Source organism: Oryctolagus cuniculus, chromosome 7 (assembly GCF_051225735.1).
Source record: "Oryctolagus cuniculus isolate XC-2025 breed Fujian yellow rabbit chromosome 7, ASM5122573v1, whole genome shotgun sequence".
NCBI lineage: Eukaryota > Metazoa > Chordata > Mammalia > Lagomorpha > Leporidae > Oryctolagus > Oryctolagus cuniculus.
In genome coordinates, this window is record NC_142873.1 from 95,791,775 (window position 1) to 96,913,202 (window position 1,121,428).

Genomic DNA, 1,121,428 nt, shown 5'->3' on the forward strand with positions numbered 1-1,121,428 from the left:
CATGTCTTGAGATGCACACACACACAGAAGTTTCCCTGGGTTACATTCTGGAGGTATACCAGATGTACACTTTAGCTGAGTTTTAAAATCAATTTTCAACTAAAGTTGAGAATAAACATAAATGTCATCATAATAGAATAAATTCTGCCATATAAGAGTATTCTGAAATTTTATATAAAGTTTCATACCATAATTTTACTGTTAAAATGTTTAGTCTTATACATTTGAAAATGTAAATATTTGAAATGAAACACTAATTTCTCAGTGTTGTTGACTACTCTCAGTTTTGTTGAGACACTGTGTTCACATATGGCCTTTTTGCAATAGACATGTTGAATTAGAGTATACTGAGAAACACGATACCATTTTAACCCCTGTGTCAGTAAAGCATTCTGTTATGGGAATTTTGGCACCAATTGTTATTACATTTTTCTTTCTTTCTCTCTTGTTTTTAAAATTAATTAATTTTGGAAACAGAGACAGAGCCTTCATCTGCTGGTTTACTCCAAAATGCCTGTAACAGAAGGGGCTATGCCAGGCCAAAGGTGGGAGACTGAAGCAAGGAACTGAATCCAGGTCTCCCACATGAGTTGCACAGACCCAACTATTTGAGCTCTCATCTGTTTCCTCCAAGTGTCTGCATTAACAGAAGCTAGAATTGGAAGCAGAGCCAGGAATCAAACCCAGATATTCAGTACAGGATGTGGGCATTCAACCAGAGGCTTAACTGCTAGATCAAATGCCCACCCCCTAATTTTCTTTCTAATGGTAAAGGACTATTATAAAGACATAGCCCACTCTCCATTTATGGACTTGCAAACTTGATCTATAGTGATAACACAAGTTCACTGAAACAAAGTGGAGTTTTGGATACTCGTTGAATAAGACTATGTCTGTCTATTTTCAAAGTAATATTTAAGGGGCTGGTGGTGTAGCATGGCAGGTTAAATTGCCACCTGCAATGCCAGCAGCACATAAGGGCAGCAGTTTGTGCCCCAGCCGCTCCACTTCCAATCCAGTTCCATGCTGATGACCTGAGAGAAGAGGCAGAGGACGGTCCAACTGTTTAATCCCCTGTCACCCATGTGACAGGGCATTTCGGCTGGCTCAGCCTTGGCCATTGTGGCCAACTTGGAACTAAGCCAGTGGATGGATGATCCTTCTCCTTCTGACTCTCTCTCTCTTTCTGTAATTCTTTCAGGTAAATAAGTCTTTTCAAAAAATAGACTTAAGACTAATATTCTTAGTTATTTTTAACATTTCTAGTATTTCTGGTTTTAATTTTTCATACATGCATAAAATGAGAATGAACTTGTCTTTAAATCTTGGATTTAGAAATAAAGCAATGTAACAATGTGATTTGCTTTCAAGATAAAAACTAAAGTCATACAGAAATTTCCATCTGTAACTCAGCTTTCACTGCATGCACAATAATTTTATTCGTCCCGAGAGAATTAACAATTTTTCTTATTTTTTCACCACGTGTCAGGTAAGTAATACTAGCATTCTAAAGGTACATGAGTTTGTTGCTTCTGCAGTGGCTTCCATGGAATAAATTATTTCATTGCATACTAGCCCATCTTGCTTTATTGATATTGTTCACTGCATTGAACATTAAAGTATTGAAGTTATTTTGTTATTCCTTTTATTAACATAGAATAGCCACTTTTCTGATATTAAAAAAAAATCTTACATCCATACAATACCAGACTGCTCCCAAATCCCTCATGTGTCATGGAGATTGACTTTGGCGGGAGAGAAATAAAAGAAGAGATTCAACATCATTCTATTTATGACCAGCAATTTTTCAGTTTTACTATTGAAGACTGAACACACAACTGAAGGAGGTGAATGCAGTGTCAGATGCATGTAATTTTTAAATCTCTTGTAATCCTTGCCATATAATTTTGTCACTAATGAGAGTTGCATCTCATTTAGGTTTGCTGATTTTTAACGGAGTTAAGTAATATGATTGGTAAATTTTATCCAATGGATATATATAAGGGTACTTCAAAACAGTCATAGAAAAATGGAATTGAAATATAAGTTTACTTTGGTACAAACATTTTGAAATCCAGCTATCATCTTTTCATAATATGTTATGAAACATTTTATTATTTTATGAACTTTTTGAAAACCCCTCATATTACAAGAGAAACTTTGTTTTAAATAAACAAAATTTGAACATTTTCTGATTCAAAAAACAAATATCAAAAGATATTTAAGAACCAAAATCAAACAGATACATATTCTGACCACAATAAAAATTAACCTAGAAATCAAAATTTTTAAATTGTGTATTCATAAATTTAAAAACATACATTTCTGTAGACAACTTATGGATAAATATATAAATCACACTGGAAGTCAGAAAATATTTTGACCTGATAATTATTAACATGCTACATAGCAAATATTATAATATTTCACAAAACTTTTTGAGTGAAATTTTAACACTGAACTTAAAAATGCTGACATTTGGAAAATAGGAAAACTAGAAAAAAATCAATAAGCTAACCATCCAAATAAGAATCAGAACAACATATATATATATATATCCAAACATATATATCCAAAGACTTAATATATATATAATCTCCAAACATATATATCCAAAGAATTAAAAAATGAAATAAAAATATAGAAGCAGAAATAAATGTATACAATTAAAATGTAAATAGAGGGCTAAAAAGACAAAAGTTATTTGAAAAGACATATAATTGCCAAACTTATGAGTGAGACAGAAGGAGCAAAAAAGAAATTACCAAACTATAGTAAAAATGTGAAAGAGGACATAAATGTAGAAGCTGCGGACATGAAAAAGGTAAAAATGATTATTCTTTTTTTATTTTCTCTGTGTTAATACTATACATTTTTTTATTTTTTTTTAACTTTTATTTAATGAATATAAATTTCCAAAGTACAGCTTATGGATTACAATGACTTCCCCCCAAGTAACATCCCTCCCACCCGCAACCCTCCCCTTTCCCACTCCCTCTCCCCTTCCATTCACATCAAGATTCATTTTCAATTATTATTAATTTATAGGCAATTTCTATATAGGCAATTTCTTGGAAGTAAATTTTTAAAAATTTTTAATCATATAAGTTATGTCCTATTAGTAATATAAGGTACAATGTTATGCAGTGTAAAATATAAATATAATAGAAAACACTCTAGCAAAGTATAACTCAAAAAATCTGATGCAGAAGAAATGGGCCACCTGAATTATAAACATCAAAGGGGTTTACAGTATGAATTACAAGCACTGAAAGAGCTGTACACGTAGTTGGAATTATTCCCACAACGCACATTCAAGTGCCACATGACTCCACTGACAAGTTTCACCAAGCATTTAAGGAAAAGGCTCTTTTAATCAGAAACTATTCAAGAGATATGAAGAAAAATGAATGCTCTCAAACTCACTTTATTGCCGAGCTTAATCTTGATACTGAGAACTGAATAGAAATCACCAAGAAAGGAAGACAAGACATTTGTAAATGTAAATGCAAAAAATCTAAACAAAATATTAATGAATTGAATCCAGCAATATGTAAAGGTAATATATCACAGCCACTTTGGATTTAATTCAAGAATTTATAATTGATTTAATGCTATAAAATTAATTGATGTAACTGCATCAGCAGATGAAAGGAAAAAATTCACTTGATTATATTCATAGAAGCACAAAAACTGTTAGAAGAAACCTAACATCTTTTTAGAATTTATACGCTGAGCAAACTAGAAAGGTTGTTTTAATCCATAAAAATATTTACAATAATTTTTTACCAAACCTCATATTTACAGTAGTGTTGAAAATTTGCCTTTTACAGTGGAGGATAGCCCAAGTGCTTGGGCCCTGCACCCGCATGGTAGACCGGGAGGGAATACCGGGCTCTTGGCTTCAGATTTGGGGGGTGAACCAACAGAAAAATGAAGACCTTTCACTCTGTCTCTCTCTTTCACTAACTCTGCCTGTCAAAAAAAAAGAAAGAAAGAAAATTTGCCAATTAAATCAACAGAACAGGTTTCAATTTAAACGTCTTATAGTGCATGTTAGAGATCCCAGCCAGCAGAGTAAAGCAGGAAAATGAAACAAAAACATTGTTAAGAAACACAGTTGTGATTTTTCAACCATAGTAATGAGATTATTAGAATTAATAATTTTTCATTGAATCTATAACTTTATCTGTTCTTAAAGCATCATTGTTTTCTACTACTGAGAACAAAAATGATCACCCTTACATTCTGAAACTGCCTTGACAATAGTCCGGCATACTGTGCGAATTCGTCTTTTCTCAGTGCAGAGGGACTTAATTTCTCCAGCTTTGCCAAATTCAGGCAAGTTCTTCTGGCCTCAGTGTTGTCACCTGATATATGGTAGGCAGTTCTTTTGCCCTCAGTAGCAACTTGTCACACAACTTTCCCACTTGTGAAGATTTCCCTTTCTTTCCTTCCAGCCTGTTATTATTTTGCAAGTATATTTATTTTCATTTTTCCTCCCATAATGAATATTAGTACCTAGCTTCTGCTCTGTGGCTTTGTTTCTGTGCCTTTTTTGTATACTCAATAACTTTTCAAAACTCAGTGTTTGTTTTAAAAACATCTTAATCGACTATTACACTTAGCACATGTAGCTATGATCAACTTAATTCATTCATAGGCAATGATGATTGCTACTTAGAAAGTAATGATTGTAAGTTAGATTATAAGATTCATTTAAATTTCAGAGATCAGGGCTGACATTGTGGTGCAGAGGGTTAAGCCGACTCTTGTGGTGCTGACATCCTATATCAGAGAGCCGGTTCAAGTCCCAGCTGCTCTACTTCTGATCAAGAATCCTGCTAATGTGCCAGTGGAGGATGGCCCAAGTGCTAGGGCCCCTGCTGCTCCTGCCTGAGACCAGGATTCAGTTTCTGGCTCTTGGCTTCAGCTGGCCCAGTCCTGGTTGCTGTAGTTGTTTGTAAAGTGAACCAGTGGATAGAAGATTCTCTCTCTCTCTCTCTGTCTCTTTTTCCCACTCTCTCCCTCTCTCCCCCTCTCTCCCCTCTTCTCTCTCTGATGTTTTGCCTTTCAAATAAATAAATCTTAAGTTTCAAAGATGTTGAAATTGTAAATTTGTTTATATATAATACATTTTAACAAGTTTGGAGACTTCAAGATCAATACAAGAAAAAAGATTGCATTTTTTTAAAAAGACTATTTATTTTAAAGGCAGAGCTACAGAGAGGCAGAGGCAGAGGCAGAGAGGGAGAGAGAGAGAGAGAGAGAGAGAATCTTCCATCCACTGGTTCACTTTACAAACAACTACAGCAACCTGGACTGGGCCAGCTGAAGCCAAGAGTCAGAAACTGAATCCTGGTCTCTAGGAGCAGGAGCAGGAGCCTCTTCCCAGTCTCCCACGTGGGTGAAAGGGTCCAAGGACTCAGGCCATCTTCTATTGCTTTCCCAGATCATAACAGAGAGCTGGATTGGAAGTGCTGCTACCAGGATTCCAACCAGTGCCCATATGGGATGCTGGCACTGCAGGTGGAGGCTGCTTTACTGGCTATTCCTATGCCACAGCGCTGACCCTAAAAGATTGCATTTCTTGGCCAGTAACAGGACATCCAGTGAGTTGGGCTGAAGTCACAGATTTTCTGCTCTACGTATGGCAATCTTACATGTGGCAAAGCCAAGTACAAGAAAACTTTCTCCTGCCTCTTGGTCTCCCATTTCAGGTGCTCTCCCAGCCCTTTGCACCCCAGCACGCACACTGTGAGCCAGCTGCCTTCCTTATCTCCAGAGGCTTCTCTATTGCTCTTATAACATCTGAAAATCATGAACCTTCCTGTGACTTTGAGCCTTTCCAGGAATAGGTTTGGAGAATGGAATGAAACCTAAGTGAATTTTTTAATCTAATAGAAATATTAAATAGAAAGGTTCAGTTTAGTCTTTTCTAAATCTTTTTGAACCTCTCATATGTGATGTGTATATTTAGATTTTCTTTTAACAAACAAGGATGTGAGGGATATTTAAGTTATTTATTGTTTCTGTAGAATAGGAGGAAAATCCCCTTGTGATCCTTTTCTTTGTTCCAACATTTGTAGTGTTCATAGGTATGTATGTGAAACAAGTACTTTTACCAAGTCCTGCCATTCAGAACAGTTATTTTAAATAAATCATCACAATGTTTGCTATTTGGTGCTAACTCTCAAAACTCTAGCAAGAGCTTGTAATATACGAGGTACATTAGAATTATGGCTGTTGTATATATTTTCTTCAGTCGTGTCAATTTCTCTACATCTGAAATCTAAAGAGAATCAGAGCAGTGAAGACAACCTTTTCTCTAACTACTTTACAATCGATACTTTCAAGAAACTTCCAAGCCTTGATTATCTAATTTCATGTTGCACTAAATAAGCTCTAATGATAGTCACCTTATGATTGACAAACCTGTTAAACTTCTCTTTTTGGTAGCTGGCCATTTTCTAAAACATATAACCACCAAAGATCACCTGTTTGATGAGACAGGTAGGAAATCTGTTTGTAGACTGTGGTACTTGCCTTTTCTCTCTTTCTCCAGTCATCCCTGCAGCCATGGTAGCCACAATCTTCCTGGGGTGAGTCCTTTGACTTCATCAGCTAATGTGCCTCTTTCTGTTAATCACACAACATGGATTTTAGCGGCCCCTCATTTTCTGTGCTCTTTCTTTTTCTGTCTTGGTCATTGTGTTGTGAGCAAAGGAGCAAAAATAAGATACATTTACCGTATTTCTTTGGAAGAAAGTGACTGACAAAATAACACTATCCTACTCTATCTAACTCTTCCCCAAGTGACACAGCTGACTGCTTTATCGACAACAGCAAATGTTCACTTTTGGTAATGTCACAAAAATGAAATAGCCAAGGAAGAAAAAAAGAAACATCATTCGGTTTTTACTATTAGCAATCAAATCAAATCTAAAGTCTCAGCGCAAAATTTATGGGACTGGAATGTAAAACACAGGAATACTGACACTTTGATCAAGTTTATGTGATAAAAGAATTTTGGGATTGGGACACATTGAAAAAGTTTGAAGATGACATATATATGTGATAAGTATGTTGTCAATTCTTCCTTGTAAGAAAGTTATTGGGCTAAGAAACTATAAACACTCTACATTCTACAGTTATTTCCTTTGGTCTGTTTTGTGAATAAGCTTATTGTATAGGAGAATTGGCAGGGAAAGCTTGTTCCTGGTTATCAGTTTTGCTCTGTTACCTCTGATGTCTGGGCACACTGATAGGAGAATCCATTTATCAGAGGTAACATCAGTGTGCCCAGGCAAGTGACAGAGTTCTCCAGGGCTATTTAACTTTTGCTGCCATATAAATATATGTAAACTCCTTTCATGATTTATAGGAAAACACTCTTTGTAACAGTGTCAAAAATGTTTAACAATGTGGACTCTAGACTCAAGAATTATTAGCTATGACTTTGTGCAAGTTACACAGCCTCTCTGAGTCTCAGCTTCCTTATCTACAAAGTGGGGATAACAAATGTACCTATCGCACAGGGATTAAGTGATAGTAGTGCATAGTCATGTAGTGCAGAGCCAAAAAGAGAAAATGCTTGACAATTGTTAGCTATTATTGTTTTAACAGCAGGACAAATGAGCATGGGAATGCTTGTGTGTATAAGGAAGGTGAGGATGTAAGGGGAACAACTTCACTTGTGCCCCATCTGACACCGTAAGTCATGTTACTAAAAAGGTTTCTGTTATGCTTAACCAAAAACAAAATCTGAAGGGTAGAAGATTCCCAAAAACTCAGAGAGTTCAAGTGACCTGGATAGAATTACAGAGCTAATCCCTTGACTATCAAAATAACCTTTCATCTTCAGAAGGAAATAAAAGCTAATGCAAGGAATGGAGGTCAAGTGGCAATCTTGGAAGTGATGATCAGCTAATGAATAGGTGATTAGAAAACTCTTTTAAAATGAAATCATACCTGGGGCGGCGCCATGGCTCAGGCTAATCCTCCGCCTTGCGGCGCCGGCACAACAGGTTCTAGTCCCGGTCGGGGCACCGGATTCTGTCCCGGTTGCCCCTCTTCCAGGCCAGCTCTCTGCTATGGCCTGGGAGAGCAGTGGAGGATGGCCCAGGTCCTTGGGCCCTGCACCTGCATGGGAGACCAGGAGAAGCACCTGGCTCCTGGCTTCAGATCAGTGCGATGCGCCAGCCACAGTGCGCCAGCCGTGGCGGCCATTGGAGGGTGAACCAACGGCAAAGGAAGACCTTTCTGTCTGTCTCTCTCTCTCTCACTGTCCATTCTGCCTGTCAAAAAATTTTTAAAAATGAAATCATACCTAGATCAAAGCTTTTGGCTTATGTTTGAGTAATTGCAGCCATTTGAGGAGTGAACCAGTTAATCTGCCTTTCAAATAAATAAATATTTTTAAAAAGCAATATTAGATGTTTTAGAAAAAATTTTTCAGCATCATACATAGACTCCAAAGCGAGCAAACAAGCAAGAAAAACCAAGCATATTGTGATTCTCAAATATATACCATCAGTAAGTTAAAATTTCTTGTCATTTCCCTATCTATTACCATCAATATAATCTCACATAGTAACAGAATCTGCTGCATCAAACAGAGTAGGCAAGTGCAGACAGAAGTGAGATATCCAGAAATGTCAAGCAGTAAAGGCAAAGCATTCACTTTATTATCATGAGCATTGCAGACTGTGGGTTAACAATTCCATAACCCCTGACCCATGTGGCTTCCATTTGATGAAAAAGCCCCACAAATTTACCATGAGAAAAGATAAATCAGAACTCTTGAAAAATCCATTAAGTCTTAAGTGTTAATTTCCTTAGTGAAATCATCTCTCTATCACCTTGCTATATATGAATCACGGCCTTGAGTGAGGAAGCAGTGATCAGAGACATTGAAGGCTGAACATTTTGGCTCCCATTTTAGGTCAGGTTCTCAAACTCTAGTAAAAGCTACCAATTTCTCAGTGTCTATTTTCCAGAATATCTCAAATTGGAAGGGCAGGTTGGGGGGACATTTGGATCTGAACAAATAACAAATGAAGACAAATTTCACAGGGATCTCATTGACTTTTAGAAATACTTTGAACAACAGCCATGGGCACTGGGTGCTGTAATGACATGCCCCATTATAAAATGTAACACTAAGTAAATGTAGGAGTGGAAATTTAACAATTGAACATTTAATGGCTGCAATTATGGCAAAAGAATAATGAACCTATTAGACAGGAGAACTGGCAATTACTCTACAGCTTATTGGAATACAGCTGTGAAAAAGTAATACAGTAGCATCCTTAAGAATGGTTATTAAAAGGGGATAATGCATTCTGTTTACACTGACAGAAGCAATTTTTCTTCTGAAATGAAATGGTGCTTTTTGGCTATCAGACATATGAACTCAGATATGATGAATCCTACTATTTAAAGGTAATGCATTTTCAGTTATGCTTCTGTAGCTGTAAATGATGCCTCCACTAAGACTATAAGGGTGAGCTTTTTTGGTGGAAGAAATGGAAGAAGATGTCAAAATGGACTCATAAACACTAAATAAATCACCTGGAGAAAAATGGGCTAAATTTTAAATGATCCAAATAGCGGCAATAAATGAAACAGCTACAAGTTCAAAGACGAGGATTGTCAAGAGAAGGTGTTCAGAACAATTACGTGATCTACGAAATCATCATTTTGGTGTCTTGGAGTGATGGATGTGTCCCATTAAACTTTCAAATGTATACACTTCTAAGTACAATTTATAAGACCCTCTCCATTTTCAGATATATTCTTCCAAATGTAGTTATCAGAACCCAGGCTAGCTGAAAACAATAATCTGGATAAAGGGTTGGGCACTGAAGTGCAGTTGAGGTGTAAGAAACGTGTCCCACCTAAGTGCATTTGACAAGATGGAGAGAAGGCTTAGCCCCTGAAGACCTTGACACTGGCTCAGAGATTGGTTTTAGAGGGGAAGATACATTCTTGTAAAAAGGTGTCATTTCAGCAATTTTCAGGGCAGAATGGAGGAATAGAAAATAGAAATTTAAAATACACAGAATGTTGGAAATTCAGAGATCCTTGGGGGGAGTCCTCTGGTCCATCCACACACCACCTAGCAGAACCACACCCAAACCATCCAAAATGGATGAAAAGATTCCCTTAGCTTGAGTCTTTTACCAAGGAAGACTATATGTTTAGGATAATGAGAATAAGTATGTCTCTCCTTTGCTGTATAAATCTATCTGAAACTTTTTTTATTATTTTCATATAAATATTATAGGGCATGATTTGAACTTCAACATGCCAGGAAAACCATGCTATTCAGATGCCACACCTGGGTCTACTTTGCTTTATGCAATAATCAAGTCACCTGCCTGGAGCTCTAAGCCAGCTGTTCTCAGTATGCCCTAGATAATAAGCTTCTGTGGAAAGGGATTCTTTTAAATGGTCTGTTCTGTCTGGTCTAGGACCATTTTGATGTCTCACACATGATAAAAGAGCAAAGAAAATTATCTGTTGACCTGGAAGGAAGTTGCTTAGGGCAGGGAATGAATATGAGGCCACAAAACAAGTATTTTTTAGTTTTAAGGTTGCAAACCTGTTTTGAGGATCTAATGGAATCTATAGACACAATTACCCCAGAAAAACATTACAGATGAAAAGGTCTTCAAAAAGTTCATTGGAAACATGTATTATGAAAAAATGTATGGATTTAAAAATTTGGGCACCAAATGAACTTATCTTTTAATTCCATTTTCATGAATTTTTTAAACTACCTTCATATATCCTAGTTTTGCATCAAATTTCAGAACTGTAAACCCTGTAAGTCTGCTATCCTAGTTTTAAACTTGCTTAAGATGTGATCAATATTAATTTTGCTAGCCCTTTTTCCTGATATTTCTCAAACATTTGATTTAATAAGACCAATGAAAGTGGTAACAATAAATCTATGTAATTAGAAAAGAAGTATAGTTAATAGTTTTCCTAGCTTTCCTATCTAGTCAAATTCTGATGTGTTTGGATATTACCTGTTCTTCTTCCATGTTTACTTTGATAGATGGTGAAATAAAGAACAAAATGTCCAGTAAGTGGGAAAAGGGAGAAATTTTAAATAACCAGATTTGGATGAAAGTTGACTTGTGAGAGAGAAGAAATGAAAGATTAGATAATGGCTTTGTCCATTTTTTTGCTACCAACTCTGACCTCCCCTCTGAACTATCTTCTCTCCATCTAAGTATTGGAGGTAATGAGAATTACCTTCTTCAGGACATCAGATACAAGTTTCCGTAGTGTACCCCAGGCCCTGCTCTATTCTATAGCTGCCCTCTTACTATCCAGACTCCTTGGCCCCTCATCTAGGCTTCCCCTTTGTCTTTGGATTTGGTCTTGAAATTAAAACACTGCTTAGGAGGATGGCCCAAGTGCTTGGGCCCTGCACCTGCATGGGAGACCAGGATAAGTACCTGGCTCCTGCCATCGGATCAGCGCGGTGCTCCGGCCGCAGGGCACTGGCCGTGGTGGCCATTGGAGGGTGAACCAACGGCAAAAAAGGAAGACCTTTCTCTCTCTCTCTCTCTCTCACTGTCCACTCTGCCTGTAAAAAAAAAAAAAAAAAAAAAAAAAAAAAAAAAAAAAAACAAAAAACACTGCTTACTCCTTCTATCTTATGATCTGGTTTGTTCTTATGAGTTTTTCTTTTGTCTTAAAACAGCTGTTTGTGTTTCCTTCAATGAACTCCCACTTCTGGTTTATAGCTGCTCAACCAATTTCTACCTCTCAGTCTTTGAAACCTGGAGAGGGGGCCAGAGATTGGTTATGAGTTTGTGCTTCCTGCAGCTACCACATTCTGCCATCCCTGGGTACTGGTAGTAGAAGAAAGGGAAAGATGATGACTTTTAAAAAGTATTTGTGTATGTATTTATTTGTAAGATGGAATGATGGGGAGGGGGGAGAGGAGAGAGAGAGAGAGAATCTTCCATTTACTGGTTTGTGGGGAGCAACTGGGAGCAACTCGGACTAGACTAAGTTACTGGAATTAAGACTTATTCTATGCATCTGCTCTCCCACAATATGGCGCTGGGAGAGGAGGAAACAGCTTCTACACAGCTGCCTCCAGTTCAACCAATAAACAGCAGGACCTGCTCCTGATTGGAGGAGAGCAGCGTACTTGGCGTGTGGGTAGCAGAGTTGGGATTGGTGGAAGAGGACTATAAAGGAGGAGAGAGACAACATGCACGAGGAACATCTGAGGGAACACCTGTGCAGCCCCCGAGAGAGCCGGCCGGCGGTGTGCCGCTCCCCCGCGGAAGTGGGGAAAGTGGCAGGGGGAACCGCCCTTCCACGGAGGTGGAAGGGACGGTAGCCAACCCAGGAAGAACCAGCAGCAAACCCGGGGAGGGCCGAGCAGACAAAAGAACAGCGCAGGGTCCTGTGTCGTTCCTCCACGAAGAGGGGGAGCGACACTGGTTCACTCCTCAAATGCCTGAAATAGCTAGAGCTGAGCCAGGCCAAAACCGGAAACCAGGAACTCTATCTGGGTCTCCCATGTAGGTGTCCCACATAGCTGGCCAAGTACTAGGGTCCCTTATCTGCAGCCTCCAGGTGTATTAATAGGAAGCTGTTTCAGAGGCAGAGGCAGGACTTGATCCTAGGCATATGGGATGCAGACATCCTGAGCAGCAACTTAAGCTACTGTACCACAATGCCCATCCCACTGATTATTTAGAGTTGGTGGTGGTGGGAAGGGAAGGTTCTTGGTTCTTCCGTGCACAAAAGTACTCCAGTTTCAGCTTCTGGCTTCTTGAATTTGATCACACAGTTTAGAAAGAGGTTAGAGACACAGGTGAAAAAGAGGGCATCCATCCTACAGTTTAGACTTGTGCAGAGCACGAGTTTCAGATCACAATGCTAATACGCAGTGAAATACAGCAATTCTTTTAAATGTCATAATTATCTTATGAATAGTGTAATTATATTGCTTTGTGTGTGTACTAAGATTGTCAGTTTGTTAAATGAAAACATTTGGTATATGAATTCCAGTTCGTCATTTATTTTCATATACCCGAAGCTTCAAAAAAAAAAAAAAAAGGAAATATTCCAAACTTCTATGTATTTTTGAAATCCCCCAGACCTCTATCTATTTCTGAGAAGCCCTAGGGAAAGAAAGGAGAAAAGAAGGGTGGGGAAGAAGGAAAAATAATAAAAGGACAGGCTTTCTAGTTTAGGTGCCCTTGAAGAGATCTGTCTGCCTTTCCTCAAAATCCCTGGGAGGTCACCTTCGTTTCTCTCCTCGAACATTGAGATGCTTCTCCCCACTTTAGTTTTCTGTCACCTGATTGTGTCCTGGTGAATATATGCGGATTAAAATATGTGGAGGACATGACTTGGCTGCCATGAGAAGTTTTGTTCCATGGGGTTTTGTTAAATATGGAAATGCAAAGCAGTAAAATTTTCTGATTCTGTGACTTCATATTGTAGAGTCTTGGTAAACATTCGTTACTTTGAATCCATGTAAGTGAATTTTGAGAGAGTAGTTTAGCTTTGAATTCTTCTCCAAATACCCCTGGCAAATCCACAGGTAGCTCTGCCTGCGGATAACCCCGGGGGTCACTTGACCAGTGCATCAGCTCCTGTTCTCTCCTGCCTCCGCCGGTCAGCGGTGTGCACTCTGTGTACCACAGACATGTCTGGTCAACTGAGAACTGGAGTTTCTAGTTCCAGCTCTGTCTTCAACTATCCATGTGATCTTGAGTAAGTCCCCGAACCTTCCTGGGTTGTTTCTTTCTCTGAAAATAAAGGCATCGAGTTATGACGGCATGAAAAACATTATGTAGATTTCAATGTCTGTGATTTTGTGCTGTTAATTATTACTCAACATGGTACAGTTTGTGCCATGTGATGCAATCTGCCTTATTTTTTTTCCCAGAAACCTTTTATTTAAGGTATTCAAACTTCATTCATTTTATAAATTCAACTTTAGGAACATAGTGATTCACAGTTGAAATACCCTGTGTCAACATTCCTAAGGCAATTATTTCAGCATATAACTGCTGTGTCCTTGCTTTTCTGGGAACATCTACAAATAGTTCTCACTTGGCATGCCAGTACAGAGTAATGGGAATTGGGCTGAGGGACAATTGGAGAAGTAAGGCTTAGGATTACTAAGAAACTTATGCAGATTTTGCGACAGAATCCAGATCCTTCCTGGGTTGCCACGATGAAGTTTTAAGTCTGAAGCCATTCTTAGTCTACTTTTGGAGAATATAGGTACATGTTTAGATTTTTATTTTTTTTATTTGAAAGGCAGAGAGACAGACATACAGATTTTCCACCAGCTGGCTCATTCCTTCCAAAGCTGGCCACAGCTTTGGCTGTGCCAGGCTCTGGAGAGCTCCCAACTCAATCCAGGTCTCTCATGTGGGTGGCGGTGACCTGCGTACTTGAGCCATCACTTTCTGGCTCCCAGGGTACATTTTAGCAGCCAGGTGGAATCAGAAGTGGAGCTGAAACTCAAACCCAGGCACTCGATATGGGATACAGGCCTCCCAAGTGGTACCTCAGCCACTGTACCAAACAGCTGCCCCTGAGTCCGTGGTTAGACACATTTTATTGTGCCCCAATGGGAGGTGGGTGAAAGTATCAGCAAAACCGCTTTCTTGTGCTGGAACTTTCAGTCATGCCGTCAAAGGCACAGCTGTTTTCTTTAGAAAGTATTTTTGTCGATTACAAAATATAAAAATGAAGCTTAAGTCTGGTAAACAAGGCACTCCGAAAGGTGGTTAATAAGAAAGGAAATTATATTGCAACAACACATCTTCATGAATGTATACTCCCCGCAGCTAACATCTGAGACCAATATTTTGGATGTTGAATGAGCTCATAAATGCCGTTATCAATAGAATGATATCAGCATAATTCCTTGTGAATACACGTATTTTTTGAAAGAATAAAAATAACTCTTTATGAATAAGTTGTGAAGCTTTATCGATTATTGACAGAAAAATTAAATTACAAAAACAGTATGAGAGAACTCTTCAGAAGAAACTGTTCAAGCTCATACTCCTCTAAGTAAACCATTTTATAGGAAAAGGAAGCAGAGAATCTTATTTTACTTACATGCAGCATCATCTTTTCAATATTTGCTTTACTGGCTTTCAATGTTCATGGGGAAGAAAGTAGCTATTTGCAGCCAGTGTACCCTTTCCTTGGCTTCCTTCAGCTCTACCAGACTTGGAAAAAAGAGCATATTTCTTTCACAAATACAATGCAAAAATTTCCTGCACTAGGGAATAGCTCTACCCTTTTGAATCTAACAAAGTGAGCAAGGCTTTTATTTCTTTTTCTCATTTACTCTCCCTATGGCATATCACCGCACACATCATTACTGGTGTATTAATAATATTTTTGTGATAAGTATATTAGCGACATTAATAAAGTATTTTAATTCTCTTTTGCAGTTAAATCTATTCTCTTGTGCTAAAAAGAAATCATTAGTAATTCCACACTGACTCACAAAACTTTCCAATTATTCCAATGCTGAATTTTCAGACTTTCACTGAGATGTGGTAAACAAACACAGACTTTGCATGTGACAATTCAAACCCTTCCAGTGCAGCTTCTAAGTGTGGCATTTTGGGGAGCAGTTGTAGGAAAGGAAAGGCAGGCTGCTTGAAGTGTGACAAGAGCCTGGGAGTCTGCACCTTCATGTGCCATTTCAATCAAAGGTTTCTTCCATAATACAGAAGTCAGACTGAGGTTGTACTTTCTCCTTTATTTCTTTTCAGGAACGTTAATAAATCTTGCTTATTTGTTTAATTTTTTGACCACTTTCCTTTGTCTTCCTATATAGCACAGTCTTTTATATTTATCAGAGTGCTAAGTTAAACAAAGCCCCAATCTCCTTGAATTAACCCAATTGACATTTTTGCTTACTCATGGCACAGCCCACTGTGTGTCAGTCCTGTAAGGCTCTCATCTAGGCTGTGACTCAGATTATTTCCATCATGCAGAGAAGAATCTCAGAATCCTTTGCCTTCGGCCTCTGAGCAAGAAGAAAGAGTGTGTGTGCATGTGTGGAGAAGGCACACACACACTCTTATTTGTCTCACAATAGAGGGGACACAGCCTTCCTTGTTTTAATCACCCACTAGCAAGTATTAGTCCCATGTCTCCATGGACATGCATGAGGGCAGAGAAATACTGTGGTGCTCACAGATATTTTGAGCAGCAACACTCCCAGCCACATCTTATTAAAAATTTAACTTGTATGTTTCTAAAAGGAGGAAAGAGAAGCAAAATTCAAAGTGTAGCTAAACCACCCAGAGAAACCATCTTGTCTCCCAAGAACGTTCAGAGTTTTGGGGATCTGTGAAGTACACATTCAATCATATCAGTAACTCTGATATCAAAATGCTGATGCCACATGTATATGTGGGAATTTCTACTTTGGAGAGCACTTCTAGAATAGTGTGCCTGCAGTATCTTTTGCAGTTTCTGATAGATAAGTTGATCCTCAATAAATGTTTGTTGAATTAACAAATGGATATTAGTTCAATTCAGGCCTTTAAAAGCCTTGAATCCCATCACTGGTCGGCTGATGGGGCCTCCGGTGACAATATAACTTTGTCACAGATGACTTTGCCACAGCTCATAAAGATCATTGGGCAGCAAATGAACGGAATTGCTCTCCTTCTTTGGTTCTGCCCAGCCAGCTGGTGTATTCAGAACTTCCCTGGATCTGTTCTCTACAGAAAAGGAAGACATGCAATTGTGGCTTTGTTTTCCCCTCTTTTTAAAAAAATATCTTTCCTGTTTGAGGTTAGGATGAGTTGTAATGCTATTACAGGGAAAGCCCAAGAGCTCTGAAGTTATCTTACCACTGCCTTACCCATGCCAGCATCCAAAGCAAGTAATTCTGGTCAGGCCGACTGTTTAACAAATTGTTATAATGGCTAAGTGTACTTCCATCTCAACCCTGCACTGCCCTCAACTTTTACCCCCAGGTCATCTGGAGGGAGAGTGTATCAAAAGAGATCTTACCTAGGAGTTCTCAGTATAAGCTTTTTTTTTTTTTTAACAGACCTGGAAGTTATGTGCATCATTTCTACTTATTTTTTCTACTGACCAAATTTTAGTCATATGGCCATTTTCAGTTGTGAGAATGTTAGGAAGTATTTTCTAGCTATTGTTCTAGAAGGGAAAAAGCCGACTATTACAATTGTGGACACGTATTAAATAGAGGTGGTATTCGAAAGTTATATATCACTTACAGAAAACATAAGATACCTATGTTAATAGGACTTAAACTTTTATTGCACTATGCACAGATACATATTTTACATTTCGGTTGTTCATGCTTTCTCATAGCTCCCATCCACTGAGTAATAAAAAAGAAAAGAACTAAAATTTTCATTCAATTGAGTGAAGCAATACCATAGAAGTCTTCTTGCCTGAAGTGCTCAGTATCAATATGTTGTGGTTACTTGAAGAAGTTTGGTAAGACAGAAATCATAAAAACAGAGAAAGTCATGAAGGATTTTAACTTAAAACATGAATGCAGAGTATTTTACATAGTTTTATACAAACTCAGACCCTGATTTGTGATGGATTATTGACTAAAGTACCCTTTAGCTTTCTTGCATAAACTACATCCACCATTTGCTTTCTGCAATTTTTAGTTTCACTTTTCTTAGAATGAAGTAAGAAATTTCCAACTCTGTATTTTAAAGTTGTCTTTCTAACACCTAATTTGATAATCACTTTTTAAAGTACGCAGTTCAGTGGTTTTAACATATTCATACAATTGCTCAACTATCACAACTGTCTAATTTTATAAAGTTTCCATCACTCCCCGAAGAAAACCCACATCCATTCGCAGCGGCTCTCATTTCTCCCTTCCCCCAGTTCCTGACAACAGCTAGTTTATTCTGTTTCTATGGATTTGATTATTCTGTAATTATTTAAACCAAATCCCTGATGTTAAATATTTAATGTTGCTTCTACATCTTTGCTGTTATCAACAAGGCTCTGATAAGCATCTATTACATACATTTTCTCTTACTATGTACTTTTTTAGTTGCTTTCTTTATCTTCTTCCAAATTTAGTTATTTTAAATTGAAAGATAAATGGATTCATGTTAACAATATACACCATATTTCAAAGCATGTATACAATGTGGGATGTCTAAAATGAACTAATTAACATAAGCATTACCTCACAGACTTATTATTTGTTGTGGTAACAACACTTAAAATCTATCCTGTTAGTAGTTTTCAAGAAAATAAGACATTGTTATTAACATTGTTATTGTCATCATATGGTACAGTAGAACTTAATCTTCTAACCAGAATTTTGTGTTTTTTATAATTATCTCCCCAAACTCCTCTGTTTCCTAGTCCTCCTATTTTTTTTAAATAAGATTTATTTATTTATTTATTTATTTCAAAGGGCAAATGGCAGGGAGAGAGAGAGAGAGAGAGATCTTCCCTCCACTGGTTTACTCACCAAATGGCTGCAATAGGCAGGCTGAAGCCAGGTGACTGGAACTCCATCCAGTTCCTCTGTATGAGTGTCAGGGGCCTAAGCATTTGGACTATCTTCTGTTCTTTTACCAGAAGCATTAAAAAGAGCTGGACTGGAAGTGGAAATGAGGAGACTTGAACTGGAGCTTCAATAGGGATGCCAGTGTCACAGAACACCAACAGTGCCACAATGTTGACCCCGTAACTAACCAGTTTTTCTTATTTATTTATAAGCCAATTTTTTTTATTTATTTGACAGATAGAGTTAGACAGTGTGAGAGAGATACAGAGAGAAAGATCATCCTTCCTTTGGTTCACCCCCTAAATGGCCACTATGGCCGGAACTATGCCGATCTGCAGCCAGGGGCCAGGTGCTTCCTTCTGGTCTCCCATGCAGATGCAGGGGCCCAAGCACTTGGGCCATCCTCCACTGCCTTCCTGGGACACAGCAGAGAGCTGGACTGGAAGAGGAGCAACCGGGACTAGAACCCAGTGCCCATATGTGATGCTGGCACCACAGATGGAGGATTAACCAAGTGAGCCACGGCGTTGGCCCCCCATAAGCCAATTTGGTAAGTTAGAGTTGTCTAGGAATTTGCCCATCTTATCCCAGTTTTCAAGTTTCTTTTCTTTTTTTTTTAAACTTTTATTTGATGAATATAAATTTCCAAAGTACAGCTTATGGATTACAATGGCTTCCCCCCCATACGCAACCCTCCCCTTTCCCACTCCTTCTCCCCTTCCATTCACATCAAGATTCATTTTCGTTTCTCTTAATATACAGAAGATCAGTTCAGCATACATTAAGTAAAGGTTTCAACAGTTTGCTCCCACACAGAAACATAAAGTGAAAAATACTGTTTGAGTACTAGTTATAGCCTTAAATCTCAATGTACAGCACACTAAGGCCAAAGATCCTACATGAGGAGTAAGTGCACAGTGACTCCTGTTGTTGACTTAACAAATTGACACTCTGGTTTATGGCATCAGTAATCACCCTAGGCTCTTGTCATGAGCTGCCAAGGCTATGGAAGCCCCCTGAGTTCACTGACTCTGATAATTTTTAGACAAGGCCATGGTCAAAGTGGAAGTTTTTTCCTCCCTTCAGAGAAAGGTACCCTCTTCTTTGATGACCCGTTCTTTCCACTGGGATCTCACTCGCAGAGATCTTTCATTTAGGTTTTTTTATTTTTTTTCCCCAGAGTGTCTTGGCTTTCCATGCCTGAAATACTCTCAGGGGCTTTTCAGCCGGATCCGCATGCCTTAAGGGCTGATTCTGAGGCCAGAGTGCTGTTTAGGACATCTGCCATTCTATGGTCTGCTGTGTATCTCACTTCCCATGTTGGATCATTCTCTCCCTTTTTGATTCTATCAGCTAGTATTTGCAGACACTATTCTTGTTTATGTGATCCTTTGATTCTCAAGTTTCTTTTCTAGCATGATGCTGATCACGATTTTTAAAGGAAATAAACCAGATTTATTTGAAAAGCAGAGTCTCTCTCTCTTTCTCTCTCTCTCTCTCTCACACACACACTCACACACAAACACACACATACACAGAGGCAGAAAGAGAAAGAGAGCACTTCCACCTGCTGGTTCACTCTCCAAATGCCTGTAACAGCCAGGGCTGGTCCAGGTTGAAACCAAGGGATTGAAACTCAATGTATGTCTTCCAGGAGATGTCATGGGTCAACTACTATAGCGATGACCTACTAATATCCAGGTGCACAGTAACAGGAAGCTGGATCAGAAGCAGAGTACCAAGTACTCTGATATAGAATGTGGGCATTCCAAGCAGTGACTCAACTGCTGTACCACACACTCACCACAGGTTACAATATTCTTGTTATTTTAAGTGCTCATCATGCTGTCTCATCTATCCTCACTGAATTTGGATGACTTATACTATCAATTATCGAGAACATTATATTTTAAATACTCTGTTATGGTAGTGAGTTACTAACATCCAATTTTAGTTTATTAACAGACTTTCAAATAAAATGTTAAGAAAGCAGATGAATGTAAGAGTCTTGAGCCTAGGGAATTGGTCCATTGTGGAAAGAGAATCTAGGAATCACTCCTACACTTAGATGATGCTTCAGGTCTGAAGAGTGGCCAGAAAAACACAGAGTGACAAAAGCGAGCAAGCCTGAGGATTGAGCAATGGAGCACTCCAGCAATAAAGGTCTGGGAATAGGGAGGATTTTTTAAAAGAAGCCAAAAAAGTAGGGAATAAGCCCAAAGACAATGATACCCTTAAAGTCAGGTGAAGAAAGGAACAGGAAATGATTTTTTCTGTCAAATGTTGCTGAATAGCCAAGTTAGATGAAGAACAATAAATCCAAAATCTCTCATTGCCTGATGTTTCAATTGATGGGAGCAGAAGTCTATGTACCAGTGATGCCAGAGAGCTCCTATTGCTGGCTACTAAAATCTAGAATGGTGGCCCTGTCTTTGCCATCAAAGAGCTAAAGGGGAGAAGAAGTCTAATAAATGTTCTCAGGTTCTTCCTTCTCTGTCAACCTTGTTACATATTCACTTTTACTCCAGTGCAGGTATCCCCACTCTGGTTTGCAAAACCCAGTGGCCTCCTCCACAGGCCTGCATAGAGTGGGGCAAGAGTTCTTGTGCCCTCAGAGCTCAGGTCCATAATCCAAAGCCCCACTCCCTTACAGCCTGTAATGCACAAAACGATGTTCTCAGTTGGTACCCTTTCCTTACTCTGTAGACTCCTGCCCACATGTCCTTGCAACCAGAAAGTCAGTTTTTCTTCACCAACACTGTATTACTTTATTCCCTTTCTAGCCTCAGTGGCAAAGAATATTCTTCTCTACATTGGTGAGAAAGCAGGTGGTGAAATATAAGCTAAAAATTTGAAAAGTTAAATGCTTGATAATTGAAAATTCATAATGTTAACCTGTAAGAAAAATGAGTTCTCCATCTTACTCTTCCTTCCCAAATGTGCATAAGCCAGTTCCTGTAGGAAATGATCTACTATTTATAGCCTTTGTGTATATGCTTGAGAAACAGTGGTTTTACTACTTATTACTTGTTGAATTCTTTATTTAGTGGAGGGTTAAGCTTGTGAATATAAAGAAAATTGAAAGTATGTCATTGTAAAAATTAAAAGAAAAATAAGAAAAAAAGAAGGGAGGGTGGGAGTAAAGGAGGTAGGGTGGAAAGTATCATCATGCTCTTATAACTGTATATATGAAATTTGTTCCCTATATAAATAAACACAGTAAAAACAGAGATTGGTCTTTAGGGGGAGATTAATATGTAATAGTCGGATAAAGCAATCATCTAATTGGAAGGCTAGGGAACATACAATATGAAGAGCCCTTAATTATAACCCTCAGGACTATCTTTGGAAGGGTAAAAGTTTCAAGGTAACTCAAACAGTACAAAGTGGATGGTAGAAGTAATGACTGCATCCCTGGATAAGAGATGTCTCTGCCCCACATCCTGCACCTTGGGGAACTAACTTTGGCCCTTCTCTATCTACAGCCATCCTATTGGGATAAGGGTGCCATAGGCAAAGGGACAGGCCTTCCAAGAAACTGCATCCACCATCACCACATTAAACTTCTTGATCATACTCTGGGTACCTATGACCCATTACTCAATGTTGCTTAGAAGGGCATATGCCTAATTGTTTCCTGAATCTATGATCCCAGATGTGAACTATAGCTCAAATGCACATCCCTCTAGCTTCTAGATGTGGCCAATGGCTGGATATTTGTGTCCATACAGGTGTGATGAAACTTGGCAAGTAGACAGGAATATTAGATTTCTAAGTATCCCATGATGTGGGATAAAAGCAAGGATAAAAAGGAGGAGTAGGCAGTGGGCCATCATGAGATTTTCCTAAATTTACTCGAGCATGGAATTTGGAGGATTTTAAGAACTCCTAAATTCCAAACTGGTCTTTCAGGTAGTTCTGAAATTGTTCTTATCAAAATAAGACCATGGAAGAATTTTCATTTAACATTTTTTAGTTGTATTCATAAATCAGAAATATTTAAACACATCATATGTCATGCCCTGGGTTCTACAGATGTTATGGCTGATATGTGTATAAAATAATGTCATTAAATCATGTATATTAATATAAAATACAAGTCATTAAAATGAACTTGTCTCTTAGGAAGGTACAACATTTTGCATCATCTTTTCCCAAGGACCTTTGCAGCTACCTTAACTGCCTTACTCATGGGGTGGTCTTGCTAACCAGACTGACTGTCACACTTGTCTGAAATCTCCCTGTAAATAAGAGCTACTCCCTTATCCAGATTGTATGTTTTCCTTCCTCTAGTATTTCTCTTGTCTACCTGCTCAACTCTAACGGGCCACTTTACCAGCTCCTTCTGGTCTACAGATAGGAGAATCCTACCTGTCACCCCAGTCTGACAAAGCCAACATCATGGTGATTTCTGGCCATCTGTCTCTGTTCCGTCTCTCATAGTATCATAGAAGCCCCCGAGGTCAGTGACTGTCTCTGATTCATTTGATTTCTCCAGGCCTTCCCAGAATCCTACACATGCAGGCATTCACTGACGTTGGGAAAAGCAAATAGATTTCCTGCTTCTTACATCATATGTGTCTGGCATGGTAGGGTTAGCCCTGGATGACACACTGAATGGAAAGAAGCAGGAGAGCTTTTCTCATCTGCATACCCTGTCTTACCAACTGATTTAAAATTCTCCAAAGGGCATTGTAATTTCCTTTCCACGAATCTTTCAGAATAACTAGCATACTTGTAAGATTATACAGTTGGTTCTTGGTCAGACCCTGTTAAGTTGATTAGAGAGTAAAGGAAGTAAAGAAAAGAATTCAACATAAAAATAGAAAGCAGCATTGCTAGAACAATGGGAAAGAATGTCCCATGTCCACAGCTGTATTTTAGTGAAGGAGAAGGAGAGAAGATTGGAAGCTGGGAAGTTATTTCAAGACACTGCAATGAGAATTCTATTTTTTTCCCTCCTCATCACTGTCCTTATTTTTAGGACTCAAAGTAATCTTTGAGGTGATCTCCTCTGTCACTACACTCTTCCCTCTTACTGCAGGCTGTCACACTGCTCGACAGTTGCATATTTCTATCAAGTTTATACAACTTGCAAATATCTTCCTAACACAGTACTGCCTTAAAAAATAATATTGACTATTCAACTCTCTTATTCCTAGCCCAATAATAAAGCTTTAAAAATCCTCCAACTAATTCATATTGGTCTTTCAAATTTTTTTTTTCCAAAAATCAGCATGGAACTAATTATGATTTTAATTAAGTTTTTTTTTAAAAAAAAAAAAAAAGCTATACAGTTGGGCCAGCGCCATGGCTCACTTGGCTAATCCTCCACCTGCGTTGCCAGCACCCCAGGTTCTAGTCTCAGTTGTGGCACCAGGGACTAGTCCCGGCTGCTCCTCTTCCAGTCCAGCTCTCTGCTGTGGCCTGGGAGGGCAGCGGAGGATGGCCTAAGTGCTTGAGTCCCTGCACCCGCATAGACGACCAGCAGAGAAAGCACCCGGCTCCTGACTTTGGATCAGCACAGCACCGGCCGTAGCAACCATTAGGGGAGTGAACCAACAGAAGGAAGACCCTTCTCTCTCTCTCACTGTCCATAACTCTCTCTCTGTCTCTCTCTCACACTAACTCTGCCTGGCAGAAAAAAAAAAAAAAAAACATTATACAGTTGAGATGGTTAAAATGAATCAGGATCAAGCCAAAAACTACATTATGATTATCCAATATATCAGGAAAGCACCATTCCTCACAATTCAGATCAAGTAGAAATGAGGAATAGAGAAGGTGATGGTTGAAAAGATGAGGAAATACACCATAGGCAAGTTCCTTCCATGCTTGTGAGCAGCGCCAAGGCTGAGGACAATGCAGGTGGACAAAGACGGCGGGAAAAGCAGATCAGGGAAAGACGGCAATGAAGGGGACTGCACATATTCTATTTACTTACTTATTTATTTTAATGTTTATTTATTTATCTTATTTGTTTGAAAGGCAGAGAAACAGACAAGATGTGCCACGTTCTATCTCACTCCCCAAATGCCCCCAACAGGCAAAGGTAGGTCAGATCAAAGCAAGAAACCTGGAACTCGATGTGGTTCTACCAAGTAGACAGCAGGGACCCAAGTACTTCAGCCACCATCTACTGCTTCACATAGTACACATTAGCAGGAAACTGGAATCAGGAACAAAGCTGAACCCTGAACCCAAGCACTCTGATGTTGGATATGGGCATTCCAAGCAGTGCCTTACCCCTTATGCCAAACACCCACCTTGGGTAACTTCGCCTCTGTGGGTCTTGATTTCTTCATGCTTCAATAAAGTTTTGAATAACATGAAACCAGAATTAAAGGGCAGTATTTGAGATAGTAGTACGTGTAGCTGGTTGTAGCAAATGGCTCTCTCTTGAAAGAAATTTAATAAGACAATAAATAAAATTCTTCTCTCATAAAAATCACATCAGCTGCACAAATGCAATAGTAATTACATGCACATCCAGAGTGGGATTCACAGAACTTCTTATAAAATAAAAAATACAACAGTTTTAAGTGTTGTACACAGAAACTCTATAGAGGAAATGATATGTGAATTAGGTCTTGGAGGACAAATTTGAGTTCCCTGTGAAAATATTTTTGGCAACCAACAGATTAAATGTATTCTTGTTACTCTACAGGACTCATTGTTTGGATTATTAGAGAGGACTTCAGGTCACTGGGGAACACGTCTACCCACCGGAACTAACAAGAGAGAAGTGGGCCTTTTCTAGAGCAATTAACACTACAAGCCTGCAAATATTCCAGTGAAACCTGCACCAAAGGCAGAGTAGCATAATCATTAAGAGCTCACATTCTGGAGATAGGCCGACTGCTTTGAAAGAGATCAGTGCACTAAGTGTCTTCACAGCATGTTGTATAAAAAATAAAGGATGCTTGCTTTGACCATGGTGACCATGTCCCCTTGCTATGAATATGAAGCGTCCTCAGGGTTCAGGGAAGCCACTCTCATGGGGGTCTCCACTATGGGGTAATGCAACAATTCATAGTAAACAGCTTATTCATGGTTCTCAATGCCTTAGTCTCCTTGCTCTCCAATCTATCCACATACCACTGCCTGAACTTTCTTTCTAATTTACTTTTGCCAAACACCCTTTAAGAACTCCCCATTAGTCTCCAGCATTACCTGTGAAACCTTTCTGTAATAACCCACAGCTTTTACCTGTGGTACAATCCCAACATCTAACACTTGTCTCAATTGAAACTGCTGACCACCTGTGATGTTTGTTAAGCTACAGCTCTCGGGGCTCCACTCAGATGTTTTAAATGGGTCTCTGAAGCTGAGACTCAGAAGTGAAGAAACTCAGCCAAACTACTCCATCCACATTTGCTCTGGCTGTCACTACAGAGGTGGCAGTGGTCTTTGCTAAATTGCAATTTGAATAGAATGATGTTTAGCCCCAGCCTCCGCACTCCTTCCCTTTTAACAGCAGAAGAAGCACTTAACAAAGCAAAAGATGGCTTAGCCCTTTTCTCAGGCACTGTGTCTTGTAGCTGAACTGGAGATATAATTCATGGCAGCAGACCTGAAGCTGCAACTCTTGACAGATTAATTCCATAACAAAAATCAATCATGGCACTTGTTGCCAGCATGCATAATATCGTGAGTTTCCTGTCTTGCACCACCAAGACAAAAACCTCCTTGACCTTCACTACATTAAAGGAATGTGCCCGCCCATTAATGTAATCAGCCAATCAGTACATGCCCCATCATCCTAGCTCTGCTTACCAGTGATCAGTGTTGAGCTCCTGTCGAGCAAACTAACCCAACCAAATTACCTTATTTGCTAGCAGAAACAATGTCTCCTTTATCCCAAAATAGTAATTACAATCATATCCTTAGAAGGTCTTATTTTTTGACTGGTATACTTCTGACAACAAACATGTCAGCTGATATTCTTGCTAGTTTTTCTCTGAGCAAATATCTGCCAGTAAGGAGAATGAAAAAAAAAAAAAAAACGGAAATCTCAGTTTCAGTGTGGGGAAAATAATCTCCTGTTCAGAAAACACCCTTGTTCACTCCAAGGGCCAAAGAGACTGAACAGGAAAGAAAATGTGGATAGGCAGTCAGCTGAGCACATCATTTGTATAACAAACAAACTGTAAAAGTTGGTGCCATGGAATGAAAGGTACAAGGAGGCCGGTGCCGCGGCTCACTAGGCTAATCCTCCGCCTAGCGGCGCCGGCACACCAGGTTCTAGTCCCGATTGGGGCGCCGGATTCTGTCCCGGTTGCCCCTCTTCCAGGCCAGCTCTCTGCTGTGGCCAGGGAGTGCAGTGGAGGATGGCCCAAGTGCTTGGGCCCTGCACCCCATGGGAGACCAGGAAAAGCACCTGGCTCCTGGCTCCTGCCATCGGATCAGCGCGGTGCAACGGCCGCAGTGCGCTGGCCGCGGCGGCCATTGGAGGGTGAACCAATGGCAAAGGAAGACCTTTCTCTCTGTCTCTCTCTCTCACTGTCCACTCTGCCTGTTAAAAAATAAATAAATAAATAAATAAATAAAAAGGTACAAGGAGTGAAGAGAACACAGACTCTCTTTTCTATGATCAGAGAATCTGAGGGACTACAGTGCTCCTGATAATATGGTTTGCAGTTGGGGTAGAAAAATACTCAGGAAAAGGGCTATTGACTCTTCCTTTAAATTGCTCAACTCAGCATTCAAATACCAGAAGAGCTAAAACTCTCATGGTCAATGTCATCTGAACGACAAAGCTTCTAAGTAGTCTAGAGTGAACCTCATTGGAAGCATTTTTTCATGTACCGGGACCATGCTTGTTGACTACTCTCCCATTTGGTTATTTACAGACAAAGCAAGAGATGTTTGTGCTACTCAGGAGAGAAAGCTGGTGTGGCCACCATCCCCAGCAACTGATGTGTGTCTGGTCTCTAACCAAAAGTCACCCTGCATGAGTATTTCAATAAGACCAAGATAGCTTACCGACACACCTGGATATGGATACCTCAGTGCCAAATAGAGATGTAGCATTTTCAAAGTTCTTAATTTAACATTTTATAGAACAATCATGTGGCAAAAGAAAAGAGCTAATTAAGCATTTCATTATCTGAATGATACAACAAAGCACATAGTGACAATGGGAAAAAAATCAGCATGAAGAAGCATCTGTCTCACTCTGATGTTGAGAATTTCACAGCCCAAGACAGCATCTGCAGATGGAGGCTTTAAAAAATTGAAATAGAGGAATCTTCAAGTAGACTGTTACGGAAATACCACCAGGGACTACACTGCGGGTGACATTTGCTCTTCAAACCTGTACATAGAATTTATTGCTCTTAGAAATGATAGTGCACCCTCGTTCAGAGGAACTCATGTCAAGTCAGCAATGATTTAATGAATACAAGGAAACTATACTGAGATTTACTAGGTATTGTCTGTCTTATGCTCCAGGCTTTCCCAAGTGACTTTCTAACAAATAATTAAAGTATAAGAGCTCAAGGACAGTGGGCAATGGTAAAATATCACCTTTTATACTAGTAGTTTATAAATTCCTTTGACAATCTCCTTAGTTGCTAGAGGAGTATTGATTGTTGACATCATAGCTATCTTACATTTACTTACTTGAATGTGTAATGAGATTGGGGGTTCTCATTAATTACTGAAATGTAATAGTGAATTCCTCTTTTAGCCTTTTCCAATAATATTATGGTAAATCAGTATGCAGGTACTGCTATTCATATATCCTGAGTAGGACATATGTTCTGTGTGAAGACAGATCTTTAATATGACCATAAGCAAATAAAAGTTCTCAATTTACTTATTTATATCATAGAATTAATAGATGATTAGTACAGAATGCAGAAAGCACAAATAAAAGAAGTAAAAATGATTTCTAATCTCAAGCTAGGGAGAGATAACTGGCACATTTCTTGGTACACAGTAGGTGCTTAAAAATGTTAACTGAAAATTTCTTGTCATTCTTTTTATTGTAAATACATACATTGTTTATAAAAATTGGATCATTTTATACCTACTTTTCTGAAACCTGATTGAAAAACCTTTTACACCGGGTTATAAGTGGTTTCCCAAGACAATCAATATTCTTATTCTTTCAATTAACTGTGTGGCATTACATGTTTGGACATATTTGAAACAAAAATTTTATAACCTTTAATAACATAGTCATTCTTTCATCTAGTCAATAAATATTTATTAAAAAATTACTATGTGTCAGCCAGCGCCATGGCTCAATAGGCTAAACCTCCACCTGCGGCGCCGGCACACCAGGTTCTAGTCCTGGTCCGGGCGCCGGATTCTGTCCCGGTTGCCCCTCTTCCAGGCCAGCTCTCTGCTGTGGTCCGGGAGTGCAGTGGAGGATGGCCCAGGTCATTGGGCCCTGCACCCACATGGGAGACCAGGAGAAGCACCTGGCTCCTGCTTTCGGATCAGCGCGCTGCCCAGCTGCTGCCTGCTGGCCGCAGCGGCCATTAGAGGGTGAACCAACAGTAAAAGGAAGACCTTTCTCTCTGTCTCTCTCTCTCACTGTCCACTCTGCCTGTCAAAAAAAATTACTATGTGTCATACTTTACTTACATACTTCCACACCACCAAAGAACAGACACAATTTTTGTTTTTGCCTTCAAGGAATTTTAATTGTAGTGGAAGAAAAAGGATCATCACAAAATTAAGCATAATAAATAAATGTTTGAATAATACAAACATCATGGAAAAGAGTAAATTTGGATTAAGGAGATAGTGAATAATAGTAAGTAGGGAGCAGAGTAATAATTATAAAAAATGATACAGGAATAAATTCTTGCAGAATGAGAGGGGTTAGAAACATAGATATTTTCAGGAGAGTGTTTTTCGCAGAGGAAACACCCAGAGCAAAAGCACAAAGTTAAAACTTGGCTTTTCTAAGGATCAGTAAGGTGGTGAGATCCTCCATAGGAAAATGAGAGAAGTAGGACAAGGTTGAGAAGCAAAGAGAAAATCAAGTAGAGACTCAGAAGTCACCTGTTGAAGAATTTTGGCTTTTCCTCAGAGGGAAACTGGGAGCCCCTGTTGTGTTATAAATGGAGGAGTGCAATGATCTGATTTCCATAGGCTCTGCCTGAGTGCTATGGTAATAATAGAATGTGAGCAGGGAAGGAGAGAGCAGAGAGAGAGCAGTTAGGGGATTACTGCAATAAAGCAAACAATACTGATGATGGCTCAGACCAAGGTAGGATAAAGTAGTAGGTGGAAAGTTCAATTCTAGGTAAATTTTGAGAAGAGTACCCTTGGCATGTCCTATTGCAGAGGATATATGTGCAAGAAAGAATAGAATGAAAGAAACTGTAGGTATTTGTTGTCTTATAGTAGAAGGGGGAGGGTGTAGGTGGAGCCAATTTCAGGAGACAGAGATCAAGGGTAAGTTTGGGTCCGGTTAACTTTGAAATGCCTCCTGTGCATGCAAATGGAGATGTGGAGGAAAAAGTGGAATTTTTAAAAGATTTATTTATTTATTTGAAAGGCAGAGTTACAGAGAGGCAGAGGAAGAGAGAGATCGTCTATCCACTGGGTCTCTCCCCAAATGGCCACGAGCTGCGCTGATCCAAAGCCAAGAGCCAGGAGCTTCTTCTGGGTCTCCCATGTGGGTGCAGGGGCCTAAGCACTTGTGTCATCTTCCACTGCTTTCCCAGGCCATAGCAGAGACCTGGATCAGAAGTGGAGCTGCTGTGACTCAAACCAACACCCATATGGGATGTCTGCTCTGCAGGTGGTGGCTTTACTCACTATACCACAGCACAAGCCCCAAGTAGGATTTGAGAGCTTGGAGTTCAGAAAGGGCTCTAGAAATATGAATCTTGGCTGGACATATAATTTGGAAAACCATAAACATAAAGATAGCATTAAAACCAGGGGAGCAATTATATCACCTAAGCGTTTAAGTGTGCACTTATGAGAACTAAATATGCTAAAGCATTCCTACCTTAGAGTGTCCATGAGAGAAGACAAAAAGCCAGGAAAAAATACCAAGAATAGCAATTAATGAGTTGGGGAAAAAACCAAGAGCAGGCTAGGACAATGTAATAAGGAGGAAAGAGCGGTTAACTATACCTACCACTGTTAATAGAATCCCTAGTTCTAATCAATGTAGTACCTTGTGTTAAATAGAAAAAAGAGCTATGCTCCTTCAAATATGCCACTCACCAATCAAGCAATATGGAGTAAATTTCTCTGGCCCACCCAATTGATCTCTTTTCTACTTTGTGCAGAAAAATTTGTACAGTTGTGCGTGGTAATCCTTGCTGTTGGTGAGTAAAGCAAGGACTAAGAATCGGCCATTGAATTTGGCAACATGAGTGTCACTAATAACATTGACACAAGCAGTTTGGGAAGAGTGACAGTTAGAAATAAATCAATATTAAAGGTTTAAGAAGGAATTAGAACAGAGGAATTGGATACAGCGAATACATAGCTGTTTGGATGAGATTTGCTGTAAAAAGGAATAGAGAAATAGAATACAGCTGTTGGAAGAAAAAGGGTCAAGAGAAATGGAAAAATAACCCATATTTGGGAGCCAATGGGAGGGACACATGGCATCGCCTTTTGCTTGGACCACCGCAGTGTCTTTCTCACTTGTTTCCTTCTACGCCTACAGTCTTTTCTCCAATTAGCCCCTGTGTATGAACCTCTTAAACCATACATTGGTAATGAACTCTTTCTATCACACTCAAAGTAAATTCATTTCCTGATAAATTTGGGAGATTGGCTCCAGAATTTGTCAGAGATACCAAACTCTGTGGATGTTCAATTTCCTTATTTAAAATAGTGTGGAATTTGTATAACACACACACACATCTTCCTGAATCCTTTAAATCACCTCATTACTTGCAATGCCCAACACAATATAAACTTTTATCATTTAGGAACTAATGATGAGAACAAAAGTACACATCCAGTGCAGATGCAATTCTTTTTCTCAAATATGTTCAATCTGCAGATGATGGAAGTCACGTCAATCATGAAGCACAAGGCCCTCTGGGCCAGCTCTTGTTTCCACTTCTGCCACTTATCCCCTCAAGCATGCAGCTGCAGCCTTACTGGATGCTGCTGTTCCTCCCATGTAGCTAGTATTCTGTCACCTTGGGGCTCCTGTACTTGCTGTACTTCCCTCAGTAACTCTTCTCCATATTTGTGCATGGCTTACTACTTCATTTCATTCAAGTTTTTGCATAACCATCACTTCCTCAGTCCTGGTCTGACACCTGCCAATCTCTATTTATTTGCCATATTTTTTCTTTTTTTACATTGTACTAATTGCTACCCGATTTTATGATTTTCCTTTTAACTGTGTCCAAAAATGTAATTCCATTTTCTTGTTTCATTTGATTATGTATTTACCCCTAGCTCATTGCACCATTATGCCTGCCTTATAGAAGGCATTGGTAAGAATATTTTACATAAATGAATAAATTATTGAAGAATAAACACAACAAACACTATGACAATTTAACACCTTATAAGATTTTGGCAGTTAGGGTGTGAATTTGAGTTCTGTTTGGCCTCTAAGTTGAATAGAGAGAACTCTGATATGCACCCTTCTTTTTAACACACAAGAGTGCTCTAAAGATATCTATTGGCAAAACACATTTGGTTCAAGCTGATCACATTGTTTGGGATTTTTAAATTAAAAAAAAAAAACTTGGTAGAAAATAGAATCAGAGCTGTGCTGGTCTCTAATGGAAAACAGACTGGATTTGCATCAGAGGGCTGGGATTCAGGTCTCCACTTGACCACTTGTCAGTGCTGTGTGACTTTCTATGTCACCATATCTCTCTTTGCCTTAAGTCCCCAGTTTTAAATTCGTGACAAATAATACCTCATCTATTTCTATCACCTCATTGCTTGTGAGCTCAGTGAGATATTTGGGATAGTGCTAAACAAATGCACATAAGTATTTTCTCTGGATGAAAAGGAAGGGAGGCTAGTCCATGGGGACGCAAACAGTTTTGCAGCATCGTGTGCACCATCTGGCTCTTTGCAATGTGTCCCTCGGGAAGAAAAATGTGACTGTCGCCGAGATTGCAGTAAAGAAGCATTTCAAAAGTGATATTTTTCCAACTCTAATAAGTCTGTGATCAAACAATCAGTTTCTGGGGTAAAGGCCACCACTTCCCACCAGCTGACCTGGAAGCATGTACCATATATTTAATGTCAAGAGTGTGCACGCATAAGCAGTTGCTGCCTGTGAAGAGCAGAAAACGACAGGCTGTAGGGTAAGAGTTCCCATCCTCATCCGGCTGGGAACTGAGAGATGTGCCTCCGAAGGCTCTGCCTGACACAATGCCTGGCAAATGCCAGCCTGTCCCTGGCGGGACCAGGGGTGGCACTTTAAATGCAGCATTGTGTGTGTTATATGTAAGAAGAGAGGAGTTGCCTGGAAGGATGTGAATGCTAGAAACAACAGAAGTGTAGAGGTAGCTCAGAGCTCGCTCTCTCCTGGCAGCATTTTCTTTTTGCCTTCACCTACTCCATTGCCCTCTTTCATTCCTTTCCTCTGTTTGCTAAATTTGCCCCATTACTTCAGTCTACACACAACCCTCTCAGACCACCCTGAGCTTGTGTCCTTCTATCTGTAGAATGGCCCCATTCTGTCAGTAGCTCCTCAGTCTCTGAGTTCCAATGGCCACAGAGGAACCTTCAGCCTGGCCACAGAAGTCCTGGATCATTGGTGACTTTGGTTTGGGCTTACTCTGAGAGAGATGCCCATCTCTGGACAATCAGCTGTGCCAGGTGAGTGGATGGTGCAGAGCAAGACTTGCCTTGTTGAAAGAGACTGTGAACCTGGGCAGAACCCCGAGAAAGGATTCAGTTGGCATCGGCATTCTAAATGGTGAAGTCATCTCATGTGTGTGGGTTGCCCCACAGTTTCTTCCAGGATCATTGTTGACTCAGAAAGTGGAGGTAATTACTCAGAGACAGGTTCAATAGGTTACTGAGTCTCCCACTTGAACATTTATTTTCTTTTCATCCTGATTGTCAGTCTAACATACATTATGCCAGCCTTAATAATTTTTGAACTTAACAAACTAGGTTCTAACACGTCAAAAGGGGGCTTATGGGGCTGGTGCCATGACACAGTAGGTTAATCCTCCGCCTGTGGTGCTGGCATCCCTCGTGGGCGCTGGTTGGAGATACTGCTGCTCCTCTTCCAATCCAGCTCTCTGCTGTGGCCTGGGAAAGCAGTGGAAGATGGCCCAAGTCCTTGGGCCCCTGAACCAGCATAGAAAACCAGGAAGAGGTACCTGACTCCTGGCTTCAGATCAGTGCAGCTCCAGCTGTTGTGGCCCTTTGGGGAGTGAACGAAGGGACAGAAGACCTTTCTCTCTGTCTCTCCCTGCCACTGTCTGTAACTCTACCTCTCAAATAAATAAGTAAAAATCTTTTAAAACAGGGGGCATACAGTAAGTCCCATTAAGTTGGAAGAGTTATTTCACAATACACTAATACTGAGGCTGTCCAATATGTCAGCCCTCAAAGTGCAGTATATAGGATTAGACTACAGTACAGCTTTCCTTTGTTGCTCACCTCCCCTCACCAACCCTGACTCCATTCTCCTGGAAATACTTCATGATTCCTAGCAGTGAGAATTGGACATCAAGCCATAACCTCAGTTCCCAGTAACACCCTTTTGGTTAAACAAATCCAAGAGAACATTCAATGAAACAGAAGCTACTATACCACTGTCACCTGTCACATTGAAAATGGAGGCTTCATTGACTAGGAAGATCAGGTAACTTTGCTTCTAACACGAATTTTTAAAATATTATATTTTTAGGAAATATATTTTTGCAATTATTAGTGTAGTGGCAGGAACTTAACCACCAGCACTGCCTGTTATCATACTTGGTCCAGGGGTTGGACAATGCAGTGTGACTGGGAACTCTCTAACCAACTCCATCCCAGCAGGTACAGCACAGGGAAGCCCTCATGCTACCCACACCATCAGAGCCAGAGAACTGAGTCCTTCAGGACTCTCTGGAAGTGGAGGCTCCTGTGGCATTATTTGTCATGCCCACTGACTAGCAAGTTGCAGTTTGTTAAAAAGAAGAATTAGAGCTCTGGCTTTGCTTGATTAATGAGCTTATTATGTAAGGTTGCTATGACACCCATTTATTTCTAAATTTCTGAACTGGTCCATGGAGGTATTCTCACAGACAGATTTCTGGCAGACAAATAGCCTTTCTATGGTTGAGAGGGAAGACTGCATTTCATGTGTTATCCAGGTAGTCTGATTACCTAGAGATTGGATCTTAGAGAGCCCAAAGGTAGGGTCTCCAAATTATGTCCTTGATGAACAGAAAGTCTCATGAGGGTGAAGATGATGGTGATGATGATGATGATGATGATGCTATTAAGCACAGGATATCTGCTGAGATTAAGTGCGTTAGGTAGGATCACATATGTAGAAGGTAGCCCCAGGACTGGAGAAACAGGTTTCAGTGACCATTAAGGCTAAACATGCAGATGTTTGTTTTATACTCCCATTCTCCAGCTCAGTCTGATTACTTTTAAAAGTAGAACTATTGACTTAGACTCAAGAGATTTCAGGACTCCACCCGTTTTTCCATCTTGGAGCACCCTCTACCTGACTAAAGTGTGCAGGGGAGCTGTGAGGGAGATTCAACAGCAAAAATTGCCCTAGAAGGCTGGCCTGTGCTTGTATCTACTTTTCAGACAAGGGGAAATAACAAAAGAACACACAATACACATCTTGGTAAGAAGGATAGCATTGGGGTTCTGAAACTGGACTGTGAGGTAGAGTTGTGTAGATTGGCACTCCCAAAAGGGTGTGACCTAAGTGAAGTGGGGAAGTGTTAGATAGCATGGCCTGTTCATGGGGCTGGTAAATCACAGAACTCCTGCCATGGTGCCTGAAGGGCAGCAAGTCCTTGGGAATTATTGAATGAGAGACAGCTAGAATCCAAACCCAACTTTGTATTCTAAAGGCTATGTAGTCTCCATTCACAGTCTGCATCCATCTTTAATATCTTTCATTCATTAGCACTGAGAGAAAAAGCTTTCTTAATTTTACATTTTATCACAGATGCAGAAATACCACATTTTGATATGGAATAATCACCTCGGAGCAATGTATGAAGATAGTAGGAGCTTAGTATTCTGGCTATCCTTGTCACTGAGTCCGAGGTGAGAGGGGCAGCATGATGGTACATGGATACACAACTGCTCAGACCTGGGAGGGACCATTCCTGACATCCTTCAGGTATGGTAATTCAGCACAGCTTCATGATGTAAAGGCCAGTTGAAAATGATTGCTGTGGACTATCTATGTAATGCATCCTGCCACCGCTTGGAATTCAGTGTAAACTTAAATAACTTATCCAAGGGAGTTATCTTAATCAAGTAGCAGAAAAGAATTTGTACCAAGACATTTCTCTAACAAGGCAGGGCCATAACATGAGCAGGGACCTTGCTGGTTAAGAACTCCCTTTGATTTTTTTTAAAAAAGATTTATGTATATATTTTAAAGGCAGAGTTTCAAAGAGGCAGAGGCAGAGAGAGAGAGAGGGAGATCTTGCACCCGCTGGTTCACTCCATAAATGGCTCCAAGGGCCAGAGCTACGCCAACCTGAAGCCAGGAGCTGGGAACTTCTTCCAGGTCTCCCATGCGAATTCAGAGGCCCAAGGACTTGGGCCATCATCTTCCACTGCTTTCCCAGGCCATAGCAGAGAGTTGGATCAGAAGTGGAGCAGTTGGGACTCAGACTGGCACCCATATGGGATGCCAGCACTGCAGGCAGTGGCATTACCTGTTAAACCACAGCACCGGCCCCCCTTAGATATTTTTAACAGGGGGGAAATTACTTAATAAGAAATTTCTTTGATTTAGAGCATCTCATAACTTTTCACTCCCTTCCCCACCCTCTTTCCCTACAACACACAATGTCTCTCACCCCACCCCTCTTGCTCTTTTCTTTCTTGAGTTCAGTGATCAAGGAGATGTGTAAAGTCCAGAAAATTTTATATCTACTATAACTAAATTAGTGAAGCTCTGTCTTATGCGATGCTTGATTCATGAAGCAGAGACACTGTGCCCAGTATAAAATACATTCCCTTCTTTGTATTGCTTCAACAGAAATTTTTCTTCTCATCATCCTACCAAATAACATGTTAAATTTTAATTTTATTTCTCATGAATGTAAGCAAATACTTCACCTGCCTGGTAAGGATTAGTTGGGTATCTGCTTCCTGCCTGCCTGCCATGGATGCTGGGAACCAAGACTGGAAAAACTGGCAGAGGAAACATGGAAGGACAGGGAAAAATATGCCAGAGTCAAGAACGGGATCTACATCTCCCACCTTCTGGGCCAGGATTAATTTACTAAACTGTATCGGTGTGCAAGAGGCTACCGTAAGGTGACCTGTTTATCCCTGAATGTGAGAGATGGGTTCCATGCTGTTCCATGTCTGTCTTTCGTTTCCTTGTGGTATGGGGTAACATAACCACCATTAGGCAGCACAGGGCTGGGGACCAGGAACAAGTGGGGCAGCATCCACAGCTGGCAAAATCTATATGGGTGCATCGCTGGCAGTCAGCTGTCTGGTCTGGACTAGAATTAGGATATTTTCAACTTCTCAGGCCCCAGCATCCCTGCTTTCCCAAATTGTAGAGTTTAGTTCAAAAGGCAACATGATCTTCAGTGCTTTTCTAGCTCTGCAATGACTTATTGAGTCTGAAGTAGAATAGTAATTACTCTGTTCACCTAGTGCCCAGCACCTGAACCAGCATGTCACCTGTTATTTTTCCCTTAAAATATATTTGTCATCTCAAAACTCACTTTCCCCTCCTTCAAGTTTTAGCAACTTAAACATGGATCAAGGGTTATCACATAGCATATTTAAATGGTGTCTCTTTCATACAAGAGCATTCATTTCCCTCAACGGAGTTGGTGGTGAAATAATTCCTTAATTAGCTTAGATCATGGTTGTATTGTGCAGGGTATGTGTGAAAAGGGCGAAAGGTGAAAGAGGAAAAAGAGGATCATAAAAAATTCTAAATTAGGGAGAAAAATGCTTCTGGGAAGGATTTTATTTTCATAAGAGCATCCTCTCTTTAGAGGTCCAGTAATTTTATAAAATGTAGACTTCAAAATGATGATTCAATAGCCATGCTCAGGTGGTCTTTCATCAGTGAACTTAAGGCTTGGGTGAAAACTAGAATCCCCTTGGCATCACGTGGAACTATCCCCCTTACCCCCACAACTGGCGGATTATGTATTTTCAGCCACGTCTCACTTCAATAGGCTGTGTGTGGAAAAAATACCGTGGCAAGAGGCTGTTGCCTAGTTTAAACAACAAATTCTGCAGCAGGGAGATCACCCCTGGGGCCTAGGGGTCAGTGGATAGAATACCAATCTAGAGAACCTTACAAATCTGGAGAAAATTACCTTCAGCTGCATGAAAAGCATGATAAATTTCAAGAAATATCATTTTTATTTTTAGAATGTGAAGACTAACACTATCCTTAACCTTGAGATTCTAATATTACAGGAGCCGTGGTGTGGTCCAGCATTGCATAATGATAAATCCATAGTGTCAGAGATGGATTTATCTGAGGGATTTTATGCCATCCTGATATTAAGACTGCAAGAGGAAAATATGTAGGTGGGTAAGCAAATCAAGCTTTGCATTTTGTCTTGAGAAAGATTGAAAATGATGTTTTTCAAGGCAAAGAATCTTCCTGTTACTTTTGTTTAAGTGAATTGTATTCCTCCCACATGGCTGAAGGCTATTTTGGGTGTAGATTATAAGCTGAGAAAAATTTTTTGGTGGTATGGTTTTTACTTGATAAGAATGACTTCTACAGACATCATTTATAGAGATATCTCCAATGTATAGCCCATGTGTCTGGTGAAAAGTGCATTATATCATCATTACTCCTCAGAACTATTAGCAGAAGCCTTTAGGGAATCTCATATTTCTTTTTTATATATAATTGCCATATATTTAATCTTTTGTTGTGGTGGTGATGATAAAATAACATATATAATACATTTGTCCTTTTAATCATTTAAGCATACAGGTAAACTGAGTTGCATTATATTCATTTATTATATATATAGTCAAACTCAGTTTGATTATATTCATGGCACTGTGCAACCATCACTGCTATTTATTTCCAAATTTTCTTTTCACTTCAAACATAACTTTTACCATCCTGCCATGTATTCAAAGAATTCTGAATACTGGCTCAAATGGACCAGACAGCATGTTAATTTGTAAGCTTTTTATTCAGTGAGAAATGTGCAGGAGAGTGAGGGCTTTATTTAGGGAGAAAGAGAAGTCTAGAAACTAAGTTGGGTCCATACCAAGCAGAGAGCAGGCCAGGAGAAAGCTACGTGCAGCAAGCATGCAGGCCAGAAAGCAGGGAGTGGGCACCCGAGGCCTCACTCCCCAAAGGCATGGGGCAACAAGGGAAACAAAAGGTGGGGCCCACCATGTTCCAGGCCTTTAGTCCACTTCCAAAGGGGAGTGGTTATGTAGCCTGATTGGCAGACGGGTGTACAGGAGGGATCAGGTAGGGATGTGAGATCACACAGGGGTGTGGTCTTCCAGTTCACAAACCTAATAAACTTTATGCTATCTGCCTGCCTACGTCAGAACCATTGTAACTTTCAAGTAATTACTCACCATCACCCCTTCCCCATTCCCAGATGACCCCTCATCTACCTTCTACCTCTATGAATTTGCCCATCCTATACACTTCACGTGAGTGGAGTAGTGCAGTTCCTTTCCATTGTGTCTGGCTCATTTCACTTGCTGTAATGTTTTTATTTACCATTGATATTGTAGCATGTGTAGGAACTCCATTATTTTGCATGGCTGAATAATATTCCATGGTGCATACAGATTAGATTTTATTTGCTCATTCACCTGTGATGGGCACATGGCTTGTTTTCACCTTTTGGTGCTTGTAACTATGATTCAACTACCTATTTTTTAAAAAATAACTTGTAGTAGACATTTGCTAAACAGTAATTCTTCCCTGGAAGGTTAATATGTTAATATTATTTGCTTAACTGAGAGAAAGAGAAAAAATTCACATCTATTGATTCACTCCACAGACTTGTGAAATACGAGGGATCGGACTAGGGTCAATGTTGTGAACCAGGAACTCAATTCACTTCTTCCATCTGAGTGGCAGGGATCCAACTACTTGAGCCATCATCTTTGCTTCCCACGTTCCTTGTTGGCAGGAAGCTGGAGTCAGGAAGGAGTCTAATACAGCTTCTCCAATATGAGGTGTAGGCATCTTAGAGGAAAAACTAAATCTGTGATCCCAAGTTTCATTCTTCAAGGTCAGTTTTTAAATGTCTTTACTGGGGAAGAGTTCCCAGATCAACACTGGCTGGTTAATAAGGTGGGAATGTCTCTTGCTCTGAATATTAAGTGAACAAAATCGCTTCATAATTTACTTTAGCTCTACCAGTATAAACTAAGGAATATCATCATACTACTACTGTCCTATAGCCCCAAATGAATTTGGATGATAAACAATGTTCAGCCACAATTCCAACAGTAGAAGAGAAGTTAGATTCTAGGAGAAGAACGAGAGGCTGAATTATCACCAAGAGAGTTAGCAGCTGGATGAGCAGTGTGGTTTCAGAGCTGAGGATAATGAGTCAGGCAGATTCATTCATGAAATGGAACCACTTAGAATACTTAAGGTAAGAAGAGATTTAAGATGGGGGACTTGATTGCTTTCAAAATTGCCAGAAGGATCACTGAGGTGGGGACTAGGAGGGCACTAGGAAGATTCTGAACCACTCTTTATTGACCCTGCAGGAACTATACATATGAAGCCATCATTGGAGATGAGGATTCAAGAACGTGTTCATGCCTCTGTGATCCAGGGTGTGGGAACCAGGGATCATCGCAACAGGTTGACCAACCTCCCCCTCTTCTTCTCCCTCTCTCTCCCCCTCCTCCCCCTTCCCCCTCCTCTTCCTCCTCCTCCTCTTCTTCTTCTTCTTTTTTTTTTTTTTTTTTTTGACAGGCAGGGTGGACAGTGAGAGAGACAGAGAGAAAGGTCTTCCTTTGCAATTGGTTCACCCTCCAATGGCCGCCACGGCCGGCACGCTGCGGCCCACGAACTGCGCTGATCCGATGGCAGGAGCCAGGTGCTTCTCCTGGTCTCCCATGGGGTGCAGGGCCCAAGCACCTGGGCCATCCTCCACTGCACTCCCTGGCCACAGCAGAGAGCTGTCCTGGAAGAGGGGCAACCGGGACAGAATCCGGTGCCCCGACCGGGACTAGAACCTGGTGTGCCCCGGCGCCGCAAGGCGGAGGATTAGCCTAGTGAGCCGCAGCGCCGGCCCCTCCTCTTCTTCTACTTCTTCTTTGCTTTTGAAACAGAAGTCTATTAGTGCCAGTGTCGAGGCTCAATAGACTAATCCATCGTCTGCAGCGCCAACACTCCGGGTTCTAGTCCTGGTTGGGGCGCCGGATTCTGTCCTGGTTGCCCCTCTTCCAGTCCATCTCTCTGTTATGGCCAGGGAGTGCAGTGGAGGATGGCCCAAGTGCTTGGGCCCTGCACCCGCATGGGAGACCAGGAGAAAGCATCTGGCTCCTGGCTTCGGATCAGCGTGGTGGGCAGGCCGTAGCGCCATTGGGGGGTGAATCAACAGAAAAGGAAGACCTTTCTCTATGTCTCTGTCTCTCTCACACGGTCCACTCTGCCTGTCAAAAAAAAGAAAGAAAGAAAGAAAGAAAGAAAGAAAGAAAAAAAGAAAGAAAGAAAGAAAGAAAGAAAGAAAGAAAGAAAGAAAGAAAGAAAGAAAGAAAGAAAGAAAGAAAGAAGTCTATTAGTAGAGAACAAGATGTTTATAGGTCACTTTGAAAAATGGTTTAAAATAAAATTTCTGCAGTTTGTGTCAAAGTAAGTTTTGGTATTTCCCTTTATTACCGATAGATTTTTGGTTTTGGTTAAAACTTTAGAAACTATATATTTGGCATCATTTAAAGCATCTAGTCATGACTAGCACCTTTACACAATTTTTTTTAAAGTTAAGATCTTTTATTGGGGTGATGAGGCTGAGAATTTAGGGGAGAGTGATGAATTAGCATGCAAATTCAGCCACAAAAACTGTGGATTCCTGGGTAAAGCAAAGAAGAAAGAGGGGAGAGCTCATTGGTAGGGGATGGATCTATGGGTCTGCGTGGGCTGTGAATTTTGGGTTTCAGAAGAAGGATGGATGCTGAATTCCAGTGAATTATTGACTTTTCTTCTCAATTGCCTATTTATAAAATGATAGCCCTCTAGTATCATTTGTTGAACTCTGTAATTAACACACAATTATTCTTAGGTGTTTAAATTTTCACTGAAAAGTGATCCCTGTTAGAAATTTGGAAAACATTATGCTGAGTGAAATAAGCCAATCCCAAAGGGACAAATACCACATGTTCTCCCTGATAGGTGACAACTAACTGAGCACCAAAAAGGAAACCTGTTAAAGTGAAATGAACACTATGAGAAACGGTGACTTGATCAGCCCTCACCCTGACAGTTGATGAGCAACGTAATATGTTATCCCGCTTAGTATTTTTTTTGTTTGTTCTACTTAATACTTTTGGTTGAATACTGTAATCAATATACAATTATTCTTAAGTGCTGAAACTTAACTGAAAAGTGATAGCTGTTAAATATAAGAGTGGGAATAAGAGAGGGAAGAGATGTGCAATTCGGGACATGCTCAAGCTGACTTACCTCAAATGGTGGAGTTAGAAACATACTAGGGGATTCCAATTCAATCCCATCAAGGTGGCATGTACCAATGCCATCTCACTAGTCCCAGTGATCAATTTCTGTTCACAATTGACATAAACAAGACTAGTGTCTGCAAATACTAGCTGATAGAATCAAAAAGGGAGAGAACGATCCAACATGGGAAGCGAGATACACAGCAGACCCATAGAATGGCAGATGTCCTAAACAGCACTCTGGCCTCAGAATCAGCCCTTAAGGCATGCGGATCCGGCTGAAAAGCCCGTGAGAGTACTTCAGGCATGGAAAGCCAAGACACTCTGGCAAAAAAAAAAAAAAAAAAAACTAAATGAAAGATATCTGTGAGTGAGATCCCAGTGGAAAGAACGGGTCATCAAAGAAGGAGGTACCTTTCTCTGAAGGGAGGAGAGAACTTCCACTTTGACCATGGCCTTGTCTAAATATGATCAGAGTCAGTGAACTCAGGGGGCTTCCATAGCCTTGGCAGCTCATGACAAGAGCCTAGGGTGATTACTGATGCCATAAACCAGAGTGTCAATTTGTTAATTCAACAACAGGAGTCACTGTGCACTTACTCCTCATGTAGGATCTTTGGCCTTAGTGTGCTGTACATTGAGATTTAATGCTATAGCTAGTACTCAAACAGTATTTTTCACTTTATGTTTCTGTGTGGGAGCAAACTGTTGAAATCTTTACTTAATGTGTGCTAAACTGATCTTCTGTATATAAAGAGAATTGAAAATGAATCTTGATGTGAATGGAAGGGGAGAGGGAATGGGAAAGGGGAGGGTTGTGGGTGGGAGGGACGTGATGGGGGGGAAGCCATTGTAATCCATAAGCTGTACTTTGGAAATTTATATTCATTAAATAAAAGTTAAAAAAATGAAAGCCCTGCCATGATGATTCTGGGAAGGGGAGTTGGGCTCCAATGTGTGTGTGAGTGTGTGTGTGTGTGTGTGGTGGAACGAATACTTCCATGGGACCCTCCACTAGAGTTCTCTGGTTGGTGAGCTTGGGAACAAGAATGGGGCAAGTATAACTTAGTGCTCCCCCCCTTAAGGAGTTGAGTGCTCTCAGGATGTACAGAGGCTGCCCTGCTCTTCTGTGTTGGTTTTGCAGATGCCCAGTGGAAGTGTAGGAGCACTAATTGTCGAGCACAGTCCATGATTTTTTGTTATTTTAGTCTTTGAACTTCAATTTCTGCTAATTTAAATAGAATAGGTTACAGTATTGTTATCAGAGCACTGATGTGCTATGTCAGACATTGTAACTTGTCGCTCCCCCTCTTCATGGGGGAACGACACTAAGCCCTGCCTAGGCTTCATATCCGAGTTACGGCACCATTATGTCGCTCCCCCTCTTCGTGGAGGAACGACACAGGACCTTGCGCTGTTCTTTCGTCTGCTCGGCCCTCCCCGGGTTTGCTGCTGGTTCTTCCCGGGTTGGCTACTATCCCTTCCACCTCCGTGGAAGGGCGGTTCCCCCTGGCCGCTTTCCCCACTTCCGCAGGGGAGCGGCACACCGCCGGCCGGCTCTTCTCGGGGGCTGCACAGGTGTTCCTTCAGCTAGATGTTCCCCTTAGATGTTCCTGGTGCATGCCGTCTCTCTCCTCCTTTATAGTCCTCCTCCGCCAATCCTAACTCGGCTGCCCACACGCCGAGTACGCTGCTCTCCAATCAGGAGCAAGTCCTACAGTTTATTGGTTGAACTGGAGGCAGCTGGGTAGAAGCTGTTTTCTCCTCTCCCAGCGCCATATTGTAGGAGAGCAGATGCATAGAATAAGTCTTAATTCCAGTAACTTAGTCTAGTCCGAGCTGCTCCCCACAGAGGAGAGCAGATGCATAGAATAAGTCCTAATTCGAGTAACTTAGTCTAGTCCGGATTGCTCCCCACAGATCCCCCTTTCTTTTTATTTTTTAGCGTTGATACGCGCCTGTCTTCAGTGTCCCGCGGCACACACTCTGCTCTACTTGCTAGAGTTGCCACAGGCTCTTACAAGTCCTATCAAACCGAATCCGGGTCCTCTCTTCGCCATGTTGTGAGGAGGTTTTTAGGCGCTGATGCGTGCCTGTGTTCGGTGCCCTGCAGCGCATGCTCTGCTCTGCTAGAACTGCCTGCAGGTGCTTACAAAACCTATCAGGCAAACCGAATCCAAGCCTTCTCATTGCCGTATTGTGGGGGAGACTTATTAGTGTTGGTTTGTGCCTATCTTCGGTGACCTGCAGCTCATGCTTTGGTCGAGCTGCTTGCTGGCGCTTACCGCCTTAAATCAGGCAGACCGAATCCAAGCCTTCTAATTGTTGCATTGTGGGGAAGCCTTACTGATGTTAATTCGTGCCTGTCTTCGGTGACCTGCGGCGCATAAGCTGCTAGCCGCCCAGGTGCTCATCGTGCTCATCGCCTCACTTAATCAGGCAGACCGAATCCAAGCTCTCACATTGCAGTGCTGTAGGGAGGCCTTTCTATTTCTCTATTTCTCTATCTCCGGGCATTCCTATTTCTCCCATTTTACTTCTATCTTCCAGCATTCCTATTTTTCTCACTTTACTTCTAAACTTCTGTTTCTCTTATCCCCGCAGCTTCCCGGCGCCTCGCCCCGCCGGCGGGTTCCCGGCTCTGCACCGCTTCAGCCCGCGCCTCATCTGCGCGGCTCGGCTTTGTGCGGCTTGGCTTCGCGCGCTCCGCGGTCTCGCACTTAACCCTTTCGCGTCTGAACCACGGCCTCGCGCCAACGCCCCGTGCTCTCTCTGCACGCGGCGGCTTCCGCGAATGTTTCCGCCACCACCGGCATTCAGTCCAAGTTCCCCGGACTAACCTGGCGAATTCTGGCGGCCCACGTCTCTGCCTCTGGTTCCAGATCTTCGCCTCTTGCTCCCCGGGGTGACTTGAAGAATTCCAAGATGGCTTGGCCTGCACTCGCGGCTTCATCCTCCCTAACATTTTTCTCTACCCGGTATGTTTCCTTAAGTTTTCTTCCAACAATATTCCTCTCATTTCTCCTGGCTACTCCCCACAGTCCGTATCCGAGTCCAAGCCTCCTCCAGGTTTCACTTTCGCTTTCAATCTCCTAGCTTCCCCGCCATAGTCCGCATCCGAGTCTATGAAAGCTTTCACTTTCGCTTTCAATCCTAACTTTTTTCCCACAGTCCATATCCGAGTTTATGCCTAGGCTTTCAATAGCTTCTTCCGGCACCTAGGCTCTTTGCTAGTCTCTCTCTCCGGTATTTTCCTACTTCTTCCCGTTTCTTCCCTCCTAAGTTTGCTATCCGTCCTAGGTTTCCTATCCGAGTCACGGCACCATTATGTCGCTCCCCCTCTTCATGGGGGAACGACACTAAGCCCTGCCTAGGCTTCATATCCGAGTCACGGCACCATTATGTCGCTCCCCCTCTTCGTGGAGGAACGACACAGGACCTTGCGCTGTTCTTTCGTCTGCTCGGCCCTCCCCGGGTTTGCTGCTGGTTCTTCCCGGGTTGGCTACTATCCCTTCCACCTCCGTGGAAGGGCGGTTCCCCCTGGCCGCTTTCCCCACTTCCGCAGGGGAGCGGCACACCACCGGCCGGCTCTTCTCGGGGGCTACACAGGTGTTCCTTCAGCTAGATGTTCCCCTTAGATGTTCCTGGTGCATGCCGTCTCTCTCCTCCTTTATAGTCCTCCTCCGCCAATCCTAACTCGGCTGCCCACACGCCGAGTACGCTGCTCTCCAATCAGGAGCAAGTCCTACAGTTTATTGGTTGAACTGGAGGCAGCTGGGTAGAAGCTGTTTTCTCCTCTCCCAGCGCCATATTGTAGGAGAGCAGATGCATAAAATAAGTCTTAATTCCAGTAACTTAGTCTAGTCCGGATTGCTCCCCACAGAGGAGAGCAGATGCATAGAATAAGTCCTAATTCGAGTAACTTAGTCTAGTCCGGATTGCTCCCCACAGTAACTGGATAGGATTTATGGTGCAGAGTGAAACAGGGGAGTGGGTTTTCAGCACTGAGCACAGAATTACTCTGTACTGCCATATCCTCTACCCTTTTGATGCACTTTCAGGTGTTTGGGGGAAAATTCTAAACTTACCACTATGATTCATAAAAGACAATTTTTTTTCTTCAGGGAATAGCCATATCCCAGATTGGTACTTATGTTAGGGAATATCTAGAAAGAACATCATACTCCTTTATGAAAGGACCTCAAATAATTAAATGCATTTGGTGGTACTGAAGACACATGATTTAGCCCCTTCCTCTTCTAGGGGTCTTTGGAGACAGGTGTTGACAGAGTATAAAGTTTGCTTTGCTTTGCTCCTTCCTTCCAGGGGAAGCCCATGATTGTTCAGTACTTCCAATGACTGTGGATGGCTGTGTCTATTTTAAAACAGAGCAAAGTATCATCAGATACAGTTGGCCAATAGACCTAAATCATCTCCATTGTTATCTCATAAATAATCTCTTTGAATGCATTGATTCTGAACTTGAGTAGGGAAGGATGAGGGGTGTTAAGGATGAGGCTTCTCAAACTCTTAGAGGTGAGAGTGGAGAGGCTTTTTCTCATTCATTTAGTTTATGCTGTGTCACATGGTGCACAAATAAGAATCCAAATGCTATGTCTTGGACACAGATTCTGATTGTAATGCCACCCTCTCACTGTAGCCATTCTTCCAACCTGGGTTACTGGTATTCTCATTTGGGGAAGAGCTTTGACAGTGTATTTACTTTCCAAATGAATTATCAGCCAGATACATTTTAAAGTAATATCCAAATAAATCCCAAGATTTGACGTGATTCAGTTTCATGATAGCATCTTTCACAAAGAAAAACAGTCCAGAAGCCATAACCACAAAATTACTAAAACATGCTGCAATTAAAATTTTTACTTGCCTTTGCTAAAGGACAGTAAAAGGTATCCAATTAAAATCACAGAAACACTTATTAAAAAATTCTCCCATTTCTTCTCCAGCAAACCATTGTTTGCTTCCTGAGCCTTCTGCTCAGGACTTTACCAGGATCTCTTTACAGCTATTGCAGTTGTTTTCTGGTTCTCCCTTCTCTGCTGTGTTCTTAGTTCTTTATGTGTTTACTTCATATTTCCCCAACTCTACTTGCTTATATGGAAAACTTCAGAATAATGGAGACTGCAGTGTTGATAAGAACTTTGTAATATGCGAGGGCAGTTTTGAGTATAAAAAGAATTTGGTTTTTATTTATAGTTAGAGTTTGAGTGTCTTATTCAAAATTCTTAGGATCAGAATGCTTTCTATCTTGGGTTGATTCAGATTTTGGAATATTTTCATATAGCTAATGAGAAATTTTAGGGATGAGACCCAAGTCTAAACATGAAACTTACTTATGTTTCCTATACACCTTATACATAGCCTGAAGTCAATTTTATATAATACTTTAAATAATTTTGTACATGAAAACCAAATTTTATGGTATAGAGTTTTCCATTTGTGACCATGTTGGCACTCAAGTAGTTTTATATTTTGAATCATTTCAGATTTTGAATTTCCATAGGAGGGATGCTTAACCCATATCTGAGATTTAAATTTATATCAATTTATTTTAATATTAAAACTCAGTTTTCTTTAAGTTTAAATGTTGAACTTCAAGTCTTTTTATACTATTTATAAATTTTGAAAATTTAGAGTCAAGTTAGAACAATTTATTAATGTGTATTAACTCAAGTTAAAAAACTAAATTCCCTGTAGCATCTATCAATTGGGCTACCTCATGCACCACTCTTCATTACTGTATAAAAATCCATGCAGCACTTTGATGCAGTGTGTTACACCACCTGTGTTGATGGCATCACATATGGGTGCCGGTTAGAGACCCAGCTCCCTGACAGTGGCCTGGGAAAGCAGCAGAGAATGGCCCAAGTCTTTGGGCCCTTCCCACTCACATGGGAGATCCAGGAGAAGCTCCTGGTTCCTGATTTGGGATTGGGCCAGCTCCACTGCAGCCATCTGGAAAGTGAACCAGCAGATGGAAGACCTCTCCCTCTCCCTCTGTAATCGTTCTTTCTTTCTTCCTGTCTTCCTGACTTTCTTTCTTTTTCTTTCCTTGTTCCCTCCCTCCCTCCCTTCCACCCTCCCTCCTTCCCTCCTTCCCTCCTTCCCTCCTTTCTTCTTTCTTTCTTTTTTTTTTGATTTTTTTTATTTGAAAGGCAGACTTACAGAGAGGCAGAGAGAGAAAGAGAGAGAGAGATCAAGCTTCCATCTGCTGGTTCACTCCCCACATGGCCTCAACGGCCAGGGCTGAGCTAGGCTGAAGCCAGGAGCCAGGAGCTTGTTCCAGGTCTCCCATGAAGGTGCAGGGGCCCAAGTACGTGAACCATCTTCTGCTGCTTTCCAGGGTGCATTAGCAGGGAGCTGGATCAAAAGAAGAGCAGCTGGATCTTGAACCAGTGCCCATATGGGATTCCAGTGCTTCAGACAACGGCTTAACCCACTACATCACAATACCTAAACTCTGCCTTTCAAATGAAGAAATAAATCTTTTACAAAACCCATCTTCAGTGAACTCCTTAAATATTCCACAATCCTCTAGCCATCTTGCATGATATCAAACTTTGTCAATGGTGGGCAACAGAGATTGTGGCAGGAAAGGGCTTTCTTCTTGATTCCAGGGTGCTCCTCTTGGAAGTCTTGTGGGTTGCTTCTGCAAGTGACCTACTGCAGGATGAGTGGCTTCTCTAAAGTCTAGATCTTTCTGTACAGATGGCTTTTTCACTGCCACACTCCTGCAGTGTGCAACAGCTAGCAGCAGCATCTGAGGGTCAGTGGCATTCCCAGCTCTGTCTCTGAAGGTCTTGTAGCAACATGCTTCTGGTAACATGCTCCCATAAACAGATGGCATCTTACAGTGTAGATTTCTAAAAATGTTTCAGATAGTAGGTTTCCCGATGGTTCCACTGATGGAGCACAGTGACTTCCCTGGCACCCCATGTACTGTGATATTGCCCTCTGCATTAAGGTATGTACCTCAGTTCTGGATAGGCCTCATCCAGTGTATTGTGTCTCTCTTCAGGAGCAGGTTGCTTCTTGCATCTGCTGTTTCTGTAGTCCTGACAGTTCTCTTAACTTCTTACTAAACAATCTCTTGCTACTGCAATCCTCTATTATAAGCAATAACTTTTTATTCAGCGTGTCCTGTTAAATTACTGTGCAGCTCCTATCTCTTGATTATGCCCTGGCTGCCATCTAGGACATCATATTTGGACCATCAATTGTACATTGTAAGATATTATATGGGTTAAACAAGCAAGCAGTCCCATGTCCAACCTAATTCATTAAATAGGCTTAGACACTTAAATTTCATCTAAAATACCCAAAAGAGTGAACTTAAAGTCCCCAATAAGAAAACTCTTCCCAGATTCCTAAGATATCCTTGTAAATCTAACAAGTTAAATTTATAAATATAAGTAATTTAAAGTTCACGAGTGTTGCAACTTGCTTATAAGCAGTCCAATTTTTGTAGAACTTTGTACTTAAATCTTCAGTCATCAGAAGATTGATCTCTCATTATGTCAAAGTTATCTTTAGCATTTTAAATAAAGATGGGGTAGATATTTGGCCTCATGGCTAAGATACTTCTTTGCCCAGTGGTTAAGATATTGTAGCCCATGTTGGATGTTGAGTCTCTTCTCTGCTCCCAATTCCAGATTCTTGCTAATTTTCATTCTTGGAGACAATGAACATGGTTCTTGCAACCCACATAGGAGACCTGGGTTGAGTCCCTGGCTCCTGGCTCCAACCCAGCTATAGTGAGCATTTGGGGAGCAAAATAGTGCATGAGCGATCTTTCTGTCCATTTGTCTCCCTCTGCCTTTCAAATAAAAGGATAAATTAAAACAATTTAAATAAATTTAGGTTAGCTTGAACTTAATACACTAGTATCCACACTACAGTTTTGAGTTGCTTATTCATTTCTTTCTTGCCAAACATTTCAGGGATAGAGGAGATACTGACCTAGCTAAGCTTATTAAATCAACAATTCATAATGCACCATCTTGGACAAGCTAAGGTAACATCGATACTTACTGAGCAGGAGTTTGAGACCAAAGGGGAAACAGAATTTCTGCACTAATCCAAGTCATTATTTCTGAAGTATAGGCAGATATGTTTAGTCCTTTTTAAAAAATAGCCTGATATTAAAAGGAGACTGAATGGTCATATCCTTCCTAATTTTCTCATGCGATGTGAGAAATAGGAATCTTATATTTTCATTTGTACTTCTGTTGGGAAAAGCAGTTTCATGCATGCAGTTTTTTGACCCTGAGTAGGCTGCATAACAATGGAACTTGGGCCTGGAAAACTTCCTTGCCCATAAAGTGCTCACATCCTGTGCTAAATGTGTCACCTGTATGGGAATCTTTCTCTCTCTCACTTCAGATTCAATGTGCCCCTCCTTTGTCTCTCTTAAGCATGAGGGTCAGATGACACTTGCCCAACCCTACCATTACATCTGACTATTATTTCAGTCCCCTGCAGGGAGGGGATTGGTCCTTCTGCTGCAGCCCAGAAAGGGTATGTGCAGGCCAACTGCCCTGCCACTGACTTGCCAATCCACTGGCCAGAGGGGAACAATGCCCATGACTGAGGCTGATCTTGCTCTGTCCCTTGTCTGTATAAATAAAGCCTCCATCCACCCAGTGCTTGACTGTGTTGTCTGTTATTTGGCAATTCCAATACCAGAATACAGTGAACGGAAGTGTCTACTCTTCTACTTCTGACACATAAACAGCAGACAACAGATGTCATTTGCTTGATAATGTCTGTCAGTACTTGAATGAATTCTTTTTTATTTTGTTTATTTGGCAGACCTTTCATTAATTTATTCAGAAAAAAATAGATACAAGTTATCCTAGTCTTATCTAGAGCATGATTTTGTGAACTTCAGAATTTATACACAGAAGCACATGCATGTATGTACTCATATATGCTATGAAATCCTTTATGACAGGCACTGAATTAAGTAACTGCTTCTGAAAATGTTGTCATTGATTTCCTATGATAAAAAAACCTATAGGACATGTTTTCATACACAGTTCAAATTAATATGTCTAAATACCATGACTCACAAGGAAAAAATTTATATTTATATGATTTAGTGTCATATATACTTTAATGGCCTCCTAATAATTTTGTCATAAACTTTGGAACAACTATGCAAAGAATCTAGAAAAGCAAATCTGTTGTTATACACTACTCTCTTATTCTATGTTCTTAATATTAACATTTGAGACTTTAATTAAAAATACAATTGAAGAAATTACTTTTTCAGTACTGAAAAGCAATATTGGCCATATTGGCACTATGGTACTAACACATTTTCAAAATTCCATTTAATTAAGACCTCATAATAGTGTGCTGCCAATAGAACAATGTATTTTTTTCTTTCAGATCATTTCAGCATTTCCATCAGCAAAGATTGTAAGCTACTGTGACAATTCTAAAATCTGAAGGAGAAATCTAAATGAGAATACAGAGGAGAGACATTAGCTGTTAATATAATGTTATCAAAATGAAGAGCTTTTGTAAATTAGAAAACCAAATTTCCCTTGGCGACAGGTATTGTGGCCCAGTGGATTAAGCCTTGTGAACTTTCTTTGGAAAATAGACGTCAAATAAGTGGGGAGAACCAAGTTACCACTGTGGTTGAAGTATGCCTGGCAGAGACACAGTGGTTGTGTTTCAGTAGAAGGGCAGGAGCCAGGGCTAGCATCACGTTGCAGGAGGTTAAGCCTTCACCCACGATGCTGGCATCCCATACGAGCTCTATTTCAAGTCCCAGCTGATTCACTTCCAATCTAGCAACCTGCTAAGTGCTCATGCAAGCAGCAGAAGGTGGCCCAGGTGCTTGGGCAACTGTCATCCATGTGGGAGACCTGTGTGGAGCAGCAGGCTCCTGGATTCAGCCTAGCACAGCGCAGGCCATTATAGCCACTTGAGTAAACCAGCAGATGCAAGATCTGTCTGTGTGTGTGTGTGTGTGTGTGTGTGTGATCTGCTTTTGTCTTAGTAACTTTGCATTTCAAATAAATAAATAAATACCTTCACCAAGATTTCCTGACCCACATACACTAACTTAACTCTGTTGCCAGAGTAAACCTTGAAGTTTCCTTGCACCAAACAGTATCTATTTGGTACCAAAATCTAAGACTTCTTCAACTGATGTAGTCCATGGATCATTGATACCAAATTTGCTGGAAAACCTCAGAGAGCTGGATGGTTCATGTAGCACTGTGTAGAACTGCATGATGTCACTCTCAACCATCCTCATTTTGTGGCAACACTCTACAGAAATCATACTTTTCCAACATATAAAACATGTCATCAGACCTTATTTGGATCTTCCTATTTTCATGGTTCCAGGTGTCAAGTAAGCATTCTTCTACCTAGTTGGAGAGTTATCACTTCTTGAAGGCCACTGGAGCAGGCCACATGCAAAGTGGTCCACTGTAATTGGCAGCGTTTTCAAAATTCCTTCATCAATATATTAAATATTAAGGTATCACAGAATTTTGGTGACTTGCATTAAATGCAGTATGGCATATGCAGCAGGTCTCTGAGCACTTCAAGTCAGATGGTTGGCATTTAAAGAAATTTTAGTGGGTTCGGTGCTGTTGTACAACAGGTAAAGCCTCCTCCTGCAGTGCCGGCATCCCAAACGGATGCCGGTTCGAGTCCTGGCTGCTCCACTTCTGATCAAGCTCTCTGCTATGGCCTGGGGAAGCAGTGGAAGACCAAGTCCTTGGGCCCTGCACCCATGTGGAGACCTGGAAGAAGCTTCTGGCTCCTGGCTTCAGACCAGCCCAGCTCTGTCGGTTGGGACCATCTGGGGAGTGAACCAGGCTATGGAGGACCTCTCTCTCTGCTTCTGCTTCTACCTCTCTGTAACTCTGCCTTTCAAATAAATAAATAAATCTTTAAAAAAAAAAAGAAAGAAATTTTAGTTCCTGAAAGTCCTGTCCATCTTGTCTTGGTAGTTTGCACCACTTCCCGTGCAATGGGAGCTACTCAGTTGGGCTCGTTCGCCTATGCAAGCTGCTCTGTGAATCTTCCCCAGATTCTGGTCTCACACCTGGTGCCTAGACTATAACTTTACCCCATTACGCTTGAGTGAATTCTTAATTTCTTCAACAATCAATTACAATCATAACATAATTTAATCACCATGTATCAGGCGTGCATTTCTACTCATATTTTTTCCTGGTACTTGGGGTCTCAACTCTCAGGTAGTACTATTGACACCTCGAAGCTGGCTCCAAAAGCTGTAATCTTTCCATCTGTGAGCTAGGTTAAAGTTTGTGAAAATGTTTTCTTCCATTTCCATTACACTTGTGTTTCTGAGACCATGGTATGTGGCACTAGATAGGCTGCTTGGAGACAAAACATTCAAATTTGGTCATTTTTGGCTTTTATGCTATCTCAATGTTCACATCTTTTGCAAAGGGTAAGCCTGGATCCTACGTCTCCTACTCCTTTATTCTTTGTGATATAGGCAGACAGACAGGATTAAATCAATTAGTTTTTTGAACTGGAGACCCCGCCCTCTGTGGGATCTCAGGCCCCTACCTGACTTCACTTGGATGCCCAACTACCGAAGCACTCACCCTTTGGGAGTAAATAAAAGGCCTGGAGCACGGTGCCCCCCTCCCCACCTTGTTGTCCTGTGCCTTCAGCTACGTGGCCTGTTGGCGGCTGCTCTGCCTCTGCTTTCCTGCTCACTCCTTTGCCCCACATGTCTCCCAGCTTGCTCTCTGCCTGGTATGGACCCAACTTGTGTTTCCAGACTTCTTTCTCTCCTAAATAAAGCCCTCATTCTCCTGTGCATTTCTTTCACTGAATAAAGGTTTTACTATGTCGCCTGGTTTATTTTGAGCTGATATTCAGAACTCTACCTGAATAGATGGAAAGAACCCACAGAATTATTAATATTCAAAATTCTTACTAAGGCTCGCCAATGTCATTTGTAGTTCTCTTTACGTGGTTTCCTCAGCCACCCCAGTCTTGGGAATAACTGAGTGCTCCTGTGTTTGGAACAGAGCTGCTCAAGTACGATGCCCAGACTCAAAACTTGCCTACCCCCTTCCTCTGAGGCCCAGAGTGGCTTCACACTTTTACTATTTTTAAACTGCTCTTTACGGAGAACTCTATCCTATATTTACCTTTGTTGGCCAGTCCTCATTCCCAAGAGCCTAGCCTTTGCTTTCAGAGTTCCCTTCTTCTTGGGAAAAGCATGGAGCCTTCAGGCAAACAGGATTCCTGGAGGCCTGTTGTCATGCCCAAAATCTCTAAGGTGGATAGGCAGCATTAATAACCACCTCACAAGCAAGAGACCCATTGCCTTCAGGCAGAAAAACCTTCACAATGAGCCAAAGGTGGAAAAATAAAAAACCCAAACAATCAAATATCCTTGCCAGTTTGCTGCAGTCCTGATTTCTCGGAATTCCATTGTTCATCGGCAATTCAGGGACTTTTGCTCATTGCCATTGATTACCCAGCTCCCCGTTTGCTGTGCAGGTCATGGCAGGCTTGCTGAAATTGCCTGCCCGGGACTCAATTACCGCGATTGCATTGAGATATTTTGTGTGAGGGAATGGCCTGTTACAGAACACACAGAGGGAAGCAAAACACTGATTATTTAATTTGCATTGTTTTTCCATGAATCTAAAGAAACTCCCATCTGCAAGGAGCGTGGAGGCAAAATGATTAAGACAGAACAGCTAGAATAGAATGAAATAAACCTAGTAGCTTAAAAGAATAAGGGAGAAAAAACTCAGGGAAGCAGAAGCAGTCATTAAAAACCATGTTATTTAAATAATACTATATCTCTCCTGCCTGATCATTCTGATTACACTGGACTAATCTACAAAAATTGAAAGGTAATGAGCAGTATTTCCTTAAAGCACATTAAATAATAGTGTCAAAATGCAAATTTATTCATTAAGTATAGATGAGTATGTTAAATATTCATGAATTGTTGCTCACAGTATATAATTAATCCCATGATCTTTGTGTCCAGAGCATCGAGATGATAAAGGGTTGTGCCATCATTGCTGTAAACTGATACCAGTCTTCAAAATGCCCCTCAGGGCAATGGTCAGGCACCTACCTGGCAGACTCCAAACCAGAACTTCATTTTATCAATACAGTAGGTTGCATTTCAATAGGGACATGGCTCTGTGATGACAAAAGATTCATACTTCCAACTCATGCTGTCTGATAATCTACATGGGAAATAAATATTTCAGGCTTGAAGAAGCCCCTACCTGGCCTGGATATACTAGATCAGAAATTCATTTTTGTTTTGTTTTTGACCTTGGGCAAATGGAAGCATTTTCTAGAAGTCTCCCTCTTTAGCAGAAAATGTCATGTTTGTATCTCCTTCTCTACTCTCTTTTCTTGTTATTATTATCAAATTGAGCCTTTCTTTGGGGTGTAGCTCCCTGGTTTTAGAATTTCTTGGAAATGCAACTCATTTTCTCTTCATTGTCCATCTTCTCAATGGCCATAGGGAGCTTGAAAAGTAAGCTTTCTGTTTAAATGGCTTGGATGACTTTGTAGATTCTGGAAAGTAAAGCCACTCACTTTTAGTGCTCCTTATTCACTTCCTAGGTTACTTGGATCACTGTTTATTTTGATTCACAGTTATTATTATTGATTCCCTGGGAAACTCAAAAATGCAAATTAGCAACAAAAATCCAGATATTTTACCAAAAGCCCAAGAATCTATAATATTTGTTCCTTCTCTTATATCTGTCTAAGTCCATTGATAACTTTTGTAGAGTTTGGAAGTTTTAAAGCCTGGAACCAGGATCTTCTAATTCTGTAGCTATTATCAAGAATGAGCTACACACTCATGATGGCTTTTAGGTAAAACTATATAAATATTTACATACATTTACCATGAGAAGAGCATGCTCTGAGGAGCTGTTAATCCAGGGAATATGCAAGAAATGTGGAGCTGACCTGATTCCAGTGCTGAAGTTGGAGGCAAGCCCAGAGCTGATCATCTGAACTCCAGACAAACCGTAGCCTCCCTGCAGACTCAGGAGGGGGAAAATGAATGTCACTGGGTTTTTGGAGTGTGCATGCACACACACGTTATGTCTCTGTCTTCATTACAGTGAATATACACAACATAAAATTTATCAGTTATGTCACTTTTAAGTATATAATACTGTGGCATTGAGGACATTCACATTGTTGTGTAACTATCACTGTCATTCATTTCCAGAACTTTCCCTTCTTCTGAAAGTCTGTACGTGTTGAACACTAACCACCCACCACCACCTATTTCCCCCTCCTGCCAGTCCCTGCCAACCACCATTCTACTTTCTCTCTTTTTATGAGTCTGATTACTCTAGAAATCTCCTATGAGAGGAATCATACAATGTTTCTTCTTTTGTGGTGGACCTATTTCCCTTAAGGCCATATATTCCATGTTCATCTATGTTGTATGTGTTCATATTTTCTTCCATATTAAGGCAGAAGAATACTCTATTACACATATACACTACATTGGATGTGTTCATGCTTCTGTCAATAGACAGTTGAACTGTTGCTTTCCCTTTTGGCTATTTCAAATAATTCTGCCATGAACACGGATTTAAAAATCTCTATTCCAGTTCCTGCTTTCGACACTCTTGAGTATACAACCAGAGGTGGAGTTCCTGGATCATATGTAATTCTGTGTTTAATTTTTTGAGGAACTGTCACACTGTTTTCCACAATGCCTGGACCATTTTATCTTCCCTCCAACAATGCACAAGGATCCAATTTCTCCATGTCCTTCCTAACCCTGGATATATTCTAATTATTGTAATAGTCATCTTACCAGGTGTGAAGTGACATCTCACTGTGTTTAGTATTTAATTTAAATTCAGATAATATTTGTATGTATCTATGGGGTTACACCATTGTAATTTAATATATGTATATAAATGTGTAATGATCAAATCAGGATAAGTAGCACTTTCATCTCCTCAAAAGTAATCATTCTTTGTATTAGAAACCTTAAAATCCCTTATTCTAGTTATTTGAAAATAAATAATTAATTATTAGAGACTGTGGGCACCCCAGTATGCATATTATCATTAGAACTACTTCCTCCAAAATGTGTTTTGGTGCCCAATTTCCACCTTCTTACTCTTCCATTGCCCCTTCCCTCGCCAGGCTCTGGTGATTTCTATTTTATTCCTACAGCTGTGTCATCAACTTACTCAGCTTCCACAAATGAGGAATTCACTACAGTTTTCATTTGCATTTCCTTAATATAGTGATGCAGTGATGTTATAGATCTTTTCATGTACTTATTGGCCATTTGTATGCTTTCTCCTAAGAAATTTTTATTTAAGTACATTTTTAAAAACATCAAGGGCCAGCGCCGTGGCTTACTTGGCTAATCCTCCGCCTGCGGCGCCGGCGCCCTGGGTTCTAGTCCCAGTTGGGGCACCGGATTCTGTCCTGGTTGCTCCTCTTCCAGTCCAGCTCTCTGCTGTGGCCCAGGAGTGCAGTCGAGGATGGCCCAAGTCCTTGGGCCCTGCACCCACATGGGAGACCAGGAGAAGCACCTGGTTCCTGGCTTCAGATCAGCGTACCGTGCCTGCCGGAACCGCCACTTGGAGGGGGTGAACCAGCGGAAGGAAGACCTTTCTCTCTGTCTCTCTCTCTCACTGTCTAACTCTGTCTGTCAAAAACAAACAAACAAAATAAATAAAAATAAAAATAAATTAAAAAAAATCAAGGGCAGGTTTTGGCACAGTGCTTAAGATGCTGCTTAGAGGGGCCAGCGCCGTGGCATAGGAAGTTAATCCTCTGCCTGCGGTGCCTGGATCCCATATGGGCTCCTGTTCTAGTCCCAGCTGCTCCTCTTCCAGTACAGCTCTCTGCTGTGGCCTGGGAAAGCAGTAGAAGATGGCCCAAGTGCTGGGACCCCTGCACCCGCATGGGAGACCAAGAAGAAGCACCTGGCTCTTGGCTTCAGATCGGCATAGCTCCAGCCATCGAAACCATTAGGGGAGTGAACCAATGGAAAGAAGACTTTTCTCTGTCTCTCTCTCTCTCTCTCTCTCTCTCTCTCACTGTCTGTAACTCTACCTGTCAAATAAATAAATAAAATATTTTTTTAAAAAGATGCTGCTTAGAGATGGAGGAGGAAGCTTGTAACTGTAAACCTGTGCAGTTCTTCATACAGTCCTACGTACTTACTTCTAGGCAAAGTTTAAAAACTTGTCATGAGACTCCAAATTGATGGTAAAAATGCCATCTTAATTGTTAAAGTGATCATATTAAGTGTTAAAGTAAACATATATATATAGGATTGTTAAAGCATTCATATAAATAGCAACAAGTGCCTGGCAATAATAATAGACAGAATTAAAAAGGAGTGAATGTCTAGCATGGGAAGAAGACCACACAGCAGACTTACAGAATGACAATTGCTTTAAGTAACACTCTGACCTCAGAGTCAGCCTAAGAGTCATTATTATGTGGCTAAAAAGCCTAGAAGACCATTTCAGGCATGGGAAACCAATACACTGTGGCAAAAAAAATATCATACATGAAAGATCTCTGTGAGTGAGACCCCAGTGGAGACAAGAGGCCATCAAAGAAGGATGCACTCTCTGAAGGGAGGAGAGAACTTCCACTTTGCTTATGGACTTGTCTAAATACTGACAGAGTTTTTGGTCACAAAAGGCTTCCATAACCTTGGCAGCTCATGGCAAGAGCCTCGGGTAATCACTGACATCATAAATAAGAGTTTTAATTGTTAAATTAACAACAGAAGTCACTGAGCATTTGCTCCCCATGTAAGACCTCTGTCCTTAGTGAGTTGTAATACGAGAATTAACTGCAAAACTTGTCCTCAAACAGTACTTTTTACATTGTGTGTGTGTGTGTGTGTGAGTGCAAACTGTTGAAATCTTTACTTAATATAGAGTAAGACTTCTGTATATAAGGTTAATTAAAAGTAAATCTTAATGAAGAATGGGATGGGAAAGGAAGTAGGAGATGGGATGGGAGTGGAAATGGGAGGGTGGGTATGGGAGGAAGAACTACTATATTCCTAAAGTTGTACCTATGAAACTGGCGTTCATTAAATAAAAGCTTGAAAGAAAAAGATGCTGCTTAGGACATATGCATTACCTATGAAAGGAGTGCCCGGGTTTCTTGTTTTGCTTTTGCTTCTGATTCCAGCTTCCTGCTAATGTGCAACTTGGGAAGTGGCAGGTGATGGTTCCAATGGTTGGTTCACCACCTCTCATATGGGAAACTCAGATTGATTTCTGAGCTCCTAGTTTTGGCCCTGCCCAGACCTGGGCTGTTACAGGCATTTGGGGAGTGAATGAGCAGATGGAAGATTTCTCTCAGACTGTCTATCTTTCCGTCTCTGTATCTCCGATGTTCAAATAAAACTAAAGTTTAAAAAATCAGCAGTATAAAATTATCATAATATATACTAGCACAGGAAAAATGTACATAAAAACTGCATAGTAGTAATCACTTATAGAAATTTCAATGTTTTATTATTCCATTTATAGATTTTATGTCATTTGAATATTATTAAGTATTATTTTTGTAATTAGAGAAAACAATAAAATTAAATTCATGCAAATTAATTACCTAAACCTTGTGTGGTAAACATGTGTTCCAAGTCCTTATGTAAGCTCATGGCTGTTTTTTTAATACCTCACACACAATATTTAAGTGAAGAATTTTCATAAATTTCTGACTTCTTTTGGGAAAAATTACAAGGAGAATCCTGCCTTCCATCCTGCCAGGGTTGAACTGTGGCTGCTGACCCGTCTTCCCTCACTCCTTGCCCATGGTACTTACTGTGGCAGCGCTATCTGAATCTGTGACTGCTGATCAAAACACAGCTGTGCTGGAGCTTGGAACACTTAACTTCTTGAAGGCCTCCAATTCTCTGTTTGTTAATATGAAATAATGAAAATTGTCCAAGATTTGACCTTAATGAAGCCTGAAGTCACATCCTATCTCTGTATTGTTCTCTGGTTGACCCTGCATGAATATCTCCATTTCTCAAAATCTCTGCTCTTTTAATTATGAAATGGCAATACGAATTTTTCAGGGTTCTTGTGAAGATTTCAAGAGACAATACTTCAAAAAAATCTTCTATCAATTGAATCACTCCCCAGTTGCCTGCAACAATTGGGACTGGGTCAGGTCAAAGCCAGGAACCAAAAACTCCACTGGGTCTCCCACATGGATGACATGGATCCAAATACTTAACTATTACCCACTGCCTCCCAGGGTGCACATTTGTAGTGGTGTCAACTGCTACATCAATTGCCAAACCCCTATCTACAAATTTGTTTGAGGTATTTTTAAATATATCATATATTTACCTAGTTTTTTTGACGTATATAAAATACTTTTAACAATTGTTTTTATATCCTTGTCTTCTAATACTAACATCTGTATCAATTCTGGGTAAGTTTTAATTGATTCTTCTTCATATATTCTTGCTGCTTTAAATTCCTAGTAATTTTTTATTGAATGCCAGACATTGTGAACTTTAATTTTGGGTGTACTGGACATCTTTACAGTTCTATAAATGTTCTTGGGCTTTATGTGAGGATGCAGTTAAATTACTTGGAGGCAATTTAATCCTTTTGGGTTTTGCTCTTCAAGATTGTTAAATGGAATCAGGGCACTATTAAGCTTAGGGCTAATTATTCCCTGTTATTCAGTCAAGAACTTTCTGAATAATGTACTCGATGCCTTATAAATTATGAGGCTTTCCAGTTTTGCTAGTGAAAATTGGCACTATTCCCAGTCTTGTGTGAACTTTGGCAATTGTTCCCTCTAATACTTTCGGATGATTAATTTCCTGGTCTCAAATGTATGTGCTGATGGGTATACAGCTGAAGATTCTAGGGGACCCTGTGCAAGTCACTGAAGTTCTCCATGCATCTTTCTCCTGTCTGGCACTCTTTCTGTCCTAGTCTCTCTGGAATCCTGGCTTTCTCCTTGTCCTCAGTATATCCACTGGACTCTGGGTTCTTTTTGAGACAATCACAAGGTTCACCTTGTTTGCTTCCCATTTCTGAAAGATTATTGTTCTTTGTTACTCGACATCCAGCAACTTGAAAAGTTAAGTTTTTTTAAAAGGTTTATTTTATTTATTTGAAAGGCCAAATTACAGAGAAAGAAGGAAAGATGGAGAGAGCTAGGTCTTCCATCTGCTGGTTCATTCCACAAATGGCCACTACAGCTGGGAGAGGGCCAAGCTGAAACCAGGAACCAGGAGCTTCTTCTGGGGCTCCCACATACATGTAGGATCCCAAGGATTTGGACCCTCTTCTGTTGTTTTCCCAGTAGCATTGGGAGCTGGATCAGCAGTAGAACAGCTGGGACACTAACTGGTTGCCCATATGGGATGCCAGTGCCACAGGCAGTGGCTTAACTCACTAAGTCACAATGCTGGCTCCAAAAAGTGAAGTTTTATATTGTTGTTCTTTTATTTTTTGCTTGTTTCAGGCATAAATATAAATCCAGCTTCTCCTTATCTTGGCCAGGAGAAGAAACCTTTGATTATTCTTATTATTTAATTACATATATATATAATACACAAATAATTACATATATCCTTATATATGTAACATAATAAAGGTCAGTGGATGAATTTATTTCTTCACTTATTGTTTAGAGAATGCTACCATTGGAGTGTGGCTAGTACTATTTGATTTTTAATGCTAAGTTTAAAAGAGCGATACCAGAAACTGTATAAGAAAATGGAAAGAATGATCGTTTATGTAAAAAGCACTCCATGCACAACAAACAGTAAAGAGAGAATGATTCCATCTTCCTTTGTGAGTGACTAGAGTTGGAGAGTGCAAGGAGACATCTGCACATAATTGAAATCACCACAGAGTAGGGCCACAGGCAGGCAAGTTGGGTTTCGGGGCACACTTATCATCGTTAGTGAAATTATGCAAGAGCCGAGAGAATACATTGTGTAAAGCATTAGAATAAGAAGGTCCTTGTGAAAGATCTGTCTCTGAGATGTAATAAAGGATGGGAAATGAAGTGACTACATTGATTCTTCCCTCTAGAGTTGTGAGACTATAGGTACCCTAAGTGATAACCAAAATGCTTGACTAAGCACAGACAATGGGGAAGCTGAACTTCGGTTACTTGTACATAGTACAGTACAGGATATGAAGTGGGCTAATGACAGTGGCCCTTGGACTTCCTCAGAGAGTTTGCTGTGGAAGGAAGAGTGAGGAACAAGTGAGAAGGGACATCTGTCTGACTATCGCCAGGTGACCCAGGAACATTTCTAATATTTTAAAAGGGATCCTAGATTGTTTCCTTATATTCAACCTGGCATTTGTGTTTCCATATTGTACCTGCTTTCATATTACAAATTAAAATAAATATTTTAAAGCACCACAAAAACTATTACTTTAGTCTTGAGTAGTTTAAATCTAATTGACCAGGCATTTTTGTTGTTGTTTCTGAATCTCATATACAAATACTTCATATATAGGAATGTAGAGGGTAATAATAATAATACTATTACCAGAGATAACTTACTGAGTTCAGTATGAGTGAACATGCATCAAGCTGTTGATGTCAATATCTATAGAAATGAAATACTTTAGCACTTGTAGATGAGACTTAGAAAGATTAAGTGATTTATTCAAAGTCATCCATTCTATGGGTAATGAATCTGAAAAACCCTGGATTCCTCATGTGAAAATGTAGGTAGTTATTGGATTTCCTTTGATTGTTCATCCTAACCTATATGTGTGAAAGACTTTTAGTTACACGCCTAGCACAGAGAGGTACTCAACACATGCAGGCAAGCATCACCTTCATTTTCATCAGTATTTTCTCAAGGTTATGCAGTAAATTGAAGCTGGGATAGAAAACCAAAACTTCTGATTTCAGAGTCTCAGTGTTGAACCACTGCTGTCCTGTCTATAATTTTAAAACTCTTATAATCTATTTCATAAAGCTTTGATGTGATTGAAGAGAGGATCCATGGTTTCCACTGGAGCAGGTTTCTTCATACAAGGCACACTAGAAGCTTCCCCTGCCTACTCCAAACCTGAGGCATGATAGCATACTAAGAGTTGACCAGCTGAAAGATGACTTACTTGCCAACTACAGAGGAATGCAGGGGATGTCATCAGAAATTCTTGTGGATATCAGTCAAACTGGAAATGTGATCAACAGAATGTAGCAAGTAGTCCTCCATGACTACCAACAGATCCGTGCAGTGAATAGCTGACATGGCTGGCAAGACCAAGGACAGAGAGGCAACTGGAAAGTCTTAGACCTTTCTACATAGTGGTAGAGTTTCTTAAAGCTTCTTGGTGGATTCAAGGATCACAGGACAAAAATAAAAATCTTGAAAAAATAAAATTTCAAGATAAGAGCTCAGTGAGAAAATAACAACCAGAGAGAGGAAATGCGATTGTGTGATAAGAGCAGTCATGGATGCAGCTGTTATGCTCTAACCCTGGTCCTGGCCCCTCCATCAGAAGCAGCTCATGGGCAGTGCACAGGAAAGCTAATAATGGGTCATGGCTGCTGCCTGAGGAATTATCTGCGCTTTCCCACCCACTTAGCTGATCCATTTGCTGCGTCTTTTTTTAAATAGACTTTATGTTGCAGAGCAGTTTTAGGTTCACAGCAAAACTGAGCTGGAGGAAGGGAGATTCCCCATGTACCTCCTACCCCACACATGAATAAGTTCCCCTAGAATCAACATCCCCCACCAGAATGGTGGAGTTGTTACATAGTCATTGTCACCCAGGTTCAGGGTTCACATTAGAATTCACTGCTGGTGTTGTTATCTCCTATGGATTTTAACAAAGTTATAATGACATGTGTCCACCAGTATACTACCCTACAGGGCAATTTCACTGCCCTAAAAAATCCTCTGTACCATCCCTCCTTCTTCTTTGATCCCCGGTGTTTTCCAGAATGGTGTATAGTTGGAAGGATACAATACGTCCTGTTTCCAGACTGGCTTCTTTCACTTGGTGATATACCTCTAACTTCTCCCCACATCTATGCATGGCTTGGTACTTCATTTCCTCTTAATACCAGCAACATTTCATCATGTGGCTTCACCAACAGTTTATTTATCTGCTCACCTATTAATGGACTTCTTGGTTTTTCTACATTTTGCAATTATGAATGATGCTTCTAGAAATATCTGTATGCAGATTCCTACGTGGACATAGTTCTCAACTGTTTTGGGCAAATATCAAAAAATGTGGCTCTTAGATTACATAACAGTGTCTGGTTTTGTAAGAAACCAACAAACTGTCTTCCAAAGTGCTGGTACTATTTTGCATTCCAGTTTGCAATAGGAGTAAGATCTCCTATTGCTCCACATTCTTGCCAGCATTTGGTGTCAGTGTGCTGGATTTTGGCTATTTTAACAGATATATCATAGTTTTCATTGTTGTTATAAATTAGCATGTCCCTAATTACACAAGCTGTGAAACATTTTTCACTTGCTTATTTACCATCTTTATCTTACTCAATTAGGAGTCTTTTAGTCTTTGGCCCATTTTAAAATCTTGTTTTGTTTTCTTATTCATTTCTGAGAACTCTTTGTATATTTTGAAAAGCAGTTCTTTATCCTATATATTTTTTGGAAATTTTTTCTCTCAGTCTATGTATTTAGTAAAACATAAAAAATTAATTTTAATGAAATCTAGCTTCTCAATTCTTCATTCTATAGGCTGTGTTCTTTGGTGTTGTATCTAAATTCACTGCAAAACTCTAAGTCATTCAGATTTTTTTCCTATATTATGTTCTAAGAGTTTTAAAGTTTTGCATTTTATGATTATGTCTATGATCCTTGTTGATTGAAATTTGGTAAAGTGTATAAGGTTTGTATTTAACTTTAGTATTTTGATGTAGATGTCCAATTGTTCCAGCACCATTTGTTGAGAAGATTGTTTCTATTATACTACTCATCCTCCTTTGTCAAAGATAATTTGACTATGTTTGTGTGGGTCTGTCATGGGCTCTCTATTTTGTTCCATTGATCTATCTTTCTATTCTTTCAACTATACTGTATTATATCATTTACCATATCTGTATAGTGAGCTTTAAAGTCAGGTAGTGTCAGAGATATACATTCAGTTGCCCAGAGAATTAACACTCAACAAATAAGCAAAGCAAAATGTAACCAAGGAAGATCTCTGACTTTGTCCTTTTCCTCCAATGTTGTGTTGGCTATTCTGAGTCTTTTGCTCTGTACATAAACTTTAGAATTAGTTTTGTTTATACTCATAAAATAACTATTCTGATTGGGATAGCATTGAATATATTGATTAAAGTGTCGAGAAGAACTGACATTTTAACAATATTTTGAGTCTTCTTATCTGTGAATATGGAACAACTCTCCATTTATTTAAATCATTTTGGTTTCTTTCACCAAAGTTGTATAGTTTTCATCACATAGATTTTCTACATTTTTGTTAGATTTACACTCATATATTATTTCCCACTTCTTGACCCTATATTCTATAATTTTTTTGACTTCCAAGGTCTCTTTTGCTGCTACACTTATTTCTTAACTATTACAACTGTTCATACAATAATACAGTGGTAAGAGATCTCAGATTATGGAAAGAATGAGCTTTTGGAGCAAGACCATAAGCACCTGAGACTATCAGAAGCCTTAGAGAGGCTCTGCAGATCAGGCTACTGTAGCCAGGGTGTTGCGGCAATTTTGCTCCAAAGTTGTAGCTGTATTTTTTCTTAAACCCCTCCAGATACTTCTCACCCCTCTCCATAGATCTCTGATCCCTAAAATAGGGACTTACAGACCTGAGGTATGATTTTTCTTAATTTCTTATTGGCATTGTGACTTTGAGTAACAAATTTATACTCCTTCAACTTCATTTTCTTCATCTGTAGAGGGGGAATATTATAGCACTTACCTAAGTTGAGTTGATGTAAGGAATAAAAGAGAAACCCCCGTAGTCTTTATATCAAAATAGTAAGTTCAAATTCTTGATCCCTTTTTCTTTAGCCTGTTAATACTACCTTCTCATCCTCCAAACTCATCACTTTTCTTTCCCTTTGGCTACTTTCTTCAACCACCCTCATCTTCCTGATCTTTCTGATCTTTCTAAATGTCCAGGTTATTATCAAGAAATTGATCGACATTCTTTAAAAGGTGTGTTTCGCTGTTAAATTCAGTATGCATACAAAATGTAAGGGAACACAAATGTAGAGCTAAACAAATTACCCCTGTGTGACCCTGTCTAGGACTCTGCTACAAAATTAACTATCTACACTCTCAACCTTTTTCTTAAAGAGTTTCCATCTCTTCTTCACATTAGTGGAAGACTCATTTCTTCCTGTCCACACAGAGTTCCTCATGGTTTTGTGAAAGGAAGTGATGACATTAGTTTGTGTGCCAGGAACTCCCCTGAGGACAGAATGGAGAGTAAGGATAAGGGAAACATGGGAGACAATGAGGAAATGAGCAGCATTTGACCAACTAGCCTTCTCGAGGGAAGACCAGCCAACCAAACCACCTGTGCTCAAGTGAACTCCACTCTATGGCAAATACTAAAGAGTTTCATCTGTAAACTGAGGGCCTGGTATTGGAGCTTTCTGCCTGAACCTGCTCTGATACTGATGTCCAGTGGATATCTAAGTTTTACCTAGCAGAATCTTTCTAAAGAACGTGGGAGTTCCTGAGAGCTGATCCAGGGTAAAGCCTTGAGAGGAATTTGTGATTGGGCTGCATTCCAGAACAGGGCTCTAACAGGGTGAGTGACTGTGATTCAGAAGCCTGAGCAAAGAATATGGCCAACAGATTGGCCACAGGAATTGGGGCTTAAATGGAGACCCTCGGACCTAGAGCTTCTGTGGATTCTCAACTTGCCAATTAATCCTCGGTATGAGTTCAACCTAATGTTAGTTTTAAACCAAGTGATGAAGTCTTTAGAAACTCACAGTAGCAGGGAGGAGTTGGGGAAAAAGTGTAGCCATGGGCTGTCAGATACTGCTCCTTGCTCTTCTTCTTTATACATTCCTCTGCCACTTTTCTGCACTTTGCTGCACTTTGTTGTTTTGTTTTGTTTTGTTTTGTTTTTTGGACAGGCAGAGTGGACAGTGAGAGAGAGAGAGACAGAGAGAAAGGTCTTCCTTTACCATTGGTTCACCACCCAGTGGCCACTGCGGCCGGCACACCACGCTGATCCGAAGCCAGGAGCCAGGTGCTTCTCCTGGTCTCCCATGTGGGTGCAGGGCCAAAGCACTTGGGCCACCCTCCACTGCACTCCTGGGCCACAGCAGAGAGCTGGACAGGAATAAGAGCAACCAGGACAGAATCCAGCGCCCCGACTGGGACTAGAACCCCGTGTGCCGGTGCCGCAGGCGGAGGATTAGCCTATTGAGCCACGGCACCAGCCTGCACTTCAGTTTTGACTTGGAGAGAGAACTGGCCTTTTGGGGGAGCTGGGGGATAACCCTACCATTGTTCCACAAAATTCTTTCTTCCTATGCGTTTAATGTCATCTCACTCTGTACCTATTTTTCCTAGTTTTTGTTGCATTTTGATTTTAGGAAATTCCTCAGCATTCACAGAGTATTGAGACGCCCATGTTTTCTTCCCTTTTATCTGTTATCATACTTGGTGACTGAGAAGTAACCAGTATGTTCAATAAGCAATTTAAGATTATGGCCAACATACACTTTGTGTCATCTACGGTCCCTCTGAACTTTATGGGATGGATATGATTTTTCATTTGCAGCAGAATAAAGACTTAGATAGGCATTGGCTTTTCCGATCACTTTCAGTTTATAACCTGTCCCTTAAGTTATGAGAAACAAGGCTTAATTCAGAAACTAAAATATTTTTTCTAAGTAACAGTCAATATTCTGAATATAATTTAATAATCAAGTCACCTCCCCTCCCCCAGCTTTTTTTGGCTTTGGGCAAGATCCTTCTACTTTCATTTCTTAAAATAATTTTTTTAAAAATCTAACAAACACATAAAAATTGTACGTATTTATGGTGTATCATATGATAAACAAGTCATGTACACATTGATGTAACATTCAATCAGAATACACATGTCTCCTCAAACATTTAACATTTCTTTGTGATGAAAACATTCAAAAGCCTATCTTACCGTTTTTGCTTTTAGAGAAATACACAGCACATTATCATGATCTAAAGACACCTCACTGTCTCCTATTTAGCTATAACTCAGTACTCATTAATCACTCTTTCCCTCAACTCTCCCTCCTCTTTACTCTTTCCAGCCCCTGGTAACCACCATTATTATACTATTAACCTCCAGGAAGGCAATTTTCCAGGATTACATATATATGTGAAATCATGTGGTATTCTTCCTTCTGTGCTTGGGTTATTTCACTTAATATAACGATGCCTTATTCCACCCATATTGTTGATGACAAGATAATGGCTGAGTAGTATTCAATAGTGTATACGAACTACATTTTAAATGGACACTGAGGTTGTGTCCATTTCTTGGCTATTGTGACTAGGGCTGCAATAAACATGGGAGTGCAGATGTCTCCTACAGAGTGAGTTCATTTTCTTTGGATATATACCCAGTAGTGGAATTGCTGGACCATATGAAAGTTCTATTTTCACTTTTTTGAAGAACCTCAGTATTTTTTCACAATGGCTGTATTTACATTCTCACCATCAGTGTACATGTCTTCCCTTTTCTCCACAATTTCACCAACACTTGCTATCTTTCATGTTTTTATAATAACCAATCTAACTGGAAAGAGGTGATACCTCCTTGTGGTTTTGATTTTCATTCCCTTGTTTAGAGTGATGTTAAGTATTTTTCATGTACCTGTTGATCATTTTTATCCCTTCCTTCAGAAATGTTTTTAGAATTATGCCCTTTTTAAAAATTGGATTGTTTAGTGGTTTTGTATTTGTTTGCTTGTTTTTTCTTTTGAACTATTTCAGTTCCTTATATATTCTGGTCATTAACCCCCTGTCAGGTATATAACTTGCAAGTGTTTTCTCCCATTCTCTAGGTTGTCTCTTCACTCTTTTCTGTTTCTGTTGCTCTCAAGAGGCTCATTTGTTTGATAAAATTCCATTTGTCTATTTTTGGTTTTTTGGGGTGTGAACTGAAAAAAAAATCTATTTGCATCAAAATGTCCCGAAGCATTTATCCTATGTCTTCAAATAGTTTTAGAGTTTCAAGTCTTACAGTTAGGTCTTTAATCCATTCTAAGTTTCTGTGTACATGAGGAAACATATGCATGACTTAGTTTCATATTTCTGTGTGCAGATATCCAATTTTCCCAGCACCATTTATTGAAAAGACTGTTCTTTTTCCAATGTATTCTTAGCACCTTTGCCAAAATCAGTTAGTTGTACATGCAGGAGTTTACTTCCAGAGTCTTTATACTGCTGCATTGATTTGTATCTCTGTTTTTATGCCAATAGTATGGTGTTTTAATTATTGTAGCTTTGTAATGTACTTTAAAGTCAGGTAGTATAATGCCTCCTTCTTTGTTCCTTTTGTTCAAGATTACTTTGGCTATTCAGGGTTTTTGTGATTCAGTACAATTTTAATTTCTAAACAAATTTTAAAATTTTATTTGAAAGGGAGAGAGAGAGCACTCCCCAAATGCCTGAAATAGGGAAGGCTGAACCAGACTGAAGCTAGGAGACTGGATCTCAACCCAGGTCTCTCCCATATGGGAGACAAAAAAACAATCATAAATGCAAACATCTGCAGCCACTTTGGGTACACATTAGAAGGAAGTTGGAATTGACAGTGGAGCCAGGACTTGAATCAAGGCACTCTGATGTGGGGAGAGATGTCTTTTAATTAGTTAACTAATTAATTATATTTTAAAGGCAGAGAGAGAGATTGATCTTCCATTTCGTAGATCATTCTCCAAATGTTTGGAACAGCCAGGGCTTGGTCAGGCCCAAAGCCAGAAACTCAGTTGAAGTCTCAAACATGGGTAGCAAGGAATCCAAATATCTGAGCCATCACCTGCACCTCCCAGGGTGCACATTATTAGGAATCTGAATTGGAAGCAGACCTGGAACTCCAACCCAGCCACTCTCATATGGCATGGGGTTGTCCCAAGTAGTGTCTCAACTTCTGCAGCAAATATCTGCCCCCTCAAGTGGCATCTTAACTGCTAGATCTACTTCTATACAAATTTGCAGGGTGTTTTCTTAGTTCTTTAAAAAATGTCATGGGTGTTTTGATAGAGACTGTATTGAACCTATAAATCAATGTGAGTAGCATGGACATTTTAATGATATTTATTCTTCTGATTCATGAACACGGGATTTTTTTTTCCATTTCTTTTTGCCCTCTTTAATTCCTTTTGTCAATGTTTTATAGCCTCTTTGTACTTTCTGTTATTCTGCTAACCTCCTCTCACATTTCCTATGCCTTTTGGATCCCCTGTGTGTTCTTGGTGTTGGTTGTATGAAGTGAGGACAAGGGAATAAATCTGTTTTTAATTGATGGGGTAGCTTCTAGAGCTATGAGCCTGGAAGACATTATCGGCTAGGCATTTATGGGGATCCTCAAATGTTTCCCACAGGATCCTTCTCTTCTGCAGTTCTCTAGAGCTGACTGATAGATCTGTATTTTGTGCAACCCCTTTGTTCTGAATAGCTGTGCCAGTAGACCATATCATCATACAAATTTGTTCTCATGGCTGTGCCACTAAAGCCCACAGCTTTTCATCATCTAGATTTTTCCACTAGGGATTGGACTTCAGTCCACACTTTATTTTACCTGTCTTTGGTGGGTCATTCAACCAATTCTGTATTTTCCTCAATTTGAAAGCTCTCCTAACATCTTTCTTTTTTAAAAAAGATTTATTTATTTGAAAGTAAGAGAGAGAGAGAGAGAGAGAGAGAGAGAGAGAGATCTCCCACCCACTGGATCATTTCCTAGATGGCTGCAATGACTAAGCCTGGGCCAATTTGAAGCTGGGTTCCAGGAGCTTCTTCCAGGTCTCTTTCTCAGATGGCAGGGGCACTTGGGCCATCTTCCATTGCTTTTTCCATGCCATTAGAAGGAGCTGGATCAGAAGTGGAGCAGATAGAACCTGAACTGGCACCCAGTTCTTAATTCATGAGTACAAATTTGAAGCTGTTATATATGCTTGGTGAACTTACTTATTATTAAATGTCTGTTTATCTCTCAATACTTTTTTGGCTTTCAAGTCTGCATTTATGTTGATCTAGACACATCAGACTTCTCTGGACCAATGTTTGCTCAGTATATTTGCTTTTATCTTTGTATATCATACTATTCCATATACTGATATTAAGATGTATTTTATAAAAGACATATTTTCCTGTGTCATTCTTTGTCATTTAAACTTTAATTTTTTATTAATATCTTGGAGTTGGAACCAGGTACCATACTTCTATTTGGATTATATCTGTCCCACTGGTGTATGTTCCTCCATCTCTACTTTATGGCCTTAATGTGGATTAAATATTCTTCTTATTGTGTTTTTCCATTACTGTTAGCTTGTTAGTTGTATAGTTAATTGTTAGTATTATTTCCAGTGGTTAACTCGAGCTTACAACTTATCCTTGATTTGTTAAAATATGATTTAAATTCATACTTTTACCATTTCTTGGTTGATAGATGGAATTTAGAAAATTAACTTTTATTTATGCTGGTCTTATCTACACGTTATATTATATTATATTATATGTTTCTGTTAAATGTGTTTTAAATTTAACAAATTTCTCATTACTAGAGATTTATGCCATCAATATTCACTTATTTATATATTTATAAATTGTTTGGCTCTTTACTGCCTTCTACATTTCTGTGTTTCCATTGGGATATTTTATTTTCTGTCTTAAGAAACACTTTGCTTCATTTCAGGGCAAGTTTACAAGTTAAAAAAATACTTTGTGTGCAAATGTTATTGTTTCGACTCCATTTTGATATTTTCACTGGTTATAAAACTCAGAGTTGGCAACTCTGGAGGCAGTATTAAATTCTGTCCTGATTCCATCATTTCTATTAGGAGTCAGCTGTTAGTGTAACTGTTGCTCCTTTAAAAACAATGCATCTTCTTTTCTTAGGTGTAGTATAGTTACCTAAATATTATTTTATTGTAGGATTACTTATCCTTCTTGGACTTTAAAGCACTTCTTAAGTGTGTAGCTTGGTGTTTTATTTGTTTTAAAAAATCTCTTGCTCATGCATCTTCAAGTGTTCTCAGTCTCTCCTCCCTTTAAGATTTCAGTTACATGACTATTAATCGTTTCCCTGTACCTCTGCCTGGATATTTATGACTGACATACATTTTAGCTCACCAGTCTCCTCTTCAGCCATATCTGATCTGCTACAGAACCAGTAATTGAGTCTTTACTTTCCACTTTCCATTGTGAAAACTCCATTTGATTTTTTGGTTATCTGATGAATTGTTCCTCTTGTATTTTTCCTTGAATATGTTAGATCCAGTTGTCTTTGTGTTGTATGTGAAAACACCAGTATTTGTATTTTCTGTAGGTTTATTACCATTGTCTACTCTTTCCCTTTTATCATTTGCCTACTAACCTTTTTACTTAATTTTTTTAGTTTGCATATGAAAAATATAGAAACAATTTGACTCCCAGACATATAATTTTCCTTCAGAGAAGGCCTATTTTTTTTCTGGGAGATAGTTTGGGGGACAGATCACTTTCTTACCATTTAGAATTGAGATACTTGCAATTTTGTTTCATGTGGACTTGTCTATTTCTTCTGAGCCTTTCTTTTAGTGAATAGCCCTTCAAGGGTCCCAACTAACATCCTAGGTCTTTTCCAGAGCCCCTTGTCTTTGTTGGAACCTGAGCTTGAATTTCTTATTGCCATGCCTCATGAGAGCGCTGAATATTTTGCTTAGCTTCCCATCCTCTCAGAGGCTGCCTACAAATCAGCAAATGCTTTCAAGGGAAAAGTAGAGCTAAATGTCAGACCTGCCTCTGTACTTCCCTTCTCTGAGAATGTTGGCTCCTAATATCCTCGTGCCTTGATAGCTCCCTAGTGTTTTTTAACAGACTTTTTGTTCATATTTCATCCAACCTTCCCAGTTGTTCTTGGCAGTAAAGGTTAGTCTTGTATAGGTTAATGTGCCATCTCAAGAATCAGAAACTCTAATCATGCTTTTCAAATTATATTTTTTGATGCACACATTTTATCTTTACTATTAGGTGGTAAATTCCTAAAAGGCAGGCATACCTTTTCCTTGTAACTCCTTGCCCTGCTACAAATATAATCATATTTATTGATTGCCTGAATTAATGAATTTTTATTGAGAGTCTCACAATAAAAACATAACGCTAAGTTCATTTTCTTTAGGAGTTAATGCTTCACATAAAAATGCTATTGAAAAGTCATTGTGATAAATGAATATAGACTCAGAAAAATGAACCAGCTAAAGTACATCAAAGTTTGAAAATAATGTCAGAAGAGTCAGACACAGAAATTCTGAAAACCTTTAACTCTCCAGGATTTATTCATTCTACATGAAATAGGTGTTCTCCCAGTGACACTTTCATCCAACACCCTCATGTTGTCAGAGTTCAGAAGCCTTAAGGCCTCAAAGTGCTCCTCTCATTTTGATCCAAAACCATAGTCAGGTTTTGATCCATTTCAGAAAAGAGGCCTAATCTCTTGAGTTCAGCAGCAGCTATGGCACCATTATCATTATGTGCAGACCAAAGGCACAGTCAGGGGCAAACAACTGGCAAATGTGTTATTGCAAATGTTTGTCCCCTTCCTTCTGCTTCATGATTATATTTATTTTGTCTTTCCTAGTTTTTAATAATGGTTTTTATTATTACTGTTCATTTAGAAATGGTTTCAGTATTTTCCATGACTATTTGCATAGCTATCATGGAAATACTAGGGCTTGGTGGATGCAGAGGGAGATGTGAAAAGTATTAAATAGAACCCCTGTTTTATATAATTGCATGCACTTCTTGTTCTTAAAGTGTGTGTGTGTGTGTTGTGTGTGAGTCTGTAGGTATGAATTAATGATTATATTTATAATGAAGAGAGTAGATAGGTCAGGCAGAATAAAGCAGGAGCCAGCTTCCAAATGCTAGACCGAAGTCTTGCTGTGGAATGTGTATTTATTGGATAAACAAATGGGTTTCCAGAGATTGTTGGAGTGTAGATTTTAATTGCTACTGAAAGTGCTTCAGTCTGAATTGCTTTGAACTAAAGTCACATGAAGGTAGTATATTAGGTTAACAGAATATGGCAAAGATGTTGTATCTCTGAAATTTGAAGTTTTGCCATAGAAAAAAAAAAAAAAACCCTACCAGGGGATTCCAATTCAATCCCATCAAGGTGGCATGTACCAGTGGCATCTCACTAGTCCAAGTGATCAATTTCTGTTCACAATTGATCATAATGATAGGACTAAGAGCCAAAGGGATCACATAAACAAGACTAGTGTCTGCAAATATTAACTGACAGAATAAAAAAGGGAGAGAACGATCCAACATGGGAAGCAAGATACACAGCAGACTCATAGAATGGCAGATATCCTAAACAGCACTCTGGCCTCAGAATCAGCCCTTAAGACATGTGGATCTGGCTGAAAAGCCCATGAGAATATTGCAGGCATGGAAAGCCAAGACACTCTGGCAAAAAAAAAAAAAAAAAGATCTAAATGAAAGATCTCTGCGAGTGAGATCCTGGTGGAAAGAACAGGTCATCAAAGAAGGAGGTACCTTTCTCTGAAGGGAGGAGAGAACTTCCATTCTGTCTACAACCTTGCCTAAATATGATCAGAGTCGGTGAACTCAAAAGGCTTCCATAGCCTTGGCAGCTCATGACAAGAGCCTAGGGTGATTACTGACACCATAAACAAGAATGTCAATTTGTTAATTCAACAACAGGAGTCACTGCACTTACTCCTCATGTAGGATCTCTGTCCTTAATGTGCTGTACATTGTGATTTAATGCTATAACTAGTACTCAAACAGTATTTTTCACTTTGTGTTTCTATGTGGGTGCAAACTGTTGAAATCTTTACTTAATATATGCTAAACTGATCTTCTGTATATAAAGAGAATTGAAAATGAATCTTGATGTGAATGGAAGGGGAGAGGGAGCGGGAAAGGGGAGGGTTGCAGGTGGGAGGGAAGGTATGGGGGGGAAGCCATTGTACTCCATAAGCTGTACTTTGGAAATTTATATTCATTAAATAAAAGTTAAAAAAAAAATCTGACCTTCCAACAGACAGGGAAATTGCGGGAACTCACCATCCCTAAAAGAGGGATTTTATTCTTAGTTGGACAGTTCAGAAAAACACAGGCAAGGGAATTATGCCTGAGGCATGTGAAACTGTTATCATTATTAGATGAGAGCTCCATAATGCAGCCCACACTGAGAAATCAGTTCTGGAAACTCAAACCAAGAGGATCCATATGCCTTAGACTGAATGGTTTTAAACCTGGTGAGTGGATTAATTGGTGTGGTGGACTCACAGATACCTGACTTACTCAAGACAGGCTCAATCAAATTTTTCATTTTACCAGAGAGAATCATGGTGGTAAGCACTTCCCTTTCAACTCATTAGTGAAAGCTTCAAACCAAACTAGGAATATGATGTTTTAAAGATTATGAGATAGCACTTCATTAATCTTTTTTCCATAATTATTTACTGAGAATTCAAGGTGTCTGTAACTATCACAAGATTCTTAGGAAATTGTCAGTGAAAGATATTGAATATTACTTAGAATAGATTTGACTCCCCAATTCACTCCCCAATTGGCTGCAATGCCAGAGCTGCACTGATCCGAAGCCAGGGGTCAGGAGCTTCTTCCAGGTCTCCCACGTGGGTGCACAGGCCCAAGGACTTGGGCCATCTTCTACTGCTTTCCCAGGCCATAGCAGAGAGCTGGATCAGAAATGGAGCAGCTGGGACTCAAACTGGCGCCCATAAGGGACCATAGGTGGTGGCTTTACCCACTATGCCACAGCACCAGCCCCTAGGAGTTGTTTTAATATATAGATTTGTGTAACCATAGTCATAAGTAGGATGGAGAACATTTCCATAATCCACCCAAGTTCCTTCACCCTGCTTCTTTGAAGTGACCATTCATTTGACCCAACCCAATCAATCACCAATCTGTTCATGCTTATGATTTTTGTCTTTTAAGAATGTTGTATATGTGGAATCATATAGTATGTAACTTTAGCACTGCTTCTTTCACAGCACATTTGAGATTTACCCACGTTGTTGTGTGAATGATAGTTTATCTCACTTTATTGAGGAGTAATATTTCTTTGAATAAATGTACTACAATTAATCTATTTACCTGTTGAAGGAGATTTTGGTTGTTTTCTATCAGGACTGATTACAGATATGTTCTTTAAAATTTTATGTATGTATGTATTTAAATCAAAAGACAGAGAGTGAGAGGGAGAATGAGAGATAGAGAGAAATCTTCTGTCTTCTGGTTCACTTCCAAATGTCTGCAACAACCTGGGCTAGACCATGCCAAAGTTCGGAAACAGGAATATAATCCCAAACTCCCATGTGGTTGACAGGGACTCAGATACTTGAGCCATCACCTGCCTTCTCTCAGGGTATGTATTAGCAGAGAAATGGCCTTGGATGCAGAGCCCGTTCTCAAACCCAGGAACTCACATAGGGGACATGGGTTTCCTAGGCAACCTCTTAACTCCTGTGCCAAATGCCCATTACAAATAATGTTACAAATATTTGTGTGCTAATTTTTGTTTTGGACATAAGTTAGTTCCTTTAATGTGTAGCAAGAGAATTTCTGGTTCACAGGGTAAGTTTTTTTTTATTTTTTTAAATTTTTATTGTTATTTTTTTAACTTCTATATAATAAATACAAATTTCCAAAGTGCAGCTTATGGATTACAATGGCTTTTCCGCCCTATAACTTCCCTCCCACCCACAACCCTCCCATCTCCCACTCCCTCTCCCATTCCATTCACATCAAGATTCATTTTCAATTATTTTTATATACAGAAGATCAATTTAACATATATTAAGTAAAGATTTCAACAGTTTGCACCCACACAGAAACACAAAGTGAAAAATACTGTTTGAGTACTAGTTATAGCATTAATTCACATTGAACAACGCATTAAGGACAGAGATCCTACATGAGGAGTCAGTGCACAGTGACTCCTGTTGTTGACTTAACAAATTGACGCTCTTGTTTATGGTGTCAGTAATCTCTCTAAGCTCTTGTCATGAGCCTTGTCATGAGTATAAGTTTATACTTAATATTATAAGTTTCCAGTGTGGGTGTACAATTTTATACTCTCTTTTTTTTTAAAAAAAAAGGATTTATTTATTTATTTGAAAGTCATAGTTACACAGAGAGAGAAGGAGAGACAGAGAGAGAGAGAGGTCTTCCACGCACTGGGTCATTCCGCAATTGGCTGCAATGCCAGAGCTGGGCCAATCTGAAGCCAGAAGCCAGAAGCTTCTTCTCCCACATGGATGCAGAGGCCCAAGGACTTGGGTCATCTTCTACTCCTTTCCCAGACCATAACATAGAGCTGCATCAGAAGTGGAGCAGCTGGGACTTGAACCAGCACCCATATGGGGTGCCGTCACTGCAGGCGGTGGCTTTATCTGCTATGTCACAGCACCAGCCCAAGTTGGCTTTATTTTTTTTAAGGTAACCTGATAATTGGTCAAACACATCTGAGTGTTATTGTGAATACTTTTTAGAGCAGATTAGCATTTATATCAGCATAATATATAATTTATATATTATAAATTTATATATATTTATACTTATATAATAAAACAGATCACGCTTCATAACCTAGATGTGTCACATCCAATCACTTGAATGACTTGAGAGAAAACTTGAAGAAGAGGGTATTATTCCTGCCAACTGCCTCTGGACTTGAGCTACAGCATGAACTCCTCCCTGGATCCCTGGCCTGCAAACTTACACCGTAGATTTTGGATTTTCCAATTTCCATAATCACATGAAATTTCTTAAAATAAGTTCTAACTCTCTCTAGAGAGAGATTTCATTGGTTTTGTTTCTTTCAAAAACCCTAATACATCATCCAACTCTTTCTTCCATTATTACTTTGAATATGTTAATTTTCCACTGTTGACCTTTAGGAAATCTTTGTGTTTTCCGGATAAAAGTTCTAAGTTGGATATGTGATATATATACAAGTAGTTTTCCTGAGCTGTGAATCATTTTTACAAATACTCTCTTTAAGATTTCTTTGTCATTGTAGAAGTTTTCAAGTTTTATGAAGTTCAAGTTTTCAATTTTGTAATGGATTATGGTTTTGGTATCTCCAAGGTCATGAAGATTTTCTCCTAAAAGTTGTGTAGATTTAAGTCTCTGATCCATTTTGAATTATCTTTTGTATATCGTAAGAGGAATAGATTAAGTTTATTTTGTTTCGTAAAGTGCTATAAAATTGTTCCTGCACCATTTGTTCAAAAGGTTATCTTTTCCTTATTAAAATGCCTCTGCATCTTTGAAAAAACTCAGTTCAACATATTTATATAACCTTATTTCTAGACTCTCAATTCTGTGGCATTGATGTACATGTCTATACTTTCACAACACTATACTGTTTGGATTACTGTGGTAAGTTTTTAAATTGAATGGTGTGAGTACTCCAAATTTATTCTTGTGAAACTGATTTTGTGTGTTACGTTTCCTTAGTTTCTTCATAAAATTTTAGGATCAGCTTGTCCGTATGAAAAAATATAATCCTGCAGGAATTTTTGCTTTCATTTTCTTTAAATATATAAATGCCCTTAAAAGGACAGTTTAAAACAATGGATAGCAGGGCTTTGCTTGCAAGATGTATAAGAATGTTAGACACCTATGAAAAATTGTGTCCCAAAAATTCAGCCTTAATTATTTCTCTTCTTTTAGTGTTATAAATGGTCTCTTTATTTTTTTTTATTGTTTTTTACAAAATTAAATATAGGATTGATTCTTGCCCATATATCTTTCCTAAAACATTACTAAAATCCCTAATTAGTTCTAGAATTTTTTATAGATCTGGTTTGGATTTCCTATATTAGTACTCATGTTATTTAAGAATAAAGAATTTTATTCTTCCATTCCTATCCTATCATCTATCATATTCCTTTTATTTATTTATTTATTTTGTTAGCTTATCACACTGGTTTCAGCCTCTAGAACAATACTTACAGGAATGATGAAAGCAGATGTCTTCGTTACCAAATACAGAAGAAGAGCGCTGCTTTTCAGCAGTCAGAATATTAGTGGGATTTTGTAGAGGCCCTGTAGTCACATTTAATGTATCTCCTTCTCTGTCTCCTTTCTCTCTGACTTCTCCCACATACTCTGGCTCTCAATGCCTGGATTTCTGGAGCCTTTTGGCTGCTTGGGTTGCTCTGCCCTTCCTCTCAATTCAGTTTACCTTGAAGTCAAAAATTTAGAAGAAAGACCCTCCAGTGTCACTTTTGCTACTGCCACCATTACTTTAGTATACAACTTCCTTACTGTATCTCCATCCTATAGGAACTTCCTTTCTGGTTCTCAGATTGTAGAGAGAAAGAGAAAATGTTTTCTGCAGATTTTTATGAATATGCATGAGGCATATACAATTCTGGAATTTTGGCTACCCTAAAGTGAGGTCTAGGAGATACAAGGAGAAAAAAATAATCACAAAAAGCCCAGAAGCCAAAATTCACTGCTCTATGTCATGTTGTCCAATTTTTTTTCTATCCCCATTCTGAATGATTATTTATTTTTCAAAATTTTCAGATAGTTGGGCTGGTGCTATGGTGCAGCGGGTTAAAGCCCTGGCCTGAAGCGCTGGCATCCCATATGGGCACCGATTCTAGTCCCAGCTGCTCATCTTCCGAAGACGGCCCAAGTCTTTGGGCCCCTGCACCCATGTGGGAGAACCAGAAGAAGCTCCTGGCTCCTGGCTCCTGGTTTTGGATCGACACAGCTCTGGCCATTGCGGCCATCTGGGGAGTGAAACAATGGATGGAAGACCTCTCTCTTTGTCTCTACCTTTGTAACTCTGTCTTTCAAATAAAAAAAAATTCTCAAATAGTGCCTTCATATTTTTTTTAATCTGGAGATTTTAGCTGTACTCAACAGGAGACAGGGTGGATTTTGCCAATACCTTCTCAACTGGGACAAGAAAATTGTCAACTATCCTTATGGGGCTCTCAACGTCATGCTCATGCTACAGTCACATTTACATCTTATTGTCCGAAATTTAACCATATGACTTAGACCCATCAAAAGGCACATGACTATGCACCCAGTCCAACAGTAGAGATTCTGTTACCACAGAAGAATGGCAATCAGATTTAGAGAATAGCAAGTGCCACTACCCTTGCCTTCAAAAATCTCAAAATTTAGTAGAAGATACAGACACATGGTCCATCCTTATATTGTAAATGCTATATAAGAGATTTGTGTGAATGTAGTTTCCACACTAGGATTTCTGGAAATGTGGGTACTTTAAGAAAAATGATGCACTCCTCAAACAACTGTACTGTTTTGGGAAAACTCACAGAAGCCATATGCTTTCCAGAGAAGTAAATAAAGCATTATACTTATTTTCTTTTGGCTGGAATTCTATCAATTCAATTAATAAACCTAGTTTTCCCATCCTGATTTGAAGTTTAGAATAGATGTAAAACTTCTCATTTATTAAAAAACAAATTTATTTTAACTTAATAAATATAATATATTTATTTTAAAGATAATATCTTTAAAACATGGAGTCTTCACATTGTTGGCATATTTTCTTAATCTAGGTTCTTTGACAGCAAATAGCAAAATAATAAAAAGTCCAATTCAATTTTTAGGCACTCTGAAACAAAAAAGAAAAGAGGCTTTTAATGTATCATTCCACTGGTGAAAAATATTAAAATAAATGTCAGTCACAATTTGGGGAATGGGCTTGAAAATATCACCAGTTTCCTTGCAGCATTCCCATTAGTGGGAAAATAGCTACTAGCCAGATATGTTGATAACATACTTATAACAACAAAAGTGGAAAGAGATCATTTCATTCTCACAGAATCTATACATCTATCATACAAAAGGGATCTAATTGTTCACGCTTGAGATAAATGCCTATTCCAAATTAAACACCACAGACAATAAGATATGGTACAAATTTTGGCCCGTCCTGGATTATAGCTCCACCCTTATGACCATGCTTTGTTAGTAAATGAAGAGAGAAAGATAAAACAATTAATGCTGGGAGAAGAAAAAAACAATAGCTACCCAACATGAATATGAAGTGCAGTAAGAAATGTTACATCTGAGGTTATTTTCCTGTATTTTCTTTTTGTTGAATATCTTTTTCGTTTAATTCAGTTCCATCTCTTTGTCATCCGCCAAATTTTTCCTTTGAGAGAGATCATGAACACAGAAGTTCCCTAAATTATTACTTGCTGTAGATTCCAAACTTAACTTTGTTCTCTCTGCCAAGAGTTCTGAATTGTCACTTTATGTCCTCAAATCAGGAATATTTTCTATCATTAGAGCCAGAAAAGATATCTCAACTTCATTTTGGCCGTAGGTGGTATAGATCTGAAAACTCTATTTTACTTTTCTCTATCCCTTTGCCACATTCCAGCTGTGATATAGATAACCTTGCACCAGGCTAGAGTGTTAATTTGAAATATTGTATGTTCCTAGTTAGAAAAAAAGTCCTGGATGTTTTTCTTAAACTTTGAACTGCCACTTAGTAAATACTTGTTAGGTGAATAAATTAATAATTGTTTATTAATAGATATTATTTATTCAAAATATCAAATGTCAAAGCTATTTTTGTCATTTTTTGAGATCTTATAATTTCCTTTGTATATACACCACTTATATGCATATTTTACTCTGATGTTAAAACATCATTTTACCTTTTCATTTTTTGTCTAGACTGGGTTTTGCATTTCAGGAAAAAGTATTCTTGACATCACAAAGATTTTATTTTATTTTAAAAATATTTATAGATTTGAAAGGCAGAGAGAGAGAGAGAGAGAGATTGAGAGAGAGAGAGATAGAGACCTTCCATCTGTTGATTCATTCTTGAATTGACTGCAACAGCCTGGCGTGAGCCAAGCTAAAACCAGGAGCTAGGAACTTCATCCTAGTCTTCCACATGACTGTCAGGGGCCTAAGTACTTGATCTACCTGCTGTTGCCTTCCAAAGGTATACATTAGCTGGAAGCTGGATCAGAAGTGAAGTAGCTAGTGCTCAAACAAGTACTACCATGTGGGATCCCAACATTACAAGTGGCCACTTAACCAACTGTGCCACAGTGCCATCCACTCACATAAATTTTAAATTTATGTGAATGCAGTTCTCATTATTTCTATTTCTCTGTCAACCCAGAACCTACCCAGTGACAATGTGTTTAAGATCTCAATTCATAGTATGTATCTAAGATCTCGATTCCACTTGGCAAGCAAAGTCACAAACCATCCATGCTTAGCAACAAATTCTACTCCCTTAAATCATAATGAAGACTGAGTTAATACTCTTTCCTTCTTTTTTTATTTATTTATTTGACAGATAGAGTTAAACAGTAAGAGAGACAGAGAGAAAGGTCTTCCTTCTGTTGGTTCACTCCCCAAATGGCTAGAGCTATGCCGATCCAAAGCCAGGAGCCAGGTGCTTCCTCCTGGTCTCCCATGCGAGTGCAGGGGCCCAAGCACTTGGGCCATTCTCCACTGCCTTCCCAGGCCAAGCAGAGAGCTGGACTGGAAGAGGAGCAACCAGGACTAGAACTGGCACCCTACTCTTTCATTCATATCTGATTCTGTTATGCTTCCTTTCACCACCGCCTCCATTCTATATATGTGATATTCTTTTCATCAATCATTTGTACATTTGTAAACATTTGATTTTGATTTTCTTTACAAAACCAATTCCATGGGATTATTTTTAATTTTGATTCATTTTCTCTAGCTATACCAGATTTTTACAACTTTATAAATTTTGGTCAGATTGGTCTATGATCAATCTTGACTTAGGAAACTATGGAAATTTTTCCAAAAAGTACATCAAGATGGAAAACAAAACTGTTATTCTTTCACCTTGTTTCAACTGATTCTTTAGAGTTCACATATCTTCCTTCAGATTCAAATATCGCTTTTATTGTGGAGATCATTTTATCTATTCCAGCTACAGATGGGGTGTACCTGGACACTCCAGGTACACACTCAGTGGACTTTCAAGGTGGCGCTCAGTTGTTCTGCTCTCTGGCCTTCTGTGATCCCCTCCTTTGGAGGACTTGTTTCAATAGAATTGTTAAAATAGAATTCTCAAATTGAAGGGGTGGTGTACCCATGATTAGATTTTAAGAGATTCTAACTTTTTTCTTGCTAGCTGACTTTCTTCTTTGATGTCTCTCAGGAAGCAAACTGCCACTTGGTGAGCTGTCCATGGAGAGACAAATGTGGCAAGGAACTAAGAGCAGCCTCCAGGGGGCAGACATCAAGGAATGGATACGGCCAACAATCACATATGCTTGGAAGAGGGTCCTTCCACAACAGAGCCTTCCGAGGAAATGTTAGTCCTGCTTGCTGCCTCCACTGCAGTTTTGTGACAGATCCTAAAGAAGTGGACTCATGTAAGTCATGCCTGTATTCCTGGTCCACAGAAACCAACACAGCTCTATGCTAAGCAACTAAATTTGTAGCAATATGTTCCACAGAAATACCTAACCAATAGAGATGATTTCTCATCCCTTTGCACTTTTATGGCATTTCTGTGTGTGTGTTTGTATCACTTGTGAATTATTCATGATTTCTCCCCACCCAAAGTCTTTTTAGACTGTTATATATAATACTCCTTTATCTAAAGCTTTTCCATGCTTTTCATGCATTTCCCTTATAATTAAGTTAAAACTCCCCATTAGTGCCTGTAAGAATTGTGTGATCTGATCTCTGATTGAATTGTTCATTCTTCTCTAACCATCACTTCCTACCACTCACCCTTGTGCTTTTCCTCCAAACTGCCGCATTAAACTTCTTTCAGATGCTGCAACTTGTCATGCTTTCTCTCTTCAACTTGAACTCCTGCATTATATTATTCATTGTTCACCCTTGCCTTTTCCATCTCCCCATTGCTTTATTCACTTCCACTCATCATTCTGGATTTTTCTAAGAAAGCATTCCTGATCCCATCATCTTGGGATGTCTGCCTACCCAACCTCTTGTCTGTGTTAGTATGTCCTCTATAATTACCGAAGTACAGAGATAGAGTAAGTGACAGATCTTCCACTGCTGGTTCACTCCCCAAATGTCTGCAAAGGCTGAAACTGAGCCAGGCTGAAGCCGCAAGCCTGGATTTCCATCTGGGTTTCCTATGTTGGTGGCAAGTGCCCAGGTCCTGGGCCCATTCGTCCCCTGCTTTCCCAGGCATATCAGCAGAGAGCTGAATTGGAAGTGAGCAGCTAGGACTCATATAGGCGATGCTGGTGCTACAGGCAGTGGTTTAACCCACTGCACCATAATGCTGCTCCCTGTTTTGTCATTTTCTTAATAGAATCAAAAACAAGTTTTGAAATTTGACAAAGTCTCATTTATCAATGTTTTTCTTTTATGATATTGCTTTTTGTGTCCTAGAAAATCTTGGACTAACTCCAAATCACAAAGATTTTATTCTTTGTTTTCTTCCAGAAATTTTACAGTTTTACTTTTTATGTTTAGGTCAGTCATCTATTTTAAGTTAATGTTTCCATAAGGTTTGGGATCCTTTCTTTTTTCAATAGAGGTATCCAGTTGTTCCAGCATTATATGTTGAAGAGACTATTTTCTCACACTGAATTACATTGGCATCACTATAGAAAATCAGTTGACCAAATATTTATGTATCTATTTCTGAACTTCAGGCTGTTGACAATGGCTGGAGCTCATATGATCACCTTGGTGGCCCTTTCAGCTGATATGTAATAGAGAAGGAGAACGTTTGGAAAGAACATAAGATTTCAGGATTTCAGCAGAAATTGAAAAGAGACATAGGAGTGTATTAATTTATGATCTGGCAACAAGCTATCTCCTTCCCATTTACCCTTTTCCCCACCCAGAACAAAGCACCTATCATATAGGACAGTAATTGTTCCTGGGAACCTTGAATCACCTTCAGGAAGACATTACTAGGTTGTTAGGAGCTTGCAAGCCACTTAATCAAATAAAATAATGTGATTCCCACTCCCTCCCCTTAGGTTTTCTTTGGACAACAGGTAAAAGTTGGGATAGGTGTATATTATGATTTCTGCATTCCCAGCCTGTTTCTTCACCTTGCTAGTATCTCCAATTAGGTGTATACAGGTGTCATGGCATTCAAGCTCTGTATATAAGTATAGATAAAGCTGTCATAAGAAAAAACATAATCAGGGTAATTCACATTCATGGTAACTCCCAAAGCTGAGAGCAAGTGCATATGAGGAATAAAAACACAAGACTAATTGGTCTACATTGATAAAAGGGATAAAATGGGTCCATACTTACACCTACATTTGTTCCACATACTATGCTATTTGAATTCACAGCTTACTCTGAAATGTCTTTGAGAGGTGCTGTTTGTTCAATGAATACATTTAAAAATAGTACCAGAGCCTTGACTGAACCCTGGGCCTCCCTAGCAGATTCCAGAGAAGATAGGAGCAGAATTCTTAGCATTTTACTCTCCTATGGTTGTTTTTATTTCATTTTTCAAAAGCAACCTCTCCATTTTCAGATAAACATTGCTCTTCTACAGGACACTGCTGTCAGGAAGCCTCATCTTGTGTTAGGTGAAAGCATCGTCTGTCTTGGCGGCTGTCTCCTCTATTAACCATTTCTGTAAAGCATTGCTAATAGAAGTTCAAGATGAACTTCCTGCAATCCACCATGCTCTGTGTCACCCCGAGAGTCTGACTCACCCTACAGGTATATTGGAACACTACTTGCACATACAACTCAATGACAACTTTCAAATCTGAATCATCATTTCACTATACTTTTCTTCTGTATCACATATAATAAATTTTGTTTGCATCAGTCTTGTGGCTATTATTTTGTTCTGAGTCATCTTGTGGTTATTCAGAATTTTTATTTTTTTCCCTAAGACTCTTTTATTAAACCTCATAAAGATAAATATTACAGTCTGCATATCTCTTTATTCTGCAAAGCCCTAATGCAGTATCATAGATTTGATTATATTCAATGTATATTTATTGAGGTGATATTTTTGTGTAGACATTAGGACTAATTCTCTATATACCAGTCATATTATCAAGCTTTCACTTTAGTTATATTGCCAGGGACACAATTATGCTCATAACCTATCCAGCTCTCAGAACTGAGGAGACAGATTTGACAGTGTGGGATGATTAAAATGCTTAATGTTCAATTAGCCTTCTTGGATTAAGTCTAGTAAAGGAAAAGGCAGGTAATTTAAAGTTGTATTATAGAGAATATTATTTTATAAAAACCTTAAGAGGGCAATTTGAAAAGGGCATTGATTGCTCAAAACTTAAAATATCCAAGACATCATTTTGAAACTACAAAGAACAGATAAAAGGATTATAAATATACTGGATGTAAGTGGTACAGACCAGAAAACTGAAAAATGCAGCAAAACTCAATATGAAGAATTTATTTAATCTCACAGAAGTAGAGAAAGGTGGACAATATAAATGGCTCCTAAATCTACAGTGACATCCATTATCATAAATTATCAACATGAGGAATGCTATGATACTAAATGTAATTTTCTTGAGTCATTACATTTCAAAGACATATCACAATACCAAGTATATAAAAATATAAATGTGTGAAATGAGAATGAATTTCCCCCACTGGGAAGCTGAGGAATTTGTACCTTTTGTGAAGCAGTTTGTGAATAAAATCGGTGACAGGAAAGAGTAGATCTATGGGTGCTGGTATGCTGTGTATTGTGTATGTCTCTTTGTGTACCCACCACTGTGGATCAAATGCTGGACCTTAGCTGAGTGAAATTAGCCATCAAGAGAAATAATCTGTTTTAAAAGATAGCTTCTGACAGTGCTACTGCTAATACAAAAATTTTCCAGCACTTAATCATTTTAGACTATTTTTTTTTTTTTTTAGATTTTCTGGGTCAAATCTTGGCTTTTATACATTGTAGATGCAGTCTATGTCATAGAATGTGTGCTTTGGAGGGGATCTTACTGGCTATTGTATCCCACTCTATCTGATCTCATGAATCACTGCAAAATGAAGTGGCTGGTTCATCTGCAAATACTTCATTTGATTCCAGCCATTCTAAAAATTCATACTCTCAATTTGTACTCCAAATATCTTCCTGAAAGAAAATCTGAAATTTCGAGTGCTGGGAGGGAGGGGCTGCGTGCGCCCGGCTCCGTGTACGCGCGCGCTGCTTCGTGCGCGCGCGCGCTGCTCCGTGCGTGCGTGCGTGCGTGCGTGCGCGGGGGGGGAGTGCCCAAGGCTGGGGGGGGCAGCAGCGCCCCCGCCCCCGCCCCACCAGCCTCCCTTTTTTTTTTTTTTTTTTTGCTCCGCGTGGGGGTGGCGCCCGGGTCTCCCCCTCCCCCACCCCCTCTCTCTCTGTGCGCGCGCGCGGGGGTTTCCCTGGGGCGCGCGCGCGCGCGGGCGCCGGCGCAGAGCAGGTGCAGCCGCTGCCGGGCTTCGCCGAGGACCAGGCCATGACGCGGGCGTGAGCGGGGGTAACCCGGCGGGGGAGGGGGAGCCCGGCCGCCCGCATGGACGTCTTCAGTTTCGTGAGGATCGCCAGGAGCCACAGGACGAAGGCTTCGGGCTGGCCGCCGCCCTCGGGAACCTGGGGCTTGGACCCGGTGACGCCCTGTGGCTGGGAGACGATGACCAACCGCGATGGGCGCGACGGCTTCCTCAGTCACATGACCCAGGCCATTCCGTGTGACGACCCGCGGTTGGAGAGCTGCCAGATCCTCCCTCCAGCTCCTCGCACGGTGGAGATGCGGAGGGACCCCGTCCTGGGATTCGGCTTCGTGGCTGGAAGCGAGAAGCCTGTGGTCGTGCGGTCGGTCACACCGGGTGGCCCCTCGGAAGGCAAGCTGATCCCCGGGGACCAAATCATCATGATCAACGACGAACCCGTCAGCGCCGCCCCGCGGGAGCGGGTCATCGACCTGGTCCGAAGCTGCAAAGAGTCGATACTGCTCACCATCATTCAGCCTTACCCTTCTCCCAAATCGGCATTTATCAGTGCTGCCAAAAAAGCCAGATTAAAATCCAACCCGGTCAAAGTGCGCTTCTCCGAGGAGGTCATCGTCAACGGCCAAGTGTCGGAGTCTGTGAAGGATAATTCACTTCTTTTTATGCCGAATGTGTTGAAAGTCTACCTGGAAAATGGGCAGACCAAATCATTTCGCTTTGACTGCAGCACCTCCATCAAGGACGTCATCCTGACGCTGCAGGAAAAGCTGTCCATCAAAGGCATCGAACACTTTTCCCTGACGCTGGAGCAGAGGACGGAAGGCGTCGGCACCAGGCTGCTGTTGCTTCATGAGCAGGAAACGCTCGCTCAGGTGACGCAGAGGCCCAGCGCCCACAAGATGAGGTGTCTTTTCCGAATTTGCTTTGTCCCCAAGGACCCAATTGACCTTTTGAGGAGAGATCCGGTTGCGTTTGAGTATCTCTACGTTCAGAGTTGTAACGATGTTGTCCAGGAGCGCTTCGGGCCCGAGCTGAAATTCGACATCGCCCTGCGGCTGGCCGCTTTACAGATGTACATCGCCATGGTCACCACGAAGCAGACGCAGAAAATCTCCCTCAAATACATCGAAAAAGAATGGGGCTTAGAGACGTTCCTGCCCTCTGCTGTGCTGCAAAGCATGAAAGAGAAGAACATCAAGAAAGCCCTTTCACACCTCATCAAAGCAAATCAAAACTTGGTACCACCGGGGAAAAAGCTGTCCGCACTGCAAGCCAAGGTCCACTATCTCAAGTTCCTCAGTGACCTCAGACTGTACGGGGGCCATGTGTTCAAGGCAACCTTAGTGCAGGCAGACAAGCACTCCGAAGTGACTCTCCTGGTTGGGCCTCACTACGGCATCAGCCATGTCATCAACACCAAGACCAATCTGGTGGCTCTGTTAGCCGACTTCAGCCACGTGAACAGGATCGAGTTGTTTCCGGAAGAGGAGACTCTGGTGAGGGTGGAGCTCCACGTGCTGGATGTCAAGCCCATCACACTCCTGATGGAATCATCCGATGCCATGAACCTGGCCTGCCTGACCGCTGGATATTACCGGCTGCTTGTGGATTCCAGGAGGTCGATATTTAACATGGCCAATAAGAAAAATACAGGGACCCAGGAAACAGGCACTGAACATAAAGGAAAACACAACCTCCTCGGCTCCGATTGGAACTGTGGACCCCAAATGACCACCTTTATCGGCGAAGGAGACCAAGAAGGCCTGATCACGCATGCAGATGCCAAACGGAAGGCAGTGGACAGCACAGAGAGCCCCGCGTGTCCAAAAGACCACCGGCACTTGTATATTGGTGACGCCTACGAGGTAGAAGAACTTAGCCAGCGGCTGCCCCACCAGCCCGGTGATGCCGCCTGTGAGGCAGACGACTACCTCCAACGAGCCCAGAGATCCCGGCTGACCCTCTCGGGACCAGAGACCCTGAAGGACACACAGGACTCTCCGAGAGGAGCCCACGTGTCCTTTATTTTTGGAGATCTTGCCTTGGATGACAGCACAAGTTCCCCCACGCTCGGCTATGACGGACTATTGGAGGAGGGTCCCGACGTGCTGCTGGGGAAGCAGAGGAACGTCTACATGGGCAGTGCCCATGACGTGAAGAGCCTGGATCTCATTCCAGACGCAGAGAGGATCCGTTACGTGGCCGATTCTGTTTATGCCAATATAGGAGATGTGAACCACTTTGAGGCCCCCGAGGGGATGGAGGAGCCCCTTTTGCATGACCTCTGTTATGCAGAAAACACAGATGACGCAGAGGATGAAGACGAGGTCAGCTGCGAGGAGGACGTCGTGGTCGGAGAAGTGAATCAGCCGGCCATCCTCAGCCTGGCTGGGTCAAGCGATGACATCATCGACCTCACATCCCTCCCTCCTCCGGAAGGCGATGACCACGAGGAGGAATTCCTGTTGCGCTCCTTGAACATGGCCATCGCCGCACCCCCACCTGGCTTTCGAGACAGCTCCGACGAGGAAGACTCTCAGGGCCAGGCCGCGTCCTTCCGCAAGGACAAGGACCAAGGCGGCGGCTCGCACAATGATGAGATCCCCGTATCCCTCATTGACGCGGTGCCCACCGGTGCCGAGGGGAAGTGCGAGAAGGTACTGGATAATGCCGTCATGTCCACACTGGAGGCTCTGGACGCTCTGTCTGTAGCAGAAGAACAGCAGACCGGGGACGATTCAGGTGTAGCCATCCTGCGGGCTTACAGTCCCGAGTCCTTGTCAGACTCGGGCAATGAAACAAACTCTTCTGAAATGACCGAGAGTTCTGAACTGGCTGCGGCGCACAAGCAGTCAGAGAGCCTCTCCCGCATGTTCTTGGCCACTCCTGAAGGCTACCAGCCCCTGGCCGAAGAACAGACAGAGTTTCCCACCTCCAAAAGTGCGCGGGCTGCCGGTCCAGCAACCGATCTCCCCACCAATGTTGTGCCTGCCAAGCCGATGCTTCATTCAGACCCCATGGAGATGGAGCCTGAAACCATGGAGACCAAGTCTGTCACAGATTATTTGAGTCCATTGCACATGGGGTCAGTGACATATTCTTGCAAAAGCAAGAGGAAAGGCCAGCCGGCCGAGGTGGACGGGAAAGACCTACCAGGAAAGAGACAGCAGGGGACCAAAGGAACTGGCACAGAGGCAGATGCCAACGGTCACTTTGGGACTGTGTCTTCGAGAGACAGTCAGCACCTCAGCACTTTTAACCTAGAGAGAACTGCCTTTCGCAAGGACAGCCAGAGATGGTATGCGGCCACTGAAAGTGGGGTGGCAGATAAGAATGGATTGGAAGCAGCCACAGGGAACACCTTTTCGACAGCTTCTGCTCTTGGGCCAATGGAGCCCAAAGGGATGGAGGAAGGAGCTCCTGATGCAGGAGCCGGCGACGATGTTGCAGAGCTTGGCCAAGGGGAATGCTTGTTGAGCGACTCCACCAAAGACTTCACGAACCCAGAGGATGCGGACTCGTCCACCACCTGTGAGCAGCCTGCTGAGCTCGCCGAGGCTGAAGACGGCGTGGCCCACCTCTGCGGCTACCACTTGGCTGAACGGATGTCATCCCTGCAGAGTGAGGGCCATTTTTCAGAGGAGAGAGCCACAGGGCTTCCCAGCCATGGAGGAGCCACCTTTAAGGAGCTGCCCCCGCAGACAGAAGGGATGTGTCCGCCGCAGTTGACAGCGACGCCTCCTCTCCACCCAGCCATACACACTGACCCCCTGTTTGGCACGTTGAGAGACAGATGCCACCAGCTCCCCAAGATGAAGGAAACCACAGTGTAGCTTTGACAGAGCCTGGGAAGGAGAGACAAGGAGGCATGCCTTCGGCTCGGTCTCAACATCCTGAAGTGGATCCCATCCTGCTACCATCAAACATTCACTCGGAATCAAAGGTGCCAATTCCAAATCAAGACCCTCATGATGTGTCCCAAGAAAACCAGGAATATGGAGAGGTTGTGAGTAGGCAGTCACCAGATCTGAGAGGGGGGATCCTCAGGACACCCTCCAGCCAGAGGGCTATGAGGCATAGCAACACTATACTGTCAAGATCTGTAGGTTTGGAGGCCTTTCGAGCGAGAACCAAGGGTGCGGTCAGCTTTAAGTGTCCAGGTATCACAGAAGCACAGGAGACCAGTACAGAAAGGGGAGCAGAACTGCCCCTGGGGAAGAAGCTCACCAAAAGTTTTTCCCAAAGCTCAATGCACTTTAGCTCCGAGGGGAAGTGTCACAAAAGGTCCCCAGTGGCTCACAAAGACTCAAAGCTATATCCCACCTTATCCTTGTGGAAACCAGAGGGCAGCTATTGGAGGTGCAGGGGACCTTTCAGCTATTGTTTCCTGAACAGAGGGCAGGATGAAGATGGCGATGAGGATGAAGAGGGGGGAGAGGCCACCCACCAGGTCTCTTTCCTCTACCGACCACAGATGACTCAAGTCATGCCAGAACCACCCAGCCCGTCCCTGGCTATTGAGATTCAAAAGCAAGGAGAGGAGCTTTCCCAAGGTTCAGTGCTGAAGGTCTGGACAGAAGAACTGAGTGGCCCAGATGACTTCAGCCACCTGGCTTTGGATGCCCGGATTGCAAGAATCAATGCCCTAAAGGAGAGCACATATGCAATGCCTGATGGGTTCCTTGCAGCCCAAAATGATGCCAATGAGCTGCTCTGCCTCGTCAGGGCAACCAAGGGGAAGAGGGAAGAGTCACGCCTTGAAGCATATGACCTTACGCTTTCTCAGTACAAGCAACTGTTATCCATCGAGTCCAGACAGTTGGGAAGTGCCTGTAGGAAGATGGCAATGGCCAAGAAAAGCCCAGAGGAGATGCTCCTAGCTATGACTTCCAGCTTTCAAGTGCTCTGTTGCCTAACAAAAGCTTGCATGCGATTGGTTAAAGTCGTGAACTCAGAAACACAGCGGCAGGAAATTGTAGCAAAGATTGATGAAGTGGTCATAAACTACATCTGTCTCCTGAAAGCTGCCGAGGCAGCCACTGGAAAGACCAGTGGGGATCCTAACGTTGGACTCTCAATACGACATTCAACCACCCTGGCCGCTCTTGTAAGCACACTAACACTTTCTCTCAAGATGCTTTTAAATAAGTAAATATGAAAGTCACATCATAATCTACCTTTGCAAAGCCATACACGAACTTTTATTTACTTTGTGTGTACGATGAACAGATGTCTCCTTTCTTCTCTCTGTATATTTTGTTATTTTATATAATAGGAGATAAAAGTCACACTGATGAAATGTTGATGTACTAATCAGATGTATTGTTGATATTCTACATATATATACATGTAAAAGAAATAAACAAGAAAGTGGTGACATTGGCTATTTTTCATATAGTCAGAACTCCAGGTGCATGATGTGAAATTTTAAATTCTACTATGTTAGAGCAAAAAAAAGAGTCCTATCCCCTTTCCTTCCAAGTGGATACTTGGAGACCATTGTGTTCATATTTAGGAATAAGAAACAAAACAAAAAAAAACACAATGTATATAAAACAGTACTTATGTTTTAAAATTATTATGATTTTTAAGTATTGGAAATAGCAAAAAGACATTTAAAATTCAAGAAACTATTAATTACTAGAAATATATGTAATAAATTAATTTTTGCTCATAAAAAAAAGAAACTCTGAAATTTCATTCACTGGCTCCAATTCTGTCCAATTGAGCCACAGAGTTTAAAACCAATTTCACATCTGCATCAATGCCTTCTAAATATTTGAATTTAGTTCTCCATCAAACAATCTATTAAACTAGTTAAGTATTTCCAACTCCTACTAAGATATATAATTTTTAGTTCCCTCATGACCTTGGTCAATCTCAAACTGTTTCCTCTCTTTTGAATGAATTCTCATTTGTCTGTATTTTTAAAGCATGGTGACTCCCACTGCAATAGAAAAATGAACAAAATGTAGGAAGAGCCAATTCATGAAAGAGGAAATATAAGTTTCTAATAAATACACAAAAAAGCTAATTTTCATAGCGATCAATTAAATGCTAATTAAAAGAAGCTAATGTTTTACATATATAGAGTCGGCAGGGATAAAAAAAAAAAAACCACCACATTTGGCAAATGTTCAGGGAAGCAGGTACTGTTGTATATGAATAAGAAAAATGCATGAACTAAACTATTCATCATATAACAAAAAGTGACAAAGGGAGAAAGATTACATAGATTTTGTTAAATGTAGCTACTGAAAATCTTTTAGGATATTTTAATGACATCAGAGAAAATGTGATTTCTTACTAAGAAGTCAAAGCAGACTATCAAACATTATACACATTTATATAATTTTATTAATAATATCTACAGAAAAATGATTAATATTGGGTAGTGTGATAATGAGCATCATATCTGTCTATTCAATATTTTTGCCAAGGAAAATACATTACTTGTCCAATCATAAAGTGAATTTTAAAAAGCTTTAAAAATACTTTTAGCAATGGTATGATCTTGCTATTCATTCCTAGACTCCTTTTCTATCTGTCTAAAGGTCAGTAGTGACCTTTTAAGTTGCCCTATGTCCTATTAAAATGCCCTACAACTTCCAAATATACTCATGACTATTGCTATTAGATCAGATTCATGACTTTTTGCTGAATGTGGTTTTTCAGTTGTTTCTATCAAATTCTGTTTGATTTCATTGGACTCAAATGTGGTGGTATTTTTCTACTGTTCTGTATTTAACAGCTATTTGCATGACATTAATGTTCTCATCCAACATTAATGTCCTGTGCCCATCAAAGATGTGGAGTATATTGTTCTTAAAAAGCTAGAGATAAAACCCATCATAATTAGCATTATTCAAAGATGTGTTGGCCAAACAGTTTTAGTCTGAAGTAAAACTGGCACTGAATATGAAAGACTGTTCTAGCTAAATTTAATTATAAGTGGTATACTTCTGGAGAAATATAGGCATTTGAAGGAGAATTATTGTGGAAGATTATATAGATTTTAAGTGGTTTCATAAGCATGGAAAGTGGGATATTTGAAAAAGTTTATCAATTATAGATGCAAGAGCTCTCAACATGTATAGTATGGGGTGAACACTATGACACAGTGGTTAAGTTGCCATTTGGGACACTTGCATCCCGTATCAGAATGGTGGGGTTCAGGTCTCAGCTCTGCTTTGCTTTCCAGCTTCTTTCCACACCCTAGAAAGCAACAGGTGATGACCCGTTTGGAGTTTCAGGCTCCTAGTTTCAGCCTGGCCCAGCCTTGGGTGTTCTTGGCATCAGGACATTGGGGAGAGAATTAGCAGATGGAAGATCTCTCTCTCACTCTCCTCTCCCTCCTGCCTTTTATTCAAAAACAAAAGAACAAAAAAAAATGTATAATATGAAAAGCTGCTGGGAGACACTGTTTACTCAGATTATTCAAGATATTTAGTCATGTATTTAGGGATAGTGAAAACTATCACTCAGATTAGACTAAACAACAGCCTTGTAAAGCAGCTTAAGACAGATTCTTAACAGTAGTTACAAATACTTAGAAAGTTTCAAATCTGTGTCATTTACCAACCAGACACCATAGTTTCTTGTCCTTTAAAGGAATTTCACATTGGATTGAAATAAGGTAAATATTAGCATATTCTCTTTAATTATTTTGTTTTTACAGTCTCAGATAATCTATCTCAATGGGTTTAGAAAATATATATATTACTATGTAAAGTACTTTTTTCATGATAATGAATAATTCCTTATTAGTTGAGAAGGAAATTTGGGATACAAAATTCTATTTGATTTTATGGACTCTGACTTCTACATATCTTTTAAAGAAAATACTATCAAACATTAGAAGTCACGGGAAATGTTAGAAAAGTGTCAGGAGAGAAGGAAAGAAGCATTAAGTCCTCTCTTCTTGGGAATATAGGCTGGAATGTTTTGGTGAGAGCCATTCTGGCTACGGCATATTAGTAAATTTTAAAAAAATATGTTCCTATGCCAATGAGAATAAAACATAAAGAGGAGTGAGAGAGAGTTGCAATTTTAAGATTTCCAAACCAGCAATTTCATATTTTACTTGAAAAAAAAAAAAAAAAACTCATCATGGCTCTGCAATAGACTTGAAAACCAAAGGAGAGTGGAAAAGAAATGAGTTAATCAGGAGTAAAGATGGATCTATTTTACGTTAGCCATAGATCGTAAAGACATTAAAAGTAATGTTACGTACATTGTTGGTAGAGTTGATTCGCTTAAAAGTGTATCTAGCATATCAGCTTTTCTCTTTGCTTCCTTGGGCAAAAGAAATCATTTCCATTTTTTTCAGCAGAAAAGAACTTAGGTCAGCTTTTGTTCTGCAGTTTATTCTGTTTCATGTGTGGTTACTGACATGTGTGTAGAAAAAATTTTTTTTTCTCAAGTGCTCCTATATTTGAGCAAAGATAATCAACACAAATAAATTGTTGCAGAAACTGAGAAATTTTTTGACCCTATAACCTCATGTTTCAGAATACTGTGGTGGAAATTGCTACATGTTCATCAAACCCAGTTCTTTTTCCTACTGAGCCCACAATTTGAAAACTGCCCATCTCACTACCAGGCCGTGAGACTGAATCTGGCCGATGGAATGTGATGGAGTGATGTACACCACTTTCAGACTTGCCCAAAACCTCTCCAACACAAAGTCCCTCTTAGTCTTTCCACATGAGCAGGCCAGATGGTGGAGGGTGAAGGGACTAGGAGAGCACAGCTACCTGACAGAAGATGCCCCGGTCTCTGAGTTGCCCTTGGAGGTTGGCTGGTTGGAGAGGAGAGTCTATGTGGTGCTCATCTTTTGGGAGGAAGCAAACCTATTCTGTTAGGCCACTGAAATTGTGGGTTCCTTGGTTACATCTGTTAGCCTTCTTCAATCAAGTATAGACTTCGGGCTACACCGCCTTGGTTCAAACCTCATTCTATCACTAGCTGCATGAACTTGGGCAAGCTATTTCACCTCTCTGTGCTTCAGTGTCCATAGAGGTGGAAGGGCAGTAATAATGCAGTGTTGGGGATTCAACATAGAATAAAGCCCTTTAATAACCTGGCTTATAAATTATTGTTATTTCTGAAGAAGACTCTCATTCTGAGGTCACATCCAAGTATGGGAATCTTATAGAGTTGGATAGAGCACTATATTTTTAAAATGCAAAATTATTCAGTTTTAACACTCAACTGCAAAAGTGTTGTGTTTTATGGAAAGAAAATAAGGGAGGAAAGGTGATACTAAAGGAGGGAGGGGGAAAAAAGGAGAAAAGGAAGGAGGAAAGAGGGGAGTCTTACCTATTTTAAGCAGCTGGAGGGCTAATATGACTTTGTAAGTAGGTCTGACACAGCAAGGAAGAAATCCCACCTCAGCATCAGAGAGTTAATGTGGACCTAAACAATGCTGGGGGCTGACCAACACTTTCTCTAATTATTATCTGTGGCAATTTTTTATATCTTTCTCCCTTGAATATTTAATATCCCCTACCACTTTCCCCTTTAGTGACAATTACTCTTTATGCTTTGTTAACATATGCTGTTGTAAAAATAAAACAACTTAAAATACACTAACAGACCTTTGCTGCATCAAAAGCTTTATCCTAAGACATGGTGCCTATAAATAAAGCAATGTGATACCAGAAAAAAATCCCTCACCAGATGCACAAAAGGGCATTTACTGTCTCTTCTATAAATAGGAAAAGATTACAGGTTTCTCAAGTGAATGAGAGACTACAGCAAAAATGTCTGAATTCAGAAAAAAGATTATAAAATATACTGTATGTAATAGAAATGGGTATTTACTCAGTAGCAGTGACAACAAAGTTAAACACAAGGAAACTAGTGCTTTGGAAGCTGGATAGCAAGAAACAGTGAAATGCCCTGGTTTTCATCCCTCTGGGGTGAAACTGCTCATTTGTAGGCAAATCTATGAATTTGGCAGTGACTGTTTATCACCAAGGTGTTCTTCACCTCTATAAAGTGAGCTTCTGTCTTCCTGGAGTCTCCAAGGCATGAACAAAAGAAGAAGTGTCCATGGAGAAAGAACTTTTCTATCTCAAAAATGAATTGTGCCTATTCTGAAGACGAAGAGAAAAACCAGTAGAGGACCTGGAAAAAGCTAAATGACTTTTCTGCACTGTTACAGTGCCCAAGGACAGTTCCGACCCGATGCCTTAGCAATTTACATGGAATTTTACTCTGGTGAGTTTTCCACGTTTCAGCTAAATAAGCAACAGGACAATAGACCATTTCTGAGCCACAGGAAACCATCTTCAGAGTTTCAAAATTCTCCACTTCTAATAGTATCAGATAAGTGAACTGTAAAGAAAAAAAGGCCTCTCAACTTGTATGCTGATTGAATCTTGTGAGGCATCTGGAGCTTGCATTTATCTTCCCCACGGATATGTGGGGTCAAAGGTCATGTGCAGTGCAGAGATAAGCGAGAATCAGAAGGGCAGGACTTCACTAGCTAGAGGTAGTGGATTATTTCTTTTTTTGTTTGTTTGTTTATTTTAAATATTTATTTATTTACTTGAAAATCAGAGTTATACAGAGAAAGGAGAGGCAGACAGAAGAGGTCTTCCATCCGCTGGTTCACTCCCCAGATGGCCCCAACGGCCGGAGCTGCGCCGATCCAAAGCCAGGAGCCTGGAGCTGCTTCCGGGTCTCCCACGCAAGTGCAGGGGCCCAAGGACTTGGGCCATCTTCCTCTGCTTTCCCAGGCCATAGCAGAGAGCCGGATTAGAAGAGGAGCAACCGAGACTAGAACTGGTGCCCATGTGGGATGCTGGCGCCTCATGCCAGGGCACTAATATGCTGTGCCACAGCAATGGCCCCAGTGGATTATTTCTCTAAACAAGGTAGCTCAATTGGTTTGAAGATGAGGACACTTCTGCTCTGGGCCAAAGCTGAAAACAGAGTGTGCCAGCTTCACCAGAAAACGTCCATCACTCAACAGCCGGCTCCTAGTTATCAATGACTTGATCATCCTTGATAAGAAAAAGGAAGTAAGAAACTCACCTTTATGTTCTTTAAACTAGTCCTAGAATTTCATAGTAATAGAACATGGCCCAGTCTTTGCAGCAAACATAGAGAATATAGATAACTACTGGGATATCTTCCTTTGTTTGTGGGAATATTTCTATACTCCAGAGTGGGGTTCTCTGAATTGGAGTAGAATCAATGCTGATTGGAGACTGTGGTTTCTATGAATAGACTGGGATTCAATTCTATTTTTCCAGCGGTGATTCTGTACTTAAAAAAAAAAGGGGGTGGGGGGCCGGCGCCGTGGCTCAGTAGGCCAATCCTCCACCTTGCGGCGCCGGCACACCAGGTTCTAGTCCCAGTCAGGGCGCTGGATTCTGTCCCGGTTGCCTCTCTTCCAGGCCAGCTCTCTGCGGTGGCCAGGGAGTGTAGTGGAGGATGGCCCAAGTCCTTGGGCCCTGCACCCGCATGGGAGACCAAGAGAAGCACCTGGCTCCTGCCTTCGGATCAGCGCGGTGCGCTGGCTGTATCAGCCATTGGGGGGGTGAACCAACCGCAAAAAGGAAGACCTTTCTCTCTGTTTCTCTCTGTCTCTCACTCTCTCACTGTCCACTCTGCCTGTCAAAAAAAAAAAGGTAGTTGTAAAAGTATTACAAAAGGAGACATGATATGAGAATGTGAGTCTCAGTACTGTCATAAGGCTGTTTCATAGGCATAGGCATAGGCAAATCATTTCACCTCTGTAGGTGTCATTCTTCAACTCCAAGGTGGAGGAGCTAGATTGCTTGGTTTTTAAGGCCTCTTTCAGCTCTAAAAGTCTAGACAATGGCTGCCACTTACTCCTTCACTCACTGGATCTATGTACACTATTAAAATGATGAGGTCTTGCCTTTAAAAATTGCAATTAAGGACAAAGCATTTTTACCCTCCATGCTCTGGGAATGTAATTAATTGTGGTGTTAAGACTTGCAAACAACTGACACTGGACAGCATAGTTGATTCTTTGCATTAGACATGTCATATTAAATGCTAGATGTGTATGTTTAAAAAAAGAGCAAGCTGTCTGATTATGTTTTCCTGCTTATCAAAATTAAACTGATCTTATAATTAACATCCAATTTACATCACCAGATGAAGTACTTGAGTGTGTTTTTTTCTGAGAAGTAATGAGTGAGTCTGTTCTGATGGCTTTATACTTCTTGGAAGGTCAGCAGATCTCCAATTCAAACTCTAGCTCCCACATCAGCTGATTCATGCCAAATTCTCAAACAGTAATCTCCTTATATAATTTTCTTTTTTCACAATGGTCACAGTTCTCTAGCTATGTAATAAAAATCATGCAAATCCCAGTTTTGCTTATGCTAAAGAGTGGCTTATTTGAATAGGAGGACCAGTGTTCATTTACTTCAGTGTGAATGAAGCTTGATGCAATGTTTTTCAATGTGACTTTACTAAGCTGCAATCGGCAGAGCCTTACGATACAGATTGCTATACTTGCGAGTCTGATTTGTGACAACTGTGGCATCTAATTGTGTCCTTAGTTCTAGATTTAGCAGTTTCTTTAGCTTTATTCTTTTGGCCAGTTTTGAATATGATTTTATGTACTCTTAGCAATCAGTACATTTAATTTGGAATTTTGCTTTTTTCATCAGAATTCAAAATGTAACGCAACAGATTTTAGATGCAGTCAAAAATAGAGACTTTTGTGATTCACGCATATCAATGGGAATATTGGATTTCATGTATGTCTTTATATATAGTTATGAGTATATATGTGGATATACTTTCACACATACACTTAAATGAATTCTGTGTGTATTTGTGTGTATTAAATATAATATGTATTATATGTAATATATGATACTATATATATATACAAATATCCTCCCAAATCATTCCAAATTCTTTAAAAGTACTGATAGCAATAAAATATTGCTTATTCACATTATCAATGTGACAATGTGAATTATTACTACTTGTAACCAGGTTAACTTTGAAAGGATTCAAACATTCATCACAAAAATTCTTTATAATTTCCTTGCTTTTTCTAGGATTCTGAAGAATTAGAAATAATATTTACCCTAATTTTTTTAGCTTGTGTAATTCAATGCCTAATACAAAAAAACATGGCCATTTTTCATAGTCCATTTGCCTTGGATAGTATTAAAATATTTTCTTTTCTACAGATTTTAATGAACTTCTGGTCTACATATGCATCAGCTATAAGTTCAATCACATTTCCCAATGTTTAGATGCTGGAGGAAATCTCTTTCAGTTGATTAGAACCTGTAGAATTGACTAGAAATTTGCAAGACAAAACACTGTCCTGGAATTGCTCCTTTGTAAGTTCTCTGTCAGTAAATTTGAGCGGAAAAAAGTCTTCTCAACATGAGAGAAACTAGACTTTGTATTGCCCTTAGAAGTAGAAAGCTGGAATAATGGAGAACATGAACAGGAAGTAGAGATTAATTAAATTATTTACTAAAAAAAAGTCATGAAATTCTATCAATGTTCTGATCATACTGGAAATCATTCTTTTGGGTATCCAAATTGAGAATAATGTGTTTTTTTGTTTCCTGCTTTCAGGAAAGAGAGAGAGAGAGAGAGAGAGCGAGAGCAAAAGAAAAAAAAAAAGAGGAGAGGGGAAGTGAGAGAGAAAAAAGCCCACCCTAGTCCTGCAAAAAAACACTGTTGATGAAGTATGGTGCCTGCTATTCCATGCACACCCACTGCCCACAGTGAGTAGGGCAGAGTACTGCAAAGGCCCCCTTTGTCTGGAAAAGCTGTGATAAGGCAGCAGGGTAAGGAAGTTTTCTCTTTTTTTTGAAAGCTTTTCATCAGTAAGGGCTAAAACAGAGTTGACTCTCCAGTCACTAGAAAACCAAATAAATTACATTATGTCATTTCCCGAAGCATTCTGATTAATTAAGGATTCCTTTTTATTTTAAAAGTAGAACTTCAGTTTCACAACAGGGGGAAAAAACAGCCTGTATTACAGTTTTAACCTTTGTATCTATTTTTCCTTTAGTTGGCATTTCTATCCATCATTAACTAAAGAAAAAAGAAAAACAACTAACATTCACAAAACTGAAAATCACATAAGGAAACAATAAAATAATAACTTGCTCCAACAATGGAACTGGAGCTTGGTAATTTTATGGATGAGTACTGGGGTATCATAATAGCAAACAGAGCAGAAGAGAGGGTTTTACCTAGGATGGCACATTCTAATGATAGCTCATGATATTTAGCACTGATACAGACCTGCTCAATGCACCTGTGGTGAAATGCATCATTGCTTCCAGCCTCCAAAATAGTCTTTAAGTTGAGCCTGGCTTCTGTCTGTTGAATCATTGTGTGTGGATGTCTTTGGATTCTTAGCTATTCTTTTAGCCAGGCAACACTCCAACATTCAATTAGCAATTAGTATACAGTGAAGAGAGTTGTCTCAAGACTGGGACAGGAAACTATATTTCTCTGCTCTCAGTATTTCCTGCTGTCCCTGCTTCCTCAGCTTTTCCACATTTGAACAGATCCATTAAAAAGAAAAATCAAAAGTACCTAAGCTCATAATCTTAGTCAATGGCCAAGAACATATTTTTGTGTGTGCAATCCTGATATAATATATTGCATTTGGCACTGAAATCGATTGCTTACTAGTCTACATAAATGTTATCCTATACACATATTAGCAAGAAAAGCAATCTGGAATAAGTCAGAACAATTAACAAATTATAGATCATGTACTTAACAGATGGCACAGTGGGTGGGCAATAATCCCAAAAAATGGGCATGGCCATCACATGGTACAGCATATGTAAAAGGATTCTAAATGACAAAGCACTTTGGATAGTAAGGTCATTATTTTTGTTGTTATTATGGTATAACAACTCATACACAATGGGGAGAATAAGCCCCAAGAAGGCAAAAGCTCTGGTCAGATTTAATACAAAGACTCATTTTCTCTCCATGTCTAAGAGTTGGCACTTGGCAATACTAATACAATGTATGGAGTGAGACATCTTGGGCCTATAAAATAGAAATTTGATTATACAAATATATATTATGAAGTATGATAGGATATAAATTGATGTAAAAATATGCTTTGCTTTCCCTGTTTCATGATTTTAAAAAGCATATACACTTGTGTTGTTGGATGTTGAAGTAGAGTTGGGAGACCCTTTGGTTATATTTTAGGAATGTTTTCACAGTATGTGTTACTACAGTGTTGAAGTTGGTATCTTACATGTTAAATAGCCTTTGGACATCATTAGGATTCAACAAAAATAACTAAACATTAACATAGAGCATTCTAATAAATGTTTAGTTATATTGTTTTGGGCAGTAAGAATGGAGTGGTGAGAGTGGAAATTCATCAAACTTACTACTTGGCTAATTGTGAATTTAGTATTTGAGATATTCAAGTGACTCCAATGTGTAGGAAGTCCATGATATCTTCATTGTTAATTGGGTAATGGCCTGAGGCTTTAGCTATAGGAAGTACTACAGAAAGATGGTGTATAAGGAAGAGATATTTTCCCTTCCCCAGATTAACTAGTAGCTGTGGTAAGATACTTGTACCCTGATAGCATTTCCTTGGGTCAGTGTTTGTGACAACCATTCTTCAAGACAGGGGAGCTTCTCAAGTTCAAGAAGCCATGGAGTCAATAACCTTGCCTCGTGAGGCCACATTCCATGACTTTTGGAAGTTACTGCTTAAGAATTTTGAGCAGCTACCCTGAAGGGTAATCCCATTTCTCTCGTCACAGTTGTCATGTCACTGGCCTTCATTTCAATTCCAGTTAAAATATAAAGTGCAGTGTGTAGAGCTGAACCTTCAGAAAGAACACAATGAACACAATCACCCTCCACCGCATCCCAGTTGACATTACTAGCAGATTCACCATCCACATCTGAGAATGTACAGGAACTTGATCATCATTGTTGTCTTTATCATCACCACCATCATACCAGCATCACAGTTGCAGTATCATGACCATGTCAAGTATAATGGCAAGATCAGAGAAACCAACATCAGGACACTGTCCAGTTTGGATGTGTAAATATTATCCTGTGTTTCTTGGCCCATTTTGCAAACACTTTCTTTTCAGTGATAAACCTATGCCCCCCATATGGTGCATGTTCATGAAGAAAATATTCATCACATTCGTCTCGTCCTTGTTCATAGTAGTGGTAGGGGACTTTTCTATACCCTTCGGTCCTAGAAAAGAAAATAAAACAGAAAAAGAGAGAAAGAATGAGATGAGGAATAAAGCATTCATTTACAAGAATCCATTATGCACCCAATAAATGCATTTCCTTGCAATCCCAGACATGATTCTTGTCCATGAACACAGTTAAAAGCTATTATGTATGAAAGCTTTTAGGAAGATGAACTAGGTTCTTAGTGCTTTAAAAGATCAAATAAAATTTATACATCACACCAATTACATTTAGACATATGGCCATCCTTTGAAAGAGGAAATGGTATATAATGGAAGCAAACTCTGGAGAGAGGCAAATATTCTTACATAAACTCTGTGATTTTTCACAGCAATGTTCTGGGTTCTTCTGTGCTCCATTATGCCCTTAGACAAGGTTGATGTGTTTGTTCATAAAGATTGTGACTAAGAGCTACATTTTGACAAAATGATTAAAATTGTTTCTGAATTACATTGTCAATTGTTGAAAGAGAAATACAATTTATCACCTTGATGAAACATGGGATTTTTTTTTTTTTATCTAGTTAGAAAATATCTGAGGTCAGCATTGTGGTACAGTGGGTTAAGCCAGCACCTGCATTGCAGCCATCTCAAATGAGCACCGTACAAGTCCTGGCTGTTCCACTCCTGATCCAGCTCCCTGCTAACAACCTGGGAAGATAGCAGAAGAAGGCCCAAGTTCTTGGGCCTCTGCCACCCATGTAGAAGGCCTGAATGAAGTTCCAGGGTCCTGACTTTGGCCTGAAACCCTAGCTGTTTGGGGAGTGAACCAGCAGATGGAGCATTTCTCCACCACCCCCCCCCCCCGCCCCATCTCACTTTCTGTCTGTAACTCTGCCTATCAAATAAATGAATAAACCTTATTTTTCTGAAAAAAATCTCTCTGCACAGGATATACTATGAGTAAACAGTCATTTTAAATAAGATCTGGCCGATTATTCACTTAGTGAAATATAATTTCCAAGAATTCGTGTTAAACTGTCAGTTTGTCTCAGGCTGCAGGACATTTTGTCCTTCATGATCAAATATAACCCTTGAGTCGATGGCCATCCATCAAGCCATTAGGCCAGCAGAAATGACACACTTGCTTTTGCAAATTAAATAACTACTAAACTTTGTTCTGCATTTCCTAGCTGAAAGTCCCTGATATGCCAAGGATGAAGGGAAAAGTGTTCTTTCTGACATATGGCATTTGATTGTGGTAAATATTTTTCTTTTTATCACTCCTAAAAGTCATAATTTGATGCACTGACAATAAAATGTCATGTCAGCAAAGAACACCAGGAAATAATTGTTGCTTTGTCTGTTTCTCAGATTTATGGTATTAAAATGAATTGTGATATTTTGACAAGATATCAGAATTGGAGCTGCATAAAAATAATTTCCTGTGATCTTACTTGCAGTAGGTGTCATTTATCATCCCGTAGACGTGAATGCCGTAACAGGCATCCATGGCCAGAATGAAGGTAAACCACCCCGTGCTGAGATAAGAGCCAGACTGGACTCTGTAGGGGAAACAGAAACAAACAACAGACAAAACACAGAGAACACATACAGAAAAAATAAAGTGTGATGAGAAACGAGCAACATTTTATCAAAAACATAGTACTTGTTATCAGGAAAAAGCATTAAGAAACTTGACAATCTGTCAAGGATACACACTTATTTTGAATTATCTCTGAATAATTTATAGGCATGCTCTTGCTCTTACTAGCTTAAGCCTCAAAGCGATGTTGTGTGGAAGAGAAGCCATATGGCAAATATCTGAAGTCAAATAATCCTGCTCCCTTCAGGTGAAAAATAGTTTATTTGATTTTTCCGTAAGACACAAATTAGTGTTGTGTATCAGAGGACAGGTTTTCTAAAAGAGTTTGGAGCCCTGATGGGAACTAAATGATAATGGTGTTATCTTGCTTACCTGGACGTATTACTTTCTTGAAGGCTCCTTGGGTTTCTAAGTGTAAATTGGAAGCAGTGAGGGTGAATGACTTGGTCTATAAATGTATCTGGAAAGTTCTCCTAAAGTGCCTTCCTGGTATCATGAGATAACACTTTGCTTTTGCAAGACCCATGTTACCAGCTTGTTCAATACATTTTTACTGAGCCCCTACTATGTGTCAATCACTCTTTTAGATAATGGAAATACACAAATTATTGAAAAGATCAAAACTTCTGTCTTCATGGAGGCCAGAGGACTCGATTTTAGTGTAGCTATGTGATAATGGTTGGTCAAGAAAGACTTCTTTGATGGGAGCAGAGATCTGAACAGAAAGTGTGGGTGGGGAATGGTGGGGCATTGGAAAGAAGCCACGTGGACCACTTGAGAGCCAAGTATTTCAGGAACAGAACACATCAGAGACAAAATCACAGACGTGGAAATGTGTCTGGTATGTTCAAGGACGAGCTGGGAAGGATGGTACCTGAGGGGGAATGCTCGATGTAGTGCAGACTGGAGGAGTCTGCCGAGTTCCAAAGGGTTCAAGGGAATATTCCTTGAAAACTTGGATCTCCACATTTGTCTTTACCAAGGTGACCTCGACCATCCAAAACAGTTGACTGCCTATCTCTGTAAAATTCTCCCCACAGACCAATTCGGGTCAAGTGTGCTGGGTCAAGTTTGCTGGTGGAGCAAACACCTCTAGAAAAGACTAAATACCTCCCGTCTTTCATCCGGATTTGCTGGCATAGTGGTGCACAGCCAGTTCTAGGAACTGACACTCAGACATTGATGGCCACTTCCTGGGTGCAGCCCTCCAGCCGCCAAGTTGCTCCCTACTGATGCCCAATATTGTCGATGCACTTCCTCATACCCAAGCCCTCTGTGTGCTACAATTAGGACTCCTGAATTTTTTGGTGCTGCTGCTGCTTTTTTTTTGCAAGCATTATTGAGTATCAAGTTACAGCATGCCAAAATTTTACTAGCTACACTAGTTACAGGGGGCTGAAGGCTGGATATCTTATCCTTTATGTTTGTTGTCTTTAGGTGATTGGTAAGGAGAGACAGACTTAGCTCAGGTATAATCCCTCTGCCTGCTTGTCACTGAGCTTTAAATGCTAATACAGAAGTAGCCATTCCTTCGCATCTCCTGCTTTTTGTCTCCTGAATATAAAGCATTACAGAAGGTGGACACCACGGGTCACTCACACATTTCTCTGTGATAGGAATAGTAGTAGCAACCTAGTTCAGGAGTAGGTGCTGCAAGGGTGGGAAGACAGGACTGTGAGGTGAGCTACACTAAAGAGCAACCGTGCTGATTAAAGGACTTAACCTGCATTGAATTCTGCAACCTGGGACCCGACGAGGGGCAGCAATGATGGGAACTGCCTGAAACGCCATCTGCTTCAGAAGTCCTTATTGGAAAGCAGGGAGAGATCAGAAGAGAGAAATGCCTTGACAACAAGCTCCCAAATTGAATCTAGGGATTTGCCTAGGTACTGAATTGGTGTGGTTATTCTTCCTACTGAACTGTGTGCTCCTTTCCCTTCTCTGTGCTTTCTTGTGTGACTTTGTCTTCCTTCCCCTCCCTTTCTATCCTCTCTGTCATTTATCATTACTAGGCTTACCCAGCACTCACAGAGGTCAGAATTACAGCATTTATCTGTTTGTACATGATGAGAAAAAAGTCTCACTTATTCACCCACTTGTTCATGTTTTCCCAACAAAGGTTTTAAGGGGTCTTATGAGCCACAGACTGTGCTAGAAGCTGGTGGTGAATGTTTTCTTAAAGAGAAAATGATCTACTGGAGGAGGTCCATATATTACAACAATTTATCACCATATAAGGTAATAAAACCCAAGTCCATGTGAGTCAAGGTCAATGCAGAGTGCAGAACAGAGCTGAAGTGAGGACACCTGGTTTCACCTTGCAGCTTTACCAGGACTGAAACATGAAGCTTTGGCCAACAATAGCCTCTTTGATTCTAAGTCAGATAATAGAACGTGGTCCTATCTGAGGATTTCTCCTATTTTAAAAATTAAATCATTCTTAATAATCTATGACCAAGTGTTAATCAAGTTAGGCAGTACCATGTTCTGTGCACACTGGACGTTACAATTAATGAACACATTATTCTGTTGATCCCAGTTAGTGCTCACTTGCATGAGGGGCATGACTGTACATGTGTGGTGTTTGTATAAAAAGATAACATCTTCACATGGAAACTCTCATGGAAAGAAGCTCCATGTTTCCCTCACAGATTCATTTATAGAAGGGGTTGGAATGGCTGTCCAAGCACACAACTGAACCATAGGACTGAGGATAAAGTTTAGTATGAGTAAGAAAACAATAAATCTAATTTGGGGAAAATTGCTTTCCTTTAATGTGGTCCTTTGATGGAAAAATCAACATGACATGTGGGGACTTTCAAAAGCTTGGGGGAAATGCATATCAGAAAAATATGCAACACTTAAAAAAATTTTACATACCAAAATTAGTCGATCTTTTAATTGCATGTTTTCTACAAAATTTCCGAAGTTCCCTTGTATCACAGCTCAGGACATGGGGCAAAGGATGGCAGTGGGAAGAATACTTTGTGCGACACATGGACTAATACTCTGCAAAACAAGCCTTCCTGCCTTCCACCCCGGAGAGTCATTCTTAAGAGCTCAACAGTAAGCTTTGCAATGAAGCCCTCAAAAGATAAATAGGATGTGCCTGTTGTAGGGGCTCTGCTGTTTATATATCATCTCTCCCACAGAATAGAGGGTCCAGAAGTTCCGGGTTTGGTATATGGTCAAGACCTTTCCATCATACTACTCACCAAGAAAATTTTGTTACACTTCTGATACTTGATTCCTTTTAGGTCTAACCTGATTTATTTTGTTTCTGGGTAGACAGACCATGCTAATTAGCCAGAAAGCTCTTCAAACAGTGTGTTGCAAGTGATCAGACTGGGGAGGCTATCCTGCCCAAGTGCCCTGACCTACAAACAGCACTTAATTAGACAGTTGCATTTGTTCTCCCTGATGTCTCTAACAAATTTGGGATGTGGTATCCCATGAGGTTTGCTATCCACTCTACATGCTGGAGTTAGCACAGTGGTTTCTTTTCAAAATACTCAGAGCTAATGTCCATATAATGATGCTTGCAGGGGAATAATGACAATTGCTGGATGAATCCAGGGATTCTAGTGATCTGCATCCCTAAAGGAACTCACTGGTTTCGATGGATCCAGCCTTGGGAATTCTTGAAGCTGCACCACTTCCAAGCTTCCCTATTCTGCTGTGTGGCCAAAGTACAAATAAGGAAGTATAAAATATACCAAAGCAGACCCTTTAAAGTTCAATGAAAACAAAAACAAAAAGACTTGGAAGGATGTATGTGAAACTGGTTATGCTTTTCAGCTTGGAGACACCTTGTGATAATTAAGAAATTACTTAAATATTTCTTAAAGGTCTTCTCTTGGGCCAAATGTTGTACATTGTCACTCATGCATGCTGTACTATGTACCAGCTGGCCATCAGCCACGGCACTTTTTCATACCTTCTGCATTTAAGGATTGATGAAAGCCATAATTGTCATCCACAAATAAGCAATCAAGATTCCCATAGGGATGGTAAGAGAATTTAGCCCTTAATTCAGTACAATAAGAAAGCTTAAATTAATGCAGCAGAATAATGAGCCGTGCCATGGAAAATAAAGGCAGGAGTGTTAACAGGAAGCTTTCAATCATTTTTTTTCTGCTGGCCAGGCTCTGCATCCCACTGCTCCTTGGTAATCAAGATACTTACAACTTGGAAACTACTTAAATTTACTTGCTCATCTCCTGGAAAAATGATGCTGTCAACACCTTGATGTAGCACATGCTTGAAGGCAAATCATTTAAAATATGATCTTTCATCTCATTTATTACCAATAAAATACAAGCTACCTTGCTCCTTTATGTCTACCCCTACCCCCTGGATGTCTAAAGGCCATCACTTGGGCACAGGAATTCGTTGTCTGTCAAGGTATCCTTATTTTTAGCAATCTCAATATTTTTGACCATCAGCATCCTTTATTTGCTGGCACTCCTGCTTCACTGCACATTATTTCTTCTTCTTTCTGAAAACATATTGTGAAGCACTTTTCTCCCTTTACCTGGCAAGGTGGAACCTTCTACTCAGTGACATTTTTCTTTCAGATAATTTTGGGGAAGGAACTGAGAAAACGGAAATAGTTACTCTCCAAAATGAAAAGTGGATAATGTTGAATGTGCGATCTATTCACAGGATGCTCTGCTAATTATTCAACACCATTAGCTCCCTGACTTAGAATCAGGAAGATTATGTTTTGATGGACGCAATAGCACTTGCAGTCAGTCAGATCTTCTCAGTCTCAACACTATTGATATTTTGGATGATTTGGAGGATGAGACCGCTCTTTGTCCTGGGGGGCTGCTCTGTGCAATTTCCTTTCACATTTACCTAACACCCTTCTGCTCTAAGCTTACCTGGGCCTGGAAGGCAGACCTGAATCCCCAGTGCTGACTCCTGGCTAAGGGTGATCTGCTTTGACAGTGTCCCTGGCCCTAAAATGACAGATGTGCTTTATCTACGGTTGCTACTCTGACCACTCACTGCCCCTCGGGTTTTCCTCATTCAGCAAGCATCTTCTCACTTTCTCTTTTCTTTACAAGACTATCTGATGCCATTCAGGTTTAACCAATACTGCACCATGACCTTACCTTTTAATACAACCCTAGGCATCATCAAATTCACTTGGCCTGGACCCAAAGGACAGGTTCTGGCCTGCCATAGGGGACTGTACAATGATGTATGGGGAAACGAGTCAGGGAGGGACAAAGACAAGTTGTTCAGGAGCCTCAGTTTCTGTGGCTGCCTCCCTTCATGAAGTGATTCCTTCATGGGCCTTTGGCTCAAACTTTATAGCCTCAGTTCTACTACTTCTTAGTTGTTTCTTCCGTGAACCAATGAACGCTAACCCTGGGCCACTCAGAGCTAACGTTTGAAAAGCATAATAATCATTTGTCAAATCCCAAAGGGGGACCAAGGCCCTCCCAATATTGGAGGTTTATTGGAGAACACAATATTAGCTCAGGAGTAAAAAGGGAATTTAAAAAAAAAAGAATTAATTAATTTTTCACGGCTTGTTTTAACACTATTGGACCTCCGCTCTCTCATCAGCATACTACACTGGCAGGATAAATAAAAATAGCAAAGTAAGTTTCCAGATACCTTCCTAGGGCAAGGAATAGCTGACAGAATACAGATCATCCAATTAAAAGTATTGTTTTCCCCAATTTTTTCTAAAAGCTCATGGATAAAGAAAGAATACATTTGAACAAAGAGACTTGGAGAGAAAAACAGCTGATGTTTATCAGTAATACCTTGGGATTCAATCTAAAATTGTGAACCAGTCTAGCAGAAGCAGAGCTCCAAGCGTGGAAACAGTGTTAGCTGTTTCCAAGTCATATATTTTTGTATATTCTTCAACAGGCAGGAGCTATGGAAACGTTCTGAAAGTTTGTCCAATGCAGAGCATTGTATATCTGTACCATCCATCAGTGGGCACGCTCAGCTCATTTTTAGCTAGCAACAAGTTTTTGTAAATCAAGTGGTAGAATTCTCAATTTTGGCTTGAATCATTTACAAATGAACATAAACTTCTTATATGGATAAAAGCATCATCCTATGGAAGGTATACTTAACAGAATGCACCATATGAAATGAATTCAGGCCTGGAAAACAATGAAAAATAGACCAGGGTAAATGGAGAAAGCAGTAAATCTTAGAGGAAGACTGCACTGCTATTCTGATCAGCCTATAAGAAAAATCTGTGCTAATCAGTAGGCACTTGGACTGTGCAAACTACAACAAATACTTTGGCTGCAATAAAATCAACAGGACTCACTGCCTAGTGATGAATGCAATGAAATTGTACAAAAGGAGCAAAATAAGAAATGACTGTGTTCTTTTCAAAATGTACATTTAAAAGTAAAATGGTACAGCTCCCAAAGATATGATTTATGGCTGCTGTAGAAATAGAATATTCTACTCAGAAAAATAACTTTATTCATTCATCTCAGAAATTAAAAGCTTATTTTTTTCCCTTTGGGCTTTAGTGACCCTTCAATTGGAAATGTTGATTTCTGGGGTTTCATTTGCTTTCTGAAAAGAATCACAGAATCCCAGGAATAGCAAGGGTGGATGATGGAGATCTTTTTGGTCCACTTCATTTAACAATGATCAGTTCCTTAGCCACTCAGTGAACATGAATGCTATCAGTTTTACTGTATTCTTCCAAAATGTGTATATTGAAGCCCTATCCCAAATTGTGATGACATTTGGGGATGAGGGCTTCTGGAGATAATTGGTTTTAGATGAGGTTAGAGGGATGGGTCTCCCTGTGATGAAGTTAGAAGACTGTGTCCTTCATGATGAGATTATCTTCCTTATAAAAACAGTAAGACAGCAGAGATCCGTCTTCCCACCATGTGAGGGCATGGAAAGAAAACAGCCATCTATACGTTAGGAAGACAGATTTCACCAGAAATTAATCATGCTGGCATTTTGATCTTGGACTTCCAGGATACAGAACTGTGATTAAATGTATTTCTGTTGTTAAGCCATGAGGTCTATGAAATTTTGTGATATGACAGTCAGAGCAAATTAAGATGATAGATGTTCCTCAAGACCTGCCTCCAACAAACCTAAAAAAGCTCCCACTGTTCTGTCCAAGTCTTCCTTTCATGAACTCTCTAGTCTTGTCACAAGGGCCCATTTACTGCTCCATAAACACACATCATGTATGTCAAAGTCTGGTTTTATGCTCTTGTTTACACTTTTGTTCTTCCTGAAATCCCCTCTGTAGTTTCTAATTTTAGCTTCAATTCTGCCGACTGTGATCCAGTCAAGGGATATATATTGAGGACATGGTAGGTGTGAAGCACCGTGCTCAGCCCTGGGATTACCAAGTTGCCCCTGATTTCAACCCACAATCAACTGAGGGAGACAGACTCAAGACGATTTTCAAAACAAGGGCGAAGTGCTGGCTTTGTGGTGCAGAGGGTTAAGTCACTGCCTGTGAGTCTGTTCAAGTCCCAGCTGCCCCACTTCTGATCTGGCTCTGCTCATGTGCCAGGGAAAGAAGTGGAAGATGGTCCAAATAGTTGGGCTTCTGCAACCCACTTGGAAGACCTGAAAGAGTTACAGGTGCCTGACTTCAGTCCTTTTGGACCACTTGGGAAGTGAACCAAAAGAATGAAGAATTCTCTTTCTCTGTCACTCTCTCTGTCTCTCTCTGCCTCCGCCTTTCAAATAAATAAATAAATCTTAAAAAAACAAAAACAAAACCAAGCCATATGCTCTGGGAATACCAAGAAAAGAGTATCAAAGACAAAGACAACTATGGGAATTAGGGAAGATAATTCCTTCCCCAATAAGAGGTCAGAACTGAGCTACAGATTAAGCTACGTAGAAACACTAGGCAGAAAACTGGGACTGCTTCAGGCCAAGGGAAGGACATACATAGTTGTACTGAGGTGTGAGGATAATGGGAAGAGAGGAGAGTCTTGATGACTTCAAAGTATCATCAGTGCTTATTTCCATAATAGATTGTTTTGGGGAGACAGAATGCATAGATAGCATTGATTTATTATTATTGTTCTTTCTTACATTATGTTTTGATATATTAAAGATAACTTGACTTTCTGTATAGCTTTTTTTTTTCAGATGAAGACAATTTATGGATCTGGAGAAAAGAATCCAGAACAAACTGGCAGAATTATGTTTTCTCTTCCTCATTAAATTCCTCATTAATTCAGAATTGAGAATGAATGTAAACAGCATATGACTAAAGAAAAAAAAACAATTAAAAATGTAAGAAGATAAAGGATGTACCTAGTGGTGCTCATCTGTGTCATAAACTAAGTTACAAATGGTGAACAAACTCATCTAACCCTCACTTCCAACCAACAGGCTTCCTCAGTACACACCTGGAGGCTCTCAACCTGTTCCATTTATAAGGGAAACAGTTTTTACACAAACATTTAATTTAATGATTTTTTGATTAATGGAAATGAAAACAGATACTGCTGATGTTCATAAGTTCAACTTTGTTTGTGGCTTCCCAGTGTTGCCCATGACATCACATGTCTGATGGGTACCCATCAAAAGATCTCTTTTCTCTTCTGACTCTACTATTAATCCTCTGGGAAATCTTGGACATGTCACTTCTTCCTGGGCTACAGTTCTCTTAAGAGGATTGGCCTGGGTGTGCTTAGGATTTTTTTTTATCATTAACCGTAACTCTGTAATTACAGTTTCAGTGAAACAGTCATGTTAGAAAAAGTATAAATCTATGACTATATTTTTATTTGTTTATTTATTTGGGAGGTGAAGAGATAGAGAGAGAGAGAGCACACTCCCATTTGTTGGTTCACCCCTAAAGTGCCAGCTCCAGCCAGGGTTGGGACAAGCTGAAGCCAGGAGCCCAGAACTCAATCTGAGTCTCCCACATGGGTAGCAAGGACCCAACTACTTGAGCTTTCCTTGCTATCTCCCGGGGTGTGCATTAGAAGGAAGCTGGAATCAAATTCTGGAAGTGGACATTGAACCCAGGCACTCCAGTATGGGATGGGGGCATCTTAACCACTAGCCCAAATGCCCAACCCAAATGTATTTTTAGTACATAGACACCACATTATTTATTTGTGCTTGTAACTTTAACGCAAAACACTGTCTTGAATTTTAGCTGTGCTCATATTCACACAATAGTTTTATGCCGCTGATGTAGATAGATGTGTCAACTTTAAAAGAAATCAAGGGATAACACCTGAAATAAAGACAAAGCTCCTGGATCCACTTCATTCCCCACGCCTAGCTTCCTTCTAGTTCTTGGTTTCTATCATATTTAAATAAATTCCCCTCTTCGGTTTTTGTCAGCTGGAGGATATGGCTGTTCCTTGTAATCAAAGACAGGTTCAATTGCTTGACCTCCAAGATCTTCTCCAATACAATTGAACTAATTATTAAATATTCTATGTATGATTAGGAAGTTTACTTCCAATTAATCCTTAACTCTTACTAACAATTCCTATTTTATCCAATTCTAGTTTAATGCTTAAGTTTGAAAAGTTCCATCTTACCAACTTATCCTTCAACTCACCTTGAAATCACGCCCTTGCCCGATTGATGTGGGTGTATTTGAATACTAATCACCTTTCTCTATATAACACATAGGTGCCTGTTTCCCCACTAGCCTGATAAAGCTAATTAAAGGAAGCTGTTAGCTTTGTCATCTATTTCTATCAGCCATTCCTTCTGCACATCCTTTCCCTATGACTTAAAAAAAAAAAAAAAGATTGAAATCAGGTTTGAATATGTTCGAGCAAAATAACTTTTCCTGCCAGCTTAATTTTTTAAAGAGAAATTAAATGACTCACTTTTCTTTAGCCTTTAAAAAAATGTTTTTTTATTTTGTTTTGTTTTTGGAAAAGCAGAAAGGTGGGGGGGAGGGGGATCTTTCTTCCATTGTTTCACTCCCTAAATGCCTGCAATGGCAATGGTTGGGCTAGGCCTAAACTAGGAGCCTGGAACTCAGTCTGGGTCTTCTAGGTGGGTGGCACGAACCACCACTTGAGACATCTCCTGCCTCCCGGGATTGTGCATTAGCAGAATGGTGGAACAGGAGGCTGAGTGGGAACGGAAAATGGTCACTTGGACATGGCATGCAGGTGTCCAAAGCAGGGTCTTAACTACTTTGCCAACCACCTGCCCTCCCTTAGTTTTTTATTTAACTGAAGCTTGAGTTAAACCAAGCTTTTTCTTTAGAAATAATTGTCGTGCAGGATCAGACTCAAGCTTGTGTCTGACAAAAATACTTTCTGAGTTCCTGTTCTCTTTCACAAGGAAAATTTACATATAAAACTAAGTTCGAAACGACTAAAAATTTTAACAAGAACTTGAGACCATGATTTGAAAATGGTTACACCTCAGAGAGGGGATCAGGGGCTCAAAGCTCACTGCTAAGGTCTTCAGGACCTCTTGGATTATCACTAAACCACCTTCAGATAGAGCCCAAGCCATCAGCTCCCCATGGAAATGCAATGCAGCAAAAACAACTCAGTTCTGCCCCTCTACTGATTATAAGAAAAAAAAAAAAAAACAGGTTTTTCAGCCACTCCCTGATTATCTGAAGCTATAGTCAGTCACCTTTGTGACTGACTTACATGGCTTAATAGGTCCCAAAATAACTTAGATGTAAGGGAATATTTATTTTCAATGAGAAAAGCTAAAGTACACCACCACTTCCTCCCAGCTATTAAAATTGCTTTTATGTGGCTCACTAAAAGGAACAAATTCAATTAGAAAAGGTCAGAAGCAACAACTGACACACAGGTCTTCAGGCATTTGGAATTTTAGTTTCTAATCTAAAGAAGAAACGTTAAAACCTGTTGTTCCCCTACTATTAGCTGACCTTGATTGACTATCTCATTCCTAGTATCTTTGCCAAATAATAGCCTATCACCAGTGTAGCAAAGTAGGTGCTGGTCTAGTTCTTGGCTCCAGCAAACTCCTATGGGGGAATCTATCTACTTCATCAGAACATGACAGGTGGTTATCAAATGACTTGGTCAGGGAATCTTCCTTGAAACAGTCAAAGGTAAGAGGTCCTCATGTATTAAATAAGCTGTTTGCCTGCTACGGTAGAATGCAATTTCAAGTAAATTTTGCCTAAGAATTTCAGTCCTAAATATACATTTTTCTCTCTATTCTTAAGATCAGATGGGATATAAAGGGAGAGAATTCTTCCTTTGAGGTTCATCTGGGTGTTCCATTAGAACTAGACTTCATGTTCAATGAAGGGAAGAATTTTTTTGTGGGGGTGGTATCTTTGCCCCGGTCTTGCCCTACAGCTCAGCCCACAGTCCAGGGGCAAAAGGCCTGTGTGTGTATGGTGCCTGCAGTAAACCTGTAGTTGGGAAGAAGTCCTTTGCACATCCTCCTTGTAGCAGAATTTCCAGAAACCAGGATAATCCTGTCCTCTTTTCACAAAATTTTATTCCATCTACATTAGGGAAAAAAACCTGAAATATCCAAAAATGTCAGAAGAGAGCATTTTAAGGACCTTCTCTGAACACAGAGAAAAGTAGTAATTCCCTGTATCCTCGAAATTCAGCAAGGGCAGCATTTTTTTTTTTTTCATCAAGAGTGGTCAAAACATCAAAAAGAAGGAACTAGAACACACAGCTGAAACTATCTGTTCTAGGAGACATCAGGAAAAAATACAGGGTGGAAAGTGTGCCTTATTTGAAAGCAGCTGATGGAAATATGAGAGTGTTGTATCTCCTCTGATTTTGCCACATTGCACCAATCACAGAGTGTCTGAAAAAGAAGTCTCCATGCCTGGCTATGAAAATGAGAGGGGCTCAGCAAAACAGTCAAGGAGATCCTCCACCTGGCGAATTTGCTTTCTGCAGTTGCTGATAATACTTGATGCCCACGTTTCTGAATTCTGGAGTTCTGACTAAAGCAGTTGCAAGAAGTTTTTACTTCTGGTCAGTTCCTTGCAACCGCTTTAGCTGAACTCTGCAAGTCTTTGGATAGCAGCAGAAGATGCATAGGATTATCCGGCTACCCCTATTTTTTGGAACTCTTTTATTGGATTCCTTCTTTCCTTCCCCCTTATCTCAGCTGAATATTAAGGATGCATAATCCCCACAGTCAGGGGAAGAGGATTAAAAGGACTACTTACTGGAGGACATACATGAGGCAATACATCGTACAAAGACCTTACCCCCAAACAAGACAATGGATTGAAGGTAGCTCTTTTATTCCTCATTAACCATGCAAAGGTTGCTGGGGAGTGACCATGACCAAAGAGATCCTTACTAGCTCACTGCTCATCCCTGCAGCTTCAACTCTAGTGCTCCTGGAATATTCTAGTTCTCACCATCATTTCCTTACTCCTCAAAAACCCTTCATTGTCAAGAGTCGAAAATCTTTTACGGATTGCAAGCTCAGAGACCTATTCCTTCACTGAGGGGCATGTTGTCTTCCTCTTCTAAACTTAAGTGCCACAATGTCCCAGATCCCACCCCCTGAAGTCCTGCTCTCTACATCCAGTCACAGTCTTGTCCCTCAGGGTACTGCTTCCAAGTCCTCACTTCCATTTTCCAAGCATCATTTCCCACACACTGCTACTGATAATGGATTCTGATTTTATTTTCCTGGGGGTATAGTATAGTTATTGGTACTTTTTAACTTTTTCAAAGAATTCCTGGGTGAGTATGTGCAGTGTGTAGCAGCTGGGTTTGAAAATCACTGCTGTAAATGATGGTTAGGCTTGAAGATTCTATTAGAAGTTGAGTTCCACTTTATTATGTATTAAATTAGCTTCTGGGGATTGGCTTGAGAATCTAACCACTATTTTAAAATTTGTTTCTTTAGGAAAATGTGTGGTAGTTTATAAATAGGCATCTTGCAAACTGGCTGGACATCTGCCAAAGAAGGGATACTGGTGGGCAAAGGTAACTCACCTAAGTCAACCATGCCTGGCACACAGTAGGTGCTTAATTCGTTCAACTTCATTGAATACTTTTTGGCATACAGCCTGCTCATAAGTAGGAAATTGTGAACATATTGTCCACAAGGAATTTTAAACATTTTGCTGGTATTTTCTCATTGATCACTTAACAGAGACTTACTGGTGTGTATACACGTATAACAGGGATATGTCAGGGATACTGCCTATATTTCCACTCTGTTTCAGTAAATCTCAATGTTGCCATTTATGTCCAGAATCAAGTTTTAAACTCTTTTTTTTTTTTTGTTCCACTCAGGTGACCCATAGCTCAGCCAGTTCAGAAATTGAAATGTGCTCTTTACTTTTTACAAATAATAAATGGTAGCAAAAGGCTGGTCACAGAAAAGGAATAAACAAAGATAAGACTCCAAGGACTAGGAAGATGTGTCTCCCTACTTTATGGGATCCACAGAATATATATCAACATCAAGAGGCCTAGGAACTGTTAAATTCCCGAAATCATGAGGTAAGATATCAACTTAACCAAATTAATTTCAGTGTCTGAAATCTTCATTGGAGAGCAAACTCTCTGAAAATTTAAAGTGTCATTTGTATCACCCCAAAGTTGTAAAGTACACACCTACTGGAATCTTATGGCAACTGATGTCTCGGGTCATTCTACAGACACAGGCCTTGTCTCTGGCTGCAATCATACACTCCTCTTAGAGCTGTGGCCTCCCTTTCTACAATTGACAAAGTCCAGAAAATGTCATGTGCATGCAAGCCTTCCCATAGAAAAGTCTGCTTAGTTCTGTCAGCACAAACTCTTTAAATTCTGTTCAGTTTCACAAGTGTAATTTTATTCATCAGAAGGCCACTTTGCAGTTTTTAAATGGCTTTGCATCTGCCACTTCTTTGAGTAACCCTAACCATAAGTGCAGTGGCCATTCCCCTTGGCAAGGGTTTGGAGCAACACTCCATGACCAGCAGGCTGCTAATGCTGTAAATAGAACCGATACATTTAGGATCGTGCCCAGACTTATTAAGGAGGCTTTTAAAAAGTGCAACTGCTGACTTGCATCTTGTGAGAGAAGGAAATCTAACAGCTCACAATTGTGCCGTAGGTACTATTTTCTCCCATTCACAGTTCAGGAATTGAGGTGATATTGACATCCAAGTAACATGCAGGTTTGTATCTTGCTGGATCCAGCCCTTGAATTAATGAATTAATTAATTAATGTCTTTGATGGTAGCATCATCATTCTCAAGGACAAGGATCCCACTCTTCACTTTGTCCTCTTCCTAATCCTCGATGTCCCATCAGTTGCTGAGTCGTATCAATTCTTTTTCATGTTGTCTTTCTTATCTGTTTCTTCCTTTGGTTCTCACTACTACTTTAAGACTCTGGTGACAAGGCTCAGGTCTAGTTTTCCAATTTGTATGTCCATTCACTGCAGAGCCCCTGAGATCTGTGATCACCTTTACTAGAACCGGTTGGGCTGGTGACATGAGTGAATCCAGTCCTAGGATTGCATCACCATCTCACAAGATGACCCGTGCAGTGCAGTCACATTCTTTAAAACCACACAAATGGGAGGCAGAGAAGGGGGTGAAATTAAAAAATAAATAAATAAAACACTAAATCATTGCTACTGAAAGAAAAAGATATGTTTTCACATCTCCCTACCCAGTAATTTTCTCAAGTCATAGGTGACTTTCTTGTGGAAACAGCCTCTATGAATTTCCCAGTCAGGTGTTGGAGAAAGTACAAGCTGGGTTAGACACAAAATCAATATTGTTTGATTCAACCTCAGTGATTCATCGTGGCACTTTCCCACATCATCTCTTTCAAGAAGGCAGTGCAACAGGAAAATCAGATTTTTCTCTAATCAAAGGTAAAGAGTGATTTTTAGCTTTGTGATAATCAAGGAACTTCAAAGAAGTGAGTGTCAGTTAAAATACTATGGCCAGTCCAATCCATATTGCAATATGCTACCAAAATATTCCTTTGATTTTTTTTAACTTTGTCCGACACTAGAGAAGTGGTATTTAACAATCATGTAGAAGTAGACCTGGAGCTACTAGGGGGCAGAATCTGTGGATGAAAGAATGGGCTCTGACCTTCTCCCAGCAGTTCATAGAAGCATGGGCCCCTTTGAAAACAGGGAGGCGATGTAGAGGGAAAAACCACTTTCCTATGGATTATCATTGTTTTCCTCTGACATACATATTTCTTACCTAGGCATTCGCCATAATACAAGGAATATTTCGCACATCTTTCATCTTACCAATTTCCTCTTTTTTTCTAACAAAAAATTCCAGGATTTGGTTAAGGAATTATATCCTGTGAAACTCATGTTTTAGACAGAGTCACGGTCTTTCTATTTTTTAGGCTATCCAGCATATGAAGAAACAAAGAAACCTGGTAATTTATCAGCCTATTTGGAAAAAAATCAGTTTGAATATTGACATGACAATATTTAGGATAATTTGAAAACATTGTTAAATGTTGAAAGTAGCAGGACAAGGAGAATTGAAAGGTAAAATTTCAGTGCTAAGAAATATACCAACTAAAGAGGATTAAAAAATCACATACTGAGTAATTATGGAACTATATTTTATATATAGGATGCTTCTAAAAGTTTGTGGACAATGGATTTAAAAGATAATTTTTATTTGGTCCACAAACATTTTGGAATTCATAGTTTTTCATAACATGCATTTCCCATGAATGTTATGAAGACCCCTGAGTATGTGTGCATGTGCTGCACTTGTGTTTGTGTGTGTATCATATAGAAAAATGATTAATTTCTCCTGATTTAATTATGCCCCATGTTTTAGGTATGCATCTTGCATAATATAACACCTACGCATTTATTTCACAAACACTATGCACTTAAATCAACCAACACCAAGCACATAGTTAAGTGCCTACTATGAGTCTGGCCCAACACAGCTAAGGTATTTTGCTTTTTAATGATGCATAATTCCTGTATCAGGAAAGAAATCACATGAAATCTCGGTGTGATTTTATGCCTAGGGCCTTAGACGATTTGTGAAGTATTTTCTTCATAATGACATGGCATTTCTCTGAATAAAAGGTGATATGATTTGGGAGGACTTGGTCTCAAAACTTGCCCAGCCCCTCCTCCCCCTTACATATCATAAATGCCCAGGATCCTCTGTAGGCTGCTTCAAAGGAAGTGTTTTCAACACAGAATCAATAGTCTTCGACCCTCTTGCTGGGATTCCAGACCCCACAATTCACAGGGCTCTGTGGCCTTCCTCCCTCCAGCCTTCACGCTTGTCACTTGTCATTGTTCCTGGGGTCAAGGACAATGTGACCGCGGAGGAGTTTGATTCTCCTGCCTGGAATTCTGTCCCACTTCCCTGACTTGGCTCTCATGATTCTCTGTTCTGTGGGGATACCGGAGACACAAAAGCAAGGAGGTAGCTGCTTCAAAGCAGAGGGGATCCTCTGCACTGTGCCCTGTGAGCAGACAGCGTCTGTGTTTACCCACAGGAAGGAAAAAGAAAGGCACTTGAAGCCACAGTCAGCGGAGAAAACAGAGCCAACAAGGGGCTCTAATTACAAGCTCACCCACAACTGACCAGTTCTGTGTGTGAGTTCATTTCTCATTTGCCTATTTCATGAAAAAAATTTCAAATTAAGAAAATAAAATCCCACAGTAATTTCTGTGCTGCATAAGTTGTTTCAGAGCCCAGAAAATATGGAGCATATCCCAATTCGTACAACTGATCCAGCATCACACTGATATCCAAATCTCAGAGCCAAAAAGGGATAAAGATTAAAAAAAATGACAGCACAATACCATTTATAATTACCGACTCAAAAAATACTCAATTAAAACCTAACCAGCTGATCTTCACACCAAATTAAAAAGCCATAATCTATGGCCAAGCAGTTCCTATTTCAGGATTGCAAGGATGATTTAATATGAGGGAAGTTGATAATATCATACTTCTCATGTGTGTTAGATTGAACCCTAAGTCAATAGGATGCTTACAGCTGTTATGAAGGCAAGGGGGCAGGTAATGTTGGAAATGATGGGTTTAACAAAGTTAACTGCATTTCCAGACTGCTGGATTTCTCATGTCTTTTCTGTGCTAATGAGCTAATGAATCTTGAGCAAGAAAATATCCTATGTATCATTTCCCCAATAATCTCCCTTGGCCCCCCAGTGATTAATAGACTTGCTTGCCTATGAAAGTTTTTCTCTGGGAAACATTTCTTATAGACTGCACATTAATTTAAATCATTGAATCAATCATTTAAAGAAGAAACACCATATCATTTCTTCAATGATGCTAAAATGAATTTGATAAAATTCAGCATTCTAGCCAAATCAAAATGTTTTAATCTGTGACTAGAAGCATATATTATTTTTTTAACTTTTATTTAATGAATATAAATTTCCAAAGTACAACTTATGGATTACAATGGCTTCCCCCCCCATACTGTCCCTCCCACCCGCAACCCTCCCCTTTCCCACTCCCTCTCCCCTTCCATTCACATCAAGATTCATTTTCGATTATCTTAATATACAGAAGATCAGCTTAGTACACATTAAGTAAGGGTTTCAACAGTTTGCTCCCACACAGAAACATAAAGTGAAAAATAATAGATGATTTTTTTTAAATGATGATGAAATCAGATCAGACCTATTGTCATGTTTAATCCCAGTGAGAGTCAAGTTGGGAATTGATAATTTCTTTTTTCTTTTTTTTTTTTTTTTACAGATCAGTTTAATATGCATTAAGTAAAGATTTCAACAGTTTGCACCCCCATAGAAACACAAAGTGAAATATATTGTTTGAGTACTCGTTATAGCATTAAATCTCAATGTACAGCACATTAAGGATAGAGATCCTACATGAGGAGTAAGTGCACAGTGACTCCTGTTGTTGACTTTACCAATTGACACTCCTGTCTATGGCATCAGTAATCTCCCTATGCTCCAGTCATGAGTTTCCAAGGCTATGGAAGCCCTCTGAGTTCTCCGACTCTTATCTTGTTTAGACAAGGTCATAGTCAAAGTGGAGGTTCTCTCCTCCCTTCAGAGAAAGGTACCTCCTTCTTTGATGACCTGTTCTTTCCACTGGGATCTCACTCACAGAGATCTTTTTTAGAAGCATATATTATTGACACCTAAAAAAAACACCTCTGTTAAAGAACAGCATCACGTGTAACGATAAAATGTTGGAGGTATATGTCACTAAAATCAAGAACAAGGAAAATGTGTATGCCATTATCTTTTTTTCTTTAACAGTGGAAATTGTATTGAATGGAATTAAGATATAAATTGTTAATGAGAATAGAATTTTTAAAAGAAGAATATTTGTGGCAATATTCTTTTTAAGAGAATTTTATATGCTTATTTTCACTTTACTTGAAAAGCAGAGAGAGAGAGAGAGAGAGAGAGAGAGAGAAAGAATCTTTCATTTGCTGGTTCATTCCCCAAATACCCACAACAAACAGTCACCAGGCCAAAGCCAGAGCCAGAAAATTAACCCAGGTCTCAACCTGGGTGGCAGGGACCCAAGTACTTGAGCCATCCAGAGTACACATTAGCAGGCAACTGGATCAGAAGCAAACAAAGACTTTAACCAGGTGCTCTGACATGAGATGTGAGTGTTCCCAGCAGACTCTCAACCACTGAGGCAAACACTCATCCCCAGAAATCTTATATTTTGAAGAAAACCTGTTTAGAAATAGTATATGGAAACTCCAAACCATCAGAATGAGAGGATTTGCTACAATGATTGAATACAAATACACACACACACACATAAGTATACATAGTTTTCTCTTATAACCAAAATCAATAGTTAGATAATGCAATGTTTCAAAATAACCTAAATTCATCATCACAGCAGAAATATATTTTTATTATTTTTTAATTTTTTTAAAGATTTAGTTATTTATTTGAAAGTCAGAGTTATACAGAAAGAGGAAAGGCAGAGAAAGAGAGAGGTCTTTCATCCTCTTGTTCACTCCCCAGTTCGCTGCAACAGCCAGAGCTGTGCCGATCTGAAGCCAGGAGCCAGGAGCTTCCTCCAGGTCTCCCAGGTGGGTGCAGGGGCTCAAGGACTTGGGCCATCTTCTACTGCTATCCCAGGCCATAGCAGAGAGCTGGATCAGAAGAGGAGCAGCTGGGACTAGAACTGGGGCCCATATAGGATGCCGACGCTTCAGGCCAGGGCATTAACCCGCTGTGCCACAGCGCCAGCCCCAGAAATATATTTTTAAAAAACTGAGAGAATCTTAATAAAAATATGGTGCATAGGGAGATTACTGATGCCATAAACAGGAGTGTCAATTTGTAAAGTCAACAACAGGAGTCACTGTGCACTTACTCCTCATGTAGGATCTCTGTCCTTAATGTGCTGTACATTGAGATTTAATGCTATAACTAGTACTCAAACAATATATTTCACTTTGTGTTTCTATGGGGGTGCAAACTGTTGAAATCTTTACTTAATGTATACTAAACTGATCTTCTGTTAAAAAAAAAAAAGAAGAAATTAGCAATTCCCAACTTGACTTTCACTGGGATTAAACATGACAATAGGTCTGATGTGATTTCATCATCATTTAAAAAATCATCCATTATTTTTCACTTTATGTTTCTGTGTGGGAGCAAACTGTTGAAATCTTTACTTAATGTATGCTAAACTGATCTTCTGTATATAAAGAGAATTGAAAATGAATCCTGATGTGAATGGAAGGGGAGAGGGAGTGGGAAAGGGGAGGGTTGTGGGTGGGAGGGACGTTATGGGGGGGAAGCCATTGTAATCCATAAGCCGTACTTTGGAAATTTATATTCATTAAATAAAAGTTAAAAAAAATATGTGAGACTTTGAAGACTAGACTACCAATTTCACTGAAAGAGGAGACTGTAGATATGTCTATTCTCCCCAAATTAATTAATATGTTTGGATACAATTCTGATGAAAATTCTACTTGTGCAAAAATAAGGAAAAATACATGGACAGTATAGGGGAAACACTGGTAACGCATATGGAAAAACAATATCCTTTTAAAATGATTGAAAAGGGCACACACTTAACAGAGTGGGTGCACATCCACATTCACACTCACTTCTACCTCAGGGCCTTTGGTCTCACTCTGATGAATGCTCATTCTTAGTGAGTTAGTTTGTGACCTTCCTGCATCAAATATCAAATGCCCCACCATTAGGCACTCCCAGGTCTTCTAATCTGATTTCATTTTTCTACACAGCATTTCTTATCACCTGACATGGTAGGGATTTTAAATTTCATTGTCTTTCTATTCCTTTTAGACTGCAAATTACATGAGTGCCATTTATTTGGTTAATCTCTATTTTTCCAGGATCTAAAGTAATAATCATTATAACGGAAATTCAATAAATATTTGTTGATTTAATGAATACCACTTAGTCTCCTTTAATTATTCTAAGTATTTCCTAAATTCATTGGAGACTGATTTATTTATTCTATTTGTGATTTTCATTTCCATTCATATTAGACTGTGCCTCAAGTCCATATATTTCAGATTACCTCATTTGACTTAACATGGACTTGCTATTTTGTGATGAAATTATACATTCTATGAAACAGGACATTAGAGTTTTGAGTAAAAAGCACATTTCAGTTGGAGTCTGTCACAAGTGTATGAAAATCCCCATTTGTTCTGACTACTGGTTTCACCTCAATAGTTCAAGAGAATTTTCAAGGGTAATTAGGCAAATGCTAGGTTTGGTTGAGGCAACCACAGGGCCACATAACATGCAAGACTTCTGAGTCAGAATCAGAGCCACCATCATGGCTGGACAGCTTGTCTCCTGTACAAGGCACTGGAGGGAGCCTGGGAGCATGTGGGGCCTGAAATCCTGACTGTACTTGGAAAGACTTTCACCTTCACGTTGGTTTCATCAGTTCAGAGGAAGGAAGGGAGGCTATGACACTATGATGTTATAAGAAAGAAGGATTTGGTCTTTGACCCCAATCCCTGGCACAGAGTTTCCAAAACACCTGCAGTATCCTGAGTGATAGAATAAAGGAGCATTTCTTGTTTTCATGTTTGGTCTTAGCCCTGGTTTCTGACAGCAGAGCTTCAAGGACCCGTGGACTCCCCCAGAATGATAGAAGTGCCTTCTTGCATGTTAATGAGATGACTGGTGGCTGGAGTTCCCATTCAGCTTCAGGACAGGGACTCGTTGCCAGATCCCAGGACAGGAAAGAAGAGTTCAAGGTTGAGTTCAACCACCAATAGCTACTGTTTCAGCAGCCATGCTTACATAATGGAACTGCCATAAAATCCCTAAAGAATCAGATTAAGAGAGTTTTTGGACTAATGGATACATAGAGGTTCAGGGAAGATGGCAGTACTAGAAAGACTTTAAGGTTCCATGTCTCTTGTCCTACCTGTGTGTCTCTTCCATATGGCTATTCTTGAGTTGTAGCCTCTGTAATAAACTGGTAGTAGTAAATTGTATTCCTAAATCCTCTGAGCTTGTCTAGAAAATTACTGAGCACAATGAAGGAGTTGAAGAAGCCTCCAGTTTGTAGCCAGTTGGTCAGATGTGCAGGAGGCCCAGACTTGCAATTGTTTTCTATCTTGTAGGACTGCACCATTCACCTGTAGGGTCTATGCTAACTCTATGTGGGTAGGGAATTGCTGAGTGGGAAAGGAATCCCGCACATTTGGCACTAGAAGTGATGTCAGTGAAGACAAATGAGTTTTTCCTTTAGATTCCTTTCATTAATCCCTCACCTGGAAGGGGCACCTTTATCTTTGTATCCATAGGTTAGAGAAATGACAATATTGGGCCTGATCAAAATTTAGACTTTAAAAAATAAATTATTAGAGATTTCACAGCAAGAATGTTTTTGTCAGGAAAGGTCCTGGGAAGAGCCACCGCTAATTAACAGCTAGGAAAGCAAAAATATCTCACTGTAATAAATCTCAGTGAGCTTACTAAAGAATACTATTTTTCTGTAGGGTGGGTGTTTAGCCTAGCGATTAAGTGCCTGTTAGGATGCCCGAGTGTCTGGGTTCCATCCCTTGCTGTGGCTGCTGATGCTAGCCTTCTACTAATGCAGACTTTGGGAGGCAGCCGTGATTACTCAAGTAGTTGCGACCATGGCACAGACAGAGAAGTTAAACTGTGACACATTCAAGGGACAATGAAGAGTTTATTATAGTCACACCATAGAGTATATATGATATAGTAACAAGAAATGAGGCTTATGGATTTTGCAATGTTGGACTATCTGAGTCTTTATGCTAAGTTTGTGTATATCCTTTGTTATCTACTAACTAATGGAAAGGCAGATCTGAATTGAGTTCCCAGCTCCTGGCTTTGGTATGGCCCAGCCCAGGAGGTAGTGGGCATTTGAGTTGTCACTAGTGAATGGGAATTCTTTGTCTTGCTCTTTCTGTCTCTCTCAAACATAGATATTTATCTAATATATAGATATTTATCTGAACAAGAGATCAAATTGAGAACAATCATGGAAACCTGACTTTATGAAAGACTGTGAATCAATTTAAACCAAAAATTAAGTTCGCTAAAATTGATGATAAGATATGCTACAGAACGGGACAGGTGTTTGCCCCAGTGGTAAAGACCCTAGGTAGCTATGATTTTCATATCCCATGTTAGACTGCCTGAGTTTGAGTCCCAGCTTTGCTCCTGATTTAAGCTTCCTAGTAACGTGCACGCTGGAAGGTAGCAGGTGATGGCCCAAGTATTTGAGTCCTTGCCAACCAAGTGGGAGACCCAGATTGAGTCCCAGCCTTCTAGTCTGGCTCAGCCCCAGCTGTTGGGGGCATTTAGGGAGTGAACCAGTAGATTGGAGCTTGCTTTCTCTCTCTCTTTCTCTCTCCTACCCCCAAATAAAGAAAAAATTTAACATTCAAAAAATAAAAAAAGTAAAGTTACAGAAGTAATATTGGTTCTTCTAAGTGCCAGTAAGTTATGGGAAAATACAAGGGATCTGGGTTAGATGAGGAGACTGTACATCATGTTAGGTGATACATGGTAGCTTAGTAGGACAAGTATCCATCTATCTTTTACTGGGCATGTTAGAGAAGGTGTTCAGTAGATAATGATATTTAAATATGAGCAAAAGTTTGCCTGTGGGATGAAGAGATGGACCATTTTCACAAGAGAATTTTAGCTGTGGCATATTCAAAGGACAATGAAGAGTTTAATATAATCACCCACAAAGTATATATGATACAGTAGTAAGAAATCAGGCTTATTATTTATATGGATTTTGAAATGTTGGACTATGTAAGGTAAGTCTTTTTTGCTAAGTTTGTATGTATACATTGTTATCTATTAAACTACAAAGTCAACAGATTCTCCATAATGTATTAATAGAAAATAATATGATTAGAGATTTATAATAATAATCTAAGTGGATTATGATCTACATTAGGGACAAAAATGACAAGTTAGAAGGCCAAATGAAGACAAAGATGGAGAGCAAGGTGTGACAAGTGACTAAAGAGAAGAGAGACCAGAACTAAGGAATATTCCTGAAAAATAGCAAAATGGATGCAAAAAGGTGCAGCAAATAGCCAAATCAAAATGATTTATAATTTGAAAGCTGGATGGGATAAAACCTCATAATTGAAATGAAAAATTTAGAGGCCAAGATATTTTAGGATATGAGACAACCGAGTTTGACTTGTATATGTTAAATTTGAGATGCTTCTGGGATCAGAGCTTGGGAAACTCTGGTCTGAATTTAGAATGTGAGTCTGGACAAGTCAGGTCTGGATTCAGAGATCCTCAAATGATTAGATTATATATCGTGGAGGGAAGACTAGAAACCAAGAAGAAGGCAAGAATGGATCTTTCCAGAACACCAACATCTGACTCATGAACAGAAAGCAAGGGGCCAAGGAAACATGGAGGTAAGCGCTACAAAGGTTTCACTGGTGCATGATTCGCTTAGAGCTTGCTAGGTATTGCATTCAGTTTCTCAATTTTTCATGAGATTTTCATTAATTTTTTAAAATAGAAAAAACACCTCACCTAGGCAGCCAAAATTTATAATATAAAATTTAGTATTCTTTAGTATTCTAAAAGAGGTGTCCAGCATTTCCTGAACCTCTTGGAATACAGAACCTTTAACACCCAATATTTCACTGAATATATTCCGGAAAATACTATACTACATATCGTTAGTATTATATCTTCTTCATAAAATTAAATTAGAATATTTATTATAATAGTTTTTTCTTATTTATTTACCTATTATAAATGAAATACTGAATTGATTTTTCCTATTATTCATGTATTCAACCATTCTTTGAAAGAACTATGACACTGCGAAGTTCAGACAATTCTTTATGTAATTCATAGCGAAAATCACAGATTTATGTACCTAACCCATATGTATATTTATATAGACCAACACCAGTTTCTTTCTCTGCACTTATCTTTTTCATTTTCATTTTTGCTCATTTTTACATTTTTTGTTATCATGAAATATTTCATTCATATGAGGGACTATGGGTAAAGTGATCATAGATCCATACAACAATAAACCACTACATTGAAAAAAGAAAGCATTGTCCATTCAGGCACTTGTGTTTCAATCCTGTTTTCCAGCAGCAGTAATTGCCATTTTAGTTTGGGGATTTATTACTTAATTTTTTTTCAGCACAGTTTCAATATACATTTATATGTCCATAAACAAAATATTCTTTCATTTTCTGAGTTTTTCACCTTTACAAAACAGCATCATTTTGTATGCACTCCTGTTTGTGAGCTTCATCTCTGTTAATGCTTGTGCCTCTAGTTCATTCATATTTTTAGCAACATAATAAAATCTATTCATGAATATATAACAATTTATTTACTCATTTTTCTGTCAGTGGATAATCAAGATGTTTCTAATTTTCTTTTTTCGCTTGGAAACATTACCACTATAAACATTCATACACCTGTAGCAGTGTTTCTTTAGGGAAATATCTAGGAGTAGACCTGCTAGGCAGGAAGGTAAGCCCATGTTCAATGACAAGAGAACTCCAAATTGTTTTCCATGATATCGGGACAAATTCATACTCCCCTCAGCAGTCTACACCAGCTCCTGCTGCTCTTCATCTTCAGTAATACTTGTATTTTCAGACTTCAAACTTTTTGCCAATCTAGTGGGTGTAAAATGCAATTTAATTTTGGCTTGAATTTGCATTGCCCTGATTACTAATGAGGTTGAAAATCTTCTCACATGTTTATTAGCTATTCATGTTTCTTCTGTGACATGCCTGTTCGGGTTATTGCTGATTTTTTCCAGTGGATTGCCTTTTCCTTAATGGTTTTTCAGGAGTGCTTTATGCTATTCCCATGTGTATGTGTTGTAAATATTCTATCCCACTGTGGGTTGTCTTCTACTTTTTTTCTTTGCAACTTCACATTTGAAGTTCAAATTAACCAATTAAATTGTTTAAAGTTAAAAATAAAAATCACTCCTTTTATATAAAATTAACACAAATAAATTAATAAAAGTAACAGTTTGTGTTTTGGAGTTTCTTGGGGCTGGCATTGTGGTGCAACAGGTGAAGATACTGCCTTCAATGTTGCAATTCCATACCACAGTGCCAGTTTGAGTTCTGGCTGCTCTGCTTCTGATCCAGCTCTGTTCATGCATCTGGGAAAGCAGCAGAAGATGACCCATGTGCTTGCGCTCCTGCCACACATGTGGGCGACCAGGACAGAGTTTCTGGCTCCTGACTTCAGCTTGGTCCAGACCTTTCTGCAGCGGCCATTTGGAAAGTGAATCAGCCAGATGGAAGATTCTCTCTCTCTCTCTCTCCCTTACTCCCTCTCTCTCTCTCTCTCCCTTTCTCCCCCCCCCTACACACACATTATTGTTCTGCTTTTCAAATCAATAAATCAAAAGAAGATAAATTCACCCTTAATCTGATGTGAAATTTAAGATTTATTTAAGAATTCACATTTTCTTTGCTCATCTTTCAACCTAAAATCACACATTTATTATTCTATGAATGTAGTATTATTTTACCAACAACTGAAACAATAGTTGGAGAGGTCTCCAGTTTCCTTTTATGCTTTTCCTTCTCCTATTCCTCTTCCTGGTCCCGCCTTATATTCATTAACTTAAACTTTTTCTCATCCACCCACACTCACTGTCTCCTGTTTTGCACCTGAAAGTGCGCACACACAGACACACCAAGAGATTTGTGTACATGCAGGTCCTTTTTCTTCTCTCCCCACACTCACCTCCAGTCTGTCCCCCTCTAATGTATGTGTTCCTGCTTGTAACATGGGTGAACTGGCACCATGAGATTTTCATACTTCAATTATGTGTTGCATGCAATCTTGAACAAAACTGTCTGTAGTTAAATCCCTTTTCATTTTTCTCAAATTCTTTCTTCTCTTTCCTGAAATTTCTTAACATCCTCACTCTCTCACATGATGACTTCATCTCTTCCTTGTAAAGCAATGAGAGACTAATAAAAAGTCCTTAAATTGTGTCTTCTTACCTGTTTTCCCCACGCTCCCTGAACTTATCTGCATCTATTATCTGTTCTCATTCCTTAAGATAGAAGAAGGAAATCTGCCTCTTCACAGACTCAACATTGGATCTTGCTCCATCTGCATCTAGCTAGATTTTCTCTTGTTTCTCTGAAATTTCTCCACCACTCTCTCTTTCCCTGTAGTGCGTGATGGTGCTCTCCTTTCTTATCAAGAGCTCACTCTCAGCACTGCCTGTGCCAATCCTTCATTTCTTTTCCCACCGCTTCCTCCCTCTGCTGCAAACTGGCTGCTTCCCTCTTCCAGTCTATAGGTCATGAACTCCTCATGGTTCTCCTTAGGAGATCTGGTTTTGAATCCTGTGTTGTCCAGGATGGTTGTTATGATCTTGGGAAGACCGACAGGGAATCTCTCTCATCCACAGCGTCTTTGTAAATAAAACAGTTACCTCTACCTCATTAGCTTGTTGTGAGCATTCAACCTGTGGAGGCCTAGAAAATTATAACCCAAAGGATGGTACTTTGATGTGCTGAGCTGAAAACCAGTCTCGGAATCAAGGTCTCTCTAACCATCTCTTGTTTTTCCTCCAAAAGCAAGGAGAGTTCTCTCAGTTCCTTATATGACTGAGAAAAGCAAAACACATGCAGTTGTCTCAAACTTCTTCCCTTAAAAATATCATCAAATAACCAGGAAGGATGAATCTCCAGTGAGGGAGGACTGAAAATTCTCATCACGTGCAGACTGGTCATCTAAACTTCTGAGAGCAGCTTCTGGAGATTACCTGGAGACCTTATCTGCAAAACAAGATGCCCCGGTCTACAGTGAAGCTCCACTTCTGACCCTCCAGTGACTTGTTATCCCCCTCACTTCCCTCTGCCTTGGGAACCAGAATTTCCAAGCATCTGCAGCTCACTGGGTCGGCAGGTGACCACAGCCTTGTGATTTCCCTGTCTCACACTAGTCTGCATGCCGCCTTCTGTTAACGTCTGTTCTCAGTGCACTCTGGTGATCCTGATGGTGAAACGGAAGGGTTTTCTGCTTCACTTTTAAATTCCATGTGAGATTGAAACTGAGCTTCCTGCCAGTATGTGGTAGGAACTGTATGTGTGTAAATTCTTCCTTTATCCTTTAATTTAGTTTCCTCTTCTTTAGTTCAGTTTCAATTTTGAAAAATGGGTTTCTTTTACTTCCTAAACTAACGAGTTAAATTCTTTTACCCTAGGATTATCTCTTTTCTTTAACTGAAACCCATTGTCCCGATTTCTTTATTCATTTGAAAATAACTTACACTTTCCTCAAAAGATCTGACTCATTTCCTTTGAGTCTTACTGTTTATCTAGTTAGATTTCAATGAATATTGGACAATAAAGAGAAAAAAATTGAAATTAGTGAACTTTAAAATGCTGTTTCCTTGAAAGAGAAGCCTTTCTTGAGGTGGCTCCTTGGCCTCAGCACATTTTATCCATTTTGTTGATGACAACTTCCAGGAAATTTTTCAGTGAAATGACATTTCAAAAAATACATTAGACAAATGGCTTTTGAAGTAGTGTTCTAATCTAATTATTAAAGCCAATCTGTATTCATAAGTTGAAAGTTGGCAAAAATATTGCTTTGATGCATTTATTTCTTATTATCTTTGACCCGCTTTAAAATGTTCCAAACATCTTCAAGTTGCAGCACAATGCACGTGCAGCACAGTGGAACAGCCACAAAGGCAGAGGATTTTCTTTTTTTTTTTTTTTAGAGGGAAAAGGGCAGAGGAAAATGAGCAGGGACCCTATCTTATCAGTTGTTGTGTGCCTAAATTCTAGCAGAATGTATGTACTCAGAAAAGAACAGACTGAATAATGGACATGGGGTTGAGTTATGACTCCTCATGCAGAGAGGTAAAGGTGATACCATTCCCAGACCAGTCTCCTGCTACCAGGCTGCTGTCACAGTGCTGTTAACTGAGTGGCTTATAAAGAATGGAAATTTAGTTGTCACAGTTCTGGAAGCTGGGAGTCTGAGATCAGGATGCTAGCAGATTGAGTTCTGGTGAGGACCCTCTTTTGTGCAGACTTTCAACTTCTCATATCCACACACAGCAAAAAGCACAAAGAAGAAACAAACTCTCTCACAGCTCTGACGTCCCCATCTCAATCATGAGGGCTTCCCTATTTGATCTCATCTAATGCTAAGTACCTCCCAAAGAACTCACCTCCCAGTACTACCACATTAAGGGTGTAGGGTTCCATTTGGGGGTGGAATTTGGGGGAAACATAAACACTCAGTCCATAACATCTGTCTTAAAAATGATCTTTGTTCTGGGGTGGGCATTTGGTGCAGTGGATAATAGTCTGCTTGGAATGACCAAATCTTATATTGGAATATCTGAGTTCCTGTTTTGGCTCAGCTTTCTGCTAATGCACACTGTGGGAAGCAGCAGGTGATGCCTCAGGGACTTGGGTCCCTACCACCTAAGTGGGAGCCTTGAATTGGGTTTGTGGTTTCTGGCTTCAGCCTGACCCATCTCCTGTCATTAGGGGCATTATGGTTAACTCCATAAATGTTTGCAATGACCTGGGCTGAGTCAGGCTGAAGCCAGGAGTAAAGAATTCAGTCTGGGTCTCCCACATGAGTGGCAGGGCCCAGTTACATGGATCATCATTTGCTGCCTCTCAGAGTTCACTTAGATTTTAATGACAATTTATTTGTCTCTTTCCATTAGATCAGTTTTCTAACTGAAAAAGAATAATCAGAACATATAGAATACTATAGAATGATATGCTCTGCAAATTGTGTTATTGATCATAATCTTGTTAATGGCCATGATGCAAAATAATAAACATGATGCTGAATGGAATTATTTATTCATATTTCCTAAGAAATAATCCTCTTACCACACCCCCTCTAAAGTGGGCTTAAAAATGATTGAGTGACAAAATAATCAAACAACCTATTTTATTGTAATTCTTTGTACATTTCAGGTAATTTTTCTAGATTGAAGTATAGTTGATTTCTCACATGTAGACACACACACTTAGGCTCCCTTTCACTATGAAATGTTTACTTGACAATGCTTTGTTTACAATAGGCTCCTTTTCTAAAATTGGAAAAAATATCAGGAAATCTTAAATGAACATTTCAATTATTTGTATGCATAAGAGAACTATAAAATAATTTATTTTAATGTGAAAAGCTAATGAAAAATAAATGAGAAATATTACTGTTACTTCTTTCAAATTTATGGAAATCAACAATCATAAAAATGTCTGTAAGGAAAAAAAGCAATGCAATGAAATTACAATCATGGGAAAAACAGAAACGAACAATACTAAAAAAGGTAGATTACTTTTGAAAATACACACTTCAATATTTATAAGATTTTTACTTATTTTCCCTTTCCATGAAAAACATAGACAGCAATGAGAATTAACTAAATGTACTTAGATTTCCCAAATTTTTGTCAGAAATGAATTTTTTCTGTAGGTGTAAGCAAAGGTACATGGTAGACATTGGTATTATCAGAGAAATGTTCTAATGAGTCCTCACTTGAATTCTTAGTGAAAACAATCCTTCATTTTCAGTCTAAGAGGGGCTTACCATTTGGTTTTTAATTAATGAGGCATTTATGGCTAGAATGAGCAGTGAAAATCTGTGCTGTCTATAAAGAACACTGAATCATGATTGCAGAAGAGATTAACAGAAGGATCAGCGGAGGTGTGAGAAGGCATTTTACTCTTTCCCATCATTGAATACAGTGAAATGGATAAAACAATGTTTTTTTTTTATCCAGAAAGACTGAAATAGAATTAAAATCCACATTTCCTTACCAAGTGCTCAGCATCAGTTTAAATTTCTACTCATCAGCTGGTGTTGGTCTTTCCTTTGGTACTTGGGCTGGCTCAACCTTCTGGAAGTCACACATGGTGTGGAGTGGACTAACAAGTATGAATGCATGGGAGCCTGGCTCTCCTGGCAGCTGACTGGCATCTGCTCATGAAACATCCTTCTCTTGGTCGAGAAAGCATTGGTTATGACTTACAACCTCAATGTTTACATGGTCCCCAAATGAACATGTCATAACTCAATCTCTAACATGATGGCATTTGGTGGGGGGGCCTTTGGAAGGTGATTATGTCATGAGAATGGAGCCCTTATGAGTGGGATTAATGTCACTGCAGAGGAGACTCCAGAAAGCAATCTCACAGGTTTTGTCATTTGAAGATACCACAAGAAGGCACCATCTATGAAATAAATCAGAGCCCAACAGAGTCTGTAGTTAACTGGATTTTGAACTTCCTGGCTTCTAGAACTGTGAGAAATAAATTTTTGTTGTTTAGCCTTCTATAGAATTTTTACTTTAGACCCTAGAATGGACTAATACAGTTAATTTGCACTAAAATTGAACCTCAGTGACTACAATCAGGGCCTAAGGGGAGACATAGCAGACATAGCAGAGAGCAAGAGCAAAGGCACAACATTGGGAGTAACTCAGTGGAAACGGCAGACCCCAGAGCTCTGTTAATTATCAGCAATTTGAATTTGAGCCAATCACTTTCTTCCTTAGTAAAATAGCGATACAATATGCTAACTAACAGTTTAGAATTTCCAAATCCATTCAGAGGTCCATTTGCTTAGTAAGTCTGAATTAACTGATTTTTGAATTTCTATCAAAATGGCAGTCTAAACTGCTCCTTCAGAGTTAAAAACCAGGAATACTCTCTCTTTCATACAGGTATATATTATTTAGTGGTCACTTTTTCTTGAAACAGAATTCTTCTGCTCATTGAAACCCTGGGAAAGGTAAGCAATCTCTGAGGCCTTCCCACCAGATGATGTCCATAGTGCTCCCAAGGAGTACTCCCAGCTCCAGTATCTGCACGCGGTGCCTGTCCCACTGCTTCACATGGTGTAGAATTGAACAGTGCATGAACCTATGGAACCATCCTCAACATAGGAGGACAGTTTGATCAGAAGCTATTTCCCATGGCTTGCAAATCATTCTTGAACAATCCTGAGTTAATTTATGGTGGGTCTCAATCAGATATTTAAGGCATAAATTTCTTTTTATTTTTATTTTGAGCTTGCATTCATTCAGGTCGCACGAATAGAATCACAATTGTCTCTTTTGGGAAGTGCAAGGCCTCTCCTTTCCTGGGGCTGTATATTTTTGCTTCAGGGCCTATGCAGTAATATCTGGTCCTTAGTCACCCTCATGTGTCACGCTGGATCCACCCAAATATTCCTGTGTCCATCGGCTCTTTGGTCTTTGATCCATTGCAATTCACAGCATGAAAACTCTGCATCCTGTCCTTTCTCAGCTACTTTTGAGGCTCTCCTAGGTTCAAGGGAAATAACTGCATGGTTATTTCTTATTCCACATGAGGTGGTGGGGAGTCTGCAAGGTGGTTTTAGATGCCTCTACCCATTTACTCCCTTCAACTACCACTATCCAAGTTGCTCTGAGCATTTTTTCTGTCAAATGGCTGAAACTTTCCTTTTCAAAAGTTCTATTGTCAATTTGCTTAGGTGGGCACAGTATATGTGATGTTCCTCCCTAGGGCCCTGCAGGACTGCCACCGCTTCCATACAGTAGGAGTGAGTTGTTCATTGGGAGATGTGATGTCCTGAGGGCTGCCTGCCCAGATCTCTCACTCACTGGTTGATGCCAATCTCTTTTCAATTCAATAGGATTAAATATTACATTCCAAAAATCACCTGTGAATATTTCTTCTAGGAGAGTTAGCTTATTTGGCAAAGACTGGATCAGACTGTGTGGGCTCCAATCTCAGCTCCATCCCTTACTAAATGTGTGCCTCAGTCTCCTCATCATTAAATACAGACAATAATAAAAGCAGTGTGGAGGCACGAGGCTATTGTGAAGATAAATCAAATTAATTTATCTGTAACACTCAGAATAGCACCTAGAACACAGCATAAGCTGTTTTCAATTATTTTAACTCGGACAGTCATTAGATGAATCAGACTCAGGAAATCATTGAGAGAACAACTTGGCCTGCCTGGGAGGCGTGATGGACAATGACTGGCACAGTGATCTCTGCCTATAGTATTATTTACAGTAAACAAAAGAACATGTGTCGGGGTAAAGGACTGAAGACATTCTCGTCATGGCAGGAATCCTGGTGTCCTTTGCAAAGAGGGAAATACAGAGAGAGGCAAGGGTTAGGGACAAAACTCATGTTTGGAGGAAGTGCCATGAAAAGACCAGGGTTCTGGTCTATGTGCCTTTCTCCTCTGAGACAAAGCAGCTGGTTCAGACCAGTTGACCATCCATAGCCTTTATGTGGCAGAAGTGAAGTAAAGCGGGGTGTATGTGTGTGTAAGTGTGTGTGGTTTTGTGTGTGACAAACTATATGGAGACTACTATAACTAAATACCATAAACTTGGTGGCTTATAAGCAACAGAAATTTATTTGTCAGTTCTGGAGGCTAGGAAGTCCAAGATCAGGGTACTTGGTAGATTCAGCCTCATTCTCATCTAGATGGCTGAACATGTGAGGGGTCTCTCTTGTGTCTTTTTTACAATGGTACAAGTCTAATTCCTGAAGGGGCTGCACTCCTGACCCAATCACTTTTTCAGCACGTTGGAAGTTAGGATTTCAACTCAGGAATTTTGGAGGACCGTAAACATTCAGAACACAGCATTGTGTAGATGTCTGGAATGTGTGCAGAACTCTCTGTTAGGAGTTGGCCATGGATCCCCACTAGAAAGGTCAGGAAGCTCGGCATTGTCAACACTGGGACCCAGCATATGGTAAGCAAGCAATACATATTCTTTGAGTAAACACATGACTCAAAATGGATGATTAGACCAACTGGAACATGGGGGCTCTCTGTGACCCTGTCAGAGCCACTCCCTACTCAGCAGCTGTTCTGGCTAGCAGTACTCAGCACAGGACTCCTCCACAAATCACACATGCAAATTGATCACTAGAAAACTGTGTGGCATGCCCTTTAGGCTTTTAGACTCAGACTAAACTATGGATTTTCCCACCTCTCATTAATGTCCTCAGAAATCTATGAGGCTAGTAACTCTCATGGGAGGCACAGCAGAAGTTAGTGAGAAGGTACAAAAAGAACCTTTAAAGTCAACTCTTAAAATAAACTCAAGGATAATTAGAAACTCACACACATAAACATGTTCACTTAAAACTGAATTCAGACCTGAAGAGACTGAGTCACAGCATCTCCTTCATCTATTTGTCTGTGGAACCCCAGACAACCCCAAGTGCTTGATCCATTGGTAGCAACAGTCACAACAAATTTCCAAACATGCCAACTATGGGGAAAAGTCCTGGATGGACATTATTTCAGCTTTATTAGGGCTCGATGGAATTAGTCATTTACCTGTTAACAACCCCTGTTCTCAATATATGTTGCTATGATGTCGGAAATGAGCTGTCAGGGATGTCAAGATGTGTTCTTTAAATAAAAAGTTGGATAGTTGTCATCTTTCCAATAAATACCAGTAGCCACAAGAGAATATACAAATTTGTCTACATTGAATTTCTAGAACTTAGGAATCAGTGTTTGTTTGGGAAGATTTTTTTCAAGGTAATACTAAACTATATCTTTTCTTAAGCTCATGCTCACCGTCCCCACCCCCGTCTTTCTAGGATACTTACTGAGCTACTACTGTATGCCAGCTGTGTTAAAGGCTGCGGTTATCTTACATGAACAGTCATAGCCTGTACCTCAGAAACTGACTGTCTAACTGGGGAGGCTGGCACTGAAAAAATAATTATAATTCCGCATGATAAGCAAAATAAAGAGGCATGAATAAGTTATTAAGGAGGAAGTAATTAATTCTGCTTGAGTGGCAAAGGGAAACAAAGTGAATGCAGAGGTCCTTGTAGAGTATTCCAGGAGTCTTCTAGGCTTTGTGTTAATAAACAAGGCCCTCACTTCATGTGTTTAGCTGAATTAAGAAGATAAACTCTGCATTTTCAGATGCTGTGGTTCTTGGGCTTGGTTGTGTATTACAGTCACCTGGGAGCTCTTAAAATTGGGGACCAGGAGACTACACAGATCAATTCAGACAGATTCCCTGGAGTGAGTCTCAGAGACTTTTAAAAAAGAGTTCCCAGGTGATTTTGAAACCAGGACTGAGAACAGCTATCTCATAGTAATCAACCACAGGATGTCCTCTTTTCCCTAAGTCAAGGGAACCCTTATTTTGAGGGAAGGGTAAGAGATGCAGCAGAACTATATTCATCTATAATCTCGAAGAAAAGTATAAGAAAATCACAGCTTTAAATCCATGACTTCCCTTTTATACACCTAACTACAGTCAATATTTACACTAACCAGATTGCATTTGATTACTGATAGTCATAAATGATATTTATTGATAGTTACTGACTGTGCATTGAAAATTACACATGAGTACATAGACTCGAAGACTCTTATATTTTAAAGATTTTGGGGTTCTATATACTTGAGAGGATTCCTGCTTCCCATTAAACTATAATGAGTGATTTCTAAACATGTAAAGTGTGCAATGGATTAATCATAAGATATATCACCAATTAAAGTTTTCTCTTTTTGAAAAAACTGAGGTAATCTGAATAAACCATGGGCTGTAGTTAATAACAATGAAGCATGTAAATATGGATTTACTAATTATGACAAATGGGAAATGTTAATGAAAGTTGTTAATAATAGGTGAAGCTGAGAGAGAGATATAGGGAAACACTCTGTCTATAATATTTATGATATATTGTATATAGAATACTGTTGAACATCTTAAAACTTTCTTTTTTAAAAAATATCTCTTTTTATTTTGAAAACTGATATACAGATTTCAGTGCCCCTTTTCCCGTTTTGCATGAGAATTTGACTTTCAGTTAACTTTCTAGCTCTTTTCCCCTATAACCTAATAATATATCAACTGTTTTTTACTAGACCAACATTGCTTGTGATAAAATTGACATCTGGTTGATAAATTGCATTTGAGCTGGGAGAACTATAAACATCTGGAAGAAAGCCATAGCTTTGGAATTCCTCTATTGTGGGAACTCCTTTTGACTGGCCTGGTCCTTGAAGGGGACTTGAGCTTTCCCTATGGAACTGTTGTAGGAGATTGGCTTTTAGGAGGCTTGAAGGTTTTAGTCCATGGCAGCTCACACACTTTCCGAGAAGAGGCTCATTTTCTTAGACTTAAACAGTGATCTACATGCAAAGAGAATATCTCTTGCTGAGCTGCATTCATTCTTCAAGTTGTTCCCCAAGGAGGAGAGTTTGATACTGCCCTGCTGTTCTAGAGTTTTCTAAGTAACCAAATTGCTTAACATGACCTGGGAGAGATGTGAGTCTTCTAGGGGAATATCACCTGACAGAAACTGAGTACTCATATTATGACCTCCTTGGGGAGGCTGTAGACAGATGAGAAGTGCTCTATTATTTTCTCGCATATATCCAGACATATCTGTTGAGTGGTCACATAGATCAAGTCAAAGATCAGTAGTGACTTAGGGACTTGTTTGGGCTAATTCAGTTGCACTGTAGTGTACTCAATGATGATCAAAGAAAAGAGGTAAAGGGCCTAAAGAAGCATATCTAAATCTATCCATCCATCCATCCATCCATTAACCCATCCATCCACCCACCTACTTATTTATTTATTGTTATTGAGATTGTTCCTCATTAAGGAGAAATATCAGAATGCAGTTAAGAATAATTTGCTGAAGAATTTATCTTGGCAACACACGTATTTCAAAAAACCAGAAGGAACACAAGGTACAGGAGATCTTTGGTACTTCTGAAGGTCTTAAAATTCAAGACTGGTATTCTTGGAGGAAGGTATCATCCTTAAAGAATTGGGCAGGGGCCAGTGCTGTGGCACAGCAGGTAAATCCACTGCCTGTAGTGCCAGCATCCCATATGGGCACCGGTTCGTGTCCCAGCTGTTCCACTTCCGATAGAGCTCTCTGCTATGGCCTGGGATAGTAGTAGCAGATGGCCCAAGTCTTTGGGCCTGTGCACCACGTGGAAGACCTAGAAGAAGCTCCCGACACCTGGCTTAGGATCAGCGGATCAGTGCAGCTTCAGCCATTGTGGCCAATTGGGGAGTGAACCAGCAGGTGGAAGATCTCTCTCTCTCTCTTTCTCTCTCTCTGTCTCTCCTCCTCTCTCTGTGTAACTCTGACTTTCAAATAAATACAGAAATCTTTAAAAAAATAACTGGGCAGATGAAGCATCTTTTTCTTCTGTCCTATTTATCCACGAATAATATTACAGATGGGAATCATGGAATATCATATTTGTAATACTGACTGATGGGATTGTTAGGCTTTTAGTTAAAAAAAAATTCTAAACTGTAGAAATAGCTTCATTTTTATGTAAGTATTTCTGCATTCATTACTCCTCTGAGGAAAATATATTTTCAAGAGTCACAATTGAAGACACATATTAATATGTCTGAATTTCAATAGCCATGGAACAATTTGTCCCAACACACATTTAGAGCCATGTTCAAGCCAATCCAGAAGGTCCTATGGGTGAAACAGGGGTATAAAGGGCAGCATGAGGATCCCCTTCTACCTTGGGTTCTTTCTTACACTATTTGTGCTGGGCTCTGTGTGAGTCTAGATAATTCTAAGATATGTTCATAGGTGATTAGTTGGCTTATTCCAAATGAGTGAGCCATTTGCCATCCCTGTTCTTATGACCTCACATAAGCATACCTATAAAATCACACTGAAACCATTTGTTTACAAGCCTCTTCTTACTAGACTCCTCTGTGAGTGGTTTGAAAGCAGAGACTGAGTCTCATTTATCTTTGATTTCCCAACAATTGTCACAACTAGCAAGCATTCAATGATGAATTATTAGAATGAAAATTATCTTGGAGAAGTAGAGTGAACAGGTTCAAATAGAGTATCTGGCAGATGATTCTAAAACTCTGGACTGGGTTTTACCAGAGGTGCATTTCTTACTAAAGAAAGGAAGAGTGAAGCTTTTAGAAAGAGTCTTGTTGAAACCTCTTTTTCTTCTACCAAGTTCAGCTTCTCAAAATTGCGTCCTATTTAAGGCTATCAGAGGGGTCTGGGTCCATTTTCTATCTTTGACAAATGCCTACTTCCAAATGTTCACCATGCCAATATTTTGTTATCAAATGTTGGCACCCAGTACTCTAGGTAGGCACTAATAACCTTGCTGTTATTAGGGCTACCAAATTAAAAATTAATGATGCAGCCACACAAAATTCTAGTGATAACATCACAATTAGGTCTGCATAACAGTGCAGTGCTTTACAGAATCTTCCTTTGTTTCTATACTGCATTTTGTCTGATAAACAGTTGCCAACAAAGACATCATACTAATTACAATTTGTTATACAAAGCGCAGGAAAACTGATAAATGATTCATTGATCATTTTCTTTCCAAAATAATTCGTCTGTTCTTGTCCTCGAGTTCCATTTGGATAATAAATGGAAGCCTTAAGTGCTTTCCCAAGGAGTTAGACAGAAGAAACCATGTTGAGAGTTTTAATTCTTAGTAACTGCAAGTGAATACCCATTTTATAAAAAGGAAGAGAACACAAGAAATAGCTAGTGTTTTTTGTATGGAAAATAATTGCACTTTGAAAAGTTGGTCTGTGTTATAAAATGCTCTTTGGTTTCTCTGAAGAGTCTTCAAACCCCACCATTCCAAGTTCAGTAAATGCAGCTTCCTCTCCTCCTGTGTTCCCAAGGGACTGTGTCAGCTGGACAAGACGCCTCTCAGCACTTCTGGTTCTCTTGCCTTGGAAATGTCAACACCTGATGGCCAATTTGTTCATGGAGAATGACTGGGCAAGAGCAGGAATTTGGGGAGATGAAGATGTGAGCCAGGCCACAGGGTCTTCAGTGAAGGAATGACATGGAGGCCCAAGATGAAGAAGAATGGACAGAGAAAGGGCTGGGGCTCCAAACAGTCTCTTGTTGCCTTATTTTCTCTAACTATCCTCTCCTGGTAAGCAATGTTATGATACACAATTTTAAAAAGAGGCCCAGATCTCCCTCCATCTGGATAGTTCGTTCATGTGTGCCCAATGCACCTCACCTATAACATGCCCCACACTGTAGCCTCTACAAACTCTTTGCCCATTTCTGAATCCCCTTACCGATTATCGGTATCTTTAGTCTGTGGAGTAGAAACATTGCTTCATCATCTCTGTCTCATTGTTCTCACTTTGCCTCATATTTAATTGCTGGATTTTGCTATAAAATATTCCTCAGATTTATTCCCTGAAAATTCCTTCATGGAGAACCTCATAATAGTCTCTGTGTGGACAACTGCAATCATTTGCTATTGAATCCCTCTGCCTTAATTCACATCTTTCCTTTGTGCCTTAAATGCCTGCTTTTGTAGGTTTTCTGTGTGCAAAGCTGATTCTGTCATTCCCCTTGCTAATATGACTCCAGTTGATTCTCACCACACACATTAGAGAATATCAGTCTAGTATGCTTCACTTCTCATAAAAAAATCTGACCAATTTTACATTTCTGGCTTCCTATCTACAGGTTGAACTTCTATTTGCATGGTGTATCTGATTCATACAGAATACCATGTAGAACTCCTTACTGTGCCAGTTATAATTTAAATATATATTTATTGTTTAGACACCAGGTACCAAGTACTCTTCTAGGTTCAGGTGCTAATCCAGTTCTATCCAAATATAATGCCCTTGCACATGCTGTTTGGAATGCCTTTCAACAGCTTCCTTTAAAATTCTCTCACATTGGGGTGGGCATTATGTCAACTGGTTAAGATGTCTACATTCCAAATTGGAGTGCCTGAGTTTGATACCTGCCTCTGGCTCTTTTATTTATTTATTTATTTGACAGGTAGAGTTATAGACAGAGAGAGAGACAGAGAGAAAGGTATTCCTTCCTTTGGCTCACTCCCCAAATGGCCGCTAAGGCTGGTGCTGTGCCAATCCGAAGCCAGGAGACAGGTGCTTCCTCCTGATCTCCCATGCAGGTGCAGGTCCCAAGCACTTGGACCATCCTCCACTGCCCTCCCAAGCCACAGCAGAGAGCTGGCCTGGAAGAGGAGCAACCGGGACTAGAACCCGGCACCCATATGAGATGCTGGCACCGCAGGTGGAGGATTAACCAAATGAACCACGGTGCCGGCCAATCTGCCTCTGGCTCTTGACTGCAGCTTCTTGATAATGCAGACCCAGGGAGGCAGCAGTAATGGCTCAAGTACTTGGGTCCCTGATACCCAGTCCAAGAAGACCTGGACTGAGTTTATGGTTCCCGGTTTCAGCCTGACCTACCTCCAGCAGTTGAGGGCATTTGCGGACTGAATTAGTACATATAAACTCTCTATCTCTCAAAGAAATAAGTAACAATAAAAAAAAAACACAATTATTCTCACATTTCATCTCCTCTGCAGGGGAAGCCTGGCCATTTTCCATGCTGTTAAAATCCACTGACCTCATACATACAGTGTGATATGACATATTATAACATCTATGTTAGCATATCTTTCCCTCACTAAAACTGTAGATTGATGTCTTTAAAGACAGAGGCTATGTCTCATTACCTCTGTGTCTTTAGTGTTGAGGGCAACGCTTGGCATAGGGTGGTGTGATAAACAGTTTCTGAATGATGATCATGCAGATCCATGGATGAATCTGCTTCATGCACACTTGCCTTGTCCTCTCATCACTAGAGGACCCTCTCCCTGCCCTCACACCCCTAATGTCAAATCAATTCCTCTAATTGCAGAATCAAAATAAGATTCATTGCCCTGAAAAAAAGAAACATAACTAGAAGGGAATTTAACAATGGTTGCTTCAGGCTGGTAACTTCCAAAGGGAACCTGGGCAAATACATGTACGTGAACACACACACACACACACACACACACATGCATTTGCACATACTCCCTGTCTAGTTTACTCTCACTAATCCTTCATATCTCATTTGCATTTCTCTGGAACCTTCCCTCATTCCAAACCCCAGACTAAGTGAAGTCACCTTATCATATATTCTGTTTAATGTTTATTTGTATCTATTTTTATCTATTGGAATGGCAGAACAAGACAGAGAAGAGAGTAAAGGAGAAAGGAGAGGAGAGGAGAAGGGAAGAGAGAATAACATTCCATCTGCTGGTTCACTTCTGAATGCTTGCAATACCCAGGACTGGGTAAGGATGAAGCCAGGAGCCTGGAACTCTATCTGGGCTCCTCACATGGATGGCAGGGACCCAAGCACCTCTCAAGGTGCATCAGCAGAAGCAGGATCAGAAGTGGAGGAGCTGGGACCTGAAACAGCACTCACATATAGGTTGCAGTTGTCCCAAGCAGTGGCTTAATCCACTGTTCCACACCATTTTCCCTTGCCATGTACTCTTAAAACAGTAAACATCTTCCTTTAGTAGTTTTTATAATCTATAATTATGTTTACTTATGTAATTATTTCATTAATTTATTTCCTTTTCCAAACCATAGGTTCAACAGGGCAGGATTAATGTCCATTACATATGAACAATACATAGTTGTTGAATAATAAACAAATGAAGGATCTATTTTAATCTTCATAATAATGAGCCATGGCGAAGTATTTTCCAGAGAAAATGGACTTTGAGTATGCTGAAGTAACCTGCACACTGTTATACAGTCAGAGATGAAACCTTGGGACTATTACTGGATTTCTGCATCTTGGCTTCCTGCATCAAAAAGAACTAATTTAGAGCTATTTAAAAAACTTTAAATAAATGAGCTCAGCCTTATTATTCATTGTTGAATGGCTAAGAAAATTATTAATTTTAAATGTAAGTTTAAAATATGAGTGGATCCACAGAGAATTTGTCTTTTTTGATCTCAGCTCTGGTTGGAAATAAGTTCAGTATTAGTAGTGAAATCCCCACTACGAGGATCTGTGTGGGGAGCCCTGTAATCTAACAACAGAAAACATGAGGCTAGTTCTTTCTCACATATTTAATTCTTGCATAACTCCCAGTGTGAATTTGAAATAATTAAAAGTAATCTGATATTTGCAATTGAGGGAAACATAGCTGACAACTAGGCACTGAAGACTATGCTCTTTTCTAACCTGCCTAAAATCCTTATCTTATCGCTCTTACAGAATGGATGTATTCTTTCCTATTGAAAGATATGGAAAAATATTTTCAGGTGAGATGTGGTCCCGTGACACAGCTGCTCAGAACCTGAGTAAGGGTCCATCTCGATTACACAGAGAGCTCTACGGACCCCAGTTAATGACAAGCAGAAGCACAGCTACACCCGGAATACTGAGGAACCATATGGATAGAACTGGACAGCACTGAGAGGTTTCCAAGACACTTGCTGATGGTGCTCTTAGCTGCCACTGGGCTCAGACTTCAATAAAATACATTCCTGGGACAGGGAAATTTGCCCAGTACTACTACAAAGTGGTTTATAAGAATAAAACTGAACCCCAGCTACTACACGTAAGGTGGCGAGTCAGGATATTGTTGATCCCTACTTCCCAAGTTTGCTCTGGACAAAATGCTATGTGCACGAACGGGTGCTGATTAGTAAGGAAGAAATGATTTCTAACTCATTAGGTATCTGAATATCCAGTTCATTGGCCTCTTGTGGGATCTTGCTATTTCCAAAACTAACTTAAGCTACCTTTAAAGACAATGAAAAATTTCTATTGCCTTTCTTTTAGATGTAGTCTCTTAAAATAACACAAGAAGCCAAGTACTTAGGCAGAGAGCTTTCAGGAGTCAGCTCCCCTACCTGACATGTTGCATCACATTAATGCTGAATTTCAGACATGAATTATTTTAATGGACCATTTTATAAGCCGTTCATCGTCTGGATTCTTACAAGAATTAGCAAGTTTGATACCTTAACCACTTAATAAGACTCTCCAGGTTTTCTCTTTCAGAAGAGATAGATCAAGACACATTTGTCCCAGGGGCCATGCCAATTCCTGTAGACTAGAGCAATGGGCAGGCTTTCTGGTGGTTAGAAATGCTCACAGGCTGTATGGCAGGAAGCTCAGGGCTAAGGGAAAATTCAGAAATGTTCTCACTTGGGAATTTGCAGAATTCTTTTAAATCTCTGTAAAAGTACTTGAGTGTCATATGAAATTAGTTTACCCCTAATGAAAAATCCCCAGAATAACAAACAGGGAGCTATTTGCCAGTAGCATGAAATATTAGTGACTAAAGGACTGCTTTGTTGTGATGAAATATCTGGGAACATTATTCATGCATTTTTGCTTTTATTCAGACCTATGCAGACACATTTCTGCTTAAATACATTACATTAACTTTCCCAATTCCATGAAATCATTGGGCAGAAATAGATTCAAATCACCATGTGGAGTGAGTGTATCAGTCAAGGTCTAGAAAGGAGAATAAGCACTTCAAGTAGGGAAATTTTAACATCTGGAAATGGTTACACAAACACTAGAAGACTTGAAGCCCATCAGGGAGAGGTGAAGCTACCCAAATATATGCAACAGCAGGAAACCCACTCCCAGGGAGTGGTATTTCCAGAAACCAGTACACTCAGGAGGAAGCAAGTGTCACAGTACAGACTAGAGACTGCCCAGTAGAAGTTGGAGCCATGGAGGGAAGGTCTGTCCAGTGGGAACACAGCATCTGCTGCAGGTGCTTGCTGGAGGCAAAGGGAGAAATAACTAGACTTCTCTCCTCCTTTCACTTTCCAGTTCTCTATTGTACTCCAGGATGGGCAAAAACACCCAAAATCTAGTTGTCAAGAGAGCTCCAGGATGGTGTTTCCTGTGAGTGACAGCAGAGTGGAGGAAGGGAGGCAAGTGACTGTTAGGACAAGCAGGCAAATGGCCAACCAGCACACCTGGCTGACCCCAAACATCCTCTGTGGCAAATATCAAGTACATTACTTTTGTGCTACAATCTTTGAAATTCCATTCAGCTTTTTCTTTTCTTTTGGTTATAATTCTTATTGACATTTACTGACCCACCCCTTGCGACCTGTGTGGCACACTGATGCTGGAGTTTGCTGCCATATAAAAGCAGAGCATGTGGAAAGGGAGGGGACAGATGGAGAAAGTAATGTACAGCCTGTATTTGAATCAGGCTTCCTTAAAAAAGACCTTGGTAGACTGCCTTATTCTTTTCGAAGTTATATTGATTTGACAGCAATAATTCATGATTATGAATATTGTGCATTCACTGGGTCCATTATTTATTTTTACATGTCTTGAGGGGCAGATGCAGTACAAAGAGAAACAAGCTCTAAAATGAGGTCTGGTCTGCAAGGCGTAGATTAGCTGTGTGAAAAAAGAAGCAAGGGGCTCATTGTGCCCTGTGTCTATCATTCTTGCTTCCCACCTCCATTTCCTTTGGTTTCTATCAGGTTTTCCAGGGGACAGCTCCTCTGACACTCTCCTCATGTCCTTTGGTCCTGGGTACACCCTTTCTAAGAGAAGGCTTACGGTGAGCTGGTGCTATCATAACCAGTAGCAGAATTTGTCTCTACCTGTAGGTGTTATAAGCCTGACTCTCACCAACCTGCACCTGCACGCTTTGCCACCCACATGCCATTTCTCTTGTCCCATTGGAACTCATGAGATTGAATCAAAGTGCCTGAAGGCCAGGACCTCCTATGAACTTCCATTTGCTCATTGTGTGCCTAGAATTGGACTGGACACTATGCCTGGATGATTTTATATAATCCCCACATGAATACTCAGTTATAGATGAAGAGACAGGCATAGAATGAAAGAATATGCCCAGGTCATTCAACTAGTTAGTTAGCCATAGAAATGGTATCTAAATCCGATTCTTTGTGGACAAGCATATACTACATTATACTGCCTCAAACAGACTGGGGTCAGGAAAGAACTGAAGACCCACAGGCTCCTTATCATTTAAATGAGGCTTCCTGCATCTAGAAAGTTTTCTGTTTAACCAGGCTCCTCAAAGCCACAGTCAGAGCTCTGGACACTCAGGAGCTGAGGAGACCTGGATGCGCAGTAACATCTTTACAGGGACCAAACAGCCAACAATGGTGTACACACTCATTGTGTACTGACCAGGACTCACACAATACACCTGTTCAGTTCCTGGACTCCCAATTAGCCTTGTATCTCGCAGAGTGAATCCGTGTCAGGTAATCAAACACATTTCTTTCCTGTCTCTTCTCATTTAGAGGGCTGTATCTACTTCCTACAGCTTATTTTGTTTCACTTATCAGAACTAATATAAAATCATTCCAATAATAATCCACCCATCTCATCTTCATATGTGGTATCTGGAATACAACACAAATCTTTTCATTTCAGTTTAAAAGCATTGCTTTATCCCTTTAATTTCTTTTTCTTCAACTGCAAACTGACACATAATCTAATAGAAAGGTTATGGATCAGTAAGTAAATGCAGAAATTCTATTAGTTTTCAGGCCTGGGATTTATGCCATTCATTTTAAATGAAATCAAAATCCTATATGGAATAGGAAAAGCACCATGGATAGATTCATTTTTAACAGCATCCACTTAACTATTACACATAGGCCAGGAAGGCAGTGGTCTCTACAGTATGTAGATACTTTGACTCATGTTCATTGATTTTGACAAAGACAATAAGTAGCATACAAAAAAAAGATGCATTTTGAAGAAATATTAAAATACTGACTAATGCAACATTAAGAGGCATATATTCACTTGCATAAAGAAAAAGAAAAATTAAAATGTCTTTGGTTCTTAATGAAACCACATCAGGGTTACATAAATCTAAATTCCTTACCTTGAGTTTAAAATAATAGGCTAACTTGACAGTACTTTACAAATCCTCACAACCAACATTATCATTTATAACCAGAATGAGTGATCATAGGAGTAGAAGAGAGCTAGCACATGCCGGGAAGTGTCCAAAGAGTTTAGCAAGACAATATTTCTTTTTCACCATACAAAGATAAAACAGTCGTAAAACTCAGAGTTCATTTCATTCATTTGGAGGAGAAGGGCAGGTGGGTGTTCTGGTTAAACAGATTGCAACCCTCTCCTATAGAAGCATAAAGGAGAATGAACAAACACACAAGGTAATATTCACTCCACACTGCAAGAAGGTACATGGATTTAAAGTCCATCACAGTAATTAAATTTCAATGTTGACACAGTACATCTCAACATTCAGAGTTCTAAATATATTTTATACAGTGCCTGCGAGCAAAATGCAATGCACATGAATATTTATCTCTGTAGCAAGCTTCTTCTTCCACGTGCTCAGAAAGGAAGGGTGGGGATTAGGGAACACCAAAACAGAACACACAGAATGTGAAGATAATCATTTCAAAATAACTGAAATAATAACATGGTCTTATCAGAAGCAATGATTTCTAAGTACTTTTGGTTGCTGAACCCTCTGTACAAATGAAATCTAATTAGAAACCAAACATTTGAAATACCTTGAAGCAGAATAGCTCAGTTGATTTTTGAAGGGTGTCCCAGGCCCCTTACTCCTCTATGGCACACTAGATGCTGAGAAGCACAACCTAAAACTACTCTCTTAATCATTAAACAAGTAAAATGAAAACCCATTTGGCATTTAATTGATTTGAAGTACTGTAGTGATTTTAAGGTACTGATAGGTGGAAAAGAGCTATATATTACGAGGGAAGAGCTTATGGACTTGGTAGATTATGATATGAAAGAAGCAATAGGATCAGAATAAGTAAATGTTACTTCCTTTCTGCCCCATGAAGGAAGATGCTTTCTTTTTTCACATAATTCCCAGGCCCTCCATTGTGGGCCCATGTCCCTGATTCATGTCTGCTTCTAGCTCTAGATGTCTGGCTATACCCTGAGAGTTGGTGTCTGCGTTCAGGTACTTCCTCGGCCGAAAGTGCCAGAGACTGCAAGCTGCTCTTCTCCCTTTTATGCCTAGCATGTTTCACCAGCAACAACCCAGATTTACTCAAGCATATACATAGTTTATTAGTCAGCTGAGGTTGTTAGCATGCTGTGGGAGCAAATAGCTTCAAAATCTCATTGATTTATAATAACTTACAAAGGGTCTTCAAAAAATGCATGAAAACTATAATGAAAAATTTCTGCATGGATTTTTGAAGTTTTTGCACCAAAATGAATTCACTTTTTTTAAAGTATTTTTTTAACTTTTATTTAATAAATATAAATTTCCAAAGTACAACTTTTGGATTATAGCAGCTTTTTCCCCCAGAACCTCTCTCCCACCTGCAACCATCCCATCTCCCACTCCCTCTCCCATCCCATTCACATCAAGATTCATTTTCAATTAATTATCTTTATATACAGAAGATCAAGTTAGCATATACTAAGTAAAGATTTCAACAGTTTGCACCCACACAGAAACACAACGTAAGTGCCAGGGGATTCCAATGCAAACCCATCAAGGTAGCATGTACCAATGCCATCTCACTAGTCCCAGTGATCAGTTTCAGTTCATAATTGATCATAATGATAGGATTAAGTCAAAGGGATCACATAAACAAGACTAGTGTCTGCTAATACTAACTGATAGAATTAAAAAGGAGAGAACAATCCAACATAGGAAGTGGGACACACAGCAGATTCTCAGAATGGCAGATGTCCTAAAGAGCACTCTGACCTCAGAATCAGCCCTTAAGGCATTCAGATCTGGCTAAAAAGTCCATGAGAGCATTTCAGGCATGAAAAGTCAAGACTCTCTGGCAAAAAAAAAAAAAAAAATGACCTAAATGAAAGATCTCTGTGAGTGAGATCCCAGTGGAAAGAACGGGCCATCAAAGAAGGAGGTAGCTTTCTCTGAAGGGAGGAGAGAACTTCCACTTTGACTATGGCCTTGTCTAAATAAGATCAGAGTTGGTGAACTCAAGAGGCTTCTAGAGCCTTGGTAGCTCATGACAAGAGCCTCAGGTGATTACTGATGTCATAAATGAGAATTCACCTTTTAATTTCGTTTTTTCCACTAATGTCTTAAAGTACCCCTGTATTTATTATTAGTACTGCCTAACCATATATGTTGGCTACATAGCTCCTTCACTCTGGGACCCAGGCTAACAGAACACTCACCTTTGAAACATTACTGGCCTTGTGATAGAGAAAAAGCCATGTGGCAGTATACTACATAAGTCTTCTGGAAGCTTCTATTTCCACAGTCTTAGTTTAGTTTATTTGGTTACATGATGCCAATGGTAGATATGATGCTTCTCTAGAGTTGGCATGACTCATGCCAATTTCCACTGAGAGCCAGTTCAGTTCCTTCAATATTTTTCTTTTAAAAACTGGTTTCTCATTTAAGTTATGTCCACTAAGTAATTCCATGTCTAAGGCTGCTGCTAGCATTTAAGCTATTTGGAAAGCAGATGACACCTAACATATCCTGAACAAAAGGATTATATATCTAAGTGTTGCTTACTCTCCCAGAAATATTATTTTATGGAATCCCATAAATACAAAATCACAGTTCAAAACTATTTTCAACTCATACTGAGAGTGAAAGATAAGATAAACATCAAGAGAAATTGGGCTTTGCATCATAGATGCTTATTAATGGATTCGTGGATCCCATAGCATATTCATTCATTCATCCATCCATTCATTCACCATCTACTGTGAACCAAGCAATCACTGTGCCAGATCAATTCCTGATGTCATTGATTTTACAAACACAACCCAGTTTGAATCATGACATCATCAATGGCATATCCAACACTGGACGTCATCCCAAATGCTATACTGCTTCTCACTCACTGTTTACTGACTATATGATTTAGGACAAGTTACTTCACTTCTATAAGCCTCTCCAGACATACTTCCTCATACATTTGTTGTGAATATTTCCTGAGATGAGAGGCACATAATCATGCCAGGAGCCTCGAAAATATTATGAAAAATAATCACAGACCTCATCATCACTGTGACCATATTCTATGTAAGACTGATGAGGAAGAGAAGCTGTAGAATTTTATCTGAAAATGTTCAGGAAGTCTTCATTGAAGAAATTTGAGCTGGGCCAAGGGTATAATGTAGCTGTTTGAAAAGCTGAAGCCAATTTCATCAATAGATGAAAATGTCACATCATAGAAAAATTATTTATAATTCAGTCTTTCCTAAGTGAAACTCACCTAGAATACAGAAATGTGCTTTTTTATGTGGGACTTTTGTTTCTGGAAAAGAGTAGCTACTGGATCTGCCTCATGTAGAGTCCAAAGCACATCATCTAGAGAGATGAATTCCTGGCATTATACAGCGCCAGGCAAGCTTTCATTTTTGTTAAATCACTAGATATCATGATATGTACTAGCCTTAGTTTCTTCTAGGAATTTTTCAGGCAATTGTGGGTCAATCCCACAGGGATGCTTTACAATGCCCTTCAGAATGTCAAAAGGACTTATACCAATCCCTAATTTCCTGCTGATCTTTACCATCTGTTACCTTGACCTTTTCATCAAAGGCTCCTCAAGCTGCAGAAAGCCCTGTGTGTTAACACCCAGTATGATATTCTTCCTCTGTTTCTTTGCCTCAGTCTCAGCACTATCACTTGCATACATTTTGCCTACCATTACGGTTTCAAATAGTTCACCTGAACACAAAAATATATGGCAGGAAGAGAGGCTCCTGAGGGGTATAGAACACACATTGCTGAACACTTTCAACTCAGCGTGGTGCACTAGAGTGTTCACTGACTAAAAACATTTGCCATATGGGGCACAGTGTTTGCTGCTTGGAAGCATCTAGTGCAGCCTACCTTATCAGCTCTCATGGGCTCAAAGCATGCTGGCACTCTGAGGATCTGAAAATCATACATTAATAGTAGATGCTAATGAACTGTTCTATAGATACACAGATACTTCTTTTGGGAAACTAGTTCATATACAAATAGTATTGCAACAATCCAACCAGCAAAAATCAGTATTAAATGGAATACTGTGGTTTGAAGAGAATATGGTTTCCAAACTCATGCAGAAATTGAAACTCCAAATTCACAAGTAAATCCAACAATGGTGTTTGGGACATGTTATGGGGGCATGCCCTCAGAATGTGGTTCTCTCAAGACATTTCATTATAAATGTTGAATTGGGCCCAGTCACTCACTCTACCCTACAGCTTGCGGTGCGATCCTTCCTCTGTCCGTATTCCACACTCTACCATTGCCACCCCTCATCAGGGACCAAACCAATGGGACTTTCTGAACTCAGACCTGAACTTCCAAAACTGTGAGCAAAATAAACCTTTTCCTTTTTATAAAGTTAGCTTTCTGAAGACTTTCACTGTGACAACAAAAAGCTGACTAACACAATGGAAAGTGTGTTCAAACTTAATAGCACTTTAACAGGGATAAGGATAAGCTATTGTTGCTTATAAGATGACCATATGATTGGTGCATAGGAAACTTTGTAAGAGCAACAAGCAATGGGTGCATTTGAAAGACAACACAGTTCAACTGTATGCTACTTTTAAGCAAAGAGAAGCTTACTTGTTCTGTCTTCTTCCAGAGGGCAAAGGAGGAACAAAAGCTGGAAGAGAAAAGAAAGCCTATTTCTGACCAGCTTAAGAAAATACTTTGCCGGTGCCGCAGCTCAATAGGCTAATCCTCCACCCGCGGCGCCAGCACTCCAGGTTCTAGTCCCAGTCGGGGCGCCGGATTCTGTCCTGGTTGCTCCTCTTCCAGTCCAGCTCTCTGCTGTGGCCTGGGGGTGCAGTGGAGGATGGCCCGGGTCTTTGGGCCCTGCACCCGCATGGGAGACCAGGAGGAAGCACCTTGCTCCTGGCTTCGGATCAGCGCAGCGCACCAGCCGCAACACACCAGCCATAGCGGCCACTTGGGGGTGAACCAACGGAAAAAGGAAGACCTTTCCCTCTGTTTCTCTCCCTCTCACTATCTAACTCTGCCTGTCAAAAAAATAAAGAAAAATATTTTTAATATTTAATACTGTCCTAAACGGAGACAGTTTGCATTCTGTGATAAATAGCTTTGTCACTAGAGGTAGTAGATTTGATGGCTTTTAAGTGTGCTATGGGATTCATGCATGGGGTAGAATGGTGGATTATAAACAAAGGCCAAAGATGCTTCAATATTCTTTCCACAGAAAGGACCATGTCCTGTCCTCTTGAATCTGACTTGGCTTGTAACTGGTTTAACTAAGGAAAAGACATTGTGTGACTTCCAAGATTAGGTCATAGAAGCCTAGACAATGTGCTGGTTTTCTTGTAATGTTTGCATTTGAGATGCTTTATCTCAGAACCCAGCCACCAGGCTGAGAGAAATCTGAGCCATGTGGAAAGGCACACATGGGAAGCGCAGCTCAAGTTAGATTTAAACTTTCATTTACATTTGAAAAATTATAAATATATTCTACAAAAAATTAATGTCCTACTTGACAATGGTACCATCACTCATCCACATGTCACAGGGTCAACAAAAATCTCCTTGAGGATATAATGACATATTTTGATTTAAGTTGTCTAGTAAAACTGGCTTATATATTTATTATATCATTTAGTTTTGAATTTTAATTAGCCCTCAAACTAGAAAAATATATTTCTTCAAAAAAATTGGTTGACAAAAAATAGTAACTGTGCAAGCACATGGACACGAGAAACTGGCAGTCAATTCATCTAGTTTGGGCTTCAGGTTAAAAATATGCTAGGGTAGAAACTGGCTATCTGATTTGATCAGAACTCTCTAAACAACTGAAAATTAATCAGGAGACTATCTAAAATACAGATTATATCCACTATGTGAGTGATCCTCACCTGAAGAGTTATTGTGTGTTAGTATTCTAAATTGTGATAGTAGTACTTATGTATGTGTGAATATTTGTAATTAACAAGTAAAAATGAAAATTGAGAAAACATGAAATTGCCAATGCTCAACTATTTTAAATCCATTAAATATTAATTTCATGTGGTCCAACCTAATTTTTAGAGGTTAAATGCTCAAAAATTATTTGTCATTGGTGGAAATGCAGTAAAAATTGTGTGTAGACTATTGATTTAAGGAATAAGATACTTGACAACTATGGATTTAGTAAGTGCACAGGGAACAGTGTATATGTGAACACAGATACATGGCATACTACCAAAGAATTGCTTCATCTGTTTAGGGGACAAATAATTTTGTTGTAACACATAGACCTTTTCCAATTAGGATGGCTATTCGTGCCTGGATATATTATGAAACACTGACTTGAATGACAACGATCATTTCTTTCCTAACTCCACTCTGCAGTGATCTATCTAAAAAACCAACATTCTTTAGGAAGAAAACAAGGCTTTAAAAAGAATGATCTTTATGGGAGCTGGTGGTTATAGAGAATTTTAGTGCCAATAAAAAGAAGATGAGGATTACTTGTTCCTTTGAGGCCGTGAGGTAATTAAAAAACAATATTTAGTGGCTTTTAGAACACCTATTTCCATGAAATCTCGGCACTAAACAATTCAGGGAAATCAGAATACATAAATCACCTAAACAGATCAGAAAAAAATGGATTAAACAGCCATAATTCTATGCTACCTCTACCCATCCAGATTCATTAAATTATTTCAACCTCTTGGCACAAAATCCCATAACCCTCCAAAGCATGTGTCTTGTTTTGGTGCTTATCAAAATTAGTGTCTGCAAAAACCACACAGGGAATACTTCTCCTTAAAAGGGGCAGTTTCCTGTTGAAGCCCTCTTTGCAGAAGGTTCAAGAAATGCACTTTCATTGTGCTCATACTTTACCAAGTCTCTCTTATCCACTGAGTTGGTTGTCAGTTTCACAGCAAAATATCTAAAATGATATTTATACCTCAAAATTAAAGTAGATCAATGGTTTATTTGTTTAATCATTTTTTATTGATTCATTTAATAAGTAGTTAAGTGACTACCATGTGCCAAGCAGAGATGAAGACACAAAAGATCATAGCAATTTGCAACCTGTGGTTAAGAGACCACCACAAATTTAGAATTCAAAACACCAAGTGAATGTGGATCCCTAAGAAACATGAAAATGTGAGTACTTAAGATAGCATGAACATGTGAAGAATTTTAAAAATCTGTTGAAACTAATGTGTGCTGGCATATATGTGTTGCACCATAATTTATATTTGAAAACTAGGTCCTTGAGGAGCCAATGTAAAATTAAAACCATGTTATAGAACCCTGGAAAGAGCAAGAGAGGGGTAGGCTGAGTAAAAGGAGAAGTATAGCAGCCATTTCCAGACACGCTGGGATGCAACAACCTGGAGTAAAGAGTTAAAAAGAATATGTGAAAAAAATCTTAGAAGCCAACATTAACAGTGAAAGATGGCACAATTTGAGCCTTAATAAGAATGAAAAACCACAATGGATAAAAATACTTCAATAAATTTTAAATCCATGAAAATTGAACACTGACGGAATCTGCCAGGGAACTAACTCACTATTTTGAAAACTTAAAGGAATGAAGAATTTAGCCTCCTTTTTTTTTTTTTTTAATTTTTGACAGGCAGAGTGGACAGTGAGAGAGAGAGAGACAGAGACAGAGACAGAGAGAAAGGTCTTCCTTTTGCCATTGGTTCACCCTCCAATGGCCGGTGTGGCTGGCGCGCTGCGACTGGCACATCGCGCTGATCCGAAGCCAGGAGCCAGGTGCTTTTCCTGGTCTCCCATGTGGGTGCAGGGCCCAAGGACTTGGGCCATCCTCCACTGCACTCCCGGGCCACAGCAGAGAGCTGGCCTGGAAGAGGGGCAACCGGGACAGAATCTGGCACCCCGACTGGGACTAGAACCCGGTGTGCCAGCGCCGCAAGGCAGAGGATTAGCCTATTGAGCCACGGCGCCGGCTTAGCCTCCTTTTTTACATTAACTGGTAACCAATGAGCAGATATGAGGAATATCTTTTATTCTAGAAATACCATCAGAAAATAAGACGATCACCATGGTTAATTTCTTTTTTTTTAAATTTTGTTTTTATTTGACAGGTAGAGTTAGACAGTGAGAGACGAGACAGAGAGAAAGGTCTTCCTTCTGCTGGTTCACTCCCCAAATGGCCGCCACAGCCAGCGCTGCACAGATCCAGAGCCAGGAGCCAGGTGCCTCTTCCTGGTCTCCCACGTGGATGCAGGGGCCCAAGGACTTGGGCCATCCTCCACTGCCCTCCTAGGCAACAGCAGAGAGCTGGACTGGAAGAGGAGCAACTGGGACTAGAACTGGTGCCCATATGGGATGCTGGTGCCGCAGGTGAAGGATTAACCTGGTGTGCCACAGCGCCGGCCCCAACCATGGTCTAATTTCTAATGAACAAAAGACCTAGGCATCTCCAAAAGACACAATAATACTGTGCACTTTCCATTAAATAGATAGCACCAGTTATGTAGGTGTCTTGTCAAAAAAAAAAAAAAATCAGATCTTTTATTATCAATCTCTAGATCCAAGTGTTAATTATGGTAAATAGGAAACCTAAGAACATATAAAACTATACCATTGGGATTGCTACCAGTAAAAGATAGACTGCATGAAGCTACAGATCAAATAGCCATGAGTCTTCAACAAAGGCAATAGAAAGTAGATACCCTTATATTTTAAAAAGTCTTAAAGACATATCAATCAGCCTCAATGTGTGGGCTTAATTTGAATCTTAATTTTTTTAGAAAAAGTATGACACATGAGATAATTTCATTTACAGGATACTTATTGATAGTAAGAATTATGGTTAACCTTTGAATATGATATTGGTATTTTGGTTATACATTAAAAACCGGAATTTCTGGGGCCAATAATTTGAAGTAGTGGGTAAAGCTGCTCCCTGCAAATCAGTATTCCATATGGGCACTGATTCATGTCCTGGATGTTTCACTTCTGATCCAGCTCCTGCTAATGGCCTGCGAAATGGAGCAGAAGATGGCCCAAGTGTTTGGGCCCCTGCCACCAATGTGGGAGACCTGGATGAAGCTCCTGGCTCTTGGCTTTGGCCTGGCCCAGCCCTGGCTATTGCAGCCATCTGGGGAATGAAACAGCAAACTTGAGGGATTTCTCTCTCTTTCTCTGTGTCTCTCCCTCTCTCTGTAACTCTGCCTTTCAAATAAATAAGTACATTTAAAAAAAAACCTGAGTTTTTAGCTTTTGAAAGTACATTATGACATATTTATAATTGGAATCAAGTTATGCTCTCCATAATGATATTTTGGTCTATGATGGACCACATACAAGTATAAGATGGTGGGCCCATATTTCTTAGTGATTTCTGCTTTAGTCTTTGTATGTACACACTATGATGTTCCCACAATGACAAAAAAAAAAAAAAACTATTGATGCACCTCTCAGAACATATCCCCATTGTTAATTGATGCATGACTGTAATATGATCTTGGATTTGCCTCAAAATCATAGGGGGGACGGGTTGGAAGGATGGGATTGATGATGGAGATGGGAGAAGACTGACCAATGAGTTGATGTTTGCTGGAGATGGTGTTGAATATGTAGAGGCTCATTATAAATTTGTGTGTTTTTGCAATTCTCCACAAAGCAAAAAGACATATGAACTCATGTATCTAAATATAAGAAGGATTTGGCTAATTCATGCTCTTACAGAGTTTCCAGTCAAGTTTCACATCTAATGGTCAGGAACATTCAAAGATATACTCAGTGTGGAAACATATGCATATATGTAAACATCATAGAAAGAAAACAGGAACTTCCTGTGTCAGTACATTTTTATAGAACATATAAGTATGTACAACCATGTACACACAAATCTGTATATGCACAGATATACTCCCCAGACGCATCTCACTGACATTCTTCATAAATTTTTTAACCTTGTCAGAGAAGGCATCTCGGGATAACAAGTAAACATATATTTCAATTAGCAGAAAACCGTATTTCCAGGGGATTGGAGTAAGATGGTGGAGTAGTGAGGGAGCTTGCTGCTCAAGTCTAGGAGAAAATAGTTTTAAAAAAACGTGCAAAGAGTACATTCTCTGGGAAGAGTTAGGGAGAAAACAGCAGATGAAACTCTGCGTAAATTGGAGGAACACAGTATACCTACATGGAGGGCGCAGAGGCATACAACTAGGACCCCAGCAGCTGAGAGCCTCTGCACCAGTGTTGGAGAGTGAGGTGAGACTGCAACAGCCCAAGCCACTGGCAAAAAAGCTGAAGGAAGAGCCTAGAGAGAAGCTGGCTTGAAGCCCTGTAGGGTATAGTGTACTCCCCAAACTAGAGGAGAAAAAAAGTAGGGGGCACATTTTCTCTCTCCCTGATCATCCTGCAAAGGCATCCTATAACAAGCTGACAGAGAGCAGGCGCCATTTTGCACATAAATAACAGCTGCACCAACTCCTGTCTGCACCCAGCAATGAGCCAAGCAGAGACTCCTGAGTCTGGTGGGGAGAATAGGCAGGGGGCTGAGTCTCTCCTGACTGTGGGAGGCTTATGTGCAGGAACTATGAAAATCACTGAGGCTGCATGGGAGGAGTCAGGGTGTGGCTGGGACATTGGGCAGTCACTGTGGGAGGCTCTATGCAATCAGGGCTTCCTAGTTACCTGGTGAGGGACATTGCTGGGAAATCTGAGCTTACAGATCCTTTGTGTGATCCTGTGGCAGAGCAGATGAATAATATACTTACCGGGTTGGTGCCCAGGCATGGGTATCCTTGGTGGAGAGGAGCTCAGCTGAGTCTAAGCCAACACACAAGAAGAAATCAGCCCTCGGATTTAAAAAAAAAGGAGATAGACCACACCAAACCTAGGTGTTTCACCTATCACCTCAAACACACCCTTCATCCTGGAACACTGAACAGGGCTCCCTGGCCTCTCCCATGACAAGATTATAGGTATTCACTGAAAGCAGATACTTCAGCAATCCAATCAGACATAGTGCAAAGAAAAAGCTGCCACAGCGAAAAACCAAAAAAACCAAGGAGTATCCCTACAAATGCTGAATAACAAACACATGAACCCAAGAAACAAGAATAAGAAAGACAACTTGACACCCCAAAAGAACACAACACTACAATACTAGATTGTAAGATGATGAGATTAAAGAAATGCCAGAAATGGAATTTAAAAATTTGATCATAAGATTACTTAGAAATAATCAGAAGCAAATGCATGTACTAATGAAATCCATACATGACATAAAAGAAAATTTCCCCCTTGAAATTGAGATCCTAAAGAGAAATCAAAATGAAATCTTGGAAATGAAAAATTCAGTACAACAAATAAAAATATTGTAGAAAGTCTTAAAAACAGAATCTGTGAAGCAGAAGAAAGAATATCGGACTTAGAAGACAAAGCACAGGAAATTAAACAGTCAGACCAAACACAAGGAGAAGAAATTAGAAAACTAAAAAACACTGTTGGGAATCTACATGATACTGTTGAATGAACCAACATATGAGTTCTAGGAGTTCCTGAAGGTGTGGAAAGAGAGAAAGAATTAGTAGGCCGTTTTAGTGAAATAATGAGAGAAAATATGCCCAATTTGGAGAAAGAAAGGGGCATCCAAGTACAGGAAGCACATAGAACTTCTAATACACATGACCAGAAAAGATCTTCATGATGATACATTGTAATCAAACTCTCCCAGTAAAACATAGAAAAGATTCTAAAATGTGCATGAGAGAAATGCCAGACTACTTTCAGATGATCTCCAATTAGACTCACAGCAAACTTCTTGTCAGAAACACTACAGGCCAGGAGAGAATGGCAAGATATAGTCCAAGTCATAAGACAAAAAATTGTCAAACCAAAATAGTATACCCTGCAAAGCTCTCATTTACCAACAAAGGTGAAAAAAGACCTTCCACTGCAGGATTTTGTCACCACCAATCCAGTCCTGCAGAAGATATTTAACGACGTTCTGCACACAGAAACACAGAAACATGGTCATCACTATGGAAGAAGGTAAAAGAAGGAAATCTTGCAGTAAAAGCACAAAGGAAATCTAAAATTAAAAATAGGAATATTTATGGAAAAATGGCAGGGGAAATTTGTTACTTATCAATAATCACCTTGAATGTAAATGGCCTCAAGTCTCCATTTAAAAGACACAGACTGGCTGAATGGATTAAAAAACAAAATCTATCTATTTTTGCTGCCTACAAGAAACACATCTCACCAACAAAGATGCATGCAGACTGAAAGTGAAAGGATGGAAAAAGATATTCCATGCTAACAGAAACAAATAAAGAGTTGGTGTAGCTATCCTAATATGAGACAAAATAGATTTTAAACAAAAACTGTTAAAAGAGACAAAGAAGGGTACTACATAATGATTAAGAAACCAATTCAACAGTAAGATGTGACTATTATAAATTTATATGCACCTTAGTTAAGGGCACCTGGCTATTTAAAAGATATGTTAATGGATTTAAAGAGAGACTTAGACTCCAATACAATAGTATTGGGGGACTTCAATACTCCACTTTCAGCAGTGGACAGATCAACCAGACAGAAAATCAACAAGGAAACAGCAGATTTAATCAACACTATACACCAAATGGACCTAACTGATATCTATAGAGCTTTTCATCCTAGAGTTGCAGAATACACATTCTTCTCACCTGTGTATGGAACCTTCTCTAGGATTGACCACATGCTAGGCCATAAAACAAGTCTCAGTGAATTCAAAAAAATCAAAATCAAAATCATACCACGCATCTCCTTGGACCACAATACAATGAAGCTGTAATTTAGCAACTCAGGAATCTCTAGAACATATGCAAACACATGGAGACTGAACAGCATGCTCCTGAATGAACAGTGGGTCACAGCAGAAATCAAAAGAGAAATAAAAAAATTTCTGGAAACAAATGAAGACCACAATACAACATATCAAAACTTATGGGATACAGCAAAATCAATGTGAAGAGTAAAGTTTACAGCAATTGGTGCCTACATCAAGAAATTGGAAAGGCACCAAATAAATGAGCTATCAATGCAACTCAAGGATCTAGAAAACAACAGCAAACCAAACCCAAAACTAGTAGGAGAAAAGAAATAATTCAAATTGGAGAAGAAATCAACGAAATTGAAACCAAAAAAAAAAAAAAAACAATATAAAAGATCAGCAAAACGAAGAGCTGGTTTTTTTGAAAAAAAAAAAAAATTGACATACCATTTGCCCAGTTAACCAAAAAAAAAAAAAAGGAGAAAGAAGACCCAAATCAAAATTAGAGATAAAAAAGGAAATGTAACAACAGACACCACAAAAATAAAAGGAATCATCAGAAATTACTATGAAGAGTTGTATATCAACAAACTGGGAAACCTGGAAAAAATATGTCGATTCCTGGACACATACAACCTACCTAAATTGAGCCATACAGACATATAAAACCTAAACAGATCCATAACCAAGATGGAAACTGAATCAATAATAAAGAACCTCCCAATAAAGAAAAGTGCAGAACCAAATGGCTTCACTGCTGAATTCTACCAAACACTTAAAGAAGAACTAACTCCTCTTCTTCTCAAGTTATTCAAAACAATTGAAAGGGAGGGAATCCTCCCAAATTCTTCTATCAAGCCAGCATCACCTTAATTCCTAAATCTGCAGAAGACACAAGAGAGAAAAGAACTATGACCAATTTCCCTGATAAACACAGGCACAAAAATCCTCAACAAAATTCTGGGCAATCAAGTCCAACAACACATCAGAAAGATCATCCACCCAGGCCAAGTGGGATTTATCCCTGGTATGCAAGGATGGTTCAACATTTGCAAATTAATCAATGTGATACATCACATTAACAAATTGAAGAACAAAATCCATATGATTACCTCAACAGATTTAGAGACAGCATTTGCTAAAATACAATACTCTTTTTTTTTTTTGACAGGCAGAGTGGATAGTGAAAGAGAGAGACAGAGAGAAAGGTCTTCCTTTGCCGTTGGTTCACCCTCCAATGGCCGCCGCGGCCGGCGCGCTGCAACCGGCACACTGCACTAATCCAAAGGCAGGAGCCAGGTGCTCCTCCTGGTCTCTCATGGGGTGCAGGGCCCAAGCACTTGGGCCATCCTCCACTGCACTCCTGGGCCACAGCAGAGAGCTGGCCTGGAAGAGGGGCAACCGGACAGAATCTGGTGCCCCGCCCAGGACTAGAACCTGGTGTGCTGGCGCTGCTAGGTGGAGGATTAGCCTGTTGAACCGCGGTGCCAGCCTTAAAATACAATACTCTTTCATGATGAAAATTTCAAGCAAATTGGATATAGAACGAATATTCTTCAACATAATCAATTGAATTTATGACAAACCCACACCCAGCATCCTATTGAATGGGAAAAAATTGGAAGCATTCCCACTGAGATCCAGAACCTGACAAGGATGCCTGCTCTTGCCATGGCTATTCAATATAGTCCTGTAAGATTTAGCCAGAGCCATCACACAAGAAAATAAAATCAAAGGGATTCAAATTGGGAAAGAGGAAGTCAAACTATCCTATTTGCAGATGACATGATTCCATATATACGGTATCCATAAGACTCTACCAAGAGATTATTGGAACTCATAGAAAAGTTTGATAAAGTAGCAGGATATAAAATCAATACACAAAAATCAACAGCCTTTGTATACACAGACAATGCTGCAGCTGAAAAAGAATTTTTAAGATCGATCCCATTCACAATAGCTACAAAAAATCAAAAAACTTGGAATAGATTTAACCAATTATATCAAAGATCTCTACAATGAGAATTACAAAACATTGAAGAAATAGAATAATTACAAAAAAATGGAAAAATCTTCCATATTCATGGATTTGAAGAACCAATATCATCAAATGTCCACTCTTCTGAAAGCAATTTACAGATTCAGTGCATTTCACTCCTGGGAATGTAACCAAGGAAATGAAATCAACAAATAAAAGAGTTATCGGCACCCCCATGTTTATTGTAGCTCAATTCACAATAGCAAAGACATGGAATCAACCTAAATGCCTATCAATGGAAGACTGGATAAAAAAATTATGGGATATGTACTCTATGGAATACTATGCAGTAGTAAAAAATGAAATCCAGGTTTTTTTTGCAACAAAATAGATGAATCTGTAAAACATCATACTTAGTGAAATAATTCAGTCCCAAAGGCACAAATACCATATGTTCTTCCTGATCTGTGATATCTAATAGAGCCTGTGAAAGGAAATCTGTAGAAGTGAAAATGACACTTTGAGAAGCAATGACTTGAACAGCCCTTATCTTGACTGTTGAGGAATAGTTTATTATTATTATTTTTTTCTTAATGGAGAATGAGACTGGGAATGAGAGAGGGAGGAGGATGTGGGGTGGGAGTTGGAGAAGGAGAGTGGGTATGAGGAGAAGAATAACTATATTCCTAAAGTTGTACTTATAAAATTTGTACTCATTAAATAAAATGTTTCTTTGGAAAAAAAACATATTTCCGGTTATGTACCAGAGATATAATCTTGGTGGCATGGGTAGCATATTTGTCAGCTTTTCATCACTATAATGAAATACTTGTGACAAACTACTTATGAAGAAAGGAAGTTTACTTCAGCTCACAGATTTGGAGGTTCATAGTTCAAGACTGGTGGTCCCTATTGGCTCGGCCATTTGTGAGGAAAGGCCACATGGCAAGACAGGGAGCACAGAGAGCAGCTAGGCCAAACTTCCTGGCTTTTATAACTAACTCATATTAACTACATTCCAATTGGGTATGTACCCAATTACCTATAGAGCCTACCCGGCCCACCTTCTTAACATCATAATTTAATCAAGTTTCCATCCTTTCAATAATATTAATTAATTTATGATTTTGGAGGTTAAAGGTCTGCATGAGTCTGGAAACTGTATTATTTTTAAATCAGAGCAGGCATGTGACATATATGAAATGTGCCCATGTGGATGTGCATACAGATGCTGTGCCTTGAAGGCTAAGGGAATTCTACACTATCAGGTATCTGTCCCCCTGTCAATTTCAGCCTGCAAAAAATGTACTAGATTTAAGAATTTCACAGTAGCTGAAAATTCCCTGGTGGCTAATCTTTAATGCTAAATATAGAGAATCTTCTCCAGTCTCAAAAATTAAGCCAAAAAAAGAGGTGTTATCTATTTCCGTATCAAAGGTCAAAGTGCCCATCCTACCACTACAGTATGAAATTGCTAGCACAATGAAATTACTACAGAGCAATACAAAAAATCAACCCAAAAATCCAAACTCCTAAAAAAGTAACAAAGTCCACATTATGGTATGAAAATGGTTTCTTACATCTGTTTGCTTACTACATCTAGCTGTTTACACAATATAGAAATCCTTACTTGCAAGCTGCTACATTATTTTTTTTTTGACAGGCAGAGTAGATAGTGAGAGAGAGAGAGACAGAGAAAGGTCTTCTTTTTGCGGTTGGTTCACTCCCCGCAATGGCTGATGCGGCCAGCGCACCGCGCTAATCCAAAGGCAAGAGCCAGGTGCTTCTCCTGGTCTCTCATGGGGTGCAGGGCCCAAGCACTTGGGCCATTCTCCACTGCACTCCCGGGCCATAGCAGAGGGCTGGCCTGGAAGAGGGGCAACCGGGACAGAATCTGGCGCCCCGCCCGGGACTAGAACCCGGTGTGCCGGCGCCGCTAGGTGGAGGATTAGCCTATTGAGCCGCGGCGCCGGCCATTGCTACATTATTTTCAAAAGTCAGTACGTTTCAAGAAAGTAGTGGATCATTTTAGGTGAAAGTGTTTTATCAATAGGGATTTTATAGTTAGCCAATGTGATTATATATCCATTAGTATTCACAAGCCAAACAACCATGTTTCATTTACATCCCAGAAACACCTCAACATGGATATTCTAATTTCCTCTATTTCAAATGAACAAAAGAATTTTTTATACAGGCATAGCCAAAGACAGTTTTCTAAAATCTGCACAGAAAACTATGACAAGTTATTTCTGCCACTGAAACAGTTACCAAGTCCCCATCTGCAACCTAAGGATAAATGGCCAAAAGAGTTGTCTGACATTGTCATTTTTGAAATGTGGTAAATATTGACCATCTACTTAATTAGTTTGCTGTCCTCATCCACTTAACATATGGAAATTTTAGAGGAGAGAAACTTGGAGGAAGTGGTAGATGCTCTCTTTCTCCAGGTGAAACTAACAAAGGCATGAAGGATAAGGAAACTGCTCTCCCAGACTCACATGATCTGTTACTCTAGGTCTGCCAAGGTCTCTCACTGCACTGAGCTTGCAGGCTGCATTACCATTACCTACAGCAATGTGCGTGTCAGGGATGAGCATAGCGTCATGGTGCTTTGAAAGTGCCCATGCTGAATATTTTCGCACTGTGCCACAGCTTTGGTTTTGACAGGTACTGGTATGCTGTAATGAACTTTCAGCAACAGCTGGAGGAAGAAGACATGCCAGTTTTCAAGGTCTATGGGAAAATGAGTGTTTTTATGACATGATTTATAAATGATATTACATCTATGAAATTTTAATGCTTTAATTTTGGCCCACATGGCATGAATTAGTGAGCCAAGATACTATCAGGCCTCATTTTCACAAGACCAATTTCCACTAAAAGATGAAGAGGCCATAGCTCTTGCTAAAGGTTATCTTCCTAGCAGAAGGAGGCGGAGGCAACAGAAACCTAGCATTGAGTTTTTTTTTTTTTTTTCCAACAAAACAATTCCCTTGGAGGGTTCAAAAAGCTCTTCATTCTATTTTCTTCTAATCAAAATTAGAGTAATGTGAAGATGAAGATGTACTTGGATAAGATTTAATGAGGACAAATTAGATAAAGCAAAACAGATCAAAAAAGAGTGAAAACATTTAAAAATTTCTCCTCCTTTTTCGTTGCCATTATATCTGAGTAATTATGCAGCAAGTCTACAAAGAACTTGCATAAAGTCACAATCTTCATTTTGAACAACAGGAATAGACATTTGTTTTGTCTTAGTTCTATTTTGTTTCTTTTTTCCTTCTTCTCTTTCTGTTGGGGGTAGAGCAGCAGTGTGGCTGCTGTCCAATGAATCCACGACACCTGATGTTCTAGATACCTCAGGGTAGTGGAGAAGCAACATCGGAGCTGGTTTTGGGCTCAATATCTGGTGGGAGGGGAAGTCGCCATTACAGAACAATCCCTCAAAGTGGATGGTCACACCATTTTAGGCACAGACTGTACATATTTCAGGGAAAAGGGAAATCAAGGATGTCAATAGCCATTAGGAAAGGGCTTTATGAAGAGATGAAGACAGGGCTTGAACAAGACGGTGAAGGCAACAGAATTTTTAGAGCTTCAGGAGGAGGGGGCACACTAGGCATGAGATTCCACTAGATCAATAATGGACTTTCTAGTCTTTGGAGTATTAGTGTGGTTGGCAGTTTCAGAAGAGCATACAATACACATGTATATACATGTAATGACACTGAAGGGAATTAGTTATTTATGCAAACTGACTTCTCTAGCTATGAGAATTCTCTTGTCCTTTGCAACTACAGTGGAAATGGCTGCTTGGGCTCTCCCTCCAGCATCTCTTCTGACACATCATCTGTTCATTCCAAAGTTATTATACAACTTTTATGAAACTAAGTCTACAAGACAGGTTCTAAGGTGTAACTGATGTCTCTTTTGTAAGCCAGAGAAATTTGCACAGTCTGTGTCTCAGAAGACAAATGCTTCAGCTCCTTTTGGGGTGTTAACTACCTGTTTGTGTCTAGCTTCTGCAGCACTAGCCTGCCAAGATTCCTTGGTTTAACTGCAGCGAGGGAAAAGCTATCATCAATTACAGATTGAGAGCAAACAATTAACTTTGCAGGAAGCAATTCAAATGAAAGCCAAATTTCTTCTTGGTCATTTTGTGATATCAAAACTTTGGTTTAACAGGTAATGCAAAACATTTCATTTTCCATAGTGTCTATGGGTGCTGTTGAGTTCTATTTCTTGGTATCTCTTTGTGCCTTTGTTAAAAAAAAAAGCACCATCACAGAGAGAAGCACCACTGCCAAATAACTAATAATCCTGTTCTCCGGCTGCCTCTGACAGTCTCTAGGGGAGAAGCAGGGAAATTCTTTGTGCAGAGTTGCCTAAGGTTTCCCTAGATGGCCTTGACTACACTGGCCACCTGTTCCCTGTTTAGAGAAACCATCCTCCTCCCTCCACCTTCTGTTCCTTGTCTCAGACTAACGATGATATATGGGGTGCTGTGTTCCTCCTAATTATGAAAATTGCTTTCCATTGGTTCCAAGATTTTTATTTGATATCTTCTCAGAATCTTGGCTAGCCTTGGAGCTATGGGGCCCTTAAGTAAAATTAGATCTTAGAGCCCCCATATGGGATCTGACATGCAGCTTTCAACCAGGAGCTCTTATTTAAAAAAGGAAAGCTAATGCTTCAAAGAAAAGGTGCCAGTTCTCCACCATGCAGTCCATTATTCCACCAAGCTGAGCTTCCGTATCTAAAAAGAAATTCCCGGGCCCTATTGCACAAAGACCATCACTGGTGAACACAACACTACCTATCATAGTTGTACCTGCACTATCTGACCGCTTCCCTACACCAGTAGGGGCACCGGCATCCCTTTCAACTCCCCACATCAGAAATTTGTGGGTTTTTCTTGGTTCCCCCACCATTCTCACACTTGCTACCATCAAATCTGCCCCCTCTTCTCACCTAACCCTGCCCACTCTGATCCATTCATATACTACTAGTTTGTTTTCTTTAACCTTTCATTATTTCCCACTGACATTCTAGAAAGCAAGTAGTATCCACTCTTAGTTGTACCTACCCTCCTTACTCTCTTTTAATTGTTTCTGCACACTCTAGTCAGAATGAGTGCTCTGAAGTGCAATTCTGCTATTATTATTCTTTTCTTCCAAACGAGTCAGTAGCTCTCCACTGCCTTCAGATGATTTACAAGCCTTTTGCCTACACTGTACAGAATGCCCTTCTCCTTTGGTCTCTGTACTTATGATAGTGCCTGACACAGCCTTGGTTCTTAATATTTGGTGAATACACTATGATGAAATTAATGAATAATCTTTCTGCTGATTGACCATTAAAGGCATAAGAAGATATGACACCGTTTTTCTGGTGTTACTGGAGATCACAAGATGGAGAGAAGACTCAATTGTTTCTTTTTTACAATGAACCTGGTAATGTGTTAATGATGATGTTGGAAAGGAAACAATTATTATCTTTCCATTGGTAATTAAATTAGATTTTCATTTCCTTTGCACATAATGATAAACTTTTCAACGTCTCATACCAAGACACTTCAACACTGACAGCATCAGCATGTTGTGTATGTTAGAGTCTCTTTCCTGCTTTCAAAAAGTAGGTATTTTGTCTGTCTCCACCTGCAATTAGATATTCAGGGTCTCTACAGAAATGGCTCAGCTGTTGCGATATATTCCACCCAATGGAAGGGTCAGAGTTTAAAAGGCCAACTTCTTTGTCTTAACATATGGCTCAAGAAAGGATGCACACAGATCAGTGAGGGAGGAAGGTGCCACCTCCTCAACTTGCCAAATGAGTTAATCAACCTCGTCAAAAAGGAATGACAGATGTCAAAGCCAAATCACTTCATTACCAGTTTTTCCATGTGCCCCTGGTGTTCTTGATAAGCTGTCATTTTCTTCATCAGTTTTATGGAAGAATCTCACACCTTGGAGACTTAAATGATGTTTAATGTTGAAGCTTGGGAAAGAAAGAAGTTCGTGCTTCTACCTTGCTGCCTGAGACAGTTCCGAGAGACTTGCACATAACCTTGAGCAGAAGAAATGATGGGTCCATTGATTTCAGATTAATATATGGAAGATTATTTTTAAAACTGGAGCTACTGGCTGGTGGAACATGCTGCTTCAGAAAGTAGAGAGCTTTCTCTATAAAGAGCTTTCTATGCCTGGAGATTGTTACTGTTTAAAATGTCAAAGACAGAATTCAGCCATGGGGAGAAGGAGGATCGAGTAGGTTGGAACAGAGAGAACAGACCATATAAGTTCATCTCTGAGAGTCTATGATCCTAATATATCCTATTCAAATGGTGATAAATTCTGTGTGCAACTTAAATAATTGTCAAAAGACTGTAAAATATCATCTAGAAATAAGACTGATATGATGTCTCATTTTTGTGTAATCCACTGTTTTAGACTCACAGTTAGATAAAAATTCCTAATTTTGAATTTAACACATCATCACTCAAAACCATGCCAGATACCAGGTCTTATCAGTATTTATTTAAATCAGTTTGGTTATAATTTTTTTATTAGATTGTCAAGGTTTTTTTTCTGAGTATTTCTACCCTCTGCCTTCTACTTTCCATAGATTATAACCTCAACTAAGGCAGTTCTGCATTATTCATTACAGTATTTCCAGTATCTAAACAGTACTTGGCATATAGTAGGTGTTCAATGAATATTTATTGAATTATGAGCATTTTATTACCCACAAGATTAGAAGGGAAAGATAAAGGTATCTCTTCAGAATGAATATTGTTCTTAGAGCCTTTTCTGCTGCTCCTGCCACCCACCATTCCCACCATTCTTGGGAGTCCAAGAACATGACCAGACTACTCATTACCTCCCAGAAGCACAAGTCCAGAGGAAAAATACAATTATGTTAATAGTATTTCTATTGGAGAGGAAATTAATGAATTGGCTTTTTTTTTCATTATGCTATTCAACTAGTGATGACTTTTCCTAAAATGAAATTTGATGCCCTGTATCACAAGGAAATTTGCCACCTTGGCCATATCTTCTTCCAAATTGGAATTAAATGTGGAAAGAACAGGGAGGTAACAGTGACCCACTGGTGGGTTCATGTTGGCTCTGATATTTCAGTGCATGACCGGATGCTTGGGAGAGGGCCTGCAAGGTAGTACCTCTCCCCAGGACTGGTCATTACTTTAGCAGTCTGTAAGCATCAACAGATGCCTTGCACCTCTCAGATTAAACATGGCCAAGTGACCTCTGAGACTGTCCAGCATTGCCTTCAGCCAGAAGTACATCTGAAAAGATGAAGCCTGTTCCCTACAACTGCCCTGGAAACTCACTTCTAATCTAGCCACATCGATCACTGGGAAAAGATTATCATTCCTACAAAACTTCGTTAACTTTCTGGACTGGTCTGAGATCAACAAGCCTTCTCTTTAACTGATAAGACAAGCAATTTCATTTTCTTCTCGACTGAGTTTAAGGTACTAAGTCACTACCTAGAATTGTTCAAAATGGTATCTTCTTGTCTTCCTGCCAAGCTGTGAGACTAACAATACTTTTGACAAGCTGAAAAATTCCTTAGCTGCCTGCTGTCTCTGCAGCAAATTTTCTTCATCAACTAATTCACTAATTTGGGCCTTCTTGAGAACTCAGCTAATTTGTAAGAACAGGTGGCTCATTCCATAAGTGTTCAATAAAGATTCACACATGATTACACATACAGCATTGCCTTAAAAACAAATGAAGAAATGTGTGCAGTATTTTTGGAGAAGCTAAAGAGACAGGCAAAAGATTCTTTAGTAACTAACAGTGTGCATCTGGTGATCTGGCAAAAATTCTCCCAAAAATTGATGGAGGAAGGGAGTGGAAGCAGGTGACATAAGGATATAAAGTGCTTGTCACATGCACAATAAATTATTTCGGGGAAACTACCATGAGGTGATTGGTATAAAACAAACAAAAAAATTACTAATCATAGCTTCACTCCTATTATTTTTTCATTCCATCTGGCCTTGAGTTCATTCATTCACGTAATATTTATTGATCACTTAACAACACTTCATATGTGCCAGGTACTATTTCAATGATCTAAGTCCACCATCTTCTTTCATTACAAAAAAAAAAAGAAATTGTATGCTACATGGTTAAGAAACTACCATTACCTATTTACACATTAAATTAGACACTGAGATATTATTGGGATAGGTAAGAAAAAAGATGATTCAAGTGAAAAATTATAAGCCAATCAATCCACCAGTTGCTTGGACATTAAGGAAAAAAATATGCAGCAGTGATTCTGGCTGACATTTTGTTGATTTTAAGAAACTGGTTAATTATTTTATTACAAGGAAGATAAAATTTGCCTAAGAGAAAATGCTTACATGCAATAAAAACAATAGATACAAAGTGATGTAGTCATTGTACCTTTTGCTTAAATGGGAGACAATTTTTATTAAGAGAGTTGCAACAAAAGGCAGGAGCATTCCTCCCTTTGTTCTCCCTTTGATTTTGCATAAATCATTACTCTACAGATCATCGGGGCCAAATAGTACAAAGTACAGTGAGTGCCACAATGGTTTTGAATTAACACATATGTAACAGGGTGATAATGAATTCTGCCCCTCATTAAATATGTGAAACAAAGAGCACACACTGACTCAGGCACAGAGAAATTTTATTTCCTATTTATAAATCCTAGTTATCATTCCATTCTTTTTGCCAGGAAAAAATAATGTTTGCATTTATAAGATAGCAAATACATCTAGAGCTCTGAAGGTTTAAAATGGAGGTTAATGGGGACGAGGGTTTTAACACCGTTCCCTAACAAAACAGTTTCTGAAAGAGGATCTACAACCTATGATAACATCATGGCCGAGAAAATCCTTTAACTGATACACAAATGACTGACCTTTATCAATGTTGAAACTACCTCTGTTAAAATAGATGGATATATACAAGTAACCGGTATTTTTTGATCCAAGTGCTCTAGAGTGGCTCAGTCACTTCCTCATTCTTTCATGAATTTGTTCATTTCTTCTATAAATATTTACTGAACATCTAATAAGAGGTAGGCATCATGATAAACTCAAGGTCCACGAATGCACATTGAATGTTACCATTCTTGACTAGAATAAAGTTAAGCAAGGTTAAGAGAGGTTGGTGAACTACAGTGGGGGCTTTAAACCAGACTTCACAGTAGAAGTCATTATAAATGTTGAAAAATAAGTTGGAAGTTGAAGAGGAAGAGGGTCGAAATATTATCCTAGGGCAAAGGGAAGACTTGGAGTGATTAGAGGAAAGATACAACGTACTTGTAAAAATCAAAGTAGTGTATATAGCCGTAGACTTGGGAGGGAGCCATGGAGGCAGGAGAGACATTTTGGGTGAGTTAAGAAAAAGTCTCATATTCTAAACCCAGGGCTAGGAACAGTGGGAATCCACAGAGAAATTTTAACTGGGATCTGTCATGATTGTATTTGCATTTTGGAGAAGGTCATACCAGAAGCAGGGAGATTTGAGAATATTTTGCATAATTCAGTGGATAAATGACCATGTAAAGGCAGTGAGAATGAGAAGTGTGCTGATATGTGGTAGACTGGATAAGATTTGGTGTAAAAATGAATGTAGAAAATACGTTAGAAAAACATGAATGGCTGAGTTTCTGACTTTAGGCCTGGATAGAATCTTTGATCATCACCAAGAATATGCCAAAGAGAGGCTTTGGGAAAGGAGAGGATGCTTTAAGTTTGGGGAAATTTCAGTTTTATTTGTATACAAGGATCATGAAATAGAGACATATGGCAGACCTTTGGGTCAGGATTTCAGCAGGCATTGGCTGAGAACAGGGTCAAATAAGAGATACCTTAGCCATAGACATGAATGGTGCCACCCTGGGATGAGGTGTACAATGGAAAAAGAGAGAACCAAGAAAAAAGTCCTGGAGAAGACGGTATTTCTGTATCATGAAGAAGCAATGAATTCAAAGAAGGAATTGAAGAAAAAAAAAAAAACAGAGTTCTGTCCCTGAGTGCAAGAAACGAGGGCATTTTGATAAAAGAAGATGCATCAAATGCTCCAGAAAGACAAAAACAAAAACATGTTCCTGTAGTTCGGCAACATTGGATGTCATTGGTAACCGTTCTGGTGTGAAAGTGTCAGAAAACAGATGTGTGAGGGAAAAATCTGAATGTTTGGAATAAAGACATTGAAGCTATGCACCTTCCTTATAGTTAGCCATGAAATATGGAAGACTTATCACAGGAAACTGAGGAGAATATAGGATTCGGGGAATAAAAAATGAAAAAATGGATGGAATTAAGCAACTATGTATTCAATGCAAAGAAAAATGAACAATAAAGAGAAATAACTGAAGATAAAATAGAAAGAAAGGAAAAAAAGAGGGAGGGAAAGGGAAAACAGGGAAGGAGAAAGGGAAAGATAAAGAAAAACCCTTGGCCTGAGGACAGATGATCCAAAGCACAGGTGAAGGAGTGCTCAATACTCTACATACATTTTTATTAATAGCCCATAAAGGTGTATAGTTTGTAAAGATATTTTTATATAGGTTTACATTTGTTATTGATTTATTGTGGACATTATTAGCTCAACCAACATGAGTGCACACTACTCAAACAGCTGGATTAATTATCTACATTAGATCCATTGCTTCCAAAGTTCAGATCATGGCCCAGGCCCCCTCTAATTTTGCTGCTTGATTACAGAAAGTGGATGAGGTTCTCACCTCGCCTCAGAGAGAAAATGATCATTGATTTGGACTCTTTGACAGAGAGAAGATGCTGTCATTTGATTCTTGAAGAGAAAAGTAGATGTTAGAAATTGATTTTCTTAATTTTATGAACATCAAGTCTAAGAACATAGGAGTTTCGTAGCTGAAAAAAAATTACTGATGCTAATAGCACAAGTGATAAAATATGGGTCTAATCAAAATGACTCAGTATTGAACAGCAAGCCCTGCGGCACTCAATTACTCAGTGCTGTTTCTGGTGAGAAATAGGGTATTCGGGAGTATAACCTAACTCACAGCCATAAATAATAGATTGGGTGAGAAGAAGTAGGGAGAAGCTCCCAAATGATGTGATCCTAATTGTATACCTATAAAAAGAATTAATTATTTGGGATTTATTTTTTAGGCAATCAAATTTTCTCATCCAAGCAGCACTTTTCCCAAAGTTGACTTGCTAATAAAGTTACATTTGCAACTGACATTAACATGATTTTATTTTGAACATGTCATTTTAGTTTGCCTAGGAGTCTTGTTTTGATTTGCCTGGGCTAATTTTGCACCAGGACAAACACAGAAATTTCTTTAGTTGTCTTAGCCCACACAAGGTTAACCTGACAGCCCCTGTGTTTGGGTAAATGAGCGACCTGCCATGTTTCCATTAATTCATTTTTGGCAAGCCAGAATCCATTTTCTGGCTGGAATATTTCCTTTTCCTTGCATTTACTGATCTTGTTTTGTACCACCACAACAAAATATGTCTTGGAAGGAAAATGTAACTTGAAAATAGAGAAGCCAGTGGGGTTTTTTTGTTTTGTTTTGTTTTTGTTCCCTTCACTTCAAACAAGTGTATGTTTGGGCAGCAGAGACAGCAGTATATGGCCCTTCATTCATTTCCCTAGAGGATGGTTTATCAACTGCTAAAAAAAGGAGTTATTTTATTCTGTAAAATGCGACTCAGATCCTTTGACAAGCAGCACTCATTACAGTCTGCTCTGTGCACCTGGGATGCATCCACAGACAAACCATCCCCAGGGGCAGTTTAACCCCATTTATTCTTCTCAATTTTTCTCTAGGTTTGTAGTTACAAAAATAACAAAATAAATTAAATTAACAAAATCCATTTGGAAAATGAATCTTGTGCGACGGGTTCCAGGAAATGTTTAGCACAGGCATGAATATGCCTAGCATTTCCATCACACATGAGAGAGATGACTTCGCTTTGATAGATGAGCAGACAGATTCTTGGCAAACCTGGGATTTGAAGCAAAGGCTCATTAATGCACCTGCACGCTAAGTAATGTACTGTGTGTCAGTATTGCCACGATGCCTTTGTATCGTCTCAGCTCCATAATGCAGAACCTTAGTCTGCTGCAGTTTGGTTGGGTAAAAATTGTCAGCGTACATGGGAAATGGTTGTGTGTGTGTTGAAGGAGATGTTAACTCATGCATTGGTTCGATGCAGTTGGGCTCCTGTAGAGATTCCAAATTACAATGTGACTGCACAGGGTTTATAGACAGCCCACACGCTGAGACAGAGATGGCCTGCAAAGAGAGTGCCATGCAGAAAGTACACACACTACATAGAAGCAGGCTTGGGCACACAGCTTCCAGAACACTTCTGTAGATAGGCTTTGGTGTGTTAAAACAATGTGAAATACTTAACACCCAAATCAGTTCAAAGGCTGAAGCAATGTGCAGGTATCCTGCAAAGAGGAGCAGACAGCACTTATAAGGGAAAGGTTTGGCTCAGGTCTCTACTCTGTCCTTGTTGTCTGATTTTGGGCAAGGCACTAGGCCTCTCTGAGCTTTACAAATAGGGGATATTAATAGCTGCTTCACAAGGTGGCTTACCAAATGGAACGACACATAGATAAGGAACTTCCAAATGCTCACAGTGAGTTAACTGGGCATTTTGCCAGGCACAGGGATACAAAAGAATAAAATATGATTCCTGTCTTGACTTTAAAGTGTTTTCTTCCTTTCTTTAATTTCTTAAGCCTTTTGTCCCATTGTCATAAGAACTCAAGGTAGCAATAATCTTATTTTTACCAAACAGACATGACTGCTGAGGCACTGAGATATATAATTATTTGCTTAGTGAAATTATAACATCTACTTGTCAGAACGCCTGTGGTCCTGACACCAAATTGAGAGTTCCAGGATTAGGAATTTAGAAAAAGCAGCTCCCCCTCTTCTCATCATCCGTAAACTGATCACGGAGTTCCATACCCACTTTGGACAAGCTGAAGCACTGTCAAGAAAAATAACAGAAATGTACAATAGTTATTTGGAACCACAATATAAGGATCCACAAGAGAGATCTATTTTCTGTAAGTATCAGTCTGATTTGATTTGGGCTGTTCAAAGGATATCTCTGAAATATCAAAGGAATTAAAACCGCAATATGATTAAGTACCTTCACATTTGGATATTATTGCCTCTGGTGGAGTGGCTCACAAGTGCCTGAAGGTGCAGCTTTAAAATGTTTTATTGTGCAAAAGAAAGCAAAATATGACATTTTAGAACACCACATTGTTAGTTTTAGTGCATTCTTAGAAGCAGTCTTTCTTTTTTGAGTTTTTCTAGTAAAATGTCATGCATAAAAAACAATTGGCCCTCCCCTTTGTTTCTTTGATGACTGCTCTCCTGTTGGTATCTTACTTGGCCAGTCATATCAAAGTAAGGCAATAGTGGATTCCGTGGATGTGCATACTGTTAAGAGTCTATGCCAGCTTGCATAGTACATTAAACCTAGAATTGAAACTCTAATCAGATGTGTTACGGTGCTGTGAAGCATTAAAACCTAGAAAAAGAAGGCCTTAAACAACATATTTAATTGATCCAGGCATCTCCTGAAAACAGAGTACAAAAATCTCTCTTTTGTTTTCTACACATACAGCAGGGAAATATAAATATCCTTTCTCTATTTCCTTCCTTTCCATTCTACTGTCCTCTTCTCATCCCTTCTCTCTTTCTGATTTTTCATCCTATTTATTGAGGATTGGGTTGCCAACTGTCTGGGACTGCCTGAAACAAATGAGTAGGGATGTGGACATTCCAAGTAGTGGCTTGAACCACTGAGACACAACACCCCATCCTCTTCTTGTGTTATGATTTGATGTCTCCAGGTCAGTGTGGACAGTGGATCCATTCCTAGTTTGGCACTGAATTCTGAATCTGGCCTTGCATTGCAGGTTGGCATCATCTGCTGAATTAAGTACACTGGTAGGGTGGATCCACATTGCATAGGCCCTGAGGCCCATACAAATGGGAGTGGATTAAGGGTCTTTAATAAAAAATAACGTTACAAATTCAAATTAGGTACAAAAAGAAGTATTTAGAATGAAAAAATAAATCACAATAAATTATTGGAGGCTTGGAGATTGTTTCCATTCTTCAGTGATTACTTCGCCTCCTGCAGGGGTCTATGCATCCAAAAGGCACTGGCATGATCAACAGCTTCCCATTATTTTATTTGCATCAAGAACCCATACTTCAAGATCAAGTTTATGGTCTAATTAGGGGCAAACTAACAAGCCAGAGGAACATACTCCTTTGCATAACAGTCCTAGGTGGAGAAGGAATGTGCTCAAGCCTCAGCTGCTTGCTCCCATACCTGTTGCTTATGTCTTTAAAAAAAAAAAAAAAAAGATGTATTCACTCATTTGTTTATTTAAAAGCAGAGTTTGAGAGAGAGAGAGAGAGAGAGAGAGAGAGAGATCTTCCATCGACTGGTTTCCTCTCCAAATGGCCTCAACAGCCAGGAATGGGCCAGGTTGAAGCTAGAAACCTGGAACACCATCCAGGTCCCTCTACATGGGTGACGGGTGGCAGAGGCCTAAGCACTTGAGCTACCTTCGGCTGCTTCTGAGGCACATTAGCAGGGAGCCAGATGACAGAGCAGCTAGGATTTGAACTGGTTCTCCAGTATAGGATGCCAGCATTTCAACTGGTGGCTTAACCAGCTGTGCCACAACACTGACCTCTGCTGTCTCTATCTTGGCACCCTCTCTCCTCAGCACACTCGGGTGCTCTTGTCCACAATGAGAAAAATAAGAATCATTCTCAACTGCTGAACGTATTAGGGACATTCACTGTGTGTTAGTCAAGGAATCTTTAGTGGTACAAGAGGGAGAAAGAGCTTCTGCTGAGCACTCTCTGGAGCTGTGCTAACAGCCATTCTATGGGCTTTACTTCATTTTTCTATGGAGAGAAACTTCTGGGTCACATTTTCTCATAACAAAATCAAACAAAGCATGTATTGAACAGCTAAACAGCATAGCTTTCTCAACCGAATAAATTACATAAGACAAAATGTGAAGTATTCTGTAAGTGTACAGTGCTAAATAAATCTAAGATATTCTTATAATTGTTGTTATTATTTCTACTACTTTGTGGCATGAAAATTAAATTGGTTTCTAAAGAAGCCTGACTTTGCCATCAGGGTGTTGCTGAGACTTGATATTCAAATATTATCTTTCTTCAGGGAATACTGAAGAACACTATACAGGTGAAAAGAGCACCATTTCAAGGGAAGTTGCCAGGAACAATCAGCTTGAGTTGTTGAGATACCGCTAGATAAAAGAGACATCAGGATCTGCCTCTGCAAATTCGTCCTTTTGTCAGCACATGGAAAGTGATGCAGATTTCAAAATAGATGCACCAACAAGGTTTAATTTCATCTCTGGCTCAAGGCCTAACATTCTTTCCTCTTTTCCTCCAGGTTTCTGCCTGCCTCGTTTAGGGAAAGAGTTGCCAAACAAAATTGAAAACTGATTGATTTCCCATTTTGACAGAGCTACGATGCTGGCTGCATTATTCCTTAGTGGTGTTGGTTAAATATTTAATGGAATATTAAGAGAAAAATTCTGTCTGTGCAATGTAAACATATTGTTGGGTTGTCTGAAAGGGTCACATCTTGATTAAGTGGAATGTCAAAAGTATCGATGGTACCTTCTCAGTATTCCAGGAGATGCTGTCCGTAAATGCCCTACGTTGCATCAGGGCTGCTATGCTTTCTATGCACAACTCAAACATATTCATGAGAGCTGGTCCAACACCACATGTGAGCTTGATCGTTTCATCTGTACATCGGATTAACGGTTTAAGATGTTCAAAATGGAATTCTAATTTGAGAATTTGTGTCTCTGGCCTTTATTGTACAAACATTTATATATTCTATCATCTACAAAAGATCTTAATCATTTATTGAACAAACACAAGTTTTCATATTATCATATCTATTTTTACAAAGCAGATTTAAAAACAATGGGTAGATGGCTGTAGAAACAAATTTTGCCTCAAACAGTAAAATCAATTAAAATGATGATTCAGGTAAGCAGGATAACTCAGGGGGTGGTGACAGATAGTTTATATCTGTTTATATATACATATATTTCTATTTATTTACTTGAAAGCCACAGACAGAGAGACAGAGATCTTCCATCTACTGGTTTATTACCAAAATACCCACAACAGTTGGGGCTGTGCCAGGCTGAAGCCAGGAGCAAGGAACTCAATCTAGTTCTCCCATGTGGATGACAGAGACCCAAGTAAACCTTCTTTTTTTTTTAAAAAAATTTTTGCCAGGCAGAGTTAGACAGTGAGAGAGAGACAGAGAGAGAGTTATAGACAATGAGAAAGAGAGATAGAGAGGAAGGTCTTCCTTCCATTGGTTCACTCCCCTAATGGCCGCCACGGCTGGCGCTGTGCCGATCCGAAGCCAGGAGCCGGGTACTTCCTCCCGGTCTCCCATGTGGGTGTAGGGACCCAAGCACTTGCGCCATCCTCTGCTGCCCTCCTGGGCCACAGCATAGAGCTGGACTGGAAGAGGAGCAACCGGGACTAGTACCCGGCACCCCAACCGGGACTAGAACCCAGGGTGCCGGAGCCGCAGGCGGAGGATTATCCTAGTGAGCCGCAGTGCCGGACGACTATATCTTCTTATACCCTGTCTTCTACTATAATACTTAGTGATCTTTGTTCCCCACCCCCAACAGCTTTATTGTGATTTAACTCACATGCCATGTAATTCACCCCCTTAAAATGGGTTCAGTGGGTTTTAGTATACTCACTGCAATGTGCATCCATCTCCACAACCTAGTTTTATAATATTTTCATCAGCTCAAAGAGAAACCCTATACCCACTGGTGGTCACTTCTCATTCCTGGTCCTGCCCCCTCACTCCAGCCCCAGAAAATACTAATCTACTGCCTTGGTGTATTTGCTTATCCTGCACATTTCATATAAATGGATTCACATGATATGAAGCCTTTTGTGAGTGGCTTGCTTCACTCAGCATAGCGTTTTCAAGATTAATCTATGTTATAACAGGCATTGGTACTTTTATTGCTGAATAGTATTGTACTTTTAGATATGCTATTTTTAAAAAAAAAAATGATGGACGTGTAGGATTTTCCCACTCTGGTTACATAGAATGGCACTGCTATGAACATGCACATACAAGGTTTTGCATGGATATATATCTTCACTTTTCTTGGAGTGAAATCACTGGATTATATACCAAGTTTATGTTGAATGTTTTGAGGAATTCCCGTACAGTGTTTCAAAGCAAGTGTAGCATTTTGCCAACAAAACAGTGTATGAGAGCTCCCATCTCTCCCTCTGTAAGATCATGCTACTAGCTCTTGCTTTGATAGTAGCCATTCTAATGGATGTGAAACCCTATCTCGTTGTGGTTTGATTTAGTTTCTGATGCCTAATGATGTTGAGCATATTTTCATGTGTGTACTGGCCACTTGTACTATTTTATTTGGAGAGATGCTTATTCAAATTCTTGGACAATTTTTATTATCGTGTTGCAATCATTCTTTATACATTCTAGATATAAGTCCCTTATTTGATACATAATTTGAAAATTTTTTCTCCCATTTTCTCATTTTTTAACTTCCTTGATGGTGTCTTTAGAAGCACACTTTTATTTTTAAAAAGTCTAATTTTTCTATTTATTGCTGCTTTTGCTTCTGATGTCAAGGGTAAGAAGCCACTGCCTAACCTCAAGTCATGAAAATTTACTTTTGTTTTATTCTAAGAGTTTTATAAGTTTTGTTCCTACATTACATCTGAGATTTACTTTGCCAGTTATTATAGATTGTGAGGGTGGGTTCAAGTTTCACTCTTTTATATGTGTGTATGCAGTTGTCCAATCACTATGTGGGCTTCATTGCACTTCACAAACAAAATTTTTCAGTAGTTCACTATTGTATGTGGCAGTGAATTGGATTTCATGAACCAGCAGGATAAAATAAACAGTTTTAGAAGATTTATGAAAACCTTTTATTAATCCAAGTTAGGAGAGCAGAAGGAAAAACAAATATCATCTTTACATTTTCTCCACAATTTAGCAGGATATTTTGCGTGTATGAACATCTGGTAAGAAAACAATCTCAGAAGCCAAGTATTTAAGCAATCTTAGTTTTATTGAAAACTCAGGCACATTCCTTCTTTTTCCTCCCATGTTTGTGTGTACTTGGAGAAACAGCACTCACAGTTTATCATCCGGGAACCACCATGGCCCCTCTTACCTAAGAGGCTGTGTCTTTTTTCAGGTTCTTCCAAAACAACTTTATGATTCAGTCATACTGAAAAAGGATGACTAATTTTCTTGTCTTACCTACTTTTAGCTGGAAGGCTGCCCTTACCTACTCCCATTATCTAAATGAGAGAAATATGTATGTAAACTCTAATGCAATATGAATGTTACATTAGTTATACAAAGACCTTTCACAGGAATGTAAGAGTTTCCAATCTATCTAAACTACTTGTCTCTTGGGGAGGCAGTTATAATAATTAATGCAAAAACCCAAGATAAATTTTGACATCACTATTTATATAACTATGGATAAGACTTAATCTTTCTTAGACTCCGATTTATTAGCTTCAGACTGCAGTATCTATCCCATAGGGTTACTATGGGGATTAAACAACAAAAGAAATGTAAATCACCCAGTCCAGAAGCTAGATGAACAGTAGGTGATCCAGAAATGTTCCTCACCTCTCTCTCAACCCAGTATCTGTGGTTTGCAGCCCTGATAACACATCAGAATTGCCTTGGGAGTTTGAAAAAGTCCATGTACCATTGACAAGCTAATCCTAAAACTCATGGAAAATTAGCAGACCAAGAAAAGTCACAAACAATCCTAAAAATGAAGACAAGTTGGAAAGCTCATGTTTCCTATTTCAAAATTTACTATAAATCAGTAATCAAGGCTGCACATACTGTCATCTGAATAGTCATGACAATGAACGGAATAGAAGTAAGAGTCAAAAGTAAGCTCATATATCTGTGATCAACTAATTTTTGACAAGAATGCCAAGACAATTTATTTAATCATTTGCCTTTTCAGCACATAGTGCTAAAATAACTACATATTTATATGCAAAGGAATGAACTTGAACCCTCTATCACACAATTTCCAGAATTTGACTCAAAATAAATCAGAAAGCTAAGTGTAAGATTAAAACTAAGAGTTAATATGCATGTTGGGGTAGGCAAAGTCTTCATCAAAATTAAAAACTTTTGTGCTTCAAAGGACACTGTTAAGAAAGTGCAAAGGCAATTTGCAGAATGGGAGAAAATATATGTAAATTATATTATAATTAAGAATGTGTGCTTAGAATAATAAAAAATTATTATAACTCCATAACAGAGATTAATAAACCAATTAGAAATTGTAAAGAAAATGAAAATGAATATTTTTTCAAAGAAGACATACAAATAGACAATAAACATGTAACAGATATTCAATATCTTTAGCCATCAGGGAGATACAAATAAAGTCATAGTGTGGTACCACCTCATACCCACCAGCAGGCTACTATCAAAATGACACCTAATGACAAGTGTTGACAAGGATATGGATAAATCAGAAATTCCATAAACTGTTGGTAGGAATGTAAAATGGTGTAACTATTCAGAAAAATAATCTGGTAGCTCTTCAGAATTTTGAACAGGGAATTATCATATGGCTTTGCATTTCTACTCCTAGGTACATATCCAAGAGAAATGCAAACCATGTCCACCCAAAAACTTGTACATTACTGCTGATAGTAACATTATTCATAATAGAAAAGAAGTGGAAGAAATTCAAAGATCCATTCACTGACAGTGAACAAATAAAATATGTATGTATATATCCATATAAAGGAATATTATTCAGCCAAAAACCAATAAATAAGCACAGATACATCTTACAGCATAGATGAATCCTGAAAGCATTATGTCAAAAAAGGCCACATAATGTATGATTGATTCCATTTACATGAAATATCTAGAATAGGCAAATCTATAGAGACACAAAGCAGATTAGTAGTTGTCTAGATTTGTGGAATAAGGAGAATTGGGAAATGACTGCTAATGGGTACATTTCCTGGGATAATAAAAACATTTCAAAACTTTGGTCGTGGTTGCCAAATTCTCAATACACTAAAACCACATAGTCACACACTTTAAATAGGTGAATTATATGGTAAGTGAATTATCTGTCTCAATAAATCTGCTTATAAAATATGATGTCCGGCCTCTAAAGTTTCTGATTGAACTTGTTGACATCCAGTCTCCTCCAAAAACAACAGATTCTTGGTAATTTAAGCTTGTTTCCTCAATTTTCCTGACCCAGTTACTGTAGGAAAATTATGCAATCTGTCACTCCAACCTCCCTTCTTTATACTTCTTTTTTCTCACTCTATCAACCTCCACCTTACCTTATCCCCTAGCCCCTCTGAACCAATCAATGTGTTTCACCTTCTTCAGATCTCAAGCCTCATCTCCAGGGCACTTTTAATGGCCAGCTTCACTTTGAATCAGTCAACCCTTGCTGTGTCTTTTACTTTGATTTGGTCCTATAAACTTGATAGAAGCACTGACTTACATTTGTGAATGGGAAGGATACTTTAAAGGAAGTAGTTATCTATTTCAATTCCATCATTTAGCTGATATTAATGAAGTCCAGAGAAACTAGAATCTATTTAAAGTATTTCCAGTTGCAAATGTGTCAACATTTTGTTTTTTAATTATTTCAATTATTCCTCATGCATTTATTTCTCTGATTTGTTTAGGGTCTTTTTCAAGATCTACAGTAATTTTATTCTACCTAAAGTTTTTATGCTTGCTAAAAATAAAATACATGCTTAGTGTAATAAGCTGACACTTCTAGTGTCTTACTGACTTGTCTCCTTATATTATCAGAGACTTCTACTTTGAAGGGCACTAAGGCTGTTTTGTAAGTGACAATAATCAACTTGTCTGTTCCCATTTTATAGACGACAAAGGATTTAACCTAACAAGGAGAGAGACTGGTCATCTTGGGAAAATTATTTGAGTTTTTAAACCTCAGTTTCAACTGATGAAATGACCCAATATCTATCACTTATATTTTTTCATGAGCACTAAATAAGTTAATACTTATTTAGTGTTCAATGAGTGTCAGCATGTGATATCTGCTCAGGAAATATTAATTACTGTTATCATCATAGTCATTATGATTATTGTAAGTATTTCTATCACAGAATTAGTTCTTAGCAGCCCACAGATTGAAAGTATTTTTGCTTTGGGTTATTCAAGCGGTTCTTCATTAGCCTATTTGACTTAATAGAGTCTCTCACATAGCTAACTTTCTTGCCAATAAGTATAAAAGCTTAGAATACTGTATGCAATAAATGTTAAAAATTATTAGTTTCCACTTGCAACCAGATCAATCCTCATGGCTAAAGGTGCTGGTTTCACTAAACATGTAATTTCCTGGCCATGTCCTTCAGAGAAAGAAGAGCCTGGGTCCCAGAACACACTGCCTCTAACAAGAAATCACACGCCCCACATGAAGCATCCTCATTAGTTAAGTTCTGCCATCAATTTTTAGGTAGAAGGGTTTTTTTTTTTTTATCTTTTTTAACTGAGTAAAGCTGGCTTAATTGGCTTTTCCCCCCTGTAGCAGAAGTTTTGGGAAAAGATGTATATCTGGAGATCTAATTACATATCTTAACTGTAACCTGAGAAGCTTAAAATTCACAGATGCACTTTATCTGTCAAATATAGAGACAGTTGGCAAATGCAGGCCATAAAGGTGGAGATTTAATACCCAACTGCAAGAATTGTTGCTGCTTTCCTATGTTTATTACTTCACAGTTAATCAAGGAGATAACTCCCAGGAGCTTGGTATTTTTTCTCCCTATGTTCTACATGATGAGGAAGGAAGGAGAAAAAGATTATTCTCTTTGTAATACATTTCCAATTGGAGTAAAGTATTTGGTTCACAAACCCATGAACAAAGGACTAGCACTAAATGTTTTAATCAATTCCTGAAATCTTTTTTAAAGCCAACAGACCACAGCACCACATTATTATTACTATATGTATACAGTAATTTTTTAGCAATTGTATGAATATGTGTATGTTATTAGGACAGATATGCAGAAAAGAAGGACTCAGCAACCATTAAGAATGTATTTCGTGGAGCGGCAAGATGGCGGAATAGGAAGGGAGCACACTCATAGTCCAGGTAGAGACAGTTTAATAAAAGTGGAGATACTGCAGGCTCAAGGAAGAGTAGGGGAAGAAACAGCAGAGAAACTCTTCCGGAACTAGTGATTCACAGTAGACCTGTGTGGAGAGTGTGGGAGCCCACAGTTCGGGACACCAGCGGCAGACTCAACACACCAGCACTGGAATGCGAGGTGAGCCGAACCTCAATAGCCCGAGACACCAGCAGGCAAGCAGAAAGAGGAGACTAGAGGGAACAAGGCCTGAAACCCTGTGGGGAAAAGTTCACCAGGCTAACTAGAAGAGAGAGAGAGGGAAAAAAAAGTGACCAATACGCACACGAGTTTCTCTCTCTCCGCTCACCTCTCAAAGGTGAGCAAGACAAAGAGCAGGCACCATGTTGGACATATGTCATAAGCAGGGCGACCTCAGGTCTGCACCCACCCTGAGCCTAGCAGAAAAACCTGACTCTGGGGGGGGGGGTGAAATGACAGGAGATTAGGACCTAGTGAATTTGTGGTGCTACTGAACTGAGACTGTGAAAAAAGAGACAGTGGGGGAGAGAACTCACAGAATTCACGTGAGTACTCTCCAGAGACGCTACAATTTGGTAACCTTGGCAACCCAGTGGGAGACTGCAGGAGAATTTGAGCCCACACTGAGGGCAGAACAGATTCCCTGTGTGGTCCTTGGGAAAGAGCTTCCGATCTCTGGCTCCTGTGGGTATATCATTCGCATGCTAACTACCTCCAATTCCGTTCAGCTGTGCAGAATTACTTCCTTTTTGAATCAAAAACAGAAAGAAAGAGAGAGAGATTTACCACGCCTAACCTGGGAGTGTCACCTTTGGCACACCCTTAACCCTGAGGAACCAAACAGAGCTCTCAGGCCACACCCATCTCAAGCCTCTAAGGCTCCATCAAAAGCAGACAGTCCACTTAATCTAGAGTCATAGTATAACAAAAAACACCACAGTAAAGAAACCAAAGAATATATCCAATATGCTAAACAACAAATGCAAAAACCGAGGTAACAAGAACAAGGAAGACACGATGATGCCCCCAAATGAAAGACACCCCAATTCAAGCTTATGAAGATGATGAGATAGAAGAAATGCAAGAAGCAGATGTCAAAAAATTGATAAGAACATTAAGAAGTTCTCAAAAACAAATTCTTGAACTACAGAAATCCTTAATGGACAAGATAGAAAATCTCTCTTGCAAAAATGAAATATTAAGGAGGAATTAAAATGAAATGAAACAACTAGTAGAACATGAAACTGTGACAGTGACGAGAAATCATAATGAAATGAAGAATTCAACAAATCAAATGACAAACACATTAGAGAGCCTTAAAAACAGAATGGGTGAAGCAGAAGTGAGAATATCGGACTCAGAAGACAGGGAACAGGAAAGGATACAGTCAGACCAAAGAAAAGAAGAGGAAATTAGAAATCTAAAAAATATTGTCGGGAATCTACAGGATATATTAAAAAAACCAACATTCGGGTTCTAGGAGGTCCTGAAGGCATGGAGAGGGAGAAAGGATTAGAAAGCCTTTTTAGTGAGATACTAGCAGAAAATTTCCCAGGTTTGGAGAAGAACAGAGACATCCTAGTACAGGAAGCTCATAGAACCCCTAGTAAACATGAACAAAAGTGATCCTCATCACAACACGTTGTAATTAAACTCACCACAGTGAAACAGAAAGAAAAGATCCTAAAATGTGCAAGAGAGAAACGTCAGATTACTCTCAGAGGATCTCCAATTAGACTCACAGCTGACTTCTCATCAGAAACCCTACAAGCAAGGAGGGAATGGGGAGACATAGCCCAGGTACTAACAGAGAAAAACTGCCAGCCCAGAATATTATATCGTGCAAAGCTCTCATTTGTGAGTGAAGGTGAAATAAAGACCTTTCACAGCAAACAGAAATTGAAAGAATTTGTGGCCACTCGTCCAGCCCTGCAAAAGATGCTTAAAGATGTGTTGCACACAGAAACACAGAAACACGGCCATCAATATGAAAGAAGGTAAAGGAAGGAAACCTCACAGCAAAAGATCACAGGGAATTCAAAGCATATATTAGAAAATATCTTTGGCAAATGGCAGGGCAAAGTTACCACTTATCACTAGTCACATTGAACGTTAATGGCCTGAACTGTCCAGTTAAAAGACACCAATTGGTTGATTGGGTTAAGGAGCAAAACCCATCTATTTGCTGCTTACAAGAAACACATCTTTCCAACAAAGATGCATACAGACTGAAAGTGAAAGGCTGGAAAAAGATATACCATGCCAACAGAAATGAAAAAAAGAGCGGGCGTAGCCATCTTAATATCAGACAACATAAACTTTACCACAAAAACTGTTAAGAGAGACAAAGAGCGGCACTATATAATGATTAAGGGATCAACTCAACAGGAAGATATAACGATTATCAATGTATATGTACCTAATTACAGGGCACTGGTTTATTTAAAAGATTTGTTCAGGGACTTAAAGGGAGACTTAGACCCCAATACAATAGTACTGGGGGACTTCAATACTCCACTCTCAGAAATAGACAGATCAATAGGACAGAAGATCAACAAGGATACAGTAGATTTAAACGACACTATAGCCCAAATGGATCTAACAGATATCTACAGAACTTTTCATCCTACACATAAAGATTTTACATTCTTCTCAGCAGTACATGGAGCCTTCTCTAGGGTTGACCACATACTAGGCCATAAAGCAAGTCTCAGCAAAATCGAAAGAATTAGAATCATACCATGCAGCTTCTCAGACCATAAAGGAATGAAGTTGGAAATTAGCAACTCAGGAATCCCTAGAGCATACGCAAACACATGGAGATTGAACAACATGCTCCTGAATGAACAATGGGTCATAGAAGAAATCAAAAGAGAAATCAAAAACTTTCTGGAAGTAAATGAGGATAACAGCACAACATACCAAAACTTATGGGATGCAGCAAAAGCAGTGTTAAGAGGAAAGTTTATATCAACAGGTGCCTACATCAAGAAATTGGAAAGGCACCAAATAGATGAGCTTTCAATTCACCTCAAGGATCTAGAAAATCTGCAGCAAACCAGACCCAAATCTAGTAGGAGAAGAGAAATAATTAAAATCAGAGAAGAAATCAACAGGATTGAATCAAAAAAAAAACATTACAAAAAATCAGCCAAACGAGGAGCTGGTTTTTTGAAAAAATAAACAAAATTGACACCCCAATGGCCCAACTAACTAAAAAAAAGAAGAGAAAAGACCCAAATCAATAAAATCAGAGATGAAAAAGGAAACGTAACAACAGACACCACAGAAATAAAAAGAATCATCAGAAATTACTACAAGGACTTGTATGCTGGCAAACAGGGAAACCTGTCAGAAATGGATAGATTCCTGGACACATGCAACCTACCTAAATTGAACCATGAAGACATAGAAAACCTAAACAGACCCATAACTGAGACAGAAACTGTAAGAGTAATAAAGGTCCTCCCAACAAAGAAAAGCCCAGGACCAGATGGATTCACTGCTGAATTCTACCAGACATTTAAAGAAGAACTAACTCCAATTCTTCTCAAACTATTCAGAACAATTGAAAACGAGGGAATCCTCCCAAATTCTTTTATGAAGCCAGCATCACCTTAATTCCTAAGCCAGAAAAAGATGCAGCATTGAAAGAGAATTACAGACCAATATCCCTGATGAACATAGATGCAAAAATCCTCAATAAAATTCTGGCCAATAGAATGCAACAACACATCAGAAAGATCATCCACCCAGACCAAGTGGGATTTATCCCTGGCATGCAGGGAAGTTTCAGTGTGTGCAAAATAATCCACGTGATACACCACATTAAGAGACTGCAGAAGAAAAACCATATGATTATCTCAATAGATGCTGAGAAAGCATTTGATAAAATACAACACCCTTTCATGATGAAAACTCTAAGCAAACTGGGTTTGGAAGGAACATTCCTCAATATAATCAAAGCAATTTATAAAAAACCCACGGCCAACATCCTATTGAATGGGGAAAAGTTGGAAGCATTTCCACTGAGATCTGGTACCAGACAGGGATGCCCACTCTCACCACTGCTATTCAATATAGTTCTGGAAGTTTTAGCCAGAGCCATTAGGCAAGAAAAAGAAATTAAAGGGATACAAATTGGGAAGGAAGAACTCAAACTATCCCTCTTTGCAGATGATATGATTCTTTACTTAGGGGACCCAAATAACTCTACTAAGAGACTATTGGAACTCATAGAAGAGTTTGGCAAAGTAGCAGGATATAAAATCAATGCACAAAAATCAACAGCCTTTGTATACACAGGCAATACCACGGCTGAGGAAGAACTTATAAGATCAATCCCATTCACAATAGCTACAAAAACAATCAAATACCTTGGAATAAACTTAACCAAGGACGTTAAGGATCTCTATGATGAAAATTACAAAATCTTAAAGAAAGAAATAAAGAGGATACCAAAAAATGGAAAAATCTTCCATGCTCATGGATTGGAAGAATCAATATCATCAAAATGTCCATTCTCCCAAAAGCAATTTATACATTCAGTGCAATACCAATCAAGATACTGAAGACCTTCTTCTCAGATCTGGAAAAAATGATGCTGAAATTCATATGGAGACACAGGAGACCTTGAATAGCTAAAGCAATCTTGTACAACAAAAACAAAACCGGAGGCATCACAATACCAGATTTCAGGACATACTACAGGGCAGTTGTTATCAAAACAGCAATGGTACTGGTACAGAAACAGATGGATAGACCAATGGAACAGAATAGAACCACCAGAAATCAATCCAAACATCTACAGCCAACTTATATTTGATCAAGGATCTAAAACTAATTCCTTGAGCAAGGACAGTCTATTCAATAAATGGTGCTGGGAAAATTGGATTTCCACATGCAGAATCATGAAGCAAGACCCGTACCTTTCACCTTACACAAAAATCCACTCAACATGGATTAAAGACTTAAATCTATGACCTGACACCATCAAATTATTAGAGAGCATTGGAGAAACCCTGCAAGATATAGGTACCGGCAAAGACTTCCTAGAAAAGACCCTGGAGGTGCAGGCAGTCAAAGCCAAAATTAACTGTTGGGATTGCATCAAATTGAGAAGTTTCTGTACTGCAAAAGAAACAGTCAGGAGAGTGAAGAGACAACCGACAGAATGGGAAAAAATATTTGCAAACTATGCAACAGATAAAGGGTTGATAACCAGAATCTACAAAGAAATCAAGAAACTCCGCAACATCAAAACAAACAACCCACTTAAGAGATGGGCCAAGGACCTCAATAGACATTTTTCAAAAGAGGAAATCCAAATGGCCAACAGACACATGAAAAAATGTTCAAGATCACTAGCAATCAGGGAAATGCAAATCAAAACCACAATGACGTTTCACCTTACCCCGGTTGGAATGGCTCACATTCAGAAATATACCAACAATAGATGCTGGAGAGTATGTGGGGAAAAAGGGACACTAACCCACTGTTGGTGGGAATGCAAACTGGTCAAGCCACTATGGAAGTCAGTCTGGAGATTCCTCAGAAACCTGATAAAACCCTACCATACAAACCAGCCATCCCACTCCTTGGAATTTACCCAAAGGAAATTAAATTGGCAAGGAAAATAGCTGTCTGCACTTTAATGTTTATTGCAGCTCAATTCATAATAGCTAAGACCTGGAACCAACCCAAATGCCCATCAATAGTAGACTGGATAAAGAAATTATAGGACATGTACTCTATAGAATACTATAAGCAGTCAAAAACAATGAAACCCGGTCATTTGCAATAAGGTGGAGGAATCTGGAAAACATCATGCTGAGTGAATTAAGCCAGTCCCAAAGGGACAAATATCATATGTTCTCCCTGATCGGCGACAACTAACTGAGCACCAAAGGGGAAACCTGTTGAAGGGAAATGGACACTATGAGAAACAGTGACTTGATCAGCTCTTCTCCTGACTGTTGATGTACAATGTAATACTTTATCCATTTTAGTATTTTGTTTTGTTTTGTTCTAGAACTATTGGTTGAACTCTGTGATTAACACACAATTATTCTTAGGTGTTGAAATTTAACTAAAAAGTGATCCCTGTTAAATATAAGAGTGGGAATAAGAGAGGGAGGAGATGTACAATTTGGGACCTGCTCAATTGGACTTTCCCCAAATGGTAGAGTTAGAAATGTGCCAGGGGATCCCAATACAATCCCATCAAGGTGGCATGTACCAATGCCATCTCACTAGTCCAAGTGATCAATTTCACTTCACAATTGATCACACTGATATCTCTAAGAATCAAAGGGATCACACAAAGAAGACTAGTGTCTGCTAATACTAACTGATAGAATCAAAAAGGGAGAGAACGATCCGTCATGGGAAGTGGGATACACAGCAGACTCATAGAATGGCAGATATCCTAAATATCACTCTGGCCTCAGAATCAGCCCTAAGGCATTTGGATTCAGCTGAAAAGCCCATGAGAGTATTTTAGGCATGGAAAGCCAAGACACTCTGGAAAAAAAAAAAGAAGACCTAAATGAAAGATCTCTGTGAGTGAGATCCCAATGGAAAGATGGGGCCATCAAAAAGGAGGTACCTTTCTCTGAAGGGAGGAGAGAACTTCCACTTTGACTATGACCCTGTCAGAATAAGATTGAAGTCAGCGAACTCAAAAGGCTTCCATAGCCTTGGCAACTCATGACAAGATCCTAGGGAGATTACTGACGCTATAAACAAGAGTGTCAAATTGTTAAGTCAACAACAGGAGTCACTGTGTACTTACTTCTTATGTGGGATCTGTCCTTAGTATGTTGTCCAATGTGAAGTAATGCTGTAACTAGTACTGAAACAGTATTTTACACTTTGTGATTCTGTGTGGGTGCAAACTGATGAAATCTTTACTTAATATATACTAAATCGATCTTTTGTATATAAAGATAATTGAAAATGAAACTTGATGTGAATGGAATGGGAGAGGGAGCGGGAGATGGGAGGGGTGCGAGTGGGAGGGAAATTATGGGGGGGAAGCCATTGTAATCCATTAACTGTACTTTGGAAATTTATATTTACTAAATAAAAAATAAATTTAAAAAATAATAAATAAAAAAATCTCAAAAGAAAAAAGAATGTATTTCCACACTGGCTTGGCATTTTACCACAAAGAGGAATTACACTGAAATAGTTTTGTAATATGGAAGCTCTAATTATTGAGCAGAACATGGTTCCTTTGCTGAGCATCAGAACGACAATACATCTTACAAGTATATGAGTCCCAGAAATGATTCAATGCCCAAAGCAGAATCAAAAGAGCAGACAACAAAAGTGGCTCTAGGAGAAGCAAAGCAGACCCGTTCCCTATGAGCTTTCATCACGGGTGCTACTCAGGCTGACTTCTAAGAAGGCAAATCCTCCCAGTTCACAAGCAGAACTCAGTTACAAGGAGCAGCCAAGGCTGGATTTCTAAATGCTTCAGCATACAGAGTCACCAGCCTTTAGACAAATGGTCAGCATGATTCACCTTTCCAGCAAGGGAAACAATACTGGAACTGAGCAAAGGTCCCCCAGAAAAACCTGGATGTGAGATTTTCAAATCCCAGAAGTACTTCTGAGGAGGTTCTACCAACCCTTCAGTTCAAGATCCAAAACAAGCCGAGCTAATGCTTCCATCTTCCTAATCTGCCTCCAAACAAACTAATGAAATCCATACATGACATGAAAGAAAATTTTTCCCACGAAATTGAGATCCTGAAGAGAAATCAAACTGAAATATTGGAATGAAAAATTCAATACAACAAATAAAAAATACAATGGAGAGCCTTAACAACAGAATTGGTGAAGCAGAAGAAAGATATCCAACTTAGAAACAAAGCACAGGAAGTTATGCAGTCACATGAAACATAAGAAGAAGAAATTAGAAAACTATAAAACACTGTTGGAAATCTATAGGATACTATCAAAGACACAACATACAGGTTCTAGAATTTCCTGAAGGCGTGGAAAGAGAGAAAGGATCAGAAAGCCTTTTTAGTGAAATAATAACAGAAAATCTCGCCACTTTGGAGAGACATCCAAGTACAGCAAGCACATAGAATTCCTAATAGACATGACCAGAAAAAATCTTCACCATGACACATTATAGTCAAACTCTCCACAGTAAAACATAAAGAAAAGATTCTAAAATGTGCAGGAGAGAAATGCCAGATTATTTTCAGATGATCTCCAATTAGACTCACAGCAGGCTTCTCATCAGAAACTCTACAGGCTAGGAGAGAATTGCGAGATATAGTCCAAGTCTTAAGAGAAAAAAAAAAAAAAAGTCAACCCAGAATATTATAGCATGCAAAGCTCTCATTCATCAATGGAGGTAAAATAAAGACCTTCCATGACAAACACAAACTAAAGGATCTTGTCAACACCCGTCCAGCTCTGAAGAAGATGCTTAAGGATGTGCTTCTGCACACAGAAACACAGAAACGCGGTCATCACTATGGAAGAAGAAAAAGGAAAGAAATCTCAAAGTAAAAGCACAAATAAATCTAAAGCAAAAAATAGGAATATTTATAGAAAAATGGCAGAGCAAAGTTGTTACTTATCAATAACCTCCTTGAATGTAAATGGCCTTAACTTTCCATTTAAAAGACATAGACTGGTTGAATGGATTAAAAAAAAAAAATCCATCTATTTGCTGCCTACAAGAAAACACATCTCACCATCTCCACTCCTACCCCCTCTTCCTCCCTCTCCCTCTGTCAGTCCCATTTTCCATTAAGATTCATTTTCAATTAACTTTGTACACAGAAGACCAATGCTATACTAAATAAAGATTTCAACAATTTGCAAACACACAAAAACTGTTTGAAAACTGGTTTTACTGTTAACTCTCAATACAACTCATTAAGGACAGAGGTCCTGCATGGGGAGTTAGTGCACAGTGACTCCTGTTGTTAATTTAAAACTAACACTCTTATGTATAATGTCAGTGAACACCAGAGGTTCTTAAATGAGCTGCCTAGGCCATGGGAGCCTTTTGAGTCCACAAACTCAAGGCCATAAGCAAAGTGGAAGTTCTCTCCTCCCTTTAGAGAAAAGTACATTCTTCTCTGAAGGCCACTTCTTTCCACTGGGGTCTCCACTCACATAGAACATTTTTTTGCCACAGTATCTTGGCTTTCCATGCCTGAAATGCTCTCATGGTGTTATCAGCCAGACCAGGAAGCCTTAAGGGCTGATTCTGAGGTCAAAAAATTACCTAAAGCAATTGTCATTCTATGAATCTTCTGTATGAACTGCTTCCCATGTTGCACATTCTCTCATTTTTAACTCTATTATTATTACCAGGCACTTGATCCTATTTATATGATTGCTCTTTCTTTCTCTTTCTTTCTTTCTTTCTTTCTTTCTTTCTTTCTTTCTTTCTTTCTTTCTTTCTTTCTTTCTTTCTTTCTTTCTTTCTTTCTTTCTTTCTTTCTTTTTGACAAAGTTAGACAGTGAGAGAGAGAGAGAGAGAAAGAGAAAAGTTTTACTTTCCTTTGGTTCACCCCCAAAATGGTTGCTACAGCCAGCGTGCTGTGCTGATCCAAAGCCAGGAGCCAGGTACTTCTGGTCTCCCATGCAGGTGCAGGGCCCAAGCACTTGGGCCATCCTCCACTGCCCTCCTGGGCCACAGCAGAGAGCTGGCCTGGAAAAGGAGCAACCAGAACAGAATCCGGTACCCCAACCGGGACTAGAACAACTGGGTGCTGGCGCTGTATATGATTGCTTTAACACTTAATACTATCTATATGTTCACTTTAACACTTAATATGAACACTTTAACAATTAAGATGGCATTGTTTTTACTGTTTTATTTTTTCATTTTTTAAACTTTTATTTAATAAATATAAATTTCCAAAGTACAGCTATTGGATTACAGTGGTTTTCCCCCCCCATAACCTCCCACCCATCCGCAACAATCCCATCTCCCACTCCCTCTCCCATCCCATTCACATCAAGATTCATTTTCAATTATCTTTATATATAGAAGATCAATTTAGTATATACTAAGTAAAGATTTCTACAGTTTGCACCAATACAGAAACACAAAGTGTAAAGTACTGTTTGAGTACTAGTTATACCATTAATTCACATAGTACAACACATTAAGGACAGAGATCCTACATGGGGAGTAAGTGCACAGTGACTCCTGTTGTTGATTTAACAGTTGACACTCTTGTTTATGGAGTCAGTAATCACCCAAGTCTCTTGTCATGAGCTGCCAAGGCTATGGAAGCCTTTTGAGTTTGCTGACTCCAATCTTATTTAGACAAGGTCATAGTCAAAGTGGAAGTTCTCTCCTCCCTTCAGAGAAAGGTACCTCCTTTTTGATGGCCCCGTTCTTTCCACTGAGATCTCACTCACAGAGATCTTTGATTTAGGTTTTTGTTTTTTGTTTTTGTTTTTTTTTTTTTCCCCAGAGTGCCTTGGTTTTCCATGCCTGAAATACTCTCATGGGCTTTTTAGCTGAATCCAAATGCCTTAAGGGCTGATTCTGAGGCCAGTTTGCTCTTTAGGACAACTGCCATTCTTTTTTTTTTTTTCTCTTTGATTTTTTTCTTTTTTTAAACTTTTATTTAATGAATATAAATTTCCAAAGTACAGCTTATGGATTACAATGGCTTCCCCCCCATAACGTCCCTCCAACCTGCAACCCTCCCCTTATCCACTCCCTCTCCCCTTCCATTCACATCAAGATTCATTTTCAATTCTCTTTATATACAGAAGATCAGTTTAGCATACATTAAGTAAAGATTTCAACAGTTTGCTCCCACACAGAAACATAAAGTGAAAAATACTGTTTGAGTACTAGTTATAGCATTAAATCTCAATGTACAGCACACTAAGGACAAAGATCCTACATGAAGAGTAAGTGCACAGTGACTCCCGTTGTTGACCTAACAAATTGACACTCTTGTTTATGGCATCAGTAATCACCCTAGGCTCTTGTCATGAGCTGCCAAGGCTATGGAAGCCCCCTGAGTTCACTGACTCTGATCATATTTAGACAAGGCCATGGTCAAAGTGGAAGTTCTGTCCTCCCTTCAGAGGGAGGTACCTCCTTCTTTGATGACCCATACTTTCCACTGGGATCTCACTCGTGGAGATCTTTCATTTAGGTTTATGAGACTGCTGTGTATCCCACTTCCCATGTTGGATTGTTCTCTCCTTTTTAATTCTATCAGTTAGTATTAGCAGACACTAGTCTTGTTTATGTGATCCCTTTGACTCTTAGACCTATCATTATGATCAATTATGAACTGAAACTGATCACTTTGACTAGTGAGGGGGCATTAGTACATTTTTCCCACCAATTCTAATGAGATTTGGAGTCCCATGACAAGTTTTTAAACTATACCCTTAGAAGTAAGTCCATAGGAATATATGTAGAACTATATAGCTTTACTGTTACAAACTTCCTCCTCCCTCTTTTATTTTTTACTGAGATCTATTTTTAGTTGACTTTATACACATATGATTAACTCAATGTTAAGTAAACAGTTCAACATATAGTATGAAGAAAAAAATCAATGAAAAAAAAAGAAAATGAAACTATTCTTCAACAGTCAAGACAGGGCAGCTCAAGTCATCCCTTCTCAAAATGTCAATTTCACTTCTACAAATTTTGTTTTAGGTGCTCTCTTAGTTCTCACAGGTCAGGGAGAACATATGGTATTTTTCTTTTTGAGACTGGCTTATTTCCAGATTCATCCATTTTATTGCAAATGACTGGATTTCATTTTTTACCTCTGTATAGTATTCCATAGTGCAGATATCCCACAATTTCTTTATCCAGTCTTAAATTGACAGGCATTTAGTTTGATTCCATATCTTAGCTATTGTGAACTGAATGGCAATAAAAATGGGGGTACAGATAGCTCTTTTGTTTACTGACTTCATTTCCCTTTGGTAAATTCCCAGGAGTGGGATGGCAGGGTCATATGGTAGGACTACATTCAGATTTCTGACGTATCTCCATACTGTCTTCCACAGCAGCTATACCAGTTTACCTTCCCACCAACAGTGGATTAGGGTACCCTTTCCCCCACATCCTTGCCAACATTTGTTATTTGTTGATTTCTGTATGAAAGCCATTCTAACTGGGGTGAGGTGAAACCACATTGTAGTTTTGATTTGCATTTTCCTGACAGCTAGTGATCCTGAACATTTTTTCATGTGTCTGTTGGATTTCCTCTTTTGAAAGATGTCTGTTTAAATCCTTGGCCCATTTCTTCACTGGGTTGTTTGTTTTGTTGTTGTGGAGTTTCTTGATCTCACTGTAGATTCTGGTTATTAATCCTTTATCAGTTGCATTGTTTGTATATAATTTCTCCCATGCTGTCAGTTGTCTCTTCACTTTCCTCTTTTTTGCCATACAGAAACTACTCATTTTGAAATAATTCCATTTGTTAATTTTGGCTTTGACGGCCTGTGCTTCTGGGGTCTTTTCCAAGTTGCTTTGCCTATGCCAATGTCTTGCAGGGTTTCCCCCATGTTCTCTAGTAATTTGATGGTAACAGTTCGTAGATTTAGGTCTTTAATCCATTTTGAATGGGTTTTCAGGTAAGGTGAAGGTAGGGGTCCTGCTTCATACTTCTGCATATGGAAATCCAGTTTTCCCGGCACCATTTGTTGAAGAGACTGTTCTGGCTCCATGGATTCGTTTTAGATCCTTGGTCAAATATAAGTTGGTTGTAGTTGTTTGGATTGATTTCTGGAGTTTCTATTGGTCTACACATCAGTTTTGTACCAGTACCAGGCTGTTTTGATTATAACTGCCTTGTAGTATGTCTTGAAACCTGGTACTGTGATGCCTCTGGCTTTGTTTTTGTTGTATAAGATTGCTTTAGCTATTGGAGGTATCCTGTGTTTCCATATTAATTTCAGCATCATTTTTCTAAATCTGGAAGAATATTTTTGGTATTTTGATCGGTATTTCATTGACTTTATCTCATAGCTACAAAACAAATCAAATACCTTGGAATAAATTTAACCAAGGATGTCAAAGATCTCTATGATGAGTATTATAAATTGAAGAACTAGAAGAATATACAAAAAATGGAAAATTCTTCCATGTTCATGGATTGGAAGACACAATATCATCAGAATGTCCATTGTTCGAAAAGCAATTTACAAATTTAATGTGATACCAAACCAATCATTTGTTCTCCCTGATCTGTGATAATGAAAAGAGCATCCAAAAGGAAATCTGTAGAAGTGAAATTGACATTTTGAGAAGCAATGACATGAACAGCCTTTGTCTTAACTTAACAGTGTTTTTTTGTTTGTTTGTTAGTTTTTTTTTTCTTAATGGAGCCTCAGTCTAGGAATGGGAGAGGGAGGAGAATGTGGGTTAGAAATGTGAGTGGGATGGTGGGTATGATGGGGAGAATAATTATGTTTCTAAAGTTGTACTTATGAAATCTATACTCATTAAATAAATGATTTCTTTGGGAAAATATTGTAAGATTATAAAATGTATTCATTGGTATTTTTAACAAAATAAAAATAAATATGATAAACTCAATAGGTGCCAACAAATTTTAATAAACTAGAAAAAAGAAAACTTGCTAAACTTGATTAACACTATCTATCAAAGACGTATAATAAGGATCAAAACTAATAATGAAAATTAAGGAAGAGTTCCTGTTAGAATAAGACAAAGAGGCCTGCTATTGTTATTCCTTCTTAATTCACTTACAAAATCTCAGTCAACCCTTAAGATGATAAAATAAATGATACATACAATAGAAAGATAGAAACCAAACACTATTTGTTAGTTCATATACATGATAATTTATAAGGTTCCCAGATACAGGATCAATATAAAAGTAATAATAGAATTTCTACATAACAGTACTAACTCATCTAAGAATAGAAATGCAAAACACTACCTTATTTACAATAACAACAACAAACTAAAATGTAGCTAAAAATTTAACAAATATGTACTGACTTTTGTGGAATGAATTACAAAATTATTTTCTGATTGGTATAAAGGAATTAAATAAACAAAGAGGTATACCAAATTCATGGATAAGAAGACTCAAATTAATTCATATATCATTACAGTGACATCTGCATTTTCAACACTTGAAATTCTTGTGGAAGAACAAAAAGTTAACTACTGTTTTTGAAGAAGAATAAAAGGGACAGAGGTTTCCTGCACTATCAGATATCACAAATACAATAATAACATACATATTAATATTATCAATATTACCAGCTAATTTTATTGGATATTAAAATTCCAGAAAAAGTTTTTCAAGCATTAAAAGTTTGATATGACTGTTGTCATCATTTTACAAGCAAGAGAAAACTGGGGTACAAAGAAATTAAGGAACTCTTTCAAGGGTAGACAGTGTCAGAGTTAGGATTCAAATATAAACGGCATATGTCCTAAGCTCCTACAACTACTTTGCAGTAACATCTCTAATGCTACAGTAATAAACAAGGTATCATACTGACACATGTATAGAAAAATAAACTAGTAAATCATAATACAGAATCAAAATGAAACCCATGCATAAATGGAATCATTAATCAGTGATCAAAAAACGGACCACTCAATAATGTCACTGTGATTACTACTTATCCATGCTGAGAAAAAATAAAATAAAATCCAATCCCTCTATAATATATAAAAATATAAAAATTTGCCCAACTGGCCTACATGTAGAAAATCAAACCTCAAAGCTTTTACAGGAAAATATGGAGAGTATATTTTTAGGAATTTGAATATCTATATGACATAAAAAGCCCAAAAGAATAGTTGATACATTTTATTATATTAAAATTGAATACTCCTCTTCAAAAAGCAACATCATAAATATAACAAACCTAGCAACATTCTGGGACCAAGGTATTGGCAATGTGTGTTAACAAAGGGTTGCTATCCAGAATATATAAAGAACTTTATAAATCAGTAAGAAAAATAATTCCCTGTTTCCTTGAAGAGAGAAATTAATAAAAGTAGATGATTTTCATTAAGGAAAGGCAATCGGCCAACATGCCATTTGAAAAATCCCAACCTTCCCCATTGTCAGGAAAAGTAAAACAAAGGACCATTTTCTACCAGTAAATTAACAAAAGTCATAGTTCTGAAGATAACAAGTGCTGAAATACAGAAAAAGAGTTTCTCTCATCCATGCCTGTGGGATTATCAATTGGTACAACTATCTTGTAGAACACTTTGATAAAATCAAAGAAAATTGAAAAAGCCTATTTCCTTCACCCTGTAAATTTATTTCTAGGCATAGACCAAGGAATATGTGCAAGGATGATAATCGTATATAACACTAGTGATTTTTGATAGGGAAAGACTATAAACAATCAAAATGTTTATCAATGGAAAAAATAAATTACATTAATTTCATACAATAAAAAACTACACAGCTCCATACAAAAAATGTGGTTAAACATCAATAACAAGACAGACTAAAAAGGTAATAAGATTTTTGGTATTTATATAATCTACATAGTAGTGTTTATACAAAATACTATATTTATATTTAGCTTAAAACATTCAAAAGAATATCTTGTAATTTTATATTGCTTATGGATATGCACATAGATAATTCATAGTATAAAAATACCCACTAGACTAATAAACCCAAGTTCAGGGTGATGGCTACTTCCTGAGAGAAAGGCAGGAGAATGAAACCAGGAAAAGAGGCACACAGCTACTTAAACTGTATTTGAGATAGTTTGTTCCTTAAAATATAACACAAGAGTGAACATTTGACCTAATGGCTAAGATGCTTGCATTCCAGAGTAGAGACAGCTGACAGAACGGGAGAAAATATTGACGAACTACACATTTAATAAAAGATTAATATACACTTAGAGGGAGCTCAAGGAATTCAGCAACAAAAAACAATCCAGCAAAATAATAAGAAAGGAAGGAGAAGGGAAGGTGGGAGCATGGGTGGGAGTGAGGGGGCAGCATTTGTTCACCTTATATAATTAAAAAATTGAAAACAAAAGAAATGGGTATAAGGTATGAATAAACAGTTTTCAAAGCAATTAATAAAAATGATCAAGAAACACATGAAAAATGCTCAGTATCCCTAGCCATCAGGGAAATGTAAATCAAAACCACAATAAAATATCACCTCAGTCCAGATGGAATGGCTGTTTTCCAAAAGATAAAAAATAATATATATGCTGGTGAAGTTGTAGGAAAAAAAGGGAACCCTAATACACAATTGGTATAAATGTAAATTAGTGCAGCTATTATGGGAAACAGTATGGAGACTCTTGAAAAAAATAGGTCTACCATATTATCCAGCTATCCAATTTCTGGGATATGTATGAAATGAACTCAGCATATGAAAGAGATACCTGCACTCCCATTTTTTATCGCAGCCCAATTCATAATAGCCAAGATATGGAAGCAACCTAGAAGTCTATCTATGGACGAATGAAGAAAATGTGGCATCTATACACAGCAAAATATTTCTGAGTAATCAAAAAGAATGAAATCTAGTATTTGCAACAAAATGGATGAAATTGGAGATGATTATGCTAAGTAAAAAAATTAGACACAGAGAGACAAATATCAGATGTATTCTTTCTCCTATGTTGGAAATCTACATATGACATTAACACACACACACACACACATAGAAAAAATGTGTGCAAGGCATATCATTTAGAATATAAATATTTATAAATATTGCCTTTACTGAATTTATACCTGCTATATAATAACATACTCTTCTTCCTTCATTTTTGATTTCTATCATTAATCTTATTTTATATTAATATATCTAGACCAGCTTTAAAAATTGAGTGTGTGTTAATGTACATAAATATATAACATGTTTACATATAAAGCAAATATATAGCCAAATGTTAAAAATTATGTGTCTGTGCTTTTTTCATTAAACTCTGCGTTATACTTTTCTATGTTATTTGAAATACTTTAAAATAAAAAATAAAATAACTTTTTAAAAGATATCTACATCCTATATCAGAGTACTTTGTTTCAAGTTCTAGCTCCAGCTTTTCATCCCAGCTTCCCACTAACGTGGATCCTGTGAGCAGCATGTGGTAGCTCAAGTAGTTGGGACCATACTGCCCACATGGGACATCTGTATTTAGTTTTCAGATCCTGGCTTTGACACAGGCCCCTGGCTCCCAGCCATTACAGGCTTTTCGGAGTGACCAAGAGGTATGAACCCTCTCTCCCTGTCTCTCTCTGTCTCTCCGTCTCTGAAACAAACACATCCACAGATCTCAGGGGTCTATGGCAAGATCTGTGAATCCGAGAGAGCCAAGTGGCAGGTTTTTAAACGTTCCTGACTTTATTTCAAACATCCTTCTTTATACTTGAAATGTTTTATAATAAATACAAGGAGATATGTGTAAATTTTGATAACCAGAATCGTATTTTCCCGGGAAGTTGTGATTGCGTGATCATTTCATCTCTCTTTTCATCTTGCAGCCAACCAGCCCCCAAATTGAACATTCCAGTGCCTGTCATCCATCAGACACAAAGCTAGGTTCTGGGAGTTCAGTGGTGAGGTAACAACCATGGAATATGTACGTCCCAGTGGGATTATAAAGGTACAACTACAAGTCATGATAAATGCCATGAAGGGAAGGAAGGAACCATAACAGAGTAAGCAGGGCTCGGAGTGGGAGGTGGGAGAGGCAAATATCATGGCAGACGCTGAGGTCAGCCTGCTTTAATATGACTCTCATCCCCTGCTCCCTTGCTTTGCTGTACTTTAGAGGTTGAGAAGTCAGTCGTGACTTCCCCAACTCCCTGGCACGTGTCACAGCTCTATCCAATTAGATATAGTTAGCAGTCTCCAGAGATGGTGCCCCCTCTTGAACAAAAAAATGAAGCCTCAGTGGAAGAAAAGTCTTTGAGCCCCCTTAACTCCAGTCATGTCACCCTGCCTGGGGCATGGATGGGACACTGGGCTGAAGGAGACATCTTGAAATAGAGAAGATGGACGCCAGTGGTGGGGGTGGAGCTAGGTGGCTGCTGGGTCCTTCACAACATCCTGGAGCCGTGGTACCAGCACTACATTCCTTGCTTCTGGATTTTGTTTCAAGCATATGATTATATTGATTGGCTTGAGCCATTATCAGTATTGTTTCCTTTTATTTGCATCCCAGATCATCACAGACACTCCATAGGATGGTCCTTCAGAAGAGGTGACATTTAAGGGGAGAGGAAAGGAATGAGAGGAACCCAGCCATGCAGAAAGCAGAGAGAAGGGAAATGGAATGGAAAACAAGACTAGGAGAGTGAGAAACAGGATGTTTCCGAAGTCTGGCAGGTTTGAGAAACTGAAGGAAGCCTGCAGCTTCATAATGGCACAGTGAGTGCTTTGCAACTGGCTGGAAAGTGGAGACTTGACTCTCTTACTTAAGTGCTAGGTTAAGAACAGTGTGGTTAATGATCTGTAAACAAACATCCATTCAATAGCACCAAGGGGGGTTGCTGTTTTTAGAGATTACTTTCTATAAAACAAAGAATTACCCTGAAGCCATCTACTTGGATGGGTGCCACAAATCTTTTAAAAGTGAAGTCCCCACCCTTGCAAGCCCACAAGTACAACCTTCTCTACTCCCTACTGCTGCTTGCCTGGAGTGGGAGCGGGGGTGGGGTGCGGGGGGGGGGGCTTGTCAGGGGAGGGGACAGTTATGGGCACAGGACTAGTATCTTGTTCTCTTCCACATAAAGCAAATTGCAATGATAGATTTTAACCAGAGCTTAGCCAACCGTGTCTTAGGCGCTGTCTGTGCTACAAAGTTCCTATTTTCTTCATTTGTCTAAATGGGAAGAGGTAACTTCACTGGTGAAAAGACTCAGAGGCGAGCCACAAAACAACAATTGAGTTCCTTTAATCTGGTCCTCACTGAGGAAAGGGTTGGCTGATTTTTAATGCGCTTCCTATTGGTCTTGTTCCCAGGTCTTATACTCCTTTGGCAAACAAAGGTTATTTTATAAGATAGTGTGTTTTGAGTGCCTGAACAGGTACAGTGGCAGATCAGGCATGAAGCCCATGGCTTGGAAGAAAATGTCTATTTTCATCTGAAACATCTGGGTATTTTGCAAGTTTTCACTTGGCTATTAAAAAAGAGCTTTGGATATTTATTACTAGTTTTCAGGCATCTCCTTCCTCTACTTTCCCCTTGGCTTTCTGCAACTAAACTGTAGCTATCTAGTCCTTTTAGTCTTTCATTGGCATCCTTCCCTTGGCTCCAGAATTCATTGACTCTTGTTGCTATCCTCTGCACTTCTTCCGAATGGCCTGGGCCTCCCTAGGAACAAAGTGGTGGGAACACGACATGTGGTGCCAGGTGCTGCACAGCTAGAACTGTCCACAAAGGAACTGTTATTCTGTGTCTTTCTGCACAGTCAGCCTCAACCTGGACTTTCCTTTCATCCTGCCAGACTGCATGGCTGGCCTGAATTGAATATGCAGACCACTGTACCTCCTGGGCCTATTTTGGCATCCCTGAGATCTGGCGTCTGCCTCCCAGAGAACAGCTCTGGGTTTGGATTCTCTTTCCCGAGGTATATTCATTCACTCACTGCCTTGCTTTTTTCAAATGCTCACAAAGTTATTGGTCCCATCCTACACCTCAAATCTCAAAGGTTGTTTGCATTTTATTTCTGTTGCCTGAGCTGCTCAAGATATTTTCCAAATTGAAATCATTAGTGAATTGCAAAAACTAGCAGTTTCTTCCTTTTCTCATCCAGGTCATGAATAAGAATGCTTAAATCAGAGGCAGACCCACAGCATCAGCAACAGAATAGTGGACGGCGCATCTTCTTAATCCTCTTTCGGTAGTAATCCCTCCACCAGCATCATCACTCCAAAACTTCCTAGGTTATTGGAGTTTCTCAGCCAATTTTAAACCCACAAACTCCAACTTCCAAATATTTATTATTACATAATTGCTATAAGGTGGTCTAAATCATGTCAGACACCATCTTTGCCCCTCAAAAGGCTACTATCACTACAGAATATCAAAGATTTTCCATAATTCACTTATAAATAAGCACCTTAAATATGCCATGCACCAATAGATGTTGAAAGTCCAAACAGGAAAATTATAAAGTCCCAATGAGTTTCTATTGCAGCAGATGATGACATGTAAATGCAATACACTGTAAAAACAGCAATGCAATACATATCTCAGATACCAATATTGTGGCCTCAGTTTCTTCATATGTAAAATGGCACCAATATTTTAAGTTGTAGTTAAGGCTTATCTGATATGAAGTGTGGCCAATACTTAGTGCTGTGGATTACACCAAGTACTAAGAACACAGTTATGAACAACAGTAGCTGTAAAAAATAATGGCTGTACATATAATTATAAAATTATGTATTATTATTATCTCCTACAATCAATCAGTTTGATCAGGGCTGTCTTGGACACTGTAATAGGAGAATTCAGAATATAATACCAGGTTCCAAAATAATGAATATAGTGATAGATGCCATTAGGTGAGGGGTAAGAAGAGGAAATATTTATGTAAATGGTATTAACCCTGTTAGAAGCAAACAGACTATAATGTGCAGTGTAGTCCTCTCACATAGGAATGTCACCAAATGCCTAGGAGTTACTGGCTTTGGACTGTAGAACAGAGGGGCCTGATGCCATCTTGTGGGACTCGTGCCACTCTTTCTCATGTTAAATCGATTCAAACTCCAAATGAATTTCAGGCTTGGAGCATCTCAGAGGTCAGGTGAACCTGGGTGTAGATAAGACTTTCTGTACCAAAAATGAAGTCATTTCTGCTTAAGGCAACTACAGAAACTCCAGGTCAGTGGTTTGCAAACTTCTGTTCCACAACAGTTCTCATTGATTTGCAGCAAAATGAGGATGAGAAGGACATTGGAGAGAAATTCCTTGCAACTAAATGTCCTTAATTTAAAGGGCTGATCATGCATTCTTTCTATTTTGTGGATGTTGAAATGTCATCCCTTCAACAGAAAGATGCTCTGAAGATTACCCCTCCTGTATCAGGCCTCAAAATGTTCTGAGTTCCATGATGCTTATTCCTGTGAAACCTTATCTACTCCTATGGCTTTAAATACCATTGATATGCCGATAAGTCCTAAATGTGTATCTAGTGGCAAAACATTCCTCTAAGTTTCTGACACGCACAACTATATCCTCCTGCCTTGGATATCTCACAGGCAACTTAAATTTAATACACTCAAAAAGGGTCCCTTGACTCTCCCTTCTGGCCTCAACCTGTTCCTCTCTTGGTCTTTCTGGCACAGTAAATGTTGTACATTAAAGGGCAACTTGCTCTGCCCAGAGGAATCATCCTTGACACCTCTTTCTTTCTCCTCCTCCCACCCCCGCTCCCTCACTGCAACCTATCAATGACTTTCAGCAATTCTAGTTCCAAAATGCATATCATATCCAGTTTGTCACCAGTGTCATGGCTGCCAAATTAGGCACGTCTAGGCCACTGAAATACCACACAAACTGAAGTCATTCCTTCCACTCCTGCTTCTCTCCCATTCATTCCCTAGCAGCATTCAGGGGAATCTTTGAAAACATTAATCCTGCTTCATATTTGTTAATGGCTATCCATTACTCTTATAAAGTTTAAAATCCTTACCATGGCCTACTGTATATTTGTATCACGTTATTTATTTATTTATGTTAAAATTCTTAGAAAGAAGGACACACACACAGAGAGAGAGAGAGAGAGAGAGAGAGAAGAGAGAGAAATTTACTTACTGGCTCATTACTTCCCAAATTACATTACTTCCCAAATGTCTGTAATGGCCACATTTGGGGCCAAATCCAGGGGCATGGAACTTAATCTAGGCTTCCCACATTGATGGCAGGAACTCAGCTCCTTCACCCATCCCTGCTGCCTTCCAGAGTCTGCATTAGCAAGAAGCTGGAATCTGAAATCCCAGTCAAACCCAGACCTCCAATGTGGGATGCAGGTTTCCTAAATGGTGTTTTTACTGCCAGATCAAATACCTTCCCATATCAATTTTAAAAGGGAAAATTTCTTTTACACATTCTGCCCACAAAAAATTATTGTTACATGTTCACAGAGAATGACACATATATTAGTGTAATTAATTGACTAATAGCATCTCCTCCATCAGACTGATACTTTAGGGCATGGGTTTTATCTAGTTTTGTTTTTTATTACCTTCCCAGGTCACATTTTAGTAGCACAGATATTAAATGCTCAATATACATAGAACTTACAAATGTGTAAAAAAGAAGAAAATTAACATCTTTACCTAGTAAAGCTGAAGGATGACCATCTTTGGTAGGATTCCTATTAAGAAAAATTCTTGTTTTCCTGGTCTCTGAAACTCATAGTTCTGAGAATTGCTGCTTAGTGGCTGAAAACACACATCAGCTTGTGGTTCTGGATGCCATTAGGAGGCGCAGTGGCTATGCAATGGCTTTTGAGACAGTCTTGGAGATGCTAGAGGACCTTGTTCTTTCTCTAGGATGGCATAGTTGCTTTGGTCCAATTCTAGTTCCAGAGTTCTGGAACTCTTGAACATGGCTCTAGAACTCTTTAGTAAATGCCTTAAAAGAAAAGGAATAAAGGAACATGGTACCCACCCCAGTAAACTCTTCTATAAAGCTCTGTATTATAGAATAATTTATTGATGGAGTGGGCATTTGGCCTCGCAGTTAAGATGCTAGTTAGGATGCCCATATCCCATACTGAAGTGCTTACATTGACACCTGGCTCCACTCCTGACTATAGCTTCCTGCTAATGCAGATCTTGGGAGGCAATGGTGATGGCTCAAGTAGTTGGATTTATGCCACCCAAGTGAGAGACCTAGATTGAGTTCCTGGCTCCTGGTTCCAGGACACTGGCCTGTGGCCACTGTGGACATTTGGGGAGTGAATCAGTAGATGAGTCTCTCTTTCTCTTCCTTTGTCTCACTCCCTCTCCATCTGTTTCTCTCTCCCTCCCCTTCCTGAAATAACTTTAATAATTTTAAGTTTTATCTTCATACATTCTTTTATGTTTTTATAAGAACTAAAGACAGAAATATTTATTTAATGTGAAATCATGTCCATTCACCAACTGGCTCTATAGTATTTCAATTCATGACATGTGCAATATTGACTATAAAGGCAAGATCCTAAGCCAGCCAATCAGATTTACATTCCCCAAAGAAGCTTTTGTTAAATATAGCACTTGGATTGTCACATCAAACAATTTAAGATCCAGATGTTCCAGTTCCTGACCTTCCCGAGTGAGTAGCAGTCAGGTACTCCTGCCCAAAACAAGGCAGTTGGTACTTAACTGTCACTCCCACACTTGTCAAATGTTCTCCAAAGAATATGAAAGTGCTTGTCATCGTGTCAAAATTACATATGAATGGGATATTTGCTATCTGGGTTGTAATTAAAAACTCAATTAAAAGAAATTTTGAAATCATTATCAACTTTTTCAGGCATGAGTTGTTCTGCAGCAAAGCAAGCTGTTCAGGGCTCAGGCATTTTACCAGCATTCAGGAGATGGCTGAATTCCAACACAGGCCCAAAGAAAGGGTGATATCTAGACAACAGGGGAGGCAACAAAAGGCAGGGCAAAAGCAAGGTGCAGACAGTGTCATTAGCACTTAGGCAACACTTCCACTCATGACAGTCCTGGTCTGGGTTACTGCAGTCCTCTAATTGGATTGTGTCATTTCATTAACATTGAGGACCATGGTCCCTAATGAATCACTTCAAAATGAGCAAACAGGAGGTAGCTTATCATCATGGCCCTCATTTATAATGTGCCTATCTATTAGATGGATATTATTGGGAAAAAAAATAATTGTGTTACAGTAGGTGCTATTGAATGTAAGCTCATTGGGTTCTTAGGGAAACAATTACCCTAAGTGGCTGATCATACTAATTGACTACTGAGAGCAGGAATCAGTGATGGAGATATGTGTGCAATGGTAGTGCTCCATTTTATAACCACGTGGTTGAGGCTGGATGAGAAAGAAGTCCCAGGCTCTGCCTGGAGCTATTTAAACCAGACATTTTCTTATATTAAAACATGAATTATTAATAGTAATACTTCAATAGCAGGTGTCATTTATTGAGCACTTATTATGTACTAGCAAGAGGCTAAGCACTTTAAATTTATGATCATATTTAATCTTCACAAAACTCTGTGAACTATGTCTCACAGCTTATAAGTGGTTATCTGGAAGCAAATCAGTTTGACTCCAAATCGAGTACTTCTGATTGCCAAGTTGTGCATTCTAGATCCAGACCCAACAAATAACAGAGCCTTTGGAGTATTTTGCTTATTAGCCCAGTATTTCTTTTCTTTTCTTTTTCTTTTTTCTTTTTTTTTTTTTTTCAGCACGCTGATCTGAGGCCAGGAGCCAGGTGCTTCTCCTGGTCTCCCATGCGGGTTCAGGGCCCAAGGACTTGGGCCATCCTCCACTGCACTCCTGGGCCATAGCAGAGAGCTGGACTAGAAGAGGGGCAACCGGGACAGAATCCAGTGCCCCAACCGGGACTAGAACCCGGTGTGCTGGTGCCGCAGGTGGAGGATTAGCCTATTGAGCCGCAGCACCGGCCAATTAGCCCAGTCTTTCTATCAGCCTAGGTATAGCCTATACTCCTGGGCCTAAGAAAGTGTTCAGGTTAGAACAGTAACTGTTCCCAAAGGAAAAAGTGTTAAAAGTAGGAGATCCCCCATCTTACTATTAGAGGTGGTGAGAACTTTAGGAGGTGGGACCCAGGGGAAGAGCCTTAGGTCCGTAGGTGTGTGCCCTTGGGAGTTCTCACAAGAAGACTGTTATAAAATCCTGATTTTGGCCTCACCCCATCTCTGCTTCCTCCACATTTGCTCTGCCATCTACCATGAGGCGTTTGCCAAAGTCTACAGTAATGCTACTTGGACTTTCAGCACCCAAAACTGTAAGCCAAAGAAACATCTTTTCTTCACAAGTAGTTTGTCTCAGGTATTTCATTGTAGTAACAGTAACAAAAAAAGCTGACCAATAGAGGCAATCAAGTAAGATGGTGAGTCCAAGGACCTTCTGCAGGTACTTTTTTCCTCTATCATTTGGAGATTATTTGGACATTTACAAACACTATATTAGAACAGAATGACTTAGCCTTTGCTTCTGTGATTGTAACAGTAAATAGCAATCAGCAGTTAAGCCTGATAAAAGAAAAGTGGAATTGACTCTAATCTTTCTATCTCTTAAGACAGAGACGTGAGCAATATTCTAACCTGTAACTGAAAACGTGTGCCACGTGGTGGTAATGTGTGCCAACCCACACACAGCAGCACCCTTCTTCACAGAGTGCTCTGTGGCATTGCCGGTTAAGGACGGTGACAGCAGGGATACCTCATGAATGCTCTGCTGCCCTAATTATTAGTTCAGCTTTATGATTGTCAAACCATTTCCTTCACTTTCTGTAACAGTGAAGACTTATGAATGACTAGAGTAAAGAGTGCACACGAGTGGAATGGTGAGAAGACAGTCTGTATAGAGAGGTGGAGTGTAACAACACATAAGGCTTCTGAAAGTCAGTGTACATCAAAAAGGTAGATGTTCCCTGGTATGTTTCTAACTCTACCATTTGGGGCAAGTCAGCTTAGAAACATACCAGGGGACTCCAATTTAATCCCATCAAGGTGGCATGTACCAATGCCATCTCACCAGTCCAAGTGATCAATTTCAGTTCACAATTGATCATAATGAAAGGACTAAAGTCAAAGGAAGCACATAAACAAGTCTAGTACCTGCTAATACTAACCGATAGAATAAATAAAGGGGAGAGTGATCCAACATGGGAAGCGAGATACTCAGCAGACTCATAGAATGGCGGATGTCCTAAACAGCACTCTGGCCTCAGAATCAGCAGAATCAGCCCTAAAGGCATTCCGATCTGGCTGAAAAGCCCAAGAGAGTATTTCAGGCATGGAAAGCCAAGACACTCTGGCAAAAAAAAAAAAAAAAAAAAAAAAAAAAAAAAAAAAAAAAAAAAAAAAAAAAAAAACAACCCTAAATGAAAGATCTCTGTGAGTGAGATCCCAGTGGAAAGAACAGGTCTTCAAAGAAGGAGGTACCTTTCTCTGAAGGGAGGAGAGAACCTCCACTTTGAATATGACCTTGTCTAAACAAGATAAGAGTCGGTGAACTCAAAAGGCTCCCATAGCCTTGGAAACTCATGACTGGTGCATAGGGAGATTACTGATGCCATAAACAGGAGTGTCAATTTGTAAAGTCAACAACAGGAGTCACTGTGCACTTACTCCTCATGTAGGATCTCTGTCCTTAATGTGCTGTACATTGAGACTTAATGCTATAATGAGTACTCAAACAGTATATTTCACTTTGTGTTTCTATGGGGGTGCAAACTGTTGAAATCTTTACTTAATGCATACTAAACTGATCTTCTGTAAAAAAAAAAAAGAGAAGAAGAAGAAATTATCAATTCCCAACTTGACTCTCACTGGGATTAAACAGGACAATAGGTCTGATCTGATTTCATCATCATTTAAAAAATCATCTATTATTTTTCACTTTATGTTTGTGTGGGAGCAAACTGTTGAAATCTTTAATTAATTTATGCTAAACTGATCTTCTGTATATAAAGAGAATCGAAAATGAATCCTCATGTGAATGGAAGGGGAGAGGGAGTGGGAAAGGGGAGGGATGCGGGTGGGGGAGACGATATGGGGGGAAGCCATTGTAATCCATAAGCCGTACTTTGGAAATTTATATTCATTAAATAAAAGTTAAAAAAAAAAAAGGTAGATGTTCCTAGGAAGGCTGACCCAGTTGGTTGGGTAACAGGTATGGGATAATTTATAACACAAGAATACTTCTAAAGGTTCATGGAAAGCACATTTTTTAAAAAAAACTATGCCTGGATTTAAAGTTTTTGCATCAAAATGAAATTTTATTTCCACTTTTCCATGGACTTAGTGAAGTGCAGACAATCAATGGATATTGACAGTAAACATTGTCAGTGGGAAGACTGTGCATGGTGGGAGACCTCCAGAACTGCTTCAGGAGAGCAGGTGGACAGGGGAGACCCTCTTGTCTGCTGGAGGTGGGAAAGGGCATCAGAAGCTTGGGCTGAGACTCTGAGAAGCAGCAGGGACACATGGGTAGCTGAGGGAGAGAATGCTTGAATGGTTGGTGAGAATGTTCTCTTCTGCACTGGCTGCAATTGGACTTCTCCTGCTACCACACTGACTGTTCTGATAAAATCATCTAACATCATGACTTTTTTTAAATTTAAGGAGCTCTTTCTAAACCTAGATCTTGGATTTCACTGTTTCAGCTTCATTTTGAATGATACCCATTTTGGAACCACTATTCCTCCTACCTCTGTGAGGTAAGATTGTCTTTGGTCTCTTTGTTCAATTTAACAGCTCCCTCTTGGTCTCTTTCTGAGCCTTTTCTTCTTTGGTTCCCCCTCTAAGAGCTGGTATTCCTGGGTTTGTGTCCTTTCCTCTCTTTGTAATATTTCTAATTATGAAGTTCATCTGCTCCCAGGGGTTTAACTTCTTCTGCCTTCTTATAACTTACAAAGTAGAATTTCTTAACAAAATCTGTTCTTTACAGTTAAGGGTCATATATACAATGGCCTCCTGGATGCCTTCCTTCAAATGTCTTGCAGAAACCTTGAAATATATACTACAAGAGATGAACAGATAGCTTATCAATTTTTCCTGATTGCATTTCAGTATTCTGTGGTTAAACTGTACTATAACATGGGAGCTAACTATAAGATTGAGGTTAATCTTCACAAACTCTCATAAAATCAATCAGCACACATAATCTTTCTTAGCTATTTTTTTAAAAATACCCCACTCTGTTTACCTCAACTATCTCCTCCTTACTGTTCTCCAGTAAGTTGAACCCACCTTCCACAGTCTCCAGTATGGACCCCCTTATTCCCTTGTGCCATTGGGTCTTTATAACACACAGGATAAAATATGAACCTTTCTCATCACATTTAGACCTTCTTTGAGCTCTAGAAATTCATTTTCTACTATCCTCTGTTTAACATTTTAAGCTTTGGTAATGTTGATCTCTTCTGAGTTGGAACATGCCATGATATTCTTCACCCCAAGGTGACATTCATGCCACCCCTCCTCTCTTGCTCCCTTCTCCTATTCTCCCCAGCTCCATCTGAACACCCTAACTCCAAAACTTTAGTTAAGGGGTTCCTTTCTATGTTCCTAAGCATATTCACATATCTCTATCATGCCCCTTACCACATTACATTGACAGATGTGTCTGTTTCCCCAACATGACTATGCAGCCTTTAAAGGAAAAGATCAGTATTATTTCTCTGTGAATGGCTAAAGCCTAAAGCAATTCCTGGTACACAGTAGGCACTTTTCTGATTTTTGTTTAATAAAACAGTAACAAACAAATTCATGCAAAGGACCCAAGAATTTTCAAGTTGCCTTTTATACCATATGGAAACCAAGGCAGTGTCAGCTGAAAACCATATAATCATATAGTGTAGAATTACCATTGTTAGAACACAGTCCATCATTATTTTAACAGTAAATATGACATTCTCCAAAATTAAGTTCATGAGTAAAAAAATAAAAATCTCTCATTCACCATGTAAGTCTTTTGTTCAGTATTTTTGAGCTCTATGTAAAATGATTTCTGTTCGTTTTCCTATGTTGTTATTGAAAACTGAGTGTTTTACCTACCTATTTCTCCAACATTTTGAGTCAAAGTTTTAATTCTTCCTTGCTCCCAAAATTTCTAGCTCACATGAAGCTCCCAGTTCTTATTTTTTAATTTTTATCTGGCTTTTTTCAAAAACAAGGTTTATATAGCAGATGAATTCAAAAGATTTTGCATGTAAAAGCATTTAACAGAAATGATGTTTAATTAAGACTTCTTTTGCCCATTAGACTAGTAGAATAAAGTAGTTGTCAAATGCTATTTTTGCTCATGAAACAAATATAGTTATGTGATAAAACATACAGCCTATTACCAGCACCATTTAATGTTTCCTTTAAGGCAAATAGCTTTACCTTTTGACCTGAAGGAAAAAAAATGTTTATAGTAACAAACAAGCTCATGTTTTAAATGCTGTTCAGAATTTTAATAATGGTTTGTCCAATATTTGGATTCACTTCCCTGAGGATAAAAGAAACCAAATTAGATTACTTAGTTACTACTTCATCACTAAAGGAGAACATATCATCTGCATATCATATTAATAGATTCAGTTCTAGGGCCGGTGCTGTGGCATAGTAGGTTAAGCCTCCGCCTGTGGAGTCAAAATCCCATTTGGGCACCAGTTCACGTCCTGGCTGCTCCTCTTCCATTCCAGCTCTCTGCTTATGCCTCAGGAAAGCAGCAGAGGATGTCCTACATGCTTGGGCCCCTGCACCCACACAAGAGACCCAGAAGAAGCTCCTGAATTCTGACTTTGGATCAGCCCAGCACTGGCTGTTGCAGCTACTTGGAGAGTGAACCGGCAGATGGAAGACCTTTATCTTGCCTCTCCCTCTCTTTGTCTGTAACCCTGCCTCTCAAATAAGCAAATAAATAAATCTTAATTTAAAAAAACTGGTATATTGTGCTCTCCATTCAAAATAATGACATCAAAGCAAAACAAATTTCTTAAGTTTATAAAAACACAAGGTTGGGTTCTTGGGATGCCTGGGTTCAAATCCTGGCTCCATTTTGGATGCAGCTTCCTACTAATGTGTACCCTGGGTGACAGTAGCTGATGGCTCAAGTACTTTGGTCCTTATCACCCACATGGGAAGCTCAAATGGAGTTCTAGGTTTCTGGCTTTGACCTGGTCTAGCCCTGGCTGTTGCTGCCACTTGAGGGGTGAATCAGCGGGTGTAAGATCTGTCTCTGTCGCTTTGTGTCTTTCTGCCTTTCAAATAAATTTTTAAAAATAGTAAAATTTTGGCCGGCGCCATGGCTCAATAGGCTAATCCTCTGCCGAGGGCACCAGCACACCAGGTTCTAGTCCCGGTCGGGGCACCAGATTCTATCCCGGTTGCTCCTCTTCCAGTCCATCTCTCTGCTGTGGCCTGGGAGTGCAGTGGAGGATGGCCCAAGTCCTTGGGCCCTGCACCTGTGTGGGAGACCAGGAGAAGCACCTGGCTCCTGGCTTCGGATCAGCGAGGTGTGCCGGCCGCAGCACGCTGGCAGCAGTGGCCATTGGAGGGTGAACCAACGGAAAAGGAAGACCTTTCTCTCTGTCTCTCTCTCTCACTGTCCACTCTGCCTGTCAAAAAAAAATGATAAAAAAAGTAAAATTTTAAAAGTGTAATACACAATATGAAGAAAAACAGGTCAAAAAAATAGTAAAAACTTTTTTTAGGAGAGAGAAAGGTCTTCCTTCCGTTGGTTCACTCCCCCAATGGCCGCATCGGCCGGCAATGCGCCAAAGCCAGGAGCTGGGTGCTTCCTCCTAGTCTCCCGTGTGGGTCAGGGCCCAAGCACTTCGGCCATCCTCCACTGCCTTCCTGGGCCACAGCAGAGAGCTGGACTGGAAGAGGAACAACCGGAACTAGTACCTGGCACCCCAACCGGGACTAGAACCTGGGGTGTCGGTGCCGCAGGCGGAGTATTAACCTAGTAAGCCATGGCGCCAACCAGAATAGTAAAAACTTCAACAAAAAGTTATTATGTGCCAGTTTTCTAAGCACTTTACAGGCAGGAGCTCATTTTGTTCCCCCAATCTTCTACGTAAGATCAGAACCATAGAGTGTTCTCTCCCTAAATCCACTATTTCCTCTTCCATGCCCTATAGCCTTTATTATTCTGTGTATCATAGAATTGATTTCACATTGAAGATTGTCTTACTTGGTTGTGAAATGAACAGGACTAGGCTCCCCAAACACATGTGGACATTTAAACCCAGAAGTCTTATGTTAATGGTTGGTGGAGACTTGATCTAACCATAGCCTCCAGTAGGCGGGACTGGTAGGCAGTGTTTAGGTCACTGAGGGCTTGCCATCAGAAGGGAGTTCTAATGAGAGGGATGGTTATTTACATTGATTTTGGTTTAGCATCTCTCTCTGCTTCCTGGTCCTTACCCTGCACCTGCTCCCCATAGCCTCCACCAGATGACATACTAATGGGGTCCCCCAATCTTGAATCATGACCTCCAAACAGTAAGTCAAAATGAACCCATTGCTTCCTAGGAAGCTCTGTTAAGGTATTTTAGTCAAGGTAATGAGAAGATGACTATAACATACTTGGCTGCAGTGGGTTAGGCAGCTGCCTGTGACATCAGCATCCCATATGAGCAACAGTATGATTCCCAGTTGCTCCACCTGATCCAGCTCCCCGCTAGTGGCCTGGGAAAGAAGCAGCAGATGACCCAAGTACCTGAGTCCCTGCCACTCACATGGGAGACCTGGATGGTGTTAGAAGCTCCTAGCCTTGGCTTGGCCCAGCTGTGGTTGTTGCGGCCATTTGGTGAATGAATCAGCAGATAGAAGATCTCTCTCTCTCTCTCTCTCCCTCTCTCTCTCTCTCTGGTATATGTGTGTGTGTGTGTGTGTGTGTGTGTGTGTGTGTATGTGTGTCCCTCTCTAATTTTGTCTTTCAAATAAATAAATCTTTGAAAATAATACTTGATGCTGAAAAATTGTTAACGAAGACACAGTCTTAGGAAGTTAACATGGACAAAGATCTGAAAAAATTCTTCTTTCTAATACAGATGCAGAGGCTACCTGATGTGCCCAGTATCAGACATACAGTTTTTGGCAAATTAGATATCAGAACATAGGTATCCTAAATCCCATATAACCTACCATTTCATAATTCCTTTCTTACATGAAAGGTGAGATATTTACTTATTTCAAACCTATTTTTATCACCGCAAATATGCCAAGGAGCCATTTAAGACATTGGAGGCAAGGTTGTGAACAGAAAAAATACCTACCATTGTGGAGTCATGCTATTCAATTCACTAAAACAGCTTTATTGAGCACAGTTATAAACTAAAGTCCAAAGAAGGTCTACAGAGATGGTGATAGGTAAAGGGGGAGGGAAATACAAGAGATGATTGCTCTTTTCTATGAGATCTTTGGTCTCAAAGGAGTCCCATAAATCACAGGGGAGAAACAGGGAACTCTCACAAGAAAATACAAAACCATACATAGGGGGCTGGTGCCGTGGAGTAGTGGGTAAAGCCACTGCCTGCGATACTGGTACTGGCTTGAGTCCTGGCTGCTCCACTTCTGATTCAGCTCCCTGCTAATGGCCTGAGAAAAGCAGCAGATGATGGCCCAAGTGCCATGGGAGATCCAGAAGAAGCTCTTGGCTCCTGGCTTCAGATTGGCACAACTCCAGCTGTTCTGGTCATTTGGGGAGTGAACCAGTAGATGGAAGATCTCCCTCTCTCTGTCCCGTAACTCTGCCTTTCAAATAAATAAACACAACTTTAAACACACACACACACACACACACACACATCTTCAGGAGCCTTGCAATATCCTTAGGAAGAAGGATCCTGCTGGTAAAGCATCCAGGAATTTAAGCTGTGATGTTCAAATGTGCATGGATGAGACTTGACTTAGTGGTGCCCAAGGGAATGGGGAGGAAGGAAGATGGGACATTACTATAGTTTGAAATGACCTGTTCCCTCTGAGACTCATGTTGAAATTTGATGGCTGTCCTGGCAGTGTTGGGAGGGGAGCCTTTAAGAGGTGATTAGGTTTTTAAGAGGGATTAATGCCTTTCTTGCAGGATTGAGTTCTTGCTCTCACAGGGCTGGATTAGTTACAGCGAGAGTGGGCTATTATGAAATGAGGCTGCCTCTTGTGTTTTCTCTTTTATCTTTTCACCTGATGCCATGTCATGATGTAATGGGAAAGTCTGCATCAGAAGCTACTGTCATGCCCTTGGACTTCCCAGCCTCGGAAACCACAAGCTAAGTCAACTTCTTTGCTGTATAAATGTCCCTGTCTCAGGTATTCTGTGAGACAGGCAAAGACAGGCACGTTTCCTGGGAAGACAGCAACAATACCACAGGGTATATTAATTGGGTGCTTGTCCAGGACATTTTCAAAAGTTTGCTACAGAGTAGAAGTGGTTCCTGGGAGCAGTTAAATGGGTCACTCACTTAGCTTTCCTTAGTGGTAGATTAATTAGCCAGCTGTAACTCCCGGATCTCTATTTTTAAGTAATGACTTGCATAAATCTCTGAAGACAAGAACTCACCACTGGTACACAGCATATTCCAGCAGCTGCAAGTTATTATGCCCAGTGGAAATTAAATATCTTTTAGGGAAATCATGCAAGATCTCATGATAAATATGAAATTAACCCCTAGCACCTCTATGCCCACCTCATTTTTTCGCTCACCTGCCATCCCTAATAAGCAGAGTCTCTGGGGTCTTGGAATGACAGTAGAATTGACAAAAATTTAAAAAGGCATAATTCATCTATAAGCAACACTGAAACATAGAGCTTTCATCCTTGGGTGGGCTAGAAGCTCTGGAAATCAAACATAGATAAATGCACACAACAGGTTCCTCCTAAAATACTATTAACCCATTGTCAGACAGAGGAACTTATAACAACAGGGATGTAAGCAAGCCAACCAAGTACTTTAATTCTATAGACATTTTGCTTCCTCAGCCTAATACCCTCAAGTTCACACTTCACTTTCTTTTGGAACAAATACATTCTGGTTCTTTATTATTTCTTCCTTCATTCCCAATTTCCAGGTTTCAGAAAATAGGTGAATTTTTAGGTTTCTGTTGCACTCCCCACTTTTATATTGGGTTCTGGCTCTTGTAGTTTGTAGGGGATATGAAACACTGGGTTCTTGGTCAGTGGAAACAGTACAAAGGACAGTACAGTTGGTGATCAGTCACTCCGACAAGCTGCAGTAGGAAGGGTCCAAGGGTCTGGACCAGCATGTGACGTTCAGGGATCATTTGTAAAAGTATGTTTAATAAAATGACATCCAAAGCATTTGTCATGGTTACCAAGGGTAGGCCTTCGGTTGTTTGGCCACTTTGATTAAAGGCAGATGTCAGGATACCCCTATGGTTTTGGCAGGAAGCCCTGCCCTGGATGGGTGAAAATGGCATGCCCAAGTTTCCCAAGTTATTGTCAAGATTTCATAACACATTTCTGATTTCCCACTTGACTACCAACAATCAAGAATCCAGGAGGGGAAAAAGAAGAAATGCCTCATGGTAGGCAGTACAATTTGGGGCTAGATGCAGAGCACAGGCAATCAGTAAGCATCTAAAGAGCATCTCTTCTCAGAAAGCCCCATCCCACATGCCAATCGTCGTGGAGTCAGGCCTGACTGCTTTCTTATCAGATCCACCTTGGCTAACGAGGCCTTCCCTAACTTCCCACACGCTCCGGGATGTCTGACTATCCTAAGGAGGGCTGCAAACTCCAAGACAGCTCAGCAGCACTGCTTTCCTCTTTCTCCCTGGGTTGACACGTGGCTACTGCCTGGGCTTTCACCTTGATCTTTGACTTCTCATAAAAGATGTTAACAAGGTTCCTGCCTCCAGTGAATAGTTTCCAACATTGCAGAATTGAGTCCATCTTATCAATTATGGGAACTTCAGCCTTTGGCATAAAGGTCGTTATTGTGTTTTGCACCTGGAATCATATTGTAATGAGGCAAATCACATTCTCTTACAGTCAATGAGGGAGAAAAAAAGGCGCACAAAATGGAAATTACTCCTAAAATGACCTTGCTAGATTTCCACATCTGGCTAACGAAGCCTGTTTCTATACATCAAGAAACTGACATGGCAGTTTTGTCATAGAACCAGGCAGCCCAATCCCATGCTAGCAAACATGCTATTATAGAACATATGGCATAAGCCCATTAATAGTGTGCACAGTTGATGAATTCCCAGTGTAATACCCACAATGTTTACTGATTCACTGCTACCCTGCCCCAGGCTGCTTCCAAACATGTCAGAAAAATAAAATGTCATCCGTATTTGCATTCAGAAGTTATTCCATATTTACACATGCTAATAAAAACAAAAGCCTGCTTTTTAAGGAAGGGGCAAGGTCCATAATCAATTTTCTGAGAGGTCCAAGTGTTTGTCGTGTTCTGCATACATTGCATTCATCGGAATAACAACTTGAAAGATACGAGTAGGCTGGCTCTGTGGCTTCTCACCCCTTGCTGGTGACAGTTGCTGAGAGCAGACAGCCACCCTTGAGAGCTGGGAATACTTGCGGATCAGTCACATTCCTACCTAAATAACTTGTCTGAGATTTTTTTCTTAGTGCCTGGACAAATATTTGATGGTGCAGTGAATGACTTAGTTGCAAGGACAGCCACGACTTGCTTGCCCTTTAACTCCTTTCATTAAGAAGAAGCTTCCTTTCCCAGCTCCTCAGCCTTGCTCCTCTAACTGGAATACAGTATTGGCAGTCACTACACAGGGCATGAAGTTCTGGCTCTGAAAATCACTGCTCCTGGTATCGTGAGCAAGTCACTTAACCCCTCTGAACCTCAATTTCCCTATCTACAAAATGGGTGAACGATAGCATTTGTCTTGAAGGAATTGTTTTTTACGTTGTAAGAGTTGTAAGACACAGAAACCCAACTAAAACTATTTTAAGAAACATAAAGAATGTGGTTCCTGGTGTAGATGCTTAGGAGATACTGGACTACCTGACCAAATCAAAGATGGGGACCAGGGATCCAAACTCAAAAATCACCAGAATTCTCTTCCTCCCCAACCTTTCATTTCAGCTTAACTCTGCTGGTTTCATTCCTTACTACAATAGCTGTGCTTTCTATATGTGGTAATGGACTTGCTCATTTTAGCCCCAATCTCATTTTTCTAGCATCATGAACCCAGAGGTAAAACGGCTTATTCTTTACTTTCAAATCCAAATCCTTATTTAGTATTCCAGGGAGGCCTCAGATTGGTGCTGCTGGTTCATAGGTGTTCCTGAGGATAAGAAATACCATGATGTCCAGGCAGGGGTGTGTCTACTGCTGTATAGGGGGTGAACTCACAAGAGAAGGGGGGATAAAAACCTTGCTGAGAAAATAAAGTAAAACAAAAGCTCCCACTCTACTAACCTATCTCACCAAGGTGTGAGGTTCCTGGCACACAGCAAGTACTGCATAGGCACAGTTTAGTATTATAAATAAATAGGCTGTTAAACTGCTGAAAGCTCTATTCGAGTCCTAGCAAGAGAACTATCATTCTACTTATTATTTCTCTATCTGCAGATGGGTCTAGCTCACTGTTAATGGCAATTATAAAGGAAACCGATAGCTGCTTTTCTGAGCATCTTACATATGTGAATTATGAGGAAGGTCCTGTCATTTCCCCCAATGTACACATAAAGACACTGATGCAAAAAAGGAGGGAAAACAGCTTGCTCCAAGTTGCCTCACTATGGTAGTGCCTGTGGTGGTCATGCAGCCCAGGGACGAAGTCATTGCTTGAGATGTCCACATTCCATAGCAGAATGCATAGTTTGAGTCCCCGCCAGTCTGCTTCCAATTCAGCCTCCTGCTAATGCTCACCCCGGGAAGTGGTAGATGATGGTTCAAGTCCTGAGTCTCTGCCACCCACCTGGGAGGCCTGCGCTGAGTTCCAGGCTTCTGACTTTGGCCTGGCCCAGCCCTGGCTGTTGTAGGCATTTGGGGAGTGAAGCAGAAAATGGGAGTTCTCTGTTTCTCTGTCTGTCTCTGTCTCTCTGCCTTTCAAATAAAACGAAAATAAATACATAAATATTTAAAGCAGACAAACAAATAAAATTAGTTGTGGAGCCAGGATTCAGAACTGAGGAGTTTAAAACAGAGTTCATATTCTCAACCACCAGGCCTTTCTGCTTCTCAATTCTTCCTGTACTGGAAGTTTTGGGGTGTAAGTCTGAAAGAAACAAATATTTCACATCGTCCTCTTTTCTTGATGTGCTGAAAAACCTAGAATATTGATGACTGTGTCTATCTCACTCGTAGTTGCATATTTAAGGCTTGCATGACTGCTATGAGAAGAGCAGAGATAATTAGGATCAGGCGAGACTTTCAGTTGAGTGTCTGAATATCATTCAAATAACAGTGTGCTGAAAATGAATATGTACATCCATTTTTCTGAAATTCAGAAAAGATGCATAATATTCAGGGTCTAATCACTTGGCTGCTAGTTAATCATGCTTGACACTTATATAGCACTTCACCTTTTAAAATCATTTTAGAATATGTTAGTTCATTAATCTCTACAACATCCATGCGAGACAGGGAAGGTTCCTGAGCATGCCTCTGATCTTCCTAACATCTGATATCTAAATATATGGTGGACCAAAGTAGGATGAAAAGAACTGGATAAAGCAAGCGAAAAACAACACTAGTATTCAAACAGTACTTTATACTTGTGTGTCTGTGTGGGTGCAATCTGTTGAAATCTTTATTCACTACTGAGTTGATCTTCTGAATATAAAGATAATTAAAAATGAATCTTAGCTAGCACCACGGCTCACTTGGCTAATCCTCCGCCCTGCGGCGCTGGCACCCTGGGTTCTAGTCCCCGTTGGGGTGCTGGATTCCGTCCCGATTGCTCCTCTTCCAGTCCAGCTCTCTGCTGTGGCCTGGGAAGGCAGTGGAGGATGGCCCAAGTGCTTGGGCCCTGCACCTGCATGGGAGACCAGAAAGAAGCACCTGGCTCCTGGCTTCCGATTGGCATGGTTCTGGCCGTAGCAGCCATTTGGGTGGTGAACCAACAGAAGGAAGACCTTTCTCTCTGTCTCTCTCTCTCTCTCTCTCTCACTGTCTAACTCTGCCTGTCAAAAAAAAAAAAAAAAAAAAAACAAAAACAATGAATCTTAATGAAGAATGGATGTGAGAGAGTAGGAGATGGGGTGGTTTGTGGGTGGGAGGGAGGTTATGGGGGAAAAATCGCTATGATCCAAAAGTTGTACTTTTAAAATTTCTATTTATTAAATAAAAGTTTTCTAAAAACAACAACAACAACAACAACAACAGCCATCAAACCAATAATGACACAAATCTGTGGGTAGTGAATATGAAAGGAATTTCCAGACTTTAGAGAGAACTGCCCTTCATACACAAACCTTCTACACATAATACCCATATGATAATAATTATTTACTTCTGATTTATTAAAGTGTAAGAAAACAGTTGTGGGGAGCAATCCGGACTAGACTGAGTTACTGGAATTAAGACTTATTCTATGCATCTGCTCTCCCACAATATGGCGCTGGGAGAGAAGTAAACAGCTTCTGCACAGCTGCCTCCAGTTCAACCAATAAACTGTAGGACTTGCTCCTGATTGGAGGAGAGCAGTGTACTCGGCGTGTGGGCAGCCGAGTTGGGATTGGCGGAGGAGGACTATAAAGGAGAAGAGAGACGGCATGCATCAGGAACATCTAAGGGGAACATCTAGCTGAAGGAACACCTGTGCAGCCCCCGAGAAAGCCGGCCGGCGGTGTGCCGCTCCCCTGCGGAAGTGGGGAATGTGGCCAGGGGGAACTGCCCTTCCACGGAGGTGGAAGGGACAGTAGCCAACCCGGGAAGAACCAGCAGCAAACCCGGGAAGGGCCGAGCAGACGAAAGAACAGCGCAGGGTCCTGTGTCGTTCCTCCATGAAGAGGGGGAGCGACATAATGGTGCCGTGACTCGGATATGAAGCCTAGGCAGGGTTTAGTGTCGTTCCTCCACAAAGAGGGGGAGCGACAACAGTGATCAACTTGCATCTTTGCATTCAAATGCTTGTATACCCATCACTTCACCTACCAATGGTCATTGCCATTGATTAAAAAGTGCTTCTCATTTAACATTTTCATATTTGTGCACTTAATAGTATGTATTAGTGAACTTGTGGGTTACTACAACCAAAATAATTTACAGAAGCTACTTAGGAAGGAATACTGCTTATTTTGGTTAAAGTTTTAAAGGCTAACAGTCCAAGATTGGATTATTCCATTGGTTTAGGCATCTGATGAGACTGGGGAATGGCAAAGCTGTAATCACATGGCAAGCCAGAGAGCAGAGAAAACAGCTAACATAAGCAAGTACCATCCCAGAACAAGTCCCCAAAGACCTACAGACATTCCTGTAAAGCCATCCACCTCCCAGACACCATAAAGGCATCAGTTCCCCATGCCTACCCTTAATTCATCAACCATTAACATTAATCCATTATCATTTACATAATACTTTGAGGTTTAAATATCTTCATGAGTTGGGGAGTTCAGTCATGTTCAACTATAGCATATTTTAAGTTCTATTCCCCACCCCAACTTCTACTTTTCTCAAAAAAACTTAATATTCATATTTGATATGGTTTTAGTAATGTTCAGTATAGATTACTTGTGGTACCTTGTTATTAGGCTAACAGTTGCTCTTAGCTGATCCCATGGTCCACTGAACAAAGATGCTTTGCCCATTGTCCTTCGCTCATGCACTGCTCCTACTTCTGTTTCACTTCAGGCATGGATGATGATCACCTCTGACAATCTGACACAGTACATAGAGGAAAGTGTCCCAGACTAGTTAACAGAACTAAGACAAAAATTCTGGGATGCTTTGGAGTCACAAATAACACTTCCAGAATTAGCGAGAAGATACTCTTATTAACAGAATGCCAGATAATTCAGACACAATCCAGGAGAGCTTGCCCTGTATGTGTCTGGTTGGTAAAGAATCATCTTCTTTCTAGCATCAGCTCATTCTGCTTTCTCAGAGCACTGAGGATTAAAGCAAAACCAGTACAGAATAAGTCATGAGCTAAATTCTACTATCAGGAAGGCCTGGGTTCCAATTGACTGACCTAATTACTGTGTGACCCTAGGCAAGCTTCTCTGTCTCTCTGTGTGTATTTTCACTGGATAATCCTAGAAGCTATTCATAGAATTGTTACAAGATTAAATGATGTAATCACTCATAGGCTTCACATAGTGCCAGAGTTATAGTGGATGAATGCTCAGATGTTAATATCATTAACTGTCCCCGGGTTTCTTTGATATTTTTATATTCAATTTTAAGACATAACATTGAAGCTATCTTGAAATTGTAAGCCCAAAGATTGTATATCTACATGATATATATATATACACACACAAAAGGATTATATATAGATATATATAGTCATATATATATGACTAAAAAGATAGTCATATATAAAGATATATATAAAAGGGAATATATCTTGGCCTGTGTTACTACATAACAATCTTCCCAAACCATGCTAGAAACAGAAATGCTCTAGGTCCCTAAAGGTGTCAGATCCTTGTCAGTAGTTAGCAGACTCATATGCAATGTTGGTCCTGAGCAAAGTCAGAGAAAATATATCTATGATGAGCCTGCATTTTCCTGCTTGCACTCTCATCCTCCTTCTTGGGATGTTATCTCTCCTTTATCTTATTTGGACCAACTGAGACCTTTTCAAACATCTTGGAATGATCACGTTACCTGCTCATAAGTGTTAACAGCAGCAGGAGAAGACTCTCAAGGTTACCACTGTTAGCTTTTGTCGATTTCCCATAACCACATGATTTACCTGGAAGAATGACTCTTCAGCTCCTTCCCTTCCCTTCTAACAGCTACATAGACAATTCAGGATAAAAGGACTTGACAATGTATCTGATTACCGATTAACATGAGAAGTGGCAAGTATGGCAGGAGTTGGAGGAAGGTGTTAGCAAGTTCATGGGATAATTTGCAACATCAGAAAAAGTAGATCTTTTTTAAAATCAGTCCACTGGGGGAGACTATAGAAGGAAGCATTCAACCCACAGTTCTCAAGCAGAATGAATACTTATTTCACAGATGCAATTACAACTGCCAGGGGAGAAAATTTTTCCAAAACTATTTAATCTCTGAAATGGGCAATACGCTTGTCAGCCTCTTGGGCACTTCAACCTTGATGCAATGGCTCACAGCAAACCCTTCCATGACCAAAGCCATCAGATTCATCAAGTGTCTCCATTCTCTCTGAGTAAAAGTCTTTTAAGGCTCTGAGGATGCAGTAAGCTTTGTGTGTGCAACATATGCTCCTTTCTGTCACCAGTGCAGAGCCTGGTGAATGTGCAGGAAAAGGGAATCTTGAAAAATCAGCATTTTAATCTTGCAAGGTTTGAGATGCTATTCCAAACCTAATCTCTCCTACAACCAAGGAGTCCGGTTCAGTTCAAGCCCAGTTCAAGGTTCTTTTCCAGAACACCTGGTAAACCCTCAAAAACATGAACTGCATCCTTGCTTTGTGTCTCACTTTCTATCCCCCATCTTATCAGCCCCATGAGCTTCATGGGTATGAAAAGTATTAAAATTAAGACTAGAATCAGCAGGGAAAAAATGACTAGACCTAGCCCCCCTCACCCTTTTTACAATCATGTCTATTAGTGACTGCAACATCATAAACAATAAAGTTTAATTAGGAACTAAAGTGTCTGATGCAATTAAATATGAAGGAAGTATTCAAAAACAGCAGGAAGGATCATATTTTAACACATTTAAATTGCAAATGATGTTGATAGAACTTTTAAAAGAAATTTTGTTTGAGTAAAAAAAAAAAAAGAAAGTGAGAAGTCTAAAGTTAAGAGTTGACGCTATGGTATTTACAGACAAATAAATATTTAGGATGGATCAATTTCAACCATGAGCAGATGCTTCAGGAAACACATAAAAGTAATGGGAGCAGTCTTTAATTTCTACCTCACTGAGTCAAATGAGAAAAAAGAAATCAACTTAAAGGATTCCAGAGTAATGACTTGACTCATTAGTGTTCAGACCACTTCAAATTAAAGGATTTATTTTCAGTTACTGAGAAGAAAATTATTAATGAATTTCATGCATGAATATTTGGAAATGGCTTTGGGCATAAAACCACCTGAAGTTGTAATCACCATAGTGTAATTTTTATATCAAATTCTAAGAAAATTTTTGCCCTACTGATTCTATAGCCCATTGCTTGATGAACAGTGCTAGAAATGAAAGCATTGTACTCACTATCCATTGAGCAGATATGAAAGTGTTATGAACAATATAGACCTAGTATGTACTGGAAAGAAAGAGGGAAAATTATCATCATGGGAAAAATGCAAAGGAAGGAAGAAAAATCAGTCTTCTTTCCTTTACATTTATTTATTTATCTTATAACTAATTTTTTAAAATTTTATTTAAGGTATACAAATTTCATGTATTTCATATATACAGATTCAGGGACATAATGATACTTCCCACCCTACCCTCCCTCCTTGCCCACACTCCCACCCTTCCTCCTCCTTCCTCTCTTATTCCCTCTCTTAATTTTTACAATGATCTACTTTCAGTTTACTTCACTCATAAAATTAACCCTAGACTAATGTCCCCCTTTTTTTTTTTTTTTTGACAGGCAGAGTGGACAGTGAGAGAGAGAGACAGAGAGAAAGGTCTTCCTTTTGCCGTTTGTTCACCCTCCAATGGCCCCGCGGCCGGCGCGCTGTGGCTGGCGCACCGCACTGATCCGATGGCAGGAGCCAGGTACTTATCCTGGTCTCCCATGGGGTGCAGGGCCCAAGCACTTGGGCCTTCCTCCACTGCACTCCCTGGCCACAGCAGAGAGCTGGCCTGGAAGAGGGGCAACCAGGACAGAATCCGGCGCCCTGACCGGGACTAGAACCTGGTGTGTTGGCGCTGCGAGGCGGAGGATTAGCCTAGTGAGCCGCGGCGCCGGCGCTTAATGCCCTTCTAAAACACAGTGGTAGCGATTTGGGAGGACAATTAAGAGAAAAGTCAGTCAACATGTCTCTTTCTGAATGCTCTGAAGGATTGTACAGCTACTGATTATGTCACTGGTTTTGGTATTTACCCAAGGCTTCCATCTACACCATCACATATTAGGACCATTTCAGAGTGGTGTCCATTTGAAGATTTTTGGTATTTGGAGGAACTATGAATTGCTTTGGTTCTCGCAAACAGGTTATATAAATGTCCCATGAAAAATTAAGTATTCCAGTGGGTAAACAGGGGAAAAGTCCAGAATACAGGGACTAAAGGGGGATTGAAGTATTTTTATACAATGGTGGTGATTCTTGTACCTGTTGGTGAGGAAGACGTCAAGATTCTCTCCCCACTGTTAGAATTCTGACAAAACAACTGATCATCTGTTCACTGACTCATGAGGTGACCAATATCAGTAATTCATTCCTAAGTTATGGAAGAAAGGAGCAGAGGTTGACCTTTTTGGAATTCCCTTTTAGTGGCCAGAAAGAATGCTAATTTTATTTTTAGTAGAATTATGTTTCTTTGTACTCTGTGTTTGAATTACAAAGGAACAGAAGCATATCATTCCTCAGTGAAGTTCTTCACTTGACAGCCTGATCTATTTTTATTTATCTTGAAATCTAAATTCAAAGCCAGCATTCATAGGTGCCTTCACAGCAAGCTGCAGTTCTCTGGGAAGTGTTCTTGGCTCCTCTATGTATCTAAAGTTTGGCCTCCTCATTACATTCAATTAATATTTCAGAGAGTTCATTTTTTTCTGAAAATGGAATAAAAGTTACTTTCCACCAAGTCATTTACATGGCTATTCATTTTCTTTTCAGTGCCTTGTTTATGACTAAAAATGCACTGATGATTTCATAATGTGAGCATATTATATAGAAATGGGAATATAATCTTTGAAAAATATGACTTTTTATATGTTAGGTAACAGTTCCCTTCAATTTCTCTTTTCATGTGATTGTTTTTTCTTTTCTAAAGGGAAATATAGTGTTAGAAGAGAACTAAAATATATATCACAAAATCTTTTATATGTATTTCTTCAAGTACTATGAAATCTAGAGGGACTACATGATTAAAGTCCTTCATTTTTAAAGAATTCTCTTTGAGAAATCCCAGAAGCTAAAGATAAATTGTTTTTATTATTGCATAAATTGTGTAGGGACATAGAATGTAACAGTTTCTGTAATAAAACAAAATATTTGTCTTTACTTTTCCAATGTTATATATAATATTTTATATTGTTAAAAGTAATATTACCCATCATTTATATTTAAATCCATTGAATATAAATTTGATGTAGTCATTTATCCATCTATTCCATAATTTATTTTATAATTAAATGACAAGCACCAACTCTATGTAATTATATATTCTAAGCATTACAGTAAGCATGAATTTCAATAACATATAGTCTGTAACATTAAAAATTATAATACAGTAGTAGAGACAGATATCTATACTATAGTACAAAAGGTTCAAATATTATAAGATTTCCAGATCAAGTCAGCCTACTGAATGTACATTTTCCCTTCAAAGATCACACATCTTCCCTCTCAAAGAACTGTGATATGAACTTGTATCAAGACATTAAAAAAAAACCCACAGTGAGACTGCAAAACTGGTCTTCATAACAGCACAGCAGTAAAGTGGCCTGAATTGGGGAAGATATTAAATAAGAACAGATTGACAGACTTTTTCTGTTCCATGAAGATTGAAGTGTTTTTCAGTAGATCGATTTACCTGCTGAGAAGAATTGAAACACCCACATACACACACCCACACCCACACACACACACAGAGCATGTGTTTAGGGTATACAATAGGCAGTTGTAGAAATAATAAAGAGAGAGGCTTAAGTCATTAAAAAGGGAATTCCCTGGAAAGCTGTTATAATGACCCTCAGCTGCACACTCCTGGGAAGCTGTACTGACTCTTGGCACGGGTGGGCTGAGATAGCAGGCTCTCACCAGACAGAGGTATACCACTGAGAACAGATGCACCAGTAGGCATTCTGGCACTTACCTGAGATAGGGTCACAAAACTGGGTACTTGAGGAGCCTGAAAACAAAACTGACGCTCTCTCACAATACTGGAAAATTCTAAAGGTGTTCACAGTAGGGCTAAAAAGTCAAGTTACAAATTCTGAGGAGTGGAAAATTTTGTGTGTGTTGGGACTGAGAAGACAAACCTGTAAGGGAGAATTGACCTAGTAAACAAAGCAGTCTCTTAACTACAATCAATGGAGGTCTCTGGACTACAGAGAAAGACGACTAGTGACAGGTTGAATCCTTTTTTTCTTAAAGATTTTATTTATTTATTTGAGAGGTGGAATTACAGACAAAGAGGGAAAGACAGAGAGAAAGATCTTTCATCTGCTTTTTCTCCCCAAATGGTTGCAAGAGTTGGAGCTGGGCCAATTTGAGCCAGGAGCTTCTTCCAGGTTACCCATGTGGTGCAGCGGCTCAAACACTTGGGCCATCTTCTTCTTTTTTTTTTTTTAATTAAAGATTTATTTATTTATATGAAAGTCAGAGTTACCTAGAGCAACAAGGAGAGAGAGAGAGAGAGAGAGCGCTTTTCCATTCACTGGTTCACTCCCCAAATGGCCGCAAAGGCTAGAGCTGGGCCAATCCAAAGCCAGGAGCCAGGAGCTTCTTCCAGGTCTCCCACATAGGTGCAGGGGTCCAAGGCCTTGGGCCATCTTCTACTGCTTTCCCAGGTCATAGCAGAGAGCTGAATCAGAAGTGGAGCAGCCAGGACTCAAACCGGCACCCATATGGGATGCTGGCACTTCAGGCGGCGGCCTTACCCATTATGCCACAATGCTGGCCGCATTGGGCCATCTTCTATTGCTTTCCTAGGCCATTAGCAGAGAGCTGGATTGGAAGAGGAGCAGCTGTGATAAGAACTGGTACCCTGATGGGATGCTGTTACTGCAGGCAGAAACTTAACTTACTATGCCACAGTGTTGGACCAGGCAGGTTGAATCTTATTCAAAATGTCAACTGTTTAAAATCAGATCATTCTTGAGTGAGTTAAGGTGATAGCCTTTTTCCCTGTCTATCCAGTAAGGGAAAGGATAATCTTCTTCCAATGCATAATCATGATTTCTAGGGCCTTTTCAATATTTACACTCAGTGTTCTGCACTTAATAGAAACATTTTTGGCATGGGAAGAGACAGGGACGTGTATTCCAAAATGAAAACTAAAAAAATGAGCAATAGAAACAGATTCCTAGATGATAAAGATAGTAAGACAAAGATTATAAAATGATTAATACAAACAACAAAAAAGAGTAATTATAAAGGAAAAAAAAAGACAAAATGTTGGAGAATTTTGCCAGGTAATAAAAATCTGAATCAGGCATTATCTATCCATCTATCTAGTTGAAAAACCATCTTAGGGTTGGTACATCTTCATGTTTCAAGGTTAAGCATTTGAGAAAGGAAAATGAATGGATATTTGGGATAATGAAAATAAACTGGAACCCCAAGGAAAGTCGTGGAACATGTGAGGATAGAGTAAAGCCCATTCCAGTTTTTCACTACCTCTCACTTTAAAGGCAGTTGTAACGAGAAGCTTCTACCCTTCATCATCCATTGGCATACATTTTGCTCAGAATTCAGAGAAACTAAAAGCGGAGTAGCTAAAGGTGTGGTTGCCACCCAACAGCAATGAGGTGGATCAAGAGATCATGGCAATGCATGCGGCTGCAACAGCATTAGTTGTTTCTTCAGGACCTTCCAAGTGTAAATCCATGATGTCACTGACTCAATTACACCTTTCAATGTTTTATGTGCTATAACGTCACCCGGGCCCACCGCAACTGGAAACAGGGAAGGAAGAGAATCCCAAGAAACATGCTTCAACCTAACCTGATGGACATAAAACTACCACAGAATCTATAAAAATAATTATATGGGAGTTGCAGGAAAAAAAGTGTAGTGTAACATCATTACATAGGAACTACATTGATGTACATAATACCAAATTGAACACAGTTCAGGACAAAATTAGTGAACATCAGACAGTCAATTAACAGGATTCAAGTGGTAGTACAGTGAGAAAGGAGTGAGAGGAGGTAAGAATAAATCAAAAGATAAAGCACAATATGAATGTAACCAATATGCATGACACAGAGGAGAGAATTTAGCAGAACCACTATTTGAAGATATAATAATAAAAAAATTGCAAATTGGAGTGGACATTTGGCTTAGCAGGTAAGATGCTGAATAAGATATTCATTTTTCCATATCTCAGCACCTGTATTTTTTTTAATAATTTTTTTTGACAGGCAGAGTTAGACAGTGAGAGAGAGAAAAGTCTTCCGTTGGTTCACTCCCCAAATGGCCAGTACGGCCTGCACGCTGCGCTGATCTGAAGCCAGGAGCCAGGTGCTTCCTTCCCCTGGTCTCCCATGCGGATGCAGGGCCCAAGCACCTGGGCCATCCTCCACTGCCTTCCCGGGCCACAGCAGAGAGCTGGACTGGAAGAGGGGCAACCGGGACAGAACCAGTGCCCCAACCGGGACTAGAACCCGGAGTGCCGGTGCCGCAGGCGGAGGATTAGCCTAGTGAGCCACGGCGCTGGCCAGCACCTGCATTTAATACTCAACTCCAGCTCCTGGCTTTCTGCTAATGTGGACTCTGGGAGGCAGGGGTGATGACTCAGGTAACTGGGTTCTGTCACCCATGTGGAAGACCAGGATTGAGCTCCCTGCTCTCAGATTCAGCCATGCCCAACGCCCAGCAGTTGCAGACATTTGGGAGTGAGCTAGTGAATGGGAAATATCTCTGTAAGTTTATGTCTCTCTATGTGTGTATCTCTCTATGTCTCAAAGAAACAAATAAAATTTTCCAAACTGAAGCAAAACATCTATCCATAGGTTAAAAAAAAAACCTCAACAAACTACAAGCTGAATACATATTTTAAAAATCGCTAAGACACAGCCATAGATAAGCTGATTAAAAATATAAATAAATTAAATCTGCCACACACATGGGAGACCTGGATGAAGCTCCTAGCTCCTGGTTTTGTCCTGGCCCAGCCCTGGTTGTTGCAGGTACTTAGAGAATGAGCCAGTGGATGGAAGATTCTCTCTCTCTCTCTCTGTGTCTGTCTCTGTGTCTGTCTCTCCCTGTCTCTGTATAATGTTGCCTTTCAAATAAATAAATCATTTTTTAAAAAATCTTAAAAGGAGAATCAATGCAATCACAGTTGATTTTTCAGTAGAAATGATGTAAGCTGGAAGATATTTTAAAATGCTGAAAATAACTGTCAATCTAGCATTCTGGTCTCAAGAAAATGTACCTCAAACAAAGGGTGAATGTGGCCAGCATTGTGGTGCAGTAGGTTAACAACCACTTGCAACACTGGCATTGCATATGAGAGCACCAATTTGGGTCCTGGCTGTTCCGCTTCAGATCAAGCTCCCTGCTAATGCACCTGGGACATCGGCAGAAGATGGCCCAAGCACTTGGCTCCTGTGACCTATGTGGGAGACCCAGATGGATTTCCAGGCTCCAGGCTTCAGCCTGGACCAGCCCTGGCCATTGTGGCAATTTGTGAAGTAGTAAATAGAATATTCTTTCTGTCTCTCCCTCCCTCTCTCACTTTGTCTTTCAAATAAATAGATATATCTTTTTTAAAAAAGTGAAATAAGAACATTTCCAAAAATTAATCAAATAGGATATTCTACATCAAAACAAATATTAAAGACCATTCTTCAGGCAAAAAAAATATGAATGTAGGGAAAATTTCTAATATGCAAGAGGAAATTAAGACCCAGAATTTAAATATGTGAGTACAGTTAGGTGAATATACACAGCACAAAATAACAGTGGTTATAACTTGGGAGCTTAAAATATTTATAGAATTAAAATGCATGACAATAATGTCAAAGAGATAAAGTGTTTTGAGGTTCTATCATTACTCTAGAAGAAGTGAATATAATCATATTTTAAGCTATAATAAATCATGAATACATATTTTGGTATTTTAATCACCAAGAAGATTGTTTAAAAATGTAAAAGTAATAAGGTGATAGGAGAAATCTGAATGAATAAAATCACTTGATTAACCCAAAAGAAAGCAAGAGAGCAAAAGGAATTTAAAATCCAGATAGGCCAAATAATAAATAAATAATAAGATGGATGTAAACCCAGACATTTCGTAAGTACATTAATAAATAACATTGTCCAATTAAAAGGTTAATATTTTCAGGCTAGATTTTTAAAAATTATATGTGCTTACAACAATAATGAGATAGCATATGCCACATAATTACAAAACAAAGAAAACTGGTATAGCTATAATGATATTAGTCAATTGACTTGAAGACAAAAAGCATTATTAGAAAAGCCAAGGTCATTTCATAATGATAAGGTACCAGTCCCTGAGAAAATATGTCAGTATGCACTTCCCCTGCTCTTTCCCATCCCCCAAATCCCTGAGCACATCTCTGGAATTCTGTTAACCACACAGAAAAAAGTGTCTCCAAAATTAGGTGAATTTTTCCAGAAAAATTGCCACTAACCACCAGATCAAAAATAGTAGTGAAGGATGGAAGTAGTGGAGAATGGGTGGTTGATGAGTAATTTTTATTATTTGTATGTACATGGGGGAGGTGGGACGTGTGCAGGCGTGCTACACCAATTCCCTGCTCTTAGAGGAGTTGATGTCAATGTTTGCTTCTAGGATTATTCTATAAACATAGCTCTGTAAACTGAGAATTTTGAGAAGTACCTCTGATAACTTATGGTGTGCTGTGTCAAGAAAAGAAGGTATAAGCTATCCTTAACAAGCGACTCTTCTACCTAAGTATCTCTCTCCCATTCCAATTCCTAGCACCAAGGTCGCTGATAGTAGGGACTGTATTTGTTAAGGTAAAAGTGGAGTTGAATGATCAATACTTAATTAATTGAAATTTTCTTTTGTTCTACCAACATTAAATATCATTTCAATAAGCAATTTAAGACAACTACCCATACTTACTAGAACCAACCTAAAAATATATTTGGAAGATTAAGAGGAAGCCACATAATAAAACTTTCATTATGTTCATAAACCTGCATATATGAAATACATGGAATTTGTTCCCTTTATATAAATAAGATTAAATAAATGAAAACATTAAAAGGGGGGGTTCTCATTTGTGATGAGTAAAAAAGATGTCACCATCAATACTTTTCAAGCAAGATCCTCACATATAAATATAAGCAAGCATCAATGAATCACTAAACATTTGAGGGAACCACAAAATGAAAAAAGAGTTAGTAACTCAACAAACAGAAGTAAACACAAAGGAAATGGAAGTTAACAGAGGAAACAGGAATGTGTGTGTGTGTGTGTGTGTGTGTGGTAAGATATGTATGTATGCATATATGAATATATACATTTATATAATTCTTTAAAAATTTAATATATATTACAAAAGCTACTGCTGCAACCGCTATAAAAGTAAGTGGACAGAGTCCTTGCATTGAAAATTAAAAGCACCATTATCATAAACTTAATAAATCAGCAGAGTAGTTCAAAATTGAATAATAAAGATCAAAGTGAGAGATGTATAACATATATATATATAACATAATGAAAGAGTATAAATAACAAAAGGCTGAAGAGTATGACATACCTCAGGGAGAATGAGAGTGCATACCAAGTATCAATAAGGATGAATGGGGGCCAGTGTTGTGGCACAGATGGTTAGCCACTGCCTGTAATACCTACATCTCATAGGAGCGCTGATTCAAGTACTGGCTGCTTCACTTTTAATCCAGCTCCCTTCTAAGGCACCTGAGTAAGCTAGAGAATATGGCCCAAGTTCCTGGGTTCCTGCCACCCATGTGGGAGCCCAGGATGGAGTTCCAGGCCTCTGGCTGCCACCTGGCCCAGACCTGGCTCTTGCAGCCATTTGGAGGGGTGAACCAATGGATGAAAGATCTCTCACTCTCTCTCTCTCCCCGTAACTTTGCCTTTCAAATAATAATAAAAATAATGAATGGAACAACTAAGTATGTCTCCGTGAGTGTAGGGCTGCATTAATACAACAGTTACCGGATACATAAAGTTATTTGAACTCAGGTTTAAATAAATTAAAACAATAAAATTAAAATTTAGTTCTCCAATATACTACCAAGATTTTAAATATTCAAGAGTCATCAATTAAGGCCACTGTTGTGGTATAGCAGGTAAAACTGCCACCTGTGGTGCTAGCATACCATATGGATGCCAGTTAAAGTCCCAGCTGATCCACTTTTGATCTAGCAGCCTGCTAATGCACCTGAGAAAGCAGTGGAGGATGGCGTAGGTACCTGTGGCCTTGCACCCATGTAGGAGATCCAGAAGAAGCTCCTGGCTCTGGATTTGGTCCAGCTCTGGCCTTTGTTGCTATTTGGTGAGTGAAACAGTAGACTAAAGATCTCTCTCTCTCTCTCTCTAACTCTGCCTTTCAAATAAATAAACAAATCTTAAAAAGAAGTCATCAGTTATGGTGGGTGCCATTTTGAACAATTCAGTGAATACTGATCAGTTAGAAAGTAAAATCTATAACTGGGTGACATAATTGTTTTTATCAAAAAATTTGGATGATTTATAGAGGTTATAGAACAATGTTACTAAAATTCTAGGAGAAAATGATTTTCAACCTAAAATTTTACAATTACATAATGTTTAATATATGAAGATTGGATTAACATTTTCAGATACAAGGTCTCAGGATTCTTCATTGTACAGGATCTTTTCAAAGGGAATACTTGAGAACATAGTGAAGAAAAACAAAAGCATCTAACAGATGATGAATACTTGAGCAATGAGAAATAATGGTCAGCAACTTAACTAGAATGCATGTCAAAAGATCTAGAAGTAGGTAATAATAAGGCTACAACACTTAATGCAATCTGCTCAAAATAATTTCAAGAAAGTTTTTAAAGAACAAAGTATATAATTGCTGGTCATTTATTTCAACAATACACAGGAAGGGGTAGTATAATAGAAGGAAAGTAAAAGAGTAAAAATATTAAGAATAGTTGTAGAAAATACTTAATGTCAAAAAAGAACTGGAAATCATAAGTTTACATAGTGTATTTAAACAAACATTATGTCAGAAAAGTGGAATGTGTAACTCATTACTAAAGAAGTAATGAAGGAAAAAAAGAAAATCCAGTGAAACCAATATAATACAAAACAAATGAGGAAAGAAACAAGGGAAGATATAAGATGAAATATTCAGTTATTACAATGAATGCAAATTAGCTAAATACCTTATTAAACATAGAAACTATATGGGAAACAAAATTATTTCAATCATGATTTTTCTAGTTATACTTACACTAACATACAGATTGGTTAAATATAATAAATCAAAAATAGCCCTATCAATCATAAATATGTGTGAGTTTAAGATAAAAATAATAATAAAGTTGATATATTACATGTGCAATTGTCCCTTGGTGTCTGCGGGAAACTGGTTCCAAAAACAACCAAGGATACCAACATCTACAGATGCTCGGGTTCCAAAGGCATAGTATTTGTATATAACCTATGCACATTTCCCTTACTCCTTAAGTGATTTCTAGATTTCTTATAATATCTAATACAATGTAAATGCTATGTAAAGAGAGATTACACTTAATTGTTTAGGGAATAATCATAAGTCTGTACTTTCAGGTACTAATGCTTTTTTTCCCCAAAAAAACATGTTTGATCAGCACTTGGTTGAATCTGCAGATGTGGAACCCACAGATGCAGAGATTCAGATGTATTTATCAACATGCATCCAAAATATAAGTTAAATAATAGAATTCTCTAAGGAGAAATAAACAAATTCACAGTCATACTTGGACACTGCAGATCTACCTCTCTCAGATCTCGATTGTCAGAAATAAACAGTACTGGGGTCAGCGCTGTGGCACAGTATGGTAAGCCTCTGCCTATGGCACCAGCATCCCAAAGGGACATCAGTTCATGTCCCTGCTGCTCCTCTCCTGATCCAGCTCTCTACTTATGGCCTGGGAAAGCAATGGAATATGGCCCAAGTGCTTGGGCCCTTGCACTTACGTAGAAGACCGAGAGAAAGTTCCTGGCTCCTGCCTTCAGATCAGCCCAGCTCTGGCCATTGTGGCCATTTGGGGAATGAACCAGCCGATGGAAGACCTCTCTCTGTCTCTCCCTCTCTGTGTCTGTAACTCTGCCTCTCAAATAAATAAATAAAAATCTTAAAATAAAGGGAATAAATAGTACTTCAGTGCTAATTTTTGTTTATTGATTACAATTTTAATATTTTATATAATACTATATTACAATATTATTATTATATAATATTATAATTTTTGTTTATTGATTACAATTTTAATATTATAATATAAAATAATAACATTGTAATATAATATTATAATATTACAATATTAAAAATGTAATCAATAAACAAAAATTACTCATTTCCAATATCCATAAAATACTTGTAAAAACTGATTACAGAGGGCTACAAAGTAATCACACACATCTTAGAAAATAGAAAATTAAGATCTGCAGGTTTCAGCTAAATAAATAGTAAAAATAAACAAGCATTTTCTTCCTAAAAAAAAGGGAAAAAGAAAACTCTCCAATCATAATGTAAAGAAAGCTTTATAAAAATAGATCTTGACTTTAAGAGGAAATGAAAATTAAAATCACAACCTTAGAAACAAGTAGCAGTGAATAGATATCAATGTGTTACATCAAAGAGTAACTCAAAGGACAAAATATGGCCTAAGATGTACCCACTAATGATGGAAAATGTTGAAAATAATCAGTTAACTGAATAATGTACTAAACAAGTTGAGCAAGTCTATGTTAAAAGAAAGAATAAGCGTGGAAAGTAAACACCGGAAGGATAGTTAAACTACAGGAAGGCAAACTTGGTTAACCACAGCAAAAGGAAGCTCTCTCCAGGAATAAATAAAATATACAAAACGTTGGCAATTCTAAATGAGATAAAATGGAAAATAATCAGCTTTTCTATAAGCCAAAAAATTAAGAGCCTACTAAAAAACTACAAAACAAGTAGACATAAAGCTACCAAACATGTGCAAGATTTATATGAAGTAGGTGATGAAATTTTACTGTAAGACTTAAAAGAACAAATGAATAAATGAAGCTAATTATCATGATCTTGGGTGGGAATAGATCATATTTAAAATATGTTGATTTAAAAGTGTTATAATATAGATATAAATCTATAGATTAAATAAAATTTCAAATTTCGTGATTATTAATGTTTGATATAATTTTTAGTTTGTAATAATAAAATGTACAATAATCTCAAAGAAAATTTTGAAATGAAATCACAATGGATTGGAATCTACCTTCCCAAACATCAAAATTTAAAAATAAATGATATGGACAGCTATCTAGTACAGCTCTGCAGACTGCCTGGGATGCCCACACTCCCACATCAGAATATCTGGGCTTATGTCTTAGGTCCATTTCCAATTCCAGTTTCCTGCTAATGTGCATCCTGGGAGGCAGTAGTAACGGCTCATGTAGTTGGGTCTCTGCCACACATTGGGAGACCCAGCATCAGCCTGGTCCAGCCCTGGCTGTGGCGGGCATTTGAGGAGTAAACTGGTGGATGGACGATCTCTGTGTGTCTCTCTTTATATATCTGCCTTTCAGGTACCTTTCTCTGAAGGGAGGAGAGAACTTCCATTCTGACTATGACCTTGCCTAAATATGATCAGAGTCGGTGAACTCAGGGGGCTTCCATAGCCTTGGCAGCTCATGACAAGAGCCTAGGGTGATTACTGATGCCATAAACAAGAGTGTCAATTTGTTAAGTCAACAACAGGAGTCACTGTGCACTTACTCCTCATGTAGGATCTTTGTCCTTAATGTGCTGTACATTGTGATTTAATGCTATAACTAGTACTCAAACAGTATTTTTCACTTTGTGTTTCTATGTGGGTGCAAACTGTTGAAATCTTTACTTAATATATGCTAAACTGATCTTCTGTATATATAGAGAATTGAAAATGAATCTTGAAATGAATGGAAGGGGAGAGGGAGAGGGAAGGGGAGGGTTGCGGGTGGAAGGGAAGTTATGGGGGGGGGGAGCCATTGTAATCCATAAGCTGTACTTTGGAAATTTATATTCATTTAAAAAGTTCAAAAAATTGTATATATGAAATACATGAAATTTGCTATATTTATATAAATAAAAAAGTTAAAAAAAAATTAAAGCAAACAAACACAGAACTCCAGTGGCAGAATCTAAGAAGAGGCAGAAAAAACCAACAACACATGTAAGTGCATGATGCGGGTATGTCTGTGTGTACATGCATAGAGAAAGGGGTGGACTCTAACTGGGGGTTATGTGTGGACAGCAGAGCTAGCTTGCAGGAGAAATCAAAGCAATCTTTCACTGTTTTCAGTCTACTTTCTGAAGTAGTAAACTCCTCCCTCACAGAGATCACGCTATTCAAGTTGGAGATTTTCCATGTGAAAGCAACCATTTAATGAAGAAGAGATTACGTGATGGGTGCACAGAGGAAGAGGAGACCACTGCCAGGAAATAATCCCAAATCTGGAGCCTAGACACAGTCTCTGAACTCAGGAGGTAAGAGGAGATGAGTGCTTATCTGTTCAAACACACAACACAGCACAGAGGTCCACAAGGGAGGTCAACACCAACTGTAAGAGAAGTCAGGAGAGAGCTGTTGCCTCCAGAACGTTATCTAATAATTCATTTTGTTCCAACACTTAATGCCGAGAGGAAAATTCAATTCATTTGAAATCATTTATTCATAGCCCTAAACTGAACAGCATATTGATTTTGATATTCATTTTCACTACCTTCAAGAGGCCTTCCATGTGGAGCCTTTTGCATTTTTAAGTGTCCTCGAGTCACCCACGATTGTACTGTCACTAATCCAAATGTCAAAAAAGGCACAGTTACACAGAGACAGCTCTGTCTCATGTATAAATAAGGGGGGCTGGCGCTGTGGCATAGTGGGTAAAGTCACTGCCTGCAGTGCCGGCATCCCATATGGGTGCCACTTTGCACCCTGGCTGCTCCACTTCCAATCCAGCTCTCTGCTGTGGTCTGGGAAAGCAGGAGAAGATGGCCCAAGTCCTTGGGTCCCTACACCCCCATGGGAGATCTGGAGGAAGTTCCTGGCTTCAGATCCGCACGGCTTGAGCAGTTGCAGCCAACTGAGGAGTGAACCAGTGGATGGAAGACCTCTCTCTCTGCCTTGCCTTCTCCCTCTGTGTAACTCTGACTTTCAAATAAATAAATCTTTTTTTTTTTTTTTTTGACAGGCAGAGTTAGACAGTGAGAGAGAGAGAGACAGAGAGAAAGGTCTTCCTTTTTGTTTGGTGTCCTGGACTACAGTGAAAACTGTACAGGGGGTAGAGTTCGGGACACCATGTCTAGGATGTCTGTTTTCCAGACATGGGTCAGAATTTTTAAATGAGTTGACATGCAGATCTTGGTGTATGGCATATAGGAAGCACCATGGAGCTGTTAGTTACCATTATTTTTGGATCCACGATGCTTTCTCTGTCTCTTGGCCTCTATACTTTCTGCTCTTTCTTCTTGGAACATCCTACCTCTTTCTTTTTTTTTTTAATTTAATAAATATAAATTTACAAAGTACAACTTTTGCATTGTTGTGGCTTTTTCCCCCATAACCTCCCTCCTATCCGCAACCATCTCATCTCCCACTCTCTCTCCCATTCCACTCTTCATCAAGATTCATTTTCAATTATCTTTATATACAGAAGATCAACTTAGTATATACTAAGTAAAGATTTCAACAGACTGCACCCACACAGACACACAAAGTATAGAGTACTGTTCGACTAGTAGTTTTACCGTTAATTCTCACAGTACCACACATTAAGGACAGAGATCCTACAGGGGGAGCAGGTGCACAGTGACTCCCGTTGTTGATTTAACAATTGACACTCTTATTTATGATGTCAGTAATCACCTGAGGCTCTTGCCATGAGCTGTCAAGGTTATGGAAGCCTCCTGAGTTCACCAACTCTGATCTTATTTAGTCAAGGCCATATCACAGTTGAGGTTCCTTCCTCCCTTCAGAGAAAGGTGCCTCCTTCTTGACCATCCTACCTCTTTCTGCTTGCACGGCTTCCTCTATCATTCCCATCACAAGTTCCAACACCACATATGCTAACTCTGGTCTCCAAACTGCAGGGTCCTTACCTCATTTGTATCTTCTTCCTAGCTCCGAGCACATCACCTAGCATGAGGGTTTCAAGATATTTTTGGAGAAGGCCATTCTATTTTACTATTTCTGGCCCACAATCACACCTCAAAACGTTAAGTCGATTCAGTGTGAACATCCATTCTAAACTTCCTGTCTTGAGTTCCTAGTATACTGTGGGATAAATTATGTTGACATCTTTGTTCTGTCATCTCTAACCAGGAAAAATCTCTGTGATCTAAATCTTCCATTCCAGCAGAAGCAGATGACATGTCAGGAGAGCCCAGTGTGTTTTAACTGTTCCCTGCAGAGTGAGCTCAGCCCTCATGGAACAAACACACTCTCTTCTCCTGGCAGGATGATATTCAAATGCTTGAGAAGGCAGAATAACTGCCTCCCTACTTTAATCCTTGACACCTATGGCTTTGTTACATTACCTGGCAAAAAGGACTTTAACAGATGTGATTAAATTAACAATCTGCCATAGGAGAGATTATCCTGGATTATTCAGGCCAGTGCAATCACACAAATGCTTTTTTTTTTTTTTTTAATTTTTGACACGCGGAGTGGACAGTGAGAAAGAGAGAGACAGAGAGAAAGGTCTTCCTTTTTGCCGTTGGTTCACCCTCCAATGGCCGGCGCATCACGCTGATCTGAAGCCATGAGCCAGGTGCTTCTCCTGGTCTCCAAAGCGGGTGCAGGGCCCAAGCACTTGGGCCATCCTCCACTGCACTCCTGGGCCACAGCAGAGAGCTGGCCTGGAAGAGGGGCAACCGGGACAGAATCTGGCGCCCCGACCGGGACTAGAACCCGGTGTGCCGGTGCCGCAAGGCAGAGGATTAGCCTAGTGAGCCGAGGCACCGGCCACAAATGCTTTCAATAGAAGGAGATGGGGGCAGTTCGGAAAAGGAGATGTGAGAATGGATGCAGAGATGTGAGTGAATGGGGCTGTGAGCCAAGGAAGGAGGACAGCCTTGTATTTCTCGCTGGAAAAGGTATGGAAATAGATTTTCCCTTAGATTCCAGAAGGAACACAGACCTCCAGCCAATTTTAGACTTATAACTCCAGAACTGTAAGAAAATAGAGTTTTGTTGCTTCAAGTCACCGAGATTGTGATAATTTGTTACAGCAGCAACAGGAAGCTAACACATTTCCCTAAATCAAGTATCACTGGTACAAGGCATTTCCAGTTTACTTGTTCCCTTTGATGCACCTCTTGTATCCCAAGAATTGCTCTTACATTTAAAAGTGTTAGAATTGCCGTGGCTCACTAGGCTAATCCTCCGCCTTGCGGCGCCAGCACACCGAGTTCTAGTCCCGGGCGGGGCGCCGGATTCTGTCCCGGTTGCCCCTCTTCCAGGCCAGCTCTCGGCTGTGGCCAGGGAGTGCAGTGGAGGATGGCCCAAGTGCTTGGGCCCTGCACCCCATGGGAGACCAGGAAAAGCACCTGGCTCCTGAAGAAAAAAAAAAAAAAAAAAAGAATTGGCATGGCTTTTTCTAGTTTTTTCTTTGATTCTAACCAAAAAAAAAAAAAAAAATCACTGTAGTAGCAGCCAGACAATGTTAATATTACATAGAATTACTTACTCTTAGGATGGCACTCTGTGTGACCCGAGTCAATTCTCTGAATCTTGTCTATATTCTTTGAAACATTCTTTGAATGTAAACTGGATAGCAACTGCATTACTCACCAACCCTTTTCTGTATCTTCCATTTAATATTTCCTTGCTTTTCTGGTTTTTAGTTTTGATCTGCATGAGTGATACAAGATACTTTCTTCGACCATCAACATCTGAATCAATTTATACTGTATCAACAACTGAAGAATGATTCCAGAATAAATAACGCCAGTATCATTTCCTGATGGAACTTAAAAAATGGCAAGCTAGTCAACTCGTGCAGTCTTCTTTTTTTTAATTAGAAGCATCCCAGACCTAGAAAATTCTGTCCCTTTCTGAGGCCCCTTCCCTGGCAACACAGGGGCTGTAGTGGCAGACATCTGAAGGTTATGCCTTGGTGGTTCTGGACCCCAGGTGGCAAGCTTCAAACATGCGCAGCCTGCCTGTGACTCCTGCAGTGACTGCAGAAGCTGTTTTGTCCACAGAGACTAGACTGTTGAGATTTGTCTGCCGTTACATCTCCACCTTGCTGAGCCAAATCTAAGGCAAGTCTACTAATGAAAATAAGCAAACAGAAGGAGTTAATAAGCATGTGTAAAGAGGCTCAATATTATCAGCTATCAGGAAAATCCAAATCAAAACCAGCATGAAATACTACTTCACACTCAGTGCATGGCTGCAATCAAGAAGAGAAACAGCAAATATTGGTGAGGATGTGGAAATGCTAGAACCCTCAGACATTCCTACTGGGAATGGACAAGGGTGCAATTGCTTTGAAAACCAGCCTAGAAACTCCTCAAAAGTCTAGCAATTCCACTCCCAGGAACTTAGCCAAGAGTAGCGAAAACTTGAATCCATATAAAAACTTGTACATGAATGATCATAAGTGTATTATTAATAATAGTCAGAAAAGGGGCCAGTGCTGTGGTGCAGTAGTTGATCCTCCACCTGTGGCACTGGCATCCCATATGGGCACTGGTTCTAGTCCCGGCTGTTCTTCTACCAATTCAGCTCTCTGCTGTGGCCTGGGAAAGCAGTAGAAGATGGCTCGAGCACTTGGGCCCCTGCACCCGTGTGGGAGACCCAGAGGAACATCCTGGCTCCTGGCTTCAGATCGGCTCAGCTCCAGCCATTGTGGCCATTTGGGGAGTGAACCAGCAGATGGAAGAACTTTCTGTCTCTCCTTCTCACTGTCTGTAACTCTCACTCAAATAACTAACTAAAATCTTTAAAAAAAAAAAAAGTCAAAAACTAGAAATCCCCCAAATGTCCACCAGCTGAGGCGTAGATTAGTACAAAGTAATATATCAACATAATGGAATATTATTTAGCCATAAAAAGGAATGAAGCACTGATCCATGTTACCAAACAGATGAAGCTTGAAAGCATCATGCTAAGTGAAAGAAGCCCACTATGAAGGACCACATATTGTATGATCCCATTTACATGGAATATGCAGGATAGGCAATTCTGTAGAGATCGAAAATAGCTTAGTTGTTTAGTGGCTAAAGAGGACCAGAGAGTTCTGTGAGACTGAGGGGTGGTAGTTAAGGGGTGTGGATTCTTTCTAGAGTGGTGTTCTGTTCTGTAATTGATTGTGGTGATAACTGCACAACTCTGAATATATGAGACACTATTGAATTATCTACCTTAGATGGTTGAATTACAGGGTATGTGAATTATATCTTAATAAAAGAAGTGGCAGCAATGAATATCTTCCACTAGCCTCATTTCCGGAACTGTACCACTGATTACCTGCCCACATTACCTCCTCCAACCACCTCTCCCTCCAGCCTAATTACTTTTTACTTAGGACCTACATGATCGAAACCAGCAGCAGCTCCTAAGAGACACAGGCCTGGACTGGCCAGAATTTCACGTTTTGTTTAGTTTGGTGAAATAATGAATAGCAGAGGCATTTGTCTGACCCTGCCTGCTTCTTTCTGAAAATTCCTGGCAGGGCCCAACTGCGTGTCATTTTTCATTATTTCCAGGGAAATGTTCACCTTAAATATTTATTTCTGCCCCTTCCATTCATGCTCCAGGGTTCTAGTCCACTACGTCAACATTCATATGTATTACTTCTACTGACTTCTAGTAATTTCTCCAGGGCTTGCCCTACACAGACAGGTGACACTGATTGCCTTTATGACATGAACTGAGCGTTGTTATTTGATCCAAGCCTCCTTTGACAAATCATCTACATCCTCCTCATCTTAATAGCCAAGCTACCTGCGTGGGGCCCAAAACTCTTATTCAATGGCTTCTCCTTTGGAATAAAACTCTAAAACCTTGAATTACAGATGTGCCTTGGAAGGGACAGCATATTGAGATGTTCCTACATTTAATTCCAAAACACAGTCAACTAAATAATTGCTGAACAACAGTTTTTAAAGAAAGACCTTTCTCTTTGTCTCTCTCTCTCACTGTGCTCTCTGCCTGTAAAAAAAAAAAAAAAAAAAAAAAAAAAAAAAGAAGAAGAAGAAGAAGAATGCTCTGGGAAGGTCAATTGCTATGTTCTGGGAAGGTTTTGCTATGTTGATAAGCTCAGTGAAAGTGACCAGGAAGATTCACAGAGCCAGGGGAAGCCTCTGGCAATGAAAATCTACTTAAGCAGGTCACCAAAAGGAGAAAGGGAACATTAAAGAGATAGGAGGTTTCTTCAGGTAAGGGATGTTTCACTTCATTCATAAGATTTGCTGGGGACAAGCCCAGATGTTTTCCTTTCTGAGACAGTCTTCTCATTCTTTCTTCTGCCTTAATGTGATCGTCACTGCTGTGATATTTCAGTGGTACCAGAAGTGGTTCCCATCCCCCCACCACACACAGGTATACAGCAGCTGATAAATATTTATGAGAGCCCCAAGAGTCGATGAGGTGAAGGGGACTACACATGATGTAAGCAGAAGACCACCCTGAGCTCACAAGGTCCATTGCAAAGAGTCTCAGCAACATTCTGGAGTTTATTAGCAAGTGATATGTCAAATGAAGCTCATGTTTCACATAGAGCACCTTGTTAAATAATGATTATGTCTCAGGGTAGCAGCTGAACATATTTCATTTTTTCCTGTGCTGCCAAACAAGGAGGTTAACCTCAGTGGCTGCTGACATGTACACTCAAATCAACACTGTCTGGCACTGAAATTAAGCAGCACCCCTTTCCCATGCATGTGCTGTTCCACATGTCCATTTAAAAATTATTTCTGACTTTTAAGATTAGCAAAGGTGAAGCATTCATAACACTGCCGCCTAAGGCCTTCCATTCTGAGCTCTATTTTCAGTGCTTTTTAATATACAACCCTGCATTGCAAGCAATGTTTAGCCAGAGGGGCTAGATCTGCTTCTCCAGAGATATAGAGGTGATTCTACTACTAAGCTAACTGAAGTCCCTGCCTCTTGGAAATAAAATTCTCAAATTAGACCGAATGAGTCCTGCCAATCTTGGCTGTGGTCTAGATTTCACTTGGACCTCTTTATAAAAGTGAAAAACAGCCGCTCCCTATGGTATCAATAATTGATGATGCAGTACAAACTCCAGTTTGATTACATGTCTAAGATGTTATGACATATTACCCTGAGTTTTCAATATCAGACTGCTTGTTTCTTGCCAAAAGATTCTAATTAGCATATCTCTACTTAAAATAATAATGCTTTTACTAGGTACTAGAAAACATTTGGTCACATTACCTAACAGAGCATTGTTTTCTGTTTAGGAGGGCTGTGATGTAAATGTATCTGTTTCCTTGATGAGTATGTTGAATTTCATATGCGAAATTACAACATGCAATTGAGACTCAAAACCTCTGCCCTCTCTACCCTTGAACAAGGTCACACCTCAAAAATTCCAGAAAAGTGTGAATGATTTTGTTAAAATGCTTCCATGTATCAAGCATATCTTTCTACAGTCTAAGTCTTTTTAAAATAGCCACATACCTAGTATGATAGAAAATACTACTTAGTTATTTATAAATGCTCAAGAAGCAAATAATATAACAACTCTAACAACAGTAAAACCTTACTGTAACGCGACCTATCATCACTGTGCCTAAGATGCGCCCCCTCCTCCCTACCCTTGGTAGGGTGGGGGAAACATGTTGTTACTCTCTAACAAGTATCTGAATGTTCTTTGAACAACCATTGGGTTTCTTGTGCTATATGTATGTCTGATCTACATTTATCGTTTCATATTTTTTTTTTTGACAGGCAGAGTTAGACAATGAGAGAGAGAGAGAGAAAGGTCTTCCTTCTGTTGGTTCACCTCACAATGGCCGCTGCGGCTGGTGCACCGCATTGATCTGGAGCCAGGTGCTTCTCCTGGTCTCCCATGCAGGTGCAGGGCCCAAGCACTTGGGCCATCCTCCACTGCACTCCCGGGACACAGCAGAGAGCTGGACAGGAAGAGGAGCAACCGGGACAGAATCCGGCGCCCCGACTGGGACTGGAACCCGGTGTGCCAGCGCCACAGGTGGAGGATTAGCCTAGTGAGCCGCAGCGCTGGCCAGTTTCATATATTTTTAAATACAGCTTGCTTTGTAGTATGAATGCAAAATTCTTTACACTAAGTATTGAAGCCATGTTCACAATTCATTCATTCCTTAGATATTTATTCAATATTACCTCAATGCAGTGGGTTGGATTGTGCCCTCTGCCCAAAATACATCTCCCTAGAACTTCAAAATATGACCTTATATAGAAAAAGGTCTTTGAATGTGTGATTAAGGAAAAGATCTTGAGATGATATTTTGGATTAGAGTGGGTCCTAAATTCAATGACGAATTCTTACAGGAGAAGAAGAAACAGACATAGAGACAAGCAGGAAAAATGCTATGTGAACATGGAGGAAGGGACAGAAACCATTCAGCCACAAGGTAAAGAATGCCAAGTTCTATCAGCAGCCACAAGAATTTACTGAAGAGGCAGAGAGCATATTGTCCCTCGGAGCTTCTGGAGGAAGTCAACATTGCTGACATCTTGATTTCAGATTGTTGACACCTTGGTTTTAGATTTCTGGTCTCTAGAACAGGGAGAAAATAATTTTCTATTGTTCTAGCCATCAAGTCTGTGGTATTTTGTTATGGCAGTCTAAGAACCAAAACAAATATCAACAACATGCCAAGTGCTGGGCTAGGTATTTGAAAAATAGAGAAGGAAAATCTCTGGTTCCTTCCTCCAAAGAGTTTGTGGTCATGTGGGAGAAGAGTAAGCAATAAATCACAATGACAAGGCATTCAGATGGAAGAAAACTGTGGGAATGCCAAGGAAGAAAGCAACCTGGAGGATGAATAGATTATCAGGGAAGCCTTCAGGAAGAGGTAACGATTGAGCTGAATGCATAAAGACTTTCCAGATTAATCAGATTTAATGAGCATCAAACACACATTTCAGTCAACTACTAATATTCCTTCTGTAGAGGACGGACCATTAGAGCAAGCAATCACCTACTGTAGACATCTACTGTGTCTACCACATCCTTCCAGATTGGAAGACATCTCTGGCTCTCTCAAAGCCCCTTATCCTGTAGATCTTATTAGACCACTCACCTCATGAAAAACAAAATTAGGATTCAAAGTATAACTGCTTATTTTCCTGTTGGCAGAACCAATCTTCCAACTCCATGGTTAGATATGAAAAATACTGGGAATCCTAATTTCAAAAATTTATCCTTTCCGAGGGTCGGGAATTTCAAAGACTTTTCTTTGGATAGAGAATGTATCCTCTGAAAAAAACAGACATTTGTGTAAAGTAGGAACAGATTTTGTTATTATCATTCAGTAACAACTTAGCAGGAATTAACCCAACAGTTCCTACTGAAGAGTGGGACCCTGGAGGTAGAAAGATGGGCTTCACAAATTTCAGTAGTGTAAAAAAATAAAAAGGCCCATCGTGGGGTGTTCTTGTCTGCTTGGATGGGAGCTAAGCCACTTGGAGAAGAGCTGGGCAGTGACAGTGGGAACCTGTGGGGATAAGAGCATTAGAGGCGCACAGGTTTGGGGTGGGAAAGGACAACAACAACCGAAAAGAAAACCACAGCTGAACAAAATAAGTGAGTTTTAAGAATCTTTGAATAGTTTCATCACTGGCAAATCCTGCTTGCAAATAGTGTTTGGTGGGCCAGTTATTCCCCACCCTATGTATTAGTAAACTTTCAACACAACAACTAACATACCTGAGAAGAACATATTTAGAAGTTTTATTTCAGCTCACAGATTTGGAAGGTCATAGTCCAAGACTGGGAAGTCCCATTTGAGGCCATGGAAGGCAAAACATATGTGAAGGGAAGATCACATGACGAGTCAGGAAGCAGAGAGAGGCAAGCAGTGTGCTTGCCTTATATAACCAACCTTCTCAAAAGAAGACAAGCCCCCAGTGAACTAAAGACCTCCCACTAGGCCCACCTGCCAGAAGCCATTTTAGAACAAGTCTCCACCCTTTATCCAACTACTAAAAGCAATCCATTAACCATTACCACAGGCTTTGAGCTTTAAACATATGCATGAGTATGGAGAGTCAAATCCTGTTCAAACCATAACATTCCATTTCTTTCAGTTTTTCCTATGGCTTTCTTTATTTTAGAGAGTAGAGCTTGAAGCATGTAACTTTTAAATTCTGTTTTTGCTTTATCTGGTTTACAAGTATAAACTACATCTAAACTAAGATACAGATTAAAACATTTTAGTTTAGATAGCCTTATAAATTTCTACACTATGTCATACATACTAGAAATATTGCAATATTGCTAACTCTATTTCTCATGAGTTGATTCCCATTTTCTTGTGTTGTAGTGTAAAGAACGCAAGTTTATGGAAAGGCAGGGCTATGTTACAAGTGATCATGGTCTTGGGCTAGTTATCTAATCCCTGTGAACCGTGGTTTCTTCTATAAAGTAGTGTTATGAGTTAAACTGTGTCCTCTTAAAATGTGTATGTTGAAATCAAAATCCCCAGGATTTCAGAATGTGACCTTATTAAGAGATGGGATCCTCACAGGGGTATTCAAGTTAAAATGAGTTTGTTAAGGGCAGGTGTTGTGGCACAGAGGTTAAGCCACTGGTTGGGACACCTGTATAAACTAACAGAGTACTGAGCTTGAGTCTAGTACTACTTCCACTTCTTATCCAGCTCCCTGCTAATGCAACTGAGAGGCAGCAGATGATGGCTCAAGTACTTGGGTGTCTTCCACTCATACGTGAGACCCAGATGGAGTTTGGCTCCTGGCTTTGACCTGGCTCAGCCCTGGCTATTGCAATCATTTAGGGAGTAAACAGGCAGATGAAATAGCTCTGTCTCTCCATTTCTCTGTGTCATTCTGCTTTCAAACAAATGAATCTTTGAAAAATGAGGTTATTAATATGGGCCTTAATCCCATATGACTGGGATTCTTATAAAAAGGGAAAATTTAGACAAGGCAGAATTTGTGGAAGGAAGGTGATGTAAAGAGACCTGGGGGCCGGCACCGCAGCTCACTAGGCTAATCCTCCGCCTGCGGCACCGGCACACCGGGTTCTAGTCCTGGTTGGGGCGCCGGATTCTATCCCGGTTGCCCCCCTTCCAGGCCAGTTCTCTGCTGTGGCCCGGGAGGGCAGTGGAGGATGGCCCAAGTGCTTGGGTCCTGCACCCCATGGGAGACCAGAATAAGCACCTGGCTCCTGCCATCGGATCAGCGCAGTACGCCGGCTGCAGCCTGCCATTGGCGGGTGAACCAACGGCACAGGAAGACCTTTCTCTCTGTCTCTCTCTCTCTCTCTCACTGTCCACTCTGCCTGTCAAAAAAAAAAAAAAAAAAAAAAAAAAAAAAAAAAAAAAAGAGCGAGCGAGAGAGAGAGAAACCTGGGGAAAAGACTCCAAGTCAAGTAGAAAGGTGGACAACAAATCCTTCCCGCACAGCACTCAGAATGACCAACCTGAAGACACTTGCTTTTTGATTTCTAAGTTCCAAAACTATGAGACCATAAATCCTAATACCAAAGCCACCCAGGTTATGGTATTTTTTTATGGCACCCCTAGCACACAACCCAGATGGTGATGAGAATACTTAGCTCCAAAGGTGTTTTGAGAGGATTAACTCATGGGGGCTTATCTTTCTAGCAGAGATCTAATTTTCCTTAGGTATGAGGAAGAGATCCCTTGATCTCAGAGCAGGGTGAGCTTGTGACACAGCTATGGCCAATGAGATGCACTGGGAAATGGCTGGGGATTCTCAAAGAGATATAACTTCCCTGAGAAGAGAGACACAGGAGGAGAGTGCTGCCCTTTGCCAGCCTTCATCTCGAGGCTTTGGAGTGGAATAAGGGAGGATAGGATGCTGAGCCCTGCTGCCAACACCTGAGACTGTGGGAGCGCTGGGGAAGCCAAGAATCCCAGAAATGCTGAGCTGATCAGGAGCTCAGATTTCACTGATTTGCTGAATTGATTCTAGGGAAGACCTACATCCAGAGAGCCTATTCACGCACTATTGTTCACACACTGACAGCAGACGATCCTGTAGTGAAGAGACCAGGCTTCTGCTTCAAAAAGTACTGTCCCTGCGCACTTGCTCCGTTTGCCCTTGGTCCTCAGGGTAGAGCTCTGCTTTCTTCCTCGATCTTCCTTCTGACGATGCCTGATATCCTGCTTCTCTATCTTCGGTGTCCTTTACTTGGGAAAACTGCAGTCAGCCTCCTCATCAGACATTTATTCCTGTTTTGTTTGACCCATCTCATAAAAAATTTGCTTCCTTCAATCTATTTTCCACAAAATGACCTCCTCTCCTGCTGCTTCCACTCAAGATAATCATTTCTTCTTCACTGGCGTTTGCATGACTTGGAGTAGAAGCCAAGGACCTTGCTTTTTGAATCATCTGCCTCATAAACAATCACGTACATATTTGGAAATGTACAAATTAGAGACAGAGTGTGAGCGATTCTTTGGTGGGTGGCTCCAGTAGAGAATGGATGGGGAAGAGGCTACAGTCATTGAACAGGCTCTGCTCTTTTCCACCAGGAAGTCAGTGGTTTAATTGGCACAAGGTAATAGCAAGCGAAATTCTAAATGAGAAATGGCTTGTAGAAGAAAGGAGATGGGAGAGAGGAAGGGAAAAAGTGCATTCAAATTAATAAAAAAAAAGTGCAGTTCAATTTAATACATCACTGCCAACATTGCAATAAGGGTAAAATGAGAAAACACGTGTGTCTTTCTTCTTCATCCTGGGGTACCCCCCACAGTAATCACAATGTATTATTTCAGAAAAGGTTTATGAATATGTGGCCATGAATTACAGATAATGTTTACTGGGATGGGGTTTTTATTTGTACAAATGGGTTCACTGTACATACTATTTTGTAATCTGTTCTTTTATTTCAGAATATATTAAAATCCTTTTATATAATATGTATATAATATTTTATATAAATAATACTTTTCCCACATCTATATACCTAACAAACGTGCCTGAGTTAAAGGTGAAGTTACTTCCCTAAAGTCATCCTTCTGAAAAGAAAATTGTTCATGTTTGCAACCTTGCAACATCTCTGATTATTACAGGAAGATTTCTTCATTACTGTATTTTGAACAAAAGATTGTTGTTAGGGAAAAATTTGTATGCCTGAAACAACCTCAAGCAACACATGTGGTGGATACTTTTTGGGGTCACCTAATGGAAGGGAAATAAAGGGAGTTAAAAAAAGTTATTAGAGATTAGTCTTTACTCCTGGGAGTAACAAGTCAAAATTTCAAGTTTAAGATTATAAAGAAGCCTTTCAAAATCACTAGTTGTTTTACGAATTCCTACATATTCCTTCTACAGAATGAATGATAATAAAATAATATTCCTGGTGTTACATGAATGAGTTTTGTGGAATGGGACAAAATATTTAGAGAGACCATCTTATGTGGACCAACAAATACTGCATCCCAAGTAACTGATGGGAAAAAGGCAAATGTACTCTAAAAATACATGTTCAATGACTCAGAAAGCAGCTCCTGTTTCTAAGAGTCCAAAGTCAAACATGTATTGAAGTATTTAAATAATGCTGATTAAAGAAATGCAGAACGTAGAGGGTGGGTATTATTGTGCCCTGGGTTTGGGTGCCTGCATCCCATATCGTAGTTCCTGGGTTTCAGTCCCAGCTCTGACCCTGATTCCAGCTTCTTGTTATTGTGCATTTTAAGAGGCATCAGATGCAGGCTCAAGTTCTTGGGTCTCTGCTACCTACAAGGGAGGCCCAGGATGAATTCCAGACTCCTGAGTTTGACCTGGTCCAGCCCTGGCTGTTGTGGGCATTTGGGAAGTTGACTAGCAGGTGGAAAATCTCTCTGGGTCTGCCTCTGTATCTCTGCATTTCAAATAAATCACATAAATAAGTTTATTTTAAAAATGCAAAAGTGGAACTATAACAGTAATGTTATATGATATGTATTCTTAAATGTGAATGTACAATTAGATGAATAAATCAAATATGATACACTGGATAATTTCATGTTTAACTCTAGAAGTATGCATATTTAAGATGGCCAAAGTCCTTTTAAAAATATCCACATCAGGGGCCAGCGCTGTGGCGCAGCGGGTTAATGCCCTGGCCTGAAGCTCTGGCATCCCATATGGGCGCTGGTTCGAGACCCGGTACTCCACTTCCAATCCAGCTATCTGCTATGGCCTGGGAAAGCAGTAGAAGATGGCCCAAGTCCTTGGGTCCCTGCACGGGCATGGGAGACCCGGAAGAAACTCCTGGTTCCCAACTTCAGATCAGCACAGCCCCAGCCATTGCAGCCAAATGGGGAGTGAACCATTGGATGGAATGTTCTCTCTCTCTTTCTACCTCTCCGCTCTCTGTGTAACTCTTTCAAATAAAATAAATAAATCTTTTAAAATCCACATTAGAGAATCAGATTATTTGATAATTCTAACTGACTTCCTTATAGAACAGAACTGAAGACCTATTGTTTTTTTTTTTTCCTTTTGAGGATTTATTTATTTATTTGAAAGGCAGAGTGACAGAGAGAGAGAGAGAGAGAGAATGCCAGAGACCTATCTGCTGGTTTACTCCCCAGATTCTCACAGCAGCCAGGGCTGGGCCAGGATAAAGCCAACAGCCAAGAAGTCCATCCAGGTATTCCACATGGGTGGCAGGAACCAAGTACTTGTGCCATCATTGACTGTCTCTCAGGCACATAAGCATGAAGCTGCATTAAAAGAAGCGTATCCAGAACTCAGACTGGCACTCCGATGTGGGACACGGGAATCTCAAGCAGCAGTTTAATCCTCTATACCACAGTGCCAACATCACCTGCCTCCCCCTTATGGATTGCACAGTATTACATAACTGAGATGTGCCTTGGCTTATTTATTGATTATCTGCTCGTGACATTAAATTTTATGTTCTACAGTTACAAATAAGGTGGTAATTGCTATCCTCAGATGTTATCTTTAGGTACTCTCACAAACATGATCATGGAATAAAGTCCTTTAAGTGTCATTTCTGGGTCAAATTATGGCAGAGCTTGTTACAATTTTCCATTGTGCCTTGATTTTCTCTCTTGCCCACCACAAGGGAAGTTCTATTATTACAGCACACATAAGTAGTGGTGAAAACCAATAAGGGAAGTATTTTCTCTTACATGTTTCCATTCTACAGGGCAAAAGATCCTCCCCCCTTCACAAAAGCCCAGAGCTCAAAGAACACAATAGGATCCCACCAGAGGAGATCCTAATAGAACTGAGAACCTTGTAGCTGCAAACCAGAGGCAAGACTTGAAACATAACACAGCTGTCCCAGGAGGGAGAGAACCACAGAGGGGAGGTGAGAGATGACAACACAGAAGGAAATGAAAGAAGAGGCTCCCTTTCATTTGAGATGGACTCTGCAGTCTGATGGGTGTCCCTGTGGGAAGAGCGACAGCATGCTTTGCTGTAGCTGCAAGCCACATAGATACTTTATTTTTGGTGGTGGACTTGACTTTCACACTCTTAATCTAGGCATTACTAAAAGTTTTTAATAAATACAACCAATTACCTTGTAGAAGAGCTGTCTCAAATTATACTCCAAACAGTTTTCCCCCACATCTTCATCATTGTTTTATAACATTATCTTTAAATTATTGTCAATCAGCAAAAAAAAATGGTATCTCAGTGATATGTCTTTAATTATATAAATGTAAACAACTTTTCATGGTGATTAGGCAACTGTATGAGGGGTCTTCAAAGAATTCATTTGAAGTGTGCATTATCTTTTAAATTCCATTTTTCACAAACTTGTTCCAGTACCCTTGTCTGCTTTCTTGTTTTCCTGTTTTATCTTTGGTTGTTTAAATCTTTCTTATCGACATATAAAGAGTGTATTGTATATTAAGGAAACGAACCATGTGCCAATTGCAGCAAATTACTCCCTTATTTGTTATTTATCTTTCTATATTGTTTAATTAATTAAAATTTACCATAATTCAGCAGGTTTACATGCATAGTTTCATGGAATCAAATTATCAGGCTTTCCTATTCATTCGGGACTTTTATGAAATGTCGCTCTATTTTAAGGACAATTATTTAACATGCCAGAACACGAGAAAGCAGTTAGAATCTCATCCCAGCCACTTGCCAGCCAAGTAACTTTGACAAGTCACTTGAACTTCAGTAAATGTCTTCTTCTACCAAGAAGAAACTTTCTCTTCTGCTTCTCTTTGCTTTTCTCTGCTGTCTTAAGGCTCGAACAGCCAAGTTTAGCAAAGGTTATTGATCCCACACAGTCTATATAAATGATAAAGATAGTTTATATACTTAGAGGGAAAACATGAGGAATTTTTACCTTTTAAAAGTTTTTATTTACATAAAGTGAACAAATTTCATATATGCAGATTTAAGAGCATAATGATACTCCCCACCCTACCCTCCCTCTAGCCCATGCTCCCACACTCCCTGCTTCTTCCTTTCTTATTTTTAAAAATATTTTTATATAGACATACTTTCAGTTGATTTTATAATCAAAAGCTTAATCCTCCACTAAATAAAGAATTCAACAAGTAGTAAGTTGAAAAACCAGAGGCAAGCAAAGTTAAGAGAGATTTTTCCACATGCCTCTTTTCCCTGCTAATCAAAACTCCCCATAAACATAAGCCATCAGATCATTCAATGACCCTCTCATTCAGGAAGTTGTTAGTTCCATGTGTCTCTTCAGTACTGGAGATTGGCAGTTAGGAAAAACAACAACAACAACAAAAACAACAACTAAGCACTCACTCCCCCCCCCCCCCCCGCCCCACCTCAGGTTATAAGCAATTGAGCACAGTGAGGAAGAGCTAATCAATGCTCAAAATAGAGTATCATTTATGTGGGTGATAAAAGGCTTTCAGGAATGTGGAAGGACTTTCTGCCACCTTCTATGGACCTAAATACTGGGAGGGAAGGCCTCTGACTCAGCCACAGGGTGCAAACAGACATACAGACTAGGGCTCTGCTCAGTGTGTTGTCGGGCTCCTGTGTGACCTCTTGCACAGAGGAGCAAAGGCAAGGTCCTTGAAGCAGGACACAGACTGGTGTACAAGGCATGTGGGAGAGCTCAGCCATAGGGAGGCCTGGGTGAGTTTCAGTATTGTGTTCTTGCCCTTGACCAATGTGGTCAAAGAATTTCAGGGTCTCCACGTTCTCCCTTTCACATGAGGTCCTTCCTGAAAGAGGAACAAAATATCATGCCATTCAGTACTCCACCTGGAGGTGTTGAACAGAACTCCCTCGTCTTCTGTTGGAACAATGAGGGAGGGAGCAAGAGATCCTTATTTATCTTCTATGATAAGGGCTATGATACAGTCTTGGCTAGGGTGGTAGCCAGGCTCCTTTGTGTAGTTAAACCATGTGAGCCCAAGCTGCCTCCTCTCCAAAATGGGGTATGAATAAAGAGACAATCCATACGGAGCACTAAGCAAAGTTAACTAGAGCAGAACATGAACTCTATAAAATGTTCGTTTTCTTTCTGTATCTCCCTTAATCTTCCTAAAGACCAGGATTAGTTTTGCTCCTTCACCTCAGTGAAGGTGAATAGCTACAAATCAAGCGTCTATGAGGATTCATTATTTAGCTGTGCACTCTTGAGGCTAAATACAGTATTTCTCCTTTATCCACAGTTCTCCCTTCCATTATTTCAGTTACCTACAGTCAATTGTGCTCCAAAAATTTTAAATGGAAAATTCCAGAAATAAAGAATTCAAAAGTTTTGAAATAACTTTTATACAGTATATTGTCATACTTGTTTGATTTTACTATATTAATGTTGTTAATCTCTTACTGTGCTTACTTTACACATTAAACTTTATCATATGTATGATGTCTAAGTAAAGAACATAGTATACACAATCAGCCCCCCATATCATGGATTCCACTTCCATGGATTCAACCAGGCTTAGATCAAAAGTATTCAAAAACCTGGGGCCAGTGTTGTGGCATAGCGGGGAAGGCTGCTGCCTGCAATGCCAGCATCCCAAATGGGTACCTGTTCATGTCCTCACTGCTCCATTTCTGATTCAGCTCCCTGCTAATGGTCTGGGAAAAGCAGCAGAATAAGGCTCAAGTGTTAGGGCCCCTGCTACCCATGTGGGAGACCCAGATGAAGGTCCTGGCTCCTGGTCTCAGCTTGGCCCAGCCCTGGCTATTGTGGCCATCTAGGGAGTGAAACAGTGGATGAAAGATATCTCTATCTCTTTCTCTCTCTTTGTCTCTCTCTCCTTCTCTGGCTGTAATTCTGACTTCCAAATAAATAAATAAATAATATATATATGTATTTTTGAAAATATATATATATTCAAAAAGGAGTCTCTTCCTGTGGCCTGCGGTCTTCCAAAAGCTGCCTGCCCCCCGTTCTGCCTTACTCTTGACCCAGAATGGAGAATCCCTTTCTCTGAATTCACTTGGTGTCATCAAGTCTTCATTTTTCTCCATTCCAGAGATCGTGGCTCCCTCTTTCTAAGAGAATCTCAAATGAGGGTTATTAATTCTTGTGACCAGGTCTCCTGAAGAAAGCATACCATCTGGCACCTTTGGCAAGGATCCAGATTGAATGCATTAAAAACAAATTCTTCCAAATAAAAGAAAAAGAAAAAGAACTCACACAAAACTGTTTGGTTTCTTCAGTCATCTGAGGAAGCCAGATGGCAGAATGGTCTCAACATTGGAGACAGTTCCTGCCCTCGGCCACAGAGCAGTCAGCCTTAGAGGGCAGCGACTTCTGCATGTGACATATGGAGAGGTCATTTGTTTCTCATTTACCCAACAGATAAGAATATGGAAATAGTCTCGGTCCATTTGTTTGATGGGCCTCCTAAGCCGGTGATAAACAAATCAATACAATTAGTTTGGGCTCATCATCATTAAGAAACCCTCACTACTGGGACAAAATTTAATTATACCTCTTGTTCCACAGGAAAGGAAACCTTTTGAGTTGGGTGGCTTCTCTTGGGATCACAGCAGAGCAGTAAGTAGCAGGTGGGGTGTCTCAGAGGCAGTGTCTGTTCGGCTTCTTGAGAATACTGAGGATGTGTAAGTCACAGCAAGGGTCTGACCAGGCTGATTCTCAGCGTTTCTGCTACAAATTCTTAGGAATTCAGTTAAGCAAATCTGCATTCTGTGTGGTGCTCAGAAATACAACAATGCTAAGATTTGAAATAATAAATAAAGATGAAAACGACATCTAATGCAGCACTAAAGTCTAACTAGAAGCCAGAATTCCTAGTTTGGGTTCAAGGGCTTCACACCCTTCTGTGATGGTGACAGAAGCACAGAATTGCCTCTGCCTCTCTTTCTCAGCTAACTCTCTAGACATTATGATGAACAAGAAGTTAATACTCCATAAACGAAACCCAGAATCTGACCACTACTTGCCAGAGCACTCTTTGGACTACGGCCTGTGCTCAGTGGAATTGTAGTTTTGAACAGCATCTGTCTCAGGTGGATTGTTTCATGTGAATGGAAGAACCATTTCACATCTTTCCACTTGTTCTTTTACCTCCAAATAGATCTCATCTTTAAATCAAATCTAAAGAGATTATCACCCAATTAGAATAATTATAAGTTGCTTTTGGAAGTGACTTTAGAAAACTCAATGTGCCTAACACCCTGAGTTCCAAATGAGGGAACCAGTAGCAACAATGGTTAACTGATTTGACCAGGTTGCCCAGAATGACGGGGAAAATTTGGCACTTGAACCCAAGACGCTATCGGCTGTCCCCCTCTGCTAACAAGTCCAGATTTTCAGACATGTCCATTAAGGAAGATTCCCCAAGTAACAAAACACTTTTGCTAGTTAATTTGCTATTTCAACCTGTTGTCCCTTCCCACTGGGTTCCAAGGAGATCATCAATGACAAAAATTATTTTTTAGTATCAAGTAGATTTTAAATTATAGGTGCTATTAATCAGCTAAATGCAAAATTTTGGAATTGATTTTATATCACCTTTTTTCCTCAAAGTACTATGAGATACTCAGTGTTTTAAATGCTTATATTTAAGCTTGCGTAAGGGATTTGGATTCCATAACTTGAAGGTAAGTTACCTAGAAGAGCTTTCTGGCCTGTACCAGACTGGGAAGAAAATGAGGAATAGCTTTTTAAAAAAACTAAAGTGGCAATATAGTTTTTAGCACTACTTGCCATGACTAATACCTGAGACTTTTCACAATATTGTTTGAGATCACAAAGGCAGTCTTAACATATCTTGCAACCAATACCAAAAATCCTAACTCTTATTTAACATATTATGATGAGCACACTATTATTCTCAGCAATATTTTCTAAGGATAGTAAAATTAATTTGAATAAAGGTGCTGTGGCTCCCTAGGCTTATCCTCTGCCTGCGGCGCCGGCACCCCAGGTTCAAGTCCCGGTCGGAGTGTCAGATTCTGTCCCGGTTGCTCCTCTTCCTGTCCAGCTCTCTGCTGTGGCCAGGGAGTGCAGTGGAGGATGGCCCAGGTCCTTGGGCCCTGCACCCACATGGGAGACCAGGAGAAGAACCTGGCTCCTGGCTTCAGATCAGCACAGTGCGCAGGCCACAGTGCGCCACTGGAGCAGCCACTGGGTGGTGAACCAACGGTAAAGGAAGACCTTTCTCTCTGTCTCTTTCTCTCACTGTCCACTCTGCCTGTCACAAAAAAGAAAGAAAGAAAGAAAGAAAGAAAGAAAGAAAGAAAGAAAGAAAGAAAGAAAGAAAGAAAGAAAGAAAGAAAGAAAGAAAGAAAGAAAGAAAGAAAGAAAAATGTACTGGCACACACACAGTATGCTCTCTGTGCTTATAATCTTGTTGTCAACTTGACGAGGCCATGGGGTACCCATTTAGTCAGACATTATTCTGGGTGCATCTGTGAATATGTTTGTTTCTGGGTAAGATTAACATTTGAATCAGTTGACTAAGTAAAGCAGACCATCCTTCCTAATGTGGGTGGATCTCAATCAGTTTGATGAAGGCCAAGATAGAACAAACGGGCTGACTTCCTTGCAAGTACCATGGAATTTCCTTCTGTCTATCTTGAGCTGGGTTTCCAGCTTGTCACCTGCATATCTTGGAATTCAGCAGCTTCCATGATCACATGGGTCAATTACCTATAATAAACTTTTCATATATATTATAAGTATATAAATATAACATAGAAGCAATATATTTCTTTAATACAAACACTCATCCTATTTGTTCTGTTTCTCTGGTTAACTGGGACTAATACACACTTAGTGTTTGTGAATGAATGAATGAATGAATGGATTAGAACACTGAATTCAAGAAGCTTAAGTGGCTTGATAAAATCAAATTGTCCTGCAAGAAAGAAAAGCCACTTTACATAAAATGTCAGAATGATACTATTAGATATTTTAGGTGGATTCTAGAATGCACAGGATGTGGTCAAGATATCATTTAGCCTTCAAAATGGATAAGAAATGTATTAAGAAAATGGCACTAGGAGTGTGTTCAGAAATCTTGCTGCCAAGATTAAGTCGAGATTTTAGTAACACACGAAGACATTTTGACAAGATATTCTATTTTAAAACTTTACACAGTTTCAGAAACCTACAGCAGAATGTCCTGCTAAGGGCCTGGGCGGAAGTGACAAAGCAGCACTGGTGAGAAAGGGGAACAAACAAAGAGGTGTTGAAAAGCGACATGGGCCTGGTTACATCCCGAGGAAACTGGCCCTTCACATCCGACATTGTCAGATTGTGAGATTCCTGCTAAGTTTGTTGATGTTCCTTTGGAAAAGTTTTGAGTGATTGAGTTCCATGCCTACTCCTCTTTAATACAAATGACAAAGTGGCCAAATAAATTAATGCACTTATGTTGAATATGGATTAAAATCAGAATAAACTGAGCAAGGAGATACATGTCAACCTTAACACTGGTGATTTCATTCTCAAGGTTTGAAGACACATCTTATCTGTTATTCCACTTACAGCAAAGAAACAGGAGTACTCCTTGGACATTCCAAGAAACCTCACATGTTAAAAACAAAACAAAACAAAACAAAACAAAACAAAACAAAAAAACCTCGATTTCAAAATAACAAGGGAACATTTTAGAAATGGTTAACAACCAAAATCAAGAATTTGTACTTTGAGATCATAATGCAAAATCAGGATGTGAGAAGAGACCAGAGAGACAAAGGGATTACAGCTGTAGTTTTTGTGTCATTTGTCCAGACTAGGCTCCCTTTCTACTTCCTGAATCCCCTACCTTACAGGGCTCACACCAAAGGGTGTTTTCCAGCACCTCATCTGCTCAGTTTCTCTGGGCTTAGTGTGTCTGTAGGTCACGTCTTTTGGACTTTGCCAATTCTCTACAGCAGCATCTGCCTCTCAAGCTACTTGAAAAACCTCCAGCATAAGTATTTTCATAACAGATGTTCTTTACTTCCAAAGACAGCATTCAATTTTGAAAGGTTGCTGAATGATCTAAGCAATTGAAAAAGAAAACCTAAAATTGAACTTGATGCAGAGTAAAATTATGTATAAAATAAGTCTAATGGTGCTTTAAAAATAAGTCAACAAAAGTAAAAAATTTAATCGCACTGTTCCCCCCACCCTCATGGCCCAGCTGTTACAGCTGTAACTGTGAAGGTAAAGTAAGGCTGTAGCATTGAAGCAAACTTAGACTGTCCCCATCACAGGGCACCATGAGACAACATATCCAATCTGCTAGTTGGAGGACAAGTGGAGAAACATGGCTCGTGAATATCATTACTGACAATACTCTGCAAAAGATCTGGAGGACCCCAAAACTTCTCAAACATGGGTGCCATCTTACAGATTTATTTAACTCCAAATCCCTCTTTTAACCATTCTCTAATTTTGAGTCCACTCAGATTTTTGCTTGAGTCCACTTAGATTTCCTCATCACACCATGGGTTATTTCCATGTCCAAGTTGGTTTGCATGTTTATCTCCTTGTATTACCACAACGTTGCAACATGGAAATGGTTTTGTGTCCCAAGACACTTTGCACGGTATGGGTGGAGTTCATTATTGTTGATAAGACATGGCTAGTCAACTTTCTTTCAAATGTGGACAAATCACATTAAGTGTTTATTATCAAATAATCAGATGCAGTTTTCTGTGCATTTTAAGTTTTACTTAAAATACTCATATTTTAATACTCATATTTCTAGGTCTGTCTCTTTGTCTTTCTTTGAGGGAAACCAATTTTCCTCACTCAAGCATATTTATTCTTTTTAAATTTTAATTGATACATGGTAATTGCATATAATGCACAATGTGCTATTTTGCTATAGCTATACATTGTATAATTACCACACCAGGGTAATTAATATATCCATTTCCTCAAATATTCATCTTTCTTCATGGTGAGAACCTTCAACATCCTTTATTCTAGTTATTTTGAATATAAACTATATTATAGCTAGCTTTAGTCGGTCACTCTCCTGTATAATGAAACTTCATAACTTATTCCTTCAATCTAAATGTAACTTTGTACTCCTTTATTAATCTTTTCCTATCTACCCCTCTTCCACACCTTCCTCATCTCTGGTAATCATTGTTGCATTTTCAAGAGAGGTGAAAATTTTTTTTAGATTCCACACATGAATGATATCATGCATTGCCTGCCTTTCTGTGCCTGTCTTGTTTCACTTTACATCAAACCCGTCAGTTCCATGCACATTGCTACAAATAAAGGACTTGATCTTTTTTATGGCTGCATAGTATTTCTCTGTGTATGTATGTATTCACTTACATATAACATTTTCGTTATCCATTGTAGATGAACACTTAGGATGATTCCAAATCATCTTAGCTATCATAAATAATGCTGTAATAGGCAGGTATCTCTTTGATAGAATGATTTAATTTCCTTTCAAAATGTCACACTTAGTACTCAAATTCCTGGATCATCATATCATCAATAATATTACTCCTATTCATCAACTCACTGGGACTCCTTTGCATTCTTAGAAGGGCAGAGTACTAACTTGCAGGCAGAGAAAGAGTAAAGTCAGAGACAGAAAATCTAACTAGTCATGGTGCCTGTTACTTGACTTGTCTGAACTCATTACTCATATGCCAAATGGGAATAATAATATTTAGTGCCCACGCCATGTGATTGTTGTGTGCATCTATATGCGTATTATGATATTAAAATGGAAGTTTTGGCCGGAAATTCAGCTTTCACAGATATCAGACACCTAAGTGATTTGTGAGACAGAACAGCCTGTAGGACTTGAAAAGGAAACTAAAATAATTATACGTCTGGTAAGCAAACCAGCCACACTTAGGCTATAAAGGTTTGGGAGAGGAAATAATTGGAAGGGGAATTTCTTTAGCAAGAGCTGTGCTATGAAGTCACCCCTCCAAAGTGTGCTTGCCTCTTTACTTCTAATCTAGTGGAAGAAACTCCAAAGGACCACTTGGAAATTTGGTATCTGTCCCCTACAGCTGAGGAGATACCATGAATGGTCATTTTAACTCCAGTAGCAATAATAGCAGAAATTTTTGCTAGGATTTCTTGGAGCAGAAGCTGTGGGTTTCTCTTAAATTGAACATAGGCTATGTAAACACTGGGACCAGAGTGAGGTTGTATTAACTCCATTCCAGCCAATGGGGCCTTTGGGATAAGAGACTGAAAACTCAGCATCTGGGGGGTGAACATTTCCTTCCTTTTCCCTACAAATTCCTGGTGATTGTGGGAGAAGTAAGGACTGAGTCAGAATAAAATGTATTGTCTCTATCAAGAGATCTGGGGATCTGAGAGATGCCCAGCATTAGAGGTATGGGGGGAGTCCAAAGAACCCATGAAAGTGTTCCATGAGAGAATGAGACAAAATATTGGCCAGGCCTAGAGGACATGAGAATGGCACACAGTGGAACCACTGATGTAAGAGTTTGCCTCTCCATAATTTTTCTCCAACTTCAACTGGTCTACAAGTACCCGCTAGCCGGTAAAGAGAGGAACAAGAAAAGAAACCGAATACATCACATTCCCAGGCTGCAGGCCCACTGGTGAGAGAGAGGGAGAGCAGCCATAATTCTGATGGAAGTTGGGAGATTTGCCCATTCCATAGCATTGGACACTAAAGTATCAAATTGTGACAGCATCTTGTTACTCAGAGGCACCAGAATACCTTTCTTACCTAAAAGGTAGCAGAAAAGTCATGAGAATGCCCAAGTTGAATTTTCATCCAGGAGCAGGAGAACTGAATGTATTTTAAAGGGAAAGGTAACAACAATAGCAAAAACTTTTATCATTGCATTCCACAAGTAGTCTGTGTTTAACCTACTTGATCACACGCACACACACATACACATGCAACATACAGATCTGTCTATCTATTTAGGTCTATATTTTGTAACAGTATACTAAAAAATTGAAGTATCTACAGAAACCACACAACAAAAAGGATGGAAATTGCCAAGCCAACTTACCATATGAAGATTTAAAAAAAATTCCTGGGTCCTAGAATTTTCTTCTCCACTTTCAGAATACAAGAGGATCCAGAGTGCATCCAGAAGGAGTGAGGGTGAAGGAATTTCAGCAGAAGGTTCTCACTTTGCTGACCGTCTCTATCTCTCACCCAGGAAGGGTATCTTCGGGAGAGTCAGGGAGAGACCTGTGGGCTCTGTTTCCCGGTCAGGAGAAAGAGAAAACCAGTGTCTAACTAACTTCTGACTAATGAGCTTCTACTTGCAGAGTCTGTTGTGGGAGTTTTCTTAAGACATGAATAAAAGTGCCTGGAAAGCACATGGCATGGCTGGATGTGTACTCTCCAGCTCCTAGGTGTCAAGGGAATGGCCACCAGAGACCACCCAAATTAGACTAATGCTTAGGATAAGGGTCCTCAGAAGAAGGGGCCCTGGCTCTGCAGAGCCTATGGAACCTTCCTTGAACCACCTGCCAGACTAACATGTAAGACTAAGTTATTATCCCCTTATCTCGCCTCCCACCTCTCGTCCAATCTTGAGATTGTGGGGAGAGGGGGAATGAATCTGAAACAGCAGCTATGATGTAAAATAAAAAGAAAAAAAAAGTGAGCATGTAGAGGGCAAAGAGCCTAAATCCCAGGACAACCTCCCTAGGGCAGGGCCCCACCTTGGTGAGGGAAGAAAACTTAATTTTTCAGAATTTTGGTAATTCCGGGGAACTGGACACCACAATTACTGATATGAGTTTGTGAGTTCAAGGCATTACAGGTTATCTGTTATCCGTGAGCAGGCAGAGCAGTTAAACAGCCTATGAGAATTTTCATCAAGAAGCAGTGAATGAGAACTCCTCCCTCCAAAGTACTTATTTATGTATTTAAATTTATTTTTGTTTCAGAGAGAAATACAGAGAGAGAGAGAAAGAGAGAGAGAGAGAGAAATAGGGAGAGAGAGAGAAAGCTGTTATTCAATGGTTTACTTCACAAATGCATGACCTGTCTGGGGCCAAAGCTAGAAGCTGGGAATGCTGTTCAGTTCTCCATGTCAGTAGCAGGAATCCAACCACTTCAGCCATCTCTGCCACTTACCAGTGAATGCGCATCTATAGAATGCTGGAGGCAGGAGCTGGAGCCAGAAATTGAACCCAGCTACCCCACTATAGGATGTGTCTTAACCATTAGGCTAAATGCCTGCTCCCAAAAAATGTATTTAAAGGGATCATGGAAGACAAATTTGCAAATTGACTAAGTGTCAATAATACACCCCAATTCCTAGAACAGACCTGGCACAGAATGGGTACACAACAAATAATACCGACTAAACAAATGACATACTGGATACACACACACCTGAAACTCAGGAAAATATGAAGCTTCCAATAGTAATGCTTTCAGATAAGTACAATAGAATAATAATTATTAACGGTAATAGAACCCATTCACCTACAATCTTGATAAGCAGGGTTTGCAGTAGAAAACATTTACCCCACCCACACAGTCCTGGATTTAAGTAACAAATGTAGAATAAATAATTACTTTATTTGTAGGACTCATGCTGAGCACTGGTGATATAAATAAGGTGCTGCTCCTGTCTTCACAGATCTTAGCTGTCTAAAGAGCAAGACAAGCAAGCAAGCAAACTGCTTCTAGAAAGGTTAGAATTCTTTACTGGTAGAAATGGAAGTAAAGAAGAAGAAAGGCAATCAAAAGGTTCACAAGGGGAATTTGCCCTGGGTCTGCTAACTTCTGGGCAGCCACCGGCCAGTGTGAAAGACAACATGAGCTTGGAAAATGGCAATTTCAACAAAGGAGAGGGAGAATAGGCAACTGAAGAGGCATTTTGCTTTTTACACATTTGTGCAGAACTGGTCCTGGGAGTGGAAGCCAGAATGCATTACAGAATCACGGACAAGCAACAAATACTACAGTGGACTAGCATAGATGACTAGTGGGTGTTTGAAGGCCACAATGTCAGTTACCTGTCTTACATTGTCTTGCTTTTATCCATGCATTCACTCATTCAATAGTTACTGAGCCAGCCCTTGAAACCAGAGGTTGGATCTAGGCTCTTGGGAACTGTCATTTGGAAGCCCACTCTGTTCTTCATACCGTTTAGTTACCTGTTCCTCCCAGGGCTTCTGGTCCTACTGTTCCCTAGAGAAAGCAGCAGCATAGCTGAACAATTAAGAATATTGGCTTTGAATCAACTCTGTCTGGGTTTGTTCTATGTGACCTCAGTCAAGTTATTAAACTGAATTTCAGTGTCTTCTTGGGTAAAAGTGTACCTAATTGTAGGGCTGCTGAGTGGGTTTAATGAAACAATACATGTGGCGGACTTGGTGCAGTGCCTTGCACACAGGGAGCCCTGAGTAAAGGTTACTTACTGTCACAATTGTTCTCTTTCCTTTCCTGCTCTGCTTCCCTGAAAACTGGGCACTTTGCTTTGCTCACCACAAATATTGTGGTTTGTAATATATTCCTACTGCATGAAGCCACTTAATCTAGGCATGTGGAATATCTCCCCCTTTTCCTCTTCATCAGGGCTATTCTGAACATCTCAGAAGCAACTCAACAATTATGACTCAGGAGGGAAATCTCATGGGCTCATAGCATTTCAGCAAATAAAAGATTTCTTGGGCTGAAATTCCAAATGCTGGTTCTTACTGCCAAGGTGAGGGTTTTGTGTGAGTATGAAGAGAATTTGACAAAATTATCTTTGACAAATTTCTGAGTCATTGGAGCATGAAAAAAGGTGTTCCACAGCCCTTGGAAGAAATTCCAGGTGCCCTTCTCAGTGCATGAATATCTCAATAAGCAGCTTGATTTTCCAAATGTCAGACTTGCCACCGAACTTGTTTCTTAGGGAGGACAAATGCCTTTGATTTGTTTGAAGAAATTTGATTTGGAAATAGCCAAGTGATTAGCTGTTGAGACCAAGGCTTTGAAGTCACAGAGTATGAATTTCTATTAGAGACCCAAATGGAGCCTCAGACATCTGCATGCAAAATATTTCTAAATCTTTTGCATATGCTTAAATATTAAAATAAGTATGCCTAATACATTTCAAAGATCCCATCTGTCATGTACACAATACATTTTAAAATGCTATCCAATGAGAAAATATCATTTTATACTTAACTTTAACGAAATAAGAGAATGAACACATACTGCTGATGAACTACGCTTGGTGAAGTCTTAAATGCAAGTTGTATTTAATTCTATACACTGCACGTTTGGGATACTGTTAAATAATAGCTCTTAGGAGATCTCCATTCAAAAGAAACCCAAGAATGTGAAGCTGAACCAATGAAAGCCAAGAATCATTTAAGCATAAAACTAGAAGTCTAAAAAGGACATCGAAAGGTTACAACATCTAATTCCTACTTCAAGTTACAGACTTTCAGGATGTTAGGATTGGGAGGAGACCCAAGGGAAATCATTCCTTCTAAACCCTTCATTTTATAAATAAAGAAATTGGAGTCCAAGTTAGAGTTCATTGAAACTTTATTTGTGCTTTTCGTTTGGAGTTTTAGAAAAGAAAATTCTACAACTTCCCCCAGCAATATATTCTAGTGTTTAATCATCTGGAAATTGCAACTACCTTAATTTCTACCAGTTATACCTATTTTCTTCATGTGTGTGGCCTTAAAATAACAGTACATCATATGTCTAAGTGACTAATGCTAGGACATGACATTATGACATAATGTTAGGATGGAAAATAAATAATGCGAAAATCAGAAAGCTCTCAGGATACCCTACCGAAGTTCTTCAGTAGATGAAAAGTTATCTTACAATGGTGGAGGGTCAGGGGGACTTGAAGTATGTGCTCTGATTCTGAATTCCATTTCTTTCTTATAACCTGGAACTGGTCAAATTACTTATCTTCTCCACATTCCTGCTTCTTCATGGATAACAGCAACAGATACCAATACAATAACACAAAAACAAAGGACAAGAATTTCTGATCCATTCAAAGACTCAACACATGGCACTTTGCTTTTGGCTTATAATATTATCTACAATATTTGCAGGATAATAAAACAAGGACAGTGACTGCTTATTGTTATCACCTCTATCATCTCTAACAAATATTTTATTTAAGATCTGCAAAAGAAAGTTTGGAAAGACTAGTATTTGGGGTCACAAATGAGGGGAATTCTATAGATGATTCCTGAAGGATTTAAAAAAAATCATTTACAAATGATCATTTAAAAGATCATTAAGTATGACATCAGCAGGAAGTTTAATAAAAATTTCATGGAAAATAGAATTAAAATGTAAGTTAATTTTGCTGGAAAATAATTTTGAAATCCATGCATATGGGAAGTCTTCAAAACACACATGAGCAAATGTCTATTCAAACAAAACTATGTATGGTTTTCAACATTTTTGAACCAAATAAACTTATCTTTTAGTTCCATTTTCCATGAACTTTTGGAAGTCCCCTCATATGTAAGTGACTGGACTAGGTGACATTTCCATATCTTTCAAATCTATGATGTCTTGATCTTTGTTTATCTAATATCATCTTCAGTTCCATCTTATTTTCTTCAACTTCATGTGGCAGTCACTCATATTTACACCTAAAAGAAACTTAAGATCAGATAACAACAGCCACATGCACAATGTTTATGTCCAAGCTCAGGATCCAATTATTTAAAAAATAGCTATTATTTTAATATTTTCTCAGAAAAGCAGAAGATAAGTCTTGCTTGTTGTCACTGGAGAGTCTAATTTATCTAGGTAAAATGAATTCCAAATGATTATTGATAGTAGTATCTCTTATGCAAATCTATTTCAGTTGGCAAGTTGAATGTTAATTTGCACCATAATGAAAAGCAAATCTTCTAAGTTCTTACTCTCATCATTGAATACAAATTGATGTCACAACATGACAGGTAAAGAAAAAATTATCTTTCTCTATTATTTCCATTTGTTAGTTTCACACATTTAATTACAGACCTGGGAGCTGTCAATTCTACTGCCTTTATCAACCAACAGCTACAGACAACTTGACTGCTTTCAGGCCAGTATGTTGTATTTTAAAATGGGATTTTATTTTTACCTGTGAATTGACCTGGAAAAGGATAAATCTGAGTAATAAGAGGTTGACATTCTCATACTCAGTGAAATCCTTATAAGCCAGGAGGTGACCAAGAAATTGTTTGCATGAAGCTATGAGAGGTTTGAGGAAAAGGAAATGATTTTGACTTTATGTTTACATCCCAATGATTTTTTAAAAGCCTGCTTACTGGGGTAACCTCTTCTAGTGATGCGATGATACATGCAGTGCAAAATATCCTTTCCTCCTATGAGTGGACATTATTTCAATCCTGCCATATGTATCCAGAATGTGACTTTAATCATGCTGATCCTGTCTGGGAGGAGGGATTTAGGAATCAGTAAACTAGAGGCAGGGCTACAAACACAAATCTGACCATGGAAAACAAGGTAAATCAAAAAAAAGCAAAAACAAGTAACTATTGACACACAATTGGAAAAAATAATATTGGAAGTATCTTGACTTAAGAACCAGAGTATCAGATTAGTTTCCCTTGTAGGCAATAAAAGCCCATTCTCATCTGAATGGGAGTTAGAGAAACAGCCTGTATGGCAAGGTACCTAACTTCACCGAACTGAGGTCTCCCTAGAAATTAGTGACAGTAAATTAGAACAGAAAAGCCTGGATATGCCAACCATAGGACAAATGTTGGTTCATTCTGGAAGTCAACAGCATTTCACAAGGAAATAAACCAAGAGGACCTCCAAGAAGCAGAAGAAGAAATTTCTATAAAAGGTCAGAACAGGAAATCTACCATCCATCCAGGGAAGGGAATAGTTGAGGAAGGAACACCCCAAATGAAACCTTTGATTGCCATGGCATGATACAGATGTCAACTGCAGAATGAATGAGCCAGGTCGGGGCTGAATGGGCTGAGACTTCATTTAAATATCATAATGTAGGCTGAAAGGATATCGGCCCAAGAGCAAGCAAACAGAAGAGAATCAGATGGGCCCAGTAGATGAAACACACAGGAGGGGGCTGGCGCTGTGGCACAGCAGCTGCTCCTCTTCTGATCCAGCTCTCTACTGTGGCCTGGGATAGCAGTAGAAGATGGCCCTAGTCCTTGGGCCCCTGCACCCACGTGGGAGACCCAGAAGAAGCTCCTGGCTTCAGATCAGAGCAGCTCCAGCTGTTGCGGTCATTTGGGGAGTGAACCAGCATATGGAAGACCTCTCTGTCTCTCTGTCTCTACCTCTCTCTGTAACTCTGTCTCTCAAATAAATAAAATAAATCCTAAAAAAAAAAAAAAAAGAAAAAAGAAACTCACAGGAGGGCACATATTCTCTAGCCTGGAGGAGATCTCTTTACCACGGTAAGAAGCAAGGCCTACATGCAGAGGAAGCTCACATCTCCCTTCTCCCCACTTGCTGCCACCCATCTCTCCACTGAAGAACATGCCATGGATGAGTTCAGTTCAAAGACTTGATCGCAGGCTCATATATTTCACAATGCTCAACAAAGTGATGATCAAGGACAGAGCCCACAGAAGAGTGGGATCTTCAGAGGCATCTCTTCAGAATATGGTATGGAGTGTAATCATCAGAGACCTGATGTCTCAAGTTCACTGTTTTGCCCCAAGTTAATTAGCACAGTGTCCAGACATGCACTAAATCTGTTTGAACGTATGAGCCATTGAGTGGATCAGTAAGAGGAGTCTTGTGGGTGCTTTCTCCCTTGTTGCAACCCTTGCTCTGAGGCTGCCTGAAATGAACAAGCTGGGACACAAATGCGCTCAGTCTCACCTGGACTTGCACTACTTTTCTTTCTTGACCATGGGCTCTCCCAGAGGCAGCTTTCTCTCACTACCAGATCAGTGAGATGCCAAAAGCCAGGCTGCAGCAGCATGGGTGAAAGGGAAAAAGAAAGTGGCACTAATATTTCACTAAAATCAACATAACCAAACCTAGAGAAATTCCCCGGTCCAATCTGGCTTGGAAAAGGACTCCTTCTGGGGATGGGACCATTGCCTGAGCCAAGGTGCCCTGACCTGTTATTCTCACGGCAATAAGGGAATAGTCAAGGGAAGGAACAGAAGATGCAGATGGTGAGTTTCGGTCCCATCTGTCCTTCTAAACACAAAATACAGGATTCACCAAAACATGTCCTGGGATAAGTATTTTGGAGTACTTTGTTTTGAAATTGCTTCATTTTCTCTGTCTTCACAGTCAATGAAAAGCAGAGGGAAATGAAGGACAAGAAAACAGAGAAAAGAGAGGGAAAAGTCATTCTATAGATATCTCTAGGGAAGTATCCTGGGACACAAGGCAGAGAGTAAAGAGATCAAGACAATCCTGGACCATGGCTTCCAGAAGAGCATCTGCTGGGTCCACAGAGAGACACGGGCAGGGGCAGAGGCTGAAAGAGACACCAGTTGCTGGTAAGAAACTCCCTCCCAATGACCGAGAAGAAAATGTTCTAAAATCCTTGCACAGGAAGAGATACTCACGTTATTATTTACAATGCCGGCAGAGGTGAGCGTGAGCGATGGTCTGGCGCTGACCAATGCTCATTCTCTTAAGCGCCAATGCAATATTCAGTGTAGAGCTTTAGTGGCAACCTAATGCCTGATGTCATAAAATCCTGTATCCAAACTGCTCCTCTGAAGAAGAAGAAGAAATGTGTGCAAAGTGCAATGATGATGTTTGGAACAACTATGTTGGATGGTGCCCAGCCCTCAAAATCGTAACTGGACTCACGGTATGTCAGGGAGAATGCTCCTACCCCATTAAGGCGTACACTGGATGGTCTTATTTAAACCCAGCATATGTCTGGATCAGTTAAACAAATGGATATCTTAAATACGTAAGAATCATTTAAACGTTATTTATTTAAAGCATTTTTATTCTGTTTTAAAAAATACTTTGAGGCATATGCCCTTTAAAATAATCAAGATATACAGACACTATGCAAGAGTCTCCAAACACAGATTATGGGTCATTTTCAGCCAATTCACTGTGGTTTTTTTTTTTTTTCTTAAGATTTTATTTATTTATTTGAGAACTAGAGTAGTTACAAAGAGAGGGAAAGACAGAGAAAAAGGTCTTCTATCCTTCGGTTCACTCCCCAGATGGCTGCAACAGCTGGAGCTGGGCTCCAGGAGCCAGGAACAACTTCTGGGTCTCTCATGCAGGTACAGGGGCCCAAGCACTTGGGCCACCTTATACTGCTTTCCCAGTTCATAGTAGAGAGCTAGATCAAAAGAGGAGCAGCTGCGACGTGAACCGGTGCCCATATGGGATGCTGGTGCCACAGGCAGAGGCTTAGCCAACCACCCCACAGGGCCAGCCCCTGCTCTGGTATTTTCAGTGAGTCAAAAATCATGATTATATTTCCAAACAGTTGTAAGAAGTGACAAAAAAAGAATACATGATAGAGAACATATGTGGCTTGCACAGCTAAAGTATTTATTTTCTGGTCCCTCACAGAGAGTTTACTGACACATCAGAATATTATCTATTTTCTTACATCCAAAATTACAAACAAAAAAATAAAGAGCGGCCAGTGTGTTGGTTTGGATTTGCAGGAAAGTTTACAAAATTCTGTGAAACAACATAATTTGTGCTCCAGACTTACTTGCAAATTGTAAATTATAAAATGACCTGTTGTTACAAATGTTTTATTTATAAGACTATTTTAGACATTTGTTACATTTAAATTATGGACAAACATGCATTTGGACCTCATTTTCTTACTTGATAAAAACTCCTAAGAAATAGTTTGTTTTAAGCCAAATATGTGACAGTCCTGGATTATAAGCAATACCAGTGACAATAGTGACCACTGTTTGTCAACTAAATGCTTCTCATACACCATTTCTTCTACTCTTCAAAACAAGCCCACAGAGTGGACAGTAATCTCTCCATTTGGTAGCTGAAATGACTAGAGCCCATAGAGATTAATCTCTTACCCAAGATCTCATAGTTAATGGTAGGACAAGGCTATGAACTCTGTTCTAGTGGACCACAGGCCATGAGCTGCTACACTATACTGCAGTCTTTCCACGATTCTATCTCCCACAGAAGAGAGACCTATGTTTTATTTTTTCATTCTTTTGTGCAAATATCATACACGTTCGTGAGTGAGCCGTTATCACATGGTGGAACCTCACACCTCAGCAGTCTCAGCTTCCTCCCTGGGCCCACAGAGAACAAAAGAATCCTTTGTGAAGGTGTAAGATCCAGACAGGAAAGCATCTTTTATTTTTCACTGTGACTGAAAAAGCTGAGGTCAGCCTTTCCTGTTTTCCTTTGGTGCTGTTTAAAGGGAGAACCCGAGAATGACGACCGTGTTAGTTATGTGTGGGTGTGTGTTGTTCTTATTTTTGCCTAAACAGTGAAGCATTCCAACAGGTGCAACTAACAAAAGGCACAGTCCCACAGGAGGACAGATTGACTTCTTCTCTTCACCAGAATCCCTGTCACCCTCTCTTTTCTTTCTCCCTTCCACCTTCACTTCGGGGCTCCTCCTTTGTTGCTAAGCATAGGAGTTAGGAAATACCCTGTAGCTGGAACAACAGGGAAAGAGAGCTGGCTGCATCTTTTTGTTTGAAAGCTCCAAAAGCTCTGACCCCTACTCTGTCCTCTGTTTCAGGCCTCTATCTCTAGCTGCTACTGGAACTTTTTTACACAGAAATTGGGCTTTTGCATCAGGAAATAACAACTGTCAACTGGACATGCTCAAAAATCAAGGTGGACATAGGCCAGTGTGTGGTCTGCCCATGACATAATTTGTGAGACAGAAAGTTCCCTAGGGATCCTTCTCTCTCTTTCTCCTTTCCTTCCGATTCAGTCCCAGGTCATACGGAACCTTGCCACCGTTTCCTACCATCTTCGTACGTTTTTCTCTACCTCTATGTCCTTTTGTGCACATCACCTGATATCTGGTCTCCCTAAGTTGGGACTCTTCCCCTTCACATTCCATTGCAGCAGAATAAAGCCCTGCAAAGCTGGCTTTAAGCAATGGTCACTGTTGCTTTGCCCATAATTCTGCACTGTGGGTAGGGTTCAGTGTCAATATTTGTCTCTGTACTATGTGGATTTGCTGGGACAACTCAATCTGGCACTGCAGGAATGTCGCTGGCACTACTAATGTGTCTTTCTTCTCTGTTGTGTTGGCTGAGCCCACTGGGGCTGCCTCAACTTTCTATCTCCTCCCACAGTTGCATCCTCCTACGGCTCTGTCTACCTGGCCTTTCCTCCAGTAGATCACAGAAGTCAGACCTTTTTACCTGGTTTCTTAGGGTTCCAGGAGGGTGAAAGTGGAAACCACTGTATCTCTTAAGACCAGGGCACAGAAGTCACTCTGCTTCATTTCTGCCACATCCTGATCCAAGCATTGCTTAATGTCTAGCCCAGAGTCAAGAGGAGGGGATCTACAGCCCTCCCCGACCTTCATGGGAAGACTGATAAAATGACATCTCCAAAGGCCAAGGAGGATAGAAGAGATTTTTATGTGGTCATCACAATAAAGTAAAATTCACATCATAATGCTTATGTTTCTGAATGGCTTCCAGAATGGTCAATCCAAGAAAAGGTGGATTTCTTATCTCTAAGTATTTTCATGGATGGACTGGGTGGCACAGGGATAGGATCTAATTCAACCCTAAAAATCTATCTACATGATCACGTTGCAAATTTCACGGAAAGATAGAAAGAATTCAATAAGTCAACAAAAGTATGGATACATAATGAATCATTTATTCGTGGTAAAGAAAAATCATTTTAAATTCTAACTTCATACTGTGGACCACAAACATTTTCAAATGGTTTTAGACTTGTCATCACCTGGAAATGTTTCACCTATGGAGGCATACACCAATGTCTCACTCTGTGAGCATGATTTCTTATCATGCTGGGGTTCTCACTCCTTCTGTCAGACTATGCATTCTGGCTGCTGTCATCTTGTCTCCAGGAGTTACTGCTTTGTAACTTCTTCATCTATTAGCCCTGCCCTATTCCTCAATGCTGCCACCCCTTTTCTCCTATCAGCCAAGCCTGTTCCTGCTTCACAAAGTCTGAACTATTCATCCTGAGTGCTTTCAACTCTGCTTCCCACCCACCAAGACTGGCATCCTTAGATTTCCCTCTCTTTTTTATTTATGCTTTTATTATGTTTTTATTTATATTTATTTTATTTGAAAGGCAGAGAGAGACAAAGACAGAGATCTTCCACCTGCTGGTTCACTCCTACAAATGCCCAAAACAGCCTGGGCTGGCCAGGCCAAAGCCAGGTGCCTGGACTCATTCCAGGTCTCCTATGTGAGTGACAGGGACCCAAATACTTGAGGCATCCTCTGCTACCTCACACAACACACATTAGCTGGAAGCTAGATGGGACATGGAGTAGCCAGGACTCAAACCAGGTGTCTGACATGGGATGTGGGCATCCCAACCTGTGAAATAATTGTTGCAACACATGCTATCCATGTAGGAGACCCGGAAGAAACTCCTGGCTCCTGGTTTTGCCCTGGTCCAGCCCTGGCAGTTATGGCCATCTGGGGAGTAAACCAGCAGATGGAAGATCTCTCTCTCTCTCTCTCTCTCTCTCTCCCCCACACACACACCTCTGTAACTCTGGCTTCCAAATAAATAGATAAATATTGAAAAAATATGCTTCTGCTTTTATTCCCATTTTACAGAAGCAGAGAGTAAGGCAGAGCTGAGAGAGAGAGAGAGAGAGAGAGCGAGCGCGCTCAAGTGCCCAGGACTCACTTGCATACTATTGATTCAACTGTCCATGATAACCCAATTCTCTGTAACTGCTTCCCCCTTTACTGCTTTCTTGAAACTGCTCTCCTTGTGGGCATTCTGGTCGCCAATGTAAATGGACACTTATTGTCACTCATAAGACTTAGCTAACAATTATTCATGAAGTGGAACAACAGAGGAGGGAAACTGAAAACAAAGAGAGAGGAATGCAGCTGTTGGTCTCACACAAAGCGAGGGAGACAGCTTGGGAAACTCTGCCCTTGTCCCTTATGACTGAGAGCAAGAAAAGAGCAAGAATCTCTTCTCTCTTCCACCCATCCACACATTATGCATTTTAAACCAAATTTCTACATCTGAAATGTCAGTCAATTCAAATTACAAACTCAAACATGAAGGCAATGGAATGCTTACCTCATTAAATGCCAAGTTTGCAATGGCCATTGAATACTTTAACTCACCAACACCTGCAGAGAAAAAGGCCCGCAAAGCCCTTTGGCTGTTACAAGAACTTTATGAAACCCAGTCTTTGAACAAAGGGTCACTGACACTGGCATGTGCAATTATTGGAAAAAATGTCCCATTGTTTAAAAAACTGATCTTAATTCTGCTCAAGTTAAAAGGCAGAACTTAGACATTCTTATAAAAGCTGGTTGAGAAGTACAATGACATGTTTCAAAAATGATGCCAAAAGACTGAAAGGGGAAAAATTTATTCTTAGCTATTTTAATATTTAGTATTTCTAGCTCATTTAGAGAGTCTGCATATGTTTATTGTATGTTGATCACATGTATGTCACCATAGTATGTGGTAGAGAGAGATTTACGAGGAAACAAGATCCTACTCGTAGGTTGTAAATGCAGGTGTTCAGTAAACTCGCAAATTGGAGGGACATATACTCATTCATGAGCTAGGTGCTAATTGCCCAGTACAGATCAGTAAGTCAAGATCCTTAAGAACTCCTCTTTCAAAGAGCTTATAGTTTTTTGGAGGAAAATGCAAGAACACCATGAGCAAAAACACAAAGTAGAAAAAAAAATTTTTTTGAGTGCTTAGAACAGCGATACATACATAGCAAACATCTACCAAATATTTGTTAAACAACAAGTACTGTAAGGTAGATGCATGTTAAGTGTAGCACATGTTAACTGAAGGAAACCAAAGGATTTTTCCTGAAGACAGGATCTGAAATGAACCTTAAAGACATTCAGAGTGTTATAGAGGCAGTCCAGGATAAAGCCAAAATCAAGAAAGCCCAAAAGATATAAAAGCAGGATTAGGAAATAGTCTGGAATTGGAAGGGAGGTTAACCAAAGAGTGAGTGTTTGGACCAATGAGTAACAGAGAACCAGCAGCATTATTGGAGACAGGATCAGAATTTAAGATGAATTGCCAACAGGATATTAATATAGGTAATGTAATCTCTGGACTGAGATTCTGAGAGGGAAAGGGATCAAGTCATGTTTACCTTTCTATCAAAAACATGCTCAGGGTGCGGCTATCAGTAAATACAATGACATCTGTCATTTGCTTATGCACTCCCATTTCTGCCTCAGGTAGAAGCACCTCAGCACAGCTACCCTGCCCCATGCCTAGGCTAGTTTGTGTGGAGCTGACCCCAACTCCAGGAAATGACTGTGAACCAGGGACTCTCTTGGCTTCAGTGTGGGCTCTTGGGAGGGACAATTGACACAGTTTGGACTAATGAGATCAGCCCTTGAGTTTTCATGCAAACTCATGGGAAAAGAACCCTTTGATTTTTTTCCTATTTCTGTTGGATTTGGGGAAAACCTGTTTGAAAATGGAGATAACGGGGCTGGCACCGTGGCATAGCACGTAAAGCCGCTGCCTGCAATGCCGGTATCCCATATGGGTGCGAGTTTGAGTCCCAGCTGCTCTACTTCCCATCCAGCTCTCTGCTATGGTCTGGGAAAGCAGTGGAGGATGGACCAAGTCCTTGGGACCCTGCACGCACATGGGCTACTGAGAAGAAGCTCCTGGCTTCAGATCGGCGCAGCGCTGGCCACTGCTGCTATCTGGGAAGTGAACTAGCGGATGGAAGACCTCTCTACTTCTCTCTCTCTGCCTCTTCCTCTGTAACTCAGCCTTTCAAATAAATAAATCAATCTTTAAAAATAAAGAAAATGGAGATAACACAGGACAAAGCACATTTCATGTTTGTGACATAATAATGTCCTTAGCTCTTCATTGAATCATATGACTGACTTGCTGCACAGCGAGGTTTTAGAGAGAAAGCAACTCACAAAGGATGCTCTTAAAAAAGGAAAAAAAAAAAAGGTAGTAACTGGGGGATCCAGAACATTATTGTTAACAAATCAACAGTTTGAGCCCTGAAACATAAATACGGAATGGGAGGTTAAACTTTCACCTTTTCTTCAAGATGGTGACACCTTGGTCTTACATTATGTCACAATGGTAAAAACTGTTGTCACATTAGTAATTAAAATCTTACTATATTGCAGTTGCCAAATACTAAAGCAAATGAACACACACACACACAAACAAAACAAATCCCATTGTACACTGTAAGGAGAGAGGGACTGATTCTATATTAATCCCACTCAGCTGCCCCCAAATAACCTCCATTGGGCAGAAGTTAGAAGGCATTTGTGCTCACCTGAAGCAATGGACTCATTAATACCAAAAAAATAAAATAATAAACCAAAAAAATTAAAGCTCAAAGGCCAGTCAGAATATTCCAACCTCATTTCATTCTGGCAGCTCACCACAAACTGATCCCAGCCACTCAGTATTCTCAATATGCCCATGGTTGCATTACACTGCCCGGACTGTGGCTGTTCTGAAATAAAGTAACTGCTCATCCCTGCCTCACCTAGCATATTGGCGGGCTTATACATCATTCATAAACCTCCTGCTGTTATTTATTGTGCATCTTTCTGGCTCAAGTCACATTTGATCAACATACTGAAAAACAAGTGTTCCAGCCACTATACAAAATTCTTATAAGAAGGGAAATGATTTGAAACGTGTTCGAGATCCAGCTTACCTTAATACAGTTAACTGGATTACCTGTCAGGGATATGTCCCTTTGTGAATTATTTAATAAATTTGTGACATTTTCCCCCAGAGTTCTAAATTTAATTCACTCCACATTGGCTGATCATCTACACTATGCCAGACATGGTGACAGGTGCTGGGGCAATCCCATGTGCTATATGATTAGATATCATTCCTCAGATCCATAAGAAACAACAATGTGAGAGATGAGAGCCTGAAGGAGAAAACGGAAGATGTGTTGTGTTAGGTTAGCAGTAAATAGGGGAAAGAAGTCTTTTCATCAATAATGTTTTATTAGGGAAAAAGTCATTTTTGGCTACCACGAAGCTAAATAATTGCAACACATAACTCTAAGAAATTAAGCGAAGCAGATATCACAATTGTCTGCTGCATAAATAACACCCTTTTATTATCTAATAATACTGCAATAGTCATCGGTTACTTTGTTGTGAGGGTGAGGTTTTCTCTATTAAGCCAGAGAGACTGAAAAAGCAAATGAGCCTACACCAGCAAATAACAGTAGTCAAGGAAGAACTGGTGTTTTCCTGTGTGTGAGTCCACAGTATTTTCTCCTTTCCTCTGTTCTATAAATATTTGTACAAAAACCAATAAAAAGTTAAGGAGAAATTTCCATAGTAATTGTTATTGTCAAATTGATTAGAAAACTCTTCTAATGATTACTCTCAGCCATTACACTCTGGGTTGGAAATCCCAGTCTCAATTAGTATAATCAGAGTCCATATCCTCAAGTACTATAAGCAGAGACAAAATTTGTTGTTAAAAAAATGCATAAAGAGGGGCCAGCATTGTGTCACTATGGGTTAAGCCACTGCTAGGGATTTCTACATCCCATACAGGAGTGCCAGTTTGAGTTTTGGCTACTCTGCACTTCCAGTCCAGCTTCCTGCTAATGCACCCTGGGAGGCACTTGATGCCTCTAGTACTTGGGTCCTTGCCACCCACTAGGGAGACCTGGATGGAGTTCCTGGCTCCTGGCTTCAGGCTTTTCCCACCGCAGCTGTGCAGACATTTGGGGAGTGAACCAGCAAACGGAACATCTTTCTCTGTTTCTCTGTCTCTCTCGGTCACTCTGCCTTTCAAGTAGATGAAAGTAGATTAAAAAAATATAGAAAATCAATGAGGCATACAATTCAGTTGTTTAAAAAACTATGTAAACAACAGAAAGAGAAACATAAGTGAGTCCCTTGTTTTCCAGCATGCTTCAAGCAGTGGTGAACATAGCCCGGAGAGTTTGCCTCAACTTATTAACTTCAGGGCTGGTAATAGTGATGAGAAGTTCACAAATTTGGGGGCCAGTCTACTTCATATATATTTGAGGATCACAAATAAAAGGTACAGCATTCTCATTTTCAGGGTATTCTGTTTAATAAGGTTCAAGTATAAAGTATTTTTTTCTTATTGTATTAAACCAGAAAGCTAACATCAGAGTGTTCAATGTGAACAAAATAGCTATTTAATTCATAGACACAAAAGTACTTAGGGACACAGTCTGTATTTAGGTGCCACCAATACTTCAGGGAGAATTTTTGTTATCTGCTTTAATTTTTTAAGGAATTTATGAACCCAAGATACTTTATAAATGAGCAAACAGGTCCTGGCTACTATCATAGAACTGAGAGGAAGAAAGGAAGAAGGAGGAAACTAAAGGAGGAAATGAGGGAGGGAAAATTGATTGATTCTAGTGTAAATATGACACTTTAAGTTTAGTGCCCAAAAAATTTAAAAAATGAGAGAGTGTCAGGAAGAACTTGTGTATACATAAATACCAATAGTTAGCAATTTAATGCAAGCTATGCACTGCAAAAAGTTACATGAAAAGAAAATGTCTTTACATAAACACTACTGAAGATGTTTATTCAATTGGCGTAATTAAAACTGTATTTCATTTTATTGTAATTTATATGTTGTCTCTAAAATTATTACAGGCAACAGTTCATTCATTATGGATTTGGAAAACTACATTAAATTCAATTTAAAAAATTATCACAAAGAACCTTCTCTTAATTATGTTAGTAATGTACATTATGGGAGAAAATAATTGGAAAATGTGGCTGTGAAAAGGGAATTGTCTTCTATCCCAGGATCCACATGACTACTATAGATAAGTGCGTGTTTTTATAATTTCTTTTTTCCTATTATGAGGGTGTGAAAATTAGAATTGTGTTCTATACATAATTTTTCCTATAGATTTATTTATCTAATTATTTGAAAAGTAGAGTGACAGAGCTGAGAGAGAGAGAGAGAGATCTTCTATTTGCTGGTTCGTTCATTTTACAAATCACCGCAACAGTCAGGACTGAGCCGGTGACCAGGAACTCCATCCTGCTCTCCCACATGGATGGCGAAGAATCAGGTACTTGGGCCATCATCACCTATGGCCTTCCCCAGTACATTAGCAGGAACCCAGATTGGAAGCAGAGTAGCTGGGACCTGAGCCCACACTCCCATATGAGATGCCAGGAGTCACAAGTGGTGGTTTAACTTGCTGTGCCACAGGGCTGGTCCCTCTATGCATAGTTTCATGCATCCTTTTTTTCTTTCTTTTCTTTACATAACTTTCCTGTAGATATTTTCAGATTAACATATGATTTTCTACTTTACTTTTAATTCCTAGTTAATAGATAACCAAATGATTATAGCATACTTTACTTAACCAGCATGCTATGGTTGGATATTTAAGTACTATCCAAAGGTTTTTTTTTTTTTTTTTTTTTTTTTTTTTTTGTAGATCTGATTCAAGCCTGACAGGGATCACCCACATATTATACAGGTTACCTTTGTGTCCTATAGCTGTTTGGGACAGAGTCCTTCCCAGTCTATTTACCCAGTTCATATCAGGACATTTCATGTCCAGGGCCTCAATCAACACTGTTTCAACATATTAAGGGAAATGATTTTTGCCTAAATTACCTGATGAGAACGTCTTACTCCAAGTGCCAACATAAAAAACTCAAAAAGGAATAAAAATGGGAGGTTTCATTAGGCTAGACTGCAGTGGGGAAACTTCTTTTCTGTCGAGGGCCATTCGGATGTTTATAGCATCACTTGCAAGCCACACAAAATTATCAACTTGAAAAATAACCTGTTATAGATTTATTGAACTTCGAATCCTGCCAGGGATCGCCTTGGCAGGGCCAGACCAAATGATTTCACAGGTCTTACACGGCCTTTGAGCCAGATGTTCCCCAGTCCTGAAAGGAGGTCTTTCTCTTTTGGTATCTATTTGATTTCTCTTTTACCTAACTTTGATTACTTAGATGCCAATTTTTCAAGTTCTCGACATTCTCTCAGGACTCAAAGGTTAATACTTGGACAACACAATATTCTAAGGAAAGTGCCACTATTCTAAAAAATTTTTTTTTTCATTGATACTAATCTTCACAGTCAAGTGGTTTTCAGAATTTGATATTGCTAAATGCAAAATAACTGTCTAAAATATAACCTAAAAGCTATGTCAATACATTTTAGCAAATTTATTCCTCATATGCATACAATAATTTTATGTTTGCAGTCTTTTTTCCATTGAGTCCTATCATAAAATTTTATGTTACCAACTAGCATTCATGTATCTAATCCATAATAGATTTTTTAAAAATCAACTAATGGTGCCTCCATTGTTTAGTACTTAGGCTGTTTCTAACTACTCATTAATCTAAAAAATTCTGCAATGAGTATCTTGTCTTTTTTATTCTTTCCAATGATTTCCTTATGTGCAATTCCCACAAGCATAATTAGAATATCAAAGGAGATGAACTCTTTTCTATATTGCCACAATGCTTTCCACAGCAATCACACTGCTTCCACTAGTATATACATCCAGCAGCTTCACCAATACTATACCAGCAGTAACTATTACACTTGAAAAATGCTTTCTAATTTGACAGGTGTAGAATGGTAAATGCCCATGGTTTTTAATCTATGTATTTCCACGAGCTGCTCTCTCAAGAACCCTGGGGAACTATATGCACGAGTTTCCGTGGCGCAGTCGGTGAACTGGCCGTCATCATAATCAGGTACACAAGTAAAATGGGTCATTTAAAAGCAATTCCATTTCATTGAGACATCTCACCTCTTCTAAACACAAGATGATCTAGGGAGTTGGTACACGTTTGTGTCTCCTTATGTATCTGAGACCATGTCATCATCACAATGATTTAACCCAACTATTTGAAACTGAAGGTCAGTTTTTCTGGAGCCTAACAGTATTCAACCTAGATTTATTTGAGATTAGGGCTATTACAAACCATGACAGGGAGAAACGTTTCTTATGACACAATTTATTTTTATATGAGCATCCTTTATACCTAGAGTCATAAAACATTTTAGAGTGATACATAAGCTAATGGTCCTTGTAGAATGCTGATTTCTCAATGTTTATGTAACGTGGGATGAAAAATTGGTTGTTTTATTTTCTGGCAGGTAACAACCGACTTTCCCATAACTGTTTGGGGAAACAATCCCAGAGATTGAGAAAGATAGGACCTGGAACATCATGATTTACCCTTTCCTGATGCCTCTCACAGAACCATGGGAGTACAACCGTGGCAAAAATAAAGAAGGGAAGGAAAAGAATTAGGAAAAACAAACCCATGCTCACCAACAGGGGAATCCTTCCACCAAGTAAGTTTTTGTTCCCTAAAAGAAGTGAAAATACTCTTCTGTTTTTTTCCAGTAAGATTGCAACCCCTCTGCTATTCTCAGTGTTTGGCTGATGTGACATTTGAAATGTTAAAGTAAGACAATTGAAGTTCACCATATCAAATACAGAAACTGCTCCCCACGGAACCAGGAATAAGAATCAATAGCTCTCCTCTTGGATGCTTTAGCCCTGTGGTGTTATTTAAATAACAATAAATCAATTATACATAAATTGAATTTATAATCAGCTGGATTGTTTTCTCTTGCTTTTTCAGAGAAGTCAAAATATCCTTACTCCCCTCTGAGTATGACACTGACAGTTCTCAGCTGGACATCCTGGCTTTCTCTTTTCTTTAGCTCCAGTCTGCACCCAGTGTGGAAACTCTGAGAACTGCTTGCTTCAGAGAATAAACTACTGGTAGGATTATTCTAAATAGAAGTAAGTCAGCCAGGCAATGGTAAAGCCTTTTATTCTCTAAGGACACAAGTTCAACATCTGCAATCAGGAGAAAGGCTCACTGGGTCACAGGGCAAATGACTCAATATCTAGCATGTAGAAAATTCAATTTCTGATTATTATTCACCTGGGGGTTCCCTGGGCCTTTTGCTAATGGGCAGTTCATTTATTTCTCCTCCTTCTCCCTCAAATTCCATGCCCTCTACTTCTTTTACACTGGAAGGGAATGAGATGAATGTCAATCAGATTTTTAAAAGAATTTATGGAATACTTGATCCTAAAAAATTGTTTGAAACTTTGGTAAGATCAAACATGATGCCAAATGCAATATTTGGCAAAGTTTACAGCAAAAGCAAGGAAGCTTTTGGGAAACAAATCATGGAAGGAACCTTCTAAGTTAGATGGTGCTGGGTTCAAATCTCTGAAAATTAATAGCTGTGCACCCTGGACAAGTTACTTATCTTTACTCCTAGCTACTCCATCTATAAATTGGAATTAAGAGCAATGTTATCCAGTAAACTGTGATTATGAAATAAGACAATAATTTAACAATTTTAATGTGATTACCATCAAATACAGTGCTTGACACACAGCAGACCATGAGTAAATGGTCACAGACTCTGCTATTGCCACTTTCAGGGGTTTAAATGATCTCATCCTTTTGCACATTTCCCCAAAATATATGGCACCCCTTAAAATAGCACTCACAAGGTGAATGCTGTGGTTAAGTTGTCAGCAAGGTAGTGAGTACTGTTGCTCTTTTGCAAGACAGGTCCTCTCAGGTTATTCACCCCCAGCCTGTCCTCAAAGCCCAGTGAACTGGGTAATTAACAGTGAGGGCTCCGCCCTGTTCATGGGTCACTATCAGCACCACCCACAATGATAAATAGTTATCGGGATTTTCAAGTATCAATTACATAGAGATAAAATCTATTGGTAGGAAACAGAGGATGTGGTTTTAAATATGTTCCCACACTGATGAATAATATGGCTTCCTGGAAACATATGCAAAAATAAACAAGTCTTTGAAATCCAACTGTGTGGGGCAGGAAATCAGCTAAAGCTTAAGTCATGAGCCCTGAAAGGTCCTTATGCAAAGAGGTAAGAGGTACAGTGGTGCTTGGTGAGGTACCTGTGAGTGTCAAAGGGATGACTTGGAAAAGTATGGGCAGGATGTAGGAAAAGCCACTACCCCAGGCTTGGGAGTGTGGGAAGGAAGAATGCGAGGAGGAGGGCAGCAGTCACCCCAGATCACGGTAGGGGGGGGGGGGTAGCAGTTGACTTGAGAGAAGCTGGGACTTTTGTGGACTGAGTGAGCCTGCCTGGGTGTCTCTGCAGGGAGGTCACTAGTAGACTACATCTTCCCAACTCACTCTTCTCCTTCCATCTCCTGCTAATGTTCTGCAATGGTTTCTTTTTTTAAGATTTTATTTCTTTATTTGAGAGGTAGAGTTACAGACAGTGAGAGGAAGAGACAGAGAGAAAGGTCTTCCATCCATTGGTTCACTCCCCAATGGTTGCAACGGCCGGAGTTGCACCAATCCGAAGCCAGGACTCAGGAGCTTCTTCCGAGTCTCCCACGTGGGTGCAGGGATCCAAGGACTTGGGCCATCTTCTACTGCTTTCCCAGGCCACACCAGAGAGCTGGATTGGAAGAGGAGCAGCTGGGACTAGAAACGGTGCTCATACGGGATACCAGCGCCACAGGTAGAGTATTAACCTACTGAGCCACGGCACCAGCCCCTCTGCAATGGTTTGAAAAGAAACCACCCAAAACCCACATGGAAACTTATTTCCTCTATGCAGCAGTGGTGGGAGATGGGGCCTAGTGGGACATGTGGGGTCATGGGGGAGGAGGCCTCATGAATAGAGGAGCACTGTCCTATGGATGTATTTCCTCACTCTCATGGCACTGGATCAGTTACCACAAGAGTACAAGAGTAACTTATAAAGCCAGGCTGTCCCTTGTGTTTTCCCTACTCTGCATGTGCCAGTTTACCATTATACTTTCTGCCATGAGTTGAAGCCACACAAGCTCTCACCAGAAGCCAAATATGACAGCATCATCCTCTTGGACTTTCACAACCGTGAGCCCAAATAAACTTCTTAGCTTTATGAATCACCCAGTCTTGCTGTGTTCTGTTATAGCAACATAAAACAGAGTAAGATGTGCTCCCACTGCTGAAACGCATTATAGCCCAGAGAGAAAGAGCACTTGGCTGTGCACATATTAACTAGGCTCACAAGGCAGAGAGCAAGATGGAGAAGGCTCCAGAGTGGGCTGGGAGAGCAAAGGAAAGATTTTCAGTCTACCCATAGATCTGGGGAAGAAGAATCTAAGCTCTACATAGGTCTTAGACCAGAGGATCATTTACAATAAAGGTTGCTTCTTGTCTGTTTTTGTAACCTCAGTGTCTAACAATTACCTACATCAGAGTAAGCACTCAACAAATATTTGGTTTAGGAAAGGCAGCATGGCTTGGTATTCACTTTAGTATTAGATTTTCTTAAGAAGAGCATTTTCAACTTGCTGCTCAACCGATCAAAAGCCTGTCTCTGCAGAATCATAGAGAAATATGAAAATAGACGAAGTGACAAAAGTTTGGCATGTGAAGTCAAAACTGTCTTATCTCCAATGAGCTGTGCAAGGCAGCTCTGCACATGAATGCACTCCCCAAAAGAGTCAGGTTTCTTCAAGCAAGTTAAAGTTTAAATCCTCTATTAATGCTATTGGTTGATATAAATGGGGCCTCCACAATTTACCTAAAGCAGTAAGGTTTTTAGGTTATCATTTGGAGGAGCAAACCTATAGGAGAGGAGAAATAATTCTCCAAATTTCAGAGTTAAGCTATCAATATTAAAATTTTTAAAATGTTCTGTTTTTAATATTAAATTCTCTGCAGTATTTATATTTAACATTATTAAAAAGTTGTACTAGGAATTAAACTTTCTAGACTTTGGTGATAATTTTTACAATAGCTTTGAGTAAATATAAGACTTCACAGACTATCTAAGCCAGGCAGGTGATGGTTGACCACAAGTCATATATTAGGATGTCATTTATATATCTCAAAACAGTAAGCAATGCAGTTGACATAACAATCTAGTACAAACGCGCATATGGACTGGGTCACAATGTTAAATGTTTTCTTAACTACAAGGGTGGTAAAAACACTTGGAAACACACTGCCTTAATTGAACATCTTTTATGGCATTTATCCTGTTGTATCCATGTCTTAATGTATGATTTAAAAGTTAGTGCTATTGATATATGCACCTATCCCGTATTTGTTTACCATCTGAAATAAATTCTTTCTATGTGCTTTCTTATACAGATAAGTTCTGTTCTGTGCTATTCTCTTTTTTTTTTTAATGTGCTGACTGTCAACCAATAAATTAATTTCAAGATTCACTAATGGATAAGATCCTACAGTTTTAAAAGGTTTGATTTGGCTTAGCTCATATATCAGCACCAATTGTAGAAAATAAGAAAGCACCAGTCCATTAAAAAAAGGAAACAATGGTAACTAAACAAACTAAAGGGAAAAACAATGGAGTACTTTATCCAGGGATTATGGAAAGAGTTGAGAGAGAGGGAGCAGGAAACTATTAGCTCACTTACCCACACATTCATTTTCTCCCCCCATTCATTCTTTTTTTTTCTTTTTAAGATTTATTTGCTTATTTGAAAGTCAGAGAAACACAGAAAGAGAGGCAGAGAGAAGGAGAGAGAGGTTGTCCATCTGCTGGTTCACTCTCCAACTGGCCACAATGGACAGAGCTGCGCTGATCCAAAGTCAGGAGCCAGGAACCGCCTGCCGGTCTCCCTCGTGGGTGCAGGGGCCCAAGGACCTGGGCCATCCTCCACTGCACTCCCGGGCCACAGCAGAGAGCTGGACTGGAAGAGGAGCAACTGGGACTTGGACCGGCAATCGCATGGGATGCAGGCACTGCAGGTGGCAGCTTCACCTACTAGGACAGAGCGTTGCTCCCTTCCCCCTACCATATTCATTCTATAAACTTGGAGCTCTAGCCCTGTGAGGTATCTTGAAGACACAGCATCTTTGCTCATAAGATAACATTCTAGAAAGCTGGTGACAAGTACGGAGATTGTTACCATAACGATGATAAGGTCACCACAGAGGGAAGCACAGGGTGTCAAGGAAATTGAAGGTCATGTGGTCAGTGGGACTGAGAAAGTCAGGTGCGCTGTGCAGAGGAGACCAGGCCAAAGGCATGCTAGGTATATTTAAGAACCTGCCCAGCTTGCTTTTTCAGAGGTGCACTCACAAAATCTCTGCTGAAACCTTATTCTGTCTTTTACTACCTGAATAACCTTGAATAACCTCTTGAGCCTCCATCTTTTCATTTGTGAAATAAAAGGTTAAAATCACCGATCCTGAAGGGTTTCAGTTAGGTTCAAGCAGGGCAAGTGACATAAAGAGCCTAGCATAGCACCAAGAGTACAACACATGTTCACTGCAACAAGAGTACTTCAAAAAGTTCATTATGCTCCTAAATCTGTATATATGAAATACAGGCAATTTGTTCACTTCATATAAATTTTAAAAGTTGAAAAAAATTTCATGGAGCAATGGAATTAAAAGGTAACTTTATTTTGGCAAACATTTTTTGAAATCCAGGCATAGCTTCTTCATACTATACATTTTCCATGAACTTTTTGAAGACTTCACATATTATAATGATTGCTGTCAACACCAAGATGCTGGGTCACATTGAGCTTGTAACAAGCATGGCAGATGTCCATGCTGAGCCTGAAGTCATTAAAAGAGAAGGAACTAGAATAAAGGGCACATCCAGCAGGAGGTCCCATGGTTCTGCAGGGCGTGTCTTTTCCTGAAGTTGTAACGTTCTCATCTGAAGTGCTTAATTGTGTGTTTTTAAATATTTTGATGCTTCTGAAGCACAAGGTATAATTACTTAGAGATGAGATATAAAATAAGGTATAAAGAGCTAGCAAATTCTATACTCTGCCACTGGCAACCACTGGGGGAGAAACTATTGAAATATAAAATACAGCTGATAAAAGTTGTACTAAGATTCAAATGACAACTGATCGCCAATCTCTATGTGTTTTGAATGGTTAGAAGATTCCATGCAGGATATGAATCTGTACCAGCAGATACAGAGTATAATAAAGAACAATTTTATACTGAGAAGATGACAGCAGAGTCTGCTTAAATTAGACAATGACCAATTTTGAGGCCCAGGATCCAATTCCGCCTCCAGCTTTCTTAAGTGGGATCTTTCTGTGCTATGAACTTCAATAAATAAGACATCCAAACAAAATGTTCACAAATATTACTCTGACTCACCTCAGCCAAAGCCTACAGCAATTTAACCTAACCATTATAAAACCTGCCACCATTCCTCCTCTTGCACATTTACCCAAAATGCTTAAACAAGATCAGAAACTCTGAGTCTCCCACCTAGTCATGGATATAAAAACGAATTCACACACATTATGAGGCTAAATGTTTCCATTGAGAATGATTTTGGAAGAGAATGTGAAGAGGGAAAGTAAATGCTCTTTAAAAGGCATCCATTTCTATGTATTAAATCAAATAAATGATAGATAACATGCTGCTGGCTTGGGTTATAATCTTGTAACTGCTTAGAGCAATTGTTAATGCAAATGAAGAATAATGAAGTCAAGGCCATTTAGCGATTGTCTTTGATGGCAGTGCTGACTCCTAGAAACCCACAGAGATGAGACTTTTCAGAAGCAATAATGTGACTCCGTTCTGCAGTGTCTCATTTATTTTTTGGAATCAAAGCCTGGCTTGTTTCTTGACAGGTGAAGCCAGAGGACCAGTGATCAAAGGGAATGGAAGGGGAAAAGGACCTCTTAGTGAACAGTGGGCAAAGAACTTAGCAAAATTTACCCTTGAGATTTTTCCAGGTTATAAGATTTGTAATAAAATGGTCCATCAGTAACTTCTACTTTTTCTAATGGTTTAGGGAGGCCAGCACTGTGGTGCAGTAGATTAAGCTGCCACCCACCAGCATCCAATATGGGAGTGTCAGTTTCAGTCCCACTGGCTCTGCTTCCGATTCAGCTTCCTGCTAACACGGGGAAAGCAGCCAAAGATGGCCCAAGTGTTTGGGACCTTGCCAACCATGTGGAAGACCTGGATGGAGTTCCTGGCTCCCAGTTATGGGCTGGCCCACCCTGGGCTATTGCAGTCATTTAGAGAGTGAACCAACAAATGGATGATCTCTTTCTCTGTCTCTCCCTCTTTCTCTATCACTCTGCCTTTCAAATAAATAAAATAAATAATTGGAACATTTATCTACTGCTGGTAGGACTATAAAATGTGAAGGCACTGTAGAAAACAATGTAGCATTGCATCAACGCTATGATGGGGATACAGTTAAGTTGAGTGTCCCCAAAGGTCCATTCCTTAAAGTCTGTTGTTAATGGAAATATGAGGGTAGAACCTTAATCCAATTATGGTGTTTACAGCTGGGGCTCTGGGAGCTGATTGGATTGCACTGGAAAATTAGGGTGGAATTCCCATAACTAAGTGTTGGTAATTTTATAAGAAACTGCATAAACATAGCCATATATATGTGTTCCCTCTTGCCACGGGATGTTTTGCACAACCTCAGGACCCTGCCATCAAGAACACAATCACCAGATACTGAGCCCATGAGACTGACTCAATCTTGGACTGTGAACCTCCAGAATCCTGAGCCGGAATAAACCTCTCCTTATACATTCATAAGTTAAATATGAAATTTCCATATGGTTCAGAACTTCCAGTCTTAGGTATGTTTCCAGAAGAGTTGAGAACAGTATTCAAGCAAAAACTTCTACAAGATTGCTTGTAGCATCACTATTCACAAAAGACAAATAGTAGAAACAGGTCAGATGTCTATTAACTGATACATAATTAAATAAAATGCCAATTTAATATTCCAATGAACAATTTACAATGTGATATTATTTGGACATATACAGGGAGGAAATACTTACATGTGCTAAAACATGAATAAAACTTGAAAGTATCATATGAAGTAAGATTAATCAGACACAAAAGGCCACATATTGTATGATTCTACTTTTTAAAAATTTATTTACTGATTTATTCAAAATTCAGAGTGAGTGACAGAAAGAAAGAAAGAGAGAGAGAGACCTTCTATCCTTTGGTTCATTCCATAAATGGCCACAACAGCTAGGTCTGGGCCAGGCAGAAGCCAGGATCTCCAACTGCGTCTCCCATGTGGGTGGCAGGGGCACAAGTACTCAGATACTTTCTGCTGCTTGTCCACATATGTGAACAGAAAGCTGGATCAGATGCAGAGCAGGCAGGACTCAAACCAGTACTCTGATCCAGGATGCTGAAATAACAACCAGCAGCTTAATCTGCTGCACCACAATGCCAGACCCTTATATGATTCTATTGCTGTGAGTGCTCTCCACAACTGGACATACCCATACAACTAGAAAGCAGCTTAGTGAGTGCTTGGCTGTTGGGGGCTGGAGGGATGGGGAACAAGTAATAGCTGCTTGATGAGTATGGCATTTCCTATTTGGGGAAGAAAGGGTTCTGCGTTAATAGTGATAGTTGCAATGCATTGTAAATGTATTAAATGCCACAAGGATACTTTAAAATGTTAAATTCTACGTTGTATCTATTTTTTTTTTATTTGACAGAGTTAGACAGTGAGAGAGAGAGACAGAGAAAAAGGTCTTCCTTCTGTTGGTTCACCCCCCAAATGGCCACTACAGCCGGAGCTACGCTGATCCAAAGCCAGGAGCCAGGAGCCTCCTCCTGGTCTCCCATGCAGGTGCAGGGTTCCAAGCACTTGGGCCATCCTCCACTGCCCTCCTGGGCCACAGCAGAGAGCTGGACTGGAAGAGGAGCAACCAAGATTAGAACCCGGTGCCCATATGGGATGCCGGCGCTGCAGGCAGAGGATTAACCAAGTGAGCCACGGCGCTGGCCCCTATTGTATCTATTTTAATGTGCATACATCATGGCAATTTCAGAACCTTTATACAGAATTAAAGGAAATGCTTACTAGTAGCAACATGTTTGAAAGAGGTTCAGAGGCTTGCTTCAAACTGTGTTTGTTAGGCATGAACATGGTTTACATTTAAATGGAGTATATTGGTGGTATGGTTAAGAATAAGTCACTGATGGAGATTAAAGATAGGGAAAGGGTGGGTACTGTGGCTCAGTGGATTAATCTACTGAGCACTAGTTTGAGTCTGGGCTGGAGTCCTGTCTCCTCTGCTCCTGATCCAGCTTCTGTTTGATGCATCTGGGGAGGCAGTGGATGATAGTTCAAGGGCATGGGCTACTGTCACCCATATGGCAGACCCAATGGAGTTCCTTGCCCCTGGCTTCAGCATGGTCCAGCCTTGATTGTTGTGAGCATTTGGGGAGTGAACAAGCAGATGGAAGATTTCTCTCTCTCTCTCCCTTTCTCTCTCTGGCTTTCAAGTAAACACAAATAAATATTTTAAAAAATAATAAGCCAACTATAAGCCATTTAAACAAAGGTGCAAAATAACAGAATCACCTAATAGTATTGTCAATGTTGAAACACCTTATTGAAGTAGCCAGTTTTTCAAACATCAGATGATTACTATGGAATACTCTTCCTTGTAGTAGATGCACTGAGAATAAAATAGACTTTGTGCATTCAACAGAGTGTGCGTTTCATCAACTCTGGTGAATAAATGAGTGCAGCTGATATTATCTGCTCCTGATGTTCCCACTTTTCTCCCTTGTGCTATGGAGACACAGCTCATTTTCTTCTCCACTCCCCTGGCAATATTTATTGTTCTGTATAACAACAGGAAACAAGCATGTTTACACACTAGCAATAAGCTACTCCCCTCAGCAGCCTATAGTCACTTCCATTCTCCCCATATCTCTCTACCAGGCAGGGATGCCTTATTGTCTAAGGACACTATTAATTTGCCAACCCATCCTGGATCTAAGTTTAAAAACATAAGAAAGGAATAAAATTTCTCAGAACTGATAATTAGAAGTTATTTCTGTACAACCTAAACTGAGGTATATGAACCCATAGGGATATTTACAAACATGCTGGGAGGTATACAAAGCTCAGGAAAAAAATATGGTACATCTTCCTGAATTGTCTGTCTCATTATATGAAAAGGGATAGATAGAAGAACTTTTTTTTTTACATTGAAACAGATAAATGATGAAGCAAGATGCAAGATCCACATGATATTTGCAAAGATACAAGATCAAGTAATGTCTCCCTAGCTTCCAGTTGCTAAAGGGGCAAGTTCTTTCTGCTCTGCCTTTGGGAACTTACAAAAGCACTTGTAAACTGCAACAGATCATATGAATCTACAGTAAGGTAGTACTAGGTATGCTGGTGAGAGAAGTCTCAATCTTTTTGCAGAACTATATTGTGCTTTAGACTTAGTTCACAATAATGTTTTAACATATATAAATCTTTCAGTACTTACAATGATTCCCTGAGGTTGTCACTTTACAGATAAGGATACTCAGAAGATTTAGACCATTTTCATTTCTAAGGATAGTAAAAGCCATACTAACAGCCCAAGTTATTCTAAAAGGCAAAAGGAAATGCCAAAAAGAGGAGTAAGGTGTTGGCTAAGAGTTGGTATTTAGGCAATTGTCATGCAACTGTATTCCTCCCTAGAGAGGAGGCAAATGGTTATTCTCCACAGTAATTAAAATAAGCGGAGAAATAGGCACACTTGAAAATGGAGCAAAACCTTTCACTTGCGGCCCTCAAATCAACACATTGAACAGAGCTATCTATGGCGTTCTAGCAGTGAAGTAGGCAGGCATACAGGTTAAAATTGTTAGATTTGTGAACTGGAAGACCACGCCTTTGCCACGCCCCTGTGTGACCTCATGTCCCTACCAGATGCCTTTGCCACGCCCCTGAGTGGCCTCATTCCCCTTCCTGGCCACACCTGGGTGCCCACCAGCCAATCAGGTTAATTAACCACTCCCTTTTGGAAGTGGGTTAAAAGCTGGACAGGGTGTGGCCCGCAGCTCTTCTTCCCTGGCCTCTTGTCAGGAGGGGGCTTGCTGTAGCCCTGCGCCTCCAGGGTGCATGGCCCTTGGGCCATGTGCTCTAGGCTTCCTGGCCCAGATACAGGCCTAGATGCTCTCCCACTTGGCTGGTTCCTGGTGATTGGTATGAACCCCTATTCACCTCTCTCTCCCTTAAATAAAGCTCTCACTCACCTATGCATCTTTCTCACTAAATAAAAGCTTAAAATGTGCCATGCTGCCTCGTTTATCTGTGCCGGTATTTAGAATTCTTCTCTAAATATTAGGCAAGAACCCTCTTGAGCTTATTAATATCGGGGATTTAGTAATAAGCCCGTGGTGAAATCCTAAGGCACCCCAAATTCTGTAGCACATGTGGCACCCCAAATAACATTTCTAGGGAACTTTAAGGGGCCACATTTCAGTGTGAATTTTAGGGGGTCTTCTCCGATTTCAGCAGCAAAGGTTATGCCTGCAAACAGGAAATTGGTGCATTTTCTGTAGAAATTCAATGTTGCCCTAGAGTAAATCCAAACTAAGCAAACACAAAACCATAGACTCGACATATAATTATTTTTTTTTTCCCAAATGGGAATCATTGTCTAAGACCTAGTGAGTTTTTAAGGTTTCTTTATTTTGTTAATTTTAACTTTACACAGCAAAGATCGTTGGGTAGTAACACAAGGAGTTCCTATATAGTCCTCTTTATTCTTAATTATTAATTATCAGCATAAGATAACCATAAAATGAGAAAAGCTACCAAAACAAAATCTAAAAATCAAAATGAACTGAAAACAAGGAAATGGCAAAAAAATAACATACGTTCATAATATTTGCAGGAAATAAAAGAAAATACTAATATGTAGTAAATAGGAAGGGATACTACATCCATAAAATAAGAACAAATTATTGTAAAACAGAAGCAATTTGATAATACAAAGGAATACTTGAAAAAATATTTAACAAACATTAAAAATCTAATAATTGAAAAATATATTAAAGTAAACCTCCCAGAAAGTAAAACATAAAGACACTGAGGTTGAAGTTGGAAAAAATAAAAATAAATCAATGTTTAATATACAGCAAACAGAAGACTCAGAATGAGATAGAAAAACAAGAGAGGAAATTATAAAAGAAATAATTCAAGAAACTCTCCCTGAATTTAAGGATACAATCAGAGTCCATTCTCAAATGGCTCACTGACACTTAACACAATTCATTTAAAAGGACACTCACATAAGCACATTAAACTGAAATATATCTCCAAGGAATGAAAAAAAAATCTTAAATCTTCCAAAGGAAAAAAAAAAAATCAGGTCACATACAAAGGAACAAAATTCAAAAAAATGATTCCAAAATTCTTATGGAAATGATTTTTCACCTAAATTCTATATTCAACCAATAAGTATTCTGTAAGTGAAAAATAAAAACTCGTCCAGACAAAATCTCAAAGAACTTTGTTTATTTTTTCCTTTCTCAGATGCAGTCTAGTAAAATGAGAGCATTAACCAAGAAAGATAAAGACAAAGATCCAGGATATAGGAGTCCAACAACAAATGTATGATACTGACAACTACACAAGAGGCCTAGAGGGCTGCTAGTCATTTTGTACCCACCATGTTTGGATATTAGACCAAAAATTATTAAAAATCATGGTGTTGATGGACTGTTAGAAAACAATCCCAATAAAAACACATTCTCTGAAAACTAAGAATGGAGAAAAATTTCCTCAGTTATAAAGAACATCTACAAAAAATCTAAGCTAACATCAGATTCAATGGTGAGAAATAAGAAGCTGCCCTGCAAAGGTTAGGAATAAGGCAAGAATATCTTCTCTCTTCAATTATTTCAAGATTGTACTAGAAGTCCTAACTAATACAATAAGACAATAAAATAAAATAAAACAACATAAAATAGATACATATTGGAAAGAAAAAATTTTTCTTTGTTCACATGTAATATGGTTGTCTATTTAGAAAATCTGAAAGAACTGACAAAAATCCTACTGAAACTAATAAGAAACCACAGCAATGTTTTAGGATACAAGGTTGATATACATATGTTCATCATCTTCCTATATGAGCAATGAATAAGTGGAATTTAAATCTAAAAACACAATAATATTTAAACAAAATTAGTATTAGCATTCCCCAAAAATAAATCCTTAGGAATAAATTTAACAAACTATACAAAGTTATATAAGGATAACTATAAAACTCAGATAAAAGAAAAAAAGAACTACATAAATGTAGATAGTCCATATTCATGGATAGAAAGACTGACTATTGTCAAGATGTCAGTTCTTCCCAAATTAACCTATAAATTGAATATGTTCCCAATCAAAATTTCAGGAAATTATTTTGTGCATATTGACAAACTGATTCTAAAGTTTATACAAAGAGGCAAAAGACTCAGAATTTGAAATAAATGAACAATTGAAAAACTCACACTATTTGACTTTGAGAGTCACTGTAAAGTTACAGTGATCAATCAGAACGATATTAATTAATGAACTGCCAGACAAATAGACCAATGGGACAGAATAGGGAGCACAGAAATAGATTCACAATAATCAACTGATTTTTAAAATTATTTATTTATTTATGTGATCGTGTGTGTGTGTCTATGTCTGAGATAGAGACAAAGAGAGAGTGCTCTCATCTGATAGTTCACTCTGTGATGCCCACACTGGCCTCAAGATAAGATCCATGAACCCAACCCAAGTTTCCCATGTGAGTATGTGAGTGATTGGAACGCAATAGCTTTAACACCATTGCTGCCTCCCAGGGTCTGCATTAGCAGGAAGTTGGAGAAAGATATCAAACCCAGGAACTCCATATGGGATGCAACATAACCTCTAAACCAAATTACTGCTCCTTAATCAACTGATACTTGACAAAGAAGCAAAAGCAATATAATGGAACAAAGATAGTTTTTTTCTAACAAATGCTACTGGGATAACTGCACATTTACATTCAAAAATGAATTTAGATATGGGCCTTAAATTCTTCATAAAACTTAATTCGAAACAGATCACAGATTTATATTTATACATTTAAAATGCAAAATTATGAAACTCCTACATGATAACACAGGAGAACATCTAGACGTCTTGAGTGTGGCAATCACCTTTTAGTTACAACACCAGAGTAACAATGCACAAGAGAAATAATTGCTAAGCTAGATTTCATTCAAATTTAATGCTCTGGCTCTACAAAGCTACTATTAAGCAAATATCACAAGCCCAGACTGGAAGAAAATATTTGCACAAGATACATATGTTTATGTCCATTCTACCTCAATAAAGCCATCACAAAAAATACATCTTATAAAAGACTATTATCTAAAATATGCAAAGAAATCTTAAAACTCAACAGTAATAAAACTAACAACCTACCGTTACAATGGTCAAAATACTGAACAGGCCGGCGCCGTGGCTCACTAGGCTAATCCTCCGCCTTGCGGCGCCGGCACACCGGGTTCTAGTCCCAGTTGGGGTGCCGGATTCTGTCCCGGTTGCCCCTCTTCCAGGACAGCTCTCTGCTGTGGCCCGGGAGTGCAGTGGAGGATGGCCCAAGTGCTTGGGCCCTGCACCCGCATGGGAGACCAGGAGAAGCACCTGGCTCCTGCCATCGGATCAGCGCGGTGCGCCGGCCGCAGCACGCTGGCCGCGGCGGCCATTGGAGGGCGAACCAATGGCAAAAAGGAAGACCTTTCTCTCTGTCTCTCTCTCTCACTGTCCACTTTGCCTGTAAAAAAAAAAAAAAAAACAAAAAAAACAAAAAAAAAAAAAAAACGAACAAAGAAGTGCTATAGATGGCAAAGAAGCACATTAATACATTAATAGATGTTCTATAGGCAATGCCATTATGGAATTGCAAGTTAAAGCAATAATTAGCTATCATCACTTTCCTATTGGAATGGCCACAATTCACAGGACTGACAGTATCAAATGCTGATAAAGAGGTGAAAAAGAAACTCACTGCTGGTGGAGAGGCAAATGGTATAGTACCTTTGGAAGACAGTGTGGAGATTTCTTATAAAACTAAATGTATGATAGTAAATACACTCCTTGGTATTTACGCAAGTAAGTTGAAAAGTTATGCCCACATAAAAATTTGCACATGAGTATTACAGAAGCTTTATCCATAATTTCCCAACATGGGAGCAAACAGGATGCCCTTCAGGATGTGAATGTATAAACTGTGGTATATTCAACAGTAGAATATTACTCAGCACTAGTGAGAAATGAGCTGCAAAGCCATAAAAAAATAAAAAAGACATTTAGGAAGCTTAAATGCAGCATTATTAAGTGAAAGATGGCAGTTTGAGAAGGCTGAATTCTGTATGATTTCAGTTACACAACATTCTGGAAAGGAAAAACTAAGGAGCCAATAAGAAGGTCAATGGTTTCCCAGGTCAATCGAGAGGGAGATATGAATGGGAGGAATGCAGAGGATTTTCAGGGTGATGAGACCACTCTATACTGTAATGGTGGATACAATCATCACACAGTTATCTAAACTTATAGCATGTGCAAAACAGGAAGTGAACCCTAAGGTAAATTGTGGACTCTTGATCAAAATGTGTCAGCTAAGGTTCATCCATTGTAACAAATGTACCACTGGCATGGGGGATATTGGTAATGGGGGAGGCTGTGCAGGCACTGGGGCAAGGAGTAGACTGGTGATTTCTACGTGTTCCTGTCAGTTTTTCCCTGAAGCTAAACTGATATAAAAAGTGAAGTCTATTTTGGGGGTTGGTGTTGTGACCTAGCCAGTAAAGCCACTGCCCAGCAATGCTGGCATCGATACAGGCACTAGTTTGAGTCCCGACTGCTCCACTTGGGATTAAGCTTCCTGCTAATGTGCCTGGAAAACCTGTGACAGATGGCCCAAGTGCTTGGGACCCTGCCAGCCATGCGGGAGAACTGGAAGAAGCTTCTGGCTCCTGACTTCAGACTGTCCCAGCTGTGGTCATTTGGGTAGTAGAGCTCTCTCTCTTTCTCTCTCTGTATATCTCTGCCATTCATATAAATAAGAGAGAGATAGAAAGATATTCCATCTGCTGATTCACTCCCCAAAGGCCACAATGGCCAAGGCCACAAAGCTTTTTTTTTTTTTTTTTTTTTTTTTTTTTGGCCAGTGGGTGCAGGGGTCCAAATACTTGGGCCTTCTTCTGCTGTTCTCTCAAGCACATTATTGGGGAGCTGGACTGGAAGGTGAGCAGCTAGTTCTGGATCCATTACCCATATGGGATGCCAGTGTGTGGCAGCTTAACCCATTAAACCATAACATCAGTCCCCTGCCACCCACATGAGAAGCTCCTGACTGCTGGCTTTGGGCCAGCCCAGTTCTTGCACTTGTAGCCATTTGGGGAGTTAACCAATGGATGGATGACTTCTCTCTTGGTCTCTCTCTCTTTCTCTGCAGAACTTTGCCTTTCAAATAAATAAATATATTTTTAAAAAGTGGTCTATTTTTTAAAAATACCTAATATTATCTCAAACATATTTTTAAGAAAAGAAATCTTACCACATTTTATCACTTGGCTTTGCAATGGACAGCATTCCTATAGTTATGAGTGTAGAACATTTTACTTTAACTAAAAATGATGATAAAGCTATATTGGGAAGATGGGAAAATAAGTTATCTAGGATCATGAGAGACATAAATTCTCAAGGCTATCAAAGGAGTTTCATAGATAACATTTAAAATTAATATACAATAGGAGTATATGTATGTAATTTAGAAACAGAAAGATAAATACCATCATCTAAGGGACTGAAAAGTGACTTTCACTAAAGAAAAGAATGAAGAGTGGCAAGGAGGTAGTGGGGAGCGAATATGCTACTAAGTAGATTCTTTAATCTTTGCAAGCATTATTTTCATAAATGTAAAAGTTAATATAAAAAAGAACTGCATGGTGTCTTACAAGACTATAGAAATGGTGACATAACCAATGCAATAAGATAATATGGAAACCAAATACCATATTACAAGGGAAAGAATGTTTGTGATGTGTTGTTGGGGGAAAATTAAACTAGGTGATAAGAGTAGGTCCTGTATGGTCCCATTTTTATAACAAACACACACAGAGTGTATGTACTATGGATACAAAAATAAATGGCTCCTGCCCTCAAACAACTTCCAATCCAATGTGGAGAGAAGCATATAGAAGTTGACAGTTTTAATGTAGTGTGTTTGTTAATAAAACACAAGAGTTCTCAAACTTGAGTGTGCATCAGAATCACTTGGAGGATTTTTTGAGACAAAAATTTAAACAACCATATCCTGGAGTTTCTAATTTAACAGGTGTATAATGTGCTGGAGGATTTCTATTTTTAACATGTTCCCATAGAGTGCTGCTGCTTTGAGACAACACTGAGTTTGTTATATGCAGGGTTCTCAGGTTCAGTGTGGGAAAGCTTCCTGGTGGGGGCATACCTAAGTTGCATATTGAGTAGTTTCCAGTTGTCGGAAGCTCCCACAATGCCAGAAAACCACTGACAACTGTTAATGAAATTCTTGATTTACCAATGATAAGATTGTACACACTAACAGCAAACAATTTGTATCCTTGCTTTGGACTCATTTTCTGATCAATACTAGTATTTGAGAAAAATCAGCAGCTATGCTTGGCAATGTTATATGACACTGATCAACAAAATGGACATAAGAAAAAGTTATTACTTAAGAATTGTAGATTAATGACCAAAACCATTCAAGGTGGGGCTGACTGGGAAGGGTCCTCAGTCTGTGATCCTTGATGATGAGAGGAGGGCAGTCCTGATGTGGCCTAACAAGGGCAGGCATCTATGACCAGCTGGATATAGGACAGCCAGGGTGGCTCTCTGCTGTAACTCTTCTCACTGTAAGAAGCTGCTCATTTTTCTACAGAAGAGGTGATAGTGGAAAGTGGATAAGGACCAACATTAGTGGCCTTGACCAGAATCCAGACTAATCTGTGCAATAGAAAGTGACAGGAGGGGCCTGCACTGTAGCATAGCTGGTAAAGCTGCTGCCTGCAGTGTTGGCATCCCATATGGGCACTGGTTGTAGTCCCGGCTGCTCCACTTCCAAACCAGCTCTCCGCTATGGTCTGGGAAAGCAGTGAAAGATGGCCCAAGTCCTTGGGCCCCTATACCCACGTGGGAGACCCAGAAGAAGCTCCTGGCTCCTGGCTTCAGAATGACACAGCTCCAGCCGTTGCAGCCAACTGGGGAGTGAACCAGTGGATGGAAGACCCCTCTCTCTCTGCCTCTCCTTCTCTCTCTGTGTGTAATTCTGACTTTCAAATAAATAAATAAATCTTTAAAAAAAAAAAAAAAGAAAGTCATTGGAATGGTAAAGTCACCCCTACATGCTTATCATGTTAAGGAAATAACAAAAAGCTCATCTCCACTCATATGATGGCCAGCTACTTTCTCATCCTTTTTCCACCTTTTAATATTTTTTTTACTAAGGACATAAATAAGAGAAGCTGTTCTCCAGGTTCATTACAGTGTTTCATGAACTTGCCAGTCTCTCACTGCATTGTGAGTCTAGCCTAATGCCAGGTCCAGAACTGACATTGAATAAAACTACTATGTAAAAGGATAAGCAAGTATTATAGTAGCTGCCTGCCAGAACTAGGAAAATGGTTAGAGCATACAAGGACTTTTCCTTCTTGCAGCCTCAGAAAACTGAAGAAGATTTTTCTGGTATGCCTTAGTCCAGCTCATGGGTCTGTAATCGGATCCGTTTTTAGAGATGAATGCTAAAGACTGGCTGCTCTGCTGGTAGCTGTCAGTTGACTCCCTGAAAGAACAGAAATCCTCGTGGTAGATATGGTGAAGCCTGGTATTTGGCCAAGTTTATTATTAATTAAAAGCTAACCCTCCTTTTTCACTGCTGGTTACACAGCCTCAACTACTCTAATGAAAATTCATGGAGAGAAATAACTGAAATCAATATTATGAAGATGTCAAATTGTACCCATTCTATGGTCTCCTAGAAAATGAAAGAAAACAGGATTCATTCAAAGTTTAACTTTCTGTCATATTTTCTGGGTAGAATCTAGCCTCTTTCTCACGTGTAAGGCAAGACTCAAAGGCTACTTTCTATTGTAATATCATTATTTTCAAATCAGTTTGTTTCAAAATTCATGAAATAATTTTTCTGGAGCATAATATTGTATCTTTAAAAAGCTTATACATTTTAAGAAAGCTAAATCATAGTCTCCATCATACTTTGGCTGGGGCTATTACTTGAAAATAAACCCTTTTCCTCTAGGGATTCTTGAAGGGGATGGGAGAGGCACAGGGAAAGGACGTCTAGGAATTGCAGGGGCCACAGGCTTCCTGCTCTGGTCAGTATTTCTGGGAGTCCTGCCTTGTACTCTGCAACACAACCCTGCAGATGATAGGCAGGCTCCCCATGCCCCTCCCCTGCCACCTCTGGGGGAATGAAGTGATAGAGTCTTTACCCTTTAAGCCAAATTGGAAGAAACTGCCTGAACCTGCCCCAATAACTGTTTGGATTAACAATGATAGATCTGCCTTTTGGCTTTGGTTTGGTCAGATGCTTGATCATATAATTAAAATGTCTATCAGTAAATGTGTTGGAATAAAACCAACTTTGGTACTCTCAAGACTTCAGAAAGTGAGACTTCAAGGAAGAGAAATTGTGAATATCATAATTGTGATACTACAGATGTCAGAGATCATAGCAGGAAGTTACAGAAAGCCAGTAATTTAAGGAGGAAAAAGCAGAGATCTTAAACACAGCAGGAGACCATTTTAATCTTCCTTATCAGTCTTATGTGGGGAAAAAAAAAATGAAGGCTCAATTCAACGGTAGTCTGATGGAGGAGGAATAGCTGAGTTTTTTTTTTTTATTCTCAAATTTTTGAATCTTAAATTCCATTAAAGGAAATACATATTCTGATTGGCACCATTTTCTATTGATGAAATCCAAAGAGGGGTCCTGAAAAGGACAATGTCAAAGTGTCCACTAAATCAGGCAGCTTGCTCAAGGGTATGAGGCTAAAGCTAGGCTGGGTGCAAACCAACATATTCTCATCACACAACAGAGCTGTTGCTAGGAGCAGACAAAACTAGATGTGTCTTGGTTAGATAGATAAAAAAAGAAGCACTTTAGAAATAGTACTGATTAAGATGGCGGAGTAGGGAGGGAGCTTGCTGCTCTAGTCTAGGAGAAGATAGTTTTTAAAAAGTGGAGAGAGGGCAGTCTCAGGGAAGCGTTAGGGAGAAAACAGCAAATGAAACTCCAGGTAAATTAGAGGGACACAACGGACCTACGTGGAGGGTATGGACACACACAACTCAGGACCCCAGCAGCGGAGAGCCTCTGCACTATCTTTGGAGAGTGAGGTGAGACCAGACTGCAGCAGCCCAAGCCACTGGTGATAAAACTGCAGAAAAAGCCTGGAGGGAATCCAGTTTGGAACCCTGTAGGGGATAGTATACCTGCCAAACCAGAGGAGAAAAAAAAGGGGGGGAGATATTACTCTCTCCCCGATCACCCAGCAACGGTGTTCTGTAACAAGCTAACAGCGAGCTGGTGCCATTTTGGATATACGAAATGGATGTGCCAGCTCATATCCATAACCAGCAACCAGCCAAGCAAAGAACTTGAGTCTGGAGGGGAGCACTGACAGGGAGCTGGGTGCTCATGACTGTGAGAGGCTTGGGTGCCAGGACTGTGCAAACACGGAGGCTGCATGGGAAGGCTCAGGGTGTGGCAGGGACTTTGGGCAGTCACTGTGGGAGACTGCACATGTTCAGGGCTCCCTAGTTCCCTGGTGAGGGACATTGCTGGGGAATCTGCTTATACTGAGGACAACATAGATCCTTTGTGTGGTCCTTGTGGAAGTGCGGATGAATATTATGCCCACTGGGGCTAGCTAGCATCCAGGCAATGGTGTTCTTTGCAGAGAGGAAGTGAGCTGAGTCTATGCCAACATAGAAGAACAAATCTCCCCATGATACATTAAAAAAATAAAAGATTTACATGCGCAACCTGGGTATCACATTAACACTCCCTTCATCCTGGAGTACTGGAGTACTGAACAGAGCTCTCTGGCCACACCTACCACACACCTCTAGGTATTCCCTGAAAGCAGACACTCCACTAATACACAAACATAGTCCAAAGATAAAAGCTTCCACAGCAAGAAAACAAAGAAGAAACCAACGAGTATCTCCACAAATGCCAAATAACAAACACACTAATTCAAGAAACAAGAATAAGGAAGACAAGATGATGCCCCAAAAAGAATACGATACATCAAAACTAGATTGTGAAGAGACTGAAGAAATGCCAGAAGGAATTCAAAAAAATTGATCTTAGAATTACTTAGAAGTAATCAGAAGCAAATGCACGAACTAACGAAATCTGTACATGACATGAAAGAAAATTTCTCCCATAAAATTGAGATCTTACAGAGAAAGCAAAATGAAATCTTGGAAATGAAGGATTCAATAGAACAAATTAAAAATGTGGTAGAAAACCCTAAGAACATAACTGGTGAAGCAGAAGAAAGGATATCGGACTTAGGGGACGACATTGCGGTGTAGTGGGTAAAGACACCACCTGCAGTGCCAGCGTCCCATATGGGTGTCAGTTCAAGTCTTGGCTGCTCCACTTATGGTCCCACTCTCTACTATGGCCTGGGAAAGCAGTAGAAGATGGGCCAAGTCCTTGGGCCCCTGTAGCCATGTGGGAGACCTGGAAGAAGCTCCCAGCTCCTGGCTTCAGATCAGCACAGCTCTGGCCATTGAGGTCAATTGGGGAGTGAACCAGTGGATGGAAAATCTCTCTCTCTCTCTCTCTCTCTCTCTCTCTCTCTCTCTTTCTCTCTCCCTCCCCTCGTAACTCTTTCAAGTAAATAAGTAAATCTTAAAAAAAAAAGAATATCCAAATTAGAATCAAATCACAGGAAATTATACAGTCATACATAAAGAGAAGAAGAAATTAGAAAACTAAATAAAAAACATTGTTGGGAATTTACAGGATACCATATAATGACCCAACATACAGGTTCTAGGAGATACCGAAGGTGTGGAAAAGAGAAAGGATGAGAAGGCCTTTTTAGTGAAATAATAACAGAAAACTTCCCTAATTTGGAGAAAGAAAGGGACATCCAAGTACAGCAGGCACATAGGACTCCTAATAGATATGATCAGAAAAGATCTCCACCATGACACCTTGTAATCAAACGCTCCATGTTAAAACATAAAGAAAATATTATAAAATGTGCATGAGAGAAACACCAGATTAGTTTCAGAGGATCTCCAATTAGAATCCAATTAGTGTTCTTCTCATTGGAAACCGTACAGGCTAGGAGCGAATGTAAGATACAGACCAACTCTTAAGAGAAAAAAACTGTCAACCCAGAATACTGTACCCTGCAAAACTCTCATTTATGAATGAAGGTGAAATAAAGACCTTCCATAACAAACAGAAATTGATAGAATTTGTCATCACCTGTCCAGCCTTACAAAAGATGTTTAAAGATGTGCTGCACACAGAAGCACAGAAACATGGTCATCACTACAAAAGAAGGTAAAGGAAGAAAATCTCCCAGTAAAAGGACAAAGGAAATCCAAAGTAAAAAAAAAAATAGGAATATTTATGGGAAAATAGCAGGGCAAAGTTATTATTTATCAATACTCACCCTGAATGAAAATGGCCTCAAGTCTCCAGTTAAAAGACATAGACTGGCTGAAGAGATTAAAAAACAAAATCCATCTATTTGCTACCTACAAGAAACACATCTCACCAATCAAAGATGCACACAGGCTGAAAATGAAAGGATGGAAAAAGATATTCCATGCTAACAGAAACCAAAAACAGAGCTGGTATAGTCATCTTAATATCAGACAAAATAGATGAGACAAAGGGCACTATGTAATGACTAAGGAACTAATTCAACAGGAAGATGTAACTATTATAAATGTATATGCACAGGGCCGGAGCTGTGGTGCAGTGGGTTAACGCCCTGGCCTGAAGTGCCGGCATCCCATATGGGCACCAGTTCTAGTCCTGCCTGCTCCTCTTCCGATCTAGTTCTTTGCTATGGCCTGAGATAGCAGCAGAAGATGGCCCAAGTCATTGGGCCCCTGCACCCGTAGAAGAAGCTCCTGGCTCCCGGCTTCGGATCAGCGCAGCTCCGGCCATTGCGGCCATCTGGGGAGTAAACCAGCGGATGGAAGACCTATCTCTCTGTCTCTACCTCTCTCTGTAACTCCATCTTTCAAATAAATAAAGTAAATCTTTAAAAAAATGTGTAAGCACCTAATCACAGAATCTAATGGGAAACATAGACTCAAATGAATAGTAATGGGGAACTTCAATATCCCACTTTCAGCAATAGACAGATCAACCAGGTTGAAAATCAGCAAGGAAACAGCAGAATTAATCAACACTATAGACCAAAAGGAATATCTACAGAACTTTTCATCCTACAGTTGAAGAGTACGAATTCTTCTCAAAGTGCATGGAACATTCTCTAGGATTGACCACATGCTAGGTTATAAAGCAAGTCAGCAAATTAAAAAAAAAAAATCAAAACCATACTATGCATTTTCTCAGACCACAATGTAATAAAGCTGGAAATCAGCAACTCAGGAATCTGTAGAACATACGCAAACACATGGAGACTGATCAACATGCTCCTGAATGAACAGTGGATCACTGGAGAAATCAAAAAATTTCTGGAAACAGATGAAGATGACAATACATCATATTAAAACTTATGGGATACACAAAAGCAGTGTTAAGAGTAAAGTTTATAGCAATTGGTGACTACATCAAGAAATTGGAAAGGTACCAAATAAATGAGCTATCAGTATATCTCAAGAATCTAGAAAAACAGCAGCAAACCAAATCCAAAACAGTAGGAGAAAAGAAATAATTAAAATGAGAATTAAAAAACAATTGATACCAAAAAATACAAAAGATTAGTGAAATGAAGAGATTTTTTTTGAAAAAATAAACAAAATTGACACAGTATTGGCCCAATTAACCAAAAAAAGGGAGAAGACCCAAATAAATAAAATTAAACATGAAAAAGGAAATGTAATACAGACATCACCGAAATAAAAATAATCATTAGAAATACTACAAAGAGCTGTATGCCAACAAACCAGAGACCTAGATGAAATGGATAAATTCCTATACATATACAACCTACATAAATTGAGCCATGAATACATAGAAAACCTAAACAGACCCATAATCAAGATGGAAATTGAATCAGTAATAAAGACCCTTCCAAAAAAGAAAAACCCAGGACCAGATGGCTTCATTGATAAATTCTACCAGACACTGAAAACAGAACTAACCCCAATGTTTCTCAAACTATTCAAAACAATTGAAAGGGAGAGAATTCTCCCAAATACTTTTGATGAAGCCAGCATTACCTTAATTCCTAAATGTAAAAAAAAAAAATGCAACAGAGAATGAGAACTACAGACTAATTTCCCTGACAAACAGACACAGAAATCCTCAACAACACTGCAGCCAAGAGAATCTCACAAAACATGAGAAAGGTCATTCACCCAGATCAAATGGGATTTATCCCTGATATGCAGGGATGGCTCAACATTCACAAATCAATGTGATGCATCACATTAATAAACTGAAGAACAAAAACCATATGATTATCTCAGTAGATGCAGAGAAAGCATTTGCTAAAATGCAACACCCTTTCATGATGAACTTTAAGCAAGTTGGGTATAGAAGGAACATTCCTCAACATAATCAAGGTAATCTATGACAAACCCACAGCCAGCATGCTATTGAATATGAAAAAGTTGTAAGCATTCACACTGAGATCTAGAACCAGATAAGGATGACCATTCTCACTATTGCTATCCAATATAATCTTGGAAGTTTTAGCCAAACGATTAGGCAAGAAAAAGAAATCAAAAGGATGTAAATTGGGAATGAGGAAGTCAAACTATCACTACTTGCAGATGACATGATTCTATACATAGGGGATCCAAAAGAGTGTACTTAGAGACTTTTGGAACTCATAGAACAGTTTGGTAAAGTAGCAGGATATGAAATCAATCAACAAAAATCAACATCCTTTGTATACACAGAAAATGCCATGGCTGAGAAAGAGCTTCTAAGATCAACTCCATTCACAACAGCTACCAAAAAAATCAAGTACATTGGAATAAATTTAATCAAGGATGCCAAAGATCTCTATGATGAAAATTACAATATATTATAGAAAGAAATAGAATATACAAAAAAAAAAGAAAAATCTTCCATGCTCATGGATTGGAATAATCAATACCATCAAAATGTTCATACTTCTTTTTTTTTGTTTTAACTAATCATCTTTATTTCTAACAGGATTTTTCCAGAGATACCAGAGATAGAGTTTAGTCTTTTTTTTTTTTTTGGACAGGCAGAGTGGACAGTGAGAGAGACAGAGAGAAAGGTCTTCGTTTGCCGTTGGTTCACCCTCCAATGGCCGCCGCGGCTGGCATGGATGGCAGGAGCCAGGTACCTCTCCTGGTCTCCCATGGGGTGCAGGACCCAAGGACTTGGGACATCCTCCACTGCACTCCCTGGCCATAGCAGAGAGCTGGCCTGGAAGAGGGGCAACCGGGACAGAATCCGGCTCCCCGACCGGGACTAGAACCCGGTGTGCCGGCGCCGCAAGGCAGAGGATTAGCCTAGTGAGCCGCGGCACCGGCCTATAATGTTCATACTTCTGAAAGCAATCTACAGATTCAATGAGATACCAATCAAAATACCAAGGATATTCTTCTCAGATATAGAAAAAATAATGCTGAAATTCATATGGAAACACAGGAGACTATGAACAGCTAAACCAATACTATACAACAAAAACATAGCTGCAGGCATCACAATACCAGATTTCAAGACATACTACAGGGCAGTTATAATCAAAACAGCATGGTACTGCTACAAAAACAGATGGATGGACCAATGGAACAGAATAACAACTCCAGAAATCAATCCAAGTATCTACAACCAACTTACATTTGACAAAGAAGCTAAATCAATCCCTGGAGCAAGGACAGTCTCTTCAACAAACTGTGCCAGCAAAACTATCTTTCCACATGCAAAAGTATGAACAAGACCCCTACCTTACACCTTATACAAAAATCCATTCAAAATGGATTAAAGACATAAATCTTTGACCCGATACTATCAAATTATTAGAGAACATTAAGGAACCTGTGCAAGACATTCACATTGGCAAAGATTTCTTGGAAAAAAGCCCAAAGGCAAAAGCAATTAATGCCAAAAGTAACATATGGGATTACATCAAGTTGAGAAGCTTCTGTACTGCAAAAGAAACACTCAGGAAAGTGAAGAGGCAATCTACAGAATGGGAGAAATTATTTGTAAACTATGCAACTGATAAAGGATTAATAATCAAAATATATATAAAGAGACAAAGAAACTCCACAAGAACAAAATAAACAACCCAGTGAAGAAATGGGCAAAGGAATTAAACAGGTATTTTTCAAAAGAGGAAATCCAAATGGCCAACAGATACATGAAAAAATGCTCAGGATCACTAGCCCTCAGGGAAATGCAAATCAAAACCACAGTGAGGTTTTACCTCATCCCAGTTAGAATGGTTTTCATACAGAAAACAACTGGATGTGGGGAAAAGGGTACCCTAGTGTACTGTTAGTGGGAATGTAAACTGGTAAAGCCACTATGTAAGACAGTATGGAGATACCTCAGAAATCTGAAATATAGACCTACCATTAGTGAAATAAGCCAGTCCTAAAGGGACAAATACTATATGTTCTCCCTGACCTGTGATAACTAACAGACCACCTAAAAGGCAATCTCTAGAAGTGAAAATGACACTTTGAGAAGCAATGGATTGAACAGCCCTTGTCTTGACTGTTGAGGAACAGTTTTTTTTTTTTTAAATAGTATTTGTTGAATTCTTTACTTAACATAGATAGAGTTCAACATATGTGTATAATGTCAATTGAAAATAGATCTCAGTTAAAAATAAAAGTGGGCATAAAAGAAGGAAGGGGTAGAGGGGTTGGATCATAGGTGGGAGGGCAGGCCCAGTGGGAAGAATTACCATGTTCCTAAAGTTGTAATTATGAAGTATATTAAGTTGTAAAGGTGTATAGTTATACATAAAAAATAGTACTTTAAGACAAAAGAAAAGAAGCACTTTAATACATTTTTTTCACTCTTCACACCATGACTTGCTAAAACCTGAAATGATGTATATCATACCCAGGCTGACTGCCAATTGAACAGGTATGTAATTAAAACAATATATGAACTCTGAACTTTTATGATAACGAAAGCCAACTGTGAAACACACATTCCAAAAGAGTGTAAAATTAGAAAGTCATTTATTTTTAGATATAGAATGAATAAATACACACACACATAAAATTCAGGATGTAGCAGGTTTACCTTTTCATTTTGCTGTGGAAATGTGAAAATCAATGTGTAGCCCATATATATTGCTATCTTTTTCGCAGACAAGGACATAGGAGAAATAAATCAATCTGGGACAGAGTATTTCTAGAGAGAAATTCTAGGTGGCAAGTTTAGAGTTAACTAATCATTAAATTACAAGGGGAGAATGGACATGGACTCATTTTTCTGAAAAGCAAACTATAATGAGGCTAATTTATCTAACTCAGGACACCCAGGAGAGTTCCCAGACTCTTTACTTCCAATTCTGTGTTCTTTCCCTGAGTCATACTACTCGTTCCATGCACCTGCACATTAGGACTTAGCACAGTTGACTGGAAGAACAGAAAGAAGCTCACAAAAGGCTCTGAAACATTAATATAAGAGAAGACTTCAAAGAATTGTTTAGAGATATTAAAATACTTTGAGGTTGACATTAAGAGAAGCTGACCCTTCCAGGTGTGTCTTCACAGAAGACGACCAGCGAGAGAACCAGGTCTGATGCTAATATTTATTTGGTGTTCTCACTACAGGACAGGTAAATGTATGAACTCCAGAATTATATCTGGTTGGAATCCTTTTTGACCAAATTTTCCCTTATTATTTTTCCTCTGCTACAGAATCTTTCTAAGGCTTACTTACCTTACTATAAAATGAAAATAATAATTATACCTGCCTCATAGGGTTATTGAGATTAGCAAGTAAGATACTGTATGTAATACACAGCCCAGTGGTTAATATATAATAAGGGTTCAGTAAGTGATACCTCTTATCATTATAACAATAATTATATGAACACAAGCCTTTCAATAGTTGGGCTTCAGAAAATACACATTCTTTGAGATTTCCTTAAGTTTGATGACTATGTTGCTTTCTGTTTCTATTTAACAGATTTTTTGTGGGGGGGGGAGTACTTTTTTTTTTTAATCTTGTTTTCTCTGCCTAGTTACTGCCAGACAGGGACTCTCATGATAAAAACACATTTAAATTTTCCATTGACCTCAACCAGCAAGTCATAAAATTAATCAATTATAGTTTATGAGGCTATAATGTTCCTGGGTGGTTTGAAAGTAAAAGTCTAAATGGATTTTGATTATCAGAATTGGTGAAGAACAGTAGAATTCTACAAACACAAGTCAGTGTCTAGGATTAGGGAAGAAGAAGCTTACAGTGGGTATTTTGCCCTTGGCATAGTCTCTGTTTTCAAATCCTGATTCATGTTGTCACTTCCTTGCGCAGCATGTCTCCATCCTGGCCCTACTGTCTCTAGCCTGGGTAGCTACAATAACCAGTTAGTAACCCTAACTAGGCTCCATGGCTACATACTTTCACAAAACTCCATTTTTGCCACAATGCTCACATTTTCAACATATAAACATCTGGGTCACAAATTTCTGATCTGGCATACAATGCCTTTTATGATGTGGTGCCTAACTCCATTTCCACGCCATCTTCCCAATATTTTCCACTAAAAGAAGCTTCTATCAACACTGAACTTCTCCCGCACAGTTCACTCTTTCATGCTTTTATGATTCCACTCAGGTTGTTAACCTTTGCCCTAGAAGTCCTTTCTCATTTATTTCTTACAAAGTCCATATATCCTTGTGAAACCAAACATGATTATATTCTATTGAGCATACACTAGGTTTCATAGACTGCTCTAAGCACTTATGACTAATAGAATGCTTAGCACTTACAAACTAATTTAATCTTCACTACAAACCTAAGAGGTAGTATTACCAACTCTATTTACAGAAGAGAAAAGTCAGGCACGTAGAGGTTAACAGTAATGTGTCTAAAGTCACACTGAGGGTAAGTGGAAGCTACTTCTGCTCAGTCAGAATTAATTCTGCCCTCTTTTCTAGAGTAGAATCCTGTGCATACTGCCATTTTTACACCTGTTGCAGTCTGAGAAGTCCCAAGTTCCTTGTATCATTGACCTCTGAATCCTCTATGTACAGCCCTGTAGCTCACACTGAGCCAGGGCTTAACTCATGTTTACTAACTGCATGAATCCAAATAAGACAAATCCAGCTGCATTCTCCACAGATTTCCCTAACACCATGTAGGCTATTGTATCTTTAGTTGGTTGTGAAAATGGGTTTAGTGCAAACTCAATATAAATTGAGAGTGGTTAGATGAGAGTACATAAACAGTTTCAGAGATGGTGTACGTTTGTAAAAGTATGTGCTTCAACCTACAGCAATAACCAAGTGCCTTACACACTCCTAAATCCTGAAGAGTTACTGAAGCATATAAGGAGAAATTGAAAACATAAAGCATAGCTTTTCAAAGCCCCAAACCTTTTTAAACAAACTTCCTTTTTTCATTTCTATACATTAGGCTTTAAGTCATAGATATTAGGGAGAGTTAAGAGCCTCTTGAAACAGCTGTTTTGTTTTGACAGTAACTCTTTTACAAAGACTCTTTACTGCACTACTTTTCCAGGACTCTCTTCTCCCCTTGGCTGTCACAAGAAAAACCAATGGTCTATGATATTTCATGCCTTCCCTAGAGATCACTTATCTTGACCAATGGTCTAGGTGAAGAGTTTCCATGTCACTGGAAGATCTCCAGGTATTCCCAAAGACACCATCTTAGTATCCCCTTCAGCCTTTGGGAAATATATGTAGTAATGACAAGTGGGCCTTTATTTCAAAGAAGAAAAAGTGAATGATAGTATGTTTAATTCATCATAACACCACTTTCCTGAGTTTTCAAGTTCATATTCATTTAGCAGAGTGTTGCAGATACAAAACGAACAGAAGTGTCCTTTGGTCTCAAGAAAACATATTTATCTGTTCAGAAGGACATTTACTCAAATAACTATTATGTTCTACAATCCATCCAGTACTCAAGAAATATGACATCTTCAAGGAAAGAAAGAACCATTCTGTCTAGGTGCAGTCATAGCATGGAGGATTGCAGAGCACAATTTCTGAGTATCCAGGAAATGCTGGATTTGGAGACGTATAGAGGAAGAAGGCAGGAACCAGAATGAAAGGCAAAAAAAAAGTATCCTGAAAATAAAGATAGGAAGAGAAGCTTAATATACTGTTAGGGAGGAAAATGCAGAGTTTATAGGAATTGAATGAAATTAAATGCTTTAGAAGTCAGAACATGTTGTCTGGTAGAGTTCCATTTCATGATTTCAGGATTATTTAAGAAAATTTGTAAGGTCTTTCAAATAGATCACAAGTGATATTTATTTGAAAAAATTAATACCAAGATTTCATTAAAAAATTTATAAGATTGACCATCTTAGACTATTTTAGTTTAAGCCTGCATCACAGCTAGAGTATTCATGTCTTTTTATTTTGCCATTAACTTTTTTAAACAAAGCTGTTGTTTACTATGTAAATTATTAGAATTGATTTTAGAAATTGAGAAAATATAAAAATGAAAACTATTGTCCAATGAAAACTCAATAATCAGCATTATTATTAATGTAGATTTATGTATATTTTTCTGCAATAAGTAATTCAGCAGGATAAAAAAAAGACTTCATTGGACACCAGGAGTAGACTAAGGCATGTTAAATTTCAGATGACAAATTCACCTTGGAAATCAGAAAAACACATTTGATTGTGAGAATAATCAGACAGCACACATTTTTATAGAATTGGGTTGCTGAGAGGGAGTGTCATGAAATCTAGCAGATTTGCTCACATTGAGAATCCTGAGTTTCAGAAAAAAAGTTATGAATCAGTATCTTGAGAGAGCCAAGGAAGCTGCCCCAAAGAAATGATTTTGCAGGGACATGGTCCTCTCTTCTGTGAGATGAGACTTCTGCCTTCTCATTCAGACTTGATTTCATAAAACACCTTTCCTCTGAAGATGTGAAGACAGAGGAGAAAAAAATGAAATGAAGCAATCAAGAAGCTTTCGTTCATTTTGTGGCATTGCACACTCGATTGTGGGTGCATGGAGCTCCCAGGATTAAAGGTAAAAAGGAGAACCCTGTGTTGACAATAGTAAGAGTAGTTAGCTGAGGACCCAGCAGGCTCATCTAGGCTGGAAGTCTGATCACAGCCACAGTGAGGGTCCATTTTCCAACATGCCACCTGGGTTGGATTTGGGGATAAAACTCCTAGTATATGCAAAGATTCATTTCCTAAAAATGGTGATGATCTAACTACCATTTCAGTTTTCAAAACGGAGAAAATTTTTAAAATTAACAAAAGAATTACAAATGTTGTGTACCATCCTGAACCATACAAAACATAACTTCAGTTGTTTACACAGCATTCAGCACAAAGTCAGATCTCCATTCCCGCAGCTGCCACAGGTGGGTGGGGGAGGGGATTTTCCCACATGAAGTTATTTGTAAGAAAGAACTGAGATAATGTAAAAAAAAAAATCATTGCCACAGTGTTGGCATTCATTAAGTGCTTTTGAAAGGCCCAAATATGGGGCAGGCATTTGGCTCAGTAGCTAAGTCACCATTCGCAACACATGCCTCCCATATGGGAGTGCCTGGTTGGAGTCCGGATTCCTTTGCTTCCAATTTTCCTTCCTGTTAATGTGACCCTAGGAGGTGGCAGATGAATTGCTCAAAAACCTGGTCCCTGCCATTCCTGTGGGAAACCCAGATGGAATTCCAGGCCTCTAGTTTTGGCCTGACACAGCCTGCCTGTTGTGGGCAGTTGAGGAGTGAACTAGCACATAGAAGACTTCTCTCTGACTCTCTGCCTTTCAAATAAATTAAAAATAAATAAAAACTTAAAATATATACAGTGAGCCAAAAGCCATGTGCCACATAACATTTCATTCAAAGATGGACCAGAATGGGGCTGGCGCTGTGGTGTAGCGGGTAAAGCCGCCGCCTGCAATGCAACATCCCATATAGGTGCTGATTCAAGTCCTGGCTGCTCCACTTCTGATCCAGCTCTCTGCTATGGCCTGAGAAAGCAGTAGAAGATGGCCTAAGTCCTTAGGCCCCTGCACCCACGTGGGAGACCCAGAAGAAGCTCCTGGCTCCTGGCTTCGGATCAGCTCAGCTCTGGCATTGTGGCCAATTGGGGAGTGAACCAGTAGATGGAGGATCTCTCTCTCTCTCTCTCTGCCTCTCCGTCTCTCTCTGTGTAACTCTGACTTTCAAATAAATAAATAAATCTTTAAAAAAATGGACCACATATATAAGATTATAGCAACTGGCTATGTAGCCACCTTGGTTTGTGTAAGTACACTCTGAATATTCACACAATTATGAAATTAACTAATGACTCAGTTCTTGAAAGATATACATAATTCTTAAGCAACACACAGCTGCACTTATGAAACCACTATATATTTTTGGTTGAATCTATTTCCAGTATTTAAAGTGTTAAATAAGGTCTGATGCATCAAAATAGGTAAAACTGTGATTTAAGTTAGATAGTCCTCATTAGGTTAAAATATCATGACTCAGGATACCTCAATAATAGCACTGGTTAATTCATTCCTAAAGAAAGCGATGTCCCTTTAGGCTTAAATATATAACACAACACATTAATGACCAGCCATTTCCTATATGTGAAATCCTGATGGATGTTCAGGTCTTTTCAGAATCACTGCCATCCTCAATCAGCTGTCCTTTAATCTCCTACGACTGGGACTCATTTGATTATTAGCAGTTCAAGCTTAAGTGAGTTTAGAAAATTGCATATTGACACAGAGAAAATTTATGCTTTTTTCATTCAAATGCTATAATGCAAAAGAAATTGGATTACAAATTTCATTGAAAGGAGTTTTTAAAATGAAGAAAGTAATTTTGGTTTTCACTGCATATCCAAGGACTTTTAGAAAAGGGTGAAGCAAAGGGCAATAATAGGTCTGCTTTTGATTGATTTGTTTATGATTCTTAGTTGATACTTAACTATCAACTGAAAATAATTTACCAATACAACCATGAAAACATAAAATCTATTATTTTGAAGTCATACTGAAATATTGACCTGAATTCATTGGAAACTATTTTTTCAGGAAGGAAAAAAACATTAATTTTAAGGGAATTATAGTTAAGTCTTTTTAGGTTTGGCTAACAAAACATTATTCACAAGGAGTATTACCAAAGTCTCAGAATAATACATTTCACATTTTTAGATATATTCAATTATTTACTCAGCATTCAGGAAATCATTATCTGTGATCTATCATTCAACATGAGAATGTCAAGCTCTAACATGCCTTTAACCTTTTCTCTAGTAACTGAATAAGAATGTTCCTTATTTATGAAATACAAGGTATTAGACATTTCTTACCCCTTGCCACATGTTCATATTTACTTTATAAATTCTTCTCCATAATAGATATACATTTATTTAAATACATGTTCTCCCAAATAGTCATTGTAATTCCCTGATTTTTTGTGTATTCTCAAAGTATTTTTATATCCACAGCCTTACTTGAGATTTTCAAGCATTTCTTTATTATACTTTCTAAGAAAATCTCTAGGTTGTGTGCTTGGTGCAGTGGTTATGTTGCCAGAATGACTGGTTCACGTTCTGGTTTGTCTGCTTCCCATCCGGATTCCTGCTGATGCACAGGCTTGGAGGCAACAAGAGATAGCTCAAATTCTCAGATCCCCACCATCCACACGGGAGACCTCAATGGGGTTCTAGGCTCCTATCTTTGACCTGGCCCAGTGCTGGCTATTGCAGGCCTTGGGAGAGTAAACCAGCAGATGGAAGATCTCTCTCTCTCTCTCTCTTTCTCTCTCTCCCTTTCATATAAATTCAGTATTTCTAACCCATATATGTTTGAATACAGGATACATGAATTATTAACCTTGCTATAGATGTGGAAATTGAGATTCTAAAAACCTAAATGAATGAGTATTCAAAATGAATTACAAAAATATAAAATGGCAGTCTATAATCATCTTTTAGTGGCAGCTCATTCTGCAATATACATGTAGCTCTATGTCACATGTCAGCCAGCTGTCATAACTTCAATACAAAGACAGTTTTATTGACATGAGAATTAAAATTGTTTAATATAATATTTTAGTTTAACTTTTCCCTTTAGTTTATCCTGTAAATAACTATGTTTCTAAAGTACTTTTAATAATCCTCCTTTGCATTTAACTGTTAATATGTCTGCTTTCATCCTTGGAAGAAGTTCTTTAAGGAAATAGCATTGCTCATCATTGTAGGGCTCCAGAACATAGCTGATGTACAATAAATGCTTGTTGCACAAATGACACGCTGATTTGTCACACTAAGTGAACTTGATCCCTTAGAAAAGAAGTTTACGTGTTAACACCCTGACAAAATAAAATGCTTAGATCATGACTGCTCATTGTCATGAAATACCACGCTTGCATTCACAAGGGAGACTACAGTGAATGGCAACAACTTCACAGGCATGTCAAAATGGGCCTATTCTCCGGTCAATGTAAATTATCTCTGGGACTGATTCCTAACATCTTCAGAAGGAACTAACCCGTATTAATTAACAGTTCTACTCTTTGGGAAATAAAGCTTAAAATAGACAAATGGAATTGCATCAAACTAAAGAACTTCTGCACAACAAAGGAAGTAATCAACAAAGAGACAATCTACAGTTCAGGAGAAAATATTTGCAATTATATTTCTCACAAGAGGTTAATAACCAGACTATACAAGGAATTCATACAACTCCGTACGAAAAACAAAAATAATCCCGTTAAAATGAGCAGATCTAAATTGACATTTCTCAAAATAAGATATACAGATACATGAAAAAAATGCTCAACATCACTAATCATCAGGGAAATGCAAATCAAAACCACAATGAGATATTACCTCATTCCAGTTAAATGGATGGATTTTTATCAAAAAGAATATAACAAATGATGATGAGGAAACCTTGCACACTACTGGTGGGGTGGAAAGGTAAATTAGAAGAGCCATTTTGGGCTGGTGCCACGGCTCACTTGGCTAATCCTCCACCTGCAGTGCTGGCACCCCGGGTTCTAGTCCCAGTTGGGGCACCGGATTCTGTCCCGGTTGCTCCTCTTCCAGTCCAGCTCTCTGCTGTGGCCCAGGAAGGCAGTGGAGGATGGCCCAAGTGCTTGGGCCCTGCACCCGCATGGGAGACTAGAAGAAACACCTGGCTCCTGGCTTCGGATCGGCACAGCGCACCGGCCGTAGCGGCCATTTTGGGGGTGAACCAACAGAAGGAAGACCTTTCTCTCCATCTCTCTCTCTCTCTCACTAACTCTGCCTGTCAAAAAGAAAAAAAAAAAAAAAGAAGAAGAAGAAGAAGAAGAAGAAGAGGAGCCATTTTGGAAAACAGTATGCAGGTTTCTCAAAAAACTAGGAATAGAACCACCATAGGATCTAGCAATCTGACTCCTGGATAAATATCCAAGGGAAATGAAATTTCTCTGTGCAAGAGACATCTTCATTCCCTTGTTTACTGTAACATTATTCAAAATATCCAAGAATTGAACCTAAACTAAGTGTCTATCAATTTATGAATGGAAAAAGCCACTGTAATCCATAAGCTACACTGTGGAAATTTATATTTGTTAAATAAAAGTTAAAAAAATTTATGAATGGATAAATAAAATGTGGTACATATGCACAATAAAATACTACCCAGAATAAAAATAGATGAAATCCTGTCATTCACAACCTAGATGGAACCGAAGGCCATCATCACGTTGAGAGAAGCCAAGCACAGAAAGATACAAGTATCAAACAGTAGCACATGTTTGTAGAGTCTAAAAAAATTGTAATTTCCTAGAAGTTAAACATACAATGGTTGTTGCCACGTGAAGGACATGGAGGGTACACAGAGAGATGGAAAACGGTTGATTAAAAGGTGCTAATTTATAGTTAGGTTGGAGGGAGAAGTCCCGGTGTTCTACTGCACAATAAGGTGACTTTAGATAATACTAAGCTACTGTATACTGCTGATTTAGAAACAATACAATACTTAATTGTGAACATTTTCACCATGAAGAAATGTTAACTGTTTGAAGAGATAGATGTATTTACCCTGATGAGACAACACGCGATGCATACCATGTATGAGAACATCACTTACATGTTACTTCTCTCTTTCTGCCTCTCAAATAAATAAATAAAAATGAAATGTTTTTTTCTAAAGATTTATTTATTTATTTGAAAGGCAGAGTCACAGAGTGGCAGAGGGAGAGAGAAAGAGAGAGAATCTTCCATTTGATGCTTCACTCCCCAAACAGGTGCAATGGCCAGGGCTGGGCCAGGCTGAAGACAGAAGCCAGGATCCAGGAGCTTCTTACAAGTTTTCCTCATGGGTGGCAGGAGCTCAAGAACTTGGGTCATCCTCCACTGCCATCTGCCATCCAGGCACATTAGCAGGGAGCTGGACTAGAAGTGGAGCAGCTGGGACTTGAACGGTCCCACACGTAGGGTGCCAGCACTGCCTGGAGACTTCCCCTGCTAAGCCACAGCACTGGCCCCAGAGCTTTTAAAATAAAAATTATTTAAGAAAAGAAGGAAATCTGGGAGTTTCTATTTCATTAAGGGTCCTCCCTCTTTAGTTTCTGAGTGACCTTCCATGGTTTGCTGTTTTGAGATTACTGTTAGAAGTGAGCAAATAGCAACACTTGTCACACAACTTAAATAAGCATGCAGTAATCAATAAGAACAATCAATAAGAATGCTAAAATAAATAAATGAGTGAATAAGTAGATAAAATGATAAATATACTCTGCAATCACAGCATGGTGCTATCATAATGAATAAGCATGATAATACTGCACCACAATCTGCTATCATCAGCAGCTCTCAAAAAGAACTGTCATATTGGACTAAGGGTACTGGATTTTGCAAGGCAGTCAGTACTATTTCTCTGTATTTCTTCCATTTAAGAACAACTAGCAGCTAGAATCTAGCCTTGGGGAATCAACAGAAGTGACCCATGACTTGCAGTTTTGTGAGTTCCTACTAACTGGGGATCACTCCACCATCACCATCCCTGTGGACTGCTGTCCATCTCCAGCTCAGCCAGCCATTGTAGCTTACACACAGTGGTGAAGGCAGACAAGCGAAGGGAGGTTTGGTGGAGAGCCAGAAGCAAGACCTAACGCCAGGGACTCCTTAAGATCTTTTTCATCACCAAAATGTAAACCGTTTTATTGCTTGTTCATTCCAACTAAAACTATTTGTGAATGTGCACCATCAAAAATTCTCAGAAAGCATAGAATACTGAAACAAGGAAAGCCGAAATCACACATGACTCTACCATTCATGAGCTAACCATGCTTTTGGATCTAAAATGTATGATCCAAACACAATACAAAACACAGCAGGAAGAAAACCTAGAGTAAGAGTTAGGATAAAAATCTCATTCTCTCACTTATAGTTAAAAAAAAAAAACAACAACCAGACAACCCCCCAAAAATGCTTAAGAAGACATAAATCAAAGCAAAAACAAAATCCAACAAGAATGACAAACATCACCAGAAATCTAGAAGGTGCTGGGGGCAGAAAAAGTATTTATTTTAATAATTACATTTATTATTTATGTGAAAGGCAGAGTTTCACAGACAGACAGAGACACACACAGAGAGAATATGAATCTTCCACCTGCTGGTTCATTCTCCAAATGGCCACAATGGCTGAGGCTGTGCAATGCCAAAGCCATGAGCCTGGAGCTTTTTCTGGGTCTCCCACATTGGTGCAGGGACCCATGCACTTGTGTCATCCTCCACTGCCTTCCCAGACACATTAGCAGGGAGCTGAATCAGAAGTGGAGCAGCCAGGACTCATAGAGTGTTGCAGGTGGCAGCTTTATCTACTATGCCACAAGACCAACCCCAGAGAAAGCTTATAAAGGGTGGAGAAGAGACAATTAAGAATACATAAAAAGTGAAACTGATGGAGGCAGGAGTTCTGAGAATGAGAGACACAGAGAGAACATAGCAGGAATCATAAAGAAAGGAGTGTTAGCAAACAGAGCACAAGAGGCAAAGCAGGAGGGATGGCAAAAAGGTCTCAGTTCACCACAGAAAAAAAAGCAACATAATGAGAATGCAGGTTCTCTCATATTTTACCCTCAAAGTCCAGCTCTAAAAGCTTGGGCATTGCCAGCTTCCTTTATTTTAATTTCCATTGAACAATAAAACTTTTTAATTCTAAATTTATCCTTTATATTTTTATTGGTTCATAATAATTGTAAATACTTGTGAGGTACAATAAATGAAGGAAGACAATTTCCAGTTGCATTCCATATCCATAATGTAAAATAGGTAAATCACCTAGCATCGTAAAAGAAAAAAAAATCAATGAAGGCAACTCAGCTGTATGTATCAGCCAGTGAATAAACTAAGCCAAAACAGTTTTTTGCCCCAGGGAGTTGAAAACTTATGTCCACACAAAGACCTGCACACAGATGTTTATGGAGGCTTTATTCATAATTGCCAAAACTTGGAAGCAACCAATATCCTTCAGTAGGTAAGTAGAAAAATAAACTGTGGAACATTCAGACAATTTACTATTACTCAGTCCTATAAAGAAACAAGCCATCAAGCCATGAAAAATACAGGGAGAAATTTTAAATACTTGTTATTTGTGAAAGATGCCAATCAGAGAAGCCTGAATATTGTAGGATTCCAACTTCATGACGTTCTGGAAAAGGAAAAACTATAGAAACAGTAAAAAGAGCAGGGGTTGCCAAAGGCTGGAGGGAGAGAACATTGAATATGCTTAGCATGGAGGCTTTTTAGTGCAGGGAAAATACTCTGTGTGGTTACTGAATGGTGGGTACATGCCATTACACATCTGTTTAAACCCATAGAATGTATAACACCAAGAGCGAACTCTAATGTGAATTATGAACTTTGGGTGATAACGATCAGTCAATGTAGGTTTATCCATGTAACAAATATGTCACTCTGGGGCGGGGGGGTGATTGTGATGATAGTGGGGGAAGCTATGCATGTGTGGAGGCAGAAGATATACAGAATGTGTGCCTTTCAGTTTTCTGAGAACCTAAAACTGCTTTAAAAATAGTCTTAAAATATGTATATGTCCCTAATAAATTAAATAACAAAGAAATAAATACAATGGTAGTCAGCTTTTTTATCTGGTTCCTATGTCCTATTTCATTTGCAGCACTTTGCACATTGATGAGAATCCAGCATGCAAGAAATTTCTGGGGGCCAATATTGTGGTGTAGCAGGTAAAGCCCCTGAGACACCGGCATCCCCTATGAGTGCTGCTGGTTCAAGTTCTGGCTGCTCCACTTACAATCCAGCTCCCTGCTAATGGCCTGGAAAAAGCAGTGGAAGATGGCCCAAGAGCTTGGGCCCCTGCCACCCATGTGGGAGACCTAAAAAAGCTCCTGGCTTCAGCTTGGACAGGTCCTGGCCATTGTGTCCATTTGGGGAGTGAACAAAAAGATGGAAAATCTCTCTCTCTCTCTAATTCTCTCTCTCTCTGTGTGTGTGTGTGTGATTGTGTGTCTTTCCCTCTGCCTATAACTCTTCCAAAAAATATTTTTATAGAAAAGAAATTTCTGGGAAAAACAGATTTGACAGAGAATTGTGTTATGTTTGATAGAGAGCAGGAGGAAGAGAGAGAGAAAGAATTTGTAATGCATTTATCTCCATGAAATAAATAGCTACAAAAGAAAAATCCGATGTACTTGCCTTGGATTTCACTATTTTTCCTAACTTACAACTTTTATTTTGTTGAAAGCTATCTAGCCTCTAATTTTAAAGAATCTTATCAATCTTTGATTCTAGAACTCCTCATCCATTTTAGAGAAGAAGGAAATGGAACCTGGAGATGGAGAGCAATCTGCCAACTCACCTGGTTTAGTAATTGTCAAATTGGAGGCATGTACAGCTGAGTTCACCTGCTTTTGTTTCTGGAGTTTGCTATGTAGCATCAGCTACAGATGACCCAGCATCTACTCTTAGTGAAGACAAAGCAGGTTAAGAGCCCCTCTAGCATGGGAGATTAAGACAGCTATTCCTTCGGGAGCTGAGATGCTGGGCCCTGCTTGTGTGTCCTGCCCCATAAACTTTCAGCTAAAATGATATTTCCTATGGAGGAAAAGTCTTTGTGTTCAGGGCAGAGGGCATTGTGTTTGATTCTGCCAAGAGGTTTTCTAAGACTTCTATAAGGAGACCCAGAAAGCAAGACTTTCAAGTACGAAATCAGCTCTAGGCACATTCCAGCAGTTGCAAGGAGATTTTTGAGTATTGCCAACATGTACTTACAAAATTGACATTCTTGTCAATAAATATCTGTTGTGGACCTAATATATATATACACTGAGTACTCTGCACAGAGATATGTAAGACAGCCTTGGGGGCTGCCAACCTTGTCAATCTCCTTGGCCAGCCAGAATCATACATAAACAGCCAAACCAGTCTGCACAAGAGAAAAGGAGAGGGCAACAAAAAATAGATGCTTGAGGAATGTATGGGAGGGAGAGATAAATGGAGCTGTTACACAAAGCTACATGAGAGAGTTGATGCCTTAAAAGATTGATATAGCAAGAGTACATACAAAAGAAAGGGCATTTCAACTGGGGAAACAGGGCAAGTAAAGACAGAAATCTCGGAATGTGTACTGTAGGATAATGAACAGACACAACTGGTTAGGCTAGAGAATGTCTATCAGGGGCTACCTGGTGAAAAACTTAAGAGAAATTCATGGGCAAAACTATCAGAAGAACAAGAATGTCAGATGAAAGATACTACTGCAAAGAGGAGCCATGCAAATTTTGTGGGCAGGCAATGAAATGCAAATTGACTTAGGAAGACTGATCTGTTAAATGTACCAAATGAAGACTGAGGGGCAAAAGGTGAGAATAGATGCAGATGACGGGAGCCTTGCAAGAGAAATAAAGCATATATTGAAGGGATATTATGAAGTGAGAGATAGTGGACTTGGTAACACAATCACAATTTGGCTTGGAAAGATGAGCGAAGTTTAGACAGGTTACATTTCACATAGAAAATTCCTAACGGCCAACCTAGCTGAAAAGACTGACATTTAGAAGTGGTATTGGAGAAGCAGGCATCATGTAACTGGATGATTGACACTTTTGAAGTGAATGAGTCTTCCTGGGGAGGACCATTTCATTTGTATTGAACATATTAAGGAATTGAAGAAAAATAACGACTGGTGCCATGAATCCTTTGAAGGACAGTGGTAACTGAGTTTCCCAACCTCTACTTGGATTTTCTTGAACAGTGTGCTTCCTTATACCTTCTGATGACCCAAAACTGTGACGGGGCCAAGACTCATTACACTGAAAGGAGCCTCATAGTCCATGATTCTGAAAGTGAAACCTGACCATTTAGAAGCCATGGTGATTTGATCGATGCCTCCCAGAGCTCAAGAATTTTACTGCTCCACACTGGAACATGCTGATGGCTCACTGAGCACCCTGTGCTGTTTTCAGTATGACGTATGTGATGGTTTCTTTTTAAATGAGGGACAAGAAAAATGGAACAAAAATGATACTAGCTTGGAACTGTCCTCTTGATATCATATTGTGGATGCAATATTACAATATGGATGTGCTAACTAAAACTAATAATGTTTCCCAATGCTTACCATGGGCCAGAACATAGAAATAAAATTTATAAATAATTAGCTTACTTGTAACAAGATTGCAAAAAGGCAGACATTGTTACGTTCATCCCCACTTTACACACTTGAACTAGAATTCATGTACAGGAGGTTCTGGATGGGAGAACTCTAATCTCTGGCAAGGAACAATCAACAATAACCCAAACCTGGGTGAAGCTCCCCTAACAAGTATTTTGTACAACAAGTCTATTGTTAAAAACAGTACACAGGTGACTCAAATATACAACATACACAAACATACATTCACATACACAGATTAATGTGAAAGGAAAGGCAAATGGATGTTTTACCTGTATCTATGACACAATCCAAGGAAGCTTTCCGTAAAGCTACTTCTAGTAAGAACTCACATTTCCAGCTCATTTAGCAAAAAGGCAGTGAGTGAGTCGCAGTTTTTCATATGACTGGTGGTTACATTTCAAAACTCAGAGTTAGACATTGGCTTTATAATGTCTCCACATTAACTATTTCGAGCAAAATATAGCCCATTTATAAGAAGTGCAGAAATGTTGTTAAATTTAATTAGATGTAATTGTCACACTTTCATTAGCTATTAACATTATGTAAAGATAAACTAATGCATAATGAGTTCTTTCATTGTCACATAATTATAATTTTAATGATTACATTATGACCATTATAATACAGTGCACAGTTTCAATTTTCCCATTAGTAGGCAATTATTTATAAGCTTTTCTATTACAATCTGTTCAAGAGACCACATTATTAATGCTCCCATTTTTCTATAATGATGACCACTGCATTGAAATCAATATGATGGCTATGGAGAGAATTGCAAAGTAACATGGCAAGAACAACAAAATTACAACCATAGAGTCAGCTCACTCAGCACATGTCTGAGGAAATTTCAAGATGGAGAAAAAGAGCAATATCTGAATATCCTTCTGAGAAGTTCTAGTTTACAACATTTCCTCAAGTATATTTTGCCTCAGTTTTTTTTTTTTTTTTGCCTTAAATATTCAACTCTTTCCTAAGTCAGTATCCATGGCATAAAATATTTAGTAGCCTAGGCTTTGAAAAATGCCTTAAACAGTTTCACCATACAGATAATTAAATTAAAACCCTAAAAAGCCATTTCCAAGAAATTTTTGAATTGTTCAATTTCAGGGTAGCACATTAAGAAGTAAAATGCTGATGAACTATATGATTCATCATCAAAGATGATGTAGCATGGAAGAAACCCGTAGATCAAAGGCTAAAGGCAGTGTGACTTGATTGTGATTAAGGCAACAAGGGGCTGGCTAGGGCTCTCACAAACTAGTGACAATAAAACATTGTTAACAAAAACATCTAATATAGCTTTTGCTTTTAATTACTATTTCCAAGAACTAACAGATTTATTCACTATTCTTTGAGTGAAGGCCGAGAATATCTAGTGGACTTGAAGAGGAAATGTTCAGGAACGGACAAAGAGACTTAGGATTATAGCCTACTTATTTGAAATACAGAGAGAGGTAGAGCCAGAGAGAGAGAGAAAGAGAGAGGTCTTACATCTGCTGGTTTACTCCCCCAAATAGCTGCAATGGCCAGAGCTGAGTTGATCTGAAGCCAGGAGCCAGGAACTTTTTCCAGGTCTCCCACATGGGTACAGGGGCCCAAACACTTGAGCCATCTTCTACTGCCTTCCCAGGCCATAGCAGAGAGTTGAATCAGAAGCAGAGCAGCCAGGACTCAAACTGGTGCCCTTAAAGGATGCCAGTGCCACAGGCTGGGGCTTTAACTGCGCCGCTGAGCCACAGCATCGGCCATCCTACTTGTCAGATTTAAATTCAAAATTTCAAAGCAGTTCATATTATCTAACTTGATGGTAAAACTAAGCACACCTGATGTGGCTCCATGTCCTTCCATGAGAGAGGTTGTGGGTCAAAGTGCAAAATTGGCCAGCACCGCGGCTCAATAAGCTAATCCTCCGCCTGTGGCGCCGGCACACTATGTTCTAGTCCTGGTCGGAGCGCCACATTCTGTCCCGGTTGCCCCTCCTCTTCCAGTCCAGCTCTCTGCTTTGCCCCGGGAGTGCAGTGGAGGATGGCCCAGGTGCTTGGGCCCTGCACCTGCATGGGAGACCAGGAGAGGCACCTGGCTCCTGGCTTTGGCTCGGCGCAGCACGCCAGCCACAGAGCGCCGGCCGTGGCGGCCATTTTGGGGGTGAACCAACAGAAAAAGGAAGATCTTTCTCTCTGTCTCTCTCTCTCATTGTCTAACTCTGCCTGTCAAAAAAAAAAAAAAAAAAAAAGGTGCAAAATAAATGGATACTGAAATAGTTTTATGGTAATATAGAAATTTGTATTTTCTGCTAAGATGGAGAAGAATCCAAAACCCTTGCACATAAGAAGTCACTGGTTCTTGAACACTGGTAAGTGTAAAACACACCTAGGAAACTGATTAGATGAAGAGCTCCAAATTCCATCCCAGAGATTGTGAGCCCACCAGGCTGTATACCGAATGCAATACCTTCTAGAAGATGATGAAATAGGTGGTCCACAGAGCATATTTGGGAAACACTTTAGCTAGTGCTCAATGAAGGGAAGTCATGTGGACCAATAAACATGGCTCCAGTCTAGGATTTATAATGCCTGGGAACAAGGCATTGTAACAAGAAGTGAGATTTTAAGGAATTCAGTTACTTTTTTTTTTTTTTTTTTTTTTTTTGACAGGCAGAGTGGACAGTGAGAGAGAGAGACAGAGAGAAAGGTCTTCCTTTGCCGTTGGTTCACCCTCCAATGGCTGCCGCGACCGGCACGCTGCAGCCGGCGAACCTCACTGATCTGATGGCAGGAGCCAGGTGCTTATCCTGGTCTCCCGTAGGGTGCAGGGCCCAAGCACCTGGGCCATCCTCCACTGCACTCCCTGGCCACAGCAGAGAGCTGGCCTGGAAGAGGGGCAACCGGACAGAATCTGGCATCCCGACTGGGACTAGAACCCGGTGTGCCGGCTCCGCAAGGCGGAGGATTAGCCTAGTGAGCTGCGACGCCGGCCTATTCAGTTAAAATTGCCTTGGTCTTAGGTTTTCTCATGCATGAGATGAGTGTGTTGGGTTCATTTCTGTTTAGCTTTACTGCTATCTTTTACCTCTAAAAGGACCATGAAATTAGCAGTAGAAGTTCTTGAGCTATGTATGAAATTCCAAAAAGTTAAACAGTAAGAACTTACTTCCCAATCCAAAAATCTTACAGAAACTCTCACTTTGCTAGTTTCTGGCTGGAACCATATCATCTCAAGGTTTCCCTGTTTATCAGAATCTCTGGTGCAGTTATTAGAAGTTACCTCAAAATATTCATGGAAAATGGAATTAAAAGACAAATTTATGTTGATGCCATACAATTTTACAATCTATGCATACGTGGGGTCTTCAAAGTTTCATGAAAAATGTATTTGTATGGACTTCAAATTTTTTGCACCAAATGAGCTTATCTTTAAATTTCATTTTCCCAAAAAAATTTTTTTTGACAGGCAGAGTGGACAGTGAGAGAGAGAGACAGAGAGAAAGGTCTTCCTTTGCTGTTGGTTCACCCTCCAGTGGCTGCCGCGACCAGCGCACCGCGCTGATCCGATGGCAGGAGCCAGGTACTTCTCCTGGTCTCCCATGGGGTGCAGGGCCCAAGGACTTGGGCCATCCTCCACTGCACTCCCTGGCCACAGCAGAGAGCTGGCCTGGAAGAGGGGCAACCGGGACAGAATCTGGCGCCCCGACCGGGACTAGAACCCGGTGTGCTGGTGCCACAAGGCGGAGGATTAGTCTAGTGAGCTGTGGCGCCGGCCGTATTTTCCCAAAAATTTCTTGTGTCTCAGATTTATAGAAATAGATAAGTGAATTAAATAACACTTAGTAAGTATAGCTTTTTTGTAGATAATTTCTTTCAAAGTGTAAAGTTTGCAGGGGTAAAACTACACAGAGGAACACTAGCAGGAAAAATGCTGAGATACAGGAATGAAGACATTTCTAAGAGTTCTTGACCAGTGCTGTTTCTTACATTAGTGACCTAAACAGCCTCATGTCACCTATTCAACAAATGGGTAGTGAGTGTTACCTGTGTCAGGTGGTATTTGAGGAGCAGAGATACAGTGCTAAAGGGAAGACAGAAGAGAGTAAACAAAACATCAGGCCATAATAAGTGATAAGGAAGAAAACAAAATTTGGTAAGCAGGTCTGGGAGCTCATGGGTGGAGGATATTGTCAAGGAAGGAGTCTGTTACAAAGCAACATTTGAATTAAGACCACGAGGAAATGACAGAGAGAGAAAACATCTTGATATCTGGAAGAATTCCAGAAATATTAAGTTATCAAATATATACTTTTCAAAATAGGGAGCTGATTCATCTTCTACATTATCATAAGCTTTACTTAAGCTAACATATTTATGAGCTCATGTTCTGGGCAGAATCTAGGCTTATAGAAAAAGCAGATGATCTACACCGCCTAACAGTTCTATGGGGAACACAGGTGAAATCTCCAGCCCACTGATGGTCTGACAGTGAAGTCAAACTTGCATGTTGACACAGTACTTATTTTTGCTGCCCCAAGAACACATCTTGGATTGTTGCACATCAACATACTTTTATTGTACTCTGGGATTTGTTCTGCCTTGAACCTCTCAACTACTTTCATTTGCTACCTACTGACATCCTGATGAGCATGATTTATAAATATTAAAAATAAGGATATGAGACCAGATGCAAAAAACCTGCCAACACATGTCAGAACCTGTGATGAGATGAGTTCACAGTCAAACTAAAGAATGTGTTTCAAATAGCAGTGGATTCCCACATCTAGGACAATGTCTAACACCTAGTTACCCAGGGAATAAGTGCTCAGAGTGTTTGTGAAAAGCTTGAATAAAGCTACATTTCTGTACTGCCTATCTCAAATGAAGCGGAGCTTGGTGTGAGTGTACATGGGTGAGCATGTATGCGTCTATGTTAGTAAACAGGATGTTTTCTATCTTTTGTGAGAAAGCACGGCAGCTGCTCACTAAGCTCCTAATAGGGGAAGCTGCTAGTTTCCCATCCCTGAAAGCCCCTATTTGCATAGACCCTATTTAGAAGGCAGACGTTAGGAATGGAAACAGTATCTGATCACCAGATCTCACTTGTGCTAGAAAGTTCCGCCTGTGGTTTGTGATTTTTGGAAATATGGATGTGCTGACAACAAAATTAACTTCTCCAAAGAACTGAGAATTGCCTACTCTCATCATCCCTCTCACTATAATTTACATGACTTGACGAAATGAGCCTGTGATTTTCATTGAGGTGATCTGCAAAATCATGAAATGATGTGTATTTTGGGAACGCCTAATTAACTCTTCTTGGTTCCACTGAGGTTTCAGCTAGGAAGATAAGCCCAGCAAGAATCATGGAGGTGTTCACATCTAGCCTTAGCAACCACAGAGACACTCAAAGGACTTGCAAGAAAATTGTCTTTAGAAATCAGGCAATGATGAGAATTCAAATCAAATGGCGAGTCCATGAAGAAAAATCAGTTATACGCAAATGTTCCAAAACTTGCCTTGCATCAAATAGGACGAAATACTTTTATATTTGAAGCCAACATTAATCACCAAAACAGAATTACAGACATATACACACAAAGTCCATCTCTATTCAGTTTTAATCACAAATATTAACTAATATTGATCAAGCTGTTTGCTACAAAAGTTTGCCTTAACACATAATCAGCATCTGAAGTCAGAGCCACATTTCCTAGACAATTGCCAGCACCTTGTGTCACACTTGTAAATAATAGTCTACTCCTATTGAGCACCATCTGCCTAATAGAGAAAAATGTTCAACTTAATTAGGGAATTCTTCTTATTATTTAATATTTATTGAACACCCACAATGTGCTTGGCAGCAAAAATGCCAGACACACACTCTGCCCACCAAGAAGCCACCTGCTAAGGAATTATGATGAATCAGTTATGCAGCTCTTTCTGTTTTTAACATATTTTATGTTATCTCTTTCCAGGTGACAGAGTTGCAAATGGTTCACTTTTGGAAGGGTCTTCTTTCCTAATTAATGATGAGCTATCGGATGATTTATAAGAGAAGATAAAGGGCAAATTAACCACAATTGCCATTGAGCAAAAGCAAAATTTGCTCCATTGATGGAAGAAAATTTAATGTACTTCTAAATAAAACCAATTGTATTTGTCATGGACTGATGGATTTGGACTATAGAACATACCAGAAATATGGAATATGTAGTGGAAAAGTCACCTTGGAATACCAACACTTCTTTATTTGCATTTACCTTCAGAGCTGCTGTGTTTCCACAAGGATACAAATATACTGCAGAACACACATTTTAGTATAACAACATTAAAATCTTGGCTAAAAATATTTTATGACCAAAGATCTATATCAACTAGAAAAATTAAGACAGGGTAAAAACCCTTCCCAGAAGGTTCTACAATCAACAAAAGTTGAAGAAAGCCTAACATGTTCAATATTAAAACTATGTAGGGAAGCATTCTGCAGAAGAATAAATGACCTATTCATATAAGGAGATTAATGATACATACATGCTTGTTATATGTCTTCCAGTGAATTACCCGGTAAGAATTTAATTCTTCTTTCAGTGGAAATTATAAATAAGAAGAAAACAGATTTTTCTGAAATTACTGAATACCTTAGATATGACTTTTTTCCAGGTTCTGAATTCTAATCAGTTCACTTCACAGGGTTTCTTTTTTTTTTTTTTTTCAGTATTTTTTCATTTTATTTTATTTAATGAACATAAATTTCCCACAGGGTTTCTATATTTCTGGAAAAGGCTTCTCATTCACTTTGCCAGGGTCTCACTAAGTATTTCAGTTTCTTATGTTTTTAACACTTTTTAAAAAATTATATGAGGATAGCATACAATAAGCAAAAATATTGGCTTTGGTCTTAATGTTACTTTTATTGTTCTCAGATTTCACAATTTCTCATCTATCAGCAACACTAACCCCACAGCTGGGAGCTCCAAGGAATGGCCCGGTTCTCCAATTATAACAGTTAGTCAGACAATAGGAAATTATTCAGTATCTTAAATTTATGGATAAGCATCCTGGATAATCACCTTACTCAGATATTTCAGGCAAGAGAGATATTAGTGGAAGTAATGCTGGGATGATGGCAGTTGTCAAACAGTGTCAATCAGAACTTACAAGGAATATGATGTGAAATGAATACATGGTGGAGGGAAAATGACTGGCTCATACATTGTCAGGGCAATAAATACCTAATGAACAGACTTGGAACCAAATAGTAGGTTGAACATATACCCAAATGTTGACTTTTGACTCAAAAGTCACAGAAAAGAATGATTTGTCTCTTATCTAGAATGATAAGTATCACTTTCTTATAAGCTAATGAGGAACACCATCTGGCATGATTACAGAGGAGCAAGAGCATAAGAAATTGAAGAATAAAATGACAGAGCTGCAGTAGGATTTCCACAGGAGGTTAAAAAATTCCTCACCATTAAAAATATCACAACAGGAAATATTGTTGAGATTCGAATAACAATACACCAATAGTAGAAAAGTCAGAGGGACAAACATTTTCAAAGTATTTTAAATATGACTCAGGATAATCTTGGGCTATTTTCTACCACAGTGATTCTCAAAGTGTACACCCTGTACCAGTAGCAGCAGTATTGTCTGAATACCTGATAGAAATGCAAACTTGGGCCTCAACCCCCAGAAACACTGACTCAAAAACTCCCGAGCTGAGCCTAGCACTCTGTCCTAACCAGCTCTCCAAGTGATTTGGATACAGGTTCTACTTTGGGAACCACTATTCAACAATCCCAAAAAAAGAGAGAGAGAGGTGTTTGCTATCTCTACTGGATAACAAAGAATTATCTAATTTGGTCCATTTCGTTTAAACAATTTGCCTTATGTGCTGAAGAACAACAAGTCAGACCAGTTCCTGGAGGAAAACAATGATGTCTTTGAATGAGAGCTCCCATCTTAGTACCCTATAGCTTTAAACTCCAACTTGACTACATTGGTCCTGTATTGTATTTCTTAAGCTACTTTGGGAGATCCCTGAAGACAAGTTTTGCAACTTTGCCTGATTCCTTTATTTCTTTGTTTTTCAATCTTTAGGTCATTCGATTAGCAAATATTTAGTATCTAATAAATGTATGCTATGCTCTACTTGTACTCTTAGTGCTAGGTCTACATCAGTGAACAAAACAGACAACCATCCATTAAGATTCTTTAAGAAACCTATATCCTTGTGTAAGAGATAGACAAAAAAGCAATAAACAATCAAATAAATGAGTATATTATACAGAATGTTAGAAGACACACAATGTTATGGGGAGGAGGTAAAGTAGAACAAAGTAAGAGTTTGGATTTAAGCACGTGAGCTGGGAATTTTAATTTTATTTATTTAGTTATTTAGTTATTTGAGAAGCAGAGAGAGACACAGAGAATGACAAAGACAAAGATAGTTTTATCTGCTCTTTCACTCCACAAGTGCCTGAAAACAGCTGGGGCTAGGCTGGGCCAAAACTGGGATCTGGGAACTCAATCAAAGCCCCCACATGGGTGGCAGGAACTTAATCACTAGAGCTATCTCCACTACCTCCCAGCATGCATATTAGCAGGACACCAGAATCAGGAGCCAGAGACAGAAACCAAACCCAGGTACTCTAATTTGGGACATGCACATTTTAACCAGTACATTAACAGCTAGATTAATTGCTCACTCTAGGGGATTTCAGTTTTAAGTAATATCATAGTAGACTCCTTGAGCAGGGACCAAAAGAGGAAAGGCTTGAAGGACATAATAATGGAGTAGGTCCTGCTAAGGCATAAGACGCCGTTGCAGCAGCAAAGTAGAGACAAGACCCAAAGGAGTGAGCACACCCTGTGGCTGTGGTGGGTGGAACACAGTGAGCTCAGGGTAAGTGTAACCAACAAAGGCCAGAGAGGATATAGAGAGCAGATAACTGGCAATCAGTGTAAGTCATTAAACAAACAAACAAACAAAACAATTAAAAAAAAAAAAACAAAAAAACAAAAAACCTTGGGAGTCTCATTCTAAGGGAAACAGGGACTGACTGGATTCTGAGAAGAAAAATGACATGATCCAAATTACCTAAAAAACTACTTTCCTTAATTGTCATTTACATTTCCATACACATACACATCAATCATTCATGCAAGGAACTGGAAGTCAGTGCTGCCATTTTTCTCTTTTCTTTGTCTTCATCATGAAGATAATAAAAAGTATTTTCATTAAAAGGATTCCCTTTGTTATCAAAGAAGAAAACACTTGTTTTCTGGAAGAAAAAGGTACAGCTCAGGGTGTTTCAGTAGTTTTCAGTTTTCCCTTACTTGAGTCTTGTTTTTGCCCTCTGTGGTGGTCGTCATATTGGCCTCCTAAGCCCCACGAGTGCAACTCTGGGTTTGGGTACTAGAATTTGTTTTCTCACCAGGTAGCTGACAGCTAACAGAATTGTGAGTGAAGTCTGGGAACCTGTTTCACAATGAAGTGAAACTAAAATGGAAACCTGTGTTTGAGGAATGGCTCTGTCAGGGACTTATAAAAAACCCAGTGCCCAGTTACAAACACCCTAGAGAAGGTAATAGATTTGCCAACCTTTGGGTAAGATAGAGCAAGGGGTGGTCTCTCGGTATAGCACCGTGGAAACTTTTCTATCACAATTCAGTCCTAAAATTGGCCTCTTTGGCATTGCTGTGACCTTTCTATATTGAAGAAAAGTGTTTTGAAATTCACAAGTGTTTCAGCAGATGGCAAAGGGACTTTTAAACTTAAAAAAAACTAAAACAATTGCAGGTATTATTTGTTTCATGCTCATATTTGCTCATTCATCAAATATTTACCAAATACAGGTTGAGTACACCTTATCTGAAATGATTAGGACCAAACGTCTTTCAGATTGCAGAGTGTTTTTTTTTTTTTTTTTTAACATTTGGAAATATTTCCTTAGATTTTTACCAGTTGAGTAACTCTAATGGAAATGTTCTGAAGTTTTTTTAAAAAAGATTTATTTTATTTGAAAGGCAGGAAGAAAGGGAGGGAGAGACAGAAACAGAAATCTTCCATCCACCGCTTCACTCACCAAATGGCCATGCTGGCCAGGGCTGGGCCAGGCTGAAACCAGGAGCTTAGAACTCCATCCAGGTCTCCCATACAGGTAGTAGAGGTCCAACTACTTGGTCCATCTTCCATTGACCTCTGCAGTGTATCAGCAGGGAGAGGGATCAGAAGCAGAGCCACTGGCACTTGAACCAGCATGCTGATATGGTATGCTGCAATTGCAGGCAACAGTGTAACCTGTTGCCAGCCTAATATGAAACTTTTTGAGCATCAATACAGTGATCAAAATTTTTCATATTTTAGAGCATTTTGGAATTCAGATTAGTGATGCTCAGCTTGTACCTATGAGGGTCAAACATTATATCAAGATATTTGGGGAAAAGAGATATAAGAGTTAGTGTTCCCTCAGAGAGTTTATGGATCCCTTGAAGAGATCAAATAAATGGCAATATGTATGGTAGAAAGTGATGATTATTATTTTAATTTTTGGAAGTTATTTTTAATTTTTAAATTTTTAAACATTTTTAGTTTTTAATAAATTCAATATAGTTCATAGATACAATCTAAGGATATAATGATATATTATTTTAAAAAGCCCATAATACTACGAATTTTCAGAGGAAATATGAGTTCCATTAATTTCTGAAAGATTACATGAAAGATACATTATTTGATTTTGTAATAAAGTATAGGCTGTACTTGGGGACATGGGGAAGGGAGGAAGTACAATTTGGCCAGAGGGAACAGACTCTGCAAGAGCATATGAGAGGACTATCTTGGCAATGATGTGTGTGAGAGGCAAGGGAGTACAGAGGAAGCGTATGGGCAGCGGTCACCAAAGAAGAAAGTCATTGAAGGGTCACTAAGGTCAATTCATTGAAACCCGGAACATCTGTAGGTCATTTTGTTGAAAGAAGAAGAGCGGAAAAGAAATCCTCGCCCCCCCCCCCCCTTTTTGATGGCAACTACCACTATGCTAGGGCTGATGATAAAATGGAGATGGGAACAGGTGTTTGGCATGGTGGTTAAGATGTCACTGAGGATACCCACATTCCATATTGCAGTGCTTGGGTTTACATATCAGCTCTGCGCCCAATTTCAGCATCCTGCCATTGTGCAGCCTGGAAGGTGATGATGATGGCTCAAGTAGTTGGGTCCTTGGCATTCCCGTGGGAGATCTGGATTAAGTTCCTGGCTCCCAGCTTCAATTCAGCCCCGTCCTGGCATTGCAGGCATTTGGAGAGTGAACCAGAGGATGGGAGCTCTTTTTTCATTCTCTCTGTCTCTCAAATAGATATATACATTTTTGAAACATTCAAAAGTAAGACAAACATAGTCACTATCCTTAAAATATGCATTGTCCAATGAGAAAAGTGGAAAAATATACACTAAGTCAAAAAAAAAGTTCCTTGTTAAATTATTAGGGGTTTCTAAGCCCCACCTTAATTGGCTTAGGAATAAGGTAAGAATAAGATCCCATAGTTGGAATGCAACTACATATAGTTTACCAAGGCTATTTGGTAAATATTCTTAGTTCATGTATTTCTGATACAAGAAATAATGAAATCATGTCTTGTCCATTTATTCAAAGCAAAGCGCAGTTCCAAGTTCCATCTGCACATCAGTGGCACTGGCCTAGCCTGGAAACTTGCTAGAAATACAAATTCTCAGGTCCTTCCGCAAATCCCCTGAGTCAGCAGGCAACTTGATGCACATTAGAGTTTGAAAAGTACTGTACTAATATAGGGGACCTACTCGCAATTAAGAAAAAGAGCTTAAGTAGGGAAGTCCATTTAGAAGGTCAGCCATATCACATCTAATAAGAAGTCTCTTTGTTTTCAGAGAAGCAAAAATTCAGTTCAGCAAAGATTTAAATAGCTCCCACAATGTTCTAGATTACCTGTAAAGTATTTTTGCAATGGTTGTCCAAGCAATTACCAATCTAGCTGTACAGATGGGCATGGTCTAGGATGCAAATTCGTAAAACAACAAAGGGTCAGGGCAGGCAAGAAGTGAGGAGAGAGGAAAGAGATTGCTCCTGACTCCTAATTTCAAAGAAAAGTATATTCATATGATTCTTCTTAATTTTAGTAATTTTGACTTAATCTGGAAGAGAAATGACTGGTCTAAGAAATCAAAAAAAAATCAAGAGAAAAAAACAATTCAAATTATAGAAGGAGGGAGCTAAATCAACTGTAGGGATAAATCCCATAGCAAATAAATAAATAACCTCTAAATCCTGTAGAAAATGTGGACACCTCTAGGCTGGCACTATAGCGTAGCAGGTAAAGCTGCATCCCATATGGGTGCTGGTTTGAGTCTTGGCTCTTCTATTTCTGATCCAGCTCCCTGCTAATGGCCTGGCAAAGCAGCCGATGATGGCCCAAATACCTGGGCCCTTACCACCTTTTGCGAGATCCAGAAGAAGCTCCAGACTCCTGGCTTTGGCTTGGCCCAGCCCTGACTGTTGCAGCCACCTGGGGAGTGAACCAGCAGATGGGAGATCTCTCTCTCTCTCTCTGTCTTTCTGTACTCTGACTTTAAAAATAAATAAATAAATCTTTAAAAATAAAATTTAAAAAATGTAAAAGTCTGGACACATTTGAAGGAGCAGTCTACTTTAACTCTTATTTGTCTTTGAGTTTCACATCCTTTGCAGCATTCAAAAGCCCAACGTGGAGGGTGCCGTTCAGCCCAAGTGTCTATTGGGACTTACTTTCTACAGGTGTAGTCTGCCCGTTTATCTGGCTGTTCTGTCATCAGATCTTCTAGCCCAGGAGACTGGCTGCCAAGTCCTGGTTTCTAGAGCCACAACAGGTCTGTCTAGTGTTACTTTTTAAAATATGGTCCTTGAATTTGAGGTGTTGTTCTAGTTTTGATCCTAAATTAAGCTGTCTTGTCAAATATATCCTATTTCCCCAATGTGTGTGTATGTGTGTGTTTGTGGGCACACATAAACACGTGCACATGCCATGGATCTAGTCTGTTCCCTATAGTTCCAAATATTGAAGACTGGGTCCCCAGTGCGTGTTGTTGTTGAGATGCTGGGACCTTTACAAGGCTGGACCTAGTGGGAGATCACCGGGGGCCCTATTCTTGGACGTAATTAAGATGTGATCCCTTGGTAGTCCTCAAGGGAAGGCTGTTCTAAAAGTCTGAGCATGGCTCCACCCAGCTCACTCTGGCTTCCTAAACTGAGAAGTAATCTCTTCCTCCCATCAGGATGTGATGCCATCCACCAATGGACACTCAAAATCAGAGCTCAGTCAAAGTCAGTGCTCTATGTCCTTTAATTTCCAAATCTCTAAGCTAAATGACCTTCTTTTCTTCATAAGTAGCCTGACTCTGATATTGTGTTGCCCTAATACGTAACTGACTGATACAGTGTGTTATGTGCATGCGCACATATGTGTACTTTTAAATACATGAGACGTTGGTACTGATACCCTGATAAACTTCACTCCCATCATCCAATTTCTATTTTTATTGGATGTTTAATTTCCAGTGCAAGTGTATTACAGAAATGCTCTAATTCAGGTCACTGGATAGTGGGAAAAAGAAAGTCCCCTGTTCCCCGGTGCTTGTTAGCATGAAAACACAGTCCTGGATGCCTTGTTATGTTTTCTGACTCAGGAGTCCTAAGGGCCTGCCCATGACTGCTCTGTGCACTTACTGTTCCTGCCAAACACATCCACTGGGTTGGGGACATTAGTTCATTTTAACAGAGCTATGTCAATGTTGCCACTGAAAAGTGCTGAGATGCTGTATTTGCAAACAGTCTTCAAACAGGAAACACAAAGGAAAATACTGGTTTTATTACTGTGTTCTGTCCTTCAAATCCAAGACATTTTCTACTTTGCTATTTTCTCTTGGCCCAGGTTGTCCTTGGGTTAGGAACCATTTGTTCCAAATTATGAATAACTAGATATATTTAAGTTTAGAGTCCAGGTCCACTAATAGTGTATCTTTGCATGAACCAGGTATGGGGCCCTGTCTCATGGCTGGTCCACAGTGCTGGAATAGCTGGCCTGGCTGTTCTGTGGGTTTTGGTTTTGGTTCTTAACCATCTCTCTGGCTGCATTGTGTTTCTTGAAGCATCTTACCTCGTTCACGGACACACAAGATTCACAGGGATCCCCAAATTCTCAGAGAAGATTTGAAACTCTTTCTTGCTCTAGAAACTAACAGTTTGCAAACTAAAGGGACATCAGTCAGTCAATGGCACAAGAAACTTTCAAAATGGTCATGCTGGGGCCGGCACCGTGGCTCACTAGGCTAACCCTCTGCCTTGTGGTGCCGGCACACCAGGTTCTAGTCCCGGTCAGGGCGCCGGATTCTGTTCCGGTTGCCCCTCTTCCAGGCCAGCTCTCTGCTGTGGCCAGGGAATGCAGTGGAGGATGGCCCAGGTGCTTGGGCCCTGCACCCCATGGGAGACCAGGATAAGTACCTGGCTCCTGCCATTGGATCAGCGCGGTGCGCTGGCCGTGGCGGCCATTGGAGGGTGAACCAACAGCAAAAGAAAGACCTTTCTCTCTGTCTCTCTCTCTCTCTCTCACTGTCCACTCTGCCTGTCAAAAAAAAAAAAAAAAAAAAAAAAAAAAAAAAAAAAAAAAAAGGTCATGCTGAACCAGAGAAAACTGGACTGCACTTAAAACCCTGATTTCAAAACTCATACCACAAAAGGCAACGAGGAATAACACGTGGCTGATTTCTTTCTTTCTCCTTCAGAGTGAGTGGGAATGGAAGGAGCACAATGGCAAAGATCAGCCAGGCAGAGACCTGATATTTACAAATCAACGTATGCTCTGGTTTCTCTTTAGATCATAGAAATCTTTTGTCTTTTACAAATCAGTGTCCTGTTTTGTCAGTCACCTGAAAGTGACTTTTGTGCATCCTTTCCCTAAATGATCCTTAAAGGTGACACCCTTTCTTCTCACCCTCTTCACCCAAAGCAGGAATATCTTGAAACATTCATCTCCTTGCTGCCAGCATTCATTAATTTCATTCATCCCTGAAGGCGGAGTCACATTGGTGCCAACTAATTAAGACCTATTTAGGACAGCTCAAAGTCCTTTATCAGCGCAGAATTAACACTGTTCTTTTAATGGGACTACATTTGCCAATGTGTTTATATAGTGGGATGCAAACTGCAATAGCCTGTTGCGGATAGTGAGCAGAATATCTCCTAGTGGCTCTCCATTGCTTCTCCAGAAAAGGTAACATTCCCTTTTCATCTGACCCTGCCAGACACATAATCATGTTCTTCACTGTTGAGTGTAGGGTCAGACACATAATCATGTTCTTCAATGTTGAGTGTAGCTTCACGTGACACTGTCAGTTCTACAGCACCTCTAGGAGGTTGCAGTCTTGCGATGAATTAACGCAAACGTGTATATGTCACCAGTCTAATACTATTTGTTTATACCCATCACTGAAAATGGGAAAAAGAGGATCTAGTTTTTTTCCAGGTTGTTTTGAATATAAACCCTTTCACCCCAAGGGTTTCTAGAAGATGTTTTTCTAGTTTGTTCCTACATTTGGTTAAGTGAAAACATAACGGTGACCACTGCCCAGAGGCCCTACAATCCCACAGAACACTGGGCACCAGAAGGTGAAGAGAAAAGGGACGAGCAGCCCTTTCTTTGCATTATCTCAGTCTTCCCTACAAGGTCAACCTCTCTAACTGACCAATCAAATAAGCTTGGCTATAATTGACAAGAAAGGAGACTAAACTTTATTTGGCTTGAAAAAGCATTCTAATATGCTCAAAAGTAGATTTGGGCACATTCTAGGACAATCACATTTTTTCTAGTATTTTATGTTTCAGCAATTAGAAAGCCTTTAAAACAAAAACTGCTCACTGGGAAAATAAAAATGATGCCTACTTCAAATGGAGAGTGATACTTTTTCTTAAAAAGGACTTTGACAATATAAGGAAGCAAACTGAGAAGGAATCTTTTCTTTGAGGGATTCCAGCTGATCATTTTCCATCATGAATCTCTTAACTACTAGCAACATAATTTTTTTAATCCTATAAATTATACATAATAATGGTGAAATGGTCTTGCCATTAAAAACTTTATGATAAAAATGAGCATTTGTTAAAAACTTCCAGTAAGTGCAGGCAAACCTTCAAAGTAGCTTTACGTAAGTAACATACAAAGATACCCCTTTCCTCCTACTCCCTTATTCCTGTGACACTTAACTCATTCCTATTTACTTAGGAGAAAAATATCAAAAAAATTTTAGAGAGTATAACCACCACACACTTCGTGAGCAGAGACCCACATGAATTCTTGTGGTTAAGATACCTTCCTTGATGAAAAATAATCATAAAATGTTTGCAGTATTCATATTGCTTGTTATGCAGTTATTCTAAGATTGTTGTGTGTGCTGTCAGATAAAGTAGATGAATAATTACATTGCTGTCTATGAGACCTGTGACTGTCAGCACGGTAGAGAGAAGAAACAGATGTAAGATAGATGAGATATAATAAAAACCTGGTCTCCCTGAATCTGAATTGAAAGTTTCAATTTGAATTTGTAATCATTTCATCTTTAAACAACATACATAGCATAGATTTTATTCATTCTAGCTCTGTCCACTGCAATCGTCAGAAACAAAGATTAACTCAGTAGCAATGAGCACCCACAGTAACAAAATGATGTTCTTTGGACTAAGGAACTGAAGCTCTTAGGATAACTGTGTTTCCAGGTCTGGATATGTATAAGAAGAGTCGGAGACATCTTGAAATACCAGGATATGAATAAGCTATTCAAGATATCTAAAGGCATATCAAAAGGACATAATGTCAACTTGATGAGGCTCCCACTGGTAAAAATAGAACAATTTATACATAATGATATACTTTTAATGAGTCGAAATACTTCAGACATGTTAATCAGTAAATATGCAAGCATTATTAATAAATTCACTGGACACTTCTGGAGGATGCTAGAGAACAAATGTATTAAAACTGTTTATCAAAGAGAAGAGACTAGTTCTATCTTCTATCCCATATTAACTAAATGGTTAACAAGGGTAAGTTTTTTTTTTAAAGCTTATCTGTTTGAAAGGCAGAGAAAAAGAAAGAGAGACAGAGAAACACACAGAGAGACAGACAGAGAGATCATCCAGAGAGAGAAAGAGAGGAGAGAGAAAGAGAGAGAGAGAGAGTCCATTGACCGGTTAACTCCTCTAATCCCTCAAACAGTTGGGGCTGGGCAAGGCTGAAACCAAGAGACAGTAACTCTGTCTGGGTCTCTCATTTGGGCAGGCAGGGATTCAGTACATGAGCCATCATCTGCTGCCTTCCCAGGTGCATTAGCAAAATGCTGGATGAGGAGCAGAGGCACAGATGTAGACTTGATCCCAGGGACTCAGATATGTTAAGCAGGAATCCTAAGCTGCAGCTTAACCTGCTGTACAACAATGTCTGCCTCAGTGAGCACATATTTTACTTTATAAAGTGTATCAGTTAACAGGCAAAAAAAAAAAAAAAGGGCAGAATATCTCCATTTTGCAATCCCAACAAATGATTGCATCTAGACAATGATCATTAATGTCTCTTGACATAAAAAGAGAGAAAACTAGACATTATTTCACCCTGATAGAAGCATGACCTAATGGTTTTAGCAAAAAAAAAAGAGGAAAAAAAAAGAAAAGAAGAAATAAAAAAAATGGACCTGAATCCAATTGAGCAACAGGAATATCAACATAGAAAAAATACCAAATACCATGGGGGTGCAATTAGGAAATCTAGATTGGTGGAAAAACTCTATAAGACAAATGCCTAGGTGTCTTCAACAACAGAGAGATGAAGGGAGGGAGCAGGGGAAGGGGAGAAAGAAGGAGGGAAGGAGGGAAAAAGGGATGAGCAGCTATGTAGGTTATCAGAAACAGAAGAAACACATTAATCCCCTTTATGCTAACCCTGTTTCAAACTAACTACTAAAAATATATTACTGTATTTTATATGCAATTACTATATAATATATAATTAATATAAATAAATATAGTATATAAATGGCATATTTATAGATATTAATGAGACAACTGGAGATGTTTGCAAACTGATTAACTATATCATGATATTAAAGTTGTGTTGATTTTATATAGGACAATGGCATGATACTTAAGAATCTATCTTTTAGAGACATACACTGAAATATTTATGAATGAAATTATATGGTGTCTGAGATTTCCTTCAAAATAATTCATGAAGAAGAAGCAAGTACATAGAAATACAGAAGAAATAAGATTGACCATAAGTTAGTAAATAAACAAGCTGAGTGTTGCCTATACAGAGATTCATTACAGAACTACAGTTTCTACTTTATAAGTTCGATATTTTCCTTTATGAAAAGTTTTTTTTAAAAATCTGGTTTGAAATCCAGTATTGTCAAACCACCATGGGGAGGAATCCTTATACAATAAAAGTCTACTTTGATCAGTAAACATTATATGTATGTATTATTGCACAGCCAGTTAAAGTGTCTGCTTGCAAGGCTGGCATCCCATGTCTGAGTGCCAGTTCAAGTCCTGTGTCATTTGCTTCCAACCCAGTCCCAGCTAATGTGACTGAGAAGGCAGCGGAAGGGACCCTGTTACCCACGGGAGAGCCCAGGATGAAGTTCCTGGCTCAAGGCTTCAACTTGGCCCACATACATGGCTGCTGTGGACATCTGAGGAGTAACCCAATGGATGGGAAGAACTCTCTCGCTGTCTCTCCCCATTTCTCTGTTGCTCTGCCTTCTTACTAAATAAATAATCTTTAAAAATGTTCCATTGTACCCCATAAATATGTACCACCACTGTTAATTAAAAAAAAAAAAGAAATCTCAGGGCTGACACAACATTTGGGCCACTGCCTGCAACAACTACATCTCATATGAGTGTAGGTTCGAGTTACTTTCAATCCACCGCCCCACTAATTGGAAAGCAGTAAAAGATGGACCAAATTATTTTCTGATACCTGTAAATGGCTTCAGAGCTTATAGTTGTGACTATGGGATACTATGAGGGCTAAATCAAACTAATACAAAATATATATTGAATGAATTGCATTTCCCTGGGTTAAAAACAAACCAGAAATTTCCAAAGCCTTTTGAGAAAGATCATCTTTAGATAGAATGCATCTACATATGAGTACATTTCTTTGAAATACCATACCTACTCCTTTTTCCACCATTTCTTTTGATTGCTTATGCTACAGTGATTTAAATCTAAACTTTTGGATTCTTCTTGCTAATTCCAGCAGTGAAAAGGAACAGTTTTATGACTATTTCTGTCATGCATTGCATGTGAAGTTGTGCTGTTTTGGTGCTCAGAAATCGATAATGGGAAACTCAAATCAATCTACATACTCAAAAGAAAAGTTGGTCCACCTAATATTTTTAAATAATTATTAGAATTCAAATTACATCCAGTGATAACAGAAACTGCTCCTCCTCATGCACATACCCCAGTATAATTAAAACTTTCGATATGATAATACATGGGGCCTTCAAAAACATTTTTGGAAAAATGTAACAAAAATCTAAGCTTGTTTTGGTACAAAAGAACATAGGTTTTTCATAAAATGCATTTTCGAAGAAGTCTCCCCCTATCCATGTCAAACAGTTAACAATAACCATTTGGAGAAAATCAGAATGTAATATTGGAATTATAGTGGATGTTCAATGTATCCATGCTTTTGTGCAAATAAGCAAAATTCACAGATAATTTAAGCCTTTAGCAACTGGTTGCTATGTCTTCCTTCAGCAATTCTTTAATAAAGTAAAAATATGAACCAAGATCGGCTGATTTATAATTCTGACTTTCTGCCTTATTCTGGCAATCCTTTTAAAGGGGAAATGCAAGTGGCAGGCAATAGTGTTCTGTGGGAGATGAAAGGGCTCTTCTTTCAAGGAGAAAGAAGGTGGAGGGGAAGAATGAAGCTCCCAAGCCTCAAGCAGAGGAAGCGGGAGGAGTGATTACTGAACACTGCAGAAAAAAATGGATGTATTAAAAATGCAAATTGGTTTTTGGATAATTGAGTGGAATGTACATATACATAATTTCTCTTCAAGAATCCAACTGTTAATGATTTGAAGTAATGCATAATTTCAATATGTGATTCTGCTTAACATATTAGATACCAAGTTGTGGTGTTCAGGATCACAGGGTCTATTTACATTCAGAAAGCTGTGCAATCTTATTAGATAATCAATAATCTGTTGTGTTTGTGTTCCCAGGTAAAATTCTGAAACAGCCTCCAATGGAGTTTAGGTCAATACATAATCCTGAAGTTCCTTAACATCTCTATGCTTTGAAACCAAAATGTATAGACTTCTTTCAGTTGAAATTCAACTTAGTCATCAACAAACTGAGCTAAGTAAGAAAAAAATCTAAAGATATCTTGGGGGAAGTATGCAGTGTTTCTTGGAGCCTCGAACCAATCAAAATGGAGAGAACAGAAGGTAGAGTAGGTGGAATAAATGGGATCTAACTGCTGGCTCATTAAGTAATCATAATAGTCAAAAACATAACAATCAATTTAAAAAATAACTCTGTTCATTTGATAGCTGGCAAAAGTACTCCGCAAAGACTTAGCAATTAAAGACCGTGTGACTGCTTCAGCCAGGACTCACCTGTCTCTCCCAGTCTCCTTCTTAAAGACTCCATCACAGTAACTCATGCGTTTCTCTGTGGTCACATAAATTTGGGCATTTGGATAGACATCAACCGTCTTTTTCAACATGTTGTAAACGATGCCATTGCCATCTTTCCTCATATTGCGGAAAGGGCCCCAAATAACATAAATAGTAGTGTTGGCTTCCTTGAAAAAATAGTCAGGGTTTTTTAACAAAAGAGGAACACTGGTGTGGGACACAACTCGAATCATTGTCATGCGGCCAACGTCTTCTTCATAACCCTTGGTGGGGGCATTGTTCATTCTCCAAATGCAGGAAGACTGATCTATCTCATTTCCAACCTTCTGGCCAACCATCTGACCTGAGTTTGACACTATGGCACAAAGGTCACAGTCCAGTTGCAAAGGCTGAAAAACAAAAAGAGAGAGAAGGCAGGTAGTAAATTCCACATAGTCAAGTAAGTTCCTTTGGGAATAGAAATAGTTGAGACATTGCACAATTGCTGAATATGGAAAATGTGACACACATATATATTTTCTCCTACAGTCTCTGCTATAAGCTATGAAGTTAGGAGCATGCTTCCGTTAAAAGAGTAAATACATACTGTTAAAACATAATTTTAATTTCTAAAATCCCCATGTGTTGGTTTAAAAACAAATGGAGAAATAGTCATTTGTTTCCCACTCTAAATGATGAATTACTTTTAATTCAGAACTGTAATTTCAAATGAAATAAGGAAACATGGAAATAGTTGATCTCTATAATAAGGTTGGTGGTTATAAAGGAAATGCCAAAGAAACATATCCAGACATTAATTCCATATTTTACTTATACATACACATGGTTATGTAGCAATTGATAAAAATATGAAAATTTCAGCAAATGATGATGTTCTAAAAAAGATCTTTAGAAACCACAGTGATTTAACACAAGTCCGAGGCTGGCAAAATACTATAGAAACTTAAATTTCTTCAAGTCACTGTGTTAACTGGCTTTTGTGCTAATGTTTATTCTAGATAAATAAGGAAAAGCCTGTTGGAAAAGCTCAGAGAAGGCATGTCTACAGTCTTCAGAGCTAGTCCAACTCCCTCACTTTTCATGTAATCACGGAGGCAACACTAATAGAGGTTAAGCATCAACCTTTAGGATTTGAAGTTGATAGAGCAGTGCTGGGAGATTCAGCTCTAGATCTTCTAACTTACAGTGCACTGCTTTTTTCATTATTTCTTGCTTTACTATATCCTAAAAATAAGCACATAAATTACCTTTGCTACTTCTCTCCCACATGAAGAAGCTATGCTATTTTTTGAAAACAGTGATAAAGAAGCAATATGCTTTGTTGACATGTATCTTTCTCACCTTCTTTCGGTGAGATTTCACATTTTGTACATGACGTTTGCTCCTGAATTTTTATTTTGTTTATTGGTGAGCAGCTCCGCACATGCTGGGTACTGCCCTTATTTTACTCATTGTGTTGCACTTTAATTTATGGTTTAATTATGTCTGTCCTCTAGATAGTAAACTCAGTAAGAACAATGTCTGCTTCATTTCAGTCCCACTCCCTAGAGTCCCTGGAATACACTTGGAGCTCAATTGGTTACTTTAGAAAATGAAAGCAATTGAATTAAAATAACATATTAGAAGTCACAGCACTGAACTTAGTGTTAGGAAAAACATATTTTTCCAGCTTACTTAGAATTGTTGATTTGGATGAAAGAGAAAAGCAGTCCAAAAGAAGACCAGCAATATGGCAATCTCCATAGGTAAGTTGAGATGTGACAGAAAGACAGGAGTCAAGGATAACTTCAGACTTTCAGCCTATGCAAAAGGAAGACTGGAGTTTCCTTTAACTGAGAAGGTGTGAGGAAGTCTTTTCCATTTGAGATGCCTTGAACACAGACACTGCCTCGAATATTACAACAAAATTAATTTTTTTTTAATTTGACAGATAGATAGTAAGAGAGAGAGACAGAGAGAAAGTTCTTCCTTCTGTTGGTTCACCCCCCAAATGGCCGCTACGGCCAGAACCACACTGATGGGAAGCCAGGAGCCAGGTGCTTCCTCCTGGTCTCCCATGGGGTGCAGGGCCCAAGCACTTGGGCCATCCTCCACTGCCTTCCCGGGCCACAGCAGAGAGCTGGACTGAAAGAGGGGCAGCAGGGACTAGAACCCGGCACCCATATGGGATGCCAGTGCCGCAGGCGGAAGATTAACCAAGTGAGCCCAGACACCAGCCCAGAACAAAATTAAACTGCTTAAAAAAAAACTTATTAAAGGAATAAGAGCACATTGTAGTAAAATTGAAAATTAAAAATAGATAAAATAATAAATAGACCCATATTCCTATCAATAATCACTATAAACATTTATAACATATTATTTATCATATCATTTTTCTCTTTTCTGTACATATTATTTTAGACAAGTTGAAAAGTTTCATATATTCAATTTAGCAGCATTGGTTTTTCAATTAATTTCATATCCTTAATCTTTTCCATGTCATGAAATTTCCCTTAGAGATAATCTTAATGCCTGCTCTATATTCCATTATATGGATTTACCATAATGTACCTATTCACCTACTGCTGGGCATTTAGCCATTATATTCTGTGTTTTTTTCTATTCTAAAATAGTTCTCTGATGAACATATTTGTGCATCCAGTTATGTTTGGGATAATAGTTATTACATTAATTTAGATTCCTTTATGTTTAATTATGCTTCTATAAAATATGGTAGACAGATCAAAGTATTTGGCATGTCAAAATTAAGAATTGCATTAATACGTTGACTTGAAGAATCCATAAATGTCTATTTAGGAGGTGCTTTAAACCTCTGCTAGTGAAAGGGCTGTCCAAACCCCATGCCACAGTAAGGATTCTTATCTAAGCAAAGCAGAACAGGTCGTTAGAGTAGGCCCATGCAAGGTATGTGAGTATATTAGGCCACCTGGAAATGTGGTATTTTAGGTTGGGAGCATAGTGAAGGCTTTACCAGGGACCACACTGGAGGCACACGAGGATGCCTGTAGAAGTCAGGCATTGATCTGAGACCCTTCATCATCCATTTAGGGTTCATATATTTTAGGATATAAAGTAAAACACAGTGTTTTCAGTGGGCAATTTTCCTCCACCGTTGCACCTAGTCAAGTCCTGCAAACTCAGAGTCATGCAAACCAGAGCCTGATTAAAACTGTTTGTGATATGGCACACTCCAGTTTACCATCAAAGATGCATATGCTATGGTAGGTTACATTCCATTTACTCTGCCAAGAAACTGTCTCATTGTATAATTCAAGCATTTTGAGAGGATAGCCCTCACAAGTTAAAAAAATCGAAAATAAATAAAGGAAAATATTTGGGGTGTGTTCTAATCTATAAAATGCAGCAATTTGTGTTGGCTTTCCCAGTCATTAGAGTGAATTAGCTGGTTCTGCTGTAACAAGGCTTAATTTAACTAATAAGAATCAGCACATTGGTCTCACTTGACAATTGTAACCTCGGAAAGTGATCAATTAAGACATCACAATCTGTTTCATGACAACATATTGGGATGCCACAGCTGTGCAGATTATGAGGTCAGCAGCTGACTTACAACTTGAGGGCAAACACTGGGAACAACAGCCTCTTATTTATGTGACAAATATGCGATTGGGCAGATGTTATGAATACGATGGCTTTAGGGGTAGACAATCATCCTGAAATTGTCCCCTCCCCCCATTTTTGCCATACTGTCACCATGGTCAGAATCTTAAGAGACTCGATCACATGATCACATGCCTGTACTTCCAGGTCACAGTCCCGCCAGACTGTCTGACTTCCTGAATGTGGTTCCAGGAGCCAGGGCTGAATGGGATGTCTGCTCCATTCACTGCTTAGTCTTAGGTATCATTTCCCAAGAATGACAGCATTGTGTGCCTGGATGCATGAACACTCCTAATCAAAATCAGAAGCTTCATGTAGCACAAAGAGCTGACTAAGCCTGAGGAACTCATTTATGTGTTTGAAGGCACCTTCAAACCACAGTAAGCCATGAGAGATAGCAATGCCTCAGCATGAATGGATGACTGGCCCCAAGAGCTGCTCTTATCTGGTTATCACCACTCTGTATATTAGCTTTATTGATATATGTTTTGATCTCAAGTTTCTTTGTTAAAATGTACGGCTGTCTCTTGAAACTCATTTACATTATTTGATTTGGGGACCTTGCTTAAAAGTTTATTCCATATGTCTCCACTCACTTGGTTCAGCCTCAGTAAGTAGTTACTTTTTTTTTTTTTTTCTAAAATTGAGACCCTGGATGTTCTAAGGTCTTTGTTAAGACTTATCTGGTTCCACTTTATAAAACCCTATCTTAGTTTTGATTTTTTTTAGTTGTTTCTATTTTTGGTTTTGTTTTGTTTTGTTTTCACTAAAAACAAATTGGCCTTCCTCATTTTGTCTGTTGTGCGCTTACAACATCTTGTGCACACAGTACACTTGGGCTGGACTAGGACTGCATTTATCAACTAAGAGCACCACAAATACTCAGGTGACCCTGTCGGAGCAGTTATGTCTCTGTTAAAGAAAGCCCACAAATATCAAGAACTTCCTTTTATTTAGGTCTAAAACATTGATTTTTTTAAAATGCTAACAACACTGTATTTGTTTTGGATATTGTCTTCCTCTGCCAGAGTATACTAAATCTGCACTAGCGTATTTGGTTATGGATACTCAGCTTGGGAAGAGTAAAGAATCTGTTGATCAATCAAGTACTTAGCATTTATTCTGTGCAAGGTCCTATGAAGGGTAAAACAGTTTTACAATTCGAATCAGTGTGGACTTTAACCTCAGTACACAGTTCTAAAGCACGGGTGGGTGGGTGGCAGTTGGAGTAGAATTCCATCATCAACGAGGGTCAATTCTTTCACCATTTTAGAGGCATAAGGGATTGCCTTGAAAAACAAATGATTTCGCTGCTAACATGAATCCTGACATTTTTGCCTCCTTACAAGCAAGATGATTTGCTTATTGGCTAGGACAAAGAGAGAGTGAGGAAGTGAAGAAACTGCATGAAGGAGACACAGAAATACTGCGCCTCATGTGGACTGATGTGTACCTGATTGAATGCTTCTTGAAGGTCAGTCATACCGCTCAGTACTTATTATATGAGCTCACTTCATTTTCATAACATTTTTTTTCATGTGGCTCAATTTATTTGCTCTTTAGGACTACTAATTCTATAGGTGTTAAATGGTACATTCCTCAACTTCTGTACTGTTATATGGAATTGTTAGCTAAAGTGGAGAGACACTCTTTCATCAGGATGCATGCACTGGTGAACTCTTTTTTTTTTTTTTTAACTATTCGTGTTTGAAAGAGTGACACACAGAGGGAGAGGCATAGACAGAGAGAGATCTTCATCCACTGGTTTACTCTCCAGATGATCCCAATGTCCATGACTGAGTGAGGCTGAAGCCAGGAGTCAGGAGCTTCTTCCAGGTCTCCCACATGGGTGCAAGGGCCCAAGTACTTGGGCCATCTTCTGCTGTTTTTCCTAAGCCATTAGCAGGGATCTAGGTCAGAAGTGGAGGAGCTGAGACACAAACTAGCATCCATGTTGAGATGCTGGCATTGTAGGTGGTGGCTTTACTCACTACACCACAACGCTGGCCTGGAACTCAACATTTGAGTGACTGGGGAGAGAGCTTTGGACTGAAATCCCACCTCCATGGCTGTGTGTAAATTTCTTCTGGGCCTGCTAGCAGTAGATTCACAGTCGTCCTTCATAACAGATTTTTAAAGCTAGTTTTTTGTTATTTCCCAGGATAGCATTGAAGAAATTGAGATAAATGTGATAGCCTGTAGAAACTACCTATCTTTCCGGTTAAAAAGAGGAGCAAACGGCACCTTTCATGAAATTCACTCAGCAGAATTTACAAGTGGGAGATATGAAATATATAGTTATGATTTTTTCACTGTTCTTAATATAGGTAAATGCAAACATGTATATTACCCAGTGTTATATTAAAATAATTAATTGAGGCTGGCATTGTGGCACAGCAGGTAAAGCTGCTGCCTGCAATGCTGGCATCCCACATTGAAGTGCTGGTTTGAGTCCTGGCTGCTCGTCTCCCTGTCTAGCTCTGAGAACCTGCCTGGGAAAGCAGCGGAAGATGGTCCAAGTGCTTGGGTCCTTGCCACCCACAGAGACCAAGATGGAGTTCCAGGCTCCTGACTTTGGCCTGGCCCAGCCCAGCGATTGTGGTGTTCGAAGAGTGAACCAGTGGATGATTTTCTCTCCTCCCCCCTCTTGATCTGTGTGTGTGTGTGTGTGTGTATCTGTCTCTCCCTTTCAAATACATAAAATTAATATTTAAAATATAAAATTAGTTATCATACTCTAAAACATGCTGGGAGCCAAGAGTGTCACTAAAAGATGAAGTCCCTCAGTTAATGAACGGCTCCAAGACGTCACAGTGTGCGTATGAGTGGACACAGCCTCTTTCCTGGCATGGCAGAAAGAAGTGCTAATGTGTGAATAGTACTTCTCATAATTTGAGCATGAAATATGGCTAAAATTTCATTTTAAAATAAGCTAATCCTGAACATTTTGTTGCTTTTTAAATGGTCTTTTGCATCTGCTTATTCAATTTGCTTTTCAAATTGTTCCTGTCACCATTAAAAAAATTTAAAAATAGAATAAATGAAAAAGAAGCAAAAACTATGGCCAAGGCCAAGGGTGTTACCGGCTAAAGGGAACACCTCGTCCTGCCCGTGGGTCTCAGTAAGGTACATTCACTCCAGAAACTCACACTGCCTGGTTTCAAGTTACTGGGAATCAAAATCAGCCAGAAACTGGCGAGCCATCCTCTATCTCACGCAGTTATACCCCAGTTCCTACACAAACCCAGAGCACAGGCTGTCTGGAACACTGGCTTACTCTACAGGTCGTTTGACACCATTCCTTGTTTTATTTTTACTTCTGTTATAAACAAGAAGATTTGAACAGCACAAAAATTAAATCTGTTTAAAAACAATGCTGAAGCGGCCTGGTGCTGTGGGTAGCTGCTGCCTGCAGTGCAGGCATCCCATATGGGCACCAGTTCAAGACCCAACTGCTCCACTTCCAATCCAGCTCTCTGCTATGGCCTGGGAAAGCAGTAGAAGATGGCCCAAGTCCTTGGGCCCCTGTACCCACATGGGAGACCAGGAAGAAGCTCCTGGTTCCTGGCTTCGGATCGGCATAGCTCCGGCCATTGCAGACATTTGGGGAGTGAACCAACAGATGGAAGACCAACCTCTTTCTCTCTCTCTCTCTGCATCTCCTTCTCTTTCTGTGTAACTCTTACTTTCAATGAAATAATAAACAAAACAAATTACAACAAAACAAATTACAACAAAACAATGCTGAAGAATGTAAGCAGAAGGGAACTGCCCCCCTGTGATGGGTCCATGTTCTTTGACACCTTGAGATGGGGGAAGGGGCAGATATTCTTACCCTTCATAAGGATCTGTGGCATTTTTATAATCAATTTTATTGCTCTGTGTTTGAACAATATATGTATTATTCATGTGGGCCCCAGAAATCAATTTACCATGATATGCTCAACTGATCTTTGCCTCATTAAAAAAATGTTGAGGGGAGGACTTATATAAACAGGTCATTCACCCTGATTGGTAAATTACCCCTTTTGTGAGTCATTCACTTTTCTTTTTAATTACTTCAACACATACCTGCTTCTCTGTTCTGAATTTACTTGGGCACATGCATGTGCATGAGCGTGCACGCACATACACATACACACCCCCTACTACTTCCACGCAGTGGATGGGAAAGCTTCCTCTGCCAGTCACTGCTCTCATCCTGCTTCCCATCAAGCACTCCGGGATCCCCCTTCTCTTCTTTGAGCCTGACAGACTGCCCTGTCCTTTTTGAGTGATACATTGGAGCAACTGCCAAGCACGTCACATTTTAATTAGCATAAAGAATGCAATATTTAACCTTTACTTTTTTCTCTCTGAATAAGCTTATAGACAATAGAAAAGGTAATTAAAATCTGTGAAATGAAAGTTACAAAACAGTGTGGTTTCCTCAGCAAAAAGGAACAGCCATGTACGAAAGGTCACCTGTCAACTAGTTCTAGTTATTAAATCTCTGTATTTATCACTAAGATGACTCTACAGAAAACGAAGGTCAAGACATTAAATTATGAAACAGTCAGGATTAGAAAAGGTCACCAAAAATCCAAGTAAAATTTAACCAAACCCATTAATTCTATGTTCTGGTAGCAGGCAGAAAAAGCCAGTGATGAAAACACAACACTGAATAACTCTTTCTTTTTAATGGTTATTTTTATTTTTGTCTACGTGAAAGGCAGAGTACCAAAGAGAGAGAGAGAGAGAGAGAATCCTTCCATCTGCTGGATCACTCCCCAAATGCCTGCAACAGCAAGGGCCAGGCCAGGCCTAAGGCAGGAGCACAGACTCCATCCAGGTCTCCCACCTGGGTGGCGGGGCCCAAGCACTTGCGCCATCATCTGCTGCCTCCCAGGATGTATGTTAGCAGGAAACCAGAAGGGAGGCAGAGCAACTGGAACTGGAACAGGCAGTCTGATATGGAACACCGGTATGCAAGCAGCAGTTTAACTTCTTATGCCCCAAAGCCCACCCTAACACTGGGTAGCTTTAATCTTTCTCCCTCCTCTAGCTCCACAGTGAAACTGAACTTCTATTTGATGCCTTGAAGTCTAAAATGAAACTTGCTCATCTCAAATAAAAACAGGAGCTTCAATAAATATTTCAGAACAAAAATCATGTTTGAATCGAACCAGTCTAAATTATTAAAAACATTGTTTTACACTACTCTAATGGTAGCTTTCATTTCAAGCCTAAGAATGTAATTTTAAAAACTGGAGATGGGGCACTCACAGCACCTTAAATGCTTTGCAGGACAATTAGCAACTCACCACTCACTAATTTACTACTTTAACGTCGAAACAAATGCGATCTTTGCTTTTCATCACCCGATTTGAGTGAATGTGAACAAAGCACGTTGAACAAAGCTCCAGAGACACACTCCTCAGTTTGCTGTCATTTATTCTTCCGCTCTTCCTGAATGTCTTTAGAGTTTTACTTTTAGAGCCTTCAACATGTATAATGACGCCATTGGGGAATAGATTTTGCCTTTATTCTCCTTGATGTTCTTTTGAGGTCTTTCAAGTGAAAGGTACAAAAGAGGCATTAACAATCTGGCATTGTTTTTATTGCTTGACAAAGAAAAAAATGTATTTTAATTTTTCCCGTGTTTCAGGAATGATTAAGCAAGCTGTTTTCATCTACCCGGAGTCACTTTCAGCAGACCTCTAACTGTGAGCAAAGAATTGTGAAGGCTGCTACAGAGGGAAGTCAACACAGGTCAGCCGGGCTGGCCTGTACAGGTCCTTATTGCCCCCTCACACACTAGAATCTTCCAAGGCATTCAGCTTTCAAAAGCAGCACATATCAGTCACACACTATGAGCAGCAGCACATGAAGAGAGAGATTTGATAACCCTCTGCTTGGCTCTGATCCTCTGTGGATTTTGGATACAGCATTTACCTTGGTTGCTACCTAGTGGCATTATATCCAAGCATAAAACTTAATATGGGGGTGCATAAAAATGTTAATGTCAAGAAATAATTCTACAACAGGCAACATAAAGCGATGCTTCTCAGTTGCTATAGATGATGTGTTCTCTTTATTTGGAAGTTTCTCGAGGGAATGGATCTGTATAATCATGTAGGTGTGCCAAAGGAAAACAGCTTGCTTTTCCCTAACTGAAAAGCAACAAAAAATAAGGCTTTTTAAAGCAGGAAGGAGTTTCCACCCACACACCCACAAATATACACACACACACATACACACACATACTCACACACACACACACACACACCAAGAACTTGAATAACAGAAATAACTCATGTGTTACTATCACTACCAGAACATAATAAAAGTTGGCTAATTTTATGGCTGATTTACCTGTGGATTATTTTCCTCTCCTTTCAGAATAATCTCAAGACTTACAGCTAACATACCATTCAAACATGTCAAGAAAGGGAGTAAGAAAACTGATTCATGCTGTGGTGATAGTATCATAACATGCCACTTGAAAAGAAACATGGTTCTCAACTGCTGTACATTGCAATGATCAGCAGAGCTCCACAAACGATAATGGCTGCATTCTACCCCTGACCAAATGAACCAGACAGCTCTGGAGGATGGGTTTCCACATTAGTATTTAAAGTTTCACACATACTTCCAATGGGGTTGTAAGTGTGAGGAACCTTGTCCTACAACAATCAGCAATCATAAAAGAGGAGATCATAACAATCAAAGCAGAAAGAAACAAAATGGTAGGGCTGGTGTTTAGGTGCTGCGGGTTCATCTGCCACCTGGAACACCAGCATCCCATATGAGTGCCAGTTTGAGTGCCAGCTGCGCCACCACTTATCCAATTCCATTCTAATGATCCTGGGAAAGCAGCAGAAAATGGTACAAGTGCTTGATACTACTCATATGGGAGAACCAGAAGGAGCTCCAGGCTCCCGGCTTTAGCATGGCCCAACCCCAGCTGTTGTAGCCATTGAGGAGTGAACCGAGGCTGGAAGAGTTCTCTCTTTCTCTCCTTCTCTAACTCTGCTTTTCAAATAAATAAATACATCATTCAAACTGTTGAAATCTTTACTTAATTTATACTAAATTGATCTTCTGTATATAAAGATAATTGAAAATGAATCTTGATGCGAATGGACTGGGAGAGGGAGCATGAGATGGGATGGTTGTGGGTGGGAGGGAAGTTATAGGGGGGAAAAAACCATTGTCATCCATAAACTGTACTTTGGAAATTTATATTTATTAAATAAAAGTTAAAAAAAAAAACAACACAGTACCCTGTGTGTACACATACATTTATATATATGTAAATGTATATATTTGCATATACATTTGTAACGTTCTGATTATTTTGTAATGATAAATTCTTAGAAGTAGAATTTCTACAGACTTTTTTATACTCTAAAACATACTGCCACGTTGCCATTCAGCAATACTTTATCATCATCTATATATGTGTGGGAGTGGCCATTTCTGTGGATCTGTGCCAATGCTGTTTTGCCATAAAAAAATGATGGCTAAAAAAATAAAAATAAATAAATAAAAAAAGACACTGTATCCCTGGTAGGGAGGATGCTTGGGTAGGAAACCCTTCCAGTTATCTTTCAAATAATGCTAGACTGTTGAGAAGCACTTACATGTGGAAACAGCCATAGAAGGCAGACATTTTAAAGAATGATTGGAGAAGATATTGTAAGCTTGCACACAGTACCAGGCAGGAGAACTTTTATTTCCTGCAAAATTATTATTAATTTTATAGCACTAGAGATTTTCTTACTGGCTAGAATTTGCTTTGGAAGCAAGAAAAATCATGGTACCTTATCTATCCTCTTAAATGTCTATGGAATTCCTATGGCTATGCAAGGCTTGTGGTAAACCAAGCATTCACTGATATTCACTCAATATAAAGAATTTTCAAAAAGTTCATGGAAACCTGTATTAAGAGAAAACTATTCATGGCTTTAAAAAAATGGCAACAAAATAGATTAATTTCATTTTTCTATGACCATTTTTACTTATCCTGTACAGGCTTCATTTTTGTTTGTTTTCTAGGCTAGAGGATGATTTAGTTTGAGTGGGAGAGGTTGGTAAACATGGAGTAAATGACCTTATAAGAGGACAGTCCACTGACCTAAGGAGAACACAAGGAAAATAGAATAATCTAAGATGATCTTAGAAGGCAGGACAGCAATTAGAGTTCACTCCAGATTCTCTTCTATTTCTATAAGTCAAGTAAGGTTTAATTATAGCAAGATGGCTACTGGGAGGTAAGGTTAATGGGCTTCAGATGAAGGATGGACTTTTTAGAAAGAATATTTTGAGCAAGAAAGCTAAGAATAAAATGGATTGCCAGTAATGCCTCCACTGATTTTTTTTTTTTGAAGATTTATTTATTTATTTGAAAAGCAGAGGTACAGAGATGCAGAGGCAGAGAGAGAAAGAGAGAGGTTGTCTACCAGCTGGTCATTTTCCAAGTGGCTGCAATGACCAGTGCTGAGCCAATCTGAAGCCAGGAGCCAGGAGCTTCTTCCAGGTCTCCCATGTGGGTGCAGGGGACCAAGCACCTGGGCCATCTTCTACTGCTTTCTCAAGCCATAACAGAGACCTGAATCGGAAGTGGAGCAGCAGGGACTCGAACCGGCACCCATATGGGATGTTGGCTCCAAAGGTAGAGGCTTAGTCAACTGTGCCACAGTGCCAGCCCCTCTACTGAAATTCAATATGTATGATGACGCTAATATAAGGTGATGTATTCTTTCCAATAATGTTCAGAAGCACAGAGCCAGGAATGAAGACAGAAGCTAGAAAGCTTGATCCCAGGCTGGCAATTGTGGCAAGCGGTGACTGAAAGTTCATAGTGGAGGAATAATCTTGCCCCTCGGAAACACGGATTCCATGCCGAAAGCAGAAGGCAATGATGACAAAACAAGTAAATGGGAGAAATAAGGATGTCTGAGAAGGTTATGTACATACTTTGGAAACAAGGAGATTGCATATCCTAAGGTTTGGTTGGTATTAAGAATATGGAGAAAAATGTGGCTTGTATAGATTTTAATTAAAGGTTTACAATTCCAACTGGGGCAGGTTTTAGGGAAAAAGTTGTAGTATAAGTAATTCCTTCTGGTTTCAAAGCAGAGAACCAAAGTATAGAGGATATTCTCTCTTTTTATTCTTAAAAAGTACCACCAAGACAGCTTCTTCAATAATGTTAACTCACAAAATTCAGACCAATCTTCCCATCGAAGATAAGAAGTTATATAGAAATCATGTCTTTAAAAAAGACTTGCCAGCACTGCGGCTCACTAGTGCCTGCGGCGCTGGCATACCGGGTTCTAGTCCTGGTCGGGGCGCTGGATTCTGTCCCAGTTGCTCCTCTTCCAGTCCAGCTCTCAACTGTGGCCCAGGAAGGCAGTGGAGGATGGCCCAAGTGCTTGGGTCCTGCACCCGCACGGGAGACCAGGAGAAGCACCTGGCTCCTGGCTTCGGATTGGTGCAGCACAAGGGCTGCAGCGGCCATTTGGGGGGTGAACCAACGGAAGGAAGACCTTTCTCTCTGTCTCTCTGTCTCTCACTGTCTAACTCTGCCTGTCAAAAAAATAATAATAATAATAATAATTAAAGACCTTATAGGATGGTGAGGAATTACCTGCCTGGAACTCATTAACAGTCTATTATATTTTAACATTTATTTATTTATTTGAAAGGCAGATTTGCAGGGGAAAGGGGGAGAGTGAGCAAGCAGGCTTCCATCTGCTGGTCTATCCTCAAATGGTTACAATGGCCGGGGCTGGGCCAGGCAGAAGCCAGTAGCCAGGAGATTCTTCTGGGCCTCCCACATGGGTGGCAAGGCCATCTGGGCCATCAGCTGCTTTCCCAGGCATACCAGCAGGGAGCTGAATCGGGAGTGGAACAGCTGGGATTCAAACCAGTGCCCATCTCGGATGCCAGTGTTGCAGGAAGTGGCTTAATCCACCAGCCCCAAGAAATACTTTTGCCCCAGGGAATGGTTAGTTCTGGAAGAGGTAGATAAGCTCTGACTATGACAGCCTCTTGGACCCAGGAGGTCAGAAATAGGATACAGAGTCTACCAAGGATAAATGAATAAAAGCATTTAATTATGATTTCTAGCTGAATTCTAAAAGCATCAACTGTTAAACAATCAGTCTTGTAAAATCTCATCCTATTTCATACCAATTGGCTGTCTCAGAAAACTTCAGTTTCAGAAATTATGTTATGTAGTCCTGTACCTCTGATGACTTTGGATATTGGGAATAAACAAACAAAAAAAAAACTTCTCCAGAGGTAGATAATATCATCCCAGGCATCAATTATTTAACAAATAAATTTTCAAATATAATGTCCAACACACAAGCATAAAACCCAGACATATGAAGAAACAAAACATCGTTGGAGAAACACAATGAAACAGTCACATAGGAGTTAGAAATCAGGAATTACAGGACACATACTAAAACAGATGTATTCACTGTGTTGAAATTTAAAGCCAAATGAAAAATTTGACAAGAAAATGAAAACTACGAAAAGTGACAGAGCAGATGTGTAAGAGTCACTTAGAAGTCTAGAACTGATAAATCCATAAAATGAAGAACACCAGGGTTTAAGAAAAATAGATGAAGGGAAAGAAAGAATTTTTGAACTAGCAGACAGATACAGGTGTTTGGAATGACTCACGAGATTTATAAAAAAGAAGAAAAGATTCAGAAACTATTATAAGAAGGTCCACCAAAATTCCTTTGAAATTCTAGAGATAAAAGATAGTTCCATAGATTGAGAACACAGCCAAAATTTTTCAAAACTTTATGAGAATCCACAAATTGAAAAAAACTCAATGATCCCCAGGAACAATAAATAAAAAATAAATCCATATCTAAACATAAAGTAGTGAAGTTTTATTTTTAAAAAGGGGAAAATTTGGAATTAATATTAACACAAAATAGCATGCAGTTTGGAATAAGGTAGTAAAGTTAAAGAATTTTAAGTTTACTACATTGTCATGGATAAGAGGAAAATATATATCAAGTAACATCACACTGCCAAAAGCCTAGAATGCCGAGGCTTTCAGAAGCTCTGGGAGCAGTGCTCATCTTTGGGTCTTAGACCTCCAAAGTTCAAAAGATCGTTGATGTGACTCATGTATATCCACAGTTAACATATTAGATGTTGTAAATAAGAAAAAAATTAAATATCCATTAATCTGTTTTAAAATAACAATATACCCACATATCATAAAAATAACATGCTTACAAAAGAAACTATATTTTCCCAAGTACTAGAAAGAATGGCATTATTTGTAAATGTGTTTGCAAATTTCTTTCATGTCTAGCTTAATTAAAGACATCTGGATTCTCTTTCAGTCTGTTTCTGTTTTCAATCCATTGTGATATATTATTTTAGGTGAAGTAGATGAAGACGGCCGGCGCGGTGGTGTAGCATGTGGGGCCTCTGTCTGCAGTGCCGGCATCCCATATGGGCACCGGTTTGATTCTCGGCTGTTCCACTTCTGATCCAGCTCTCTGCTAAGGCCTGGGAAAGCAGTGGAAGATGGCCCAAGTCCTTGGGCCCCTGCACCCACATGGGAGACTCAAAAGAGGTTCCTGGCTCCTGGCTTCAGATTGGTGCAGCTACGGCCATTGAGGCCAATTGGGGAGTGAACCAGCAGATGGAAGATCTTCCTCTGCCTCTCCTTCTTTCTTTCTTTTTTTTTTTTTTTTTTTGACAGGCATATGGACAGTGAGAGAGAAAGGTCTTCCTTTGCCATTGGTTCACCCTCCAATGGCCGCCGCGGCCGGCGCGCTGCAGTGATCTGATGGCAGAAGCCAGGTGCTTATCCTGGTCTTCCATGGGGTGCAGGGCCCAAGGACTTGGGCCATCCTCCACTATACTCCCTGGCCACAGCAGAGAGCTGGCCTGGAAGAGGGGCAACCGGGACAGAATCCGGTGCCCCGACTGGGACTAGAACCCGGTGTGCCGGTGCCGCAAGGCGGAGGATTAGCCTAGTGAGCTGCGGCGCCGGCCTCTCCTTCTTTCTTACTGTGTAACTCTGACTTTCAAATAAATCTTAAAAAAAAAAAAAAAATGAAGTAGATAAAGAAAACCCAGCTTTATATAGTTATGTAGTGGAAAAACAGAAACAATTATAGGTATTTGTCTTCAAATCTACACCAAAATTTGACATTTTGGACCATTTCTTCTGGTTTATTCACAATGAAAAATGGTTACATTAAAATCCATTGGTCTATCTTTTACTGTCATGAATATTTTACTCATGCAAGATTTTCTAATATCATATATTGGTAATCTGAAAAATATGAATCCAATGAGTCATGCAAATATTCTAAATGTTGGAACTTTCTATTATAGATTTTTGTCTTCATCTGTTTACGCTGCTATAACAAAATACCATAAACTGGGTAACTTAAAAAAAAAACAGTTTTTGAGTATGAAAAGTCCAAAATCAAGGTGCCAGTAGATTGTCCAGTGAGGGCCCTCTCTGTGCTCTCTCATGGTAGAAGGGGCTAGCTGGCTCTCTGTAGCCTCTCTCACATTCATGAGGTTAGAACCCTGATGACTTAATCACCTCCCAAAAGACCCATCTCTCAGTGCTGTCACCTGGGGGATTAGAACTTCCATACATAAATTTTGTGGAAAGATAAACATTCAGATCATAGTAATTTAACATTTTATTTATTTGAGAGGCCTAGAGTCAGAGTTAGAGAGAGAGAGAGGCACACATATGCTCCCATCCACTGGTTCACTTCCCAAATGCCCATAATGAACAAGAGTGGGCCAGGCTGAAGCTGAAAGCTGGGAACCCAATCCAGGCCTCCTACATGGGTGGCTATCACCACTGCCTCTCTGCAGGAGTTAGCGGCAGGCATCAAAGCCAGGCATTCCAATCTGTACACAGACTTCTCACCTGTTACCTTAACTGCTAGGCCAAAGGCCCGCTCCAGAGCATAGTAATTTTAAACACTCTGATATTACCCTCATCTTATAAGTCTTCTAGTTTTGGGAAACTGGCAAGCTGATGGTGACAAATATGTTTTTCCAAAATGCTAATTTTGACTTGAAAGCTCCGTTTTTGTCATTAGTAAAATATGTCGCCTGTTATTTCTTGAAGTGACAGGCTTATTTCATTCATTTGTTAAAAATGTCTGCCAAATGCCTAAATCTGAATATTCATAGTTTGTCTTTTGGCTGTTATTCCAAGGAAAATAGTGTTTGATGAAACTTTCAACTCATCTGAAATTTTGCAAAACCAAAGGTCGGGCAGAAAAGTAAATTAATGTAATCTGCAATATTAATAGTTGAAATCATCTCATCACCTCAAAAGTAAAAATCATATAATCATATCAATAAAAGCAAGAATATAGATATATATAGATATATGGCAATATTTACTAGTGATTAAAAAAAACTTCTTACTTAAGGGAAGGTAACAAGAAACTTCTAAGGATAAAATGTTTCTCTTTCAAAAAGTTCAATAGCAAACATTATAGTTGGTTTTAAAATGTTGAAAGTTGTTCCTTTGCAATTAGGAATAAAACAGTTCTTCCTCAAACAAATAATAGAAACAAGAATTGGAAAAAGAAACAAAAATATAATTTTTCACAGATGTGTTAATGGCATAAAATAATTCATATAGAAATTGTTATAATTTGTATGATAACTAGCAGGACTATCAGACATAAATTAGAATACAAATACATTTCAATACACAGGAAATAATGAACATTTAAGAAAGGTTTTTTTCATAACTTCATCAAAATATCAGAATACAAGGATTCTTCTAGAAGTTCATGGAAAACTGATTTAAAGGATACATTGATTTTGATAAAAAGAAATGTTGAATTCCACTCATAGCTTTTTTACAGTACACATTTTCCATGAACCTGCTGATGATCGCTCCTCAGATGCCCCAGGAATACTATTTCTGCTATATATTCTATAAAAATGTATATCCTTTTAGGTATGTTGATTCATGTACAAGAGTATTTAGAGGAATATCATTGATAATATCCTCACATTGCAAAAAAACAGAAATTTTCATCAACACTTGTGTAAGAGAACACTGCCTGCATTGGAAATAAATGCACAACATCGATGGATATTAAAAACATTATTCTGGGGCCCGGCGCCATGGCTCAATTGGTTAATCCTCTGTCTGTGGCACGGGCATCCCATATGGGTGCCAGGTTCTAGTCCTGGTTGCTCCTCTTCCATTCCAACTCTCTGCTGTGGCCTGGGAAGGCAGTGGAGGATGGCCCAAATGCTTGGGCCCCTGCACCTGCATGGGAGACCAGGAAGAAGCACCTGGCTCCTGGCTTCGGATCGGCATAGCTCCAGCTGTTGCAGCCATTTGGGGAGTGAACCATTGGAAGGAAGACCTTTCTCTCTGTCTCTCTCTCACTGTCTATAACTATACCTGTCAAATAAATAAATAAAAATATTAAAAAAAAACATTATGCTGAATAGAAGCCATGTATCAGGAAGGAATTAAGAGAAGATTCTAATTACATAATACCCTTAGTAACTTAAGAGAAAGACATTCTTTTAGTACGATAGAGAATGTCATTCTGAAACCAAAACCAACATCACAATGAATGGGGCCCTACCAGAGCAGCACAGTCACACTCTAAGATGTTAGAAAAGGGTTTTCCAAAATAGCATTCTCTGGTCAAATGAGTTAGGAATCTTTGTATGCTTTCTCCACATTGAGGAAATTGCCAATACATATTAAATACTAAAGGTTATGGAATTTAGGTACTGAAAAAATTATCTCATTTGGGTTAATGCACTTGGAAACTTTATCCTCATTTTTTGGTAGGAAACAACCATTATCTCATGGGATAATGGTTTGGAACATAATTTGGAAACTTTGAACTAGGTATATTCTGATTAGGAGTGGGAATAAGATATGAATGACCACTGATGCCGTAATAATTTAACAGTGTTCTAGAAATCCTACTCAATATAACAACAGAAGCACAGAGCAGGATAAAGGGAGAGATTAGTACCAGAACACAGGAGAAAAGTCACTGTTGTTTATAGATGCTGTGGTAGTGTTTCTTGCAAATAAGCCAAGGGAAAGTATCAGAACTAATAGATATACACAATCACCAAGAGTTAATTGACAAAACTTAAAACCCCAGAATTACAAAAGAAAGAAACTTAACCTACAATATCAACCAAAATGTAAAGTCCTGGGTGGGGGTGGAGGGAGAACATTTAAAAAATATGCAAGGGAGGGCATTATGGTAAAGCAGTTAAGACGCTGCTCGGGATGCCCTCATTCCATATCAAAGTGCCAAAACTTAAGTCCCAGCTCCATTTCTGATTCTAACTTCCTGCTCCTATGCAACCTGTGAGACAGAATATGATGGCTTTAGTACTTGGATCCTGACCATGCATGTGGGATACCTGGATTGAGTATTGGGCTCTTGGTTTGGGCTTGGCTCAGCCCCGGATGTTGTTGTGGGCGTTTGGGCAGTGAAGCAGCAGATGGGAGATCACTCCCTGTTTATCACTTGTCTGTCCCTCTCTCTCTGCCTTTCAAAAAAATAAAATAGCTCTTAAAATGTGAATGATATAAGACAAATGAACACTTTATAGTAGAATGAGTGCAATAAACTGTCAGTCTGAATATTTAATTTTTTAAGTGATTAAAAACAAACAAACAAATGTCTATATCCAGAGAGGATACATACTAAAGTTCATTTCAGGAATAGGATCTTATGATCTTTACAACTGTAAGAGCTAAAATCTTTGAGTTCTAGGAATCAAATATTATTTAAATGTAATATTTATACTTGCTTTAGAGTCTTCCATTCCTTTACTGCTATGGTAATTATAGTTTGAAATCCCTTTCTTGTTTGAGTAACTATTTTTAAACTACTTTAAATCTTCTTCTAGATATCATGGGTTATTGACCCAGTAAATGAAATTACTGAGCCCACAGTATTTTAATGTTTTAATGAAGTGGCATGCTCAAATGCCCAGTCCCTGTGACCATGTGAGGCATAGCAATTAGCTAAAACTGAAAATTACCACCCTCCCAGCAGCCAAGATTGCAAAAGCCACACAAACTAAAGATCCCATTCAGACTTCAGAAGATCAAAAGACAAACTATAAATCAATGATTATTCACAGGATGATTACACCAAAATGTCAAAATGAATACAATGGCTTTAAAAGCAGATTCTAAACTTAAGGGATGTCTTAGTTCATTTTTTGCTGCTATATAACAGAATACCCGAGACAGGATAATTTATAAAATGCACAGATTTATTTCTTACAGTCCTGGAGGCTAGGAAGTCCAAGGTGGAGGGGCCCACGTCTGGCAAGGGCCTTCTTGCTGCCTCATCCCATCGTTGGAAGGTGGAGGGCAGAAGGTAGAAGGCAGAGAGGTAACAAAATGTTCACAAGCTTTAAAGTGCTTTTGGGACCGGTGCTGTGGCATAGCAGGTAAAGCTACTCCTTGCAGTGCCAGCAAACCGTACAGGCATCAGTTTGAGGCCCAGCTGCTCCACTTCCGATCCAGCTCTCTGCTATGGCCTGAGAAAGCAGTGGAAGATGACCCAAGTCTTTGGGCCCCTGCACCCATGTGGGAGACCCGGAAGAAGCTCCTGGCGCCTGGCTGTAGATCGGCACAGCTCCAGCCATTGCAGCCCCCTGGGGAGTGAACCAGTGGATGGAAGACCTCTCTGTGTGTCTCTCTCTGCCTCTGCCTCTCTGTAACTCTGCCTTTCAAATAAGTAAATACATCTTTATAAAAAGAAAAAAAATAAAGTGCTTTCATGGGCCAGTATTGTGGCATAGTAGGTTTAGCCACTGCCTGTTACATTCTATAGGGGTTCTGGTTTGAGTCTTGATTGCTCCACTTCCAATCCAGCTCCCTCTTAATGCACCTAGGAAATCAGTGGAAGACAATCCAAGTCCTTGGGTCCATACTACGACATGGGTGACCTGTATGGAGTTCCAGCCTCCTGGCTTTGGCCTTGCCTGGCCAAAGCCCTCTCTCTCTCTCTCTCTCTGTAATTCTGCCTTTCAAATAAAAATTTTAAAAAAGCCCTTTCATGCACATGAAGGAGTGAGGAAGAGGGAGGAGGAAGGAAGAAGGGGGCCAAGCCCATCCTTTTATCAGGAGCCAATTTCCATGCATTAATCCACTTTATCATGACTTAAAGGTCCCATGTCTCAAAACTTTCACATTGGGGATTAAATTTCCAACTTGGAGGAGCACATTCTAACTACAGCAGGGGGTTTTTCTTAGTATTGTTTCCAAAACCTACAAAACTCAAATGTTGATAAAGAGTTACATTGGTGTCAAAGAACAAGACTTCAAAAAATAGATTCAAATTTCTGCCTTTTGCTTTTAATTTTTGAATAATTATTTCTTATTTATTTGAAAGGCAGATAGATAAAGACAGAGAGGGATTTTCCATCTGCTGGTTAACTCCCCAAATGCCTGCAACAGCTGAGGATGTGCCAGGAGAAAGCCAAGAGCCAGGAACTCAATCCAAGCCGCCCACATGGATGCAAGGGGCCCAACTACTTGAAGCATCATCTGCTGCCTCCCAGGACGTATATTAGCAGGAAGCTGGGATTGGAAATTCAGCCAGGACTAGAACCAGACACTCTGACATGGGATGTGGGTGTCCCAAGCCACATCTTAATCATTGTGCCAAACATCTGCCCCTTTAATTGGCTTCTATCAAAGATTCATGAATCAAGTAGCATGCCATGTATAAAATAAAAAGACACTCTGATGAGCTGACCAGAGTCTGTGGGCTTCAGTAGCTGAGGAAAGAAGAAATAAGGACCAAGAAGTGGGTTGATCATTTCAAAATTAATTTCCTTACAGAGGGGTGGGCGCTATGGCACAGTGGGTTAAACCTCCATTTGGGATACCTACATGCCTTATCAGAGTGCTGGCTCAGAGACCTTGCTACTCTATTTCTAGTCCAGCTTCTCGCTAATGCACCCTGGAAGGCAGCAGAAGTGCTTGGGTCCCTGCTATCCAATTGAGAGATCCAGATGTTGTTCCTGGCTCCTGGCTTCAGCCTGACCCAGCCTGGTTGTTGTAGACACTCGGCCAGTGATCCAGTGAATCAATCTCTCTCTCTCTCTCTCTCTCTCTCTCAGACTTTTAATTAGATGATAATAACCTTTCCTCTTTTTAAGATTTACTTATTTATTTGAAAGTCAGAATTACCTTAACAGAAGGAGACACACACACACAGGGAGAGGGAGAAAGAGAGCGAGAGGGAGAAGAAGAGGGAGAGGGATGTGAAGTTTATAATGCAGTTTATATATTATATCTTTTTACTGCCAAAAGACCATACTTATCTATAAATAATATTTGCCAGTATAGATTAAATAAGGAAGATATAATTTTAAATAAGTACTATTAGGACTCTGTAAGTTTAATTTAAAAGAAATATATAGCCATTTAGAGTAATTCCAGTACCAAAAAACATCAACATCTCATTATACTCTACTTTCATTTCATCTTACAGAATTTAAGATGTTTTGAGAAAATTATAAGACAATCAGTTTTTGTCAGCAGAGTACAACAAAAGTAAATGTTGGCTCTGTCATCAAACATACACACAAATCCCTCTCTTCCACTTTTTAGCTATATGCTTTCACATCAATTTCTCCAATTCTTGACTCTGTTTCCTGACTTCTGCTATCTATTTATTAGTTACCTACAAGCAGCCTCTCCATTTACCCCATGGCAACTGTGAGTAAGATTCAACACATTACCCATCTCCCATGACAGGAAAATCATCCCACAGGGCATGAGAGGATGGTGTCACCATTGCAGAAGATGATTTGGGGAGATGGAAGAAGAATCTCCCCTCCCTGGTCATTGTTTCTCTGGAGCCACATATCCTAGAGTCTATATCTCTCTATTTCTTTCCAAAGTAGTAGATCTCTCCTGGTTTGTCCAAGCCTGATCTTCACAACTGTCACTCACTCTGTGCATGTTACCAGGTTCCATCCTTAGGAGTTAGCAGAAACTTATCAATAACAGAGCAGGTGATTAGCAAAGAAAAGCACACGTACACACATTTTACAAGGGGAAATATGGCCTTGCCATCTCTAGTACTGTATAATGTCAGAATTCCCTTCAGGACCTGTAAAATCATTGCTTTGGTTCTAGCTGTTTGTATTTTTCTCAGAAATTGCTAGTCATAAAGTAAATGTCTTTCAGAATACATAATATACTTGATACCTTCATTGGATTTGCATACAAGTATGCTTGGTAGAAAAAAAATTCCTAGAAAACATCAGGAGGCAGGAGCTGGCATTGAGGCACAGCAGGTTAAGCTGCCTCCCGTGATGCCAGCATCCTGTAGGAGTGCCAGTTTGAGCCCAGGCTGTTCCACTTCTGATGCAACTCCCTGAAAATCTGCCTGGGAAAGCAGTGGAAGATGGCCCAAGTACTTGGGCTCTTGACACCCATGTGGGAGGCCCAGATGAAATTCCTGGCTTCTGGCTTCATACTGGCCCAGCTCTAACCATTGCAGCCATTTGGAGGAATGAACTAGTGGATGGAAGATTCTCATTCTCTCTCTCTCTCTCTCTCTCTCTCTCTCTCCATTCCCTCTCTCTGTAACTTTGCCTTTCAAATAAATAAGTAATTAAATATTTTGGGAAAAAAAAAGAAAACACCAGGAGGTCAATGCTAGATGTAACTTCAGGATTCACCGAGCTCAGGCTTCTGTGTGAGTAGGTAATTAATGTTGAGGGTAAAGTGTGAATACTTTCAATCCTCCAGCTCATGATGAGAAAGTCGCAGGTTCTCCCACTGCACACAGAGGATATCCTGAGTAAGAATAATGATTCTCTCTTAAGACCACAGTACAGGGGCCAGTACTGTGGCACAGCAGGTAAAGCTGACACCTGCAGTGCTGCCATCCCATATGGGTGCTGGTTCGAGACCTGGCTGCTCCACTTCCAATCCAGCTCTCTGCTGTGGCCTGGGAAAGCAGTAGAAGATGGCTCAATGCTTGGGCCCCTGCACCCATGTGGGAGACCTGGAAGAAGCTCCTGGCTCCTGATTCAGATCAGCTCAGCTCAGGCCATTGCAGCCATTTGGGGAGTGAACCAATGGATGGAAGATCTCTCTATATCTCTCTCTGCCTCTGCCTCTCTGTAAATCTTTGAAATAAATAAATAAATCTTAAAAATAGACCACACAACAAACTTCAAAATACAACATAGACAAGGAAGATTCTGCTAAAGGTTATCTGGCTTCATGGAGTGACACTTGATTCCAAATCACTGCCTAAACACAGCACTGGGTTTTAGTTCTTAGAAACAAATTCCCTCACATTTTTTAAAAGAAAATTAACTTCAAAATAGATTTCCTGGCTGGTTGTTAAGAAGACTGTTCTCAAAATATAAAGTGTTATTTGTAGTGCTTTTTGGAAATCGGATAGGATTTTACAGATATTATGGATAACCACAGATGGCAGAGAATGTATATAATATATGCAATGGGGGGATTGGTTCCAGGCTGGTATTTTGTCTTTGGAAAACTTTCTAATACTTCCACATTAATAATGAGACATTATCCTGACACTGAGACAGTTAAGTCCAAACACCACAGGACTTGCAGCCATGCTATGCAGGTGTTCTTGCTGTTACTGATCTGCACATTAAATGTAGTATAGCCTACAGCTTCCCAAGCTCAGCTGTGACTTATTTTGTCCAATTGACCTGTACTTTGGTTTCTGACTGCAATATTAGGTCAACCAACAAAAATATCCTAGATGAATGGGATGACATTGCCATAAAGCCCTGAGTTCCAATTCTAAGGTTGGAAGTCTAACCTCTAATTTACTTCAGTCCCAGGCTCATTAGACCCATTATTTAATGAAGTCTCTCTTGGTTGTCTATCAAGTTATTTGTATTCATGGAGAGAAAGTGATAAGCCAAAATGCCAATTATTCCTTTTTCTAAAATAAAAAGTCCATGCTAAGAATAATAATGAGTTATTAAAACAGCACTTTTCATCTGACACAATACATCTTAACAGCTCTTTAAATCCAGGGATTTTCATTGCTGGACAACTTGCCTAATAAAAAGGAAAATGTTTACTTTCTATCTACTTAGATTTGGCTAGCACTGGGCATCAAATTTTGAATTTGAATGGTGTTGGGAATCATGAGGTAAGATGAGGAAAATTTAGACTTTAAAAAACTGATTGTAAGGGGCTGGCGCCGTGGCTCAATTGGTTAATCCTCCACCTGCAGCGCCGGCATCCCATATGGGTGCCAGGTTCTAGTCCCAGTTGCTCCTCTTCCAGCCCAGCTCTCTGCTGTGGCCTGGGAGGGCAGTGAAGGATGGCCCAAGTGCTTGGGCCCTGCACCTGCATGAGAGACCAGGAAGAAGCACCTGCCTCCTGGCTTCGGATCAGCGCAGCGCCGGCCATAGTGGCCATTGAGGGGTGAACCAACGGAAGGAAGACCTTTCTCTCTCTCACTGTCTATAACTCTACCTGTCAAATAAAAAAAAAAACTGATTATAAAATAACAAATCACTACACTTAATGTCTGTATCATTACTTGTCCAAATGCCTGGATCTAAAGTAGTAGTTCTCATCTAGGACTAAGTTTCCTCTCTAGGGACATTGGACAAGGTCTGGAGACATTGTAGATTGTTATAGTTTTGGGACAGGACTGGTATCCTGTGAATAGAAGCTAAGGATGGTTCTAAAAAAATCCTACAATTAACAGCACAGACACAAGCTACTAACAGAGAACCACCTGGCCCAAAATGTATCTAGTGCTGAGGGTGAGTAACCTAGGTCTAAAAGAAGTAAAGGAGTTCTGATATATGATTAGCAAATAGGCCTCATGAAATTACACTATATACATGTCATGAAATTAATTTTTCTGTGTTCTGAGTTTTATTGTGTGTGTGTGTGTGTGTGTTTTCTCACAAGAGTCTTCCTTCTGAAAAAAATACTAATTGTATTAATATAGGTCAGGCTGTGATTCACAAGTTCCCACACATTTTGTGTTAAATGGAAAATTTTCCCTCCAATGAAGAAAAATATGTACTGCTAAAGAAAGAATAAAATAGAAAGAGAAATCTAGGACAGGTAAAAAGAACATAGGGATGATTAAATGTAAGTGAAAACATTGTGATATTATGACATGATATTAAGAGTACGGAAGGAAGCAAGGTGGGGGAGGGAGGGAGAGAGGAAAGAAAGAAAGGAAGGAAAGAAGCAAACAAGGGAGGGAGAGAAGACAGAAGCTCCTAGGAGCTTCCTAACTTGTTTCTAAAGAATCTTCAATTATGCAGAAATTTTGCTTGCTGGCTAATTTACCTCCACAGCATCAGCTGCCCATAAAACTCACAATTTGTTCATATACAACCACCCACCTGGGATAATCTCTACCCCAGCACACACAGCGCACACTCCCACTGAAAGCCTTTCACAGGCAGGGAGTGCCTAAGCTCAAGAACTGAAATACCGTCATCACCAGAACTATTACAACGGTCATGATCAACAACGACGACTTTCAAATAATTGGAAGCAAAATGACTTGTCGAGTATAAATAATGTAACATTTTGTTTTATGTATGAAATGGTAACACTGAACTTACAACATAATGATCCAAGTCATGTTCTAACCACATAACAACTACAGGTTCAACGTCTTCCTGTCTTCCTAGAGGACACGTCTAAGAAAAAACCGCTTATTTTCTAGAGAGGCTTCTGTTTCCTTGGCACACAAACTCCTGGCACTAGAGAGCTGTGAGGTACACAATGGTTTGGGGTTGGCAAGCTCTTAGCATTGCTATTCCCAGCAGCCAGCCTCTTCTAAGTTCTGCCAAAGCCACCAAGCAACATTTAGTCTTTGTAGCCAAAAGCCCTTGGGAGAGAAACATCATTTGTGCAAAAACTTAATATCTGCTCCATTAGCTAAAAGGTTGATTACCAGTAGCAGAGATTTTAGTAAGCTGTAGCTATATTTTTCAATTTGAAAGATACTAGTATTACAAGAATTTGGAAAACAGAAACCTATCTATAACATAGATGTTACAGAAGGGCAACACCTCTGCTACTTAACACCGAAGTCCCTCTTGTTGGTTCAGAGTTAATTCAGTAAATCTCTTACAAAAATAAAAAGAACTTGGAGATCAAAGACAATAGTTGTTGTAGTGGTAGAAAGAATAATGAACACTTATTTTTATGTGGAACAACTTACCTAAAATCCATGGATATCTAAAACAGAGATGATTGTTACAATATGAGATGGCTCCCCCCCCAAAACATTACAAAAAAAAACACTTAAACACTATGAAACTAACATAAATAATAAATCATTTCTATAAGTAAATAAGCACAGGGAAATCTATCACAACCTATTAAAATGGGAAAAATACACACGGCAATCTTGTGTAATAGCAAATTAAAGGTCAGTGTATTCAATGGCAGGAAGTGGTAGCAGATCATTTGTAGAGACAGCACATAGACAGCTGCTCCAAATTGTTGGCTATTATGAAAAATTTAAATTACATGCATTCTTAATAAAAGGTTTCAAAAAGTTAAGACTGAAGGTATAAACTCATGGAAGCAAAATACTAGATTATCCAAAAAACAAATACATGGCGATATTTGCACTTGACCTTTTTATGTGTTATTTTCTCAAAGTATGATTTTTTTCACTTTCTCGTTGACAGCTAAATTGTGTCCAACACAAAAATCTTCCAGAAAAAAAAGTGACTAAAATATCACTGATGGGGACCAGCGCTGTGCCATAGCAGGTAAAGCTGCCACCTGCAGTAGTGCCATCTCATATGGGTGCTGGTTCAAGCCCCAGCTGCTCCACTTCCGATTCAGCTCTCTGCTATGGCCTGGGAAAGCAGTGGAAGATGGCCCAAGTCCTTGGGCCCCTGTACCCACATGGAAGTCCTGGAGGAAGCTCCTAGCTCTTGGCTCCTGACTTTGGATTGCTCAGCTCTGGCTACGCCATTTGGGGAGTGAACCAGCAGGTGGAAGACCTCTCTCTAACTCTCTCTCTCTCTCTGTAACTCTTTAAAGTAAATAAATAAAATCTTAAATATATATATATATCTCATTGATTATTCCCATACATTTGCAAAAGAGAATTTTTTGTTAAAGGATGAATTAAATGTGATCTCAAGGTTAAATGTAATGGAGTACATCTAAGATACACAGTTACCAAGTAAAAACATATTTGTGATAATTAGCATTCAAAATAAATGTCGAGATTTTAATCTCTGGAATCCACTTCCCAAACTCTCACAAGGCACATCAATCTATAAAAGTAAATGAATCAAAACATTAACCATACAAAGCAAGCTACTACCCTTTGGCACTCCCGGGTAGAAGGAACCTTAAGGAAACTGCTGTGTAACTTGTGTCCATCCAAAAATCAACAAGCCTTCTATTGCATGTTGAATGAACTCCAAATCCCTTCCTACGGCTTCAGGGCTTCTGGACTCTGGCCCTTCTATTCATGGCCAGCCAGCACATGTAATTTCATTAAGATTTTCACGCATGCCATGTTCTTGCCTCAATCTAAGGACTTAGACCATTTTGTTTATCATTTTCCTGGAATTCTTTGCCCTCTACTCTCTCACATTTTGTAGACATCTCACAATGCAGGACCCAGCTCAGCTGTCCGCTTCTCAAAAAGTTCAGGGTAAATCTCCAACAGGCCCTTTCATGAAATCCATGTTGTATCTTCAGAAACACTTACTGTAATTACAGTTGTGCACCTTATTAACCCACCTACTCACTTTTTTATCAGTCTCTCCTATTAAATTCTAAGTTTCTTGAAGGATGAGAACATTTCATTTGCAACTGTATCAATACTATGTGCCTGGCTCAAGGCAGGTGTTCAATAGTTCTGAATGCATAAAAGTAGATTCAGAAGCACTGAAAACGTCCCACTGGTTAAAAGACTTATGTGTGGGGGCCGGCGCTGTGGCGCAGAGTGTTAATACCCTTGCCTGAAGCGCCGGCATCCCATATGGGTGCCGGTTCTAGTCCCGGCTGCTCCTCTTCCGATCCAGCTCTCTGCTATGGCCTGGGAAAGCAGTGGAAGATGGCCCAAGTCCTTGGGCCTCTGCACCCACGTGGGAGACCTGGTAAAAATTCCTGGCTCCTAGCTTCAGATCGGCGTAGCTCCAGCCGTTGATGCCATTTGGGCAGTGAACCACCGGAAGGAAGACCTTTCTCTCTGCTTTCTCTCTGTCTCTCCCTCTCACTCTCTGTAACTCTACCTATCAAATAAATAAATAAAATCTTAAAAAAAAAAAAAGACTTATGTGTGATGTTTACTGAAAGACTGGTTTTAACACCATTACCTAATACTGGTATTAAATAGGGTCCACTTTATTTGCAGAGCTTATACTTTTTAGAATGTAAGTCTTTTTAAAGTGTTTTAATTTATCATACTTTTTAAATTTTAGAGGCAGAGAGAGATGTGAGGGTGGTAGGAAAAAAAAAAAGAGATAGAGAGTTTCTATTCACTGGTTCACGTCAAAAATGGTTGCAACACTTGGGGCTGGGTCAGGCTGGAGCCTGAGCTGAGAACTCAATCCAGCAGGTGGCAGAGACCCAACACTTGAGTCATCACCTAGCCTCCCAGGGAGCACATTATCAGGGAGCTGGAATCCTGAGTGCACCAGGTCCCAACCCCAGGCACTGGGATATGGCATGTGAGAGGCCCAGGGAGTGGCTTAACCAGTAGACCAAATGCCCACCCTGTGCTTTTTTAAGCACAGGGGATTCTGAGGAATCTCTAAGAATATAGAGACTGACTCGGGTGATTGCTGACATCATAAATAAGAGTGCCAATTGTTAAATCAACAACAGGAGTCACTAGGTTCATGCTCCCCATATAGCATCTCTGTCCTTAATGTGTTTAACTATGAAACTCAAAAACAACACTACTAGTCGAACAATACCCTATACCTGGTTCGGTTGTGTGAGTGCAGCATGTTGAAATCCCTGCTTAGTATATACTAAGTTGATCTTCAGTCTATGAAGGTAATTGAAAATGAAACGTGATGAAGGGCAGGATGGGAGAGGGAGTGGGTGAGGGGAGGGCCAAGGGAGAGAGGGAGGTTGGGGGGAGGGGAGAGCCACAACAATACAAAAGTTGCATTTTATATTCTACTTAAAACTATTGGTTGAACTCTGTACTTAATACACAATTACTCTTAGGTGTTTAATTAATGCAATAACTAGTACTCAAATAGTATTTTACATTTTGTGTTTCTGTGTGGGAGCAAAATGTGGAAATCTTTACTTAATATATGCTAAATTGATCTTCTGTATATAAAGATAATTGAAAATTAATCTTGATGTGAAGGGGAAGGGGAGGGGAAGTGGGAGAGGGGAGTGTTGTGGGTGGGAGGGAAGTTACGGGGGGGGAGGAAGCTATTGTAATCCATAAGCTGTACTTTGGAAATTTATGCTCATTAAATAAAAAAAATTAATTAAAAAAAAGAATATAGAGACTGAGACCACCGGCACCGCTAGGACATACTTTTTATCAACTTCTTATGGAGCACAGAAGCACCATAAAATATATTCAGTGTTCTCAGTGCTTAAATCACACAATTACATGTATGCATGTACATATTTCAAAACACACCTATATGCACATTCCTACTCAGGGACTCCTGTGACAGACTGTCCTGAAATAGATATGTGAGGATTTAACCTCTGGATTTTTGCGTCTCTTGAACTTTTTAAAAACTGCTTTCATAACCATGCATTTTTATTTCAAAATCCAAAAGCTCTAATAGATTTCAGATAAATCATCATATTGAGTTGAAGGGATTGAGGCCAAAACAGACTTGAATTTGTAATAAAAAGGTTATGATGGCTACAGAGACCAGGATTGTGGGATAACTCTCATTTGAGCAGGTTACTCAAACAGGCAATCTGAACATGGAAAATGGGGTTGAAGGCCAGGAAAATAAAGAGTAAAACTACAGTAGAATTATCCACCTACATATAAGATCATAAAATTATTTCTTAGCTCAAGGTTTAATTGAGGAAAGGGAAATTTTAGGAAAGGGTACAAGCTATAACTTTCAATTGTAATTTTAATGATAATATTAATTAGATGGTAAGTTTTATAAATCAAAGAAATTATTTTATTCTCTGTACAACTTCAGCATCTAGAATAGTGTTGGACATCTAATAGGTACTCAATAGATATTTATGGAATGAGAAATAACAATAACACCAACTACTATAGATATTGATACTTTGTCAAATACAGTTCTTAGCAACTCATAGCACATATATCAAAAAAACTTTGAAGAAAGGTTTATCATTATCATCATATAGACAAGCATACAAAACCCAAACAACTTCTCAAAGATCAGAGAGGAAGGCCAGAATTCACATCCAGGACTAATCGACTATAAAGCCTATGTTCTTAACCACTACACTAAACAGGTTCCTTGGACATACAGAATTGCATGAAGGAGAAATGTGACTACATTTAAAAGGATATGTCAGAGGGACCTGTGGCCTAATGGTTAAGCCGTGGGTTTCAATGCTCTGTCTCACATAGGAATATCTGGAGTCAACAGCTGACTCCAGCTCCTGATTCCAGTATCCTGGTAATACAGAACCTGGAAGGAGCAGTGGTGACTCGAGTAGTTGAGTCCCTGCCACTCACATGGGAGAAATGAACTGAGTTCCCAGCTCCTGGCAGCCATTGCAGTCTCTCTCTCTCTCTCTCACTCTCTCATTTATAGTTCTGTCCCTCTGTCTCTCAAAGAAATAAAAACAAATAAATGAAACTATGTACAGAAATAAATTAGAAAGTAAGATGAACCAGAGAGCTGGAGAATGAGACCCATTTCTGTGCAATCAGTTCACTGAAGCTGCAAGCACAATGTCTTAGGATATTGCAGAGGTGGCTAACGGCAGTGCGGGAGTGAGAAAGGGAGGCAGGGGAAACTAGAGAGCAAATAAATAAAGAGCTTATTCCTTTCCATGGTAACAACTATACCTCTAGCCGCAACAGTGCCAGTGCTGTCAGAAGAACCTTAAAGAAATGAGGCAGACCTTGTTTTTCAAAAGAGTAATAATGAAAAAATAAAGTCCTGTGGTGCTTTTCCCCTATCAACTCTGCTTATAAATTCATAGCACAGCATGGAGGTTATTAAAATCCCATATGTGAGAACCACACACAGCACAAAGAGATATGAATTGGTGTTCCATGGAGATAATGCTATCTAATGGGCAAAACAAGTAGTAGGGTTTCATTTTTATTCCAAGAACATTTGAAAAAGGCTCAGCATCCAGCTACAGTGCATGGACAGCTGACTGTCCAGAGCTCGTTTCCTCTCTTCCTTCCTATGGATTAATACGTGGGATATAAAGAGAAGGGCTGTTATCTGCCCAAGTCTGGATAGTCCCATAGCATTTTTTTCTTTACCTGCAACTGTTTGAAATAGAGTGGATTAAAGGCTTCTCAGGCTGCTGTGACACAGAAGGGAAGCAGAGCAAGTCTCCTCCTGCGCCCTTGCAGGGCATCAAGCAGGCCAAGGCCTCAGAAGAAACACGGTTTCTGGACCAGAGTCCAACAGAGCCTGCCAGGGACTTGCCTTCAGGGCAGGGGCAGGTAGCCTGACTACTTTGCTACTGTTGGGTTTATTTATTCATGGATTCATATTTTTTAATTTTTGGTTTTTGACAGAAAAGACTACTCTTGCTGAATGTCCTGTCAAGGAAAATCCCATACAATGAAATTATACAGTAGCAAATGCTACTCTACATGATTTGCAAAGGAAAATATAACGCGCTCCTCAAAAACCAATGATAAAAACACTCCACGATTTTAGTCAACAGAACATCTTGCCTCTGAAATCTCCTAAATAACTTAGTGTTAGAAGTTAAAGCAAAAATAATCAAGATCTTATTAATTTATGCCACATCCAATCTTTAAAAGCAGGTAAATTTGTGGTCATAAGCACTTGGGCCAAGGGGTAGGGAGAGAACTCCACTGAGCTAGAAGGTTTCCAATCCAAGTAAAGCACAAAGAAGTTCTAATGCTTTCCCAAGGACCAAAAGAGAAACCAAAATGCATCGGAACAGAATCTAAATTGAATGTCTGAAATACATAGTAAAAGTGAGAACATGAAATTAACTGACATATGAGGTATTTATGAGTTACAGCATCATTGGTTCAACAAAGGTTTGATGAGTACTTGCTATGAGCCAGACAGCACTGTGTGCCCTGGGGGATTCTGCAGGAAGATGACAGGGTCCTTGTCCTCACAAGCTCCTAGATTGGTGCTGAGATCACAGTAAACACCTCCCACAGTCCTAGATTTACCATTGTGGTGCAAGTAAAGGGCTTGGCTGTTGACATAAAGTTTCCTCAAGGAAATCTTGACTCCCCAGTGTAAAAAACTGTAGCTGAGTCTATGCTGGTGGCTTGAAATGAGGAGCCAGAGGGTTGGTGCTGTGGTGCAGTGGATTAAAGCCCTGGCCTGAAGTGCTGGCATCCCATATGGGCACCAGTTCTAATCCCGGCTGCTCCTCTTCCAACCCAGCTCTCTGCTATGGCCTGTAAAAGCAGTAGAAAATGGCCCAAGTCTTTGGGCCCCTGCACCTGTGTGAGAGAACCAGAGGAAGCTCCCGGCTTTGGATCAGCACAGCTCCGGTCTTTGCGGCCATCTGGGGAATGAACCAGCAGACAGAAGACCTCTCTCTCTGTCTCTACCTCTCTCTGTAACTCCATGTTTCAAATAAATAAAATACATCTTAAAAAAAAAAAAGAAGAAGAAATGAGGAGCCAGGATGCTGAGATCTGTGGGATAATCATATTCAGGCATGTGGGCAGAGACCCCCTAGGAGGGAGAAGGACCAGCAAGATGCAAGGCAATGCTGGGAAGAGATAAAGGTTGAAAGAAACCCCAGCTGGGAGAGTGGAGTGTCAGACCCTTAAAAAGAACTTCGCCATCAAACCTCCTGGACTTCTTTTTTTTTTTAAGATTTATTTTATTTATTTGAAAGACAGAGTTACAGAGACAGGTAGAGACAGAGAGAGAGGTCTTCCATCTGCTGGTTCACTGTCCAGATGGCTGCAATGGCCGAAGCTGTGCTGATCCAAAGCCAGGAGACAAGAGTTTCTTCCAGGTCTCCTACGTGGGTGCAGAGGTCCAAGGACTTGGGCCATCCTCTACTGCTCTCCCAGGCCATAGCGGAGAGCTAGATCAGAAGAGGAGCAACCAGGACTAGAACCGGTGCCTATGTGGGCAGCGCTGCTGGCCAGGGTGTTAACTCGCTGCACCACAGCACCGGCCCCATCCTTCTGGACTTCTTTAAAACTTCTGACCTGTGTCAACCAGCTAACTACCACATCTGAAGAGAGAGCAATTCTTTCACTAGTGATTTAGGGTAACATCCTTGCTTCTGGAATCTCCTACATGGAGATTATATTGGGAGTTAAGAATGTGGACAGAGTAGGAAGGAATTCAAATCTCAAGGCTGGCACTGAGGAACCTGGAGCTCTAGGTTTATCTCTAACACCAATAGTTATAAGATTGTTAAGCCAATCACTTTCTCTATGCTATTATCTCATATGCCAAGCGCAGATAATAGTATTTACCCCATCTAAACTCTCAGGGTTGACAGGAGAAGAGAAACAAATAGACTTTTTAAAATACAGAAGGAACACACTGGAAGAGCTTACAGAGCTAATTTTCACCATTCACTTCAGCCTGGGTTGAGCCTCTTGGCTGAGGGAAATATAAAGGGTAGCATCCACAAGAGTAGTAATTGCTGTGATTTACCGAGTGCTTAATACATATAGCAGGCACATTTCTGAATGAGTCCTTACAACCACCCTGTAGGGTTCCCATGATTATTAGCCACATACAAGAAATGAGAAAGCCGAGGCCCCGAGAAGCTAAGCGTCCTGTGAAAATGCGTACGTCTGGTAAATCACACCCAAATCCATCCGACTCCTACAAGTTAAACCACCGAGCCTTGTTTTGTATCTTACTCGTCTTTCAAGACAAGATCCGTATGTATTCAAGTCAGCACAATTCAGTTCCATCCACAAACTTTTACCACTCACACACACACACACACACAAATACACATGAGCTTCCAGAGTTCATGCAGTTTACACGTTTGTAGAAAATGACACACACTCACCTTTACTAGAGGCTTCCAACTTAGCCAGGAATGAGGAATACCCTGGGAGCAAACTGATTGCGCAGGAATGAGGAATACCCTGGGAGCAAACTGATTGCGCAGAGTGGGGACAGGGAACACAAGACTTGGCACTCGCCGCTGCGTTCCCTAGCAGAGCCGGAAGCTGCTCACAACCCTCTCCAGGGTCATAGGGTCCTGGCAGAGTTGAGAAAACAAATTCTTCTGATCCTATTCCTAACACTTACACTAATTTATGCAGCTCTATTTAAGCTCCCGGTTCATGAGCCAAACTTGTCATCAGTGTAAGCTCATCTTCATCCACAGAGGGAAAACAGAGTCAGTTCCCAAAATATCTTTGCCTCCAGCTTTCCAGAAAGCCCATCTTCCTGGTTCCCAGTGTAGTTCTAGGGATCAGAGGGATTTAAAACAAATACAAGGAATGATCCAATCTTCCAAGGTAATTATAGTAGCAACAACAAACATTTATAGAGTGCTTACTTTTGTGCCAGATACTGTTTTAAGTAATTATTGACTCATTTAATTCTCAAAACAGCAATGTGACATAGGTATTTCTATTACTTGCATTTTACACTGAAGAAACAAACACAGAGTTTAAGTGACTTGTGCAGATGGCACAGCAGGGAGTTACACCAGCTAGTCTGTTTCCAGGGCCTGTCCCTGCATCCTGCTGCCCCAGCAGCAATCTGGATAGGGTAATAAAGATTGGAGACACTTAGGTAGTACTTCTCATTGACAGATTTGTTTCCATAATAAATAATAGATAAGAATGCTAATGTAGTTCAGAAGTAAACATTTACTTCATAGAGGAAGGGACCCAAAGGACATAGAACTTGAACACAAGACAATTCCTGCTTGAAATATTTGTCCACTTTTCTTCACTCAGAAAACACTCCTGCATTTTTCATCTTGAGCTTTTTTTTCTTGTTTTTTTTTTTTAAACCCATTTTTAATGAGGTACAAAACGTATACAGAAAAAACAAAATAGTATTCTGACATGTATCACTATAGTTAAATTTTACCTGCTCTGGAATTTATTGATGGAATGAAGTGGTCAGCATTCTCTGTGCCTGGCTTTGTCATCAGTATAGCCACAAGACTCACCCACGTTGCTGAGTATAGCAGTCATTCATGTATCATTCCACATATGAATACACACTATATAATTTTTCCATTCCACTGAGACTAGGGCTTTTTTCAATTTTCAAGAACATCATTATACATTCTCTCTCATGTCAAATGTACCTATGTGTGTTAGACACCTCGAAATGGAATTCCTGGGTCATAGATATGTAAATGTTCTTGTTATCTTTCTGTTTTTGAGTTTATATTCTACATTCACTATGATCAGAGGAAATACTCTGGGACTTCAATCCATTGAATTTTTTTTAAAAGACTGACTCTATTGACTAGTAATAATCAATTCTATTAAATGTTTTATGTTCACTTGAAAAGAACATGTATTGTGTGGCTTTTGAGTGTAGATTCTATATATACAGCACTTTGTTAACCTGGTGAGGGCAGGCTTTTTGCAGGGCAATTAAGGTGGGTAAAATGCTGCTTGGGGAGCTTGCATCCTATGTTGCAGTGCCTAGGTCTGTGTCCTAGTAATTCCAGCTTCTGCTAATGCACACCCTGGGAGGCAGCAGGTGATGGCTCAAGTGGCTGGGTCCCTGCACCCTCATGGGAGACCTGGATTGAATTCATTGGCTCCCAGCTGTGTTTGTTTTGTGCCTGGCCCCAGCTGTTAAAGACATTTGGGGAGTGAGCTAGCAGACAGGAGATCTCTCCCCACCCCCACCGCCCATCCCCTCCCCCTACCACTGTATATCTCTGCCTTTCAAACACAACAAATGATGTTTTTGTAGTTTGATATCTGCATTGTTTGAATCGACTATATCCTTACTTATGTTTTAGTCAGACAGATTGTTTACACGTCTTCTTAGTTTCTGTCTGCTCTTGCTTTAAATATTTTGTGTTATTAAATGCACACCTTTTCTGATTACTGAATATTATTAGTTTCAGGCATTGTGCAGAGAGTTAAAGGTCCGCTTATGAGGCTCATATCCTATGTCAGAGTGCTTGTTAGAGTCCCGATTCTTCCACTTCCAACTCAGTTTTCTGTTAATGCATCCTGGGAAGCAGCAGATGATGGCCCAAGTTCTTGGGTCCCTGCCACCTTGCAAGAGAGACACCCAGATGGAGTTCCAGGCTCCTGGTGTTCGTCTGACCTAGCCCAGCTGTAGCACCCATGTGGGGAGTGAACCAGTATAGATGGAAATGTTCCCTTTTTTTCTCTCTCTCCCTTGAACTCTCTCTCTCCTCTCCTCTCCCTTGATGTCTGTCACTCTTTCAAATAAATGAGTAAATACTTTTAACATTACCTATTTTCTCACTATGACATGACACCTTTCATTTTTAGGATGATTTCCTAAAATCTACAGTGCCCCATGTCAGTATAACTGTATCAGTTTCTTTTTGATTAGTGTTTACATACTTTTTCAATTCTTTTACTTTCACTCTGTATTCTGTTATTGGAGATTATGTCTCAGTAGGTAACATAAAATTATGTTTAATATATTTGAGAAATACATCTTTTAATTGGAATAGTTAGGGCATTTATATTTAATATGAATATGAATGTATTCAAATTAAATATCTACCATAGTCATATTGCTTTCTATTTCCATTCATCCTTTGCTCCTGTATCTTGTCTTTTTAAAAATTAATCAATGGGGGGCCAGTGCTGTGACTTAGTGGGTAAACCTGTGGCGCTGCCATCCCATATGGGCGCTGGTTCAAGACCCAGATGCTCCACTTCCGATCCAGCTCTCTGCTATGGCCTGGGAAATCAGAAGATGGCCCAAGTTCTTGGGCCCCTGCACCCACGTGGGAGACCCAGAAGAAGCTCCTGGCTCCTGGCTTCAGATCAGCCCAGCTCTGCCCTTGTGGCCATTTAGGGAGTGAACCAGCAGATGAAAGGCCTCTCCCTCTCTCTCTCTCTCTCTCTCTCCCTCTTCCTCTTTTCCTCTGCCTCACTGTAACCCTGCCTTTCAAATAAATAAATAAATCTTTAAAAAAATAATTAAGGGGCCTGGTGCTGTGGCATAGTGGGCAAAGCCACCACATACAGTGCTGGCATCCCATATGGGCATCAGTTTGAGTCCTGGCTGTTCCACTTCCATCCCAGCTCTCTGCTATGGCCTGGGAGAGCCATGGAAGATAGTACGAGTCCTTAGGCCCCTGCCACCCATGTGGGAGACCCAGAAGAAGCTCCTGGTTCCTGGCTTTGGATTGGCCCAGCTCCGGCCATTGCAGCCATTTGGGGAGTGAACCAACAGATGGATGCTCTCTCTCTCTGTCTCTCCCTCTCTCTCTAACTCTGCCTCTCAAATAAATAAATAAATCTTTAAAAATTTAATCAAAATATTTTAAATAAACTTTCTCACTTCTTTTAGATTAGTTCATTATTTCCACAGTATGTTGTGTTCTTTTGTTGATTACCTAAGAAATTTCATTATTCATCCTTGATCATTTGCAGCATGATATAATTTAGTACTTTAACTCCCAAACATTGCAAAGCCCTTACAATATTGACAATTTACCCAGCTCCTGCATTTTTGGCTATTATTGCATTGTATTTTAATTTCTCCAGATACTATGTTTGTTTTGCACAGTGTTTGTTTATATTTTCCTTTTTCCTGATCCATTCTCTTGCTCACCATTCCTTCCATCACTTCCCGACTTCCATCTGGGATCATTTCTTTCGGACTGAATATCTCCTTTTAATATTTCTAGTGTAAGTCTGCAATAAATTCTCTGCTTTTATTTGCCCACAAAAGTCCTTATTTAGCCTTTGCTTTGAAGCATATTTTGAATTTGATAAAGAACTTGGTCTGTAGCTGTATCCGTTCAGCACTCTGAAGATGCCATTCCATAGACCTCTGGACTCTGCCTTGTCTGTAAAACACTAGCTTTGATCTTCCTACTGTTCCTTTGAAGGCATTCTGCTGTTGGAGGTGGTTGGGACTGTTTTTATTTTTACTTTCCTAGCAGTCTTTAAGACTTTTTCTTTATCTTCGTTTTCAACAATTCCATTCTGATGTGCCTCAGTATGTTTTTAGTTGTATTTATGTTGTTTAGTGTTCACGGGGCTTCTTGAAGTTGTTCTTTGAGGTTTTTATCAGTTTTGAGAAATCCTCAGTCAACATAATTTCAAATACTTATTCTTTCCCATTCTTTCTCTGCCTGACTTCTAAAACTCCAAGTATACTTAATTATACTGATATTTCTCAAGCTATGAATAATGAATATTTTTTCCATTCTTTATAAACTTTGTAGACCAATTCTTTTTCGAAATACACAAAATACACAAAGTCAGCTCCTATAAATGTATGTAAACACTTATTTTATTTACTTTCCTTGTCAGGGACCAGTACCAGAGGTGGTCTTGGGATCATATTTTGAGAAGCATCATGTTGGAATTTTCCCTGGATTTCATAGGTCTGTTGTTTACTTTCCTTTATCTTTCACCACTTTAGTCTCAGTGCTTCAACCTATCATTTTTATTAACATATATCATCAGCTTTCTTAGTCATCCATTCTTCTATGTGTAATATGGTATTAAAGACATTCCTACAGACTTAGTTTAAGTTTTTCAATTATAGGATTGCCATTTGAGCCTCACCTATGGATTCTGGTTGTGCAATAATTGAACATTTCATCCATTTTCTTCAATAAATTATTACAGTTGTTATAAAATCTGTTTGATAATCTCAATATATAAATAACCTATAGTTTATTTCTATTTTCTCTTAGAAATTCACTTATTTGGTCCCGATTCCTGACATGCCTAGTAATTTGCTATTGATGATCATACATTGCAAGTAAAATGATCACCTGGGGTCTGGATAATATTATTCTTCTAATGGAAAGGACTCCATTTTCCTCTTGAGGACAATGCATAGACAGATTATCTTGACACAGTAGAGAATAGTCTATTTACAATTTTCCCTTGCTAGGAGAGTTAAACTCTTCGAGGCTTCAGTGGAGAGTCTTCCCTTTCTTTCCCGAGGACTCTGAACTACAGTTTTTTCTCTTCAGTTCTGTAGGATTGCTTAAATCATTGCTTAGACTTTTAGCCTTTTAACTACCATGTTCGTTTTGGCTACTTAGTGGTCTCACTCTGCCCATGCACAATGTGGAAGTCTGCAAATTCCTCAGGGAATTTGAATATACATAGAGAACCCTGGCTCAAATCACTGTAGTTCCCTTTTCTCCAGGATCACTGTCCCTCAAAGTGTGCTTTCGTGTAGTTGACTATGAATTGCAGTCTGCTAATTTCACTGAAATTCCTGTAATATCTAGGTTACTACTTTCTGTTCAAGCTTTTATGTCTCTTCTATGTATTGCAAATGCATCACTGGAAAACTGTCACCGAAGTCCATTTCGCCTCAATGCATTCTCTTCTCTCAGTGGTCTTGATCTCTCAGTTCTAGCCATTTTTGTGCACTCTAATAAATTCAAAAACCAATCTGTCCAGCTCTTCAGTGGGAAATTAGTCTGATAATATTGACTGCAAACACCATGCTCTTATGTCTAAGACTTATCTAACACTACTAAATAATTTAACAAATTATTATTATTATTATTATTTCTACCAAGTAGTTGGTAAAAAGTACATCTTTCAATGTAGTATTTCTTCTTAAAAAAATATTTATTTATTTATTTATTTGAAAGTCAGAATTACACAGAGAGAGAGGTCTTCTTCCATCCAATGGTTCACTCCCCAAATTGGCCGCAACAGCTGGAGCTGCACCGATCCGAAGCCAGGAGCCAAGAGCTTCCCCCGGGTCTCCCATGTGGGTGCAGGGGCCCAAGGACTTGGGCCATCTTCTTCTGCTATTCCAGACCATAGCAGAGAGCTGGATTGGAAGAGGAGCAGCCGGGACTAGAACCGGCACCCATATGGGATGCCGGCACTTTAGGCCAGGGCATTAACCCGCTGTCCACAGTGCTGGCACCTCAATGTAGTATTTCTAAAAGTCTTTACTCCAAGCTCCCAATTCCAAGTGTTGTTTATTCTTACACTTGTCCCTGATACCGCTGTATGCAGATATTGCCTGTCTTTTTTTTTTTTTTTTTTTTAGTACCCAGATCTATTTTCAACCAAAATATTTACATGGATTCCCAATCAATGGATCAAGAACTGCCTGTTCTATTCACTTCTATCTCACCCCTCCTTGCAATCTACTGATAAATAGAAGACTGACAGATACATACATACATACATATATACATAACTACCTGGTACTCCTGAGTTTCACAGTCTTGGATCCCAAGAACTCTGAAGACTCCATTTTAAAAACTACTGCCACAGTGACAATTTCTGGACACTGCATCTCTTAGAACAAAATAATCCTTAAATGTTAATGCCATAATTTGGAAAATATTACCTAGTATCTTATCCCATTTGTATCCCATTATAGAAAGGCCACAATGGTTTGTTCAAAGTTTCTAGTAATTTTCTCACATCACTCCGTATCTTTAGGGCTCATTAGAATTGAAGTAATCATTATATTTCCTCCATAATGTGATAAATACATAAATGCCCCAAGTACTAGCCTGTTTATCATCCAGAATTTACAAGCACCAGATAAAGCAGCAGAGGCACCTCACACAAAAACAACTGTGACTCAGCATGCCCTAATGCCAATCTTGACTCTTCATTGCTGGAAGAGAACTAGTCAGAGAAGCGTGTAGCATGAAAGAATGGAGAAGAAAATAGAAAAGGAAATAATAAGCAATCAAACGTTATATAGAAGGGTAAATCCTGCAGGTCCCATGTAGAATTATTTAGGTGCAGTGTCACACTGAATTCAAATATAATAATCTAAAAACCATCCCATGGGTGAGATTTAGCCTAGCTGTTAAGATGCCAGTTGATGATACCACATCAGGGTGGCTAGCTTGTGATACCTGGCTCTGGCTCCTGACTGCAGCTCCCTGTTAACCCAGACCTAGGAGGCAGCACTGTGGCTCAGGTAATTGGGTTCCTGCCACTTATGTGGGAGACCTGGATGGAGTTTCCAGATCTCAGCTTTTTTGGGGGAGCACAGCTCTACCATTTCAGGGCTTCGAGGAATAAATGAACAGATGGCATCTCTGTCTGTCTCTCTCCATGCCTCTATGTTTTTCCAATCAATATAAATAAAATACTCTATTTTAAAAATATTCCAATCTGACCTTGGTCTATCAAGTTAAATTAACAAATAAAAAACCTAATTTATCATCTTACATTATTTCTCTTTTTTCCTTTAATAAGCTTTTAAAACCAAAACATATAATCCAGAAAAGTCAGAAATCATAAATGTGTAACATAATGGATTATTTCAAATTGGCCATGGATATGTAACTACCACCAAACATCATTAAGTAGAAAACTACAAGGTCCCCAAAAGACTCTCACAATGTGTTCCTAGGCACTACTCTTTCCCTGCTCCCTAAAGGCAGCCTCTATCTCAGTGTAGATTAACTCAGCCCGCTTCTTAATTCTGTATAAATGGGACCATATAGCATCTATTTTTTTCTGTTATTATTTTTGTGAGACTTGTCCACATTTCATTCATCCCATGCTATATAATATTCCATGATATAAATATTCATGATCTTTACCCAGTCCATATCTTTATTATTTCTAAATATCACTATTATGAATAAAGGTCCTATAAATATTTAGGTACATGATACTCCAAGACACTCAGTGTTCAAATTTACTCATCAAGTTTGTGTACACACTCAGAAGGACCACTGGTATGTTATGGAATGTGCATATCTTCATTTTTAATTGACAGCAATTAACAGTTTGCCCCAAGGGTTGGGCTAGCTATACTCACACCACCAGTGTGAAACAGCTCCAATTCCTGCATATCCTTACAAACACATGGTTTTGTCATTTTTGTGTTAGCTATTCTGGCAGTAGTTTTTACATCTTTGAAGTTTTAATTTCTATCCCCTTGATGAGTAATGAGGCTGAGTACCATTTCATTCATTTACTGCCCATTTCACTCTCCTCTCTTGTGAAGTGCTTGTTCATGTTTCTTGTACATTTTAAGAACATTTCTAAAAAGTTCCCTTCTGCCCTTCTCCTGTTCACTTCATGATCCTCTCCATATCTTCCTGTCATTTATTTTTTCTTAACGTAGACTGACATGGTCTAGCTACCTCACATTTCTCTTTTCTTCTTCCAATACTCAGATTCACCCCAACGAAAGAGAGCCAAGGGACAGATGTGGTCAGCAGATATCCTATGGACTCACTCCCTGCTGGTATTTTCCCACTCTTATATCTGCATCACCAAAGGCCTGGGAATCTTCTCTTTGGAAATTTCTTGTGTGTTCCCTGAGGTTTTTGTTATTGCTGTTGTTCCATTTCAAGACTTTAGCACTACCCCTGTGCCATGTTGGGCATCTGGCAGAGACTGAATTCTGCAGATGAGCTAAAGAAAAAGGACACCCACAGGGGTTCCCCCTTAGGACTCATATTCCAAATTTGACCACTTGCCAGCGAAGAACCCTGTTTTTCTGGAAGATGAGCCACACATTGCTTCCCAGCTCTCCTAATCCACCTCCAGGGCAGGCTCATTTCTCAGTGCCCCCACACCAGAACCCATTATCAGATCCTCTGCCTTTCTTCATCATGGAAAACTACTTGGCCACAGTTTGACAGGCACAGATGGCACTACCAGCTGCAAGTTTTTTCAATTCTTGTTGACTCTAAACTGCCCTTAATATTAATCTTGCTGCAGTTTGCTCAATAGAATAGAAGATGGGATCAAACTTTTACCTAGGGAATAAAACTCCTTTTGGGGGATTTAGCGAAGTCTGGTTGATAGTGAGATGACATTATGGATTTTGGCAAGATGCATGGGGGAAAAGCCCTGGAAAGAAAAGATGTAGATAGTTAAAATGAATTAGAAATTGTTTAAACAAATTATCCAGATTTATAAAGGGAAGAGGCACAAGGAGAAAAATATATATTCTTAGTTCTGGTGGTAATCTTAATTTTGGTCCACAAAGTTGCATATCAAGTAAGAAATGAGAGGAAAAGAAGAAAGATCATTCCAAGAAAATTACCTCAGTGTGGTTAGAATATGGTAGGATGACTATTCTGACTATGTGGAGTGGCATCAGATTTGGATGATCATTCATACTACAAAAACACTAGAAAAAGCAACTCTAAGAATCATTTACATATATCATGGGTTTTGTAAAATACAGATAAACATCACACATTCTCTGTAAGACATCTTATCCAAAGATCCGTCAGCAAGACGCCTGGAAGGATGGAAAAGTCTGAACAAATTTCTTAGTGCTTGGGACAAGGTTACCAGTTCTGACAACTTTTTCACATCCTCCCAAAGTAAGAACCTACAAATCCATATTCAGCTTCTTTGTACTTTGTTTTTCATATTCAAGCTAGCATTTTACAAGCCAAATGCTAAAGCCATCAGTTTAAGGCAAGGGAGATGAACTAAGCAGGATGACACAAGCCCCTTTCACCTGCCAAGCATAGTATTATCATAAAATCAGGCCTGGGAGGGAAGAACTGGAAAGAAGATGTCATCTACACACTCAGAAAAGCATTATTTTCACATCCCCAGGAAGGGCTCCCTGTCACAGCACACCTACATCCCCATGACCTTGCTAGACTCTCAAAGGAATGGTCATTTCCATAAGACCAAGTATTCAAGTTTGTTCATGTGCTAGACATGACACTAAGAAATTAATCTTCATTCCATTTTTCTGGGGAATATTCACAATAGCTCTTATTCCTCTTGTGGTTGGGACTTAGTCTGAAGAATGGAATGAGGTCCCCCAGGTGGTGAGTGGCAGGTCATAAAAACCTCAAGGTCTGGATGCTCAACAAGGTGCCTTTCTTTGCTTCATGCTTCAGAGGTCTTGGCCAGCCTCCAACTTTCCATTTCTCAGGCATGCCCTGGAAAAACTTGATTTAATGCTTTTTCTTCTTATTCTAGCCTTTTCAAGCTATTTCTTTTGAAGTGCTTTTTTCTTTGCTTCTCTTCTGTCTATAGTTTGTACTAGGTGAATTTTATCTGTTTGTTTCATTTATTTTCGGTAAATGTGTATGGGGAGGCATTGTGGTTTGCTAGTTTTATTTTTTTTTTAATTTAACTTGTAGATGATAACAAGTAACCCAAAAGGCAAAAAGGGAATATAATACCAGTAGATGCTACTCATTTATATATGTATGTATAATACCTAGAGCAACCAATACGAAAATTATTCAATACTATAGACCCCAAAACACTAAGAAGAAATAAATGTGGAATACTAAAAATGTTCCAGTAACCCTGAAGCAGGTAAGAACAGAAAAACAGAAGCATGAGAAATGCAGGAAACAAGCAGAAATCCAATAATAAAATGGCAGACTGAAGCTGGAACATATCAATAATTTTCTCACATGTAGATGGTCTAACTGCCAGTTAAAAAGTCTGATTTTCATGGTGGATAAAAACAAGAATCCAACAATATGCTGGCTATAAGAACTGGTATACCCAACCACTTGGATGAATCTCAAGAAAATACACTGAATTTTTTTAAAAAGCCAGTTTTATAAGGTGACATACAATATGATGACCTTTATACAACACCCTTGAAATGATGAAAGTGTGACTATGGAGATGAGTGGCAGCCCAAGAGGAGTGAGGTGGGGAAAGAAGGAATGAGGTAGCTACAGCTAACCAGCAGTAGTACATGATATTCTTGGGACATTTACGTTCTGTATCTTGACTGCGGTATTCGTCATGTAACTTTCACAACCGCTAAAATTACACAGCACTGAAACCTTACAAACATAACACAAATGGATGTAACACTGGTGAAATCTGAATAAGGTCAGTGGGTTTTATCAATGTCAATTTTCTGGTTATGATTTTAAACTACATTTATGCAAGATATTACTGTTGCAAGACATAGAATTAAAGATATATAAGAGCTGTATTATTTTCTACATGTGAATGTGAATCTACAATTATCTCAAAATAAAAGTTTAAAAGAAAAAACAAAGAAGAGGAGGAGAATATACACTGTAAGTTCCCTATTTCCCTCTGTCTCCCATCCTGACTCCATTCTCTTCAGTAATCACTGCTGTGGCGATTTCCTTGCCCGGTCTTCCAGAGATAGTCTGCAGTCCCCTTGCCTATAAACATGCATGAATGCACACACACACAGATTTATAGTTTTTACATAAATTTTAACACTATGTACACTTCTCCCAACTTGCTTTATAAATTTACAGTTGCACTTCCAATAGGATGAAACTTACCATTTTGGGAGCAGCATTGTATTCCATTATATGAATAAATTCTGATTTACTTAATCAATCCTTCCCAGAAAAGAATGGTCCAACAAAAATGTAATTTGATTTTTACCACAAATATTTCCTATTATAAATACCCCAGGGAGTGATGATGAAATTGATTTTTTTCTAACCATGGGAGCTGACCTCATCCACATATTTTTTTATTTATTTGACAGGTAGAGTTATAGACAGTGAGAAAGAGAGACAGAAAGAAAGGTCTTCCTTCCGTTGATTCACTCCCCAAATGGCCACTACTCCGAAGCTAGGAGCCAGGTGCCTCCTCCTGGTCTCCCATGCGGGTGCAGGGGCCCAAGCACCTGGGCCATCCTCCACTGCCTTCCCAGGCCACAACAGAGAGCTGGACTGGAAGAGGAGCAACCAGGACTAGAACCCGGCACCCATATGGGATGCCGGCACCGAAGGCGGTGGATTAACCAAGGGAGCCACGGCGCTGGCCCCTCATCTACATATCTTTAAAACACAGTCTTTGGCATGGGGTTTCTGAAAGGAGGCCGACACTTTCTAGTCCATCACTAGTGTGCCATGATGCCCTGAACACAGCAGATACGGAGCAGATGCTGGTTTATCTTTGTGACTGCGGCCTTATGTCCACATTATTTGGCTTCTCATTGCTATTTTACTCTATTTTTAGGCTTGCAACTTTACCTTAGCCAAAGTGAAACTATTTATAATTTCCTTCAGACATTTTTCTCTATCCAGAAAAAATTCCCCCCTCAGTCTTCTCCCAAGACCTCGAACACCTTCTCTGCTTTATCTGCTTCATGGCCATCTCTTTTATGATATGTCCTCCTTGAACAAGGAAACACTGTTTCCTCCAACCCCATTTTGACAAACAGACAAATAATCAGAAGTACAGTTCACTTTTTTCCTGCCTTTCAATGAAAGTAGGGTGTTCTGACACACCTTGCATGTGCACTGACATGTATAAATGGCACGATGTGTGCTCTCTCGGGGTGCCGGCACTTGCGTGTGGACATTGTAGGATCCCCCTCCCTTTTCTCTTCATGCACCATCTCCCTTCATCTCTGTGGAATCTGCAATCTCCATAACAGACACTTTAAAGAGAACAGCAGGTACAGATCGATGAATGTTGCTAAGAAAAACAAGAACAAGAAATAGAAAAGCTGCCCATTTCCCAGTGCGTGTTGCAGAAAACCAGAACATAAGGCATTTTTGGGTGATTTACTATATTTTCATTACCAATGTCAAAGCTCAGTTCTTACAGTTGTATGTGAGTTCATTTTTGCCAATGAGTGAACAAAGAAAAATGCTGACTGAATTGAATGGGTGTGTGTCTATTCGTGCATAGCTATCAACAGTGGTGTAAAATGAAGGTGCATTAGGTGAGTGACAAGCAATGACGACAGATCCACAGTCTCCTAAAACTGGCCCCAAGTAATTTTTAAATGTACATCTCCAGGGTCTGGTAAATGATCAATACATATTTGTTGGATGATTTTGAAAGAATAAATGAGAATGCCCTGCTGCACTTGGGTTTCTCTTAGAACACCTGCATCTAAACGTCACACTTCGGTTTCGTTAGTATTGCATGGGCCTGTGATTATGAATGCTTAATAACAATTAGGTGATGAAGCTTTTCTTTGGCTTTTGCTCCTCGCATAAATATTCTATAGCCTTTGCAATATTCCATTATGTGCAAGCTCTGCCTTATCCCTAACCATTATTACTGTGCGCGGCAGGGCTATTTTAATGTCTGATCTATTCCACCAGGTGAAGCAAACAAATTAGACAGTGCACCTCAGCTGTGTGATATAGGATGTCCTCATGTTTGTGCTCCGTTTTTAATACACCCAAGCATCACATTTGTTTTTTCAACAGCTGCTGCACAATGAGCAGACTTCTTAATTAGCTAATGTTTGGAAAGCCCTTTGAAGATAAAAAGCCCTATATAAGTGCTAAGTGTTATTATTACCTTGACAAAAGAGTTCTCTTTTACCTTGGCTCACTGAAAAATGCGTGAGCTTTCCCTTCTCTCTAACTAGCAGTAGTCAAACTACAGGCTACATAAATCACAGGAGAAGGAACTTAGAAATTCAGCAGTGGCTCCTGCACACAGGCAATTGGGCACCCTGGAATGTTCCCTCCCGTCCTAATGTAATCATCACCAGGCACCAAAAGAAAAGACCTCTAGAGATGGGAGGCAGCAGGAAAACACATTTTTCTCAGCCTCTAGGACACTTTAGAGCTGGGCATAAAAATACTGACAACACCCTTTTTCTTGAAAGGGCTTTCAATATGCCACCGCTTAATTTGTTTCTGTTAGTTTGATTTGGAGAAACAAAGCAAATGTTTAGAGATCACAGACTGTGTCCTTGCCCGTGGTCTGGAGACCAGAAACCAATTTGCTTGAGCCAAATTCTTCGGAGTCGCCTCTCTTCCCTGTGGCCAGAAGGCAAGATAGTAAATACATCTACTCAAAGAGAAGGCAAAACGCCAAGAAAGCTTCCAGGGTTCAGTATTCACCCACCATCCAGCACGCAGCACTGCTTATGAAAAGCACTAGCCTTCAAGCTGTATAAGATGCAGCTTCTGTCCTTGGGAACCTTCATTTTGGTATCAATGAAACAATAGCAATAAGGACGGTAATAATGTCCATGGGCACCGATTCACCGGGCCCCATGCTATGTGCATGTATCCTACAAGTATTATTTATTTCCCACAACAACCCTGAAAATATAGTTACCATTATCTCCACCTTACAGGTCAGAGAACAGGCTCGGCTAGGTCAGGGGACATGCCCCAAGCTCCCCAGAGGTCATAGTTTGAACAAAGTTTGGCCACAAACATGAGCCCTTTCCACTAACAAGGATACATCAAAGCCACAGGGGTTAATGCCTGGATAGTGCTAAAAAGAGGGAGGGTGTCATTTCTGCTGCAATTTGTTTTCTCTTGAGGTAGGAGAGGCAAGGATCCCGGCTGGCTGATCTGACCAGGGAAATCCCTGCAAACGCGACTTTGAGGGCTTTCAGAAAGCATTAGGCTTGCTGTACTCAACACAGTGTGAGTCACAGCATTCTCAGATCACTGTTTGACATTATTTCCAGCCCAGTATTTATTCAAGACTTGGGTGTGAAAAGAACAGAAGATGAATTAGAAATTAGCACTGGCCTTCAGTAAGTTATTTTTATTTCTTTTGTAAGTAAATAAGTGAATGAAATTTATTTAAAATAAATTGCGCTATTGCCAGTTTTTCCTATGGATGCTGAAGTCCCAAATCTTGGTACTCAGAAAGATGGAACAGTGGTGGCATTAACAGAGAGGGAAAGCAGTTAGAGGACGAGGAATTGAAAATGGGGGAAATGATAAATTCTATGAACCTGTACCAAATTGGAAATTTTTCCATGAAAACCCCCAATCTGTCTTGGTTATTTGTGAGTAATATTGCAATACAACTTACACATATATAGCAAAACATTACCTTGGTCCCCATAAACATATCCAATAATTTGTCAATCAAATATAAAAATTTAACTTAAAAACTAAAATTCTATGGGCAAGAATTTTAAAAGCGGTATTAGTATCGGCCTGCACACAATTCATCACCAGCCTGCTTCTCCCATCATTTGAGAGCTGCTGTCTCTGCTTCCTGGTGCCAAGCTACACTTTTGGAACAAGGACACACTTGACAGGCTCACATGCCAAGATCAAAACACTTTTTTTTGGTGTCTTCCCTAAATGAGGCTGAGAGTAGAAAATACTATCTGTTATTCCACAGCTCTAAGCTGTAACTTAAACACTTGTGAAGGTAGAAATCTGCCCTCAAGATCAACTTTAAAGAAACTTTTATGAACTGGGGACAATTCATAGCTCTCCAAGGAAATGCAGAAGCAGGGAAAGTGATTTTCTCAGTAGTGAGAGTTTGTTTGTGGCTAATATAGTAGATAAATTATTCAAGAAAAACCTCCGTGTGAGCCCTGTAATTACTGCCAAGTAACTGAGCTTGTTGACCTACAAAATGGTGATCAAAGATTAAAATCTGCATTTCATGCGAGATTCCTCCCAGGCTCCAGCAAACTGAGCTGGCCAAGTCTACTTTGAAAACAGAAAGCACAAAGTATTGTCACTTAGAAATTATACTGTAGTCACTCTGGCAAGAGAAGATTGGACTTAACACTGCCAACAGGTTACACCAATATCCTCCAAAATCAGACCCAATCATTTGTGTCAAATAGCTCTCCTTTCCTACCTTCCAGGTGGACGAGCTTCCTCTAAACTGAACCAAACACCTTTTAATCTTCTACCTACCCCATATTTCCCACCTCCACTTGTCAATTCCAACTGTCAGAATTTTTTAGAATGACTTTCCACAACACTCCATTTCTAAATCCTTCCTCTTCTTGAGTAGCCATCTCATATGTCACTTCTTCAGGGAAGAGTTTCTCTCAAGTTGAAGAACAAACAGCACTGCTACTTCATTTCTCGTATCATTTGTACAGTGATGCGACTGAAAGCATATATATTGATATATACTGGTGATGGCTTCATTTGCCTAGGATCTCCGTGACACTGAGATCCATGTCTGCTTCACCTTAGATCCTTTGTGGTGCTCACTTCAGTGCTTGAAAAGAGTAGACACTAAATAAATACTAGGTAAAATTTTATATAATAATAAGTACCCTCAATATTCCTCACATTTGCTATCATTTGTGGCCAGGTAATATCCTAGGTGATAGGGATAGGCCATGAACCAAATGCATTGATTTTTCAGAGCTAATGGCATATTTTTCATTGTAAAGCATGAGACACATGATAGGTGAAATCAAAAAGTCACATAAAATAGTAGAAGAGAAGTGCAAAGAGGAAAAATAAAGCAGAGAAATAATATAAAAATATATAAACAGTCAGAATGATGGATGGATGGGTGAGAAAGTGGATTTATTAAAAGTAAAAAACTGACTTTATTAGTTAGTAAATTAGCTAATAAATCTTCCAAAAACATTTTGTTTTCTCACTATACATTATTTCTGGGTTCAAGAAATGACAATTCATCTTATCTACAATTTTAGAAAAATAAAGGACAAAACTTCTGGTTTCTGAATTTGTTGCCATATTGACTTTTGAGTCCCCAAACAAGTCACTTTTGGTGATCTTGCAGGAAAACAGGCTAACTGCCTATGAGCTTGTGAAGAAACCATTTCTTTGGTTCACAAAGATCATGTTTTAGTCTGGGGATATTCCTATAAAGACAATATTTCTTCAAATGAGAATTAACCATTGAAGATGGAAATAGGAGAAGATAAAAGTTTGGGAGGAGAGGAGAAGATTTTTAAATGTAAAGATGGATTAAAGTAAAGGCTGCATATGGTGTGGATTAGAGGGCTTGGGGAGTCAGCAATCGCAGTCCCAGCACAGTGGGTTTAAGGCATCAATTCAGAATCAGACTGTCCAATTCCAATTCATTGCTTCACAGTTACTAGCTGTGTGAGTTGGGGCAATGTAATTAACCTGTCTGTGCCTCAGTTTCTTGTTTGGTAAAATAAAGATAATGCCATGACAGTCGACCTAGTTACTATATGAAAATCCCTTACAGATCTTAGATGCCTGGCACACGGTGAGCTACAGATAAGCATTTGTCAGTAGTTGTTGTTTTCCATGCAAGTGGAAGAGGAATATAAGAGTGGTCAAGGTCCCAGCTTCCTCTGGCCAGGATGCAGAGTGAGGTCTGAAATTGCTGGGCAGGACTCTAGAAGTGTGCATCTGATAGGGACAGAGGAGCTTCTTCAAAAATGCATCTTCCCAAGGACTGAGCCCAACAATTTGGACCTAGTAATGAAACACTGGTCTTTGTGGAGGGAAGGATTATTCTGACTATAGCGAATCCTGATTCCTGTCTAATCTACTACACTTCTGTGAGTTTCAGGGACATAATCAGCTAGCTACATTAACAAGGAAGGAGATACTTCACTAAACACCCTGTAAAACACTGGAGTATAGGGGCTGGCATTTTGATGCAGCAGGCACAGCTGCCACCTGGCATCCTGTATCAGAGTGCCAGTTCAAGGCCCAGCTGCTCCACTTCTGATGCAACTCCCTGCTAATGTACCCAGAAAAGCAGCAGAAGAGGGCCCAAATACTTCAGCCCCTGCAACTCACGTGGGAGACTTGGGTGTCATTCCTCACTCCTGGATTTGCCCTGACCCACTCTGACCACTGCAGCCATTTGGGATGTGAACTTGCAGATGGAAGAATTTTCTATGTGTGTATGTCTCCCTCTCCATCACTCTGCCTTTCAAATAAAATACACCTTAAAAAGCACTAGACTACAGAAGGTACTGTTCTGGGATCCTCTTTTAAAAGGTAGATATTTTTAGGACTAACTAACTAAATAAATAAATAAAAATAAAAATCAAATCAATAGAAGACACTGAGAGGGACAAAGAGGTCCTATCTTCTACCTTGTGATAGCAGAAGAGCCATTGGAGAAAAGGGAGGGGGAAATGAAGCATTCTCCAGGTAGCTAAAGTGGACTCAAATGGTGGAGTTCCACAGCCCTCTGAATGCAACTGGAGCAAAGGCACAGTTAAATCTTTGCTTTGTTACAATATGGGAACAGGGTGACATGGCTCATAAACCACAAAGTCAGAAATAAATTTCACCCGCTAGACTTAACGATCCTTAAGGAACTTATACATAATTTCACCCATTAAATATTAAACAAATATTTATTAATTCCCTTCTATGTCCCAGACACTGTGTGTTAGCTGCTAGGGATATGGAGCCAAGAAGCAAGCAGGCTTGTGCTTCCCAGAACACATACTCTGGAGTGGAGAGAGAGCAGTCCCAGGCAACTAGAATCAGTGGGTGCTTGGGAGGAAGAATTGGGGGCATCAGTGAGGTTCCTTCTTTCAAAAAGTGACCTCCTCCAGGAGCTGAAGAATGACTGCAACCCAGCTGGGCAGAGAGAGGCAGCAGGAGTGTTCCAAGCAAGGGCGATCACGTATGCCAAGGTACAGATTCCCCCTGTTACAGGACTTCGTCAGTGGGGGTCAGCAAGCTGTGGCCTGCAAGACTCTGCCTGCTTTTGCAAATTTAGAATTATTGGAACACAGCCATGTTCATTCATTTGCCAATTGTCTATGTAGCTGGGGACAGAGAAGAAAATATGTGCTAGCTGAGCTTCTATAGGAAAAATTTGCTGACCCTGGGCTAGAGCACAGAGGGCAAGTGAGTGTTGTGGGTGGACCCTTCAGCACCATTCAGGTGCTGGGTTGGACAGCAGCATGAAGCAAAACGGATCGGTCGCCAGGGTCACGTCTCTGTGCTCCTTACAAGCCGGCCACCCTGCGCTTGCCCCACGGCATTAGGAAGGCAGAGGTGCTTTTGTAGCACATGTTTACCTTTATGCTTCACGGAGCCTGTTCACAGGATACATTTTTATCCAGGTTCTGGGAGGCACTAACTCACTGCACACCGCTGAGACTAAGAGCCGTGTTTCTAGTCGGTGGCCTCAAATTTCCAGCATCCTGAAGATTAAATACACTGTCTGACAAGCTGCATCACAGGCCCTCTCCCGGAGAAATGCTGAAGGGCACAGGGCACTCTGACCACACCAGCACCTCCCGCCTGCAATCACAGCTCACGGTCGCCCGGTTCAGGCTATCTATAATACATAAGCAGAGCACTTTTATTTCCTGGGGCTTATAATCACAAGGAAAGCTTCACTGAACTTCTGTCCCATGTGAAATTTACAACACACTTCCGCCTGGAACCCTGCCCCCCACCCCTGCCCCCACTGTAATGCTACCATCCTTCGTTCCTCATTACCTTCATTTCCTAGGTCCACAAGGACTCAGAAAAATATTTCCACTACCTACTTCCACCTGCTTCCCACCACGCTTACCACACAGTAGCATTTCTTCCCTCGCTGTCTGTCCCTTTCCCGTGAGACACCTGACGGCAGAGCTGCCTGGTTTTCACCATTGTAGGTCTGGGCCTTGGATATTTGTGAGTCTGGATGCAGATTTATTTAATACATAACAGCTAATAATGACTGAATTTATACGACAGAAAGAGAACTTTACATATAGTTTACTCTATAGTTAACAAGGATAATTACAAGGATAATGATCCGTATGTTTCTGGCATTAACTCCCATTTCCTTCACACCAAGGAGCTAGCATGGCGTTGCTTAGAGAATGCTCCCTTCTCTGGTGTAGTCTGAATGTTATTCTGTCTTCTCTCTGTCCAGGTTGTGCATCCCTACTGAGTCTCTGCTTTGGAGTCCAACACTCTCGTTTTCTAATACTGACCTGCTAGAATGCTTACTTCCTTGCATCAGAACTTTCAATACTTACCACAAATGCTTCCCAATCTCTTACATAACTTTGGGTTCACAATTCATATTAGAGAAAGCTAATTAACTGTATTCCTATGGAGATTTGTTGTTCATTCTAATTTGTCCTTCAATATGCTGGTTTCCAAATCCTTTGCCTAGCTTTGGCACTAGCTGGCTGATGATATAGTTTTCTGTTTTCAGGACATGTATTTTTTGCCAGACAAGTGAAATGGGAGGCTGTCTTTATTTGGCACAAATAACAACTGATTTCTTGATTGTTTTCAAGTTACGATATCAGGGGCACCTTGATATTTTCCTGGGTGGTAATTTTCTGGGTAAGCATTTTAGATCCAAGATCACCTAGACAATAAACCAAACAGGGAAGGACCTAGAATCTCTCCATGACAAAACATATTCAAAAAGGAAAAAAAGCTGCCTTATATTTATTTTATTCTTATCATTTAATTCTTTTGGTAAGTAGATATTTCACAGGGGAAAAACACCACAAGTGTTTTCTCAATAATTTCAAGAATCAACTAGAATTCATTATGCACGTTTTGGGCACTTAAAAATCTACTTTCAAATTTCTAACAACATAAATGGTACACACTTCATTTTTTTTACAGCTAAATTAAGTCAGGAAATAAAGATAGAATTAGACAATCATATCAGGCTTTTAAAAGAACTTGAATTCACAGAGTTCTTAACTGCCTTGAAAGCAAAAAGGGCACATTAGACAAGATTAAACTGGGTTACAAATGGAATGTTTCATGCATGAATTTATTTGTAATCAAATATGACATAAGTCGAAGGAATTCTGAAATGGATTATGAATCAGCTTAAAAGAAAAACATAAGAAATTAATTTTAATTTTACTTATTTATTTATATTTACTTATTAGCTTTATTTGAAAGGCAGAGAGAGACAGACAGAGATCTTCCCTTTTGTTGGATCACTCCCAGATCACGCAGATGCAGCTAGGTCAGGCAAAGCCAGGAGCCCAGAGCTCAACCCAGGACTCCCTCATGGATGCCAGGGACTCAACTACGTGAGTCATTACCTGCTGCATCACAGGGTACACATTACTGTGAAGCTGGTATCTGGATTGGAGCTAAGACTTGCACCCAGGCACTCTGTTATGGGATGCAGATATCCTAATCAGCATCTTAACAGCTGTACCAAATACTACTCCCTCTCCCAATTTTTAAAATGAAGAAATAATGTAATGCAAACAGAAGAAAAATTGGGATGGATTCATTCTGAAGCAGCAAGGCAATAGCTTTTTCTGATGCTGGTAATCCCATAATTTTCATGCCTAACACATAGGTATTGCCAAGGACTATGGATAATAACGGGGTGGAGAGAGAGTAGAGATAGAAGAGTAAGCATTAGTGGAAGATTATGCTTAGCAATGAATACAAATATTGTTGACAGGAATCACATAAATGAATTGAATCTTCAGAAAATTGGAGACAGGATAAATGGTCTACTAAAATATCAGTTTTAAGAATATGGAAAATTGCTTAAAACTATGTTTGTCACTATAGGATGGGAATACTTGGATCTATTTTTATATACATACTCAAAGCACTCATACATTCTTCTTAGAAAATATATTTATGTGAAAGATACTGATTTTCTTTCTTTCTTTCTTTTTTCCACAGGCAGAGTTAGACAGTGAGAGAGAGAGACAGAGAGAAAGGTCTTCCTTCCGTTGGTTCACCCCCTAAATGGCCGCAACAGCCAGTGCTCTGTGCCAATCCGAAGCCAGGAGCCAGATGCTTCCTCCTGGTCTCCCATGCGGGTGCAGGGCCCAAGTACCTGGGCCATCCTCTACTGCACTCCTGGGCCAGAGAAGAGAGCTGGACTGGAAGAGAAGCAACCGGGACAGAATCCAGCGCCCCAACCGGGACTAGAACCTGGGGTGCCGGTGCCACAGGTGGAGGATTAGCCAAGTGAGCTGTGGTGCCGGCCCAGATACTGATTTTCAATAGATCTCTCAGGCACGATAATTTAATCATGGAATTATTTAAAAAACCACAGAAAACTTTATTCACTACAGCGTTAAAACAAAAATAACTATGGGACCGTGTTATGGCATAGTGGGTTAAGCCACCACCTGCAACACTGGCATCCCATATGGGCACCAGTTCAAGTTCTGGCTGCTCCACTTCCAATCCAGCTCCCTGATAATGCGCCTGGGAAAGCACAGTTCTCCCATACGTGGGAGACGCGGAGGAAGTTCCTGGTTTTGGCTTTGGCTTGGCCCAATCACAGACATTTCAGAATGAACTAGCAGACAGAGAATCTCTTTCTCTCTCTCTCTCTCCCCCTCTCTTCCTCCCTCTCTCCTTCCTTCTCTCATTCTCTGCAATTATCACTTTCACATACATTTTTTAAAAATATTACTTCCAATAAGTGCAGAAAATAATTTAACTTTAAAGATTTTTTTTAATGGAATGGGTATCCCTTAATAATTCTGTCCAAATTCTCTTTGGTCTGATTTGGAAACAATATTTTCAAATACAAATAATACCTAGTTGAATAAATTACCTAGTTGACAAAAGCTATGAGATGGATTCAACACGAATATTTATAAACAGATGAATACAGAAACAAAATGTAGGATATGGATGCAATGAAGATTAGTCAACCTTAAAAAGGAATACAATCTCAAATTGAGAAGTTTCTGTACTGCAAAAGAAACAGTCAGGAGAGTAAAGAGGCAACTGACAGAATGGGAAAAAATATTTGCAAACTATGCAACAGATAAAGGGTTGATAACCAGAATCTACAAAGAAATCAAGAAACTCCACAAAAACAAAACAAACAACCCACTTAAGAGATGGGCCAAGGACCTCAACAGAAATTTTTCAAAAGAAGAAATCCAAATGGCCAACAGACACATGAAAAAATGTTCAGGATCACTAGCAATCAGGGAAATGCAAATCAAAACCACAATGAGGTTTCACCTCACCCTGGTTAGAATGGCTCACATTCAGAAATCCACCAACAATAGATGCTGGAGAGGATGTGGGGAAAAAGGGACACTAACCCACTGTTGGTGGCAATGCAAACTGGTCAAGCCACTAGGGAAGTCAGTCTGGAGATTCCTTAGAAACCTGAATATAACCCTACCATTCAACCCAGCCATCCCACTCCTTGGAATTTACCCAAAGGAAATTAAATTGGCAAACAAACAAGCTGTCTGCACATTAATGTTTATTGCAGCTCAATTCACAATAGCTAAGACCTGGAACCAACCAAAATGCCCATCAACAGTAGACTGGATAAAGAAATTATGGGACATGTACTCTATAAAATACTATACAGCAGTCAAAAACAATGAAATCCGGTCATTTGCAACAGGATGGAGGAATCTGGAAAACATTATGCTGAGTGAATTAAGCCAGTCCCAAAGGGACAAATATCATATGTTCTCCCTGATCGGCGACAACTAACTGAGCACCAAAGGGGAAACCTGTTGAAGTGAAATGGACACTATGAGAAACAGTGACTTGATCAGCTCTTGTTCTGACTGTTGATGTACAATGTAATACTTTATCCATTTTAGTATTTTGTTTTGTTTTGTTCTAGAACTATTGGTTGAACTCTGTAATTAACACACACTTATTCTTAGGTGTTTATATTTTAACTGAAAAGTGATCGCTGTTAAATATAAAAGTGGGAATAAGAGAGGGAGGAGATGTACAATTTGGGACATGCTCAATCGGACTTGCCCCAAATGGTGGAGTTAGAAATGTGCCAGGGGATTTCAATACAATCCCATCAAGGTGTTATGTACCAATGCCATCTCACTAGACCAAGTGATCAACTTCAGTTCACAACTGATCACACTGATAGGTCTAAGAGTCAAAGGGATCACACAAACAAGACTAGTGTCTGCTATTACTAACTGATAGAATCAAAAAGGGAGAGAATGATCCATCATGGGAAGCGGGATAAACAGCAGACTCATAGAATGGCAGATGTCCTAAACAGCACTCTGGCCTCAGAATCAGCCCTTAAGGCATTCGGATATGGCTGAAGAGCCCATGAGAGTATTTTAGGCATGGAAAGCCAAGACACTCTGGCAAAAAAAAAAAAAAAAAAAAAAAAAAAAAAAAAAAAAAAAAAAAAAAAAAACACACCTAAATGAAAGATCTCTGCAAGTGAGATCCCAGTGGAAAGAACGGGGCCATTAAAAAAGGAGGTACCGGCTGGCGCCGCGGCTCACTAGGCTAATCCTCTGCCTGCGGCGCCGGCACACCAGGTTCTAGTCCCGGTCAGGGCACCGGATTCTGTCCCGGTTGCCCCACTTCCAGGCCAGCTCTCTGCTGTGGCCAGGGAGTGCAGTGGAGGATGGCCCAAGTACTTGGGCCCTGAACCCTATGGGAGACCAGGAGAAGCACCTGGCTCCTGCCATCGGATCAGCGTGGTGCGCCATCCACAGCTCACTGGCCACGGTGGCCATTGGAGGGTGAACCAATGGCTAAGGAAGACCTTCCTCTCTCTCTCTCTCTCTCTCCCTCTCTCTCACTGTCCACTCTGCCTGTCAAAAAAAAAAAAAAAAAAAAAAAGAGGTACCTTTCTCTGAAGGGAGGAGAGAACTTCCACTTTGACTATGACCCTGTCGGTATAAGATCGGAGTCGGCGAACTCAAAAGGCTTCCATAGCCTTGGCAGCTCATGACTAGAGCCCAGGGAGATTACTGATGCCATAAACAAGAGTGTCAAATTGTTAAGTCAACAACAGGAGTCACTGTGTACTTACTTCTCATGTGGGATCTGTCCTTAATGTGTTGTGCAATGTGAAGTAATGCTATAACTAGTACTGAAACAGTATTTTACACTTTGTGTTTCTGTGTGGGTGCAAACTGATGAAATCTTTACTTACTATATACTAAATCAATCTTCTGTATATACAGATAATTGAAAATGAATCTTGAAGTGAATGGAATGGGAGAGGGAGCAGGAGATGGGAGGGGTGCGAGTTGGAGGGAAATTATCGGGGGGAAGCCATTGTAATCCATAAACTGTACTTTGGAAATTTATATTTACTAAATTTTAAAAAAAAAGTGAAAAAAAGAAAAAAAAAGGAATGCAATCTTGATATAGGCTACCACATGGAGGAAGTATGGGGACTTGATGTTAAATGAAGTAAGCTAGTCACCACAAAACAAATATCTCATGATTCCACTTACATGAGGCATTTCCTGTAGAGAAATGCATAGTCAAAAAGGGAATGGCACTTCCGGATGGCGGGGGAGGGGGAACAGGGAGTTGCTGTTGAATGGGTAAACACTTTTAGTCTGGAAAAAGTTCTGGAGTTCTGCATCACAACAATGAACATACACTTAAAACTACTGAACTGTACACTTAAAAATGGTTACAATGGTAAATTTTATGTTATGTGTTTTTTTACTATAATTAAAAAAGCCCTAAGGTATGTTTCTGACTCATTTACATTTAATTTATCGCTCGTTTGTGGAGAAATCAGAGGGCCATGAAACCCTTCCCTTTATTTCCTTAATTAGCCTCTAGTTCTTTCTTCTTAAGACACAAAATCTCCTATTTTGACAGGACTAAATGAACAGGCATATATGAAAGGAAAGGTTTAAGTTTTCCTTGAAATTGAGACACTGACTCCCAGCGGGCCAATGAGGTTCTAAATTTGAAATGTACACTTGACAATCACTATTAATAACTAAAATATATCATCAGACAAATTCCCCAGCCTACTTATTATGTATGAACATAAGCAATTATGCCTTTGCACAACACATATACTATATACTGCAGACAGCGTACGGAATCAAATTAATGCATAAAATAATCTAGCATGGATAATTGATAACAGGAATATTGATTAGCTAGAAAAAATATTTTAGCCCAACACCTTGAATTTTCATTATTAAGCAAGGAAATAGGGATATTTATTATTAAACCACAGAATAAAATAAATGGGGTAGAGAATATTTGAAATTGGGGTCCAAACTTGTTCACACTCAATAGAATAGCAGTTATTAAGTGATGTATATGCCTTAGCATTAGATTCAGGCAAATTGACAATGCTTGTTCTTTAGAGATCTTAAAATAAGGAAGTGCTGGGCCTCCATTTTATCAGAGCACATATTGGCCGGCACAGCGGCTCAATAGGCTAATCCTCCGCCTGCGGCACCAGCACCCCAGGTTCTAGTCCCAGTCAGGCGTCGGATTTGTCCCGGTTGCCCCTCTTCTAGTCCAGCTCTGTGCTCTGGCCTGGGAGTGCAGTGGAAGATGGCCCGAGTGCTTGGGCCCTGCACTCCATGGGAGACCAGGAGAAGCACCTGGCTCCTGGCTTCGGATCAGCGTGGTGTGCCGGCCGCAGCACGCTGGCTGCAGCAGCCATTGGAGGGTGAACCAACAGCAAAAGGAAGACCTTTCTCTCTGTCTCTCTCTCTCTCATTGTCCACTCTGCCTGTCAAAAAAAAAAAAAAAAAAAAAAAAAAAAAAAAAAACCACATAGAGTATAATATGAGGACTGCGAACAAAGAGGTGTAAGAAGGCAAAAGAGAAGGATAAACAGATCAAAGACATAGATTTACAGTCATTCAGAAGCATCAAAAATATAATCTACCTTCCAGAAGAATCCATTCCTTTTTGGTAAGAGCTCCCTTTAACATACAATTATCTGGAAGTTACACATTCAGTCTCCTTCTTCATCTACATGCTAATCCTTATTAACCATTAGTCATTAATTAATATCTTGGTTTATTTCAACATTCATGAAAGTGGCTGGGAAATCCAAGTGTAGCTGAATTGGCATTACCATATGAGAATTTAGAAGACAAGAGAGAAATCTTAGGTAAAGATGTCTAATTGGAGTCATCAACCAATACATGGGATTTGAAATTCTCTATGGTTTCCCAAGCCATTCTCCTCTCAATTCTGCAAATTTAATTATTCATCCAACTTAGCTGATTCTACTTTCAAATTAACTCTTTAATCTTTTGTCAATCACTCTCACCTCTCAATGGTGCCACATGCTCTACCCATATGCACACTTCCAAACAGTTCTCCGCACTGTAGCCTGAATTACCTGGCTACACAGGTGTGCCAGGACTGCTATTATAAAGTGCCAGAAACTGAGTGGCTTAAAAAACAGAAATTTAGGGTCTCATGGTTCTGGAATCTAGAGATTTGAGATCAATGTGTCAGCAGAGCCACACCACCCTTGCAGGTGTTAAGGAGAGATGAGTTCCAGGCCTTTCTCCCAGCTTCTGGGTAGTCCTTTGATTTGCAGCAATGTAACTCATCTTCACATGACATTCTCCCTGTGTGCATTTTTAAATCTCCATATTAAAAAAGAAAAGAATGCCAGTCTTCTTGGTTTGGAGGTTTATGCTGTCCAAGTATGCCCTCATCTTACTAATTATATCTGCAATGACCCTATCTGAAGTAAGGTCAGAGTCTGAAGTACTGAGGTCAGGGCTTCACCATACAAATTACAGCAGTGAACAATTCAACTCATAACACCACATGTAAATATAATTCTGTCCTTTCCTCTCATAATGATCTTGTAGTTCCCCAGTGCCTCTAGGATGCAGTCTAAAATGTGTTAACATGGTTTATTAAACTCTTCAAAATCTGGCCCCTGGGTCCTCTTGTTTTGTCTCTTGCAACCCCCCTTCTCTCCCTCCCAGAAACAATCAGCAAGGAATGTAAAATTGCAATAATACTGTATGTTTTCAGTACAGGGTACAATAGGAGAGTCTCAGAGTGGATCTGGTTTAGTCAGGGAGATCCAGGAAGTGATGACTGATCTGAGGGGAGGTAGGTCAAGTGAGCCCTAGCAAGAAGAGCAGCCTCGACAGAGGGACGAGTTTGTCTTCCACACCTAAAGCTTGGACCAAGAAAGGTGAGGGGAGCATGCAAGGGGAAGGTGGAGGGGCAGGCAGGGCCAGATGGAGCAGAGTCCCGGTCATGGACCATATCCAGTCATCTGCTGAAGGCACAGGTAACCACGGGAATCTTACCAGGGAATGAGGCACTAAATCAGCATTTCAGAAAATCATCCTGGTAACTGTGGAGAGCTGTGGAGAACTAAGTGAGCAAGGGAAAGATGGAAATGGGAAGGCAGTTAGAAGCTACTGAAGACATCGAGGCAAAGGTGTCCTGTATGAGGATGGTGGCTTCAAGGTGATCTCTCAGTGGATGTTAGATACACCAGGAGGTAAAGGGGCTGGTGCTGTGGCAATACTGGAATCCCATGGGGGCTCCATTTTGAAAAGAAGGGGTCCAGCTATTTTTTTGACAGGCAGAGTGGACAGTGAGAGAGAGAGAGAGAGAGAGAAAGGTCTTCCTTTTCCTTTGGTTCACCCCCCAATGGCCGCTGCAGCCGGCGTGCTGCAGCTGGTGCACTGTGCTGATCTGAAGCCAGGAGCCAGGTGCTTCCTCCCGGTCTCCCATGCAGGTGCAGGGCCCAAGCACTTGGGCCATCCTCCATTGCACTCCCGGGCCACAGCAGAGAGCTGGCCTGGAAGTGGGGCAACTGGGACAGAATCCAGCATCCCAACAGGGACTAGAACCCGGAGTGCTAGCACCGCAGGTGGAGGATTAGCCTATTGAGCCGCGGCGCTGGCCAGCTGTTCTGCTTATGATCCAGCTTCCTGCTAATGTATCTGGAAGCAGAGGATGGCCCATGTTCTTGGGCCCTGACCTCCCCACCGGGGCCACGAGAGACCCAGATGGCATCCCTAGCTCCCGACTTTGCCTTGACCCAGCCTCAGCCATTGTGACCATTTGGGGGAGTGAATCAGCAGATGAAAGACTTTTCTCATTCTCTCTCTCTCTCTAACTTTCAATAAAGAAATAATTTTTTTTTCAAATTAATAAAATACATCTTGGGAAAAAAAAGGAAGTAAATACTGAGAGGCGAGAAGTGGACTGGATGGGACTAAGGAAGATGATGCCGGGGGTGTCTTCTACAATTTTAGTGTGGGTGCATGGGAGGCTTGCCGTGCCTTTCATTAAACTGCAGCGGCTGGAAAACGTCGTGAGTTCCTTTGACACATGCTGCATCTGTGGAGCCTTTGGGGCACCTTGAGGGAGATGCAGAGCAGGCAGTTAGGGGTCCAAAGACATTCTCTGGACTGCATCATAATTTTTATGACTCCCCAGATAGATTATAGCTGAAGCCACAAGCATCAGTAAGTCAGAACTTAGAAGAAGAGCGTGTCTAGGACTGAGTTTATGTTTCAACATTTAAACACTGATGGAGGAAGAAAAGCTAGCTAAACAGATGAAAAGGATCAGGATAAATGATGGACAATGAAAGGAGAAAACATTTCAAAAAAAGGAGTGCTAAACACTGAAAGTGTTGCAAGAAGGTTAGTTAAGAAAAAGGCTGGGTCTGGGGAGGGGAGAGAAAGAAAATAAAAAAAAAAAAAAAGATGAAGACTTTAAAACTTTGCCTTTCACAACTCTCCTGCTTTCCAAGTTGAGCATGCCATGTATTTTACTGAGAAGGTATTTCAGGACATCTTACCCCTTTTTGGGCCTGTGTCTGGAGGCACACCTCTACAAGGACACTTTTCAATTGCTGCTGAACAAATGTACCTCTTGAGTATGCTACTGAGCGCCTTTGTTAATCATTCCTTTATCCATGCTGGACTTGGAGCCAGGCATGGGGGAGGACAAGAGACCAGTCAGAGCAGAAGCCTACCCTCAAAGAGCTCCTAGTCTACCAGAAATGCTGAGGCACACATTTACAAAGTAAATATAGTACTGAGCGCTAGAAGAGTGGGTCATCAGCGGTCCTAAGTAAGACGTGACTATTTCCACTAAGCTGTCATAGCAGAGAAAACATCTGGTCTAAGTTTAATATGGGATAGGATGTAAACCCTGTAACATGGTACAAAGAGATTTTCTAGCTAGAAAAATAGCAAAAACAGTAATGATGGAAATCAGAAGACATGTTGGGAGGGTGTAGAGCACTAGGAAATTCTATTGGAAAGTAGTGAAGAACCATATATATATTAGACTAAAGACTTTAGGGCTTTTCCTTTTGGCAGTAAGCAGTCACTGAAAGCTACCCATGATCCCCATTTGTGTCTTGCTCTGGCCCCTGGAAGTCCTACATGGTGCATCTTGAGTTAGCTTTTGTGGGAAACTTCTTTGGATCAATCTGAGCAATTTCTCTCAAGCATAATTCCTGTATTTAGGTCTCAACAAGGTTTCCCTGAAATTGCTGACCTAGGAGGAGGATGGCTCAGAGACAGGAGACTAGCTAGGCAGCTATTCTAATGCAGAAGGTCCCCAACTTACAACGGTTCAACTTCTGATTTTTCAACTTTACAATGGTGCATATTCAATAGAAACTATACTTTGCATTTTGGATTTTGATTTTTTTTTCAAGGCAACAAATATGCAGTATGATGCTCTCTCATGAAGCTGGGCAGTGGCAGTAGTCACAGTTCCCAGTAAACCATACAATGAAAAGGATAGTCAAGTGGTACTCTGCAGGGCGCTGTTGCTCAGCTCTGCTATCCAGTAGGATGGCTGTATTCCTGACCAAGGATATCTTCCATTTGTGATGGTGTTTCAGGGGTGTAATCCCACTGCAAATTGAGCATCTGTAGTGCTTGCTGCATTACGCTCAGGCATAGGGGATCACTCACTGTGATGGACATCAAGACTAGGAAACTGGGTGGATAGAATGAGGATCCTTTTGACACATTCCTTTTGCTCATACTACTCCTTTAAGTTATAGTTAACTTTCATTATCAACCTCAACACCTGTGATCTATACCATCCCTGTCCATCCCAGCTCTCCCTCTGACCCATCACTGATTTACTTTTCTTCACAGCACTTATCAACATGCATCTGCATTTTATTTATTCATGTTATTTTTCGTCTCTCTCCCCTGTCTCTCCTCTAGGATGCAAGCTCCATTAGGCACTTCTTATCTCTATTTGTCACTGCCATATCTCCAGAGCCTACATCAGGCAGGGCTTAACATGTAGCAGGCAGCCTCTGTTATTAAATGAATTACTTAATTTATTTTGGCCTCTATATCTGAATCCCAGAAAAACATTCTAAACAGACTGCTTTGCTTCTTTCAAGACAAGAAGGCAATATCGTAAGTCCCAGTAAACAAGCATAATAGAGAATGGTTTCATGAAACATCCAGGAGATAGAATCCAATGGATTTGACAATTGAATAAATGCCTGGAAAAAGGCAGAGAAGGAAATAAATAAATGATTCAGGTTTTCAGAATTAGTGAGTTGGAAAAGAAGGAGCTACTGGCAACAGTAGAACCAGGAATGCCAGAAGGGGTAGATTTAGTGTATTATAGTTAATATAATGTTCTAGAAACTGGTCAACTCCACAATTATAACTCCAATTTTTCTCCATAATAGAGTATTTTGAAAAATCATAGGAAAATTATATAACCTTGCATTCCAAATAATTATTTTTAAGCCAACAGTGTACATATTAGAGAATACCATATGGGAAAGTGAGACAGAGTGATGCAGAACAAAGAAACTCTGACTCTGATAGATTAAATCTTTGACTTGATAAATGGTTCATGCAGATCAGTAATGGGAAAGCCTACATGCCAACAAAAAGAGCCAAAAATAATCTTGTAGTTCAAAAGAGTGAATGAATGATACAGCACTCTGACTTTGGGAAGGCCTCAGCCATGATCGTGAAATCTGTATCAAAAGCACTGGCTCTCTGGCTGATATGTAGTTTCTCCTCCAGCTGTGGTGACAACTATGTTTTTTCTCTGATACAGAGTGGGCCAAATTCAGATTACAGATTCTACATTTTATAATTCTTCCAGCGTAAATTGCTTCAAACCAAGCAAAATCCAGAATACACTTTTTCTTGGTTGGTGGAGAAGGTGGCAGTCTATAAAAGGAAATGAGGCAGCAGATTTATCCTCTTTGTCACACAGGGAGCTCACAATACATAGCTCAGAGAAGAAGAGGAAAGATCATATATCAGAGAAAGAACTGAAAGGAAATACACTGAAGTGGAAATTATCTTTGGGCGGAATATACATAATTTATTTTATTTCTTTGCGATGAATATATATTATTCTCCAATTAGAAGAAATAAAATGAAAGGATTTCTCCCTAAGAATGCTTACTGTTCCAAAGCTGCTTGGTGTTGAGCTTACAGGTTATTTTTAAGAAATGCTGGGATCTCTACTGAGAGAAGATGGGGGTAGGGGATGGCATTTTAAATTTTATTTCATTCCCAAATCACATTGAATTTAAGCAAGAAAGAATCAACATGATTGTTTTGGAAACAGCCAAAGTGCACACAATTCTATTCACTCAGATGAGACAATAGTATATTTAATCATTCATAGAGACTTCTTAAATTCTGTTTCAGTCAATAAAGTCAACCTCTGCACCCAAAAATTATTTCAAGTCATTCAGTATTTTTATCTATTAAATTCTCCCTTTTATCTCAATAAGTGTCTATCAAAATGGATTTTTTTTTGCTTTGCTTTGTTCTAAAAGAACACAATGAAAAAGAAAAATAGCAGAATGGCAAGTGATCAATAACCAACCTGATAGCTGATTGTAGATAAGTGTGGAATTGTCAATACTGGATGCATTCCCCCAGACCAACATTCTTAGACATTCAGACGCAATACTGGCCAACTGTAACTAATCATTCGCAAGGAAATAAAAGAGAAACCACTCCCTTATATACTCATCCACACAGGCACACACCTTACCAAATTCCACAAAATCTCAAATATATGAAACCTTGGCTTGCTTGATTTTAAAACCATGAAATCTAAACCCCTCCAAATGCTCAGCATTTGATGATACCACCCCCATTATTTAATAATATGAGAATTAAGCCAAAAAGTCCATTGCATAAAACATACACACAAATCCCTACTGTGGGACAACTGCTGTCCTAGGTACTGAGAAAAAACATGTTGTAAATGGAGAAACAAGTTTCTTTTCTCAAGGAACAGTGGGAGGCCAGCCAAAAAAGATCAAAATAAAATGAAAAGAGGGAGCCATATGGAAATCTCAAATAACTGTAAGGGGATGGCACAGGAAAAGCAGCACCTGGCTAGGGAGGCAGGAGAGTCACAGGGCCCAGCTAGCTGGCAGGATGGTGTGCCCTGGGATGTGGAGCTCACTCAGTTCCCCGGGGCTGTCGCCATGGAACTAAAGCAGTGGCAGTGATAAGAGCAGGATGGTTTTTAGAAACTATTGGAAGAAGATAGGTGGACACTTGGGGACCTGTAGTTTCAGCCACACTCCCATGGCATGGCTCCTATAATGGTAGGAAATGCTCTCCAGGCCTGGGGATGTACAAGGAAGGAGATCCTGGAGATAAGGTGAACTTGATGGAGCTCTACCAGGCAAGAAAGGTATGCTATTTGTAGTCCTGGGGACCTTCACCCTGGCTGCCCAGGACCCAGTGGGTGGAGTTTGTGGCATAGGCTAGGGATCCAGGTCCATGTCTGCATCAACGTCTTTGTGACTGGGATGTGGCTGGGGCCACCATACAGAAGGTCTGGTATGTGCTGACTTCACTAGGAAGGAGTCTTTGGGCAGAAGTAGATTCATTACTAATTGATCATTGATCTCCTGTTGCTCCTCTTTGGGAATGATAGCCCTTGAGGTTCTCCAAGGGATAGAGGGCAGTGTGATGAAGGCTTTGAACGAGCCTGACCATACAGGCCTCACCTGCAACCACCATTGCAGAGTTCCCCAGAGACGGGGCCATATACCTTCCCACTCCTTCCCACTAAATTTTCTTCACCCACTGCCAGCACCGGGCAGGGGATCCTGGCCTAACCTCTTCTGGGATACCCAACTGGAACCTTAGCCACATTGTTACAATAAACACTTCAGTTCTAAATAAATAAACGAGAAAACAAGCCAGGGTAACTCAGGCATTGGTGAAGAGGAGTTAACATTAGTTATGGTTCTGGGATTAACCCTCTCTGAGGGAAAAAGTGACAAATGAACTGAGAGTCTCAGGCAAGGATGCAGTCATGAGAGGACCAGAGCTGGCAGAGTGCCCAGGAGAGGAAACAGACAGAAGCCCCATGGCAGAAACTGGTGCAGGACACCCTGGAGTTAGAAGGACGCTTATGTGGCTGCAGGGGAGGGTGAGCAGGCTGCTTATTTGCCATAAGAAAGAGCTCAGCATTTATTCTGATTGCAATGAAAGGCCAGTGGGTATTCTAAGGAAGAGAACCAAGTGATTTCTGTCTATAAATAATATCTGGTTACTCTCTGGAGAACAGACAATGGGGCAAGGGCTGGGAGATGAGGAGAGGAAGCAGGAGACCACTCTGGATTACTAGAGAGCTATGATGGTGTCTTGGACCGGAGAGAGAACAGGGAACATCCAGAGATGGGATCAGCCTTGGATGGCACATAAAGGAAGGCAGACAGTGAAACCTCCAGGAGGCACCTTGGGTTTGGCTTGAGAAACTGAGTAGATGGCAGCACTGTTTATCAGATGGGGAGGAGTAGAGGAGCTCAGGTATGAAAAAGAAAACTCCTTTTTCAATACATAACTGATTGAGGTAACTTTTATACATCCACATGAAAATGTCAAGTAGGCAATGGGAATTACAAGTCAGGAGTTCATGTAGAGATGGACATACAAAGATACACAGGGAATGTAAGCAATGGAACTGGATGAGGTGGCCTCGGAGTGAAATATAGTCCGAGAAGAAAAGGAAGGTTGAAGCTCTTAGGTAGTCTAGCAATTAGAGATCAGCCGGAGGCAAGAAAGCAAACAAACAAGTCTGAAAGCAACCAGTGAGGCAGAGGTAAACCCAGGAGAGATGGGCCCAGTTTTGAGTGCAACACTATCTCCACTCAAGTGATCTTACTATATTCAGGCTAGAAAAGAGAGGAAGTAACAGTAGTCAACTTGAGCAGATGATGTTGAAACATGAAGTCAGTCAAAGACATAGAGGGGCAACTGTGTGGACAACTTTATGCTAATAATGATGTCAGTAAGGGTATTTCAGTGTTAAAACAATGGTCTATTATTTAAAGGGAAACCACAATTACTTATAAACCATAAAGCACCTGAATAACAACCAATTCAAACAATGGGCCATGAACATCATTAACCACACTGCATTAGAACAGTGTCTCACAACTTCCTTTCAGGAGCAGGAGTCTGGTTTGACAATGTTTCCTTACTCGCACCACCACCCTCCTGAAATCTTAATACCACAATGTGTACTGTACAGTTGTCCCTCTGTAATTGCAGGAGATTAGTTCTAGCACTCCCATAGATACCAAAATCCAAATCCACAGGTGTTCAAGTTCCTTACATAAAAAGGTGTACTATTTGCATATAACCCAGACACCGGCTCCCATATACCCTAAAACATTTCTAGATTACTTACAATATCAAACATAACATAAATACTATGTTAATAGCTGTTATACCATATGTTTGGGGAATAATAATAAGACAAAATAGTTGCACATGTTCAGTACAGATGTAATTTTTCCAAATAATTTTGATTTATGAATGGTTGAATCATACTATGCATAACCCAAGGATATGGACAGCTGACTGTGTATTTGTTTATATAGTTTAGCCCTTTGAATGACCACAAACCATTACAATATCAAAGACCTATGGCTCTACCCCAACCCCAACCTCTCCAGAATCAAAAAAAAATTTTTTTTTTGACAGACAGAGTGGACAGTGAGAGAGAGACAGAGAGAAAGATCTTCCTTTGCCGTTGGTTCACCCTCCAGTGGCTGCCGCGGCTGGTGTGCTGGGGCTGGCGCACTGCGACTGATCCGATGGCAGGAGCCAGGTACTTCTCCTGGTCTCCCACGCGGGTACAGGGCCCAAGCACCTGGGCCATCCTCCACTGCACTCCCTGGCCACAGCCGAGAGCTGGCCTGGAAGAGGGGCAACCGGGACAGAATCCGGCGCCCCGACCGGGACTAGAACCCAGTGTGCCGGCGCCGCAAGGCGGAGGATTAGTCTAGTGAGCTGCGGCGCCGGCCTCCAGAATCAAATTTTACACCCCCATGAATGTGATATCATCCTGGTTGAGAATGCATGCATCATAATTACAGGCTGCTGTTGAATTTAGGGGAAATTTATTATCCAACTGATATAATTTTGAAAAGAAAGGTGGTGCCACTGGTAACTATGCTGGGCCAGAAAACATATTCCAGAGTGTCCCAGGCAAAGTGGGGTGTCTGATTATCCTTCTAATTATGAAATCTGAAAAAAGAAAAATTTCAAGATAACATCATTAATATATGACTTCTAAACTAGACAAATAAGGGAATCCACAAGCTGATTTGTTAAAAAAAAAAAAAAAAAAAAAAAAAAAGAATAAAATGGTGGTGGGGGGGGGACGGCATTGTGGCACAGTGGGTTAATGCCTTGGCCTGAAGCGCTAGTATCCTATATGGGCACTGGTTCAAGACCCGGCTGCTATACTTCTGATCCAGCTCTCTGCTATGGCCTGGGAAAGCAGTAGAGGATGGCCCAAGTCCTTGGGCCCCTGCACCCTCGTGGGAGACCTGGAAGAAGCTCCTGGCTCCTAGCTTCGAATCGGCGTAGCTCCAGCCATTGAGGAGTGAACCAGCAGATGGAAGACCTCTCTCTCTCTCTCTCTCTTTCTCTCTCTCTGCCTCTCCTCTCTCTGTGTAACTCAGACTTTCAAATAAATAAATATTTTTTTAAACAAACAAGAATATAATGGGAAAACATGGAAGATCTGACAAAGTCAGAAAAAAGAAAACACAAAACAAACGTGGTATATACAAAGAATGGAACTCAGCCATAAAACAGAATGAAACACTGTCTTTCTCAACAAAGTAGATGCAACTGGAAACCATTAGACTTAGTGAAATAAATCAGTCCAAAAAAAATGTTTTCCCTGATCTGTAGTAACTAATGGAATACAAAAAATGTAATATATATGAGCAAAATTGACATTTTGAGAATTGATTATCGTTTATAGCACTTGTCTCTATGGTTGTAGGAAAGTGTTTTCTTTTTTCTTACTTTTCGATGAATTCTTTACCTAGTAGGGTGTTAATCTTATGATTATAAAATAAACTGAAAGTATTTCATTGTAAAAATTAAAAAAAGGGATAAGAAAGGAAGAAGGAAGTAAGGGAGAATAGGGGGTGGGAGGTAGGGTTTGAAGTATCACTATGCTCCTAAATCTGTGTATATTAAATACATAAAATCTGTTCACCTTATATAAATTAAAATATTTTTAAAAAAGGATTATATCTACAAATCACAGTGAATCTGTTAAATATTGATTAAAATTAAAAATGTTAAAAATAAAAGTTATAAAAATAATAAAACAATATGAAAATAGTCGACTTAAAATATATCATATACCATTATACACAAAGAGATTTGATAACCTAGATAAAAAGACAATTTTGGGGAATCGACAGGTTTCAAAAATTTACTTAAGAAGGAGCTAAGAACCGAATATAGATATTCATGCATGAAATTGAAAGTGTTATCAATGACATGGTTCCAAAAAGAAATTTAGGAACATCCATTTCTTTAGTAAGTTTATACTACACGATATGTTCTCAAGCAGAACAAAACAAAAAAACCCGAAGTTATTCAGCTCATTTCATAAAACCAGCATAAGCATAGTGCCAAACTGTACAAAGCTAATACACAATAAGAAAACTAAAACCCCATGTCACATATTAAGATAGACATACACATCCAAAAGAAATTCCAGCAAATTCATCTCTTAGTGTAGCTGATTGGTGTGTAAGCTGTAGGACAAAATCTTCCCTGCTTTTCAACATTAACTTACACTCTGAACTTCTGCACTTAGTTTTAACACATTTCTTACTCACATAGAGAGGAGTTGGAATGTGATGCTACAAATCCTTAGAATTATAAAAGTGGAAATGGGTGTCAGAAATTGAGATGTGGTGTTGAAAACAGCATGATAATATTTCAAAATAATAATACTTAGGAAAGCTCCAATAACTTAGTATTTGCTTCTCAACAGTCAGCCTCCATATGAGCATAAGCACTAAAAGACATTATGACACTAATATTTCATGCCTTAGATGAGAAAATATAATACTTTAAATCCATTATCACAGTTTTAATCCATGTCACAGAGCTTTATAATAGAAAGCTTATCTAAGAAGCTGGAAAATATTTTCAACTGGTCTTCATTTAAAAATCTAAGATATGATTCACACATTTCCCCCTCTTATTGATGATTCTTTTATTAGGTCATTAATTGCAGCTGAGCTGAGGAAAGATAAATCAAACTGATGCTTTTACAATGTGTCATTTAAAAGACACTTTTGCATTCTGTTTCTTAATCTTTTTAACTATCAGTAATTACATCTTAAAAAAATTAAAGCTTAAGCAACCCATTTTGAATCCAGTATTTAGTAAACATTTTGAAAGAGATGTATGATTATATTCATGTACTTTAAATAAATTTTTTTTAAAAATCTAGATTTTAAAAATGGACCAGAGATTTTTTTTCAATTTTTATTTTGAAAAGATTTGAACTAACAGAAAAGTTTCATAAAGAGGAGGACAAACATGTACATAGATCCACCAGATATTAATGTTTTGCCACTGTCCTTCATCATCTTTCTGTACATACATATTTTTGATAAATTATTTGAAAATATATTGTAGACTTCATGACTTTTCAGGATATATTTTATAAATACATTGTTCTCCCTTATATCAGTACAACTATTGAATTCAGGAAGTTTAACAATAAAATATTCTTTCTAATATAAAGTTTACTTAAAAATTTGCCAATCAAAGGTACAAATCTTGTTTATTAGTTTTCAAATATTATAATTAGGCTATGTATAATGATTATAAACTTTAAATTTGGTTAGAGAACCTAACATTAAAAACCTTGGCAATAAAAATCAGAAGAGAAAAGGAGAGGCGCTAATATCCCCATCATAGGGTGTAGAAAAGAGAGGCTATCTAAAGGTGATGGAACAAGAGATAGAGATCTAGTGTATTAATAAAAATTGAAAAGAAAACCAACAGAAGAATGAGGAGAGTTATACTTGTATGATTATCCAATTTTCAGCAGAGGAGAAGAAACGTAGGAATAAAGCTGGCACTAAATCCCCCTTTTGCTAAGAGAGGAGGCAGTAAATGTCCAAAGGTCATTAATGAAAAAACAGGAAAATGAAGAAATATAACAAATGGCTCTTTTACCCCAAGAACAATTTCCCACCATCCATACCTATCCCCAGCCCCTATCAAACCAGAAAAGAAAACTTCAGAGAGTCAGAACAAGAAGTTTTCAGTATTTCTCTTCTTGGTGAGCCCAGAGCTTGGAGAAAGCTGTAAGAGAAGGCACCGGGCAACAAGGTACAGGGGTATAAACGGAATCACTTCCCATACAGGTCTAGAAAGCAGCGTAGAATGGATGTGGAGCAGAGGCTGAGTTTCACTGTGCACTTCCCCCTGCCAATTCATTGCCCTGTGAGCTTGGCATTCAATAGTCATGGACACTTACAAGATCTCTATCATTAAAAAAGCTTAAGAGGAAGACTTCCCCTTCTCCAGGGCACATCTAGACTGAAGGAGGAGAGAACATCCCTGTGAGAGTCCACCAGAAGAATCACCACTGGTACTTGCATTATTTAGTGCTATAGAGGTAACTATTAGAATTGATTTTTTAAAAAATTAAGATTCAAGAATATGTCTAACAATATCACTCCTATTTATTCCAACTCTTCTGTACTAGTAGATTCTTTACTGCAGACATTTACTACTTTTGTAAGATTTTTAAAGAAAAGATTAAAACTAATGGCTTTGATTACTGAATACCTACCACGAGCCAGGTGCTGTGCTAGGTGCATTATATATATTCTCTTACTCTTCGAAAGAGGTACGTATTGTCTATGTAATGGCATAACCAGGGAGGCTGGCTTGTTGCAGAGACTCGACACGGCTTTCCTGAGAGGATTACTACATGAAGGCACTGTGCAGGTCTATAGTATGCACGCATGAATGAACAAATGTTGCATGCAAACCTTCAAGAGATTGAAGCACTGCAATCATCTGCACCAGCCGCTTCCCACAGATCTCATCACTCTGTAGGGATTGCATGCAACTGGCATCAGCAGTTTCAAAGTTCTTCGGTTTTCAAGGAAAAAAAATAGAAAATCTATCATACAATGATAATTTCAATTTCTGTAGCCTCGCTATCTTAGAAGTTCTCAGTCTCCAGCGGTTTGGAAGAGAGGAGGTTCATCCTGGCGCGGAAAACCTTAAATTAGAGTGAATAAATGAAGACTTGGCATAGCTCTTCTGAAAGGTTGCCAACCTCTGCTCAGCTGTCTTTTCCACATCAACTCTCATGTGCAAAAAGGAATCAGAATGTACAAGTTGCTGGAGATACATCCACATTCTGAAATGTACAAAAATCACAGGTGGTCTCTCACACTAAATTAGACTTTCAGTGTAAATCAATAGGGTCAGAAAGTGCACAAGACAATAAAACTACAGACTACACCAGTCACTGCTAAATAATAAGTTCTCTCTGCCTGCAACACAGTGCGGAAAGTTAGAAAAGGAATAATGGAGGCCACTTGCAAATGTATTCTGCATGGGCTATTTTAATTTGTAGGGCTCTCTGGGAATAAACAGCCTTTATGGTAAACACTTAGCTTTCAGAGCTTCTAATTTGTAGGCTTCTAGGAAAAACAGGAAGAAGTTGTCTTATTATACAATTACTGCAGGAAAAAAAAAAAAACAGAGTTTGCAGAGAATATTAGCATTAAACAAAGACAATATATCTGCAGTTTCATCTTCTTTAATTTCCTAAAATGAAAATCATCAATTAGTCATCATAGCCAATATTTATTAATCATGGGTCAGACACCATGCTAAATACTTCATAATGTATTTCTTCATTTACTCCTCAAAATAATCTCAGAAATAAGAGATGCTAATACTGTCATAAGTTGTTGGTATGGTCAAGGAAGTTTTCTAAGCCCACGCAACTGGTAAGTGCCAGCACAAGAATCTGAACCCAGGAACTCTGACTGTAGAGCCATGTCACAACCACTATGATATGCCCTTTTCATGTCTAATAGGCAAATGTACAGTAACCATTATAAGAAGTCAATTTCTTCAGTAATAGCAGCATAAAACCTAGATATCTGGGAGAGCTGGTCAAAATTTAAATAGCTTATATTGTTGAATCCTTTGCTAGAAGACCATACTACATTGTATAACTATTCTGTTTATGAGTATGTATATATATGCTACAAATTCAGTATTCTCATAAAAGTGCATAAGGAGTATGCATCAAAGATACACAAAAGTCATTAATAAAAGAACCAAAAAAATTAAAGTCAATTCAAAGGAGAGTGAGATAGGTAGGTAGGTGGATAGATGCATGCACTAGACAAAGATTGCGGGAATATCATTTTTAAGTTATATATCTAAAGCTACTTAATGGTTTAGAGGGTTTTAAAATTCTAACATCTGGACTTTTATTCTTTGCCTATTAGACAGCAGTGATTTTGTACATCTTAGCATGTACCAAGTTTTGTACATCAACTTCACGGAGTCTGGTCTGTAATCAACAGTAAATATTAAGCCAAACAAAACTGCATTGTCCTTCATAGTCAGATGTCTCTTAGGAAGGCCTATTAGATAATGCTCTGATATGACAGTGAAAGAAGATGCAATCATCTTTTTGCCTTAATTATAAATTGTAGATGCTAATTCTTAAAAGAATAATGATGTGAGAACAGACAAAATTTCAACTTGAACATTAGGAGGAGACTTAAGAAAGTTCACAGAAATATAGAATTAAAGATAAGTTTATTTTGGTTCAAAATGTTTTGAAATGCATGCCTAGTTTTTCATAATAAGCATTTTCCATGGAACTCTGAGGATACCTCACATGCAACTGGTAAATTTCAAAATAATCATAACAGCCATGTCTGACTGCTTATTGACCAATCCATTACTGTCATGTTCTATTCTTACAACAACCCTAAGAGCAAGCATTATTTTCATTTATCTAACCCCATTTCATGGAGGAGGAAATGAATGCTGAAGCATTATGTAACTTGGCTAAGATCTCACAATCACGAAACAGCAAAATTGGACTTTGAACCTACTATCTTTGGCTCCTAAAACTTATGCCATTAATCACCACTGTATCCACAGCTGTTCAGCATAGTTAAAAAAGGGAACAGGTCAAACTTTGAGCAGATGTGCTTCCACCCGTCCTAACTCACAGTCCCTGTTTTGCTGTCTCTTCTTCCTGCCTGGGTTTACACAAACATATTTGCATTGATCTTGACTGTGAATAGAAAGGCATCTCCTGATGTGCCAACCTACCCTTTGGGACAGGTGTCCTAAGAGTCTGGAAAGCCCCCAGGGAGCCACATAACATGGTGGTTAAGAATGTGAGTCCATGGGGCTGGTGCTATGGCATAGTGGGTTAAGCAGTCACCTGCACTGCCAGCATTCCATATGGGCGCTGGCTCAAGTCCCAGCTGCTCCACTTATGATCTAGCTCTCTGCTAATATTCTTGGGAAAGCAGAAAAGATGGTCCAAGTGTTTGGGTCCCTGCACTTATGTGGGAGACCTGAAGAATCTCTGGGCTCCTGGCTTCAGCTTGGCCCAGCACCAGCTAAGTGAACCAGCGAGGGAAGACCTCTCTCTCTGTGTGTCTCCCTCTCTGTCTTTCTGTGACTCTGCCTTTCATGTAAATAAAATAAAATTTAAAAAACAGTGTGAGTCCTGGACACATGAAAATCTCTATTAAAGCCTGGCTTCATCACCTGTTTTACTTCAGAAAACTTTCTTACCTGATGTAAGCTTATTTTTTTTTCTTTTCTGAGCAATGGGGAAAAGCAGTATTCTTCTCTAGGGATATTATGAGGAAACAGAGAGTGACTACTATGAGTCCAGCAAAAAGCTGACATAGCTTTATATTCACATTCTAGAGGCAAAAGACAACTAATCAACATAAAATAACATTATAAGCCAAGGTGTGAGAAGTGAGGGGGATGGGTAGTAGCAGGAAGGGATGGCAGTGGGAGTTGACAGTTTATAGAGGATGACCACAGGGGACTTTCCCAGGGAAAAGGAATGTGAAGTGGGGGAGGGGGTGTGGGTGGGAGTGGGAACCAGGAAAGCTCTCTTCAGAAGCCTAAGGGTGAAAATCTCTGTTTGAGAGCATGTGACTCTGTAAATCAAAACCTGCCCTTGTAAACACAGGCTTTCATGTTTTCCCAGACGGCCAAAGTGAAAATTGCTGCATTCCTGGCCTAGAACAATATACGTGGCTTCATCTCTTCAGGCAGGTCTCAGATAAAATCGCAGGAGGTCAGCCCTGGCAGCCCTATCTAAAGTTGGTTCCCTCCTCCCTTACCTACCAGTCATAACTCTCTAGCATAATATTGTGTCTGTTTGTTTATAACACTTTCAATAGTTTTTACTTTGCATATATCTGTTTTTGCTTATCTATCTTGCCCACCATTTATAATGATTTCTATGAGGTCCAGGATAGTCTTGTCCATCACTTGTCCCCTGTCCAGTGTCTGACATTTAGTGCATGCCCACAGTCTTTGATGAATCAATGAATGGAGGTGCCACTTGAAGCAATTTTCCTAGGTTGCCTTAATTCCTCTGTAAAATCCTATTCTGGAATTACTTTTGACTAGCACATGCATCATATAATGCAAGGGAATCCTACTCTTGGGTGCCACTAACAAGCTATCAAGACTCTAAGAAAATAAAAGGCAAAGAACATCAAAGCTAGAAGGAGTTGTTCGGTTCTCACTTCCCCTTTGTACTCTGTGGGGTTTGGCTTTAGATGTTGAGGAGAAGAAAGGAGGTGTGAGATAGGAATTGTTATGACCTTGAAGAGAGGGGAAGCTGCCTGCACACCAGTATTTGACAAGCCATCATTCCAAAGAGTTTTTCTAGCTGTTCATCCTGGCTGCCGGCCTAGTTTATTTCTGTTCTGGGCTACTTTCCCAAGCTTTCTAGGATACAGATTCAGCCTCCACAGAACTCACAGAACATGCTGATCTGACCCTCTTTTATTTTAATTTCTCCTGATTTGGAGTTGCCCATCTTGCTTAGCCTTCCTTTTGCTTTCTTAGTAGAGCCCCTACTGACAGCGGAGGCTACTGATGTAAGAGGACAGGTTGTACAAAAGAGGATCTTTCACTGCATGACCGGCATGGCTGAAGTTGTTCATTTTACCTTTGCCACTGTGGGATTAAAGAGAGAAGTCCTGCCCACTTAGACCATAAGACATATATACGAATATTTTAGTCCTGAAGGTATTTCATCTATCTTATCAAAAAGTAGGAAAACAAAATCTAACATGATAATAAAATTAATGAGCAAAATGTCTTTCAGCTACAAATGGGTTTTTTGGCATAAAGAAAGATGAAATACACACACATCACCATTGACCTGCCTTGGTCATTGTGAGATTAGATTTAGAACATGCACTGACAAAGCTCCTTAAGCCTAAGGTGTTAATGCATAGGTACATAAGCCAGCCAGTTCTAGGCTATGAGAGTCTTCGGGGTGCCTCACTCTCTGGGCCTCCTGTAACGCTCAGCCTCGCTTTCAAGGAAAGTCTCATTCCCAAACATAAAGCCATGTGCAACATTCAGCATTTTAATTGTCTCAGCTTTTTATAAAAACTAGACCATTTCACCGCCTGCCCTGGAAAAAGAAGCGTGTGGATTATATTTCACATATTTCTGTTTTATCCTTTGGCAGAGCAGAATTCCTCCTGGCCATGAGGTGCTGGAAAGACTGGACCAACGTAGGGTGCCCTAACTGCTCTCTGTGCCCTGGCCCAGCAGGGGCTGGGGTCTTTAATTCTGGATTATTTCTCTCCTAGGATGGTAGGGCACCCCTGCGAGAGACACACTGGCTGCTCTAAGCCCCATCTGGCTTGTAGGGAGCACTCTCAGAAGTATGAGGAGCACAGCTTTTGTCATACCCAACACCACCACGTGAAGGTTTGCCAGTGTGAAGGACTCATGCACATCACCACCAGCTCCAGACTGGGAAAATATTACTATTTTGATACCTCTGGGCACCATGTCCAGGACCTTAGGTCAACAGCTGTTTCCTCCTCAATTGTGTATGGGCAAAATAAAAGTCCCCCTCCACGTCACTGGGCAGCCCCACAAATGCACTCTGAGGCACTGCAGCAATAATAACATGTACAAGGTGCTTCCAAGTTCACCACACGGTTTCATGGGTGTGGCCCAAAGTCTCGGCACAGCCTTGTGAGGCAATTTTCATCATGCTGGTATCTACCTCTCTGCACCGCATTCCTAGCTCAAGGCATGTGTTGTTGCTGTTTCCTCTGCCAAGACTGCGATTTCTTGGAATATCTGCACTGGTTTCTCTCTCACTTCCTTAAGGATTTTGTTGAAGGTCATTTGATCACAAAATCTTTATCTGAATTTCTCCTAAGAAATAACAGTGGACTCTACCTGCTTTATCATATTTTATTTTCCTTTGTAACATGTATCACTTAGATGTCATTTGCATATGCATGGATTTCTTTTGTAGTTCATTTTCAGTCTCCTGTCACTAGTTTTGAAGAGGGCCACGGGAGCCCATGCTGCGGCTTAGTAGGGTAAGCCTTCACTTGCACAGCTGCCTTCCTATACGGGCACCAGTTTGTGTCTCAGATGCTCCTCTTCTGATTCAGCTCCCTGCTGATGGCCTGGGAATGCAGCAGAGAATGGCTGAAGTGCTCAGGCCTGTGTACCCACGTAAGAGACCCAGAAGAAGCACCTGGCTCCTGGATTCAGATTCCCAGCTCTGGCCATGGCAGCCATTTAGGGAGTAATCCAGTGGATGGAAGACCTCTGACTCTCCCTCTGTCTCACCCTGTCTCTGTCTATAACTCTGCCTCTCAAATAAATAAATTAATCTTTAAAAAAAGAGGGCATGGATTATATTGTTCACTCTTCTATCCCAAGTGCCTACACACAGTAGGCACTCAAAAATAACTATTGAATGAATGGACAAAAGAAGGATGAATAGTCAAGGCCTACTTTACAGTGGACCAAGTCTTATTTTACAGTGAGACATTCAAGAGAGAAAATGCCTTTTTCAATGTATTAGTTTCCTACTGTTTATGTAACAAATGACCATAACCATAATGGCTTATGGTCATTATAAGATCTTTTTTCTTAGTTATGGAAGTCAGAAGTATGAAATGAGTGTTACTAGGAATTCATAGAGTTGTGTTCTTCTGGAGGCTTTAGGAGATAATGCATTCTTGTGTTTCCCAGTTTCCAGAGGTTTCCCCATTCCTTGCTTCATGGCTGCTTCCTTCATCATCATTCCATTTTTAAAACCAGAAGCACAGCATCTTATAGTCTCTGACTTGGACCCACCTGTCTGCAGCTGTCTCTTTATGAGAATCCACTTCGATAATCTCCCCTTCTCAAGATCCTTGACTTAATCATAGCTGCAAGTCCTCTTTGCTATATGAACATCTTTGGAGATCATTACTCTCTGCCTACCATTCTCAAGGTCAACTGGTACACCGCAGAACTGCGCCCACAGTGTAAATTTGGCCTTCCAAACAATGGCTGCTTCATCATAATGTAGGGAAAAGAAGGCTGTGGATGACTCTAACAAAAGGGCAGCAGCCAGTATAAGCCCCAGGGCTCTCCAGACTGGTGGCAGTGGCCATGGACCATCCCGGCTTCTCTGGCTGTATGCTCATCTTGATTTCCTCCTGAGTGGATTTCTTAGAAGATAACCCTAGAAAACCAGATCTGATCCCCAACCTTAATTTCTTTATCTGCCAAGAAACAAAATACAAACTTGGCCCCATTTTGAGGGGTCAGGATCATAAATAAGAGTGCTCTGTAATGAGCTTTCCAGCCTCAGCACTGCCAATATTTTAGCATCAGCATCATCCTTGGCCTCTACCCACTATCCCTCCTTCATCCAGTTACAACAACCAAAATGTCCCCAGACATTTAGAAATGGCCTGTTGGGGGAAAATCACCCCAGTTACGAAAAACTGCTGTAGAGGAAGTACACCAACTCTTGTAAATGCCACTGCCCAAGTGCAAGGGGCCAGGGCAGCCAAGCCTCTGGAGTCCAGGAATCTGGAATTAATAGCAGTCTTTGTCTTCACATTTAGGTGCCTGTCATTTACAATACTGGATTCTGGCTGAAATACATTTGGCTGCACCACGCTTAAAGTGCTTCCTCATCCTGCTGGCAAAACATAATTAACCAAATGACAATGGCTTTTACATACACATTGATTCCTGTAATTTCAAGTCTCCATTACTAGATAAATCAACAGCAGAATTATATTTATCAGCAAAAGCCTCCTCTCCTGGCAGACTTTTTGTTAAATATATTAATCCTGGAAGAGTAATACTTTCCTTCAGCTTTGCAAAGCAGTCCACCCATAAAAATGTTAATAGCCACAACATCATTTTCAGTATGCGGCTCCTCCATTAGCTGTGCAATTCCCCCACACAGGGCAGATGTTGCCTTTTTTGACTATAAGGTGCAATATAGGAAGTAGCTGCTCCATGGAGGCCCATGTGGCCCAAGGACTGCCAAGAGAAAGCCTTGGAATGGTGCTTTGTTAATTTCTTGTGTGGATGTGTACTACCTTACAAAGCCCTTTAGAAATGTCAGTCTGGGCGAACAAAGATAGGAGGGTTAATATTCCCCAAACTTCAGTACTGGAGGTAGATCTCTATTAGATATGCCTAACAGGCTACAACAGCAAATACAAAGTGGTACAACTCTCAAGACTTTTGCAAGCATGTGAGATTCTCCCCAGGTTCATTAGTATTATTTAGTATAAGACTTCTCAAACATGCAAACAAATCTTCTAGTGATATTGTTCAAGTGCAGGTTTTGACTCTGTCTGGGCTAAGGTACTGGTATTCAACATTTTTTTTTAAAGATTTGCATATTTATTTGAAAAGAAGAGCTACAGCAAGAAGGAAAAGGAGAGGGGAAGAGAGGGAGAGAGGGGAGAGAGAGGGAGGGAGGGAGAGAGAGTGCTTCCATTTGCTGATTCATTCCCCAAATAGCTGCAAGAGCCAGAGCTAGGCCCCTCTAAAGCCAAGAGCCAGGAGCATCTTCCAGGTCTCCAACATGGGCACAGGGGCTCAGGCACTTAAGCCATCTTCCACTGCTTTCCCAGGTGCATTAGCAAGTAGCTGGATCTGAATTGGAGCAGCTGGGACTTGAACCAGCACCCATAGGGGATTCTGGTGCCACAGGCAGAGGCTTTACCCAATATGACACCACACTAGCCCTTCGACATTTCTAACCAGCAACCCAGGTGACTGTAGGCCATAGGCAACACTCTAGAATCAGGTTCCAGGTAGCCTGCTTTTAAACCCCTAACCATTTAGACAACTCAAAAAGGCATCTTCCAAGAGAGGGACATCCTGAGTGGAAAACACTGGCTCCCTCAACACAAACAGAAGTTGGGTTTGCTGCCTCAGTTACCTTGGGTCCCAAATCCAGCGGAAAGGATAATTTCCTGACTTCTTTCTGCAGCAGTATAATTGCACGGTAGGGCCTGCCATTTGTTAGCACACACATCTGGCAGTCCTCTTGCCTGCAGGCCAGCAGCTCCAGACTCTACAGTCCTGCAGAGCCTGGGCAAGCATCCAGCCGCTGACACAGCAGCGAGACAGTGCTTGGGGAATGCAGAAATGACGTGCTCCCTGTCCAAGGGGTCAGCCCTGCCTCCCATTCATCAATTGTAGGGAATGGATATGGAAGAAAGGAGAAAGCAAAGACTGTCTTCTGTGCACAAGGGCCCATGTCCCTCCAGCCGTGAGCAGCTCTGAGTCATTGGGGTGAGTGGCACATGCAAATGTCTTCTTTGGTCTGTTAACTGGACCCTGCTTGTCTCCACTCTGGCTGCAACATTAGCTCATCTGGAGGAAGCCCCTGCTACTTGGTAATGCAGCTGCTGTTCACAAACCTGCCACAGGCCACAGGAGGAGGGAGACTGAGGGGTTCCTTTGGTATGGTGGAGTTCTGCTTAGACTCTGGGGCTGTGGTTCCCGAAGCAGCACGTTGACTTGTATCATCTCACTGACCTTTCACGTGCCTCATATTTCACCCACCGAATAAGTGGGGATAAAAGGAACTCCTCTGTACCCAGGTGCCACATACTATGGTGTCTGGATCTAGGCTTTGAACCAGGGGAGAACAAACTTGAGATATTGCCACAGCACTCACTACTTACTGGCTGTTTTATTTTGGCCAAATCACTCAAACTTTCAGGGACCAATTTCCTAATCTACACATTGGAGATAATATCTCAATGATTACTTCATGAATTTCTAATGAAGGTCAAATAAGAATGGGACTGAGAGGTAAGCCACCCAATGTGCTGGAAGTCTCTCAATGGTACCACATCAGATGAGATACTAAGAGCCTTGTTTATACCACAAACACACACTACTCTTTGGGATTAGACACCTCTATTATACTGTCTTGGGTTTTACTTATATGTGAGTACTGCAAAAAGTCCATGAAAAATGAAAATTATAAATGAAAAGTGTGCATAGATTTTGATTTTTTTTTTTTGCACCAAAGTAAGCTTACCTTTTAATTTCACTTTTTAACTTTTGGAAGTACCTTGAAAATCTCTGTAAAACTAAGAACGGTTTGGAATCAAAGTTCTATCATTTCAACAGGTAATTGAAATGATGCCAAAATATGCGAGATCACTGAATTCTACCTTGCTCCCTCATGGAAATGCAATCCTGCCTGTGTTCCTCTCGGTAAGCAAATGGCACTCTCAGGAAATCCACAGTGAGAAATTGCAGCTTCCTCCCAGCCTGCTCAGTCTGCCCGCGCATTTTAATCTTTGCCTCCTGTCAGAAAGGCTTTGTGAGTGTGACCCTGCCCTCCAGACTGGCTTATTATCCTTCCCAGAAATAGAAGTCCTTATTAAAACCCATGCAGTTTGCCCCGCTGGGGCACTACAGGCTGAGCCCAAATGGGAGAAATTGAAAACAGCGAGCAAGAAGAGGAAAACAATTTTACATGGCTCCTTCAGATCAATAAAATTAATAATTTTTATCAGAAATAAGACATTCTTATTCCAGCCTGGTTAGAGACATGTGGTCAGTCAACCTAGCCTAGTGAGATATTTTTTATTGTAAGAAATATTCATTCATGTAACAAGCATTACTTGATCATCTACTGTGTCCCAGACAATGTTTGGTAACTAGCAAACACAATTAGGAAGCAGGAACTAACAACCTCAAGTAATTACTTGCTTGGTTTTCAATGAGACAGGTTTTAGGTGCAATTGTATTCCCAAAAGACTTTTTGAAGAAAGTAATGTAGGCATTTTATCAAATAGTGAAAAATATATAGTGTTCTGTACCAAACTGATAAAATCACTATAGGATTGAATGCTTATCAACTTAAGCCCTTTGAAAGAGCTGGAGTAATGCTATGAATATGTGTAACTCGGTGAAGCTTTCTGAAATTACTGATTCCTGTGACCCTGATTAACATCTAAATCTGTAGTTCTCAAATGATGGTCTCAGGTCTAGAAGCATCAACATTACCTGGGAACATGTTACAAATGCCAACTCTTGAAACTGACCTCAGATGAATTTGATGCATGCTGAATTTGAAAATCACTTCTCAACAGTCAGGGCAAGGGCTGATCAAGTCACCGTTTCTCATACTGTTCATTTTACTTTAACAGGTTTTCTTTTTGGTGCTCGGTTAGTTGTCACCGATCAGGGAGAACATATGATATTTGTCCCTTTGGGACTGGCTTATTTCACTCAGCATAATGTTTTCCAAATTCCTAACAGGGATCACTTTTCAGTTAAAATTTAAACACCTAAGAATATTTTCATGACAAGAGCCTAGGGTGATTACTGATGCCATAAACAAGACTGTCAATTTGTTAAGTCAAAAACAGGAGTCACTGTGCACTTATTCCTCATGTAGGATCTTTGTCCTTAGTGTGCTGTACATTGAGATTTAATGCTATCACTAGTACTCAAACAGTATTTTTCACCTTATGTTTCTGTGTGGGAGCAAACTGTTGAAATCTTTACTTAATGTATGCTAAACTGATCTTCTGTATATAAAGAGAATTGAAAATGAATCTTGATGTGAATGGAAGGGGAGAGGGAGTAGATAAGGGGAGAGTTGCGGATGGGAGGGATGTTATGGGGGAAGCCATTGTAATCTATAAGCTGTACTTTGGAAATTTATATTCATTAAATAAAAGTTAAAAAAAAAAGAATATTTGTGTGTTAATTACAGAGTTTAACCAATAGTACTAGAACAAAAAAATACTAAAATGGATAAAGTATGACATTGTACATCAACAGTCAGGACTAGAGCTGATCAAGTCACTGTTCTTGATCAGCCCTTGCCCTGACTGTTGATGAACAACTTAATATGTTATCCCTCCTAGTATTTTTTGTTTGTTTGTTCTACTTAATAGTTTTGGTTGAATACTGTAATCAATACACAGTTATTCTTAAGTGTTGAAACTTAACTGAAAAGTGATCACTGTTAAATATAAGAGTGGGAATAAGAGAGGGAAGAGATGTGCAATTTGGGACATACTCAAGCTGACTTGCCCCAAACAGTAGAGTTAGAAACATACCAGGGGATTCCAATTCAATCCTATCAAGGTGGTTTGTACCAATGCCAACTCACTAGTCCAAGTGATCAATTTCTGTTCACAATTGATCATAATGATAGGACTAAGAGCCAAAGGGATCACATAAACAAGACTAGTGTCTGCAAATACTAACCGAGGAATAAAAAAAGGAGAAAACGATCCAACATGGGAAGCGAGATACACAGCAGACTCATAGAATGGCAGATGTCCTAAACAGCACTCTGGCCTCAGAATCAGCCCTTAAGACATGCGGATCCGGCTGAAAAGCCCATGAGAGTATTTTAGGCATGGAAAGCCAAGACACTCTGGCAAAAAAAAAAAAAAAAAAAAAACCACCTAAATGAAAGATCTCTGTGAGTGAGATCCCAGTGGAAAGAACAGGTCATCAAAGAAGGAGGTACCTTTCTCTGAAGGGAGGAGAGAACTTCCACTCTGACTACGACCTCATCTAAATATGATCAGAGTCAGTGAACTCAAAAGGCTTCCATAGCCTTGGCAACTCATGACAAGAGCCTAGGGTGATTACTGAGCCATAAACAAGAGTGTCAATTTGTTAAGTCAACAACAGGAGTCACTGTGCACTTATTCCTCATGTAGGATCTCTGTCCTTAATGTGCTGTACATTGTGATTTAATGCTATAACTAGTACTCAAACAGTATTGTTCACTTTGTGTTTCTATGTGGGTGCAAACTGTTGAAATCTTTACTTAATATGTGCTAAACTGATCTTCTGTATATAAAGAGAATTGAAAATGAATCTTGATGTGAATGGAAGGGGAGAGGGAGTGGGAAAGGGGAGGGTTGCGGGTGGGAGGGATGTTATGGTGGGGGGGGGGAGCCATTGTAATCCATAAGCTGTACTTTAGACATTTATATTCATTAAATAAAAGTTAAAAAAAAGAAAATAAACACAGAACTATAAAAAAAAAAGAAAATCACTTCTCTTGGAACTCAGGTGTGCTCACTGGTGTCTGATCAGTAATGGCTGGAGAGAATCACTGTTAATTTATTATCTGCCAACGGTAAGACTACTAATATGAGACCTAGTTCTAAAACAAATGCATGATGACCTTAGGAAGGCATATTAGTGAATGTCACTTCTGTGATCAGCCATTTCACTTAATTTACACAATATTACTATATTTGTACTTTTGATGTGGTACTTTCTATTGATTGGATGATATATCTTCTACTTCCTCCTAGACTACATTCTACCTACACTACACATTCAATAATATGGAAAAATGGCTATTTTTTGGTGGCAATTTAGTTGTGCATACTGTTGTGGCTCCTAGATAAGCAAAATGGAAATAGAGAAGTTTCAGGGAGGTGCAATTAACATCATCACGGAAACAGAATCACATCCCTATGAGTTCCAAATAAACGTGAGTAGTTAGAAAGTTTAGAAAATCATCAGCAGTATAGATTAGAAAAACTTGAATTTGGTTAGCGAACGCCAGAATACTATAAAGAGATAAGAACACTTTATTCTATTCTGTTTATTTGGTAAATAAATATTTATTCTCTTTAGCTGGTAGATAAAAAGGAACTTGAAAGAAGAAGTTTTTAGAATAAATATAAAGGACTCTATTCATTGTACAATAAGCGTGTAATTCTACCATGCAGAATCATTTTTGTAGGTGAAAGATAACGTATTAGTCAGATTTTCCTTCCTACAACTATTTATGACAAGGTACTTATGAAGGAAGGAGGTTTATTTTGGCTCTGAGGGATCACAGTACAAGATTAGGTAGGTTCTATTGGGTCAGCTATATGATCAAGCTAGAGGCTGGCAATAGTTTAGCATGGGCAGAGGAATGATGCAAGGTTGGAAGCAGAGAGAGAGAGAGGCTAGGTAGAACTTGGCTTTTATAAACAACCATTTCATGAGAACGACCTTCTGAGGGCATGCCCCCAAAGAACTAAGGACCTACCACTAAGCCCTTAGACACTGCAACTGAATTGAGCCTCCACCCTTAATCCATCAACCATTAACATTAATCCACTAACAAGTAACATAAAACTTTGGGTACTGAGCCTTTTTTTACTCGTGGGCCTTTGGGGGATATTCAAACTAATATCCAAAATATAAAAGATAAACCCTTATTAAATGTATTCATCTAGAGGCAATAATGCTTACTGGTTGTAAGGTCAGATTTAGATCAGATTGTTTGTGGTTCTTCTACCTGGTAGCAATATGATCCTGGAGAAATTAATCTGTGCCAAAGTAGCCTCAACTATGAAATGGAAAAATACTATCTACTACATATAATGACTTCACCTGAGTAAAATGCCAGTAAGAATTTATTAAATGTTAGCTACCATAATCATTACCACACAACCCTTGTATCTCATCTACTGCATCTGACCCATTATTCAAGTATTTGTTGACTTAAATTGAAAGGTAGTTTTTAAAATCTTAGAAATTGTATCCTACACACACAAATAAATATATGCATAGAGAGAAATACATACATATATATATATATATATATATATATAGAGAGAGAGAGAGAGAGAGAGAGAGAGAAATGGAAGATAAACAAGGACAGCCAGATTCAATTTGGAGCAAAACCAAAGATAATGTTTTTTCATAGACCTTGACTAACAAAAAATTTCAAGTGATAGTTGAGATAAATTGAGGGATTTCAAAACAAGAATTAGCAATTATAAGAAGTAGATGATATTTGATCTGAAGTATAGAAGTAAAAACAAAATATTAAGATAAAAAAGGGTCTTTGCAAACACCTATTCCAACCAATATAAAAATATATATGATAGCATCCCTGTGAATCTTGGTGCAAACACCTCCAGTCATAGACAAAACAGTACATTCCAAATTTGAACAGTTTAAATGCCCACAAAGTTACTATTTATATTGAACTCAGATCTGCCTTCATCCCTTCCAATCACTGGTCCTACTTCCTGAAATCTTGATGAAACACAAATCTTGCTCAGGATTCTGATCCATTGAACATACCATAACTGAGCAGAACCACAGGTCTGGACAAAATTCATCTCCGTTTCTCTTAGGGCTGAACGTGCTTCTTCCCAAGTGGAATTGCCACTACTGGCAGGAAGGAAATGGGAAAATGTACTTGAGATGCAAAGAGGGCCCTACCTTTAAGGTACTTAAGGTCAAAGGGAGAGAGCTCTGCACACAAGCGATGACAAAAATTGTTACTGGTGCTTTGCTAGAAACAGGCAGGCTACACTAGGCAAATCAAGAACAAGGAGGCAAGAAGAAAAGGCCTGGAAGGTAAATAACTACACCAGATAAATGAGGACATGAGCAGGCACTGAAAATTCAGAAAAACATAAAGTATATTGTGCAGCTTAGAATTCAAAGTGATTAAGGACTTCCAAAGCACTGAGCTTTGTGGAAAGAGGGTGCAGTAAGACATATGCCTTATAGGTAGAGTCTATAGACTGAATTGGTTTAAGGACTATGCATGGATTGATTCACAACACGAAGTCTAACCCTGTAACCAAGTTATCTGCTGCCTCAAGGAATGCCTTTAGCCCTGACACACTTTGCACAGCCTGTGCTCTGGGAAAACCTGACTCATCTTGGCTTTATTTCTTTTCAAGGAAGTGGTATTGACTTTGTTCTATAGACGGTAACCTAGATCTCAGTGAATTTAAGTACCTTATCTCAATCTCAACAGTAGGAGGATAAACATAGGAAAATCAATGCCACAATTTGCCCAGCTCCAACTTTTCTAAATGTTTCCATGCCGTTTCATGAATCAGAAGGTGAGACAAAGAGAAAGACTGATAAAGAAAGTGCAGCACATCTCAGAGACTCAGGGAAGAGGAATTAATGAGATGCAGACTCCAGTTGTTGACAGGTTAGTGATAAAACCCCCAGAAGAGCAGTCTAGCAGGTTCAGCTCCCACAAGAAGTCAGAACCAAGTATCTCATTTTGCCTTTGGATATCCCCACTGTCGTTATCCTGGGCAAGCTCCAATAAAAACAGTGAACTGGTAGAAGATATCATGATCACACTAATGCATTGCCGCAGAATTAACTCTGTGTAAGGAAAATTGTGAATACAAGGAAATTTAGCACACTAATGAGCTGATTAACAGGACACTAGGAACTGAAATCCTTGTGTTCTAATCAGTCTTCTGGAAAATTTCATGAAAGCACACTTGAGGAAGAATAATTCTAGATTTTCTAGACAGGTCTCCTCATAAAAACAGAGGAACAATTAGAAAAGACCCAATACACTGACAAGTAGGATGATTATTAACTAGTAATTCTTAAGTTACCATTCCTTTTGGTAAATAAATGTCCACATTTACATTTATATTTGTTCTCCTTGATGGAAGTCTCAATATTTTATTTTCAAACAAAGCCCCACCGGGGACAAGCTCATCAGAACCAGCTCTACCCTAATCAGTGGCTGAGAAAATGAAAATATGGAACATTTCCATGTGAAGCCAGTTACTGGAATGGGAACCTGCAAGTCACTCACGAACTGAATGATTGGTCAGATGAGGAAGTGATGACAATCTACCCAGTATTTAAACAGATAAGTTACAAAGCATGTGGGAACCAATGATTATGGGCAGGGCAGAAAGAAATGCTTGCTGGAGAAGTAGCATGTGAGCAGAAAATGGAAGCAAAAGTTCTTTTCAATCATTTCTTAGAAAGTGGAGGGATTAAGTAAGCATTTGGGTAGCTGCACATCTACAGAGTGACTACAAATAGGAATGCATTTGGATGTAGCTCTCTGAGCATTTCTTTGCCTAATTACTTTTCCATTAAAGACAGCAGGGGCCAGCACTGTGGCTCAGCAGGTTAACTTCCCGGCCTGAAGTGCCTGCATCCCATATGGCCGCAGGTTCAAGACCCGGCTGCTCCTCTTCCGATCCAGCTCTCTACTATGGCCCTGGAAAGCAGTAGAAGATGGCCCAAGTAAAAGATGGCCCCTGCACCCACATGGGAGACCCGGAAGGAGATCCTGGCTCCTGGCTTCGGATCGGCGCGGCTCTGGCATTGCGGCCAATTAGGGAGTGAACCATCGGATGGAAGACCTTTCTCTCTCTGTATCTCTATGCCTCTCCTTTCTCTGGGCACTCTTTCTTTCATATAAATAAATAATTTTTTAAAAAAAAGACAGCATAAGTTTCTCCACAGAAACAACAGAAAATATATACTTCTTTCTCAGTCTTTCTTTCTTCCAATGCTCATCAGCAAGTATTCTTCAAAAGCTCAAACTAAGTAGTTGTTCCATCTCCCCGCAGTGGTCAGGGAAAACCACTTCATATCTGAGTAACTAAACATTCAATGGTCATTTTGAAAATTTTTGTATCCATTTTTCAAATTTTGGATTAACATGTAAGACTTGTACATTTTTATAGAAATTTGGAATATTGCAAGAGTGCAATAAACTAGCATAGTGCACAGCACAAACTAAGAAAATCAGATAATTACCAAAGTTATTTATATTTCCTTATCATTTTTCAATGACAGGAGCCAGGAGTATTTCTCTTCCGGTCCTTGATACAGTATACAATACATTATTATGAACTATAGCAGTCTGCTTTGCCTATGAAACACCAGGCCTTATTACTTTTATCTAACTGCTTTGCAGTATCTCATTCAAAAAAATGCCAATGGTCCCATATCATTATAACAACTATGCTAGATATGGTCTACCAGTAGTCAATATCCATTTTTACCTTATTCTGAGTTCTTCCTTCATTCTCCATAGCAGGGGCTAGAAATCTAACTCTACATTCCAGCCTTTTTTTGCTGCTATAGATTTTGATGCCATTTAAATTCTGCCAATGGAATGTACTTCTGTAAAATTTGAAATGCAAGAGAAGATGGGTTCAATCTTCCTGTAGCAGTGATGGTTAAATGATGGCCTCCAGGAACTGTGGGATTTTGCAGAATTTTCACAGACAGATATCAAATTTGTGATATAGAAAGATGCACATTCCCAACAGCCTCCTGTAGTTATCTTACATTAAATAAGTTATTTAACTTCTGTATTCTTTGAATTGTTCATTTGTAAAAAGAGAGAATAATAATATATATTACATAAGGTTGCTTTGAAGACTAAGAGAATGGTAAGAAGACAGTAGTTATTACTATTGCTGCAGATAAACCACTTGGGGCAGGCACTGTGGTGCAGCAGGTTAAGTCACTGCTTGAGATGCCTGTGTCCCATGTTGGGGTATCTTGAGATTTAGTCCAATCTCTGATTCTGTTCAAGCTTCCTGCTAATGTGCCCAGGAGGCAGCAGATGATAGATCAATAACCTGGGTTCCTGCTCTCTACATAGGAGATGTAAATGGAGTCCCCAGCTCCTGGCTTCAGACCAACATAGCCCCAGCTGTTGCAAGCATTTGGGAAGAGAAAGTGGAGGAAAGATCTCTTCTTTTCTCTCTCTCACTTTTTTTCAAAGAAATAAAACTTTATTTTAAAAGACCACTTAGAGGCCGGCGCCGCGGCTCACTAGGCTAATCCTCCGCTTTGCGGCGCTGGCACACCGAGTTCTAGTCCCGGTCGGGGCACCGGATTCTGTCCCGGTTGCCCCTCTTCCAGGCCAGCTCTCTGCTGTGGCCAGGGAGTGCAGTGGAGGATGGCCCAAGTCCTTGGGCCCTGCACCCCATGGGAGACCAGGATAAGTACCTGGCTCCTGCCATCGGATCAGCGTGGTGCACCGGTCGCAGCGGCCATTGGAGGGTGAACCAATGGCAAAAGGAAGACCTTTCTCTCTGTCTCTCTCTCTCTCACTGTCCATTCTGCCTGTCAAAAAAAAAAAAAAAAAAAAAAAAAAAAAAAAAAAAAAACTTAGAAAAATGCCTGACACAGAAGAATGTTCAAAAAGTATTAGCTAAGATGTTGATGATGAAAATTTGAGGGGCCGGCATTCTGGCACAGCAAATAAAGCCGCCACCTGCAACACCAACATCTCATACAGAAGCCAGTTCAATTACTGGCTTCTCCATTTCCAACCCAGCTCCTTGATAATGCACCTAAGAAAACAGTGAAGCATGCCACAAATATTTGGGCCCCTGCACCCACATGGGAATCTCCTGGCTCCTTGCTTTGGCATGGCCCAGCACAGTCTGTTGCAGCCATCTGGGGAGTGAACCCATGGATAGAAGATCTCTCTCTCTCCTTCCAAATAAATAAATCTTAAAAAAAAAAAAAAAAAAAACCAGAATATTTGAGAACAAGATATACCTAGGAAAAAGAGATGTGATTACAGAACACAGAGTATAGCTGTGTGGCATTAAATTACTTAAAGCCTGTGCTCCATTTGTTTAATGTTCTCATTTGAAAATGGAAAATAGAGTCAAGGTCACAAGATTATTAAGTGGGATAACTGGTCTACAAACTTTGTGAAACATCAACAACTACACAAGAGCTTAACTAATAAACACCACAAGAGTTCACAGGAAGGAGCCATGGTTGTTAGCGGGAAAATCAGGAAAGCCACCAAGGAGAAAGTGGCCTTTAAATTGGACCTTGAGGAATGGGTATAGAGATAATATATTGAAAATTGTCAGTGTGAACAAAGGTATGAAGATGGGAAATTTAAGAGCCAATATAGAGTACATTATTATTATTTTGTTCTAACATTTTTTTCTAGCAGTTATGTCACATAAGCTTTGAGAAATAGTAAAGAGAAGGAATCCTAAGTGGAATCTCCTAATTGGCTTTCTGCATAGTTAACATCACTTACAGAGAAAAATGGTTATGGGGGCAGGATGTGTTGAAAAGAGAAGGCTCATGGGCCTGATTATGCAGGCTCCAGAATTTAAGAAGCATTCTTCTATGTTAAAAGCAGAAAAAGAAGAAAGCAAGCTTCCTACTAGCCAGAAAATGTCAAGGTGGCTCAGATGGTGAATATCATTCTTTTGCCAGGATTCCTGTTTTGTTTTTTTTTTGTTTTTTTTTTTTTTGTCAGCCTAAGAATTTTTGACACAGCCAACCACTCACTAAGGAGTTGAGTGACCCCATGTTAGATGACTCCATTCCCAGCCTCTAAGTAGCAATGACAACAAGGGGCTGAGAGTGTTATTTAATGAAAAGGAGAATGATAATGATCATGCTGGTTTTGAGAAGCAACTAAGCAAACTGACCACAGACCCATGCACTAAGAAAATAAATAAATTCTGGAGAGCAGGAGGGCAACTGCAGTCAGTTCATATTCATGTAGCTCCCATCAATACAAACAAAAATATGTCTTAAGTAGATGTTCAAGAAATATAAGGGCTATTTGACACACAGCTCAATACCTACAACTTTGCCTCATTCTTTTTTTTTAAAGATTTATTTTATTTATTTGAAAGACAGAGTTACAGAGAGAGGTAGAGACAGAGAGAGAGGTCTTCCATCCACTGGTTAACTCCCCAATTGGCCACAATGGCCAGAGCTGCGCTGATCCAAAGCCAGGAGCCAGGAGCTTCTTCCTGGTCTCCCACGCAGGTGTTAGGGCCCAAGGACCTGGGCCATCTTCTACTGCTATCCCAGGCCATAGCAGAGAGCTGGATCCAAAGAGGAGGAGCATTGGATTGGAACCAGCGCCCATATGGGATGCAGGCACTTCAGGCCAGGGTGTTAACTTGCTGCACCACAGCACTGGCCCTACCTCATTCTTATTCTCATGGACTTCTCACAAGCAATGTCAATTTATATATAATTAAAAATCAAGGGAGATGGCCATGTAGCCTAGACATCCGCATCTCATGTCAGAGTACTGGATTCTATCCCTGGCTCCGTCTCCTGACTCCAGCTTACTACAATTATTGCAGACCCTGGTGGGGCAGCAGTCGTGTCTCAAGTAATTAGGTTCCCAGTATTCACATGAGAGACCTGGACTGTGCTTCTGGCTTCTGGATTCAGCCATTGTGGGCATGTAGGGAGTGAATCAGTGTGCTCTGTGTGTGTGTGTGTGTGTGTGTGTGTATCTCCCCATCTCTCAGCATTTCAAAAAAATTTTTTAAAGAAAATAAAACCTAGTTCCTTAATTTGGGAAACTCAACATTTTCACCCTGAAAGTATGTCCTGAATACATCCTCTCAGAAATCTTATATTATTTCAAGAATACAGGGTTGAAAAGACTCAGTGCAGCCACGGATGAAACACAGTTATCAACCACACTGCTTTTGAAACAGTTTAAACACCTCAAAACAGCACTATTTCTTTCAAAAAATTCAGAGAGAAATATGAGGTCAATTCATCAGCAAGATGGCAAGAATGGTGTTGTTGTGGTTGTTATTCCTCTACTACAATAGAGTAAAAAGCCAGAAGGAGAATTTCACTTTTGTACTCAGTCCAGAAGTGGACTGCAATAAGATAATCGACTTAACAGAAGCTCATACCACAAAGTGAAAATCTCCACTCCTGTACTTGTCATCCGTGAAGTTCCCCAATTCAACAAAAGCAATCAAGATGAAATCACACATGAGAATCACAGGTGGTTGGATCCTGAGCAAAGGAAGTTGAGCCTGTCTGGAAAACAACTTGTCAGCACACTGGATGCTTTTTCTCTACACTTAAACATAAGATTAAAACCTGGGGCTCAAAACTCAGCCCTGCCACTTTGAGCATTTGTGACTTGAAGTGAGTTGTACTACTTATCCCATCTTTAATTTTCTCATCTGTAATATGGAATGATATTTTAAAAATTTATTTATTTACAGAGAGCGACAAGGAGAGACAGAGAGAAAGAGAGAGAGAGATCTTCCATCTGCTGGTTCAATCCCCAAATGACCACAATGGTTAGAGCTGGGCCAGACAGAAGCCAGGACCCAGGAGTTTCTTCTGGGTCTCCCACATGGGTACAGGGGCCAAGCACTTAGCCCTTCTTCCACTTCTTTCCCAAACACATTAACAGGAACCTGGATAAGAAGTGGAGCAGCCGGGACTCGAACGGGCGACCATATGGGATGCTGGCTTTGCAGGTGCCAGCTCCCTTGTATCTTTTTTTATTTTTTTCATGTTATTTGAAAGGTGGAGAGAGATAGAGAGACAGAGAGACAGTCAGGGAATTTTCTATCTTTTGGGTCAATCTTCAAATGCCTGTAACAGCCAGGGCCAACAAGGCTAAAGCTAGCCCAGAATTCCATCTGGGTGGCAGGGACTCAAGTACTTGAATTATCTTCTGGTGTCTCCCAGGATGTGCATTACCAACAAGCTGGATCAGAAGCAGAGGTGCTAAAACTTGAACCAAAAACTGTGAGATAGTACGTGGGTATCTCAAGCAACGATCTACCTGCTGTACCAAATGCCCACACTATGATTGCTGTTTAAGCCACTGAATTTTGGGGTGGGTGATCTGCTATATAGCACTGTTATATAAATAGTTATCTGATAGAACAAGGATTTTCCATTTTATTCAATAGATGATGCTATAATTCATATACAGGTGAATCTATTAAAGATTTTTTGAAAAAAGAGTTAGTATGTCTAACCCCATAAGCAATAATAAATTAAAAATAGTACTTACAAAAATGTTGATCCATGAAACAAAATAAAGAGCACAAAACAAAAGTAAAAAGAGGATTGTAGAATGGTATAATGATAGTTAGCAATGTAAAAAATAGACATAAACCTGTGCATGTACACACACATACACACAGATTGCAACCCTCACTTCATAAATATGTTTTCATATAGAGAAAGGTTAAGTAGAAGACAATGCATGACAGGATATTTAAATAAAGCAACTATCCTAGGCTTTCAAGAAAAACAACAAATACTAGAAAAATGTAGAAAAATGCTTCAGCTACCCTTCTCCCAACTGCAGCATATATAAGAAACATAGAGGGGCCGGCACGGTGGCTCACTAGGCTAACCCTCCTCCTGCGGCACCAGTACCCCTGGTTCTAGTCCCGGTTGGGGCGCCGGATTCTGTCCCGCTTGCTCCTCTTCCAGTCCAGCTCTCTGCTGTGGCTCGGGAAGGCAGTGGAGGATGGCCCAAGTGCTTGGGCCCTGCACCTGCATGGGAGACCAGGAGGAAGCATCTGGCTCCTGGCTTCGGATCGGTGCAGCGCTGGCCGTAGTGGCCATTTGAGGAGTGAACCAGCCTGTCCAAAAAAAAAAAAAAAAAAAGAAAGAAAAGAAAAAAGAAACAGAGGGACATTTCTGTTGGATGAAAATAGTCCACTGAATTGTCTGCCTCTGTATCAACTCTCACAAGCCTTATCCTAACAAAGATGTGACTGATTTACATATCTTTTACATAAATCTCAGCTATTATCATAATAACAATAAGTGTAGTGGTTAAGAGCAGAGACTGTGAAGTCATAGCTCAAATCACAGGGTCTCTATTTTGAAACTGTGTTTTGGGCTTCTGTTTTCTCATCTGCAAAATGGGTTGATAAAAAATACCTAAATTAGTAAAGGCGTATGTATTTGGTGGAAACTAAAAGATAAAATGTCATATAAGAGCTTAGAACTGGGATTGGTACTTCATCTAAACACAAAGGATTATCTACTTATTAATTCATTTATTTCTTTTCTAGGCATTATATTTGACCACTTTTCAAAATGATCTGCTTATTTTTGCTTTGTTTTCCTTTTTTGATTCATTCTTCAACATTTAGATTAAGACAAAAGCAAACGATTCCATCTCAAATAATTTGGGCCAGGTATATTTCAGAATTTGGGCTTTTTCAGATTTGCAAAAGACAATAGAACAAATATATAGTATATAAAGAAACACTGCAGCAGGGTATGGGAAAACGCATGGTGACCAGACTAATATTTTAGCAAAATATGAATGATTATAATAAACAGACTTTTTTCTTGTGCATTTTTATATAATTCTTAGTTTTGCATTTTAACAACGCATTTTGTCTCAGTTATGTGACTATTTTCTGGGGAGTTTTTAATACCTTTATCCCCAGTCAATTACTGACTGGAGACCAATTTTTGGTTGATGTCTTAGTTTACAGGGCTCCCAGAAAATGCAAGTGGCAAAACTCCAGCTGTAAGAGTATTAGGGTGGGGGCCAGCACTGTGGCATAGCCAGTTAAGCCTCCGCCTATGGCACCAGCATCTCATATGGAGACCTGTTTGTGTCCTGGCAGCCCCACTTCTGATCCAGCTCTCTGCTATGGCCTGGGAAAGCAGTAGAAGATGGCCCAAGTGCTTGGGCCCCTAGACCCATGTGGGAGTCCTGGAAGAAGCTCCTGGCCCAGCTCCAGCTGTCACAGCCATTTGAGGAGTGAATCAGAGGAGGGAAGACCTTTCTGTCTCTCCCTCTCACTGTCTGTAACTCTACCTCTCAAATAAAAAAAAAAAAAAAAAAATCTTAAAAAAAAAAGAGTACTAGGTTATATAAGCCCAGCGTTAAATTCCAGAGGATAATTTTTAGCTATCCAAAACCCAAATCCATAAATATGTTTGTTTTTCTTTGCCTTTTTTCACGCTCCTCCCTTTGCCCCCTATCCCCAGTCTATCATCTGTCTAGGTAGAGCTTCTAAAGGCCTGCCATAGGTTGTGGGCAGGGTCTTACCCTCAGCCTATTCTGGGCGTAGGCCTTGGTTTTGGTATTACAGGGCTAATGTTCTCCTTTCTCCTCACTTACTGATAATGATAAAGTTGGGAGGTCACATTATTAGCTTTCCTGATTATGTCTGCTATTCCTTCTCAGCTCTGGTACCTGAAGATTTTCCTCCTTTCTGGCAAGGCCAGCTGGGCAGTAAATAAAGTATCCTATCATATCCAGTATGCCCTGATGGTATAGCATAAGGGTTGTCAGGTTATCTTGGACTACATACTGCCGGACCAGAACTCTTACTTTCCTTTTCCTTTTAATCAATAATCAATTTATTAGATATGGGCCAATGTCTACTAGTCAGTGGACTCAATTCACCAGAAATATCACTTTCCTAGCCATGCAAGATAACATGTGGTACAGAAGCTACTTGGTTACACTTGAAATACAACATTCTGTGATGATCTCTCTCGCTCTGTGTAAACCTTTGTAAGGATATCCTGAAAAATGAGAAATCACAATTTGAAGCCATCTGCTTAGTGACCAACTATCTTCCAGAAGCTGAATACAAAGTTTAATTGAAATGACTTGAGTGTTGATTATTCTTAACAGTAACGGAATGAATCTGTATGTAAGATGGTTGCTTAGCCTTCATAATTAGAGGCTGAATAGCAATGCTCTTGTTAAGTAGCATTGTTCCAGAAGACTTGTAACCAACTCCATCTTGTTGTCTTCCTTGGTGAACACCAGTTTAACACAGGGTTCATCACTGATCCTTAGCACCTTGTCTGGAATAGAGTAAGCACTTACTAAATGTTTGGTAATTGACTAATATTCATCATTAATTACTAATTGTCATTCAATAAATGTTTTTTGTGTTAGTGACCTTGCCAGAGTATCAGCTCCAGAAAAAAATAAACAAAAATTCCTGTCATCAGGGACCTAATTCTATCATCTTTTCAGCCCTCAAATCAAAGTATTTGTGATAGGTGAACTGTTTTGTTTTCCTTAGCTTGCCACAAATGAGGTAATTTGATATGTGAATTTCTAATAGGCTCCTTTCAAAAGTGGTAACATGACAGTTGGCAAATGGGCATTTTTTCCACCCAAGATTCTGTAATGAATAAAATTCCCTCATATCTTCCTGGGGAACCAATTACAACATTGAAAACTATGATAATAATGGATCATTCATCAATAACACATGTGATACATAAAGTGAAAATCAATCTCTTTTGACTGTTGATGCCTCATAGCAACTGGAAAAGTTCATCTGATAATTATAATAAAGCTGCATGATTTATCAGTTGAGTGAGATGAGAAATTCAGTAAGGAATCAATCTTATGCAGCCACTTTTTGACTTTGTGACCTTGAGAAATTGTGACCTTCATTTTCATCCTTCAAAATGATAATTTACTAAGCAATGTGTGTCTAGGCAGAGAGCATTCAACTCTCATGGACATGGGAAGTATCTGATGGGTGTGACTTCTCATGCTTGGTCTCCCAGTAGATTTGAGAGGACAGATTGGGAAAAAGAGCTATTCTCCTCCTCCAGGCGGCTCCTTGTTCAAAGATAGCTGGTTTTGGTTATTGTAAAATAACTACAATGTATCAGCTAGGACCATTTTGTTTGCAAGTAACAAAAAACACAGTTCAAACTAGCAAAACTGAAAAAAGAGGGATTTACTGGCTTCAACACAAAACCATAGAGGAAGAAGGCAGGCCTCAAAATGGCTCAGCTCACGTCCAAGAATAGCTTCTGTAACTTCTTGGAAGCCCTGAAACGTGCTCCTTCTTTTTTTCAACATCTTGGTCTCATTCTCTCCAGGGAATAAGCTTATTGACAAACAGAGAACTGCAATTCAACAGTTGTACCACCAAAGGAAAAAAGGGCTTTTCCCATCAGGGCTGCTCAGAAAAACAGAATTTGGAAGGCATTCAGAATTGCTTATCGTGGGGCATGTGCCTACCTCTGCACCAATCAATTGTTCACTCCTATGGCCAGAAGGGAAGGTTGGGTTGCTATACAAACTGGGAGATTTGGGGCAGACAAGCACAAGAGTCAGTATATACACCTACCTGGTTGACTATTTATCTATCTATCTATCTATCTATGCCATTATATTTTGCAATGTAGTTATTTTATGTATGTTTGTACTTAAGAAAGTACAAATTGTTCTGTAAATATGTGTTCATGGGTGCATGTATTTCCTGTATATTAATGTCTATTCATTCATGGATATGGATGGCTGGATGTGCCTATTGCACGCATACATGTATTATTGTCTTGCAAGTGTGTATGTGTGATCTTTCCATGGATCCTATTCATATTCCTGAAAAATCATTATCCAACGAATATATTTTCTGTCTTCTTTTATAGCCTAGAGTAAGTCTGATTCTAGACAGACTGACTCTTTATTTTCCCCATATGTCTGATTGCCTTCTCCAGAAAGTCAGTAGATCATACAGACCTTGGAAGGTGCCTCCAAGGCTCATGGGTACGAAGACTGTGCTCGGATCAGGCACACACAGATGGCAGCAATACTAGAAATAATCCTTGCACAGTTTTCAGGCCAGCAGGACTATGGTAAGTGGGCTCCAAGACTGGGTAACCAGCCAAACAGAAGAGCTACAAGATCGAAGCTAGAGGTCCAGAGAAAGTGGGTCCAGAGAAAGGTAAGATATGTACTGATAGAGTGTGAGGCAGTGGCAACGAACAGGGCAGACATTGGGAGTTGAGTGCGACTTTTGGTGTAGTGCCCTTGGCCTACTGGGAGGGACAGGAACTGAAAAAGGTGCATTGTGAATGTTTTGAACTTTTGCTTCTGCTTTTTTCCCAATACTACATTCTCTTCCTTCTCTATTCCATCTAAATCTATCTCCTAAGCACATGTTTTACCCCTCTCACAAAAGCTTTCTGGAATTATTCCAAGCCCCAGGGATGACTATCCTTCTAATTTGTCACTCAGTCATAGACTGTCTTAAGATACAGCATTGACTGAGATTTGCGTTTTCATAACCAGACTGAGAAACAATCATTGCTCCACCCCTCAACAAATACATAGCCCCATACTTGGAAAAAGCAATAAATTATCCTTAAAATGACAAGTCCAATATGCACATGTCAAATAAGTAATCTTAATGTTATGTTAATTTAGTTGTTTCCTTTTCAAAGGCAATTTAATAGTTGAAACTTCTTTGGCTCTACAGTGACACAAATGAGAATATTCAGATTTTAATTAACAATTAAACTGATCAGTTTTAAACTTTTGGAACATACATTTGCATGTAATTGCTCTTAATATACTTATGTAAAATCAAAAGCCTATATTACCAAATATAGAAAACCTATTCATGTCAGCTTTAGTTACATGTGTACATTTATCTGAATGTGTGGAGTGTGTGCTTTTATTGCCAAAAAAGTCATCTCTATTCCTTAATTGTTACTATAACCACAATTTGGGAAATTCTATTGCAACATCAATACGTTATGCACATCCTTAATTAGGCTAGTGCAGCCTGTCTGTCACAGCAACTCATCTTAAATATTCTTACTTAGTCTACTTGAGGCTTCATAATGTTCTCATTTTTTAAAGAGGCATACTTTGGCCTCATTAAATTGTTAAGCAAAGGAAAATGCAGTCCTTCACTTAATTGCTACATTCTGGAAATCCTGTGCTTCTCGCCACATCTTCAGCCCCCCCCCCCCACCACCACCACCAAGGGTCCTCTTCTCCAAATGCCAGCAATCTCCTGTGGTTGCAGCATGTTACTGTCCTCTTATCACATGTGAGAGAGACATCTGTCACTCCCACTGATCACCAGAAAGATCTGGCTGTGGTATCCTATTGATCACGGGGGCCTGATTCTCTTACCAAGTAGCAAATGCAAATAAACGGCCGGCTGTTTGCTCTAAGCAATGCCTTTGCACCAGGTCACACAACAAAAAGGACAAGACAATGACTGAATCCATAGATAGACAACCACAAATAGAACCCTGCCTGATGATCATTTCCTTCACTTTCCCCAAAATCTGCCATGATTGCAACTGGGAGAAGCAGTGATTACCTTGAACGTTAGTACTTTAACTTCCCTATACGCCATAATTAACAATTTAGAATGAATAGTCAGAACTTGTGTTAAGGGGGGTTAAGAGGGTCCACAGAATATGGCCAAGCAGAGATTTTTATCATTATTATTTTTGGGAAGCACATATGGGTTACATATACTTTGTATCACGTGCAGGAAAGGGTGATAACATGATAATGGCCATAATCCTGTAGGTGGGGTTTCCCTGGTTAAAAATGAAAGGTGGCCTTACTGACACTGTGATGCTACAGCAAGGCAAGCCTGAGCAGTCAGGGCGTCAGAGATTACAGGGCTGTGCAGAGCGAAGGCAGTATAGACAGAGTCTGCTGCAAAATCTAAATCATTCCTGATCCAAGTTTCAGTTTGGTGTGACCTCCTGATTGTTGTCAGCTCAATCCTAAGGGCTGATGAAGAACTGCAGGGTCCTGTGGCCAGCAACTCAATCCCACATTCACACAGTCAGTTGGCACTCATTTTGTTCCTTAGCTTTTTGAGACCTTACCTCCCTCAAAGACAACTTTATCTTGCACTGGCTGAGAAAAGGAACAGGGGACTGGGTAAACAATGGGAACTTATACCAATCTCATTATCTTTACAGTATCATAACCATGAGGGGAGTTTTAAAAACTTACTTACTTATTTATTATTTGAAAGGCAGAGAGTCAAGAGAAAGGCAGAGACAGAGAGATCTTCCATCTATTGGTTCATGCCTCCAAATACCTGCAACAGCTAAGGCTGGGCCAGGTCAAGGCCGGAAGCCAGGAACTCAATCCAGGTGTCCCATGATGGTGGCAGGGACCCAATTATGTGAGCCATCACCTGTTGCCTCCCAGGGTGTGCAACGGCAGGGAGCCAGAATCAGGAGCAGAGTCAGGACCCAACCCAGGCACTTGATAAAGGATGTGGGAGTCCCAAGGTGGTGTTTTAACTGCTGTGCCAAATGGCTGCCCCTGTGAGTGGTATTTTCAATCTTTCAATTAACTCCTCTGAAATGGTCCTCACAGTTTTTACAACACAATGCGTTTTCCAAAGTGGTTGTTCTAACTGATATTTCTGCTACTAGAATATAAGAGGTTCTCACCAACACCTGCCACTGTCAGAGTACTCAATTATCTGCCAATCTGCTACTTAGCATACAGTGTTAATACTTGTGCTTTTAAAATTTTTCTCATTGTGGATTTAATTCGCAAAACCCTGATTACTAATAAGATTGGGAATCCTTCCACGTGTTTACTGCCCTGAATACAGGATCTTTAAAATTTAAAAATAAATTCTGGCACTCCAGATTTTGCATTTTTGTACTAAGCATACTGAACACTTCATGGCATGCTGGTCAGTACAGGGGAAATAATAGACACTAATTACTGAACATCTATTTGGTGCTGGGCACCTCATTTATTTTGTCTTATTTAAGCCTCATAATAACTTTATCAGGTTGGTGTTTTGTTTTTGTTGTTGTTGTTGTTGTTGTTTTGTTTTTGTTTTTTTTAAGATTTATTTGAAAGACAGAGTTACAGACAGAGGTAGAGACAGAGAAAGAGGTCTTCCAACCACAGGTTCACTCACCAGATGCCCGCAATGGCTGGAGCTGTGCCAATCCAAAGCCAGAAGCCAGGAGCTTCTTCTTGGTCTCCCACATGGGTGCAGAGCCCCAAGGACTTGGGCCATCTCCAACTGCTTTCCCAGGCCACAGCAGAGAGCTGGGTTGGAAATGGAGCAGCCGACACTAGAACTGGCACACATGTGGGACACCAGCACTTTAGGCCAAGGCTTTAACCCACTGTGCCGCAGCGCCGGCCCCTAGCTGGTGCTTTTATCTGTATTTTGAAAGTAAGGAGGGGCCGGCGCTGTGGTGCAGCAGCTTAAAGCCCTGGCCTGAAGTGCCGGCATCCCACATGGGCACCGGTTCTAGTCCCGGCTCCTCCTCTTCCAATCCAGGTCTCTGCTATGGCCTGAGAAAGCTGTAGAATATGGCCCAAGTCCTTGGGCCCCTGCACCTGCATGGAAAGGCCAGGAGGAGGCTCCTGGCTTCTGGTTCCTGGGTTCAGTTGGGCACAGCTCCGGCCATTGCAGCCACCTGGGGAGTGAACCAGCAGATGGAAGACTTCTCTTTCTGCCTCTCCTTCTCTCTCTATGTAACTCTGACTTTCAAATAAAATAAAATCTTTTTTTTTTAAACAAGTTTACCCAAAAGCTGATATTGCTTTTCAGAGTGTAAGTGTCAGAACTGAAACCCAAACCACGCCTGTGTGATTCCAAGGTCTGAACTCATGCAAGTCATCATGGTTCTTCCCAAGAAATAACATCTAGGGGCGAGCACTGTGGCATAGTGGGTAAAACCACCTCCTGTGATGCTGACATCCCATATGGGCACTGGTTCAAGACCTGGCTTCTCCACTTCTGATCCAGCTCCCTGCTAATATGCCTGAGAAAGCAGCAGAAAATAGCCCAAGTACCTGGGCCCTTGCCACCAACTTGGGAGACCTAGAAGAAACTTCTGGCTTCTGGCTTCTAATAGGCCCAACTCTGGTCATTGTGGCCATTTTGGGAGTGAACCAACAGAAGGAAGATCTCTCTCTCTCTCTCTTTCTCTCCCCATAATTCTGCCTTTCAAATACACAAATGAAGCTTTTTTAAGAAAAAAAGAAGTAATGTCTACAGGATCAAAGTAATACTCAATATCCTTTGGCAAAGTCATTGTACTATAAACATTATCAAAAGGATTTCACAGGTAGCCCAGTTAAAATAATTAATTAAAAGGGAGAGAATGATCCAACGTGGGAAGTGAGATACACAGCAGACCCATAGAATGGCAGATGTCCGAAACAGCACTCTGGCCTCATAATCAGCCCTTAAGGCATGTGGATCCGGCTGAAATGCCCATGAGAGTATTTCAGGCATGGAAAGCCAAGACACTCTGGGGGAAAAAAAAAAGACCTAAATGAAAGATCTCTGTGAGTGAGATCCCAGTGGAAAGAACGGGTCATCAAAGAAGGAGGTACCTTCTCTGAAGGGAGGAGAGAACTTCCACTTTGACCATGGCCTTGTCTAAATATGATCAGGGTCAGTGAACTCAGGGGGCTTCCAGAGCCTTGGCAGCTCATGACAAGAGCCTAGGGTGATTACTGATGCCATAAACAAGACTGTCAATTTGTTAAGTCAACAACAGGAGTCACTATGCACTTACTCCTCATGTAGGGTCTTTGTCCCTAGTGTGCTGTACATTGAGATTTAATGCTATAACTAGTACTCAAACAGTATTTTTCACCTTATGTTTCTGTGTGGGAGCAAACTGTTGAAATCTTTACTTAATGTACGCTAAACTGATCTTCTGTATATAAAGAGAATCGAAAATGAATCTTGATGTGAATGGAAGGGGAGAGGGAGTGGGAAAGGGGAGGGTTGCGGGTGGGAGGGACGTTATGGGGGGAAGCCATTGTAATCCATAAGCTGTACTTTGGAAATTTATATTCATTAAATAAAAGTTAAAAAAAAAAAACAGGGTTTCAAATTCAGCTTGTGACATGAAATGGTCTAAAAGAAGAAAAATAAATTTATTGAAGTTAAAAATAAAAAAAAAATAACTAATTAAATAACTACATCCCTGGGTCTGTTTTTCCTGTAACACTCCAAAATTTAATTCATTAATATTTAAAAACAACCAAGGGTCTTTGATATTTGGTAGTCTTTCCCTTATGAGAGTCATCAGTAAGCCACATGTTTCATTTTTGACCAGTAACAGGTACGTGTGAAATGATTAATACCATACTACAGAATTTCAGAATAGTAAATGACAACTTAAAGTAAAAGTTACAAAAGATGAGAGTGAAGCAAACTATTCTCAAAGAGACTTAGTTTTATATAGGCAATCAATTAGGAGACAACAAAGCAATGGACATTTAAAAAATTAATTTAAAACCAATTAAAGGATAAACATTAAGCAAGACTCCTAGGAATTTATATGCCATAATGTTACTTTTTTTTTTTTTCAGCTATAAAGGTCTAATAAAAAGCTTGTAAATCCTGCAGCTACAGAAACAATGTTCAAAGAATCAAATGAACCAGAAACCATGACTCAGGTAGGATGTAGCCTGCAAAAGAGGACAGACTACCTCAGCTTTCAACATCCCTCCCAGGATGCTAAGAATAACTCCAGAACAGGAGGAGGGCCACATGCATGACTCTCCCCTCTCAAGTCTTCACAAAATGACCTCTCCAGGGGATCCAGAATCCTCTCAAGAGAGGTAGACCCACTGCTGGGCTGTAGCTTTGTCACCAACAAGGCTTGGACTCTGCATCTACGAATATTAACCTCACATTCATCCCACTCCACAAAAATGAATAGTGAAAACAATTTTATTAACCCCTTTTGCACACCTCCTACATTTTGTGAAGTACATTATTATTTTTTTTTTTTTTTATTTCATGAGACAAATACTTGCTAGCCAAAGTGCTGGCACTGTGTGCACTTTCAAATTATCAATATACCTCCCTTCGCTCCTGTACTACCAACTGGCTACAAAGATTTAAAGGTTCAGTGATTATAGGTTTTAAATTATTTTAACCCCTTTAAATTTGAAAACTCTTTAAATCCCATTATCTCTGCAGCCACTGCGAATTTTAAAATCAGCTTGGCCTTTTCTAGCTGCAGGTCTCAGGATTACAGAGCTTTAAAGAGTACAAATGCTTTTCTGAAGTTCTATAAAGAGCTGTCCCCAACCAGTTGACCTACAGGAAATAAAGCCGGCCAGTTCTCCAGCTGGTCACTGCTGATCAGAGTTTCTGTATGGAGGGATATAAATGGTATGCCACAAACCACCAGGAAAACAGGTAATTGCTTCCCTGACACCATATGAAGCCAGTTTATCAGAAGATTTGCTGTAGGAGGGGCAGCACATTTTAGACACATGTCAGTAAGTATCTAAAAAATGAGAAAACAGAGGATGTTGTCAGGGACCCATAGAAGCTGTCTAGGACAGACAGTAAATTCAGTGGATTGGAAGCCATCTTGCTCCTAAAGAAAAGCCGTTACCCTGGATACCCTCTGAATCCTGGGTAACCCTCTGAGCTCTTACCTCTTGTGTTCTCACATTCACATATCCATAATGAGTTCGAAGGGGCCGCCTGTACGTGTAGGAGAATGGTATCCATTTTGCACCAGGTTGTCCAAAGCAGTTTAGTAGCAAGGGGAAATTCACTTCATTCACAAGACGCACGATCAGCAGGAAAAGAAATGCTGCTATGAAGCTCACTGCAATCACAGACTTTCTCTACAAAACAATAAAAAAAAAAAAAAAAGAATGAATGATTTGCAACCAAGAGCAGTCACAGGGATCCCTTTATTCCTCTTTTTCTTTCATAAGGCTCAAAGGATTCTATCATTTAGGTAATTTCACTTGGAGACAAAACAATAATCATGTGGTTATTTGGGACTCTGCAAGCATGCAGAACAACTTATTAGACTTTAACTTTCCAATTCTACACTTCCTTACATCCCTGGCTTCCTGGCAAACTCCTATTCAGTTTGTAAAGCCCAAACCAGGGAATGCTAACTACTGAAAGTCTTAGTTGCTCAATCCTCTCCCCACCGCATGTTTATCCCCAACCCACCCACACTAAGAGAGACACGAAGTCTTGTCACTCCAACATTTTACTTTGTAGACATATCTACTGTAATTTTTTCACTGTGTAATTATCTATGTGATTCTTTTTCCATGTAACTATGAGTTCTAGAGAAATTTGGAAGTATGTGTCATATTGATCTCTGTACTCCAGGTCCTTAATATAGTATCTTACATAAACTGCAGGCACTCATCAAAATTAGGAATAAAATGATTGAATGCATAAAAGAATGATTTTTTCACATCCTTGTCAATACAGTCTCATTATAACTCATTCTTCTGTTTCTGTACCTAGCACCCTCTATGGGCTGGGAAATCTGTGTTACACAATGTGGAACAAAAAGTACAAAAAAGCCAATAAAAAGAGGAAGGAAAATTTCAAGCACAGAAGCATAATAACATTCTCCTAAAAGTCTTGTGATGGATAAAAGCAGGAACAACTACATTTATTTGGGGTGGGAGAAAGCAGAAATATATGTAAGATTAAGTTTGACAAAATACATGAGTCTTAGGACAAGTTTTGTGCTTCAGTAGGTTAAGTCGCTGCTTGAGAAACCTGGATTCCATATCAGATGGTCAGTTCACATCCTGGCTACTCTACTCTGGATCAAGTTTCCTGCTTACGCACCTTGACAGGCAATGGATGATAGTCCAAGTCCTCTGATCCCTGCCACCCATGTAGGATACTTGGATAGAGCTCCAGCTCCTGGCTAAGGCCTGGCCCAGCCCTCGTTGTTTCAGACACTTGGAGAGTAAAATAACAGATAGAAGATCTCTATTTCTATTTCTGTCTCTGTCTCCATCTCTTTCTCTCTCATTCTGCCTTTCAAGTAAATGATAATAAATATACTTTAAAATAGGCATGAGTCTTCATTGATAGTGATATGTAAGCAGCAGAGCTTTCTAGGTAGAGGGCACAGAGCAGGTGACAAGAATACACAAAAGATCAACAAAACAGAAAAATCCTTTTTGAAAAGATAAAATAGACAAATTTTTAGCCAAAGAACAAAGAAAAAATTCAAATAAATAAACTTAGAGATGAAAAAGGAGACATTACAACTGATACCCCAGGAATACTAACCATCATAAGAAACTGATATGAACAACCACATGCTAACAAACAGGAAAACCTCAAAGAAATGGATAAATCCCTAGATACATGTAACATGCAAAGATTAAATCAAGAACATATGGGAACTATAAACAGACCTATAATAAATAATAAGATTGAAGCAGTAATTAAAAATCTCTCATCTGGGACAGCACTGTGGCATAGTGGGTAAAGCCACCGCCTGCAGTACCGGAATCCCATATGGATGCTGCTGTGAGTCCCGGTTACTCTACTTCCAATCCAGCTCTTGTTTATGGCCTGGGAAAGCAGTGGAAGATGGCCCAAGTTCTTGGGCCCTTGCACCTTCATGGGAGACTTGGAAGAAGCTCCTGGCTCCTGCTTTCTGAGCTGCGCAGCTCAGCCATTGCAACCAACTGGGCAGTGAACCATCAGACAGAAGACTTTCACTCTCTCTCTCACTCACTCACTCGCTCACTCACTCTCGCTCTGTCTCTGCCTCTCTGTAACTCTGCCATTCAAATAAATAAATAAATCTTTTTTTTAAAGTTCCCCATCAAAAAAAGCTAAGGACCTGATGGCTTTACAGCTTAATTCTATAAAACATTTAAAAAAGGACTAATTACACGGCCACTGTTGTGACGTAGTGGGTTAAGCCCTTGTCCATGGTGCCAGCCAGCATCCCATATGGGCTGCAGTTCTTGTATTGGATGTCCCACTTCCAATCCAGCTCCCTGCTAATGGCCTGGGAAAGCAGCAAACAATGGCCAAGTACCTGGGCCCCTTCTACCCCTGTGAGAGACCTGGAAGAAGCTCCTTGCTCCTGGCTTTGGCCTAGCCCAGACCTGGCTGCTGTGGCCAACTAAGGAGTGAACCAGTGTAGGGAAGATTCATTCTCATTCTCATTCTCTCTCTCTCTTTCTCTCTCTCTCTTTCTCTCTCTCTCTCTTCTCTTCTCTCTATAACTTTTTTAAATAAATATTTTTTAAAAGGGAACTAATCCCAATACCCTTCAAACTATTCCAAAATACTGAAATAAAGACCTTCCAAAACAGAAACTGAAAAAATTTGTCACCACTTGTTCAGAATGCAAATGATGCTTAACCATGTGCTACACACAGAAACACAGAAACATGTTTATCACTATAAAAGAAGGTGAAAGCAGAAAATCTCCCAGTAAAAGTACAAAGGAAATCCAAAGTAAACAATAGCATTATTTATGGGAAAATGGCAGAGCCAAGTCATAACCTATCAATAGACACCTTGAATGTAAACGGCCTCAACTCTCAAGTTAAAAGATAGACTGACAGAATGGATTAAAAATCTATTTGCTGCCTACAATAAACACATCTCATCAATAAAGATACATGCAGACTGAAAGTGAAAAGATGGAAAAAGATATTCCCTGCTATCAGAAACACAAAAGAGCTGTTGTAGCCTAATATAAGACAAAATAAAATTTAATACAAAAACTATTTTAAAAGACAAAGAAGCACACTATGTGATGATTAAGGGGTTAATTCAATAGGAAAATATGACTATAATAAATGTACACACACCTAAAAACAGGTCATCTGGTTATTTAAAAGGAATATTAGTGGATCTAAAGGGATAAACTCCAATACAGTAATGAGGAACTTCAATACTCGACATTCAGCAATCCACAGATCAATCAGACAGAAAATCAGCAAGGAAACAAAACAGTTAATAGACACTATAGATCAAATGCACCTAACTGACATTGACAGAACTTTTCATCCTATTGTTTCAGAATACATATTGTTCTCACCAGTGCATGGAACTTTCTTTAGGATAGTCCACAGGACAGGCCATAAGGCAAGTCTCAGCAAATTCCAAAAAATCAAATTCATACCATGCATCTTGTATGAACACAATGGAATGGAGGTAGAAATCAACAAGTCAAGAAACTCTCTAGAACATATGGAAAAACATGGAGACTGAACAATATGCTCCTGAATGAACAGTGGGTCATAGCAGAAACCAAAAGAGAAATAAAAAAACTTCTGGAAACAAATGAATACAACAATACAACATATCAAAATTTATGGGATACGGCAAAGGCAGTCTTAAGAGGAAAGCATAGAGCAACTGGTACGTACATCAAGAAACTGGAAAGGCACCAAATAAATGAGCTATCAGTGCATCTCAAAGAGCTAAACAACTGCCCCGTAGTATGTCCTGAAATCTGGTATTGTGATGCCTCCGGCTTTGTTTTTGTTGTACAAGATTGCTGTAGCTATTCAAGGTCTCCTGTACCTCCATATGAATTTCAGCATCATTTTTTTTCCAGATCTGAGAAGAATGCCTTCGGTATTTTGTTTGGTATTGCATTGAATCTGTAAATTGCTTTTGGGAGAATGGACATTTTGATGATATTGATTCTTCCAATCCATGAGCATGGAAGATTTTTCCATTTTTTGGTATCCTCTTCTATTTCTTTCTTTAAAGTTTTGTAATTTTCATCGTAGAGATCTTTAACATCCTTGGTTAAGTTTATTCCAAGGTATTTGATTGTTTTTGTAGCTATTGTGAATGGGATTGATCTTAGAAGTTCTTCCTCAGCCGTGGCATTGCCTGTGTATACAAAGGCTGTTGATTTTTGTGCATTTATATCCTGCTACTTTGCCAAACTCTTCTATGAGTTCCAATAGTCTCTTAGTAGAGTTCTTTGGATGCCCAAAATAAAGAATCATATCATCTGCAAAGAGGGATAGTTTTGAGTTCTTCCTTCCCAATTTGTATCCCTTTAATTTCTTTTTCTTGCCTAATAGCTCTGGCTAAAACTTCCAGAACTATATTGAATAGCAGTGGTGAGAGTGGGCATCCCTGTCTGGAAATGCCCATCAACAGTAGACTGGATAAAGAAATTATGGGACATGTACTCTATAGAATACTATACAGCAATCAAAAACAATGAAATCCAGTCATTTGCAACAAGATGGAGGAATCCGGAAAACATTATGCTGAGTGAATTAAGCCAGTCCCAAAGGGACAAATATCATATGTTCTCCCTGATCGGCAACAACTAACTGAGCACCAAGGGGGAAACCTGTTGAAGTGAAATGGAAACTATAAGAAACAGTGACTTGATCAGCTCTTGTCCTGACTGTTGATGTACAATGTAATACTTTATCCATTTTAGTATTTTTTTTGTTCTAGAACTATTGGTTGAACTCTGTGATTAACACACACTTATTCTTAGATATTTAAATTTTAACTGAAAAGTGATCCCTGTTAAATATAACAGTGGGAATAAGAAAGGGAGGAGATGTAAAATTTGGGACATGCTCAATCAGACTTGCCCCAAATGGTGGAGTTAGAAATGTGCCAGGGGATTCCAATACAATCCCATCAAGGTGGCATGTACCAGTGCCATCTCACTAGTCCAGGTGATCAATTTCAGTTCACAATTGATCACACTTATAAGTTTAAGAGTCAAAGGGATCACACAAACAAGACTAGTGTCTGCTAATACTAACTGATAGAATCAAAAAGGGCGAGAACGATCCATCATGGGAAGTGGGATACACAGCAGACTCATAGAATGGCAGATGTCCTAAACAGCACTCTGGCCTCAGATATCATCGGGGCCAGCACTGTGGCTCACTTGGTTAATCCTCCGCCTGCGGCACCAGTATCCCATATGGGTGCTGGATTCTAGTCCCAGTTGCTCCTCTTCCAGTCCAGCTCTCTGCTGTGGCCTGGGAAGACAGTGGAGAATGGCCCAAGTGCTTGGGTCCCTGCACCTGCATGGGAGACCAGGAAGAAGCACCTGGCTCCTGGCTTCAGATCGGTGTAGCTCAGGCTGTAGTGGCCATCTGGGGGGGTGAACCAACGGAAGGATGACCTTTCTTTCTCTCTGTCTCTCTCTCTCACTAACTCTGTCAAATAAATAAATAAAAAGAATCAATATAATCAAAATGTTCATGCTTCCTAAAGTAATTTATAGATTCAATGAGATACCAGTCAAAATACCAAGGACATTCTTCTCAGATACAGAAAAAATAGTGCTGAAATTCATATGTAAACACAGGAGACCACAAATAGCTAAATCAATCCTATACAACAAAAACAAAGCCAGAGGCATCACAATACAAGATTTCAAGACACACTACAGGGCAGTCATAATCAAAACAGGTTGGTACTGGCACAAAAACAGATGGATAGACCAATGGAATACAATAGAAACTCCAGAAATCAATCCATGCATCTACAACTAACTTATCTTTGACAAAGGAGCTAAAATCAATTCCTGGAGTAGGGAGACTCTCTTCAACAAATGGTGCTGGGAAAACTGGATTTCTTTGTTCAGAAGTACGACCCAAGTCCCCTATCTTACACCTTACACAAAAATCTACTCAAAATGCATCAAAGACCTAAATCTACAATCTGATACCATCAAATTATTACAGAACATCAGAGAAAACTTCCAAGGCATTTGCTTAGGAAGACTTCTTGGAAAAGACCCCAGAAGCACAGGCAATCAAAGTTAAAATTAACCAATGTTATTATATCAAATTGAGAAGCTTGTGTACTGCAAAAGAAACAGCAATATGAAGAGGCAACCAATAGAATGAGAGAAATTATTCACAAACTATGCAACTGATAGAGGATTATTAAACGAAATACATAAAGGGATCAAGAAACTCAACAATACCCCAGTTAAGAAACGAGGAAATGACTTAAGCAGGCATTTTCCTTTTTTTTTTTCTTGGACAGGCAGAGTGGACAGTGAGAGAGACAGAGAGAAAGGTCTTCCTTTTCCATTGGTTCACCCTCCAATGGCCGCTGTGTCCAGCACGCTGCAGCCAGCGCACCACACTGATCCGATGGCAGGAGCCAGGTGCTTCTCCTGGTCTCCTATGTGGGTGCAAGGGTTCAAGCACTTGGACCATCCTCCACTGCACTCCCGGGCCACAGCAGATAGCTGGACAGGAAGAGGAGCAACCGGGACAGAATCCGGTGCCCCGACCAGGACTAGAACCCGGGGTGCCGGCGCCGCAGGTGGAGGATTAGCTTACTGAGCTGCGGCGCCACCCTAAACAGGTATTTTTCAAAAGAGGAAGTCCAAATGGCCAACAGACACATGAAAAAATGCTCAGGATCACTAGCCATCAGGGAAATGCAAATCAAAACCACAATGAGGTGTCACCTTACCCCTGTTAGAATGGCTTTCATACAAAATCAACAAACAATAAATGTTGGTGAGGATGTGGGAGAAAAGGTACCCCAATCCACTGTTGGTGGGAATGTAAACTGGTACAGCCATTAAGGAAGATAGCATGAAGATGCCTCAGAAATGTAAATACCGGCCTACCATAGGATCCAGCCATCCCTCTCCTGGGAATTTACTCAAAGGAAATGAAATCAGCATATGAAAGAGCTATCTATACCCCCATGTTTATTGCAGCTCAACTCACAATAGCATGGAATCCACCCAAATGTCTGTTAACTGAAGACTGGATAAAAGAAGTTATGGGATATGTATACCATCCAATACTAAGCAGCTATTAAAAAAAAAAGAAAAAAGAAAGAGAGAGAGAGAGAAAGAGAGAGAGAGAAAAGAGAGAAAAAGAGAGAGAGAAAAGAGAAAGAAAGAAAAAGAAAGAAAAAAGAAAAGAGAAAGAAAGAAAAAGAAAAGAGAAAGAAAGAAAGAGAAAAGAAAAGAGAGAAAGAAAGAAAAAGAGAGAAAGAAAAGAAAAGAGAGAAAAAGAAAAGAAGTCCTGTCATTTCCAACAAGATGGATGAAACTGGAAAACATCATACTTAGTGAAATAAGTCAGTCCCAAAGGACAAATACCACATGTTCTTCCTGATCTATTGTGATAACTAATAGAGCACCTAAAAGGTAATCTATAGAAGTGAAATTAACACTTTGAGATTCAGTGACTTCGAACAGCCCTTTTTTCAATCATTGAGGAACATTTTTTTTCTCATACAATTTTTTTAACTCTTTACTTAGAGTAAATCATACGTGTATAAAGTTGAAAATAGATCTTAGAAATAAGAATGGCAATATTAGAGGGAGGCGGAAAAGTGGTGGCAGTGTAGGTGGGAAGGCAGGTACAGTGGAAAAAATCATTATCTTCCTAAAGCTGTACTTATGAAATGCATGAAGTCTGTATTCATTAAACAAAAGGTTCTGGGGAAAAATTAGGTATACAAGGAATGTAACTCAAAATGAAGACTGTAAATAACAAAATCACAAAAAATATCATGGTTACTAGGGACAAGCTGAAAGCAGTTTTCCTCAGATCTAGAATAAGACAAGGATGTCCATTTTCTCTCTTCTTATTCAATATAGTGCTGCGAGTATTAGCAACAGAGAAAGGGGAACTCGTTGGTAGGAATGTAAATTTTTAGTGCTGCCCTTACGGAAATAGTATGGAGTTTTTTTAAAAACTAGAATCAATTACTATACTTTCAAATACAAATGTCTTTATTAATAGTAATATGTGAGCAGCAGAGCTTTCTAGGTAGAGGGAAGAGAGCACACAACAAGAATATACAAAAGATCCAGCCATCCCATTACTGATACATATATCTAAAACAAGATCATTGCATCAGAGATATCTGCTCCACTGTGTTTACTGCCATACTGTTCACAACAGCCAAGATATGAAATTAACCAATGTGCACATGCTCAGGTGCAAATGTGGTATATATACACAATAGAATATTATTCAGCTATAAAAAAGTAATCAAATCCTGTCACCTGCAGCAAAATGGATGGAACCAGAGACATGTTAAATGAAATGTGTCAGACACAGAAAGACAATACCAAATGTTCTCTATCATATGTGGAAGCTATAAAGAAACCTCAATGGGAACACAGAATATTGATTATTAGAGGGGAATAGTGGGATGAGTGGGAGGGATAGAGAGTGCTTGGATTAAAAAAATAGGGAAAACTGGCTCTGGTTAATTAATTATTACAAATGCATTAACATGAGGTGTTAATGACTGGGAAAGCTGGTTGTGGAGTACATGTGAACTATTTGTACTACTTCAGAATTTTTGTTTCATAAATTTAAAACTATGCTGCAACTAAAAGTTTAAAAAATTGGCTTATTCACAACCACAGCAATTGGTCTTACTGTTACATGAAGAAGGAGAACAGCTAGAAACACATATGATAATCTTAGGGTGCACTGCCTCAGATACTGTACAGTGTGTGCTAGGTGAGGGAGGGTCAAGGGAGATCAATACGAAGGAATTAACAACATTTCAGAATCCAGGAGGCTGACGAAGAAGGTATGGGATGCTGAAAAGAAATAGATTTCGAGAGTAGGCTTTGAAGAGGGCAGAGGGAGTGGAGTTAGTCAGAAAAAGATGTGATCACTGATGGAAGGTCTGCTACTTTACACCAAGCAGTCTGGACATACACTGTAGCACCCAGGAGTCTAAATGTGGAACAAACGGGATCAGATGTTGGTTTGGAAAGTGCACTGTGGAGGTGGCGTGCCAAATGGATGGGAAGGAGGAAGGAAGCTTTCAGGAAAGCTGGTGCCAGCAGTAACAATGCACTACCTCATCAGAAATCACTAATCGATTTTAAATTAGATGCATGACAACTAGCAAATATTACTTCCCAGATTGGCTTCTCTTCTAGTAGGGGGACCAGCTAAAGGTGACAATTAAAAACCATACCAAATGTCAGTGTGTAAGGCACTTGGTTGCAAGGGTTGAGAAAAGGAAGGCAGCAAATAGTTAGGAGGCCATTCCAGTTGGTCATGACAGAGGTAATGAAAGGTGGAAACCAGGGCAGAGGCAGAGGGAGTTAATAAAGTGAAAAAAAAATGAGCAACTCGATCTACAGGGAAAGAACGGAATTGGGCTACTCCTGGGACAGAAAATTCCGAGATGCCCGAGACTTGGAGTCTGGATCCTACAACAGTACTGATCGTATCAGGAGAAACCACAGCACTTAGAGCAGGAATTTACTTAATTTAAGTGGATAAGAAAATAAAACAATTGATTTTCCAGGTACTATGTTTCAGGGAGTGGTGAGTCATCCTGATGGAATCATCATGGAGTCAGGTGGAAGGTCAATGCCAGGGCAAGAAGAGGAACAGAGCTAAGGGCAGACCCCAGGTGCAACTCTTCCATGAAGTGCAGAGTAAAGACACAGTGAACTATTCTTTTACCAACGGGCTTGACCTGTGATTCCTCATCAGAGGTAATGGCAGCCAAGTAGCTTTCTGGGAATAACTGAATATTTGTAGTTGCTGTGTTTTCAGTTCACTACTTCCTGGCGGAATCAGCTTCATGTCTCTTTTCACAGAACCCACCAAGGAAGAAAAGAAATCCAAAGCCAGCACCTCTGTCCTCCCTGGGCCCAGTCACAGCCTGCATCTGAGCAGCAGAACTAGACCGAGATGTCAGAGCCACCCATAGGAAGCCTTCCTTCTCGCTCAGCTCTGTAATTTGTAAAAGCACCATCGTTCTGTCTTGCCAGCCTAATTTTCCAATCACCCGAAAATCCCTTGTGCTCTGCCTCTTCAAAACCCTTATCTCACCACTAAGTACCACAGCCTTACCTCATTTAACCTTCTAATCATGAAAAACCGTTTTAATTTGCTCCTCTGTGGAATCATTATGTCCACAACATTGCAATGTGTCAAGGTAACAGCTTAAATGAGGTGATGGATCTCACAAGTTTAAAGGGACACAGACCAGAACAGATGGCTAAATAAAAGCAAAGAGGCCAGTCACCCATTAAGTAAACAGGTAAGAACCTTTTTTATCGCCATCCAGTAGCTTGTTGCAAAAACAGCAGTTTGCTTTGAAGGAGCCCCAGATGGGATCTCTGCTTTTGTCTACTGCAGAGTCCAGCAGGGCTCTCTGGTTCTTGGGGTTGCTGTGTTGCATTGCATAACTGGGGCGGGGGAGGGGAGGATTGGAGGGGGGACAAAGGCATGGGAGGGCCTTTCTGAATTTACCAACTGTAAGAAGCAACACTTATAAAATGCCCACCTGAGGGGAAAACAAACTAACCATTTTGGGAAAATTTTCAAAGCAGAACGAAATCACATCTGTAAAACCTGCTCCGTGGTACTCCATATCTGCCTCCCATGTTCCATCAAAGAGAACAAAGCATTGTGTACAGTCAGAATGAGGGAGCAACAGGAGACTGGAAGCCAGGCAGGGGCTCTTCTGTGCTCCACTGGAATTGTATTCCGCCAGGACAGAGGGGTTCCTTTCACAGCTCAGGCCTCCAGCCTCATTTCTATTGCATTGCCTGGATCGGATTTTTTGCAGTTCTTCATGTTTCCACATTCTTAGTTAACATGAAAGTGTCCTCATAAAGCTGACACACAACCACCTTAAAAAGCCACTAGAAAAGGTACAATTTCAATCACATTTGATGACCCTGATGGCAAGGACAACAGAACCCAACATGAATGTGGATCTTCTAGTACTCACTTCTGCTAGACTGTGACATTGAACTTCAATTACTACATAGAAAACCAGGAAGAAGGCACTTAGAAAGCTAGTGATGACCAAACATGGTGAGAAGGTGTGTGTGTCTCTGCCTGTGATACAAAGTGGGAAGCAGGGAAGTGAACAAAGTACTGCCACTCCTTCAAGTCAGGATTGCTCATGGAGTCTATAACTCTGCACACTCATCCAGGTGATAAAAAAAAAAAAAAAAAAAAAAAAAAAAAAAAAAAAAAAACAGAAACTAAACCCTACAAGACCATGCTACCCAAGAGTGACAGCTTAGCGCAGCTGGTAAATAAACAAAAACCATAATACCATCCATCAAATGAGGTAAACATAGGTATGCACATGGCACTGTGGGAGCCCAAAGAGTGAGCATGGAGAGTTATGGGAGGGACAATGCAGGGAGTGCTTACCAAGGTGCTAGTACTCAGAGTCATGAAGAATGAGAGAGTTCATAAAGTGAATGTGGGAAGCGCCTTCCTGGCAAAGGGAACAGCAGTTTGAGGGTCCATAATTTGTTCTGAAATTCTCTTTGTCTTTTCTTTTTGTATTTACATAAAGGGAACACATTTCATGTGTTTCATATAAATATTTTTTTAAGATTTATCTATTTATTTGAAAGGCAAAGTTACAGACACACACATACACACACTCACACACAAAGAGAGAGAGAGAGAGAGAAAATCTTCTGTCTTCTGGTTCACTCCCCAAATGGCCACAGTGGCTGGATCTGGGTCAATCCAAAGCCAGGAGCCAGGAGCTTCTTCTGGGTCTCTCCATGCGGGTGCAGGAGCTAAAGGACTTGGGCCATCTTCTACTGCTTTCCCAGACCATACCAGAGAGCTGGAGCAGAAGTGGAAGAGCCAGGTCTCAAACCAGTGCCCATATGGGATGCTAGCACAGCAAGCGGAGGCTTTACCTGCTATGCCACAGCACCAGTCCCTCATATGAATAGTTTAAAAAGCATAATGATACTCCCCATCCTACCCTCCCTCACTCACTCCCACCCTCCCTCCTTCCTATTTTTCTTTTAATTCTTACAATGATATTCTTTCAATTTACTTTATAATCACAAGCTTAAGCTTAACCTTCTACTAAATAAAGAATTCATTGAGCAGTAAGCAGAAAGACCATTGTTACTCAGGAGTATAAGGGCTATAAACAATAATCAAGTCTCAAAATGTCAATTTTTCTCATATACATTACATTTTTTGTACTCTGTATATTAGTTACTGCAAATAAGGGCAAACATATATTTGTCTTTTTGGCACTGGCTTATTTTACTAAGCTTAAGTCATTTGGTAAGAAGGGCACATGGACTCTGCAGGAGATGATGCTAAACAGGGCTCAAATCATAAAAATAATAAGCCAAAAACATTAAGATGGATGCAATTATCTGACTTATCTTCCTTACTGTAGGATAATCACAGGATAAATTTTCAGGTTGCAATTATCTCTCTCTTACCTTCTTTATTGTCTTTTCTAACAATAGGATAAATTTTCATCACTTTCCAATCAAGTGACAGTGTATCAATCACTTAATTTTATTCAAAATTGCCATTTATACACTATAACATTGTGTTTCCAATTACTTGACTTATTCCACCAATAAATTTACAGTAAAAGTTTTCAGTCTATCAACATAGAAAAATTTGAAGACTCTACTGTTCACACCTGTATTCTAACAATTCATGGAATTAATCACTGGTGCCTTTACTGAAGTAGTCATAACATTTTTTAGATCTAATATTCAGCAGTTAGGTTAGAGAAAATAATTACCAGTTAGGTTATAGAAAACAATAATAAGTCCTTCTCAATTTATAATATACAAGAGTTGGCTCAACAAATATTCATTTTGCAAAAAACAGACATAAATTTAATAAATAGGTATTTTCCTAAAATCAGAAGCATGAACATTAAGTGATACAATGAGTGGAAAATGCAAAGCACAATTCCAAGTACAGAGTGAGCATTAAAGAAATAGAAAATATTAGGATTTAACCATTAATTTTTAGATCCTCGGTAGACGCTGGCCAGGTGGTGAGCAGTTGTCAAGAAATGTAAAATGCATGGCAACATCTAGAGAAATCTTCTCAAGTATTCCAAGCAGCTGCAAACCCTTGAACTGTTCAGTACAACTTATCCCTACAAGCTCTAAGAGATTGTCCCTGTGCCCAAATAGATCTGATGAATTGCTTTAGGGAAAGCTTTCTCCTTTTTTGTGCTTCATTTTGGGCAAGTCTGAAGGGGCTTTTAAGCTGAGACATTTAGAATTTAATCCCCTCTGTGCTACAGAAATATGCATCAAAAATGTGACATTCCAGTTGCTCGCTCTTTAGAGTTGGAATATCATTTATTAGACTTTATAGCAGAAATGCCTATTTCAAATAAAACTCGAAGAGAATTCATGATTTGAGAATTCTATGCAATTGAGAACACAATTTCAGAGTTTTGGACCTAGCAAATGTGCATGCTATATTAATATGTATACGTTTTCATTCTTTCTACCACAGAATAATTCATTAACCACAAAATAAAGTCTTTAGCCTTTAATTCACTCACTTGCTAGATTTGATTTTGTTTTCTTTCTTTCAAATGACAGCCAAGAGTATAAAAGTATATTCTTCTATTTAAGTACTATTTAACGACTTGAAGTAGTTGCTTACTAGAATATAATGGCAAGTACTTTTCCTATATGTTATCATTTAACCAATAGTGAAATAATAAATAAGAAATGCCATTCAATTTCATGATTTATATTAGTTCTCAATAACCTCACACGTTGAGGAGTCTGTCCATACCCACTGCTTATTTTAACCTCATCAAATGCTAATTCTTTGTGTCATGAATGTAATTTTACCTTGTGCCATTGGCCAAGCTCCAAATCTGGATCTCCCAGGATACAATACAGCTTCTTGCCATTTGCTCAAAGATAAATTAGCAAAGCTCTGAGTATATAAATAAAACTTCCATTTGTTTTGTTTTATCTGTTGAATCAACAATCTGTTTGGATACTGCTTATTAAACTAAAGTGACTTCTGGAGAAAATGTCAGCCATTTGTTGAGGGGTGGGGGGTGGGTAGGGGTGAGGAAAGCAGGGTGATAAAAGAGTGAAAAGACCTGATGGATCAAGTCCAAACCAGACCTTATCAAGGTCAGGCAGTCCTAGGCAACATAACTGGTGGCAGAATCATTAAGGTCATCACGAGGAGAGCAGTGAATGTCAAACAAGATCAATATGAATTAACCACACATCAGAATCCAGGAGGCTGATGAAGAAGGTGTGTAATGCTGAAAGAAATGGATTTTGAGAGTAGGTTTTGAAGAAGGCAGAAGGAGTCGAGCTAGACAGCCAGGAATGGATGTAACCATTGGTGGAAGGCCTTGTATATCACACCGACGAGTCTGGACCTACACTACAGAATCAAAAAGAGAATAAATGTGGGATGGACAGGATCAGATTTGATTTTGGCCAGCTCACTTGTGGAGGTGGTATGGCAAACAGATGACAAAGTAAGAAAGACATTTCAGGAAAGACAGTATCAACAACAATGGACTACTTCAGCAGATACCCCTAATGGATTTTTTTTAAGATTTTTATTTATTTATTTGAAAGGTAAGAGTTAAAAACAGAGAGATAGAGAGAGAGAGAGAAGTGTCTTCCACCCGCTGGTTCATTCCCCAAATGGTTGCAACAGCTAGAATAGGGCCAACCTGAAGCCAGGTGCCAAAAGCTTCTTCCATGTCTCCCATGTGGGTGCAGGAGCCCAAGTACTTGGGCCATCTTCTACTGTTGTCCTAGGCCATAGCAGAGAGCTGGATCAGAAGAGGAGCAGCTAGGACTAGAACAGGGGCCCATATGCTGCAGGCAGAGGATTAACCTACTGTACCACAGTGCTCGCCCACTAAAGGATTTTATATGTATGAAAGCTAGCAAACAAGCCTTCCAAAGATTGGCTTTCTTCTCCTCGTAGTAGCCCTACTCGTAGTAGCCTACTTAGTAGAAGCCCACAGTCCAGGTAGAGTGTAAATGGATGTATAACTGTTTAAGTATTAACAAAGGTAATATTTAGTGACTGTTTTCAGTTAGAAAAATACTTGATATAATCCACATTTCACAGGCAAGCAAATAGAGGCACAGACATTGAGGGCCTCTTGCCCAAGGACAAAGATTGAAAAAAAAAAATGGTACAGACAGGACTTCAACTCAGATATTCTGCTTCTATATCTTGCGTTCTAGTGTGTGAATTAACTGAGTATTCATTGTTATTCATATCAATGGATACAGACACATAGAGCAGATTCAGACACTTCAAAATCTGGTACCAGCTCTAAGATTTTGCAATGTGATTTGCAAATAGACAAAATCCTAATTCATACAGAAAATTCAGCTGATGTGAAGCATAGTAGTTACATTTACTACAAAATCAGCAATTACAGATAAATATAGTCCATTTTGCCTAAACCTGGTTTGATTACCACATTTGAAAAGATAAGTGCAGAGGCCAGTGTTGTGGCTTTAATGGGTTAAGCTCCACCTGCGATGCTGGCATCCCCTGTGGGCACTGGTTCAAGTCCTGGCTAATCCACTTCTGACCCAGCTCCCTGCTAATGTGCCTGGGAAAGCAGCAAAAGATGGCCCAAGTCCTTGGGCTCCTGCACCCATGTGGAAGACCCAGAAGAAGCTCCAGGCTCCTGGTTTCAGCCTGGCACAACCTCAGCTGCTGTAGCCATTTGGGAATTAAGCAGTGGGTAGAAGATCTCTCTATATCTCTCTGTCTCTGTAACTCTGTCTTGCAAATAAATAAAATAAATCCTTTTTAAAAATTACAAAAAAAGAGAAAAGACAAGTACAGGGTACTCAGCACTTAGGGAAAATAAGTAATTATTCTTCTACTTGTATTAGATAGTACTAGTTTTGTCAGTTGATGGTACTGAATCTTGTTGTTTCTTCATTTTATCTTCATTTTACTTGAAAGACAGACAGACAGACACACACACACACACAGAGAGAGAGAGAGAGAGAGAGAGAGAGATATGCCATCTGTTAGTTCATTCCCCAAATACCCACTACAGCTGGAACTGGGCCAGGCTGAAGAAAGGAACCCAGAACCCAATTCAGGTCTTCCACATGGGTGGCAGGGACCCAAGTACTTGAGCCATCACCTGACATCTCCCAGGATGCACATTAGCAGTAAGCTAGATAGTAAGCTGAGTAGCTGGCACCCAAACCAGATGCTCCATCAGAGGATACAGTCATGCCCAGCAGTGGAGGCCAATGTGATGGGACATCTTTCTTCCTAAGCTCCACAATAACACGATCCTTTAATTCAATGGTGATACTGCCATACTGTAAAATGTTGGTGGTTTCACAAAAATGAAATTAAAATTTTGAAAATAAATGTATACCTACAACATGGTTATCTATTTGAAGAATTTGGAGCATATATCAACATGTCACCTTCAGATAGGAATACAGTTCAGTATGAATTAGAAATACAACAAAAAACCCAAGGCAATAGTTCTCGTGGGTACCAATGTCATGAATTCTGAGCAAATAGCTAATCCTAGAGAAAAATTACAGGTGGTCAGATTTTTCTCAGGGATTCTTGCCCCACCCACTCCAAGGAGATTTCCAATGACTACAAACATTATTAAGAAGTTCAAGTTACCATAAGCAATATGAATTTGCTAGATGACATGATAAGAGGTCCATTGAACTTTCTAATACTCTGTTTCAAAACTACAATAAAAAACCCCAATAAATTTTAATATGCTTGCATATTTTCTTTTCTTTTTCATTTTTTTTTTTCTCTGAGGAGTAGATTAAAGTTTCCCTGGCCTGACTGGATTTTTAAACTGTAAAAATCACATAAACATAAGCATAGCTACATTCAGTGAGTGAGTTTGTTTAATTTTTGCAAAATTATAAATAAAAACTCATCTAACTCATTTTGTCTCTTCATCTATTTTTTTTGGGGGGGGGGACAGGCAGAGTTAGACAGTGAGAGAGAGAAAGAGACAAAGAGCAAGGTCTTCCTTTTTCCGTTGGTTCACACCCCAAGTGGCCGCTATGGCCAGCGGGCTGCAGCCGGCGCGCTGTGCCAATCCAAAGCCAGGAGCCAGGTGCTTCCTCCTGGTCTCCCATGCAGGTGCAGGGCCCAAGGACCTGGATCATCCTCCACTGCACTCCCGGGCCACAGCAGAGAGCTGGACTGGAAGAGGAGAAACCGGGACAGAATCCAGTGCCCCAACCGGGACAAGAACCCAGGGTGCTGGCGCTGCAGGTGGAGGATTAGCCAAGTGAGCCACGGCACCGGCCCTCTTCATCTATCTCAAATGACATCAGCATTTGTCCCTACATATAGCAGAAAGAAGTCAAACTCTTCAGAAACACAAAATAAGGCCAAAGATGGATATGGAATAGAGTAAGTAAAATGAAGCATAGGAAAGCAAAGTCCCTATGTGGTGTGCCTGGACAGACACAGAGAAATTTAATCCGGGGGGTTAGATCCAACGATGAGAACCCCAGAGACTGAGGTAGATGGCCATGGAGTTACATTTCTTTTTATAAAATCATTTTACTTGTGGGAAGAAACATGCTCTAGTCTGCCCATTGCCCTCACTCAGATCTTCTCCCAGGTCCCCTGGCACCCTGTTGTGGGAAGAGAGGTGCTAACTAGCCAGAGGCAGTGAAGGTAACCAGATAAGCAAAGAAGGTGCTTTTATTTCATTCTCCGCCACCTTCCAGTCTTCACTGGTCTTATTTGGCTTCTGCAAACATCTGCTTGTCACCTCACTCTCAAAGAGATGGATTCATGTTAGGCACAGTTCTTACTTTCAAGTTGCTTAGGCACAAATTCTGGTGGTCCTTGTGTCACAACAGAGGGCTTCCTGCCAGTGTCATCATAATGATGAACATGAAGACATGGATGATGACACCAGCTGGGACCTCTTATTTTTCTCTGGGTGTATATAACCTTACATTGAACAGCATCCGTCTGTTCAAGCACTACACAGGAGTCTCTTTGACATGACTGAGGGAAGAAGGGAAGGGTGGATGCTTCAGTCTCATCCCCATTTCTCCCTATCCTCTCCTGCATGTTTCATGCTGGAGTTCTCACCATTCTGTAGAGCCACTTTGCTAGATGGTTTTTGTGACTTTGTTCTTGCTGCTCCTTGCTGAGCCCCCTGGGGTTTTCTGCCACCTCTGCAAGTTCAAACATAACTCAGCTCAAACACTGTCTCCTCCTTAAAGCCCTCTTTATTCCTCCCTGGCTTTCAGTTCATGGATGAGGGTGCAGTGGGAGGGGGTGGGAGGAGAAGGAAGATGGAGGAACAAGAGAAGGAGGAGGGAGGGTGGACAAAAAGAGGGAAATATTTCTCTGTAATTTTGTCTTTGAAAATTCCTTGAGGATGTGAACAAAGTCGAGAAACATCCTTGTATGACAGCATCAAGCACGGTGTCCTGAATTTAAAGATACTCAGTAAATATTTGTGGAAGGAATTAAAGCCCAAAAGAAAGAAACAAGGAAGAAAGGATAGGAGGATTAACTTGTTCTCTCCTAAATGTGAGTGATAAATTGTTTGAAATTTCACATTAGGATCATTAAGAAGAATATGTGTTTCTACAAGGGGGAAACCAATTCTTCTTTTCTTTTCTCCTGGTAACTAACATCACTTGGAAATTTCTGTATAGATTTGACTTGAGTGCGGTGGGAAGGCGGGAAGAGAGGTTTAGGATTGGGACTACAAAGTGAAGTGAGAAAACATTGACTACCTGCTAAACTAGACTTTCCACTGAGAAATTACTTAGAAGCTCCTTCCAGGACTTGTAATCTCAATGGCAGTAAAGTCAGAAACCTGCTTAGAGTGACAGTCTTTATATGGTATATAATGAAAAGACTTACATGAATTTATTTCTTTTTGAAAATCAACTCTTCACTGAGGATAGTAACATTTAAAGCTAGAATTTCATATTGTGGAATGAGAAAGAGCAAAAGGGTCTCCCAGTCTTCCAAGCCCTCTTAGTGGTGCATTTTCTGAGAGGGGACTTGCAACAATTTGCTATGTGTTAGGCAAGCATTAGGTATCATGTCAAGTACTTTAGAGGAACAAGAACAGATTCTCACCTGCAGCCTAAAACATGGAACCAGGGGGAAGATGTCACACCACGTGAATCCATATATGCCACCTTGGGCACGGTGCTCAATCTCTTTATGCCTCTTTATACCTTAAATTTAGGAAAACAATAGTGCCTATCTATTATGATCATTAAATGTTGAAATGAGTGACTACACATAAACAAACTTTAGAACACTGCTTGACAAAATCAAAGTGCTAAGTAAGTGTGAACTTTTGTCTCTGCAGCATTTCACTAACTATAAAACACCATCATTGATAGCCATACTATTACTTTAAATATGACAAGAAAGAAAAGTGAGATGGGTATTCTAATAAGTGACCTCCAAAAAACTGAAACACCAAACAGTTGTTCCCCTACAGTCTGAATATCATAGGAATGCAGCTGCCATTCAGAAAGGCAGAGCAAGAAGAAGAGAAAAAAATCTTCCCTGAGACTCTGAACAACAATAGGATCGATGCAGGATTTTGAAACAAGTTCATTTGGCCAGTGTTAAAAAAATTCAGCAAATAATTTAATTTGAAGTGGTCTCAGGTTGTTAGTATTTCCTGGTGACCACCTGCGACAATACAAATCCTCTGTGGGAGAAATTAACTTGCTGGCATACAGCAACTGCAAAGTGCTATTGAGTATAAGATACACTCCATTCTCAAATACATGCAAGTATGGACAGCATCTTAAAAATAAGTGAAATATGATAGTATCATTGTCATATTGTATTCACAATTATCATCATCATCATCATCATCATCATCATCATCCTAAGGAACAAAGAAAATCAGGAATGGCATCTAGACTAATTTAAATACTTATTTCTCCTCTCCAACTTGAAACGAGACACAGCCACAAGTTCATATGGAGAGGATGACAAGGAATCTTTGGACTGTGCAGGACAGTGGAATTTTTCAATGTAAAATACTCTTTGGGGTCTTTTCTTCTTGTTTAGATTGCACCTGTCAAAAGCAATCCTTTTTTTTATTTTTTTATTTTGACAGACAGAGTGGACAGTGAGAGAGAGAGACAGAGAGAAAGGTCTTCCTTTTGCCATTGGTTCACCCTCCAAGGGCCGCCGCGGCCAGCGCGCTGCAGCCAGTGCACCGCGCTGATCTGAAGCCAGGAGCCAGGTGCTTCTCCTGGTCTCCCATGTGGGCGCAGGGCGCAAGCACTTGGGCCATCCTCCACTGCACTCCCGGGCCACAGCAGAGAGCTGGAGTGGAAGAGGAGCAACCGGGACAGAATCTGGCGCCCCGACCGGGACTAGAACCCGGGTTGCTGGCACCGCTGGTGGAGGATTAGCCTATTGAGCCGCGGTGTCGGCCCAATCCTTTAAAAAAAAAAAAAAATGGTTTAGACTATCTGGCACGCATAGGTAGAGCCCACCCATTCCCACACACAGATATCTACTATGGCAACTCTGAGCATCTCTCTTAAGAATATACAGTATTCTTTTGTTGGTCAAAGTTGAACCTTGGCAGAGTAACACATACATATTAAACAGCTTTCACTGAAACATAAACAGAGTTTTGCCACAGTACAGGTTTCATGGTGATAATAAATAGCACCATGCCAAGAACACTTGAATTTCTAAGTAGGACAACTTTCCTATCAATTCTGATTTACCGTTGTATTGACAGTAATTTGAATCATTCATACAACATAATGCATACGAGTTTATTACTTATAACCTCCTGTGCTAGACTAGCAAAGACATAAAGATCTCCATTGTTAAATAGAGTCTACATGCACACTGTCTATCATTAGTTAGTCATTGGTATCGTATTTTATATCACCACCAGATCAATGAGTGTCATATTCCCAACAGCTTACTAGCCATCTCAATCTGGATATCCCAGACGCAACTCAAAAGCAATAGTGCTAATCCAAACCAATGATCTCCATCCCCAACCAATCCACTCTTCTTCACCTATGCTGTCCCTCTGAGTAGCTGGCACTAGTGGCAATATTGTGACACAGGGGTTAGGTTACCACCTGCAATACCAGTATGCCATTATGAGTGCCCGTTCAAGTTCCAGATGCTCAATTTACAATGCAGCTCTCTGCTAATACGACTGGAAAAGCAGCAGATGATGACCTACAGGTATGGGCTCCTGCAACCTACGTGGGAGATCCAGGTGTCCCAGACTCCTGGTTTTGGCCTGGCCCAGCCCTGGCTGTTGCAGCCACTGGGGGGTGGGGGTGGGGGTGGTGGTAAACTAGCACATGGAAGAAGAGATAGCTTTCTCTCCCTCTCTCTTCTTCTGTCTCTTCTCTCTAATTCTGCCTTTCAAATAAACATTTTTTTTAAAAAAAGTGACTCTGGATCCCCAAAATTGAAATCTCACCTCTGTCTAGCAGCTAAATAACCTTAGACATCTCAATTTTCTTTGCCTCTGGTTCCTCATCTTTAAAATCATAGTCATTATGAAAATTAATGAGCTAACCAAGAAAGGGCCTTGCTTAATGCCCAGCACACAGCAGGCAATCAATGATCATTAATTTCCTTTATTCCTCCACATATCAAGTTCCCTATACAAGGTATTCTTTCTTTACACAGTTTCTTCTGCTGTCCTTTCTTCTTTCTCCTCAGGAAAACTGCCGCTTATCCTTCAAGACAACCACACACATGATTTTCTCTGTGAAAGTGCCCTGCCCCTCCAGGAAAATGTTAGAGCACTTTGTTCTGACTGAAGCATACTTCACATGATGTAGCAAATGTATAATTGCAATCAGCTTTTGTCATCCAACTAAATTCAGAAAATACCTAGCATACCATATCCCCACCTTCTCCTCAGAAAGACACTGCTAATCAAGCGCTGCACCGTGTCCTCCAGAGTCAGGATGCAACTTAGATTCCTTTCAATACAACGCCCTAGGCAATAGTGGTACTAACCAATTTACTACCTAGCACTAAAGAGGCAGTATTTTAAGGCCAAAGGCTATATACCATGATGAGTCTATAACCTATGTGACCACAAATCAGACTGTTTATCTCTCTAGGTCTTGGTTTCCTCATCCATACATCCATTTTAGTATTTCTCTTGGTTCCCAAGTTGGGACCTGGACTGGTCAGAGCTGGTGTCACATGGAAAGCTGGCAGCACAGTTCTTCACATGGCTCCCACTCCGGTGCAGGCTTATCACAGTTAGGCATGCCTTCAGACACTCACAAATTGAAGCCAGTGTCTATGTAATTGAAATAGAAATGGGGTGAGAATTTGCGATCTTTCCAACTTGGCAGATAGCAGCTGCCACTTACCAAAGCCTACCTGATTGCAGCTATTTTGCACCTGCTGAGAAAAAGTTTGCAGCGAAAGAGATTATTTCCTTTCTTAACCCTTGGCTGGGAGCAAGCCTCCATATTTTACACCTTTCGTACAGAACAAAGCAGGTTCTTTCTCCCATATGTAGATGGACACTGATGGGTTAACAAAACATGTTCAAACAACTTTCACTAAGTCCAGGCACTCACAATGAGAATTTTAAATGTCCACTCAGTTAGTTTGTTGAAAACCTGAAATCTTATCAGAAATGATGCTACACAAAGCAAAGAGAGCTTGAGCATTTTCATTATGTGCATATTTCCTAAGATAAGGGGGAAAAATAGGTTTTTATATCTTATACATGACTGCATAAAGATGAAAATTTCTCTGGAGATTATTTGTTTTATTCTATAAGCCAAATATTCAGATTTATTCAGTAAAGGGTATCATGATAATACATATAAGCTAGTTTCCAGGGAAGGAATTACCAATAAATAGTTGTGAAGAAACAAAGACCATGTCCCCAAAGTTAGAGAACAGACTCAACTGCTAGGAGGAAAGTCTGCACTAGATCTAATATTTTAAGTAAAACTTCAGCTTTGGTACCCAAAACTGTCAGTGTGCTCCAGCTTTGCTGAGCACACTTTTGCAGAGTTATATTCCAATGACTGACCTTCTACAACCGCTAAAGGGCTTAACCCACAAGACTCAGAGCCACCCTCACACAGCTGTCTGCATGGTTGCAATGATCTTCCAGACTGAGAGCTCTTGAAGACCAGAATTGCAAGGGCTTTGTTCACCCAAACCCCCCCCCCCTGGAAAAGCAGCAAAGCCAGAAGGCGCATGTACACTGGCTTAGAGAACACACAAGAACCTGGCACAAGAAGAGCTGCTGGGTTTGTCAGATCTGTTGCCTTAGGCACAGCAGGAAGAGAAAGGCCACCAACACATCCATGTTTCTTTTCCAGCAGTTCACAAAATGATGCTGAGAAAACACACAATTCACGTTCACTTAGAAACAGCACTCAACGAATTGGTTAGGTAATTTTCTGAAGCATGAAGTTGACCCATATTCTTTGTTTTTGTTTTATTTTTAAAGATTTATTTATTTGAAAGGCAGAGTTAAAGAGAGGCAGTGCCAGAGAGAGAAAAAGAGAGAGGTCTTCCATCTGCTGGTTCAATCCCCAGATGGCCGTCAACAGCTGGAGCTGGGCCGATCCAAAGCCAGGAGCCAAGAGTTTCTTTTGGGTCTCCCATGCAGGTGCAGGGGCCCAAGGACTTGGGCCATCTTCTACTGCTAGCCCAGGCCGTAGCAGAGAGCTGGATCAGAAGTGGAGCAGCTGGGACTCGAATCAGCACCCATATGGGATGCCGGCACTGCAGGCAGTGACTCTGCCCACTAACCCACAGCACTGGCCTCAGCCCATATTCTTAGCATATTTTGACATTCTTAAGCACTTTATTTTTAGGTGATAGCCTTCCAATCAGGCTTTTCTCTTGATTTTGACAAAGCCTTTTCTTCTGAGTAAAATAGATGTTCAGCAACACAGGGCAGCTTTTATCTGCGAAAAAATCTTCCTCTCAGCCGAGCAGACAATACAAGCAAAATGGAGGCAAATACTCACAATATTTCCTCTATGTGAATTGTCATTCTTTTCTACCACGGGATGTGCAAGTGGCAAGATAGTTTATTCCTGTGTGGTGCTGACAGCAGGTTCTGAATACCTCTGAATATATCACTTTTATTGCCTTTTATATTGAATTACTGTGAATGAAAAAATATACTTTTGTGAAAATTCAAAATCAAAATACTTTAGATGCTTTTAGAATCCACCTCCAAGGCATAAAGAAAAGCTTAAGAAAACAAATAATTCTGCTCAGGGATACCAGACACCACTCCCACTGAGACAGGTCCTCCTTGGAGGAAGGAAAACATTATCAAAGATGGACAACGACTTCCAGGGAAAACTTGCAAGTGTTTCATTTGGGGTTCAGGCACTTGTGCCCTGTACCTGCTACTTCAAACCCTGACATAAAATCTGCTTCACGGTGCTTGGCCTGTAACATTTCTTACTGCGTACTCCTTCTGAGATTTTGTACTTCCTAATGCTTGTATCTCACTAGAAATCTCACCTTTCCACTGTCCATCAGTCATAAGGATTCTTCTTCAATATATTATCACTTATTGGAGTAGGAGGTAGTAGATTTCATCTCTTTCCATGTAATCAAGAATTCCACAAAACAAGACATGTTATTTGAAGTACTTCAATTCCCAGCTTGCCATTTTTCATGCAGATGAGAGGAAGTCAGATAAAGTCTAAGTGTCTTACATGGCTCAAAAGCCCCTTCACGACTGATCACTGACGATTCATCCAGTGTCATTACTTAGCCTCCAGAAATTCAGATCCTTTACTTCACGGTGAGCTTATTGTGGTTCCTGGTGAACTCACTGATGTTTGCTACTCTCATGCATTGGCTTGTTTTTTGTTTTTTTGTTTTTTTTTTTTTTTCATTCTATACAAAGTTTCCATTTCAGGAAAAGAATAAATCTATCTTCAAACCCAAAAACACTTGACTTATTGCTGATAGTTCTCCTAGGCTTTCTACTGTATCACTGGGAACGCAATTCCTAGTTTGTTGAGGAATCCATAGCCATGTAGATGGGTAGGTTGGCAGACAGATAAATGATAGTTAGGTGACTGACTAAAGAGAGTAATGTGGTAGGCCCTTTCTACATATCACTTCAAATCTTTACGAACACAGTGCATATAAATACCCTATTCCCCCTTTTACAGTTGAGGAAACTATTGGACAAAGAGGGAAATGACTGCCCCAATATAACAGCAACTGAAGTCTTTTCCAAGAAATCTTTGCCTATGCCAATGTCTTGCAGACTTTCTCCAATGGTCTCCTGGAGTAATTTGCTGATACCAGCTCATGGACTGAGATCTTTGATCCATTTTGAGTTGATTTTTGTATAAGGTGTAAGGGGTCTTGTTTCATATTTCTGCACACAGAGATCCAATTTTCCCAAAAGGATTTGTTGAGACTGTCCTTTCTCCAGGGACTTATTTTAGCTCCTTGTTCAAAGATTAGCTGGATGTAGATACATGGATTGATTTTTGGGGTTTCTATTCTATACCACTAGTTTACATGTCTTCTTTTGTGCCAATACCAGGCTGATTGATTATAACTGACCTTTAGTCTTAAAAATATGATATTCTGATGCCTCTGGCTTTTTTTGTTGTTGTTTAAGATTGCTTTAGCTATTTGGGGTCTCTTGTGCTTCCATATGAATTTAGCATTGTTTTTTCTAGATCTCAGAAAGTGTTTTTGGTATTTTGTTTGAGATTGCATTGAATCTGTAAATTGCTTTCGGTTGTATGGACCTTTTGATAATGTTAATTCTTCCAATCCACGCACATGGAAAATCTTCCCATTTTTTGTGTGTCTTCTTCTATTTCTTTCTTTAACATTTTGTAATTTTCATTGTAGAGATCTTTGACATGCTAGGTTAAATTTATTCCAAGGCATTTAATTTTTTGTAGCTTTTGTGAATGAAATTGATCTTAGAAGTTCTTTTTCAGCTATGGCAATGTCTGTGTATACAAGGCTATTGAAAGGCTGGTGTTGTGCAGAAGGTTAAGCCTCTGCCTGCAGTGCCAGCACCCCATGTGGGCACCAGTTTGTGACCCAGCTGCTCTCCTCTGACCCAGCTCCTTACTAACACACCTGCAAAAGGCAAAGGAAGGTGGCCTAAGTACTTGGGCTCCTGCACCCTCATGGGAGACTCAGAAGACTTCAGCAGTGAAGCCAACAGTCCTGGGCTGTCCTTTGTCTTTTATTACTGATTCAATCTCTGTCTTGGTTATTGGTCTATTTAAGTTTTCTGTCTTCATGACTCAATTTTGGTAGATTGTATGTGTCCAGGAATGTATCCATTTCTTCTAGATTTTCCAATTTGTTTGCATATATATAGCTGTTTGTAGTAATCCCTGATGATTCTTTTTATTGCTGTGATATACATTGTTACATTTCCTTTTTCATCTCTGATTGTATTAATTTGGGTCTTCTCTCCCCCCCCCCTTTTTTTTGTTAGTTAGGCCAATGGTGTATCTCTTTTGTTTACTTTAAAAAAAAAAAAACAGTTATTCATTTCACTGATCTATAACTTTCGTTTTTTTTGGGTTTTCTGGTTTTCTTTCTTTCTTTTTTTTTTTTTTTTTTTGACAGGCAGAGTGGACAGTGAGAGAGAGAGACAGAGAGAAAGGGCTTCCTTTGCCGGTGGTTCACCCTCCAATGGCCGCCGTGGCCGGCGCACCCCGCTGATCCGATAGCAGGAGCCAGGTGCTTCTCCTGGTCTCCCATGGGGTGCAGGGCCCAAGCACTTGGGCCATCCTCCACTGCACTCCCGGGCCACAGCAGAGAGCTGGCCTGGAAGAGGGGCAACTGGGACAGAATCCAGCGCCCCGACCGGGACTAGAACCCGGTGTGCCGGCGCCGTAAGGCGGAGGATTAGCCTAGTGAGCCGCGACGCCGGCCTCTGTTTTGTTTTAAACAGCTCTTCTTTCACTGATTTTTTGTAGTGCTTTTTTGGTTTTAATTTTTTGTCTTCCTTAATTTTAATTATTTCTTTCCTCCTACTAATTTTAGGTTTGGTTTGTTATTGTTTTCCAGTCCTTGAGATGCACTGGTAGTTCATTTCTTTGGTGCGTTTCCAATTTCTTGGTGTAGGCACTAATTTCTATAAAGTTGTCCCATAAGTTTTAATATGTTGTGTTATCATCTTCATTCATTTCCAGAAATTTTTGATTTCTGCTATGACTCATTGTTCATTCAGGAGAATGTTGTTCAGTCTCCAGGTATTTGCATATTTTCTAGAGATTCTCCAGCAAATCCCCAGAGGCATTTGCTTGCTCTCAGATATAGCCATAGTGGAAGACATTATGGAGACTCCTCAGAAATCTGAAAATAGACCTACCATATGACCCAGCCATCCCACTCCTGGGAATTTACCCAAAGGAAATGAAAGCAGCATATGAAAGAGCTATCTGTACCCCCATGTTTATTGCAACTCAATTCACAATAGCTAAGATATGGAATCAACCCAAATATCCATCAATAGATGACTGGATAAAGAAAATGTGCTATATATTTACACTATAAAATGTTACTCAGCTATAAAAGACAATGAAATCTTGTCTTTCACAACAAAATGCATGCAACTAGAAACCATAATACTTCATGAAATAAGCCATTTTACCTGACTTGTGGTAACAGAGTAGAAAATAACTTAATGTACATGAGTGAAATTGACATTTTGAGAATTAATTATTGTTTACAACCCTGGTCTCTACTGTTGAGGAACAGTGTTTTTTTTTTTCTTCTTACTATTTGTTGAATTCTTTACTTAATGGAGGGTTAATCTCATGATTATCAAATAAGCTGAAATTATTGTAAAAATTAAAAGAATAAGAAAGGAAGGAGAAGGAAGGTTGGGAGTATGGGCAGGAGGGAGTATAAGGTGGAAAGAATCACTATGCTCCTATATTTATATACATGCAATACATGAAATTCATTCACCTTATATAATTTGAAAACAAATAAATAATTATAAATGAAAAATGATGTCAGGATTCAAATAAGACTTCTCTAAAAAAGCTAGTTATCCTTCCATTATACTCCATTAATATTTTATTCTGTATTTATTCAGTCATATCTCTGTTTACTTCAACAAGTATGCTGCCTTGAAGAAAAGGACTAGATCTTGCACCCCTGGCACTCAAACTGATTGATGTTTAAGACTGATTCTTTGGCCCCCTGAAATGTTAAATGAGTATAATAAATTAAATGAATATAATAATTTACCTCTGTGCTTTACAGGTAAAAAAATAGTTGCTATAAGCAGAAATTGAATTACTAATTGATAAATTTTTTGATGTTTTTTTGTAATTATTTTCAAGATGCTACATAATCAAAAGAAAAGGTAATTTGTAGATAAGAGATGAGATTTCAATTTTGGCTCCATATTAGGCAAATCTACTCCTACCTACAGATTTTCAGCTGTAACATCAAGATAATAAAAGCAGCTTCCTCACAGATATGAGACTTAACTCTGATAAAGCCTATAAAAAAACTTTCCTTCATAGATTCTCAAGTTCCATACAAATGGTGACTGACGTTGATGGTCAACTACACCTGATAACTTTCTTGGCATTACTTTTGTAACAAGAAGAAAGTATGGCTAAATAGATTTAGCATTTTCCATGAATCAATATATATTTATTGAGAACTTATATCATGCATGACACAGAACCTGAGTTTAATCCATTCTTCTAAAATAAGGAAGTTAAGGATAGTAGAAATATGAAGGGGAAAAACTGGCATGTCTTCCTTATAAAATAATTCAATGCCTGTCTATCTCTTTGGGATGGAAATTCTACATAGACTAAACCTGTGTGCCACCGGGTCATTCTAGTATAAATCTGATGTACAACTGGTGCTCAACAGACATTTGCTGAATACATGTTCACAGTTCATTGTCATGGCCATCTGGGTTTTCTAAGTTAAGTCATGGCCTGGAAATGGCTGGCAAAAGTAAAAAGAGAGCTGAACAAAAGAAAGAAAACAACAGGAATGTGCAAATTGAAAAGCCAGCAAAGAGAAGAAGAGAATGGTCAATATAAGAAAAGAAGCCGAGAAAGCAGGAGCAAGCCAGGGTTTCAGTGAATGACTTAAGATGTTCCTGTGAAAGAAAACACATCAGCTTTTGCCATTTAGGGATATCACTGGTCTCAAAGCATTTTATTGCATGAAAATGTATTTTCTCTTCAACTCAACACACACACGCAAACACACTCACACACACACACTCACTCACTCACTCAATTACTCTCTCTCATTGTTTTCCCAGTAGATTTGTCTCCCTCTCCAGGCTTTCATTCTTTTTCTAATTCCTTCTCTCTCAAGTCCACAGTAATGAGTCATCAGGGAGATCAGAGAAATCAGAGTTTGATCCCTAGATTCCTCTCAGAATCTAGAAAATGAGTAGAGTAACCTGCCACTTCCCAGTAAGTATTAAAAGAAGTATGTTAGTGTTCTTATACAGGATAGGGTTTAGTGCACTTGTCCTCAAATATGAGTTAAAAGACATTTAAAAAGATCACTCTAACCCCCCGTTTCTTAGAAAGAGGAATAGAAATTCTCACATGAACTTGATGGGCAAGATTCCTTCTCTATTCTAGGAAGAAAGCAACATCCTTACTGTTAAGGGTAGGAAGTTAAGATGGAAAGAACTCTGTACAGATCCTGGTAAAATAACACCTGTCTTTGAGCCTCCTCTCACAATTACTGGCTATTTCACAACTTCCTCTTCAGTATATATAATTCAGTATATAAGTGTTCAACTCTGTGTCTCAAAGTCTTCATTTCCTTATGAAGCCTCATTAAATAAATCTGTATGTTTTTCTCCTTGATCTGCCTTATGTTAATTTTCAGGCCCAGCTGGAAGAAAAATCAAAAGGAGAGAGGTAAGATTTGGCCTCCCCTACATACATTGTGTATCTCACAAACAGGGAGTGTTCAGTCAATTCCACTGCCTTCTCCCTGTCCTGTCCTGGCCTGTCTCTGTTCACTGTATCTGTCACGGAAACATCCTGTAATCTCTGAGACTCAGAGGTGGGAATGAACAGAAACACACGCAAACACTACCTATCACCTAATGCAACAGTACTGAAGTCCAACAGCTTCCAATAAAGAATAATACAGTCGGTAGAACATTCAGAGAGTTTTTAACTACAAAAGACCATGCTAGTAGCACATTGAAATACAACCTTTGGGTTTCTTTAGTTTGAAAAAAAAATCTTCAAGAAGCTCTTTGATATCAAAGAGCATACCTATTTTCAGTAGCTTTAAACTAAAATTGCACGGATTCCCTGGTGGGAAAAAATAAACTCTCATAAAGAAAAGAAAACATCTCAATAAAGGCTTCAGGGGAGGGGAATGGAATTTCTCACCGGTTTTCAAAATTTCTTAGCAAAGCTCTTCCTTGGCACAGCACCGAATGGGGCAGCTGCCAGACAGAAGAACCAAGGACTGAATGATGGCATGCCACAGCCCATCAGCTCCCAACAAGCTGAACATCTTCACTTCCTCATCACAAACTCTGAAAATTTGAATTACTTCACCTTCTAAAAGGTGAACAAAATGTATAAAATAAACAGGATCTTCCCAGAACATTTGCTTTCCTAGAGTGATAGACAACTACATTAACTCCACATAAATTATATGCCTAAATACACCAGCTAACAACATGCTACCACATACCCATCACTCTGTTCCTCTTAAGTGAGTTGAACTTGACCTTCAAAGCCCTTGAAATGCAAAAAAAAAAAAAAAAAGTACTCTTTTCTGACATTTATGAGTGTCTTTTCTGCTTGACTGCGTTTTACCGCCTGAAAATAATAGTGAAAGCACTGTGGACGAAACCTGCTATAAACACTGACAAATAACAGGAAAGGCAGACAGTTTTATTCTAGGCAGGTTAAAGCTAATCTAATCAAATCTAATTCTCTCCTTTTCTAAGCCTACCACTATGTTCAATTTATTTTTTGATTAGAAGTGCAATATGATAGTCCTCTGTTGGAATAAAGTTAACAAGACTATAGTTCAATTTTACAAACAACTCTAATGAAGAAATGTATTTTAAAGGAATTTTTTAAAAATATACTTTATACCAAAGATGAGTTATAAGATGTCCTTAGAAGATTCTAAGAGAAACTGTTCACCAGTGCCTTTTTGATTCTGAAAACATACCAAATCTTTCTATTCTACCCAATAATAATATACACGTAGGAGGAAGGTTCCTTGGTCCTGGTTTCAGATATTTCAGAAAAGATCTCTTTGAAAATACTAGCTAATGGCAGTAAAGACATCGCATTACATATATTTAAATATTCAATAATGGGAACAATGAGACTTATGGGTGAAGAATAGTTAGTAAGTCATTTAGCAAGGTACAAAGAGTTATTTTCTTTTCATTGAACAAATGTACAGTCCCTCATCAAAAATAGAGGTTTTGTAATGAGCACAAAGCAAGAGTATAGGGTCCTAAAGGGATTTGCAAAAATGACCAATTTGTTTTCCTGTGAAAAGTTTCCACTGACCAGTAGATCATACTGTTTCTACCACTCCTCAGAAATGGTATAAAACAAATGGACATCTACTTATACACATACAGACCCCTCACTTACACACACACACACACACACACACACACTTGCTTCTACTTACAGTGCACCAGCTTCTAGGCAACATGATCATGTTATTTTTTAAAGCTTTGCATTTAGCAGTTTTACTGAAGGTCTTGGAAGAAGAAAGAAGAAAGGAGAAACGGCTACTACTTTGCCGTATCTATCATCGATACCAATGTTACGGTGCAGCACTGTTGGACAAAATGAGCATCTGAAAAACTCCAATAAATCAGAAAGAAAAATGGGTAAAAAATTATGATTAAAATTAACAGTGGTAAGAGAGTGAGGGTCACAAATTCAGCCAAAAAACATTTTTTGAAAATCACTCCAGAAAAGATGGGTGGAAACATTTCCTTGATAGTACTTGAAAGGAAAAAAATCTTAGATCTCAGTTGATCAGGAATACAAAATGACTGACGTAGCTGTTCAGAGAAAACAATTAATTTAGGGAAGTAGGGATTAATTTGGAGCAGTGAAGACCTGAGGAGTGATTATGCATCAAACTACTAAAATGGAAGAGAGAGCCAGAACTTTTTTGTTTGTTTTTTGGTGCAAAAGATAGAAGCAGATCCACCAAATGCAAGTTCCAGGAGACAGATTTTGACTTCATATAAATAACTCGGGTATCCTCTGTCAGAAAGTGTTTACAGGGTCTTTAAGAGTTCCTAATTGAGGTTAGGGGTACAGAAAGTGGCACAGACGCACACTCAAGGAGCCCATAGTCCTGCACTAGGCATACTACTTGGAGACAGAGTGAACACCCCAAAGGAAAAAAAAAAGTCTAGCAACGCATTCTGATGACTTTTCCAGGGAAATCTTGTATCAGGATGGTTGCTAAATTTAGTCTCTTTTCAACTTTAATTCCAGGTCCAGGGTGTGGTAAGCCATATTCTTTAAAAATTGTATAAAATGGGCCAATCTTACTTAAATATCAGTATAGAGGCTTTCATCACAAGGAGAACTTAGATGAAGAGTAGGACTCATGGTTGCCAGTCCATTCATTCTTGCCACAAACATTTCATAAGGGCTTCCCCAGACCTGCTCCACAGCGACCTGCCCTCGTGATGCTGAAAGCTCACTAGTTTCTCATGAGCATTCCTCAGCACTCAGGTGTGTCAGGGTATCGTTTCCTACTACAATAAAGCCGCCATTTCTAATAAAATAATTGTAAAATGGGACTGAGAATGCTTTAATGTCCCATGAGATGCCACATCAACAACTACCCATTTTACAATGCTGCTGTCCGAATATTAAGTTCCTGAGAAGGTTCAGTGCTCATTACTGGTTAGGGCAATGTTTTATGACAGGCTTCAAAGAATACAAATCCCAAGAATTATCTTGGAGGGTTCTCAAAATAGTGCCGCAAGATTTCCTCGGTGAGGCAGCTAAGTCTTCAGGCTATAAATCTCCCCCAATAACAGTGCTTATTCAATTTAAGGCTGCAAGCCCGAGAGAGATTAATGGGATGAGTTGTCCACTAGTCAAAGGAAGAACACAAGATCTATCCTATCTTATTTCATCTTCTGGTTTAATCATTATAAGTGTTATGTAATGTGACATTCACACATTATTGAAGACACTCAAGGAACAAACTGTGTATCACTAATCAGCAGATCATTTTTCATTTTCTTGCAGATTCTAAAATTAATGATGCCCTCCCTTTATTAAGTCATTTTTTAAAAAAAAAGTTATATTAAATAAGAAATTGCACATGGGAACAAAAAGCATTTTTTTTCTTTTGCAATTTGGGTGCTTTTCTCTAAGCCAACCAATCCCAGGAGGGTTGGAAAAGAGGCTTAAGGAATAGCAACTTATTTCGTTTCGGTTCGTTAGATCTCTGACAAGCAACTTGCTCCTTCAGGATCCAAAATGTTCTTTTCCCCCATGATTCTTTCATGTCTGTTATTCCTCTTTAACTCAGTGGTTGCAACACACTTGGATGCTATTTCCAAGCTGCTAATTGGGTCCTGGGGAGTGTCCTGGCTGTGCTGGGGCGTGAGGCCACGTTGAGCTGCCTAGCTCCATGTTCTCTGCCAGCTCCTGCTCCAGCAGGAGTGCCTTCTGACAGAGCTGCGGGGGTGCCCCCCCCGGGCTGGGGCAGCTGAAGGGGGCAGGCACTCTGCCCAGAGCACCCCAGTCTCAATTTAGCCACCCCTCTGTCATGCTGGGGATTTTAATTAAGTCAGAAATTCTTTGGATATACTGTCAAAACCAAGCTCAAGTTCTCCAAAAACTAAACTGTCATAGACCCCAGCAATCCATTTTATTTTAAAAGATTATGGTCACTTACAACAGCCATTTTTTTACCTTTCCTGCACCAAACAAATCAGTCTCATAATCTAAGTGTCATTCCATCCCGACTCTTCTTGGGTCTTTCAAATTTCAGCCACAGGTGGATGTGACTGTGTGGCTTTGGCACAATAGCTTGGCAAATAGGTTGGGTCAGGCACTTGTGTGAACCTCTCTGCCCCCATTTTATTTACACACAGTTGGGCACCTCCCCAAAAACGCCTTCCTTCACAAAACACATGGTAGCTGATCTGTCATCTAAGGTGAGAAAAGCAGCAGAAATGTTCAGGCAGCCCCTGCGATGTCACTGCTAAGAAACAGGTTACCAACTGGAAACGCTCCCATTTTGGGGAAAGTCCTGGAGGCAGCTGTGGAATGGAGGGGAGGAAAGTGAATATCAAATCAATTTGGAACAAAAAGACCCCAGGGCCCTGGCGTACTCGAGGCCTTGGGCCCCAGGCCAGTTTTCTTTGCAGTAAGTGTGCAAAGTGTGCTGCAAACACATACCCATACACTCAAAGCATTTTTAGCTGTGGTGAAAGAAAACAAAATGGCAACAAATACCTCCCCATGAAAATGAAGTGGCTTACTGAGTAATAGGGAATCATACCAGGAGCTCACACAGTGGTTTAAAAGAATGAGGTAGATCTGTATGTTTTAATATGGAAAGAGCCCTAAGACTTATTAAGAGTAAAACAGAATAAAATCTTACAGTAGAAAGTTATATAGAGTATATTATTATTAGTGCTTAAAAACTTAGAAAGCAATCCTGTGCCTACAAATAGGTTTACCCATGCATAAATAAATAGCAAAAACTGTGGGATGCATGCACTATTTATGGGGGTTTATCCCTGTAGAGAGAGGCAGGAAATCAGACAAAATCATCACTTACTTCTTTGTACATGTGGCCAAAAAGTAAATGTAGTTGCTTCGAGGCTGAGCCTATAATAAGCTTTCCATAAATGCCTGTTGATGAAATCCTCTGTTGATTGAGTGATTGAAAGGCAGAAAGACAGAGAGCTCTGTCTGCTGATTCACTCCTCAAATACCTGCAACAGGCTGAAGCCAGGAGCCAGGAACTCAACCCAGGTCTCCCAGATGGGTGGCAGGGCCCCAACTACTTGAGCCATTACCTGCTGCCTCCAAAGCTGCACACGACTAGGAAGCAGAGGAGCCAGGGCTCCAACCGCATACTCTGATACAGGCCATGGGGCTCCCAAGCAGGGTCCTGACTTCTGCACCAAATACTGGTCCCCTGGGTTGATTAGTCTACTTCAAAACACAAGAACTAAACCCCTTTTGGCATTCTATCAAAGCTTCATTGGGTCTAATTTAACAGGATTTAAAACTTAATCTCATACTTCCAAGCTATTTTCTTTGACCTCAATCCTAAAAAGAAGCCTTGTTAACTAACAATTTTTCCTAATCTCATCATTCAGAAATAGAAATTTGTGCTCTCTTGGGGGTATTTATCATCCCCTGTTGAGAATGCAAGATTTTGGGCCAGTGTTATGAAGCGGGTTAAGTCACCACCTGTAATGCCAGCAACCCACATCGGAGCACGGATTCGAGTCCTGCCTGCTCCCTTTCCCATGCAGCTCCGTGCTAATGCACCTGGGAATTGGATAATGGCACAGGTGCCTGGGACCCTGCTAACCACGTGAGAGACCTGCATGGAGTTCCACACTCCTGGCATCAGCATGGTCCAGCTCCAACTGGTGCAGCCCTTTGGGGAGTGAACCAGAGGATGGAAGATTTCCTTCTCTCCCTCTCTCCATCTCTCTGTGTCACTCTGCCTTTCAAATAAATAAAATGAATCCTAAAAAAGAGAAAGGGAAGGCACAATTTAGGTTAACGAGTTTCTTCCTATGTATCAGGTAACGTGTAAGCATTGCACCTGAGTCACCACGTTTAGTCTTCAAAAACAGATGAGTAATTGAGGCACAGAGAAGTCAGGTACATATCATAGGTTCCACAGTAGTAAAGGCTAGGGTGGGCATCTGTACCCAGACGGTCTAACTTCTGCCACCCCTCAGAGATAATGTGCCCTCAATGCGTAAGTCAGAGAAAATGTGCCCCCAAATGCATAAGGAATGTATCTTGCCTCACATAGAAAGATCAATGGAGTTTATCCCAAATGAAACTGTCAGCTTCTGGTGGTGTTTGTAGCAAATGGAGGTTGAGATTAAAGGTAACATAGCAGGGTGTAAGTAACACAAGGTCCTGTAAACACAGGTTTCAGGAACACAAGTGAGAGGAAAGAACAAACTGCTTTTATTGGAGTCTATGGCACTGAAAAACACAGTTTCTTCAACAAGATGGGAATAAACAGTAGCAGGGAATAACACTTTGGAAGTGCAGGCTGGCTCCGATTGGCACAGGTGAACATCAGTGCTTTGAGCTCCACAGCCCCAAGACCATGGCAGCACAGTATAACACGCTCATGGTTCTGCTGCCTGCGTGGAGCCTGGGTCAGCCAATGGCTTTCCAGCCCATCACCCAGAACTCACAAAGCAGTGCTCTCCTGCCTGACTCTGATCATCGCCTGTCTCTTACTTTCCCGGAGTCTTGCTCACTCACCTGTGAGCTCTTCTTTAAACTGAATCTCATTCCTAAGTTCAGACAAGACCACATCCTGCCCTCTTCTTGGAGACCACAACCACCCAGCCATTTCTGCTTTCTGTCTCATCAACATTTACTGCAGGCACTACTCATCCGAGCCTCTTTGTGGAGACAGCTGACAGCTTATGTGTCATTCCCTCTCACAGACCCCAAGTTCCTAGATGAGGAGGACTGGTAGAACTGACACTTCTACGTATTTTCCCCAGGACTTGGCCAATACTGTGATGTCCCCAGGGTTGGCAGGTTTGAGGGACTGGTATCTGGTAGGGCTTGCTGTTCAGGATGTATATGCTAAAATATCTCTATCAAAGTGGGAGGGAGACATTGGACCACTGAATTCAAAACAATTGTTGGGGCCAGCTTTGTGGCACAGTGAGGTAAGTCATTGCCTGCAAATACCGGATGTCGTATCAGAGTAACAGTTCGAGTCCCAGCTGTTCTGCTTCCCATCTAGCTTCCTGCTAATGCTCCTGGGAAAGCAATAGAAAATGGCTCAAGAACTTGTAGGAGATCCATGTAGGAAATCCAGATGGTGTTCCTGTCTCCTGGTCTCAGCCTGGCCTCCTGTGGCCATCTGTGGAGTGAACCAGTAAATGAAAGATCTATTTCTGTCTCTACCTTTCTCTGTCACACTGCCTTTCAAATCAATAAATCTTAAAAAAAATCTTAAAAGGTTGGAAATTATTAAATAATCAACATTCCAGAGGCAAACTTCCACAGAGATTTTATACTCTCCTAGCATACTTCCCCCTAAAGCTTCTAGACATGGTCATGGTTTAAGCCACAGGGCACAAAAATAGCAGATCAAGATCTTGTGTGCAGAAGAATACGGCCATCAGTTGAATAATGAATCAATATCCTGCAGTGACATAGGAGAAGGAACTCCCTATGGAGTTCCCTATACAGTGGGGTATAGGGTAAGGGCATGGCTCCTAAAGCAGGCTAATGGCTAAGCTTAGCACTACTGCTCATAAGCTGTATGAACTTGAAAAAGTTACTTAACTTTGTGACTCAATTTCTTCATCTAAAATGGAGTTAATAACAGCATTCCCACCGCAAGGCTGTAGCAAAAATCAAGTGTGGCACACAGAACAGTGTTTTTGTTGGCCACACCAGATATTCATCATATAGATGTAATGTGAAAGATCAATTCTACCTAGTGAATTGACTTCTAACAAAGCTTAAACTCTCTGGATAGCAATGTGTACATTTCTCAGATAATAGTCATAAAGCAGCCTTGCTTTGACAATGCTTGTGATTTGGGCTACAGATGATGGAGTCACTCCTTAATTAACCTACTTCTACCAGGAGGATCCTAAATAAATAATTCATCTTCTAAACAGATGAGCTTCTCCCATCTACTAAGTGAATGCAAAGTGATTGCTGTTATTTTGGTGAGTGAGGAGCTTCAGTTTATTGAGAGCATAATAACTCCATTCTGGTGGAATTTATAAACCATCCCATACTCCACTCACATCAAAAAACAGCAAAAAACAAAAAAAATCCACAACTGACACAAAGTAACTTATAAATAATTTCAACTGCCCTTACTCTCCTAACTGAGCAAATTATGTCCACATAATATAAGGCAAGGCTGTGACTATCTTCACAAGCAGAGGTACTCTATGGTCATTTGTGCAGGTGAGAAGGTACTTCATCTCCACCACCAAGGATGTGTGTGCACAGCACCTCCTCAAAGTGGGTACCAGTTTCCTGAGCACCCACTGCCTTTTACTTCCTCTCTGGCCCTGAATGCCGGGAAGGCCAAGTTACTTCTAGTTTAGCAACTTCCCTTTGAAAAAAAAAGTATTGATTTCTTCCTGCAAACATCTCTGGCAAGATGAGAAGACCAGAATTCAGAACAGATTGAAGGGCATACACTTTTAGGTATAAACTATTTCATTTCACTGGGGTTTCTTGTAGGGCATTTTAAATGGCTTGTATCTTACTTGCTCTTTTATAAACAATCTCCACACCACCACTTCCCAATTTTCCAGAGACAATAAAAACGAAAAGGAACTGTATGGCTTTCAGTTAAAGGGCAAGGTCTTCAGATTCCAGTTGTCACAGTTTCCCAGGGAACCACAATCAAGGCAGTCATCCTGAGGCTGTGGCCAGGGCACTTCCTGCCCCAAACTAACCTTGACTTCAAAATTCCAAGTTTGCTTTGTTGACGTATGGCCAGGAAGCCAATGGCTTGACAGCAACAACCAAGCTGCTTTGTGGAATGGGGGGGTTGAGTCATAGCATCTCCTCCCACCCACAGAGAGAAGGAATACAGCCCAAGGTCAAGGACAAGGACTGACATCCAAGCTGCTTCTCAGGACTCCTATGTATCAACAGCATGGCCCTCTCCCTTTCTTGCCTCTTTTAAATCCTTGGCTGGAAATAGAGAGGTCAGAGAGCCTGTTGATCTTGAGCCAGGCTGGATTCTGAGCGGCTGAAGCAAATCACAGTAAGCAGACCGCCACCGCATTCAGCAGCAGAGCATTGCCAATGATGTGTGCCCGTGTCTGTCTGCCTGTCTGTCCAGATCTGTGTCGGCCCTATCTACATCTGCCTCACTCTATCTGCCTCTCTCTCTCTGTCAGGGTGTGGTCTGCCTGTGTCTCTCTGGGTGTGTGTCTGTCTGTTCCTCCCTCTCTCAGTCCCTATCTTTCCCTCCAGCTTCCTTCCTCTGTCACTCTGTTCTGTCTCTGCCCATCATTTCCTGTCTCTCTGGACCTCTCTCAGCTTGTGCCTGTCTCACTGTCATTTGTCATTCAGGCCTGCGTGATGATTTTCATGGCTTCAGGCACTTTTGCCTTCAGGAGCCCTTACTTCCTTAGAGAAAAATATTAAAACATATTTTATGACTGCCTTGGGAATAGGCAAATATAACCCAGGCTGGATTTATTATTATACATTCACTATTATTATATTCATTTTTTTCCTCCTGATTTAAAATTTTCCTCGGAAATGAAACATTTTGGAGGAGCCCTATAACTGTCATGGGCTGAAGGCATTGTGACTAGGGTTCAAAATGGGAAACACACACACACACACACACACACACACACACACCACCCTTCCAGGCATGGAACTGCCCTGACTGGCACTCTGTCCCAGCCTAGAAAATTGTAGGCTACATCATCTAGCCTACCTCTGCTGTAAACTACAGGGCTCATGTTACGTTTCCCTCTATCCTTTCATTTTTTATGAGTTTACAGTGGTAAACCTTGTCTTTTCCTTATGATGTAATATTAAGCTTCTAATCAAAGCTTCAGGACAGAGATCAGCTAAGTGTGTGCCCCTGCTTGCTTTAGTTCTAGGTTATGTATAAGGAGTCCTCTGCAGGACCAGGTCTAGCCCACTAGATATCAGCCTTGGAATGCAGCGGATGCCCAAGGAAGGACTCAGGGTTACTTTCCTTGCCTAGTTTTCTGCCTCTCTCAAGAACAGAGCTGGCTGGGTGAAGGCAGGAGAATCCTGTGGCCTCCCATCTTCTTGTCCACACACATGTACCAGCACCCCGCTGTGACATGCCTTACACTCACCACTGTTTCTCTGAGGCTGCTGTGGCATCACATCCACAATAAAGCTGGGTCTGTCTGACACACGGTTGAGTCAGGGGCAGCTAGATCTGGCCACCTTGGCTAGTGAAGACTGAGAGGGTTTACGTGAGAGTTCTTAACAATAGTTTGCCTCCAAACCTAACCATCACCCACATTCTATCCTCAAGCGATATCTCTTAGGTTTGATATTCAGTTCTTCCACTTGCTTCTATAATAGTCCTAATTAAAAAGCCCCCCCCCCCCAAAAAAATCCCCAAGCTTTTTGCTATCTCCCAGGGAAATGGTATAAAATGAAATTGATTTTCTTCTTTATCAGCAAAGCTTGTAAATTGAAGGCACAAATCCCAGGAAGCCAGCACATTAAATTTATCTTAATGTTGCTAATTGGACACAAAAAAAATGCTCCTTTTCTTGTTAAAGTTTTGAAAAACAACTAAAACAATCATACTTTCCTATCTATTTCCCTTGGCCCCAACCAAATAGAAAATATGTCGAATATACTCTCTAAAAAAAAAAAAAAAAAACTATCACTGTTGGGAAGATAATTTGAGTATTTCTGGCCTCAAATTGTCTTTTTTTTTTTTGACAGTTTTTGCTTACAATGATATATTTTTCTTATTTACTAGTGGATTTCCTTTTCTAATCTTTTGGCATAACCTACACACTTTTACCTTCTAATTTCCTTCTGGTCTCAGAGATCTATCAACAATTCACCTTATCTAAGACCTGAGGAAAAAATTAAAATTATAAATCTAATAATGGTAATACTTTAAAGCATAAATTTCTGTCCTTTCAACATCCTATGCATATCTAACTCAGCTCTCTGGCATTTCCATTGGTTTGAACTGATCATAAAATTCCCATCTTCCAACAAGCAAGGGCACAGAAAGGATGAATGACAAAGAGATTAGGTTCCTAATAACATATTCATGAAGGCTCCCTTATACATGGTCACATGAAGTGAACACCTTAGGCTCAATCTATGAAATTTCCAAACAATCTGAATTCCAATATCTGTAGGAAAGATATCCTGTATTTATTAGTTAGATATGATCACACTCATTCAAAGAGGTTCACCTTGCAGGGGCAGGATGGGGAACAAACAAAAGAACTGCAATGAAAACACTAAAGCCTGTGCCTGTATTTCTACTCCTCTCCTCCTTCTCACCCCTGAATCACTGAAAAAACAAACAACAACAAAAAAAAAAAAAAAAAAAAGAAGAAGAAGAAGAAGAAATGGAGTTTTGTTGCCTGGGAAAAGAATCTGACCCTTTAAAGACATAAAAGATGTATGGGATTAACCTCTCAAACCCAAACTTAGGCAAGAGATAAAAAGGGGCAAGGCATGAAGAAGTACACTTTTAATCAACAACGCCAGGTTTTTTTATTGTTAATTTCCAGGAAATAGAATAAATCTTGATGCCCTGTGCCTTCCCCCAAGTTGATGGGAGGAGAGACACAAATTGGACCTTGGGGTCCCACGAGATATACTGAACACTTTCATTGAGCTCTAGAACAGACTGCCTGAGAGGGTCTGAGTTTGTTTAAATACAAAGGTTCTATTATCACATAAATAGATAGGAAAAGAAAAACTAATATCACATCAACTGACAAAGTCACACATCAAAGTTCAATGTGAGTTTAAAAAAATGCATCTTGATCTTCTAAAGAAAAAACAAAATTTCAATACTCCGATAAATCAACAAATTATACTATCATGGGGGAACAAAAGCTAATACCTAGCTCAGTGTTCTTAACACAGAATCCTGGGGACTCCTGGGTAATGTGCAAGCTTAGGTATCACCTGTGGACAGCGTTAGAGGAACAAGGGGGAAATCCAAGGAGGAAAGCACCTCTTACATGGGTTTTATACAGTGGGTTCACCGTAAGATACTACGGAAAGGATGACTCCAGCACTTTACAAAATTAGTGTGAGGAGCTGGCACCGTGGCACAGTAGGTTCATCCTCCGCCTGCGGTGCCGGCATCCCATATGGGCGCCGGGTTCTAGTCCTGGCTGCTCCTCTTCCAGTCCAGCTCTCTGCCATGGCCCAGGAGGGCAGTGGAGGATGGCTCAAGTGCTTGGGCCCCTACACCTGCATGGGAGACTGGGAGGAAGCACCTGGGTCCTGGCTTCGGATCGGCGCAGCTCCAGCCGTTGCGGCCATTTGGGGAGTGAACCAACAGAAGGAAGCCCTTTCTCTCTGTCTCTTCCTCTCACCATCTATAACTCTAAATTCGCAAATAAATAAATTCAATCTTTAAAAATACTTAGTGTGAGGCCGGCGCTGCGGTTCAGTAGGCTAATCCTCCGCCTTGCGGTGCCGACACACCGGGTTCTAGTCCCGGTCGGGGCACCGGATTCTGTCCTGGTTGCCCCTCTTCCAGGTCAGCTCTCTGTTGTGGCCAGGGAGTGCAGTGGAGGATGGCCCAAGTTATTGGGCCCATGCGCCCCATGGGAGACCAGGAGAAGCACCTGGCTCCTGCCATCGGATCAGCGCGGTGCACCAGCCACAGCGCGCCGGCCGCGGCGGCCATTGGAGGGTGAACCAACGGCAATGGAAGACCTTTCTCTCTGTCTCTCTCTCTCACTGTCCACTCTGCCTGTCAAAAATAAATAAATAAATAAAATAAAAAAATAATTAGTGTGAAGATATAGATAATTCCTGATCTAAGAAAAATTATGGGGCTGGCACTACAGCATAGTGGGTAAAGCTGTCTCCTGCAATGCTGGTATCCCAAATGGGCACCAGTTCAAGTCCCGGCTGCTCCACTTCCTATCCAGCTCTCTGCTTTGGCCTGAGAAAGCAGTGGGAGATGGCCCAAGTCCTTGAGCCCCTGCAAGTAAGTGGGAGATCCGGAAGAAGCTCCTGGCTCCTGGCTTCCCATCGGCCCAGCTCCGGCTATTGCAGACATTTGGGGAGTGAAACAGCAGATAGAAGACATCTCTCTCTCTGCCTCTGCATCTCTGTAACTCTGCCTTTCAAATAAATAAATAAATAAATCCTTAAAAAAATATGATACTGTGGTTGTAAGTGTTTTGACATGGGATAAAGTTCATAATAAACCTGCAGGGCCTAAACAGATAATAAAAGATTAAGTGAAGTATAACAATGGGGCATGCGCTGTGGTGCAGTGAGCTATAGCCCCAGCCTGCAGCACCAGCATCCCATATGGGCACCGATTCAAGTCCTGGCTGTTCCACTTCCAGTCCAGCTCCCTACTAATGTACCTGGGAAAGCAGCAGAAGATTGCCCAAGACCTTGGGCCCCTCCATCCATGTAGGAGACCCAGAAGAAGCTCCTGGCTCCTGGCTTTGGATTGACTTAGTTATAGCCATTGTAGCTATTTGGGGAGTGAACCAGTGGATGGAAGACCTGTCTCTCTCTCTGTGTCTCTATTTCATTCTGTAACTCTGTCTTCCAAATAAATAAAACAAATCTTTAAAAAAACCAAGTCTAATAGTATTTCATTATGTCTACATAGTTATCATTATATGAAATTATATAAATTATATACACCTGTAACCACAAAAATACACACGTTTGTGTGTCTATACATCTCTTCCTACTCTCCCCTTGAAATTCATCACAAAAGTGTACTATAGCCCAGGAAAAAGGAAAGGAAACAAACTGAACAAGTGAAGCCAGAAAAAAAGTTGAGAAAAACATATAATTTTTGTCTTCTCACCCAATTATAAATTATTTGCAATCTCTTTAGGTGACTTGAAGGCATTGATTTTAGAATTAAAAAGACTCATGCATCCTGCTTTGCCATGACTATTGTCTTTGTACCCTACCTTCTCCATGAGTGTTTTCCTACCTCTTTCATTATGATCTGACGATATTTCTATTTTTCTAGTGTCATCAGTTGACCGACTCACATAGAAATGCCCACTATGGCACCTGACATGTGGTATGACTTCCGTTTATGTTCCCTTCCTCAACAGTGTCTAAAAATGTGTTAAGGATCTTAAAAACTAATGTATCCAGGCCACATGTATTAACTTTTCCTTGAAAACTCTTAAGTAGGCAGTAAAACTGGATAGCAAAGTGAGGTTTGGGAACGTCCCAAGGAGCAAACATTTGGAAATGAGAACAAGATGCTGCATCAGTCCAAGCCACAATCAGTTTGTAGACATTATTCTCTGGACCTCATGCCAGCACTCTGGTTAAACAGAAGGGCGCTGTCTGCTGGCCTGGTCTCATTTCCCGACACTTTCCCCGGATCTTGGCCCCACTTGAATTCCCATCTGTGTGCTTTGGAGGCCTGCACGCGCTCCATGCAGATGAGGAGCATGGGCGGTGCTGCCTGAGCCGGCCCCAGCATCTCCCGCAGGCCTTCGGCAGCCACCAGACTTCACTGTGGAAAAGCTGCCCCACAGTGTGCCACCTCCCTCAGACTGGACCTGAATGTGAACACATCTTAAGGCAAGCATTCACCCCTTTACTATGTTAACACAGAAAATGAGCTCATAATTAAGTGTGCTTTTGTTTAATGTTGTTTTTTCCTAAGGCCTCAAACGGAGAAAATTTGCAGACTCAAGAGAAAAATATATATTGATTTCAAGGCAATATCTCAGGGCAATAATATTGTCAGTTAAAGAGAAAAACCACATTAATGTATCTGCACACAAATATAAGTTGATGGCTGTGCTACTGACTATCCATGTGGCTTTGGGCAAGTGATTAAACTTATCTGTGCTTCGGCTTCCCTATCCTTAAAATGGAACAACTGTAGTAAGTACTGCAATGGTTATTTGATATTAAAGAGTCAAATGTGGGGGCCAGCACTGTGGCGTAGCAGGTTAAGCTGCCGCCTTCAGTACCAGCATCCCATATGGGCATCGGTTCAACACCCGGCTGCTCCACTTCCGATCCAGCTCTCTGCTGTGGCCTGCAAAGGCAGTAGAAGATGGCCCAAGTCCTTGGGCCCCTGCACCCGCATGGGAGACCTGGAAGAAGTTCCTGGCTCCTGGCTTTGGATCAGCACAGCTCGGGCTGTTGTGGCCAATTGGGGAGTGAACCAGCAGATAGAAGACCTCTCACTCTCTCTCTCTCTCTCAATCTCTGCCTTTCCTTCTCTGTGTAACTCTGACTTTAAAATAAATAAATAAATCTTTAAAAAAAGAGAGACAAATGTGTGAAGTGCTCAGAATAGCACCTGACATGACATGAGCATTAGATAAATGTTAGATTAACAGACACAACTGTACACATAGAAGGAAGGCAAAATATAGTGAACACCTACTCTATGTAAGAGGATTTCATGTATTATTTACCTCTGTGACCAACTTGGAAATGGTTATTGTTGATCCCATGTGACAGAAATGGAAACCAAGGCTTAGACGAAATAAAGCGACTTGCCCAAGTTTATACAGCTAGTAAGAGACTGAGTTGGGATCTGAGCAGAGGTTTGTGTGAGTCTGAATCTTTCTTTTCTTTGTTTGTTTGTTTCTTTCTTTCTTTTTTTATTTATTTGACAGGTAGAGTTATAGACAGCGAGAGGGAGACAGAGAGAAAAGTCTTCCTTCCATTGGTTCACTCCCCAAATGGCTGCTATGGCCGGCGCTGTGCCAATCTGAAGCCAGGACCAGGTGCTTCTTCCTGGTCTCCCATGTGTGTGCAGGAGCCCAAGCACTTGGGCATCCTCCACTGCCCTCCTGGGCCACGGCAGAGAGCTGGACTGGAAGAGGAGCAACCAGGACTAGAACCCAGTGCCCATATGGGATGGTAGCGCCACAGGCAGAGGATTGAGCCACAGCGCTGGACCCTGAGTCCAAATCTTTCTACCACATCATGCGCATAACATTAATTATAACAGTTGCCACTTATTTAATTCTAAATCCCATGCCTGTCATTTCATTTAATTCTTAGACAAATCCTTTGCAAACAGTACATAGAACCAGCCCCTGATGCTGGCTGTAGAACATTCAACTCAATTTTGTGTTCCTGGTGGCAGCAGCAGGGGTGTGCAACAAAGGTCATGGTCTCCACCTTGGTCCAAAACACGTACAAATTCAGTTCCCCAAATGGCACATTAGGTGTCGACTTGCCAAAAAATAGTAAATGCTGGAAGTACTACACAAGAAATATAACCCATGAACCCAAACTGGAAAGGATGTAACGGTGCTAGAATAAAAACAAAGCACAGCACTCTGCAGTATTGCTTTCCTTCATTAGCAACCAATTTTTGAGAACATCCCTCTGATTTACCCAAACGCACAAAAACAGACACAACTGATTAAATAAAACAAAAGGATAGGCGTTCCCAGACTGCTTCCAACTTTCCATCAGTGGTTGACAACACAGAGAAGGGCAGTGGGGAGGAAGGAGAGAGGAGGAGAGGAAAGCAGCAGGAGGAACCGGGCAAAGCAGAGAAGGCAGCAACGGAGAGAAGGAGCAGAGGGCAAGGGAGGCGGAAGGACAAGCAAGATGGTGAAAACAGGCGAAGGGGTGGGATGCAGGCAAGGGGCAGGAGAGGAGGCTGCGCTGGGCTGTGCTGAGCACCGCGTGCTCACAACGCCTGGGCAACACAACGGGGGAGACGCGCAGAGCCTCTGCAGCCCAGCAGCCTCACTCCTGGTTCTCAAACTGCGACTCTGGGGAGGCCTCTGTTACACTCTGTATAGATTCTTCCTAATTCTTCCCTGCTTCCGCTTTGAACTTTGGGGAGACACCGTGAGGCCCCAGAAGTCCGATGTGCTTCGTGCAGGCATCATCACTGGGCCTCACTCCTCAAAAGTGAGAGTTCGCCGGAAGAAATGGCTGCCTTGGACCCCGCTTCTGCCCAGGGCAGCCGCTGGTGGGCCATCCTGGGGCGGCAGGGCTCTGAGCCCAGTTCAAGTAGCAGTTGCTTCATTGTGGCCACTTCTGAGCAGTCATCAGGAATCCTCGTCATCTCTCCCCCACCGAAGGCTCCTCCTCCCTGTGTTTCCTGGAACAGATCACCCCAGAAGCTCCAGAGGCCAGCTGGGTATGCATGTTGATGGATAGCAACTGCGTCTTCCAGCAGAAGATCCCAACCCTGGGGATCACAGATGGCCAGATGACTTGCAGTCACTTTCTCACCCAAAAATCCTGGGCTCAGGCATCCAGGCCAGACTCAGCAGAGAATTCTTTCCAGTGCAATCCACAGAGGAGAGTTCCGTAGCCATGAGCTTCCACTTGTGTTGTAATCAGAGTTTTCCATCTCTGACTGCTTAAGAAAATATTAAAAGGCCTCCACAGAGACTGCTGCCTTGCCATTTCAGCTTCCCAGCCTGGCTGTGTGCATCAAAATGCAGTCCAGGTGAAGCATGTTGGTGATGTCTGCTATCTGCTTCCTCAGGTGTGCAAAAGCTCTTCCCTGGGGACCATTCGGCTGCTTCAGCCAGCCACAGTGACAGGAGGAGATGGATAAAGTAGTTATCAAACCTCTGCTGACTACAGGGACAGGCGGGGGAAGTCATATAATTGGGCTGCCGAATGGATTATCCATTCTGGTCATTGTACTCAGTGCTTAGAAAATTCTGAACATTCTTCTTGCCTGGAGGAAAGCACAGTGTGATGAACAGAACCATTCTGGAGTGAAATCCACCTGATTTTAAATCCTGGCTTTACCATAAACACATTAGCTCTGTGACTTTGAGCAATTTACTTGGATTTCCTAAATCTCCCTTTCCTTGTCATTAAAATGGGGGAAGGGGGAGCATTTGCATAGCCAGGTTAAGCTGCCATTTGGGACAAGCACATCCCACATCAGAATGCTGATTCCAATGCCAGCTACTCAGTTTCCCAACCAGCCTCCTGCTAATGCACAGCCTGGGAGGCAGCAGATGACAGCTCAAGTGCACAGGCCCCTGCCACCCATGAGGGAGACCCAGATGGAGTTCCTGGTTCCTGTCTTAGGCCTGGTCCAGCCTGGATATTATGGGAATTTGAGGAGTAAACCAGTGGATGAAAGTGCACTTGCTCACTCTCTCTTTCCTTCTCATCATTCTACCTTTCAAATAAATTAGAAAGTATTAATTATAGTAGTATTTAATGAATTGAAGTACTTGATTACATCTGAATTAAAGATTGTGGTGAGGATTAAACAAGGTCACATAGGTGTAGTAGGCAAATGTACTGAAATTGATTTTTTTTAAAAAAAGATTTATTTATTTGAGAGTCAGAGTTACACACACACAGAGAGAGAGAGAGAGAGAGAAAGGTCTTCCATCTGCTGGTTCACTCCCTAAATGGTGAGGGCTGGACTGATCCGAAGCCAGGAGCCAGGAGCTTCTCCTGGGTCTCCCACAGGGGTCCAAGGACTTGGGCCATCTTCTACTGCTTTCCCAGGCCATAGCAGAGAGCTGGATTGGAAGAGGAGCAGCCGGGATATGAACTGGCGCCCATATGGGAGGCTTAGCACACTACGCCACCGTGCCGGTCCCCTGAAATTGCTTTTAAATTGCATTGTTCTCCCTTTGTTTTTACTTTATTTGTCTTTCTTTTTTAAAAGATGTATTTATTTATTTGAAAAGCACAGTTACAGAGAAAGTGGTTCACTTCCCAAATGGCTGCAATGGTTGGGGCCAGGCCAGGTGACATAGTCCAAGCACTGGAGCCATCTTCCACTGTTTTCCCAGGTGCATTAGCAGGGAGCTGGGTTTAAAGTGGAGACAGGGCAGGGCACTAGAATCTAGGACTCAAATCAGTGCTCATATTTGAGGCTGGTGTGCAAGTAGCTGCTTAACCCACTGTGCCTAAACGCCACTCCCTTAATTTTCCTTTCAAGCTGGTAGACATCTCCATCATTCCTTGCCTTAGGAATCGGAACTACTCAAAAAGTAGAGGAAGACATCAAAGGTTCTTCTTGATTTATGTGAACACCAAAAGACTTTGAAAATAGAATGTTCAACCGTAGTTAGAATCTGTGATTCTGAATGTTACCATCTGTAATAACAATTGTAGCCACTAAAGACAATAAATAGGTAGATATGAAAGATTCAATATTATGATGTTACAAAGATGTCAGTTCTTCCCAATGTCTATAAATCTAATATAACGCAATGAAAGTTTTGGAAATTTCCAAGCCAATTACAAAATGTACGGAGAAAATCAAAGGGCCAAGAATGATCAAGACATTCCTGAAGAACAAAGTGTCAGGAAGTGGGAGGAAGTTTAGAAGACCAGGTTTAAAACTTGTTATAAAAGTAGATAAGCTACCTACCGGTAATGTGGTGTTCACACAAACACAAACAGATCAATGACATACGACAGAGCATCCAGAAATTAATCCATGCATTTATAAGGAAGTATAGTAGATGATAGAGATGTCATTACAGATCACTGGGAAAAGATCCTGAGACAATTAATAGCCATATTCAAAAATTAAATGAAATAGGATCCTCCCTCCTTCATGTCAATTAAAAATATATGCATGTGTATGCATGCATATTTATGTATATGTGTATGCATGTATTCATTAGTACAAGGGCATACAAGGGTACTTTCAAAATACATAGAAAACAGAATTGAAAGACAAGTTTCTTTTGGTACAAAAATTTGAAATCCATGTACAGTTTATTCATACTATGCATTTTCCATGAACTTTTTTGAAGACTCCTCAATACTTGCAAATTTGGAGGAGATAGTGTAACGTACTTGAAGGTACCTCTAAAAGTTTACAAAAATGGAATTAAAGAATAAGCTTATTTTTGTGGAAAAAAAATCAAAAAATCCATGCATGACTTTACAGGATTTAGTATGCAATGAACACCAAAAAGATGTTAGGAGAGGTTTTATGGGATTTGTTTTTATGAGAAGGGTCCATCATATTATGAAAAGCTACTGAAATTCACTAAGTGTCCTTATCTCTAGACGATATGATGTGGAAATGTAAAACTTAGAAATGCTTTAGCTGTTTCTCCCTCATGGAGGAAGAGATGTAAGATTCAACATCCTATTCAGTTGGCAACACAGGAAGAATGAAACCAGTATATTAAAAAAAATATTTACTTATTTGAAAGTTAAGAGTTACAGAGAGATGGAGAAAGAGATCTTCCATCTGCTGGTTCACTCCCCCAGATCGCCACAACTGCCAGGGCTGTGCCAGGCTGAAGCCAGGAGCTTCTTCCAGATCTCCCACATGAGTAGCAGGGGCACAGGTACTTTGGCCATCCTCCACTGCTTTTCGCTAGGTCATTAGCAGGAAGCTGGATGGGAAGTGGAGCAGTCAGGACACACACCGGTGCCCATAAAGGATGCTGTTGTCACAGGTGGCGGCTATGCTACAACACCAGCCCCCAGAACCAGTAACTCAGTAACTGCTAAGTCAAACCAGTCCTGAGGCTTAAACCATCCCTGGGCCATTCAGATACACAGTAAATCTCCTTATAATTGAAAACACATGAATACTGAAAGGAGTTGATTTTCTTCAATACTAAGAATATCATCAAATGAGAATAAAATGAAACAGTACAACCTAATTCTAGGTATACTCAAGAATAGGAAAGGAACAGAACTGTTTTGAAGACAAACAGTTAAGAGGGAAAAAACAATAGAATAGATACACACTTCATCACCACCAGTGCAGACTCGAGTATTGCCATGAAGCATCCTGGGAGTAAATCTCAGGATGGATCCTAGGCACTTTGTAGACTGGGGACAACTGGGTAGGTGTGAGAAAATGACCAGAATTTTGGCACAGCACTAATAGGTATGTGCAGAGCCCCAAAAAGGCCAATGTTATTCTTCCTGCTCCCAAGGAGGGATATGGTCATTAAAATTAGAATATTTCAAAAATTTAAATATTCTATTTCTTGGACATCTTACAGACCAAGATTCAAAGCTGCCACCTTGGTTAAAGGCCACAGCATAGACTCTCCCATGGGATGCCTTGGGAAACACTAATCTCATACATGTTAAATATTGTATGTTACAATCTGTGCTTATTGATTCATAGTGCATGTTATCGACTTAGCATGTTGAAGTTGAGCAACAAATCTTTTTCTAAATTCCTCTGAGCAATCCAAACATTTTTAAAGAAATGTCTACCACAAACTGAGGAGCTGGAACTTCACCCAACACGTTTTGGAAAATACCATCTTTATGGAGCAGTCACCCTGTCTGACCACAGGATGTCGTGCCATCACTCGCTCACTCAGCTACAAGACAGAGCCCTGGGCTGCATGTACTGTGGTCTCAGAAAGTGACATTTTGCCAGCTTCTAGCTAAGTAATGGCCTTCTGCCAGGTCTGAAGTCCCCACAAGATGAAGTTCGACATCCCCTGAATTTGAGCGCTTCTGCTGTCTCAGTAACAGACTGCTGCTGAAAGCTGCACCCGTAGCTGTTCAATCACAGGAGTCTGTCAGGAAAGCGGCAAGGGAACACCCTTAAAAAGTATGCCTTCTCCATCTCCATCCCTTTAAAATGCTTATGCTTGTATCTACTGTTTCCTTCAAAGATTAGAAATCAGATGGAGACAGCCAGCGCTAGGTTTTAAAAAATAATCCTAGGGGCTGGTGCTGTGATGTGATAGATTAAGCCTCCACCTGCAGTGCTGGCATCCCATATGGGCACAGGTTTGAGTCCCAGCTGTTCCACTTCCAATCCAGCTCCCTACTAATGGCCTGGGAAAGCAGTGGAGGATGGACCAAGTTGCTGGGCCCCTGCACCCACATGCGAAGCTGGAAGAAGCTTCAGATGGGCCCAGCTCCACTCGTAGCAGCCATTTCACTTGTGAACCAGAAGATGGAAGACTTCTCTCTGTCTCTCCCTCTCTCTGTAACTCTGCCTCTCAGATAAATAAATAAATCTTTAAATAATAACAATCCAAAATTTGGTGAGTTTAGTCTACTGAATTGCTGACATTCTTTCACTGTGTGAAGAGGTGTGGGCAACAGAAACAGCCTTCACTTGTCTCCCTACTAAGGCTCTTGAATTGCTTATATGAGGATTCAGAAGGCAGAATGATGAGTAATGAGAGATGAAGTTGATAAGAGATAAGGTGGAGAAAGGTAAAATGCCGAATTACTGGAGGTTAAAAGAAGCAGGGGGCAAATTCACAAAAGATGGCCCCATGCTTGCTCCAGGCCACCATGTTGCTAAAATAGTTACAGATTCCATAGCTGAGTCCTCCAACATCCCTCCATACAGCAGGTATAATTTTATAAGTGTATAAACTAGGGGTGAAGTTTTAGCTTAGCAGTTCAGACTCCCATGTCTAATATCAGGTTCCCAGCTGCGGCTCTTGACTCCAGCTTCTTCTGCTACAATAGGTCCTGGAGAGCAGCAGTGATCATGCAAGTGGTTGGGTCCCTGCCACCCATGTAGGAGATATGAACTGAGTTCCTGGATCCTAGCTTCAGACTGCCCACCTCCTGCTGCTCAAATTAATTAATTAGTTTTGAATGGTGGGCAAATTAGAATTTTTTTCAAAACTTTAAAAATTTAAGGCGAGTTAGAATAAGTTCAGTCTATCAAACTGGATAAATGGGATATTAACTTGTCTGCATATATGTGCATATTTAATGCACCTTCACATGCACAAATGTACAATCTATACATAGTTTGAAAAAATTTCCCATTATTCAGAGATGACAACTAAGCAAAACTTCCTTGAACTATGAATATATTTTATAATAATTTGAAAAGAAACTACTGAAATATTGACAAAATCTAACTTTGATGATAGAGTTATGGCTGGGCTTTTTGTTCCTTTCAGTTTTGTTTTTGTTCCAAAGTTTCTGTGACACGTACGGCTCTCACCTCCACACCATACAACACCATACTGCTGAATGAAGCAGTGAGGAAATGGGCAGGGAGGATTGACAATAGACTTCCATGGTATAGAAAACACAGGAGGGGCACGAAGAGTACGTGTATGGGGAGACAGACTTCCAGATACTCATTTATTACCAGTAACTATGGTAAAATTTGCTTATAGAACTTAAACATTGATGTTTAGATTACTGTCAATTTTTCCCAATTACTAACAAAGTGATGTAAATGTTTCCTAAAAATACAGTTTCCTTTCTTTTATGATAAAGTCCAAAAAGTTAGAAGAATAGATCGCTGAATGTCAATATCTAAAGGCTCTCGGGGCAGGTGTTTGACAATACATCCCATATTACACTACCTGAGTTCAATTCCAAGCTCTGGCTCCTGATTCCAGCTTCCTGCAAACACATATGCTGGAAGGCGGCAGATGGTAACTTTGGTACTAGAGTCCGTGCTACCCACATGGCTGCCTTGGTTCCTTGGTTTGAGTTACTGGCTACTGGCTTCCGGGCTTCCGACTGGCCCAACGCTGTCCACTGTGGGATCTTGGGGGTGAACTTGTGGATGAGAACTAGCACTTTCTCTCCCAAGCCTTTGAATAAATATCTTTTTCTTTTTAACTTTCAACATCTTTCTCTAGTCAGATATCAAATAAATATTCACTAAATTTCTTCATAGATTTTTATGATTTTTCTCCATTACAATTCTAATCCATGTAGATTTTTATTTCTGTCAATGATATGAAAAGAAAATACAGTTTGATGCTTCCCCAGACATCTAATTTTCTCAACATCTTTATCCTGGTAATATTTATCCATCAAATATACTAAATTATTCTGTAATTGTACACCAGAATGTACTTCTTTTATAAAAATGCTTTTTGTAAATATACATATTTTAAGTTGATAAATGCAAAGAACATGTTGACACTGAAAAGACCATGAAGTAAACCCTGTGAACATTTGTAAATGGCCACTCCACCCTCACTCCCATCCCCGGTACATTCCATAAATATTTTTTTTCTTTTTTCTTTTCTTTTATTTAATGAACATAAATTTCCAAAGTACAGCTTATGGATTACAATAGCTTCCCCCCCCATAACTTCCCTCCCACCCACAACACTCCCCTCCCCCACTCCCTCTCCCCTTCTATTCACATCAAGATTAATTTTCAATTATCTTTATATACAGAAGATCAATTTAGCATATATTAAGTAAAGATTCCAACAGTTTGCACCCACACAGAAACACAAAGTGTAAAATACTATTTGAGTACTAGTTACAGCATTAATTAAACACCTAAGAGTAATTGTGTATTAATTACAGAGTTCAACCAATAGTTTTAAGTAGAACATAAAAAATACTAAAAGGGTAAAGTATTAAGTTCTTTTTTTTTTCTTTTTCTTTTTTTTGTTATATAGTTATTTTTTTATTTAATAAATGTGAATTTACAAAGTGCAACTTTTGTAACATTCCATAAATATTAACCCATCCATCAATCTGTCTACAGGAAAGTATAGCCGTCTGTTTCCATTTTATGTTGGCCTTCTTTATTACTCTACCTCTTGTTACAGTGATCCTCCAAACTAATGAGGAGATCACATGACCCCATCTTCTCATTGCTCATGTACTTAGGATGTAAATATCATGCGAGTTAGTTCTAAGAATATTGGTGGGGTTGCTGGGGCAATCAAGGGCTCAAGTTTAAGAAGACAATGCTTGATGATGGAGATGATGAGGAAAGTAGAATGGACCCCTCAAGCTGTCCCAGTAAAGAACAAGGACGTTCTCTCTACTGCTGGAACTCACTCAGTGATACTAAGATGGAAAAGCTGTTCAAGGCTCAGGGGTAGATAGACAAATGAACACTGAGCAAACATTGAAGAAACAGAAGTGCCCAACCTGATTCTGTCTCTAATGATCTTGGGGTCATCAGTGAACTTTCTAGGACCTTGAGTCTTTCCTTTGTAAGATGAGTGGACTTGACCAACAGAAACTGTAGTTTCGAAGTTCATAGGCCAAATCAATACAGATCAGTATAGTTTGATTGGATAGTGTTTTCCTTTATTTTTAATGTAGTAGACATGGTTCTCTATTTCTAAAAGTCCCTATTGGAGCTAGTTTCACTCATATATTACCTACCCAGCCTCGAAAGTGGTTTAAATAATCTCTAACACTCCTGTCAACTTTATTAATTTACCAAATTCATTTAAGTTCCATACCAGCTCCACCTTCAAAATATACTTGGAATCCAACTACATTTCACCTCCTCTACTGCAACTAACCTGATCCAAGAGCACTGCCAGGATTATTGTAAGAGCTGCCTCACAGGTCTTCATGTTTCCATGCTACCTGTTCTGCTACCTTTTCCCAATGAAAGCAGCAAAATGAGTCTTTTTTAAAGCATAATGTTGTCACTCAAATGTCATTTAGTCAGGGACACCTACTCTGTCTTCAGTCGCCATCCCTTTGCCCATGCTCCTGATCATATTTGTTCTGCTCCGTTTTCCAGATAGAACTTTCCCCTTCTCACATAACTCTATCATGTTATTACATGTAGTGAGTTCTGTTGCATTTTATTTTATTTTAATCTGTCTTCCAAGGACAGGCATTTTTGTCTGGTTTGTTTAGTGGATTCTGAGGCTACAGGACCTAGAATAGGGCCTGGTACAGGGTGGATACTCAATAAATAACTGGAACAGGTACGGATTTATGAATACATTTTCTTTCTCTCTCCTAGAATAAATCCCTCGGTTCCAAGATGTTACAACAGTGAAGTGACATTTCAAAATAGATACAGAACCCTCTTTTCTAACCTCTTCCATGACAGCAAACCGCTTTACACATACTCCAAAGCCTGCAAAATTCTCCCCAAGGAAGTTGCTTGCAAAATCAGCATGCATTGGGGAGACTTTCATGTGACAAGTGTAAAGGCAGCCCACAAAGACAGGATTTCAAACAGGAGGGGGGCTACTTTTCCACAGTCATCAAGTAAGGAATCGATATAAGGATCAATTTATAAAACAAACATGCAGCCAGTCCCAAAATGCAGGCTGGGCAACGCTCATATGAAATAGGTCAAAGTTACATGACATCATCTATGTTCTTTGAGCCTATTATCCCTAGGGGCCATCTCCAGGTCTGCTTGCTGAATTCAAACATACTGACAATAAGATCTTTCATTTCTCAAGAGTAATACAACCTCTTTCAAAGATTAGAAAGGTCAAACTCCCCCAAAATCCAAGCTGCTTGCAACAGCTTTCAGAGAAATCTCTCCAATGTGTCCTGAAAGAGGACACATTCCCCTCACAAAGGTGACCAATCTTGTTGAGAATGGACACTGTTGTCAGCACCAGCATATACCACCTGGATCATCCCATCATCCTTCTTCTCCCAACTTGTCATCAACTGAGAGTGTGCCTCAGATCTGGTCACAGACTCTCAAATTTCACCGAGCAACACAATCTATAAATAAAAGAATCAAGAAAGATAGGAGCAGCACCACCCATGTGAGAGATCTGGATGGAGTTCTGTGTTCCTGGCTTCAGCCTGGCTCAGCCCTGGCTGTTGTGGCCATATGCGGAGTGAACCAGCAGATGGAAGATCTCACTCTCTCTCTTTCTCTGCCTTTCAAATAATAATTTAAAAAAAAAATTAAGAAAACAGATGGGAGGAAGAATTCTAAGGTCGTCAACTTTTGATTTTTGTCATGTGTATACACCCAATGGGATATTTTAATGCATTCAGGAAGAAAGTAGTTACATAATCTCAAAACAGTTTGTTAATTTATGAACTCTTTGTCTGCTTGCTTGTTTTCTCAGAGTATAAGTGGTTGGATACAGACTGATACTTGGCAAGTGCCAGTGTCAGTGACCTGACCCCTTATCCAGAAAGATAACATCTCAACATAAGGCTCCACTGGGGACACGGCTATGACGTGATGCTCAGGCACACAGACATTATGGCTTCTCCTCCAAGTCTCAGCATTCCATAGCAGCCAGAGTTGGAGAGAAGACAAGATTTTGGAGGGTGCACTCATAGTGGATGCATCTCAGTCCATGATTTTGAGATAACTAGGCAACTGGCTTCCTTTTTTTTTTCTATTCCTTTCTGAATCTTTGCACAGCTTTTGCTGACTAGCAGACAGCAGTTGGCAAGTGACCAAATACACATGGCCTTCCACTAAGACAGAGGTGGCAGACAAGTCAAACTAGTATACCTGGGTAGCTCCACATATAACTTTGAAGCATACCATGCAAACCAGTGGTATACAGCTGAACGTGGCACCTCACTTGTTTCAGATTGGGGTCAGTATCTAGGAGGGCTGTGTACACATACGTACCCACACTTTAACTGCCTGTATTTAACAACTATGGAGGTTACCTAAGATTCTGGATTTGTGACTTCTCTTAGAAGCTCTGAAAATCTGACATCATTTCAGCGTGGCCATCAATGAATACAGCTGAACATCACCTGCCTGGTACCTGTTGTTGATAGCACCTGGCTTAGCATAGAAGGTTATTTGTACCCCTGTCAATCCCTAGAAAATTAAAAGAAGTTTAACAAAAGATGCACAACAAGGGGAAAGGAGGAAGGAGGACAAAGAAACACTTAGATGAAGTCAGGAATAAGGGTGGGACTCATAGTGTCCATCCCACAATCCTATACCCTGTGCTGGTGGTGAGCTGCATATTTGGTTCTGGGCTTTTTCTTAGCTGATCATAGCTTAGAGTCTAAGACCAAAACAGAGCCAATTTTTCTGATGAAATACAATCTTACTAGGGTAATACCATTAAATCCCAAAAAAGCAATTAAACACGCAAGAGAGAGGAATGCAGACAACACGATGTGCTAAAATGTGTGTGTGTGTTGTTTTTTTTTTTTTTTTTTTTTTTTTTTTTTTTTTTTTTTTTTTTTTTTAACACAGTGACCAGGATGAGCCAGGGGCATCAGGGAATGACTAGTAACATAGAGAGGTCCAACAACTGCACCGTGAAAGATGGGTATATCATGGTTAAAGCATTCCCCAGCAAAAGAAAACAAGATTGCGTCAAAGTGACAAAAAAAAAAAAAAAAGAGTCAAATTCATTCGGCCATCAAGAAAAGCCCTTAATTTTCAGCAAATCTTCTCTGCTTCCTGAAGTATTTTCTTTATCTGGGTTGTTGTCAGACTACCATGGAAAACTCCAAGCTAGTTAAAAAAGAAATGTCTCTTAAGAGTTTACTGCGTAAGTACTTCAGCTTGGAGACTTTGGGATCCAATTTCCTTTGCTCTCTTCAAGTCAAGATCATTGGTGCATGGCCTGCCCGAGTTTCTGTGTGTGGAGGCCAAAGGAAAAGGCTGACTGCCACCAGGCAGGGCTTAGAAAGGATATGGTCCCGCCCAACTGGTGGTCTCTTCTCCCAGCTCTGGCACCCTTGTGAAATGGATGGCTTTTTCTTTCTTTCTCTTAAATCTGCATCAAGTATCATCAAGACAAATCCTGGCAACAGCTTGACAGTCCCACCTGTATTTCTGCATGTCAATGATGCACAGTTTTGTGTGGCCCCAGTGAAATTAATGGAAAATCCACTTGGCAAAGCAAAACAACCCTTGAATTAACAAACAGCACTGCTACCACTTCGCGGTTTGTTAGCACAGAAAGATATATTTTGTGCATTTTCTTCAGTTCAATATCTTATCTGTATCAAAATGAGGAACAAAGAGCTCATCACATCAATAATGGAATTTCAAGCAGCCGTGGGTATAGGACTACAATTTTCTTCCCTACAGAAATGGAGATCTGTGAGTTCCACAGGGAATGGACCCTTTCCAGATGAATCAATTAAAAAATTATGAACCGTTTTGGTCGCTGAGTCAGATGGTCATGAGAACATCGCCTACTTCCTCTCCTCCTCTTTATTCTACAGAAGGTAGAAAGTTAAAATCTTTTTTCATGAGATATTGACTACATCCTCATATCAAAGCAGCCACAGTCATTACAGAGTCTGCCCAGATTCCTCTAAGAAACACTATCTGGGGAGGATTTACAGACTATTGGCTGCTTTTGATTCACAAAGAGCTGATTTTAAAGCTGAGGTCTCAGAAGCCATGAATTCATTTCATTTGCATGTTACACACAGTCAGAGAAAAAGCCATTTCCTGGGCTTCTGACCGTGAGCGATTTTTCAGAGGTGATAATTAAGATAACAGTCTACTTTCTTCACAAAATGTGTATTTTTTGCAAATCTAGAATTACAAAGATCAGATCTTATTCAGCCTCGATAGTGACATATTTTCCTACAAATCCTGTATTTTATTTTCAGGTGGGCCCTGAAGAAAAATTGGTTAAAAAAAATACAGTGAGGATGGTTGCAGGTGCTCTTTTCTGGCACAGAGAAGCAAAGTACAGAGGAGAGGGGAAACTACAGCAAAGGATGGAGTTCCACCTGTGCCTGACATTGGGCAGCAGCAGGAAAGAGCTTGGACAGGATGAGAAGGGAGAGGGTGGGAAGGTGACCATAAAGATTGGAAGTGAAGCAGACTAGTGCCCAAGCCCACAGAGGTCAGTAAGAGCTGCGAGGATGAGGCAGATAGTTTCAGGGGTCCAGCAAACAGGGGCTCATGTTCGGAGACTGGACCTTGAGGGTCCATAATCTAAGGAAGGTAACTGAGAAACAAGAGATAGTCATGGACCTGGATCCAAAAAGGTAGGATGTAGGAAAGAGATCCAACCCAGATCGGGGCTGTCATGCCCCAGAGTGCTAGAAGGAGAGACGGGATTCTCCTGGGAGACTTGGCGGCCTGTCACAGCTGGGGAGCTGACTGAGCACCGGGCCTTCTTGTCGCCATTGTGGGCTCCCAGCCCAGCTCTCTCAACCTTCACCACGCTGCCTCTCAGCAAGACCTGATCATCTCCTTATACCACACACAAGCCAAAGAAAATGCCTCTGTGGACCTCTGAGGCTGGTCCTACTGAGCACCTGAGCCTGAGACTGTAGGCCACAGAACCCAGCACATGGCAGGAGAAGCAAACAATGAGATGAGAAGTGGCTTTCTGGTGTGGCTTTTCCCCAGCAGTACAAAAGGGAACACAATTAGTGGATGGCATACTTGCAAGGAGGGTGGTGGCAGGAAGCTTAGATTGGTGGCTGGAATCAAGATGCAACAGGCAGATGATCACTGGAATAGAATTTGGTAAGCCAATGGCTTACTAAGGTCCTAAACACAACTTCTGCTCTTTTATCCCCAGACCGTGTCTCATCCTCCAGCCCTTAGAGAGCCTTGCCTTCATCTGCTCTCCCAGGAGCCTGTGCTCCACATTTAATGACAGAGTCAAGTTAACATGGATCTGAGCCAGGAATGCAGAGCCTAGTCTCAACAAAGCACAGGCTTCAGGCTGTACGTCCTCTGAGGCAATTTCCTTGGAGACCTAATACCATTCTGGAGCAAGTGCAAGAGTCCTGGCAGTGGGGACTCGAAAGTGATCTACAGACCTATGTGACAGAGGTATCCGTAGGCTGAAGACGACAGCATGTCCTGGGAAATAGAGCACTGGGCTCGCAGAGAAGGGAATTGCACATTTAGCGTGCTGCCTCCATGCCTGCCTTGTTTATCACCGCGCTCCCCGAAGCTAGGAGAGAGTTTGCCAGAGCAAAGGCATTCAATTATACATTATAAATGAATAATGGATCCCACAACATCCAGTTCTCTATCACCAGCTATGTTCAGTTGATCAAATCACCCCTGAATGTTACCAATTATTTCTCTGTAAAATTTAAAGTATTTGACTATAATCTGGAAACATTTGAAGAACTCCTTTTATAGCCCATTTGCTTTGAATCTAAACCATGCCATTTGTAACTATAACCCCCAGAATTAGCTGCCTGTGTGAATGCAGATGCCTAGACCCAAACCAGTCCTACTGCACCAAAATCCTTGAAGAGTGTAGGTGAGCAACATGAGTGATACACGTAACAATGAGAAACACTGAGACCTGCATGTATTGAAGAGTACTACATACTCAGTCCAAAGCTTGAGAAAATACACACTGTCACTTAATCCTCACAATTACTCCATGAGGCAAGCATCACTCTCCTTACTTTACAAGTAGGCAAACTGCTGTCAACAAGGTCTCATAGCCTAAATCCCAGACCCCTGCTCCCACAAAAACTAAAATGAGCTCAGTGAACATTAGTCATAGAACTTATAATAAACAAAATATTCTCTGCCTCATTTGCAATTTTATTTAATTTTGATAATTGTAAAGAACTAGAGGAAATACAGTTGCATTTGGCAGGTGCTTATGTCCTCACTGCCTGTCAATAAGAGGAGCTGCAGGGGAGGGAACAACATTGGGAAGAAGGAAAGCAGCAACACAGATGAGCAAATGCAATGTTTGTGCACTGAAGCGAAATGTTACAATTGAATTTTGTAGTCTTGATTTAAAATAGTTAGCAACATTGGGCTACTTTCCAGTAACATACTTAGAACGTGACATTGTACCAATATCACCACCCCATAGATCCATCATAACCAGAATGCAGTTAACCTTGATGACACAGCTGTTGTCAAAAAAATAAAATGTACCAAAAAATGTTTTAAAAAATCACTGAAATCTTAAATGTTGATTTTTATTGGGCTTACTCCAGCCAAAATGATGTTATTTCAAAGCAGTTGTCACTGCCAAATACCACCTGTATAAACACTCCTAATGCAAATGACACGGAGTTTTATCTCGTGGCTGTCAGAATAGTATCTTGATATTCCTAAATTAACCAGCTTCACATACTGAGGAATAGGTAATTTAATTTTTTGTAATCTAGAGGGATAAAGGCCATTCCTTAAAAAGAACCATGCATTAGAAATAAAATCTGTTAGGTCAGCATCACAGCACAGCAAGTGACACAGCTGCCACTTGTGACACCAGCATCCACATTGGAGTGCTGATCCAGTCCCTGCTGCTCTGCTTACTATCCAGCTTCCTGATAATGCAACTGGGAAGGGCAGAAGTGGATGGCCCTAGTACGTGAGACCCGGTGACCCATGTGGGAGACCAAAAAGGAGTTCTTAGATCCTGGCTTCAGTCTGACTCAGATATGGCTGTTGTGGCCATTTGGGGAGTGAACTAGATCTCTCTTTCACTCTGCCTTCCAAATAAATAAATAAAGCTCTAAACAAAAGAAAGAAAAGAAAAGAAAAGAAAAGAAAAGAAAAGAAAAGAAAAGAAAAGAAAAGAAAAGAAAAGAAAAGAAAAGAAAAGAAAAGAAAGAGAAATTAAGAGAGAAAGAGAGAGAGAAAGAGAGAAAGAAAGAGAGACAGAGAGAGAGAGAAAGAAAGAAAGAGAGAAAGAGAGAGAGAGAAAGGAAGGAAGGAAGGAAGGAAGGAAGGAAGGAAGGAAAGGAAGAAAGGAAGGAAGGAAGGAAGGAAGGAAGGAAGGAAGGAAGGAAGGAAGGAAGGAAGGAAGGAAGAAAGAAAGAAAGAAAGAAAGAAAGAAAGAAAGAAAGAAAGAAAGAAAGAAAGAAAGAAAGAAAGAAAGAAAGAAAGAAAGAAAGAAAGAAAGGCAAAGCACAGCACTAGTATTCCAGTTTAGAGTCTTACATTCTGGTTTTATCACTAAGTCTGGTTTCTTTAGGGCCAAAGAAAACTTCTCCATCATTTTTAATCACTTGGTACAATAACTACTGCTACTGTTTCAGAGGTATTTAATGAAGCTCTAATAGGTCAATAAACATGAAAGAGCTTTGAATGCAAAAGCTTTTATTTTACTGCAATGAATAAGGATTCTCACTGAAAAAAAACTAGGTTTTGATCTGGATTCTAGGAACTCCTGATACCCTTTCTTAACCCATATGGAGTTGTTCCACTGGAAGTTATTCCATATACCATTTCAAAGCATGGATTTCAGTAAGTGGCTCCTGCAAGGTACTTTGAGCAACTCATAGAAAGACACATGTGAAGCACAAATTATTATTTTTATGGAAGACATTAGAAGAGCAGGGCAGTAGTTAGTACAATTACCATTCAGTGAAGATCTTCTGAAGTGCATATGGTAGACGTGCTTGGTGAACCAAAGTATTTTCATGTGTCTTAAAGGTTTAAACTAGTAGTACCTATATAGTTACTGAAGATAATTTGATGACTATAATATATATAGATAGGTAGGTTCATTACTACAAATGAATTTGTCGGGATGAAGAAAATTGAAGCTACTATAATGCTGAAATGGCTCCCCAGAGCTAACCTCAACTCTCCTGCCACTTTCCCGGCTTGCTGTAAGTAATAGAATCTCATTCTATTACCTGCTTGCTAAGAAGCTTCCTCATCTGTAAAATTGGGGGAATAGAGGTAATCCTTGGCTCATCCAACTGAATGAGGAGACAATGGTTTCTGTATGTTGTACAAAATAACAATGGCGAGTGTCTTATCTAGCTGACACAGGGTTTTGGCAACCTTCTCTTATCTCCCGGCTTCAGCCACCCGGGTTGGACAGTTACACTTAGAATTTGTCCATTTAGTGCCTCTTAGTTGCTGCTCTAGTTCAAACCACTCCCTCCCTTGACCAAATGACATTCATGATAAGATGGCACTTAGGGGCAAAAGCAAATCAGCAGACAACAAGTGAAAAAAAGGGCACATCCCAGGCCCACAAGGAGGGTGGTTCTGGCTTTGGTTTAATGAATGAGTCTAACACATCAACTGACAGAATATGTCAAGTACAGCATCGAACATGGTGTTCAGAGGGGCAACATGCATTTATCCTGCCATCTCCAAAAGAATGAGACACTAGAGCTAAGAAGTCAAATCAACTCCACTTCCACAAAGGAATCTGCTATCACAGGTTTGCAATACTTTCTGCTTCTTTCCCAGAGCTTCAGCATCACATGCCTGAAGAACCTCCCTACTTTGTTGATTTCAAGCTCACTGAGCTACATTCTGATTATCAATTTGGTTTTTCGGTAACCCTATTTGAAGAATGGCTTTGGAGGCAAAAGATGTGACAAAGAACACACACAGAGCCCCAGATACGGAGATTTGAAATTTGATTTCCCGATGAAAAGAATGTCACAATAAGTTCATTCTGATTTGTAGCTCAATCATGATAATACTGGCATATACTGTTTAGCAAGCATTGGTAATATCCCCATTCTAAGTGCTTTGTATGCGTAAGCACATTTATTCAGTATAGTATCATACAAGAAAGATCCTGTTCTAACATGAAGAAACTGAAGTTGGGACAAATGAATAATGTAACCAAGGTTAAAAAGTTAGAGTGGCAGAGAACTTGAGCTATTACCTGTATGCTCTTCTTCCAATTTAGCTTTCCAGAGTCAGACACTGAATGGAGCAACCTGAAGATCTGCATTTTCTACACCCACAGATGGGGGATCAGATTTGGAACATGTGGGGTCAGTTGAGATGAGGTTCCTAAGTCTTGGCCGGAGTTATTCAGTATTCTCATGGATGTGGCTTACAGAACACCACACCCCCACATACACTGAGCCTCAGACAGGAGGAAGTGCTTCAACATCTAGGACATGACAAAGTTCCCTAAAGGGGGGAAATGTCATGAACTTTCCCTAAGCCCTGGAAAGGGGAAGCAGGAAATGCCTGGGGTCACCTTTCCAATCCCCAGGGATAAATGTCATCCTGAAGGGTGATAACCATATTCCCTGCTCCCATAAGCTACTCCTGGATGAAGACCTAGTTGCTACCCACGTTATGGCCAATCACAATGTTTACCACCTTTGCTGATTTACTGCTATTCCTACTGCCAGATTTCCTCAGCACACGGTCAAAGACTACAATAGCTTCTTGATGCTTTCCTCCATCCCAGATTTACCATCCCTGCCTCATTCTACACAAAGTAGTCAGCGCAGCTGAGTGGATATTGTTCTCATCATCACAGTCAGTTACTTGCGGGATATAAGTGTCAACATAAAGGAAGAGGCATCCACACTGACGAAATAGTACTCCCCTTTAGACTTTTGTACATGTCTGTTTCACCCCCTAAAGTATGATAGTAAATGTTCCCAGTCTCTTTATGCATACAAATTTCCATAAGCACTGAACCCAGTATTACACAGTCATAGTAGCATAGCATGGAAGTAGCTCGGTGGCACTGGTGTCAGGCAGAGCTGGGCTTGAGACCTGGTCCCATCGAGATGGGAACATCTGGTACATTGTTGTGAGCCTTGATTTCCCAAAACAGGAAAAGGAAATAAAGGGGACATATTCCTCGCAGGATTACTGTGATTGGTAAAACGTTTAGGGCATGCTTTTCTGAAATATCCTAAGTGCCCTACACATGTTACCTATCATTTTATCATCATGATTACCACAGTGAGGCTAAGTAAGTAATCAAAACACATGGTGTAGGGAAACAGCAATGGTGAGGCAAGGTCTCTATAAATTTCACCCCAGGTGTTCTTTCTGTAATTTTTTTTTTTTTTTTTTTTGGTAAAGCTATTTAAACTGCTGAAGTTTCTTCAACTCAGACACTCTAGAAACGTGGTTCAGTGATCGGCAGAATAAAGAGACAGAGAGGAAGAGGCAATGCTCAGAACAGTGAGCTTTTCACCCTATTTTATCAATGAGCATTTAGTGAGGGGCCCAGAGACAAACATCACATTCCCGTCCTCAGAGAGCTCACACCCCAAACCCAGGCAGTGCTGTTGCTGGGTTCTAGCCATGCGGTTGCTCCTATTGTCTAGCAACTGCTCTAGGCCAGGCACTGCGCTCAGCCTGTGCATAGCTTGTTCTGTTACTCCTCCTGGTAACTCCTTGATGGCAATACTCTGTCTCATTTTTCATATGAAGAAATTGAGACTTAAGACAGCTTAGCTGGCTTTTCCATAGTCACACAGCAGGTGGGTGATATGACCACGACCTGGAAGAGGGTCTACAAGATTCTCTTACCTGGGTGTTCACCTCTGGGCTATGTCTCCTGACTGTGTGTGTGCATTGCCAATACTCAATTTTATTACACAGTAGCAGAGACACAAACAGCAACAATTTTCAAATGGAAAATTTACAAAAAGAAAAATGGAAATAACAAGAACAGCCATTGTTATTCAAAAGAACAATTCAGGTTATTCAAAAGAACAATCGAATAAATTATGATGTGTTCATCCCAATAAAAGAATGAATTAATTATATATTCAAACACTAGCATGCAGCCATATAGATACATAAAGATGCATACAGAGACATAAATGGGAAGGGCGGGATTGGGGAGACTTGGTTAGTGGACACAAAATTTCAGTTAGGCAGGATAAATAATCCAAAGTCTACTGCACATAATTGAAATAATAGTTAAAACAATATAGTATATACTAACAAATTGCTAAGTAATTAGATTCTAAGTATTCTCATTAAAAATGATAAATATGTGAGGTAATGCATATATTATCCTGACTTTGTCATTCCATGATACATACAAATATCAACATAAAGTACACATAAATATATATCACTCTTATTTGTCAATATTTTTTAATTTTGAAAAGACATTTTACATGAATACCTACAGTATATGGTAAAATTTTTTACACGTTTAAAATATTTTTTAAAAATGAGCCTAGGATCTCACTCGCAGAGATCTTTCATTTAGTTTTGTTTTTTTTTGTTTGTTTGTTTTTTGTTTTGGTCAGAGTGTCTTGGCTTTCCATGAGTGAAATCCCAGTAGAAAGAACAGGTCATCAAAGAAGGAGGTACCTTTATCTGAAGGGAGGAGAGAACTTCCATTTTGACTATGATCTTATCTAAACAAGATCAAAGTCCGCAAACACAAAAGGCTTCCATAGCCTTGGCATTTCATGATAAGAGAGAGCCTAGGGAGATTACTGACACCATAACCAAGAGTGTCAATTTGTTAAGTCAACAACAGGAGTCACTGCGCACTTACTCCTCATGTAGGATCTCTGTCCTTAATGTGGAGTTCAATGTGAATTAATGCTATAACTAGTACTCACACAGTATCTTACACTTTGTGTTTCTGTGTGGGTGCAAACTGTTGAAATCTTTACTTAATATATACTAAATTGATCTTTTGTATATACAGATAATTGAAAATGAATCTTGATGTGAATGGAATGGGAGAGTGATCGGGAGATGGGAGGGTTGCAGGTGGGATGGAAGTTATGGGAGGGAAAAAGCCATTGTAATCCATAAGCTGTACTTTGGAAATTTTTATTTATTAAATAAAAGTTAGAAAAAATGAGCCTAGGGGGTGGCATTGTGGCACCTGTGATGCTGGCATCCCATATGGGCACCAGTTCAAGTCCCAGTGCTCCACTTCCAATCCAACCCATGCTAATGCACCTGAGAAAGCACAGCAAGATGGCCCAAGTGTTTTGGCCCCTGCCACCCATGTGGGAGAATCAGGTGGAGTTCTAGGCTCCTGGCTTTGGCCTGATCCAGCCCCAGCTGAAGAGGCCATATGGGGAGCAAACCAGCGGGCGGAAGATCTCTTTCTTTCTTTCTCTCCTTCTTTCACTCCATAACTCTGATTTTCAAATAAATAAATAAATAAATCCTTTAAAAAAAAAAAGAGCCTAAGAGGAAGAACAGAAAGAGGTGGATGTAGTAAATGCAGTCTAAGTCCATACATAATTTTCTAGTCGTGTCCCAATTATCTTCAAGCTAAAGCATCTGGCAACTGTATGCCATGAAACATTTAAGAAGAAACACAGCAAGGTGGTCAAAATCACAAACTTGCAGTCAGTCCAATCCAGATTCATATCTTACTACCTGCAATCTTGGGCAAGTACCTTATCCAAACCTGAAATTCCTCAACTGAAAAGTGATGATGATGATGATGATGATCCCTATCTTACAGGGATGTTTCCCCAATTGAATGAAATAATGTAAAAAAGGGCTGAGCCCAGTTACTGGTGCACGGCAAGTGCTAAGTAAGCAGTAGCTATTATTTTAACTTTAATCTCTAATTGCTTAGAGATCAGCCTTTACTGAAAACAGAAATCCTTCCACAGATTGACATTTAAAAGGCCACCACCACAAAGAATATGCTTAGGCTTCCAGGAAGGTACTTGTGAAAGCGTGGGCTGATGAATAAGTGACATTTGATTTTTCTGTTCCAACATCTTCCCATTTCAACATTTTCTGAGTGGGCAGCCACATGGTGCTCTTGAGCAGCCCAGCTTCCCTCCCACATTGTCAACCAGGGCTCTTCCAAATGTGGAGCACTGTCCCCAAGGCTTCCTGCTTGCCATGATCACAACTCACCCACAAGTCTTTGTGTCCTATGGCCTGGAAGCAGGTGAACTAATTAGCTCAACGAACACAGCCCAGTTATCCCATGCCTCAGTCAGGAAAAAAAAAAAAAAAAAAAAAAAAAGGGAAAAAAGCAAAGCTAAGCTACAGCCAGAGAGAGAAAAAGGAAGGCAGATGGGTCAGTCCCCATTCAGTCTCAAGGGCACTATCCAAGGTCTAGACTAACTATATGAATTTTTGGACAACCTTAGCTGCTTTGTAAATAAATACAAGCTCATCAGCAGTAGAAATGCTCCTTACCAAACTCAATTAAATACATCTTCAGAGTATGTGACTCAGCAGCAGCATTTACATACTATTAGAAGGAGGTAATATTTTCAACAGCATAGCGTCTCTTCCAGTTTTCCTTACTGCAATCAATGGTGTTCTGGTTGCTTTTAGACCATTTAGAAAAAACCACTGGTATTAAATTATGGACTTCCTCAGTGAGAAAGGCTTAATTTATACTGGAGAACAATGACGTTGGTGGTGGTGATGACAACAATGAGCCTATGTTGAGCACTGCCTAGGCTCCAGGCATTAGCTAAGTGCTTTATGTAACAATGCATGCGATAGATGTTACATGAAACAGGGACACACAGAGGCTAAATCACCTATTTAGTCAGTGAAAGAGCCAGGACTTTGATCCTTGCTGTCTCTCCTTTGAGCTATGCTCTTACCATTATATAAGAGAATCTTCAAAAGTTCATGGAAAATGCATGGATGGAAAAAAAAGAAAAAAAATGCATGGATTTCAAAATATTTTTGTACCGAAATATACTTATTTCCTTTTTTTAATTTTTATTTTGACAGGTAGAGCTACAGACAGTGAGTAAGAGACAGAGAGAACGGTCTTCCTTCCATTGGTTTACTCCCCAAATGGCTGTTACGGAGCCAGGTGCCTCCTCCTGTCTCCCATGCAGATGCAGGGTCCAAGCACTTGGGCCATCCTCCACTGCCTTCCCAGGCCACAGCAGAGCTGGACTGGAAGAGGAGCAGCCGGGACTAGAACCCGGTGCCCATATGGGATGCTGACGCCGCAGGCGGAGGATTAACCTAGTGCACCATCGCACCAGCCCCGAAATAAACTTATTTTCTAATTCCATTTTTCCACAAACTCTTTGCAGATGACATAGATGCAACTACTTCCCTTTGAAAGTGAATAAAAGGCCTGGAGCACCTGGGCCACTCCCTTGTGCCTCCAGGCACGTGGTCCTCCTCTTTCCTGCCTGCTCTGCACTATCTGCGGCTGCACCAAACTGCACACTTGCTCCACATGGCTCCCGGCTTGCTCTCTGCCTGGTATGGACCCAACTTTAACTTTCTAGACTTCTTTCTCCCCTACATAAAGTCCTCACTTTCCTGTGTATTTCTTTCACTGAATAAATACTAAAAACCATACCATGTTACCCGCTTCATTTATAAGCAGCAGATATTTAAAATTCTTATCTAAATATATGGTGAGAACCCTCAAAATTTTGAGTAAAGGTCCACGTTTTCACCCTCATATTACCACCCACATAGGTCTCTAAAGTCCTTTGTCCCTATGGTGTCTGGCATTTGATTTCTTCTACCAATTGAAGTTTCCATTGCTATAACTGCCTTTGATTTTTTCTGATAGCACATGGTGACCTAAAAGAATTTCATTCTAATGCTTCTCTCCCCATATATTCAATTTTTTATCTCCTCAAAAAAATCATGGCAATTTTACTGGAGCATCATAATTCTGCATTCTTTCAGAGCATGCATTCGTCTTTTATCTTGCTGAATGAGGTTTGGTTTATAGCATATAAAATAGGAAAACAGGATTGAAAAGGCAGGGAGAGTACAAATCTTCTCAAAGAAACAAGACAATCTCACCACATCTGAAAAAATTAGAGTTCCTGATGCTCTCACTTTACTAGAAAATGCCAGAGGAGGTAAGTTTTGAGGGTCATGAGTACATACAAAAATATTTGCAGAGTGGTGCGCATTTGCCATGTAACTGGTGATTTTGATTTCTTCAATTACATCATGCATTCTGTCCTACGCTGTGTCTGATCTCTTCATTTGGGTTCACTGTATTTTTCTATGGGTAGATCCTTCTTCCCAGCTAAACTGCCAACCCTTTGACGGCTCAAGTCACATTTTACAGTGTAACACGTGCCCGGCCCTCCCAAAGTAGTGTCCATATGATAGGGACTCAAAGTTTGATTAAGTCAGAGATCATTTATATTTTACGCAAACTCCAGAGCTCTTGAAAACTCAACATCTTAAAAGGCATTGCTTTCTCCAATACTGTTTCATCCCCAGGGAGTCTTCAAGTGACAATAAAATTGATTTCTTGCACAGCCAAACCTGAGCCTCTGATGGCTTTGGAATTATCATCTGGACATCAACCCATCCGTGTTAAATGTGGATATTTCTTTAAAGAGCTAAGGAAGCAAGAACCTGAAGTAACAATATTGGATGAGACTATCTGGCCTTTTGGTTTAAAGATCACACAATTTTGTAAGGAGATGTACCATATTTTACAAACAAAATTGTGCTACACCTAGAAAATGTTTAAAAAATATTTACTGAAAGAATGTCTTCCTCCAAAAAAAATTAAACTTAACACTTCATCTGATTTTACAATTGAATTTCACTATTAAAGTCAGAGATGGGTTTATGATGAAAAACACTTTCAATTACATGTGAATCACTTAAATTAAGAACCAATTCTACCTGTAGAAAGGGTGAATTATACCAGGCTATTTAAATATGAAAAAGCCACTGCAATATGCTTTTCCGTTTTATCTAGGAAACAAAAGCTTCAAGGTCACTGCAGTTTTGAAGGTCATTTGAGGCCTAAGGATATAAGGAACCTGGTAACTGAGTCAAAGGAGGCCAACAGGACAGGGCTGCCAGAGAGAGCAGTTCCATATTCTTCTGTCTGTTTTATAGGGTGGGATTCTGCATATGATTCCATTTGATCAAACAAAAAGCAACCAAGAGCATAAAGACACTGGACAAAAATAACATCATTTGGCTTCTATCACACTCTTTTTTCCTATATCATTCAGCAGAATAACCTGTCACTTCTTCTCAGCTTATATCGCTTGTGAATCTCAGCTCATTTTAGAAGCCTCTGGCTTTCATTAGTGAACAGTGGGTATAGGCCAAAAAGATAGGAAGAGAGCAGAAGAACTCAAAGTGGGGCAATGCAAGAGTAAATTGGGGAAAGATTTACTGGAGTAAATGCAGTAATAAGAGGAGTTACTATTACTGAGAAGCATGGCTAAAGGCACTGGAAAACTCTTTGAAATGAATTAGGACTGTCCAAACCAGTGTGTTTAAAGCCTGACTTGTTCAGAACTGGCCGTGGTGCTTGTTAACAATATAGATGCCTGGATTCTACTCCAGATTTATTAAATCAGAATCTGGAGAGGTCAGGGGGTCCCCAGAGGAAGTATATTTAACAAGTCTCCTCCTCCCCGCCCCCCCAAAATACCTATGTACACCCAGGCTTTAGAACCACCAGGAGAAGGCACGTCAGGGTCCTGGTGTGAATTCTTGACAATGTAATTTCTATAAAATGAACTTTTTTAAATTAAGAAATACCAAGACATTTTGATTGGTGATAATAAAAACCATATTCGTGTAGTATAGGTATTAAAGCACCTTTCGACATCCAAGAAAATGAACTGTCATTTTAAAAAATTGGGGGATTAAACCATAGGCTCTGAAATCTTCTTTATAAACATGACACTCTGATGCAATACCTCCCTGTAATAGTTCTATACTTGCAACAGATAAGAAAATTCACGGGCTTACTCCTAAGAACTAGTTGCTTTCTGACAACTGTCAAATTTTCTCATTGCTGAGATCTGGAGATTCATCAAAACCAATTGCCAGCTAGACATCTGGTTTTATAAGTTTCTTTAGAAATATAATCAGTAGCCTGAATATGGACAGGATATCCAGAGTACTATGATCACTGTAATTTTAATTTTTGTGACTGGGGTGTTTTTTTCACTCCTGTGAAATCCCTATTCCTGTTCAATGTGTCCTGTTTATAACTTACACAGTATTTGTTTTCTCAAATCTCCTGGAGGTTTAAAAAAAAAAAAAAACTAGCAATTTTATATGCTCAGAACTTTATGGACTCCACTTCCTTGAAAATACCTACTGTTATCTTATGAACTCATAATAAATATAAAAAGAGAAGATATGTTCAAATCTTACTTGAAAAACAAAATCTAACCAAATGTATCCTCCAAATTTTCATGTTTTAAATTGGCTTATATTTTACATTTGGGTGGTACAATTTAAACTCATGAAAGCAGTAGGGTGCCACTTATGACACCATTTTAACACGCACCTACCCTGTGGGAAAGCTCCATGTTCTGTAACTTGCTTTTATTTCCACTTGTACTTTTTGCACCCTTAATGGGGTCTCTTGCTGCCTCTGAATTTCAGTGTCTTTTTGTTATGATCAAGGAATGTTCCAAACACATGGCCTTTTCTTGCAAAAGGATTGTCTTTTGAAATGACTACAATTTCTGAAAGTGGAGGATTTGCAATCTATTTAACAATGGCCATTCCAAAAACAATAGCATTGGAGGGAAGGAGAGAAGACATCATTCTTTTATTTTTTTAAAATCACAATAGCAATTTAACACTTGCTATTACAAGTCAAACAACTTTACCTATGTACACAAATTAGAAATATTTTCAAAGTAGTTTCAAGACTCTTAATTTTTTCAAATATTACATAACTTCAGTATCGGCAAGTCAGACTTGAGACCCTTTTATAGCTCTTCTCAATTGCACTTCTGTGTGTATATGTGTGAGTGACCACTGACAGCCTTTCCAAACAATTCTTTAATTTTATTATTGTACCATTAGACTTCATTTCCCCTTTTATAAAAGTGTTCACAGTAGGCCGGCACCGCGGCTCAATGGGCTAATCCTCCGCCTTGCGGCGCCGGCACACGGGGTTCTAGTCCCAGTTGGGGTGCCGGATTCTGTCCCGGTTGCCCCTCTTCCAGGCCAGCTCTCTGCTGTGGCCCGGGAGTGCAGTGGAGGATGGCCCAGGTCCTTGGGCCCTGAACCCCATGGGAGACCAGGAAAAGCACCTGGATCCCGGCTTCGGATCAGTGCAGTGCGCCGGCCGCGGCGGCCATGGGAGGGTGAACCAACGACAAAGGAAGACCTTTCCCTCTGTCTCTCTCTCTCACTGTCCACTCTGCCTGTCAAAAAATAAAAATAAATAAATAAATAAATAAATAAATAAATAAAAAGAAATGTGGCTAGTCCAAAATAAAATGTAAGTAATGTAATTATAAAGTACAAGGCTTTATACCAAAAAAAAAAAAAAAAAGTGTTCACAGTACTGTGTTTGATCTTCATTTTTCTTTCTTTGTATCATTATTTTCCAGCCTTTATACTGACTTTTGCTTTTGTCCTTGTTTTCTTTCAACGCTTTTAGTTTCCTAAGATTATGCTGGTATAGCTATCCTCTTTAGCAAGACAAGAAAGATTAAGTCCTTAGTCTAAGAACCCACAGTTTCATAGCAGGAACTCATCCTTACACCAAGGACTGTAAACTCAAATTAGTTCAAGGACCAGGAATGCAACAAAGCGGTCAAAGAGGCAGGGTATATAAGACATTAAGGAGCAATGGGGACTGTAGCAAACTGCTTTTGAAAGCCATTTAGCCGGCGCCGCGGCTCACTAGGCTAATCCTCCGCCTAGCGGCGCCGGCACACCGGGTTCTAGTCCCGGTCGGGGCGCCGGATTCTGTCCCGGTTGCCCCTCTTCCAGGCCAGCCCTCTGCTGTGGCCAGGGAGTGCAGTGGAGGATGGCCCAGGTGCTTGGGCCCTGCACCCCATGGGAGACCAGGAAAAGCACCTGGCTCCTGGCTCCTGCCATCGGATCAGTGCGGTGCGCCGGCCACGGTGCGCCGGCCACGGTGCGCCGGCCGCAGCGCGCCGGCCGCGGCGGCCATTGGAGGGTGAACCAACGGCAAAGGGAAGACCTTTCTCTCTCTGTCTCTCTCTCTCTCTCACTGTCCACTCTGCCTGTCAAAAAAAAAAAAAAAGCCATTTAAATGCATTTAAATTTATACAACTGAACCCAATACATAGAAGGAAGGAATTCAGCTTTGCAGGGCCAGCTTGCAACCTCTGCAAGATTTCATCCCCAATCTCATTTTATGTCTCTCCAGAGAGGCAGTTCAACCGATTCATTCATATTTGCACCAATGGAAAAGTACTATAGAACGGGTAACACAAAAGAACAGATTATCGAAAAATGCAGATGGCTCAGCATGCAGTTTCTTTCTGTAAAATTTATAATTGGGGATGGCCCTATGGTATAGCAGGCTCTGCAATGCTGAGCACTAGTTCATGTCCCATCTGCTCCTCTTCTGATCCAGCTCTCTGCTAATAGCCTGGGAAAGCAGTAGAAGGTGGCCCAAGTGCTTGGTCCCCTGCCCCTGTGTGGCAGACCTGGAAGAAGCTCCTGGCTCCCGACTTTGGATTGGCTCAACTCCGGCATTGTGGCCATTTGGGGAGTAAACCAATGGATGGAAGACCTTTCTCTCTGTTTCTCCCTCTCTGTCACTCTCTCTCTCAAATACATAAATAAAATCTTTTAAAAATTGACTATCTAACTGTTATTTGTTTACATTGGCCTAGTATTAAAAGTACTTTCTATACCTTGCAAACACAAGTAACTTTGGGAGAGGGAGGAGACTGGCTGAATGAATCCACAAGGCAATGAAATTGACACAGGTCTACAGGCAATTGTTAAGTAACACTTGTGGGAAGCCATTGTTTTGGATTGAGCTCCTGCACTAGCCTCCACAGACAGAAGTAAACTAGAATAAAGTTGCTAATGCTAGGTGCTCTATAAACTGAACTTAGAAAGAGGCCAGTTTTCCAGAAAAGAGGAGATTCACAACCATGAGTCACAAGCCACCCAGTTTTCCTGAGTCAGCAGCACATGGAAGCCCCCTCTGCTTAAACTAAAGAAAGAAAGTAACCTGAAGGGACATGCAAGTCAGTTCCTGTTTCTGCCCAGCACAGTCTCCAGTTCCACACAAGTATCTCACAAAAACTGATCCCTCCACTGAGCCCAGTGGAGCGCCTTTGCAAGTCAGACAGGATGCTTCTCAATTCATGAATTGCTAATAAAATTGGATCTTTAAAATCTTTTAAATATAATTAGATCTTTAAACTCAATTTGTTAAAATTTTGCTTTTTGACAGGGAAAAACAAACAAACCAAAAAAAAAAAAAAAAAAACCCAGCTGAATGTAAACTCCAGGACAGTTTTAAGACCAGGAATTCAGAAGCTGATAGTGGCAATGGCTAGATTTCTCAAGGTCTATGGAACAGCCTTGAATTTCACCTTCGGAAAAGACTGAACTTGGTAAATAAAAGGCAGCTATCGTCTCTCCCCTACCATTTTGCCATTGTCAGCGGGAATGATTCTTCACACAGCCTTTGAAATTTTGTCCAATGTCAACTCTGCCCACTGCTTACCAAAAATGGAAACAACAGAAGAGGAAGATAATTGTCATTTTCTTCCAGCACAAAAGAGAGACTTCTAACAAACTGAAGGGGAAAAAAAAAAATCAAAAGCACGGCATGAAACAGCTTTGCCATCCTGATGAAGGGTGAGTCACTAATTCCACAGCAGCTTCCTTAATTGCAACTAAGCTCACCAATATCCAGCTTAACCTTCATTTCTTTCTTAGAGCATCAGAACGCTATTCTCTTATGATTCTTCTCAGGTCTCGAAATAGTAACTGTCCCAATAACAGAGCAAAATCACATACTAATTGGTGTGTACTTAGCACAGCTATGGCATTTTTAAGTTTTAAGATATCACAGGACCATTTTCATGATTCCTTCCACCTTCAAAAGAGGAGAAATAAAGTCACTGGCCAAGGTCATAGAGGAAATTGTTAGAACAAAAATCCAAATATATAACACCTTTCAGACCATGACTTCTTTTACAGAGGACTTCTAATTCATTTACACCATTTCCTTCTTAACTGCGGATCAGCCACTGAGGGGCTTCAAGAACCTTAAAAAGGTCTCAAGGACTGTGCTTCGTTCACCATCCTTCCACAGAAGCCACGAGAAGATGTGAGTCAGTGCACAGGGAACTGACTGTACCCAACAACTCACACCACCTGCTAGAACACAAGAAACAGAAAGTCAGAAGGCTCTGCCTGTGCTAAAAGGGTTTTGGATGCTGTCTTGCCTGCTTTTCAGTGTTTTCAGTTTTGCATACAGCTGCAGATCACCATGGTGATCAGGGTTAATATAATTGCATCAACAATTTTTCATGGGAGGGATGCACCAATTGAGCCCATCTTAAATAAGAAGCAGTATGAAGGGGCCGGCACCATGGCTCACTTGGTTAATCCTCTGCTTGCGGTGCCAGAATCCCATATGGGCACCGGGTTCTAGTCCCGGTTGTTCCTCTTCCAGTCCAGCTCCCTGTTTTGGCCTGGGAAGGCAGTGGAGGATGGCCCAAGTGCTTGGGCTTCTGCACCCGCATGGGAGACCAGGAGGAAGTACCTGGCTCCTGGCTTTGGATCGGCACAGCGCTGGCCATAGCAGCTATTTGGGGAGTGAACCAACGGAAGGAAGACCTTTGTTTCTCTCTCTCACTGTCTGTAACTCTACCAGTCAAATTAAAAAAAAAAAAAAAAAGAAGAAGCAGAATGAGGGCCGGCACTGTGGCATAGAAGGCTTAGCCTCTGCTTGTGGCACCTGCATGCCTTATGGGCACCGGTTCATGTCCCAGCTGTATCACTTCTGATCCAGCTCCCTGCTTATGGCCTGGAAAAACAATGGAAGATGACCTAAGTGTTCGGGCCCCTGCACCCATGTGGGAGACCCAGATGAAGCTCCTGGCTGCGGTTTTTGCTGCCTATTTGGAGAGTGAACCAGCGGATGGAAGACCTTTCACTCTGTCTCTCCCTCTCTGTAACTCTACCTCTCAAATAAATAAAGTCTTAAAAAAAGAAGCAGTAAAAGATTTCTATAATTTGACAACACAGAGCATGAGATCCATGCTCTGTCCTGTCCTGTCCTGGAATATCCTAAGTCGGATGCTTCCCATTTCTGAGACCTGGTATAATCAGCGTCTCCACCACACTCTCAGAAGAACTTGATTCTATGTCAGCTCAGGTTCACATGAAGCTTTCATGACAAAAACATGACATCTTTAAAATATTTTAAAATTTAAAAATTTTTAAAAATGTAAATTTAAACTGTAATTATTATTTGAGAAGCAGAGTGATACAGACAGCTCCCATCTGCTGCTTCACTTTCTAAATGCCTGCAACCAGGCCAACAGCAGGAGGCAAGAGCTCCATCCTGGTCTCCCATGTGAATAACAGCGACTCAACTACTAGAGCCATTACCTGCTGCCGCCCAGGGTGCACATTAGAAGAGAATTGGAATTGGGATCAGGGCTGTGGGACACAGGCATTTAAATAGTCAGGCCAATACCCTTCCTGAGGTCTAACATTTTAAGTGAGCTACTCAATCTCTGCACAAGCCAAAGACATTAATGACAGTATTTTTTCTGTTCCAGACTTCATATATCTCTGCAAACACTTGTTTCCACTTCCTTCTTTAGAAAAGAGATGGAGCATGCTCTTCGTTCCCAGTTTACTGAAGAAAGAATAATACAGAAGGATCTTTAAGGTGAAAATGTATTCATCTGACCCCACAGCTTCCAGGATTTTTTTAAAACAAAAATTACACTTTTCTTTCTATTATATTTCCTTCAGACTTCTACTCATTCTTTTATGAGTAGGCCTACCTGTTTTTTTTCATCCAATACTAACTGAAAACATTCCAGTCTAGCAAGTGAAGAGCACTTCCAATACAACAGAGTAAGCCACATAACACAGAAGTGGTAAAATTCTATTTTGTATCCTCACTTTGTCTACCTCTAGCATTTTACCATCAAAAGGAGAATCTGATCGATCAGTTCATGACAACAGACAGTGATTTAATTTCTGACACACGGCAATAAGGTAGACTTCATCAGCAATCTTTGCTCCATGAGAGACTGCCTTATGATTCTGCACTGTACAAACCTCATTTAAATTGAACACTCTCACAGAGCGGCTTACCAATTAAATCAAGATGTCTTAATATTACAGAAAAGAGATTCTTAAATGCAATAACAGCATTTTTCAGCTGTGTTTACAGCCTTGGACATTGCTATTTAAATACTTCCAAGGATAAATTCTAGTAAGAATTTCATTTGGCACAATTTCAATTCACTGGCATTAAAGGGCATATCTCTCTCAGCAATAGTAGCACTCAGGAATTACAGCCTGGTCCCCAATCCAAGAAATAAAGAAAAGGGACTCTCCTCAAGGTTACTGGATAGATACATTAGATATATACACATATACACATACTCTTTTAAACATGAATAAGAAATAGCTCACATTTGAAAAGTCCTTGACACACATAAGGACTGGGCTAACCACAGCACACCAAATATCCTATTTACTCCTACAAAACTGCGGAGGATGGTGTTTGCTTTATATCACAGTAGTAGATTCTAAGGTTCAGATAAGTTACACACAAGACCACAAATGAAACTTAGAGGCCTGGATTCAAGTCCAGTGTCCACATAACTGGCTAACACAGTGTCACCTCTGAAGTGTCACACTTGAACACCACACACAAGGCTAGATACATCACTCCAGGCTTGGTCCTTGCGGCTAGGGCCAATTCAGTATCATTACATGAATCCCATTTGGTTTCTCTGGGTTTCTGTTTCCACCAAAACTCTCTCCCTACTATCCAACAACAGAAACTACATATTTGCCTCAAGTAGGTAATGACAGAAGTTTTAATCATGCTTGCCTTAATAAACTTACTCCCTAGACCCTTATGAGACAACTCCTTTGAGCAAAGCATTAAGCAAAAACTCAGGTAAGACTTCCCTGCTTACCTAGAAGCAGACCAGTTATGGATGGAGATTTACAGAAGAGAGATTTAGGAAGAGGGAAAGGAAAGAAAGGGATTCAAAAAATGCGTAAGAGGGTAAGAGCAATGGGTTGCAATTAGATAAAAAGCTGTATACAATTCCAGGCTGGTGCTGTGGCTCAACAGGCTAATCTTCCGCCTAGTGGCGCCGGCACTCCAGGTTCTAGTCCTGGTCAGGGCGCCAGATTATGTCCTGGTTGCTCCTCTTCCAGGCCAGCTCTCTGCTGTGGCCAGGGAGTGCAGTGGAGGATGGCCCAAGTCCTTGGGCCCTGCACCCGCATGGGAGACCAGGAGAAGCACCTGGCCCCTACCATCGGATCAGTGCAGTGCGCCGGCCGCTGCGCGCTGGCCGCGGTGGCCATTGGAGGGTGAACCAATGGCAAAAGGGAGACCTTTCTCTCTGTCTTTCTCTCTCACTGTCCACTCTGCCTGTCAAAAAAAAAAAAAAAAAAAAAAAGCATACAATTCCAAGTATGATTAAGAACCATAACAGATGTCTATGCAAGTTTCCACGTATCTCAAGGAAGACTTCTTGGGTTCACTTTGAGTCTAGAAACTTATAAAAGTGAGAAGAAAATTACCAGAGAATAGAAAGACACTCCAGGTGGAGGAAAGAGAGTAGAAAAAGACATGGGGTACAAAAGACCATGGTACAATGACAGAATAGGGAGGAATTTATGGCTAGTGACATAGGGTGAGAATGGGAGGTTCACGCAAGAATTAACAGGTGTACATAAGATGAACAAAGATGTAGTCCTGACTCTCCAGGCACTCGAGAGGAACTTGAAAATGTGTGAATAAAGGATTGGCAGAATGAAGTTTGTGGTCTTGAAAAATAACTTTGGCAGAAATGTAGACAAGGCATTAGAGGAGAAATTGTGTGTGGAAGAAGCTTTATATCATAATATTCAGGAAAGAAAGAAAGTCTGAACTAAGTGAGAGTGGAAAGGAAGTAATATAAATAGGCTGGAACTCGCTGTGTGAGGGTGAAAATGGGGGGATTTGGTAATCAGGGTAGGTTGTTGCACCATGGTCAGAGGGGAGCAGACTGGTGAGTGTAAAAGAGGAGATAAAGAAAAAACAGAGTTCAATTTTAGATCTGTGGAAATTGTGCAGTCAGGATTTCTACGTAAAATGTGTGATAGAGAGGTGGACATTTAGGGTAGAGCCCAGGCAAACATTCAAGGCTACAAGCACAGATTTGGAAAATCATCAAATTGGGCAACGTATAGCTTGACTTTCATGGTTTTGGAGAGATCAGTTGAGAATGGTTGACTGAAGTCAGAATACCCTAACTGAGGAGTGGACAGAGAATATCTTATGTTATTCGGGTATTATTTCTAATATTTCCTGTGTTTATTTCCTATTTCTTCCAATGAGCAGAAGTACCTCAGAACAGGCACCACAGCTGACCTTCCTGGTGAGCCTCCCGCAACCACAACCACAACCACAACCACGCAGCGCCCTGACAGACATGTGCTGAGTGGAAGCAGTGAGGTTAGGGGACAACAGATAAGAAGGCCTTTTTCCAGACAGCCCTTGGAAGTGCACTTGGAAGTTCCCAAGGCTCCCAGCAACAGCTCTTTCTCTTTCACCTCTGCAAATGAAATTCAGGTTTCCTCCTGGCTGAAGGCCTCCGCTTATTTTCCATGGATTACCGCTTCCAAGAGAGCAGGAACTGACTTGCCAAGTAGTCTAATTCACTTGGCTGGTGTGTCTCACTTAAAAAGCCATTAACAAGTCAGACGAGAGGGGTGAGGAATGTCCAATTAAGGCAATTGCTGCAGTGTCCAAATGCCTAGCAGCTGCGCTCTCCTCACACCACCAGCTAGCTATGAAAATAAGATTTTAACACTTCTTTGATAGCACAGCCAAAACTTTGTCTGGGAGCCATTGAGGCCTGACAAAGACGGGTTAGAAATTACAAACCATCCTCTCTGTAGATCTCTGTTTTTAAAGAAATAAAAGAAACTTCTCTGAATTAAGATAAGGTGCCTTAAATGTGACATACATACCACGGGATAAAAAAATAAAGTGGGCACCATCAAAATTAATAATGTTACATTTCAAAAGATATCATTGAGAAAGTGAAAAGACATTGAGAAACTTCTATAAAGAAAACAGAAAGCATTCTTATAACTCAACTTTAGGCAACCAGCTCAATTTTTAGAATAGGCAAAGGGACAGTCCTACAAAGAAGATACAAAAATGTCCCATAAACACAGGAGAAGACTTCCAATATTATTAATCAATGGAGAAATGTAAATCAAAACCACAAGATACCACACTTCATACTCAACAGGATGGCTAAAATAAAAAAGATGGACAACACCAAGTGTTGACAAGGATGTAGAGAAATTTTATCCCTCCTATATTTCTGGTGGAATTGTAAAATAAAACAGCCACTTTTGAAATCAGTTTGTCAGTTAAACACAGAGTCATATGATGCACCTTCCAATTCTAAATATACCAGGGTATTTAAAAACCCATGTTGTTTTTTTTTTCAAAATATACATTTTGCATTCACTTTTTGAAGACCCCTTTATATGAACATATTTTTAAAATTTTTCACCAAAACAACACATATTTTCTTTTTGAAACACACACACACAAACACAAACAGCAAGAGAGAGAGAGAAATAGACAGAAATCTCCCATCTGCTGATGTACTCTCAAATGCCCAAAATTAAATAGCCAGGGCTGGGCCAGGACAAAGCCAGGAGCTAAGAACTCAATCTGGGTCTCCCATATGGGTTGTGGGAACCAACTACTTGTGCCATCATTTACTGCTTCCGAGGTGCTTGTTAGCGGGAAGCTGGTATTGGAAACAGAGCCAGGAATGAAACCTGGGTACTCTGATATGTGATGTGGGCATCCCAAGCAATGTTACCTGCTACACCTACCGACTGCTCCTAACTTACCTTTTAATGCCATTTCCCACAAACTTTTTGAAGTACTCTCACACATCCAAGAAAAATAAAAACACGTCCACATAAAATTAGTACACAAATATTCAAGCAACATTAATACCATTCTGAAAATGACTACAAATGATGAATGAAGAAAACATGGCAAATTCATAGAATGTGATATATTTGATAATAAAAAAAGAATGAAATTCTGCTACAAATTACAATATGGGTGAACTTCAAAATATTATGCTGAATGAAAGAAGCCAGTCACAAAAGGCTACATAGCATATGATTTCATTTATAGCAAATCACCAGGATAGGCAAATCCATAAAGACAAAAAGTCAATTAGGAATTGCCAGGAGTTGCGGAAAGGGAGGAATGGGAGAAAATGTGTGCTTGTTTTTTAGAGAGTTGAAGAAATAAAGATATTAGATGGAAGGGATTGCTGCATAACTGTGAATATATTAAAAACTACTGAACTGTACACTATAAACTGGTGAATTTAGTGGCAAGTGAAGTAAAGCTCAAAAAAGTTGTAATTTACAAATAAATTTGTGGATTCCTATCCCTCTCTCTGAAGATCACTCCCTCAAATGAGAGCACCAAACCTCCATCAAGGAAGTGAGAGGGGAACACTGGTGTCGAGAGGCTGCAGAGGCGACCTCATAGTGATGCAGTTAGGCTGCTGCTGAGATGTGGGCATCCCATATTGGAGAGCTGCTTAGCGTCCCAGCTGCCCTGCTTCCCAGCCAGTTTCCTGCTAATGCTGCTGGTAACACAGCAGATGATGGCCCAAGCACTTGGGCCCCTGGCACCTAAGTGGGAGACCTGGATGGAGTTTCTAACTCCAGCCTGGCTAGCCCAGCTGTTTGGGGAGTTAACCAGTTGATAGAAGATCAGTCTCTGTCTGTCTGTCTGTCTGTCTGTCTCTCTCACCCTGTCTCTGTGTGTGTGTGTGTGTGTGTGGTGTATCTCCCCACTCCTCCCCACCCCAATCACTCTGCCTTTCAAATAAAAAACACTTACATCTTTTTTTTAAAAAGAGGTTCCTGGTAGCCATGGAAATATGATGCAAACCAGTACTTAGAGAAGACATTTATAAATGCTGGATCTTAGTGACTTCTGGATGGTTTCATGGCCATAGATGGTACAGTTTCTCAGTCTTTACAGTCGGTCATCCTCTTTCCATCTTTGTGAACAAAGAAAAACAGCAGGGAGAGAAAGAGAGAAGAAAGAAAGGAGAGAACAGGAGAGACAGAGAGAGAAGAATAAAAGGAGAAAGACAAAGGGAGAGGTATAAAGGGAGGGATGACAGGAGTAGAGCAAAAAAGAGAGTTTTTTGTTTTTTTTTTTTTTTGACAGGCAGAGTGGACAGTGAGAGAGAGAGACAGAGAGAAAGGTCTTCCTTTGCCTTTGGTTCACCCTCCAATGGCCGCCGCGGCCGGCGCACTGCACTGATCCGAAGCCGGGAGCCAGGTGCTTCTCCTGGTCTACCATGGGATGCAGGGCCCAAGCACTTGGGCCATCCTCCACTGCACTCCCAGGCCACAGCAGAGAGCTGGCCTGGAAGAGGGGCAACCGGGACAGAATCCGGCGCCCTGACCGGGACTAGAACCCGGTGTGCCGGCGCCGCAAGGTGGAGGATTAGCTTAGTGAGCCGCGGCGCTGGCAAAAAAGAGAGGAAAACAAATATTTGGTTCCTACAGAGCAGTACTGAAAAGACATGCTTCATGCAGACAGTCAAGGTTACGGATTTTCAATCAAAAACAATGAAAAATAAAATATTCCTGATATAAGAGCTATTGAGTTCTATCCCTCCCTTAGAACTTATACAGGCCGGCGCCACGGCTCACTAGGCTAATCCTCCGCCTAGCGGCGCCGGCACACCGGGTTCTAGTCCCGGGCGGGGTGCCGGATTCTGTCCCGGTTGCCCCTCTTCCAGGCCAGCTCTCTGCTGTGGCCAGGGAGTGCAGTGGAGGATGGCCCAGGTGCTTGGGCCCTGCACCCCATGGGAGACCAGGAAAAGCACCTGGCTCCTGGCTCCTGCCATCGGATCAGTGTGGTGCGCCGGCCGCAGCGTGCCGGCCGCGGCAGCCATTGGAGGGTGAACCAACGGCAAAGGAAGACCTTTCTCTCTGTCTCTCTCTCTCACTGTCCACTCTGCCTGTCAAAAAATAAAAAAAAATAAAATAAAAAAATAAAAAAAAGAACTTATACAGTAGTGATTTGATTTAAAAAAAAAAGCATTTGCTAAGGAAAGGGCTTTAAGTAGAGATTGCTAGACTTGAAACCCATTTCTCTAATACCAAAGAAGCTAATTGCTCACAGTTTCCTTAGATTAGATCCAGAGAGAGGTTAGCTGTTACTACTGGATGCTTAGCGAGATGGTAACATTAAAACGGCTGTACAGGAGAACAAAAACAGTCTTAGCTCTGATGTCGCAAATATATTACAGAGGAGTTTTTAAAAGAGGAAACAAAGGCTGTTTTCCTTAATGAAAAAATTCAAAGTGGATGTAGGCTGTGATTATGGAAGCTGCTTTTGGATGAATGAAAAAGGTAGAATAACAACAGCTGCCACTGGTGGAACAACTTCTGTACATCATGCCCTGCGTCTGTAAGAACTGCACTCCAAGTAACAGCCCTGCAAGATAAAACCCATCATGTCCGTTTAGAGAAACCTTGCTTCCCAATTCACATTATCCAGAGGTAACATAACACCTCCGCAGAGGTATTACAGGTTGTGTGTTTGCACCAAACATGAGCGGTCTCCAAGAATTCATGGCAAACATATTATAAAAAACAATGCATGGACTTTCAACTTTCTGCACCAAAATGACCTTATCTTTTAATTCAACTTTCCCATGAACCTTTTGAAGTACTCTCATAATAATACTTTAATGTCTACAGCAGGAATGTCTCATAGAAATGAAATATAAGCCCTAGAAGTAATCTTAAATTCTCCAGTAGTCATATCAAAAATAAAAAGGGGAATTAATTTCAATAACATATTTATTTACCCAATATACTCAAAATATTATCATTTCAATAGGTAATCACTATTAAGAATTTTTAATTCTCCCTTTGACTTTTTGTATATACTAAGTCTGCAAATTTCAGTGTGTATTTTATGCTTACACAGAATCTGAGAACAGACTAAGTATTTTCCAGATACTCAATAGCTGACAGTGGCTGTCAGCCACCCTTTTGGATAGTTAAGCTCTATAGGACTCTACAAATTTAAAATTCTGACACACATTTCCCTAATTAATCTTAGCAACAACTCCATGACATGCTTTTCAGGTGAATTATCTTAGGCCCAAGAACTTACATGGTTCAACAAAGTCATATAGACTATCATAATTCTTTCTCAACGTGCAGAAAAGTTGAAGAAGTAAATAAAAAGATCACATATCTGTGAGGTATAAAGCCATCTTAAGCCCAGTTCGGCTGCAAGGTTCAATGCTCTTTCAAAACAGCTTAATGTTTCAACTTTTTCTAACCATCTCAGTCAAATTTGGAAATAAAGGAAAAAAATGAGAATTAAGGTAGGATAAACTAACAGAACAAAAAGATAAAATTTACATGACTCAAAGGCAGCAGTTTATTTCCAAATGCCAAATTTTTTATGTGTACATGTTCCAGTTCACACATGTGTGCTTGGATGTTACTGGTTCAGCAGACAATCAGGAACTCAGAGCAGCCGACAGTTCAGTTGATTGCCTTCCCAGAGAGCCTGGCCACCCTCATCTTGACCGGAAGTGAGGTAAGAACACAGAGGAGGGTTTAGAGGAAGCTAACAGCCAAGCCTGAAAGTGGCACACTCTGCTTCTACGTAACATTCCATCTATGAAAACTCTCGGGGGCCACATTTAACAGTAAAGAAGGATGAGAAACAGATGGAAGATGGTCAAGCTAAGAAGAGTAAGACAAGGGAGCTGAGCGGACAACCAGCAGTTGCTGCTCAACATTGGGTAACTACATACATATCAGTCCGCCAGGAACTGAGACATAAAAAGTTAAACAAGTTAGAAACTGTGCAGACCTGAAAGAGGAGGGGAGGTTGACATCTTTAAGCATGACATAAAACACTACACTAGGAATTTTATCTGTATTCTCCCAATTAACCCCCCACAAAAATCCAATTAAGTGGGTATCATTTACTCAATTAAAAAAACTAAAACTAAAACTAGCAAAGGTTAAATAAGTTGTCCAAGGATAACTAATCATTGCTGATATAATTAATCTCTCAATTTAAAGATCTTTTCAGCACATCACACCACTGATATGTACCAATAGTGAAAAAATACATGCAGCTATCACTTACAAATGCCTGGACTGCAAGGTACTATATAATGCAATATCCATGTTGTTTTATTTCATCTTCCCAGCAAATAAAAAGACACAAATGGGGCCAGAGTTGTGGTGTAGCAGGTTAAGCCTCAACCTGTGATGCCTGTGTCCCATACTAGCTAGAGGTTCAAGTCCCAGCTCTCCGCTTCCAATCCAACTTCCTGCTAATGTGCTTGGGAAAGCAGCAGAGGATGGCCCAAGTGCTTGGATCTCTGTACCCATGTGGGAGACCTGGAAGAAGCTCTGGGCTCCTGAGTTTGTCATGGCACAGCCCCGGCTGTTGCAGCCATTTGGGGAGTGAGCCAGTAGATGGAAGATTGATCTCTCTCTCTCTCTCTTTTTCTCTCCCTCCCCCTTTCTTTGTGACTCTGCCTTTCAAATAAATATAAATTAATCTTTAAAAAAGACATACATTTATTTGCCAGTTTACTGTTAAGGAAACTAGGAACTAGATATGTTAAATAACTTTCCCAAGGTCCTGCACTAACCTAGTAGTAGTTCTTGGATTTGAACCCATCTGTATCCAAATATATATATTCCTTCTTCAGAATTAATTCACTACTGGCCACCTCAGTGGGGAAAAGGCAGAAATGAGTCAAAGGATGGAATCTTGTGCCTGGAAGGTGGAAATAAAGAGTAAAAGTGTGAGAATCTAGATGAAAAAAAATATTAAGATGCTAATAAAGAATTTTCTTCTTTGCATTTTATCTCAGCTGCACAGCGGATCTTATGAATTCAGACTCCTCTCTGGACATCCTCCCCATGTCCCCCCAAGGAAGAAAAGAGTTGGAACCAACTAGTCAGGTTCATGGATGCTGATTTAGCTCCCATACTCAGCAACTGGGAAAACAAGAGGAAAGAGATCACTTGGGCAAAACATCCCCTATTTCTGTTCTTTTCATGTGAGTAGGGTGATGAGAAGACTGGACAGTTCTCTTCCTGTATTTTTTCCTTCCAAGAGGCAGTGAGACAAGAAATACACAGCACTGTCCCAGGGCTGCAGGCTCAAGAACCCCAGAGAGGGGCCAGGTCAGCTCTACCAGTGCCCTTGGAGCCTGGAGTCTACTTGCTCTTGTGCTCCCTTCTTGCTTCTTGGGTCTCACCTCTTTCTGAGCAGTAAAAATACAAGCTACAGGAAGGCAAGGCTAGTTATCTAAACTGTTCCATACTGATAAAGTCTTTGAATACCCAAATTAAGAAGACTGGACCCCCACTCTCCCCCCGAAAAAATCCCTAGTCTTCATTAGTATGTGCACAATCCGGAACATTTGTACCTGTCATTCCCTGCTCTTGTAACGTGGTTTATGTCACACTTATTTCTTCTTCCACAAGGAAAAAGTCCTACCCACACCTTAATGTCCAGTGTCATCACTTTAATGAAAGCCTATTGCCCTTCTCTCCGTAGTTGGTTCCTTCCTCCTCTAAGTTCTCAGAGTTCTTTGCTCATTGTCTATAGAGGCAATGGCAGTGCCCTGCAATTAGCTTTGACTGCATTCTCCATCTCTTCAGCTAAATTTTGAGCTCCTGGACACAGGCTGACTCTACAAATCCAGTGCCAAGCACCAGGCCTGGCAAGAAACAGATCTACAACAAAGGTCTCTGGAAGTACTAACAAATGAAGGCTTCACAATAACCCAAAATGGCCTGCTTGGTCACTGGCATTTCATGAGACTTGGCTCCTCCAGGCTGAAGGTTGACTCATGCTGTGGGCATCCTCTTGTGCATTTTTCATTCTCCATAATGGCCTCTTCTTATCATGCATTTTATTGATCTGAGTGATGAAATTTATTATTTATTAGATTTCTGTAATAGCTATGCTCCAAAGAGCACAGCAGGATATGTAGACTCCAAGGCAACAGCAAGGAAGACCAGAACAAAGGAAGCACAGTGTGGAAAATGGAGAGGAAGGCTAGAAAAGGGCAGGCTTGGAGGTCATTGCAAGAGAAAGCCACTGCCTTCGGCAAAGTGGCAAACAGGCCAAGCTCGGGGGAGCCCTGGGGCAGTCCTACTCCCAGCCCAGCCAGGATTATCTGACAGTGTGTCAGGAGAAATAATATGGAAGGCCCTTGGAAAAGCTAAAAGCATGCTACAAATGCTAAGTGATATTATTCCATTATCATTAATCAACATCAACATAATTCATTCAAAAGCAGGAAATATTTCATGTCCAGGACATTGAGGTGAAAAGTTTGGATTATCTATCTTCTTCTAGTAGACTATATGTTCTTCTAAAACAAGGATATATATATATAAAATACATATATAATATATATATATACACACATTTGCCATAATATGTGCTACATTAGTAATTTTCTCTTGCTACAACAAAACACCCAACTCTGGCTTCTTTATAAAGAAAAGCGGTTGATTTAGCCCAGAGTTCTAGGTACTGAATGTCTGAGATCAGGCCACTGTTTGGCCACTGGCGAGATTCCCATTGGCTGTGTCACAACATGGCAGAGAGGAGAAGGGAACTGGCTGCATGCAGAAGAGATCAAGCCCATGGGGTGGTCTTGTTTCATAACAACTTGCTCTTGAAAAAACTCACTCACTACTTGAGACCAGAAGTAATTCCCCATTGCTAAATACTTTCCACAAGGACCCACATCTTAAAGATTTCACAACTTCAGCACTGCACAATGGGGACCAGGCTGCTGGCACATGGAATTGTAGGGAGACACCATCCAACCATATCCAAACTAATGTGATTGCACAACAAAATTTTCTGCATGACACCCAATGCAGCTTTCCCATCTTCAGAAACCTAGTCATTCTATCCAGAATCCCGATGGAGAGTAAGGTGTCGGATACCTTATACAGAACTTTCTTTCACTCAAGACTTTTTTCTCATGTGGGAGAGCCCTACAAGAAAATAACTGATTTTCTTCCCTCAATTTGCAATGATGACTTTGTGAACTCTTTGCCTATGATACCCAAGTAATTTCCAGCATATTCCCAAAAATTCCGGCATAGATTGCTTGGGTTAAGAAAAACCCAAATCTTTCAGCTTTGTTGAATGGTCACTTCAATGAGCTTAAATGCTCAGACAAAATGGGCAGTCCTCCTCAAATAACTGATTCCCTGACTCCATGTAAGTCCCTCCATAATCCTCCCCAGGTACCATTAACCTGATTCCTCCTCATTTGCTCCAGCACCACACATCCAGACACTTCCATGCCTCCTACTGATGCTTGTCTGGCCCAAGGCCCATTCTCGCACTGTACTCCCAAGACCTTACTTATCAAGTTATCTGGAGGCAGGAAGCAGATTTTTATTGGTCTAGGGATTCCAAGCACAAGATCAAGCATTTGTTCACTGAATGTTCACCAAATCAGGAATATGCCACTATTTTAAAGTCATTTTTAACAAGAGGAAAAGAATATATCTGTTTAATTAGTAGTTCTTATGCGATAGTTGAGCTTCCTGTCTAAAAAATTATGGTGGAAGCCGGCACCACGGCTCACTAGGCTAATCCTCCGCCTAGCGGCGCCAGCACACCGGGTTCTAGTCCCGGGCGGGGTGCCGGATTCTGTCCCGGTTGCCCCTCTTCCAGGCCAGCTCTCTGCTGTGGCCAGGGAGTGCAGTGGAGGATGGCCCAGGTGCTTGGGCCCTGCACCCCATGGGAGACCAGGAAAAGCACCTGGCTCCTGGCTCCTGCCATCGGATCAGCGCGGTGCGCCGGCCGCAGTGCGCCGGCCGCGGCAGCCATTGGAGGGTGAACCAACGGCAAAGGAAGAGCTTTCTCTCTGTCTCTCTCTCTCACTGTCCACTCTGCCTGTTTAAAAAAAAAAAAAAATATGGTGGAAACTTGATTACACAAACACAATGCATTATGAAGAAAATTGCATTTACATACAAAAGTTAAAGTGAGAAGTTATGAATTTTTGAAATGTTCCTCCATTATTCAAAGAGTTTCACAATCAGATTGCGATTTCCTTCTTGTTTACATTCCTAAACAGGTTGTGAAGCCTCAGGCACACCAATATCACTTCACCTCTGTCTGCTTCCGTTTCCCTACTTGTAAGCTGGGCATATGGAGATCCAGAGTTCACTTTGCAGGTTTCTATAGAATTAAGAGGAAATGACAATATGTTGCCTGACCCTAGGTTTTCAGGCAGTGATGATAATTGTTTTTATTGTTAGCCTTTAAGATGTCTACTTACTAAAAACAATTAGAGCGAATTTCACATGCACTTTATATGGGCATTAGATCCATCCACACATAACCTACAAGGTGGTGTCACAGGTTCAGTTGTAACCCTACAAATTCATATGTTGAAATCCTAAACCCCAGTACCACAGAATGTGATCTTATTTGGAAACAGGATCATTGCAAATAGAATTTTTAAAAAAGATTTACTGGGGAAAGGGAAGGAGGGAGGAAGAGAGAGTAAGAGGGAGAGGGAGAGAGAGAAAGAGAGAGAGAGAGAGAGAGAGAGAGAGAGAGAGAGAATCCATTCACTGATTCACTCCCCAAATGGCTACAATAGCCCAGCAGAGGCTAGGCCAGGCTGGAGCCAGGAGCCTAGAATTCCATGCAGGTCTCTCATGCAGGTGGTAGAGGCCCAAGCACTTGGGTCATCATCCTCTGCTTCCCAAGCACATTAGCAGAAGACTGGATCGGGGCAGAGTATCCAGGACTGGAAGCAGCACTCCTATATGGGATGCTGGTGAAGTACAGCAGAGGTTTAATGTGCTGTACCACAATGTCCCCAGATGTCATCAGTTAAACTAAAATGGGGCCATCCTGGAGTAGGATGGACCCCTAATCCAATATGACTGAGGAACTTAGAAAAAGGGGTCATGGGAACACTCATGCACTCAAGGAGAACAACACGTGAAGAGGATGATAGAGATCAGAAACAGCAAAGACAGCCAACAAATCTGCGGAAGCCCTCAAAAGGAACCAATGCTGCTAGCCCTTGAGCTTGAACCCCTAGCCTCCAAAACTGTGACAAATTTTAAGTCACCCAGTTTGTGAGGCCTTCTTACAACAGCCCAAGCAAATTAATACAGGCAGGGATTCTTCTTTTTTTTTTTTTTTTTTTTGACAGGCAGAGTGGACAGAGAGAGAGAGAGACAGAGAGAAAGGTCTTCCTTTTGCCGTTGGTTCACCCTCCAATGGCTGCCGCGGCCGGCACGCTGCAGCTGGTGCACTGCACTGATCCGATGGCAGGAGCCAGGTACTTATCCTGGTCTCCCATGGGGTGCAGGGCCCAAGCACTTGGGCCATCCTCCACTGCACTCCCTGGCCACATCAGAGAGCTGGCCTGGAAGAGGGGCAATCGGGACAGAATCCGGAGCCCCGACCGGGACTAGAACCGGGTGTGCTGGCGCCGCAAGGTGGAGGATTAGCCTAGTGAGCCGCGGTGCCGGCCCAGGCAGGGATTCTTATGATCTCCATTTTAGGGAAGCAGAAACAGAGGCATGGGAATATATTCATTATCTCAAGTAAGAGGCACACATTTACTTATGGTTCTTTGTTTCTCTGTATTTTTTTAAGATTTATTTCTGTATTTGAAAGGCAGATTTACAGAGAGGCATAGGCAGAGGGAGGGAGGGAGGGAGGGAGTGAGGGAGAGAGACAGAGAGTGAGTTCTATCTACTGGTTCACTCCTAAGATGGCCACAATGGCCAGAGTTGGGCCCATCTGAAGCAAGGAGCCAGGAGCTTCTTCTGGGTCTCCCATACATGTTCAGGGGCCTAAGGACTTGGGCCATCTTCTACTGCTTTTCCAGGTCATAGCGGAGAGCTATATTGGAAGCGGATCAGCCGGAAATCAAACCGGCACCCATATGGGATGGAAGCACTGTAGGTGGCAGCTTTACCCACTACACCACAGCGCCGGCCCCATACTTATGGTTCTAAGAAAATAAGCCTGTTTTTCACAGGCATTCAATGAAGGCAAAACTTCACACTGACCTCCACACATGTGAGTCGTGGCACTGAAATCTGTGTGTGTTGGGGGTGGGGAGGGAATGGTAAACTTTTTGCCCTTTTGAACAATGCTTGGAACTGTTTTTGCTTTACCCTTGAAAGCCAGAGACCATCAGCTGAGTGACTGGCTTTTGGTGCTCCCCCATCCCCCACAAACCCTGCAACCAGGGATTGAACTACCAGCATCACTGTAGAGGAGCTGCAGTCCATCCCTTATTCATAGCAGAAGTGGGCTGTATTTGCGGGGAGTATTTGCATCTGATTATCTAGGTAGGCCCTCCAGGGTCCTCTTAGGAAGAATGTTGCTCAATGTAAACTTGCTTGACTTACTGCTATTGCTTATATTCTTCATCTTCCCTAGATCATCAGGGGAGAAGGGAAAGGAATCCACTCATTATTTAAAAGCGACACTGGAAATCCTGGCTAAAATGCAGAGACCACTCCATTTCTTCAAAACATCTGCCTCTCAAATCACCATAAGGTGTTTCTCATGCCTGCCTCTGTTTCCTAGAAATACGTTTTGAAGAGGCAATTTCCTTGGAATTGCTACACAGAGAACTCAGGCGTAGAGCCCAGTTGATGAATCACAGCAGGGGATTCTAGTCAAGAGGTCCAATGAAGGCAGGAGCACCCCAGGCTTCTGTCAGAGAGATGTCTGTGCCTCCCTGCTTTGACCTGTGTGATTTCAAATTGCTTCCCGCTGCCCTTGGGAGAGACCCTCGAAGGCCACTGCTCTGCAGAGAGGTTAAAAATGCAAATACCCATTCCTCCTGCTCAAGAACAGGAATGTCTTCAGGAGCACTCCTCTGAGGAGAACAGAGAAGTTTCCGGAGGATGTAGGCCCCCAGGATGGGGGAGTACAGAGGTAGGGAGGAAGGAAAGCAGACAAGCCTGTGGAGGAAGCGGAAAGCCGGAGAGGTGAATCAGCAAGAGGTGGAGCAATGGAGTGGATGCAAACACAGGCTCTGGCATCACACAGATGGCTGAGAGTCAGGGCTCTCCCATAGTAAGTTATGTTCTTGGTCAAACAGTTTAACCCTTCACCCATATTTCCACAACTATCTGACAAAAATAATAGCACCAATGGCAATACTTCTTAGACTGCTCATTATTGCCTCCATAAGGAGCCTTTGCAGACACATTTGGTTTAACTGTCCCCCACGTGAATTTTAATACCACTGATACACTATGTATCTGTTATATATTCTACATATATTTTTACATAGAGAAATGTATACACACACAACATAGTATGATTATTTACTCCCAAGAATCATTTTTGCCCTCGGAAAAGATACTGGCTCAACTGAGAATGCATGTATGCACAGTTGTTGTAAATGATCAACTACTGTGTGATCCAGCAATTGTGTTAAAGGGTACACATCCTAAGGAAATGAAACAGGTCTGTTGAAGAGACATCTGCACTCCCACGTTCATGGCAGCAGTATTCACAATGGCCAAGATATGGAAACAACCTAAATGTCCATAAACTAATGAATGCAGGAAAAATGGCACATATACACAATGAATCATTCTTCAACCATAAAAAGATGAAATCCTATCATTTGCAATAACATGGCTGGAACAGAAAGTCATTATGTAAAGGGGAAAAAGCTAAACAAAGACAGATAAGATCTACATCCCCCCCCCCACATGTGGGATCTAAAAGACTCGATTTCATAAAAGTTGAGAGTGGAATGGTAGTTATTAGAAGACTGGGAGAATGGAGGGGATGGAGAGAGAAGAAAGGTTGATTAACATGATCTAACTTAAGAAAATTTAGGAATAAGAATTTCTGTTGTTTTACTTAATAGTGGGATGACTACAATAATAATAATGTACTGTATATTTTTCTGAAAAAATCTGGAAGAAAGGATTTCAATATTTTCATCATAAAGAAAATATAAATATTTGAGGAGATAGAAGCTTACTCTGAGCATCACATATTGTATATATGTATTGAAACATTACACGGTATCCCATAACTGGGTACAATTTTGTGTTATCAGTTAAAAATAAAAGAGTTATGGTGAGTGTTTGGTGTAGCAGCTAAGCCACTGCTTTGGATGCCTGCCTCCCACTTCACTCTACTCCATTCCAGCTTCCCAGTAATGTGAACCCTGGGAGGCAGTCTGTGATGACTCACGTGGTTGGGTCTCTGACACCCACGTGGCAGGTCCAGATTAAGTTCTTGACACCTGGCTTTGGCCTGGCTCAGTCCCAGCTGTTGTGGACAACTGGAAAGTGAACCAGCAGAAGGGAGTGCATGTTCTCTCTCTGTCTTCCAAGTGAATAAAATGAATCAAGAAATAAAGAGTAAATGAAACACTGTAGCTGAAATTCTTAGCACAATGCTTGGCAGTGGGGATGAAGCTCAAAACACTCAACAGCAGATGCTGTACTGCCTCTAACAACAAGCACAGGCACTGTCCATTAGAAGTGCCTTAACCCACCGATCAGTCACACCGGTACATCCCCTTGTGGTAGATTAAATTACAGGCAACAAATCTTCACTCTCCTGTAGAGGCATTGTACACCCACATCTAGACTTGGCCTCACAAATGGGCTTGCTAGTATGCTTGTTTTGGTCAATGTATGTTAAAGAAATCTCAACTAAAACTTGACTTGTCTTTTTTCTTATAATGTTGCTAACTCATGTCTCATGTATCCTGCAACAAGGCAGGGGAATCTTTGGAATCAAAAGCAGGTCTTCCTCCACACTCCTGTAAGTTAATCATGTTAGACATCAGCAAATCAACTAAACTGGTCTATTCCAGTGTTAATATTATTCAAGTAGTGGTGGTAGTGGTTTTAGCTGTAATAATCAAAATATTATTATTATTATTATTATTATAGAGGACTTGGGTAGAAGTAAAAGTAATGAAACTGAAGGGGATGGTGTGGCAGCAATGAAGATATATTGAACAGTAACTGTATACTAGGCATTCTGCCAGACTTTATTTTTGATCCTACTATAGGATCTTTCTTTAAGATTTATTTATTTGAAAGGAAGAGTTACAGAGATAGGAAGAGACAGAGAGACCCAGAGAGAAAGAGAGATCTGTCATCCACCTGTTCACTCCCCAGATGACTGCAAAAGCCAGGGCTTGGGCCAGGTTGAAGCCAGGAGCCAAGAGCTTCCTCTGGTTCTCCCACTTGGGTGGAGGAGCCCAAGCACTTGGGTCATCCTCCACTGCTTTCCCAGGCACACTAGTAGGGAGCTGGATTGGAAGTGCAGATGCCAGGAATAGAACCGGAGACCACGTGGGATGCTGATGTTTCAAGCAGCAGCTTAACCTGTTATACCACAGTCCCAGCACCTCCACTACAGTCTTATGAAAGAGGCACTTCTCATGTGTCTGTGTCTCAGAGGCCTGATAAGGTTAAGTACAGTTTCAAAATCACATAGCTCCTAGGTGGTAAAACTAGGAATTGCTCTGGCTCCAAAACTCAGGCCTGTAAATTCTTAGAAGAAGAGAGACCTTCCTGGATTAAACAGCTAACAGTGGTTCTTCTGGAACTGTCTTCTTAATTTGTTAGGTTCCTGTAAACCACTGCTTTAATAATCCAGTTAAGAATTCACTCTTTGTCAATTTGTTAAGTCAACAACAGGAGTCACTGTGCACTTACTCCTCATGTAGGATCTCTGTCCTTAATGTGCTGTACATTGAGATTTAATGCTATAACTAGTACTCAAACAGTATTTTTTACTCTGTGTTTCTATGTGAGTGCAAACTGTTGAAACCTTTACTTAATATATACTAAATGGATCTTCTGTATACAAAGAGAATTGAAAATGAATCTTGGGCCGGCGCCGCGGCTCACTAGGCTAATCCTCCGCCTAGAGGCGCCGGCACACCGGGTTCTAGTCCCGGTTGGGGCGCCGGATTCTGTCCCGGTTGCCCCTCTTCCAGGCCAGCTCTCTGCTGTGGCCAGGGAGTGCAGTGGAGGATGGCCCAGGTGCTTGGGCCCTGCACCCCATGGGAGACCAGGAAAAGCACCTGGCTCCTGGCTCCTGCCATCGGATCAGCGCGGTGCGCCGGCCGCAGCACACCGGCCGCGGCGGCCATTGGAGCGTGAACCAACGGCAAAGGAAGACCTTTCTCTCTGCCTCTCTCTCTCACTGTCCACTCTGCCTGTCAAAAAAAAAAAAAAGAAAAGAAAAAAGAAAATGAATCTTGATGTGAATGGAAGGGGAGAGGGAGCAGGAAAGGGGAGGGTTGCGGGTGGGAGGGAAGTTATAGGGGGGAAGCCATTGTAATCCATAAGCTGTACTTTGGAAATTTATATTCATTAAATAAAAGTTAAAAAAAAAGAATTTACTCTTACTCAAACATAGGTATAATCTGATTACTTCTTCTAAGACACAGGTTACCCTGATGCAGGAGGCATAACTATCACCTAGAATAATGAAGCAGGGACTTGTGGATGGAAAGGAAAAGCAATTGTGGAATAAATGATTCACAGCTCAACTATAGTCCTGCTATCCTGGGGAAGACTGACGTAAAGCAGGGCCCATGGAATGAAATGGAGCATGGTGCTCCTACGGTCAAATGAGCCATGCAGAGTAGCTCCTCTGGGAGGACCAGAGAAAGGGTTCCTTAATCCCATATGGCCAAAGCACAAGTTTGGTGCTACAGAGTAAAAGGTAGGCTTGGGTTTAGAACCCATCATGCCCCCTGCAGCATCATGGCCCTTTGTTCAGGTCCACTTTACCCAATGCACCCAGCAGTCCTGCAGTGAGAGAAATGAAATGCCTAGAGATCACCTATTGCTATTCCCACTTCCATCATAAGCCTTGGTGACTACACAGAAATAAGATAAGATGCCACCATACAATGTTTAACTATTGCTAACTTTAGAAAGGCATATTTTTTGAACTTCATTCATTATACAGAGCAATCTTTTCTTTTCTTTTTAAGACTTATTTTATTTATTTGAAAGAGTTACAGAGAGAGGTAGAGACAGAGAGAGAGGTCTTCCATTCGATGGTTCACTCCCCAAATGGCCGCAACGGCCGGAGCTGTGCCGATCCGAAGCCAGGAGCCAGGAGCTTCTTCTGGGTCTCCCACACGGGTGCAGGGGCCCAAGGACTTGGGCCATCTTCTACTGCTATCCCAGGCCATAGCAGAGAGCTGGATTGGAAGAGGAACAGCCGGGACTAGAACTGGCACCCATATGGGATGCCGGTGCTTCAGGCAAGGGCTTTAACCTGCTGTGCCACAGTGCCCGCCCCTAGAGCAATCATTTCAATATTGCTGGTTATTGATGCTTCTTTCTGTCTAATGCAAACTACTAGATGTAAAAGGAATTCTGAGCATTGTTTTTTAGTGCAAAGTAGTACAGTGTACTAAAGAGCCAGGTGCTGGGACCAGACTTTATGACATCAAAGTCTGACCCTGCTTTCACAAAACATACGACTTTGGATAAATTAAGTTTCCCTCATTAAAAAATGGGAATAATGATACTAGCCACCTCTAGGCATTGTGGTCAAGACTTAACTTTTTAGCTATCACCACATAAAACAAAACAATCATGAATGTCTTAAAACAACAACTTGAAAGAAATTAAAAATACAAAGCCCATACGATCCTCTTAAGAGCAATTCCTCTTAAGAGTATATATTCCAAAGAACTGAAAGCAGGTTCTGAGAGAGACCTGTATGTTCACAGCAGCATTATTCATAACAGCCATTTGGGTGGAATCAACCAAAATGTGCACTGACAGATAAATGGATTAACAAAAAGCAACATATACACACAAAAGAATATTATTCAGTCTTCAAAAGGAAGGAAATTTCAAAGGATGCTACAGCATGTATGAATCTTTAGGGACATTATGCTAAGTGAAATAAGTCATTCACAAAAAGGTACAGTATGATTTCACTTATATGAAGCACGTAGATTAGTCCAATTCATAGAAACTGAAAGTAGAATACTGGCTTCCAGGGACTAGTAAGATGTGGCAATGGGAAGTTTTTGTTTGATGGGTATAGAGTTTCAGTATGCAAGATGAAAAAGCTTCAAAGTGTGGTTGCACAGCAATGTGGATATACTATTTAACTAAACACTTTAAAATGGTCAAATGGTAAATTTTATGTGCATTTTAGTTCAATTAAAAATAAAATAATAAAAATGAAAACAACCATAGTTTTAGCTTACAGTCCTGCAGATTAGTATTTCGGGCTGAGCTTTGCTGCAACCACGTGGTGGCTCAGCGAGACCTAGGTCGTTCAAGGTGGCCTCACCTGCCCATCAGAATGCTGGTGCTAGCTTTTGGGTATGAAGCCATTTCTGATTGTTCCTTCATCACAACTCTGCTATCCAAGATAGAGAGAGAGGAAGCAGGAGGGCAAAACACCGCTTTCACTAGTTCTATTGTCAAAAAAAAGTCCTGAGGCCAGCCCAGATTCAAAGAAGAAACAGAATGCCCTTATGGGGATAGGGCAGACAGAAAATTTGCTTTGCAAATGTGATGCATAAATGCTGGGAGGAATTATTACAGGGATCTTTATAAATATTTGTAAACTACCACTTCAATGTAATAAAAGAAAAGCTCAAGAGCAGTTCTGGGCACACAGGAAGCACCTAATACGCAGTTACCATTTTGTTGTTGTTTTAGTTCCTAGAATTCCCGAAATGTTGGACAACTGACAAATGAATTGATGGATTCTGATACTTTTCCAAGATATTTCTTTCAATAGGAGGAAGGAAGGAAACCACCAGTTACTAACAAAGAGTCTATACAAAGAAAATTCAAAAAGTTCACTAAGAATGGAATGAAAAGGAACATTTACTTTGGTATAAAAGAATTTTGAAATGCATGCAAATGAAGGGTCTCTAAGAGCTTTTCAGGAGACCTCTCATGTGATCGGATAAATGTTTCTTATTCCATTTTCAACTTTTTGAAACATGCTTTGGCTTCACAACTGAAATATAAATAATAAATGCAAAACAAAGAATACAGTTTGAAATTGTTTAAATACTTATTTATTTTCATCTACTTGAAAGGGAGAGGGAGAGGGAGAGGGAAAGAGCGAGGTGGGGGGAGAGGGAGAGAGAGAGAGAGAGAGAGAGAGAGAGACAGAGACTGATCTTCCATCTGCTGATTCACTCCCCAGATGCCCACAAAAGCCAGAGCTGGGCTAGATCAAAGCCAGAAGCCCAGAATTCCATCCTGGTCTCCCACATGGGTGGCAGGGGTCCAGGCATTTGAGGCATCATCTGCTGCTTTCCAGGATCTCTTAGCAGGAAGATGGATTGGAAACAGAGTAGCCAAGACTCCAACCGGCCTTCCAATATGGGTTGTAGGCAACCTAACACACAGTACCACAATGCCTGCCCCTACAAAATGAAATTTAATAAGACCAATTTCACAGTCTTCCTATAAACTAATTCAAATCAGTAAATTTACCAAATCATAACTGCGTAAAATTAAATTATCTTGGAAAAGTACTTGGACTGTAGTATATTATTGCAAGATCCTAAAAACTCAACCAATAAAATATAATTTGAAAATAATGTAGATCTTTCACCATGAACAGTGTGTACTTTTGAGTCCTTTTTTTCATCCTGTTAAAGCTGTATAATTGCAATTTTTTAAATAGAGTAATAACAGAATGAACAGAGATAATGAACTCCGCACAGAAGACACCAAACACAATGCCAACATAAGGTATGATCTGGTTTCAATCTTTCTTAGGTAATTGGTCCAATTTCTTAACGTAATTCTTATATGTGTCTTTAAGGCTTTAGGAGAGGTCATTGCTGAAATGTCATTGAGTTTTCATTAGAAAAAGATGAAGGAGTAGCTTGGCTTTGTTTCCACTGCCCTTGTACTGGGTCCTATTATCCATACAAACAAAAGCATGAGGAAGTTGGAGCCCCTCGGCCAACTCATCCATAAGCAAGCACTGGCCCTTTGCTGATCTGCTAAGCTCAGATCTCCTGTTCCCAGATCTTTTGAGCATAATGTCTGAAAAGGTTTTCCTTTGTACTTTTACATTTTTTAAAAACCACTGGCCGTGGATCTGTCACAAAGAGGCCCATCTATTCCTCCCTTCTGGGTGCCATGAGAGTGAGAGTTCATGGTCAGACAGTGAAGCCTGATGCATGCACTGACATTTAATAATGTGCTTTACTGCTCTGACCTTTCCACACACGGACCGGCACCTGGGGGCCACGGTGCATCTCTCAGGTCAGCTACAACCCCTTCCAGGGCTAGGAAATGCTAATGTACCCGGAGGAACAACAGCCACATAGAATTTCAGACCTACAGAGAACATGGAGTTAGAAGTTGTTCCTGACGATATTATCCTGCGTCCAACTTGGCCCTACAGAAATAAATGAAGACCAACCAAATGAGAAGAGCAAAGGCTATTTATTCCAAGCTTGCTATAGCCAGGGATTTAGCCACAGTGGTATCTTCATTTTGGCAGAGTCTCAAAGGCAGGCAGAGGGGTAGGGAAGCGTTATCCTGAAGAAAAGGAAAGCTTCAGATATGCCCTAATTAGGCACTGTTAGGGAGATAGCTGCAGGTGGGCTAACCAGAAACAGGCATCCTATGTGATTGGTTAGGGATGCTTTTTGATTTTTCCTGGTCGGTCCTACGTGGAAAAGGAGACAAAAATTTAGGAAGCTGCCAGTTGTTAATTAAGGCCTGGTCATTTGGAGCTAACACTGTTATTATTGAGCTTTCTAGACTGGTGCTGGAGACAGAAGTCTGACCCCATACACATCTAATATATAGCAGCCTGGCTTCTGGGGCTGTTTCTGGTGCATAAGAGGTTAGTTTCCTTGGCAAGAAGCTGCACCTTGAGGTTTAGGATTCTATTTATGAATATAATCTGGCTGCAATCTCTTGTACATTCAGTCTCTCAGCCCTGAATGGAAGCAGAGCAGGTGCAGTAAGCATTAGCCTGGTGAGTCTAATTTGGATACAACCAAGCCTACCTGAGCATGGCTCCTTTCCCCAACCTGCCTTAGTCTGTGTTCAGGTGTCTGCCAGCCTTTATCACCTAACGATGGTCATGCACATAGGCTCTCTCCCTGACTGGCATGAAATTCTTCCAGCAGAAATGGTCATTTATGTGGTTTCATTTCAATCCTACAAGTTAATGAATGGCAAACAATTTTGATCAAAATTGACTCTCAGCTAAAATAAAAAAGGTCACACCTGTTATGTTTTCTGACAGCAAAAAGTACATCTCATTTACAGTGAGCACTTTTTTCCAGAAAGTGAACCAAGTGGGATGTTTGAGGAGTGGATAATTAAAGAATAATTTGTAAGACTGACAGCAGAGTTTCCCTAGAGCTCCGAGAGCCACTTCCTCCAGGGCTTTCAAATGTGCTGCTGTTTGGTTTGACCCAGAGCCCAGAGTAGACAGCACGGCAGATTCCGTCAAACATACAGAAGAGCAGAAATGAATCTGAAAGAGGGAGTCTTATTTTCACTTCAAAGTGACTCTTCTTTGCAAGGTTACTGGACTATCCATGAATTAACCTAGTTCACATAAGTAGTTACGGAAAAGAACAGGATTTTTTTCTTTATCTTCTAGGTCAGTGAAAGACAGAGAAGAGCCAGAGTATGAGAATTAGTATGAGACAGAAAGCTGTACTTCAGTGTGGGAGATTGTTCCAGGAGTCATGATTTGATTCATCTCAGTCCTACAATAACAGTGCTTTTTTGAAACTTGGTATCCCTGAACTATATCGGGTTCTTATAGTGGTGGGCAAACTTCTGTGCAATGATCTATTCCTACGGTTCAGTAGGAAAACCCATACTAGCCTAGAACACACGTATTTTGCTACAAAAGACATCTTTCTGCCTTGACATCCTAACCTCAATTCCTCTAGGCCTGAAGCATAACTGTAGCTGACTGGTGTTCATCTCCAGATACACATTTTGTTAACAAAGTAATGAAAGTAAATATTCCATAAATGAGCACGTGGAGGTTTTAGATTTTATTTTCCTGAACATATAATCTAGCAACCACATCCCTTCCAAAAGGAACTGAGCATGGCATGTTCCAAGTTTTACATACAGACACAACTGTAAATCTCCTGCACATTGGCTCTACGTGGATACTACAGGGTCACATGGGAGCAAAGCAAATAATACTAAACTATCACAGTGAGAAGTGGGTGCTGATTAGCACTGCCATTGAACATTTCAAAATAGTTAACAAGGAAGTTCTAGAATTTTCCCTTGAGATTTTTAAAATATAGGACAGAAATTCACTCAATGTTAGGGTGACAGACTAAATTATTGCTACAATATTTTTCAGTATGTAGGATTAAATATAGAAATCTGCAAGACACAATGACACGTTTGCACTTAGCTTTGCATAAAAGTTTTAAATATCATCTATAATTTTAACCAATTTTGCAAATATTTACTGAATTCTGTCTGTGCTAGGTACCGCTTCAGTGATGGTGACACAAAGGTAGGTAAATACAGTCCCTGTTCTCAACTACTTCACTGTCAATCACTTCAGGAAAGAATAATAGCAAGGACATCAATAAAAACGCATATTTCGGCATGATTGAAAAATATTTATCTTCTTTATTATGAAAGTTAGTTAAAACTAGCCAGAGAACTGGAATATTTCTCTGATGTTTCTCATTGTTGAACATCCAGTAAAATTATCTCTAACAAGTTCTAAACAGCAATTTGTAATCAACTTACTTCAAAGTAACTCTCTATGAGAAAAAAAAAAGAAGGCATTCCCACCAGAGCAGGGGAAATCATTGAAGCTCCCTTGGAGACCAAAAATACCCCTTACAAGAGGTCCTTGCATTGACACTGAGGGCCGGGGCAATCATCGATCAGAGATACACTTCAGGAGACAAAGCAAATTCTCTTTTTCAGAAGAAACACACAGCATTAAGTCAAATTTCAATATTTCACACCCTCCACTATCTGCCAGACAAGAAGGAAAACCTCGAGCACAGTGTTTTATACCCACAGTCTGGATGCAATTGATTTACTTTCATTGGGATCATTCATCTATCAGGGCTAAAAACATAAATGTCAAAGCAGCCATAATATATTTGCACCAATAAAGTCATCAGTTATGCTTTCATACCACATAGAGAGAGAGGACTTTATTAACCTTCATGAGGATTAAATTTTAAAAATAACGTTAAAGGAAAATACTTGGTAGTATTCTGTGTGGCTGGTGTGTGGGTGGGTGGAGTGCGATGGAATGAAGCAAGTGAGTAATAATTGGGATCCTCAGATGACTGACGCAAGAGAAAGTGGGCTCTTAAAATGAAATGGCTCCTCTCAAATCTTAAATCTTGCATGGTCTCATACAACACTCATTGCCCTCTCATCCCAATTTGTCATCATTTCCTCTCCATTGTGCAATTCATAGATGCATGCAACTTATTAGCAAACTATTTCCCCACTTCTCCACAAGCTATTATCTAAGTAATATTATTTCCTTACAAAATGAGAGAACATTAACTAGGCTCTCCAAATTCAGTGAAGCATACAGCAGGTTAGAAACTGCTTCCAGAATAAACAGTGGCATAAGCAATATGACTTTTGGTGGCCTTAAAGGCTACTGGAGTTTGCTGGGAGGCGAGAATGCTTCTCATCTTTAATGACTCAGTTTTTCCCCCTTGCTCTTTCTCCCCTCCATCAGTGTCTCATTTCTGGAAAGTAACTTCTGATGGACTCATTCAGACTAATATAATTACACTTAAAAAGCATAATACATTTTTAAAGGCCAAGAGGTAGTCAGAGAGAGAGAGAGAAGAGAGAGAGGAGAGAGATCTCACATCCATTAGTTCACTCCCTCAAATGCCTGTAATAGCTGGGACTGAATCAGGCCAACGCCAGGAGCTGGGAACTCGGTCAGTCTCTCATGTGGGTGTCAGAGACCTAAGTCATTCAGCCATCAACACTGCTTCCGGGGTGTGCATTAGTAGGAAGCTAGAACTGGAAGAAGACTATGAACTCAGTCACTCTGATACAAGAGATTTCCAAGTAGCATCTTAACCACTGTGCGAAACACCGGCCCCATAATGCATTCTTCACAGAGGACCAAGCTTAAGCTAATGTAACAAATTTCTAGTTATGCAATTTCTGGCATCCATTTATAAGAGTGGGGACTGAGAAAGGGTTGTTCTTTGGATCGAAGGATTAAGATTTAAATATCAGGTTAAATCCCATTTCAGGAAATTTAGAGGTCTTTTAAAGGCTTTCAGCACACTGAATTTTGATTGTATCAAACACACTTTGAAATAGAATGGCTTTAGTAGATTAGAGGCAGGTGGCTATCATTTCTTAGCAAACAGAAAAATAAAAGAGAGCTTTAGAAGAGCACCATAAGTGCTACCGTGCTGGCTGCTGCTCCATCTGTGTTTCCAATCCACAAATATGGAAGCAGCCAACTGCCTAGGTATTTCCCTGGCCTGCACGACCAGGCTGACATCTACACAGTATAAGATAAACCATGCTGGCCCTCCTGAGTTTTCTGCTGTCATCAGATGCCCACAATATCAACTAAATATCAGGGGAATCCAACTCCAGACAAGATCTCTGTATGTCTAAGGGATTCACCATCCTGCCAGAGTCACTTGACGGGTAAACTGCATCTTACTACAAGACAAAAGCTACCTTGCCATGCAGCACTTTTTATTAGGTTGATTTACATATTTCTATCCACTTACACCCTTCGCCCCCTTGGAGATTTACTGAGAAGCTTATAACTACCAAAATCAATCTCTAGCACCAGAAACCTTTTGTTTCATAAAACTCAGAGGTATTTCTTATAATCTGTATTGAACCAAGAATCAATGTACTATTATTTAATATAGGAGACTGAGATACTGTAACCAGGAGACAAGCAACTTGGTGTCCAGACTCCAAAAACCATTCACCTGCAAGAAGGCTATGGTGGTTCCAATGATATGGCTCACCAACTTAACTATATCAAGGAAAGGATATATCTTCCACTCTTTTGCCTATTTATACAACAAATATTTAATAAGCATTTACTTTGAACCTGTATCTTCTGGTTAGAAATGCATAGATAAATGGATGCATTTCTCATCCTCAAACTTAGTGTGGAGGGGTGAGCATTGTGGTGTAGTGGGTTAAGCACTGCTTGCAACACCCACATTCCATATTGGAGTACATGTTCCAGTCCTGGTTGATCTGCTTCCAACCCAGCTTCCTGTTAATGCCTCTTAGGGGGCAGCAAACATTGCTTCAAGTACTTGGGTACCTGACACCCTTGTGAAAGATCTAGATGGAGTTCCTGAATCTGGCTTCAGTCTGGTCCAATCCTGACTGCTGCAACCATCTGGGAAGTAAATGAAGTAGTGAATGGAAGCCTTCTCTCTTTGTCTCTACCTCTCTCTCACTATTGCTCTGCCTTTCAAATAAATAAATATATATCTAATTTAAGAACTACTGCTAAAAGTAATGGTAAAGCTAGAGAGCATTTAGCAAGTAAAGCTTGCATGATAAAATTTTTAGGAAAAAATTCACCCATCAATAAGAAGAGACTGGAAGGATGAATTAGCAGAGACAAGAAGACAGAAAGTTGTCGGAATAGTCTAGAAAAGACTATTTTACATGTTCTTAAAAACTGGAAAATAATAATATTGTCACAGTTTTCCAGGAAAGACCATTACCCAGGTTCATAACTGTAGTGAACAACTGCAAGATAATTGGATTTATGGATTTATATAAGCTCTGGCCTAGACTGGATACTTCCAAAAGGAGGATAAAAATGTATAATTTTTAAAACTCAAAATAAGAATTTTCAGGGCAGGTGTGTAGTGAAGTGTGTAAAACCACCATCTGGGACATCTGCATCCCACATCAGAATGTTGGTTCAAGTCCTGGTTTCTCTACTTCTGCTCTAGCTCCCTGATGATACACGTGGGAAAACAGTGGATGATGGATTAAGTGCTTGGTTCCTGCTCCCCATGCAAGAGACCTAGAAAAACCTCCTAACTCCTGGCTTCAGCCTGGATTAGCCCAGGCTGTTGAGGGCATTTGGGGAGTGAACCAACAGATGGAGGATCTCTCTATCTCCCCCTCCTTCTGTCACTCTGCCTCTCAAATAAACAAATAACCCCCCTTTTAAAAATCCTTTCTATGTTTTTTTTTTAAAATAGAGTTTTCACTAAAGCCCCAAATAGGGGGTAAAACCCAAATATACACACATGAGATGCAAAGAAAATTTCAGAATTCTTCTTCAAGAGAACGGCCACCTGGCCACAAAGAAATCAGTCCCCCATCTCCATCACCAACACTATAGAATCAGAAACAAGTTCATTCTTTCAGCAGAACCAAAGCTCACGCCAAGAGCTGGGTAATAAAGTTTTACAGAGACTGTGAAATTGCAATGATATTTCTTGAGTCAAAGTATTTTTATCTTAAAAACTCCTATGCCAATAATCTCAACACTTATGTTAAGTAAGGACGCTGTATTTCATTCATTATAGAGAACAAACAGAAACAAAGCCAATCTTCCCAAAGTTAATGTTCAAGAATGACAGTGAATGTATATTAGACTTTTTTCCTCTTTCCTTTTGAGTTGCTGAACACATGAAATGAATGGAAGATGGAAGGCAGGCAAAAACAGTTATAGAGGTGGTTATTCACCATTTAAGAGACTATGAGTTGGACCATGTAAGATAACCTGAATGACATATTCCTGGGTAGCACTGGAGAAAGGAAGGTCTGAAGCCCAGGAGGGCTTCAGAAGCCCAGGAGGAGGCCAGGACTGAGTGACAGCCATGGTCGGTTTCTGCAATATCTTATGGTATCTATTTTTTTTATTAGATTTTATTTATTTATTTGAGAGGCAGAGTTACAGAAAGAGAAAGGGAGAGACAGAGAAAGGTCTACTATCCACTGGTTCACTCCCCAAATGGATGCAGTGGCCGAAGCCAAGTTCCAGAAGCCAGGAGCTTCTTCAGATCTCCCATGTGGATGCAGGAGCCCAAGCACTTGGGTCATCCTCCATTGCTTTCCCAGGCCATTAGCAGGGAGCTGTATTGGAAGAGGAGCAGCTGGATATGAACTGGTGTCCATATGGGATGCTGGCACTGCATGCAGAGGCTTAGCCCACTACCCACAGCACTGGCCCCCTAAGGTGTCTATTTTCAAATGGACAACATCACCACAACAAAATCCACATCATGGTGGAATATGTCAACAATGACTTCTTTAAAATTCTTTAATAACTGATCCCAGGGCATGTGATTGGAGCTAGAATCCAGACCCTTTGATCTTCCTAAATCCAGAGCTCTTTGCTCCATGAAGCATGATTTAAGGGTCCAATTCAACTTTAAAGTTTCAAGGTTTCTTGGGAAAGTATAATCAAATTAGGCTATATGACTATGATCCACATGCCTCTTTTTTTTCCTTCCATTGAGGGTTCCAGAATTAAACTGTTTCCTTATACTTACTCATTCATCTCATGCATATCACTTCTAACTTCGCACTAGGACAGTCCTAAAACCTTTAATTTAAAAGGGTTTTCTGTCTTAACCAGGAGGAGTCCTACTCCTTGTTGTACCAGTCTGCATCAATTGTTCCCAAGCCAACCTGGCAATTAGGTGAGAATAAACTGCTCACCAGGCATGTGTCTTCACTAAGGACATGGGCCCACCCATGTGACAAGTTCTGTCTTTGGAAATATCATCACAGATTATGCATCTGTCACAGGTGGGAGGGTTTTGAAACTACGAAATGTCACAATCAGGAACAATTTAAAATTCCAGTTCTTGTTCTTGTAAATATCTCTGCAAAGAAGCTCCCAATAACACCATGGCTTGCTCCCAGCTCCAGACAGCTACCTGAGCTAGACTGGTTTGTTCCAGTCCCTACTTGACCTCAATGGGCTCAGCAGTTAACCAACCTCTCCAGGATCTGGTAAACCCCAGGGGGAAGTCACTGTCCCCCACATCAGAGTTCGATTAACTATTGTATCCTCTCTCAGCACCTTCCCCTAAATTATAAAGACCTGACTACTTGCTTGAATCTGTCACATCTGTGAATAGCTTGCATATGCTGACCCTCAAGTATTAGCTAAATGGAATGAATGACTCAAAAATGTATTCGGGCATGAGAGACCTTTAAAATGAGCCAGATTTCTAAACTACTTTTAGTCTGTACATGTTGCTTGTTTTTCAAAGAACTACAGAAAACAATAAGGACTTACTTATATAAAACACATGTCTTCAAAACTATTTTTACCAATGTTCCCCTCAAAATACAAAATTGGGGTACAGTGCTATTTAAGAAGTTTTCTGAAGTCAGATTCTTTAGTTGCAGGGCAAAAACAGAAAATTTTACCCTGTCTTTACACTTCTGATGAAATTTACCAGAGTATTGAGTAGTATTCTGTGAAACATGAATCAAAAACCTGCAAAAATATTTAGCAAAAAATGGGAACAAAAATAAAAATAACTTCTACTTTAGCAATTTGGTATTGTATATTTTCAAGCAAAAAAAATAAGCATATACAAATAAGAACAAGAACAAGAAGCCGCCTCTTCACTCACTGACAAGTGCCTTCTTTATAACAACCATCCCGATTTAAAGGAATTTCTCACGGCTAGGAGAGGACAACAATTTGGGAACCCACAGCAAGGTTCAGAACCACTCTCCTGGTCTCTGGCCTCTCAAAATCCAGTTCTCCAATTCCGACTTGAATTATAACCGAGTTAGAGGAGTCCAAGTTTATGTACTAGCACGGGTCATTTTCTGCCATGGAATTTGATTCAGTTACAGATGGAAAATGGTACATTCTCAAATAATGCCACTTCACACATTACACGAAGCATTCACCAGATCTAATCCCACAGCTGCCTCCTGCCACTTACCAACAGGCACTTGGCAACAGACAGTCACACTTCAAGGCCCCTTGTTGACAGGAAAGCCCCACACAGGGGTTCTGCAGTGAGCTTATTCCTGGGCACAGGGGACAGCTGGGCTGGAGGAGCCACCTGGCCCCCAGCACCTGTTTGGCAGCAGAGACAGCCTAGCAGAAAGCATCAGCACAGGTTTCACACCCAGAAGCCCAGGGGTTTGCATGTGGGCCTGCTCTGCCTTCAGCGCAAAAATCATACAAGCCTGCAAAGCATCTCCTGGGTCTTCATTACTTCAGGCTTCATGCAGTTTTCTGTGATAGTGAAAAGAATAAAGATCCAGCCTTAAGTGAGGAACTAGGACATAGTCAGGGAAGAAGAAAGGATGCAGATTATTCCACCTTACAGCTTTCAGCTGCAGCAGATCTGAATCAGCCATATACCTGTGAGCACATGCTTTGTGTCAGGAGCCTAACTGCAAATGTGAAATATTTCATCTCATTGAATATCCCAAGCAACTTCCATGGCAAGATAATGTCTCCACTTCATAGTGGAGGGAGCAAATCTCAGAATGTTCAAAGCACAAAGCTCATCCCAGTTCTTTTACTTATTGACTAATATTTCAAAGCATAAATTCTTTAGCCAAAAATAAAAATAACAATATCATCTATATCATAGGATTGCAGTGAGAGTGAAATGCAAAACGCATGCAACTCACTTAGTGCCCTATATGGAAAGAGACTAACAATTGTATGTAGTAGATGTAATTGTTGTCTGGGGACAGCACTGTAGTGTAGTAGGCTAAGCTTCTGCCTGTGACACTAGCATCCCATATGGGCACCAGTTCGTGTCCCAGCTGCTCATTTTCTAATCCAGCTCTCTGCTTATGGCCTGGGAAAGCAGTGGAAGATGTCCCAAGTGCTTGGGCCCCTGCAACTGCGTGGGACACCTGGAAGAAGATCCTGGCTCCTGGCTTCGGATCAGCTCTGCTCCAGCTGTTGCAGCCATTTGGAGAGTGAACCAGCAGATGGAAGACCTTTCTGTCTCCCTCTCTCTGTCTGTAACTCTACCTCTCAAAATAATAAGTAAAATCCTTATTAAGAAGGAGGGGAGGTGCTTGAAAGCTTTTTTTTTTTTTTTTAAGAATTGTTGTCTACACAAAAAAATGGTAACAGTAGTAATAATAAAAAAATACAATAATATTATGAAGTGGCAGAACTTGGATTCAAACTCAGGTCCATCAAGTTCTCAAGCCTTTGCTTTTGATTCATATATCTGCCATAAACTACTTAGCTAATAAGAATCAAGCTGTAGGAATGCGTGAACCCAGGAGGGGAAAGAAAGAAAAAGAGGGAAGGATGGGGAGGGGGAAGCAGAGGAAGAAAAAGTAGATAAATGTTTCATAAAAACCAATATCTATGACTGAACATATGTGAATACAGATATATAGTTTTTCCACAAACAGTAGTGACTAACTCTTCTGTATCTAAAAATGGTAATTCTGGGCAGGTGTCTGGCCAAGCACTTAAGATGCCTGCAACCCACATTAGACAGCCTGGGTTCAATACCCATTTCCTAACTCCAGTTTCTTGCTAATGCAGGCCCCAGGAGGCAGCAGTGATGGTTTAAGTAATTGGGTTTCTGCCAACCTCCTGGAAGACCTTGACTGAGCCCCCATGGGGCTCCTGGCTTCAACCACTGTGGGCTTTGGGGGACTGAACCAGCAGATGGGAGTACACACAGTCTCTCTGATTCTTTCTCTGTCGCTCTCACAAACAAATAACAAAAATAAATAAATAAAAATGGCAATATGCACATATTGCATTGGTTCTTTAGCGAGAATATTTTATAAACAGTACTGATTCCTCACCAGTACCCAAGTATCTCCAGCCCTAAGCATACAACCTGACATGCAAAAGGCACTCAATAAAAATTTGTTTACAAGCGTCCTCTCAAAGTAAATTTTGGTTAGGACACAAGTACAGCTATGAAAGCCTCCAAGGGCTCTGCACAGGAAGCTGCTTCCTTTTGGAAAGACTAAGTGCTGCTCTAAGGAAGGGGGCCCTCCTAGCCAGGACAAAAAGCAGAATCATACCCACCCCCCACATGAGAAGGTCTCTGCATTTTCATGTCTGCAAAGTGAGGCATTCCAGTTACAAAGAAGCTGAGAGGTGGTCACCCTCCTTAGGGCAAGAGGAGGCATTATCTGTGCTAAATTCCTGAAGTTCCACTAGCTGTAGGAATACAGATTTTGCTGGATATTGGACAATAATTTATACATCTCAACACGCTAGAGATAAAATATTTGATTCACAAAGCTTTCAACCTCCTTCTCGACTACGATTAGAAGAAAAATCTACTTTTAAAAATGAAAAGGATTTAGAATCACAATTTAATTTCCTCTTCTCCTTGAGAAAAACACACAAGAACACAGGACAAAGTAAACGAGGATTTCTCAAAATTTTCTGTCAATAAAGAAATGTTATTAAAAAAAAAAGCAGAGAGATGTAAAGTCTTTTCCACAGGGAGTTTAAGGGTACTATTTGATTTCAGGACTTATATCTTGAAAGACCTTTGAATTGATGGATTTAATCATGTATGAAATTAAAATGAGGTGTTATCTTAAAAGGCTAAATTTATTTTAGTACAATTCAAGGATTTTAATATATGCCCAAGGCTGACTGTTTATCAGAGTTGGCATTTTTAAAATAACAAAGGATGATGCTAATATTTTTTTCCTAACAAGATTTGTAATTTATGTAGCAGAAACAACTTAATGTGCCAGTGATGTGTCCTCCTGCAACCGTAATTGATGACAAAGCACTAATTTTTTACACATCAAAGAAATTAAACCTAGCTTTCCTGTGCATTATTGACCTTTACTGTACATGAAGTGGCTCCAAAGAAACAAATTACACTGCAGTAAAGTTGTGGATTTCCTTTTCACATTGGATTTTATTCATTGGTTGCTTGAAAACTGCCCACCAGGGAAGAAAGTTTTCCCTTTAGAAGATGCTGGTCCAGTTTGATGTGGGGAGTGAAAAGAAGAAATAAAAAAAAAAAAAAAAAAAAGCTTGAAAAGTGATCAATCTAGCTACCCATTTCTCTCTCTTTTTTTTTTTTTTGAACATATGTAAGGCCTCCTTTGTTATCATACTTGTTACAATTTCTATGAGCCGAATTTTTAGCTTAACAGTATTAGATTAATGTTATTTAATACACTGAAAACCAAGTGATTTGTATATTAAACAAAACACATGCAATAACAAACATTTATAAGAATTCCTCAGAAAACAGAAAACAGAATGATAGACTACTTTCCATTTAGGGTTTAAAAAAGTGGTGCAAACAACATCAAAGCAAAGCAAAAGTTCACTGGGGTTTTTCTCTTGTGATTGTCCAAGATCACATTACAGAAGTGATTTATCTCTAAACAGGCAACTCACATGGTCTCCTTCACCGGAAGCTTGTCCAGGCCAGAACAGGGAATCCCAGCTACAACTGGTGAGAGTTCATAGAACTAGAAGATCCTGGAGATGCATTCAGCAGCCAGTGTTTCTGGAGCACCTCTGAAAGCCCACACCATCCTGGCACCAGGGACACAGCAGTGAACACATCAGAGAAAAGTCCCTGCCCTGGTGGGGCTGACCCTCCACTGTTCTCTTAGAATAATGCTTTTGTTTTCTTCACCCTTTCCTTGAAAATTGCCAATCCCCTCCTGGTCATGACACTTTCTGAGCACACTCCACGCTGCTTCAGGTAGGCAATCCAGCTTGCATTTTTCCATGCTGGTAACACTTACAGACTCAGTAAATATGAAAGGAACAGAAGTAGGCAGAACCAGATTAACCAAACTCAAACTTGGCTTCACCTTAGGATCCTGGGTGGGGATGGGGGAGTTAAAATGCCTGGCCCCTCACAAAGCTACATCTCACACCAAATGAATAATGTCTTCCAAGGATCTAGTCATCAGCAGTTTTAACTTCCCAAGATTCCCAATGTGCAACTCTGGATCCCTTATTCCCACTGCTCAAACTCATTTTCTGGCAGCCACATCACATAGTGACCGATACTATATTTTAAGTCCTCAAAATTATATACACTGCAATCAAGCAAATATCCTCTGTCCATTACTGCCACAACTTTGAGTCAAATATAAATCATCGTATTCCTCCTTACAACACTTTAAAATATTACATTTGGGCCACCTTTTTAGTTTACTAAGTTTCCCCTGAATTCTGATGCTTACTCTAGTTGGGCCACCCACAAATTCAATTAGCATATCCTTATTGAAGTCAGAGATAGAAGCTTGGATAGGTCTGATTATAAACCACTCCATAAATCCTGCTAGAGACCTCCTTCTGGGATGTTCATTCCACACTTTCAGTACAACAGTATTATGGGGTAGATTTTGTGTCCACTTGAAGGTTAGCAAATTGATTCAGAAGAGTGAAATGGCTGCCTGAGATCACACAAGTTATATAAAAGCCAAGAATGAGAGGAACTCCCGTCTCATCTCTTTCCGCTTTCTCCCCTCCCCTCCCCTCCCCCCCCCCTCCTCTTCTCTTCTTGAAATACCAAGCCAAAAGGGCATCTTCCATCTGCTGGTTCACTCTCCAGATACCTGTGATTGCTGGACCTGGGCTAGGCTAAAGCCAGGAACTCAATCAGGATCTCCCACATGCATGTCAGGAACCCAAGTACTTCGGCTATCATCTGCTTCTTTCCAGGATGTGCAATAGCAGGAAACTGGATTGGAAGCAGATGGCCTGAAATGTGAACCAGACATGCCAATCTGGGATGTGGGTATAGCAAGCAGCAACTTGTCATTTGTACCACACCCCATCCCTGTAGCCTTATTTTGTTTCTGAGTCTCATGTTGTCTCCCTTAGCTGCTGTTCGTGGTCAGTTAACCAATTAGCAACTCACCCAACATCTCTATTTCCCAGCAACCATCTCTTCAAGAATGGCATGAGAAGTTCACCCTTTTAATTTGAAAAAACTTGAGACAAACTATATCAATCAGCTTCATTTCTATGATAGTTATTCAAAAGATATCCATTGAACACCTATTATATGCAAGCACTTCGATATTAGGAACTCAGCAACAAAGAAACAGATGAAAAATCCCTTCTTTCAGCGAAGCTCAGATTGCTATGCCAGTCACAGAAGGAAATGAAGTGAATTTGTCATAACTTAATTTTAGTGAATGCTTGGTGGCTTCCAATTATCACAACTTCCTTTTAGGAGTACTCAGAAATATAATTTTTGTGATTTGTTCCAGAACCTTTTCCAGAATTTATATTGCAACAATCTTGAAAATGTCTCATGTGCTTTAAGTAAACAGCATAATATTTTCAAGTATATGAAAAATTTTGGAAATTTGGTTGAATCATGAAAAGATCCAAATTCAAAAGTAGCTCTCTAGAATAGTGCTGCCTACTAGTATTTCAGAAGCAAAAAAAAAAAAAAAAAAAAGCTTGCTATCTATGCTGTCCAATATGGCACTCACTAGCCACATGTGGCTATCACACACTTGAATTGTGGCAAGTATAACTGAGGAAATAAATTTTTAATGTTACTTAATTTTAATTTAAATAGTCACATTGACTACTGGCTACAATATTGGGCTGCGTAACTCTAGAGAAATCTAGGCTGTAAACTGACAAACTCTCAAAGTGGAAGCAAAAGACAAAAAAAAAAAACCTATAAATTTACTCCTTATGACCTTTGGTCATCTTTCTTCCTTAGGTTTCTTTCAAATATTTTTAATTCTTTTCCCCGAAAGCATATTGAGAGGCAGATGGGCCATTAATACAGTCAGAAAAAGTAAGCATTTACTTACAACCTAAACTAAATTCAGGAAGAGTCACACATGGAGTTCATGCATTTTGTCTCTGCACACACATCCATTTCCTCAGATTTTCACAATCCTAGAGCATATGTCAGAACTGGAGTCTGCCTTCCCTTAATCAGATGGTGGTGGCCACCAGAGATAGATGACTTCATCTGCTGGATTATGCAAGGGAAAGCAAGCTCCTGGACGGATTTCAGAGGTAGAACAGACACCTGGCACTATTCAGCTCTCAAAAAGATTGTGTGTTCATTGTTTCAAAAAGTGTGTGTGTGTGTGTGTGTGTGTGTGTGTGTGTAAGAGAGAGAGATGGAGAGAGAAAGACAAATACACAACTGGCCTATAAGGAGCAAGATGGATATGTTTTTGATAGGACAGGCAGAGGTACATTTTGTTGCAGCATTCATTGCTTTCAGGTCAAGTATTTTGCAACATAGTAATACTAAGAAACTAGACAATGGGGACATTTTTTATAATTAACTAGCAACCCAAATCAAATTTCAATAGCTTAAAACACAACAAAGATTTGTCTCTTTCTCAAATCACATCAGGTCCTATGTAGTTAATGGGTGCCTCTATTCCATGCAGTGTTCCAGGGATCCAGGTTGCTTTTGTCTAATAGCTCCACCAACCTCCAGGTTTTCCACTGCTTGCTCTGTATCCAGTTGGCAGTTAAGGAAAGGGAAAATCTGAAGGAGATACAGGAGGATTTTTAGTTTTAAGTACCAGTTATCATTCCTACCAAACTCTACTGGTCAGAGTCCAATCCCAAAGCCCTATCTAACAACACATGATCACAAGTTGAGCATTCCTAGCTGTGTACCCAGGGAGGAAAAGAAGCACAAGATATGGTCTTTGCCACTGTCACTAATTTGGGTTATTGGGAAAACAGGCAAACCTGAATTAATGAAGTCATTTATTTACTTATTCAATTATTCATTTCAAACATATGAAGCCAATTAATTATCTCCCAAATGTTGCCAGCACAAAATCAGACTTGACTACATGTGACTCAGCTATTTTCTTTCTCCCTTTCTTAGACCTGCCACTGGAACTCACAGTACTATCCATCCCAGTGAGTAGCTAACAAAATAGTTCAAACAGAAAATTCATGACCAGAAAGTATCCCTTATTTCACTAGACCGATGAGCTTCTTTATAAAAACCCCGAAACACTCCATGATTAATCCCCAAAGAATCTGCATTTTTTAATCAAGCACCTGCTTTCAAAGTGGCCTGAAAAGCCCTCTTTCTCATGGAAAAAATCCAATCATTGAGTTGTTTCTTCAATATTGCATGATGGAAGTGAAAATAGTCCTGCTGCTCCCTAAATATTTAGGGATTTGGGGATGATACTCAAATCCTCCTCCATGTTACTCTCACTATCAAAATCACCCATTAATTTTATGTACAAGTTGGGTAGTTTTTCCTGAAAAATTAAAACTTCAAACTCCTCTGCATGGTCTAATACCCGAGAATCTAAACTACAAGCCATCAGGAAGTATTTTTCAAATGATCAAAAAAAGAGAAGCTGCCAAAAAAGGCTCTTGATTAAAAATCAACATGATTACTGCAAGCACAGGCTTGGGGCCTGGGCCTGTGGAGCCCTTTGAGAATGCTGCTTATGGGACAAGCACGGTCCAGAAAACACCAATTTAATTTTAACAAAATGAGATTGTCTGGAAGCATTTCACTGCACTTAACATAGGGGAACAGTTTCCAAAAATGAGGCTTAGATTTCTGGATATAACAATTAGGAAGCTGTCTAAGGAGCAAGATCCAAAGTATAATTATTGCTAAATGGAGAGTTTTTCCAAGGGTGAAAATGAAGTCTTTAACAATGCTGCATGAGCCCAAATGGACAGAAAAGGCACAACTGAAATGCTATTGTTTTAATATCTAGCAGATATCTTTAAATGAGAAAGTTGAGCAAGGGAAGATTGTTATGGTCTGAATTATGGACCCCCAAAATTCATACTATTGAAGCACTAATCCATAATAATAATCATAACTGCATTTGACGGTGGGACCTTTAAAGAGCTAACAAGATTACAGTGTGGGGTCCTGATCCAATAGGACCAGCAGCCTTCTAAGTGAGGCCTTGGTGGGTTACAGAGAGAAACAAGAGTGAATACAGAGAGGCTCACACTACATTAGTGCAGGCATCCAGAGAAGCAGCAAACTGTTCAGTACAGCATGATCCAAGTCACAGACCTCAGAACAAAAGGCAGCATCAGGAAACATCTACCAAACGGAAACGGACTCTCATCCCAATACACTAGTTGGAGGAAGGCTACTTGTAGGTCATCTGAGGGGAAAAAAAAAAACAAAAAACAAAAAACACAAAACCACAAAAACTAAGGTACATGCAGATCTCAAATATAATGACAGTGTGGCACAGAAGAAAGTCATGTCCCTATGTTGTTGGTTTCTGGGAAAATGCAGTCCTATTTGCAACTGGGCTTACCCTGGGCACTGACTGTCCAACCCAAGCTGAAAAATGGATGCTGGCTGGTCAGAGCTCCCTGGGATGAAGCTGTCCTAATAGAGCTGTTTGAATGTAACTTGAGGGGCAGCAATTCCAGCTCAAAGCCAAGAGCCAAAATAATCCCCAAGATAATTCTCCAGGGAGAGTGGGACTCAGACCCAGCAGCAAGGGTGACCCGGGGCTACACAGGTGGAAATGGGATGTGTAGCTCTGACTACAAGTCCTCTACGAGGTAAAGAATAAGTGATGGGGCCTAATAAATCATCTTGAGCGTAGAATTCTGGCAAATGCCACGTGATTTTTTTTTTTCACCACTTTCAAGCAAATTTTTTTTTTTTTTTGATCTCTAATGACTTCATCTTGGGAAACATCAAGATATAAACACCAGAGCTTGTGAGCCTTAGGAGCCCCTGTGCTATGAGACAGAAACGAGCCCATGCTTTTGTCACTGTGCAAGCCTTAAAAAGCTTCAAGAAGTGCTCCAAGGGCCAGGGACTGGTGGTGGAGGCAGTCATTGCAACAGGCACAGCATCTCGAATCTACTCTCAAAGCAATGCAGCTGAGCAATTTACCAAGCAAACGTTAGAATAACAGGCTGAAACTATCTAACATATCTTTGGGAAGAGCAGCTTAAAAAAAAATAAAAGACTTGAGAAAACTCCAGCAAGTAAGCAAAATGTGGCACTAAACCCCAAAGCTTTGGGATGAGAACTACAAAAGATATATTTATATCTAAAGACAAAGCATGGAAGGCTTCTGGAGACCAAAGGAAATCAAAACTGGGACCAGCAGAACTAAGGAAAACAAAAGAGACAGAGAGAAAGAGGGTGTGAGCAAGCTGGTAAAATCCTTATCGGCAGTACAGAGAAATGGGAAGAGAGAATACCTACAGAATTCAGGGAACTCCAAAGAAGAGCCTGTATAATGCGAGAACTACTCATGAGATATACTGCCCCAGATAAGGACACAGGCAGATGTCTGAAGAAAATAAACCAGCAATTCCCTCAGAAAGGCCATCACCATCACAGACAGACAGACCTGTTCTGTACAACAGGGGTGCTCAGATCCCAGCCCAGCCCAGTGCCAGAGGCAGGAGACAGGTCCAGCAGGTTGCACAACCTCCCAGACCCATACGTGATGCATCGCAGCCTTCTGAAGTGTGACCCAGTGGCCTGACCCTGAAATACTCCCTTAGAAATTTTGACTAAAATGCCCTTGGATTTCCCTGGTGCAGCATTCCATGCTAAAGGTGAAACTACAGAAGCAAAAGGCACCTGGTTTTTGAGGCTCCGTTTGAAGCTTCTGATGGGTTGTATGTAACCTATTAGACTGATCTTTTCACAGACTCTAATCTCCCAAGTAAATTTTTATGCACATGAGCTTTTGCAGCTTAAGTGGGAGTGACCAAATTTGGTGTGACACATTCTCATTTGCAAAGTATTTTCATGGAGAGTTGCTGTCTTTGTGATGGTCAGGGTAGCCTGTGAGTTGTGGCACCTTCCCAATGGCCACCTGTATGTCTTGGGCCTAGGGATATTCCCATGGGTGGTAGGCAGGCAGCCCCGGGGAGCACAGACCAAAGAAAAGCTCTGGCAGGCCCTGAGACAGACTAAGGGCTGGGGGTCCTGGGGTTCTGGCTAAGTGGCATAAAAAGGTTGTACAGGTTCTAGGTGAGCTACCTTCTCGGGTCTGAGAAGCAAGGTCACTTGTAAGTAGAAGCAGCTGGAAGAGGGCTAATGCAGGTCCCCCTGAAGCACAGTGGTGAGGCGCAGGGCCTGGGCCTGAGCATGGAGCAGTTCCTTCACAAAGGACATTTTCAATGTCAGGCACACTGGAGTAAGCAAGACAAAAACTTAAGTCAGGAAAGAATATGTGCCGGGTGAATCAACAGTGGAGAGTAGATAATTTAACAACCACTCCTTAGCATCATCGTGAACACATGCCAGGTAACCACAGTCAGTGTAAACCTCCAAGTGGTGCTAAACCCCACCCAGGCTGGAGCAATGGGAGCAGACACAGAAGTGGTGCAGCCCTCTGCTTGTGGCTCAGGTGGGTGGGCAGGTGAGCCCATCACTACAGCGGCAAGCCCAGGGTGGAGGCAGAGCCCTAGAATTCAAATCTCTCCTTATCACAGGCCAGCCAGTCTGGCAATGTGCATTCTCATTCAAAAATTAGGTTTACACATACTTCATGGAACTTCTAGGGGAGTTAGATGAGACATTAATCATATAAAATGTTCAGTATGGTGAATATTAAAATCACAGGAAGAGGAACTAGAAATGTAAGATATCAGACTGACAAATTCCTCCTAATGTGGGAAAGGAAGCCGTCTGATACTTCTTTCCTGAGAATTCTTCTGCATTTTTTCTTTCAGTGGCTATCATTTGTTGGTTTGGCTGGTTTTTGATTGTTTACTTATTTGGGAGACAGAAACAGAGACAGACAGACAGAGACACAAACAGATACCCAAAATAGTGGGGACAGGGCCAGACCAAAGCCAAGAGGCAGGAACTCAATCCGGGTCTCCCACATGAATTTCAGGGACTTTACTACTTAAACTATCACTGCTAATTCCCAGAGTCTCTGTTAGCAGTAAGCTGGAATCAGGAGCAGAACCAGCAATCGAAAACAGGCACTTGGATACAGGTACCCCAAATACCTACCCCCAGGAATTTACAAGAAATGTCAATGGAATAAAGAGTAAAACATCATATTGCTTCCTTAAAGGAAGCAAACACCTCTCCGTGATGTATTGTCTGATGTTCCTAATTCAGAGGACTGAAAAATACTAAGCCTGCAGTATACTGAAAGACGGCTTCACTGGAACAGTGAATGGAGTTGTTCTGCTGGAAGTTACCGTTTAAATAAAAGCTTAGGAACTCAGAAGAAATATACTGTACAGGTTTTTTTAAAGGTTTCTTTATTTATTTGAGAGGCAGAGTTATAGACAGAGAGAGGAGAAGACGAGAGAGAGATTCTTCCATCCACTCATTCACTCCCCAGATGTCCATAATGGCTGGAGCCAAAAAGATCTGAAGCCAGGAGCCAGTATCTTCTTCCAGGTCTTCTACGTGGATGCAGAGGTCCAAGCACTTGGGCCATCTTCCGTGGCTTTCCCAGGCCATCAGCAGAGAGTTGGATTGGAAGTGGAGCAGTTGGGACACAAATCAGCACCTATATGGGATGCTGGTGTTTCAGGCAGAGGCTTAACCTACTACATCATAGCACCAGCCCCTCTTATGGTTATTTTTAATACTAGTCACCACTGGAAAACACACTATGGCACAACAGGTTAAGCTGCCACGTGTGACGCTGGTACCCCATATAGGAGCTCCATATAGGAGCACTGGTTCCAGTTGTGGCTGCTCTGTTTCTGAACCAGTTCCCTGCAAATGTGCCTGGGAAGGCAGTGGGAAATGTCCCATGTACTTGAGCCCCTGCCACTCATGTGGGAGACCCGGGAGAAGCTCCTGGCTCCTGGCTTTGGCCTACTCCAGTCCCAGCCATTGCAGACATTTGGGAAGTGAACCAACAGATAGAAAATTTCTTTCTCTGTGTTTCACTCTGCATTTCTGCCCTTCAAAATAATTAAAGTAGATTAAAAAACAACAACAACAACAGTTATCACCTATTAAGGGGCTTTTAAATTAGGGCCTTTCACATCTCTGAAAGATGTATTTAGTTTCTTTAGAAATATTAAGTCACCTGCCTAAAGCCTTATAACTGGAAAGCAGCAGGGTCAGGATTCAAATGCAGAAATAACCTGGACACCCACTCTCTTCCCACTGTCTTTCATGGCCAGGAGGAGAATGAAAAACCACTCAGCTGTCCCAGGCAGACAACACAAGAGGCATCACTGTCCCATCCTGAAAGGTGCTGTTGTCCCCTCTGCTGCACTCTTCCCTCCTGGGCTCTCCCCCTTCACTTCAAAGGATCCTTTCACCAAGGCATCATGGACCGTTATCACATAAGGCTCCATGGGACTATTCTATGTTCTCATTTTTTTTGTTTCGAAATACAAGCTTCCAGGTCCCAAAGACCATGTCTCACATTTTGTTATATCCTTCCCAACAGCTAACACCAAGCCGGAGCATGAAAGGAGCTCATGAAATACTATTTGAATGATGTTCTAAAGACAGAAGTAATGTAAGAACCAAATTGGGAAGATATAATGGCACTGGCAGCAGTGAGAAACATAAAGGCAACTGCATTCAATTCCAAGATGGAAAATAACACTGACATTCACTGTTTGGGGATCCATGGTCTAATCTCCTTTCACGTCCCCAGTGCTTAATCTGTCAGTCACCACACACAGATTTAGTACTTACTGCCAGGTATTCATTCTCAATTCTTTGAAGCATAACATCAGCAGCATTGGATAATATAGCCGTGGAAATGCTTTTAGTTTCTTTGGGAGAAAAAAATATATGCACTTTCATTATTTCTCATTGCCATTGTAGATTTCCCTCCTCCTTTACAACATAAAAGCAGCAGCAAGGGGCCCATTCATAAATGCACACTAACTTTCCTTCTGAGGATGCCTGCTGGGACCAAACAAGATGCTGCTTTGAAAAGGGGCTCAGGTGTCTGGCTGGCATGGCACTGAGCTCTACCCTCTCCTCCTCTCCTCTATCATATCCACCACTCCTTTGGCCCTGAGGTCAGCCTTTTGTAGGGTGTGCTGAACTGAGGACTGATCTGTGCTTTGGGGAACCCTGAGCAGACACAAGACAGGTGGGGAGGTGCAGCGGCCTGCCCACATCAGCACGGTAAAGAGGAGGTTATGGACTCCTGAGTGTGCAATGGGCCCCTTCTTCTGAAGCAGCCAACACGGCGTAACGTTTGGAGATGTGAAGTGCTTTGCTCAGATAGAACAACATGGAAATGCTTAAAATAATTGCAACAGTGTTTTCGGGTGAAATCAGGTCTCAGCTAGCCAGTCCACTCAGTACACTGACAAGTGCAAACACTGAGTAGGCATTGCACTAGGGACTTGGAATATAAGGCCAAGGAAGAGATTTGGCCTTCCCTCAAGGTCCCTGCAGTGCAGGAAATAAATGATGAAGGGAGTCACAGTAGTGCTGAAAAAGTTATAGAACAACCAACATCTACGGAGTGTTCCCCCTGTGTGTGGCATTGTTGTGGCTGTGTTTACATGTATCAAGTCATCTAAGTCTACAGAAGACTATGAGGTAAAGCAGCATCACATAAGAATCCAAGGATACTGGCCCTCAGAGAAGTACTACGGAAATCCAAAGAAATCTCCCATATCATCTTGGACACAATTGTCCTAAGAGACTGCCAGTAGCAGTTTCCAAAGGGCTAAGGGAAGATCGTAGAAGAAAAACTTAAATTGAGAAAATTCTGCCAAGATTTCTACCAAATCTCCCTTACATCCCGTAGAAAAAGCCTGCTATTGCCTGACTTCAGCATTAAGTTCCCCGTCCTGCAACAGGGAACATTCAGAATACTGCATGTTTGAGAAACACGGTTCCTGGATGTCCAAGTCAACGATTCCGCCAGTGACCACCCTCTGCCCCCCTCCACAGTGGCACCACCTCCATTCGACACCCCACCCCAACCTGCCAAATACACAGCAGGCTTGCCTAGAGCCCAAAGCAGGCATCCAGCTCTCAAATTCAACCCTTCCACTTTAGAATTGAGTAATTGTGTCGGGTAAGGGGATCGGGTTTTCATTTATCATGTACAGTAACGGTGAAAATATATAATGGAAAAAGTATTTCCAAGAACTCTTACACTTTCAATAACACAACTTTTGTTATAATCCACATGCTAAGTACAATTGTTTTAGTTTAAAGATTTTATTTATTTATTTGAGAGGCAGAGTTATATACAGTGAGAGGGAGAGACACAGAAAGAGAAGGGTCTTCCTTCTATTGGTTCACTCCCCAAATGGTCACAACGGCTAGAGCTGTGCTGATCCGAAGCCAGGAACCAGGTGACTCTTCCTGGTCTCCCATGTGGGCTCAGGGGCCCAAGCACCTGGATCACTTCTTCTGCTTTCCCAGGGGCCATAGCAGAGAGCTGGGCCAGAAGAGGAGCAGCCAGACCAGAACCAGCACCCATGTGGGCTGCCGGCTCGGCAGGCAGAGGATTAATATACTTCCCCCACGGTGCCAGCCCTGCTAAGTACAATCTTTAATGTATTCACTCCTTGTCTTTTATCCATCTTGATCACTTAAGCATAGACTTTCTTATACTTATTCTCAACAGTTTCACCTGGAAGTCACTTTTCCCGCTCACGTTGGACATATCTGAAGGAAAACGCCTACACCCCTGGTTCTAAACCTTCCATGTGCACCAAAAGCACCTGGGGAGCTGGCAAACTGCAACCCCCAATGCAGTCTCTAGAGGTTTTTATTTAACTTAATGTTGCATACTTACTGAAGCTTTCCAGGGTTTTCATGCAGGTCTCATACACAGCGGTACACTGGAATCACCTGGGGTGGGAGTGGGGCTTTACAATCGAGCCAGGCCCGGGTTTCCCTCCACCAGAGTCTGATTTAATTGATCTGAGTACAGCTGCTGTTGATCTCAGTGCCATCTCCATGGAACTCAAGATTTACCTAAGGTGCTCCAAGGGACTCCACTGTGAAGACAAAACTGAGGATGTCTTCCCATTTCTTCAGTATATATTCTAGGACCTAGCCCAGCACCTGCACATAACTGGCTTATTTCCTATGTTTTCTTTACTGTGTAATAAAATAATTTGATCATAAACATTCTAAACTCCAATTCTAAAACTCTGCATAAATTAATCAGAGCCAATAAAACCTCACTATATGTTGAAAGCTACCATACTTGGATCCCTAGAAAGCTGCAAACTGATTATCTCAAGGAGTATTTCCTTCCTTGACAGGCAATTTCCTCACAATTAAGAGAAAGTGAAGACCATTCAGATCTCCATATTTAATACCAAGGACTCAAAGGCCGCATGGGTGCAAACCTAATCAGCACATTGAAAATGCAATGCACTGACATCACAAATAGACACTTTGCCTGGATTTTTCAAGCCTCTACACAGAATTTTCACTAAAAATCGCAACATATGAGACTGAAATGACTTCATCTTTATAGAACGGGCAGTCTGATTGCAAAAACTTTACACTTCTCTCTTTTCAACATGTCTAAGAATTACCTCTACTTTCAAAAACTTTCCCCATGCTGTACATTCATCAGTTCCTACTGCCAGATTTCCTGACAGCCAGGACTGGGAGACCATGACAGAGAGGACTTGGGGTGGAGGTTGCACTGTTCTATTTCACATTGATCTTCAGCTTTGTAAATGCAGGGCCTCACCCTAATGCTTCACCCACATAGGCATCACCACCAGGACCTTGCAGATGCCTTACACAGTAAAGGTGCAGACAGACCCCTTGCATAATAAAAGTTCACAATACTTGTGTTTAATGTCTTCAAAACCTTGCAGCAGGCTGGCACCACGGCTCACTAGGCTAATCCTCTGCCTGCAGCACCGGCACACCGGGTTCTAGTCCCAGTTGGAGCACCGGATTCTGTCCTGGTTGCTCCTCTTCCAGTCCAGCTCTCTGCTGTGGCCTGGGAGTGCAGTGGAGGATGGCCCAAGTCCTTGGACCCTGCACCCCATGGGAGACCAGGATAAGTACCTGGCTGCTGGCTTCGGATCGGCACAGCACACCAACCATAGCAGCCATTTGGGGGGTGAACCAATGGAAGGAAGACCTTTTTCTCTGTCTCACTCTGCCTGTTCAAAAAAAAAAAAAAAAAAAAAAAAAACACCTTGGAGCTATGTGTATAAGCACACGCGCACACACACACACACTCCACCCACACTTTAAGGATCCCCTTGGAAACATCAACAGTTTCCACCTGTTCTTTGAGTAAAAGATACTCTGAGTTACAGTCAAATGTGTGTGCAAGGTCTTCTGTGTGTCACCATTCTTGTCATAGCTAGAAAATTCACCCCTGATTCCCCTTTGTGTCCTTAGAGGGCATCTCTGATGTCTTGGTCACTTTCCTCAGACAGAATGCTGAGTCAGTTAATTACTTTTGCTTTAATGCAGTTTCCATTATTTTTACTAAGTCAATGTTCCCAGAGGCATTAGAACAGTTAAATTTTACTAATGCATTTGCCAATGTATTTTGCGCATGCCAAACATCATGTGCAGAGGGATTATTGTAATTATAAACTTGAAATTAGCATTTTTCTCCAAAGGACAGATTTCTGATCCTTTGCATGAGGAGGCTTCTCCAAATTCATAGAAAACTGCATGATCTTTCAGTTCCATTTTCTCCCAAACTTTTTGAACCCCTTCATATGGCATTCTGTTAGAATCCCAGATGCTAACACTCAAGAACATTTCTTTACCTCCTTACTGCAGGGGCCTATGATTTTTCCCCTTTCCCCCTTCTTTTCCCTTTTAATTCTTTTAAGCTAGCAGCTCCATGGAAATATAGTTTATTCTTATCTTTGGGATGTACTTTTAAGAACAGCTATTTTCTCCCAACTAGCGTAGCTTCCCAAGCAGAAAAACCATTATTTTTGCTAGACTCAGAGAACTGCAAGCAATTATCATCAGTGCCAACTAGCCATGTAACCTTATGAAGTCAGTTTCCAACTCAGTGATGAATTCTCTTTTGCTTTCAGGTTCTCAGACTCAACACAGGCATTTAACAATCCAGACCTTTCCACAGACCTCCCTTTTTGTGCACAATGAGGTATAATGCTGTTTTTACATTATTATCCCATGGACAGAAGATATTTATTATTAATAATTTTCAAATGTCAAAGAGTTAAGAGCAGTCTTTCCAATCATGAAAACACTGGGTCATTAAAAGGCCCTGGAAGGCTGGGATCTCAGGGTCCTGATTCCAAGATACAAAGAAATACAAGATATTGAGAACAAAAAATCTCATAGAAAAAAGCTTGGAAGCTACCTTTCATCCCAAGGGTCCCCACAGCATTCTGTCTCCTTCTCACCATAGAGTGTTTCTACTCTCTTCTCCTTGTCCTCACAATGAACTTTAAAAGGCCTGGATCCATAAATCTTCTTCTACATAAATACCCTTCCTTTGTTTTAAGAATCCAGTTTCAAACTTGTGTGCATTTTTTCCAGAAAATATCAATAACATTTAAACTAAAGACTAGCAACAACAAAAGCCAGCCAACACTATTCAACTCATAAAAGAGCTTGTTTTAAGGGTATACACAAAGCATAGGAACAATCATCTACTTGGAAAATAGATATCAAGGCAATGGAACTCATTTCATTGTTCCCACCTATAGGAAACCACGTTAGCTGCTTTAAGCTAACAAGAGTACACTATTATAAGGATTCCAGCGTGCCTTGCAGAACTCAGAAACATAGATGAGCAGGGTTTTGGGAACTCACAGAACCTGAGAACTGAAGTGCTCCAAGCACAACTGGGAGTCATCTCTCTTCCTTGTCTCCACTGCTTCCATTTCATTCTTCTACCTCTGCTGACCTGATTTCTCCGTTTCTCTACTTACATAGCAGGAAATGGCCACACCCAAAAGACATAGAGGGAACCTGGCATAACCAATTAGAGACTCCCAGATACTTACTGGAATAATCAGGTTTTGATATCCTATTCTAGTCCAATTTGTCATTGTTAAAAGCTGTGCTATACAAAAATGGGTTTTTCCATATGTGTAGTCAGGTAGGGTGGAATTACTAGGAAGTGGAATAGCATTAAGTTTGGGAGATAACCTACCACAAATTTAAGGCAAATTTTACTTTGTCCAGCCACATTTTTCCATGTGAATACACACACAAGCTCTCATTTAATCAAGAATCTTAACTCTCTCAGCTGGGATGGCTGTAAATCTCTACTTCCCAACTCCTTCAAGACCAATGGGACTCATAAATTAGGAAAATGAAGGTTGCCAGACCAGAAAATGTAAAGCTTCTAAGGGTTTTAATTCACATATGCGATACCAAGTGCATTTCATATTATGTGGAAAAAGTCATGAAGCATCTTATTTTAATTAATAGAGCATTGAAACTATTGCTGAAATTTTTAAGCATGAAATTCAAGCACATAGCACAGAATTTCCATTTAGTGAAATTAGCATATGACCACAGGATCCAATTCTGAAATAGTTGTGATAAATCACAGTCATTTAGGAAGTACTGGATCTTAGTTTCATGTAAATAATACATTAATATCTTCAAAGGTCAGGTGTCTAGAGCATACACCACTCAGAGGAAAAAATTACACATATTGTTCAGTGCTGATACCAGAGATCTGGTTATGTGACATCAGAACCCTTCAGTGAAAGCAACACCATCTCTAAATTAAGGTTGTTACTCTTCTGTTTTTATCAAACAGAAGTACATTCTACTATTCATCAACTAAAAAGGAATTTTCCTTAAGGAAACAGCAGATGATCTCTGGCTGAGGAGTGTCTCCATTACAAAGTCCCTACATAATTCAGCAGTCTGGCCCAGCATCAGTCCTGTGGAGGCACAGCCCCTGTCTTCATCTCTGGAAGACACAGTCTCTGTGTAAACCAACACTTCTGCTGGGGTTATACCATCTGTAACCAGTCATACCCTGTTGCACCTTGGAAGACCCAATCACTTCATTGTGCTCCTGGTGAGTAGTTAGGACAACATAAAACAAGGATCCATTGAAGAAAAGGAGGACTTTGAACTCTAGGTAAGAATTTAATTCTCTTTACAGAGTCTGCTCTTCCAAATGGCTCTAACAACACCATTTGCTCATCATCTTCCTGCAGTTGCTCCTCTTACCAGTCCCTCCCACTCTTGCTACATTCTGCCTGGTGTCAACCAGAACCTGGTTTTAGTTCTGGCCTCTCCTCACTGAGTGAACACAGTCTTATTCAACTACCGTTGACCCAGATCTGTCTCCTAGATTGCAGAACCAGAACTCTATTGATAGATGAGAATCACTCGGCTCTCACAAGGCACCCCAAATTCGATGTATCTAAAATCCAAATCATCAACTCCTGATTTCTCACATAAATGCACCAGTGAATAGCACGACCAGCTTCAGGGCTCAAAACAGAAAACATGAGTCAGCTATGACTCTTCCCCATCCCTCAGCAACCACACTCAATTAGTCTCCCAACACTGTTGAATCTATCTCCTAATTATGACTCGAGTCTAATTTTCTTTCCATTCCTACGGCCATTTCCGTAGATAAGGCTGCTTGTCCATCCATACTGCAGCAACACCCTCACATTCCCCAGCCTCAAATCCTGCCAACCCACAATTCATTCTTCAGACTAACACGGGGATTGCCTGAAGGTATAAATCTGGTCATGTCTCTCACCTGAATAAAACCTTGTAATTTTCTTCCACCACTCTAAACATAAGCAGAAAACTCTGTGTCATCAGTCAAAAACCAGGGGCAATTTTATTCTGCAAAGGAATACTGGCAATGTCTGGAAACGTTGTTTAGTTGTCAAAACTGGAGGTGTGGAGGTTGCTACTGACATCTAGGACACAGCCAGGGATGCCACTACATCCAATATGCACAGGATACAACTCCTGTCCCCACAACAAAGAATTGTCCAACTTGAAATTTCAGTGGTGCTAAGACTGAGAAACCGGAAAGCCATTGAGAGTACTACCAAATCTTTTCTTCTGTCTTATCATTCCTTACCTTCTACATCTCTACTTTGTCCTGAATTCAAAGAGCAAGTGAAATTAAACTTCTCAAGGGCATTTTTCTCCTTCTTCTCCAGGTCCTACCACACAGTGTTATCAGGCCTGGAATGTCTTCATATTTTTGGTGTCCTCTCTTCACCTAACTTAATGAAAGTTTCCTTTAAGGTTTCCATTCAGACATCACTTTCCCTGGGAAACCTTCCCTGTGCCCCCCAAAGATGAAATGTGCCTTCAGCCCAAAGAGCACTAAGCTTTGCATACGCTCAGCACTCACATCTTTGCAAAACAAATGTATGATCCGAAATCAACACCATTGTTAAATCATCAAACTACCAGTACTCTTCCTCTAACACGTCTTCATCAGTGGCTTTGGAATCCCATATCGGTGCCGATTCGAGGCCCAGCTGCTCCACTTCTGATCCAGCTCTCTGCTATGGTTTGGGAAAGCAGTAGAAGATGGCCCCAGCGCTTGGGCCACCTGCCCCCAAGTGGGAGATCAGGAGGAAGCTCCTGGCTCCTGGTTTCGGACTGGCCCAACTTTGGCCATTGTGGCCATTTGAAGAGTAACCCAGTGAATGGGAGACTTCTCTCACTCTCTCTCTCTCTCTCTCTCTCTCTCTCATTCTCTCTCTCCCCCCACCTCTCTATGACTCTGCTTTTCAAATAAATAAATAAATCTTTAATAAAAGAAACTCTACAGTTCTTTAAGCCCCAAAAGAAAGTAAGCTTTGAAAAGTTCAGAAAAGGGGCAAAGCTGCTCTGGGACATTAGACAGGGAGCTTAGAGTTGGTAAAAAATTATGCTGGTGAGGAAAACCAGCAGCAAATAGGCAAGCCTTTGGAATGTAGTCCTCTGACTCTAACGGCAAGTAGTTGCATAAAAAGAGAATATGTTAGAAAAAATGTAGGGGCCAGCACTGTGGTGTAGCAGGCAAAGCCGCCACCTGCAGTGCCGGCATCCCATATGGGCGCCGGTTCAAGTCCCACCTGCTCCACTTCCAATCCAGCTCTCTGCAGTGGCCTGGGAAAGCAGTAGAAGATGACCCAAGTCCTTGGGCCCCTGCACCCATGTGGGAGACCTAGAGGAAGCTCCTGGCTCCTGGCTTCGGATCAATGCAGCCAACTGAGGAGAACCAGCAGATGGAAGCCCCACCCCCCCCACCCCCGCCTCTCCTTCTCTCTGTGTAACTATGACTTTCAAATAAATAAATAAATCTTTTAAAAAAAGAAAAAATGTAAATATTGGTTACTGTAAAGGTCATTGTTCCAATGAAAAAAAACACAAGGAAAATTCCAGCTCTTGAACAACATCAAATTAAAGTAAATCAAACAGGAAAAGCAAGTAGACATTCTCCATCCACGCTGATGAATAACAGAAGTTGGCTTATTGGGTAGCTGGGAAAGAAAAGGACACTGTTTGAATCACTATGATTCAGTTTCTTCTAGGTGCTACTGGAAAAGCAGCTTCAGTACCGCCTGGAACTTGACAGAAATGCAAATCATGGCCCCACTTCAAATCATACCCAGAAACTTCAGAGCCAGAGCCCAACTGCCAGGTGAAGTGTGAGAACAGCTGCCTGAGGTCATCATAACTAGAACAAAACTCATCCTTCAAAACAATAATACTTACATAGGGCACACAACATGCCAATCCATATCCTAAGCTGTGTAGACCTTAATTCACACAAGAATAAAATGAGACAGTCCCACTTCACAAATGAGGAAATATGTAGACAGTGCCCTTCTGTCACAACAAATTACTCCAAGTCATGGTTTTCCTTAAGTAGAAATCATCCCAGAATCTGAACTTCTGACTTCAGGATGCCTTGCAACAAATCATTTCTCTCCCTTACCAACCCCAATTAGTGGTTTCTCTGTTCCTCACCCCAAAGGCATTCCAAAGTTCTTAATCCTTGAATTTTCTGTTCAAACCAAGTACATGCTTTGTTCCTGACTTCCCTTATAGAACTCATCCTGATAGCACAATTCCTTTAGCTCAACAGTTCTTGAAGTCCATTCTGCAGATTCTAGTGGTTGGGACTGGGGTAGAGGACTCGAACTCTGCTGGGGGACCACAAAGCCAAAACTCTTTGTAAAAATGCTTGGGTACATTTGCCTTTTCGTTATGCTGACAATCGCAACAAGTATACAAAAGCAACAGAAGGTAAAAGTGCTAGAAGCTCAGCATGAATTAAAGCAGGAGCTCCAAACTGTACTATTAGCCACTGTGTTCTTCACAGCCAAGTTCTCAACAAAATAAATACCAGCTTCAATTAACAATGTTCTTGATGGAGCAATAAGGATTATTAATTTTATTAAACCTTAAGTGGACAACCTATTAATATCGTATGTGATAAAATATGCAAAAAGCATTTCTACTGCAAACATAAATACAACCCTGTCACAAAGAAAAGGTCTTGTGAAATTGTTTGAGTTACAAGCTCAACTAGTTGACATTTTCATTGAAAATGAATTTTACTTTAAAGCATAACTTACAAGGTAAATTTACTTACACATGCACATTTGGAAAACCTTTTTTAAAAAACAAATGAAATGGTCCTATCACTTTAAGAAAAACAACAATATCTGATGTCAATGATAAAAATCTGATTTTCAGGTGAGAATTAGGATTTTATAAATCTTGTATCTGCCATCATAAGCTTGACAGCTTCCCAGTATTTAAAGACTTTTCTGATGAGATATTTGAGTGGTGATATTAAAGAATGTGATTGTTGGATATTATATAATGAAATGTGTCAGCCTTTGAAATTTCTGCATTAACTCTATGAACTGGTATTTTAAAATGACCAATGCAAGATGTTACAACAGCATGCATGGGTGGAAAATCCATTCAAAGTGCAAACTAGACCAATGGATTTTTAAGTAACAGAATTTGAAAAGTTCATTGATTCAGTTGCAGATTTCACATTGCAACTAACCTTTAAAAAACTACCAGTTGGAATCTTGCTGTAGTAACAAAGCAGAATGTCCATGATTCTCAATTCAAATATTCCTCCCTCTTCCAACTGCATATCTATGTGAAGCTAAATTTTCATCATCTACTCAACCAACACCACATACTGCAACAGATTGAATGCAGAAGCAGATAGGAGAATCCAGCTGTCTTCTATTAAAGCAGACAGATTTGGAAAAAAAATGTTTCAAATGATATCATTTTTACTGTATTTTTATTTTGGAAAATATAATTATTTCCCATAACTATATACACATAGATATATAAATATTCATTCACTAACATGTAAGAGATTTATTATTACTTTAATAAATTCATTGTCATCCCAGTGAATTTCTAATATCATAAATATCAACAGAGGTAGCTTATATAAACAAAAGCTTTTTTGAGATTTGCAATTCTTTGTTTTAATGTGTAAAGTGGGGACCAGTGCTATGGCTCAGAAGATTACGTTTCTGCTTGTGATGCCCACATCCCATATCTGAGTATTGGTTTGAGTTCAGGCTGTTTCTCCTGTGACTCAGCTCACTGCTAATGGGCCTTGGAAAGCAGCAAATGATAGCTCAAGTACTTGGGCCGCTGCCATCCATGTTGGGAGACCCAGATGAAGTTCCAGGCTCCTGGCTTCAGTATGATCCAGTCCTGGCCATATCTGCCATTTGGGGGAGAGAACCAATAAATGGATTTTCTCTTTGTCTCTTTCTCTTTCAAAAAATAAATAATTGAATCTTTTAAAAAATAAAGAGTAAATGGATCTTAAGACACAAAGTTTGAGAACCACTATTCTTGCTTATGAACGCTCTTCATTATATATAGTTCCTCAAGCTCCTACTCAGTATCTCAGATTACTTCTTTTCCAAAAGTCTCCACTGCTTTACACTCAACCAACCCATTTTTCTACACTGTGGTCCCTCATGGCACATGTAACACAGTTCAGATCTTTATAACTTTATAACTCAAGATCTGTTACCATAACCCAGCTTGTTCAATGCTCCTCATTAATAACAAAGATGTTATGAACTGATGCATGTGCCCTCTCTCCCCAGTTCAAATGTTGAAGCCCTGGGACCAGCGCTGTGGTTTAGCAGATAAAAGCCACCGTCTGCAGTGCTGGCATCCCATATGGGTGCTGGTTCAAGACCCAGATGCTCCACTTCCAATCCAGCTCCACTTCTATGGGAAAGCAGTAGAAGGCCCAAGTCCTTGGGCCCCTTACCAATGTGGGAGACCCAGAAAAAGCTCCTGGCTCCTGGCTTCGGATTGGTACAGTTCTGGCTATTGGTGGCCATCTGGGGAGTAAACCAGTGGATGGAAGACATTCTCTCTCTCTCTCTCTCTCTCTCTCTCTCTCTGCCTCTGCCTCTCTGTAGCTCTGCCTTTCAGATAAATAAATAAATCTTAAAAAAAGAAATGATCAAGTCCTAACACTTCAGTGTAGCTCTATTAGGAGTAATGAAGTAATTTGGGTTACATGGGGTCAGTAGTGTGGAGCTCTGATCTGATGGGATTAGGACTTTTATAAAAGAAACATTAGAGAGCCCACTGTCTCTCTCCACCAAATGAGGGCATGGACGGTCTTCTACAACCCAGCAGGAGAGCCCTTACCAGAAACTGAGTTGGCCAGAACTTTGATCTCGGACTTTCCAGCTTTTAGAACTATGAGAAAATAAATTTCTGTTGTTTAAGGCATAAAACCTATGATATTTTATTAGAGAGGCCCAAGAAATCTAATAAAGATTTTTTTTTTATTTGAGAGGCAGAGACACAGACAGAGAGAGTAAGAGAGAGAGAGAGAGGTCTTCCATCCACTGGTTCACTCCCCAAATGACCACAAGGGCCAAGGCTGGGCCTACTCTAACCAGGAGTTTCTTCCAGGCTTTCCATATGGGTTCAGGGGCCCAAGGGCCTGGGCCATCTTGCACTGCCTTCCCAGGCCATCAGCAGAGAGCTGGATTGGAAGTAGAGCAGCCGGGACACAAACCGGTGCCCACATGGGATGCTGGCACTTTAGGCAGAGGCTTAACCTACTGTACCACAGTGCTGGCCCCCTAATAAAGAATTTGATGCCAAGAAGTGGGCATTGCTTCAAAAAATACCTACAAATATGGAAGTGTCTTTGCAAGTGGGTGATGAACGGTAGCTGTTAGAATTTTAAGGTGCATGGTAGAAGAAGCTTAGACTTCTATGAAAGAATTGTTAGTAGAAATACAGGCAATACCGGTGATTCTGCTGAGGGCACAGAAAGGAAAGAGAGCTGGATAGAAAGACTCCAACATCTTAGAGAATACGTAAGTGATCATAACAGAATGTTGGGAGAAATACAGACATTAAACTCCATTATGTAAGATCTCAGATGAAAATGAGAAATGTGTTGCTGGACACCGGAGTTAAAGTGGTTCCTATTTTAAAATGACAAAAAATTTGCATAAGGTAGAACTTTGCATGAGGTAGAATTTTGAGGAAACAAAATAGGATACTTAGCTTAGGTGATTTCTAAGCAACGTGTTGAGAGGCACTTGGTCCTGCTGACTCCTTACATAAAACTTGAGAGGACAGAGATGAACTGAAGATGGAATTGTTAAGTGAAAACAAACTAGAATTTTGAAACGTGGAAGTTTCTCAACCTGTTCATGTTACCAAAAAAAAAAAAAAAATGAAAACTCTCATTTAGAAGAGAACATCAAAGGATTGGCTAGACTCTCTTCACAAAGAGTTTGTGGGTTTATACCAACAGAAACCAGCCAGTTTGAACTGAAAGGGGCAGAGAAAGGATGACATGAAGACTGTCATACTTCTAGGATTGAAAGGACAGAACCTTGACTGGCTCTCTGAAGTAGTAGGCTAAGCCTCTGTCTGTGGCACCAGCTTCCCATACGAGCGCCGTTTCGTATTCCGGATGCCCCTCTTCCAATTGAGCTCTCTGCTTATGGCCCAGGAAAGGAGGATAGTCCAAGTGCTTGGGCCCCTGCACCCATGTGGGAGACCTGGAGGAAGCTCCTGTCTTCAGATTGGCTCAACTCTGGCAGTTGGGGCCATTTGGGGAGTGAACCAGCAGATGGAATACCTTTCTCTCTGTATCTCTCTCTCTCTGTCTGTAACTCTGCCTCTCAAATAAATAAATATCTTAAAAAAAAAAAAAAAAAGGACAGGACCATGAAGTTTCTCCACTGTGAACATGCACAATTCTTGCAGAAATGGTTAGAATGTCCCTCAAGGTGATTCAGAGATATCAAAGCTACCTCCACTTCTGTTTCATGGGGTGGGGCCACCACCATTATCATCAGTTTCCACAGTAAGGTTGTTCCCACTGAGGCCATAAGGGTGGGCTTCTGTTCCAGCAGGTCTGGAGGACAGAGAATCAAACCAGAAAGGGTTACTCCTGAGACTCAGGGTCTAACAGAATTTGCCTAACTAGGTTTTGGAGTTGCTTAGAGGTCAAATCACTCCTTCCTCCTTTCCCATTTCTCCCTTTTGGAATGGGAACATCTTCAACGCCTGTCCCACCACCATACTGTGGAAGCATATAATTTGTTTTATTTCACAGGAGCATAGCTGGAAAGGAATTTTGTCTCAGGATAAATTTCACCTTGAGTCTCACCCATATCTGATTTATGTAATATACAGAAGAGAATTTGAACTTCAGCCTTTAGAAATGATCCTGATTTCCAGAGGCTGTTAGGATGCAATGAACATTTTTTGCATACAAGAAGAACCAGAATAATGTTGAGGAGTCAGGTGTACAGTGTTATGAACTAAATGTCTCTTCCTCGAATTCACACATTGAAGTCCTAAGTTCCAGTTTGGTTTTATTGGGAGTAAGGAAGTAATGATGGATAAATAAGGTCATAAATGTGAGGCACATATCTGATGGGATCACCACCAAGTCCTTTCTCTCTCTCTCTCTCCCTACCTTGTGAGCCTTCAGCAAGGAGTCCAGGAAGAAAGCCCTCCCCAGAAACCAAGTCACCCAAACTTTGATTGTGGACTTCTAATCTACAAACCTATGAGAAAATACGTGTTTGTTGTTTAAGCCATCCAGTCTCTGATACTCCACTCTATCGACCTCAGCAGGCTAGGAGCATTGGGAACATACACTGGTAAGGCATTCAGCACAATTTCTGGTACACAGTGAGCATAATAAATATTCTCTGATGTTATTATTCATTCATCAAATATTTATTCAGTGACTATCAGAGCTACCTAGGCTCCTGATATCATGGAGCTTATAGTTTGGGATAGCAAGCAAAGGGGATATAAAATAATTATTCCAATAAAATCTGGAAATAGTGTGAAATGTTGCAGAAGAAAGTAGGAAACTAAGAGAAATTTAAAAAGAGAGCTCTAATGTGAGGTAGTACACATGTTAATTTGCTCAATATGGGCATTTCACGATATACACATGCTTCAAGAAAACATGTTATACACAATAAATAGATAAAATTTTATTTGTCAATTAGAAATAAGTAATTTTTTCAAAAAGAATGAGCCCTATATGCACTTGAGGGGGTAGTTATAATTAAGGAAGGGCTAATTGAGAAAGTAGCATTTATGCTGTCATCAAAAAAAAATAGTATTTTACACGTCTAGACTCCTAAACAGAAGAGCTCATGTCTTTCTTTGTAGATCCTGCACAGGGTAGAAGCATTTGTTACTTTCATTATTAGATATTTTTTCTGTCTAATTTAAATTACACTCAGAAGCACAAAAGCTTGTTTTCATACGATACTCCTAAACTCAATGTTTATTCTGGCTTTTGTATGAATGTCCTAAACTTAGTGTTTGCGGAGAATTACTAAGAGAAGTAGAATTACCTTCTGGGGAAATTGAAAAATGACCTTTACAAGCAAAAAAGTGGAAGATAAAAGGATCAATAAACAAAAGTCCCCAGTTTCCCAATTCGGCTGACTAATGTTACAATCAGAAAGAATTTAATTCATAAGGTCAGACTCTTCAGAGAAGTAAAGACCAGCAGGTGAGAACAAGGACCCATGGGAGTCTATGAACGTAGATACCCGTCTCACTGTTAAGTGATTTTTTCCTGATCAAAGAGCAGAGGCGATGAAAAGCTTTGAAAAATAATCCTCAGGGCTGAGAAGTATGTAGCTGCAAATATCCCAGCTAAGGCAGTGTATTTTAACCACCTGTCCTTAGAAACAAAACATCCTCTCACCAAAACACAGGCCCCGGCAAGCGGGAGTCAACAGAAGGCTGAAAAGCAGCTCTACCTTCCTACTGGCAGAGACAATGGCAGGGGCCTTGTGAGGCGGTGTGCAGAGTGAAAACACTCAAGTGCATCTCTCTTTACCTTTTCCTTTGGCTTTCCCACAGAAGTTCTGTGAGAACAGGACTGCTCAGAAATCTGTTTTCCAAGTCAACCAGAGCTGCAGCTCTTGATAAATCAAGCAATGTAAATAGCCTTGTGAAAGAAGCTGTAGCTGGGAGCCAGGAGAGCCCAATACCAATCTCAGCAGACAACCACAGGCAAAATCTGTCATGTTTCTAAGCCCAAGATTCTCCATCTCTCATGTGAGAATAATGGCCTTTGCAGAAAATTAGTTCATCGACAAGAAGCTCAGACTGTTCAGAAATAAGCAAGCATTAATACAGTCCCAGATTTTGTGCCAGTATGATAATGGTTCCTTTAATTGTTTGATGTTCAAGGCTAGGATTTAATATACATAGATGGAGGGAGACTTCACTCCAGAGAGCTGGAAGGTGACCTGAATTGTTCAAGAGAATGACAAAGCAGGTTGTAACTCAGGTCCCCTTATTTCCATCTATTCTCTATTCTTTGTCCCCATCCATGCATCTCTCCAAGAGTCCCTGCATTTCCCTTAAGTCCCATGATCAGCCCTTTACCCTGAGAAAATGAACTTACTTCCATGGTGAATGAAAATAAGTGACCATTTTTGAACACTCCAACTTCCTCAACACACAGATGGGTTTATATGCAACCCCACCTTTTCTTCCTTCCCTCCCCACCCCGAAAAAAAAAAAAAAAAAGAACAAGCATCACTCATCCAGTATAATCCAATCTTTTTCCTGTGCCTGCATCTCAGCCCTCTACCTCTCCAGGGACCTATGCCACCTTTCTCTTCCTTTCTTCAACTTCTTATCCCTAAAAGTCTCTTTTTCTACACATATAGACATGTTCCACATGTGTCCAAATATAAAACACACACACATGCCCGGATCCCATGCCTCTGCCCTGGCCAACTCCCCTTTTGGCACAGCCAACCTTCTGGAAATGGTTTTATCCTCACCAGTGGTTTTCAAACTTACACCTGCAAACCTATCACCTGAGAGTCATGGCAAGAATGCAGGTTCTGATCCAGCAAGACTGGGGAGGGCCAGAGATGCTCAGCTTCCAACAAACTCCCAGGTAGACCACACGTTGGGCAGTCACTATACTCTAATTTCACTCCTGTTATTTTTGCTGCTAGAACCAAATATCAGTTTTTAATTGGGCTTCTAAGGATGAGAGCATAAATTTCAAGTAAATTGTAGCATATCCTTACTTGCTCTTCTTCTATAAACATAAGAGCAATGGTAAATAGCACCCGATTGCCAAGGTTTGGTCTGGATACCTGGAAAGCCAACACGCTTCACCTCAGGAAGAGGACTTCTCTGTGGTTAAACAAATACCCTACAAATCCAGCAACTTAGGTTTTCTCAACCAATGATGGAACCATTATTTTACAAATCTGTTCAACAAAGGTAAGTTAAATTATTAAAGCCCTTGTGGGCCACAGACCTTATACATTTGTGGGAAATGGTGAAATGTGTGTAAAATTACCTCACTAAATCATTTTATTTGTGTTTGTTTATGGGTTTTATTTTTTAATGCTGTTTTATTTTGCTTGCTTGTCTTGTTTTATTTTTCAATATAAGGTAAACCAAATCCTTCCAGCAGCTGGGCTTATGTCCCAAGGCTTGCAAAGAAGGAAATAACCATTTCAAAGCAACAGGAAGTTACTATGCTGAAAGCTTGGAGTCCTTTGTACTTTTCCAATAATTTTGCATTACTATGCAAAAATGCTTCCTGAGTCCACATCTCTGAGTCCACCTGTCACCCTACTCTACCCTCCAACTTCTTAGTGCCCAAGGCAGGTGATGGGGTCCCTGAGTCCTATCGTCCTCTCACAGAACACGGTTAAATAAATCCTTATAAATTATATTATTTGTGATATGTCATGAGTGCCATAAACTACATTACTTTGGTTGCATTAATTACCAATTAGACATAATGAGTTGTCTAAAAAGGCAGAGGTACTCATAAGGAAGAGTATCCATCCCACACACTTTCCTTATTTGCCACACTGAGCTATAAGAATTCATACTCTACTGCGCTCCCAGGGCTAGACGAAACTCATTCCCCAGTCAGGCCCAGGGATGGACTCTCACAAAGTCAGCTTCCACTCAGTGACTTTTCGTGGCTGTAAGATGATGCTTAAACATCTTAGTCTTGGGCTGAGAGCCTTCACAAGCAGTAGGTGGACTTGTTCTCTACCTGTCTCTGCAGCAGGCCTCACCTGCACCGCTCATGCTCTCTCAAAGAGCCTGGCTTCCCCAACCCCCACAAGTGTGGTGAAGAGAATAGAAAGGGACCAACCTATTTGTAAAAATAAGCTGGAACTCCATCTAAAATTCAGAAATTTCAAACCCCAGACTTCTTTTGTTGTGAGATTTATTCTTTGAAGGTGTCTAGATTTACTCAACAAAGGGTGCATTAGTCTTAGATTACAACATTCATTAATCACAATGACTTGCGGCTTACCCTTGTCTACTGGCTTGTCAGCTTAAGCCCAGAACAACATGGAGACACCAAGAAGCCCCAAGTGACTGTATCCAGAGGTAGACACAAAAGAGGCAACAGAAAGGTCCTACAGGCCTGGGATTATGGAAGCTATGGACTTCTCACAGGAGTGGTGTGAAAACACAGGAAAATGACAAAATTCACGTTACTATAAGAAAAGAACTTCAGAATTCACCTTCATGAAGACAGGCATAAAAGGTATTCGCTCAGCAGATGGGAAAGCTCACCTGTAGGACCACACAGCTAACCGGGCCAGGATGCCTTAAAGAAGCTCCTTTTCCTCTCTCTTAGGAAGAGCAAGTAAGAGTTTTATATGCTCAGCCCCATCCAACTCACTGCAGAGATTGGCTGCAGGCCTGCTGACCACCAGATATTAGTACCCAAAGGCATCCTAGCCAGGACCAAGTGCTTAAAAGCCTAAGCAAAATGGAAGGTCAACTTCCACACACAAGCATCCCTTAGCAGATCTCATACATCCAATATTACATGAGTGCATTCCCTTCTCCCAAAGGCACCATAATAATCATCTTTACCATCGCCTACAAAATACACACAGATTATTTCTGAATCTACTTTACTCAAAGGCTTATCTACTACTCTCTTTGAAAACAAATCAGATCCTGAGTTGCACCTTCCTTAAGAATTCAGTCAGTCTCTAAGAGATTTCTTGGGGAAATAAATGTTTAAGGTATAGATCTTTGTTTCTAAGAGGCCAGGGGCTATAGAGAGGCATGGGGGATCATGGCAACTCTTGGGTAGACAGAGTTACTGGAAATTAGCTGTGTAGACACTGCCAGGAATAGTTCTCTGTAAATATAAGGCTACTCACTGTTGTTTTCTGAGACACAGCATGTGGGTGAGTCTGTATTTGTGTGTGTGTGTGTGTGTGTGTGTGTTTGTAGTATAGGGAGTCTTGCATGAACACAGCTCCAGTGCCTAAGCAATGGGTCTGCATATTAACATTCTGGACTCTACATGGCTACACAACCTCTTCTCTTGCCTTTCTTCCAGCAGAATCACAAAATATGTCATAATACTTTGGAGAAAGGAAATGCTTCCTTGTTTTCTGTAGTAATTCTTCCTGAGTTCAATAATTCCAAAAATATTTTTATTCATCAGTATCATAATCTATAAAAAAGCAGTGCTTAGATTCAATAATTAATTTATCTGAGGGTTACAAATTTATCAAAAGTATTCAGATAACTGAACGTTCATATACAGACATTAATATGTACACACACACATCATAGCCTACCCTTTACCTTACTCTTAGGCCTCACAATGGAATACCAACCAAGTAATTATAGAACTACAGGATGTAGTTCTACATTTTGGTTAAAAAAGCTGTGACTCTGTAGTATGATACATTCATCTATTGTGTGTCATAATGAAGGCAGTAATTTATTTCAATGCTATTTAGAATGCACAGCTATTCTGCAGAAAAGCATCCAAAACATTAAGAAGAAGATCAGAAGGAAAACTGTAATTTCCTAGGAACTGGTGCCAGAACTAAAACTTCAACAATAGCAAGAGGTTGAAATGGCACATTCTGAGTTTTAAAAACCTCAGACTTGAGGAAGTGGGAGGGATGGGGGAAGGGAAGGATATGCAGTTTCCTTGGAAACTAAATGTGATATTATGGCAGCAATAAGCCTCATTGTTTACAGGATGAAAATAACTGTTCATCTGCTAAAAATTGGACAAGGGCACCTAAATAATTGTGATCTCTACAAGAATCCTGAGGGAACTCTAAGACCATCTTAGGGTGGAGATGCCACATATAAGCTCATAAATCTATAGAAGATGACAAAAAAAAAAAAAAAAAAAAGCCCTCCCCGCCTCGATGAGGTTGAAGAGAGCAGACAAGGGTGGTAATGAATTACATGCGCAATTTCCAGGGCATGGATATAAACAGGTGCCAGCAGGCAGCTCATCCTCCAGCCATCCTTGTCCCTTTCTCCCCAGGTAAGTGAGGAGAGACCAACCGCATTCTGTATTCTAGCCCTACCACTCCTCAGCTCTCTGAGCTTGGACAACCCATTAACCTCATTAGTCTTTATCTACAAAAACAAGGAAAATACCACTTTCTCTTTAGGCTCACTAGAGGATTTAGGAAAGGAGGAAAAGCCCCCAGAACACCGTGTTCTGGATGTTCACACAGGAGGGTGCTTGCACACGTGAGTGCTCTTTCTCCTCCCGAAGGTTAGTGGGTTTATTTTGACCATTCTGTGTCTTTCTACCATGGGTGTGCATGTGAGCAAAGAAGTATATTTCCTATGAGAATCCATGGCAGCAAGTCTTTTTTTTTAAGATGTATTTATTTATTTGAAAGGCAGAGAGACAAAGAGATATAGGTCAGACTAAAGCCAGGAGCCAGGAATTCCATCATTAACTCCTACATAGGTGGCAGAGGCCAGCATTCAATGCTTTCTCAGGTACATTATCAGGGAGCTGGATTAGCAGTGGAATCAGGAACTTGAACCTGCATTCTTCTACGGGATACCAGCATCACAGGTGGTAGCTAAATCCAATGCACCACAAAAACCAATCCTGGCAGCAAGTCTATAAGGAAACTCACAGTGTGTGGCAGGCACCTGGTCAAACCAGAGTTGGGCTGTGTGGTCCCTAACTATCCTTAAGAAGAACTGAAGAACTGATCCTGCTAAGGACAGAGGGCCAATGAGTGGTCAAGTGGTAGAAGATCATGTGTGTGGGCAAAGATCTGAGTTAAAGTCAGATGCCTGAGAAAGAAGTGAATACAAGGGTATTTGCCCTCAAAGGCAGGCACTATGCCCAGTTAGATCATCTCTATGTCCCTAGGGTCAGCAGAGTGACTGAAACACAGTATATGCTCCATTAAGCAACTGGGCAATGAATGCTAAGGGCAGCCAGGGTGTGTCAGGAGCATACAGGCAAAGCCATCAAGGGATCAGGAGACAGAGTGGGGTGCAGAGTTGGCCCAGGCCAAAAAACACTTCCCTCTACGATGGACTCTACAAAGTGTTCATGTATGCATTTCTGAAGCATTCATGGAGCACTTTATTCTGCTCTTGAAACGTTTTAAGAGCTTCAGAGCAAAACAAAGAAAAGTCCTCCTTGCCGGGAGTAACACTCAGTTATGTTACATTCAAATGCTGTCTGTGTCTTTTCCCACCACTGATCGCTGGGCTTCTTCAGGCAGGGCCTATATCCTGGTCCTCTTAAATTCCTCGGTGCTGGCCACAGTGCCTGCAAGCCCAGAGTATGGACACTATAAGGATTTGTTATCAGAATGCAAAAACACCAAGAATCACAGGATGGCTTTGGCTAGGGATAAGAAGCAGTGTAGTCCTGTCATTGAGTCTCAGCTGTAACACTACCAGGCTGGTGACTTGGGCAAAGTACTACTACTCTCCGATTCTCAGTTTCCTCATCTGTGAAGTGCAGGTCCTAACGTGGGGTTCACAAGGTTGTGGTGAGGGTTAAAATAATCAGTCCTGAGAAGCAGAACTTGCTGCTCTGGGGGTCATAGCATTACTGTTGTTACTGCTTATCACAGACAGCAAACCAGGTGGCCATACTCAGTGGAACAGTGGGATAGAAAATTGGGCCAAATCTTCCCAGGTAAAACTTTTAACACAAAACAAGACAGTAGAGTACACAGAACTCTATCCTACAGATAACAATGTCTGAAAAAGACCCTCTTCCCAGACCAGGCTGACAACATCCACTCTTGTATGACAAAGCATACAATCAGCAAATGCAATGCCCTCTCCAGAGTGAGCCCTGGTTTCCAGACCAACTCTCACTGCGTCGAGTCCCACTGACATCCTCATAGTTGCTTTGCTCCCAGTGACCATTCTCAGAAGCACAGGGCTTGACTTCATACTTCCACTGTCAGGCTGCAAATCTCTGAAGAAAACAGAACCCCCTGGCCTGGCTGTCCATTTCTTAACTTAGTCTGGTGACTTGTATAAACTGACTTATCTATAGTGAAGCACAAACAATTCTGCCAAAGAAATACTCCTTTTGAGCAGTACTTGGTTCACACTGAAGGTGATCAATAACGTAAGTAATGATTGGGAATGAACTAAAGGAAGGACATTACTAAAGAACATAGGTGGCATTATTTAAGTGGGTTACTTGACTGGGCTCTGAGTAGAGACAGAAGTGACAAGGAGAAACAAGAACAGGTGTGGGTAGGTACAATTTTACTTGAATGGATAAGTAGCCCCATATATTTATGCATATGTGTGCATACTACAATGTACTGTGGCTAAACTAACATACACATAATATATTAAGCAGCATGTATATATACTTATTTATGTACATGCATCTTTACTTTGTGTGTGTGAGTGTGTGTGCGGGTGTGTGTGTACAACGACACTTCAAAGTTTATTGAAAATGAATTAAAAGATAAATTGAAGAGGTGAATTAAAAGATAAATTTAGGGGGTGGCAGTGTGGCACAGTGGGTTAAACCGCCACTTGCGATGTCGGCATTCCACACTGGAACATCGGTTCGAGGCTTGGCTGCTCAGTTTCCAATCCAACTGCCTGCTAATGTGCCTAGGAAGGCAGTGGAGAATAGTCTAAGTACTTGCGTCCCTGCCACCCACACAGGAGACCTGGATGGAGTTCCAGGTTCTCGGCTTTGGAGTGGACAAGCCCCCAGCTATTGCAGGCATTTAGGGAGTAACCAGCAGATTGAAGACCTCACTCTCTCTGTCTCTTCCTCTCTCCCTGTCACTCCACCTTTCAAATAAATAAATACATCTTTTAAAAAAGGTAATTTATTTTGGTACAAAAATTTTTTAAATCTACATATGGTCTGGTACAAAAATTTTTTAAATCTACATATGGTCTTTGCATAATACACATTTTCCATGAACATATTGAAGACCACTTGTATATAACATAAATGCTTCAATAACATATATAGGTGAAATACATGTACATGTACAAATAGGTCTTGCCCCCCCCCCTAAAAAATGCTATTTCTGAAATCTACTATAGAACTTAGTAGTAAAAAGATATAAAGATCTGAAATTTTGTTATGTAGACAGTTTTCTTAATAATAAGGTAATATCAATCAAATAAACTGGAGATTTAAGTTTAAAAATAAATTGTATTCAGTATTCTCTAGACAAGTCTACAATAGTGGAGCTAAATTGGATGCTATGAGTGCTCGACCATATTTTATGTGTTGACATTTAATCCCACTATGAGACAGTAAGAGGCTGGAAACTTAACCCATGTATGGTGTTTAAGGGAAGGCCCTTTGGAAAGAGATAGTATTAAACAAATACATTAGGCTGCACACTGGTGGCTTCATAGGATGAGGGAGAGAGACAAGACAGTCACACATACATACATGTGCCTCCTGTCTCTTGCCATGTGATGTTATGCATTGCTTTGAGACTCTGCCAAGAAGAAGATCACTATCAGATAAGGCTCCTAGACCTTGCACTTCCAGAACCATGTACCAAAACAAATATCTTCTTTGTAAAGATGCCTGCCCCCGGTATTTCGGTATATTAACACAAAATGTGTCAATTCACTGGTGTACAGAAAAGACTCCTGAACTCTCATTAGGTTACCATAAGATTTACAGTAACCATTACTTCATTATTATTCGTTTCCATTCTTTTCCGTCATCATGTATTGAATAGAACCTCAAACACAGCTGCATTATACATTGCAGCATATAGAAACTCTGTGATAGTCCTGATGTCTAGACTTAGCACCAATGCCATAAATACAGACTCCATTTCTCAAACGACAATTTTGCACATAGTAAAATAAGTGGCAAGTCAAAATTCAAATGACCGAAGTTGTTTTAGGTAATTCATGGGTTGTAAAAACTAATGAGAAGTAAAAAAAAATTATGAGGGTATTACAACACTCCCATTAAAATGAAAATCTATCTTACAACTTTATGCTCTTCAAATATCACCAGACTGAAGCATCAACCAATATATCAAGTGTTCTGTTTATAAAAAATCACTGTTTATGTAGGGTGACAGTCTTATTTATTAATCTTCAGAAATACCTGCCTAGCTATCCTTTTTAAACCAGAATCATCTCCAATATACCTAACCACCAAAATTTACTTTTAATCAGTTATTCACTTGAGTAACTAAAATGAAATAATTGCAAAAGACCAGAGTGTTCCATAAACACACACACACACACACACACACACACACAAACCTGCACGCACACACTTACACTTTTATTCCAACAGTGTAAAATCTAAGCAGATAGATATTTATATCTACAAAAAGAAAAGGAATGACTGTGAAGTCACTGTGTTATGAACAATTTTATGAACAGCACTAAAGGATTTAGCACAGGTAGGAGAAACGACCATGCAACAAGACTCAATCAGCCAGTTATGAGCTTTATGCTGCAGAAAAGATTATCACTAGACTCGTCTGCAAAAGTGGCCTTGTTGTTACTCTTTTATTCTCTCTGAAAAGTGACTGCCCAGCGTCTAGAGGACCCTTAACATTTGCATACTGATTGGACAAATGATTGGTGATAATTACATGGCATGATTTATCTTTTGAAAAATGGAATCAATTTCTAAGGAATACCAATAATGTAAATTATAAGCATAGCCCACAACAGTCAAAGTACTTATTTCATCTCCATCTTCAAACCCAGGTTGCAGAGAAAAGAAATAGGCAGAGTAAGTTTGATACTGAACTTTCACATTTTCATCAGTAGGGCTGCTGATAACACAGGGTGATACTTGGCCAAATCATAAGAGAGATTCAGTGACCCTTGCAGGTATGAGAAATAAGCGTTCTAATTCAAATTTCTGAGTGATCCTGTCCTGTCACAGCATTAAAATAATCATGCAAATCTGCCTCCAGCTGGTCTTTGATTTGCATTCATTTTTTTCTGTCTGAAATGATTTACACATACTTGTACTAAATTTTAAATTCTAATCTTAACATTCAGTCTTGGAAGAATAGACATTTATTATATCTGAACTAAATTTACAATATTAATAGCTAGCAATTATTAGCTTTATAAGTGTGTGGCTGACATCAAACCTCATTAATAAGCAAACTACCTGTGTGCACTTTCTTCACAGAATTTTTAAATAGCCATAATTTTAGGATAAGGTAAAAAAAAATTAGTTGCCAAGGATATTACCTTCTTATCACATGGATGATAAAAGACAAAATATTACATGTTGATTAGATATAAAAAGATAAAGAATGTCTTAGAAAACCTACTGTAATTGAAAGAATAGAACACTCCATTCTATAGCTAAATTTAATTTTATGACTTGCTAAAGAACAATGAGAAAATTTACACTGAGGCAGTCCTTACTTATTCAAAGATCATTCAAGCAGAAACCCAGAAGCCAGTCTTAGCAGGCAAACCACACTCTTCTGGGAACAGTAAAATAGAAGCAACCAAAACTTCCCTTCTAGAAGAGTCACAGAGTATACAGCCAGTTCCTGGATTCTACTTTCATTGAAATTCTATCTGGACCTGAACAAATTCAGTCTGAAATCAAAGCTCACCTGATACTACCAATGACAACAATTATAATAGCTATCAAATTTTTAATGTAAACTTGATCTCACACTTGTTTTTAGAAAACATAAGCATTAGTTCTATTCTACAACATGACCCCATAAGTTAATCTTTACTTTTTACATGCGACAACTTGAACTCTAAGAAGTAACTGTTGAATATCACACAATCCATAAGTGACAAAGCTGAATTTTAAACACAGATTAACTAATACATTCATTCCACAAATCCTTTCTGAACATCTATGCACTGGCCGCTCTCCTAGACATCAGGATCTGTACTGAACAAAACATAGGGACTGCCCTGCAGAAGTCATATTAAGGTGTTTGATAGCGCTTTATAAATAATGAGCCTACAAAATAAATAGAGTTTCAGATGACGAAATGTGCTATGAAGAAAACTAAAGTAGGGCAAGGGGAAAATAAAATATAAAACTAGGGAAAGGGTTCACTTTTATATAAATTTTGTCTATACTGACTCTCATCATGGCAAAATTGTTCAGACTTGCAGAAAGACAGCAAATGACAAAAATATCTAATTACAAAACAACACAAAATCCTTCAGGCTGGAGGAAGAAGGGATGGAGCCCCGAGGCACGGATGTCCTTGGCTAAAGGAGGGCCAGCCGGGAAGCAAGGATGAGCAAAGCAGAGCAATCACAGGGCACCTGAGCCAGAGAGGAAGTGAACGAGATCAGGAGGGCAGACAGCATATCGTGGAGGGGCTTGTGGGACACTACAAAGTCTTTGGTTTAGATGCTGAGTGACAGCAGTTCTGAGCAAAGCAGGAAGGACAGGAGATATGCTTTGAAAGGATCATTATGATTCCTGTGTTAGGAAAAGACTCAAGGAACAAGGGGCAGAAGCTGGTAGACCAGCTGGGCGCCCAGGTCTGTAATCTGGCCAACAAATGCTGGTGCCTCAGATCAGGATGCCCACAATGGAGAGGATGAAAACAGATACTACTTCTTGACATACTTTAAAGGACTCACTCTTTCACTGTGGGGTGTAAAAGACAGAAGAGAGCTAAGAATGACTCCAAGGATTTGGGTCTTAGCAAACAGAAAGACAGGGGTGCTATTTGTTGAAGAGAAGCCTAAAGAAAATCTTAAAGGCCCACATCAGATGTCCTGAATTTAGAATTTTTTTTTTTTTTTTTTCTGAATTAGAATCTAATGAAGGAAAGGCCATCAGCGAGACTCAGAAACTCTACATGGTCTGGAAAGGAACATCCAGACCGTTGGGCTAGTAACTCGCTCACAGTCCACTTCCTTCCTCTGTGTACCCCCAGGCCCTTGAGGGGGCCCAGCACCCACTGAGTTTGTCAAAGTTTTCTTCAAGGGCTTAAAGCCAGAGCACTGTCCTGAGAAACTACTCCCACTCTTGCACCTAGAGAAGCCCTAACCCATCTCCAAAGTCCAGTACAGAGCCTGTCTTTCTAAAATGATTTGCCCTGGTGGACACCATTTATTCTCCTGTGTAAATACTGTAACTGCTGTTTAATCTTTCTGGGTCTGTGCCTTGAGGCAGAGCCTCTGCAGGGCACCACAGCTGCCTTTCCCTGCACAGGTGTCACTTGGAACAGGCATGGCAAAGTAAACAGCAAAACCTGTCTCTGCTCAAAGTACCAGGCAGGCCAGGTCAGGGTGTGCAGGCCTTCTTGGCCAAAGCCGGCCATCTCAATCCCTTCCATCCGTTACACTGATAGATGACTGTTTCTACTGCCTCCTTCCAGGGAGGGGCTGGGTTCTGTGGGAAAGCGGCACCGTCACTCAAGAGTGATGAAGTTGGTGGAGCAATGCCGGGCTAGAAATGATTACCAGAGGCCCGTTAGGAGGTGCCTGCGGAGACCCCATTAACCATCACTCCCTCTGTACACAGCGATCTGAGAGAAGGAAGAAAGAAGGCTTTCTGTGCTTACGGTATCTTAGGGACTCATCTGACAGCTTATTTATTAAATGCATTTTAATATTAATTCTCCTCTGCACCAGAGCTGACCTTCAAAAACATTTGCTGAGTCTCAAAAACATACAGCACCATGGCTGAGGGAAAGGCATGAATGTGAACACTGCACTTACACTTGCTTTTTCCTGTGCAGTTACAGATAAATTTCGTCCAGATTAAATATCACATTAGGCAGTTGATCTTTTAATATAGAGCCTAAAACAGATCAATTAGAACAAAATTAATTGGCAGCCAGCTTATTTGATTATTTTCTCTCTGCACATTTCAGGGAAAAATGGATGACAGGAATGCACAAGGACATAAAGAAATTTTTAGCTCTTTCTCAAACACATTCCGAGTCCAAAATACATTCTGTCATCTCAAGTCCCATAAAACAACAATGGGCTCCAGAATGATGGCCCTCATACATCCAGTAAATGCACAATTATATTTAATATCTTATATTAACTAAGATACGGCTCATGCCAAACAGCTCTCCAAAAGAGGTTTCCAATTTAATCCTTTTTAAAAAATTGTGGTAAAATACACATAACAGGAAATCTACCATTTTAGCCATTTTTTTTTTTTTTTTGACAGGCAGAGTGGACAGTGAGAGAGACAGAGAGAGAAAGGTCTTCCTTTGCCGTTGGTTCACCCTCCAATGGCCGCCGCTGCAGCCGGCGCACCGTGCTGATCCGATGGCAGGAGCCAGGATCCAGGTGCTTTTCCTGGTCTCCCATGGGGTGCAGGGCCCAAGCACCTGGGCCATCCTCCACTGCACTCCCTGGCCATAGCAGAGAGCTGGCCTGGAAGAGGGGCAACCGGGACAGAATCCGGCGCCCCAACCGGGACTAGAACCCGGTGTGCCGGCGCCGCAAGGTGGAGGATTAGCCTATTGAGCCACGGCGCCGGCCCATTTTAGCCATTTTTAAGTTTATATCTTGGGGCCACCACCTGCAGTGCCTGCATCCCATATAGGCGACAGTCCAAGTCCCAGCTGCTCCACTTCCAATCCAGCTCTCTGCTATGGCCTGGGAAAGCAGTGGAAGATGGCCCAAGTCTGTGGATCCCAGCACCTGTGTGGTAGACCTGGAAAAAGCTCCTGGCTCCTGGCTTCGGATAGGCACAGCTTTGGCCATTGCAATCATCTGGGGAGTGAACCAGTAGATGAAAGACTCTCTCTCTCTCTGCCTCTCCTTCTCTGTGTAACTAAATAAATCTTTTTTAAAAAGTTTGTATCTCACAGGTATTAAGTACACTCACACTGTTGTGTAACCCTCACCACCAGCTATCTCCGGACCCTTTTCATCTTGCCAGACTGAAATTCTGCCCCCATTAAAATATAGCCCCTTGATTTAACGCTTAACCAGAAATTTTCACTAGGCAGAAACACCATCCTTTAAATATTTTGACTAGGATTGCATTCTTACATAGGATAAAAGTGGGACTATCTTCTTTTTATGACTTAACTTATATTTTAATATACACGATGCTTAGGAAAGTCTGTTATTTCATATAACTCATGTGTAATAATCAAGTTTCTGAAAGCCAAAGCTGATGGTAACTAATCAATGCAGTTAGCTTTTTAGGAATCAGAAGCTGCACATATCTTTGTTTACCCTGAATTAGTTTCTATCATCAATTAGGATTACAGCTGTTTTCACAAGGATCTTGGCAATGACTAAGTATAAAACCATATTTTAATCTCTTCAATGTACTAGGAAAAATTACTACCCCAAAAGCCATAAAATTTAGTGTTTGTGATCTAAACATTCCAGAAATCATCCCAAGCCTTTTCTGTGCAATACTGAGGGTGTCTAACACTGGGACCCACTGGATTTCAGTTGCCCTCTAGCAGGGAGTCAGCAAGAGGGAGAGGGTGCTCTCTGGAGCATTAGTAGCTCAGCATGAGATGAAGCTCTGTGTCAGTCTTTCTTGGTTCTGAGTCATTAGTTCTAGGGAGGGAAGGCATTAGGAAACCTTTCAAGCCACAAACCACATATCTTAGGAAGATGGCTAATTAGAATTCACCCTAAACTGTGAAAGAATTAGCAGACATTAAATAATCATTATTTATAATTGGGGAATCAAGTTACCCAAAAGAAAAAAAAAAAAGGCAAAGCTCAGACTGCCTTGGCTAATGTTTAATTTAGAAAATTAAAGGGTATGTAGATCCCCCAAATGACCAATAACTAATGTTCTCAAAGTTAGTAACTTAGAAAGTATTTTTCTGGAGACTCGATGTTCAAATCGTAATTAGAGTCAGCAAGTGCTCAGACTAGCAGTTGAAATGCCCACATCCCACATTGTAGTTTCCAGGTTGGATTCTCAGCTCCAGCTCCAGACTCCAGCTTCCCACTAAGGCAGACCCAGTGAAGCAGCAGCGATGTTTAAAGTACTTGGGATTCCTACCATCCATATGGTAGACCTGGATTGGATTCCTTGGCTCCCAGCTTCAGCCTGTCCCAGTTCCAGCTGTTTTAGAGAATGAACCAGTAGAAGAGAGTTCACTCTCTTTCTGTCTTGCTGCTGCTCAAATAAAAAATATTTTAATTGCAATAATAACTTTCATTCTTTTTTTAAAAAATGACTTCCAAATTTTTTTGACTTATTTGAGAGGCAGCACTACAGAGAGAGAGAGAGAGAGAGAGAGAGGTCCTCCATCTGCTGGTTCATTCCCCAAATGACCACATTGGCCAGAGCTGGCCTCATCCAAAGAAAGGAGTCAGGAGCTTCTTCCAGGTCTCCCATGTGAGTGCAGGAGCCGAAGCATGTGGGCCATCGTCCACTGCTTTCCCAGGCCATCAGCAGGAAGCTGGATCAGAAGTGGGGCAGCCATATGGGATGCCAGCACTGCAGGCGGAGGCTTAGCCACCACAGTGCCAGCCCCATGACCCTCATTCTTAAGAGCACACAAAAGTTATTTAATCCAAATGTAGCTAGAGTGTAGGACAAACGGACCACCCTGAGCTAGGGAGTCATGGGCTAGTGACAACAAAGCGCGATTGAAGAAGGCAATTTTCTTCCTTCTTCTCATGGCAAAGCATTTACTTAGGGGACAAATTTTTAAAGCAAAAAAAAAGCCTTTGATTCAAAGGTGGTTCAAAGCCAGTGAATCAAATCAGGCTTTATGTTCTCCATTTTTCTCTAAAAGAATTTTCCAATACTTTGCCTCAAAATGTCAGAGAAACACAAATAAAAACATGAAAATACACTTCATCAGATGGGCTAAAAATGGAGAAAAGAATAAGATTATTCAGGGTGAGAGGGTATGGAAGAATAAGCACTCTCCCAAATCTCCTCAAGGCAGTGTAAACTGGTTACAACCTCTCTGGAGGATACTAAAAAAGCTAGTGGGAAAATGGACTTAAAAAAGATAAATTTATTTGAACCCCCCCATTGGAATGTATGCATAGTTTTTTCATAATATACATTTTTCATGGACTTTTTGAAGATCCCTTATCCATCCATGTCCAATGTTTCAAACAAAATTTTTTTGGAAGATCTCATGGCACATTTATTTTCTTCATTTCATTCAAAGCCTTTTAAAGTAAGCCACAGTTAAAAGTGATGTTGCAGTACAGTAGCTATAGTTAATAATAATGCATTGCATGTTTCAAAATATGTAGAACAGAGGATTTTGAATGTTCTCAACACAAAGAAATGATAAAGGTTTGAGGTGATGGATGTGTCAATTACCCTTATTTTATCATTATACAACATATAAATGTTTCAAAATATCACACTATGCCCAATAATTATATACAATTACTACTTGTCAATTAACATTTTTTTTTTGGACAGGCAGAGCTGGACAGTGAGAGAGAGACAGAGACAGAGAGAAAGGTCTTCCCTTTCCATTGGTTCACCCCCCAAATGGCCGCTATGGCCGGCGCGCTGCGGCTGGATCCAAAACCAGGAGCCAGGCACCTGTTCCTGGTCTCCCATTAACATTTTTAAGAAGTAATGTTGACAATAAGGTCTACTCTGAATCCCCTTAGCTATCCCCCTCAACTATATAGAACTGATGTAATCCATTGAGTAATAGTCAAATCACTGAAATTTACAGTACATGGGAATTTCAGAAATCAAACATTCAATCATTATTTAAATACAGTGGTTCCTTTGATTCAAATGAGGCTTCCAGAGTAGAATATGGAGGCTGGATGTGAACAGAGTATCCCTAGTGCCTCATTTCCACCTGCTGGAGACTAATCTCATATCCATGCAACCAGCACATCAATTGTTCCAGCCCAGGAAAACTCCTTAAGCCCTATATGGACCAGTTGTTACCAATTTAAACAAATTTTGTAAGTATAACATTGACCCAGCAAAAACACAAGGGGCCAGTGCATGGTATAGTGGGTAAAGCCAGCTGGGATGCTGACATCCTGTATGGGCACCAGTTCATGAACTGGCTGCTTCACTTCTCATCCAGCTCCCTGCTAATGGCCTGGGAAAAGCAGTGGAGGATGGGTCAAGTGCTTGGGCCCTTGCCTACCATGTGGAAGACCCAGAAGAAGCTCTGGCTCCTGGCTTTCAGCCTTGCCCTACCCTGGCTGTTGTGGCCATCTGGGCAGTGAGTGAGCCAGCAATGGAAGATCTCTTTGCACCTTTCCCTCTCTCTGTGTATAACTCTAACTTCCAAATAAATAAATAAGTCTTTTTAAAAAATTATATGAAAGAAATAATCAAAAAAAATGCACAAATATGAATGTATACAGGTGTTAAAAATGCCACTTTTTATAATAAAGAAAATTCCAAAATCTAAATGTCCAATGAGATCAGACTGTTAATAATGTAACTTCCATACAATGGAATACACAAGAGTACAATGGACTACAATCATCAAGCAGCATATCATGGATAACTATTTATTGCTATGGGAAAAATCTTCACAGTTTGTGCTAAGGAAAAGGAAAGCAAGGAAGCACAGCATATGGCATAGCAGTTAAGACAGAATCCCTATCAGAGTGCCTAGGTCCAAGTCCCAGCCCTGCTTCTGATTTCAATTCCCCACTAATGCACACACAAGGAGGCAGCAGGTGATGATTCAAGTATTTGGATCCCTGACACCCACATGGGAGGCCCTAACTGAGTTCCAGGTTCCTGCTTGTAACCTGGCCCAGATTTGACTAGTGCAGACATTTGAGGGAGAAAACCAGCAGCTGGAAGGTCTCTCTCTCTCTCTCTCTCTCTCTCTCTCTCTCTTTCTCCCCCCCACCCCACTTCTCTTGCTCACTTGCTCTAGCCATTTCTCCAAACCCCTTTAAAATAACAGAAAAAGAAAAGTGAAAGGGTAGGTGTTTAGCCCAGTAGCTAGGATGCTGGTTGAGACAACTATGTTCCATGTCAGAGCACTTGGGTTGGATGCCTGCCTGTGGCTCTTGACTCTAGCTTCCTGCTAATACATACCCTGGGAGGCAGTGGTGCTGGTTCAAGAAGTTGAACCTGACTCCTATCTTCAACTCAGCCCAGCCTCAGTGGTTCTAGGCATTTGGGGAGAACCAATGGACAGAGGCAAGTTTGAGTGCTTGAGTGCTCACTCTCTCTCTCTCTCTCCCTCTGTCTGTATCTCTTTGTCACTCAGAACAAAATAGAGTAGAACAGACCAGAATACTAGGAAAAACATACTCCTTGTCTACATAGGTGTATGCATATATAAAACATACAGAAAAAATATAAACAGTGGCTACCTCTGGGTTGTTTTCCTTTGTGTAATTCTACAATTTTTAGGATCCCTGTACTAATCACAAAACTTAGAAAATTCTATATAACTATTTAAGGAAAGCTATTTCTAATACAAAACACACACACACACACACACACACACAAAACAATAATATCAGTACTTCCACTAGAAAATGCCAAGACGGGATGGGATAGGATACACAAAATGTCAGTTGCAAGTACAGATAGTCTGTAAGTCTGAGCTGTAGCTCACAACTGTGTACTGTTATTATTTGCAGTAACACTCTCCCCAAAACACACACACACTAGCCACAATAAATATCTCATGGGTTAAGAACAAACAAAAGAAATACAGTCTTTGAAAATACAGTTTCACCTTACTTTTCCAAAAATATTTGGCTGTTTAATCTACTACAAGAAATACTGTACATTCTGAGGCTTTAAATGCTTGAAATCATGTAAATTATTCTTGGGGAAATGTTTAAAAATTAATGTTATTTACTCCTGAGAGACCACAACGTCTTTCCAGATTGCACCAGACTATTCTGTGAAGCAAGGATTTTAATTTCTAAAACGCAACAGCAATGCTGTGTGTTCAGATCAATAAAAGGAAATGAGCTAGTGTGGTTTGCCAGTCTTCCATCAGACACCCACCCCCCGGAATTATTCAGAGTCCTGAGTGTATCAAAACTCCATTTGTAAATTAACTACCTTGTCTGATACAGAAACATAACTAAACCACATACCAAGCTCCTGGCCTGCTCTTAGAACCATGGATGCCATATCCCATCCCAAACTCCTGGCCACTGATATGATTAAAAAGACAGTGATGGGGGCCAGTGCTTGGCGTAGTGGGTAAAGCTGCCACCTGCAGTGCAGACATCCCATATGGGCACCGGTTTGAGTTCCGGCTGCTCTACTTCTGATCCAGCTATCTGCTATTGCCTAGGAAAGCAGTGGAAGATGGTCCAAGTGCTTGGGCCCCTGCACCTGCATAGGAGACCAGGAGGAAGCTCCTGGCTCCCAGCTTCAGATCAGCAATCGGCCCAGTCCATCTGTTGTGGCCATTTGGGTGGTGAACCAACAGAGAGAATACCGACTCTGCCTCTGCCTCTGCCTCTGCCTCTCTGTAACTCTGTCTCTCAAATAAATAAAATGAATCCTTAGGGGAAAAAAAGTCAGTGATGAACTGGGCTTTTTAAAGTCCAAAGCTTTAGAAAGACTTTGGAAATAAGTTCTTTTTAAAATATTTTGTTCCCTTTCTCCAACAAAGTACAGTATTACCCTATTTTTTAAAGAAGCTTTGGAGGTAGACGCCCACATTTTTTCCTATCAAATATATTTTCATTCTGATTCTACAAAAGCAGGCTTGGTGTCGACTAACATCATTCTCTCTCCTTTCCAATTTATTTACTTCTATTATTTTTGAATTTTTGTTTTGTTTTGTTTTTTTGAAAGGCAGAGCAACAGAGATAGAAAGAAAGAGAGCAAGAAAGGTCATACATCTACTAGTTCACTCCACAAATGGCCACAACAGTCAGGTCTAGGCCAAAATGAAGCTAGTAGCCAGGAGTTCCATCCTGGTCTCCCACAAGAGTGACAAGGGCCCAAGCTCGTGGACCATCTTCCACTGCCTTCCAAGGCACATGATCACATGATCAGGATGCTGGTTTAGAAACAGAGTAGCCAGGACTCGAACCAGCACTCTAATATGGGATGCTGGTACCACAAGTGGTGGCCTAATCAGCTGTGCCACAATACCAGCCCTACTCCTAATATTTTTAAGATTATGATAGTAATTCCTGTGTTTGCAACATCATATTATCATGCACAGATGTAACTACAGAATGTGAATACTGTCTGTAAATATTGCTGATTTATTAATTTTTTTCATTCAAGAATTGAATAACAGATAAGTGATCACTAGGGTTTGAATATCTAACTGGAATCAATGCTAAGAAATCCTAGAAAAACAAACATTTAAGTATCTTCTTCATAGATACATAACATAAAATGGTATTTTCGGACTCTGAATCACTCCCCTTTCTCCTTTAAAGATGCCATAATTTTCTTTAATAGCCTACTCTATGTCAGATATTTCTTCAGTTGGGTAGGCGCTGTTGGAGCTCCTCTGGCCTGGAAAGTGACTCACCTGACCTGAATCTCATCTGTAGTCCAGCTCTAACCTCTTCCCCTCTTTCCTTGAAGCAAGCTGCAACAGACAGCCAGGTTCTCCTTGGCATCTTTACAACATCAGCCTATCATTGTACCTGTAACTTCACAGGTAACTAGCGTACAGTATCAGGGAGCCCACTGACCACAGGCATAAGCTCCATACTCCAGCTCTTTGATTCTCCATCTGCTGGTTCTTTCATCTTATTTCTCAATTGGCTCAAAATCTGGATAGGAGAGTGAGAGTTTCTCAAAGACTCCAATAATGTGAACATGCAGCCATGAACCTCAACAACAAGTAAAATCGGCAGAATACACTTGAGAGATCTGGGCCAGGCTGAGTGGCTTGGTGCTTCGGTGTGCTTTACTAAGCACGGGCCATACAGTGTGACTTTGGCAGTTTACAAATCTTACACTGGTCATGGGACTGGTTTTTGTAGTCTGCAGCTACCTTTTAGCTGCTATGGCTATGTCAGGTAAATGAACTGTGGACAAATGAATTGCGTACATTAACTTGAATTTTCACAACTCTAAAATGTAAAGGTTATTGTAATTCATCAAATCTAAAATGCCACTGAATGTAAGATACACCATTATTTTATGCATCACTAACAAAGAAAAAATTTGCCAATTAAACTATAACATGTTGTTCATTGTAAGACATATCCAAGTTTTAAAGCTCTTATGGTGTAAAGGAAAAAAAAAAAAACAAGTTAAACTCAATGATCTATGGTGTTATCTTCATTTTTATGGTATCTCTCTTCAAGAGTGACTTTTCCAAGATCACACATGGTGGCATCATCCTTCTGGATCTGATGTGCAAGGCTTCCCAACACTGCCCAGGGTACACTGTCAGGTTCTGGGAAGATGATCTATCTCAAACCTCAAGCATTACATGTCTGTGGGTCACTGTGATATGCCCTTTGGAGAATCAGATAATATGAAATCAGGGCTCTTCCCATCCATGAACTTGCAATCGATTTGATGACTCAAGAAAGACACATACAATTTGAGAACACTTTTTAAAAGCATATAATTACTTATTGAAGTATAAAACTGAAATGCTATAGGGTTTTAGAGTAGAGGGGAATCACTTCGGAGTAGCCAAGGAAGGTTTTATTAAAGAGAGAGAGCAGTGAGACTTGAGGAAGACACCCATGGTGTGAGTCAGGCTTCAGCAGCCTGAGAGGGAATCCAGAATAGTAACAACTATGGTTGACTGAGCATCTACTCGACTCAGGCCAGACTTCTCCCAGTTGCTCAAAACACAGCACATGCTCTCCAACTTCTGAGCCTAAGCATATGCTGTTCTCCCCCTGCCTCAAGCAGTCTTCCCTGTGTCTGGATCTAGTTACCTCCTCTTTGCCCTTGATGTTAAATTTTCAGTACCTCTCCCCTGCAAAGTTTTATGTGACTGCCAGACTTGGCTATGCCTCGCTACTAAATGTTCTCATAGCACTTAAATACTTTGCCTTCTGTAATTATTTGTAATTGCAAATATTTACTTAAAGTCTTAGATCTGTTTATAGTTACATAGCCTTTGCCATTCCATGATGTCAGGGACTGTCCAGATTGCAAACCACTCCACTTCCAGGCATAACATGGAACAGGAGCTCCCTAAGTTCATGATTACCCTAAGCATCCATAGGCCTTATCATTTAATCTTCACTATCACATTGTAAGGGAAGTACCAATATTTCCCCCATTTATGAAGTGAAGAAATCGGGAGCTTAACAAGGCTAATTTACTTATCAAGTACCACAACAGAGAAGACAAAACTCAGCCAGGTGGGCCTGACACCAAAGGTCATGTTGCTAACTGTTCAGTGTCACCCTCCTTCTGCTCATAAACAAAAGAATGGAGGCAGGGATAAAATGCCATTTCACAGCATAAGGAGAATGGCCTAGCCACAATGGATAAGCACATGCAGATTCAAATTAAACATGTGTTGAGTACCTGCCATATGCCAGATACTAGACCAAGAGGTTTTTTATGTGGATTATGTAATTCATTCTCCCCATCACTCCATGGTTTGTGATTTATCATCTCCACGATGGAGAAATAGAGGGAGCAAGTAATATGCCCACTTACACAGCTGGTGAGCAACAGAGCCAGTGTGGTGAGAGTTATAACTACATACTTTGTGCCCACCACAGATTTTTGAAGATTTAGGAGCACACTTCTTGAAGATCTCTTTTTCACTAGCCCTGTTCCCTAATCTGAATGTTGTCTTTGGCCAATCAGCATTAGAAAATGTCACTTTCCATCAACTTTTTCTGACAGTATATATTTAACTCAAACACTAATGAACACTGCTAGAATTAAGTAATATTTAGATAAAGCAGATCAGTAGAAGTACATAGAACCAGCATTAGGGTCCCCATTGAACTAGTATACATACGGATTGGTGTGCAAATTAGGAGTAGCCCTTCAGGACAAAGTATGTGGCTCATTGCCGGGACATGCCAGAGTTGGAAAAGCCAAATTACAAATAAGCCCCTTGGTAAAACTGAATTTGACACTCTTTCCTCAGGAGATTGGGAATTATCTTCCCAGCATGTACTTTAGAACATCAGTGTCAGCCCATCTGCAATATAAATTTAGATCTCAATTCGGCATATAAAGCATCTTTAGCCTGTGGTCATTAGCAGAGAAAAAGTCCCATCATTAAATGAAGACCCACAGCATCTGCTGCATCCTCCAGGGAACCTGTCACCTGTTCTGCAGCTCTGATGAGGGATGGAGGGGAGGGGCAGGGAGGCAAGCAGAACAGGGGGAAACGGGGTCAAGGAGCTAGGTGCTGACCCCACTCTGCTGATCAGTAGTTCTGTGATACTGGACTAATCAAAAACTCTCTGGGTTACAAACACCCTCTAAGGTCTGTTTGTGCAGACGTTTTACTGATAACAGAATCTCCTTAATACCATGGCTTCTCAATTCAGTTTTGCTTTACACTCAAGTGAAAGAGAAATCATTACTCATGTCCCCTTTCCTGTGCTCTGTCACTTCTGAGAAGCCTGGAGAAGGAACTGTAACTTAAGGGTTAGAGGCTAGAAAGAAGCTGAAGTCTGAAAAGTAACTGGCTCTTTTTTTTTTTTTTTTTTTGGACAGGTAGAGTTTTAGACACAGAGAGAGAGAGAAAGAGAAAGAGAGAGAGAAAGGTCTTCCTTATGTTGGTTCACTCCCCAAATGGCCACTATGGCCAGCACTGCGCCGATCCGAAGCCAAGAGCCAGGTGCTTCTCCCTGGTCTCCCATGCGGGTGCAGGCGCCCAAGCACTTGGGCCATCCTCCACTGTACTCCTGGGCCACAGCAGAGAGCTGGACTGGAAGAGGAACAACCAGGACTAGAACCCGGCGCCCACATGGGATGCCGGCGCCACAAGCGGAAGATTAACCAAGTGAGCCAAGGCGCCGGCCCCGGTAACTGGCTCTTAACAACACTGCAGCATAGGAAGAGGTCATGACTGCTGCCCTCTGGAAAGATTTATCAATTACTAATCAAAGTTAAGTGGTCGATAAGAGTCACAAAATATAAAATTAAAAGATGAGCCCTTGATTAAGTGGCTTATCTGTAGAATCAAAAGAAAACTTTTAAAGTGTTGAAACTTTCAAACAATATTTTCCACATGCAAGGTTTGGCTACAGACAAAAGATATTTGAAGCATATAGTTTATGTATAACTGGTAAAATAAATTGATTAAATAATGATGCTACGGCAGCTGTCGATATGGACTGATAAAGGGTCACCGATTGTTATCAAGCTGCAAAGAGATAGAAGTGTACCCTGGACTCTAAATCAGCTTAGTCACTAAGCTCACTGTTTGCTTCAATGGACTGTGTGTGCACGTGCACATGCAACACACACCAAGTCTTTGTGGGTGAAGGACACAATGCATTGGTTTACCTTGTAGTGCAAGCTCCTATCTCGACCCACAGAGTAACAACCAGCTCATAAACTGACTACTTTGCGGAGCACTGTCAGAGGAGTAAAGTGGGGCTTTCTGATACCAACAGGCACCCACAATGAGATTCTAACGACCCAGGGACAGCTCCTTATTCACTCCATGAAGCAACAACCCCACCACACCCACACACGGGCACACCAAACACCAGGAGCAGGTGCTTCCACCCCCGCATACGGAAGCTGCTGCGCTGCCTCCCCCAGAATATTACAGAGCATTCCCGCAGGCTCTGGCTGCACACGCCCTGTGTCACAGCAGTGTGGACACACACCCCGGCCAGCCTTCACACCACTGCTATAAGCATCGACTTGACACCTAGCTGAACACTCACTCCCCTGCTTCAAATCCTCTGAGAGCTCCCCAAGCCTCCTGCATGAGCCTTCCTCTGCGAGTTTAGTCACCATCCATTTTCCGCCACTCCCCTGGGATGGATTAGTCATTCCCTGAACACATCACAATCACGTTTTCATCTGTCTTCCCCTTTTATCCACTGAACTCATCCTTCAGTACCAGTTCAGAGAGTGCCTCCTCGGAGAGTGTCACCAATTATCACAAAAAGAAGCAGGCATTTAGATCCTGTTTGGGAGGCAGTTCAGCACCACCTTTAACCGGGCAGGGTTCGGAACCTGACTCTACAACACCTACCCAGAAAGCCTCAAGCAGGTTATTGGCTACCTCTGTTTCAGTTTCCCCATCTGTAAAATGGAAACAATAACAGTACTTCCTTCTTAGGGTTGATGTGACGATTAAGTCAGCTAACTACGGAAAGCACTTAGCACAGTACCTGGTACCCAGTAAGCATTCTGTAAGTTATTGTGTTCCCAAAACACTTGTTTTCATTTCTCTGATATTTATATTATAATTAATTGTTTTCAAGGCTGTTTTCTCCAACATACTATAGGTATATTGTAAAAATAGAGCTTTGATGGGTCTCATTAACCCTTTCACCTCTATCCATCCTTAGCACAGAGTTCGGCACACAGAAAGTACTAAGTTAAATGGACAATAAATGGGGACATTTACAAATGGCACAGGCTGACAGCAGCACTGGCCCAGCTCAGACAGCAATTCAGAAAAGAACTCCAGGTCTAAATCCCCCAACTTAACTCCCCTAACTAAAGACAGAGCCATCACCTTCCTCTCAGACTGTCTACTGGCTGTTCCGGGAGGGTCAACGCTGCCTCCCTTCACCACCAAATAGGAATCTGGCCCAGTGGAGAGAAGTCTGGACTTGCCAGCAAAGGACCTTAGTAGGGTTCCCAGCTCAGCCACTTGCTGGCTTTGATCTTGGGCAAATGAACATGACCATTTCTTCATCTAAGATTGTGGATACTATTTCCAACCAGTTGCTAAGGAGATAAGCAAGCAACACAGCTTTATATTATAAAGCACTATAGAAATAAAGAGCTATTATTAGATAATGGTCAAAGCTACTAACCACCACAGACTTACTCATTGATAAGCACTGTGTTCCGTACTTTGTTCTTTATCTTATATAATCATTATAACCAATGAGATACCTACTACTACCCCAGGTAGTAACTAAGGTAACTATAACCAAGAGTGGCTGATTCTGGCTCCAGGTTGAAGAAGAACCACCAAGAAGGAGAGGAAGAGAGGGATGGGTTTTTATATATCAGAGTTGCTCAATGAATAAATCCTTAAGCAGCCAGTCCAGGCTGGGCAGGGACCAGGGGCAGTCCTGGAGTTGATGAGCCTGTACTGCAGACTACAGACACAGAGATACCTCAATATCAGTAGGCTCTACCTCTGGGTTTCAAATCCCTAGGCTTGATAAGTGACTTGGGCTGACTCAATCAGATCTACATCTGGGGAACAGAATCCCATGGCACAGAAACCCCACCATTCCTGAAAACGGGCAATTTTGTTCAGTAAGCCTTCATGACACAAGAGGGGTCTCTGATACTTCCTTGTTACAGGTGAAGAGTTTGACCTTAGAACTCATGGTAGTCTAGGGTTCCAGGACTTGTAATTAACTGGTAGAGTCAGGCATCAACCCACGTCTCTGACATTAAATCAGAAACCCTGAAATTCCATACTATGCTGCCTACTTCCCAATAAAATGGATCCAGGCAATCACTTCATAAATACTTCCACTGAGTTGTCAAAAATAACCAGCATTCCTTCTTCATTACCTTCCAAGGCCACCTGCTGGGCAGCTAAGAGCCAGCCTAGCCAGCCACAATGCCAGAATTTGAGGCTGTCTCCTCCACTTAAAAACTATGTGACTCAGACAGGTTGTTCAATTTCTGTGGGCCTCTTTGCCGTGAGTTAATGTATTTAAAGGACTTAAAACCATGTCTGCAGCAAAAAGCCTAGAACAGCCAATACAATCACAGAAGATGAACAAAGTCATAGGGATAATACTATTCAATTTACAAACGTATAAAAAAAGTACAGTAATCAAAATACCCTGGTATTGGTGAAAGAATAAACACATGGATCACTGAAAAGCATAAGAAGCCCACAAATAGATTCACACAAATAGAGTCAACCCTTTTTGACAAGGGAACAAAGGCAATTCAATGAAGAAAGTAGAGTCTTTTCAACTAAACGTGCTTGAAAAATCTGAAGTCCTTATGCAGAAAAGGAACCTAAACACAGACTTTCCTTCTCTTACAAAAATTAATTCAAAGTGCATCATAAATATAAATGTAAAATGCAACTCTAAAGTTTTCAGAAGAGAACAGCAGTGGAAATTTAGATAACACTGGATTTGGAGATGAGTTTTAGATACACCACCAAAAAAATGATGCATAAAAGAAAAATGGGTAAGTATGACTTTACTAAAATTAAAAACTTCTGTACTGCAAGAGACACTGTTAAAAGAATGAAAAGACAACCACAGGCTGGGAGAAAATATTTGAAAACATGTATATGACAAAGGACTTGTATTCAAAAAACTAATAAAACTTAATATTTTAAAAAAATTAAAAATGAACAAAAGATTTCAGAAGAGATGGTCATCAAGGAAGATATATAGATGGCAAATCAGAAGAAAAGATGCTGGGGCAGTGCTGTGGTGAGGTGAGGAGAGCTGCCACCTGCAACACCCATACGGGCATCAGATTGAGGCCCAGCTGCTTTACTTCCAATCCAGCTCCCTGCTAATGTGCCTAGGAAAGCAACGATCAATGGTCCAAATACTTGGATGCCTGCACCTACAGAGGAGACCTGGAAGAAGCTCCTCACTCCTGGCTTTTGTCTGGCCCAACCCTGACAATTGCAGCCATTTGGGGAGTGAATCAGCGGATAAAAGATTCATTCTCTCTCTCTCTCTCTCTCTCTCCCTGCCTTTCAAATAAATAAAATATATCTTTTTAAAAATGCTAAGTATCATTTGTCATTAGTGATTTTCAACATAACACAACAAATAAGAAACTACTTTAAATCTATTAGAATGACTAAAATTTTACAAATTGACAATATCAATTACTAGCAAAGAACAAGGATTCTCAACCATTACTGGTGGGTAAACAAAATCGTACAGCCATGTTGGAAAAACAGTTTGGCAACTAATTTGAGAACCATGATGGAACGCCAAAACATTCATGGAAAATATAATTTAAAAATAGGTTACTTTGGTGCAGAAGAATTTTGAATTCACACACATGGTTTTCTCATAATATGTATTTCCATGAACTTTCTGAAGACTGCTCATATATCCACAGAAAACTCTGCCTACAAATGTTAATATTGTTACACCTTTATTCACAATGGCTAAACACTAGAAGCAACCAAGATATACTTAAATAGGTGAGTCAAAAACAAACTGGAGTATATCCATACAATGGAACATTATTCAGCAATAAAAGAAAACGAGGTATCCACCTATGAAAAGATAGCAATGAACTTTAAATGTATATTGCTGAGTGGAGAAAGGCAGTTGAAAAGTTGAAAAAACTGCATACTATACTATTCCAGTTATATGACATTCTGGAAAAGACAAAGCCACAGAGACTGTTAAAAGGCTAGTGGTTGCCAGGATTGGGGGGGGGGGGGCACTAAGTAGGTGAGTAGATGAAGCACATGAATGCGTAGGGTACTGTAGCTCTTCTGTATGATCCGGTAATAGTGGTGCAGAACACAGGCCATGGAGATTCACAGCGCAAATAATGAATCAACAGATGCCAACTTAAACAAATCATTTAGGGAGCCAGGAAAATCCCAGGATGAAACAGCAAATGTAAAAAAATGATCTACACTACACATGTGTGAAACAACTCTCACTAAAGGGGCTGCAGGAAAAAAGGCGCTACCCAAGTAATTCTGGAAAGGAGTGGGGTCTGTAACACTAAATGCAAAATAAACTGTACATAAGCACGGCACTGTCGATGGTAAGGCGAATTTCCAAGGCTGGTCTGGTGGCGCAGTGTGTTAAGTAAGCCACCACCTGTAATGCCAGCATCCCATATGACTGCCTGTTCATGTTCAAGTCCAGGCTTTTCCACTTCCCTTTCAGTTCCCTGCTAACGTGTCGAGGAAAGCAGCGGAAGATGACTCAAGTGCTTGGGCCCCCGCTATACACGTTGGAGTCCCAGATAGAGTTCCAGGCTCTGGGCTTCAGCCTGGCCCAGCTCTGGCCATTGGGGCCATTTGGGGAGTAAATCAGAAGATGGATGACTTTCTCTCTCTCTCTCTCTCTCTCTCTCTCTCTCTCTCTCTCCGTCCCTCACTCACTCCCTCTCTGTCACTCTGACTTTGAAATAAATAAATAAACCTTTAAAAAGTAAGTGAATTTCTGCAAGGATAGAGGTTAACCATTTTGATATAGATATACATGTATACAGTGGTTGAACAATTACATGTAATGCATGGCAGATGCTGGTAGCCAAGCTGATGACTTTTGGAGGCTACAGATAAGCAAGAGGAGAAGGCCCAAGAGATCCATATGGTGATGGATTAGAGCTGGAGCCATCAGTAGGAACCTATGTTTAGCTTAATACAGATACAGATGGCTATGCACAGATACACACCTATATAAACTGATACATATTTTCCCTTGCTTGGTCGGCTGAGGGGGCTTACAAACAATAGCAGCAAGCACATCAGGGTCCAGACTTTGTTTCCTAATCCCATTATAAAATAAAAGGAACCAGGACTCCACAGCAAAAAGATTGACTCTAGGCTTCTGGTAGGAGACACACAAGATAAGCCTGTAGTATCTTGCAATGCCAAAAAGTAAGAAATTCTTCAAAAATCAGCACAAGCCCACAATGACAGAGATATGTCAAAGGAATCTAGAGGCCAACCCCAAGTCCCCAATGGCCAAGGCTAGAACAAAATAAAGTAATATTCGATTATAACTCTGTGTCTCACAGAATAAACCTCTATGAATCCACGTTGATAGGTACAAATGTTGAAAAAGTCAATAAATGGAAGGGGAGACAAATTTCCCGAGCAGAGGAATCATTTGTCTAGGAATCCTCCAGAAAGTGGATAGTATCTCCGCCTCTACAAGTGTGGATGGGCACTTCCTTCAAGAGTACAGTGTAGAGGAGAAGGGCCTGGTATCTGCACAGCGGAGGCAGGGGATACACACTGCCCCAGCCGGGGGATGGAGACGAGCGTCACAAGGATAAACTGTGATGACAGCAGGTGCCAGTCATGACGAGATGCTCAGACATCCAAACGCCTAGTCGGTGATGGGAAAACACCATATAAATTCCAGTAGAGAAACATCACACAAAATACACAACCAGAACTTGTCAAAACTGTCAAGGTCATCAAAAACGAGGCAGGTCAGAGAAAACTGCCACCGCCAAGAGGACCCAAAGGAGACATAATGACTGATGCTGCGTGGGGTCCTGCATGGGCTCCTGGGACAGAAAAGGGACAAGGGGTCAAAACTCAGGGAAGCTGAGTAAAATATGGACTTTGGTTCACAATAACATATTGACACTAGTTCAGTGATCATAACAGAAGTGCTGTTAGTAATGCAAAATGTTAACAGGAGATTGGACAAGCTCGGTACTCGATTCACAGTTCTGTAAATCTGAAACATCGAGTTTATGAAAACAAAAATAAACATGCCCACCAGATTATAATCCTACAGTTATCTAGGAATAATAGAGGCAGGAGTAGCTATGGCTCCAGGGGGGAAAAAGATTTGCTAATTGAGTTCTTCATATTCCTACAGTGGGAATTCAGGGTCAAAGGTCTTAGGAATGATGGCTGTCATAGTGCTGGTCACCGAGGACAGTGACTCGCACACCCTGCTCCAGGAACAGCACTGCCTGAGCTTCAGGGATAACACTGGGGACTTCGAGGGAGGAGGGTGCTCTCCAAACCCTACAAAAGAAAGGTCACCTCACACATCCTCCCAGGCAAAGGAACTGAAAGAGCTCCCACATGCTATTGCCACCACCGCCCAAAAAAAGGACTAGTGGAAATGTAAGGATTTGGTATAGAAGTGCAAGGTACTCAGAAAGAACTTCTGACCTATGGCCAAGCAACAGACCCCACGCCATAGCTGCCAAGTGACCTGGAAAGCCCAGACATAAGGGCAGTGTTGATTTTGTTTGTTTGTTTGTTTTAAGATTTTATTTATTTATTTGAGAGGCAGAGTTACAGTCAGAGAGAGGAAGAGACAGAGAGGTCTTCCATCATCTGTGTGTGAGGTGGGGGGGGGGGGGGATTCACTCCCCAAATGGCCACAAGGGTCTGGCGGAAGGGAAGCCAGGGGCCAGCTCTCCCACGTGGGTGCAGGGTCCCAAACACCTGGGCCATCTTCCACTGCTTTCTCGGGCCATAAACAAAAAGCTGGATTGAAAGTGTAACAGCCAGGACATGAACTAGCACCCATATGAGATGCCAGCACCCCAGGTAGAGGGTCAGCCTGCTACAGCACAGTGTCTGCCCCAGGGCAGTGGTTCTGGTCAAGGGCAGTAGCTGCCAAGGGAGGGAGGGAGGGGAACACGGCTTGTATCTCCCTTGCCTAGACTCTTCAATCCTCTCCCTATGGCAAAGCACACATCCTGCTGGTCCGGACCAACCATGGGCACTTTTAACTCTCCCCAGAGGGAGCAACAATAGCACAAAAGATAGAGGGTTTGATTCCTGTCTGCCCGCAACAGGTGCATGCTCCTGCCGTGTTTCAACAGGTACATGGGCAGGGGAGAAGCACAGTTTGGGTGCCCAGCACATGCAAGGGGAAGGCTCCCACCAGCCCAACAAAATGCCTCAGGGTGACAATCACATTTCCCTAATGAACACAAGCAAGCAGAGGCTGGGCTGAACTCACCACAGGGGTTTCCAGACACCAATCTTCCCATGTCTGACCGGGCTGGAGAGTGGCCCTGTGTTCGTGACACACCATGGATGTGGAAAGTGACACACAAAGTAGGAATCCTAAGTGCACTGCATTTCTGGGAACTTCAGCTAAGTAACAACCAAGGTTTTCCCCTGTACTTTTGCTTTAAGAGTGACAAGAGTGCCCTCTTGTGGGAGAGGAAGTGCCCAACAGCGCAGGATTGGTCCTTGCTCTCTCTTTTCTCCTTTTTGTAATGTTGGTGGTGTTCCAGAATTGTCCATAAAAGTACATGAAAATTCTGGGGTAAATGGACAGACCCACTGCCAGGCTGAGTGCACTTCTCTCGTGATCACCATCTGCCTGGGTTGATAGCTCATCCTCCTCACTCCTGACCACAGGCCACAGTGCTGACATCCCATGAACTGCTCAGGAGGACCAAGCCAATTCTTTCAACCAGGAGGAAAAGTCTTAAAGAACACACCAAAATAGGAAAAGTTGCCCATTTTTGAAGGGCTCAAATAGGGAAATTTCTTAAACCTGGAAGCCAAGAGTATCACTGCAGATGGAAAAGAATGAGAAGGGGCTCAGAGGCAATGGCCTGACACATTCTATGACTAATTGTCCCCTGTCTGGGCCACCTAATTAGAAAGTAAGGACAAATCAATCAAAGCCATGATCATTACTTAAAAGAAAACTGAGTTATTGTTTAAAAGGACAACATGGGACAAGTTATTTCAACAACAAAACACAGAAAAGGCTAACTCGGGAGAGCAAGCAGTAAACTCCTTTAACTGAACCGCTTTACTGAAATGCTGGGCAGCCTTAGATGTAATTTACATGATGGCAGTGAGCCTAGTCTGGAGCAGCTCTCAGAGTTGGTCCATCTCCCCAGGGGCTCATGGGTACTCTCCAACCAGCCTACAGGTTTACAGAGAAGCCTTAAGGTAAAATCAAAGGAGGCCTTGGCTTAGCTGAGGTCATCCTGCAAGCAAAAGGAAAAGGCAGGAGATAACATCTTGTCCCTTAAGAACAGACAACAGCAGATGACATGTAAATAAGCAATAGGCACTAGAAAAATATTCAATGAATAGCAACAATATTCAAAGAAATGCAAAGCAAGGATGTTGTGTCATTTTCCACCTATCAGAAGGAAAAATGAAAAAGCCTAATGCATTTATTACTGAAGATCATCTGAGGAAAGACATATCAGAAACCACTAAAAAATGGTCTTCCCATTTCTGGAAGCCAGATAAATCCAATACGTAGGGCATATCCAGGGCAGGCATTTGGCCTCCGTGGTTAAGCTGCTACTTGGGATGCTCACATTCCATATCTAAATGCCTGGCTGGGTTGCAGTCCTGCCTTCAGCTCCTTACTCCGGCTTCCTGCTAATGAACACTCTGCGTGGCAGGTGACTGCTCAAGTCACTGGGTTCCTGCCACTCACACAGGAGTCCTGGAGAGAGTTCCCAGTTCCTGGCTTCAGCGCAGCCCAGCCCCAGCTGTTGCAGATACTGGGGGAATGAATCTGTCTGCCTGTTTCTGTCTCCCTGCCTCTCAATTAAATAAAAAAATTTAATCTGTGAATCTTAAAAGTTGGCAATTTCCTCTGAAAATTCTAAAAGTAAGACTTTGATAACCTTTAATTCTATGAGTATGTGAATGACCACATAGGAGGATCTAAACCTTTGGCTTCAGATAAGTAAGAAAATGAAGACAGAATTCAACAGCAAAAACACATGTAAGAACTGGGAGAAGTTTTGATGGAACCTCGTACCATTGCTCCACCTCTCCAGTGGACATGATCTATAGTCAACCCCATGACTGGACACCTTGGCTCCTGGGGTCAAAATGACTTGTCAGGCATCTAGGTAGTCAGGGGAGTTCAGAATCCTACACAAGCACTTTATTTCCAATTTAAACATTTACAGTCTACAGGGCACTTGTGTTTCTGCCAGGAAGACACAGTCTATATCCCGACATGTGTCCTTAGCACAAGCTCCCACAGACACCTCCTGATGAACATCGCAAAGGCCTGTGGGCATCTCAGACTCGAGCAGGTCCCCCCGAACCTTTTACCTGAAGGAGCTGTGCAAACACCACGTGCAGTCACACATCTCACCACTCCCCTGGTGGCACATGCTTACTCTTAGCTTCTCTGTGATAACTGCCTCCTCTGCACCTTAAATAATCTGGACAGCAGCGAGCCACTGCTGAGATGGTGGCTGTCAGACTCTTCCAGAATGGATCAGCAGTGTCCTTGGAAAAGCAAGAAGCCAGAAGCCCTAGTAAACACATAAGACGTGACCAGGACAAAAAAGACATGAATAATAAATGCCTTAAAATAGGATCTTCCTGGGAGACTTTATTTACACACTCAGCCATTTTTGCTTTCCCCAACTCTCAAAGAAGACTGAATTCTTTTGACAACTTTTCACTCAAAAAAAGACTGAGGAATCCGTGGTGGAAAAGGAAATATTGTTCCATGAATCAGGTATAGTGTGCCTAATAAATCACCACAAATCTCAGTTTCTGCCTTGAGTAGCCCAGTGGAGAGAACACTGGAGCAGGAGTTAGGAAGCCTGGATTCTTGCCTAATTCTCACGAACCACTTCTGTGATCAGGGGTCTCAGATGCATTTCTGAGTTTGGATTCATTCCCTGCAGAGAAAATGTAGGTGCCTGTGAATTAATTATACAGTGAGCATGAGGCAAGGCATGCAGCAGAGCTCTCCATGATCCACTCACATAACCTTGACCTTTATAATGACAGAGCCCACCAGTCTCACCTCTCATTATTAGAGTCTGCCAGGTCAGAAGACCCCTCATCTCTCATGTGGGACAACATAGGGGCACTGTGCTACATTATTCCCAGAGGAACCGAGTTGTTCTCAAGGATCGCTTGATAACACATCCCTGGCCTCTTCTCTCCACTATCTCATTCCCCACTCTGGGATCATCTCCCACGTAAACTTCACACTGAAATCTCTGCCTCAGGTTCTGCTTTTGTAGACACTCAACCTAATACAGGACCTTCCATGCCTTTCTAGCAGGAACAAAGTCTTATCAAATACCCATCCTTAAATTTACTTATTTCCTTTCTTATTCATTGGACAGGCAGAGAGAAAGAGAGGGAGAGAGGGTGAGAAAGAGAATATCATCTCCCAAATGTTTACAACATCTAGGTTGTAAACAATTCAATGTCTAGCCAGACATTGAATCCAGGTCTCCCATGAGGGTGGCAGGGACCCAAGTACTTGAGCCTTTACCTGTTGCCTCCCAGGGTATGCATTAGCAGGAAGCTGAAATCAGGAGCAGAGCCAAGACTCAAATCCATGCACCCGATTTGGGATGGGGCCACCTCAAGCAGTGTCTCAACCACCGTACGAAACACCCACCCTGTCCTTCTATCTTTAAAGCATCCTTGTGATATATGAAGCAGAGAATTTTCCCCAGGGCTGCATACTTCTGAAAGTGACAAAACCTGATTTTACTATATCCCCCAACATCTCAAGGCAGTTCCAGTTGCTAATCCTGATTCTCAGTGAGTCGCACCACGAAACCACCTTAAGGCAGGGGACCCAAAAACACACCTCCTTCCTCCTCATCAGAAGCTAAGGGCCTCTACACCCACTTCCTTGGTTCTCTGTTCCTTCTATGTTGCAGACTATTCATGTGCTAGTTCACTCTTTGTTTGTTTGTTTGTTTAAATATTTATTTTACCTATTTGAAAGAGTTACAGAGAGACACAGAGAGAGAGAGAGAAGTCTTCCATCCACCGGTTCATGCCCCAGGTGGCCGCAATGGCCGGAGCTGAGCCAATCCGAAGCCAGGAGCTTCTTCCAGGTCTTCCACGTGGGTACAGGGGCCCAAGGACTTGGGCCATCTTCTACTGCTTCCCCACGCCATAGCAGAGAGCTGGATTGGAAGAGGAGCAGCCAGGTCTCAAACCAGCGCCCATACGGGATGCCAGCACTTCAGGCCAGGGCTTTAACCCACTGCGCCACAGCGCCGGCCCCAACTAGTTCACTCTTAAATGGCAGTTTTGTCTCAGGATTTGGAGCCCAACTATAGCTTTTCAGAATCCAAGTGGTTGAAATTTCAGAGTTGCAGCCTGATTTTAACAATGGTGCCAAATACTCACCTTCACTGAGACCCAGACAATCCCTGGCCTGACAGATACAGGCTTGACTGCAGCAAAGATTTGATGAAATAGCCACTCTCTGGTCCCCTCCCTGTTGTAGACACAGGCTGCCACTAAGTCACCCCAGGAGAAATCTCAGCATCTGTCTGAGGTGCTATGATGATCATGGTCCAGACAAAACATAGGTGGAACGCATATTGTCTACTCACACATTTGGCAAGGCTCCCCCGTGTCCTCTCATTGCACAAGCCACACTCAGATGGAATCTACTGGACAGCATGCAACAGAAAACCGGAGCAAGCCACAGAAAATCAGAAGACACCAAAGGGAAGGACGTGATGAAGGGGGAAATGTCAAGGAAAGTCCACAGCAGAAGATTTGAATGATGGGAAGGAAAAAGGCAATTAGGAGAGAATGGTCTACCAGACGGAGACAGGATGAAACCTTGCCCCACTCATGGATTTCACATCTCAACCAGCCTGATGAGCTTGATTTATCACAGTTGGCCCTACTTGACACCATTAAAGAAGAGAGAACAAAAGAGAGAAGGTTAAAGAGGAAAGTTGAGGTCAACTTGAAAGAACTGTGCCTTTCACACCAAAGCACTCAACGTAAAAGCCAGCCCACCAGGGCCATGATTGATGAAGATGCCCTTAACAGGAAACACAAAGAGGCTCTTAAATGGGGAATGTAAAAAGAAGTGTAGGATCTGCAGCACAACAAGCATTAGAGATGACCTAGCTCAGTCTCCCTGTCCTACAGGGAAGGAAATGCTTTACCTGTCACACTGTCAGCACACAGAGGAGCTCAGTCTTGTTCTCCTGAGAAGAGCTCTTGCTGGACCACTGCCCTCCTAGGAAGAACAGGCTCAGGCTAACCCTATGTTCTAAGAAGGTTCCATGTATGATGACATTCCCATATCATTTAGGAATGTCACTCAACATAGCAACCAACTCCTAGAACTACCTTAGGATCCAGCAACCCCACCTCTGGGAATTTATCCAAAGGAATGAATTCAGTGTCTCGAGGAGTCATCTGCAACCCCATGATCATTGCAGCATTATCCATAATAGCCAATATTTGGAACCGACCTAAGTGTCCATGAACAGATGAATGCAGAAAGAAAGTGTAATATGGGAGTAGACATTTGGCACAGTGATTAAGATGTTGCTTGGAACACCTGCTTCCCAGATCAGAGTACCTGTGGTTGAATCCAGGCTCTGTTTCCATTCCAGCTTCCTACTAATGCATACCCTGGGAGGCAGCTGTGATGGCTTAAGTACTTTCTAAGAACCTTCTGAAGTAACCTAGTGGTTAATTATTCTGATTCTGGTAATCATCATGCAATGAATTTGTATACCTATATCAAAACATCATGCTGTATATCAATACATACAATTTCTACCTGTCCACTGTACCTCAATGAAGCTCAGTGAATGTATCCTAAGGTGCCTCCTTTGCTTACAGGTCTGCTTATAGATGAATAGGAAGTGTCAGGCTCCCCAGGGATGTGTTCTTTCCCACAGCATTGCAGAGAGTAATCTTCGTGCACAGACTTTTCTTCAAAGGGCCAGACATGGCAAACCAACCATGAGCTCAGAACTTACTCTTAGTTGAATGGCTTGTTAAGGCAAAACCCCACATGTTTGCCTTTCAAACAAAAGTGATTTGACCACTATGTGCTAGGCACACAAAGATGAAAAAAGATTTCAGGGGAGGATGTTGTGGCCTACTGGGTTAAGCTGTCACATGAGACACCTGTATTCCAGATTAGAATGCTGGTTCAAGCCCTGGCTTCTGAACTAGCTTCAAACTAATGCATCCTTGGAAGCCAGAAGATAGTGGTCTAAGCACTTGGCTCTTGACACCCACGTGGGAAATCCAGATGGTGTTCTAGGTTCGTGCCTTCAGTCTGGCCCAGTCCTGGATACTGCAGCTATCTGAGCAGTGAACCAACAGATGGAAGATCTCTCGATCTCTCGCTCTCTCTCTCTCTCTCTCACTAACCCTCTCTTTCTCTCAATCTCTCACTATCTCATTCTCTCACTCTCCCTCTACTCTGGCTTCCAAAGAAATAAATATTTTTGAAAGGGAAAATGTTTCAATCCTAAGATGCCACATACCAGGAAAGCAAAGCAACAGCGGCACTGGCAACTGTTTGGTCATTGAGAGAGGAATTACCAGGTACTATATACTCCAAGGTTTATGTGAATTATCAGCTGATTCTTGCAAGAACACTATGAGGCAGGCATTGTTATCCCCATTTCATGGATAAAGACACTGAGGCTTAGAAAAGTGAGTTGATTAAACTATGATTACACACTAGTAAATGAAAAAGCTAGGGATAAAACTCAACTCTGCCTGATTCCAAGCCTTTGCTATATTTCCTCCAAAATAAAAACATACTTTAATTCATTTAGATAATCCCCATCTTGGAATAGAAAAAACTTCAAGTAGTTATATATAAATACACAGAAAAGCTGCATGAGAAATGGCTTGGTGGGTTAGGAAGGGTTTTTAAAAGGGAGGACAAACTTCGACTTGACCTCCCTGAGCTCCCTTGGGGACAGGAGCTATGCCATGGAAGAAACAGAAAGACTGTTCTGTGGCTGGATGGAAACCCAGTGTCAGCAGCCTCAGGACATGCAGGAGGCCTGGGCTTGCACAATGAGCACGGCCCCTTCCCAGCGTTGTTTATACATTGTGGGGAGGATCTGAATTCTCTCAGAAGAAAGAGAGGGGAAGCAAAGAATAAGGACAGAGAAACAAAGATATTAGGAGAAAAGCCTGATAATGTTGCCTTCAAGTGGGCATCCTATTTGCCCAAGACAGGAAAACAGAGAAATGTGAAAATGAGACACAACAAGAATATAAAACCTTCCAGTCCCTCACAGCCCTCTTATCTGAGGTCTTAGACCATTCTCCCCTAACAAACACAATGACCAGTCAAAATGTTTGCAACAGAGCTTTGTTACATGTCAAGGAAATGTCTTGCAGGGAAAAAGAGCCCTTGGAGAAATAACAATTCCCAATAGCAACTCTTGAGGGCATCGAGCATTCATCTGAAGGGCTCAAGGGAAGAAGCAGACGCATGGAGAATCCCGAAGCAGTGTGTGCTACACCGACCGAGACAAAGGTGGTCACTCGACAGCAAGTCCAGTGTTGGGTTTGTTCCATTCATTATAACATAACTGAGCATATTCTACAGTGATGTAAGAGGCCAGAATGAATATCCTATTATATCTTTTCAGCTTAAAAGTCCGAGACAGACTAGAACTTCCAGATAAGATGAGTGTAAACAGTAACATTCCAAAGACAGGGCCCCATACCCAAAGGGTTATGATTCAAGAAGACTTGAAGAAATGCAACTTGGAAAGTTAGATTCTGAGTGTGTAGAGATGGCAGATTTAGACTGAGATCTAAAAAAAAAAAAAAGAGTGGACAAAGGCAAGGAAACAGTAGGGACTAAACACAGAACACAGGCAGGAGAGAAATGGAGAAAGCTCACTCATTTATTCAACCTATAGTTGAAACACTTGCTGAGCATCTACTATCTGCTATTGCTATATGTGCTTGGGATGCAGCTTGAACAAAACAACCATCACAATCCTGTGCAGCTTATGTTCCAGCTGAAGACAGACAGACAATAAACAAAATAAATACGTAAGTGGTACTGGGAAGGATAGCAGAGACTTTATCCCTATAAAGAAAAAAAAACAGGCACAGGGGAGAAGATCAAATGTTGAGGGAGCAGGAAGTATAGTTGCAAACCAATGGGTTTAAGAACACACAGGAGCCGGCGCCACGGCTCACTAGGCTAATCCTCCGCCTTGCGGCGCCGGCACACCGGGTTCTAGTCCCAGTCAGGGCGCCGGATTATGTCCCGGTTGCCCCTCTTCCAGGCCAGCTCTCTGCTGTGGCCAGGGAGTGCAGTGGAGGATGGCCCAAGTGCTTGGGCCCTGCACCCCATGGGAGACCAGGAGAAGTACCTGGCTCCTGGCTCCTGCCATCGGATTAGCGCGGTGCACCGGCCGCAGCACACTGGCTGCGGCGGCTATTGGAGGGTGAACCAACGGCAAAGGAAGCCCTTTCTCTCTGTCTCTCTCTCTCACTGTCCACTCTGCCTGTCAAAAAAAAAAAAAAAAAAACAAAAACAAAAACAAAAACAAAACAACAAAAAACAAAAACAAACAAAAAAAACACAGGGACTTGAATATCAGTCCCTGAACTTGATTTCACAGACAGCAAAGAACCAAAGGAGCTTTTCTGAGCAAATGCTCATAAAAGGCTTGGCAGTAAATATGAGCGATCAGAGAAGTGAGCTATTGGTGATGATGTTTAATTCAGGATGGACTTCAGGATGCTCCATTTGCAGTAGCATGTGCAATTGCTAGGCACAGTACAGGATGGAGGCATGTGGGAGGGACACCAAGGAGGGGGCTGGCAATGCATTTCATCCAACATTGGTCTTGCTAGATACTTCCCAAAAACATTCTACCGGGAAATAAATCTGGGAGTGAGACAACCACCCAGCCTCCTCCTGGCAGCCTGTAAAAGGTTCTGATTTGTTTTGTAGTTAAACCAACAAACAAAACCACATTTAACTCTGTCTAAATCAGCATTTTTCACTCTTTCCTGACCAATTAATTTGTTAAGGGGTGGGGAGAGGCAGAATACCTATTAAAACTTGGCAGGACAAACTCTGAAATGCTGATCAAGAGGGAAAGTAATAAAACCCTGTAAATTGGAAAGAGAGAATGGATGTGAGAGAGAGGAAACTGAATGGCAGGCTTTGGCAGCCACTTGATGGGGAGTGTGGGCAGTAGCACGAGGGAGGGTCTGGGAGGCACGATCAAAGTCACAGAGGACAGAGGATGCCAGGGTGCCATGATCAGAGTCTTCAAGGACATCACCAGGAGTGGAGCCCCCTTCATGAGCGGCACAATCAACGCCACCCGACTTCTGAATGCCCACCATCTGACAGCGAAGAAAACAAGGAACTAAGAAAGGGATAACCTCCCTTTCATAAAAACAGAGAAGTCAAGGCAGATACCCTTCAGAATCACACCTGCCATCAATCTGGAAGGGCTGGAGAAGGGCGGTGAGTTTTGAAGAAGCAAGAAAAGGAGAAAGTGTTGTTTAGAATTAAGCCTCGTTTAATCAGGCTTGGACTATAAAGAACATCTTCACTCATTAATCTTGAAAAGCACGTCCTGTCCACTCACAGACATACCTAACTCGAGCGGCTCTTTCCCTGGGCTGTTGAGCAGACTGTCTGTAATTATTAAGTCACCTTTAAACCTTCTGCAGGGCCTTAAGTTTTAACAAAGCAAAGCCCCAGTAAGCCAGTTATGTTTGCCAAATTGTCTCAGGAAGAGGCCCAGATTTTAAATATCACCAACTAATTGGAGAACAAATTTGTCAATTACTCATTAAAAAAAAAAACTTAGAAAAACACATAAAATTTCTTTACTGAGCACACTATTCAGGAAAGCCATTGAGAAAGCAGAAGATAGCTAATGCACATTAAAATGTTCAAGCCTATATTAAACTGCCATGGAAATTCATATTTACCTAATTTTTCAACACACATGGAATTGCTGCTCCTACTCAAATGCCATCCGCTCTGCCAGGGCATGACGGCAGCATGAATGTAGATCTATCTGTTTAAACAGCCAAGCAGCCCTGACTCAGAAGAGAGGTTCAAGTAAATGAATGGGAAATAAAAATCAGCCACACACCTGTGCAGTATTGTGACCCAGGAGTCTTCAATAGGCTGGTGATTCTCTCTTTAAGGATTTATTTATTTGTTTGAAAGGCAGAGTGACAGAAGAGAGAGAGAGAGAGAGATTTTCCATCTGCTGGTTCATTCCTCAAATGGCCTAAACAGCCGAGGCCAAGCCAGGCTGAAGTCAGGAGGAGCCAGGAACTCCATCTGGGTCTCCCATGTGGGTGCAGGGGCCCAAGCACAGGGGCCATTATCTGTTGCTTTCTCAGGTGCATTAGTAGGGAGCTGGATCAGAAGCACAGCAGCCAGGACTTGAACTGGAGCTCATATGGGATGCAGCATCATAAGCAGCAGCTCAACCCACTGTGCCACAATGCTGGTCCCAGGCTGGTGCTTCTCACACAGCACCTGCACAGGAAACATGTGAGGAGCTTGTTAAGATTCAGATGCAGGGGACCAGTGCTGTGGCACAGTGAGTTAAGCTGCTGCTTGCAAGGCCAGCAACACATACCGGAGTGCCAATTAGAGTTCTGGCTGCTCCAATCAGAACCAGGGTACCGAAGATCTCTTTGTCTCTCAGTCTCTCCCTCTTCTCTGTCACTTTTCCTTTCAAGTAAATCTTTAAAAAGAGAGAGCGAGAGCACACACAAGAGAATCACCAGCCTGTTAAAGATTTCTGGGTCAAAATACTACACAGGTATGTGGCTCTTCAAAATTAATTAATTAATTATAATCAATCTTTTAAAACGTTCACATGCAGATTCAATAAGACTGAGATGGGGCCAACACATTCCAATACTTACTGCACTCCTACAAAGGGCTAGGGACTATGAATATAAAAATGTAAATGATATGCTCCATGGCTACATTTCTGACAGGCGTCTTGCCAATGCCCATGCTACTGGTTCATGCCTTGTAGTTTGAGTAGCAAAGCCATAGATCATCTTCCAGAGCTGAGGGGAGTCAATGGGGTTTGTTGAATGAGGCTGGGTGATAGGGATTGAGTTGTTTTAGTTTGCCTGGTGATTTCTGCCGAATTTTCTGGAAAAGCATTACCACCCCTTTTGTCTGTCTAGGAAGACTTGAAAGCTCAGGTTACAAAGTCTTATTGCAAATTGTGGAAGAATAAATATTAAGAGAAATGAGAAATTGTAATAACAGTGTGAGGCTGGTGAAAGAATCTCTACTCCGAGCTGTTAATAATAATAAAGAGGACTATTCTTAGGAGAGTCTGTGATGAGATTCAGGTTTTGGGTGTTTTATATATGCCTAGCTAACTCTGAGGACCATACAAGTTGTGAAGAAACTATGCAAAATAACCATCCTCACTTCTGCAATAAAGAAACTGGGAACTCAGATTATGCTCAAGCCCACCTGACTCACAAGAGTGCTAAGACACAAACCCAGGAAACCTTCTGATTCCAAGAAAAAGGTCCTTTCCTCTGAACTACACAACTTGTCAACAGTGGTTCCCAAAGCACTGATAACCAGTGTTTGAGAAAGTCACAGAAGCTGTCAGGCTCCAGGACACAACACTCCTCAATGTCAAATCTTCAAGAAAGGAAGCTACCAAACAAGAGATGAGTTTGCTTAACAAAACCAGGGCCTAGGGTGTAGGAGAAGGACGTGGCGGAGCATTGTGTTTATTGAAAGACATGGCAAGAATTAGGAGCTAGCTCGGGCCCAGGGTCCATCGCCACCCCCAGATGGAACCAGGGCAGGCAACCCAGGCTCTGAAATCCAAGCTCTTGCTGGGTGATTAAACAAATGAATGAAATATGAACAAGCCAGCACAGTCCAACATTTACCGAGCTCCTACTAGGGGTAGGAACTATGGAGGTAAAGAGTAGGAAGATATGGATCCTGGCTGCAAGTGGCCAGCATCTGGGTCTTCATTAATCATTTGGAATGTAGTTATGTTTCTTGCTGATGTGACACCTAATGTTCTGGTTACTCCTTCCTCCTTCCCATCCTCGGCCTCAAAGAGAGCGCACATTCCTGATCTTGGACCTGGCCCTTTCCTCTCTCCACTGAGGCCAAGCGGCAGGCTTTCCCATCCTCCTACTCTGCTGCATCCCAGCCCACGTTCCAGAGTAGTGAAGTGGGGAACATGGGGGCTCCGGAGTTTGGAAGACCTCATTCACATACTGAGTCCTGCCGCATGCTCTCTGCTCCTCTCAGTACTTAACAGCTGCAAACTCCGGTGGTCCTCACAGCACCCGTGTGTGGTGGCATCAGACCATTTCACAGATGGGAAGACTGTGGCCCACAAAGATAGTGACTGGCCCAAAGTCAGTCAGTTAGAAAGTGGCCACATGGGTATGTAACCCAGGCAGTGGGGCTCTCCGTAACCGCACGCTGCCTTTCAACAAGGAGGCCTCAACAGACCCAGCTGCCTCATCCAAGAATGGGAACCCCCAGCGTCCCTCACAGGCACATGCAGGCAGCCACGGGCTTCAGGGCTTCTTTCTTTGCAAACCAAGGCTTAGACTGCTATTGACAGCAATTCTCTCCCCCAAAGTCTTTATCTCAGCATGGCAGCAGGTCGAAGAATAATTTATTGAATCGCTTGGAAACTGTTTGTAGAATATGTAGTGGCAAGGTTGTTATTATATTCTAAGAACCATTCAGTTGATTTGTTTTTAAGTTTCAGGTTCTTTAAATGTTTTCAAATGTTTTAAGTTCTCTTTCAGGGTACATCATTTTTGGAGAAGGGACCACTTGAGGAAAAATGGGTACCATGAGCTTATCTATACCAGCATGAGCCCTGAACATCCCATTTCAAATAGCACACACGAACAGGCTATATACCTACACACATATTCACACAGCTTGGCGGGAAGTCCAGACTGGGTCCTGGGTGAGCACCTTTGTGATCACCTAAGACAGTTTTGACAAATGAGTTTGCTAACAAGAATGTCACATAACCAGAGAGGAATCGCATGTTCTTTCAGCACTATAAAAATTCTCTTCCCTTTAAGGACAGAAGACAAGTTAGCGGTAAGCAGATTACTTTTTAAATAAATCCAAAGTTAGTTTTAAAGCTTTTACTGCCAAGATCCATTTCATTAAGTGCAAAAATAGGTTTCTTCTCACCGCTCAAAAAGCCTGCCACCAGGGTAAACAGGATAAGTTCAATTTTCCTAAAAATTGGTTTTTTAAAAAAATCACTCTATCACTAGCTTAGACCTCTAATTTCCTTTGATAAGAAAGTAATCCCTCCGTCCGTCCTCTCTCTCTGGCTGCTGGCCAACATTTTCAAGCAGAACAAAGTCAAAGAAATAAAAGACATGGTGTACCCAGATCTAATCCTCCATGTGAACTGACCCGGTGTGGCTCAGAGCAATGTGATCCTGTAGCAGATGCAAAATTTAGAAGAAAAAGAGGCAGGCATTCAAGACGGTGAAGGGCGGCCTCTTCCAGCAAGTTCTCACCAGAGAGCTACAGCTGGCTAACCATCACTGGCTGACAAGGTCTAAAACATGATTCTTCAATGTCTTTCCAAAGTCTCAGATAAGGTATTTAAGATCTTTCCATTTTTATTCCCATCACAAGCACCTCACAGTAGCACAGAGAGCTAATTGTCTCCTTTTGTGTCTCTAGCAACAGATGTCCCCTCCCTACCCAGCCACAGGCCCAGTGCTGTCCCTCCTTGCAGCTAGGTGTGACAAAACATCTTAATTCTGGCAGGTGGCAGGTGTGACAAGTCCAGGGTGAGAGGGTTGAAGTCTAACCTCAAGCTTCAACATTAAAAGGCTGTCTTCCCTGCCCTTTGCCCCTTGACCTCAGCCCCCTACTCCTGCTCCCTGCCTTCTGCCCCAGCTAGTGGTGGCTAAGGGAACCCAGCTGTGACTGTGAGGACATGGACAACACTCTAGCAGATGTTGTAGCACCAAGACAAATAAGGCCTGGGTCCCTGGAAGACACCATGGAGGACAGCCAACTATGCTTTCTGGACACACAGCCACATCTACTCTGTCATAGGAAAGAGAAACAAAATTCTATTTTATTTAAGCCACTGATGTTTAAAATCTCTTTGTTACAACAGCTTTGTCTCCTCCTCAATAAATTCTCTCACCCTTGACTCCTGTCTCAACAAAGGGGGAATCTCCCCACTCTTCCCAGCATCCCTCCTGCCTCCCTGTCTTAGCTTTGGGGGAAAACAGTTTTCTGCTGGATATCCCCTTCCAAACTTAACACTCCTTTCCCCAAGACCCAGGACCCTCCTCCCTCTCCTCTAAACAATCTCCCACTTACTGAATCCTCTTTCTCGGGGTTCTGTTGCCAATTTGCTCTGCAGCTCTGGCAAATAACCAGGAGTTGATGAGCACAGGACTCTAATTGTTCTGTGAGTATCTCCTTCCTACCTTCACAGGAACGCAGTGCAACACATCGGAAAAGTTTATGACCAAGGCAGGAGTCCTGGTTGAATCCCAACTCCAGAGCTTACTGGCAGCCTGAAATTGGGCAGCCTGCCGAGCTGCTCCTGCAGCTCTGCCCTTCCTTACTCCTAAGTCTGGGGTGAAGTGTCAGAAGGACATGCTGACAGACCCGCTGGGATGAAACTGCTCAGTCCATTTTGCGGATTCCTGTCATTTCCATGGGAGGGGCTGTATGTGTAACTTACTATAAAATTTTGTTATCAATCTGAATATAAAACATGGGTTTTAATGAATTCCTTAAAAGGCAATATTCCCATGTGTTTCCTTTGGTTTTGCCATGAGTAAACATGGTGTGGACCATCCATATAAAAACAAGATTTAGGCTTTCACACACTGTTTTCTTTAAGATTTATTTATTTTTATTTGAAAGCATTACAGACACACATACACATACACATACACATACACATACACATTCACATACACAGAGAGAGAGAGAGAGTTCTGCAACCCAAATGGCCGCAATGGCTGAGGTTGTACCAGACCAAAACCAGGAGCCAGAAGCTTCATCTGGATTTCTCACATGGGTGGCAAGGGCCCAAGCACTTAGACCATCCTCCCCTGTTTTTTTCCCAGGTGTATTAGCAGAAGCCTGGATCAGAGTAGAACAGCTAGGATATGAACTGGCACCCATGTGGGATTCCAGCAATGCAGACGGCGGCTTTATCGAATATGCCACGGTGCAGTCTCTTTCACACTCTTTTTAATCAAAAAAAAAAAAAAAAAAAAAAAGGCATGCTACCTTTTGTTGGATTTTGACTCTCCTCCACCAACCTGGATTCTCTGAGTTCAAATGACTGAGTTCAGGTGTTACAGGATTCTTGTGGCCCTGGGAGATGGGGCTTGCTTCAGTCTAAGTTGAGCATGCTGTCCACTGACCTCAGCCTGACCCAGAGCAGATGAACACCTAAGCTCACTGCTTTTCTGGGTTCTAGATAAGAAGAGCCCTCTCTAATCTGGAAATGGGAACACCTCTCAGAACTAGTGTCCACCGCAAAAGTCTCTGCGTATGCAGGTTGTTATAATTCAGCATCATGAAGTAGCCCGTGCTGACCAATTAAAAAAAAAAAAAGCATGTTTTAGGCCCTTAAGGTCTTCCACAAAGGACACAGGCCAGCACCCTGGGGCACTGGTAGAGGAAGTTGTCAAGGATATGCCAGCATGCAGTAAGTCTCTACGCTACTAAAAATGCCTTCTGCCCATCCCTATTTTGTCCAGATTAATTCAAGTCATGAATGATTTAGCAAATATTTATTGAGTATCTACTAGAGGCAAGTCACTGAACACACAGTAAGAAACAGGAAAATGCCCTTGTCTTTGAGGATTTCGCCATTCACCAGGAGAGGCAGAAATAAACAGGAAATTTCAATACAATCTGACAAACACTGTGCTAAAGGAAGTACAAAGATCAATAGGAATAGCTATAGATGAGGACAGAAAGATTCACAGGAGCCTTAGGGAACCAACTAACCTCCATTAGGCTCCACACACGTTCTGGAGCTGTCCATTTTCTTGCCCCTTATCTGGCAAAGAAAGGCCTACCTGTCTTGAGAGGTTTTACAAGGGCACTGAAGGCAAAAGGGTATGCGGGTATGAGTGTTAATGAAATACCTGTACATACCACAGTGTTAATGAAATATCTGTATATGCCATACAGGTAGAATGCAAAACTTTCTGCTCAAGTGATTTTGAAATCTATGCCCATGGAGCATGAGATTCATCTCTGTCACCACCAAAATCGGTAAGAACTGAAACAACAGACAACCAGGGGAAGCATCCGCTTCTGCAGTCAGAAAAGCAAAATCAGACCAATTGTACTGTTCAGCAGCCTCGATCTCATTGTGAGAGGCACCCTATGAATAAAGCAGTGACTGACAGATACATGTAATGTGAACACTGAGCAAAAGAGAGAAGAACTGAAGAGGCACCGTTATCTTTTGGTCTTGTGACTGATTTTACTCCTCCCCAAGGCAGGTGAGGATGCAGACCTTATTCACAGATTCCTACTATGCCTTGTAATTCCTCAGTCACTGGGAAAAAGACATGCAAGGAATTTCCAAGTTACAATGTGAGATCGGATTTTACAAACGAGGAACCTGACTCAGAAACGGCAAGTGACTGCCCAAGTAGCAAAAGCATAACTAGAATTCAGACCCTAAACTTTCAGTCAAGTGTTTGTTCTATTAATCCATTCTCAGGCCAGAAACCCAAACTAGACAAGTAACTAATTGGTAAAAAATATGATTTTCTTGGAGGCCTTTGTCCTTTGAGATATCTCTCTCACTGTGAGAATCTATATTGTGGAAACACAGTTATCAAGACAAAAAGCAGTAGCTGTTTAAAACCATGTGGTGGGTTAAGCCACCACTTGCAGTGTTGGCATCCATATAGGCACCAGTTCGAGCCCTGGCTGCTCCACTTCTGATCCAGCTCCATACTAATGTGCTTGAGAAAGCAGCGGAGGATGGATCAAGTGCTTGGGCCTCTGTACCCACGTGGAAGACCCAGAAGCAGCTCCTGGTTCCTCAGCTTCAGCTTGGCTATTGCAGCCATCTGGGGAGTGAACCAGCAAATGAAAGATCTCTCTCCCTTCCCCTCTTTCTGTAACTCTATCAAATAAATTAAATAAATCTTTAAAAAAAAGGCCACTGTCAACATATGAACATTTTTCCCCAGGAAACAGTACATGTATGTGATGAGAATGTGTGTGTCTGGTTACAAGTGTAGGGGAGTATATGTGTATGTGTTTATGTGTATATGTGTATGTATATAACAGCATGTGAGTGCACACAGAGTGGCTTCAAAAAGCTTTTGGAGGGGTGTGCATTTAACCTAGCACTTAAAATGTGCATTTAGCCTGGCACTTAAAATGTTGGTTAACCTCCCTGTGCCCTCATATTGGGGTGCCTGAGTCCGGCTCTGCTCCTAATTCCAGTTTCCTGCTAATTCAAACACTGGGAGTCAGCAGTGATGGCTCAGGTAATTGGGTCCCTGCCAACAAGTGAGAGAGTTGGATGGGGTTCTGGCTCCTAGCATAGCCTAGACAAGCCTGGCCAGACCTGGCCTTTACAGGCATTTGGCATGCGAGCCAGAGGGTGGGAGATCTCTGTCTCTTTCTGCTCCACAAATTTAAGAAAGTTAGCATAAAATGGAATTAAATCACAAATGTTAATGCAAAAGTTTTGAAATCCATGCTTGGTTTTTTCATAATATGCATTTTCCATGAATTTTTTGAAGACCTTCCGAATGTGTGTCTAAGACTTGTGAATATGTGTACGTATACACGTGTGTGTGTGAGGGATTATTATGTGGATTTGTGTGTACAGGTGTGCATGTATATGCATGCACATGTTTGTGTTTATGTGACCAGACATAGACACCAGGGGTGTATATACACAAGCATTTTTTTTAAACTCTGCCATATATTCATGGGGGGAAGGGAGGAAAATTATATCTTTCAAAACTGTTTCTGGCTGCCTTTACAAAGCTATGCATCTGTCCCACTGAGGAGTTCACTGGACTGTCCTTCTCTGGCAGTCCTTTATTCGCTGTGTCCAGCAGATGGGAAGCCTGAAGAAGCACCAAGGGAGCTGTGCCCCTAAGTAGCCAGCTCTTCAGGAGGTGTCACTTCTCCCCCTCATCACACAAATCCTTGCTGAGCAGGGCAGTGACACTGCACGTGGAAGGCTGCTTTGATTTGCACACACAACATGGGGAGGTGTCCTTCAAGAGTGCTAGCATGGCTGTGATGCAGAGCACAGGAGCTCAGCATCCATCTCTGGCTGTGTGGCCAACGCTGCCTGTTTTAAAAATTGGTCCTGAATCCTGCATTTGTTAGAAATTCCCAGCTCCTCTCAAGCTCACCCCAGCCCGACTGGCAATGTCAGTGCTGTCCTTGGGAAGCAGCCACCTTCCGTGCTCAAGCAGCAGTTTGCACAAGGACACATCCCTCAGGACTCAGCAGCTCTGTCCCCTCACTGAAGCATTGAGTGGTTTGATGACCCTGTCTTTCTAAACAGCCAGACACCCACTCCTTAAGCCCTTCTGAAAACGACTTCACCTTTCTCAAGTCTTAGAGTGAAGGCTTGTTCTGGAGCTGATACAACAAAGGCACCTAGGTCACCTGAGCCATGCCAGTGGGGTCAAGAATTTGTGAATGGCTTTCCTGGGGCACCAGTGAATTCAGAGCCACAGCTGAAAACAAGGAGTTCATAGGCAAATAAATCACTTCCTGCTGAACCAGACAAGCACTTTGACTTTGAATAGGTAGGGATTGAACCCTCAAAAGGACTTCCAGCCTAGACAACCACCGTCTAGAAACCCACGGAGTTCACACAGACTCATTCCGTTTAAGGGCATGGCCACAAGTTAATGAGAAGGAAGGCCAGTAGCACCTTTTTCTTCAATACTGAAGACTACACATAAAAACTAATGATTATTCAATCAACATCCCCATTGAGTTGATGAGGGTGGGTGGGTGGGAGATTCTGCACGCTAGAAGTTTCTTCTACTTTGAGCAAAGCGTCCTGAACTTTCATTGCATTTGTCTGGATCCTATCGCCCTATTCCACGCTTCCTGACCACCATCACTTGACCAGCTGCCTCTACACTTTGTGAAACATCCTTATTTAGAGCAAGTTAAATAAAGCCTCTTGTCTACAAGCAATTGGCCACTGGATCCCAAGAACAACTCCAAACAGTGAGTCTATATACAGCTGATGGTGTCTAAAAAAGGAAGCAAGAACCTCTGAAAACACTTAGGCATCCCTGACAGACACTATATAATGGACAGGAACACTCCATAATTTGTTGCCAGGTAATCATTTTGTCTTTCAGTTGCATCATTTCTGTTACGCAGGCGCTATAGGAGAGCACAAGGCAGTGAAGCAGACTGAAAGTACACAGGCTGCAGGCAGGCAGACCTTGACCCCAATTCCTCCTCCACTATTCCCTTTCTCCAAACTTTTGACCAAGTTATTGATCCAATCCGGGTTCTGGTTTTCTTATAAAAGGACTGAGATAAAAGTATCAACTTTCTAAACTATGGGAAAGACTAAAGAAGCACCTAGATTGGACTCTGACACTGACACTGAGGAAATGATGTTAGAGCAGAAGGGCCATTTCTGAGGCCTATGTGTTTGGCAGACTTTGGAAAAAGCTTTCACTGAGAGGTCAGTGATAGCTGTAATTCCAAATCATCCAAACCAAGAGAGTGAAAAGAAAGAGAAAACTTTCCAACTATTTCAAGCCTTTTCTGAGCAACAGTGAGCTTCCCAGAATTGGCACACACAAGAGATGCCATCTAAGTTTGGGGTCACATGGTGTCCCAGCTCTGATGCTCACCCAACTGTGAAAGCCATTTATTACAAGGCATCTTCTTGGGCCTGCTCATCTAAAGAGTACTATACACACACACACACACACACACACACACACACGTGTGTACACGCTCTTTGTTGATCAGTCCCCTTAGTGATTTTTATTCCCATGTGAAAACCAAGTAGGATAGAATTAGCTTAGGGATTCGTACATAGAATCACAGAAGTCACCAGATAATGAGATTAAGATTGAGTATTACAGACTGAAATTCAACATGACAGTTAATAAAAATTAAAATTAAATATTAAATTTGTTTATGTGCATATATGTATATATAATTAAATAAAAATTAAAATTACATATTATAGACTGAAAATTCAACATTAATTTCAACACTTGCACATCAGAAAGTCCTAGAAATGCATGTATTGTAAGCTGTACATCAAGGAACAAAGAGTTTATTGACAAGAAAGCTATTTCAGAGAAAGTTTGCCTCCCAACAGAAATAAATGCATTTAAAACAGCTATTGACCAGGTTTCTGCCATTTAGTAAACACTCCGAATTTGGTTTCTGGAAGTGCATCTATAAATGGCCTGTAGCTGTCTCTTTTTATTAGCTATTTACAACGAAGAGTATAAACTTCTAAAATAAAGCACCTGTGTTAAAATTCCACCGTGAGTCTGTTAGTGGTGAGTGCTGCTGCTTCCCAGCCCTGTGCAGCTGATTGTCAAAGACTGCACACGAGCAAGCACAAAAACCCGACTTCAGAGGGCACTCACTCTCATGAGCAGAAGTCTTTAGTAGTGGCAGAGTACAAAAGCCTGGAGTGTGCAATTGGGTCCCAGATTCAAGCACACAGCTGAGAGGGAGCCTTTCACAAGCCCTGCTGTGGGGCCCCTTCACCACAACACGTGGAGGGACACTTGTTGACACCTGGAATCAATAATGTATGCCCAAGATTACAGCGGAGTTCATGGGTAGAAACCTACGCCAGGAGGGAAAGCAATCACATCTTTACCCGTACATCCACGTACTGCATTGGCCTTGAGGACACAAGATCTCTGAATACAGGAATTCTGCCTTAGGCAGCAGTAGCTCCACCAAGAATGTCCTCCCGTGATGGTCAGCTCAGAGCATGGTGGAATTACATGGATATTTGATGGTCATTAAAATGCACAACTTCTGAAGTCATGCCCCAGTCAGATGATTTTTATTCTGGGCCTTATTAGCTCTATGATCCGACCAAGTGACATAAACATTCTGAGCCTTAGCTTCCTCAACTGCAAAACAGAGATAATAATGTCAACCTAATTAGAGCATTGAGCTAATTTCTATAAAACACCCAGCTCCATTTCTGTCACATCCATAGATAAGTATTTGATTCGTTTTTAAACAAGTTATGCAACACCATGAAAAATACTTAAATATAAAATCTTATAGCAAAACATTGATACAAGCACAGTTTTGTGCAATAAAATGAAAAATATATATATACACCATAGAACAGGAAGAAATGCACTCAAATCTTAGCCACGATACCTTTGAGTTGTGGGGTTATAAGTAAATTTTTTCTTCTTTTCCAAATTTTCTCTTCTTTTAAAGATCTATTTATGTGAAAGGAAGAGTTAGATATTCCTTCCGCTGGTTCGCTCCCAAAATGGCCACGATGGCCAGGGTTGGGCCAGGCCTCAGCCAGGAGCCAGGTGCTTCAATCAGGTTTCCAATGTGGGTGCAGGACTCCAAGCACTTGGGCCATCCTTCACTGCTTTTCCCGACACACTAGTAGGGAGCTGATCAGAAGTGCAGCAGCTGGAACTGAAACTGGTGCCCATATAAGATGCTGCTGGCATTGCAGATGGCAGCTCAACCCAGTTAGCCACAATGCCAGCCCCTCAAATTTTCCTTTAAGGAGAAAATGTTACTTTTATAATAGCAAAATTGTACAGCTTTAGTAACAAGTAGTTATTAAACCTGACTTTTTTTTTTTTTTTTTTTTTTGACAGGCAGAATGGACAGTGAGAGAGAGAGACAGAGAGAAAGGTCTTCCTTTGCCATTGGTTCACCCTCCAATGGCCGCCGCATCTGGCACGCTGCGGCCGGCGCACCACACTGATCCGATGGCAGGAGCCAGGTGCTTCTCCTGGTCTCCCATGGGGTGCAGGGCCCAAGCACTTGGGCCATCCTCCACTGCACTCCCAGGCCACAGCAGAGAGCTGGTCTGGAAGAGGGGCAACCGGGACAGAATCCGGCACCCCGACCGGGACTAGAACCCGATGTGCCGGCGCCACTAGGCAGAGGATTAGCCTATTGAGCCACGGCACCGGCTAAACCTGACTGTTCTTAAAGGACCATTTGTGTGAAGATACAGATATGGGCCATGATCCACTCTGCCAGTAGACAGTGAAGAGCAAATCACACAGTTGTTACACGTTACAGTCAAGGAGACCAAAACAAGAAACAAACCAACAATGGCCACCTCTGGATATCTAATATCAGGAGAAAGACATGAAGGAAATGGAAATTTTTTCCCTGAGCAGGAAGAAAAAGCCAAATCCTGCCTCCTACATGTCTCCCAAACCACGGATCAACCTTCAGCTGATACCACATTAGTCAGTTTTGTGTTATTATAACAGAATATTGAGGCAATAATTTTAAATAAAATAGATTTATTTAGTTCAACATTCTGGGGTTCAAGGGCATGGCACCGGCATCAGCTCAGTTCTAGGGAGGACCTCATGACTGCATCACATCATGGCAAGAGTGTATGATCTGAGGGACAGATCCCATCTCTAAACAGGAAGCCAGCATGTCACTGGGGGTCCCACAATCCCTTCTCAGGGCATGCTTCTAATCAACCTAAAGACCTCTCACTGGGCCACATCTGCTAGTAGTCCCACCTGCCAACACTGTCACAAACCATACACAAACCATGGCAGTTAATACAATAGATCCATAAATAGCATGACAGTCACAGAATTCCAGAGCTGGAGGAAAGTGTAAGAGTCATCTGTCTGATACCCTCATCTCACAGTCTAGGAGCTTCAGGCCCAGAAAAGCCGAATGACATTCTTGGTCTGGTCAATAATCAGGGTGCCAACCATGACTGTGAAATTGCTCAACTTCATGCAGTGGGGAGACAGCCATGAGCAAAGTCCCTATACTCTTGGAGGTTCTATAAGAGAGGAAAAGAAAGAAAGAAATGTATACATATAATGTTGGGGAAGCAGTCACTGTGCAATCTGTTTGCTATCTCAATCAGTGTGCAGGGCTCAGAACATTCCCTAATTCAGAGGCAGAGTGCCCAGCTACCCAAATCCATAGAAGATGCAGTGGGCAGAGGTCCAGGGGCTCCTACTTCCAGTGGTTGATGTTGTATGCTCTCTGCCAGCCTCCACACACTAGGAACCCTCGCCTGGGATTAGTAGCTGGATCTTTCTTCTCAACAGTTTCTAACAATCAGCAGGTTTGCAAGGATCTTGACTGTAGCCTGGCAGAAATCAAGGGTTTATGGTTCTGTCACCAACCCCCTGTAAACTGACAGGCTAATGGAAATTCTGACCAGCCTCTGAATAAGCTGGGATAAATGGGATTTAACAAAACCCTCAGAACTGAAATGTATCAGGATGATAGGTCTTGGTAGAAACGTAGAATTTAGGACCCAAAAAGAGTATCTGCTGGTTGTTGCCACTTTGCTGTCTGTCCAAACAATTGGGATCTCAAGATACACAGACTAAAAATAAAACCTTCAGTAGGGAGCTCTGACCAGTGATGCTTGACTGCCAAATGAGAACCATTTTCATGCAAGGACAAAGCACCCATGGTATCACTAAAGATACAACTGTGGCATTGTGCTCATTCCCTAGGACTGAGAGCAGGAAACTGAGGGACAAATGTGGTCAGAAGCCAGGGGAGTCTTCTGCTGCCTGTTTGATGAGGGGTCTTAACAAGCCCCAATGTCTCAAGCATAAAGGCTAATTTGGGGAAGTTATCAAACAGCCCCGGACTGTAACACATGTCTGTCTGCATCAAATGGGACAACTGAGAGGACGTGACATGACAAATTGAAGCCACTGTTAGTTTGGAGGTCTGGAACACTGCCAGCACTGTGTCCCATTGCATGGGATTTTCCCAGAAGCAAGAACCCCTGGAAAATGGTTTAGGAAATCACTATAGCAATTAAGATAAAGGCCATGCATGCCTGGCTCTATGATCCTACCCTAGGATAGGACATGGCTGAAACCATCCTGTCCCATTCAGCCCTAGATGCCTTCAATAGGCAGAGGCCCCCACAGTGAAAGACTCTCTTGTCCCTTCTACTTTTCTCTGGGATTTTGGTGGTGGAGGCAGTAGACAAGCAGCACAAATTTGCATTGTGTAGAGGGGGGATGATAACCTGCAGAGCTGGATAAGAGACCTTTGAGGAAAACATCAGGGAAAATGGCCCCCAAAGGTAAAAGGGGAGACAACCAAAGAGGACAGAAACTATGTGCCCTGTAATAAGGTTATGGCTCCTGAAACATAAAACAGGTAAGACTGAGAAGATGGAAACCTCACCAAAGGCCTTCATCCATGGTATAAGCATGCTGTCCTCCCCGAGAAGTGCCTGAACTACCCTGCCATTTGTCATCATTGGGTAGGACAAGTCTCAGCACAGGTTTTGCCCAAATATTATGTGGATGACACCTTGGTTGTGGGTCCCACGACCACAGTGACTGGAGATGACTTGATGCAATCCTGGATATGCCCTGCAAAGCCAAAATCCCTTTCATCTTACAGCCCTGTCATGGTGACCTGGTCAACACATAACAATACAGGACCTCCTCAGGCTATCAGTGCAGCCACCTACCACACACCTCCACTGATACAGGTTCACACGCAGAACCATTCCTGTGTTGGCCACATTAATGTCATCTATAATATACATAGAAAGGCCCTCATATGAGTCAGACATTACTGACTCAAACTGGCACTTGAGGCAGAGATGGATGAGTAATTTCTTTCTTCAAGCCACAAGTGGAAATAGGCAGAGAAAACATGTAACTGGACTAGTCAGAATACAACTGCCACACCCTGGTTGGTTACTTGAACTCCCCCAGGATATGTGTTTTCCTGTATGCGTTCATGGGCCACAGAATGCCTTACCCCAGAGAAGGGTCTTGCTGTCTCAGAGTCCTTGGACCTGTTTTCCAAATGGTTGAAAAGACCCCACTCTACTGGTCCATCACAGGATAGCACCTGACACCCTTCTCAAGGACCAGCCTAACAGCTGTTCCAATTCAACTAGCCAAGAGCGTAGGCTTACATACCCTATAAAGATAATAGGAAACCTGTTTTTGACCACAGCAGATATAGCTAATGCTTCAGCCCACATAATTTAGAATCAACAGGGCTCACTGAACTGGCTAGCCAGGATGGTGATGGATAACCAGATCACCCTTGATTAGGCATTGGTAGAACAGGGTATCATGTGGGTTACTGCCAGCACTTCTTGGTATAAGTAATAAGGCAGACACACATAGAGAAAGAGAGAGAGAGAGAGAGAGAGAGAGAGAGAGAGAGAGAGAGAGAAAGTCTCCTATGTGCTGGTTCACTCCCCAAATACTTGCAGCAGGAGCCCAGAACACCATCTGAGTCTTCCACATGGGTGGGAGGGAACCAAATACTTGAGCTATCTGCTGCCTTCTCAGATGCATGTTAGTAGGAAGCTAGCTGAGAAGCAGTAGAACCAGGCACTCTGATGTAGGATGTGCACATCCCAAGAAGCAACTTAACTACTGTGCCAAATGCCCACCCTTGTAATAAACTATTCAGCGAAGATTATCTATCCTCAAGTAGGAGAGTTTTGTCTATACACCCACAGTTCCCAATATACTCTTTATTTGACCTGAGGGCTTTGGGCTGAAAACAATACTCCAGGAAGGTTTATTCCTCTTCCTTGGGCTGGTCCTGTTAGGAACTCTAACCAAGTGCTACCTGAATTGGGAATGGAAGCTCTATGCATATCATTCCCATACCATACTAAACTCAACTCTGTTTTCAGTGGTGAATATGGAAGCACTGAGTATGTGAGGTGGTTGTTGGCCCTACTGGGTGTCATAGGCTTTGTTTTCTTTTGTTCCTGGCACCATGATAAGCACAGCAGGTGGACTGTCAGGAAAGCAACCATTGCTAAACCTGTCACTCCTCCCTAGGACTGCCCAACTGATACCCTCGACTTGGAATCTTCCCTCATCAGGAACTGCCACTGGGCACCACGTCCTTCTTCCTTGTTAGGGAACTTCAATTCTTTGTAATGCAGAAGTGTGTGTATCATAGGGCACCTGGCCAGCCTCGCTTGCATATCTGGGGAGAGAACAAGATGTTCACATGCAGTAGAGAAGGTTGTATGCAGGCCACCATCCCATGGCAGCTCTCAGGAGGGACCTGCTAGCCATGGGAAACTGGTATACACTGTAGATGCTGATCTTGCTGCATTTTTTCTCCTTCCTAGGAATAAAGCTTTGTTCCCTGCAGTGACTTGTATGTTGAGTCTTCCTTGGTGGGTGCTCCCTACAGGAAATGCAGTTGGCTGAGGTCAGCAGACTTCCACTTCTAGTGGTTGGCCTATATTCTTCGCTATCTTTTGCGGGGTGGGAATCTTCACCTAGTATTGGTGGCAGTACATTCCTGGTTAACACCTGACATAATATCAGGAGGCAGCATCTGCTACAGGGAAACACAGGGTAAGGTAAGGAAATACAGGACATCATGGATCATAGAGGAGCTCACAATGAGAGCAAAGATGGCAGATGCTGTTTTGGCTTGAGAAGTACAACTGGAGGTATGTGCATGGTCATTTACCTTGCATAGACAGTTTCTAGGCATGCAGCTTATGGCTCCTGGCACTAACAGGAGACAACACTGCCTCTCCAAATGGTCAGTTGGCCCTATCACTACTGTGCTATCTCAGAAGACAGACATCACTGATACACCACAAGGTGCCTTTGCAGACTTTATTCCCACCTTTGGATGCCAATGAAAATACTAACAATACTTTTCTTGGAATAATGATGAGGAATGAGATAATCCATATAAAATTTTTAACACAATGCATGCCATAGGCATAAAATAAATATTGATTTCATATTAGAGTAAAATGTAGATAGACAAGTCCATTTAACACATAAAATTGACTGTAAATAAAGACAGAGCCTTGACTATTTCCAACCCACATTTGCAATGAAGCCTACACTTTGAACAACACAGTCGTTACCACACTCCCCTCACCAACACCTCTTGTAAGGGAGCAGGAAATGTTTATTTCCAAGCCAAATCAGATACAGTATTACTCTATTGCCAATAAAAAACATGACTAATGGTTTGGAGCCCCCTTGATGGCTCTTGATGTTGATTAGAAGCCCCAGGGGCAGTCAGTCCTCGCCACAGTAAGTTGTTGAGGCTTCTCCTGCACTACTTCGGCTCCATGACACCAGTTTCCTCTTCTACAAAAACAGCTGCGTCTTTGAGGACATACAGTTTACATAATACACTGCATGGAGTGGATAAAAATCTTGACCACGATTCCGGGAATCTACACTCTACCTTAGAACATTCCTCTTAGGGCTGATGCCCTGGTGCCTGTGGCGCCAGCATCCCATATGGGCACCAGTTCTAGTCCCGGTTGCTCCTCTTCCAGGAAGGCAATGGAGGATGGCCCAAGTCCTTGGGCCTCTGCATCTGCATGGGAGACCAGGAAGAAGCACCTGGCTCCTGGCTTCGGATCGGCACAGCTCCGACCGGTGCAGCCATTTGGGGAGTGAACCAAGGGAAGGAAGACCTCTCTGTCTCTCCCTCTCACTGTCTGTAACTCTACCCCTCAAATAAATAAATAAAATCTTTAAAAAAAATCCTCTTGGCCGGCGCCGCGGCTCACAAGGCTAATCCTCCGCCTAGCGGCGCCGGCACACCGGGGTCTAGTCCCGGTCGGGGCGCCGGATTCTGTCCCGGTTGCCCCTCTTCCAGGCCAGCTCTCTGCTGTGGCCAGGGAGTGCAGTGGAGGATGGCCCAGGTGCTTGGGCCCTGCACCCCATGGGAGACCAGGAAAAGCACCTGGCTCCTGGCTCCTGCCATCGGATCAGCGCAGTGCGCCGGCCGCATCGCGCCGGCCGCGGCGGCCATTGGAGGGTGAACCAACGGCAAAAAAGGAAGACCTTTCTCTCTGTCTCTCTCTCTCACTGTCCACTCTGCCTGTCAAAAATAAAAAAAAAAATTTTAAAAAAAATCCTCTTAAAATCATCACTGCCAACACTGAGAAACTCTGAACTTCACTGCAATCATTTTCTTTCCTAGTGCCTGATAAGAGTTTTGGAACTACAGGAACTACTTTCTTGCAGTTATAAAGGTGACATCCTTTCTGGATTCAAGAATGCTGAGACAAGACATTCCTCAAAGCACAGGTTGGAGCTGTTTAGAACTGCCACCTGACATCGTCCACTGGTTGTTTGACACTTCATATGTGCAACCTCCTTTAATTCTTTTTATAACATGGCCAGACAGATATTTCCACCCCCATATCACAGACAAGTTCATGGGTATACAGAGCAGTGACACTGTTTAACCAGGATAAAGGGAGCACTGAGAAACTCATGGCTCTGAATCCAAACACCACACTCTTCTGTCAGATGCTGCTTCCCGGAGCAATAGTCAGGGGACAGGATCCCTTATGCAGGTAAGGAGGATACTCAATTTAGAAGATAAATGTACTGGGGCCAGTGTTGTACTCAGTGGGTTAAGGCACCACTTGTGATGATGGCATCCCATATTGGAGCACCAATTCTAGGCCTGGCTACTATGATTCTGATCCAGCTCCCTGCTAATGCACCTGGGAAAGCAGCAGGAGATGGCCAAGAACTTGTGCCCCTACCATCCACATGGGAGACCTGGATGGTATTTCAAGCTCCTGGTTTCAGCCTGGCCTACCCTTGGTCATTGAGACCATTTGGGAAGTAAGCCAGCAGATGGAAGTGCTCTCTCTCTCGCAGACTTCAAATAAATTCAATTAATCTTTTTCAAAAAGAAATGTACTTCATCATGAAACATTTTCATTTAGGTCTACAAGGGATATATATTCATTCCTCATTATAAGAAGAGAGGCAGGGGGGCTGGCGCTGTGGTGCAGTGGGTTAACGCCCTGGCCTGAAGGGCCAGCATCCCATATGGGCACTAGTTTGAGACCCGGCTGCTCTGCTTCTGATCCAGCTCTCTGCTATGGCCTGGGAAAGCAGTGGAAGATGGCCCAAGTCGTTGGGGCCCTGAACCCATGTGCGAGACCTGGAAGAAGCTCCTGGTTCCTGGCTTCGGATCAGCACAGCTCCAGTCGTTGCAACCATCTGGTGAGTGATCCAGAGGATGGAAGACCTCCCTCTCCCTCTCTCCCTCTCTCTCTCCTTCTCTCTCTCTCCCTCTCTCTGTGTAACTCTGACTTTCAAATAAATAAATATTTAAAAAAAGAGAGAGAGAGAGAGGGAGGGAGAAACAGGGGAAGGGAAAGAGACAAGCAAAGGGAGGAAGGAAGAAGGGAAAGGAAGGAAAGGGGGAGAAAAGGAGGGAAAGAGAGGGAGAGAGAAGGAAAGGAGGTAAAGGGGGGTAGAGGAGGGTGAGGGTAGGAGGGAGGGGAGGAGAAGGGTGGGAGGGAGGGAGAGGAGGGGGAGGGTGGGAGGGAGGGAGAGGAGGGGGAGGGTGGGAGGGTTGGGGGAGGAGGAAAGGAAAGGGGAAAAGAAAGAAGTTCAACTTTTGCCTTAAGGCCATCAGTAATCAAATTTAAGAGTTAGTAATTAATTCTATTTGAAACAGGGGCCTAAGGTTAACGAGTGAGAGGAAAGGGGAAAGGAATATAGGAGCAAGGCATTAAAAACGCACTAAGGAGATGGAAGGGCATGGAAAGAAAAGGCATTAAGAAAATGAAAGACTTCTTGTGCTTTGTTTCTCATGAAATGTTAGAAGTAACTTCCTTATCAGCAGCACTCTCGAGACAGACCTCTAAAAATGTCTTTCAAAGCAAAGCAATGAGGCCCTTGACTTTATTGGGGGGGGGGGGGTTGGGTTGGTTCTATATTAACTTAAGTCTTGCAAATCCAGTAAGATTGCCAAACAGAATCCTAGGGGACCTCACTGTCTCCAACACCAGCACAAAGATTTACACTAACTGAACAGGGCTTTCCGCAGGGCCGCTCAACTGACTCCATCCATCTAAACAATATCCTCAGGCAGAACTGGGAATAAAAGCAGGGGATTCGAGTGCTGAGTGTCAGTGACGCCTTAGCCTGAACACCAGTGGCATACCCTGACTGGTTCTTAAAATGCCATCAGAATGCAGTAGACGTTGGTGTTCAAGAAAAGGCAGAAAACAAAAAGGTATCATCCCCCGATGAGCAAAAGCTGAGGAGATGCCAGAAACCGTCAACAACAAAAATTCTGAGCCCAGCTACAAAAGAGCCCGCCTTGTTCTGATGGGAAACACATGCTGTGCTGCAGAGAGAAGCCTGCTCTGATCTTCTGAGTGTATTCTAGGTACTAAAATAAGATCACAAAGGATGCTTTATGGCTCCTTCCAGATGGACCACAGAACCTTGCACTGCCAGTTGAACAGGGTTCAGTGTGAATCTGAGCACCAAATCAGAGGAGGGAGCAGTAGGGAGGGTTGGGGAGAAGAGGTCAGAATCCTGAGGATCACTCACGTGCAAGGACAGGGCCACAGACCAGGAAGAGGCCTGCAGGGGAGCCAGAGAAAGGCCAGATGAGGGTGAAGGCGAGACAGAGAGCAGGCAGCAGCAGTGATAACAGCCTTGGTACCTACACCCTGAGCAGGATCTGACTTTAAGGTGCAGGTATGGAGAGGAGTGGGGAAACCCACTGTAGGGAAGTTAAATTTTCCTGGCCTTTCATTCTAAATATGGATTCCAGCAGAGAGAAACCTTGCTGGCTATTCCTGGCCCAATGGGTTTAGACAGCGGCTAGCCCAGAGAAATATAATGGCAGCCACAAACACAAGCCATGTATGTAATTTTTAAATTTTCTGATAGTTTTATTATCAACAAGTTTTTTAAAAGGTGAAATTAATCTTATATCTTATATATCCAAAATTTCCCTTAGTATATTTATCAAAAGTAATTAGATCCTGGACCTCTGTTTTTATTCTTGAGATAGCTTATATCTTGTTGGTAGTAAGTCTTTAGTAACTGGGTGTGTATATTCATCTTAATTCATATCTGGTTCATGCCATCAACATTTCAAGTGCTCAGTGGCCATGTGTAGCAGGGGGCTACCCCATTGGGAAGTACAGTTCCACAGTTTGTGAACCCTTTACCTCTTCCCAGATTTTATTTAAACAAGCAAACCCCTGTGAAGAAGTACATGATCAACAGGAACTTTCTAAAAGGCCCAGGTAGCAGGCAGAATATCAAATCCAAATTAAGAAAAACTGGGACAACTAGGAAGATTTTTTTCAACACTATTACAAAAGGAAACCTAGCTGGGGATCAGTGCATCCCAGGTTAGTGGCAGAACAAACAGCACAGCAGATGACAGCTGCTGTGGAGGGGGCATCAGAGCCAGTTCTCTGAGAGGAATAAGTCAATACAGTGTTTGTTGTACTCAGTAGGCGGAGTACAGTATGTCCCTGAGAAGGATCTGCTGCACTACGCAAGGCACGTGGGTCCCAACTTACCTACTGAGACAGGGCCCTCCCCGTCCCACTCAAGGGCATCTGAAGAATTTCTGCCTGCAAGTTCTCAAAACCTTCCAGTTAGCTCATTACTTCGAAAGTCTGCGTGTGATTTCCTCATCATGCGGATGCTAGCAGGACTCAGCTTTGGGGCTTTCTACCCGCAACTCATCAGCAGCAAGGCAGGCTCCCCACGGAGGTAAGGCAGGCAGGCAGGAGATGAATGGAAATGTCTAGCTGAGGATCACCTGGCAACCCAGCCATCAGCTGGGAACCCGGCTAAATTGTGCTTGCCTCTGTTCTCCCGCTTTTGTGACCCTCACAGCTGCACCTGGAATCAAAACATTCCCTTTCTCTTTAGATAACCCCAGAAGATGTTCCTTGGCAATTTCCACTCCTGAGAAAGCAAAAGGGCAAAACATTGACACCCATGCCCGCAAGACAACCAAATCTCCATTCTCACCTTCCTCTCACCATCTTTTCCTTCCCCACCTCCTATTTTGTACTTCAGTTGTACCATACGGATGGTGGGTGCTCCCTCCCTCACACAAACATACACATGTAAATGCACACACTCAGATGCACACACATTCCATAGACACAGAAGTGGTCACGTACGTAACAGAAATGGCTCTGAAGATCAATGAACCCAAATCCCACTGCTAACATTTGCTTGCTTCATACCCTTGGGCAAACTATATGACCTCTGTGAATTTTCTTATCTAAAAAATGGGAATAATAACTGTAGTACAACAGAGACGTGTGTGGACCAAAATGAGTTAATGTATTAAAAGAAGTCAGTGCATTCTAAAGTAAAATGAGCAGAACTGGGCCTGGAGCATGTTAAGAACTCTACAAGCAATTACTATTATTTATTACACCACTGCTCAGTTTTCAATAAGTGAAAGCTATAATGATGATTATTAAAATATTTACTTCTTTCTTCAAGGCTCCCCTCAGCTACCACCTCATTCTGCTGGCTTTTCTTGATCATTCACTACACCAGCCCCTTACCTGACACACAGGAAACACACTCATTTAGATTGGATGCCCCCCTCTTGGTAGCTAGCACTTCCTCCTCTTTGCATTCTTAATACAGTGATAATGTGTTTAGTAACCATCTGTTTATGTGTTTGTCACTTTCCCCACAGCACTGCTTCTTCAACATTAACGTGCAGATGAAGCACCAGGACATCTTGTGAAAATGCACACTTCGACTCAGGAGATCCGGGGTGGGGCCTGAGATTCTGCATTTCTAATGACTTTCCAGGTGCGAATGATATTGCTAATCCACGGACCACACTTGCAGCAGCACCAGTGTGGACCATTTAGCTCCTCCTGAACAACGCCCACAGCTGTCTGTGCTCTGCAGCTCCAGCACTCATCTCAGTCCCTGCACCTGCTAGATGCTTAATAGAGTCTGGCTGAACTGGTGGGAATGCTGCTACCTGTTCATTGAGCTCTGGTGTCTCCGCCGTAGCTGGTCCACACCACCAGGATATGGAAGGTGCTCTGAGGTCGAGAGAACATTCTGAGGCATAACCGCCCTCACGTTAAAGCCACCCAAGAGGCTACGTTTAGTCAGGCAGCAACTCTAGGGTTTGAAAACCTTATGAGCAGGTTACCACCTCTCATGAGAGGGTAACAAAATGTGTGCACGTTAAGCATAAATTTCATGGCCAGCCAAGGTGGCTTCAAGGAGTCATTTGGTTCACCCTGAGAAATTCTTGGTAAACAACTCAGTGTTTCAGTAGCTTAAGAGAGGATGAGCCATTCACCTGTCTGCCTGTCCACCTCCCAGCAGACATGGGGCATATCTGATGCTCACTCATATCTGGAAAGGCATCAGAACAACAAAGACTTTGCTGATATTACAAAATCAACCTTTTGTTCCACCATCTATGAAGAGGAAGTGTGGCAGACGGGAGGGCACACTCCACATAGAACCTGATACCCAGATTCACCCCAGATCCCATTTAAATATTAAGTTCTTATGTTCAAGGCATGCTTTCAGTTTCTGAGAAAATGCAAATTCTCTACACTTGTGGAACTACCAGGAAGGCAGAAGATAAACTTGCAAGCAAAACAAGAGGACTTCAAAAAGTTCCAGAGAAATGAGAAATCTATGCATGAATTCAGAAATTTTTTGCACCAAAATAAAACTTATCTTTGAATCTCACTTTACATGAATTTTCTGAATCACCCCTGTACACTGTACTGTCAGGAATGCACGGTGCTCAGATGGGAAAATAAATGAGGACAAAGTTTAGAGAGTAGCAGATTGGCAGAGCACTTGGAAAGTGATCCTGAGGAGGCAGCCTCTAAGCAGAGACATGAAAGAAGGCAGGGGAGGGGGCCACTGGTTCAAGTCCTGGTTGCTGCAGTTCTGATCCAGTTCCATGCTAATGAGCCTGGGAAGGCAGCGGAAGATGGCCCAAGTGCTTTGGCCCCCACACCCACGTGAAAGACCTAGATGAAGCTCCAGACTCTTGGCCTCAATGTGGCCCATTCCCGGCTATTGCAGTCATATGGGGAGTGAACCAGCAAACGGAAGATACCTGTGTGTGTGTGTGTGTGTGTGTGTGTCCCTCTCTCTCTCTGTTAACTCTGCCTTTCAAATAAATTGTTAAAAATAATAGCCACAAAGAAGGCTGCAACAGTGTGAGCAGACATGGTGAGAAGGACAAGCAGTCAGAAATGCAAGGTCCAGGGCACAGAGGTTAGGGCCTAAGCCCAGAGAAGCAGTCTGTGCGTGTTTTTCTGAGTAAGATATAAACCTGGAGGGTCTATACACAGGGAAGGGTTGTGGTTTGACCCACATCTTTTTTTTTTTTTTTTTTTTTTTTTTTTTTTTTTTTGACAGGCAGAGTGGACAGTGAGAGAGAGAGACAGAGAGAGAAAGGTCTTCCTTTGCCGCTGGTTCACCCTCCAATGGCCGCCGCTGCAGCCGGCGCACCGCGCTGATCCTGGCAGGAGCCAGGAGCCAGGTGCTTTTCCTGGTCTCCCATGGGGTGCAGGGCCCAAGCACCTGGGCCATCCTCCACTGCACTCCCTGGCCATAGCAGAGAGCTGGCCTGGAAGAGGGGCAACCGGGACAGAATCCGGCGCCCCAACCGGGACTAGAACCCGGTGTGCCGGCGCCGCAAGGTGGAGGATTAGCCTATTGAGCCACGGCGCCGGCTCTGACCCACATCTTTAAAAGTGTTTACGTGGGGCTGGTGGTCTTCTGATCCAGCTCTCTGCTATGGCCAGGGAGACCAGTAGAAGATGGCCCAAGAAGATGGTCTCTATATAGGATACCCAGAAGAAGCTCCTGGCTCAAATAAATAAATAAAAACCTTAAAACAAGTGCTGATGCATGGAGAAAAGACAGTGCCCCATTAATCCGAGCAAGAGGCTGGGGAGGTGGTGGTGTGGAGACCCAACAGAACTTGCTGATGTACTGGAGGAAAGACAAGAGGATGACCTCTTGATTTTGGCCTTAGGACTTGGAGTGGCAAGCAGAATGACGGCCCTCAAAGACGTCCGCACACCAAGCTCCAAAACCTGTGTGTGATGTTCCACGGCAAAAGGGATTTTGCAGATGTGATCACATCATGGATGCTGAAATGCGGGGAGTGTCCTGCATCACCCAGGTGGGTCCAGTGTAATCACAGGGAGCCTCATTAGGGAAGATCAGAGGCAGGAGGGTCAGAGAAGGAAATGTGACAATGAGAACAGAGGCCAGAGTGATGCAGGCCGGAGCCAAAGAACACAAGGAGTCTCTAGAAGCTGAAAAAGGCAAAGGAAAGAGTACCTCCAGAACCTCCAGAAGTGACACAGCCTTGCTGACCCAGGTTAGACTTCTGACCTCCAGAATGATGAAAGAACAAATTGCCCCTGCTCTAGCTTGGTGCTAATTTGTTACGGCAGCAAAAGGACACTAATATGCCTGGGCTCTCCATGATGACACTTCCTGGGGCAGCACTGGAGAAGGAGCAGGAATCAGGACTTGGGCCTGCTGGATTTGAGGGGTTCATCACCTTTCCACATGCAGATACCAAGTTGGCCGATGAGAACCAACCCTGGAGCTCAGAAGAAAACTGGAACCTCAAGTGACCTTGACCAAGTTCCTAATTTCTCTAGCTTCAGTATCTTGTATAAAATGGAGATTAGATCTTCTTTACCTCAAAGACCAAGGAGACAATTCATCCATGTGTTCAGAGAACCACTAGTGCAAGGCAATAAAAATAATTTATTGTTAATAATTTATTGTTATTCCAGTAAATAAGCCTGTTACCCCAAGGCAATGGTCTCATTCCTCACAGAGACCTTGTAATGTCTTCTGTCTCCACAAAGTTCATTATATCCCGCCAAGCTCCCCAGAAAGCAGAGGGAAGCACTGACAGCAATAAGCAGCTACCGTTCTCCAGGAAACACCAGATCACACTGGGCAAAACCAATCCATAGGACTGTACGGAAGCTCCCTCCCTCAACCAGCCGTTGCAGACCCGGTGTCGAGCTTATATCCAATAGCCATATAACAGGGATGTTTATTTTATTTCCTGACAAATGGTTAGTGAATGTGAAAGGACTTTAGAGGCTGGTCAGTGAAGCCTAAGTTCCCGCCAAATGTAGGACCCATTCTTCCATTCTTAGCCCAACCATTTGCCAAGCAGTGGCAGAGGCCAGGCCCTGTTCTGGGTGCTCCAGGTACAGCACCACACACAGCTGGCCTGTGGTTGGGAGATAAACTCCTCTCACAACCCCGCAGCTGCCCACTACAGAAGATATTTGCTCTCCATGAGGCTCTGGAGACCAGTTCCCAAACCTATTTGAATCCCAGTTGCATATCTATAAAATAGGTGTTATGAACCCTGGAAAGTACCCTGGCATAAGTGCTTGGTACTCACCAAGGACTCAGTATCCAGTCACCTTCATTATTATAGTTATTCTTCAGTTTTACCTAAAATTACTTATAAACACCCTAAAATATGCCTCCCTGCAATCTCTAATATGATAAAGTAAAATCTGTCTTCCCTTGACAGCCTTCAAATACTTGGAGAAATCTTTCCTTATACTCTTCATCTCTCTTCCAAGCCAAATGCACTCCTACCCCTCACACAACTGAATTCCAAGAACCCCTTCCCACGCTCCCATTGCTTGTTCTTATATGCACTTATATTTGGCCACATCCCCTTAAAACACGGACCTCAGTGGGACACAGTAGTCTAGCTGATGTCAAGGGTGATGGAACTGTTATATAATATTTAGTATTATAGGACCTAATCATTGCTTCAATTATTCACAAGCAATTCCAAAGACCCATGACTTGTTCCAGTGTGAAACTTCACAGGAGAACAAGTTCAGATACTCCAGGTAGTGCAGTCAGAGTTTAGACTCTCAGAACCCAGCACCTTTCTGGCAATGAAACCTGAGGTTCCCTCCTTGCCCTTGTGTACAGTCATGCCTGGGAAATGATGACAAACTTGGGTTCCTTCTGAAAATGTCCCAACAAGCAAGGGAAAACCCTTCAGTCAGTCAGATGGTATTCACAGAAAAAGATCTGCAAAGGAAATCCCATGTGAATCCATATAGAAACAGGATTTGGAAAAAACAAAGAGCCCTATTAACACTTGCATATTCAGGAGCTGGAGGTTTGTAAGGGACTTCAACCACAGCTTTTGCAAATATCACGTTTCCTCTGCGTAGAAGTCAATGCTTAAGAACACTCTAGGTCTTCTGCACAGGAAGCAGGCAGTGCCTCGTGTGCATCTCTGAGCTCAGACAGCCCCTGAGCTCCATCCCAGTTCTGCCAGGCGCTGCCGGGCACTGAGAAAGTGTCTCTCCCATGTGCTTTGTTCTCCCTGACTACAAAATGACGAGGTTAGATTAAGTCAGAGATTCTTAACCTGTTGCCTTGAGACAGGTAATTCGGAGGAAATGTTCACCAAGTGAAGTCTTAAATATATGGATACATATATTTTTAGAGTAAAGGAGGCATAGCATTTATGAAAGTCTAGGCACTGTGACACTGCCTTGCATAATAGTCTCCATAATAATTGCTAATGCTTAAAAACTGACTATGTGCATCATAAATATTATTTTACTGAATCATAATAGCCCCCTGAAGTAGGCACTGTTTTACTGAATTTTATCAGAAAGAAAATTGAGGGGCCAGTGGGTTAAGCTGTTGCCTTCAGTGCAGGAATCCCATATGAGCACCAGTTCAAGTCAGCTGCTCTACTTCCAATCAGCTCTCTGCTATTGTGCCTGGGAAAGCAGCAGAAGGTGGTCCAAATGCCTGGATACCTGCACCCATGTGGGAAACCTGGATGGAGTTAATCTTTGAAAAAAAGAAAGAAAGAAAGAAAATTGAGATTCAGAAAGATCCATAACTTGCCTGACTTCACCAATGGTATTAACACCAGGTGGGCTATCCACACAGGTCCGAATCCACAGAGCCCACTCTCACACTCCACATACTGCACGCTCCCAGGTAGCCCAAACACTAGGTAACCAGACTGATCAACGATCACCCCACAGTGTGGAACTGTCTTTACCCATCTGCAGGCTTCTCTTTCTCAATGCTCAGCAGCAGCTGGCAGGGGCTGTTCGTTCAAATTAGCAGGCCCCAAGACCAGCCCAGCATGAGGGACCTGCTGCTAGGTAAACTGCTTGCCGGGAGCTGCCGGTGCAACAAGGACAGAATGAGGCAGGTGGAGCTGGTCACACTTAGAAATAAACCGCCCTTGAGGTTTCCACTAATACCACTGCTGTTCGCATCACTTCAAAAAGAAGTAAGACCTGAGAGGGCAATGAAGACTCAGATCAGAGAGAATGCTACAGCTAAGTGTTGATTTCTTATTAAGTTTTTATAATCACATCCATACATTATCATGTTCAAGTGTTTCTGCTTATGCAGTGAAGTTCCTTTCATCATATTTGCATTCTTGGAAAATGTGAGATGAATTTAACCTCCCCTGTCCCTTTATATCCTAAACCTAAACTACACGACAACTGACTTTCCAGGAACCAACAAGCCCTGAGGCCCATCTGCAGTCTGAAGATGGTCTTTTTTTTTTTATTTTAAAAGAATTATTTTATTATTTGAAAGACAGAGTTACAGAGAGAGGTAGAGCCAGAGAGAGAGAGAGAGGGAGAGAGATCTTCCATTCACTCTCCAAATGACCATAATGGCCAGAGCTGAGCTGATGCAAAGCCAGGAGCCAGGAGTTTCTTCCAGGTCTCCCACATGGGTGCAGAAGCCCAAGGACTTGGACCATCTTCTACTGCCTTCCCAGGCCACAGCAGAGAGCTGGATCGGAAGAGGAGCAGCCAGGACTCAAACCAGCGCCCATATGGGATGCTGGCGCTGCAGTCTGGGGCCTTAGCCCACTGCACCACAGCTCTGGCCCCAAAGATAGGTCTTAAAGCAGACTTATTATATCTAACTGGACTTCAACAAGTTCATGGACAATGCACATTACAAAAAATATTATGCATGGATTTCAACAGTTTTTGTACCCAAATAAACTTTTCTTGTAATTCCACTTTTCCACAAACGTTTCCTCCTGTATCTGAATATCTGTGCAAAGACAATAATTTGACATTAGTTACAGAAACAAACTGGTGAAAATAAACAGAAAATGGGGGGTTTATTTTGTTTGTTTCTTGTTGTTTTTTAAGAGAAATACTGTTATATAACAGAAGCCTAAACTAGGACAAATGCTGGAAAAGTCTGGACCTAGGGCCTGGAGCACGAGCAGGACCCAGGCAAATGCTCCCTACTCTGTCTCCCCTCCGGGTCTGTCAGGGCAGTCTCCTTCCTCCAGCTCTGCTCCTGCTCCACAGGCACTAACAGACAGAGCGAGGCATCCAATACCACTTCCCTTTGCTGTCCCCCCCCTTTTTTTTTTGCTGCCAGGCAAGAAATTAACTTCTCTTTCTCCATCTCAATTCCAATACTCCAAGGAATTAAGTAAGAAAAACCCTTGGATCAATCAACTGTGGTAGGACAGAGTAGCCTAAAGCCAGGGGGCTGCTTCCATGGTAACCATGGAGACAGCATAATAGGCAATTTCCAGAAAGGGGAAGGGCTCAAGGAGACACAGGCGAGCTGCAGGCAAAGCTGCAATATGATGTGTTCCCTACATGTCTTCCCATGTTACACAGTGACCTTAAGAGAGAAGAAAATCCCTAGTTCATGGAGTCCGAAGTCCTCAGTGGCAAAGAAGCTGCCTGCCCGGGCCCTGGCCTCCACTTCATCCTCTTCTGGGCACTCTCACCTCCCACATTTAGCATCAGGCCCTGCATTTCCTTTGTGCCTCTTCAGACACAGAGTGTTTCTCACTTCCAAGCCCTCACCTACAGTCAGCCCTATGCTCCATCCTTCCCACCTGACCACCTCTCCACAGCCTGCCTTCTATTTAGACTCCCTCAGGGCCCCTGTCCAGGCCGCAGCACTGGCCACAGCTGCAGTTAAAGGGCTGGGCAGCTTTTGAGTTTAGTTTCTTTTTTTCCCGTTATTCAGTAAACTTGAGGGTAGAAGGTGTCTCTCCGGTTTGTATCTAATTTTGTGGTGTACAGTACCTTGCAACAGTAAATGTTCAAAAGATATTTAATGCATATTTTTTTATTGAACCAGGCAAAATTTTAAATCTTATGTCTAATATAACAGTATCGAAAAGGCAGGAGTGGCCTAGAATCAAAGTATTTCTCACTTTTCATTTTCAGAGAGGAACCAATTGGCAGGCGATGGCTTGCAAGGCCAACCTCAAAGGCACAAGGGCTGCTTCATTACACCAAGGCAACCCTAAAAACAAAATCAATCCATGGTCCATCAGGAAGCAGAATTCCTGCACTCAAATAAGCCAAGTATATATTGCCATCTTTAATGTTTTTCTAGAAACAGCCTATTGGTCACTCATCTGAAAACCAGAAATCCCAAAACACAATGATTCTTTTTGACCTAAAATCAAAAGATATATAACCAAATGATCATGACTTAACACTCACAGCTCCTGTTGAATGTCAATGATTCCTCTTGCTGCTTTAATACTAAATGTGGCTTTGGAATATGATAGGCATGTAATAAATTGAAATTCTTTCCTTTCTAACTGGCATTAAAAAATTACAACCACCCTACATCCATCATGAATCTTGCCAGGTGGTGAGACAGGGGCCGGGAAGGAGCTATCCAGTTTACTTGGAGACATATTGAAATATACTGACTTGAAGAAAGTATACCAAAACCAAGCCTAGGTTCCTAGGGCCAAATTCCCACCATGAAGTGTTTGGAAATATATCCTGAATTCTAATATATCTGACAAGCAAGTCTACAGCGGCAATAGCTAAATAAAACCTAATTCCAACAACAGAGAACAAAAGGACAAACCATGCCATTAGTTTAAATGAGACAAAGCTGCCATACCAATCACTTGCTCTAGCAGGCATGTCCCTTCTCATTTCTGGCACACTTTGGACTCCCTCTAGGGAATCCTCTCCACTCTCCAATCCCTGAGATACAACTGCAGAAACCTACTATTTATGTGCACTCTGCCATCTGCTCCCTCCCCGCCACTTTTTTTTTTTTTTTTTTGACTAATTCTTCCTAGGTAGGTCTCTTCTTCAACTATACAAGTAAAATTTTTTTAAGATTTATTTATTTATTTGAAAGTCAGAGTTACAGAGAGAGAGAGGTCTTCTATTCTCTGGTTCACTCCCCAATTGGCCGCAACGGCTGGAGCTACACCAATCCGAAGCCAGGAGCCAGGAGCTTCTTCGGGTCTTCCACATGGGTACAGGGGCCCAAGCATATGGACTATCTTCTACTGTTTTCCCAGGCCATAGCAGAGAGCTGGATTGGAAGTGGAACAGCTGGGACTTGAACCGGCACCCATATGGGATGCCAGCACTGTAGGCAATGACTTTACCAACTTCACCAAAGCTCTGGCTCCCAAGTATAATTTCTAAAAATAATATAGGGTACTTAATTATGCAACTTCCATTTTAGTTTAATAAGACATGTGTTTTGTCATCAGGAAAACAATGTGCTCATTGTCACAATATAGAACTGGGAAAAATCAGAAAGAAGAAAATAAGTACCTCTCAGTTTACTGCTCAGAGGTTTTTTTGTTACAACTCGTGGTCTAGTACTAAACAAAAGGTGCCAGCACCATGAAAGAACTGATAACCAATCATACAAATAATGATTGAATTCTTCTAAGTGCTAAGTAAAAGTACAGGAGAAGATGCTATGGAAACCATGATGGAACCCCTTACCCTAGTTAATATTTGGGTGTCCATTCTCCCTATATTTTTTTCAGAGTAAATACATGTTAAATATGTGTACATTTTTTAACCCACCTGGAATTAGATAGTACATACTGCTTTTAGATAAAAACTTCATTTTTGATTTCCAAAGCTAAGTTCCAGAAACAAAGGAGTTGTTTCTCTCAGAATGTCCTTCAGAAATTCCAGGAAACAATGGTAAGCAAGATAGCCATCACGGAATCACAATTGGCCACAGCTGAAACCAATGAATTGTGTTTTCCAGATCTCTCTGAAGCAGTCAAATAATCCCTGGCCAAAAAGGGACCATTGTCAGTGCAAGATGAGGTCATCACATCATCTCAAAGGCACAATCAAGAGTATATAAAGCATACATTCTAGATTCCTCTTCATCCTCCTTCTTTTAGGGTCTCAAATTTGTCAAAATGGCTCATCTACCATGACATCACCACGGAGTTCTGGGCTTGCAGAAAACCCCTTGTAACAACATCATTTGGAACCCTCACCACCACCACCTGACCTTCCCTTTCAGATCCATGTGAGATTGGGCAGGGATTCCAAAATCCATCTCCAATGGAGATCACTAAGACATCAGCCATTTTCTGGGTGGGACTTTGTTCTCTGATCACCTCTGTCTATAGGATTTCTGTTCCATGCCTCCACCCCCATTAATCTAGACATACAATCTCAATGCTTTCTTCAGTTTCCACAAAACAATCCACTCAAAAACCATTTGTGAGTAAAAATAAAGTTACTAAAGATTGACGGGTCACAGAAACGAGATGGCACATCAAACCAGATACACATAAAACAAATTTTAAAATATTACAGTCCCTCATATCTCTAGGGTTTTCATCTTGATCTTTTATAGCACACATCATCTAGTCTTCTGTCATCTTTCCATACTGTCTTTCTCTTCTCTCTCTCATTCCTATATCTCTTTCCCACCCATTCCTAGAGCAGAAAAAAAAACAAATTTGTTTCACTGACTCATGCACAAAGATCAGTCATCTCTTTTCATAACTTGGATTCCCCACACACCAATGTTTTAAGTGTTTTACTACTGACTCCAAATGACTTATCATGGCATTTTCCCAAAAGCAGTTCCCTCCCTTAGGGAAAGTCTGGTACAACCCATTAGATTGTTAACATTTTTTTGCCTTTTTATATTGGATTTGTAAGGATCAAGTCCCTTGACGAGGCAGACCACCCACTGGTGGGAATCTATAACCTGTCTACACAGGTTGCTTCTTCAAAACTCAACCTTATTCTTGAACTCTCAGGGCTAGAAAGACCTTTAAAGATGATCTAAAGTAGTCTTCTTGTTCTACAACAGTTCAGTGAGCTGACATTCGAAAGCCACAGTGCAAGTTAGTGGCAAGCCAGAATTGTACAGTCCCCATTCTCCTAGGACAACACAGATAATTCTGTGCTCACAGAGACACATTATTATTGCAGACAATTCAAAAGCAAGACCAAAAGCCCAAAAGGTTTCTGTTTGTTATTGAAATAAATAAGCATACTTCAACATGTTCATAGAAAAGTAGAATTTAAAGTTTATTTTGATGGGGAGGGCACGTGGCACAGTGGTTATGATACCACTTCATCCCAAATTGCACTTTCTGGGTTCAAGTATCAGCTCTGCTTCTAATTTAGCTTCCCTGCACCCACATGGTAGACCCAGAAGAAGCTTCTGGTTCCTCACTTGGGATCAGCCCACTTCTGGCCTTTGCAGCCATTCTCTCTGTGGGGAGCGGCTCGGACTGGACTGTTGCTGGAGTTGGGACTTATTCTATGCACCTGCTCTCCCACAGTGTGGCGCTGGGAGAGAAGAAAACAGCTTCTACACAGCTGCCTCCAGTTCAACCAATAAACTGTAGGACTTGCTCCTGATTGGAGGAGAGCAGCGTACTCGGCGTGTGGGCAGCCGAGTTGGGATTGGCAGAGGAGGACTATAAAGGAGGAGAGAGACGGCATGCACCAGGAACATCTAAGGGGAACATCTAAGGGGAACACCTGTGCAGCCTCCGAGAGAGCCGGCCGGCGGAGTGCCGCTCCCCTGTGGAAGTGGGGAATGTGGCCAGGGGGAACTGCCCTTCCACGGAGGTGGAAGGGATAGTAGCCAACCCGGGGAGGGCCGAGCAGACAAAAGAACAGCGCAGGGTCTTGTGTCGTTCCTCCACGAAGAGGGGGAGCGACACTCTCTCTCTCTCTCTCTCTCTCTCTCTCTTTCTCTTTCTTTCTCTTTCCCTTTCTATGCTAATGTACACCTTGGGAGGAAGCAAGTGGCTCAAACACTCAGGTCCCTGCCATGCACGTGGGAGAACCCAATTGAGTTCTAGGCTCTTTGCTTTGTCCTAGTCCACTGACAACTGTTGCAGGCATTTGGGAAGCGAGCTAGTAGATGGAAGATTTTTGTCTTTATCTCTCTGTCACTCTTTGCCTTTCAAATGAAAATAAATTAATTGGGTCCAACTTCGCAGTGCAGAGGGTTAAGCTACCAGCTGTGACACTGACTCCCATGCTGGAGTGCCAGTTGGAATCCTGGAAGCTCTACTTCCAATCTAGCTCTCTGCTAATGCATCCTGGAAAGCAGCAGAAGATAGCCCAAGTGCTTGGGCCCCTGCCATCCACATGGGAGACCAGGATGGTGCTCCTGGATCCTGGCTTTGGCCTTGCCCAGACCTAGTTGTTACAGTCACTGGGACAGTGAACCACCAGATAGAAGATCTCTCTCTCTCTCAGTCTCTCTCATTCTCACTCTGCTTGTCACTCTGCCTCTCAAATATGTAAATTTTAGAATAAAAAAGAATTTTGTTTTAAAATCTTATATTGGTACAAAGAAATTTTGAAATCCATGCACAGCTTCTTCATAACAGATATTTTCATGAACTCTTGGAAGATATCCCCCACAAGCATGGATTTCAAAAAAATTTGCACCAAAATAAATTTATCTTTTAATTTCATTTTCCATGATAATTTTGAAGTATGCTTATTTTTAGGTACTTGTTTCTACACCCTTTATAAAGGAGGCAAAGTCTTCTAATTCACAACAAATGATAACATTCAAATGCCACTAGTATTACCCATCTTTGGTTATACAACATCCTTGTATTAGGGTATAGTATTTGAGGGGAACAGGGCCAAAATCCAGTTCTTTCCTGAGAACAGGGTTCCAAGGAGGAAAGGATATGAAGACTATGAGGGTGCTGAAGGAATGAAAAGCAATTAGAATAAACCCTTTGGAGAAAAGAACAGAAGAAAAACCAGACATGGTCAGCCCTTCCAATTTCTATCCAGATACCCAATAAATGGTAAACATATTAAACTTCAATGATGACTCTTAACTCACTGCCTGATCCTCTCATACTCTATCCTATCATTTTAAAAATGAGCCTGGCATTATGGCACAGCAGGTAAAGCCTCCACCTGCAATGCCAGCATCCCATATGAACACCAGTTTGAGTCCCAGCTGCTCTATTCCCAATCCAGCTCCCTGCTAATGGTCTGGGAAAGCAACAGAGGACGGTCCAAGGGCTTGGACCCCTGCACCCACATGGGAGACTTGAAGAAGCTCCTGGCTTTGAGTAGGCCCTGTTCTGGCCTTTGCATCTACTCTCTCTCCCTCTCTCTCTCTCTCTCTCTCTGGCCTTTGCATCCTCTCTCCCTCTCTCTCTCTGCCTTTCAAATAAATAAATCTAAATTAAAATAAAATAAAAATAAGAGTGCAATACAGCACATTTTCAAATACTGGCCATTTTACCCCCACTGGAATGTGCCTTAATGATCTCTTAGCAGAGGAAACAATAGAAGGACAAGCAATACGATCCCTTTCCATACCTGTGTTTGAAAGAACACAGTTTCCAGACAAATCTAAGCTAGATGTTGCTTAACTCTGACAGGGAAAGTTTCCCATCTCGGTTTTCAGGGAAGAATGACTTCACCCAAAGTGTGTCTGCATGCCCAGGCTCTGTGCGGTGCCCTGGCAGGCAGGCAGTGCCACACACAACAGTGTAGAAGCCGTGGCTGCCTGAGAGCAGAACTGCCAGGCTAGAGAGGAGGCTGGGTTCCCGCCAGGCTGTTTTAATCCAGCAAGACATGGAGCAGGACATCCTGTCCCAGTGCACAGGACCCATGGAAGATCTCAAGAAGGCAGAGATCGAACTTGGCTGCTTCTCTTGCATGGAACATTTCAGAATAACTTATATAAATCTCTAGACAATAAGCCCCTTTGATCAATTCAGCCACAGCTCTGAACACCAAATGACAAACTCCCAGCCTTTGAGTTGCTTTGCCCTTTCTACCTCGGCTCAGCTTACAGGACGCTCTGGGTTTCTGCAGGGAAACTCAATGCCGCTCTAGTTTGGGATTCCTGTTACTCCTAATGGAGAGGGAGCAGTGAGAGTGGAATCCAGAAGAAAGTCAGCGAAAAATGTTATCCACTCTTTTGTAACCAGCCAACTTCTGTTTACACTGATCCATTGTCAGCCACATAAACCGTAAGAGCAAAGAGGGCCTGGATACTGTGTTCTCTCCTTGTATTCCAGGACGCTGAGTTATGTACGAGTCCTCCCAGGGCACCAGGGCTGCACCAGATCTGTCAGAGAAACTATAAATCATCTAATTAAATAATATGAAAACAGAGTCAGAGTGTGGCAGCTTTCTGATTAGTTGTTGCACAGCTGTGAACTAAGGAACCCCAAAGGGAAATGCTCCTTTATTTTATATGGGAAAAGTTTCATTTCCTTCACACACACACACACACACACACACACTCCTACAGCTCTTAGCACACATTTCCATTGGTTTTACGTTTTTTCAAAATAACCAAGAATCCGGAAAATACCTAACCCACTGCACCTAACCGTTACTGAGATTTTCTATTTCCTCCTTCCTGGGATATCTATTTCACTCAAGGGACTTAAATTGCCCATGAAATACGCTGGAGACCTTCACACCAAGGCTCAGAAGCCAGCCCAAAGAAGACAATGCCTTTGCTAAGGACACATTTTTGATCCTGAGAAATTCTGCATAATGACTTTGCTTCTTTTTTACCCATCTTCTAATGCTTTACTGAGGAACACACAGAACTCGGCTGAACACAGTTCCATTCAAGTGTCTGGGTTGAACATCTACCTCTGTTCTCAATGGAATGAAGATCAGGATGTGGTTAATAAGGGATCCTCAGAAGGGCTCCAAAGGATCTGTGAATCCCCTCCAAGTGTGTGCAGAGGTATGTTAGATAAGCCCCTGCAGACAGAATAATAAGAAAACAAGAACATTGATAAGGCAAGCAGACAAAAATGTATCAAGACAGAGCAGAAGTGTGGTAGAAAACTCCAGAACACAACTCCCACAGGCAGTCCAGTCTGTGTTAAATCCTCAAACTGTGAGGCTGGCCTCAGAGAGACAAGGATAAAAATACAGTAGATCTCACTGGATTACTGATTACTCTGAGATAAAATGAGATTACATTTAAAGGATAATGTATGTGATTAATAATTAACAATACCTTCTATGATTCTTGCCAGCCCTTGTACTCACCGGATTAGTAAGGGCACAAATTAGTCAGGAAAGAGGAGTTGAGCTCACTCCAGCTAGGGAAGAAATGTATGTACCACAGCGGCAAACCAGCATGAAAAGTCCCTCCATGACCAATTAAACTTACTGGGTTAGTGAGGAGCCTGATTGAAACCTGTGTTTCTTTGCATAAACTCATGACTGAGGAGCAGGTGATGATGACTCTTCAGGCTCACAGGAAGGGAAAAAACAGAAGTGAATTTCTCAATGCATTGTCTTTAGGCTCTGAAGAACACAGCAGCCTGGGCAGATGGAAGACACTGCAGAGGGGACTTTCCCACACATACCCGTCCCACCATGGCAACTGCTGGTGCGGGGTTGGCGGTCAGGCACTTAGGATGCTAGGATGCACCACTCTTGTTTATGTCCTTACTTGAGTAAACCGATTCCAGTCACCAGGCTTTGTGGTGTTCTGTTTTTCATAAAGCTACCCCCACTCCATCCAAACAGTAACAGTAACACTCCATCCAAACAGTAACATTCCTCATGTTTGAATTGTGGATTGTTTCTATTTGTTAATTTACAAGTAAAATATATATATTATTTTGTTGCTATAGCTCTGACTTGCCCCACCAAATGACACCAGTGCTTCAGCTTTTGACTAAACCTGAAGCCATCAGCAGAATCATGGGGGACATGATTACCCCAAGCATGGGGTACAGTGCTGAAGTCAAACTACAGGCTCAGATTCCCTCACAGTGCTCAATGTTCAAGATGAACAGAGTAGGAAGAAGAGCTGCAAAAAGTTTCCCAGATTATCTTATGGGCTTATCAAAATTCAGATCTAGTGGTTAATTCCGCCTAATGGGTAAGAGACCTTGTTCCCACAACAGAGTACCCAGTTTTGATTCCCGACTCCACTTCTGATTCCAGCTTCCTGCTAATGCAGTCCTTGGGAGGTCATGGTGGCTCAAGTAGTTGGATCCCTGACATCCACATGAAAACCTGGATTCAGTTCCTGGCTCCTGGCTTTGGCCTAGCCTGGCCATTATCTTTGCGGGCATTTGGGAAGTAAATTGCTAGCCTGCTCTCTCTCTCTCTCTCTCTCTCTCTCTCTCTCTTTTTCTCTCTTTTACTTTCTTTCTGCCTCTCAAGTACATAAAAAAAATTAAGAAAAAATAACTATCAGTCCCTCTTGCAGCAACAAACACTGTTCAGTTCCTTTTTCAAGGGATAAAAGCTGGAAAGGAAACAAAGATGATATGTGAGTCATAATAATAATAGCAGCACCATTTTTCCATCTTACAAATAAGTCAACTAAGGAAAAGAAAATTAAATCCCATTCCCTTTGATTATCATCACCATAAGAACAACAATAAAAACATGATATGGGGCAGTGTTGTGGTACAGCAGGGTAAGCCTCCACTTTTAATTCCTGCATTCTATATCAGAGCAACATTTGGAGTTCTAGATGCCGCATATCAAACCATGTTCCTACTGGTGTTCCTGGAAGGCAGTGGAAGATGGTTCAACTACTTGGGCCCCTGTCACCCACAAGGGAGACCCAAATGGAGTTCCTGGCTGCTGGCTTCAGCCTGGCCCAGACCTGGCTGTTGCAACCATTTAGGGAATGAACAAGCAGATAGAAGGTCTCTCTCTCTCTCTCTCTCTGGCTGCTGGCTTCAGCCTGGCCCAGACCTGGCTGTTGCAACCATTTAGGGAATGAACAAGCAGATAGAAGGTCTCTCTCTCTCTCTCTCTCTCTCTCTCAAATCTGCCATTCAAATAAATAAATCTTTAAAAAATATATGCCAGTCCCAAAGGGACAAATATCATATGTTCTCCCTGATCGGTGACAACTAACTATACGCCTTAAAGGAAACCTGTTGAAGTGAAATGGACACTATAAGAAACAATGACTTGATCAGCCCTTGTCCTGACTGTTGAGGAACAGCTTACTACTTTATTCCCTTTAGTATTTTTTTGTTCTACTTAATACCATTGGTTGAACTCTTTAATTAACACACAATTATTCTTAGGTGTTTAAATTTAACTGAAAAGTGATCCCTGTTAAATATGAGTGGGAATAAGAGAGGGAGGAGATGTACAGTTTGGCACATGCTCACTTGAACTCTAATGGTAGAGTTAGAAACATGCCAGGGGATTCCAATTCAATCCCATCAAGGTGGCATGTACCAATGCCATCTCACTAGTCAAAGTGATCAGTTTCAGTTCATAATTGATCATAATGATTTGATTAAGTGTCAAAGACTAGTGTCTGCTAATACTAACTGATATAATTAAAAAGGAGAGATCGATCCAACATGGGAAGCAGGATACACAGCAGACTCATAGAATAGCAGATGTCCTAAAGAACACTCTGGCCTCAGAATCAGCCCTTAAGGCATTCAGATCTCACTAAAAAGCTCATGAGAGTATTTTAGGCATGGAAAGCCAAGACACACACACACACAAAATGACCTAAATGAAAGATCTCTGTTAGGGAGCTCCAAGTGGAAAGAATGGGCCATCAAAGAAGGAGGTACCTTTCTCTGAAGGGGGGAGAGAACTTCCACTTGACTATGGCCTTGTCTAAATAAGATCTGAGTTGGCAAACTCAAGAGGCTTCCATAGCCTTGGCAGCTCATAACAAGAGCCTCGGGTGATTACTGACGTCATAAATAAGAGTATCAATTGTTAAATCAACAACAGGAGTCACTGTGCACTTACTCCCCATGTAGGATCTCTGTCTTTAATGTGTTGTACTATGTGAATTAACAGTATAACTAGTACTCAAACAGTACTTTATACTTTGTGTTTCTGTGTGGCTGCAAACTGTTGAAATCTTTACTTAGAATTTACCAAATTTTTCTTCATATATGAAGATAACTGAAAATGAATCTTGATGAAGAATGAGATAGGAGAGGGAGTGGGAGATGGGATGCTGGTAGGTGGGAAGGTGGTTATGGGGGGAAAAAGCCATTATAACCCAAAAGTTTTACTTTGGAAATTTATATTTATTAAATAAAAGTTAAAAAAAAATGTATGACTATGGTCTGATTATTTTACAGGCAAAAGACTATCCATTTAATATATATTGATTATAAAAAGAAAACCTAATTGTTGCCATTTGACAGAGGAGAAAATTCCTAAGCCTTGAAGAAGTTGAGAAATTTGCCTAATGCCATAAAGGTAAGAAATACCAGAGTAAATACTTGCACACAGAGAGGTCTGACTTCTGCACTCAGACTCTTTCCTAGTTACCTGATGATTCTATTTGCTCAAGCATGTGAAGAATGGTTTCTCATAATCATAAATGATTATGGATCTCTGCAGTTTATAAAAAAAAGAAATAAAATTGTTTGAAGTAGTATTTGTACAATCATTTTAGGAAAGATAATAGCCAAATGATAATAGTGCCAGCAATCCAGGATGTATTTTATAGAGCTATAAATATATGCCTTGAATGGTCAAATGCTTTGCCACTCACTTGAGGCAAGTAGTAACAGCCACTAAAACATGCCTTTGCACATTTTAATGCCGTATTATTTCATCACACTTGTAATGAAATGCTCTCAAATTTCAGTGTTATCAGAAAAGAAGAAAAGCAGTAGCTAAACATGGGAGCAAAGTGTAGAAAAGACAAAAGTGCTCTGAGCTACGACCTGGGCCTAACCCTCTATGCACCCATGTGACTTTCAGCACATCCCAACCCTCAGGATCTCAGCATCTCCATCTGTAAACTGAGGTTCACTGTGCCAAGGAAGACCTCTTCAGGCTCAGTCTACCGTTCCTCAGAGGATTTATACTCATGGAACAACATCCTATTGAGCACACACCAGGAGCTGGTACTACAGCAGTCTCAATGCAGAAGCCCCTTTCTCTGATACTAGACTTCAGAGGTCAATGGATGTCTCCAACCTGAGAAGTTGTATTACTTTACAATATTCTCTTCTTACACATCATGAAAATTTCCATACAATGTAACAAAGTCTTGATAACAGCTGTATTTGGGAGATGGTATGGGGGGGGGGCTGTTCTTGGCACTATTGTCTCTACTTTTGTGATATCTGAAAATTTTAAGCATAAAATTTAAGATAAAGAGATTAGAAAAGCTTCAAGGGGCCCTCTGCTTCTGTCAACAGTCCACTAGTTGAGTCTGATAAACCTTCCCATTGGAGATAAGTAAGAAAGAGAGATAAAACACTTATTAAATGCTGTAAAACCTCTGACAGCTAATGAGAATGCGGGGGAAAGGCATCAAACTAGGATCAGGGGAAGGAAGGCATCTAGAGAAAAGAGCATGGACCTGTTTTCGCTCTCTAGGTATTGTGAGGAGCCAAGGAAAGAGATACTTGTATTCAGAATCACAGAGGAGATGGAGGACTGATCTGAGCATACTATTTGTTTTGGATTGAGATCTTCAAAGAGCTGCACCCTTGCAGGAAGGGAGATCAGAGAGCCAACAAACGCTTACTGAGGATTCTAGATCATCTTCCAACCATCTCAGTCTCTAAAACTGAAACAAGGTGCTTTCAGAATGTTCACACTCCAAGTGCTTGCAGAAGAAAACGTAAATCCTTCTAGACTAAATAATCCCATCCTTGACCTCAAACTATATCTAACAAAAAAAAAACCTGCAAATAGAATGTCATATACACAATTAAAAATAACCAAGCACAAATGGAGGTAAGATTTCAGCAAAGCCAACAGAAGTAGAAACACACCCATAAAGTTCCATATACTGGCATTATCTAAAACAGATTTTTCGCTAGAACTTCTACTATTTCAGGGAAGATAAAATTACAAAGTTGAGAATTTCAACATGGCAATGTGTAAATGATTTGAATTGTGCCCCCCCCCCCCCGAGAGATATGTCCACATTGTAATCTTTGGGACCTGTTACAATAATGGCAGAGGTGACTAGTTTAATGGAAAAAGACATGTCTATGCTAAGGGTGTTGAAGAGAGGAGCTTACTTTGGATGATAAGCTGCAACTGCAGTCACATATGTCTTTAAGATAGTGGCAACATTTTACAACAGACACACAGAGGAGAAGGCAATGGCAGGATGCAGCAGAGAGATGTGGTTTCAAGGAAGGCCACTGGAAGCCGGAAGGGCCAAGGCATGGGCTCTAGGGGGTATGTGGCTGCTAAAATCTCCTCTTACATCCTCCAGAACTGTTGCAGAATACACTGCTGTTGAAGCTACTCAGTTTGAGGGAAATTTTTACACAGTGCTATGAATAATACGAGGAGAGTTCAAAGAGTTTGTGGAAAAATAGAATTAAAAGTTAAGTTTATCTGATTTGGATCTTCTCCCTCTACTGAATAGTAGCCTGTTGTTCAGGTTTTAGTTCCATAATATAAAATGGGAAACAGGAACTGGTTTGCTTATGATTGTCTTAACCTTTCGTTTGACGTTTGAGACATGCTGTGCTCCACTGGGTAAGAAGGTAAACTCTTTTTAACAATTTCAGGAAAGACTGGTAAACTAACTCCTGAGGTCATGCTGACACCAGTGCTGTGACAGGGAGTCCTGAGCCCTGGAACAATGCATCCCAATATAAGTTGTGAGCTATGGATATTCATAGCAAAGAGGGAGACGTAAATATAGCAATTAATCTAGTTTGAAGATTTTGGAAGAACTGAGAATCCCAACAGACTATTGTTTCATTTCTGGCTCCATTGGGGCAAGTTGATTATCACTAGTGAATTTTCTGCCATCTTTTGTAAAGATCACAGCATGAATCCCATTGGGGTCTTGAGAATATTAATTAGAAATTAATGAATGCAATTGTTACAGGTGGGAACAAAAAAAAAGTTAAACTTATTTTTACATGGAATGGAAGACTTCTTTGTACTGTTCTATTTTTTGTGATGTTTGAAATGTTTAATGGTAAACATTTATATAGAGATGAGAAAGACTTCAGGGAGAGTTCTGCTCCTGATAATGACCCAATAGTTGCATCAAAAGTTTTGAAATGTGCTGTGGTATAGTAGGTTAAGCCTCTACCTGTGGTGCTGGCACCTCATATGGGTGCCAGTTCAAGTGCCCCCTGTTCCACTTCAAATCTAACTGGGCAAGCGGTGAAAGATGGCTCAAGTGCTTGGGCCCCTGCAACCATGTGGGAGACCCAGAAGAAGCTCCGGGCTCCTCATTTCAGATCGGCCCAGCTCTAGCCAATGCAGCCATTTGGGGATTGAACCAGTGGATGGAAGACCTCTCTGTCTCTCCCTTCCTCCCTCTGTAACTCTGCTTCACAGGTAAATAAACACATATTTTCAAAAAAGGTTTTGAAATCCATACACAGTTTTTTTCACAACACATATTTTCCATGAACTTTTTGAAGACTCCTTGTATAAATGAGAAACTCAAAAACAGAAAGGGTCAGAGAAATATTAGACTTAAAACTATATTCACTAAAATTCATAACTTACTGAATGAATTTAACTCTGGAAGAATAAACACAGTTGAAGTCAGGAGAAAACATCTACAATAAAGCTCAGGAAGGCAAAAGAATGGGAAAACAAACAAACAAACTAACAAAACAGAATAAGACACCTAACAGTGAGAAGCTATAACACACACGTAATTATAGCCCAAGGAAAAGAGTAGAATCATGGGGCAGAGCATTATTTGACAAGATAATAGCTGAGCACTTTCGAAAGCTGAAGAGCAACATCAGGCTTTAGAAGGAGCCAAGAAAAGGAGCCCTGGAAGCTCCAAGCAGGATACATGAAAAGAAAACTCCAGTGAGGCACATTGTAAGGCAACTGCTAAAATCACAAAGGAAAAAAATTTCAAATCAGCCTAAGGGGAAAAAGGAACAAAAATTAGACTTTCAGCTAACTTATCAACAGAAATAAAGGAAGCCAGAAGTAAATGAAATATCTTTAAAGTGCTAAGAGAATGTAATTGACAGCCCAGAGAAAATATCCTCCAGAATGATACCCTCCAGAATGATGGTGAAATAAAGTATTTCAGACAAACAAAAACTCAAAGAATTGGTTACCAGCAGAGTTCCAATAAAGGAAATTCTACAAGGTGTTCTTCCGGCAAAACAAAGGTGATCCCAGGTGGAAGATCAATGACACAAAAATGAAAAGTACAGAAAGAGCAAATATCTGAGCAAATCACAGTGAATCATGATTGAGCAGAGCACTAATAACAGTGTCTTGGGAATCTGAACATTGTGGAAGTAAAGTACACAACAGTGACATGTCAGTTGAGACACAGAAAGTCATTAAGGGTACTAAGACCGAAATCAGGACTGCATACCATAATCTCTCCTGCAGGCAACAAAACACCCCAAGATAATAGAAAACTTCCAAGTCTACAGAGGGGAAAAGTGGATGAGCTAAACAAAGACAACATACATACCTTCAGTGGAAAAGGGAGGAAACGCAGAGAAACAGCAACGAGGAACAAACAGAAATAAAAGATAAATAGTAAGTAAATAGGATACTCAATTTAAATCCAACCATTGAGAATGCTCCAAAATACAAAGACTGTCAAAACCAACCACATGTTGTATACAAGAGACATATCTAAACAATAAAGCTAGAAATATGAGAACTAAAAGGATCAATATACACATACACACACCAAGAAAATATTAACCAAAAAGCTGGCATAGCTTTATTAATATCAGATAAAGCAGACTTTATGGTAAAAACAAACTTTCTAGGTACATGGAGAGTCACTTTGTGATGAAGAAAAACACAAGTCAATACATATAGTACAGAATTTAAACATACCTCTCTCAGAAACCTATAAAAAAAAACTAAAAAAGAACATAGAAAATTTGAAGAACATAAACAGCAAAGTTATTCAAATAAACATACACAGAACATTGTATGCAACAACTACAGAACACACTTTATCTTCAACACATAGCTCACATGGACAAAAACAAGCCATATGCTATGAAATTACACAATCTCAACACATTGCACAGTACTTAAGCCATTCCGAGTATATTCTTTGCTAACAATGCAATGAAGCTTTAAAAAAAGTCAATAATAAGGCAACAGCTAGAAAATCTGTGGACAAAATTAGAAAATACTCTTAACTGAAAGATAATAAAATGATGTCATATACAACTTCTAAAATAAAACAAAAACACTACTTAACAGAAACTATTACTTGAATACATACAACAGGGCAAAACCTGAGAATACACAAACTATCTAATTTCAAGAAATCATTTACAAAAATCAACAAATTTCAACTGAAGAATAAAAGAAAGGAAGTAAAGCTAAGGGAAGAAATGAGTGAAGACAAACATACAGTATAAAAGACCAACACAGGGAAATATTGAAAACCTTAAAAAATTAATAAGCCTTTGATTTAGAAATGATAAGGAATGTCACTATCATTCATACAAATATTAAATACAGGAAGATATTATGAGAAAATTTATGCCAGTTAACTTGAACTTTTAGATGAAAATGGAGCTAGATACAGACTTTATACTCTTCATAAAAATTAACTCAGAATTCACTACAAGACACAAATAGAAAACACAAAACTACAAACTTGTAGAATATAACACTGGAGAAAATCTAGGGGATTTTGGGTTTGGTAATAACTTTTCAAGAACAACACCAAAGCACAATCCAAAAAAGCAAGAATTAATAAGCTAGACTTCATTAAAATTAGACATTGCTGCTTTGGAAAAGGCACTGTCAAGAGAATGAAAAAAACAAACCACAGCCTGGCAGAAAATGTTTGCAAAAGACACATCAGATGGAGAACTCTCGTCCAAAATAAATAAAGAACTCATAAAACTCAGCAATAAAAACACAAACAATCCAATTTTAAAAATGGACCAAAGACCTTAACAGACATTTCACTAAATGATGGCAAGTCAACATATGAAAAGATGCCCCAAATCACACTGTCCTAAGAGAAAGGCAAATTAAAGCAATGAAATACTGGTACACACCTATTAAAATGGCCAGATCCAGAACACTGACAACAAATGTTAGAGAGGATCTGCAGCAATGGGAACTCTTATTGACTGTTGATAGGAACATAAAATGGCACAGCCTCTTTAGAACACAGTTTGGTAATTTCTTACAAACCCAACAATACTCTTATCTGATCATTCAGCACTCATAGTCCAAAAACTTACAAACATACAAAAACCTGCACACAGATGTTTACAGTGCTTTTATTCATACTTGGGATGATGCAAATAAGATATCCTACAGTAGGTAAGTAACTAAATAAACTGTAGTGCATTCAGACTGGAGTATGATTTGGTGCTAAGAAGAAAAGAGCTGTGAACAGACATGGAGAAAATTAATTGTAGATTACCAAGTAAAAGAAGCCAATCTGAAAATCATACTATATGACTCCAACTATATGACATTCTGGAACAGATAAAACTCTGGAGAAGAAAAAGATCCATGGTTTCCAGGGGCAAAGGCAGTGGTGGTGATGAACTGGCAGAGTGCAAACACTCTTAGGGCAGTGAATATACTCTGTATGGTGGGTGCTCTATGGTGAATATATGTCATCATACATTTGTCTAAGGTCAAGGAATGTACAATATGAAGAGTAAGCCATGTGCTGTTCTGATAAGAAGGTGCCAGTGTAGGTTCATCAGCTAGAACAAATGTACCACTCTGGAGGGGATGTTGATAATGCATGTGTCAGGGAGTTATGGGAAATTTATACCTTCTCCTCAATTTTGCAGTGAATCTAAAATTATGATAAAATAATTAAAATCCATTAAATTGCAATGTAAAACTCAAAACATCATCATAAAAGATACACCAGCTCCTCATGACTTCACCTGAAAATTCTATTAGAGAGACAAAGACAGAAACAGATTTTTCCTTTGGCTGGTTCACTCTCCAAATGCCTGCACCAGCCAAAACTGGGCCAGGCCAAACTCAGGATCCCAGAACTCACTCCAGGTCTCTCATGTGAGTGGCAGGGATTCAAGCACTGTTGCCTCCCAGGTGCACATTAGCAGGAAGCTGGAATCTGAATCAGATCAGGACTTGAACCCAGGCACTCCAACGTGGGATCTGGGGATCCCACCTGGCATCTCAATCTCTGTGGCCAAACATTTATCCTTAAAACAATTTAAAGAAGGCACAATGCTGAGTACACTCAAATACCTCCAGGAAACAGGAAATGAACAGGCATTTTCTGACTCTTTTTAAGCATAACCTTGATAACCCAAACCTCACATAGACTTTGCAAGAAAGGAAAATTTAATCTTGAACATAGAGGTAAAAAAACATAAAGTAAATATCAGTAAACCAAACAGACCAATATATAAAACTATCTTAACCCAGCTGAGTTTATTCTACAAATGCATGCATATTTAACATTTTTTAAAATGGTATTCAACACATCAACAGAATTAAGGAAAACAGGGTTGAAAATTTCAACATTTATTTATGAATAAAACCTCTTACCAATTATAAAGGAAATTGAAAGTATGTCACTGTAAAAATTAAAAAAAAAAAAATGGGTCTGGTGTTGGGGCGTAGTGGACTAAGCCTCCCTCTGTGGCAGCATCCCAAATGGGCACTGGTTTGTGTCCTGGTCCTCCTGTTCCAATCCAGCTTTCTGCTATGGCCTTGGGAAAGCAACAGAAGACTGCCCAAGTGCTTGAGTCCCTGCACCCACGTGGGAGACCCAGAGGAGGCTGCTAGCTCTTGGCTCCTGGCTCCTGGATCCTAGCTCCTGAATCCAGACAGGCCCAGCTCCAACTGTTGCGACCATTTGGGAAGTGAACCACTGAATGGAAGACCTTTCTCTCTGTCTCTCCCTCTCTCTGTCTGTAACTCTACTTCTCAAATAAATAAATAAATCTTCTTAAAAATTCAAAGAAAAGTAAGAAAAGAAGAAGGATGGAGGGTAGGGTAGAAAGTATCATTATACTCTTAAAACTTTATATATAGAATACATGAAATTTGTTTCCTTTATATAAATTTTTAAAAAGGGAAATTTCCCTTAAAATGTATTTTTAAAAATTCTATTGTAAATCTAACCCATTGATGAAACATCAAAAGCTTTCTCACTAAAGAACAATGTTATTAAGAGAGTAATCTCCACAACCAAGTGAGAAAAATAAATAACAGATAAAACAATTAGAAAAGTAGAAATACAAGTGTAATTTTTAACGGAAGATATGATTATGATGTAGAAATCCAAAAAACTCTACAAATAGAATTAATAAGTGGATTTAGGGGGCCGGTGCTGTGGCACGGCAGGTTAAGCTGTGGCCTGCAATACCGGCAACCCACATGGGTGCCAATTTGTGTCCTGGCTGTCAACTTCCAACACAGTTCCCTGCTAATGCACCTGGGAAAGAAAGTAGTACAGGATGGCCCAGTCCCTGAACCTCTACCACCCATGTAGGAGACCCAGCATAAAGCTCCTAGCTCCTGGCTCCTGGTTCCTGGCTTCGGCCTGGCCCAGCCCTGGCTGTTTGCAGGCATTTTGTGAGTAACAGTGGAAGAGAGCTCTCTTGTTTGTTCTCGTTCTCATTCTCTTTCTCTCCCTCTCCCTCTTTCTCTCTCTCTCTCTTAAATGAATAAGTTTTTAAAAGACCACCAAGTGGCATATGTATAAAAATAATAAAATAGATCAATGGATCAATGGAATTTTTAAAAAGGTTCAAAAAATCAGAGCTTAACATCTATGAGCATTTGGATGTCTCTGCCAAGTAACAGTGAAAGCATTCTTTTTAATGAATGGTGCCAGGAAAGTTGACTTCCTATTTTACATCAAACAGAAAATGAAATATAGACATAAGTGTGAAAGGCAAAGTAACATAGTTTCTAGTAGTTAATATGCTAAAATATTTTCATGAAATCAAAGTGGTTAAAAAAAAAACTCCTTAAGGAGAACTTTTTTAAAAGATGTATTTATTTATTTGAAAGGCAGAATTACAGAGGCAGAGGCAGGAGAGAGATACACTCCCCAGATGGCCGCAACAGCCAGAGCTGAGCAGATCCAAAGCCAGGAGCCAGGAGCTTCTTCCAGGTCTCCCACTCAGGTGCAGGGGCCCAAGGACTTGGGCCATCTTCTACAGCTTCCCGGCCATAGCAGAGAGCTGGATCAGAAGTAGAGTAGGGGCTGGCCCCGTGGTGCCCTAGGTTAGTCCTCCGCCTGCGGCACCAGCATTCTATATGGACGCCGGTTCTAGTTCCGGTTGCTCTTCCAGTCCAGCTCTCTGCTGTGGCCTGGGAAAGCAGTGGAGGATGGCCCAAGTGCTTTCTCTCTTTCTCACTGTCTGTAACTCTGCCTGTCAAATAAATAAATAAAAATCTTAAAAAAAAAAAAAGTAGAGCCGCCAGGACTCAAACCAGTGCCCATCTGGGATGCTGGCACTGCAGGCAACAGCTTTAACTGCTATGCCACAGCACTAGCCCCAGGAGAACTTTTTTTTAAAAAGATTTCAGAGTTACACAGAGAGAAAAGAGGCATAGAGAGAAAGAGAGAGAACGGGAGGTCTTCTATCCAATGGTTCACTCCCCAGTTGGCTGCAACAGCCGGAGCTGCGCCAATCCAAAGCCGGGAGCCAGGAGCTTCTTCTGGGTCTCCCACGCGGGTGCAGGGGCCCAAGCACTTGGGCCATCTTCCACTGCTTTCCCAGGTCATAGCAGAGAGCTGGAACAGAAGTGGAGCAGCCACTCTTTCTGTTTCTGTCTTTCTCTTTTCCTTTCTGCCTTTCAAAAAACAACAACAAAAAAAAATCACAGCAAAAGAAAAGAGAGGGAAAAAAAAAGACCAAGACACCCAGTTTTTCAAAATAGGAAAAATACTAGAACAGGCAGTTCACACAAGAAAATATTCAAATAGCCAATAAACATTGAAAAGGTGGTCCACCTTATTCTTAATCAAGGAAATGTAAATTAAAACCCCCAAGAGATTACCAGAAAAATTAAAAACAGGGTGTTGGCAAGAAGCAATGGGAACTCCAGTACACTACGGGTGTGACAGTAATTTGAAACAATAATTTTGGAAAATAGTTTGGCACTTTCTACCATCAGGAAAAATCGTGAAAGATTTTGAATAGTGGAGACAAAAAGAATAAAAAGTATTCAAATGAGTGCACCCTTCTGTGTTATCCTGCTTCTCATTGTCTGTGAGCTATTCTATAACTATTCAAGTTGCTGGAAACTGATCAGGATACAAATGCTTCTTGATCATATAAATGCAAATGACTTGCATCTGCTGGGATGCAATGCATTACTGTCATCTACTCATAAGTTTATTTCCTCATCTTTTATTGCCTGTATATTTGTGAATCTTTCAATTCTCTGAAACAACTGTAACATTTTACTGGTTCCCTCATTAATTAATAAGTTAAATGAAATCTTTGATACAAGCTCATTTTATATTTGTATTAGAATGTTTTTACTTTTAGTAAAATCACAGAAACAAAAAAACCTACCTTTACAATACTAAGGCCAAAGACAACATATATCCTGTGTACCAGCAATTCTACTCCTAAGTACACAACCAACAGAAATGCTTGCATATCTACTCCAAGAAATAAGTGCAAGAATGTTCATAACATCATTATGTGTAATAACTTATAATAACTAAAACCTTAGAAAAATCCCAAATATGAATCAGTGGTCAAATGGACAAATACTGAAATAGTGCTGTCCTAAATATGGCATGTTAGGGGGCTAGCACTGTGGCTCAGCGGGTTAAAGCCCTGGCCTGAAGCACCAGCATCCCACATAGGTGCCTGTTTGAGACCTGGCTGCTCCACTTCCAATCCAGCTCTACTGTGGCCTGGGAAAGCAGTAGAAGATGGCCCAACTCCTTGGGCCCCTGTACCCTCTGGGAGACCCAGAAGAAACTCCTGGCTCCTGGCTTCAGATTGGTGCAGCTCTGGCCGTTGCGGCCAATTGGGGAGTGAACCATCGGATGGAAGACCTCTCTCTCTCTCTTTCTCTTTCCCTCTCTGCCTCTGCTCTCTCTGTGTAACTCTGAGTTTCAAATAAATAAATAAATCTCTAAATACGACATATCAGATGAATGAACCACAGTTGCACATCATAACATTCGTGAACTTCATAAACGTAATACTGAGAAAAAGCAGCTGGACATAAAGCAACACTATATGATTCCATCTACATCAAATGTAAGAAAAGAGACAAGACTGAATGACACTATTTAGAAATTCATGCTTGGGTGACATAGCTTCTAGTAAGAATTGCTTTTCTCTTCCTCACAAACTCAAGGTGGAGGTTGAGAGAAAATTCAAATGGGGAAAGAGTTGGAGGAGCATTTGTGGGACAACTGCAATGTTCTCATCTTTGCATTGATAACAACAGCAATTATAAATATATTAACTTGTGATACATCACTGAGCTATTTATTTCTTTGGTACACTTTTCTTAATGTAACAGCCATTACCTTTCACAACAAACAGAACATTGAAAACCAGGGCAGGGGTGGGGGTGTTAAAGGAGTGAAGGATGCAACATGCGATTAAGAGACAACAGCTGTAGTACTCACTGTATTCTCCAACAAGCAGTTTTCCACATTAATATTCCCAGTCATAAAATAAATGGCCTTCAGAGATTATTTTCTAATCTTCCAAAGCAGTAACACAAATTCAATAAGCTGCTGAAAAGACCCAAAGCTTTTTTTTCTTAATAGGCTTGCCAGGTTCTTTTTTTTTTCTATAGTTTAAGCTTCTCTCTCTCTCTCTCTCTCTCTCTCTCTCTCTCTCTCTCTCTGTGTGTGTGTGTGTGTGTGTGTGTGTGTCTCAAAACAGAAAATTAGCTGCCACTGGAGAGAGAAATTAACACTCATTTCAAGAGACAGTTGTTTCTTTCCCTCCACAGTAACTTGATATACTTCTGCATGCATCAGGTGCTGGTGACAGCCCTTTTGTCACCGGCATAGGTAAATGTTGCCTAGGTAACCAAAGCCTCCACTGGCAGCACAAGCTCCTCCTGTGTGCCTGGTCTCAGCTCACTAGGCAGAGTGGACATGAGCCCTACACACAAGAAGCCGAGAAGTTAGAAAATTCATCCAACAACTGAGTTGTTCATGTTTTGATTCCTTATGTCATGATGTTATTAAGGCCTAGCCGGGGCACCATGCCAATGGCTTCACACATCTGCAAGACTCAATTACACTCAGTCTTAGGGGAGGGGGGAAGACTAAAGGTGGGGTGAGTGAAGGGAGGGAAGGAAACTGGACAAATACTTCTCAGGACTCCCCCACTCCTCTATCAATACAGCAATGCCAACTCCTTCCTTTTGGGGACTAAAAAGGGTAATAGTTTCTATTGAACACTTGCTATGTGCCAAGCACTTGACACAAAATATCTCATTTAGGGGCTGGCACTGTGGCATAGTAAGTCAAGCCTCCACCTACAGTGCCAACATCCCACACAAACACCAGTTCAAGTCCCTGCTGCTCCACTTCCAATCCAGCTCCCTGATAATGGCCTGGGGAAGGCAGCAGAAGACAATCCAAGTGCTTGGGCTCCTGCACCCATGTGGGAGACCCAGAAGAAGCTCCTGGTTCCTAGCTTCGAATCAGCACAGCTCTAACCACTGGGGCGTTTGGGGAGTGAAGCAGCAGATGGAAGAGTGCTCTGTCTCCCCCTCTCTATCTGTAACTGTGCCTCTCAAATAAATAAATGAATCTTTTTCTAAAAAAAAGTCATATTTAATCTTCACAATCATCCTGTCAAGTAGGCAGTTTTGTCTTTTGTTCCAGGAGGAAACTGCGATGGCCGGCGCCGCGGCTCAGTAGGCTAATCCTCCGCCTTGCGGCGCCGGCACACCAGGTTCTAGTCCTGGTCGGGGCGCCGGATTCTGTCCCGGTTGCCCCTCTTCCAGGCCAGCTCTCTGCTGTGGCCCAGGAGTGCAGAGGAGGATGGCCCAAGTGCTTGGGCCCTGCACCCCATGGGAGACCAGGAGAAGCACCTGGCTCCTGGCTTCGGATCAGCGTGATGCGCCGGCCGTAGCGCGCCGGCAGCGGCGGCCATTGGAGGGTGAACCAACGGCAAAAAGGAAGACCTTTCTCTCTGTCTCTCTCTCTCTCACTGTCCACTCTGCCTGTCAAAAAAAAAAAAAGAGTTAAGAAAGAGTTAAGTGATATGTCTAAGACCACAGGTGGAGAGCAGTCTGACCAACTGCCTGGAGAAAACCGTTACCATCCTTCCTGACACACACACACACACACACACACACACCCCTCCATTCTAGTGGAAAAGCACCAGTCTTCCTCAAAGGCAACCAATTAGCCAGTCCGCCTATATCTCTCCAGCTTTGAAATTGATCAAGTCTGGGGCCAGCGCTGTGGTACAGCAGGTTAACACTCTAGCCTGAAGTGCCAGCATCCCATATGGGAGCCGGTTCGAGACCCGGCTGCTCCACTTCTGATCCAGCTCTCTGCTATGGCCTGGGAAAGCAGTAGAGGATGGCCCAAGTCCTTGGGCCCCTGCACCTGTGTGGGAGACCAGGAGGAAGCACCTGGCTCCTGGCTTCAGATCAGTGCAGCTCCAGCCATTGTGGCCAATTGGGGAGTGAACCATTGGATGGAAGACCTCTCTCTCTCTGCCTCTCCTCTCTCTGTGTAACTCTGACTTTCAAATAAATATATCTTAAAAAAAAAAAAAAAGAAATTGATCAAGTCACCGTTAATAATTCAGAAAAAGTGGAGTATAAAAACAGTAAATAAAATTTCTTTCACTACAGTCAATTTAACCAACAACCAGCACTGCTGCTTTAGATACTTGTATCCCATATAATAGTATGCCTGATATCTGAGTTCGGGCTCTCAATTCTGGCTTCTGTAAAGTATACCCTGGGAGACAGCAGGTGCTGCTATAAATGCTTGGGTCCCTGCCACCCACATGGGAGACCCACATTAAGTTCCTGGCTCCTTGTTTTAGCCTGGCCCAACCCTTGACTGACAACTGCTGTAAGTATTTGGGAGTGAACCAACAGATAGATGTCTCTACCCCAACTTCTCAAATAATAAAAAATAAACAAATAAGCTTTTAAAGATTTATTTATTTACTTGAAAGGCAGAGTTAAAGTTAGAGAGAGAGAGAGACAGAGACAGAGAGAGAACTTCCATCTGTTAGTTGACTCCCCAAATGGCCACAATGGCTGAGGTTGGGCCAGGCTGAAGCCAGGATCCCAAAACTTCATCTGGATCTTCCACATGGGTAGCAGGGGCCCAAGCATCCTCCACTGCTTTCCCAGGTAACAAGCAGGGAGCTGGATTGGAAGTGGAGCTGCTAGAACTCAAACAGGAGCTTACATGGGATGCTGGCGTCATAGGGGGCAGCTTAACACTCTGTGCCACAACACCAGCCCCAATAAATAATTTTTAAGTATATAATCTTACTTCTGTTTCTGAATAGTGGAGCAAAGATTATTCTGCTCAGTTTATCTCTAAGGTTCAAAGAGGCTTGCTATCTGACCTCAGAGCCCAGATGTTAATAAGGAAAAAAGGAAGCTAGTTCAGATTCTGCCTTCAGGGCCCCCAGTCATCTCATGTACTAAAGATGACTCTAACAGTACAATATACAGGCACCCAGGGAGCAGGTGGATGTTATAATGTATGGAACAGCATCAAGAGAAAGAAGAAAGAAAGCTGGGTTTCTCAGTGATACTGAGTGATGATGAAGTACAAAGATCATGGGGTAAAGCACAGAGGGAGGAAATGGGAAGAGTCAGTTCAGATATGGAACAGGAAGTGGGGGAACTAATTTGCAGTTGGAATTGACAGCCCAGGCTTGCCAAGGAAGGAGACAAGTCACTGCGGAAAGTCTGTCTTCATAGCTTTCTGGTGACAAACCAGAAATTCCACTTCCTGGCACCCCACACATTTCCCTTCCACCAGCATAATCTTCAGAGAGGTAATTCGTGTCTGTCTTCCCCATACTTTAAAATTCTTTGGTCACTAGAATTGGAGCAACACCACCACTGGAGCACAAACTCTGCAGTCAGATTTCCTAGGTTCACAATCCTAGCTCTGAAATACAAGGATTGTGTCACCTTGGGCACGTTACTGAAGTCACTACCAGTCTCTGATTCTTTCTTTGCAAAATGAGATTAGTAAACAATCCCAAAGGCATGTTGGAGAACAGAGATAGTTTGAGGCTAAACAGTGCCTAGCAGCTCAAAGGTCCTCAATAAATATGAATCATTTTGATCATTATCCTAAATAGCTTGGACTAGAAATCCATGCCCTTAGTTAAGCACACAGTGTCTACCAGTGTCTGGTCCCCACCTATTTCTCCAGCACCACTTGCAATCATTCACTCAGAGCCAGACACTTGCAGTCCTCCCTTCCCTATCACCTTGATACTTTTGTTCTTACTCTTCCTTCCATCTAGAACATTCTTTCCTGTCTCTCTACCCTGATTATTCTTATGATCTTCTCTGACCCCTCTTAACTTTATCAGTGTTTTCCTGGCACTCTTGAGGCAACTTAGGCCTTTGTCAGAGCTGCAATTACTCCATGATGCTTGTCCAGGAGGAAAACGCACTTATCTCCACGGGTTTTTAACTGGGACAAACCCATAAAACAAAAGATGGAGTAACAGGAGAAAAACAACTTTATTAGCACAAACAGGAGAACCTCAGTAAAAAGTAACTCAAAGCAGTGACTTAGCCTTCTGGCTTGTGTAGTAACTCCCATAGAACTGCGAATGTATCCAAGAAGAGCAAAATAAAGAAATGCAGTTCTAAGTTTCCAAGAGTGGGAAACCATACTACATGGGAGAGAACTAATGAAATGGAGTGGGTTTGCAGATCCCTTTGGTGCCCTCTCTGTGCTGGTAAGAGTTAAGAGTTGTCTTTGAGCAGAAAAGTGGGGAGACAGGACGTTTCCTCCATTTGCTGCTTAATTGTCTTCAGATCGAAAGAGCTTGTATGCCAAAGAGGCGTGTCTGGAAGTGACGTTCTGATCTCCCTCATTTCCACGCCTGCTTCCTTGCATTGTCTTCCACCTTTGAGCTCTTGTGTCTTGCTGACCTCTGCGTCTTCACAGAAGGAAATGCTACCAGCGGGAACTCGGAATTTTCAGCTCTAGCCATGGACCATGGAAGGACAATGTTTGCCAAAGTGATGGAAATCCCCTTCTGTCTTTCTGTATTTCCCTTTATTACTGCAATCTATGAAAGGCTAACAAGCAGCGTCTCATAAAACAGTCCATAAAACTGTATGTGGTAATTAAGTATGGCTAGTCCACAGTGTGGCATGCGGCTAAGGGGCCAGGGACCGCCTTCGCTTCCTCTGCCTCGGAGCTGCTTCCTGCTCTATTTTTCTTTTCTCTCTAGTAAAGTTGTAGAAGACAAATATGCTATAATGGGTCCAGTCTACTCGTGTTAATTTTTAGGCTATGATTTTTCACTATGTCAAAGATGTGCAATTCTTGTCCTGGCTTCAAATCTTTACAACTTGCCTACAAACTTTAACGGGATATTGTATGCATCATCCCACTGAGCTCAGACCCCAAGAAGCCAGCAAAGGTAAGTCAAGCAAAGATAAGTCAACAGGGATAAGGCAAACCATCCCCGTCTCAAGACAAGTCCAGAGGGACCAGCATTGTGGTAAAGCTGCTGCCTATGATGCTGGTAACCCATATGGGCACCGGTTCATGTCCTGGTTACTTCACTTCCAATCCAGCTCCCTGCTAATGTGCCTGGGAAAGTAGCAGAAGAGGGTCCAAGTGTCTGGGCCATTGCCACCCAGGGAAACTATCTGGGGAGACCCAGATGAAATTTCTGGTTCCTGGCTTTAGCCTGGCCCAGTACTGCCCATTGCAGCCATCTGGAGCATGAACCAGCATGGAAGATCTCCACCCACCCCCAACTCCAACTTTCAAAATAAATAATTAAATCTTTAAAAAGAAAAAAAAATACCCAAAGGAAAAGAAGGACCTTGCTTTAGGAATATAGGTACAGAGGAAGCAAAAGAACACAACAGGAACTGAACAAGCTTGAAGCCAAGGGCAGCTGGGTTTGAGTCTAGACTGTTGCTCACCACTCAGTGGCCCTAGACAACTCACCTCCAGGACACCACTGACACTGTGTGAAATGTAGGCTTCCTTGTTCAAAATTATGAAGAATTTGTTTAGCGTAATTACAGACTATTAAATAAGTCTAGGGTCCATCAAAGCAGGAGATCCTGTGTGATCACACACGTCAAAATGATCATCTCCACATCCAGCCCACGTTCATCTCAGTTTCCTCTGTCACATGGACACAATAATAGCACCACTATGGAAGAGTTTCTGTGAAGGCTGTATTAGAAACTCCCATGACAACTACTTGTAAGAGTATCTGGTGCATATAAAATAATGTTAAGTCTTGCCATTATTATTTTCTCAAAGTCAAGCTATGAAATTAAATAACTGAAGTATTAATATTCAATCACAAAATAATTCTTTACCAAGGGATTAGTCATAAGTTCTTTAAATAGTTAACTTCTTTATTTAATACTATTGAGTTTACAAGAGACAGATGCCTGTACTACTTGCTAAAAAATGTATTAGGCAAAACAAAGAAAATTTCCCATCAGCAAAACAAACCCAAGAAAGAAAGGTGGGCTTGAGATAAAGGCAAGGGGGCAGGCATTTTTATTAAGTCTATAAAGAAAGGTGATTTCTTTCTCTGTTTCTGTGATCCTGGTTCCCTGTAGGATGGTCTTGTATCTTGTAACATGGTTGGGGTTAAAAGCATGAGGTTTGGAGTTGGTTAGAAGAGAGCTGGACTTCCTGGCTCTAAAACCTCAACTCTTTGACCCTAAGTAATTAAATTCTCTAAGCCTGCACTTCCTCATTAACAGTCCAACTTAAAGAAGAATGAAAAACAGATTCACCATGTTGTTGGAGGCTTGAAATGACATAGATGAGGACACTTCAAAAAGTTTGTGGAAAAATAGAATTAAAAGATAAAAGTTTTTTTTTTAAATATGTCATTTTCATGGACTTTTTGGAAACCCTTTGTATGCATGGATCTCAAAATTTTTTTGCACCAAGACAACCTTATCTTTTAATTCCATTTCCCATGAAGTTCTGAAGTACCCCCATACAGAGGTGATGCTTAGCTCAAGGTGTGGAGCACAGTACTGTTCAAGAGCCAGTGGCCAGAGGGCACTGATATGGCAGAATGCCCCAAGTCAGCACTGGGAAACAAGTAATCAGCACATAATGTGCAATGGGCAAGAAGTACCTTAAAAACCCATCCCCTCCAAATTATACTTTAAGATCACAACCACTAACTGTTCACCCATATCAGAAAGAAGCTCAACTGGGGCCGGCGCTGTTACGTAGTAGGCTAAGCCTCTGCCTGCAGCACCAGCTTCCCTTATGGGCACCGGTTAGAGACTTGCTGCTCCTCTTTGGATCTAGCTCTCAGCTACGGCCTGCAAAAGCAGTGGAAGACGGCCCAAGTGCTTGGGCCCCTGAACCCACATGGGAGACCTGGAAGATGCTCCTGATCCCGGCTTCAATCAACTCAGTCGCGGTCGTTGCAGTCATTTGGGGTGAACCAGCAAATGGAAGACCTCTCTCTCTCTCTCTCTCTGTCCCTCTCTCTCTGTCTCTCTCCCTCTCTGTAACTCTTACCTCTCAAATAAATAAATAAAATTTAAAAAGAAAGAAAGAGGCCGGCGCCACACCATACTAGGCTAATCCTCCGCCTGTGGCACCGGCACCTCGGGTTCTAGTCCTGGTTGGGGCGCCGGATTCTGTCCTGGTGGCTCCTCTTCCAGGCCAGCTCTCTGCTGTGGCCAAGGAGTGCAGAGGAGGATGGCCCAAGTGCTTGGGCCCTGCACCCCATGGGAGACCAGGAGGAAGCACCTGGCTCCTGGCTGTGGATCGGTGTAGCACGCCGGCCACAGCATGCCAGCCGTAGCAGCCATTTGGGGGGTGAACCAACGGAAAAAGGAAGACCTTTCTCTCTGTCTCTGTCTCTCTCTCTCTAACTCTGCCTGTCAAAAAAAAAAAAAAAAAGAAAGAAAGAAAGAAAGAGAACGAACCTCAACTGTGCCATCAATGATCCAAAGGCTCAAAAAGTTACTTCCAATTTAGGATTAAATGAATGACTTAATGAAAATTTCATTACCTGCATTAATAGTTTTATTGAATAAGAATATTTTAGTTTAATAGTTCTTTAAAACAGATTGATACATTATCTTAGGCTCATTTTTTTAACTTTTATTTAATGAATATAAATTTCCAAAGTACAGCTTATGGATTACAATGGCTTCCCCCCATAACATCCCTCCCACCCGCAACCCTCCCCTTTCCCACTCCCTCTCCCTTCCATTCACATCAAGATTCATTTTCGTTTCTCTTTATATACAGAAGATCAGTTTAGCATATATTAAGTAAAGATTTCAACAGTTTGACACATTCTCCTTGAAGTGTGGTCACACAGACTGTGCTCTGGGGGCAGGGCAAGACTCCAACCCAGCTCTTTGATTTCAAGGAACATGTGCCTTAAATGTGACTGACTGTACCACACCTAGGGAGAGAGATGCCATTGCCATGTTTTAACTCAGAGCTTTTGATGTAATCACTAAGGTTGTCATAGCTGAAACAAATAATTTCCAAATACAAAGGAGAGTGACTACAGACAACCCAGGACTCTGGACACTCTAAAAAGACAGCAGACAGGGGGCCGGTGCTATGGAGTAGTGGGTAAAGCTGCCACCTGCAGTGCTGGCATCCCATATGGGCGCCAGTTCAAGTCCTGAGTGCTCCACCTCTGATCTAGCTTTCTGCTATGGCCTGGAAAGCAGGCCCCTGAACCGGCGTGGGAGACAGAGAAGAAGCTCCTGGTTCCTGGCTTCAGATCAGCGCAGCTCCGGCTGCTGTGGCCATTTGGGGAGTGAACCAAAAGATGGAAGACCTCCCTCTCTCTCTCTCTCTCTCTCTGCTTCTCTGTATCTCTGCCTTTCAAATAATAAAATAAATAAATCTTTTTAAAAAAGACAGCAGACCATAAAACACTTTACTCCCCACTTCAATGGCTCTACTACATTTAGTCTTGTGCATAAAACATCTCAAAGGAGTCCACGGCCTACAGGGTCCAGTGCGAGCTCCACCATCTGTCCATTCTTCCAGCAGCATCCAGAGACCTGACTAGCTTCAGCCACTTGAAATACCCACCTTTGTCCAACCTCTCAGGAAAACCCACATCTGACCTTTGTCCACAAATATCATGTTTCAAGTCTGAGCCAAAAAGACCCCAGAGCAGCTAAAACAGAGAAAGTAAGAAGTTGAGTTGCCTTGGAGTACACCGAACAGAGAAGCAGAAACAGATCATGTAAGACACTGGAATTATGATAAAAAGGTTATAATTTATTCCAAAGGAAAGGAGAAACCATTGGCCAGTTAAGAGAGGGAGCAAGATCTTCTCATGTGCATTTTTCAAAGTTATTTCTGGCTGCTGTGCCAAAACCTGATACAAGAATGATAAGCAAAGAAGAGGAAGTTGTGGCAGGGAGACCAGCAGACTTCTCAGCATATTATTCCAGCAAGCCTCATACTTATCCATCAAGATTCTGTTCAAGTAGCTGTTCATCAGCGAAGCTAATCCCACTAGGTCTGAAGTGAGCACAGCAAGTCAACCCGTCTTTCTAAGTATAATCTAGTTTGAAAGTTCTTCAAATCAAAGGAAAGTTCAAGAAATTGCTAGATTTTTTAATATTCAGTTTAACTCAGATCAAAACTATTTCCAAAAGCTCCTTCAACACATATTGACGTCTAGTTCTTTTCAAAAGCCCTACATGATTCTCTTCCCTACAGTGGTAAAATAGCATAAAGTTAAAAGCAGGGCATTTTGCGTGAGATCAGAATTTGATTTCCTGGTTATATCACCACCTACTTGGGAGAACTACTTAATTTCCTCAAGCCTCAGTTTCCCCATTTGTAAAGTTTGGCCCACATAATGTAAAATGATTAGTTCACTTGTCACATAGTAGGTGATTAATAAATAGTAACTGCTGCAAGGATAATAATATTGCCATCCCAAAGCAAGGCTTGAAGACAGTTAATATATGAATATAATGGCCATTAGTACAGAGGTACCCGTTAGTATCTGCCTAACAGCAATATGTCAGTTCTATCAAAAAGAGCCTAAAATTTGCAATATAACATGTAAATAACTCTAGAAATAATTCCCTTAAAATAAAACAGTGTTTGTGCAATACATATGTTTGTTACATCCAAACACAGACTCCAGGACCAAACTGCCTGGGTTTAAATGTAACCACTGGTGCCAGCAACCCACATGGGCACCGGCTCAAGTCCTGGCTGCTCCATTTCTGATCCAGCTCTCTGCTATGGCCTGGGAAAGCAGCAGAAGATGGCCCAAGTGCTTGAACCCCTGTACCTGCTTGGGAGACTCCTGGCTTCGGATTGGTGCAGCTCTAGCTGTTGCAGCCATCTGGGGAGTGAACCAGCAGATGGAAGACCTCTCTCTCTCTCTCTCTCTCTGCATCTGCTTTCTGTAACTCTGCCTTTCAAGTAAATAAATAAATAAATAAATCTAAAACTAAACTAAAATAAGTAAGTAACCACTGTACAGCAGACTGTCATGATTTCAATCATTCTGTGCCCCAGTTTCCTAATCTATAAAGTGGGAATTAAGTTAATAAATGTTAAGAGCTAGGAAGAGTGTGTTACTACACAAAAGTAAATATTAGCTAATAACAGAATTAATTATAAAAATAATATGACTTCACAGTTTTCCTACTTACCAGCCACAAGACTTTGGACAAAGAACTTGAGTTTTCTATAAGGCTCAGTTTTCTCACAGATAAAACAAATATGATGATAATAGTAACTTTGTAATAGAATTGTTGACTATGAAAGGAAACCATATGCATGCCTTAAAAATAATGCCTACCATAGGCAGGTACCCAGAAAATGTTTGCTGATGTTGTGTTATCATTAAAGTTATTATTATTATGGGACAGTTACAAATGTTTACTTAGGTATGACTTCAGGAATACCTTCTATTAAATGTATTTTACCTCAACCAAACTCCTGGATTCAAAAGCTACCCCATCTTTTACCAATAATGTGACTGTGAGCATCTCTGAGCTCACTTGCTTTCTTCTCTCTCTCTCTCTCTCTCTCTCAGCCTTAACATTCTCTCCCATATGGACTTTACAATAGTACCTACATGATGCACTCATAAGTATTAAGTGAGATAATGCACAAATACATAGCCCAACACAGTACATGGAAGCAGTCAGCAGATATAAGATAGTATGATATTACTGTTAAAAGACCCTAAATTCTCCTTGCTCTTCAGCCCCTCCTTGTCTACTCCCTCTCAACCCCTCCACACAGCTTGGATTCTAAGTGCTTCATAAGTAAACTTCTTCTTTACACATCTCTATTTGCTGAAAACAAGTGGGGGAGAAAAAGGTCAAACACAGTCCCCTTTATCCTACATAAATTCAGAAGAACGCATACTGAATTTCAACTGCTGTAATAGAGAAGTCTAGAGTGGAATATGGTTTGGATGGGATGTCTTTAAATAAGGCTTTAATATCATGGGTCAAAGATAGGTGAGCAGAAACAAACTTAATTTACTTACAAGTTAGAAGTCACCTACAGAAATACTGGCTCAGATAAAGTCATCAACCAGGCTGCTGAGGTTAAGCAGAATGGTAGAATCAAATCAACATCAAACCAGATGAGGAACAAATAATTAAGCAACATAACCCAGAATAGGAGAAAGAGATTCTCTTACTCTCAGCTAAAAGAATGAGGAGAGCTGGTGCCGCGGCTCACTAGGCTAATCCTCCGCCTTGCGGCGCCAGCACACCGGGGTCTAGTCCAGGTCAGGGTGCCGGATTCTGTCCTGGTTGCCCCTCTTCCAGGCCAGCTCTCTGCTGTGGCCAGGGAGTGCAGTGGAGGATGGCCCAAGTGCTTGGGCCCTGCACCCCATGGGAGACCAGGAAAAGTACCTGGCTCCTGCCATCGGATCAGCGCGGTGCGCCGGCTGCAGCACGGCGGCCATTGGAGGGTGAACCAACGGCAAAAGGAAGACCTTTCTCTCTGTCTCTCTCTCTCACTGTCCACTCTGCCTGTTAAAAAATATATATATATATAAAAATTTAAAAAAAAAGAATGAGGAGAAGAATAAGTTAAGGCAGTAATAAGGTGGCCAAGGTTCAGGCACTTGCTGCTTCTGGGAAATGAATTTTCTCCTAGAAATGGAAAGAAAGGAAGGGCAACAGGGTTGAGAAGGTCAGCAATAAAAGAGCAAACAGGAGTAGGAGTAAAATCAGCCTCCAGACCAGTGTGGAGGTGTGAGGGATGACATCCATAGGTGGTCATGAGTGCCAGGTCACTGGTTTTATGCCAGGCATAGAAATGAATCACATTTCCCAGAGCAGAATTCCTAGCAGAATGGCTTATATCTTGGGACTCGGCACAAGGGCTTTTTCTCCTGGTGACAAGCTTCCTTTCCTTAGGGTTGAGATTACAGTCCTTGAGACCTGTTAGGTAATCAGCCCTACAACTCCTGCACTGGAAGGGGGCATGGAGGCCAGAGATGAAATGCAAAAATCAGAAGAATGGGTTGCACAGTATCTAAAGACATAGAATTGGAGAGTCGAGAAAAAGCTAAAGGAAAAACCTTTACAGATCTATTTCCTACTTTATACCAACATGAGCCTAAAAGAAGGGATGACATCAGCAGTTTTCAAGATTTTCGTTACTTACTAAACTCCCAAATAAGGCTATGAATCGTCAAAATTTTTAAAAAGCTATCATCTTTCACCAATCTTCACTTTCCCCATTCCTAATCCTTAAATAATGACTTTTTAAATATGAGACTAAACCAATAATAAAGATAAGGAATTCTAGCACTAATGCATTAACTTTTGTGACCAAAGCCAGCACACTTTGACTACAGAAGCTATTTCCTGAACTCCCTAATTCTCTTGGGTAGCCAGCCAAGAAATCGTGGGGCCACAGAGCGAGAAAGGATTTGACATGCAATCAGCAAGAATGAAATCCCTTGGTTCAAAAATCATCATAATCTGACTTTCCAGAAATGTATGAGTCATGCCACCAGTGAGGGGTTCATTTCAGTCCCAGTACCTTGCAGCCAGGCACAGTGGCACAATCTCTTCAACAGGCAGTGTGGCCTGAGGCCTAGAGCATTAAGAAAATTTGTGGCTCAATGAGAACAATAGAGGCAGCCATCAAATGATTATAATACCTAAAAACACTTGGGGGAAAATCAGGTTCAGGATTGGAATGCACCCCACTTAAATTTGTAAATTGACTTAAGTCTTCAATCAATTTCTTTTGGGGGAAATCACGGGTTTGAATCCTTGCTCTGCAGCTTCCATAACTCAACAATTATTTATTGAGTTGGATGCCATATGGCAGAGCTAAGCAAAGTGGACATCGGCATTACCTGAGGGCTTGTTAGAAACGCAAAGTCTATGGTCCCATCCCAGGCAGCCTGAGTGGGCTGGCAATCTCAGTGTAACTCACCCTTTAGGAGTCCTGATGCAGTTCAGGTGGAGCAGCACTTGGGTCAGACTATCTCTTTGGAGCACAGACCCTGCATCTCAATTCCAGCCCCACCAAGTGACTTGGGGAAGTTACCTGTCCTTCTAAACTTCAGCCTCCTCTTCCACATATCAGGGCTCGGCTCAATGCTCAGTAAGCAGTACCAATATCTACAGTGTGAAGCTCCAGGACTAGTGCCAGCACACATGGGAGAACGACACTGCACCTGACCTTGTCTCTTACTGTCTCCTGAAATAATTTAACAGTCCAGCACAGGGGTTGGCAAACTTTACCTGCAAAGACAAAGCGAGAGCACAAATATTTTTGGCTTCTCAGGTCATACAATCCTCATCTCAGCCTCTAAACTCTGCCATCGTGGTATGAAAGCAGACACAAGCACTAGGAAATGAAGAAGCCTGGCTCTGTTCCAACAAAACTTTATTTATGGACACCCCAACTTGAATTTTATATCATTTTCATGTGTCACAAAATCTTACTCTTCCCTTGATTTTTTTTCAACCACTGAAAAATGCAAAAACCATTTTTACTCACAGGCATACACAGAAACAGGTAGCAGGCCAGAACTGGCCCTGGGGCTGCAGGTCGCCGACCCTGCTGTTCTAACATTCTGACATGAGTTAGGTTGTTAAATTATATGAACCAGAGTTTCTTCCTCTGTCAGATGAAAGTAATACTGCCCATCCTAAAGGTTTGTTGTGAGACAATAAATATCTGTAAACACCGTGGTAGACTGCCTGACACAGAGAATGCACACAGCAAATGACACCTACTGCTCTTATTACAATGAAATGGTCAGCTCATGAAAAACTGCAAACACTCTGTAGCCTAGAAGATTCGTGAAAGCAGGGCAGGAGCACAGCATGAAAGAATAGGCAAAATGGAGCTGCAGGTTTGTAAACTTATTTGTCCCAAGCACCAGTGGACATTCTGCTCAATTTATGTACACACGAGCAGTAAAAAATAAGCAAAATGAAGCCGGCGCCGTGGCTCAATAGGCTAATCCTCCACCTTGCGGCGCCGGCACACCGGGTTCTAGTCCCGGTTGGGGCGCCGGATTCTGTCCCGGTTGCCCCTCTTCCAGGCCAGCTCTCTGCTATGGCCAGGGAGTGCAGTGGAGGATGGCCCAGGTGCTTGGGCCCTGCACCCCATGGGAGACCAGGAAAAGCACCTGGCTCCTGGCTCCTGCCAGGATCAGCGCGGTGCGCCGGCTGCAGCGGCGGCCATTGGAGGGTGAACCAACGGCAAAAGGAAGACCTTTCTCTCCCTGTCTCTCTCTCTCACTGTCCACTCTGCCTGTCAAAAAAAAAAAAAAAAAAAAAAATAAGCAAAATGTACAAAGGAACTCTAATCACATTACCCTCTTGACTTAAAAGAAGATATGTGCTTTATTCTGTACGTCTAAATTGCACCCATATGTGCTCTGCCACCCCGCCCCCCGGATCTAGGAAACAACTGAAATAAAAGTGTCTGAAGTCTGTCTCTGACCTCAAAGCCTCCAGGAGTTCACACTACCACACTGAGACCAAAGAGCCAACTCACACATGCCCCGGGGAGAATTCACAGCTGCAGGACATCTGGGGGAAATGAGGCTCAGGATATAGAAAATCCTAGGACCCCATTTTCAGAGGAGATTTCAAGGGCTCATCAAAGGCTCAGCACTCATTACTTGCTCATTGTTTGCCTGGCTTTGGCTGCCAAGAGCCTAACCAACAGGTGTGTCCACCTTCTGATCTCCACCTGGTGGGCAGTCCTTTCTGCATTCCCTTAGACTACTACTCTCAATGCTCTGAGTTCAGCAGTATTTTCTGAGGGAGAGGATGGACACACTGTCCAACCCAATAACCATTAGCCTTATGTGAGTACTGAAATTTGGCTGGGCTAAGGAAGGATCCTCATTTTTAGTTTATTTTCATTTAAATTAATGTACATTTAAAAATTGATATTTCACTGAGCAAGCAGAAAATATTTAAGAATGTAGTAAGTTGAACCTGCAAATCTACTTTTCTAATTCAAATGAGTAAAATCTAAATTCAGACCAAGTATTTCTTATCAAAATTTAGCGTCTGAGTTGAGAGACGCTGTGACTGTTAAATATACACCAATTTTGAAGACTGCTTATGAAATGAGGGTACAAATTTTTTTAAAGAAAACTTTTATTTAATGAATACAAATTTCATAGGTATAGTTTTAGGAGTATAGCGGTTCTTCCCCCCATACCCACCCTCCCACTCCCGTCACACCTCCTACTCCCTCTCCCATCCCATTCTTCATTAAAATTCATTTTTAATTAACTTTATATACAGAAGACCAACTCTATACTAAGTAAAAATTTCCACAATTTGTACCCACACAGACACACAAAGTATAAAGAACTGTTTGAAAACAAGTTTTACAGTTAATTCTCATAGTACAATATCATTAATAATTTTTATGTTGACCACAGAAATGATAATATTTTGGATATACTATATTAAATAAAAAAGAAAATTCTACACGCTTCTTTTTACTTCAATATAGCAAACAGAAAATGAACAATTGTAAATGTGGACTGGATTCTATTTGTGCTGGACAGTACACCTGCAGAGCATTAAATAAAGGTATGATCATTACATTCATCACAGAGCTGGAATCGGACTCAGAGTGAGTCTAGCTCTGACCTCAGCACCCCATGGTCTTCTTACCACCCATGCCCTTCATTAACCCTTGATTGAAAAGGAAAATTCCTCAAAGAGAGGCTTTCACTTCTCTTTCCTTAGAATCCCGCCTGCGGCTGGGCCAGGCACACATAAAACAATGACACCAGGAGTCAGCTCTACTCTCCACAGGTGCATCTCTCACTTGTCCCATGGAGAGGAATCACTTCAGATCAGTCATCTGCTCATTCCAGTTCTTAAAACCTGAGATGGGGGTAAGCACTGTGGTGTGGTGGGTAATGTCACTGCCTGCAGTGCTGGCATCCCATACAGGCACCAGTTCAAGCCCCAGCTGCTCCACTTCTGATCCAGCTCTCTGCTAATGCACCTGGGAAAGCAGTGGAAGATGGCCCAAGTTCTTGGGCCCCTGCCACCCATGTGGGAGACCTAGAAGAAGCTCCTGGCTCCTGGGTCCTGGCTTTACTCTGGCACAGCCCTGGCCATTGTGGCCATTTGGGGAGTGAACCAGCAGATGGAAGATCTGTCTTTCTCTCTCCCTCTCCATAACTGTGCCTTTCAAATAAATAAAATAGATCTAAAAAAAAAAAAAAAAAAAAAAAAAAAAAAACCTTGGGATGAACTCCACAACCAGATTTCAGTCCTAGAACCATGACTCCTCCCCCAACCCAGAATGTATACATTTGACTTCTAACTCCCATGTGATCCATGGTCTTTTCAGAGCAAGATGCAAATAAGTTTTTAAAACTGACCAAAGAAGTTTTTTTTTTTTCATTTTGTGTCTAGTAAGTGCATAGCTAATAAATTTTCTATGAAACAAAACAGTCGTTGGAATTGAAGAGAAGGCCCTTCCAGAAAAGGACTTCATGTACAACAGTTTCAACTCCAAATAGATTTTAAGATATAATTGAGGGGCCAGCGCTGTGGTGTAGCGGGTGAAGCCTCCACCTGCAGTGCTGGCATCCCATATGGGAGCCAGTTTGAATCCTGGCTGCTCCACTTCCAATCCAGCTCTCTGCTGTGGCCTGGGAGAGCAGTGGAGGATGGCCCGGGTTCTTGGGCCCCTGTACTCGCGTGGGAGACCTGGAGGAGGCTCCTGGCTCCTGGCTTCGAATCGGTGCAGCTCCAGCCGTTGCAGCCAACTGGGGAGTGAACCAGTAGATGAAAGACCTCTCTCTCTCTCTGCCTCTCCCTCTCTCTCTGTGTGGATCTGAATTTCAAATAAATAAATAAATCTTAAAAAAAGATGTGACTGAATAAACATGAATGTATTCAAGGGTACTTCAAAAAGTTCATGGAAAATGAAATTAAAAGAAAATTTTATTTTGGAGGCCAGCATATGGCCTAAGGGTTAATATGCCAGTTAAGATGCCTGCATCTTATATTGGAGTACTTGGGTTCAATAAATAGCTCTGCTCACAACCCCAAATTCCTGCTAACAGAGACCCTGGGAGGCAGTGGTGATGGCCCATTTAATTGGGTTCCTGCCACCCATGTGGGAGACCTGAATTGAGTTCCCCTGCTCCAGGTTCCAGCCATGGCCCAGTCCAGCCACTGCAGGCATTTGGATCACGAACCAGTGGTAGGAGCTCTGTGTGTTCCACTTCTCTACCCCTCAAATAAATAAACTGTAATTATTTTTTAAAGATAAGTTTATTTGGTGCAAAAAACTACTTTGAAATCCATGCATTATTTTTCATAATACAATTTCTGGCTCAACTTTTTGAAAACCCATTGTTTAAATATTTACTATGTATACACAGCACCACAGACACACACACACACACTTTTTACACAAACACTAGAATTTCCCAAGTACAGGATGTCTCCTTCCCTGGCCCCTAAGCAATCTCTGTAGGGGTTAACCTCTCGCAGACTCTCTCAAGCACCAGATGTTGCGGCCGGACTCCTCCACATCACACAGGAAATCAAAGAGAGGCTGAAGATACGCAGTGTGGGGCAAAGGGTCTCTCATACAACGTTACATACCCCAAGGCTAATATTTATTGAAATCTCTTGAGATCCTAGGCCAAGGTCTCTGACTTAGCAATTTTAAATCGGTTTAAAATCAGAACCAGAGCCCACTCTCAGTTCTTGACTTGAGGACGCGGCAATAGTGAAAGCACAAATAATCCCCTCACCTCATTCACCTTCCTGGAGACAACCCTTTGCAGAGCTGCTAACAAGGACAGGAATTAACCAACTGGGGTGTAGCACTTTCATAAACCAGGAGCTCACTGCAGCTTTTGGAAGGGGATTCTGGTAGCACTTGGAAATCTGCAACTCTTCAATTAGAAAAATACCTTCCTCCACTGTTTCGTAAAGCCTGCAAACAGAATAGAACTCATCCTCGCCCAACTCGCAGGCACAAGAGTGTGTTAAATTCTAAGAGACAGAACCTTTCTTCCTGGAGAGGAGACCTCCTAACTGTGGAAGCCATTTATAAGCCTCCTTGGTTCTCAGGTGGAAACCCCTCCTTTATTCCACCTACTTCCACGACAAGCATCCCAGATTCCAGCTGTTATTATTATTGATAGCATTCATAAGAGTTTTGCCGTTTCTACTTCACATGTGCACAGTTCTTTTGGTTCCAACACCACCCCAGAGGCTGGTCTGGGGTGCCTGAAATGTATACATTTTGTGGGCCTCTTTAAGAAAGTGAATATAGAATCATAAATGCAGAAATGCTATGGCCTCTCCCTAAAGGCCTAGAAGTTTGGCCTCAGGGCAAATCCCCACTCCCTCACTCCCACCCTCAACGCAGGGGATTCACACAAGAGGTCCAGAGTCAACGGGCAACTCAGTGTCAGACACAAAAGTAAACTCTTGATCAAGTCTCCCCAGTCTTTGTGGCCCCTCCAGTTTATCTGTCACAAAGAAAACTCAGAGAAAGGAACAAATCAAAACAACACAGAGAAAAGTGGTCTCCACCAGGCAGTGTGTGGAGGGTCTGGACTGAGAACTGCCAGGGTAGAAGCTGGTGACAGAAACTCAAAGGCTCCACATCCACCTAACTGCACCGGTGTTAAAAGACACGCTACACACCACAAAGTTGAAGCAAAGCTCACCTCCACCACCCACAGGCCTTGGGACCCGGGACAAAGTTCCTTAAAACTTCAGTATCTTCATTTGTCATCAAAGTTTACTCAGCACAGAACCCAGCCCCAGCACTCTGGTGTTTAATAAACAGCAACTATCATAGCTGCCTTTAACATTTTGTCCAAAGAATGCGGCTTTAACGTGAACGGCTCGTTCCCGTAAGTGTGTTAATGTACACGGCAAAAGCATCGGCTCAGCCCCAGTAAGACTGAAAATCAGGCCAGGCGGCTCCTGAGACCTCGGCGTTTTCCAGGCAGCAGTAAGGAATGTCACAGCAGATTTATTAGACAAAGCACCTCGTCTCGACTGCACGTGGGGTTATCCGAGAGTGTCAGATTTATCATCTGTGTATCTGGAAAGTCTCTGTGGCTTTCCTGTCTCACTGAAGCCATTTTATTTTCAAAGTTTCACAGATTGAGAACCATAGAACTGCCTGGTTGTGGCTGTTTGGCTTTTGTTTTGGTTTTTTGTTTGCTTATTTCTGTTCATCTGGGGAACCAAAACAACCAAGTTAAACCACCCCAATCTTTCCTGTCTTCCCTTCTTCCAGTCCAGTTTTTTCTCCCCACTCCCACGAGATTTCAAATTGGCTCCATATTTTTTACGAGGAGCAATAACAGATAGACAAGAAAACAGGTTTAAGAAACAAACTAATTGATGACCTCTAATCGTCTTGCAATTCCTTAAAGTGAAAAATCCGTATTATCTCCATGAACAACTCATTCACTTCCAGAAGACAGGTTAGACCCATGCCTATAATTGGCATCTCAAAAAAATAATTAAATAATACCATTTGTGCACTCAACAACTAGCTTGATCAGAATTGCATGTTAGCACAATACTCTGGGAGTGATGGCCAAGATGGGCAAGCATGTCAGAAACCTAAAGGCAACATGGCTATTTAAAAATACAGACCCAATGCCAGGCCCTGGATAGGGCAGAGAGAGTAAGGTTGGAGAGTAATGGGCAGATTCGGGAGATTTTCCTGGAGAGAACTGATGTAATATGGTGAAAGATTAGGTCTGAGGCAGGGGAAGGACAAGGAATAAAAGAGAAGATCTCAGGTTGATATCACCATTCAACCAATTTTCCATCTATAAACACATGAAAACTAGTGACTAGGAGAAGATAACAAAAGCTTAGTCATGCATCTGTTGTATTATCATCTAATGGCTTCATGTTCATAAGCCTTATCAGCCTGGCAAAAATCATAATCTTCCCCAAAGCAGACATGACTCACAAGTATCTTGTGTCTATGTGTCCATTCAGCATCCACTTCAGTATTAGACATAAAACTTAATACAATTAATCAAACAGTTGTTAAGTATCAAAAATGTACAAGACACTATGCTGAAAAAGTACCAGCTGATCATAAAAAGAAATAAGAACAGGTTTCATTACCTAAAAGTCTAAAGTGTCTGTACAAAGGAACATTAGTGACTAATATAAATTTAAAAGTTAAACTTCACCAATAATCAAATAACTACAAAGTAATACAGGTAACTCTCTTGTCTACCAAATTCCACAAGACTTTTTAACACCACATGAGATCTTTCCTTTTTCTTTGCTGGGGCAAGTGAACACAGAGGAGCCAGTGGAGGACTCCAGGGTGGTAGGAGCCAGCAGAGCTTCTTGAAGGAAGCAGACTCGTCCTTGAGTGGATTGTTCATTGGGTCACAGAGCTAACCAGAAAAGCTGCCTAACCAGGAACACAGCAAGAAATAAACCTACTAAGAGCTGTAGGTGTTTTTGCTTTTGTTTTCTGAATCTAACTAATAGACAGGTATTCTCATTTAAGCTCTGGAATAGTCCATTGAGAATGCAAACTCATCCCCATTTTGGACACTAGGACAGGTAAAGGCATAATTAAAACCCACATATTTCTGACTCAAAAGCTCATGTAATGTGGAGTGAGTACATATTCTACAACTAAATGATTATGAGGAAATCATCATTCTGAGAACCAGCCACATGCATGAACAGAAAGGGCCCTCTTCATGCACAGTGCCTTGAGGAAAAAGTTCCATAACCCTTAAAAAGACCAGCATTAGCTGACATGGCTTCTCATAGTTTGTCAGAGTTTCCCACTATAAAGGTCACTCTTGCACAGGCAATAATGACACGCTACATCTCTGTATCTCATTTTTTTTATGTGTCAAAATGGATAGGAAAATTGGGGCCAGTTCTGTAGTTAAGCCATCACCTGCAGCACTGGATCCCATGTGTGCACTCTTTCAAGCCCTGGCTGCTCCACTTCTGATCTAGCTCACTGCTAAAGAGCCTACGAAAGTTGCAGAAGATGGCCCAAGTCCTTGGGACCCTGCACCCATGTGGGAGATCCACATGAAGCTCCTGGCTCCTGTTTTCGACCTGTGCAAGCCCTGGCCATTGCAGCCATTTGGGGAATGAGCCAGCGAATGGAAAATCTCTCTGTGTCTCTCTCTCTCTGCCTCTGCCTCTCTGTAATTCTGCCTTTCAAATAAGTAAATCTTAAAAAAAAAAAAAAAAAAAAAAAAGGAAAATCTACTTCAAAAATCTGTTGAGATTAAAGTATTAACCCACAGAATAAAGTTAGCATTGCATCAAGAGTTATCTTTCAAAATGCAAGCCCAATTGCAGTAAATCCCACCTAGCCTTCAAGCCCCAGTTCCAACACCATCAGAAGAAAGCCTGACTTGAATACCCAATGACAATGTTCACACTCTCTCCCTCGTTGCTGCTATTATGCTTTCTGTGTACTTACGGTACTTTATTCTTCACAATGTAACATAAACATTCACTTACTTTTCTATCTCCCATACTATACTGCAAATCACTTGATAGGAGGTCAATGTTTTGGTTTTAAAAAAAAAAAAAAGATTTATTGATTTGAAAGAGTTAGAGAGAGAGAAAGATCTTCCATCCACTGGTTCACTCTTCAGATAGCCACAACAGCTGGGGCTGGGGCTGGGGCTGGGGCTGGGGCTGGGTCAGGCCAAAGCCAGGAGCCAGGAACTCCTTCCAGGTCTCTCACATGGGCGCAGGGCCCCAAGCACTTAGGAGATCCTCCACACTGCCCTTCCTATGCCATCAGTAGGGAGCTGGACTGGAAGCAGAACAGCCAAGACTTGAACTGGTACCCATATGGGATGCTAGCTGTCAAGGTAGCAGCTTTACCTACTATGCCACAGTGCTGGCCCCTGAGGTTAGTGGTTTTTATATGTTAATGATGTGAAGGGAACCAGAACATGCCTTCCCAAAATATTGCATTTGGCATACTAATTATTTTAAACTAAAGGCAACTGAGCAAACTCAAATGTGGGAAGAGCTCTCTGACCTCTCTCTGTCTCTCTGCCTAAATGTAAGGCATAAAAGTTTCCCTATACCAAGAAAAGAACATTCTTTTAACCAAAAATGGGGAGTCGACACCAAGATAAATCTATACAAACAAACCTACTAAAAAACCCTTATTTCCCATTCATTTCGCCATCTATTTCACACATTCCCACAATATACTGCCCTAGCCCAGAATCTTTTACTTTGTCTTATATCTCCAAAATCTATCAATCTTTGTTAAAACAGTATATAAGCTCTCAGGTCTATTCCTTTTTTTAAGTCTTCCTTTCATATATACAAAATCCTCTGCATAAACATAAAAACGTTGACATCAAATGAAATGTGTTTTATTGTTTCCTGTTCATCTGCTTTTTGTCAGTTTAACTACCAGACGCAACTTCAGACAGTAAGAAGGCAGAGGAAAGCCCTTCTTCTCCAACACAGGACAACACCAGTGTAGGGTGAGCTTACAGTGGAAATACTTCATTTAAAATGAAGTCAATCATTTTACCTTCATTACCACAATCCTGTAAAGCAACTGGTATAGTTAAATGCATTCTACAACTTGGGAAAACTGGGGTTCCAAGTTGTAGTGACTATCTGAAACCCAATACAAGAAACAAAGCTTGCACTGAACCCAGGTCTCTGGATAGGCTCGACCATGTCCAGCCTAACAGAGGCAATGAGAGGAAAGGGTCTGTCACAGACCATCTAGACCACCACTATGGAAGACAAGGTGGAAAACAGTCTTAAGACATCTTAGAAAGTCATCACCTGGGAAAGTACAGAGAACAGCTTTCAAGTATAAAGAAAGTTCGGTTTATCTGGGTCTGAATGCATGCTTACTCTGCCCTTAACCCTGTGTGGCCCTGGACTATTTCTTAAGCTCAGGCACCTCTGTTTATCTATAAATTGGGATTTACAACAATGATACTTAACTTTCAGAGTTTTATGTAAGACTATTGTGGAACAGACTGAGGGTATAATAAGAATTAACTAAGCAGTTATTATTTGCTAGGAAAAAATGGTACATATTAAATGTTTGTGTCACAACGTGTTTTTCATACCCTACCTTATTTCATCCCTCACAGCAACCTTGTGCTATTACTTTGATCTTATGTTGAGGAAACTAGGATCGAGAGATATTTAAGTAACTTGTCCAAGGTCACAGATGTAGCAACAGACAAAGCCACAGTGTAGACTAAACTCTTCCCAAGTCCAAGACCTTTGCTCTTTGCAGCATACCTATCTGCTTCCCAGATTAAGTTCAGTGGAAAAAGGATGAAGGACTCAGCTATGTTCTCATTGTCTAAGGTCACTGTGAGGCACTCAAGGAGAATGGTGGGATCATACTCATCTGTAGTTTGGGCTGTGCTTGAAAGATGTTTGGGACATGTGCAGGATGAGACAGGGGAGCAACCAAAAGGGAAGAAACTAGCCTACAGTAAGTGGCATGGTCCTCAATTTCCCCTTCAGCAAATAGCACGATAAATGGTAGAGATGAGTCATGTCATATTTCAGTCCTTGTGCTAAGACTGTAGTGGTTAAAAATCCTATCTTGTAAGACCAATGTATTTTTTCTTCATGATTCTTCTATCATTTGCTAAGTCCCAGAAAGCATTCTGAAACAAACAGAGGAAGTTCAGAGAAGTCACAGGAAATGCCTGATCTCCACCACTCAAAGAAAGGAAACAAATTCTTCTAGATTAGTCTCTTATTTGCATCTTTAACACCAAGGCATGTTGGGAGATGATTCAGGTAAAGTAGAACCACTGGTAGATGGCTTTACATCACCCCACAGAGAAACAAACGCTGCTTCTCAATGAAGCAACAGCTTTTGTTGAGTGTATTTTCCTCTGGAGCACACAGCTCCCACAGCTTGGAATGAACAGGCCTTGGCACTCTCCAGTCAAGTTCCAGGAAACCTTCCTGCTATGAATGCCGCAGGTTAGGCACTCTTAGAACAGCAGGCAGGGAAGGTGGAGTGGGAGGGGGGAGGGGGGACCCGGTCCCTGTGGGATGGAAAGTTCTTCTCCAGTGATGGGCTCACACCAAGTCCGCCCACCTGAAGCCACAGGCTATGAACTCAGAAAGATGCTCAGTCCAGGTTAACAGCCCAGATTTGGAGAAAGAACTCAACAACAACAACAAAAAAGTGGAGGACAAGTGGGTTTTGACAAGGTGTAAGATCGTGGGGTTTTTTTTTTGTTCCAATTAAGAGCATAAGGAGGGTGCAAGATTCTCTACTCATTAATTCCCCTGCGAACTTTTCCAAAGTAGAGCAAATGGCCCCCAGAGCTAGCAGAGCTCACAGAAAACTCACTCCTGAGGGACTACCTGTAAAAGCCCAGAAGTTTTTGTCTCCCCAAGATCAAATGCTCAGCAGGAACCCTCGTCTCCCTCTCCCCCACCCACAGCTATGCTCCTCAGCAGCCCATGCCCAGCCACTCTGGTCCTAGCCGGGGGCTCCTGGAAGGCCTCGGGCTCAAAGGCGCCTCAGGACCCTCCGGAGCGCCCCTCCTCTCCCTGCCAGCACCATTATTCGGCACAGCCCTGCTCTCCCTGGAGCCCACCGCCTGCAGCGCCTTCGAGGCAGGCGCGAGCAGGCAGGCATGGTGGGAAGGGGAGCCGTGCCCGCTGCATGTTTCAGAATCTCCCTCCATATGCATTTGCCAAAGGAACAAAAAGAAAATCAATGCCAGGAAAACGACAACTGAGATGAGGATGCGGTGGGACCGCGGCGGATTCCGAGCCGCTCAGCAGCCAGGGGCTGGCCAACCACGCGTCCGAGCCACAGCTCCGAGTCGTTACCTTCAGGATGCAGGCCATGGCGCTCCGCCGGCCCTCCTGCCGCCGAGCAGCGGGCGCGCCTGGTCAGGGGCAGTCCCGGCGGCAGGCTGGAGGCTGGCACCACGGCAGGACCGCTCCAGCCCACATTCCCGCAGATCCAAATAAGGGGACCGCGGCGCGAGCTGCGCGGCCAGGCCCCGCCCCCCGCGCCCAGGCCCCGCCCCCGGCCCCGTCCACTGGCTGGCGGCCCGTGCGTCCCCGCCCCCGGGTCACGTGCCGGGCGTCCCGCGGCCCCTCGCCGCCTGCCCGCTGCCTGGTCCTCTTTCTTCTTTCCGCAAGCGTTGTGTGGTTCAACGCATGCGAAGTCCGCCGCGCAGCAGGCAGGAACCTGGGTCCCGCTGGGGAGAGACAGCGGCCTTTTCTTTTCCTGCGGTCGAGCTCCCCACACACATGAGAGCGTTCCTTGAAGACATTTCACACTTTTTAAAAAGTTAAATGGGTTTGGCACTGCACCTCGGCAGGCTTTGGGCATATCAACACTTGTTCAAAAGTAGCCAGAAAGTTCTCCCGTGCTGTTAAAGGATGAATCCATCGCTCCATGATGGGCTTATCTAACATGAATAGTTTACTATTAATAAAAGAGTACAAATATCCATCAGTGAAAGGGTGACGCCTACACTACCATATAGTGTGTGTATAAGACACTGCACTTTCCTCTACAAGCTTTTTTATGGAATTTGTCTATGTGTATATATATATATATATGCACATATATATGCAATATGTACCAACAGGAGAGTATATACCGTGTGTGTGCGTGTGTGTGTGTGTGTGTGTGTGTCTACAGGCCTAAGATTTTGCTTTTTCCTTTAGAATTTGAAAGAACTCTGTTGATTTTGGACAACAAAGACCTAAACTTTCCTGTTAGGTTCAGAAACCCAAAGAGGTCCTTTTGCAACCATCCAACCTGAACACCCTAAGGCAAAAAAAGGGGGGGGGGGCAGGGAGGCAGAAGCTACAGTAGCTCTACCTAACAACCAGGTGGCCCAGGAAAAAGAGGTTTGGGGTTCCTCTCCATCCCTCCTCTGCAGGCCCTCTTCCAGGGAACACCAACACGGAAAGCCAGATTCCCAAGCAAACGCCAACTAAGGGATAAGGAAGGTAACATCATACCTGTGGCAGAAGAGGGAAAAGAGCAATTTTGTATATATACAGGTTTGTACCACTTGGTCTATCAGAGAAATCTTAGGATCAACTTCATAATATTTACCAGAAGAAGTTTTGTTTGCTTGAAGCTCTGGCTGGTTTAACTGCACCAAGTCAGGAAAAGAACTGCAGGCTTGGTGGTGGCTGTGGAGTCATGAAATTGGCTCACAAACCACAAGACAGAAACAAAGTTTTCAAGGAATTTGGTATTTTCTTGACAAGAGCACTCAAAAGCCTGAGACAGCCGGGGAACCACAGAAAGGAGGTTTAGAGGCTGTGACTATGAACTTGAAGGGCTTGCTCCCAGAGGAAGCTGCTCTTTCAGTCTCTCAGGGAAATTTCACTCATTCCCCCACACCTTCGTCCCCTCTCTCTCTCTCTCTCTGCCTTAGAAAGAAAACGTATTTTCAGTAAAAACTCCTCCATTAAGACTACAATTTAAATTGTTACTTTAGTTCATAGTTTTAAGGAGGCAAGGAAAATTCAGTGTTTTGTTCAGTCATTCCTTTATTAATTCAATAAACTTTAATTGAGCTACTCCTAAATAGAGAGATAAAGCTTTTTTTGGCGACCACTAACTGGAGGAAACTTAATGAGGTTTTCCAGGCCTGTCAGAGATGAGAGAATAACTTTTGTGCTGTCTTACATCATCACAGCCTCATAGTGAAGTGGGAAAGATAAGACACGTGATATCAGTATATGGGAATGGCTTTAACCAAAGTAAAAGCTAAACCATAAGGAAGGAGGGGCAAGAGCGGGAATGGGTGTTTCTCCAAGAAGTCCACACATCTGAGAAGCAACGCAGCAGACTCTAGTGAGGAGCCCTGCTGAGCACTTCCTTGCTGGGTGACTATTAAGTTACCTGTATCTTTAATCCTTACCTTGGGGAATAGAGCCTAGCCTCATGAGAATTAATTGAGATGGTGCTTGTAATGCACTCATCTTGATTCCTGGCACTCAATATGAGCACATTTGAAATCTTAGCTTGTTAGACAAAGAGAACTTCTCACTAAAGGTTCTGGGAGAAGATGAATAGGATGATTGCCATGTCCCTTGGGTGTCTCAGAAGGATGAACACCAATGGGATGAACATTTGGCATCTTGTGACTTGGATACGCCGTGATGAGGACCTTCCTACCTCCCTCAGTTCATGTGAGTGGGGCCTTCCCAAAGAACTCTCCCATGTCCATGCTTCTCAAAAGGTCATTTTGAAAAAAAAAAATCAACACCCACAAATTATGTTTAAATACAACTAGGAATAGAGGACCATTTTTAACAGCCCAAAAATAAACTCAATGTGTTCTAGAATAAATTTGGACCAGAGTTATACAAAATAGTATCTAAAACCACTGTTTCAGATGGACCACTTTTGATGTTCGAAAGCAAACTTTTTTGATGGAAATAAAATCAAGTTCTGAACCTACCAGAGAATGAAGGTACAGGGGCCAGCACCATGGCTCACTTGGTTAATCCTCTGTCTGTGGCACCGGCATCCCATATGGGTGCCGGGTTCTAATCCTGGTTGCTCCTCTTCCAGTCCAGCTCTCTGCTGTAGCCTGGGAAGGCAGTGGAGGATGGCCCAAGTGCTTGGGAACCTGCACCCGCATGGGAGGCCAGGAAGAAGCACCTGGCTCCTGGTTTTGGATCGGCGCAGCGCCGGCCATGGTGGCCATTTGGGGAGTGAACCAACGGAAGGAAGACCTTTCTCTCTGTCTCTCTCTCTCACTGTCTATAACTCTACCTGTCAAATAAATAAAAAATAAAAATAAAATTTAAAAAAGGAGAATGAAGGTACAAACAGATTTGAGAGAGAAGAGAGGGAAGAAGCTCGAGGTCAGGATATTTCTATTTTAAAACTGGCCAAACTATAGGAATAGCTTAGTCTACTCCATAGGTATAGCATAATTTTCCACCTGTCAAGTTATGTGACTGCAAGCCAAGAGCCTCTGAATCCCCTCCACTATAAAACAAAAACCAGTAACAAATGGAGGTACCTTACGATTAAATGCAATATCCCCTGCTGGGGATGCAACTGGAGGAGCAGGAGTTTAAACTCAAAGACTTCTGGATCTTGCTGTGTTTACTGCTGCACTCAGCTAGCTAGACTATTAGAAGCCTGGTCTGTATCATTTGGCATCATTCCAAGTTAATCTGTTGTCTTATGTTTGGTCATATGTGTGGACATATATATGAGGATACAAAATCTAGAGTAATCATTAAGTAAATGCAGGACAGACACACTATTCTGTACTATCAAGAGTACAGGAGAGATAGACTCATCCTATAGCTTTCAACACCCTTCCCCACCCCAGCCCTTTGGTTATACTTTTTTTTTTTTTTTTTTTTTTTGACAGGCAGAGTGGACAGTGAGAGAGAGAGAGAGAGAGACAGAGAGAAAGGTCTTCCTTTGCCGTTGGTTCACCCTCCAATGGCCGCCGCGGCCGGCACGCTGCAGCCGACGCACCGCGCTGATCTGATGGCAGGAGCCAGGTACTTATCCTGGTCTCCCATGGGATGCAGGGCCCAAGCACGTGGGCCATCCTCCACTGCACTCCCTGGCCATAGCAGAGAGCTGGCCTGCAAGAGGGGCAACCGGGACAGAATCCGGCACCCCGACCGGGACTAGAACCCGGTGTGCCGGTGTTGCGAGGCGGAGGATTAGTTTAGTGAGCCGCGGCACCGGCTGGTTATACTTTTAAAAAGATACCGTGTATACTATTCAGGTCTTCCAAACAACCAAGCTGTTAGCACCTTCTACCCAGGAGAAAGATCTCCCATCAGACTCACCATTAAATCCCACCTACTGCAGGAGGCCTGCTGCAGAGTAGCCTGCCTACCCTTGCTTCTCTTCCTGGTGAGACCTTGGGGACAGGCCCTATCACTATATCAGCCTCCCTACAGGTCTTCTTGGCTCCAATTAGTCCGTCTTCCCTCTCCTCATAGATCTTTCACCAGTGATATCACATGCTTAAGACTGAGACCTCATGAGTTATGACAAGTCATGGGCTAAATTTTCCTATTTAAATTCAGTTTTGCTTCATTGTAAACAGCCCCATTACCAAGTAATTCTCAGAGTTATACAGTTCCCTAATAGAAATAGACTTAAAATGAAGACGCCCAGAGCTTCCAATTTCATTTTGCACACACTAATTTAATATATTTATATTCAACACACAGTCATTTATTAAGGTTTTAATTGGATCTCAATTTTTCCCATCTCAGGGTTTTAAATGAATTCCAGATATCATAAAACTCTTCTTGTCATACACTGCATAAATTACACTTCCATAGGAGCCTGTGACTGGAAGATCCATTAGAAAATGTTATGGGAAAGTCATTTATTTACATTGTGAGCCAGAATAGATTATTTCTTTTTCTAGAAACCATGGCACAGTTCACATATGGCCTAGGAATTTCTTCATATCCTAAGCAGGTGTCTGTCTGTCCACATCCAGGTGTGTGTCTTCATCTGTATCTGTGTCTAAGAACATCTACAACTGTGCCTTTTAGGTAGGTATTTCTGAGAATATACTGATATATGGGGTTAACCTCCTTTTCCCTCCTTTTGGATAGTAGATCATTCCAAACTGTCATCCAGATTGCATTCCCAAGACCTGAGCTTACTGCTATTTCAAACCTTTACGCAGTTCTAATCCAGAATTTGTCATTATCCCTGACTATACTGATACTTATCTGGGATGAGCTCCAAGACAAGTTATGCATGATTTAAAATTGCATTTTTAAAATATTATCTGTTTTCCCTTATAGCATTCTCCCTTAGCTTCATCTCAACTGTACCTTTTGTATTGGAAATTCACAGCTTTTATCTTCAATTTTTTTTTTCAAATGAACTACTAAAGAAAAAATAAGAATTTTGTTTTCAATTGAAAGAGAAAAATCTGAAATTAATATTTAATTTTCATACTTAAAAGAATTTTAACCAGATTTGTTTTTCTTAAAGAACTTCTCCCTTAAATTTTAATTTAATCAATTGAAAGTAAATATGGCTGGAAGCACTGGCATGTAGTTTGAATTTGGTTTGTATTGGATTTCTCCAAGGCTATTGAAGGCTCCATTATTAATTGAGTCTGATATTTCTTAACCACATTTCCCAGAGTTTGTTTTCTTTTTATTGCGAGGTTCTTCTCATGTGTGTTTCTCCATGCTCATCTTACAATTCTCCTCTGAGTGAGGCTTAGTTACATACTGCCCTAAAATATTAGAAAATTTGGTATTTGAAATGCATCAATGGTAGACCTGATGGAGCAGCCACAGGAGATGGCCGGGATTCCTACTGCCTGAGCCTTTCTTCTTTTCTTTAATGATCTGGCTCTCATAAGATCTCCGGAGAGCTAGGATTTGGGCTAATTTTTTGTGTCAGTACCAGCCCTTTCCAGCACTCTCCCCAAGCCTCAATTTCCATATCTGTGTCTGAGATGCAGGAAAGGTAAAAGAACAACATCGTGCAAGCCAAAGAAGAAAGGTTCAAGGAGGGGTCACCAAAATACACTCAGAGAAGTCCCTAAACAAAAAAGAGGTATAATGTCAGATGTGTCAAACGGCTCCTAGCAAACAAGAGTGAGCCTAGCAAACTGAAAAGTCTTACTCATTTGTCGGTTTAACAAACATTTGTATGCTTGGATGATGTGTTTAAGAAGCAGGGAATTTGTGAATTGGCTTCCTCTTACATTCAAAACTTTAAGTGATTTGTCTTTACCTCCAAAGCTTGGTATATTTATGGTCCTTCCAGAACTGCTTTCCAACCTTATTGCCCACTATTCTTGTACACAAAGGCCAAGTACATTTTTCCATTAAAGATCAGATTGTAAAAAGGAGGCATTGCATCATGACTAGTCAACTCTTCCACTGCAGGGTGAATACTTTGCTGCTGTGGCCATAGACATAGGCAAATGGGCAGTAGCCATGCTCAAGTAGAGCTTTATTTATGGATGCTGAAATTTTAATTTTGTGTACATTCTGGTGTTAGGAAATATTATTGTCCTTTGATTGTTTTTTTTTAACCACTTAAAAATGAACAATCCATTCTTGATTCTCCAGGTATAGAAAAACAATCCGCAGGCCAAATTTGGCCCCTAGGCAGTAGTTTGCACCCCTGTCTGATCTTTGCACTCTTTATTCAATCAAATTTCACTGTCCTTCAAACCCAGGTCAATTCAAACCACCCTAGTCCAGTACAGTTTCCCTTCCTTGAATTCCAAAACTTAACGTTTGCAAAAACCTTTTGGCAATTAATTATCTCCTGTCTAGTGACATTTCGTCTAGTATTAACTTGGTCTATTACAGACATCTTTATTTTGCCTTTTATTTTTGGCCTTACTTCCCAAACATGCTGCAGACTTCTTGCCTTGTTGTGTTTTTTTCTCTTTGCAACATTTACCTTTGTGTACACCCAGCAAGACAATACAGTTCCTTATATGCTCACAAATGCTGATTATTTGATTTAATTCATTCAACTCTGAAGAGTTAGCAAAGAATACTGGATGGTAAGATATAATGAACCACAAATTTGTAAAATTGAAAATCACATTTTGTTCTGCCATTCTGGATGCCACTAAATGATTTGGAGTAAAGAATTTAAAATAGTGGGCCAGCACCGCGGCTCACTAGGCTAATCCTCTACCTGCGGCGCCGGCACCCCAGGTTCTAGTCCCAGTTGGGGTGCCGGTTCTGTCCCGGTTGCTCCTCTTCCAGTCCAGCTCTCTGCTGTGGCCCGGAAAGGCAGTGGAGGATGGCCCAAGTGCTTGGGCCCTGCACCTGCATGGGAGACCAGGCCCCTGGCTTCGGATCGGCACAGTGCACCGGCCGTAGCGGCCATTTGTGGGGTGAACCAGTGGAAGGAAGACCTTTATCCCTGTCTCTCTCTCTCACTGTCTAACTCTGCCTGTCAAAAGAAAAAAAGAATTTAAAATAGGGGACTGGCGCTGTGTGTAGCAGGTAAAGCTGCCACCTTCAGTGCTGACATCCCATATGGGTACTGGTTCGAGTCCCAGCTGTTCCACTTCTTATCCAGCTCTCTGCTATGGCCTGGGAAAGCAGTGGAAGATGGCCCAAGTGCTTGGACCCCTGCACCCATGTGAGAGACCTGGAAGAAGTTCTTGGCTCCTGGCTCCTGGCTCCAGATTGACACAGGTACAGCCATTACAGCCATCTGGGGAGTGAACCAACAATGGAAGACCTCTCTCTCTCTGCCTCTCCTCCCCTCTGTGTGTAACTCTGACTTTCAAAAAATTAAATAAATCTTAAAAAAAAAAATAACTTAAGATAGGGGCCGGTGCTGTGGCGTAGCAGGTAAAGCTGCCGCGTACACTGTTGGCATCCCATATGGGCGCCAGTTTGAGTCCCAATTGCTCCACTTCTGGCCCAGCTCTCTGCTATGCCTGGGAAAGCAGTAGAAGATGGTTCAAGTCCTTGGACCCCTACACCCACATGAGAGACCTGGAGGAAGCTCCTGGCTCCTGGCTTCAGATGGGCTCAGCTCCAGCTGTTGCGGCCAATTGGGGAGTGAACCAGCGGATGAAAGACCTCTCTCTCTCTCTCTGCCTCTCCTTCTCTCTCTTTGTGTAACTCTGCTTTTCAAATAAAGCAATAAACATTTTTTAAAAATTTAAGATATTAATTTCTCCATCACATATGATATTGTCAGATCATCTCATAATTCTGTATAAGGCATGTATCAAATCATCTTTATCTCCTTTATTTTGTACTCATCATGATGATTAGTTGATTTAGATGGATTTTTTGGTCCATGTTCAATGAGGAGAGTGGCCCATAATTGCTCCTGTGGGTGTTCTCAGTTGATTGAGAAATCAGTGATGCTTTTCTTCTAAGTACAAGCTACCTTATTTCCATCATGATTTCTTTAAAAACCACTGTACAGTATTTTTTAATCAGTTGTGGTGTACCATGTTTATCCACTATTTATTCTAGTTAAGAATGATCCACTGATTTACACTGTGATTTTTTTTCAGTGTGTTCAACTTTATACCATATTTGTTTTCATTAAAATGAAATGAATAGAATTCTGCTTATAAATATATTTTGTCTAATAGATGAAGAGATCTGGATTTTTCCAAAAGCACCAAACAATTACATAACTGAGTTTGCAGTTTTTACTGACACCTTTATAATTAAGAAATAGTAAGAAGTTATATATTAAATAATGGCATATTCCATATAGGATTAATCTTCCTTTTCAAGTGGTAAAATCAGCAATATTAAGGACAAGAGCTGCATCATTTTGAACACTTAAAAATGGATTTTCTTCACCTTTATCATCTAACATTTTAAATGAGTTATTCACAGCTGTCCCCCACACTTGAATTGTAATAAATCTTTGTTATTTAAAAACAGATTAAAAAAATAGTAAACCACCTCTCTCCCTGTAAACTAGCCTGTCCGTGATTTTAACCAAAGTATGTGAGTACATACTAACTTGGCTCAAGCATTTGTCTGAACAAAATGCAAGTACTCCAAGCAATTGACATGATTTGTAAGAAGGTTGAAATTCCCCCCCATATGCAAACCATGGAACTATGTGCACATTTTTGTGATGGTTGGTTAAAGACAAGAAACATTACCCACCCTCTAAAGCAATGGATTATTTATCACTTGCAATCACAGAACTTTTTATTGTAGAAATTAATCACAGCAGAGAATCAGAATTTGCACACATTCCCCAAGCCCCAGTTCCCACAAGATAAGTTGAGGAAAGCCAACCTGCTGTGGGTTCTGTTTAGGAGAAAAATCCTGAGCTTAGAGAGCTCCCTCCAGCCTTTCATAGTGGGCAGCAAGCACACTGACCCTTTGCTCCTAGAGGAAATACTGTCTCTCTTCCAAAAGATAACTAAAAACAAAAGGATTGGGCATCTCTGTTCACAAGATGCACAGAAGAGTAAGAAATCCATCTAGAGCTGTTTCCTACAGAAACTTAATTGTACATGCCATTATGAATTTTGACCAATGTGGTGTTTTGTACACACTTTCCACAAATTTAGGGAACCAGAAAAGCTTAAAAGAGACATTCAGTAGTGTCTGTTGAATGAATGAAAGCTGCTTCAAATAATCTTACAGTAAGCAGAATTTGTGAAAAAGAACAATAATAAGTAATTCTAATGTATATATATATATGTGTGTGTGTGTGTGTGTGTATAATATCCATAATATTTCGGGAGCCAGTGCTGTGGCATAGTAGGCTAAGCCCCCTCTTGCTGTGTCGGCATCCCATATGGGCACCAGTTCACGTCCAGACTGCTCCTCTTCATATCCAGCTCTCTGCTATGGCCTGGGAAAGCAGTGAAAGATAGCCCAGCCCCTGTACCCATGTGCAAGAGAACCAGAAGAGGCTCCTGACTCCTAGCTTTGGATGGGCCCAGCTCCAGTCATCACAGCCATTTGAGGAGTGAGCCAGCAGATGGAGGACCTTTCTCTCTCTCTTTCTCCCTCTCTCTATAACTATCTCTAAAATAAATAAAGTCCTTTTTAAAAAATTGTGTTCCTTCTCATCTAACTTCAGACATCATATTGCAGTAAATACTCTAAGGGGACTTCAAAAAGTTCATAGAAAATTTGCATTATCTTTTTTCTTTTTTAAAGATTTTACTTATTTATTTATTTACTTGAGAGGCAGAGTTACAGACAGAGGGAGAGACAGAGAGAAAGGTCTTCCATTTGCTGGTTCATTCTCCATATGGCTGCAATGGCCGGAGCTGGGCTGATCAAAGCCAAGAGCCAGGAGCCTCCTCTGGGTCTCCCACATGGGTGCGGGAGCCCAAGCTCCTGGGCCGTCTTCCACTGCTTTCCCAGGCCATAGCAGAGAGCTGGATCAGAAGAGGAGCAGCCAGGACACAAACCAGCTGCTCATATTAGATGCCAGCATCACAGGCAGAGGCTTAGCCTGCTATGCCACTGTGCCAGCCCTGCAGTATCTTTTTTAAAATGTTTTTTTTTTTTATTTGAGAGCATGGATAGAGAGACAGACAAAGAAAGAAACAGAAGCAGACAGCAAGCAATCCCATGTACTGATTCACTCCTCAATTGCCCAAGGCAGCCCAGCCATGACTAAAACCAGGAGCTGGGAACTCAATCCAGGTCTCCCACATGGGTGGAAGGGACCCAATTATTTGAACCATCCCAGGGTACACAACCCAAAAATTCACTTAGCAAGGCCAGGAAGGGATCAGAGAAAGTAAATATATTAGAGCCTTTGCTGTGCAAAAAATGTTCTATTTTTTAATGACATGAAGTAGTCACACAGATCTGGCTACTACACAGATGCTAACTAACAGTTCTTAAGTGGACATTTGAAGTAACCCTGTGTTTCTAAGCAAGATAACAAATAACTTAATCTAGCTCAGAAAGGAAAGAATCCACCATATTTGAAAAGGAAATTTTACAGTTTTTTTCTTTAAGGAACCCTCAGCTTCAGTGGTTCTAATCTTTTCAAAATCATCCTTTATGTGAAAATTGAAATCGTTTTTGCAACGAATTAAAGCGATTTTGTTACATATAACCCTGATCTTCCGGTCTTTCTCTGATCTTGCATTCCTCTTGAGTTTTCCACATCTCACTATGAAGTCCAAATATGTGTGTATGTGCAAGGCACTGGGCTCTGAAAAGTATGTTTCTGGCATTGAGCCCTGATAAGAGACACCAAACAAATGCTTTCCGTTTCCCCTCAGTTCTACACTTCCTCTTCTTCTCAGGCACCTCTTGTCTGCAAGCAGGGAATGGGAGTGACGTCACTAAACATGAAATGTGTGGTGTGCCATGGGGTCAGCTGCAGGGTGATTTCCAGGAAGCACACTGATTCAGAAGACAAATCCGTGTTGGCACCGAGCAGGGTCATTAGTAAAATGATGCATTTGAGATGGGATTTCACAGGGTATACAGTGCCAGAGACCTGGTGCCCCCAACCAGCTATGCTAACAATTGGCATGCATGCCAGTGCTCTTCAGGGGCACCTCAAGTGGCTTCTTCATGGGTTTGGGATAGGAAAATAGTGAGATTTAGTCAAAGGTTCATCTTGGATGAAAGCAAAGACATGCTATCTATCAAATGAAAGACTTCTGGACTTCTGCAAAGCTCTCTTTCAGCTCTGTGCCTCAGAGTGGCTGTGCCCAGGTATCACTGGATGCTTTAAGGCTAAAAGCCAAGCTGACCCCAGCAATAAGCAGCAGCACTCCTTCTCCTAATCTACAATGTGGTGGAGTGGGGCATGGCGGGTGGGGCAGGGGCACGAACAGTATGTCGAAGAATAAAGATGCAAAGTTCTATCTCTCCAAAGCTGTCACTGAGTTTAAGCATGAGATAAGACATAAGGAAAATCTACCAGATAACTTCATCAGAGCTGTATTCTCTTCTACTCCAACCCCACTACTTCTTTCCACATCTCCATGTTTTTTTCACATGCCATTCCTTTACCTAGAGGACCTTCTGTTCTCTAAAGTAATCAAAATTCAACTCATCTTTAAATGCCTAGTGCAGAAACTAAAATCTATATACTAATCAGCTTAATAGAAAGTGCTAATTCAACAAATTTCCGTGCCTTCTGCATTGAAGGAGCTGGAAATGTATCTCTACAGACAGCAGATACAGTCCCTGGTCCTGTAGTGCCCAACTCTGCTGAACTCCTCTAGTGTTTGTTATAACTCTAACTCCTTTGGAAGCTGGGATATGCATCTTTGTATTGTGAACCAATTTTGTGGTAGCTACCTCTCATTTCCCATCTTCACGGTAGGCAACTGTGGACAGGGAATTGATAGCAAAGGTAAAGCAGAAACAGCTGGTTTTAAATCTCACCTTTAGTGCTCAGTATTTCACCCTTTTGCAGCTCAACATTCCTTTGGGTTTTACCCAAATGTTTCTTAAGATAAATTTCAAACTTAAGGACAATGAAAGAAAGACCCAGCAATATCCAAAAAGATTTCGTGAGAAGTATATGAAGTAACGGACAGCAGCAGGTGCTCACCCAGTGCTGGTTTCTCTCCTATCCAGCGTGTTTCTGGAGCACTAGGCTAGCCTCGGGATTATTTTAATTCAGTGAGATTTCCCAAGGTGGGGGAGAGTAAGGATTTTTCCCATGGGAAAACACCTTTTGGTCACATGGCTTTGATGATGGAGATCTTTAATAGACCTGTTTAGAGATGTCATTATCCTAAGATACCCAAGAACATTATCAGGCTTGAGAGCGGACCCCCAGAGCGCCCTGAGCAGCCCCACCACCGCTGGGCTCATTAACATCACACCCTGCCAGGACCTGCAGCTCCACAGCCAGCCCTAGCTGGTGCTAGTCACAGCAACCCTGAGCAGCAAAACTGAGACCCATCAGCTCCTCTCCTGCTGATTCCACCCTCAGCGGGAACAAAATCAAGCCTTGCACCAAGCATAGCTGAGTAGGGGCAGGTTCAATGTAAGAAATGGATATGATGTCATCAACAGGAATGATACCAAGGAAGACATTCATACACCAGATTACCACAAAGAATAACCTCTGCAAGCGCCTTCGCAGGGTAGGAGATGGGGTTGATGGGGCCAGATGTGGAAGAGGAAAAGGGTGCAGAGCCAGCCAGTGTTACAGGCCCTGGTGGGCTTCCAAAGCAAAGCAGTAAACATGCAGCAAACCGTAGCCATCACAGACACTGCCCTCCGCGCAAGGACCAGCAGAGTGCCAGGAAGATTGAGAACACTTCACCAATACTTCACCAACAGGCAATGGACCACAGTTACCATGGCCGGGAGAAGCTATGGCAGGCGCAGGAAAAGGTAGACCAGAGAGACAGAACACGTATGGGGTTACAGATCACGACTCCCCAGGTGGTCTCTTCACCAAAGATAGCCTACAGAGGACAGCAATGAAGACGGTACCAGAACATCAAGATGAGTCCCAAGGTCAGTAGCCCCTTCAACGTGAGTACCGCCGTCATTTCAGGAGCTGATGCAGATACCTAGAAAACCCTGAACCTCAGACTGCAAAGAGCCAAAGGCAGCCGATCCACCAGCTGAGCAGGGCAGAGCTGAGTAAATGCCACCCACCGCCTCTACTGCCATCCAAGAAGAATTAATGAATGGGAAATTTCAGCAATAAGAAGTGAACAAAAGGGTAAAGCTGAAGATATTAAGTGCTTGCTTTTTGCCCATTGACCAGATTACTAGAACTATCCGCATTATCTGTGCGGCATGGGGTTTTGATTGTTTTTACCTAAAGATGTCTCTTTTTGTAATAACAGTTTTTTTTTTAAAGCTTGATTTTTCTCAATATTGCTTCATATCTGGTCAAGTTGAGAGAACTTCACTTTCAATTTGTAATAAAAGTTGACAACTTGATTTTTAAAAAATTTTTGTTGGGGCTGGCACCGTGGCTCATTTGGCTGATCCTCTGCCTGTGGCGCTGGCATCCCATATGGGCACCAGGTTCCTGGTTACTCCTCTTCCAGTCCAGCTCTCTGCTGTGGCCTGGGAAGGCAGTGGAGGATGGCCCAAGTGCTTGGGAACCTGCACCCACATGGGAGACCAGGAAGAAGCACCTGGCTCCTGGTTTCGGATCGGCACAGCGCCAGCCGTAGTGGCCATTCGGGGAGTGAACCAATGGGAGGAAGCCCTTTCTCTCTGTCTCTCTCTCTCTCTCTCACTGTCTGTAGCTCTACCTGTCAAATAAAAAAAATTATTAATATAAAGATGATAGATCTCATATATTTCAGATATATTTCTTTTTTTTTTTTTTTTGACAGGCAGAGTGGACAGTGAGAGAGAGAGAGAGACAGAGAGAAAGGTCTTCCTTTTACCGTTGGTTCACCCCTCGATGGCTGCTGTGGCCAGCGCACCGCGCTGATCTGAAGCCAGGAGCCAGGTGCTTTTCCTGGTCTCCCATGCAGGTGCAGGGCCTAAGCACTTGGGCCATCCTCCAGTGCACTCCCAGGCCACAGCAGAGAGCTGGACTGGAAGAGGAGCAACCGGGACAGAATCCGGCGCCCTGACCAGGACTAGAACCCAGTGTGCCGGCGCCGCAGGTGGAGGATTAGCCTAGTGAGCTGTGGCACCAGCCAGATATATTTCTAAGTAGATAAGCATACTTCTCTCCCTCCTTCAATCCCCCCTCCTTCCTTATTTCCTTTAATTTTACAATGACATTTTCAATTTACTTTATAATCACAGGCTTAACATACCACTAACCATCATGTTCAACAATTAAAAAGTAGATAGACCACTATTCCAAAGGAATATAAACAAAGGCTATAAACAATAATCAAATAATATGATATTATACTTTTTGTATTCTATATTAACTACTACATCTCAGAGAAAACATTTGTACTGTCTTTCAGGGACTGGTTCATTTCACTAAGCATAATGGTCTCCAGTTGCATCCATTTTGCTGCAAAAGACAGGATTTCACTCTTTTTTACAACTGAGTAGTATTCCATCATGTATATTTACCACATTTTGTTTATCCAGTTTTCAGATTGATGGACATCTAGGTTGACTCTGTATCTTAGCTATTGTGGATTAAGCTGCTATAAACCTGGAGGTACAAATAATTCTTTTTTTTAACTTTTATTTAATGAATATAAATTTCCAAAGTACGATTTATGGATTACAATGGCTTCCCCCCCCCATACCGTCCCTCCCACCCACAACCCTCCCCTTTCCCACTCCCTCTCCCCTTCCATTCACATCAAGATTCATTTTTGATTATCTTAATATACAGAAGATCAGCTTAGTATACATTAAGTAAGGATTTCAACAGTTTGCTCCCACACAGAAACATAAAGTGAAAAATATAGATGATTTTTTTTAAATGATGATGAAATCAGATCAGACCTATTGTCATGTTTAATCCCAGTGAGAGTCAAGTTGGGAGTTGATAATTTCTTTTTTTTTTTTTTTTTTTTTTACAGAGGATCAGTTTAGTATGTATTAAGTAAGGATTTCAACAGTTTGCACCCCCATAGAAACACAAAGTGAAATATATTGAGTACTCGTTATAGCATTAAATCTCAATGCACAGCACATTAAGGACAGAGATCCTACATGAGGAGTAAGTGCACAGTGACTCCTGTTGTTGACTTTACCAATTGACACTCCTGTCTATGGCATCAGTAGTCTCCCTATGCTCCAGTCATGAGTTTCCAAGGCTATGGAAGCCCTCTGAGTTCTCCGATTCTTATCTTGTTTAGACAAGGTCATAGTCAAAGTGGAGGTTCTCTCCTCCCTTCAGAGAAAGGTACCTCCTTCTTTGAAGACCTGTTCTTTCCACTGGGATCTCACTCGCAGAGATCTTTTGCCAGAGTGTCTTGGCTTTCCATGCCTGAAATACTCTCATGGGCTTTTCAGCCAGATCCGAATGCCTTTAGGGCTGATTCTGAGGTCAGAGTGCTATTTAGGACATCTGCCATTCTATGAGTCTGCCGAGTATCTCACTTCCCATGTTGGATCACTCTCCCCTTTATTTATTCTATCGGTTAGTGTTAGCAGGTACTAGACATGTTTATGGAGGTACAAATAATTCTTTCATATGCTGATTTCATTTACTTTGAATAAATCCCCAGGAGTGGGATGGCTGGGTCAGGTGCTAGATTTATTTTCAGATTTCTAAAGAATTTCCATACTGTATTCCATAATAGTTGTATCAGTTTACATTTACATCCACAGTGGATTTGAGTACCTTTTTCTTTTTTTTTTAATTTTTGGATGATAGCCATTCTAACTGGGGTGAGATAAAATCTCTTTGTGGTTCTTATTTGCATTTCCCTGATGGCTAGCAATCCTAAGCATCTTTCATGTGCCTGGTGACCATTTGTATTTCATCCTTTGAAACATGCCTGTTCATGTTCTTTGCCCATTTCCTGACTGGAGTGTTTGTTTTGTTGTTGTTGAGTTTCTTGAGCATTTTATAGATTCTGGATATTAACTTTCATCAGCTGCACAGTTTGCAAATATTTTCTCCCATTCTCTCAGTTGACTCTTCACTTTGTTGAGGGTTTCTTTGCTGTGCATAAACTTCTTAACATGATGTAATCTCATTGGCTATTTTTGTTTTAATTGCCTTTGCCTCATTTTTATTTTGTTATAAAAATTTACTACTTGACTTTTTCAAAAAAGTCAACAAACTGCAAGTACCTGTTAATAAACTCTTTAATAATAACAACAATAATATTAAAAGATATCAGGCCACAGAACATATCTCCCAATACAATAAAACTGAACTACTGTAATGATGGGGATAAAGTTGAATAAGTAAAACTGGTTTCAGTAAAATGGACTAAGAGATAAATAGAGAAAACTTTTTTGCCTCTATTCTTATGGTTAAACCTTGCTTATGAATCTATTTTCCTACTTTATAAGAGCAATACTGCAAACAAAAATAATATTTTTTTAAATGTTGAGATTTTCCAGGGTCATCCTTAGCAATAATAGCTTTTGCTAAATAGAACAACAACAAAATTGGGCTTAATGTATTCTGCCCAAGAATCATGCTTGGGAACTTGCTTAAATAATTCCCTCTTATTGGTTACTGTTTTTGCCTTGCTTCTTTTTTTATCAAACAAAAGTACAAGAGGAAAAACCCAATTATTTGAAGGTTCCAGATACTTGGGTTCACATATAGATTACTGCCATAGTCATTAGTCTATTGGGCTACAGCCGGGGAAATTTCAACCATACACTCAGATCATCTGCCTATGTGGCAGGTTATCTCATGGCATGTAATCAGTAACTGCAAATGACCCATATTGTGCACAAATGGGTAATTAACAGTTTAATAAAGTAGTCCATTAACATGAGTATTAAATAGACAAACCAGATAAAACATCAAGCACACAATTATGACTAAATTATATACTGGTTGGAGCCCTAATACGTCTCTTGCTTGTGTAAACCATAGGCTCCTTGTGTGAACGAGCTCTGTGCTCTTTTTGATTTCCTCTCAGAGGCCTAGTATGATGCAAGCTTGTGATCAGGACTGATAGTGCTTTGTAAAGCCCCTAGCTTTGAAAAATATTGTAATATGCTCTCCCTCAATGTTTAATTCAGCATGGAAACACTAAAACAACTCATATTAGCTATAAAGAAGTCCAAAAAAAGTTTTTTTTTTTTTCATGGAAATTACCTCAACACAAATGCATTTGTGTAAAATGGATACTGGGAAAAACACTAGGCATGGATTTCAAAAAAAAATTTTTTTTTGCCAGGCAGAGTTAGACAGTGGGAGAGAGAGAGAGAGAGAGAAAGGTCTTCCTTTTACTGTTGGTTCACCCCCAAAATGGCTGCTACCGCCAGCGCGCTGCACTGATCTGAAGCCAGGAGCCGGGTGCTTCCTCCTGGTCTCCCATGCGGGTGCAGGGCCCAAGCACTTGGGCCATCCTCCACTGCCTTCCCGGGGTCACAGCAGAGAGCTGGACTGGAAGAGGAGCAACCGGGACAGAACCGGCTCCAACTGGGACTAGAACCTGGGGTGCCAGTGCCACAGGTGGAGGATTAGCCAAGTGAGCCATGGCGCCGGCCTCAAAAAAATTTTACAAAAATAAAGTTATGTTTGATTTCCATTTCCCATGATCTTTTTAATGTACCCACAAATATATATATATGTGTGTGTGTGTGTATATACGCATATATATGTGTATACACACACACATACTACATACATATTATCGTGTTCTTGGTCTGATCCATTATTAACTTTTTTCCCTATTTTGTTTATGCTTTTAGAATATATATACAGTTTATCTGTTGGACAATCCAGCATTGCATATAATAAAGAACATAAGAAAAATTAAAATAATGAAAAACATTTTATATGTACAGTAGTGATCTTGGCCAAATCTCAACAACTGGTTCTGGTCTGAATCACTTCTCTTACAGGAAATGCTTCACTCAGGTATCAATATGTAATTGAATAGCTATAATACACCATTTGTCCTATAAATAAAATTTCTTGGTTGATAGGACTTTCAGAGAAGCTTCTCTTAATGTTCTTACACAAGTCAATGAAATTTCCAGAAATGGAAAATTTTCACAATCTAGCATTTTACTTTTGTACCAACATACTTAGAATTGATGATTCCTGTCTGCACACTAATGTTTATTGAAGCTCAATTCACAATAGCTAAAACCTGGAACCAACCAAAATGCCCATCAACAGCAGACTGGATAAAGAAATTATGGGACATGTACTCTATAGAATACTATACAGCAGTCAAAAACAATGCAACCCGGTCATTTGCAACAAGATGGAGGAATCTGGAAAACATCATGCTGAGTGAACTAAGCTAGTCCCAAAGGGACAAATATCATATGTTCTCCCTGATTGGCGACAACTAAGTGAGCACCAAAGGGGAAACCTGTTGAAGTGAAATGGACACTAGGAGAAACAGTGACTTGATCAGATCTTGTCCTGACTGTTGATGTACAATGTAATACTTTACCCAGTTTAGTATTTTTTTTGTTCTAGTACCATTGGTTGAACTCTGTAATTAACACACAATTATTCTTAGGTGTTTAAATTTTAACTGAAAAGTGATCCCTGTTAGGAATTTGGAAAACATTATGCTGAGTGAATTAAGCCAGTCCCAAAGGGACAAATATCATATGTTCTCCCTGATCGGTGACAACTAACTGAGCACCAAAAAGGAAACCTGCTAAAGTGAAATGAACACTGTGAGAAATGGTGACTTGATCAGCCCTTGCACTGACTGTTGAGGAACAACTTAATACAGTATCCCTATTAGTATTTTTGTTTGTTCGTTCTACTTAATACTTTTGGTTGAATACTGTAATCAATACACAGTTATTCTTAAGTGTTGAAACTTAACTGAAAAGTGATCGCTGTTAAACATAAGAGTGGGAATAAGAGAGGGAAGAGATTTGGGACATGCTCAAGCTGACTTGCCCCAAATGGTAGAGTTAGAAACATACCAGGGGATTCCAATTCAATCCCATCAAGGTGGCATGTACCAATGCCATCTCACTAGTCCCAGTGATCAATTTCTGTTCACAGTTGATCATAATGATAGGACTAAGAGCCAAAGAGATCACATAAACAAGACTAGTGTCTGCAAATACTAGCTGATAGAATTAAAAAGGGAGAGAATGATCCAACATGGGAAGTGAGATACACAGCAGACCCATAGAATGGCAGATGTCCTAAACAGCACTCTGGCCTCAGAATCAGCCCTTAAGGCATGCGGATCTGGCTGAAAAGCCAGTGAGAGTATTTCAGGCATGGAAAGCCAAGACACTCTGGCAAAAAAAAATAATAATAAAAATAAAAAAATAAATGAAAGATCTCCGCAAGTGAGATCCCAGTGGAAAGAACAGGTCATCAAAGAAGGAGGTACCTTTCTCTGAAAGGAGGAGAGAACTTTCACTTTGACTACAACCTTGTCTAAATATGATCAGAGTCGGTGAACTCAAAAGGCTTCCATAGCCTTGGCAACTCATGACAAGAGCCTAGGGTGATTACTGATGCCATAAACAAGAGTGTCAATTTGTTAAGTGAACAACAGGAGTCACTGTGCACTTACTCCTCATGGAGGATCTCTGTCCTTAATGTGCTGTACATTGTGATTTAATGCTATAACTAGTACTCAAACAGTATTTTTCACTTTGTGTTTCTATGTGGGTGCAAACTGTTGAAATCTCTACTTAATATATGCTAAACTGATCTTCTGTATATAAAGAGAATTGAAAATGAATCTTGATGTGAATGCATGGGGAGAGGGAGTGGGAAAGGGGAGGGTTGTGGGTGGGAGGGAAGTTATTGGGGGGGAAGCCATTGTAATCCATAAGCCGTACTTTGGAAATTTATTTTCATTAAATAAAAGTTAAAAAAAGTTAAAAAAATGAATTGATGATACCTAAGAAGAAAGCAAGCAACTCTGGATTCATTGTCATAAAATTCACTTCTACCATCAGAGGAGAATGGTTTCCATTCTATTTTCATAGTCAAAGTATCTATGTGTGTCGAGGTGCCGGATTCTGTCCCGGTTGCCCCCCTTCCAGGCCAGCTCTTTGCTGTGGCCCCGGAAGGCAGTGGAGGATGGCCCAAGTCCTTGGGCCCTGCACCCCATGGGAGACCAGGAAAAGCACCTGGCTCCTGGCTTCGGTTCACCACGGTGCGCTGGCCGCAGTGCGCCAGCCGTGGCGGCCATTGGAGGGTTAACCAACGGCAAAAGGAAGACCTTTCTCTCTGTCTCTCTCTCTCACTATCCAGTCTGCCTGTCAAAAAAAAAAAGTATCTATGTTTGTTACAGTTCCCCTCAAGCTAATATCACTTGTTTACTAGCAGATTTCAGTTAGAACTTTTTACAGCACTCTCAGTGCGACTCCTTGTTCTTAAAAGCCTGCATCACTACTTAGTATATTTTTGAAAGCAAACATTCCTGTCTAAATTCTTATGCATCATCTACACTGTGTTTCTCATTGTTGTTGAATACAAATACTCTAAGTTTAACAACAAATATAATTTTGAAAGACACTGTGTAGCCCTAACAAGGGGTGCATTGTCCATCTTCCCTGACAGCCTCTCACCAATTAGAGAGGCCCCATGTCCCGCAGGATGTGGCGCTCCTTCAGCAACCTCCGCCCACCCACTGTCTTCAGCACACACACAGGAGAGAAGAAATGTGAAGCTTACTGGGCTTTTCTTCCTAGAAGAAAATTTAATAACATCCCGGCAGGGAAACGGAAGCAAAATCTCCTGATGAGGCATACATTCTTTCTTTTAAACTACCACCGGTGAGGTTAGAAAGGGGGCTACCATCTCTGAGCTGTGTATACTCAGCCTGCTCTTTGTTTTTGTTTTGTGTTTTAAAGAGTATTTTATCCATATTGATAGACCATTTTTGACATTTTATTTTCCAAAATCTGGTACTGCAAAAGCTGAGAAATCATTTCATGATAGAAATGGCAATATCAACTTTTGTACTTTTATTTTTTTTAAGATTTATTTTTATTTATTTAAAAGAGTTACAGGGGAGAAGGGAAACAGAGAAAGTGATTTTCCATCCACTGGTATGCTCCCCAAATGGCCACAGCCATCAGTGCTGGGCAAGGCCAAAGCCAGGAGCCAGGAGTTTCAGCCAGGTCTCCCAGGTGAGTACAGAGGCCCAAGAACCCGAGTCAGCTTTCACTGCTTTCCCAGGTGCATTAGTTGAGAGCTGGACTGGAAGTGGAGCAGGTGCGACAGGAACTGGTGCCCATATTGTATGTTGGCATTACAGGCAACAGCTCAACCTACTGCACCATAATGCCGGCCCCAACATCTTTGCTTTCTAAGTCTCATCTTTAGATCAACATTTTGCACAAACAACCAAAGACATGATGGTACACAGTCACTTGTCTGTTCTGTGATCAGGATGTTCCACAGTAGAATTTAAAGGGGAATTTTTTCTCTAAGCTTAATCTGGGTATTTGCATAATGAAACTCCTGTCTAGCACACCTCACATGTGCATACACATCTGTACACTGTTGTAAAATGCATGCAAAACCTAAAATCCCACCACATTTTCTCATTTCTTTCCATTTACTTTTTTATTAATGATTTATCTATTTATTTATTTGAAAGGCAGAGCTACAGAGAGGCAGAGGCAGAGAGAGAGAGAGAGAGAGAGAGAGAGAGAGAGAGAGAGAGAGAGGTCTTCCATCTACTGGTTCACTCCCCAGATGGTCACAACTGCCATAGCTGCACCAGTCTGAAGCCAAGAGTCAGGAGCTTCTTCCTGGTCCCTCATGCTGGTGCAGGGGCCCAAGGACTTGGACCATCTTGTACTGCTTTCCCAGGCCATAGCACAGAGCTAGATCAGAAGTGGAGCAGCTGGGACTCAAACCGGTGTCCACATGGTATGCCGATACTGCAGGTGACGGCTTTAACCCACTATGCCACAGCGCTGTTCCCATTTCTTTCCATTTGTTAATGAGAACTTTTCATTCAGTTACAGGCAAATGATAATATACTTTAGGGCAAAAGTAACAGCCATAGTTAATACTTTGTATTCATATTTAAAGGTTCTGAAATGATCCATTTGTATTCTATCATTTGGCCTTCACAACAAGCTACAGGTCACACAGCTGGTAAAAGTTAAAGGATGACGCCAAGTCCAATTCTCATGCTCTAAACCAGGGATCAGCAAGCTTCTACAATAGGCCAGAGAGTAAATATTTTAGTCTTCACAGCCCATATGGTCTCTGTCGCAAATAATCAACTCCGCCACTGCAGTGAGAAAGTAATCATAGTATATTCATGAATGAGAGTGACGGTTTTCCAAGAAAATCCTATTCCCTAAAACAGTGGGATTTGGCCACTGGGCTGTGATTTGTCAACTTCTTCTTTAAACCACTATGCTCTCAAGTCTAAGAAGACAGATGTCATAAAACAGTTACAGGTAAAAAAAAAAAAAAGTGAGCTCTGAGAAGGGGTGTGTATTATAGTTTGAACTATTCTAAAAGGTTTTATAGAATGGGAAGCACTTTAGGAGGGCCTGCCTGAAAGTTGGCCTAGATCTAGATAGGAGTATGGATATTCCATGCAAAGAGAACAATAGGAGCAAAATTACAGAGGCAGGGTGTTGAGTGGAGTGTGAATAGGAAGAAAATGCAGTTTACTCTGTGCTACAGATATATGTATATAATTTCTGTGATAGGGAACAGGTATTTGGCATAGCAATTGAAACACTGCTTGGGGTGCCCACATCCCATATCAGAGTGCCTGGTTTTGAGTCTGCTCTGCCTCTGATTCCAGCTTCTTGCTAAAGCACATGATGGCCCAAGTGGTTAGTTTCTTGCCCGCACACATGGAAGATTCAGATTGAGTTCCTGCCTCCTGGTTTTGCCCTGCCTGCCTTCTGTGGACTCCTGAAGAGTGAACATACTGATGGGAGCACTTTCCCCCACCCCCATCACTCTAAATTTCAAGATTTGAAATTCAAAAATTTTTACAAAGATGTCAGATAGTTTTGAAACATGAGGTTTTCATCATATAAAATATTTTTAGATAAAAATTAAAACATTTGTATCAGAAAATTGAAAACCATTTATACGTGAGCAGAGATGTAGTATGAGGGAAGAGATCATTAAAAATTATTTTTTCTTTTCAGAGACAGAGGAGGAGAGGCAGAAGAGAGAGAGGGAGGGAGGGAGGTGGGGGGAGAGAGAGAGAGAGAGAGAGAGAGAGAAACAAGCTGCCATCTGCTGGTTCACTCCCCAAATGCCTGCAACAGCAGGGCTAGGCTGGGATCCAAGCCAGGAAATGGAACACAAACTATATTTCCCACACTGGTGGCAGGAATTCAATTATAGGAGCTATCACCACTGCTTTCCACAGTCTACTCTGTTGGAAAGCTGAAGTCAGGAGTAAGAACAAGGCGCTCTTAACTGCTGAGCTAAACACCTGCTCCTGATTGTTTATTCTTCCTTGTGACAATCAGACAATCTTGTGTTACAGGACCCAAGAATGAAAATGGGTCCTAATGAATGAAAGTGTATTTCCAGTTACTGCAGTGAACAGCTGTGCCTGGAAAGACCTCTGTGAAAGATGGTCCTAAAATGCTGAACTCCCCACACTAAGAAAGTGATAAGGTAGCTGACTGGTTGCCTGTACCACAAATGGAAAAAGGTTAGTTGGAAAAACCCAATCCCAAGTCTGTCATGGTGGATTCAAATTATTTGCTAATGAACTTTTAGGAATTCAGGCCAGGCTTGGCTGGATGGTTCTTCAGCTCATTTAGGGTTGAGCTCATTCACTCCCGTTCATTCAGCTGGACACAGCGAGATGGGAAAGCCAACAAATCTTCACTCTTGTGTTTGAGTACTTTCCCATTTCATCATTTGGCCTGCCTCTGTATGGGCTTCTTCATAGCATGACAGGCTCAGGTTCTTACATGATGATTGGCCTCCAAAACTGAACATTTCAAATTGTGAATGTGAAAGTTGGGATCCCCAGAAAAGGCCATTCTTAGAAGTTACAAAGCATCACTTCTATCGCATTCTCTTGGAGTAAGCAAGTCATGGGCAGCACAGATTCAGGAGAAGGAGAATGAATTCCACATCTTGATGGAGAGGTGGCAAAGTCACATTGCAAAACAGCTTTTACAGCAGAGAGAAACATTGTTCTAGTCTTTTCTGGAAGCACAATCCATACAGCAGTTCAACATGAAAATTAGGTTAGGACCAATAAAACCTCTAGAGACCTGGTAGAGACAAACTCCAAACCACTTCCACAGCCCACGCCTTTTGGTAATTACATGATAAACAAATCCTGTAGGAAACGAACTGGGAACCAAAAATTGCAAACCACATAGGAATATGGGCTATAGATACAGCAGAAAGCAGCATTAGCACACTATGCCTTGGAATAATAGAATAAAGAGACTTAGGATAAAGCACAAAGAGCTAAAGGCAAAAAGTAAAGTCATCAGGCAAGAACTGGACAGTATGAAAAAACGGTAGCCATGTTTGAAAGTATGAAATTTAAATTTTAATGGTGAGAATATATTAAAATAAAAATCCCAATGCAGTTGAAAAGAGAATATAAGGCAGACCTAAGGAAATAATTTCGATACAAGTATAACACAAATAAATGATGGTATTGAAAATATGAAATTCTAAAGGGCTATTAAGAAGCTAGGTTTATCCAGTCATCAGTTGATGGACATGTGGGTTGGTTCCATATCTTAGCTACTATGAACTGAACTGTTATAAACATGGGGCAGCTCTCTGCTATGCCTGGGATAGCAGTAGAAGATGGTCCAACTCCTTGGGCCCCTGCACCCACATGGAAGACCCAGAAGAAGCTCCAGGCTCCTGGCTTCAGATTGGCGCAGCTCTGGCCATTGCAGCCATCTGGGGAGTGAACCATCAGATGGAAGACCTTTCTCTCTCTGCCTCTCCTCTCTCTGTGTAACTCTGACTTTCAAATAAATAAATAAATCTTTAAAAAATAAATAAATAAATAAATAAACATGGGGCTACAGATAATGTGGTAAATATAGACAATGAGATACTACTTAGCCATAAAAAAGAATGAAATCCTGCTTTTACAACAAAATACATGCAACGGGAGATCATTATGTTCAGTGAAATCAGCCAGACACCAAAAGACAAACATCATATGTTTTCTCTGGTTATAGCTGAATATATAGAGTTCAACAAAACCTTAATGTATATTGAGCTGAATTGAAATTTTGTGATTTGATTGTTGTCTATAACCTTTGTCTATATCCCTGTAGAACAGTGGTCTCTCTACCTTTTACTTATAGGGCTGTTTGCTTAGAGCCTGTGACTATGAGGGAAATTTAAAGTATGCTATCTCATAAAATTAAAAGAAAAAATGGAAAGAAAGGAAGGAGGAGGAAGGGATGTATCATGGTATTCTTGGAATCATATCTATGAAATCCACTTTATAAGTTAATAAATAAAAATTTAATAAAAAAGTAACTAGAAGGTTAAAATATGAGAGTTTGGCATGCATCTGATATGAATTCTAACAGGAAGGAATAGATACGATGAAGAAAAAAAATCCAAACAAATAATGGCTGATAACTTTGCAAAACTTTATAAATAAGTCATTAAATTTATGAATCATATTAAATCTCAAGCAAGATAAATAAAAGAGCAAATCCCTAACTAGAGACATATTATTGAAAATGTACAACATCCAAAATGGAAAATAAATCTTCAAATTTGTTGAAAAAGGAAAGTAAGACACATTAACAATTGAACCGACTGACTTCTCAGTAATAACAGATCAAAAATAGGATAATATATTTAGAATGTTGAAGAAATAACTATTAATCTAGAAATCTGTGTGGTACTAAACTATCATTTATAATGAGGGCAAAATAAACTTGCATGGTTATTCAGTTTTATTGAAACATATTTAAATAGAATAAACTAATCCATTTTAAGACTACCGTTTGATGAGTTTTGACAAATGAATAGAACCTTGAAACTATCACCACAACCAAAATACAGAACATTTCCATCATCAGGAAGGTCTCCGTTCCTCTCCTCTCCTCTCCTCTCCTCTCCTCTCCTCTCCTCTCCTCTCTCAGTCAATTTCCCCCACCTTACATTGGCCCCAAGCAACTACCCATCTGCTTTCTGTCACTGTAAATTAGATTCATTCTAATCTAGACTTTTTTTAAATTAAATTATACTGAGTGTAACCTTGGTGTCTGGCTTTTATCACTCTGTCTAATGTTTTAGGAGATTCATCCACGTTATATAGATCACTATTTCATTTATTTTTATTGCTGAGAAATATTTCATATTACAGAAAAAGAAACTGTATTCAATATTAATTTCAGACAAAAGAAATTTTAAGTCAGAAAGTACTACTGAGGTTAAAAAAGAGACTGTGCATCGTGATCAGAAGCAAATTCCTTCAAGAGAGTTCAAATATGAAGAACTGACTTCCTTCTAACAATATGACCACCACGTATTTAAAGTAAACCTTAAAAATGACAAGGAGAAAGTCTTAAATCCACCATCCATCATAGCGCAATATTTAAAAAGCTCTTCCCTCAGAAATGGATAGATCAAGCAGTCAACAATACTAATGATATAAAAGATGAGAGGGAGGGGCATTGACATTTATAAGATAGTGAGTGGAGGCCTCGCTGAGAACGTTACTATGGCTTGATGGCCTCTCGCACTATGACATGCTCACATGGCGAAGCACGACTGCGCCCACTCCACTAAGACAACGCTGGTGGAAAGAGGGAGGCAGGAAGGAGCTAATGCTATTCGTGATTTTTCTAAGACATTGGTGCCCACACTTCTGTGGACGATTCATAAGCAGAACGGAGAGCGTTTTTCACCTCCTTGAAATATAGACCCAAATGACAAAAATAATAAATAGCATTACCTGAACACTCAGCCTGTATCGGGCAATATGCTGAATATTGTCATGGGTTGTCTCTCTTACTTCTTGTATCAACTTTTGAGTTCATGGAAGAGGATACTGCACCCATTAGAGGCACTAGCGAGCAGCAACATCGTAACTGAACTTGCCTCTAATCCTAGAATCAGGACTCAACATTATAGACCATATTTTGTCAACTCTAAACCACCCAGTCACTAATTCTCACCTTCTTTGTCTGACAGTATAGTGCATTCCAGACCTGAATCCCTACTAAGTCACAGGCCAGTTCATTCTTATTCAAACTGTGGAGCAAAGATTCTGCTAGATTATTTCTCATGTAAAACATTTCAACTGCAGAGGAGCAGGACAGGGCTTTTTTTTTTTTTTTTTTTTTTTAAGCAGCCTGCCTGGGGCTGGCCCAGTGATGGAAGTGAGAGGCGGCAGGGTGCTGTGGCCCTGGCTGACAATGAAATGCTGGAAATCAGAGCTGGGGGATGGCATGCAGACACAGCACATCAAAATCAGAGGGGCCTAGAAACAGGCAGCTCTGCATCGACCCAGCTCCTGCTGCTGCCGCCCGAGCTAGGATGCTGCAATGGGCCGTACATTAACCACCATCTGATGGCCCATAACCAACTCTGCAAGCACTGAATTTTCATGGATTCTTGCTTCCTGTGACCTCAATTCTTACCTCCCCATAGGTCGTCTTAAAAAAAAAAAAAGAAAGACAAGAAATATTTCAAAGCAAGCCATACAGGAACTCTCATGTGGCTTTTAGAAAGCTGAAAATGTAGGACTTGAATGAATCCCTCATGTTTGTATGTGACCTCACCTACATGTAAGCTTATGAAATCAGCTCTTCCCATAACCTGAATTGTCTTACACAAAAGAATAGAAAGGAACAGCTCATTGATATTCTGCAGCCAGCCTGTAGTTTTCTGCAGAAAGATTATGAGGAGATACAACATTGTGGCGACCCGAATGAGAAACCCTGGATGATAAACCTTACCTTAGCCTTTGCCAGCCACGGAGTATGTTGGCCACCTAGGATGAGGTCTGACATGTGACTGATGCTGAACAAGTGCTTCATGACAACAGTGAATAATTATGGTACTTTAGAAAACTTGGAGAAAAACTATCAGTTGATTTAAGCTAAATTAGTGCTATACTGTGCTTTCATGGATAAGGGACAAACTAGCAGTTGTTAAATTTTATCAAGCTGGATCATAAACTACTGAGGTTCAACTCCCCATTCTTCTGTTTGACCTTGAACACATCCTGCATTTCCCTGTGCTTCAGTGTCCTCTTCTATCAAATGGGAGTTACAAGGTTATCAGCTAGGGTTGCTATGAGGATTGCATCAAATTACAAACATGAGCACGTGACACAGGGTCTATTATGCAGCAAGCATTTAGCAAATGTTGGCTCTTATTGCTGTTTCTCCAGGTCACTTTCTCCGCTGTTTTACCTTAGTGAATAAAATGTAACCATAGCAACTTCAAAGAGATTTTTTTTACATGATAACCACTTAAAACCCCAACTTCATACCAAAGCAGACTTTCTTCCCATGGTTAATGTGATTGCTAGTGTGTCAAATATTTCATTAAACAGTAACTTTTATTCTTCCCTTCCCTCACAAAAGATACTTAATGAAAACAGAAAATTGATCTCCTAACTTGCAACTGATTTTAAACACTTGGAAAAAAATACGGCCCCGTTAGGCACCATTTGTAGTCAAGATGGATAAGCTGAAAGAAATGTTCTCATAGGCAGTGAGGTAAAAACAGCATGGATGTCTAGAGAGTAGATTTTGGGAGGAAGCATTTGTTTATCCATAGTCACTGTAGCTTAGGTGCTTGGCATAGAGCCTGGTTTGTGCCAAGCACTCAATAAAAGAATACATTTAGGGGCCAGAGCTATAGCGCAGCAGGCTAAGTCTCCACCTGCAGCACTGGCATCCCATATGTGCCCTGGCTACTTCTCTTCTGATCCAGCTCTCTGCTTATGGCGTGGGAAAGCAGTGGAAAATGCTCCATGTGCTTGGGCCCCTGTACCCATGTGGGAGACCTGGAAGAAGCTCCTGTTTCCTGACTTTGGATCGGCACAGCTTCGGCCATTGCAGCCATTTGGGGAGTGAATCAGTGGGTGAAAAACTTTTCTCTCTGCCTCTCTTCTCTCTGTCTGTAACTCTGTCTCTCAAATAAATAAAATCTTAACAAAAAGAATACATTAAAAAGCGCCAAGTTGACTCCTTTCTGTGATACTAAGTTGCTGTCTGTGTTATCATCCTTCAAAGATCATGTGATGTACTGGAAAGGACATAAATCAAGCAGACTCAGATTCAATTCCCCGAATTCTTACTAGATTTGTAATCTTTAGTAAGATAATGTGTCTAAGCTAAGCCATAATTTCCCATCTGTAGATGGGGCAACTCTTTAGAATTGCATTAAGAATTAGAGATAACAAATGTAAATATTTCCTGGATGTAATAGCCCTCAATGGTACTTATTCTTTTTCTTAATATTTATTTGTTTATTTCACAGAGTTATGCAGAGAGAAAGGAAGAGACAGATCCTCCATCCACTGGGTTCACTCTCCAAATGGCCACAATGGCCGGGGCTGGGCCAGCTCATAGCCAGGAGCCTGAAATTCCATCTTCCATTGCCATCCCAGGTGTATTAGCAGGGGGCTAAATTGGAAGTGGAGCAGCTGGGAATTGCACTGGTGCCATATGGGATGCTGGTGTTGCAGTTGGCAGCGTAACTCAGTTTCACAATGCCAGCCCCATCTTGCATTAACCCCCCAAGGTTTTATCATCCATGGATTTTTCTAAATTTTAGTTGAGTCTATTTAAATAATGTCTCTTCTTTTTCATAATTCTTTATTTTCATAAGTGAATGCAGAATAGTATGGTAATGAGTTACATTCTGGAAACTAACAGATCCAAGTTCGGAGACATCTCTGACACCTAGGTAGGAGATTTGCTCAAAGGGAGAAAAAAGACTAAGACCTACTATCTTAGTGACTCTAACCAAGCAAAAACTGAATTTCTTTGATTTGACTTTTCAGATGGAAATAGTAACAACAACCTTAACCCACAGTGCTTTTGTAATAACTAGATAAAGGCTCACTTAGGGCTTTGTTTTATTCAACTTCCACAGAAAACCAAGTGAAATGAATGCCTAAGGCAATTAATACTATGGAAAGAAGTGATGGAAAAAATAAATGAATGAGAAGGAAGAAAGAAGAGAGGGGAAAAAAGTTCACTAAAGATATTTCAGGATATAAGTACCTTACTTTGAGCTTTTTCTTTTGAAATATAGGATAGTGAAATCTTGAGGGCAAATCCTGAAAGAAGTCATTTGTAAAAATTAGCACTTTCTCTAAGCCTGTCATCTCATCCTTCCCAGACCTCATTAAGCATCTACAATATCTTGGAAAAGCACCAAATATCAAATCATGAAAAATTTGAGAAAAAAATTCCCAAGGCAAAAGGTTGTTTTCTTTCCTCTAAAGCATCTGCTGCTTCACACTGAAATATTTCATGCAAAACATACTTCATGTAGTTCAAATAATTAACAGAAATCAATATTTAAAAAGTAACAGAGCAGCACGTAACAAATGTCTTCTGATTTCATTGCCATCGTTCTAAGCCTTCAATAAGATATAAACACTCTTTTACCCAAATTGCCAACAAAATTAAGAATACATTATCTGTTTTATTAGAAAGAATTATTTGGAAGGAATTACTATTTGAGGTTTTTTCCTTTTTTAATCATAGAGCAGCAAAACAAGCAGTTAGCATTGTGTGTTCTTTCATGAAAAGAGCAACAAAAAAGGCCCAGCTATTGAAAGCAATGAAACATTTGTCATTTGGTATGAAGGGAACATCTAGAATGTATTGAAAATTGTCTATTTTAAGCATAGTTTTCATTTTCTCTTAAATGTATCAGACATAAATTTCACAGCTCATAATTAATTCCCAGAGCCCACATCACCATTAATTTTTAATCAAAGCAGAGCTACTGTGAGTGCTACTGCTATTTCACCAAGGTTAGTAGGGGGTTGTTTCCAGGCTGGGAAACTCTTATTTGTTCTGCATAACAGAGACTGATGTCTATGAGGATTGCCAGATGCACCCTGCAATCCCAGCTAATTACCTACAGGTGATGGGGACCAGGTTCTGTGTCTTGGCCCACGATAAAAAAAAAAATCTAGTTTTACAGATAATTACACACCTACACAGGATAGGGATTTGGGTTTCATATTCTTGATGGTGTTAGACTTAGAAAGTATATATTATCTAAAAAGGTTTCCCCTCCCTTTGTATAAAGGGAATTCTCCACAATCAATTTGTTATCCTTATGCTCATAAATGTATGTTTCCAGAGCTCCCCTTATGGCACAGTAACATTGCATCAGGGAGCAGATGTGATACAAGTTCACGGAACTTTTCTGACATAAAAATCACCAGACGAGGAAATGATTTCCATGCAGATTTAGAAAGGCCCCAGGCAAGCTATTCTCCAATCCAACAACAAACAGCACAAAGCAAAATCAGAGGACTAATACTCATTTTCAAATCAGGAAAGTATTCTAACAAAAAACAAATACTATCAACTAAACAGAAACTTCATTTCAAGGGCAATTCTTAGGTTTGATAACTTTACATAAGACATTACTTGGTCATTTAGATTGAAACAATCATACAAAGTTCAAATTAATTTCTCTTTGGGAAAATGTCAGATTTATACAACCTAATAAAATCTCTAATAAGAAAAGATTAAATCTGGCAAACTCAACCAAATATAAATTAAAGGCAAATGCTTTAATATCTGAGACATACACACACACAGATATGTCATCTATATATACACTAAGATTTTCAAAGATAGACATATTAGTGATATTAGTGTTTAGATTCATTTTTATTTATTGTTCTTTGTGTATTCCAAATTCTTAAAATGAGCATGTATTTGAGGACTTCAAAGAGTTCACAGAACTGCACATCTATGCTTCTAATCCAGTTTCCTGCTGATGTACATCCTAGAAGATAGCAGGTAATGGCTTATGTAGTTGAGTCCTTGCTACCCATGTGAGAAACCCAGTAGTTGTGGGCATTTAGGAACTAAACCAGCAAACGGAGGATCTCTCTCTCTCTCTCTCTATATATATATATATGCCTTTCAAATAAAATGAAAATAAATATCCAAATAAAAAATTCAAAGTTCATGTAAAATGCATACTATAAAAAACCATACATGAATTTCAACTTTTTTATACCAAGATAAGCTTGCTTTTTGACATTTTTTTTTTTGACAGGCAAAGTGGACAGTGAGAGAGAGAGACAGAGAGAAAGGTCTTCTTTTTTTCCGTTGGTTCACCCCCCAATAGCTGCTGTGGCCGGCGCACTGCGCTGATCTGAAGCCAGGAGTCAGGTGCAGGGCCCAAGGACTTGGGCCATCCTCCACTGCACTCCCGGGACACAGCAGGGAGCTGGACAGGAAGAGGAGCGACTGGGACAGAATCCGGCACCCCAACCGGGACTAGAACCCAGTGTGCCGGCGCCGCAGGCAGAGGATTAGCCTATTGAGCCAGGGCACTGGAGGCCTTTTGACATTTTAAAAAAATTTTACTTTATTTATTTCAGTGACAGAGAGAGACAAACAGAGCTCCCATCTATTGGTTCACTTCCCAAATGCCTGCAATTCCCTGTGCAGGCTAGGATGAAGGCAGGAGCTGGGAACTTAATTCAGGTGTCCCACAGAGGTGGCAAAGATCCAACTACTAGAGCCCCAAGAGCTGCGTCCCAGGGTGTACATTAGCAGTTGGAATTGAAAGGCATTCCAATATGGGATGCATGTATCCCAAGTGACATGTTAAACCTATAAAAAAAAGCCTGCCTTTAAGCTTATATTTTAATTCCGTTTTTCCCTGAACTTTGAAGTGTTTGTGTATTGTTTTGCAAGAAAAAAATATTTTCAGAATTAAAATTTTTTAACTTAATTAATGATTTCATATGCCAAAGTTTGGGATGTGCTGTTAAATAAAGGAGTCTAGTCCCCAAGAACCTCAAGCAGTAAAACTGGTCTCCTCACGTAATAACACCCCTGCTATCAAACCCTCCATAATACAGCAGTAAAATTTCAATAAATGACTTCAAGTGCTTCTACAACAGATAGACCTTTCCAAAGACTAGAAGCGGCTCCAGTTGAATGACTTTAGCCCAGTGAAAACAGCATGGATGAGAGTTAATGCGGCTCACTCCACATAACTGCGTGTTTCAAAATTATGCTTACAACCCCATGAGACTTCAATATAACTGCAACTTCAAATAATCTTGCTTGCAAAGCCATATAAATTCAGGGTTGATTAACATAAATTCTCATTCTAACTCATCACTCTCAACACTCCTTCCAATAGCTTTCCTTTCTACCTCATTCCAGAGAGCTGAGTTCTCCAATGTATGGATGTGTAAACCACTGGATATAAAGGACACTGACATTTTTACTACCTCACAATATTACCTCCACTATCCTGCTAGGTTGCCTGGATTTTGTACCACTTGTGACTCCTAGTCCACAGATACATGCGCAACAGAAATAAGGAATAAAAGCAGACAAATTTTGAGAGGGAGTGAACAAAGTGAATAAATTCAGAGAAGTGGGAAAGGAGGGTGTAAGCCAACAGTGGGGTAGAGTGGTCCTTAAATCTAGGGAAAAGTGCAGCCCATTTGCAAAGACAGTTTAGGCCATGTTGTTGAAAGACTGAAAGTGAGTTGAAAATGACAGATTTTATTGTGAGGGGTAGCAATTCACTGAAGAGTTCTGACTAGAGGATAGCATGATCAAAGTGAGGCTTTCCACTGAGGACAGATTGAAGCAAGAAAGTGTCGCTCCCCCTCTTCGTGGAGGAACGACACAGGACCCTGCACTGTTCTTTTGTCTGCTCGGCCCTCCCCGGGTTTGCTGCTGGTTCTTCCCGGGTTGGCTACCGTCCCTTCCACCTCCGTGGAAGGGCGGTTCCCCCTGCCACTTTCCCCACTTCCGCGGGGGAGCGGCACACCGCCGGCCGGCTCTCTCGGGGGCTGCACAGGTGTTCCTTCAGATAGATGTTCCCCGTGCATGTTGTCTCTCTCCTCCTTTATAGTCCTCTTCCACCAATCCCAACTCTGCTACCCACACGCCGAGTATGCTGCTCTCCTCCAATCAGGAGCAGGTCCTGCTGTTTATTGGTTGAACTGGAGGCAGCTGTGTAGAAGCTGTTTCCTCCTCTCCCAGCGCCATATTGTGGGAGAGCAGATGCATAGAATAAGTCTTAATTCCAGTAACTTAGTCTAGTCCGAGCTGCTCCCCACAAGAAAGACCAAAGGTAAGAAGACCATCTAGAAGGAGATGCTAGTGGTTCAGCTGTGATAAGGGTATGAACAAAGATGGAGGTGGAGGGAAGGGAGACAAGAAAAGTCATTGAGCGCAGATCACTGATCAAGGAGGCTTCAGACATGACTTCAGAGGGCAGGAAAGTCCAGAAAAGGTTCCAGCAAAAACTGGAGACATGAACATGCTTTAGGCAAGGGGAAAGAGCTGCTGTAAAGGAAGAAGCAGAATCAACCCATGAGGGAAGAAAGAGGTCAAGGCTAAAGAAAACTTATTACATTTTTAAAATAATTGCTATGTGGCAGACCAAGGCTAGATGTTGTAAATAAACATCAACTCTCTGAAAGCAAAATCCATGTCTTTTCCATATTTGGTATTTCCAATACTTCCCACATAATGAGTGCTCGTTCAATGTTTGTTGAATATGTGGAACAGAGGGAAGAGGAAGGATTTGCCTCAGTGAAATTAAAGAATGCCTTCTTTAGAGAAGGAGTGAATAACAGAAGTGCAGAACAAGCACAGCAATCCTGATGCTCAGGAAACTGAGGGTCAAGGCTTTTGTTAAGATGAAGGTCAGTGACGCGGGTTATGGGAATGGTGCAGTCACAGGTTAAGGAATGGGAAAGTTTTAACAGCTATTATAAATTGCGAAATAAAGACTCACCTAGACATGAATAAAAAGTTCCAAGTGGCAATGAGGAACTAGCTAATGTTAGTATGACCTGAGAGGTCTCTATTTACTGACTTTATAACTCCCTAGACAAGAATTAAATACAGAAAAGAAGATAGAGGTCTTTCTGGTCATTCGGTCCTATATTCACCCAGAAAAGTTCACCAAGTATTTGTCACATTCGTTTGAGTTATTCTTTTTTTGTTTAGATTTCTTCCAATACACTTAAATGTTCTCAAAGACAGGACCTATATTCTATGTATCTGTGTATTTCCAGTCCCTAACACTTTGCCCAGAATATCATAGTGCTCAACTAACTTTGATTGAAGTGTGACCTAAGTAAACAGGAACAATGTAATTTTACTTCCAAACAATAGACAAATTTCATATCAGCCAGAAGAACTTACTATATAGTGTAAAAAAAGAAAAATAGAATTAGGTGACTGGATTTTAAGTGGAAAGGAGTTGTATGTAGGGAACAAAATGGAAGTCTAAAAAAATCTAAAGCAATAAGAACATTTAGTCATATTACAAGAAACCCAGAGGCATGGGAGTTCCAAGGTTGGTACAGTGGCTCATCTGTGTCTAGAACACAGTATCTACGATATATTTTTGCTCAGATTTCAGCACATCATCAGCATTTATTCTTTGGTTGCAAAATGACTGCAGCACTTATAGGCATTTTATTCAGACAATAAATTCTGGTTGAAAAAAAAAAAGACACTTTCTTTTTTGTGTGTTAGAAAGAAAATCTTTCCTAGATCCCAGGCACAGGTTTAAAGTGTCATTAGCTACAGTAAGATTATATAGGAGGTCTTCACAAAGATCATGGAAAATGTGTGTTAAAAATTTTTTTTGCATGGATTTCAAAAATTTTGCACCAAATACCCTTATCTTTTAATTCCGACTTCCCATGACCTTTTGGAAATACCCTCTTATATCCATGCCTTAGTTGTAAGATGTCTGGGAAACCTCTGGCATTTCCAGTTTCTTTTTTTTTTCTTTTTCTTTTTTAAGATTTATTTTTAAATTTTTTCTATAAAGCCAGAATCACCTTAATTCCTAAGCTGGAAAAAGATGCAGCATTGAAAGAGAATTACAGACCAATATCCCTGATGAACATAGATGCAAAAATCCTCAATAAAATCCTGGCCAATAGAATGCAACAACACATCAGAAAGATCATCCACCCAGACCAAGTGGGATTTATCCCTGATATGCAGGGATGGTTCAATGTGCGCAAAACAATCAATGTGATACACCACATTAACAGACTGCAGAAGAAAAACCATATGATTATCTCAATAGATGCTGAGAAAGCATTTGATAAAATACAACACCCTTTCATGATGAAAACTCTAAGCAAACTGGGTATGGAAGGAACATTCTTCAATGCAATCAAAGCAATTTATGAAAAACCCACGGCCAACATCCTATTGAATGGGGAAAAGTTGGAAGCATTTCCACTGAGATCTGGTACCAGACAGGGATGCCCACTATCACCACTGCTATTCAATATAGTTCTGAAAGTTTTAGCCAGAGCTATTAGGCAAGAAAAAGAAATTAAAGGGATACAAATTGGGAAGGAAGAACTCAAACTATCCCTCTTTGCAGATGATACGATTCTTTATTTAGGGGACGCAAAGAACTCTACTAGGAGACTACTGGAACTCATAGAAGAGTTTGAAAAGTAGCAGGATATAAAATCAATGCACAAAAATCAACAGCCTTTGTATACACAGGCAATGTCATGGCTGAGGAAGAAATTCTAAGATCAAGCCCATTCAAAATAGCTACAAAAACAATCAAATACCTTGGAATAAACTTAACCAAGGACGTTCAAGATCTCTACGATGAAAATTACAAAACCTTAAAGAAAGAAATAGAAGAGGATACCAAAAGATGGAAAAATCTTCCATGCTCATGGATTGGAAGAATCAATATCATCAAAATGTCCATTCTCCCAAAAGCAATTTATACATTCAATGCAATACCAATCAAGATACCGAAGACCTTCTTCTCAGATCTGGAAAAAATGATGCTGAAATTCATATGGAGATGCAGGAGACCTCGAATAGCTAAAGCAATCTTGTACAAAAAAACAAAGCCGGAGGCATCACAATACCAGATTTCAGGACATACTACAGGGCAGTTGTAATCAAAACAGCATGGTACTGGTACAGAAACAGATGGATAGACCAATGGAACAGAATTGAAACACCAGAAATCAATCCAAACATCTACAGCCAACTCATATTTGATCAAGGGTCCAAAACCAATCCCTGGAGTAAGGACAGTCTATTCAATAAATGGTGCTGGGAAAATTGGATTTCCACAAGTAGAAGCATGAAGCAAGACCCCTACCTTTCATCTTACACAAAAATTCACTCAACATGGATTAAAGACTTAAATCTATGACCTGACACCATGAAATTATTAGAGAGCATTGGAAAAACCCTGCAAGATATAGGTACCAGCAATGACTTCTTGGAAAACACCCCAGAAGCACAGGCAGTCAAAGCCAAAATTAACATTTGGGATTGCATCAAATTGAGAAGTTCCTGTACTGCAAAAGAAACAGTCAGGAAAGTGAAGAGGCAACCAACAGAATGGGAAAATATATTTGCAAACTATGCAACTGAGAAAGGGTTGATAACCAGAATCTACAAAGAAATCAAGAAACTCCACAACATCAAAACAAACAACCCACTTAAGAGATGGGCCAAGGACCTCAATAGACATTTTTCAAAAGAGGAAATCCAAATGGCCAACATGAAAAAATGTTCAAGATCACTAGCAATCAGGGAAATGCAAATCAAAACCACAATGAGGTTTCACCTCACCCCAGTTAGAATGGCTCACATTCATATATCTACCAACAATAGATGCTGGAGAGGATGTGGGGAAAAAGGGACACTAACCCACTGTTGGTGGCAATGCAAACTGGTTAAGCCACTATGGAAGTCAGTCTGGAGATTCCTCAGAAACCTGAAGATAACCCTAGCATTCAACCCAGCCATCCCACTCCTTGGAATTTACCCAAAGGAAATTAAATTAGCAAACAAAAAAGCTGTCTGCATATTAATGTTTATTGCAGCTCAATTCACAATAGCTAAGACCTGGAACCAACCCAAAGGCCCATCAACAGTAGACTGGATAAAGAAATTATGGGACATGTACTCTATAGAATACTATACAGCAGTCAAAAACAACGAAATCCAGTCATTTGCAACAAGATGGAGGAATCTGGAAAACATCATGCTGAGTGAATTAAGCCAGTCCCAAAGGGACAAATATCATATGTTCTCCCTGATCAGTGACAACTAACCGAGCACCAAAAAGGAAACCTGCTAAAGTGAAATGAACACTATGAGAAACGATGACTTGATCAGCCCTTGCCCTGACTGTTGAGGAACAACTTAATACAGTATCCCTATTAGTATTTTTGTTTGTTTGTTCTACTTAATACTTTTGGTTGAATACTGTAATCAATATACAGTTATTCTTAAGTGTTGAAACTTAACTGAAAAGTGATCCCTGTTAAATATAAGAGTAGGAATAAGAGAGGGAAGAGATTTGGGACATGCTCAAGCTGACTTGCCCTAAACGGTAGAGTTAGAAACATACCAGGGGATTCCAATTCAATCCCATCAAGGTGGCATGTACCAATGCCATCTCAGTAGTCCCAGTGATCAATTTCTGTTCACAACTGATCATAATGAAAGGACTAAGAGCCAAAGGGATCACATAAACAAGACTAGTGTCTGCAAATACTAACCGAAAGAATAAAAAAGGGAGAGAACGATCCAACATGGGAAGCGAGATACACAGCAGACTCATAGAATGGCAGATGTCCTAAACAGCACTCTGGCCTCAGAATCAGCCCTTAAGGCATGCGGATCTGGCTGAAAAGCCAGTGAGAGTATTTCAGGCATGGAAAGCCAAGACACTCTGGCAAAAGAAAAAAATGACCTAAATGAAAGATCTCCATGAGTGAGATCCCTGTGGAAAGAACAGGTCATCAAAGAAGGAGGTACCTTTCTCTGAAGGGAGGAGAGAACTTCCACTCTGACTATGACCTTGTCTAAATATGATCAGAGTTGGTGAACTCAAAAGGCTTCCATAGCCTTGGCAACTCATGACAAGAGCCTAGGGTGATTACTGAGGCCATAAACAAGAATGTCAATTTGTTAAGTCAATAACAAGAGTCACTGTGCACTTACTCCTCATGTAGGATCTCTGTCCTTAATGTGCTGTACATTGTGATTTAATGCTATAACTAGTACTCAAACATTATTTTTCACTTTGTTTTTCTATGTGAGTGCAAACTCTTGAAATCTTTACTTAATATATGCTAAACTGATTTTCTGTATATAAAGAGAATTGAAAATGAGCCTTGATGTGAACGGAGAGGGAGAGGGAGCGGGAAAGGGGAGGGTTGCGGGTTGGAGGGAAGTTATGGGGGGGGGGGAAGTCATTGTAATCCATAAGCTGTACTTTGGAAATTTATATTCATTAAATAAAAGTTAAAAAAAATCTAATTACAAAAAATGATTTATTTTTAAATGTATTTGAAAGGCAGAGTTACAGAGAGAGAGAAGGAGAGAGAGAGAGAGAGTGAGAGAGAGAATCTTCCATCTGTTGATTCACTCCCCAAATGGCCACAATGGTCAGGGCTGGGCCAGGTTGAAGCCAGGAGCCAGGGAGCTTCATCTAGATCTCCCACATGGGTGCAGGGACCCAAGCACTTAAGCCATCATCCACTGCTTTCCCAGGCCATTATCAGGGAGCTGGATCAGAAGTGGAGCAGCCTGGACACAAACCAGTGCCCATATGGGATGCCAGCATTGCAGAGGGTGGCTTAACCCGTTACACCACAGCTGGCCCTTCCAGTTTCTGTACTGGGCACAATCTGTTCTAGAAAGAAGTGGATACGATGTGGTTGGAGGAAATGTCTGAATGGTAACCAACAAGTAGCACCCTCAAGAGGAGTTGAAGGAGTAGTGACCACAGTGAGGATTTGGCCTGACAAAGCCTCAGACTAACTGTCCTGTCCACTGCCCCACCTTTAATCCCATGTAACTCACCAGGTTGGTAGATCAATGAGCTTCTAGCTCATTGGCCAATATCAGTCAGCAATCCATATGACATGGCTCAAAATGATAACCAAATCAACAAGATTGTCTATTTGTGGCAAAGATGATTTAATCATGTTGGTGTGCTTTGCTTTCTTGCATTTCTTTACTTTAGTTCTTCCCCTTCTTAAATATTTGGAGTACCTCAGTAAAGCAAACAGAGAGGAAGGTATAACTTTTCTATTTATCCATACCCTTTAATTAAATCCCTTTTTTCTTAAGAAATACCCAATGAATGTCTCACTGTTCCTTGTTACTAAAATTGCTGAATTCTACCATGGTATTAAAACATAGGCTATCTCACAGGTCGGCACTGTGGCAAAGCGGGTAAAGCCGTCGCCCACGGTGCTGGCATCCCATATGTGCACTGGTTCAAGTCCCAGCTGCTCCACTTCCGATCCAGCTCTCTGCTACGGCCTAGGAAAGCAGTAGAAGATGGCCCAAGTCCTTGGGCCTCTGCACCCACATGGAAGACCTGGAAGAAGCTCCTGGCCCCTGGCTTTGGATCATTGCAGCTCCAGCCATTGTGGCCATCTGGGGAGTGAACCAAAGAATAGAAGACCCCTCCTTGTGTCTCTGTCTCTCTCTCTCTCTCTCTGCCTCTACCTCTCTGAATCTCTACCTTTCAAATAAATGAATAAATCTTTTAAAAATATAAAGGCTATTTCAGTACCAGCTGTATACCAAGGATGTGTACAAAAGGTTAGGATTCCTGAATATCAACATGAACCAACACTTGCTGAGCATGTTACTAATGCCATGCAGACCTGTCATTTTATGTCAGGCATAAGCAAGCCTGTCAAGATGGTACAGTTACAACTCCCATTTTATAGATTGCAGTTTCCAAGTGATGTGGGGGAGAAGACATCATTGGTTCCTGTGTGGCACCCAACCTCACTGCTCTCTTTCTAACAGCCCATTGTATTTTACTCTTCTGTAAACTGTACTTCAAGAAAAGGCCTTGATACATTGAAAGATAATCGCCACCATCACCCCAACCCAGTAATTGGGTCCCAGTACATGACATGTCCTTGAACACAGGATGGTTTCAAGAATAGGCCATGGTATCAACTAGAACCATTTTTTGGCAGCAAATAATAAGTTGCTGTTATTAGTCAGGTTTTTTTTGGGGGGAGTCACTATAATGAAATATCTCACACAGGCTATTTACAAAGAAGAGGCTTATTTAGCTCCAGGTTTTGCAGATTCAAGAGCGTGGTGCTGGCTTTTACTCATTTCTAGTAAGGTCCTCTCTCTTGGCTGTATCACATCATGGCAGATAATAATGGCAGGAGTGCATGTCACATTGAACTGTCTTATCTCAAACCAGGAGCAGAGAGAATGGGAGGGGCCAGGCTTGTCACTGGAACTGCCACGAACAGTGAGGTAGTGGCTAACTGACTCGACAGGCTCTTCCTGCAGGATGTTCTTGTCTCCTGTTCCCCACTCAACCCTCCCCTCCAGGGTATAGCAGGGAGGCAAGGCCAGCCAGTTAACCGGGCATGTGTGTCTCCAGGTCATCCCCCCCACCCCAAGTAGGAATCTTGCCCCTGTCTTTTTGGCAGAGGTCTGCTCTTTATTGCCTTGTTCTCATTTCCTTCTTTGTGTTTCTTAGTATCATCCATATTCATCAGGCTTAAGTTCGAGTAAAACTAAAATAAAATATTCAAGAAGAGATAACAGTAATAGAGGGGCCAGTGCTGTGGCGTAGTGGGTAAAGCCACCACCTGTGGTGCCGGCATCCCGTATGGGTGCTGGTTCGAGTCCCAGCTGCTCCACTTTTGATCCAGCTCCTTGCTAATGGCCTGGGAAAGCAGTGGAAAATGGCCCAAGTGCTTGAGCCCCTGCACCCATGGAAGAAACTCCTGGCTCCTGGCTTCTGATCAGCCCAGCTGAGGCCATTGTGGCCATTTGGGGAGTGAACCGATGGGATGGAAGATCTCTCTCTTTCTTTCTTTCTATGGGAACATTTATACACTGTTGGTTTGAATGTAAATTAGTGCATCCACTGTGGAAAATAGTATAGAGATTTCTTTAAAAACTAGACTTGCTATATGAACCAGCAATCCCACTACTGTGTATATATGCAAAAGACATAAACACATTGTATCAAAGGGATATATACCAAAGTGTCTATCATCAGATGAATGGATAAGATACCAAATGGAATATTATCCAGCTATAAAAAGGATGAAATTCTTCTATTTGCATCAAAATGTATGCATTTGGAAGACATCATGTTGAGTGAAATACGCTGGACACAAAAAGACAAACATCACATATGTGGGAGATGAAATTTAAAAAAATAAAAATAAAAAATAAGAAAAAATTAAAAAAGAAATGTCTATGTGTATCAGAATTGTGCAAGTATAGTTTTATAACTTTGTTTTACACTATTGTCAACCCAATGATTGAGAATGCTATACTACTACAGTTTTAATGACCTGTGATTGCTTTAGAATTTACTATATATGGGTGAAATGGTTATTTTACATGGGAAGTGAGATACACAGCAGACCCATAGAATGGCAGATGTCCTAAACAGCACTCTGGCCTCAGAATCAGCCCTTAAGGCATGCGGATCCGGCTGAGATGCCCATGAGAGTATTTCAGGCGTGGAAAGCCAAGATACTCTGGGGGAAAAAAAAAACCTAAATGAAAGATCTCCGCAAGTGAGATCCCAGTGGAAAGAATGGGTCATCAAAGAAGGAGGTACCTTTCTCTGAAGGGAGGGAGGAGAGAACTTCCACTTTGACCATGGCCTTGTCTAAATATGATCAGAGTCGGTGAACTCAGGGGGCTTCCATAGCCTTGGCAACTCATGACAAGAGCCTAGGGTGATTACTGACGCCATAAACAAGAGTGTCAATTTGTTAAGTCAACAACAGGAGTCACTGTGCACTTACTCCTCATGTAGGATCTTTGTCCTTAATGTGCTGTACATTGAGATTTAATGCTATAACGAGTACTCAAACAGTATTTTTCACTTTATGTTTCTGTGTGGGAGCAAACTGTTGAAATCTTTACTTAATATATGCTAAACTGATCTTCTGTATATAAAGAGAATCGAAAATGAATCATGATGTGAATGGAATGGGAGAGGGAGTGGGAAAGGGGAGGGTTGCGGGTGGGAGGGATGGTATTGGGGGAAAGCCATTATAATCCATAAGCTGTACTTTGGAAATTTATATTCATTAAATAAAAGTTAAAAAAAAAGAAATGGTTATTTTACCATTTAGTTATTGTTTATAGCCATTGCTGATATTCCCACTAAACCAGGGTTTTTGTTTTGTTTTGTTGCTTTTTACTTGTTAAACTTTTTATTTGGTGAAGCAGTAAACATTTTTACTATAATATAAGTTTAAAATGTTATCTTAAAAACTAAAAAAAAGAAGGAAAAAAATGAAGGAGAGAGGGTAGGAGGGAAGAATGGAAGGAGGAAGGGAATATCATTATCTTCTTAGAATTGTATCTATTAACTATATTGAATCAATTAAAAAGTAAATAAAAACTGAAAAAAATTTAAAAAGAAGGCTCTGGTGAAGGAAAAAGTGAGGAAACCACACTTTGTTCCATCCAGCCAACACCTATTGATCACTCATTTTGTGCCAGACAGCTTAGCAAGCATTGGGAATGAAACAATGAGAAAAACTGATCATTTTTTGCCATTTTGGAGCCTGAAATCCTATCTGGAAGACAGACATTGATCAAATAATTACACAAATAAATACAAATACAGCTTAACTAAATGCCAAGGAATGAAGGTATGCAGGGAGACGTTATTGCAAGATGGCAGTGGGACAATTAGGCCAAAGTAACAGAAGATAAAATTATTTTAATTGCTGTATTAATCAGAGCTCTTTAGAGAAACTGAATGTATACATATGTATATATGTATATATATAATCAAAAATTTCATATAAAATATAATTAAATGATTTTTTTGGTGCCAAAAATATTTAAAACCATAAGGGGGTCTTTAAAAATTTATGAAAAATGCATGGATATAAAATTTTTGGCACCAAAATACTTATCTTTTAATTAGTTTTCCATGAACTTTTTTAAATACTCTTATGCTCACACACACACATAGCCATACACTACTTATGTAAGTATGAAGGAACTTCCACTTTTATGTGTGTGTCTGTGTGTGTGCATATGTGTGTGTGTATGAAATGAGATTTACTATAAGGAATTGACTCAAAATTACATAAGTTAAGTCTGCGACCTGCGATCTGCTGTCTAGAGACCCAGGAACACTGGTAGTGTGAATTCCCATCTGATAGTGTAAGTCATAGTCAAAGAGCAGAAGAAGACTGATGTCTTTTTTTTTTTTTTAAGATTTATTTATTTATTTATTTGAGAGTCAGAGCTGTAGAGTAAGATGGAGAGGCAAAGAAAAAGAGAGATCTTCCATCCACTGGTTCACGCCCCAGATGAAAACAACGGCCAGGATTAAGCCAGGCCAAAACCGGGAGTCAGAAGCTATTCTGGGTCTTCCATATGGGTGCAGGGCCCAAACATCTGGGCCATTTTCTGCTGTTACTCCCAGGCTCATTAGCAGGGAGCTGGATCAGAAGCAGAGCAGCCAGTAAATGAACTGGCACCCATAGGAGATAGTGAGGTTGCAGCCAGCGGCTTTTATCCATTACACTACCAACACCAGCCCCAGAAGGCTGGTTTCTTAACTTAAGCAGTCGGATAGAGAGAATTGCACCTTTTTGTTCTGTAGTGGCCTTCAACAGTTTGCACGATGCCCATCCACACTGGGAAGGGCCATCCTGCTTCACTCTACACCAATTCAAATGCTTATCTTTTCTAAAAACTTCCTCAGGGACACACCCAGAAATAATATTAAATCAGCTATTTGGGTATCTCTGAGCCTGACAAATTGAGCCTTAAAAGTAAACTGTCGTAATTACCTTGCAAGGGGAAGAATATGTGAATAATGTAAACTGCTAGCCAGAGTACTGTCTAGTACATTGGACATGCACATGTCCTGTGCATTGGACGGGTACTAAAGGAAAAAGTTATAATAAACCAACCACAGACTCTGGGTAGATTCATACGTTTGACTGTCTTACATAAGTATGAAGGAACTTCCACATTTATACAGTTAGAAAATACTAAAATGAATGCAGAGTCTAGAATCTTCTATGTCAAGTGAGTTTGTCGTTCTGATGTGGCCTAGGAAATTGTCGACACTAGTGTGTTTTCCATTGAGGAGAAAACAGAGGTTCTTATTTCATTTTGTTTTTAAATTTCAGGCTAATAAAAAATAACTTCAAAATAATAAAATTAAGACTCTCATGTTCATTATACAGCTTAGGAAGTAATATATTGCCAACATAATTTAAAATTTAAAGTACCCATATGCCTCTCCTTCTGATCACATTCCTTTTTAATACCCAGAGGTAACAATTATCTTAAAGGCAATGATTACTATCACCAAGAGTTTATTTAAACTTACTGTAAATGTGCATATCCATAAAGAATAGTCTCATATTAGTAAAAATCATATAGTTGTGGGTGTTGTGGCACAGCAGGTTAATCTGCCACTTGGGATGCCTACTCCCCACATCAGAGTGCCGGTTCAAGTCTCGGCTGCTCTGCTTCAGATTCATTTTCCTGTCATATGGTACATATTCTTCTGCACCTTGCTTTTTCTGTTCATGGTTGTATGTATGTGAGCAATGTTTTTAGATCACCTTCATTCATTTCCCCTGCTACATAATATTCCATTATGTTTACTCATTTTCCTGTTTAGGAAAATTTATCATGTTTCAGTTTATATCCTTTTATTAATAAATATGGTATGTTTCTCCTCTTAAAATACTGAACTTTACTTCTTCGAACTTGCTTCAAAAACATTCAGCTGATGTTCTGCATGATGTCACAGAAGAAGCTCTTGAATACTATATCAAAGTCTAGCTCTGAAATTCTATATGCTGCCTGTGTAGCTGATTATATGGCTATTTCTCTGGTTATAATGGGAATGGATCTGGAAAGTACATCTTCATAGTGATTTCCCCTTTGAGATTTTAAACTATTTTTTTCTTTACTACCACTGAAATTCCAATAGCATACAAGCATGATTACTCCTTAGACTGAAGAGAGAGGAGATGTTAAAACGCTTTTGTTTCTATGTGGCTAGAAAGACATGGCAGGAAAGAGGAAAGTCTATCATTGTTTGAAATCATGACATATCTTTCTTCTAAAAGTACTTTAACACTATACAACTGAATTTACACTGAAAGTATTCCTGAGAAATAGAAGTTCTTTTAGTCCAATTAAATAATTGAAATTGAAGTTTGCTGGATCACCTCAGATCACACAGACTAGCTTTGATTGTAGCCATAAAATGGTATACACTCAAACGTAGCTGCCTCACACAGCTTTCATCTCTTTGATAGAACAGTTAAAGCCTACGTTACTGTGAGTTCTGGCACTAGAAAAGTTATTCCAGCAACTGAATAGACCAAGATTCCAAATTCCTTTGGACAGTTTTAGCTGTCATGGTCCATTTAGATAGCAGGGGGAGAAAAAAAATCAATGGTGTTAACAATTGGGAAATTTATTATCTCACAAAGAAAGAAATCTAGAAGTAATTGACTCAGTGGCACATCATGGTCACTGAACAAGCAGCTTCTTTGTAACTCTGCTCTGCCATTCATAATACGAACATTACCATCGAGCTGATAGCAAAATAGCTGCAACACTTCCAGGCCTCACACTCAGAAACAACACAATCCAGGGAAGCTGGAGAAATATGTCTTAGAAACATTCTCTCTCAAGAATGCTCCTCAGAACCCCTCTTTTGAGGTGGGCATTGCGGCACAGTGGGTTAAACCACCGCTTAGGTTTTCTGCATTCATTATATCAGAGTGTCTGGCATGAGTCCCATCTCTGCTTCCAACTGAGCCTCTTACTTTGTTTTTTTTTTTTTTTTTTTAAAGATGTATTTATTTATTTGAAAGGCAGAGTTACAGAGAGGCAGAGGCAGAGAGACAGAAGACAGAGAGAAAGGTCTTCCATCCAATGGTTAACTCCCCAAATGGCTGCAAAGGCCAGAGCTGCATTGATCCAAAGCCAGGGGCCAGGAGCTTTCTTCCAGGTCTCTCACAGGAGTGCAGAGGCCCAAGAACTTGGATCATCTACTGCTTTCTCAGGACATAGCAAAGAGCTAGAATGGAAGTGGAGCAGCCAGACTCGAACCAGTTTCCATATGGGATGCCAGCACTGCAAGCAGTGGCTTTACCTGCTAAGCCACAGCGCCAGCCCGAGCTCCTTGTTAATATGCACCCTGGGAGGCAGATAATGGCTGAATTACTTGGGTCCTGCATGGAGTTCTGGGCTTCTGGTTTCAGCCTAGCCCAGCCCAGCACTGGCTGCTATGGACATTTTGGGAATGAACCAGTGGATGGAAGAGTTCTCTCTCTCTGTCACTCTGTCTTTCAAATAAATAAAAATAACCTTTAAAAAAAAAAAAAGAACTACTCTTTCCGCCTTCTCCCAGTAGATTTTGTCTCTTGAACCAACAGCCAAATCTAGGTTGCATGCCCACCACTGAGTCAAACATTATCAAGGGATGAGATTTATGTTTCTTCGAATCAGGCCGACGCTTAGAGCTGAGATTGACATCAGCTTCTCCAACCATGACGGCATAAGGGAGTAGGAGATAACTAAACAAAATTGGGGTTTTGGTAGAGAGAGAAAAAAGGATATGGTGTCAGCAACCAGCAGCACCCATTAGCATCAGTTCTTGTCAAACGCCAGACTACGCACTAAGGATAGAGTCCAGAGACCAAGAAAAGACTTCCAACTCCGTTTTTGCTTCAGATTTTCATAAACTCCAGACAGAACCCTTAGAAAACCATTTTACTTCAATCCCCTCAGTCTTCTGAACTAGAACATCAATCAGCAAAACTAGTTGTTGATATTTGATCATTCATGGTCTGAAATAAAGAATTTAGACATGAGTATTAGAGTGATTAACACTAAAACTGACTGGTTTATGTCCAATCTAGCTGCAATATGGCTTGAGGACTTAAGCACATGACATGTGATTTAAAAGGCAGACTAATATTCAATATTTGTTTGAAAGACACTCTAGTATTCTAAGTAAATTTGAAAAATATGGAATTACGTTAAATTACTGAAAACACATCTTTTCATTTCTTTTCCTTCTCCCTGATATGAACTATTTCATTTCTAGACCATCTTGGAAAAAATAAAGCATACTTCAAGTCAGTAGTTTAAGCTAACTTGAACATTAACTATTTTTTGAGTGACAGCTAGGTATTTGCCAAATGCTATAGATAGACACATCCAGACACCGTGTAGGAAAGTTGCCTGATATAAAGGTTTGCATATACTTTTCTTTTCACATTCAAATGTTCTTAAAAATAAGTGGATTTTTAAGTGCTGCCAATAAACCTGGAGATGTCAATGTATTTTAGACAGAAATGTAAAAGACAGCCTCACTTTGACTGAAACAACTGTCAAAAGTATGAAGGCATCCAGAAAATCTAATGATGAGGCTCTGCACAGGTATACTGTAAAACCACAACTGCTTCGAGTGCCAGATTTAGCTGCCTGTTAGTTAAACCACAACTCAGTTCTTTATGTTAAAAGGGCTTCCAAAACTGCAAAAGTTTCCAGTAAAAGAATTCTGATGCCTTGTGTGAGCCTTACATAATTTATTCTAACCCTGTGATAAGCCGCTGTGAGACTCAGGTGTAGGCAGTATAGTATTACCCCCTTTCCCTAGTCTCATGGGTTCTTCAAAGTTTATTTGAAAATAGAAGTGGAATCTTCCTGCTGCTTAGGCATCATTTCCGATACAGTTCTGTTTCATCGTTAAACAACTTCAACACGTATTTCTTTCATACAAAGCTTTACTCTCTTTAATAATTTAAAGTGTTTTTGATCTATCTAGGAAGAAATATCTTTGGACTTCAAAAGAAACCTGTAGGTTTCGTCAATGTACATGGCGATCAATTGTGTGACAGCTGTTCATTTGCTTTCTTCTGGAGTATTTGGGCAGAAGACACCCACCTAGTTGGGGAAAGCCAAGTGAATTTGTTAGATTAGGCTTCTGTGGACTGTAAGTGAACGGCCATGCATCAGAGCCTGGAAGATGATCTCAGGCCATTTTACTGCATAATTCCTCTGCATGCAGTCATTGTTTCTGGTATTTTTCCCCACCATACAAATTTTGTAAACTAACTTTCAATAAAAAGAAAAACATATACCACATGGCCCTCATCACAGCCATCTGTGGAAGAGGGAGGCTAGCAGATAAGGCAAGGAGCGGGTGAACGGAGATGAGAGAAAAACCAGGAGGCAGAGACGGGTTACTTCAACTCTGGAACTTTTTCTCTCACTCTCATTTCCTCAGCTGCAATTCAGTCTCTTATTTTTTTCTTACATTTTTTCTTTCTGTTTTCACCCTTCTCCTGTTCCTCTGCTCAGCTCTGAGACAGAAAAAGGCTTACGAAGTGACACAGTTAAAATAAAAGGGGACAGATGTGTGGTTACAGTGCTCTCTCCCACCTCCCACACTCACATTCCTCTCTTAATGAAAAAAGAAAATAAACAGAAACCCTTCCATGGCAGAGCAGCTCCCTCCCCCTCCACATGCCCATCCCCAACAACTCCTGGGGGGAATAGGAGCTGCCTGTGGGCAACCAGACTTCACATATAGAGATCAGAGTTGTTGCTAGAAAGAACTGAAATAAATTCAGAATTAAAGAAGACCCTGGAGGGTGGGCATTTGGCCTAGTGGTTAAGACACCACTAATCCCATATAGCAGTGCCTGGGTTCAAATGCCTGACTTCATCTTTCTGCTTTTACAGACCCTGGGAAGCAGCAGGTGATGGCTCAAGTATCTGAGTTCTTGCCAGGCACATAAAGACCTAGATTGCATTTCCAGCTCTTGGCCTCAGTCCCAACCTAGAGACATTGCAGGCATCTGCGGATTGAACTTGTAGATGAGATCTCTCTCTCTCTCTCTCTCTCTCTCTCTCTCTCTCTGTGTCTCTCTCTCTCTTTCACCTCTCAAATAAATAATTAAATAATTTTTAAAATAAACAAGCAGGATACTGCTCTGACACTGCTTGGGAAACCCACATGCCATATCTAGGCACCTAGTGTGACTCTTGGCTCCACTTTCAATCCAGCTTCCTGCTAATGCACACCCAGGAGGCAGAAGGTAATGGCTCAAGAAACTTGGGTTCCTGCCACCCACTTGGGAGAATCAGATTGAATACTGGGCTGGCTTCAGCCTGGCTTAGCCACGGCTGTTTTAAGCATTTGGGGGAGTAAAATAGATGAAAGTAAGCTCACTCTCTCTCGCTCTCTCTCTTTCTCCTTCCCTTTCAAGTAAAATGAAAATAAATAAATAATTTAAAAGCAAACAAATACATAAACAAAATAAAAAGAAGATCTTTAAAGGGAGAAGGAGGCCTTGAAGTAAAAGGACCCAGGGCTGGCACTGTGGTGTAGCAGGTAAAGCTGCTGCCTGCACTACCAGCATCTCATATGGGCACCGGTTCAAGTCCCGGTTGCTCCACTTCCCACCCAGCTCTCTGCTATGGTTTGGGAAAGCAGTAGAAGATGGCCCAAGTCCTTAGGCCACTGCACTCACGTGGGAGACCAGGAGGAAGCTCCTGGCTCTTGGCTTTGCATCAGCCCAGCTACAGCTATTGTAGCCATCTGGGGAGTAAACCAGCAGATGGAAGACCTCTCCCTCTGCCTCTGCCTCTCTGTAACTCTGGCTTTCAAATAAACAAGTAAATCTTAAAATATATATATATATATGTGTGTGTGTGTGTGTGTGTGTGTATAAATATATATAAAACATAAAAAATAAAATTAAAAAAATTTTTAAAAGGACCCTTTTGTATTGGTGGACTTGGAGTCCCTTTGAGATTGAGAGTTGAGTGCCAGGAGTGGAGAGGGATTTGGGGAGATGGGAGATATACAACCCCTATGGGAATTTCACCCACTGTAGATGCATGCCTGACACATAGGAGACATATAATAGATATTATTGAATTAATTAAAGACTAAAAGAAGAGACAAAATATTTAAATATAGTGAGGGTAATAAAATAGATATTTTTGCATGTTTTCTAAAAGTACAATAAAGGTTTGAATTGGTTTCTTTTTTTTTTTTTTTTTTTTTTGACAGGCAGAGTTAGACAGTGAGAGAGAGACAGAGAGACAGAGAGAAAGGTCTTCCTTCCACTGGTTCACCCCCAAGTGGCTGCCACGGCCATCGCACTGCGCAGATGCAAAGCCAGGAGCCAGGTGCTTCTCCTGGTCTCCCATGGGGTGCAGGGCCCAAGCACTTGGGCCATCTTCCACTGCCCTTCCGGGCCACAACATTGAGCTGGACTAGAAGAGGAGCAACCGGGACAGAATCTGGCGCCCCAACCGGGACTAGAACCCGGGGTGCCGGCACTGCAGGCGGAGGACCAGCCAAGTGAGCTGTGGTGCCGGTGCCGGCCATGAATTGTTTTTAATTCCTTTTGTTTAGGGGACTGGAGTTCTTTCTGTGAGACCCTTTGCCTGACATTTGTTGCAGTTACACCCCTTGCTATGCACAGTGCTGGACAGTGGACATCCTCTAGTAAATTGCAGAGCTGGGATTAGAATTGGGTTTGTGGCTGTTGTGGATGAGCATCTTGGTAACAGAATAAATCTACATTTTACAAATAAAGAAGTCTCCCAAAGATTATCACAGAATTCTTACCACTATAACATAACATTTTAGAAGACTCATAGAACCAGATGCTTCATCTCACAAGGTACTAAACTAAGCCATAGACTTATAGATGAAATGTGCAAAACCAAAACATCTATGATAAAGCTATAGGATGAAGTAAGAGTAACGGCGGTGGATTTACACTTTAAAGAAAAGTAGTTGATGATAGAATTAAAAAGGAGAGAACAATCCAACATGGGAAGCAGGATACACAGCAGACTCATAGAATGGCAGATGTCCTAAACAGCACTCTGGCTTTAGAATCAGCCCTTAAGGCATTCAGATCCTGCTAAAAAGCCCACAAGAGTTTCTCAGGCATGGAAAGCCAAGACACTCTGGCAAAAAAACAAACAAACAAACAAACACCTAAATGAAAGATCTCTGTGAGTGAGATCCCAGAGGAAAGAATGGGCCATCAAAGAAAGAGGTACCTTTCTCTGAAGGGAGGAGAGAACTTTCACTTTGACTATAACCTTGTCTAAATAAGATTGGAGTCGGCGAACTCAAGAGGCTTCCATAGCCTTGGCAACTCATGACAAGAGCCTAGGGTGATTACTGACGTCATAAATAAGAGTGTCAATTGTTAAATCAACAACAGGAGTCACTGTGCACTTACTCCTCATGTAGGATCTCTGTCCTTAATGTGTTGTACTATACGAATTATTGGTATAACTAGTACTCAAACAGTACTTTATACTTTGTGTTTCTGTGTGGGTGCAAACTGTTGAAATCTTTACTTAATATATACTAAATTGATCTTCTGTATATAAAGATAATTGAAAATGAATCTTGATATGAATGGAAGGGGAGAGGGAGCGGGAGATGGGATGGTTGCAGATGGGAGGGAGGTTATGGGGGGAAAAAGCTGCTATAATCCAAATGCTGTACTTATATTTATTAAATAAAATTTAAAAAAATGAAAAAAATAATAATAAAAGTAGTTGAGCATGTGCTGGGTGCCAGGTGTTGTGTTAGGTGCAATGTAGTAAAAAGAAATGTGGTTACAGCATAAGAAAATCAGAAACCTGATTTAAATTATGGACATAATAAGTGTACTTCTATCCCTATGAAGATGTAAGTTGAAAGTCAGACAGGGAGACCTCCTTGTAAAGTTAGGGACAATGTGGTCAGAATTTTCTCTTCATTAGCACACTGGAAATGCTTTCTCCTTCCTTGTTAAGAACTTCTCTCTCGCTGGCTGTAGACTTGGGAGGCACTAATAAACGTCGCATGTAATAAGATCCCATTCTTAAGGCCTGTCACAACTGATGGAGTCCAGAAATAGGCATGGGACTCAAATTGGGCAGGGATGCTGCTGGATGCTTTGTTTCCCACTAATTGAAGAAGTTCTCCTGAAAACAAAAGCCAAAAGCTAAAGCTAGTGGGCAAGGGGAAAAGGCAGTGGACCAAGAGAAACAGAAGCCTGGCTCATGCGTGCCTGAGGTCAGCAGCATCCTGCAGAAAGTCAAACAAATACTGACATTTTTTATTAAATCAGTTTGAGGTAGGGCTTTTGGCACTAGTAGCCAAGCTTTCTCTAACTAATAGACTTAACAAGTTTAAGGTAGTTTACACAAATAAGCAAAGGCCTTAGCTGACCCAAATAAGTATTTTTTGAGTTTTATCAAAATAGATTTTAGAGAAACCAAAAATTCTGGTTAAAATCCCAAGTTTAGGGCCCTGGTGCTATGGCGTAGTAGGTAAAGCTGCCACCAGTGGTGCGGCATCCCATATGCACACCGGTTCTAGCCCTGGCTGCTCCACCTCTGGTCCAGCTCTCTGCTATGGCCTGGGAAAGCAGTAGAAGATGGCTCAAGTCCTTGGGCCCCTGCACCCCTGTGGGAGACCCGAAGAAGCTCCTGGCTCCTGGCATCGGATCAGCCCAGCTCTGGCCTTTGCAGCCATTTGGGGAGTGAACCAGTGGATGGAAGGTCTCTCCTCTCTCTTTCTCTCTGTGGCTCTCTGTAACTCTGCCTTTCAAATAAAAATTAAAAAATAAAATAAAAATAAAAAAAGCTTAAGATTTTAGGAAATTGTTGCTGAAGCTGCTTTACTGTTCTGTCTTGTATGTTACACTACACATATGCACATATGGTATGTCTACATGGGAAAATTTATTAATAGCTCTGTTTTAATTGGCTTATAGATAAAATACTGCTCATGAATTCAAACTGCTAAGTTAATCAAAGATACCTTTTTGGTTCCTATGACCTAAATCTCTGTACCAGATATTTTATATTTGTTGACAAGTTTGTACTTGGGTTTGCTGGTCAAACAAGTTACATTTGTGTTAGATATTTAAGCACTGTTTGAGGCCGGCATTGTGGTGTAGTGGGCTAGGCTGCTGCCTGCAGTGCTGGCATCCCATATGGGCACGGATTCTAGTCCCGGCTGCTCCACTTCCAATCCAGCACTCTGCTATGGCCTGGGAAAGCAGTGAAAGGTGGCCCAAGGCCCTGCACCCATGTGGGAGACCCGGAAGAAGTTCCTGGCTCCTGGCTTCGGATCAGCGCAGCTTTGGCTGTTACGGCCAATTGGGGAGTGAATCGGCATATAAGTTGTTATTTAACAGTTAAAAGTTAAGTCTTCATTTGATACTGTTATTGTCAGTAAGTGATATGGGAAGCCTGATTTGTTTCCTCATTTCTCTATTCTCTTCAAGACAGGAAACTATTTTGAAAAATTCTCTACAATGTACAATTTGATCTTTAGCTCTTATAAAAGGAATGGCTAACACTTTTCTGCATAGCTAAAATTAAAGCTTAAATTATGATTCCACTGCTAGATTTACTTTGCCGTGGGCACAGTAAACAGGCAAAACTTCACTTTTAAAACCAAAGGGAGGGCCGGCGCCGCGGCTCACTAGGCTAATCCTCCACCTTGCGGTGCCGGCACACCGGGTTCTAGTCCTAGTTGGGGCGCCGGATTCTGTCCCTGTTGCCCCTCTTCCAGGCCAGCTCTCTGCTGTGGCCAGGGAGTGCAGTGGAGGATGGCCCAAGTGCTTGGGCCCTGCACCCCATGGGAGACCAGGAGGAGCACCTGGCTCCTGCCTTCGGATCAGTGCAGCGCACCGGCCACGGCAGCCATTGGAGGGTGAACCAACGGCAAAGAAGACCTTCCTCTCTGTCTCACTGTCCACGCTGCCTGTCAAAAAAAAAAAAAAAAAAAAAGGGAGAGAGTTTTACTAATGACTTAAAAGTTTATAAATAAGTTGTCATCATTCTGATGTTGCTTTCTTCATGGACATTGTCTGCCTCAAAGAAAAACCACTTTCAGAACATGCCTATGACTACAGATTTCTAATTTAGGCCACCAACAATTAGGGAAGGAGCATCCCCTTGACTTGCATTCTCTTAAAGGTTTCCTCTGGTCTGTTTTTTAATTTTTTAAATTTATTTATTTATTTATTTTTGACAGGCAGAGTGGACAGTGAGAGAGAGAGACAGAGAGAAAGGTCTTCCTTTTTGCCGTTGGTTCACCCTCCAATGGCCACCACGGCTGGCGCGCTGCGGCTGGCGCACCACACTGATCTGAAGGCAGGAGCCAGGAGCCAGGTGCTTCTCCTGGTCTCCCATGGGGTGCAGGGACCAAGCACTTGGGCCATCCTCCACTGCACTCCCTGGCCACAGCAGAGAGCTGGCCTGGAAGAGGAGCAACTGGGACAGAATCTGGTGCCCCGACTGGGACTAGAACCCGATGTGCCGGCGCCGCTGGGCGGAGGATTAGCCTATTGAGCCGCGGCGCCGGCCTTTGAGTTCAAATCTTAATTCTAGTGCTTAGCAGCTAAATGAGCATATTTAAGTTTCTTAATGTCTTTAAGCCTCCTTTTCCTTTTATATAAAATAAGAATATTACTAGAAGCTACATAGTAAGGCTGTTGTGAGAATTAAATGAAATGATATATGTGAAGAATTTCTTACAACCTTCTGGTCAAAGACCAATTTAGTATATATTAAATATTTATAGCCACTTCAAAAATTGAAATGTAAAATGTATTTGTCTCTTGGAAACAAATTAAATTACTTTATTAAATAGGAGAAAGTCAGCGAGAAAATGGCACTACTTATTATCCACTACAGCTCTCTAATCTTTCATGATGAAATTAGCCATGAGTCACAAGGGGCCCATGATCAATCCTGGAACAGAGTATCAATAGCTCACAGATGATTTAACTAACTAGGATGACCCAACTCTTATGGTCATTAATAAATCCACAGATAGCACATGAAACCATACCTCATATATTCAGTATGATTGCCTCAATTCTCTTTCTTGTCTCACAACACAGGGTATTTTGCTTAACAAGAACAACAACCTAGTTAAAGTGTGTCCATAAGAAAGGTTTTAAAAATTGTTGCCTGAGACCAGAATCAGATGACAAGCTTGTTGAAAAGCAGGTTTCCGTAGTCCTAGGACTGCCAACTACTATGGTTGCAAATGGTGGAAAGTTGGAGAGTTATTACCCTAAAATCTATAGAGGTAGGCTTCTCAAACTCCTTGCACCACATACAGTGTTTTTTTCCTCTTGTATATTCTCATTCTCTGAATGAGAAATGATTACAGGATTAGTCTAGAACAGTGATGTCACACCCTAGACCCCATCTGCTTCAGAACTGCACCTTGGGTTTGTGATTCCAGCGGGATAGATTAAGGCTTAAATCATTCTGATCTTCCCTCAAATCGCTGATCTAGAAATCCTGAAAATACTTTTCTTGTGTACATTCTTTTCTTCAAAGTTAGAATAAAGTACATTTTATCCTATGATAGCCTTGAAAGAAAACTTGACCCCAAATTGTGCACAATGAACTGTTTGACATTTTGAAGACTAATGTAATACCTGGAATCTTCAGGACCAGTAGAACCTTAGGTTTTAAAAAAGCCTGATATTAGAACCTACTCCTATGTAACTGTGTTTTAGTTCTCATTATCCAACCTGCTTCCATCTCTCCTCCCTCCACATTTCTCAGCTTCTCGTAATCATTATTCTAATTTCAGATCAGCTTTTAAAATCTTCTATATATAAGAATGAATATGCAGTATTTGTCTTTCTGTGTTTGGCTCAATATTTTTTAATATAAATGATTTATCCTCTAAGTAACTGGAGGGCATCAGCTGTCTTAAAAATTCACTGGCTTCTTATCGGGTGTGTATCATCAGCATGTCACACAAACATGAGGACAAGGAAACTTCTCTGAATGTCCTGAGGAAGAAGGGGCTTGTTGAAAATTACCCAGGGTTCAACACTCCTCTTCTCAGTAGTAAGCAGATGTCCTTTCTGTGGGAGGAAAATTCAGTATCCAGCATATGTTATTGAGTCTCAAGGGATTAAAACCTAGGACTTTTCCTGAAATCACGTGAGAGGAACAAACACTTATTTTAGTGCCTGTGATAAGAAAGGATTTGGGTCCATGGGGTAGGTGTTGGATTCCATACCACATGAGCCCCTGTAGGAAAAGATTTTCTCTACTGAGGACATATGTGCCATGGTGGAAGCTCAGAATAAAACAATAAAGTTGTGAATACCACAACTGCATTTCGATCAGTGATGTTCCAATGTTTGAAGACATTTGAATTTGTGTTTATTTATTTGAAAGGCAGAGAAACAGACAGACACAGTGAGATCTCCCGTTGTAGGCCTACAACAGCCAGGGCTGGGTCAGGCTGAAGCCAGGGGCCGGGAACACCATCTGAGTCACCTATGTAGGTACCAGAGCCCCAAGTACTTGAGTTATCTTCTGTTGCCTTCCCAAGGTGTGCAGTAGCAGGAACCTGGGTCAGAAGCCAAGTCAGGGCTTGAACCCAGGCACTGCCATGTGTGATATATATACATCCCAGAGGTGCCCAAGCACTGCATCAAATGCCCACCCCTGAAGTCATTTTGTTTGTTTAACAGGGGAAGGTTGTGAAGAAATGCATGCTTCATTTTCCATCTCCTGTGGAATATTTAATTCTCAGAGTTCAAGTGCCATTTAAGATCTGTTTCATGGTTTCCAGTTGGCAAAAATATAGGACGTCCCAGATGATCTTTCACACTTCGGTTTAACATTGTGATGATGCTTTCACAGCTACTGTAAATGACTGAACCACCTGGCAAACTTGGATCAAGAGTCCACAGAGTGTGACATTTGAATTCACACACAACTGAGAATTACAAATGCAAATTTAGCACCAGAATTTTCATCTAAGAGCACTTGCCAGAATTCTACAAAATGTAATAGTTAAGATAATTTTTAAAAGTCTCCAGTGATCTAATAGTGCAAATTCTCTGAATTATTGACTGGATAATTTACACAGTAATGTACACAAATCTAAGCAAGGCAGCCAGTTGACTTGCTGAGAACAATGAAGGAAATTTCATAGAAGGATTACTTCTAGAAATGTTAGGGTTTTTTTCTTTGTTATATCAACAAATAATTTTGCATTAACTCTATATGGAGGTGATCTATTTGCTCCCTCAGTATATTGTGGCAAAATAATTCTGCTGACAATGTTGTGAATAATTTCTGTGAGCTCACTTAACACAGCTGTAATTCTTTCCATCTGATTGAAAAATGCTCTTAAACTCCCTTAATTATTCCAGTCTGCATTCTTCCAATACAGCAACAGTGTAGGTTGTCTGTAACCCTTGCTTCTGTTAACTTGAGTTCATCATAATGGCTATAAAACAATAACTACCTTTCAATAAAGTGGACTACACTGACAGCATTAAACATATATACCTCCTTTGATCCTCAGCATTATCTTGTAAATTACATGTGTATCTATTTATCTTCATCATCATCATCGTCATATCTTCTATCATCTATGTATCTCCAGTACTCATGTATAGCATGATCACTTTTTACCAGAAGAGTTGAAACCAGTGTACAAGGGTAGTAGCCCAAGGTTACCCAACTAGTGAGTGGTAAACTTGGGATTTTTAAAAAAAGAATTTTTTTGTGTGATTTACAAAGATTTATTAGAGTCAAAGAACTCCAGCCAGAGTGGCATGGAGGGGGGCTTCCAAGAAAGGAAAAAAAAAATAACCTTGTAGCATGTGTTTTTTAAGTGAAATTTCTAAGGAAAAAAAATGACAATCAGATTGGCATTCAGTTATCAGGCAGGGACAAAACTCAAAGGACCACCTGACTTAACAATCCTTTATCCTATCTGGCCTGCTCATGATAAAACAAAACAAAACAAAACAAAACAAAACAAATATCCAGAAGGGTGGGAGAGGTAACTTGTTTTCATAGTAAGCTGTGAGCTCCGGAGGATGAAATCAGCACCCCCTTGCTATTCTCATGGTAAATTTGGGGATTCCTAAGGAAGAAGGGCAGACATTTTGTTCTTGCTAAGATAACATTTTTTGGGGAAGGAAGCAAATATTTTACACCCTAAATTCCATTGGGACCTATTAACCCATCTGACTCCTCACATCCCCCCCTTAATAGGAAAGTACCCTGACATCTGGCAGGGGGGACTGGACGATGATCATTCTGGCTGCTTCATGTTGAAAGGGGGCGTCTTTGGGAGGGGAGGCAAGACAGGGATCCAGCAGGAGTTGGCTTCTCAGCAGGAGTCGGCTGCTCCAGGGGGTTGCAGTGCCAGCTTGCAGAAACTGCTTCCGTCAGAGGTTTCAGGTGCATGGCCACCTAGAATTTTACTTTTTTAAGTCTAGAGAAAATGAATCTAATAAACAGTTTAAACTCACAGGATCTAAAACCAAGGACAGAGTCATTGTTAGAGTCCTAAGAAAGGTGTCTAAACCATGAACAAGTTTTTTAATTGAGAGACAACTAGAAACTGACACAAAGGGCTTAAAAATAATCAGGTGGGCCTTAAAACCTTGCCAGTTATGAGGCTCAGATCTATTTGTTTACATGGGGTACATAATAAGGGAGGTACCCTGTTGATTTTCATTTCCTATCTGGCCTGGGAGGAGAGCTGGCTTGAAGAGAAGGTAGGTGGCATTTCTAAAAGGAAAACATTTATTAGTTAATATACAGTTCTGCCTGCAATGTTGTTGACCCTACTTGGCTATCCCCTCAACAGCAGTGGTTACATTGGAAGCTGGGCAGAGTGAAGGCTTTTCAGCTTAGAGTGCACAAAGTCTGTGGCTCTGACCTGGATCCCTTCTACTCCAGAGCAGGTCCCTTTCCAGTGACTCAACTCTTGGCTGACAGAGCTGCCAGGGCTGTTCATAAGCTGACTTCTGCTGAAGCCCTGGCTTTCCACATTGAAAACCATTGCAGTGGACTGGCCTGTTGGGTCTTGTTGATGGCAGGTCACTGTATAAAGCAGCCATTAATTGGCCTGCTACCTATCTTTACATTGCTTCTGCAACCTAGCTTCCTCTTGCTCCTGGTTTTTGTTAAAACAGACCAGAGGAGGCTGGCGCCGTGGCTCACTAGGCTAATCCTCCGCCTTGCAGCGCCAGCACACCGGGTTCTAGTCCCGGTCGGGGCGCCGGATTCTGTCCTGGTTGCCCCTCTTCCAGGCCAGCTCTCTGCTGTGGCCAGGGAGTGCATGGAGGATGGCCCAAGTACTTGGGCCCTGCACCCCATGGGAGACCAGGAGGAGCACCTGGCTTCTGCCATCGGATCAGCACGGTGCGCTGGCCGCAGCGCACCGGCCACGGTGGCCATTGGAGGGTGAACCAATGGCAAAAAGGAAGACCTTTCTCTCTGTCTCTCTCTCTCACTGTCCACTCTGCCTGTCAAAACAAACAAATAAATAAATAAATTGTAAAGAAATAAAATAAAATAAAGATTTGAACTCAGGTCTTTCAGACTCTACCCCCATGTGTCTCAAGAACCAAAAGTATACTCATGTTGGGGTCAACGTTGTGGTATAGCATGTTAAGCCACCATCTGCCATGTGGGCAGCCTGTATGAGCAGCAGTTCAAATCCCAGATGTTCCACTTCTGATCCAGCACTCTGCTAGTGTGCCTGGAAAAGTAGCAGAGAGTAGCTTAAGTGCTTGGGCCCCTGCTCCTACATGGGAGACCTGGAACAAACTCCTGGCTCCTGCCTTTGGCCCAGCCCAACCCTGGCTGTTGTGGCCATCTGCGGAGTGGACAAATAGATGGAAGGTCTCTCTTTGTCTCTCTGCCTTTCAGATAAATAAATACATCTTGAAAAAAGAGAAAAGTATTCCCATGCCTGTCTGGTTCTCCCAAGTGTATTAAGGAAATGAGGAAACAGTTGTACTTTATTGTATGGCTTAATTTAAACTAAGGAGCAAAAAATTTGCTCCTCCCTTCCTAGATTGGAGAGATTACTAAAGAGTTTCCCAACACCTCAATCTGTGACAGTGACAATGCTTAGCTGACAGCAGTTCAGAAGGGCTCTCAGAGGTGGTTAGCTTACGCACTGTCCACCGGATACCTTTCAAGAGAGCATCCCCTTGCAGTCTAATGCAAAAACTCACAACTCCGAATTTAATCTGTAACACGTGACTCCACACAGCTTTTTGTGTGGATACAGAATCATCTGGGAGTATACATGAAACTGACACAGTCAGGGGAAGTGGACATATGAGAAATTCCCAAAGGCAAACAGGGCAGGGTCCTTAACTCTCAGCTCCCTTGGAGAACCAATGCCATCTCCTGGCAAAGCCAGTAAATTTTAGACTGGGAATTATAGACGATTGGTCAGTTATGAATACAAGATGATAACTAGAAATTACTTCTCTGGAAATCTCAACCACCAGAGAAAATAGCCAGACACTAGAAAACAATGAGAAATGAAACAATGACAATGAGAAAGCAAAAGAGACGCAAAAGCCCATGTTCTTTATGTGAAAAAGCTTGCCTCTTGTTTAGATCTCACTGGGTCATAGTTCATAAACAATTTTAACAAAGGCAGTCATCAGCAATAAGTGGAGTGGCTGCTAGAGGTCAGTACATTTGTAAGGCCAATGACTGCTGGTAGTCTAGCAGAAGACATTTTAAAAATTGATTTTAAAAATTCAGAAACTGAAAGGCACCACAGTGTGAGAATAAGACTGGCTAAGTGACAGCTCCACGAGCCTCATGGTCCTCTGAACAGCGGTACCCTACAGCCAGCCAGCTTCCGCTGTGTGCCTGATAGGCAGAGTCATGAGACTGGAAGAACAACATTGAACAATGTTCTTCCTACTGCTTGACAGGCAGGCAAGTGTATTTAGACAATTTTTAATGTACCATGATTAGACTTACGATTTTTTGACTTAATGTTAGTGCAAAAGCGAGATGTATTCACTAGAAACTACACCCTGAATTTGGATCTTTTCTTGTGTTAGCGATGCACAGTATGATTCTCTTGTGAATCTTGGCAACAGCAGAGAGGCAAGCTACCAGTCAGTCAGTCATGTAACCATGACAGGAAACACTCAGTTCTCACAGGTGTTCTGTATGGCTAAGCAGAGATGTTCCGTAGGCAAGGGGAATTTGATGCACTTTATTTTTTACTTATAATAAACTTATCAAGACATAAACTTGGGGCCAGCACTGTGGTACAATGGGCCCTGGTTCTAGTCCTGACTGCTCCTCTTCTGATCCAGCTCTCTGCTATGACCTGGAAAAGAAATAGAAGATTGCCCAAGTACTTGGGCCCCTAAACTTGCATGGGAGACCCAGAGGCAGCTCCTGGCTCCTGGCTCCTGGCTCCGGATTGGCTCAGCTCAGTTCTGGCCATTTGGGTAGTGAACCAGTGGATGGAAGATCTCTCTCTGCCTCTGCCTCTCTTTGTCTGTAACTCTACCTCTCAAATAAATAAACAAAATCCTTTTTAAAAAAAACAGACATAATCTTGACATAGGAGGTGGGATTCCAAGACCATTGAGTAGAGAAATGATGTGCTGCTTCTGACCAGGGGAAAATAACAAAAGGAAAGTGAAGGAAGTGCATTCCCAGGGGAGAGTTGGACACATTCTGCAGTGGACATTCTACAGAAGGAACAGGGATGCTGTGGAGCAGCAGAGAGACTTCTGCAGCCGATATCTGGAGGAGATGCGGCATCTGAGGCCGGGTGAGTGCAACTTTGGCAGCCCATGCCACTAGTGATATTGCCTGAGGGAGAACATTGTGGAGCACACAGACACTGAGTCAGTCCAGCCTGCAGCCCTAATAGGCGGCAGGCTACCCATATAATCCAGTAAAGGAAAGCACGTTTCTTTCTCCCTGTGCTTCCTGATGATTCTTTTTATTTCTGTGGTATCTGGTGTTAATCTCCTTTATCATCTCTGATTTTATTGATTTGGGTTTTCTTCCTCTATTTTTTTTTTTTTGGTTAGTTGGGCCAATGGTGTATCAATTTTGCTTATTTTTTCAAAAAACCAGCTCATAATTTCACTAATCTTTTCTACTGTTTTTTTTTTTTTTTTGGCTTCAATCTTGTCTATTTCTTTTCTATTTAATTAGTTCTTTCCTCCTACTAATTTTGGGTTTGGTTTGTTGTTGTTTTTCTAGGTCCAGGAGATGCACTGATAGCCCATTTATTTGATACTTTTCCAGTTTCTTGACGCAAGCACCAATTGCTATAAACTTTCCTCTTAACATTGTGTTTGCTATATTCCATTAGTTTTGATATATAATTTTGTCATCTTCATTCACTTCAGAGAAATTTTTTAAATTTTCCTTTTGATTTCTTCTATTACCCACTGTTCATACAAGAACACATTATTCAGTTTGCATGTATTTGCATATTCTCTAGAGATACTTGAGCTATTAATTCCCAGCTTCTTTCCACTGTGGTCAGAAAAGATGCATATGTGGTATGATTTTAAATTTTTCTGAATTTGCTGAGACTTGCTTTATGGCCTGGCGTATGGTCTACCCTGAGAAAATTCAATACACCGATGAAAAGAATCTGTTTTCTGCAACTGTGGGATGAAAAGTTCTGCAGATATCAGCTAGGTCCAGCTAGTCCATAGTGTAGATTAGCTCTGCTGTTTCTTTGTTGACTTTTTTGTCTAGTTGATCTGTCCATTGATGAAAGTGGGTGTTGAAGGCCTCCATTAGTATTCTAATGGAGTTTATGTCTCCCTTAAGATACATCAACATTTATTTTAGATAGTCAGGCAACCTGGCATTGGATGCATATATATTTATTATAGTCACAACTTCCTGTTGACTTGATCCCTTAATCATTACATGATGCCCTTCTATATCTCTCTTGGAAATTTTTGTGGTGAAGTCTATTTTTATGATATTAGGATGACTACACCTGCCCTTTTTGTGTTGATAGCACAGAATATCTTTCTCCATCCTTTTGCTTTCAGTCTGTGTGTATCTTTGTTGGTGAGGTGTGTTTCTTATAGGCCAGTCTATATCTTTTCATTGGAGAATTTAGGCCTTTTACATTCAAGATTATTATTGATAAGTAACAACATGGTCCTGCCATTTTTCCCATAAATATTCCTATTGTTTACTTTGGATTCCCATTGTACCTTGACTGGGAGATTTTTTGCCTTCACATCCTTTCAGAATGGTGATATCTTTCTGTGTTTCTGTGTGTAGCACATCCTTAAGCATCATTTGTATGGCTGGTTGAATGGTGACAGTTTGTTTCACCTTCATTCATAAATGAGAGTTTTGCAGGGTACAGTATTCTGGGTTGACAACTTTTTTTAAGACTTGGACTATGTTTCTTCATTCTCTCCTAGCCTGTAAGGTTTCTGATGAGAAATCAGCTGTGAGTCTAACTGGAGATCCTCTGAAAGAAATCTGGTGGTTCTCTTTTGCATATTTTAGGGTCTTTTCTTTATGTCTTACTGTTGAAAGTTTGACTACAATGTGTCATGGTGAAGATCTTTTCTGGTCATGTCTATTAGGAATTCTCTGCACTTCATGTACTTGGACATCCCTTTCCTTTTCCAAATTAGGGAAGTTTTTTGTAATTATTTCACTGAATAGGCCTTATAATCCATTCTCTTTTTCCACAGCTTCAAGAACTCCTAAGACCCATATAGTGGGTCATTGATAGTATCTCATAAACCTCCAACATTGTTTTTAATTTCTTCTTCTGCTTCTTCTTCTTCTTCTTTTATTTGGTTTGACTGCAATATTTCCAAAGATTTGTCTTCTAGCTGGATATGCTTTCTTCTGCCTCATGAAGTCTGTTTTTAAGGCTTTCCACTGTGTTTTTTGACATATTGAATTCTTCATTTCTAATACTTAGTTTGATTTCTCTTCAAAATCTCAATTTCATGGGAAAATTAGTCTTCCATGTCATTGTAGATTTCTTTATCATGAATTTGCTTTTGATTACTTCTAAGTAATCCTGTGATTGATCTTTTGAATTCATTTTCAGGCATTTCATCAATCTCTTTGTATTCACATTCTAATATTGAAGTATTATTTTGCTCCTTGGGGAGTCATGTTTTCTTCCTTATTCTTGTTTCTTGAATTTCTGTGTTTAGTTTTAGGCATTTATGGAAATACTTGTTGGTTTTCTCCTCTGATGTATTTTATCTTTGAACTATACCTCTGTGTCTTAATGGAGTGTCTCTCTTTAAGTGAATACCACCAGAGGTGTGTGCTGGTGTTACCAGGGAGCTCTAGTCAGTGCTCCAGGGTAGGGCAAAAGTCCATGATGACATTCAAGTTTGGCATGGTATATTTCCTCTATTGTCATCAATGGGGAGGGTATGATCACCTCAGTTGGTGTAATCACATCTTCATCTCCTCTCTTCCAAGGTGCTCAATGCCTGTGTTTAGTCCACAGTGGGAGTAACACTTACCTACCCTGCCACTTAAACCACACAAAGTGTAGCACAGTGTGAGCACAGATCCCACTGCAGTGATACACCCTAGGCAATCAGTGTGCTTGAGCCTTTGGCACAGGACACAGTGATTGCCCAGAGATCAAGCTGCACCCTATGTCCTATAGTGCAGTCATAGAGTTCCCACAGTCACAGAAGCTAAGGCTCCCATAGTCACAGAGTGCAGAGGGTTTGTTCTGCCCCATTAGCCTGTCCTATACATGGAGAGAGCAAAGATGTTCCCAGAGTCAGCTGCCTGTGGGTGCTAGCCTTGGCAGCCCTGGAGCCTGATATGTTGAGAGGCTAGGGGAAACTCACCGTCCTACATGAGTGCCCAGCCCTTTGTCAACCCTTCCAGCCATACTCAAAGTTAATGGAGAACACTGATTTTTACCTCTGGCAAACCCCTGGACTCCATACCTGCACAAAAGCTGCCAGAGCCTGGTGTCAAATGATGTCTTGTCCCACCAGCTGCTGGGTGCCTTTGTGGGGGATGAGGCTTTTGCTTGGTTAGGTGGGTACTCTGCCCCATATAAGGGCTCCAGGCTGGATTCAAAAACAGTGAATCTCTCCTTTCAGCAATACCACTAGTGTCAAGGGCTACAGCAGTCTACTCTCACATCACTCTCCAAAGCTGGCCTATCCTCCAGATCTGGGCTGAGGCACTGTGTGCTGAGTCTGTGCTTGTTGTTGCGTGTCCATACCTTCAACACTGATCTACCATGTCCCTCTTCCTTCTGTACAATTTTCACTGAAGATTTCTCTCCAACTCTCCCCTGGAAATGCACTTCCTCAACTTTTTTCCTGCTATATTCCCCTCACCTAAAGCAGTACATCTTTTCCCTATTCAGCCATATTGGAATCCCATGATTCAGCTATTTCACATCTAGGTATACATCCAAAGGAAATGAAATCAGTATATCAAAGACATACTCACACTCTCATGTTCATTGTAGCACAATTCACAACATCCAAGATACGGAATCAACCTAGGTAACTGACATCTACACAGATGAATGGATAAAGAAAATTTGGCATGTAGACACAATAGAATATTATTCAGTCACAAAGAAAAATGAATACCTTCATTTGTAGCAAAATGATAGAACTGGAGGCACATTATGCTAAGTGAAGTAAGTCATACACAGAGAGACAAACACCACATGTTCTCTCTCACATGTGGAAACTGAAAAACAGTCACTCTGAATGTAGAATAGTGATTACTAGAGGCTAAGAAGGGTAGGAGGGTGAGCACTACAGCGAGCCTAGAAAATGGGCACCAAAACACTGAAGGATAAGTCCTAGTGTTCTACAACACAGTGGAGTTAACTAAAGTTCACAAAAACCAGTGATCTATTTTATGAAGGATTATAAGAGAGGAGCTCAAAGCTCCAAACACTAAGAAATGATACGGAGATACAAATGGTTAAAAATACTTATTTTATCAATTTACACAGTAGACATAATGTTGATATCTCACATTGTACCCTCTAATATACACAATTGTCATATGCTAATTAAAAATAAAAAAGAATAAAATATTTTGAGATTTAATTTCCTCAAAGATAAACAGTCTTTGTCTAATGATATTCTTTTTTTTAACTTTTATTTAATGAATATAAATTTCCAAAGTACAGCTTATAGATTACAATGGCTTCCCCCCATAATGTCCCTCCCACCCGCAACCCTCCCCTTTCCCACTCCCTCTCCCCTTCCATTCACATCAAGATTCATTTTCAATTCTCTTTATATACAGAAGATCAGTTTAGCATACATTAAGTAAAGATTTCAACAGTTTGCTCCCACACAGAAACATAAAGTGAAAAATACTGTTTGAGTACTCGTTATAGCATTAAATCACAATGTACAGCACATTAAGGACAGAGATCCTCCATGAGGAGTAAGTGCACAGTGACTCCTGTTGTTGACTTAACAAATTGACACTCTTGTTTATGGCATCAGTAATCACCCTAGGCTCTTGTTATGAGCTGCCAAGGCTATGGAAGCCCCCTGAGTTCACTGACTCTGATCATATTTAGACAAGGCCATGGTCAAATGGAAGTTCTCTCCTCCCTTCAGAGAAAGGTACCTCCTTCTTTGATGACCCATTCTCTCCACTGGGATCTCACTCGCAGAGATCTTTCATTTAGGTGTTTTTTTTTTTTTTTTTCCCCAGAGTGTCTTGGCTTTCCATGCCTGAAATACTCTCATGGGCTTTTCAGCCAGATCTGCATGCCTTAAGGGCTGATTCTGAGGCCAGAGTGCTGTTTAGGACATCTGGCAGATGTCTAATGATATTCTAAGAGTTTGCTGTATACAATAGACCAAATATAGCACATAACGTATTAAGTATTCTAGTTTTCCAACCCTGTCTTCTTTTATCCCTCTCTCTTTTCTCCCTTAATTCTCTCTCTCTCTCCTCTTATTTATGCTTACATCTATTTTCAGTAACTTTCCTGTGAAATCATATGAGAATCAGCCCAGAGATCATAAGAAGTTTCAGTGAAGGCTTGCTTATATAAGAGACTTTAGAGCTCAGTAAAAACTAAATATACCTAACCCTATTGCTTAGGGAAGATAACAAGGATTCTGGTTTCCACCAGAAACTTGCTTTCACTCCTTTTACCTTCCCTACATTGTTGTTGTTATTATTATTATTGTTTTAATACTTTATTGTAACATTTTATATTATCATTATTATTTCAAACAATCTGGATAGCCCTTTAGTCATCTGTTTAACTTACAGAAATGCACTCAGTGTGATTTTTACATGTTATTCCAGTAAAGGACTGGAGAAATGCAAATTTTGTTTGATTCTTTGCTGCAAAGATCACAAGGCCAACAAGTCAAGGCAAGTGGGACAACTCTGAGGACAATAGCTGCAAAATACAGTATCCTGCCCATAGAAAACTCACCATTCTAAAGAGATCTGCATCTGTTAGCTAATTGCCCTGTTGAGGGCAGTTGTTCAACAAGCCTAATTCTTTCAAGAAAACGTTTAAAAGGAATACTTTTTTATTTTTGATTTACAAATAAAGATTCTTACTTTAAATTTGTTTTGCCAGAGAAACTCATAGTAAGTAAGGGAGGGCAAAAGTTCTGTTCTGATAATAAGCCTCCTGCACATGAGACAACTGTGGAATGGTTATAAATATCCTATAATTTGCTGAAAGCACTGACTCACAGCTTTGTATCAGACTTATCTTACTCTTTTCCAAACCTCCTGGCATTTCTCTCACCAATATCCAATAGCAGTAGACCTGTAGTTCAAGTGCCTATTTATGCATTAACACAAGACTGAGAAATCAGCTCACAGCTATAGAGAACTTTCTAAAAAGTTAGGTTCCTATTTAGTGTGCAAAGTTCAAGATTCGTCTGCTTAAAATTGTCAGTTAAGCAATCACTGTGGAAATTAAACTTACAGAGGGAGGAAGACAAGATCGAAATGGGGAGCAGATGTTTTCCAAATGGCCTTGGAAGTAAATATTATAATGGAGGCATTGAAATTAATGACCATAAAATTGACTTGAGCAAGTCCCAGCCCCAGCTGCAGAGTGAAGGCACCTCCATGCTGACCAGCACACCCTTCCCTAATCTATCAATAGCTCTCACAGGTAAAGATTTCCAATAAGGTCAAGATGCCTGGGCTGATGGGGAGCTCACTGGGAAGAAAATAGTCACATTTGGAGTCCTGTTTCCAATTTGTATTCGGGCCTCAGAATGTTCCTAATCTGTTCAAATTGCTGACTTTCTGACTGAAAGATAAGCTCACCTCTTAATTTTGTCCAATAAATACAACGTCCTTGAGAACTAAAATTGAATGACATCGAGACTTCTGTAACTGGAAGGCTATTTCAACCAAAAATGCTTATCTTGCAAAACGCCCATGGTTCTAACATATACATGTGTCTGATGCCTAAAATTCAAGGCAGAAGGGACAGCTGTCAATGTCAACATGGAAATGCTTGTTTTACTGCTACACTGTTCCAAGGATGGCATGTGTCTCACCTTAACAGATGACAGGGTAGGTTGTCGGCTTCTTAGAACCGTGAAGTTAGAGGTCACCTGTCTACTGATACCAAATCACAGTGTCACAGCTGGTACCAGACTGTCTGCAGAAGAGCTCCTTAAAAATGCAATCTCATTGTGTCATAGGTCCCTCCTCTGGGAGATCCTGAGGAGGCCCTAGGAATCTGAAGTTTTTAAGGTTCCCTCAGGGATTATGATGTGTGGTCAGGGATGGGGATCCAATGTCTGATCCTTCAGCTAATATAGACAATTCTTTCATCATTTATTCTTTCAAGTTACATTCAAACTTTCTGGGCTTATGGGTAAGCCACAACCATAACCATAAACCATAGGGAAAACAACTAAAAACTTAGTAGTCAGGAATTTAACATAAACAGTAACAACAGAAAAATATTAGTTGTGTTGAAAATGTTATATATATATATATATACCTACAAAAAGCATCTAGAGTAAATATAAGACCACCTTTTTTTAAAGGTAAAGTTAACTTGGTGGACTGGAATATGAAAAAGATTAAGGCTACTGAGTTTTTTTTAGAAGATTTATTTATTTGAAAGGCATAGTTATAGAGAGGCCGAGAGAGAGAGAGAGAGAGAGAGAAAGCGAGAGAGAGAGAGAGAGAGAGAGAAGTCTTTCATCTGTTGGTTCACTCTCAAATGGCAGCAATGGCTGGAGCTGTGCTGATCCAAAGCCAGGAGCTTCTTCAGGATCTCCCACATGGGTGCAGGGGCCCAAAGACTTGGGGCATCTTCTACTGGTTTCCCAGGCCATTAGCAGAGAGCTGGATTGGAAGTGGAACAGCCAGGACTCAAACTGACACGATATGGTTTGCCTGTGCTGCAGGTGGTGGCTTTACCCACTATGCCACAGCACCAGCCCCAAGGCTACTGAGTTTTTATTTTTTTAAATTTAATTTTTTTTTTGACAGGCAGAGTGGACAGTGAGAGAGAGAGACAGAGAGAAAGGTCTTCCTTTTGCCGTTGGTTCACCCTCCAATGGCCGCTGCGGCCGGCACACCTTGCTGATCCGATGGCAGGAGCCAGGTACTTCTCCTGGTCTCCCATGGGGTGCAGGGCCCAAGTACTTGGGCCATCCTCCACTGCCTTCCCGGGCCACAGCAGAGAGCTGGACTGGAAGAGGGGCAACCGGGACAGAATCCGGCACCCCAACCGGGACTAGAACCCGGTGTGCCGGCGCCACAAGGCGGAGGATTAGCCTAGTGAGCCGCGGCACCGGCCAACTACTGAGTTTTAAAATCAAAAAGACTGGGGTAAGCATTTGGCACAGCCCCTATTGAAGTGCCTGGTTGGAGTCGGATTCTACTCCAGATTCCAACTTCCTGCTAACTCACAGCTTGAGAGGCAGCAGGTGATGGCTCAATTACTTGGGTTCCTGTCACCCACATAGGAGATCTGGATTGACTTCCAGTCTCCTGGATTTTGCCTGGCCCACTGCCAGCTATTGCAGGCATTTAGGGAATAAAAAAGCAGATGAAAAATCTCTCTGCCTTTCAAATAAAATAATTATTTTAAAAATCATAGATATTGGATAGAACTACACAACAAGCATTTTCAAGTCAGAATATGCGACCCAACTGAGCTAAGAAGATCCCGAACTGAGCAGACATCAGAGACTGTGCTGTCCTCCTCCATGACTTGCTATTTTTGGTAGTGTGAGAACACCTTGCATGCAGCCACAGTTGCTTTAGCACAGATGGAGCAAAACATCCAAGGCTGGTGGAAAACCCTGAGTGGTCCAGCACAGTGTCTATGCTACCCTGATGCCACTCTACTTAGCTGAGTAGGAGCTATGTCACTTTTAGAAACACGAGTCATAGCAAACCAGACTTAACTCAATCTCCCAGTCAGCATTTCCACCAAGTGTTCATTCTATTTCCACTTGAACACTTCCACCGGAGGTCACTGATTCTGTTTTTAGAGAGCTGTAGTAATTAAAAGCTCTGTGTTTGTTGAGCTAAAATCTGTCTTTCTGCAGTGCCCACCCATTTGTCCATGTCGACTTAGGCTTCCACATGACAGCTATTCTGATACTCAGAAATGATCATCTTACTTCCCTTAGGTCGCTTTACCAGTCTAAGCTTTCCTCAATTTTTCACACGTTCCTCACTATTGTTTAGTCTCTGAGCGCCCAGCCCACTTCCCTTTAAAATGCTCAGGGTTTTGGTGTTTGGATGTATTGACCATAATGTCTAAGATCTGGCCGATTGATGTAGATGTAAATGAAGCTATGAGGACATGAAGCTGTCAGCTCATTTGATTGCATCCGTAGGAACACAGTATCCGACTCCTATGGGTGCAGAGTAATATGAACAACTTTTGGCCATCAAATCACATCATTGGCCTGTACTGAACTTGTAGTTGCTCGTGTGCTTACTTGAGAGTGCCTTCTAGCTCTCAGTGAACACCCCTACCCGTGGTTACAAAAGTCTTAGACAAAGACTCTGGGGCTTTTTGAGTTCTGCTCGGCCTTACCTCACCTATTACCTGTCAACATCTCCTCAGGCAACAGCGATTTGTGATCCTGAACTCTCCCTTGAAAATTATATAATTGGGGCTGGAATTGTGGTGGAGCAGGTTAAGCCACAGCGGGCATACAATATAAATGTGGGTCCAGGTACTGGCTGCTCCACTTACAATCCAGCTCCCTGCTAACGGCCTGGGAAAGAGGTGGAAGATGGCTCAAGCTCCTGGGCCCCTGCCCACCCACGTGGGAGACCCGGATGAAGATTATGGCTACCGACTTTGGCCTGGGCAAGCCCTGGCCGTTGCGGCCATATGAGGAGTGAACCAGCTGATGCAAGTTCTCTCTCTCTCTCTCTTTCTTTCTCTCTCTCTCTCTCCCCTGCCTCCCCTTTCTCTGTGTAACTCTGACTTTCAAGTAAATGAATACATCTTTAAAAAAAAAGAAGAAAATTACATCATTGCTATCACATGGCATTTTGGACTAGTCACTTGATTTTGGATTGGTACGTCCCTGGAAATATACTTATCTTGCTCACGCCAAGGAGGCATCACGCTCTTGAACCAGTTCTTGGCTTCTAAGTTATGTCCTGAAAGCTTCTGTGGTGACCATTCTGTCCACAAAAGGAACATGAATAACCTAAAGGCCCAAAGTATGCTTTTAGCATGCACTTCTGTTATATCACACCTTCCAAGCACATTTATGGAGGTAATTTTTGGCACACAAATGTTGGGTAATATGCTCATCTCTGTAAATTTTATGCTGCTAGATTTGTTTGTTGTGTTGTGGTTCCCAACATCTGGACTAATATGCAGCATATCTGTTACACTCCCAGATCTGAATCATTTGGCAATATGAGTTTTATGGCAGCAATAATCTTTTCTTAGTTACTAACAAAATTATTGAGAATTGCAATGACAGATCCTTGTATATATTTCCTTATAAACTTCTATCCATGTGATATTGGTCCATGAAACCATATTCTTTGGGCAATTTGTTTTTAATAAGTTATGAACCTGTAAAATAGCCAACTCAAAAACAAACCTACAATTAAATGAATTACATTAAAAACTAAGGTCATGAAAAACACCAAAAAAAAAAAAAAAAGAGTAGAATAAGAAGACACAACAAATAAAAGCAGTGTGGTATTCTGGATGGGATACTAGAACAGAGAAAGATATTAGTAGAAAAACTCATGACAGTCAAATAAAGTCAACATTACCCAAGAGGGTTATATCCATGTTTCTTTCTTAGTTTCAATAAATAGCCATGGTTGTGTAACATGTTACTCTTAGGGGAAGTTGAGGGTAGGGTTTATGAGAATTCTTTGTACTATCTTGCAGTTCTTCCATAAACTAAAAATTATTCCAAAATCCAATGTTTTATAAGTTTAAAATGGAAATACTTTTGATAAAGGCAATAAATACTCTGAATTCATCACCTCCTGACTATTTTACTTTTGCCTACATAGTTTTGGTTATGTACTTCTGTGGAATCTGTATGCATCCACTGTTGAACACTTTTACCAGCACAACTCCGTTCCAGACTTTCATTTCTCGTTAGAGGAATGATGATAGTCTTTGCTCATGACTATGACCATTTCATGTTTACGCACTGATTGCTATGAAAGAATCTGACCCTCTGTCTTACTTATAAACATGATGGCATGACGATGCAGCTTTGGAGATCTTTGGTGCTTGCTTTTTCTCTGTTTTTTTTTTTTTAATAAACTATTGTTCAAGCAATTTTAAGTTCACAACAAAATTGAGCAGAAGGATATGGAGCTATCCCATTCGCACTCTCTCCACACTCACACATGCATAGATTTCCAGTTACTGACATCTCTCCCAGAGTGGCAGTTTTGATACAATAGTTGAATACATAAAGAAACTTCAAAAGGTTCATGGAAAAATTGAGTAAGGGGGCCAGCATTGTGGCATAGCAGGTTAAGCTGCTGCTTGTGATGCCAGCATCCTATATGGGTGCCGGTTTGTGTCCTGGATGCTCCACTTGAGATCCAGCTTCCTGCTAATGAGCCTGGGAAAGCAGGAACCCATGTGGGAGACCTAGAAGAATCTCCTGGGTCCTGGTTTTGGCCTGGCCCTGTTCTGGCTATTGCAGCCATTTGGGGAGTGAACCAGTAGATTGAAGATCTCTTCTCTCTCCCTTTCTCTGTCTCTGTAACTACCTTTCAAATAAAGAAATAAATCTTTTTTAAAAAATAAGGAAAACTGAAATAACATTGTGGTACAAAAGTTCCTGAAATCTAGGCATGTGAGGGGTCTGAAAAGAGCTTATGCATATTCTCCAAAAAAAAAAAAATACTTTGTATAGGTCTCAAAAAATTTTTGACCACAGCAAATGTGTCTTTTAATTTTATTTTCCACGAACTTTTTGAAGTATCCTCACACATAGACACATAATTATTGTCCAAAGTCTGCAGTTTACATTCGAGTTCTCTCTTGTCACATGTTCTGTGGATAGAGACTTACGTGTAATGATATATGTGCATCATGATAGCACACAGAAAGTTTCACTACCTGGAAATCCTGTACTCTACTTGTTCATCCTTCACTCCATCACTGACTCCTGGTAACCATAGGGTTTTTTACTGACTCTGTAGAACATCATAGAGTTGTAATCATATAGTATGTTTATAGTCTTCTCTGATTGGCTTCTTCCATTTAGCAATATGCAGTTGCTTTCTCCCTGTTTTTCATGGTTCCACAGCTCATTTCTTTCCTGTGCAAATGGCTCAGATGTATCACAGCTTACTGATTTTGGATCTCCTTTTGTCTGGGTTGTCTATGTGTCTACAATTCTGCCCATGGCTATATTTTGTATGAAGCAATCAGATTTTTTTGAAACCTGTAGTAATTTACTATATCACTTTCAATACTAAAATGAAAAGAGTCACTTTCATCATGTAATCCAAACTAAAAATGGATTCCCCTATTCTGCAAAAATGCTACATGAACAATCCCCCCGCAAACACTCACTCAAAGCATTACTACCCAATTACTTCACATCCTGTGTGGTCAGCCTGGCATTCTACATACCTACATCAGTACCATGTTGACTACAAAATCATCACAAGTTTCTTAAATCAGACACACGTCTACAGTAGCCTGTTGACTGACTGCCTTAGGAATGCCCTTAAAAAATTTTAGGCTGATCTGATGGATTTGCTCTTGGTAAACTCTACAATAGTTTATCATCTTCTTCTGAAAAGCATGTGAGGTGACTCTCCATGTACTAGCTCGATGTGAACTGCCTGAGATGCAGACACCTGTAAGAGGACTGCAGGAAATGGCATCCTAATTGTCACACTCCCACACCATGTTCAGGAAAGCACAGTCACAAGACTTGCTTCAGAACTGAGGGTTTATCTACCTTCATTTTAATCCAAAGCAAGTAATTAAAAAATTTTCTCTCTGGAAGACTTCTAGTAACCGAATTTCCATTATCCTTCACCACATAGTGTGAGCTAACTTTTCTTCTCTTAATGAATATTGTAATGCAGATGTGGACATGCATTAATCTGACCATTGCTGAGCAGAGAACAGCCCATTGAAGATAAGACTCAAGTGTCTCCCTCCTTCCATTCTCAGATTAATAAATACAGCATGGAGTCTTGACCCCTTAAGAGTGAAAAAAGATAAGAAGCTTTGTATCTCTTTCTAGCCCAAGAAACTTGGTATTATTTACATTTTTAATGTACTGACATTATTGACACAGCTGAAAATGTAACAAATTATACAGTGGATTTTTATAAATGATAGTACACATTATATATTATACCAAAAACTAGTGTAATCCTTAAATGAGTTATCCCACCTAAAGTAATTGAGATTATTTCCCCTTTTTCACAGATAAGGAAATTAATGTTCAGGGATGTAAACTCAGGTTTTTTTTTTTTATTTGTTTATTTGAAAGGCAGAGCAGCAGAGAGAAGGAAAGATAGAAAAATAGAGAGAGAAGCAGAGAGAAATCTTCCAACTACCAGCTCACTTCCCAAACGGCGACAACAGCCAGCACTAGCCCAAAGCCCAGAACTCCATCCTCATCTTCCATGTAGGTGGCTGGGGCCCAAGTACTTGGGCCATCATCCTTGCCTTCCCAGGTACATTAGCGGGATTGGAAACAGCAACTAAGAATCTAACGGGCACTCTCAAATGGGTGCCAGTGTCACAAACAGCAGCTTAACCCACTGTTTCACAATGCCAACCCTGTAGACTGTCTTAGATTACCAGGATAACAATTTGTCAAACTAGGACTTGAATCCAGGTTGGTTGAGTACCAATGTCTTCATTCTACCCCTGAGCCTCTCTCTTAGGCTCTATACCCATTGGACTACTGAACAACAAAATGGCAAATTCATTGTTCTGTAGTAACAGCTACATGAAGTAATTCTGATATCCCATCACCTTGTATACCTTGTAATCTATGCCAGAGATCCTCCTCAACATAATGTTGCCCTTTGCTTAATATAATTAGTTACATGCTATCTTGGTAAATTGTTATATAATTGTGTAAAAATTTGAGCCAACATTTTAGATGAGGTTTTAGGATTTCAAACATAAGTAATAGCTGGCATCACTGGCTACTTTTCAACTACAGGTGACATAAAAGTACTACGACTCTTGGAGAGGATCAAAGAGTAGAAGCCAAACCTAGTTTCAATATTTTCCATGCAGGGGCCGGTGCTGTGGTGTAGCACGTAAAGCTGCTGCCTGCAGTGCTGGCATCCCATGTGGGCACCGTTTCGAGTCCCAGCCGCTCCACTTCTGATCCAGCTCTCTGCTATGGCCTGGGAAAGCAGTGGAAGATGGCCCAAGTCCTTGGGCCCCTGCACCCATGTGGGAGACCCAGAAGAAGCTCCTGGCTCCTGGCTTCAGATCGGCTCAGCTCCAGCTGTTCAGGCCATCTGAGGAGTGAACCAGTGGATGGAAGGCCTCTCTCTCTCTCTCTGCCTCTGCCTTTCAAATAAATAAATAAATCTTTAGAAAAAATATTGTCCATGCAAAAACAAACCAACAGGGGATGGGGGTGGGGGTGGGGGTGCGGTGGGGATGATTCCCTGAAGATTAACAAAAAGTTATAAGCCATCGTGCTCCTGGTGGCAGTCACAGTGCTAGATTAATATTTCCTAACTCATATCCATCGTGTTTTGTGGACTGACCATGGCTTTGAACTGAAATGTTGGCAGCTTGGGCAAAACCTAAAGAAGCCTGCAAGTTCCTTCTCTTCCCAAGAACCATGTGCAATGTTACTAGGAGGCTGTATGCTTAGCTCAAACACTTTCCCACCTTAAATTCCCAGCACATGTGGAGGAAGGATTTTGCAGAAAAATAAGCACAGCATGGGTGGCTTTATTTGTCTAAGAGAAGGATATAGTCAGGGCAATTACACTGCAGAGGTAAACCTTGACGAACAATCGTCCTTATGGCGACGCAATCAAGTGTTATTTTGTGTGGTTTAACTTGATGGCTATCAGTTTATGCTCAGTGGAGTTTAAGGTCGTGGGTTGGAGGTGGGAAAGAAGAAGAGCAGGACACCAGCAGGGGGTGCTCTGAGCCTCCCTCGCTAACCAGAGCAAGTCTCTTCTCGTCAATTTTATAAATTGAGGGTGCTTAGAGGATTCCATTTAAACAACAGACTGTTTTTAAAAGTTAACTGAAGCCCCATGTATGTTAGGCAATTTTAATGTTCTCTTTAAAAATACAATATAGAACTTGTCTGCAACTCATTTTTAAAACTTGGGACAAGTTTTAAAGGCACAAATCAGACTTGATCAAATCCCAAGAGCAAGAGAAAATGTGAGAGTTCAACAAATTAATCATTTCATGACTTCTACATATTCTCCAACTTCAGATACTGGATACTTGAATAACCCACAGTTAGAATTTGAAGTGGAGAGATACAAACTTAATCCCTGATGAGGGTGACCTCTATGACAAAGTCAGTTGGCCCAGCACATATCTGAGTCCTCACACAGACACATCTGGAGGATTGATAAGGGATGTACTGGGGTTGAGTCACTGATTGCTTCAGAAGCAAATCAAGATGAATCTTCTAGTGGGGGAAGGGGAGTTATAAGAATTAACACACACTGAAGAGCCCATGTCCTTGCTCTGAAGGATCTTTTTCTCAAAATATATTGGTGAAGAATCGTCACTTCCAGTGGAGTGTAACATTTTAGCCTGTCAGTGCTGACAGGGCCTCATTAGTCGTTTGCTATGGGCAAGACCATGAACATGCAGTCCTAGGTAGCTGTGACAAACTACGATGACAAGCAGAGACGGACTGCCACAAACTCTGGGAGACACAAACTGCTACTACCTGACTCACTCTGTCTCTCCCATAGTTCTGTGCTCTAGAGACAACACCTTACTTGGCCAACTGCTCCAAATGATTTTCGGGCTAAATAACCCACAAAGGAAATGCACCCTTCTGGAAGGCAGATCTACCCAGTACTACCCCGCCCCTAAATTCTGTCCTGATCCAATCTCCAGACTAAAGTGTCTCCTTGCTTTTATCCAAATCATTCTCATTCATTAAGAGCTAAATCACTGCTTCTCGGCCTTTTGGCTAAGGTCAAGTGTAGTATAAGAATTAAATGAATTCCCCTTGTTCGAGTCCCGGCTGTTCCACTTCTGATCCAGCTTGCTGCGAAAGCAACGGATGATGGCCCAGGTGCTTGGGCCCCTGCATCCATGTAGGAGACCCAGAGGAATTCCTGGCTCCTGGCTTCAGACTAACTCATCTCCAGCCATTGTGGCCATTTAGGGAGTGAACCCGTGGATGGATGATCTGTCTATCTGTCTCTCTTTCTTTGTAACTCTGCCTTTCAAATAAATAAATCAATCTTTTAAAAAATGTGGAGCAGGGGCCGGCGCTGTGGTGCAGCAGGTTAAAGCCGCAGCCTGCAGTGCCGGCATCCCATATGGGCACTGGTTCGTGTCCTGGCTGCTCCGCTTCCAATCCAGCTCTCTGCTATGGCCTGGGAAGGCAGTAGAATATGGCCCAAGTCTTTGGGCCCCTGCACCCATGTGGGAGACCCGGAAGAAGCTCCTGGCTCCTGGCTCGTGGCTTCGGATCAGCTCTGCTCCAGCCGTTGGGGCCATCTGGGGAGTGAACCAGCAGATAGAAGACCTCTTTCTCTGTCTCTACCTCTCTCTGTAACTCTTTCAAATAAATAAAATAAATCTTTTTAAAAAAAAAAGTAAGTGAAACAGTATATCTTTTCCGTCATACTGTCAGTTCCCTTCCATAACCACAGTCACGATGCCATGTCCTTTATGCCGCTATTTGCCTATGAACAAGTTACGTTTCATACTAAGTCAATCTGTTAAACACCTTGAGCACCCATGGCCACAGGACTGTTCTGAGTGAAAGATGTCTACATCTTTCAGGCACAGATGAAATGCTGTACCTGCCCTGGGGTTTGCCAAACACTCAACCTACTAATTTTATCTGGGTCTTTTACTCCTTCCATCTCATGATTGAGAAAGCGGGACACCCCTCCAGGATGAGCCTCATGTGGCTATACAGAACAGAATGTGTGCTCTGGAGTCAAACAAATGGGAACTCTTTTTTTAAAGATTTATTTTATTTATTTGAAAGAAAGAGTTACAGAGAGAGAGGGGTCTTCCATCTGCTGGTTCACTCCCCAGATGGCCGCAACAGCCGGAGCTGAACCGGTCAGAAGCCAGGAGCCAGGAGCTTCCTCCAGGTCTCCCATGTGGGTGCAAGGGCCCAAGGACTTTGACTGTCCTCCACTGTTTTCCCAGGTTCATTAGTGAGTAGCCGGATCAGAAGTGGAGCAGCCGAACACCAATCCCACTTGGGATGCCGGTGCCACAGGCCAAGGCTTTAACCCACAGTGCAAAAACGTGACGGTGACAGAAATTCTAATTCTAAATCCGCCACTCACTCACTAGATGATCTTGATTCAGATGTGTCATCCCTTCTAATTGGAGTTTTTTGATTGTAAAATTTTTGAGCATAACCATAACCATTCTCTCAAGTGATACTGAAAATTAATCAAGATAAATATGGAAGTGCCTATGATGGTATTTCAAAACATTTGTGGAAAATGCAGTTAAAAGATTCATTTATTTTGGTGTAAAAACTTTTAAGGCCAGCGCCGCGGCTCAATAGGCTAATCCTCCACCTAGCGGCGCCGGCACACAGGGTTCTAGTCCCGGTCAGGGCACCGGATTCTGTCCCGGTTGCCCCTCTTCCAGGCCAGCTCTCTGCTGTGGCCTGGGAAGGCAGTGGAGGATGGCCCAAGTGCTTGGGCCCTGCACACCATGGGAGACCAGGATAAGCACCTGGCTCCTGCCTTCGGATCAGCGCGGTGCGCCGGCCGCAGCGCGCCAGCCATGGCAGCCATTGGAGGGTGAACCAACAGCAAAAAGGAAGACCTTTCTCTTTCTGTCTCTCTCTCTCACTGTCCACTCTGCCTGTCAAAAAAAAATTTTAAAATAACTGCATTTCCCACAAACTTTTTTGAAAGCTCTTGTATTAATACCTGTGCATAGGAGGCTCTAATATTGTTACTACTATTATTTCTCACTTGTAATTGCCCTGTGTTAAGCATTACATTAAGAATTTGAATAAGACACCCCCTAAGACTTCAAGGAATTCATAGGCCAAGTCTACACAAGGAGAGAGAAATGTAAGCAGACAATTACAAATAGTGAATGTGCAGAAAGAAACTAGTACAATGATGGAGATGTGCTGGGGGTAGTTTGAGAGCCTGGAGGAACAGCATTTAACTTATGGAGTATGAGAAGGCTTACCAATAAATACTGCATCAGAAGTCTTAAAGGCCAAATGGAAGTTCAGAAATGGAGAGAATGAAAGAGCAGTTCAGGTACAGGGAGATAAGTCAAAGTATGAAAGCAAGGCATGGGAAGACTTGCACATTCAATGTTGCTGCCAACAAAATCCAAGTCTGAAAGTGGTAAACATGGAGAGATGAGCTTGAGAGAAAAGCAGGAAGCAGCTCATGTGGGCAACTCATGGAGCCATCTCTTGGTAAGGATTCTGACCACCACCCTGAAGAAAATTGATAGAAAAGGCAATTAAAACATTAAATAAAAATTGACATAGTTATACCTGTACAAAATATATCACACTGGTGGCTATGCAAAACAAGGGTTGGATGAAGATATTAGGAAGTTTAGACACATATGATTCTGAACTAGGTTCAGATAGGGATAGATTCGAGAATTCATCTGTCATGAGGTAGAGCTGCATATTTAGAGAAAGGAATGAAGGAGAACTCACATATTTCTACCTAGGTAGTTAAAATGGAATGAGTTTAGAAGATCCAGGGACATTGTGAGGAGTTAAGTCCTGAAATACCTAACAATTATGGGAGGAATTGGAGTTAAGAATGATAGTGAATACTAGAGACTTCTATGAATTAGAATATTAGGATCCATAAGCAACAGTGCACCAGGCACAATGTGCCACTACTTACAAATACAAGTTTAATGATGATGAATGAATGCCTAGGTGGAAAGATGCCCTAACCTTAAACCGCTGGCATGTACACTCTAGGAAAAGGATAGCCTCACCGCACTAGGCTGGAGGGACAGTCTTGTACTGGGAGCAGAGTTAGGGGGGAGCAGCATTCTGTGAAGAGTTTAAGGACTTAGGAGGTTTGTTAGTAGTGGTGCAAAATCTTGCTCACCACAAGACCTATTAGTTTTCATCTCTCCTTCAATGGTGCCAATATGAAGTGCTCTCTAATTTTTTATCCCTTCCCCACTTGACAGAGCAGACCATTAACTGGTCTGACCTCTGCAGCCATATACTGCTCTTCACTGATGCAATGATCAATGTCCATGAAAAATCTTTTCCCTGAGAAGTTTCAAGTACCTCAGAACTCATCACAGAGGAGGAGCAGCTTAAACTGTTTGTACCTGGAGGTGCAATGTGGCTGAGATAGCAAGTACCAAGGGTCTGCAACCACAAAAGAGCCTCCTAATGGGGCCAGGTGCACCTGTGACATGGCCCCTGGGACACATTTTACTGCTATTTACAACTGCCTTCCCAGGGGGTCACTCAGTGCCTCACCAAACAAAGCAAACTGGATGTGTCTTTCTAAGGTTTTCCATTATTTTGCAGCACTGTAAGCCAGACTCATTAACAGTTCTGACCTTTTGACTGTAAAGTGCATTCTTACTGGAGATGTATGTGAATATCCTGATTCAGCTAGTAAAACTTTTAGAGGGCCGGCGCCGCGGCTCACTAGGCTAATCCTCCACCTAGCGGCGCTGGCACACCGGGTTCTAGTCCTGGTCGGGGTGCCAGATTCTGTCCTGGTTGCCCCTCTTCCAGGCCAGCTCTCTGCTATGGCCCGGGAGTGCAGTGGAGGATGGCCCAGGTGCTTGGGTCCTGCACCCCATGGGAGACCAGGATAAGCACCTGGCTCCTGCCTTTGGATCAGCGCGGTGCGCCAGCCATGGCGGCCATTGGAGGGTGAACCAACGGCAAAAAGAAGACCTTTCTCTGTCTCTCTCTCACTGTCAACTCTGCCTGTCAAAAAAAAAAAAAAAAAAAAACTTTTAGAGAGAGAGATACCTGTAAAAACATCAGTAGATTTTATACAAATTGAGGAGCATTCTGTCCTGGATGATAGATAGATCCAAAATTATTGCTATATACCTATTTAAAAAAAAAAAACTACTGAGTTTTCTTCATCTTTCTTAGGGCTGGAAACAATGTCCTTTTTTGGTCTTCTAACAAGGCCAATACTAACAACCATGTCTACTGAAATGTGTTACTTAAATATAGGGATTATTGAAGGCATGAACAGAACATCTCTCAAGCGGGATTTTTCTCTGAATTAAACTCTGAGTTCAATTCCACTGGAGAAGTGAATGTGTTACCTCAGAATCAACCCTTGAGGCTTCCTGGTCTGGCAGAAAGGCCTGTGAGCATTTCAGGCATGGAAAGCCAAGACTCTATGGCAAAAAAATATCCTACACGGAGGATCTCTGTGAGACCTCAGTGGAAAGCAATGGCCATCAAAGAAGGATGTACTCTTCTCTGAAGGGAGAGAGAACACCCACTTTGCATATGACCGTGTCCGAATACCAATGGAGTGTGTAGTCACAGAAGGCTTCCCTAGCCTTGGTAGCCCATGGCAAGAGCCTCGGGAGAGCACTGTCGTCATAAATAAGAGAGCTCATTGTTAAAGGAACAACAGCAGTCACCGTGCACTTGTTCCCCAGTTTGGACCTCTGTCCCTATTGAATTGCAATATGAGAATCAACTGCAAATTTTCTCCCCAAACTGTACTCTCTATGTTGTGTGTGTGCGTGGGTGCAAATTGTTGAAATATATGATTATTATAGAGTTGGTCCTCTCTATATAAAGTCAAACTAAAAATGAACCATAATGAAGAAGGAGATGGGAGAGGGAAAGGGAGGTGGGATGGGAGTGGCAGGGGAGAGGGTGGGTATGGGGGAAAGAACCACTGTATTCCTAAAGTTCTATCTATGAAAAATTGCATTCATTAAATAAAATTTTCAAAAAAAGAAGTGAATGTGTTTAAAATTATTCTTTTTAGAAAATGCTGTCCAGGTAGCACATATAAAGACCAAGACAAATCTACGGTTTAGACTTACTGTTCTCCCAGAACCACTCAGCCACTGTGCTGCTTTTTATTCCTCCTCTACGCGCTGACACTCTTTTAGGCTGTTTTGAGTAAACTATCTCTGGGCACATGACTGAGAGACACCCTGACACATATTCAGGCACCTGTAAGCCCCACAGTTGGTGAAATTATTGTGACAAAGAGAGATCTCACCACACTTGTTAAAGTGTAAATGAAAGCGCACTGGGGTTGGCAGCAGGCCATTTTTGGTAGGACCACGAAAAATCACAGGAGCAGAGAGTGCTTGCTTTTTAGGAAGGCTGAGCTGGCACAGAGTATACTTTCTGTGGGTATGTTTTCTAGCTGCTTTTGGAATCAATTTTAAGGCAAATGTATGTGAGGCTGGAGGTGAGATTGGAGAAAATCTTGCATAGTAGCAGTTTCAAGGACACAATCACTTTCTGGTAGAAAATAAGAGTGAGGACACTGACAACTTTAACAAGAATGACTCAAGATGGGTTCCGTGAAGGCCATGACAAGGATGTGACAGACCTCTGCCAAGCACATTAGCAAATAGCACAGTGAAATCACTAGTGTGTTTGCCTTCATGTTTCAGAGTTGAAGTCTTGTTTTCAAATGCTCTGAGCACTCCTGGTGCTCCAAAAATAAGTTTCTGAAAGCTCATACCCAGTTCAGGATATGTTGCCATTTTACACTTCAGTAGTGTTTGCAAGATTAATTTTGATTTAGCATTGCTGCATGCATTGCAAAGAGCTTTATATCAGCCCAGCATAATCATGGTGACAATCTATTATTCTGTCTAAAGTCTATGAATTCAAGCATGAATCTATAAGGCTCAAGGGTTGTAGGTTGAAGGATTCAACAACCTATAACCCCTATAAATTTGAAGAGTCTAATTCAGAACTAAGTATCTGTGGCCTTTGAATCTTGGCATAGAACAGAAAGTGACAGGTAACCAGCCAACCATGGCTAAGTTGGACATGTTACCTAAGCTGTGATAATTGTGGAATGAAGCACTGATTTTTCTCTACTTCTTTGTTTCAGTTATTTATTTATTTGAAAGTCAGAGCTACAGAGAAAGAGGGAGAGAGATCTTCTATCTGCTGATTTACTCCCCAAATGGCCGCAACAGACAGGGCTAGGCCAGGGTGAAGCCAGGAGACAAGAGCTTTGTCTGGGTCTCCCATGTGGGTGGCAGAGGCCCAAGCACTTGAGCCATCTTCCACTGCTTTATCAGGCACAACCGCAGGAAGACAGATTAAAAAGTGGGGCAGCCAGGACACGAACCGGCACCCATATGGGATGGCACACAGCAGCTTTACCCACTGCACCACAGCACTGGCCCCAAAACAATGGGTTTCATTTATTTATTTTTTTCCTACTAGTTTTAGGTTTGGTTTGCTATTGTTCTTCTAGATCCTTGAGACACACTGATAGCTCATTTAATTGGTGCCTTTATAATTTTGATGTAGGTGCCAATTGTTAAAAACTTTCCTCTTAACACTGCTTTTGCTGTATCCCATAAGTTTTGATATGTTGTACTGTCATCTCCATTTGTTTCCGGAAAGTATTTGATTTCTCTTTTGATTTCTTCTATGACCCACTGTTCATTCAGGAGCATGTTGTGCAGTTTCCATGTGTTTGCATATGTTCTAGAGATTCCTGAGTTTCTGATTTCCAGCTTCATTGCATGGAGGTCTGAGAAGATAAATGGTATGATTTTGATTTTTGTTTAAATTTGCTGAGAATTGCTTTCTGGCCTAGCATGTGGTCACTCCTAGAGAAATTTCCATGCACTGGTAAGAAGAATGTGTATTCCGCAATTGTAGGAAAGAAGAATGTGTATTCCGCAATTGTAGGATGAAAAGTTCTGTAGATACCTGTTAGGTCCATTTGGTCTATAGTGTCGATTAACTGCTGTTTCCTTGCTGATTTTCTATCTGGTTAATCTGTCCATTGCTGAAAGTGGGGTACTGAAATCCGCCATTACTATTGTATTGGAGTCTATGTCTCCCATTATATACCTTAACATTTCTTTTAGGTAGCCAAGTGTCCTGTAATTAGATGCATATACGTTTATAATAGTTACATCCTCCTGTTGAATTGATCTCTTGCTACATAATGCCCTTAGCTGTCTCTTTTAACAGTTTTTGTGCTAAAGTCTATTTTGTCTGATATTAGGATGGTTACACCAGCTTTTTTTTTTTTTTTTTTTTTGGTTCCTGTTGGCGTAGAACTTCTTTTTCCATCCTTTCACTTTCAGTCTGCATGTATCTTTGTTTGTGATATGTGTTTATTTTCTTTTAAAAAAAGTTTTTTTTAAATTTATTTATTTGAGAGGTAGAGTTAGAGACATTGAAAGAGAGAGACAGAGAGAAAGGTCTTCCATAGCTGGTTCACTCCCCAAAAGGCCCCAACAGCAGGAGCTGCACTGATCCAAAGCCAGGAGCCAGGAGCTTCTTCAGGGTCTCCCACACAAGGGCCCAAGCACATGACTACTTGCACTGCTCTCCCAGGCTGTAACAGAGAGCTGGACTGGAAGAGGAGAAGCTGGGACTAGAACTGGCACCCAAATGGAACACTGACGCCACAGGCAGAGAATTAACCTGCTGTGCCACAGAACCAGCTCCAAGATGTGTTTCTTGTAGACAGCAAAGAGATAGGTTTTGTTTTTGTAATCCATTCAGCCCCATCCATTGTGGTCATTTGGGGAGTGAACCAGTGTATGAAAAATCTCTCTCTCTCTAACTCTGCCTTTCAAATAAAATAAATAAATCTTAAAAAAGAAAGAAATCATATCTTGCCTTCAAGAACACAGGATTCTGTAAAACATCTCCCATTGTTGGATGCAAGATCTCTTCAATGCAGAGGAAGTGTTTACCTTGTAAAAAAGCTGCATGCCCCATCTGAAGCTAACTCCTTCCTGGACTCTGTGTGCCAGTTGTCTTCACATTTTCCTATATATGTTCTTAGAATGCTATCTAAAACACTATAATGTTAGTTTGAATGGTTGTAAGGACATATTTCCAACATACTGCAAATCTTCGCATTCATAAATGTCGAGTGTTTCATTATGTTCTTAAATAAATACAATGGAATCTAAATACCAAAGTGTTTTGATATTCACCATCATCTATTTAAAAGATACATGAACATGCTCTTTGATAGTTAGACATTTTATGCAACACTTTGTTTCTTTGTGAAATTTTCCACCCCACTTCCCTTGCATAATTTTACTGTAATATAATACAAGGTTATGCTTGAAAACATTTTATTGATCACCCCATTATATTTCTCCTCTACAAATATATTTTGAAACTGAAATTTATAAGAAAAGATGTATTACTTATGTAAACATGAAGCTCTAAGTATTAAATTACTTTTTCTGTATTGTGTTATTCTTACAATTATTAGTTGTACATGGTTGATTAAAGAAATAAAACTATGTTTCAAATTTTGAAATGTAATTATTGAACAAAGAAGCAAAATGCTTTGGAGAATCTACTTCTTAAAGCAATAAAGTTTCCTTCTCAATTCAAGTAAGTTTGGATGAATATTATTTTTTCTATGTTTTTAAATGGAGAAATACATAACACATTAATGTTATATATAGTAACCCCAGAACTTATTCCTTTCTAGCTATAACCTAGTATCTATCAATCAACAATTCCCTCATACTTCTCACCCAAATTCCCTCTCTAGCCTCTAGTATCCACCATTGAGTTTTTAAATTCTATGAGATCACATAATCTTCAAAATCCACATATGAGTGAGATCATGTGATAGTTGCCTTTCTGTGCTTGGTTTCTTTCACTTATCATAATGAGATGAATATTATTTAATGCTAAAATGAAGCAGAATCCCACTTCAGTTCAGTATTAATTATCTTTTAATGCATGTAAATATTGAGGAATCATTGAATGGAAATGGGTAAGTTCTAATGATTACTCAGTTTTTGATGTACTGAGTTAGACGTCATGGATCACACAGTAATCCACCATCAATAATTATTTTATTCAAGATCTTTCACTTGACAATTCAAAGGGGTCCTCTTCAATTTTGTTGATAGCAAGGAATTGGAAAGTACATTATTGAGTCATGAGAATGGTTAACATTTTGGTTTCTGGGAATTGCAGCAAACCATGAATGCTTTACAGAAACATACTAAGTTACCCTTATTAAACTCATTGAAGTCTTTACTTACAGGCATCTGGTTGTTACCTCTTTAAATTAGGTGGAACTGAAACTTATACATTTTAGACTTTTTCCACTGCCTGTAAATAAGGACCTATTTCTATTTGCCAAGCTTCCATTTATTAGGATACATTAAAGCAACTTTACAAGGCATAGCAAATAGACAGTGAGACTGACACTTCATATCCACAAGACAGACAGGTAGATAGAAAGACTATTTTTATGTCATAGTCTCGGATTATCAAGTATAAAATTATGAACCAGATGGAACTGGAACAGCATATCAATATCTGAGGGAGAGACAGTGATCCTATTTAAGTGAATTTCATGTTATAAAGTACAGTGTTTTTTTTAAAAAGTTATTAATATAAAGAGAACAGATTTTATGTATTTCACGGGTACAATTTTAAGAAGATAATATTTCCCTTTCTTTCTCTCGCTCCCTCAATCCCCCTTATTTGCTTCTTTCTTTTTTATTTTTTTAATTTTTGCAAAAGCATGATTTTAATCCACTCTAATATCACACGCTTAAGGCATCACTAACCATAATATCCAACAACTAAGAAGTAGAAAATGAATCTTGATGCGAATGGAATGGGAGAGGGAGCGGGAGATGGCAGGGTTGTGGGTGGGAGGGAAGTTATGGGGGGAAAAAGCCACTGTAATCCAAAAGCTGTACTTTGGAAATTTATATTTACTAAATAAAAGTTAAAAAAAAAAAAAGTAGAAAGACCACAGTTCCATGGGTGTGTAAATAAGAGCTAAAGACAACAAACAAATCACAAGATGTCTATTTCATTCCTATACATTTTTTGGATTCTATATTAACTACCAGATATCAAATAAAACATATAATGTCTTTTGGGGACTGGCTTATTTCACTAAGCATATTGGTATTATACACACACACACACACACACACACACACTGGAATACTATTTAGCCATAAAAAAGAATAAAATCTGTTTTTTTTTTTCTTTTTGCAACAAAATGAATGTAACTGGAAAGTCTACTGCTTTACTTGATAGGCTGAATTTAGGAAAAAGTTATTCTATACTTAGAGATTAACATCAATAAGTAGAAAGGGAGGGGCTTAAAAATGGATATGCATGTATTAATGATTGCCATTAAATGAAGCCTTTACAACAGAATCCGCACCTGTTATGGTTACTTAATATCTTGTAAGAAGGTGGTAGAAGTAATATGAATTTTCAGAAAGTAGTGGAAGAACAAAAACAAAACCAACAACCCAATTAAGAGATGGGCCAAGGACCTCAATAGACATTTTTCAAAAGAGGAAATCCAAATGGCCAACAGGCACATGAAAAAATGTTCAAGATCACTAGCAATCAGGGAAATGCAAATCAAAACCACAATGAGGTTTCACCTCACCCCGGTTAGAATGGCTCACATACAGAAATCTACCAACAACAGATGCTGGTGAGGATGTGGGGAAAAAGGGACACTAACCCACTGTTGGTGGGAATGCAAACTGGTTAAGCCACTATGGAAGTCAGTCTGGAGATTCCTCAGAAACCTGAAGATAACCCTACCATTCGACCTAGCCATCCCACTCCTTGGAATTTACCCAAAGGAATTTAAATTGGCAAACAAAAAAGCGGTCTGCACCCTAATGTTTATTGCAGCACAATTCACAATAGCCAAGACCTGGAACCAACCTAAATGCCCATCAACGGTAGACTGGATAAAGAAATTATGGGATATGTACTCTTTAGAATACTATACCGCAGTAAGAAACAACGAAACCCGGTCATTTGCAACAAAATGGAGGAATCTGGAACACATCATGCTGAGTGAAATAAGCCAGTCCCAAAGGGACAAATACCATATATTCTCCCTGATCGGTGACAACTGACTGAACACCAAAAAGGAAACCTCCTGAAGTGAAATGGACACTATGGGAAAAGGTGACTTGATCAGCATAACCCTGACTGTTAATGAACAACTTAATACATTATCCCTCTTAGTAGTTTTTTTGTCTGTTCTACTTAATATGACTGGTTTAATTCTGTAATTAATACACAGTTATTCTTAAGTGTTGAAAATTAACTGAAATGTGATCCCTGTTCAACATAAGAGTGGGAATAAGAGAGGGAAGAGATGTATAATTTGGGACATGCTCAAGCTGACTTGCCCCAAATGGTAGAGTTAGAAACATACCAGGGGATTCCAATTCAATCCCATCAAGGTGGCATATACCAATGCCATCTCACTATTCCAAGTGATCAATTTCAGTTCACAATTGATCATAATGAAAGGACTAAGAGTCAAAGGGAGCACATAAACAAGTCTAGTACCTGCTAACACTAACCGATAGAATAAATAAGGGGGAGAGTGATCCAACATGGGAAGTGAGATACTCAGCAGACTCATAGAATGGCAGATGTCCTAAATAGCACTCTGGCCTCAGAATCAGCCCTTAAGGCATTCGGATCTGGCTGAAAAGCCCATGAGAGTATTTCAGTCATGGAAAGCCAAGACACGCTGGCAAAAGATCTCTGTGAGTGAGATCCCAGTGGAAAGAACAGGTCTTCAAAGAAGAAGGTACCTTTCTCTGAAGGGAGGAGAGAACCTCCACTTTGAATATGACCTTGTCTAAACAAGATAAGAATCGGAGAACTCAGAGGGCTTCCATAGCCTTGGAAACTCATGACTGGAGCATAGGGACATTACTGATGCCATAGACAGGAGTGTCAATTGGTAAAGTCAACAACAGGAGTCACTGTGCACTTACTCCTCATGTAGGATCACTGTCCTTAATGTGCTGTGCATTGAGATTTAATGCTATAACGAATACTCAAACAATATATTTCACTTTGTGTTTCTATGGGGGTGCAAACTGTTGAAATCTTTACTTAATGTATACTAAACTGATCCTCTGTAAAAAAAAAAAAAAAAAAGAAAAAGAAATTATCAACTCCCAACTTGACTCTCACTGGGATTAAACATGACAATAGGTCTGATCTGATTTCATCATCATTTAAAAAAAAATCATCTATTATTTTTCACTTTATGTTTCTGTGTGGGAGCAAACTGCTGAAATCCTTACTTAATGTATACTAAGCTGATCTTCTGTATATTAAGATAATCGAAAATGAATCTTGATGTGAATGGAAGGGGAGAGGGAGTGGGAAAGGGGAGGGTTGTGGGTGGGAGGGACGGTATGGGGGGGAAGCCATTGTAATCCATAAGTCGTACTTTGGAAATTTATATTCATTAAATAAAAGTTAAAAAAAAAAATAAATAAATAAAAAGAAAGTAGTGGAAGAATGACAGGGAGCAGAAGCCTTATACAAAAAAAGAAAAGTACATGGATTTACAGTATGCAATCATCTTTTGGTAAAATATGACACTACTGCTCCCAGAGTTCTAAACAAATGTTTAAGAAAAGTCCCTTGCTGTATGTTTCATTTTCACAAAAATGTAATGTGGATTTATTGAAAGTAAATGTGGGGGCCGACGCTGTGGCGTAGTGGGCTAAGCCTCTGCCTGTGGTGCTGGCATCCTATATGGGCACCAGTTCTTCTCTTCCTATCAAGCTCTCTGATATGGCCTGAGAAAGCAGTACAAGATGGCCTAAGTGCTTGGGCACCTGCACCCACTTGGAAGACCTGTCAGAAGCTCTTGGCTCCTGGCTTCAGATTGGCCCAGCTCTGGTCATTTTGGCCATTTGGGGAGTGAACCAGTGATGGAAGACCTTTCTTTCTGTCTTTCCCTCTCTCTGTAACTCTACCTCTCAAATTAATAAATAAAATCTTAAACAAACAAACAGATAATACAAAAAAGTATATGTGGATATTTTTAGTCCTCCCCTTTGAAATCATGCAAAATATTAAACTAAATAAAAGTGTTCACTTGCCTTTTTATTATTGAAAATACGAATACTGATATTATTTTAAATGTGACTATGTCAAGATTTCTTACAACTAATGAATATCCCAGCATCCTTGTTACTCATCTTGAATATTTTAAAATAAACAAGTATAGTGTGTGTATGTCAGGATCCAATCAAGCAAACAAAAGCCATCTGAGGCACATGACATGAAATTTACTACAGGGAGCTGGTTTTCCAGACAGCAGAGAGCTGGGTAGGCAAAAGAGGTCCCTGAGATAACTCCAACACAGAACAGCAGCAGCTGCTCTGCTATCTGGAAGAAGTTGGAATCATCACAGCCCAGAAGCTCAGAGAGAATTCCACAGAGCTGTGTTCTGAAAAGAAGCACAACCCAGCTGCTGCAAGTGCTGCTGAGAACTGGTCAGCACACTGGCACTGAGAAGTCCCCAAGAGGCTGACCACTGGACCACTACTGCTGCTCAGCCAGGCCCACTGCTAGGATGATGTTGAGCTGAATAACAAGAAAACAGGGACAAGAAAGTCCCCTCATCATGCCCTTCTCTATGTATAGCATAGCTGCTGGTGAACCCTTACAGGAAGCCTGCAAGCAAAGAGATGTTACAGAGTTGTAGCTCAGCCCCATGGAGTAATGGAGGCCAAGGTGGGGGTGGTGGGGAACAGTTGTAACCGAAAAGTAATAACTTAAAAACTGAGGCTGTCACCCGAATGAGAGTGGCTGCTTCCCCTACTAGTAGATGGACACCCATGTTTGTTTATCTCCCTAATGCCTGGAGCAGAGTCCAGCATGTAGTAGGTACTTAATGAATATTTGTTAAATCAATAAATGAATGAACAGAATTCAATCATAGGTCACTCTGATTGCAGAGATCATACTGTTAATTCTTTTTCACCATCTCTGTGCCACCCACTGCCTTTGAGAGGGTCTAAGCCAGAGAGAATCTTCTACAACTCTTCTGCAAGTGGCCTTGGCAGTCCACTTTATAAATATCCCCAATGCTGTTGGAGTGAACCAGAAAAAAACTGAAACAGCATCAGCAGTGACTAATGACTTCCAGTCTATCTCTTCACAACACAGAATGGAATTTCACCTGATGATTACGTCAACATAAAATCTTCACACACATAGTGCCAGTGATAAACTGGCTTTACAAAGAAAACAAAGTGATAATGATTACAAGAATCTCAGGAACGTTCCAGACATGCTTGCTCTCCAAAAGAGAACAGTATACATGAATTAATCCCTATTAGAGTCTGTAAAAACGTAAATGACATTAGTGACATCGTTATTGTAAATGAGCCATGGCCTTTGAGAGCCCACGGATTCACATGGAGCTCAAGCATGGGTCATTCTTCACCCTTGTCGCCTGCCCTGAGCAATGCAGCCTGGCACAGCACTCAGTCTCTCCTCCTCAAAGTCCCGAGACATCTGTGCCACTCTCATTTGCATTTTTTAAAAGAGAAAGAAGAAATGGAAGCTTTTTACTAATTAATTTCACACCACCTTATGACAATCCATCAGTCATATGTGTTGTAGCTACAAAGCAATTGGTATTTAGAATTTTGTCATCTGCTTCAATAGACATAAATAACCTTTCTCAGGGATGTCAGATGCATGGCAGAATCTCAAACCCCAGGTACACAAGAGAAACAGGCCACTTAACTCTGGATACCATATGCCCAGCACAGACATTTCCAGCAGCATTAGTTTTAGCTGAGGCAGGCCTCATGCTGTATAAAGCTGAGGGGAACTCAGTAGAACTTTGGAAACTTGCGCCTGTCCTGTTAAAACCTGCTCTGTTATCCCTCACCTCATCTCAAAGTTCAAGGCCATGAATGATGTTTTGGCTTCCTGTGGCATCTTTTAGCTAATGCTGAGTGTGAATGTAGTTTGGTTTTAAGTTTCATTACAAATTCATCGTACTTACTAGAATGAAAAGCTGGGTTTTGTCTCATCAGTTTGAAGTGGATGACATTTTTCCCTCTTCCTTGGGGTGGTCTGATTGTACTCCCTAAACTTCTAATCCAGGAAAATGAGGCACTGGGTTATTTTACATTTGGTCAGACTCAACAACAGTGGATTTTATGACAGTCACAGCATTAAAGTCAGAATCTCACTTGGAGAACTGAAGTGTTGGCGTCCAAGCTGGAAAAGCTTAGACAGAGGTTATTTTTGCACCCTATGGAGTAATGTGAGTCCAGCATATGGCTTTAGACATGTGGGTGTTTCCTCCTTTGCATTCCTTCTGTGGAGAAGGCTTCAAGGCACACTATTTGAAACCAGGCTGCCCAAGCAAAGCTGAACTGTTAGGACAGAATAGATAGTGGATACCAGAGTCACTGCACCATCCAAGGGCAATTTTCTTCGTTAATATCCCATTCTTTTTCTAAGTTTTCTGATTATTTATTTATTTATTTGAGAGACAGTAGCAGAGAGAGTGAGAGCGAGAGAGAGAGAAGGGAGGAAGGGATGAAGAGAGAGAAAGAGAGAGAGATAAAGAGAGAGTGAGAGAGAGCAAGAGAGACAGAGAGAGAGTGAGAGAGAGAGAGAGAGAGAGAGAGAGAGAGAGACTCTTCCATGTACAGGTTCACTCCCCAAATGCCTGCAACAGCCTGGGTTGGGTCAGGCAGAAATCAAGAACCAGGAATTCCATCTGGGTCTCCCACATGGTTGGTATGAACCCAAGTACATAGGCCATTAACTATTATCTCTCTGGACTCACTAACAGGAAGTAGGGTTTGAAGCAGAGGAGCCAGGACTTGAACTGACACTCTGATATGGGGTATGGATATCTGAGAGCAGCTCTTTAACCTGCTGTGCCACAATGTCCACCCCTACCCCTGCCCTGCTTTTAACGTTTTATTCACTTCAAAGGCAGAATGACAGAGAGAGACTGAATGATCTCCCATTCTTGACGTAAAACTTTTCTCTTTTGCTTTCTTTTCTCATTGCTCTATCACTTCACTTTTTTTTTAGATCTATTTATTTATTTGAAAGGCAGAGTTAAAGAGAGAGAGAGAGACAGAGACAGAAAAAGGGAGAGAGATCGTCCATCTGCTTTTACACTCCCCAGGTAGCTGCAGCAACCAGAACTAGGCCAGTCCAAAGTCAGAAGCCAGGAGCTTCCTCTGGGTCTCCCACTTGGGTGCAGGAGCCCAAGCACATAGGTCATCTTCTGCTGCTTTCCCAGGCCATTAGCAGGGAGCAGGACCAGAAGTGAAGCAGCTGGCGCTCGAACCAGTGCCCATTTGGATGCTGGCACTGCAGGCAGTGGATTTACATGCTTCACCACAGCGCTGGCCCTCAGCCTATCACTCTTTTATCTTCTTTCTTTGTTCTCTTTCTGAATCTTTGCCATTTCATACTTAACACTATCAATGTTATCCAGATTTAAAGGATTATGGACCCTAATTTAAAGCAATCTTTAAATTGTGTTCCGATTTCTATAGGCCACCAATGCTGGTGATTAATTATATGGTAAATGAATTGTTTTATCATCCTAATTCATGGGATTGAAGTTTATGTCTCTTTTAGATACAGTTGTAATCTTATCATGGAGATCATATTTCCTTTAGAGCAGCAGTTCTTAAAGTACAGTCTGAAAACCCTGGGAGTCTTCAAGATTCTTTGAGGAGGCCTATGACACCAGCATTTTATTTTAATTTGTATTTACTTTTCAATTTTTAATTAGTTTTTAACAGATTCAATATGGTTTGTAGATACAATTCTGAGAACATAATGATATCCCCTTCCTTCTTCTCCCCTTCTTTTCCTTCCCCTCGTTCTCTCTCCCCCACCCATCTTTCTTCTCCTCTTCTTTTTTAAATGATTTAGATAACACATTTTAAATGTATATTATTGTAAAAGATTTAATACTTTACCACATAAGAAATTTAACAAGCAAAAACACAAAATACCCTAGTTTAGTGGGAATATGAACAATAGCTATGGATATAATTGAATTAAAAATGACCATTTCATCCATATACAGTAAATTTTTCCTTTGCTTTTATTTTTTAATTTATTTTACTTGTTGAAAAGATTTTATTTATTTATTTGAGAAGCAGAGTCACAGACAGAGGGAGAAACAGAGAGAGCTGGTTCACTCCCCAAATGGCTGTAATAACCAGAGCTGGTCTGATCCAAAGCCAGGAGCCAGGAGCTTGGGACCAAAGTTTTGGGAATCTCTATGTTAGATTATAAAACCTGGCCAATCAAGTACCAGACTTCATTTTACAGAGACTTTACTTGTGGATGACTGAGAAGATATTCTGTATTTTTTTGACTTAGAAAAGAGAAGCTACATCCTCATTCAAGCCCCTGGCCATGTGGGAAAAGGCATTAATTAATGCACTGAAGTTGACCAGCTCCTGAGGTGACCCTGTCAGGTAGGGTGTTGATTGCACACCCTTCTGACTGTGGGGAACCTCCCTGACCAACCATGGAGCATCGGGAGAGGTCAGAAAGTAACGCCGGGGTGTGATGCATGCTATCACTTTGATGCTGAAATTGTGGTCATTTTCTTCTATCTCAGGCATGGTTTTAAAACGCTATTTCATGGGGCGAGCATTGTGGTACAGTCTCTGGAACTGCTCTGCTTCCAATCCAACTTCCTACTAACCATGCCCTGGGAGGCAGCAGATAATGGCTTAAGTGCTTGAACCCCTGCCACCCACGTGGGAGACCTAGATGGAGTTCTAGGCTCCTGGATTTGGCCTGGACTAGTCCTGGCTGTTGTGGGCATTTTGGGAGTAAACTAGCAGATCTCCTGGTTGTTCTGCCTTTCAAGTAGATAAAAGAGAATACCAAATATTTTTAAAAGCAAAATAAAATAAAATGGTCATTCACATTCATGTTATCCCATTTGTTATGGATGTATACTTCAAGGGATATCTGCCATGTGGATCTATTTGGTTGTCCAAATACATTAAGCCTCTGAGAATGCCAGGGGAGAATTGGGCACAAAATCACCTCCTGGGAGGTCTGAGATGATCAGCAGCACCCCAAGGGGAATCCTCTGATAAGCAAGACTCCTTTAGAAGGCCATCACTCCAGGCATACTGGGCATCGTCTGGGTACACACAAAGGCTTCGGACAGAAATAGGAATTTGACCTAGTGGTTCAGACGCTGGTTATAACATACACATCTCATGTAAGAGTGCCTGTGTTCAAATTCCTACTCCAACTCCTGATTCCAGCTTCCTGCCATTGCTGACTTTGGGAAGCAGCAGGTAATGGCTCAAATAGTTGGGTTCCTGTCACCTATATGGGAGGCTTGGATTGAGTTCCTAGCTCTTAGCTTTGGCCTATGCCCAGCTCCAGCAGTGGTGGGCATTTAGGGAGTGAACAAGCGGTTGAATTCTGTTTCTCTGATTCCCTCCCCCCTGCCTCAAGTGAAAAATTAATTCATTTTAAAATAACCAGGAAAACCCAATAGGATTCTCCATTAGCTTTCTGTCTTGGTGAAGGCTTCTTCCATGTTTGCCCGAATGTTCCACTTAGGCCTTTCTTATTCTCTTAGGAAAGAATCATGATTTTCTCAGATTAATAATACTCACCCTCACATGCACAAGATGTTTTACATAAGCGGTTTACTCCTCCTGCTGTTCTTTTTCACATGCTAAGGGCAACTAGTTTGAAATGCAATAAAATCTCTCTTTTAACTTGTACATTGCCAACATCATCTTCCACCCAGAAAAAGGGAGAAAATGTTCATTTATATTCCTGGCCAGGGCTTCATCATGAAAAAAAAAGTAGTTTATTATAGACATTTTTTCTCTTCTATCTTAATAGCACATATTTTAGAGGATTTCTTTTATTGGACATTCTTTGACCCAAATATTTGTTGAAGACAGTGTAAACAAGTCATGTGACTGGATACTCAACCACGTTGTTAAACATCAAATGGATCAGTGCTGTAAACATCTCTGTGAAGTCTCACATAGAGCAATTTGAAAGCACAGGATCCTGGGCAAGGCAGGATGCAGCCCAGGGGGCACATCTGACTGATGGCTTTGTACTACACAAAGCCACAAACTGAAGGAAGGAAAGAAACATTTGCTTGTCATCCAGATCTCTATTAATTAAATTTAACAAGCCATATTCCACAGAATGCAACTGCTTGCTTATTTCAAGTTGAAGGTTCATTAGGGGATGGTGTTGTGGCATAACAGGTTAAACCATCGTCTGCATGCTGGCATCCCATACGGTTGCTCGACTTCCAATCCAGTTCCTGGCTAATGCAGTCCAGAAAGCAGTGGAAGATGGTGCAAGTTCTTGGGGCCTGCACGCACGTGGGAGACCCAGAAGAAGCTCCTGGTTCCTGGCTTCAGCCTGGCCCAGCCTTGGCCATTGCAGCCGTTTGGGGAGTGAAGATTCTCTCTCTCTCTCTCTCTCTCTCTCTCTCTCTCTCTCTCTCTCTCTTTATTTCCCCCCCCCCTTCTCTGTAACTCTGCCTTTCAAATAAATAAAACGAATCTTTAAAAAAAGAGAAAGTTCATTAACAAAAAGAGAAGAAAGACCTGCTTCAGATCTAATTAGGAGCTGTAGATGATTTTTCTCAAAGCCAATGCCACTATGTAAGATCATGGCTATCTCCCAGGATCGTTCTGCTTTCTATAAATTTGTCAAAGATAAGCAAGGTTCTGCAGTATCAGCTGAAGTTACTGCTTGCAAAACTAAGTCCAGAGGAGGATTAAAAGGCATAAGAGAAAGGGATGTTTTTCAAGAAGAGACAGTAAATTGCAAAGAGACGAGCCTTACTCAGCATCATGGCACAGCATCAGTTTTGTCTATCAGTGAGAGATGTCCAAGCTGGCTAGGAATTGGACAAGTCAATACTTTTCCAAGCTGATGCAAAATGGACCCCTAAAATGAACATCTCTTGTTAACAACACAACCTCTCTTCTATCATCTATCAATTTGAAACATCATTCAATGCTAAAAATTTCAAGACTCAACGTTTGCCTTTCCCACTCATTTAACGTTAAAAGAGAGGACCCCAATCATGACCCCCTCAATTTGCATCTCTGGCTTGATTAGAGACCTGTTCTGAAGCACAGGATGGATCAGGGCCCTGGTGATCTGCACAAATGGGAAAATAAAGTGCTTTATGGCCACAACCTGCATTTAGCCCTGTATGGCTAGCAAGGCCTCACCTTGAAGTCTCTCTGCTTATTCATTTATTGAGCCTCCATTTAATGCATCCAGAAGGCCTGTAATAGACTCCAATGTAGGAGAGACATCCACCCATAACTAGCAATTCCTAGTTTCTCTTCTGAAAATGGAAGAGGGAAAAAAAGAGAATCTGTGTACAACTGGAAGTACAAGAGAAATTCTGGGTAAGCTCTCATGTCTTCCTCTGTGATCCAGGATAGCCTGTACATGTCTATGGCGAAGCTTCGGGTAGTTTACACTCTGGCTAGGGATAGGGTTTAGCATTAGCTGTGAAGCACTCTTCCTGCACCCTACAGCCATGGGATCTGGGAAATCACACAATCTCTCCATACTTCAGTTTCCACATCTGCAAAATGGGAATCATATTACAGTAATAACAACCTCAGAAAGCTGTTGTGAGAAAGAAATTAATCTATATACGTAGAGTGCTTAGGAAATGCTTTGCATTTGAAATCAATATATGCAAAGGTACTTCAAAAAGTTTAATTAGAAGATGAGTATATTTTGGTACAAAAATTTTTTAAATTCATGCATAAAAGGGACAAATAGTTTGTGGAATTCATATTATGAAAAATTTACGCACTGATTTCAAGTTTTTTTGCACCAAAACAAAATAAACCTATCGTAATTCCACTTCTCCATAAAATTTTGGAAATACCTTCAAATAATACCTACACTCAATCACTCCTATATATGTATTTATTTCAATAATATATAATACAGTGAAGTAAAATGAAATAAATTTTGTAACAAATAACATGAATTAGAAAATACATGTAATAAAAATGCATAATAAAAAGCTAAATAAAATTACCATATTCTCTAAAGTCATTCGACAAATGTAGATATGTTTCAAGTCCTAGAAAATGGGTAGTAAGATAATATACATACTGATGATAAAAGTTTTATGTGGAAAACATAAAACTGCATAAAAAGTCTGATCTAGAGCTCATAAACTAGTAGCTATAAATTTACAAGTAATATGAGAGTAACCAGAGATTTCTCAAAGACTCAGATCTACCCAGAGAAGGGTGAACTAATGCTTTATTTTTTTAAAATCCTTTTTAGTATTGAGCAGAGTTATTAAAATAATTTTATTAACCTCATCCCTTAATGAAATGTGTACTCAATAAACATTTATCATTGTTAATAATTATTATAGTGATAGTGCTCTCATAAACAAAATAATAAAATTTCATTATTAACAACAACTAACATTTGATTAAATCTTTATGAAGCACTTCCCATATATTATCTGATGCAGCCTCACAGCAACCCTCTGAGAACAGTATGCTTACTTTGTTCTTAGATGGGAAAATTAAACTCAGGATGGTTGAATGACTTGTTAGAGGTTGCACAGCTTTAAGCAGTAGAGATGACCTTCAGAATGAAGTTCATTTCTTCACACCTCAGTGAAGAGAGAGGACTAGACATGTGCCCAGCTGAATGAAGTCAGATTGTTAGAATCATTCAATTAATGTTCGGTGATATTGATGTGGATGTCAGTGGGTAGAGTTTCCCTCTCGAAGAGGCTTACCTAAAACCTTCTCTTTGTTTCCTGCCTCTGTTTTTCTTTGAAGCCATGAGTGGAGTGTTCTCAAAATCAGGTCAAAGGAATGTTTTGAAAATAAATCTATAGGAACTAAGTCACTCTTTCTTATAATTCTTCCTGGACACTATATGTAAACAATCCAACCCTGTTTGAATCTGTGACTATTAAGAGCAACTGAATCCAGCTTGAATACATGTTCTTTTCTTTAACAAACTTAATTTAAAAATTACATAATTTTCCAAAAGCAAATTCATATTCTTTTTAAAATTTTATCTTTTAATCCCATTTTTCATGAAAGTTAAAAAAATTAATTAATTTTATGTGAAAGGTAGAGAGACAGCCAGAGATCCTCCTTTCTCTGGATCACACTCAAATGCTTGCAACAACCCAAGTTGGGTCAAGGGGAAGCCATTCTTGGGAACACAATTCACACCCCAAGTGTGGCAAGGACCCAAGTGCTTGAGCCAGCACCTGCTGCTTCCCAGTGTGTATATTGGAAGGAAGGTGGAATTGGAAGCAGAGTTGGGGCTTGAACCCAGGAACTCCATAACTGGAGTTAGGCATCCCAAGCAGCATCTTAACCATTGCACCAAACACTCAACCCCGTTAACTCACTTTCAAAGCCTAAAAAATTGCTACAAATCAGGGATATTCAACATAGAAATTTTCAAAAAAAAAAAAAAAAGATGTCTGAAAATTTTGCTCAAAGATATATTGTTAAAACAAGAGCCAAGTTCTGGCTTATAAACAACTGGAAGGGATGTTGCCCCACCCTACTAGTGAGAGTAGAGGAAGTAAGGCAACACAGTTACACAATTCTAATTAGAGACAAACCCCGGCAGCGAGAATGAGATGCACAGACTGGCTCACCCATGGCAGAGCACCAGCTAAACAGGCACCAGCCACTATGCAGCTGGGCAAGAAGAAATCACCTAAACTGTTAACATACTGCTAAAGGCTACGTGTGTGCTAGTGTGACAGGAAACAACTCCAAAAGCCTCAGACACAAAGGAGTTTTGCAATTCTATCAGGTGCATCCTCAAACTACCACAAGGAAGAGTAGGGAAAGATGCGAGTACTGAAGAGAGCTGGCTTATGATAGTGCTGGTGAGAAGAAAGGGATCAGTTCCCGACTGGCACCGCGGCTCACTAGGCTAATCCTCTGCCTGCGGCGCCGGCACACGGGGTTCTAGTCCCGGTTGGGGCATCGGATTCTGTCCCGGTTTCCCCTCTTCCAGTCCAGCTCTCTGATGTGGCCCGGGAAGGCAGTGGAGGAGGATGGCCCAGGTCCTTGGGCCCTGCACCTGCATGGGAGACCTGGAAGAGGCACCTGGCTCCTGGCTTTGGATCGGTGTAGCTGATTTGGGGGGTGAACCAACGGAAAAGGAAGACCTTTCTCTCTGTATCTCTCTCTCTCACTGTCTAACAGCCTGTCAAAAAAAAAAAAAAAAAAAAAAAAAAAAAAGGGATCAGTTCCCTCAAAGGCCAGAAGAACCTAATCTGGATCCCTTTCTGGGTTCTGTCTCCATCTCCTATAAGGATCAAAGGCTTCAAGCCATTGGGGAAAGGCGATAAATCCTATGGATAAATCCTATGGCCCCTCCATAAGACACAAAGACCCATTGTTGCTGGACAAAGTATGGAAGAAACAACTGTCTGCCATAGGGAAGAGGTAGGGATAAAGTTCTAATCCTACAATTCCACAGCTACACCATTGGGCTGTTCTATTGTGGTTTAGGCCTTTGTCTTTTAATTAAACTTATTAACTAACATAATTACGTGGTAGAGGCTTTCCAAGGTCAAAAGAAAAAAAAAAGGGGGGGGGCTGTCCTGGGAATGAAATGTAGTTATTATCTCCTTGTCTATGAAGTTACTATCTGCTGGGGTTCCTGCGTATTAGCACCAAGTGATGGTGTTCACCCTTGCTATACAGCACACAGCTCACTATGTGTGTAAAAGAAACATTATCAGTGAATATGTGCACATGCCCAGTATTGTATCAATTCCTATAGCTGTCATGTAATATTAGAATACCCAATCAAATGTATGCATGTAACCATATAAGGGAAGCACACACACATATATAAAATATATCTTTGAACACACATATATATATACACATATAAGAATATGAAGTTAAAATCATATATAAGGAAGTACCCCTCTTTGTTCCAGACTCAGGCTTTTGGATAAAAATTCAACTGGATAATAATAATAATAATAATAGACTGATTCTCTGTTCAGGAATTCTACTACACTATCACTGAGGAAAAACAAAAACACACCAAAAATACATGAGAGCTTTGCTTCCAAGAAAAGAGAAGCAGAAACACTGAGAAGGCTTTGCCATAGAGGCCCTGGTGCACACAGCCTACCAGGGACTGAGTCTAAAAAGTACAAGAGAGCAGTAGAAATCAGAAAGTTATTGTAAAAATTCAGGAAAGAGACAATTATGGTGGCTTGAAGCAAGACCATATTAGCGGTAAAGGTGAGATGTTGGCGGATTTTGGATTGACTGTGAAGCCACAGCCAACATTTCTTGATGACTTGGATGTGATAAAGAAGTAGGGTGTCACAAATTGCTTCACCCTGGACAATCCCAGTCTAAGTCTATTGTCCAGAAATAATTAATAATAGCACTTCAATTCCTAAAGTATCCTGGTTTGTACAATAAATTGTACAGACTCCCTAAGTTTCCGAGACAAAGAGGAGTCACGGTTGCTTCCGAGTGCTGGGACTGAGTAACTGAAAAGATGAAGTGCTCTGGAAAGGAAGAAGTCTGCAGGGGATACAAGTGGAAGGCGTCACACAGAATTTGCTATTCAAATCTGTAGATTGGGATAAAGGGCTAGGGTGATGTTATGGTTTGTATACGTGACCTGGCTCCCAAACTTGGGCAGAAATTGAAACCTCAACATTGTAAGTTAATGGTATTAAGAACATGGAAACTTCATCCAATTATGTATTTTGGAGGGGGGGGGGGTCTTGTTGAAGGTCCTTAGGTCACTGGGTACACACCCTCAGAAGGTGGTTCTGAGAAGAGGTCTAGTTATAAAAGCCTGCGTCTGTCCCAGACACAGCCTCTGCTTCCCAGTTCACCAAGTAATCATTCCTCTGCTTGTGCTCCAAAATTGGTATCCACTGCCCTCTTCAAAGGCCAAACCAATGGGGCTGCTCAGTCTTGAACTAAATCAACCCTTTCTTGTTATAAAGTTAGCTGCCTCCAGTATTTTTGTTGTAGTAATGAAAATCTGACTGATACAGAAAAGTGGTACTGAGGGGTGGGGTCATAATTTTAACTGTATCTAAAGATGGGAAAGAAAACCTTGATTGTTGGTCGACTGGAAAAGTTTAGAGGAATAGGCCAGAGAGAGCCTAGCTTGCTATAAACAGATCACTACAGGCAATTCCAGAGAGGACACAGAGGACCAGACTGCTGGTGGAAATACAGAGAGCAAAGGCCATGCTGGTGACTTCTCATATGGAAATGAGGACTCAAATAGAAATTGGAGTAGGGGCCAGTATTGTGGCAAAGCAGGTAATGCTGCGGCCTGCAATGCTGGCATCCCATATGGATCCATATGGGTTTGTGTCCCAGCTGTTCCACTTCTCTTCCAGCTCCCTTCTAATGGCCTAGGAAAAGTAGTGTAAGATGACCCAAGTACTTGGGCCCTGCCACCCACAGTGGAAACCTGGAGAAGCTCCTAGTCTTGGCTTCAGCCTAGCCAAGCCCTGGCTATTGCAGCCATCTGGGGAGTGAAACAGAAGATGGAAGATTCTCTCGATCCCTCCATTCCTCTTTCTCTAACTCTGACTTTCAAATAAATAAATAATTTTAAAAAAAAGAAAAGAGATTGGACTAAAGGTCACCATTGTTACACCTTAGTAAAGAGCCTAGATTTATTGTGTCCATGTCCTGTTGTGGAGATAGATGAACTAGTAGGTAGTTGGGTCAGGTCCCTGTTGGAATGAAAAGGGGGGGGGTCTCTTTAAAAGTGTACAAGATGCTTGCCTCTTCCCAGAAACTGCCTTTAGCAAGACAGAAGTGATCATTCTACCTTTCTGAGTTTCCAGTGTATTCAGGACAGGAAACTGTAGTAGAGAAACTGCTTGCTAGAGATTTTAGCACACCTAGGTTTATCAGGAAAACAATAAGAAAAAGACCTCAAGTGCATCTCAGACATGCCCCTGCTGTCATGGGCCCCAAGCCAAGGAAGTGCAGCATTGTGTCATAGAACCCTGAGGCACTTGCCCTGGGCTTGTCAAGATGCCTCAGGATTCATTTCCCTGAATTTAGATTGCAAAACACACTGCTGGTGCTGGCCATAGTTCAAGTGGACCCAGCTGCAACTCCAGTTGACAACAGACCTTGGCATCATCCACATGATGCTGGTTTTACAAACACAGAATGCAAGAGGCATAGGTTGTGAAATCACCAAAGATTTCAAAGTAAAATCAAGGAGACCAGCTAGAGTTGTGCAACAGGATTGGAGTCTCTGCATGGCACCTCAGATAGAGCGACGCCTACTGAAGCTATGGGAGTGAAGCCACAGTGGAGATCCCTGGAAAGGATGAAGTAGCAGCAACGTAAAATGTCCAACAGGGAAAGCTACAAGTAGTGTGCTGTGCAAGTCTTGGAAAGCTACAAACGCTAGCATAGAATACCAACCCCTAGAGAGCAGGCATGTGGACAGAGACCAACAGAGCCCTAGAGGCACAGAGGCCCATTTCAAACTCTAACGACCTGTGGGTATCAGCAGAGTCCTAACACTGGGGCAGAGCCGCCACACAGAGCCTCCATTAAAGACAAGCAGAAATGTGGGGGTGGAGCTGCTACAGAAAATCTTCATCAAGGAAATGCCCAACAGAGTTGCAGACATGAGACTCCAACCAGTGAGAAATGAAGCATGGGCTATAATCAACAAAGCCATAGGGTCGGAGCTGCTCACGTCCTGGAGAGGCTAGACCCTGCTGCACTGTGCCCAGGATGTCAGACGAGGAGCTCCAGCTTTTAATGTTTGCTCTGTTGGGTTGCAGCCTTGCTTTGATCCAATTAATTATTTGTACTTGTCTGTTATCCCTTAAAAAAAGAGAGATTTATTTATTATATTTGAAAGTCAGAGTTATAGAGAAGGAGGGGTGAGACAGAGATAGAGATCTTCCATCTGCTGGTTCACTACTCAAATGGCCGCAGTGACCAGGGTTGGGCCAGGCCAAAGCTATGCCAGGAGTTTTTTCTGGGTCTCCCACTTGGGTGCAGGGGCCCAAGGACTTGGGCCATCCTCTTCTGCTTTTCCAGGCACATTAACAGGGAGCTGGATGGGAAGTGGAGCAGCCTGTACTTGAACTGGTGCCCTGTATGGGATGCCAGTGCTGCAGGCTGTAGCTTAATCAGCTGTGCCATGGTACTGGTCCCATGTCATCCCTTTTTGGAATGGAAATATTTACCCAGTGGCTGCCCCTCCATTGTATCTTGGAAGTGTGTAACTTTTACTGCTTGTAGACTCACGCCTGAAAGAGCTTTCCCTGAGTCTCAGATGAGACTTCAGAGTTTGGAGTTACTGGGGGAAAAGAATGATTGTATGTTGTGTATGAGGAGGAGATGAGTTTCAAGGAGCTGGGGATAGAATGCTATGGTTTTAACAATGATTTTGTCCTGAAGTTGTACAGAACTTTAAACCCCAAAGTCATAAGTTAATGATACTAAAAGGTGGAAAAGTTAATTCAATTACGGTGTTTCTGAGTTAGACCTGATGAGAGATCCTCAGCTCTCAGCTCCCTGGGGGCATGGCCTCAGAAGGTGGTTTTCGCAACAGGGTTGGTTATAAAAGCCTGAGTAATGCCCAGCCATTATCTCCACTTCCTGATTTATGCTGGGATGAATCTTCCACACACACTCTGCCATTGCCATCCGCCACCCTCAGCAGCAGCCAAAACAATGGGCTTGTGTTTGGGGCTTGAATCTCTAAAACCACAGCCTCTTTCCTTCATAAGTAGCTTGTGTCAGGTGTTTCATTATACTGATGAAAATTTAATACACTAGTGGTACAATTTCCAGACTCATCAGCATGTAGATAGTGCTTAAGACAACTGGATGTAGATAGTACTTAAGACAATTGGTCTGGATGAGATGAATTAAAACAATAAAAAAACAAGATCATGGACTGAGCCCCAGAAGACTCCAACTCAGAGATGGAGAAAGCTCAGTTACTAAGATAGGAGAAAAACCAATAGAATGTCATCTTGGATACCAAGAGAATGTCAAAAGTCCATTTAAAAAAAAAACTTCCACATATATTTAATTTTACACAAGGTCATATTGGACATATCTGAAATTAAACTATTAATGATCTTTAAAAAATTTATAAGTATCTGAAAGAAATGCTCACATTATTATGTAACATCAGAGATGCACTAAGAGATAATGTGGTATATCTGCTAGGCCAGGAGAGATGGTTCAGCTCAAATTCTAATGTTATTTTGCTTTTTAACCAGTCAGTCTGTTACAGCTGATTGATGGCTCAATTTCCATTTCTGTTGAGTTTTTTAGTCCTTTAGTCATTCAGCAAGTATTTATTGTCTATTTACAATATCCAAGCAGGATCAATACTACATCAACTATTTATTACGATAAATGTGATAATGTAAGTGCTTTGAGAGTTGTACTGTGTAAATATGCTACATGTTAACATGCGATTTTGCTATCATTACAACTTAAAATACACAATAACCATGCCTCTTAGATGCCTTTTGTACATTCACAATCAGAATTAGAATCATGACCTGCAATTTTTTGCTCAACATGTCTTCATTCTTGTTTTCATGTGTTAAGTGTCCACTGGGTGCCAAGTGCTGCACTAGCTCTGGGAATACAGGATGAGTAAGACACAATCTTTGTCCCCAAGTAGCTCAAAATCAAATAGAATGACAGGCATCTGAACAAATACATAAAATACAATGTACTTTTCTATGGCTTTTTTCATATTGTTCTTAACTAAATAACGATCAAATCTAGTTAAGAAACGACAGATGGTAACTTTTTTTTTATTTTTCATGACAAATTTAAAATATTTTAATAAACTGAACACTAGAGAGGGCAACTCTCCATTTCCCATCAATTTTGAATAAAGAAACTGAAATGTTTTTAAACCTCCTGGAAACAAGTTAATTCCCTGACAACTATTCTCTTAAGTGTTTCTTGACTGAATGGTGAATTTTGTCTGGGCAAAATAATGCAGAAGAAAGTTGGTAATAAAGAGACAGGAAAATTAAGGCATTAAAGCTCTGAAGACCAACGTCTTGACAGCTATTTCAGAAGTATTCACCCCTTAGATGCAGCCAAAAACACAACCTTGCAATTCTCCCAGGATTCTCTGAAATTCTGCAGACCGGCACTTCCTGTAGTTCTACTCTCCTTGAGAACAAACCAAATATTTTGCTGATCTACAATTAAATTTCTTCAGAACTGACAACCTCAAGGACAAAAAAGCAACTGAATGAAAATACTTTGAGGGCAGGAAAATGCATATTTTCATTGTCTTACTCATAAGCAGTTACTTTGCTACTGAGGAAACAAGATCTCATTAAAATCAGAGACAAATATTTGCAGTTTCAAGGGCAATGGCAAGAGGTGATAAAGCAAATTTTAGAGAATTAAAACCTAAAGTCCAGGGGCCAGTGCTGCTGTGTCTGTGGTGTCACGGTTAAAGCTGCTGCCTGCAGTGCTGGCATCCCATATGGGCACCAGTTCAAGTTCTGGTTGCTCTGCTTTCAATCCAGCTCTCTGCTATGGCCTGGGAGAACAGCAGAGGATGGCCCAAGTCCTTGGGCCCCTGCACCCGCATGGGAGACCCAGTAGAAGCTCCTGGCTTCAAATTGGCCCAGCTCTGAATAAGAGAGGGAAGAGATGTGCAATTTGGGACATGCTCAAGCTGACTTGCCCCAAACGGTAGAGTTAGAAACATACCAGGGGATTCCAATGCAATCCCATCAAGGTGGCATGTACCAATGCCATCTCACTAGTCCCAGTGATCAATTTCTGTTCACAACTGATCATAATGATAGGACTAAGAATCAAAGGGATCACATAAACAAAACTAGTGTCTGCAAATATTAACTGATAGAATAAAAAAGGGAGAGAACGATCCAACATGGGAAGTGAGATACACAGCAGACTCATAGAATGGCAAATGTCCTAAACAGCACTCTGGCCTCAGAATCATCCCTTAAGGCATGTGGATCCAGCTGAAACGCCCATGAGAGTATTTCAGGCATGGAAAGCCAAGACACTCTGGCAAAAAAAAAAAAAAGAACTAAATGAAAGATCTCCGTGAGTGAGATCCCTGTGGAAAGAACAGGTCATCAAAGAAGGAGGTACTTTCTCTGAAGGGAGGAGAGAACTTCCATTCTGACTATGACTTTGCCTAAATATGATCAGAGTTGGTGAACTCAAAAGGCTTCCATAGCCTTGGCAGCTCATGACAAGAGCCTAGGGTGATTACTGATGCCATAAACAAGAGTGTCAATTTGTTAAGTCAACAACAGGAGTCCCTATGCACTTACTCCTCATGTAGGATCTCTGTCCTTAATGTGCTGTACAGTGTGAAGTAATGCTATAACTAGTACTGAAACAGTATTTTTCACTTTGTGTTTCTATGTGGGTGCAAACTGTTGAAATCTTTACTTAATATATAGTAAATTGATCTTCTGTATATAAAGAGAATTGAAAATGAAAAAAAAAATTGGCCCAGCTCTGGCTCTGTGGCCATCTGGGGAATGAACCAGTGGATGGAAGACCTCTCTCTCTCTCTGCCTTTCCTCTCTCTGTGTAACTCTGACTTTCAAATAAATGAATTAATTTAAAAAATAACTTAAAGTCCAAAATTCAAAGGGAAAATATTTAGTTGTATTAATAACTACAGAATCTTTATAATAACCACAGTTTACTCTCAGTTTTCCTTTAAAGATATCATTCTATCTTCTAAAATAGACATATTTCCCCTCAAAACTAAATTCTCAATTTTCAACAACCACATAAGTGTTAATTATTCTTATTTCTGTGGCCTTTAAGTAAATCACTTAATTGGCTTATTTAAATATAAATCTCTTCAGGAAAAACATCCTTCTAGGCATAGATTTCCCATATTAGTCTTACCATTGGAGTTGGTTAAATTGGTGGTTGCTTGGTTTTCATGCAGTTTTCTCATCGGTTACATTGGGGGTATTGATTTAATATGAGTTTAAAAAGAAAGATTACATATTTCCTTTGAAAAGTCAGATATGTGTCATATTCAAACAATGATTTTTTTTTCTTTTTTTTTTCTTTTTTTTTTTATTTTTTGACAGGCAGAGTGGACAGTGAGAGAGAGAGACAGAGAGAGAAAGGTCTTCCTTTGCCGTTGGTTCACCCTCCAATGGCCGCCGCTGCAGCCGGCGCACCGTGCTGATCCGATGGCAGGAGCCAGGAGCCAGGTGCTTTTCCTGGTCTCCCATGGGGTGCAGGGCCCAAGCACCTGGGCCATCCTCCACTGCACTCCCTGGCCATAGCAGAGAGCTGGCCTGGAAGAGGGGCAACCGGGACAGAATCCAGCGCCCCAACCGGGACTAGAACCCGGTGTGCCGGCGCCGCAAGGTGGAGGATTAGCCTATTGAGCCACGGCGCCGGCGAAACAATGATATTTTAAATTGATTTTTAAGGACCAATCTATATAATTTTCAAATATGTGAATAGACCTCAAAGAATGAGATTGCTTTTGCCTTAGGCACAATTACAGATGAGGTGTCCATTAAGATAATTTTTGAAACTTTAGAAAATTTTCAGTGACATTCTAATAGTAGTTAACTTCCAATCATAAAACATTAGTGCTGACATTAGCCAAAGAAAGTATATAGTTAAAATACCCTAGGAAACGCTAATACTTTCATTTCTACTACCCACTTTATTCAAACAACAATAAAAATATTACTAAGATAGGCAATCTTTTTTTAAAAAAAGATTTATTTACTTATTTGAAAGGCAGAGGCAGAGAGAGATATCTTCCATCCACTGGTTCACTCCCTCAATAGCCATAATGGCCACAGCTAGGCCGAACCAAGCCAGGAGTCAGGAGCTTCTTCCAGCCTCCCACGTGGGTGCAGGGGCCCAAGGACTTGGGCCATCTTCTTCTGCTTTCTCAGGCCATAGCAGAGAGCTGTATTGGAAGTGGAGCAGCCAGGACTCAAACCAGATCCCATATGGGATGCTGGCACTGCAGGCAACTGCTTTACTTGCTACGCCAGAGCTCTAGCCCCATAAAGTAGGCAACTTTTACCTCCTGCTTCTAGATAAGTTGCTATAGTAGGCATTGTGGGGGGGAAAAAGCTTCAGACATGAACAAAATGGCAAGCTTAACTTCAAGTATTTTAATGCTTTTTCATGACTTTGAAGTCTTCCAGGACCTGTGCCCAGAATGACGGGCAGAGGCTGGTATCTCAGGGATGCCAGGACAACCATCTGCCATGTCTCCTCTAATAGCCTCTTGTGATACCAAGGAATCCTCCCTACAATGGCCCTGTTCAAAGGTAAAATATGAAAGCTGGCAGGAATAAATCAACAGGTTATTAGCACTAGCTCATATGTGATTAGTTGTTAATACCTGTCCCTTAGGAGAGAAAAGAATATATACACATTTTCTTAAGGTTGTTGAGAAGTTTACCATAATCAATGTGCAGAAAATGCTTAGAACAGTGCCTGCAAGTTCTATATAGCCAAAAGTTAACGTATCATATCAATAAGTTACAAGTACTAAATAGAAAGCTACTTTATAAGCCATAGAATATGAGTTATAAAGAAACTCAAATCACTAGGATTGTCTTTCTTCTACTTTGTGATGCCAAGAGAAGGGTATAAATCTATAATAAGTTATGGAAAGTTCACAAAAGGATAAATCACACACCTATATTCTAAGTTGGTGTTCATGATCACCATTGTATTTCTTATCCCATCTCTTCTACATCTGTTAACATTTGTGGGTGTAAGCTGAAGCTCTGTATACCTGTACTAGTCTCACTACAAATAATTTGTCTGAAAAGTGTCAAATCTAGGGCCGGTGTTATGGTGTAGCCGGTAAAGCTGCCTCCTGCAACACCGGCATCCCATTTGAGTGCTGGTTCATGTCCTGGCTACTCTGCTTGAAATCTAGTTCCCTACTAATGCCCTGGGAAAAGCAGCAGAAAATGCCCAAGTACTCAGACCCCTGCTACCCATGTGGGAGACCTGGATGACACTCCTGGCTCCTGGCTCCTGGCTCCTGGCTCCTGAGTTTGGCCTAGCTAAACTCTGGCATTGTGGCTATCTGGTGAGTGAACCAGAGGATGGAAGATTCTCTGTCTCTCTGTAACTTTGATTTTTAAATAGATCAGTAAAATATTTTTTAAAAAATTAAAATGTCAAGTCAATTAGTATAATATGCTTTACAATATTAAAGAAGGATGCTCCAAGCATTGAACATGGTTGTATTTTCCCTGCCAGTCCCATTCCCAAGGACCACTTCCATAAGTAGCGTGCAGAAAGAGGACACAACATACAGAGCCTGTGGGGAAGCAGAAAAAAATGCACCCAAGACTTTCCCGGGATGAAAAAAAGAAAAACACAGATATCTGTTTAAAAATTAAAGGCTATTTCAACTATCTTCATTTTGCAATATTAAAGTATGTTGAATGCACAAGTGTATGGAATCTTTAATCAATCAAGCCAAGGCTGAGTATTCTGGATGAACATTAAAAACATAGCAACAACAACAAAAAGTTCTGCAGTGAATAATCAGTTCCAGACAACTCTGCACAGAACATTCTCAATACAAGACAAAAACGAAACAGAGTCTTAGTTCCCAGCAAGAAACTCTTTTGGGTGGCTATAAACATGAAATCCACTTACGGTGAGGTTTTGTACCCTAAAATCAATGCATTTAAAACAAAAGAAAAACCAATGAATAAAAGAGTTCATGACTTCATTTATGACATGCTACTTCAACGTGGACCTTTTCATGAAAGGAAGCTGAGAGTGATCTTTTCTCATCTTGCTTGAACAGACAGCAAAGATTTCAGCAAGGCTGTATCTCCATCTTGGTTACATTGCCATACTGGAAATCCAAAAAAGTCCCAATAGTTAAGTCTTGAAAATAATCCCTCTGGTCATGTTCCCCCAAACATTAGAAACTGGCTGGCATTCCACTGGATCTGCCATTTTCAGTTCTATCAGACCTTAACCCTTCACCTTTCTCCAAGCTCCTCTTCATCAATGAATGTGACCTTCTGTAGTGAAACACTTTGCTTAACACTGTTTTTTTTTAAGGGAGGGATTGAGCCAAGCGTCCTTAAGCTTATAGATAATAAAATGTTACTGTGAAAGTTGCCTGAGAAAGTCATACATTTTGATGTAACTATACTGAGATTTCTTAGAATTGTGGCTCTGAGAAAATCCTTAGTGGAGATCCCAAAACAGAGATTTCAGAGACCTGTATGTACATTATAATCTGATCTAAACTCACAAAAGTTAAATTCACAGACTATAAGACCCTGATGATTAATAAAAGTGAATTTACAGAAGTCCCTGAATATACCATTCCCCTTGTTCCAATCAGCGACACAGTTTTGAAAGAAACTTAGAGAACTAATCAAAGAGAAGAAATCAGTTTGATCAGTATGTCAAATCAAGCTGTATCAACAGAATAAATAGGAGGGTAGAATGGCCGTCCCATTTTTCTTTGTTCAACTTTCAGTCCAATTCCTAACTTGTAAGCACATCCAGGGCACACGGTACTATCTGAACTGTTTTATCTACTCTCTTTCTCCACCTCAATCCCTCTGTCTCTGTGTCTCTTGCTGTTTCTGTGTGCCTCTCTTCTTTACTCCCTATCTTCCTCTCTGTCTCTCTCTTTTCTGAATTAGTTAGAATTAGCTTACCCTGTGATTCTTGGGACATCATGTGAGGTTAAGTAAGGGAATCAGTTGCAATGGAAGTTTCAGGAAGGAGGGATTTAAATGATCATGACCTCATGACTGTTAATTTGGTAGCAGGGTGATTTTTCCAGTTGGAAAACACCTAGGAACTCCCTGAACAGGGCTTACATTTTTGTTTCATCAACTTTCCCAGCCACTTATTTCTTCCAACTAAAACAAAGAACTGGTTGCTTGCCAAGTTGAGTCTGATATGATATATAAATATGAAGTATAATCATCAAATATCAAAATGAACCTTTTAGTAAAAATACAGTCTTGTGTATGACAAAGTTTTCAGAGAGTAAATCTTCCCAATCACATTGGGAGGCTGTGCCACTGCTCATAGAGTTTTAAAACCCTTTTATAATTCTCTTTTGTGATTGTAGCATATCAATATCCATAGTTTGAAGTGAATCTCTGAACTTTGAGGGCATATTTTATTTTTGAAATCTGTTCAAAGTCATTTAAAGTTAAATCTAGTGATTGAAATACATGTAAAAAAGGTAAAAATAAAATATGGCTATGAAATTGTAGCCAGGATATTTTATTCACATTTTACCCCTTTCAATGTTTAATACTCTACCTAGCACATACTCAATAAATGCTAGTAGGACTGGGTGATAGATTTTTATTGTATGATTCATAAACTGGTTCTGAAGACCATGTTGAGAATCTGTTTTTTTAAAAAAGATTTATTTATTTATTTGAAAGTCAGAGTTACACAGAGAGAGAGGAGAGGCAAAGAGAGAGAGAGAGAGGTCTTCCATCCGATGGTTCACTCCCCAATTGGCTGCAACAGCTGGAGCTGTGCTGATCCAAAGCCAGGAGCCAGGAACTTCCTCCAGGTCTCCCACGCAGGTGTAGGGACCCAAGGACCTGGGCCATCTTCCACTGCCTTCCTAGGCCATAGCAGAGAGCTGGATTGGAAGTGGAGCAGCCAGGACTAGAACCAGCACCCATATGGGATGCCGGTGCTTCAGGCTAGGGCGTTAACCCACTGTGCCACAGCACCAGCCCCAAGAATCTTAGGACAACTAGAGAATCTCTCTAGGTGTCTACTGTGGATGGAATTCCACTGATTTTATTATTTATCCATCTAAAAAAAATAGATATTCTTTTCTACTCCAGCTGAGAGGCATAGACAGACATACACAAAGAGAGACCTTCTACCATCTGGTTTACTCCCCAGATGCTCAGGAAGCCAGGAACTCAACCCAGGTATCTCATGTGGCTGGCAGGGATCCAAGTTCTTGAGCCATCACTTGCAGCTTACCAGGGTATACATTTTCAGAAAGTTGGAATTAGGAGAGGAGCCAAAACTCCAATATGGTATGTGAGTATCACAAGTAGCATCTTAACCAAAACCCAAAAAACCTGCTCCAACACCAATTTTATATGTGGACATTCTAGTGGTTTTTAAAAGTGTCATAACTCTTACCCCTAATGGTAGAGCTAGAAACGTGCCAGGGGATTCCAATTCAATCTCATCAAGGTGGCATGTACCAATGCCATCTCACTAGTCAAAGTGATCAGTTTCAGTTCATAATTGATCATAATGATAGGATTAAGAGTCAAAGGGATCACATAAACAAGACTAGTGCCTGCTAATACTAACTGATAGAATTAAAAAGGAGAGAACAATCCAACATGGGAAGTGGGATACACAGCAGACTCATAGAGTGGCAGATGTCCTAAACAGCACTCTGGCCTCAGAGTCAGCCCTTAAGATATCTGGATCTGGCTAAAAAGTCCATAAGAGTTTCTCAGGCATGGAAAGCCAAGACACTCTGGCAAAAAAAAAAAAAAAACAAAAAACAAAAAACAACTAAATAAAAGATCTCTGTGAGTGAGATCCCAGCAGAAAGAACGGGCCATCAAAGAAGGATGTACCTTTCTCTGAAGGGAGGAGAGAACTTCCACTCTTCCACTTTGACTATGACCTTGTCTACATAAGATCAGAGTTTGTGAACTCAAGAGGCTTCCATAGCCTTGGCAGCTCATGACAAGAGCCTCGGGTGATTACTAATGCCATAAATAAGAGTGTCAATTGTTAAATCAACAATGCGAGTCACTGTGCACCTACTCCCCATGTAGGATCTCTGTCCTTAATGTGTTGTACTATGCAAATTAACGGTAAAACCACTACTCAAACAGTACTTTATACTTTGTGTATCTGTGTGGGTGCAAACTGTTGAAATCTTTACTTAATATATACTAAGTTGATCTTCTGTATATAAAGATAATTGAAAATGAATCTTAATGAAGAATGGGATGGGAGAGGAAGTGGAAGATGGAATGGTTGTAGGTGGGAGGAAGGTTATGGGGGGAAAAGCCACTATAATCCAAAAGCTGTACTTTTGAAATTTATATTTATTAAATAAAAGTTGAAAAAAAGAATTAAAAAAGTGTCATAACTTTATAGCCCTATCTCTAATATGTGCAATTTGGTTGGATCTGGCCATTTTAACATGTTGATTTATCCAATCTGTTTTCTGTTCAGCTATCCTGGCACTCTTATAAATGACCCAAACAGAAGAATTGATAATTTCCATTTTGGTCTAGAGTATTGATCAACAAACTTTTTCTGCTAATGACTTGCTAGTAAGCACTGCAGACTTTGCTGGGCAAGAAGCAAAACTGATATTATTTTGTAGATACCTGTGTTACAAGATACAAATAAAATTTCTACTAATGTATTATTGATGAAATTCAAAATATTATAATAATTGAGTGCAATTGTTTATACAAGTTGACTCATGACAAAAATGGAATTCCTTTAAGATGGATAATATTTCCCTTAATTGAAGTCATTCTTCATGCCTCCTATCATTAAACTGATTGCAAACCTTTATCTATGAAAACCATTCTTAGCTTGTGAGCTGTATAATAATAGATGCTGGGCCAGACTGGGTCCAAGGGCCATCATTTGGTCTAGTGGCTATAGCTAGTCATCCTTAGCCTCAGGGGTTCATTTAGCTCCCCAAGAGGAAGTAGAAGGCCCCTGTGTTTAGTCTCACAAAAGACAACAATATGCTCCTGGATGGTCAGTAGCCTTCACTGTTTCCAACCTCATCACATAGGTATTCAGGGTAGAAATGGGTTGAGGGGGAGGCTGAGAGAACTAAGAGGCAATTGGTTCTGAATACGGTCCTCAGAGTCGCTGTATTTCATTGCTTTAAGGCAGATTTTTTTTTATTTTGCATTTTAATATCTCTGGAATCCAGTTAGGCCTTACAGCCAATAATTTGTTTAATTGAAAGATTTTTTTCTTAGTGGGAATACAACAATGGGAGGTCTATGCTGATGACTAGCTTCTATGAAATGTGTTATTTCTCACTCAAGGCTGCCATTCAGTCCCCTCCAGAGCCCCTCTACCCCATCTGAGTAACTGTCTTTCTTGTTAGCACTTTGGTTCAGCTTCTCTCCTCTGGTGTCACAGAAATGGTCCTTTGGAAATGCTGTTCCCAGTGAAGGCCTTGCATGAACATTAAGAAGTTATTAGCTTTGAGTTACAGTATTTGGAGCTGGGCATGCTAGGTCCTTACGTAGTTTCTTGTAAAATTGGCGTTTTTATCTTTTTAAGAAAATTAAACATTCCTTCCTTATCCAAATGACAAGAGGCGGAGGAGAATTTCTGAAGGTTGGTGGCTTCAGCGTGCAACCTCTCCCTTTTGGATCAGCAGCCCTGGAGGAGGGATGCCGGCCGGCCTTCGGAGTTGGCCCAATGCCCGGTTCCCTTGACAACTGCCTCTCCGAGTCTGATGCTAGGCGCCACCTGGTGTCCATATCAAGCAGGTACAACAAATCGGTGTGGAATGAAAGTTGCTAGGGGAAAGCTGATTTCAGGGATGGGTGAGGGGCTGGCGGAGAAGTCTGAAGAATATGGTAAGACTGGAACTTCCAGAATAGAAGAAGGAAGGCAGCCGCTACCTGCTAATGAGGTGAGGTGCCAGGACACGTGTATCTGCGTTCCCACAGCGGGTATGGAGGGAAGTTATGAGTGATCAAAACTGATTGGTAAAGTTGCTTGGTAAAGGGCATCAGATGTCTTGATATTATTTCTGGGATCATCATTAATCATAAGTTTGTTGTTCGACAGGAACTTCAGTAGGTATTTCAGCCCAGCATTGTGCTAAATGCTCTACAAAGATTATTTCACTCAAAACTCATAGTAACCTATGAAAGAGATGACAATTCTATAAGGAAACCAAGGCCAAGGAGGTTAAATAACTTATTAAGATCACACAACTGACCACTGGAGGAGCTGCAATACAAAGGTTTTCCTTGGTATCAAGATTGCTACACAGTGGGCACTCAATTAATATGGGTTTAACAAAGAAAAGCTGTGCCTGCGTGATGTCACTGTCACCATTAGAACCACTACACACCCTTCTAGTCCCCCATGCCCTAAAACAATATAGGCCATGGCTGCAGGATATCTGCATCTCCTCTCTGATACCTGTGCAATATCCTGGGAGTGGAATTTGAGGTAGAACTCAGGGAAATCAACCCCATGGCAGGCCACGTCCACTTAGTGAAGCATCATGACAGCACGAGGGAACAGCATGCTCGAAAATCACCGCCAAAAGTCTGGTCAACGGCTGGAATCCTTGTTCCTGCTGGTGTTAGGTCACAGCCAAGGCATTCCCAAAGTTGCTATCAAAGTTTGCTACTAGTCTTTTTTTGGGCTCCTGGCCTCACCTAAAATCAAATGGTTTTCCAGTCAAAGTCAGGTTTCCCAGAACTAATTCTACCACCTGTGGTTGGCTGAACTCTCTTTGTGCAAATGCCAGGAGTTGATTGCATCAAACCGTGACAGCAACAGTCCCCACCATTCCCACCATCCTCCCAGCCATCAACACCCCAGCACCACACATCTCTTGAGCCAGAGTCGATCACAAACATAAGGAAAGAAAAATGTATAAACATATGGAGGAAATAAAACACTCTTGGAACAAGGCAGGTTTTATTTGCACCCTCCAGGAGCTGTCCTCCAGACATGCAAACCTCCACCTTCTTGGAAAAGCATCTGGAAGTTCAAAATTTCTTTCATTTGGCTCCTAGTTATATTTTTTTAAATCTATTTTCTCGCTTGACTTTTGTGAGCATTCATTACAGGAAGAGCATTTCTCTCATCTTTTACTATCATCACTCCTGAGAAGCTTACAGTTCATTTAGGGTACTCATGAAGAAAATAATCCCAGAAAAACTTTGGAGTAGATGCGATCGTGTTTATGAAAGTTACATTTAAGCTGGAAAGTACTGGGAGGGTGTCAGGAAAGCAGAACATTATATTATGGCAATAAAGGATTTAGTATAGGAATTAGACTTAATTTAGCATATATGCTAAACAATTAAGTATTTAGTATATATATTAAACAAGGGAGGGACTGTGGAAATGAAAGTCTGAGAGAGTAAATATGGGAGTGCTTTATAAATCCATGGAAAAATGTAATGAAAGTTTAGCTTATTTCAATGCAAGAACATTTTGAAATATATGCATACAAGGGGTCTTCAAAGAGTTTGTGGAAAGTGCATCTTGTGAAAAAACTATGCAAGGATTTCAAAATTTTCGCACCTAAATGAACTTACATTTTCATCCCACTTTTCCATTAATGTTTTGAAGCCCCCTTATAGAGTCTTGGGCAAATTACTTCATATTTCTATATCTTAGATTCTCATTTACAAAATGGGGATAATAATAGCACCCATATTATAGGGTCTTTGTGTGAACCAAACTTAGAACACTACTGGAACATGCAAGTACCGGTTAAATGTAACAATATTTAGCCTCACAGGAGCATGGTAACACCTAAATGAAATGTACACCAAGAGCCTTTGCCTGGAATAGAAGAATCACTCAGAAAACACTAGCTGAACTACAGCAACTTAGGACATTCTGGGAGAATTTGAGAAGTTGGAAATTTGGAGAACAACTTTTGCGGCTGCAGGGTGGGTTCTAAGGGGGGCTATAGCCACCATGACTGCAGAGGCATGTCAAGTCCAAAGCAGGAAGCATATGGCTGTCATATCAATAGCAAAGAGCCACAATGTGCCCTTGAGACTGATGGTAATGAGAGATAACAATTTTCAAGGATTACCTTGTATGGCTTGTACACTAGAATTGGAGAGTGCAAGGAGGATCTAATCTACATAGAGAAAAGCTACAAAAGTTCTTGTAATAATCCAGGGAAACAGTAATGAGGCCTTGGGCTATGTCAGGACAGAAATGAAGAGATGGAGTAAATATATGTCACCTGGAAGAACTATTAGACCATGGAAGTTAATTGGATATGAGATAAAATGAAGATAAGTGGGGAAGAGTGATTTTTAGGTTAAGAAAATCAGTTAAAAGGCTAATAGTTGGTGGAATTATTTTTTTTTAGCATATGCAGGTATATGTACGTATTCTGGTGAAAATGTGTGGTCCAGAGCCCTGGAGAAATGTCAGGACTATAGGTAAACAACATAGGCTTTATTGGTGAGAGGTATGAGAGTGAAGACAAGATGTCCTAATTGCCAGTCTCACTTGGGAACATGCGAGAGAGAGAGAGAGAGAGAGAGAGAGAATCTTATCACTGAATATGTGAATAGAAAAGGTAAATAGATAAATATCATGATCAATTAACATTTATTCCATGATGCCATTGTTTGGATGTTGTTTGTTCTCCAAGGCTTCTTGTACTGGAAGCTTCATCCCCAGCTTCAGAATTGGTATAAACTCATTGAATTTGCATAGAACTCTCATTTTGCAGTATTCTAAAGTTTACAAAAATTTTCTCTTATAAATTATGTCATTTGTTTTCAATTAGCATGGGATATATAAAAAGATTTTTATTAAGCTGCAACTGATGATGCTGACATCCCATCCCATATGAGTACTGGTTCGAGTATGGCCACTCAACTTTTGATCCAGCTCCTTGCTAATGTGCCTGGGAAAGCAATGGGAGAAGGACCAAGTCCTTGGGTCCCTGCACCCATGTGGGAAATCCTGAGGAAGCTCCAGGCTCAGGGGCAGGGTACCCGATTAAACCAGTTGAAAAAGGGCACATTTCTTTCTCCCCATCCTCTGCAAAGATGTCCAGCAACCAGCAGGGAGAAGGCGCTATTTTGATACCAGTAGTGTCTGTGGTCTGTGGTGGCTCTTGTGCACACCCAGCAATGGGTAGGAAGAAGCAGCCATTTTGATGCCAGTAGCAGCTGCAGTGGCTCCTGTGCATGTGGGTGATCCGGGGACTTTACCATAGGGAAAAATCTGCATTTCCCCACTGACTTTGAATCTGGCTAGGAGGGTTGACAGAGGGCTGAGCATGTACCTAGGACTGTGAGGTGCCCCAGCCTCTCAACATATCATAGGTACTGGGACTCAAACTGCCAAGGCAGAGCACCCACAGGCAGCTGGCTCTGGGAACATAATCTGCTCTTTCCATGGATGGGACAGACTAACAGGGTGGAGCAGATCCTCTGCACCTGGTGACTCTGGGAGCCTGTGTGCTGAGACTGTGGGAATTCTGTGACTACATGATAGGGCACAGAGTGTAGCTGGGTCCAAGAGCAATTACTGTGTGCAGTCCCAGAGGCTCAGAGCTTCCTAATTCCCTGGGGTGAGTCATTGCAGCAGGATCTGTACTCACACTGAGGACTGCACAGATCATTAGTGCAGTTCATGAGGAAGTACGGGTGAGTGTTGCATCCACTATGGGCTAACCCAGCATTGTTCACCTTGGAAGAAAGGTGGTGAGGGTGTGATTATGCCAACAGAAGTGATCACACCCTGCCCCTGCTGACATTAGAGAAGATCTACTATACCCAACTTGGGTATCACCTGGATACTCACCACACCAGGGAGCACTAATCAGAGCTCCCTGGCCACACCACAGGGGTACAGTTCAAAGATAAAATCCATCAGAGGAGAAAACCAATAAGTATTTCCACAAACGCCTAAATATAAATGCAGAAATTTAAGAAACAAGAATAAGGAAGACAACATGAATCCCGCAAAAGAACACAACAGCACATCAATATTGGAATGTAAAGACAAAGACTGATGAAATTCCTGAAAGGAATTTAAAAGATTGATCATAGGATTACTCAGAAGCAATGAGAAGCAAATTCATGCATTAGAGAAATCCATACATTACTTAGAAGGAAAATTTTCTCATGAAATTGAGATTTTCAAGAGAAATCAAACTGAAATATTAGAAATAAAGAATCAGGGTGTCAAATAGAAAACACAGTGGAAAGTCTTAAAAACAAACTTGGTGAGGCATAAGAAAGAATATCCGAGCTGCATGACAAATCTTTGGAAATATTGCAGTCTGGAAAAAAAAGAAGAAGAAGAAGAAGAAGAAGAAGAAGAAATTAGAAAAATTGAAAACAGTGTTGGAGATCTGGAGATTTATAGGATACTATCAAATTACCCAACGTGCATGTCTTAGGAATTCCTGAAGGTTTGGAAAGAGAATGAATTAGAATGCCTATTCAGTGAAATAATTATAGAGCAATTCCCTAATTTGGAGAAAGAAAGGGATGTCCAAGTACATGAAACACATAGAACTCCTAATAAACGTGACCAGAAAAGATCTTCACCACAACACATTGTAGTCAAACTTATTTCCAGAAATTTTTGGTTTCTCTTTTGATTTCTCCAATGACCCACTGTTCATTCAGGATCATGTTGTTCAGTCTGCAAATGTTTGCACATGTTCCAGAGATTCTTAAGTTGTTAATTTCCAGCTTCATTCCATTGTGGTCAGAAAAGATACATGGTGCAATTTCAATTGTTCTTTTCATTTTCTGAGGCTAGTTTTATGGCCTATTGGATGGTCTATTGTGGTGGAATGAGGTGAAAAGGTCATATCAAGATGGCCGCTGAGGTGAAAAGTTCATGCCAAAATGGCCACTGAGGTGAAAAGGTCATGGCAAGATGGCCACTGACAACAGAAACTTCCTGGCAACAGGCCATGATTGGATGGCTTTGGAAACTGCCTGGCAACAGGCTGTGGTTGGTTGGGGCATAGACCGCCCCTTGACCAGATTGGCTGGTCTTGACTATATAAGCTGTTGTACTAACTGAAATAAATGAGTCTGTGGGCTGCTTGCCTCAAGCCCGCTTTCACCCGACTCCCGGGGTCTGTGTGGTGACTCTGCACCTCTTGCCCCCACCACGCTCCTCCTCTCAGAAAGGAATCTTCTGCAACATTGTTGAGAAATCAACTGCAACAGTCTATCCTAGAGAAAGTTCCATGCACTGATGAAAAGAATGTGCATTCTCCAACCGTGGGATGAAATGTTCTGTAGATATTAGGTTCATTTGGTTATAGTGTTGATTAACTCTGTTGTTTCTTTGTTGATTTTTTATCTAGTTGATCAGTCCATTGATGGAAGTCTGGTGTTGGAGTCCCCCATTACTATTGTATTGGAGTCTATGTCTCTGTTTAGATCCAATAACATTTGTTTTAAATAGCCAGGAACCCTGACATTGGCTGCATATACATTTACTATAGTCACATTTTCCTGTTGAATTGACCCATTAATCATTACATAATACCCTTTGTCTCTTATCAGTTTTTGTGTTGAGTTCTATTTTGTCTGGTATTTGGATGGCTACACCTTTTTGTTTGCTTTCCGGTACCATGGATTATCTTTTTCCATTCTTTCACTTTCAGTCTGCGTGTATCTTACTGCTGATGAGTGTTTCTTGTAGGCAGCAAATAGATGGGTCTTATTTCTTAATCCATTCACCAAGTCTGTATGGTTTAGTTGGAGAATTTAGGCCATTTACATTCAAGGTTATTATTAGTAAGTAATGATTCAGTCCTACCATTTTTCCATAAATATTCTTATTGTTTGTCTTGGATTTTCTTTGTACTTTTACTAGAAGATTTTTCTACTTTCACATTCTCTCATAATGATGACTAACATTCTGTTTTTCTCTGTGTACCACATCCTTAAGAATCATTTGTAAGGTTTTGCAAGTAGTGACAAATTCTTTCAATTTCAATTTGTTACAGAAGGTCTTTATTTCATTTTCATTTATAAATGAGCATTTTCTGGGTATAGTATTCTGGGTTGATAGCTTCTTTCTTTTAAGACTTGGACTATGTCGCTCCTTTCCTTACCATTTAGGGTTTCTGATTTGAAAGCTGTTGCTCCCCCTCTTCATGGAGGAACGACACAGGACCCTGCATTGTTCTTTCGTCTGCTCGGCCCTCCCTGGGTTTGCTGCTGGTTCTTCCCGGGTTGGCTGCCGTCCCTTCCACCTCCGTGGAAGGGTGGTTCCCCCTGCCGCTTTCCCCACTTCCGCAGGGGAGCGGCACACCGCCGGCCGGCTCTCTCGGGGGCTGCACAGGTGTTCCTTCAGATAGATGTTCCTGGTGCATGTTGTCTCTCTCCTCCTTTATAGTCCTCTTCCACCAATCCCAACTCGGCTGCCCACACGCCGAGTACGCTGCTCTCCTCCAAATTGGTTGAACTGGAGGCAGATGTGTAGAAGCTGTTTCCGCCTCTCCCAGTGCCATATTGTGAGAGAGCAGATGCATAGAATAAGTATTAATTCCAGTAACAGTATAGTCCGAGTTGCTCCCCACAGATCCCCCTTTCTTTTTATCTTTGGCGTTGATACGCGCCTGTCTTCGGTGCCCCACGGTGCACACTCTGCTCTGCTTGCTGGAGTTGCCCACAGGTGCTTACAAGCCCTACCAATCAGGCAAACCGAATCCGGGTCCTCTCTTCGCCATGTTGTGAGGAGGTTTTCAGGCACTGATGTGTGCCTGTGTTTGGTGCCCTGCAGCGCATGCTCTGCTCTGCTAGAACTGCCTGCAGGTGCTTACAAGCCCTACCAATCAGGCAAACCGAATCCGAGCCTTCTCATTGCCGTATTGTGGGGAGACTTATTGGTGTTGATAACGTGCCTGTCTTCGGTGACCTGCAGCCACCCACAGGTGCTTATCGTCTTACTAATCAGGCAGACCGAATCCAAGCTCTCTCATTGCCATGTTGTGGGGAGGCCTTATTTTTCTCTATTTCTCTATCTCCGGGCATTCCTATTTCTCCTATTTTACTTCTTTCTGCCAGCATTCCTATTTCTCTCATTTTACTTCTAAACTTGTGTTTCTCTTATCCCCGCGGTTTCCCAGCGCCCGCCCCGAGGCTGCTTCTCGGCGCCTCCCCCGCGGCAGCTTCCCAGCTCTGCGCAGCTTCCCGGGGCCCGCCCTGCAGCGGCTTCCCGGCTCTGCGCGGCTTACCGGCTTCTATTCGCGCCCCGTGCACTCTCCCCGTTTGTGCCCCGCGTGCTCTCTCTGCGCGCGGTGGCTTCCGCGAGTCACACAGCCCAGCTCACGTTTCCGCCACCGGCATTCAGTCCAAGTTCCCCGGGCTAACCTGGCGAATTCAACCTAGCTCACGTCTGCGCCCCCCGGTTTGGCTTCCCGTCTTTTGCTCCCCGGGCTAATCTGACGGATTCCAACCTGGTGGCCCACATCTCTGCCTCTGGTTCCAGATTTTCGCCTTTTGCTCCCTGGACTGACTTGAAGAATTCCAAGCTGGCTTACGTCTCCGCCTTGGCCTGCCCCCGCGGCTTCATCCTCCCCAACATTTTTCTCTACCCGGTATGTTTCCCTAACTTTTCTTCCAACAACAATCCCCTCTCATTTCTCCTGGCTTCTCCCCACAGTCCGTATCCGAGTCTAAGTTTCTTCTAGGTTTCACTTTCGCTTTCAACCTGCAGTCCGTATCTGAGTCTAAGTTTCTTCTTGCTTTCACTTTAAATCCTAACTTCTTTCCCACAGTCCGTATCCGAGTCTATGCCTAGGCTTTCAATAGCTTCTTCCGGCACCTTTTCCGTCCGGCTTTTCCCTAGGCTCTTTGCTAGTCTCTCTCTCTGGTATTTTCCCACTTTTTCCCGCTTCTTCACTCCTAGGCTTCCTATCCGAGTCACAGCACCATTATGTTGCTCCCCCTCTTCACGGAGGAACGACACAGGACCCTGCATTGTTCTTTCGTCTGCTCGGCCCTCCCTGGGTTTGCTGCTGGTTCTTCCCAGGTTGGCTGCCGTCCCTTCCACCTCCGTGGAAGGGCGGTTCCCCCTGCCGCTTTCCCCACTTCCGCAGGGGAGCAGCACACCGCCGGCCGGCTCTCTCGGGGGCTGCACAGGTGTTCCTTCAGATAGATGTTCCTGGTGCATGTTGTCTCTCTCCTCCTTTATAGTCCTCTTCCACCAATCCCAACTCGGCTGCCCACACGCCGAGTACGCTGCTCTCCTCCAAATTGGTTGAACTGGAGGCAGCTGTGTAGAAGCTGTTTCTGCCTCTCCCAGTGCCATATTGTGAGAGAGCAGATGCATAGAATAAGTATTAATTCCAGTAACTTAGTCTAGTCCGAGCTGTGAGGATCCTCTGAAGGTTATCTGGACTATTTCTTGTGCATATCTCAGAATCTTTTATTTATGTTTTACTGTTGAAAGTTTGACTATAATCAAAGAAGGAGGTACCTTTCTCTGAAGGGAGGAGAGAACTTCCACTTTGACCATGTCCTTGTCTAAATATGATGAGTTGGTGAACTCAAAAGGCTTCCATAGCCTTGGCAACTCATGACAAGAGCCTAGGGTGATTACTGATGCCATAAAAAAGAGTGTCAATTTGTTAAGTCAACAACAGGAGTCACTGTGCACTTACTCCTCATGTAGGATCTCTGTCCTTAATGTGCTGTACTTTGTGATTTAATGCTATAACTAGTACTCAAACAGTGTTTTTCACTTTGTGTTTCTATGTGGGTGCAAACTGTTGAAATCTTTACTTAATGTATGCTAAACTGATCTTATGTATATAAAGAGAATTGAAAATGAATCTTGATGTGAATGGAAGGGGGGAGGTAGAGGGAAAGGGAAGGGTTGCGGGTGGGAGGGAAGTTATGGGGGGGGAGCCATTGTAATCCATAAGCTGTACTTTGGAAATTTATATTCATTAAATAAAAGTTAAAAAAAAAGAAAAGAAAGTTTGACTATAATGTGTTGTGGTGAAGAGTTTTTCTGATCATTTCCATGAGGAGTTCTGTGTGCTTCGTATACCTGGATGTGCCTTTCTTTCTTCAGATTAGGAAAGCTTTCTGCTATTATTTTGCTGAGTAGGACTTCTAATCCATTCTGTGTTTCCACACCTTAAAGAAGTCCTCAGACACTTGTGTCTGGTTGTTTGATAGTAGCCCATAAATCTCGAACACTATTTTCAGTTTTTCTAATTTTTTTTCCTTTTTGTCTGTTTCCAAGGATTTCTTCTCTAGCTCATTCTTTCCTCTGCCTGACCAAGTCTGATGTTGAGGCTTTCATATATTTTCTATTTGACATATTGAATTCTTCATTTCTAATATTCCAGTTTGATTTATCTTCAATAACTATCTCTAGGCAAAATTTTTAATCCATATCATGCATGGATTTCTTTGTCTCATGAATTTGTTTCTTTGTATTTCTGAGTAATTTTATGTTCATTCTTTTTAATTCATTTTCAGGCATTTCATCAATCTCTTCATCTTCACTTTCTAATATTGAAGTGTTGCTGTGTTCCTTTTGGGGAATCAGGTTGTATTCCTTATTCTTGTTTCTTGTATTTATGCATTTTTTAAACATTTATGGAAACACTTGTTTGTGTTCTCTGCTGACGGGTTTTATCTTTGAACTATGCCTCTGTGGCTTAGTGGAGTTTCTGCTCCTTCAGTGGATATTCAGAGGAGTATGCTGGATGGAGCCAGGGAGCTCTAGTCAATGCTTAAGGGTGGACAAGAATCCAGGATGACACCCAAGTTGGGCATTGTAGATCTCTATTGTCAGCAGTAGGGGAGGGTATGGTCATGCCTGTTGATATAATTACAACCTCACCTCCTTTCTTCCAAGGTGATCAATGCCTGGGGCTATCCCACAGTGGGTACATCCCCCACCCACACAGGCACATGAACTGCACAAAGAATCTGTGAAGTTCTCAGTGTGAGCATGGAACCCTCTGCAATGAACCACCTCAGGCAGTCAGGAGCTCTGAGCCTCTGCAGCCAGACACAGTGATTGCTCAAAAACCCAGCTACACTCCACACCCTATCATGCAGTCACAGAATTCCCACAATCACAGGATGCAAAGTATCCACTCTCAGACCTGCAAGCCTTCTCCGTCCATGGAGAAATCAGAAGCGATCCCAGAGTCAGCTGCCTGTGGGTGTTCCACCTTGGCAGTTTGAGCCACAGAGCCTGTGATAGGCTGAGGGGATGGGAGCACCTCACAGTCCTATGTGGGTTCCTAGTCCCCTGCCAAGACTCAAAGTCAGTGGGGAATGGGGATTTTTCCCTTTGGCAATTTTTAATTAGCAAGAGCTGCCACAATTTCTACTGGTGTTAAGATGGTAATTTCTCCCTGCTGGTCAATGGGCACCCTTGTTGGGGTATGGGGAGAAAGAAATGTGCTTTTCCTTCACTGGATTAGGTGGGTACTCTGCCCTTTGCTAAGGCTCCAGAGTGGGCTCAAAGTGAGATAGATCCACAAGGTTCTGTCAGGCAGTATCACCAGTGGCATGGGCTGCTGCCGTTCACTCTCACTCTCAGAAGCTGGTATCTCTGCGGACGCCAGCTGTGGGAGCTGTGGGTTGTGTCCCTGTTTGCTGGTATGTTTCTGTACTTCTCACGCTGGTCCATGGCATCTCTTTTCTTTCTGTAGAATTTCCACTACAAAGTTCCTTCCAACTCTCTCCTGGGAATGCACTTCCTCCACTTTTCTTCTGTTATCATCCCCTGGTCAAAATCAGCATGTCTTTTCTCTATTCAGCCATCTTGGAATCTTCCCAGAACTTGTAATTGGTGTCAGACCTCACTCAACTTGGCAATAACGTTCAAGGAGTGAAACATAGTGCCATGTATAAAGTTCCCAAACTAAGCTAAACAATGAAGACCCTGCATCTCTTTGTGCAGATAGTACACCGCACAATTTCAGGGAGAATTTTCCCTGTCACAGCCTTTGTAAGCAGTATCTCCTTAGAATCAGCCAAGCACAGGTGGCTCAAGTGGACAAGGAACTATCACAACAAACATTCTTAGCATCAGTATAAAAACATGTAGGAGAATGACAACCCCGAAGTTCAGAACATTGCTTGCCTCTCTGGTGGGAAAAACAGGAAAAACAATCAACATACGTAGTGGAATTTAGTTACTATACTTTGTTTCTTAGACTGGGTGGTAGGTAATTAGTTATTCTATACACTGTTCTCTATACATTTTGGTAAATATAAACTATTTCATTTTTAAAAGCCCTCAACTTAAGCAGCAAAAGGAAGAAAACAGCCCAGAGAGAACACAACATTAAAGAAATTTTATTTTGAAAAAATGTGTTTTAAATAGGACATAATGTTCAATCAGGCTTCAAAGAAAATGAGGATGATAAGAAGTGATTTGTGGATTTGGCAATTAGATCATTTTGATCTTTCAAAGAGCAGTTGCAATGGAGCAGTGAGGGTGAAATTGGAATGCATGAGGTTCAAGAGAAAGAAGAGATGGAGTGGAAACAATGAGTATTGACACCACTATCCGGATGTTAAGCACTGTAAGGAAGTAGAACAGGAACTTCAGTTGCAAAGAGTGCTACAGTTAATGTTGAATCTTTTTATTATTAATGATTTATTTTGTTTTTAAGGGAGGAGCAGACTTGTAAGCTGATAGTAGAAAGGAAAATACTAAAGATTGGAAAGAAAAGTGGTAGTTTTATTGTCATTCTTTGGCAGAAAAATTACTCCTTTATCTCCTATACATCCTGAGAAGATGTAGTAGTTGCAAGTGATCAAAAGTTTCCTTGGCAACATCAGCAAAATGCTTGAAGAGGAAGTCTCGGGCTCCACCTTCCCTCCCTCCCTCAAAGCTAAACAAGAAACTAGACACAAACTAGAAGTCTTTTTTGAAAATTTCAATACTTGGAAACAAGTTCAAGATGCCCATGTTTTCTGCAGAGCTGAAGAAAACAAAAATAGGAAAGTAAAAAGAACTTCAATGGGGCCACTTCTCTCCCTTCCTCAAGCAGGCACACCACCAGATAGATTCCCCTAGGCCCCTAGATTCTGTATGTGGGAAAAGAAACGTAAGTAATCACGTCACCTCCTTAGCATGTTGAGATGCTACCAAGGAAGCCCACCCTGGTCTCATCTCACTGGGAACACTGAGGATAACTGTGTGGCCAGGCTGTGCAGGGTCAGAAAGAAGGCAGAGTGCATGGCTATTGGTGATACTTCCTACCAGCTTGGATGCTCCATGGGAGATAACAGTCAATGTCACAGCCATTTCAACTAGCTGAGTTGGTGGCCTTCAGAAGCATGGTGAGAAGTTCAACCCCTCTGAGCAGTGAGTCCTCTGGTCTCCATACCCAGACTCAGAGCCCACGCCACTGATCTCCAGTCAGGGAGATGCACACCTCCACGCATTTCACAGAAATGTAGGGGCTAGGCATGCTGGATCTGTGAAGTCAAGCAGTAGCCCTACCCAGCCAAAACAACCCTGCTCAACAACTCTGTCCTGGCAGGGAGACTCCACGGGCTTCAGAGAAGCCTAAGGCTCAGACCCAGCTGACCCAGAAGGTAAACAGCCACTCAACTCAGCCAAAATCCCATCCTACATCTCTATTCTGGCAGGAAGGCAATCCTCAAGTGCGCATTTCTACAGAGCACAGTCTCTGGTCCTTCCCATTCCAAGCAGTGGCACCACTTAACCTCAGTGACCAACCTGCATCCCTGCCTGATTGCACATGCCAGATAGAGGAGTTGCCTAGCCAGGGTGTGTACACTGGCCAATGTGACCAGAGGCCACTGAAGCACCCTGCCAGCAGCTCACATGAGAATGGAGCCAAGCAATGGTTTCACCTTACAAGGAAAGGGAATCCTGCCATCTGCAACAACATCGATGGAACTGGAGATTGTTATATTCAGTGAAACAAGCCAGGCACAGGATGACAAACATGGTATGTTCTCACTTATATTTTCAGTCTAAAAATAATAAAACTCATAGAAGCGGAGAGTACAGTGGAGGTTATAAAAGCTAGGAGAGGGGCAAATGGGGAAGATGACGATGTTCAAAGGGTACAAAGTCTCAGATGAGACTTTTTTGAGATCTGTTGCACAGCCTGGTGAACATAGTTAATAACAACGTGTTGTACATTTCAAAATTGCTGAGAGTAAATTTCAAGTGCTCTCACAGCACAAAAAATGTATTTGAGCCGGCGCCGCGGCTCACTAGGCTAATCCTCTGCCTTGCAGCGCTGGCACACCGGGTTCTAGTCCCGGTCGGGGCGCCAGATTCTGTCCAGGTTGCCCCTCTTCCAGGCCAGCTCTCTGCTGTGGCCAGGGAGTGCAGTGGAGGATGGCCCAAGTACTTGGGCCCTGCACCCCATGGGAGACCAGGAGAAGCACCTGGCTCCTGGCTTCGGATCAGTGTGGTGCGCCAGCTGCATTGGAGGGTGAACCAATGGCAAAAGGAAGACCTTTCTCTCTGTCTCTCTCTCTCTCACTGTCCACTCTGCCTGTCAAAAAAATGTATTTGATTTGAAAGATGTTAAATAGTTTGTATTAATTATTCCATATTTTGTTCATAAATTGTAATTTCACAGTATAACCCACAAATTTAAAGAATATAAGTTGTCAACTTATAATAAAGGAATGGAAAATGTTTTCTTATCATGGCCTTACATTTATTTGTGTGATTGGAAATTTGAACACATTTTTCTATCTGAAGAATTTTACAAATAGTTGCTTTCCATGTAACTCCCCTTTGCTCATGCAGAGTTAAGTAAATAGATCTTAGCAAAAGAAAAGTAAGAATTGGAATAAGAGAGGGAGGAGGAAGAAGGGTGGGAGTGTGGGTGGGAGGGAGGGTAACGTGGGGAAGGATCACTGTGTTCCTAAGTTTGTGTTTATGAAAGGCATGAAGTTTGTATACCTTAAATAAAAGTTTTCCAGGTTAAAAAAAATTAAACACTGAAGCTACTTTATTCTGACTAGCTGTCAAAGTAGTCATAAGACAAAATTGGGAAAATAGATTTTAAAACATTTTCTGGGGCTGGCACCATGGCACAGCAGGTTGACCTGAAATCTACAGTGCCAGCATCTTATATGGGTGTCATTTTGGATCCCGGCTGCTCCACTTCTGATCCAGCTCCCTGCTAGTCTGCCAGGGAAGAAGACTCCTGGCTCCTGGCTTCAGCCTGGCCCAGCCCTGGCTAGTGCAACCATTTAGGGGGTAAACCAGCAGATAGAAGGTCTCTAAGTCTTTCCTGCTCTCTAACTCTGATTTTCAAATAAATAAATAAGTACACTTTTCTGGAACTCTGATGCTTAAATAAAAAGAGAGAAAAAGAGGTAGGAGCAAGTACACTGGCATTTGGAGGGGGCAAATGTTCTGAAGGGGCCTCAAGTTGCTCTTCAGAGCTGTTAAATATGAGGATCACTGGACTCTTGATTCAAGACAAGACCTAGATATGTCTGGATGGATGGCCCTGCAAGTTTATGTTTGTTCCCATTGAGATGTGTAGAGGCCAAGGCCTTCTGTGGAAAACGCTCCAACCGTGTTCTGAGCATGGCAAGAGCAGCAGCTGGTGGGGCTGCAGCAGAATCGGACTGAGGCTGCACAGTTGCTCAGTGGGAATTCATCCCATGGCAAGGAGTTTGGCTTGTCCTGTAATGACAGGATAGGGCAGGAGATTGCTGGTATACAGGCTTAAAGGATAGTTTCACAAAACTCTAACATTCTTAGATCCAAGCAACTGTGCTTTGTGATCACACACAGACAGACACACACAGCACTCACCTCATAGCAGAAATGAGCCTATTTCCCCCTTTCCTCATGGAGGACGGAGCATAACCAGGGCCAGCATAATAGACCGAAATCGGCCTCCAGATCAACACTGGCCCAGCTCCCACAGACAACAGCCCACAGTGCATCACTTACAAGTGTGGGGGGTGCAGTCACACTCAGCAGTAGCCTGGAAGTGGCTACCCTGGCAAAGCCAGCAGCAGGTATCTGACTGGGCTGACCTGTGGCCCTGGTCCTATGTAAGCGGTGGGGATTCCTCTGTACTAGGAGAACAAGAACATGGGGGAGGGGTGAGAACACAGAGGAGGAATGTGTGGGACCAGGGAGACCTGGGAATTAGTATCACCACCACCTCACTCATATACACAGGTAGCTAAGGCTTGGGCTCATCTGAGCTACATGTTTGCACTCGGAGCACTTACAACTTCCTTTTAACTTCGTTCCTGGAAATCAAGAACTATTCTCACTAACTCTCATTAAAGTCATGTTCAGCTCACAAATGGACAGAACACATGAGCTGCTTTTGCTCAGGAGACCACAAAACATCTTCAAAGTGAAATTCCTCGTTTTTGTATTGATTCTTGCTTTTTATCTTAATTTCACATTCCACCTTATCTTTCTCAAACTATTTTTTTCCTCTTCCGTTTATTCTTGTATAAAGAATATGACTTCTTGGTGCAGGCGCATGGAGTCATCCTTCAGATGCCAACACTCTGGCCTCTTTCTGATATTATATACCTGCTGGCAGAGCACTCCATCTTATTCACCCTACCTGAGAATGATGAGCCTAAATTACTAAGAGCATAATTAATTTGGTAGTTGTAGCCTGCTCCTCAAGATATCCATAAGCCACCAAAACCACAGAAAAGATGAAGGTCCCTAATCCCAGTACATAAGGGTCTGATAGTTTGAGAGATGAATGGGAAGGTGACTAGGGAAATAAGAACTCCAGGCTCAGCAGCTCCAGCTCCGGGAGAGCTGAAGAGCTACCTTCCTCATCTTAGATTAAAAACAGAGAGAGGGAGCCACTGGATGGAGGAAGACTTGAAGTCCAGCAAGCAAACACTAGCCATCTGTCAGCCAAAGGGACAGGAAACAAGCAGGGGAGAGATGGAAGAAATGGAAAAAGGGTAGAGGAAATGAATACTGGCAAGAGAAGAAAGCAGGAAGGGAGGGCAAAAGAGCAGAGCTAGGAAAGAGGGGGTAGAGAGGGAAGCGAGCACAGAGTCTGATCCGGGTGACTGCTGTTAGACCAGGAGCTTCCAAAATCCACCATTAAAGAGAAGGCTATTCACAGAACTACTGTCACACAGCAAACACAGTGACCCACTCCTTCATAGATAGCAATCAGTGTCACAATTACAGGCTTTGGCAGAAGAAAGCAGGACTCCTCACCATCATGAATTTCACAGATGCCTTGTCAATACAGGACTTAACAGTCAGGCTTATGCAAGGAAGGAGCTGTTAAAAAGAAGAAAAGGGGGCAGCAGGTTTCCTATGGAGTTGATGATTCCGTGAGAAATATGGAAAGTGGGCTGATTTGCTCCATCCACATAATCCAGGTGTATGCTACTTGGTCTTAAGTTTGAATTGTTCCTATGATTTTTTAAAAATATATATTTATTTATTCAAAAGGCAGAGAGTTACAGAGAGGCAACAGCAGACAGAAGTCTTCCATCTGCTGGTTTGTTCCTGTATTTATACTATTTACATCAACAATACATGGTTTTGGTGAAAAACTAAAAGCATTAGTATTCTGGATGGGATGGAAAGAATACTAATCTGGGACAAAGCAGATTCTTTTTTGTTTATAAGCTGAATCCCTCGTGGTATCAGAGGTTAAGTCCATGTCCTCTTAGAAACCCTGGGTGGCATCTGACCACAGATAGGTCCAATGTTGGGAACCCCTTTCCACCAGAGATGTGTCTTTCCAGTTCCAGTTTCTCTTTTAAGGTTCCTAGAACCTGTTCTTTGACTCATCTCCTGAACATTTTGACATTTACCTTAGTATCTGCCTACGATTAACCTATTTCTGCCCATGGGTCTTCACTGCTTTCACTGCAAGGTATCCTACTCCACCCTTCCACATTTCCCTTCAGCAGCTGCTGTTTGGTTTCTTCTTTCCAGGTGGGAACCACTCATAGGTCCTCCTGACCTCGATCATGCTATAGACCAGCTGGTAAATAAAAGCTATAGCCATCAACTTCAATCCTATTTTGTCCCCAAATTACATTTGAACATTTTCCTTCATGTCTGTTGGAAGTTTTAAGAGGCCCCCTGAAGTTTTAAAAATCAAACATCAAATTCTAATGCCTATATGAGCAAGTAACATAATATCTTGAAATAATTGGGTAAAGAGTCATTGGGACATGATAGGGACTGAGACAAAGCAGAATCCAAACAGCGAAAACCAAGCATAAACCAACAGTCATTATATGGGGAGAAAAAATCAGAGACCACATGTTCCAGATCCTTTGACTTTTCAGAAATCTCTCAATTTTTCTTAAGCTAGAAACTAATTAAGCATTTTAAAACACATACTGCATGAATACTACGAGGACCAAACTAAACACACTGTAACCCCAGTTTGATGATGGCTATGTTGATCAGTAATAGAAGTGGCAACAGACATTAGCTTGTGATTCTGTGAGGGACAGTAGCAGTCAGACGATGGTCATGAGCTATGGCACAACTCTCCAGCTTCCACCATAAGATAATGAGCAGCAAAGATGAAAGATGGACAATATTATTTGTTTCTCTCCCCCTGGATAGGTAGAAAAAGGGAAAAGAAAAGAAACCAATACTACATTTTAGGGACATCTTAATCAGGCTAGATAATCACAAGCTGAATTCTGTTTCCAAAGGAATAGGCAGCCCCGGAGAAACTATATTCATGTCCCAGACCAAAGGAGGTTTCACAGTTCTTAACCCTTTGTTTGGTGGAGGAGGGGATTGGAGGGGTTTCACAGTGAAGATATTATGAGTTGGATCTTGGCCTTTGGCTTTGTAGCAATTAAAGTATTAAAAGAGCGAGCCTAATACACATATTGTAGGAGGAATTAGTTTACATTGTAGAGCCCACCATCCATGTGTTTCTCTCAAATGATTCCTGTCATCTTTGCACTAGACAAAACCTACCCTTGAGACTTAACTCACCACCTTGAAAGCATGTGTGTAGGGTCATGTTATGTCAATGGGTTTGTTAAAACTCTGATCCTATCAGCCCTTGGGGTTGTCTGGTGGCCTTGTGAAGCTTGGAGCACTTGAGCCTGGTATCTCTGACCACAAGTAACCTCATCTGTTAACCTCAATGCACCATACAAATATTATTTTCAGTATGCAACGAGGGCAAGATTGGAAGCACCACTAACTCAACTGTCTGTAGGGTTCTCCATGGACTGGTTTGCCTGGGTAGGGGCTTCACCTCTGTTGTAGACATGCTGCTCAGATCTTCTGCCACGACTGAATCACTTGTTTTCCTAACTGGGGAGTGTTGGTAGCTGACAGTTCAGCACACCCTCCTCTGAGGAGAAACGCCTCCCTCAAGGTCATACTCCCTCTCAAGGACAGTCTGTGTGCAACCACTGCTCGGTGATGCAGGATGAGAACAATTGCTCCAGCACCAGGACTCCTCTCAGCTGCTGTGGGGTCTGGGTTTCAGTGCATCTCAGTTGTGATCCTGCTTTCTTTGTTCCTTACAGTTGTTGATTCAGGATTCTACCCATCCACCCTTCTGCATGCTTATCTCCAGCTCAGACGTGGCCTCCCTGAACTGCCCTTCAACAGCCTCCTGATTCAATCTCTCTTTCCCCTAAAACACTTGCCCTCTGGAAACACATAGAAACATAACTAAGCATGGCCTTGCCATCTCCGATGAATCTCATTTCAACGTCCATTTCCCACATATGTTATTAAGGGACTAATTCCTTCTCAGTCTTTTTTTTTCCTCCACATAGGTCATCAGGGCTGCCCTGTTTTCACTTTATTGGGCTTCTTCAGTGAGTTTTAAAGAACAAGTATCACACAGTGGAGAAGGGAAGTAAAATAAAACCTCCAGTTATGACAGCTTCCTTCCATCTCAGGGCACCACAGTCATGAGATGCTGTTGGCCAGGGGTACACTCATGATTGGATTGTCCAAGCCACTGTTTCTAGCTTAGTCATTTTATTAATAATTCCCATTCCTGGGGCTGGCACTGTGGCTTAGCGGGTAAAGCCGCCACCAGCAGTGCCACCATCCCATATGGGCACCAGTTTGAGTCCCAGCTGCTCCACTTCCAATCCAGCTCTCTGCTATGGCCTGGGAAAGCAGCAGAAGATGGTCCAAGTCCTTGAGCTCCTGCACCCACGCAGGAGATGTGGAAGAATCTCCTGGCTCCTGGCTTCGGATCGGTGCAACTCTGGCCATTGTGGTCATCTGGGGAGTGAACCAGGGGATGGAAGACCTCTCTCTCTCTCTCTCTCTCTCACTCTGATTTTCAAATAAATCTTTTAAAAAAAATTCCCATTCTTGTCATCAATTGTATACTTGCTGCAACATAAGCTTCAAGATAACAATTTTTAAAAATATGTTATCTCGGGTGGCACCGTGGCTCACTAGACTAATCCTCCGCTTGTAGAGTCGGCACCCCGGGTTCTAATCCCAGTTGGGGTGACGGATTCTGTCCCGGTTGCTCCTCTTCCAGTCTAGCCCTCTGCTGTGGCCTGGGAGTGCAGTGGAGGATGGCCCAGGTCCTTGGGCTCTGCACCCGCATGGGAGACCAGGAGGAAGCACCTGGCTCCTGGCTTTGGATCGGCGCAGCGCGCTGGCTACAACGCGCCAGTCGTAGCAGCAACTTGGGGGGTGAACCAACGGAAAAAGGAAGACCTATCTCTCTGTCTCTCGCTCTCTCACTGTCTAACTCTGCTTGTCAAAAAATAAAAAAAAATTAAAAAATAAAAAAAGTAAAAAAAAAATGCATCTCCCCCCCCCCCAAAAATGAGAAAAGTATCAACCTTTGCAGAGGGGCTGGAAATGTCCAGCCCTCGAGCCATAAAAGGCCTGAAAAATCATTTGGTTTGGTCCTGACAAGGCAACAGCAGGAATGACTCAAAATTCAATAAATCTATAGCAGGCTAATTTTAAAGTTGATAATTTTGTATGGCCCACAAATGATGTTAAAATATACAAATGGCCACTGGCAGTAAAAATGTGTCCCAGCCCTGCCAGGGACAAACTGAAAAGAGCCAAATTATTGAGACTACACCATTCTGAAGCTGGGATTCAATGCCATATCTTTCTCCTCTTAAATCCTGGTCAAGTTCCTCTGTACCACAACCTCCTTGTCCTCTATTCTGCCACCTTCTCAGTCCAAATTTCACTTTGGAAGGAAAGATTCTAATGGCAGGGGGTACGGCAAGCTCCTACAACAGTGGCTGCATGTGGCCGATGTCCAATCAGTTGTTCGTTTGAATGAATGAATGAGTTCCCATGACATGATCCTTGCCAGAGTAGACTCCAGCATCAAAAAACGCTGAGGAGTTCGTTGGAACACATTGCTTCGCTGTAGGAGCCTGTGCTGTTGCCTCACATGACACTTTTGTGCCAATTAAAGAAGGAGCTCCATTCTGAAGACATTTTCATCCTCCCATCAGAAAATTGTCCTAGTACATGGATTTATTAGAACAAAGCAATTTACTGCCATATGCTTGAAAATAACACACAGTTCGACAATATCTATCATCTATGTTCCTTTCAGTGTGGTGATGGTAGGCACCTGACAACCTACACAGACAAGGGTGGCTGCTGTGCTTTGGACTGGCCAGGCCTAGTTTATATTTTTGTCTAATTAGGTGGTGGAGTCAGACTTGCCTTATTTTCCGACAGTTGAACAACACTCACTTTTTTATATTTATTTTTTATTTAGTAAATATAAATTTTCAAAGTACAGTTAATGGATTACAATGGCTTCCCCCCTCATAATTTCCCTCCCATTCACATCCCTCCCATCTCCTGCTCCCTCTCCCATTCCATTCACATCAAGATTCATTTTCAATTCTCTTTATATACAGAAGATCAATTCAGTATATATTAAGTAAAGATTTCATCAGTTTGCACCCACATAGAAACACAAAGTGAAAAATACTGTTTCAGTACTAGTTATAGCATTACTTCACATTGGACAACACATTAAGGACAGATCCCACATGAGAAGTAAGTACACAGTGACTCTTGTTGTTGACTTAACAATTTGACACTCTTGTTTATGGCGTCAGTAATCTCCCTAGGCTCTAGTCATGAGTTTCCAAGACTATGGAAGCCTTTTCAGTTCGCCGACTTCGATCTTATTCTGACAGGGTCATAGTCAAAGTGGAAGTTCTCTCCTCCCTTCAGAGAAAGGTACTTCCTTCTTTGATGGCCCAGTTCTTTCCACTGGGATCTCACTCGCTGAGATCTTCAATTTAGGTCTTTTTTTTTTTTTTTTTCCTCAGGGTGTCTTGGCTTTCCATGCCTAAAATGCTCTCATGGGCTCTTCAGCCATATCCGAATGCCTTAAGGGCTGATTCTGAGGCCAGAGTGCTATTTAGGACATCTGCCATTCTATGAGTCTGCTGTGTATCCCGCTTCCCATGATGGATCGTTCTCTCCCTTTTTGATTCTATCAGTGTCGCTCCCCCTCTTCGTGGAGGAACGACACAGGACCCTGCGCTGTTCTTTCGTCTGCTCGGCCCTCCCCGGGTTTGCTGCTGGTTCTTCCCGGGTTGGCTACTGTCCCTTCCACCTCCGTGGAAGGGCAGTTCCCCCTGGCCACATTCCCCACTTCCGCAGGGGAGCGGCACACCGCCGGCCGGCTCTCTCGGGGGCTGCACAGGTGTTCCCCTTAGGTGTTCCCCTTAGATGTTCCTGGTGCATGCCGTCTCTCTCCTCCTTTATAGTCCTCCTCCGCCAATCCCAACTCGGCTGCCCACACGCCGAGTACGCTGCTCTCCAATCAGGAGCAAGTCCTACAGTTTATTGGTTGAACTGGAGGCAGCTGTGCGGAAGCTGTTTACTTCTCTCCCAGCGCCATATTGTGGGAGAGCAGATGCATAGAATAAGTCTTAATTCCAGTAACTTAGTCTAGTCCGGTTGCTCCCCACAATCAGCTATGTGATTAACAGCTAGGTGTTTAAATTTTAACTGAAAAGTGATCCCTGTTAAATATAAGAGTGGGAATAAGAGAGGGAGGAGATGTACAATTTGGGACATGCTCAATCGGACTTGCCCCAAATGGTGGAGTTAGAAACATGCCAGGGGATCCCAATACAATCCCATCAAGGTGGCATGTACCAATGCCATCTCACTAGTCCAAGTGATCAATTTCAGTTCACAATTGATCACACTGATAGGTCTAAGAGTCAAAGGGATCACACAAACAAGTCTAGTGTCTGCTAATACTCACATGTTTTTAAAAGAGATTTATGTATTTGTTTGAAAGGCAGAGGTACAGAGAGAGAGAGAGAGAGAGAGAGAGAGAGAGAGAGAGAGAGAGGTTTTCCATCTTCTGGTTCACTCCCAGATGGCCACAATGGCTGGAGCTGGGCAGACCTGAAGCCAGGAGCCAGAAGCTTCCTCCAGGTCTCCCATGCTAGTGCAGGGGCTCAAGCACCTGGGACATCTTCCACTGCCTTCCCAGGGCATGGCAGAAAGCTGGATTGGAAGTGGAACAGCCAGGTCTCAAGCCAGCGCCTATATGGGATGTCAGCACTGCAGGCAGTGGCCTCACCCACTAAGCCATAGTGCTGGCCCCTCACATTTGTTTTTAATTCCCCACTTACATACATTTTCTCAACTTAGAGATAATGGCCAAAGCCTTGCCATCACCTGGGCTCCCCACTCCATACCGCCCTTGCTTCCACAGAGCTCTCTCATTGCCCTTTGATGGAGAGCTATTTTCAAGAGCCATACAATTTCCTGACATTCTTCTTTGCTTGTTGAAGACAGTCTCTTGAGAGAGTACAATATCTTAAGTACTTTCAAAACACCGTGATTGCCATTGCTTCCTGTCTGAATCAAGCTTTCTTTATCATCATAATCTTCCTCTTGGATCTGCTCTTTGCAGCCAGTTTTACTCCCTTTGTTCCAGACTGATGAAACAACTGGCCTGGAAAAGGTCAAATTCAGTGTGCCAGAATAATATATATTTCTACATTTCCAATGAAAAGAAAAGAAAATGGATAAATAATATTAACCAGTCCATCTCCAAAGCTTCTGCAGAAGACACTAGAAATGTGAAATTGTGAGTAGTCTTTGATCAGGTTTGCCTAGATGCCAATATGTAAACCAACTGAGTACTTTATATTTTTATATATAGTTCCTTACAAATAAGGCCAGGAAAAAAATAAAAACAAAAATAAAATGTAACAGGCTATCCTGCTGGTATAAAATGAAACAAAGCCAAGGAAAATCTGACAGAAACCAAAGCACTGATTGTCTAATTGCCAAGATCCAGCTCACTAGGCTAATCCTCCGCCTTGCGGCGCCGGCACACCGGGTTCTAGTCCCGGTCGGGGCGCCGGATTCTGTCCAGGTTGCCCCTCTTCCAGGCCAGCTCTCTGCTGTGGCCAGGGAGTGCAGTGGAGGATGGCCCAAGTGCTTGGGCCCTGCACCCCATGGGAGACCAGGATAAGTACCTGGCTCCTGCCATTGGATCAGCGCGGTGCACTGGCCGCGGCGGCCATTGGAGGGTGAACCAACGGCAAAGGAAGACCTTTCTCTCTGTCTCTCTCTCTCTCACTGTCCACGTGCCTGTCAAAAAATAAAAATAAAAAAAAATAAAAAATAAATAATTGCCAAGATCCTAAAGTAGACACGATTTGGCTGTATAGACAGGTTATAGTAAACACCACAACTGAACTTGGGTGATCAACTCAGCCCACTAGCCACAGCAAGAAGGCTAAATATTAACCCACAGGACAGACTTTTGCTGCTGCCTTGTTTGAAAACCCATTGCATTTTTCTTTGTTTTTCTGTTCGAGTATCTTGCCATATGATTCTTCTGTACATGCACCTGCCATTGTGGTGCCATCTACCATGAGTCCATAACCAAAACCAAGCAGATGCCAGCACCATGCTATTGAACCTCCAAAACTGTGAGCTGGATAAACTTCTTTTCTTTATAAAATACCGAGCCTCTGGTATTTTGCTGTAGCAACAAAAAACATACTAGGAGTATCCTTAATGTGCAAATGCTATAATAGAAGCATAGCATGGTACAATGGAAACATGGGAAAAGGAAACAAGAATTTGGTGTGTGGGGTGACAGGAAAGTTGTCAGAAATAAATTTACATATATGCAAAGATTTGTGAATTGAACAGGATTTGGGGATAGACAAGCAAGAACAGGGTAATCTAGGAAGAGGAAAATGTGTGTGGGAAGAACACGAGACTGAAGAGACTGGGAAGGAAAGATGCTGAAAGGCCTTACATGCCTCTGAACATAGCAGGGACCAGAATCTTGCTAAATGGAGTAGACTACCGCCATTTACATTTCCCTGCTATTTGCCACATTGCTACTCCAATGCCATGTACAAGGTAACTGTAAATGATTATTTTCAGAATAGCAATTGTTTGCCTTATTCCTTTTGCAATCTTTTCTACTTAAATTTCATTTCCTAAGCTTCACATTATGATTTATTCACTGAGTAATTTCACATTTAGAAGATGATGTTTTGGCACTGTTTAGATTAGATGAGAATCCAAGACATGGAACATGACATGAATCAATATCTTTCTAATCCTCAGATAACTACAACTCAATCAAATAAAACCATTCAGAGTAGCTATGATGTCTGTTGCATGCTTTTGACTAAGCAGAGAAAAATGCCATCAAGGAAAGAGTGTATGTATATCTGGAGATTGTAAACCATAAACCAATTCAAAGATTTCACAAGTTAACTGGTTAGATGACTAAGTAGAATTGGCATAGTTCTGTTGGTGTTAAGTGCCTGGAGTCATTTCATTGCTTTGCAAGTCTTACACGATACTCAGATGCATCTTTTGTTCACCAGTGAAATTGCCAGAGTTGTCTGGGTGATCAAACATGGTCACCAGGCATCAGTTCAGACTACTACCATCTACCACCTATTTTATTACTATATCTTCTAACTGCTTTTTATTATGCTGTTCATACTTTCTCTCCTACCCATTCTCTACACTCCTACCAAAGTGGCCTTTTAAAAGTAGTGTTATGGACTGAGTTGTCTCCCTTCTAAATTTGAATGTTGAAGCTCTAATCTCCAGTGTGGCTGTGTTTTGGATAGGGCTTTTAAGGAGGTAATTAAAGGTAAATGAAGTCATAAGGATGGGACCCTAATCTGATAGAACTGATGTCTTTAAATTAAGAGAAAAGAGAAAAGATATCTCTGGGCACAGACACACACAAAGAAAATGTTACATGAGGACACAGCAAGAAGATGGTGGTCAACAAGTCAGTTAGAGAGACCTCATTGGTATCTACCAATCCTACAAGTACTTTGATCTTGAACTTCTAGCCTCCAGGACTGTGAGGAAATAAGTTTCTGTTGTGTATACCACTGAGCCTGTGTTTTTTTTTTTTTTTCATGGTAGCCAGAGCAAACTAATAGAGGTAGTAAAGCCAACACAGCACTCTATATCTTTTTTTTTTTTTTTTTTTGACAGGCAGAGTGGACAGTGAGAGAGAGAGACAGAGTGAAAGGTCTTCCTTTTGCCATTGGTACACCCTCCAAAGGCCGCCACGGCCCACTGATCCGAAGGCAGGAGCCAGGTGCTTCTCCTGGTCTCCCATGGGGTGCAGGGCCCAAGCACTTGGGCCATCCTCCACTGCACTCCCGGGCCACAGCAAAGAGCTGGCCTGGAAGAGGGGCAACTGGGACAGAATCCAGCGCCCCAACCGGGACTAGAACCCGGTGTGCCGGCGCCGCAAGGCGGAGGATTAGCCTATTGAGCAGCAGTGCTGGCCTCTACATCTTACAAATCTGCAGGAGTTCTCCTTAACATTGTCTCAGGCCCAGATTGCTCAGGTTTCCCTTAACTCTCATGACTCCCACCCTCACTGAACATTGGATCTGTGCTGGTGTAGCTGACACTTCCCTTCCAAACCATGACTTACTTTTGCCTTTGCAACTGCTGCCTCATCAGCCCAGAAATTTCTTCCCCACTTCCTTCTACAAATTCTACTTCTTAATACTCCTTAGATTTTACCTCTTCCATCAACTTTTTGCTTATCACCTCATCACTCCCTCTGTCCCACTGGTTTAGGTATTCCCAAGGGCTCCCATCATTCCCTGTATTTCCCTCATAAGGCACAAACCCTCCTGTGTCATCACTTCCTGTTTACTTGGCTATCTTCCCACAGTAGATTATAAGTATCACCAATACAGGGGCTGTATCTTAACATTTCTTATATTTCAAGAGCCAGCACAGCACCAATATTGTGTTCACTAACATTTACTGATGGGGCCGGCACTGTGGTTTAGTGGGTAAGCTGCCACTTGCAGTGCAGGCATCACATATGGGCGCCAGTTTGAGCCCCAGCTGCTCTACTTCTAATACAGCTCTCTGCTATGACCTGGGAAAGCAGCAGAAGATGGCCCGAGTCCTTAGGCCCTTGCACCCACATGGGGGACCTGCAAGAAGCTCCTGGCTCCTGGCTTTGGAACTGTGCCACTGCAGGTGGCAGCTTTACCCTCTATGCCACATCACTGGCCTCACTGATTTCATTTTTATAAAGAGTTTAATTTGGTGCTATGGGTGCAATTTTATCCTATAAAGGAAAGTCATTGTACTGTAACTAGATTAGGATATTAGAACACTCATGAAATGTAGCTGGAAATTGGAAGTGTTTTCTTTAAAAAAAAAAAAAAAAGAGTTAGATACAGAAGGCTGTTTCATTCAAAGCTTCCAGCAGTCACTGACAAAAACACCATGCAAAGATGAGAAAATTTCTATCCAATATAAAAGACAAGAAATATGTCCATGATAACTTTATTTGCTGACTCTAAAACAATAATTTATAACCAACTCATTTTCTGTGTGGTCAAGTGGAAAAGTGGACAGTGCAGATGATCCTGGGACCTGCAGACGATGGACATTCTGATCTTTAGCTCAGTCAGCCATACAAAGCTCTAAACTCATTTCTCCATAGGCTCTGCAAAGAAAGCTTCATGGGCAATAGCTCAGTTTCACTGAATGACCAGGAGAGCGAATGGACAGTCATGCTCATCTGAAAATTGACACAGAGTATTTCTCACTGTTGGCCTTCAGACTATTTCTAAATCTACTTTTTTTTTTCAATTTCTAGATAAGTAATCATTTTCAAAGTTTGGAGAACTGGATGGTTTATCAGCACATGACCTACCAGTGAACTCTAATATGGTACAACCATTTTGTTCAAATAAAACAGGGGCCTATTCCAATTCCCTCTCCTAGATCTCAACTGTGAATGGAAATCATGTCAGCAAAGTGGTTTTTCTTTTGTTGTTTTTACTAAATTGTAAACATGAGTCTGACAGTCTAGAAAATATTTCCCCAATTTTTTCTTCCAAGCCCTGTTAATGAACTGTTCAGTAGTTCCCAGATCCTGTCATTTGTTTTTAATGTAAATAATTTGTTATTAAAGATGATATATCTGGGTATGTGTCTGGCATAATGATTGAGGTGTCATATGGGACATCCCAATCCTATATCAGAATGCCTGAGTTTGAGTCACAGCTCTGCTCCTGATTCTAGCTTTCTGCTAATGCACACGGTGGGAGGCAGCATATGATGGCCATAGGAGGCCCCTATACCCCCTGGAGATTTGGATTGAGTTCCTTAGCTCCTGGCTTTGATGTGATCCAGTCCAGGCCATTGTAGGCTTTGAAAAGTGAACCAATAGAGGGGAAATCTCTGTGTCTCTCTTTCAGATATTTTTAAATTAAGCTTTTAATAAATAATAAAAAGGGGCATATATCACTTTCACTAATAGTTAACAGGAATGGTGGAAAATGGACAGCACAACACGCTGGTAGGAATGTAAGTTGGTACAACCTTTACAATAGGCACCTAGGCAATCAGAAGTATGCACATAAGAAAGCTATATACATACAGAGGTATTCTCAAGGGATGTCCCTTCTGATTCACAAAAGTGATTTGAATGTAGTTGGGCTTTTTCCTGTTTATCTGCAGCTCGTGTTAGTGATTTGGTAGACTGCTAGCTCAGTAACTCCCTGTTTAGCATTTACTTCCTTGGTTCCCAGTCCAACCTATACTGACTGGGCAAATGCAAACAAAAAGAGGCTTAATGTTGGTTGATTAAATAAGTGACTTCCTGATAATGGAACGAACCAAGGCCTTCACTGTCGCTCCCCCTCTTCGTGGAGGAACGACACAGGACCCTGCGCTGTTCTTTTGTCTGCTCGGCCCTTCCCGGGTTTGCTGCTGGTTCTTCCTGGGTTGGCTGCCGATCCTTCCACCTCCGTGGAAGGGTGGTGCCCCCTGCCACTTTCCCCACTTCCGCGGGGGAGTGGCACACCGCTGGCCGGCTCTCTCGGGGGCTGCTCAGGTGTTCCTTCAGATAGATGTTCCTGGTGCATGTTGTCTCTCTCCTCCTTTATAGTCCTCTTCCACCAATCCCAACTCTGCTACCCACACGCCGAGTACGCTGCTCTCCTCCAATCAGGAGCAGGATCAGCTCCTGCAGGTCATCACTCAAGTTGGCGAGAGGCAGCTGCGTAGAAGTTGTTTACTCCCTTCTCAGCGCCATATTGTGGGAGAGCAGATGCATAGAATAAGTCTTAATTCCAGTAACTTAGTCTAGTCCGAGTTGCTCCCCACACTTCACCAACCAGGCAGTCAACCAAATGCTGCTACATGGATAAACTCGGCTCTCCACCCAGGAGACAGCAGCTTGACACATTGCCCCATGCCAGCAGAGAACACCTCTTTGCCTCATGTCAGCAGGAAGTAGCTCTAAAGACAGATCACCATCCCTCCACCCCTCCTAGACTTTTGGGGCTAATGTAATCCTATACAACTCCTGCTTTATAAAAAATAAAAGGGGGGAATGTTAGTAAAATGGCACAGTCCTATCTATGGCACGATCTACGTCCCGGACACCATCCTAGGCTCCCCCACCACCATGACTGGAAGCCAGGTGACCCCATGGCTCAACCACTGGTGTCAGCTCCACCCCCACCCTAATGGGATTAACTGCTCCTATTTCCCTGCCCGCCACCCAGCAAAGGTTTCAAAGGACCTATTCCTGAACACATGGCTCTCTCGATCTCTCTGTCTCTCTCTTTTACACTCTCCTTCTCTGTCTTTTCCTTCTTTACCCCTTCCCTCTGGTCTATCAGGTTTCCCTCAATAAACTCTTTCCTTTAAAAAAACATTTCAGCAACCCCCTCTTCCTTCCTTCTTTCAGAAACACTGTGTCATTTTCAATAGCAAAAAAAAAAAAAAAGCCTTTTTCTAGTCTGAATATATATGTCTATTGTCAAATATTGATAGTCCAACAATTACCAAAGATTGGAATATTCATTGGAAGAGTGCATGGAGCACTTAAAGCTTGTAAGAAAACTGGAATTCCCAGGGCTGGCACTGTGGCACAGTGGGTGAAGCTGCTGCCTGGAGTGCCGGCATCCCATATGGGTGCTGGTTCGAGTCCCAGCTGCTCCACTTCCGATCTCGCTCTCTGCTATGGCCTGGGAAGGCGGTAGAGGATAGCCCAAGTCCTTTGGCCCCTGCACTAGCATGGTTGACCAGGAGGAAGCTCCTGTCTCCTAGCTTCAGGTTAACACAACTCCCACCATTGTTGCCATCTGGGGAGTGAACCTGCAGATGGAAGATCTCAATCTCTCTCTCTCTCTCTCTCTCTCTCTGCCTCTGCCTCTCTGTAACTCTACCTTTCAAATAAATAAATAAATCTTTAAAAAAAAAAACAACTGAAATTCCCTTTGTAACTCTGTGGCTAGGATGCTAGTAAGCCTAATACCTAAAGTGAGAGTTTCTGAAGAGAAGACATGGGAAAATCAAATTCAAGATACTAGGTGTAAGCATTAGCAGTATATTGGGACTATGGTAGTTTACCCAGAGCAGGCCCTCCTCTTCCCCTAAATCCAAGCCCAAGTCCCATATAGATGTTATTTACCAATTTGGGAGAAGAGCTTCAATAGTCTTCCCTCTAAATGAAACAACATCAGGCAGGAATTCTCCATTCTCGTCATCAAGCTTTTCCTGGACTGATCAAGAATGGGCAAGAGCAGGGGTTAGAGTTTGCTCATGAGGCCCAAGACCCTAGCCATTTCTCCCTCTCCCTCATTCTCATTCCAGGAGATTATGTGTAAAAATGAGAATCTGCATTCACAAGGGGCTTCCTATCTACATTACACAGACTGACTAGGAAAAATAAAGGCAAATAATTATTGCCAATTTTTATTAGTGGTTAGTTCTTTAAGCATTACATGATTACACAATTTTTTACTTTATACTTACAGTTAAAATCTTACTATTAAATACTGACATGAATATGCTGGTCTTACTGATGGCCATAGATTTTTGAAATGTAAATATAAATGGAAAGGATGTGATAAATAGTAAATAGTCGTTGTAGATGCAAAGTGGTGGTAATACTGCAAGATTTTCCATAATATGGTACACGAATTAGTACACAGGTAAATACCATAAGGATTGGAAGATGCACAAGGTCACTTCAAAAAGTTTATGGAAAATTTAAAAAATCATGGAACATGGGAGTAAAATGTAGGTTTAGGAGCAAGGAATTGGCACAGTGCTTAGGATTCTGCCTGGGACAATCATAACCCTATCATTTGATTCAGGTTCCAGCTCCACTTCCAACTCCAGCTTCCAGTGTGCTAATAAACACACTAGAATGCAGCAGGTTATGGCTCAAGTACTTAGAATCCTGCTATCCGAGGGAGATCGAGATTGAGTTTCCTGCTCCTGGCTTTAGCCTGGGCCAGCCCTAGGTGCTGTAGGCAAATGGGGAGTAAACCAATGGGTGATTAATCTCTTTCTGTCTCTTTCCCTCTCTTTTTCTTCCTGCCTCTCTGCCTTTCGAGTAAACAAATAAATGAAAACTTTAAGGGCTAGCACTGTGGCATAGTAGGTGAAACCTCTGACTGTAGTGCCAGCATCCAGTTTGGGTGCCTGTTAGAGTTTTGGCTGCTACTCTTCTGATCCAGCTTTCTGCTATGGCCTGGGAAAGCAGTAGAAGTTGACCTAAGCACTTGGGCCCCTGCATCTGCGTGGGAGACCTGGAAGAAGCTCCTGACTCTTGGCTTCACATTGGCCCAGCTCCAGCCATTGTGGCCATTTGAGGAATGAACCCAGTGGTCCTAAAACCTCTGATTTTTTTAAAATATTTATTTATTTATTTGAAATGCAGAGTTACAGAGAGGCAGAAGCAGGGAGGAGGAGGGGAGAGGGAGAGAGAAAAGTCTTCCATCTGTTGGTTCACTCCCCAGATGGCCACAATGGCCAGAGCTGCACCGATCTGAAGCCAGGATCCAGGAGCCAAGAGCTTCTTCCAGGTCTCCTATGCAGGTATAGGAGCCCAAGTCTTGGCCCTTCTTCTACTGCTTTCCCAGGCCATACCCAAGGGCTGAATTGGAAGTGAAGCAGCTGGGTCTCAAACTGGCACCCGTATGAGATGCTGGCAGTGCAGGTGGTAGCTTTACCTGCTATGCCACAGCGCTGGGCCCCGAATCTCTGATTTTTAACTGAGCACATTGCCAGGGGATTATGACTACATTTCCTATCTTCCTTTGCAACTAAATGTGACAAGTAGGCCAAATTATTGACAGTGAGCTATAAACAGCAGTGGTATCTAGATATCTTAGGGAAACCACATTAAATTGATACACGCTTTCTGGACCTTCTTTTTCCTCTATCTCTTTCTCTATCCTGCACTAGAGATGGATGCAAGGACAGGAGCTCCAGCACCCACATTAGGGTATGAGAATGAGAGCAATTTATTATATTTTTATAGAGAACTACAAGGGAGGAGTTTGAAGTTTTCTAACACAAAGAAATAATGAATGTTTAAAGGGATGGAAATACTAATTACTTCAATTTGATCATTAAAAATTGACAAGGTCAATTATGCATGTATCATGTGTTGTACTATACTAAAAACATCCTTCTGATATGTTTTCTTTGTTTCTATTAGACCATTATATTACCTCATAACTACAATGCACTGAAAACTTGGAAAAGTTGGAGGAAATTAGTGTGTGGGTCAACTATCAAAATTATGCAATTTCTAATGGCTATCTAGGTGACCATGCTGCAGCTCACAGATGTGTAACCCTACTTTATGCTCCCACAGTGCCTGGTCAGCATGATGCATACACTGAATTACCACAAATTACCATACTCTATCCCATTAAAGTGGTCAATTTAATAGTAAGTAAATGGGCTGGTACAGTGGAGTAGCAGGTGAAGCAGCCTCTTGCAGTGCTGGCATCCGTTATGGGCACCAGTTTGAGTCCTGGCTGCTCCTCTTCCGATCCAGCTCTCTGCTATGGCCTGGGAAAGCAGTAGAAGATGGCCCAGGTCCTTGGGCCCCTGCACCCACATGGAAGACCCGGAAGAAGCTCTTGGCTCCTGACTTCAGATTGGCTCAGCTCCAGCCGTTGTGGCCATTTGGGGAGTGAACCAACAGATGGAAGACCTTTCTCTCTCTGTCTACCTCTCTCTGTAACTCTGTCTTTCAAATAAATAAAATAAATCTTTTTTTTTTTTTTTAAAGAAGTAGAAATGGCCTAAGTCCCTGAGAACATCGAATACATTGGAAAACTGCAGAGCACATTTATCTTGGCCATTAGCACAGGTTTGCCTCTGATGTGGGTGTCTGCCAATATTCTCTTACAAACAATGTCCACATTGTTTGTCCCTGAACCCATGTGGGAGATCTGGAAGAAGCTCTTGGCTCCTGACTTCAGATCAGCTCAGCTCCAGCCATTGTGGCCATTTGGAAAGTTAATCAGTGGATAGAAGACCTCTCTCTCCCTGTCTCTGCCATTCTGTAATTCTGCCTTTCAAATAAATAAAGAAATAAATACTTTAAAAAAAAAGTAAATAAATCAATAATATGCCTTGGGTAGAGGAGAACTTTTATTAACTGAACTCAGCTGAAGATGGGGCAAGTATTGCCTGAGAAGGGACTGGAAGGCATTCTGAGAAGAGACAATAGCATTGTCTACACTGTACAGGGACAATTAAGGCTGATTTGCATTATAATTAGTGTGGCTGGAATTGAGAGTACATTAGGCAGAAAATGAGAAATGAGCAAGACTAGTCTCAATGTCTAGGAAAACACAGAGAGTGAGTCTGTTTTCCCTCTGTTGGGATACCAGCAAATCTAGGGAGGTCATTCTGACTGAAGCAAATGCCTCCTCCATCTCATTGCTATCTAATATTAAAGCTTTTAAATTATAAATGTGGAGGTGGTGGTGTTGGTGTTGATGGAGGAAGAGAAGAAGAGGAAGAAGAAAAACAACACCACCACACATATACAACTAATTTCCTGATTTTGCCTGGAGTCTTCCCCTAGAATTGAAGTGAGGAACCACTGGATAAAGTCTTTAAAGATAATTTATTCCAGAGAAGGCTATATTTTACTTACACATTGGAAAGAACAGCTTATTAATTCATCAAAGTTTCCTTTATGAATATTCCCACTTACTCTGTGGGGAAAAAAAGGAAACAAACATCTAAGTGCCCAAGTCATTGAAAATGAGTATTTTATTTTGACCACATAGAACAGAATGAGGAAGTATACTTAAGCGATTTTTGCTTTTTCCCAACTGCTTTTGCTCTCACATTAGATTTGCTAGGAGGCCTTTAAAAAAAAGGCATTTCAAGGATGAACAAGTTCAAACCAGATTGTTATTTCTTTTGACAATACTTATTTAAAACTGGGAAGATGGGGACACTGTCAATTTCTCATTTGGTTTGACCTTGTCAATTTCTAATGACATCAGCAAGAAAAAAGCATATCTCTGCCAAAGGTAATATTATTTTTGCAAGAGAATATGTTAGAGAAATTAATTGCCTAGTGCTTTATATTTTTTATCTTTATATTATAAAACCAAGGAAAAGAAGAGATTAATATTAGCCAAATACATTTTCATTCTGTCCATTTTGTCATCCTCACTGTTATTCTAAGAAGACAAATGCTTATATTTGATAAAATAACAATACTTTTAAATATTAATAATACTAATGTCAACCATAGGGAGTCTATGTGCCAAGAACAGTAATGCAAGCTGTCATATACATTTTAAAAATACTGGCTCTGCTTAAATTCATATTCTGATCTCTTTTTTTAAATATGGTACTTTGGACAGTCAGACCTGGGTTTGTGTAGAATCTTTGCCATTTACTAGCTAAAAAACAGGGATAGTCACGGAACCTACTACATAGGTGTGAGGATGGTTTATTTTATGTGTCAACTTCACCGGACCACGGGGTACTCAGATATTTGGTCAAATGTTATTCTGTTTCTTTCAGGGTACATTGAATGTAATTAACATTTAAATTGATAAACTGAGTGGATCAGGTTGTCCTCCTTCATGTAGTGGGCATCATGCAATAGGTGAAGACCTGAATAGAAGAGGCTGATGCTTTCCTAAATAAGAGACAATTCTTCTTGCCTGACTGCCTTTGAACTGAGAAATCAGCTTTATACCTGAACTGAAACATTGGTTCTTAGTGGGTCTCAAGCCTGCTGATCTTTGGATTAGAACTAAGCCAATAAATTCTCTTAGGTCTCTAGTCTCAGCTGACTCGCTCTGAAGATCTTGGAATTTGCCAGCCTTCATAATTGTAGGAGAATTCCTTATGATACATCTCCTCATATATCTCTTCATATATATAATACATATGATAAATCTTTTCAAAAAGTTTAAGAAAATATGCATTTTGTTTTAATTTTATTTTTCCACAAACTTTTTAAAGTCCATTCATATCTTATTTTATATATTTTATTCCACTTCCCTGGAGAAGTTTGACTAATGTAACAGGACAGTAAGGCCTAGTGAGGCAATGAAATAATGTATGAACTGAGCATAGTACCAGGCAAACAACTGTAAAATCATTATGCAGGTGCTTTTTCATAATAGTCACAATACACAAGTTGTTTTAGCATTGTTATGAAATGAAAATATCCCAGCATTGTTCTTTTGGATTCAAAACATAAGATGAATACCAATGTATCAATCATTCTTGCTTATCATTCATTTCATATGCCTTTGTTGGCTGAACTATTTGCTTTAAAGAAACCATGGACTGGGTGATTTTAAGATCTATTTTGGGTTACTTATTAAATCAATGCTATCAAAGTTGGCTTATTACAGTGTCAGCAATTTAAAGGCCAACTACATTTTTTCTATTTCCTTTTTTTGAGTGCTTCATCTTTTTAAGTTGTAGTTTTCTGAAAGAGACAGAATCTATGAAAAAAACAGCAGCTCATTAAATAAGCTATTCAATCAATACAGTAATACTAAACTACATCATCAAAGTGACAGAATTGTCTATAAAATAATCGTGTGAAAGGTATGCAATCAGAGCATGAATGCAGAACACAATGTAAGTTGTTTTAAATGACCTGTTCCCAAAATGAATCTTCCAAATAAAAGTGGAAGAATATATATAAATGTTCTTACAAGAGTGATGAACAAATTGTGCATGACACATGTCATTCAGAACCTCAACTCCGTTTATTATGTACTGCACACTTATTTTGTGCCAGGCAGTGTGCAAGGTACTAGGACTATAAAGGTGAGTGAAACCTGCTCTGTGGCTTCCAGAGCTCTCAATCCAAGTTCCATTCAACGTGGAGTCTAGAGTTTAAAGAGAACAGGAGGAAGAATTTGTCAGTACAGCCTGGAAGATAAGGATAGAGTGGAGAATCATGTGGGCACAATGATGGAGTAAAAAGAAGACAAGGTGTGAAGAGTGGGCTCAGGAAACAGGAAATCACAGCGAAAGACACTAAAGCACATAAGAAACTTGGTGAGTGGGGAGCAGATTCTGGCTTCTCATGACTCAAGCAGGGAATCAGCACAGAGAAGGAGAACAGCAATGGTAGAGTAGAAGGCACTCAGATGATCTGCAATGACGTGCACTGGACTTAGCCAGCCCATGGAAGTCATCTGTAGCATTCCAACAAGATGGCGTCACTTACTGTCATAACACCTCATGGCAGAAAACAAAACACGTGTGTCCACCTTTCAAAGTTCAGTAGTCTATTGCTGCTAGACACTCCACCACATGCCTTGCTATATACTGAGCTCTTCCAGTAGAATCTATTTTATAACAATCCTTTCTTTATCATCCGTATGTAAAGAGAGCTAGAAATGAAAGTTGGGAAAGCAGTCATAGTATGACATTTGGTCTTTTCTCCATTTCACTATTTTCCTGATGGTAGAAGAGTGTATGGTAAAATAAAAATATTTCAACTCCTTGTCTCACTAACCCTTGAAAAAGCTGGAAATGCCAAGAGAACTGTCAGTCAGAATTTGAGGACCACTTTGAAATGTAGGTTTCTTGTCTGGAGTTGCTGAAAACTGGGTCATTATAAAGCTTATACAAAAGATGAAGAGTATCCGATGGCTACAAGAAGGGAAAACAGATAATTTCCTTACTCCTTGGTGCTAAATTGGAGATAAGCTAAGCAACAGGACAGTTGCCTACTCAGCCAGAAGCTGCCTACCTGAGAGAGCATGTGGTACATTCTCCTGAGGAGGGGTTGGAATGAGATGGAACCATGCTACGGCTCAAATGATATGTACTCTCAAATTCAGCAGGAGTTTAATCACCCCAAATCTTATGGTAATGGCATGGAGATGGAGGAAATCTAATCTGACCATGATGTCTAGAGGCAGAGTTTGGAAAGAGATCAGATTAGATTACATTACCAGCCAGCAGGGAGCCCGCCTGGTCACAGGGCCGCCTTCCCCGCCTGGCAGCCCCTCTGCTGCAGCTTCCGGATGAGTTCCAACAGGTTCATCTGCAGCGTCAGCTCCTGCGGGTTGGTGGTCACGTAAAAGCCAGCCACGCCAGCCTTCTCCAGTGTGCTCTGCTGGTCGGCCACCTTGCGGTCCAGCTCCAGCACGATCTTCCGGTCCATCGCCCGCTGTTCCTCGCGGATCCGGTGCTCCACCGCCTCCAGCTCCCGCTGCTGGGCCGCCTGCAGCACGGGCAAGTTGTGGGGCCGGCAGGCCTGCTGGGCTTCCTGGTGCTTCTGCCGCAGCGCCTGTTTGAGCACTCGGTGCTGGTTCTGCAGCCGCAGGCGCTGGTTGTACAGGCTCTTCTCGGTCAGGTGCTGGATCTCCAGGAGCCCCTGCACGATCTCGAACACGGTGCCGTCGAGGAGCACCAGGGCCAGGTCGCTGAGCGTCGTGTAGGACAGGCGCTGCTGGAAGGAGCTGGGCAGCTCCTTGACCAGGTTCTGCAGCGCCGACAGCAGCTGATAGTGCCGCTCCTGCTGCCGAGTCCCGTCTGCCGCCTCCTCCAGGGCGCCCGCATAGCGCTCCATGGCGCCCGCGCCCTGCAGGCAGCGTCTCCACGGTGCCCCTACAACAGTCCTCGGCACGGCCCCCTTACATCCACCAGTCATTTGCAACAAAATGGAGGAATCTGGAACACATCATGCTGAGTGAAATAAGCCAGTCCCAAAGGGACAAATACCATATGTTCTCCCTGATCGGTGACAACTGACTGAACCAAAAAGGAAACCTGTTGAAGTGAAATGGCCACTATGGGAAACGGTGACTTGATCAGCATAACCCTGACTGTTAATGAACAACTTAATACATTATCCCTCTTAGTAGTTTTTTTGTCTGTTCTACTTAATATGACTGGTTTAATTCTGTAATTAATACACAGTTATTCTTAAGTGTTGAAAATTAACTGAAATGTGATCCCTGTTCAACATAAGAGTGGGAATAAGAGAGGGAAGAGATGTATAATTTGGGACATGCTCAAGCTGACTTGCCCCAAATGGTAGAGTTAGAAACATACCAGGGGATTCCAATTCAATCCCATCAAGGTGGCATGTACCAATGCCATCTCACTATTCCAAGTGATCAATTTCAGTTCACAATTGATCATAATGAAAGGACTAAGAGTCAAAGGGAGCACATAAACAAGTCTAGTACTTGCTAACACTAACCGATAGAATAAATAAAGGGGAGAGTGATCCAACATGGGAAGTGAGATACTCAGCAGACTCATAGAATGGCAGATGTCCTAAATAGCACTCTGGCCTCAGAATCAGCCCTAAAGGCATTCAGATCTGGCTGAAAAGCCCATGAGAGTATTTCAGGCATGGAAAGCCAAGACACTCTGGCAAAAGATCTCTGTGAGTGAGATCCCAGTGGAAAGAACAGGTCTTCAAAGAAGGAGGTACCTTTCTCTGAAGGGAGGAGAGAACCTCCACTTTGACTATGACCTTGTCGAAACAAGATAAGAGTCGGAGAACTCAGAAGGCTTCCATAGCCTTGGAAACTCATGACTGGAGCATAGGGAGATTACTGATGCCATAGACAGGAGTGTCAATCGGTAAAGTCAACAACAGGAGTCACTGTGCACTTACTCCTCATGTAGGATCTCTGTCCTTAATGTGCTGTGCATTGAGATTTAATGCTATAACGAGTACTCAAACAATATATTTCACTTTGTGTTTCTATGGGGGTGCAAACTGTTGAAATCTTTACTTAATGCATACTAAACTGATCTTCTGTAAAAATAAAAAAAATAAAAAGAAATTATCAACTCCCAACTTGACTCTCACTGGGATTAAACATGACAATAGGTCTGATCTGATTTCATCATCATTTAAAAAAAATCATCTATTATTTTTCACTTTATGTTTCTGTGTGGGAGCAAACTGTTGAAATCCTTACTTAATGTATACTAAGCTGATCTTCTGTATATTAAGATAATCGAAAATGAATCTTGAAGTGAATGGAAGGGGAGAGGGAGTGGGAAAGGGGAGGGTTGTGGGTGGGAGGGACGGTATGGGGGGGAAGCCATTGTAATCCATAAGTCGTACTTTGGAAATTTATATTCATTAAATAAAAGTTAAAAAAAAAAGAGATCAGATTAGATTACATTATTAGACTAGAGCCTCCATGGTGAATCCTGGTGGCCTTCAAGGAGAGTGAGAAAGACCATACAGATAGACACATGCGCAGTTCCTGTTTCTTGTCATATGATACCCTGCGCCAGCTTAGGATTCAGCCTTTGCCAGATGAGGCCCATAGACTCTGTACTTCTAGAACTGTAAGTCAAAATAAACTTATTTCCTTTACAAAGCTAGTCTGCCTCAGGAATTCCAATACAGTAATGAAAAGCTGACTAATAGAGATCTCCTTCCTCTGGGGTTCTGTTGTCTTAGAGGCAAATGAGAGCAGCACAGTTGACAGTGTACATACTAAGAACAATTAAGGGTGGTTGCATTTTGGCACAGTGGGTTAAACCACTGCTTGGGGTCCTGGCATACCAAAACGTATTGCCAATTTCAAGTACCAACTACACAGCTTCCAATCTAGCATCCTGCTAATGCACCTGAGAAGGTAGTGGAAGATGGCCCAAGTACTTGGGCCCTTGCCACCCATGTGGCAGAATAGGATGGAGTTCCAGGCCTGGCTCAGACCTACTACTTGGTCATTTGGGGAGTGACCCAGCAGATGAAAGGTTCTCTCTCAAGGTCAGTGCTGTGGTATAGCAGGTAAAGCCGCCACCTGCAGTGTCGGCATCCCATATGGGTGCCGGTTCAAGACCTGGCTGCTCTACTTCCCTATTCCAATGTCTTGTAGAGTTTCTTCAGGCTTTTCTGGGAAGACGTATTTATTTATTTGAATGTCAGAGTTACAGAGACAGAGTCAGAAAGAGATCTTCCACCTTCTGGTTCACTTCCCAAGTGGTCTCAATGGCCACCTCCAATCCAGCTCTCTTCTGTGGACTGGGAAAGCAGCAGAAGATGGCCCAAGTCCTTGGACCCCTGCACCCATGTGGAAGACCTGGAAGAAGCTACTGGCTTCTGGCTTTGGATCAGCACAGCTCTGGCCATTGCAGCCAACTGGGGAATGAACTAGTGGATGAAAGACCTCTCTCCTCTCTCTTCTTTCTCTCTCTCTCTTTCTCTCTCTCTCTCTCTCTCTCTTTCTCTGTGTAACTCTGACTTTCAAATAAATAAATCAATCTTTAAAAAAAGAGAAAGGTTCAGGCTGGCGCCGTGGCTCAATAGGCTAATCCTCCACCTGCGGCGCTGGCACACCTGGTTCTAGTCCCAGTCGGGATGCTGGATTCTGTCCCAGTTGCTCCCCTTCCAGTCCAGCTCTCTGCTGTGGCCTGGGAGTGCAGTGGAGGATGGCCCAAGTGTTTGGGCCCTGCACCCACATGGGAGACCAGAAGCACCTGGCTCCTGGCTTCGGATCAGCGTGGTGCTATAAAACAAACAACCTAGTTAAGAAATTGGCAAAGGATATGAACAGACATTTTCAAGAGAGGAGCTTCAAATGGCCAATAGAAACATTGATGGAACAAAGACATAAGCCTCAGTCATTCTCCCTCATTGTCCCAGGAGATAAACTTTGGAATGCATTCCTGCCCTTGAAACTCAATTGGGTATCACACCCTATTGCCTTCATAACCCACCTTGCATTATTTTCCAGGTTCCCAAGGCCCCCACCCAGTTCCCGGAATTCCCCTCCCTGCTGCCCCCTACCCCACCCCCAGCCCTAGCCCTCCTTAAAAAGGCCCAGTCCCTGGGGGTCAGGGCCTCTGCCACATGCTCCATCGTGTACACGAAGGCAGTTGGTCACCCACCTCTGAGGATTTATTTTCTCTGAATAAATTCGGTCTGGCTATAAATTCATGCACTGCCTCTTCTCTAATCTGTGACTCTTATCCTAACATTTTGGTGCCCCATGTGAGGAGGCACCAATCTGCAACTCTTTTCCTAACACACGTGAAAAAGAAATAAAGCTCAGGATCTCTAGCAATCAGGGAAATTTAAATCAAAGCCACAATGAGGTTTCACTTCACCCCCATTAGAATGGCTCTCATACAGAAAACAACAAACAACAAATGCTAACCAAGGATGTGAAGAGAAGGGTACTCTAATCAATTGTTGGTGGGAATATAAACTGGTACAGATACTGTGGAAGAGATATCTCAGAAAGCTGCATATGGATCTGCCATATGACCCAACCATTCCACTCCTGGGAATTTATCCAAAGGAAATGAAATCAGTATATGAAAGTGTGATCTGTATCCCCATGTTCATTTCAGCTCAATTTACAGTAGCTAAGATATGGAATCAACCCAGATGTCTATCAACTGAAGATTGGATAAAGAAATAATGATATACATACACTATAGAATACTAAATAGCAGTAAAAAATAAAGTCCTGTCATTTGCAATAAAATGTATATAACAGGAAACCATTATACTTAGTGAAATAAGCCAGTCACAAAAAAACAAATACCATATGGTCTCTGTTCTGTGGTAACTAATAGAGTACCTAAAAGGTAATCTATAGGAGCAAAACTGACACCTTGTGATGAGATGAATTTGAACAGCCTTTGTCTTGACTGCCCAGGAACAATGTTTTTCTTGGTTGTTTTTGTTCTTTTTTTCTTTTTTCTTTTTTCCATACTATTCGGTGAACTTTCTCCTAGTGTAGGGTTAATCTTATGAGTATAAAATTAACTGAAAATTACCTGAAAAAAATAAGCATAGGAAAGGGAGAGGGAAGAGGAAGAAGAGTAGGAATATGGGTGGGAGGAAAGGGGGAGGGGAAGAATAACCATGTTCCCAAATTTGTATATATTAAGTGCATGAAGTCTGTATTCCTTAAGTAAAATTTTTAAAAAGCCAAAAATTTATTTTAAAGGCAGAGTAAAATGGAGGGAAGAGACAGAGATGTCTTCTATTAGTTCAGTTCCCAAATGCCTGCAAAAGCCTGGGCTGGACCAGGCCAAGGCCAAGAGCCAGGAACTCCATCTGGATCTCCCATATGGGTCATAATCTGCTGTCCTCTCAGGCACATTAGCAGGAAGTTGGATCAGAAGCAGAGTAATGGAGACTTGAACAAGCACTGTGCTATGGGGTATGGGAGTCCCAAGAGGCAGCTTAACCCATATGTGCCCCTAAACTTATCTTTTAATTCTACTTTTCTTTGGAGTTTCCTCATACAGATTGCCTAAACTGAAAATATGACAACAGGCCGGCACCGCGGCTCACTAGGCTAATCCTCCGCCTTGCGGCGCCGGCACACAGGGTTCTAGTCCCGGTCAGGGCGCCGGATTCTGTCCCGGTTGCCCTTCTTCCAGGCCAGCTCTCTGCTCTCGCCAGGGAGTGCTGTGGAGGATGACCCAAGTGCTTGGGCCCTGCACCCCATGGGAGACCAGGAGAAGTACCTGGCTCCTGCCATCAGATCAGCGCAGTGCGCCGGCCGCAGCGCACCAGCCGCGGTGGCCATTGGAGGGTGAACCAACGGCAAAAAGGAAGACCTTTCTCTCTGTCTCTCTCTCTCTCACTGTCCACTCTACCTGTCAAAAAAATTAATAAATAAATAAAAATAAATAAATAAAAAATATGACAACAATGTTTTTCTTGCTTTTTTTGTTCTTTGTTTCTTTTTTTTTTTTTCAGACTATTTGTTGAACTCTTTCCTAGTGTAGGGTTAATCTTATGAGTATAAAATTAACTGAAAATGATCTTTGTAAAAAATAAGAATAGGAAAGGAGAGGGAAGAGGAAGAATAGTAGGAATTGCTGAAAATATGACAACACCATTAAAGGGTCTGGAGAAATGAAGTCAACATTTAAAGAACACATGAATAGTTCAGTATACGTTCCCACGGACTTACCCCTAGGGTGAAGCTAAAAACTTGCCGTGGGACTTCAAATCCCATTAAGCAAGGTGGTACTAAAGCCCTCTTACATGTTTAAGTGATCATATTAACTGTGTAACTGATCATAAAGATAGGATTAAGTGTCAAAGGGATCACATAAATAAGGCCAAGTGTTTGCTAATAATAACAGATAGAATTAAAAAGGAGAGAATGATCCAACATGAGAAGCAGGCCACACAGTAGACTCAGAATGACAAATGCCATAAACAGCACTCTGACCTCAGAATCAGCCCTTAAGGCATTCAGATCTGGCTGAAAAGCCCATGAGAGAATTTCAGGCATGGAAAGACAAGACACTTTGGCAAAAAATGATCTACATGAAGGATCTCTGTGAGTGAGATACCAATGGAAAGAAGAGGTCATCAAAGAAGGATGTACTTTTCTCTGAAGGGAGGAGAGAACTTCTACTTTGCTTATGGCCCTGTCCAAATACCGACAGAGTCTGTGGACTCAAAAGGCTTCCATAGCCTTGGTAGCTCATGACAAGAGCTTTGGGTGATCACTGACATCATAAATAAGAGTGTCAGTTGTTAAATCAACAACAGGAGTCACTGTGCATTTACTCCCCATGTAGGACCTCTGTCCTTAATGAATTGTACTGAGAATTAACAGTAAAACTTGTCTTCAAACATTACTTTATACTGTGTGTGTGTGTGTGTGTGTGCGTGCAAACTGTTAAAATCTTTACTTAATATAGAGTTGGTCTTCTGTATATAAAGTTAATTAAAAATTAATCTTAATGAATAGGATGGGAGAGGGAGTAGAATGTGGGATGAGAGTGGGGGTGGGAGAGCAGGTATGGGAGGAAGAACCACTACATTCCTAAAGCAGTACCTATGAAATTTCTATTCATTAAATAAAAGCTTTCTAAAAAAATAAAGAACACATGAATACAATATTAACATGTTATTTGATATTGATAACATGTAATAAGTATATCTAAATGGCAATCTATAATAGTGAAATTGACAATGCGATGTGATGATTTTGAATAGCCCTTGTCTCAACTGTTCAGGAACAGTGGTTTATTTTTTTCTTCATACTATTTGTGAACTCTTTACTTAGTGTAGGGTTAATCTTATGAGTATGAAGTTAACTGAAAATAGATCTTTGCAAAAAATAACAATGAGAATAGGAGAGGGAGGAGGAAGAAGGATGAAAGTACAGGCAGGAGGGAGGGTAGGGTGAGAAGAATCACTATGTTCCTAAATTTGTATATATGAAAAGCATGAAGTTTTTTTTGTTTTTTGTTTTTTGTTTTTTTTTTTGTTTTTTTTTTTGTTTGTTTGTTTGTTTTTGACAGGCAGAGTGGACAGTGAGAGAGAGAGACAGAGAGAAAGGTCTTCCTTTTTGCCGTTGGTTCACCCTCCAATGGCCGCCGCGGCCGGCGCGCTGCAGCCGGCGCACCGCGTTGATCCGATGGCAGGAGCCAGGAGCCAGGTGCTTTTCCTGGTCTCCCATGGGGTGCAGGGCCCAAGCACTTGGGCCATCCTCCACTGCACTCCCTGGCCACAGCAGAGAGCTGGCCTGGAAGAGGGGCAACCGGGACAGAATCCGGCGCCCCAACCAGGACTAGAACCCGGTGTGCCGGCGCCACAAGGCGGAGGATTAGCCTAGTGAGCCGCGGCGCCGGCACCTAAATTTGTATATATGAAAAGCATGAAGTTTTCATACTTTAAATAAAATATTTCTAGGCTAAAGAATAAATAGATACAATTTTAAAAAACCATAGGGTAACTTAAACATAAACAGCACTTAACACGTTAAAAGAAAGGAAAAAAAGACTTAAAGAACACATGTAATACAATATTGATACATTATACAAAATTGATAATATACAACATCAGTAATGTAAATCACTAGTATTTATCTCACAAAATTGAGAAGCCAGACAGTGTCACTTTTGTTGTAATAAGTATCAAAGCAATAATGTATACCTTCCTAAGGGGAAGCAACAAGTGAGTAGATACAACACTTGATGGGAACTGTTAAGGTGATATTATAGGATGAGGAGGATAACAAAAAAGGCAAAACAGGGCGATGAGTCCAGGGGAAGAGCCAAAAGTCATGGAAAACAGCTGTGAGGACGTGTCACTGAGGCCTACACAAGGAACTGCAATGTGTACATGGTTGGATGTCAGAATTTCTATGAAACAGTGACTGATAAATGTCTATTGTTTTCCTCCTTTATGTAAAAGGTGCTATGCTATGCTTGTCCTGCCATTATATGTTCAGTGTGAATGATAACAATCCACTCATCTGAATGTCAAATCATTCCACTATGGTGCTCTTTAGTCCTCTTCATTCCTATCACACATGAACCTTCCTATCATTCATTCATTTTAATAAAGAGTTTAGAACTTTATTCACATTCTTTATCTGCTCTGTTCTCTACAATCTTCATACCAACATCAACATAAACAAGTCATGTAATAGTTTAGTCATACAATTTGTGTGGACTTTTCAACTGCAGTAACTGTATTTTCATCATGTATTATATATCTTGTTTTCTTTTTAAAGATTTATTTATTTATTTGAAAGGCAGACTGACACAGAGAAGGAGAGGCAGAGAGAGGTCTTCTATGAGCCAGTTCACTCCCTAGTTGGCTACAATGGTCGGAGTTTCGCCCATCAGAAGCCAGGAGCCAGGAGCTTCTTCCAGGTCTCCCATGTAGGTGCAGGAGCCCAAGAATTTCGGTCATCTTCTACTATTTCCCAGGCCATAGCAGAGAGCTGGATTGGAAGTGGAGCAGCCAGGACTTGAACAGGCGCCCATACAGGATGCAGGCACTGCAGGTGGCAGCTTTACCTGCTACGCCACGGCGCTGGCCCCTATATCTTGTTTTCAATAGAACTTTTCCATATCAGGTAGGTTAACTTTAACATTTATAACTTTCTATCTTGGCAGCTATCTCCAACCTTCAGTCCTACTTCATCTAGTCTTTACCCATGGAGAAATTTCATCCTATTTTCTCCCTGTACGATCTTTCCCTGAACTCTCTTCCTTCCTAATCTGGTAGAGACAACACTGTTAGTAATTTTCACCACAATTTATTTGCTTACATAGTACATCTGAAGGATTTGTAAGACATCCAAAAAATGAAGGACAAGTGGAAATTGCATATATAATGTTGGTGTTAAGAGAAATGTGATGGGATGGTGCTGTGGTGCAGTGGGTTAATCCTCCGCCTGCAGAGGAAAGCAATAGAAGATGGCCCAAGTCTTTGGGCCCCTGCACCCGCGTGGGAGACCTGGAGGAAGCTCCTGGCTCCTGGCTTTGGATCAACTCAGCTCCAGCCATTGTGGCCAACTGGAGAGTGAACCAGCGGATGGAAGATCTTTCTCTCTCTCTCTTGCTATCTGTAACTCTACCTCTAAATAAATAAATAAAATCTTAAAAAAAAAAAAGAAGAAGAAGAAGAAGAGAAATGTGAGTGAAAGATACACATTCCGGAAGGCCAGTATCATATAGGTGATACAGAAGATATGTAAGGAAATAAGGTAAACCAAGAAAAGTTTAAGAGTGAGAGGAGAGCCGGCACCGTGGCTCAATAGGCTAATCCTCCACCTTGCGGCGCCGGCACACCGGGTTCTAGTCCCGGTTGGGGCGCCGGATTCTGTCCCGGTTGCCCCTCTTCCAGGCCAGCTCTCTGCTATGGCCAGGGATTGCAGTGGAGGATGGCCCAGGTGCTTGGGCCCTGCACCCCATGGGAGACCAGGAAAAGCACCTGGCTCCTGGCTCCTGCCAGGATCAGCGCGGTGCGCCGGCTGCAGCGGCGGCCATTGGAGGGTGAACCAGCGGCAAAGGAAGACCTTTCTCTCTCTGTCTCTCTCTCTGTCCACTCTGCCTGTCAAAAAAAAAAAAAAAAAAAAAAGTGAGAGGAAAAGGTAAATTAATTCTAGAGAAACGTCAAAGCTTACAAAGTAAGCAGAGGAATAAAAGCCTTCTTTAAAGAAGATTTATTTTATTTTTTTTAAAGGCAGAGCCACAGAGACACAGAAAGAGATCTTCCATTTTCTGGTTCACTCCCCAATTAGCTGCAATGACTGGGGCTGGGTCAGACTGAAGCCAGGAGCCAGGAGTTTCTTCCAGGTCTCCAACACAGGTGCGGTTGGCCCAAGCACTTGGCCCATCTTCTGCTGCTTTCCCAGGTGCATTACCAGAGAGCTGGACTGGAATTGGAGTCTGGATTCAAACCAGCACTGTAGGTCAGGGTTTTTACCCATTGTGCCACAGTGGGCCAGCCCTGAATAAGTCTTTTGAGATGGCTAAGCATCCCGAGAAACAGGAAACATCTAGAATGTGAAACATGGAAAGTAAGGGAATAGTTGATCTGCAGATGATGGGAGAGTGGCCCCTAAAAGTCAATCCCTAAATAAATCATATAATGAAATAATTAAGAAGTGCCCATTGATTTAGAAACAAAGGAAAAATTCAAAATCTTAACTACAGCAATCTTAGCAGTAACTAAAAATCAGATTGCAGTCAGTTGAGTGAGTTGATGAGGAGATAGTTATAATAAGGAATATAGTATATAGTTTTAGAAGTGCAGAAAGGAGAGGGGGTAGCAGATTATATTAGTCAGATTTTTATTACTATAGTAAAATACCTGACACGGGTTACTTACGAAGAAAAGGAGTTTATTTAGTTTACAGTTATGGAGGAACAAAGTCCAAATGGCATAACAAAGGTCCAGTAAGAGCTACCCAAGATGGTATCATGCCATGCCAGAGATGACCTGCAGCGGCAAGGGGATTACATCTTGAAGCAGAAAGCAGACAGCAGGTGGGACCAGGCTTGCTCTTTTTTAACAACATTATCCCAAGAACTACCAAGAAGTCTCATGGGAACTGCTTCTGAAAGTACTCTCCCAATGACCTAAGGACCTCCAAACAGGCTCCACCTCTAAAAGTTTTGATCACCTCCTAACACTGCCACTCTGGAGACCAAGTTCCCAACATATGAACATTTGAGGAGACCCACAAATCATGTTCAAACCTCAGCAGAGATAAAACGAAATGTAGGATTAGAGAGAAACAATATTTTGCTACTTTTTTTTTTTTTTTTTTGACAGGCAGAGTTAGACAGTGAGAGAGAGATACAGAGAGAGAGAGAAAGGTCTTCCTTTTTTCCTTTGGTTCACCCCTCAAATGGTCACCACGGCCAGCACTGCACCGATCCAAAGCCAGGAGCCAGGTGCTTCCTCCTGGTCCCCCATGCGGGTGGAGGGCCCAAGCACTTGGGCCATCCTCCACTGCCTTCCTGGGCCACAGCAGAGAGCTGGACTGGAAGAGGAGCAACTGGGACTAGAACCTGGGGTGCTGGCGCCACAGGCGGAGAATTAGCCTAGTGAGCCACAGCGCCGGCCAATATTTTGCTACTTTTAAGATGGATACTTGAATATGTTTAAATGCTGAGAAACAGCCTGAAAAATAATAAAATTTGAAAACACATTAGGGGAAGATGATATGTGGAACAAGCTTACTAGGAAGAAAAAAGAGGAAAAAGTTGAGAGGAATATTGGAATATCCTTAAAAAAAAAAAAGCATGTTTTAACCTATTAGGAGGTTACAAATACAAATGGATACTGCTGTGGGTGGTATCCCCAGTACAACTATCCAAGTCCAACTCCCTAGTGCCTGCAAATATAATATTATTTGGAAGCAGGGCCTTTGTGCGTATGGTGAATTTACAATGAGGTTCTTACGGTGGATATACACTGATGTCCTTCTAACAAGAGGAAAATTACACATGGACACATAGATTGATGAGAAGGCCATATGGACATATGGCATAGAATACTGAAGTTACAAACCAAGGAACACCAAGGATTACCAAACAACTACTAGAGCTAGAAGTACAGAACAGATTCCTAAAGTCTCCAAGAAGAACAATCTTGCTGACACATGATGTATTAGTCAGCTTCTCATCACTAATAAGGAATAATCTGAAGAACCTAAGTTTATAAAGATACAAGGTTTATTTAGCTCATAATTTTATAGGTTCAAAGTCCCAGTATCAGGCAGGCCACACTCATTTGGTCTCTGTTGGGGCAGCAGATGACATCACCTGGAGCATGTATGTGGGCATACATAAGAGTTTATATCACCAAACAGGAAGTCAGAGATAGAGACACACAGACAGACCGGAGTCTGACAATTCCTTCTAAAGGCTTGTCCCCAAAAACCTAAGGATCTGCTACCAGCTCCCTCATTCCAAGGGTTCTACCTCCTCTCAACAGGGACATCCTGGGGACCAAGGCTTTAACACAGGGGACTTTGGTAACATGTAACATCCAAGTCATAGCACTTGATTTCAGAGTTCTGATGTTCAGAACTATGAGAAAATAAATGTTTTTAGTCATCCACACAAGTAATTTGTAATGGAAGATCTAGGAAACTAATTCAGATGAAGAATCATGTAAATATGAGAAGACTTCCTCCTCATTCCTAATTGCCTCTTTTTCCAGTCATGAAGTAGAGGATGACAGGATGTGAAGGCCAATAAGACAGATATTAGAGTTGTTGGAGAAAGCAAAGCTGGTTTGAAATAATTGCGCAGATTGGGAAAGATACTTAGGAATGTTTAGAAAATCTGTCGGCCTCATCTGTCACATATATATTCTCTCCTGAATCAATAGCCCAAATTTAAGTCAATCTCTCAGATTTCTTTTCTGAACGCCAGACATATTGAACTCTCAGGATGGTCAATACTTTGAATTTTTTTTACTGTCACATTGTATTATGGATGAAGTTCACATATGAAACATTTCTGTGGATATTTTCAGGGTTTTTCTCAGTCTCCAGTGGGTTAAATACAGTTCTACTTCTTTCTTATTTAGTAAAGCATTTCATAATATTATGGAGTAAGAGTAACCAATATTTTTAATCAGTTATGCTCAAATGTGGATACTTTATTACTATCAATAAAATATTAGGAAACAGCTCATCCCAGCCCATCAAATTACCTGTGTCTCTCAGAATATAAGAAATTTTGCTGGAGTAGGACTATGAGTTCTGTTGTAAACATTTGAATTTATGATTATAGTGAAATTTTAGGTATAAATATCTATTCGGTAGTCCAGAGATTTGGGTCTGAAGTTTATCATATTTTTTTTATTTGACAGATAGAGTTAGACAGTGAGAGAGAGACACAGAGAAAGGTCTTCCTTCCATTGGTTCACCCCCTAAATGACCGCTACGGTCAGAGCTGTGCCAATCCGAAGCCAGGCGCCAGGTGCTTCCTCCTAGTCTCCCATGTGGGTGCAAGGCCCAAGCACTTGGGCCATCCTCCACTGCCCTCCCAGGCCACAGCAGAGAGCTAGACTCGAAGAGGAGTAACTGGGACTAGAACCCAGTGCCCATATGGGATGCTGGTGCCTCAGGCGGAAGATTAATCAAGTGAGCCAAGGCTCTGGCCCCTTAAGTTTATCATATTTAAGATACTTTGATAAAGATTTTGATGTGAGATAATTAAACCAATCAATGGCTTCTACTGGTTAAGTGAAGTATGGAAACAGATGAAACTATCAAACTGCCTTAGCAAGCTCAGAGTTAGAGAAAGTGGGAAAGTTTTTCATTGGTTGGTCTACTAATCTTACTATTCCTTTAAACCATTTGATGTTAATCTACGAAGACAGATCTGGGGGAACAAAAAAGTTAAGGAGGCTCTACTTAGGGTTCATTTTCAAAAAGAATATCAGTGTAGTCTTTAGAATTAATCAATACTAAAAAGGATTTTGGAACTTATCTGAATCAGACATTATTTTTTTTACCCATTTGTCAATGGGTAGAGGTTAAGGAGGGGATGTTATGGATTAGGAATGACAGTTTAGTTAAAAGGTATCTAAATTGCTAGTCCAACAAAATTTTAGTGTCAGGGCCACAGTAGGACCCACATTGTTCTACTTCCCTCTAGAGAATTCTTCCTAGATTCCACAGGAAAATATTCTAATTTTGTTTTGTTGCAACATGACAATAAAAAAAAAAAAAAGGCCTGGGTCCTTATAAAAATTTTGAACAGAATTTAACCATCATTTTATATTTGGTTGTAGCAGTATAATATGCAATATTATTTGGTTTCAAGTCTCTATTCAATTACTGAGGCCAACCAGCAGAGCAATTTCTTAAGACTAAATAAACGAGATTCATGATTTCACTAACTGACCACTTAGTCTGGAAAACAGGCAAGAGTTGTCATTGGTAATGTGATTTGAGCACCAGTAATTGGTATTCTCAGGCACTGAAAGTCACTGAAAAGTTTGTTGTAGTGAATAATCTCCCCCACAAATTCCTATTGATTTCCTTTGTAAATTACTTTGTCCAATAGCTTTCATTCCCTCTACCTAGATGATCAGATATTTAAAAAAGTTCAAATTAGACAGTTGCTTCTCTTTCCTTTAAATGATTTGTAATGCAAATAGAAGAATCTAAGAAGTCAGAAGTTGAATTCTGACCTCTTAAATTAATTTCATTTAAATAGCTCTAACTACAGGAAAGAGCAGACCTTCTTGCTTTTGGGGTGAAAAGAATCACAATTTGAAATGTCACTTGCCTCAGGCATGCACATCCATTGAGTTGTATTTAAAGATACCTTAAAGCTAGCTTCACATTGAATTATAATAGAAAAGTCACTGGAGTCATCTCTTTTCACCAATAGTAGAAAAAGGATAAGAATTTTAATATATTCGCTGGCGCCGCGGCTCACTAGGCTAATCCTCCGCCTTACGGCGCCGGCACACCAGGTTCTAATCCCGGTCGGGGCGCCAGATTCTGTCCCAGTTGCCTCTCTTCCAGGCCAGCTCTCTGCTGTGCCCAGGGAGTGCAGTGGAGGATGGACCAAGTGCTTGGGCCCTGCACCCCATGGGAGACCAGGATAAGTACCTGGCTCCTGCCATCGGATCAGCGCGGTGCGCCGGCCGCAGCGCGCCGGCCGCGGCGGCCATTGGAGGGTGAACCAACGGCAAAAGGAAGACCTTTCTCTCTGTCTCTCTCTCTCTCTCACTGTCCACTCTGCCTGTCAAAAAAAAAAAAAAAAGAATTTTAATATATTCAACCACTGGAAAAATAGTTAATGGATATCTAACAGTCCACTAATTTTAACTCTACATAACAATTTTTCTCTGAAAAATTGAAAAGTCCATAACATTTTCCAATAACTGATATAACTTGGTATGTATATATGCATTGATATGATATAAAAACACAGAAATAAAGAATTAACTCAGTGATTATTTTGGTTGGCAAAAATGAAGATGTATAGTAGTGATCATCTTGTAGGGTCAAGGAAACAGTATTTTGAGTATAGAAGCATAAGCGTGTTTAAAAAAGTAAAAAATAGTTTCAAAAAGAGGATCTCAGAAAAAAAATAGTTTCAAAAAGGGGATCTCTCCTATTTTAGATAGATGCAGTTGAAAATACACAAAATATCCAGAAAATACACAAAATATCCACAGACTAGGCCAGTAATACCTTCTCACCATAGTATTTTTGTAACTCCTTTGGGGTTTAAGATATGTTACTCCAAAATATGGCACATTAGCATATGAGAAACTATCAGAAAAAAGGAAGGCCATTTTCACCTTCCTCTCACTCTTATTCCCTAAAACAAGCCATAAATCCTCAGATGTCACATTTTGACCTTTTCTCTCCCTTCTCCTCTGAAGACCTTCATGTTACAGGTGTTCTGCCATGTACACAATGGAAATGAATGCCACACTGGATGCCTAAAAGAATCTGAATGAACAACCCTTGCTAATTTCTTTCATTTCCATTATATCATACATTTCTGTCCTTCAATCATATTTCTGAACAACTGTCCATAAAAATACACAGATATTTAGGGGCAGCCATTATGGCACAGAAGTTTAACTCGCTATTTGGGATGCCTACATCCCATATCATAGTACCTGGATCATGGCTCAAGTGCTTGGATTCCTGCCACCCACAGGGGAGATCTGATGGAGTTCCTGTTTGCTGGCTTTAGCATGGCCCAGCTCTGGCCATTGTGGGCATTTGGGGGAGTGAACCAGTAGATAGAAGATCTATTTGTCTTGGTCGGCGCCACGGCTCAATAGGCTAATCCTCCACCTAGTGGCGCCAGCACATTGGGTTCTAGTCCCGGTCGGGGCACCGGATTCTGTCCCGGTTGCCTCTCTTCCAGGCCAGCTCTCTGCTGTGGCCCGAGAAGGCAGTGGAGGATGGCCCAAGTGCTTGGGCCCTGCACCCCATGGGAGACCAGGATAAGCACCTGGCTCCTGCCTTCGGATCAGCGCGGTGCGCTGGCCGCTGCGTGCCAGCCGCGGCGGCCATTGGAAGGTGAACCAATGGCAAAAAGGAAGACCTTTCTCTCTGTCTCTCTCTCTCACTATCCACTCTGTCAAAAAAAAAAAAAAATCTGTCTCCCCTCTCTCTGCCTTTCAAATAAATAATAACATTTTAAAAATATACAATTATGTATAATATAGTATTTTTAAAAAATATCAAATTTCTGGTTTCTTTGAGTTTTCATTTCTGAAAGATCACGTAAAACTTAAATTAATTTGCATGTCTTCCTCTTGTTAATCTACCTTTTGATAGCTTCTCGGCCTTTTGGCTAAGATTAAGTGTAATTTATCTTTTGTTATAGGGGTCTCAGCTGCCAGCCTTGTATAGAGTGAGAAAAGATAGTACTTTTTATCCCTATATTTTACCTAAATTATTTGTTAAATATTTCTTAGTCCAAAAAGGAAATGAATACTTCAAATAGAGGAGCAACGTCATCACGCGGGTTAACTAGTTAGTGCTTCCTCCCACAATAAACAAGATCAAAGCACAGCAAAAACAGCCACTATTTCATTGGAACGTTTGAAGCAGAGAACTAGAGTGCAGCACAGATGTAGCAGAGATTGCAAAGCAAGGAGACACACAATGGCCATTTAAAGAAAGGAATTAAGCACATAGCATCTACCATACTGTCTTTCACATGATGGGAAAAGGGTAAAAACGAAGCCCCCAAAAGTCCCCACTAACTCCATGGACACCTGACGTGTTTGTTTCCTCAGAAGCCTGTAGCCCCTATAGGCCCTGAGCCCAGTTTGGAGATCTCTGGAGGAATTCACATTGCTGCATTACCCTGGAGAAAGTGCAACCCACCTTGTGCCCACTCCTAACCATGCTCCTACTACGCAGTGCTATATAAGGATGTTGTCTACTGTACGGTGGTTAGGTAGTGGCCTTCAGCAGCTCAGCTCACCTGGCCCTATGAATCAGTCATGTGGATGACTTGGAAAGTAGCTGGGGAGCCTGCCCTAAGTTGTTCAGACCACTGAGGCCTCAGAAAGAGGCATGTCCACCCTACTACAGCTTCCAAGGAGCCTCATCCACTCACTTGTAGCAACAGGACGCAGCTAGGCAGCACATCGCATGCACATGAGCCTACTGAGGCCCTGCCTTGCACAGTTTTTAGGTATTGACAGCACCCAACCCAGATCCACTGGTGCATCCCAGACCCCACCTCCACAGGACCTGTGGAGACGGAAGGGCACACAGCTCCTGATACTATGGGCACTGCAACATACACGCCCAGGCCCACTACGGTGGTCACTCAGTTGGCGTCCTGCCCCTACTACCTATACACTGGAGGAGCTACAACATCCTGTGGTCTGTGGAGACTTACAGGATCCCTGCCCTTGCTCCCAAAGCCATAAATTACAGCTGAAGAGGCTATTCAGAGACTATATTATCTTGCCCAACTGGAGCCAAAGTCAACTAGGCTAACAAACCAAGACCCAGTGAGAGCCATCCTATAAAATTGGTAGAGACAAAGGAACCACTAGATGTGCAAATATCAACCCGGGAGAAAACAGAATTTATTATGATCTAATCATATGGGTCTTTTTTAGTTTCCTTTTGCCTCAGGGTACTTTCATAAGCTATTTCCTCAACTTGGGATGATATCCCCCTCTTCTTTTCATCTAAACTACACAATAACACTTCAGAGATCTCGGTTTAAACATTATTTCTTTAGACAGGTTTTCTTGGCATCCATATAGGTTAAATCTTCCATATATGAGTATATGTTTCTATAACACCCTGGCACTTAATCACACTTAACTTGTTCACAACATGTCTCCTTTATTTGGCCAACAACCACTTTGGACCACTTTAGCACTAAGCCTCTAATGCTAATAGAGTGCTCTGTATAGAAAGGTGGCTTGATGGGGCTGGCACTGTGGTGCAGGGGGTTAATGCCCTGGCCTAAAGTGCTGGCATCCCATATGGGCACTGGTAGGAGACCAGCTGCTTCACTTCCATCCAGCTCTCTGCTATGGCCTCGGAAAGGAATAGAAGATGTCCCAAGTCCTTGGGCCCCTGCATTCGCATGGGCGACCCGGAAGAAGCTCCTGGCTCCTGGCTCCTGGCTCCTGGCTTCGGATAGGCGCAACTCCAACTGTTGCGGCCAACAGGGGAGTGAATCAGTGGTTGGAAGACCTCTCTCTCTCTCTCTTTCTCTCTCTCTCTCTGCCTTTCCTCTCTCTGTGTAGTTCTTTCAAGCAAATAAATAAATCTTTAAGAAAAAAAAGAAATAAAGGAGGCTTGAAACATCTGTATTGAAAGAATACATGAGTGAATAAATAAAGAAAGGAGTCTTGGGAGAAAATACAAATATACAAACTTCTTAAAACAAATTCACAAATAAAAATGAATCAAAATATAAAAATTAAGACAGGGAAAAGGAAATAATACATGTTAAGGAGATCTTATAAACTGTCAAGAGGGTACTATGTATTATCCTAAGTAAACATATTTTAAAATCTCAGTTAAATCAATTTTTGGAAATAAATAAAAAGAAAAAAATGACACAAGGAAAAAATAGTTCAACAATTCAGAAAAATATTTTAAAGTTTTTCAAATAAAATTTCTCCTGAAATTTCTTCAGAATTTCTGTTTAATTTTATTTATTTATTTATTTATATGTATTTGAAAGGCATAGCAACAATGAGAAAGAGGGAAGATGGGAGGGGGGAGGGACTAAGAGGGAGGGAAATCTTCCATCTGCTGGTTCACTCTCCAAGTGCCTATGCCTTTCAACATAAAACTTAATAAAGATTAGAACGGGAGAAAAAGGCACTAGTAGCAAAGCAAGGAAGCCTCTTAACAATTATTTACTATTGGCTTGAAATTTCTACCAGGATAAAAAATAAGGCAAGAAATCAAAATGTTTTCTAGGGGCTGGTGTTGTGGCATAGTGGGTAAAGCAGTGGCCTCCCATATGGGCACTGGTTTGTCCAAGCTGCTCAGCTTCCCATCCAGCTCCCTGCTAATGAACCTGGGAAAGCACCAGAAGATGGCTGAAGTTCCTGGGACCTGTTACCCACGTGGAAGACTCAGAAGCAGCTCCTGGCTTCCAACCGGCCTAGCCCCAGCTGTTGAGGCCACTTGGGGAGTGAACCAGAGGATGCAAGATCTCTCTCTCTCCCTCTCCCTCTCTCTCTCCCTCTCCCTCTCTCTCTCCTCCCTCTCTGTAACTCTGCCTTTCAAATAAATAACTAAATCTTTTTCAAAAAATGTTTTCTGTAACTATTGCATACAGTCTAAGTTTTTTTAACTAAAAATGGAAAAGAAAAATGGGAAAAAAAGATTAAAACTAACAAAAGAGTCTACTAAGATTTCTGAGCTTTTAGTAGAGGAAATGAGGTGAGGGGTACATAGGAACTCTTATTGTTACTTACCTCAAAATTTTTATTTTGTAAATTTAAAATTATCCTGAAACAAAATATGAAAAAATAAAAAAACTAATCACACCAGGTCATTCAAGTCTTGGAAGATACATTATATATCAATAAATATTGCCTTTTTAATAATCTCCCAAATAATTTCGGGTAGCAAAATAAACATGTAAACTTCAAGAGTTTTCCTATATCATTGTAATACCAGTTAGAACATATAATAGGAAATCACATTCAGAATACAAACTAAAAATTAAAATATCTAAGAAGAAATGTATTATGAATATATTAAAGTTCTATAAGGAAACAATGAAACTTCATTGAGTGACATAAAAGGGAGCCAGTATAAATTAATGACAAGTCCAAGTCTAGAGGTGGAAAGATCTAATAGTGAAAAGATGTTAATTCTCCCCACATTAATTCACAGACATGCATAGTTCCTATTCAATACAGAACTTGATCATGATATAAAAATAATTTTCAAATGTTAATCATAGAAAAGAGATAAATTTGAACTGGCAAGTATTAAAAGATGACATAAAACCAGACAAATATAAAGTACTGACTTTAAGACACAAATAGATCAACCTAATGAGTAGAAAGCCCAAAAACATTAGTTCCTGGGATCCATATACATATATGAGTACCATACATGTACTCATATATGACACATGATAAAGGGAATGTACTAATGATCAAAAGATGACAATGACAAAGATTGATTTGTTGGAAATACAGTTATATCTACACATCATGCAAAACTAAAAATTCCAAACACACTGAAAAGAACTAAAACATAAAATGAAAATATCAGGGCAGGAGTTGTGGCACAATGGGTTATGCTTCCACCTGGGACACCCTCATTCCATATCAAAGTGCCAGTTAAATCCCAGGAAACAGTGCTTGTGAGCCAGTTCATTGATAAAGCACCTGGGAAGCACTGGATGATGGCTCAAGGACATCAGTTCCTGCCACCCATGTGGGAGACCTAGATGGAGGAGTGGGTTCCTGGTTTCAGCCTGGCACAGGCTTGTTTGTTGTAGCCATTTGGGGAGTGAACCAAAGAATGGAAGATCTGTCTCCATCTCTGTCCTTCAAGTAAATAAAAATCTTTTAAAAAATACATCAAATCTATGTAGTAATATGGATTAATATTCATATAATCTTGAGAGATGTTGAGAATTTACTAAGCTTTTTTTTTTACTTTTTAAAATTTATATAAAGGAAACAAATTTCATATATTTTACATATATAGGGTTTTTTTTTAAGATTTATTTATTTATATGAAAGGCAGAGTTACAGAGACAGAGAGATTCAGGAAGATAGAGAGAGAGGTCTTTCATCTGCTGGTTCACTCCCCAAATGGCCACAATGGCTGGAGCTGTGCTGATCCGAAGCCAGGAGCCAGGAGCTTCTTCCAGGTCTCCCACATGGATACAGGGGCCCAAGGACTTGGGCCATCTTCTACTGCTTTCCCAGGCCATAGCAGAGAGCTGGATCGGAAGTGGGGCAGCAGGGACCCGAACTGGCGCCCATAAGGGATGCCACAACTGCAGGCGGCAGCCTTACTGGCTCTGCCACAGTGCCAGCCCCCACATATACAGTTTTAAGAGCATAATGATACTTCCCACCATACCTTCCCTCCTCTTTCTTCTCTTATTTTTCTTTTTATAATGATATACTTTCAATTTTTCTTATAATCACAAGCTTAACCCTCTGCTAAATAAAACATTCAACAAATAGTAAGTAAAAAGCCACTGTATTTGGAATATTTTAACAATTATATATGGGAATCTCAGAAGATTTTTTAACATTAAACATCAGAAAATTTTACAAAATATGGCTAACAAAGAATAGACATCATGAAACATTCTTAAAAAAAAAAGAAAGGTAAATATCTAACAGAGAAAGGGAATATTGAGTGGGTGATTCACAAATAAATATTCAAATTGACAATAACATATACATGATAGTCAGTCCTGCCAGTATTAAAATTAATGCTGAAAAAATAAATCTATCTTTCCCTAAATGGGTGATGCTTCAAAAATTGTTTAGTGCCCATATATGATCAAATTTCTAGGTGACAGTATCCACATACATTGCTTATTAGACTTTACATATTATAAGTAAAATCTTTCAGGGCAATGCAATAAGCAGATCAATGCCTCTCCAAAATGGTTAAAGCTAAACTCCTAGAACCTGTAAATGTGTTAATTAACATTGCAAAGCAGACTTTGCAGATGTAATGAAGTTAAGAATCTTGCAATGGGGAGGTTATCTTGCACTATCTGGTTGTGCCCATTGTAATCACAAGCATCCTTATAAGGGGAAGATGAGGGGGAAGGTCAGAGTCTGAGAAGCAGAAGGTATGATGGAAGAACAGAGTTGGAGGGAGGCAAACATGGGAGATGGACAAAGCGGGAAGAGAGACTGAATTGCAGATGCTACACTGCTTATTTTGAAGATGGAGCAAGGGACCACAAGCTCAGGAATGCAGCAGCCTCTAGAAGTTGGAAAATGCTAGAAAACAGATTTTCCTCTAGAGCCTCTGGTATGAATGCAAGCCTCGCTGACCTCCAAAACTGTAAGGCAATTTGTATTGTTTTAAACTACAACGCTTGTGGTAATTTTTTCCAGCAGCAAAAGTAAATTCATATGGAAAGCAAATAGATAACTTTCAAATTCTGCCTAGTTTATGATTTCACAATTTTTTTAAAAGAATTATTTATTTATTTGAAAGTCAGAGTTAGATAGAGACAGAAGGAGAGGCAGAGAGTGAGAAAGAGAGGTCTTCATCCACTGGTCACTCCCCAACTGGCTGCAAGGGCCAGAGCTGTGTGGATCTGAAGCCAGGAGCCAGTAGATTCTTCCATGTCTCCCATGCTGGTACAGGGGCCCAAGGACTTGGGCCATCTTCTACTTCTCTCCCAGGCCAAAGCAGAGGTTGGATTGGAAATGGAGCAGCAGGGACTCGAACTGGTGTCCATATGGGATGCCAGCGTTGCAAGTGACAGCTTTACCTGGTACGCCACAGTGCCGACCCCCATGATTGCACAATTTCCCTTCTAGGAATTGATCCTAAGGAAGTTATTGGAGAAGTACAGGTAGCCAAATAAAAATATACTCACAGCAACACTGTTTGCAGTGTTTAACAATTGGAAGCTACTTAAATGTCATACACAGGATTTATTAAATAAGTTGCTGCATATACAAAGAAAAAAAACAACACAGGAATCACAAAACAGCTGTCAGAAAACATTCAGAGAAATGAGAAACTGTAACAAGTTTTCTATTAAAGATAATACAAAACAGTACTTGTAGTATTATACTAATTTTAAAAATATCTATATCAGACTATGATTGAAATGTTTATCTTTGCATAGCAGAATTTCAGGTGATTTTCCTTTACTTCATATTGTAATAGAGACTAGTTTTATAATCAACAAGGGTTATGAATGTATAAAATAACTATATACATACTTGCCAAAAGAGCATGTGTAATCTAATTATGTTCATAAATATCAGTATCAGTTATTTTGCTTTGTAAAATAGCCTCAAGGTATAATGTAATTGTGTTTTCCCAACAATAAACAACCCTGGCACCTCTACTTGGGTAAAACAGAATTCTCTAGCTGTGCTTGCCTGGTACCATCTACTACTCCTTAATTCAATTTCCAATTTTGAGAACTTCATTGGTCATGAAAGTTATCTGAGAACAGTAGAGAGCCACATTTTTCAAGTCACTAGCCTTAACATCATGTACAATGTTATCTAAACTTCTACTATTTTAAAGTATATTTGCTTTGTCAATTGCTGAGTTCTTTGTGTGTGTGTGTGTGTTTTTTTTGTTTTTTTTTTTTTTTTTGACAGGCAGAGTGGACAGTGAGAGAGAGAGACAGAGAGAAAAGTCTTCCTTTGCCGTTGGTTCACCCTCCAATGGCCGCCACAGCCAGCGTGCTGTGGCTGGCGCACCACGCTGATCTGATGGCAGGAGCCAGGTACTTATCCTGGTCTCCCATGGGGTGCAGGGCCCAAGCACTTGGGCCATCCTCCACTGCACTCCTGAGCCACAGCAGAGAGCTGGCCTGGAAGTGGGGCAACCGGGACAGAATCCGGTACCCCAACCTGGACTAGAACCCGGTGTGCCGGCGCTGTGGCTCACTAGGCTGGATCAGAAAAGGAGCAGCCGGGACTAAAACCAGCTCCCATATATGATGCTGGCACTGCAGGCGGAGGATTAACTTACTGTTCCGCAGTGCCGGCCCTTAAAGACATTTTAACACTTAAAATCAATTGCATAACTGACAGAGAAGTACAGTGGATATTAAAAATGTTCTGAGTCCCCAAATAACAACTGACAACTGCAATATTTTCAAATATTTCAATTGCACTGAAAAATATACATACATTTGGTTAACATTGTCTAATCTTATATAAATGCTTTCATTGGATTATTAATAAATAGCAAAACATTTTCTTCCAGGAGATGGAAGGGAGGGGCTGGCGCGGTGGCCAGCAGGTTAAAGCTATGCCCTGCAGCACTGGCATCCCATATATGTGCAGGTTTTAGTTCTGGCTGCTCCACTTTTGATCCAGTTCTCTGCTATGGCCCAAGTTCTTGGGCCCCTACACCCACGTAAGAGACCTGGAAGAAGCTCCTGACTCCTGGCTTCGGATCAGCCCAGCTCCAGCAACTGTAGCCATTTTGTGAGTGAACCAGTGGATGGTCTGCTCTCTCTGTCTCTACCTCTCTCTCTGTCACTCTTTCAAATAAATTAAATAAATCTTTTAAAATAAAGAGATGGAAGACAATTGTGTAATAGAAAAAATATGAATAAAGACGGGGTCTTTACAAAGTTCTACTAAAAAGCATTGCCTATTAAAAAAAGAATGAATTTTATGGCATTATCTCTCAATTTAAAGAATTTTTTCATTATCCTATGTGGCACTCATTAACAAAAGGAGTCAAATGACAATGCCTTAAAAAATCTGTAAGCTTAATTTCCTGATAATCTAAAAATATAAAAATAACAATGAGCTACAGATATATAAAATTAATTTTTCTCTAATATTTTCCTGCCCCTCAAATGTCAGCTTGCAGCTGGTCATTGGTTAAGTGATAGTCCAACAATTTCATGTTTGAATTCCTTAAAACACTGACTTAAAATTTTATAGACTTCATTAAAAATACAGAAGTGGAGAGTGACATTAGCAAGATGGCAAAATAGAAGTCCAAGACTTTACTTATTCATTGAGACACTAAATTAGCAACAACACACAAAACAATTCTGTTAAGTTAAAAAGTTCAGAAATCAGTAATCAGTTAAGAAGTTCAAAGCCATAATGAAGTATTGTTATTTACCTGTTAGGAAAGCCACTATCAAAAACCCAGAAAACAACAAATGCTGGCAAGGATGTGGAAAAATTAGAACTTTTGATCACTGTTGGTGGGAATTAAAGTGGTATGGCCATTATGAATCACAGTATGAAGGCATCTTAAAAAGTTGAAACTAAAACTACCATATTATACAGCAATACCAGATCTGAATATTAATTCAAAAGAATAAAAAACAGGATCTCAAAGACATATTTACACTTCCATGTTCACTGTAGCAGTATTTATAATAGCAAAGAGGTAGAAACTACCTAAATATTCATTTGTAGATAAATGGAAAAAGAAATGATGGTACATATATAAAATTAAGTATTAATCAGCTTTATAAAACAAGCTGACTTCTCATCAGAAACCTTACAGGCTAGGAGAGAATAGCTAGATATATTCCAAGTCTTAATAGAAAAATAAAACCATCAACCTAGAATACTGTACCCTGCAGGGCTCTCATTTATGAATGAAGGTAGAATAAAGACTTTCCATAACAAAGAGAAATTGAAAGAATTTGTCACCAGTTACCCAACCTTACAAAAGATGTTTAAGGATGTGCTACACACAGAAACTCAGAAATGTGGTCATCACTATGAAAGAAGGTGAAAGCAGAAAATCTCCCAGTAAAGTTACATAGTAAATCCAAAGTAAACAATGGTAATATTTATTGGAAAATGGCAGGGCAAAGTAGTTATCAATAGTAACCATGAATGTAGAAGGCTTCAAGTCTCCAGTTAAAAGATACAGATGGGCTGAATGGTTTAAAAACCAAAGCCCATCAATATGCTGCCTACAAGAAACACAAGGATCCTGTGAAAGTAATCTGGCATTTCTATAATGCACATTTTAGAATTTTTCTTTATGTTTTACTGTGTAGAGTTTGACTACAATGTGTAATGTTGATTATCTTTTCTGGTCGTATCTATTAGGAGTTCTATGTGCTTCCTGTACTTGGACATCTTTTCTTTCTCCAAATTAGGGAAATTTTCTGCAATTATTTCACTAAAAAGACCTTTTAATCCACTCTCTCTTTCTACACCTTCAGGAACTCCTAAGACCCAAATGTTGGGTCATTTGATAGTATCCCACAGATCTCAAACTGTAACAATGTTTTTTAGTTTTCTAATTTTTTTTTGGTCTGACCATAAAATTTCCAGATTTGCCTTCTAACTCAGTTTTTCTTCTGCCTCACCTAGTCTGTTATTTTTTTTACAGGCAGAGTTAGACAATGAAAGAGAGAGACAGAGGAGCAACCGGGACTAGAATCCGGGGTACTGGCACCACAGGTGGAGGATTAGCCTAGTGAGCCACAGTACCGGCCCCACCTAGTCTGTTATTAAGGGTTTCCAATACATTTTTTATTTGTTCCACTGAATTCTTCATTTCCAATATTTCATTTTTATTTCTTTTAAAATCTCAATTTCATGAGAAACATTTTCTTTCATGTCACGTACAGATTTCTTTAGTTCATGGATTTGCTTCTGATTACTTTTTTAAGATTTATTTACTTATTTGAAAGTCAGTTACACAGAGAGAGAAGGAAAGACAGAGAGAGAGAGAGAGAGAGAGATTCTTCCATCCACTGGTTTACTTCCCAATTTGCTGCAATGACCAGCGCTGAGCCAATCCAAAGCCAGGAGCCAAGAGCTTCTTCCAGGTCTCCCACATGGGGGCAGGGGCTCAAGGACATGAGCCATCTTCTACTGCATTCCCAGGCCATAGCAGAGAGCTGGATCAGAAGTAGAGCAGCTGGGATTTGAATCGATGCCCATATGGGATGCTGGCACTGCAGGCAGTAGCTTTACCTGCTATACCACAGTGCCAGCCTCTGATTACTTCTAAGTAATCCTATGATCAATCTTTTGAATTCCATATTTGGCATTTCTTCAATCTCTTAATTTTCACATTCTAGTATTGAAGTGTTGTGTTCCTTTGGGGGCATAATGTTTCCTTCCATATTCTTGTTTCTTGAATTGCTATGTTTATTTTTAGGCATTTGTAGATATACTTGTTGGACTGTGGACTAGGTTGGACTTGTTGGACTACTTTGGACTATGCCTCTGTGGATTATTGGAGTGTCTGCTCTTTCAGTGAATACCCTGAGGCATACGCTTGGTGTGGCCAAGGAGCTCTGTTCAGTGCTGCAAGCTGAGGGGAGTGTCTAAGGTGACCACTAAGTTAGGCATGGTAATCTTTTTTTTTCTTTGATCAGAGGGGAGATTTGATCAGTTCTGTTGGGGTAGTCTCACACTCACTCCCTCTCCTTCACAGAGACCAATACCTGGGCACTAACCCCAGTGGATACAATATTCATCCATGCTGCAATAAGCACCACACAAAGGATCTACACAGTCTCCATGTAATCACAGATCCTACCTGGGAATCAGGGAGCCCAGAGCATGTGAAGCCACCCACAGTGACTGCCCAAAGTCCCAGCCACCTGTGCCCTCACAAGCTGCCACAGTATTTTCATAGTCCCAGCACACAAGCCTCCCACAGTCAGGAGCACCCAGCTCCCTGTAAATTCTCCTAGCCAGACTCAGGCATCTCCTCTCAGCTGGTTCCTGGGCATATGGACACAAGCTGGTGTAGCTATTTCATGTGTCCAAAATGGTGCCTGCCCACTCTCAGCTAGTTATAGGACACTGGTGCCCAGTGGTCGAGGAGAGAGAAGTGTGCCCCCCTTTTTTTCCTCTAGGTTGGCAGGTATACTGTCTCCCACAGGGCTTCAAACCAGATACATGCCAGGCTCTTCCCACTGTGGCTTGGGGTGCTGTCGTCTGGTCTCACCTTACTCTCCAAAGTTGGTGCTGAGGCACTCAGCTGCTGGGGTCCTGAACTGCATATGTCCACACCCTCCACCTAGATCCATGGTGTCCCTCTAACTTGCATGAAGTTTCCTCTGCCATTTGCTCCCTAATTCTTTCTTGAGATTGCACTCTCTCCACGTTTTTTTAACTATCTTCCTCTAGACTAGAGCAGTAAGCTCTCTCCCTATTCCACCATCTTGGTGCATCTGCCTAATGTACTTCTGATGATGCTTTTTATCTTAGATATGTTCATCTCAAAGAGCCTTAGTACAACTAAATAGATAACAAGAGTCTTCAGGTTTTAATAATCCCTGAGGTTATTAAATCAGGCAGAAACTTTTAATTCTAATTTAAACAGAATAGATCTCAGACTGGTTTTGAAAGGGCTAAACATTTTATAAGCACATATATTTGTATTCTTCTGTAAGGAAGCATAACTATTTTAATATGTTTAATATAATCCACCTATGCGTTTATTTTTAAAATTTAACTGTAATACTAGATATTTTGTGGTATCTGCTTTTCCTAACTACATCTGACTAGCCTAAAGGATAGACACATTCTCAAGGAAAACTCACATGTAAGTTGTCAAGGGATCTGTGATTTGATATGGTTTAGCTCATAACTTTGGATTAAAATTGAGTTTAAAAACTGTGTTACAGGGTCGGCGCTATGGAGTAGCAGGTAAGGGCGCTGCCTGTAGTGCCAGCATCCCAAGTGGGCACCAGTTCGAGTCCTGGCTACTCCATTTCTGATCTGGCTCTCTGCTGTGGCCTGGGAGGGCAGTGGAGGATGGACCAAGTCCTTGAGCCCCTGCACCCATGTGGGAGACTCGCAAGAAGCTCCTGGCTCCTGGCTTTGGATGGGCGCAGCTCCGGCCATTGCAGCCATCTGGGGACTGATCCAGTGGGTGGAAGATCTCTCTCTCTCTCCCCCCCCCCTTGCTCTCTCTCGCTTTCTCTTTCTCTTGCTGTGTAACTCTGACTTTCAAGTAAATAAATAAATCTTTAAAAAAAACCCTTTGTTACAGGTTTCAGTCATTGCTGTGAGATAAGGGTCAAGTCTGACCCACTGCAGCTTTGTGCCAACCAAAGTTCTGAGGAAGTCAAAATTATGAGTCTTAAGTGTTTCCTGAGGGTTGTCTCAATTCCTGAATAGAATAGTAAAAAGTCACTTCGGGAAAACTTGGTTTGGTCACTGATCTAAAGAAACTCCTTATAACTGACTCTTAAAGGAATCATATAATAAATGCCAGCACACGTATGAATACTCTCCACTCTACTTTTGGAAATGCACAATGATCCTGCCCATTCTTAAAATATCAGGAAATCTCTCATTTATCAATTCTGTTTTACCTTCTTTTAAATATCAATACTAGAATACTAGAAATAAATTGCATTGAGAATATCAAAGCCTGGGAATAGAGCTGGGTTAAACTTAGAGTTGGTAGAATTTTTGTAAACTTAGCTATGTAGTAAAATTATATAAAAACTGTACTAATAAACCATAAAGAGATCATTCTTATCTATTCACATGGGTTTTGCAATTTTCTGAGGTCATACAAACTTGTCACTTATAACTTACCTATAAAACTCAGCTCTGGTGAAAGTGCTTAGCTGACTAAGTTGATCCATGATATCTACCGTTGAGTAGGTGACTATCTCTCAACTAAGAGGTTAATCAATCTAACCTCAGATGCTTCAACCATTAAAATGGGAACAGTAATAGAGATTTAAGAGCATTAATGAGAAAAGATATATAAGGAGTCTGCCTACTATAGTTTAAGTATATAAGAATTTACATGATGGGGCCAGTGCTGTGGCAGAGTGGTTAAAGCCACCGCCTGCAGTCCCAGAATCCTATACGGGTGCTGGTTCTCGCCCTGGCTGCTCCACTTCTGATGCAGCTCTCTGCTACAGTCTGGGAGAGCAGTAGAACATGGCCCAAGTCCGTGGGCCCCTACACCCACATTGGAGATCTGGAAGAAGCTCCTGGCTCCTGGCTTTGGATTGGCTCAGCTCTGGCCATTGCAATCATCTAGGGAGTGAACCAGAGGATAGACGACCTCTCTCTCTCTCTCTGCCTCTGCCTCTCTGTAACTCGCCTTTCAAATAAATAAATAAATGTCCTTTTAAAAAAATTTATGTCAGCTAGTATATCAATCAATATGTTACCTACTTAAATGAAAATGAAATTCGATGAGGGGCGGGATGGGAGAGGGAGTGGGAGAAGGGAGGGCCGCAGGAGGGAGGGAGGCTTGGTGGTGGTGGGGGAGCCACAACAATACAAAAGTTGCACTTTGTAAATTCACATTTATTAAATAAAAAAATGTTACCTACTAAATATGATTTTGATATAATTAGCAGTGGCTATAATTTTTAAAAAACTTAAAGAATGAATGCAGGGGCTGGCGCTGTGGCGTAGCAGGTAAAATCGCCAGCTGCAGTACCAGCATCCCATATGGGCACCGGTTCAAGTTCTGGCTGCTTCACTTCAGATCCAGCTCTCTGCTATGGCCTGGGAAAGCAGTAAAAGATGGCCTGAGTCTTCGGGTCCCTGTACTTGTGTGGGAGAACTGGAAGAAGCTCCTAGCTCCTGGCTTCAGACTGGCGCAACTCTGGCCATTGCGGCCAAATGGGAAGTGAACCAGCGGATGGAAGACCTTTCTCTCTGCCTCTACTTCTCTTTCAAATAAGTAAATAAATCTTAAAAATAAAGGATTAAGGCAGCATCAGTTTTGATTTACTTCATTCTGGTTATTTTACTCACAGTGAAGGTGACTTGTTTTTTGATTACAAAAAGGAAACAAAGTCACATATTCATATCCAATTTATAAAGAAAATTATAAAAGAAAAAACTTTCAAATTTTAAATTATGATTATTTTAATATATATTCTGGAATTACTTTTTCTAAAAGTAGGATTGCTCTACCATATGTTTATCTTTTATTTTTTAAGTATAATTGTAGAACTCTTATTTAATGGCCTCTCGTCATAAACTAGCTATAAAAACGGGAAGGTAGCTCTCTTTTTAGAGAGGCAGGAGAGAGAAGGAGTAAATTCTTTTGCCTTATCCTGCCTAGGTTCAAATCCCAGCCTTTTTACTTAGTAGACGTAGAATCTTGTATAGATCATTCAAGTTATGTATCTCAGCTTATTTATCTGTGAAATGAGTTGTTGTAAAGCATTAAAGGAGTTAATATACAGAGTACTTAAGAGTGCCTAGTATGTAATAAATAATGCTTAAATGTTAGCTATTATCACAAATGGTCAGACAAATGTACACCAATTATATATTTCATTCAAAGTAAAAGCAACTTACAGAATCAGTTGTATAAAATAGTATCTCATTTATATAAAATGAACAAAGTACAAAGGTACTTCAAAATGTTCATGGAAAAAGGAAATGAAAAGATGTTTATTTTGGTGCAAAAAAAATTAATTGCATAGGAAGTCTTCAAAATGTCTGCTGATAATGTGTATTATGAAAGAAAACTATGCATGGATTTCAAATGTTTTTATAAAATAAGTAATTTTGTATATAATAATATATCTATATAGGTATATATATGCACAAAATATTAGAGAGGTTATACATTAAATTGCTAACATGATTATCTCTGGGTAAGATTTTCATTGACTCTCTAGAGAGTCATTCATCTAAGTAAGTATTCATGGCTTAACACATGCACGTTTGTTAAATTTCAAGACTGATCACTCTGAGTGGCATAGATAAGTGACTGAAATTAGTACTAGGGGCTAGCACAGCGGGTTAAAGCCCTGGCCTGAAGTACCAGCATCCCATATGGCTTCGGATCGATGCAGCTCTGGCCATTGAGGCCAACAGGGGAGTGAACCAGCAGATGGAAGACCTCTCTCTTTGTCTCTACCTCTCTCTGTAACTCTGTCTTTCAAATAAATAAAATAAATCTTTAAAGAAAGAGAGACTAGTACTAAATAATGATAAAACAACTGTAATGTTTCCCTTTCACTTTAGAGGAACAAAAATGCCATTTCAAATTTCAAGTACCTTACATGCCCAAGTAGTATATATTCTGCCTGATTTATGGAGGAATAATCTCCAAAAAATTTAAAATTCTAAAACAGGATCCTAAATTTTATTTAATATTGTATGACATCCTTTCTAGGAATGAAATAGTGCCTACTTGGAAGTTACTTATATAAGCCTTACCTTCTTCAACTATAAAAAAGGAAAAATAAACTATAAGGATAGAAAGAGAACATGCAGTATTCATGCAGAGCATGAGAACACTACTTGAACTTTTTAACTCCTTCACTATTTACATGATAGTCTAAAAGGAATAATCAGTTATTAATATTAGTTTAATGTATAGACTGTACTTTTAGTACATGAGAAACACACAATTCTGGGGTGAATTCTTGCTAAGTTAAAAACATTGTATCTTAGTTCTCCCACATGCCATTTCTGTCCAACATGTCTCTCTCAAATGTCACCAGTTACATATAATATCCCAAATTTCTGACCTATACTGATGACATATATCCTTCTATTGTGATGTCATCAAGTACTTTATATGGTAATATTTCATATGTGATTTTTTTCTGGCTACTGTTTAAAGAGAACTTTCTGTTTGTGGAGTAAAGCCTACCACTCTATCAAAATATGTAACTGAAGGATTACAGTATGACTACCTGTGATTTTACTTCTATATTGCTGCCTTAAGCAGCAATGAGTAAACCTTCTAAATTATGCCGAAAGACTTCTTGTTCAAGAAGCAATATATTCTGCAATCTCATTGACAAAATTGTTAAAAGACCATCCTTGCAGTTTCTGGGTCAGTGGGGATATCACTGTTATGAGCCTAGAATTTACAGAACACTGGCAAAAATTCTGAGGTATGTCGACTTGGATGGGTTTGACACACTACTCACAGATTATATTGCATTTGTGGAAAAATCAGGATATCGCTTTGAACTAAATTTTAACCTGGAGTTTACTGAAATATGTGTGAATACAATTTTGTACTGGGTTTTTGCCAGAAAAGGCAACCCTGACTTTGTGGAATTACTTCTCAAGAAGACAAAAGACTATGTTCAAGACAGAAGCTGTAACCTGGCACTGATATGGAGGTAATAATCTTATGTTTTTACCATAGAAGGAGAATGATGATACTTTTTTCTAAAATTAATATGAGTAGTGGCTTTATATATGGACAAGAAGTTTTTTCACTCTTCATACCTTTATTATGTATTCAATAAAACTTTACCTAATATGTATATAATTATATATGAATAAATTAGTTTTCCTCTTTACAGTTTATATATCAGTGTTCAGTGTAATATTAGAAAACTTAGTTTTCTCTAACTAGACAAATGGTTTTATGTAATGCTGTTATCTCTTCTTTGTAAGAACACTGCTATGCACATAAGTTGACTTTCATAGTACAACTCAAAATATACATACATCTTCACTTATTAACAATTATTAAACACAATGATTCTTTGTGTGTTATATATTGATAAATTTAACTCCAAATTCTCCAAAATTGAGCACAATTAAAGTCAAGTATCTGGTGCCATCCGTTATAAAGCCAATTTTTTTTTTTTAATTTTTGACAGGCAGAGTGGACAGTGAGAGAGACAGAAAGAAAGGTCTTCCTTTTCCATTGGTTCACCTCCCAATGGCTGCTGCGGCCAGCGCGCTGTGGCCGGCACACCGCGCTGATCCAAAGCCAGGAGTCAGGTGCTTCTCCTGGTCTCCCATGCGGGTACAGGGCCCAAGGACCTGGGCCATCTTCCGCTGCACTCCCGGGCCACAGCAGAGAGCTGGACTGGAAGAGGAGAAACCAGGACAGAATCCAGCACCCCGACTGGGACTAGAACCCGGTGTGCCAGTGCCGCAGGCAGAGGATTAGCCTATTGAGCCATGGCGCCACCCTATAAAGCCAATTTTTACACAGTCTGAACAGGTCAATCTATGTGACCTTTTATGTAGACTCTGTTTTATGGATTCTAAAGTTATCTAGTTTGCACCAACTCCAAATTACTTTGTGGTATTTGTTATCCAACTGACCAAAACAGATGTGCATTTGTTCAATAAACTATTTATTGATCCCCTTATTATGCATGCCGCACTGTAAGAGGTACAATGACAGGGCATGTATGCAATGGAAAATAAGAGATCACTTAAAGATTAAACCAATTTAGTTTCTGCCTGAAGCAAAATTGTTTGCTTGAATATGTATCATTATTGGAAAACCACTGGATGACCCAAGTACATGGATTGATAGCTGTGGTTTGGAAATATCAACAGAAAAGACTCCTGATTAGCAGCTTTTGTTTTTTTAGGTAAAAATTATATTTGCAACAATCAGTCATAGTGGCTTTTAAGGCTAAGCTTAGTAATGCTTATATGTAGTCCTGACAAGCTCATGGAAAGAATGGAGTAACATAAAGAGAAAATAAATTAAAAAAAAAAAAGAGGGTAGAAGAGTAAAATTGGAAGGAAATTAAAGAAAAAAAATGCATAGTGCAGAATGATACAGTGTTACTAACAACTGTCTCCCGAGACAGTTTGACTTAAATGCTTCCACAATGAAAAAATCATTAGAAGTTAATTCTACTTTATCACATATCACTTAGATTTTCAGAATCATGGACTTTTAGATTTGGATGGAGACTAAGAATTCATTAGCAAACCTTTACTCTGGACAGCAACATCTTTCACAGTATCATTGGCTGATGTTCATCAGTCTCTACAAAAACAACTCTAGGAGTAGTGAGGTAACTATTTCCAGCAGTAAACCATTCCTTTGCCTGAGGATCCTTCTTCTGCCCAACTATATGCTTTCACCCCCCCAAATATTTTACCCAGTTTTATGACTTTAAAATGTCTATCTCTAGCCTTGATCTCTCTTTTGGCGCCAGACTCCTTCTCTATTTAGCTGTCTACTTGACATTGCCACCTGGCATCTTGAATTTAACATAAATAAAAGAATATTGGTCTCTGTCCCTATCAACCTGATTCTTCTCCAGAATTCCCCACCTAATTAACAGCCTCGGTTGCACAACACAGAATCTAGGGTTTATTCTTGATTCACCTCTTTTCTTTACCAATATATCAGAAGTTTTTACTTCATTACTAAAATACATCCCAACTAATTCCACATTCCATCTCTATTTCTAACCTAGGTGAAGCCATTATCACCTCTTGCCTAGACAATGTCAATAGATTCTTGAGTATTCCAGATTCCATTCTTTCCCTCCAACTTCTATAATCTATTCATGACACAGATGCCTGAGTGATCTTTTTAAAAATGTAAAATACCTCATATCACTCATATTACCCATGCTTCAAATCCTCCAAAGGTTTTCTAAGTAGCATAAAATTCAAATTGTCCCTTTTTAAAAAATTGACAAAAATGTCTCCTCACTATAACTCCCAAGCCCAATCTTATTGTACCCTGTTGATCACTATAGCCCAATAGAGGTTTGATAACTGAACATCTTCAAGTTCATACCTGCCATAAAACTTGTAATAACTATTCTTTATGTGAAAACCTCTCAAATACTTGAACATAACTATTATGTTTCCATAATGAACACCCTTAAGTTTCTTCTTATCTGTTGCCTTCTTTCTACAACAGCATCATTCTTTGGTCACTCTACCTTGTAAACACTCCAGTTTGATAAATTCTCCCATTTTTAATGAAGTGTTTTCAGGTCATTGGAGGAGAGGAGATAAAATTAATGAGGGAAAGTAACTTAAGTTTGCTTGCTTTTACCTCAAACCTGCAAAAGATATCTAAATTATACTGTGTGACAGACTGAAAATGATTAAAAATATTATTCATTTAAATAATAGTCATTTATTTGTTAAGCATTTCTAAGTGCCCTGAACTGTGTTCATTTGTTAGGGTCACAAAAACACAGCAAATGTAGTTCCTGATTTGGGAGAGTTCACATGCTAGTGAGGCATAAATATAAAAGAAAATTATAGTTACATGTGAAGTACAAAAACAAAACCACATACAGATGGAATGAGAGAAGGAAATAATCAACATTATTGGGGAGGAGTGGGTATCTGAGAAAGTGCTCTAGCAAAGGTGATGTCTTAATGTATCTAAAAGGAGAGTTTTTCCTTTCTTTACCTTTAATAAATAAAATCTAGACAGAAGAACGCTGGAAACCAGCATGTTGTATCCAGTCACTATCAGCAGTTTACTAATAGCTAGAGAGTAAATGGGAAACAGTCAGTAGTGACAGGTGAAGCACTGAAGTAAAACCTTGAAGGACTTTGTAAGCCATTCTAAGGAATCTGAAATCTTCACCCTGGGAGACACCCAGCTAGCGAAGGTCAAACCTATAGAACAAAAAGATGCTCATCCCTCTCTGAGTTGTGAGAAGAGAGCCTGAGGCCCGGGGCAGGAAAACCAGTTAGTAGTCTACTCAAACACACCAGGGTATAATGGCAGCTCCAGAATTCTATATATAAAAGGAGGCAGAAGAAGCAATCTGATTCACAAAGAGGAAGACGATGGAAGAGTTCCTAGACATCAAATTTGCATAACATATACAGTGTGCTTACGTTATATGAGGGTACTTCAAAAGATTTATGAAATAACAGAATCAAAATATGTTTCTTTTGATACAAAAATTTTTGAGATCCAAGCATAATTTTTTCATAACATGCATTTTCCATGACTGTTCTTTGAAGACTCCTCATAACCATGGATCTTAAAAATTTTTGCAACAAACTTGTCTCTTCATTCTATCTTTTCATGAACTCTTTGAAGTACCCTCATGTGTATATTTATAATAATTTTGAGGGGAAAATTAATTCTGCTCTCAAACCATCCTCCCCAATCCCAGGTTCCAGTCACCCTGAATACCACAATTGTCCAGGTAAATTATAATGAGAAAAACTAAAACAACAGCAGTGAGAGAAATAAGAGATATTTTAAATATAACAAGCAATAGTGAGTGTTTAGAGGTGGAGAATCAAAGAGAAGGAAGAGGTAATCCTCAGCTTTCTAAATTCTGATGCTAGCTGACAGCTGTGTTAGTTTCCTGTTGCTGCTATAACAAACTGCCACAATCTTAGTGACTGGAAACAATGAAATTTATTATTTTATAGTTCTGGAGGTCACAAGTCCAAAATGAATTTTACAGGGCAAAATCAAAGTGTCAGTATGTCTAGTTCCTGCTGGAGACTCCAGGAGAAAATCTGTTTTCTGCCTTTGCCAGTTTCTACAAGCCATTTGCATTCATTGACTCACATTCTGTTCTTCCACCCTCAATGCCAGCAATGAAGTTTCATTATATCTTCTTTTTTTTTTTTTTTTTTTTTTTTTTTTTTTTTTTTTTTGACAGGCAGAGTGGACAGTGAGAGAGAGAGACAGAGAGAGAAAGGTCTTCCTTTGCCGTTGGTTCACCCTCCAATGGCCGCCGCTGCAGCCGGCGCACCGCGCTGATCCTGGCAGGAGCCAGGAGCCAGGTGCTTTTCCTGGTCTCCCATGGGGTGCAGGGCCCAAGCACCTGGGCCATCCTCCACTGCACTCCCTGGCCATAGCAGAGAGCTGGCCTGGAAGAGGGGCAACCGGGACAGAATCCGGCGCCCCAACCGGGACTAGAACCCGGTGTGCCGGCGCCGCAAGGTGGAGGATTAGCCTATTGAGCCACGGCGCCGGCTCTCATTATATCTTCTTTACTGACTCTGCTTTTATCATTCTGACACTTCTTCTAAGGAGCCCTGTGATTACAAAGGGACAATCTGTAAAAGCTCTCAAGACCCTTATCTTACTCACATCTGCAAAAACCCCTTTGGGTATTCAGAGGTCACTATTTTCCTGACCAAAATTATCATATCATAAAACTATCAAGTTATTACAAGAAACCAAAGTCAGTACTGGAAATATGGGTTGCATTGCCTAGGGGGGAGGTCCATGGAGAGATGTGTACTAGGCAGCTAGATACATTGTGCCATTTTTGATGTCTCTCTCTTAACATCTCATATCTAATCTGTTGTCTGCTGGTTCTACCTGCAAACAATATACAGAATCTGTCCACCTATGCTCTATCATCCTCTTCCAAGTTAAGTAGTTCACCACTTTCTATCCTCTATTAAGTTCTCAACAAAAAGATCATGTTATTTTTCTACTCAAAATCTCCAATAGCTCATTCACTCTGTCTGGAGTAAAAGATAAAGTTCTGTTGCATTATGCGTGCAGCAGCTTAAACTGCCACTTGGTATTCCCACATCCCACATCTGGGCATCTGGAATCAAGTTCAAGCTATTCCACTTCTGGGCCAGTTTCCTGCTAAAGTGCACCCTAGGAAGCAGTTATTTGGGATCCTACCACTCATGTGGGAGACCCAAATAGGGTTTCTGGCTCCTGGCTTTGGCCTGGGCTGCCTCGGGCTTTACAGGCATTTGGGGAGTGAGTCAGCAAATGAAAGATGTCTCTTTCTGCTTTTCAGCTAAACTTTCTTTAAAAAGGCAAATTTCTTATTGTTGAACCATAAATCTCTACATGGTGTGACATCCTATTTATTCTGCTTTCATTTCCTATTACTACTAACCTTTTCAGCCACACTGGTTTTCTTCCTTCATCACACCAGGCACACTGGCTTAGATCCCTTAAATATCCAAATGGCTAACCTCCTCATCTCCTTAGGTCTTTGTGTAAATGTCACACTTCAGTAATACCCCTTTTCCTCTCATCCTATATAAAATAGTAAAAAGGCCTCACTGCACCCCTTAGCATATCTATATTTCTTACCCTGCTCTACTTTTTTTTCCCCACAGCACTTATCACCTAATAACATGTTGTAAAATTTACTTATTTGTTATAGTCATCCTACATGGTAGGCCACCCCTCACAAATAAGCAAGACAGCAAGGGTCTTTTATATATTCGACACCTCTACAGTTTAGCATATAGTATACATTCAATGTTTGTTGAAATAAATGAAGAGTAGTTAAAGTTATGGTCCCAAATGAAATTCCCTGAGAATAATTAGTCAAATAAAAATTGCTCAAGAGGCCATGAATACTTACTTAGATGCTGAGCACTGAAGAGGAGGCTGTGAAGGAAGACTGAGAAAGGAGAGCCAAAGAGATAGACGGGTAATTTGGAGAGACTGGTCTCAGGAAAAGGAAAACAGGATTTCAAAATGACAACTGCATTAAATATCACAGGAGAAAAATTATTATGGAGAAACATCTAATAAATTTCTCAGAACTCAGGGAGAATGAGTAGAAATAAATTCATGAATAATTACAGCTGCAAAACAGAATCATTCTCTGCTTGTCTATATGGAAAAATATCCCATTTCGTAAGTGTATATGACAGGTTTTCACATACAGAGGGTTCAGTCCATTAACCTCACATTTAAAAACTGATTCTTACTTTGCTTGCATCACTCCATCCATATAAGTACTGTTATAATTAACTGTCACTACAGATTAAGCAAATTTTGGTTTATAGTAACATATTCTTTAAATGTGAAAATTAATCATATGTCTTTTGGGTACATATTAGACTTTATTTTTTTTGAAAATCTGAACTAGATTTTTATTAAAAATTCATTCGGACTTGCCCCAAATGGTAGAGTTAGAAACGTGCCAGGGGATTCCAATTCAATCCCATCAAGGTGGCATGTACCAATGCCATCTCACTAGTCAAAGTGATCAATTTCAGTTCACAATTGAGCATAATGATAGGACTAAGAGTCAAAGGGATCACACAAACAAGACTAGTGTCTGCAAATACTAACTGATAGAATAAAAAGGGAGAGAACTATCCAACATGCAAAGCGGGATACACAGCAGACTCAGAATGGCAGACGTCCTAAACAGCACTCTGGCCTCAGAATCGGCCCTTAAGGCATGCGGATCTGGCTGAAAAGCCCATGAGAGTATTTCAGGCATGGAAAGCCAAGACACTCTGGCAAAACAAAACAAAACAAAAAAAAACAAAACAAAACAAAAAAAACACCTAAATGAAAGATCTCTGAGAGATCCCAGTGGAAAGAATGGGGCCATCAAAGGAGGAGGAACCTTTCTCTGAAGGGAGGAGAGAACTTCCACTTTGACTATGACCTTGTCTAAATAAGATCTGAGTCGGAGAACTCAAAAGGCTTCCATAGCCTTGGCAACTCATGACAAGAGCCTAGGATGATTACTGACGCCATAAACAAGAATGTCAATTTGTTAAATCAACAACAGGAGTCACTGTGCACTTACTCCTCATGTGGGATCTCTGTCCTTAATGTTTTATACATTGTGAATTAATGCTATAACTAGTACTGAAACAGTATTTTACACTTTGTGTTTCTGTGTGGGTGCAAACTGTTGAAAGCTTTACTTAATATATTCTAAATTGATCTTTTGTATATAAGATAATTGAAAATGAATCTTGATGTGAATGGAATGGGCGAAAAAGCAGGAGAGGGGAGGGTTGTGGGTGGGAAGTTATGGGGGGGGAAAGCCATTGTAATCCATAAGCTCTACTTTGGAAATTTATATTTATTAAATAAAAGTTAAAAAAAAATTCATTTGAGAAGGTAAGAGAAAGAGGTCCCAATGCAATTACATGAACCATCACCACTGCATCCCAGAGTCTGCATTAGCAGGAAGCTGGAGTCAAAAGCTGGAGCAAAGGGGACTGGCATTGTCATGCAACAGGCCAAGTTACTGCCTGAAATGCCCACATCCCATAACTGAGTGCTGGTTGAAACCCAAGCTGCTGCTCTTTCAATCCATATCCCAGCTGATGCATCTGAGAAAGTAATAGAAGATGACCTAAGTACTTGGGCCCCTGCCACACTTATGGGAGACTTAGATAGAGTTCCAGGTTCCTGGTCTCAGCCTAGACCAAGCGTCAGCCACTGGAATCATTTGGGAAGAGAATCAGTGAAAGGAAGATTCTATCTCTCCCTTTCTCTTTGTCACTCTGCCCAATAAATAATTAAGCTTCTTCCCAGTCTCCCATGCAGGCACAGGTGCACAAGTACTTGGGCCATCTTTCCCTGCTTTCCCAGGCCATAGCAGAGAACTGGATTGGAAGTGCAGCTGGGACATGAACCAGCAACTATATGGGATGTAGGAGCCACAGGCAGAGGCCTAGCCTACTATACCACAGTGCCAGCCCCAATATAGATTTTTTTTATGTTTTCAATTACTTTATTTCAGGAAAACAAAGATTTACAATTGGTGTCATGAATTCAACAAGTTAGTAATACAGACTTTCAAAAACCTTTATAGATTAACCTGAAGAAGAAAATTAATTTTTTGCCCATGCTTGGACTCAGACACATTCAGAAATATATATATATATATATTTATAAAAATAAAACAGTAAACTTAATCCCAGAAATTAAGTGACAGTGTTAACATCTCACGTTGGCTTATATACAATTTCAGTGTAAGAATAGCTGAGCAATTCCCCTCCCCCATCTTACCTCCATGTCATATGATTCAATGATGAAAATTTACCTTTTCCAAAAACAAAACCAAAAAAGAGCCCCCAAACAAAGTACAAGAAATACCACTAACAACCAAGTCTACTAAACAAAAACAACACAGCTAGATGTCGTAGTTACTCATCCTCCCCTTTCCTTCAACCTCTACACATCTGGCATCTTCGTGTTATTTCCATACCAGATACTATGAAATACTATGTGTGAGGAGGAAAATGAAAATTCCAGGCATAATATACCTCAAACAAGTTTTGGATAACAATAGCTACAGAATATTTATTTATACAATGAAACAAAAAGACTGCAAGCTATAATGGATACAGAGTACTTGAAAAAAAATGCACTTTGAAATACCCTTAACTATTGTCTGCCCATTAGTTTCACCAACAGCAATGGTCCAGAATTCTGAATTTTAAAAGTTAGAAATGGAATTTCATTGCAGCTAAAATGGTAAAAGTCCAGCTTCCAAAGGCATGGCATTACTCATATGCAGTTTTGGTAAGATTCACCAAGATTAGACTTTAAAATCACATTTTAAACCTACTTGAGTTTTAATAATGTTTTCAATATTCATTCAATATCTTAACATCTTAGAAAGAATTAAAATCTCTAAATTTTAACAACGATCATGTAGGGTATATTTTGTCCACTAAGTCTCCAGAATTTTCACACTTAAAAGACTTTTATATACTTATATGAATTTTAAGACAAATATTTTAAGTAACGAGATGAATACATTAAATTGGCTTTGAAAAGTATAAATGATTGCATACTACCAAAAAAAAAAAAAACTTGACAGTGTTGTATGTTACAGAACAAATTCAAAGAGAATATATATATATATATATATATATTCAGGATGTATGTATGTATATATATATATATATATACAAACACATATATATGTATATTCAGGATGTATATATACATACACACACATATATATATATTCAGGGTAATTTTATATATATATATGTGTACATATATATATTCAGAGTGAAAGTTAAAATTTTTCAGTGAAATATTTGAGTGGCCACTATGGACCCAGCATTATTCTAGGTACTTAATAATACTGTAGTAAGTTAAAAAAATTATAGCCCTTTGAAATTTAAATTTTTATAGAGCATCTTGCTCAATCATTTATTTTAAAGATGAACAAAATTTTTTCCAAAATGAGAAGAACTTAATGGTAGTACGAACTAAGTGCTATGAGGAGTAAGAGAAAAATCAGCGTTATCAAAGAAGTCTTCACAAAAGAACTTATTGGATAGGGTTTTTGTTTTTTTTTTGTTTTTGTTTTTTTTTTTTTTTGACAGGCAGAGTGGACAGTGAGAGAGACAGACAGAGAGAAAGGTCTTCCTTTGCCGTTGGTTCACCCTCCAATGGCTGGCGCGCTGCAGCCGGCGCACCACGCTGATCCGAAGCCAGGAGCCAGGTGCTTCTCCTTGTCTCCCATGGGGTGCAGGGCCCAAGCACTTGGGCCATCCTCCACTGCACTCCCTGGCCACAGCAGAGTGCTGGCCTGGAAGAGGGGCAACCAGGACAGAATCCGGTGCCCCGACCGGGACTAGAACCCGGTGCGCCGGCGCTGCAAGGCGGAGGATTAGCCTAGTGAGCCGTGGCGCCGGCCTTGGATAGGGTCTTATAAGATGAGCCAGACTAGTTTCAGAACAGAAACAGGACATATACCAAGCAAATAGATATATATTAAGGAGCTGGACACAGTGGTGGTTTGGGAAACTCAATTAAGATAGATAGTGTGAAAGGAAAAATAGTTTAAGAGCTCTATTTTAGATATGTGTTGAAAATATTTGTGAAAGACAATACTGACCTGGAGATGATTTCAGGCAACAGTAGATAGATAGGTGAATAGGTAGGTAGTTAGCCAGTGGCAGATTTATGACAAAATCCATATCTTGATTTCTAAAATGCTACTATGCACTATACTATTTTATTTAAATTACAAAATTATGGCATTTCTGAGTTCAGTCGTGATAAAGTAGTTAATTGATCTAGTGATTTTTCCAACTACCCTTTTTGGAGTCCCTGAAAAGGGACCCAGTAGGTGGGAGGGCTCTAGGGCCCTCAAACCCTCTTCAATCAAGAACACTCTTAATTTTGTAGGATTCTTCAGATAAAAAGAGCCAGAAATGGGGCTGGCGCCATGGCTCACTTGGTTAATCCTCTGCCTGTGGCGCCAGCATCCCATATGGGCACAGGGTTCTAGTCCCGGTTGCTCCTCTTCCAGACCAGCTCTCTGCTGTGGCCCGGGAAGGCAGTGGAGGATGACCCAAGTACTTGGGCGCCTGCACCTGCATGGAAGACCAAGAAGAGGCACCTGCTACTGGCTTCAGATCGGCACAGCGTGCTGGCCATAATGGCCATTTGGGGAGTGAACCAACGGAAGGAAGAGCTTTATCTCTGTCTCTCTCCCTCACTGTCTAACTCTATCTGTGAAATGTCAAATAAAAAAAAAAAAACAGCTGATCAAAATATTTATTTTATATAAATTGTGCAGGTATAACAGCAATCCAATACTGGTGCTTAAAACATGCTTTCCAATCTTTTTATTGGAATAATCTACAAACCATTCAAGTCTTAATTTTCAGATAATCTACAGGAAATTATTCTTCCAGGTAGAGTTAAGCTTCCCTCCTCAGTGCTTCTATAGTACCCCAAGCTTGTTTCTATCTTAGCAGTTATTACCTTGTTTTCTATTTATTGGATTATTATCTGTTTTTCTTACTAGGTACAATAATCAAAAATTACTTCTTCATCTCAGTGAATCTATTCCTCAGTCCACTCTGGACAAGCAAGCATTAAATTAATCAGTTAATGAAAGAATGGAAACATAAATGTATGAGGAAACTGATACTCAAAGAGGATAACTTACCCAATATCACACAGCAAGTTAGGAGAACAAAAGTGTACAACCAAGAATGATTAAGTCTATAATGTTTATTCCATTACACTTATTGTCTCCCATTTTTATTAAGTACGTGCAATCTTAAACAAGACTTTCCTTGCTCTACATTTGTCTACAACAAATGTTTGTACTTTGGTGTTCTGAAAATATTTTAGTATTTTATTAGGCCAATCAAGAGAATTATTATCAGAGACAAGAATTATTAGTAAAACTTCCCTTTAGTATGAAAAACTATTTTACTTGGCAAAACCAATGCTTGCTGTTATAAAATCTCTTTTGGCCAGGAATTTCACAATTATATTTACTATTTACTTATAAAGCATAAAGGTCTATTAAATGATTGTTAAGTTTCAAATAACATTGGAAAAAATACAATTTTCCTTTTTTTCATGAGAGCCATTTTCAGGTTTAGCCATCATTTAACACTCTAGGAAAAACAAGACTTCAGACAAGACCCAAATCTTTACTGATATGGCTCTTATCATATATTTCTTAAGCACATAAACACCAATTCCGATGTTATAAAAGTGAAAAAATAGAATTAAAGCAGTTGTACTTTTTTCATCTAATCACCAAACTCAATTTAAATTTGTGTTTAATATACAATTGAGAAGAACATAAAAGGATATCAAAATGGCTCATGTAATCCTGTTCTACTAAAGGAAAATGAAAAAAAGATCTTTCCTTCTTTTCCCTTTTAGTTTTCCCAGAGCTTCATCAGTTTTATTACTGTCCTAATGAGTATGGACTTTTCAAATGAGAAACACAGAATTGCTATTAATATGCCATTATAAATCCTTTTTGTTTACTTTTACAGATACAAAAAGAGTTTAAGTGTGTAGTCTGAGTCTTCTTTTGACTTTTGGTTTGGTATGATTCACAGAGTAGAAATTTTTTTATGTAAAGATAAAGCTATATTAAAAGCTATTTAAGGTATTTAATATTTAAGGTAATGCTATTATTTTCCCAATATTAAGACAAGATGTTTATCACATTTCTTTATAGCATATTCAATGAGTTTTTATTTTGTTTGGTTTCCAGGACTTTCACACCAGTATACTGTCCAAGTCCACTAAGCGGCATCACACCTTTACTTTACGTAGCTCAGACAAGACAGTCTAACATCTTAAAAATACTCCTACAATATGGTATCTTAGAAAGAGAAAAAAATCCCATCAACATTGTCTTAACAATATTGCTCTACCCTTCAAGAGTAAGAATAATGGTTGATAATGAATTGGTTGACATCCAAGAAGATGCCAAAACATGTTTAGTGTTATGTTCCAGAGTGCTGTCGGTCATTTCAATTAGGGAAATAGAGGTAAGTAAAAATATTGTCTTTGAAATCAAATATTGATCAATTTAAAGATAAAATAGTGAAATTAAGACTAAAGTTTCAGCTTAAAAAATTAAAGTAGCATTAAGAATGTAATAGATAGCATTAAAACTGCTTGAAGGTACACTTAAATGACTCTAAGAGTTGGGGCTGGGGAGAAAGAGGGAGAGAAAGAGAGAGAGAATATGAATGAATCTTCCATCTACTGATTCACTTGCCAAATAGCCGCAACAGCTGAGGCTGGGCCAGGCTGAAGTCAGGAACCCAGAGTTTCATCTGGGTCTCCCATGTGGGTGGCAGGGGCTCAAGTTCTTGGGTCATCCCCCATGCTTTCATAGGCATATTTGGAAGAAGCTGATCAGATGAAAAGGAGTGTAGCTTTGAACCGGTGCTCCAATATGGGATGCTAGCATTGTTAGTGTCATCTTAGCTTGCCTACACCACAATGCTGGTTCCCAGCATAATGTTTTCTTCTAATTTTTCACGAAGTTTTGGAAGTATCATCATAGTTGACAAAATAATAATGAATTATACTAGTATATGTAATATAATTAGACAAGCAAAAGTTTCACATAGCATGTGGCAGATAGGTTCTGCTGAGCAAATATCTCTGCAATACAGTGATATCCCTTTCTCCTAACTCAACATATTGACAACTGGTTTCTAGAATCAAGTATTTCAAAATATATTTTCCTAAAACTTGTAAAGACACCTTTACATTTGGACAGACCTCTAGTCAGGCCTTACTGTGCATGGAATTTTACCTGCCAGAGTTGCAATCACTTTGGGAACTCTTAGGCTTTACATTGTCTGTGTCTAACTCCAGACCAACTGAATTAGAGTTTCTGGAGTAGAACCTGAGCATTGGTACTTTTTAGACTCCCAGATTTTTTCAGTATATGGTCAATTTGCCAACGAGCACTCTAGAAGGAGAAGCTGAAAAATAAAAGTACAACTCGTCTAAAGTTAAAAATTTATCCATATTCAGTTATAAAAATATTGCTTTGTGTCCTTAGACATATTATTTACATTTTATCACTGTGAGAATAAAATGGGAATAAAATACCTGCCTCAGGTAAAAATGCTTTGGAAAAAACATTGCAAGGGTTATGTAAATTTAAGATCTATTTTCTGAATTTAAATGAAAAATAAAAATATTAATAATTTGGACTAATCAATGATTAATAGTACAAAACATTTCCATTTTCTTCAGACACAGCTAAGTCTGGGAAGACGGCCAATTATTTCAAATTGGTTAGAGTACATTCCTTCAACAAGATATAAAGAACCATGTGAACTATTACATCTTTGCAGAATAACCATCAGGACTCAACTGTTAACCAACAATATGCTTCCAAATGGAATATTTTCACTTCTAATTCCCGTTCGTCTACAGAACTACCTGAATTTAGAAAGCTAATATACATCTTTATTCTAAGTTCTTTGAGGATGCTCACCATTGTCTGGCTTTGAAGTTAATAAACTATTAATATCATGGCAGTTTTTATTGCATTGAACGTTCCGTTAGAATTTTTTTCACATAATCTTCTAAATGTAGAACTTTTGCATCAATATACGATGCTACCCATTATCTTCTATGCAGTGGGATAAATTACATGCATATTGATACAAGTTGAAAATTTATTTTGATCCAATGTTTAGATCAAGACAAAAATGTTACCAGTTAAACCTACATATTCTTTAATTACAAGGAAATTTATCTACAAAATTAAACTCACTCAAAGACAATTTTAGCTCTTTTGTTTTCAAAAACCAAGGGTATTTTGTTTTCAAATACTAGACTTGGTTCTCTATAATATGTGGTATAGCTTGTAACACAAACATCATAACTGGAAGACAATTATTCATGGGTCTCTCGTCTCTGCCTGTCTTAGGAACAGAAGAATAAACTGCCATTTATTATAGACCAGCTTTTCAAGGGTGTTTTTAGAGCGAACTGCCTTGGAAGGTACAGATACCATCTGAGCAGGCTTGCTTGATGCTCATTATAAAGACTGGAACTCCCTAAGCTCAGAGCTCCTCGTGTGTGTGCATATCTATCTGAACCAATCTATGTCTTTGAGGGTAGGTTGGAGTGGAATTGATATCAGTATGAAACTCATGCTGGTTGCAATACCATTACTAACAAAATATTTGTTAATGGCTAAGTGAGAAGTAGTGTGGTAGGCTAAACTGCTAGTTTGCAATAAGGATGAAAATCTCAGACTCTTAAAGAGTTTTTGACAATGAGCATTTGTCCCCACTTATCACTGTGTATTTTAGGATCTGTGTTAGTAAATTATGGCAGAAAGTGTTCATTATGGTCATACAATAACATAATAAACTGTGTGAATATTATTAATATAATTTCTAGTGAACAGAATGTAAACAGCAAAGATTCAGAGCAATATAACTAGATTATTTCCTTTTCTAAAAAAATATTTATTTATTTATTTGAAAGGTAGAGCCAGATAGAGGGAGAGGGAGGGGGAGGGGGAGGGGAAGAGGGAGAGGGAGAGAGAGAGGGAGAGAGAATGAGAATGAGAATCTTCCACCCACTAGCTCAGCCCCCAAATAACTTCAATGACTGGAGCAGGGCCAGTCTGAAGTCAGGAGCCAGGAGTTTCCTCCAGGTCTGCCACATGGTTGGCAGGGTCCCAAGGTGTTGGGCCATCCTCTGCTCTCTTCCCAGCTATCAGCTGGGAGCTGGACTGAAAGCAGAACAGCAGGGACCTGAATATATGCCAACATGGGATGCTGGCATGTCAGGCATAAGTTCCACCTGCCACGCCACAACACCAGCCCCAATTACTTCTTTTCTTTCCTTCCACTTTCATTTCAGTGAGGCATAAATTCCCTATGCAGTACAGGATTGAATTATAGAAATGTTCACACAATTAAAATATAATTAATTATAACACATTTTAAATCTCATAAATATAGAAGAAGTTCATCATATATATAGTATATTAATATTTGAATAATTCCTTTACTAGTAATGTATAATAACATACATTGGTTAAAAACATGCTATCATTGGGGCCGGTACCATGGCTCATTTGGTTAATCTTCTGCCTACAGCGCTGGCATCCCATATGGGCACCTGGTTCTAGTCCCGGCTGCTCCTCTTCCAGTCCAGCTCTCTGCTGTGGCCCGGGAAGGCAGTGGAGGATGGCCCAAGTGCTGGGGCTCCTGCACCCACATGGGAGACCAGAAGGAAGCACCTGGCTCCTGGCTTCAGATCGGCGTAGCTCCAGCTGTAGCGGCCATTTGGGGGGTGAACCAATGGAAGGAAGACCTTTCTCTCTGTCTCTCTCTCACTGTCTAACTCTGCCTGTCAAATAATAAAATTTAAAAAATTAAAAAAAAAACATGCTATCATGAAAAAAGCAAAAAGAATACCTTTAGTCTAGCATACAAAGAAACACTAGATTGCTGATCCAGATGAAATGATATCTCTGGGAAAATACTTTGTGCATTTATCCTCAGATTTCCACTCTTTTCTTCTGTCCTTCTTAACATTTTCAACTCTAATGGAGTTTAGTGAATTTGGTCTATTCATCATTTTGACCACGGCCCATACCTATCATAGAGAGTGGGCATTAAAAAGCACCCGAAGAATGTCTTCCCACTGGAATTCTGATTACTTCCATATTTCTCAACATGTTTGATGGCATCATCACCTAGACTTATATTTAACTCGCTCCCTGTACTAATTTCCTAGAGTTGCTATAATAAAGAACCACAAACTAGATGGTTTAAAATAATAGAAATTTCTCATCTCTTAGTCTGGAACCCAGAAATCCAACATCAAAGTGTCACCTGGGCCCTGTTTTGTCTGAAGCCTGTAGGGGAATTCTTCCTTGCCTCTTTCTAGCTTCTGGTGGTTGTCCAACAATCTTTGAGGTTTCATAGTTTATAAACGCATTACTTCAACTCTCTGTATTCATCTGGTCATGTTTTTACAGTTATATCTGTCATATTGGTTTAGGGACCCACCATACTACAGTGTTACCTCATCTTATGTTAATTGTATTTGCAATGATTCTATTTCCAAATAAGATCACATTTGGAGGTAGTGAGGGTTAGGACTTGAATCTATTTTTTGTGTGTTGGTTGGGGGGGAGGGAAGGGATAAAAGTCATAATATCTTCTTATTATAAATTAAATTAGCCATTAAGTCTGATTAATAAGTCACTAGATATCCTTTGTAGCTTTCAAACTAAAGTCTTCTCTTCTTACCAGCCACTCTCTTCGCTCTCTCCTGCCTTTGATTCTACCTTTAATCCCTTTGCTACTACCTTTAATCTTCACCAACACTATTGAAATAGCCTCTTAATTTATCTGGTGTCCATGATTCTGGTTTCAATCTCCCATCTCAAAAAAATTCATGCTGCTATGCAACTGATCTTACCAAGATGCAAATTTAATTATGTTATCCTTCACTATTGCTGTCACCACTCCCCTACTCTCAAACACATCTTAAAACTTTGCAAAAGTCTACAGAAGAATTGATACAATGTACCTAATTTTATTTTTGCCATGCCTTTTTGCTTAATTTTTATTCATTTATTTGAAAAACAGAAAAAGAGATCTTCCATCTGCTGGTTCACTTCCCAAATCACTGCAACAGCTAGGCTGGATCAGGCTGAAACCAAGAGCCAGGAATTCCATTCGTATCTCTTGACACTTTTGAATGGCAGAGACTCAAGTACTTGAGCCATCATCTGCTGCCTCCAAGGGCACATATTAGGACGATGGACTGGAAGCACAGGCTGGACTGATCTCAGATACCTTGATGAGGGGTAGTTTAACCTGCTATGCAACCAACACCTGCACTTAGCTGGGGCTGTCACCCCTTAAATATGCATCCTTTACTGCAGCTAAATCAAATTGCTGTTTCACATCTCTTTGTCTTTATATATGCTCATACTTCTATGTAAAACATCCTTTCCTTACTATATACCTGGTATATTTTAACCTTTAATTTCCTCAGGAGGCTGGCATTGTGGTTTACTGGGTAAAGTCACCACCTGCAACACTGGAATCCCATATAGGAGCCATTTCCAGTTCTAACTACTCCACTTTCAATCCAGCTCCCTGCTAATGAGCCTGGGAAAGCAGCAGAAGATGGTCCAAGTCCTGACCCTGCCACCCATGTTGGAGACCCAGAAGCAGCTCCCAGCTCCTGGCTTCAGACCAGCCGAGCTCCAGTCATTGTGGTTATTTGGGGAGTGAAGCAGCAGACAGATCTCTCTCTGTACTACCCTAACTCTGCCTTTCTAAAAATCAAATAAATCTTAAAAAAGAATTTTTCTTTTGACTCACAGTTTATACACTGTTTGTGTGATTAATATATTCCTCTGTCAATGGATTTATCACTTATTGCTCCAAGCCTAACATTTTTTTTTCTTTACTACATCCAAGGTCTTTAAGATCAGATATCTTATTTTTGTACTACTAATACCTAACATGTTGCCTCATCCATAGTAAACATTTATTGAATTATATTTGGTCTGTGGCTTTCTAAAAGTAGTATCTACTCTAAAACTTAAGCCTCAAAGGTCAGATTTAAAAATGTACTATCAGAGAGAGTAAGCTAAAAGTAGCTTAAAAAATAATTCAGCAAAAAGAGAAATAAAACATCTCTGTGACTAAAGATATATCAGAGTAGCTTTAAAATTAAAGAAAAGAAAAATATAACTCATTATGTACCTATTAAAAAGGCTAAATTAAAAAATGACAATATCAAGTAGCAGTGAACATGAGGAACAACTGGAACTTTCATACACAACAGTTAGGGATGCAAAATGGCACAGGCACTCTGAAAAACAGCTTAGACACTCATTATAAAGGGAAATATATAAACTGGGGGCTAGCTTTGTGGCACAGCAGGTTAAGCTGATGCCTATAATGTCTGCGTCCCATGTGAGTGCAAGTTCCAGTCCCGTCAGGTCCACTTCTGATCTAGCTCCCTGCTAATGTGCCTGGGAATGCAGCAGAAGATGGTCCAAATGCTTAGGCCCCTGCTACCCAGTTGGGAGGTGCAGATGGAGTTCCAGGATCTTGGCTTTGGCCTGGCCTAGACTTTGTCATTACAGCCATTTTAGGAGTGAGCCAGTAAACAGAAGACCTCTTTCTCTGTCATTCTCTCTCTAACGCTGCCTTTCAAATAAAATAAAATAGATCCTAAAAAAGTAAATATACACTTACCACATAACTATTTCACTCCTATTTAATCTAGATAAATAAAAACTTATACTCCCACAAAAATCTGTGAAAAGTAGTTTTAGGTATAATCATCAAAATTTGGAAATCCAAACATTCTTAAGTAAATTAATACCTAAACTGTGATCCAGGCATTAACCAGTTTTCAGCAATAAAAAGGTATAAGAATAAGGATCACAAATACATTATGTGAATTGAAAGCAACCAAACTTACATGGTTATATATACTACCTGATTCTGTTTGCCAGATATTCTGGGGGGAAAAAAAGTATGGAAAGAAAATAGAGAACTATAGGGAAAGAAAATTGGTGGGTTAAAGTTAGGAATCAGGAGATTAGACTACAAAGGAACCACCATGAAGGCAATCCTTCAGATCAATGGAATCATTCTGTATACTGATTGAGGTGGTGGATACATGAATCCATTAATACAGCAAGGCTGACCAAAAATTAAGTTTTACTGTACATTAATTTAAAAAGAAATGTACTACTTCCTAGGCATGAGAATAAGTTGCCTTTCTCCTCCACTCTCACATACTTTATCCCTAGACCTTTTTTTTTTAAAGATTTTATTTTATTTGAAAGGCAGAGTTAGAGAGAGGCAGAAACAGAGGCAGATAGAGGGGTCTTCCATCCACTGGTTCACTCCCAGATGGCCACAACAGCTGCAGCTGGGCTAATCTGAAGCCAGCAGCCAGGAGCTTCCTTCAGGTCTCTCATGTAGATGCAGGAACCTAAACTTAGGCCATCTTCTACTGCTTTCCCAGGCCATAGCAGAGAGCTGGATTGGATGTGGAAAAGTTGGGACCCAAATTAGGGCCCGTGTGGGATGCTGGCACTGCAGATGGTGGCTTTACCCACTATACCACAGTGTTGGCCTCCCTACACCTCTTTTTTAAGATTTATTTTTATTTATTTGAAAGAGTGACACAGAGAGATCTGGGAGAGGCAGAGATCTTCCATCTGCTGGGTCACTCCCTCAAATGACCACAACAGCCAAGCTGGGTCATGCTAAATCCAGGAGCCTGAACTCCATCAGGTCTCCCAAGTGGATGGCAGGGGCCCAAGCACTTGTACCATATTCCCAGGCTTTCCCAGTAGCAGATGCAGTGAGCTATATTGGAAGTGGAGCAGTGGTAACTTGATTCAGTGCTCAGATATCAGATGCTGGTGTTGCAGACAGTAGTTTAATTTGCTGCGCCAAAATGCTGGCCACTAAACTAGACTTGAAAAAGATTAGTCTATGTAGGATTTTTTTCTGGGAGAAAAATGGAACAGGCTGAAAGAATCTTTGAGGTGTAAACTAAAGGAGTTCACGCAAACACTATGGGCATTTATCTCGAAAGGCTGAATTACAAGAGAATTTATAAAATTTTAGAGAAAGGCAAATGCAAAGAGGAACTGAAGAGTAGAACAAATCTTAAAATTAAAGAATGGATTTTCTCCCCAGAGTCCAGCTCTACTCTACAGTAAAGGGATAAAATAAATACATCTTCATTTAACTTGCTTTTTGGTATGTATCTAATCCACATAAAACAGTTTACGAAAAGTAATTTAATTTTGAGGAAATTCCAAAAGATACTTTAAAAAAAAGGGGGGGTAGAGAACGCAATTTCAGGGAAGAGTTAGGGAGAAAATTAGACAGGAAACTCCATGCTCATTAGAGGGACACTGTGGGTCTCCATGGAGGGTGTGGACACAACACAAACACGGACACACACAGCAGTCAAGAGCCTCAGGACCAGCTCTGGAGAGTGAGGTGAGACCAGAGTACAGCAACTGACGCCACTGGTGATAAAGCTGCAGGAAGAGTCTGGTGTGAGTCTGGCTTGGAGCCCTGTGGAAGAGAGTGTACCTGAGAACCTTTCTCCCTGACCACCTAGCAGCACTGGCATACTGTGAGAGGGCAGGTACCATGTTGAACATAATGTAACAGTTGTTAACGGCTTGTGTCAGATGCCCAGCAAAAAGCCAAGAGGAGATGCCTGAGTATGGCTGGGAGAATTGAAAGGGGGCTAGGTGCTCATGATGTGGGAGGCTTCTGTGCTGGGACTGTGAAAACACCGTGGTTGCAGGGGAGGGCACACGGTGCGGCTGGGTATTTGGGCAGTCACTGTAGTCAAATCCACATGCTTGGGGTTCCCTGATTCCCTGGTGAGGGGCATTGCTGCAGGATCCATGTATATACCGAGGACTGGACAGATCCTTTGTATGGACTTGTGGCAGTGCAGACAAATATTGCACCCACTGGGGTTAGCATCCAGGCACTGGTCTCCGTAGAAGAGAGGAGGTGAGCACGAGACTACACCAACAGAGCTAATCAAACCTCCTCTCTGACAAAAAACAAATAGAGATTTACCATGCCCAACTTGAGTGTGATCTTGGACACCTCACCCTACAGCACCGAACTGATGTCCCTGGCAACACTCAGCACACACTTCTGGGTTATCACTGAAAGAACAGACATACCACTTAGCCACAGAGGCATACTCCAAAGATAAAAACCATCAGAGGGGAAAACAAAACAACAAGACAAATATCTCATCAAATGCCTAAAAATAAATGAGGAAATTCAAGATACAAGAATAAAGAAGACAACAGGAGGGCCATAAAGGAACACATACCAGAATGTGCAAATGAAAAGACTGAAGATATTCTGAAAATAGAATTCAAATAATTGGTTGCAGGGTTACTTAGAAGAAATCAGAAGCAAATCCATGAATCAAAGAAATTATACATGACATGAAGAAAAATTTTCCCAAGAAACTAAGATTATAAAGAGAAATCAAGCCAGCGTCACTGCTCACTAGGCTAATCCTCCGCCTTGTGGCGCCGGCACACCAGGTTCTAGTCCCGGTCGGGGCGCCGGATTCTGTCCCAGTTGCCCCTCTTCCAGGCCAGCTCTCTGCTGTGGCCAGGGAGTGCTGTGGAGGATGGCCCAAGTACTTGGGCCCTGCACCCCATGGGAGACCAGGAGAAGCACCTGGCTCCTGCCATTGGATCAGCGCGGTGCGCCGGCTGCAGCGCACTGGCCGCGGTGGCCATTGGAGGGTGAACCAACGGCAAAAAGGAAGACCTTTCTCTCTGTCTCTCTCACTGTCCACTCTGCTTGTCAAAAAAAAAAAAAAAGAGAGAGAGAAATCAATATGAAATATTAGAAATGAAGAATTCAATAGATCAAATAACAAATGTGGTAGAAAGCCTTAACAACAGACTTGGTGAGGCAGAAAAGAGAATATCTGTGTTAAAAGACAATTCTCTGAAAAAAAAAAAAGAAGAAATTAGAAAAATTAAAAAGTGTTGGTGATTTATGGGATATTATCAAATGACCCAACATACGGATCTTAGGAGTTCCTGAAGGTATGGAAAGACAGAATTGGATTAGTGAAATAATTACAGAAGATTTCCCTAATTTGGAGAAAGGGACATCCAAGTACAAGAAGCACAGAGAACTTCTAATAGACATGACCAGAAAAGATCTTTTTTTTTTTTTTTGACAGGCAGAGTGGACAGTGAGAGAGAGAGAGACAGAGAGAAAGGTCTTCCTTTGCCGTTGGTTCACCCTCCAATGGCCGCTGCGGCTGGCGCGCTGTGGCCAGCGCACCGTGCTGATCCGAAAGCAGGAGCCAGGTGCTTCTCCTGGTCTCCCATGAGGGTGCAGGGCCCAAGCACTTGGGCCATCCTCCACAGCACTCCCTGGCCACATCAGAGAGCTGGCCTGGAAGAGGGGCAACCGGGAAAGAATCCGGTGCCCTGACTGGGACTAGAACCTCGTGTGCCGGCGCCGCAAGGCAGAGGATTAGCCTAGTCAGCCACGGTGCTGGCCTCAGAAAAGATCTTAACCATAACACTTTGTAGTCAAACTCTACACAATGAAACATAAAGAAAAGATTCTAAATGTGCATGACAGAAATGCCAGATTATTTTCACAGGATCTCCAATTAGACTCACAGCTGACTTCTCATCGGAAACCACAAAGACTAGGAGAGAATGGCAAGATATATTTTAAGTATTAGGAAAAAAAATCTGTCAACCCAGAATACCATACCCTGCAGAGCTCTCATTTATGAATGAAAGTGAAATAAAGATCTTTTGTAACAAACAGAAACTGAAAGAATTTGTCATCACTCATCCAGCCTTACAAAAGATGCTTAAGGATGAGCAATACATGGAAACACAGAAACACAGGTCATCACTATGAAAGATGGCAAAAGCAGAAAATCTCCCAATAAAAGTACAAAGGAAATACAAAGTAAAAATACAGGAATATTCATGGAAAAATGGCACAGCCAAGTCATCACTTTTCAATAGTCACATTGAATGTAATGGCCTCAAGTCTCCAGATAAAAGATACAAACAGGCTGAATGGATTAAAAAACAAGAACCATATATTTTTTGCCTACAAGAAACAAGCCCATATCACTAACAATGATACATGCAGACTGAAATATAAAGAACAGAAAAAGATATTCCATGTTAACAAAAATCATGAAAGAGCCCTCTCAACAAAGAAAAGCCCAGGACCAGATGGATTCACTACTGAATTCTACCAGACATTTAAAGAAGAACTAACTCTAAATGAAAGGGATGGAATCCTCCAAAACTCTTTCTATGAAGCCAGCATCACCTTAATTCCTAAACCTGAAAAAGATGCAACAGAGAAAGAGAATTACAGACCAATTTCCCTGATGAACATAGATGCAAACATCCTCAACAAAATTCTAGCCAATCAAATCCAATAATACACCAGAAAGCTCATCCACCTAGACGAAGTGGGATTTATCCCTACTATGCAGAGATGGTTCAACATTCACAAATCAATCAATGTGATACATCACATTAATAAAATGCTGAACAAAATCCTTATGATTATTTCAGTAGATGCAGAGAAAGCATTTGATAAAATATGATACCCTTTCATGATGAAAACTCTAAGCAAATTGAGTATAGAAGGAACATTCCTCAACACAAGGCAATTTATGACAAACCCATGGCCAGTGTCATATTGAATAGGGAAAAGTTGGAAGAATTCTCACTGAGATCCAGTACCAGACAAGAATGCCTACTTTCACCATTGCTATTCAATATAGTCCTGGAAGTTTTAGCCAGAGCCATCAGGCAAGAAAAGGAAATAAAAGAGATTCAAAAAAACTATCCCTATTTGCAGATAAAATGGATCTAGATACAGGGGATCCAAAAGACTCCACTAAGAGACAATTCTAACTCATATAAACATTCGGTAGCAGGAAATAAATGCTTGGTAGCAGGATATAAAGTCAATATACAAAAATCAACAGCCTTTGTATTCACAGAAAATGCCAAGGCTGAGAATAAGCTTCCAAGATCAATCCCATTCATAATATCTACAAAAAAAAAAAATCAAATACCTTAGAAAAAATTTAAGCAAGGATGTCAAAGATTGCTACAATGAGAATTACAAAACATTAAAGAAATGAATAAAAGAAGATATAAAAAAATTGGAGGGCTGGCGCCGCAGCTCAATAGGCTAATCCTCCGCCTTGCGGCGCTGGCACACCAGGTTCTAGTCCCGGTCGGGTCACCGGATTCTGTCCCGGTTGCCCCTCTTCCAGGCCAGCTCTCTGCTGTGGCCAGGGAGTGCAGTGGAGGATGGCCCAAGTCCTTGGGCCCTGCACCCCATGGGAGACCAGGAGAAGCACCTGGCTCCTGGCTTTGGATCAGCGCGGTGCGCCAGCCACAGCGTGCCAGCCGCAGCAGCCATTGGAGGGTGAACCAATGGTAAAAGGAAGACCTTTCTCTCTGTCTCTCTCTCTCTCACTGTCCACTCTGCCTGTCAAAAATAAAAAATAAAAATAAAAAAATAAAAATGGAAAAATCTTCCATGTGCATGGATTGGAGGAATCAATATCATCAAAATGTCCACACTGCCAAAAGCAATTTACAGATTCAATGAAATACCAATCAAAATACCAAAGACATTCTTCTCAGATCTAGAAAAAGTGATGCTGGAATTCATATGGAGGCACAGGAGATCTCAAATAGCTAAAGCAATCTTATACAACAAAAACAAAGCCAGAGGCATCACAATACCAGATTTTAAGACATATTACAAGACAGTTATAATCAAAACAGCCTAATACTGGTACAAAAATAGATGGATAGACGATTGGAATAGAATAGAAACTCTAGAAAGCAATCAAAACATCTAAACCAACTTAAATCTGACCAAGGAGCTAAAACCAATCCCTGGAGCAAGGACAGTCTCTTCAACAAATGGTGCTGGGAAAACTGGATTTCCACATACAGAAGTAGTGAAACAAGACCCCTACCTTACACCTTACACAAAAATCCACTCAACATGGATTAAAGATCTAAATCTATGACTCGACACCATCAAATTATTAGAGAACATTAGGAAAATCCTGCAAGACACTGGCAGAGGCAAAGAGTTCTTGGAAACGATCCCAAAAGCAAAGGCACTCAAAGCCAAAATTCACAAATGGAACTACATCAAATTGAGACACCCCTGCACTGCAAAAGAAACTCTCAGCAAAGTGAAGAGGCAACCAACAGAATGGGAGAAATTATCTGCTAACTATGCTACTAATAAAGGATTAATATCCAGAATATATAAAGAACTCAAGAAACTTGACAAGAACAAAAACAAACAATCCAGTTAAGAAATGAGCAAAGGACTTAAACATGCATTTTTCAAAAGAGGAAATCCAAATGGCCAATGGACACATGAAAAAATGCTCAGGATCACTAGCCATCAGGGAGATGCAAGTCAAAACCACAATGAGGTTTCACCTCACCCCTGTTAGAATGGCTTTCATACAGAAATCAACAAACAGCAAATGCTGGTGAGGATGTGGGGGGAATGGCACATTAATCCACCATTGGTGGGAATACAAACTGGTGTAGCCACTGTGGAAGAGAGCATGGAGATATCTCAAAAATCTGAATGTAGACATACCATAGACCTCAGCCCTTCCACTCCTGAGAATTTACCCAAGGGAAATGAAATCAGCATATGAGTTATCTGTACCCCCATGTTTATTGCAGCTCAATTCACAATGGCTAAGATATTGAATCAACCCAAATGCCTGTCAACTGAGGAATGGATAAAGAAATTATGCGATATGTTAACCACGGAATACTGCAGTGTGGTAAAAAAAAAAAAGAAATCCTGTTGTTTGTAACAAAATGAATCCAACTGGAAAACATCTTTCTTAGTTAAATAAAACAGTCCCAAAAGGACAATTACCATTTGTTCTCCTGATCTGTGGTAACTAACAGAGTACCTCAAAGGAAAATCTATAGAAGTGAAATCAACACTTTGAGATGCAATGACTTTGAACAGTGCTTGTCTTAACTGCTGAGGAACATGTTTTTCTTCATACAATTTGTTGAACTCTTAGAATAGGTTATTCTTCTGTTTATTACATTAATTGAAAATAGATCTTAGTAAAAAATAAGAATGGGAATAGGAAAAGGAATGGCAAGGAGGGTGGAGTGCAGGTGGAAGCATGGGTAGGGTGGGAAGAATCACTATGTATCTAAATTTGTATTTTTGAAATGCATGAAGCTTATATACCTTAGATAAAAGGTTAAAAGTTTAAAAAAAAGAAAAGTAATTTAATTTTAAGATATTTTTATTTCAGTATCTGAAACCCAAAACAAAAAGTATTAATCAGCTGATTGCAGTTTTTATACCAAAAATTTTAATTGATAAAACATTTCTTTAAAATCTGGGAGAATCTTATATTGAGGGTAAATCTAAAGGAATTCAATGCATTTGAGTAAATCATATTCAGCATGTTTGATACTTTGCACCTGCTTCTTCTTCCTTTTCTTCCACTGCTACCTCACTTTCTGCCTTTTATTGTCCCCTCTCTTTTTCTTCCTGCCCTCACAATCTGTCATTCTCTTTTCCTTCTGAGTGTCTTCTAATTAACTGCCAGAAGCTTAAATTATTTAGCTGATTCTGAGGTTAATATAGTGTAATTTTCAATTAAAATATAAACAGCAGATTTTGCTATAAGGAGAAAAGGTAATTCTAGGTTCCTCATATTAAGATATATTAGTTCTTCTAATATAAGACATGAATTCTTGTTATTCTTCAGTATTTTCTGGAACTTGGTTAGGCGTGAGAAAATCTTCTTCATATTTCTTCCTCAGATTAAGTAAATATGTTCGTAAACTCTCTGGATTCAATTGAGAATTTCTAGCAGTTTGTATAAGCCTAGTGGCTAGATGGTACACAGCTCTCTGTTTTTCCATCTCAGGGGTACTCCTTTGGTTTTGCTGTTTTTGAAAAAATACATGTGAAAATTAAAATATCACTATTATTATTTTTGTTTAAAATGTAATAGTCTATCTTGTTCCATAGAAATATTGAACGAACTTAAGGGCAAACTAAAACCTAGGAATAAATCAGTTCCATCCAACTAACCAAGAATATACCAAAAGAAATAAAGAAATATTATTTGGTATACAGAAATTTCTCTTGAGTATTTACTGCTTCAGGACAGATCCTTAGATCTTTGAAAGTCACTTTTCAGTGCAAAAAATTCTGCTAAACAAGTATTTCTCAAAACAATATCAAAAAGTAATAGAAAATTCACTAGAGATAGGTTTTAAAGATATTTTCTCATTAAAAAGATATGGGAAAATAGCACTGCTCATTGCTATACATTAATTATGATTTTAAATGTCACACAAAGTACAACTCTGTTATTTCCTACTTTAACTCCCCAACAAATAAATTAGTGGACAGTATATGTCATCAGAATATTGCTTGCACCTAAAGAGAGTGCACATATAGAAACTCCTGGAACCTAAGAGAAATATTACATTTTAAAAATATACAACATAAATGACTATATGAAGTTACACCTCAATTCTTAATAAACTATAATTAATGATACCTAAGATACAGTATTTAAAATGGGAATGTGGAAAGCCTTTAGATATTCAATCCTTGTGTAAAACTTCAGGATTGGGAACACAGCTGAAAAATTCTTAATTTACTTCTATGTTTGATCCAAATGAATAAATCAACATTTTCAATCTTAACTGTTTAAGTAAACTCTTAGCAAGTGTCCTAGAAACACAATGCCTTCAATTCTTTCTAATAACAAGCAATTCCAGATAGTTTTCTACTCTCACTAGAGGAAATATAGGTAAGATTCCATGAAGTAGATAAAAGTACTATATATACACTTACCCATTTGATATACTGATCAATCACCAATTAATTGATAATTTAAATAAAAATTACTGAATATATATCATCTATGTGCCAGACCCCAATTCTTCTGTTTGTGTCTACATACATCTGCCATTACAATAGAACTCAAGGAGCTTACAGTCTTACAGTAAAAAGACTTGTTTATAAGCAATGGATTATTGTAATAGTAGAAAGTCCCAAAAGAGAGACAGAAAATACTGAAAGGAAGAGAAACTCAATTCTAGTTCAGGTCAAGAAAACATTATATAAGATAAACAATTTGGAGTGAATCTTGAAGAATAGAAAAGCTTAGAAGCAACGTATTCTGGATAGAGGAAACAGAGAAGGAACATCAGAAAGCATGGAACACAATGAAGTGATGAAATTAGAAGTAGTTCAATCTGGTAGAAATGAAAATTACATGAAACTGACTGGTGTATTTGATTAGTGTAGCAAAAAAAGGAGGATCATAAAATAGAAGTGAACTAACTTTAGAATCATCTGAAATGTGGTTAAAAGGCAAATTTTTGAGTCACAGGAGATCCTTGGAAATTTAGGATGGTACCCAGTAACTCAGGTGATTTTGATACAGGTAATCCTAAGACTAGTTTGATAAATTATAGAAGAATTTTAACACTAGGCTAGGGAGTTCAACTTTTTAAAAATGTTCATTTATTTACATCTATAAGAAAGGCATAGTGACATGGAGTGGGGGGACAGGGAGGAGAGAAAGAGAAAGAGCCATCAATCTACCATCCATTGTTTCACTTCCTAAAGTCTCCCAACAACTAGGGCTGGGCAAGGCCAAAGCCATGAGCCAGAAGCTCCATACAGGTGTCCCACATGGATGACTAGGGCTCAAGTACATGAGTCATCATATGGTGTCTTGCAGCATGCCATTAGCAGGGAAGCTGGATTGGAAGAAAAGCAGCCAGGACTCAAACCAGCAGTCTGATCTGGAATGTAGGTGTTCCAAAGAGGGACTTAACCTGTCATGCCACAAGGCCTGCCCCAGGAGTTCTACTTTTATTTGATAAGGAATAACTGGAAAGTTTCTAAGTAGGTAAACAGTATGGTAAGAGGTATACATTAGGAAATAATCTGGCAGAAGCATGTAAGACAGATTGGAAAAGAGAATTTAGCGTTAGTTCTACTGAGATGTGACTAAGTGGAAAGATCTATAGACATCTCTGATGGGTTAATGGGAGTCATGAAAGTAAAGGGATGAAAGGAGTCTTCCAAAATGATAAATTTTGAATCTTAAACATAGAATATGATAACAAGGGAAAATATAGAGAAGAACATAGAGATTCAGAGTTGAACAGAAATGATAATGAAAGCTGTGAGAAAGGATGAGATCACCAAGAGTAAAGACTTAAAAAGCCAAAGAAACAGGGGCAAAACTCTTAGAAACATTTGTGTTTAGTAAGTGGAATAAGAAAAGGTACTGGTGAAGAAGGGGGAAAAGGAGGAATCAAAAAGGCAAGAAGATGAAGGCATCCAGGAAAGAACAATTCCACAACAGCCAAGATAGGACAATATTCAGGAAAGAGAAAGCAGGGCAGAGTCAAGTGGCACAAAGAGATATGGGAAGATGAGAAGTGGAAAAAAAAAAAGCCATAAGATTTTTATAATTAGTAGGTATTTAAGCAAAAAGTTTCAATACAGTGATGACAAGATTTAGTCTGTAAGTGGGAAACAGAAGAGTAAGAATAGATTCCTCATGATAAGTCTGTAATAAGAGAAAAGAACAATAGTTTGAGAGGTAGGGTAGAAAAAAAATATTTCTTGGGAAACACCTGAGCATACTCACAGAGAAAAAGAAAAGCCAGTCAAGAAAACACTAAAGACTCAAAGAGGGGGAAAAAAGGAGTCTAAGCAAAAATTAGATTATTTTAATAAAGACAGAAAGAAGGTAGAAAAGTTAATCTTAAAAAGTCCAGAGAGAGGGCAGGCAATTGGCTTAGTAATTTAGGCTGCTTAGGATACCTGCATCCCATATTGGAATGTCTTGTTCAAGTCTTGTCTACTCTGCTTCTGATCCAGCTTCCTGTTAATGTACACCATAAGAAGCAGCTGATGATAGTTAAAGTACTTGGTGCCAGCCACCCATGTGGTAGACCCAGTTGGAGTTCCAGGCTCCTGGTTTTGGCCTGGCCTAGGCTTGGTTGTAGTGGGCATTTGGGGACTAAACCAGCAGATGAAATATTAATCTGTCTCTTTTGCAAATAAAATGAAAATAAATATTTTTTTAAAAAGTCTGAGGAGCAGGTATTTAACCTAGTGGCTAAGATGTCCACATTCCACTGCAGAGTACATTGATTCAGTTCTCAGTTCTGGTTCCTAACTCCAGCTTCTTGCCAATGCAGAAGCAGCAATGATGGCACAACAAATCAGGTTCTTTTCATCCATGTGAAAGACCTGTATTGAGTTCCTGACTCTTGGCTCTAGCCTCACCCCACTCCCAGCTGATGTGGGCATTTAGGGAATGAACCAACAAATAGGAGTCCTCCCTCTGTCTCTCATGCAAATAAAAAATAATTTCAAATTTTTGCAAAATGTTTAAAAAAATCTGAAATGAAATTCCTTTTTATTCTGAGATACAAGGAATGATAAATGAATGAAACATTGAGGCTTAATGCTATAACGAGTACTCAAACAGTATATTTCACTTTGTGTTTCTATGGGGGTGCAAACTGTTGAAATCTTTACTTAATGTATACTAAACTGATCTTCTGTTAAAAAAAAAAAAGAAGAAATTAGCAATTCCCAACTTGACTCTCACTGGGATTAAACATGACAATAGGTCTGATCTGATTTCATCATCATTTAAAAAATCATCTATTATTTTTCACTTTATGTTTCTGTGTGGGAGCAAACTGTTGAAATCTTTACTTAATGTATGCTAAACTGATCTTCTGTATATAAAGAGAATCGAGAATGAATCCTCATGTGAATGGAAGGGGAGAGGGAATGGGAAAGGGGAGGGTTGCGGGTGGGAGGGACGTTATGGGGGGGAAGCCATTGTAATCCATAAGCCGTACTTTGGAAATTTATATTCATTAAATAAAAGTTTTAAAAAAAAAGAAAAGTAGAAATTCCATAAACAAAATTTTGTTAAGAGGGAATATTCAAGAGTTCATTAAGATGACCTCAAATTTCTTTAAAAGTATAGTAGAAAATTACTTGCAAAGAGTGAGGAGATCAACGGGTTGAGGAGGTGTGAAAATGCTTCGAAAGACATACTGTAAAGATGTCCCAGAGATTAATATAAGAAGGGGTAAAACTATCCAGTAAAATATTCAATTAAAGTTAGAATATATTATCGTGTAGTGAATAAAATTAGCCTGTCTTGATTATTCTTGGTCATCATAAGAAAAGACAAAGCTATGCTAGTGGACAGTTGTTCCATAACTTGAAGATGAAATCTGACAAATTAGGTATTGAGAGGTTCTTCAGAACTAGAATATTGTTAAAACTGTTGATGAAGGGATTCAAATTGTTAATTAGGGAAATAAAATTAGAGACAGTACAGTATATCAAAGGAGGAACAGTGTTAACAGAATAGCAGGCATATTAAGAGTGAAAAGACACTGGGCTGGCGCTATGGTGTAGCAGGTTAAACCGCCCCCTACAGTGCCAGCATCCCATCTGAGCGCAGGTTCGAGTCTTGGCTGCTCCACTTCCAATCCAGCTCTCTGCCCAAGTCCTTGGTCCTATGTACCCGCATGGGAGACCCAGAAGAAGCTCCTGGCACCTGGCTTTGGATCAGCGCAGCTTCAGCCATTGCAGCCAATTGGGGAGTTAACCAGCGGATGGAAGACCTCTCCCTTTCTCGCTCGCTTGCTCTCGCTCGCTCTCTCTCTCTGCCTCTCCTTCTCTCTGTGTGTAACTCTTTCAAATAAATAAATAAATCCTAAAAAAAAAAAAGAGTGAAAATATACAGAAATTCAATACCAAAGAAAAATTTACATGGTATCTAACTCGATTTACTGAACACATTGGATTTTTAAAACACTAAAAGTTGATTTAATAAAAAATTCCAAATTTTGAATCAACAGTTCAGTCACTTAACTAATGTAATTATATAGAAATTAGAATAAAACTGACACATTCATTACTAATTAGGAAAATCCACCTAATGAAGAGTCAAGGCTTATATATTATAATGAATAGTTTTGAAAACTATAAAAGATACAAATATTGTACATACTGATTTGTACTTTTCATGCTCACTTTTAATACTTATTTTATAATCATAAAATTAGTTAGCAATAATCATTGTAGGAATTGAACTGTTTAACTTTTGTCTCCTATTTTATTAACTGATTTGTTGGAAAAGATTATAATAGAGCAAGCCAAGAAATGTTTGAGAAGTAAAAAGGATTTTCTTGCTTAAGATCAGTTTTCTACTTTAAATATTTAAAAATTTTTTTTTGACAGGCAGAGTTAGACAGTGAGAGAGACAGACAGAGAGAAAGGTCTTCCTTTTTCTGTTGGTTCACCCCCGAAGTGGTCGCTAGGCCAGTGCGTTGCGGCCGGCGCGCTGTGCCGATCTGAAGCCAGGAGGCAGGTGCCTCCTCCTGGTCTCCTATGCGGGTGCAGGGCCCAAGGACTTGGGCCATCCTCCACTGCACTCCCTGGCCACAGCAGAGTTGGACTGGAAGAGGAGCAACCGGGACAGAATCCGGTGCCCCAACCGGGACTAGAACCCAGGGTGCCAGCGCCGCAGGCGGAGGATTAGCCTAGTGAGCCACGGCGCCGGCCTAAATATTTTAATTATTAAAATTAGTGATTCTATCTTTAGAACAAAGGTCATAATAATAATATACATGATAAAAGCATTTTTGTTAATAAAAAATAAAAATTCCTATTGCAAAACCATTTCTTACCAAAATTTGTCTGGCAATTTGTCTTGTGATTTCTCTGGCATCCAGGATAATTGATGATGGAAGTGATGATGCTTCTGCAGCTTTTAAGCCTAATATTACAAAAAGTGTGCTTTAATATTATCGTCACTGTTATTTTTGTTAGTATTAATTTTTTATCCACAGATTTAAAACTTCCTTTCTACAAACATTTCTAAATTACTCAACAATTTTCAAAACTAAGTTTTTCAAAGTTCTGGAATGCAGCTTGCCAATTAACACTCAACTATTTGTCTAGGAAATGTGAGTGAAATTAGAATATCAGTTACAGTTATACAGTTAATTTTACTGTATGAATGCCATATAGGTTTTATACTGTATAACAGTAGATACAATATCAACATTTTTGAGAAGTTATAATTACTAGAGACTCTATGCTAGGAAATTCACATATGATAATTCAATTAATCTATACAAATTCTTTTTTTGGGAAATAATCCTCATTGTACATATAACAAAATTGATTAATAAAGATTAAACATCTGCTATCAAAGAGTTATCCATTAAGTTCCCATTTCAAATAGCAAAGCAAAGTTTCTTTCCATCTGTTCACAAGGGTCACATCCATAGCTAAAATAATTTTTGAATTTGGTATGTACAGTTCAATTAAAACTTCTCTGATTCCAAGAGATTTTAAACTACCTAATCAAGTTGAAAATTCTGTGCAGTTTGGTACTACATTCCCTTTTAAGTTTTAGATTTGATTATCAAGCACCCAGAATCTAAAGAAAACAGAAAAAGGACCCTCCTACAAACATAACTTTCAATTCATTATATAACTTAGTAATGTAAACTAAATTACATTTTTCTAAGGGTAAAAACTAATATTGTAGGAGCTTCTTGTGTCATATTTCTATAGTTACTGATTCATGTTAGTATATAAGTACTCAAAGAATGAAAGGGGAAACTGCTTAGATTGACAGCCAAGTAAGTGGAAGAATATAGTTTTAGAAGAATACGTAGTGTTTCAATGAATAGGTATAATTCCTACATGTAATACCATAATTTTTTTCTTCCGTGAGACCCTTAGAAAGTCTGTAGGTATACAAAATTGCTTCTTTATTTCTTGAGGCATTCTTTACATGTTGAACTTCAAAATGCATGTTTTCTACATTAGGATACAGGACATCTATATGGCATAGTTCCAGGAAATGAGTAGCAAACATTGTAAATGCCTAGAATATATAAATATTAGTACATTTTAAATGAATAAGAAAATTCTATTTTAGCTATTAATCATAAAATTTTAATTTTCCAAGTAGCTTGGCAGACATATAAGAATGAAACCTGTAACTTGGAAGCCAATATAATCAATCCATCTTACAATGTTTTGAAAGTTTATATTCAATAAAGAAAACATGTTCCTTTTGTTTGCACATATACATGTATGTCATGTTATGGGAAAGAGAACAAACCCAAAAGTAAAATACTAAGAAATATATCTGAAGATACATTTTGAAAAGATGAAATTTACCAGAAATAATGCTATTGAGATAATTATTTTTTAGCAAGGCAACCCACCCAAATATATAAATATATATTATGTATGCTTTTATGTATAATGTATGTGTATTATCTATATTTCCTTCAAACTTTCAAAAAATTTAAAGTGCCTTTTTATAAGTGTCTTGTGGAAAGTAGAATCAATAGATTATTTTAGATATTTGGGATCTCAAAAGATTTAAGTATTTAGATTTGCATCATGTCTGGGTTAGGTACTTGTAGAGAAAAAAAGATTGAAAACACTACTTAGGATAATTATTCTAAAACATGAGTAATCCCTTTGGTAGCTTGCTAAAAATACAAATTCAGCCGGCGCCAGGGCTCACTAGGCTAATCCTCCACCTTGCGGCGCCAGCACACAGGGTTCTAGTCCCGGTCGGGGCGCCAGATTCTGTCCCAGTTGCCCCTCTTCCAGGCCAGCTCTCTGCTGTGGCCAGGGAGTGCAGTGGAGGATGGCCCAAGTGCTTGGGCCCTGCACCCCATGGGAGACCAGGAGAAGCACCTGGCTCCTGCCATTGGATCAGCGCAGTGCACCAGCCGCAGCGCGCCGGCCGCAGCGGCCATTGGAGAGTGAACCAATGGCAAAGGAAGACCTTTCTCTCTCTCTCTCTCACTGTCCACTCTGCCTGTCAAAAAATAAATAAATAAATAAATAAATAAATACAAATTCTTGGTATTTATCCTTTCTTAATTATTAGTGTTTTCAATGTAGTGTCATAGGAAACTGTGTTTTCTATAAGTACTTTATGTGATTTTTTAATGTAAGTGGTTCAAATGCTTATGACCAGCACAGAATTGCCAGTCTAGAAGTTACTAAAGCACATAAAGATCTGATAACTGGTTGTATTTTAAGACATGGTACATAAAAAATTAAATAGTGATCAGTAGAAAATTAAATATTAAAACAGTAAAAACAGAAAATATTTGGCAAGATGGCTATCCACCATGGGAATTGGTAACAAATTATCAACTACCTATTCAAAAAAATCAAAGGGCATAAAAAACAAATTTATGAAGTAACAGGGTGTTTTGGTCTAGTGGTTAAAACATCAGTTAAGATGTCCACATCCCACATGGGAGTGCCTTGATTTGATGCCCAGCTCCTCTCCTGATTCCAATTTTCTGCTAATCTATATCCTGGGAGACATGGTAATGGCTTAAGTGATTGAGTTCCTGCCATTCACATGGGAGACTTAGATTAAGTTCCTGGCTCCCAGCTTTGGCATACCCCAGACCCAGCTGTTGCAAGCATTTGGAGAGTAAACAAGCAATTAAGAGCTATTTCTGGTTTCTGTGTCTACTCTGCTTCTCAAAAAGATTATTTTCTAAAAACTAGAAATATTTAGATGCCCAATAAACTTTACAAAAGATAGGGATCATGTTCAATAATATTATTTCATTCATTAAAAATTATGTATTTAACCAATTTACTATAGAAGCCTTATAACTGTACAGCAAATTAATTCAATTTAATAAATATATATTTGGGACTTATATACTGCAAGGTTTATGCTAGGCACTAGAGATACTAGATTAGAAAAATAATAAACTTTAAGGTCTTTAAAAGTAAGTAGCAATATATTCTTACTAAATTATTTATAACTGGAAAAGGATATTCAAAAATATCACAACAAGCACTATTCTTAGCTAATACAAAACACCTCAGAAATGGATACTGTGTTAGTGTCCTCTATAGAAACAAACCAGCAGGATGGATATGGGTGTGTGTGTGTTTGTAAAGATTTCTATGTTAAGGAACTGACTTGTGCAATTATGGAAGATGATCTGGAGCAGACTCAGGAGACCCATCAGAGTAATTCTAGTCTGAATGCTGGTAGGCTTTAGATCCAGAGTCAGTGTTCCACACTGATTCCAAAGGCAGGAAAGAACCCACATTCCACATCAAAGGCAGTGAAGCAGGAGTTTCCTCTTATTTTTGGGTGTAAAAGGTTCAGGGCCTATGGTAATTCAGGCCACGATTCTTCATGTAACCTATTTGTGCCACTAGAGCCTGCTCAGACCCAAGCATGTATATATCACTTCCATCTGAAAATGAATGGTGTGGTGCATGCTCAACTTAATGACTTAGAGAGTCAGATAACACCCAGTTCATTATGGGCAGCTCTGGTGGTATGGTAACTTGGTGACCCATGAATAAGTGTTTGGTCTTTACTAAGGTCCAGTAGCAAGTCAAGAGCTATTTCTCGAAAGAGATTTCAAGATGGCAGATAGAGAGGAGGTTACTGCTCCAGTCTAGAGGAAGACTGAAAAAAAAAGTGGAGAGAGAGAGCAATCTCAGGGAAGAGTTAGGGAGAAAACAGCAGAGAAAACTCCAAACAAATTAGAGGGACGTTGGTGGACCTAATGGAGAGTGTGGACACGCACAACTCAGGACCCCAGCAATCGAGAACCTCAGCACCAGCTTTAGAATGAGATGATACCAGAATAATAAATAAAGCTGTGAGAGGGCCTGGCTTGGAGCCATGTGGGGGACAGTGTACCTGTCAACCTAGAGAGGAAAAAATGGGGGTACATTTCTCTCTCCCCAACCACTTGGCACAGTGTCCTGTAACTAACTGAGAGAGGGCTGGCACTATTCTGGACATACACAACAGCTGCACCAGCACATGTCTGAGTGCCCAGCAACAAACTGAGAGGAGAAGAATGAGACTGGCTGGGAGAATTGACAAGGGACTGGGAGCTCGTGACTGTGGGAGCCTTTTTCACTAGGACTGTAAAAATACTGTTGATGGCTCCAATGCTCAGGGCTCCCTGGTTCTGGGGTAAAGGTCAATGCTGTGGGATCTGTGTTCACACCAAGGACTGCACAGATCCATTGTGTGGTTCTTGTGGCAGCATGGATGAAAATTGTGCCCCCTGAGGCTAGCGCCCAGGCATTGGTCTCCTGTGAGGAAACGAGATGAGCATGAGACTACAATAACACAGCAAAACAAACCTCTCCTCTGATTAAAAAAAAATTACCACACCCAACTGAGGTGTGACCTTGGATACTCCCCTCACCGTGGAGCACTGGAGGGAGCTCCCTGATCATACAGAGCACATGCTTCTAGGTATTCACTTAAAGCACGACACTCCACTAAGCCACAGAAGTACAGTTCAAGAATAAAAGGCATAATAGGGTGAAAAAAGCACACAGCAAATGCCTAACAATAAATTAAGCAATTCAAGAAACAAGGAAGACAAAATAATGTACCCCCCAAAAAACACAACACTTCAATACTAGATTTGAAGATGAAGAGATTGATGCAATGCCAGAAACAGAATTCCAAAAATTTATCATGGGATTACTTAGAGGTAATCAGAAGCAAATTCATGAACTAAAGAAATTTGTACATGACATGAAAGAAACTTTTTCCCATGAAATAGATTTTGAAAGAAAAATGAAGGGGCTGGTGCTGTGGCACAGCGGGTTAATGCCCTCGCCTGAAGCACAGGCATCCCATATGGGCGCTGGTTCTAGTCCCGGCAGCTCCTCTTCTGATCCAACTCTCAGCTATGGCCTGGGAAAGCAGTAGAAGATGGCCCAAGTCCTTGGGCCCCTGCACCCATGTGGGAGACCTGGAAGAAGCTCCTAGTTCTTGGCTTCTGATCAGTACAGTTCTGGCTATTGTGGCCAATTGGGAGTGAACCATTGGATGGAAGACCTCTCTCTTTCTCTCTGCCTCACTTCTCTGTGTAACTCTGAATTTCAAATAAAAAAAATAAATAAATCTTTAAAAAAAGAAAAATCAAAATGAAATATTGGAAATGAAGAATTTAATAGAACAAATAAAAAAATATGGTGCAAAGTTCCAAAGCCTTAAGAACAGACTAGGTAAGGCAAAAGAATATCTGAGTTAGAAGACAAATCTCTGGAAATTTTAAAACCAAAAAAAGTTTAGAAAAATCAAAAACAGTGTCAGAGATTTATGGGATACTATCAAATGACCCAACATATGGGATTCAGGAATTCCCGAAGGCATGGAAAGAAAGAATAGATTAGAAGGCCCTTTTAGTGAAATAAACACAGAAAAGTACCCTAATTTGGAGAAAGGTACCCAAGTACAGAGAGCACACAGAACTCCTAATACACATCACCAGAAAAGATCTTCACCACAACACATTGTAATCAAACTCTCCACAGTAAAACATAAAGAAAAGATTCAAACTGTGCATGAGAGAAATGCCAGATTATTTTCAGAGGATCACCAAGTTGACTCACAGCTGACTTCTCATCAGAAACCCTAAAGGTTAGGAGAAAAGGGCAAGATATATTCCAAGTCACAAGAGAAAAAGAACTATCAACCCAGAATACTGTAACTTGCAGGGCTCTCATTTATGAATGAGAAATAAAGACATTCTATAACAAACAGAAATTGAAAGAATTTGTCACCACTCATACAGCTTTACAAAAATGTTTAAGGATTGCTACACACAGAAATACAGGTCATCACTATTAAAGAAGGTGAAGGCAGAAAATCTCCCAGTAAAAGCACAAAGGAAATCCAAAGTAAACAATGGTAATAATTATGGGAAAATGGCAGGGCCAAGTTGTCACTTATCAATAGTCACCTTGAACGTAAATGGACACAACTCTCCAGATAAAAGACACAGACAGGCTGAATGCTTTAAAAAACAAAGCCCATCTATATGCTGCCTAAAAGAAACACATCTCACCAACAAGGATACACTCAGACTGAGAGGGAAAGGATGGAAAAAGATATTGCATGGTAACAGAAACCAAAAAAGAGCTGGTGTAGCCACCCTAATATAAGACAAAATGGACTTTAACACAAAAACTGTTAAAAGAGACAAAGAAAGGTACTATGTAATGATTAAGGGATCAGTTCAACAGGAAGATATGTCTATTTAACATGTATATGCACCAAATTACAGGTCACCTGGTTACTTAAAAGAACTGTTGATGGATCTAAAGGGAGATATAGACTGCCACACAATAGTAATGGGGGATTTCAATACTCTACTTTTAGCAATGGATAGATCAACCAGACAGGAAATCAGCAAGGAAACAAGAGTTAATCAACACTATAGACCAAATTGACGTGACTGATACTTACAAAACTTTTCATCCTACAGATGCAGAATACCCATTCTTCTCACCAGTACATGGAACTATCTTTAGGATAGACTATATGCCATAAAGCAAGTCTCAGAAAATTAAAAAAAAAATCAAAATCATACCATATATCTTCTCTGACCATTAGAGAATGAAGATGGAAATCAACAACTCAAGAATCTCTTGAACAACATGCTCCTGAATGAACAGTGGGTCACTGAAGTAATCAAAAGAGAAATAAAGAAATTTCTAGGAATGAATGGAGATGACAATATAACATATTAATACTTGTAGGATATAGGAAAAACAGTGTTAAGAGGAAATTTTATGGCAATTGGCACCTACATCAAGAAATTAGAAAGGCACCAAATAAATGAGCTATCAATTTATTTCAAGGACCTAGAAAAATAACAGCAAACCAAACCCAAAACTAGTAGGAGAAAAGAAATAATAAAATTAGAGAATAAACAAAATTTAAACAAAAAAAAACCAAAGACCAGTGATGCAGCTCAATTCACAATAGCTAAGATATAGAATCAACCCAAATGCCAGTCAACTGAAGACTGAATAAAGAAATTATGGGATGTGTACATGATGGAATATTACACAGCAATAAAAAAAAAAATCCATTCATTTGCAAAATGGATGAAACTGGAAGATCTCATACTTATTGAAATAAGCCAGTCCCAGAAGGACAAATACCATTATGTTTTCTCTGACCTAATAGAGCACTAAAAGACAATCTATTGAATTGAAATTGATACTTAGAGAGCAATGACTCTGAACAGCCCTTGTCTTGACCACTGAGGAACAGTTTTTTTCCATACTATTTGTTGAACTCTTAACTTAATCATATGTATATAGAGTTAATTGAAAATATATCTTGTTAAAAAAAATAAGAATGGGACTAGGAGTGGGAGGAGGAAGTGAAATGGGAGTGTAGGTCGGAGGGTGCTTACAGAGGGAAGAATCACATGTTCCTAAAGTTGTAATTATGAAGTATATGAAATCTGTAATCCTGAAATAAAAGGTTTCTTGGGGGAAAAAAGAGTAGTGTAAGGAAAAGCTGTTTTTTAAAAATAAATAAATAAATAAAATTGACATACCATTGGCCCAACTAACCAAAAAAAAAAAAATGGAGAAGACCTGAATCAATAAAATTAGAGATGAAAAAGGAAGTATAATAACAGACAACACAGAAATAAAAATCATCAGAAATTACTACAAGAGTTATATGCCAACAAATCAAGAAACCTAGAAGAAATGGATAGATTCCTGGGCACATACAACCTACCTAAATTGAGCCATTAAAATCTAAATTTATGACTCAATACCGTCAAATTATTAGAGAGCATTCAGAAAACCCTGCAAGACACTGGCAGAGGCAAAGAGTTCTTGGAAAAGATCCCAAAAGCAAAGGCAATCAAAGCCAAAATTGACAAATGGAACTATATCAAATTGAGATGCTTCTGCACTGCAAAAGAAACACTGAGCAAAGTGAAGAGGAAACCAACAGAATGGGAGAAATTATCTGCAAACTATGCCACTGACAAAGGATTAATTCCCTCATATGTCCCTGGATTTCTGTCTGTATGAATTAGAAAATCCAAGTATACTCTTGAAGTATAATGTACCTCCTCATGGATTACATTCTGCATCTCATCTTTAGAGACCTAAAGGGACTCAAGTTTAATTATAGGTCTAGAAAAAAAGAGGCATGGTGGGAGTGGGTCATTAGAAGACCGCATTGTCTTGCATAGTAACTACCTCAGGGGAGTCCATTGCTTTCACATGGAGTGATGAGGGTACTTCAACTAGGGATAAAGATGTATCTTCTATTAGCAACACTCATCAGAATTTATGGATTAAATGTCTCCAACTTCAGAAGTTTCTCCCTGCACATTCCTATTCCAACTTTTAGTATCCCATTCTTTCCCAACTAGTATCCTTACTTTAAAAGTAGATACCCCATAATTCAACTTGTATTGTAATTTAATCAATCACAGAATGAGATTCAGGGTTGGATTTTCAGTTATCTCAGCCTATGGCTACAGGAGATAAGGATATCCTTCAGAGCACATATAGAAGACTCCACATCATTTATGTGGCCATAAGCTGGGAACTCTAACGTTTGAGCTAATCTTTTTCTTTCCCATCTTTGTCCAGTAATGTAAGGAACAACTAGCCAATTTTATTATACTCATTATTTTGCCAGAAATATTTGAAAATATTATATACACAGTTTCTTGGATCTTTGCTTCTTTTAAATGGTTAAGAGCACTCGATAGTGATACTTTGTATATCTCTTTTGTCAGATCAAACCAGAACCAAACTCTAGTCAGGGTTCTGCAGATAAGAGAACTAATAGAGCATGTGTGTATGTAACGAGAGTCATTATAAGGAACTGGCCCATGCAATTATGGGTACTAACAAGTGCCAAGATCTATAGTGGGATATAACTAGAGAAACAGGCAACTATGTTGTAGTTCCAGTTTGAAGCCAATGGGTCAAGACCTAGAAAGAGCTGATATTTCTGTTTGAGTACAAAGCCAAAAAACAACGAATTATCCACAATGAAGGAAGTCAAGCAGTAGTTCCTTCTTTTATTTATTTATTTATTTTTAATTTATTTGACAAGTAGAGTTATAGACAGTGAGAGAAAGAGACAGAGAGAAAGGTCTTCCTTCTGTTGGTTCACTCCCCAAATGGCTGCCACGGCCAGCACTGCGCCGATCTGAAGCCAGGAGCCAGATGCTTCCTCCTGGTCTCCCATGCAGGTGCAGGGGCCCAAGCACTTGGGCCATCCTCCACTGCCCTCCCAGGCCACAGTAGAGAGCTGGACCGGAAGAGGAGCAATTGGGACCAGAACCCGGCACCCATGTGGGATGCCGGCGCCGCAGGCAGAGGATTAACCAAGTGAGCCATGGCACCTGCACCAGTAGTTCCCTCTTATTCTTGGGAAATTTGGTTTTTTGTTTATTAGGCTTTCAATTTATTGGATGGGACCTACACATGTTGGGGAGGGCAATCTGCTTTACTTAGTCTAAAATTCTTTTTTGTTTTAAGATGTACTTATTTATTTGAGAGAGAATATAAATCTTCCATCCACTGATTCACTCCCCAAATGGCCACGAAGGCCAGGGCTGGGCCATGCAAAAGCCAGTGGCTTCAATCAGGTCTCCCCAAGTAGGGGCAGGGGCCTAAGCACTTGGTTCATCCTCCAATGATTTCACAGGAGCATTATCAGGAAGGACTGGAAGCAGAGCAGCTGGGACTTGATCGGGTGTTCATATGGGATGCTGGCATAGCAGATGGCAGCTGAACCCACAATGCCACAATGCCAGCCCCTTCAATCTACAATTCTATTGTTAATATTATCCAGAACAACCTTCACAGATACATTCAGAGTAATGTTTGGCCTAATGTCTGGGAGATGTGTGGTCTAGCCAAACTGACATGTAAAATTAACCAATACAAATACTACTTGAGCTTTCATCTTAAATTACATATACATCTTAAAATTCTGATTGACATGTTAGAATTACAAAAATTATCTATCAACATTAGACTCATACTTTTTTTAAGTATAAAATCACAATTTTCTTATTCACTGCAGACTCATTTAAGATAAAGACTTCATCTTATTTTAAATATGAAAAATATATTTTAAAATTTTTTCATATATATTTTAAGTGATCATCTGAAAAGATGATTTATAAAATATCTTAATAATAAGAGCAAAAATCATTGTTTAATACAGCTGATTTGTTAAAAACTGTTTTTTAAAGGAACAAAATTTTAGTTATGCAAAATAGATTTTCTATAGTTACCTCAGATGCCTGAAGTCTTACTGTACGTTGTGACATCTCTGTCAACATTATTACATGTGGAGATAATTACTGAAATGTCTTCATAATTTTGCCACTTAAATTCACCAAATTTAAGCCAACTGACTGATTTTCACATTATTTCTATTTTTTTAAATTTCTTCCATTCCTTATCCATACAATGGCTACCATACTAATTGTTTGAAATATTATTTATTTAAAAGGCAGAGAGAGAAAAATAAATAAATAAATAAATAAATAAATGGCAGAGAGAGAGAAAAGGAAGAAAGAAAAGAAAGAAGGGAGGGAGAGAGGCAGAGTGGGAAAGAGAGACACAAAGAGCAAAGAGTAAGAAATACATCTCATCTGCTGGTTTACTCCACCAATGCGGGCAATAGCCAGAGCTGGGGAAAGCCAAAGTCAGGATCCGGGAACTCCATCTGTGTTTCCTATGAGTGACAATATCTTAGTACTTGAGCCACCACCTGCTGTCTTCCAGTCTCATTAGCAAGAAGCTAGAGCAGAAGCAGAGGCAGAGGAAACTCCATCCTAGGCATTCTGATATGAGATATGGGCATCCCAAGTGTCAGCTTATTGCCCTGTACCACAACACCTGCCTCATCATACTAATTAATCCCACTTCCGTCAAATATGAACAAACAAAAATGTAAATGCTATGGTACGTGTTTTCTATCTAAAATCACTTAAAAAGTTACTTTAGATCCCTGTAAAATCCAATCATGATAAGTATATAAAGGACATAGAAAAGGACTAAAAATTAATACATTGAAAATAGAAAAGTATACCTTTAAGCTCAGCAGATATTCACACACAGCATAACATATACCAATACCTTCTTCTGTATTAGTACTTCTGCCAAGTTCATCAATTAGTATGAGTGATTTGTCATTAGCGTTATGTAAAATATATGCTATCTGAAAATATAGTTTCAATATTATTCATTGTAACCAAACAGCTGTCACAGTTATATAAATAAAGGAGAAATTCAGTTTCTTCATTAGTTTATATGAAATGCATTTTTGTAGAGAAATCCTGCTGAGCAGAAAATAATGCATTGTTTTTCTTTCTAAATATCTCATGACTAATAATTTCAAAAGCATAGCTGAAGTGTACATAAATAGACATCTACTTACGTTCATGAGACAACAGAGTAAATAATCATTATGTAAAATATTTATATTTTAGAAACAGTGAAATGAAACAAAACTATGCATTGAATGTTTAAATAAAGTACAAGGATGGCCATTTTCTTCTCCAAAAACAACTAAGCAATTACTGTCACATAATACTTAAAACCATCTCTCAATTTATCTCTACATCTCCCTATATTCTTTTGTTGTTGTTTTTTTTTTTTTTTTTTTTTTTTTGACAGGCAGAGTGGACAGTGAGAGAGAGAGACAGAGAGGAAGGTCTTCTTTTGCCGTTGGTTCACCCTCCAATGGCCGCCGCGGCCAGCGCACTGCGGCCAGCGCACCGCACTGATCCGATGGCAGGAGCCAGATACTTATCCTGGTCTCCCATGGGGTGCAGGGCCCAAGCACCTGGGCCATCCTCCACTGCACTCCCTGGCCACAGCACAGGCCTGGAAGAGGGGCAACTGGGACAGAATCCGGCACCCTGACCGGGAATCTAGGAAAAAGTACTTAAGTATTAAAAAAAAAAATATTTGAAAGGCAGAGTTACAGAGAAAGAGGGAGAGAGAAAGAGATATCTTCCAAATACTGATTCATTCCCACAATAGTTGGGGCTGGGCCAGGCCAAGGCCAGGAGCCAAGAACTTCATTCCAGTCTCTCATGTGTGTGTCAGGGCCCCAAGCACTTGGCCATCTTCCATTGCCTTCTCTGGTACATTAGCATGGAACTGGATAGAAAGCGGAGAAGTAGGGACTGTAACCAGTGCTATATGGGATGCCAGCATCACAGGTGGTGGCTTAATCTACTGTGCCACAAAGCTTGATTCTTGATTCTTGGTTTAACAAATAAATTTGAATCCATGACCACAAACACCAAGACTTAAATTGATGAAAGTGTTTCTTTTCCACTCTTTCTCAAAAGATAGAATTCCACCCTCATTACATCCTGACACAATAGTAATTTTCATGGACATTTTATCTTTCAATGGAACTATGCTTCTTGAAGGCTAACACCATAAATATATACCTCAAGTACATAGTATATTGCCACACTACCCTGTAAGTATTCATAATATATGAAATAACATTATAAACTGTGTGGCGAATGGTAGCTTTATTCACTCCACATCTACTTGCAGGAAATCATCTCCAAATGTATAGGAATTCCAGTAATTCCTACCTAATACAGATATCCCGAGAGCTATGCTGAACTTCATTAGCCCTCAAAACTACTTGACATTTGCACAGATCAGAAATAGGTGATGAGGAGTGGCTATTTTGCCTAGTGGTTAAGACATCAAGTTGGGATGCCTGTATCCCATATCACAGTGCCTGGGTTCTTCTCCTGACTCCGCTTCTAATTCCAGATTCCTACTAATGCACACCCTGGGAAGCAGCAGCTGGTGAGTCTAATAGTTGAATTTCTGCCACCCTGTGAGCGACCTGGATTAAGTTCCTGGTCTATTGCAGACATTTTGGCAATGAACAAAAAGATGGGAGCTCACTATCTGTCTCCCTCTTTGTCTGTGTCTGAAATACATAAAAATTTCAAAGAAAAAGAAATAGGAGATAATACACATTTTGATAAAGAAGTAGAAATTCTATAAGGGGAAATAAGAGGATGATTTTTAAACAGTCTTTCAATGTAGTGATCTTTTATTTTAGAATTAGGCATTAGAGGAACAATTGGTTCTATGCAAAATGATACCAAATTGGTCTTAGTTTTCTTAAGCCTTTTATATATTCCATAAAAAAGTAAAATATACTTATATTTTTCAATAGCACTAGCTTTTTCTTTAAAACTATTCCTCAACAAAACTTTCACTTCTATTTCCACATAAGAGAGAAATTAGGAAGCTGTCTTTGACTGCCCTCTGGCTCTTGGAGAGGGATATAAACACATGTGCATGTTTTAGTAAAGGGATACTTTCTTACATGATAATAGACCATTATGGGAAGAATTTAATACATTTTTAACATAGAAGTTTTGTTTGGGTACCTCTTTCATTTCCTTCATAAATGTTGATGAATTTGTTTCAATATCATCATCAGTACTGATTCTTGTAAAGATTTGTTCAGCAATTCTAAAGGAAGAATATTCTGCTGGAACATAAGATCCTATAAAATACAAGGCCAAAGTAAATTCAGATGCTTTGGGGAACTGGAGTTGTGGTACAGTGGGTTAAGCCATTGCTCACAAAGCTGGCATCCCATGTCAAGACACTGTTCAAGTCCTGGCTCCTCTGCTTCAATCCATCTTCCTATTAATCCCTGGGAAAGCAGAGAAAGATGTCCCAAGTAATCAGGCCTCTGCCACTCATATAAGAGACCAGGATGGGGTTCCTGGTTCTTGGTTTCAGTGTGGCCCCTCATCCAGCTGTTGTGGCTACTTAGGAGTGAACCAGCAGACAGATCTGTCACTGATTTCAAATAAATATGATAAATCTTTAAGAAAATGAAATGCTTTTATAAAATATAAGTATTATGAACATTTTGCACTTGCATTATTTTCAAGAACTATGTGGTAGAAAGAGCACAAGCTATGGAGTTAGAAGACATGTCCCACTTCCATCACTTACTGTATAACTTTGTACAGCACTTATTCTCCTAGAATCATCTTTCCTACATATAAAAGTAAATAGTTGCCCAACCTACCTTATAAAGTTATCTGAAAGTTCAAATAAGATAGCTTAAGTTCAAGTATATCAGAAAGGCATTATTATAGACTTGAAAAAATTTAAAATAATTTAAATGATCAAGAACATTCAAAACATGAAATTTTGAAGGAAATACTTATAAAACAAATTGATAAGATTATATAAAGGTATATTAGGAAACATCCATGTTATTACATACATATAGAAATACCCAGAAGCACAATGAAACTAAAACATTAAATAAAAAGGTGAATTTTGATCTATGAGAAATTATTGTGCTAACTAAAGTACCCATCTTTTGAGAACAAATCAGTCTGATTAATGTTCCCATATCTGTAAAAAATGAAATATAAAAGGCATTCTAATATCAAAAGATGCTTTCAGAAGGATTAGACAAGGAAAAACAAATATGAAATGCCAACTAGAAAATATAGCTTATATTTACTGATATATTTTTCTGTTCTCTTCTCTCTGTTAACTTCCACCAAAAATGTTCTCAGCATTTCTTGTCTAGATTTTTACAGATGCCTCCTGGCTGGTATTTTGCTTCTGGTCTTGTCTACAACCGGCCAGAGTGATCTATCTAAAAGATAGATAGATTTTTTTTAAAGATTTATTTTATTTATTTGAAAGACAGAGTTACGGAGGAGGCAGAGACAGAGAGAGAGGTCTTCCATCCGTTGGTTCACTCTCCAGATGGCTGCAATGGCCAGAGCTGTGCAATCCGAAGCCAGGAGCCAGGCGCTTCTTCTGGTTCTCCCAGGTGGGTGCAGGGGCCTGAGGACTCAGGCCATCTTTTACTGCTTTCCCAGGCCATAGCAGAGAGCTGGATCGGTAGAAAAGCAGCCAGGACTAGAACCGGTGCCCATTTGGGATGCCGGAGTTTTAGGCCAGAGCTTTAACCCGCTGCAGCACAGTGCCGGCCCCAGAAAGTCAAATCTAATCACGCTATTTTCACACTCCCTATGGACTGTTGGGTAAAATTCAGTTTCTTCAGTCAAGTACCTAAGGTTCTACATGATCTAATTCCTGTCCATCTCTCTAGTTTTACATCTTGCCAATAATCACAGTCACACCCCTTGTTCCACACACACACACACACACCCCCAAAAAAAAAGAAAAAGAAAAGAAAAGAAAAAGGACTACAAAGCTATTCGTATTATTCGGGTATATCATACTAATTTTTGTTCCTATGTTTTAGAACATGCGCTTAGGCTGGCGCCGCGGCTCACTAGGCTAATCCTCCGCCTAGCGGCGCCAGCACACCGGGTTCTAGTCCCGGTCGGGGCGCCGGATTCTGTCCCGGTTGCTCCTCTTCCAGGCCAGCTCTCTGCTGTGGCCAGGGAGTGCAGTGGAGGATGGCCCAGGTGCTTGGGCCCTGCACCCCATGGGAGACCAGGAAAAGCACCTGGCTCCTGGCTCCTGGCTCCTGCCATCGGATCAGCGCGGTGTGCTGGCCGCAGCGCGCCAGCCGCGGCGGCCATTGGAGGGTGAACCAACGGCAAAGGAAGACCTTTCTCTCTGTCTCTCTCTCTCACTGTCCACTCTGCCTGTCAAAAAAAAAAAAAAAAAAAAAAAAAAAAAAAAAAAAAAAGAACGTGCGCTTGTCTCTGCCTAGAAAATTGCCTACTTTTTCATACTTTTACATCTATAGCATCTTTTTTTAACTTTTATCTAATAAATATAAATTTCCAAAGTACAGCTTTTGGATTACAGTGGCTTTTTCCCCCCCATAACTTCCCTCCCAAAAGCAACTCTCCCATCTCCCGCTCCCTCTCCCATTTCATTCACATCAAGATTCATTTTCAATTATCTTTATATACAGAAGATCAATTTAGTATATATTAAGTAAAGATTTCAACAGTTTGCACCCACACAGAAACACATCTTATATATATGATCTCACTGAGTCCTTAAAACAAATATTAGAAGTAGATACTATTCCAATCTTCCCTTGCAGATAGGAAAACTGAGGCTTAAAGATGTTAACAGTTTGTCTATGATTACACTGCTACTAACCAGATAAGCTGGATCTACCTCCAAAGTAGATGTTATTTTTTTTTTATTTTTAGTTAATAAATGTGAATTTACAAAGTGCAACTTTTGTATTGTTGTGGCTCCCCCCCCCCAACCTCCCTCCCTCCCGCGGCCCTCCCCTCTCCCACTCCCTCTCCCATCCCGCCCTTCATCGAGTTTCATTTTCAATTACCTTCAAATACAGAAGATCAACTTAGTATACACTAAGCAAGGATTTCAACAGGCTGCACTCACACAACCACACAAGATATAGGGTATTGTTCGACTAGTAGTGTTGTCTTTAAGTTTCATAGTAAAACACATTAAGGACAGAGATCCTATGTGGGGAGCCTGTACCCAGTGACTCCCGTTGTAGATTTAACAATTGGCACTCTTATTTATGACATCAGCAATCCCCCGAGACTCTTGCTATGAGCTGTCTAGGCTATGGAAGCCCCTTGAGTTCATCAACTCTGAACTTGTTTAGTCAAGGCCGTATCACAGTGGAGGTTCCTTCCTCCCTTCAGAGAAAGGCGCCTCCCTCCTTGATGGCCTGTTCCTTCTGCTGGGGTCTTGTTCACCAGGATCTTTCATTTAGGTTATTTTCGCCACCGTGTCATGGCTTTCCATGTCTGTGAGACTCTCATGGGCCTTTTAGCCAGATCTGAATGCCCCAAGGGTTGATTCTGAGGCAGGAGTGCTGTTTGGGGCGTTTGCCATTCTATGAGTCTGCTGTGTGTCCTGCTTCCCAGGCAGAATTGTTCTCTCCCTTTTAATTCTATCCTTCATTATTTGCTTACACTGGTCTTATTTGTGAAATCTCTTCAACACTTACCCTATCTTTTTGATCGGTTATGTACTTATACTTATCACTTTACCAAGTGTGCTGGCATTGGTACATGCCTCCAAAGTAGATGTTATTAACTTCCAGCGTTTTCAAGTCTGACTGTTTCCTTTATGGTCAGACAATATGCTATATTATATAAACTTTCAGATATTCCAGAGGGTAAAGATAGATGGTGACAAGAGAAGTAGAAAAATTATCTTCAAATATTTGAAGAGCTAACATTAAGAAGAAATACTAATCTCCAATACAGCAAAGTTAAGAATTAGAACTACTGAGAAGTCCTGACTTACAGAAAGTCAGATTTCAATTCAATAAAATGAATGACCTAACAATTACAGCTGTTCAACAACTAACCTGTTCTTTAAATGATAGAACTCTTCATAGATAACTTCTCAAGTAGAAGTAGGAGTATTATGAATCAGATAGCATTCTTATAAGGAGAGGAAAATTAGCTAAGATATCCTTTAAATGCCAATAAAACTTTAAACTTAATACAATATTTACTCATCATTCATTTATCTCTCATTTCCTTTCCCAGTACTAAGGGTGAATTTACACTATTACCAATATTATTAATCTGGTATTCTTTTTATAATTCATTACACTGGACTATGGTTTCTCACCATGACACTATTACATCATAGGCTCAGTAAATCTTATGTGTTGGTAAGAGGGTAAGGGATGAGGAGAGAAGCCCTGTGGATCATAGCATGATTAGTAGCATTCCTGTACTTGAAACTCTCCATAGTTGTGATAACCAAAAATGTCTCCAAGATGTTTCAAAATTCTGAGGATTCAGGGTATGGAATCAAAACTACCACTGTTTGAAAACCACGGCATTAGGGCTAAATATCCATATACTCCTCACAAAAACCCAGTTTCCAGGGATAGGTGTTAAATTGTGCCTCTAATTCAAGAAATATATGATAATGTTGGGCAAGTAACAGCCATTTACAAACACATATACACATATGTATGTGTAACATTCAGTTGCTATGATCAAGTTACTGGTTTTCCACGTTAAAATTAATGGAACTATTTTCTTTGCCTGACATAATTTGGAGAAAATTTCACATCAGTCATTTCACTTTTTCTCACATTTTTGGTTTTGAACCCAAAAATAGCTACATGATTCAATTTACTAATAATTTCTATAAAAGTAAAAGTTACTAGTAACAAAGTTTCTACTTCTCTAATGTCCCATAAAATTTTGGGGGCAATTTAATCCAAACTGGACAGAGCTTAATAAAACACCAAATAGTAAAAGTTATGGTTAGCATAACAGACACACTATTACAGTTTTAGGAAAGAGAATATACACAAAACTATTCATGTGTTAATTAGGCAACTGAATCTGAAAAATTAGGCACAGAACATTTTGAAAATGAATCATCACTAGTAGTTATAAAGTAAAGCCATGACTTACCAATCTGGGCCATAATCTGAGAAAGAGCAATTTGCTTTAAATATGTAGATTTCCCACTCATATTTGGTCCAGTTATGATCAAAAAATTACTTCCTTCTGTAATATAGGTATTATTAGGAACAGGTTTTTCCAAAGATATTTTTTCAAGAATGGGATGCCATCCCTGTTTGATTGCTAAAGTATCAGTAAACTCTGGTCGAACTGAAGGAAAAAAACAGAATGGTTAAGATTAATATATTTATATATAAATATTTTGAGGTATGTCTGCATTATATATACTTTTGTGATTTTACTAGTGTCAGTGGAACAAAAGGTATTATTTTATCCAAAATTCCAACCTAAATCCTTCTAAGTAATAATGAATACACGCTAATCACAGTTTTTATTTGTTTCCAGAGAACTCTAGAATTTAGCTCCTTGTCATTGTCATTCATTGCAAAAAAGTTTGTAAGATTTTCAGATATATATATATATATGAAATAAGAAATATTTTATAAACCAAGTAGTCATTGACAATATTTGTTAATATCAAGTAACTACCAGTAGCTCACAACTGCACATCATTATTTCAAACTTGGTATACTTAGCTTTTAAAATGAAGTCTGAGTGAAATTCCCTTGAGGAAATATTGTATAAAAAGAAATTTCAGGCCCCCTCTGCCACCAATCATGGCTGCTCTCCCATGATGGTGGCTCCTCTGGGAGAGGACTTCAGCACTGGGAGCCAGGTGTTGTGCTGTATGTGCCAGGAGCAGTAGCTGCAAAGCAAGGTGGCAGTCTATGACTACCAGTCCAAAAAGCTTGCTTTAAAATATGCCTCTTCCAGGCAGCTAACAGAATGGGTGAAAATATTTGTAAACATGTTGTAAACTGATAAAGGGTTAATACCAGAATCTATAAAGAGCTTAAGAAATTCAACAACAACGAAACAAACAATCCGGTTAAGAAACAGGCAAAGGACTTGAGCAGGCATTTTTCAAAAGAGGAAATTCAAATGGCCAACAGACAGTTGAGAAAATGCTCAGGATCACTAGCCAAGGAAACGCAAGTCAAAACCACAATGAGGTTTCACCTTACCCCTATAGAATGGCGCTCATACAGAAATCAACAAACAAGTGCTGGTAAGGATGTGAGGAAAAAGGTACCCTAATCCACTGTTGGTGGGAATGTAAACTGCTGTAGCCACTGTGGAAGACAACATGCAGATAACTCAATTATAGCCATCAAAAACCCTAGCGTGACACTTAAATCTCTGAGGCCTGAAGATACACACATCTTTGAAAGCCCACATTCACTTGAAAGATACTACTACATCTATGAACTACTGTACATCAGAAGACATTTGTGATGTAGACACTGCTGACCATGATTATAGCTGAAGAAATTACTCACAGGTTACGATTCTGGGATCACCTAGGACAAAAGTCAAAGCAACTATCCAGCTGAGACTCCACATTACATCTAGACAACAACAACAAAAAAATATTTTCTAACAAAAGCTTCTCCATAAAAAAGAAGGAACTATTACACCAGATGTGCATATGTCAATGTAGGAACACATGAAACATGTAGAAGAAAGCATGACACTTCCAAAAGAATACAAGAGTTCTCCAGAAAGGCATTTTGATTTGAAGGAAATTATGAAATCCCTGAAAAAATACAAAATGAAGATTCAAAGGAAACTTGATGCGATTCAAGAGAATACAGATAGTGAAGCCAAAAAAATAAAAAAATAATGCATGCTATGAATGACAAATCAACAGTCATAAATGATTAAAAAGAACTTACCAGAAATTTTGGAGTTTAAAATTTCCATCAATATCAATGAGATTAGCGGTAATGAGATTTATTGGTGGTAGTCTCACCAACAAAACAGATTGAGCAAAATTTGACAAAGCTTTGAAATAACCCAATTAGAACAAAATAGACAGAAAAAAAATGAAAAAAGGTGATAAAACACATAGGCTACTATGGAGGGGACAAATATTCATAGTATAGGGATGCCCAAAGGAAAGGATAAATAAAAGGGAACTGAGAATCTATTGAATGAAATGAGTTGAAAATTTTCCAGATCTTAAAAGAAATATGGACATCCAGATACAAGAAGCTCAAAGGACTCACAAAAAAAAAAATGCCTTCTCCAAGGTGTAATACAGTGAAATTATCAAAAGTTAAGGATAAGGAGAAAATCCTAAAGCAATGAGAAAAAAACATCTAGTTAGAAATAAAGAAAAGAATATTAGACTAACAACAGACACTACACAGGTAAGAAGAAAGTGGGATGATACGTTCAAGGTCTGAAAAAAAAAATCTAACCAAGAGCATTATTTAAAGTGAAGCTATCCTTTAGAAGGGAAGTAGAAATAAAGTATTTCCAAAAAAAAAAAAAAAAAAGCCAATAGAATTCATTATCATCAGATCAGCCCTACAAGAAATCCTGAAGGGAGTCTTACATTGGAAGTAGCCATCATGAAATCCTAAGAAATTACCAAATTTACTAATGGATCAGATACACAAGAGAAACAGAAGACAAGCCAACTTTATCATGACAGGAAGCTACCAAACCTTACACAAAACTGCACTCAAAATGGATCAAAGACCTAAATCTATAAACTGATACTACCAGATTATTAGAGAACATTGGGGAAACCCTGCAAGACACCAGCAGAGGCAAAGAGTTCTTGGAAAAGACCCCAGAGGCACAGGCAATCAAAGCCAAAATTGACAAATGGAACTACATCAAATTGAGACGCTTCTGCACTGCAAAAGAAACGTTCAGCAAAGTGAAGAGACAACCAACAGAATGGGAGAAATGATCTGCAAACTACGCAATTGATAAAGAATTAATATCCAGAATATATAAAGAACTCAAGAAACTCAGCAATAACAAAACAAACAACACAGTTAGGAAATGGGCAAAGGACTTAAACAGGCAGTTCTCAAAAGACAAAATCCAAATGGCCAACAGACACATGAAAAAATGCTCAGGATCCCTAGCTGTCAGGGAAATGCAAATCAAAACCACAATGAAGATTCACCTCATTCCCATTAGAATGGCCTTCAGACAGAAATCAACAAACAGCAAATGCTGTCAAGGATGTGAGGGAAAAAGATACCCTAATCCACTGCTGTGGGAATATAAACTGGTACAGCCACTGTGGAAGACAGTATGGAGATACCTCAAAATCTGAATATACACCTAGCATATGACCCAGCCATCCCACTCTTGGGAATTTACCCAAGGGAAATGTAATCAGCTTATGAAAGAGTTATCTATACCAGAGGTTTACTGCATCTCAATTCACAATAGCTATGATATGAAATCAATCCAAATTTCTATCATCTTAAGACTGCACAGAGAAAGTATGGATATGTACACCACAGAATACTACACAGCAGTAAAAAAAAATCTGAAATCCTGTTTTTTTGCAACAAAATGGATACAGCTGGAAAATATTATACTTAGTGAAATAAGGCAGTCCCCAAAAGACAAATACCTTATTTTTCTCTCTGCTCTGTGGTAACTAATAGAGTATCTAAAAGGTAATCTACAGAAATGAAATTGACACTTTGAGATGCCATGACTTAGAACATCCCTTGTCTCAACCATTTAGGAGCAGTTTTTTTTTGTTTTGGTTTTTCATACTATTTTTTGAACTGTTCACTTAGTGTATGGTTAATCTTATATATATAAAATTAATTGAAAATAGATCTTAGTAAAAAAAAAAAAAAAAACAAGAATGGGAATAGAAGAAGGAGTAGGAAGAAGGGTAGGGGTGTGGGTTGGAGGAAGGGCAGGGTAGGAAAAATCACTATGTTCCTAGACTTGTATTTATAAAATGCATGAAGTTTGTATACCTTAAATAAAACATTTCTGGGGCTGGCACTGTGGTACAGAAAGTTAAAGCCCTGGTCTGCAGTGCTAGCATCCCATATGGGGGCCAGTTTGGGTACTGACTGCTGCACTTCCAATCCAGCACTCTGCTATGGCCTGGGAAAGCAGAAGATAGCCCAAGTCCTTGGGACACTACACCCATGTGGGAGACCAGGAAGAAGCTCCTGGCTCCTGGCTTCGGATCAGCTCAGCTTTGGCCATTGCAGCCATTTAGAGAGTGAACCAGCAGATGGAAGACCTCTCTCTTTTTGGTTCTACCTCTCTCTGTAACTCTATTTTTCAAATAAATTAATCTTTTAAATATAAAAAATAAAAAAACTATGCTGATTCCAGGTGTGGTTTAAAAATAAATAAAAATAAATAAAGGTTTCTATGTAAGTAAATAAATAAAATGTATCTATCTGATTAAGTTTCTAATAAAAAAAAGAGCAATTAGGTAAGTAAAAAAAGAGATAAAAAGGAACCAAAATTGGAAGACAGAAGTAAAATACATGAAAAAAAAAAAAAACTAAAAATGCCACCAAAAAGCGGTTAGAATTGATAAACTAATTCAGCAATGTTGCAGCATACAAAATTTTTATACCTTAACAATAATCTGACAGATCCTATTTACAACAACTAAAATATACATATATATTCAGGAACAAATTTAACCAAATAATTGAAAGATCTCTATAAGAAAATTTATAAAACATTGAGAAAAAAATCATGAAGAATACAAAAAAGGCAAAAAGAAAGATAATCTTTGTTCATGAATTAGAAGGATAATTTTGTTAAAATGTCCATACTACTTAAAGAAATCTACAGATTTAATGCTATCCCTGTCACAATACTAATAACATTCTTTACAAGATCAGAAAAAAAAAACCTCTAAAATTCATACAGAACTGTAAAAAGAGAATAGTCCATGGAAACTTAGGCAAAACAGAATTAAAAAAAAAAAAAAAACCTTGGAGGCATCACAATACCTCATTTCAAAGCATACAACAAAAACTAAAGTAAATAAAATGGCATGGCACTGCCATAAAAACTAACAGATAATGGAACAGAAAAGACAGCCCAGAAAATGATCCACATAATACAGGCAACTGATCTTTGACAAAGTTGTCAAGTACACACATTGGAGAAAGGATTGGTCTTTTCAATAAATGGTTCTGGCAAAACTGGATAGACAAATGTAGAAAAATGAAATTAGATCATTAACTCTTAGCATTTACAAAAATCAACTAATGTTGGATCAAGAACCTAAATGTAAGATCTGAAACTATGAAACTGTTGGAAGAAAACAGGGCAAATACTTCAAGACATTGGTGTAGGCAATGATTTCTTAAGTAAGACTCCAAAGGCACAACAACAAAAGCAAAACTACACAAATAAGATTATATCAAATTCAGAAGCCTCTGTACATAAAAGGAAACAATAGAGTGAAGAGACATCTGAGAGAATGGGAGAAAATATTTGCAAGCTACCTATCTAATAATGGATTAATACCCAGAATGTACAAGGAGCTCAAAAAATCCAATAGCAACCTCAAGCAATCCAGTTACAAAATGGGCAAAGAACCTGAATAGACAGTTCTCAAAAGAAATACAAATGACCAACAAATAAATGAAAAAGTACTCAATATTAGTAGCCATCAGAGAAATGCAGATCAAATCACAATGAGATATCACCATGCCCTTGTGTGAACAGCTATTAACAAAAAACAGAAAGTAATGAATGCTGACAAGATGTGGAAAAAGAGGACTCTTATTTTAACTGACTAGTTTTTTGTTTTGTTTGTTTGTTTGTTTGTTTGTTTTTTGGACAGGCAGAGTTAGACAGTGAGAGAGAGAGACATAGAAAGGTCTTCCTTTTCCATTGGTTCACCCCACAAATGGCCGCTACGGCCAGTGCGCTTCAGCTGGCGCACTGCGCCAATCCGAAGCCAGGAGCCAGGTGCTTCTCCTGGTCTCCCATGTGGGTGCAGGGCCCAAGCACTTGGGCCATCCTCCACTGCCTTCCCGGGTCATAGCAGAGAGCTGGATTGGAAGAGGAGCAACCGGGACAGAATCTGGCACTCCAACCAGGACTAGAACCTGGGGTGCCAGCGCCACAGGCAGAGGATTAGCCAAGTGAGCCGCAGTGCCAGCCCAGAATAGTTTTTAATATGTAAAACAAAAATATGTAAAACACACCCAATAGTGGGATTTCTGGATCATATGACAATTCTATTTTTAGTTTTTAAGGAAATTACCATATTGTTTTCCTTAGTGCCTGAACCAATTTACATTCTTACTAACAATATTGGTGTCCATGTGAGATGCTGGCATTGTAGGTGTGGCTTAACTTGGGGCACCACAATGCTGTCCCCTGGGCATGGGTTATTGATTGTAGCAGATCTATCATGCTAATACAATGTATTAATAGGGGCAGCTGAGTATGAGCCAGGGTTGGCTGTTGAGGCCATCTGAGGAGTGAACTAGTAGATGGAAGATCTTGCTCTCTCTTTTTCTCTCTCTCCCTCTCTATCTGTAACTCTACCTTTCAAATAAACAATCAAGTCTTTAAATAAATAAATACATAGGAACATAAGAGAAAGACAATTACTACAACGTTCTCTTTCATATGTGGGAGCTAAAAACATCTGTATGAGTACACAATGCTGGTTGCTGGAGGCTGAGAGGTTTGGAAGGGATAGAGGGATTTTGGATTAAAAAAAATGGGAATCTGGGTGTGGACCACTGTGACAAATTTATCATACTGAAACGAAATATTAATGATAAGGAAAGCTGGGTCTTATTTAATTGTGACAAAAATATTATACAAATATGTTAACAATAGGGGAAACTGGGTCTAGGGTATACAGGAACTCAGTACTACTTCAAAAAATGTGTTTTGTAAATTTAAAACTTCTGAAATGGAAAGTTTATTTATAAAATAAATTCAAAGCTTGGCTTAGTCACTATCATGGAAATATGAAACAAGTTTTTGTAAGATACATTCCATAAAAAATTAACAGATTTTTGCTATATTACTGCTAATTTTAAGTAGAAATTTTAATATTTTTACTATTACTACATCTTATGATTCAACCATAATTATCAAGTTTTAGTCCTGCAATTCTACATCCTGGAGTATGATTATTATTGATAATCTGGATAAGAAATTTCAAAGGGCTAACAACTGAAGTTTTTATTAAACATGAGAAAATTACTTAACAAATATATTTAAGGCCTGTGTATAGACTTAGGATACAAAAATATATAATTCCTGAACTCGGTATTCACACATGTAATGGATAGAGTGGATGAAAATGTTTATTTGCATACTCATTTCTATTAGTATTTGTCACACCGGTTCTAATGAGTACTTCAATTCTAACTATACAAATTAGATTCATTTTTATTTTCAGTAAGGACACCTCTGCAATCTTATTTGGAGAATTTTTAGAGCTTCTAACAGTTTCTTTCTGATTTGCTAATTTCTGAGTGAATAATTTTTGACATTTAACAGTAATTTTTGAAGATTTATTAATTTATTCATTTTGAAAGTCAGAGTTAGAGACAGGGAGAGATCATCCATCCTGTGACTCACTCCCCAAATGGTTACAAAAGCCAGGGCTGGGCCAGGACAAAGCCAAGCCAGGAACGAATTCTGGGTCTCCTATAAGGGTAACAAGGGCCCAACACTTGGGCCATCTTCTGCTGCTTTTCCTGGGCCATTAGAAAGGAGCTGAGTTGGAAGTGGAGCAACCTGGGCACTAACTAGCACCCATATGTGATGCCAGCATCACATGTGGTAGATTTAACTACTATACCACAATGCTGGCCCAACATTAAAAGTAATTTTAAAGTTAATTTCACTTTCTCTATTTTGTACCTTAGTCTAGGACCACAGACAAGAGACCATATTTTGAGAAAACATTTAAAACATTCATAATTGATACACAAAATAATTTGAATGGAATATAATTTTAATATACATGTTTATTCCAAAGAAAGTAACTTACCATAGTCAGAAAGAGTGCAGGCATGGGCAAAGGAAAGCAGCATATCCAGCATTGACACAGTGTCAGACAGTTTATATAAGCAATGAATATGCTCGTAAATCTCACTCAACAGTTTGCATACTATCCTGAAAGCACACATGTGGTAAGACATGTTGTTAGGACTTTTAAAAAACAACATATAATGTACCTACAAAATAATATTAGAGTCATTGCCTGAGGTAAAATAATATTCTTTTGAGCTATACACTACATATAGAGTCTAATATTCATCTGTCTCATTGACACTTTTCAAAGTTACAGCCACTAAGTGACAAAGAATCTGTCGCTCCCCCTCTTTGTGGAGGAACGACACAGGACCCTGCGCTGTTCTTTTGTCTGCTCGGCCCTCCCCAGGTTTGCTGCTGGTTCTTCCCGGGTTGGCTACCGACCCTTCCACCTCCGTGGAAGGGCGGTTCCCCCTAGCCATTTTCCCCACTTCGGCGGGGGAGCGGCACACCGCCGGCCGGCTCTCTCGGGGGCTGCACAGGTGTTCCTTCAAATAGATGTTCCCGGTGCATGTTGTCTCTCCCCTCCTTTATAGTCCTCTTCCACCAATCCCAACTCTGCTACCCACACGCTGAGCAGGTCCTACAGTTTATTGGTTGAACTGGAGGCAGCTGTGTAGAAGCTGTTTCTCCCTTCTCAGCGCCATATTGTGGGAGAGCAGATGCATAGAATAAGTCTTAATTCCAGTAACTTAGTCTAGTCCGAGTTGCTCCCAGTTGCTCCCCACAGAATCCATCTTCTAATAAAGTAACACTATGTTTTCTACATGCATGCTTTTATTAAACATTAATAAACAAGATTTCATTCATAAAAATATTTTATATTGGTCAAATCAAGCCCTCACTATACTTGGAAAGACTCATCTACTAATTATTTTGTGCATTTGCAAATGCTAAGTTTAACACAAAAGCTATTATGTATTTTCTCTCTCCTCTATTATGTATTTTCTCTCTCCTCCGTTTTTCTGTCCCCACCACAGACACATCTGAATAACAATTACTTAAGTTTTATGAATTAAAGTTAAACTGTGATAAAGCTCAAAAGTTCTCCCCTTACAAGTATAAATATGTATCGAAAACTTAGTGTGTAGTATAGTTTGTAGTCCATGCTTTGAAATTGTTTTGAAAGCCCAATCTTTATTGTCTCAGCTCAACAATTGTGAATGTTCTATTTCTTCTTTTTAACTGTCTTAAGTTTCACAAACAGCAAAAGAATTGGCATTATTTCTATGCTGCTAAATTTCAAAATATCAAGGTTTGAGAAGCTAAAGTCTTAAAGACCATAGGAAAAGAATAAACCAAATAAAGCCCAAGATAAGCTCATGCTGTGCCAAATTCTGCATCATAGAATACATACTACATAAGTATCAGTTACAATGCAAATTTTTTGCAGTAAAATTTTCACTAAAGCTTCCATGAGGCTCAGTGATCCTAATCCTAGTGATAGAATTTCTTAGCTACTATTCACAATTCTACAATTGTCTGTAATCAGACAAAAGGTCAATTAATGAAATTTATCACAGTTCCTCAAATTAAGTCAAGTCAATTTAATTCAATACTCAAATACTTCAAATGTTCTTACATATAAGTCATGTGATAGATTTCTCGCAAAGACTCTTGGCATCTTTCATTCATTTTAATTAAATCTGTTGATGTAAAGCTGTAAGAATTTTTCACTTTAGAAATCTGCTAGGAAAGTAAAAATCAAATATCAAGACACATGCACACTCCAAAGAAAGAAAACATACAGATTTTAAACAATAGAATATAGGTATTAGTGTAAAAATTTTAATTCTTGACAGAGTACCACAAAGAAAGTTCTAAATAATATTTGTGAAAGACAAAAGGAAGATTACTTCAAAAGACAGAGCAGAATATTTTCAATCTAGTCCATCCAACACAACTATTTTAGCAGGGCTTAAAACAGTTTTATTCTTAATTTAGTGTTGGTTATGAGTGTGATCAGATGACCAAAAAACTATTTTATATGTATACTTACATATATTTCTTAGTCTGTGCACAATATTTCAATAAAATGTTTAAAAAATGACCTTATAGAAATGGTAAAATACTGCATTTTATAACCAAGTAGCATGCATGATATATCTCAGTGATCCTCATTCTATCTCTGACCCCATCTCATATCTGAATTTCACTCAATGTCTAACTGCACTGCCTTATTTCAGTCCATTCTTTATTTCATCTATCCCTCATTACTTGGTAAAAATGCTGTGTGAGATCCTGAAAGCTACATGGTTTGTTTTTTTCAAAAGGTATCCTTTAGAAGCAGAGAAAGCAGATTAAAGTGTGTTAGGCTTGCCCAAACTGGTATATTGTCAACTCCATATGCATCTAGGAACAAATATTTTCATGGTCTACAAGTTTGGAAATATTAGATTTAAAAAAAAAAAAGTTAGGGGGGCAGCGCTGTGGCACAGTGGGTAAAGCCTCCACCTGCAGTGCTGGCATCCCATATGGGTGCTGCTCCACTTCCGATTCAGCTCTCTGCTATGGCCTGGGAAAGCAGTAGAAGATGGTCCAAGTCCTTGGGCCCCTGCACAATCGTGGGAGACCCAGAAGAAGTTTCTGGCTCCTGGCTTCAAACTGGCTCAGCTACAGCTGTTGCGGCCATTTGGGGAGTGAACCAGTGAATGGAAGATCTCTCTCTCTTTCTCTCTCTCTCTCTCTCTGCCTCTGCCTCTCAAATAAAAAATTAGCAAATATTTTTAAAAAATTTTAGGCAGATTTGTTTTCTTCAGAACATTTAAACCTTTAACAAGTAATGTTCCTTGATAAATACCTAACACAGGCAGTGGTGCAACATTTCCTAATTTCCTTTGCCAAAACCACCTTTGCACTTTCTCCATTTTCCTCTCACTGGGCTTGCTATTTCTCCCCAAAAATAGCATCTAAATCATTCTTAGATTAGTATAGCTGTTAGGCTGGGGGACAGGAATAGGAGGGAAAAGTAACATACAGAATATTAAAATATTTGGCATGTAAAAATCAAAGAGTGCCTAAAAACATATAACTGTAATTTTGTGAAATCAGAAACAACAATTTTCTAAGCACTCTAGAATGAACCTTGATAAATTCTGAAGGAAGTTGATCATTGGGTAGAGCTGTGCAATCTACAGTCATCTGGATGAAAAATCCTCGAGCAGAACTAAAACTTGTCCTTAAAGGAAGATTATATTTTTCTGCCAGCTGCGATATCATTCCTAATGACCAGAAACAAGAAAAACAAAAACATAACAAAATGAAGGCATTTCAGTGAAAAAATTACTCTGTTTAAGGAGTCACAATAGTTTTTTCTTGTCATTTTATATACAAATCGGAAGGTCTTTTAAATTCTAAAGATGTTCAATGTAGCTAAGTATCTTTTTCTTAAAAACACTCAACACCAAAACAAAGGTACTCATTTTAATAGATATTTCTAAAGGAAAAGAATTCATAAAAACTAAAAATGAGGAAACTGTTTATTTTATACCCTCTATGTTAGGAATATACAGTTTTTGATGTGCTAGTCAATCTACTTCTTAAAAAAATCAAATAAATTATTGTAATCACGAATGTACAATAACAAATTTCCTCTATAAATATAAATTCAAAAAAGTTTCAAAAAGGAGATAGACCACTTATGAAACAAAATTCCTAAAGCATTCCGAATCTCCCTATCAACTTCACATTCAGCAACGTTCTAAATTTATATAGTAATCTTTCCTTATTTGTAGCTTTACTTTCCAAAGTTTCTCAGGTTGAATACAGTCTGAAAACATTAGATGAAAAATTCCAGGAAACAAAAAAACAATTCCTAAGTTTTAAATTATGTGCTACTCTGAGCAACAGGATGAAATCTTACATTATTATCTTCCTATCCCTCTTGAGATTTGTCCAGTATACCCACTCTGTATGTAACTACTTGCCTCTTAGCATGTATATTAAGATGTTTTAAGAGAGATCATATTCACATAATTGTTCTATCTAATTACTATTATTAATCTCCTACTGTGTCTAATTTTTTTTGAGATTTAGAAGCAAGATTTATTAGAATCAGAGACCTCCAGCCAAAGTGGCATGGGAAGAGGTCTCCAAGAGAGGCAAAACCCAAAGGGGCTGGTAGTGGTGGGGTTTTTAAGCACAATTTTGGGGAAGAAAAAAATTTATCAGCTTGACACTCGGTTACATGTGCGTGTATGCATCTATTTCTTTACTGCATGTCTTTCCTGTTATAAACTCATCAGAACAGGGACTTTGTCTTGTTCACTATATATTTCTAGCATACAGAACAGTGTCTATATGTAGTACAAGCTCTTGTAAAAATAATTACTGGACTGACTCAAATACCACCTCTCCTATATAAAAATGACATCTTTCCCCCACTGAAACTTTTTAATAGTGGTAGACTACATTTTTAATATAGCTTATATATAATGCTGTAAGCAAGTAACTCTATACTCATATGTAAGCTTGGAGAAAAGGAAAAATTTAAAACATCCACCTTTTTATTTAAAAAAAAAAAAGTCTTTTAAAATGGCACTATAAAACAGTAACCTTGTCTGTTTTGGACAAAAATGTAAATTGAAAACAAGCCTGACTAGTCATCATCAGTGAAAAACCATAGCTTCTCCTAAAAAGTTTGTTTTATTCCTAAAAGACAAACAAAAAATGTTCAAATAAGTGAATTACCTGCTATGTCATCAACAATCTCTGTATATGTTCTTCTAGCTATGTCAAGAAATTCATTTATGTTAGACCTCACTGCATAGCACTTCTGAGTCCTCATATTCAGGCATCCCTTCATGTGTTTTGCATCATCATTAATTACTGTTTTAATCTTTTCAAGTATGATTCCAAACCTAACATTTAAGCCAAAAAAAGAATATTGTATCAATTTATAATTTTTAAAAATATTTGTCTATATATTTGAAAGGTAATGTTAGAGAAAGAGAGATAGAGGGAGAGATTCTCAATCTGCCTGTTTACTCTCCAAATGCCTGCAATACCACGTCTGGGCTAGGCTAAAACCTGGAGCCTGGAACTCCATCTGGGTCTCCCACACGGGCAACAGGAAATTAAATACTTGGGCCAACATCCACTGCCTTCCCAGGTACATTAGTAGGCTGCACAGGAAGCAGAAGAGCCAGTATTTAAATTGATATACAATGTGGGTATTCCAAGCAGGGACTTAACTACAATGCTGGCCCCTTAATTTTTAATTTGAATCACAGTTAATGGTAGCAAAATTTTCTTGAAATTGACTTTGAATAAATAATTAAGCAATAAATATTTACATTTATATAAGAGGAATTATTATGTCCATTTTAGAGTATTTCTTGTCAGTACTAGTTTAAAACAGCATGAGAACCACCAAGAGCAATTCTAAAATCTGCTCACATATAGAGCTCCCAAATTATACAAACTGTTCCTGGGAGAACAAAATATACCCCTAAATAATAGTTATAAAAATTATGGATTCATGTTTATAGATTCAATAATCATTTACTTAATGCACGTATCAAGTGCTGTGCTAGGTGCAGGGATTCAAAGAGGGATAACATGGAACCTGCACTTAGTATGGACAAGAAAGAATAAATACATATTGTGAGACAATATAACAAGAACCTCATAATCATTAATGATTAAGTGCAGTGATTATGTAAGCTGGAAATCTGGAAACACCTATTTTCTTAAGCTTTCCTTTTATTCTGTTCTGTATTCTATTTGTAACTAAGTCACTTATATTATTAATTTCAACTTGTAATCAAACACAGGGTAAAATTTTGAATCAGTGAAATAGTTCTTAAGTATGACAAATCTTTTTGGTCAAGAATAAGCATGCCAGGATAGGAGTTTGACCTAGGTAAGGAACATGCTGGTTAAAACATTTGCATCCCATATCAGAGTGATGGGTTTGATTCATCTCCATCTCTTGACTCTGGCTTTCTGCTAATACTTATCCTGAGAGACAGCAGCATTGGCTGAAGTAACTGGTTTCCTGCCACCCACATAGGAGACCTGGATTAAATTCCCAGCTACCAGCTTCAGTTATCCCCGTTCTCCCATCTCTCTGCTTCATAACTAAATAAATGATAAACTTATTAACTGCCTTAAAAAAGTCGAGGTAATGCTAATAATTTAAGAATCTTAAAATTAAATTATATTGAATTTTATTCAATATTCATATCTATTATGCTTTGGTTACATTAGGCCCTTCATGATTTAACAAAATAGAAGAATACATTTTTATATTTGCAAGTCTTCTGTAGAGAATAGATAAAAAAAATAGGACTGTATCTGGATTTCAACATTTCATAGTATTCTTATCTATTAGCATAAGTAAATAATGTATTATTTCCATATTCATCACCTTTATGGAATGTGCTGTATATATTAAAATTCCAATGAACAGTTTAAAGAAAACAAAACTTAAGTAATTAACCAAAACTTAAGTAACTGTTGTATAGAATACAGTTAGAATCTTTAGAATCAGTTATGATTAGGAAAAAAAGGAATAAGCTCATATAACAATTGAGTGACAAAGACCTTTTATCTTCCAAGGAACCATAATATGCTCTTAACAAAGGTGTGTTACAGTTCTTCAGAGCAATCTATTAGGGAATAAAATACAAAACAGTTAAGGATAATAAATTATGCAATTATTAAACACAGCATTTTAAAATTAATACTTTTTACAATACCAAGTTATTACTTGCTTCATTTTCTCAGTTTTACATTCATATAAATGCATGTAGGTGGGGCCGCCATGACGCACTAGGTTAATCCTCTGCCTGCAGTGCTGGTTCCAGTCCCAGTTACTCCTCTTCCAGTCCAGCTCTCTGCTGTGGCCTGGGAAAGCAGTGGAGGATGGCCCAAGTGCTTGGATTCCTGCACCCACATGGGAGACCAGGAGGAAGCACCTTGCTCCTGGCTTCGGATCGGCACAGCTCCGGCCATTGCGGCCACTTGGGGAGTGAACCAACAGAAGGAAGACCTTTCTCTGTCTCTCTCTCTCTCATTGTCTGCAACTGTGCCTGTCAAATAAATAGAATCTTAAAATAAATAAATAAATAAATGCATGTAGGTAAGCACAGATGGTTTCCTTTCCATTCCATTTTCAAGATAAAGAGCACATGGCTAGTAAATAACAGAGAATAATTCCCTACTGTGATTTTTACTGGTCTTGTCTCCCAACTCATTGTTAATATTCAACCACTTATAGAGGTAGATATGTAAGCAGATACTGCTATACATTTACTTCACAGGCAATTCCAAAATTTGAGTTAGATACAAATAAATTTAAAAAAGTACTTTGTACATTTATGAACAGAAGTTTCTCCATTCTTATGTGGCAAAGAAGGAACTTTATTTTGCTTAATGGAAACTCTGAGTAGTCACCAACTGAATAAACAGAAAAGAGGAACAAACATAGTTAACCTGAACTTCATGCCATATTTTAGTGTTTTTTAAAAAAAAAGATTTATTTTATTTATTTGAAAGTCAGAGTTAAACAGAGACAGAAGGAGGCAGAGAGAGAGAGGTCTTCCATCTGCTGGTTCACTCCCCAGTTGGCTGCAACATCTGGAGCTGCGCTGAAGCCAGGAACCAGGAGCTTCTTCCGTGTATTCCACGCAGGTGCAGGGGCCCAAGGACTTGGTCATCCTCTACTGCTTTCCCAGGCCATAGCAGAGAGCTGGATCAGAAGTGGAGCAGACGGATCTTGAACCGGTGACCGTATGGGATGCCAGCACTTCAGGCCAGGGCGTTAACCCGCTGTGCCACAGCACTGGCCCCAACCATATTTTAGTTTGACATTAGGCAATAAAAAATTATTTTTATAAATAGAAAAATATCAAATATTATACATATACTGATGAAAACTAAAAAACTCATTGAAGCATAAAGAAAAACTGAATCACTCATATTTCTAATTATATTTCCAAAGATAAATACTTAAATGCTGTATTTCTTCTCACTGTTTGACACAAAAATGTATATCATTGTAATCTCTTTTCATCACATCCCACTTAATACCACACATAAGTATTAGGAAGTCTTAACAGCAAAAAGATAATACTAATATTACATCCTGTAGAAAGTAATAATTTCTTTCTACAATAATTGAAGTTCTGATTGATTTATTATTTCTCACTAATATGAAACAATGCTGTAATCATTATCACCAGACAAAAATGTTAAGCAACATTTCTGAATACTTCTTTCTTTTTTTTTTTTAACTTTTATTTAATTAATATAAATTTCCAAAGTACAGCTTATGGATTACAATGGCTTCCCCCCCATAAAATCCCTCCGACCCGCAACCCTCCCCTTTCCCACTCCCTCTCCCCTTCCATTCACATCAAGATTCATTTTTGTTTCTCTTTATATACAGAAGATCAGTTTAGCATACATTAAGTAAAGATTTCAACAGTTTGCTCCCACACAGAAACATAAAGTGAAAAATACTGTTTGAGTACTAGTTATAGCATTAAATCTCAATGTACAGCACCTTAAGGACAGAGATCCTACATGAGGAGTAAGTGCACAGTGACTCCTGTTGTTGACTTAACAAATTGACACTCTTGTTTATGGCATCAGTAATCACCCTAGGCTCTTGTCATGAGTTGCCAAGGCTATGGAAGCCCCCTGAGTTCACTGACTCATAATTTTTAGACAAGGCCATGGTCAAAGTGGAAGTTCTTTCCTCCCTTCAGAGAAAGGTACCTCCTTCTTTGATGACCCGTTTTTTCCACTGGGATCTCACTCGCAGAGATCTTTCATTTAGGTTTTTTTTTTTTTTCTGAATACTTCTTTCAAACATATTTCTAGATGCAGTATTAGAGAATCAAAAGATCTCTGTCATGAATGTTTGAAATCTGTATTCATACGTTTTGTACATTACATATCTAAATTACCTTTAGAGGATCCACAAGTTCCAAGGTATGTTTTAGGTATATTAAATTTGTTATCTTTGATTCAGCTGCATTAACCTGTGAAGATAAAAATCCAAATATGGACACTATAAATAGTTAATATAAGAACTGGTTTTTTTGTTGATCCTTCTACGCTTACCATATTTTCTATACTATTCTATATTAGCCTAGCAGGATGACAGCCTAGTGAATGATTAGAAATTATTGGGGGGCTGGCACTGTGGTGTAGCAGGTAAAGCCATTGCCTGGGTGCCGGTTTGAGTCCCGGCTGCTCCACTTCTGATCCAGCTCTCTGCTATGGCCTGGGAAAGAAGTGGAAGATGGACCAAGTCCTTGGGCCCCTGCACCCACATGGGAGACCTGGAAGAAGCTCCTGGCTCCTGGCTTCAGATTGGCGCAGCTCTGGCCATTGTAGTCAAATGAGGGGTGAACCAGCAGATGGAAGATCTCTCTCTCTGCCTCCCCTTCTCTCTCTGTGTAACTCTGACTTTCAAATAAACAAATACATATTTAAACAAAAAAGAAAGAAAGAAAGAAAGAAAGAAAGAAAGAAAGAAAGAAAGAAAGAAAGAAAGAAAGAAAGAAAGAAAGAAAGAAAGAGAGAGAGATTCCAGCACTAACAAACAGGAAAGGGAATGGAGAAGCATGACAAGGAAGAACAGCCATGCAGGATGCAATAATGATCAGATTACTAATATATGGCACTATTAGAGACCTCTGAGAGATGTTGTAGAATAAACTTCAGGAGTTTGTTTGGAGGTAAAGAAAATGGAGTAGTTATTCACCATTTCCTATTCATCAGACTAGAACTGTTGCCAGGAGTATTAACTCCCTGATGCTCCTTGGCTTCTCCTCTGAAGAGAATAGATCCAGGCAGAGAATCTGAGGTGTTTTCTATAACAGATCTCCCTTGCCAAAAGAGAATGCTAAGCGCATGATGGTAGCAACAAACAGAATCTGCTCGACAATACTCAGTGCAAAAGCAACCTATAAAGTAGATAATATTTGCAATACACGGTACCAACAAACTTTCCATCTAAAATACAAAAAGCTCTGTAAATCACAGAAGATAAACCTAATAGAAAAAAAGAGCAAGAGTCCTGAAAAATATTTTCATAAATTATTTTAAAATGGTCAATACCAGCAGATTTCAACATGGCAGAATAGAGAGAGAGCTTACTGCTCTAGTCTAGGGGAAGATAGTTAAAATAAAAAAAAAAAGTGGAGAGAATACAACCTCAGGAAAGACTTAGGGAGAAAACTGCAGTGGAAACACCACACAAGTTAGAAGGACACTATGGATCTATGTGGAAGGTGTGGACATGCAGAATGAGCATGGACACAACACAGACTTTAGCAGCCAAGAGCCTCAGTATCACTTTGGAGAGTGAGAGGTCATACCAGACAGCAGCAGCCCAAGCCACTGGTGATAAAGCCATGAGGAGAGCCTGATGTAAGTCTGACCTGGAGTCATCTGGGGGATAGTGTACCTGCCAACCTAGAGGGAAAAAAGGGGCATGTTTTTCCCTGAGCCCCCAATAATGGTGCCCTGCAACTAGCTGAGAGAGGACAGGCACCATTGTGGACATAGATAACAACTGCACCAGCATCTGTCTGTGTGCCCAGCGCCAACCAACAAGAGACATCAGAGTTTGGCTGGGAGGAATGACAGGAGGCTAGATGCCCATATAGGAGTGTGAAGTGTCCCCAGCCTCCTCCCAGTGTTTCAAAGGCTCTGGGACTGAGGCTGCCTGGGTGGAGTACCTATAGGCAGCCAGCCCTGGGAGCATCTTCGCCTTGCTGAAGATGAGACGGACTGGCAGGGCAGAGTGGGTCCTTGGTACCACATGACTGGGAGTCCAGTGTGCTAGGACTGTGGGAACTTTGGCTGTGTGGGAGGGCATAGGGTGTGACTAGGTCTCTGGGCAGTCACTGTGGACAGCTCCACACACTAAGGGCTCCCTTATTGTCTGGGGTAGGTCACTGTTGCAGGATCCTTTCTCATACTGAGGACTGCATGGATCCTTTGTGTGGTTCTTGTGGCAGCATGGATGAATATTACACCCAAAGGGGCCAGCACCTAGGCATTGCTCATGATGGAGGAGAGGAGCCGAGTGTGAGATTATGCCAACAGAACTGATCAAACTTTCCCCTCTGAAAACAAAGAGATCTACCATGCCCAAATTGGGTGTCACTTGGATACTCCCCTAACCCTGGAGTACTGAATAGAGCTCCACGGCCACACCCAGCACACACCTCTAGGTATTCACTAAAAGAGCAGACATTCCACTAAGCCACAGAGACACAGTCCAAACACAAAAGCCATCAGAGGAAAAAAAAAAAAAAAAAGAACTCCACAAATGCCTAAAATAAACACAGCAATTCAAAAAGCAAGAATAAGGAAGACAACATGATGCCTCCAAAGGAACACAATAATACTAGCACTTCAATACTAGAATGTGAAGATGCAGGGATTGATGAAATGCCAGAAATGGAATTCAAAAAATTAATCATAGGATTACTCAGAAGTAATCAGAAGCAAAGCCATGAACTAGAGAAATCCATACATGACATGAATAAAAATTTTTCCAATGAACTTGAGATTTTAAAGAGAAATCTTAGAAATGAAGAATTCAAAAAAAAAAAAACAAGTAAAAGATGTAGTGAAAAAGAATCAGTGAGGCAGAAGAAAGAATATCTGAGTTAGAAGACAAATCTCTGGAAATTTATAGACCAGAAAAAAAAAAGAAGAAATTATAAAACTAAAAAACAGTCTTGGAGATTTATGGTATACTACCAAATGACCCAACATATGGGTCTTAGGAGTTCCTGAAGGTCTGGAAAGAGAGAATGGATTAGAAAGCCTTTTTAGTGAAATAATTACAGAAAACTTCCCAGTTTGGAGAAAGAAAGGTACATCCAAGTACAGGGAGCACACAGAACTCATAAAAGACATGATCAGAAAAGATTTTAACCACAACACATTGTAGGCAAACTTTTCATAGTAAAACATAAAGGAAAGATTCTAAAATGTGCACGATAGAAATGTCAGATTACTTTCAGAGGATCTCTAACTAAACTCACACTGGACTTCTCATCAGAAACCCTACAGGCCAGGAGAGAATGGTAAGATATATTCCAAGTCCAGAGAAATAAAAACCTATTAACCCAGAATACTGTAACCTGAAAAGCTCTCATTCATGAATAAAGGTAAAATAAAAACTTTTACAACAAACAGAAATTGAAAGAATTTGTTACTACTCACAGCCTTACAAAAAATGCTTAAGGATGTGCTACACAGAGAAACATGGTCATCACTATGAAAGAATGTGAAGGCAAAAAAATCTCCCAGTAAAAGCACAAAGGAAACCCAAAGTAAACAATAGGAATATTTATGGAAAAATGTCCAGGCCAAGTTGTTACTTATCAATAGTCACCCTGAATGTAAATGGCCTCAACTCTCCAGTTAAAAGATAGACTGGCTGAATGGATTAAAAAACAAGATCCATGTATTTGCTGCTTATGAGAAACTAGCCAACAAGCATACCTGAAGACTGAAGGTGGAAGCACAGAAAATGATACTCCATGCTAACAGAAAAAGCTGGTGTAGCCATCCCAATATCAGACAAAATAGACTTTAACACAAAAACTGTTAAAAGAGACAAAGAAAGGCACTGTGCAATGGATAAGGGATCAATTCAACAGGAAAATGTGACTATAATAAATGTACATGTACCCTATTACAGGATATCTGGCTCGTTAAAAGAAATGTTAATGGATCTAAAGTGAGACATAGACTACAACACAACAGTAATGGGGGACTTCAATACCCCACTTTCAGCAATGGACAGATCAACCAGACAGAAAATCATCAAGGAAACAACAGTTAATCAACATTATAGGAGCTGGCGCCATGGCGCTGGTTAATCCTCTGCCTGCAGCCGGACATCCCATATGGGCGCTGGTTCTAGTCCCGGCTGCCCCTCTTCCATTTCACTCTCCGCTGTGGCCTGGGAAAGCAAAAGAAGATGGCCCATGTCCTTGGGCTCCTACACCCACATGAGAGACCAGGAGGAAGCATCTGGCTCCTGGCTTTGGATCGGCACAGCTCCGGCCATTGCGGCCACTTGGGGAGTGAACCAACGGAAAGAAGACATTTCTCTCTGTATCTCCCTCTCACTTTCTGTAACTCTACCTCTCAAATAAATAAATAAAATCTTTAAAAAAAATCAACATTATACACCAAATGGACCTAACGGATTCATAGGGAAATACAAGAGACCCGAAATAGCTATAGCAATCTTATACAACAAAAACAAAGCCAGAGGCATCACAGTACCAGATTTTAAGACATACTACAAGGCAGCTATGGTCAAAACAGCCTGGTACAGGCACAAAAAAGAGACTTGTAGTCCAACAGAATATAATAAAAAAATCCAGAAATCAATCCACGCATCTAAAACCAACTTACTTTTTACAAAGTAGCTAAAATCAATTGCAGGAGTAAAGACAGTCTCTTCAACAAATGGTGCTGGGAGAACGGGATCTCTGCGTGCAGACGTATGAAACTAGACCCCTACCTTACAATTTAAACAAAATCCACTCAAAATGGATCAAACATATAAATCTATAATCTAATACCATCAAATCATTAGAGAATGTTGGGGAAACTCTGCAAGACATTGGCATAGGCAAGATGTTCTTGGAAAACACCCCAGAGACACAGGCAATCAAAGCCAAAATAGACAAATGGAATTACATCAAGCTGAAAGGCTTCGGCACTGTAAAAGAAACACTCAGCAAAGAGAAGAGGCAACAGACAGAATGGGATAAAATATTTGCAAACTATGCAACTGGTAAAGCCTTAATATCCAGAATCTATAAAGAGCTTAAGAAATTCAACAACAAAACAAGCAGTCAAGAAATGGGCTAAGGTCTCAGACAGACACTTTTCAAAGAAATTCAAATGAGACCGGCGCCGCGGCTCAACAGGCTAATCCTCCACCTAGCGGTGCTGGCACACCGGGTTCTAGTCCCAGTCAGGACACCAGATTCTGTCCCGGTCGCCCCTCTTCCAGGCCAGCTCTCTGCTATGGTCCGGGAGCGCAGTGGAGGATGGCCCAAGTGCTTGGGCCCTGCACCCGCACGGGAGACCAGGAGAAGCACCTGGCTCCTGCTTTCGGATCAGCGCAGTGCGCCAGCCGCAGCGCGCCGGCTGCGGTGGCCATGGAGGGTGAACCAATGGCAAAGGAAGACCTTTCTCTCTGTCTCTCTCTCTCTCTCACTGTCCACTCTGCCTGTAAAAAAAAAAAAAAAAAAGAAAAAGAAAAGAAATTCAAATGACCAACAGACATTTGAGAAAACTCCAGGATCACCAGCCCTTAGGGAAATGCAAATCAAAACCACAATGAGGTTTCATCTCACCCCAGTTAGAATGGTTCTCATACAGAAGTCAACAAACAACAAAGGCTGTTAAGGATGTGGGGAAAACAGTACCCTAACCCACTGTTGGTGGGAATGTAAACTGGTGCAGCCACTGCGGAAGACAGTATGCAGATACCTCAGAAATCTGAACTAGACCTACCATATGATTCAGGGAGCCCACTCCTGGGAACTGACCCAAACCAAAAGAAATCAGCAGATGAAAGAGTTATCTGTACCCCATGTTTACTGCAGCACAATTCACAAAAGCTAAGATATGGAATCAATCCGGATGTCCATCAACTACTGACTGGATAAAGAAATCATGGAATATATATGAGGCCGATGCTGTGGCGTAGCAGGTAATGCCACCACCTGCAGTGCCAGCTTCCCATATAGGCGCCAGTTCGAGACCCAGCTGCTCCACTTCCAATCCAGCTCTCTGCTATGGCCTGGGAAAGCAGTAGAAGATGACCCAAGTCCTTGGGCCACTGCACACATGTGGGAGACCCGGAAGAAGCTCCTGGCTCCTGGTTTCAGATCGGCGCAGCTCTGGCCATTGCGGCCAACTGGGGAGTAAACCAGTGGAACAAAGACCTTTCTCTCTTTCTCTGTCTCTCCTTCTCTCTTTGACTTTCAAATAAATAAATAAATCTTTTTTAAAAAAAAACAGAATATCTACATGATGGAGTACTAATTATCTATAAAAAAAAGAAAAGAAATCCTGTCTTTTGCAACAAAATGGACACTACTGGAAAGCATTATACTTAGTGAAAAAAGCTAGTCCCAAAAAGACAGATACCATATGTTTTCTCTGATCTCAGGTAACTAATAGAGTACCTAAAATATAATGTATTATAGTGAAATGGACATTTTGAGATTTGATGATTATTTACAGTCCTTGTTACTTCTGTTGAGGAATAGTGTTTTTTTTTTTCTCATATTATTTATTGAACTACTTACTTAGTGTAGGGTTAACTTTACAACCATTAAGTAAACTGAAAGTAGATCTTTGTAAAATTTAAGAGTGGGAATGGAAAGGGAGCAGTAAAAAAGGTTGGCACATGGACAGGAGGAAGGGTTGGGTGGGAAGAATCATTATGTTCCTAAATCTGTACATATGAAATACATGAAACTTCTATAACATAAATAAAATTTTTTAAAAAAGGAAAATTTGTACAAATATACCATGCCAACACTAATCAAAAGAAAGCTGGAGTGGCTACATTAATATTACACAGAGTAAATTTCAGAGCAAAAAAAAATACTATTAGCAATAGAGAGGGTCAATTCATCAAAAGGCACAGTAGTATTAAAATTTTTATGTACTTAATAAGACCTTCAAAATACATTAGATAATAACTAATAGCATTTCATGGGAAAATAGGCAAATTTGCAATTATATTGACACCTTTCCCAATAATTGATAGAATAGACCCCCCCAAAAAAAGCCCCAAAGTACACAGTAGTCTTGAAAAACACTATAAATAATCTCAAACTGCAGAGGAACAGAACAGCATGATATTTTTAGAACTTTATCTGTGTATATCTATGAACTAGATTTAATTTGTTCTCTGTACTAACAGTGCATTAGCATAAAAAAGGAATTTTTTTTAAAGACAACAGCAGCAAAATACACATTATTTTCAAGTTCACATAGAACATTTACTAGGATAACCTATTCTGGGCCATTAAAACAAATGTCCACAAAATTAAAAGGATATGTGTGATGTTCTCAGACCACTTGGAAGTTGAAATTAATAATAAACAGAAAGATATATGGAAAGTTTCCAAATACTGGAATCAAAATAATATGCTTCTAAATAATCAAAGAAAAACTAAAAAGAAAATCAGAAAGCATTTTGAACTTTTTTGAATTAAAAAGAAAACAAAACATATCAAAAATTGTGGAATACCAACAATTTCTCTGAGAGAAATTTATAGTACAAAATTCACATATTACAAAAGGAAAAAGGTCTTAAATTGATGACCTCAGCTTCTACCTTCCCTACATAGAAAAAGAAGAGAATACTAAACACAGAAAAGCAGAAAAAATGAAACAGAAGTGATAAAACCAGCAATCAATGAAATAAAAGAATATTCCTTGAGAATATCAATAAAACTATTAACCTCTAAAGAGATTTATTAAGAAAAAAAGAGAAAGTATAAATAAGTTAGCTGGCATTGTGGCACAGTAGATCAAACTGCCGCCTGTGATACCAGTGTCCTACAAGGGCACCAGTTCAAGTCTCAGCTGATCTTCTTCCAAAGTAGCTCCCTGCTAAGCAGAAGATGGTCTGAGTACTTAGATCCTTCCCGTCCACATGGGAGACCTAGATGGAATTCCAGGCTCCTAGCTTCAGCCTGGCCCAATCCCAGCCTGTGTGACCATTTGGAGTAAACAAGTAGATCGAAGATTCTCTCTCTCTTTATATAATACACACACACACACACACACACACACACACACACACACAACTTTGCCTTTCAAGTAAATTTTAAAAAACAGTTACCAATATCAGGAATGAATCCCTATAAATTTTACAGGCATAAAAAGGAAAATAAGGAAGATATTAAGAGCAATATTATGCCAAGAAATATGAAAAGTTGAGTAGAATGAATAATTATTTGAATGACACAAATTACCAGTGTTCACTAAAGAAAAACAGATGACCTGACTTATCCATATCTATAGCACCATGTCTACCTAAGAAGTTTAATAATGAAAAACTTGCCTACAAAGAAAAGTCTGCCTTCTAGTGGCTTCATTTGTGAATTTTACCAAACTTTTAAGGAAAAAACAATAAGAACTGTAAACAAACTATCAGAAAATTTGGGTCTGGTGTTGTGGCACAGTAAGTTAAGCTACTGTCTGCAATGCAAGAATCCCATACGGACACCAGTTCAACTTCCAGCTATTGCACTTCCAATCCAGCTCCCTGCTAATGTGCCTGGGAAAGCAGCAAAAGATGGCCAAGTGCATGGGCTCCTGCCACCCACGTGGGAGATTTGGATGGAGTTGCAGGCTCCTGGCTTCACTCTGGCCCATCCCTAGCCATTGTGGCCATTTGGAGAGAGAACCAGTAGATGGAAGACATCTCTCTCTGTGTTTCTTCCTCTCTTTCAGATATGCAAATAAATATTTTTTAAAAGGAAAGAAAAGAAAATTGACGAAGGGAATAACAACTTTATAAGTGTACATATAAGAATTTTCAGAAATGATATTACAGTTGTAGAGGCTAAGCTTATTTAAAGACTATTCAACTTAATGATCACATAATGATCACTTTTAAAAAAATAATTATTTATTTGAAAGGCTGAGTTACAGAGGTAGAGGCAGAGAGACAGAGAAGTCTTCCTTCTCCTGGTTCACTCCCCAGATGGCCGCAACAGCAGGAACTGGGCTTGTCTAAAGTCAGGAGTCAGGAGCTTCTTCTAGTTCTCCCATGTGGATGCATGTGGGTGCAGGGCTCCAAGGACTTGGGTCCTTTTCTACTGCTTTCCCAGGCCATAGCAGAGAGCTGGACAGAAAGTGGAGCAGCTGGGACTCAAACCAGCCCCAATATGGGATTCCGGGATGGCGGCTTTAGCGGTTACGCCACAGTGCTGGCCCCAATGATCGCTTTTAAGAACAATCTAAACTCTTTGGACCCAAAGTTGCTTATTAGGCACTTTTTAAAAAATTACACGTAACTAAGTATTTGAGTAGTAGAACTATGCCAGTTCCTTAACTATCTAAGAAACTTTTTATTTTATTCTAACATATAAGAAAATACTTCCTTTTTTTTAAAGATTTATTTTATTTATTTGAAAGACAGAGTTACGGAGGAGGTAGAGACAGAGAGAGAGGTCTTCCATCCATTAGTTCACTCCCCAGATGGCCACAACGGCCAGAGCTGTGCCGATCCAGAGCCAGGAGCCAGAAGCCAGGAACTTCCTCCAGTTCTCCCACAGGGGTGCAGGGGCCCAAGGACTTGGACCATCTTCCTCCACTGCTCTCCCAGGTCACAGCAGAGAGCTGGATCAGAAGAGGACAGCCGGGACTAGAACTGGTGCCCACATGGGATGCCCATGCCTCAGGCCAGGGCTTCAACCCACTATGTCACAGCATCGGCCCCAAATATTTCCTTATAAAAATATAAAAATTCTCTACACATCAATAATACTAATCTCAAACATTTAGAGATTTTGCAATTTTTACATAATATTAAGATAAATTATAACACAGAATATATAATAATGTAAACATAATGTATATGTAAACATACCGTGTCTTGCTTTGGAATTTGTACTAAAACAGAAAGAAGCTGCTCTGTATCGAGAAATCTTGAAATAACTGAAACAAACAACAAATGTGAGCATTTAAACTTCATAGTACAGTGAATATCACAGAAGCAAAGAAACAAAGCAAAACGAAAGATATTCAGTAGTATCAAGTGAGTTGTAATCCAAATGCAAGAACTAATACTTTACCATTACATTAACAACAAGCCTGTTAGTGATTGTGTTAGGCTATGTTTCAAGGACTCATGTGCAAATGACAGACTGTGTCTCTAGGAGAAACTAATAAAGAGAAAGACAAGTAAAGGGAAAAGACTAAGCAGAGGATAATTTCAGGCAACACTTGTTGAAGGAAACTTGAACTGATCCTGAAGAGGAATTCTGGGGTTTAAATTATACTTTAGTTTTTGCCATATAAATATGACAGCTGGGCTTTCATATTCTCACACCATTAATTTAAGATCACCAGGCACTTTTATACTCCGTGCTTGAGAGTCAGGACTCCAATAGCCTTAAGGCATGCGGATCCGGCTGAAAAGCCCATGAGAGTATTTCAGGCATGGAAAGCCAAGACACTCTGGCAAAAAAAAAAAAACAAAAAAAAAAAAACAAAAAAAAAACACCTAAATGAAAGATCTCTGCGAGTGAGATCCCAGTGGAAAGAATGGGGCCATCAAAGGAGAAGGAACCTGTCTCTGAAGGGAGGAGAGAACTTCCACTCTGACTACGACCTTGTCTAAATATGATCAGAGTCAGTGAACTCAAAAGGCTTCCATAGCCTTGGCAGCTCATGACAAGAGCCTAGGATGATTACTGATGCCATAAACAAGAGTGTCAATTTGTTAAGTCAATAACAAGAGTCACTGTGCACTTACTCCTCATGTAGGATCTCTGTCCTTAATGTGCTGTACATTGAGATTTAATGCTATAACTAGTACTCAAACAGTATTTTTCACTTTGTGTTTCTATGTGGGTGCAAACTGTTGAAATCTTTACTTAATGTATGCTAAACTGATCTTCTGTATATAAAGAGAATCGAGAATGAATCTTAAAAAAAAAAAAGAAAAGAAAATGAATCTTGATGTGAATGGAAGGGGAGAGGGAGTGGGAGAGAGGAGGGTTGCAGGTGGGAGGGAAGTTATGGGAGGGGGAAGCCATTGTAATCCATAAGCTGTACTTTGGAAATTTATATTCATTAAATAAAAGTTTAAAAAAAAAAGATACTCTTTTACAAGGTTCAACATGGTCCAACTGATACCTTAATTTTAGCTTCTAACTTCCAGAACTGTGAATTCTGTTTTAAAAATTGTTCTTTTAAACCACTGTATATGTGGTACTTTTTACAGCAGTCCCAGGAAACTAATACACTCCATCTATTGATAATTACCTAGTCTGGACAAATCTTTTTTCCTTTGAGGATTACTCTGGAGAAAAAGAATTACAACCTGTCTAAAAAATAAATAAATAAAACCCCACAGAAATAAAGGAACAATATCCAGAATCCATAAAACCAAAACATAAAATATACCTCTGAAATTATTTCCTTCAGGATCCAAAAAATTTTCTAGAAAATAATTAACATGTTGGAACATAAGAATTTATATCTTTATTACCCAACTTTCAGAAACATGGAAAAAATTAACCTAATTATATTTTTAAAATAATTTGTATTAGGACAGGCTTTGTGGTTCAACAGGTTAAGCCACCACCTGGGACATACAGATCAGATTACTGGTTTGAGTTTCACCTACTCTACTTTTAATCTAGTTCCCTGCTAATATACCTAAGAAGTAACCTATTCCTGCCACCCACACTGGAGATCTGGATAGATTTCCTGGCTCCTAGCTTCAGGCTGGCCCAACCCCCAACTCTTGTGGAAGTGAACCAGCAGATGAAAGATTGATATTTTTTCTGTCAGTCTGCCTTTCACATAAATAATCTCAAAAAATTCATATTTGTTATACAGATATTTTAAGTGTTGTCTTCAATAAATCATACTCCTTACATAATGTTTTCTTTAGCCATTTTATATTTGTCATGAATCCCTTGCTATGTAATATTAATATATCCACCAATGCTTTAAGAAAATGTGTATTATATATGTATATATATATAATGTTTACATATGAGGGTAATATAACAAAATGTTAAAAACTGATACATTTTTGTATGCTCATTGAACTCTTTATACTTTTTTGTATTTAACTATTTTATAATAAAAATACAAAAAATACTTTATACTTATAAAATTCAGATGATATTAATTTACCTGATTGAAGTCCAAAAAAGAGTTCCTCATCTTGAAGTAGCTCTTGAACACAATCTAATCTCATATTAATGGTTTCAATATCAACTAGAGGTTCTAAGATATTAGAACGAAGTCTTCTACTCCCTCCAGGAGTCTTAGTATAATTCAGAACACCAAAGAGAGTGTGATTATTCCTTTGAAAGCACAAATTTGGAAATTTCATTAAGTATACAAAGGAAAATCCAAGAAAATGGCATTTTAACTTTGTAATTGAACAATCCTATAACTACAGTAGTTATTCTCAAACTTTATTATGCATGCAAGTTATATGGGGATTCTAATTCAATAGGTCTGAGATCAGGGCTTAGAATCCACATCCTGAACTAGCTCATAAGTACATATGTCAGTCAATGCACCACACTTTGGTTAACAAATAATGACAGTATCACCTTGTCCTTAATGACTTTTTTCCATAATATATATTTATAATATTGAGACTCATATAAAGTTTTCTGGTCCATGAAATTCCATAAATAACATAACCTTCACGGAGAAGGGACTCTTACATTGATAAAAATGAGTGTTTAACATAATCACCCTGCTCTAATTTATGAAGTTAGAGAAAATTACAAGAGAATTTCATAATGTCTAAGTGATTATTATGAAGAAATGAGATATTATAAAGAATAAATATCATTGGGCTATTTATTAGAAAATTACAATTCACATGAAAAAGCTAGTACAGGGCAGGCATTTGGTACAGCCACTAAGATGCCTCTCTTATCATAATGCATTGGATTCAAGTCTTGGCTCCATTTCAATTCTAGCTTACTGCTAATGCACACTCTAGGAGGCAGCACATAATAGGTCAATTAATTGGGTCCCTGCCACCAACGTGAGACAGTCAGACTCAATTCCCAGCTTTTGGCATTGGACTGGCTCAGTACCACCTTTTGCAGGTATTTGGGAGTAAACCAGTAGATGGAAGCTTTCTATTTCTCTGTCTCTGCCTCTGCCTCTCTCTCTCTCTCCTTCTCTCTGCCTTTCAAATACATAAAAAGTAAATAAATTTAGAAGAATTTTAAAGCCAATTTATTTTAATATTCAACATTTATTGAGCAGTTATGGTATTCAAAACCCTGTGCTAAGCACTAAACATACAAGACAGGCATGATTTCTATCTTCATGGTCCTTACATTCTAGTGACTGATTAGTAACAATCTGTATCAGTTTACTTGCCATAAATGGGGACAAGACAAAGAGTAGAGAGAGAGACAGACAAAAAGCCTATACATGTAAAGAAAGAAAATATTTCAGGAACAGAAACTGCTAAATAAAAATAATAGGAGTATGTAGAGAATGACCAGGAGGTTTACTTTAGTTAGGCTGATTGATAAAAATCTGTGTACTTGACAGTTGTGTAGAGACCTAAATGATAAAAAAAAAAAAAGCAGTAATGCAAAGGTGAAATTGAGATAGAAATCTAAATATTATAGAGTAGCTTTTAAGGGGAAATTTATCAGATCTGATTTCTGAATTAAAAGGATCACTCTGACTGCTATGCTAAACAAAGGGGGAAAAAAGGCATAGATACATGTTGGGTGGTCATTACAGTAGTCTAGGTTAAAGAGGACAGAGGTTTAGGTTACTGTGATAATTTGGAAATGGATAAACGTAATCAAGAATTGGTATTCTCTGAAGATTGAGTAAAGAGCATTTGCTGTTGGACTACATCTGGGGTGTGAGAAGAGAGGAAATAAGAATGACTCAGGCCTGGTGCTGTGGAGTAGCAGGTAAAGCTGCCACCAGCAGTGCCGGCATCCCATATAGGTGCAGGTTCGAGTCCCAGCTGCTCTACTTCTAATTCAGCTCTCTGCTATGGCCTGGAAAAGCAGAAGATGGCCCAAGTCCTTGGGCCCCTGCACCTATGTGGGAGACCTGGAAGAAGCTCCTGGCTTCAGGTCGGCCCAGCTCTGGTACTGTGGCCATCTGTGGAGTGAACCAGTGGATGGAAGACCTCTTTCTCTCTCTCTGCCTCTCTGAAATTCTGGCCTTCAGATAGATAGATAGACAGATAGTAGATAGATAAGGAAAAGAGGAGAGGAGAGGGGAGAGGAAAGGGGAGGGGAGGGGAGGGGAGGGGAGAGGGCAGAGGGGAGGGGAAGAGGGGAGGGGAGGGGGGAGGGGAAGAAGGGAGGAGAGGGGGGAGGGGGAGGGAAGAGGGGAGGGGAGAGGGGGGAGAGAGGAGGGAAAGAGGGGAGGGGAGGGGAGGGGGGAGAGGGGAGGGAAAGAGGGGAGGGGAGGGGGCAGAGGGGAGGGAAAGAGGGGAGGGGAAGGGGCAGAGGGGAGGGAAGAGGGGAGGGGGAGGGGGAGAGGGGGAGAGGGGGCAGAGGGGAGGGAAGAGGAGAGGGGAGAGGGGGAAGAGGGGAGAGGGGGGAGAGGGGAGGGAAAGAGGGAAGGGGAGGGGGAGGAGGGGAGGGGAGAGGGCAGAGGGGAGGGGGAGGGGATGGGGAGAGGAGGAGAGAGAGGAGAGGAGAGGAGAGGAGAGGAGAGGGGAGGGGAGGGGAGGGGAGGGGAGAGAAGAAGAGAAAAGAGAGAACTCTTGGGGCCCGCATTGTGGTGCAGTAGATTAAGCACAGGTTCAAGTCCTAACTGCTCTCCTCCCAATCTACCTTCCTGCTAACGCACCTGGGAAAGCAGAAGATGGCACAAGTACTTGGGATCCTGTCACTCACTTATATAGGAGATTGTTTGAAATCCAGGCTCCTGGCTGCAGTCTGGACCGTCCTGGCCATTTTGGTCATTTGAGCAGTGAAACAGTGGATGGAAGATCTCTTTCCCTGTATCTCCCTCTCTAAGTTTTATGTAACAGATATTGGGTGTACTAATTTAAAGAAATTTGTAGGGAATTACTCAGATCTACCAGCTGAGGGTTTCTCATCACATGCACAGTTTTTATTTTTTGAGAATTTGGATTCTGTAGGAACAAAAAAAAATTGGGGAGCACACATAAACCTGTCATTTACTATAGAAATCAATGAGTGTAACACTACATTGTCACAAGAGGACACTTGCCACTCAAATGGACAAGTCTATGGAGCAGCCAGGACTTGAACTGGCGCCCATATGAGATGCTGGCACTGCAGGCAGTGGATTCACTCACTATGCCACAGTGCCAGCCCCAGAATATCAATCTTTTTAAAAATAATTTATTTTAATCTACTTGAAAAACGGCTGTCCGGGAGAGATAAAGAAAAAAGGAGAGCAAGAGAGAGATCTTTCACCCATTTGTTCACTCCCCAAATGGTCAGGGCTGGGCCAGGCTGAAGCCAGGAACTTCGTCCAGGTCTCCTGGGGGAGACCAGTTCTTGAGCCATCTGCTGCCTCCCAGCTTCTTACCTCCTCAGCAAGAAGCTAAATCAGAAGTGGAGTAGCTGGGACTCGAAGTGGCACTCCTATATAGGATGGGGATGTTTCTCTAATTACTAGTGATGCTTACCATCTTTTCATGTAATTATTGGCCATTTGTTTATCTTCTTTGGAGAAATGTCTATTAAGGCCCTTTGTCCAGTTTTTTTTTTTTTTTATTGTTTTGGTTTTTTTTTTTTTTTTTTTTTTGACAGGCAGAGTTAGACAGTGAGAGAGAGAGACAGAGAGAAAGGTCTTCCTTTTTGCCGTTGGTTCACCCTCCAATGGCCGCCGCGGCTGGCGCATCGCGCTGATCCGAAGCCAGGAGCCAGGTGCTTTTCCTGGTCTCCCATGCGGGTGCAGGGCCCAAGTACTTGGGCCATCCTCCACTGCACTCCCTGGCCACAGCAGAGAGCTGGCCTGGAAGAGGGGTAACCGGGACAGAATCCGGCACCCCTTGTCCAGTTTTAAAGTGAGGTGGGTTTTGTTTGTTTGTTTGTTTGTTGCTGTTTAGTACAAATATCTTTTATTTTATAGTTTTTACTTATTTGAGAGACAGAGAGACAGAGTGTGCTCCCATCCACTTATTCACTCTCCAAATGCACAAAACAGCTGGGGTTGGGCTAGGGCCAAAGCTGGGAGCTGAGATTGCAATCCACACAAATGTAGTGCTAGGAACCAATCACTTGAACCATCATTGTTGGCTCCTAGGGTCTACATTAGCAGCAGCTGGAGTGAGAAGCTAAAGGCAGGAACCAGAGTCAGGAATCAAACCCACATTTTCTGAAGTAGGACATGGGCATCTTAGCTGGCATCTTAATCATGAGCCTAAATGCCCCCAAATATCTTTTACAACCTGATTTTGGTGAAACTTCTGAGCAGTTTAGCAACAATGGTACAATGATTAAAAACATTTATTCAAGGGTCAGTCCTATGGCATAGCAGATTAAGCTACCACCTGCAGCATCCAACATGGGTGCTGGTTCAAGTCCCAGCTGCTCCACTTCTGATCCAGCATCCAGCACCCTACTAATGTGCTGGGAAAGCAGCACAGGGTGACCCAAGTGGTTGGCCCCCTGCACCCACATGGGATACCTGGAAGAAGCTCCTGGCTTCAGCCTGGCCCAGCCCTGACCATTGTGGCCATTTCAGGAATGAACTAGCAGATGGAAAATTTCTCCCCCACCCTCTCCCTCTGAAACTCTGCCTTTCAAATAAACAAATCAGAGAGGAGAGGAGGGGAAGGGAGGGGAGAGGAAGAAAAGAAAAAAAGAAAAAGAAAGAAAAGTCCAATGAAAAATGGCCTCTCTACCTTTCCCAATATTCACTAAACACATAATACACACAATGTGTGTGTGTGTGTAATTTTTTTAACAAATATACTCAAGAACATTCAAAATACAGAAACACAGCCTAAAAAATACCAGGATATTGAAGGAATTACACTAATTAAAAAGTATTTGGAATTGGACTGAGATCTTCCCTCTGCTGGTTCACTCTCCAAATGGCCACAACAGCTGTGACTGTGCCAGGCTGAAGTCAGGAACCCAGAGCTTCTTCTGGGTCTCCCCCATGGGTAAAGGGGCCCAAGTACTTGGGCCATCTTCTTCTTTTTTCCCAGACCATTAGCAGGAAGCTGGATGGAAAGTGGAGCAGCTGGGTCAGAACCCAGCACCCATTTGGGATGCTGGCATTGCAAGTGGTGGCTTTACCTGCCACACCACAATGTTGGACCTAACCTCCACTTCTGATTTCAGCTTCCTGTCAGTGCAGATTCTAAAAGGCAGCTCAAGTAGCTGGGTTCCGGCCATCCATGTTGGAAACGAATTGTGTTCCTGGCTCCTGGCTTCAGCATAAGCCACCCCCAGTTTGTTGCAGGCATTTCAAGAATGAACTTCAGAGCTTTCTCTTTCCCGCTCTCTCTCTCTTTTACCTTTTCCCTTTCATTTCCCCTTCTCTCCCTTTCTGGTTCTCCAAATAAATTTTAAAAGAAATCTTTTAATAAAACAAATATATTTATTCACTATTTCTTCATGAAACAACTGAAAAAAATTTAAATTAATTAATCTTTAAAAAAGGACATAAAATGATACTTTTAAAAAGGATTTATTTATTTGTTTGAAAGGCAGAGTTACAGAGAGAGAGGGCGAAACAGAGTGAGAAATATCTGTAGGTTCACTCCCCAGATGGCCATAATGGCGAGGACTGGGCCAGACTGATGCCAGAGCTAGTAGCTCTTCCAGGTCTCCCACATGGGTTGCAGGATCCCAAGCACTTGAGCCATCTTCTGCTGATTTCTCAGGCACATTAGTGAAGAGCTGGATTGGAAGTAGAGCAGCTGGGACACGAACTGGCATCCATATGGATGCCAGTGTCATAGGCAACAGCTTAAACTACTACACTCTAACACCGGCCCTTAAAAATACATTTTTTAAAATTTATTTGACAGGTAGAGTTATAGACAGTGAGAGAGAGAGACAGAGACAAAGGTCTTCCTTCCATTGGTTCACTCCCCAAATGGCCACCACAGCCGGCACTGGGCCGATCTGAAGCCAGGAGCCAGGTGCTTCTTCCTGGTCTCCCATGCGGGTGCAGGGCCCAAACACTTGGGCTATCCTCCACTGCCCTCCCAGGCCACAGCAGAGAGCTGGACTGGAAGAGGAGCAACTGGGACCAGAACCCGGTGCCTACATGGGATGCCGGCACCACAGGCGGAGGATTAACCAAGTGAGCCACAGCACCGGCCCTAAAAATACATTTTTTAAAAAAGTTAGAAGATCTTACCTACAGTCTTGGTTATTAACTAGCAATTCAAGGTTTTGGGCTGATGATGAATCTATCATTGCTGTTTGTTCACTACCTTGGAAACAAATCTTCAGCGATTTGGGTGCATAAACTGAATTTTGAATAAATTCAACATATTTTAACAAAGCTGCAACAGCTGCAAGACAGTAATATCTGTAAGGTAATCAATGATATATCACTGTAAGTCTTTAATTTAAAAAATTACTGCTATAAGAAGAAACACTCATTTCAACTTATTTTCAGTAAAATTACAAGTAAGTTATAACAAATGTTCCTTATTTTAAAATACAATACTTAAGGGAACTTAAGAATACTTAAGGGTCACCAATAAACCATGTGTCAGAGACAACATTCAATGGTAATTTGTGTCTATTTTGGATTTACAACTCTAAGTACTCAAATAATGCTGAAAGAGTATGAAGACCTTAAAGGTGGGGTCAGGATGTCCCAATCAATAGGAAAATATATTACAAATTCAGTGAGAATAAACATGGTCACTAACTGAGTAAACAGTGTCCAATCTGGCTCAGAGAACATATTGATTTTGCACGTTCTGAGAAATATTTATCCTAAAAATATAATTTCCTATCTCATATTTCTAGGATTAAAAGTATGATATAATAAGAACACCACTTCAACTGTACTTCATTTCCATGCCACAACTTTTCTAGTTTACTGTGATGCTTGAGATTTTTAATCCAAAATAAAGCTGGCAGCAATCATCAGAGCAATAGATTATAACTAATTTGGGGACACTGCATAGAAACTTTAATTAACTGTTTTATTATTTCAATAATATTGTGTATTATGAGTCTGGAACTTTTCTAGGTAGTTAGTAGGGATACAGAAGGGATCAAAGAAAACTCTGCCCTCATGGAACTCACACTGGAGCTTTCTTACTTTCTTTTTAAGTTGTAACTTACTTGGACTGAACCTCCATTAGGACAGTGCTGAATTCTGCTGTGCAAAACTGTTCAATATATTCTAATCCTTTTGTTTCATTGAAGTATTTCCTTTGGACAGTAGTAAAATTAACGTTCTGAAAAAAAGTTTTAATTGCAAAATAAATTTTTAAGTGCCATATGTTGCTCAAAAGTGCTATTATAAACACATAGACAGGTGGTAAAAATATGTATACATTTTTTTCAATATTTAAATAGAAACATTAAAAACAAAATGGTTACCCATCTTTCTAAGTGTCATGTAGTACAATCTGTAGCCCTTATTAAGATTTACTCTCAGGAAATTTAACTGAATATAACAGGTACAATAGTCAAAAAGTAACCATGAGAATCTGCCTTCTAGTAGTTTATTCATAGTAACAACATCACATAGATTTTATACTAAGCCTTCCAAACTCTGTCACAATTGAGAAAGGCTAGAATCTTAGAATGTGCCAGTTGAAACTATGAAAACAATAACTGCGCCTATCAAATCCATGAAATATTATTTATATTATGCAAATTCATTGAGAATAAAGTCAGAGGCAATGGACCTTTTTAGAAAGGAAAAAAAAAGAATCATGAAGTTCTAAAGTAAAACCTTTACCTACTTCGATTGATGTAATGGGTAAAAAAAAAAAATCTGTCAAAGAGCTATCAAGACTGAAGAAAAAAAGACACTCATGGGAAAGCAGCGAATTTGTCAGGTACCAAGATTGTTTTAAAAGTTATCTCAGAGATGGACATCCATCCCAGTGGTTAAGATGGTGCTTGGGCCTGCCCACATCCTGTATCTGAGTGCTTGGGTCTGAGACCCCACTCTGCTCCTGATCTGACTTATTGCTGATGTGTATGCTGGGAGGCAGCAGGTGATTACTGAAATAACTGGGTTCTTGACATCCTTTTAAGAGAACTAGATTGAGTTCCTGGATCCCAGCTTTGGTCTTGCTCAGTCCCAGTTGTTGTAGGCATTTGGGGAGTGAATCAGAAGATGAGAGATTGCTTTTTCTCCCCCTTTCTCTCTCACTCCTCCCTCCAAAAATAGACAAAAAATAAATAAATGAGATGAATTGAAAGCTCATTTATAATTTTTATGTTTTTGGGCCACTGAGATCTGGTACCAGACAGGGATGCCCACTCTCACCACTGCTATTCAATATAGTTCTGGAAGTTCTAGCCAGAGCTATTAGGCAAGAAAAAGAAATTAAAGGGATACAAATTGGGAAGGAAGAACTCAAACTATCCCTCTTTGCAGATGATATGATTCTTTATTTAGGGGACCCAAAGAACTCTACTAAGAGACTATTGGAACTCATAGAAGATTTTGGCAAAGTAGCAGGGTATAAAATCAATGCACAAAAATCAACAGCCTTTGTATACACAGGCAATGCCATGGCTGAGGAAGAACTTCTAAGATCAATCCCATTCACAATAGCTACAAAAACAATCAAATATCTTGGAATAAACTTAACCAAGCACTGTGGGGAGCAACTCGGACTAGACTATTACTGGAATTAAGACTTATTCTATGCATCTGCTCTCCCACAATATGGTGCTGAGAAGGGAGTAACAACTTCTACGCAGCTGCCTCTCGCTAACTTGAGTGATGACCTGCAGGAGCTGATCCTGCTCCTGATTGGAGGAGAGCAGCGTACTCGGCGTGTGGGTAGCAGAGCACGGATTGGTGGAAGAGGACTATAAAGGAGGAGAGAGACAACATGCACCAGGAACATCTATCTGAAGGAACATCTGTGCAGCCCCCGAGAGAGCCGGCCGGCAGTGTGCTGCTCCCCCGCAGAAGTGGGGAAAGTGGCAGGGGGAACCACCCTTCCACAGAGGTGGAAGGGACGGTAGCCAACCCGGGAAGAACCAGCAGCAAACCCGGGGAGGGCCGAGCAGACGAAAGAACAGCGCAGGGTCCTGTGTCGTTCCTCCACGAAGAGGGGGAGCGACGTAATGGTGCCGTGACTCGGATAGGAAACCTAGGAGGGAAGAAGCGGGAAGAAGTGGGAAAATACCGGAGAGAGAGACTAGAAGAGCCTAAGGAAAAGCCGGACGGAAAAGGTGCCGGAAGAAGCTATTGAAAGCCTAGGCATAGACTCGGATACGGACTGTGGGAAAGAAGTTAGGATTGAAAGCTAGGAGATTGAAAGCGAAAGTGAAACCTAGAAGAAACTTAGACTCGGATACGGACTGTGGGGAGAAGCCAGGAGAAATGAGAGGGGAATATTGTTGGAAGAAAAGTTAGGAAACATACCGGGTAGAGAAAAATGTTAGGGAAAATGAAGCTGCGGGGGCAGGCTGAGGCGGAGACGTAAGCTATGTTGGGATTCTTCAAGTCAGCCCGGAAAACAAAAGGCGAAAAGCTAAACCAGAGGCAGAGATGCGTGAGCTAGGTTGGAATCCATCAGATTAGCCCGGGAGCAAAAGACAGGAAGCCAAACCGAAAGGCACAGACGTGAGCTAGGTTGAATTCGCCAGGTTAGCCCGGGGAACTTAGACTGAATACCGGTGGCGGAAACGTGAGCTAGGCTGTGTGATTCGCGGAAGCCGCCGCGTGCAGAGAGAGCACGGGGCGTGAATAGATAGGGAGTGCGGGGCTGACACGGAGGCCGTGGTGCGGGCGCGAAGGGGCACGGAGACCGCGGAGAGCGCGTGAAGCCAGGAAGCAGCTCAGAGCCGGGAAGCCGCCGCGGGGCGAGGCGCCAAGAAGCAGCCTCGGGGCGGGCGCCAGGAAGCCGCGGGATAAGAGAAACAGAAGTTTAGAAGTAAAATGAGAGAAATAGGAATGCTGGCAGATAGAAGTAAAATAGGAGAGATAGGAATGCCTGGAGATAGAGAAATAGAGAAAAATAAGGCCTCCCCACAACATGGCAATGAGAGAGCTTGGATTCGGTCTGCCTGATTAGTAAGACAATAAGCACCTGTGGGCGGCTGCAGGTCACCGAAGACAGGCACGTTATCAACACCAATAAGTCTCCCCACAAGACGGCAATGAGAGGGCTTGGATTCAGTTTGCCTGATTGATAGGGCTTGTAAGCACCTGCAGGCACTTCTAGCAGAGCAGAGCATGCGCTGCAGGGCACCGAACACAGGCACGCATCAAGTGCCTAAAAACCTCCTCACAACATGGCGAAGAGAGGACCCAGACTCAGTTTGCCTGATTGGTAGGGCTTGTAAGCACCTGTGGGCAACTCTAGCAAGCAGAGCAGAGTGTGTGCCACGGGGCACCAAAGACAGGCGCGTATCAACGCCAAAAAAATAAAAAGAAAGGGGGATCTGTGGGGAGCAACTCGGACTAGACTATTACTGGAATTAAGACTTATTCTATGCATCTGCTCTCCCACAATATGGCGCTGAGAAGGGAGTAACAACTTCTACGCAGCTGCCTCTCGCTAACTTGAGTGATGACCTGCAGGAGCTGATCCTGCTCCTGATTGGAGGAGAGCAGTGTACTCGGCGTGTGGGTAGCAGAGTTGGGATTGGTGGAAGAGGACTATAAAGGAGGAGAGAGACAACATGCACCAGGAACATCTATCTGAAGGAACACCTGAGCAGCCCCCGAGAGAGCCGGCCGGCGGTGTGCCGCTCCCCCGCGGAAGTGGGGAAAGTGGCCAGGGGAACCGCCCTTCCACGGAGGTGGAAGGGACGGTAGCCAACCCAGGAAGAACCAGCAGCAAACCCGGGGAGGGCCGAGCAGACAAAAGAACAGCGCAGGGTCCTGTGTCGTTCCTCCACGAAGAGGGGGAGCGACAAAGGACGTTAAAGAAATCTACAATGAAAATTACAAAACCTTAAAGAAATAAATAGAAGAGGATACCAAGAAATGGAAAAATCTTCCATGCTCATGGATTGGAAGAATCAGTATCATCAAAATGTCCATTCTCCCAAAAGCAATTTATACATTCAATGCAATACCAATCAAGATACCGAAGACCTTCTTCTCAGATCTGGAAAAAATGATGCTGAAATTCATATGGAGACACAGGAGACCTCGAATAGCTAAAGCAATCTTGTACAACAAAAACAAAGCTGGAGGCATCACAATACCAGATTTCAGGACATACTACAGGGCAGTTGTAATCAAAACAGCATGGTACTGGTACAGAAACAGATGGATAGACCAATGGAACAGAATTGAAACACAAGAAATCAATCCAAACATCTACAGCCAACTCATATTTGATCAAGGATCCAAAACCAATCCCTGGAGTAAGGACAGTCTATTCAATAAATGGTGCTGGGAAAATTGGATTTCCACGTGCAGAATCATGAAGCAAGACCCCTACCTTTCACCTTACACAAAAATTCACTCAACATGGATTAAAGACTTAAATCTACGACCTGACACCATCAAATTATTAGAGAGCATTGGAAAAACCCTGCAAGATATAGGTACCAGCAATGACTTCTTGGAAAACACCCCAGAAGCACAGGCAGTCAAAGCCAAAATTAACATTTGGGATTGCATCAAATTGAGAAGTTTCTGTACTGCAAAAGAAACAGTCAGGAGAGTGAAGAGACAACCGACAGAATGGGAAAATATATTTGCAAACTATGCAACTGAGAAAGGGTTGATAACCAGAATCTATAAAGAAATCAAGAAACTCCACAACATCAAAACAAACAACCCACTTAAGAGATGGGCCAAGGACCTCAATAGACATTTTACAAAAGAGGAAATCCAAATGGCCAACAGACACATGAAAAAATGTTTAAGATCACTAGTAATCAGGGAAATGCAAATCAAAACCACAATGAGGTTCCACCTCACCCCAGTTAGAATGGCTCATATGCAGAAATCTACCAACAATAGATGCTGGAGAGGATGTGGGGGAAAAGGGACACTAACCCACTGTTGGTGAGAATGCAAATTGGTTAAGCCACTATGGAAGTCAGTCTGGAGATTCCTCAGAAACCTGAATATAACCCTACCATTCAACCCAGCCATCCCCCTCCTTGGAATTTACCCAAAGGAAACGAAATTGGCAAACAAGCTGTCTGCACATAAATAAATATTTTTAAAATAAAAAACAGAAGTTATCCCAAAGTGGGCATTTAGAAGAACAGTTGTTGCTTGGGACACCTGCATCCCCTATCAGAATACCGGGGTTTGAGTCCCAGCTCCACTTCCAATTCTAACTTCCTGCTAATGTATATCCTGGGAGGCAGCAGGTCATGGCTCAAGTACTTGCATTCCTGCTACCCACATGGGAGATCCAGATTGAGTTCTGGGATCTTGACTTTGGCCTGGCCTGGCACAACTGTTTTGGGCATTTAAGGAGTAAACCAGCAAATGGGTGATCTCTTTGTCTGTGTCTGTCTTTCAAATAAAAATTGTTTTGAAGATTTATTTATTTGAAAGGCAGAGGAGAGAGAGAGAGAGAGAAATCTTCCATCTGCTGATTCAATCCTCAAATGGCCAGGCAGGCTGGGCTGGACCAGGTTGAAGCCATGCACCAGGAACTCCATTCAGATCTTCCAAGCTGGTGATGGAGTAGCAGTGACTCGAACTGATGCTCAGATGGAATGCCAGCATCGTAGGCAGTGGCTTAATCCACTGTGCCACAATGCTGGCCCCTCAAATAAGTCTTTGTAAACAGTAAAAATTTTAAAAATAAAAGTTATTTTACTTAACCTTCATAATGACCCTATGACAAGTCTCATTAATGCCAATTTTTCTATAAGTAATAGCATAAAGTTAACATGTTCCAGAGCTGAGACCAAATTTAGATTTGACTATGAAATCCATGCTCCTTCTGCTTTATAGTTTTTGATTTAATGAAGGTCTTTTTATGATAAGTAGTAGAAGTATTTTAAATTAACAGAGATAAATTTTCCTGCTCGATCCCTATCACAACCAGAGTTTCGGCAATGCTACAAAGCAAAAGAGAGTTGGAGGCTGTGTAGGAAGTTAAAGTGCCCCCTTGGGATGCCCACATCCCATATCAGAGTACTGAGGTTCAAGCCCCAGATACATGGCTTCTGATCCAGCTTCCTGCTAACGCACCCAGGAGGCAGCAGATGATGGCCTAGATACTTGGGTTCCTGTTGCCTGTTTGGGAGACCCAGTTGACGCTTCTGTTGCAGACATTTGGGGAGTGAACCAGAAAATGGAATCTCTCTCTTCTTTGTCTTTCTCTCTATCTCTGTCACTTTGCCTTTCAAATAATAAATAAGTAAATCTTCAAAAAAAAAGAAATTTGATATTTGAAAAAAATATTTCCTATATTTGCTAAGTTTAATCACACTATAATACTCCAGAATTCCCATTCAAGGTCGTTGTTATTTGTTATTCTATAATATTTGTAACCATTTCATCTTTAGTCAAAAGAGCATACACACAATTTTAAAAGTAAATAAGGGCCGGCGCCGCGGCTCACTAGGCTAATCCTCCGCCTAGCGGCGCCGGCACACCGGGTTCTAGTCCCGGTTGGGGCGCCGGATTCTGTCCCGGTTGCCCCTCTTCCAGGCCAGCTCTCTGCTGTGGCCAGGGAGTGCAGTGGAGGATGGCCCAGGTGCTTTGGCCCTGCACCCCATGGGAGACCAGGAAAAGCACCTGGCTCCTGGCTCCTGCTATCGGATCAGCGCGGTGCGCCGGCCGCAGCGCGCTGGCTGCGGCGGCCGTTGGAGGGTGAACCAACGGCAAAGGAAGACCTTTCTCTCTGTCTCTCTCTCTCACTGTCCACTCTGCCTGTCAAAAAATAAAATAAATAAATAAATAAATAAAAGTAAATAAAATACATGTATGGTAATAATAGTAACAATGATAATAATATTAATGTTTCCTCTGTTCCATTCAGAACTTTGCTGAATGTAACACCAATGAAGCCGTCTCTGATTATCCTTTATAAAATTCAATTCTCTAGGAAGTAGGTACTCCTATTGTCCCTGATTTACTGATGAAAAAGTTAAAGCTCAAAGAGAATGAGTAACTTAACCTGCACAAAGTCACTTAGAGTCAGGTTTTGAAACAGGACAGTGTGACTCTATTCTTAAGCATTATGATACATGGCCTTCTATCTCAAATGTACTGAATACAACTGGTCTTCAAAAAATTCATGAAAATTCATATTATCAAAACACAACACATGGAGTTTTAAAATGTTTTTGCACTAAAATAAACTTATCTTTCAATTCAATTTTCCATAAACTTTTTGAGGTACCCTTACATATGCTGTGTTGGCCTCTGGAAGACTTATCTATTCCCACTTTCCCCATGATTCTGGTCTGTCAACTATAGTACTTCGTGAGCATGAACTGGAATTAATTATAACTCTAACATGGGAAAATAAAGTAAGAACAGTCAGCATCCTTCCCTGGAATTTGCATCTGAATATTAGAATAAAGTGCTGTTGCATAGCTGGTAAAGCCGCCACCTGCAGTGCAGGCATCCCACATGGCTGCAGGTTCAGGTCCCCACTGCTCCACTTCTAATTCAGCTCCCTGCTGTAGCCTGGGAAAGTGGTAAAGGATAGCCCCAGTCCTTGGGCCACTGCACCCGCATGGGAGACCAGGAGGAGGATCCTGGCTTCAGGTCAGCTCAGCTCCAGCTGTTGCAGCCATTGGGGAGACAGCCCGCAGATGGAAGGCCTCTCCCTCCCTCCCTCCCTCCCTCTCTCTCTTTGCCTCTCCTCTCCGTGTAACTCTGAGTTTCAAATAAATAAACAAATTAAAAAAAAAAAAAAGGCGGCCTAATCAGAACACGAAAAAAAAATTAAACTTGGAAAGATGTACATAAATAAGGATTATGGAAAGAAGTATGAAGTAATCAATGAAAGAGAACAAATAATGAATCACCAAACAGACAACAGATTTAGGACAGGGATCATTTTTAGCAATGAGTCAAAGACAGCTGATGGCTACATAGGATCTCTAATAGCACAACACATCTTGCATGATTGCAAGTACTGAATATACTAAGAACAAGAAAAAAGGGGCTGGTGTTGTGGCACAGCATCCAATAAGAGCACCAGCTTAAGTACTGGGTTCTCTGCTTCCAATCTAGCTCCTTGTTAATGCACCTGGGAAAGCAGAAGATGGCTCAAGTCTTTGGGTCTCTAACGCCCACTTGGGAAAACTGGATGGAATTACTGGCTCCTGGTTTCTGCCTGGTTAGGCCTGACCATTGCAGCCATTTGAGGAGTGAACCTATGGATGCAAGATTGATTCTCTCTCTGACTCTCCCTCCCTTTGTAACTCTGCCTTTCAAATAAATAAATGAATCTTAAAAAAGAAGAAGAAGAAAAATCACTCACCTTGAAATTTTCTGTGATCAGAGTAAACAACTTGGTTGAATTCCCCACAACACAAGCAGTATTTGACATTATTATTTCCAAAGGTGATAAAATTTTGAGCTTAGTGATCACCTGAAATTGTTTGAATAATTGTTTTAATAAATAATTTCTTAAATGTAAGTTTAGAAAGGTCTCTACAACAAAAGGATTCATATTTTTTCTGGGATAAGTAACTAAAATTAATTTGTAGATACCCAAAATTATAACTGTTCTAATTATATTTTTAATTAAATTGTATTTCTATGGGGATATGTGCAACATATATTTTTATATAATTACAAATCTAAAATATTATCATAAATATAGGCTATATTTACACAAAATGGTTTGTAACAACCATAGCTTTAAAAAATAACTTGCACTTAGCAAGTATACAGTCCCATAAGATTTTTAAAAATAAATTCTTCTACCATGAAAAAATATAAACATGTCCAATAGAATAACAATGAAGATACACCAGTATGGCCATGCTGGTACAGTTTAAAAGTTGAAGAGTACAGAAACACAGATGAGAAACATCTTCTTAAAATAAGATACATTTCTTAGAATTATTCCAGACATACAAATATGCAATTTCTTGAAACATTCCCGTTTTTAAAATTTTTTTTCCTTTTCTTTTGATATTATACATAAATGTAAGTAAAATGTCCATAGATAAATATAGCGTGCAGTATTAATATAACCTAAGTATAAAATAAAAAAAGGGCCAGCTTTGTAGCATAGCAAGTAAAGCTGCCTCCTGCAGTATTGGTATCCTATATGGGCCAGTTCATGCCCTGGCTGCTCCATTTCCATTCCAGCTCCCTGCTAATGGCCTGAGAAAAGCCGCAGAAAATAGGTCAAGTGTTTGGGCCCCTGCTACTGATGTAAGAGACCTGGAAGAAGCTCCTGGCTCCTGGCTTTGGCTTGGCCCAGTGCTGGCCGCTGCGACCTTCTAGGGAGTGAACTAATGGATGGAAGATCGCTTTGTCTCTCCCTCTCTCTCTCTCTCTCTGTAACTTTGACTTTCAAAATAAATAAATAAATATTTTTTTAAAAAAGTATAATGAAAATTAAGCAGTAGGAAAAGGAGGCCTACATCCTGGGAAACTATAAAAGGGAATTTGATGAATACATAATAAAGAGCAATAAAACAATAAAAATTACATAGTAGCTCATCTCTTTAAAAAATAATTAAACTCAACAATTTTTTTTTTTTTTTTGACAGGCAGAGTGGACAGTGAGAGAGAGAGAGACAGAGAGAAAGCTCTTCCTTTGTCGTTGGTTCACCCTCCAATGGCCACCGCGGCCAGCGCGCCGCGCTGATCCGATGGCAGGAGCCAGGAGCCAGGTGCTTATCCTGGTCTCCCATGGGGTGCAGGGCCCAAGCACCTGGGCCATCCTCCACTGCACTCCCTGGCCACAGCAGAGAGCTGGCCTGGAAGAGGGGCAACCGGGACAGAATCCGGCGCCCCGACCGGGACTAGAACCTGGTGTGCCGGCGCCGCAAGGCGGAGGATTAGCCTAGTGAGCCGCGGCGCCGGCCTCAACAATGTTTTAAAATACAGATTTAAGAAGCAAGCCGGCGCCGTGGCTCAATAGGCTAATCCTCCACCTTGCGGCGCCGGCACACCAGGTTCTAGTCCTGGTTGGGGCGCCGGATTCTGTCCCGGTTGCCCCTCTTCCAGGCCAGCTCTCTGCTATGGCCAGGGAGTGCAGTGGAGGATGGCCCAGGTGCTTGGGCCCTGCACCCCATGGGAGACCAGGAAAAGCACCTGGCTCCTGGCTCCTGCTATCGGATCAGCGCGGCGCGCCGGCTGCAGCGGCGGCCATTGGAGGGTGAACCAACGGCAAAGGAAGACCTTTCTCTCTCTGTCTCTCTCTCTCACTGTCCACTCTGCCTGTCAAAAATTAAAAAAAAAAAAAAAAAAAAAAAAGAAGCAGACTACCTCTACCTGATATATCACAAAATTCTTATGACAATAACCCCAGTGGTACAAAATAATCATGAGTGATATGAAATGAAGGCGAAGTAAGAAGTGAAGGTAAGACCAATTTCTCTTAACTCTGGAAAAATAAAATTCAAATGCAGATGAGAGGAAGTAACCTTCTGGAAATAGCATTATCACATATATTACCTTTGGAATGAGTCCAGGATTAGGATTAATTTGAAGATATTAATTTTAGAAAATAATATTAATAACTTTGGGATAATCAAGTACCAGTAAGACTTACTTTTTAGAACAAAATGTATTCTAAAAATAAAAATCGAATGGAAAACACTTTTAATTTAAATACTCACAATGGAGTAATCATGAATAACTTAATCCAGAAAAAAGTAAATTAGAAAGCACTGCTTTGAAAATCTGCATGCTACCCACTAGATCAACCATTTGCTAAGATTATTAAAACTCACCTTTGCATATGTTGTGTTGTCTGCAAACTGGGATAATATAATCTGTGGGCTTTTTAAATCAATACTTGCCATTCCTATTTCACCTCTGGCAAGTCCTCTCCCTTCTACAACAGCTACAATAACTGATGGGGTATGTGCAGACACTGCGGAGGATGATGTAGCTGTTTAAAATTTTTAAATAAAGAAAAAATAAACATGAATAATCATTTCTAATTCTTTCTTTTATTTTTATTTATTTGAATGGTGGGGGAGGGGAAGTTAGAGAAGGGGAACAGAGACAGAGATCTCCCAACTACCAGCTCATCCTTAAAAATCCATAACAGTCAGGACTAGCCCAGAGTGGAGGCAGGAGCGGTGAACTCAATCCAGGTCTCACATATGGGTAGCATGGACCTAAGTAGCTGAGTTATTGACTTCTGCTTCCCAAGACATGCATTAGTAGGAAGCTAAAGTTAGAAATGGAGTTGGGACCCAAATGCAGGCACAAAAGGGATATTCCAAACAACATCTTAACCATTGCAGCAAATGGCTGTCCCTTATTTCTAATTCTCTAAGATCTCAAAGCACCCAGCCTATGACATGACTATTAATCTCAAAGAAATAATGTTTATTTTTCATTAATAAATAACTTTTCACTATCCAAAACAAATAAAATTTATCAAATTATTTTGTCAAAACTTCATACTTAGAAATAAGTATGAAGTTATACATTGTTATATGAAACTATACATTGTTACATGAAGTTACAAATTGTTTTGTATTTTATTGGAATATAGTCACAAAGGGAATATTGAAATTGCAATTAAAAAGCTTAGGTTATTTACATAACTATCATAAAAAAGCTATTTGTATTTGGGCAAGTTATTTCATAGGAAATAATCATAAATCATAAATTTCAAGTATTAATCATTATCCCTGTTTCAAGAACTGGCTATAAGGATCAAATTAGATTACTTGTATGAATGCATTATACGGAGATTAAACAGTATGTAACTATGAACTCCATTTATGAGATTCCTATATAATGTGGAAATAGAAATTACAATAAAGTATATTGCTTGCTATGTGCCAAAAATGTTTCAAGTTCATTGAATCAACTCATTGAACTGTCACAAAAACCTATCAAATACATACAGTCTTCCTTCATAAGATTTATAGTTCAACAAGGAAGAGAAACAATTAAAAGAGGAATATTAATAAAAAAGATGTATATATCAGCAAGACTTTACCTACACCTACAGGATCACAGGAGGATTTCTGAAAGACTATTTCATGGGAGGGGAACATCCAACCCATATAAAACCCACAGAATTATTTGGTCTGGCCCTGCCAAGGCAACCACAGGTGGTACTCAAAATTCAGTAAACCTAGAGCAGACTAATATAATTTTGTATAGTGTACAAATGATGTTATTAATATCCAAGTGGCCTTTGGCAAAAAAATGGTTCCCATCCCTGAATAACACTCAACTAAATGAACAGCAGAGAGTTTTCTAAGCAAAGGAAATAGCATATACAAATACCTGAAGGCAAAAGAGAAAGCACCATATTCAATGTACAAAAAATAAAATCTTAGAATGTTTAAAACATAGAATATGAGTACAAAAATGATATGAGATGATGCTAGAAAGACTGGCTAGAGCAATATCATGCAATTCCTCATAAACTATGTCAAGATATTTAAATTTACCTTAACAGAGTGGGGAGCCAAAAATTATTAGAAATAATAAAAGTGTGGCATGGTAGCCACACACATGGTTCAATTGTGTACCCCTCAAATTAATTTGTTAAAGCCCTGACCTCCATTATATCAGAATGTGATTATATTTGGAGACAGGGCCATTAAAGAGGAAATTAAGGCTAAATGGGGCCTTTAAGGTATGTCCTAAAAGAAGATATTTAATTTCACAAACAGAAGCACTATTTGAAGAGACCAGAAAAGAGTGGCCACCTGTAAGCCAAGTAGAGAAGCCTAAGAAATTAACCAGCAGGGACCAGCACCAGAATCCCATATAGGCACCAGTTCATGTCCCAGTAGCTCCTTTTCCACTGCAGCTCTCTACTTACCGCTGGGAAAGCAGAGGAGGATGGCCCAAGTGCTTGGGCCCCTGCACCCACATGGGAGAACCAGGAGAAGCTCCTGGCTTCGCATCAGCCCAGCTCCGACTATTGCAGCCATTTAGGGAATGAACCAGCAGATAGCAGCGCGCACGCACATGCAATCTCTCTCTCTCTTCCTCTGTCTGTAACTGCCTCTCAAATACATACATACATACATACATCAATAAATCAAACCTGCCAACACCTTGATCTTGAACTTATGGCCTTCAGAATTGTAAAAAAGGAAGGAAGGAAGGAAGGAAGGAAGGGAGGGAGGGAGGGAGGGAGGGAGGGAAACCTTTCTGTTAAGTCAACTGCTCTGTGACATTTTATGATAGCAACTCCAAACAAATATAGTGGCTAACTATAAAAATAAATTATATTTCTACATATCAGCCATAAACATTTATAAAAATTAAGTTTAAATGATACTATAATAGGAGATGGCATTGTGGTACAGCAAGGTAAACCACTGCTTGTAACACCAGCATTTCAAAGCAGGGCATTGGTTTGAATCCCAGTTGCTTTGCTTCCAATCCAGTTCTCTGCTAATGTGACTGGAAAAGCAGCAGATGATGGCCTAAATACTTGGGCCTCTGCCACCAAAGTACAAGAACTGGATTGAGTTGCTGGCTCCTGGCTTCATTCTGACCTAGCCCTGGCCACTACAGGTATCTGGGGAGTGAACAAACAAATGGAAAAATTGATATTTCTCTTTCCCTCTCTCCATCCCTGTCTGTCACTCTGCCTTTCAAATAAATGAGTAAGTCTTTGGGGTCGTCATTGTCACACAAAAGGTAAAGCCACCACCTGTGGTGCCAGCATCCCTTATGAGCACTGGCTTGAGTCCTGGCTGTTCCAGTTCCAATCCAGCTCCCTGCTAATGTGCCTGAGAAAGCTGCAGAAGATAGCCCAAGTGCTTGGGCCCTGGCACCCACATAGGAGATCCAGAAGAAGCTCCTGGCATCCAATTGGCCCAGCTCTGGCCATTGTGGTCACTTTGGAAATGAACCAGCGGATTAAGATCTCTATCTTTCCTTGCTCTAACTTTGCCCTTCAAATAAATCTTAAAAAAATAAAAATCTTTAAAAAAAAAATATAGGATAGGTACAAAAAAAGATACCATAGCAACAAGTTCAACAAAAATACATAAAACTTGTATATAAGAAATTATTAAAATTTTATGGAAAGCAGTAAATAAGACTTGAGTAAATGGAGATGTATCCCATACTCATGGATAGAAAGACCCATCATGGGCTCAGGTTCTAGTCCCAGCTGCCCCTCTTCCAATCCAGCTCTCTGCTATGACCTTGGAAAGCAGTAGAGGATGGCCCAAGTCCTTGGGCCCCTGCACCCACATGGGAGACCAGGAGGAAGCACCTGGCTCCAGGCTTTGGATCGGCGCAGCTCCAGCCATTGTGGCCATCTGGGAAGTGAACCAACAGAAAGAAGAGCTCTCTCTCTGTCTTTCCCTCTCACTGTCTGTAACTATACCTCTCAAATAAATAAATAAAATCTTTAAAAAAATAAAAAGGAAGAAAGACCCATCGTTTCAATTCTAACAGGATCTATTGAGGGGTCTGGCACTGTGGCACAGTGGGTTAAGCCACCATCTGCAGTGCTGAGATCCCATATAGGCACTGATTTGAGTTCTGGTTGATCCACTTCTGACCCAACCCTGCTAATGTGCCTGGGAAAGCAGTGGAAGATGGCCCAAGTGCTTGGACCCCCATACCCACACAAAACCCAGAAAAAGCTCCTGGCCCCTGGCTTTGGCCTGGCTCAGCCCTGGCCAATGCAGTCATCTGGCCAGTGAGCTAGCTAGCAACATCTCTCTTTGCCTCTCCCTCTAATTCTGACTTTCAAATAAGTAAATGAATCTTTTTTTAAAAAAAGGATCTACTGATTCAGTTAAAATATAACTTCAACCAAAAGCTCAATATATTTTTTGGTAGAACTTTATAAGTTGGCCCAAAATTTATATGCAAGAGCAAAAGAACAAGAAGTCAGACTCTTCTGAAGAAGAATGTAGTAAAGGCTGTTGCTGTGGTGCATTGGGTTAAGCCATTGATTGTGATGCCAGCTTTTTAGAGGTAGTGCCAGTTTAAGTCTCGGCTGTTGTCGCTCCCCTTCTTCGCAGAGGAACGACACAGGACCCTGCGCTGTTCTTTTGTCTGCTCAGCCCTCCCCGGGTTTGCTGCTGGTCCTTCCCGGGTTGGCTACCATCCTTCCACCTCCGTGGAAGGGCGGTTCCCCCGGCCACTTTCCCCACTTCCGCGGGGGAGCGGCACACCACCGGCCGGCTCTCTCGGGGGCTGCTCAGGTGTTCCTTCAGATAGATGTTCCTGGTGCATGTTGTCTCTCTCCTCCTTTATAGTCCTCTTCCACCAATCCCAACTCTGCTACCCACATGCCGAGTACGCTGCTCTCCTCCAATCAGGAGCAGGTCCTACAGTTTATTGGTTGAACTGGAGGCAGCTGTGTAGAAGCTGTTTACTCCTCTCCCAGCGCCATATTGTGGGAGAGCAGATGCATAGAATAAGTCTTAATTCCAGTAACTTAGTCTAGTCCGAGTTGCTCCCCACAATTCCCCCTTTCTTTTTACTTTTGGCATTGATACGCGCCTGTCTTCGGTGCCCCGCGGCACACACTCTGCTCTGCTTGCTAGAGTTGCCCACAGGTGCTTACAAGCCCTACCAGTCAGGCAAACCGAATCCGGGTCCTCTCTTCGCCATGTTGTGAGGAGGTTTTTAGGCGCTGATGCGTGCTTGTGTTCGGTGCCCTGCAGCGCATGCTCTGCTCTGCTAGAAGTGCCTGCAGGTGCTTACAAGCCCTACCAATCAGGCAAACCGAATCTGAGCCTTCTCATTGCCGTATTGTGGGGAGACTTATTGATGTTGATTCGTGCCTATCTTCGGTGACCTGCAGCTCATACTCTGGTCCAGCTGCCTGCTGGTGCTTATCGCCTAATCAGGCAGACCGAATCTAAGCTCTCTCATTGCCGTGTTGTGGGGAGGCCTTATTTTTCTCTATTTCTCTATCTCCGGGCATTCCTATTTCTCCTATTTTACTTCTATCTACCAGCATTCCTATTTCTCTCATTTTACTTCTATACTTCTGTTTCTCTTATCCCCGCGGCTTCCCGGCGCCCGCCCTGAGGCGGCTTCTCGACTTCGTGCGCACTCCGCGGTCTCCGCGCCCCTTCGCGCCCGCACCACGGCCCTGCGCCAGCCCTGCACTTCCTATCTATTCGCGCCTCGTGCGCTCTCCCCACTTGTGCCCCACGCGCTCTCTCTGCGCTCGGCGGCTTCCGCGAATCACACAGCCTAGCTTACGTTTCCGCTTCTTGGTTTTCAGTCTAAGTTCCCCGGGCTAACCTGGCGAAATCCAACCTAGCCTACGTCTCCACCTTTCGGTTTGGCTTCCTGTCTTTTGCTCCCCGGGCTAATCTGACGGATTCCAACCTGGCTTACGCGTCTCCGCCTCTGGTTTTAGCTTTTCGCCTTTTGCTCCCCAGGCTGACTTGACGAATCCCAACATAGCTTACGTCTCCGCCTCAGCCTGCCCCCGCAGCTTCATTTTCCCTAACATTTTTCTCTACCCGGTATGTTTCCTAACTTTTCTTCCAACAATATTCCCCTCTCATTTCTCCTGGCTTCTCCCCACAGTCCGTATCCGAGTCTAAGTTTCTTCTAGGTTTCACTTTCGCTTTCAATCTCCTAGCTTCCCCGCCACAGTCCGCATCCGAGTCTATGTTTCCTCCAGCTTTCACTTTCGCTTTCAATCCTAACTTCTTCCGGCACTTCTTTCGTCCGGCTTTTCCCTAGGCTCTTCCCTAGTCTCTCTCTCCGGTATTTTCCCGCTTCTTCCTGCTTCTTCCCTCCTAGGTTTCCTATCCGAGTCACGGCACCATTATGTCACTCCCCCTCTTCGTGGAGGAGCGACACTAAACCCTGCCTAGGTTTCCTATCCGAGTCACGGCACCATTATGTCGCCCCCCCCTCTTCGCGGAGGAACGACACAGGACCCTGCGCTGTTCTTTTGTCTGCTCGGCCCTCCCCGGGTTTGCTGCTGGTCCTTCCCGGGTTGGCTACCATCCTTCCACCTCCGTGGAAGGGCGGTTCCCCCGGCCACTTTCCCCACTTCCGCGGGGGAGCGGCACACCACCGGCCGGCTCTCTCGGGGGCTGCTCAGGTGTTCCTTCAGATAGATGTTCCTGGTGCATGTTGTCTCTCTCCTCCTTTATAGTCCTCTTCCACCAATCCCAACTCTGCTACCCACATGCCGAGTACGCTGCTCTCCTCCAATCAGGAGCAGGTCCTACAGTTTATTGGTTGAACTGGAGGCAGCTGTGTAGAAGCTGTTTACTCCTCTCCCAGCGCCATATTGTGGGAGAGCAGATGCATAGAATAAGTCTTAATTCCAGTAACTTAGTCTAGTCCGAGTTGCTCCCCACAGGCTGTTCCACTTCCGATTAAGCTTCCTGCTAACATACCTGGTAAGGCAGCAGAAGATGGCCCAGAAGATGGGGGTCTTTGACACCCATGTGGGAGACCTAGATGAAGCTGGAGACTCGTGGCTTTGGCCTGGCCCAGACCTAACTGTTGCAACCACTTGTGGAATAAACTAGCGGATGAAAGATTTTTATTTTCCTCTCTCTCTCTCTCTCTCTACATGTCTCTCCCTCTTGTCACTTTGTCTTTCGAGTAAATAACTCTTAGAAACAAAAAAAGAAGTGATATATTAGTTTATTACTGTAATGAAATGTCTGAGGCAAGCTGCTTTATAAAGAGAAAGCATTTGTTTAGCTCACAGTTTTGGAGGTTGAAAGTCCAAGCATCATGGGGCAGACTTGTAAGCTAGGAAGCAGAGAAGGGCTGGACCCAAATCCAGGCTTTTAATTTACCTTCTGATGATACCTCCTCCCCACTATGACTTAAGAACCTCCCACTAGATCCCACGTATATCAAATACCATACTGGGATTAAGTTTCTACCCTTTTGATATTGTTATCTTTTGACTTTGAGGTTTCTACTTGAGGTCAGATGCCAAATCATACTCAAACCATGGCATTCCACTCATGGCCCATTAAACTTAGGTCCTTCTCACATACAAGATTCCATCCCCAGAGGTTCCAAAGTCTTAACTCAGTCCACCAGTAATTCAAAAGCCCAAAATTGTATCTGACACTCAAGGAACTCTTTCATTTCTGAGCCCTTGCATGATCAAAAACAAGTAATATATTTTCAAGATAGGCACAGAGTACATATATTCCTATTATAAAAAGGTAAAACAGGAATACTTGGCCCAAATCAAGATAGAAACCTAACAGGGAAAACATTAAATCATTTTTTAAAGTTTTTAAAATTTATTTCTTTGAAAGGTAGAGTTACCAACAGGAGGAGAGACAGACAGAAAGGTCTTCCATCTACTGGTTTATTCTCCAGATGGCTGCAATGGCCAGAGCTGGGCTGATCTAAAACCAGGATCCAGGAGCTTCTTCTGGGTCTCCCACACAACTCCATTGGCACAAGCACTTGGGCCATCTTCTATTGCTTTCCCAGGCCATAAGCTGGATAGGAAGAAGAGCAGCCGGAACACAAACTGATGCCCATGTGGGATGCTGGCACCACAGGAGGAGACTTAGTCTATTACACCACAGCACAGGGCCCCAAACATTAAATCTTAAAGCTTGATGACTGCCATGCAGGGCACATTGTGGTGGGGGATGGGCTACCAAGAGCGTGGGAAACCATGCCCCACAGCTTCGCTGACTGTAACGCAGGCTTTAGTTCCTATAAATTCGAGTTATCATCCCTGCAACTATCCCAGGAGGGTGTTGCACATTGGTAGTACAGAGTTGCAATGGCAGTCCTGCCCCTGCAGCTCAATTAGCCTTGGTGAAAAGTGTCTGTGGCTCCAACTCCTTATTTCCAGTTGGCATTGCCCTAGTTAAGGCTCTCCACCTCTGTGACAATTCCCTATCTGGGCCCTGAGGATGTCTAAGACATTCTTTAAAATCTAAGTGGAGGGCCAGCGCTGTGGTACAGCCGGTAACGCCCTGGCCTGATGTGCCGGCATCCCACCCGGCTGCTCTACTTTCCATCAAGCTCTCTGCTATGGCCTGAGAAAGCAGGAGAAGATGGCCCAAGTTCGTGTGCCCCTTCCCCCATGTAGGAGACCCGGAAGAATCTCTTGGCTCCTGGCTTCAAAACGGCACAGCTCCAGCCATTGTGGCCATCTGGAGAGTGAACCAGCAGATGGAAGACCTCTCTCTCTCTCTGCCTGTCATCCTCTCTCTGTGTAACTCTTTCAAATAAATAAATAAATCTTTAAAGAGACAGCGAGAGCGAGAGAGAGCGAGAACACTCTACCTTGCCTCCCAGGCATTCCTTTGAAATCTTGATGGAAGCTTCCATTACCCCATAATTCTTTGTGCATGCTTGCAAAATCAGCAACATGGATGACATCAAGTTCTGCTACTGCATGCGTTGTATTTAGGTTCACTTCAGCCACAGCTACAGTAGTCTTGCAGCACTTAGCTAGCAACCCAGAAAGAATCAGAGCTGGTCCTAAGAAAGCAGGGTGCCCTAGAGCTTTTTCCTGAAGGTATTCTGCTCTTGAAAATCTTTGAAACAAATTTTTACTTTTAAACCTGTGATCCCGTGATGGCAGCAATGGCCTTGAAGATTTTTGAGATGCCCTCTAGGTCTCTTATAAATTGTTCCCATGGTTCAGCAGTGTTAATATCTTTACCAAGTGGCTGCTCAACCAATACTTTCCTTGGCTATACACCTTTACCAGCTTTTTCACTTGGTTCCTAGCCAGACTGTGAATTTTCCAAATAGTTTTTACGCTGATACTTTTTTCTCTTGATTTTCACTGTAAAATTGACTAAAAGTGGCCAATAATACCCATACTGCAGCTTTAACACTTTGTTTCCTTGAAATTTCTTCTGCCAAATGAATACCTTAGTTTATCACCTAAATTCAGTCTCCCAAAAGCATCAAGGCATGGACACAATACAGCCAGGTTCCCTGCTGTAACAAGGGTGTCCCTTAATTGAATTCCTAATGGAATCTTCATTTGCATCTGAAACATCATCAGCAAGGCCTTTTACTGTCCACATTTCTATCAGGATTCAAGTCCTCTCAGCCCTTACCAGAACTACCCATAAAGCTCCAGTTATAGCATCATAGGCATTATCTAATCTCCTCTCCCAAACTCTTCCAATCATTTCTGATAAACTAATTCCAAAAGGCTCTTCCACAACACCATTACTCAGTACCAATTTTTTGAATTAGCTTGTTGTTACTACAACAAAATACCTGAGGAAACTAACTTTATAAAGACAAAAGTTTTATTTAGATTTGGAGATCCAGTCCAAGATAAAGCAGCCCTATTTGTCTGGCCTCTAATGAGGACAGTGGATAGCAACAACAAAGTGAATGTGGAAGAGGATCACTCAACAATCCAGGAAGCAGAGAGAGAGAGAGACAGGTTGAGCTTTTAAACAACCTCTCATGTGAACAAACATTTTGAGGGCATGCCCCCAACAAGATTCCATAAGCCAACTCCTAAAAATTTGGCATCCCCAAGTCTTTAACAAGGATTTTTGGAAAACTCCCAAACTAGTATTCAGCTAGTATTCACCAAGTGGTAGCCAGTGGCTTGTGAAGGGTTAGAGTAGGAGGGTTGTCCTACCGGAAAGCAAGACTTTTTATGGGGGCAGATGTTATATGCAATGGGTTAAGACACTGCTTGGGAAACCCCCATCTCTTATCTGAATGCCTGATTCAAGTCCCAGTTACTCTGCACTTCCAATCCAGATTATTGCTAATGTACCTAGGAAATAGCAGATGATCAACCAAATACTTGGGTTCCTGAAACCCATGTGGAAGACCATGATGGAGTTCCTGACTCCTGGATATGGCCTGTCCCAATCCTAGCTGTTATAGACATTTGAGGACTGAACCAGCAAATGGAAAATCTCTCTCTCTGTCACTCTGTCATTTCTTTCAAATCAATCTTTAAAAAATTTCTTAGTGGCTGGTGCTGTGGCTCAGCGGGTTAAAGCCTTGGCCTGAAGCACTGGCATCCCATATGGATGCTGGTTCTAGTCCTGGCTGCTCCACTTCCAATCCAGCTCTCTGCTATGGCCTGGGAAAACAGTTAAAGATGGCCCAAGTAGTCCTTGGTCCCCTGTACCCATGTGGGAGACCCAGAAGAAGCTCCTGGCTCCTGGCTTCAGATAGGCGCAGCTCCGGCCATTGCAGCCATCTGGGGAGTGAACCAGCGGATGGAAGACCTCTCTCTCTCTCTGTCTCTACCTTTCTCTGTAACTCTTTCAAATACATAATAATTTAAAAAATTTCTTATATAAAATGGAAAACTTTACTGTGTCAAAATGGTTAAAATAATGCAGGCCTGCATTTATTAACAAACAGCATCAGAAACTACCTAGCTTCAAATTATGGATATGGGTAAATTTATATACCTTTGAATCATCCATGTCAGTTATAGTTTAATAATTTATTATTTTTTGAGATAACATATTTTTATTTTACCTTATAGTCAAAGTCTTATTGGTGCCATCAAATAAAGAGCCCAACAAATAAAAAATTAAAAAAAAAAATCACAGTTGAGCAGGAAAATAGGCATTGGGGTATACATACATAATAATTAAAGATAATTTCAAATGAACTTAACCTTCTTAAATTATAACTTACAAAACTTTAAAGGTTTCAAAAGATCAGTGAGGTTAATTTTTGACTCATTTTACCTGAATATCCTACTTGCGGTGTCCAAGTTTTATACCCCTGTCTTTGCTGATTTCCAGCAGGGAATGGAGTTTTAAGTACTTGAGGATACTTAGTATCTGGTGCAGAGGATGAGCTTGTACCAAAAGTAAAATTTGATGCAACTGCATTTTCCACATAAGACTTTTTGTTTCCAAAGTATGAACCTGAATTTGAAAAATTAATTACTAATGGATTAGAATTATACAATTATATATTAATTCCTATTATTTATATCATGTTACTTACCATAAAATGTCATCTGATAATTTTTTAAGTATGACAAAATGACAAATTTATTGACATTGATAATCTTTTACTAAAATACATTAATATGGCTTTTGCATCTCAATTTCACTGATTACTCTTGCAAAATCCTTTAAATACACACCAATATGTTTAATTTCAAAGAATATACATAAACAGTCTAGCATAGTGTCTTGACACATGTTTGGGCTCTATGAAAACTCATTATTCTTATTTTCCTCAAAAAACTTTTAAGGTCAGTGTTGTGCAGGTTAAGTTGCAGCTGCCAAAGCTGTCATTCCATATTGGAGTGCCAGCTGGAATCCTGGCTACTCTGCTTTGGACTGGCTTCCAGCTAATGGGCCTGGAAAGGCAGCAAACGGCCCAAACACTTGGGTCCATACCACGCATCTGGGAGACCAGGACAGAGTTTGGCCTGGCCCAGATCTCTCCCTTTCTTACAATTCCTGTCTTCCCATAACCACCATGGAATCTAACTTATTTCTCTGTATGGGTTCCAGCCGCAACCAATGACACACTCTATTTGGATAATTTGAGGAAGATTTGGTAAGGGAGTATTTACAAAGCTGTGGGCAGGGTGTAGGGGTTCAGTCATAAAGACGGATGCAGGAAAAAGACAAAATGTGCTCTATTAGCATCCTAGGCTTAAAGAGTTAAGCCCTTTCTTGAACCTGATGCACATTTCTTAGTTCTCCTCCTACTCCTTTAATCTCTATTTTACCGTATCTTCTTCATATTCTTCCTTTGATTCCAAATGTGCTGGTAACTTTCAAATCTGCATCCCACATACAGTATACAGAATTGATTTCAGCTTTCCTAGATCGAGTCATTCACTATCTCAATCCTGTCGCGGAACCATTTTAAAGTGTTTTACCCACTCAGACCTATCAAATTCCAGGACACCCAGCTGCTGTCCTCCAACCAAGCCACAGCTGAACTCTGAGGTAAACGTCACCCCCATCTGCCCGCACTCCGCAGCTGAGCCGCAGCTGAAGGCCTCGCAAGCACGCCCGCCCGCCCGAGAACTCCTTGCCTTGAGCGGGCCCAGCACTCCGAGGGCAGAGGAAGGTGCTGTTGCTGCTGCTCCTGTCGCCGGCGACTCCAGACGTGCCTGGCGGGGTGGACGCAGGGAAGGCCTGGCCCGAAGAGCGGCTCTGAGAAGCATCCTGGAGTCCCAAATTGTAGCGGGGACCCTGGGAGGCAGCCTCTCTCGACGACTGAGAAGCCGCAGGGGCGGAAGGCGAGGTTGAAGAGCTAGCACGTCTCAACATGCTCCCGAATTTCCCCCACAAACAAGGTTTGGGATCCCGTGCGCCACTTCGTAGACGGCGGAAAGCCGCGCGCCGCAAAGAAAGGCGGGAAACCGCGAGCAGACGCACGAGGCTGCATGGCGCAGGCGCACAAGGTTCACAAATGTTCAGCGTTCCTACCGTAACCTTGGAACGTTGCTCTTGGCGGCGCCCAAGCCCATCACCTCGCACAAACTTAATCATATTTACCCTTCCTCAACCTGCAGGAGTCAGGCTAACGGAATTCTTCATTGCCCTCCAACACCTGTTTCGGTTATTTGCATGGGTTCCTATTTCCCTTATTGCGAAAAACATGCTTCTAATTTCCCGCTGCCACTAACAGTGAAAACATCTACTGCTCACATCTCAGGACAACCAACCTTACATTGGCCTTGGTTAAATGAGTATGTTTGTGGGCTTACAAGTTGCTTTTCAAAGACTCCTTCATCTCTAAATAGTACGCAGATTTGTGCTAAGTGCGCAGAGAAATACAAGGTAAGGCCTCTTGGAAATTTAAGGCAGTTCGAAAAATCCCCAAGTTCTGCCTTGATTCCACAACCTTTATGGAGTAAATGTTTTTTTCCAAATACTGCAGTAGTATCAACTTTAAGGGATATTAAAACTGAACCACAACCCAGGTGAAGCCATGTATCCACAATATAGTTCACCTACCACCCATTGACCACAGACCTAAACTACTTTTAAAACTTTACTTGGGGTCCAGCACTGTAGCATGATAGGCAAGACAGCTGCCTGCAGGAAGAGCAACCCATGGAGTCTCGGCCGTGGCCTGGGAGGGCAGCACATTACCCGCAGTCCTGGGCCCCCGCAACTGCATCTGGGTACCTGGAAGAAGCTCCTGGCTTCTGAAGGATCGCGCAGCTCCAACAGTTGTGGCAATCTGGGGAGTAAGACTGCAGGTGGAAGACCTCTGCCTCTCAGATAAAAATCTTTGGGGGAGGGGGGGACACAACAACTTGGAAGGCAATTATTTTAGAGGCCCAAATGGCCCCAACTTTCCTGGCTGAAGAAGGGGCTTCTTCTGGGTCTCCCACACTGTGCATGGGCCAGAGCACTCATTCCCCCATTGCTCTCCCAGGTGCATTAACGGGGAGCTGGATCAGAAGCTGAGCAGCCAGTACTCCCAACTGGTGCCCATAACGGATGCCACTGTCAAAGGCAGCTTTACCTTCAATGCCAATGTGGGAAGGCTCCCTTAGTGATAAACACAGGGTGTTACTGCACCCTCAATAAAGATGTTCACAAAACACTTTTCATCATTTGTTCTAAAAAGTATCACCTATCAGTTCATTTCCCAAACACAAGCTTTAACTGGGCAATTTTGACAAAGTGCTAAACAAAAAGTACTCCAAACTGCAACCAATTAAGATAGTGAGCAAATTCAGCCCTTAGTCTGTAAACGCCCCCTAAACTAAAAAAAAATATGTATCTTCTACGTGGTTATTTTTATTTGAAAGGCTTGAGTGACAGAATACTTCCATCTGCTGGTTTAATCTCCCAAATGCATACAGAAGCCCAGAGAGCTGGGGCAGGCCAGATACAGGAGCCAAGAACTTCAATCGCATCTCACAGTGGCAGGAACTCAAGCATTTGAGCCATCATTTGATGCCTCTCATCATGCACATTAGCAGGAGACTGGATTGGAAGTGGAGTAGCTGGTTTTCAACCAGGCATTCAGATATATAAGATGCAGGAATCTCAACAACACCCCTGTGCATATTTATTTATATATGGGTTTATCTGTCATTTAAAATTCTTGCAGACACAAACCAATTTACAGCTGTTGTTCTACAAAACAAAAAGGGAATAAACAATGACATGGAGATGATACACTGAAGCAAAAACAAAAAACTGTACTTAGAGTAACAGCATTAACAAAACCTAAAGCTGAACATACAATGCAAAATCTATTTTACAGTATGTATAATTACATAATTTATTAAAATTAATTTAACACAATATACAAAATATTAACAGTAGTCAATGTTGGAATGGCAGCTACACTAAACAGCTTTTCCATCAGCCAACTAGCTCACTAATTCAGGCTGAACATTCACCCTGCGAAGCACTTCTTCAGGCATGCAAAAAACAGGATTAACAGGTTTTATCTGTTCTTCTCCCAGAAGGGACAATCCAGCAATTCCAAATAATGTATGAAAAGGATCCACCTAAAACAAAAATTCACAGATTACAAAATGAATGGTCTCCCCCAAAACCTTGCTTCAAAATATTTTATTTATACTGCAGCCAATTCCACTTTGTGTACAGGCTTTAACATTTTCAGAAATAAACTTAAACCTGCTTCAAAATATGACCTTTATCATATAATATTTACTAACTTGTTTAATAGGCAAGGAGATTTTTTCTGACACTATTCAGTAAAGTACACTGCTTTGATGTTACATGCCTGGAAATGCCTACATCAATGAAAGTAATGCAACACTAAAAAGATATATAAACATTAGAAATATACTTGCCATATCTCCTGGCCTGTCTGCAAATCCCCCCGTTTCTTCATCTTGACATGCTAAGATGAAACTCCGCAGTTTCTCTCTATCAATCCAATGAAGTCTTCCGATAATCTTTAGAGAAGCCAACACCCACCATGAATAGCACACATCTGGTAACTAGGAGTAGGGGAAAGCAACAAATAACTACTAGTATTAATTCTGTTCTTAAGTCATTAGTAACAATTTAAAGTGAAGTCTCATCTAAGCAATCTGATATTCAAACGGTGAGAAGTAACAAAAAACATTAAAATATGTTTGCAATGTTTGCTTATAATTAAAAGATAACCAGTGGGAAAGAGAAAACTAACTCCAATTCATAAGTACCCATTCTAAATGTTTCAGGGTTCCGTGACAAGTATATATCTACATTTCTAACTGCATCAATAAATTCCTAACTCAGCCCATTAACCAAGAAGCTGATGAGAGGTTCATGAAATCTCTTGAGGGGGCTGCAGTAGGTAAAGCCACCACCTGCAGAGCCAGATTCCCATTGGGTGCTGGGACTCTCCACTTCTGATCCACTCTCCCATGGTCTGAGAGAGCAGTGGGAAGATGGCCAAAGTCCTTGGGCCCCTGCACCCCCGTGGGAGACCAGGAAGAAGCTCCTGGCTTTGGATGGGCTCAGCTCCAGCTGTTGTGGCAAGCTGGGGAGTGAACCAGACAGAAGGCCTCCCTCCCTCCCTCCCTGCAACTCTGCAGATGGAAGACTTGCTCCCTCTGCCTCTCAAATAAATCTTTATAAAAGTCATCAAAAAATTAAAAAAAAAGAAATCCCTGAGAATGTTACAATAATCTACATACAACATTTTCCAATGCTTTCCAACTAGGCACCAATTTGCCTTAATATCATCTAAAGCCTGGCTCCCCAAATTTCTTACGCATGATTCAGGGGCACACTAAGTGTATCCAAGAGCAGAAGCGTTTCAATCTTTTGGATTCTACTTTTGCCACTGGCAGGCTTTTTGAGATATTATAATGGAAGAAATGATAAGTTGAAAAGTTACAATAGGAGGAAGGACAAGGACTTCCTCATTACTACGAAGTGGCATTGATTCAAGCTTATGAAATAATACCTTCTCTGGTCTTCCATTAAGTCCACCTGAAGGCAACTGTCGTTCACAAAGCCACCAACCAAGTAAATCAGAATTTACTTGATGCAGCTGACTAGTAATAGCCAGGAATCCTGTGCAACAATAGATCTAAAATTACAGACATAAAGTACATGTGTATAATAATGTGACAGTAAAATAATGACAAAATCCAACTATTCAAATTATTAAAACATTTTTATCACTTTTGCCTTCTGATCTGATGATTCAACATTTCTAATTTTAAATAATTGCAAAAATCCAAGTATACTACTAAAATACATGTCATGGCATGTCTCTTATGAGACCTACAGATAAGGTTAAGTATAGTGTAAGTATACTGCACAAAGGGATGCTACATATGATGGGAGATTTTATACTACTCAGACCAATGAAAAACTTAGTCTTAAGTTGACCACAGGTATTACAATTGTGGAATGCAAAGTCATGCATAAGGGAGCAACCACAAAAAGTACTCTGGCACAAGCAATGAGCTGCCCGTTTGGCTCATGGTAGGTAGAAATGTTTTCAACTGCATAGTTAAAAATTGAATATATTTCGGTTCAACTGCTTGGGCCAGAGAGATCTACTAACAGAATGGTACATAATGCAAAATATTGTGGAAAAGCTTTCCGTAATTCTTAACATCCAATGTTACACTCCAATGATATTACACTTAACACATTTCCCTGTCATCACAATGGTAAATCCTTCAAAATTGATACTAAAATTTAATCTGAATTAAGTTACCTGCCCAGCATGAGATTCAGAACCCGGTCTGCAACCAAACCCACCATCAAAGTTCATGCAAGATAAAACAAATTCGATGGCTTTTTCCACATCAATTGCATCAAGCTTCCCCTATAAACAAAGAAATATGCCTGTTAAATTTCAAAAGTCCTCATGGATGCTTCATCATTTCAATATTCAAAGCTTGGGGCAAGCACTGTGGTGCAGCAGGCTGGGCCACACTTGGGATGGCCACCCATCTGTTCATATCCCAAGTCAAAGTGTGTGAATAGAGGATTCTCAGTTATTATTTCCAATCCAGCTTTCTGTGAAGTGCACCCAGCAGTGATGGCTCATGTATTTGGGATCCCTGCCACCGAATGGAAGACCATGCATGGCTCTGACCTAGCCCAGTCCCTGGCTCTTGTGGACAATTGGGAGTGAACCTCTGTGTGTCACTCTGCCTTCCAAATAAACAAACCTTAAGTATTTTCAAAGCTTACCAACAGAGCTAACGTTGCCACCGCACAGAAAGAGAATCTTGTATCAATTTCTCCTAAAACAAAAAGGAATCAATCAAACCATTATCAGACTTCCTTCTGATATAGTACAAGTTACCTAAAAACAAAATCTGTACACCTACTAGCTTGAATTTCCAAGAGTTCAAGCTTAACATCAGGTAGTCAGAACTGCTTAAATCTGAAGTTCTAAGTCTAATAACTAAAAAACTACTCTGTCAAAAATAACAGCAAATTATCAATGTTGTTTATGGGGGTCCAGAAAGGGAAGGAAACATCTGAAAAAAAACTAGCTAATTTCAAAAAAATAAAATAAAACTTACCCTTATTTAATAAAAAGTAGATTTTCACATCCCATGAAGCAGCTGGTCTTTCTGGCCTGCACTGTGTTTAGCCCTAAAACACAGATTATCTACATTTATCAAATAAAAATCCTATTCCCTCCCTCCACACAAATATTCAGTAAGTTTGTAAAGTTTTTTTAGAAGTATTTTTCCCTTTCCAGCAAGTACTTTTTAAAAACTTTACAAAACCACCAAATATTGGGGGAAAAAAATTTCACCTACCTTATCTTTTAGACTGGCCCCCTCTGTTCCAGTGCTCCTGTATGCTGTTATAACTACCACAGTGCATGCTGGAACTTCCAGCAGACCATTAACTCCAATTAGACCAGCTGCTTCGTGGGACCTGAAAAAATGAAATACTTAAAAAAAAATCTACAAACTGGCTCTAAGCGAAGTGAGGACATTTTAATATTGGTATTTGGGAAGCATGGACTAAATATGACATTACCCCAAATGTCTCCAGCAAATGAACCATCTTCTTTCTGTAGACTTTGGACATATTCCACAACTTTATTCACGTCAATAACATTAATACTATCATACAGAGTAAGAATCTGCAACAAAGAAACATTAAGTTAATGCCCTCTGTTCTGATGCCCTCTCCTCAACTATCTTTGAAGTTATAAAGCATGTCTGAGTGTATACCGAAAACTTTCCCCCAATATACAATCTTGTTAGTCAACAAAATTGAGACACTAACCAAAAAGCAATTATTTTTCCACGTATAAACTACAATGCAGCATCCCAAAATACTCAAATATACTGTATGTAAAAGTACTTATTTACATACAGAAATAGTTGGGCCAGCCGGAGGCCAAGAGCTTCTTTCTGGTTTCCCACGTGGTACAGGGGCCCAAGTTCTTGGGGCTGTATTTTGCTGCTTTATCAAGTGCATTAGCAGGGAGGTTGACAGGAAGTGGAGCAGCCAAGACTCAAACCAACACCTATATGGCATGCTGGAGGCTTTAGCTACTATGGTACAACAATGCCCCCCCCCAAAATAGTATTTTAAGTTGTTGTGGTGCATTGAGCTAAGCTGTGCCTCCTGTATCAGAGCACCTGGGAAGGCAGAGAGTCCTTGGGAATCTGCCAACAATGTGGGAGACCCATATAAACTCCAGGCTCCTGGCTTTGGCCTGGTCCAGCCCTGGCCATCTGAGGAATAAGCAGCAGATGAAAGGTAGGTCTCTCTCCTTCAAATAAACAATTCAAAATAAATAGAAATTTTTTTTCAATGAGTCTTTAAGTCATATGGGTTGGCATTAAGTATTGAGGCAATGAACTAACCTGCCACTTTGTTTGCGTGCACCCTATCTAGGAGTGCTAGGTCAAGTTTCAGCTACTCTGCCTCCAACACAGACCTGGATGGCGTTTTTCCTGGGCGCTGGGCCCAGCCCTTACTATTGTGGCCATTTGTATTGGCCTTCAGCAGAATGAAGACCTGTCATTCCAACTTAAGGAAAAAAAAAACAGGGCTGGTGATGTGGCACTTTTGGGTGCTAGTTCCTGTCCTGGTTGTTCCACTTCTGATCCAGCTCCCTCCTAACACACCTGGGAAAGCAGCAGGGGATGGCCTAAGTGCCTGGGCCCATGCACCCATGTGGGAGAAGCTCATGGCTCTGGACATGCCCAGATCTGGTCATTATGGCCATTTGGGGAGTGGACCAGCAGATAATTTCTTTCCTTTTCCAATCAATAAATAAATCTAAAAACTCCACTTAAATATCTTTCAAATGCTTACATATATTAAGCACAGAATTTTTAATCCTCCAAGGTCTCAGTGTAATTTTATAATTCACATCAATGGTGATTCAGCTAATACATGCCATTCCATCATTGACCTTGTAGGACAGACTCCACTTGTACATGGAACTTTACAGTATCAGTTTTTCATCTTCCTGATAAAGTTTCAACTCCTGGCTTTCATTTAAGAGCATTTACTATTAAGCAATTGAAACTTTTAAGTTATTTACCTGGACAGCACTAAGAGTATACAAAAGGTGAGGGTCATGTCCAATACTTGCACTTATTCCACCACACTCATGTTGGCATGACTTAATAAATGTCAGAATTTCTTCTCTATTCATGCGATGAAGTTGTCCCATGAGATCCATTACTGTCAGACCCCAATAGATGCCACTCATCCTCAAGTACTCGGACATACAGTATTCCTAAAATACATAATTTTTTAACTTTGTCAGTTTGAATTGATGATTTAAGTGGTGAAATGCATAAAGCAAATTCATAGGCATATCACTGATTACTTCATGTGATCATAACAGTATCACTAGTTAGCAATAAATTTAACATTAATTAGAAAAAACAATCACTTGTGAAGCATGATAAAAAAATTCATGTGGTTAATATCACTAAGAGTTTAGCTCTGCCCAAGCACCAACCAAAAGTAAGGTAAATTAGAAAATTCATCTGCTTATTTTCTCATAGTGTTCAGGTAAGTATTCATTCTTTTAATATATGGACTTTGCACCACACCTATTATGCATTTTGTAATGACATTAACCAGTTGAAACTTGAAATTACCTAAGCATGGAAATCATAGCATGCACAGATGAAAATGAAGATTCTAGAAACAAATTTCTGTTTCAGTTATCAATGGATTATACTTGAGAAGTCTAAAACTTAAATTTGCTACCAATCCAAATTCAGCATTTAGAGAGTATAGAGTATGTTAAGTCAAAACTTCAACACCAGATGTCCTCCACAATCCAGGTAATCTAGCTGATCAGATACATTAAGGAAAAAAAAATACCCACTCCCAGCTCTATCTGTTCATTTTCCTAAGATTGTCCCAAGGGATACTGCTTTTCTTTTTCAAAAATATTCAGGTAAAACTTTTTCAAGGTCTCAGCGTAATTCTAGAGCTAAAGTGTTATTACACATCAGCATTAAATTCAGGTAATACATGCCAACACATCATTGACCTTAAAAGCTTCACCCAAACTACAACAGAAACCTGTATCATGCCTCAAAATCCTAACCCACTTTGTCTGGCGTTGCTAAGTACCATTTTGGTTCTGATATACCTCCCCAATCTCACATATCCACGATGCACTTAATCTGGAGGGCACATCTTCAGTTGTATACAATTGTAACAAACAGGACATAAAACACTGCCCTACTGCTTGTGCCTAACAGACCTCTTTAAAAACTTTCCCACATAAAATCATACATACGTAATCATCTTTCTTTGAGCCATAGGATGCAATATAATCAGCGTGTTTCTCCAATAATAGGGAGTTGGGAGCATCTGGTTTGATAACAACATCCTTCTGAGGTGTACCCTTGCAAAACAAAACAAGAGTTACCTTATCAATGTTTACTTTGTTCTCAAAGTGTACATTCAATCTACTTTTTTACTTTCATTTCATCCTGTCACAGGAAAATTCAATTGCACGTGAGTGACCAAAAAGAATGTAAAGCATTATAGTTCTCATTCAGTCAAGGGTCAGGTATTTTTCAGGTCTCAGAGTAATTCTAGAGCTAAAGTAGTAATAATCAACTTTAAATTCAGAATACATGCCAGCTCATCATTGACCTGAAAAAAAAGGACCACTTGCATTTGTTGCTGCTTACCATTCACTTTTAAGAGCTAAATAAAACAAACACCATAGGTTATCAAAAACATGTCGCAAATTTCAATTCCTGCTGAACCTAATTCAGGTTTTCGAAGAACCTTCCACACCACCAAAATTACTCAAATTTTCAAGGAAGGAGTCTTTCCAACTCCATCTTCTCCACCCTCAATCGCAGTGTCTGGGTTTCCAACCAGTCCCCAGGTAATGAGGACACTGCTCTAGTTCTCGTCTACCTCTTCCTAACTCCGCAATGGAGTTACTCTAAGTAGGTCACGACGATTCCTCAAAGTGATTATGTAGCGAATTCCCTGATTCCATTTAAAGATGGAGGTCTCCAAGCGAGACCACACTACGAATCTTAACTATTTCGGGAATCCTAAAAAATAAATTTATAAATAACACGTATTCGTTAAGGACAAAAAGCCAACAAGCAGTTCTGGCTTTTAAAGTAATTATGAAATCAGGTCGCTTAATCTAGTGAGGCCTGCGAGACAGGCGGAAGCCTGGACAAAATTAGAAGCGGCGACTGTGCCCGCGAGGTCTGCAGCAATGCTGAGTAACACTTCAGCCCAAGTCTTCCAGAAAACTTCAAAGGCCAGAGTCTTAAATCAACCATCCTGCAACACTCGGTGGACAACCACATCGTAACTACAGGGCTCTACGCTACCTCACTCTGTCTCCTTACGACCCAACCACACAGTACCAAAAAGCTGAGACCCATCACTCACCATGTCTAGGAGCGAAAAGAAAGAAAAGTCCGCTGTCCCGGGAGACTTAAACGGCGTGCGCCTGCGCAGATGCGCTCCTAAGGCCCCCTCCGCCACCTGACATAGCTGGCCACAGTCCTGCCTGAAGGACGCAGCCACTCCGTGTCCTAGGACCCCACCGGATGTTCGTAGCTGTCCTCGCCGCCTGTTAGGAAAGGTCGCGGCGCTGGTTTGCGGCTACCGAGTTTACACCAATGTCTGAAACGCAATGTGAGTTGCGTTTAAGAAATTATTTGTTCTTGGGGTCGTTTGTGATTTAAATATCTGAAAGGACTGTTACTGGAATGCCTGCTTGCACATGGAAAGTGTTTGGTGAATTTATTTTGAATACATGTTAATAAATTGTTCAAGTTCCATTCCTGTTTGCCTTAACCATTCCAGGACCCGCCCCGGAATTACTTAGAAAAACACACAAACCCACATACCTGGTTAGGAGTTTTCCACAAAATTTAATTTGCTAGGTGAGTTACAGCTATTTTCATTTGTGAATTCTTTACACTTAGAGTACCCATTACAAAATATGGGCACCGTGTCCCCTAACAATGGTAAGTTTGGAAAGGGGTTGCTCACATACTGACAAGTGGGCTCTCCGTAATTGAGGGGCCAAGTCCAGGGCGCAGCGGTGGTAGGTTACATTCTTTCTCGCTGTAATTATGTTGATTTTGCATTTATAGCCCCAGGGCTACTATACTAAATGGATGTGAGTTCAGAATTATTATCTAGTTTTGGTGAGTTGAGCCTTTCATCATTTTAAAAAATATTTTTTAAAAATTTTATTTTTATTTGAAATGCAGAAACAGGGAGACAGATATACCATCTGCTTGTTCACTTCCCCAAATTGTCTGCTATAACCCAGAATAGACCAGGCTGAAGCCCAGAACTGGGAATCAGTCCAGGTGTCCCACATGGGTGGCAGAAGGGATTACCAGCTGTCTTTCAGGCTGTGGGTTACCAGGAAGGTGGAATTGGTAGCAGAGTTGGGACTCTTGAACCCAGGCACTCAAATATGGAATAGGGGCATCGCAAGCAACTTCTTAACTGTTGGACCACACATCCACCTCAAGCCTTTAATCATTAAGTGAAGATAAATCTCCAGCCCCAATAATGGCAATTTATTTTTTAAGATCTGCTTTATTATAATCTACTTTTTTAAATAGTAATTTCCCTAGCTTTCTTTTGATTAATAGTTATCTCTAAGAGAGGGTTTTGTTTTGTTTTGTTTTGTTTTTTAAGATTTTATTTGAAAGGCAGAGTGACAGAGAAGGATGGATGAAGAAGAGATCTTCCATCTGCTGGTTTGCTGCCCAAATAGCTGCAACTCCCAAGGCTGGGCCAGGCTGAAGCAAAGGAGCCTGGAACTCCTATTTGGGTCTCCCACATGGGTGGCAGTGTCCCAAGTACTTGGGCTATCTTCCACTGCCTTCCAGGCACATTAACATGGAGCTGGATCCCAAGCAGAGCAGCAGGGGCTGGAATTGGTACTCCTGTGTTGCAGGCAGCAGCTTAAGCTGCTTTGCCACAACAATGGCCCCAAGAGGGATTTTTTTTCTTCAACATTTTACTTTAAACCTTTGTGTGCACTTAGATTTTGAGAGAATGATGGGCTGGCACTGTGGCGTAGAGGGTAAAGCCACCTCTTCCAGTGCCAGCATCCTATATGGGCGCTGGTTCTAGTCCCAGCTGCTCCACTTCTGATCCACGGATCTTCTATGGCCTGGGAAAGCAGTAGAAGATGGCCCAAGTCCTTGGGCCCCTGCACCCATGTGGGAGACCTGGAAGAAGCTCCTGCCTCCTGGCTTTGGATCGCACAGCTCCAGCCGTTGTGGCCAACAGGGAAGTGAACCAGCAGTTGGAAGACTTCTTTCTCTCTGCCTCTCCTCTCTATGTAACTCTTTCAAATGAATAAATACATGTAAAAAAAAAAAAAAAAAGAATTATGGAAGCCTCATATTCAAATTCAGTAACATTCACATTGAGTCAATACAGGCTGAAGGATTGAAAAATATATTTCACTTTCTACTTCCTAGGTGCTTTCCACAAATATGTAATGGTTACTGAGAATGTGCCAATATTTTTGGTTTTAGGGGTACATTGATAACCAAAATAGAAATACACACAGAATATATTCTAACAATCTTATAATCACATTCTGCAATTCTATTTCTATGTATTAATCCAACAAATATATTCCCTTGGGTGTGAAGTGACTTATGTACAAGAATATTCATAACAGTCATTTTTATAATTTTACAAATATCTTAATTGGCCATCAGAAGTTTAAGTAGGAACATTCAGCCTAGCCGGTAAGATGCCCACTTTCCATGTCAGAGTGCTTGGATTCAATTCCTGGCATGGCTCCAGACCCCAGCTTCCGTCAAGGCAGACCCAGACAAGCAGTGGTTCTGGCCCCAGCCCATCCTCAGCCATTGCAGGCATTAGGGGAGAACCAACAAATGGGAACTCGCTCTCTCTCCAAAAAAAAAAAAAAAAAGTTAAAGAAAAAACCACTATCGTGGGATGGTATTGTGGTACATTGGGTTAAGCTGCCACTTGGATGCCTGCATCCCATATCAGAGTATCAATTTGGGTCTTAGCACTCCAATTCCAATCCAGCTCTCCTAATGTCCCTGGAAAACAGCAGATGATGGCTCAGGTACTTGAGTCCATGCCAACCATGTGTGAGACCAGCTTGGAGCTCCTAGCTCTAGGCTTCAGCTTGGCCCAACTCTGTTAGGGCAATTTAGGGAGTGAACCAGCAGATAAAGACCTCTCTCTCTTTCTGTCATTCCTTTCAGCCTTTTAAATAAATAAATCTTAAAAAAAAAAAAAAACTGTGATAATTCATTATGCAGCCATTAAAAAGAAAAGAGGGGCCTACACTGTGGCACAGCAGGTTAAACTGCTTCTGATAGTGCCGGTGTCCCATATGGGCGCCAGTTCAAGTCCTGCCTGCTACACTTCTGATTCAGTTCCCTGCTAATGGGCCTGGGAAAGCAAGAGGTGACCCAAATTCTTGGGCCCCTGCACCCAGGTGGGAGACCTGGATGAAACTCCTGGCTCCTGACTTTGGCCTGACCCAGCCCTGACTGATGGGGCTGTCTAGGGAGAGAACCTGTCTTTCCCTCTCTATAACTCTGAATTTCAAACAATTAAGTAAATCTTAAAAAAATGAGGAAATTAAATATAATGCAACAGAATAATCTTCAAAATATCATAAGTGAAAACAAGCACAAAAAATTATCAAAAAGTATAGATTGCTACTATTTGCATAGGGAACAAAAGGAAAATATATGTCTTGAATTGCTAAAAGCATTTGCCTGCAAGGAGACGAGATGGTCAGGAGATAGGATAATAAGAATAGCTTGCTTTTCACTAAACATTCTGGTATTCTGGAAATGTGGAAAAAGTTCTTACTGGCTAATGTCATAAAGCATATGGCTATTCAGATTTTTGAGACATTAAGTATTTAAAAAATGTGCATTATAGAATTAATGTAGTAAATAAGTCGCTTCTGAAGCAGCAAATGTAGAAGAAGCATATTATGTGCTTCATATTCCATTTTTAAAATTGTGTTTCTTTCTATATATTTTATGTGTCTCTGATTTCTTTACCACTCTATATTTATTTTTAAGATTTTGTTCTTCTGTTGCTTTCTCAGCCACATTAGCAGGGAACTGGATTAGAAGTGGAATACCTGGGACTCAAACTGGCTTCTTAGGGAATGCTTACCTTGCAGGTAGCAGCTTAACCTGCAGGCCCCTCCACCCTAGTTCTAATTCAGTACAAGCAAATGAAATTTTGTCTAAAGTCCTGAAATTACAACTCTTCATAACTAAGTAGTTAACAATAATAAAAGGAACCCTAGATAGGTAAAATGCAAGGAGTAGAATCAGAGAGCCATTTAAAACAAACTTTTATGTAAAATTGGAGATTAAAGAAGCATTTTTTTAAAAAGCTGTGTTTGGGGGCTGGCACTGTGGTATGGTGGGTAAGTGCTGGAATCCCATATGGGCAGTGGTTCAAGACCTGGCTGCTCTACTTCTCATCCAGCCCTCTGCTAATGTGTCTAGGAAAGCAGCAGAGGGTGGCTCAAGTGCTTTGGCCCTTGCAACTATTTGGGAGACTTGGAGGGAGTTCCTGTCTCCTGGCTTTGGCCTGGCTCAGCCCTGGCCATTGTGGCCATTTTGGGAGTGAACCAGCCAATAGAAGATTTTCTCTCTCTCCCCCTCCCTCCCTCCCTCCCTCTGTGTAACTCCACCTTTCAAATAAACAAAATACATCTTAAAAAAATTGTGTACTTTAATTATGAACTACAAGAAAGACCTTGAAAGCCACTTTTTACAAAAGAAATATTTGAAGTTTTAAGGTTTAAAGTGGTTGATAGAAGTTTGTTTTAATAATAGATTGGTTCGGGGGCCGGCGCTATGGCACAAGTGGGTTAATGCCCTGGCCTGAAGTGCCAGCATCCAATATGGGCGCCAGTTACATGGGGTGCCAGTTTGAGACCCGGCTGCTCCACTTCCGATCCAGGTCTCTCCTATGGCCTGGGAAAACAGTAGAAGATGGTCCAAGTCCTTGGGCCCCTGAACCCGCGAGGGAGACCCAGAAGAAGCTCCTGACTCCTAGATCAGCGCAGCTCCAGCCGTTGTGGCCATTTGGGGAGTGAACCAGTGGATGGAAAACCTCTCTCTCTCTGCCTCTCCTTCTCTCTGTGTGTAACTCCAATTTTCAAAATAAGTAAATCTTTAAAAAGATAATAATAATAGATTGGTTCCCTCTTGATTAGAGTTATTTAAAAATCGGTATGTTCATTTTACATTGCATGCATCATGATTTTATCATTTTGAAGGTTATGCTTTACCAGCTTTGAGGTCACAGATACCCAAATGGACTCACAGAGTCAAGTAAAGTATATTGCTTGAAAATAACACCTTAAGGGGCCTGCACTGTGGCATGGTGGGTGAAGCCGCCGCCTGTAGTGCTGGCATCCCATGTGGGCGCCGGTTCGAGACCCAGTCGCTCCGCTTCCAATCCATCTCTCTGCTATGGCCTGGGACGGCAGTAGAAGATGGCACAAGTCCTTGGGCCCCTAAACCCACGTGGGAGACCGGAGGAAGCTCTTGGCTCCTGGCTTCGGATTGGCACAGCTCCAGCCATTGCAGCCAACTGGGGAGTGAGCCAATGGATGGAGGATCTCTCTCTCTCTCTCTCTCTCTCTCTCTCTCTCTCTCTCTGCCTTTCTCTGTGTAACTCTTTCAAATAAATAAATAAACCCTTAAAAAAGAAAACACCTTGGGTTGAGGCACATCTTTTTTTGGCTCTCAAAGTGACCCCCAAATAATAGTAGGGCTTTAACTTTTTTTTTTTAAACTATATTTATGTAGGATTTTCCCTCCCTACTGATTTTTGTGTTTGTTTTTGGTTGCAGATTCAAGCATGGTCCATAAATTAGTCACTTTTTAATCAATGAAATATGGTATGCTATTTCTGAAGTGGCAGCAGTGATTGAGACTGCTTGTTCCATTTGATGATCTCTGTCAGTGTTAGGAATAATTTTTCTCTTGGAAGATAATAGAGAATCTGATGTGTTGGTCCATATAGTTATGAGTGTTAATAAATTAAGAACTTCTTACCTACTGAGAAGGAGAAAAGCTCTTGGAAATCTGAGCAGCTAAGTATATTTTTAGCCTGTGACTTAAGTTTTATATCTGAAACTCTGTGCCTGTAAATTTGTGATTGAGAAAGGCCTTGACTTCTCATTACATGTCCATGAAATGTTTTCAAACTTTTTAATAGGATAAGTTAATAAATTTATTAATTTATGTCATAACAAAGAACTCTGTTTAATGAGCTTGCTTCCTTGTTTTACTCATTAACCCCCTCACCAACAATGTGAGAGATTAATATTTTACCTTCTGTCTAGATAGTGGAGATATTCTGTCTTTTTTTTTTTTTTTTTTTTTTTTTTTTTTGACAGGCAGAGTGGTCTGTGAGAGAGAGACAGAGAGAAAGGTCTTCCTTTTTGCCATTGGTTCACCCTCCAATGGCCGCTGCGGCCGGTGTACTGCAGCCGGCACATCGCGCTGATCCGAAGCCAGGAGCCAGGTACTTCTCCTGGTCTCCCATGGGGTGCAGGGTCCAAGGACTTGGGCCATCCTCCACTGCACTCCCCGGCCATAGCAGAGGGCTGGCCTGGAAGAGGGGCAACCGGGACAGAATCTGGCGCCCTGACCAGGGCTAGAACCCGGTGTGCCGGCGCTGCAAGGTGGAGATTAGCCTATTGAGCCGCGGTGCCGGCCCAGATATTCTGTCTTACCAGACAGAATGCACAGGATGACTTTGTCATCCTGAGTTATTTTTAAAATTTTATTTATTCGAGAGGTAGAGAGGGAAAGACAGATAAAGTTCCCACATACTGGCTCATTCCCCAGATGTCCACAACTGCTCAGTGAAGCTGTGAACCAAGGACACAATCCAGGTCTCTCCCATGGGTGGCAGGAATGCAACTATTTGAACAGTCACTATTGCTTCCCAAAGTCTACACTGTCAGGAAGCTGGAGCCAGCAATCTAACTGAAGTACTATGATAAGGAATGCAGACATCCCAACTGCTAGGCCAAACATCTAACCCTAGCCATGAAGTATTTAAAAAAGACACAGAGGGAGAGACAGAGGAGAGAGAGAGAGAGAGAGAGAGAGAGAGAGAGAGAGAGAGAGAGAGACAAAGGAAGAAAGAAAAAGAAAGGCCTCATTTGAAAAATAGCTTAAGTTCCTTATATTATCCTATGCTGGATTTTTTTCATACTTTATTTATTTTAAAATATTTATTGTTCCTTTAATTAGGGACAGGCTGGGGGGGTGGGGGTGGGGTTGTGGTCCAGCAGGTTAGGCTGCTGCTCACAATGTCCCCATCCCTTATGGGAGTGTAGAATGCAGCCATGATGGATCAAGTTCTTGGGTCCCTGCCACCTATGTGGGAGACCCACATGGAGTTCCTGATTCCTGGCTTTGGCCTGGACCAGTCTCAGCTGTTCTGGGCATTAAGGGATTGAACCAGTGGGTGGAAGATCTCTGGGTCTCTCTCCCTCCCTCTCTGTGTTACTGTGCCTTTCAAATAAATAAATGAATCTTTAAAAAATAAAAAGGGACAAGAACCTTTAATATTAACTTAATCGAGTGATGTCTGACAGCTCTTTTGATTTCACCTTCCCACAGTCCAATGTTTAATTTAAACATTTGTATTAATTAAACATTTGTATTTTATACCTACAGTTCTCTTTGAAGTTTTCTGCAGGGCCTCTGAAAAATCACAAAAATGTGTTTATTTACTTTATGTAAAGAGGATGTCAGAAATAATTGACTTTATTTCATGTGCTCCATATTTCCTGTCAATGCTCTTGGAAAAGTTGGTAAATAAGAAAGAAGACTAACTTGGCCTTTCTTACTTTAAACTTGTATTGGTAGCGGCTGGTCCTGTGGCTTAGCAGGTTAAGCTGCTGCCTGTGGTGCGGGCAGGCATCCCAGTTGGGTGCCTGGCTGTTCCACTTCCTGTCCAGCTCCCTTCTAATGTGCCTGGGAAAGCAGCAGAAGATGGCCCAAGTGCTTGGGGTCCTGCACCCTCACCCATGTTGGGGACCCAAAAAAAGCCTCTAGCTCCTGGCTTCATCCTGGCTCAGCTCTGGCGATTGATTACAGCCATTTGGGGAGTGAAGCAGCAGATGGAAGATCTGTCTCTCCTCTTTCTAACTCTGCCTTTCAAATAAAATAAATAAATCTTTTAAAAAATTTTTTATAGGTAAAATATTATTACTATAGGGGGCCAGCTCTGTGGTATAGAAGGTTAAGCCTCCGCCTGCAGGGCCAGCATCCCATATAGGCACTGCTTTGAGTTCTGGCTGCTCCATTTCCAATCCAGCTCCCTGCCAATGCTCCTAGGACAGCAGTGGAAGATGGCCCAAGTGCTTGGGCCCCTATACCCACTTGGGAGACCCAGGTGAAGCTCCTGGCTTTGGCCTGGCCCAGCCCCAGCCCCACCTGTTGCAGCCATTTGGAGAGTGAACCAACGAATGGGGGACCTCTCTCTGAATCTCCCTTTCTCTGTCTCTGGCTCTGCCTTTCAAATAAATAAAATAAATCTTTAAAAATTTATATTAATATGAATGTCTGAAATGTGCACTTATGAGAACATGTTGGAAATGTACTCTCATTTCCCTGAGAAGGAAACTGAAATTTTCTTCCCTGAGGAAAATTCTTCCCTGGGGAAGAAACTTAAATTCTTATGAAATAGTTTTGTACTGTGGTGAAATTGAGAACTTTACCCTCTATCCTGATACTGGATGAGGTAATTACGATAGTCCAGCCTTGGCCATCTCCAGATAGTTTCAGTTTAACCTTGATGCTTGCTTAAAGACTCTACTGTAAGCTAGAGGTCAAAGTTTGTATCTTTGAGGAGTGTGTGACAGCAAATTGTAGTTCATTTCTCTCTGTTTCAGAAGAGTGCTGACCACCTGCCAGCCTAACTGGCACCATTCTCCAGCCGTAACATTTAAATGTTATTACAAATCTTTCTGGCACAACACGTCTAAAGGGCTAAATCTTATAACAAAAGAATGTTTGTAACACAATTTTCTACCCTGTCTCCGTGTTGTTTGTAAGTACAAAATCTTGCCCTTCGTGCTGCCCTGCACAGAGCAGTCATTATTCTACTCCTGCCCAGAGTTCCTGACTGGCCTGTCTGGCATCCCATATGTAAGTCTCCCTAGTAAGATATCTTATTCTTATGTGGAGCTTCCTTCATTCTTCAGTCTCAGAATGTCTTGTTAGTTCAGACAAAAAATAGAAAAGGCCTCAGGGAAAGGATCAGATGCTTTAAGCTACTGATACATTGAACTACTGATAGACACTTCAAAGAACAGACTCAAGTACATGTTTCCAAGTAGATAAAAGTTAGACAACTTTCAAACTGTATCAGAGGACTGAGTCATCATTTCTTTGTTTCCTCTAGAACCAGGCTGCTCCATAATAGCACACGATCCAGCAGAACAATTACATAGGACTGAACTGATGAAGGAAATCTAATTATTGTATTTTGTCGATGAAATCTTCTCCTTTTATAGTATATGTAGAAGCCCATTTAAAATTCTTCTTAAGCTATCTCTGGATTTCTGTTGAGTGGACTTTGCATTTATAAACTGAGATTTTAAATGCTGTGTGATCCTAGACCCTCAGAATTCAGAAATATGTACTCAGCCTCCTTATATTTCCTGGAAATAGTCAATAGGAATCTGTATTTCTTTTTACCAGAATATAATTGAAAAAATTAACTGTGAAATCAGGACATGTCTAGAGTGACCTATTGGAAAATCTCGATCAGTTATGACAAGCTCATGATTAAAACACAAGTGGCTTTATATGTGAAGCAAATTCCTACAAAGCTGTCCCAGTAAAACTGGAGTAGTCCCTGGCTTAAACTGTTACAGTCTTACAGATGTAAGGAAGGGCATGGCTTGGCAGGCCAGGAACCTTAGCAAATTTTGAGGATGCTGAAGACAGATGGTCACCTAAATTCTTAGACACTGCAGGAATTTGTACTTAGTAGAGAGATTCTTGGGCTTGGTTCCTAGCTATGGGATAGCACATGATAGAGGCTTTTAAAAGTCCTATCTTAGGTTCCTTATGAAAATTTTGAGCCAAAATTTAATCCTATAACATTAGTAGTTCAGTACTTCATGGCTCTAGATTTGAAAGCAAATTTGAAGAGCCCTACACTCTAGCTGTACCTAGGTAAATAATCACAGGAAACAAACACAAACAAGGGTAAAGAGAGATCTTCCACTCCTGGTTCACTTGCACATGCACACAATAACCGGATCTTGGCCAGGCCAAAGCCAGGAGCCAGGAATTGCATCTGGGTGTCCCACATGGGTGGCAGGGACCCAAGTACTTGAGCATTAATCCACTGCCTTCCCAGGAGCATTGGCAGGAAGCTGGGTCAGAAGCAGAATGCTGGGACTTGAATTAGTACTCCATTATAGGATGCAAGCATGCCAAGGCAGCTTAACCCACTGCACCACAACACAAATCTCCTTTCAAGTATTTGATGGGCAGTGTATATCAGCTCTTAAAATTTTCACCCATGGACTGTATGAAGCCCAGAAAATCATTTGGTGTGGCCCTACCGGGGCAGCCACAGGTGGGACTTGAAATTTAAAAATCTAATCTATAGCAGGCTAATTTTTAAGTTGATAAATTTGTATGACCTCCAAATGATGTTATGAATATCTAAGTGGCCCCACCCCTGCTTTAGGGAGTCAAGGTTATATTAGATAGAGCCTTAATCCTACTTGACTGGTATCTTTTTTTTTTTTTTTTTTTTAATATTTATTTGAAAGAGTTAGAGGCAGAGGCAGAAAGAGAGAGATCCTCTATCTGCTAGTCCACTCCCTAAATAGCCACAATAGCTGGAACTACGCTGATTTGAAGTCAGCAGCCAGGAGCCAGGAGCCTCTTCTAGGTCTCCCATGCAGGTGCAGTGGTCCAAGTACCTGGGCCATCCTCCATGGCTTCCCCAGCAGAGAGCTGGATCAGAAGTGGAGCAGCCGGGCCTTGAACCGGCACCTATACGGGACACTTGAACTACAGAAGGCTCCCCGCCAACACACACCACAGCATCAGCCCTATTACTGGCATTTAAGAGGATTAGACACCAGAGCTTCCCTCTCACCCAACCTGTCAAGCTTGTACAAAGAAGACATGTGGAAACATACAAGGTGGCAGTCTATGAGCCAGGAAGAGGCCTCACCAGAAACCACCCCTGACTGTATTTTTTTTTTTATTTGACAGGTAGAGTTATAGACAGTGAGAGAGGCAGAGAGAACGGTCTTCCTTCCATTGGTTCACTCCCCAAATGGCCGCTACGGCTGACGCTGCGCTGATCCAAAGCCAAGAGCCAGGTGCTTCTCCCTCATCTCTCATGCGGGTGCAGGGGCCCAAGCACTTGGGCCATCCTCCACTGCCCTCCCGGACCACAGCAGAGAGCCGGACTGGAAGAGGAGCAACCGGGACTAGAACCGGCGCCCATATGGGATGCCGGCGCCGTAGACGGAGGATTAACTAAGTGAGCCATGGCGCTGCCCCCTGACTGTACTTTGTTCTTGAACTTCTGGCCTCCAAACTGTGAGAAAATATGAGGGCACTTCAAGTTCTTGGAAAATGCATACTATGAAAAAAACCTTCATGAATTTCCAATTCTTTTGCACCAGATTCCATTTTCATCGTTTGAAGTACTCTTGTATATTTCTGTTTGAGTCATTTGGTCTGTGGGTTTTTTATTAAAGATTTTATTTATTTGAAAGGCAGTTACAGATTTAGGCAGGGAGAAATAGAGATCTTCTATCTGCTGGTTCACTTCCCAAATGGCTGCAATGACCGGGAGCTTGGCTGGGCTGAAGCCCAGGAGCTGAGCTTCCAGGTCCCTGACGTGAGTGTGGAGGTCCAAGCATTTGGCCTATCCTCCACTGCTTTCCCAGGGAGCTGGATTCCAAGTGGAGTAGCCAGGACTCGAACCTCTCCCCAGAAGATGCCAGTGTCCCAGGCAGAGGCTTAACCTGTTGTGCCACAATGCTGTCCCTTGTGGTTGTTTTATAATGGCAGTCCTAGGAGACAGTACAGGTTAGAACTTTGCAATTTCAACCCTGACCTCTGGTGAGGAGAGGGGGATTGGAGATTGAGTTCTATAAGAACTCTTGAATAAGACTTGGGAGGTTCCAGGTTGGTGAGTACATAAAGGTGCTAGCAAAGTGATGTGCTGGGAGAAGGCATGGACAATCTGCACCTCTCTCCTCCCCATACCTTGATCTGTCTATCTCTTCCATTGGCTGTTCTTGAGTTTTATGTAACCTTTATATAAACAGATAACTATAAGTAAAGGGTTTTCCTGAGTTCTGTGAGCCATTCTGGCAAATTATGGACTCTGAGGGTGGGATCATAGGAATACCTAAATTCGTAGCCATGTTGGGCTGAGTATGGGTAGCCAGGGAACTAGGGACTTAACACTGGCCTCGGAAGTGAGGAGTCTTATGGGATTAAGGCTACCTCTGGGGAGTATCAGAATAGAACTGAAAAGTAGCACACAGCTGACTGAATAATTAGTTTAGTACTCCACTAAAACCTCATTTAGTGCTCTGCATTTTGGCAGTATTTGGTATTTTAAATTACAAAGAATATCAGGAGTGTGTATTGTGGTATAACATAGCAGATTAAGCTGCCACTTGGGGTACTCAGATTTCATATGAATGTCTGGTTTGAATTCCAACTACTCCATTTCTGATCTGGCTTCCTGCTAATGCCCCTGGAAATGCAGCAAATGGTATCAGAAGTACTTGAGTCCCTTTTACCTACATGGGAGACCCAGATAATAGAGTTCCTGGCTCCTGGCTTCAGCCTGGCTCCAGTACCAGCTGCTGGGGAGTAAGACAGGGGATAGAAGATTCTCTATATCTCTAATTACTCTGCCTTTCAAATAATGTTCACTCCCCAAATGGCCACAGTGGCTGGAAATGGACAAGGCTGAACTACATCCAGGACTTCTGTTCAGGGGTCCAAAGACTTCAGCCATTTTCTTCTGCTTTCCCTGGATCATTAGAAGGGAGCTGGATGGGTAGCAGAGCTGGGACTCAAATCAGCACTCTATTACAGGGTGCTGGTATTGCAGGGGACAGCTTAACCCACTGCACCATAACACCGGTGCCTCAAATAAATATTTTTAAAAATATTAAATTTCCAAACTTTGGTTCTTACATTATTTTATGTTCATATATTCTGGGGTCTCAAAATAAAAATTTTCAGGTAAGTTTATGCAATTCAAAATGAAAATGTGACTTACTTCATCATCATGGTAAATACATAAAATATGTGTACACTGTTATATGAATTAATAAAGCTTCCTGGGAAGGATATAAAGACATGCTAATTAACACTGAACAGATGATTTTTATTTAATTCCTTTACAGAATGCACAGATGACTTGAAATTTCATACAGTTGACCAAAGGCTACCTAGACACCAACACAGTCATAAAAAAATAGCAAGTGCTTTCTAAACTGTAGTAAAATGAAATCCTCTAGTACAGTAATGCCATTAAGTCTACAAAAACCAATGGCAAGTTGTTGGTATTATCCAAATCCTGTAATATTTTTTCAGTGTAAAATTTGGAACATTCTGAATTCTTTTAAAATTCCAAGGAATTCCTGCTACTTTAAGAGTAGAAAATAACAAAACATGTATTTCCCTCCCCCCATGGTAATGTAATTCAAGCACAGTGATACTAAGGACAACACATAATTTTAACGAAATAAATCTGTTTTAAAAAGGGAAATCACAAAGTTAAGCAAAAGTACAAACTATTATTAGAATTAGTTGCATAGATTTAGTGTAAGAATATTTATTTTCACTTGCAGTAGAAAAACTCTTTTCTGGAGTTTAAATAGTGGACTGTGTTCTAGTTTTTCAAAGATTAATCATCTTTCTATAGCAATCTTTTTAACTTTTGTATTTGCCAATGTGTTCACGGGCTATAACAAGCCTTTGGATTTGTGCAGTGCCTTCATAAATCTGCAAGAAAAATATAAATGCAGGTTAATTATGTTCAGTACAAAAAAACTTTGATTTATTCAAAATTCTGGATGGCAGTGTAAGCTCCAGTGTAATAATACCAAACTGAATCAAACCATTTATAGGCTTGGTAGCCCTAGAGATTCTAAAACCTGATCTGTGAAATCTGAGGAAACAATTGCATACAAGGGATCTTCAAAAAGTTCATGGAAAATATCTATTATGAACAAACTATATATTAACTGCAAATTTTTATGCCAAAATAAACTTATATTTTACTTCCATTTTTCCACAAATTATTTGAAGCCCCTTATGTAATTCTCTAAAGATTAGTTGATATTATTATGAAATATCTTGTACCAAAGTTCTGGAGAAGTGTTCTAAACATCAAACAAAAGGATATATATATTTCAAAACGTTTTGGAAAACTAGTTTAATTTTGGCAAAATATTATTCAACTTTTATGAACTGTTCTTGACAAGCTGTCATCTTCAACTGGTTTTTGTTTTTATTCTTAAACCTGATATTTTCTCCCTGTTGCCTAAGGAACAGAGTAGCTAAAGAGAGAGTAGGGAGGATTTGGTTTTGGTCACATACATATTCCTAATAGCCCTAATTTTCATTCTAACCACTAACCTAAGCTGTTTGTCAGTTCATCTTCTCATATGGTAAAGAAAAGTTAAATAAATGTGATTACAGGCTTCAGGAAAGGGAGAGTATCACCAGATAAACCTGTGATTTTGGATAAGGCACAAATCCCAGTCCTCAGTGTTTTCACTGTTGAAATGGAGGGATTGCACTGTGTCCAACATTTTTCTCATTCTAGCATTCTGATTCTACCTCAGGATTTCAAATGACTGGATATGTCAAATAGTTTGCTAAGGACAGGGGAGCTAGGAAAGAGAAGCTTGGAACCATGGGTTATAATTTTTATGCTACATGTGGAGAATATACACAATTATGTCTTATTTACTAAATTCTAAGTTTTTCTAGCCATCAATTTAATATAGAAATCATCTATATCATCGTCTCATGTTGGTTTTTCATTTAATTATGGTTTCAATTAATCCAAGAATTGCAGGAAGATTCAAAGAAAAATAATTATAAATGACATGTATATTTCCTGGACAGCAAAGTGTTGGTTACAATTAACTGGAATGCTAAAACTCAAAGAAGGTTCATCTGTATCATTTATTTTTTCAAAAAATTTGTTAAAGCTGTATGTGTATGTATGTATGTATGTATTTGAAAGTAAGAGAGAGAGAGCGAGAGAGAGAGAGATGCTTCCATCTGCGAGTTCATGCCACAATGGCTGGGGCTGGGCCAAGCTAAAGCCAGGAGCCAGGAACTTTATTTAAGTCTCCAACATGGATGACAGGGGCCTAAGTACTTGAGCCCATCTTCCACTGCTTTCTAAGGCATATTAGCAGGGAGCTGGATCAAAGTGAAGCAGCAGGAACTTGAACCAGTGCTCACATGGGATGCTGGCTTTGCAGGCAGCAGCTTAACCCACTGCACCACAACAGCCCCTGTACCATTTGCTTTGTTAGCTTGCTTTCTCTTAAGACCTATACCTAATCACTAACAGCATGCTTCTTTGTGCTGATTATTCCTAAAAATCAGTTCACAGCCATCCATGACATTTACTATCACTAGCGGTATAAAATCCCCACATAATAAAAAATCTACTGGATATCCTATCCCCTAACAAACAACAAAAACCATTTTTAATCTTACCTGATAGATCTTGGCATCCCTCATTAGTTTTTCTACAGGATATTCTGTATTAAATCCATTGCCTCCAAAAATCTGTACAGCATCAGTAGCAACCTGATTTGCAATATCTCCAGCAAATGCCTTTGCAATAGAAGCATAATAGGTATTTCGCCGACCAGAATCCACCTCCCAAGCTGCTCTCTGGTAACTCATTCTAGCTAGTTCAACTTTCATTGCCATCTCAGCCAGCAAAAATGATACTGCTTGGTGCTAGAATTAAAGAGAAAAAAGAGTTAAAAATATCCATAGGCAAAACTTAAAAGCTTTTCTCCTAGGACATTTTTTAAAAGTTAGAATTAATTTTAGATTTTCAACAGAGCTCCCCCCATCTTTCTCTAATGTTAACACATTATAAAATCATACTGCAATGATCAACAGGACATTAACACTGGCACAATATTATCAAATACATTATAGGCTCTTTTTTAAAGATTTATTTATTTGTTTGAAAGGCAGAGTTAGAGAGGTAGAAGCAGAAAGGGAGAGAGGGAGGGAGGGACGAAGAGGGAGAGGGGGAGAGGGAGGAGGAGAGAGAGGGGGAGAGGGAAGAGGAGGAGGAGAGAGAGGGGAAGCGAGGGAGAGGGGGAGAGAGAGAGAGAAGTCTTCCATCTGCTGGTTCACTTCCCAAATGGCCACAATGGCTGGAGCTGGGCTGATTCAAAGCCAAGAACCAGGAGCTTCTTCTGGGTCTCCCATGCAGGTGCAGGGACCCAAGGACTAGGGCCATCTTCTACTGCTTTCCCAGGCCATACCAGAGAGCTGAATTTGAAGCGAAGCAGCCAGGACACGAACCGGTGCCCATATGGGATGCCAGCACTGCAGGTGCCAACTTTACCTGCTATGCCACAGTGCTGGCCCAATATTATAGACCTTTACTCAAGTTGTTTTATAGATTCATGTATTTATTTACTTGAAAGGCAGTGAGTGAGAGAGAGAAAGAGAAGATGAACTGATCTTCTATCTACTAGTTCATTTACCAAATAGCCATAACAGCCAAAGCTGGGCCAGACCAAAGCCAGGAACCAGGAATTCCATCCTGGTTTGCCACCTAGGTGGAAGTGGTCCAAGCAGTTGTCTGCTGCCCTGACAGAAGCATTAGCAGGAAGCTGGACTGGAAGTAGAACCTTCTTTGTCTTTCCTAGGCTGTTTGCAATTCCTGTTTTTCCTTATCTTTTATGACCTTTGAACATGTGAAGAATGCTGATTATTTTTTGTAGAATGTTCCTCAGTGTTTGTCTAGTGTTTTCTCATGACTGGAATGGCAGTATGCATTTGGGACATGAAAACCACAAATATATGTATGTCCTGAGTTTCTCAGACTTTTTAAAGGAAATTATTGCAGATAGAAAAAAACAACGTGGCATTGTATCAGATAATGATGCAGAAAGGAGAAATAAAAGCTGCTTTTTATCCTTAGTACATAATCAAATAGGAAAAGTAATACAAATACCTTCAAGAATCATTGGTAAGTGCTCTTTGAGTTGTACAGCCATGACATGTTACAAGACAGAAATATGTTCACCACATAGTATTAGGTGGAATTTTGCAACATGTAGTATGGTTACAACTTTAGACAAATATATACATCAAAAAAAAAAAAAATAAACAGAACAAAATGTTCACAGTAATTATCTCTTCCTAAGCAGTAGAAGATGGCCCAACTCCTTGGGCCCCTGCACCCGCGTGGGAGACCCAGAAGCTCCTGGCTCCTGGCTCCTGGCTTCGGATCAGCTCAGCTCTGGCCATTGCGGTCATTTAGGGAGTGAACCAGCAAATGGAAGACCTCTCTCTCTCTCTCTCTGACTCTACCTCTCTCTTAAATAAATAAATCTTTAAAAAAATGTGAAATGGCTAAACAATTATTTAAGTATAGTTTCTAAGTATGAAGTTATTCTTTGTGTATGTTATGCTACATACAGAAAATTCTAGCAGACTGGAGTTACACAGAGCAGAGTACACAGATGGGACAAAACAAGAGTACTTCAAAAAGTTCATAGAAAATTTAATTAATGTAAGTTTGAGGCTGACATTGTGGCTCTCCGGGTAAAGCCACCACCTGTGATGCCAGCATCTCATCTGGGTGCCAATTAAAAGTCCTGGCTGCTCCGCTTCAGATCCAGCTCCCTGCTAATGGCTTCAGAAAAGCAGTGGAAAATGGCTCAAGTGTTTGGGCCCCTGCTACCCATGTGGGAGACCTGGATGAAGCTCCTGGCTCCTGACTTCAGCCTGGCCCAGTCCTGGCTATTGTGGCCATCATGGGAGTAAACAAGTGAATGGAAGATCTTTCTGTCTATCTGTCTCTCTCTCTATAATCCTGGTTTTCAACATAAATAAATCAATCTTTTAAAAAAAGTACATTTTGGTGCAAAATAATTTGAAGTTTATGAATAGTTTTTTCATAATTTGCATTTTCCATGCACTTTTTGAAGGCTTCATATGTATTTGTTAATTGAAAATGCAGGCAACTCAGCACTGTGCAGAGTATTTATTTATTTAATTTTTTAAAAAAAGATTTATTTATTTACTTGAAAGTCAGAATTACACAAAGAAGGATAGGCAGAGAGAGAGAGGTCTTCCATTCACTGGTTCACTCCCCAGTTGGCTGCAATAGCTGGAGCTGTGCCAATCCAAAACCAGGAGCCAGAAGCTTCTTCTGGGTCTCCCACAAGAGCTGGATTGGAAGAGGAGCAGCCGAGACTCGAACCAGCGCCCATATGGGATGCCAGCCCTGCAGGCGGTGGTCTTACCTGCTACGCCACAGTGCTGGCCCCTGTGCAGAGTATTTAAAAGGGAGGCAAATCATTGGAAGAAATCAAATAATAAAAGATTGTATTTTGAGTTAAGTAGTAAGCAAAGACTAAGACTTTTCTATATTTAATAAATGAATCTTTGACTTTATTAAGGAAAATGGAAGATAATGGAAGGAGACTCCATACTGAGTTAGATAACAATCAAAATAACCAAGAGTTATCATCAGATACTTGGTAAGGAAGATCCGGAAGAGGATGACAGATATTAAGTGAATAGTATTTTACTTGTTAGCTGTAAATAAGCTACAATAACATTTAATAAAATGTACATATGAAATTCTGTCAACATGAATGCGCCAACACAGAAATACTTGATTAAAAAAAAGAGCTAAAAGGAAAAAAATGGAAAGCTCCAAGTTCCTCCAAACTGCTGAGAAGAGATGACACAGTGAAGGAAAAAAAAAAATCAGACACAGATTTGGATTTGATAGGAGTGCAGCTGGAGTTTTAACAAAAACTCGAGGAACAGGAGATCTGGATGTGAGCATGAACAAGATGGGAACCTGAGACTCCCTACACACAAAACCCTCTCTTCTCATAGGGGATGAAAAGTCCTTGCTCATCAGGATAGGAAATCCATAAAGAAGCTTATCCATTGCCCAGATGTAAAAAGGAAAAGAAAAGAAAAGGAGTCTCTTAAAGTGTAGTGTATAAGGCCTGTGTGGTACAAGATTCCCCAAATGGAGAAATTCATCATATCAGCGCGTAGAAAGGTGAAATCTTGGAATATCTGATAGAAGTACAAACAAATGTTCAAATGCCACTGTTTAGGATGTTCCACAATGCACTAAGAAAAATAATATCCTCTGTAGGTAAGTTTATAAGCAAGAATTAAAAGAGAAAGCAACTGGCCATGGAGGAGTTAGTAGATGTAGCAGATCAAAAGATTAATATTCTAAGAACTTGAGATAACGGGAAAAAATCTGAAATTGACTATAAATATGGAGTGTTTGTATGATTAAGGAAGTAAGAGGGAAGAGATGATATGTTGAAAAACAAAGACACTGTGAAGAGAAGGGATGAAATGGAAAAGAACCAAATAATTTCTAGAAATGAAAAGCAGTCATTACAAATTTTCAACAGATAGATTAACTAACAGATTAGGCACAAGATCACGAAATTGGACAGCAGGTCTGAGAAAATTATTGAGAATTTAGCACAGAGAGATAAATTATGAAACTGAAGTTAAGGTATATAGAACAATAGTAGTTCAAGTTTGATCTGTCCATAGTGTCCATCCACAAAATGGTTCATGGTACTGAAGGTGCCAGTAAGCATTTAGAAACTTTTATAGCAACTTAACATTGTTGTGACATTTGTGAAAGTGGCCAGTACCAAACTGCAGTCATTTTTGTTGTACACTACCAAAAGGAAGCCAGGAGGCCATGAAAGAGAGCCCCTCCATAACGTACTCCTACGACAGAAACTACCCTGGGAATTCCTCAAATCAGCAGTATTCCAGATAAGACATCTGCATAAGGACACAGTCTCCACCAGCGATCAAACACAACTCCTGCAATAAGCTCGGGTAACCAAAGGTCTTTGTTTACTATGTGGACTTGTCTTGACAAGTCCCAACACCCTGGATATGCCTATGGTCTGCCATAGCAAATGTACCCAGTCTCTTGCTATTCCCAAATAAACTCTTTGTTTTGGAGTCAGTCCCGCTGTCACTCATCTTTTTTTTTTTTTTTCCTGTCACTCATCTTAGGCTGAAGCATTCTTAGACTTTACAAAAATAATGGTCAATAACTGACTAAAAATTAGAAACAAACTGGCCTTTCACTGTAGACAGTTTGAAAACCAGTGACTCCTGGGGATAGAAACAGGAGGTTCATTGCACAAACCATAATGAGTTACAGAGGAGAGAATATAGATAATGGTGGGGCAGGGGAAAAGGCAATCAATATTTGAAGAGGTAAAGTTAAGAACTTCCCTAGAAATGCATGGAAGCGGTCAGCGCCATGGCTCACTAGGCTAATCCTCCGCCTTGCAGCGCTGGCACACCGGATTCTAGTCCTGGTTGGGGCGCCGGATTCTGTCCCGGTTGCCCCTCTTCCAGGCCAGCTCTCTGCTGTGGCCAGGGAGTGCAGTGGAGGATGGCCCAAGTGCTTGGGCCATGGCGGCCATTGGAGGGTGAACCAACGGTAAAACGAAGACCTTTCTCTCTGTCTCTCTCTCTCACTGTCCACTCTGCCTGTCCAAAAAAAAAAAAAAAAAAAGCATTGAATCAACCGGGACAGAATCCAGTGCCCTGACCAGGATTGAACCCGGTGTGCCGCAGCGCTGGCCAGCATGATTCTTTAGTATTAAAATTATTTGCTACTGAAGAAGACATGGATTAAGAGTATAAAAGAGAATCCTGAATCTCTTATAAATGAATAGATGTAATTTATAAATTAAGTCACCTTATATAAATTAGTATCTATGAGACTCTGTTTCCTGACCTTTAATAGAGATTAAAGCGCTGCCAAACAAGGGCAGCTTGGAGAATTAGAAAACAGATTTAAATTTATAGTGCATTGTCAGGTATACAACAAGCACAATAGATATACATTGTTCTTTTTCTTCTTTGTAATCAACAATTCCCACAGTGACAGATAGTGGCACAGTTTTAAGGAAATCTATTCTTGAAACCCATCCTGATAAAACCACGTTATCTTCTTCATACCAAGGTATAAAAACATTAGTTTATACTTTAAAAATGATTTATAAATATTTAGAAGAAATTAGGAATCTTTACATTTGAACAAAGTAAGCACAGTATTAAAATTACCTCTACAAGCAGCTTTCCAAAAGTTTTCCTTTCCAGGGCATATTTGGTAGCTTCATCCAAGGCTCTTTGTGCTAATCCAACAGCACCAGCTGCTACCTAGAATTTTCACATTTTATAAAGCAAAAGTTCATGATGCCTTGAAAACACATGGTACATGACTACCTAAGATTCTAAAAGAATATGACCTATAGCTGACACAATGAGAATGGGGGAAGGGCAATAAGCAAATAAGTTTATATTATTTATGACTACAATGAATAACTAGCACTTATCAGTCACAGGACTGTAGCCTAAAGAAGTCATTCATTCTGCATAACAAGAGAAACTTAGTGGGGTGGAAATATTCTTAATGAGTAAAGGAACAGAAAATGAGTACATTATTAATACGAATGATCAAATTAATGCTTCTCTATAAATCTATCAACTGTAAGAATTTTGCATTTGCTGAAATAATTTCTGTAATAGGCAGAAAGTAAGTTGAAAAATTCTAAAAAATAAGAAAAAAAATTATCTCCCCTATGCCCTTAATAAAAGATAATTAAACAGGAAAAACAAAACAAATATATCAAAATAAACTAATTTTTAATGTAATAAATAAAAGATACTGTAAAATGGTCAACTCATATTACTTACTGTAGGTCTGGTTTTATCAAAAGCTCCCATTGCAATTTTGAAACCAGCTCCCTCACCAAGTAAAACATTTTCTTTAGGTACTCTCACATCTTCAAAGACAATTCCTCTTGTATCTGAACATCGCTGGCCCATGTTTAATTCCTAATTAGAAATACGAAAATAGATAGATTTTAAGAAAAAAAAATTTTGAGCTACCATCAAGTTTTGCTTTAACCACTGTTTTACTACTTTCTGCAATTATCTAAAGAGGGGTCAACAAACTATGGCCAGCAATGCCCATTTTTGCAAATAAAGCTTTATTATAATATAATCACACTTATTTATATTATAAATAATATAGTTACACTTATTATTTTCTATGACTACTTTCTTGTTATAATGGCAAAACTGAATAGCTGTGACAAAGCATAAACAGGCCCACAAAGAAAATATTTATAATCTGGATATTTATAAGAAGAGTTTGGCAATCTCTAATCTAAATGTATCACAAACACTGAAACCAACACTAGTTTAAAGGTCTGCAAGTTCACAATATCTGCAAAAATAAATCTCATTATGTGCCTGAAGCTGCTACATACACGGGAGACCTCGATGGAGCTCCCTGGCCTTGGCGTGGCTCAGCCTCTGCTGTTGGTTGTGGCCATTTGGGGATGGAACCAGGATGGAAGATAGCTGATTCTCCTCTCCCTGTCCCTCTTCCTTTCACCATTTTCCTCTCCCTCTCCTTCTTGCGCCTTCTCTCCCGCAAGCTGTCACTCTGCCTTTCAAATAAATAATCTTTAAAAACAAAACAAAAAACATTTAGCAGACATAATCTGATTTAATATCTTTAATCTTAACAAATGTACAAGGTAATCTATTGAATATAGAATTGATTCTGTGCTCCTCCAATCTTCTTTTTTTTCTTTGAGAGGTAGAGTTACAGACAGTGAGAGAGAGAGAGAGAAAGAGAGGTCTTCCTTCCGTTGGTTCACTCCCCAAATGGCTGCAACGGCCGGCACTGTGCCGATCTGAAGCCAGGAGCCAGGTGCTTCTTCCTGGGGTCTCCCATTCAGGTGCAGGGGCCCAAGTACTTGGACCATCTATGATTGCTTTCCCAGCCCATAGCAGAGAGCTGAATTAGAAGAGGAGCAGCAGGACTAGAACCGGCATCCATATGGGATGCCAGTGCCGCAGGCGGAGGATTAACCTACTGTACCACAGCGACAGCCCCCCAGTCTTTTAAAAATTAGGTTAATTTAAGTAGAATTTATATATAGAAATATTCACCTTTTTAATGCACAGTAGTTCTCTCTTACCTATAACTACTGCGTTTTTTCCTATAAATACAAGGGGGATTCATAAAATTCATGTAAAATGGAATAAAAAGATAAGTTTATTTTGGTGCAAAAGCCACTTTTTTTTTTAAGATTTATTTATTTATTTGAAAGAGTTACAGAGAGGCAGAGACAGAGAGAGAAGTCTTCTATCCACTGGTTCATTCCCCAACTGGCGGCAACGGCTGGAGCTGCGCCAATCTGAAGTCAGGAGCCAGGAGCTTCTTCCAGGTCTCCCAAGCTGGTGCAGTGGCCCAAGGATTTGGGCCATCTTCCACTGCTTTCTCAGGCCATAGCAGAGAGCCTGATCAGAAATGGAGCAGTCAGAATTTGAACCGGTGCCCATATGGGATGCCAGTGCCACAGGCAGAGGCTTAGCCTATTACGCCACAACACTAGCCCTGTCTTTTCTTATTTAAACAAAATTTTTTTTTGCCTTTCCACATTCAGGGCTTTTTGCCTTCCTCACACTTTTCTCAGGCACAAATATACCTCTTAGTGTGGTATGACCTTGGGGAATTTATTGATGTCTTATTGTTTTAATCCATAAAATGGGTATAATGCCATTTATTCTACTAGAACTTGCTGGGAGGATCCAAAGGTGAAAAAGAATGGGAGAAGCCGGCGCCGTGGCTCAATAGGCTAATCCTCCACCTTGCGGCGCCGGCACTCCGGGTTCTAGTCCCGGTTGGGGCGCCGGATTCTGTCCCGGTTGCCCCTCTTCCAGGCCAGCTCTCTGCTATGGCCAGGGAGTGCAGTGGAGGATGGCCCAGGTGCTTGGGCCCTGCACCCCATGGGAGACCAGGAAAAGCACCTGGATCCTGGCTCCTGCCATTGGATCAGCGCGGTGTGCCGGCTGCAGCGGCGGCCATTGGAGGGTGAACCAACGGCAAAGGAAGACCTTTCTCTCTGTCTCTCTCTCTCGCTGTCCACTCTGCCTGTCAAAAAAAAAAAAAAAAAAAAAAAAAAGAAAAAGAATGGGAGAATCCATTGAAATATGTAAAATTCTATTGCTGAGCAACCAATATAAATGATGGTCTGACTTCTACTTCACTGTCCCTCACAGCCATTAGTATTCTCCAGAGATTGGCACTACAAATGGTAATTCTCAAAATGGTTTGAAATTGCTATTCTCAACTTAAAATCTTCAGCCACATGGGGCCTGTGCTATGGCACATCAGGTTAAAGCCCTGGCCTGCAGCACTAGCATCCCATATGGGCACTGGTTCAGCTGTTCCACTTCCAATCCAGCTCCCTGCTAATGCACCTGGGAAAGCAGTAGAGGATGGCCCAGGTCCTTGGGCCTCTGCACCCACATGGGAGGCCTGGAAGAAGCTCCTGGCTCCTGGCTTCAGATCTGCTCAGTTCTGGCCATTGTGGCCATTTGGGGAGTGAATCAGCGAATGGAAGACCTCTCTTTCTCTCATCTCGACCTCTCTTCCGTAACTCTTTCAAATAAATAAAATAAATCTTTAAAACAAAACAAAAAACACTTTGGGCAACATATAAATTATTTCATATGATATCAATAAACCTTTTTATTTTAACCTGAGACAAAATGTCTTCATTAAAGGAAACTGAAATAGTAATTTTGAAATAGCATTTGAGGGTTTAATAATTGATAATTATGTATTTACCTTTCTTCCAATCTGCACTCCAGGTGTATCTGCTTCCACAATAAATCCAGTGAAGGCTTTACTGGCAGGAGCCTTAGGATCTGGATCAGAACGTGCTAATAAAAAATACCTGATGAAAGACACACACATGATGATGGTACAATGATACCAACAACACGTACAAGATACCAATGTTATGAATTCTACATGTTTCTAACTTTCACCCATAAATTCTAAATAGGCTTCTTGAAGTAAACATAACTACTCTTCTTTCTGTGTAGTATTTTTTTTAACAGGCAGAGTGGACAGTGAGAGAGAGAGACAGAGAGAAAAGTCTTCCTTTGCCGTTGATTCACCCTCCAATGGCCGCCATGGCCCAAGCACTTGGGCCATCCTCCACTGCACTCCCTGGCCATAGCAGAGAGCTGGCCTGGAAGAGGGGCAACCGGGACAGAATCCGGCGCCCCGACCGGGACTAGAACCCGGTGTGCTGGTGCCGGTAGGTGGAGGATTAGCCTATTGAGCCACGGCGCCGGCTCTGTGTAGTATTATTTCAAAAACATTCAAGATTCTTCTAAAATAACCAATTTCAGTTCCTTTATTTCCTCATATCATGTTTTGTAGGCTTCTCTTAATACAGGCCACTTATTTGCTTCTGGATTTATTCCTCTTTTTCAATGCATGTTTTAAAATGTGTTAGAATGTCAGTATTCTAGCCTTTTGTTCAATGCTATACTCCTATTACTTGATGTTGAAATTACATTTGCTGCTTTTTAAAAAAAAATTTATTTGAGAGAAAGAGAAAGCGAGCTCTGACCCAGTGGTTTATTTTTCAAATATCTACATCAGTCAGGGCTTGTCTGGAAGCAAAGCCAGGAGCCAGAAACTTAAACCAAGTCTGCCACCACATGGATGGCAAGAATCCAATTACTTGCGCCATGACCACAGCCCCCCAGGGTTTACATTAGTAGGAAGCTCGAGTGAAAAGTCAGAGCTGGATATTGAATGTAGCTACTCCAAAATGGGATGCAGTGGTCCTAACTGGCGTCTTAAGCAGTAGGTTAAGTGCCCACTCCATGTTAGCTTTCTAAAGGCTGATACATAATACTGTGGATTCCCTTAAGCTTTCTTATTTTTTTCAACAAATAATCAAGTGTTTAACAATTTATAATTATACAAATGATTTCTTTGATACTTTGTGGAACTTCCTATCATGTTTGGACCTATATATTTGGACCTCCTCTTGAAAGGCTAACTTGATGTTTAAGATGACTTATGCTTATTTCTGAGAATCAGAGAAACATTCTATACCAATATTTTTCTCTTTTCCTCAGAGTTTTAGGGGTTTCAAAGATATGTGGCTGAAGGAGATGGGGAGTGCGGGTAGGTAACAGGCCACAGAACGATGGCCTTAATCAGACTCAATCAGAGCACGTATTTTTATTTTACAAATTAAATTTCTGAGAGTTATATTGAAGAAATAGTTCAGGAGCTTAAAGATGTTTTTAAAATCATTGAACTACTTGTATTTCTTATAGACATGCTAGTTCCATCCATGAACATAATTAATTTGTGGTGGTTTAAAAATAAAAGGAAGTGGGTGGTGTTGTAGTATAGCAGGTTAAGCCAGCACTTACAACACTGGCTTCCCATATGAGTGCCAGTTCAAGTCCTGGCTGCTCTGCTTCCAATCCAGCTCCCTGCTAGTGCAACTCAGAAAGCAGTGGAAGATAGTCCAGTAATTGGGTCTCTGCCACCTATATGGGAGACCCAGATGGAATTCTAGGCTCCTTGTTTTGTCCTGGCCCAGCCCCAGCTATTGTGGCCATTTAGGAAGAGAAGCAGCACATGGAAGATCTCTCTCTCGATCTCTCTCTCTCTCTTTCTGTGTCTGTCTCTCCCTTTCTCTGTCATTCTGCCTTCCAAATAAATAAATAAATAAATAATCTTTTAAAATAATTAATTAAAAAAAGAAGAGAAGAAAATCTTTGAATATAAAGTAATTAAGAAGAAACACAGGGGGCTGGCGCTGTGGCTAACTTGGTTAATCCTCAGCCTGTGGCGCCAGCATCCTATTATAGGTGCCAGGTTCTAGTCCTAGTTGCTCCTCTTCCAGTCCAGCTCTCTGCTGTGGCCTGGGAGGGCAGTGGAGGATGGCCCAAGTGCTTGGGCCCTGCACCCGCATGGGAGACCAGGATAAGTACCTGGGTCCTGGCTTTGGATCGGCATAGCTCCGGTCGTAGCAGCCATTTGGGAGGTGAACCAATGGAAGGAAGACCTTTCTCTCTGTCTCTCTTCCTCACTGTCTTAACTCTGTCAAATAAATAAATAAATAAATAAAAGGGGAAATACAGGAAGCTCGGCATTGTGGCACGCAGCTAAAGTCATTGCTGCTTGTGATGCCTACATACCTCTCTATGAATCCTGTCTCTGCTTCCAATCAGCTTCCTGCTAATGAGCACTCTGGAGGCATGTGATAGCTCCCTGGCACCTAGGTTGGAGACCTGGATTAAGTTCCAATCACTTAGCTGTAGCCTGGCCCAGCCCTGGCTAAGATGGGTATTTGGGGGTAGAAGATGGAAAATGTCTGTCTGCCTTTCAAATGAGCAAACAAGTAACTTATGTTGAAATGCCTGGGTTCAAGTTCTGGCTCCACTTTTGATTCCAGCTTCCTCATAATGTATACTCTGGGATTCAGCAGTTGAGGGCCCAAGTACTTGGGTCTCTACCATTCACAGTAATAGCCCCAGCCTGGGTTCTAGGTTTCTGGCTTCAATCTTGTCTAGCCTCTGTTGTTGCAAGCATTTGAAGAATGAACCAGCAGATGGAAGATCTCTATCTCTGCCTTTTAAATAAGTTGAAAAAAGAACTAATTTAAACATAAAAATTAAAGAAGAAATATAAAGAGATGCTTAAATAATATACCAATTAGCTTTTCCTCCATTTGTTATCCACATCTTCTGACCATTAATAATATACTCATCTCCTTTCTTTTCTGCTCTGGTCTTTATACCTGCCACATCAGAGCCTGTTCCAGGTTCTGTTACACAGTAGGCCTTGAATAAAAGGAAACAATAAAAAAATTAGATGTTTTAAAATTTTGAACATTTAGAAAAAGGATTGTATTGTATTTAAGCTAATATAATAAAATAACCACAATTAAAATGTTCTTAAAATATCAAGATGTTCAAATGTAAGACTATTTAATATAGAAATTAAAATCAGGGGCAGACTTTGATGCAGCAGTTATGATGACACTTGGGATGCCTACATCCCATATCAGAGGTTGAGTTCTGCCTCCACTTCAGACCCAGCAGTCCGGTAATGCGCACCCTGTAGGCACCAGGTATTGACCCAAGTACTTGGGTCTGTACCTCCCATGTGGGAGACCTGGATGGAGTTCTGAGCTCCTGGCTTTGACATAGCCTAGCCCTATCTCTTGCAGGTATCTGGGTAGTGAACCAGTAGATGGAAGATTTCTCTCTCTCTGCCTTTCAAATAAAATGAAAATAAATAAAACCAGGTGTAGGATGCCAAAAACCATATCAAAATTAAAATGTTAGGTGTTTTCAAATAAGTTCATCAATTTTTTTTCGCTTTTATTTATATGAAAGGCATAGAGAAAGAGAACATCCATTTTCTGATTTACTCCCCAAATGCCTGCAATAGCCAGGCCTGTGCCAGGCTGAAGCAAAGAACCTAGATCTCCCATGTATGTAGCAAATCTCCCATGTAGGTGGCAAGGACCCAAGTATCAGAGCAATCACTTACTGCCTCCCAGGGTGCACACAGCAGGAAGCAGGCACAGGGAGCAGAGCCTGGATTCAAACCCACGCACTCTGATATGGGCTGTGGGCATCCCAAGCAATGTCTTAACTGCTGTACCAAACACCTGTCTCATGTTCATCAAATTTAATTTTGCATGTACTTATTTACTCAAAATTTATTGAGTATTTTTACTATGTACCAGCTGTAAATTATGAGGAAACCAGAGATTGAAAGACATATTGTCCTAGAAATCTTTATAATTTAATATAGCTAGTAAATTACTGTAATTATGTGAGAGGGTTTCAGAATGCTCCTGGGAAAATGGAATTAAGAGATGAAGCATTTTCCATGAATTTTCTAATGCCCCTTCTTATATGTAAGTGTGAAAATCATACAGAAGGGGCATGAGAAACTGACTTCCCAGAGGCGATGATGCTCAAATTAGGTCACTAAAAGGAAAGGGGATTCTTCGAGAGAAGGCATAGACAATGATACCAACATAGAAAAGAGGGTCACCCAGTGTTTATAATTCTGAAAGTACCTGAGTTTTATAACATATGAACTCCATTTGCAAAGGAAGCATAGTACATGAATCTGGGAGGGAAGGAAAGTAGAGAGGGAAGGAGAGAGGAAGGAAAGAAAAAGAACCTTTTATGTTACATTAAGAATTTAACATTTTTTTCTGGTAGAAACAGGACAGCCTCTTCAGGCTCTTAAACAAAGGGATGACAAGATGCAAGCAGTAATGGATAAAAGGGGTAGTAGGAAAGTTAATTAAAATTTGCTGGGTGGCAGATACAATGACTATAATGCTTAAAGACACAAGTTCCTTGTCCTTAAGTTATCTGTAGTCCAAAGAAAAAAGAAATCTTAATAATTCTAATTCAAAGTAGTAAGAGTTTATGATATAGGAATATAAGAAAGATTATTTAGCCTTGTATGGGGTTGATAAGGAGATTAGAAAGAAGTAGAACTCATCAAAAGAGATGTCTTAAAAGGACAAACAGGGGCTGGCAGTGTAGCACAGTGGATGAGGCTGCCACTTAAGATGCTGGCATCCCCCATCAGAGCACCAGCTCCAATCCTGGCTGCTATGCTTTTTTATTTTTATTTTTTTAATATTTATTTATTTACTTGAAAGTCAGAGTTACACAGAGAGAGGAGAGGCAGAGAGAGAGAGAAAGAGAGGTTTTCCACCCGCTGGTTCACTACCCAATTGGCCACAACAGCTGGAGCTGCACCAATCCGAAGCCAGGAGCCAGGAGTTTCTTCCAGGTCTCCCATGTGGATGCAGGGGCCCAAGGACTTGGGCCATCTTCTACTGCTTTCCCAGGCCATAGCAGAGAGCCAGATTGGAAGTGGAGCAGCTAGGTATCAAACCAGTGCCCACATGGGATGCTGGCACTACAGGCGACAGCTTTACCCGCTACGCCACAGCACCAGCCCCTACTATGCTTCTGATCTACTTCCCTGTTAATATGGCTGGCAAAGCAGCAGAGGTCCAAGTACATGGGCCTCTCCACACACATGGGAATCCTGGATGGAGTTCTGGGCTTCTGGCTTCAGACTGGCCCAGCCCCAGCCATTGCAGCCGTTTGGGGAATAAACCAGTGGATGGAAGATCTCTTTCTGTGTCTCTGTCTCTGAATCTCCCCCTCTCTGTCACTCTGCCTTTCAAATAACTCAATCTTTTTTTAAAAGTATGGGAAGAAAACAAGAGTGAGGAAGTAGATCTAAGGCACAGAAGAATGAAATAGCAGTTCAGTATTGGAACACAGAGTAAAACGGAAAGGCACAAAAAGAGGCAAGGCGGGATGAGGTCAAAGAAGCTGGAGAGTATATGCCATGCTAAGGAGAATATAGTTTTATTCATTCAACAGATTTTATGAAGTGCTTATTATTGTGCCATGGAACTTAAGGAATCAAGTAGGTGGGCTTCAAAAGAATCCAGAACACTCTAGTGTGCAAAAGAAAGGACTATATATATTTTTTCTGAGGAAGCAGGGTTCTAAAATGGGTTCATAAATTACAAAATACATTAAGTACCACTGCCATTAATGACATGGGACCACTAAATGTTCCTATAAAGGCAGGAGAGTGACACACTTGGATCTGCCTTTTACAGTTCATTATTACAAAGTATGAAGGGTGGATTTAAGGGGAAACATGATAACTTACTACCTTCCAGGTGCTTTAATAAGAATATTAAAATATCTGAATGACGTTACTGCTGACAGAATTTAAATTCATATGAGAAAATGACAATAAAACCATTCACACATTTATTGAACACCTATACAGTATGAAATGGTAAAATTATAAAAACAAATAGAACCTGTCCCTCAGTACCATATACGTATTGTGGAAAAGCTTTCTAATGGTCAGGGATGCTCCCAAATGGGGCTGCTTCAGAAGGTGCTGACTCCCAGGCACATGAGGTATGGAGACATGAGCTAGATGGCCTTTTGACAGGATGCTTATAGACGGTTTCAGCTGTAACTTGGGTTAACTGAACTAGGTTACTCTTGTAACTAGATTCAATATATTCAGCATCATAACAAAATAAGGCTGTATGCAAATGAGCTATCCAGAAAGACAACACTTTACCAAAATTTTGTGTTAAGAATCGTCAGTTTTTTCCTGATTATATTAACCATTTTTCTATAGTAAGGCAGTGTTTAGAGTTTATGATGTATATAGATCTGTTTTTTTCTGTTGAAAAAAAAAAAAAAAAAGGGCTTGTCATTGCTGGCTCTTCAGAGTTATCCTACTCATCTTATGTGATTATTTCTTAGGAATTAAATTTGGTTTTTCTAATCCTTAGTAGCTTTTTTTTTTTTTTTTTTTTTTTACAGGCAGAGTGGACAGTGAGAGAGAGAGAGAGACAGAGAGAAAGGTCTTCCTTTGCCGTTGGTTCACCCTCCAATGGCTGCCGCGGTCGGCGCACCGCGCTGATCCTAAGCCAGGAGCCAGGTGTTTCTCCTGGTCTCCCATGCGGGTGCAGGGTCCAAGGGCCATCCTCCACTGCACTCCCTGGCCATAGCAGAGAGCTGGCCTGGAAGAGGGGCAACCGGGACAGAATCCGGCGCCCCGTCCGGGACTAGAACTTGATGTGCTGGCGCCGCTAGGCGGAGGATTAGCCAATTGAGATGTGGCGCCGGCCTTAGTAGCCTTTTTTATTGCAACTTGTTCCCTTCTTTATAACACTATACAGTATTATATAAAATATATAACATATAAAGTGTCAGTGTGTAAAAATAAAATATATAGTATATACATAATATGTAATATTAGTTGACATGATTTTCTCTAATGTTAGAGTTTCTTGAGGATAGAAATGATATCTATTGGTATTACTAAGGTCTAATGTAGGCTTTTATTAACCCAAACAAGTCATCCTCACCATTCTAAATAGTTCAGCTTATAACATCTAAATGTTGCCAAACTGATAAATCAAGCAAAGCCAATCAGTAACATTGTTTTATATATATAACTTATGATTTATTTACTTACGATGAACAATTTTACCTATAATGTATTCTGAGTAACAATCTAAAAAAAGTCTATCAGACTGTGAATTTCTTGGAAGCAGGGCCCTTTTTTTCTTTTATTTATTTTCATTTTATGTAAAAAAGTGGGAGGAGAGAGGGAAGTAGGCAGAGAGGCAGATGGAGATCTTCTACTAGCTGGTTCACTCCCCACAGGCCCACAATAGCCAGGGCTGGAGCAAGCTAAAGCTGGCTAAAGCAAGGAGCAAGGAACTTAGAATCTGAGTCTTAAACCATCACCTGATGCCTCCCAGGGTATGTATTAGCAAGAAGCTGGATCAGAAGTAGAGGAGCTGAGATTCAAACCATCCCTCTGATATGGGATGCAAGAGGCCCAAGCAGTGACAACCACTGCACCAAACACCTATCCCAGGGGACCGGCTTATCACTGTTTTATTTTCTGTTCATCTGGCACAGCACTGGTAGAAATATCTGAGTAAGGGTAACATACATTAAAAAAAATTGTAAATTTATTTGAAAGACAGAGGCAGAGACAGAGACAGAGAGAAGGGGAAGGAAAGAAACAGAGAGAGATATTTTCCATCTACTGGTTCACTCCTCAATGGCCACAACAGGGCTAAGGCAGGTGGAAGCCAGGAGCAAGGAGCTCCATCCTGATCTCTCGCAAAGGTAGCAGGGGCCCAAGTACCTCAGCATTCCTCCACTGCCTTTCCAGCCAAATTAGCAGGAAACTATATTAGAAGCAGGGGACACAAAAAAGCACTCTGATATGGGATGCTGGCATCCCAAGTGGTGGCTTAACCCACTGTGTCACAATGCTGGCCCTCAATATTAACTTTTATTCAAGATAATACCACTACTTTAGATTTGCATAATTACAAAGCAATTTTTCATTAATTCTCTGCTTCATTTCTTTGATTAGCCTTACATTCTAAAGGAGCTTAAGGTAGCTTATATGTTTTAAAAAATAAAGTGAAAATACAGATAAATCCAGAAAGTCATCTTTTGCTGCTTTTCCCAGGCTATCAGCAGGAACCTGAATTGGAAGTGGAGCAGCCAAGACTCGAACCAACACCTACATGGGATGCTGGCGTTGCAGGCAGTGGCTTTACCAGCTAGGCCACATGGCCAGCTCCCATGCAGCAACAATTTTAAGAATACTGACCGTGATTTTAAGTTAACTGGATCTCAGCTCAGTGTAAATTAGTCAAAACTTGTAATTCATATACCTATTAATAATTTTCCCCCTTGAGAACTTCCACTTTGACTATGACCTTGTCTAAATAAGATCGAAGTCGGCGAACTCAAAAGGCTTCCATAGCCTTGGAAACTCATGACTGGAGCATAGGGAGATTACTGATGCCATAAACAGGAGTGTCAATTTGTTAAGTCAACAACAGGAGTCACTGTGCACTTACTCCTCATGTAGGATCTCTGTCCTTAATGTGCTGTACATTGAGATTTAATGCTGTAACTAGTACTCAAACAGTATTTTTCAATTTGTGTTTCTATGTGGGTGCAAATTGTTGAAATCTTTACTTAATGTATACTAAACTGATCTTCTGTATATATAGAAAATTGAAAATGAATCTTGATATGAATGGAAGGGGAGAGAGAGCGGGAAAGGGGAGGGTTGTGGGTGGGAGGGAAGTCATGGGGCGGGGGGAGCCAATGTAATCCATAAGCTGTACTTTGGAAATCTATATTCATTAAATAAAAGTTAAAAAAAAATAATTTTCCCCCTTGACTTCATATCATAAGAACAATAAGGGGTGGCAGGTGCTGCGGCTCACTAGGCTAATCCTCCGCCTTGCGGCGCTGGCACACCGGGTTCTAGTCCCGGTCAGGGCGCCGGATTCTGTCCCAGTTGCCCCTCTTCCAGGCCAGCTCTCTGCTATGGCCCGGGAGTACAGCGGAGGATGGCCAAAGTGCTTGGGCCCTGCACCCGCATGGGAGACCAGGAGAAGCACCTGGCTCCTGGCTTCGGATCAGCGCGATGCGCTGGTCGCAGCGGCCATTGGAGGGTGAACCAACGGCAAAAGGAGGACCTTTCTCTCTGTCTCTGTCCACTCTGTCAAAAATTAAAAAAAAAAAAAAAGAAAAGAAAAGAGGCCCAATGTTGTGGCATTAGTAGGTAAGGCTGCCCCTATGATGCTCGGATCTCTTATGGGTGCTTGTTCAAGTCCTGGCTTTTCCACTCCCAATCCAGCTCCCTGCTGATGGCCTGGAAAAAGCAGAGGAGTTGCTTCCATGTGGAAGACCTGGATGAAGCTCCTGGCTCCTGGCTTTGGCCCTGCCCAGAGAGAGGAAAGGCAGAGAGAGAGAGAGGTCTTCTATCCGATAGTTTACTCCCCAACTGGCCACAACGGCCGGAGCTGCACCAATCTGAAGCCAGGAGCCAGGAGCTTCTTCTGTGTCTCCCATGTGAGTGCAGGGGCCCAAGGACTTGGGCCATCTTCTACTGCTTTCCCAGGCCTTAGCAGAGAGCCAGATTGGAAGTGGAGCAGCGAGGTCTTGAACTGGCGCCCATAAGGGATGCCAGCAGTTCAGGCCAGGGCATTAACCTGCAGCGCCACAGCGCTGGCCCCTCAAATAAATAAAACTTTTAAAACAACAATAAACAAAATGAATTCCTCATTAAACAGATCTCTCATGGGTGGAAATAAGGGGATAATTATGACACTTTCCTGTCATCCTGGAGACATCATAAGTAGATTATCTTTCTCCCAGAATAAGCAAGGGGATTATTATGCTTTCTTGGCACCCCAAAAAATCACTGTACCTAAATATACTGCTAACTTCTGTCTTAATTTCATAGCCGAATATGTACTGTGTTAGCAAGCTTTTATTACAACAACAAAATATCTAAGACAAGCTATTTATGAGAGATTTATTTTGGCACACAGTTTTAGAGGTTTACCGTTTAAGACTGGGCAAGCCTCTCTGGTTTGGTTATTTGGTGAGGATAAAGGATGGCAGTGGTGAAGTGTAGAGGAAGGAACCCATGATAAACAAGAAAGGAGAAAGGGTGGTTAGGCCCAAATCAGTTTTTACAACCAACTCTCACAAGAACTACCTTCCAAGAGCATGATCGAGTGGCTAAGGATAATCAGATTAGGCCTCCCTGTTCTTAGTACTACCTACTTATGACTTTGGGATTTAATTGTCTGCATGAGTTCAGGAGCCATACACTATTCAAACCATAGCACGTTTAGAGTGAAATGGAGAAGTAGCACCTTTGTTCCTTCCCCCTTTTATTTTTTTGGATGTTCCCTTCCAAAATGTGAAATCAAGCAGCAGCTATACATACTCACACACATCAGTGGCTGTTCAGTCATTCTTCCCAAATATTTTTGTTTTTGTTGTTCATTTCCAGCAATAATAACAGGAATTTGCTACCAGAAAATTGAAATTAAAAGCAGCAAAATATTTTTATTAGATATATAAAATCAGAGACATGCAATTCAAAACAGAAAAAAAGAACGACTTTCCCCCCGAGGGGTAAATCCCAAGAATTGGCCTTTACTCTGCCTCTAATTTAGAGAGCTAAAACCAGGTGGAAATATGTAAAAACCTACAACAGTGAAACACAAATAAAGAATTAAATTTGAGACACATGACATGGTATATACAAATCAGGCCTCCTAAGAATTGCTCACTTTCAGCACTGCTGGGGTTGACAGCAAGCCATCCTGATTCTGCTCCTGTATGCTGGCTTTAGCCCTTGCCCTTGCCTAAGAATTGCTACTGACACTGCAGCCAACGTATACTGTTTCCCCACAAGGACAACCAGGACTCCAAATACTGGAGAGGAAAGCAGCACAGTGGTCAAGGCTCGAAATCAAAACTACCGAATATTTTGTTCCTTTAAAAAAAACTGTTTCACCAATTAGCCTAACCTGGTAGTAACTGTCTCATTAATAAGCAATTAATTTTCTAAGTAACTTACCCCCAAAGAATTTGCTTCAATAGCAGTCTGAATCCCTGTACATCCATAAGCCAATTCTTCAGCAATTAAACAAGCATCAAAACTTCCAAGTCCAAGACCTCCTATAGTATGAAAGTATTTTATGAGCCCTTGATAATACAGAGTACAACTCAACAGAAATAAGGATGAACAATTTTAATTACTTTCCATATGACTTAATTTATTTTAAAAGATTTACAAATACAATGTCTATAGGTGTTTTGGCTGGCAATGTAAGACAAATTATACTTTTCTAAAACAAGGTTTAAAATTTTCAAGAAACTCTTAACTATTTGTAATCTGGACCTATATTCTTGATTCAATCTGATTTTGTAAAAACTTGCTTCAACTCAGTTAAAACTCTGACCAAATGATCCAAGAAAGAATGACAATCTCACAAAACATAGTCCCAATAAAATGTAAAATAAAATGTAGGATTAAATGCAAGAAATTAATCAGCTCTAGGAAAAATGTTACCAAAAGTTATTATCAATTTAAAGTCGGAACCAGTTAAAAAGAAGGAGAAATGCCTCTAAGTTTTGAGTACAAGCCTTCTAAAAGCAGGCAAATACTGTAATCTTAACAGGGAGATAAAAGTAGCAAGTCAAGTCACTTAATATCAGCAGATATTTCAAAGAATGAGTTTCAGAATTTTTCTTGTTCACATGCATTAAAAATGTGCATAAAACTTACCACAACTCTCTGGAATGTGTGTATTAATTAAACCAAGTTCCCAGGCTCTTTTAATTAGAGGGACAGGGTACTAAAAGAAAAAGGAAAGTTATATTTAAAACCTAGGTAGCTTGATTTTATGATCTTATTAAAACAGTAAAAGGCATTTCTCTTCTTAAAATACATAAACTTACTTCACCAGTTTTATCATATTCTGCAGCAACTGGCATTATTTCTTCTCTGGCAAATTTACGAGCAGTAGCTTGAAATTCTTTCTGCTGTTCAGTCAACCCTAAGTGAAAGTTATTAGAAAATATTAAAATAGGATAGTGAGTTAAGGAAAAACGCCCCATGAAGAAGGTATGTGGAAATTTTATTTTTAAAATGGGGACTTTAGCCCCTGATTTTCACAAAGTCTAAGACTACAATGCAATTTCTGAGCTTTACAAATAACTTTTTTTTTTATTTACTTTTACAAATAACTTACTGATATAAATTTGTAAAACTCATAGGAGTTTTTCTTTTCCAACTGATGAGGCAAAAATAATTTTTAAAAAACTTATTGGGGCCAGCACTGTGGCATAGCGGGTAAAGCCGCTGCCTGCAGTACTGGCATGCCATATGAGCACCGGTTTGAGTCCCAGCTGCTCCACTTCCAACCCAGTTCTCTGCTACGGCCTGGGAAAGCAGTAGAAGATGGTCCAAGTCCTTGGGCCCCTGCACCCGCATAGAAGACCCGGAAGAAACTCCTGGCTCCTGGCTTCAGATTGGTGCAGCTCCGGCTGTTGCGGCCAGTTGGGGAGTGAAGCATCGGATGGAAGACCTCTCTCTCTGCCTCTCCTTCTCTGTATAACTGTGACTTTCAATTAAAATAAATAAATCTTTAAAAAAAATTAGCACAAAGAAACTGGTGGAAGTAGTGGGAAGATTTCTTAAAACATAGTAATGAAATGTTGATGTAATTCTAATAAGTGGTATCCAAACCTTTATATACAGTAAGGGTTATTGTAAACTTAATGAAATGAATAAGTGGCTGGACTTGAGAGGAGCCGATCATGAACTGATTTGTTTAAAGATTTATTTTATTTATGTGAAAGGCAGAGTTGCAGAGAGACAGAAAGATCTTCCATCTACTGGTTCACTCCCTAAACGGCAGCTCAGTAAGGGCTTGGTCAGGCTGAAACCAGGAACCTAGAACTCCATCCAGGTCTCCCACATGAGTGGCAGGAGCCCAGGCACTTGGGCTGGCTTCTGCTGCTTCCCTAGGTGTCGCTCCCCCTCTTCGTGGAGGAACGACACAGGACCCTGCGCTGTTCTTTTGTCTGCTCGGCCCTCCCCGGGTTTGCTGCTGGTTCTTCCAGGGTTGGCTACCATCCCTTCACCTCCGTGGAGGGGCGGGCCCCCTGCCACTTTCCCCACTTCCGCAGGGGAGCGGCACACCGCCGGCCGGCTCTCTCGGGGGCTGCACAGGTGTTCCTTCAGATAGATGTTCCTTGTGCATGTTGTCTCTCTCCTCCTTTATAGTCCTCTTCCACCAATCCCAACTCTGCTACCCACACGCCGAGTACGCTGCTCTCCTCCAATCAGGAGCAGGTCCTACAGTTTATTGGTTGAACTGGAGGCAGCTGCGTAGAAGCTGTTTCTCCCTTCTCAGCGCCATATTGTGGGAGAGCAGATGCATAGAATAAGTCTTAATTCCAGTAACTTAGTCTAGTCCGAGTTGCTCCCCACACCTAGGCACATTAGCAGGGAGCTGGATTGGAAGCAGTGCAGCCAACTTGAATCAGTGCTCATATGGGATGACAGGGTTGCAGGCAGCGGCTTAACCCACTGAGCCACAAAACTGATTCCTAATTGCATTTTTTTTCAATTCAGGCTGTCCAATGTTTTAATGTGGTTGCATCCAAAGTCAATGATAGGTAAAATACAAGTAAGTCATAGGGTATCTCAGGCAAGGGTGACCTGCATCTCATATGGGAGCAACTGAATTCTAGTCCTGACTCCACCTTCCTGTTAACATGCAATCTGGGAAACAGCAAGTTCAAGCCCACCTGAGTTCCCAGCTTTGTAAGCACTGTCCCACCAGTTGCCCCAGAATCACTTAGAGGTAGCAGGCAACTGGGGAGTAAGCCAGCAGATGGGAGCTTTTTCTACCTATCTCTCAAATAAAAGTAAGTGAGTACATTTGAAAGTTTTTCATTTAGTTTTATTTCTTTGAAAGCAGACACACACACACACACACAGAGAGAGAGGGAAAGGGAGAGAGGAGGAGAGGGTTAGGGGGGAGAGGAGAAAGAGGAGAGGAGCGAGATGGTCTTCTGTTAGTTCACTCCACAAATGCATGCAACAGCTGAGGCTGGGGCAGGCTGAAGCCAGGAGCCAGGAGCTGCATCTGGGTCTGCCACACGAGTGGCAGAGACCCAAGGATTATAGCTGTCACCTACTGCCTCTCAGGGTGCACACAGCAGTAAGCTGAATCAGCAGCAAAGGTAGGATTTGAATCCTATGTCCTAAGCAGTGGCTTAACCACTGTGCCATAAGACCCACCCTAAGTACATAAATAACTGCAGTAATCATCTGTATGGAATGTGAGAAATTAAATGTGAAAGATAGAATTTCAGTGCCAAACTGAAAAGTATACCATCAAATGCCTCATTTTATACATAGGGAAACTAAAGCAGAGTGAGGAAATGATAGCCCAAGAGTCTCACCAGGAACTAGCAGCAGAGTTTCAGTCCAGTGTTCCCTACATCAGTACTTTACTTCCAAGATAGGGACCAGTCAATATCAAGGTTGGGGTGGATAAAGGGTAGACAGGGATCTATCATGAATTATTTAGTAAGAAACTATTTTGATCCAGTCACTATGTGCTGGAGAGCTTATCTACAGCATATAAGTTAATCATCAAAGAGTTCCTGTGTTACAGATATTAACCTTCTTTTATAAGGATCTAAATGCATATTCCTTAAACTGAGCTCCACAATCTCTTTCCCAACCACTCAGACTTAACTCAAACTGTCATACTAGAGAGCAACCACACCAAATCAATGTTAATATTTAAATAAGTAAGAAAACCCACTGCCCTAAAGTGCTATCCTTATACTACCTAGAAATTTTCCATTTAATGCTGGGAGAAAACTATAAATAAGGAAAGAAATCTCTAAGAAGAAAACAAAAATAATGACCCCAGAGAGCTTTGAGATTGTCAGTTTTACCTGGGTCTGAATTAATTATCTAAATTGCCTTTTAACTATTTTCTGAGATCAAATGAACTGATAAAATGGGTTTTTAACTAGAGGAAATATAAAAATTTTAAAGCAAGAAGCACTTTAGAAGGCAATGGATGCCAAAGATAGGGATTATTATTTAAAATTTTTGGCCTGAGGTTTTCATTTTATAAAGGGGAAGCTGTCTCTCTGACACATGGCTCCCTTGTCCCAAGACTGAGAATGTTATCTATTAATACCACAATTGCAGTTCAGACAGTTATGACCAAAATAGCCTTTCACATCAGGGAAGTGAAGCATCCAACATGTGGGCCATATAAGATCCATGAAATCACCTGGTCTGGCCCTACCAAAACAACTATAGGAATCATAATTCAACACATTTATAGCAGGCTAATTTTTGATTTATAGTAATTAATTCTGTATGGCCTGTGAACGATGTTATAAATACCCAAATGGCTCTTGAAAGGAAAAAAGGTTCTCCACCCTTATTACCAAACATGTAGCATTGTGCATTTAAGGAATGGGTTTTTTTTTTTTTTTTTTTTTGGAAGGCAGAGGGGTGTTGCAGGCACAGACAGTGGCTTAACCCTCGTTCCATAAAGCCAGCCCCTGAGGGGTGTTTTAAACAGTATTTGTTGCATTCACATCTATAAACTGAAGTTTACTCATATACACCAGTAAATATGTCATTTATTTTGGACTATATGCACTTAGGAAAAAGGGAAGATATGTATGTAGATATGCTCTAACACTGGTCTAGCATACAAGGTAGTAGGCTGAAGAAGAAAACAAGATCAGGAAGAACGACTGTGACTGTGAACAATTTCTGAGTGGTGATTGGTTCTACTGATCAACAAATATGAAGTTTGTTTGCAAATGCATTCCACACAAATATAGATCTTCACATATTTAAAGTCAAAAGTACATAACATACCAAAACTAAATCCTAATCCTGGTTGATGTTTTGGGATGGCTTTTGTATGCTGTAATCTCCAGTCAATACGAGAAATACTCCTCAGGACCTGTAAAGGACAATTTTGTTAAAATAAACTTGATAAATCAAACATTAAGGAAGAGAACACTGGCACTTGCTTAAGCATACTCAGGAGCACTATTTCACAAGTTATTACTACTTAAATGCCTCCTATTATAATTTAAATATGCCAATTACCAATTATTAGATACCTATGTAAATATTAAAAAAGTAATGAAAATAAAATTAATAGGTGACTTCTGCACTACTGAAGTGGAGAGTCCCGGGACAAACAACAATCAGAGATAACAGTAAGACTGCGGGTGACTATTCTGGAAATCTCACCCATAAGCTCCTAGGACACTGGTGATCAGGCAGGTCGGGTGAGAACAGGATGAACTGTACTGTGGTCAAGAGTTGCTGCACTCACTGACTTCAATAACCTGTCCCTGTGAGCCTCACGGGTATGCCTCTGAGAATCTTCCCCCTAGAGGAGCCCATTTTCTAAGATCCCTCACACAAACAAAGCAAATTATATTGTAAAGCCATGCTCTATATTTTCAGGTGTTGTCTATAGGAATTCTTTTTAATTTTTATTTTTTTCTGACAGGCAGAGTTAGACAGTGAGAAAGGTCTTCCTTCCGTTGGTTCACCCCCCAAATGGCTGCTACGGCCGGCGCGCTGCGCTGATCCGAAGAAGGCAGGAGCCAGGTGCCTCCTCCTGGTCTCCCATGCAAGTGCAGGGCCCAAGGACTTGGGCCATCCTCTGCTGCTCTCCCGGGTGACAGCAGAGAGCTGGACTGGAAGAGGAGCAACCAGGGCTAGAACCCGGCACCCATATGGGATGCCAGTGCCACAGGCAGAGTATTAACCAAGTGAAAGAACAGGTCATCAAAGAAGGAGGTACCTTTCTCTGAAGGGAGGAGAGAACTTCCACTTTGACTACGACCTCGTCTAAATATGATAAGAGTAAGTGAACTCAAAAGGCTTCCATAGCCTTGGCAACTCATGACAAGAGCCTAGGGTGATTACTGATGCCATAAACAAGAGTGTCAATTTGTTAAGTCAACAACAGGAGTCACTGTGCACTTACTCCTCATGTAGGATCTCTGTCCTTAATGTGCTGTACATTGTGATTTAATGCTATAACTAGTACTCAAACAGTATTTTTCACTTTGTGTTTCTATGTGGGTGCAAATTGTTGAAATCTTTACTTAATATATACTAAACTGATCTTCTGTATACAAAGAGAAACAAAAATGAATCTTGATGTGAATGGGAGAGGGAGTGGGAAAGGGGAGGGTTGCGGGTGGGAGGGAAGTTATGGGGGGGGAAGCCATTGTAATCCATAAGCTGTACTTTGGAAATTTATGTTCATTAAATAAAAGTTAAAAAAAAAAAAAAAGAGGATTAACCAAGTGAGCCACGGCACCGGCCCATCTATAGGCATTCTTATAATACTGTAAACCAGAGGTCAGCAACTTACAGCAGCCATATTGGAACACAGCCACAACATATTGTTTATTGTGGCTTTCACAGCAACACTAAGCAGTTGCCACAGTAACCATAGGGTCCACAAAGCCAGAAATATTTAGTATCTGTCCTTTAAAAAACAAGTTTGTACTACTTACCTTAGAATCAGAAATATATTTGTTTCTTTAAAAAGACATTAAAACTTACAATCTGATACAAATTTGTTTTACAATCCAATTTTATGTTCATGACAATTAATAGAAACAAAACTCACCTTCTGCATTTATTACAGTTACCTAACTGGAAGCTCTAATGTGCTCCTGAGTAAATATTTGAGGACAGCCAAAATCATACAATTTATAATTCAAAGGATGTCAATGGGGGGCGGTGAAGCCACTGCCTACAGCACTGCCATCCCATATGGGTGCTGGTTCAAGTACTGGTCTCTCAATTTCTTTCTTTCTTTTTTTTTATTTTGAAAGATTTATTTATTTATTTGAAAGAGTTACAAAGAGAAGGAGAGGCAGAGAGAGAGAGAGAGAGGTCTTCCATCTGCTGGCTCACTCCCCAATTGGCCACAAAGACCAGAGCTGTGCAGATCCAAGTAGCTGGGTCTTCCCATGCAGGTTCAGGGGCCCACACACTTGGGCTATCTTCTACTGCCTTCCCAGGCCATACCAAAGAGCTGGATCGGAAGTGGAGTAGCCAGGACTTTGAACAGGTGCCCACAGGGGATGCTGGCACTGCAGGTGCTATGCCACAGTGCTGGCCCCCTCACCATTTTTGATCCAGCTCCTGTTATTTTATGGCCCTGGAAAGCAAAGAAGATAGACCAAGTATTTGGGCTCCTGCGCCCACATGGGAGACTCAGGTGAAGCTCCTGGCTCTAGCTTTCGGCCTGGCCCATTCCTGGCCATTGTAGACATTTAAGGAGTGAAACAGCAGATGAAAGATCCTTCTAATTCTTTTGAATAAATAAATCTTTTTTTTAATAAAAGGATGTTGTTGATGGAACCATTCTCAGGCAATCTTAATACGCTAGATATTAAGAGAAAAGAGCAGGTGAACAATATACTAGTTTCTAGAACCAAATTTCTTGTTTTTTTCATCATCTGCAAAAAGAAACTGTCCACTCTGTAGTTTACAATTTCAGCTTAGAAAGGGAATTACCTTCAGTTAAAATGACAATATAATTAGACTGTCAGATACTCTAATTCAATTAGCCATTTCAAAATTAAAGCACAGGTCATACTAAAATTTTGGAAAAATAATTATACAGTAAGAAAACTCATTTTATTTACCATTTTCATTAATTTTATTTCAGAAGAAAACATAGCTTCCTTAGTCCTCATTGTCCAAATGTGGTGCAATGAGAAGGCTGTGCCAAGATGGCCACTGGCAAGCAAGCGTCAGGTACTCAGGAATGGCTTCAGAACCCACCTGGCAAAGGAGCCTGCCTGGCAACAGGCAGTGATTGGTTACAGCATAAACTGCCCCTTGACTGGATGGCTGCCTCTGTTATATCAGCTGCTGTCCCAACTGAAATAGAGAGTCTGCAAGCTGCTAGCCTCTGGCCCACTTTCACCTGCCTCCCGGTGTCCGTGTGGTGACTCTGCACCTCTTGCCCCCACGTTGCTTCTCTCAGAATAAATCCACAGCAACATCTGGCATTCAACAGTGGGGCTCCAACTCATGACCCTGGGATTAAGAGTCCCATGCTCTATCAACTGAACTAGCCGGTGAACCAAAAGTAAAAGGAGGAGCCGAGAAGCGGCATTATGCTTCTGGGAATCGTGTGCCTAACCTGGGGTCACTTTGAGGACAAGGACAAGGAAAGGGGCATAGGAAGGGTTTTGTTTTGTTTTGTTTTGACAGGCAGAGTGGACAGGGAGAGAGAGAGAGACAGAGAGAAAGGTCTTCCTTTTTTGCCCTTGGTTCACCCTCCAATGGCCACCACGGCTGGTGCGCTGCGGCCGGCGTACCGCGCTATCCGAAGGCAGGAGCCAGGTGCTTCTCCTGGTCTCCCATGGGGTGCAGGGCCCAAGCACTTGGGCCATCCTCCATTGCACTCCCGGGCCATAGCAGAGAGGTGGCCTGGAAGAGGGGCAACCGGGAAAGAATCCGGCGCCCCGACCAGGACCAGAACCCGGTGTGCTGGTGCCGCTAGGTTGAAGATCAGCCTATTGAGCCGCGGTGCCAGCCAGGAAGGGTTCTGTGCTCACCCTCACAGAACCGAACAACACATAAAACACAGAGGGGCCTACTTGATGAAATCAAGGAGGGACCTCACCAAGTCCAATACGCTGTCTCTCTCTGTTACGCTGGGCGCCAGATGTTGAGGTGGATTCATTCTGAGGAGAAGCACAGTGGGGGCAAGAGGCATGGAGTCACCACAGACACCAGGAGTCAGGTGAAAGTGGGCCAGAGGCAAGCAGCTTGCAGACTCGTTAATTTCAATTGGTCAGCAGCTTATACAGCCAAGGGACAGTTTAAGCTGTAACCAATCACTGCCTGTTGCCAGGCAGGCTCCTTGGCCAGGTGGGTTCCGAGCCATTCCTGAGTAACTGATGCTCACTTGCCAGTGGCCATCTTTGTACTGCCTTCTCATTCCACCACATTTCACAGAGCCAGACATAGTGGTCTTACCACTACCACAATTAGAACAAGCCTGTATTCTACACCAAAAATTTCATGTCAGCAAGCAACATAAAATCGTTTTTCCTGGAGCTAACAATGAGCCAATGCAAACACCTAGTGCACCCTTGCAAGAATTTCACCCCCCTCTCCCTGTAGGACCACTGCAACAAGCAGGAGTGAACCCATGAGGCCTTGCTCTTAATAAGCTCTGGCAAGTGGATGTCACCCACATTAACTCCTTTGGTAAACTTAAGTTTGTCCATACGGTGGTAGATACTTATTCAAAGACTGTATTTGCAACAGCCCAATCCGGAGAAAAGGCTAGTAATGTAATAAAGGCGGTTAAGTCAGCCATGCTGGTCCTCGGTGTCCCCTGGACCATAAAGATAGATAACAGGCCAGCGTATACATCACAGGAATTTAATTCCTTCTTGAGGTCCTGGAACATACAGTCTGCCATAGGTATCCCATAAAACCCACAGGCAATCATTGAAAGAACTCATAGGACAATTAAAGATCTCTTACAAAGACAGAAAAACAGAGTGTCTCAGCTTTCCATTCCTAAAATACTCTCCGGCTCTTCAGCCAGATCCAAATGCCTTAAGGACTGATTCTGAGGCCAGAGTGCTGTTTAGGACATCTGCCATTCTATGAGTCTGCTGTGTATCCTGCTTCCCATGTTGGATTGTTCTCTCCTTTTTAATTCTTTCAGATAGTATTAGCAGACACTAGTCTTGTTTATGTAATCCCTTTGACTCTTAATCCTTTCATTATGATCAATTGTGAACTGAAGTTGATCACTTGGACTAGTGAGATGGCATTGGTACATGCCACCTTGATGGGACTGAATTGGAATCCCCTGGCACGTTTCTAACACTACCATTTGGGGCAAGTCCGATTGAGCATGTCCAAAACTGTACATCTCCTAAAGAAAACCTAAATGAAAATCTCTGCAAGTGAGATCCCACTGGAAAGAACAGGTCATCAAAGAAGGAGGTACCTTTCTCTGAAGCGAGGAAAGAACTTCCACTTTGACTATGACCTTGTCTAAATAAGATCGGAGTTGGCGAACTCAAAAGGCTTCCATAGCTTTGGCAACTCATGACTAGAGCCTAGGGAGATTACTGACGCCATAAATAAGAGTGTCAATTATTAAATCAACAACAGGAGTCACTGTGCACTTATTTCCCATGTAGGATCTCTGTCCTCAATGTGTTGTCCAATGTAAATTAATGCTATAACTAGTACTCAAACAGTACTTTACACTTTGTGTTTCTGGGTGGGTGCAAACTGTTGAAATCTTCACTTAATATATACTAAATCGATCTTCTGTATATAAAGGTAATCGAAAAAGAATCATGATGTGAATGGAATGGGAGAGGGAGCAGGAGATGGGAGGGTTGCAAGTGGGAGGGAAGTTATGGGGGGGAAAAGCCACTGTAATCCAAAAGCTGTACTTTGGAAATTCACATTTATTAAATAAAAGTTTAAAAAATGACAGAAAAACAATCATATGCCCCCAGACCAGCAGCTTGCTTTGACAGAGGTGCTTTTCACTATCAATTTTCTTACTTTTGATTCCCAAGGGGTCAGCCCAGCTTATAAACACTGGGGATCCTTTCCATCCCTGACTCTGGCCCCTATGGTTAGGTGGAAAGACCCCCCTGACAGGAGAATGGAAGGGACCACATCCTCTGCTAACCAAGGGCCAAGGATATATTTGTGTCTTTCCAGAGAATGTGGGACAGCCCATTGGGTGCCAGCCAGAAACATCAAGCCTACAACTGACAATCAGAACCAGCTGAACAAGACTGAGAGTCCGCCTGTTAGTGGATGCACCTGCTACTGATTGTCAAGCCACTGCCCTATCATCCTGCCCTAAGGAACTGCCCTTGCTACATCCACTACTGTTTTATACCCCACTTAGCTCTGGTCAGCCATTTGAACAGCCAACAGCCTGGGTGCGGACACGCCATTCCTGATTACCATTGTTTCTCATTCCTACCCCCATCTGAGCAAGCACTCCTGTGGTCTCCCATTTGAGGGCTGATTAGTCAACAGTGGGTAAGATCTCCTGGGGGACAATCTAAGACAGGCACAGCTGCATGAAGAGACCACATGGAAATGGGGTCAACAATGGTATGGCCAAAGATCATGCCTCCCATTGCTCAAAAATAAACAAAAAGGGGAAATGTGGTGGAATGAGAAGGCCATACCAAGATGGCTGCTGGCAAGCAAGCATCAGTTAGGAATGGCTTTGCAAACCACCTGGTAAAAGGCAGTGATTGGTTACAACATAAACTGCCCCTTGACTGGATTGGTTGCCTCGGCTGTATAAGCTGCTGTCCCAACTGCAATAAACGAGTCTGAAAGCTGCTCACCTCTAGCCCTTTTTCACCCGACTCCTGTGTCTGTGTGGTGACTCCACGCCTCTTGCCCCCACTGCGCTTCTCCTCTCAGAATGAATCCACTGCAACATCCAAACCCACCTTGTTTACAGAAACAGCTGTATATACTGATTTACTGTATCCCAGGTCAAGCCTAAGAATAAGCCTTGGAATAAACCTAAAAATATTTTTATTCCTATTTTGTAAAATAAGAAACAGAGGCTCAGAGGGGTAAATAAAATTATCCGAGATCATTTCGCTCTTAGGTAACAGAACCAGGACTCTAACATTTACCATCAAAAGTCCAAACTATTGGGGCCGATGTTCAGGTACAGCAGGTTAAGCTGCCACCTGTGACCCCAACATCCATGTGGATGTGAGTCCCAGGTTTTCCACTTATCATCCAATGCCCTACTAATGTGCCTAAAAAAGCAGAGGAAGAAGGCCCAAGTGCTTTAGTCCCTGCACCCATGTAGGAGACCTGGAGAAGTTCCTGCTTGTTACAGTCATTTGGGCAGTGAACTAGCTTTTCCCTCTCTAATTCTGCTTTTCAAATAAATATTAAAAAAAAAGTCTATGCTATCAAACATGCTGACATACTTAAGAAAAATATCCCACAAAAGTCATATCAAAAAATCTAACTGAACACCAATGCACAAAAAAATCAGACCTCACAAAGCTGGTGAAATGGTCTGCTGAGAGACTTAAATAGAGGATTATTTAGCAGATGTAATTTACAAAGTATCAGTTTACACAGGATTTTTCAAGAAAACATGTTATATAAATCAAAGTGCAAAGGTTGCTACAGACAGGGAACACTGCTCAGAAACCTGTTTTTATTACACAATGTTACCCATTTAATGAAGTAGATGACTTAGAAAAAAATTACAGGAATACCACCAGAATTAGAGTTATAATTGCTGAATTTTGAGTTTTGATTGTAGAACTATCTTTGTGATCTTGGAGAGGTTACAAACTTCTAGCTTTAACTCAAACCTGGAGATGGAACTGATCTTACTGGGTAATTTTGGATGATTAAAAAAGGACGTTTTGAAAGCCTAATGTCATATACATATTGATTTTATTACTTCAGGCCCTCTGCCCAGAACAGTAGACTTACAAATATCCAAGACAGTGACTTAAACAAGCATCAATTCTGCAATAACATCACTACAGTCTTCCACATTTCTTGAAATGTTTACGAGTCTTAGTTTTATGGTAGTATCAAGAGAGAAATAAGATCAGGTTTTTGTAGACCCTTTCTTGGAGAGAACGAAAAAAAATCTGTTTTCCTCTTTTCAAAGTTAAAAATAATTTTTAAAGTTCCCCAATTTCTGCCTTTTGGAGTGCATTAACTTACGTACCACTACCAAAAACTGGGCAACAATCCACTACAACAATCCTACATCCTAATACCGCAGTTTTTTTGGTCAAAGACCAAACTTGAATTCAATTTTAAGTGACATTTAAGTGGCAATCTTGTATGAATATATCAGTAAGACTTAAGACATCAAAACGAATCTAAGCGAGTGAAACATTTAGAATCTGTGGGACACTGGGCTGTACGGACAAGCTTCACGGAGAGTTGTGGGGCAGGTTTTCTAACTTTCTTTGAAGGTACGCAGTGTGGAAGCGCGTCCTCCGCGTAACAAAACCCACGGAGCAGCTGCTCTATCTTCTTCCCCCTTAGCGATTTCGCATTGAGGGAGAGACTAGCAGGAGCCTAACACTTTTTACTCCACATACTTTCAGAATGACACCTACTTTATTTTTACGTTCTCGGGCTGGGGATAAAGGACCAGCGGCAGAAGGAGCTTTCTGCAAGACAAACTACGCCAGTTCTTCAAAAACGGGGCCAAGGTTCCAGGACCCGCGTAACGGGGTGGGGTTCCTGGGCTAGAGAGGAAAAGGCTATTCAGAAGGTAAGACCTCCTCTCTGCAGGGCTCAGCGGCCGGTCGGTCGGAAGACTCGGGACGGTGAAAACCTAAGATGCATCCCGCCCTGGAGGAGGTGCGCAAGAAAGCACAGCGAGGGTGGAAATTCCAGGACTACGCCCTGGAGCCGGGGTCAACCCCACCGCACCCGACGCAGGCTCTTTCCTCAACACCGCTTCCTACCCTTCTGGGGCCGCACCTGTTTTCGAGCCCCTGGCCCCCTCTCCAAACCCCACAGCATCCATGCCCCAGCCCCACCGCAGCCCTGGTCTCCGTCTCACCCCGCAGCCTCGACTAAACGCCGCTGCCATGTTGACTCCCGGTCCAGTCACTCAGACGCCAACCCACCCAGCCGCACCGAGCAGCCGTCAGACTCCGCGGGCGCGCGGGTCTCATCTGGTCCCGCCTACCAGCAAGAAGGGGGCGAGGCCTAGGGGGCCCGGAGAGGGCGGAGAGACGTGGAGGGGCGGGGCCGCGCGCGAGTTCCTGCCGACGCATGCGCGTTGGTCCTCGCTGCGCGGTGCCCGCGACCTTGGGCCTTTGAGCTCAAATGTGGCTCCCTGCCTGGGTGACGTTGAGGGTGACAGGAATGCAGTGAAGGAGCCCCGAGGCGGGGCGTGGCGTCCGGGAGCGCCTGGAGTCGCAGAGGGCCCGGATGGGGGCGAGGCGCGACTTGGGGCAGGCGGGAATCTGGGTGAGAGGGCGAAGGGGGCGTGGGGGAAGAGCATGCCTCTGCGCTCGTCCTTGACCTTTACCCAGCGACTGAGCAGAGCCCAGTCTGAGTGCACTTCGCTCCTAAACGGTGGCCCTGAAGCGAAAGGATGTCATTTAAACAGGGGGATCTAATTCCATGAGCAAAGCAGACGTTTTTGCGTATTTCCTGGGTGGTTTATTATTGTCCAATTGTTTTGGATATGGCGAGGTTCTTGGAAGTTAGGATGCAGTTTGAGTCTGGCCCAGAGAATTTACCTTAGACGTGAATAATATCTTTCTGCAGAATTCTACTTAAAAACACTTTCTCTTTCAATTTGACCCAGAGTCTGGAGATGTTACTTAGGAAGTTATAAAGCTGGAGGGATTTGTAAAACTGTCGGGTATTTCGTTGTGAAAGTCGATAAAAATCCCATATTCAAGGCACTAGTGTAATTCCCAGGACTTTGCAATTTCATTGCTGCCATCTTAGTTTAAGTGTTTGCCACTTCACCCTTAAATTATTAACTTGCTGATAAAGACCCCCCATAAGCTCATTTTAAGTTAACTGTTTAAATCCTATTTGCTGTGTTTGCACTCCCCTACTTTGTCCACCAGGAATTTATAATGTGTTTATCCAGATTGGGTATAGGCAGAATGTTAATCAGGTGCTCAATTCAAAGTTAGAAGCTCCAGGGAAATTCAGTAAAAGAGGGCAAAACTGGGTTTTTCACGAGGTCCGCAAGAAAGCCTTCAGAGAGGTGAGTAAAACAAAATAGTCTTAAAAATGGATAGGAATTCGTAATGGTCCTGTTATTTTTTTCTAGTGTCTTATTTTGAATATTTTAAACTCAGAAAAGATGAACAAAAACTACAGAATCACCCAAATGGCAAATACTCAGATGCAGGTATTTTGCTGTATATATATTTCTATGTGTACCTATGTGTTTTGTATTCTATTTATTGTTGAAAATAAGCTGTGAACAAGATACCTTGCTTCTAAAGACTTTAGCTATATGTCTCCTATAAAAATGTTGTCCTGCATGACCACAAAGCGTTTATTACACCAATGAAAATTGTTATTCTCTATCAATTCCTGTCCAATCTTCAGATTTCTCCAGTTGTCCACATTTTTGAGCCTGGATCTTGTAAATGATCACCCACTGCAGCTTGAGTTTTAACTTTCTTTAACCTCTTTTAAACCTAAAACTTTAATCCATTTCCCCCCAGTAATGCTAATTTTTTTTTCTTTAAAAGACCATTGTCTTGAAGAATGCCCTAATTTGGAATTGTCTGATGATTTTGAATCTCTGGATCTTATATTTCCTGTAAATTGCAGGTTACTAGAGGTTTGCATAATTCAGATTAAACATATGACCTTTAGAGGTCATACCAGGTAATTCGTATTGCATCATACATGAGACCTTGAATGTCAGGTTTGTGCCTCTTGTGATAATAAATTTTGTCACTTGAGATAGTTCCTCGTATGCTAAGGATGTATCTTTTCCCATTGTAATTAAGAAGCAGTATATAGGGTGACATTTGTCATCATTCCAAACAACCTTTCACCTAAATTTTGCCCCATTGGTAGAAATAGAATCATCATTAATGCCTTTTTCTTGGGCAGTGTTCCATAATACTTTCATTAGCTTATAGGTGAAATAATTCAAATATTCCCTTATATTCCTTCCTTGCTTGCCGCTACCTCTAAGCTAAGGAAATATGATTTGAACAGCAAGCCATCTTTAATTCTTTTTTTCCTTAATAGAAACAGAACAGATTTCATGTAGTTCATAGATACAGTTTTAAAAAATATATTTATTTATTTTAAAGGCAGAGTTATAGAGAGGCAGAGACAGAGGCAGTGAGAGAGAGAGAGGTCTTCCATCTGCTGGTTCAGTCCCCAAATGGCCACAATGGCTGGAGCTAGGCCCATCCAAAGCCAGGAGCCAGGAGCTTCTTCCGGGTCTCCCACGTGGATGCAAGAGCCCAAGGACTTGAGCCATTTTCCACTGCTTTCCCAGACCATAGCAGAGAGCTAGATAGGAAGTGGAGCAGCCAGGTCACAAACAGGGGCCTATATGGAATGGTAGGTGGCCACCCCCATAGATAAAATTCTAAGAATATAATGATGCTCCCCTCCCTCCCATTTCCTTTTGAATTTTTGTGATAATGCTTTTAACTTATAGTCAAAGATTTAATGCTTTATAAATAAAAAGTTCAAGAAGTAAAAAGTAAAAGCACTATACTTCAGTAGGAATATAGGCAAGAGCTATAAACAATATTCAGATGAAAAGATGTCAGTTTCACTCATATACATTAAATTTAAAAGTAATCCTATGATTAAACCGTAATAGTATATCATTCTTAACAGTTTGTTTGACAAATATATAAAGTTTGACAAAACTGTCAATTTTACTCATAAATTTTTTTAAAACATTTATTTTATTTATTTGAAAGAATTGCAGAGAGAGGAAGAGACAGAGAGAAAGGTGTTTCATCCACAGGTTCACTCTCCAGATGGCTGCAACAGCTGGGGCTGCGCCAATCTGAAGCCAGGAGCCAGGAGCTCCGGGTCTCCCACGCGAGTGCAGGGGCCCAAGGACTTGGGCCGTCCTCCACTGCTATCCCAGGCCATAGCAGAGATCTGGATGGGAAGAGGAGCAGCTGAGACTAGAACCAGTGCCATATGGGATGCCGGCCAGGGCATTAACCCTATGCTCCACAGCGCTGGCCCCCAATTTTTTTTTTTAACTTTTATTTAATGAATATAAATTTCAAAGTACAGCTTATGGATTACAATGGCTCCCCCCGCCATAACTTCCCTCCCACCCACAACCCTCCCCTTTCCTGCTCCCTCTCCCCTTCCATTCACATCAAGATTCATTTTCAATTCTCTTTATATACAGAAGATCAGTTTAGCATATATTAAGTAAAGATTTTGACAGTTTGTACCCACATAGCAACACAAAGTGAACAATACTGTTTGAGTACTAGTTATAGCATTAAGTCACAATGTACAGCACATTAAGGACAGAGATCCTACATGAGGAGTAAGTGCACAGTGACTCCTATTGTTGACTTAACAAATAGACACTCTTGTTTATGGCATAAGTAATCACTCTAGGCTCTTGTCATGAGTTGCCAAGGCTATGGAAGCCTTTTGAGTTCACTGACTCTGATCATATTTAGACAAGGTCGTAGTCAGAGTGGAAGTTCTCTCCTCCCTTCAGAGAAAGGTACCTCCTTCTTTGATGGCCTGTTCTTTCCACTGGGATCTCACTCACGGAGATCCCAAATTTTTTTTAAAGATCTATTTATATACTTGAAAGTCAGAGTTACACAGAGAGAGAAGGAGTGGCAGAGAGAGAGAGAGAGAGAGAGAGAGATCTTCCATCTGCTGGTTATTTGAGAGGTAGAGTTATAGACAATAAGAGACAGAGGAAAAGGTCTTCCATCCGCTGGTTCACTCCCAAATGGCCACTATGGTAGGAGCTGAGCCAATCTGAAGCCAGGAACCAGGAGCTTCTTCCAGTCTCCTGCGTGAGTGCAGGGGCCCAAGGACTTGAGCCATCTTCCACTGCTTTTCCAGGCCCCAGCAGAGAGCTGGATTGGAAATAGAGCAGCCAGGATTTGAACCAGTGCCCATATAGGATGCTGGTGCTGCAGGCGGAGGATTAACCTGTACCACAGTGCTGGCCCCTCCATATGAATTTTAGGATCGTTTTTCTAGATCTGAGAAAAATGCCCCTGGTCTTTTTTTTTTTTTTTTTTTTTTTTTTTTTTTTTTGAGATTTATTTATTTACTTGAAAGGCAGAATTACAGAGAGGCAGAGGCAGAGAGAAAGGTAGAAGTCTTCCATCCGCTGATTCACTCCCCAGGTGTTCACAGTGGCCAGAGCTGAGCTGATCCAAAGCCAAGAGCCAGGAGTTTCTTCTGGGTCTGCCATGTGGGTGCAGGGGCCCAAGGAGTTGGGCCATCTTCTACTGCTTTCCTAGGCCATAGCAGGGAGCTGGATCAGAAGTGGAGCAGCCAGGCTTAAACTGGCACCTATGTGGGATGCTGGCACTGCAGGCCTCGGCTTTACCTGCTACACCACAACTCTGGTGCCTGTCCTTATTTTTTTGATTGGTATCATATTAGTCAGTAAATTGCTGTGGGTAGTATGGAAATTTTGATTATATTAATTCTTCCAATCCACAAATATGGAAGGTTCTTCTTTTTTTTTGGTGTCAATTTTATTGAAATATAATTTATATTCAATAAAGTTTATCTTTTTAATGAGCTTTGACCACTGCATACATATGTACCATCTCAGTCAAGATATATAATATTTTCATCATTCCAAAAAGTCTTAACTTTTTATTTCTGATTTTTAAACCCCTGGCCCATTCTTGACCACAGTAAAAGATTAGACTGCCTTAACTATAATTTTCATGTCAGAAGTCTGACTCAATACCTTTTACCTCTTGGCACACTGAATTGCTGATACCTTGTTTGTTGACACTAACATTAGATATCTGTCTAGCTATCTTCAAGTTCTGGTCCCTGTATCAGCAGCAATTTCTTGTTTCAGTTTATGGTTTCATGTGACACTTGTCTTTTATAAACCTCTGTTTTTGTTTGTTTTTTCTTATTCTGATAGCCATAAGATCTTTTCACAAATATCCTAATTCTCTTCATTTGGGCATATGGTAAAATTGTACTTTCTCACCCATTTGAAGTATGGCCATGTGCCTTGTGACTTGGTTTGGCCAATGAAATATGAGAAGTAACATTTGTCACTTTTTGGTACAGGCCTTTAAGACCACCATGCCATATCTCTCCTGCCACAGCAACAAGAAGTATTCCAGATTTTGAGGGACCCATTAACCCATATTCTAAAGTTTGGATATGTGTAACAGGGTCCCTCACCTGACTCGGTGTCCAGAGTAAGAAATAAAGTTTTGGGACCAGTGTTGTGGTGTAGTGGGTAAAGCACTGCCTTCGACGCTTTTTTTTCATAGGGGTGCCAGTTCAAGTCCTGGCTGTTCTACTTTTTTTTTTTTTTTTTTTTTTTAAGATTTATTTATTTATTTCAAAGAGTTACACAGAGAGAGGAGAGCCAGAGATAGAGAGAGAGGTCTTCCATCCAATGGTTCACTCCCCAGTTGGCCGCAATGACCAGAGCTGCGCCAATCCGAAGCCAGGAGCCAAGAGCTTCTTCCAGGTCTCCCATGTGGGTGCATGGGCCCAAGGACTTGAGCCATCTTCTACTGCTTTCCCAGGCCAAAGCAGAGAGCTGGATCAGAAGTGGAGCAGCTGGTTCTCGAACCGACGCCATATAGGATGCTGGCGCTTCAGGCCAGGGCATTAACCCGCTGCGCCACAGCACTGGCACCAGGCTGTTCTACTTCTAATCCAGCTCCCTGCTAATACATCTGGGAAAGCAGCAGAAGATGGTCTAAGTGCTTGGGCCCCTACACCACGTGGGAGATGCAGAAGAAGCTCCTGGTTCTGTGGCCTTGTAGCCACTTGGGGTATGAACCCATGGATAGAAGATCTCTCTCTCTCTCTCTCTCTCTCTGTAACTTTGCCTTTCAAGTGAAGAAAATAAAAGTCTTTAAAAAAAAAAAAAAAGAAACTTTTATTATTTGAAGCCACCAAAATTCTGGAGTTCTTGGTTACAGCAATGTAATGTAATCTAGCATGTTCTAGCTGATACAAATATCAAGGTAGAATATATGTAGCCACTTAAGTGGTTCTTTAGCTGTGTGCATAATGTAAAAGAATTTGCTGGTTTTCCATTGGTGTTGGACTTTTGAGAATTCACTCCATAGTATTCTCAGTTCTCTAATAATATATATATATATATATAATTAAATGGTATTCATAATTTTATTTGCTGACAGCACACCTCTTGTTTTCCCTGTAAATTTGCTATATGAACAAATATTTGTTTTGTTTTCCTGTTGAAGTACTGTGCCAGGAATTGGGGATGTATAGTCCTTTGATAACTCTTTCAGATCTTGATCAGTCAATAGATGGCTGATACCTGAGTCTTTCAAATGTCAAACAAGGTCTTTTGTAAAGTAACTAATGAAGTGATTGAACCTCCCAGAGTAAGTTGATCTTCTAGTCAGTGTGTCACATTAAATAACTCCAGTGGATACCAGTCACAAATAGAAATCTACTTGGAATTGTTCAATGTAGACTTAATTTTACAGATTTAGAAACTTGATTTTATAAACTTACATAGATGCAATAAGATTATAAAGCACTGTTCACTATTAAACTCAAACTACTTTTATATCCTCTAATGCCAGTTCAGAAATTGCAATGGTTAGTTTGTCTACTACTGTACTTTTTGATGCATTGGCACAGGATGGTGGTTATATTCACTTATGAAATTAAATTTGTTGACATAGATTAAGTGCAAAAGAGTATTGATCCTCAAAAGCTAAGTAGCCTGATAAACTAACTGACTTTTACACCATTTGAATAGTCTTGTTTCAGTCTTCTAGGAGCTATTCAACATCTCTTTTTGGCAAAAACACTGTCATTAAAGTATTTGGTACAAAAATTTTTTTATGCTCCAGTTATATGCCAAGCAATATACTCAATGCTGAAAGTCCTATCCAACTTTGCTTTAATTAATTTATTTTTTATTTGTATTTGAAAGGCAGAGAGAGACAAGGAAGGGGGCGGGGGAGAAAGAGAGAGAGAGTTCTTCCATCCTCTGGTTCACTATATAAATGCCTACAACAGCCAGGGATAGGGTATGCCAAAGCAAGGAGCCTGTAAATCAGTTGGAAACTCCAGTGTGGGTAGTGGGGACCCTACTACTTGAGTCATTACTACTGCCTCTCAGGAAGCAGGAATTGGAGGCAGAGCCAGGGTTCAAACCTAAGACTCTGATATGGGATGCCAGCATTTCAAGAGATGTTTTAATTACCCTGCCAGGTATCTGCCCCCCCCCCCATTTTGCTTTTACATAGCTCTACAAGGAACAGTATCTGGGTCATCCATCTTAAACATGTTCTTGAAATAAAATGGAAGTTACCATGTGCTGATTACTTCCTCACAGTGACCCAGGAAGTTCTACAGAAGAGAGAAAACTAGAGCAATAGAATAAAACCTTAACAAACTGTCCTTTTACCCCCTAGTCTATGTCTTTTTTTTTATTTGGAAATCAGAGTTACACAGAGAGAGAAGGAGAGGCAGAGAGAGAGAGAGAGAGAGAGAGAGAAAGAGGTCTTCCATCCTGGTTCACTCCCCAATTGGCTGCAATAGCCAGAGCTGTGCTGGTCCAAAGCCAATAGTCAGGAGCTTCTTCCAGGTCTCCCACATGGATGCACGTGGGTGCAGGGGTCCAAGGACTTGGGCCATCTTCTGCTGCTTTCCTAGGCCACAGCAGAGAGCTGGATCGGAAGTGAAGCAGCCAGGACTCAAACCAGTGCCCATATGGGATGCTGGCACTGCAGGCGGCCAGCAGTTTTACCAGCTATGCCACAGTGCCAGCCTCCCAGTCTATGTATTTATAGTCTATGTATTTGCCTTCTTACTGTTATTTGAAGATAACCCCACTTTTTTTTTTCTCCTGGCATAAGGCCCATCCTTCCACTTGTATGTACAATGAAACCATCCTTTCTTGCCTGCTTAAATAAATCAATAGCAATTTTTATTTCCTCTTCTACATTCTTTTGCCTTTTCTACTTTCGTTATTTGTCTAAGCAGGCAAATATGTTTTCCCCTATCTTGAAAAAAATACCTGAACTCCATTTGTCTTTCCTTTTACAGAAAAAATCCTCAGAAGAATTATACTATATATACTTAATGTTCTTGTCCTTGCATTCCCCCATAAGCCTTTCCCATTCACCTTTTTGCTCTACCACCCCACCAGTTGGCTCTTTTGATGTGGTTTCCATTTTGCTAAATCAATGGTCAAGTCTTCCTTCATGTACCAGCAGAATATGACATAGCTGATCGCTTTCTCCTTCTGGAGTCACTTTGTCACTTGATATCCAGGATATCCTACTTCCTTAGTTTTTCTCCTACTTCACTGATCTCTGTGTTTCCACCTCCTTTGCCAGTTTCTCATTTCCTGAATCAGTAAACACTGGTGATCTCCAGTGCTCGGTTTTCAGAGCTCGTGTTTCTTTTTCTATTTAGGATTTATTTTTTAAAGATTTATATATTTATTTGAAAGGTGGAGTTACAGAGGCAGAGAGAGAGAGAGAGGTCTTCCATCCTCTGGTTCACTCCCCAAATGGCTGCAACTTCCGGAGCTGGGCTGATCTGAAAGCAGGAGTCAGGAGCTTCTTCCTGGTCTCCCACAATAGGTGCAGGGGCCCAAGGACTTGGGCCTTTATGTTCCACTGCTTTCCCAGGATGTAACAGAGCTGGATCGGAAGTGGAACATCTGGGAATTAAACCAGCGCCTATATGAGATGCTGGCACTGCAGGTGGAGGCTTTACCCTCTGTGCCACAGTGCTGGCCCCCAGAGCTCATGTTTCTTAATGTTCACCTTCATCATCTTTACCAGTTTCATGACATAAGATATAATACTACCTTAGGACAAGAAACATTTCACAATAACTTGAATCTATATATTAGTTAATTGAACATTGACTCTACTCTTCCATTCAATATCCATTCTCTAATGTATATGAATTGTGTATCTTCTATAGGGTAGAGGAAGGAGAGGGGAGAGAAAAGCCAGTAAACCAACAGCAGATAGCTGTTATGGAAAAGGGTTGCCTCTGGCCGGCACCACGGCTCACTTGGCTAATCCTCCGCCTGCGGCGCTGGCACCCCGGGTTCTAGTCCTGGTCGGGGCGCCGGATTCTGTCCTGGTTGCTCCTCTTCCAGTCCAGCTCTCTGCTGTGGCCCAGGAAGGCAGTGGAGGATGGCCCAAGTGCTTGGGCCCTGCACCTGCATGGGAGACCAGGAGGAAGCGCCTGGCTCCTGGCTTCAGATCAGCGCAGCACACCAGCTGCAGCGTGCCATTTGGGGGTGAACCAATGGAAAGGAAGACCTCTCTCTCTGTTTCTCTCTCTCTCACTGTCTAAAATCTGCCTGTCAAAAAAAAAAAAGGGGGGAGGGTATCCTCCAAATCCTAATCCAAATTCCAGGTAGGGTTGCTGAGATGGTGCCAGCTAATGGCAATCTGCTTCACAGCTGCTTTCTAAATGCTCATGAAAACCAAAGACTCTAATACAACCTAATATCTAAATTAAAACTGAGACCTGCCACGAGACAGAACCAAACTTATGCAAGTCTAAATGAATTCATAGGGCACAGTTGAACCCTCAAAATCCCTGGCTGACTCTCCAGCCTCAATTTGGTCATTTCTTCTTCTTCTTTTTTTTTTTTTTTTTTGGACAGGCAGAGTGGACAGTGAGAGAGAGAGAGACAGAGAGAAAGGTCTTCCTTTTGCCGTTGGTTCACCCTCCAATGGCCGCCGCGGCCAGCGCGCTGATCCGATGGCAGGAGCCAGGTACTTCTCCTGGTCTCCCATGGGGTGCAGGGCCCAAGCACTTGGGCCATCCTCCACTGCACTCCCTGGCCACAGCAGAGAGCTGGCCTGGAAGAGGGGCAACCGGGACAGAATCCAGCGCCCCCGACCGGGACTAGAACCCGGTGTGCCGGCGCCGCAAGGCAGAGGATTAGCCTAGTGAGCCGCGGCGCCGGCCTTCAACTTGGTCATTTCTAACTGTCTTTGTTACTCTCTGATATTCTAGCACTGGCAACTCTGAGCCCTCTAGTACCTTCAGTCTACTGCCTTGCTATTCTTGTGCTATCACCCCTTCAACATCCTCACTTCTCTTCTTGGATGACTTAGATCCCATGTATCATTACTGTAACCATTCCTTTGCATATCCTTAAACACTCTCCCTCCTCTTTTCCTTCCTTAGGCTCACTTGACAAAATTTCAGCATGCTTACATCTAACTCATTGTCGATGCTGCAGCTGTCTTCAGACTACTAATTCAGCCAACTGCTGACTGGACTCACTTTAAATTGATTACCATTCCCTCATGGATGTTCCATAACTCCTTTGTAAAAGGATTTATTCATTCATTTATTCATGGAATTAATGTCCCTAGATGAATATTCTAGATTCTTATGTTTACATGTGTTATTTTCTTATTCTTTCCTTCTTTTTAGATAACAATATTCTTCTGCCAGTGAGAAAACAGAAGCAGTAAGAACTATCATCTGGTCTCATAATCACATCAGTTACCAGCATTTGCACAGATATTCTGACTCCTCTGCCGTTAGAAGGCATAGTCTATGCTCTTCTCTAAAGGCAATCAACCCTTCTACTTGTGAATGGGACCCAATCTTATCCACTCAGATTCTTTATTCCTGAATTGTTCTCTCCCTTTACCTTCAGTTTCCCCCATCTAACAGATCATTTCCTTGAGTCAGTCAACTTGATGGACAAGCAAATACTGGAATTGTCCAAGGCCTATGCTCAAACGAAGCCTTGTGCTTAGTGTTCAGTACTTTGTGGTCGCTGTCTTGACTTATTAATTGTGTTTCATAAGTAAATTCTGGTGGGATGCTGGAGCATATTTACCCCCTCCCCTAAAATTCATAAGTTACCTAGCCCCAGTGTATGTGATGTTATTTGGAAGTGAGGCCTTTGCAAGGCCATGATGATATTAGTGTTCTTATTTTAAAAAGAGACCAGAGTGCTCTCTGTCTACAGTGAGAAGGCAGCCATCTGCAAGCTTGGAAGAGGACCCTGAATCAGCCAACTCCTTGATCTTAGACTTCCCAGCCTTTAGAATTGAAAAATAAATATCTTGTTTAAGCCACCTGTTCTGTGTTATTTCATTACAGCAATCTGAGCTGAGTAATACAGAATACGTGCTGGCTCGTGCACAATCTCTCACACTACCTGCCCACCCTCTCAGGATGGTTTCTTGGCTTCCCACTTGTCTGCTCAGCAACTACAGCTGCCCTCTACCCTGGAAGGGGGCTTCAGTTTGGGACCATGAATGGTCAAGATGTCACTGAGTCATGGTACAAGCAGTGTACCCAAAGGAGTGTGACTATTTTCTATCTATTTGCTCTATAAATTATTACAAATTTATTGGCTTAAACAATAAAATTTTATTATTTCTTTAAGATTTATTTATTTGTAAGGCAGAGTTACAGAGATAGAAGGAGAGACAGAGCAAGCTTCCATCCAGTTTCTCTCCCCAAATGACCCTGGCCAAAGCCAAGAGACAGAAGCTTTATCCAGGTCTCCCACGTGAGTGGCAGGGACTCAAGCACTTAGGCCAATTTCCACTGCTTTTCCCAGGCCATTAGCAGGGAGCTAGATCGGAAGTGGAGCAGCTGGGGCATGAATCAGAGCCCATATGGCATGCTCTTGTCATAGGTGGTTGTTTAACCAGCTGTGGTACAACACTGGTTCCATCAGTAAAATTTTAGGAGCTAGCATGGAGGCACAGCAGGTTAAACCACTCCTTGGGATACCTGCATTCCATAGCAGATTACCAATTCAAGTCCCAGCTACTCTTCTACTGATCCATTTGCCTGCTAATGTACCTAGGAGGCAGTACTTGTTGACTTAAGTACTTGAGTTCCTGCCACACAAGTGGGAGACCCAGATCAAGTTTCTCGGACTCCTGTCTTCAGGCTGGTCCAGTCCCAGCTGATGCAGGCATTTGGGGGAATGAGCAAGTGTATGGGAGATTTCTTTTTGTCTCTCCCTCTCTGTGTCACTCAGGTTTTCAAACAAATCTGTATAGGTAAAATTGTAATATAGTTCTGTATCTCAGGAATTCAACACAGGTCTCACTGGACTAAAATTAAGGTGTTAGCAAAACAAAGGTGGCTTACAGTCCCCTTTTCACACTTCAAACCCATCAATGTTGCATTTCTGAATATTCTTGCAGTCCTATATCCCTTTTCAGGGGATTAGGACAAGGGAATCTGTAGGGAACTGTTATTCTGTTTAGTAAGTCAACAACCCTCAGGACTACAAAGATATCCACACTCTAATCCATGGAATCTGAGGATATGTTGCTTCCATGGCAAAACATAACAAAAAAACCCAGATGTGACCAAACTTGAGCATCCTGAATGGGGACATTACCCTGAATTATCCAGGAGGGCCCAGTCTAATCACAAATTATTAAAAACAGAAGAAGGAGCAAAAGAGAATCAGAGAGATGTAATGTGAAAAAAACATTCAACCTAATGTTGTTTGCTTTGAAGGTGGAGGTGGGGAGCCACAGAGCAAGAAGTGTAGAGAGCTGGAAAAAGACGAAGAAACAGATTTTCGTCACTAGAACTTCCAAAAAGGTAGATTAAGCCCTGCCAACACTTTGTTCTTCATCCAGTAAGACCTGTGTTAGACATCTTCATAAGTGGAAGAATATTTTTATCTTGATGTTTCAAGCCACTAAGTTTTCAGTAATTGTTATAGTAGTAATAGAAAAACTAATACAATGACATTAAATAGCAAATAAAAAGTATTATGATACATGGACATTCCATAAATTATTCAGCTAGTTCATGTCCATTAGCATATAATTTTGCCAAAGCAATTTCTGTGTTAAATCCTTTGGTTTCATATCCCTTCATGGCAAAACTCCTGACTTTTCAATACAGCCATTCATTGCTGAATGACAGGGATATGTCCTGAGAAATGTATTATTAGGCAATTTCATCCTTTTGCAGACATCACAGAGTGTACTTAGACAAACCAACTTGGTGTAGCCTACTAGAACCCCAGGCTCTTAGGCTGTAGTCCTGTAGGGCATGTTACTGTACTAAATGCTGTAGACAATTCTAAAACAGTGGTACTTGTGTATCTAAACATATACAAGCAGATCTACAGTACTCTGTACTGTATTTAGACAGTATAAATATGGAATAAAAGATAAAAAATGGCCCACCTTTATAGGGCACTAACCATGATTGGAAGTTGGAAGTCCTCTTGGATGTGAATGTGAAATTTTGAGAACGTGTGAACAGCTAGAATACCACTGTACATTAGGGACTTTATAAATACTGTACGTGTAGACCACTAAATTTATAAAAACATTTTTTTTCTTCAGTAATAAACTAACCCTAGCTTATTGTACCTTTTTTTACTTTGTGAACTTTTCAATTTTTTCAAACTTTGACTCCTTTATAATAACACTTACCTTAAAACACAAGCCAATCAGATAGCCTTATAAAAATATTGTTCTGTTTCTTCTCATTCTGCAAGTTTTCTTCTATTAAAAAAAGTTAAAATTTTTTAAAAGCTAAGATAAACACAAACATTAGTCCCGGCCTAGATGGAGTCAGGATCATCAATATCACCATCTTCCACTTCCACATTTTGTTCTACTGGAATGTATTTAGAGGCCACAGCAAGCATTTGGAGGAAGAGCTGTCATTTGCTGTGATAATGCTTTTATGCTACCTCCTGAAGGAGCTGTGTTGGGCCATTTTATGGTTAATATTTATGTATATATGAGTGTACTATCAAATAATTATGAAAAGCATAATATAGTAAATGCATAAACCATAGTAGTTTGTCATTATTATATGTTTTACAAAATTTATGTCCTTTACTTTTATAGAACTATCTATGTAGGTTTACACCAGCATCGCTACAAGTGAGTGATACATTACACTGCAACATGAAGATGGCAATGATGTCACTAGGTGTTAAGATTTTCAGCAACATTCTAATTGTATATGCAATACAAGTATACAATATGTATATTGTATACCCAAAACATAATTATGTAGTACATGACTGTACTTGTTATTTTCATGTTCTCTCCTATCTTTTTAAAACTTTTATTTTTATTTATTGGAAAGTCAGAGAGACAGAGAACAATCTTTCATCTATTGGTTCATTCTCCAATTACCTGCAACAGCCAGGGCTGGGCCAAAGCCAGGAGCCTGAAACTCACTCGGGGTATCCCACATGGGTGGCAGGGACACAAATACTTTGCTGCCACACAGGATGCACATTAGCAGGAAGATGAAATTGGAAGCAGAGCTAGGACTCAAAGCCAGGCACTCTGATATGGTATACAGGTGTCTTAAATGGGATCTTAACCAGTATGCCAAATGCCTGCCCCTACATTCTCATACTGAGCACTGCAGAGCCCATTTAAGTTAGGCTTTACCTTGCCTCTATGCCAGTGAAGCTGCTCTCCCAAGGCCAACCATCGATTACATATTGCCAAATTCAATGCTTATTTCTTATTTCTTGCTCTGTAAAACTTCTTAGCAACTGTTTTGTAATTGTAAACTTTGAATGTAATATGCATGCAGAAAAAAGTACATATTTGATAAATAAAAAGTATACTTATGATAAATATTTATAAAAAATGAAATTTTACAATCCATATGACCAGACTCAAGATCAAGAAATAATATTTTCCAAACTCCCGAAGTTTCCCCTTGCCCCTTCCAGGCACTAACCCAAAACAGGGATAAACAGTTATCTTTTTATTTTTTAAAGATTAATTTATTGTATTTGAAAAGCAGAGTTGGAGAAGACAAAGGGAGAGTGAGGGAGAGCGATCAGATACCCTATGTGCATGGATCTGTTTCTGTATTCTGTATTCTGTCAGTCAGTTTGGTCTCCATGGTTTAACTACTCCATGATCTCTTAATTACTATGGATTTAGAATACTGTAGAATACTTTAGAATCATGATATATAGTTGTAAAAATCCTGCTTCTAAAAATGTCCTTGGCAATTTTAGGCCCTTCCAAATGCTTCCAAATAAATTTTAGAATCAGTTTGTTAAACTATGCATACACTCTTTTTGGGATTCAGGCAGACTGTATTGAATTGGTCAATTTGGGGAAAACTGAAATCATGAAAAAAAGAAGTCTTCAAACTATTAGCCTATTGGATCCACCATTTATTTAGGCCTTTAATTTCATTCTATAATGTTTTATTGTTTGTTGTATAAGACTTCTACATCTTTAATTAGATTGGTTTTTATTTTTAGCAACTTTTCTTCAAAATTTTTTATATGACATCTAAATATTTCCTGTGTGGTTACAAGATATTAATAAAGTTCATTTAGACTTTAAGCCATTTCTTGCAACTCAGTTCACAATAGCTAAGATATGGAATCAACCCAGATGTCCATCAACTGATGACTAGGTAAAGAAAATGTGGTATATATACACTATGGAATATTTCTCAGTATTAAAAAAAAGAATGAAATCCTGTCTTGCAACAAAATGGATGCAACTGGAAACCATTATACTAATAGTGAAATAAGCAAAGTATTCCTGTACATAAACTATTGCAAGTAAATGGTTATACTTAATCTTCATCAGTGTATGTTAGGTTCTGTTAATGAGAACAGTTTTTAAGAATGCTGTGATCCTCACTCCTGGAGTGAGTGGTGCAGTGGTAAGATGCTACTTAGAACATTTACCTCCCATATCAGAGAGCCTAGATTCAAGTCCCAGCTCTGTTTCTGATCCAGCATCCTGCAAATACACACCTTGGGAGGCATCAGGTGATGGCTCAAATACTGCCACCCACATGAGAGACCCAGATTCAGTTCTGGGTTCCTGGCTTTGGCTTGGACTATTGTGAGCATTTTGTGAGTCAATCTGTGGATTGAAATCTCTCTGTGCCTGTCTGTATCTCAGTTTCTGTCTCTCTGCCATTCATATAAATAAAAATAAATGAATAGGAAATTTTAAAAATGAATCATATGGAAATGAGAAGAAATAATTCTGTGTTCTCTACAGCCAACTCAGAGAACTTTAACCTGAATCACAATAAACATTATTACTAGGGATTGGCTTTTCCTGTAGTCCTTTATGCAGCAGATGTCTTTCTATGCCTATGGATTTTGCCCTTTCTTGGTAATTCTGTCTTTGTTTCTAATACATCACTATCATTTCTTTTTCCTCATATTGTCTCTTCTATTGGTTGACTGATAAATAAATGATCCAGTTATTCATTCAATATGTGCTTTATGATGACATGAATGTCACTGGAAGTATTCCATTGTGGACAAGATGGGCCCAGTTCCTGCTCTCTGAGAATTTACAGTTCCATGGCTTTCTGATTTTTTGTAGTTCTGTTTCCTAATGGCATCTTTTTTTTTTTTTTTAATAAATTCTGCTTACTTGCTTCTCTCAGTGAGTCTCTCTGCTCCTATAACTTCCATGTTTACATTCCTGCAATTAACTATGTTTCTATTTTCTGTGTTTTATGTTTTGACTTCCAGGTATCTTGCTAATCCTGAAGAGTTTGCCCCTCCCAGTGTTAGCTAACTCCTAACAAATAACTCTCTTGTGAGTGCTCCTCTTATATGAAACCAATGAATCCAAAGTCCCAACTCCTCAGCTGCCACATTTTTGAAGCTCACACAGGTGGAACCATCATCTCTTGCTCTAATATCTCTGCAGGGATAGGTACCAGGTATCTACATCCAGTCCCTACACCCCAGAGCTCACTGAAATTATTCAAGCTAGCCAATCCTAAATGCCCTTCCTCACCTCTTCCTCCCCACAAAAGCGTAATAAAGGCTTTGCCCCATGCTTTCCCATTATCCTTTTACCACCTCCCCAACCTGGTATTTCCTAATGTGGTGTGCAGTGCCTCCTGCTTCTAGGGATCCATGGCCGTAATTCTTCCTGACTATCATTCTTGTGTGCATCTCTTACCATTCCTGACTAAAACATATCTCAGATACATTTAAACACAATTACCATGTATCTAACATTCAAAAATCTAGTAAGACAACTTTCCCCAATATTGTGATAATCAGGCCATGAACCAAAGAATCATCATAAGTAATCTCTTTCAAGAGAGTTATTAGGTGTGTATTATACCCAAGTGCTTGGCAGAAAGAGTGGAATTGGCAGGTAGGATTTTGTCCATATTGTTTAGTCACCCCTCCCTCAGCCCCTGCTCTGTTATTTTTCCCTCTATACCAACTGGTTCAGCCACCTTTGTTTTCTACAGTGATTTGAAAGTTAGACTTTTCTATTTTAAATTCCACTTCATGTCATTAGAAAGACATTTTAGGCCAGAGTGCTGTATAGGACATCTGCCATTCTATGAGTCTGCTGTGTATCCCGTTTCCCATGTTGGATCGTTCTCTTTCTTTTTTATTCTATCAGTTAGTATTAGCAGACACTAGTCTTGTTTGTGTGATCCCTTTGACTCTTAGACCTATCAGTGTAATCAATTGTGAACTGAAATTGATCACTTGGACTAGTGAGATGGCATTGGTACATGCCACCTTGATGGGATTGTATTGGAATCCCCTGGCACTTTTCTAACTCCACCATTTGGGGCAACTCAGCTTGAACATGTCCCAAATTGTACATCTCCTCCCTCTCTTATTCCCTCAGAATCAGCCCTTAAGGTATTTGGATCTGGCTGAAGAGCCCATGAGAGTATTTTAGGCATGGAAAGCCAAGACACTCTGGCCAAAAAAAAAAAAAAAAAGAAAAAGAAAAGAAAAGAAAAAAAGAGGACCTAAATGAAAGATCTCTGTGAGTGAGATCCCAGTAGAAAGAATGGGCCATCAAAGAAGGACGTACCTTTCTCTGAAGGGAGGAGAGAACTTCCACTTTGACTACGACCTTGTCTAAATAAGATCGAAGTCGGCGAACTCAAAAGGTTTCCATAGCCTTGGCAACTCATGCCTAGAGCCATAAACAAGAGTGTCAAATTGTTAAGTCAACAACAGGAAGGAGTCACTGTGTACTTATTCCTCATGTAGGATCTCTGTTCTTAATGTGTTGTTCAATGTGAATTAATGCTATAACTAGTACTGAAACAGTATTTTACGCTTTATGTTCTGTGTGGGTACAAACTGATGAATTCTTTACTTAATATATATTAAATCGATCTTCTGTATATAAAGATAATTGAAAATGAATCGATGTGAATGGAATGGGAGGGGGAGCGGGAGATGGAGGGTTGTGGGTGGGAAGGAAGTTATGTGGGGAAAAAGCCATTGTAATCCATAAACTGTACTTCGGAAATTTATATTTACTAAATAAAAGTTTTAAAAAAAGACATTTTAAACATTATTAGCCTCTTTATGTAATTATGAAACATACAAACTAAATTTTAGGGGGTGTAGGGTCAGGGGAGTCAGAGAAAGAGAGAGAGAGAGAGTTCACTCCCCAAACGGCCACAACAGCTAGGGCTGGGCCAGGCTGAAGCCAAGATCCTGGAACTTCATCCAGGTCTCCCACATGGGTGCAGGATCCCAAGTACTTGGGCCATCTTTTGATGCTTTCCCAAGCATATTAACAGGGAGCTCAGAAGTGTAATAGACTCAAACCTGCACTCATATGAGATGTCAGCATCACTGGCAGTGGCTTAACTCTCTGCACAACAATGCTGGTCCCAGATTTTATTCTTTTTCTAGTCTTTAAATTGTAAAGGACGATGACAGCACACTTTCATTATGTTTTATGTAATCTAATTTTTATTTTATTTGGAGCTTCTTAAGTTTTTCTATACTTTTAAGCTTTAAAAAGTCACCATTGCTACATTATTTTTCCTGGTGTGTAGAAAAATCTCTATTCTGGAACCAAAATACTTTTTTAGATCAAGAGTGGGTTTTTTTCAGGTATTGATTATTGCTTTGCTTACTTTATTTTCCTTGGTTATTTAGAATTTTCTAATATTCACAGGGTTCAAAGATTAGAAATATGACTTTCCTCTGCATCCATTCTCATAGGGGTGAGGAACCTTCTTTTCTGCCAACAACCATCTGGATATTTATAACATCGTTCCTGTGCCATACAAAATTGTCAACTTAAAATTGTTAGCTTGCTGTATTTGATCAAACATTTAATTAACTCACCACTAGCATGGTGGTTAGAACTGCTTCTCTTTAGTGAGGGGTGTGATGTCAGCTGGTATTAATGATATCCGTGCTCACAACTACTTTTCCAGGTTTGTGTCGGACAGTCTGGAGTGCAGTTGATTCTTTGTGATGGTAAGTTTTGAAAAGAACTGCCCTAGCAATAAGTTGTTCCAAACACAGAGGCACATTTCATTGTATGTCTCCTCAAAATGGGAAATCCTATCACTTATGTGACGTTTACAGAACTCAAGCAGTGGGAGGCTGTTTTGCTTAGCTTTCGGTTCATCATGGCTGAATGATTTCATGTTGTAGCTTGTTCCACATTGAACAATGTAGCAAAGATGTTCAGTTCCATTTGTTTGTTTTTTCATATCCTTGAATCTTTCATTAAATGATTAAATGTCTCAGTTAGTTTTGCGTTCCCCAGCATATTCAAATGCAGGAGAAGGCTTTTGTCCTTCCAGAGTGGGGAAATACACTGTTATTTCTTTCAAGTCACACTTTCCACAGCCTTAATTTACCTTCAAATGATGTCAAGATGTCATGCTTGGAAACAGGGAGCTGAGGAGCTGGTTGGAGAAGCTCTGAGAAGTCCACCATGAACATTAGATCACAAAGTACTTCCTGTCATTGTGTCCCTCACAGGCTTTTCCTTCATCTCCGTGAACTGCTTGACTTTATCTCTCAGTTCATAAAACCTCATGAGCAGGCCACTGCACTTCACAGTGATAAATGAAATCACCCACTCAGGGTCAAGATCATTCAGTAACTCTTTGAAATGGCAGCTATGAATCCCTCTGCTTTTGAGAAAATCTGTGCATGACACCACTGTTGTCATCATGCTGTTGAGCTGCAGTGACTTTGTACAGAGACTTTCTTGGTGTATGATGCAGCAGTATAAAATTAAATCACTTGGATCAAGACTGAGATGATCCAGTTCTTTCTTGACAAATGCAGCTAACCCTTTTTTGTGAGCCAACAATGGCTAGAGCTCCATCTATAAGACAATTTTAACATTTTAAATGTTAGTTCAAGGTTTTCATTGATGTTAGTCTCTCAAACAAGTCCTCATCTCTTGTAATGCCATCCATGGCTTCCAATGACAGCAATTCCTCTCACGTATCCAATTCTGCAGTTAACCCACAAACAAAAACAGCTAGTTGGGCAGTGTTTGTTAAGTCCACTATCTTGTCACAAGCCGGAGAGAAAAATTGGAAATCTACAGAATCTGTCAGTGTAACTCAGTAATCTGATCTGAAACTTTCTCCAAGACAAATAAACACCCTGACGTAATTTTACTTTGGTGTCAACAATTCTGCGGCAGCCACTATGGACTCTTTTCACAAACTTTCCCTCTACGTGAGGCCTCAACTTCTTATTAGTTTGCTTACTATCTGACTTGTCTGAATAACATCTCTGTCACAAGGAGGCCTAGGGAAATCAGCTGGTTGTGCTTCCAAACTCTGGTGAAGAGCATTGATTTTATCCGGATGCATTTGACCTCTCAGTTCATTGAGTTTACATGTTTTAAGTTGTAGTGATACATTTGTATCATTGACTCATTTTTTAACATGATAGTTTGTTAATTTTGAGATAATTTAGTCAAAGGCTTAATTATGTTATAGTTAATTATAATTAATTATAATTATATCATAGTCAAAGGCTTAATGCTCCACTAAATAAAGAGAGGGAGGGAAAGACAAAGAGAGAGAACTTCCATCTGCTAGTTCACTCCTGAGATGACCACAACAGCCAAGGCTGGGCCGGGCCAAAGCCAAGAGCCAGGAGCTTCTTTCAGGTCTCCTACGTGAGTAACAGGGACCCAAACACTTGGGCCATCTTCTGCTGTTTTTCCCAGGCCATTTGCAGGAAGTTGGATTCAAACTGGAACAGCCGGGACATGAACCAGTACCCATCTGGGATGCTGGCATTGCGGGTGGTGGGCTTTATGCCACAATACAGGCCCCAATCTTTTTCTAATTATGAAAAGAATGTCATTACTATTTTGTTGAGGGATTGCATTGAATCTGTAGATTGCTTTAGGTAATATAAACATTTTAATTGTGTTAGTTCTTCCAATTCATGAGTCAGAAATATTTTTCCATTTTTTGTGTGTATCCTTGATGATTTCTTTCATCAATGTTTTAAAATTTTCATTGTAGAAATCTTTCACTTGTTTATATTTATTCCTAAATATTTTTGTGGCTATTATGAATGGGACTTCTTTTTGGATTTCTCTCTTGAGTTCATCATTAGCATATAAAAAAGGCACTGTTTTTTTTCCCACAAAAAACCATTTATTTAGTGAGTATAGCTTTCATAAGTACAACTTTAGGAATATAGTGATTCTTCCCATCATATGCCACTGGTTTTTGTATGTTTATTTTGTAACCTGCAACTTTACTGAATTGGTTTATCAGTTTTAACAGCTTTTTCGCAGAGGGTTTAGGTTTTTCCATGTATAACATTATGTCATCTGCAAACATGGATATTTTGACTTCCTCCTTTTCAATGTTGATGCCCTTAATTTCTTTCCTCTCTCTGCTCTTATTAATAGTTCCAATACTACATTGAATAAGAGTGGAAGAAGTGGACATGATGCTTTGTTTCAGATCTGAGGGGAAATACTTTCAGCTTTTCACCTTTCAGAATAATACTGTAGCCCTTATAATTTTTTTCTCATCAGTTTTCATCTTAATGTGATATTAATACAAAAAGAAAAGCTTTAATGTAGTTCACAGATACAACTATAAGAATGTAACGATACTTCCTTCCCTTCTTCCTTCCCTCTCTTTCTTTCTTTTTTCATAATTTTTGAGATAACATCTTTTTAATTTACATTATAGTCAAATAGCCTTTATAATTTTGATATGTATTCCTTCTCTACCTAATTTGTGGAGTTCTTTTTTATCATGAAGGGATGTTGAATCTTATCAAATGCTTTATTCATATTTATTAAGATGATCACATGGTTTTTGTGCTTCATTCTGTTGATGTGATTTATGACTTTTATTACTTGTGAATGTAGAACTACTCCTTGGGTCTCTGGGATAGATCCCACATGATCCTGATATGTGATCTTTTTTTTTTTTTTCTAAAGATTTACTTTTTATTTGATTGAAAAGAAGAGTCACAGGGAGAGGAAGAGGAGGGAGAGAAGGAGGAGAGAGAATCTTTCATTACCTGGTTCACTCCCCAAATGGCTGAAATGGCAGGGCCTGGGCCAGGCAGAAGCCAGGAGACTGGAACTTCCTCAGGGTCTCCTGCATGGGTACAGGGGCCCAAACTCCTGGGCCATCCTCTGCTCCCTTCCCAGGCACATTAGCAGGGAACTAGATCAGAAGTGGATCTGCTGGGTCTCCAACCAGAGCTCATATGGGATGCCAGTGTTGCAAGTGAAGGCTTAAGCTACTATACCACGACACTGGCCCCATTCGTGATCTTTTTGATGAGATGTTGAATTCAGTTTGCTAGTATTTTGTTGAGAAATTTTTAATCTGTGTTCATGAAACATAAAGAGCTGCAGTGTTGTGTCTTCGTCCCATTTTGATATCAGAGTGTTGCTGGCTGGCCTCCTCAAAAGAGTTCAGCAGAGTTCTATCCTGTTAAATATTTTGAAATAGCTTGGAAAATGTTGGATTTAGTTTCTCTTTAAATGTTTTGTGGAATTCATAGTAAAGCCATCAGGTCCTTGACTTTTTCTTGATGAGAGACTTTCAATTACTATTTCAATCTCGTTGTTTATTATGGGTTTGTTTGGATTTTATCTGTCTTCTCAATTTAATTTTGGCAGGTTATATGTATCCATAAATTTACCCATTTCTTTGGGGTTTTCCAGTTTTTCCAGTTTGTTAGTATGTAGTTGTTCATAGTATTTTCTTATGATCTTTTGTATTTCAGTGTTGTCAGTTGTAATGTCTCCTTTTCCATATTTTTATTTACTTGAGGTTTTTTTTCTTGGTTAGCCTGGTTAAGGTTTGTCTATTTTATTTATTTGCTGGAAAAAACAGCTTTTTGTTTTGTTTATCTTTGTATTTTTTTAAATTTTCAATTTCATTTATTTCTGTTCTGATCCTTATTATTTCTTTTTTTTAAATTTTATTTAATGAATATAAATTTCCAAAGTACGATTTATGGATTACAATGGCTTCCCCCCCATACCGTCCCTCCCACCCACTACCCTCCCCTTTCCCACTCCCTCTCCCCTTCCATTCACATCAAGATTCATTTTCGATTATCTTAATATACAGAAGATCAGCTTAGTATACATTAAGTAAGGATTTCAACAGTTTGCTCTCACACAGAAACATAAAGTGCAAAATAATAGATGATTTTTTTTTAATGATGATGAAATCAGATCAGACCTATTGTCATGTTTAATCCCAGTGAGAGTCAAGTTGGGAGTTGATAATTTCTTTTTTTTTTTTTTTTCTTTTTTTTTTTTTTTTTTTAACAGAGGATCAGTTTAGTATACATTAAGTAAAGATTTCAACAGTTTGCACCCCCATAGAAACACAAAGTGAAATATATTGTTTGAGTACTCGTTATAGCATTAAATCTCAATACACAGCACATTAAGGACAGAGATCCTACATGAGGAGTAAGTGCACAGTGACTCCTGTTGTTGACTTTACCAATTGACACTCCTGTCTATGGCATCAGTAGTCTCCCTATGCTCCAGTCATGAGTTTCCAAGGCTATGGAAGCCCTCTGAGTTCTCCGATTCTTATCTTGTTTAGACAAGGTCATAGTCAAAGTGGAGGTTCTCTCCTCCCTTCAGAGAAAGGTACCTCCTTCTTTGAAGACCTGTTCTTTCCACTGGGATCTCACTCGCAGAGATCTTTTGCCAGAGTGTCTTGGCTTTCCATGCCTGAAATACTCTCATGGGCTTTTCAGCCAGATCCGAATGCCTTTAGGGCTTATTCTGAGGCCAGAGTGCTATTTAGGACATCTGCCATTCTATGAGTCTGCTGAGTATCTCACTTCCCATGTTGGATCACTCTGATCCTTATTATTTCTTACCTCCTGCTGATTTGGGATTTGATTTGTTCTTGTTTTTCTAAGTCTTCAAGGTGTATCATCAAACCATTTATTTGAAAAACACTTTTCTTTTTTAAATGCAAGCACTTAATGCTGTAAAATTGCCTCTTAATATCATTTTTGCTATATCCCACAGGTTTTAGTATGGTGTGTTTTCATTTTCATTTATTTAAAAAAGTTTATTTCCTTTTTAATTTCTCTAATGACCCATTGGTCATTCAGTAGCATGGTTTTTAACTTCCATGTATGCCTAAATGTTCTATTGTTCCTCTTGCTATTGATTTCTAGTTTTATTTGTTTGTGGTCTGAGAAGACATAAGGTATGATTTCAATCTTTTTAAATTTCTTGAGATCTGATTTGTAGTCTAATGTATAGTCTATCCTGGAGAATGTTCTATGTGCTGATGAGAAGAATGTGAATCCCGTAGCTGTTGAGTGAACCGTTTTGTAAATGTCTTTTAGGTCCATTTTCTCAACAGTGTGGTTCAACTCCAATGTATGTTTGTTGATTTTCTGTCTGCAAGAACCATCCATTGATGATGGTGGAGTGTTGAAGTCCCTTGCTATAAGTGTACTGGAGTTTATCCCTCCCTTTAGGTCTAATAGTATTTGCTATATATATTCGAGTGGTCTTGTGTTGGGTTCATATCTGATTGTTAGCTTTCTTGCTGAATTGATCTCTTGTCAATATATAACATCCTTCTTGTCTTTTTTTTACAGTTTTTGACTTAAAGTCTGTTTTATCTGATATCGGGATAACTGTTCTTGTTCATTTTTGGTTTCCAGTTGCCTAGTATGTCTTTTTCCAGCCCTCCACTTTCAGTCTATGTGTATTTTTATTTGTGAAGTGAGTTTCTTGTAGGCAGCATATTGTTGGGTCTTGGTGTTTAATCCATCCAGCCAACCTAAATCTTTTGGCTGGGGAATTTAATCCATTTACATTCACGGTTAGTATTGCTGGGGAATTTAATCCTTTTACATTCAAGGTTAGTATTGATAAGAACTAACACCTGTTATTTTGTTGATTGGCTGCTGATAGTGCCTGCTCTGTTAGTGAGTTTGATAGTTTCACGATGTTTACTTTTAGTGCAAGACTCCCTTCATAATTTCTTGTATGGTTGGTCTGGTGGTGATAGACTTTCTGTTTTTGCTTATCTGGGAAAGGTTTTATTTCTCCTTCACTTCTATAGGATAACTTCAATGAGTATAATATTCTTGGTTGGAAATTTTTTCTTTCAAGACTTTGAATATATCATCCCACTCTCTTCTGGCCTATAGAGTTTGTTTCTTTTTTTTTTTTTTAAGGATTTATTTTGTTTATTTGAAAGGCAGACTTACAAAGAGACAGGGAGAGAGAGAGAGAGAGAGAGAGAGAGAGAGAGAGATCTTCCATCAATTGGTTCACTGCCCAAAGGGACATAATGGGGAGGGCTGGACCAGGTCAAAGCCAGGAGCTTCATTCAGGTCTCCCACATGGGTCCAGGCATTTAGGCCATTCTCCACTGCTTTCCCAGGCACATTATCATGGAGCTAGGTTGGAAGTAGAGCAGCTGGGACTTGAACTGGTGTTCATATGATGCTGGTATTGTAGGCAGTGGCTTAATCCATAGTATCACAGTGCTGGCCCTGGCCTGTAGGTTTTCTGCTGAGAAGTCTGCTGCTAGTCCAATTGGTTTCCTTTGTATGTAACATGATACTTTTCTGTTACTGTCTTTAAGATTCTCTCCTTGTCCTTAACTTCTAATAATTCTTTTTAATTATTTCTATCTCCTTAGTGAAACACCCATTGTTTTCCTCATTTCTTTAACCTGTCGATCTGTATTCTATTGCAGTGTATTGAATTTCCTTACAATCATTACTTTAAACTATTTTTGGTATCTATTTCCTTCAGATCAGGATGTATTTCTGGAGAACTATTGTGTTCTCTTCCAGATGTCATGCTACCTTGCTTCTTTGTTTCTTGTGCCCCTATGTTGACATCTGCACATCTGGTATAATAGTCCCTTCTTTATGGTGCAGGTTTTATTTGAAAATAATTTATTGTTTAGGTGGAATGCAAGGTAACACTTGTCTTGTTGCTTTTGCTTTGGTTCTAGATGAGCTTAGAAATATAGCCTCTGAGTGATTTCTTTTGCTTTAATCAGTGTCATTGTATCCATAAGTGACACAGTAGTCTAATCTGCAGTGGTTTTCAGGGGGAAAAGTATGACTTTGAGATGGATATGGGTTTTCTAGGGTGTGTATCTTCAGTCTCCAGAGAATTGGGTATCAGTTACACTAGGGATTGTGATAGCTGTGACCTTGTCATAGTGCTGAGGGACACAAAGTGGGCTGTTCCATTGTTCAACTGAATGATACTGGTGTTTGTGGCTCTAATAGTTGTGGCTCTAGGTTTGTGTGATGTAGATCAGATCTTTCCCAGGTCCTGCTGGGAGAGTGCAACTGGTGCTGTGGCTTAAAACACCAAAACCTTAGTCTCAGGACTAAGGGATGTGAACTGAATCTTGCTCTCATCCTGTAGGGTGACTACACATGTACAGATTTTTCACTGGTAGGTATGGGTTCAGAGAGGTGGAATGCAGGCAGGTTCTTCCCTGGGTTCCTTGGGTAGGTCCCAGTGGGTTTGAGGAAATTAGTAATTGTTACAGTCCTGGTATTGTAGGGTACCATGGGGAAATTACCCATATCTCCTCTGGTGGAAGCCAGGTGTTGGGGATGGTGGTAACCACCTGCCTGAAGTAGAACAATGCAGAAGAGCATGCCAATATAATGTGACTGAATTCCTCCAAAGATGGTAACATCAACATCAACAATCCCAGTTCTGCAAGGCACAGATAGAACTGCCCCAGTTCTCAACTGCATGCAAGGGAGATGCTAGGGTTAATGTTTAAGGCTCCCAACAATATGAGATAGGAGGTACAAAGGGAACTTCCTTAAGTTGGGTCTGAATTTTTTATGGGCTGCTTCTGGTTGTAGCTCCAAGAAATTGAGGGAACTCTCCTCCCTGATCACATAGAATGACTGAACATAGCTATGGCACTTATACCCAGAACTCTCACAGTTGCAGAATGCAGGGGCTCTGCTCTTCAAAATTGCCCTGACTCTGACTCTCTTAACTTCTAGTTGCAGCATGATTGCATTTGTCTGCTGGGTAGAGCACAGTCAATGAGGACCCTACCACACCCAATAGGGTCTGATACTTTGGGAGGGTAGGGAAGGACAGGGAAGAAATGTGACTCCCCTTTATGGAGAAAAGTGGTCACTCAGACCCCAGTTAGTGCCCCAGCTGGTCTCAACGTAAGTGGGAGACTGTGGTATCCTCTCTTGGTTAAAGCTGCCAGTGGCAGGATGCCATGGAGAGTTCTTCCTACCTTGTCTGGGGGAGATGGTGTTTCCCAGCCAGCAGCCAGCTGTGTTGATGCACTATTGACTGGTGGCATGGCTGGCCACAGAGGCATATTTGTCCTCTTTTCTCACTGTCTCACACAGTCTCTGTTATGCTCTGTCACTTTGCCATTGTAAACTACTGTCAGTATCCTGGGAATGGGATCCTTTCTTTGTTTTTCTCTTATCTTTTTGCAGCTTCTCACTATTCAGCCATCTTGGATCTGCCCTCATCAACTCTTGAAATCTTTCTATCTTTTTTTTAAAAGATTTTATTTATTTATTTGAGAGGTTGAGTTACAGAGAGAGGGAGAGACAGAGAAGTCCTCCATCCACTGGAAGGACCCAGGAGCCTCTTCCAGGTCTCCCATGCATGTGTAGGGGCCCGAGGACCTGGGCCATCTTCCACTGCTTTCCCAGGCCTTAGCAGAGAGCTGGGTCAGAAGTGGAGCAGCCAGGACTTGAACTGCTGCCCATATGGCATGCTGGCACTGCAGGTGGCGGTTTTACCTGCTATGCCATAGTGCCAGCCCCGATGGGATATTACATAAATATAATGTAAGTTGTTTTCACATAACTTTGTTAAAAAAGGATTTATACCATATCTTGGATCACTATCCATTAAAATTGTTTAAAATTCTTTGTTAATTATTTGAGGAGCTGAGAGAGACAGAGAATTTCCTCCTGTAGCTTCTTCTCCCAATGTGAAATAGCCAGGGCTGCACTGGGGTTAAAGTCAGAAGCTGGAAATACAATCCAGGTCTTCTGTGCGAGTGGCAGAGACCTGACTACTTGAGTCATTATCTTCAGGCTTTCAGGTTGTGCAAGCAGTATCTTAATCTCTAGGCCAAATGCCCTGCCCTAGGACTGGAAGTTTTGTTTACGTGACTCTTAGCCTATTTATACCCAAAAGCTTGAATCCTCTGGTGTATTGCCTCCATTTTAAACAGCAGTATGTCTGGTTAAACGAATCTTGATGATGATCCTTTTCTCATGTTTCCAAGGCTGACTTTTGTTGGTATCTTTCTTTTGTACCCAGCTTCCAGGTTATATATTATAGAGGGTTGTGTTTGGTGGTGTCCCTTGAGATGTGCAGCTTGCACCCACTGGACATGTGATTGGCTTTTGACAGTTTGTGACAATTTAGAATATAATATGGAACAGTAAAGCTTTTTGAAAATTTGAACAATTTCCATTTAAAATAATATTAGTTTTATCTTTCTAGAGCTTTCAGAATTCTATAGATGAATAAATTCCTGTTTTAAAGGGAGAGCCTTATACAATTCTTTAAGTATTTCATCTGCAAAGTGAGTTCCTCTGTTGCTGGAAGGTATTAGATGCTTTTCTCATGTGGAAAAATAAAGCACATAAAACTCTTTACTGTAAAAATTAGAGGATTAATCTATCAGCAAGGGAAAGTAGAATATAACCAGAAAATTATTGACTAAACATTAAAGTCTTTCAATTTAGTTATCTGAATGCTATCCATTTCTAAATGCTTAGTGGATCACTCAGGCGTTCAGAGATTTTTTTCCTGCATTTATACTTGTTTTGTGGGTAATAATTACAAATAAGGCAAGATTCTATCACTATATGAGTCTGTCAAGTAAAATATCCTCACCAATATTTTTATGATGTTTGGTCCAATTTGACGCATCATGGTGAGTGCTTTCATGTGAAAGAACAAAATTTCTGATGATTGACCTAGCTACCACAAAATTGTCATCTTTGAAATGCCAAAGTGCATCTTGCTACACATAAAATAGTTTTGAGATAGCCAGAATCATTTTCTCTTCTATTGGGGTAGAATAATTGTTACATTTGAATAAATCATTCTAAGTTAATCAGTTAGATGAGGCAACTATCTTTCAAGTGCTTATAGTGGCAGAATCAGGGTGAACTGTTGATTATGCAGATTATTGCTTATATTGTCCTTTCAACTTAAAAATCATGTGGATTTCAATCTTAGCAATAGAAATTCTTTTTCAATTATCAGATTGATTTTAATTAGTCATTATTTTTATTTTTGAATGGAGTTTGAGTTCATTTCAGCTTTTTACCAAAATTATAAATAATTTGAAAGCATATTTATTAGCATAGATTTTGACTATTAAACCTTTATCAAATTGGTATACTTGTGTTAGAGCTATTAGGTTAGCCATCTGAGCAGGATAAGCTATGTTGTAGTGAGTAAGTTTCAATGACAGAACGCTCAGAAGGTGTAGCATATCCAGCACAATATACACTTTTATTCTAAGTTATCAGCATCAGCAAAAATATCCTATGAGGATTGCTGGGGGAGGGGCTCCCATACAGACAAGTCATTGCAAGCTTAAATTTTGAATAACTGTTAGTTGTGGATTTTCTTTTATCCAAAAGGAAAAGTAAGGTGACTGGAGTTTAGATTGGAACAGAATTTGACAGTTCTGAATAGAATACAAAAGTTTTACAAGTAGTAATGTAGCTGGCTGAGTACTGTTGTAGAGTAAAAAGGCTTCTATCCCATGAGAGATGCACCGAGTGAGTTTGGATCTAGAATAATGTCCGTAGATGCTCCAAATGAATTAGTTGCCTCTGCTAAAGCATGTAAATGAGGTAGGTATTTCTTGGAATGTACTTGCGATGAGTTCCTGGTTTTTGAAGCAGCTTCTTTCTTTCTTTCTTTCTTTCTTTTTTTTTTTTTTTAAAGATTTATTTATTTATTTGAAAGTCAGAGTTACAGAGAGGCAGAGAGAGAGAGAGAGAGAGAAAGGTCTTCCATCCAATGGTTCACTTCTCAATTGGCCACAATGGCTGGAGCTGTGCAGATCTGAAGCCAGGAGCCAGGAGCTTCTTCCAGGTCTCCCACGCCGGTGCAGGGACCCAAGGACTTGGGCCATCCTCCACTGCTTTCCCAGGCCACAGCAGAGAGCTGGATCATAAGTGGAGCAGCCAGGATGCGAACCGGTGCCCATATGGGATGCGGGCGCTTCAGGCCAGGGCATTAACCCACTGCCCCTGAAGCAGCTTCTAAAGTAGAACCACATTTTTAGGTCTAGATTCAGCACAGTTGGGAATGCACAAAGTCAAGGTTATATGCTTAAGAGTAGTAAATGTCTTCTCCACAAGGAAGGGATTCTGAGTCATTGGTTTTAGTTATCCATAGTAGTTAAGCTAATTGAAATATGGCAACTACCACACATATTGTCTTATTTTAACATCTCTTACGGGGTGAAGGAAAAAAATTTTGGTGTTATCAGTGGCCATTTAGGAGGCACCAAAGATAGTTTCAGTATCAAGGACATCTTAGTGGTTTTATTATTTTGAATTTGTGAGCTGAATTTGGTAAAGATGGCACATAACAGAGTTGTCAGAGGAGTTGTCATTATGATAAGCTTTTTTATTTTTTACAGTACATATATGCTGAAAGGCAAGAAATAATTAGTTTTGGTTCAGAGCAGGAATTCTCAACTTTTTTTAGTTATGGACCCTTGTGGTAGTTTGATGAAGTCTACAGCATTTCTAACAACAATACATATATACATATATGTATATGTATGGATTGTATATTATATATGTGCATGTTAATTTTTTATTTTTTGCTTTTTTCCATTTCATATGAAAGGCAGAGAGAGAAAGACAGACAGAGATCTTCTACCTGCTGGTTCACTCCCCACATACCCCCAACAGCTAAAGTTGAACCAGGTTGAAGCCAGGAGGCTGGGACACAATCTGGGTCTCCCATTTGGGTGGCAGGGATGCAAGCATATGAGTCATCACCTGCCGCAACCCAGGGTGCCTATCAGCAGGAAGCTAATAGTTGGAACTCAGTCAGGCACTCTCATATAGGATGTAGGTGTCCCAAACAGAAACTTCACCCTGTGCAACATGCTCATCCCAGGAACATATTTTAATGCATAAATAAAATGTGTAGAATTTAAAAGAAAACTATTACAAAGGGCTTCTTGAATTTGGAATTTCACAATTGTTTCACAGGTAGTTTTTTGTTTGTTTGTTTGTTTTTTATATTTGACAGATAGAGCGAGACAGTGAGAGAGAAAGACAGAGAGAAAGGTCTTCCTTCCATTGGTTTATCCCCCAAATGGCCGCCACGGCTGGAGCTACGCCGAGCCAAAACCAGGAGCCAGGTGCGTCGTCTTGGTCTCCCATGCGGGTGCAGGGCCCAAGCACTTTGACCATCCTCCATTGCCTTCCCGGGCCACAGCAGAGAGCTGGACTGGAAGAGGAGCAACTGGGACTAGAACCTGGCACCCATATGGGATGCCGGCACTTCAGGTGGAAGATGAACCAAGTGAGCCACGGTGCCGGCCCCCACCGGTAATTTTGTAGCATTCTGTGCCTGCCTGAAATAATAGTTCTCATTTCTGATGCCACTCACTTTTTTCATGGATTTTTAAAATGTGTAGTATTTTCATGAATATTAATCCATGAGCACCATTTGTACAATACACAGCATGTACATTCCTTTCCATAGTAATAAAGACAGTGTTGAGAGAGAGGCGGGGGAGAAGAGAGAGAGTGAGAGACTACAAAAAGCAAAATAAAAGAAAGAACCTCTGCTCTTGAGTTAATATAGAGGACTGGATTGTTGAATTAGACTCACATAAATCAGAGATGTTACCCAGTATCAAGCATCACTAAATAATTCAAGGATGTGGGCAAACTAGTTGTTCAAAGACACTGAGAGATTCTTGAGCATTGAGGAGACTCATGATGTCCTTCCTTCCTGCTCTGGACTTGACTTCTGCCGTGGTATAGATGAGGTTCCTAAGCGAGGATTGTGAGGTTTGCTGTAGATGGTGTTTCAGTTATGAATCATCTCTGTTTCGTATGTTAGGGAGCTGTTGTTCTGTAGCTTTGAAATCATTCCAAGCATTTATACCATTTGCTATTTGAGTGACATGTTTTGGGTGATAAACATGGAGTGTGCCCCTCCCTCCCCTTCAGATTGCAACATCACCCCTTATCAGACTGGTGTGTGAGTTATGGACTGCAACTACTTAATTTCAAAATACAGTCAAGTGTTGCTTAGTGATGGACATATTCTGAGAAATACATTGTATGGTAACTCTATGAACATCACAAAGTGTACTCAGTGAAACCTAGATGGTATAGGCCAATCACAAGATATGGCCTCTTGATGCAATCAGGAGATGTAGTAAATATAAGATGTTTGTGGCTGCTGCTAACATAACAAGGGCTACTGTTTTACAGCAAATTATGTTTCTTTTTTAGTTACTTTGAAAGACAGAGAGACAAAGACAGACAACAGAGAGAGATCTTCCCTTTACTATTTGACTTCCTAAATACCTGCAATATCTGGGACTGCTTTAGGCTGAAGCCAGGAGCAGGGAACTGAAACCAGGTTTCCCAAATGTGTGGCAGGGATCTACGTACTTGAGCTATCACATCCTGGGATGTGCATTAGCAGGAAACTGGAATCAGAAGTGGAGCCAGAATTCAAATGCAGACACTCCTATACAAGATGCAAGTGTTCCACATGGTGTCTTAATCACTGTGCCAAGTAGCAGTGTAATTTTTTTAATAAGTAAAAAGTATAGCCCCAAATCATTATCGATAGTATAATAAATATATAAATCAGTAACGCAGTCATTATCTTCAAATATTCTGTACTGTACATAATTGAATGACCTATATGTTTATGCAACAGGCAGGACAGCAGGTTTGTTTATACCAGTATCACAATAAACCTGTGAATAATACATTATGCTACCATGTTAATGAAGGCTTTGATATCATCTATCAATGGGAATTCTTCAGCTCTCTTATAATCTGATGGCATCTCTGTTGTATATGCAACTTGTTGTTGACTAAAATGTCATTATGTGGCACATGACTATACATAGAAGAGTATGACAGACACTTTGAGAGCTTTGGCCATAGCAGGCTATGCTCTATCAGTTGATTCTCTGAAGACTGACAGCTCAGGATACAACAGGGCTACCCTCTGTGATCCCCAGAACTACTCTTTGGGGGCCTTGCCTGCCACCTCTGGCACTGCCCTGGTGAATGAGTGACGCTATGTATTTTCAAGGAGCTCTGCTGCATTGGATGCCATCTCTTTGAGAACTGCTCATAAAAAAAGATAGAATTCAAACTATACTTACACTTTACTTCTTACAGTGGCCTATTCCCTTCCTACCTGAGCCACCATATTTTAGTAATTTTGGAACTCACTCCCTTGTGGTTAATGTGTCTTGTCTATTGAGTGTATTTTCTGAGATTTCTTCACATTATTCTTCCCCTTTACTCATTGTGAACCTAAAAAAGACAAAGTTCTCTTTATATGGCAATAAACAGTATGCTTCCTAAAATCATGCTTTGATCATCTCCTTATTTCAATCAGACAAAAATGCCATATTGGTTATGTGGTATTGTCTAAAAAAAAACATGCCTCATAGAACCTGATTCTATTTACCGAACAAGGTCTTTGCCAGTGACAATTTGTGAAGACTGTTCCAGAGGTACTCTCTGTTCCTTTCAGCAAATAGTGACATACCTGGATGTCCAGTTGACAAAGAGATTAGGTTGGTCCACTTGCCTTCTTTCATCTCCCCTGGGGACCTAAAACATATCTCATAGAACCTGATTCTATTTACCGAACAAGGTCTTTGCCAGTGACACTCTGTGAAGACTGTCTGTTCCAGAGGTACTCTCTGTTCCTTTCAGCAAATAGTGACATACATGGATGTCCAGTTGACAAAGAGATAGGTTGGTCCATTTGCCTTCTCTCATATCCTCTGGGGACCTCATCCCTCTTCTCCTTCTGGAAAGAAGTGACTGAAAAGCATACCAGTTTCTTTAACACCTTCCTCTCAGCTACTCATGGAGTTTCAATGCCATGCAGGACTTGTATCATTGTGGAATCTGTTTTCAGTAGTAAAAATCGTATTTTAAATAGTAAATAGATACAATGATATTTAATGATCAGATGTGTTTGAACTTACATGATCTGTACACACATTTATCTTTCAAAAGGCTTTGCTGCCGGAGGCTTTAAGATTAACATTTCTCATGTGGACTGCCAAGATTTGCAAAATCTTAATAAAGAAAATGATTAATTTTCTTAATTTTCATTAAGAAATTAAGAGAATGATTAATTTTCTTAATTTTCATTAATCAATAAGCAATTCTAGATAAGGATTTCCTTTCACCTATGTGAAAAGGTGTGGTGTCAGTACAAGCCTAGAGCTGCCCCAAGAGTTTCCAGGTATGTCTCAGGGGTGTCTAATGACAAATAGACTGCAATCACATTTTATACAGATCAAGGTCTATAACTATTATAATTTCAAAGCAGCATGAACCTAAAAGATATATTAACCTCTCTGCAAAAGCTGTAATGTTATACAATATATATACAATTTCTTTGTACGAGAAAGCAACAGTAAATACTAATGTTACAGTGTTTTTTATTTATTTATCTATGCCCATAATTAAAGGACATGTTAAATTTTAATGAGGTATTGATGAAATAAATAAGCAATTTGTTTTCTCCTCGTAGTTCAGGATCCTATGGATTCCTTCTTCAGATTCCTTAGCATCCTGGCTTGGAGTGACAGGATTATGCTACTACAAAATCTAGCACTTGTACTGTGTTTTACTCCTATTGGATGTTTAAATGTGTGGTTCAACCATTTTTTGAAAGATTGTTCCTGTAAGCTTCAAATCACAAATCAAGATACAAAATGGTTGAAACTCAGTAGTTTTATGAATGACAATTTTAATAAATATTCATTAAACTCTTATTATGTGATATACACTGTTTAGAATTTCTTTTACATGTAAGGTATTTTTCACAACAGTTCTGCAAAGCTGTTCTTATTAACACCATTTTATAAATGAAGAAACTAAGACTCACTGGGGCTGGCGCTGTGGTGTAGTGGGTAAAGCTGCCACCTGCAGTACCAACATCCTATATGGGCACCGGTTCAAGTCCTGGCTGCTCCACTTATGATCCAGCTCTCTGCTATGGCCTGGGAAGGCAGTGGAAGATGGCCCAGGTCCTTGGGCCCCTGTGGCCATGTGGGAGACCTGGAAGAAGCTCCTGGCTTCTAGCTTTGGATCGGTGTAGCTCCAGCTGTTGCGGCCAGTTGGGGAGTGAACCATTGGATGGAGGACCTCTCTCTCTCTTTCTCTGCCTCTCCTTCTCTCTGTGTAACTCTGACTTTCAAATAAATAAGTAAATCTTAAAAAAAAAAAAGAAACTAAGACTCAGAACAATTACATAGTTTCCCATGGTCACATAATTAGTATGTAGCATAATTGTGTTTGAGATCCAAGCAACATGACTCCATAGTAATTTCTCAAAATCACTACATGTATCAAGTGAATCAATTAATGAATCATCAAGAAAAATTTGTTCCACATACAATCCTAATCTACTTGCTAACATTTCCCCAGTTTTAATATATCAACTGATGTTGTCAAATGGAAAATGCTGTAAGATGAACACACTAAATTTTTGTCAAGAGAGAAAAATAGAAATACAGTTTTTATACATAGTGCTTATTGATTGCCAAGCACTGCTCTAAGATCCTATTTACTTGCCTTGCTCTAACTTCTTCCTGATTTTTTTTAAAAGACATTAATTTATTTGAAGGGCAGAGTTACACAGAGGGAAGAAAACACAGAGATATATATATTCCATCTGCTGGTTCACTCCCAAATGGCTGCAATGGCTGAAGCTAAGCCAGGCTGAAGCTAGGATTCAGGAGCTTTATCTGGATCTCCCACGTGGGTGAAAGGGCACAAGGTCTTAGGCCATCTTCTGATGCTTTCAGGTGCATTAGCATGGAGCTGGATCAGAAGTGGAGCAGCTGGGACTTGAACTGACACCCATGTGGGATGCTGACATCACAGGTGGTGGCTTAACCCACAACACCTATAGTATCAGTCCCATTTCCTGATTTTTTGAATCAGTTCTTTTTTTATCATCATGACATTTCAATTTCTGACTTTTAAAAAATATATTTATTTTATGTATTAGAAAGTCAAACACACACACACACACACACACACACACCACACACAGAGTGATTTCTTATGCACTAGGTTCTTTTCCCAAGTGTACCAAACAGCTGGGTCTAGTCCAGGCTGAAACCAAGGGCCAGGAGCTCATTTGGGGTCTTCCACATGGGTGGCAGGGTCCCAACCACTTGAGCCATAACTGTTGCTTTCTAGGCTGCACATTTGCAAGAAGTTGAAATCAAGAATGGAGCTGGGGTCTGAACCTAGGCATTCCAATATGGTATGTGGTATCATATTCTGATTAGTAATAGACAATAATAAAAGCAGGTTTTGTTTATATTATAAGTTCATGGAAGAAAAAACAGCCAAGACTCATTGAAATGGACTAAATATTTGTGTCCCTCCCAAATTCATAAGTTGAAACCCTAATCTAAATGAGATGGTATTAGTAGGTGGGGCCTATGGGAGGTGATTAAGTCATGACTAGTGGTATCCTCATGAGTGAGATTAGTGCTCTTATAAGAGGATTCCAGAAAACTATTTCACTTTCTTCCTGTCATGTCAGCATATAGGGAAAAATCAACATCTGCAATCTGGAAAAGCACCCTTACCAGAACCTGACCATACTGGCACCCTGGTCTTAGACTTCCAGCTTCTAGAACTGTGAGAAATAAATATCTGTTATTTAAGCCTATCCAGTCATCAGTAATTTGTTACAACAGTCAAAAACTAAGACAAAGGAACTTTTCTATAAAAAGCAATCATCAATCTAGGAGAATAGAAAGGTTATTGAGAGGATAAGTAAGCAGACTGATGAGTCTGTTTCTCTTTATTTCTCAGTAGCACTCACTACTGCTAACCAGTATCTTCTGTGCTCCTTGTACAAACCTCTTGCATGACAAAGCCCAATCTCTGTATATTTACATATTAGGAAGCATCATATAACATAAATAATTGAATAAGAGGAATTTTAATCTTTTGCTTACATCTTTTCAAGAAAACTGTAGGGATTCCATTTATAACCATGCCTGTAGTCTATTAAATCCTGGTCCCTATTTTCCATTGACTTTTTTTATTATCTTCCATCTGACACTGCACCCAAATCCCACTGGCCCTTCCTTTACTATTTATTCCTTATGGTAGCAAAGTGCAGCTCTCATTTTTGTCACTTTCTCATCTTATTTTCCTGTCTATACTACCTTTCTCATTGTCATTCTCATTCTGTCCTGTTTTTCAAAAGCAGTTTTATGGGGCTAGCATTGTGGCTTAGCTGGTAAAGCTGCCACCTGCAGTGCCTACACCTGTTTGAGTCCTGGGCTGGGCTGCTCCATTTCCAGTCCAGCTCCCTGCTGATGGCCTGGGAAAGCAGTGGAGAAACTCGTGGCTGCTGTCTTCAGACTGGTCCAGCTCCAGCCACTGTGGCCATTTGGGGAGTGAACTTGAAGATGGAAGATTCTCTCTTTCCCTCTCTCTTTCTCTTTCTCTCCCTCTGTAACTCTACCTTTCAAGTAAATAAGTAAGTCTTGTTTTTTTTTTTTTAAAGTTTTATTTCTATCTATCATCTATCTATCTATCTTGAGGAACAGAGAAAGGGAGAGACTTGTTAAAAGGAATTGGATCACACGATTGTGGAGGCCCAGGAGGCCTCAGATCTGTGGCTGGGAAGCTTGAGACCTGGGAGAGGGAGTGCTGTGGTTACAGGCTGAGTCTGAGGCTGGGATTCCAGCTCCACCAGCCAGATTGGAAGGATTTTCTTTACTTAGTGAAGGGTCAGCCTTTTTGTTCTACTCAGCTCTTTGATGGACTGGATAAGGTCCACCCACATTAGGGAGGGTCATTTGTTTTATTCAGTCTACCGATTCAGCATAGAACCTCATCCAGAAACTCCCTCAAAGACACACCTAAGTTTCTGGGTAAAGAAAAAAGAAAAAAAAGGACACACCTGAGGTAACATTTCACCAAATGGCCTAACACCCCCAGCTCTAGTCAGGTTGACACATAAAATATTCACCACATAATTGGTGGTATGTTTAAAAGTAATACTAGAAATTATACGTGTTCTTCATGCACATACTACTGTATAACAATAATATTAAAATGAAAGATAGTGATACCAAAATTATGTTTAGCAGAAAAATATTTTTGCTTAATTTTTTTCAATTATTTGTTTTTTCACTTCTCCAACAGATTTATTTTTCTTTTTTTAAAATAAAGATTATTTGAGAGACACACACAGAGAGAGAGAGAGAGAGAGAGAGAGAGGGGGGTCTTCCATCTGCTGGTTCAGTCCCCAAATGGCCACAACAGCCAGAGCTGGGCCAGGCTGAAGCCAGGAGATAGAAGCTTCTTTCGGGTCTCCCATGTGGATGCAGGGCCCAAGCACTTGGGACATCTTCCACTGCTTTCCAAGACCATCAGCAGGGAGCTGGATTGGAAGTAGAGCAGCCAGGACTCAAACCAGTGTCCATATGGGATGCAGGCACCGCAGGTGGAGGCTTAACCTACTATGGCACAGCGCTGGCCCCAACAGTTTATTTTTCAAAGGAATGAATTGAGAGGAAATAAACATGGGGCAGATAACAAAGAGATAGAAAAGAAATACAAATAAATACAAGTATGGAATAGAAAATAAATATACATGTAAGCTGTTTTATAATAACCAACTAGTACAGAGAATGCCTTATACAAAACACAATAAAGGTTCAAAGATCAAGGTGTTCCCTTAGCTGAAGATTCCCAAGGCTGAAGATTCAGTCTCTGATGTTTGGAGTCTAGGCTGCAGTCCTTGTTCTAGGATGGATCACTGGGTTTGTGGCAGTCCATGCTTTTAGTCATATTTGAACAGACTGGCCATCTGGTCCAGGCTGAAGAAGAGGAAGTGTTTGATTTCGTGTGTCATAACTACCTGAATTCCTCCTCACAATGAATTGCCAGGTGGGGTTGACCTTCTTGTCAAACTCCTTGATATGGGCCACAATGTCCTTTTGTATATTTCTCAACTCCTCAGTGGCACACTCCACCAAGTCCTATTGCATCTCTTCTGACATGTCCATGTTTTTGTTCAACTCTTTGCGGTCACACGTTTGCCAGGGAGCTGGGGCTGGTGGGTTGGCCTAATGGACCTGTCTCCTGGGGGAAGCTGCTGGTATTGCTTAGGCCAGGTGAGAGACAGTATCACTACTGAAGCCGTGGTACATCTCCAAATTTCTACTGATTTTTTTACTTTTATTTTAAATTTAATTGAAAGGCGGGGGAGGGGGAGAGAAAGAGAGAGAGAGAGAGAGGTTATATTCCATCTGCTGGTACTCTTGCCAAGTGCCATAACAGGGTGGGGCTGGCTAAAACTCGGAGCTAGGAACTAAATCTAGGTCTCCCACATGGGAGGGACCCTAGTGCCTGAATCATTGCCTGCTGCCTCCCAGGGTGTGCATTATCAGGAAACTAGAATCAGAAGAAAAAGGACTCAAATCCAGACACTCTGACATAGAATGCAGGTGTCCTAAGTGGCTTAACCACTGGGCCAAACACCTGCTCCTGCTTAAGGCTTTTATTGTAATAAAACAGTAGAAATATAATGCTACTTTAATAATTTTGGTTATATAATTCAGTGACTGATTATATTTCCAGTGTTATACAGCCATATCACTATCTATTCCTAAAGCTTTTCATCACTTAAATGGAAACTGTACTTACTACATAATAATTCCATATCACCACTCTCTTTCTTCCCCTCCCAGTAGCTTTTAATCTCCTTTCTGCCTCTAGGAATTTGTCTATTTCAGAAATATCATCATGTAAGTAGAATCATACAAAATTTGTTTTTTTGTGTCTGGTTTATTTTACTTAGCATAATGTTTTCTGGGTTCGTTGATGTTGTAGTACATGTCAGAGCCATTCTTTAAATGATTAAATTATATTTCTTTTTTTTTTTTCATTTGTTTATTTGTTTGAAAGGCAGAGTTACAGAGAGGTAGAGACAGAAACAGAGACAGAGACAGAGAGAGGTCTTCCATCTGCTGGTTCACTCCCCAGATGGCTGCAACGGCTGGAACTGTGCCGATCTGAAGCCAGGAGCCAGGAGTTTCTGGGTCTCCATGTGGGTGCAGGGGTCCAAGGACTTGGGTCATCTTCTACTGCTTTCCCAGGTCATAGCATCAAGCTGGATTGGAACTGGAGGAGCTGGGACTTGAACCAGTGCCCATATGGGATGCCGGCATAGCAGGCAGTGGCTTTACCTGCTATGCCACAGGCGCCAGCCCCAAATTATATTTCATAGTATGTATATACCACATTTTGTTTATCCAATCACGGGTGAATGGATGCTTGGGTTGTTTCTACCTTTTGACTGTTGTAAGAATGCTACAATGTACATTTTTGTACAAGTACCTATTGAAGTCCCTGTTTTCAATTCTTTTGGGTATATGCCTATAAGTGAAATTGCTGGTTTATCCAGACTGCTTCACTCTTTAAATGTAAATTATTTAAAAGTAGATTAAGTTAAAATTCAGTCCCCTACTCACACTAGCCACATTTCAAAAACTCAAATGGACACATTTGGCTAGTGACTATCATGTTGGGTGATGCAGGTGTGCAGAACATTACAAACACTCAATAATTTGACAACTGCTTTATAATAAATCAATTGCGTCCTTTTTTGCTCAAATAAGACTTTTTATTTCTGCTTGTGAACTTTCGGTTTACCTTTCCTTCAGCAAAATTAAGTGATATTATAGATAGCATATCTAAAAACTGAGTTCAGCCAATCACAGGAGCTTGAAGGAAGTAGGAATGCTGGTTCTGAAACTAGATGAAAGGAGCTGCAGTTACTGGAACGGACAGCAGAGGGTGAAGGGAGGCAGCATTCATAATGTGCTGCTGCAGTCAGTGGTGTAAGCTGCACGGAGTCCATCAGCTGGAGTCCCCTCTTGCTCTAATACTCTACAGCAATCCTTGTTTGAATTTCTTTAGTTCAGTGCAATATAAAATGCAAGCAAAAAAAGGACTATCCCCCTTTCAAATACATATAGCTGAGGTGATTTTTAATCTGATTTTGCATGATATTTATTTCCTGTTGATTGAATGTTTAAGAATGCCTCTAAAGAAGTAAGTTTAAGATGATACATATCTTTATGTTCATACTGAACTTACTGAAGAGGCAGGAAAAATAAAATATGCAAATATTAATATAAACAGCTTATCAACAAAATTTTAGAGCAGTTCAGAAAGAGGCAGAAATTAATACAGGCAAAAGTGGAAAAGAATGCTTCATGGAAAAGGTAGCCTTGTTCCAGTACTAAAGAGTGGAGGGTGCCGGCGCTGTGGTGCAGCAGGTAAAGCCGCCTGCAGTGGTGGCATCCCATATGGGCGCCAGTTTGAGTCTTGGCTACTCCACTTTTTTTTTTTCTTTCTTTTTTTTTTTTTTTGACAGAGTGGACAGTGAAAGAGAGAGACAGAGAAAAAGGTCTTCCTTTGCCGTTGGTTCACCCTCCAATGGCCGCCGTGGCCAGCGCACTGCAGCCGGTGCACCGCGCTGATCCAAAGGCAGGAGCCAGGTACTTCTCCTGGTCTCCCATGGGGTGCAGGGCCCAAGCACTTGGGCCATCCTCCACTGCACTCCCTGGCCACAGCAGAGAGCTGGCCTGGAAGAGGGGCAACCAGGACAGAATCTGGCGCCCCGACCGGGACTAGAACCCAGTGTGCCGCGCCGCAAGGTGGAGGATTAGCCTAGTGAGCCGCGGCACCGGCTGCTACTCCACTTCTGATCTAGCTCTCTGCTATGGCCTGAGAGGATGGCCCAAGTCCTGGGACACCTGTACCTGTGTGGGAGACCCTGAAGAAGCTCCAGGCTTCTGCCTTCAGATCGACCCAGCTGTGGCCATTGTGGCCATTTGGGGAGTGAACCAGTGGTGGAAGACATGCATCTCTCTCTCTCTCTCTCTCTCTCTCTCTCTCCCTGCCTCTGACTCTCTATAACTATCTGCCTTTCAAACAAATAAATTAATCTTAAAAAAAAAAAAAAAGAGTGGATACTAAGTGCAAAGGAAGCATCTCTCCTTAGAATTAAATTTCCTGGGGCCAGTGTTGCTGTGCAGCAAGTTAAGCTGCCTCCTATGATGTTGACATTCCATATAGGTACCAGTTTGAGTCCTGGCTGCTCCACTGTGGATCCAGCTCCCTGCTAATGGCACTGAAAGGTGGTCCAAGTGCTTGGGCCCCTGCACTTGTGTGGGATACCTGGATGAAACTTCTAGCTCCTGGCTTCAGCCTGACCCATCTTACCTTGCCCCATTAAGTTTCAGAACCACCATCTGACCAAAAACGCTGCTTCTGGAAAGGGTGACTCCTGTGGGTAAGACGTGCACACGGCTGTGATAGGATGGGGTAGGCTACAGTTTGAGTCTTCACAGTTTACTTTCTTCCCAAGGGCTCTAGCCAGTAAAGGGAGAGCATCTAGTTTCTTATATTTTCAGAAATCTCTTTTTTCTTTATAAAATCAGACATTTACTATTTTGAATTATTTCTCTTTAAGGCAAAAATACACAAGATTTTAACACGGATCTTAGATTTTGACTTATGAGGCCAATGGTTTGTACAATAACTTAAATATCAAACTCAAAAGTTAATAAACTGATTTTAAGTTTAAAAAAAATAAAAACAAAAATCAATTTCCCTAGTGTTTATGAGCTGTCTTCAATGAAAAAAGTGCCATTCTAGGCACTGCTGAGAAAATAAGTCTCTGCCTTAGGGAAGTCAGAAATATCCAGGTACTAATAATTATGGAAAGAGAAGGGAGACAAATAATAGACTTTTTACTGGAGTCCCCAAAGATGAACAAAAAAGTGATATGTGATTCTAATTTTACAAAGAGGTACCCAATTATGCATATTGAAACTTTTTCATATTTATTTATTTTGCTAATCTTGTAAAGTACTGTGCCCTTTTCTTTCATCTTTGTTTCTATACAGCAGCTTTGTCTAGACCTTCTATTTGCTCTGCTAAAGCGTGGGTGAACTCCACCTGCTGTTCTAATACTTCAGGTTTAAGGAAGAGGAAGGAGCTTGACAGAGGTAGTGCACAGTTCTTGGTTGGAGGACTGCACTCTACACTCCTGAGATTTTAATAAATATCTCTGTCTAAATGCTGTCTGTCTGTTGGCATTGTGGGTGTCTTCCATCACACCAAGAAATGCTGTTGGGCTTTGGATTATTCTTTGCAATCATCACGAATCTCCAGTTCTTTGTTTCCTTTAGATAAAGTAATAGAGAATTTTGTTGAGTTCCATTCTTCAATGTCGTCACTTTTTGTTTAAGTTTTCTATTCTTGTATTCACCCATTTTTTCCCAACAGCAATTTCACTTCCTTCTAACCTTCACTGTCTGTTACTTTGGGAAAAGTATAACCAATCAATTCAAAATTTTGCCCGTTGATCAATAATATATGTGTAGATTTCTTCCCTTCATGCACTCGGCATGCTGCTTCTCCATTTTCCCTCCCTCAGAGACTCTTGTCCTAATTATCTTCCTTCTTTCTTGCTTGCTGTTAAATCACTATTTATGGTTAAAGATAATTAAATCTGGGTGATTAGGATTGATTTGCTCTCCTTCCTATTTTCTCCTAGCTGAAAGATACCAAAATAGAGAATTTTTGAAGTTCCCATTTCTGGTAGGACATGAAAATAGGTGGATGATGAAATGAAACTTTCATTTTAGGGTTGTGAGCTGGAATGTGATCTGATGGAGATATGTGACATGAATTTGCAAGGAGAAAACTGAAAGTAATGAAACAAGTTTGAAAGGTTTTATAAAATCATCTATAAAGTAATGAGAGCCTGAAGTAGAGCAGAACTTCTTTCATATATGAAATTTTTGGAATTTGGTAATCAAGATCTTTTTCCTCATAGTTTTCTAGAGTACCATCAATCTGTTTATCACATTCTCAAATTTTTAAGAATTTTGTATTAAATTTTGGAAGCTTGGGTTAGGAACCAAACCCAGGACTAGGTAGTATTCATTTCTTTTGCCATGTACAAGATGTGTGACCCATATCAAATAATTTCAACCTCCTGTGACTCAGTTTCCTTATTTTTAAACCAAGGAAGTTAAATTGGGTGGTCTTTGAATGAGTGGATGAATGATTTTTTTAAAAAATAGATTGCTATGCAAATGGAAAATTTGTCAAATGATGAGAAAGACATATATGTTATTAATGGGTCTTTTATTAAAAATAATATTAAATACTAATTTCCTTTATTTGTTATAACTTGCTAGTCAGGGGCTCACTAAACTATGGCAAAATGCCCTTCCATTCCATCTACTGCTCTAGTCAATGAGGTAGTTACTTACCACTGAAGTAGAAGCTAAACTGCTATTCTAGTGACCAAGATAAACTCTCAGCCCAAAGAGACTTTTAAGTTTAATGGGGAAATGGACAGCTACACAACTTACCAAAGAATGAATAGGGCACTAAAAAGTGGAGGTGAGAAGTGAATAAATTACATGAACAAGAGCAACAACATTTGAATTTTCGTGATATAAGGAATTATGAAGAGGCCAGAGTGGTAGAACATAGTGTGCTGAGGGCAAGTAGTAGAAGAAAGGAGTTTGGAAAGTAAAGCCGAGGCTAGATAGTGGAGAACTTCCTGCCATTGGGAGCTTGTACTATTTTATATAAGCTTGCAGAACAGCAGAAGAATGTGTTTTGCTCTGTGTAATAGGAAGGTAATCTAAACATCACTATGAAAAAGAATTAGAGAGGTAAGAGAATGGAGATAGGGAGACCAATTAGGCTTCATGGAAAAGAAATCAAAGAAGGAAAAAAAATCAAATAAGGAAAATTAACAGTATGGTTTAAAGATAAAAGATAAAAGGAGAGCATGCTAGTGAAAATGTGTCTATGGGGGAAAAAAAAACAACTCTTTTTTTGAAACCAGGCCAAGAAGGATGCAAGTGGAAAAATAACACAAACAGAATTCATCAAAACTACATATTTGGCTTTCTTCCAGTCCCCTCTGTGCATTGCTTGAATGTAGAGAACAAGAGGAAGAGTGACACAGAGGAGGCTGGAAATAGTCAGGGGTTAGATCACTCCAGTGTAGGCATGTCGAGGATACAACGTTTCTCAGAGCCCCATTTCAGGGATATTAGCAGAAGAATGAGCTGGGCAGCCATCTCCCTTCCTCCAATCCTTCCTAATTCTGGCTGATTCCACAGTATACTACTTTTTCTTGTTTCTTGCCAATCTCTTCAATGACTGTGCCAGGGCATCCTTCTCTCAAATCCTTCCTGCAAAATACACACCTAGATCAATCCAATCACCTACCTTCTCTGGTCCTATATGTTATCAAGTCAAACAAAATAATTCCCAGCTTGATTCTACTATAAAGAAATCCATTGCTTATAACATCCTGTTGACCTCCACAGTGTCCAGGATCCTTCCAATATCTACTCAATGATTTCTTTCTCCTTGCCTCTACAAAGAAATGTAACATCATTTTTGTTATTCTTAGATGTTCTTCCTTAGAGTCTGCTCCCTCAAACTCAGAAGATAACACCATCTACTACTTTAAAGAGAAAGTAGAAGCCATTGGAAACTCTCTAACTTCTTGCCAGATCAACAAATGTACCTGCAAGTGTACCCACCTGTATCATTTAGGAAAGTGATAGCAGATGTCATAAAGCACAATAGCAGTTTAAACGATAAGAATTTATGTTTTCTCATATAAGAAGGTTGTGGTCAGAGATTGGAGGGAAATGATAGAGATGTAAGATAATTATTGGGGGAATAGAATAGGAGTGCCAAAAAATAAAAGACCTATTATTACTGATAGCCCAGTTTCACTGGATCAAAATAGAACCAATAATGCTGTTATTAATTTTTTTATTATGGAGGTCACAAAGTATATCAATAGACAAGTGGTGACCAGAACTCAAATTTTCTGATTCAATATACTTTGATAACTCTAATGAAGATAGTACTTTTGGCCAGTGAAACCAATGAATATTTAATTCTTCATAAACTCTTTGCCCCGTGGCTCAGTACACATTTAATCAGTGACATTCATTACTTCTTGGAAAGAAAAATTCAACTAGATAAAAGGGGTCTCTTCTCAGTTTTGAATCTGAAAGCCAGCTTTCTTCATCCTTTTGTGACATCATGATCTTGAATTCTTGTACAGCATTTTTGAATTGGAAAAGTTGGTTTCTGGCTTCTAACTTCCAAAAATGGCCCCTTAGAAACCAAAGGGAAAATTTAGTTTTTTGAAATAGAGTTTTGCAATGGGCCATAATGTGGAAAGCATGGAGGATATGATGCAAGAGAAGTCTCACTATATGTAAAGTAGAGAATTCAGAAGTAGTAGTTAAGGGGTATGTGTGAGAGATAAATGAGTGAGAGATGATACAGCAGTGCTCTTTATCCACCACACAATTCATGAGTTCATAGTTTGGGGGAATCTGGGAAGTTGGAAGCTTCTGTGAGATGTCTTGAGCCAACATGAGGTGGTATCAGTTATAGAAATGGTGGCATGCCATTTTTTGGGAGAATAGATGGTTCCCTATGGCTGATAAATGTTATGGAACAGATATAGAGGTTCCTGAGTGATGCTGAGAAGATAAAAAAGGTAAATATGTAAAACAGTTAGTAAACTTACCAGAAGTCACAGCAGAGGAGGTCTCAGTAGAGGTGTCTGTTCAAGGAAACATTGTAGTGGTGGCTGTGAGTGTCCAACTCAAAGTTGAGGTCCATATAGAAAAGATTGCTAAGTCTCTGAGCATCAGAAGCAGTAGTGAGAATCCATGTGTACAGATGGATCACCAGGAAGAGAAGGCTGAGCTCCTTAAGAGCCATCACCTTGCATGAGGGGGAAAAACTGAAATATTGAGTACTAATCTCCTAAGAGATTCAGTCTATCCTGAATAAACTGCTTTACTTTAATTAGTAGAGATTTAATTTTTCATTTCTTTCCTGTTTTTGTACAACTTTGAATTTTGAGAATTTTCAAGCCAAGAAAATTTTTGAAATATTTAACATGACTGTCCCTATGTCATCCAACCATTCATCAATTTTTAACATTTGCCTTATTTGAACTACCTAATTAACTAACATCTGTTTTTTTTTTTTTTTTTTTTTTTTTTTTTTTTTTTTTTTTTTTGTCTAACCATTTGCAAGCAAGTTGCAAACACCATGGGATTCAGGTGTAAATACAGGTTAAATCATATTCAACCATATTTGTGTTCAATGTTATACTTTAGTATTCATCTCCTAAGACTAAGGACATTTTCCTATATAACAACATTATCAACCCATCCAGGAAAAGTCACATTAGTTGAATAATATCCAATATATGAAGGGTCCTCAGAAAGTTCATGACAAATGCATATTATACAAAAACTATCTTTTAATACCATTTTCCCCATAAACATTTTGAAAAAACCTCCTGTAGTCCATGCTTGATTTTTAAAAGTTGCTAAGAATACAGATGGCTCAAATTTCCCACTTTGATCTGTGATCTGAGATTCAGGCAATACATTTGGTATTTATGCTCCTTTAGTATCTTGAACAGTCTCCTTTGCATTCATGACATTGACTTTTTTTCTTTTAGAAAATTCCAGGTCACTTGACTTAAAGAATTTCCTGTTTTGAATTTGATAATTTCCCCTCATGATTAGATTTATCTTCAACACATTTGGCAAGTATACTACATGGGTTTTATTGTATTTTTTATTGAGTCACAGAAGAGCTGAGCCAGGCTGAAGTCAGAACCCTATAACTCCATCCTGGTCTCCCATGAGGGTAGCAAGGGGCTCAATTGCTTAGGACATCTGCTGCTCCTTTCCAGCATTGCAGGTGACTTTGACTTGCTGTACCACAGTGCCAGACGCTCAAACATTGTTGATGCTAAGCTTGATCATTTAGTTGATTAACATGGTAGCTGTACAAACTTTCTATTATAGAGGTACACTTTCCACTTTTAAATTAATAACTAGTATAAAAGATGATATTTTGAAGCCATATATATGAATATCATGTATTCCCAACAAACTTTTGTCCAATGGTTTTATCATCCATTGATGATCCTTAGCTATTATATTGGTCATTGCAATCTATCATTTCTTCAACACCTATTAGTTCATACTGTTTATTTTTTTTTAAGATTTATTTTATTTATTTGAAAGAGTTATGGTGAGAGATAGAGACAGAGAGGTCTTCCATTCGCTGGTTCACTCTCCAATTGGCCACAAAGGCCAGAGCTGCACTGATCTGAAGCCAGGAGCCAGGAGCCAGGAGCTTCTTCCGCCTTCTGATCTCCTGGCTTCGGATCACCGCAGCTCCAGCTGTTGCAGCCAATAGGGGAGTGAACCAGCGGATGGAAGACTGACCTCTCTCTCTCTCTGCCTCTCCTCTCTCTGTTTAACTCTGACTTTCAAATAAATAAATAAATCTTTAAAAAAAAAACCAAAAAGCCCTGGCCTGAAGTGCCGACATCCCATATGGTCGCCAGTTCTAGTCCCGGCTGCTCCTCTTTTGATCCAGCTCTCTGCCATGGCCTGGGGTAGCAGTAGAAGATGGCCTAAGTCCTTGGGCCCCTGCACCTGTATGGGAGACCCAGAAGAAGCTCCTGGCTCCTGGCTTCAGGTCAGCGCAGCTCTGGCCATTGCAGCCATCTGGGGATTGAATCATCAGATGGAAGACCTCTCTCCTTCTCTGCCTCTCTTCTCTCTGTGTAACTCTCAGACTTTCAAATAAATAAATAAAATCTTTAAAAAATATTGTGAATATAAAAAGTGCTGAGACTATGATGTCTTATTTCTCCATTGTATAACCAACTACCTATAACAATGTCTGGAACACAGTATTACTCAATGTGTATTGGTTGAACAAATGTTGGATAATTGATGAATAAACAAATATAGAAGAGAAAATAACAAAAAATATAACTTGGTCCATTGTCAAAAGTATATCACAAACATTTAGTTAATTATGAGAGAATCTCAAAAAAGTTCATAGAAAAGTGAAATTAAAAGATTTTTATTTTGGTGCAAAAATTTTAAAATTCATTTATAGCTTTTTTGTAATATGCATTTTCCACAAAATAACCCTGGTATTTTGTGTACCACTTATTTTGCATGCAAACTGCTCACTAGATATATAAGGGGATCAGTTTGTAAGCCAAATCTGGGAACAAAGCTATAAACAGAAATTGTAATTACAATGGGACAGCTTGAGAACACTTTGGGGATAAATTGATCCCATTCCCTTCCCAGCATTCTTTCTATTTTTAGCTTTCTTTAGCTCCAGTCACAGAGTCTCTTAAAACCTCAGCTGGGGTGATATATTATGGATTTTTGAATGTAAAATTTTGAAAAACTAGGCATTGTTTAAAATGGAATGGCGAGTTTAGATTCTTTGACAGCCTTTGGTATCATAATATAATTAGTGTCATTGGAGCTTTTGTTTCCCCTTTTCATTTTCCCTAAGATACAGTAGTTAATTTATGGATAGAAGTGCAATACAAAATATTTCAGCCAAAAATGCTTTTCTAAGGGTTATGTTTTCCAACCTTTTTATTGTAACTTCACTAACATACAATTAATGACAGTCATGCTTTGTGTAGTATAAATTATGTTTTAATTTTGGTCTTTATATAACTTATATGACAAGTCCATTTTCTCTGTTGAGCTCACTTTTTACTCCCACATAAAGAATATGTATTCTGGGCCGGCGCCGTGGCTCACTAGGCTAATCCTCCGCCTAGCGGCGCCGGCACACCGGGTTCTAGTCCCGGTCGGGGCGCCGGATTCTGTCCCGGTTGCCCCTCTTCCAGGCCAGCCCTCTGCTGTGGCCAGGGAGTGCAGTGGAGGATGGCCCAGGTGCTTGGGCCCTGCACCCCATGGGGAGACCAGGAAAAGCACCTAGCTCCTGGCTCCTGCCATCGGATCAGCGCGGTGCGCCGGCCGCAGCGCGCCGGCCGCGGCGGCCATTGGAGGGTGAACCAACGGCAAAAGGAAGACCTTTCTCTCTGTCTCTCTCTCTCTCTCACTATCCACTCTGCCTGTCAAAAAAATAAAAAAAAAAAAAAAAAAAAAGAATATGTATTCTTTTCTCCATTCTGAAATCGGAGATGAACCCCTAAAATTTATACAAAAATGTGACCCTTTAGAGTTCCCCAGAAGTGCTATTTGGGGTGCCACATATGCTACCGGAATTTGGAGTGCCATACAATATCACTATATGCTTATTACTAAATCCCCAATATTAATAAGCATGAGAGGGTTCTTCCTAATATTTAGAGAAGAAGAATTCTAAATACCGGCACAGATAAACAAGGCAGCATGATACATTTTAGGCTTTTATTTAGTGCGAAAGGTGCATAGGAAAGTGAGGGCTTTAGTTCAAAGAGGGGAAAATCTGGAAACTAGGGTAGCATCCAATTCCAAGCAGAGAGCAAGCCAAAAGCCATGTGCAGCAAGTGCCTTGAGCTGCTATCCACCGCTTATCACCAGCAGCAAAGCAGAGGCAGAGAGCCTTTTGGGACGCTCATAGCCTTTTATATATTTTCCACAGGGGAGTGGCTTGTGGGCAGGTGGGCGCT

The 1,121,428-nt window shown here is 40.6% G+C and overlaps 6 protein-coding genes, 1 long non-coding RNA gene, 3 other non-coding genes and 1 pseudogene across 23 annotated transcripts; 3 read left to right on the top strand and 8 right to left on the bottom strand.

Annotated features, from left to right (window-relative positions):
• Positions 1–87,886: 87,886 nt before the first annotated feature.
• On the top strand, positions 87,887–93,378 carry FRMPD4 (FERM and PDZ domain containing 4). The gene is given in 2 exon segments (XM_008265047.5): positions 87,887–91,828; positions 91,831–93,378. Coding segments are annotated over 2 exon segments (5,085 nt in total). The 5' UTR covers positions 87,887–88,066; the 3' UTR covers positions 93,154–93,378.
• Positions 93,379–101,926: 8,548 nt separating this feature from the next.
• Positions 101,927–713,410, bottom strand: ST6GALNAC3 (ST6 N-acetylgalactosaminide alpha-2,6-sialyltransferase 3). 11 transcript variants are annotated; one of them, XM_089337183.1, is made up of 6 exons: positions 631,044–631,303; positions 628,771–628,950; positions 458,082–458,276; positions 350,180–350,589; positions 105,628–105,735; positions 101,927–104,229 (listed from the first exon to the last, which is right to left on the bottom strand). In XM_089337183.1, the coding sequence occupies exons 4-6, from the start codon at positions 350,536–350,538 to the stop codon at positions 104,043–104,045; spliced, it is 654 nt and encodes a 217-aa protein (XP_089193309.1). In that variant the 5' UTR covers positions 350,539–350,589; positions 458,082–458,276; positions 628,771–628,950; positions 631,044–631,303; the 3' UTR covers positions 101,927–104,042. The 11 variants fall into 11 exon arrangements, with proteins under 11 accessions (XP_089193309.1, XP_089193310.1, XP_069934339.1 ...); XM_089337184.1 differs by having other exon boundaries at positions 628,771–628,976; XM_089337179.1 differs by lacking the exons at positions 628,771–628,950; positions 631,044–631,303 and adding exons at positions 155,640–155,679; positions 626,684–626,808 and having other exon boundaries at positions 104,090–104,229.
• A 154,209-nt stretch (positions 713,411–867,619) lies between these two features.
• On the bottom strand, positions 867,620–868,292 carry LOC100346471 (protein DGCR6 pseudogene; annotated as a pseudogene). Its single transcript, XR_016236739.1, has one exon. The product of XR_016236739.1 is annotated as a protein DGCR6 pseudogene (transcript).
• Positions 868,293–900,256: 31,964 nt separating this feature from the next.
• ASB17 (ankyrin repeat and SOCS box containing 17) lies at positions 900,257–914,962 on the top strand. Its single transcript, XM_002715910.6, has 3 exons — positions 900,257–900,657; positions 912,976–913,255; positions 914,484–914,962. Exons 1-3 carry the CDS (start codon positions 900,257–900,259, stop codon positions 914,688–914,690), a joined length of 888 nt encoding a protein of 295 aa, XP_002715956.2. The 3' UTR covers positions 914,691–914,962.
• Positions 914,963–927,114: 12,152 nt separating this feature from the next.
• On the bottom strand, positions 927,115–1,011,609 carry MSH4 (mutS homolog 4). Its single transcript, XM_070078240.2, has 20 exons — positions 1,010,999–1,011,609; positions 1,009,683–1,009,865; positions 998,802–998,962; positions 996,368–996,478; positions 988,092–988,207; positions 987,148–987,321; positions 980,977–981,149; positions 978,695–978,762; positions 968,988–969,062; positions 966,619–966,683; positions 964,762–964,931; positions 963,157–963,293; positions 961,655–961,758; positions 960,029–960,153; positions 952,144–952,344; positions 947,197–947,315; positions 944,850–944,978; positions 934,637–934,811; positions 933,601–933,689; positions 927,115–927,783 (listed from the first exon to the last, which is right to left on the bottom strand). The coding sequence occupies exons 1-20, from the start codon at positions 1,011,456–1,011,458 to the stop codon at positions 927,592–927,594; spliced, it is 3,027 nt and encodes a 1,008-aa protein (XP_069934341.2). The 5' UTR covers positions 1,011,459–1,011,609; the 3' UTR covers positions 927,115–927,591.
• Positions 1,011,610–1,012,971: 1,362 nt separating this feature from the next.
• On the bottom strand, positions 1,012,972–1,021,025 carry RABGGTB (Rab geranylgeranyltransferase subunit beta). Of its 2 annotated transcripts, none has more exons than XR_016237268.1 (9): positions 1,020,789–1,020,923; positions 1,019,659–1,019,766; positions 1,018,438–1,018,635; positions 1,016,913–1,017,018; positions 1,016,106–1,016,158; positions 1,015,624–1,015,734; positions 1,014,859–1,014,968; positions 1,013,753–1,013,902; positions 1,012,972–1,013,443 (listed from the first exon to the last, which is right to left on the bottom strand). XR_016237268.1 is itself a non-coding variant. In XM_008265050.5 (9 exons), the coding sequence occupies exons 1-9, from the start codon at positions 1,020,789–1,020,791 to the stop codon at positions 1,013,303–1,013,305; spliced, it is 996 nt and encodes a 331-aa protein (XP_008263272.1). In that variant the 5' UTR covers positions 1,020,792–1,021,025; the 3' UTR covers positions 1,012,972–1,013,302. The 2 variants fall into 2 exon arrangements, 1 of the variants encoding a protein (XP_008263272.1); XM_008265050.5 differs by having other exon boundaries at positions 1,014,859–1,014,984; positions 1,020,789–1,021,025.
• Positions 1,018,236–1,018,306, bottom strand: LOC127493836 (small nucleolar RNA SNORD45). The gene has a single exon (XR_007924374.1). It is a non-coding gene; the product is annotated as a small nucleolar RNA SNORD45 (small nucleolar RNA).
• LOC127493834 (small nucleolar RNA SNORD45) lies at positions 1,019,324–1,019,407 on the bottom strand. Its single transcript, XR_007924372.1, has one exon. It is a non-coding gene; the product is annotated as a small nucleolar RNA SNORD45 (small nucleolar RNA).
• On the bottom strand, positions 1,019,943–1,020,021 carry LOC127493835 (small nucleolar RNA SNORD45). The gene has a single exon (XR_007924373.1). It is a non-coding gene; the product is annotated as a small nucleolar RNA SNORD45 (small nucleolar RNA).
• A 12,771-nt stretch (positions 1,021,026–1,033,796) lies between the features above and the next one.
• ACADM (acyl-CoA dehydrogenase medium chain) lies at positions 1,033,797–1,070,313 on the bottom strand. 2 transcript variants are annotated; one of them, XM_051857585.3, is made up of 13 exons: positions 1,070,197–1,070,313; positions 1,065,247–1,065,307; positions 1,061,445–1,061,532; positions 1,057,475–1,057,572; positions 1,057,302–1,057,371; positions 1,056,591–1,056,691; positions 1,055,956–1,056,036; positions 1,048,290–1,048,420; positions 1,045,386–1,045,494; positions 1,042,433–1,042,573; positions 1,041,800–1,041,895; positions 1,036,175–1,036,423; positions 1,033,797–1,034,437 (listed from the first exon to the last, which is right to left on the bottom strand). In XM_051857585.3, exons 2-13 carry the CDS (start codon positions 1,065,304–1,065,306, stop codon positions 1,034,366–1,034,368), a joined length of 1,296 nt encoding a protein of 431 aa, XP_051713545.1. In that variant the 5' UTR covers position 1,065,307; positions 1,070,197–1,070,313; the 3' UTR covers positions 1,033,797–1,034,365. The 2 variants fall into 2 exon arrangements, with proteins under 2 accessions (XP_051713545.1, XP_002715957.1); XM_002715911.6 differs by lacking the exon at positions 1,065,247–1,065,307.
• Positions 1,070,314–1,070,420: 107 nt separating this feature from the next.
• Positions 1,070,421–1,071,611, top strand: LOC149125659 (uncharacterized). The gene is made up of 2 exons (XR_016237269.1): positions 1,070,421–1,070,609; positions 1,071,433–1,071,611. It is a non-coding gene; the product is annotated as an uncharacterized LOC149125659 (long non-coding RNA).
• The last annotated feature ends 49,817 nt before the right edge of the window (positions 1,071,612–1,121,428 follow it).

Coding starts and splice junctions, on each gene's coding strand:
- ST6GALNAC3 (XM_089337178.1), bottom strand. CDS start 626,758: ATGGTGTGTCACGAACACAGGGCCACTCTCCAGCCCGGTCAGACATGG. Junction 458,277..626,683: donor GGTGTCTGGAAACCCCTGTG/GTGAGTTCAGCC, acceptor ATTGTTTTGTAG/AGAAAGTCTGTGATTGCAGT. Junction 350,590..458,081: donor TGAATGTGAGAACACAAGAG/GTAAGAGCTCAG, acceptor TTTGTTTTTCAG/CCTTTGCAACTGGACTGTGA.
- ASB17 (XM_002715910.6), top strand. CDS start 900,257: ATGAGTAAACCTTCTAAATTATGCCGAAAGACTTCTTGTTCAAGAAGC. Junction 900,658..912,975: donor AACCTGGCACTGATATGGAG/GTAATAATCTTA, acceptor TTTGGTTTCCAG/GACTTTCACACCAGTATACT. Junction 913,256..914,483: donor TTTCAATTAGGGAAATAGAG/GTAAGTAAAAAT, acceptor CATTTTCTTCAG/ACACAGCTAAGTCTGGGAAG.
- MSH4 (XM_070078240.2), bottom strand. CDS start 1,011,458: ATGATTAAGTTTGTGCGAGGTGATGGGCTTGGGCGCCGCCAAGAGCAA. Junction 988,208..996,367: donor TGATCACAGAAAATTTCAAG/GTGAGTGATTTT, acceptor ACTTTTTTTCAG/AACGTTAATTTTACTACTGT. Junction 944,979..947,196: donor TTATGAAGGAAATGAAAGAG/GTACCCAAACAA, acceptor CTATATTTTCAG/ATAGCATATATTTTACATAA.
- RABGGTB (XM_008265050.5), bottom strand. Junction 1,018,636..1,019,658: donor GCTCAAAGAAAGATGATTAC/GTATGTATGATT, acceptor TATGTATTTTAG/GAATACTGTATGTCCGAGTA. Junction 1,016,159..1,016,912: donor ATTTGCTGGAGACATTTGGG/GTAATGTCATAT, acceptor TTTTTGTTTTAG/GAGAAATTGATACAAGATTC.
- ACADM (XM_051857585.3), bottom strand. CDS start 1,065,306: ATGAATCCACCTCAACATCTGGCGCCCAGCGTAACAGAGAGAGACAGC. Junction 1,048,421..1,055,955: donor CTGAACAGCCACTGATGTGT/GTGAGTATGTAT, acceptor CTTTTATTCAAG/GCCTACTGTGTAACAGAACC. Junction 1,036,424..1,041,799: donor TTGGAAAGCTGCTTGTAGAG/GTAATTTTAATA, acceptor CTTTAATTCTAG/CACCAAGCAGTATCATTTTT.